Source organism: Pseudophryne corroboree, chromosome 9 (assembly GCF_028390025.1).
Source record: "Pseudophryne corroboree isolate aPseCor3 chromosome 9, aPseCor3.hap2, whole genome shotgun sequence".
In the NCBI taxonomy this organism is placed as follows: Eukaryota; Metazoa; Chordata; class Amphibia; order Anura; family Myobatrachidae; genus Pseudophryne; species Pseudophryne corroboree.
The window spans coordinates 305,383,457-306,273,456 of NC_086452.1; the positions used below are offsets into that span (position 1 = coordinate 305,383,457).

Genomic DNA, 890,000 nt, shown 5'->3' on the forward strand with positions numbered 1-890,000 from the left:
TGCTGGGAGAGCTGTTCCCGTGTCGGAGCCTGGAGAGAAATAGAATAATCCCCTACGGCTACACCCTTGATGTTTCTACTGGAGGGCGGGTGACACGTGGAAACGCCCGGGATGCCCGCTGCCAGCAGCAGCAATACAGTCCCTTACAAGGCTGCGTGCCGTGGCCAGTGTCTAAGCCCCTGTCCCAGTACACAGGATTCATTAGAGTGGAGGAGGTGAGGATTGACAGAAGTGCGCCCGCCTCCTCACTGCCCTACGATCTGTCTCTGTCCCAAACTCCCATCGCAGCATCAGCTCCAGCTCGTGGTGTTAAGTGAGGGTCCTGAGGAGCAACAGCAGCTTAGATTAGAGTGGACTGATGGGGGAGAGTGCTGGGCACAGGCTGTACTGCACACACCCAGCTCAGACACTAACAAGTGCTTTGTTCAGTGTTTCGGACACTGGCTGCAATGTGCCAATGTGGCTGTGTGCATATGTGAACGTGGCTGTGTGCATTTGCGTGTGTGTGCATATGTGGATGCGTGCATTTGCGTGTGTGTGCATATGTGAATGTGGATGTGTGCATTTGCGTGTGTGTGCATATGTGAATGTGGCTGTGTGTGGCTACGTTCTTTGCAGTTGGACCACACCTCTTTGTTGGTGTACTACATTTTTCAGTTATTTAAGGGGGGGCTACTATTCGCACTGGGTATGTCTCGTAACAGCCCTGCCCCTGAGTCCGTGCCCACAGGCTTGATCGTCTCCCCTCCGTCTGCAGCGTTAGTGTCGAGTAGACGCGCTGCACAAAAGACAACTGGGGGTGGAGACATCCTCCAAGAAGGCACTGAGGAGCGGGACTTTGAAGGGAAATCATTAAACATATTTTATGAGGTGGGGGTGAGAGAAGGTTATTAAATCCTGACATCAGGGAAGCGGGCCCCCCTGTTTTCAGTGCCCCAGGACCCCTGAAGGCTTAATCCAGTTATTCTATTGTGTGCTCTTTCATCATTTTTGGTAGGGGAGAGAGATAGAGACTGACATATGGAAGGAGAGAGGCATGGAGAGACAGACACCAGGAGAGACAGAAACAGGGAGAGACAGACATGGAGAGAGAGAGAGAGAGAGAGAGAGAGAGAGACACACACACAGACATGAAGAGAGTGATATGGGGAGGAAGAGGGAGACTGGTATGGGAAGGGACTCAGAGAGAGAGAGAGAGAGAGAGAGAGAGAGAGAGAGAGAGAGAGAGAGACAGCTACACACATGGAGAGAGAGAAAAACAGGCATAAGGAGAGAAGACAGGGACTACTTACCCGATCAGCCGGCCAGCCAGCCCCCTCCAGCATGCGAGTCACGGACCTGCTGCAGAGTCACTTCCTCACCCGACCTCTGAACTCTCAAAGGCCCATGGGAACTGCCTGAGAGGAGCTGGCCGGGTGAAGTGACTCTGCAGCTCCCCCTACAGTTCAGTCAGCCCAGCCTCCACATACGTATAATGAGGCTGTGCTGCAGCTGCGTGCACATTACAGTGAGTGAGTGAGCCTGCCCTGCTGCCTTCAAGTCCTCCGTCTCCGGTAAACTTCGGAGGGGTGGGCGGGGGGGTCACAATCGGCAGCCCTTGGTGTAAGCTCGGGTGGGGGGTGGACATTGTTTGCGGCAGTCAGCCCGGGAAGGGGGGTGGATTGGTATTCTGTCAGTACAATCCACCCCTGCTGCCACTGCCCAATCATTCAGTGACAGGGGCGTGCTCTCATATCTGAAAGCACGCCCCTTGTCAAAGCGGCACTCCTAGAGGTGCCGCTTGCAGGGGTTTTTGTAATGGGCTTTTACTGCCCGATGCCTGGCCCCGCCCCCCGCTTCCGGCCCTCTCACATAGCCAGCGGGAGGCACCGAAAGCGGTGCCTCCGATTCATAAGTAAAACTGTTTTTTTTACATAAAAAGATGATTAAAATAATATAAAGGGTAAGCACATACTTATGACACATCATATGTGTCATAAGTATCTTCTTTCTATTATTTTAATCATTTATGACAGGAGAGGCACTGCCTCCCCTGCCTCCCCTGACTGCACGTCCCTGAGGCGGACAGCATCAATCCGGGGAAGGCCCGCCCGGAGGTGCAGCCTGACAGAAGAATGTCCTGTTGTAAGTCTAATTGCTGATCTTCTGTGATAAATTAACCAGTTAACTTTATGTATATCCTGTTGTCCAATAAGACACAGAGACTACAGATTCCCGTACAATAAAATCTGTTTATTGTTTTGGTGTGTTCTCGGGAGGTTTCATGGAGGGACACTTTGATGCTACCAGTTCTCAACAACATCCTACCACAAGTGAGCATATTTTAAAAGCAGTATTACATTTGTTTAAATACCAGCACTTTACATCTCTTTGTGATTATACTTGAAATTCAGTAGCGAAGCATGGGTATTCAGCTAGTTATTATAAAACTTTTAAGGGGGTGTTTATCAAATCTTGGAGAGAGATACAAATTATGAGATTTAGTGGGAAACAGAAACATAAAATTTGATGGCAGATAAGAACCACTTGGCCCATCTAGTCTGCCCTTTTTTTTTTTAACCATATTTTTATCTCAAACCTTATTTGATCCTTATTTCTTTGTAAGGATATCCTTATGTCTATCCCATGCATGTTTAAATTGCTCTACTGTGTTAGCCTCTACCACCTCTGATGGGAGGCTATTCCACTTGTCCACTACCCTTTTTGTGAAGTAATTTTTCCACAAATTTCCCCTGAACCTCCCCCACTCCAGTCTCATTGCATGTCCTCGTGATATATTTGAAAGTTTCTATCATGCTCCCCCTCCTTTCCCTTCTCTGCTCCAAACTATACATATTGAGATATCTTAAGGGGAGATGGACTAAGCAGTGATTAAAGTGGAGAAGTGAGCCTGTGGAGAATTTACCCATGACAACCAATCAGCTTTGATGTAACATTTATAATTTGCATACTATAGAAGTATACAGAACAGCTGATTGGTTGCCATGGGTAACTTCTCCACTGGCTCACTTCTCCACTTTTATTAGTACATGTCCCCCGAAGTACCATCCAATCCTAACTGTCATTTCTCAAACACAGCCTGTAAAAGGTAAGGTAAAGGCTGATTGACTGGTACTTTATCTCTTACAATTCTATCTCTCTCTGAGCTCTGATAAAACCCCTCCTCATGGCTCTATATTATCATTTACAGACAACACCTGAAAATTAAGGTTCCTTATCGCCTCAACTAGTTGCAATAAGGAATCTTTATTCTCCAGACGCACACGCAGGGGGATGGGGGGGGTTAGAGTACCTAGAAACCCCACCCAAGTCGCCGATCTATCGAACAGCTGTTTGACGATTAATTTATTTTTTTATACATCGCGGCAGTCACCCCTGTGAGGACGGTGCCGAACAGGAGGTAAAGGCGCCGGCATACCGCACTCTCACTTTGTTCTAACGGTTGCTGTGGTTTCCACTTTCCCTTTAAACATTCCCAGCGCCCAGCCAGACAATCTGGGAGGGTTTCCTGCGGCACACTCGGGGTTGCCAGGACAACTACAAATCCAGAGAGCCGGTGCGCTGACCAATGGGAGGCGGCGGCTCTGGTCCCTTGGTGCCCCCGGGAGAGTGGCAGAGACGCTTCTGCTGTTGTTCCGGCTGAGAGCGCAGCCGCAGCGGGTGAGAGCTGAGGTGGCGGGCGGTGCAGGAGCCGCCTGGCTGGGATTGGTAGGTAGTAGTAGCCTGTGCCTGAGATAAGTATAATGCTATAGGGGAGGGGTGTATCTTTATTTGGGGGGAATGCAGAGTCATTACAGGTATATGCAGGTGGGGTTGACTGGAGGAATTCATTAGTTCTATGGGGAGGGGAACTGTCAATAATAAACCTATATGGGGGTGCACAGAAAGCAATACAGGGGCATGAGACCAATAAAGCTGAAGGGGGGGGCACACAGAATCAACGGTATAATCAATTGTTATTTATGTAGCACACACATATTCCGCAGCGCTGTACAGAGAATATTTGGCAATTCACATCAGTCCCTGCCTCAGTTGAGCATACATTCGCTGTCACAAGTACACGAACACACATTCAGACTAGGGAGAGTTTTGTCGGGAGTCAATTAACCTACCAGTATATTTTTGGATTGTGGGAGGAAACCGGAGTACCCAGAGGAAACCCACGCAAGCACGGGGAAAACATACAAACTCCACACAGTTAGAGCCAGAGGGCCTTATTCGGGTCGCATCCACCGTATTCTCTCCAGGTAAACGCTGGGGGGGGGGGGGGGGGGGGTTGGTTACAGTTGCCTGTAAGCTCCCCCTTCTCTTGGCATGTGGTTCAAATTATGACAACAGCAATGGTATATAGGGGGTAATTCCAAGTTGATCGCAGCAGGAAATTTTTTAGCAGTTGGGCAAAACCATGTGCACTGCAGGGGAGGCAGATTTAACATGTGCAGAGAGAGTTAAATTTGGGTGTGGTGTGTTCAATCTGCAATCTAATTTGCAGTGTAAAAATAAAGCAGCCAGTATTTACCCTGCACAGAAATAAAATAACCCACCCAAATCTAACTCTTTCTGCACATGTTATATCTGCCTCCCCTGCAGTACACATGGTTTTGCCCAACTGCTAAAAAATTTCCTGCTGCGATCAACTTGGAATTACCCCCATAATACGATTAATAGAGCTGATGCCACATCATGCAGTTTTCATACCCAGTGGTGGCAGCTTCTTCTACCAAGTTTGCTGTGTGTGTGGATCTGATTGATCCTCAATCAGTTCACTGGACCAGAGAGTAGCTACCAGTAAGAAGAGTCAGGAGTCTTACCATGAAGTGGGAGAATGTGTGATTAGAAAGTGCGGTACTGGGGTTCTATTATGTTTGTGTATTTATTTATTATGGAATGTTTAACATTTTCCTGATCATTTCTTTATATTATTTAAATGTTTGATGCAGCCTATACTAGAGTCAATCTATAGTGTTAAATATTAATACTGTTTTCCATACAGTCTCCAGTGTATAAAAAGACCAATGTTTACATTAGTGTCCAGGGACGTTAATAGATTCTTCTACTGATCCCCAGCCTCCCACAGTTGCTCCTATGTTCCGTAGAAATGGAGATTGTAGACTTTATTTGGAAACCCCCCTCTAGATATCCTGTGTATGCCACTGTTCTCCTAGATATACCATTGGCAAGTTGCTGGGACGTCAGCACATGTGCTAGGAGCAGCCCAAGGGGTGGGGGGGTGGGGGGGGATGTAGGGGGTGGCACCACCTTCTATCTCGCCTCTGGGTGCCTGGCACGAATTTATGCCCCTGAATAGATGTATGACATTTTCTGATGGAAGCACAGTCCATGTAAGTATATGTGTCCCACCGAATCACCGGCAGGTTTCAGACGAATATCCCTTATAGAAGTGTATGGTGCATTTCATAGGGATAGTTTTTAAATACCCAACCATACTGATCACATGGTGAAACCTTAATAAGCGGATTACTAACTGTGTATATACACCCATACTCCCCAAAACTCATTTAATTAAATGTATAACAAAAACAGCATATACAGTAGAATGGCAGTTAGGAGCTGATTGGCTGGCCATCCACTTAATCTTTCTCTGAGGCTTAGTACCATAGACCCCAAAGTTAATTCAGTATAAGAGTGTGCAGTTCATAAATAATTTCAATTTATGTCTTGGCCAGATTTCCTTACAAATCTTTAGTTCTCCAGCTGAGGAACATTAAGTATGCCACAAAATGATGTTAGATGTTTAACATCACATTGATGTGGATCCTTTAAATGTAGGGAGACATTATGGGGCATATATAATTGCAGGCAATGTGTCTCCACCCCCTCCCTCCCACCCACCCCACCCCTTCCAAACAGCTGCACTTTACAATCTTGTTTGCAGCCCCATAATAATGAATTTGGGAAGAGAGCGGGCTGCAAGGGATGTGGGAGATGGTGCTGTTGCAGGCGTTTCAATGCTGCTACAATGGCTACTGGCACCATTTGTCCACAATTGGATCCCCCCTTAAAAGTCACTTTATCATCATAATGCAGAGAAACAAGCCATCCATATCTATGTGAAAGTAATTCTTGATAAACTAGTCCAAAATGGTTGGAGCAAAGGAGGATCACCAATGAAATGGAATAACTGCTTTTGCAGCAATATTCAGTTGTTTCAAAAGGAACTTTTTGTAGCTTGGGCAGCAAGGACTGATGGAAAAGTCAGAAGGTGGGTCAGAGATTTTAAGCACTGTCTCCCAGTAGGGTCAGAATGCGGGACAGTCCCATCAAATGTAGTGCAGGAGCCAACATGTGATGAACATCAACAAATATTGGCATCACCTACATTTTACACAGGACATCCAGGCAATGGTACCAGCGCATGAGCAGATTATACTGCATCAGCCATGTAAACAGTTATTATAGGAGAGGATATAAAACCAAAATGCGTTTAGTAAATATTTATTACCAGTAATTTATATAGTACACACCAGGGCCGGATTAAGGCTTGGAGGTGCCTGGGGCACTTAAGACAGGGGGGCCCCCGGTGGAAAGAAATGGTTGTATATTAGATTGTGCTTACCTTCCAACATGTCCCATTCCAGGAGGGACAAAATGCTCTCTACCTGGACTATCCACTTAATATATGATTGGCGTCACCTGTGTTGAACTATTTAATTGATAAAACAGGTATTTCAACACAGGTAATTGCAATCATAAATTAAGAAGGAAGTCCAGGTAGAGAGCATGTTGTCCCTCCTGGAATGGGTCATATTGGGATGTATGGATTGTGTATATTACATTTAAGCCAATGGTGTATATTTGTTTTAAACTAATAGTTTAATAATGGCTGTGTACTGTTTATAGCTCCACCTAATTGAAAGACAACTATTTTATAAAAAAAATTTGTAGTGTAACAAAGAAAATTAACCTTAAAATACACATAGAAAAATAAAATAATTTATCTTGACACATGCAAGAACAGCAGCAACCTTTGTACTACTTACACACAGGGACAGGACTCAGGAGGACTCTATGTGTATGTCTATCTCTAGACCTAAATGGTTTAGTTGCATAACAGTTTACACAAGACTCAGACACCCAAGCAGGGAAGAGGAGAAGCTGGGATCCCTGTGTCACTTACAGCTTTCTCCACCCTCCTATCTCTCCTCTGGTCGTAAATCTCTGTCAGTAGCTCAGGAAACATGATACCCCTGTGTCTTTGCCTTTACTGCATACTATTTTGCTTGCATTCTGGCTGCTGGCTCTGCTGCTGCTTAAGAAGGAAAGCTAGTGATGTCAGTGTGCTCTGGTCGGGGGGCCCCCTGACAAAGGGGGGCCCGGGGTACAGTATGCCCTGCATCCCCCCCTTAATCTGGCTATGGTACACACATATATCACAGCGCTTTTCAGAGATTATTTGTCCATTCACACCAGTCCCTGCCCTAGTGGAGCTTATGCTCTATATTCCCTACTACATGTACACCACACACATTAACGTTAGGGTTAATTTTTTGTTGGGAGCCAATTAACCTACCAGTATATTTTTGGCTTGTGGGAGGAAACCGGAGTACCCGGTGGAAACCCATGCAAGCACGGGGAGAATGTACAAACTCCACACAGTTATGGGAATCAAACCCATGTCCTGAGTACTGTGAGGCAGTAATGCTAACCATTACACCATGGTTACTGCCCTTATCTATGTAAGGGTCTCCTAAACCTATTAGTAATATATTGCATACGAGGCGGTACCCAAAAGAAACAGGAATTTATGATTTATTAATTAATTTGTACATTTTGTACATTTTTAAACTTCAGTCACCCTCAAAGTACTCTCCACTCTCCAAAGTACTTTCCAAACCTTTTTTCCATTGCTCAAAACATTTTTTAGAGTTATCTTTATTGATGCCTTTTAGTACTTTCGCCGTTTTTCGTGTCACTTCTTCAATATCAGCAAAACTTTTTTTAAAGGTATCTTTTCATCTGGGGAAATAAGAAAAAGTTGCACGGGATGAGATCGGGTGAATACGGTAGGTGAGGTAAAGGAGTCATGTTGTTTTTGGTTAAAAAATTCTTTACACTCAGTGCTGTGTGGGCAGGTGCACTGTCATGATGGAAGTCACCTGTTCACCACAATCCAGACGTTTTTCCTCAAAACATGATGTAACCTTTCAAAATTTCCAAATAAAAAAACTTTGGTTGACAGTTTGACCCTGGGGTACAAATTCTGAGTGCACAATCCCTCTCACATTCTCGTGAGCACGTTGTTCGTGTGAATCAGCCATCACAAAAATAGGCGAAAGAGTGAATAAGTGAAGGATTGAAAAAAAAATCACTGCAGTGAAACGCTACAGTACCTTCCCCGGCAAAGTCAGCTGGGATACTGGCTCAGAAAGGTTCTGCTAACATTCATCTAGCGGTGGAAGCCCATGCTACAAGCGCCTCGCCCTCTAGAATATAATGGTCGACCTAATGACTGTCGACCTAAATCTTGTCGTTCTAATGACCCATACCCAATAGATAAATAAAGACAGGCACCAGATCATTGAATAGCAGTGACTCACTTCTGGTTTTCATTCCACCATCGGCCAAGTAAACCGTTATTATAGGAGAGTACAGTATATATAAAAACAACGGGCCAGTATATCTGTGCCAATTTTTCCCAATATTGAAATATACATGAGGAGGTACCAAAAAGAGGGTATGGGTCATTAGGTTGACAAGATTTATGTCGAAAGTCATTAGGTCGACCGTTATTGGTCGACTTGCAATAGGTCGACAGGGTGACTAGGTCGACATGGTCATTAGGTCAACGTGAACAAGGTCGACATGAGTTTATTTACTTTTTTTGTGTCGTTTTCTTCGTAAAGTGACGGGGAACCCCAATTAATGCACCATGTATCCTTGCATGGCTCACGAGGGCAAGGTGCCTTGCTCTGCTACCACTATGCTTGGTACAGGTTACCGTTCCCAATTGTAGTCCTCGTGGATCGTAAAGTATGAAAAAGTTAAAAAAAAAAAAAAAAATGTGAGAAACTAATGTCAACCTTTTTCCATTTTGACCTTGTTGATGTCGACCTAATGACCATATCGACCTAATATCCATGTTGACCTAGTACATGTCGACCAATACTGGTCGGCCTAATGACTGTCGACCTAAGTCTTGTTGACCTAATGACCGTAAGCCTATCTATTTATTTATTTATGGGCCAGTAGTACATAAAGTCCCTAACCACAAAGGACTATTAGGTATGGATTACAGTAGCGGTGGTCTTATTTTTTTATGAATTTATTTGTTCATCTGTGAAGTTTCCGATTTCCACTACTCTGATGCCTCCTAATCAAGGGCAGAATGATTTTTCTGACATAAAGAAGGTTTTACCTGCATTGTCTTTGGAGTCTGGGGCAGAGGTTGATGCATCAAGAGTATTTTAGAGTTGTTCATCACCCAAAAGAACAATCCAGCCATCCTTGGCTCATTCCAATGACTAGTTTAATTACTGTCTCTGACATTTATTGTGCCATTGACTGTTATACTTCCCCTTTCATCTTAATGTTTACCAGCACTTCTGAGTCACATTTCATTTGTATTTTGTAGATTTCTCTGCAAATGTTAGGGTATTGTTTGTGTGTTAAATGAAGCTGCATGGTTGGAGTGCTTCTCAAGGGGCTGTTATATCATCTGTAAGCATAATTATGGCTGTTTGAATTCGAGATTGTGATTTGGTTCTCCAGAAGTCCTAATCCACTTGTGAAACCAAACCAAAACCTGGTCCATATTTCTTGAGGAGATCTAATCAAACCGAGTTCTGGATTGCATAAATTACATGATTTTAGCTATTTTATCGATTTTTATCAAAGATTATCAATTTTTGTAAAAAATTTTTTTAACCAAGCCAAAACACTTGAGGGTGGTTTTGTTAGTACCAAAACACAATGCTGAATTAGAACCTAAACCAAAACGTGGTGGTCCGCACACATTTCTAGTTTGAAAATGAATCTTTGTGGCTGTTGCAAGGGGAGCAGTATGATTTACCGTCGCGAAAAAAAAAAAAAGATGACAACGGCTGCGCTGTATATCAGGAGTTGAAGAAATGGTAAAGAGAGCCAACGTGTGGATATATGGATTTAATAATTAATAACAATACTTCACAATTAAAACATATGAAAAATAATAAAACAACAGAAGCACACCTAAAATTGTCTCAGGTAGTTCATAGCTAGTTAGCCAGATACTTGATGATAAATATGAATTGGCAATGTCCGTATTCCACAGAACGTTAAAAAGTGACTGAAGTGGAGAGAATTAAAATGCTGGTGGTGCAGTTCCAAATGGTTAATAGCTCAAGGTCGGCATGCGCAGTCTCTCAGGAGTTCACAATTTTACTAAATTTTTCTATCTATAATACTGTTGTTGAGGCGCTGTATTAGTTGTTTTTTGTTCTGGCTCTCTGATTTACCGTCGCATGTGATCCTGGCACTCGAAATACCGTCGCCGGAATCCTGATGTGCACTAAGCCTACAGGGGTGAGTAAGGGGTGTTATCCCTCTTCCCAACACCCTAACCCTCCCACCCCGCAGCCTAACCATAACCTCCCACCTTGGTGCCTAATCCTAACCTCCCCCCATAGGTGCCTAAACCTAATCTCCTGTCCCCACTGCCTAGAACTAACCCTCCCCCCCCCCCTCCGCACCCTAACCCTCCGAGGGGGGTGCCAAACATTAAACCCCCCTCGCAGCCTAAATCACCCCCCCCCCCACGGCTTACCTGCCTTGAGGCATGATCTCTCTTCGTTCGGGATTCTATCTGTCGGGATTCTGGCGCCGGGATGGTATACCCATTCTGGATGCCAGTGTCGGCATTCAGAAAAGGCGTCGGTATTCTGACTGCCGGCATACCGACAGCCGGGATCCTGACTGCTTCCTGTTGCAAGAGCACGCTGATAAAGATGATGACCTTGAAACCAAATATATGGATTATGGTGGTCTGGACACAGAGATACAGCCACAGAGATGTGTTAGCAATTACGACTAACTAGCTATAATTTACAGATTTGTCTAATTTCAAAGAAGACATAATTTACAGATTTGTCTAATTTCAAAGAAGACATTGGAGAAATCTATAAAAATTAGTGCACAAAAGGAAAAAGATCCTAACCGTTACCTTTCTAGTACAGTTTACAAAATTAAATTAAGCATCTTATTTTTTTTGGTAAGGGGGTATGGGCAACACAATGTTTCTTTTTATAACTGTCCCCTAGGTGAAGAGGTAATAATAGAGCAGGCGACATGAATATGCTATTAGAGCAGATGATAGCAAGTGGAATTGTATAACCTTTGTGCATAGAAACTACTACTCCCTAAGTAATAGTATATCCTATCTATCTATCTATCTATCTATCTATCTATCTATCTATCTATCTATCTATCTAATCTACCTTTCTATGTTTAGTTGGTTTACTAATTCCTACTTCATTTACTATGATTAGTAATGGAAAAATATATGAGGTTGGGGAAGCAAAATATATAGCTTAAAAAGTGAAATAATTTTCCTTAGTACAGTAATTGAAAATTGCACTTTTTATGGCATATGCAGCTTTCAGCTGAAGTTTAATGGTTTTAATCTTTCTCTATACAAATACAGTATACAGCTCTATGCAGAAGCCACCTTTGTGTTATCTACAATTGTTAATAGGTGACCAGACAACTTTGAGATGGGAGTAGAAGGAAGTGACAGATGATTGATGTAGTCCTAGCAGTTCCTGTTATTTTCAGAACATCATTGACATCCTCACAAATTACTACTCCTAGAACATGGTTGAGGTAAGATGGTGAAGCCATCGGTATGTTTGTTCATCCATATTTTTCTATGTCTGCAAGTGCAAACCCAAGTGAATTCAATGTGTGAAAATGGCAACTACACTCTTAATGTGATTATGCTGGATGACAATTTGACAGAATGGAACCTAGAATCTATTAAAAGAGCGATAGACCTTGGGCTGTCAGTACTGAGGAAAGACCTAGAAATGGAAGGTATGATACATTCCTTTAATTATACTGCCTTATGTATTACTTGTATGTGATGTGCATTATGAGTGGCACAATAGTCAGCATTGTTATCTCAGTCTTGGGTAGTGTCTTATATTATCCCTGTCTCTCTATTTGTTTACTTCAAATGCTCCAGTTTCCTCGCATAAACAAAAAAATATGATAGTTGATATAGATATACATACATGCATATACCTGTACGTATATATGGGGGGGGGGGGTTAGACTGTAAGCTCCAATGGAAAAGGGACAGGGAGTGATGGGACTCATTGGTTACATGTTTAGGCCTGCTAATATGTTTGGAGCTATAAACATAGACAATAATAGTGGCAAAAGATAATTGACATATTGAGTATGGTAGCCCTGCATTGTTCAGCCCCCCTGCGGCTCCCGGCAATATACGGAGCCCCCCAGCGTTATCTCACCAGCACACCAGAGACTGCATCGCTATAGGTATTCAGAGCGGCTCTCTCATCCACCGTCTCGTGTCTGCAGCCCCCCTGCAATGTGCACACACAACAGGGGTGGGGGGATGTGAAGCGGGGACAGCAGAAGCTGCTCGCACTGTTTCTCCCTTTCTGTCCCGAGGTGGACGGTCCCCCCCCCTCTCATTGTTTCCATTCACTGCCAAGGTATTAACCCAGGCACATGGAACAATAGCAGAAGGCGAGGCCGTCATTTCACACCGGGACTTCTTTCACTATCTATATCAACATACCCAAATTTACTTCTAAATCATCTATCAACGATATATGTATGCAATATAATCTGGGGGAGATATATCTAGTTGATCATACGAACAGGATCATGGAATCTGAATAAGGGTCCAATTGTGTCGTTAACAGTGTTTAAGTTAAAACAGGTGAACCTCACTTCTTTACAGAAGGGTTAACCATACCACTATCTACATGCGGTTTTTGACCATTAGTAATCACAGTCTGGTTTAAATTGTTGAGTAACAATTAACGGATTATTCCTGTGCACAACAAATGTAAGTGCATGTCTAAACTTATGACAAACCCAAATGTACAACTCTTTTCTTTGGAAGGGAGAAGCATTTATTTGTTTAATTTGCTATAGGGAGAAATTGTTGAGAGGATACGGTATCGGTTATTGTATGTACCCATCGATTTGATTGATTGTACTTCTTTTGTACTAGACACTGTTTATTTATCACTCTAATTTCTTTTCAACCAGACTTATAGTAATACATTGTCTCCATTTCAGTGGACACAATCATGTATTAATATTGTATCTAAATAGCTGACTGCACAGGTTTTTTTTATAATTTTGACTGAACAGACAGGTAGAATTATACAGTATATATTTGGACACTCAAGCCTTGGTGACATTAAAAAGGGTCCTGCTGTGCCGTAAACAGTGTTCAAGCTATAATAGGTGAGCCCCATTCCTTCACAGAAGGGTTATTTATACCATTATCTGCATGCGGTTTTGGACCAATAACAATTACAGTCTGATTTAAATTATTGATTAATAACTAACAGATTATTTCTGTATATAACAAATGCAAGTGCATGTCTAAGTTTATGACAAACTCAATTGTACAACTCTTTTCCTTGGAAGGGAGAAACATTTATCTGTTAATTGATTATAGGGAGAAACTGTTGAGAGGATATGGTACTTGTTATTATATATATTCACCGATTTGATTGATAGTACTTCTTGTGTACTAGCCACTGTTTAACTATCACTCTAATTTCTCTCAAACAGGCTTATAGCAATACATTGTCTCCATTTCAGTGGACACAATTATGTATTAAATTGTATCGAATAGCTGACTGCACAGGTCTATATAACTCTGATTAACAGACTGGCAAAAAGATACTGTATACATTAGGACATTCTAGCCCTCAGTGGCATGTAATCAACTTTTTTCTTTAATGCCAATATTTATATTTTCAATTAATGCAAATTTTGTTATCACTTATTATTATACAGGTTGAGTATCCCATATCCATATATTCCGAAATACGGAATATTCCGAAATACGGACTTTTTTGAGTGAGAGTGAGATAGTGAAATCTTTGTTTTTTGATGGCTCAGTGTACACAAACTTTGTTTAATACACAAAGTTATTAATAATATTGTATTAAATGACCTTCAGGCTGTGTGTATAAGGTGTATATGAAACATAAATGAATTGTGTGTATGTACACACACTTTGTTTAATGCACAAAGTTATAAAAAATATTGGCAAAAATTACCTTCAGGCTGTGTGTATAAGGTGTATATGAAACATAAATGCATTCTGTGCTTAGATTTAGGTCCCATCACCATGATATCTCATTATGGTATCTAATTATTCCAAAATACGGAAAAATCCGTTATCCAAAATACCTCTGGTCCCAAGCATTTTGGATAAGGGATACTCAACCTGTATCATCATACGCTGGAGGTGATACTCTATAGGGAGCAGCTGATATCAGACTCTTATAAGAGATCATTAATTAAATTGAAGAAGTTTCTCATAGATTGATAAATTAGAGCTGATACAATAGAATTCTTTTATTTTTTTATATAGTCTGTTTTTATTGAAAACAATGAAAAAGTGAAAAGGTACACACCGCTTCAGCATTGGTAAAACAAACATTGGACCAACAGATACAGAAGAGAAATGAATATACATTCTTTGCAGGCAAAGTCAATAAATCTGACAGAATACTGCGAGTCTCAGCTCCATTAGTCCATCAAAAAAGGAAAATTGAGGCTCATTATCAGGTCTGGTCGAAACGGTGCATATTCCAATATAAAAAACAACTTAAGTAAGAGATAAAGAATGGGGACTCAAGTATAAGGGAGGGTAAAAGGTGTTAAAAAGAGTAAGGTGAAAGAAAGGAAAGATCAGGGTACAGAAGTCAAATCTGTATCACATTATCCTATGCAGAGCACATCCCATCAACATATGTGGAGAAGAGACAAAAAAACAAGAGAACCCACTCTCTTCTACTACATTAAAAATATATAGTCTTTGTATAAGGCTGAGGTTTTATAGGTCAACCAGGGAAGCCATATAGAATTAAAGTCAACAGTATTGTTTTTAGAAGCTAAAAATGTTTCCTCCATTGTCATATAATAATCTATCCTAGAGAACCACGTTTTGCGAGTAGGGGGAGTGGCAGATCTCCACAGGGTCGGTATCGTCGCTCTGGCTGCATTACACAGATGTCACTGTAATGAAGATTTATAGTCAGATAAGGCCATGGAGGAGTGATTCAACAACCAAAAGGCTGGGGTGGAGGGGACGTTAACATGGAGAATATCCTGGGAAATAGTGATAACATCATTCCAGTAAGAGGCTAGCAGGGGACAACTCCACCAGATGTGCAATAATGTACCTAGAGCTGTACGACATCTCCAACAGTTGGCAGAAACCGAGGGAGAGATAGTATGTAAAAGGGTGGGGTGTCTATACCACCGCATTAGGATTTTGTATTGTGTTTCTCTGATCTGGATACAGACAGAGCTATTTTGTGTTTTGAGAAAAATAGCCTCCCATTAGGAAAACTTCAGACCTAGATCCCTCTCCCACTTTGAAGTGAAAGATGGAAGGGTGAGGGTATCTGGCATTTGTAATAATTTGTATAGGACAGAAATCGTGTGAGTGGGGTTACGCGGAGCGACGCATAGTCTTTCAAATTTTGTTAGATCTCTAGCAGCTCGTGGAAGTCTACCATCTGAATTTAGGTAGTGTCTAACCTGAAGATATTTCCAGAAATTGGTTTGTGGGATGTTCCATTTAGTTCGAATATCCACAAACTGTTTAACTCCAGATGTCTGTACTAGTTGTCCCACTCTAAAAAGTCCCTCTAGAGCCCATGTACGAAAGTGAGAGAGGGAAATACCTGGTGCGAAGTCTGAGATACCTAAGAAAGAGGTTAAGGGGCCAATGTCCGAGGAAATATACGGACAGCGACGTATACTTTTCCAGAAGGATAATGTGGGGGAGATAGTAGGATGAGGAATAGCTAGTTTAGGTATAGTGGGAAGCCATTGAAAGATTTCAGGGTATTGTCGTGTATGGAGACCCTCCAAACCCACCCACTGTTTGTCGTCCCGACTCCTGGTCCAGTCCAAAATTCTGTTGAGTAGAATCGCATTATAATAAGTCCTAATATCTGGTAGCTGAAACCCCCCTCGTGTAGCTGACCTCATCATAATGTATTTGCTTATTCTCGTTCTCTTACGGGACCATACAAACTGTTGTATAAGGAGCTGAATGGATCTGAACCAAGAGTCCAGAATCTGTATTGGCAGCGCCTGAAGAGTGTAGAGTAATTTAGGCAAAGTGTTCATCTTAACTACTCCCACCCTACCGAGCCAGGACAGATGTCGTAGATGCCATCTACAGTAATCACTTCTCACTGCCCGAAGGAGCGGGAGAAAATTTAAAGATAGCAAGCGTGATAAGTCCTGTGGCAATTGGACTCCTAGATACGTTATATGGGAGGATTTCCAAAGGAATGGAAATGAGTGTTTCAAAGTAGTTATTGTGGCGGGTGTTGCAGAGATGTTCAGGGCGCTGGACTTGGAAGCATTTACCTTGAAGTTAGAAAGAGCACTAAATGTATCTAGTTCTCTCATAAGGTGAGGTAGGGATTGTAAGGGACGTGTAATCAATGCTAGAATGTCATCAGTAAATAGCGCTAGTTTATATTCCTCTTCTCCCAAATGTAGGCCCTCTATACACTTGTTGGCCCTGATAGCCCTGGCTAATGCTTCTATACATAGGATGAAAATTATAGGAGATAGAGGACACCCCTGCCTAGTCCCGTTACCAATTAAAAAGGGTTTCGAAAGCGAGCCATTGATACGGACTCGTGCTGATGGTGATGTGTAAAGAACCATAATCCTGCCTAACGCCTGCGGACCAAGTCCGATATGCTCCAGAACCGACCTCATAAAACTCCAACTAACCCTGTCAAAAGCCTTCTCGGCATCCATTGACAGAAGAACGGCAGGGATCCGACCATGTGAAGCAAAATTAATAAGATTCAGAATTTTAGTTGTGTTGTCTTTAGCTTCGCGGCCTGGAACGAATCCCACTTGGTCACTGTGTATGAGATAGGGGAGGAACTCATTGAGTCTAGTCGCCATCAATTTTGCAAATAGTTTTATATCAACATTTAGTAGAGATATGGGTCGGTAGCTGGAGCACAAGAAGGATCCTTCCCCAGCTTAGGGATGACTGTTATTTGAGCTCCCAGGGATTGTTTGGAAAAATGCGTGTTTGCTGAGACAGAATTAAAAGCTTGAAGAAGATGGGGTGCTAGCTTGTCTCTAAATATCTTATTGTTATGATTCCCGTACTCCAGACCAGAGGAGATCTTATGGCAGAGGTCTGAGTACTGGAAAGATATGCTGGTTACGGGAGCAGGAAAGCCTAGTAACCCCTGGCGCCCTAACTCCGTTGTCTCGCCCGTGTTATCAGAAATCCCCTGCGAGACTATGGTTGCTTGAGCCCATGGCAGCCGCGTTTGAAGGGCGGATTATGTCTGCCCAACTTCGATGCCCCCTCAGGTCTTAATGGGAGACAAAGGGAAATCCGAGACAGGGTGATAACAAGGGGCCCTCTGACTAAGCAACCAGGCCAGGGGCTACAAGCTAACTAACTTAAACCAAAAGTATGTGCGGACAAACCGCCAGGGAAAAGGACAACCAAAGATCCACTGATCCGTTACTCCTATCCAGCACCGCTGGATACCAGAGTGGATTTGTGGGAGCGGAATCCTCCGCAAAAGCTCCGGAACACAATGAAACTAAATAATAAACAGTAAGCGGTCAAGCCGCAACACACGGCTACGCCGCGACTCACGAACACCACAGGATGTTAAAGGTGCTCGGTCGGACTCCAGGAATAGATGACAACTTCCGAGTACAGGACCACTGAGGACAGGAACAACCGGGTTGAGCAGGACTGGAAACTCTCTGTAACTGACACAGCAAACAGGAAGCTATCACCGGCGTCTGTGAGAAGTCCTGAGAGTGCTTAAATTTGGGAGCCCTCCAATCAAGATCCAGACAGGGTAATCACATAATCATGCCGTGCAGCTGCATGCTGTACGGCCAGGATACAATTGAACTGATTAATTAAGACCCAGCAACGGGGAACGCGGTCCGAGCGTGGCGTCCCCGTTGCTAGGGTCTGAGCGGCTCCGTGCGCCCGGCGTCTAGCGTTGCTAGGGAGCCGGCGGCTGTCTGCCTGCGGCGTCCCTAGTTGCTAGGCGCCGGGCCGCACTGACGGGCGGACCCTCGGCGCCTAACAGTACCCCCCCCTTGAGGAGGGGTCAAGGAACCCCTAAGGCCAGGTTTCTGAGGAAATTCTCGAAAAAATGCCCTTTTGAGCCTCGGGGCATGGAGATCCTCATCCAGGACCCAAGACCTTTCTTCTGGACCATAACCTCTCCAATGTACCAAAAAATAAAGCCGACCCCGGGACAACTTGGAATCGAGAACCTTCTCCACCAAGAACTCCTGCTGACCCTGTACATCTATTGGTGATTTCCCCTGAGAGATCTTGCGAGGAAATCTACTGGACGAAACATATGGTTTTAACAAGGAGCAATGGAAGGTATTTCCGATCCGTAAAGTTTTTGGTAAACGTAACCGGAAAGCAACTGGATTGACTTTTTTGATAATATGAAAAGGTCCAATAAATTTAGGACCCAATCTGGCTGAGGTTTGTCGAAGTTTAATGTTGCGAGTCGACAACCATACCCTATCTCCTACTTTAAAAGTGCACGGCCGCCGGAGCCTGTCAGAAAAAATTTTCTCCCGAAATGCCGCTTTTCTGAGAGCCAGGTGCACTTTTCTCCAAATGAGTTTGAGATGAGAGGTCTAGGTCAGTGAGGAGACAGAGGAATGTTGAAAAAAGGAATTAGCTCTGGGGTGAAAACCAAAAACTGTAAAAAATGGAGACACATTGGTGGAGGAATGACAGGCATTGTTGTAAGCAAACTCCGCCAACGGAAGAAACTCAAACCAGTCATTTTGGAGTTTGGCCGAGTACAAACGCAAATATTGTTTTAATGATTGATTAACTCGCTCAGTCTGCCCGTTGGATTGGGGATGGTAGCCAGACGTTAAAGATAATTTCATCTTTAATGAGGCACAAAAAGACTTCCAAAATTGTGCAATGAATTGTGGACCCCGATCAGAGACAATATCAGTGGGTAACCCATGGAGTCTGAAAACATGGCGGAGGAACAAGACTGCCAATCCCTGGGCAGATGGCAATCGGGGAAGAGCAATGAAATGGGCCATTTTGCTAAAACGGTCCACTACCACCCATATGACTCGGCATCCGGCTGACAGAGGGAGGTCCACCACAAAATCCATGGAAATATGAGACCATGGCCTAAGAGGAACATTCAAGGGCATAAGTTGACCGATAGGCAAGGAACGGGGAACCTTATGCTGTGCACAGACCTGACAAGAAAAAACAAACTCCTTAATGTCTTTGGAAAGACCAGGCCACCATACCGAGCGGGAAACTAATTCAAAAGTTTTGGCGATCCCCGGATGCCCGGCAACTTTGCTATCATGAAACTCCGTCAAAACAGTTGCTCTCAAAAACTCGGGGACATAAAGACGACCAGCAGGAGTATTTCCAGGAGCTTGATGTTGAAGCTGCTTTAACTGGGTAAATAAATCTTGTGTGAGGCCTGCCCGAATGACTGAAGACGGAAGTATGGGAGTAACAGGACTGTTGTCTTGAACTGGAAGAAAACTGTGTGACAGGGCATCTGCCTTGGTATTCTTGGAACCTGGCCTGAAGGTGATAATGAACTTGAAACGAGTAAAAAATAAAGCCCAACGAGCTTGCCGGGCATTTAGCCATTTAGCTGATTCAATGTATTGAAGATTTTTGTGATCAGTCAAAACTGAAATGGTATGAGTGGCTCCTTCAAGCCAATGCCTCCACTCCTCGAAAGCCCATTTAATAGCCAGTAATTCCCGGTTACCAACATCGTAGTTGGATTCAGCAGATGAGAATTTCCTGGACATAAAGGCACAAGGATGTAATTCTAGAGAATCCGGATCCTTCTGAGATAGGATAGCCCCTACTCCAACCTCCGAGGCATCAACCTCAACAATGAAAGGCAATTCTGGGTTGGGATGTCTGAGGACTGGGGCTGAGACAAAGGCTTGTTTCAAGGCCTGAAAAGATAACTCCGCTTCACGTGACCAGTTGGTAGGATCTGCTCCCTTCTTAGTTAGTGCCACAATGGGAGCAACTAGGTCGGAGAAAGAGTGAATAAATCTTCTATAGTAATTCGCAAACCCTAAAAAGCGCTGAATTGCTTTTAAGTTGGTGGGTTGCGCCCAACTAAGGATGGCTTGGAGCTTCTTTGGTTCCATACAGAATCCCCGAGGGGAAATGATGTACCCTAAAAAGGATACCTCCGTGACATGAAATTCACACTTCTCCAGCTTGGCATATAGGTGATTTTCACGTAATTTTTTTAGAACCTGACGCACCTGGGTAACATGTTGTTCTATAGAGTCAGAATATATCAAAATATCGTCTAAGTAGACTACAACGAATCTTCCAAGAAATTCACGGAGCACATCGTTAATGAGATCCTGGAAAACTGCCGGAGCATTAGACAGGCCGAATGGCATAACCAGATACTCATAGTGACCCGACTGAGTACTGAATGCCGTTTTCCACTCATCCCCTGACTTGATCCGGATGAGGTTATATGCTCCTCTCAGGTCAATCTTAGAAAAAATCACAGCCGAACGTAGCTGATCAAAGAGGACAGAAATCAGCGGCAAAGGGTAAGTATTTTTTACTGAGATCTTATTCAAGGCTCTAAAGTCAATACAAGGTCTGAGTGATCCATCCTTCTTCTCCACGAAGAAGAAGCCTGCACTTAAAGGGGATTTAGATGGCCTGATAAATCCTTTCCCTAGGCTTTCTTTAACATACTCATTCATGGCCACAGTTTCAGGTCCGGACAATGCATATAACCTTCCCTTAGGCAAAGTGGCACCAGGAATTAGCTCAATAGCACAATCATAAGGCCTATGGGGAGGCAGAATGTCCGCATTGCCCTTGGAAAATACATCAACAAAATCCTGGTATTCCACAGGAATGGGTGCGGGAATGACAGTAGCTATTCTGATGGGAAACGTAATACATTCCTTATTACAGATGGTACCCCATTGTGAGATCTCCCCCGACTGCCAATCAATGATGGGATTATGAAAGGCCAGCCAAGGGTGACCCAGAACCACTGGAACTGCTGGGCAATGGGTAAGGAAAAACTCAATTTTTTCAGAATGCAGAGCTCCTACCGAAAGTAGAACAGAAGGTGTACAGAGAGAAATAACCCCATTGGACAAGGGACTCCCATCTAAACCATGCATGGTGATACACCTACCCAAGGCTAACTGAGGAATACCTAAGGCCTTGGCCCATGTTAAATCCATAAAGTTCCCTGCAGCTCCACTGTCCACAAAAGCCGAGACCGAGGAACAGAGGCGGCCAAAGGAAACTTTAGCTGGGACTAACAGTGAATTATTTGAGGAGATAAGCTGCAGACCAAAGTGAACCCCCTCACAAATCACTTGGTCGAGGCGTTTCCCGACTTGTTCGGACAACTACGGGCAAAATGTCCCTTACCTCCACAGTATAAACAAAGACCAGAATTTTGCCTTCTGGTTCTTTCTTCAGGAGACAGTTTGGAGAGGCCTATCTGCATGGGCTCCTCTATGTCCACAGGAATGGAAAAAACACAAGGAGTAGACCCGACAGATGCTCCTCTTTCAGCCCTCCGCTCTCTGAGACGACGATCAATCTTAATAGAGAGCTCCATGAGTTTATCGAGAGTCTCAGGAGCGGGATACTGAAGGAGACTGTCTTTTATAGACTCGGATAAGCCGAGGCGAAACTGACTGCGCAGGGCTGGGTCATTCCATCCACAGTCGTTCGACCAACGGCGAAACTCCGTACAATAAATCTCTGCGGGATTCCTACCCTGTCTGAGAGCACGCAACTGACTCTCGGCGGATGCCTCTCTATCAGGGTCGTCATACAATAGCCCTAAAGACCCCAGAAAGGCGTCTACAGACAATAAAGCCGGATCGTCTGTTCTTAAACCAAAAGCCCAGGTCTGAGGATCCCCCTGAAGTAAAGAAATAATAATTCCAACCCGCTGAGATTCCGTACCTGAAGAGACTGGTCTTAAACGAAAATAAAGTTTACAAGACTCTTTAAAATTAAAAAACTGCTTTCTATCCCCAGAAAAACGGTCAGGCAAATGCATTTTTGGTTCAGGAATGACCCTCGGGGAAGTCCGTAACAGATCTTCCTGTGACCTCACCCGAAGGGACAGATCCTGAACCATCTGAGTAAGTTCTTGAATCTGGCTAACTAGAAGCTGGCCAGGATTTGGCCCAACACCGGTGGGATTCATGAGGCCGACAAATCTTCCAACTGAATAAGGGAAAAAATTAAATCCTGTTTAATTTTAAATTTTAGTCTGGCCGGTGATAATGTTATGATTCCCGTACTCCAGACCAGAGGAGATCTTATGGCAGAGGTCTGAGTACTGGAAAGATATGCTGGTTACGGGAGCAGGAAAGCCTAGTAACCCCTGGCGCCCTAACTCCGTTGTCTCGCCCGTGTTATCAGAAATCCCCTGCGAGACTATGGTTGCTTGAGCCCATGGCAGCCGCGTTTGAAGGGCGGATTATGTCTGCCCAACTTCGATGCCCCCTCAGGTCTTAATGGGAGACAAAGGGAAATCCGAGACAGGGTGATAACAAGGGGCCCTCTGACTAAGCAACCAGGCCAGGGGCTACAAGCTAACTAACTTAAACCAAAAGTATGTGCGGACAAACCGCCAGGGAAAAGGACAACCAAAGATCCACTGATCCGTTACTCCTATCCAGCACCGCTGGATACCAGAGTGGATTTGTGGGAGCGGAATCCTCCGCAAAAGCTCCGGAACACAATGAAACTAAATAATAAACAGTAAGCGGTCAAGCCGCAACACACGGCTACGCCGCGACTCACGAACACCACAGGATGTTAAAGGTGCTCGGTCGGACTCCAGGAATAGATGACAACTTCCGAGTACAGGACCACTGAGGACAGGAACAACCGGGTTGAGCAGGACTGGAAACTCTCTGTAACTGACACAGCAAACAGGAAGCTATCACCGGCGTCTGTGAGAAGTCCTGAGAGTGCTTAAATTTGGGAGCCCTCCAATCAAGATCCAGACAGGGTAATCACATAATCATGCCGTGCAGCTGCATGCTGTACGGCCAGGATACAATTGAACTGATTAATTAAGACCCAGCAACGGGGAACGCGGTCCGAGCGTGGCGTCCCCGTTGCTAGGGTCTGAGCGGCTCCGTGCGCCCGGCGTCTAGCGTTGCTAGGGAGCCGGCGGCTGTCTGCCTGCGGCGTCCCTAGTTGCTAGGCGCCGGGCCGCACTGACGGGCGGACCCTCGGCGCCTAACACTTATATTATGTGGATGGAAAACCATCAGGGCCAGGGCTTTTGCCCTGGGGCATGGACGCTATGGCAAGCTCCACTTCTTGTAGGGTAAAGGGTTCGTTCCAACCAAAGTATCTCGGATGGTGTCAGAGTGGGATAAGCAACCCTCTCCAAGTAGCCTCTGGATTGAAGGACATCTGAGAGGGGGTCTGCATCCGGAGAAGATTAAGTCAAATTATATAGCTGTTCGTAGTATTTTTTAAAACAATCTGCTATTTCAGGGGTTTTAAAACAGTGGACACCTCTATCATTTTTCATTGTATTAATAAACAGGGATGACCGTTGAGCTCTAAGAGCTTGTGCTAAAAGGCGTCCTGGTTTGTTACCCCACTGGTACAACCTGGTCCTACACTTACGCATGGAAAGTTGGGTGCTCGCGTTGAGGAGCTTATTTAAATTTATCCGCGCTTCTGCTAATTCGCTAAATTCCTCCTTGGACAAGGATGATTTGTGTAACATCTCTAACGAATTAATTTGTTGTAGTAGCTTGTTAATTTGGGCAGATTTCTGTTTTTTCCTTAAAGAACCCAGCTGAATAAGTTTACCTCTCAGAGTACATTTATGCGCTTCCCAAATAATTATTTTGGAGACCTCATCGGTAACATTATTCTCAAAGTATTCAGTAAGTGCTAAGTTAAGTTCATCTTTACAATAGGTGTCGTGTAGAAGAGTTTCATTTAGACGCCATGTCCACGGGCCTAGTGAATGTGAGGGTACTAAAAGCACCATAGAAACTGGGGCATGGTCTGACCAGGTTATCAAACCAATAGCTGCGTCAGCTAATAGATGTAGATGTCTGTGACTCACAAATAGATAGTCCAGGCGAGAATAAACTCGATGTGGGTTAGAGTAAAATGAGTAGTCCCTACCAGTTGGGTTCATAACCCTCCAGGAGTCTACGACCTGTAAGTCATGAAAAATCTTTTTGACCTTGCGGTGTTTAAGTTTAGAGAAATTAGGGGAGCCTGAGAAGGTGTCAAGGGACGGGTCTATGGACCAATTTAGATCACCCCCCAGAACAACCAATCCTGTTGCAATAGAGCAGTGGTGGCCAACCTGTGGCTCTTCAGCCACATGTGGCTCTTTCTTTATTCAAATGTGGCTCCCAACACTAAATCATGTGACCACAACAGATACAGAAGCTGCTGCACTCCAGCCAGACACGCAGCAGCACTACAGGGACTGAAAACTGAAGGAGCCAGATACTAGAGGTGAGACACCCACAAGCAAGCAAATAGAGGACACATTAGGGACTACTGCAATGGCATGAGTTGATGGGGGGGGCTGTAGTGATACATGAGGGTATGCTAGAGTGACACATGGCAGCGCTGGTTGAAGAGACACCTGAGGGTCCTGGCTGGAGTGACGCGGGAGGCTGCTGGAAGTAGTGACACATGGGAGAGCTGGCTGGAGTGATAAAGGAGGGTGGTAGCAGTAGTGACATATGGTAGAGCTGGCTGGAGTGACATAGAAGGTTGGTAGCAGGAGTGACACGGGGGAGCTGGCTGGAGTGATATAGGAGGGTGGTAGCAGTAGTGACACATGGGAGAGCTGGCTGGAGTGACAGGAGGGTGGTAGCAGGAGTGACACGGGGGAGCTGGCTGGAGTGATATAGGAGGGTGGTAGCAGGAGTGACACGGGAGAGCTGGCTGGAGTGACAGGAGGGTGGTAGCAGTAGTGACACATGGGAGAGCTGGCTGGAGTGACAGGAGGGTGTTGGCTGGAGTGACACATGGGAGACCTGGCTGGAGTGACACCCCAGGGTCTTGGCAGTAGTGACACATGGGAGACCTGGCTGGAGTGACACAGCAGGGTCTTGGCAGTAGTGATACATGGGGAGCTGGCTGGAGTGACACGGGGGAGCTGGCTGGAGTGACATAGGAGGGTGCTAGCAGGAGTGACACATGGGAGAGCTGGCTGGAGTGACACAGCAGGGTCTTGGCAGTAGTGACACATGGGGGAGCTGGCTGGAGTGACAGGAGGGTGTTGGCTGGAGTGACACATGGGGGAGCTGAAGTTATTATTTTATGTGAAAGTGACTTTTTCAATGGATCTGGATTTAAAAATTTTATTTTATGGCGTTCTGGCTTTTTCAATGTATTTTATACCAGGGGTGTGGTCTAGCAGGCACAAGGCCACATTCCATTTTTGCATGCGCGCCATCCGCTCGATGTTGGCTCTTTGACGTACCTAACAAGGTTTTTTGGCTCTTTGTCACTGACTGGTTAGCCACCCCGCAATAGAGTCTAGGTGCAAGAGATGAGATTTAAAGAAGGACAACTGACCTTGATTGGGCGCATACAATACAATAAATGTATAAACCTGAGTAAATATCTTACAGTTTACCACAAGTATTCTCCCCGGTACCGGTCTACGTACTGAAATATCCGAAATTTGCAAATTTTTTGAAAATAGATAGACAAAAGTGTGCAGCATCTAATGGCGCTAAGCCCGTAAGATGTATCCCTTATATTATTTAGGGAATATATCAATTAAAACCAAAGTGGTTAAAAAATACAATACATTTTATTGAAACATGTGGACATGCATGAACAAGAAAGAATAAAAATACAGATTAAATTTTTTTGAACACAATACAATACATAGTATGTGCAGCTGGAACTAGGAGGCAGTGACTCGGTCAAAGTGCTAGTGCAATGTGCTGGTGGCAAATCTCACCCTTTGGTGGCCCTGCGGTGGGCTAGCTTAGGAAAGCAATGCTGGTCCGGTGCTGATATAGCCCGGCACCACCGCATGGGGCATGAATCAGCTTCTGAGTTCTTTACCAGGTGGTCACCGCTCCTTGGTCCAGTTTTCAATCCAATTAACAACGCGTTTCGGTCATTTGCTTTTGACCTTTTTCAAGTTTTATGGATCCAGAAGCTGATTCATGCCCCATGCGGTGGTGCCAGGCTATATCAGCACCGGACCAGCATTGCTTTCCTAAGCTAGCCAACCGCAGGGCCACCAAAGGGTGAGATTTGCCACCAGCACATTGCACTAGCACTTTGACCGAGTCACTGCCTCCTAGTTCCAGCTGCACATACTATGTATTGTATTGTGTTCAAAAATTTTTAATCTGTATCTTTATACTTTCTTGTTCATGCATGTCCACATGTTTCAATAAAATGTATTGTATTTTTTAACCACTTTGGTTTTAATTGATATATTCCCTAAATAATATAAGGGATACATCTTACGGGCTTAGCGCCATTAGATGCTGCACACTTTTGTCTATCCATAAAGCATTCAGGGATTTTGTGTTTGTCTCTCCCGGTGCAGCAATTAAGGCTGCTTAGTCTGTTTTCATTGCGCAACTATTGTTAATGTACACCCACTCTTTTTTGAATTTTTTGAAAATAGTATCGCTACACCCTTTGATTTGCCCTCTGGATTATTGCAATAGTAAGCAATAGGAAACCTATGGTTAATCAGTGAGGGGTTACATGCTGAAATCTTGAAATGTGTCTCCTGAATTAAGGCAACATCGACTCTATCCGACCACAAAGAGCGAAGCAGATTGGATCTCTTTTCTGGGAGATTCAGGCCTTTAGCATTAATTGATAAAATTTTCAATTTACCCGGTACTGTCATTCACTATATAAGACAATAAAACATGCATTGGATTCTGGTCTACACAAGAGAAAAGAGAAGAAGAAAAGGATAGAAATGAAAGGAGAAGAATGGGAGAGCAAAACCGGGGAAACATAAACAATAACAATATGTAAATACCCGCTACGGGAGACCTGGTGTGTTACCACCAGGAGTCCAGAAGGCGCATAGGCCATATGCGGGTAAGGGCAAGGGAGTCACCACTAGGGACGTAATAGTAAAACTTTAAGTGATATAAGCAATTATCATATGTATTATCATAATCTGTAGACATAACATAGAAACTAAAAAGATACCAGTTGTACATGGATTGTAACAACAAATATAAAGAGCAACACAACGTGTAGGACTAACAGGTGTAAACCTGAATTAGTCAACCAGAAACTGAGAAACAAAAATTGTAACCTATGACTCAAGTAAAAGAAAAACTGCAGCAACATCATCAGTCAGTGTAGGGGTAGCGTACAACACCAAAGGATATCGCGGACAGAAGTTAAACACACGTAGAGATAAGCAGAGTTTGATCAGGTGGCAGAATCGTCATGACGAGGTGTTCTCAGGGGAGGGCTCTTCTTTCTGGAATGATGGACCTCCGTCCAAAGAGGTATTGTTCCCAAGCGACTGCGGCGGTTGAAGATCAGGCACAGTAAATTCCCAGGGAGGGATAACAAGATTCGGGAGACCCAAACCGGTACAGAATGAGGAAAGTTCTGAGTGAGTGGATAGGGTATGTAATCTTCCGGCCGAGGAAACCTGGAGGCTATAGGGAAAGCCCCACCGATATTTCAGTTGGCGTTTACGAAGTTCGTCTGTGAGAGGTTTCAGAGATCTTCTTTGTTGGAGAGTGTGCCATGACAAATCCTGGAAAATGTGTATCGTCGTGCCGTTGAAATCGACCCCGTCTAACTGTCGCACTTTACGCATAATATCATCTTTTTGGGAATAATAATGCAGGTGGCAGATAACATCTCGTGGACGATCAGCAGATAAGCTCTTTGGTTTGAGCGCGCGATGAGCCCTGTCAAATGTGATGACGTTGGAGGGAGCCGCTCCCAGTATTTCGTTGAAGATTTTTGTAAGGGCATCAATCAGACTAGTTTGGGGGACATCTTCTGGCAGTCCTCGAATCCGGATATTGTTTCTCCTCTCTCTGTTGTCCAGGTCCAACATCTGTGACCTTAGAGTACGGATCTCAACAGATTGGGCAACAATGGTGTCTGTAAGGGATTTCAGAAAACTATCGGAGGTGTCCTGCCGAGTTTCCACCGAAGACACTCGGTCAGAGAGTTGTGAGATATCCTGGCGGACATTTGCTAACTCCCTACGTATAGTGTCCTGAAGATCTTGTTTGGTCGGAAGTGTTCTCATGAAGGTCAGAATATCGTGGAGGTCCGAATCACCACCATGTTGTGGACGAGGGGATTCCGCAGCGGGAGACAACTTTGGAGAAGCTGAGGGGGTAGAGGATGGGCTAGATACAGATTGATCATCGGTGAGTTTAGACGGGGTGGGTCTCAAGAACGGTCTCATATCCGCCTGCGACATGGTCTCTGTAGAAGAGCGAACAATTCCTTTTTGAGCAGATTTTTTGCGCCTGACCATAATGCAATCAGAGAAGAAGAGACGAAGATATCATCCTTACGGACATGAAACAACTGAATGTCTACATAACGCTTAGAGAAGTGCCCCTAGTAATGTGACTCCCAGTGGGTTAGCATTAGCAAATCATCAGGCCAAGATTAAGTCACATGCAGCGTAGAGGGACCAATCATCAGTGCCTTTATTACAGAAAAACACGAGCCAAAAGGGTGACCATTGCTGCATGCCGTCACTCTATATAACTTCCATATGATGCATGAGGTTCGAGCTACAATATAGTAACAGATAGAAATTCCAAAGCATAAAAGTAGCCACTAGAGGGAGCTTCGGTTTAGTCATGGGCAAAGTGATTCACTGAACTGAGTTGAGACACATGACTCAGTTCAGTGAAGTGTCTCGAGTCAGTGTCTTGGCACATGAGTCATGACTCATTTGTAGTGGAATGTATTGCAGAGACTGCACATGAATCAGTGAGTTGCCAGTGCTGGCAGATCAGTGCTGGACTCATGGAGGGAGTTATTCAGCTGCAGTGATTGTGCAGTGTATCTGGGGGAGGCAGCTGCTTATGCACTGATTGTTAATAATATATTAACATATATTCAGTGTTATGTTGATATATTATTAATAACCACTTATTGCATACTAGTTACAGAATATGCACATTACTTCTGGCTGAGGAGAGAAAGCTTAACAGCCATGAAACACATCATTCAGTCTGTAACTAAACCAAATAAAAACATTTTTTTTTACTTTGCATACTTTGCTAATTGGTTATTTTAGGTGGGCTTTTTTTTTAGGTGGCTTGGATTTATTATGTTATCCACTATCTAGCCTCCAGGGAGTTTGCCATCCACAATCACATTGAGCAGGAACAGTGAGTTGAGAACACTGTACCACAGGGGCTCCACCTCCTGCAGGCTTATGCTGCATGAATCAGATCCATCCACTGAGTCACTGAGTCTACACAGTGTACAACTGTCTCAACTCACTGGCAGACTCAGGATGAATCATGATTCATGACATGACTCAGGCACAGCAGCACTAGAGATGGCTACTGAGTCTCTGTCTCAACACAGTGACTCGAATCATCAGGAAGTGTGAATGATTCGAGTCACTCACTGTTTAATGAGTCGAGACAGCAGCAGCAGCAGCAGCCTCTCTCAGCCAGAGGGAGGAAACTCTGTGTCCTGTGTCCTTCAGTCAGTGTGTTCTGCTGTCTTTAGCTGTGATTGGCCAGAGGCTATACCAGGTGACACCCAGTGGGAGGGGGGAGGGAGCAGTCACGACTCACCAGTCAGTGAGTGCTGTGCTGCTGTGCCTGATCCATGTCGTGAATCATGATTCATCCTGAGTCTGCCAGTGAGTTGAGACAGTTGTACACTGTGTAGACTCAGTGAATGAATCTGATTCATGCAGCAGGAGGTGGAGCCCCTGTGGTACAGGGCTCTCGGCTCAGTGCTCACTGTTCCTGCTCAGTGTGATTGTGGGTGGCAAACTCCCTGGAGGCTAGATAGTGGATAATATAATAAATCCAAGTCCATCTAAAATCATCCAATTAGCAAAGTATGCAAAATAAAAAAAATGTTTTTATTTGGTTTAGTTACAGACTGAATGATGTGTTTCATGGCTGTTAAGCTCTCTCTCCTCAGCCAGAAGTGATGTGCATATTCTATAACTAGTGTGCAATTAGTGGTTATTAATAATATATCAACATAACACTGAATCTATGTTAATATATTATTAACAATCAGGGCATAAGCAGCTGTCTCCCCCAGATACACTGCACAATCACTGCAGCTGAATAACTCCATGAGTCCAGCACTGATCCTCCAGCACTGGCAACTCACTGATTCATGTGCAGTCTCTGCAACACATTCCACTACAGATGAGTCATGACTCATGTGCCGAGACACTGACTCGAGACACTTCACTGAACTGAGTCATGTGTCTCAACTCAGTTCAGTGAATCACTTTGCCCATGACTACAGCAGCACAGCACTCACTGACTGGTGAGTCGTGACTGCTCCCTCCCCCCTGCCACTGGGTGTCACCTGGTATAGCCTCTGGCCAATCACAGCTAAAGACACACAGCAGAACACACTGGCTGAAGGACACACTGAGTTTCCTCCCTCTGGCTGAGAGAGGCTACTGCTGCAGCTGGCTCGACTCATTAAACAGTGAGTGACTCGAATCATTCACACTTCCTGATGATTCGAGTCACTGTGTTGAGACAGTGAGTCAGTAGCCATCTCTACTTCGGTTTCAGATATGTAACTCGCCTGTCAGTGATGACATGTAGTTTATCCGTTAACACTGACTTCGGAGTAAGTGGTTTAAGAGACCTTGGGTACAACACAGTTCACTGCAGGGGAGTGTGGCATAAACTCTTTCATTAAAACAGAGTGGGAGCATATGCAAATATGAGGGAATGAACTATATAGTGCTGTTCTTCTCCACAGTGCATAGATCAACTGAGTGGAGAGGTGGGGAGAGATGCAGCAGGACTTGGCCCGTTTCAGCTACTGTCACTACTGGCTTCATATAGTGATATAGTATATCTGGGGCTCTGGAGGGTGTGTGGGGTGTTATGGACGCACTGCTGACAGCTCTCCTGCAGAGCGGCGTCTCACCTCTCAGATCCCCACAGGAAGTCAAGATGGCCGCCGTCCGTCTCAGCACAAACAGGCTGCAGCTTCAGGGGAGCCGTGCCTCGCGCTCCGATGCGCCGAACAGTGTCCTCGATTCCGGGTGTAGGGCTCAGGTGCGGACTCTCTCCCCAGATGGCGCCGACCCCAGGTAAGTGAGAATCCCGCTCTCACCGCGATCTCTCCGGCGGCACGGGGCAGGGTCTCCCAATCGAGGTCCCGGCTGTGGTGGATGCACAGGCCACAACCCGCAGGGACCCGAGGATGCAGTCCCCCGGCTCCGTGGCTCGCTGCACCGTATGACAGGCACTCAGGCTGGGCTGGAGAGGCTTAATAAGGGCCGCTGGGCAGCTAATTAAGAGAATAAACGGCTCTTTCTATAGGAGCCTCTCCTGGCACGTCTGCTAGGGCTGCTTGCCAAGCCACGCCCCCGATACAATAGAATTCTAATCATTTCATTAGGCTTAACACAGTTGAAATTGCCCTAACTGTACTGATGAGTTTGATACAAACTCTTATTATTATTATTTAATTTTAGGACAACACATCATGATTCATATACTTTCAGGCTATCAAAAGGGTATCATGCCTGATTAAGAGATTTATTTTACGATATTAATAAAAGTTAAGTTTTAACTTTGTCATATACAAAACTATTACAAAAGAGTGCGCCACACACTAAGCTCTCGTTTTAGTGATAGACCCACTAGTGGTTTACGCTAATAACTCTCAAAGAAGCCCTGCATTATTCCCACTTAGAGGAGCCTACTGTACCAAGCTGAGATGATTGGGACTTATTAAACAATGCATTTATGTCCCCATAGCAATACACTACTGGGATTGCCTAAAAATTCTCCTGCCTGAGGTGCCTACTGAAGTTATGCGGTTCTACTTTCTCATACATATTGACACAACACCTGTATTAATGTGATTACATATGTATTATTGTGACCTATATTCAGGGAAAAAAAAGAATGGCACTTAGATCATTATTATACCTATCAATGTTTACATGTAAAGTGTAAACCATAAATGTATAAAGCAGCAGGGATAAGGCATGTTTAACCATGGCATGGGTGGCATGAGGGTGGATGGCATGTTTAAATTGAATTAGCTATATGTTGATGCCCTCAAGGTCTGCTTTCATTTGCATTTTTATAGGTATATCCCTGAATACACTGTGCACTTATTTTTTTGTCTATAAACTATATTCACACGCATTCACATTTCCCACTTTTTATTTACTTGCATCATAAAAAGGAAAATGTGATTATGAATTATTACCACTGATGTGCCAACATGATGTACCTCAAGCAATATTGCAATGCAGATTGGGTGAAAAATGGAATGCCCAGATGTGCAAAGCTGGTACCATTGTGTGCGGTGCACGTGGGCCCCTGGTTCCAGGGGGGCCCACACCACACACACTGTGCCCATGATGTTTTAATGTCTACCTTTGGAGTCCCGCGACGTGTGCTGCAGCCAGTGCAACCACGGCAGCAATCAGACCAAAAATGGCTTCCGCAGATGCAAAGTTCAAAATTTGTCTCCGGACTGTGGCGGGCACCATGTTTATGGAGACCTGCGCATGCGCAGTAGACTCCAGCACGATGACGATGCCTACGGCACTGTGGAGAGGAGGGGGCCCTCCAGGAGTCTGCACATGGGCCCCCTCCTCTCTTAAAATGCCCCTGGCTGGTACATACCCAAATAGACTCACAGCTGCAAGCAGATAAGAGTTCTCTTAACAAATAAAAAAAACCAAGAGACATGGGTTCTTATGTACTCAGTTCTTACGTGTTTTTTGTCTGTCATTATTGTAAGAAAGCTTTAGTTTAGCGGTCTTTAAATTTGCCAGTCAGCAGATTCTAAGATGTAAGAAAAAAAAATTGAAACACGACAAAAGAAGTAAATGATTTATGTACCCACTGTTTCTCTCTCCAAAAAGGTAGTAATATGTACTTCTGTAAAAAAGCACATTTGTTCAAGATTGGCTATTTTGGAGGCAGATTGGCTGATGGGACTTAATACAATTTTCTTTGTTAATTACAGGATATTGAAATCTAAAAAGTACTTGCATGATACTTTTAGTCAGATATGGGCTTAATTCAGAGATGTACGCAAACCAATATACATCTCCAATGCTGTGAGATCTGTGCATGTGCCTGCATGTTCAGATCTTCTTCTGCAAGATAGCACTCAGCGTCCAATAAGCCGCAGCATGACTGAGATTCAGGGTGTGGCCATGGCATAGACATTTTCGAGGCATGCCGAGTTTCTGCCAAGGGTTTCTTAGATGACCGATATTCACACAGATGATCCGATGCTGCACAAAAGCAGGCAGTAGTCTTTCTGCTCAAGGCGCCTCTTGCTGCTTTTACATATTTTAACAAGCCACTGTGTACAAAGCGTTGGGTATGAAATGCCAGCATTTGGGATGCTGTTAGTCAGAATACCGATGATGAGAATCCTGACAGGGGAAAGGTAAGTATACCTGCTCTCTTAACCCTAACCCTCCTTACCCGCAGCCTAAACCTAACCCTGCCCCACCGCAGCCTAACCCTAACCCTCTCCGATGGCACCTATACCTAACCCCCTTTCCCGCAGACTAAATCTAACCCTCCCTCCCCCACAGCCTAACCCTCCTCAGGGGTGCCTAACCCTGCCCCCCCCCCCCTCCCATAGCCTGAACCTAATCCCCCCCCCCCCCCCCATCCTGCGACTGACTTATCTGGCAGGCCAGTATATGCTCATTCACGATACCGGCTGTCGAGGTTCCCGGTGGTGGGTTTGTGACCCTTGTCGGGATACCGATGCCGTCATCTGCATTTTGACTGCCAGTATCCCAACAGCAGGATCCTGATGGATACCTATACAAAGATGCAACTGCTGTACTACTGTGTCCATCTTTGAATCTGGCCCTATAAGCCATAACAAATGCTAGCAAGGATTTATGAAGAACAATAAAATGACTATTGCATGAGGTAGTGTGACTAGTTGTGACAATAAGCTAGAGCACTTTATAATATTTGATACAATTTCTGTAATAGCTTTACAGTAGTGTATGAGGAACTTAAACTGGGTATACACCTATACAATTGTCGGAAGAATGACCATTGATTATATAGGTATGTATGCAGTGCCAATGCAGGAGTGTTAGCCAATAAGCAGCTTATAACGCTCCTGCCATGGTCGGGCTCTGGAGGTCACATCTTACGTGCTATTTAATATTTGTCAGGCCAACTTCACAATCCCATAGAAGCCCATACAATTCACATCAGTATTATATATGTGTGTACAAGTGTCAGCAGCAGGTCAAGTCAGGGGCACACTGATCTGTTGAAAGGGAGCATTAACTCAATCAGCAGGGTGATTGTACAGTGTGTACCCAGCTTTAACGTCAATAGTTTTTATTGGAGAAAAGCAAATTTATGGGGTAGAAAAAGAAAAAAAGGGTGGGGGCGTACAACATAGCACAGTAACACGATGTAGGGGGGGATGTAGGGAGGGTACATGGGAGGGGGGGGAGCATCCAGTAACACAATGGCAGAGGTACCTTCAAACAAATATGGCAGACAAAAGAAAGAGAGAAGAGGAGAGAGAAGTACGTAGGACAGAAGAGGAGATGAGACCGCTTCAAATGGCAGACAGACAGAAAATATTAAGTTTGAGAGAGGAACACAGGTGTAAAAACTATGCAAAAGAATCAGACATAATATTTTAAAGAGGCATGTCCTATGAAACAATATAAGTCAAGAGGAATATGTAGAGGCATAGGGAGAGAAAGGGAACTGAAACATAAATATAACCCTACACCCGATTAGGGCAAGTGAAGGAAAGCCTACACTATAATGAAACCAAGGAAGCTACTCCGGGAGGTGACCTACATGGCCATCACTCACTATCAGGGTGTTCAGTTAGACTAAAATGGGCTGAAACGCTGTTAGAAGGGTTGTGGAAGTACTGGGAACCTGGACCCGTAGTAATAAACACCTGCCATGGGGACCAGCATGTCAGGGGGAGGAAGCGGTGCTGGAGACAGGGACGTATTCAGGTTCCATGAGGTAGTGGTGGTGCGTTTTGTGAATAACGTTTAGTAGAACCGGGGCAGTATATTGCTTCCGTAACTGAGCAAGAGTGGCACGAGCGGCTATCAAAATATGTCCCAAGACATATCTGCTAGCAGGGGGGGTGAGGGAGGGAAATAAATGAAGTAACGCTACAATCGGGTCAGGGGTAAGTTGAGTGTCGAGAACCTTATTAATTAAAACGAACACCTCGGACCAGTATTGTGTAATTATCAAGCAGGTCCAGAAAATGTGGTAAATATGTCCTATTGATCCACAGAGTCTCCAGCATTTATTGCTGCAGGTAGGCCAAAACTTGTGTAATCGGTCGGGGGTCAACTACAGTCTCTGGACTAGTTTAACATGCATTTCAGTGTGGTTCAGGCATTGGGACATGGAGTGGGAGGTTTGGAAAACAGTACGCCATTCCTGAGGTGACAGCGTTCTACCCAGATCCAACTCCCATTTCAACTGAGCATTAGATTTGGAGGGGGAGATAGGGGTGATCAGTAGCTTGTACCAGAATGAGATATCGCCCCTGGATTTATTTAAAGAAAGCCTGGAGAAAAGGACTTGTGAGGTGGAATCTAGGGTTAGTAAGGTGGTAGGGATCGATTTCCACCAGTGTGCGACCTGATAGTAGTGGAAAAGTTCCAGAGCAGGAAAGGAGAATTTCTGTTGGAGAGCAGGGAAGGACAACATGAAAAGTCCATCCAATATATCCCCCAGAGTATGACAAGCTGTCTCCATTTGGAAAGATTTAGATGGGGGATTATCGCTGAGAGGGTGGTAATGGAGACCTGGGCGATACAGCGAGCAGGCGACAACAGGACGGCGGGTAGATTGTCCCAAATCTTGAGCGAGGCTTGTGTGGATGGGAGAAGATGTGGAAGGGCAGGTCGGAGCGTCTTGGGAATGCGGAAAAGATCCACAAGGGGGACCGAATGGGCTTGGGTTTGTTCCAGTTCCGCCCAAGATACTAGAGAATCAGTGATAAAATAGTGTTTAAGGGAGGCTAATAGGGAAGCTTCCTGGCATAGAGAGATGCTGGGTAAATAGAGGCCCCCTAAAGCTCTTGGTAATATCATTTTGGAGTGAGCCAGTAAAGTGGGTTTAGAAGACCAGACATACTTGGTCAATATAGAAGAACAAGTCTGAAGGGCTTTTTTTGGGAAAGTATATGGGATTGTGTGGAACAGGTACATCAGTTTGGGCAGGAGGGACATTTTGAATGCAGCCATACGTCCTAGCCAGGAGACTTCGTATGCCGCCCAGGATTTTGATAAAGCCTCTAATGTAACTAATAAAGGGGAAAGATTATAGGTGAAGACATCGGGAGTGCGAATAGGGATATGGACACCTAAGTATTTTATCGAATGAACCTGCCAGTTATAGGGAAAAGAAGATTGGACGGTCAAAAGAGCGTGGGAGAGGTTAATGGGCAGGGCGTCAGTCTTTGTGATGATGAGTTTGTAACAGGAGGCTAAGCTGAAGGCATCTAAGATAGAGGTCAGAAGAGGGAAAGTAGTGGAAGGGTCAGAAATAAAGAGAAGAACGTTGTCCGCAAAAAGGCTTAATTTATGGCGGGAGGAGCCGAACTTTAGAGCTGGAAAGTGGGGATTGTCACGAATTGTAATAGCCAGGGGTTCAATTGACAAAACGAACATCAGGGGGGAAAGAGGGCAACCCTGTCTGTAGCCATTTGTAATTGGGAAAGGGTCGGATAGAAAACCATTGCTGAACACCCAGGCCAAAGGAGAGCTATATAATGCTAAAATAGAGGATAGGATACGATCCTTAAATCCAAATCGGAGAAGGACTTCATGCATATAGGACCAATTTAGTCTATCGAAGGCCTTCTCAGCATCCAAGGATAGCAGGAGAAGGCCCTGATCTGTAGAGAGAGAATCAATCAAGTTAAAAACTGTGCGTGTATTGTCCGACGCCTGTTGGCCCGGGACAAAACCAGTCTGATCCGGGTGTACCAGCAATGGCAGAAATCGGTTCACTCGTGATGCAATCAATTTAGCGTATAATTTGATATCGGTATTAAGTAGGGCAATGGGATGGTAGTTGTGTACATAAGCAGGGTCTTTGCCGGGTTTGGGTATAGTGACTATTCGTGCTTCTAGAAGTTCCGCCGGTAAAATTCCTTGATCAGAGAAATTGTTAAAGAGGGCGGTCAGGTGGGGAGAGAGAAACTCAAGGAACAAGGCATAGAAATCAGAGACGAACCCGTCAGGGCCTGGGGCCTTGTTGCGGGGAAAGGACTTAACGGCTGCGGCAACCTCAGCAGAGGTCCATGGGGCATTAAGAGCGGACAGTTGCTCTTGATTCAGTGTGGGGAAAGAGAGATTGTCCAGAAAAGAAGAGATGGAAAGAGGGGTGGGTTGAGGGGTAGAGGGGTCAGACAGTAAATTGTAAAGTTTAGCGTAGTAATGTGCAAAGTGATTTGTGATATCTTTAGGATTGAGGACTTTCCGTTTGGAGGGGGAGTAAACAAATTTGATCTTGTTCCTAGCTTGCTGAGCCCGGAGCTTACGGGCTAACATTCTACCAGATTTGTTACCCAGAAGATAGAACTTTTGTCTCAATCTGTTTAAAGCCGCTTGCGTTCGGGCAAGATGCAATTTTTGGAGTTGGCTATGAACACTGGAGAGTTCCGTCTTGAGGGTTCTAGAGGGAGTGGCCATATTGCGTGATTCAAGATCCAGTAATTCAGCTTCCAGTTTCGACTGTAACTGGAGAGCTTGTTTCTTGAGGATGGCACCAGCTTGGATAGCTGCACCACGGGTAACAGCCTTAAAGGCACACCAGTGGTTAATGACGAAGGTGTCCTGGGGAGAGTTGGTGGCAAGATAAGAGTTTATAGAATCAAGGATCCGTGTTTTGGAGAGAGGATTGCTTAAAAGATAGGGATAGAGTCGCCACTGACTAGGGGGGTTCTGGGGAACGGAGAGGTTCCATTTACAGAGAACGGGGGCATGGTCTGACCAAGTGATCGGTAGAATAGCAATGTCCCTAGTTCTCTGAAGAGACCATTTATCACATAAAATTAAATCAATCCTGGAATAGGATTGTGTACTGAGGAGTGGAAGGTATATTCCCGCCCTGAGGGGTTATTAATCCTCCAGATATCAAATAGATCGGACTCCGTGAGTAGATTGCGGAAGGCTAGAGAGGGGCCGGATTGAGCCGAAGGTATGGGACGTGAGAAAAGGCCAGATTTATCCAGTTTTGGATCCAAAACTAAATTGTAATCCCCCAGGACAACTAGGGAGCCTTTAAGCGATTTGCGAATTAGGAGAAACAATTTACATAGAAATGGTATTTGGTTAGAGTTAGGGGCGTATTGGGAAACTAGTGTAGTGGGCTTGTCATCCAGGAGACCTGTAAGGATTAGGTAGCGGCCACTCTTGTCAGAGATTTGGGAGTGAAGGGTAAAAGTAACATGTTTACTAAAGAGGGGGGGGGGTTAGCAGAGGAGAAATGGGTTTCTTGCAGCGCAACTACGTCTGCTCTTTGATGGTGGAAGAAAGAGAGGGCTAGTCTGCGTTTCTTGGGCGAGTTTAGACCCTTAACATTGAGAGAGAGGAGGTTAACCATTAAAAGTGTAAGTCAAGGTTGAGAGACAAATGTCTATACTAGGCATCATAATTACTGTTGAAATGAAGATCAAAGTACCACGGGAAGTGGAGGGAAGCCATGGATCTGGAGCTCGGGGGAAGGGAGACATGAGGGGGTGCAGGGAGGACAGAATAAACTGGGAGAAGGGGGGGTAAACAAAACAAAAAGGTCCGGTACATTGGACCTGCATGACTACTGCAGGGGAGGGAAATAACTTGCAGTAGTATAGAAAAAATTCGGGGACGGGCCAGCAGAGCAGGCACCGCCACTCAGGTACAACAAGTTAAGGAGAGAATAAGAACATGTTAAACTGGCCCTATGACGCAATAGGTGAAAGCGTAGGGGACACCACATATAAACAACTAGGAATAATTCCAGCGAGGCACAATTCCCCTAGGAGCAGAAGTAAACCTAAACAGCGACAAATAGCCAGTATATAATAACAGATACATCGTAATAAGTGAAAGAGTAACCTGTAACATATAGACCAAGAGAAATAATATAACGTATAGCGGATACAATAAGTGCTGATGACTTCCCCTCACGGCAGGGGGGAAGAAGTCTATAGTTTCACAGAGTCAGAAAGGAATGTTGAGGGACCCGAAGCTGTGACCAGATGGCTCAGGTGTTCGACCATTCCTGTCGAATTGAGGACGGACGGGACGGTGCAGATGACTTCTGAACAGTAATGTCCCAATCCAAGAGCAACTTGACTCCCGCATCGAGGGAGGAGATGATGTAAGTGGAGTCCTCATAGGAAACTATCAATTTGACCAGAAATCCCCAGCGGTAGTGGATATCATGGGACCTAAGCGCAATAGTAATAGGTGTAAGGGCACGTCTTTTCGCAATGGTGGCAGCAGAAAAATCCTGGAATATTTGAAGACCCCCTAGGGTGTCCGAATTTTTGGATTCTCTGGCAGCTCTCATGATGCGTTCCTTGACTGTAAAGAAATGCACACGAAGGAGGGTATCCTTAGGGAGGTCAGAGGAAACGGTGCGTGGCCGAGGGAGGCGGTGGATACGGTCAATCAGGAGCTCTGCGGTATCCGCAGCAGGGAGGAGCTTCTTGAAGAGGACGATGGCGTAGGGTTCCAGTTCAGAATTAGTGACAGAATCAGGGATGCCCCTGATCTTAATGTTGTTCTGTCGAGATCTGTCCTCCATGTCAGCTAATTTAGACCGGAATTGGTCCAGCTCCTGTTGTTGACGATCATGGGAGGTGATTAACTCGTTATGGGATGCAACCAGTTCTTCCACCTTACGTTCCAAGTGGTCGGTCCTGTCCCCAATTGCCACCAGCTCAGTTTTGACCTCACGAACAGCAGAGGTCAGGTCCTTAGAGAGTTCCGATTTAAAAGCGGAGAGAATCTGGCAAAGAGATTTCACAATCAAGGGTGCATCAGTATCGCAATCAACTCCGGAGACCGTGAGCATAGATGGTAGACCAGTCGACAGCACAGGGTCTGGCACAGTGGGCGGGGGGAGGGATGCTTTGTAGAGAGGAGATTCAGAGGGGTTTCGGAGGGGGGAAGGAGATTTTGGAAGGCGCTGGGTCTTTTTTCTTTTTGGGAGGCATCATTCATCAATAGAGATGGAGGCAGTGAAGAGTGAACAGGCGCCTAAACTCCGCCAGGTCCGGTCAAAGGAGAAGCGTGAAACAGGTATACTCAGTCACAGTAGGTCAGGGACATGTCGATTAGGCAAACATGAGCAGCGGTGAAAGCATAGCAAAAACACTCACATTATGGAGAGCTCGCAATCATGGGATGGCAGGGCCATAGTGGAGCGAGCTTGAGAGTATGGTCATAAACATAGGCCAGAGAAATCAGCACATACAGTAAGAGCACTACAGGGGTGTGGATATATCCTGCAGGGATAGCCGGACAGGGATGATCAGTATGTTCTTGCTGTTGTGCCGCAGCTGCAGCCCTGGCGACAAATTCCGTGTGGGCTGCCACACCTCCCCTCGGGCCCCCCCAGTTGGTGATGGTTGGCGGACAGTCCCCTACGTCCAAGGTAGAAAAGGGAGGGTGACCAGCGGTCATATGCCGCCTTGGGCGACAGCAGCAGTAGGTGGGGGGGTAGTAGTCGACCCTCTGAGCCACACGCTCCTCTCCAGTAGTTGGTTAGTGGAACCCCAATCCATGGCCTCCGGGTCTCAGGGGGCCGCGGGGTGTATTGCCAGCCGCGCAGGGTCCCTAGAGGGGGGGTACCCTGGTGCGCTGAACGGAGGGGTGGAAGGTGCGGAGTGGTGCCGGGATCGAAGTTCTGTGTGGGAGGACGGAGGTCTGATACGCACTCCCAGTCATGGGGGGCCCCAGAGGGGAGACGTCCAGGCACACCACGTGGAGAGGGCGAGCAGAGGTGGGGGAGAGCGCGGGCCGAGCAGCCGAGGCAGAGATGCATGAGGATCAGCGATGCGCCGCCCGTCCGTGAGGAGCAAGATGGCCACCGGACAGGGCACTGGTGGGGCCTCTTACTCACAGGTTGCGGCTCTGGGAGGCAGGCAGCGGGTGCACTTCAACCCCCGTGCGTCCGATGGTCCAAGGCCGGCAGGAGGAGTCCCGTAGAAGGTCACAGGCGGGGAGGGGTGCATGTACGAGACCCGTCTTCGCCGCGCTCCGGTCCCGGAGCCCGGCGTCGGGCAGGCTCCAAACTACAGGCCCCAACTTCAAATGGAGGTGTAGGCCACGATCTGAATACAGCCAGAAAGGGCACCAGGTGGGTTCCCCGATCACAGGCAGCTTACCCACAGCCTTGGATAGAGCTGGAGGAGAGCTTGTGGGTTCAGGGGGTTGCAGAAAGGGGTGAATTTTGGACAATAGTACCAGGAGCTCTGGTGTAGCACTTCTTCTCCCAACTACAGCCAGGCCACGCCCCCAGCTTTAGAACTTTGCCTTTCTCAATTATTTTCCATCCTTTGGATAATGACCAAGCTGATAAACTCTTTAGTTATACAATTTTTTCAACTATCATCCAACTAAATAGTTTTGTTTTAACACTATATTGTATTGTAATCACATTTCATACTTTTTACAACGAATAAGCACTTACTGTATTTAATATTATTATATTGACTAGTGATTTAAAATAAAATCTAAGTATTCATTGAAAGACTTTTGAAACCCAAAATAAAATCTATTAAACCTTCCGGTCTGGCAGTGAAGTCAAATGTATGTAAGTATGTATGTCTATATGTATATTATTTGATTTACTTCTTTTCATTGTTTGTATGATACAGTGGTTGTTGTCCCCCACCCCTAGTCTGATTATAGCTGTCAGATCTCTCTCTCTCAGGGCTTGATTCCGATTTGTACACAAACCTTATGGTGTATGTACAAATCCAATGGTTAGTGGTCTGTGTGCATGTGCAACGCCCATTCTGCGCATGTTCAGATGGGGTCTTGTGATATCACTTGAAGCCCCTTCTTAGCATTTGGTGTACGCCAACTATCTCCTATCTGCAGGGTCGGACTGGCCCACAGGGGTACAGGGGAAACCACCGGTGGGCGCCACTGCCTGAGGGCCCACTCCTTCCTTTAGGGATCAGGTTCCAGACTGTGCACTTCTATTATACATGGTAGATATGTTGCATTACACTGCACAAGACTATTGTGCATTTCAAGCCTCTGTGGAGGCTGGCCACACCCCCTTTGTAAGCTGTCCACACCCCTAAGCATGGGTCTCTTTCACTGCATCCCCCCAGTGGGCCCTTCATATCCCAATCCGACACTACCTATTAGAGATGAGCGGGTTCGGTTTCTTTGAATCCGAACCCGCACGAACTTCACTTTTTTTTTCACGGGTCCGAGCGACTCGGATCTTCCCGCCTTGCTCGGTTAACCCGAGCGCGCCCGAACGTCATCATGACGCTGTCGGATTCTCGCGAGGCTCGGATTCTATCGCGAGACTCGGATTCTATATAAGGAGCCGCGCGTCGCCGCCATTTTCACACGTGCATTGAGATTGATAGGGAGAGGACGTGGCTGGCGTCCTCTCCATTTAGATTAGATTTAGAAGAGAGAGAGAGAGAGAGATTGCTGTGATACTGTAGATTAGAAGAGAGTGCAGAGTGCAGACAGAGTTTAGTGACTGACGACCACAGTGACCAGTGACCACCAGAGACAGTGCAGTTGTTTGTTTTATTTAATATATCCGTTCTCTGCCTGAAAAAAACGATACACAGTCACACAGTGACTCAGTCTGTGTGCACTGCTCAGCCCAGTGTGCTGCACATCAATGTATTGTATATAAAGCTTATAATTGTGGGGGAGACTGGGGAGCACTGCAGGTTGTTATAGCAGGAGCCAGGAGTACATGATAAATAATATTATATTAAAATTAAACAGTGCACACTTTTGCTGCAGGAGTGCCACTGCCAGTGTGACTAGTGGTGACCAGTGCCTGACCACCAGTATATTAGTAGTATTGTATACTATCTCTTTATCAACCAGTCTATATTAGCAGCAGACACAGTACAGTGCGGTAGTTCACGGCTGTGGCTACCTCTGTGTCGGCACTCGGCAGGCAGTCCGTCCATCCATAATTGTATTATATACCACCTAACCGTGGTTTTTTTTTTCTTTCTTTATACCGTCGTCATAGTCATACTAGTTGTTACGAGTATACTACTATCTCTTTATCAACCAGTGTACAGTGCGGTAGTTCACGGCTGTGGCTACCTCTGTGTCGGAACTCGGCAGGCAGTCCGTCCATCCATAATTGTATTATAATATATACCACCTAACCGTGGTTTTTTTTTTTGTTCTTTATACCGTCGTCATACTAGTTGTTACGAGTATACTACTATCTCTTTATCAACCAGTGTACAGTGCGGTAGTTCACGGCTGTGGCTACCTCTGTGTCGGCACTCGGCAGGCAGTCCGTCCAACCATAATTGTATTATATACCACCTAACCGTGGTTTTTTTTTCATTCTTTATACCGTCGTCATACTAGTTGTTACGAGTATACTACTATCTCTTTATCAACCAGTGTACAGTGCGGTAGTTCACGGCTGTGGCTACCTCTGTGTCGGCACTCGGCAGGCAGTCCGTCCAACCATAATTGTATTATATACCACCTAACCGTGGTTTTTTTTTCATTCTTTATACCGTCGTCATACTAGTTGTTACGAGTATACTACTATCTCTTTATCAACCAGTGTACAGTGCGGTAGTTCACGGCTGTGGCTACCTCTGTGTCGGCACTCGGCAGCCCGTCCATAATTGTATATACCAGTGACCTAACCGTGGTTTTTTTTTCTTTCTTTATACATACATACTAGTTACGAGTATACTATCTCTTTATCAACCAGTCTATATATTAGCAGCAGACACAGTACAGTGCGGTAGTTCACGGCTGTGGCTACCTCTGTGTCGGCACTCGGCAGCCCGTCCATAATTGTATATACCACCTAACCGTGTTTTTTTTTTCTTTCTTTATACATACATACTAGTTACGAGTATACTATCTCTTTATCAACCAGTCTATATATTAGCAGCAGACACAGTACAGTGCGGTAGTTCACGGCTGTGGCTACCTCTGTGTCGGCACTCCGCAGCCCGTCCATAATTGTATATACCAGTGACCTAACCATGGTTTTTTTTTCTTTCTTTATACATACATACTAGTTACGAGTATACTATCTCTTTATCAACCAGTCTATATATTAGCAGCAGACACAGTACAGTGCGGTAGTTCACGGCTGTGGCTACCTCTGTGTCGGCACTCGGCAGCCCGTCCATAATTGTATATACCAGTGACCTAACCGTGGTTTTTTTTTTCTTTCTTTATACATACATACTAGTTACGAGTATACTATCTCTTTATCAACCAGTCTATATATTAGCAGCAGACACAGTACAGTGCGGTAGTTCACGGCTGTGGCTACCTCTGTGTCGGCACTCGGCAGCCCGTCCATAATTGTATATACCAGTGACCTAACCGAGGTTTTTTTTTCTTTCTTTATACATACATACTAGTTACGAGTATACTATCTCTTTATCAACCAGTCTATATATTAGCAGCAGACACAGTACAGTGCGGTAGTTCACGGCTGTGGCTACCTCTGTGTCGGCACTCCGCAGCCCGTCCATAATTGTATACTAGTATCCAATCCATCCATCTGCATTGTTTACCTGAGGTGCCTTTTAGTTGTGCCTATTAAAATATGGAGAACAAAAATGTTGAGGTTCCAAAATTAGGGAAAGATCAAGATCCACTTCCACCTCGTGCTGAAGCTGCTGCCACTAGTCATGGCCGAGACGATGAAATGCCAGCAACGTCGTCTGCCAAGGCCGATGCCCAATGGCATAGTACAGAGCATGTCAAAACCAAAACACCAAATATCAGTAAAAAAAGGACTCCAAAACCTAAAATAAAATTGTCGGAGGAGAAGCGTAAACTTGCCAATATGCCATTTACCACACGGAGTGGCAAGGAACGGCTGAGGCCCTGGCCTATGTTCATGGCTAGTGGTTCAGCTTCACATGAGGATGGAAGCACTCAGCCTCTCGCTAGAAAACTGAAAAGACTCAAGCTGGCAAAAGCACCGCAAAGAACTGTGCGTTCTTTGAAATCCCAAATCCACAAGGAGAGTCCAATTGTGTCGGTTGCGATGCCTGACCTTCCCAACACTGGACGTGAAGAGCATGCGCCTTCCACCATTTGCACGCCCCCTGCAAGTGCTGGAAGGAGCACCCGCAGTCCAGTTCCTGATAGTCAGATTGAAGATGTCAGTGTTGAAGTACACCAGGATGAGGAGGATATGGGTGTTGCTGGCGCTGGGGAGGAAATTGACCAGGAGGATTCTGATGGTGAGGTGGTTTGTTTAAGTCAGGCACCCGGGGAGACACCTGTTGTCCGTGGGAGGAATATGGCCGTTGACATGCCAGGTGAAAATACCAAAAAAATCAGCTCTTCGGTGTGGAGGTATTTCACCAGAAATGCGGACAACAGGTGTCAAGCCGTGTGTTCCCTTTGTCAAGCTGTAATAAGTAGGGGTAAGGACGTTAACCACCTCGGAACATCCTCCCTTATACGTCACCTGCAGCGCATTCATAATAAGTCAGTGACAAGTTCAAAAACTTTGGGTGACAGCGGAAGCAGTCCACTGACCAGTAAATCCCTTCCTCTTGTAACCAAGCTCACGCAAACCACCCCACCAACTCCCTCAGTGTCAATTTCCTCCTTCCCCAGGAATGCCAATAGTCCTGCAGGCCATGTCACTGGCAAGTCTGACGAGTCCTCTCCTGCCTGGGATTCCTCCGATGCATCCTTGCGTGTAACGCCTACTGCTGCTGGCGCTGCTGTTGTTGCCGCTGGGAGTCGATGGTCATCCCAGAGGGGAAGTCGTAAGCCCACTTGTACTACTTCCAGTAAGCAATTGACTGTTCAACAGTCCTTTGCGAGGAAGATGAAATATCACAGCAGTCATCCTACTGCAAAGCGGATAACTGAGTCCTTGACAACTATGTTGGTGTTAGACGTGCGTCCGGTATCCGCCGTTAGTTCACAGGGAACTAGACAATTTATTGAGGCAGTGTGCCCCCGTTACCAAATACCATCTAGGTTCCACTTCTCTAGGCAGGCGATACCGAGAATGTACACGGACGTCAGAAAAAGACTCACCAGTCTCCTAAAAAATGCAGTTGTACCCAATGTCCACTTAACCACGGACATGTGGACAAGTGGAGCAGGGCAGGGTCAGGACTATATGACTGTGACAGCCCACTGGGTAGATGTATGGACTCCCGCCGCAAGAACAGCAGCGGCGGCACCAGTAGCAGCATCTCGCAAACGCCAACTCTTTCCTAGGCAGGCTACGCTTTGTATCACCGCTTTCCAGAATACGCACACAGCTGAAAACCTCTTACGGCAACTGAGGAAGATCATCGCGGAATGGCTTACCCCAATTGGACTCTCCTGTGGATTTGTGGCATCGGACAATGCCAGCAATATTGTGTGTGCATTAAATATGGGCAAATTCCAGCACGTCCCATGTTTTGCACATACCTTGAATTTGGTGGTGCAGAATTTTTAAAAAAACGACAGGGGCGTGCAAGAGATGCTGTCGGTGGCCAGAAAAATTGCGGGACACTTTCGGCGTACAGGCACCACGTACAGAAGACTGGAGCACCACCAAAAACTACTGAACCTGCCCTGCCATCATCTGAAGCAAGAAGTGGTAACGAGGTGGAATTCAACCCTCTATATGCTTCAGAGGTTGGAGGAGCAGCAAAAGGCCATTCAAGCCTATACAATTGAGCACGATATAGGAGATGGAATGCACCTGTCTCAAGTGCAGTGGAGAATGATTTCAACGTTGTGCAAGGTTCTGATGCCCTTTGAACTTGCCACACGTGAAGTCAGTTCAGACACTGCCAGCCTGAGTCAGGTCATTCCCCTCATCAGGCTTTTGCAGAAGAAGCTGGAGGCATTGAAGAAGGAGCTAAAAGGGAGCGATTCCGCTAGGCATGTGGGACTTGTGGATGCAGCCCTTAATTCGCTTAACAAGGATTCACGGGTGGTCAATCTGTTGAAATCAGAGCACTACATTTTGGCCACCGTGCTCGATCCTAGATTTAAAGCCTACCTTGGATCTCTCTTTCCGGCAGACACAGGTCTGCTGGGGTTGAAAGACCTGCTGGTGACAAAATTGTCAAGTCAAGCGGAACGCGACCTGTCAACATCTCCTCCTTCACATTCTCCCGCAACTGGGGGTGCGAGGAAAAGGCTCAGAATTCCGAGCCCACCCGCTGGCGGTGATGCAGGGCAGTCTGGAGCGACTGCTGATGCTGACATCTGGTCCGGACTGAAGGACCTGACAACGATTACGGACATGTCGTCTACTGTCACTGCATATGATTCTCTCAACATTGATAGAATGGTGGAGGATTATATGAGTGACCGCATCCAAGTAGGCACGTCACACAGTCCGTACTTATACTGGCAGGAAAAAGAGGCAATTTGGAGGCCCTTGCACAAACTGGCTTTATTCTACCTAAGTTGCCCTCCCACAAGTGTGTACTCCGAAAGAGTGTTTAGTGCCGCCGCTCACCTTGTCAGCAATCGGCGTACGAGGTTACATCCAGAAAATGTGGAGAAGATGATGATCATTAAAATGAATTATAATCAATTCCTCCGCGGAGACATTGACCAGCAGCAATTGCCTCCACAAAGTACACAGGGAGCTGAGATGGTGGATTCCAGTGGGGACGAATTGATAATCTGTGAGGAGGGGGATGTACACGGTGATATATCGGAGGGTGAAGATGAGGTGGACATCTTGCCTCTGTAGAGCCAGTTTGTGCAAGGAGAGATTAATTGCTTCTTTTTTGGGGGGGGGTCCAAACCAACCCGTCATATCAGTCACAGTCGTGTGGCAGACCCTGTCACTGAAATGATGGGTTGGTTAAAGTGTGCATGTCCTGTTTTGTTTATACAACATAAGGGTGGGTGGGAGGGCCCAAGGATAATTCCATCTTGCACCTCTTTTTTCTTTTCTTTTTCTTTGCATCATGTGCTGATTGGGGAGGGTTTTTTGGAAGGGACATCCTGCGTGACACTGCAGTGCCACTCCTAAATGGGCCCGGTGTTTGTGTCGGCCACTAGGGTCGCTAATCTTACTCACACAGTCAGCTACCTCATTGCGCCTCTTTTTTTCTTTGCGTCATGTGCTGTTTGGGGAGGGTTTTTTGGAAGGGACATCCTGCGTGACACTGCAGTGCCACTCCTAGATGGGCCCGGTGTTTGTGTCGGCCACTAGGGTCGCTAATCTTACTCACACAGCTACCTCATTGCGCCTCTTTTTTTCTTTGCGTCATGTGCTGTTTGGGGAGGGTTTTTTGGAAGGGACATCCTGCGTGACACTGCAGTGCCACTCCTAGATGGGCCCGGTGTTTGTGTCGGCCACTAGGGTCGCTAATCTTACTCACACAGTCAGCTACCTCATTGCGCCTCTTTTTTTCTTTGCGTCATGTGCTGTTTGGGGAGGGTTTTTTGGAAGGGCCATCCTGCGTGACACTGCAGTGCCACTCCTAGATGGGCCCGGTGTTTGTGTCGGCCACTAGGGTCGCTAATCTTACTCACACAGTCAGCTACCTCATTGCGCCTCATTTTTTTTTTGCGTCATGTGCTGTTTGGGGAGGGTTTTTTGGAAGGGCCATCCTGCGTGACACTGCAGTGCCACTCCTAGATGGGCCCGGTGTTTGTGTCGGCCACTAGGGTCGCTAATCTTACTCACACAGCTACCTCATTGCGCCTCTTTTTTTCTTTGCGTCATGTGCTGTTTGGGGAGGGTTTTTTGGAAGGGCCATCCTGCGTGACACTGCAGTGCCACTCCTAGATGGGCCCGGTGTTTGTGTCGGCCACTAGGGTCGCTAATCTTACTCACACAGCGACCTCGGTGCAAATTTTAGGACTAAAAATAATATTGTGAGGTGTGAGGTATTCAGAATAGACTGAAAATGAGTGTAAATTATGGTTTTTGAGGTTAATAATACTTTGGGATCAAAATGACCCCCAAATTCTATGATTTAAGCTGTTTTTTAGTGTTTTTGGAAAAAAACACCCGAATCCAAAACACACCCGAATCCGACAAAAATAATTCGGTGAGGTTTTGCCAAAACGCGTTCGAACCCAAAACACGGCCGCAGAACCGAACCCAAAACCAAAACACAAAACCCGAAAAATTTCAGGCGCTCATCTCTACGTACCTATCTGCTACAGACACCTTCTTAGCATTTGTATTTTATTTGTATGGAATTGCACAGCTGCTTACCTGTGGCTGTGGAGTTTCATACAAATCAGACTCATACCCTCAGTTCTCTCCCAGTTGTAGGGTGGAATTCAAATGTTTGAAAAGTCGGTTGGGTGTCTGTTTTTTCCTGTCTATTAGATAGGAAAAAACAGACTACCAACTGACTTTTCAAATATTTGAATCTCCCCCGTAGAGTGTATTGTTACTGTGTAGCTCATTATAATCAGGTAGGAATGAGGAGATGGGAGTCATAAAACTGTCAATCTGTATGAACCTGAAAGCTAAGCGAGAGGTGAGAGCTGTATTGTTTGCCAAGGTAATGAGCATCGCTTTTACCTCCTATATAGTAAAAAGGAGAAGTATTGCTTGTGTCATTTAAAGAAGTTACAACATATATCATATTTAAGAAGGAGAAGTTTAAAAAATTTTTGGGGGTTGGAGATAATCTTTGATAACAGCGTTTCCTCTCCTTTTATGTTACAGGTTGAGTATCCCTTATCCAAAATGCTTGGGACCAGAGGTATTTTGGATATCGGATTTTTCCGTATTTTTGAATAATTGCATATCCTAATGAGATATCATGGTGATGGGACCTAAATCTAAGCACAGAATGCATTTATGAATCATATACACCTTATACACACAGCCTGAGGGCCATTTAATACAATATTTTTAATAACTTTGTGTTTTAAACAAAGTTTGTGTACATTGAGTCATCAAAAAACAAAGGTTTCACTATCTCACTCTCACTCAAAAAAGTCCGTATTTCGGAATATTCCGTATTTCTGAATATTTGGATATGGGATACTCAACCTGTACTAATTTCTAAAACGACATATTTACAGCACAAGTGATAAGATTTCCATCTGTAATTTTCACCCACCTCTGTTCTAACCTGACCGAGCGTCTCAATTTATTTCTCTAGCTAAGTTAACACCGATATTTTTTCAGCAATTTTGGTGCAAATAGAAATGATTACACCCTTTATATAGTCTACAGCATATTAAAATCTAGAGCTTGATTCTGACTTGGGGTAAAAAATAAAATACTGCAGAGCAAGTAACTGTGCCGCTGGACAAACCATGTAGCAATGCAGGGTGTGCAAATACATTCTAATAATAATTAATTATAATTAATATTTTAACAAAATAAATGCTGTGCAGCTTTATTTTTACGTTGCAACAGGTTTCAGCTTGGGCACGCTCCTCTCAGATTTAAATCTCTCTGCAAATGTAAATCTGCCCCATCTGAAGTGCATCATGGCTTTACCAAGGTGCAAAGTGGCTTGCTCTTGGAGGAATTGTACCGCAAATTGTCAGAGAAGAAAAACATCAGAAACTGTTTGAACTTGTTTGTAGTGGTATTGTGTTGTTTGCAACTTTTTATTTTATTTTGGTTTTTATGTGATATATTGTATAGTATATGATAATAATCAGTGTCAAAAATAGATTCTTTATGATAGAGGTTGGGTTAGGGGGTGGTCTTCAGTATGCCGACTGACGGGATCCCGGCGCACAGTATACCGGCGCCGGGATCCCGACAGCCGGCAAACCGACACTTATTCTCCCTCGTGGGGGTCCACGACCCCCCTGGAGGGAGAATAAAATAGTGTGGCGCGCATAGCGTGGCGAGCGCAGCGAGCCCGCAAGGGGCTCATTTGCGCTCGCCACACTGTCGGTAAGCCGGCGGTCGGGCTCCCGGCGCCGGTATGCTGGTCGCCGGGCGCCCGACCGCCGGCATATCGTAGTGAACCCGGGTTAGGTTATGGGGAGATATTGACTACAACTGGATCAATTATCATAAAATGGGTAACTACTATTATATATGAAAGAGATTTTTTGTTTGTTCCCTGAGCATAATAGTGGTCCTATATAGGTGTAATAACTTAGGTAGCTTAAATTCAACTTATATTTTAGTTCACATATATACTTCCCATAAGTAATGATCAGGGCCGTAACTAGCGGTTTGCCAGTGGTGCCTGGCACACAGCATATATGCTGCCGCTGCACTGTGGAGCCCGTCGCCCATCTGCCCGCCATCACCGCTCAGCTGTAGTGCATTGCCCGGACACCTCTTCCCACATAGGTAGCCAGGCAGCGCTTCAGCTCGTCTGCTTCACATGCCAGCTCCCCCTCCTCTCCCGTCTCTTCAGTGTTCTGGGAGAGATGATGTCTCTCCCCGTCAGCACCGAACCCACCCACAGTGCCCCGCGTTGTGAAGATCCGCAGCATAGGATGGGAAGGACAAGAGGATTGCTGGCTTGTCAAAGGTTAGTATAACACACACTGGGGTATATTTACTAACATTCGTAATTCTCCCGATTTGGTGGGAGAATAATCACGAATGACATCGAAAGTGTAAAAGTGCAACTTTTTGAATTTGTTACGACTAATTCACTAAGCTGCCGTATTCTGCATTTTCGGGTTTTCCGATGTCGATGTCATTCGTTTTTTTAGGCAGTGTTTTACGTGAGTGACTTGTAAAACACTGCCGACTTTAATACAATGAATCTCGGCCGGATCTGAGAGATCCATGCTGGGCTTCATTGTGCACTTTGTTAAAAAAAAATAAAAAAGTTTAAATGTTAAAAAAAAATTGCGTGGGGTCCCCCCTCCTAAGGCAAACCAGCCTCGGGCTCTTTGAGCCGATCCTGGTTGCAGAAATATGGGGAAAAAATGTACAGGGGTTCCCCCATATTTAAGCAACCAGCATCGGGCTCTGCGCCTGGTCCTGGTTCCAAAAATACGGGGGACAAAAAGCGTAGGGGTCCCCCGTATTTTTAAAACCAGCACCGGGCTCCACTAGCTGGACAGATAATGCCACAGCCGGGGGTCACTTTTATACAGTGCCCTGCGGCCGTGGCATCAAATATCCAACTAGTCACCCCTGGCCGGGGTACCCTGGGGGAGTGGGGACCCCTTCAATCAAGGGGTCCCCCCCCCAGCCACCCAAGGGCCAGGGGTGAAGCCCGAGGCTGTCCCCCCCATCCAATGGGCTGCGGATGGGGGGCTGATAGCCTTTTTGTAAAAGTGATTGATATTGTTTTTAGTAGCAGTACTACAAGGCCCAGCAAGCCTCCCCCGCATGCTGGTACTTGGAGAACCACAAGTACCAGCATGCGGCGGAAAAACGGGCCCGCTGGTACCTGTAGTACTACTACTAAAAAAATACCCAAAAAAAGACAATACACACACACCTTGAAAGTAAAGTTTTATTACATCCATCCACACAAACATACATACATACTTACCTTATGTTCACACGAGGGTCGGTCCTCTTCTCCAGTAGAATCCATGGGGTACCTGTTGAATAAATTATACTCACCAGATCCAGGGTACCAGGCTCCTCGGATAATCCCTTTGTAATCCACGTACTTGATTAAAAAAATAAAACGGAGACCCGAGCCACGCACTGAAAGGGGACCCATGTTTTCACATGGGTCCCCTTTCCCCGAATGCCAGAAACCCACTCTGACTGATGTCTAAGTGGGTTTCTTGAGCCAATCAGGGAGCGCCACGTTGTAGCACCCTCCTGATCGGCTGTGTGCTCCTGTACTGTCTGACAGGCGGCACACGGCAGTGTTACAATGTAGCGCCTATGCGCTCCATTGTAACCAATGGTGGGAACTTTCTGCTCAGCGGTTGACCGAAAGTGACCTCACCGCTGACCACAAAGTTCCCACCATTGGTTACAATGGAACGCATAGGCGCTACATTGTAACACTGCCGTGTGCCGCCTGTCAGACAGTACAGGAGCACACAGCCGATCAGGAGGGTGCTACAACGTGGCGCTCCCTGATTGGCTGAAGAAACCCACTTAGACATCAGTCAGAGTGGGTTTCTGGCATTCGGGGAAAGGGGACCCATGTGAAAACATGGGTCCCCTTTCAGTGCGTGGCTCGGGTCTCCGTTTTATTTTTTTAATCAAGTACGTGGATTACAAAGGGATTATCCGAGGAGCCTGGTACCCTGGATCTGGTGAGTATAATTTATTCAACAGGTACCCCATGGATTCTACTGGAGAAGAGGACCGACCCTCGTGTGAACATAAGGTAAGTATGTATGTATGTTTGTGTGGATGGATGTAATAAAACTTTACTTTCAAGGTGTGTGTGTATTGTCTTTTTTTGGGTATTTTTTTAGTAGTAGTACTACAGGTACCAGCGGGCCCGTTTTTCCGCCGCATGCTGGTACTTGTGGTTCTCCAAGTACCAGCATGCGGGGGAGGCTTGCTGGGCCTTGTAGTACTGCTACTAAAAACAATATCAATCACTTTTACAAAAAGGCTATCAGCCCCCCATCCGCAGCCCATTGGATGGGGGGGACAGCCTCGGGCTTCACCCCTGGCCCTTGGGTGGCTGGGGGGGGACCCCTTGATTGAAGGGGTCCCCACTCCCCCAGGGTACCCCGGCCAGGGGTGACTAGTTGGATATTTGATGCCACGGCCGCAGGGCACGGTATAAAAGTGACCCCCGGCTGTGGCATTATCTGTCCAGCTAGTGGAGCCCGGTGCTGGTTTTAAAAATACGGGGGACCCCTACGCTTTTTGTCCCCAGTATTTTTGGAACCAGGACCAGGCGCAGAGCCCGATGCTGGTTGCTTAAATATGGGGGAACCCCTGTCCATTTTTTTCCCATATTTCTGCAACCAGGATCGGCTCAAAGAGCCCGAGGCTGGTTATGCTTAGGAGGGGGGATCCCACTGATATACATGCACGGATCTCATGGATCCGTGCATGCCTATCCAATCACGGCTCAAAAAAGCAGGTCTGTTTTTTTTTTAGCACTTTTTTACGAGTTGTATTTTTTCACGGCAGTGTTTTTTTTTTTTTTTTGCTTTGCACTTCTTAGTAAATGACCGAGATTCATATCTAAACAGCCGCGTTTTGACCGATGGTGTATTCATTCGTATTTTTATTCTTGGACTTGCAAAAAAATACGAATGGCCTCATCACTGCCGTGATTTCTGCTTAGTAAATTCCCGAGATGACACTTTGAAGAAAAAACGGCATCTCGGACAAAATCGGGACCTTAGTAAATATACCCCACTCTCTCCTTTGTAAAATGTGGACTCTGCTGCCGTAATGTGAAAAAAGGGGACTCTGGTGCCATAATGTAAAAAAAGGGGGACTCTGCTGCCATTATATGAAAAAAGAGGAACTCTGCTGCCGTGATGTGAAAAAATGTGATGTGTGTAGAAAGATATGTGTGTGTAGACAGTCCTATTCCCAGCACTGACATGCTGTACTAATAATTCTGACAAGAATCTGCTGAGGCAGCGCTCAGCACACATTTACCAACAGCACTATATGAAATCATCAGCTATATGTCCGTGTGATAAAAATGGTATCCGGACTCCAGGTCCACAACAAAAAGGTCGACACGCCTTAGGTCGACGCCAATTGGTCGACACACCTTAGGTCGACATGGACAAAAGGCCGACATGAACAAGGTCGACATGGAAAAAGGTCGACATGAGTTTTTCACAATTTTTTTCTTTTTTGGAACCTTTTCATACTTAACGATCCACGTGGACTACGATTGGAACGGTAATCTGTGCCGAGTGAAGCGAAGGCACCATGCCCGATGCATGGCGAGCGAACGCGGTGCACTAATTGGGGTTCCCCGTCACTCTACGAAGAAAATGACACAAAAAAACATAAAAAACTCATGTCGACCTTTTTCCATGTCGACCTTGTTCCTGTCGACCTTTTGTCCATGTCGAACTAAGGTGTGTCGACCAATTGGCGTCGACCTAAGGTGTGTCGACATTTTTGTTGTCGACCTGGACTCCCAGACCCGATAAAAATAGCAGGATTTAATAAACCCAAATGGACATATTTAATATGTATATAGAATGCTATGTGTTTTAAAAAAATTAAAAGATCTGAGTGCTAACACGCTGGACAATTAATAAGAGATATGATCTGCTGAGGCAGCAATAATATCTGATTATCTGTGGCAGCATATGAGCCACAGTGAAGTTATGTAACAGTGCTGCCAATAAGTAATACTGACACCTTGTAACAATACACCTCTGACTCTAGACATTGTATCATATGCATACAGTTACTGTTACATAAAAGTGGGGGTCATTCCGAGTTGTTCGCTCGCAAGCTGCTTTTAGCAGCTTTGCACACGCTAAGCCGCCGCCTACTGGGAGTGAATCTTAGCTTATCAAAATTGCGAACGAAAGATTAGCAGAATTGCGAATAGACACTTCTTAGCAGTTTCTGAGTAGCTCCAGACTTACTCGGCATCTGCGATCAGTTCAGTCAGTGTCGTTCCTGGTTTGACGTCACAAACACACCCAGCGTTCGCCCAGACACTCCTCCGTTTCTCCAGCCACTCCCGCGCTTTTCCCAGAAACGGTAGCGTTTTTTTGCACACACCCATAAAACGGGCAGTTTCCGCCCAGAAACACCCACTTCCTGTCAATCACATTACGAACACCAGAACGAAGAAAAAAACACGTAATGCCGTGAGTAAAATACCTAACTGCATAGCAAATTTACTTGGCGCAGTCGCACTGCGGACATTGCGCATGCGCATTAGCGACTAATCGCTCCGTTGTGAGAAAAAAATAACGAGCGAACAACTCGGAATGACCCCCAGTGTCTGATAATGATCACTGCTGCATACCAGTGACATGCAGTGAAATCAGTGGCTGGGGAGGCACTTGCTGCTACCCAACCCCCCCCCCCCCCCCTAAAAAAAAAAAAAACAGCCGGAGGGATAATGCCATAGCAGGGGAGACACTCTGTATGGGGTCCCCCTGCCATAACATTAACACCCCCCAAACCAGTCAGCCCAGGGTTGGCATTCCTCAGGAAGTGGGGACCCCAAAAATTTAAGAGGGGTCCCCCCCTCCTGAGCAACAACCAACACTGGGCTGATAGCCCAGTGCTATGCCCCGCACCCCTGGTGGCGATGGGTCCGGGGTTCATGCTATAATATTGTTCTTTGCAGGCGGCCTACAGGTCCCAGCAAGCCTGCCCCAGCATGCCGGCACTTGGAGAACCACAAGTGCCAGCATCCCCGGACATTAAGGGGCCTGCTGGCACCTGTAGTCCACCTGTAAAGAACAGTAATATTGTTCTTTACAGGCGGCCTACAGGTCAGAGCGAGCCTGCCCCAGCATGCTGGCACTTGGAGAACCACAAGTGTCAGCATGCCCAGACATTAAGGGGCCCGCTGGCACCTGTAGTCCACCTGTAAAGAACAGTAATATTGTTCTTTACAGGAGGCCTACAGGTCAGAGCGAGCCTGCCCCAGCATGCTGGCACTTGGAGAACCACAAGTGCCAACATGCCCAGACATTAAGGGGCCCGCTGGCACCTGTAGTCCACCTGTAAAGAAAATATTAAAATAAATACAAGACACAGTTTTAAAATAAAATGTATTATTCAGGGTCTTCACCTGGGAGGCGGCGGCCTTTAAGCTCTTTTGCATAGCCACCGCCTGCCCAGGGCTTCCGACGTCTTCTTCCGGCATCTTCATCTGGGAAGCGGTGGCCTATAAGCTCTTTTGCATGGCCGCCGCCTGCCAGGGTTTCCGGCGTCTTCACCTGGTGGGCGGCAGCCTTTAGGCTTTTTGCATGGCCGCCGCCCATACAGGACTTCTACCTCGTCTTCAATCTTCAGGAGCTCTTCACTACTCCTCCTCCGCCATTGTACTGACAGCCGCTGCCTCGCACTGACTTATATCAGTCAGCCTGAGGGGGCGGGGCGATGATGCGGCGAGTCGTTATTGGCTCACGGCGGCCATCTTTAATTAAAAAAATTATGCTGTGGCACCATTTTTTATATGGGTACCGCTCCGCTGCCAAACGTTGTAGAATGGCAGGCAGGGATCTCGGATCCATGCCGGTCGCCACTGACGCCCGCACCGCCACCGCATCACATCGCATCCCACCGCCCGCATCTCCACTGCCCGCAACTCTGCCGCATTCGCCCGCACCCAGTGAGTGATGGCAGCGGATCCAGTGACGGATCCATGGGCCAATCACATCTGGCATCACTAATAGGGGCGTGCTTTCATGGATTGAAAGCATGTCCCTGTATGAAAGCGGCACTTTAGTAGGTGCCACTTTCCATTATATTTTCAGTGGGCTTTTACAGCCCAAGGCTTGGCCCGCCCCCGCCTGCCCCCGTTCCCATTCACAACGGGAGGCACCACGATCGGTGCCTCCCAAACCCATTTAAATAGAAGTAATGATTAGTTTAATATAAAGGAGATACTTATGACACAGAATATGTGTCATAAGTATCTTCTTTGTATTATTTTAATCATTAATGACAGGGGAGGCACTGCCTCCCCTGACTGCACGTCCCCGCTGCATACCCCCGACTGTGTTAATCATACCAAATGAAGTATAAGAAACATTGGGGATTTATCCAACGGCATTGACTTCAGAGGATAATACAATAGTAAAGACAAGAACCATAGAAACTACATTTAGGAAAAGATCCACTTTCTCCCCAGATTTTGCTATCTGTCCACAGGTCAAGGTCTTTGTAGACCTTGAAAGCAAGGATTTAGATCACCTTGAACAGAAGAAAACATGTGCAAGATACCAACAAAACCTGAGTAAGGAGCAATAGAAAGCACTGAATGAAATACACAGTTGGGATGACACCATTGTCAAACCCTCAAACAAAGGTGGGGATTTGGTCCACTGGTCTCGAGACAAATATATAAAATAGTTGAATAAACAGCTGAACAACAAATTCTGTTATAAAAAAACTAACTTTTAACCCCACCAATGATTTCTTGGAAATATACAAAAAGATAATACAGAGCGCAAAATATAATGGTATTACAGTATCTCTAAAAAAAGATTTTGAATTTCTGACAATTGAATACCCCAAGGTACCAACCCTATATCTTCTCCCAAAGATTCACAAGGATGAAAATTATCCACCTGGCAGGCCTATTGTTTTAGGCATAGGATGCCTAACAGAGAAGGCTAGAACATTTGTGGATGCACATCTAAGGGAACACATGACAAGCCTACCCTCTTATGTGAGAGACAATCTAGATGTCCTGACTAAAATCCAAGATGTGATTCTGAGTACAGATATCTACCTAATAACTTGTGATGTAGAAAGCTTATATACAAGCATCAAACATGAATATGGCATTCAGGCGCTTAAGTACTTTTTGAGCATGGACCACTCCTCGGAATTCAATAATTTTCTTCTGACACTTCTGCAATTTATATTGACAAAGAATTACTTTGTCTGTAATAACAACTTCTACCTCCAGGTACAGGGCACAGCTATGGCCACTACGTGTGCCCCAACATATGCCAACCTGTACCTGGGGTGGTGGGAGAGGGAGCTGGTCTTCTGTGAAGAGAATGACATCTATACTACTCACATAATTATGTGGTTGAGATACATCGATGATCTCATCATATGGGGAGGATATGCACAAACTTTCAAAAATGTAATAGACAGACTGAACCGGAATGATCTGAATCTGAAATTAACTTATGAGATGGACAGAAGGAAAGTGAACTTTCTGGACATAACACTCACTTTGGAGGATGATGGCCATCTATCATCAGATCTCTTCCGTAAAAAGACCTCAACCAACAGCATCCTGCACAAAGACAGCTCCCATCACCCACCCGTTCTAAGAGGACTAACTAAGGGAGAATTCCTAAATGATGAGAAGAAATTGCTCCAAAGTTGAATTAGGGGAAAGACTGGAAGTTCGAGGATACAGCAAGAATTCCATTAAACAAGCTTTCAATGAGACCAAAAAACATGCCAGAGATCAACTTCTAACACCAAAGAGTACCAAGAAAGAAACAGAGAAGATCCGCTTCATAGGAACCTTTTGTCAGGAACGGAAGGATATACGAAGAATACTACAGACACATTCCAATGTATTGCATACGGACCCAGACCTAGCAACAATATTAGGAGAACATATCGACATCAGCTGGAGGAGATCCAAAAATCTGAAAGATCTCTTGGTTGAAAGTCATTTGGGATCCCAAAAAACAGTCTGTAAAAGAAAGGGATCATACAAATGTGGCACATGTAAAGCATGTGCCACAATGATACCCATGTTACAATACATAGACAAATTTGACAAAAATAGGATTTTGGTACCTACCAGGTAAATCCTTTTCTTTGAATCCATAGGGGGCACTGGAGTACTCTTGGGATATGGACGGCTTCCACCGGAAGAAGGCACTGAATAAATTAATTTTTGAGACTACTCCTCCCCTCCATATCCTGCAGCACTTCAGTGTTTTTTACTGAGCCGAACAGGATCGATAGAGAGATTGACAAAAGGAGAATTACATATAGTCTCACAGACAACAATAAAGTTGACACAACGTAACAGACAACTAAACAGTTGACACCATAACTGATTAACCCTTGTTAAATTTAAACCAGTCGTGAAAGTGTGTTACCATAAGAACCACTGGACTCCTAAAACAGGTAAACTGCTCTGGGTGGGCGTCCAGTGCCCCCTATGGATTCAAAGAAAAGGATTTACCTGGTAGGTACCAAAATCCTATTTTCTTTTTCATCCACTAGGGGTCACTGGAGTACTCTTGGGATGTACCAAAGTCTCCTCCGTGGCGGGAGAGCTGTTTGGCACCTGTAACACTAAACGGCCAAAGCTAGATGCTGCTGCCGCGAACGTATCAAACTTGTAAAAGCGCACAAACGTGTGCACTGACGACCAAGTAGCCGCACGGCAAAGCTGTGTCGTAGAAGCCCCACGACTCGCTGCCCATGACGTCCCCACAGAACGTGTGGAATGAGCTGTTACTGAAGTAGGTGGCTGTAACTTAGCATAAAGGTAAGCCTGACGTATAGTCAGTTTGATCCATCTGGATAAGGTCTGCTTAGAGGCTGGCCAACCCCTCTTAGCTGCGTCATAGAGAACAAACAACGTATCTGTCTTACGCACAGTAGACGTTCGGGAAACATAGATACGCAATGCGCGAACCACATCCAACGTTCCAGAGTCTCCTGTTAACACAGGAACTACTATTGGTTGATTGATGTGAAAAGACGACACTACCTTTGGTAGAAAAGCGGGATTCGTCCGAAGTTCCGCTCTGTCATCATGAAAAATTAAATACGGTGACTTGCATGACAAGGCACCCAAATCTGAAACACGCTTAGCCGAAGCTAAGGCTAAAAGAAAAATCGTTTTCCAAGTGAGAAATTTAATATCCACTTGTTGTAAGGGTTCAAAGTAATCGGACTGTAAGAAATCTAAAACCAGATTCAAGTCCCATGGTGCTGTAGGTGGAATGAAAGGAGGCTGTATCCTCTTTACACCCTGTAGAAACGTATGTATTGACTGCAACGAGGCCAATTTCCTTTGAAAATAAATTGACAACGCAGATACCTGCACCTTTAATGTGGAAAGACGTAGTCCTCCATCTAACCCCATTTGTAAAAATAACAAAAGACGGGATAATTTAAAAGACGATGTCGGAAATTTCCGAGCTTCACACCAACCTATATAAGTACGCCAAATTCTATAATAATGAGCTGCCGTAACCGGCTTCCTAGCTCGTACCATGGTTGGTATAACAGACTCAGGAATGCCCTCTTTCCTTAAGATGGCCTTTTCAACAGCCACCCCGTCAAACGCAGCCGCGCTAAATCGGGGTAAAGGAACGGACCCTGTTGTAACAGGTCCGGACGTAGTGGGAGTGGCCACGGATCGTCTGCGAGTAACCCGAGGAGATCCGAGAACCAAGCCCTCCGAGGCCAATGAGGCGCTATTAGAATGACTGTGACGAACCCTCTCTTGATCCGTTTTAGCATCAACGGGAGCAGCGGAAACGGTGGAAACAGATACACAAGGCTGTATGGCCACGTGGCTGTGAGAGCATCCACCGCCACTGCCCCTGGATCTCTTGTTCTGGACACATATCTTGACACCTGATGATTGTGGCGGGATGCCATTAGATCCACCTGAGGGTAACCCCACTTCTGGATCAACATCTGAAATACTTCTGGATTCAATGCCCACTCTCCTGGATGAAAATCCCGACGACTGAGAAAATCTGCCTCCCAGTTGTCCACTCCAGGAATGAACACTGCCGATAATATCACCTGGTGATATTCGGCCCATCTGAGGATCCGAGCTACTTCCCGCATAGCCATGCGGCTTCTCGTTCCTCCTTGTTTGTTTATATATGCGACTGCCGTCGCGTTGTCTGACTGCACCTGAACAGTCTGAAAACGAAACATGTACACCGCTTGTCTTAGAGCATTGTAAATCGCCCTGAGTTCCAGAACATTTATGGATAGCGATCTTTCGTGATCCGCCCAGAGGCCCTGGAGCCGATAACTCTGAACTACAGCTCCCCAACCTCTGAGACTTGCGTCTGTTGTCAGAATTATCCAATTCGCGACGCCGAATCGTCTCCCTGCAGATAGATTGTGTATTTTTAACCACCAGAGAAGAGACACCCTGACTTGTGGTGACAACCTCACCCTGTGGTGCAGCTGCAGATGTGATCCCGACCACTGTGCTAACACCTCCAGTTGAAACGGACGTGAGTGAAATCTTCCGAACTGAAGTGCTTCGAAAGCCGCCACCATTGTGCCTAGAAGGCGAATGCACAAATGTACTGAGACTGTGCGTGGCTTGAGCACTAATTGCACCAGATGACGAATGCCCTGTACTTTCTGTTGTGGCAGGTAAACCCTTTGTTTTACTGTATCGAGAATCATCCCTAGGAATTGAAGTCGTTGACACGGAATTAGATGTGATTTCTTTAAACTGACTATCCAACCGTGCTGAACTAGTACATTGTACGTTAGTAAGGCATGTTGGAGAAGCAATTGTTGAGACGGAGCCTTTATGAGTAGATCGTCTAAATACGGAACAATTATTACCCCTAGGGACCTGAGATGAGCTGTCATCACGGACATTACCTTGGTGAATACCCGAGGCGCTGATGAGAGGCCAAACGGTAGAGCCTGAAATTGGTAATGGTCTCGTCTTATCGCAAACCTTAAGAAACTCTGGTGAGGTGGCCAAATCGGAATGTGCAAATACGCATCCTTGAGATCTAGTGCAATCATGAATTCCTGTGGCTCTAACCCTGCAATTACTGACCTGAGAGATTCCATCTTGAATCTGTGGTAAGTGACGTAATGATTGAGACCTTTTAGGTTCAATATTGGCCTGACTGAGCCATCTGGTTTTGGTACCAGAAACAGACTGGAATAATAACCCTGCCCCTGTTCCTGCACAGGGACCGGAATTATCACTGCAGCATTCAGCAGAGACTGAATGGCAACCTGCAGAACTGCTTTCTTGTCGTCCGACACAGGCAGTCCTGTCGTGAAAAATCTTCCTGTCGGAAGATAATCGAACTCTATTTTGTAACCCTCTAATACTAAATTGCGGATCCACCCATCTGTGGACGTCTGCAGCCACGCCCCCTGAAAGCTCTGAAGGCGTGCTCCCACAATTGGAGATCCGAGATGGGCTGGGAGCCCGTCATGCCACTGGTTTGTTAGTGGTCTTGGTGTCTTGACGACGTGCATTGGATTGTCGGGCACTACGTCCCCGACCTCTTCTGCCCGGCGTGACTGCTCCTCCCTGCCCACGAAAGGGCTGAGTTCTAAAGGATTTGAACGCCGGACCAGAATATTTCCGTTTAGGTATAGTTGTAGGCGATGGAAGAAAAACAGACTTCCCTCCAGTAGCCTCAGAAATCCATTTGTCCAATTCAGGACCAAAAAGTTTCTCGCCATCATAAGGCAATGCCTCTATACCTTTTTTAACCTCCGTCTCCGCCTGCCACGAACGCAGCCAAAGTGCTCGTCGTACTGTGACTAGCGATGAGGACAGGCGAGAAGTAAGCTGACAGACGTCAGTAGAAGCTGTACATAGATATTCAGCAGCTTCCCAGATTTGATCCGCGAGAAGTATAAGATGATCATCTTGCAGAGCCGACCTGAGCTCTTTTATCCATACCATTAAAGCTTTAGTAACCCAAATGCCAACCAACCCAGGTCTTAACAGCACTCCAGTTGCTGTGTACATGGACCTTAGCATAGCCTCTATTTTACGATCTGCAGGGTCTTTAAGCGTAGTAGCAGTTGGGACTGGTATGGTTAACTTCCTCGTAAGTTTAGATACGGATGAATCCACCAAAGGTGGGTTCTCCCATGTAGCTGTCATGGCCTCTGGAAACGGGTAACTCGATTTAAATCTACGAGGAATAGAAAACCGTTTGTCCGGATTTTTCCGTGACTCCAGTAACATTTTATTAAGAGATTCCGAGATAGGGAAACACATCGGAGATCTCTGTCGTTTAGTAAAGACTACCTCATCATTCGTCAGTGGCTCCTCAGTTTCCGTAAACTCCAGCGACTGACGAACTGCTCTGATGAGATTGTCAATACCTGGGCTGTCAAAGTCGTCACCTTCTGACTGTTGTTCTATTTCGCCCTCCTCGTACTCCTGTTCAGTGAGGTCTAGTATCCCAGAGACAGGAAAATTAGTAGGAAAAGGAAACTTATCTTTTCCACTCAAGGTGGACTTATGACCAGTTTGAGACTCCCCAGGTAACTCAAATGGTCTCATCTTAAACTCAGATCTTGCCGCCTCTCTTTCTTCACGAGAGGCGGCCAGTTCTGATTGTAAACCAACTAATACATCTGCAAGTAAAGCCCATGGCGGGTCCTGAGATGCCTTTACTTCTGGAATGGAAATCGTATTTATGGCTGTATTAACAACACATGCTGTACATGTGGTGGATCCATCAGGCAACACACTCTTACAGACATGACATGACAAATGTTTCTTAGATTTTGCTGGTGTCTTACTCATTATGAAGACAGACAATACAAACTCCACACAGACAGACTGCACGACTCAGTAATAACACCAAAGTTCCTGGTATATATCTAGGCAAGTGCAGTGCCTGCCAGAAATACGAAAACTGACCCCAAAATTCCTCTAGTACCACTCTTAGCCGAGATGTAAAAATAGGAAACCTGGAACAGACAGGAGAACATTTAAACATATTAAGCATTTTTTGCACTGCCAAATACTGTTAAAGTCTCCCCCCCCCCCCACTCCCACGACCTCCGTGTACAGCACCGGGTCTGGGCCTGTGGAAGTTTTGCAAAGGGCCGTGTGAGCGGCCTGTCTGTAGACCCCGGACAACGGAACTCCTCGGCTGCTGCGGGCGGATGGCGGAAGCAGAGAGCGTGCTGCATGGAGCCGTGGAGCGGCCCATGCACACGTGCTCCCGCCCGCCACACACAGCATAACGGCGTGTCTGTGTAGCCAAGCAGCGCTGCTGCTGCGCAGGGAGCAGCGGTCTTTTAGGATGCTGGGAGCCGGAGAGTGAGAGCGCGCCGCATGGACCGTGAAGCGGCCCATGTACACGCGCTCCGGGCAGCGGTGAGTACCCAACAATCCCCAACAGTGGAGCGGCAGCAAGCGCTGACCGCCCCAACCCAACATACCTGGACCGTGACAAAAGTCTATGACGGGGCCTTCATCCAAGCTCCGTCCAGCTTTCCTGCAGGCAGCCTGCAAGTGGAGTGAGGGAGCTCTTTACAGAGAGGTCCGACACTCACGGCTACTCAGCCGCTTCCACTGTCCCTGACCCACGCCTGTTAGAAGGGGGGAAAGGACGTGGAAATTGAAGAAAAAAAAAAACTTAGAAAAAAATTCCAATACTTTGTGGATGAGCTCCACTATGCCTTCTAACTGTGTCGAGCACAGAAAAAACACTGAAGTGCTGCAGGATATGGAGGGGAGGAGTAGTCTCAAAAATTAATTTATTCAGTGCCTTCTTCCGGTGGAAGCCGTCCATATCCCAAGAGTACTCCAGTGACCCCTAGTGGATGAAAAAGAAACATGGAAGATAGGGGAATACATAAACTGTGATATAGCAACAGTTATCTACAATCTCAGGTGCCCATGTAATAAGAGCTATATAGGCAAAACAAAAAGACCACTTAAAAGAAGGATATTGGAACATATTGGCAGTATTAGAAAAACGTGATCAGAGATTATTCAAAAATCTAACCACTGTAGCACGCCACTTCTTGAAATTTCACCAATCTGATCCTAGGGTTCTCACAGCCTTTGGTATGAAAAGAATAGTTCTCAACATCCGAGGAGGAGATGTAGATCGTGAACTATTGAAACAGGAGACAAGACTAATATTCCTGATGAATAACCTCAAACCAAATGGCCTGAATGAGGAGAATACATGTACTCCTTTTCTGGAATAAACCATCTACCTGACACAGAACCTAGTACCAAACTGCAATATATCTGCCTATTCTACTCCCCTATCCGAGACCTGGGACAAGAACAATATACTAATGAAGTAGGGTACACTGGACACTCACCAGTAAATATTGTAATTTACACTATCTCTACTACAAAAAGTATAGTATGCCCTTTTAAAGATGACATCAGAGAGCACTGATGCTAAACAGTGCTGTATATCCCCGGATGATATAGATATATTAGGAATTATGATTGAAGCTATGACCTGCATATTGCCATACAGAAGCAGTATCGTCCATTTGCCTTGTAATTATTAATATTTAAATATGCCTACCTTATTTTCCTATCTAAAGATTAAGATCAAATCAGATCGTATTGTACCACCTTGGATCAATGAGGAAAAGATATAATATATGCTTACAATTGTTTCAAGTAGGAATTATAAATATTGCGATGCGTTTTGATGCTATATATTTTGTGACTATCTTTGGCAAGCAATGTCACCTATCTGTGATTATGATATATCTGTACTTCGGTACCTTTGAGAGATAATAAAATGACTGGGTACTTATCTGAGACTGGGATTCATATCTGGGTACATACACAGTAGAGCATACCCTTGTCACTAACATGTATTGAACGATGAACTATTTGACCTTGATAGTAGAACTAAAAGATTATAGAAGACAATACGTCACCCCTACCAACACTTACCTGTAGATTACTCCATAGGATTTACTTACAGATGACTCCATATTACCTGCCTGTAGATGATTCCACAGTACTAACCTGCAAATTACTTTATATATCGGATTATATATCCATTGGAAAACAGGATGAATAACATATACTATGTCTAAATTTCATATTATTGTAGATAATCAATCCATGACTTCACTGTAACTTGATACAATAAATCATCGGTATACCTACCTAAATTAATGGCTCACACCTTCAGTATCCACATCAATGACTCCATATAATTTACTTACAGATGATTTCATATTACCTGCCTGTAGATGACTCCACAGTACTTACCTGCAAACGATTCCACATATCGGATCATACAGTATATCCATTGATAAACAGGATGAATAACATATACTAAGTTTATAATTTATATTATTCTAGATAATCAATTCATGATTTCACAATCCTTGATACAATAAATCATTGGCACACTTACCTGAATTAATGGCATACACCTTCAGTATCCACATTATTCTACACATTCCAGAGTTACATCTGTATGGCTTCACTTCTGTCTTGGCACGTTTGTTGTTCTTTATCACACAATGTTTTAGATTTTTTGGTCCTAGCACACATTATCATTTCACATGTTACTCATCACTATTTCACACATTATTATATGTAACGACTGTCACACCATTTGGACACAAATTGAACAATATTTATTGACATTTCTAAAGAACCACATAAGATGTCGAAGAACACATAGCCCTCATATAAAATGAGGGTTTCTAGACCTCATAGTTTTCACAACACTTACAGTTTGACTTTTCATGTTACTCAACACAATATGTATTAAAATGTATTTTATCAAATGATGGTTCTTAAACATCATATTAATATTTTATTTATTTATTTATTACTTATTGCCACCTCTTAAAATATATATATACATTTTCTAAATACTATATGATAACTGGATATAATAGAGGTGCCACACCATAAGGTATAGATGATAACCCAGAATTTATCTACATCATGGGTGATCAGTCAAATACAATAATACATTTCTAATAAATTCATTATGAGTATGAAACTGGGGAATTGAACAAATGAGGACATTTATCTATTGCATGACTCAATAGCCAGTGTGAATCAGTCATTCAATATACTGATGAGCATAGATACAGGATATAGAAACCTAGTGTAATATTAAGACACACTCAACTATACCTATAACCATTAATCATGCAGTGGGTAAATGAGAAATCAGGAACATAGATGGACAATCAGTAATCGATTGTCATGTCTGGATGATCCCTGTGGATATTCCATATAGTAAAGATATGGGAAACATATATACAAGGGACTAACAATATATTTACACATCATACATAAAAGCATATAATAGGCATCCACCTAATAAGAGACGCTATACGGTACACGGATAGACGAAGTACACAGATAGGATACTCGGCAATTGATTATAATGACTGAAACCAGCTCTGCAGATCTCTGTGAACATTCCGGTCACATGACCAGAGAGAACGCCGGACAGCAGAGCAGTGAGGGTTCAATCACGCGTCAGTTTGAGCATGATGGGGAATGGTGCAGAGATAACGTGCACCAGTATATATTTCAGAAGAAGCTTTTTGCTTCTTGGTGTCCGCCAATGCCGCCATATAATCTAATGTACATGCAGTGAACATACTCTTTACATGTATCCCCGGGAGGGCACAATTTAGAAAGATATATGTGTGTGTAGAAAGATATGTGTGTAGACCAGTGATTTTCAACCTTTTTTTTTAACTCACGGCACACCGACCAATATTTTAAAATTACCAAGGCACACCATCAGTTCCCCACAGTAAAAAAAAAATCCACACATACATTGGCCTACAGAGAAAAAACAATCACATTGCTCCCCACATAAATCCTGTTGCTCCCCACATAAATCAATCACATTGCTCCCCACATAAATCCTTATTATCCCCACATAATTCCTATTGCCCCCCACAGGAGAAATAACATAACAAATATTAGCCCCTACCGGTCAGCTGTCCTCCTCCCTGTCTGTCCGTGGCCGGGTTGCTCATAGTGGAGTTCTGCGAGTACTGAGCAGCGGGCGGTCGGGCAGGAGTGGATGTGGGTGGGCAAAGAAAGCTGTGTATGCAGGCAGGAACTGGAAGATGCTTATGCTTGCGGGACGGCTGGCTGGGTGGTGAGGCGCAGTGGCCGTGACCTATGATATCACACCGCCGTGTCTTCAAGGCATAGGTCACGGCCGGAGCACGACTGATCCTCTAAGAAGAGCCTGCTGCCGTAATGTGAAAAAAGGGGACTCTGGTGCCATAATGTAAAAAAAGGGGGACTCTGCTGCCATTATATGAAAAAAGAGGAACTCTGCTGCCGTGATGTGTAAGAAAATGTGATGTGTGTAGAAAGATATGTGTGTGTAGACAGTCCTATTCCCAGCACTGACATGCTGTACTAATAATTCTGACAAGAATCTGCTGAGACAGCGCTCAGCACACATTTACCAACAGCCCTATATGAAATCATCAGCTATATGTCCGTGTGATAAAAATAGCAGGATTTAATAAACCCAAAAGGACATATTTCATATGTATATAGAATGCTATGTGTTTTAAAAAATTAAAAGACCTGAGTGCTAACACGCTGGACAATTAATAAGAGATATGATCTGCTGAGGCAGCAATAATATCTGATTATCTGTGGCAGCATATGAGCCACAGTGAAGTTATGTAACAGTGCTGCCAATAAGTAATACTGACACTGTGTAACAATACACCTCTGACTCTACGCATTGTATCATATGCATACAGTTACTGTTACATAAAAGTGTCTGATAATGATCACTGCTGCATACCCCCGACTGTGTTAAACATGCCAATTGAAGTATAAGAAACATTGGGGATTTAGCCAACGATATTGACTTCAGAGGATAATACAATAGTAAAGGCAGTCACATGGAACCCTGATTAGCCATATTACAGGTGTAGCCTCACTTTTACCTCATACGCAGAAAGAGTTAAACCAATGTAAATTTAATATAGCCTGTTTTGAATACTAATAGAAAATCTTATAGAACTGGATAAGTGACTTTCAGTGACTGCCACTCTGATATGGTTATATAGACCTATATAAGGACACGTACCCAATTTCTACACTTCCAATGTGACTACTTTACTGTAAGAATCATACATAGCCTGGAAATACCAGTATGTCTCTTCATCTCATTTGAATAGTATGAAGGGACTAGTACGCATGAGGAACGCACAGTGTGAGATCTTACTTTGACCACACAGATTCGTTACCCAATAGGAAATAATAAAGATTCTTACAGTATATCTATACACATGTGTTGTTAGGAGGTTTTGCGACTGTGACCAAATACACACACTCTCGTTAAAAGTACACTCAACATCGTCCAGTGAGATCATAATGGATAATAGGAATAAACACACATTGTCTGAGACTGCATAACCTGTATTAATTAATATAAGTACAAATACGTTGACACGAGATGAAAGACAAATAAATATACAAGTTCTGTAATTGGTGGACACCCTGGGGTATATTTACTAAGGTCCCAATTTTGTCAGAGTTTGTTTTTTTCTTCTAAGTGTCATCTCAGGAATTTACTAAACACAAATCTCATCAGTGTTGGGGCTATTCGTATTTTTCCCCCCGGCTGAGTTCACAAATACGAATGAATAGACCATCAGTCAAACATGCCTGTTATTTGGTACAACTCGGTAATTTACTAACAATTCATATTCTCATTCACTGCCGACAATAGCCAAACACTGCCGGGAAAGTATCGAAATCGTGAAAAAAAAACACTTTTAAAATAAACCTGCTTTTTGGTGGCGTGTTTAGATAGTCATGCACGGATCAGTGAGATCCGTGCATGCTTCTCTGTGGAAAGGGGTCTGAAAGAGTTAAAAATCTAAAAAAAAATTGCTTGGGGTCCCCCCTCCTAAGCATAACCTGCCTCGGGTTCTTTGAGCCAGCCCTGGTTGTTTAAATACCTGGGGGGAAAATGACTGGGGTCCCCCTGTATTTAGACAACCAGAACCAGGCTCTTGGGCTGGACCTGGATCCAAAAATATGGGGGGAAAAAGACGTAGGGGTCCCCCGTATTTTAAAACCAGCATCGGGCTCCACTAGTCGAGAAGATAATGCCACAGCTGGGGGACACTTTTATACTGGTCCCTGCGGCCGTGACATTACCCCCCCAACTAGTCACCCCTGGCTGGGGTTCCCTGGAAGAGTGGGGACCCCTTAAATCAAGGGGTCCCCCCCTCCAGGCACCCAAGGACCAGGGCTGAAGCCCGAGGCTGTCCCCCCCATCCCTGGGCAGTGGATGGGGGGCTGATAGCCTTTGTTTGTGTAAAAAAAGAATATTGATTTTTTTATTGTAGAACTACAAGTCCCAGCAAGCCTCCCCCGAAAACTGGTACTTGGAGAACCACAAGTACCAGTATGCGGGGAAATAACGGGCCCGCTGGTACCTGTATTTCTACAACAACAAAAAATTCCCAAATAAAAACAGAACACACACACCCTGAAAGTGAAACTTTAATTAACATACATGCACACTTACCCACTCACACATACTTACCTAGTGTCCCACGGAGTCCCTCGACCCCTTGTCAACGTAGAATCCAATAAGAAAGCTGAAAAAAATTTCCAAAAATACTCGCCTATTTCTCTGACGTCCTAGTGGATGCTGGGAACTCCGTAAGGACCATGGGGATTAGCGGCTCCGCAGGAGGCTGGGCACAAAAGTAAAGCTTTAGGACTACCTGGTGTGCACTGGCTCCTCCCCCTATGACCCTCCTCCAAGCCTCACTTAGATTTTTGTGCCCGGCCGAGAAGGGTGCACACTAGGGGCTCTCCTGAGCTTCTTAGTGAAAGTTTAGTTTTAGGTTTTTTATTTTCAGTGAGACCTGCTGGCAACAGGCTCACTGCATCGAGGGACTAAGGGGAGAAGAAGCGAACTCACCTGCGTGCAGAGTGGATTGGGCTTCTTAGGCTACTGGACACCATTAGCTCTAGAGGGACCGAACACAGGCCCAGCCTCGGAGCTCGGTCCCAGAGCCGCGCCGCCGGCCCCCTTACAGAGCCAGAAGCAAGAAGAGGTCCGGAAAAATCGGCGGCAGAAGACATCCTGTCTTCACCAAGGTAGCGCACAGCACTGCAGCTGTGCGCCATTGCTCCTCAGCACACTTCACACTTCGGTCACTGAGGGTGCAGGGCGCTAGGGGGGGGCGCCCTGAGCAGCAATAAAAACACCGTGGCTGGCGAAAATACATCACATATAGCCCCCAGGGCTATATGGATGAATTTTAACCCCTGCCAGATTCCACAGAAAAACGGGAGAAAAGGCCGCCGAGAAGGGGGCGGAGCCTATCTCCTCAGCACACTGGCGCCATTTTCTCTCACAGCTCCGTTGGAGGGAAGCTCCCTGGCTCTCCCCTGCAGTTACTACACTACAGAAAGGGGTTAAAAAAGAGAGGGGGGCACTAATTAGGCGCAGTATAACAATACAGCAGCTATAAGGGGAAAAACACTTATATAAGGTTATCCCTGTATATATATATATAGCGCTCTGGTGTGTGCTGGCATACTCTCCCTCTGTCTCCCCAAAGGGCTAGTGGGGTCCTGTCCTCTATCAGAGCATTCCCTGTGTGTGTGCTGTGTGTCGGTACGTTGTGTCGACATGTATGAGGAGGAAAATGAGGTGGAGGCGGAGCAATTGCCTGTAACAGAGATGTCACCCCCTAGGGAGTCGACACCTGAGTGGATGAGCTTATGGAAGGAATTATGTGACAGTGTCAGCTCTTTACAAAAGATTGATGACATGAGACAGCCGGCGACTCAGCCTGTGCCTGTCCAGGTGTCTCAAAAGCCATCTGGGGCTCTAAAACGCCCGTTACCGCAGATGGCAGATACAGACGCCGACACGGATACTGACTCCAGTGTCGACGATTAAGAGACGAATGTGACTTCCAGTAGGGCCACACGTTACATGATTGAGGCTATGGAAAATGTTTTTACACATTTCTGATAATACCAGTACCACTAAAAAGGGTATTAGGTTGGGTGAGAAAAAACTGCCTGTAGTTTTTCCTGCATCTGAGGAATTAAATGAAGTGTGTGATGATGCGTGGGTTTCCCCCGATAAAAACTGTTAATTCCTAAAAAGTTATTAGCATCATACCCCTTCCCGCCAGAGGATAGGGCACGTTGGGAAACACCCCTTAGGGTGAATAAAGCGCTCACACGCTTGTCTAAACAGGTGGCACTACCGTCCCCGGATACGGCCGCCCTTAAGGAACCTGCTGACAGAAAGCAGTAAAATATCCTAAAATGTATATACACTCACACGGGTGTGATACTGCGACCAGCAATCGCCTCAGCCTGGATGTGCAGTGCTGGGGTGGCTTGGTCGGATTCCCTGACTGACAATATTGATACCCTAGATAGGGACAGTATATTACTAACTATAGAGCATTTAAAAGATGCATTTCTATATATGCGTGATGCACAGAGGGATATTTGCCGACTGGCATCAAGAGTAAGTGCGCTGTCCATTTCTGCCAGAAGAGGGTTATGGACAAGACAGTGGTCAGGTGATGATTATTCCAAAAGGCATATGGAAGTATCGCCTTATAAAAGGGAGGAGTTATTTGGGGTAGGTCTAACAGACCTGATGGCCACTGGAAAATCCACATTTTTACCCCAGGTAGCTTCTCAACCTAAGAAGTCGCCGTATTATCAGGCGCAGTCCTTTCGGCCCCATAAGGGCAAGCGGGCAAAAGGCGCCTCATTTCTGCCCCGTGGCAGAGGGAGAGGAAAAAGGCTTCAGCAAACAGCCAATTCCCAGGAACAAAAGCCCTCTCCCGCCTCCGCAAAGTCCTCAGCATGACGCTGGGGCTTTACAAGCGGTCTCAGGCATGGTGGGGGCCCGTCTCAAGAAATTCGAGTCGTCTCCCCCTCGCCGTTTCATAAAGTCTGCTTTACCGACGTCTCCCTCAGACAGGGAGACAGTATTGCAAGCCATTCACAAGCTGTATTCCCAGCAGGTGATAATCAAGGTACCCCTCCTGCAACAGGTAAAGGGGTACTATTCCACACTATTTGTGGTACCGAAGCCGGACGGCTCGGTGAGACCATTTTTAAATCTAAAATCCCTGAACACTTACATACAAAGGTTCAAATTCAAGATGGAGTCACTCAGAGCAGTGATTGCAAACCTGGAAGAAGGGGACTATATGGTCTCTCTGGACATCAAAGATGCTTACCTACATGTCCCAATTTACCCTTCTCCAAGGGTACCTCAGGTTTGTGGTACAGAACTGTCACTATCAGTTTCAGACGCTGCCGATTGGATTGTCCACGGCACCCCGGGTCTTTACCAAGGTAATGGCCGAAATGATGATACTCCTTCGAAAGAAGGGAGTTTTAGTTATCCCTTACTTGGACGATCTCCTGATAAGGGCAAGATCCAGGGAACAGTTGGAAGTCGGGGTAGCACTATCTCAGATAGTGCTGCGGCAGCACGGTTGGATTCTCAATATTCCAAAATCGCAGCTGATCCCGACGACACGCCTTCTATTCCTAGGGATGATCCTGGACACAGTCCGGAAAAAGGTGTTTTCTCCCGGAGGAGAAAGCCAGGGAGAAATCCGAACTAGTCAACGAAGAAATTCCATTGGGCAGATTCCACGCAAGAACTTTCCAGTGGGACCTGCTGGACAAATGGTCCGGATCGCATCTTCAGATGCATCAGCGGATAACCCTGTCACCAAAGACAAGGGTGTCTCTCCTGTGGTGGTTGCAGAGTGCTCATCTTCTAGAGGGCCGCAGATTCGGCATTCAGGACTGGGTCCTGGTGACCACGGATGCCAGCCTGAGAGGCTGGGGAGCAGTCACACAGGGAAAAAATTTCCAGGGCTTGTGGTCAAGCCTGGAGACATCACTTCACATAAATATTTTGGAGCTAAGGGCCATTTACAATGCCCTAAGCCAAGCAAGACCTCTGCTTCAAGGTCAGCCGGTGCTGATCCAATCGGACAATATCACGGCAGTCGCCCACGTGGACAGACGGGGCGGCACAAGAAGCAGGAGGGCAATGGCAGAAGCTGCAGGGATTTTTCGCTGGGCGGAAAATCATGTGATGGCACTGTCAGCAACTGGGAAGCGGACTTCCTCAGCGGGCACGACCTCCACCCGGGAGAGTGGGGACTTCACCCAGAAGTCTTCCACATGATTGTAAACCATTGGGAAAAACCAAGGGTGGACATGATGGCGTCCCGCCTAAACAAAGAATTGGACAGGTATTGCGCCAGGTCAAGGGACCCTCAGGCAATAGCTGTGGACGCTCTGGTGACACCGTGGGTGTACCAGTCAGTGTATGTGTTCCCTCCTCTTCCTCTCATACCAAAAGTACTGAGAACTATAAGACGGAGGGGAGTAAGAACTATACTCGTGGCTCCGGATTGGCCAAGAAGGACTTGGTACCCGGAACTTCAAGAGATGCTCACGGAGGACCCGTGGCCTCTACCTCTAAGAAGGGACCTGCTCCAGCAAGGACCCTGTCTATTCCAAGACTTACCGCGGCTGCGTTTGACGGCAGGGCGGTTGAACGCCGGATCCTGAAGGAAAAAGGCATTCCGGATGAAGTCATCCCTACCCTGGTCAAGCCAGGAAGGATGTGGCCGCAAAGCATTATCACCGCATTTGGCGAAAATATGTTGCGTGGTGCGAGGCCAGTAAGGCCCCGATGGAGGAATTTCAACTAGGTCGATTCCTGCATTTCCTGTAAACAGGAGTGTCTATGGGCCTAAAATTGGGGTCCATTGGGGTTCAAGTTTCGGCCCTGTCGATTTTCTTCCAGAAAGAACTGGCTTCAGTTCCTGAAGTTCAGACGTTTGTCAAGGGGGTACTGCATATACAGCCTCCTTTTGTGCCTCCAGTGGCACCTTGGGATCTCAATGTAGTTTGGGGTTCCTAAAATCACATTGGTTTGAACCACTCACCACTGTGGACTTAAAATATCTCACATGGAAAGTGGTAATGCTGTTGGCCCTGGCTTCAGCCAGGCGTGTCTCAGAATTGGCGGCTTTATCCTATAAAAGCCCTTACCTAATTTTTCATACGGACAGGGCAGAATTGAGGACTCGTCCTCAATTTCTCCCTAAGGTGGTTTCAGCGTTTCACTTGAACCAGCCTATTGTGGTACCTGCGGCTACTAGGGACTTGGAGGACTCCAAGTTGCTGGACGTAGTCACGGCCCTGAAAATATATGTTTCCAGGACGGCTGGAGTCAGAAAATCTGACTCGCTGTTTATCCTGTATGCACCCAACAAGCTGGGTGCTCCTGCTTCTAAGCAGACTATTGCTCGTTGGATTTGTAGTACAATTCAGCTTGCACATTCTGTGGCAGGCCTGCCACAGCCAAAATCTGTAAAAGCCCATTCCACAAGGAAGGTGGGCTCATCTTGGGCGGCTGCCCGAGGGGTCTCGGCTTTACAACTTTGCCGAGCAGCTACTTGGTCAGGGGCAAACACGTTTGCTAAATTCTACAAATTTGATACCCTGGCTGAGGAGGACCTGGAGTTCTCTCATTCGGTGCTGCAGAGTCATCCGCACTCTCCCGCCCGTTTGGGAGCTTTGGTATAATCCCCATGGTCCTTACGGAGTTCCCAGCATCCACTAGGACGTCAGAGAAAATAAGAATTTACTTACCGATAATTCTATTTCTCGTAGTCCGTAGTGGATGCTGGGCGCCCATCCCAAGTGCGGATTGTCTGCAATACTTGTACATAGTTATTGTTACAAAAATTGGGTTATTATTGTTGTGAGCCATCTTTTCAGAGGCTCCTCTGTTATCATGCTGTTAACTGGGTTCAGATCACAGGTTGTACGGTGTGATTGGTGTGGTGGTATGAGTCTTACCCGGGATTCAAAATCCTTCCTTATTGTGTACGCTCGTCCGGGCACAGTATCCTAACTGAGGCTTGGAGGAGGGTCATAGGGGGAGGAGCCAGTGCACACCAGGTAGTCCTAAAGCTTTACTTTTGTGCCCAGTCTCCTGCGGAGCCGCTAATCCCCATGGTCCTTACGGAGTTCCCAGCATCCACTACGGACTACGAGAAATAGAATTATCGGTAAGTAAATTCTTATTTTTTCAGTGATGCTTGGTCCTCTTCGTTCCATGTAGTAATCCAGGGGTTAAAAAAAAACAAAGCGAAAAAAAACCAGACCAACGCACTAAAGGGGTTCCATGTTTACACATGAAATCCCTTTTCCTGAATCCCGGGACCCCCCGTGACTGCTGTCACTGGAGATTCCGCCAGCCAATCAGGGAGCACCACGTCATGGCACTCTCCTGATTGGCTATACGCTCCTGGCCTGTAAATCAAGCAGAGCGCAGTGGCTAGAATGGAGCTTAGCGCAGCTCCATTCTAGGCTATGATGGGAACTTTGCAGTCAAATAACATCGACATCGGAAAATACGTAAACTCGGCAGCTTAGTAAATTACTGAAAATAATTTCAAAATGTTGCAGAAACATACAGCCAATAAAATTCGAGTTTAAACTCCCACCAATTTGGCACAAACACAAATCTTAGTTAATAAACCCCCCTGTGTGTAGTGAGTCATATTTTTAACACTTCCTCTTATCTTTTCACTTATGTTTTTTATCTAATATTTCGCAAGTCTTTTTTAATAAATATATGAATAAAAGATTATGTTTTATAAATATTGTGCACCAATTTAAGGCAACTTTGTTCTCCCTTCATGTATATAACTATTATATATGAAAGAGATTTTTTGTTTGTTCCTTGAGTATAATAGTGGTCCTATATAGGTGTAATAACTTAGGTAGCTTAAATTCAACTTATATTTTAGTTCACATATATACTTCCTATTAGTAATGATCAGGGCCATAGCTATCGGTTTGCCAGTGGTGCCTGGCACACAGCGTATATGCACTGTGGGTGCAGGACCACCGGCAACACCCACCTGGCCATGCCACTGCCGCACTGTGGAGTCCGTCACCCATCTGCCCGCCGTCACTGCTCAGCTGCAGTGCATTGCCCGGACACCTCTTCCCACATAGGTAGCCAGGCAGCGCTTCAGCTCGTCAGGCTCACATGCCAGCTCCCCCTCCTCTCCCGTCTCTTCAGTGTTCTGGGAGAGATGATGTCTCTCCCCGTCAGCACCGAACCCACCCACAGTGCCCCGCGTTGTGAAGATCCGCAGCATAGGATGGGAAGGACAAGAGGATTGCTGGCTTGTCAAAAGTAAGTATAACACACTCTCTCTCCTTTGTAAAATATGGACTCTGTTGCCGTAATGTGAAAAAAAGGGACTTTGGTGCCATAATGTAAAAAAGGGGGACTCTGCTGCCATTATATGAAAAAAGATGAACTCTGCTGCCGTGATGTGTAAAAAAGGATACTCTGCTGCCGTAATGTGAAAAAAGGGGACTCTGCTGCCGTAATGTGTAAAAAAGGGGGGCTCTGCTGCCATAATGTGTAAAAAGGGGACTCTGCTGCCGTAATGTGTCAAAAGGGAGACTCTGCTGCCGTAATGTGTAAAAAGGGAGCTCTGCCTACCGTAATTTGTAAAAGGTGACTCTGCTTCCATAATGTGTAAAAAGGAGACTCTGCTGCCCAGAGGCGAGCTGGCCAGGGGGGCAGGGTGCCATGTGCTCCCCGGGCCACGCTACTGCCAAGGGTCATGGGCTAGCCACCACCTTCCACTACACCAGCGTTGGCCAACCTGCAGCTCTCGAGCTGCATGCAGCTTTCTATCTTTGCATTCGGCTCGTACGCTCCCACGGCGCCTCCTGCTGCCCTAAACTGCAGTGCCCGGTGGTGGCCCGTGCGCTAATCAGAGCTCGTGGACCGGCAGCCAATCAGGAGTCTTAGCTGCCGGTCCGCAAACTTTGATTGGCTCACGGACTGGCGCCTAATTAGAGAGAATCAACACTGCCAGAGAGTGGAGACTGAGGGGCAGGAAAGGCACATGCTGCGCTCTCCTCCCCTCACAAGCAGCAGACTGAGCAGAGCAGCAGTGCGGCGGTGAGCAGCACTTGGGGGGGGGCGCAGTGTGGGGACATGTGTATCTTACACTGGGGCCATATCTGGCACTGGGGCATATCTGGCACTGTGGGGACATATGTTTCTGGCACTGGGGACATATCTTGCACTGGGTGGGGCATGTATCTGGCACTGGGGTCATATCTGGCACTGGGGGGACATGTGTTTCTGGCACTGGAGGCATATCTGGCACTAGGGGGACATGTGTTTCCGGCACTGGGGGCATATCTGGCACTGGGGAGACGTGAAGCTGGCAGTGGGGGCATATCTGGCACTGGGGAGATGTGTAGCTGACAGTGGGGGCATATTTGGCACTGGGGCATATCTGGCACTGGGGGACATGTGTATCTGGCACTGGGGGGACATGTATCTGGCAGTGGAGGCATATTTAGCACTGGGGGCATATCTGGCACTGGGGAGACGTGTAGCTAGCAGTGGGGGCATATTTGCCACTGGGGGCATGTTTGGCACTGGGGGCATATCTGGCACTGGGGGGACATGTGTATCTGGCACTGTGGGCATATCTGGCACTGGGGGCATATCTGGTACTGGGGAGATGTGTGTCTAGCAGTGGGGGCATATCTGGCCCTTATGGGGACATATATGCATCTGGCACTGTGGTGGCATATATGTATCTGGCACTGTGGAGGAATATATGTATCTGGCACTGTGGAGGAATATATGTATCTGGCACTGTGGGGACATATATGTTCTAAAGCTAAGGTTGATTCCTGCACCAGACTATAAGTATTGAGAATATCAAGTTATAACCAGCTAGAAAAGAGGTTCTACAGGAAAATCCTGTATATAATTTATTTAGGCTGGAGGTGCTCCTGGAATTATGAAGAAAACTTCACATGAATATGCTTTTTTGGGGACTAGCCCCACAGAGAATTCCTTTTTGGAGCACTCTTTTAAATAAATTTAAGAAAATATAATGTAAAGAAATGGTGTATATGATTAAAACGTAACCTTTATTTCTTGTTAGTATAAAATATATAAGGAGGAAAAAAAATTTTTTTGTACACTACAGAAATATATTTTTTTCTCTTTCTCTCCTTACTAGGTCAAATGCTTTCAAAGATTCTAGACCCTAACAACACATAAATAAAACCATATATATCCTCCTAGGAAGGGGGGGGCAAAAAAATATTTGCCAAATAACAAAAAGGGGATAAATTCGGTGCTTCAAAGCGGAGAGCAGCAAAAACCTCTATGCCCACCTGTTGGGCAAAACAATAGTTTTAAAAATAGGGGAGGTGTGGTTTTTGCGCAATCTCCTGTTGGGGTGGAATGCGGTCACAGTTCTATATAATTGTTTTCCCTTAATAGGGTGGGATGAATTATGATAAATCCACAGTAGTAGTTCCAATTATGATGCCCAAATAAAACGTAATTCCCTTATTTTCTCTGGTTCATTTGAGTTCTAGCTTCTCCAAATTCTCCCTTCACTTTTGGTTCGGAAAATTATTCATTCTTCCTCTCCAGTATATGTAAAGAAGAAACAGGAGAAACCGCAATAGTGTAACTCAATTTTAATAAGAACAAAGGGTATTAAAACATATAGCTGGCAGCGTACCTCAGTTTGCGGTGTATAGTACACACCAAGTCTCGTTTGTTATATATTTATGGTATCTCCCTGGAATCGGGATCCGTCGTCAGAGTCCAAAGAACTGGGTAGCTGTCCTGGCAGATGCTGTTCACCAACGCGTTTCGGCTCTCCAGAGCCTTTGTCAAGGTGATTTGGGCTAAAGCAGATATGGGTGTATATAAACCCCTTCCTGAAATCTCATTGGTGGATCCGTTTCAGGAAGTGGAATTCCTTAATATATCCATTTGTCACATAATACAATATAAAATATATAAAAACTCTCTATTAGACATACATTTCATTTTCATAAATATAAGTTAAAAACGATTATTCTTAATCTCATAATTCGATTGCATAAAATTTGGTAAGAAACTACTTCCGGTGTGCTACCGGATGTGGCTCGTATCCCCATATGTTTATTTAAATCACTCCCCCCGCCTTGGAGCTAATTCTCCGTGTTTACGGAGCTCCGTGTTCTATTCTGACTTCCGGCGGATGTGTCTCTCTCCAGCTTCCGCTTTGCGTTCCACCTCGACGCTTGCGTTCCACCTGCGGTAGACACTTCCTGTTTTGCGTTCCATTCACTATGGAATCCCAAAACTGGTTAGATAATCCGTAGCTGGTGTTTATATTTAGCTTGGGGGATTTATTGGGGTTCCATTATCTATGTTCTAATAAAGGACCTGAATTAGAACATTTAGAAAAATAAAAAATAAAAAAATAAAAATATTCTTAGTAATATAAAAAAACACACTCTCGCTTATTTGTCCCATTGGCACATATGATTATTATTTTGGATAGGAATTAAATGTAATGTAATTCGATGGGAATATGGGTGGTCTAATATCAGATATCCTGGGATGTAATAGAAACGATTATCAATATTGTTCTGTTCAAAAATAACGGTTCCGTGAAAGATATATCTGTTATAGGAACCATTTAATTTCAAAGTCCGTATTGATTCCTTTTGGATGGAGGGTTTTCATCTCATAGATGGTTCTCATCTCAGTGGTGGCCAGATTGTTTTCTATCGATTTTTTTCTCCATTGTTTCTCCACTGTTTTGATACCTATAACATTTTTTATTCCTGACACTGAACTTGAATGTTTTTCCTTAAAATGTAGGGATAAGGAGTGTTTTTCATAGCCTTTTTTGATGTTTCGGAGATGTTCTGACCACCTCTCTTTCAAGGGTCTTGTGGTCCGTCCTATATATTGTAAATTGCATTTACATTCTATAACGTAAATGCAATTGCTGCTATTACACGTAATGAAGTTGGATATTTCAAAATCTTGTTTGGTGAATGTTGACTCATAATGGGTGGTCTTGCTCTGTTGTCCCTGATGGTTTCTGCACATTAAACAGAGTCCGCATCTGTGGAATCCTTTAGTTTTGATTCTACTTTCTCTTTTAGGTGGTATGGAAGACTTGACAAGTTTGTTTTTTATATTATTGGCTTTTTTATAAATGAATTTAGGTTTCTTTGGAATGATGGTGCCTATCACAGGATCTTTTGTCAAGAGATGCCAGTGTTTGGAGATGATTTTTTCTACTTGTTTGTATTGCCCATTGTATGTGGTAATGAACGGAAGTAGGAATTCTTCCTTGTTTGGACTCGTCTTCTTTTTACTTTCCAGCAGTTCTTCTCTATTCATACAGGTAATCTCTTTAAATGGTTTAAGTAATTCTTCTTCCGTGTAGCCTCTGGTCAGGAATTTTTCTTTGAGGTCCGTTGCTTGATCTTCAAATATTGATGTTTCCGTACAATTTCTTCGTAGTCTCTTCATTTGCCCCTTCGGGATGTTCTTTAACCAGGTTGGATGATGATTACTACTTTTTGGGATATATGAATTACTGTCTGTTGGTTTATTGTAATTTTTCGTTTGTAAGCAGTTGTTTTTAATGTAAATGGTCAGATCTAAGAAGGTTACTTCTTCCTTACTGATGTTGTACGTCAAATTAATATTTACTTCATTCTCGTTTATTTCCTGGCAGAAAGTGTTAAGAGCTTCCAGTTCACCTTCCCATATAAATATTATGTCATCAATAAATCGATACCACAATATGATGTTATTAGCAAACGTATTATTATTCCAAATACATGATTCCTCCCAGTATCCCATAAACAGGTTTGCATATGCCGGTGCAAAACGAGTTCCCATTGCTGTTCCTCTTTTTTGTTCGTAGAACGCCCCATTGTGCCAGAAAAAGTTGTTATTTAAAATGAATTCAATGCTTCTAAGGGTCAATTCCAATTTTGATGAATCCATATCAGATTTTTCTAAGAAATATTTCGTGGCTTCTATTCCTTTACGATGTTCTATTATTGTATATAAGGTGCTCACGTCTGCTGTAATTAGAGTGTAATTCTCCTTCCATTGTATGGTCTTTAGTTTCCTAAGGATATCTGTTGTATCTTTAATATATGATCTTAGTTTCAGGACTTCTGGTTGTAAATGGTAATCAATGAAGTGAGACAGGTTGGAAGTTATAGATTCTGTTCCTGCTACTATGGGTCGTCCAGGAGGATTTACTTGGTCTTTGTGAATTTTTGGTAGTATATAGAACACTGGTAACGTCGGATTATTATGAACAATGTATTTGAATTCGTTCTCAGATATAGTCCCTTTTTCCTTGTATCCACCTAATAGATTTTTTAACGATTTTTCTATCCGTTCACTGGGGTTAGTTTTCAGGATTTTGTATGTTTCCTTATCACTAAGTTGTTTTTTTATTTCTGCTTCATACTTTTCAGTATCCATGATAACTATACTGCCCCCTTTATCAGCTGGTTTGACGGTTATCTTTTCATTTTTTTCTAAGTTATTAAGAGCTGTTCTTTCTTTCCTAGTGGTATTCTGATGTTTATTCCTCTGAGGTTGAATTTCTTCTAATTCCATACTCACTGCTTTCTGGAAGCTTTCAATGAAGCATCCTCGATTAAAAGTAGGATTAAAGTTAGATTTCGGTTTGAAAACTTCGCTTCTGTAGTTTGCTTCTTCTTTTTGACTGATGAAATACTTTTTCAATGAAACTTTTCTCACAAATTTTTGTATATCTATATAAGTGGAGAATTTGTTTAATTTGTTGTCCGGAGCGAATTTCAATCCCTTATGTAAAATTGATTCTTCCTCTTTCGACAAAATATGTTGACTTAGATTGTAAATCTTCATATTAGTTTCTCCTTCAATGGTTCGAGTAGGTTTTTTTGTGATTTCTTTTCTTATTCTTCCTCTCCCTCTCTTCCCCCTTTTCGTCTGTTTGTTTTTTAGCCTTTTGTCTAGAATCTTGTTTTCTTCCTCCAGCTCCGCTCTAAAAAATTATCCTCATTAAGTATTTTGAAACGATTGAGTGTTGTCATTTGTTCAGGTCTTGATGTTCGTACATCAGGATACCATTCATCTTTTAAGAGGTATTCTTGTCTCCTTGGGGTGTTTCTGTTTCTTTTTATGTTCTGATTCCTTCTTCCCATACCCTCATGATTGTAGTTTCTTTCTGTATGGAATCTTTCTTTTCTGTATCTTCCATAGTTGTTCTCGGGTTTTGGAGTTCTCTCCTTCATTTGCCTTCTTTCCTGGTGGTATGGTGTGATATTTTCACGTTCCGCTTGTCTTCTTTCAGGTGTTCTTTTGTGCATGTTGCAATCACAATGGGAAATTGATCTTTTTCTTTCTCTGTCCCTTCTTGATCTATGTTTTGGAGAAGTTGTTTTTCTTATAGATCTATCATCAATTTCCTCTATGGTTAGGTCTCCATCAATGTCCCTATTTTCATTATTACTGTACTCTTTATCCCTAACATATTTCCTCTTTTTTCTAAGGATGATTTCTCTTTCTTTCCTTATAACACGTGCTTCCATTTCTCTCTCAATATCTGAGTAACCTTCTAATGACCTATAGGGTAAAATTCTAGTGGTGAGGTTTTCAATTTCTTTTTCTAAGATTTCTAGGTCCTTCTTTCTTTCACCCACTATGAGGTTCATCAAGGAAATAGAACATTCCTTCAAAATATTATCCCATTTTTCTAAAAAGGATTCTTCCTCATTATTGCCTGATGCTGTTTTTATAATTTTTAAACCCTTCGGGATCATCCCTTCAGAAATATATTTTTCAAGGGTTACTAGTTCCCACCATATTCTGCTTTCTTTACATAAAATATTCTCTAGAAGTTTAAGAGTATCTCTAGCTTCTTCATCTATTTGTGGGGATCTACTTTCCCCATCATCCACATCAAATAATGCATTGATTAACAATTTTCGTTTGTCACGATATCCCAACATGATGCAACAACAAATTAAAATACAGGTAAATGTCAAATAACAAAAAGGGGATAAATTCGGTGCTTCAAAGCGGAGAGCAGCAAAAACCTCTATGCCCACCTGTTGGGCAAAACAATAGTTTTAAAAATATATATATATATGTATATTATTGTATTATGTGACAAATGGATATATTAAGGAATTCCACTTCCTGAAACGGATCCACCAATGAGATTTCAGGAAGGGGTTTATATACACCCATATCTGCTTTAGCCCAAATCACCTTGACAAAGGCTCTGGAGAGCCGAAACGCGTTGGTGAACAGCATCTGCCAGGACAGCTACCCAGTTCTTTGGACTCTGACGACGGATCCCGATTCCAGGGAGATACCATAAATATATAACAAACGAGACTTGGTGTGTACTATACACCGCAAACTGAGGTACGCTGCCAGCTATATGTTTTAATACCCTTTGTTCTTATTAAAATTGAGTTACACTATTGCGGTTTCTCCTGTTTCTTCTTTACATATACTGGAGAGGAAGAATGAATAATTTTCCGAACCAAAAGTGAAGGGAGAATTTGGAGAAGCTAGAACTCAAATGAACCAGAGAAAATAAGGGAATTACGTTTTATTTGGGCATCATAATTGGAACTACTACTGTGGATTTATCATAATTCATCCCACCCTATTAAGGGAAAACAATTATATAGAACTGTGACCGCATTCCACCCCAACAGGAGATTGCGCAAAAACCACACCTCCCCTATTTTTAAAACTATTGTTTTGCCCAACAGGTGGGCATAGAGGTTTTTGCTGCTCTCCGCTTTGAAGCACCGAATTTATCCCCTTTTTGTTATTTGACATTTACCTGTATTTTAATTTGTTGTTGCATCATGTTGGGATATCGTGACAAACGAAAATTGTTAATCAATGCATTATTTGATGTGGATGATGGGGAAAGTAGATCCCCACAAATAGATGAAGAAGCTAGAGATACTCTTAAACTTCTAGAGAATATTTTATGTAAAGAAAGCAGAATATGGTGGGAACTAGTAACCCTTGAAAAATATATTTCTGAAGGGATGATCCCGAAGGGTTTAAAAATTATAAAAACAGCATCAGGCAATAATGAGGAAGAATCCTTTTTAGAAAAATGGGATAATATTTTGAAGGAATGTTCTATTTCCTTGATGAACCTCATAGTGGGTGAAAGAAAGAAGGACCTAGAAATCTTAGAAAAAGAAATTGAAAACCTCACCACTAGAATTTTACCCTATAGGTCATTAGAAGGTTACTCAGATATTGAGAGAGAAATGGAAGCACGTGTTATAAGGAAAGAAAGAGAAATCATCCTTAGAAAAAAGAGGAAATATGTTAGGGATAAAGAGTACAGTAATAATGAAAATAGGGACATTGATGGAGACCTAACCATAGAGGAAATTGATGATAGATCTATAAGAAAAACAACTTCTCCAAAACATAGATCAAGAAGGGACAGAGAAAGAAAAAGATCAATTTCCCATTGTGATTGCAACATGCACAAAAGAACACCTGAAAGAAGACAAGCGGAACGTGAAAATATCACACCATACCACCAGGAAAGAAGGCAAATGAAGGAGAGAACTCCAAAACCCGAGAACAACTATGGAAGATACAGAAAAGAAAGATTCCATACAGAAAGAAACTACAATCATGAGGGTATGGGAAGAAGGAATCAGAACATAAAAAGAAACAGAAACGCCCCAAGGAGACAAGAATACCTCTTAAAAGATGAATGGTATCCTGATGTACGAACATCAAGACCTGAACAAATGACAACACTCAATCGTTTCAAAATACTTAATGAGGATAATTTTTTAGAGCGGAGCTGGAGGAAGAAAACAAGATTCTAGACAAAAGGCTAAAAAACAAACAGACGAAAAGGGGGAAGAGAGGGAGAGGAAGAATAAGAAAAGAAATCACAAAAAAACCTACTCGAACCATTGAAGGAGAAACTAATATGAAGATTTACAATCTAAGTCAACATATTTTGTCGAAAGAGGAAGAATCAATTTTACATAAGGGATTGAAATTCGCTCCGGACAACAAATTAAACAAATTCTCCACTTATATAGATATACAAAAATTTGTGAGAAAAGTTTCATTGAAAAAGTATTTCATCAGTCAAAAAGAAGAAGCAAACTACAGAAGCGAAGTTTTCAAACCGAAATCTAACTTTAATCCTACTTTTAATCGAGGATGCTTCATTGAAAGCTTCCAGAAAGCAGTGAGTATGGAATTAGAAGAAATTCAACCTCAGAGGAATAAACATCAGAATACCACTAGGAAAGAAAGAACAGCTCTTAATAACTTAGAAAAAAAATGAAAAGATAACCGTCAAACCAGCTGATAAAGGGGGCAGTATAGTTATCATGGATACTGAAAAGTATGAAGCAGAAATAAAAAAACAACTTAGTGATAAGGAAACATACAAAATCCTGAAAACTAACCCCAGTGAACGGATAGAAAAATCGTTAAAAAATCTATTAGGTGGATACAAGGAAAAAGGGACTATATCTGAGAACGAATTCAAATACATTGTTCATAATAATCCGACGTTACCAGTGTTCTATATACTACCAAAAATTCACAAAGACCAAGTAAATCCTCCTGGACGACCCATAGTAGCAGGAACAGAATCTATAACTTCCAACCTGTCTCACTTCATTGATTACCATTTACAACCAGAAGTCCTGAAACTAAGATCATATATTAAAGATACAACAGATATCCTTAGGAAACTAAAGACCATACAATGGAAGGAGAATTACACTCTAATTACAGCAGACGTGAGCACCTTATATACAATAATAGAACATCGTAAAGGAATAGAAGCCACGAAATATTTCTTAGAAAAATCTGATATGGATTCATCAAAATTGGAATTGACCCTTAGAAGCATTGAATTCATTTTAAATAACAACTTTTTCTGGCACAATGGGGCGTTCTACGAACAAAAAAGAGGAACAGCAATGGGAACTCGTTTTGCACCGGCATATGCAAACCTGTTTATGGGATACTGGGAGGAATCATGTATTTGGAATAATAATAAGTTTGCTAATAACATCATATTGTGGTATCGATTTATTGATGACATAATATTTATATGGGAAGGTGAACTGGAAGCTCTTAACACTTTCTGCCAGGAAATAAACGAGAATGAAGTAAATATTAATTTGACGTACAACATCAGTAAGGAAGAAGTAACCTTCTTAGATCTGACCATTTACATTAAAAACAACTGCTTACAAACGAAAAATTACAATAAACCAACAGACAGTAATTCATATATCCCAAAAAGTAGTAATCATCATCCAACCTGGTTAAAGAACATCCCGAAGGGGCAAATGAAGAGACTACGAAGAAATTGTACGGAAACATCAATATTTGAAGATCAAGCAACGGACCTCAAAGAAAAATTCCTGACCAGAGGCTACACGGAAGAAGAATTACTTAAACCATTTAAAGAGATTACCTGTATGAATAGAGAAGAACTGCTGGAAAGTAAAAAGAAGACGAGTCCAAACAAGGAAGAATTCCTACTTCCGTTCATTACCACATACAATGGGCAATACAAACAAGTAGAAAAAATCATCTCCAAACACTGGCATCTCTTGACAAAAGATCCTGTGATAGGCACCATCATTCCAAAGAAACCTAAATTCATTTATAAAAAAGCCAATAATATAAAAAACAAACTTGTCAAGTCTTCCATACCACCTAAAAGAGAAAGTAGAATCAAAACTAAAGGATTCCACAGATGCGGACTCTGTTTAATGTGCAGAAACCATCAGGGACAACAGAGCAAGACCACCCATTATGAGTCAACATTCACCAAACAAGATTTTGAAATATCCAACTTCATTACGTGTAATAGCAGCAATTGCATTTACGTTATAGAATGTAAATGCAATTTACAATATATAGGACGGACCACAAGACCCTTGAAAGAGAGGTGGTCAGAACATCTCCGAAACATCAAAAAAGGCTATGAAAAACACTCCTTATCCCTACATTTTAAGGAAAAACATTCAAGTTCAGTGTCAGGAATAAAAAATGTTATAGGTATCAAAACAGTGGAGAAACAATGGAGAAAAAAATCGATAGAAAACAATCTGGCCACCACTGAGATGAGAACCATCTATGAGATGAAAACCCTCCATCCAAAAGGAATCAATACGGACTTTGAAATTAAATGGTTCCTATAACAGATATATCTTTCACGGAACCGTTATTTTTGAACAGAACAATATTGATAATCGTTTCTATTACATCCCAGGATATCTGATATTAGACCACCCATATTCCCATCGAATTACATTACATTTAATTCCTATCCAAAATAATAATCATATGTGCCAATGGGACAAATAAGCGAGAGTGTGTTTTTTTATATTACTAAGAATATTTTTATTTTTTTATTTTTTATTTTTCTAAATGTTCTAATTCAGGTCCTTTATTAGAACATAGATAATGGAACCCCAATAAATCCCCCAAGCTAAATATAAACACCAGCTACGGATTATCTAACCAGTTTTGGGATTCCATAGTGAATGGAACGCAAAACAGGAAGTGTCTACCGCAGGTGGAACGCAAGCGTCGAGGTGGAACGCAAAGCGGAAGCTGGAGAGAGACACATCCGCCGGAAGTCAGAATAGAACACGGAGCTCCGTAAACACGGAGAATTAGCTCCAAGGCGGGGGGAGTGATTTAAATAAACATATGGGGATACGAGCCACATCCGGTAGCACACCGGAAGTAGTTTCTTACCAAATTTTATGCAATCGAATTATGAGATTAAGAATAATCGTTTTTAACTTATATTTATGAAAATGAAATGTATGTCTAATAGAGAGTTTTTATATATGTATATTATTGTATTATGTGACAAATGGATATATTAAGGAATTCCACTTCCTGAAACGGATCCACCAATGAGATTTCAGGAAGGGGTTTATATACACCCATATCTGCTTTAGCCCAAATCACCTTGACAAAGGCTCTGGAGAGCCGAAACGCGTTGGTGAACAGCATCTGCCAGGACAGCTACCCAGTTCTTTGGACTCTGACGACGGATCCCGATTCCAGGGAGATACCATAAATATATAACAAACGAGACTTGGTGTGTACTATACACCGCAAACTGAGGTACGCTGCCAGCTATATGTTTTAATACCCTTTGTTCTTATTAAAATTGAGTTACACTATTGCGGTTTCTCCTGTTTCTTCTTTACATATACTGGAGAGGAAGAATGAATAATTTTCCGAACCAAAAGTGAAGGGAGAATTTGGAGAAGCTAGAACTCAAATGAACCAGAGAAAATAAGGGAATTACGTTTTATTTGGGCATCATAATTGGAACTACTACCGTGGATTTATCATAATTCATCCCACCCTATTAAGGGAAAACAATTATATAGAACTGTGACCGCATTCCACCCCAACAGGAGATTGCGCAAAAACCACACCTCCCCTATTTTTAAAAAAATATTTGCACCAGTATAAATTATCTAAATAGTGTTCTTCTCTTCTTTTCACAGGTGTCCCTCCGGTCCCCGCGGCGTATTGAAGCCTTGCAATGCATTAGTAACAAGGCCTCTCTAACACCGAATACGGAGACACGGGGGATACTGGGGTCTGTCTTTCTATCAGCATAGCAGTACTCCTACTCTCACTCTTCCTCCGCTCATATGATGAGGGAGGGCAGCAGATGGGAATACCTGCTACATATGCTGTACTAATTACTATAAGAGAGTGTGTCTTGGTATTTAACGTATATAAATTAGCATAACGACTCAAATTAAAGAGAATTTGAACTCTACAGCTTGATTACAACAGCTGTGATCAAGAATCTGACCACATATCACACTCCTCTTTTTCCTTTTCTTTTGTTTTTATTTATTATTTTATTTTATTTAAAAGAGTGCTCCAAAAAGGAATTCTCTATGGGGCTAGTCCCCAAAAAAGCATATTCACGGGGACATATATGTACCTGGCACTGTGGGGGCATATATGTATTTGGCACTGTGGAGACACCCATTTTTTGGTGTTTTATTTGTATGTGGCACTGTACAACATGACTAAAAATGGGGTTATGACACAAGGTCATACGCCTACAAACGTCAAACTGAAAGGTGTGCGCATAAAAATGGGGTGTGGCTTTGTGACAACTATGCCACGCCCCCATATCTAGGTGCCGCCCCCCCCCCCCGAAATGCAAAAGCAGTGCCGATGCTTTTGCATTTCAGGAGTAGGAGTAACTCCTGGCAGCGCAGCTCCTGAGGCTGGCCGGGAGAACCTCCTTGCTGCCCAGGTCACAACGGCTGCGTGACCCGCCCACTGTGGCCCGCCCCTCCAACGGTCCAGCCATGCCTGCACTGGCCGGACCGCGCCCCCCTAAACGGCGGCTTAATGCCACCGTCCAGCCCCTTCCTGCCCAGTGACCGCCTCTGCCTGTTAATCAAGTAGAGGCGATCGCTACACTACAATGGCCTTCAGCCGCCCAGCATGTGTCGGCGCAATGCCAGATCCGACCCGAACGCTGCGCTGCGATAAACTGCAGCGAGCGATTGGGTCGGAATGACCCCCATGGTGCTACAAGCACTGCTGTAAGCTACTGTATTACCCCTGGATGTAAACCATCTGAAGTACTGAGTTATCTGTCCGTGTACACACCTAGGATTAGGCACTGCGGGGGGAGGGTAAGGGTTAGGAACTAGGGGGGATTAGCCATAGCCGACACTCCCTGGAGTGTTAGCCATAGTCGACACCCATGGAGTGTTAGGGTAGGGGATGGGAGGGGGTAAAATACTTACCCCCTGTCTGTCTGGTGTCAGGATTCTTGGTGTCAGGATGCCGCCATTCCATACCCAACCAGGTGGGACACATGTATAATGTTATGTGTACAAGGGAAAAGGCAACTGAAACTATTTGTTTTCTCAATTGTTACATTGTGTAGTCTAGAAATAAAAATTTCACTGAGACATGTCAGTTTTTTTTTTTTTAAATATTCAAAATAGGCAGATACTGTCCACCTACTTCTGTGACATCACAAGTTGGACAGACGTTGGCTGGTCTATTTAAAAGTTTGCAGGTTGGCTGGTCTGATGAAAAGTTGGTTAGATGTGTGAGGCACTGTTTTAGTTGGACTGAAAGTTGGAAGGTTAGAGGTTTGGAGGGTTGGAGAAAAGTTGGTCTGAAGTTGGTCTGATGTATAGCTAGCATGGGCCCTGGTATATAACATACTTATCTCTTGTGACAACTAGCTAATATCTCTAGACAGCACTAGATAATTAATGTATCATACATTCTATTGCAAAGCATATACATTTTGATACATATGTAACATTCCTGTATATTGCAGATTGGTGTTGTGTTAATGTGGCAAATCCAGTACTAGATATTCAGAATATTGGGGCAGATGTATTAAGCCTGGAGACATGATAAAGCAGTGATAAAGTGATAAGTCGAAGGTGATAACGCACCAGCGAATCAGCTCCTAACTGTAATTTTTTCAAACCCAGCCTGTAACTTGACAGTTAGCAGCCAATTGGCTGGTGCGTTATCACCTTCCACTTATCACTGCTTTATCACTTCTCCGGGCTTATTACATCTGTACCATAGTTAGTTGAATTTAAAATCAATCACTTAATTGGCTGAAGATGGGTATAAACGTTCAAACATTAGGAAGTGGTCACATTCTAGAATGTGATTACGCCTTTCATAGAGACAAAACATACTGTACGTAATTCGGAACTATTCCCAGCTAGGAATAGAAGCCTGCTGCTACCCTAACACATCTCACTGCCACAAACTCGTAATTCAGAAAGCCGTCAGATGCTGCAGTCTCCCGCCAGCCTGTACAACCAGACTTACAAATATTCACTAACTGGTATTTGACAGTGGTTAACAAAATACTATTACCATACTTACCTATTACTTTTGCTTAAGATGCTCTCTTATCTGCACTGACATGACAAACTGCAATGCAATAGTAACAGGGGTCTTGCTGTGATACTATACAAAAAGCAGAAGCATCTCTTATTTCCTTTTACTATAGATAGAGCTATCACGGGGAACACTCATCAGTCATTCACTGTGTAACGCATGACATAATAGCAGTAACCCATGTTTAGTCACTTAGTGGGTAATTCTGAGTTGATCGCAGCAGGAACTTTGGGGGTCATTCCGAGTTGTTCGCTCTGTATTTTTTTCTCGCAACGGAGCGATTAGTCGCTAATGCGCATGCGCAATGTCCGCAGTGCGACTGCGCCAAGTAAATTTGCTATGCAGTTAGGTATTTTACTCACGGCATTACAAGGTTTTTTCTTCGTTCTGGTGATCGTAATGTGATTGACAGGAAGTGGGTGTTTCTGGGCGGAAACTGGCCGTTTTATGGGTGTGATCGCAGATGCCGAGTAAGTCTGGAGCTACTCATAAACTGCTAAGAAGTGTCTATTCGCAATTCTGCTAATCTTTCGTTCGCAATTTTGATAAGCTAAGATTCACTCCCAGTAGGCGGCGGCTTAGCGTGTGCAAAGCTGCTAAAAGCAGCTTGCGAGCGAACAACTCGGAATGATCCCCTTTGTTAGCAGTTGGGAAAAATCATGTGCACTGCACGGGAGGCAGATATAACATGTGCAGAAAGAGTTAGATTTGGGTGGGTTATTTTGTTTCTGTGCAGGGTAAATAACTGGCTGCTTTATTTTTACACTGCAATTCTGAGGTCAGAATTTACAGAAGCTTACAGATGGCAATCCTAAGTAGAACAATAGGGAAGGAAAAATAAAATTATATCCCCATAATTCCTTATAGCATACAAAGAAGGCACTCGAGACCATTGGATGCAGAAGGAACAGTGTTTACTAAACACAATTCAACAATATTTGAGGAATCCCAAGTGGGAAAGGGGATGAGTGAACTAATGCCAGGTTGCTTAGGAACTAACAGTGGAAAGGACCTGTAGCCGGTCATGGGCATCAATTTAGGCAAACTTGCGGAAACTGCAAAAAGGAGACCTGAAGTAATTTCCGGTCTTCAGGTGGCTGCACCTGCTGCTTGTTTTGGGATCTTGGAGTACCTAGAATCAAACGAGAGATCAGGTATAACTAAAAACTGAACCTGAGAGGGTACATCCAACAGACGTAGCAAGGTATAGGAAGGGTAGGGTGAGTGCTGTTGCTAGGTGGCAATCCTATTCCCTAGAACAAAGTCAGTTTGCAGATCATAGATTCCTATAAACTAGTGTTTGTTCATTGCGAGGCTTGCCACGTAGCAACAGCTAGTGGACATACCTGGTGGTTGCTCTAAGGAACGCTATCCGTTGAACATTGGAAGGCCTCCAATAATGCTTAACAAATGTACTTGTGGATGACCAATGCGCAGCCTGCATTATAGACTGTAATGGCAAGCCTCCAACAGCTGCAGAAGTAACAGCAGTCCCACACAAAAAAGAATTATGCATGGCAGAAAATATCCAGTCCCTGATTATAGAAGGTCTTTCAGTGCCTTGAAACCAGAACGGCTGGAAGTTTTGCAGCAATCATTAAAGCAACTACAAAACCTTCTGACCAAATTTTTTCTTATCTTGCCTGAATTTATTGAGACTTCTTCTATCTCTAAAGAGACTCTTGCTCACAATATTGTGACAAGAGAATCCTCTTATTTGGTTGGTGAGAAAAGGTGTAAAAGTTTTCTGCGACCCAAGCTCTCAGAAGAGGAGCATCAGCATTGCAGAAACTTAAATTTATGCCTATATTGTGGGGACTATGGCCACTAAATTCAGGGTTGTGGATTGCGTAAGTTTAGAAGGGGTGACAGGTCTCTGCCTCCTGTCCCATATCATGACATGTCTAATCAAGTGTCTAGTTTTGTTCCTGACTCCACTATGGCAGAGGAACTTGTAATAGAACCTGCTTTGAAAAGAACTCCAAGTCAGAGTGGGGGTCCTTTCACTAGAAGGCCATATTCTAGGTGTGGGACTCAGAAAAGGGTGTTTACCTCTCTCAGTACAGAAAAAATAGAATCTGATGTTTCTGTCTCTGAAAAAACATCCGATGCTTAGGGTCTAGGAGCGGTGCCGATGCTCAGGGTCTAGGAGTGGTGCCCGATCAGGGCTGGATTAACCATGGGGCGGGTGGAGTTGCAGCTCCAGGCCTCCCCAAGAAAATAGGCCCACAGGAGACTGGCAGAAATGACAGGTAAAAAAAAATAGTTCCCTATCACAAACTACACTACCAGTGGCTGTCTTCCCAGGCTCCATGGAAATCATACTGGCTGTCACCTCCCCTCCTTCTTTCCCACTCGGGAGAATGCATTCATTTCCTGACATTAAAAAATGGTGCAGTGAAGAGCTTCACAGCCCTCTCTGTGTCGCATTACATCCACCCCAGGGGTGCACTCTTCAACTGTGACTCTGACTCACAGCTCAGCTTGGCAGTGGCATTCAGTTGTTTCAACTGAGCTGAGCATCCCATTTCCCCCCACCGGAGTAGGGTGGGTGGGTGGAGTGGGACAACTTTTGTACTGTCCCGTGGCAATTCAATAAAGTTTTTTTTATTGTAAAAAAAAAATGATGTGTGGGGTGTGCGCCGCTGGAGACATGCATCAGTGTGTTGCAACATTGCACAGCACAGTACGCACGGTATCCACACACTTGGCCCCTAACTACTCCTGGCAGCCCCTTGCAATTGGACTACAATCATCTTTAACAGGTGAATGAGAAGAGATCAACATAAATAACAGTTTGTGAGTGCCTGAGTGGGGGTGGAGGGAGAAAAATAATAAGGGAAATTGTATTAGGAATAATAGGGTTAGTTTATGGCGATTGGGTTGATTATAAGGGTGAAAGATTAATAGTCATGATATAGTTATGTCAATAACTATGAAGGATTTTTTGGGGGAAAAGAGGGTGTAATGAAGGGGGTTCATGGTGAGACTGAGGTACTGATGTATTTTGATGAGACCCAGGGGATTTATTTACGAAGCGTTGTAATGTAAAAGTCAATACTTCTGATCATGTTTATGTCCAAATATAAAAAGGGCAACACTTTTAATAGCAAGCCACAGCTACTAAAAGTATTGCCCTTTTAAATATCAGGCATAAACACAATCAGAAGTGCTGCTTTGTAAATACACCCCCGATGGAGGGGTGTTGAAAATGAATGAATTAAAGTGTGGGTAAATTATTAATGTGGATGATGACATTAATAATTATAAAGTAATTAATGATGTTGAATTAACTTGTTATGATGACACTGAATGTGTTAATGTGTGAATTTGAGGAGTTGTTATCTAATAATGAGATGAGTGATCATTTGTCCCAGCTCTTTGTATTACATGACACTAACTTGTTTTCTATATTGTCCTGTGGTCGCAATGTTGCTGTGTGGCATATGGCAGTCATTGCTCTCTGTATTGTATGGCAGTCACTGACGCTCTCTGCATTATATGGCGTCACTGATGCTCTCTGTATTATATAGCATTACTGATGGTCTCTGTATTATACGGCAGTCAGTGATGCACTCTGTATAATGTAGTTGCCACTGGTACTCTGTATTATATGACAGTCACTGATGCACTCTGTATTATATGGCAGTCAGTGATGCACTCTGTATAATGTAGTTGCCACTAGTACTCTGTATTATATGACGGTCACTGATGCTTTCTGTATTATATGGCATTACTGATGCTCTCTGTGTTATATGACAGTCCGTGGTGCACTCTGTATAATATAGGTGTGACTAGTACTCTGTATTATATGACTGTCACTGATGCTCTCTGTATTATGTGGCATTACTGATGCTCTCTGTGTTATATGACAGTCAGTGGTGCACTCTGTATAATATAGTTGACACTGGTAGTCTGTATTATAAGACGATCACTGATGCTCTGTTGTGGGTGATGTAGTGCAGTACAGGCAGCAATACTTACCTTTTAAATTTTGAGACAGTGCAGACTGAAATGTTGCATTTAAAAGTGAATCCACCCCAGAACCACAGAATAAGTGCAGCAGCTCAGGCACCTTAATTTAATGGGTCTTGACCTTGCTTAGAAACAATAAATAGTAGATGTCTGTATTCAAGAAAGCCAAGGGCACCATTATCAACAGGTGACGCTGCCTGAACCCCATCAATGGCGTAAGCACTGCGATCTGGGCCATTTTTCTTTTTTGTTACAATAACAAAGGGTGCTTCCTTTTGTTCATATGCAGACTTTCTATGGATTTAAACAAATTGGGAAGGGCAATTGAGATGATTGAAGATGCTAACCACAGCCCATGATGCAGGCCACACTCCCCGTCACTGTTTAGGCCAGGAGCGGATTATCAGAGGAGGCCCATGAGCAGACTCCATAGACTCCATCTCTCCTCTAAAATGCTGTAGACTCTGGCATTGAGTATACTGTGCATGCACAGGTCTTCCAAAACACAGTGCCGCTATGTTCCAAAGACTAATCACTACTTTGCATGCGCAGCAGCCATTTTCACAATGATTTTTTGCCGCAGCTGCAGTGCTGACTCTGGACTCCAGAAAGGTAAGTGTGTGTGTGATGTGGGACCTCCTGTACCCATGGGGCCCGTGTGCACCACACACACTGCACCCATTATAGGAATGCCAATGGTCACGCCCCACATATCACTAGTCACACCACCTGTGGTGGCACACAGTAGGCACTTCAGAAATTTCAGCTCCAGGCCCATATGGACCTTAATCTGGCACTGTGCCCGATACTCAGGGTGTAGGAGCGGTGCCCGATGCTCAGGGTCCAGGAGCACTGCCTGACGCTCAGGGTCCAGAAGCAGTGCCAGATGCCCAGGGTCCAGGAGCAGTGCCCAATATTCAGAAGGGGCATCTGATATAATGGCTCAGGTGTCAGTCCCAGAGAGGGTCTCAGAAGCTGTTACCCCAGGTGGAGACTTGAAAGTCACAACCCCAGAAAGGGTATCTAAAGCAATAGCTCCAGGAGGGAACTGGAGAAGCACTACCCCAGAAGGGGTCTTTGAAGCAGTGTCCTCAGGTGGGGTCTCAAGAGGCACAGCCCCAGGAGGGGTTCTAGAAGCTGTATCCCTTGGAGGGGACTCAAGAGGCACAACCCCAGAAGAGGTATCAGAGGCCATGTCACTAGAAGGGGTCTCAAGTGGCTTAGCCCCAGAGGGGGTCTCAGCAGCCGTTACCCCAAGAAGGGTCTCGAGTGTCACAGCCCCAGTATGTGCCCCAGAGGCCATAACCCCAGAAGAAGGCACGAAGGTCATGATCCCAGAAGGGGTCTTGATGACTATGGACCCAGGGAGGGAGTCCGATGGTCTGGTCCCATAGAGGGAGTCCGATGGTCTGGTCCCAGAGAGGGAGTCCGATGATCTGGTCCCAGATAGGGAGTCCGATGGTCTGGTCCCAGAGAGGAGTCCGATGGTCTGGTCCCAGAGAGGGAGTCCGATGGTCTGGTCCCAGAGAGGGAGTTTGAGAAGACGGTCCCAACGAGGGAGTCTGACAATCTGGTCCCAGCAAGGAGGTATGAGGTGTCGACCCCAGGAAGAGACTCGAGGGCCACAGCCCCAGAGGGGTTCTCGAAGACCACAGCTCCAGAGGAGGTCCCAAAGGCCACAGCTCAAGAGGGGGTCCAGAAAGCCACAGCTCCAGAGGGGTCCTGAAAGCCACAGCTCCAGAGGGGGTCCCGAAAGCCCCAGGCCCAGAGGGGGTCCCGAATACCACAGCCCCTAATGGGGTCCGGAAAGTCACAGCCTCTAATAAGGTCTGTTGTGACTCCAGCCAGTTAGATGGGAATGAAGCAGATCCTGACTCTTTGGATGATATCTCTACATCCTTGGTTTTTGATGGGGATTTAACCCAATTTGCTCTAATGAATCATTTTGTCACCATTATGAAATCAAGACCTTCCTTAGGGGTTACGTCAGCTAACATTGTTTTCTTTCTCATCTACTCCTTTAAAGGGGGGCCTTTGGAATGGACTTGTAGAGGCAGTCATCAAGGAATTTGGTCTCAGAGAACACCCTTCAGATTCCTCTAAGTTACCTGTTTTACATGCTAAGAATCTTTTGCTGTCTGCAGAATCAGCCCAAAATCCTCAGGCCATAGACTTGACAGTAGGAAGTGCTTTTTTCCCCTTCTGAGTACAGTATTTCCTCTGAAATTTCAGCTCCCAATGTTAGAAAACCAATCTCGGGATTGAACCCAGCCTTGCTAGAAGGTACCATCAGTTCAGACAATGTTTGGGGAATTACCTTGGTCAGACCTCCAGAGTCATGTAAAAAGAAAAAGAAGTCTCGTCGGAGATCTTGAGTGTACTTATGTTTTCAGTTCCCCTTGGCCTGATGGGGTGTCCGAAATCCACCCTCAAGGGGTGGGGGTGGGGGTACTGTCATGAGCCACTGCAGCGGCTCATTCCTGTTTGTATTCTGGTTTATGTTATATTTCTGTCTGCGTGCAGGTTTTCTCATGCAATTGTTTTGAGTACTGGTGCTGGCCACCGTTGGTGAATCTGTGTAACTGCAGCTTGTTTCATATACTGTATGTGTGGCATGTACAGCCTCACCTATCACATTATTAGGCCATTATGTGGTGAGTCTGTGTAACTGCAGGCTGTCTCTTGTATGTGGCCTGTGCTGTATCACCTGGCAGATAATTAGGCCATTACATTGTGTCTGGCTTCTAGCCATCCTGATTGGGGCATGTTTTCTTTATTACCCAGTCTGTCTTTCACGTGGAGCTGGTGATAGAAGATGCATGTCCCGGTTTGTTCCAGCGTCCAGTCCCTGTTATATGGTGGAATCTAGAACCTGAGCTATTGTATTCCTTGTGGTTTCCAGTTGGAATCCTGTGTTCCCTGTCCTGATAGAATCCAAAGTTCATTACTCGTCACCTGATTTCCTGCATTCAGTGAGAACCTGTCAACTTGTATATGCCTGTGTTGAACCCGTGACCCAGAGACCTTGCCAGATTGACAAGCTGACCAGATTCAGCCAGCATAGTTTTCAGGTTCTCTGCTTAGCGATGTGTGGAGTTCCACATAGACACTGCCTAGCTTTCTACACTTTGTGCATTATTAAGTTGCTCATAACATCTTTTTTTAGCATTGTTGCTTTCACAGTTTATTAAGTCATTCATATATTCAGTGTTTTAGCTTTCAATACTCTGTGCCTTGGTTCATCTGTTGAGATTTCGGTGACCACGCCGCATATGATCAGTTGATTGTTCTGTCTGTATTCTCTCCCATTGGTAGTCTTGTTAGTCTTAGCTAGTTTTCCCTTATTCACTCGCAGTCTCGGTTGAAGCCTTGTTACCTCATAAGACCTGGGGGCATCGGAGTCTGGCGGACCTAATTCGCCCATTCAAATGCGGCTGCTAAAGGCAGAAGAATAGCTTTGCAGGCACCATCCGACCACTGGGAGGAGTAACGGAGTCAGGGGTAGAATAGGTGTAGCTGCGATTACTCATTTCCAGCCTCAGCTCAACACGTGAGTTCTGGAACTAGTTGCCACCCAGTCACCAGAGTTCCAGATACTCGTTTCCTAACACAGACGAACCCCTGGCAGAAGAGTAAGGACAGAGGGTTCTGGGATTGTATGCAGAAAAAGGGAGCGTGGATCCAAAGCTCTCATCTTCCCTATGACCCTGGCTAAGTCTCTCAAGCAAAATTGGTGATAAAACACCTGGCATACAAAATTTGAATTTCTCTCCATTTGCCTGGGGGGAACGGCTACTGAGAAAGAAAGAGAGTCTATGAGGAAACCTAGAAAACAATTGAATGCCAAGGTGTCAGTATTGATATGTCAAGGTTTATGGTAAACCCAAGATCCTGGAGGAGTGACAAAATTAACTCCCTCAGAGATAGAAGTACCTCATGGTCTGAGTGGACTTCCAGGAGGTTATCTAAGTAGATGATGCATCAAACTCCTTTCTGATTGAGATGTGTTACTGCAGTCTTCATGAGGTGGTTGTATGTGTAAGGGGCATTCGATAATCCAAAGACCATGACAGTCCACTGGCAGTGTTTCACAGATACCTTATGAGCCTCCTGTGATTGGGGTGAATTTGGATTGTATGAATGGCCTCTTTGAGGTTAATTTTGATACCAAAATAATTATTGACTAGCAGAAAAGGCATGTCTGCTAGACCCTTATTCAGAGCCGTAACTACATGAGTGCCAGGTGTGCCTGGCACACAGCGCAATCGCCCTGAGGGCGCAACTGGCCACATCCCCATGACTTTAGTCAGCGGCATTGTAATGAGTCAAACTGACTCATTACAAGCCGCTTGAGAGGAGAGGAGCAGCAGCACCGGAGGCAGGGGAGAAGGAGGAGGGGGGAGGGGGACTCAGGAGCTGCAGCAGCACACTGTAATTGGTGGCGGTGCTGCTGCAGCTGTCCCTCTCCTTCCACATAGGCTGGCCGCCGCTGTGAATGCTGGGATGCGCTTCCCTCATCTCAGCATTCACAGTGGCATCGGCCAGCCAATGTGGAAGGAGAGGGACAGCTGCAGCAGCGCTGCCACCAATTACACTGCACTGCTGCTGCTCCTGAGTCCCCATCCCTCCTCCTCCTTTTCCCCTGCCCAGGATCTGCCAGCAGCTACACCGAGGAGTCTGACTGCCTGAGCCAGCGGAGAGACAGTAAGTATTTATCATCTATTCTGTCTATCTATCTATCTATCTATCTATCTATCTATCTATCTGTGTAAAAAGGGGGACTGGCTGCCGTAATGAGTAAAAAGGGGGACTCTGTCTGCCGTAATGTGTAAAAAGGGTACGCTGTCTGCCATAATGTGTAAAAAGCAGATGCTGTCTGCCGTAATGTGTAAAAAGGGGAACTGTCTGCCGTAATGTTTAAAAAAGGGGACTCTGTCTGCCGTAATGTGTAAAAAGGGGAAGCTGTCTGCCGTAATGTGTAAAAGGGGCTCTTCCTAGCGTAATTTGAATAATGGAGACTACTGTGCACATAATATGAATTGGTATTATTTTGTGGCCACACCCCTTCCTCATGAAGCCATGCTCCTATATTTTTTTGCGCACGCCTACTGCGCGCACTGCCCCTATTTTACGTAAAGGGGGGGGCCCGCCGATGTCGTTTCTTGCACACAGCGCTAAAATGTCTAGTTACAGCACTGCCCTCGTTACCAGCGTTTTTCAACTGCTGTGCCATGCCACACCAGTGGGTTGTGAGTGTTTCTCAAGTGTGCACCAGACCGAGAGATGCCCGCTCCAGTGCACAGCAATAGCCACCAGTTCAACTATTAATTTTGGGCAGTACTGGTCTCTTCCTGCTCCAGTTCTGTGTCTGTATCCTGAGTATATGAGACTGCACTTATCTGATTTCAGTGGGTCCATATTTGGCTGCTGGCCCCTCCTCCTCCTGTCATCTTCTAATCATCATTGGTTGGTGGGGAACTGTCTGCCGTAATGTTTAAAAAAGGGGACTCTGTCTGCCGTAATGTGCTCTCTCTCTCACAATGATGGTGTCAGTATCATCACTGATGTGTGCCTTGGCAATCTTAAAATCATGTATTATGTGCCACGCGTTGAAGAATGTGGAAAATCACTGCTCCACATGAAAAGAACAAGGCTTTATATACTGGTTCAAGGATTTGACATTTAAAACTGTCCTGTTTCTTTACAGGAAAAAAGATGGCTGATTCAGACAGTTTTGGAAGTGTCGTCAGCTCTATTTTGCCCTGATGTAGAGCAAGAGATAAGACTCTGTCTAGCAGAGGACTGAGAAAATATTTGACATGGAAACCTGTAGAGGGCAGGGCCGTCTTTTCGTATGGGCTCAATGGGCTCTTGCCCAAGGGCCCCAAGAGTATAAGGGCCTTAGTCTGATAGCTGAGGGTCCCCTCTTTCCAGGGGTACCAGATTTTTGAAAATCGGCCCTGTGGAACCTGAGATATCCAACTTGAAATCAGTGGTCCCCATTCAAGCCTGTTTTTTGCACCTCCCAGCCAGATATCTCGGGTTCTGTCTGATTTAGAGTTTTTCTGAGGGTAAAATCCAAAAGCGGTGACTCTTCCCTTTTAGTGGACACTGGCAGCTTGTCTATACTATGCTCAGAACCAGAGATATCAGCCTTCAAGCTGCTGATCCCTGCTCCAGCTCCACATGCCTAATATGCAGTTTTAGATTTTCATTGGTGAATTGCTCTGGCTCCTGAACTCTGACCCCCAAGTCCCGAGAAACCTCTGAAAGGTGGGACTCTCTAGTTTTTGTATCCATTTCAAAGCTAAGAAATATATTTTCAGGAACTTGAGATATCTGCAAGCAAGCTGCCCTCCCACTAGAAAATTATAATTATTAAGCCCACTGCACTATCCACCCCTCCCCTACGTATTAAACACCCCCTACCACCCTGGAAGTCATGTACCGGGGCCCCTTTATCCAGTCCAATGCCCCCTTCTACAGTTTAGTCCCATCTGTGCAGTAAAGGAGCAATTAGCAGAAATGACTGCTCCAGGTCCTACATGCTGAGTGGAAGATAGAACACCCCCTACCGCCTGCGGGACATTAAAGCTGATGCTGATACCACCCCCCACCCCTACCGCTGGAGGATGGGTAGGGGGCCCAATGCATTGCTGTGCCCAGGGGCCTACACTGTTGTTAAGACGGCCCTGGTAGAGGGGAAGGGACAGGACTTTTTCTGTGATTTTTAATAACTGCCTGTCTGTGGTAATCTGCCTTCAGGAAGCTATTGCTTGAGGAAGAGAAGAATGGAGTTCAGAAAGGCCACTTATCGTAACCTCTGTTTTTCTTGGAGGCTTACCAGACACAGCACCTTTTGTGACTCATGTCCTACCTCTGGATGCTTTGGAAGTGCCTTGCTGGTCTCAGGTTAAACTGCTGGCTGTAACAGAATGACCTCCTAGCGAAAGGGCTGTTTAAAAGGCTGGTGGCCCCTTAGATCTGTAAAGGAGTTGCGGCCTTATAACAAACCTTATTCTTGTCTATAAATACAGGTCCAAAGAGCTTTGAATCTGTTAAATTGGAAACATCTACTGGCCTGGGAGCTAGATTAGTCAGCGAATCCTGCTAAAGTTACATATAAAGTCAAAAGCCTGGCCAATAATTAATGTACCCTGCTAATAGCTTTCAAAATGGTCATTTTAAAAGCTACAAGGGAGCCTAGGGAGCTGCTAAAGACACATTCCTTCTCTGCTATTTTCATCACAAACAGCAGTGGGCCAGCAGTGTCTGAATTGTATTTTCCTCAGTAAGAAGGCGTTTATGGGTGTCAACTGACCGTTTTCTGGGAGTCTTTGGGAAAATGCAGGCGTGTCCAAGCATTTGCAGGGCGGGTGACTGACGTCAATTCCATGACCAGACAGGCTGAAGTGATCGCAAGGGCTGAGTAAGTTCAGACCTACTCAGAAACTGCACAAAATGTTTTTGCAGAGCTCGGCTGCACAGGTGTTCGCTCACTTGCAAAGCGAAAATACACTCCCTTATAGGCAGCAACTATCTAATCGCAATGCTGCAAAAAGTAGCTAGCGAGCGATCAACTCGGAATGACCCAGAGATAGCTGCAATCTGTAGTTCAATCTGTAGGGCAAAATGGGCAGGGATCTCCAGTATGGTTGTGGAGAACCATTTCATCCTCCTTAATGAGGGCTGTTCTGAAGGCTTATTGGGCAAAATTTTACACCTGAGAGTCCTTGCTCATTGCCCAATGAGAAGTGTATAATTTAGAAGGAAGCATTCTGCCTGCTAGAGCTACTTGGGCCATTTTCAGGTTGCTATACTCACCTCTGTAAGAAGACGCACTGGTTCTAGTAACCGCCTCTGACTCCCAGTCCACAAAGGGGTTAGTGTCATCTTTCCTTGAGGGAGGGGGGGGGTTCAGTGAGTGCTGCTGACTTGCTCCTTTATGAGAGTGCTGTTGTGCATGCCAGTCGCAGTGGCGCACCCAGGGGGGGTTTCTGAGCACCCATAAATCCCCCTCCACTAAAAAAAAAAAAAAAAATTTTTTTTTTTTTTTTTAGCTGCATGAGTATTATTAATGGCTGTCTAGCGTCCTCTGCAGCCTGCTGTCTTCCTGGTGGCACTTGTAAGTGCAATAAAAGTTTACTTTATTTTAATTATAGTGCATATAAAAGTTTACTTTATTTTAATTATAGTGCATATAATTAAAATAAACACACACACACACACACACAGTCACACACATGATATATATATACATGTGTATATATATGTGTACTGTATGTGTGTGTACATATATATATGTATGTATGCATGTTTAATATGCTCTGTATATGTGTATATGTATGTGTGTGTGTGTGTATGTATGTATATATATATATATATATATATATACACACACAGACACACTAGTTTTACGGACCTAGCATATACTGGGTCGCCTCAGTCCGCACCCCCGTGATTGGCTCCGCCCAGTTCTGGAAACCCCCCCATGCAAATCCTGCGTTTGCCACTGAGTCAGAGGCAGGAAATGTATATGCCAGTTGTGGGCAGGAGAATGTGGTCTGCTGTGGCCCATGGAGGTGTTAAAGTTACGGGCAATGGGGGTAATTCCAAGATGATCGCAGCAGGATTTTTGTTAGCAATTGGGCAAAACCATGTGCACTGCAGGGGAGGCAGATATAACATGTGCAGAGAGAGTTAGATTTGGGTGTGGTGTGTTCAATCTGCAATCTAATTTGCAGTGTAAAAATAAAGCAGCCAGTATTTACCCTGCACAGAAATAAAATAACCCACCCAAATCTAACTCTCTCTGCAAATGTTATATCTGCCCCCCCTGCAGTGCACATGGGCCCTCATTCCGAGTTGTTCGCTCGCAAGCGGATTTTAGCAGATTTGCTCATGCTAAGCCGCCGCCTACTGGGAGTGAATCTTAGCATCTTAAAATTGCGAACGATGCATTCGCAATATTGCGATTACACACCTCGTAGCAGTTTCTGAGTAGCTCCAGACTTACTCGGCATCTGCGATCAGTTCAGTGCTTGTCGTTCCCGGTTTGACGTCACAAACACACCCAGCGTTCGCCCAGACACTCCTCCGTTTCTCCAGCCACTCCTGCGTTTTTTCCGGAAACGGTAGCGTTTTTTCCCACACGCCCATAAAACGGCCTGTTTCCGCCCAGAAACACCCATTTCCTGTCAATCACATTACGATCGCCAGAACGATGAAAAAGCCGTGAGTAAAATTCCTAACTGCATAGCAAATTTACTTGGCGCAGTCACAGTGCGAACATTGCGCATGCGCATTAAGCGGAAAATCGCTGCGATGCGAAGATTTTTACCGAGCGAACAACTCGGAATGAGGGCCATGGTTTTGCCCAATTGCTATCAAACATCCTGCTGCGATCAACTTGGAATTACCCCCATTATCTGGGAAAGAGAGGTTTTCTCCAGGCATCTCTAGAAGAAACACTGCTCTTTTTAAGAGCATTTTCTCACTACTTTGTAGTAATGGAATACATATAAAATCTTGGCGGTCAGGATGCCGGCAGTCACATGACCGGCAGCCAGGGACGTGCGGTGAGGTAAATGGCTCAGGAGGCACTGGCTAGTACTAGTGCCAGATTTACACACAATTTATGAGACAAAGGGTTCATGTGGGCATTATACACAGGTGCAGCAGTATATACTGCTGGAAATTTGGTGAGTTTTGATCAGTGATGTGCGTAAAAGATAAGCAGAGGAGGCACTGCCTCACCTGCCGTAGACTTTTTACTCCAGAGATTTGACTAAAACCATTAAAATAATAAAAAGTAGATATTTAGAATATATTCTTTGTATATGTCATATACTTTATATAGTCAAACCTCTGGTTTAAATGTTAGTATTTCCGGAAAGGTTCTGGCTCACGTGCCTCACCCTGCCGCATGCCACTGCCCACAGCAGCATGCCATCACTGAAAATTCCGACTTCGGAGGGCATAGGAATATTCCCTGTCCCCTATCCTAACCTTACCCCTCAGGGAGGGGCGGCTATGGCTCACCCCCTAGGGTAACAGCAACGGCTAACCCTGTGGGGGGCTACAGCTAACCACCCCGCTTAGTGCCTAACCCCCCTTAGTGCCTAACCTTAATCTCCGCCTCCCTGGGCCCTAATCCTGACCATGAACTCCAATACTCACCTTCAGGATGTCAGCTGTCGGTGGGTGATCCAGCACCGGTCTCCTGACTGGTGTCAGGATTCCAGTGTCGGTCACATGACCGTTAGCATATTTTCCTTCTTTTGAACAGAATTTCTTCATCTGACGAGGAATTATCAGTATCCTCAGACAGCTTATGTTGTGAGAGCTGTCTATTATTCCTCTTGCTGATACTGTAGATGGGGACAAAGCTAAAGTGCCTGTAGCAGAAACAGACACAGTGGAGTAAATTTACTAAAGCTTCCAAAAATTAAAAATGGTGATGTTGCCCATAGCAACCAATCAGATTCTGTCTGTCATTTTTCTTTATCATCCTAGAAAATGATAGACAGAATCTGATTGGTTGCTATGGGCAACATCACTACTTTTCATTTTTAGAAACCTTTGTAAACATACCCCAAAGTCCTCCATCTTCAGCGCAGAAGTAAATTCTGATCTCAGGGGGTAGGGCTTAACCTTTTAGCTGCGGTGCGTGCATATGACCAGCATGTGTGCATCAGTGGTGCTCCCCTGACTGTGTGAGACGCTAAGTGAAAGTTTCTTTCACTTTACCATCTGAGCAGATGTTGGTAGGCTTGCACTTAATCCAACAGCTGTTGCTAGGTGGCAAGACTTTCAACGAACAAAGGGGATCATTCCGATTTGATTGTAGCTGTGCAAAATTTAGCACAGCTACGATCAGGCACTCAGACACTCATAGGGCTAGTCCGCCCCGCATGTCAGTGCGCCCCCCCCCACAGAAATGCTAAAGCATCGCACAGGGGCGATGCTTTTGCATTTGAGGAGTAACTCCTGGACAGTGCAGCTCCTGGGGCTGGCCGGGGGAACCTCTTCGCTGCCCCTTGTCGCAGCAGCTACGTGTGATGTCATGCAGCCGCTGCGGCCCGCCCCCTGCATGGTCCGGCCACGCCTGCGTTGGCCGGACCGCGCCCCCAAATTGGCGGGCAAATGCCACCGTGCCGCCCCCTCCCGCCCAGCGACCGCCTCTGCTTGTCAATCAGGCAGAGGCAATCACTAGGGAACGACAGCCTTCGGACGCCCGGCATGCGCCGGCGCATGCGCAGTTCGACCCGATCGCTGCGCTGCGATAAACTGCAGTGATCGATCGGGTCAGAATGACCCCCAAAATCTGCTGACATGAGAATGATTATAATATAAACTAATAGAGCAGGCCAAATGGGAGGACTGTTTAGTTATGTATCTGCAATATTATGGATAAACCTCCGGTTGATAAGACATGTAACCTCACGTCTGCGGTCATCATTTATACTGTATGGATGTTTTTGTTCTCTATTAAGAAGATAAGAATGTGTTTTTTTTTATGCTGTTTCTGTGATTTTTAATGTTCTCTATTAAGAGAATAATCATTAACTGACAAGTGATTAATGGTGTTAATGCATTGTATGACAGCATGCCAATATTGTAATTTTAATACAGTACTTATAGATTACTGCCTAAAATGGGTTGGGTATGCGTGACCGCCGCTGGGGATCCTGGCGGTCAGCATACTGACTGCAGGATCCCGGCGGCGGAATTCCTTGTGGGCTCACTGCGGTTGCCACGATGCGGGCTCGCTGTGCTCACCATAGGTTCTATTCCCACTCTATGTCTATGGACACCCACGTGTGGAAATAGTCCCTACTAGTCGGCATGCCGACTGTTAGGATATAGAGGGAGGCGGGAAGGTGTAGACATCAGTAATGTGACCGCCGGTCACATAACTACATCCCCCTAAAATAACCAGAGTACTTATCACGGGATCCGGTCTCTAGGTCGACAGTAACTAGGTCGACACTATCTAGTTTGACCACTATTGGTCAACAGTAACTAGGTCGACAGGGCTTCTAGGTCGACATGGTCTCTAGGTCGACATGTTCTAGGTCGACAGGTCGAAATGTCGACATGAGTTTTTCATGATTTTTTTCTTTTTTTTGGAACCTTTTCATACTTAATGATCCACACGGACTATGAATGGAATGGTAGCAGGGCGAGCAAAGTGAGCCATGCGAGTGGACACGGTGCACTAATTGGGGTTCTCGGTCACTCTACAAAGAAAACGACACCAAAAAACCATAAAAACTCATGTCAACCTTTCGACCTGTCGACATAGACAATGTCGACCTAAATACCCTGTCGACCTAGTTACTGTCGACCAATAGTGGTGGACCTAGACACTGTCGACCTATTTACTATCTACCTTCCATACCACACCCACTTATCACAGATATATGTGTAAAGGACATGCTAATCTGATTGATATTAAGAATCATTGTGATTAATTATTAATTATATTGTGGTGTCATGAGTATCTTTTCAAAAAGACGATTGTTTTTGTTGTTTGTCCACACCATTGTTTTCGTTTCAAAATACAAGTGACCTCACCAACTTATACCCCTTTCACACCGCACAAATAACCCGGTATCGACCCGGCATATTGCCGGGTCGACACGGGTCGGCGTGCGGTGTGAAAGGGGCATTGCCAAAATCGCGGGTCGCCTGACCCGGCAATTCAACCCGGGTATAAAGCAGTGTTATACCCGGGTTGAATACTGGGTCAGTGGCTGCGTAAACGGGCTCCCGGGTCCCCGTTTACTAGATAGGGAGAGGTGGCGCGGAGATGAGCTCATCTCCCAGCGCCGCCTCCACCTCCACCCCCGCTGCCGGCTCCGCCCCCTGCTGCTATGGCAACCCGCCTGGCATATTGCCGGGTCGGGAAAGCCTGCAGCAGCTGCCAATGCCAGATCCCATGAGGGAAGGACCCGTTTCCAATTCCCGGGTGGGATCCGGCATTGGCAGTGTGAAAGGGGTATTAGTAACCTTTTCTGTGATACATTGTATCAATTATATGAAGCTTGTGTTTTTCACAATGTATAAAAACTCTATGGGCTCGATTCAAATCAGCACAAATTGAATACTGCCGGGAAGTAACTCCCAGAGCTATTCAATTCAGCGTGATGTGATGCATGACTAGAGGATTTTTTTTAGCACGCCTACTGGGGTGCGAGCAGAACTCTGGCGCAATGCTGTTTTCTGCCCTTAGTGAAGCGGAAACAGCATCGCGCTCGGCACTTAAGTTGAGAATGGCAGATCTTGTGTCTAAACGCCATGTTTAAGGCACGAGAACCGGCATTCTCCAACATAACAGCACACTGAATTGAATAGTTCCAGGAGCTCTGTCCCGTCGCTGTTCAAATCACGTTAAATTCAATCGAGCCCTTTGTGTGTTCTGTGGTGGAAATAACAGGGAGTTTACCCTTTAGCAATACTAAACAACAGTACGTGCACAGAGGTCATAAATCCAGCACAATCTTATTAACGGTCACAGGCAGTGAGCAATCAGATATGTGTATCGTAGCAACTTATTTTGTTGTAGTACGTAGAAACAAGACTTCAGCTGTTATTGAGTGTGTTGAGATCTAAATACACACATATTCTGCTGCATCCTATATATAAGTGGGTAGCCCATATCCTCTATTTTTAGAAATTTGATTATAGTACAAATATACATCAGATATTTTATTCATACTGTAATCAGGAATTACTTAACCTTTTGAATATTAGTGCAGAATTATTAGTATTAAAAAAAAAAATTTTCTCCTTTTCTTACATAGACGTTATATATGTTTTTATATTTTTTTCAGTGCGGAACACTCTTTTGTTCTCTCACCCATAGGGATGACTATTTTCTAACACATTGTTGCATTTTAAAGTAATCTGTACACCAATATTTTCAACATATATATAGTTCAAAGTGTGCCCCCCAAAAATAGTTTTTTGTTTTTTTTTGCAATCTGCCAAAAAATTCCCTTTCTGTGTAGCTAATATACTCAATCCCGGGGGAGAACCACTAGCACCAGTCAAAATTAACCTATTAAATAGCAATAGTATCAGGATTTGCTGGTTTGAAATATTACCACTGACTATTTGTGTATGCAAACATTGTTTTTGGAGTGTAACCTGAGACGCCCCTTTTTCCCTTTTGTATACTTAACCTGATACTTGGTAAACAAACCCCCAAGTCCTCATACTGTACCTCCAGACTTCATAAAAAAGCAGTTTGTATGACAAGTTGCAAATGGAAATGTTCCATCTCTGACAAGCTGAGCTAAGAGAACTATATCTCTAGCAAGAGCTGGGCTTCATGAATTAGAGATGAGCGCCTGAAATTTTTCGGGTTTTGTGTTTTGGTTTTGGGTTCGGTTCCGCGGCCGTGTTTTGGGTTCGACCGCGTTTCGGATTCGGGTGTGTTTTGGATTCGGGTGTTTTTTTCAAAAAACCCTAAAAAACAGCTTAAATCATAGAATTTGGGGGTAATTTTGATCCCAAAGTATTATTAACCTCAAAAAACATAATTTACACTCATTTTCAGCCTATTCTGAACACATCACACCTCACAATATTATTTTTAGTCCTAAAATTTGCACCGAGGTCGCTGTGTGAGTAAGATAAGCGACCCTAGTGGCCGACACAAACACCGGGCCCATCTAGGAGTGGCACTGCAGTGTCACGCAGGATGTCCCTTCCAAAAAACCCTCCCCAAACAGCACATGACGCAAAGAAAAAAAGAGGCGCAATGAGGTAGCTGACTGTGTGAGAAAGATAAGCGACCCTAGTGGCCGACACAAACACCGGGCCCATCTAGGAGTGGCACTGCAGTGTCACGCAGGATGTCCCTTCCAAAAAACCCTCCCCAATCAGCACATGATGCAAAGAAAAAGAAAAGAAAAAAGAGGTGCAAGATGGAATTATCCTTGGGCCCTCCCACCCACCCTTATGTTGTATAAACAAAACAGGACATGCACACTTTAACCAACCCATCATTTCAGTGACAGGGTCTGCCACACGACTGTGACTGATATGACGGGTTGGTTTGGACCCCCCCCAAAAAAGAAGCAATTAATCTCTCCTTGCACAAACTGGCTCTACAGAGGCAAGATGTCCACCTCATCTTCACCCTCCGATATATCACCGTGTACATCCCCCTCCTCACAGATTATCAATTCGTCCCCACTGGAATCCACCATCTCAGCTCCCTGTGTACTTTGTGGAGGCAATTGCTGCTGGTCAATGTCTCCGCGGAGGAATTGATTATAATTCATTTTAATGAACATCATCTTCTCCACATTTTCTGGATGTAACCTCGTACGCCGATTGCTGACAAGGTGAGCGGCGGCACTAAACACTCTTTCGGAGTACACACTTGTGGGAGGGCAACTTAGGTAGAATAAAGCCAGTTTGTGCAAGGGCCTCCAAATTGCCTCTTTTTCCTGCCAGTATAAGTACGGACTGTGTGACGTGCCTACTTGGATGCGGTCACTCATATAATCCTCCACCATTCTATCAATGTTGAGAGAATCATATGCAGTGACAGTAGACGACATGTCCGTAATCGTTGTCAGGTCCTTCAGTCCGGACCAGATGTCAGCATCAGCAGTCGCTCCAGACTGCCCTGCATCACCGCCAGCGGGTGGGCTCGGAATTCTGAGCCTTTTCCTCGCACCCCCAGTTGCGGGAGAATGTGAAGGAGGAGATGTTGACAGGTCGCGTTCCGCTTGACTTGACAATTTTGTCACCAGCAGGTCTTTCAACCCCAGCAGACCTGTGTCTGCCGGAAAGAGAGATCCAAGGTAGGCTTTAAATCTAGGATCGAGCACGGTGGCCAAAATGTAGTGCTCTGATTTCAACAGATTGACCACCCGTGAATCCTTGTTAAGCGAATTAAGGGCTGCATCCACAAGTCCCACATGCCTAGCGGAATCGCTCCGTGTTAGCTCCTTCTTCAATGCCTCCAGCTTCTTCTGCAAAAGCCTGATGAGGGGAATGACCTGACTCAGGCTGGCAGTGTCTGAACTGACTTCACGTGTGGCAAGTTCAAAGGGCATCAGAACCTTGCACAACGTTGAAATCATTCTCCACTGCACTTGAGACAGGTGCATTCCATCTCCTATATCGTGCTCAATTGTATAGGCTTGAATGGCCTTTTGCTGCTCCTCCAACCTCTGAAGCATATAGAGGGTTGAATTCCACCTCGTTACCACTTCTTGCTTCAGATGATGGCAGGGCAGGTTCAGTAGTTTTTGGTGGTGCTCCAGTCTTCTGTACGTGGTGCCTGTACGCCGAAAGTGTCCCGCAATTTTTCTGGCCACCGACAGCATCTCTTGCACGCCCCTGTCGTTTTTTAAAAAATTCTGCACCACCAAATTCAAGGTATGTGCAAAACATGGGACGTGCTGGAATTTGCCCATATTTAATGCACACACAATATTGCTGGCGTTGTCCGATGCCACAAATCCACAGGAGAGTCCAATTGGGGTAAGCCATTCCGCGATGATCTTCCTCAGTTGCCGTAAGAGGTTTTCAGCTGTGTGCGTATTCTGGAAAGCGGTGATACAAAGCGTAGCCTGCCTAGGAAAGAGTTGGCGTTTGCGAGATGCTGCTACTGGTGCCGCCGCTGCTGTTCTTGCGGCGGGAGTCCATACATCTACCCAGTGGGCTGTCACAGTCATATAGTCCTGACCCTGCCCTGCTCCACTTGTCCACATGTCCGTGGTTAAGTGGACATTGGGTACAACTGCATTTTTTAGGACACTGGTGAGTCTTTTTCTGACGTCCGTGTACATTCTCGGTATCGCCTGCCTAGAGAAGTGGAACCTAGATGGTATTTGGTAACGGGGGCACACTGCCTCAATAAATTGTCTAGTTCCCTGTGAACTAACGGCGGATACCGGACGCACGTCTAACACCAACATAGTTGTCAAGGACTCAGTTATCCGCTTTGCAGTAGGATGACTGCTGTGATATTTCATCTTCCTCGCAAAGGACTGTTGAACAGTCAATTGCTTACTGGAAGTAGTACAAGTGGGCTTACGACTTCCCCTCTGGGATGACCATCGACTCCCAGCGGCAACAACAGCAGCGCCAGCAGCAGTAGGCGTTACACGCAAGGATGCATCGGAGGAATCACAGGCAGGAGAGGACTCGTCAGACTTGCCAGTGACATGGCCTGCAGGACTATTGGCATTCCTGGGGATGGAGGAAATTGACACTGAGGGAGTTGGTGGGGTGGTTTGCGTGAGCTTGGTTACAAGAGGAAGGGATTTACTGGTCAGTGGACTGCTTCCGCTGTCACCCAAAGTTTTTGAACTTGTCACTGACTTATTATGAATGCGCTGCAGGTGACGTATAAGGGAGGATGTTCCGAGGTGGTTAACGTCCTTACCCCTACTTATTACAGCTTGACAAAGGGAACACACGGCTTGACACCTGTTGTCCGCATTTCTGGTGAAATACCTCCACACCGAAGAGCTGATTTTTTTGGTATTTTCACCTGGCATGTCAACGGCCATATTCCTCCCACGGACAACAGGTGTCTCCCCGGGTGCCTGACTTAAACAAACCACCTCACCATCAGAATCCTCCTGGTCAATTTCCTCCCCAGCGCCAGCAACACCCATATCCTCCTCATCCTGGTGTACTTCAACACTGACATCTTCAATCTGACTATCAGGAACTGGACTGCGGGTGCTCCTTCCAGCACTTGCAGGGGGCATGCAAATAGTGGAAGGCGCATGCTCTTCACGTCCAGTGTTGGGAAGGTCAGGCATCGCAAACGACACAATTGGACTCTCCTTGTGGATTTGGGATTTCAAAGAACGCACAGTTCTTTGCGGTGCTTTTGCCAGCTTGAGTCTTTTCAGTTTTCTAGCGAGAGGCTGAGTGCTTCCATCCTCATGTGAAGCTGAACCACTAGCCATGAACATAGGCCAGGGCCTCAGCCGTTCCTTGCCACTCCGTGTGGTAAATGGCATATTGGCAAGTTTACGCTTCTCCTCCGACAATTTTATTTTAGGTTTTGGAGTCCTTTTTTTTCTGATATTTGGTGTTTTGGATTTGACATGCTCTGTACTATGACATTGGGCATCGGCCTTGGCAGACGACGTTGCTGGCATTTCATCGTCTCGGCCATGACTAGTGGCAGCAGCTTCAGCACGAGGTGGAAGTGGATCTTGATCTTTCCCTAATTTTGGAACCTCAACTTTTTTGTTCTCCATATTTTATAGGCAGAACTAAAAGGCACCTCAGGTAAACAATGGAGATGGATGGATTGGATACTAGTATACAATTATGGACGGACTGCCACGGTTAGGTGGTATAAAAAAACCACGGTTAGGTGGTATATATTATAATAATAATACAATTATGGATGGACGGACTGCCTGCCGACTGCCGACACAGAGGTAGCCACAGCCGTGAACTACCGCACTGTACATTGGTTGATAAAGAGATAGTAGTATACTCGTAACAACTAGTATGACACTATGACGACGGTATAAAGAATGAAAGAAAAACCACGGTTAGGTGGTATATATTATAATAATAATACAATTATGGATGGACGGACTGCCTGCCGACTGCCGACACAGAGGTAGCCACAGCCGTGAACTACCGCACTGTACACTGGTTGATAAAGAGATAGTAGTATACTCGTAACAACTAGTATGACACTATGACGACGGTATAAAGAATGAAAAAAAAACCACGGTTAGGTGGTATATATTATAATAATAATACAATTATGGATGGACGGACTGCCTGCCGACTGCCGACACAGAGGTAGCCACAGCCGTGAACTACCGCACTGTACACTGGTTGATAAAGAGATAGTAGTATACTCGTAACAACTAGTATGACACTATGACGACGGTATAAAGAAAGAAAAAAAAATACCACGGTTAGGTGGTATATATTGTAATACAATTATGGATGGACGGACTGCCTGCCGAGTTCCGACTGCCGACACAGAGGTAGCCACAGCCGTGAACTACCGCACTGTACTGTGTCTGCTGCTAATATAGACTGGTTGATAAAGAGATAGTATACAATACATACAACAATATACTACTATACTGGTGGTCAGGCACTGGTCACCACTAGTCACACTGGCAGTGGCACTCCTGCAGCAAAAGTGTGCACTGTTTAATTTTAAATTAATATAATATTATGTACTCCTGGGGGCTCCTGCTATAACAACCTGCAGTGCTCCCCAGTCTCCCCCACAATTATTATAAGCTTTGCCTTTTATACATTGATGTGCAGCACACTGGGCTGAGCTGAGTGCACACAGACTGAGTCACACTGTGTGACTGGCTGCTGCTGTGTATCGTTTTTTTTCAGGCAGAGAACGGATATAGCAGAGAACGGATATATTATATTATACTAAAATAAATAAAAGTTAACTCAACAACTGCACTGGTCACTGTGGTAAACTCTGTCTGACTCTGCACAATCTCTCTCTCTCTTCTAATCTAATTTCTAATGGAGAGGACGCCAGCCACGTCCTCTCCCTATCAATCTCAATGCACGTGTGAAAATGGCGGCGACGCGCGGCTCCTTATATAGAATCCGAGTCTCGCGAGAATCCGACAGCGTCATGATGACGTTCGGGCGCGCTCGGGTTAACCAAGCAAGGCGGGAGGATCCGAGTCTGCTCGGACCCGTAAAAAAAACATGAAGTTCGTGCGGGTTCGGTTTCAGAGAAACCGAACCCGCTCATCTCTAGAATTAACTTGGCATATTTTAAAAATGAAGAGCTACTCTTTATTGACCTATGGAATTAATTAATGTCCTCCAGGGGTGCCACAACCTTTTTAGTTGGGGGCAAGATATAATTTCATTTTGGTACGCCTTAATCGCTGTATGTTGCCCCTCAAAGACAGTTTGACTTACCTGCCACACCACCTACCTAGAAATGTGGATATCTGCTACAGAAACCCTATAACACTTCAGAGAATACTTACATTTTAAGGGTATCAAAATTTTTCTGGTGATTTCCCACAAAATGTGTATAATAAATATACCCCTAAAACATAACTGTAACATGTGAGTGACTTTGGGCGTTATTCAGAGTTGTTAGCAAACCAAAAAAAGTTAGCAATTGGGCAGATGGCACTCGATATCCCGGCTGTCATGATCCCAACGCTTAGCATACCGGTGCCGGGATACCGATGCAGGATACCGACAACTATTTTTCCTCTTGAGGTGTCCACGACACCCCTGGAGGGAGAATAAATAGCGTGGGTCTCTTTTGCGCTCACCCCGCTGCTGGCATTCCGGCAGTCGGGATCCTGGAGCCGGTATGCTAGGTGCCGGGATCCTGACAGCCGGCCAAGCGTAGTAGACCCAATTGGGCAAAACCATGTTGCACTGAAGGTGGGCAGATGTAACATGTGCAGAGTGATTATTAGATTTGGGTAGGGTATGTTCAAACTAAAATCTAAATTGCAGTGTAAAAATAAAGCAGCCAGTATTTACCCTGCACAGTAACAATATAACCAACCCAAATCTAAAGGCTCATACACACTTAACGACGTCGCTCATAGAGCGACGTCATCTAGTCTAGTGTTTCACCTCCCGGGCAGGGCGGTCGGCGGCCGCCTGTACACACTGAGCGATATGACTCACCAGCCGTGTATGCAGCTCCTGGATGACAGTGCGATCGAGCTTGCATGCACTGCTGACAGCGACGACCGTTGCCGACCCACAGGGCCACGCATCGTTCGTCGCTGGCGGCATACACACTTGCCAATAAAATGAACAACGTCGCTCAGGAAGTGGGAAAATGAGCAACGTCGCTCATTTTATCGGCAAGTGTGTATAGGCCTTAAGTCTCTCTGCACATGTTACATCTGCCCCAGCTGCAGTACAACATGATTTTGCCAAGTTGCTAACTTTTTTGGTTTGCTAACAAGTCTGATCAACCCCCTTTATGTACAAAATGAGGAGACAGGACCTGATTCAGACCTGATTACTGCTGCACAGCAGGCGATCTGGTTGGATCTGCATATACGCAGATGCCGCAGTGCACAGGCACATGCCAGAGATGCGATTGGCATCTCTGCCCAGCGATCGCCTCTGCCTGATTGACAGGAAGAGGCGTTCGCTGGGTGAGAGGGGGCGGGGCGGCGGCGTTTGCCCGCCATTTTAGGGGCGCAGTCCAGGCAATGCAGGCATGCCCAGACTGTGCCGGGGGTGGGCCATGGCAGCTGCGTGATGTTACACACAGCCACTGCGACCCGGAGAGTGAGGGGTAGCTCCCTGCCAGTGCGCAGGAGCTGCGCTGGTAGAGAGCTACTCTTCAGGTACAAAAGTATTGCCGTCATGCAATGCTTTTGTACCTGTGCGGCGGGGGGAGGGACAGACATGCAGGGTGGATTAGCCCTGTGCTGGGCGTCCCCCTGCATGTCAGGGTGACTGATCGTGGCCGTGCAAAATTTTGCACGGAAACGATCAGGTCTGAATTAGCCCCAGGATCTACTCATAGCTCACACACTGGCTGAGGCTACGCGTGGTAGGTAGTGAGACTTTATAATGGAACATTTTCAGCTGAACCTGGTTGAAAATGGAGGAGGTCAGGGGGTGCCATGAGATAAGAGTGGAAGGACAAAGGGGAGCTGAGGGGGAAAAGATGAGGAACATATGAAGTTGGAGGTGAGAAGGGCTAGCTCCAGGGATAGCTCCAGAAGAGAGAGACCAGCCCACAGGGATAGCTCTCCAGGGATAGCTCCAGCCCTCCAGGGATAGCTCCAGAAGAGAGACCAGTCCACAATAACTAGCCACACACTGTAGGGGTTGAAGCTGGGTGCAGGGGGAAGTATGGCCCTGGAGGCAGGCAGAGACGGGCTATGGGGAGGGAAGAGGTGGAGCAGCCATAAAGGGTATTATCTCAATCCTGACACTGCCTGTATTAACTGTAGATGGTAGCCACACAACACCCTGCGACCCAGTACTTTGACTTCCGCCTCCCAAATATTATTTTTTTATTTTATTTATTTATTTTTCTGGGGGGAGGGGGGGGGGGGAGGCAAGCCACTCTCTTGCTCCCCCACATTTTAGTGCCTACAATGTCCTCAACAAAGATATCACAAGACTGATGATTTAAAAAAATAAAGAAAAAAACTATTTATATTTATATATATATATATTTATCAGTGATAGATTTGCGGCACTCATGGTTCTTCTAAGCATGTAACATCTGCACCGGATCAATACATGATGCAGGACCAGGATCAGTCAATGTTTCATTTAATTATATTAAATTTCGTCAGGACAGAGCGAAATTTAATATAATTAAATGAAACGTTGACTGATCCTGGTCCTGCATCATGTATTGATCTGGTGCGGATGTTACATGCTTAGAAGACCCGTGAGTGCCGCGAATCTATCACTGATATTCATCCACCCTTTCATTGCTGGCACCGGGGTCAATACTAACATAACACAGGAGTGCCAGTCTTCTCCATTTGTTATATATATATATATATATATATATATATATATACTGTGTATATATACTGTGTATGTATGTATTTATTTATTAGCAGTTTCTTATATAGCGCAGCATATTCCGTTGCGATTTACAATTAGAACAACAGTTATAGAACAGAACAAAACTGTGAAAAGACAGACAGGCATAGAGGTAGGAAGGCCCTGCTTGCAAGCTTACAATTTATAGGGAAACAGGCATTGATACACAGGATAAGATGCTACCTATTGTATAATGGTCCACCAGATTGCTAGGTTCTTAATGGATGTTGGAAGACAAAATATGTGAGGTTATGTGGACTGTACAGAGAGAATGTAATTGGATAGGGAAGCATTGAAAGTTATGTGGATGGGTCTGGAATTTGGTAGGCTTGTCTGAAGAGATGAGTTTTCAGGGAACGTTTAAAGGTTTGGAGACTAGAGGAGAGTCTTATTGTGCGTGGGAGGGCATTCCACAGAGTGGGTAAAGCCCGGATAAAGTCCTGTAATTTTGAGTGGGAACAAGTAAATACATGTGGATGAGAGACGCAGATCTTGTGCAGAGCGGAGAGGTCTGGTAGGGAGATATTTTGAGATGAGTGAGGAGATGTATGATGGTGCAGTTTGGTTAATAGCCTTGTATGTAAGTAAAAGTATTTTCTATTTAACACGGTAGAATACCGGTAACCAATGGAGGGACTGACAGAGCGGATCAGCAGACGAAGAACGTTTAGCGAGGAAGATAAGGCTCGCAGCTGCATTTAAAATGGATTGTAGTGGTGAGAGACTATGGGGGTCATTCCAACCTGATCGGATGATAGCTATTTTTTGCAGCGCTGCGATCAGGTCAAAACTCATCAAAACTGCGCATGCGTATGCGCAGGTGCATCGTACGGGTACAAAGCGGATCGGTGCTGGGCGATGGATATAACGAAGAATCCATTCGCACAGCCGTTCACAACAAGATTAACAAGAAGAAGACGTTTATCAGTGTCAACTGTCCATTTTCTGGGAGTGGTATGAAAAACCCAGGCATGTCCAAGCGTTTGCAGGGTGGGTGTTTGACGTCAATTCCGGGACCGGATAGGCTGAAGTGATCGCAGCGGCTGAGTAAATTCAGACCTACTCAGAAACTGCACAGAACTTTTTTGTACCGCTCGGCTGCACAAGCGTTCGCACACTTGCAAAGCGAAAATACACTCCCCCATAGGCGGCGACTATGTGATCGCAATGTTGCAAAAAAATAGCTAGCGAGTGATCAACTCGGGATGACCCCCTATGTTTGGGAAGACCAGTAAGGAGACTATTACAATAATTAATGTGGGAGATGATTAGTGCATGGACTAGAGTTTTTGCAGTGTCTTGTGTAAGATAAGGGCGTATTTTGGATATGTTTTTTTAGGTGCGTGTAACATGATTTAGAGACAGATTGAATGTGTGGAACAAAGGACAGTTCAGAGTCAAGGGTGACACCTAGGCAGCGAGCTTGTGTGGTAAGGTGGATAGTCGCATTGTCAACAGTTATGGAGATATCTGGTTGGTAACTACTTTTGGATGGTGGGCAAATAATTCTGTTTTGGAAATGTTGAGTTTGAAGTGGTGAGATGACATCCAAGATGAGATGGCAGACAGGCATTCAGTGACACGAGCCAATACATATGGTGATAAATCTGGGGAGGATAGGTAGATTTGAGTATCATCAGCGTACTGATACTGAAATCCTTAGGAGCTGATTAGTTTACCAAGGGATGAGGTATAGATTGAGAACAGCAGAGGACCCAAGACTGAACCTATGTATGTGTATATATATGTGTGTGTGTGTGTGTGTGTGTGTGTGTGTGTGTGTGTGTGTGTGTGTGTGTGTGTATATATGTATATATATATATATATATACACTGCTCAAAAAAATAAAGGGAACACTTAAACAACACAATGTAACTCCAAGTCAATCACACTTCTGTGAAATCAAACTGTCCACTTAGGAAGCAACACTGATTGACAATCAATTTCACATGCTGTTGTGCAAATGGAATAGACAACAGGTGAAAATTATAGGCAATTAGCAAGACACCACCAATAAAGGAGTTGTTCTGCAGGTGGTGACCACAGACCACTTCTCAGCTCCTATTCTTTCTGGCTGATGTTTTGGTCACTTTTGAAAGCTGGCGATGCTTTCACTCTAGTGGTAGCATGAGACGGAGTCTACAACCCACACACGTGGCTCAGGTAGTGCAGCTCATCCAGGATGGCACATCAATGCGAGCTGTGGCAAGAAGGTTTGCTGTGTCTGTCAGCGTAGTGTCCAGAGCATGGAGGCGCTACCAGGAGACAGGCCAGTACATCAGGAGACGTGGAGGAGGCCGTAGGAGGGCAACGACCCAGCAGCAGGACCACTAGCTCCGCCTTTGTGCAAGGAGGAACAGGAGGAGCACTGCCAGAGCCCTGCAAAATGACCTCCAGCAAGCCACAAATGTGCATGTGTCTACTCAAACGATCAGAAACAGACTCCATGAGGATGGTATGAGGGTCCGACGTCCACAGGTGGGGGTTGTGCTTACAGCCCAGCGCCGTGCAGGACGTTTGGCATTTGCCAGAGAACACCAAGATTGGCAAATTTGCCACTGGCGCCCTGTGCTCTTCACAGATGGAAGCAGGTTCTCACTGAGCACATGTGACAGATGCCAAGGAGAACGTTCTGCTGCCTGCAACATCCTCAAGCATGACCGGTTTGGCAGTGGGTCACTAATGGTATGGGGTGGCATTTCTTTGGGGGGCCGCACAGCCCTCCATGTGCTCGCCAGAGGTAGCCTGACTGCCATTAGGTACCGAGATGAGATCCCCAGACCCCTTGTGAGACCATATGCTGGTGCGGTTGGCCCTGGGTTCCTCCTAATGCAAGACAATGCTAGACCTCATGTGGCTGGAGTGTGTTAGCAGTTCCTGCAAGACGAAAGCATTGATGCTATGGACTGGCCCGCCCGTTCCCCAGACCTGAATCCAATTGAGCACATCTGGGACATCATGTCTCGCTCCATCACCACAGACTGTACAGGAGTTGGCGGATGCTTTAGTCCATGTCTGGGAGGAGATCTCTCAGGAGACCATCCGCCACTTCTTCAGGAGCATGCCCAGGCGTTGTAGGGAGGTCATACAGGCACGTGGAGGCCACACACACTACTGAGCCTCATTTTGACTTGTTTAAGGACATTACATCAAAGTTGGATCAGCCTGTAGTGTGTTTTTCCACTTTAATTCTGAGTGTGACTCCAAATCCAGACCTCCATGGGTTAATAAATTTGATTTCCATTGATAATTTTTGTGTGATTTTGTTAGCACATTCAACTACAGTATGTAAAGAACGAAGTATTTAATAAGAATATTTCATTCATTCAGATCTAGGATGTGTTATTTTAGTGTTCCCTTTATTTTTTCGAGCAGTGTGTGTGTGTGTGTGTGTATATATATATACACAGTATATAGTGATATAACGCTAACTTACAGCAGTTGGACAAAACTATCTTACAGTATGTGTTGCTTCACCTGCTAGCAATTTAATAATTCGGATGATCTCTGTACAAAGAAGAGTATTCTAGTACCTATAATCTATATACATAAATGCGAAAGCCCTCACTCACTCACTCACTCACTCACTCACTCATCGCTAATTCTCTTACTTCCTGATATGTTAGGAAGCTGAAACTTAACATAGGTATTCTTCCGGTGGGAAATAGGAAAACTTCATCATTAGAATTTTAAGAAACCTCCCCTAAGGGGATGAAAAGAGGGTTGATATAATTACATCATTACCAATGCATGCACCTGGCTTTGCGTTGCGTGAATGAGAACAGCCAAACGGACAATCGAATCAAAATTTGGATTGCACATCCAGTGTGTAGAATTTAATAAACTACAAAAATGCAAAAGCCCTCACTCACTCACTCACTCACTCACTCACAGGGGTCCGAGCGCCCCTGGCAAAGTAAGGAACTGGCGCCCCCCCCCCCCCAATATTAGGGATAGGGCGCACCTAAGCCGCTTGCCAAAAAGGGGCGTGGTCTCATGGAAAGGCCCGTTACCACACAATAGTACTCCTTATTCACATTACACCACACAGCAGTGTAGCCAATATAGATGTAAATAAAATAAGCTTTCTTGTTTACATTAACAATGAGCATTGTGCCATTAAAATTAAAAAGCTCTTAAAAGTCATTATATTACTACTTTTGGATTTCACACACATATAGAAAGGTGGAGGCTCACAAGGTAATATTTTACACAGCGTTGCGTTTGAACTTCATCCTCCAGCATTAGAAGGAAACTCCAGCTTTCTATGTTATCTTGGGATCAAGTCAGGATCCTGGCGGTCGGGATAATGGCAGTCGATATACCGACGCCAGAATCCCGTCACTACTCGGAATACTGGCATCCCGAACAGGGGGCCATTGGGGAAGGTAAGTATACTGACCTTCCCCTGTCGGGATTCTCAACGTCGGGGTGCCACGGTCGGTGTTCTGACCGCCAGCATCCTGAATGCCAGCATATCAATCCCAACCCGTTATCCTTATACAGACCTTGAACTACACCTTAATTGAATTAGCAAAATGAGAGCGCAATGGTTCCCTGTAGACATTATTTAAAATAAATAATAAAAATATGTAGACAATTTCCAGTATATATTGAGGAAATTTGATGCATTTGGGTGCGTCCTGCAACAGAGATAGAGCATGAAAGTTAAACCCTGTGGGAATAGCATCCTGGTAACCTGCCAACTGCAGTATCCAACCCAGGGAGAGGATGTCTCAGTACTGCATCCATACATAAGAGTATAGACTAGTGCATGGTGTGGTGTGACCATAAGATGGCGCTACTAACCCTTCTATGGCTATTATATGTTTAATGTCAGGAGCTCATGTGCTGCATTACGAGGCCATATACATACCATTATTCCTGTCTGGCGGCTGATAGAGCAGGCTGCAGAACAAGGATGGACGCACGTCGGTGGGTGAGGTAGTGAAACAAACGAATTACGGCGCAAAGGTGCTGCAGGGACCACATCCTGGCCAGGGATTGGTCAGCCATTACTCATGGGCCCAATGTGATTGGACAGCAAGAGATTCTGCGGCTCTGCAGTTGGAAGTTCATGTGAAGGGAAGCCGGGGGGGGGGGGAGGGGGAAGTGCGAGGCTGAAAGAACAGGACGCGTGGGATTCCCTGGAAAGAACTATGTGATTCTACCTCCTGGCCATGGGTAGCACTGGCTGGTGGCGCTCCCTTTCCCCCCTTGGCCAGCGCCCCTGGCGAAATGCCATCTTGGCCAATAGGTTGATACACCTTTGCTCACTCACTCACTCACTCACTCACTCACTCACTCACTCATCACTAATTCTCTTACTTTCCGATATGTTAGGAAGCCAAAATTTGACATAGGAATTCTTCATGTGGGAAATAGGAAAACTACGTAATTAGAATTTTAATAAAACTCCTCTAAGGGCATGAAAAGGGGGTTGATATGATGACATCATTAAAAATGCGCAGCTTGCATTGGTAAACAAGAACGCCCAAACGTACAATTGGATCACAATTTGGATTGCACCTCCAGTGTGTAGAATTTAATAAACTACAAAAATTTTCCTTTCTTTTTTTTACTGTATCTGCAATGGGTTCTCCTCTGGTAACGCCAAGAACCATGCATAAATATTTACTTACATTAAGACATCCCAAATTTATAGCTCTATAGATTTACCAAATTTTTAACACTCATTTATATTTACAACCATGAAAATCAGAAACTCCCATGCAAAGAACGGGTAGAACAGCTAGTGCAGTACAAAGGAAATTCTCGTAATCAATATGCAATCCAAGAAGCATCTTCATGATAGATATACAGATATTTATGGATGATATACAATACATAGAATATCAAAATAAGCAGTACTGTATGTAATACAAAGAACATTCTAATGAACTCTATACAATACAGAGACTATCCATATGACTACTAGTCAAAACACTACGGGGAGATTAGAGAGAGGGTCCTGGTTAGAGTCCAAGCCATGATATTAGGTGGTGTGATGATTTTAATTGTGGCACTATTGATGTACAATCTTTGCATACCACTATATCACATGAGAAAGGTATTGAGTCTATAAAATTGTTCCTTTCTCAAGATGTTGAAATTGATCCTTTATTAATTGACTGCATATGTGATTGTTTACATTTTGTTTTAACGCATAATTATTTTGGGTTTCTTGGTGAGTGGTTCCTCCAAATATGGGGACAATTTGCGCCCCCAAGTCTAGCTAACCTTTATATGGGTATGTGAGAGTCTGAGGTCATCATCGGTAATTTTTCAGATAATATCATTTTGTTCAAGCGATATATCGATGATATATTGGTAATTTGGAAGGGAGACGAAAATGGGTTTAATAAGTTTGTTGAGGGACTCAATGTTAATGAATATAATCTCTCTTTTACGTCCAATTTCCAAACAAAACGTATAGAATTTCTTGATCTATTGCTAAGTGTTGAAAACTTTCCCATTACTCAACATATTGAAACATCAACGTTTTTCAAGTCCGTTGATAGCAACAGCTATCTTGATTATACCAGTTGCCATTTTCAACAGTGGAAAAACAATATTCCGGTTTCACAATTCCTTTGTTTACGACGTAATTGTATGGATATTGATACTTTTGATAAACAAGCCTGTGTCTATGAAGAACGCTTTTAGAAAGGGGTTATCCCAAACATATTGTAGAAGCCTCTAAACATAAAGCTAGAGAGATAAATAGAAATTATCTCTTGTTTGGTGAATCACGTTCTGAAAGAAAACATGACAAGGCAGCAGACTGTATGTTTATTACCAAATATAGTGATAATCAGAAATAAATTTTCAATATACTTAAAAAGAACTGGCATATCTTAAAATTGGACCCTGTGCTAGCTGGTGAAATTTCTGATACTCCCAGGATCGTGCATAGAAGAGCAAAAAATATGAAGAATGTTTTGTCTAAGAGTCGGCTTGAAATTATTCCAGAGAACCTAGGTACAGTACTATATCACATAACTTCATGAAGATTAATGGCTGTTTTCCGTGTGGTAAATGTAAAATTTGCCCTTTTATTGATAAAGGATCAACTATTAATAATCATGAGACACATTTGGAAAAATCTTATAGTATTAACGGTTTTATCAATTGTAACACCACTTTTGTGGTATACCTATTAACGTGTCCCTGTAAGAAATATTATGTAGGGAAAGCTAAACGAGCCTTGAAAATAAGAGCATTAGAACATTATCGGAATATCAAGAATGGTGTTGTTACACACAGTGTCCCTAGGCACTTTAAGGCATTTCATAATATGGGGGGTCATTCCGAGTTGTTCGCTCAGTAATTTTTTTCGCATCGCAGCGATTTTCCGCTTAGTGCGCATGCGCAATGTCCGCAGTGCGACTGCGCAAAGTAAATTTGCTATGCAGTTAGGTTTTTTACTCACGGTTTTTTCTTCGTTCTGGTGATCGTAATGTGGTTGACAGGAAGTGGGTGTTTCTGGGCGGAAACTGGCCGTTTTATGGGTGTGTGCAAAAAAACGCTACCGTTTCTGGGAAAAACGCGGGAGTGGCTGGAGAAACGGAGGAGTGTCTGGGCGAACGCTGGGTGTGTTTATGACGTCAAACCAGGAACGACAAGCACTGAACTGATCGCAGATGCCGAGTAAATCTCGAGCTACTCAGAAACTGCACAGAGATGTCTTTTCGCTATATTGCGAATCTTTCGTTCGCAATTTTAAGAAGCTAAGATTCACTCCCAGTAGGCGGCGGCTTAGCGTGTGTAAAGCTGCTAAAAGCAGCTTGCGAGCGAACAACTCGGAATGACCCCCATGGATCCTAGTGGACTCACCATAAAAGGGATTGAAGCAATAGCCATTAATAAAAGAGGTGGAGATAGAGACAATCAACTGTTAAAAATAGAAACATACTGGATATTAATGTTAAATACCTTGGTACCAGTAGGACTTAATGAAGGCTATGAAATTACACCATTTATTGCCGATTGAGATATGGGGTTAGAGTGAAACTGTCAATATATTGATATTTTTTATTTATTATTTATATTTTTTTTTTATTTTTTTTAAATGCCTGTTGAACATATTATGGTGGATAGAGTTTGTAATTATGTGATATTTGTTAGTCTTTGATAATCATTTTATTTTTGATATTTTGGATGTACATTTATATATATTCTTTTGTAAATTTTCATCAATGTTTTCCTGATGTTAGATTGATGTTTTATGATGTTGAGTATGGAATAGATCTAAAAATGTCTGAAGTACATTTAAACATTGTTTATTGTATGAATTGAACTGTTTTTAGGATGAAATGTATAACCTGATTGCTGTATTTATAAGGCTACTGCACTGAGGGATAGTGATGTGAATGATGTTTGCACTTTATGAGAAACAGGAGTGCCTAGTATAAATGCACTCATTGGTGTTAATACACTTTAAAAGCAATGCCCGGCACACACCAAGTCACTCCCTCTGACGAAGTCCTTGTGACGAAACCGGTAAGGACGGGGCTTGGTGACGCGCTCCTGTGCTCACTTTCGGCATCCTCTCACCACGTCCATAGAGTCCAGGGTTTTGCCGCTCACACACACGGCACGGCGGGTCCGGGTGATGTCCAGATCTTCCAGCGGCTGGTGTTTCACGTTGACTGCCTCCTGAGATTCGTTGCTCTGCGGTACAAGCTTTTCCTGGATGGTAACATCTTATGTCATGTGGTAACCTGCCCACAGTGTCTATTTCTCTGGTACAAGTTCTGTCTAACCTGGGTTGCAGTTTTTATCTGTTTGTCAAATAAAACTTATATGCACTTTGGATCGCCCCCTCTCCTTTTGTTTTTTCTACTAAAATAAATGTCTATGTAGATGTTACAGCCAAATATTATACAACCTCTGGGTGTCACTAGGCCTTTCAGATAGCAGTGGAAATTTGAAATAAATTGTAATACCAAAAGTTATATTATCATTTATTTATTTTTTCCTGTAAAGGCCAATTTGTTTTATTGTTTGCTCTGGGGGCCAATGCATGTATTTTTCCTGTGGGTGCCAATGTGTTCTATTTTTTCCTTATGCAATGTTTTTCATCTGTGCTTGTGTCTGAGTTGCACCGCACATCATACTTGCCTACCTGACCCTCTCCATGAGGGAGAAAATGCTCTGTTCCTGGACTTTCCTGGTAATGTATGATTGCCATCACCTGTGGTGAGCTAGTTAATTGATAAGAAAGTTGTTTCACCACAGGTGATGGCAATCATACATTACCAGGAAAGTCCAGGAACAGAGCATTTTCTCCCTCATGTAGAGGTAGGCAAGTATGCCACATGTGCATGCACCACAATGGTGTTCATACAGAGTCATATACACACACACACACACACCAAGAAGTGTTTTAGAAATGTGTTGGGCATTCCTGTTTGGTTACAGACACAGATGCAGAGGCGTAACTCTGGGAGGCAGTGGAGGCATCTGCCACCGGGCTCCTGCTCTGAAGGGGGCACCTCTCCTCCCATTCTGTGACACCATTAGGTTAATTGATAGCCGCCGCTATCTCTTCAGTGGCCCACTTCCTCACTGGTTCCTGTATCTTACAAGTCACACCCTTTTTATTATTGATACACATTTTACAAGTGTCATACCCAGGATTAGAACCCACGACCTAGTACACTGGAAACAGACACCTTACCGATGAAGCTATTTGCTCCTGTATAGGAAATATGAGAATTCTTACTATATAAAGTTACTTCTTTGACAATTACACGTAACTTCTCATAGTTAGAATTCTCAGGCTTTCTGTACAGGAGCAAATAGCTCCATCAGTAAAGTGCCTGCAGTCAGTGTAACAGGTCATGGGTTCTAATCCTGGGTATAACTGCTAAGAAATGTGTAATTTAATATAAAAGACAATGAAATATATATATATATACATATACACACATACATATATTTATCTACTGTAAATATAAGGGGGGGGCAATATAAATTTTGCCTCTGGGCAATTGGAAAGAACTTACGCCACTGCAAAGATGTAACGTAGTATGGGCATGTTGCAGAAAGTAGCTGCATATACAGTAGAGACATTGAATTGCTCACATTGGAGACCATACTCAGATGGATGATCTGCACCTAGCATATGGCTGGTGAAAGTTTCAATGGTGCAACCAATGGTGGTGATGCACAAAGCATGATTGTAGTGTCTGTAGACCCTGACTGTGGGCGTCTCAGCCCTTGTATTTTTGGATGCACACATGTACACTAGGAAACTGCATTGTAGAAACATTAGCATAAAGTCACCAACGCAACAACAACAACAAAAGACACAAAGAAGGCCGCAACTACATCCAACTCAGAATCAGACCCTATCAGAAGGAACCCCCCCCCCCCCCCCCCCAGCAGACCTCGCCCCGATTAGGACTGCTTCCATAAATTCCTGGGTTGGTTTTCCATCACAATCTGCCCCTGCATACTACCACCCTCTTAGGACTGAATGATAGCATTTACAGCCATTCTGCCAACCGTCAGCTCTCACATACTCTCCTTACACAAAATTAATTGAGCCTGCATCAGACATAAACAATTTTTTAACCAAAGCACTTTTCACGTAGACAAAACAAATTTTGATGTGTTTAAAACAAGAAAAATCAACACTTTTCACTAATCAATAAATTAGAGTTAATATCTGTAATTACCTGTTGATTGTATGAACCACAGCAGAGGAGACATCTTAAATTATATGGAGTACTTGATTGCCACTAATGGATGACCAGTGAAACTAACAATATAACAAACCAAATTCTGATCTTTATATATTAACAAAATGTATGGGACCTCTGTAAGAGTAAACATTTTTCTCATCTACTTCATAGGAAAAGATGTAACTTTAAATGTAAACTACCAAGTGTTTACAACAGAGCTATACTTGACAGCAGGATGTGTATCCAGTGGATGCGAAGGAGTAGAGAAACTGAAGAAACTGAAAGTAAGTCTGTTGTGAACATACAGTAAACATGTTTTTCTGGCAAATGATATTGCACAGCTAAGTCACCTTTCTATTGATTCTACAGGAGAAAAATGAATTGGGCTGTGTCATCCTTGGTCCAACTTGTACCTATGCCACTTACCAGATTCTCTCGTGAGTATGCTGAAGTAAAATGAAGTATATATTTGTCTCCAATGTCTTGCTCTTGACACAATTCATAATACATATTTAATGTTTACTGCAATGAAAGTGTGGTTTCAAATAAGGTATTCCTTCCTCATCATAGGCCCCATTACAATGGAAGGGTCAAATGTATTGTGATTGTATTTTAATAGTATTGCAGAAAGGTGACTTGACTGGTGTATTTTATAGCGAAGACTATGCATAAAGAGAAGAGCAGGACTCCTGTGACCTGGTTCCTCAATAAGCTCTACACACCAACCAGACAAACGTTCTCCAAAATTATTTTATTCTGATCACTCTTGTAGGCTCAAAAAGTCAGAAGCTTGAACTTTTCAGATCAGCATGTTTCACAGTACTCAGCCCTGTATGTGTGTGTATACTAGAGATGAGCGGGTTCGGATTTACTCGGTTCTTAACGCCAGAACTATCGCAAGTTCTTTTTTTCTGGGTCTTTCTTATTGGCTAACCAAAACACATCCGTGAGCCAATAAGGAGATTCGGGTAACCCGAGTAATATTGAACCCGCTCATCTCTAGTGTATACAGTATGTATATTTATTTATTTATTACCAGTTATTTATATAGCGCACACATATTCCGCAGCGCTTTACAGAGAATATTTAGCCATTCACATCAGTCCCTGCCCCAATGGACCTTACAATCTATATTCCCTACCACATGTACACGCACACACATTAACACTAGGGTTAATTTTCGTTGAGATCCAATTAACCTACCAGTATATATTTGGATTGTGGGAGGAAACCGGAGTACCCGGCGGAAACCCATGCAAGTACGAGGATAATATACAAACTCCACACATTAGAGCCATGGTGGGAATCGAATCCATGACCTCAGTGCTGCGAGGAAGTAATGTTAACCATTACGCCATCTGTACTGCCCCAAATATATATATATATATATATATATATATATATATATATATATATATATATATATATATATATATATATATATATATATATATATATATATATATATATATATATATATATATATATATATATATATACACACACACACACACACACATTTGGAATGCAGTTATGTCACAGTACTTGAGCCGGGATCCCGCCCCCTCACAATCTCAACAGTCGGCACGCCGATTTACAGGGACTATATGGGTGTCCACGACAGCCTTAAAGTGGGAATAGAATCTGTGGTAATCGCAACAAGCCCGCAAGGGTCTTCGTTGCGCTCCCCCTCCTTCCGGGCATCTAAAAATTGGGATCTCTGCGTTGCGGCATTGGTATTGTGACCGGCGGTCTCCCAACTGACATTCACGGGATCCCAACCCATATTATTATTATTATTATTATTACTACCAGTTATTAATATAGCGCGCACTTATTCTGCAGCACTTTACAGAGAGTATTTGCCAATTCACATCAGTCCTTGCCCCAGTGGAGCTTACAATCTATGGGGGTCATTCCGAGTTGTTCGCTCGCAAGCTGCTTTTAGCAGCTTTGCACACGCTAAGCCGCCGCCTACTGGGAGTGAATCTTAGCTTATCAAAATTGCGAACGAAAGATTCGCAATATTGCGAAAAGACTTCTCTGTGCAGTTTCTGAGTAGCTCGAGACTTACTCTTCCAGTGCGTTCAGTTCAGTGCTTGTCGTTCCTGGTTTGACGTCACAAACACACCCAGCGTTCGCCCAGACACTCCTCCGTTTCTCCTGCCACTCCCGCGTTTTTCCCAGAAACGGTAGCGTTTTTTCACACACTCCCATAAAACGGCCAGTTTCCGCCCAGAAACACCCACTTCCTGTCAATCACATTACGATCACCAGAACGAAGAAAAAACCGTGAGTAAAATTCCTAACTGCATAGCAAATTTACTTGGCGCAGTCGCAGTGCGGACATTGCGCATGCGCACTAAGCGGAAAATCGCTGCGATGCGAAGAAATTTACCGAGCGAACAACTCGGAATGACCCCCTATATTCCCTAACATACACACATGCACACACATTCACACTAGGGTTCATTTTTTTTAGTTGGGAGCCAATTAACCTACCAATATATTTCTGGAATATATATATATATATATATATATATATATATATATATATATATATATACTGCTCAAAAAAATAAAGGTAACACTTAAACAACACATCCTAGATCTGAATGAAATATTCTTATTAAATACTTTGTTCTTTACATAGTTGAATGTGCTGACAACAAAATCACACAAAAATTATCAATGGAAATCAAATTTATTAACCCATGGAGGTCTGGATTTGGAGTCAAAGTGGAAAAATACACTACAGGCTGATCCAACTTTGATGTAATGTCCTTAAAACAATCAAAATGAGGCTCAGTAGTGTGTGTGGCCTCCACGTGCCTGTATGACCTCCCTACAACGCCTGGGCATGTTCCTGATGAGGTGGTGGATGGTCTCCTGAGGGATCTCCTCCCAGACCTGGACTAAAGCATCCGCCAACTCCTGGACAGTCTGTGGTGCAACGTGGCGTTGGTGGATGGAGCGAGACATGATGTCCCAGATGTGCCCAATTGGATTCAGGTCTGGGAAACAGGCGGGCCAGTCCATAGCATCAATGCCTTCGTCTTGCAGGAACTGCTGACACACTCCAGCCACATGAGGTCTAGCATTGTCTTGCATTAGGAGGAACCCAGGGCCAACCGCAGCAGCATATGGTCTCACAAGGGGTCTGAGGATCTCATCTCGGTACCTAATGGCAGTCAGGCTACCTCTGGCGAGCACATGGAGGGCTGTGCGGCCCCCCAAAGAAATGCCACCCCACACCATTACTGACCCACTCCCAAACCGGTCATGCTGCAGGCAGCAGAACGTTCTCCTTGGCGTCTCCAGACTCTGTCACGTCTGTCACATGTGCTCAGTGAGAACCTGCTTTCATCTGTGAAGAGCACAGGGCGCCAGTGGCGAATTTGCCAATCTTGGTGTTCTCTGGCAAATGCCAAATGTCTGCACGGTGTTGGGCTGTAAGCACAACCCCCAGCCGCAGACGTTGGGCCCTCATACCACCCTCATGGAGTCTGTTTCTGATCGTTTGAGTAGACACATGCACATTTGTGGCTTGCTGGAGGTCATTTTGCAGGGCTCTGGCAGTGCTCCTCCTGTTCCTCTTTGCACAAAGGCGGAGGTAGCGGTCCTGCTGCTGGGTTGTTGCCCTCCTACGGCCTCCTCCACGTCTCCTGATGTACTGGCCTGTCTCCTGGTAGCACCTCCATGTTCTGGACACTACGCTGACAGACACAGCAAACCTTCTTGCCACAGCTCGCATTGATGTGCCATCCTGGATGAGCTGCACTACCTGAGCCACTTGTGTGGGTTGTAGACTCCGTCTCATGCTACCACTAGAGTGAAAGCACCGCCAGCTTTCAAAAGTGGCCAAAACATCAGCCAGAAAGCATAGGAGCTGAGAAGTGGTCTGTGGTCACCACCTGCAGAACAACTCCTTTATTGGGGGTGTCTTGCGAATTGCCTATAATTTCCACCTGTTGTCTATTCCATTTGCACAACAGCATGTGAAATTGATTGTCAATCAGTGTTGTTTCCTAAGTGGACAGTTTGATTTCACAGAAGTGTGATTGACTTGGAGTTACATTGTGTTGTTTAAGTGTTCCCTTTATTTTTTTGAGCAGTGTATGTGTGTGTGTGTATATATATATATATATATATATATATATATATATATTTAGCGTTGGACGCCGCAACCCTCCAAACAGAATGTCAAACTTCCACGGGTGCCCTCTGTAGCTTCAGGTACAATGGAAAAAATATAGCGGAACTCCAGTGGTCTTAATCAAACTTTCATGTGGATTGGCATATACAAAAGTACCAACGTTTCGAGGCTAATCCAGCCTCTTTGTCAAGGCGTAACAGACAAACATAAAGCAACTCACTCTTTAAGTAGGCAAACAATGAAAGGAGAAGCCCACTGTGAATCACGCTGCTGCTCCAGCAGCACGCTGTGTTTCCGGCGCTGTAGGGTGCTGCTATATATATATATATATATATAATATAATATAATATATATTTTAGAGATGTGTGGCTGGCACTTTTCGTGTTTTGGTTTTGGTTCTAATTCCACTTTTGTGTTTTGGTTTTAGCTTGGTTTTGCCAAAACCACCCTTTCGTGTTTTGGTTTTGGTTTTGGATCTGGATAATTTTTGGAAAAAACATAAACAGCTAAAATCACAGAATTTGGGGCTAATTTTGCTCCTACAGTATTATTAACCTCAATAACATTCATTTCCACTCATTTCCAGTCTATTGTGAACACCTCACACCTCACAATATTGTTTTTAGACCTAAAAGTTGCACCAAGGTGGCTGTATGACTAAGCTAAGCGACACAACTGTGTGGCACAAACACCTGGCCCATCTAGGAGTGGCACTGCAGTTGCAGAAAATATGGCACTATTCAAAAACTAATCCACAAACAGCACATGATGCAAAGAAGAAAAAGAGGTGCAATGAGGTAGCTGGATGGCTAAGCTAAGCGACACAAGTGTGCGGCACAAACACCTGGCCCATTTAGGAGTGGCACTGTAGTTACAGACAGGATGGCACTTAAAAAAACTAGTCCCCAAACAGCACATGATGCAAAGAAGAAAAAGAGGTACAAGATGTAATTGTCTTTGGGCCCTCCCACCCACCCTTATGTTGTATAAACAGGACATGCACACTTTAACAAACCAATCATTCAGCAACAGGGTCTGCCACACGACTGTGACTGAAATGACTGGTTTGTTTGGGCCCCCACCAAAAAAGAAGCAATCTCCTTGCACAAACTGGCTCTACAGAGGCAAGATGTCAACTTCATCCTCATCCTCCGATTCCTCACCCCTTTCACTGTGTATATCCTCCTCCTCCTCCTCACAGAGTATTAATTCGTCCCCACTGGAATCCACCATCACAGGTCCCTGTGTACTTCCTGGAGGCAATTGCTGGTAAAGGTCTTCCCGGAGGAATTTATAATTCATTTTGATGAACATCATCTTCTCCATATTTAGTGGAAGTAACCTCCTATGCCAATCGCTGACAAGGTTACCGGCTGCACTAAACACTCTTTCAGAGTACACACTGGAGGGGGGGCAACTTAGGTAAAATAACGCCAGTTTGTGCAAGGGCATCCAAATTGCCTCTTTTTCCTGCCAGTATAGATACGGACTGTCTGACATGCCTACTTGGATGCTGTCACTCATATAATTCTCCACCATTCTTTCAATGGTGACAGCATCATATGCAGTGACAGTAGACATGTCCGTAATCGTTGGCAGGTCCTTCAGTCCGGACCAGATGTCAGAACTCGCTCCTGACTGCCCTGCATCACCGCCAGCGGGTGGGCTAGGAAATCTTATCCTTTTCCTTGCAGCCCCAGTGGCAGGAGAAATTGAAGGACAAGCTTTTGTAGGGTCACGTTCCGCTTGAGTTGACAATTTACTAACCAGCAGGTCTTTGCACCTCTGCACACTTGTGTCTGCTGGAAAGAGAGATACAATGTAGGCTTTAAACCTAGGATCGAGCACGGTCAGGGGCAGATCCAGAAGAAAATGATAGGGGGGGCACCATGGAAGGGGCAAGTACATTTGCGTGCGCCTTCAGCGCATTCGCTCGCAGAAAAGGGGTGTGTCCCCACTACAAGGGGCGTGGCCTCACAGGACAGGGAGAGAGTGAGAGAGTGACTTGCAGTAGGTGACAGGGAGAGTGACTATCAGTTGGTGACAGCTAGTGGTTGATGGAGAGTGACTGGCAGTGGGTGACAGGCAGTGGGAGAGAGGGTGACTGGGAGAATGTGACTGGTAGTGTGTGACTGGGTATAGAGTGACTGGCAGTGGGTGACAGGGAGTGGACTGAGGTGAGGTCATTACTGACGTGTAACCGGATGGGATGGTATTACCGACCCCGGTGATTGGTCTTTTGGAGGTGTACACGTATTTAAATGCTATCAGTTTTTGTATGTTTGTTGTCTGAGGAAAGTGCCGCTACACAATAAACGGTCACTGAAACGCTACTTGAAAACTTACCACTTGTACATGTGATTAATCTTCATGTCTGGGAGTGCCGTTCCTGAGTATCTGGCTTTTTATATATATATATATATATATATATATATATATATACATACACACATACATACACACGTGTGTGTGTGTGTGTGTGTGTGTGTGTGTGTGTGTGTGTGTGTGTGTGTGTATGTATGTATGTATGTATATGTATATCTATATATATATATATATATATATGTGTGTATATGTGAGGGGGAGAGACAGGGAGGGTGAGGGTACTGAGGGGGAGATACAGGGAGGGGGAGGGTGCTGAGGGGGAGATACAAGGAGGGGGAGGGTGCTGAGGGGGAGAGACAAGGAGGGGAAGGGTGCTGAGGGGGAGAGAGAGGGTGCTGAGGGGGAGAGACAAGGAGGGTGAGGGTGCTGAGAGGTGAGAGACAGGGAGGGGGAGGGTGCTGAGGGGGAGGAACAGGGAGGGGGTGGGTGCTGAGGGGGAGAGACAGGGAGGGGGAGGGTGCTGAGGGGGAGGGACAAGGAGGGGAAGGGTGCTGAGGGGGAGAGACAGGGAGGGGGAGGGTGCTGAGGGGGAGAGACAAGGAGGGGGAGGGTGCTGAGGGGGAGAGAGAGGGTGCTGAGAGGGAGAGACAAGGAGGGGGAGGGTGCTGAGAGGTGAGAGACAGGGAGGGGGAGGGTGCTGAGGGGGAGACACAGGGAGGGGGAGGGTGCTGAGGGGTAGAGACAGGGAGGGGGAGGGTGCTGAGGGGGAGACACAGGGAGGGGGAGGGTGCTGAGGGGGAGACACAGGGAGGGGGAGGGTGCTGAGGGGGAGATACAGGGAGGGGGAGGGTGCTGAGGGGGAGATACAGGGACGGGGGGGCTGAGGGTGAGATACTGGGACATAACTTTGTTTCAGGAAAGAAACAATGAAGGATTCCCTGACAACCTTGCACGCTCCCCCCCCCTCCCCCTCCCCCTATCACATATACTTAGAAAATACCTTAAGGCTTTACCCCACTGGCTGGCATCATAGGACAGGACTCCTAATGGTGCTCATATACCGCAGGTACAGCAGGAGAGAGCGCACTGTGAGTGCAGGAGGCGGGCTGGGTACAGGAGGTGAGAGCGGCAGCGCGCGGTTCAGGAGGAGAGAGCGGCAGCGCACAGCGTGACGTGGGCGCCGGGTTGCCATTGGTTACGATGCAGGAGGAGGTGCAGCGCAGCGCTGGCGGCTGACAGTGTGAGTACGACGGCTGTCAGTGGGGAGCGCTGGCTCTATCAAGGGGAGATTGCTGCAGAGCTGTGGCCGATTTAAAAAAAAAAAACTGCCACAAATGACAGGGGGGGCACGGGCCCGAGTGCCCATCCCCTGGATCCGCCACCGAGCACGGTGGCCAAAATGTGCTCTGATTTCAACAGATTGATCACCCTTGAATCCTGGCAAAGCGAATGAAGGGCTACAGCCACAAGTCCCACATACTTTGGGGAATCGCTCCGTCTTAGCTCCTCCTTCAATTTCTCCAGCTGCTTCTGCAAAAGCCTGATGAAGGAAATGACCTGACTCAAGCTGGCAGTGTCTGAACTGACTTCACGTGTGGCAAGTTCAAAGGGTTGGAGAAGCTTGCACAAGATGGAAATCATTCTCCACTGCGCTTGAGTCAGGTGCATTACCCCTCCTTTGCCTATATTGTAGGTGGATGTATAGGCTTGAATGGCCTTTTGCTACTCCTGCATCCTCTGAAGCATATAGAGTGTTGAATTCCACCTCGTTACCACCTCTTGCTTCAATTGATGGCAGGGCAGGTTCAGGAGTGTTCGCTGGCACTCCAGTCTTCGGCACGCAGTGGCAGAATGGCGAAAGTTGCTCGCAATTTTTCGGACCACCGACAGCATCTCCTGCACACCCCTGTTATTTAAAAAAAAAATTATGCACCACCAAAGTAATTGTATGTGCAAAACATGGGACATGCTGGAATTTGCCCAGATGTAATGCACGCACAATATTGGTGGCATTGTCCGATATCACAAATCCCCAGGATAGTCCAATTGGGGTAAGCCAATCTGCAATGATGTTCCTGAGTTTCTGTAAGAGGTTGTCAGCTGTGTGCCTCTTACGGAAAGCGTTGATACATAGCGTAGCCTGCCTAGGAATGAGTTGGCGTTTGCGAGATGCTGCTACTGGTGCCGCTGCTGTTGTTGTTGCTGCGGGAGGCAATACATCTACCCAGTGGGCTGTCACAGTCATATAGTCCTTAATCTACCCTGTTCCACTTGTCCACATGTCTGTGGTTAAGTGGACGCTGGATACAACAGCATTTTGTAAGACATTGGTGACTCTTTTTCTGAGGTCTGTGTACATTCTCGGTATCGCCTGCCTAGAGAATTGGAACCTAGATAGGACTTGATACCGGGGACACAGTACCTTAAACAATTCTCTAAGTCCCACTGAACTAATGGCAGATACCGGACGCACGTCTAACACCAACATAGCTGTCAAGGCCTCAGTTATCCGCTTTGCAACAGGATGACTGCTGTCATATTTCATCTTCCTCACAAAGGACTGTTGGACAGTCAATTGCTTACTGGAAGTAGTACAAGTGGTCTTCCCCTCTGGGACGACTCCCAGCAGCAACAACAGCAGCAGCAGCAGCAACAGCAGCAGTAGGCGTACCACTCAAGGATCCTCCGGAGGAATCCCAGTTAGGAGAGGACTCCTCAGTCTTGACAGTGACATGGCCTGCAGGACTACTGACTGAGGAGGAAGTTGACGTTGAGGGAGTTGGTGGTGTGGCTTGCAGGAGCTTGGGTACAAGAGGAAGAAGAGATTTAGGTGTCAGTGGACTGCTTACGCTCTTACCCAAAGTTTCACAACTTGACACTGACTACTGATGAATGCGTAGCAGGTGATGTATAAGGGAGGATGTTCCTAGGTGGTTAACATCCTTACCTCTACTTATTACAGATTGACAGAGGCAACAGATGGCTTGACACCTGTTATTTGGATTTGTGGAGAAATAATGCCACACCGAAGAGGTGGCTTTTTGGTAGTTTTCTCAGGCATCACAATGGGCTTCTTCATCCCATGGATAACAGGTGTCTCCCCCGGTGCCTGACTTAAGCAAACCACATCACCATCAGAATCCTCATCGTCAACTTCTTCCTCAGCGCCAGCAAACACCCATATCCTCATCCTGGTGTACTTCAACAGTGACATCTTCAATTTCAATATCAGGAACTGGACTGTGGGTGCTCCTTCCAGCACTTGCAGGGGGCGTGCAAATGTTGGAAGGAGACACCTCTTCCCGTCCAGTGTTGGAAAGGTCAGGCATAGCAACCGCAGACAAACTTGGACTCTCCTTGGGGATTTGTGATACCATCTCAGAACGCACAGTTCTTTTCTGTGCTCTTTCCAGCTTAACTCTTTAAATTTTTCTAACGGCAGGATGAGGGCTTCCATTGTCATGTGAAGCTGAACCACTAGCCATGAACATAGGCCAGGGCCTCAGCCATTCCTTGCCACTCCGTGTCGTAAATGGCATATTGGCAAGTTTACGTTTCTCCTCAGACGATTTAAATTTCTTTTTTTGGTTCTTTTTACTGAACTTTGGCTTTTTGGATTTTACATGCCCTCTACTATCACATTGGGCATAGGCCTTGGCAGACGATGTTGATGGCATTTCACCGTCTATGTCATGGCTAGTGGCAGCAGCTTCAGCACTAGGAGGAAGAGGTTCTTGATCTTTCCCTATTTTATCCTCCAAATTTTTGTTCTCCATTATTTTTTGGGAGTCATATAAGACAATGGGGGTCATTCCGAGTTGATCGCTCGCTAGCTGTTTTTAGCCGCCGTGCAAATGCTATGCCGCCTCCCACTGGGAGTTTATTTTAGCTGAGCAGAAGTGCGAACGAAAGGATCGCACAGCGGCTACAAAATAATTTTGTGCAGTTTCAGAGTAGCTTCAGACCTACTCAGCGCTTGCGATGACTTCAGACTGTTCAGTTCCTGTTTTGACGTCACAAACACGCCCTGCATTCACCCAGCCACACCTGCGTTTTTCCTGGCACGCCTGTGTTTTTCCGAACACTCCCTGAAAACGGTCAGCTGCCACCTAGAAACGCCCACTTCATGTCAATCACTCTGCGGCCAGCAGTGCGACTGAAAAGCTTCGCTGCACAGCGAACATTTTCTGCTAGCGATCAACTCTGAATGACCCCCAATATGCGGCACAGGAATGACTGATGGCCAGGACATTACCACTGGTCTGATGCAGCACAACACAGCAACACTGTAAGGGACTTGTTGTTGTTGTTACTGTCATTATTATACGGCAGCAGTGGACAGATAGCAGCAGCATATACCACTGTGACTGCCTCGTCACTGGAATGACTGATGGCCAGGACACTACCACTTGTCTGATGCAGCACAACAACACTGTAAGGGGATTGTTGTTGTTATTATTGTTATTATACGGCAGTAGTGGACATATAGCAGCAGCGTATACCACTTTGACTGCCTTGTCACTGGAATGACTGATGGCCAGGATATTACCACTGGACTGATGCAGCACAATACAACAACACTGTAAGGGACTTGTTGTTGTTGTTATTATTATTATTATTGTTATTATTATTATTATTACTATGCGGCAGCAGTGGACATATAGCAGCAGCGTATACCACTGTGACTGCCTCGTCACTGGAATGACTGATGGACAGGACACTACTACTGGTCTGATGCAGCACAACACAGCAACACTGTAAGGGACTTGTTGGTGTTGTTGTTGTTGTTGTTATTATTATTATATGGCAGCAGTGGACATATAGCAGCAGCGTATACCACTGTGACTGCCTCGTCACTGGAATAACGGATGGCCAGGACACTACCACTGGACTGATGCAGCACAACACAGCAACACTGTAAGGGACTTGTTGTTGTTGTTATTATTATTATTATAATACGACAGCAGTGGACATATAGAAGCAGCGTATACCACTGTGACTGCCTCGTCACTGGAATAACGGATGGCCAGGACACTACCACTGGTCTGATGCAGCACAACACAACAACACTGTAAGGGACTTTATGTTGTTGTTGTTGTTATTATTATTATTATTATTATTATACAGCAGCAGTGCACATATAGCAGCAGCATATACCACTGTGGAATGACTGATGGCCAGTACACTACCACTGGTCTGATGCAGCACAACACGGCAACACTGTAAGGGACTTGTTGTTGTTGTTATTATTATTATTATAATATGACAGCAGTGGACATATAGCCGCAGCGTATGCCACTGTGACTGCCTCGTCACTGGAATAACGGATGGCCAGGACACTACCACTGGTCTGATGCAGCACAACACAACAACACTGTAAGGGACTTTATGTTGTTGTTGTTGTTGTTGTTGTTGTTGTTGTTGTTGTTGTTATTATTATTATTATTATTATTATTATTATTATTATACAGCAGCAGTGCACATATAGCAGCAGCATATACCACTGTGGAATGACTGATGGCCAGTACACTACCACTGGTCTGATGCAGCACAACACGGCAACACTGTAAGGGACTTGGTGTTGTTATTATTATTATGCGACAGCAGTGGACATATAGCAGCAGCATATACCACTGTGACTGCCTGGTCACTGGAATGACTGATGGCCAGGACACTACCACTGGTCTGATGCAGCACAACACAACAACACTGTAAGGGACTTGTTGTTGTTATTATTATACGGCAGCAGTGAACATATAGCTGCAGCGTATACCACTGTGACGGCCTCATCACTGGAATGACTGAAGACCAGGACACTACCACTGGTCTGATGCAGCACAACACAGCAACACTGTAAGGGCCTTGTTGTTGTAATTATTATTATTATTATTATTATTACTACTATTATTATATGGCAGCAGAAGACATACAGCAGCAGCATATACGACTGTGACTGCCTCGTCACTGGAATGACTGATGGCCAGGACACTACCACTGGTCTGATGCAGCACAACACAACAACACTGTAAGGGACTTGTTGTTGTTGTTATTATTATATGGCAGCAGTGGACATAAAGCAGCAGCGTATACCACTGTGACTGCCTCGTCACTGGAATGACTGATGGCCAGGATACTACCACTGGTCTGATGCAGCACAACACAACAACACTGTAAGGGACTTGTTGTTGTTGTTGTTGTTATTATTATTATTATTATTATTATTATTATTATTATTATTACTATGCGGCAGCAGTGGACATATAGCAGCAGCGTATACCACTGTGACTGCCTCGTCACTGGAATGACTGATGGACAGGACACTACTACTGGTCTGATGCAGCACAACACAGCAACACTGTAAGGGACTTGTTGGTGTTGTTGTTGTTGTTGTTATTATTATTATATGGCAGCAGTGGACATATAGCAGCAGCGTATACCACTGTGACTGCCTCGTCACTGGAATAACGGATGGCCAGGACACTACCACTGGACTGATGCAGCACAACACAGCAACACTGTAAGGGACTTGTTGTTGTTGTTATTATTATAATACGACAGCAGTGGACATATAGCAGCAGCGTATACCACTGTGACTGCCTCGTCACTGGAATAACGGATGGCCAGGACACTACCACTGGTCTGATGCAGCACAACACAACAACACTGTAAGGGACTTTATGTTGTTGTTGTTGTTATTATTATTATTATTATTATTATTATACAGCAGCAGTGCACATATAGCAGCAGCATATACCACTGTGGAATGACTGATGGCCAGTACACTACCACTGGTCTGATGCAGCACAACACGGCAACACTGTAAGGGACTTGGTGTTGTTATTATTATTATGCGACAGCAGTGGACATATAGCAGCAGCATATTCCACTGTGACTGCCTGGTCACTGGAATGACTGATGGCCAGGACACTACCACTGGTCTGATGCAGCACAACACAACAACACTGTAAGGGACTTGTTGTTGTTATTATTATACGGCAGCAGTGAACATATAGCTGCAGCGTATACCACTGTGACGGCCTCATCACTGGAATGACTGAAGACCAGGACACTACCACTGGTCTGATGCAGCACAACACAGCAACACTGTAAGGGCCTTGTTGTTGTAATTATTATTATTATTATTATTATTATTATTATTACTACTATTATTATATGGCAGCAGAAGACATACAGCAGCAGCATATACGACTGTGACTGCCTCGTCACTGGAATGACTGATGGCCAGGACACTACCACTGGTCTGATGCAGCACAACACAACAACACTGTAAGGGACTTGTTGTTGTTGTTGTTGTTGTTGTTGTTATTATTATATGGCAGCAGTGGACATAAAGCAGCAGCGTATACCACTGTGACTGCCTCGTCACTGGAATGACTGATGGCCAGGATACTACCACTGGTCTGATGCAGCACAACACAGCAACACTGTAAGGGTCTTGTTGTTGTTGTTGTTGTTGTTGTTGTTGTTAATATTATATGGCAGCAGATGACATATAGCACCAGCGTATACCACTGTGACTGCCTCGTCACTGGAATGACTGATGGCCAGGACACTACCACTGGACTGATGCAGCACAACACAGCAACACTGTAAGGGTCTTGTTGTTGTTGTTGTTGTTGTTATTAATATTATATGGCAGCAGTGGACATATAACAGCAGCGTATACCACTGTGACTGCCTCGTCACTGGAATGACTGATGGCCAGGACACTACCACTGCTCTGATGCAGCACAACACAGCAAAACTGTAAGGGTCTTGTTGTTATTAATATTATATGGCAGCAGTGGACATATAGCAGCAGCGTATACCACTATGACTGCCTCGTCACTGGAATGACTGATGGCCAGGACACTACCACTGGTCTGATGCAGCACAACACAACAACACTGTAAGAGACTTGATGTTGTTGTTGTTGTTATTATTATTATTATTATTATTATACAGCAGCAGTGGACATATAGCAGCAGCATATACCACTGTGGAATGACTGATGGCCAGTACACTACCACTGGTCTGATGCAGCACAACACAGCAACACTGTAAGGGTCTTGTTGTTATTATTATTATTATTATTATTATTATTATTATGCGGCAGCAGTGGACATATAGCAGCAGCATATACCACTGTGACTGCCTGGTCACTGGAATGACTGATGGCCAGGACACTACCACTGGTCTGATGCAGCACAACACAACAACACTGTAAGGGACTTTATGTTGTTGTTATTATTATTATTATTATTATTATTATACAGCAGCAGTGGACATATAGCAGCAGCATATACCACTGTGGAATGACTGATGGCCAGGACACTACCACTGGACTGATGCAGCACAACACAGCAACACTGTAAGGGACTTTATGTTGTTGTTGTTATTATTATTATTATTATTATTATTATTATTATACTGTAGCAGTGGACATATAGCAGCAGCGTATACCACTGTGGCTGCCTCGTCACTGGAATGACTGATGGCCAGGACACTATTACTGGTCTGATGCAGCACAACACAGCAACACTATAAGGGACTTTATGTTGTTGTTGTTGTTATTATTATTATTATTATTATTATACAGCAGCAGTGGACATATAGCAGCAGCATATACCACTGTGGAATGACTGATGGCCAGGACACTACCACTGGACTGATGCAGCACAACACAGCAACACTGTAAGGGACTTGTTGTTGTTGTTTTTATTATTATTATTATTATTATTATATGACAGCAGTGGACATATAGCAGCAGCGTATACCACTGTGACTGCCTCATCACTGGAATGACTGACGGCCAGGACACTACCACTGGTCTGATGCAGCACCACACAACAACACTGTAAGGGTCTTGTTGTTGTTATAAATATTATATGGCAGCAGTGGACATATAGCAGCAGTGTATACCACTGTGACTACATCGTCACTGGAATGACTGATGGCCAGGACACTACCACTGGTCTTATGCAGCACAACACAGCAACACTGTAAGGGACTTGTTGTTGTTGTTATTAATAATATATGGCAGCAGTGGACATATAGCAGCAGCGTATACCACTATGACTGCCTCGTCACTGGAATGACTGATGGCCAGGACACTACCACTGGTCTGATGCAGCACAACACAACAACACTGTAAGAGACTTGATGTTGTTGTTGTTGTTATTATTATTATTATTATTATTATTATTATTATTATTATACAGCAGCAGTGGACATATAGCAGCAGCATATACCACTGTGGAATGACTGATGGCCAGTACACTACCACTGGTCTGATGCAGCACAGCACAGCAACACTGTAAGGGTCTTGTTGTTATTATTATTATTATTATTATTATTATGCGGCAGCAGTGGACATATAGCAGCAGCATATACCACTGTGACTGCCTGGTCACTGGAATGACTGATGGCCAGGACACTACCACTGGTCTGATGCAGCACAACACAACAACACTGTAAGGGACTTTATGTTGTTGTTATTATTATTATTATTATTATTATTATTATACAGCAGCAGTGGACATATAGCAGCAGCATATACCACTGTGGAATGACTGATGGCCAGGACACTACCACTGGACTGATGCAGCACAACACAGCAACACTGTAAGGGACTTTATGTTGTTGTTGTTATTATTATTATTATTATTATTATTATACTGTAGCAGTGGACATATAGCAGCAGCGTATACCACTGTGGCTGCCTCGTCACTGGAATGACTGATGGCCAGGACACTATTACTGGTCTGATGCAGCACAACACAGCAACACTATAAGGGACTTTATGTTGTTGTTGTTGTTATTATTATTATTATTATTATTATACAGCAGCAGTGGACATATAGCAGCAGCATATACCACTGTGGAATGACTGATGGCCAGGACACTACCACTGGACTGATGCAGCACAACACAGCAACACTGTAAGGGACTTGTTGTTGTTGTTTTTATTATTATTATTATTATTATTATTATTATTATTATTATATGACAGCAGTGGACATATAGCAGCAGCGTATACCACTGTGACTGCCTCATCACTGGAATGACTGACGGCCAGGACACTACCACTGGTCTGATGCAGCACCACACAACAACACTGTAAGGGTCTTGTTGTTGTTATAAATATTATATGGCAGCAGTGGACATATAGCAGCAGTGTATACCACTGTGACTACATCGTCACTGGAATGACTGATGGCCAGGACACTACCACTGGTCTTATGCAGCACAACACAGCAACACTGTAAGGGACTTGTTGTTGTTGTTATTAATAATATATGGCAGCAGTGGACATATAGCAGCAGCGTATACCACTGTGATTGCCTCGTCACTGGAATGACTGATGGCCAGGACACTTTTACTGGTCTGATGCAGCACAACACAGCAACACTATAAGGGACTTTATGTTGTTGTTATTATTATTATTATACAGCAGCACTGGACATATAGCAGCAGCATATACCACTGTGGAATGACTGATGGCCAGTACACTACCACTGGTCTGATGCAGCACAACACAGCAACACTGTAAGGGACTTGTTGCTGTTATTATTGTTATTATTATGCGGCAGCAGTGGACATATAGCAGAAGCATATACCACTGTGACTGCCTGGTCACTGGAATGACTGATGGCCAGGACACTACCACTGGTCTGATGCAGCACAACACAACAGCACTGTAAGGGACTTGTTGTTGTTGTTGTTATTATTATTATTATTATTATTATTATTATTATACGGCAGTAGTGGACATATAGCAGCAGCATATACCACTGTGACTGCCTCATCACTGGAATGACTGATGACCAGGACACTACCACTGGTCTGATGCAGCACAACACAGCAACACTGTAAGGGACTTGTTGTTGTAATTATTATTATTATTACTACTATTATTATATGGCAGCAGAAGACATACAGCAGAAGCATATACCACTGTGACTGCCTCGTCACTGGAATGACTGATGGCCAGGACACTACCACTGGTCTGATGCAGCACAACACAACAACACTGTAAGGGACTTATACAGCTACACTGGATATATGGCAGCAGAGGACACCACCACTGTGACTGGTCACTGGACTGAAGCTGCACAAGACACTTCCCCTGGTCTAATGCAGGACAACACAGCACCACTGAAAGGGACTTATACAGCTACACTGGATGTATGGCAGCAGAGGACACCACCACTGTGACTGGTCGCTGGACTGAGGCTGCACAAGACACTTCCCCTGGTCTAATGCAGGACAACACAGCACCACTGAAAGGGAATTATACAGCTACACTGGATATATGGCAGCAGAGGACACCACCACTGTGACTGGTCACTGGACTGATGCTGCACAAGAGAGACACTACCCCTGGTCTGATGCAAGACAACACAGCAAAATGCAAAGGACTTATACAGCAGCCAGCAGCACTGGGGACATATGGCAGCAGAGGACACCAACACTGTGACTGGCTGGACTGATGCAGCACAATACACTGACTACACTGGACTGAACTGAGCAGCACAACACAGCACAAGACTCGCCACCCCCCTTTCCCGCCCACACAGACACTGAGGACACGTCCTCTCAATACACTCTCCGAGACTGGAGTGAAATTGGCCGCGACGTGTGGCTCCTTATATGGAATCCAAATCCCGCGAGAATCCGACAGCGGGATGATGACGTTTTGCCTCATTTGGGTTTCCGAGTCAGGCGGGAAAACCCGATCCTGACTCGGATCCAGACTTGGGTAGGGAGGTCCAGTAGGGTTCGGATCTCAGGGATCCGAACCCGCTCATCTCTAATAAATATATATATATATATATATATATATGTGTGTAGCAGAAAATGATACAGCGCCACTTGTGGGGTACAATCTCAGTAAGTAAAGTGGATTAAAAATCACTTATATTTAAAAAACTAAAAACACACACGTAACCTAACTGTAGGTGTCTATCAACCCTTAAGAGTGCAGTATTGGTACAGTACTGCTAAAAAGAGTATAGAGTGGGGGGATATGGGTACCGGCGACTAGTGTTGTTTAAAACATGATCATTAAAAGTTAAAATTTATGAGCCAAAAAATATATAAGATTAACAAACAAGTTTTTTTAATAATATATAAAAGTGGAATAAAATATATAAAATTCACAAGCACTGGTAAAAGCATAAAAGTCTTTGTAAAAGGTAAGGAATTCTGACTTAACTTTTAAGATAGGCAACTTTTAAGATTGGCTCATACATTTTTACTTTTAATGATCATGTTTTAAACAACACTAGTCGCCGGTACCCATATCCCCCCACTCTATATATATATATATATATATATATATATATATATATATACAGTATCTCCAATGGCAAGCAAAGTTTTCTTTTAATGTATAGGGATTAGCTATGTACAGTATACCCTTCATATACAGAGGAAAAATGTGTGAATGTTATACTATTTACACAGTTTTCTATAATGCTCCTAATCTACAAACCCAGTTTATAGGATTATAGGAATAAATAATAATTATACATGAAGGTGAGTAATGATGATGGTAGTTGATAAGATACCAGTATGCAACTCTCTAGTCTACTCTAGTTGACTGATTCACGTTGACTAAGCCGCTTCTGTACATTGAACTGGCAAATAATGACTCAAAGGAAGGAATTTTGACTCTCTGTGGGGGAATCCTATTAGCCCTGTTACTTTTTTGGCAATTTTTTTCCCGCCGCAATTTTAGTCCTGTGGTATCGGGCTATACTATTAAACCCCCCCCCCCCCTTTTTTTTCAGCCGAAAAATTCACGTTTACAGGCACATGGGATCTGGGATAAGTTCCTGGACTCATGTGTTATCGTGGCTCTGAAGGGCTGCTTATCAGGGATTATGCTTCGGATGTCTGAGGCGCTCAAAGCATAATCCCCCATAAATTCCGGCACTGGGGGAAGAGCGCACTGGCATTGGGGCTAATAGGATATCCCCTAGTGATGAATCACATTTGTTTTTTCTTTAAAATCTTTTCATAATCAGATCATAACAATACTGTGATTCCTAAAAAAAATATTTTTTTTCTTAATGGTAAAACATACAGAGTTCAGCAATTTTCTTTGTGTTATTCAGATGTAATACATAATTAATGTGGTTACATTTTATGAAGTTTACAGTCATTTTTAGACTTTTTAGACATGTATTGGATGTTTATTGAATTGCACAAGAGACTCAGCTCTGAGATTTGAGTAACTGATGGACAGTGGCCAGGGCCAGTGCTAGGGTGTTCAGCGTCCCCCTGCAAACTATTAATTTGTGTCCTCCTAGAAATGGGAGAGGCAGTGGGTAACACTGGAAAGAGGCAGTGAGTGACCCTGGGGAGAAGCAGTGACTGAAAGACAGTGGGTGACACTGGGGATAAGCAGGGAGTGACATTCAGAGGGTTACGGGGAGAGGTGGGTGATGAGGAGAAGCAGAGGGTGTCAGTGAGAGGCAGGTGAGAGGCAGATGGTGACAGGGAGAGGCAGAAGGTGACAGGAGAGATAGAGTGACAGGAAGGAGGTGACAAGCAGTGGGTGGCAAGGAGAGGGTAAAAGGAGAGAGAGGGTGACAGGCAGTGGGTGATGGGGAGAGGCAGTGGGAAGATATGCTGGTGCAAGCAACAGATGGGTGCAAGAGGTGTAAAAAAAGGATGGCTCAGAGGATGGGAAGAGAGGCTAGTGCAGACAGAGGATGTGCATAGAGGCTGCTGCAGACAAGAAAATGGACAGAAATGCTGGCACAGAGAAAGGGGAAGAGAGGCTGGTGCAGAGAGAGAATGGGCAGAGACTGGCGCAGAAGAATGGTAGAGGGGCTGGTGCAGACAGAGGATGGGAAGAGAGTTTGGTGCAGACAGAGGATGTGCAGAGTAAGAGAAGCTGGTGCGAACAGAGGATGGGCAAAAAGGCTGCCACAGAGGAGGTGAAGGGAAGCTGCTACAGAGGATGGGCAGAAAGGCTGGCACTGAAAGAAGATAGGCATAGAGGCTGGCACAGAGAGGAAGAAGGCAGAATGCAGGCATAGGCGAGAAAGAGTCTGAAAGGCTGACATAGGCAAGAACAGATTGAGGAGAATGAAGAAAAAAAAGACAGGAAGAAACTGACCTGTTGGAGGAGGAGATGACATGGGATCAGGGGCTGGTCGCAAACTATACGGTACTAACTGACCACTGCCTGCTGCTCCCTCCCCAGATTAAATGTGCCAGAAAAATTATGTGGTGCCTGAGCCAGTTGCCCGGTAGCAGACTTGGCCAGCCAGGTAGTCATTCCTACAAGGCTCACATAGGGCACTGGCAGCCATGCCAGATAACTTGTGATTTCACATGTGCAGAGGCATAACTAGCTTTGAAGGCGCCCATGGCAAATAAATGAAAATGTCACCTCCCCACGTCCACAACAAATGCCACACTGACCCTCCCCACGTCCACAACAAATGCCACACTGACCCTCCCCACGTCCACAACAAATGCCACACTGACCGTCCCCACATCCCACAACAAATGCCACACTGACCGTCCCCACATCCCACAACAAATTCCACACTGACTCTATCCACATCACACAACAAATGCCACACTGACCCTCCCCACATCCCACAACAAATGCCACACTGACCCTCCCCACATCCCACAACAAATGCCACACTGACTCTATCCACATCACACAACAAATGCCACACTGACTCTATCCACATCCCACAACAAATGCCACACTGACTCTATCCACATCACACAACAAATGCCACACTGACTCTATCCACATCACACAACAAATGCCACACTGACCCTCCCCACATCCCACAACAAATGCCACACTGACCCTCCCCACATCCCACAACAAATGCCACACTGACTCTATCCACATCACACAACAAATGCCACACTGACTCTATCCACATCCCACAACAAATGCCACACTGACTCTATCCACATCACACAACAAATGCCACACTGACTCTATCCACATCACACAACAAATGCCACACTGACCCTCCCCACATCACACAACAAATGCCACACTGACTCTATCCACATCACACAACAAATGCCACACTGACCCTCCCCACATCCCACAACAAATGCCACACTGACTCTATCCACATCACACAACAAATGCCACACTGACTCTATCCACATCACACAACAAATGCCACACTGACTCTATCCACATCACACAACAAATGCCACACTGACTCTATCCACATCACACAACAAATGCCACACTGACTCTATCCACATCACACAACAAATGCCACGCTGATTCTCCCCATGCGGTTAGTCAGGCATCAATAGTGGGGAAACTATTGGAAAGTATACTAAGAGACAGCATACAGGATTACTTGGAGAACTCCCATACTATTAATAAGAACCAGCATGATTTTGTGAGAAATAGGTCATGCCAAACTAATTTAATTAGCTTCTATGAGATAGTAAGCGACAATCTCGAGTCTCGACCAGGGTAATGCAGTTGATGTGGTTTATCTAGATTTTGCAAAAGCTTTCGACACAGTACCCGACAGGAAGCTGATTTTCAAATTAAGGGAACTCGGTATAGGAGACACTATTTGTACATGGGTGAGTAATTAGCTTGATAACAGGGAACAGCGAGTGGTGATTAATGGGATGTTTTCCACCTGGACTAAAGTAATCAGTGGAATACCGCAGGGTTCTGTGCTGGGGCCACTATTGTTTAATATATTTATTAATGATTTAGGAGAAGGACTAGAAAGCAGTGTCAATTTTTGCAGACAATACTAAAATATGTAGGGTAATCAAGTCAGATGTGGATGTGGAGTCTCTTCAGAGCGATTTATTTATACTGGAAGTTTGGGCAATGAAATGGTGTATGAGGTTTAATGTGGAAACATGTAAAGTTATGCACTTTTGGACTAAGAATAAACATGCAACCTACCAATTAAATAGGGAAAAAATAGGGGAAACTGTATTAGAAAAGGATTTGAGGATGTTCATTGATAGTAGATTTAGCAGCAACACACAATGTCAAAGTGCAGCAACAAAGGCAAATAAGGTGTTAGCATGCATTAAAAGGGGAATTGAGACAAGGGATGAGAGCGTAATCCTGCCACTGTACAAATCATTGGTAGGGCCGCATCTTGAGTATTGTGTACAGTTCTGGGCACCACACTATAAGAGAGACATGTTAGAACTTGAAAAGGTTCAGAGGTGAACTACCAAATTGATTAAGGGGTTGGAGACACTGGACTACGAGGAGAGGCTTTCTAGGTTAGATATGTTTACACTACAAATGAGACGACTAAGAGGAGATATGATTAATATTTACAAATATATAAAGGGGCAATATGTGGCGCTATCATGTGAGTTGTTTACTAAGAGACCTCTACACAAAACGCGCGGACACCCGCTAAGGCTGGAGGAGAGGAAATTTCGTACTCAGCGCAGGAAGGGATTCTTCACTGTAAGGGCAATACGAATATGGAATACACTGCCAGAGAAGGTTGTAATGGCGGACTCAGTCAATGCGTTTAAAAATAGGTTAGACAAATTTCTAACGGATAAAGATATACAAGGACATAGCCTTTAACCTAAATTAGGGAATGCGATATAATTCAGGTTGAAGTCGATGGACTACTATTCATTTTTCAACCTCACCTACTAAGTTACACATGCACATAAAATAGAAATAAAATTATTATTAATAGAAAATTGTACTTACCTGCCATGTTTCAGGTCATGTGGCGATGTACACGCTCTTGCTTCTGTTGGTCTGTGCTTCTTCAGATGGCAGCTGCCAGCCATGGAGAGTAAGCATAGGCACCCATGGGGAGGTAGCAGAGGTACATATGGGGAAAGAAGTAGAGGCACGAATGGAGGGGGGGGGGGGGGGGCAGAGATACACATGGCATAGGGAGCAGAGGCACAGAGTGGGGGAGGGGGGTGGAGTGTCAGAGGGGTAGAGGGGACAGAGACATGTAAGGGGAACATACCAAAGATATATAGACTGTATATTATATAGGAAAGTGAGCAGAGGCACTGATGGGAAAGGAGACTGAGGCATACAAGAGGGAGGGGCAGAATCACAGAGGGAGGGGTGGCATAAACACAGCTTATATACTGTAGGTGAAAGACGCACACATGAGGTTAGTAGGAGCAGAGGCACACATGGGGATATAGGGAAAGAGTCACACATGGGGATATAGGGAAAGAGCAGACACGGCGATATAGGAAAAGAGTCAGACATGGGGATATAGGGAAAGAGGCAGACATGGGGATATAGGGATAGAGGCAGACATGGGGATATAGGGGGAAGAGGCAGACATGGGGATATAGCGATAGAGGCAGACATTGGGATGAGGCAGACATGGGGATATAGGGAAAGAGGCAGACATGGGGATATAGGGAAAGAGGCAGACATGGGGATATAGGGGGAAGAGTCAGACATGTGGATATAGCGATAGAGGCAGACATTGGGATGAGGCAGACATGGGGATATAGGGAAAGAGGCAGACATGGGGATATAGGGGAAGAGGCAGACATGGGGATATAGGGAAAGAGGCAGACATGGGGATATAGGGGGAAGAGGCAGAGATAGGGATATAGCGATAGAGGCAGACATTGGGATGAGGCAGACATGGGGATATAGGGAAAGAGGCAGACATGGGGATATAGGGAAAGGGGCAGACATGGGGATATAGGGAAAGAGGCAGACATGGGGATATAGGGGGAAGAGGCAGACATTGGGATATAGGGATAGAGGCAGACATTGGGATATAGGGATAGAGGCAGACATTGGGATATAGGGATAGAGGCAGACATGGGGATATAGGGGGAAGAGGCAGACATGGGGATATAGGGATAGAGGCAGACATGGGGATATAGCGATAGAGGCAGACATTGGGATGAGGCAGACATGGGGATATAGGGAAAGAGGCAGACATGGGGATATAGGGAAAGGGGCAGACATGGGGATATAGGGAAAGGGGCAGACATGGGGATATAGGGAAAGAGGCAGACATGGGGATATAGGGAAAGGGGCAGACATGGGGATATAGGGAAAGAGGCACACATGGGGATATAGGGAAAGGGGCAGACATGGGGATATAGGGAAAGGGGCAGACATGGGGATATAGGGAAAGAGGCAGACATGGGGATATAGGGAAAAAGGCAGACATTGGGATAAAGGGAAAGAGGCAGACATGGGGATAGGGGGGAAAGAGGCAGACATGGCGATATAGGGGGAAGAGGCAAACATGGGGATATAGCGATAGAGGCAGACATTGGGATGAGGCAGACATGGGGATATAGCGAAAGAGGCAGACATGGGGATATAGGGAAATGGGCAGACATGGGGATATAGGGAAAGAGGCAGACATGGGGATATAGGGAAAGAGGCAGACATGGGGATATAGGGAAAGAGGCAGACATGGGGATATAGGGAAAGCGGCAGACATGGGGATAGGGGGGAAAGAGGCAGACATGGGGATATAGCGATAGAGGCAGACATTGGGATGAGGCAGACATGGGGATATAGGGAAAGAGGCAGACATGGGGATATAGAGAAAGAGGCAGACATGGGGATATAGGGGGAAGAGGCAGACATGGGGATATAGCGATAGATGCAGACATAGGGATGAGGCAGACATGGGGATATAGGGAAAGAGGCAGACATGGGGATATAGGGAAAGAGGCAGACATGGGGATATAGGGGGAAGAGGCAGACATGGGAATATAGCGATAGAGGCAGACATTGGGATGAGGCAGACATGGGGATATAGGGAAAGAGGCAGACATGGGGATATAGGGAAAGAGGCAGACATGGGGATATAGGGAAAGAGGCAGACATGGGGATATAGGGGGAAGAGGCAGACATTGGGATATAGGGATAGAGGCAAACATGGGGATATAGGGGGAAGAGGCAGACATGGGGATATAGGGATAGAGGCAGACATGGGGATATAGCGATAGAGGCAGACATTGGGATGAGGCAGACATGGGGATATAGGGAAAGAGGCAGACATGGGGATATAGGGAAAGGGGCAGACATGGGGATATAGGGAAAGGGGCAGACATGGAGATATAGGGAAAGAGGCACACATGGGGATATAGGGAAAGGGGCAGACATGGGGATATAGGGAAAGAGGCAGACATTGGGATATAGGGAAAGAGGCAGACATGGGGATAGGGGGGAAAGAGGCAGACATGGCGATATAGGGGGAAGAGGCAAACATGGGGATATAGCGATAGAGGCAGACATTGGGATGACGCAGACATGGGGATATAGCGAAAGAGGCAGACATGGGGATATAGGGAAAGGGGCAGACATGGGGATATAGGGAAAGGGGCAGACATGGAGATATAGGGAAAGAGGCAGACATGGGGTTATAGGTAAAGAGGCAGACATGGGGATATAGGGAAAGAGGCAGACATGGGATATAGGGAAAGGGGCAGACATGGGGATAGGGGGGAAAGAGGCAGACATGGCGATATAGGGGGAAGAGGCAAATATGGGGATATAGCGATAGAGGCAGACATTGGGATGAGGCAGACATGGGGATATAGCAAAAGAGGCAGACATGGGGATATAGGGAAAGAGGCAGACATGGGGATAGGGGGGAAAGAGGCAGACATGGCGATATAGGGGGAAGAGGCAGACATGGGGATATAGCGATAGAGGCAGACATTGGGATGAGGCAGACATGGGGATATAGCGAAAGAGGCAGACATGGGGATATAGGGAAAGAGGCAGACATGGGGATATAGGGAAAGGGGCAGACATGGGGATATAGGGAAAAAGGCAGACATGGGGATATAGGGAAAGAGGCAGACATGGGGATATAGGGAAAGGGGCAGACATGGGGATATAGGGAAAGGGGCAGACATGGGGATATAGGGAAAGAGGCAGGCATGGGGATATAGGGGAAAGAGGCAGACATGGGGATATAGCGAAAGAGGCCGACATTGGGATGAGGCACACATGGGGATATAGGGAAAGAGTCAGACATGGGGATATAGGGAAAGAGGCAGACATGGGGATATAGGGAAAGAGGCAGACATGGGGATATAGGGAAAGAGGCAGACATGGGGAAAGAGGCAGACATGGGAATATAGGGATAGAGGCAGACATGGGGATATAGGGGGAAGAGGCAGACATGGGGATATAGCGATAGAGGGAAACATTGGGATGAGGCAGACATGGGGATATAGGGAAAGGGGCAGACATGGGGATATAGGGAAAGGGGCAGACATGGGGATATAGGGAAAGAGGCAGACATGGGGATATAGGGAAAGAGGCAGGCATGGGGATATAGGGGAAAGAGGCAGACATGGGGATATAGCGAAAGAGGCCGACATTGGGATGAGGCACACATGGGGATATAGGGAAAGAGGCACACATGGGGATATAGGGAAAGAGGCAGACATGGGGATATAGGGAAAGAGGTAGACATGGGGATATAGGGAAAGGGGCAGACATGGGGATATAGGGAAAGGGGCAAACATGGGGATATAGGGAAAGAGGCAGGCATGGGGATATAGGGGAAAGAGGCAGACATGGGGATATAGCGAAAGAGGCCGACATTGGGATGAGGCACACATGGGGATATAGGGAAAGAGGCACACATGGGGATATAGGTAAAGAGGCACACATGGGGATATAGGTAAAGAGGCACACATGGGGATATAGCGAAAAGAGGAACATCTGGGAATATAGGGGAAAGAGGCACACCTGGGACACTTTTGAGAACCTCTCTAGCCCAGCCCCAGCTACAGGAAGCAGGGGGAGGAGGAGAATGGAGGAGCAGCAGGAGACCTGCGGTCAGAGCAACATACAGAGGAGTGAGGAGAGGAAGCTGAGCTGCTGGCATTGATGTTCCCAGTCCTAAGCGCCTTCTTACTCACACAAACGGTGCCTGAAGCTGCAATCATCAGCACCTGTTGACACTGTTTTTCCTGTAGCCTCCTTTATTCTTCACTTAACCCCCTATCAGCTACACCTGCTGCCTTCCTTTTCATGCCCGGCCACTCAGCATTTGGGGTTGCAGAAAACATGCTTTTAATGGGGGAATGATTTACTACCATTGGGGTGTAGAGGGTATTATTATTAGAATTTAAGACCGGTGGGGGATCTATTGCCAATAGGGGGTGGAAAGTTATTTTATGATGGGTGCCTATAGAAAAGGGGAGGACGGGTGGATGCATAACACCGAACACCCCCTAGATATATAATTTTTTGAGTTAAAATATTTGAATATTCTATTAAAAATACTTTTTTTTAACTTTGTTTAATTAAAAAAAAACACGTAAATTTCTGTTTTGTGGGGAATTTTTTTTTTGCTAAGTAGTTAAAGGCAGACTAAGCTCAAATATGCTTTTTGCTTAATCGCTTCTAGTACAGTGGCATTAATATTGTAGATAGAGAATAAGCATATTCCCAATGTTGGCACTTTGGAATGCAGGTCAGAGTTGGATCCGTCTGTCAGCACTGATGCAGTAAGAAGCCCATAGGCTTCTATAGGGTAATGCCAGCTGTAGCTATAGCTGGCATTACCCTCCGCATCGGAAACCTGGCTTCGTGGCTTTAGTACAGTACATATGGAAAATGTGGTAAAACGCCCAAAAATGGGTTGTTTATTTTAAAGCATTTTCCTGTTAGTAAATCCTGCCCTATAATCGACATTTACAAAGAGAAAATGAAACTTGCTAGTTTGACTTTAAAATACGATTTTAAAATATAATGAGTCTTAGCTCAGTAGAGATGACAATTATTAATCTCATTAAAAACAATCTATGTTGATTTATTTTTTATTTTTCCTAACAGGTTGAAAGACACATTTGGTGTACCACTAATTTCAGCTGGAAGCTTTGGACTGTCATGTGACTACAAGAGATTTCTAACACGTATTTTAATTCCAGCCAGAAAGATAACATATTTCTTTTTTAAGTTTTGGAAATTTCATGACCACTCAATCAAACCTGTGTGGAATTCTGTATATATTTACAAAAGAGAGAACCAGTCAGAATCCTGCTACTGGTAAGAATGTAAAAAGTAAAGCATACAGTATGTGTATGTATGAGACAAAAACATAGCAACCCCATCATGATGTCCATTTTTACAGTTGTGTCAGGCCTCCTATTTATTGATACGGGTGTACAGCGGAATGTGAAATTGAGTTTTGTTCACAGAGATGTCCTTAACCAGGCTTGTAGGTTTGTTGTTAACAGTGGTACACACACAGTAATAATGGTTTTGGTTCAATCGATTTATAGTAAGAAGTAGGTCGACATCAAATGGTTGACAATGAAAAGATTGACATGCACAAAAGGTCAACGTGGTCGTTATGTCGACTTTGGAAAAGGTCAACAGGTACAAAAGGTTGATATATGAAAAGGTCACCATGAAAAATGGTTGACACAGAAAAAAATCGACACCTGATTTTTATTTTTCTGGTGTTGTTTTCACTGTCACAACACAGGGAACCCCAATTAGTGAAAAATGCCCCCTCACATGCTTTGGACAAGGTGCCTCGCTCTGCTACCACTGCGCTCACAACAGGTTACTATTCCCAGTCGCCATCCATATGGATGGTAAAGTATGAAAAAGTTGAAAAAATAAAATAAAAACTCATGTTGACCATATGCTGTGTAGACCATTGGTATGTCGACCATTTGTACCCATGGAACATATGCACTGTCAACAATTTACATGTCGACATAATGACCATGTCGACCTAATGCATGTTGACCATTTGGTGTTGACCTATTGACTGTCTACCTAGACACTGTTGATCTATAGACCAGATGCTAGTGATAACAATGGTACATAATGGCAGTAATGAGGGTAATATATACCGATAATCACCTCTAAGGTGCTACAGTAAGTACTGTACACCCATGCAGTACTGTGACACTCAACACATTACTGCATGCAGGGTCGCTCAAGTGCTGTGATGTCATCCCACCAGGGTCACAGCCATTGGAAGATTTATCAAAAGGCAACCAAAGCGGCTGCTTAGTGCCCTGTTGGTCCCAGGGGGCCCTGTTGGTCCCAGGGGGCCTGCCAACAAGGCTGTACAAAGGGCATTTCCGGCGGACCACAAGCTTTGCTGAAAATTGTCAGAGAGCTGGGCTGGCAGAATACTCCCATCATGCTGTCAGTGAATAGGAAGCTGTTGGGTGCTAGCTCCAGCGCACACATGTGTCTCCAGTCCTGCAGTACTGTGCATGGGACTAGTCATGACACACGTGTGTATGACGTCAGATGCTTAAAGAAAGAAGCCGGTACGTGAGGTCTTCCACTGTACTTTATTACAGTATTTTATTTTATTTTATATAATATCCACCTACTTCAAATACCAATCAAGTGGGAGTGGGGGATGGGTGGGGGTGACCAGTTCTATTTTAAGTAGTGTCTAACACCCACCTGCTACAATTATGGCTGAGGGGAGGCACACACTGACTGGTGATATATCAATATGCTATTAAACTCTGTTATAAGTGCCACCATGTTTTGGAGATGTCTGCTACAATCAGTGGGGCACTGATATATAATCAATACAGTAACACTGACTGAGGGATGTAATAATGAGGCTGCTACAATCAGTAAGGGGGGAGAGACACCATATATGATGCAGTCAACACTAATGTAATTGGATGTAATAATAAGTATTAAAAAGTATGTGTGCCTGCATTATATATCAGTGCCCCCCCCTCCCCACTCATTGTGGTACGTCTCCCATCCCCTATTAACAGCCCCCCATCCTTTATAATATCCATTATTGCACCCCCCAGTCAGTGACTGTATTGGCATTATATCAGTGCCTTTAGTGTGACTCCATTATACGAGGTATGACAATTAAGTTACCAAACTCTTCACTGTGCAGTAGTGGATTTACCACTAAGCAACCAAAGCAGCTGCAAAGGCCTGGTGGGTCCCAGGGGGCTCGCCGACGGATCATGGATCAGAAGGGCATGTCCAAGTGCTGGGCTAGCTGAATGCTCCTGGCAGGCTGTCAGTGACTAGATAGCTGCCAGGTGCCAGTTGCCTGCGCCTGCCTGTGCACAGTGCCTGCAGTTTAATATGAGTAGGTCTTCAGGACACAGCCCTTACTTGGTTCTCATTCTACCTATCTAATCGCTCTTTCAGTGTTCACTTCTCTGATTCTACCTCCTCTTCTCTACCTCTATCAGTTGGAGTACCGCAAGGCTCAGTCTTAGGTCCTCTGCTTTTCTCAATCTATACCTCCTCTCTTGGTAAACTGATCAGCTCCTTTGGATTTCAGTATCATTTGTACGCTGATGATACTCAAATCTACCTATCCTCCCCAGATTTGTCACCACCAGTATTGGCTCATGTCACTGGATGCCTGTCTGCCATTTCATCTTGGATGTCATCTCGCCACCTCAAACTCAACATTTCCAAAACCAAATTAATTATTTTCCCACCAGCTAAGAGTACTTACCAACCTGATATCTCTATAACTGTTGACAATGCAACTATCCACCCCACCCCACAAGCTCGTTGCCTAGGTGTCACCCTTGACTCTGAACTGTCCTTTGTTCCACACATTCAATCTGTCTCTAAATCATGTTACATGCACCTTAAAAACATATCCAAAATACGCCCTTATCTTACACAAGACACTGCAAAAACTCTAATCCATGCACTCATCATCTCCCGCATTGATTATTGTAATAGTCTCCTTACTGGTCTTCCAAAACATAGGCTATCACCACTTCAATCCATTTTAAATGCAGCTGCGAGGCTAATCTTCCTCGCCAGACGTTCTTCATCTGCTGATCCGCTCTGTCAGTCCCTCCATTGGTTACCGGTTTTCTACCGTATCAAATATAAAATACTTTTACTTACATACAAGGCTATTAACCAAACTGCACCATCATACATCTCCTCACTCATCTCAAAATATCTCCCTACCAGACCCCTCCGCTCTGCACAAGATCTGCGTCTCTCATCCAGATGTATTACCTGTTCCCACTCAAAATTACAGGACTTTATCCGGGCTTCACCCACTCTGTGGAATGCACTCCCACGCACAATAAGACTCTCCTTTAGTCTCCAAACCTTTAAACGTTCTCTGAAAACTCATCTCTTCAGACAAGCCTACCAAATTTCAGACCCACACACATAACCTTAACAGCTTCCCTATCAAGTTACATCCCCTCTGTACAGTCCACATAAACTCACATTTTGTCTTCCAACATTGCTGGGTGATCATATCATATACAACCCATTAAGAACCTAGCAACCTGGGGAACCATTATGTAACAGGTTGCATCTATCCTTGTGTATCAATGCCCATTTCCCTCTAGATTGTAAGCTTGCGAGCAGGGCCTTCCTACCTCTGTCTGTCTGTCTGTCTGTCTTTGCCCAGTTTTGTTCTATAATTGTTCTTCTAATTGTAAAGCGCAACGGAATATGCTGCGCTATATAAGAAACTGCTAATAAATAATAAATAAGTACACTAGTACAACTACCATCCGCCTGCTATAATCGGGCGGGGGCAGATTGGGGAGCATACATTGACTGTTTGGGGCGGCACAACGAGTAGCGGTCTGTCTGCTACAATTAGGCGTGGGGGGGGCACACTGAGGATTGTTTAAGGAAAGAGGGCCCTAAATCTATGTCTTGCTTAGGGCCCCATGAGCTCTAAAGCTGCCTCTGGTACAGCATAAAAGAGAAGGAGCCCACTACTCTACAACACTATTGGCCTTCCAAGGTTAGATAAGAGATAAGCTTGGGATAATCATGCTGAACATAGAATAAAGCATAAAAATAGAGAAAAGTTTAGAGTCTTTATTAAATAACACCAACTAAAAACAAAACATAAAAATTATAAAGGTATACACAAGCATAATAATGAAGATATGTGTATCAGTCTCATATGAAATCTTGAGTGACTGACTTTCCAGAGCTACTATAACTTTCTGCTACTCTGCAATCAAACTAATTCCCAAACTGGCAATACAGTCCTAAAACACATGTAACAACTTAAACAGCTATATTCAATACAGTATAACCAAACCCTTCTTCAGGAGCCCAGACTTGTTTTGTTTACATACTGAAAAAGTGTTGAAGAAAACAATGGTTTGTGTTTAGTTTAGGATAAATGACAAACACTTGCTTTGGGTGGTCTTCAGTTTGCCGGCTGTTGGGAATCCCGACAGCCGGCATACCGACACTTTTTCTCTGACGTCCTAGTGGATGCTGGGTACTCCGTAAGGACCATGGGGAATAGACGGGCTCCGCAGGAGACTGGGCACTCTTAAAAGAAAGATTAGGTACTACATCTGTTGTGCACAGGCTCCTCCCTCTATGCCCCTCCTCCAGACCTCAGTTAGAATCTGTGCCCGGCCAGAGCAGGATGCACCTAGTGGGCTCTCCTGAGCTTACTAGAAAAGAAAGTATTTGTTAGGTTTTTTTATTTTCAGTGAGATCTGCTGGCAACAGACTCACTGCTACGAGGGACTGAGGGGAGAGAAGCAAACCTACCTGCTTGCAGCTAGCTTGTGCATCTAAGGCTACTGGACACCATTAGCTCCAGAGGGATCGAACACAGGGCCCGACCTCGATCGTCCGTTCCCGGAGCCGCGCCGCCGTCCCCCTTGCAGAGCCAGAAGATGGAAGAACAGGAGAAAATCGGCGGCTGAAGACTCCGGTCTTCAATAAGGTAGCGCACAGCACTGCAGCTGTGCGCCATTGCTCCCACAGCACACCACACGCTCCGGTCACTGGTGGGTGCAGGGTGCTGGAAGGACGCTCCCCAGGCTCTCCCCTGCATTATACACTACGAGAAGGGTAAAAAAGAGAGGGGGGGGGGCACATAAATTTAGGCGCAAAAGGTGACATAAGCAGCTACTGGGGGAAAATTCACTTTCTGTTAGTGAAAATCCCTCTGTTATATAGCGCTCTGGTGTGTGCTGGCATACTCCCTCTCTGTCTCCCCAAAGGACTTTGTGGGGTCCTGTCCTCAGTCAGAGCATTCCCTGTGTGTGTGTGCGGTGTGTCGGTACGGCTGTGTCGACATGTTTGAGGAGGACGCTTACGTGGAGGCGGAGCAGGTGCCGATAAGTGTGATGTCGCCCCCTGCGAGGCCGACACCAGAGTGGATGGATATGTGGAAGGTATTAACCGACAGTGTCAACTCCTTGCATAAAAGGTTCGATGACGCAGCTTTGGGACAGCCGGCATCTCAGCGCGCGCCTGCCCAGGCATCTCAGAGGCCATCAGGGGCTCAAAAACGCCCGCTACCTCAGATGGCAGACACAGATGTTGACACGGAGTCTGACTCCAGTGTAGACGAGGATGAGACAAATGTACAGTCCACAAGGGCCATCCGATGCATGATTGTGGCTATGAAAAATGTGTTGCACATTTCTGACATTAACCCGGTTACCACTAAAAAGGGTATTATGTTTGGGGAGAAAAAGCAGCCAGTGACTTTTCCCCCATCTGATGAGTTAAATGAATTGTGTGAAGAAGCGTGGTGTTCCCCAGAGAAGAAATTAGTGATTTCTAAGAGGTTACTAATGGCGTACCCTTTCCCGCCAACGGACAGGTTACGTTGCGAAACATCCCCTAGGGTGGACAAGGCGCTCACACGCTTATCAAAAAAGGTGGCACTGCCGTCTCAGGACACGGCCGCCTTACAGGAGCCTGCAGATAGAAAGCAGGAGGCTATCCTGAAGTCTGTGTATACACACTCAGGTACTATACTGAGACCTGCAATTGCTTCAGCATGGATGTGTAGTGCTGCAGCTGCTTGGTCTGATACCCTGTCAGATAACATTGATTCCCTTGACAGGGATACTATTTTGCTAACCATAGAGCATATTAAAGATGTCGTCTTATATATGAGGGATGCACAGAGGGACATTTGCCGGCTGGCATCTAGAATTAATGCAATGTCCATTTCTGCCAGGAGAGTATTATGGACTCGGCAGTGGACAGGTGATGCTGATTCTAAAAGGCACATGGAGGTTTTGCCTTATAAGGGTGAGGAATTGTTTGGGGACGGTCTCTCGGACCTCGTATCCACAGCAACAGCTGGGAAGTCGACTTTTTTACCTCAGGTTTCCTCACAGCCTAAGAAAGCACCGTATTATCAAGTACAGTCCTTTCGGCCTCAGAAAGGCAAGCAGGTCAGAGGCGCATCCTTTCTGCCCAGAGGCAGGGGTAGAGGGAAAAAGCTGCACCAGACAGCCAGTTCCCAGGAACGAAAATCCTCCCCTGCTTCCACTAAGTCCACCGCATGACGCTGGGGCTCCACAGGTGGAGCCAGGTGCGGTGGGGGCGCGTCTCCGGAACTTCAGCGACCAGTGGGTTCGCTCACAGGTGGATCTCTGGGTTCTACAAGTGGTATCTCAGGGATACATGCTGGAGTTCGAGGCGACTCCCCCTCGCCGTTACCTCAAATCAGCCTTGCCAGCGGCTCCCAGGGAAAGGGAGGTAGTGCTGGCGGCTATTCACAAGCTGTACCTTCAGCAGGTGATAATCAAGGTTCCCCTCCTTCAACAGGGACGGGGTTACTATTCCACAATGTTTGTGGTACCGAAACCAGACGGTTCGGTGAGACCCATTCTAAAATTATAATCCTTGAACACTTATGTAAGGAAGTTCAAGTTCAAAATGGAATCGCTCAGGGCGGTTATTGCAAGCCTGGAAGAGGGGGATTTTATGGTGTCGCTGGACATCAAGGACGCTTATCTGCATGTCCCCATTTACCCACCTCACCAGGAGTACCTCAGGTTTGTGGTACAGGACTGTCATTACCAATTCCAGACGTTGCCGTTTGGTCTGTCCACGGCACCGAGGGTATTTACCAAGGTAATGGCCAAAATGATGATACTCCTTCGGAAGAAGGGAGTTATAATTATCCCGTACTTGGACGATCTCCTTATAAAGGCGAGGTCCAAGGAGCAGTTGTTAGTCAACGTAGCACTATCTCGGGAAGTGCTGCAACAGCACGGCTGGATTCTGAATATCCCAAAGTCGCAGCTGATTCCTGCGACGCGTCTGCTGTTCTTGGGCATGATTCTGGACACAGAACAGAAGAAGGTGTTTCTCCCAGTGGAGAAGGCCCAGGAATTGTCATCTCTGGTCAGGGACCTCCTGAAACCAAAACAGGTGTCGGTGCATCACTGCACGCGAGTCCTGGGAAAGATGGTAGCTTCTTACGAAGCAATTCCCTTCGGCAGGTTCCATGCAAGGATCTTTCAGTGGGATCTGTTAGACAAGTGGTCCGGATCGCATCTTCAGATGCATCGGCTGATCACCCTGTCCCCGAGGGCCTCTGCTGTGGTGGCTGCAGAGTGCTCATCTTCTCGAGGGCCGCAGATTCGGCATACAGGACTGGGTCCTGGTGACCACGGATGCAAGCCTCCGAGGTTGGGGGGCAGTCACGCAGGGAAGGAACTTCCAAGGACAGTGGTCAAGTCAGGAGACTTCCCTTCACATAAATATTCTGGAACTAAGGGCCATTTACAACGCCCTGAGTCAAGCAGAACCCCTGCTTCAAAACCAACCGGTGCTGATTCAGTCAGACAACATCACGGCGGTCGCCCATGTAAACCGACAGGGCGGCACAAGAAGCAGGATGGCGATGGCAGAAGTCACAAGGATTCTTCGATGGGCAGAGAATCACGTGCTAGCACTGTCAGCAGTGTTCTTCCCGGGAGTGGACAACTGGGAAGCAGACTTCCTCAGCAGGCACGACCTCCACCCGGGAGAGTGGGGACTTCATCCAGAAGTCTTCACGCTGATTGTAAATCGTTGGGAACGGCCACAGATAGACATGATGGCGTCCCGTCTCAACAAAAAGCTAAAAAAATATTGCGCCAGGTCAAGAGACCCTCAGGCGATAGCTGTGGACGCACTAGTGACACCGTGGGTGTACCAGTTGGTTTATGTGTTCCCTCCTCTTCCTCTCATACCCAAGGTACTGAGGATTGTAAGAAAGAGAGGAGTAAGAACTATACTCATCGTTCCGGATTGGCCAAGAAGAACTTGGTACCCAGAACTACAAGAAATGATCTCAGAGGACCCATGGCCTCTGCCTCTCAGACAGGACCTGTTACAGCAGGGGCCCTGTCAATTCCAAGATTTACCGCGGCTGCGTTTGACGGCATGGCGGTTGAACGCCGGATCCTAATGGAAAAGGGCATTCCAGATGAAGTGATTCCTACGCTGATAAAGGCTAGGAAAGACTGAAGTTCAGACGTTTGTTAAGGGAGTGATGCATATTCAGCCCCTTTTGTGCCTCTAGTGGCACCTTGGGATCTTAACGTTGTGTTGGATTTCCTGAAATCCCACTGGTTTGAGCCACTTAAGACCGTGGAGCTAAAATATCTCACGTAGAAAGTTGTCATGGTATTGGCCTTAGCTTCAGCTAGGCGTGTGTCAGAATTGGCGGCTTTGTCGTGTAAAAGCCCTTATCTGATCTTCCATATGGACAGGGCAGAATTGAGGACTCGTCCCCAATTTCTCCCTAAGGTGGTATCAGCGTTTCATTCGAACCAACCTATTGTGGTGCCTGCGGCTACTAGGGACTTGGAGGACTCCAAGTTACTAGATGTAGTCAGGGCTTTGAAAATCTATGTAGCCAGGACGGCTGGAGTCAGGAAAACTGACTCGCTGTTTATCCTGCATGAGCCCAACAAGCTGGGTGCTCCTGCTTCAAAGCATACTATTGCGCGCTGGATCTGTAACACGATTCAGCAAGCTCATTCTGCGGCAGGATTGTCGCATCCTAAATCAGTAAAAGCCCATTCCACAAGGAAGGTGGGCTCTTCTTGGGCGGCTGCCCGAGGGGTCTCGGCTTTACAGCTTTGCCGAGCTGCTACTTGGTCGGGTTCAAACACATTTGCTAAGTTCTACAAGTTTGATACCCTAGCTGAGGAGGACCTTGAGTTTGCTCATTCGGTGCTGCAGAGTCGTCCGCACTCTCCCGCCCGTTTGGGAGCTTTGGTATAATCCCCATGGTCCTTACGGAGTACCCAGCATCCACTAGGACGTCAGAGAAAATAAGAATTTACTCACCGGTAATTCTATTTCTCGTAGTCCGTAGTGGATGCTGGGCGCCCGTCCCAAGTGCGGACTCTCTGCAATACATGTATATAGTTATTGCTTCACTAAAGGGTTTTGTTATGAGCCATCTGTTAAATGAGGCTCAGTTGTTGTTCATACTGTTAACTGGGTATAGTTATCACAAGTTGTACAGTGTGATTGGTGTGGCTGGTATGAGTCTTACCCTGGATTCCAAATCCTTTCCTAGTAATGTCAGCTCTTCCGGGCACAGTTTCCCTAACTGAGGTCTGGAGGAGGGGCATAGAGGGAGGAGTCAGTGCACACCAGATGTAGTACCTAATCTTTCTTTTAAGAGTGCCCAGTCTCCTGCGGAGCCCATCTATTCCCCATGGTCCTTACGGAGTACCCAGCATCCACTACGGACTACGAGAAATAGAATTACCGGTGAGTAAATTCTTATTATCTCCCTCTTGGGGGTCCACAACCCCCCTGGAGGGAGAATAAATAGCGTGGCGCGCATAGCGCGCCACCGTATCTGTAGAATGGTGACTGCAGTGAGCCCGCAAGGGGCTCATTTGCGCTCGCCACGCTGTCAGTATGCCGGAGGTCGGGATTCCGGCGCCGGTATGCTGGTCGCTGGGAGCCCGGCCCCTGGCATATAATACTACACCCCCTGCTTTCTTACTTGTTACTTTTACATACTGTTACAAGCTGCCATGCTAGCTGCAGCTGCTCACATTCTTCAGTTTGACCAGGCCGCAGGTGACCGGTACACGTCAGCCTAGGGCTGGATTAAGCCCTGGGGGTGCCCTTGTGGAGGTCGGGGGGGGGGGGGGAGGTGTATATTAGTGCATATTATTAGTGTATCTTAACTATAGGGACAAAATATCCTCTACCTGAACTACCCTTTTAATATAAGATTGGTGTCACCTGTGTTGAACTATTTTAAATTGACAAGAAATGTGTTTCAAGTCAACATGACAAGAAAGGTGTTTCATCACAGGTGATTGCAATCTTAAGAAGGAAGTCCATGTAGAGAGCAGTTCGTCCCTCCTGGAATGGGTCATGTTGCTAAGTAAATTTAAACCAATGGTATATATTAGGTTTAAACTAATATTTTAATAATGCTTGGGTACTGTTTATAGCTCTACTTAACTGAAAGACAACTATTTTGTTCCACTACAAGAAAGGTTTACAAAGACAACCTAAACAACCTTAAAATACACATAGAAAAGTAAAATCTATAATCTATCTTGTCACATGCAAGAATAGGAGCAGCAATTGTATTGCTTACACACTGGGCAGGACTCAGGAGGACTTTGTGTGTGTTTGTGTCTTGTGCACAGTACTATATGTATCATTATACGTTATCTTATTTAAATTGTAAATTATTTAAATTATTATCATTAGTAGCAGCCATTGTAGTAGTGGCAGATGCTTTAGTAGTATTGTTTTATTGTCTCCAGACATCAAGAGCATCTAGTAACAGGGTTAGGTACATAGTAGTATAACACACACATGAGGGAGTGGATCTCATGGATCAGTGTGCAGCGATGTACCCACATAGATGCAAAAACAGGAGATGGTATATTCAATTGTTCTTTCACTTTCTTGATGTGACTTGTGTAAATACAAGGCTGCTGTATTCAATGACAAGAATCAGTTGGATTTCAAAGCAACCATTTCTCAAGCATTGACCAGTGCTGGCTCTATGCAGCAATGTCAAAGAAGAAGACCTGGGAGTAAATTTACTAAATTTTGATTTTGGATTCAATTTATGAATCAAAAAAATCGACTGAAATTGATTCTAATTGATCTGCAAAATGTCTTAAAAAATCCCTAATTTACAAATATTCAATTATGCATTTCAATATTCAAATCAAATAAAATTTTGGTTGATTTTAAGAAGGGATTTTGTGTTTGATTTTGCAATTCCTTTCTAAAAATGAACATGCATCACTTGCCAAATTTAATGAAAAATCAAATGAAAAATCAAACTCAACTTCCTCATTCCTTCCTATTGTGTGAAATGTATCACATGCACACTAATTAACAGGGGGAAATCTCTCTTTACACTGTTTTATACATGAACACCTAACTGAAGAATTACATTTTGTGCTATTTAATTCAAAAAATAAAAATAATAATACTTACCGTTGAAATAGTTGCCAATAAGCGTAGCCCTAATCTGCCTTCCTGCCTGCCTTCCACTTTCTGTGCTCACATAGTCAGTGGTTGGTAACAAGACCTCTGTCTGCTCACTGTTTATTGCATAATCCTGGGGGAGTGGTTGATTTAATGTGAGATTATGCAATAGACAGCACCAGAGCACAATATTGGACACTTTTGCCGAACTATATAATAATATGCATCCGATTTATCAACCTTGTTTTTAATAGCCTAAAGGTGCATTCTGTCATAGATCGAGTGTTTATATGTGCCTCATTATACAAATGCTCAGTAGGTGTTTGCAGATCTGACAATGGAGTTAGAAACCATATCCTAAATCAACTTTCTATTAGCTGCTTCATTAACAAATACATTTAACTTCCCCCACAACCATTCCCCTGGCTTTTGACCTACCACACATTTTGCAAACAGAGATGAATTTCTAAGGATGTAAGCATGATGGCATGAACCAGGACAGCCAGTCACAACACTCATAATTTTTAGTTTTGCATCACAGACCAGCTGCGCATTCATGGAATAGGTATGATGTCCATTAGCATAAACATGTGCAGTATTCTTGGGTGATCTCAGCCCAATGTGTGAGCAATCTATAGCTCCCAGAACATTAGGCATGCCTGAAGGACTACAGAAAGCAACTTTAAGTTCATGCCACTGTCACTCCTGGCTGGGAAAGCAGATGTAGGTGTTGCACAGAGTATCAGTGCCTGCATTACTTACATCAAGTGCCTGCTAAAGGTAGTCTGGGAAATACCTAGCACTTTACCTCAAACTGACTGAAAGAAGCCAGTAGCAAAGAAAAGAAAAGCTCACAGCAGCTTGTGGTGGCCTTATACGGCATGTGACCATGCAGTGTCTGGATCAAGCTAATTCTTGATAAGGTCATACAACATCATGATGTTGGTATGTGAGAGGCGGAACATTAGTTTATCCAACAATGAAATAACCTAGGCCTGCGTAGGATGCAGGGTACCTCCTGAAGCTGTCAATGTTGCTCTGATTGATGCTCCTTTGCATTCCGCAGGTATATGCGTAGCATAGCATAGCCTTGGACAGTCATTATTTCTACAGCCACACTGCCCCACATGCTTTGGGGAACTTTTAAAGTCCTCACCATAACTTTCCAACCAATAGAATGGTGTTTAGAAGCTCAAATCACTTGTTTCTTATTATTCTATTTATTCTGGGATTGTAAATTCAATTTTGAGTTCAATTTGTGTTCGATTTGCAAATCTCATGTTAGTAAATAAGAAAATCCTATATTAGACTATGGTAAAACACCACTATTTAGCTGAAATTAAATTCTGAGTGGGAGCTGAGTGGAATTCGTTTTATATGCTATTTGACATTTGATTTGGCCTTTAGTAAATCTCCAAAGTAAAAATAGAATGGAAATCGGATGCAAAAACCATCAAAACTGAAAATTGAACATTAGTAATTATACCCCCAAGTGAGACACTACCTCCATTGAAGCACAGGGCCGTGCCATAGGCACCCACTGAAATCAGGTTCAGTGAGAGAAATCACTGGCCACATCTTACAGATGCATTACATGCTAACAGGTGCCAAAATGCAGCTCGTACACTTAAAACTAAGCTTATCTGCATGCAGTGTCTTAAACTTCTGTGTCAAGGGTGTTTCTCAAACTATAACACCAAGCGTTAAGTTCAGTCAAATTCAGTTTGTGAAAAAGGCTAACTTTCTAGGTTTGAAGCAAACTCAGAAGTACATGAAAATAATTGTGGAAATTCAAAAAATGTCTTTTCCTTGCACACAAAACGAGCAGCTTTAATTTCTACAGGGGTTATCAAACCCTGTATAACTATGTCACAAGAATATATCAATAGAATTAAGCACTCAACTGTTAGTTACAATATATCACCTGGTGCCGGAAAACGGTCAACCCTCAGAAATAAACAGAAAGCTTATATATTGTAGTAAGTTATATCAGTCCAAGAAAAAGTTTTTCTTGTTTCATTCCGGTATCCTCCCTTTTTGTAACAAATGTATTCCTACCTTGAAAAAGACCCTAGGAAGTTGAACCACATTGGAACAAGTGATGTGGACTGTATTCCTGACTGAGGACCCATCTAGACACCCACCGGTGAGATTTACCGGGTCTTGAAATCAGTTGCGACAGCTTTACTTGTGAATACTATTACTGTAATAAATTTTTTGGGAATCTTGAAATAAAACTGTTTTTATGAATTGAATATTCCTGTAGTCCAAGACAGAAGAAAAACAAATAAACCCCTATGAGAGGATTCATACCTAACCATATGTAAACAAACATGTGAGCAATACTGAAATTATATCTGTGTAAAGGCAATAGGATCACTTGAAAGAAACCATTATGGGTGTACCATATTTTTTTAAGATGTACTGTATGCACACAAGAGAGCATTCTTTAATTTGAGCACTACAGGGTGAGTTTTTACCAATAGAAGCCACCAACCCATTTTTTATGAAAACGGAATGAAAAAAGAAAAAAAAAATTATTGGACTGATATAACCTACTACAATATATATACTTTTGTTTATTCTGTTTTCATATGTCCATGCGTTGGAGTGATATTTAAAGGTGAATAAGGAGTGTGAGCCATTTTAGGAGGACTAATAGAGGGATGACCATTTTCCCGCACCAGGTGATATATTGTAACTAACAGCTGAGCGCTAAAGTCTCTTTATGGGGTATATTCAATTAGGGTCGGATCCATTCTGACATGCATTTGTCGGAATGGATCCGACAACCCCTATTCAATCTCATCTCAATTCGACTTGTAAAAAGTCGAATTGAGATGAGGGACCCAGAGGAGGAGAGGGAGGAGGGGGCGCAGAGAGACCAGCAGGGACAGCTGCGGGCAGACGGAGGAGAGCAGCGCTACAGTAGCGCTGCAGAAGGATGTTTCACAGCTGCCAGAACTCACGGCAGTGTCCACCCGGCTCCAGCAAGTGTAACCTCACTTGCTGGAGCCGGGTGGACGCTGCCATGAGCGGCGCGGCTGTGAGACATCCTGCTGCAGCGCTGTGCTGTAGCGCTGCTCTCCCCTGTGTGCTCGCGGCTGTCCCCCGTCTCCCCGCGGCTCCCCCCCCTCCTCCTCTGGGTCCCACATCTCAGTCTGACATTTTTTTGTCAGACTGAGATGGTCAGAAACGGGGTCAAATCCTGTCGAATTTGGCCCTGTTTCACTCAAAAGTACGTGAATCGGCAGCTATACCGCCGATTCACGTACTATTCGACAAGTCAAATTCCACGACTTGTCGAATAAAAACTGATGGGACTGAACAGGTCGAATCACTATTCGACCTTAAAAAAGCGAAAACTGCCGTCTTTTCGACAGACGGCAGTTTTCGACCCTGATTGAATATACCTGTATTTATTGTTATGAAAATATTTGTGTTATAAATACGGAGGACATTTTTGTTTCTGGATTAATATATCCATAAATATGTACGAAAAATGTGCTATTTTCAACTTTTTTTCTGGAGGAAAAATACAGTAAGCAACATGATAAGAATAAGGTAGAACCATACCACACTTCTGTTTATTTATTTTACCTTACTTTTTTGCAAAACGAATAACTAATATAGTAGGCCAATTAAAGTGACATAAAACTATTTCTATGCTGCCTACGTAGCAGTTTGCTATTATACCAAACACAGACCTGCAGCTAATTAGTTGATGATATATTTTGATGAATTCCTGATTTAGCACCCTATTCAGCTTGGATCGCTATCGAGACCCACCCAGAAAGGAAAAAGATGTCCACTGATGCAATCGCAAAAACTGCAGTGCATATGCAGAAATTGAGTACCATCGACAGTTGCAGATGACCCTGGCAGGGCCGGTTCCGGGGCTCTGTGCGCCCCGGGCGGCAATAGGGGGCGTGGCTTCATACAGGGGGCGTGGTAATTTACGCCCCCTGTACAGACTGAAATGATGTGCGGTGCGCGATGACGTCATCGCGCACCGCACAGTAAAGGACCTGTCCATGAAGGGAAACTAGACGCGTACACGTCTAGTTTCCCTTCACAGCGGCAGCGGGGGACAGCGGGCAGCGGGGGGCACAGCAGCAGCGGAACTTGCCCTGGTGCGGCGCCCTGCGCCCTCCGGAAGGCGGCGCCCCGGGCAAAAGTCCTGCTTGCCCGTGGCAAGATCCGCTACTGGACCCTGGCTACCTAGGATAATGAGAATGCAGCTCACCGGGTGCCATGTTTTCAATTGCAGGAATCACAGCTGGCGTCAGATGCACGCCCCGAAAATGGCCATGACACACCTGCATTTCTTCAACAACCACTCCCTGCAAAAACCATGTGTACACCCACAAACACCCGTCGCCGGTCAATCAAACTGCAATCTCATCCTAGCAAGATGTGATTGCACAGGAAGGGGGTAATTCCAAGTTGATCGCAGCAGGATTTTTGATAGCAATTGGGCAAAACCATGTGCACTGCAGGGGAGGCAGATGTAACATGTGCAGAGATAGATAGATTTGGGTATGGTGTGTTCAATCTGCAATCTAATTTGCAGTGTAAAAATAAAGCAGCCAGTATTTACCCTGCACAGAATTAAAATAACCCACCCAAATCTAACTCTCTCTGCACATGTTATATCTGCCTCCCCTGCAGTGCACATGGTTTTGCCCAATTGCTATCAAAAATCCTGCTGCGATCAACTTGGAATTACCCCCGAAGTGCAGAACGTGGGTTTGCAGCGCATGTGCATTCATCCGATAATCAACCGTTTGCAATTTTTGCAGCTGAAGCTGAATAAGGTCTATAAGGCAGTATCCTTTTGCCGACGCTAATTCACCGCACATCAAAAACTAGCTTTTTAGCCCGCTAGTATTATCTGGCTATCCAATTATAGCTCATTTTTACCATGTGGTAAACAAACCGTTTTCGGGTGATAACACATGGGATTTAGGATAAGTTCCAGGACCCATGTGTTATCATGGAAAAACAAGTCTCTAAGGGCTGCTTTACGGGGATTCTGAGTCACATGCCTCATAATCCCCGATGAGTGGATGATTGGATCCATTAGGCTTGGGAATTCACTGCAGATAATAGGATAGCCCCCTTTAAAATTCTTTAATTCTTGCTAACTTTAGATTTTTATGATTCAAACCCCAAGGACAGTGGGAGTTAAAAGATTTGAAACCTCACCATTCTGTTGCAAGTTGAGGATTGGTATAGAATAATTGATATTCCATAGAAGAGTCATAACACCAGATCAGGGGTGTATCTAGAGGTCCGAGCGCCCCGGCAAAGTAAGGAACTGCTGGACCCTCGCAATATTAGAGACAGTGCGCACCTAAGGCGCGTGCAAAAAAGGGGCGTGGTCTCATGGGGAAGGGGCGTTACCACTACAATAGTACTCCTTATTCACATTACACCACACAGCAGTGTAGCCAATATGGATGTAAATAAAATAAGCTTGCTTATTTACATTAACAATGAGCATTGTGCCATTAAAATTAAAAAGCTCTTAAAAGTCATTGGGGGAATTCAAATGTTTGAAAAGTCGGTTGGTTGTCTGTTTTTTTCCTGTCTATGAAAAAACAGACACCCAACTGACTTTTGAAACAATTGAATCTCCCCCATTATATTACTACTTTTGGATTTCACACACATATAGAAAGGTGGAGACTCACAAGGTAATATTTTACACAGCGTTGCGTTTGAACTTCATCCCCCAGCATTAGAATGAAACTCCAGCTTTCTATGTTATCCTGGGATCAAGTCAGGATCCTGGCGGTCGGGATAATGGCAGTCGATATACCGACGCCAGAATCCCGTCACTACTCGGAATACTGGCCTCCAGAACAGGGGGCCATTGGGGAAGGTAAGTATACTTACCTTCCCCTGTCGGGATTCTCAACGTCGGGGTGCCACGGTCGGTGTTCTGACCGCCAGCATCCTGAACGCCAGCATATCAATCCCAACCCGTTATCCTTATAGAGACCTTGAACTACACCTTAATTGAATTAGCAAAATGAGAGTGCAATGGTTCCCTGTAGACATTATTTAAAATAAATAATAAAAATATGTAGACAATTTCCAGTATATATTGAGGAAATTTGATGCATTCGGGTGCGTCCTGCAACAGAGATAGAGCATGAAAGTTAAACCCTGTGGGAATAGCATCCTGGTAACCTGCCAACTGCAGTATCCAACCCAGGGAGAGGATGTCTCAGTTAGAGATGAGCGGGTTCGGTTCCTCGGAATCCGAACCCGCCCGAACTTCATGTTTTTTTTCACGGGCCCGAGCGACTCGGATCTTCCCGCCTTGCTCGGTTAACCCGAGCGCGCCCGAACGTCATCATGACGCTGTCGGATTCTCGCGAGGCTCGGATTCTATCGCGAGACTCGGATTCTATATAAGGAGCCGCGCGTCGCCGCCATTTTCACACGTGCATTGAGATTGATAGGGAGAGGACGTGGCTGGCGTCCTCTCCGTTTAGAATTAGAATAGATTAGAGAGACACTTGATTTACTAATTTTGGGGAGCATTAGGAGTACTCAGTAGTGTACAGTGCAGAGTTTTGCTGATAGTGACCAGTGACCACCACTTTTATTTATAATCCGTTCTCTGCCTGAAAAAAGCGATACACAGCACACAGTGACTCAGTCACATACCATATCTGTGTGCACTGCTCAGGCTCAGGCCAGTGTGCTGCATCATCTATTATCTATATATAATATTATATATATCTGTCTGACTGCTCAGCTCACACAGCTTATAATTGTGGGGGAGACTGGGGAGCACTACTGCAGTGCCAGTTATAGGTTATAGCAGGAGCCAGGAGTACATAATATAATCCGTTCTCTGCCTGAAAAAAGCGATACACAGCACACAGTGACTCAGTCACATACCATATCTGTGTGCACTGCTCAGGCTCAGGCCAGTGTGCTGCATCATCTATTATCTATATATAATATTATATATATCTGTCTGACTGCTCAGCTCACACAGCTTATAATTGTGGGGGAGACTGGGGAGCACTACTGCAGTGCCAGTTATAGGTTATAGCAGGAGCCAGGAGTACATAATATTATATTAAAATTAAACAGTGCACACTTTTGCTGCAGGAGTGCCACTGCCAGTGTGACTAGTGACCAGTGACCTGACCACCAGTATATAATATTAGTAGTATACTATCTCTTTATCAACCAGTCTATATTAGCAGCAGACACAGTACAGTGCGGTAGTTCACGGCTGTGGCTACCTCTGTGTCGGCACTCGGCAGCCCGTCCATAATTGTATATACCACCTAACCGTGGTTTTTTTTTCTTTCTTTATACATACATACTAGTTACGAGTATACTATCTCTTTATCAACCAGTCTATATATTAGCAGCAGACACAGTACAGTGCGGTAGTTCACGGCTGTGGCTACCTCTGTGTCGGCACTCGGCAGCCCGTCCATAATTGTATATACCACCTAACCGTGGTTTTTTTTTTTTTCTTTCTTTATACATACATACTAGTTACGAGTATACTATCTCTTTATCAACCAGTCTATATATTAGCAGCAGACACAGTACAGTGCGGTAGTTCACGGCTGTGGCTACCTCTGTGTCGGCACTCGGCAGCCCGTCCATAATTGTATATACCACCTAACCGTGGTTTTTTTTCTTTCTTTATACATACATACTAGTTACGAGTATACTATCTCTTTATCAACCAGTCTATATATTAGCAGCAGACACAGTACAGTGCGGTAGTTCACGGCTGTGGCTACCTCTGTGTCGGCACTCGGCAGCCCGTCCATAATTGTATATACCACCTAACCGTGGTTTTTTTTTTTTTCTTTCTTTATACATACATACTAGTTACGAGTATACTATCTCTTTATCAACCAGTCTATATATTAGCAGCAGACACAGTACAGTGCGGTAGTTCACGGCTGTGGCTACCTCTGTGTCGGCACTCGGCAGCCCGTCCATAATTGTATATACCACCTAACCGTGGTTTTTTTTTCTTTCTTTATACATACATACTAGTTACGAGTATACTATCTCTTTATCAACCAGTCTATATATTAGCAGCAGACACAGTACAGTGCGGTAGTTCACGGCTGTGGCTACCTCTGTGTCGGCACTCGGCAGCCCGTCCATAATTGTATATACCACCTAACCGTGGTTTTTTTTTCTTTCTTTATACATACATACTAGTTACGAGTATACTATCTCTTTATCAACCAGTCTATATATTAGCAGCAGACACAGTACAGTGCGGTAGTTCACGGCTGTGGCTACCTCTGTGTCGGCACTCGGCAGCCCGTCCATAATTGTATATACCACCTAACCGTGGTTTTTTTTTCTTTCTTTATACATACATACTAGTTACGAGTATACTATCTCTTTATCAACCAGTCTATATATTAGCAGCAGACACAGTACAGTGCGGTAGTTCACGGCTGTGGCTACCTCTGTGTCGGCACTCGGCAGCCCGTCCATAATTGTATACTAGTATCCAATCCATCCATCTCCATTGTTTACCTGAGGTGCCTTTTAGTTGTGCCTATTAAAATATGGAGAACAAAAATGTTGAGGTTCCAAAATTAGGGAAAGATCAAGATCCACTTCCACCTCGTGCTGAAGCTGCTGCCACTAGTCATGGCCGAGACGATGAAATGCCAGCAACGTCGTCTGCCAAGGCCGATGCCCAATGGCATAGTACAGAGCATGTCAAAACCAAAACACCAAATATCAGTAAAAAAAGGACTCCAAAACCTAAAATAAAATTGTCGGAGGAGAAGCGTAAACTTGCCAATATGCCATTTACCACACGGAGTGGCAAGGAACGGCTGAGGCCCTGGCCTATGTTCATGGCTAGTGGTTCAGCTTCACATGAGGATGGAAGCACTCAGCCTCTCGCTAGAAAACTGAAAAGACTCAAGCTGGCAAAAGGCAAAGCACCGCAAAGAACTGTGCGTTCTTTGAAATCCCAAATCCACAAGGAGAGTCCAATTGTGTCGGTTGCGATGCCTGACCTTCCCAACACTGGACGTGAAGAGCATGCGCCTTCCACCATTTGCACGCCCCCTGCAAGTGCTGGAAGGAGCACCCGCAGTCCAGTTCCTGATAGTCAGATTAAAGATGTCAGTGTTGAAGTACACCAGGATGAGGAGGATATGGGTGTTGCTGGCGCTGGGGAGGAAATTGACCAGGAGGATTCTGATGGTGAGGTGGTTTGTTTAAGTCAGGCACCCGGGGAGACACCTGTTGTCCGTGGGAGGAATATGGCCGTTGACATGCCAGGTGAAAATACCAAAAAAATCAGCTCTTCGGTGTGGAGGTATTTCACCAGAAATGCGGACAACAGGTGTCAAGCCGTGTGTTCCCTTTGTCAAGCTGTAATAAGTAGGGGTAAGGACGTTAACCACCTCGGAACATCCTCCCTTATACGTCACCTGCAGCGCATTCATAATAAGTCAGTGACAAGTTCAAAAACTTTGGGTGACAGCGGAAGCAGTCCACTGACCAGTAAATCCCTTCCTCTTGTAACCAAGCTCACGCAAACCACCCCACCAACTCCCTCAGTGTCAATTTCCTCCTTCCCCAGGAATGCCAATAGTCCTGCAGGCCATGTCACTGGCAATTCTGACGAGTCCTCTCCTGCCTGGGATTCCTCCGATGCATCCTTGCGTGTAACGCCTACTGCTGCTGGCGCTGCTGTTGTTGCCGCTGGGAGTCGATGGTCATCCCAGAGGGGAAGTCGTAAGCCCACTTGTACTACTTCCAGTAAGCAATTGACTGTTCAACAGTCCTTTGCGAGGAAGATGAAATATCACAGCAGTCATCCTACTGCAAAGCGGATAACTGAGGCCTTGGCATCCTGGGTGGTGAGAAACGTGGTTCCGGTATCCATCATTACTGCAGAGCCAACTAGAGACTTGTTGGAGGTACTGTGTCCCCGGTACCAAATACCATCTAGGTTCCATTTCTCTAGGCAGGCGATACCGAAAATGTACACAGACCTCAGAAAAAGAGTCACCAGTGTCCTAAAAAATGCAGCTGTACCCAATGTCCACTTAACCACGGACATGTGGACAAGTGGAGCAGGGCAGGGTCAGGACTATATGACTGTGACAGCCCACTGGGTAGATGTATGGACTCCCGCCGCAAGAACAGCAGCGGCGGCACCAGTAGCAGCATCTCGCAAACGCCAACTCTTTCCTAGGCAGGCTACGCTTTGTATCACCGCTTTCCAGAATACGCACACAGCTGAAAACCTCTTACGGCAACTGAGGAAGATCATCGCGGAATGGCTTACCCCAATTGGACTCTCCTGTGGATTTGTGGCATCGGACAACGCCAGCAATATTGTGTGTGCATTAAATCTGGGCCAATTCCAGCACGTCCCATGTTTTGCACATACCTTGAATTTGGTGGTGCAGAATTTTTTAAAAAACGACAGGGGCGTGCAAGAGATGCTGTCGGTGGCCAGAAGAATTGCGGGACACTTTCGGCATACAGGCACCACGTACAGAAAACTGGAGCACCACCAAAAACTACTGAACCTGCCCTGCCATCATCTGAAGCAAGAAGTGGTAACGAGGTGGAATTCAACCCTCTATATGCTTCAGAGGTTGGAGGAGCAGCAAAAGGCCATTCAAGCCTATACAATTGAGCACGATATAGTAGGTGGAATGCACCTGTCTCAAGTGCAGTGGAGAATGATTTCAACGTTGTGCAAGGTTCTGATGCCCTTTGAACTTGCCACACGTGAAGTCAGTTCAGACACTGCCAGCCTGAGTCAGGTCATTCCCCTCATCAGGCTTTTGCAGAAGAAGCTGGAGGCATTGAAGGAGGAGCTAACACGGAGCGATTCCGCTAGGCATGTGGGACTTGTGGATGCAGCCCTTAATTCGCTTAACAAGGATTCACGGGTGGTCAATCTGTTGAAATCAGAGCACTACATTTTGGCCACCGTGCTCGATCCTAGATTTAAAGCCTACCTTGGATCTCTCTTTCCGGCAGACACAGGTCTGCTGGGGTTGAAAGACCTGCTGGTGACAAAATTGTCAAGTCAAGCGGAACGCGACCTGTCAACATCTCCTCCTTCACATTCTCCCGCAACTGGGGGTGCGAGGAAAAGGCTCAGAATTCCGAGCCCACCCGCTGGCGGTGATGCAGGGCAGTCTGGAGCGACTGCTGATGCTGACATCTGGTCCGGACTGAAGGACCTGACAACGATTACGGACATGTCGTCTACTGTCACTGCATATGATTCTCTCAACATTGATAGAATGGTGGAGGATTATATGAGTGACCGCATCCAAGTAGGCACGTCACACAGTCCGTACTTATACTGGCAGGAAAAAGAGGCAATTTGGAGGCCCTTGCACAAACTGGCTTTATTCTACCTAAGTTGCCCTCCCACAAGTGTGTACTCCGAAAGAGTGTTTAGTGCCGCCGCTCACCTTGTCAGCAATCGGCGTACGAGGTTACATTCAGAAAATGTGGAGAAGATGATGTTCATTAAAATGAATTATAATCAATTCCTCCGCGGAGACATTGACCAGCAGCAATTGCCTCCACAAAGTACACAGGGAGCTGAGATGGTGGATTCCAGTGGGGACGAATTGATAATCTGTGAGGAGGGGGATGTACACGGTGATATATCGGAGGGTGAAGATGAGGTGGACATCTTGCCTCTGTAGAGCCAGTTTGTGCAAGGAGAGATTAATTGCTTCTTTTTTGGGGGGGGTCCAAACCAACCCGTCATATCAGTCACAGTCGTGTGGCAGACCCTGTCACTGAAATGATGGGTTGGTTAAAGTGTGCATGTCCTGTTTTGTTTATACAACATAAGGGTGGGTGGGAGGGCCCAAGGACAATTCCATCTTGCACCTCTTTTTTCTTTTCTTTTTCTTTGCATCATGTGCTGATTGGGGAGGGTTTTTTGGAAGGGACATCCTGCGTGACACTGCAGTGCCACTCCTAGATGGGCCCGGTGTTTGTGTCGGCCACTAGGGTCGCTAATCTTACTCACACAGTCAGCTACCTCATTGCGCCTCTTTTTTTCTTTGCGTCATGTGCTGTTTGGGGAGGGTTTTTTGGAAGGGACATCCTGCGTGACACTGCAGTGCCACTCCTAGATGGGCCCGGTGTTTGTGTCGGCCACTAGGGTCGCTAATCTTACTCACACAGTCAGCTACCTCATTGCGCCTCTTTTTTTCTTTGCGTCATGTGCTGTTTGGGGAGGGTTTTTTGGAAGGGACATCCTGCGTGACACTGCAGTGCCACTCCTAGATGGGCCCGGTGTTTGTGTCGGCCACTAGGGTCGCTAATCTTACTCACACAGCTACCTCATTGCGCCTCTTTTTTTCTTTGCGTCATGTGCTGTTTGGGGAGGGTTTTTTGGAAGGGACATCCTGCGTGACACTGCAGTGCCACTCCTAGATGGGCCCGGTGTTTGTGTCGGCCACTAGGGTCGCTAATCTTACTCACACAGTCAGCTACCTCATTGCGCCTCTTTTTTTCTTTGCGTCATGTGCTGTTTGGGGAGGGTTTTTTGGAAGGGACATCCTGCGTGACACTGCAGTGCCACTCCTAGATGGGCCCGGTGTTTGTGTCGGCCACTAGGGTCGCTAATCTTACTCACACAGCTACCTCATTGCGCCTCTTTTTTTCTTTGCGTCATCTGCTGTTTGGGGAGGGTTTTTTGGAAGGGACATCCTGCGTGACACTGCAGTGCCACTCCTAGATGGGCCCGGTGTTTGTGTCGGCCACTAGGGTCGCTAATCTTACTCACACAGTCAGCTACCTCATTGCGCCTCTTTTTTTCTTTGCGTCATGTGCTGTTTGGGGAGGGTTTTTTGGAAGGGCCATCCTGCGTGACACTGCAGTGCCACTCCTAGATGGGCCCGGTGTTTGTGTCGGCCACTAGGGTCGCTAATCTTACTCACACAGCTACCTCATTGCGCCTCTTTTTTTCTTTGCGTCATGTGCTGTTTGGGGAGGGTTTTTTGGAAGGGCCATCCTGCGTGACACTGCAGTGCCACTCCTAGATGGGCCCGGTGTTTGTGTCGGCCACTAGGGTCGCTAATCTTACTCACACAGCTACCTCATTGCGCCTCTTTTTTTCTTTGCGTCATGTGCTGTTTGGGGAGGGTTTTTTGGAAGGGACATCCTGCGTGACACTGCAGTGCCACTCCTAGATGGGCCCGGTGTTTGTGTCGGCCACTAGGGTCGCTTATCTTACTCACACAGCGACCTCGGTGCAAATTTTAGGACTAAAAATAATATTGTGAGGTGTGAGGTATTCAGAATAGACTGAAAATGAGTGTAAATTATGGTTTTTGAGGTTAATAATACTTTGGGATCAAAATGACCCCCAAATTCTATGATTTAAGCTGTTTTTTAGTGTTTTTGGAAAAAAACACCCGAATCCAAAACACACCCGAATCCGACAAAAAAAATTCGGTGAGGTTTTGCCAAAACGCGTTCGAACCCAAAACACGGCCGCGGAACCGAACCCAAAACCAAAACACAAAACCCGAAAAATTTCAGGCGCTCATCTCTGGTCTCAGTACTGCATCCATACATAAATCCATATAGACTAGTGCATGGTGTGGTGTGACCATAAGATGGCACCACTAACCCTTCTATGGCTATTATATGTGTAATGGCAGGAGCTCATGTGCTGCATTACGAGGACATATACATACCATTATTCCTGTCCGGCGGCTGATAGAGCAGGCTGCAGAACAAGGATGGACACACGTCAGCGGGTGAGGTAGTGAAACAAATAACGGCGCAAAGGTGCTGCAGGGACCACATCCTGGCGAGGGATTAGTCAGCCATCACTCATGGTCCCACTGTGATTGGACAGCGAGTGAAACCAAGGCAAGAAATTCTGCGGCTCTGCAAATGGAAGTTCACGTGAGGGGAAGCCGGGATGGGGGGGGGGGGGGGGGGAGTGCGGGGCTGAAAGAACAGGACACGTGGGACTCCCTGGATAGAGCTGCTATGTAATTCTACCTCCTGGCCATGGGTAGCACTGGCGGGTGGTGGCCCCCCTTGGCCGGCACCCCTGGCGAATGCCATCTTGGCCAATAGGTTGATACACCCCTGCACCAGATTAAGTGTAAGCCTGTTCTTTACCATGCCCTATTGCCCCTCCAATGGGCAAGTTGCAGTGGTGGATACAAAAATACAGAGCAATTCAGCATTGATCCTGTTGCAAGACACCTGGAAAGCAGCTGTACCCCAAGCCTTAACATTGCCACGTTTACTGCTAATATGTAGCTGTGAAAGTTTACGTAAACCTTCAGTGTAGCATGCGCACATGGAGGACCAGAGGAGGCACCCTCCTCACTCACCAGAACTCCTTCCAATAGTAGGGAGCAGGGCTTCAGGAATTTATGTCATTTGAAGATGACATCAGTCCCTGCAATCAAACTCCCAAACTTTCCATTTTGTCAACTTTAAGTGGCAAACGCAGGATTTAGTGAGGGGGGTTTCCGTGGGTGTGTATGCATATGTGCATGTATGTGTAATATATATATATATATATATATATATATATATATATATACACAGTGGTCGAAGTGGAAATTTTGAAGTGGGGGTATGCAAAAGTCAAGGACGTAATTATGCGCGCCTTCGGCACGCTCCAGAAAAGGGGGCGTGGTCACCCAAAAGGGGCGTGTCCAGTGTAGTAGAACCCCTTATACTATCTAGTACTGGTGCCCCTTTCACCTTATAGCACACGGTACAAGCTGAAATTCACATTATAGCACACGGTACGAGCTAAAAATTCACATTATAGCACACGGTACGAGCCGAAACTCACATTGTAGCACACTGAATGAGCCAAAATTCACATTGTAGCACACTGAATGAGCCGAAATTCACATTGTAGCACACTGAATGAGCCTAAATTAACATTGTAGCACACTGAATGAGCCTAAATTAACATTGTAGCACACTGAATGAGCCGAAACTCACATTGTAGCACACTGAATGAGCCGAAATTCACATTGTAGCACACTGAATGAGCCGAACCTCACATTGTAGCACACTGAATTAGCCGAAATTCACATTGTAGCACACTGAATGAGCTGAAATTTTGACAGCAGGGACAGCCAGAGTGACGACAGGGAGAGAGAGAGTGACAACAGGGAGAGAGAGAGTGACGACAGTGAGAGAGAGTGACGACAGTGAGAGAGTGACGGCAGTCACGACAGGGAGAGAGAGTGATGGCAGGGAGAGAGAGTGATGACAGTGACAACAGGGAGAGAGAGTGACGACAGAGAGTGACGACAGGGAGAGAGAGTGACGACAGGGAGAAAGAGTGACGATAGTGACGACACGGAGAGAGAGTGACGACACGGAGAGAGAGTGATTACAGTGACGACAGGGAGAGAGAGTGATGACAGGAAGAGAGAGTGACGACAGGGAGAGAGAGTGACGACGGAGAGAGAGTGACGAAAGGCAGAGAGAGTGATGACAGGGTGAGAGAGTGACGACAGGGAGAGAGAGTGACGACAAGGAGAGAGAGTGACGACAGGGAGTGAGAGAGATGACAGTGACGACAGGGAGAGAGAGTGACGAGAGTGACGACAGGGAGAGAGAGTGACGACAGGGAGGGAGAGTGACGACAGTAATGAAAGGGAGAGAGAGTGATGACAGTGACAACAGGGAGAGAGAGTGACGACAGGGAGAGAGTGATGACAGGGAGAGAGAGTGACGAGAGTGACGACAGGGAGAGAGAGTGACGACAGGGAGGGAGAGTGACGACAGTAATGAAAGGGAGAGAGAGTGATGACAGTGACGACAGGGAGAGAGAGTGACGACAGGGAGAGAGAGTGATGACAGGGAGAGAGAGTGACGACAGGGAGAGAGAGTGACGACAGGGAGAGAGGTGACAGCAGGAGAACATTACCTAATTTGTTGCTGGTGGCTGGCAGGGGTGAGCGATGGGCTGCTGGCGGCGGCGTGTGGCTGGCGGCGAGCAGCGTTCGGTGAGCGGCTGGAGGTGAGCGGCGTGCGGTGGGCACCGGCCGCCGCACAGGGACAGGGAGCACAATGTGCAGCAGGATGGCCACTTCCCTCGCCTCCTGCTGCACTTTCAGTGCATTTCAGCCCCACTTCGACCAATATATATATAGCGGCTTTTGCTGAGACGGAGACAAAGCTGTCTCCGTCTCATAATAGAAATCTCGGCTCATCAGGGGGGGTTTCCAGGTACTCGGAAACCCCCCCTGCGTGCGCCACTGACTTTGTGACTATGCCATGGCCGGATTAACAATGGGGCTGATGGAGCTGCAGCTCCAGGCTGTAGTATCTATGAAGATAGTTTATGTGCATTAGCTAGATGAGGTAGTGTACCTTTAAGAATCTGGCTGCACAGATGAACATGTGATCAGGAAGTAGAAGGAAGTAGGAAGTAGAAGGAGAGTAAGAAGAAGGAGAGCAGCATGGGGAGTTGATGTCTGTCTGTAACCATGCAAGTACTACTTACCAATAAGAAATAAAATACATACCGGTAATCTTCATACTGCATGATTCATTGAAGTAAAGAGATGTACATCAGGACATAACAACTGGCGACGAGGATAAACTTTTAACTACTTACACTCAGCTACTGTACATCCCTCTTAGTCACCATGGCTGACATGCTGGCATTAATCCCTCAGTTTCTGCATACTGATGCCCCCCATGCAGCAGAGTTATGGAGAAAATGGCTTGCCCAGTTTGATCACTATATTGAAGCTATGGGGGTTACTTCTGATAGCAAAAAGAAAAGCATGCTTCTTCTCAGTGCTGGCTCCAAGATTTATGAACTGTATGATACTTTGCCAGAGGCAGACACAAGGGATTATAACAAATGCAGGGACTCTCTGTCTATTTTGCCCCAAAATGCAGCTTGTCACATTCAAAATACCTATTCAGGACAGCTATGCAACTGCAAACTGAATCTGTTGATGCATACATTACTAGATTACGGATTCTTGCCAAAACTTGTCAGTTCCATGATGTAGAGGATGAAATTAAGCAGCAGCTAATCGCATTTGGCACATGTGGAAAGTTGCGCAGACATGCTCTTAAATCTGAAATGACGCTGACTGAGCTGCAGCAATATGCTAGAAGTCTAGAACTTTCAGAGACACATGCTAAAGACATGGAGAGGGGCATGACCCAGCTGCAAGTGTGCAATAAATTACACACTGACACAAGTACCATTCTGGAGACAGGGAAATCTAGATCATGTTACAGGTGTGGACGCTCCTATCCACATTCAGGAGACTGTCCTGCCACAGGTAAAATTTGCACTGCATGTGGCAAAATGAATCACTTTTCCTCTGTTTGTAAATCTAAGGACATCAAGTCTACACCTAGACAATCTTCACAGCAGTTTAAATCCAGGCGAAAGACAGTGCGTTGTTTGGATCAACATTCTACAGTGGATCCGCCTGCAGAATCATCTGACAGTGATGACAAGGATTTATCTACATGATTCATCAAGTTGGGAAAAACAAGGTCAGTCCAAAAACTGCCATCACTCTAGAACACACTTCTGTTGACTTTCTCATAGATTCCGGTGCTTCTGTAAATATAATGGATGCTACCAGTTTCAAGAAGCTGCATGGCAGAGTAATTTTGAATCCAACATCTGTGAAAATATTCACCTATGGTAATAAACGACCTCTTCCACTAAAGGGTTCTTTTGACATAATTGCACGCAAAAATGACAAAATGACAAAAGCTGCATTTTATGTCACTAAGTATGCAAGAGGTAATCTTTTGGGATTGGATACTGCATCAGAGTTGGGTCTTATACAAATTGTGGCACAAACTCATGATTCCGCTCATGTCTTACATGACCCTCCCAATCTCACTCCTGTCCTACATGACCCAAAACCACTACGAAGTGATGTGGATGTTTTACTACGGGAGTATGATCATCTTTTTCATGGCATTGGAAAACTTAAAGACTATCAAGTTCATCTTCACATTGATCACTCAGTTATCCCAATTGCTCAAGAACATTGGCGTATTCCTATCAACATAAGGAAGCAAGTGGAAGAAGAAATTCAGGCCCTTGAAGACTTAGATATAATTGAAAAGGTATCTGGTCCGACACCATGGGTATCCCCTATTGTGGTAGTGCCCAAACCAGGTCAACCAAATGCAGTGAGAATATGTGTTGATATGCGTCGTCCTAATGTTGCCATTAAAAGAGAGCGCCATATTAATCCTACTATGGATCATATCATACATCGACTCACAGGTGCAAGTTTCTTTTTGAAATTGGATTTAAATAAAGGTTATCATCAACTGGAACTTGATGAAGAGTCACAGCAAATAACAACATTCTCAACTCATGTTGGGTTACGACGATACAAACGACTATCATTTGGAATCGTATCTGCAGCAGAGTTGTATTTTAAAATGCTATCCGTCAGGTTATACAGTCAGTTCCAAATGCCATCAATTACAGTGTTGATATCCTGGTTTTTGGAGCAACATGCCAGGAACATGATGTAGCTCTGCGTCAAGTGTTGCAGTGTCTTCAAGCCAAAAACTTAACACTGAATAAAGATAAATGCGTCTTTCTTCAACAGAAGCTCAAATTTTTTGGGCATATCTTTTCTCAAGATGGAGTTGGTCCTGATCCACAAAAAGTCCAGGCTATCACAAATATGTCCAAACCTGCTAATGCTGGTGAGGTCAAGTCATTTCTTGGGATGACTAACTATTGCTCCCAATTCATTCCAAATTACGCTACTCTGACTGTCCCACTTAGGGAACTCACAAAGAAAAATACAAAATTCATATGGACTTCCTCTCAATCACAAGCATTTGATGACATAAAACGATGTCTGCAGGATAGTGTCACAATGTCATGTTACAACACTGACTGGAAAACAGAACTTATTGTGGGGCTTGGAGCTATCTTGACTCAGGTGAATACACATGGGGATCATCATATTGTAGCATGTGCAAGTCGCAGTTTCACAGAGGTGGAAAAAAGTTACTCTCAACCAGAAAGGAAAGCTCTTGCAGTAGTCTGGGGTTGTGAACGCTTTCATCTCTATCTATACGGCATTGACTTTACCATCCAGACTGATCATCAAGCCCTAGTGACACTTTTTGGAAATCCAAAATCCAAACAACCAGCTAGGATACAGCGATGGGGCTTACGTTTGCAGGCATACAATTTCTCCATCATTCATGGTGCTGACAATCCCTCAGATTACATGTCCAGACATCCTCTGCCTTCTGACATATCGCAGTCTACTTCAGTGGAGGAATATGTGAACTTTATTATTAACAATTCAATTCCTGATTCACTTACTAGTGCCAACATCAAAGAGGCTTCTTCCTCAGATAAAGTTTTGTCAGCAGTAAAACACTGCATTATTTCCAATGATTGGCGACTGGGACAGTTTTTATTTTCAACTGATGAGGAACAAGAATTCCGAACACTTCATAAACATTGTCAAGAACTTACTGTACATGATGATTCAATCATTCTCAGAGGTGACAAAATTGTTATTCCAGCTGTTTTGAGAAAGAGGGTAATTGATATTGCCCATGCCAGTCATTTAGGAATCGTAAAGACCAAACAACTTTTACGTGAAAAGGTATGGTTTCCCTCCATGGAGCAACTTGTTGAATCGGAAATCCATAACTGTATGACATGCACCCTTCTTTCTACGCAAACTAGCAGTGAACCATTGCGGATGACTAATCTACCTGACAATGGGGTATATTTACTAAGGTCCCGATATTGACCGAGATGCCGTTTTTTCTTCAAAGTGTCATCTCGGTAATTTACTAAGCAAAAATCACGGCAGTGATGAGGGCATTCGTAATATTTTGGAAGTCCTTGGAAAAAATCACGAATCAATACACCATCGGTCAAATACGCCTGCAATTTGCTAGAAATCGGTCATTTACTAAAAAGTGCAAAACACAAACACTTCCGACAATAGCCAAACACTGCCGTGCTAAAATACAAATCGTGAAAAAGTGCTAAAAAAAACAGACCTGCTTTTTTATCCCGTGTTTGTATAGGCATGCACGGATCCATGAGATCCGTGCATGTTTTTCAGTGGGAAGGGGGAAGAAATGTTATAAAAAAAATTTTTAAAAATGCGTGGGGTCCCCCCTCCTAAACCAAACCAGCCTCAGGCTCTTTGAGCCGGCCCTGGTTGCAAAAATATGGGAAAAAAATTGACAGGGGTTCCCCCATATTTAAGCAACCAGCACCGGGCTCTGCGCCTGGTCCTGGTTCCAAAAATACGGGGAACAAAAAGAGTAGGGGTCCCCCGTATTTTTGAAACCAGCACCGGGCTCCACTAGCTGGACAGATAATGCCACAGCCGGGGGTCACTTTTATACAGTGCCTTGCGGCCGTGGCATCAAATATGCAACTAGTCACCCCTGGCCGGGGTACCCTGGGGGAGTGGGGACCCCTTCAATCAAGGCCCCCCCCCCCCAAGCCACCCAAGGGCCAGGGGTGAAGCCCGAGGCTGTCCCCCCCATCCAATGGGCTGCGGATGGGGGGCTGATAGCCTTTGTTCAAAGTGATTGATATTGTTTTTAGTAGCAGTAGTACAAGGCCCAGCAAGCCTCCCCCGCAAGCTGGTACTTGGAGAACCACAAGTACCAGCATGCGGCGGAAAAATGGGCCCGCTGGTACCTGTAGTACTACTACTAAAAAAATACCCCAATAAAGACAACACACACACACACCTTGAAAGTATAACTTTAATACATCCATCCACACCTCCATATACACATACTTACCTTATGTTCCCACGCAGGTCGGTCCTCTTCTCCAGTAGAATCCATGGTGTACCTGTAGAAAAAATTATACTCACATAATCCATGGTTGAAGGCTCCTCTGCTTGTAATCCTTTTGTAATCCATGTACTTGAAAAAATAAAAAAACGGACACCCGACCACGAACTGAAAGGGGACCCATGTTTTCACATGGGACCCCTTTCCCCGAATGCCAGAAACCCACTCTGACTGATGTCTAAGTGGGTTTCTTCAGCCAATCAGGGAGCGCCACGTTGTGGCACCCTCCTGATCGGCTGTGTGCTCCTGTACTGTCTGACAGGCGGCACACGGCAGTGTTACAATGTAGCGCCTATGCGCTCCATTGTAACCAATGGTGGGAACTTTCAGGTCAGCGGTTGACCGAAAGTGACCTCACCGCTGACCTGAAAGTTCCCACCATTGGTTACAATGGAGTGCATAGGCGCTACATTGTAACACTGCCGAAATGACCATCACACTGTGAAAAGAAATGTGTCCCATTTCAAGAAGATATTCCCATCCTTATCTTCTGTTGCACCAAGTCAAGATGATGTCGACATACCACCTATAACATCCTCAGCACCAAGTGATTCTATTGTGTCTGTTCCTTTGAGTGAAGGATCATATACTCAGACGAAAGCAGGCAGAGTCATTAAACCTCCTACAAGGCTTATTGAACAGATATGACTTTCATCTTAAAGCTCATAATTTGTTGTTCAAAAATCTTTTCCAGTTTAATGTGTATTGTATATTGTGGGTTAATGTTCATGCTCAAATTTAGTCAGCATATTTGTTGTATGTTTAATTGGTTGAACGTGTTTTAAAGAAATATATTAATTTACATATATGAAAGGAAGATGTAATATCTATGAAGATAGTTTATGTGCATTAGCTAGATGAGGTAGTGTACCTTTAAGAATCTGGCTGCACAGATGAACATGTGATCAGGAAATAGAAGGAAGTAGGAAGTAGAAGGAGAGTAAGTAGGAGAGCAGCATGTTGAGTTGATGTCTGTCTGTAACCATGCAAGTACTACTTACCAATAAGAAATAGTGATGAGCGGGTTCGGATCCTCGGGATCCGAACCCACCCGAACTTCACCTTTTTTTTCACGGGTCCGAGCAACTCGGATCCTCCCGCCTTGCTCGGTTAACCCGAGCGCGCCCGAACGTCATCATCCCGCGGTCGGATTCTCGCGAGATTCGTATTCTATATAAGGAGCCGTGCGTCGCCGCCATTTTTCACTCGTGCATTGGAGATGATCGTGAGAGGACGTGGCTGGCGTCCTCTCAGTTTCTATGTTCAGTGGGCTGCAAATTGTGCTGCAAATATCTGTGCTCAGTGTGCCTCAAATATTTGTGCTCAGTGTGCTGCAAGTGCAAATATCTACGTTATCTGCCTGAAAAACGCTCCCTATCTGACTGTGCTCAGTGTGCTGCAAATATCTGTGCTCAGTGTGCTAATTGCTTTATTGTGGGGACTGGGGACCAGCAGTATTATATAGTAGGAGGACAGTGCAGAGTTTTGCTGACCAGTGACCACCAGTATTATATGTTCTCTGCCTGAAAAACGCTCCATATCTGTGCTTCATTGTAGTATATAGTAGGAGGACAGTGCAGAATTTTGCTGACCACCAGTATAACTATATATATAGCAGTACGGTACAGTAGTCCACTGCTCTACCTACCTCTGTGTCGTCAAGTATACTATCCATCCATACCTGTGGTGCATTTCAGTTTTGCACAGTTTGCTGACCACCAGTATATACTATATAGCAGTACGGTACAGAAGGCCACTGCTCTACCTACCTCTGTGTCGTCAAGTATACTATCCATCCATACCTGTGGTGCATTTCAGTTGTGCGCAGTATATATAGTAGTAGGCCATTGCTATTGATATATTACTGTCATATAATTCCACACATTAAAAAATGGAGAACAAAAATGTGGAGGGTAAAATAGGGAAAGATCAAGATCCACTTCCACCTCGTGCTGAAGCTGCTGCCACTAGTCATGGCCGAGACGATGAAATGCCATCAACGTCGTCTGCCAAGGCCGATGCCCAATGTCATAGTAGAGAGCATGTAAAATCCAAAAAAATAAAGCTCAGTAAAATGACCCAAAAATCAAAATCGTCTGAGGAGAAGCGTAAACTTGCCAATGTGCCATTTACGACACGGAGTGGCAAGGAACGGCTGAGGCCCTGGCCTATGTTCAAGGCTAGTGGTTCAGCTTCACCTGAGGATGGAAGCACTCATCCTCCTGCTAGAATACTTAAAAGAGTTAAGATGGCAAAAGCACAGCAAAAAACTGTGCGTTCTTCTAAATCACAAATCCCCAAGGAGAGTCCAATTGTGTCGGTTGCGATGCCTGACCTTCCCAACACTGGACGGGAAGAGGTTGCGCCTTCCACCATTTGCACGCCCCCTGCAAGTGCTGGAAGGAGCACCCACAGTCCAGTTCCTGATAGTCAAATTGAAGATGTCACTGTTGAAGTACACCAGGATGAGGATATGGGTGTTGTAGGCCCTGGGGAGGAAATTGACAAGGAGGATTCTGATGGTGAGGTGGTTTGTTTAAGTCAGGCACCCGGGGAGACACCTGTTGTCCGTGGGACGAATATGGCCATTGACATGCCTGGTCAAAATACAAACAAAATCACCTCTTTGGTGTGGAATTATTTCAACAGAAATGCGGACAACTGGTGTCAAGCCGTGTGTTGCCTTTGTCAAGCTGTAATAAGTAGGGGTAAGGATGTTAACCATCTAGGAACATCCTCCCTTATACGTCACCTGGACCGCATTCATCAGAAGTCAATGACAAGTTCAAAAACTTTGGATGACAGCGGAAGCAGTCCACTGACCACTAAATCCCTTCCTCTTGTAACCAAGCTCCTGCAAACCACACCACCAACTCCCTCAGTGTCAATTTCCTCCTTAGACAGGAAAGCCAATAGTTCTGCAGGCCATGTCACTGTAAAGTCTGACGAGTCCTCTCCTGCCTGGGATTCCTCCGATGCATCCTTGAGTGTAACGCCTACTGCTGCTGGCGCTGCTGTTGTTGCTGCTGGGAGTCGATCATAATCCCAGAGGGGAAGTCGGAAGACCAGTTGTACTACTTCCAGTAAGCAATTGACTGTCCAACAGTCCTTTGCGAGGAAGATGAAATATCACAGCAGTCATCCTGCTGCAAAGCGGATAACTCAGGCCTTGGCAGTCTGGGTGGTGAGAAACGTGTTTCCGGTATCCACCGTTAATTCACAGGGAACTAGAGACTTGATTGAGGTACTGTGTCCCCGGTACCAAATACCATCTAGGTTCCATTTCTCTAGGCAGGCGATACCGAAAATGTACACAGACGTCAGAAAAAGAGTCACCAGTGTCCTAAAAAATGCAGTTGTACCCAATGTCCACTTAACCACGGACATGTGGACAAGTGGAGCAGGGCAGACTCAGGACTATATGACTGTGACAGCACACTGGGTAGATGTATTGCCTCCCGCAGCAAGAACAGCAGCAGCGGCACCAGTAGCAGCATCTCGCAAACGCCAACTCGTTCCTAGGCAGGCTACGCTTTGTATCACCGCTTTCCATAAGAGGCACACAGCTGACAACCTCTTACGGAAACTGAGTAACATCATCGCAGAATGGCTTACCCCAATTGGACTCTCCTGGGGATTTGGGACATCGGACAACGCCACCAATATTGTGCGTGCATTACATGTGGGCAAATTCCAGCACGTCCCATGTTTTGCACATACATTGAATTTGGTGGTGCAGAATTATTTAAAAAACGACAGGGGCGTGCAAGAGATGCTGTCGGTGGCCCGAAGAATTGCGGGCCACTTTCGGCATTCAGCCACCGCGTGCCGAAGACTGGAGCACCAGCAAACAGTCCTGAACCTGCCCTGCCATCATCTGAAGCAAGAGGTGGTAACGAGGTGGAATTCAACCCTCTATATGCTTCAGAGGATGGAGGAGCAGCAAAAGGCCATTCAAGCCTATGCATCTGCCTACGATATAGGCAAAGGAGGGGGAATGCACCTGACTCAAGCGCAGTGGAGAATGATTTCAACGTTGTGCAAGGTTCTGCAACCCTTTGAACTTGCCACACGTGAAGTCAGTTCAGACACTGCCAGCTTGAGTCAGGTCATTCCCCTCATCAGGCTTTTGCAGAAGAAGCTGGAGACATTGAAGGAGGAGCTAAAACAGAGTGATTCCGCTAGGCATGTGGGACTTGTGGATGGAGCCCTTAATTCGCTTAACCAGGATTCACGGGTGGTCAATCTGTTGAAATCAGAGCACTACATTTTGGGCACCGTGCACGATCCTAGATTTAAAACCTACGTTGTATCTCTCTTTCCGGCAGACACAAGTCTGCAGGGGTTCAAAGACCTGCTGGTGAGAAAATTGTCAAGTCAAGCGGAACGTGACCCGTCAACAGCTCCTCCTTCACATTCTCCCGCAACTGGGGCTGCGAGGAAAAGGCTAAGAATTCTGAGCCCACCCGCTGGCGGTGATGCAGGGCAGTCTGGAGCGAGTGCTGATATCTGGTCCGGACTGAAGGACCTGCCAACGATTACTGACATGTCGTCTACTGTCACTGCATATGATTTTGTCACCATTGAAAGAATGGTGGAGGATTATATGAGTGACCGCATCCAAGTAGGCACGTCAGACAGTCCGTACGTATACTGGCAGGAAAAAGAGGCAATTTGGAGGCCCTTGCACAAACTGGCTTTATTTTACCTAAGTTGCCCCCCCTCCAGTGTGTACTCCGAAAGAGTGTTTAGTGCAGCCGCTCACCTTGTCAGCAATCGGCGTACGAGGTTACTTCCAGAAAATGTGGAGAAGATGATGTTCATCAAAATTAATTATAATCAATTCCTCCGTGGAGACATTCACCAGCAATTGCCTCCAGAAAGTACACAGGGACCTGAGATGGTGGATTCCAGTGGGGACGAATTAATAATCTGTGAGGAGGAGGTGGACATCTTGCCTCTGTAGAGCCAGTTTGTGCAAGGAGAGATTGATTGCTTCTTTTTTGGTGGGGGCCCAAACCAACCAGTCATTTCAGTCACAGTCATGTGGCAGACCCTGTCGCTGAAATGATGGGTTCGTTAAAGTGTGCATGTCCTGTTTATACAACGTAAGGGTGGGTGGGAGGGCCCAAGGACAATTCCATCTTGAACCTCTTTTTTTCTTTCATTTTTCTTTGCATCATGTGCTGTTTGGGGACTATTTTGTTGAAGTGCCATCCTGCCTGACACTGCAGTGCAACTCCTAGATGGGCCAGGTGTTTGTGTCGGCCACTTGTGTCGCTTAGCTTAGCCATCCAGCGACCTTGGTGCACCTCTTTTTTTCATTGCATCATGTGCTGTTTGGGGACTATTTTTTAAATCTGCCATCCTGTCTGACACTGCAGTGCCACTCCTAGATGGGCCAGGTGTTTGTGTCTGCCACTTGGGTCGCTTAGCTTAGTCATCCAGCGACCTCGGTGCAAATTTTAGGACAAAAAATAATAGTGTGAGGTGTTCAGAATAGACTGAAAATGAGTGGAAATTATGGTTATTGAGGTTAATAATACTATGGGATCAAAATGACCCCCAAATTCTATGATTTAAGCTGTTTTTGAGGGTGTTTTGTAAAAAAACACCTGAATCCGACAAAAAAATTTCAGGGAGGTTTTGCCAAAACGCGTCCGAATCCAAAACACGGCCTCGGTACCGAATCCAAAACCAAAACACAAAACCCGAAAAATTTCCGGTGCACATCACTAATAAGAAATAAAATACATAATCTTCATACTGCATGATTCATTGAAGTAAAGAGATGTACATCAGGACATAACACAGGCCCACACTCCAAAATAGGCCCACAGCACTTCTTGCTGTAATACACAGGATAGAACATACTCTTCCTCCTGCAGCGTTCTAGGCAAGCCCCCCCCCCCCCCCCCCCCCCCCGGCCTCACTCCCCCGGGCGCACTGTGAGTAAAATGCAGCCCCCGGAATAGATATCTTACATATGACGGCGGCGCAGTGGAAGGCTTTCCCAGCCCTCCCTGTGCCGCATGTAAAGTACTGTGTGTGTGTAACTCTGCCCCTCCTCTGCCCCAAGCGATGTCACGGTGCGCGAGGTCACACAAGTACCGCCCCGCACCACGACTCTAAAAATGCCCTGGGCAGTGTGTAGTGTACTAAAGCAGGAGCTCCGTGATGGCGGCCCGGCGTCAGCAGCAGGGTCTCCAATGATCCTCATAACAGGTGAGGTGTCAGACCTGTCATATGCTGGCTGCTGCTCTAGCCTGTACTCTAATTACAGCGATGTGGCACGTTGGGCAGCAGGGCAGGCTCAGGCTCTGCTAATTCAATTATATATATATATATATATATACTGTATATATATTTTATATATTTGCATGTGTGAGGGCACTCAATAAATCCAAGTATAATACCAGGACGGCTTCGCAGAATTTAAATAGAACAGTGTTACCTCTGCTTTGCAAGACTAACAGCTCGTGGACTGGGAGCAAATTATGAATACTGGCAGCATTTTGTATTTGGCACCGACGCAAGCCAACCATGACTCGTCGACCGGCAGCCACTCCTGATTTGAAGCTGGACTGCGAGCCACGTTTGTTTCTTGTCTTGTGGCAAGGAGCAGGGCTGGCCCAACCGCCACACTAGGGAAGGTGCTGCCAATAGTGACCTGTGGTATGAGGTGAGCTGTGGTGTAGTGTGGTGTGGGGAGTTGTGCTGCAGTGAGGTGAGCTGTGTGGTGAGCAGAGCTGTGCTATAGTGCGGAGAGGGAAGCTGTGCTGTGGTGCAGGGAGCTGTGTGGTGAGTGCAGCTGTGAGGTAGTGCAGAGAGGGGAGCTGTGCTGTAGTGCAGAGAGGGGAGCTGTGCTGCTGTGTGGTGAGAGGAGCTGTGCGGTGATCGGAGCTGTGATGTAGTTTGAAGAGCAGAGCTGTGATGTAGTGTGAAGAGTGGAGCTATGTTGCAGTGTGGTGAGGGGAGCTGTGCTGTAGTGTGTTTGGAGGGCAGATGTGCTGCAGTGTGGTGAGGGGAGCTGTGCTGTAGTGTGTTTGGAGGGCAGATGTGCTGCAGTGTGGTGAGGGGAGATGTGCTGCAGTGTAGAGATGGGAGATGTGCTGTAGTACGGAGAGGAGAGCTCTGCTGTAGTGTGTTTGGGAGGCAGATGTGCTGCAGTGTGGTGAGGGGAGATGTGCTGTAGTGTAGAGATGGGAGATGTGCTTTAGTACGGAGAGGAGAGCTGTGCTGTAGTGTGTTTGGGAGGCAGATGTGCTGCAGTGTGGTGAGGGGAGATGTGCTGCAGTGTGGTGAGGGGAGATGTGCTGCAGTGTGGTGAGGGGAGATGTGCTGTAGTGCGGAGAGGGGAGCTGTGCTGTAGTGCAGTGAGGAGAGCTGTGCGGTGAGCGGAGCTGTAGTGTAGTGAGCAGAACCGTGGTATAGTGTGAAGAAGGGAGCTGTGCGGTGAGTGGAGTTGTGGTGTAGTATGGAAACGGTAGCTGTGCTGCAGTGTGGTGAGCGGAGCTGTGTGATGAATGGAGATGTGCTGTAGTGTGGAGAAGGGAGCTGTGCTGTTAGCAGAACTGTGGTGTAATGTGGTGAGCGGAACTGTGGTGTAATGTGAAGAGCTGAGATGTTATGCACTGTGGTGCGGTGTGCTGTGCTGTGAAGTAGGGGATATGGAAATATCGAGAGGTCACAGCCCTTGGTCCTGCCTAAGGAAACCCCCCCTGATATTTCCATACCCCCATTTCAAATGTTGTACATCAACCTTTTTTCTACTTTAGCTTCTGGTAGCTATGCCTTCTATAGTGCTAGCCATGCCCCATGACACAGACCACACTCCCACCATGCTGATCACACCCTCTGTGACACACAATAGGCCCTTGATAACTTTCAGCTCCAGGCCCATGAGGACCTTAATCTGGCACTGGACTATGCAATGGCCAATAATGATGAATGGACATGTGATTTATAACAATAGGAAACTACTGTTCACGCATGTGTAACAGGCACATTTACATTAATGAACAGACGCCTTTGAGAAAATGAGAGTATTATTTTAACTGTTTTATTGCAAGCAAGATTATATTCATTAATATTAGTCATCTAGGACACTAAAAATGCACAACTGCAAAATAAATACAATTGTGTTGTGTAATTTGCATGATTCCACTCATTTCTACAGGTAAGCACATGCCTTATGTTATGAGCCACGGCTGTGGCTCATTCCTGTTTTGCATTTTTGTTCTGTATTTTATGTTATACTTCTGTTTATGTTCCCCGTGGGTGTCATGGGGTGCTCGGAGCTCACCCTTAAGGAGGGGATACTGTTATGAACCACAGGTAGTGGTTCATTCCTATTTTATGTTTATTAAGTTGTCTTGCATGCCAGGATTTCCCGTTGCTCTGTTTTAGAATACTCTTGTCTGCTGCCGCTGGTGAGTCTGTGTAATTGCAGCTTGTTCCCATGTGTTCAGCCTCACCTGGCTGCTAATTGCATCTTGTCAGTTTAGAGTCATGCTACAAGGCAGCTGCATGGGATTATTAATTAGGCCTCTCTGTTATATGCTGGCTGTTTGCAATTCACAGATGCTGGTGATATTTCTGGGTTTTCAGTCTGCTTGAGTTCTGAGCTTGGTTCCTGCTAGTTCCTGAGCTTCCTGTGTCGATTCCTGTGTCAGTCCCTGTGTCGATTCCTACGTCTGATCCCGTGTCCTGCCGTGAGGCGTTCTTGTCCTGAGGTCCAGTACCTTTGCCTGTGCAAGTTTCTGGCTTCTTGGTGTCCACCGGTCTGTCGTTTGGGATTCTGCCTGTCCTCCAGTTCTGAGAGTCTGTGTCAGCAGCATTGGGAGTTCCTGTTCGTTTGCCAGAATTCGTACCGGTTCCGTGAGTAGCGGCACGGCCGCGTCCGTCGGCCTTGGCCGCTGTATTCCCTTATTATTTCTGTCACTGGTGTTTTGCAGAGGGTTCTGCTTATGCTGTCACCGCCGGTACACAAAAGTATTGTGTCGGCGTGTGGTCAGCATTTCCTTTGTTGTTCTTTTCCTTTGGCGGCAAGCCGCACATACTTTGGTTTTAGGTTTGTTAGTAGCCCCTGGCCTTGTTGTTTAGTCAGAGGGCCCCTTGTTATCACCCTGTCTCGGTTCACTCTTTGTCTCTCATTAAGACCTGAGGGGGCATCGAAGTTGGGCAGACGTAATCCGCCCTTCAAACGCGGCTGCCATGGGCTCAAGCAACCATAGTCTCGCAAGAGTGTACTGACAGCACGGGTGAGACAACGGAGATAGGGCGCCAGGGGCTATTCCCTTTCCATTCCCCTTTCCCAGCATTACGTCCTGGTGCTCTGGACTCGCTTCATAACATCTCCCTTGTTCTGAGCACCAGGAACCTAACATTATCACCAGCCATACCACAAAAAAGAAATAAAACTTTTTTTCTTTTTTGGCCCAGTCCAGTGTCTAGTCTAGAATCCAGTCCTGTCTAGAATTCAGTGTTTAGAATCCAGTCCAGTGTTTTAGAATCCAGTCCAGTGTTTTAGAATCCAGTCCGGTGTTTAGAATCCAGTCCGGTGTTTAGAATCCAGTCCGGTGTTTAAAAAAAAAAAAAAAAAAGTCTTGTTTTGTTTAGCAAAATTTAGTCTTGCCTTGTCTTGTCTTGTCTTGTCTAGTTTTAAATCCTCCTATGTCTACTATGCAAGCCTTGCAGGCATCTCTCGCAGCCCTGAACTCTGTATTCAGTGCTTTGAGACCAGAGCGACTAGAAGTTTTGCAGCAATCCCTAAAGCAACTGCAAAACCTTCTGACTAAAATCTTGCTCATTTTGCCAGAAGTCGTTGAGAGTACATCTATCTCTAAAGAGACTCTTGTTCACAGTATGGTGACAAGAGAATCCTCTGGTTTAATTGAAGAGAAAAGGTTTAAAAGTTTTCTGCGGCCCAGGCTCTCAGAAGAGGAGCGTCTGCGTCGCAGAAACTTAAACTTATGCCTATATTGTGGGGGTTTAGGCCATTATCTGCAGACCTGTGAGTTACGCAAGCCAAAGTGTGGTGACGAGTCTTGCCCTCTGGCCAAGTTGAGTCATGATACAAGACCTACTCCTGTCTCTACTGTGGCAGAGGTACTTGTCACACAACCCACACAAAAAAGCTCTCTGTCCTATAATTGGGGTCCTTGGGCAAGGGAGCTCCATTATAGATTCAGGAATCAAAAGAGAATGTTTCTCTCCTCTCTAGGGGTTCCTGTGGAAGCGGAGTTGCAGGTTCCTGGAGTGGTGCCCGATGCCCAGGTTCCTGGAGTGGTGCCCGATGCCCAGGGTCCTGGAGTGGTGCCCGATGCCCAGGGTCCTGGAGTGGTGCCCGATGCCCAGGGTCCTGGAGTGGTGCCCGATGCCCAGGGTCCTGGAGCGGTACCCGATGCCCAGAGTGCTGGAGCGGTACCCGATGCCCAGAGTGCTGGAGCGGTACCCGATGCCCAGAGTGCTGGAGCGGTACCCGATGCCCAGAGTGCTGGAGCGGTACCCGATGCCCAGAGTGCTGGAGCGGTACCCGATGCCCAGAGTGCTGGAGCGGTACCCGATGCCCTAGCTTATAGAGGGACATCAAATATTATAGTTCAGGTGTCCATACCGGAAGGGGTCTCAGAAGCTGTTACCCCAGGTAGGGACTTGAAAAGCGCAACCCTAGAAAGGGTCTCTAAAACCATAGTTCTTGAAGGGAACTCGAGAAGCAAAACCCCAGAAGGGATCTTTGAAGTAATATCCCCAAGTGGGGTCTCGAGAGACGCAGCCCCAAAGAAGGGTCTAGAAGTCGCTTCCCCAGGAAAGAACTTAAGAAGCATAGCATTAGTGGAGGATCTGAACGTTATTGCTTCAGCAAAAGTCCCGGAAGTCATAGTCCCGGGAGAACTTTCGATAATTATTGACTCAGAGAGGGAGGCCGATGGCCCGATCCCAGTCAGGGAGGCCACTGCCCCAGCGGGGTTCCCGGAGGCCACTGCCCCAGCGGGGTTCCCAGAGGCCACTGCCCCAGCGGGGTTCCCGGAGGCCACTGCCCCAGCGGGGTTCCCGGAGGCCACTGCCCCAGCGGGGTTCCCGGAAATCACTGCCCCGGGTGGGGTTCAGAAAGTCACTGCCCCGGGTGGGGTTCAGAAAGTCACTGCCCCGGGTGGGGTTCAGAAAGTCACTGCCCCGGGTGGGGTTCAGAAAGTCACTGCCCCGGGTGGGGTTCAGAAAGTCACTGCCCCGGGTGGGGTTCAGAAAGTCTCAGCCCCGGGTGGGGTTCAGAGAGTCTCAGCCTCGAGTCAGGTCAATAGTGACCAGGTCCTAGCAAAGCACTCCAGTCAGTCAGATGAGAAGGAAACAGATCCTGACTCTGATATCTCAACATCCATAACCTTTGATGGGGACTTCGCCCAATTTCTGGCGCTTTTCAAACACTATTACACTATTATGTTGTCTAGACCATTTCTGGGCATCACTTCAGAAAACCTTGGGCTCTATCTGATTTATTCTTTTAGAGGAGAGCCTTCTGAGTGGGCGACCAGTCTAATGAAAGCTGAAGATCCCATTCTTCTGGATCCCCTAGCATTCTGTGATGCAATTGTTAAAAGATACGGTTCCAAAGAAATTGGTTCAGGTTCCTCAAAGTCACCCGTCTTGTCTGCTGAGAGTCCACCAAATACTGTAAACTCTGCACAAGAGTCCCAGCCCGATGTTTTGACTGCAGGATGTGCTTTTTTGACTTCTTCTAATAATAGTACTTTACCAGAAAGTTCAGCTCCCAAGGGTAAGAGACCTGTCTCTGATTTGAACGCAGCCTTGCTGGGTGGTACCATCAGTTCAGACAATGTTTGGGGAATTACCTTGGTCAGACCTAAAGAGCTTTGTAAAAAGAAGAAGAAGAAGAAGAAAAAGAAGTAATTTTTGACTCTTGCCTTGAAAAAAAAAAAAAAAAAAAAAGAGAGATTTTCTTTTTCCTTGTCTTGTGTCCAGTGGCCACCATCAAGGGGAGGGCACTGTTACAAGTTCTTGCTACAGCTTGTTTTTTGTTTTCTTGTCTGTTAGACCAGTGTGTCAGGTTTTTTTTTTTATCCCTTGTTCTGGATAGTGTGAATTTTGGGGTCTTTTGACCCCTCCTCAAGGGGGGGGTAATGTTATGAGCTACGGCTGTGGCTCATTCCTGTTTTGCATTTTTGTTCTGTATTTTATGTTATACTTCTGTTTATGTTCCCCGTGGGTGTCATGGGGTGCTCGGAGCTCACCCTTAAGGAGGGGATACTGTTATGAACCACAGGTAGTGGTTCATTCCTATTTTATGTTTATTAAGTTGTCTTGCATGCCAGGATTTCCCGTTGCTCTGTTTTAGAATACTCTTGTCTGCTGCCGCTGGTGAGTCTGTGTAATTGCAGCTTGTTCCCATGTGTTCAGCCTCACCTGGCTGCTAATTGCATCTTGTCAGTTTAGAGTCATGCTACAAGGCAGCTGTATGGGATTATTAATTAGGCCTCTCTGTTATATGCTGGCTGTTTGCAATTCACAGATGCTGGTGATATTTCTGGGTTTTCAGTCTGCTTGAGTTCTGAGCTTGGTTCCTGCTAGTTCCTGAGCTTCCTGTGTCGATTCCTGTGTCAGTCCCTGTGTCGATTCCTACGTCTGATCCCGTGTCCTGCCGTGAGGCGTTCCTGTCCTGAGGTCCAGTACCTTTGCCTGTGCAAGTTTCTGGCTTCTTGGTGTCCACCGGTCTGTCGTTTGGGATTCTGCCTGTCCTCCAGTTCTGAGAGTCTGTGTCAGCAGCATTGGGAGTTCCTGTTCGTTTGCCAGTATTCGTACCGGTTCCGTGAGTAGCGGCACGGCCGCGTCCGTCGGCCTTGGCCGCTGTATTCCCTTATTATTTCTGTCACTGGTGTTTTGCAGAGGGTTCTGCTTATGCTGTCACCGCCGGTACACAAAAGTATTGTGTCGGCGTGTGGTCAGCATTTCCTTTGTTGTTCTTTTCCTTTGGCGGCAAGCCGCACATACTTTGGTTTTAGGTTTGTTAGTAGCCCCTGGCCTTGTTGTTTAGTCAGAGGGCCCCTTGTTATCACCCTGTCTCGGTTCACTCTTTGTCTCTCATTAAGACCTGAGGGGGCATCGAAGTTGGGCAGACATAATCCGCCCTTCAAACGCGGCTGCCATGGGCTCAAGCAACCATAGTCTCGCAAGAGTGTACTGACAGCACGGGTGAGACAACGGAGATAGGGCGCCAGGGGCTATTCCCTTTCCATTCCCCTTTCCCAGCATTACGTCCTGGTGCTCTGGACTCGCTTCATAACATCTCCCTTGTTCTGAGCACCAGGAACCTAACACCTTATTGCACTTACATGGCATTAATCTAACTGGGATTAAATTATTGGAATAGGAGAGTTTCTTGCCAAATTCGTGTTAAACTGAGGATTAGAATACATATTGTGCCCACTTGCAAAATTTTGTGTTACGAGTTTGAGTTACTTAAGATATTTCGAGAAGATAGTTCAACACTGGAAATTTCTGGGTGTTCCCAACTCAACAAGATGTCTCCTACCCACATAACAATTGTATTTATACATTTAGAGATGCTGGCCTTCACTTCAAGAAGATTTTTTTTAAATCATTTCTTTCGGGGGGCGTGACCTAGCGGGCAACGGGAATGGACGTTCCCCCACTGAGCTCCAGAGACCCGACTCCCTTTACCATCTTGGGAGTAGAGTTACGGTAGGCGCAGGCACTCAGCCCGCATCACACCTAGGCCAGCACAGCACGGAGCTCCGGGAGGTAGGCGCGCAGAGCCAGGGAACGCAGGGATCGATTCCCGCGGGTTGCAGCCTGCCTTCCTGGGTGAAGCCGTGGCCTGTAGTTGAGATCTCCGGTCCGGACCTCTCTCTTCCTGCACGCCGGCTGCATTCTTCCTCTATAGGCTAAGCGGGGACCTCCATAGCAGCATCGACCTGGCAGTGGGGCTCTCGGCTGGGGGCCCTGAAAAACAAAAAAAAACAAAAACAAATAAAATACAAACCAAAGAAATACAGAATTTTAACAAGTTGTCTTCTGGAGCCACTGCTGTGGAGATCTTTGCTGTCCCGGCTATATTAGTGTCTCCTGGGCTAAGCTTCCCCTCATACCCTGCCTCAGGCTGTGTGTCCATCTCCTTGTGGTTATATTGCCCCTGATCACCAGGTGTGCCCCCGGTCTTCCCTAACCTTTTCCCTTGCTCGCACTACAGTTCGGTGAGGAGGGGGAGTAGCGGATTGGTGTCCTCAGCGAAGCCTTTTCCTGGTGTTGGCAGCCACTGGCTGGCCAGGCTGTTTAGCACCTTGTGATTGGAATACAATACGTGCATTGTCAGCACCCAGCACTTTTCATTTGTTTTCACCACTGCAGTGAATATGGATAAATATGTGGCCAGGCCCTTGAGGGGTACCAAGGGTGGCCAGACGGGCAAGGGCCGTGGTAAAGATAATGTATCTGTTGCCTCCCCTGCCTCTCCTGGTTCTCGGCAAATGGATGCTGAAGGAGATCAGTCATATGACGGTAGTCCTCCTGCTGTTACTGGCTTTTTAACCTCCCAGGAACTTACCACTCTCTTGGCCTCGCTATTGGACCAGAAACTGGCGCCACTGAAAGATTCTATTGTCTTCGCTCTCACCCAGCTCATGAAGCACGATCAACATCTCTCTGAAGTGGAACAACACATATCAGATTTGGAAGACGAACTCGCAATGGCCAGGAGAAGTCAGTGTCCACCATGGCGGACAAGCTAGAAGATTTAGAGAACAGAAATCGCAGAAATAATGTCCGCATCATCGGCCTCCCAGAGTCCATTAAATACGCAGACCTGATGCCGCTAGTCTCCGAGTGGCTTCCACAGGAATTGGGATGTGTTTCGGCTGGTTCTGCGCTGTTGGTGGAGAGGGTGCATCGAGTGGGCCCTGACAGGCAAATTTCTAGGGATCGCCCGCGTCCGGTGATCTTGAGGATCCTGAATTATGCAGACAAGGTACGTCTGATGGAGGCTTATCGAAAGTGTACTAATCTTTGCTACCATGGTTCAAAGCTGCTATTGTTCCAGGACTTCTACTATTTGGTGGCTATGAGACGGCGTGAATTTGCTCCAGCCTGTAAGAAATTGTTTGAATTGGGGTGCCATTTTTCTCTTCAGTACCCTGCAAAACTACGTGTTTTTCACAACAGCAAACCCCATTTTCTGGAATCGCCACAAGCAGCTAAGAATTTTGTGGACTCACTCTCATCGGGATCCTCGACACTCCGATCTGATGAGGACTGACGCTAAGTAGTGATGCTTGCATTATTGTCTCTCTCCTTTTTCATTCAGGTCCTTAAAGTTGTTAAGTATTATTATTACTGTTGCTTTCTGTTTCCTGCTGTCGGTCACTAAGTGGCCAATTGTGGGCTTTAGTTCTATAGTTTCTGGATCCTATTGCTTATTGTTATGTGTATTCCCCCTGTCCTTTCTCCTCTGGCCCTACTGTTCATATTTTCGATACTGGAAATCTCACAGATTGCCCTATTTGGTTCAGAAAAATCAGAAAAGCTATAAGGTATTTTGTGTTTTAAATAAGATTTTACTCACCGGTAAATCTATTTCTCGTAGTCCGTAGTGGATGCTGGGAACTCCGTAAGGACCATGGGGAATAGCGGCTCCGCAAGAGACTGGGCACAACTAAAGAAAGCTTGAGGACTACCTGGTGTGCACTGGCTCCTCCCACTATGACCCTCCTCCAGACCTCAGTTAGGATACTGTGCCCGGAAGAGCTGACACAATAAGGAAGGATTTTGAATCCCGGGTAAGACTCATACCAGCCACACCAATCACACCGTATAACTCGTGATATTATACCCAGTTAACAGTATGAAATATAACTGAGCCTCACTAACAGATGGCTCATAACAATGAGCAAACTCAAGGTCCTCCTCAGCCAGGGTATCAAACTTGCAGACTTTTTCAAAATTGTTTGAACCCGACCAAGTAACAGCTCGGCAAAGTTGTAAAGCCGAGACCCCTCGGGCAGCCGCCCAAGAAGAGCCCACTTTCCTCGTGGAATGGGCTTTCACAGATTTAGGGTGCGGCAGTCCAGCCGCAGAATGTGCAAGTTGAATCGTGCTACAGATCCAGCGAGCAATAGTCTGCTTAGAAGCAGGAGCACCCAGCTTGTTGGGTGCATACAAGATAAATAGCGAGTCAGTTTTCCTGACTCCAGCCGTCCTGGAAACATCTATTTTCAGGGCCCTGACTACGTCCAGTAACTTGGAGTCCTCCAAGTCCCACGTAGCCGCAGGCACCACAATAGGTTGGTTCACATGAAAAGCTGATACCACCTTAGGAAGGAATTGGGAACGAGTCCTCAATTCCGCCCTATCCATATGAAAATCAGATAAGGGCTTTTGCATGACAAAACCGCCAATTCTGATACACGCCTGGCCGACGCCAAGGCCAACCGCATGACCACTTTCCACGTGAGGTATTTTAGCTCTACGGATTTAAGTGGCTCAACCCAATGCGACTTCAGGAAATCCAACACCACGTTGAGATCCCACGGTGCCACTAGAGGCACAAACGGGGGCTGAATATGCAGCACTCCCTTAACAAAAGTCTGAACTTCAGGCAGTGAAGCCAGTTCTTTTTGGAAGAAAATGTACAGAGCCGAAATCTGGTCCTTAACGTAACCCAATTTTAGGCCCGTAGTCACTCCTGACTGTAGGAAGTGCAGAAATCGACCCAGTTGAAATTCCTCCGTTGGGGCCTTCCTGGCCTCACACCAAGCAACATATTTTTGCCATATGCGGTGATAATATTTTGCGATCACATCTTTCCTAGCCTTAATCAGCGTAGGAATGACTTCCTCCGGAATGCCTTTTTCCTTTAGGATCCGGTGTTCAACCGCCATGCCGTTAAACACAGCCGTGGTAAGTCTTGGAACAGGCAGGGCCCCTGCTGCAGCAGGTCCTGTCTGAGCGGCAGAGGCCATGGGTCCTCTGAGATCATTTCTTGAAGTTCTGGGTACCAGGCTCTTCTTGGCCAATCCGGAACCACGAGTATAGTTCTTACTCTTCTCCTTCTTAGTATTCTCAATACCTTGGGTATGAGAGGCAAAGGAAGGAACACATACACCGACTGGTACACCCACGGTGTTACCAGAGTGTCCACAGCTATCGCCTGAGGGTCCCTTGACCTGGCGCAATATCTTTTTAGCTTTTTGTTGAGGCGTGACGCCATCACGTCACCTGTGGCTTTTCTCAACGGTGTACAATCATTTTGAAGACTTCTGGATGAAGTCCCCACTTTCCAGAGTGGAGGTCGTGCCTGCTGAGAAAGTCTGCTTCCCAGTTGTCCACTCCGGGAATGAACACTGCTAACAGTGCTAACACATGATTTTTCGCCCATCGGAAAATCCTTGTGGCTTCTGCCATCACCATCCTGCTTCTTGTGCCGCCCTGCTGGTTTACATGGGCGACCGCCGTGATGTTGTCTGACTGGATCAGCACCGGCTGGTGTTGAAGCAGGAGTCTAGCCTGACTTAGGGCATTGTAAATGGCCCTTAGTCCCAGAATATTTATGTGTAGGGAAGTCTCCTGACTTGACCATAGTCCTTGGAAGTTTCTTCCCTGTGTGACTGCCCCCCAGCCTCGAAGGCTGGCATCCGTGGTCACCAGGACCCAGTCCTGTAAGCCGAATCTGCGGCCCTCTAGAAGATGAGCACTCTGCAGCCACCACAACAGCGACACCCAGGCCCTTGGAAACAGGGTTATCAGCCGATGCATCTGAAGATGCGACCCGGACCTCTTGTCCAACAGATCCCACTGGAAGATCCTTGCCTGGAACCTGCAGAATGGAATTTCTTCGTAAGAAGCTACCATCTTTCCCAGGAGTCGCGTGCATTGATGCACCGACACCTGTATTTGTATTAGGAGGTCTCCGACTAGAGATGACAACTCCTTGGCCTTCTCCTCCGGGAGAAAACCTTTTTTCTTGTTCTGTGTCCAGAACCATACCCAGGAACAGTAGACGCGTCGTAGGAACCAGCTGCGACTTTGGACTATCCAGAATCCAGCCGTGCTGTTGTAGCACTTCCCGAGATAGTGCTACTCCGACGAACAACTGCTCCCTGGACCTCGCCTTTATAAGGAGATCGTCCAAGTACGGGATAATTAAAACTCCCTTTTTTCGAAGGAGTATCATCATTTCGGCCATTACCTTGGTAAATACCCTCGGTGCCGTGGACAGACCAACGGCAACATCTGGAATTGGTAATGACAGTCCTGTACCACAATTTTGAGGTACTCCTGGGGAGGAGGGTAAATGGGGACATGCAGGTAAGTATCCTTGATGTCCAGTGATACCATGTAATCCCCTTCATCCAGGCTTGTAATAACCGCCCTGAGCGATTCCATTTTGAACTTGAACCTTCGTATATAAGTGTTCAAGGATTTCAATTTTAGAATGGGTCTCACCGAACCGCCTGGTTTCGGTACCACAAACATTGTGGAATAGTAACCCCGGCCTTGTTGAAGGAGGGGTACCTTGATTATCACCTGCTGGAAGTACAGCTTGTGAATTGCCGCCAGTACTACCTCTCCTCGAGGGCAGCAGGCAAGGCTGATTTGAGGTAACGGCGAGGGGGAGTCGCCTCGAACTCCAGCTTGTATCCCTGTGATACTACTTGCAGAACCCAGGGATCCACTTGTGAGCGAGCCCACTGGTCGCTGAAGTTCCCGAGACGCGCCCCCACCGCACCTGGCTACACCTGTGAAGCCCCAGCGTCATGCGGTGGACTCAGATGAAGCGGGGGAAGATTTTTGATCCTGGGAACTGGCTGTCTGGTGCAGCTTTTTCCCTCTTCCCTTGTCTCTGTGCAGAAAGGAAGCGCCTTTGACCCGCTCGCTTTTCTGAAGCCGAAAGGACTGTACCTGATAATACGGTGCTTTCTTAGGCTGTGAGGAACCTGAGGTAAAAAAAATTCTTCCCACCTGTTGCTGTGGATATGAGGTCCCAGAGACCATCCCCAAACAATTCCTCACCCTCATAAGGCAGAATCTCCATGTGCCTTTTAAAGTCAGCATCACCTGTCCACTGCCGGGTCCCTAATACCCTCCTGGCAGAATGGACATTGCATTAACTTTTGGATGCCAGCCGGCAAATATCCCTCTGTGCATCCCTCATATATAAGACGACGTCTTTAATATGCTCTATGGTTAGCAAAATAGTATCCCTGTATAGGGTATCAATATTATCTGACAGGGTATCAGACCACGCTGCAGCAGCACTATCCATGCTGAGGCAATTGCAGGTCTCAGTATAGTACCTGAGTGTGTATATACTAGAGATGAGCGGGTTCGGTTTCTCTGAAACCGAACCCGCACGAACTTCATGTTTTTTTTACGGGTCCGAGCAGACTCGGATCCTCCCGCCTTGCTCGGTTAACCCGAGCGCGCCCGAACGTCATCATGACGCTGTCGGATTCTCGCGAGACTCGGATTCTATATAAGGAGCCGCGCGTCGCCGCCATTTTCACACGTGCATTGAGATTGATAGGGAGAGGACGTGGCTGGCGTCCTCTCCATTAGAAATTAGATTAGAAGAGAGAGAGAGATTGTGCAGAGTCAGACAGAGTTTACCACAGTGACCAGTGCAGTTGTTGTTAGTTAACTTTTATTTATTTTAATATAATATATCCGTTCTCTGCTATATCCGTTCTCTGCCTGAAAAAAAAACGATACACAGCAGCAGCCAGTCACACAGTGTGACTCAGTCTGTGTGCACTCAGCTCAGCCCAGTGTGCTGCACATCAATGTATAAAAGGCAAAGCTTATAATAATTGTGGGGGAGACTGGGGAGCACTGCAGGTTGTTATAGCAGGAGCCCCCAGGAGTACATAATATTATATTAATTTAAAATTAAACAGTGCACACTTTTGCTGCAGGAGTGCCACTGCCAGTGTGACTAGTGGTGACCAGTGCCTGACCACCAGTATAGTAGTATATTGTTGTATGTATTGTATACTATCTCTTTATCAACCAGTCTATATTAGCAGCAGACACAGTACAGTGCGGTAGTTCACGGCTGTGGCTACCTCTGTGTCGGCAGTCGGAACTCGGCAGGCAGTCCGTCCATCCATAATTGTATTACAATATATACCACCTAACCGTGGTATTTTTTTTTCTTTCTTTATACCGTCGTCATAGTGTCATACTAGTTGTTACGAGTATACTACTATCTCTTTATCAACCAGTGTACAGTGCGGTAGTTCACGGCTGTGGCTACCTCTGTGTCGGCAGTCGGCAGGCAGTCCGTCCATCCATAATTGTATTATTATTATAATATATACCACCTAACCGTGGTTTTTTTTTCATTCTTTATACCGTCATAGTGTCATACTAGTTGTTACGAGTATACTACTATCTCTTTATCAACCAGTGTACAGTGCGGTAGTTCACGGCTGTGGCTACCTCTGTGTCGGCAGTCGGCAGGCAGTCCGTCCATCCATAATTGTATTATTATTATAATATATACCACCTAACCGTGGTTTTTTTTTCATTCTTTATACCGTCGTCATAGTGTCATACTAGTTGTTACGAGTATACTACTATCTCTTTATCAACCAGTGTACAGTGCGGTAGTTCACGGCTGTGGCTACCTCTGTGTCGGCAGTCGGCAGGCAGTCCGTCCATCCATAATTGTATTATTATTATAATATATACCACCTAACCGTGGTTTTTTTTTCATTCTTTATACCGTCGTCATAGTGTCATACTAGTTGTTACGAGTATACTACTATCTCTTTATCAACCAGTGTACAGTGCGGTAGTTCACGGCTGTGGCTACCTCTGTGTCGGCAGTCGGCAGGCAGTCCGTCCATCCATAATTGTATTATTATTATAATATATACCACCTAACTGTGGTATTTTTTTTTCTTTCTTTATACCGTCGTCATAGTGTCATACTAGTTGTTACGAGTATACTACTATCTCTTTATCAACCAGTGTACAGTGCGGTAGTTCACGGCTGTGGCTACCTCTGTGTCGGCAGTCGGCAGGCAGTCCGTCCATCCATAATTGTATTATTATTATAATATATACCACCTAACCGTGGTTTTTTTTCCATTCTTTATACCGTCATAGTGTCATACTAGTTGTTACGAGTATACTACTATCTCTTTATCAACCAGTGTACAGTGCGGTAGTTCACGGCTGTGGCTACCTCTGTGTCGGCAGTCGGCAGGCAGTCCGTCCATCCATAATTGTATTATTATTATAATATATACCACCTAACCGTGGTTTTTTTTTCATTCTTTATACCGTCGTCATAGTGTCATACTAGTTGTTACGAGTATACTACTATCTCTTTATCAACCAGTGTACAGTGCGGTAGTTCACGGCTGTGGCTACCTCTGTGTCGGCAGTCGGCAGGCAGTCCGTCCATCCATAATTGTATTATTATTATAATATATACCACCTAACTGTGGTATTTTTTTTTCATTCTTTATACCGTCGTCATAGTGTCATACTAGTTTTTACGAGTATACTACTATCTCTTTATCAACCAGTGTACAGTGCGGTAGTTCACGGCTGTGGCTACCTCTGTGTCGGCAGTCGGCAGGCAGTCCGTCCATCCATAATTGTATTATTATTATAATATATACCACCTAACCGTGGTATTTTTTTTTCTTTCTTTATACCGTCGTCATAGTGTCATACTAGTTGTTACGAGTATACTACTATCTCTTTATCAACCAGTGTACAGTGCGGTAGTTCACGGCTGTGGCTACCTCTGTGTCGGCAGTCGGCAGGCAGTCCGTCCATCCATAATTGTATTATTATTATAATATATACCACCTAACCGTGGTTTTTTTATACCACCTAACCGTGGCAGTCCGTCCATAATTGTATACTAGTATCCAATCCATCCATCTCCATTGTTTACCTGAGGTGCCTTTTAGTTCTGCCTATAAAATATGGAGAACAAAAAAGTTGAGGTTCCAAAATTAGGGAAAGATCAAGATCCACTTCCACCTCGTGCTGAAGCTGCTGCCACTAGTCATGGCCGAGACGATGAAATGCCAGCAACGTCGTCTGCCAAGGCCGATGCCCAATGTCATAGTACAGAGCATGTCAAATCCAAAACACCAAATATCAGAAAAAAAAGGACTCCAAAACCTAAAATAAAATTGTCGGAGGAGAAGCGTAAACTTGCCAATATGCCATTTACCACACGGAGTGGCAAGGAACGGCTGAGGCCCTGGCCTATGTTCATGGCTAGTGGTTCAGCTTCACATGAGGATGGAAGCACTCAGCCTCTCGCTAGAAAACTGAAAAGACTCAAGCTGGCAAAAGCACCGCAAAGAACTGTGCGTTCTTTGAAATCCCAAATCCACAAGGAGAGTCCAATTGTGTCGTTTGCGATGCCTGACCTTCCCAACACTGGACGTGAAGAGCATGCGCCTTCCACTATTTGCATGCCCCCTGCAAGTGCTGGAAGGAGCACCCGCAGTCCAGTTCCTGATAGTCAGATTGAAGATGTCAGTGTTGAAGTACACCAGGATGAGGAGGATATGGGTGTTGCTGGCGCTGGGGAGGAAATTGACCAGGAGGATTCTGATGGTGAGGTGGTTTGTTTAAGTCAGGCACCCGGGGAGACACCTGTTGTCCGTGGGAGGAATATGGCCGTTGACATGCCAGGTGAAAATACCAAAAAAATCAGCTCTTCGGTGTGGAGGTATTTCACCAGAAATGCGGACAACAGGTGTCAAGCCGTGTGTTCCCTTTGTCAAGCTGTAATAAGTAGGGGTAAGGACGTTAACCACCTCGGAACATCCTCCCTTATACGTCACCTGCAGCGCATTCATAATAAGTCAGTGACAAGTTCAAAAACTTTGGGTGACAGCGGAAGCAGTCCACTGACCAGTAAATCCCTTCCTCTTGTAACCAAGCTCACGCAAACCACCCCACCAACTCCCTCAGTGTCAATTTCCTCCTTCCCCAGGAATGCCAATAGTCCTGCAGGCCATGTCACTGGCAAGTCTGACGAGTCCTCTCCTGCCTGTGATTCCTCCGATGCATCCTTGCGTGTAACGCCTACTGCTGCTGGCGCTGCTGTTGTTGCCGCTGGGAGTCGATGGTCATCCCAGAGGGGAAGTCGTAAGCCCACTTGTACTACTTCCAGTAAGCAATTGACTGTTCAACAGTCCTTTGCGAGGAAGATGAAATATCACAGCAGTCATCCTACTGCAAAGCGGATAACTGAGTCCTTGACAACTATGTTGGTGTTAGACGTGCGTCCGGTATCCGCCGTTAGTTCACAGGGAACTAGACAATTTATTGAGGCAGTGTGCCCCCGTTACCAAATACCATCTAGGTTCCACTTCTCTAGGCAGGCGATACCGAGAATGTACACGGACGTCAGAAAAAGACTCACCAGTGTCCTAAAAAATGCAGTTGTACCCAATGTCCACTTAACCACGGACATGTGGACAAGTGGAGCAGGGCAGGGTCAGGACTATATGACTGTGACAGCCCACTGGGTAGATGTATGGACTCCCGCCGCAAGAACAGCAGCGGCGGCACCAGTAGCAGCATCTCGCAAACGCCAACTCTTTCCTAGGCAGGCTACGCTTTGTATCACCGCTTTCCAGAATACGCACACAGCTGAAAACCTCTTACGGCAACTGAGGAAGATCATCGCGGAATGGCTTACCCCAATTGGACTCTCCTGTGGATTTGTGGCATCGGACAACGCCAGCAATATTGTGTGTGCATTAAATATGGGCAAATTCCAGCACGTCCCATGTTTTGCACATACCTTGAATTTGGTGGTGCAGAATTTTTTAAAAAACGACAGGGGCGTGCAAGAGATGCTGTCGGTGGCCAGAAAAATTGCGGGACACTTTCGGCGTACAGGCACCACGTACAGAAGACTGGAGCACCACCAAAAACTACTGAACCTGCCCTGCCATCATCTGAAGCAAGAAGTGGTAACGAGGTGGAATTCAACCCTCTATATGCTTCAGAGGTTGGAGGAGCAGCAAAAGGCCATTCAAGCCTATACAATTGAGCACGATATAGGAGATGGAATGCACCTGTCTCAAGTGCAGTGGAGAATGATTTCAACGTTGTGCAAGGTTCTGATGCCCTTTGAACTTGCCACACGTGAAGTCAGTTCAGACACTGCCAGCCTGAGTCAGGTCATTCCCCTCATCAGGCTTTTGCAGAAGAAGCTGGAGGCATTGAAGAAGGAGCTAACACGGAGCGATTCCGCTAGGCATGTGGGACTTGTGGATGCAGCCCTTAATTCGCTTAACAAGGATTCACGGGTGGTCAATCTGTTGAAATCAGAGCACTACATTTTGGCCACCGTGCTCGATCCTAGATTTAAAGCCTACCTTGGATCTCTCTTTCCGGCAGACACAGGTCTGCTGGGGTTGAAAGACCTGCTGGTGACAAAATTGTCAAGTCAAGCGGAACGCGACCTGTCAACATCTCCTCCTTCACATTCTCCCGCAACTGGGGGTGCGAGGAAAAGGCTCAGAATTCCGAGCCCACCCGCTGGCGGTGATGCAGGGCAGTCTGGAGCGACTGCTGATGCTGACATCTGGTCCGGACTGAAGGACCTGACAACGATTACGGACATGTCGTCTACTGTCACTGCATATGATTCTCTCAACATTGATAGAATGGTGGAGGATTATATGAGTGACCGCATCCAAGTAGGCACGTCACACAGTCCGTACTTATACTGGCAGGAAAAAGAGGCAATTTGGAGGCCCTTGCACAAACTGGCTTTATTCTACCTAAGTTGCCCTCCCACAAGTGTGTACTCCGAAAGAGTGTTTAGTGCCGCCGCTCACCTTGTCAGCAATCGGCGTACGAGGTTACATCCAGAAAATGTGGAGAAGATGATGTTCATTAAAATGAATTATAATCAATTCCTCCGCGGAGACATTGACCAGCAGCAATTGCCTCCACAAAGTACACAGGGAGCTGAGATGGTGGATTCCAGTGGGGACGAATTGATAATCTGTGAGGAGGGGGATGTACACGGTGATATATCGGAGGGTGAAGATGAGGTGGACATCTTGCCTCTGTAGAGCCAGTTTGTGCAAGGAGAGATTAATTGCTTCTTTTTTGGGGGGGGTCCAAACCAACCCGTCATATCAGTCACAGTCGTGTGGCAGACCCTGTCACTGAAATGATGGGTTGGTTAAAGTGTGCATGTCCTGTTTTGTTTATACAACATAAGGGTGGGTGGGAGGGCCCAAGGATAATTCCATCTTGCACCTCTTTTTTCTTTTCTTTTTCTTTGCATCATGTGCTGATTGGGGAGGGTTTTTTGGAAGGGACATCCTGCGTGACACTGCAGTGCCACTCCTAGATGGGCCCGGTGTTTGTGTCGGCCACTAGGGTCGCTTATCTTTCTCACACAGTCAGCTACCTCATTGCGCCTCTTTTTTTCTTTGCGTCATGTGCTGTTTGGGGAGGGTTTTTTGGAAGGGACATCCTGCGTGACACTGCAGTGCCACTCCTAGATGGGCCCGGTGTTTGTGTCGGCCACTAGGGTCGCTTATCTTACTCACACAGCGACCTCGGTGCAAATTTTAGGACTAAAAATAATATTGTGAGGTGTGATGTGTTCAGAATAGGCTGAAAATGAGTGTAAATTATGTTTTTTGAGGTTAATAATACTTTGGGATCAAAATTACCCCCAAATTCTATGATTTAAGCTGTTTTTTAGGGTTTTTTGAAAAAAACACCCGAATCCAAAACACACCCGAATCCGACAAAAAAAATTCGGTGAGGTTTTGCCAAAACGCGGTCGAACCCAAAACACGGCCGCGGAACCGAACCCAAAACCAAAACACAAAACCCGAAAAATTTCAGGCGCTCATCTCTAGTATATACAGACTTCAGGATAGCCTTCTGCTTTTTAACAGCAGGCTCCTTCAAAGTGGCCGTATCCTAAGACGGCAGTGCCACCTTTTTTGACAAACGTGTGAGCGCCTTATCCACCCTAGGGGATATCTCCCAACGTGACCTATTCTCTGGCGGGAAAGGGTACGCCATCAGTAACTTTTTAGAAATTACCAGTTTCTTATCGGGGGAACCCACGCTTCATTCACTCATCTGATGGGGGAACAAAACACTGGCTGCTTTTTCTCCCCAAACATAAAACCCCTTTTTTGTGGTATTAGGGTTAATGTCAGAAATGTGTAACACATTTTTCATTTCCGAGTGCAACGGATGTTCCTAGTGGATTGTGTATATGTCTCAACCTCGTCGACACTGGAGTCAGACTCCGTGTCGACATCTGTATCTGCCATCTGAGGTAGCGGGCGTTTTTGAGCCCCTGATGGCCTTTGAGACGCCTGGGCAGGCGCGGGCTGAGAAGCCGGCTGTCCCATAGCTGTTACGTCATCCAGCCCTTTACATAAGGAGTTGACACTGTCGGTTAATACCTTCCACTTATTCATCCACACTGGTGTCGGCCCCACAGGGGGGAATATTACCAATTGCTTTATGAATCTCCACCTTATTGTCTCTCCGAAGGCACCCGATTTCTTTCTAGAGCAGATCTACCCACCTTGACTGGTGACGAGAGGGACTTTTTAACTGCCCCAGTCACTGAACTAGAACTCTCCTGTTTGATCAAATCGCTGGTCAAAGGTAAATCCCCAGTTCCTGATGGTTTTAGTGCTGAGTATTATCAATTCCTGATAGACCATCTATTGCCTCATTTAGTTGCTTTATTTAATTCTCTGCTTTCTGGTGACCAGCCCCCTTCACAATTCACCGAGGCCAGGATCATAGTTTTCCCGAAGCCTGGTGAAGATCCTTCTCAGGTCCAATCTTACAGGCCCATTTCTTTGTTAAATCAGGACTTGAAATTGTTTACTAAATTATTGGCACAACGAATGCAGAGTTTTCTCCCTCGCATATTGCACCCTGCCCAAAATGGTTTAGTCAAGGGCAGAACTTCGGTACATAATGTTCCTATGTTGATAGTGGCGATGCATCGATATCACCAATTGGGTAACACAGATGCCATCATTGTTAGCTGCGATGCTGATAAGGCCTTCAATAGTCTCCTGGTTCCATATTACACGTCTACTTCACGTCCAGCAGTTTACTTCTATATTTTAGTATTTTAGTAATCCAAAACAGACACTCCCTTCCTTGAGAAATATTCTAGCTGATTTCCACCCGGTGTCTGGCTTTCTTATTAATTTTCATAAAACGGAAGCTTTGGCCCTACTTGCTACAGCTAAATTAGGATGGGGTTCCTCTTTTCCTTTTAAATGGGCTCAGGACCACCTGACATATTTGGGTCTGAATTTTCCTAGCACTGTCGACAAAATATATACTGCCAATTACTCTCACTTAATATCCCAAATGCTACAGGACTTTGAAAGGTGGAAACATTTACCGTTATTTTATGTTGGAAGATGCAATTTATTTAAGATGATTTCCTTCCCTAGGCTTCTCTATCCGGTCCAGATGCTGCCATTCTTATTGAATAAAAAGGATGTTGCCTCTATTAATAAGGCGCTGTCTAAATTTATATGGGTGGGTAAACGCCCTAGAATATCCCTTTTGAAATTACAACAACCATTGTTGCTGGGAGGCATTAACGTTCCTGACATACAAGATTATGCATTAGCATCCAATTTGCGGTATGCTCTGGACTGGGTGGGCGACGCCTCTAACTTTGTTAATTTGGATATTGAACAGGGCTTTCTCACTGATAGTTCTCTACTCTCCATTTTACACACTCCGTCACCTTCTTTACCAGTTGAGGTCAAAGATAATCCACTACTGTACAATCCTTGCAGTGCTTGGCATGTTTCCCGTAAGTGACTAGGTTTGTCCTATACGCGCACTAACTACATTACTATATAATTGCGATTTTCAAAAGGGTAACCCACACGAGATATTTCGGACTTGGCATCTCCATGGTCTCCGTCTGGCATATCATTTACTCGATGACGGTCTCTCCTCCACCCACACCCTGGCCAGGCTTAAGGAGCTATCTTACTGTACACTTCCCCATATTTGCCTACTTCCAGGCCCGAAGTTTTGTGATGGCACTGTTAACTGAACTAAGACATTCAAGCCATTCTCCTATATTTGATGTCTTAATTAAAATCCGCGTGGGCACCCCCTTCCCTACTTCTTTATTATATGAACAGGTTAGAAAAAAATAGACCTTACCACCCTGTCCACGGGCATGGCGAAGTGGCGAGACACTTCCCATGATATTTCCTTACAAGCTATAGTTAAAGCTTCGGTCACCTTGAACAAACAACTGCTCTCCTCTTCGTTTGCAGAAATGCAATTCAAGATTCTACATCGGGCATACTACACCCCAAAACTCAGGTTTATTACTGGAGTAGCAGATAACTCTAATTGTTTCAAGTGCCGCTGCCCTGAGGCTGATATATTACACTGCTTATGGTCCTGCCCAATAGTACAATCCTTCTGGACATCTGTCCAAGCCTATGTAAACAATACTCTCAATATCCCTTTTACTGTCACGATGCCGTGGGCATTGTGGAACTATTATGCCCACCCCCCTACTCCTCAAATTTCTAAGGGGACCACGCTCCTACTTGCCAAAATAGCTGCAGTGGCCAAGAAAACTATTTATCCCAATGGATCCAGCCCTCTCCTGTCCCCTTTTCACTAATGTTACCTAGACTGGCACATGTTTATAGGATGGAGTGGATTGAATGCTCTCTAGATTTGGAATCTAGATCTCAGAAATTCTTTGATATCTGGCTACCTTATGTACTTACACTACCTATTGATGATAGGGAGTTCCTTCGTGGTATAACTTGCCTCACCTCCTGGTATAATATGGCTACACTGGAGGGAGGCTCCCCACCTTTTTAGATCATGGGGTTTAACCTCAGACTTGTGAAACCCTTTAGACCAGAGGTTCTCAAACTCGGTCCTCGGGAGCCCACACAGTGCATGTTTTGCAGGTAACCCAGCAGGTGCACAGGTGTATTAATTAATCACTGACACATTTTAAAAGGTCCACAGGTGGAGCTAATTATTTCACTTGCGATTCTGTGAGGAGACCTGCAAAACATGCACTGTGTGGGCCCCCGAGGACCGAGTTTGAGAACCTCTGCTTTAGACAGATCATCTCTCCTACTCATATGCAATTAATGTCTGTTAAATGTCTATATTTTATGCCATTACGTCTCAATGATTCTTTATATATTTTTCTTTTCCTTTTTTCCTATGGAGCTTCCTAACTTGCTATTATTAGTCTGCCAACCTGTATGTGATATTGTATTACCTTCTCTTGTGTTTTCCAATAAACATATTTTAATAAATAAATAAATAAATAAATTCTTTCTTTTTGAGTTTGAAAAAATTTACACTATGTAATTATAGATACATACTGTAGCATCGGCACATTGGCTTTATGCAAAAGGTAACAATTCTTTTCGGATAGGGAATGTACCACATAAAAGCACAATATATGGTCAAGTTTTCTTATATGTACAACAACAAACAGGACATAAGAAGAGAGAAAAGACAAGACAGATGGGAAAGCTGATGATTTTTCTACCAAACAGGCACATATTATATAGAAAAGCACATTTACTAGTTCAAATCTACAAATATAATGGATACATGGAAAAATAAAACATTTCACACATGAAATAAATACATTCTTCCTACTTTTATGACTTATTTTAGACATTAATCAAGCTGAAATGTACAGTACTGTATTGTAGAATAGAAATGTATGTTTATTATTATAATAAATGAATGATGACTTATAACTCATTTTGCAGGTTATTACAGTAAAATTGTTCTGTATAGTTTATCTTTCCTGTGTGTGCTGTATATATACATTAAGGGGCAATTCAATGCTTAAACAGGATTTTGGTCTCAGGCTAAGTGCCTGGGATTCAATTAATTCTCATGACTAACCCTGAAGCAGCATTTATTGTGAATTTTATGCTCACACCCTCCTAAGGTGCAAGAATAAATTCCAGTGAAGTATAGTTTCGGGGCTGGTCGTGAGTACTGGGTCTGCCGTGACTGCATCGCGCCCGGCACTTAACATGAGAAAAGCTGCTTAACATGGCTAATTCCATGCATTCTCACGCAAAATAGTAGCTGGGAATTAAATTCCCTGTAAATAATTGAATCGCCCACATTATAAATTCATTTAATTTCTGGACTGTGCAAAATGATATAGAAAAAGCATTCTAGTTTTCCTGGGGATCCTGCATTCTAGAGATTTGTTAGAATTATCATTGTTCAATTCTGGTGTTATCCTGACATCTACTGGATGTTTTTATGCAGTTTGCCATTTATTATCTGCTGTTTTTAGTGCTCTACACATTCATCATACAGTCGCCAGACACTGTTTAGGCCTCATACTGATAAAGTGTCCATTGTCAAATGGATATAACTCTAAAAACTTTTCTTGGGAACAACTAATTTGCGTTTCAGAGCCTGATTTAAAATTGAAAGCAAATCCATATATGGACAGATCTTGCGATTTTTAGGAAACTGTGCATGCGTCAGTGCCTGCATATAAAATTTTGTCAATTCAGTCGTACAGCTCGGGTGTAGCATTGCATGCCGGCGGCCGGGCTCCCGGCGACCAGCATACCGGCACCGGAATCCCGACCGCCAGGATACCGACAGCTTGGCAAGTGCAAATGTGCTCCTTGCGGGCTCGCTGCGCTCGTCACGCTATTTATGCTCCCTCCATGGGGGTCGTGGACCCCCAAGAGGGAGCTAAAGTGTCGGTATGCCGGCTGTCGGGATTCCAGCGGCAGTATACTGTGCGCCGAGATCCCGACAGCCAGCAAACTGAAGACCACCCATACGGCTCACAGTCCTATCCTAGCTGACTGGTTGTTACTGGGTGCAAACTGGGTGCACACACTTAAGAAAAGTTTATCATGGGTTGTAGACTGAATTATGAGCCATTTAGAGGTGAACAGATGCAGATATCAGACTTCAGATTAGAGATATGCGGTGGGCACTTTTCGTGTTTTGGTTCTGGATCCATGCTCGTGTTTTGGATCTGGATTGGTTTTGCCAAAACCACCCTTTCGAGATTTGGTTTTGGATCTGGATGATTTTTAAAAACAACAACATAAAAACAGCTAAAATCACAGAATTTGGGGGTAATTTTGATCCTACGGTATTATTAACCTTAATAACATTCATTTCCACTCATTGCCAGTCTATTCTTAACACCTCACAATATTGTTTTTAGGCCAAAAGGTTGCACCGAGGTGGCTGTATGACTAAGCTAAGGGACACAAGTGTGCGGCACAAACACCTGGCCCATCTAGGAGTGGCACTGCAGTGGCAGACAGGATAGCGGATTTAAAAAATAGGCCCCAAACAGCACATGATGTAAAGAAGAAAAAGAGGCGCAATGAGGTAGCTGTGTGACTAAGCTAAGCGACCCAAGTGGCCGACACAAACACCTGGCCCATCTAGGAGTGGCACTGCAATGGCAGACAGGATGGCACTTAAAAAAACTAGGCCCCAAACAGCACATCATGCAAAGCAGAAAAAGAGGTGCAATGAGGTAGCTGTATGACTAAGCTAAGCGGCACAAGTGTGCTGCACAAACACCTGGCCCATCTAGGAGTGGCACTGCACTGGCAGAAAAGATGTTACTTAAAAAACTAGGCCCCAAACAGAACATCATGCAAAGAAGAAAAAGAGTTGCAATGAGGTAGCTGTATGACTAAGCTAAGCGACACAAGGACGTGCTGGAACATGGGACGTGCTGGAATTTGCCCAGATGTAATACACGTACAATATTGGTGGCACAGGAGAGTGTACCCCTAAACCACACACACAGCAATAATAATAACCCTTTTATTTGGAGCTATTATAATAATATGCAGCACAGGAGAGCGTACCCCTACATCACACAGGGCAAACCCTGTAAAAATTATTTGGATAATAAATAGGATTTTGGTTACCTACCGGTAAATCCTTTTCTCGTAGTCCGTAGAGGATGGTGGGGTCCATATTAGTACCATGGGGTATAGACGGGTCCACCAGGAGCCATTGGCACTTTAAGAATTTAATAGTGTGGGCTGGCTCCTCCCTCTATGCTCCTCCTACCAGACTCAGTTTAGAAACTGTGCCCGAGGAGACAACATACTTCGAGAGAAGGAATTACACAGATAGTGGCGAGATTCATACCAGCTCACACAAACATGCGAATCCGGCCAACATGCCGGAACAACTCAGCAACAGCTAAAACAGTAAATAACGCAGAACTTACCTAGGAACCAGATAGCACTGAACCATAGAAAACAATGCAGGAAAACGAAGCGCTGGGCGGGCGCCCAGCATCCTCTACGGACCACGAGATAAGGATTTACCGGTAGGTAACCAAAATCCTATTTTCTCTTACGTCCTAGCTTTCGTCCTAGAGGATGCTGGGGTCCATATTAGTACCATGGGGATGTACCAAAGCTCCCAGTATGGGAGGAAGAGCGCGGTGGCTCCTGCAACACTGCTTGACCAAACTTGAGGTCATCAGAGGCCAAAGTATCGAACTTGTAAAACTTGGCAAACGTGTTCGACCCAGACCAAGTAGCTGCTCGGCAGAGTTGTACCGCCGAGACACCCCAGGCAACCGCCCAGGAAGAGCACACTTTATGAGTAGAGTGGGCCTTTACAGATCTCGGACACAGCAATCCTGCCGCAGAATAAGCATGCTGGATAGTGAACCTGATCCAGCGGGAAATTGACTGCTTAGAAGCAGGACATCCAATTTTCTTTGGATCATAGAGGACAAACAGAGAGTCACTTTTCCTATGACGAGCCATCCTCTTCACGTAAATCTTCAAAGTCCTCACTACATCCAAGGCCTTTCAAGTAATTGAGGAGTCAGTAGCCACTGGCACCACAATAGGTTGGTTGATGTGGAAAGCCGACACAACCTTAGGCAGGAACTGTGGACGAGTCCTAAGTTCCGCCCTGTCTTCATGGAAGATCAGATAGGGGCTTTTACAAGATAAAGCCCCCAATTCCGACACGCGTCGTGTGACCGCCTTCCACGTGAGAAACTTGAGATCAGCCTCCTGTAGAGGCTCAAACCAAGCAGATTGCAGGAACTGCAACACCACATCAAGATCCCATGGAGCCGTAGGCACCACAAAGGGAGGCTGGATGTGCAGAACTCCTTTCAAAAAGGTTAGAAAAAACAAAGCGCTGGATGAACAATGCTAGAGGGGGAAGATGCAGAGGGGAAAGGTACAGCAAGAAATAGGAGATAAAGATATAAATGAAAAAAAATAAAAAAATACAATAATTTTTTTTTTTTTTTTTTTAAATAGAAATTAAATGTTTAAAGCTCTTTTATGATAAAATGCTGTTTGGTGAGGGCATAAAAGAAGAAGGAGTCCTTTAATAAAGATCTTGCACCGCCTTAATTGAAAGCTAAACTGTCCCTGGTTCTAACCTTTGTGCTCCGTCGTTCTCTGACCGGAGCTTGTTAGCCGGGCGCTCCTTTCAGCTACACAGTGCAGCGGCTCAGTGTAGCAGGTCTTCTTACGGCTTTGCGTGCTGGAGCCGGGCGCTTCTATTAGCGGCTCTCTTGTTCGGCTCAGTGCGGCGGGTCTCCTTATGGCTTAGCGTGCCAGTGTCTTTCTTTCCTCCCGAAGACAGCTGTATAACGTACCAACGCGTTTCGTGCATGCGCACTTATTCATGGGTATATTTTCTTCCTGTGAATCCTATCTTTTTATACCAGAGTCCATAAAAAACTTTGAAAAAACTTTATTTGTTTTGATTTAAAAACGGATTTGAGTCACAGGAAGTTGTAATAAAATTGGTGGCAACCGCATGGTTTTCCTATATATTGCTTAAAAATGTCAAAATTAATTAAAAATAAATAAAAATAATAATAAAGAAAAAGAAGAAAGAGTGAAAAAAGCATTGTGATGTATATGTGAAGATGTAATTTATTCTGCTATTAAAAATGTTTTTAGATCAATGTCAATATTAAGTCCATTAGGTTGTAAAGTGTTGAGAAGGTATATCCAACGGGTTTCATTTTTTATCAGGTCCTTGCTTAAATCTCCTCCTCTCCAATTTGGGGAAATTTTTTGAATAGCTAGAAATTTTAATGACGATGGATCTCTATTGTGACAAATTGCATAATTTTGCAAGACACTGTGTGTCTGTAAGCCAATTTTTATATTATATAGATGTTCAGACAATCTGACCTTTTATTTTCTTTTTGTTTGGCCCACGTATTGGAGGCCACAGGGGCACTCCAATAGGTAGATCACTCCCTCGGAGTTGCAGGTCATATGGCTTTTTATTTTGTAAATAGTATTTGTTTTGTTTGATTTGAAAGTGTCCATTTGTTTGGTTTGTTTTCTCTTTGTTGTCTTGCATGTTTTACATCCCAAACAGTTGAAAAAACCATTTGTTCTTTTTATTTCTATTTTCTTTTCCAAGGGTATGAAGCTATTAGTTAACTCTTGTTTGAGGGTTCTTGCTCGCTTGTATATTACTCTTGGTTTCTTAGGAAGTAATGTTGAAAGTTGTGTATCTAATTCCAGGATGTGCCAGTGTTTTTGTAAAAAATTTTATATTTCCTGATGGTTACTACTGAATTGAGTAATAAAGGTTAACTGGTCGTTCATTGTTTTTTTTCCTTGTATTTCAACATAATGTCTCTATCCATTGTCTTTATGGATGCAATTTCATCTGTCAAAATAACATCTTTATAGCCCTTCTCAATGAACTTTGTTTTCAGTTCTGCACTCTGTTTTTCAAATGTTGTTATGTCTGAGCAGTTGCGGCGCAGTCTTCTAAATTGTCCATTTGGGATGTTTCGTAGCAATTGGTTATGGTGATTGCTATTTTTTGCTAAAGCATTATTTCCACTCACTTTCTTTATATGTGTCTGGGTTTGTATAGTATTATTTTTTATATAAATTTCAAGATCTAAATAGATTACCATTTATTTGCTGATTGTAGTTGTAAATTCTAAGTTATATATATTATTGTTCATATAATCAATGAAATCTTAAAGGATGTTTTCTGGTCCATCCCAGATGAATAGAAGATCATCTATATACCTGTACCAATGTTTTATGTGCATTCTAAAAGGGTTATCGTTCCAAATTCGTTTCTCTTCCCAGTAGGCGACGTAAAGATTTGCATAGCACGGCGCAAAAGATGTTTCCATTGCGGTGCCCTTTATTTGATTAAAGAAATTACCATTATGCCAAAAATAATTATGATGTAATATAAAGTCTACTCCATCTATCAGAAAATTAATTTGTTCATTTTGTAGGTTTGTCATAGTTGATAAGAAATGTCTTGTGGAGTCACAACCTAATTCATGATCTATGCATGTATATAATGATTTAATGTCACTAGTACAAAAAAATAATATTCTCTTGCCAATTTACGTCTTTTATATGCTGAAGGACATGCATTGTGTCTTTAAGGTAGCTTTTTTGTAAGCATACCAAATCCTGTAAATAATAATCAATATATTTTGACAAATTTGATGTCAGGGAATTGATCCCTGACACTATCGGTCATCCAGGTTTTTTTTCTCGTCTTTATGTAGTTTTGGCAACTGGTAAAATGTTGGTATTTTTGGAAATAGTATACCTAAAAAATCAAACTCTTATTTATTGATGATACCAATGTGTTTTCCTTCCTCCAGGATCCCAAATAATTCTGTTTGATATTTCTTTGTAGGATCTTCTTTTAATTTTCTGTAGGTGTTGGTATCAGATAGGAGTCTCTCTATCTCAGCTTCATATTTGTCTTTGTCCAGTATTACGACTCCACCGCCTTTGTCCGCGGGTTTTATGATGCGTGTTTTATCTTTTTTGAGTTGAGATAAGGCTTCTTTTTCATCTTTTGTCAGATTGTATTTTATTTTTTATTTTTCTGGAATATTCCTAATTTCTTCTTCAATAAGTTTTTGAAATGTCTGTATGTGGGGACCTTTCACATGGGAAGGGTAAAATATAGATCTTGGTTTCAATGTTGTGTGTTGGTATTCTTCAATTGTTTCTTCCTTATCTTCATTATTGACTGATTTGTTCGTGAAAAATTTCTTAATACATAATTTTCTAATGAACTTTTGAGCATCAATAAAACCCGCGGACAAAGGCGGTGGAGTCATAATTATTTTCATTTATATCTTTATCTCCTATTTCTTGCTGTACCTTTCCCCTCTGCATCTTCCCCCTCTAGCATTGTTCATTCAGCACTTTGTTTTTTCTAACCTTTATCATAAACAATATATACAGAGCTGCTTAAATTATATTCACAAGCGCAGCAAACGGTTCCATTTTTAACCCTTTCAAGTAGGTCCGAACCTCAGGAAGAACAGCCAATTGTTTTTGGAAGAAGATGGACAAAGCAGAGATCTGGACCTTGATGGAGCCCAGTCTCATTCCCAAATCTACCCCTGCTTTCAGGAAAAGGAGAAAACGTCCAAGTTGAAACTCCACCGCCGGAAACTTATTGGCCTCACACCAAGAAACATATTTCTTCCAAATGCGATGGTAATGTTTAGACGTTACCCCCTTCCTGGCCTGTATCAGGGTACGAATGACCTCACTCGGAATACCTTTCCGAGCTAAGGTAAGCGAATGGCCCCTGCAGAAGCAGATCCTCCCGAAGAGGTAAAGGTCGTGGATCATCCAGCAGAAGATCCAGCAGATCCGCGACCCAAGCCCTCCTTGGCCAGTCCGGAGCAATGAGGATTGCCAGAACCTTTGTCCTTCTCACGAGCTGAAGAACCCTTGGTGTCAGAGGAAGTGGAGGGAACACATACACTGACTTGAACACCCACGGTGTTACCAGTGCATCCACCACGACTGCCTGTGGGTGTCTTGACCTGGAACAGTACCCCTGTAGCTTCTTGTTGAGGCGCCAGGCCATCATGTCTATGTGGGGAACCCCCCCAACCGGTTACCTCCTCGAACGCCTCTGGATGGAGGCCCCACTCCCCTGGATGGAGATCATGTCTGCTGAGGAAGTCTGCTTCCCAGTTGTCTACGCCCGGAATGAAGATTGCCGACATCGCCATCACATGCCTTTCTGCCCAGCTGAGGATTTTTGACACCTCTGCCATGGCAGCCCTGCTCTTCGTTCCACCTTGACGATTTATGTCTGTGGTCACATTGTCTGACTGCACCTGAACAGCCTGATGCTGAAGAAGGTGTGCGGCCTGCAGAAGGGCGGTGTACATGGCCCTGAGTTCCAGGATGTTTATTGAGAGGAGTGACTCCTGATCCGACCATTGTCCCTGGAAGGTTTCTCCCAGAGCGACTGCTCCCCAACCTCTTAGACTTGCATCTGTGGTTAAAAGGATCCAGTCTTGAATGCCGAACCTTCGCCCTTCCAGAAGGTGTGGAAGTTGCAGCCACCAGAGGAGTGAAATCCTGGCTTTTGGAGACAGGCGAATCCTCTTGTACATGTGTAGGTGAGAGCCCGACCACTGGTCCAAGAGGTCCAGTTGAAAAGGTCGAGCATGAAACCTGCCATACTGCAGAGCCTCGTAGGCGGCAACCATCTTCCCCAGAAGGCGTATGCATTGATGAACCGATACCCAGGTAGGTCTTAGGACATCCCGGGCCATTGTTTGAATCACCAACGCTTTTTCCACTGGGAGAAATACCCTCTGCACTTCCGTGTCGAGGATCATTCCCAGGAAAGACATCCACCTTGTCGGCTCTAGATGAGACTTTGGAAGGTTCAGGATCCAACCGTGCTTCCTGGGCAGCTGTGTCATGAGCGCGATGGATCGCAACAACCTCTCCCTGGACGACGCCTTGATCAGGACGTCGTCCAGGGAGACTACATCCTGGACGACGCCATAATTCCAGATATGGAATTATGTTCACCCCGTTTGCGGAGAACCATCATCTCCGCCATTACCTTGGTGAAGATCTTCTATGCCGTAGAGAGGCCAAACAGCAGCGCCTGGAACTGATAGTGATCGTCCATCAGTGCAAATCTCAGATATGCTTGATGCGGCACCCAAATGGGAATGTGGAGGTAAGCATCCTTGATGTCCAGAGACACCAGGAACTCGCCCTCCGTCAGTCCTGAGATGACAGCTCTCAGAGATTCCATCTTGAATTTGAACTCCCTGAGGTAAGGGTTCAAAGACTTTAAGTTTAGAATAGGCCGTACCGAAGCATTTTTGTGGTGCCACAAAAAGGTTCGAATAATAACCCTTGTTCCACTGTTGAGGTGGGACCGGAACAATGACCTCTGACACCACCAATTTCCTGATGGCCTCCAGAAGAATTGTCCTGTCTGCCAGCAGGGCTGGCAAGCCTGAATTGAAGAAAAGGTGAGGTGGGGAATCTTGAAACTCCAGTCTGTACCCTCTGGACACTATATACAAAACCCAGGGGTCCAGGCCCGACGTCACCCAGACGTGGCTGAACCGTGTCTTGCCCCCACCTGACCTTCCTCCAGGCCTAGCTGTCCACCGTCTTGCGGAGGACTTGTGGGTATCAGAAGCGGGCTTCTGGGTCTGGGAACCTGTGGGAGCAGGTTTCTTTCCCTTGGCACGACCACCTCTGAAGAAGGTGTTCGAAGGCTTATTCTTTCTAGGCCTTGCGGGCCGAAAGGACTGTGACGTGGAAGATGAAAAAGGCTTATTCGTAGCCGGTGCAGCTGAGGGAAGAAAAGGAGACTTACCCTCGGTAGCCGTGGCAATCCACGCATCCAGCACCTCCCCAAAGAGGGCCTGACCTTTGTATGGTAGGCCCTCCACACACTTCCTGGATTCTGCGTCCACAGACCAGTTGCGCAGCCAGAGACCCCTGCAAGCTGAGACAGACATGGAGGAGATCCCCGCAGCCATGGAATCCAGGTCTTTCATGGAATCCACCAGGAACCCTGCAGAATCCTGACTATTACGTAAAAATAAATCAACGTCACCGTTGTCCAGCGTCGACGACTACTCCTGTAGAGTGATTGACCACCTGGTAATAACTTTAGCAATCCAAGCACAGGCTATAGTAGGCTGCAATATAGCACCTGAAGCCATGTAAATTGATTTCAGCGTAGCATCCACAATCTGCCGGGTCCTTTAACGCGGTAGACCCCGGGACCGGTAATACCACCTGTTTGGACAGCCTGGAGACAGAGGCGTCTACGATCGGCGGGGACACTCATCTCTTTCTATCTTCCTCAGGGAAGGGAAAAGCCACCAAGACCCTCTTGGGAATCTAGAATTTATTTTCCGGAGTTTCCCATGCCTTTTCAAAGATAGCATTTAATTCTTTGGATGCCGGGAAGGTGAGGGGGGGCTTCTTATTATCTGTAAAGAAGGCCTCCTCCACCTGTTCCGGAGCTCTGTCCGAAATATGTAAAACATCCCTAACAGCCTCAATCATCAACTGCACCCCTTTAGCAAGGGATGCTGTCCCCCTCAATACATCCCTGTCACCGTCTACAGCGTCAGAGTCGGTGTCCGTGTAATCCTGCATAATCGCAAGTGCACGTTTGTGAGAATGTACCGCAGGGGACCCCGAGGAGGCAGTATCAGACCATACAACCATAGAGGACTGGAGGACCTGAGTGGCATGCTCAGTCCTAGCAACCCTATCAGAAATCTGAGAAATAGTCCCCCTCAGAGAGACTAACCATTCTGGCTCTCTAGCTTCTGGGATCTGCGCTAAAACAGTGCAATCCTGATTACATGGTATGGAGACTTCCTGGGAAGACAAATCCTCTGCAGCATATGAAACAGTGTCCCTAGACATGATGTCAAACACCCCACAAACACACAGGGTATTATGTAGACAGAGTTTTCCCCCCCAAGAGTGGCAGACAGATACAGAGATTGGAACCAACCCACACACAGCGCTATTTGAGTATAGGGAGACCCTAAACCCGTGCTGGCTGTGCCCCTTAATAGGTGACACAGCCTATAATACAGCCTCTCCCCCCCCCCCTCTACAACCCCCTGGTACCGTACAGATAGCAGAAGATTGCTCTGGAGGGACATGGATCCACTTGGCAGTGAGTGCACGCAGGAAAAATGTCGCTGAACGCTGCTGGGTCCGCTCTGAGGAGAAGCTCCGCCCCCTCAATGGCGCTGTCTTCCCGCTCTCTGAATGATTATACTGGCCGGAGGTGTTGTGCTGGCCTGGATCCGCAGACCCCGACAGGCTTGATGTGACCAGTTTTAGGTCCAGAGCTGGCCCAGGGCGCCCCCCCAGCTCCGCATCGCAGTACCGCTGGGCCTTCCAGGAGCGTGGTTCAGACCGTGCTCCTACCCTCAAGCCGCCCTCTTCACACTGTCCCCCCCGCTTGCAAGGGGAGACAGTGACTCACTCACTTCTTCTTCAGCACCTGAGGGGGTGGCGGCTGGCTGCTGGGGCGAGCGTTCCCCTGTGGTGGGGCATGATCAGACCCCAGTCAGCGGGAGCAGTGGCTCAAGACCCCGCAGGGTGGACACTGTTCCCCCACCCAGTCCCTCTCTGCACGGAGACTGTCGCCAGCAGCCTCCCTGTAAAATAACAAAACCAGAAAGAAATAAAAAAAACTCTTTTTTAAGAGAACTCTGTAGAGCTCCCCTAGCTGTGACCGGCTCCTCCGGGCACATTTTCTAAACTGAGTCTGGTAGGAGTGACATAAAGGGAGGAGCCAGCCCACACTATTAAACTCTTAAAGTGCCAATGGCTCCTGGTGGACCCGTCTATACCCCATGGTACTAATATGGACCCCAGCATCCTCTAGGACGTAAGAGAAATATAAGTAATGTATATAACCCTTTTATTTGGAGTAAATAATATACATGACAGGACACCACCACTGGACTTATGGCAGCACAGGACACCACCACTGTACTGATGCAGCACAAGATAACACCACTGGACTGGACTTATACGGCAGTACTCCTGGAGTTGTACGGCAGAGTCAGACAGGATGGCACTTTATTAAAAACTAGTCCCCAAACAGCACATGATGCAAAGAAGAAAAAGAGGTGCAAGATGGAATTGTCCTTAGGCCCTCCCACCCACCCTTATGTTGTATAAACATGACATGCACACTTTAACAAACCAATCATTTCAGCGACAGGGTCTGCCACACGACTGTGGCTGAAATGACTGGTTTGTTTGGGCCCCCACCAAAAAAGAAGCAATCAGTCTCTCCATGCACAAACTGACTCTGCAGAGGCAAGATGTCGACCTCATCCTCCGAATCCTCACCCCTTTTAGTGTGTACATCCTCCTCCTCACAGAGTATTAATTCGTCCCCACTGGAATCCACCATCTCAGGTCCCTGTATACTTTTTGTAGGCAATTGCTGGTAAAGGTCTTCCCGGAGGAATTTATAAATTAATTTTGGTGAACATCATCTTCTCCACATTTTGTGGAACTAACCTCCTATGCCGATCGCTGACAAGGTTACCGGCTGAACTAAATACTCTTTCGGAGTACACACTGGAGGGGGGGTAACTTAGGTAAAATAAAGCCAGTTTGTGCAAGGGCATCCAAATTGCATCTTTTTCCTGTCAGTATACATAATGACTGTCTGACATGCCTACTTGGATGCTGTCACTCATATAATCCTCCACCATTCTTTCAATGGTGACAGAATCATATGCAGTGACAGTAGACATGTCCGTAATCGTTTGGCAGGTCCTTCAGTCCGGGCCAGATGTCAGCACTCGCTTCTGACTGCCCTGCATCACCGGCAGTGGGTGGGCTAGGATATCTTATCCTTTTCCTCGCAGCCCCAGTTGCGGGAAAAAGTGAAGGAGGAGCTGTTGATGGGTCACGTTCCACTTGAGTTGACAGTTTACTCACCAGCAGGTGTTTGCACCTCTGCAGACTTGTGTCTGCCTGGAAAGAGAGATACAACGTAGGCTTTAAACCTAGGATCGAGCATGGTGTCCAAAATGTAGTGCTCTGATTTCAACAGATAGACCACCCTTGAATCCTGGCAAAGCGAATGAAGGGCTCCATCCACAAGTCCCACATACTTTGTGGAATCCCTCCGTCTTAGCTCCTCCTTCAATTTCTCCAGCTGCTTCTGCAAAAGCCTGATGAGGGGAATGACCTGACTCAAGCTGGCAGTGTCTGGACTGACTTCACGTGTGGCAAGTTCAAAGGGTTGGAGAACCTTGCACAAGACGGAAATCATTCTCCACTGCGCTTGAGTCAGGTGCATTCCCCCTCCTTTGCCTATATTGTAGGTGGATGTGTAGACCTGAATGGCCTTTTGCTGCTCCTCCATCCTCTGAAGCATATAGTGTTGAATTCCACCTTGTTACCTCCGCTTACTTCAGGTGATGGCAGGGCAGGTTCAGGAGTGTTTGCTGGTGCTCCAATCTTTGGCATGCGGTGGCTGAATGTCGAAAGTGGCCCGCATTTTTTCGGGCCACTGACAGCATCTCCTGCATGCCTCTGTCATTTTTAAAAAAATTCTGCACCACGAAATTAATTGTATGTGCAAAACATGGGACGTGCTGGAATTTGCCCAGATGTAATGCATGCAGAATATTGGTGGCGTTGTCCGAAATTACAAATCCCCAGGAAAGTCTAATTGGGGTAAGCCATTGTGCGATGATGTCCACAGTTTCCATAAGAGGTTGTCAGCGGTGTGCCTCTAATGGAAAGTGGTGATACATAGTGTAACCTGCCTAGGAATGAGTTGGCGTTTGCAAGATGCTACTACTGGTGCCGCTGCTGTTGTTGCTGCGGGAGGCAATAAATCTAGCCAGTGGGCTGTCACAGTCATATAGTCCTTAGTCTTCCCTCTTCCACTTGTCCACATGTCTGTGGTTAAGTGAACAGTGGGTACAAATGCATTTTTTTGACACTGAGGACACTTTTTCTGATGTCGCTGTACATTCTCGGTATCGCCTGCCTAGTGAAGTGGAACCTAGATGGGATTTGGTACCAGGGACACACTACCTCAAACAATTCTCTAAGTCCCACTGAACTAATGGCGGATACCGGACGCAAGTCTAACACCAACATAGCTGTCAAGGCCTCAGTTATCCACTTTGCAACAGGATGACTACTCATATTTCATCTTCCTCACAAAGGACTGTTGGACAGTCAATTGCTTAGTTGAAGTAGTAGAAGTGGTCTTCCAACTTACCCTCTGGGATGACGATCGATTCCCAGCAGCAACAACAGCAGCAATAGGCGTACCACTCAAGTATCCTCCGGAGGAATCCCAGTTAGGAGAGGACTCCTCAGACAAGCCAGTGACATGGCCTGCAGGACTACTAACGTTCCTGACTGAGGAGGAAGTTGACGTTGAGGGAGTTGGTGGTGTGGCTTGCAGGAGCTTGGTACAAGAGGAAGAAGCGATTTAAGTGTCAGTGGACTGCTTATGCTCTTACCCAAAGTTTCACAACTTGACACTGACTTCTGATGAATACGTTGCAGATGATGCATAAGGGAGGATGTTCTTAGGTGGTTAACGTCTTACCCCTACTTATTACAGATTGACAAAGGCAACACACGGCTTGACACCTGTTGTCCGGATTTGTGGAGAAATAATTCCACACTGAAGAGGTGGCTTTATTTGGTATTTTGCCCAGGCATTACAATGGGCTTATTCATCCCATAGACAACAGGTGTCACCCCCAGTGCTTGATTTAAACAGACCACATCACCATCAGAATCCTCATCGTCAACTTCTTCCTCAGCACCAGCAACACCCATATACTCATCCTGGTGTACTTCAACAGTGACATCTTCAATTTGAATATCAGAAACTGGACTTTGGGTGCTCCTACTAGCACTTACAGAGGGCGTGCAAATGGTGGAAGGAGCCACCTCTTCCCGTCCAGTGTTGGGAAGGTCAGGCATCGCAACCGCCGACACACTTGGACTCTCCTTGGGGATTTGTGATACCATCTTAGAACGCACAGTTCTTTGCTGTGCTTTTGCCACCTTAACTCTTTTCATTTTTCTAACGGGAGTATGAGGGCTTTCATCGTCATGTGAAGCTGAACCACTAGTCATGAACATAGGGCAGGGCCTTAGCCGTTCCTTGCCACTCCGTGTCGTAAATGGCATATTGGCAAGTTTACGTTTCTCCTCAGACCATTTACATTAATTTTTTTGGGTCATTTTACTGAACTTTTGCTTTTTTGAATTTGACATGCTATGACATTGGGCATCGGCTTTGGCAGACGACGTTGATGACATTTCATCATCTATGTCATGACCAGTGGCAGCAGCTTCAGCACTGGGAGGAAGTGGTTCTTGATCTTTCCCTATTTTATCCTCCAAATTTTTGTTCTCCATTATTTTTCTGGAGTTATATAACAATTTGCAGTACAGGAAAGCGTACCTCTACACCACACAGGGCAAACCCTGTGAAAATGATTTGGATTAAATATTAATAACCCCTTTATTTGGAGTAAATAATACACAGCACAGGACAGCACCATTGAACTTATATGTCAGCACCAGTGGACTGGACTTTTACGGCAGTACCACTGGAATTATTCGGCAGTATCACTGGACTTATATGCAAGTACCACTGGAATTATGTTGCAGGATCACTGGAATTATACGGCAGTATCACTGAAATTATATGGCAGTACCACTGGAATTATATGGCAGTATCACTGGAATTATACGGCAGTACCACTGGAATTATATGGCAGTACCACTGGAATTATACGGCAGTACCACAGCGGGATGATGACGTTCTACCTTGTTCTGGTTTGCGAGTCAGGCGGGAAACCTAAGCTGGGCTCGGATCCGGGCTCGGGTGGTGAAGTTCGGGGGGGGGGGGGGGGGGTCGGTTCTCAGGGAACTGAACCCGCTCACCTCTACTTCAGATGGATCTCTTGTACCAAGGATAGAGCTCCTGCAAATGCATCTTGATAGTGATGATGCAGGGCAGACTGACCAGACAAGGAGTCGTGGTATTCCCCAATGGGCTCCAGTGCTTGAGGGCTCCACCCCTTAATTTATGTGGGTGAGGACCAGCCTACAGTGCACCTCTAGGGGTCTATTCATAAAGCTGTGAAAAGTGTGGAGAAGTGAGCCAGTGGAGAAGTTGCCCATGGCAATTAATCAGCTGCTAGGTATGATTTTATAGAATGCTCTTTAGAAATGTTACCTCAACACTGATTAATTGCCATGGGCAACTTCTCCACTGATCACGTGACCAAGCCCACGTGGTGAAATGCGTTCTATGGCAATAGCAGTGGGGGAAGCCACTCTTAGATGGCTGACGGTCCACCACCTCTCTCTGAACACACTCACAGGTATCCTTTTGGTGGTGCGCACTCCTATCCCAACGGTGAATACAGCTCCTGCAATGCACATGTAACAGGGGCAGCCTAACACCACATAATGGACAACGGAGCGGCACCATTTCTTTACTCCTTTTTATCAGCATGTCTGTGGTCCCTCTCTCACCCCCGTCCGCTCACTGAAGATGGGCTGCAGCAGAAGGGATCGTACACAGTAAATGACGGGTCTTTACTACACTCATACTCATATACCCACTACAGCATCACTGTTAAAAATGGAAAATTAATTTATAAGTGTTAATGCATTTGAATTCAGTGAACGCTTTACAGATGTGATATGTACATTGTCTGGGAATGATATAGTATTAATATGTTATATTTAACTCTGCACGAAATACATCTTAAGCAGGAGGTTATATACTACTATCAGCTGTGATTAATCAGGTACTGATCGCCGGAAAAAAGTCACTTTTGATACAGCCCAAATCCATAATGTAGCCCTTATAATAACATTATTAATCATTGAAAACTCAGTGCCTATAATGCACCTTTTTGCTTGACTTCTATTTTTTGCTGAAATCCTGTGAGAAAAATTGTGTGTAAAGATGTGGAATAATTAGAATGATATAACAAATTATATTTAATATTGGGATCTGAAAATCCGTCTTTATCTCATTCTATGGGATCAATTCAATTTGATGACTTGTTGCCAATTCCGCTCGTTTTCTCAAGTTTTGTCGACAATTGGAATTCCCACTAATTCAATTCCCGGCAATGTGACTCCTTTAGTTAGCGATGTTTGGTTTTAGTCGGCGATGTATATATAATTCCCGACAATTTGTTCTCCCTATAGGTTATAAGGGTTGGACCAATTCAATGAACTCGCAGGTGGGAAGAGATTTCTAATTCCCAACAGTTTTAGACCTAAACTCTCCCTTTTTTCTCTCATCCCCCAAGGGGTGAGAGTTTTTCTCAATTTTGTTTTTAAAGCAATGCTTTCTAATGTCTAATGCCTTAAATGGTCCCTAACTCTCAAACCAACATTTTCTTCCTCCTGGCTTGGTTAGAAAGTGGTTTCTCCCTCCCCCTTTTCAGTTGTGTCAATTTACATATCCAGCTGCAGAAGAAGCTTTTCAGCCGCAGAGGAAGGATTGCTGGACCAGCAGTGAGGAATATTCTGAAGAGGACCTGTTCCATCCCAGATCTTTTTGGAGTGTGGTTTTGTATGGTTTAGAGTTTTGTTTAGAGTTCTGTTCTCACATCTCAATGGAGTTCTTCCCAGACTCTGTGTGGGTGTTCATGCTTGCAGCCTGTGCCAGTGAATCCAGAAGGCAATGGGTGGAGGAGCACAGTGCTGATAGCATGACACCAAACACCAATCTGCAGTCGGCCCATATCCCCAGGCCTCGTCTTTATCGTGAAATACAGTTGCTATATGGGATACAAGAGGATCGTGTGGTAAAGCTTTACCACCTTTCCCCCTCAGCAATTTATGAGCTACTGTATATGAGCTCTTAAATGAGGATTTGGAGCCCAAAATGCCAACAAACAAAGCAGTGCCAGGGATGTGTAAACTTCTTGGTGCATTGCATTTTTTGGCATCTGGCACATATCAGCCCACTTTAGCCGAAGTGGCTGTTATGTCACAGGCGTTTTCCCGTTACATGAACCAATTTCTCAAGGCTATATTAAAACATACTGGGAAATTTATTAAACTTCCCCAGTTTGATGCTGAATGGCGCGCTGGGAAGGCTGATTTTTATGCTCTTGCGCACATGCCCAATGTGCTTGGTGCAATAGACTGCACCCACATTGCGATGACAGCACCAAAGCAAATGGAAGAATATTACTGCAACCAGAAATTCTTCCATTTGCTTAATGTCCAGATGGTCTGTGACTCAAACCTATGAATAATGAACATGAATGCCCGCTTTCCTGGTTCCACTCACAATTCTTTTATTTTGCAGCAGTCAGCAATCTGCTGTTTGTTTGAGGAGGGAGCTTTTCAAAATGGCTGGCTGTTGGGTAAGTGTAGCCATCTTTTTATTTTGTAGTCTATATAGATTTACTTGTTACTAGTTATTTTAAAGTATCTCATCTTTTGTTTTATTAAAGGTGATGCTGGATATGGGAATCTTACGTTGCTGCTCACTCCTCTGTCTGATCCACATGGTACTGCTGAAAGAAGGTATCAAAGGGCCCACAAAAAGACCAGAGTTGTTATAGAACGAACTTTTGGTGTTCTTAAAAGCCGCTTTAGGTGCCTAGACTGCGGCAAGGGCCTGCTTCTTTGTTCTCCTGCCAAAGTTTGCAGTATAGTAGTTGCATGCAGCATTCTGTACAACATCTGTATTGCAAATAAACTGGAGATGGCAATTGATCCATTGGTTCCTTTGGATGTGAACCTCAGTTTAGCAGTACCTCATGGGGTTGCTTTGGGGACTGATACCAGGCAGGATCTAATCACGGGATTCTTAAGTTCTTGTAAGTGTAATCTCCTCTTAAGCCTGGCTTTTTTTGTTCAATTTTTTATATTTTTCCCTTTCAACATGGATTCCCTTGTATTTCCTAGGAGTTCACAGTTCCGCAGCAAATTCTTCGTTCCAAGTTTCAGCATGTTGACAGTTTTGTTCTGTTAGTTTCAAGTTATCTTCTTTTCATTCCGGTTACTTTCAAGGGTAAGTTTTTTTATATGTACGTTTTTTCTTAAACGGCATTACAGATTGAGTATCCATTATCCAAAATGCTTGGGACCAGAGGTATTACGGATATCGGATTTTTCCGTATTTTGGAATAAGTGCATACCATAATGAGATATCATGGTGATGGGACCTAAGTCTAAGCACAGAATGCATTTATGTTTCATGTACACCTTATACACACAGCCTGAAGGTAATTTTAGCCAATATTTTTAATAACTTTGTGCATTAAAGAAAGTGTGTGTACATTCACACAATTCATTTATGTTTCATATACACCTTATACACACAGCCTGAAGGTCATTTAATACAATATTTTAATAACTTTTTGTATTAAACAAAGTTTGTGTACATTAAGCCATCAGAAAACAAAGGTTTCACTATCTCACTCTCACTCAAAAAATTCCATATTTTGGAATATTTGGATATGGGATACTCAACCTGTATACCATGTTTCAGGTTTTTAAATTTTAACATTTTCTGTTTACAGCCTTGTTTTGTTTGGCCTTTAATACAGCGGCTATATGTTTTGGGAAATCTTTTTGGTTGCAGTATTTGGTATGTATTTCTGTTGTTGTTTTTAATTTAAGTATTTAAGTATTTGCCTTAGGTGGGCTTTTACAAATCTCTTTTTGAAACATTGTTTACAGCGAGCCATCCCACAGGTAGTGCAGCGGAGTCACCTCACTGCTTGAAAAGTCCCTATGTTGATTTGGAAGGGCAAGCAGAGGGGCTATGGGTCTGCAGAATCTGTCACACAGGTGAGATACTCCCCTCTGCCCACCTGCACTATGGCTGGAGAATGGGTCCAGCAGGGAATATACTATTCGGTCTGCTCCCGCCATACTATTAAGAGTGTTTGCACCCCGCAACCATCGCCATCAGTGTACTGCAGACCTCTACCACACTGGTGCATTTATGTTTTAACAACTACCTCACTTTTTTATTTCCCATTTTCAGCATGTGACTGTCCTTAATACCGAAGCCAGCACAGAATCAGTGGCTGTCTGTCTCCCCCAACTGGCTGAGTGGAATCTGGTGTGTATTCTGAGGGTTTTCTTAAAATGGGAATCTTTTTTTTCTTATAAACTGTACTTTTGAATGTAGGGTTGCCCATGAGTGGGAGCATTTTGCTTGAATCTAGTGCTGCCTTCGGACTGGCCAAACTTCTTTAAGATGTCATATATGTATATGAGAGAGTGAGATTTGGAAAATGTTTACCTACAATCTCCACCATTTCAAGTGTTTAACTCTAGCCCAATAGTTATGACCCTCTTTTTACATACTCTAGATACGACCCTCCCAAAAACAATTTACTATCCATTTTGTATTCTGCAGGCTCGGTGGAGTGGAAGCCAAATAGCATGCCTAGACTGGTATCATTTTTAAGAAACACATCCAAATGAAGCACAGTTTCTCAGAAGACTACCTTGCTGCAGACCATCCCTTACACGACACATATTTCTGCAGAACAAGAATGTTTAATATAGAGCGTGGGCCATTTAACATTGTTCTCATTAAACCCACATTCATCATGACAAGTATTTAGTTATTCAAAATTGTATTTTTTTGCCAAACTGTTTTGCAGCATTTATTTTTTTTACTTTTTTTTTTTACTTAACAAAGTTTTATAACTTAACAGGTTTCCGAGTGTAAACTTGTGCAAATCTTGTCTGACCCAAATAAAAATGGGTACTAATGTCCACAATTTTACGGTAAAACACAGTAAAACGAACAGCTTGGTAACTTGTACACTTGAACCATTATCTCTTGCTCGCAGGTACAGGTCCTCACATATGTTCTATAAAGAAAATAGAGAGCAACAGTCAATTGACATTGGGGGTCATTCAGACCTGATCGCACACTATTTTTTTGCAGCGGTGCGATCGGGTCTGAACTGCGCATGCGTATGCACCGTAATGCGGAGGCGCATCGGCCACCGGCGACGGAGATTGTCGGACAGCGACGGAGATCGCCGGACAGCGATGGATTTTACGAAGAAAGCGATTGCATGGGCCATCACAAGAAGATTGACAGTAAGAGCCCGTTTGTGGGTGTCAACTGATCGTTTCCAGGGAGTGTCCGAAGAAATGCAGGCGTGTCCAGCCGTTTTAAGGGAGGGTTCCTGATGTCAGCTCTGGGCCGGATCATCGCAGCGGCAGATTAAGTCCTGAGCTGTGCAGTGACTGCACAAACTTTAGTTTGTACAGCTCTCTGCACATGCATTCGCACCCCTGCACAGCGATTACCCCCTCCTGGCCCTTCCATTCACCTCTACATGACATTGACATGGCATTAAAGTGGCTTTGCTGATGCAGGCTGATGACTTAAGTAAATTTTACCTCAAAATGTAGCCATTCAAAAACGTAAAAACAGGCCAACCCTTTTTAATGCACCGAATGTCTGGTAGGGTTTCTAATGTCCAAAATTCGACTACAGCTGCGCAAGATTGCATTTAAAAAAATTCAGAAGGTGTGTTTAGGATAATCATGGACCAGAGTCTGAGAATTTACAGATTGATGTTTTACAACAGCAAAATGTCCCTTAAAGGAAGGTGTATAATTTGAATCGGGATTTACCATGAGAATATTATCAAACCTCGCCATCAAAAAACATACTTTTTCAAAACCATAGGCCATTTTACCAAAAAATGATCAGTGGACTGTTTCAAACTTTTACTAAATCCAGTTCCTGATTATTGTTACAAATAATTTAGGAGTCCATTGCCATTTTTCTTTTGGACTTCCCACAACCAGTGCCTATAGATTATCCCAAAAAATTACCTCGAGTGGGCCGGGAGACTTCCTGCTCATCCATTAACCTTCTCCGCAAAGAGGATGCGGTAGCTTCTGGTATAGCATGAGACACGCTGGTAGATGAGGGAATGGGCTGTGGACCGTACGTCTCCTGGGGTGTGTTGGCCAGGAAAGGGCTCAGAAAGTCACTTAGAGTCACATGTGATTGGCGTAGCTCATCTGCAATGACCGCCAGACTAGTTGCCATCGAGATGGAGGTGGATGTAGACTGAAGGTGGGTACACACTAATAGATATATCTGCAGATCAATTGATCTGCAGATATATCTATGGACGGATCAGGCAGTGTGCTGTGCATACACACTGCCCGATCCGTCAGGGACTGACGTCATGAACTGGGCGGGCGTGTACACACGCCCGCCCAGTTCAGCTGTCAATCACCACCGGCAGCCGCAGCATGTGTACGGGCGGTCGGCCGACCGCCCCGTACAGACACAGCGACGCGTCAATATATCAGTATATATATTGGCCGTCGGCTGTGCTGCGCGGCCGACGCGATACGTGAGGCTTGGAGGAGGGTCATAGTGGGAGGAGCCAGTGCACACCAGGTGACCTAAAAGCTTTCTTTAGTTGTGCCCAGTCTCCTGCGGAGCCGCTATTCCCCATGGTCCTTTCGGAGTTCCCAGCATCCACTACGGACTACGAGAAATAGATTTACCGGTGAGTAAAATCTTAATTTTGCGATGGTGACTTTCCTGATTAGAGTCCATTGCATGGGCCATATCGGCAATATTATCGAATGGAGTGGTCTGCGTCTCTGCTTGTACATGATCTATATTTGAATGAAACAGCAAATTATGGAATGCCGTGTAAAACATATTTACCAAGAATTAAGGTAAACATATTTACCAAGAATTTCTAGCAAAACAAATATAGCCAACAGTACCAAGTTAAGACATTACCTTCGGAATGTATGGAGCTGGTGGTCAATGTCTGTTGTGGCTGCTCACCAATTCCAGTGCCTGATTGAAACAGTATTGGAAAAGAATGTAGGTGTGAAAAGAAAAACAAACACTAATCACAAATTTAAAAAAAGTTAAAAAAAGAGAAAAGGCCGATGAGGGGTGAAAAGCCAAGAATAAAGAGATAAATAAAAACATCTGTCAAATATTTCACATACTCCATAAAGTCCTGGGAAGAAATAAAAAAACTTGTCTATCACGGACCTCAGTTGCATGGGGAATAAACCCATTACAGCATTTGTGGATGATCTGTAAATGGCAAGCCAGCTGAGCTCATCCAGACTCTAGGGTGCCAATGTGCAGGCAATTGTTGTAGAAAAATGTCTAGCTAGTAACTCCAAAGAGAAGACAGACTACATGAATATGGGACTTGACAAGACACTGGTCAGTATACAGTTATTAATTAAATTCCCCTGCAAAGAACCAAGGCAGGGTAACTACAATTTACATTACATAACAGAGATTTACAATCTAACCCTTTGGGTAGTTTATTGCATAACCTACTGCAAACAAAAGTTCAGGCATGAAACACAAAGCCGTATCTAGAAGAAGAGTAAAATGGATCTCTCACTGATAGAGACAAAAAATGGTGGACAAGTCAAAGGCCATAAGTAAGTAGCCTGGTAGACTTTGTGTTTTGTCTGAAATACTGTAGGTGTCGGTTGGTAGATTTGCACTGTCCATTTTTGCAGAGCCCATGCCTCCCCTTTGTTTTCATTAAAAAGGGAAACTACATTTTGGGGCGGGCCTGGCCAACCTGTCACTCTCCAGCTGTTGTAAAACTGGCGCTCAACGTGGCCGCATACCATGCATATGCATTGGGTCGGTGCTGGCTCCATGCACATTTTAGAACTGCACTACCATCACACTCACAAGCTAAAACAAACAAATATGTTTTCATACACCCTTCTCTAGAAAAAGACATTTCTGCAAATACAGGATTCTCTAACTCACCTACACAAGATTTACATGCAAAAAACAACTGTCCCCAGACACATCAGCTTAGTTCACACATAAGCAAATAATTCACAGTATTAGTACACACACATTTTTTATATAATACACAAAAACAAGTTTTATTTTAACAATTGCCATTAGGGAGAACAAGTAAATACCTTTAAAAGGAAATTAGTACTTGCCAAAACCAAATTCAGAGGGCTCCCTGCGGACTCTCACTTGCACCTGTTCTCCACTGTGAGGAGGCAAATAGTAGGGTTGCTCACCCGGACTCGCGCTATGTAAGCTTGGCTATGGCACGGGAAAACAAGGCGGGAAAAGAACTCTCCTCCTTAGCCACTCCCCGACATGCCTATTTAAGGCGGCGATGACGCCGCAATTTGAATAGGTGACTAAACTGGCCACTCCTGACAAACCAAATACCGCGATGAGCGTGAATACGAATTGTCTGGAATTTAGATTACCACAGCGCCACAAATTGAATTGACCCCTGGGTTTATATTATCACCACATTGAATTATGACTTTATAATTACTGTTTTTTATGCACATTTATGCATCATCGCTCAGAGCACACTAAGGGGGGAATTCAAATGTTTGAAAAGTCAGTTGGGTGTCTGTTTTTTCCTTTCTAATGGACATGAAAAAACAGACACCCAACCGACTTTTCAAACATTTTAATTCCCCCCTAAATGTTTGTTATGTGCCATATATTTTAGTGAGACAAGACAAATAAAAGCTAAGTTCTTAAATTCTAATAATATTCTCAACTATTATAACAGTTTATAAAAAAAACTAAAAAGTGTGCTCCAAAAAGGGACTCTTGCTCTATGATCAACTCCTCTTGTGTTTTGATCTTATTTGTTCTAACTTCTCCACTGGCTCATTTCTCCACTCTTTTCAAAGCTTCATGAATAGACCATATGGGCCAAATGTAAAGCCCAGAGTACTCACGGGCTGATGCAGGAGAGCTCAGCACATCGCTATGTGTGCTGAGCGTGCGGGGGGAGACGGGGGGCCGCTCATTGCACCCAGCGGGTGAAGTGAGCGACCTGCTAGATTGGCCTGCATGCAGGCCAATCTAGCACCAGCGATAGCGATGCGCGGTGCTGCGCATCGCTATTGCTGTGGGGTGTATACACGGAGTGATCCTGCTTAAAATCTAAGCAATCTAGTCAGATTGCTTAGATTTTAAGCAGCGAACGCTCCGTGAGTACCCCCCTTAATAGAGTGAGAGTTTCAGAAAGTGAGAGATACGGTAAGGTTTTGCAGCTTTTTTTTTTAAAGTGGCAATCATTTACACAGCAAGATCAACCTGATTTTGCAGTGTAAATGATTGCCACTTAAAAAAAAAAAAAAACGGAAAAACCTTACCAAATCTCTCACTTTCTGAAACTCTCACTATTACATTTGGCTCTATGTCTCGTCTGAGCCTGGCTGTGATCTCACCAGTTGTGTTGGAGCTGGAGAGGAGAAAGAAGGAGATGCAGCAGGGAGTGGGGCTACACGGTACAGTCATCCTGCAGAGTGCTGTCATCCATGATCTCTTCATAGACACTGGAAGGAGAGGAGATACAGTACTGCAGTGTAACTTCCAGGTTTCCATAGTGACAGTAAAGAGAGCTGTTGGTCTGTATATTAGGGAGAAGAGAGAAGGAGACACTCTTGTGTGGTTCAGTCAGTGTCTGTATGTGTGGATCTGTCAGTCAGTCAGACACTTTTTGTATGTGAGGCACACTATCTCTCTGTGTCAGACCCTCTGTTTATATACTGTATGTGTGTGCTAGTGTAAGACAGTATGAGCCTATGCAGTAAACTACTATAAAATACTTCATGGCAGCCATTACTCTGGGATTGTATCCCATCCCCCCAGTTTTAGACAGGTATTTTTTTTTTCACACTTGAGGACTGCCCCTTAAGGGTATATAATAGAGATGAGCGCCTGAAATTTTTCGGGTTTTGTGTTTTGGTTTTGGGTTCGGTTCCGCGGCCGTGTTTTGGGTTCGAACGCGTTTTGGCAAAACCTCACCGAATTTTTTTTGTCGGATTCGGGTGTGTTTTGGATTCGGGTGTTTTTTTCAAAAAACACTAAAAAACAGCTTAAATCATAGAATTTGGGGGTCATTTTGATCCCAAAGTATTATTAACCTCAAAAACCATAATTTACACTCATTTTCAGTCTATTCTGAATACCTCACACCTCACAATATTATTTTTAGTCCTAAAATTTGCACCGAGGTCGCTGTGTGAGTAAGATAAGCGACCCTAGTGGCCGACACAAACACCGGGCCCATCTAGGAGTGGCACTGCAGTGTCACGCAGGATGTCCCTTCCAAAAAACCCTCCCCAAACAGCACATGACGCAAAGAAAAAAAGAGGCGCAATGAGGTAGCTGTGTGAGTAAGATTAGCGACCCTAGTGGCCGACACAAACACCGGGCCCATCTAGGAGTGGCACTGCAGTGTCACGCAGGATGTCCCTTCCAAAAAACCCTCCCCAAACAGCACATGACGCAAAGAAAAAAAGAGGCGCAATGAGGTAGCTGTGTGAGTAAGATTAGCGACCCTAGTGGCCGACACAAACACCGGGCCCATCTAGGAGTGGCACTGCAGTGTCACGCAGGATGTCCCTTCCAAAAAACCCTCCCCAAACAGCACATGACGCTAAGAAAAAAAGAGGCGCAATGAGGTAGCTGTGTGAGTAAGATTAGCGACCCTAGTGGCCGACACAAACACCGGGCCCATCTAGGAGTGGCACTGCAGTGTCACGCAGGATGTCCCTTCCAAAAAACCCTCCCCAAACAGCACATGACGCAAAGAAAAAAAGAGGCGCAATGAGGTAGCTGACTGTGTGAGTAAGATTAGCGACCCTAGTGGCCGACACAAACACCGGGCCCATCTAGGAGTGGCACTGCAGTGTCACGCAGGATGTCCCTTCCAAAAAAAACCTCCCCAATCAGCACATGATGCAAAGAAAAAGAAAAGAAAAAAGAGGTGCAAGATGGAATTGTCCTTGGGCCCTCCCACCCACCCTTATGTTGTATAAACAAAACAGGACATGCACACTTTAACCAACCCATCATTTCAGTGACAGGGTCTGCCACACGACTGTGACTGATATGACGGGTTGGTTTGGACCCCCCCCAAAAAAGAAGCAATTAATCTCTCCTTGCACAAACTGGCTCTACAGAGGCAAGATGTCCACCTCATCTTCACCCTCCGATATATCACCGTGTACATCCCCCTCCTCACAGATTATCAATTCGTCCCCACTGGAATCCACCATCTCAGCTCCCTGTGTACTTTGTGGAGGCAATTGCTGCTGGTCAATGTCTCCGCGGAGGAATTGATTATAATTCATTTTAATGAACGTCATCTTCTCCACATTTTCTGGATGTAACCTCGTACGCCGATTGCTGACAAGGTGAGCGGCGGCACTAAACACTCTTTCGGAGTACACACTTGTGGGAGGGCAACTTAGGTAGAATAAAGCCAGTTTGTGCAAGGGCCTCCAAATTGCCTCTTTTTCCTGCCAGTATAAGTACGGACTGTGTGACGTGCCTACTTGGATGCGGTCACTCATATAATCCTCCACCATTCTATCAATGTTGAGAGAATCATATGCAGTGACAGTAGACGACATGTCCGTAATCGTTGTCAGGTCCTTCAGTCCGGACCAGATGTCAGCATCAGCAGTCGCTCCAGACTGCCCTGCATCACCGCCAGCGGGTGGGCTCGGAATTCTGAGCCTTTTCCTCGCACCCCCAGTTGCGGGAGAATGTGAAGGAGGAGATGTTGACAGGTCGCGTTCCGCTTGACTTGACAATTTTGTCACCAGCAGGTCTTTCAACCCCAGCAGACCTGTGTCTGCCGGAAAGAGAGATCCAAGGTAGGCTTTAAATCTAGGATCGAGCACGGTGGCCAAAATGTAGTGCTCTGATTTCAACAGATTGACCACCCGTGAATCCTTGTTAAGCGAATTAAGGGCTGCATCCACAAGTCCCACATGCCTAGCGGAATCGCTCCCTTTTAGCTCCTTCTTCAATGCCTCCAGCTTCTTCTGCAAAAGCCTGATGAGGGGAATGACCTGACTCAGGCTGGCAGTGTCTGAACTGACTTCACGTGTGGCAAGTTCAAAGGGCATCAGAACCTTGCACAACGTTGAAATCATTCTCCACTGCACTTGAGACAGGTGCATTCCACCTACTATATCGTGCTCAATTGTATAGGCTTGAATGGCCTTTTGCTGCTCCTCCAACCTCTGAAGCATATAGAGGGTTGAATTCCACCTCGTTACCACTTCTTGCTTCAGATGATGGCAGGGCAGGTTCAGTAGTTTTTGGTGGTGCTCCAGTCTTCTGTACGTGGTGCCTGTACGCCGAAAGTGTCCCGCAATTTTTCTGGCCACCGACAGCATCTCTTGCACGCCCCTGTCGTTTTTTAAAAAATTCTGCACCACCAAATTCAAGGTATGTGCAAAACATGGGACGTGCTGGAATTTGCCCATATTTAATGCACACACAATATTGCTGGCGTTGTCCGATGCCACAAATCCACAGGAGAGTCCAATTGGGGTAAGCCATTCCGCGATGATCTTCCTCAGTTGCCGTAAGAGGTTTTCAGCTGTGTGCGTATTCTGGAAAGCGGTGATACAAAGCGTAGCCTGCCTAGGAAAGAGTTGGCGTTTGCGAGATGCTGCTACTGGTGCCGCCGCTGCTGTTCTTGCGGCGGGAGTCCATACATCTACCCAGTGGGCTGTCACAGTCATATAGTCCTGACCCTGCCCTGCTCCACTTGTCCACATGTCCGTGGTTAAGTGGACATTGGGTACAACTGCATTTTTTAGGAGACTGGTGAGTCTTTTTCTGACGTCCGTGTACATTCTCGGTATCGCCTGCCTAGAGAAGTGGAACCTAGATGGTATTTGGTAACGGGGGCACACTGCCTCAATAAATTGTCTAGTTCCCTGTGAACTAACGGCGGATACCGGACGCACGTCTAACACCAACATAGTTGTCAAGGACTCAGTTATCCGCTTTGCAGTAGGATGACTGCTGTGATATTTCATCTTCCTCGCAAAGGACTGTTGAACAGTCAATTGCTTACTGGAAGTAGTACAAGTGGGCTTACGACTTCCCCTCTGGGATGACCATCGACTCCCAGCGGCAACAACAGCAGCGCCAGCAGCAGTAGGCGTTACACGCAAGGATGCATCGGAGGAATCCCAGGCAGGAGAGGACTCGTCAGACTTGCCAGTGACATGGCCTGCAGGACTATTGGCATTCCTGGGGAAGGAGGAAATTGACACTGAGGGAGTTGGTGGGGTGGTTTGCGTGAGCTTGGTTACAAGAGGAAGGGATTTACTGGTCAGTGGACTGCTTCCGCTGTCACCCAAAGTTTTTGAACTTGTCACTGACTTATTATGAATGCGCTGCAGGTGACGTATAAGGGAGGATGTTCCGAGGTGGTTAACGTCCTTACCCCTACTTATTACAGCTTGACAAAGGGAACACACGGCTTGACACCTGTTGTCCGCATTTCTGGTGAAATACCTCCACACCGAAGAGCTGATTTTTTTGGTATTTTCACCTGGCATGTCAACGGCCATATTCCTCCCACGGACAACAGGTGTCTCCCCGGGTGCCTGACTTAAACAAACCACCTCACCATCAGAATCCTCCTGGTCAATTTCCTCCCCAGCGCCAGCAACACCCATATCCTCCTCATCCTGGTGTACTTCAACACTGACATCTTCAATCTGACTATCAGGAACTGGACTGCGGGTGCTCCTTCCAGCACTTGCAGGGGGCGTGCAAATGGTGGAAGGCGCATGCTCTTCACGTCCAGTGTTGGGAAGGTCAGGCATCGCAACCGACACAATTGGACTCTCCTTGTGGATTTGGGATTTCAAAGAACGCACAGTTCTTTGCGGTGCTTTTGCCAGCTTGAGTCTTTTCAGTTTTCTAGCGAGAGGCTGAGTGCTTCCATCCTCATGTGAAGCTGAACCACTAGCCATGAACATAGGCCAGGGCCTCAGCCGTTCCTTGCCACTCCGTGTGGTAAATGGCATATTGGCAAGTTTACGCTTCTCCTCCGACAATTTTATTTTAGGTTTTGGAGTCCTTTTTTTACTGATATTTGGTGTTTTGGTTTTGACATGCTCTGTACTATGCCATTGGGCATCGGCCTTGGCAGACGACGTTGCTGGCATTTCATCGTCTCGGCCATGACTAGTGGCAGCAGCTTCAGCACGAGGTGGAAGTGGATCTTGATCTTTCCCTAATTTTGGAACCTCAACATTTTTGTTCTCCATATTTTAATAGGCACAACTAAAAGGCACCTCAGGTAAACAATGGAGATGGATGGATTGGATACTAGTATACAATTATGGACGGGCTGCCGAGTGCCGACACAGAGGTAGCCACAGCCGTGAACTACCGCACTGTACTGTGTCTGCTGCTAATATATAGACTGGTTGATAAAGAGATAGTATACTCGTAACTAGTATGTATGTATAAAGAAAGAAAAAAAACCACGGTTAGGTGGTATATACAATTATGGACGGGCTGCCGAGTGCCGACACAGAGGTAGCCACAGCCGTGAACTACCGCACTGTACTGTGTCTGCTGCTAATATATAGACTGGTTGATAAAGAGATAGTATACTCGTAACTAGTATGTATGTATAAAGAAAGAAAAAAAAACCACGGTTAGGTGGTATATACAATTATGGACGGGCTGCCGAGTGCCGACACAGAGGTAGCCACAGCCGTGAACTACCGCACTGTACTGTGTCTGCTGCTAATATATAGACTGGTTGATAAAGAGATAGTATACTCGTAACTAGTATGTATGTATAAAGAAAGAAAAAAAAACCACGGTTAGGTGGTATATACAATTATGGACGGGCTGCCGAGTGCCGACACAGAGGTAGCCACAGCCGTGAACTACCGCACTGTACTGTGTCTGCTGCTAATATATAGACTGGTTGATAAAGAGATAGTATACTCGTAACTAGTATGTATGTATAAAGAAAGAAAAAAAAAACCACGGTTAGGTGGTATATACAATTATGGACGGGCTGCCGAGTGCCGACACAGAGGTAGCCACAGCCGTGAACTACCGCACTGTACTGTGTCTGCTGCTAATATATAGACTGGTTGATAAAGAGATAGTATACTCGTAACTAGTATGTATGTATAAAGAAAGAAAAAAAAACCACGGTTAGGTGGTATATACAATTATGGACGGGCTGCCGAGTGCCGACACAGAGGTAGCCACAGCCGTGAACTACCGCACTGTACTGTGTCTGCTGCTAATATAGACTGGTTGATAAAGAGATAGTATACTACTAATATTATATACTGGTGGTCAGGTCACTGGTCACTAGTCACACTGGCAGTGGCACTCCTGCAGCAAAAGTGTGCACTGTTTAATTTTAATATAATATTATGTACTCCTGGCTCCTGCTATAACCTATAACTGGCACTGCAGTAGTGCTCCCCAGTCTCCCCCACAATTATAAGCTGTGTGAGCTGAGCAGTCAGACAGATATATAATATATATAGATGATGCAGCACACTGGCCTGAGCCTGAGCAGTGCACACAGATATGGTATGTGACTGACTGAGTCACTGTGTGTATCGCTTTTTTCAGGCAGAGAACGGATATATTAAATAAACTGCACTGTGTGTCTGGTGGTCACTCACTATATAATATATTATGTACTCCTGGCTCCTGCTATAACCTATAACTGGCACTGCAGTAGTGCTCCCCAGTCTCCCCCACAATTATAAGCTGTGTGAGCTGAGCAGTCAGACAGATATATATATAATATTATATATAGATAGATAATAGATGATGCAGCACACTGGCCTGAGCCTGAGCAGTGCACACAGATATGGTATGTGACTGAGTCACTGTGTGCTGTGTATCGCTTTTTTCAGGCAGAGAACGGATTATAAATAAAAGTGGTGGTCACTGGTCACTATCAGCAAAACTCTGCACTGTACACTACTGAGTACTCCTAATGCTCCCCAAAATTAGTAAATCAAGTGTCTCTCTAATCTATTCTAATTCTAAACGGAGAGGACGCCAGCCACGTCCTCTCCCTATCAATCTCAATGCACGTGTGAAAATGGCGGCGACGCGCGGCTCCTTATATAGAATCCGAGTCTCGCGATAGAATCCGAGCCTCGCGAGAATCCGACAGCGTCATGATGACGTTCGGGCGCGCTCGGGTTAACCGAGCAAGGCGGGAAGATCCGAGTCGCTCGGACCCGTGAAAAAAAACATGAAGTTCTGGCGGGTTCGGATTCAGAGAAACCGAACCCGCTCATCTCTAGTATATAATGCTACCCCTCCCCTTCCTCCCTAGTCTTTTTTCCTGTCTCCTAGGCAGTGACAGTATAGGAGTTTGTTATTTTATCTTACAGGACTTACCTCATTTGCCAAGCAAATAAGTCTGCTGCAGGCGTGCTGGAAGAGGGTGGCTCCCTGGGGAGAAGTGGAGTTTGCGATGGATCCCTTGGTGGATTTCAGCCGTGCCATTTATATTTAACCCTAAACAAGCCCCTGAGTTATGCCTATCTATTCCGCTGGACAGCAGGCGGCCCGAGCATGCGCACATGCTGTGCGTCCCAGGAGAACCGGGGTCAAATGTGACGCTGGCCGGAAGTGATGCCGCTCCCATGGCAATCGGTGGCCGGGAGTGGCGCGGACCAGGGGCTGAGCGAGATCTGAGTGGAACTGTTCTGCGCATGTGCCCCCCATTTGAAACTGGGCAGGAGATTTAAAGATGGCGCCGGTCACTTCAAAGAATGCACACTGAATTACAGGTGGCTGTGCTGTGAATTGCCTGTACTGTCCTAAAGCGGTTAGTAATATATATATTAGAGATGAGCGGGTTCAGTTCACTGAGAACCGAACCCCCCCCGAACTCCACGTGCCAAACACGGGTCCGAGCCAGGCTCGGTTGTTCCCGCCTGACTCGGAAAACCCGAAAGAGGCAAAACTTCATCATCCCGCTGTCGGATTCTCGCGAGATTCGGATTCCATATAAAGAGCCGCGCGTCGCCGCCATTTTCACTCGTGCATTGTAGAGAGTACAGAGAGGATGTGGCTACGTTCTCTCAGTGTCAAATCTCAGTATCAGTGCTCAGTATCTTATTGCTGCTCAGTAATACTAGTACAGTGTCTCTCTTGTGCTGCATCTTGCTGCTGTAGGGTGCTGTGGTAGTAGTGTCCTGTGACTGTGCATCGGTCATCATCATTCCAGTCACAGTGGTATCTGGGGGGTGACAATTCAAGAGTGCTTTTGTGCTGCTCAGTAATACTACTAGTACAGTGTCTTGTGCTGCATCTTGCTGCTGTATGGTGCTGTGGCAGTAGTGTGTCTCTCTTGTGCTGCATCGTGCTGCTCAGTGTCAGTTCTCAGTAGTATCATCAGTGCTCAGTATCACTGCTCATTGTCTTGTGGTGCTCAGTAATACTACATTACTAATACTAGTACAGTGTCTTGTGCTAATCGTGCTGCTCATTGTCAGTGCTCGGTAGTATCATCAGTGCTTAGTATCACTGCTCATTGTCTTGTGGTGCTCAGTAATACTACATTACTAATACTAGTACAGTGTCTTGTGCTAATCATGCTGCTCAGTGTCAGTTCTCAGTAGTATCATCAGTGCTCAGTATCAGTGCTCAGTAGTATCATCAGTGCTCAGTATCACTGGTCAGTGCTCAGTGTCTTGTGCTGCATCTTGCTGCTGTAGGGTGCTATGGTAGTGTCCTGTCACTGTGCATAGGTCATCATCATTCCAGTCACAGTGGTATCTGGTATCTATCTAGTGGTATCTAATTCCAGACATTACTGCCGTCTAATTCCAGATATATTACTGGCATATAATTCCACACATTAAAAATGGAGAACAAAAATTTGGAGGGTAAAATAGGGAAAGCTCAAGATCCACTTCCATCTAGTGCTGAAGCTGCTGCCACTAGTCCATGGTAGAGATGCTGAAATGCCATCAACGTCGTCTGCCAAGGCCGATGCCCAATGTCATAGTAGAGAGCATGTAAAATCCAAAAAGCAAAAGTTCAGTAAAATTACCCAAAAATCAGGGCAGTCAGGAGCAAGTGCTGACATCTGGTCCGGACTGAAGGACCTGCCAACGATTACTGACATGTCTACTGTCACTGCATACGATTCTTTCACCTTTGAAAGAATGGTGGAGGATTATATGAGTGACATCATCCAAGTAGGCATGTCAGACAGTCCGTACGTATACTGGCAGGAAAAATAGGCAATTTGGAGGCCCTTGCACAAACTGGCTTTATTTTACCTAAGTTGCCCCCCCTCCAGTGTGTACTCCGAAAGAGTGTTTAGTTCAGCCGGTCACCTTGTCACCGATCGGCGTAGGAGGTTACTTCCAGAAAATGTGGAGAAGATGATGTTCATCAAAATGAATTATAAATTCCTCCATGGAGACATTTACCAGCAATTGCCTCCAGAAAGTACACAGGGACCTGTGATGGTGGATTCCAGTGGGGGGCAAATTAATACTCTGTGAGGAGGAGGATGTACACAGTGAAAGGGGTGAGGAATCCGAGGATGATGATGAGGTGGACATCTTGCCTCTGTAGAGCCAGTTTGTGCAAGGAGAGATTGATTGCTTCTTTTTTGGTGGGGGCCCAAACCAACCAGTCATTTCAGCCACAGTCATGGCAGACCCTGTCGCTGAAATGATTGGTTTGTTAATGTGTGCATGTCCTGTTTATACAACATAAGGGTGGGTGGGAGGGCCCAAGGGCAATTCCATCTTGCACCTATTTTTTTATTTATCTTTGCATCATGTGCTGTTTGGGGACTATTTTTTTAAGTGCCATCCTGTCTGACACTGCAGTGCCACTCCTAGATGGGCCAGGTGTTTGTGCCGCCCACTTGGGTCGCTTTGCTTAGTCATCCAGCGACCTCGGTGCAAATTTTAGGACTAAAAATAATATTGTGAGGTGTGAGGTGTTCAGAATAGACTGGAAATTAGTGGAAATTATGGTTATTGAGCTTAGTAATACTATAGGATCAAAATGACCCCCAAATTCTATGATTTTAGCTGTTTTTTAGTTTTTTTTCCAAAATCACCCGAATCCAAAACGCATCCGAATCCAAAACCCAAAAGGGTGGTTTTGCCAAAACGCGTCCAAATCCAAAACATGACCGCGGACCCGAATCCAAAACCAAAATACAAAACACGAAAAATGCCGGCTGCACATCTCATTCCGACCCGTTCGCTCGCTGCGTTTTAACACAGCAGAGCGACCGGGTCCCCGCTGCGCATGCGCCGCATGCGCCGGCCTGTAGTGTGCCAGCGAATGTGGGACGGCCGAAGCAGGATAGCAATCGCCTCTGCCTGATTGACAGGCAGATGCGATCGATGGGCAGGAGGGGGCGAAACGGCGGCGTTTGGCCGCCGTTTGTTAAGCGCGGTCCGGCCAACGCAAGCGTGGCCGGACTGAGCAGGCCGCAGCGGCTGCGTGACGTCACACGCAGCCGCTGCGGGCCAGGGGGCGAGGAGTAGCTGCCGGCCAGCACACTAAAGCTGCGTTGGCCGGGAGTTACTCCTGAAGTGCAAAGGCATCGCCGCTGTGTGATGCCTTTGCACTTCTGCAAGGGGGGCCGGACTGACATGCAGGGCAGACTAGCCCCGTGCTGGGCATCCCCCCGCATGTCAGGAAACATGATCGTAGCTGTGCAAAATTTGCACAGCTACGATCAACTCGGAATGACCCCCAACGTTTTCTCTGGAGTAGATGAATCTATGCAGTGTGAAAAATGTGTAACTTTTGAGCCTCCTGCTGATTATCAGCCTAAACAGTTGCAGGAACTTATGGATTGGATAAGAAAATCATTTGTCACTAAAGACGATTTAATGGGCCTCCAAGGGAGTAAGAGATCAAGATCTCAAACTAGTCTGGATTCCGTTCATGAGTGTGTTTCTTTCGTGATTAATTTTACTGATGATTACCAGGAAATATCTAGTGTGGAATCAGGGGATATTCAGGAGGATGCCAGGCTTTTTAATCTGGATCTTGTGGATAGTTTATTAAAAAATATTTATAAATCTATTAATTTTAAGGAACCAGTGCCTGATGCGGACAGCCAAAATCCTTTGTTTGAAGACAGAGTTAAGAAAAATCATTATTTTCCTGTTCATAAAGCTCTTAAGGATATTATGGTTAAGGAATGGCAGAATGTTGATAAACATTCAGGAAACATCAAGAGAATTGATCGTATGTTTCCTGTGAATTATGAGCAATTTTTAAAGTGGTGTTCTTTACCCAAAATTGATACGGCAGTAGCAGAAGTAGTGTCCAAGATGACTATTTTTCTTGAGGATGGAGCTGTGCTTAAAGATGGCATGGATAAGAAAATTGTTTGGTTCATCAGCAGTGTCCCTGAGGTCAGGGGTGGCTTTAGCATCAGTGTCTATAGTTCTCAGGCTCTGTGGTGGAGCCATGAATACTGATTTGGAGGAGAAAATATCAAGGCAATATTTACAGAGAAATTTAGATATCATGATGAAGGCCATTGAATATATACTATTCCTATCATCCAATATATCCTATTCCATCATCTAGACAACAATTCAGAGTAGCTAGAAGTTATAGGCCAGGATGTCAGTACATGAACAGATCTCCTCTGGAATGTCAAGAATGTCTTTTCTCCAATCTGGAAGAAGAGGTGGTTGAAGACAATGACTGCTACAGTGGCCCCGTACCAATGGCAGTAGGGGGCAGGCTGATGAAATTCGCAAAGTTCTGGCGGAAATCAATTCAAGGCGAATGGGTTCTACAAGTAGTAACCAATGGATAACAAATAGAATTCTTAAGGGTCCCAAGGAAAGACAAGTTTGTCAAATCAGACATGCTGCAGACTACTTTGGAGATCAAAGTGCTGACAGACAGTCTGGGAAAATTAATCAAGTCAGAGTCTGTGGAACCGGTTCCATACGCACAAAGGTACAGCGGTTTTTATTCACGAATATGTTTAGTAAAAAAGTCTTCGGGCGGATTCAGGACAATCTTGGATTTAAGATGACTGAACAAGTTCGTAAGGGTCAAAAGATTCCATATGAAGACATCAAAGTCCATTCTTTCTGGTATAAAAAGAGGGGACTTCAATAGATCTGAAAGACGCCTACTTTCACATACCAGTATGCAAGGCATCTCAAAAGTACCTGAGGCTGTATGCAAACGACAGGCACCTTCAGTTTACATGTCTCCCATTCGGTCTGGCTACGTCTCCAAGGACGTTTACAAAAGTTCTTTCTCCTGTTATAGCCCTGTTAAGAAGGAAAAATATAGCAGTGTGGCCGTATCTGGATGATCTGCTAATTTGTGGCGGTTCCAAATGAAAATTGAAGGCAGCAGTATAGAAAACACTGCAAACCCTTCAGTCTCACGGTTGGCTAGTGAGCTGGGAAAAGTGTCACCTGGAACCAGTACAGCATTTGCAATTCTTGGGGATTCAAGTGGATACCCTCAGATATGTTATTTCCCTGTCAGAAGAAAGATGCAGGAAAATCCGAGAGGTGGCAAACATGGTACAAACATGTCAAAAGATATCTTTGCGTTTAGGAATGAGTCTCCTTGGAATGATGGCTTCCGCTGTAGACATAATTCCATCGGCAAGGTGGAGAATGAGAAAATTGCAGTGGAACCTATTAGAGTTTTCTCGAAGAGGGATTCCACTAAACAACAGAATAAAGCTACAGCGAGAAACAAAGGACTCACTGACATGGTGGATAAGTCCTGGATTGGGAATCAACTTGAAATGAGAGCTGTTTGGAACGCAATAGTGGGTTTCCAAAATCAGTTAAGAGGAAGGCACCTGAAGATATTCTCAGACACTGTTGCGGTCATGACTTACTTGAACTGCCAATGGGGCACCAGAAGTCAGGTGTTGTTACAAGAGGTGACAAGAATTTTGAACTGGGCAGAGAAGCATTTAAGAACTATGATGGCTCTATATGTTCCAGGAAAGGACAATATTATTGCAGACTTCCTCAGCAGGCACCATATCATACCAGGAGAATGGGAATTGGATACTCAAGTATTCCAAGAAATTGTGAAGCAGTTTGGACAGCCTCAAGTGGATCTGATGGTGACTCATTGCAATACCAAGGTTCCACGGTTCTTTTCAAGATATCATCTGCCACAGACAAGCGGTGTAGATGCGTTCTCCCTGCCATGGAAGTTCAACCTGGGGTATGCGTTATCCCAGTTTTTCCATGATTACTCACACATTAAAGAAAATCAGAGAGGAGAAGGTTGAAGTGATACTAGTGCTACCTTACAGGCCGAAGAGAGTTTGGTTCCCGATGGTGAGCAGAATGGCAGTTCAGAGTCCTTGGACATTACTGAACAAGGGAGAATTTGTTACATCAAGAGCCAGTGGTACACCCAATTGTACAGCATCTTCGTTTGATGACATGAGATTGAACGGGTACTGCTAAAGAAGAAGGGGTTATCAGAACAAGTAACCTCTCTTCTACACGCAAGGAAGAAAGTTTCATGGGAAATCTATTATAGAGTTTGGAAAACTTTCATTTCCTGGGCGGAGTCTAAATTTGACGTCTTAAAGGCCAAGACTTCTCACGTTTTACAATTTCTTCATGATGGATTTGATAAGGGTCTTGCTGTGTCCACTATCAAGGTGCAAATTTCAGCACTAAGTGTGTTACTGGATAGGAAATTGGCAGAAGAACTGGTGAAAAGATTCTGTCAGGCAATAAAGAGGTATAAGGCCATGGATTAGGTCAGTCCTTGCACCTTGGGATTTGAACTTGGGGGGTAATTCAGAGTTGATCGCAGCAGCATATTTGTTAGCAGTTGGGCAAAACCATGCGCACTGCAGGTGGGCCAGATATAACATTTGCAGAGAGAGTTAGATTTAGGTGGGTTATTTTGTTTCTGTGCAGGGTAAATACTGGCTGCTTTATTTTTACACTGCAATTTAGATTTCAGTTTGAACACACAGTTGGTCACAGAAGGAAGAAAAAGAGGGGGAGGCTCGACAACTCTGAACTATCAAACCTGAATACATTTGCATGACTGGACGAGGAATCGGAGGATGATAGTGAGGAAATGACGGTGCCGGAGGAGACTGTTCCATCTAGCAACCAGAGGAGCGGTCCCTCTGGTGCAGTTGGGATAAAAGTTAGTAAGGTACCTAATCAGATTGTGGCGGTAGGGGATTCCATTATTAGGAAGACAGATAGGGCAATATGCTACCGGGACCGTGATCGCTGTATGGTCTGTTGTCTCCCGGGTGCTCAGGTGCGGCACATCGCGGACCAGGTAGATAGATTGTTGGGAGGGGCTGGGAAGGATCCAGCAGTCTTGGTGCACATTGGCACCAACTACAAAGTTTGTGGAAGGTGGGATGTCCTTAAGAAAGACTATAGGGAATTAGGCAAGAAACTTAAGGCAAGGACATCTACGGTAATATTCTTCGAATTATTACCCGTGCCACGCGCTAGCCCAGAGAGACAGAGGGAGATTAGGGGGATAAATGTGTGGCTTAGAGACTGGTGTAGGAAGGAGGAGTTTGTGATCTTGGAACACTGGGCGGACTTCTCAGTCAGGCGCCATCTTTTCTGTCGTTATGGATTGCACCTGAATGAGGAGGGGGCAGCGGTGCTGGGGGGAAGGATGGTTAGAAGGTTGGAGGAGATTTTAAACTAGGAGCCTGGGGGGAGGGTTTAGCAAGAAATTACGGGTCATTCAGTAAGAATAGCAGGGGTGGCATTAGTGAACAAAACGGGGGAGGAGTAGGGGGGAGGAATAGAGCAGATGGCAAGGGTAGCAACATGGGAACTAAAAAGTGTTTTAGAATAACAGTAACCAATGACGATTACGGGTCATCTTTGCTGCATAAGAATTATGATGTTCCTACCATAAGGGGAAATACATATCTCAATTGTATGTATGTAAATGCTAGAAGCCTTACAGATAAAAAGGGGGAACTAGAAATCCTTGCAGCAAGCAAGGAATAACGAGTTTTATGGTAAGAACTTACCTTTGTTAAAACTCTTTCTGCGAGGTACACTGGGCTCCACAAGGAATGGACAATGGGGTGTAGAGTAGGATCTTGATCCGAGGCACCAACAGGCTCAAAGCTTTGACTGTTCCCAGAATGCATAGCGCCGCCTCCTATATCACCCCGCCTCCCTGCACAGGATCTCAGTTTTTAGTTAACCAGTTCAATGCAGTAGCAGGAAAAGAGACGACAACAGTTAGTAGCCACAACACTGCATTCTCACGACAGGAGACGTGTCAGCGGCTAATGCCATACCAACCCAAAGAAGCGAAGTGCGTCAGGGTGGGCGCCTTGTGGAGCCCAGTGTACCTCGCAGAAAGAGTTTTAACAAAGGTAAGTTCTTACCATAAAACTCGTTTTCTGCTGTGGGGTACACTGGGCTCCACAAGGAATGGACAATGGGGATGTCCTAAAGCAGTTCCTTATGGGAGGGGACGCACTGTAGCGGGCACAAGAACCCGGCGTACAAAGGAAGCATCCTGTGAAGCAGCAGTATCGAAGGCATAGAACCTTATGAACGTGTTCACAGAGGACCACGTAGCCGCCTTGCACAATTGTTCAAGGGTCGCACCACGTTGGGCCGCCCAAGAAGGTCCAACAGACCGAGTAGAATGGGCCTTAATGTAATCAGGAGCAGAGAGACCAGCCTTCACATAAGCATGTGCAATCACCATTCTAATCCATCTGGCCAAAGTTTGCTTGTCAGAAGGCCAGCCACGTTTGTGAAATCCAAACAGTACAAAGAGAGAATCAGATTTCCTAATAGGAGCAGTTCTCTTCACATAGATACGGAGAGAACAAGTGCCGGAACTACAATCTCCTGATTAAGGTGGAACGAAGAAACCACCTTAGGTAGATAGCCGGGACGAGTCCTAAGAACCGCCCGGTCACGGTGAAATATCAGATATGGGGAACTACAGGACAAGGCACCCAAATCCGACACTCTTCTAGCTGAAGCAATAGCCAGCAGAAACACCACCTTAAGGGAAAGCCACTTAAGGTCAGCTGAACCAAGAGGTTCAAACGGAGACTCTTGTAACGCCTCCAAAACCACCGACAAGTCCCAAGGAGCCACAGGCGGGACATAGGGAGGTTGGATACGCAACACACCCTGAGTAAAGGTATGCACATCAGGTAAGGTTGCAATTTTTCTCTGAAACCACACCGACAAGGCAGATATTTGAACCTTGAGGGAGGCCAGACGCAGGCTTAAGTCCAGTCCATGCTGAAGAAAAGCCAACAACTTGGCTATACTAAACTTGGAAGCGTCATAATCGTTAGATGCGCACCAAACAAAGTAAGAATGCCAGACCCTATAGTAAATCCGAGCCGAAGCCGGTTTCCGGGCCCGCAACATAGTTTGAGTGAATGCCTCAGAAAACCCTTTAGCCCTTAAGACGGAAGCTTCAAGAGCCACGCTGTCAAAGACAGCTGGGCTAGGTCCTTGTAGACACAGGGGCCCTGAACGAGGAGGTCTTGGCGTTGTGGAAGTAGAATTGGACGCTCTGACGATAGGCCTTGCAGGTCTGAGAACCAGTGCCGTCTGGGCCACGCTGGAGCTATGAGAAGCAGAATTCCTTTTTCTTGCTTGAACTTCCGAATTACCCTGGGCAGGAGTGACACTGGAGGGAATACGTACGGCAGCCGAAACCTCCGCGGTACCGCCAGCGCATCTACGAATGCTGCTTGAGGATCCCTTGTCCTTGCTCCGAAGACCGGAACCTTGTGATTGTGTCGAGACGCCATCAGATCTACGTCTGGAAGGCCCCACCTTTCCACTAGGAGTTGAAACACTTCTGGATGGAGGCCCCACTCGCTGGCATGCACGTCCTGACGACTGAGAAAGTCTGCTTCCCAATTCAGGACTCCCGGAATGAATATTGCCGATATGGCCGGTAGATGGCGTTCTGCCCACTGTAGAATCCGTGAGACTTCCTTCATTGCTAGGCGGCTTTGAGTGCCGCCTTGATGATTTATGTAAGCCACTGTGGTGGCGTTGTCCGACTGTACTTGAACAGGACGGTTCTGAATTAAATGCTGGGCTAGGTTCAAGGCGTTGAAGACCGCCTGCAACTCCAGAATATTGATCGAGAGGAGGGACTCCTCCTTGGTCCACCGCCCCTAAAGGGAGTGTTGCTCCAGCACTGCGCCCCAACCTCTTAGACTGGCATCTGTCGTCAACAGGGCCCAGTCGGATATCCAGAACGGACGGCCCCTGCACAGTTGTTGGTCCCGGAGCCACCAGAACAGCGACAGATGGACCTCCGGAGTCAATGAGATCATTTGAGACCTGATCCAGTGAGGCAGGCCGTCCCATGTGGCTAGAATCAGCCTCTGGAGAGGGCGAGAGTGAAATTGAGCGTACTGCACCATGTCGAATGCTGACACCATGAGGCCCAGCACCTGCATCGCCGAATGTATCGACACTTGCGGACGAGATAGGAAGCAACGAATCCTGTCCTGAAGTTTCAGGACTTTCTCCTGGGACAGGAACAATCGCTGGTTGTGAGTGTCCAATAGTGCTCCCAGATGCACCATGCTCTGAGCAGGGATCAGGGATGACTTCTTCCAGTTGATGAGCCACCCGTGGGCTTGCAGAAACCGGACCGTCACATCTAGATGATGCAGGAGAAGTTCTGGGGAATTTGCCAGGATTCACAAGTCGTCCAAATACGGCAGTATCCTGACCCCTTGACGGCGGAGTACCACCGTCATCACCGCCATGACTTTTGTAAAGACTCGAGGAGCCGTTGTTAAACCAAAAGGTATAGCCCGAAACTGGTAATGGCAGTTGCCAATCGCAAATCTCAGGTATTGCTGATGAGACACTGCTATAGGAATATGCAGGTAAGCATCCTGTATGTCCAGGGAGACCATGAAGTCCCCAGGTTCCCAGGCCAGAACTATAGAGCCAAGGGTTTCCATCCGGAACTTGGAAACCTTCACAAACTTGTTCAATGCCTTGAGGTTGAGAATGGGCCGGGAGGACCCATTCGGTTTCAGGACTAGAAACAGCGGAGAATAGTAGCCCCGGCCCCTCTGCGCAAGAGGCACCTGTACAACGACTCCTGTATCCAGGAGGGTCTGTACCACTGAATGTAGAGTGTTTGCCTTTGTCTTGTCCATCGGGACAGCTGTCTGGCAAAATTGATGAGGGGGTCGGTTTTTGAAGGCTATGGCGTAACCTCGAGTGACGACTTCCCGTACCCAGGCATCTGAAGTGGTCTTCAACCATTGCTGGGTATACCCTAGAAGCCGGCCCCCCACCCTGGGATCCCCCAGAGGGAGGCCCGCCCCGTCATGCGGCAGGCTTATCTGTCTTGGAAGCTGGCTGACGGGCCGCCCAGGCTCTGGGCTTAGGCTTACCAGGTTTGGAAGTGCGGGCCTGCTTGTTGTACACCTGACCTTTTGCTTTACCTTAAGGACGAAAGGGGCGAAAGGAAGTACCTTTAGCCTTCGACACAGAAAAAGCAGTACTTGGCAGACAGGCAGTTTTGGCAGTAGCCAAGTCAGCCACAATCTTATTTAAATCCTCCCCAAACAGAATATCTCCCTTAAAAGGGAGTACCTCAAGGGTTTTTCTAGAGTCCAGATCCACAGACCAGGATCTCAGCCACAATATCTGGCGAGCCAGCACTGACGTAGTAGAGGCCTTGGCTGCCAGGATACCGGCATCAGAAGCCGCCTCTTTATATAACGAGAAGCTGTGACAATATAAGACAAGCATTGTCTAGCATGGTCAGAGGAGATTTCAGCATCTAACTCCAAGGCCCATGCTTCAATGGACTCTGCAGCCCAAGTAGCTGCAATAGTGGGCCTTTGTGCAGCACCCGTGAGGGTGTAAATCGCTTTCAGACAACCCTCCACGCGTTTATCCGTAGGCTCTTTCAGAGACGTGACGGTGGCGACCGGTAGAGCTGAGGAAACCACCATCCTAGCCACATGTGAGTCCACTGGAGGAGGCGTTTCCCAATTCTTAGACAGCTCTGGTGTGAGGGGATAGCGAGCCAGCATCTTCTTTTGAGGCACAAACTTCGTACCCGGGTTTTCCCAGGGTTCCTAACGTATATCAATTAGGTGGTCAGAGTGAGGTAAAACTTGTTTAATCACCTTCTGACGCTTGAACCTATCTGGTTTCTTAGGAGGAATGGATGGCTCGGGATCATCCATAATCTGTAAAATTAACTTAATAGCCTCCAAAAGATCAGGAACATCCACATGTGAACCACCCTCAGCCGTATCTGAGTCAGAACCTGTGGGGTCAGTGTAAGTGCCGTCTTCATCCGACGTGGTGTCAGTGACAGCAGTGGATTGTGAGGAGACAAGCGCTTGCTTAGGGGACCCCTTGGACGTAGGCGAGCGACGGTCAGACTTCTTAGTAGTCAGGGACTGGTTCAACTTCTTTATTTGAGCAGATAAATCGTCTGCCCACGGCGGGTTAGCTGCAGGGACCGCAAACGGTTGGGGGGTCCCATAGGGGGTGTTAGTTTATGAACTAGCGTATGCAGAAGCGTGGAAAAAGTGGCCCACGGCAGGTCATTATTTGCCCCCATTGCCACCGTCCCACTGGGGGGCAAGGAGTCCCCAGAACCAGAGCCCAAAGCTGCTATATTCTCCTCATAGGTATCTGCGGCTTCAGCAACACCGGCAGTGTGTTCAGCCCCAGAACCGTTACCCTTATAAGCAGACATGATATAACTTGCAGTATCAGGTAACACAGTACAATTTGTCAGCAGCACAATACCCCTAGCCCAAACCCCTGCGCAGTGTAGTCAGCACCAGCAGAGATAAAGGAGAGATATGGTGACCAAATCACAGAGAAAAATACGTAATACAGTATATCTTTGTGAAAATCCTATATTAGATAAAACCTGACGCACCAAGCCCCCTCAGGTTATAGAATATAGGGATAGCAGGTTGAGTGAGAGACACGAAATGGACACCACTCAGCTATCAAACTCACACACAAATAGTCACAGTCTGTACAATGCAGAGGTTATTACTAACAATAATACTGCACTGGACTAGCTTACACAGCTATATAACAATAGAAATAACAGTACACAGTAAGAACTGGATGTATATCACAGGGTAATTGTACTAGGAAACCCTGACTAAGTGCACTCTTTCTTACTAACACTGACTAAAAAAGGCAGGTAGAATACTTAAGTGTCTTGTAAAGTCACAGCACTGACAACCAGGCGGCTTTACATAGGAGGATTTGCCCAAGCATTCCCAGGAACAGTGAGCTGAGGGATAATGGCGCCGCAGACACTGCCAGGGAGTGAGGGAGAGACAGATATGCAGCTCCAGGGCGGGAAAATTTGCAGAAAATGGTGCCCTGGGGCTGGGGGAGGGGCTTCAGGTCCAAGCTCTATCCCCCTGCTGGCAAAACCACCGGGTACTGCAGGCTCTAATAAAACAGTTTATAGAGAAAACCTGACCTGTCCCATGCCCTGGTGATCTAGTGGGATCGCCTGTACTGCCACAGTGTCCACCGCCAGCGCACGCGGCCCGCCTCCCACCGACTGCGCCGGATCGCGATAAAGACCAGGTCCCGCAAGCGGGACACACTTACCACCTCCCGAAGCGCGGCCACGCAATCCCGGAGAGCTTCCGTCGTGTGTGCCTGACAAGAAAAAAAACGGAGCCTCCTGCTGTAGTTACCCGGCAACCAGGGCTCGGGAGTGTACAGCGCCGCTGGGGAGAGCCGGAGCTGCAGCCGTGAATGTCCACTGACATGTAACACTGCTGCTGCCCTTGAAGTCTTCACTTTTTTCCTCAGAAAAAAAGCTCTTCTTAGGGCTGCCTGGAGCAGCCCCTCTGTTAAGTGCCTGCTACTGCAGCACCAACTACAAAACTGTGATCCTGTGCAGGGAGGCGGGGTGATATAGGAGGCGGCGCTATGCATTCTGGGAACAGTCAAAGCTTTGAGCCTGTTGGTGCCTCGGATCAAGATCCTACTCTACACCCCATTGTCCATTCCTTGTGGAGCCCAGTGTACTCCGCATTTATTTTTTTTATATATAAGATTGTTCTAACTGTTTTGGTATGGGTATCAGGTATGCCTCAGGTTTTGTAGGTTATACTGGGTGGGTTATGGAAGGGTTAGTTTTTTTTTTTCTTTATGTCATCACCATTTCTGGTCTCTGTTTGTGTTTGCCCACCTACATGTTGGTGAAAGTTAGTATTGTGAATGGTATAATACTATTTTGCGTTAAAATGCTGAAGATGTTTTGTAACGACTTCTATGTGTGTGGTAACATAGTAACATAGTAACATAGTAAGGTTGAAAAAAGACAATTGTCCATCGAGTTCAACCTATTTGTGGTCTCCTATGCAGTCTTATTATAGGACTAGTTATTTTTATGTTAGGACTAGTTAAATTAACTATAATGCGTGCCTACGCACCATAACCCTGAATATCTTTATCCAATAGGAATTTATCTAGCCCATTCTTAAAGCTGTTGACTGAGTCCGCAGTTACTACTCTCTCAGGCAGGGAATTCCAAACACGTATTGTCCTTACTGTGAAAAAACCTTTCCACCTCAATGTGTGGAAACTCCTCTCCTCTAACCTAAGCGAGTGACCATGTGTTCTCTGTGCTGATCTTATAGAAAACAGGTCCCTCCCAAGCTCTGTGTATTGACCCCTTATTTATTTGTAGATGTTGATCATGTCCCTTCTTAGTCTCCTCTTTTCCAATGTAAACATGCCTAGCCTTGCAAGCCTTTCCTCGTATTCCAGCGTCTCCATGCCCTTGATTAGTTTGGTCACCCGCATCTGAACCTTTTCTAGCTCCAGGATATCCTTTTTGTAATATGGTGCCCAAAATTACACACAGTAAGATGTGGCCTCACTAGTGATTTATATAATGGGAGTATAATACTCTCGTCCCTTGCATCAATTCCGCGTTTTATGCATGCTAGTATCTTATTAGCCTTCTTTGCTGCACTCCTACTTTGGGTACTGCTGCAACAATTTGTTATCTATGTGAACCCCTAGGTATTTTTCCAGTACAGAATCCCCTAATATTACCCCATTTAGTATGTACTGTATGTTTATTTTTGGTCTTGCCCCCACAGTGCATTACCTTACACTTGTCTGTGTTGAATCTCATTCTCCATTTTGCTGCCCATGCTTCCAGTTTAGTTAAGTCGTTCTGAAGAGATTCAGCATCCCCCTCCATATTTGTAACCTTACACAATTTGGTATTGTCTGCGAAAATTGACACCATGCTCTCTAGACCTACTATTAGGTCGTTGATGAAAAGGTTGAACAAAAGTGGTCCAAGTACAGACCCTTGAGGCACACCACTTAGTACTTTAGTCCAATTTGAAAATTGGACAGAGGTTCTTTTCATTAAATTCTGGGTCCTTCCTTCTCCAAACGTACCTTTGCTCATTCCGGCCAAAAAGTTATATTTTAACCTCATCGGTCCACAGAACTTTATTCCAAAATGCATCAGGCTTGTCTATATGTTCATTTGCAAACTTCAAACGCTGATTTTTGTGGTGAGGACGTAGAAGAGGTTTTCTTATGATGACTCTTCCATGAAGACCATATTTGTACACGTATCTCTTTATAGTGGAATAGTGTACCACAACTCCAGTGTCTGCCAGATCTTCCTGGAGGGATCGTGCAGTCAAACGTGGATTTTGACTTGCTTTTCTCACAATCCTGCGAGCTGTTCTATCTGATATTTTTCTTGGTCGTCCAGATCTTGCTTTAACTTCCACTGTTCCTGATGATTGCCATTTCTTAATTACATTCCGAACAGAGGATATGGGCATCTGATAATGCTTTGCTATCTTCTTATAGCCTTCTCCTGCTTTGTGAGCGTCAACTATTCTCAGTTTCAGTGTTCTACACAACTGCTTGGTGCTGATTGTTGGAGCAAGGTCAGATGAGTCTGGACTTTTAAAACCTTTGAGATTGACATCACCTGGTCTTTCCAGATGATGATTGAGAACAATCCATGACACTGCCAGGTCTCAGCTGTCCAAAGGGGGCAGTACAAGGTATTAACTCTGCAGGGTGCCCAAACTTTTGCAGACGCCATTTTTTGTTTTCTGTTCTTTTGAAAGTGTAAATGATGGAAATAAAATCAAACTTTTTTTGACATGTTATAAGAATGTCTAATCTGTAATTTGATGCCTTTTGGAGATTTTTCCATCTTTCCTTGGCTTCTTTTTGCACATTAAAATGAATTTTTGCCTGGGGTGCCCAAACTTTCGATCCCCACTGTATATATATATATATATATATATATATATATATATATAAAGATGAGACAAGTGAAGCTTCTCTTAAAAACATAACACCATCTCTGAATGGCATTATGTCTGCAAGCACTGCAGAAAAACACAAAGAGACCAGCGCACATGCTTATTTTCATTATGTGACTTTCTCATTCGTACTCCTGGCTTGGTACTATACACTCTCTGGCTGGCCACACTGCTTTAGTGCACCAACACTTCAGTATTTAATGGGCTCCTACCATTGTATTTTCCTGGTGAGCCCTTCATCCCCAAGTCTGATACAAAGATTTGAAAGTTAAGCAGATTTGAAAAAATTATATACAACTTGTTAGGTTCCTGGTGCTCAGAACAAGAGAGATGTTATGAAGCGAGTCCAGAGCACCAGGACGTAACGCTGGGAAAGGGGAATGGAAAGGGAATAGCCCCTGGCGCCCTATCTCCGTTGTCTCACCCGTGCTGTCAGTACACTCCTGCGAGACTATGGTTGCTTGAGCCCATGGCAGCCGCGTTTGAAGGGCGGATTACGTCTGCCCAACTTCGATGCCCCCTCAGGTCTTAATGAGAGACAAAGAGTGAACCGAGACAGGGTGATAACAAGGGGCCCTCTGACTAAACAACAAGGCCAGGGGCTACTAACTAACCTAAAACCAAAGTATGTGCGGCTTGCCGCCAAAGGAAAAGAACAACAAAGGAAATGCTGACCACACGCCGACACAATACTTTTGTGTACCGGCGGTGACAGCATAAGCAGAACCCTCTGCAAAACACCAGTGACAGAAATAATAAGGGAATACAGCGGCCTAGGCCGACGGACGCGGCCGTGCCGCTACTCACGGAACCGGTACGAATACTGGCAAACGGACAGGAACTCCCAATGCTGCTTACACAGACTCTCAGAACTGGAGGACAGGCAGAATCCCAAACGACAGACCGGTGGACACCAAGAAGCCAGAAACTTGCACAGGCAACGGTACTGGACCTCAGGACAGGAACGCCTCACGGCAGGACACGGGATCAGACATAGGAATCGACACAGGGACTGACACAGGAATCGACACAGGAAGCTCAGGAACTAGCAGGAACCAAGCTCAGAACTCAAGCAGACTGAAAACCCAGAAATATCACCAGCATCTGTGAATTGCAAACAGCCAGCATATAACAGAGAGGCCTAATTAATAATCCCATGCAGCTGCCTTGTTGCATGACTCTAAACTGACAAGATGCAATTAGCAGCCAGGTGAGGCTGAACACATGGGAACAAGCTGCAATTACACAGACTCACCAGCGGCAGCAGACAAGAGTATTCTAAAACAGAGCAACGGGAAATCCTGGCATGCAAGACAACTTTATAAACATAAAATAGGAATGAACCACTACCTGTGGTTCATAACAATATCCCCTCCTTAAGGGTGAGCTCCGAGCACCCCATGACACCCACGGGGAACATAAACAGAAGTATAACATAAAATACAGAACAAAAATGCAAAACAGGAATGAGCCACAGCCGTGGCTCATAACATTACCCCCCCCTTGAGGAGGGGTCAAAAGACCCCAAAATTCAGACTATCCAGAACAAGGGATACAAAAAAAAAAACCTGACACACTGGTCTAACAGACAAGAAAACAAAAAACAAGTTGTAGCAACAACTTGTAACAGTGCCCTCCCCTTGATGGTGGCCACTGGACACAAGACAAGGAACAAAAAAAAACCTTTTTTTTTTTTTTATCAAGGCAAGAGTTAAAAATTATTTATTTTTCTTCTTCTTCTTTTTACAAAGCTCTTTAGGTCTGACCAAGGTAATTCCCCAAACATTGTCTGAACTGATGGTACCACCCAGCAAGGCTGCGTTCAAATCAGAGACAGGTCTCTTACCCTTGGGAGCTGAACTTTCTGGTAAAGTACTATTATTAGAAGAAGAAGTCAAAAAAGCACATCCTGCAGTCAAAACAACGGGCTGGGACTCTTGTGCAGAGTTTACAGTATTTGGTGGACTCTCAGCAGACAAGACGGGTGACTTTGAGGAACCTGAACCAATTTCTTTGGAACCGTATCTTTTAACAATTGCATCACAGAATGCTAGGGGATCCAGAAGAATGGGATCTTCAGCTTTCATTAGACTGGTCGCCCACTCAGAAGGCTCTCCTCTAAAAGAATAAATCAGATAGAGCCCAAGGTTTTCTGAAGTGATGCCCAGAAATGGTCTAGACAACATAATAGTGTAATAGTGTTTGAAAAGCGCCAGAAATTGGGCGAAGTCCCCATCAAAGGTTATGGATGTTGAGATATCAGAGTCAGGATCTGTTTCCTTCTCATCTGACTGACTGGAGTGCTTTGCTAGGACCTGGTCACTATTGACCTTACTCGAGGCTGAGACTCTCTGAACCCCACCCGGGGCTGAGACTTTCTGAACCCCACCCGGGGCAGTGACTTTCTGAACCCCACCCGGGGCAGTGACTTTCTGAACCCCACCCGGGGCAGTGACTTTCTGAACCCCACCCGGGGCAGTGGCCTCCGAGAACCCCGCTGGGGCAGTGGCCTCCGAGAACCCCGCTGGGGCAGTGGCCTCCGAGAACCCCGCTGGGGCAGTGGCCTCCGAGAACCCCGCTGGGGCAGTGGCCTCCGAGAACCCCGCTGGGGCCAGCTCCTTGGATTCTTTTACTGGGACCGGGCCGTTGGCCTCCCTGACTGGGATCGGGCCATCGGCCTCCCTCTCTGAGTCGATAATTATCGAAAGTTCTCCCGGGACTATGACTTCCGGGACTTTTGCTGAAGCAATAACGTTCAGATCCTCCACTAATGCTATGCTTCTTAAGTTCTTTCCTGGGGAAGCGACTTCTAGACCCTTCTTTGGGGCTGCGTCTCTCGAGACCCCACTTGGGGATATTACTTCAAAGATCCCTTCTGGGGTTTTGCTTCTCGAGTTCCCCTCAAGAACTATGGTTTTAGAGACCCTTTCTAGGGTTGCGCTTTTCAAGTCCCTACCTGGGATAACAGCTTCTGAGACCCCTTCCGGTATGGACACCTGAACTATAATATTTGATGTCCCTCTATAAGCTAGGGCATCGGGTACCGCTCCAGCACTCTGAGCATCGGGTACCACTCCAGCACTCTGGGCATCGGGTACCGCTCCAGCACTCTGGGCATCGGGTACCGCTCCAGCACTCTGGGCATCGGGTACCGCTCCAGCACTCTGGGCATCGGGTACCGCTCCAGCACTCTGGGCATCGGGTACCGCTCCAGGACCCTGGGCATCGGGCACCACTCCAGGACCCTGGGCATCGGGCACCACTCCAGGACCCTGGGCATCGGGCACCACTCCAGGACCCTGGGCATCGGGCACCACTCCAGGACCCTGGGCATCGGGCACCACTCCAGGAACCTGGGCATCGGGCACCACTCCAGGGACTTGCAACTCCGCTTCCACAGGAACCTCAAGAGAGGAGAGAAACATTCTCTTTTGATTCCTGAATCTATAATGGGGCTCCCTTGCCCAAGGACCCCAATTATAGGACAGAGAGCTTTTTTGTGTGGGTTGTGTGACAAGTACCTCTGCCACAGTAGAGACAGGAGTAGGTCTTGTATCATGACTCAACTTGGCCAGAGGGCAAGACTCGTCACCACACTTTGGCTTGCGCAACTCACAGGTCTGCAGATAATGGCCTAAACCCCCACAATATAGGCATAAGTTTAAGTTTCTGCGACGCAGACGCTCCTCTTCTGAGAGCCTGGGCCGCAGAAAACTTTTAAACCTTTTCTCTTCAATTAAACCAGAGGATTCTCTTGTCACCATACTGTGAACAAGAGTCTCTTTAGAGATAGATGTACTCTCAACGACTTCTGGCAAAATGAGCAAGATTTTAGTCACAAGGTTTTGCAGTTGCTTTAGGGATTGCTGCAAAACTTCTAGTCGCTCTGGTCTCAAAGCACTGAATACAGAGTTCAGGGCTGCGAGAGATGCCTGCAGGGCTTGCATAGTAGACATAGGAGGATTTAAAACTAGACAAGACAAGACAAGGCAAGACAAGGCAAGGCAAGACAAGGCAAGACTAAATTTTGCTAAACAAAACAAGACTTTTTTTTTTTTTTTTAAACACCGGACTGGATTCTAAACACCGGACTGGATTCTAAACACCGGACTGGATTCTAAACACTGGACTGGATTCTAAACACTGAATTCTAGACAAGACTGGATTCTAAACACCGGATTGGATTCTGCACACTGAATTCTAGACAAGACTGGAATCTAAACACCGGATTGGATTCTGCACACTGAATTCTAGACAGGACTGGATTCTAGACTAGACACTGGACTGGGCCAAAAAAGAAAAAAAGTTTTATTTCTTTTTTGTGGTATGGCTGGTGATAATGTTAGGTTCCTGGTGCTCAGAACAAGAGAGATGTTATGAAGCGAGTCCAGAGCACCAGGACGTAACGCTGGGAAAGGGGAATGGAAAGGGAATAGCCCCTGGCGCCCTATCTCCGTTGTCTCACCCGTGCTGTCAGTACACTCCTGCGAGACTATGGTTGCTTGAGCCCATGGCAGCCGCGTTTGAAGGGCGGATTACGTCTGCCCAACTTCGATGCCCCCTCAGGTCTTAATGAGAGACAAAGAGTGAACCGAGACAGGGTGATAACAAGGGGCCCTCTGACTAAACAACAAGGCCAGGGGCTACTAACAAACCTAAAACCAAAGTATGTGCGGCTTGCCGCCAAAGGAAAAGAACAACAAAGGAAATGCTGACCACACGCCGACACAATACTTTTGTGTACCGGCGGTGACAGCATAAGCAGAACCCTCTGCAAAACACCAGTGACAGAAATAATAAGGGAATACAGCGGCCTAGGCCGACGGACGCGGCCGTGCCGCTACTCACGGAACCGGTACGAATACTGGCAAACGGACAGGAACTCCCAATGCTGCTGACACAGACTCTCAGAACTGGAGGACAGGCAGAATCCCAAACGACAGACCGGTGGACACCAAGAAGCCAGAAACTTGCACAGGCAACGGTACTGGACCTCAGGACAGGAACGCCTCACGGCAGGACACGGGATCAGACATAGGAATCGACACAGGGACTGACACAGGAATCGACACAGGAAGCTCAGGAACTAGCAGGAACCAAGCTCAGAACTCAAGCAGACTGAAAACCCAGAAATATCACCAGCATCTGTGAATTGCAAACAGCCAGCATATAACAGAGAGGCCTAATTAATAATCCCATGCAGCTGCCTTGTTGCATGACTCTAAACTGACAAGATGCAATTAGCAGCCAGGTGAGGCTGAACACATGAGAACAAGCTGCAATTACACAGACTCACCAGCGGCAGCAGACAAGAGTATTCTAAAACAGAGCAACGGGAAATCCTGGCATGCAAGACAACTTTATAAACATAAAATAGGAATGAACCACTACCTGTGGTTCATAACAATATCCCCTCCTTAAGGGTGAGCTCCGAGCACCCCATGACACCCACGGGGAACATAAACAGAAGTATAACATAAAATACAGAACAAAAATGCAAAACAGGAATGAGCCACAGCCGTGGCTCATAACACAACTATAGAAAAAGCATTGTTTGTCTTAGTCGTATTTGTCGACTTAAGCAAGATCCTTTCCGGGAGTGCTCTAGAGCGGATGGCCCAGTTTGATAGGATGGGGATTTGGTGCATTGAAATTTCAATGCCGTGACATTTTGCTGGGATTCCTGACTATGCATCGCTAAGGACATAGGGGGGTATTCAAATAGCTCCGGTAATCTCAGAGCTATTGAATTCACCCCATGCCTATTTAATTGACATTCATTGTCGACAATGCCTTTTCACTTTTTCTTTGTGAAAAGGCATTGTCAAAAAATGCCACAAACTCTTCTAAAATGGCCCGTGTCTTCACCGGTGCAGGTGAGAAAGCATGTGGATTTGCCGATCCACATGTTTTTTGCTCCTGCTGAATTTTTTGCCTAGGCGAAAAAATGGCTCTGCTATTGAATAGGGTGAATCCCCCTTCACCCTAAAAACGGCGAAAAGTCCTAACTGACATGTTACAGGCCATGGGCGGAATGTACTAAAGCCTAAAATGTGATAAAAACCCAGAAAATCAGGGTTTACCCCATTTCCATATGTACAGTACCAAGCTCCAGAATGCGATGCATTCCGGAGCTTTAACCCAATGGGTAATGCTGTCTTCAGGTGACGTTACCCAATGAGAGCTGCCCTTTGCGATACTAATTGCATATGTACGTAAATATGTGGTTTGTAGGTCCGCAGTAAGTGGCAGGATGTACCGCACCATGGATGCAATGCTTAGTACTTCCCACCCTGTGTTTGAAAAATGACACTTCAGGAGCTGTTTGGCTGATACTTTATCTCAGTCCACTTTATCCCTCTCTAAGGCTTAGTACATATACTCCACAGTTGTCTACCCTTTTACATCCTGCATGGTAGTCACCCTACAGGTTCGCTGTGGAGTCTCCCGCTGTCCTGCATTGTATATCAATACTTTGACACATCAGGCAGCAAGTCTGGATTTGGCAGGGGAGGGGCATGGGCCAGATGAACCTGCCACCTGCCACAAACCCCAACCCTGCACCAACTGCTTCCCCCACCCACCCAGAGTTATGCATCATCTGACCAGGATGTAGCTGAGACAGGAGACTGCAAGGACACCCTCTCTTTTCAATCAGCGCTGCTCCAGTGAGTACTGCTTATCAGCAGGGACACTGGGAATGGGAGATGGGAGGGTACTCTTTACCCAGGCCCGGGCTTGTTGGAAGGGCACTGGTCAGTTGCTGTCTGCAAGTGTGTGCTGAGTGCTGACAGTTAGAGCATTGTTCTCGGCACATACAGGCTGTGGCTCCCTCCCCATTTAACTCAATGTGTGGATGAGTCTGTCTCCGCGGACAGCTTCCTGGACTGCCTGACAGACTGTACTAAAACGCTGCTCCCTCTGCTGCTGCAGAGCTTCTGTCTCACTGAGCTCCAGTATTTTATCTCCCATCCCTCTGTGCCGCTCCATACTCTGCACTCCTGCCCTCTCAGGGCAGGTGGCCAGTGCCCTCCCCCCCAGCACTTTCATAAGTTATTTCACTACTGTGGAAGGTACTCTGCAGCTGCAGCCTTCAGGGTGGCAACAGCTTAGTGCCTGATGTGCCACTGCTGGTTATTCCCATGTTGGGGACTGGTGGTGTCCTTCCTACATGTACACTGACAGCCCTCTATATACTGTATACCACTAGAAGGGAGATCTGGTTGGGACACCTGAAAAGCTGGCTAAAAGGGACAATATGAGGTGCCAGCACAATTACACCCCAGCACAGCTCTGGGCAGACTGTGATACATGGTGCACGGATGACCAAAACATGTACTGTACTGCTGAAGGGGACTAATGTCATCCTTTACAGCTCACAACACCCTCCTTATGCAAAAAAAAAAATATTTATTTTTTCATTTAGTTTTTACCTGCTACTGCAGAACACATTCCTGAGTAGGAATAGAAATGCCTATAGGTGGCTCTAGATATGCCCATTGGGTGGAGCATGACACTTGTGACAGATACTACTGCAAACTACAGTATGATCTCCCTGAAATTACTGTACTTTTCAAAGTAGGCAAGTACAATATGGCTAGAGATAGGGCCAAAGCGAACATCACTGCTCCTTTTCCCGCTTATTTCTCATTTCTCATGGTGTTCAGGAGAGTGGCCCACCTTTCTGGGAGCTGGTAGACTGCCCTCAAAATCAAGAGTCTCTTGGCAGGACTGGGGAGTGGGCTTGTATAGCATAATACTACTATGGATGTAAATATGCTTTTACTGCATGCACTTTTATTGGAGTCATTTACACCCATTTTGGGACCAACTCTGCATCAAGTTTATATGTAAAATGAATTACTTTATAATATCAAATTTAAATTGAAGTACTGTATATATTGGGCATGAAATGCTGTTGTAGCCAGGATATCAGGCTATTAATATAAGGGATGTATAAAATGTATAAAATATATGTATGTACAGATATGTATAAGTTTTTATTATTATATAATGTATAGTGAGTAGTGTATTGTACACATATTCATGATACAGTACTGTTAGGCATTTGGACCCAGTAGTGCTGTGGATGCTTGTTTGTCAGGGTTGCATGAGGCAGCAGCAGTTAGTAGGAGAGAAGGTTCTGGAAGCCCCATGAGTGCATACAGCTGCAGCTTACTGAGGGGGAATATCGCGTGGCAATGGCGGGAAAAGGGACAGAACGAGGTCAGCGCGAGCCAGTCTAATAGGGGGTATAAATACGGCTGACAGCTGGTGCAGAGCCAGTCTGCTGATACCCCAGCCAGCGTGTGCAGTCAGTCCTCAGGGCACCACTGAAAGAGCTGTATGCTGTAAACATACAGCGACGCCGCTGAGACTGGTTAGCATCACCCAGGTTGGGCTTACCTAGAGCCAGAGGCGGTGTAGCAGAGGCGGAGTGTGAGGAGGGAGCCTGCTAACGCACTGTGGCACTTCCGCTGGGAGGCGCAACAGGAGGAGGCAGAGGCGCTCCAGTCTGTGAAGGTAGCCAGAGGGAGCGTAGGCAGCGGGCAGCGCGAGCGTCATATCCCCTTTGCAACGGAGGGGGAGTTTACCCACCCAAGATGATGCCATCAGCGGGGACAGGCCAGACCCTGTAGAGTGCTCATCATCAGTCTGGGAGGAGTCGGGAGAGTGCCTACCCTGCACTATCCTGTTATGATGACGTCGAGAGGATAGTAAGGAAGTGAACCAGTGCAAAAGTTGCCCCATCATCCAATCAGCAGCTCTGTATCATTTTCTAGTATGCAAATTATAGTTGTTACTTTAGTGCTGATTAGTTGCCATGGGCAATTATCACTGCTTAGTAAATGTCCCCCTAAGTGAGAGAATACAGCACCAGTACCACACACCCACCTAGCCTCTCACAGACTAACTGTACAGTATAGAGCCAGCCTTTGGAGGATAAAGTTAAAGTGGTAATAATCAGCAGCAGCCCTGCTTAAGTAAAGTAAAACCCAGTATTTACCTATAAAGGAACCTTAACTGGATAAAGAAATACTGCATCATATTTGTATTCAATATACATATATACACATTGAGACTGAAGGATAAAGGATATAATGCATCATAGACATAGAGAATACAGTTATTGTGCTAAATTAATATATGTATAAGTATTTTCAAGCAGCAGCAATATTCTACTTAAGAAACTAAAGTGTACAAATTATAATATTACTACTGTAGAATAGACTTTTGTTAAAAGGCATGCAAAGCTTATGAGGTAAAAGACTGAAATCCAGGTCTCATCAAGCATATCTCATATACCAGGAGAACATTTAGTATGGATATCAAAAGCAATATATATCAATATATCTGCATTTGTTATTGAGGCGTTACAAAGGAGGCCTGGCTAGATTAATAATATACTGTATCTTTCATTTGAGACTGCTTAGTAAATACCCCTTTCCCATCTCCAATGCCGGCTCCCACCCGGGAATTAGAAACGGGTCCTTCCCGGATGGGATCCGGCATTGGAGACTCTCCTACCTCTTTCTGCTGGCTTCCAGACCCGGCATATTGCCGGGTCGGTTGCCATAGCGGCAGGGGGCGGAGCTGGCAGCAGGGGCGGAGGTGGAGGCGGCCTGGGAGATGAGCTGATCTCAGCGCTGCCTCTCCCTATCTTGTAAACAGGTCCCGGATCGGCTCTACCCAGGAATACGTTTACAGAGCCACTGGCCCGGTATTGAACCCGGGAATTACACTGTTTATAACCCGGGTTGAATTACCTGGTCAGGCGACCCGGGAAATCCGACATGGCGCTTTCACACCGCATACTGACCCGTGTCGACCCGGCAATATGCCGGGTCGATACAGGGTTATTTGTGCGGTGTGAAAGGGGTATAAGTGAGACTGTAATAGCTACTGCCAGCTGGAAAAGAAACAAGTGTAGCAAAGTGCTGAGTTCTATACAGACAAATGCAGATAGGGAACTGAGCCATTACATCTATCTGTATTAATATTATAATAACCTGTATTAATATTATAATAATTCAGGAAGCAAGGATAATAACCTCGTCAGGACAATTTAATAACTGCCAAAATAGTGGTGCAGATATTGGTGGTCAATCCGAGTTGTTCGCTCGCTAGCTGCTTTTAGCAGCATTGCAAACGCTAGGCCGCCGCCCTCTGGGAATGTATCTTAGCTTAGCAGAATAGCGAACGAAAGATTAGCAGAACTGATACTAAATAATTTCCTGCAGTTTCTGAGTAGCTCCAGACCTACTCCTAGATTGCGATCACCTCAGTCCGTTTAGTTCCTGGTTTGACATCACAAACACGCCCTGCGTTCGACCAGCCACTCCTGCGTTTTTACCTGGCACGCCTGCGTTTTTTAGCACACTCCCTGAAAACGGGCAGTTTCCACCCAGAAACACCAACTTCCTGTCAATCATACTACGATCACTCGAGCGATGAAAAAACGTTGCTCGAGCTTGTGTAAATCTACAAAGTTTTGTGTGAAAGTACTTAGCGCATGCGCGCTGCGTACCATGCGCATTTTTGCAGTTTTTTCACTTGATCACTGCACTGCGAAAATTGGCAGCGAGCGAACAACTCGGAATGACCACCTTAGTCAGATATTTAGGAACATCAAACATTTATAAGTATATTTTTTCTAATGTGAAAGGAGGACTAGCATCGTCAAGGGACTTATCCTTTATACTACCTTGGACACAACTATATATATATATATATATATATATATATATATATATATATATAATCTTTATGGGCTCCAACATGTGCACTTTAAATTTTAGTGTACCCAGGTCATTCATTCTCATTTGAGAAAAGGAGAGTTTTTTTGTATTGCATGCAATAATTACCTGTATAGGTATTAAGGGAAAATATTAAATGTATTGTATTTATTTATGTTTTCCTGATTATATTAGTATGCAATGCTAAAGTGACATTGTAGCATTAAAATATTATACCTACCATTTACCTTGTAATGTGGAATTCGATCCCTGGAATCTGGAAAAATAAAGAAGAACAGGTATAATATAAATGGTGTATGTGTAAGCAAATTGAATAAGTATACACATATACAATTAGTGAAAGGCATACCCAGGCAAGCCATTATTTAGCTTGGGTAGAGGCACATTTAAATATATATACACTGTAACTACTTCCTAAACAATACATACTAAGGGATAGGAAAGGAAGGAGGGTTACACTGCCTAACACTTCCCTGGATAATAGATTAGTCTTTAAAGGCTAAAAATACAGGAAAGAAATGTCAAATGATGATAAACTTTCTTTGGCCATGTTTCCCCATTTCCTTTTCACAATATAGTATTTTTAACTGAATAGGAGTCAATAATGTATAATTTTATTTCATGGCAGGTACATAAATGCGTTAGAGCCTACCGTATCCTACTTCACTGGCGCCCTGAGCTTCAGAGAAATCGTGAAAGAAAATGATCTGAAAAAGGTCATAGGAAACTCAAATCGAAAAAGCAATGGTATGAAATTAAATTGGATATGTTGAAAACAATTAAGTAACAGGGCATGCATTATGCGAAGTATATAAGTATAAATGAATATGTATACTGTATCCACTTTTTAAAATGGCAGACAGCCCCTACAATAGCCCCATCAAAGAGCTAGGAAAGATATGAAATATTATTCAATGAATACAGAGCAGACTGTAGATAACATAAAGCTACAGTATATTAATGGTACAAATACAGAACCTTATTTATCACAATCCATATCGATAAATTATTTTTGCCTACATCCCCAATAGGAAAATTAAACTTTTCACATGAATTTCGCAAATAATGTATCTTATGCTATCACTCTGATTCTGGATTTTGCCATTGGGCTGTGCTTGCGTCAGTGGGGGCCTGTGGCGGGGATGCTAAGAAACCCCACTTCTGTAAAATATGTGGAAAAGTAGTCCATAGGCTTCTGTTGGCTAAATCTGTCTTCAGCCCTGGCCTTCTTCACCTGGGGATTGGTAAATCCGCATTTCAGATCTTGGTAAATCTGATAGTTTAGCAGCCTCTGTAGAGTTCCATGGGGGCTCCTTTACACTCGGAAATGGAGAGACTATGGCAGATAGAGATATTTGCTGCATTCTCTTCTTCTTAAATATCAATATACTTTAATACATGTGCCCCAGTGTTTTAAATTATGCTGAAATACAGTTGGGTATCCTTCCAGAACTACTAGAAAACAAATTGCTGCTACTACTACTACTACTACTACTACTACTACTACTACTGTATTTTCCAGTACAGTAAAGTACTTTAAATAATAGTCAACTCTTTGACTCACCATATTTTTGCCTTATTTAAGTTATTATAGCTTTGTCAAGATGCAAATGAGTTCCAATGGAAAACGTGTTAAGTAGTAAATTAGCTCAGTGCTACAGTGAATGCTTCTCTATCTGAAAGATAATCTGTGTGTTAGATTTTCCATTTTTATCATAGGATATAAAATTAGTATTATGTACCACTGAACTGATTTGGCCATGCAAATAATTATTCTACACCTTTATACATCTGCAATCTGTTTGATCACAAGAGAAGCTGGGGTAAAATAAAGGGGTTAATTTAAAAAAAAAAAAAAAAAGAATCCTCATAAAATGATGTATTAGTGAAGCAAATGTTTCATAGTAAATGAGGATACGGTCTACTTTTATGCAAATAAAATAGAGTCTTGGAGGTATATTTACTAAAATTCGTATTTGTGTCGATTTGGAGGGAGATTAAACACGAATGACATCGAATGTGTGAATTTGCAACTGTTTGCATTTTTTACGCCACATTTACTAAGCTGTCGTATTCTGCATTTTCGTTTTTTCCGATGTCTATGTCATTCGTAATTTCGGCCAGTGTTTTACGGGAGTGAATAGTAAAACACTGCCGACATTAACACAATGAATCTCGGCCGGATCTGTGAGATCCGTGCAGGGCTTCATTGTGCACCTTTACAAAAAAAAGAAAGTGTTAAAAATCTAGAAAAAAAATGCGTGGGGTCCCCCCTCCTAAGCAAAACCAGCCTCGGGCTCTTTGAGCCGGTCCTGGTTGAAAAAATATGGGGCAAAAATTGACAGGGGTTCCCCCATATTTGATCAACCAGCACCGGGCTCTGCGTCTGGTCCTGGTGCAAAAAATACGGGGGACAAAAAACGTAGGGGTCCCCCGTATTTTTTGAACCAGCACCGGGCTCCACTAGTCAGAGAGATAATGCCACAGCCGGGGGACACTTTTATATCGGTCCCTGCGGCCCTGGCATTAAATCACTAACTAGTCACCCCTGGCCGGGGTACCCTGGAGTGGGGACCCCTTAAATCAAGGGGTCCCCCCCTCCAGCCACCCAAGGGCCAGGGGTGAAGCCCGAGGCTGTCCCCCCCATCCAAGGGCTGCAGATGGGGTGCTGATAGCCATGTGTAAAAATAAGAATATTGTTTTTTGTAGCAGTACTACAAGTCCCAGCAAGCCTCCTCTGCAAGCTGGTTCTTGGAGAACCACAAGTACCAGCATGCGGTGGAAAAACGGGCCCGCTGGTACCTGTAGTACTACTACAAAAAAATACCCAAATAAAAACAGAACTCACACACCTTGAAAGTAAAACTTTATTACATACATGCACACCTACATTCATACATACTTACCTATGTTCACATGAGGTTCGGTCCACTTCTCCAAGTAGAATCCATGGGGTACCTGTGAATAAAATTATACTCACAAAAATCCAGTGTAGATCGGTCCTCTTCTGAGCTTGTAATCCACGTACTTGGCAAAAAAACAAACCGAAAAATCCGACCCACGCACTGAAAGGGGTCCCATGTTTACACATGGGACCCCTTTCCCTGACTGCCGAGACCCCCCGTGACTCCTGTCACAGTGGGTCCCTTCAGCCAATCAGGGAGCGCCACGTCGTGGCACTCTCCTGATTGGCTGTGCGCTCCTGAGCTGTCAGTCAGGCTGCGCACGGCAGAGATACAATGCAGCGCATAGGCGCTCCATTGTATCCAATGGTGGGAACTTTGCAGTCAGCAGTGAGGTTACTCGCGGTCAACCGCTGACCGCAAAGTTCCCACCATTGGATACAATGGAGCGCCTATGCGCTACATTGTATCTCTGCCGTGCGCAGCCTGACTGACAGCTCAGGAGCGCACAGCCAATCAGGAGAGTGCCACGACGTGGCGCTCCCTGATTGGCTGAAGGGACCCTCTGTGACAGGAGTCACGGGGGGTCTCGGCAGTCGGGGAAAGGGGTCCCATGTGTAAACATGGGACCCCTTTCAGTGCGTGGGTCGGGTTTTTCGGTTTGTTTTTTTGCAAAGTATGTGGATTACAAGCTTAGAAGAGGACCGATCTACACTGGATTTTTGTGAGTATAATTTTATTCAGAGGTACCCCATGGATTCTACTTGGAGAAGTGGACCGACCCTCGTGTGAACATAGGTAAGTATGTGTGAATGTAGGTGTGCATGTATGTAATAAAGTTTTACTTTCAGGGTGTGTGAGTTCTGTTTTTATTTGGGTATTTTTTTTGTAGTAGTACTACAGGTACCAGCGGGCCCGTTTTTCCACTGCATGCTGGTACTTGTGGTTCTCCAAGAACCAGCTTGCGGGGGAGGCTTGCTGGGACTTGTAGTACTGCTACAAAAAACAATATTCTTATTTTTACACATAGCTATCAGCACCCCATCCGCAGCCCTTGGATGGGGGGGACAGCCTCGGGCTTCACCCCTGGCCCTTGGGTGGCTGGATGGGGGGGACCCCTTGATTTAAGGGGCCCCCACTCCTCCAGGGTACCCCGGCCAGGGGTGACTAGTTAGTGATTTAATGCCAAGGCCGCAGGGACCGATATAAAAGTGTCCCCCGGCTGTGGCATTATCTCTCTGACTAGTGGAGCCCGGTGCTGGTTCAAAAAATACGGGGGACCCCTATGTTTTTTGTCCCCCGTATTTTTTGCACCAGGACCAGGCGCAGAGCCTGGTGCTGGTTGATAAAATATGGGGGAACCCCTGTCAATTTTTTCGCCATATTTTTTCAACCAGGACCGGCTCAAAGAGCCCGAGGCTGGTTTTGCTTAGGAGGGGGGACCCCACGCATTTTTATTTTATTTTTTTTAACAGTTTCCCACCCCTTCCCACTGATAAACATGCACGGATCTCATGGATCCGTGCATGACTATCAGAACACGGTAAAAAAAAGCAGGTCTATTTTAAAACTGCTTTTTTTTTAAGAATTGTATTTTTTCACGGCAGTGTTTGGCTATTGCCGGCAGTGTTTAGTGTTTGTGAAATAGAATTTTTAGTAAATTACCGAGTTGTATGAAATAACAGGCGTATTTGACCGATGGTGTATTCATTCATATTTTTTTTCTTTGACTTCCAAAAAAATACGAATGCCCTCATCACTGCCGAGATTTGAGTTTAGTAAATTCCCGAGATGACACTTTGAAGAAAAAACACAAAATCGGTCAAAATCGGGAGCTTAGTAAATATACCCCTTGGAAACAAATTCTAAATGGTTTACAAATCTATTTCTTTCTACAGTACTTCTCATGTGCGGCTCACCCACTGAGGTTAAAAAGGTAAAAGACACAGTGGAAATTCCTGAAGAAATGGTTGTAATTCTCCTTGATATTTTCAAGTAAGTATTTATCCATAATGTAGGATTGAAATATGAAGTTTTATAGACGCTGGTCACACTCACTGGGAGCAAATACGTTTTCTGGTTGCTGGGATGAAAATGAATGGAAAACAAATTGTAAGATCTGTCGGCCTGATTCAGGTTTATGAGCAAAGCAGAAACACACACAAGTGGGAAAAACTATGTTACACTGCAGGTGGGGCAGATGTAATGTGCAGAAATTTAGATTTGGGTGGGTTATATTGTTTCTGTGCAAGGTAAATACTGGCTGCTTTCGCATGTAGCCCACCAATGTTACCTTTAGTTTTACACTGCAATTTAGATTTTGGTTTGAACACACCCCACCCAAATCTAAATCTTTCTGCCCTATCTGCAGTGCAACGTGTTTTTGCCTAGTTGTGTGCTTTTGTGCTTTGCTTACATCCAGGATCAGGCCCTATATACACTGAGTGGCAAAATTATTTATAACCACTGAGTTATTTCTTTGTTGGAACACATTTTGCTCTTTATACAGCTTGAATTCTTTTAGGCATGGATTCCACTAACTGCCGGTATGTTATAAATGTGCTCTCTGTCTATAACACACTGTGAACTAGACAAGCTTATATTTGATATAATTAAAGTATTTTTGTGAGTGCAAGAAAAATAGTGTATCTTTGAATATTATATGTACTTTGGATGCTCCAGGCACCCACATTTCAGTCTGTACAGCAGCTCAGAGCATCCTCAGGACGCTTCAGGCAGTGCTGTTCTCCGACGCCCCCTCTGCATGACATCATGACGTCATCTTCTCAGGGGGTGGCACAGGTTGCACTGCCAACCTATTACGCTGCTGGACAAAGATGTCCAAGTGCTATGAAACGATTCACAATTACTCTGTTTCATTACAAGTGTATATATTATTTCTGTGACATAAATTTTGTTAAGCCAAACATTATCCATGGAACTAAAGGATTGCAAGTGTGCAACATCTAACTATCTTGTCACGTTCTTCCCACAGCCCAGAGTATTATGAAGACAGCAGCTTTCCGAACTACATGAATAATGTGTTAGTGCTGACATTGCCTCAGTCCAATTTCAGTGGACTTTCTGATAATTATAGCACCAATCAACTGGTAAGTTCCTGCATCTCTCTATATATTAGTCTCCTACAGTATATCTAATTACTACAGTGGTGCTCAGCATTCTGAGTGGGGCCCAGATTAGGTTCTGCATCAGGATCCAGGAGCCATTAGTTACACCATAGACATAAAAAAGAAACAGGGCCTATGACAATATTTGGTATATAGTTATCATAAATTTAATTGGTCAGCAGATAATATAAGCATTTAAACTGCAACAATTATCTCTGGAAACACACACACACACACACACACACACACACACACACACACATATATATATATATATATATATATATATATATGAAATTAGTGTGTGTTCGTCTGTGTAGGTAGACAGGGTGTTATTGGGTACTCGGGAAGAAGGAGCTGGGATACCCTGGTTGTCGTCTGGACTGCTCCGGGAAACATGGCAGTGTCTGACTGCTATGTAACCCTGACCTTCTAAGCTGATACTACAGTTCCTTAGCAGTCACTGTGCTGCCAGGTTCAGAGAGCAGCACGGCTGGTCCCAGGAAGGTTACCACAGCAGTGGCAGCCTTACAGTAATGAGTGCCCAGAGCTGCAACATCGATAAGTGGGTGTGGCTGTCACAGTGTGTTACAGGGAGGCGATCGCCCTCATAGCCCCACCCTAAATCCGCCAATGTATTCATCCTAATATAAAATTAATGTAAATCATGATATTGTAAATTAATATAAAATACAGAAAGCTAAATATATAATTAAGTTATATAATTGCAAATATCATACAAAGCACATAATTTATATACTGGGCATGTGTTTAATATATATATATATATATATATATATATAGTGGTGATATGGTCAATTAGCTCAGTAGATAGTTGTATTGGTGCAGGGTCTAAGCTTTTGGATCAGGTTCCAAACACAGCTTTTCTTGTGAATAAATGAACTTGTGCTTTACTGTCAGTATTCAACATAAATGAACAGAAAATAACAAATAGCCTAGCCACTGTGTAGGGTACTATGCCCCTATACCGGTAGCTCGTCTGCATCACAAAGTCTCAAACTTCATTCCAGTCCTGTCTCTCACAAGTGTAGTTAGCCTGGCCATTGGCTTCTCACTTCTCAGCTTTACCTGCTACCTGCCGACATAACACAGGCTCTGGCCTGGCTTGGCTGGCTGCTACAGCTTCTCAATAGTCTCACAGTCTTTAGCATTTTAGTGTTCTCCCTACCTCCTGTAGATAAGAACCCCAGGTTCCTAGCCCGCAGACATACTGGACTCTGACTACAGTTCCACTTGAACCCAAAATGACATCCTCACCTGGGCTGTGTGCAAAGTGCAGCCTCTAGTTGTGGTCACAGACCCCTTTTATTCCCTGTGTGGGTGGATCTCCCCAGCTCCACACTGAATACATGTGTCAGTAGTGCAATTTACCTTCATACTGCCAAACAGCCCCCTTCCCAGCTTGAAAACCCCTGGGTTGAATGACAGTCTTCTTATCAGGGCCTTTCACCACTCTCCAAAACTTTCCAGACTTATCTGACATCTGGTGGTCTCCTCATCCAAGTTCCTACATCTCTTCTTTTTTCTCACTTTATGGTATGACTTGAACTCCCTGATTTCAATATGCAGCACTTGAGATTCATTCTTGGATACCACGTCAGTCATTAAGAATTTGAAGTAACTTTTCCCAAAGTGACATACTTCATCTTCACTCTTGTCAAATGCATCTAAATCAAGCAATTTATTTTCCTCAGAATCTTCTGGTACAGCTTTTCCTTAGTTTCTTCACAACCAAGTAAAGGTTTCTCTTTCTCAAACCTCTTAAAGGCACAACCATTGGCCAACTACTGTTTGTAACATCTTTAACCTTCAGCCTTGAAGCATGGTATTAGCTTCACTGGTAACACGTCACCATATTGGCTACTGTCATGCTTCACTAGTAACTATTAACTGGTAAAGAGTCACTATTATACTGAATGCCACCAGCATCATAATCCTCAGTCCTTGGCTTTTACGTCAGAGGACATACTGGCACTGCCAAACTCAGATTCTTGACTCTCTTGTCCACTTAATATGCTTGAAAGTTCATTCCAGTGATCCACAAACTTCATCTCATGCTTTTGATGGCTATCTACCACTTCAACAAGGCTCATATCTCTGGGATCTTCTGAAGTATCCATTTTTTGGGCCTTGAAAATACGCTGAACAACTTTAACATGTACCATAAGCACAGCTTCACTCTCCACAGAGGCCTTTATTTTTCAGATTCGGTTTAGCTGATTTTCTTGCTACAAGCTTTGTAATGTTAGACCACTTCCTCACAGACAAATTCAGCTGCATTGCAAGTTCCATCCTGGTTGCACAAAGACACTGTTTCACGTAAAAGAATATTACAGTCTCTTTATAAGACTGTCAATATTAACTTTCTTTAATGTTCTGCTTTCCACTGCAAAGCAATGTGATTGCGTCATATTCACATCACTCTGATCACATGGCGACATCAGAGTCTCATCCTTGGAAACTATCAATATTTCTGTAGACTTTTGTACATCCTGTACCTTTGACTCAAGCAGGGATGGACTGGAGTCCGAATTCGACACTGGCATGTGCGTGCACATGTGCACCTGAGGCACGCGCACATGCCAGGGGTGCGCTCATTGTGTAAGGGAGCGTGCGGGCACTAAAGTCAGGGGCGTGCCGCGAGTCAGAGGGGCATGGACTCGCGGCACACCTCCATTTCTATTGAGACAGGAGGGGAGGCGGGGGAGTGGCCAGAGCAGAGAGCCGGAGGATGCGCTGTGCATGGCCTTCCCAGCTCTCTGTCTGATAGGACCAGCCCACAAGTCCATCGGCCCTTCTGGCATTTACCAGTAGTGCCAGATGGGCAGTCTGGCCCTGGACTCAAGGGACAAACAATCACCATCTGTATTTGTCAGTTCTTTATCACCAACTTTAGACACAGCTTTGTTATCTGGAACTGTAACCCTTTGAGAAGACCTCACTCCTTCAACTATAACTGGAATCTGAATGTCACTGCAAGGTACAGTACCTCACACACTACCGCAACACAGTCCTTTGGGGAGTTTGTCTGAGTTTTGTCTGCCGTTCATTATATAAGACACTCTGCATCGGTAGCATATCAATCTTCACTCCAGCCTTTTCAGTATCAAGCTGTAGTAGCTGCTTTTATTTATGTACTTCTGTGACACTAGGTTCAGTTAAGACATCGGATGCTCTCTTGGGTCCAGGATCCAATTTCAGAGTGTTGTCCAACTTCTTTTCCTCTTCTGCTATTGCAGAGAGCTGCTCTTCTAGCTGGGTGATATTTCCCATGGCACTTTCCAACTTGTTCTCAGACTGCAGAAGATTGCTCTCCATATCTTCAAATTCAGCAAGTCTCAACTTTTATCTAGCTATTTCAGACTCTGACACTTTAATTTACACTGAAGCTCCAGTTCTCCGGCATTAATTTTCATTTGGAGATTTAGCAACTGGTTCTGTGTACTTAGACATTTTTCAAGGTTCTCACTCTGTCCTTGCAGTTCCCGGATCCATGTGTTATCGCTGAAAATGCTGATAACAGGTCTCTGAGGGCTGCACACACAAAGCCTATCTCGATAAGTGCCAGTGGTAATTGGATAGCCCCAGGGGATCCATTAGCTGCGGTAATTTACCACAGCTATTAGTATATCCCCAATAATTTATTTTAATTAATTATTAATAAATTACTACAGACATGCATACTATTTAACATTTCTCTGTACTTGTAAGCGGATGCAATCAATTTTCCGGCTGTCGTGATCCTGGTGGTCATGATACTAATGCCAGAATCCAGACAGCCGACAATACCGACAGCCGGAATCCCGGCGTGCAGGGACTATTCTCAGTCGTGGGTGTCCACGACATCCTTACATTGAGAATAGAACCTGTGGCAAGCGTAGCAAGCCACCGAGACCGCAGCGTGGTGAGTGTAGCGAGCCTGCAAGGGAACTCGTACCATTCGCCCCACTGCTGGCATTCTGGTGGGCGTGATGCCGCTGTCGGGATCTTGACAGCCGGCATCCCGCCCGCTGGGCAATAGTATGTATTCTCTTGTAAAAAGTTATATATAGACTTTTCCACACAGTCATTTGTGAAAATAGCTCTCTGATCATTGGGTACACTAGGGTAAGGTAACAGGTCAGTTCGATGATATGCATTTACATTTCAAATAAAATAATGCATAATAATATTTTTCTGCATTTCAGCTAAAAGATGATTATGCTACAGGATACCTGGATGGGGTGCTAATGTTTGGCCATGTCCTGAAGAAGTTTCTCAACACTAAAGACATCAACCAAAAATTTACTTTCATTTCTGAGTTTCGGAACATGTCTATTGAAGGTGAACTTACATATCATAGTATCATTTTATTCACAGAGAGCACAACAATCCAAAAAGTTCCCTGTTCATGATGTTTTTATATTACAAACTCATTTCAAAACACAATATAAACATTATGGGTCTTCTGGCATAAATGAAATAAAATTATATCACGTGAATATCCATAGTAAAAAAAAAATCAGAGCCGTAACTAGACATTTTAGTGCCCTGTGCCAGAAAGAGTGCTGGTGCCCTCCCCCATATTCTGAATAGGGAAAGAGGGCACAATTCCTTCTTCACCTTACATCACACACTAGTGAGCCTTATTCACGTTACATCTCACAGTAATACCCCTTGTACACATTGCCCCACAAAATAATACTCCTTATACACATTACACCACACAGTAGAACCCCTTATTCACATTAGGGGGGTAATTCCAAGTTGATCACAGCAGGAATTTTGTTAGCAGTTGGGCAAAACCATGTGCACTGCAGGGGAGGCAGATATAACATGTGCAGAAAGAGTTAGATTTGAGTGGGTTATTTTATTTCTGTGCAGGGTAAATACCGGCTGCTTTATTTTTACACTGCAAATTAGATTGCAGATTGAACACACCACACCCAAATCTAACTCTCTCTGCACATGTTAAATCTGCCTCCCCTGCAGTGCACATGGTTTTGCCCAACTGCTAACAAAATTCCTGCTGCAATCAACTTGGAATCACCCCCTATGTCATACAGTAGTGCCCCTTATTCACATTACACCACACATTAGTGCACCTTCTTCATGTTACCCCACACAATAGTGCCGCTTATACACAATGCACCACCCAGTAGTGCACCTTATTCATGTTATGCCACACAGTAGTAGCCCTTACACACAGTATGCCACACTGAGGATAGGGGGGGGGGGGGGGGGGGTGTTAAAATCTATCTACAGGTTGAGTATCCCATATCCAAATATTCCGAAATACGGACTTTTTTGAGTGAGAGTGAGATAGTGAAACCTTTGTTTTTCGATGGCTCAATGTACACAAACTTTGTTTAATACACAAAGTTATTAAAAATATTGTATTAAATGACCTTCAGGCTTTGTATATAAGGTGTATATGAAACATAAATGAATTGTGTGAATGTACACACACTTTGTTTAATGCACAAAGTTATTAAAAATATTGTATTAAATGACCTTCAGGCTTTGTATATAAGGTGTATATGAAACATAAATGAATTGTGTGAATGTACACACACTTTGTTTAATGCACAAAGTTATAAAAAATATTGGCTAAAATTACCTTCAGGCTGTGTGTGTAAGGTGTATATGTAACATAAATGCATTCTGTGCTTAGCTTTAGGTCACATCACCATGATATCTCATTATAGTATGCAATTATTCCAAAATACGGAAAAATCCCATATCCAAAATACCTCTGGTCCCAAGCATTTTGGATAAGGGAGACTCAACCTGTATTAAATTAAAGAACACTAAATTGTTGTTTTTTAATAGTTTAATTCTGATATCTCCCTCCCCTCCTGCCTAAGCCTGAACAAGCAGCACTGCAGTGTTTTTTATTGTCTGTAATTTGAACTCTAATAGTACCTCTCTAAAGTACCCCCCTTGTCCCACTCCCATAGGGTGACTCAACTGGCCACTACGCTCAGCCAGCCACTGCCTCACTGACACTGCTTCTGCCGCTCCTCAGCACTGTGGTAGAGACACAAAGTTGTATCTCCCTACACTCTGTGCAGGAGCTATAAGGTGCTCAAAGTGCTGACAGACTGACACAGCCGAGAAGGGTGTGGGCACACCACTAATAAAACATTACAGCGAGTGCCCAGCAAAAGGAAAATTGCAATGTGACTGCAATTTACCTTAGCCGCTGCCAATGCGCACACGCAGTTCAAAACATGTAGCCTTATCGTATTCCAAATTTTGGTTTACATAAGAGAACCAGCACACCACAAAATACTGAAGAAAGTCAATGCATTTATTCAGAATTGTTTTAACAGCCAGCCTATTACAGATATCAGATCAGCGTAATGTAGCTGAATCCAATAACATGGCAGCCCTGACAGCTGTGTTGTTGTGAAATATATCTTTATCTAGGATCAGTCATACAATGTAATGCAGGATAAGGAGAGTTATGGTAGACTTACCTTTGTTAACTGTCTTTCTTCAAGGTCCATAGGGTCCACATGGATAACATTGGGGTTATCGGTGGTAGGATCAGATCCTGGGAACCATACAGTTAAGCATTTTCAGATATCCCATGATGCTCCGTCCCTCTCATTATAACCCTGCCTCCATGATCAGGCAGGTCAATTTTGTTAACAAGCCCAAAGCAAGAAGCGGAAGCAGAGAGAAGGAAGACATGGTACACATAAGAACACACTCTCACAGACATGAGAAGGGAACTAGTGATCAAGGTCGCAAACCCATATAGACCAGGTGCATCAGGGTAGGTGCCCTATGGACTCTATGGACCTCAAAGAAAGTGCGTTAACAAAGGTAAGTCTACTACACTGTAACTCTCCTTTTCCCCTTTGGGTTCCATAGGGCTCCACAGGGATAATATCGGGGATGTCCTAAAGCAGTACTTCAAGAGTGGGGGCATGTCTAAGTGGATAGTAGTATCCGGCATCCAAATGATGCATCCTGGGAGGCAAATGTATCAAAGGCATAGAATCTAAGAAAGGTGTGGATAGAAGATGATGTAGCCGCCTTGCACAATTGCTCATCAGACACGCTACGGCGCGCCACCAATAAGGGTCCGACAGACCGAGTAGAATGAGCAGAGAAAGAAAATAGGACTTGAAGGCTAGCTTGAGAGTATGCTTGTGCAATTGCCAATCTAATCCATCTGGCCAGAGTCTGTTTATTAGCTGGCCAACCACGTTTGTGAAAATCATAAAGGATGAAGAGGGAATTCGATCTCCTTAACAAGCTGGTTCGGTCAATATAGATACAAAGGGCACAAACCACGTCCAAAGAACAATCTGTAGTTGAGAGATCTGAGGAGACAAAGGCCGGAACCACAATTTCTTCATTCAAATGAAAACGGGAGATGTCAATAGGCAGATAACCTGGTTTAGTGCAATGTACAGTTCTGTCCAGATTAAAAATCAGAAAAGGAGGGCAACAAGAGAGAGTGCCCAATTCAGACACCCACCTGGTCGATGCAATGGCCAGAAGGAATTAGGTCTTAGCAGTTAGCCATGTCAGGTCAACTGATTCCATAGGTTCAAAAGGAGCCCGTTGGAGGGCGTCCAGAACGACAGACAGAGCCCACGAAGCCACAGGAGGAATGTAGTGAGGCTGTACCCAGATAATGCCCTGGACGAAGGTGCAGAAATCTGTCAGTGCAGCAATCCTGCATTAAACCGTACAGACAAAGCAGAGATATGCATTTTAAGAGAAGCCAGACGAAGACCGAGGCTCAATCCCCGTTGTAGGAAGACCAGAATCCTAGAGATCCGGAAGACAGCAAGATCATAGTGTCTGGAAGCACATCACTGGAAGAAAGTATGCCATATCCGGTAGTAGATGCATGCAGAGGCCGGTTTGCGGGCCTTAAGCATGGTTTGCACTATTGGACGAAAAAAGCCTTTTGTCCTCAATATGGAAGTTTCAAGTGCCACAATGTCAAAGACAGACGTGGCAGGTCCGGGTCCAGACACGTTTCTTGAGACCCCTCTTACCTGCTCCCTGCTGGCTAGCCACGCAGTCCAGGGGTTGCCAGCAGCAGATGTGCTAGGTACATGTGTATGGGCCCCGCCGCAAGTACTCGTCTGAGGCAGTGGTCAAGCGGGAGTTTCGGCGCTGGCGTGGAGTTTTGGAGCCTGTGTGCTGGAGTCTAATAAATGTCCAGAGCTGACAGGCTCAGTGTAAAAAGAAAAAAATAAAGTATAAAAAGGCTTTGGGGCTGCCAGAGCAGCCCCCTGTAAAAGGTGCATCCACCTTCCTGCTGCACCATACAAAAAACTGACCTGTCTGAGCATGGGGGCGGGGTTATAGTGAGAGGGATCGGGGCATCCTGGAATATCTAAAAAGGCTGAACTGTATGGTGCACAGGAGCTGATCCTACCACCTATAACCCTGATGTTATCCCTGTGGAGCCCTATGGAACTCAAAGAAGAAATTGGCTTTATATATTAAATGGCTTTTTATACCAAATGGATTGACTATCTTAAGTATTTTGTGGTGTGCTGGTTCCCTTATATAAACCTATTTTTGAATACTATAAGGCTACATATCAGGGATAGATCAAGGACAAAATTACAGTGGGGGAACCATGACAGGAGAAAGGTGGGGGGGATTATCTGGTTATCTGCTCTCCAGGAAAAGTGGGCATGGAATCACAAGGACATGGCCTCAAAGGAAATGCCATATCCGTATGATGAGGAGCGGGTGATGCCTTGGAGAGGCAGATGGTGACGGGAAATAGAGGGTGATGGGGAGATAGTGACACACGGGAGAGCCAGAGTGTGAGGCAATGGGTCAAAGGAAAGATACTGTCATAAGAAACAGAGAGGCAGTGGGTGACAGAGAGAGGCAGAGGGTGACATGGAGAGGCCTCCTGTTACAGAAACATTATTAACTGTGTACATCTCTAGATAACAACCTATGTGCATAATTAATATTGTATATACTCCCCCGACAGGAAAAAAAACTCACATATCACTATGCTACATCCCCCCTACATGCCACACTACATCACTACGCTGCGTACAACTTACATGCCACACAATATCACTATGCTACTTCACCCCTACATGCTGCACTACATCACTATGCTACACATCCCCACATGTCATACTACATTACTATGCTACATTCCCTCTATATGCCACACTACATCACTATGCCACATTCCCCTACACACTGCACTACATCTCCCTATACACCACAGTACATCACTACACTACATCCCCTCTAAATGATGCACTACACCACTATGCTAGATCCCCCTACACGCCACACTACATCACTATGCTACAACCCACCTATACGCCGCACTACATCACTATACTATATCTACCCTACATGCTGCACTACATCGTAATGCTACACTACATCCCCCTACACGCTGCACTATATCACTATGCTACAACTATCTACATGCCGCACTACATCACTATGCTATATCCTTCTACAGGCCACACTACATCACTACACTACATCCTCCCTACACACCGCACTACATCACTATACCCTAACCACCCATACATGCCACACTACAACACTATGCTACATCCCCCTATACACTGCACTGCATCACTACGCTACATCTCCCTACATGCTGTACTATATCACTATGCTACATCCCCTTATTTGCCACACTACATCACTACGCTACATCCCCAATATGCATCACTACATCACTATACTACATCTCACCTACACACCATACTACATCACTACATTATGCTCCTCCCCCCCACATGCTGCACTACATCATGATGCTACACCTCCCCACATGCTGCATTACATCACTATGCTACATTCCCTCTACATGCCACACTACATCACTACGCTACATTCCCCTACACACCGCACTACATCCCCCTATACACGACACTACATCACTACACTACATCCCCCTACATGATGCACTACACCACTATGCTAGATCCCCTTACACGCCACACTACAACACTACGTTACATCCCCCTATACACCGCACTGCATCACTACACTACATCTCCCTACATGCTGCACTATATCACTATGCTACATCCCCCTACACAGCACTGTACGCTACACCTCCCCTACATGCTGCACTATGGGGGTAATTCAGACCTGATCACAGCAGCAAATTTGTTAGCAGTTGGGCAAAACCAGGTGCACTGCTGGTGGGGCAGATATAACATTTGCAGAGAGAGATTTGGGTGAGTTATTTTGTTTCTGTGCAGAGTAAATACTGGCTGCTTTATTTTTACACTGCAATTTAGATTTCAGTTTGAACACACCCCACCCGAATCTAACTCTCTCTGCACATGTTATATCTGCCCCCCCCCCCCCCCCCTGCAGTGCACATGGCTTTGCCCATCTGCTAACAAATTTGCTGCTACAATCAGGTCTGAACTACCCCCTATATCACTATGCTACATCCCCTTACATGCCACACTACATCACTACGCTACATCCCACAATACGCATCACTATAATATATCTCATCTACACACCATACTACATCACTACACTGTGCTACATCCCCACTACATGCCGCACTGCGTCTCTTTGCTATATCGGCCTACACACTGCACTACATTAATACTGTACAACCCCCCATACATGCTGCACTACATCACTACGCCCTAACCCCCCATGCATGCCATACTACAACACTATGCTACTTCCTACCACACACTGCACTGCATCACTATGCTACATCCCTCTACATGCCACACTACATCATTATGCCGCATCCCTACTACACACCTCACTACATCACTACGCTAAATCCCCCTACACACTGCACTATATCACTATACCACATCCCCCTACATGCTGCACTACATTACTATGCTACAATCCCCACATTCTGCACTACATTATTATGCTATATCTCCTCTACATGCCACACTACATCATTACACTATATCCCCCCTACACACCACTATACATCACTATGCTACATACTCCTACACACCACACTACATCACTATGCTACATCCCCATACATGCCACACTACATCACTATACTATATCTACCCTACATGCCGCACTTGATCACTATGCTACGCTACATCGCCTACATACTGCACTATATCACTATGCTACAACACCCTACATGCTGCACTACATCACTATTTTACATCCTTCCAAATGCCACACTACATCACTACACTATATCTCCCCTACACACCGCACTACCCATACATCCATACATGCCACACTACAACACAACGCTACATCCCCCTACATGCCACACTTTATCACTATGCTACTTCCTCCTACATGGCGCACTACACCATAATGCTACATCCCCCTACATGCTGCACTACATCACTATGCTACATCCCCCTACATGCCGCACTACATCATTATGCTACATCACCCTACATATCGCACTACACTACATCCCTCTACATGCTGCACTACATCACTATGCTACATCTCGCCTACACACCACTGTATGCTACATCTCCCCTACACGCTGCACTATATCACCCCCCAGGGCCGGATTAAGCCTTGAGGGTGCCCGGGGCACTTTAGACAGGGGGGCCTCAGTGGAAGGGGATGTGTGTGTATGTGTGTGTGGGGGTGTATATAAAAATGTGCATACCTCCCAACATGACCTATTCCAGGAGTGAAAAAATGCTCTTTACATGGACTTCCCTCTTAATATATGATTGTAGTCACCTTTGTTGAACTATTTAATTGATAACAGAGGGGGACCCGGGGTACAGTATGCTCTGCATCCCCCCCTTTAATCTGACTATGCTACATCCCCTTACACACCACACTGCATCACTATGCTACATTCCTCAATGCGCCTCACTACATCACTATACTACATCTCACCTACACACCGTACATCACTATGCTATGCTACATCCTGCACTATGTTACTATGCTATGCTACATCACCACTACAACACTACGCTACATCCCCCTACCTGTCACACTACACAAAAAAAGAAGAGTACCTCCCAGCGCTAATTTCATCAAGTATTATGCTGACACTAAACACTATAATACATATATACCTTCAATAAGGATCTATAACAAACTGAATTGATTAAAAATATTACTTCTCTTTACTGAAAACAATAAATGAAAAAATGATGCTATAATATATCTCTTTGCATACAAATAGCATATAGTATGGTTAAAAACTGGTAGTGAATCCTAATACCGGTATACTCAACATTGACATCACAAAACATACACACATTAAACATAAATTGTACTAGTGATACGCCTGAAGCAAATTACTCACTATTTATATTGTGTAAGTCTGTTTAAAAGACCAGTGGGATGTTTATCACCACAATAACACAAAAGCGTTCATGGGCTTCCACCTGTTAAAGTCCAGAAAACACCCTAAGCAGTATAGGCAAAGTTGCTTGTGGATTTACTTGAAGCTTTCAGATATCAGGATACATAAGCATCGGGTGTCTGCCGGCAGACGTTGTAGGTGCTCTGCGATCAATTAGTTTCGCCTGATTGAGCAGGCTTCATCAGGATGGCCGAGCGCATCTTCTAACCCGTTTTTTGCTCATATCTATGCTCGTTGTCATGGTTTCCACTGAAGCTATTCCCCTTCATCCGGGCGTCACGTCACTTCCACCCTCCTCCTTGTTAGCGTCATTTCTCTGATGTCCTAGTGGATGCTGGGTACTCCGTAAGGACCATGGGGTATAGACGGGCTCCGCAGGAGACTGGGCACTCTTAAAAGAAAGATTAGGTACTATATCTGGTGTGCACTGGCTCCTCCCTCTATGCCCCTCCTCCAGACCTCAGTTAGTATCTGTGCCCGGCCAGAGCTGGATGCACCCTAGGGGCTCTCCTGAGCTTCCTAGAAAAGAAAGTATTTGTTAGGTTTTTTATTTTCAGTGAGATCTGCTGGCAACAGACTCACTGCTACGTGGGACTGAGGGGAGAGAAGCGAACCTACCTGCTTGCAGCTAGCTTGGGCTTCTAAGGCTACTGGACACCATTAGCTCCAGAGGGATCGAACACAGGCCCAGTCCTCGGTCGTCCGGTCCCGGAGCCGCGCCGCCGTCCCCCTTGCAGAGCCAGAAGAACGAAGAGAAGTTGAAAATCGGCGGCTGAAGACTCCGGTCTTCATTAAGGTAGCGCACAGCACTGCAGCTGTGCGCCATTGCTCCCTTAGCACACCACACACTCCGGTCACTGATGGGTGCAGGGCGCTGGGGGGGGGGGGCGCCCTGGGCAGCAATTAGATTACCTTACTTGGCGAAAAGCACATAATACAGTCTGATAAACTGTATATGTGCATTAACCCCCGCCATTAAAGTACATAAAAGGACAGAAGCACGCCGCTGAGGGGGCCGGGCCTTCTTCCTCAGCACACCGGCGCCATTTTCTCTTCACAGCTCAGCTGGAAGGAAGCTCCCCAGGCTCTCCCCCAGTGGCGGATCTAGACTTAACTTTTAGGGGGGGGCGGTTTAAGAATTATGACTCCTCCCCCTAATCATAGCCCCTCCCACTTAGTAATGCCCTTCCCGTTCGCTTCTAAAATTTCCTATTGTTGCCATTACTAATAAAATGTTGCCAGTTAGTGGAGAGAACCCTGCGCACTGGTGATACAGACTGGCGAATCACCATTCCTTCCATCAGAGGTGGTAGAGGCTAAGACAGTAGGGCAATTTAAACATGCACGGGATAGACATAAGGATATTCTTACAAAGAAATAAGGATCAGATAAGGTTAGAGATAAAAATAATGTAAAAAAAAAAAAAGGGGGCAGACTAGATGGGCCAAGTGGTTCTTATCTGCCGACAAATTCTGTTTCTACAGCACACAGAATAAGCCAAAATTCACATTATAGCACACTGTATGAGCTGAAATTCACAATGTAGCACACTGAATGATCCGAAATTCACATTATAGCACGCAGAATGAGCCGAAATTCACATCATAGCACGCAGAATGATCCGAAATGCACATCATAGCACACAGAATGATCCGAAATGCACATCATAGCACACTGAATGATCCGAAATGCACATAGCACGCAGAATGATCCTAAATGCACATCATAGCACGCAGAATGATCCGAAATGCACATCATAGCACGCAGAATGATCCGAAATGCACATCATAGCACGCAGAATGATCCAAAATGCACATCATAGCACGCAGAATGATCCTAAATGCACATCATAGCACACAGAATGATCCTAAATGCACATTATAGCACACTGAATGATCCTAAATGCACATTATAGCACACTGAATGATCCTAAATGCACATTATAGCACGCAGAATGATCCTAAATGCACATTATAGCACAATGAATGATCCTAAATGCACATTATAGCATGCAGAATGATCCTAAATGCACATTATAGCACACTGAATGATCCTAAATGCACATTATAGCACACTGAATGATCCTAAATGCACATTATAGCACGCAGAATGATCCTAAATGCACATTATAGCACACTGAATGATCCTAAATGCACATTATAGCACGCAGAATGATCCTAAATGCACATTATAGCACACTGAATGATCCTAAATGCACATTATAGCACACTGAATGATCCTAAATGCACATTATAGCACACTGAATGATCCTAAATCCACATCATAGCACGCAGAATGATCCTAAATGCACATTATAGCACACTGAATGATCCTAAATGCACATTATAGCACGCAGAATGATCCTAAAGGCACATTATAGCACACTGAATGATCCTAAATGCACATTATAGCACACTGAATGATCCTAAATGCACATTATAGCACACTGAATGATCCTAAATGCACATTATAGCACACAGAATGATCCTAAATGCACATTATAGCACAATGAATGATCCTAAATGCACATTATAGCATGCAGAATGATCCTAAATGCACATTATAGCACACTGAATGATCCTAAATGCACATTATAGCACACTGAATGATCCTAAATGCACATTATAGCACGCAGAATGATCCTAAATGCACATTATAGCACACTGAATGATCCTAAATGCACATTATAGCACACTGAATGATCCTAAATGCACATTATAGCACACTGAATGATCCTAAATGCACATCATAGCACGCAGAATGATCCTAAATGCACATTATAGCACACTGAATGATCCTAAATGCACATTATAGCACGCAGAATGATCCTAAATGCACATTATAGCACACTGAATGGTCCTAAATGCACATTATAGCACACTGAATGATCCTAAATGCACATTATAGCACACTGAATGATCCGAAATGCACATTATAGCATGCAGAATGATCCTAAATGCACATTATAGCACACTGAATGATCCTAAATGCACATAATAGCACACTGAATGATCCTAAATGCACATTATAGCACACTGAATGATCCTAAATGCACATTATAGCACGCAGAATGATCCTAAATGCACATTATAGCACACTGAATGATCCTAAATGCACATTATAGCACACTGAATGATCCTAAATGCACATTATAGCACGCAGAATGATCCTAAATGCACATTAAAGCACAATGTATGAGGCGAAATTCACACACACACACACACACACACACACACACACACCTGACCGACACACACTCACACACACACCTGACAGTGAATGGAGGCCGGGTCCCGCCGCGGTATTGGGAACGGGGCGGCGAGCGGTGCAGCGCGGCGGGGGACGAGGAGAGAGAGAGAGCGTCCTGACGCGCGTACAGGAAGGAGGGGGTGTGGTAAAAACAGAGGCCGCTGTACGCGTGTCAGGACGCTCTCTCTCTCTCCCCTTCCCCCGCCGCGCTGCACCGCTATCCACCCCGTTCCCACCACCGCAGCAGGACCCGGCCTCCATCCCGGTGCCGGTACATGTAGGGGGGGCGTTCGCCCTAATCGCCCCCCGCAAAATCCGCCACTGCTCTCCCCTGCAGTATCCTGGTACACAAAGGGTAAAAAAGAGAGGGGGGGCACATAAATTTAGGCGCAAAACTGTGTATATAAGCTGCTATAGGGGAAAAATCACTCAGTATAGTGTAAATCCCTGTATTATATAGCGCTGTGGTGTGTGCTGGCATACTCTCTCTCTGTCTCTCCAAAGGGCCTGGTGGGGGAACTGTCTTCAAATAGAGCATCCCCTGTGTGTGTGGTGTGTCGGTACGCGTGTGTCGACATGTCTGAGGTAAAAGGCTCCTCTAAGGAGGTGATAGAGCGGATATGTGTGTGGGAGGGTGTCTCCATCGACAACGCCGACACCTGTTTGGATATGTGTAAGTGCTGAGGTAAAATTATTGCACAAAAGGTTAGGGAACAGAAAGGAAATCTACCCTGGTCTGTCCCTATGTCACAGAGTCCTTCAGAGTCTCTCTATGTTCACTATCCAAAATAACAAAGTATCGACACGGAGTTTAACTCCACTGTCGACTACGATAATGCAAAGTTACAGCCAAGAGGGCTAAAAGATATTCAATATATGATTATTGGAATAAAAGATGATTTGCATATCACTGATGACTCATCTGTCCCTGACATGAGAGTACACATGTTAAGGAGAAGAATGCTGAGGTAAATTTCCCTCCTCTCATGAGGAAAAAGAGCAGGAATCTCCAGATAAGAGACGGCAGCTTCCCACAAGAGAATTCTCAGGCTGTATCCTTTCCCCACTAGGGCCAGGATGTGTTGAGAATCTTCCCCTTGGGTGTCCTGTTTGCACTAGCTATTCTCAGGGATCCTGCAGATAGTGTGCACATTCTAGTATACTACCCAGACCGGCGATTGTGTCGGCATGGGTTTATAGCGCTGTGGCAGCGTGGACTGGTACCTTATCAGCAGAGATTGAGACTCTAGTATGCATATAAATATTTTCTCTGACATCCTAAGTGGATGCTGGGGACTCCGTCAGGACCACAGGGGGAATAGCGGCTCCGCAGGAGACAGGGCACAAAAGTAAAAGCTTTAGGATCAGGTATTGTGCACTGGCTCCTCCCCCTATGACCCTCCTCCAAGCCTCAGTTAGGTTTTTGTGCCCGGCCGAGAAGGGTGCAATCTATGTGGCTCTCCTAAAGAGCTGCTTAGAGTAAAAGTTTTGTAAGGTTTTTTATTTTCAGTGAGTCCTGCTGGCAACAGGCTCACTGCAACGAGGGACTTAGGGGAGAAGAAGTGAACTCACCTGCGTGCAGGATGGATTGGCTTCTTAGGCTACTGGACACTAGCTCCAGAGGGACGATCACAGGTACAGCCTGGATGGGTCACCGGAGCCGCGCCGCCGACCCCCTTGCAGATGCTGAAGAGAGAAGAGGTCCAGAAATCGGCGGTTGAAGACTTCTCAGTCTTCATGAGGTAGCGCACAGCACTGCAGCTGTGCGCCATTGCTCTCAGCACACTTCACACCAACGGTCACTGAGGGTGCAGGGCGCTTGGGGGGGGCGCCCTGGGCAGCAATGAAAGTACCTATGCTGGCTAAAAATACATCACATATAGCCCCTGGGCATAGGCGTGCGCAGGGGGGGTGCCTGGTGCGCACAGGCACCCCCTAATGTCCGGCAATCTGATCTCACATGCCTGATGCAGCGATCGCCGAGCAGGCTGATTAATGCACCCTGTCAGGACTGCATTACTGACTGGACGCCTGGGTTAATCAAGGGTGCCACTGCCACCGGCTTTCATACTCCCGGCTCCACCTCAATGTACAAAAACAGCGTGATGTGACGTGATGACATCATGCTGCTCGCACGCCCACCCGTCACACGCCCACCTCTCTCCTATTCTATCAGCAGCAGCATTGACACGTAACACGTTTTTCCAGCAGCAGCAGTAACTAGTCTGCGAGTCAGTGTCAGTGAGTGACTGCAGCTTGCAGGGGAAAGAGAGGGGGAGCCAGACCAGGCTGAGGAGGAGCAGTGTAATTGCAGTGAGTGCCATCAGGGGTGTTTGTTTGGTGCACACCGCTACATCTGACAATGCATCTGCATTATTAGGATTGGTACAAGGGTGGATATTTTATATTACGTTGACCGTCAATAGATGGTGCTAGACACGCCCAAAAGGCGGTGCTAGACACACCCCTCCAACAGTGCACCCTCTAATAAAATGTGCTGCGCACGCCTATGCCCCTGGGGCTATATGGATGTATTTAACCCCTGCCAGGTTGTCAGAAAAACGGGAGAAGAAGCCCGCCGAAAAGGGGGCGGGGCCTATTCTCCTCAGCACACAGCGCCATTTTCCTACACAGCTCCGCTGCTAGGAAGGCTCCCAGGCTCTCCCCTGCACTGCACTACAGAAACAGGGTTAAAACAGAGAGGGGGGGCACTTATTTGGCGATATTATTATATATTAAGATGCTATAAGGGAAAACACTTATATAAGGTTGTCCCTGTATAATATAGCGTTTTGGTGTGTGCTGGCAAACTCTCCCTCTGTCTCCCCAAAGGGCTAGTGGGGTCCTGTCCTCTATCAGAGCATTCCCTGTGTGTGTGCTGTGTGTCGGTACGTGTGTGTCGACATGTATGAGGACGATGTTGGTGAGGAGGCGGAGCAATTGCCTGTAATGGTGATGTCACTCTCTAGGGAGTCGACACCGGAATGGATGGCTTATTTAGGGAATTACGTGATAATGTCAACACGCTGCAAGGTCGGTTGACGACATGAGACGGCCGGCAAACCAATTAGTACCTGTCCAGGCGTCTCAAACACCGTCAGGGGCTTTAAAACGCCCATTTACCTCAGTCAGTCGACACAGACACAGACATGGACACTGACTCCAGTGTCGACGGTGAAGAAACAAACGTATTTTCCATTTGGGCCACACGTTACATGTTAAGGGCAATGAAGGAGGTGTTACATATTTCTGATACTACAAGTACCACAAAAGAGGGTATTATGTGGGGTGTGAAAAAACTACCTGTAGTTTTTCCTGAATCAGATAAATTAAATGAAGTGTGTGATGATGCGTGGGTTTCCCCCGATAGAAAATTATTGGCGTTATACCCTTTCCCGCCAGAAGTTAGGGCGCGTTGGGAAACACCCCTTAGGGTGGATAAGGCGCTCACACGCTTATCAAAACAAGTGGCGTTACCGTCTCCAGATACGGCCGCCCTCAAGGAGCCAGCTGATAGGAGGCTGGAAAATATCCTAAAAAGTATATACACACATACTGGTGTTATACTGCGACCAGCGATCGCCTCAGCCTGGATGTGCAGCGCTGGGGTGGCTTGGTCGGATTCCCTGACTGAAAATATTGATACCATTGACAGGGACAGTATTTTATTGACTATAGAGCATTTAAAGGATGCATTTCTATATATGCGAGATGCACAGAGGGATATTTGCACTCTGGCATCAAGAGTAAGTGCGATGTCCATATCTGCCAGAAGATGTTTATGGACACGACAGTGGTCAGGTGATGCAGATTCCAAACGGCACATGGAAGTATTGCCGTATAAAGGGGAGGAGTTATTTGGGGTCGGTCCATCGGACCTGGTGGCCACGGCAACAGCTGGAAAATCCACTTTTTTTTTTTACCCCAAGTCACATCTCAGCAGAAAAAGACACCGTCTTTTCAGCCTCAGTCCTTTCGTCCCCATAAGGGCAAGCAGGCAAAAGGCCAGTCATATCTGCCCAGGGATAGAGGAAAGGGAAGAAGACTGCAGCAGGCAGCCCATTCCCAGGAACAGAAGCCCTCCACCGCTTTTGCCAAGTCCTCAGCATGACGCTGGGGCCGTACAAGCGGACTCAGGTGCGGTGGGGGGTCGTCTCAAGAGTTTCAGCGCGCAGTGGGCTCACTCGCAAGTGGACCCCTGGATCCTACAAGTAGTATCCCAGGGGTACAGATTGGAAATTCGAGACGTCTCCCCCTCGCAGGTTCCTGAAGTCTGCTTTACCAACGTCTCCCTCCGACAGGGAGGCAGTATTGGAAACAATTCACAAGCTGTATTCCCAGCAGGTGATAATCAAAGTACCCCTCCTACAACAAGGAAAGGGGTATTATTCCACACTATATTGTGGTACTGAAGCCAGACGGCTCGGTGAGACCTATTCTAAATCTGAAATATTTGAACACTTACATACAAAGGTTCAAATCAAGATGGAGTCACTCAGAGCAGTGATAGCGAACCAGGAAGAAGGGGACTATATGGTGTCCCTGGACATCAAGGATGCTTACCTCCATGTCCCAATTTGCCCTTCTCACCAAGGGTACCTCAGGTTCGTGGTACAAAACTGTCACTATCAGTTTCAGACGCTGCCGTTTGGATTGTCCACGGCACCCCGGGTCTTTACCAAGGTAATGGCCGAAATGATGATTCTTCTTCAAAGAAAAGGCGTCTTAATTATCCCTTACTTGGACGATCTCCTGATAAGGGCAAGGTCCAGAGAACAGTTGGAGGTCGGAGTAGCACTATCTCAAGTAGTTCTACGACAGCACGGGTGGATTCTAAATATTCCAAAATCGCAGCTGTCTCCGACGACACGTCTGCTGTTCCTAGGGATGATTCTGGACACAGTCCAGAAAAAGGTGTTTCTCCCGGAGGAGAAAGCCAGGGAGTTATCCGAGCTAGTCAGGAACCTCCTAAAACCAGGAAAAGTGTCAGTGCATCATTGCACAAGGGTCCTGGGAAAAATGGTGGCTTCTTACGAAGCGATTCCATTCGGCAGATTTCACGCAAGAACTTTTCAGTGGGATCTGCTGGAAAAATGGTCCGGATCGCAGCTTCAGATGCATCAGCGGATAACCCTGTCTCCAAGGACAAGGGTGTCTCTTCTGTGGTGGCTGCAGAGTGCTCATCTACTAAAGGGCCACAGATTCGGCATTCAGGACTGGGTCCTGGTGACCACGGATGCCAGCCTGAAAGGCTGGGGAGCAGTCACACAAGGAAAAAATTTCCAGGGAGTGTGATCAAGTCTGGAGACTTCTCTCCACATAAATATACTGGAGCTAAGAGCAATTTACAATGCTCTAAGCTTAGCAAGACCTCTGCTTCAAGGTCAGCCGGTATTGATCCAGTGGGACAACATCACGGCAGTCGCCCACGTAAACAGACAGGGCGGCACAAGAAGCAGGAGGGCAATGGCAGAAACTGCAAGGATTCTTCGCTGGGTGGAAAATCATGTGATAGCACTGTCAGCAGTGTTCATTCCGGGAGTGGACAACTGGGAAGCAGACTTCCTCAGCACGACCTCCACCCGGGAGAGTGGGGACTTCATCGGGAAGTCTTCCACATGATTGTGAACAGTTGGGAAAGACCAAAGGTGGACATGATGGCGTCCCGCCTGAACAAAAAACTGGACAGGTATTGCGCCAGGTCAAGAGACCCTCAGGCAATAGCTGTGGACGTCCTGGTAACACCGTGGGTGTACCAGTCGGTGTATGTGTTCCCTCCTCTGCTTCTCATACCTAAGGTACTGAGAATTATAAGACGTAGAGGAGTAAGAACTATACTCGTGGCTCCGGATTGGCCAAGAAGGACTTGGTACCCGGAACTTCAAGAGATGCTCACAGAGGACTCATGGCCTCTGCCGCTAAGAAGGGACTTGCTTCAGCAAGTACCATGTCTGTTCCAAGACTTACCGCGGCTGCGTTTGACGGCATGGCGGTTGAACGCCGGATCCTAAGGGAAAAAGGCATTCCGGAAGAGGTCATTCCTACCCTGGTCAAAGCCAGGAAGGAGGTGACCGCACAACATTATCACCACATGTGGCGAAAATATGTTGCGTGGTGTGAGGCCAGGAAGGCCCCACGAAGAAATTTCAACTCGGTCGATTCCTGCATTTCCTGCAAACAGGAGTGTCTATGGGCCTCAAATTGGGGTCCATTAAGGTTCAAATTTCGGCCCTGTCGATTTTCTTCCAGAAAGAATTGGCTTCAGTTCCTGAAGTCCAGAAGTTTGTCAAGGGAGTACTGCATATACAACCCCCTTTTGTGCCTCCAGTGGCACTGTGGGATCTCAACGTAGTTCTGGGATTCCTCAAATCACATTGGTTTAAACCGCTCAAATCTGTGGATTTGAAATATCTCACATGGAAAGTGACCATGATGTTGGCCCTGGCCTCGGCCAGGCGAGTGTCAGAATTGGCGGCTTTGTCTCACAAAAGCCCATATCTGATTGTCCATTCGGACAGGGCAGAGCTGCGGACTCGTCCCCAGTTTCTCCCTAAGGTGGTGTCAGCGTTTCACCTGAACCAGCTTATTGTGGTACCTGCGGCTACTAGGGACTTGGAGGACTCCAAGTTGCTAGATGTTGTCAGGGCCCTGAAAATATAGGTTTCCAGGACGGCTGGAGTCAGGAAAACTGACTTGCTGTTATCCTGTATGCACCCAACAAACTGGGTGCTCTTGCTTCTAAGCAGACGATTGCTAGTTGGATGTGTAGTACAATTCAGCTTGCACATTCTGTGGCAGGCCTGCCACAGCCAAAATACGTAAATGCCCATTCCACAAGGAAGGTGGGCTCATCTTGGGCGGCTGCCCGAGGGGTCTCGGCTTTACAACTTTGCCGAGCTGCTACTTGGTCAGGGGCACACCCTGGCTGAGGAGGACCTGGAGTTCTCTCACTCGGTGCTGCAGAGTCATCCGCACTCTCCCGCCCGTTTGGGAGCTTTGGTATAATCCCCATGGTCCTGACGGAGTCCCCAGCATCCACTTAGGACGTCAGAGAAAATAAGAATTTACTTACCGATAATTCTATTTCTCGTAGTCCGTAGTGGATGCTGGGCGCCCATCCCAAGTGCGGATTGTCTGCAATACTTGTACATAGTTATTGTTACAAAAATCGGGTTATTATTGTTGTGAGCCATCTTTTCAGAGGCTCCGCTGTTATCATGCTGTTAACTGGGTTCAGATCACAGGTTGTACAGTGTGATTGGTGTGGCTGGTATGAGTCTTACCCGGGATTCAAAATCCTTCCTTATTGTGTACGCTCGTCCGGGCACAGTATCCTAACTGAGGCTTGGAGGAGGGTCATAGGGGGAGGAGCCAGTGCACACCACCTGATCCTAAAGCTTTTACTTTTGTGCCCTGTCTCCTGCGGAGCCGCTATTCCCCCTGTGGTCCTGACGGAGTCCCCAGCATCCACTACGGACTACGAGAAATAGAATTATCGGTAAGTAAATTCTTATTTTAAGATGCTGTCTTAAGTGATAGATATATAATTATAAAGCATGCCCAAAGGGACATGAGTATACTGGGTCCTAGAGACAAAAGCTATGTCGATTTCTGCTTGACGTGTCCTGTAGAATATACATTGGACAGATGATGCCGACTTAAGAGGCATATGGAAGGCTGAGGATTGTGTGGAGAAAGGTTCTCGGGCCTGGTCTCCACAGCTATAGCTGGTAATTCTGATATTTTGCCTTATATTCCTGCACAGCCTAGGAAAGCACGACATTATTAAATGCAGCTTTTCGAATAAAGAAACAAGAAAGTCTGAGGTGCGTCCTTTCTTGTCAGAGCCGGGGGCAGAGGAAAGAAGCTGTACAACATAGCTAGTCCCCAGGAACAGAAGTCCTCCCCGGCCTCTACAAAAATCCACCGCATGTCGCTGGGGCTCCACAGGCGGAGCTAGGCCCGGTGGGGACACGCCTTCGTAAGTTCAGCCACAAGTGGGTTCACTCCCTGTTAGATCCCTGGGCAATAGAAATTGTATCGCAGGGATACAGGCTGGACTGTGAGAAGATGCCCCCTCACCGAGGACCCGGCGGGCTTCCCCCCAAGAGAGGGAGCCAGTGTTAACTGCAATTCGTAAATTGTATCTTCAACAGGTGGTGGTCAAGGGTCCCCTCCTTCAACAAGAGGGTGTTATTATTCGACCATGTTATAATCCCGAAACCAGACGGTTCGGTTAGACCCATATTGTATTAAAATCCCTGAACATATACCTGAAAAGGTTCAGGTTCAAGATGGAATCGCTAAGAGCGGTCATTGCAAGCCTGAAATGAATCGGGACATAAGGGATGATCCCCATTTATCCACCTCATCAGGCGTACCTCAGAATTGCGGTACGGGATTGTCATTACCAATTTCACCAAGGTAATGGCGGATATGATGGTGCTCCTGCGGAAGCAAGGTGTCACTATTATCACATACTTGGATGATCTCCTCATAAAAGCGAGATCAAGGGAGCAGTTGCTGGACAGCGTATCACCTTCTCTGGAAGTGAAACGGCAACACGACTGGATTCTATATATTCCGAAGTCGCAGTTGGTTCCTACAGCTCATCTGCCTCGCCTAGGCATGATCCTAGACACAGACCAGAAGAGGGTTTATCTCCCGATAGAGAGAGCTCAGGAGCTCATGACACTGGTCAGGAATCCATTGAAAACCAAAACAGGTGTCAGTGCATCACTGCACTCGAGTCCTGGGAAGGATGATGGTATCATACGAGGCCATCCCCTTCGGCTGGTTCCATGCAAGGACAATGGAACTTACTGGACAAGTGGCCTGGATCACATCTTTAGATGCATCGGTTAATCACCCTATCCCCCAGGGCTAGGGTGTCTCTCCTGTGGTGGCTGCGGAGTACTCACCTTCTCGAGGGCCGCAGATTCGGCATTCAGAACTGGGTCCTGGTGACCACGGATGCAAGCCTCCGAGGGTGGGGGGCAGTTACACAGGGAAGAAAATTCCAAGGTTTGTGGTCAAGCCAACAGACTTGCCTTCACATCAATATCCTGGAACTAAGGGCCATATACAACGCCCTAAGTCAAGCGGAGTTCCTGCTTCGCGACCAACCGGTTCTGATCCAGTCAGACCGCAGGGGCTCATGTAAACCGCCAGGGCGGCACAAGGAGCAGGGTGGCGAGGGTAGAAGCCACCAGAATTCTTTGCTGGGCGGAGAATCAAGTAAGCACACTGTCAGCAGTGTTCATTCCGGGAGTGGACACGACCTCCACCCGGGAAAGTGGTGACTTCATCAGGAAGTCTTCACGCAGTTTTGCAAATTGATGGAAACTGCCTCAGGTGGACTACATGGCGTCCCACCTCAATAAAAAGATAAAAAAGGTTTTACGCTGGGTCAAGGGACTCTCAGGCGATAGCTGTGGTCGCACTAGTAACACCGTGGGTGTTCCAGTCGGTCCATATATTCCCTCCTCTTCCTCTCAGACCCAAGGGCTGAGAATTGTAATAAACGGAGGAGTGTGAACAATATTCTTTGCTCCGGATTGGCCAAGAAGGACTCGGTACCCGGAACTGCAAGAATTGCTCTCAGAGGACCCATGGCCTCTGCCTCTCAGTCAGGACATGTTGCAACAGGGACCCTGTCTGATCCAAGACTTACCGCGGCTGCGTTGGACGGCATGGCGGTTGAACGCCGGATCCTAGCGGAAAAGGGCATTCCGGATGCAGTTATTCCTACGCTGATAAAGGCTAGGAAAGACGTGACAGCAAGACTTTTTCACTGTATATGGCGAAAATAGGTTGCTTGGTGTGTGGCCGGGAAGGCCCTACAGAGGAATTCCAGGGGGGTCGATTCCTGCACTTCCTACAGTCAGGAGTGACTATGGGACTAAAATTACGATCCATAAAGGCCAAGATTTCGGCCCTATCCCTTTTTCTCTCAAAAAGAACTGGCTTCACTGCCTGAAGTTCGGACGTTGTTACAGGGGTGCTGCATATTCAGCCCCTTTTGTGCCTCCAGTGGCACCTTGGGATCTTAACGTGTGTTGGATTCCTAAAATCCCACTGGTTTGAGCCACTTAAGACCGTGGAGCTAAAATATCTCACGTGGAAAGTGGTCATGCTTTTGGCCTTAGCTTGGACTAGGCGTGTGTCAGAATTGGCGGCTTTGTCATGTAAAAGCCCATATCTGATCTTCCATATGGAAAGGGCAGACTGGAGGACTCGTCCCCAATTTCTCCCTAAGGTGGTATCATCGTTTCATTTGAACCAACCTATTGTGGTACCTGCGGCTACTAGGGACTTGGAGGATTCCAAGTTGCTGGACGTAGTCCGGGCCCTGAAACTTTATGTTTCCAGGACGACTAGAGTCAGAAAAACTGACTCGCTATTTATCCTGCATGCACCCAACAAGCTGGGTGCTCCTGCTTCAAAGCAGACTATTGCTCGCTGGATCTGTAGCACGATTCAGCTTGCACATTCTGCGGCTGGACTGCCGCATCCTAAATTAGTAAAAGCCCATTCCACGAGGAAGGTGGGCTCTTCTTGGGCGGCTGCCCGAGGGGTCTCGGCTTTACAACTTTGCCGAGCTGCTACTTGGTCGGGTTCAAACACTTTTGCAAAATTCTACAAGTTTGATACCCTGGCTGAGGAGGACCTTGAGTTTGCTCATTCGGTGCTGCAGAGTCATCCGCACTCTCCCGCCCGTTTGGGAGCTTTGGTATAATCCCCATGGTCCTTACGGAGTACCCAGCATCCACTAGGACGTCAGAGAAAATAAGAATTTACTCACCGGTAATTCTATTTCTCGTAGTCCGTAGTGGATGCTGGGAGCCCGTCCCAAGTGCGGACTCTCTGCAATACATGTATATAGTTATTGCTTAACTAAAGGGTTATTGTATGAGCCATCTGTTGAGAGAGGCTCAGTTATTGTTCATACTGTTAACTGGGTATAGTTATCACGAGTTGTACGGTGTGATTGGTGTGGCTGGTATGAGTCTTACCCTGGATTCAAAATCCTTTCCTAGTAATGTCAGCTCTTCCGGGCACAGTTTCCCTAACTGAGGTCTGGAGGAGGGGCATAGAGGGAGGAGCCAGTGCACACCAGATATAGTACCTAATCTTTCTTTTAAGAGTGCCCAGTCTCCTGCGGAGCCCGTCTATACCCCATGGTCCTTACGGAGTACCCAGCATCCACTACGGACTACGAGAAATAGAATTACCGGTGAGTAAATTCTTATTTTCCACCCCATTTACTTCAAGCTGCGTAGTCATAGTTACCACTACGCTGCTGCTCTCTGTCCTCGCATCACGTCACTTCCGCCCGCCACCTTGCTTGCATCGTTTCCGCCCCATTATCTCAGGCTGCAGCTTCGATTTTTATAAGGACTCTTTTGAACCTCCGTCGTACTTCAGGACGCTATGTCACTTCTGCCCTTACTTTGATGACTTTAAGTGTGTCCCTGGTTGTCAGGGCAACCGTAGGTTACAATGTTTATTTTTCCTTCCATTCTTAATGCGGTAATCACGGGGATATTAACACCATTCCATATGTATTCTTGCAAGTAATGAAATGACAGGCGTCAGTTAAAACAGTTCTTTTGTCTCTTCTATTCATTTATGTTATATACATGATAAAAGATAGTATTGAATTAATTTAGTTCTCTTGTTTTCTTATAGATTAGAGGTTAGTTTTTCCTTCCGCTTTAATGTAATGATATCTGTGGTTGATGATCCCATATTCACACCATTGGTAAAAAATAGTAACAAATATAAAAAATATAATAAACGTCCATAAAAAATAGGATTTTAATACCTACCGGTAAATCCTTTTCTCTTAGTCCGTGTAGGATGCTAGGGACTCCAAAAGGACCATGGGGTATAGACGGGATCCGCAGGAGACATGGGCACTTTAAGACTTTAAATGGGTGTGAACTGGCTCCTCCCTCTATGCCCCTCCTCCAGACCTCCATTATAGGAACTGTGCCCAGGGAGACAGACATTTCGAGGAAAAGGATTTTTGTTAAACCAAGGTTGAGATACACACCAGCTCACACCACAACACACCGTACAACATGGCTTTTAACTAACACCAGTTAACGGCATGAACCAAAATCAGCAACAGGCTGATTTTAACCGAAACACAACCGTCGTGTAACCTAAACAATAACTACTAACATGTACTGCAGCCAGAGTCCACACTGGGACGGGCGCCCAGCATCCTCTACGGACTAAGAGTAAAGGATTTACCGGTAGGTATTAAAATCCTATTTTCTCATATGTCCTAGACCATGGGGTTTATACCAAAGCTCCAGACCGGGCGGGAGAGTGCGGACGCCTCTGCAGCACCGATTGAGCAAACATGAGGTCCTCATCAGCCAGGGTATCAAACTTGTAGAACTTAGCAAAAGTGTTTGAACCCGACCACGTAGCTACTCGGCAAAATTGAACTGCCGAGACTCCTCGGGCAGCCGCCCAAGATGAGCCCACCTCCCTAGTAGAATGGGCCTTCACCGAATCCGGTAACGGCAATCCAGCCGTAGAATGAGCATGCCGAATCATATCACAGATCCAGCGTGCAATAGTCTGTTTAGAAGCAGGAGCCCCAATTTTGTTGGGAGCATACAGGATGAACAGAGCCTCTGTTTTCCTAATACGAGCCGTTCTGGCTACATAACTTTCAACGCTCTAACTACATCGAGAGACTTTGAATCAGCCAAGGCTTCAGTAGCCACAGGCACCACAATAGGTTGGTTCATGTGAAACGAAGAAACCACCTTTGGCAGAAATTGTTGACGAGTTCTCAATTCCGCTCTATCCTCATGGAAGATCAAATAGGGGCTCTTATGAGACAAAGCCGCTAATTCCGACACCCGCCTTGCGGACGCCAAGGCTAAAAGCATGACGACTTTCCAAGTGAGAAATTTTAACTCAACCTTTCATAAAGGTTCAAACCAGTGTGACATAAGAAACTGCAACACCACGTTAAGATCCCATGTTGCCACCGGGGGCACAAATGGAGGTTGGATGTGCAGCACTCCCTTCACGAAAGTCTGAACCTCTGGAAGGGTGGCCAATTCTTTTTGAAAGAAAATCGATAAGGCCGAAATCTTCACTTTAATGGAGCCCAACTTTAGGCCCTCATCCACACCTGCTTGCAAAAAATGGAGGAAACGACCCAGCTGAAATTCTACCGTAGGAGCCTTCTTGGATTCACACCAAGACACATCTTTTTTCCAAATTCGGTGATAATGCTTTGTCGTTACTTCCTTTCTAGCTTTAAGTAGAGTGGGGATGACTTCACCGGGAATACGCTTCCTAACTAGGATTTGGCGTTCAACCACCACACCATCAAACGCAACCGCGGTAAGTCTTGGAACACGCACGGCCCTTGCTGTAATAGGTCCTCTCTCAGAGGAAGAGGCCAGGGATCTCCTATGAGTAATTCCTGAAGATCCGGATACCAGGCCCTCCGTGGCCAATCTGAAATAATGAGTATTGCCTGAACCCTTGTTCTTCTTATGATCCTTATCACCTTTGGAATGAGTGGAAGTGGAGGGAACACATATACCGACTGAAACACCCACGTGACACCAGGGCGTCCACTGCACTGGCTTGAGGGTCCCTCGACCTAGAACAATACCGCTGAAGCTTCTTGTTGAGGCGAGACGCCATCATGTCTATTTGAGGAATTCCCCAACGACTTGTCACTTCTGCAAAGACCTCTTGATGAAGACCCCACTCTCATGGATGAAGATCGTGTCTGCTAAGGAAGTCTGCTTCCCAGTTGTCCACTCCCGGAATGAAGACCGCTGACTCAGCGCTTGCATGTTTTTTCCGCCCAGCTGAGAACTTTTGTGGCCTCCGCCATCGCCGCTCTGCTCTTTGTTCCACCCTGGCGGTTTATGTACGCTACTGCTGTAATGTTGTCCGACTGAATCAGGACGGGCAGACCGCGAAGAAGATGTTCCGCTTGTAGAAGGCCGTTGTAGAGGGCTCTCAATTCCAGAATGTTTATGTGCAGACAAGCTTCCTGGCTTGACCATTTTCCCTGGAAATTTTCCCCCTGTGTGACTGCTCCCCAGCCTCGGAGACTTGCATCTGTTGTCACCAGGACCCAGTCCTGGATCCCGAACCTGCGCCCCTCCAGGAGGTGAGAACTTTGGAGCCACCACAGGAGAGATACTCTGGTCCTGGAGGATAGGCTTATTTTCCGGTGCATGTGCAGGTGAGACCCGGCCCACTTGTCCAACAGGTCCCACTGAAACACCCTGGCATGGAATGCTGCCACCATCTTCCCTAGCACCCGCGTGCATTGATGAATCGACACTCCTGCTGGTTTCAGAATCTCCTTGACCATGTTCTGGATTTCCAGAGCTTTTTCTACTGGGAGAAACACTCTCTGCAGTTCCGTGTCTAGGATCATGCCCAAGAATGACCGCCGTGTTGTCGGAACCAACTGTGACTTTGGCAAATTTAGGAGCCAGCCATGTTGTTGCAGGACTTTCAGGGAGAGCGCAACGTTTCTTAGTAACTGCTCCTTTGAGCTCACCTTTATCAGGAGATCGTCCAAGTATGGGTTAATTGTGACACCCTGCTTGCGCAGGATCACCATCATTTCCGCCATTACTTTGGTGAAAACCCTCAGAGCCGTGGAAAGACCAAACGGCAACGTCTGAAACTGGTAATGACAATCCTGAACAGCAAACCTCAGGAAAGCTTGATGTGGAGGATATATTGGGACATGCAAGTAGGCATCTTTTATGTCGACTGATGCCATAAAATCCCCCCCTTCCAGACTGGAGATTACTGCTCGGAGAGATTCCATCTTGAATTTTAATTTTTTTGGAAAGAAATTGAGGGATTTTAGGTTCAGAATCGGTCTGACCAAACCATCCGGCTTCGGGACCACGAACAGGCTGGAATAAAAACCTTTTCCCCGTTGTGACGGGGGGACCGTGACAATAACTTGCTGTAGACACAGCTTTTGTATCGCAGCGCATACTACCTCCCTTTCCGGAAGAGAAGCTGGTAAGTCCGATTTGAAAAATCGGTAAGGGGGCACGTCTTGAAACTCCAGTTTGTATCCTTGGACCACTATTTCTAGCACCCAAGGATGCAGGGCCGAACAAGCCCAGACCTGACTGAAGAGTTGAAGACGTGCCCCCACCGGTGCGGACTCCAGCAGTGGAGCCCCAGCGTCATGCGGTGGATTTGGCAGCGGCCGAGGAGGACTTCTGCTCTTGGGAGCTTGACACAGCCGGCGACTTTTTTCCTCTTCCCCTATCTCTAGCAGCAAGGAAGGAGGACCCTTGTCCTTTTTTGAATTTATTAGACCGAAATGACTGCATCTGATAAAGAGGCGTTTTCTTTTGTTGTGCAGGGACATAAGGTAGAAAAGATGACTTACCCGCGGTAGCTGTAGCTACCAGGTCCGCGAGGCCCTCACCAAACAAAACACCACCTTTATACGGCAGAGCCTCCATAGCCCTCTTAGAGTCCGCATCACCATTCCATTGATGAGTCCATAATGCTCTCCTAGCCGAGATTGCTATGGCATTGGCCCTTGATCCCAAGAGACCAATATCTCTCGCAACCTCCCTTAGATAGACTGCAGCGTCCCTGATATGACCCAGTGTCAAAAGAATGCTATCCCTATCCAGGGTGTCCAAGTCAGATGATAAGTTATCTGCCCACTTTTCAATTGCACTACTCACCTATGCCGATGCTACAGCAGGTCTGAGCAGCGTACCCGTAGTGGCGTAAATAGATTTCAAAGTAGTTTCCTGCTTATGATCCGCAGGATCTTTTAGGGCCGCCGTGTCAGGGGACGGAAGCGCCACCTTCTTGGACAGCCGTGCTAGAGCTTTGTCCACATTGGGGGTTGACTCCCACTTATTCCTATCCTCAGAGGGGAACGGGCATGCCATAATAATTCTCTTGGGAATCAGCAACTTTTTGTCAGGATTTTCCCAAGCCTTTTCAAAAAGAGTGTTCAGTTCATGAGAGGGAGGAAACGTTACCGGAGGTTTCTTTCCTTTAAACATACAGACCCTTGTCTCAGGAACAGCAGGGTCTTCCGTGATATGTAACACCTCTTTTATTGCCACAATCATGTACTGAATGCTCTTAGCCAGTTTAGGATTCAACCTGCCATCACCATAGTTGACACTGGAATCCGAATCCGTGTCGCTATCTGTGTCTGCTATTTGGGTAAATGGCCGTTTCTGTGACCATGAGAGAGACTGCGTTTGGGATAAAGCATCTTCCATGGATTGTCTCCATGTTTGGTTCTGAGCCTCAGATTTATCCAATCTCTTATTTAATAAAGCCACGTTTGCATTCAAGGCACTCAACATATTTACCCAATCAGCAGTCGGCGGTGCCGACAGATTCACTCCCTCACACTATTCTGTCCCCACACCAGCCTCCTCCTGGGAAGAGCCTTCAGCCTCAGACATGTCGACACTCATACCGACACCACTATCACACCGGCTATAGGGGACAGACCCACAATAAGGCCTATCAGAGGAACACAGAGGGAGTTTGCCAGCTCACACCCAGCGCCCAACCCGGTCTGAAAGTATATAATAATTAGTGATGAGCGAGGTTCGGTTTTACTCGGTTTTACTCGGTTTTACTCGGTTCTCAAAACGGCATCTTATAGGCTATCCAAAACACGTGACATCCGTGAGCCAATAAGATGCCGTTTTGAGAACCGAGTAAAACCGAGTAAAACCGAGTAAAACCGAATCCGCTCATCACTAGTAATAATGCCCCAGACCTGTCAGCGCTGTTTAAAATAATAATAATCAACACCAAAATTTGCTGTTCCCCCCCGTTTAGCACCCTGTTACTTGTGACAGAAGTGTAGGAGGCCAGGACCAGCGTCTCTGCAGCTCACAGTGGAGAGAAAATGGCGCTGAGTAGAGCTGGAAGGACCAAGCCCCGCCCCCTTCATGGCGCGCTTATGTCCCGCTATTTTTTAAATACTGGTCTATATACAGTGACTATGCACTGTATACTACTTTTGCCAGGCTGAATTTGAGGTATAATTGCTGCCCAGGATGCCCCCCCTGCGCACTGTACCCATGCAGTACCACTTGTGTGTGGGAGCAATGGCGCGCAGCGCGACCGCTGCGCGGTACCTCCAAGACTGAAGTCTTCTGTCATCTGTAATGAAGTCTTCTTTGCTTCGGTTACTCACCCGGCTTCTTTCTTCTGGCTCTGTGAGGGGGACGACGGCGCGGCTCCGGGAACGAGCAACTAGGCTATACCAAGTGATCAGACCCTCTGGAGCTAATGGTGTCCAGTAGCCTAAGAATCAGACAGAGCCATTAATTCACAGAAGTAGGTCTGCTTCTCTCCCCTCAGTCCCACGAAGCAGGGAGCCTGTTGCCAGCAGTGCTCCCTGAAAACGATAAATTTAAAAAAAGTATTTTTTCAGAGAAACTCAGGAGAGCTCCCCTGGTGTGTGTCCAGTCTCTCTGGGCACAGAATCTAACTGAGGTCTGGAGGAGGGGCATAGAGGGAGGAGCCAGTTCACACCCATTTAAAGTCTTAAAGTGCCCATGTCTCCTGCGGATCCCGTCTATGCCCCATGGTCCTTTTGGAGTCCCCAGCGTCCTCTAGGACGTATGAGAAACAATACTTTTATTTCTCTATTTGTTTATGTTCAATTAGTTTTTAATTCTATCTTTTTCTTGTAGATTAACCATAATCTACTTTTAGGTAACATACAAACACGCAGACACACATTTAACACAGTGAATATTATTCCTAAAATTTATCAATTATTGTTATAGTGTTTTTTTTATTTTTTATTATATCTATATTATATTTATTTAATTAATACTGGGTACTATGTATATAATGTATTCATATTTATATTTCAGTCTATCCCTTGTGTTCTATATTATTAGCAGGGAGGCCATGGTCAGTGCTTATAAGAGCAAATGTTATACACAACTTGATTTCTTATCCTTCTTTCAGCAAGGGGTGAAGCCAGTAGCGTAACTAGGGGGCCGCAGCCACTGTGGTAGCTAGGAGGTGCGCAGGGCTGCGGGGGTGCCGCCACCACTGATTGAGGCTGTTTTGGGAAAGAGGACATGGAGGGCACAGTGCGCGCCTCTCCTGTGTGTCCCTCCTGGGTCTCCGGCGGCAGCGGCGCCTCTGTTAAATGAAGTGACCGTTCATGAGCTCTGATTGGCTCACAAACCGGCACTTAATTTGACATATACTCCGCTGCCGCCGGAGACACTGGAGGGTCACATAGGAGAGGCGCGTGCTGTGCCCTCCGTGTCCTCCTTCCCAAAACGCATAGTAGCGGGGGAGCCCGGGCGGGGGGGGGGGGTAGTACCTGGCCCTGGGAGAGCATATTTGGCACTGGGGGGGGGGCATATTTGGCACGGGGGGAGCATATTTGGCACTGGGGGGAATATTTGGCGCTGGGGGAGCATATTTGGCACTGGGGGAACATATTTGGCACTGGGGGTATATTTGTACCTGGCACTGGGGGGTGCATATGTGGCACTGGGTGTATATGTGTACCTGGCACTGGGGTGGGCATATTTGGCACTGGAAATATATGTGTACCTGGCACGGGGGGGGGGGGCATATTTGGCACTGGGAGTATATGTGTACCTGGCACTGGGGGGGCATATTTGGCAATGGGGGTATGTGTGTAACTGGCACTGGGAGGCATATGGGGCACTGGGAGCACAGCCCTAGCAACAAGCATTGCCCCCTGATTACAAACAACACCCAGCTCATGAAATCCCTGGCAACAAGCATTACCCCCTAGCAACGAGCATGACACCTAGTGCATGAAACCCCTGGCAACAGGCTTGAAACCCAGCACATGATACCTCTGGCAACAAGCATAACACCTGCCGCATGAAACCCCTGGCAACGAGTATGACACCCTGAGCATGAAAACCCCTGGCACCGTGCATGGAACCAAAAGCATGAAACCCCTGGCAATGAGCAGGTAATGTAAAAGTAATTAGAAGACTTACTGTAGGACTTAATGTGTAATGGGCATTGCGGTGTGTGGCATAATGTATCGCAGACATTGCTGTGTGTGTCATAATGTGTCACAGGCATTACGGTGTGTGGCATACTATATCACGGGCATTGTGGTATGTGGTATACTGTCTCAGGGGCATTGCAGTGTGTGGCATAGTGTATAACGGGCATTGTGGTGTGTGGCATAGGGTATAACGGGCATTGCGGTATGTGTCATAGGCATTATTGTGTGTGGTATACTATATCACGGGCATTGTGGTATGTGGTATAATGTCTCAGGGTCATTGCAGTGTGTGGCATAATGGATCACTGACATTGCAGTGTGTGGCATAATGTATCACGGACATTGTGGTGTGTGTCATAATGTGTCACAGGCATTGTATGTGCTATAATGTATCAGGGGCATTGCAGTGTGTAGCATAATGTATAACGTGCATTGCAACGCATGTCATAATGTGTCACAGGCATTACGGTGTGTGGCATAATGTGTCGGGGGCATTATGGTGTGTGGCATATTGTGTCGTGGGCATTATTGTGTGTGGCATAATGTCTAAGAGCCATTGCAGTATGTGGCATAATGTATACTGGGCATTACTATAAGGAGGAAAAATGACAAATAATGTAAGGGGCATGAATCAGGATTCTTTTTTTCCTGTGGTGGCCAACGTCTGGGCATGCAGGTTGCAAAACTGGGGTATAAGGTAGCCTTTTCCTGCAATGCCACGTCCCTTTATGCAAAGCCACACCCATTTCAGCAAGGTCACACCCCTTTTTGCTGCGTGCACCTTAAGTGCATGTAGATTCATTACTTTACTAGTGGCAATTATGAAGATGGGGGGATGGGGGGGCACCAGAGAATGTTTTGGCTTGGAGGAGAAAAATGGCTAGTTATGCCGCTGGGTGAAGCACCCAATCTATATTCAGTCTATTCGGTACTAAAGTCCCCAATTCAAAGATGGTTCTTGCTTCTTCTTTAAGTAAAGTGCTATTCCAATCTCCCCCTCTCCGTGGTTTTTGCACTAATTTGATCCCAATGAACTCCAATACTGAGGGGTCACTGTTATGAATTTTTGTAAAGTGTTCCGGGATGCTATGATTATCTTTTTTCGTTCTTATGTTACCTAAGTGTTCATTAATTTTGATATGAAGGCAACGGTATGTCTTTCCAACATACTGAAGTCCACAGGGACAAATTATCAGATAAATCACTCCCTTGGAGTTACAAGTGACACAAATCTTAAATATATTAAATGGAATTACATGGAAAGAAGGTTTCCTGCTAGCCGCCTGTGACGTAAAATCACTGTATACCTCGATCCAACATGAGCAGGGAATAGAAAATGTTCGGAAAATCATCATGAAAGAATCAAATATGAAAAAGGATCAAATTAATTTCATCCTAGAGGGAATAAAGTTCACTTTGAACCATCATTTCTTCTGGTATAATGATAACTGTTATATTCAAACCCAGGGAACGGCGATGGGTACCAATTTGCACCCTTGTATGCCAATCTGTTTCTTGCCCAGTGGGAAAATGCGTTTGTATGGACCAATAATGAATACTTATGAAATGACACTTAATGTCCATATATGTCAAAAAAGAGGGGATCCAACTTCAATGCGTCTCCTCCTGTAGTAATACAGATGGTTAATCTACTCCACAGATAATCTCATGATGATAGGGAATAAAACATAATATAAAAAACACATCATAGTGTAGTATGTCCAAATTGATTTTCTCAAGCAACATGAAATACCACTCAGAATGGATGGCGTACTCCACTCACAATGTAAAAATACGTTCTCCGCACATAAAGGTATCTTTATCTCTAAATATATGGTAAATGCTGGAAATTAATGCGTACCATACTCACTCAAAGATAAGCATGGATCCACACGTAGCGGTATCTTTGTAAGCTGCTCCAATGATGTCACCCTTCACTTCCAAATAAAAAGCAGGGAAGTAGGAATAAAACTTTTATTATCTAAACTATGTACAAAGGCAATGTACATGCACATCTACAAACTCAGGGGTGGAATGTGAATGCCAGTGTGGCCGTCGGCTGAATACGGCACTAACCAGCAAGGTGTAAAATACAAATCCAGCCTCAAGAAGAATGAAAAAAGTGCAATGGCCTGCACCCTCCCAACACGTTTCTCCCTAATAATAGGGCTTTTTTTTTTTTTTTTTAAAGTGAAGGGTGACATCATTAAAATCTGCAATTCACAAAAGGGTGACATCATTGGAGCAGCTTACAAAGATACCGCTATTCCATATCATCATGAGATTATCTGTGGAGTAGAAGAACCATCTGTATCACTACAGGAGGAGACGCATTGAAGTTGGATCCCCTCTTTTTTTTACATATATGGACATTAAGTATCATTTCATATGAAACTGCACTGAGCGCCTTGTCTTTTGAGTAATATTTCTGTGTATTGTATTTTATTAAGGGTGAAGTGGCCCTTTTATCCTCAAGTGGCTGCACAAGTGTGTTTGCACCTTGGGTACCTGATTAGATTTCTTTAGCAATAATGAATCCAACCCAATCTTGTCCTATGGGCGACATATATCGACGACGTGATTATCATTTGGAATGGAGCAAATAAAGATCTTGTTAACTTCATTTCAAAGATTAATAACAACATATTCAATCTGCAATTCACAAAAGAAGTCAGCGATACAAGTATTAACTTTTTGAACTTAATCATCTTCATTGAAAATAATAAAATTGAAACCAGAACCTACAACAGAGAAGTGGACTTTAACAGCTATTTGGATTTTCGGAGCAATCATCACCCAAAATGGCTATCAAATATTCCTAAAGCCAATATGAAAAGGATGAGGACGAACTGCTCAAGAAAAGAGGATTATGAAATACAAACAGCAAGACTTATGACACAGTTTGAAGAAAAGAACTATAAAATAAGTTATCTTGAAAAAAATAAGGTGAAGTTGACAAAGTGGACAGAATGGATCTCCTCCACTATAAGGAAAAAAACATGAACACGAAAGAAGAGGTGATGTTTCTGACAAATTACTCCAGCCAACGAATGCATCTGGAACGAAGTATATATAAACACTGGCACATTCTGATCACAGATAGTGACTTAAGAGATATCTTACCCCAAAAACCAAAGATCATATATAGGAGAGCACCCACAATTAAAAGTAATTTTGTGAGAAGCTATCTGAAAAAGCATAATAAGGGGAAAACTACTTGGTTGAAGGTCTAGAGCCTGGATTCTACAAATGTAATAACTGTACAGTTTGCCAAAAAACAAAAGAACTATCAACAAAAGCCACCTTAAAGTATAAATCGAACAAGAAAGGAAAAGAATACAAGATAAAAGAAAAAATCACTTGTAACTCCAAGGGAGTGATTTATCTGATAACTTGTGCCTGTGGACTTCAGTATGTAGGAAAGACATACCGTTGCCTTTATATCAGAATTAACAAACACTTAAATAACATAAGAATGAAAAAAGATAATCATAGCATCCCGGAACACTTTACAAAAATTCATAACAGTGACCTGCTTCACCCCTTCCTGAAAGAAGGATAAGAAATATAGCTGTGTATAACATTTGTTTTTATAAGCACTGACCATAGCCTCCCTGCTAATAATATAGAACACAAGGGATAGAATTAAATATAAATACAAATACATTATATACATAGTACCCAGTATTAATTAAATAAATATAATATAGATATAATAAAAAAAAAGCACTATAACAATAATTGATACATTTTAGGAATAGTATTCACTGTGTTAAATGTGTGTCTGCGTGTTTGTCTGTTACCTAAAAGTAGAATATTATGGTTAATCTACAAGAAAAAGATAGAATTAAAAACTAATTGAACACTATATTATGTTATATATATAACATAAACAAATAGAGAAATAAAAGTATTGTTTTTATGGACGTTTATTATATTTTTTATATTTATTACTATTTTTTACCAATGGTGTGAATATGGGATCATCAACCACAGATATCATTACATTAAAGCGGAAGGAAAAACTAACCTCTAATCTATAAGAAAACAAGAGAACTAAATTAATTCAATACTATCTTTATTATGTATATAAATAGAAGAGACAAAAGAACTGTTATAACTAGAGATGAGCGGGTTCGGTTCATCAATATCCGAACCCCCCCGAACCTCACGGGTTTTACACGGGTCCGAGGCAGCCTCGTATCTTCCCACCTTGCTCGGTTAAACCAAACGAGGCCGAACGTCATCATCCCGCTGTCGGATTCTCGCGAGATTCGTATTCCATATATGGCGTCGCCGCCATATTCACTTGTGCATTGTAGATTAAATGGAGAGCACGTGGCTACGTTCTCTGCCTGAAAACCTCAATATCTGTGCTCAGTGTGCTGCATTGTGGTGACCACCAGTATATTATAGTAGTACAGTACAGTAGGCCATTGCTGTATTTTGCAGTTCCGTGTCACTTCTAGTATCCATATCTGTGCTGCATTGTTGTGACCAGTATATAGTAGTACAGTGCAGAATTGTGGTGACAACCAGTATATACTAGTACAGTACAGTAGGCCATTGCTGTTTCTTGCTGCTCTGTGTCACTTCTAGTATCCGGATCAGTGCTCAATATCTGCTGCATTGTTGTGACCAGTATATAGTAGTACAGTGCAGCATTGTGGTGACCACCAGTATATAGTAGTACAGTACAGTAGGCCATTGCTGTATCTTGCAGCTCTGTGTCACTTCTAGTATCCTTATCTGTGCTGCATTGTTGTGACCAGTATATAGTAGTACAGTGCAGCATTGTGGTGACCACCAGTATATAGTAGTACAGTACAGTAGGCCATTGCTGTATCTTGCAGCTCTGTGTCACTTCTAGTATCCATATTTGTGCTGCATTGTTGTGACCAGTATATAGTAGTACAGTGCTGCATTGTGGTGACCACCAGTATATAGTAGTACAGTACAGTAGGCCATTGCTATTGATATATTACTGGCATATAATTCCACACATTAAAAAATGGAGAACATAAATGTGGTGGGTAAAATAGGGAAAGATCAAGATCCACTTCCACCTAGTGCTGAAGCTGCTGCACTAGTCATATCAGAGACGATTCAATGCCATCAACGTCATCTGCCAAGGCCAATGCCCAATGTCATAGTAGAGAGCATGTAAAATCCAAAAAACAAAAGTTCAGTAAAATGACCCAAAAATCTAAATTAAAAGTGTCTGAGGAGAAGCGTAAACTTGCCAATATGCCATTTACAACACGGAGTGGCAAGGAACAGCTGAGGCCCTGGCCTATTGTCATGGCTAGTGGTTCAGCTTCACATGAGGATGGAAGCACTCATCCTCCCGCTAGAAAAATGAAAAGAGTTAAGCTGTCAAAAGCACAGCAAAGAACTGTACGTTCTTCTAAATCACAAATCCCCAAGGAGAGTCCAATTGTGTCGGCGGTTGCGATGCCTGACCTTCCCAACACTGGACAGGAAGAGGTGGCTCCTTAAACCATTTGCATGCCCCCTGCAAGTGCTGGAAGGAGCACCCACAGTCTAGTTCCTGATATTCAAATTGAAGATGTCACTGTTGAAGTACACCAGGATGAGGATATGGGTGTTGCTGGCGCTGAGGAGGAAATTGACAAGGAGGAATCTGATTGGAGAGGTGGTTTGTTTAAGTCAGGCACCCGGGGAGACACCTGTTGTCCATGGGATGAATAAGGCCATTGACATGCCTGGTCAAAATACCAAAAAAATCAACTATTTGGTGTGGAATTATTTCAACAGAAATGCGGACAACTGGTGTCAAGCTGTGTGTTGCCTTTGTCAGGCTGTAATAAGTAGGGGTAAGGATGTTAACCACCTAGGAACATCCTCTCTTATAGGTCACCTGGAGCGCATTCATCAGAAGTCATTGACAAGTTCAAAAACTTTGGGTGACAGCGGAAGCAGTCCACTGACAACTAAATCCCTTCTTCCTCTTGTACCCAAGCTCCCAGTGCAAACCACACCACCAACCCCCTCAGTGTTAATTTCCTCCTTAGACAGGAAAGCCAATAGTCCTGCAGGCCATGTCATTGGCAAATCTGACGAGTCCTCTCCTGAGTGGGATTCCTCCGATGGATCCTTGAGTGTAATGCCTACTGCTCCTGGCTCTGCTGTTGTTGCTGCTGGGAGTCGATCATCATCACAGAGGGGAAATCGGAAGACCACTTGTACTACTTCCAGTAAGCAATTGACTGTCCAACAGTCCTTTGCGAGGAAGATGAAATATCACAGCAGTCATCCTATTTCAAAGCGGGTAACTCAGGCCTTGGCAGCTGTGTTGGTGTTAGACGTGCGTCCGGTATCCGCCGTTAGTTCACAGGGACTTAGAGAATTTCTTGAGGTAGTGTGTCCCCGGTAGCAAATGCCATCTAGGTTCCACTTCTCTAGGCAAGCGATACCGAGAATGTACACAGACATCAGAAAAAGAGTCACCAGTGTCCTAAAAAATGCAGTTGTACCCGATGTCCACTTAACCACGGACATGTGGAGCAGCGCAGACTAAGGACTATATGACTGTGACAGCCCACTGGGTAGATGTATTGCCTCCCGCAGCAACAACAGCAGCGGCGGCACCAGAAGCAGCATCTCGCAAGCGCCAACTCGTTCCTAGGCAGGCTACGCTTTGTATCACCGCTTTCCATAAGAGGCACAGAGCTGACAACCTCTTACGGAAACTGAGGAACATCATCGCAGATTGGCTTACCCCAATTGGACTCTCCTGGGGATTTGTGACATCGGACAACGCCACCAATATTGTGCGTGCATTACATGTGGGCAAATTCCAGCACGTCCCATGTTTTGCACATACAATGAATTTGGTGGTGTAGAATTTTTTTAAAAACAACAGGGGCGTGCGTGCAAGAGATGCTGTCGGTGTCCCGAAGAATTGCGGGCCACTTTCGGCATTCAGCCACTGCGTGCCGAAGACTGGAGCACCAGCATACACTCCTGAACTTCCCCGCCATCAGCTGAAGCAAGAGGTGGTAACGAGGTGGAATTCAACCCTCTATATGCTTCAGAGGATGGAGGAGCAGCAAAAGGCCATTCAAGACTATACATCTGCCTACGATGTAGGCAAAGGAGGGGGAATGCACCTGACTCAAGCGCAGTGGAGAATGATTTCAATGTTGTGCAAGGTTCTGCAACCCTTTGAACTTGCCACACGTGAAGTCAGTTCAGACACTGCCAGCCTGAGTCAGGTCATTCCCCTCATCAGGCTTTTGCAGAAGCAGCTGGGGAGATTGAAGGAGGATCTAATACGGAGCGATTCCACTAGGCATGTGGAACTTGTGGATGGAGCCCTTCATTCGCTTAACCAAGATTCACGGGTGGTCAATCTGTTGAAATTAGAGCACTACATTTTGGCCACCGTGCTCGATCCTAGGTTTAAAGCCTATGTTGTATCTCTCTTTCCGGCAGACACAAGTCTGCAGATGTTTAAAGACCTGCAGGTGAGACACTTGTCAAGTCAAGCGGAACGTGACCAGCCAATAGCTCCTCCTTCATTTTCTACCGCCTCTGGAGCTGCAAGGAAAAGGATCAGATTTCCAAAACCACCTGGTGGTGATGCAGAGCAGTCAGGAGCGAAAACTGACATCTGGCTCGGACTGAAGGACCTGCCAACAATTACTGACATGTTGTCTACTGTCACTGCATATGATTCTGTCACCATTGAAAGAATGGTGGAGGATTATATGAGTGACAGCATCCAAGTAGGCACGTCAGACAGTCCGTACGTATACTGGCAGGAAAAAGAGGCAATTTGGAGGCCCTTGCACAAACTGGCTTTATTTTACCTAAGTTGCCCCCCTCCAGTGTGTACTCCGAAAGAGTGTTTAGTGCAGCCGGTCACCTTGTCAGCGATCGGCGTACGAGGTTACTTCCACAAAATGTGGAGAAGATGATGTTCATCAAAATGAATTATAATCAATTCCTCTGCTAGACATTTACCAGCAATTGCCTCCAGAAAGTACACAGGGCAGAGCCAGATTAAGGGGGGAGGCTCGAGGGGCACGTTACCCTGGGCCCCCTCTATGAATGGGGCTGCCCAGCTTTGGTTACAGCTGCAGTGCAAAAGTGCACTGCGAGCTGTAGAAAATGAAAGTAAACAGGAGACTGAGGAGGAAGAGGGGTTGGGTTCGTGCATGGGGGTGGGGCTTCACGGCACTGTGCATTCAGTGCTTGGCAAGCAGCATGCGGGAGGAGGAGAGCTTGGAGGCAGGACGGGATGAGATGCACAGTGTGCCTGCAGTGCCCACCCAGTGATTTTAGAGGGAGGTAAGAGGGAGGAGTGGGGGAAACTGTGTGAGAGGGAGGAGGGAGACACTGTATGAGGGAGGAGGGGGACACTGTATATAAATATGTGTGAGAGGGAGGAGGGGGACACTATATGAATATTTGTGAGAGGGGGTAGGGGGACACTGTATATGAATATGTGTGAGAGGGAGGAGGGGGACACTGTATATGAATATGTGTGAGAGGGGGGAGGGGGACACTGTATATGAATATGTGTGAGAGGGGTGAGGGGGACACTGTATATGAATATGTGTGAGAGGGAGGAGGGGGACACTGTATATGAATATGTGTGAGAGGGAGGAGGGGGACACTGTATATGAATATGTGTGAGAGGGAGGAGGGGGACACTGTATATGAATATGTGTGAGAGGGAGGAGGGGGACACTGTATATGAATATGTGTGAGAGGGGGGAGGGGGACACTGTATATGAATATGTGTGAGAGGGGGGAGGGGGGCACTATAGGAATATGTCTGAGAGGGAGGAGGGGGACACTGTATAGGAATATGTGTGAGAGGGAGGAAGGGGACACTGTATATAAATATGTGTGAGAGGGGGGAGGGAGACAGTGTATATAAATATGTGTGAGAGGGGGAGGGGGACACTATGTATATGTGTAAGAGGGATATGTTTATGTGTGTGACTGTATGTTTATGACTGTGTGTGACAGTATGTATATATGTGTGATTGTATGCATGTGTGTCTAACTGTACATATGTATGTGTATATGTGTGTGACTACTTATGTGACAGTATGCATGTGACTGTGTGCGACTGTACATATGTATATTTATGTGTGTGACAGTATGTATGTGTATAAGTACTGTATGTGACTGTATTTATGTGTCTGACAGTATATATGTGACAGTATGCATGTGACTGTGTGTGCGACTGTACATATGTATATTTATGTGTGTGACAGTATGTATGTGTATAAGTACTGTATGTGACTGTATTTATATGTCTGACAGTATATATGTATGTGTACTGTATATGTGCATATGCATATCGCCCCAACAATCACGATGTGATGGGACAGTACTGTTTTTTGGGTTCTGTCCCATCAGTGGCAGGAGCAGAGGGAGGGACATAATTCTCCCAACTACTGTGCGCATGAGGCTGGGGCTGCTGGGGAAGCATGAAGTGAAATGGGCGTGTGACTTGTGGCCACACCCCAGTTTATGTGCACACTGAAGGATTGCACACTAAGGAGGTCATTCAGATCTGATGGCTGGGCAGCGTTTTTTGCTGTCCTGCGATCAGATAGTCGCCACCTACAGGGGAGTGTATTTTGGCTGTGCAAGTGTGCGATCGCATGTGCAGCTGAGCTGCTAAAAAGCAATTTGTGCAGTCTCTACGCAACCCGGGACTTACTCTTCCAGTGCGATTGATTCCTGCTGACCAGGGCTGTAGCTGACGTCCGACACCCTCCCTGAAAACGCTTAAGCCCGTCTGCGTTTTTCCGGACACTCCCTGAAAACGGTCAGTTGTAACCCACAAACAGCCTCTTTCTGTCAATCACCTTGCGAACGCCCGTGCGAATGGTTCCTTCGCACCATCCCGTCGCTGACCACCTATGCCCGTTGTAGCTGTCCGACGCTACTGCGCATTGTGGTACATACGCATGCACAGTTTGGATCTGATCACCCGCTGTGCGAAAACACACAGCAGTGATCGGATCTAAATGACCTCCTAAGACCCGATCCAAAAATTTTAATCTTTAGGGCCCCCCAGTATTAAGTGCCCCCGGCCCCCCCCAAAGCCTTAATCCAGCTCTGACACAGGGACCTGTGATGGTGGATTCCAGTGGGGACGAATTAATACTCTGTGAGGAGGGGGATGTACACATTGAAAGGGGTGAGGAATCGGAGGATGATGATGAGGTCGACATCTTGCCTCTGTAGAGCCAGTTTGAGCAAGGAGAGATTGATTTCTTCTTTTTTTGGTGGGGGCCCAAACCAACCAGTCATTTCAGCCACAGTCGTGTGGCAGACCCTGTCACTGAAATGATGGGTTTGTTAAAGTGTGCATGTCCTGTTTATACAGCATAAGGGTGGGCGAGAGGGCCCAAAGACAATTCCATCTTGCACCTCTTTTTTTATTTATCTTTGCATCATGTGATGTTTGGGGCCAATTTTTTTTAAGTGCTATCCTGACTGACACTGCAGTGCCACTCCTAGATGGGCCAGGTGTTTATGCCGCCCACTTGGGTCGCTTAGCTTAGTCATCCAGCGACCTTGGTGCAAATTTTAGGACTAAAAATAATATTTTGAGGTGTGAGGTGTTCATAATAGACTGGAAATGAGTGGAAATTATGGTTATTGAGGTTAATAATACTATAGGATCAAAATTACCCCCAAATTCTATGATTTAAGCTGTTTTTGAGGGTTTTTTGAAAAAAAACACCCGAAGCCAAAACACACCCGAATCCGACAAAAAATTTTTTGTGAGGTTTTGCCAAAACGCGTCCGAATCCAAAACACGGCCGCGGAACCGAATCCAAAACCAAAACACAAAAGCCGAAAAATTTCCGGTGCACATCTCTAGTTTTAACTGACGCCTGTCATTTCATTACTTGCAAGAATACATATGGAATGGTGTTAATACCCCCGTGATTACCGCATTAAGAATGGAAGAAAAAATAAACATTGTAATCTACGGTTGCCCTGACAACCAGGGACACCATTAAAGTCATCAAAGAATGGGCAGAAGTGACATAGCATCCTGAAGTAGGACGGAGGTTCAAAAGAGTCCTTATAAAAATCAAAGCAGCAGTCCAATATAATGGGGCGGAAACGACGCAAGCAAGGAGGAGGGCGGAAGTGACGTGATGCGAGGACGGAGAGCAACAGCGTAGTGTCAACTATGACTACTCAGCTTGAAGTAAATGGGGTGGAAATGACGCTAACAAGGAGGAGGGTGGAAGTGACGTGACGCCCGAATGGATGGGAATAGCTTTAGTGGAAACCATGACAACGAGCATAGATATGAGCAAAAAACGGGTTAGCAGATGCGCTCAGCCATCCTGATGAAGCCTGCTCAGTCAAGCGAAACTAGTTGATCGCAGAGCCCCTACAACGTCTGCCGGCAGACACCCGATGCTCATGTATCCTGCTATCTGAAAGCCACAAGCAACTTTGCCTATACTGCTCAGGGCGTTTTTTTTTTATTACTTTAACAGGTGGAAGTTAGAGATGAGCGGGTTCGGTTTCTCTGAATCCGAACCCGCACGAACTTCATGTTTTTTTTCACGGGTCCGAGCGACTCGGATCTTCCCGCCTTGCTCGGTTAACCCGAGCGCGCCCGAACGTCATCATGACGCTGTCGGATTCTCGCGAGACTCGGATTCTATATAAGGAGCCGCGCGTCGCCGCCATTTTCACACGTGCATTGAGATTGATAGGGAGAGGACGTGGCTGGCGTCCTCTCCATTTAGATTAGGAGAGAGAGAGAGAGATTGACCTGAGGCTGATACTGTAGAAGAGAGTGCAGAGTTTAGTGACTGACCACAGTGACCACCAGCAGTGCAGTTGTTTTATTTAATATATCCGTTCTCTGCCTGAAAAAAACGGTACACACAGTGACTCAGTCACATACCATATCTGTGTGCACTGCTCAGCCCAGTGTGCTGCATGCCTGCATCATCTATGTATATATTATATATCTGACTGTGCTCAGCTCACACAGCTTATAATTGTGGGGGAGACTGGGGAGCACTGCAGTGCCAGTTATAGGTTATAGCAGGAGCCAGGAGTACAAGACAGTCACATACCATATCTGTGTGCACTGCTCAGCCCAGTGTGCTGCATCATCTATGTATATATTATATATCTGACTGTGCTCAGCTCACACAGCTTATAATTGTGGGGGAGACTGGGGAGCACTGCAGTGCCAGTTATAGGTTATAGCAGGAGCCAGGAGTACATATTATATTAAAATTAAACAGTGCACACTTTTGCTGCAGGAGTGCCACTGCCAGTGTGACTGACCAGTGACCTGACCACACTGACCACCAGTATAGTTAGTAGTATACTATATTGTGATTGCCTGAAAAAGTTAAACACTCGTCGTGTGACTTCACTTGTGTGGTGTTTTTTTTTTATTCTATAAAAAACTCATTCTGCTGACAGACAGTGTCCAGCAGGTCCGTCATTATATAATATATATACCTGTCCGGCTGCAGTAGTGATATATATATATTTTTTATATCATTATTTATCATCCAGTCGCAGCAGACACAGTACGGTAGTTCACGGCTGTAGCTACCTCTGTGTCGGCACTCGGCAGTCCATCCATAATTGTATACCACCTAACCGTGGTTTTTTTTTCTTTCTTCTTTATACATACATACTACGACATCTCTTTATCAACCAGTCTATATTAGCAGCAGACACAGTACAGTACGGTAGTTCACGGCTGTGGCTACCTCTGTGTCGGCACTCGGCAGTCCGTCCATAATTGTATACCACCTAACCGTGGTTTTTTTTTCTTTCTTCTTCATACATACTGTAACGATTTCTAGAGTTCTCTGTGTGTGTGTGCTTGGAAAGATGTCAGCTGAAGCCAGGTGAAAATTAAGTAAAGTTTATTGTGGAAAAAGTGGTGGTAAAAATAAATATAAACTGGATGCTTGATTACATGGAACAAAACACGATAAATGGAATATTTTAGGTTAAACATAGATGCAAAATAAACATGAAGAAATCCGGGTTTAAATCAAGCAGGGGAAAAATAACATACCAAAAATGAAGTGATCAGGCAGGAATGGAAACAAACTGCAAATAATAGTCCAGAAATGTAGATGTTGAACTGGCAGGGTAAGAAGTCCAGAAGCAAGGCACATGCGTTTTAGCAAACTGCAGGGAAGTCTCCAAGAAGCAAATAAGGCAGAATCTGGACAGGGTTACTGGAGAGAGCCCAGTCTCACTCCATACGGAACCGCAATGATCTGCAACTAAGTGCCTGTGAGCTGGAGTTAAATAGCAGCAGGGTGTTGGGCTCCAGGTGCACACAATCAGGTAATTACCCTGCAGAGGCAGTGTGCAACTGCCATTCAGACCTGAGGCAACAAGTGAGACCCCTAGAGGCAGGAATGAGGTAATGCAAGGCAAAACAAAACACAAATATTCCTAACATTATCCCCCCCTTAAACAGGCGGATTCCAGACGCCTCAAAGTTCACCTTCTCTTCTTTTTTCCTTTTTTCTTTCTGGGTTGCCTAACCCTATTTGAAGGTGTCACAAAGACACTATTAGGCAATACAGGTCCATCAAAAACGAGTCTCGGATCATCCAGAAGCTCACTCTCAGAGTCGGAGCCACCACCCAGCGGTAGAACTGACCTCTTATTTTCCTGGATGGAATCAAGAGCGGATGGTAAACTTGTAGATGTTAAACTTGCCGAGCAATCTGCGTGAACACCTAGAGATACCTGCCCACATCTGAAAAACTGAGGGTGCTCCCCAGACTGCAAAGGCAGGTTCTCAGAGGGGCACACCTTAGTAGATTCATCTAGGAGCGTGAGGACAGTTGGTGGACTGAATCTTTCGGTCACAGCCTTGAGGAAACCGGGCAAATCTTGTAACACTGGATCTCCCTTATCTATAAGACCATTTACCCACTTCAAGGCCCTCCCTCTGAATCTCATACATACGTTAGCAATGATATCAATAGGGGACAAGTCATCAAAACTCAGATAATATCTGAAGAGAGCTAAACAGTGAGAGAGATTTCCATAAAAGTAAGGCAGATCCTCGGGCAAATCTTGGATCTCGGGCATGGCAGGCACCTCTATCTGGTGTTGGACAGGCGGAACCCCCTCCTGGGGCTGGACAGGCAGAACCCCCTCCTGGGGCTGGGCAGGCAGAACCCCCTCCTGGGGCTGGGCAGGCGGAACCCCCTCCTGGGGCTGGACAGGCGGAACCCCCTCCTGGGGCTGGACAGGCGGAACCCCCTCCTGGGGCTGGACAGGCGGAACCCCCTCCTGGGGCTGGACAGGCAGAACCCCCTCCTGGGGCTGGACAGGCAGAACCCCCTCCTGGGGCTGGACAGGCAGAACCCCCTCCTGGGGCTGGACAGGCAGAACCCCCTCCTGGGGCTGGACAGGCAGAGCCCCCTCCTGGGGCTGGACAGGCAGAGCCCCCTCCTGGGGCTGGACAGGCCTTGGCCGGACCTCTGGCAAGGTGGACACCTCTCGGACCTCTGGCAAGGCGGGCACCTCTCGGACCTCTGGCAAGGCGGGCACCTCTGGCAAGGCGGGCACCTCTCAGACCTCTGGCAAGGCGGGCACCTCTCGGACCTCTGGCAAGGCGGGCACCTCTCGGACCTCTGACAAGGCGGGCACCTCTCGGACCTCTGGCAAGGCGGGCACCTCTCGGACCTCTGGCAAGGCGGGCACCTCTGGCAAGGCGGGCACCTCTCGGACCTCTGGCAAGGCGTGGACCTCTGGCAAGGCGGACACCTCTCGGACCTCTGGCGAAGCGGACACCTCTCGGACCTCTGGGGAAGCGGACACCTCTCGGACCTCTGGCGAAGCGGACACCTCTCGGACCTCTGGCGAAGCGGACACCTCTCGGACCTCTGGCGAAGCGGACCCCTCTCGGACCTCTGGCGAAGCGGACACCTCTCGGACCTCTGGCAAGGCGGACTTGGATGACTGAGTGACCCATGAGGCAAGGGCAACAGGGACCTCATGCCGTGAGGCAAGGGCAACAGGGACCTCATGCCGTGAGGCAAGGGCAACAGGGACCTCATGCCGTGAGGCAAGGGCAACAGGGACCTCATGCCGTGAGGCAAGGGCAACAGGGACCTCATGCCGTGAGGCAAGGGCAACAGGGACCTCATGCCGTGAGGCAAGGGCAACAGGGACCTCATTCCGTGAGGCAAGGGCAACAGGGACCTCATGCCGTGAGGCAAGGGCAGCAGGGACCTCATGCCGTGAGGCAAGGGCAGCAGGGACCTCATGCCGTGAGGCAAGGGCAGCAGGGACCTCATGCCGTGAGGCAAGGGCAGCAGGGACCTCATGCCGTGAGGCAAGGGCAGCAGGGACCTCATGCTGTGAGGCAAGGGCAGCAGGGACCTCATGCCGTGAGGCAAGGGCAGCAGGGACCTCATGCCGTGAGGCAAGGGCAGCAGGGACCTCATGCCGTGAGGCAAGGGCAGCAGGGACCTCATGCCCGAAGGCAAGGGCAGCAGGGACCTCATGCCCGAAGGCAAGGGCAGCAGGGACCTCATGCCCGAAGGCAAGGGCAGCAGGGACCTCATGCCCGAAGGCAAGGGCAGCAGGGACCTCATGCCCGAAGGCAAGGGCAGCAGGGACCTCATGCCCGAAGGCAAGGGCAGCAGGGACCTCATGCCCGAAGCCAAGGGCAGCAGGGACGGACACCCCTCCTGGGGTCGCTGGGCCGGACACCCCTCCTGGGGTCGCAGGGCCGGACACCCCTCCTGGGGTCGCAGGGCCGGACACCCCTCCTGGGGTCGCAGGGCCGGACACCCCTCCTGGGGTCGCAGGGCCGGACACCCCTCCTGGGGTCGCTGGGCCGGACACCCCTCCTGGGGTCGCTGGGCCGGACACCCCTCCTGGGGTCGCTGGGCCGGACACCCCTCCTGGGGTCGCTGGGCCGGACACCCCTCCTTTCGAAATTTGAGCACCACAGTGGCATAACTGAACAGAATTTGGCACTATGGCAAAATGAGGAAAGCTCTTTTTATGTTTGCGAACAGGACATAACTGAATAAAATGTCCCGACCTGCCGCAATAAAAACAGAGCTTCTTATCCCTTCTATGTCTCCTTTCTTCCTCAGAGAGGCTGGGTCGTGGAAAGCTCCAAAACTTGCCTTTGCTTATGCTAGAAAAACAGCAGCCAGAATTGAGAGCACCAGACTGATCTTTTCCCCTTTTTCCCTGCGTCTCCTTAAAGGGAACAGGTAATCTTACTGAACCTTCAGGCAGAGCAGACAGTATCTCTGAAGACAGGATTTGAATACCCTCCAGTTTCTCTCTGAAATCCACCAGCAAAGTAGAACTCAAAAAGGGCAAAAACTTGAGAGGCAGGGAATCTTTCTGAAGTGAAGCCATTTTATGAGATTCAGCTGTACAACAAAACTCCTGCACACGTTTATTTGGGCAGATCATTCTGTAACGATTTCTAGAGTTCTCTGTGTGTGTGTGCTTGGAAAGATGTCAGCTGAAGCCAGGTGAAAATTAAGTAAAGTTTATTGTGGAAAAAGTGGTGGTAAAAATAAATATAAACTGGATGCTTGATTACATGGAACAAAACACGATAAATGGAATATTTTAGGTTAAACATAGATGCAAAATAAACATGAAGAAATCCGGGTTTAAATCAAGCAGGGGAAAAATAACATACCAAAAATGAAGTGATCAGGCAGGAATGGAAACAAACTGCAAATAATAGTCCAGAAATGTAGATGTTGAACTGGCAGGGTAAGAAGTCCAGAAGCAAGGCACATGCGTTTTAGCAAACTGCAGGGAAGTCTCCAAGAAGCAAATAAGGCAGAATCTGGACAGGGTTACTGGAGAGAGCCCAGTCTCACTCCATACGGAACCGCAATGATCTGCAACTAAGTGCCTGTGAGCTGGAGTTAAATAGCAGCAGGGTGTTGGGCTCCAGGTGCACACAATCAGGTAATTACCCTGCAGAGGCAGTGTGCAACTGCCATTCAGACCTGAGGCAACAAGTGAGACCCCTAGAGGCAGGAATGAGGTAATGCAAGGCAAAACAAAACACAAATATTCCTAACACATACATACTACGACATCTCTTTATCAACCAGTCTATATTAGCAGCAGACACAGTACAGTACGGTAGTTCACGGCTGTGGCTACCTCTGTGTCGGCACTCGGCAGTCCGTCCATAATTGTATACCACCTAACCGTGGTTTTTTTTTCTTTCTTCTTTATACATACATACTACGACATCTCTTTATCAACCAGTCTATATTAGCAGCAGACACAGTACAGTACGGTAGTTCACGGCTGTGGCTACCTCTGTGTCGGCACTCGGCAGTCCGTCCATAATTGTATACCACCTAACCGTGTTTTTTTTTTCTTTCTTCTTCATACATACATACTACGACATCTCTTTATCAACCAGTCTATATTAGCAGCAGACACAGTACAGTACGGTAGTTCACGGCTGTGGCTACCTCTGTGTCGGCACTCGGCAGTCCGTCCATAATTGTATACCACCTACCCGTGGTTTTTTTTTCTTTCTTCTTTATACATACATACTACTACATCTCTTTATCAACCAGTCTATATTAGCAGCAGACACAGTACAGTACGGTAGTTCACGGCTGTGGCTACCTCTGTGTCGGCACTCGGCAGTCCGTCCATAATTGTATACCACCTACCCGTGGTTTTTTTTTCTTTCTTCTTCATACATACATACTACGACATCTCTTTATCAACCAGTCTATATTAGCAGCAGACACAGTACAGTACGGTAGTTCACGGCTGTGGCTACCTCTGTGTCTGCACTCGGCAGTCCGTCCATAATTGTATACCACCTAACCGTGGTTTTTTTTTCTTTCTTCTTCATACATACATACTACGACATCTCTTTATCAACCAGTCTATATTAGCAGCAGACACAGTACGGTAGTTCACGGCTGTAGCTACCTCTGTGTCGGCACTCGGCAGTCCGTCCATAATTGTATACCACCTACCCGTGGTTTTTTTTTCTTTCTTCTTCATACATACATACTACGACATCTCTTTATCAACCAGTCTATATTAGCAGCAGACACAGTACAGTACGGTAGTTCACGGCTGTGGCTACCTCTGTGTCGGCACTTGGCAGTCCATCCATAATTGTATACCACCTAACCGTGGTTTTTTTTTCTTTCTTCTTCATACATACATACTACGACATCTCTTTATCAACCAGTCTATATTAGCAGCAGACACAGTACGGTAGTTCACGGCTGTAGCTACCTCTGTGTCGGCACTCGGCAGTCCGTCCATAATTGTATACTAGTATCCATCCATCTCCATTGTTTACCTGAGGTGCCTTTTAGTTGTGCCTATTAAAATATGGAGAACAAAAATGTTGAGGTTCCAAAATTAGGGAAAGATCAAGATCCACTTCCACCTCGTGCTGAAGCTGCTGCCACTAGTCATGGCCGAGACGATGAAATGCCAGCAACGTCGTCTGCCAAGGCCGATGCCCAATGTCATAGTACAGAGCATGTCAAATCCAAAACACCAAATATCAGTAAAAAAAGGACTCCAAAACCTAAAATAAAATTGTCGGAGGAGAAGCGTAAACTTGCCAATATGCCATTTACCACACGGAGTGGCAAGGAACGGCTGAGGCCCTGGCCTATGTTCATGGCTAGTGGTTCAGCTTCACATGAGGATGGAGGCACTCAGCCTCTCGCTAGAAAAATGAAAAGACTCAAGCTGGCAAAAGCAGTAGCACCGCAAAGAACTGTGCGTTCTTCGAAATCCCAAATCCACAAGGAGAGTCCAATTGTGTCGGTTGCGATGCCTGACCTTCCCAACACTGGACGTGAAGAGCATGCACCTTCCACCATTTGCACGCCCCCTGCAAGTGCTGGAAGGAGCACCCGCAGTCCAGTTCCTGATAGTCAGATTGAAGATGTCAGTGTTGAAGTACACCAGGATGAGGAGGATATGGGTGTTGCTGGCGCTGGGGAGGAAATTGACCAGGAGGATTCTGATGGTGAGGTGGTTTGTTTAAGTCAGGCACCCGGGGAGACACCTGTTGTCCGTGGGAGGAATATGGCCGTTGACATGCCTGGTGAAAATACCAAAAAAATCAGCTCTTCGGTGTGGAACTATTTCAACAGAAATGCGGACAACAGGTGTCAAGCCGTGTGTTCCCTTTGTCAAGCTGTAATAAGTAGGGGTAAGGACGTTAACCACCTCGGAACATCCTCCCTTATACGTCACCTGCAGCGCATTCATAATAAGTCAGTGACAAGTTCAAAAACTTTGGGTGACAGCGGAAGCAGTCCACTGACCAGTAAATCCCTTCCTCTTGTAACCAAGCTCACGCAAACCACCCCACCAACTCCCTCAGTGTCAATTTCCTCCTTCCCCAGGAATGCCAATAGTCCTGCAGGCAATGTCACTGGCAATTCTGACGAGTCCTCTCCTGCCTGGGATTCCTCCGATGCATCCTTGCGTGTAACGCCTACTGCTGCTGGCGCTGCTGTTGTTGCTGCTGGGAGTCGATGGTCATCCCAGAGGGGAAGTCGTAAGCCCACTTGTACTACTTCCAGTAAGCAATTGACTGTTCAACAGTCCTTTGCGAGGAAGATGAAATATCACAGCAGTCATCCTGCTGCAAAGCGGATAACTGAGGCCTTGACAACTATGTTGGTGTTAGACGTGCGTCCGGTATCCGCCGTTAGTTCACAGGGAACTAGACAATTTATTGAGGCAGTGTGCCCCCGTTACCAAATACCATCTAGGTTCCACTTCTCTAGGCAGGCGATACCGAGAATGTACACGGACGTCAGAAAAAGACTCACCAGTGTCCTAAAAAATGCAGTTGTACCCAATGTCCACTTAACCACGGACATGTGGACAAGTGGAGCAGGGCAGGGTCAGGACTATATGACTGTGACAGCCCACTGGGTAGATGTATGGACTCCCGCCGCAAGAACAGCAGCGGCGGCACCAGTAGCAGCATCTCGCAAACGCCAACTCTTTCCTAGGCAGGCTACGCTTTGTATCACCGCTTTCCAGAATACGCACACAGCTGAAAACCTCTTACGGCAACTGAGGAAGATCATCGCGGAATGGCTTACCCCAATTGGACTCTCCTGTGGATTTGTGGCATCGGACAACGCCAGCAATATTGTGTGTGCATTAAATATGGGCAAATTCCAGCACGTCCCATGTTTTGCACATACCTTGAATTTGGTGGTGCAGAATTATTTAAAAAACGACAGGGGCGTGCAAGAGATGCTGTCGGTGGCCAGAAAAATTGCGGGACACTTTCGGCGTACAGGCACCACGTACAGAAGACTGGAGCACCACCAAAAACTACTGAACCTGCCCTGCCATCATCTGAAGCAAGAAGTGGTAACGAGGTGGAATTCAACCCTCTATATGCTTCAGAGGTTGGAGGAGCAGCAAAAGGCCATTCAAGCCTATACAATTGAGCACGATATAGGAGGTGGAATGCACCTGTCTCAAGCGCAGTGGAGAATGATTTCAACGTTGTGCAAGGTTCTGATGCCCTTTGAACTTGCCACACGTGAAGTCAGTTCAGACACTGCCAGCCTGAGTCAGGTCATTCCCCTCATCAGGCTTTTGCAGAAGAAGCTGGAGACATTGAAGGAGGAGCTAACACGGAGCGATTCCGCTAGGCATGTGGGACTTGTGGATGGAGCCCTTAATTCGCTTAACAAGGATTCACGGGTGGTCAATCTGTTGAAATCAGAGCACTACATTTTGGCCACCGTGCTCGATCCTAGATTTAAAGCCTACCTTGGATCTCTCTTTCCGGCAGACACAAGTCTGCTGGGGTTGAAAGACCTGCTGGTGAGAAAATTGTCAAGTCAAGCGGAACGCGACCTGTCAACATCTCCTCCTTCACATTCTCCCGCAACTGGGGGTGCGAGGAAAAGGCTCAGAATTCCGAGCCCACCCGCTGGCGGTGATGCAGGGCAGTCTGGAGCGACTGCTGATGCTGACATCTGGTCCGGACTGAAGGACCTGACAACGATTACGGACATGTCGTCTACTGTCACTGCATATGATTCTCTCACCATTGAAAGAATGGTGGAGGATTATATGAGTGACCGCATCCAAGTAGGCACGTCACACAGTCCATACTTATACTGGCAGGAAAAAGAGGCAATTTGGAGGCCATTGCACAAACTGGCTTTATTCTACCTAAGTTGCCCTCCCACAAGTGTGTACTCCGAAAGAGTGTTTAGTGCCGCCGCTCACCTTGTCAGCAATCGGCGTACGAGGTTACATCCAGAAAATGTGGAGAAGATGATGTTCATTAAAATGAATTATAATCAATTCCTCCGCGGAGACATTGACCAGCAGCAATTGCCTCCACAAAGTACACAGGGAGCTGAGATGGTGGATTCCAGTGGGGACGAATTGATAATCTGTGAGGAGGGGGATGTACACGGTGATATATCGGAGGGTGATGATGAGGTGGACATCTTGCCTCTGTAGAGCCAGTTTGTGCAAGGAGAGATTAATTGCTTCTTTTTTGGGGGGGGTCCAAACCAACCCGTCATATCAGTCACAGTCGTGTGGCAGACCCTGTCACTGAAATGATGGGTTGGTTAAAGTGTGCATGTCCTGTTTTGTTTATACAACATAAGGGTGGGTGGGAGGGCCCAAGGACAATTCCATCTTGCACCTCTTTTTTCTTTTATTTTTCTTTGCGTCATGTGCTGTTTGGGGAGGGTTTTTTGGAAGGGACATCCTGCATGACACTGCAGTGCCACTCCTAAATGGGCCCGGTGTTTGTGTCGGCCACTAGGGTCGCTAATCTTACTCACACAGTCAGCTACCTCATTGCGCCTCTTTTTTTCTTTGCGTCATGTGCTGATTGGGGAGGGTTTTTTGGAAGGGACATCCTGCGTGACACTGCAGTGACACTCCTAAATGGGCCCGGTGTTTGTGTCGGCCACTAGGGTCGCTAATCTTACTCACACAGTCAGCTACCTCATTGCGCCTCTTTTTTTCTTTGCGTCATGTGCTGATTGGGGAGGGTTTTTTGGAAGGGACATCCTGCGTGACACTGCAGTGCCACTCCTAAATGGGCCCGGTGTTTGTGTCGGCCACTAGGGTCGCTAATCTTACTCACACAGTCAGCTACCTCATTGCGCCTCTTTTTTTCTTTGCGTCATGTGCTGATTGGGGAGGGTTTTTTGGAAGGGACATCCTGCGTGACACTGCAGTGCCACTCCTAAATGGGCCCGGTGTTTGTGTCGGCCACTAGGGTCGCTAATCTTACTCACACAGTCAGCTACCTCATTGCGCCTCTTTTTTTCTTTGCGTCATGTGCTGATTGGGGAGGGTTTTTTGGAAGGGACATCCTGCGTGACACTGCAGTGCCACTCCTAAATGGGCCCGGTGTTTGTGTCGGCCACTAGGGTCGCTAATCTTACTCACACAGTCAGCTACCTCATTGCGCCTCTTTTTTTCTTTGCGTCATGTGCTGATTGGGGAGGGTTTTTTGGAAGGGACATCCTGCGTGACACTGCAGTGCCACTCCTAAATGGGCCCAGTGTTTGTGTCGGCCACTAGGGTCGCTTATCTTACTCACACAGTCAGCTACCTCATTGCGCCTCTTTTTTTCTTTGCGTCATGTGCTGATTGGGGAGGGTTTTTTGGAAGGGACATCCTGCATGACACTGCAGTGCCACTCCTAGATGGGCCAGGTGTTTGTGTCGGCCACTAGTGTCGCTTAGCTTAGTCATCCAGCGACCTTGGTGCAAATTTTAGGACTAAAAATAATATTGTGAGGTGTGAGGTATTCAGAATAGACTGAAAATGAGTGGAAATTATGGTTTTTGAGGTTAATAATAATATGGGATCAAAATGACCCCCAAATTCTTTGATTTAAGCTGTTTTTTAGTGTTTTTTAAAAAAAACACCCGAATCCAAAACACACCCGAATCCGACAAAAAAAATTCGGTGAGGTTTTGCCAAAACGCGGTCGAACCCAAAACACGGCCGCGGAACCGAACCCAAAACCAAAACACAAAACCCGAAAAATTTCAGGCGCTCATCTCTAGACTGGAAGTCCCTCACAGGACAATATACCTGGATTTTTGTACTGAACGCTTTTGTGTTATTGTGGTGATGAACATCCCACTGGTCTTTTAAACAGACTTACACAATATAAATAGTGAGTAATTTGCTTCAGGCATATCACTAGTACAATTTATGTTTAATGTGTGTATGTTTTGTGATGTCAATGTTGAGTATACCGGTATTAGGATTCACTACCAGTTTTTAACCATACTATATGCTATTTGAATGCAAAAAGATATATTATAGCATAATTTTTTCATTTACTGTTTTCAATAAAGAGAAGTTTTATTTTTAATCAATTCAGTTTGTTATAGATCCTAATTGAAGGTATATATGTATTATAGTGTTTAGTGTCAGCATAATACTAGATGAAATTAGCGCTGGGAGGTACTCTTCTTTTTTGGGCATAGTATATTGAGGGAAACGTGGAATCCCTTTCAACCCCCCCATAGCAGCTTAACGCATCAAGTCAGCCGATAAGCGCAGCCCTCGATTTTCAACGTACTCTGCCACACTACACCACGCTTCTTCTGCCTATACGCCGCACTACATCACTATGCTACATCCCCCTACATCACTATGCTACATCCCCTACAAACCACACTACATCACAACACTACATCCCCCTACATACTGCACTATATCACTATGCTACATCCCCCTACATGCCACACTGCATCACCATGCTACATCACCCTTATACTTGCTCTACATTACTACACTACATCCCCCTATACACCACAAAACAACACTATGCTACATCCCCCTACACGCTGCACTACATCACTATGCTACATCCCCGTACATGCCACACTACATCACTATACTACATCTCCCTACACACTGCACTGCATCAGTACACTACATCACACTACATGCCGCACTACATCACTATGCTACACCCCCTACATGCACTACATCACTATTCTACATCCCCCCTACACACCACTGTACACTTCATCTCTCTTACATGCTGCACTATATCACTACGCTACATCCCCATAATATGCCTCACTACTTCACTATGCTACATCTCACCTACACACTGTACTACATCACTACACTATGCTGCATCCCCCCTACATGCTGCACTACATTACTATGCTATGCTACATCCACACGGGTATGGGTTATTGGGTCAACACAACTTAGGTCGACAGTCATTAGGTCGACAACTATTGGTCGACATGCATTAGGTTAACAGGGTCTGCAGTTTCCAGTTGTAGTCCACGTGGATCGTAAAGTATGAAAAAGTAAAAAAAAATAGTGAAAAACTCATGTCGACCTTTTGAACTGTCAACCTAGTACATGTCGACCTATTGACCATGTCGACCTAGTGACGCTGTCGACCAATAGTTGTCAACCTAAGTGGTGTCGACCTAATGACCGTATCCCATCCCCACTGCATGCCACACTACATCACTATGCTATATCCCACTACATGCTGCACTACATTAATACTCTACATCCCCTTACATACCACACTACATCACTACACTACATCCCCCCTACACACTGCACTATGGGGCTAATTCAGACCTGATCGGTGCTTTGCATTTTCGTACAGCGGGCAATCAGGTCTGAGCTGCGCATGCTTATTCACCGCAATGCTCAGGTGCGACGGTTCGCAGCGACGGGGAGATCCGGGCAACGACGGGATGGTGCGACAAATCCAATCGCACCAGTGATCGCAAGAAGATTGACAGGAAGAGGGCGTCTGTGGGTGGCAACTGACCGTTTCAAGGGAGTGTCCGGAAAATCGCAGGAGAGACCCGGCGTTTTGTGAAAGGATTCGTGACGTCAGCTTTGGCCCCGATCATCGTAGTGACTGAGTAAATCCTGGGCTGTGCAGAGACTGCACAAACTGCTGTTTGTGCAGCTCTCCTGCACATGTGATCGCACACCTGCACAGCGAATTCCCCCTCCCCCTGTGGGCGGCGACTACCTGACCGCAGGGATGCAAAAAATGCACCCTAGCGATCAGGTCTGAATTACCCCCTATATCACTATGCTACATCTCCCTACATGCTACACTACATCACTATGCTACATCCCCTCTACACACTGCACTAAACCATCAGAAGTGCAGATACACGCCACACTACAACACTACACTACTTCCCTCTACATGCCTACATCAATACGCTACTTCCCCCCTACATGCTGCACTACATCTCAATGCTACATTCCCCCCACATGTTGCACTACATCAGTATGCTACATCCCCCCTACATGTCACACTACATCACTATGCCACATCCTCCCTATACACCGCACTACATGACTACTCTACATCCCCTACACACCACACTACATCACTACACTACATCCCCCCCTACACACTGCACTATATCACTATGCTACATCCCATTACATGGTGCACTACATTAATATGCTACATCCCCTCTACACACTGAGCTAAACCATCAGAAGGGCAGGTAGGGTAATCTGCTACAGGGACCGTGATCATTGTACAGTATGTTGTCTTTTGGACGCTCGGGTATGGTACGTCGCGGACCGGGTAGACAAATTGTTGGGAGGGGCTGGAAATGACCCACTGGTCTTGGTGCAGATTGGCGCAAACAACCAAGTTAGAGGTAGATGGGATATCCTTAAAAATTATTACAGTGACCTAGGCCGTAAACTTAAGGCAAGGACATCTAAGGTAATATTCTCTGAAATATTACCTGTGCCACGTGCTAGCCCAGGGAGACAAAGGGAGATTAGGGAGGTTAATGTGTGGCCAGGGGCGGATTGGGAACAAAAAGCAGCCCCGGAAAAATTTGCACTAGTGGCCCCACATGGGCAGCACCAGAGGTGTAAGGTCTACCCATGGGCCGTGGCAGCAGCACCCTCCCCCCAAGACTTTCCAGATAGTGGGCATGTCCAGCATCAAGGGGGACGTTAAAAGGAAATAAAATTAAATATTATGAGCACATTATATGATACACCTTTAGAATTTAGTAAACTATATAATTCTTTAGAAAGATATATTTTCTTGCTTAATTATTACTCCAACCGTATCTCAATCACTATTCACTCAATATTATATGTCAGCCAGGCAGGCAGACAGAGCATACAGTAGATCATCTGCAATCACAGGCTAAGTGGCAAAGTAATTTTCATATATGCAAATTATTTTGCATCTTATTCATTATGTCTGTTAATAGGACCACATGTCCTCAAACAAAACAGGCCCCACGGGTGCGTTGGCCCATCGGGAATCTTCCCTGTGTACCCTATGGCCAATCCGTCTCTGTGTGTGGCTAAGAAATTTGGTGTAGGAAGGAGGGGTTTGACTTCTTGGAACACTGGGCTGATTTCTCGGTCAAGCACCATCTTTCTTGTCGTGATGGATTGCACCTGAATGAGGAGGGGGCAGAAGTGGTTGGGGGAATGATGGTTAGAAGGCTGGAGGAGATTGTAAACTAAGAGTCGGTGGGAAGGGAATAGCAAGCGATTATGGGATGCTCAGTGAGAACAGTATAAAATGGTATATAAAGAACAATGGGGTTGGAGCGGGAGTTAGGGGAAGGACAGCCAATAATCGTAAACCAAGTAATCAACAAACAAGAAAAAATATCTTATCAAAGCAAAAATATACAGAAAAAGGTTTTACTAATATAAAATGTATGTTGGCAAATGCAAGAAGTCTATCACGCAAATTGGGGGAATTAGAAGTGGTACCAATGAATGAGCAATATGACATTAAAGGTATTACGGAACTTAAAGTGATGGTGAGGCTTTATTTATATGTGGACTACTCTTGGCAAAGGAATAGGACATATAGCATGTTGGACAGAATTAGCAAGGTAAAACCACTGTTACATAAGGTATACAGATAAAATGTAGTAACACTTTCCAAAAAGGGAAAAAACATTTTTTCTTCGTGGTTCATGGTCTCCACAGGGATAACCTTTGGGTATGACCTGGTGGAACCCAGGACTGACACAGGACAATAAAGATTTGTGATGCTCCCAGGATTAGGTATAGCCATTGGGTTATCCATCGATTATCACCATCGATGGTACCATTGATGGATAACCTCGATGGTGTAAAACCACCTGTAAGGGAACCAGTGATGGTCACCCCTGCATTACTGTAAAATGAACTGTGGGCCAACCAGAGCCCGGGGCATGACCTTGTGGGTGTCACGGGGAAGGGCTAAGCACCGTGCCCTGACACTTTGATAAAAAAAAAATCAGTAACACTGAACCATCTATGGTGGTAAACCATCTGGTTCTCTCCATCAATGGTAAAAGTATTCAATATCGTTCATAGACCATCAACGATTTCAAATCCTCGATGGGCGATGGCCATCCCTACCCAGGATGCAGTGGGGTCTTCTGCTTTCTTACCCCACCCCCAGGCTCAGGTACATCAGTTTGTTTTCTGGTCACACTGAACAAGGACTGCACACTGCAGCCCAAACTTTTATTTTATTGTTTAACATTTTTCATTTTAAATTTTTTTTTATCAGCGTCTGCAGTCCAACAGGAAGCCAGTGCTGACGTTCCAACACCCCCATCTGGCCACGACGCCACAACTGGGTGCGTGATTTTGACAGGACCCCTGGCACACTTCCTTCACTAGCAGAGGCGCAGGGGCACCCGGGACCATATCCGGATCACTGGAGGACAGGTAGGGCGGGTAACCTGCTCGCAGAACCTGCATATATCGCAGTCCATTTATCACTGGCCTGGGGAGAGGGCCAGCGGCGTTGGCGAGCTCCTGGACCATTGAGAGTTCCCTGCAGCCACGCTAGATCACCCGGGCTGTAATGTACACTGGCGCTGGGGACTCAGATAGATGAGGAAACCCGGTGGTGAATTTCAGCATAGGGAGGTCAGTGCTTCCCCAGTGGCCCCCTCTCCCAGCCCGGGGCACCATTCCACAGATGTCTTCCCACCCTGGGCTGCTCCTCCCTCATCCTCCTCCACACAGAGATGCTGAGCAGCCATTATCTGAGCTCTGCAGGTCTGCAGGAGCCGTCGGCAGAATCTCCCTGTATACCTCTACCACATAGCAGGTTATACAAAGCGCTGCATCCTCTTATACAGAGCATAGTAGTGTATATTAGTGCCCATTGCAGTTAGATTGTTTATTCTGCATTGTATGTGACTTATGCTAGTATTGCTGCATGCTTTAAATCTCTCTGTCTGAGATTGCTTTCCCTTTCTCTCTGAACAATACTTTAAAACTGGTGTGTTTAGGGTTACATTTGCCACAGAGCCGTAACTAGACTTTTTGGTGCCCTGTGCCAGAGAGAGAGTTAGCAATCCCCCCCCATTTTCATATAATACACACGTATTTATACCTGTATCGTGCTTCCCAGCAACTGAGCCCCTCCAGCACTTGTACTAGTACTGCCATGGACATCTTTTACTACATTGCTGACTAAAATTGCTGACCATATTGCTACCCCACCTGTGGATTCCCCTGTGGGCATACTACAACCACTACAGCTGTGGCTCAACCTATTGCTATACCACAACCACTGCAGCCCTTAATGGCTCCCTCTATGGGATTTCCACATTCATTACAGCCTGTTTATCAGGCAATTGCAGCCCCACCTGTCCCTACCACATGGTTGTACTCATTTGCTAGCTCTATACAGAGCTTGGCTGCTTCCTCAGCTGCATTTCAAAACATGATGCAGGGTCAAGGCGCATTGCCTGCACCCTCTACTTCTAAGCGGCCTGTGCATTCCTCACAATCTGTCCTCTCTGATTCAGAGGACTCATTAGTTACTGCCGAGCAGGCTGAGGTTTCAGATGCTGAATCCCTCTCAGGGGAGGAGGAGGCCCCACCTAAATTTCATGTGACTACATTAATTAGGATGAACAAATTCTCACTTCAACTAGAAGATGCTGAACCAGCCCCTACTAATAAAGACCCACTGCGTAAATGGCAGAAAGTAGTTTTAGAATTTCCTCACTCTGACCACTTCACAGAAGCCATGAGCTTCTGAAATTTATGGTCCCTAAGAAGCTGAGCTCCTTTTATCCGCTACCACCAGCTGATTGTACAAAGTGGGAGACTCCACCTATAGTGGATGCTCATGTGACACATTTAATTAAAAGTTCAATACTCCCTATCCCTACTGCATCTTACCTTAGGGATTTAGCTGGACATGTGTCTCAAGTCTATGTACTTCCTCATAGGAACAATGGCTAGATCGGCTACTGCTAAAGCCAGGGTGGCTAAGGCCATAGAGACTTAGGCGAACAACCTTGAACAAAGTTTCACCTCTGATCCACCAAGGACCAGTTGTCTCTACTCAATAGTATTAGAGATGCAGCCTTTTACATTGGGGAGGCAGCTCTGGACACAGTCCTATTGACCTCTAAGGCTTCTGCTGTTTCAATTGCAGCTTGCCGCATTGTGTGCCACCGATCTTGGAAAGGAGATTCAGACGCAAAGAAGGCCAAGGAAGCTTTACCACACACAGGCTACCTCCTGTTTGGATCAGTACTGAACAAAATTGTTGAAAAATTATCTACCTCTAAGACAGCCTATCTGCCTTCAGCTTTGTCAGCGCGACCAAGGACTTTGTCCTTTCGACAGCAGGGCAAAACCAAGGGTCAGGCATTCGCGAGAGGGACTTGCACAGTCAAGACTTCCACAGTACGCTCTTTCCTCCCTGAAGCGTCCTCCCTGACATTATACTCCATCTCTGGACCCAGACAAAGCACAAGCACTGCATGGAGTCATACGATCCCTCCTACAGTCAGGGGTTTTCATCCCTGCTCCACAGTCTCAGCAGGGTCAGGGGTTCTATTCTACTCTCTTTTTGGTTAAAAAACCGAATTGATCATACCGTCCAATTCTGAATCTGAAATTGCTGAACAAGTACCTCAAGGTCCCAGGTTTCGTATGGAAACTCTGCGGTCCAATGTTCTGTCTATGCAACCTGGAGACTACATGGTCTCCCTGGATATTCAGGATGTGTACCTCTATGTACTTATTGCACCCTGTTATCAATGATATCTTCACTTTATTTGATTCAGGCTAGGAAACCAGCCTTTGTTCACATTTATTACTGGATTTGGCACTCCTATTTCCAGTGGTGTGCTCATCATCACTGCAACCTCAAAGTCTTTCGGATGCCTAGATTGTTAGCCTTTCTGCAGGAAGGCCTCACCATGAGTCTTCACCTGGCTTCTCTCCAGTCCAGGTCTCGGCTTTGTCTGTCTGATTCCAGAAAAGACTGGCTCCTTTGTCAGATGTGCGTACTTTCCTTCAGCGGGTACTTCGGATACAGCCTCCATTCATACCTCCTATAGCTCCTTAGGTCCAGTCATTGGTTCTTAGGGCTCTACAACGCAGTCCATTTGAACCACTGGAAATGGTAGCCCTCAAGTGGCTCACCGCTAAGACTCTTTTTCTACTAGCTATGGCTTCAGGCCGTAGAGTCTCTGATATGCGAGCTCTCTCATGTCGCTCCTCATGTGTGATATTTAACCACGACTGAGCGGCCCTTAGAACTAAACGTGGTTAGCTATCTAAGGTAGTATCTACATTTCATGCCAACGGACCAGTTGTGGTGCCAGACTTCCAGGAACCTGGTCTCTCACCAGAGGAAGCCTCGTGGATGTGGTCCGTGCTCTTAGGATCTATGTGGACCACACTAGTTCTGTTAGGAAAACAGATGCCTTATTCATCCTTTATGGATTCCATAAGCGGGGCTGGCCAGCTAATAAACAAACATTGGCACGTTGGCTTTGCATGACCATCTCACAGGCTTACACACAGCTGTTCTGCCTGGTCTGAGTACAGTATCTGCTCACTCTTCTCGCTTTGTGGGTTCTTCATGGGCAGCACACAGCGGATTGTCTGCTGAACAATTATGCAAGGTTGCTACGGGGTTTTCTGACCACACATTTCTTAGGTTATATGCCTTTAATACGTTTGGCTCTCAGGATGCAACCTTTAACCGCCAAGTCCTCCTTTCAGCTTAGGAGCTTTCCCTCCCTATAACAACTGCTTTGAGACATCCCAAGGTTATCCTTGGGGACCGGGACATAACTAGAGCTTTGTGGACCACATAGCAAAATCTTGACAGGGCCCTCCCCCCCGTCCTCATCATTGGCATCAAAAGTGAAAAAAAAACATGTTGGCCGCAACATGAAAAAAAACATACCTAGCACTGCAGGCTCAGTCCCTCAGCACTGAGCAAAAAGCCGTTCCGGAGCAGATGCATATTGCTCAGAATAGAGCATATCGGGCAGTATGTATGTCTGATATGCGTGCTCCCACAGTCGCTAGAGATGGACACAAGGTTTGATGTGCTGCACATCAATCTTAGCAATATTGCTAGCATCCTTGTTCATGCTAATGAAGCATAGAACATGGTCTTCCCCTCCTTCATTAACATCGCTGGAGAGTGTACGGGAAACCTGGGCTGGCAGGCATTCGTTCCGATGTCGGAATGAATGCCTGTCTTTCCAGTGTGCACCCATCATAACTGCTGCTCAGCCTCTCAGCACCGCACAGCCACAGATGTTGTCTAACTCTCCCTAAGGTAGGATTAGGCAGAGTTAGTACAGGGACCTGCCTACTTAACCACTTGCCTGGCATGGTCGCATTAGATGCAACAACACTAGGCTGGTCTTTCCCTGACATGGTTATAAGCACCCACCGTGTGGGTCCTGGCCCCCCTGCACCTATGGCTCTGGCTCTGCTCCAGTATATGGCTGGCCACAGTTATTGGGTAGTCTCTGCCCCCACCCCACCCCACCCCCAGCAAGAATCCGGACAGCCCAACCTTCCTTCCATCAGGTTAAGAAAAGCAGCCAGCCACAGCTCTGCCCTCTCCCTCTGTCTCAATCACTGTGACCAGCAGTGATCGGGAACCCAGCTCCTTCCTACCGGCTGCCAGCATCAGTTCCTGACTAAGCAGCCAGCCACGGCCAAAGGACACCACGCCCCCTGTCCTATTCCTATGCGAGGGACCAGCATCAGATCAGAGCACTCTGATACTCAGAACACCAACAGAGGCCTGGAGCAGTGTGTGCGTGACTGGGTGCAGAGGAAGCTGTGGGCCCTGGGAGCAGCTCGGGCCCCATAGCAGGTGCATCCCCTGCACCATCGTTAGTTATGCCCCTGTCTGTGGAGACCCGAAGAAAAAAAGAAAGAGTTATGGTAAAACTTACCTTCGTTAACTCTTTTTCTTCAAGGTCTATGGGATTCACAGGGCACCCACCCTGATGCAGTACACTTTAATGTGTTGCCTTATGGTTACCAGTTCCCTTCTCTTCTCTATGAGAGTGTGATTTTCTGTGTGTACATACTTTCTTCAGCTCTTGCTTGGGGCTTGTTAACTAAAACTGATGTGCCTGACCATGGGGGCGGGGTATGAAGGCAAAGGATCCCACTGAATCCTGGGATCCTCACAAAGCTTTATTGTTCGGTGCCAATCCTGGTCTCCACCAGATGATACCTCAAGGTTATCCCTGTGGATCCCATGGAAGAAAAAGAGTTTACAAAAGGTAAGTTTTACCATAACTCTTTCTTTTTTGTAAGTGCCGACTGATTTCCACAAAGAATGTCGAGAAAGCAAACAAAAAAATATATTACAAAAGGCAAATACTAGTGCCTTACATTACTATACAGATTCCAGAATATTTTAATTAATTTTTCTTCTGTAGGTGCTTCAGGTTCTCTAATTCTGGATGAGATGGGTGATCGAGATCTAAATCTGACTCTAATGTACAGCTCTATGTCAACCAAGAAAGTAAGTAGCTGCTGCCAGGGCCATCTTTACAGCAGCATATGCCTCTGGGCACAGCAATGCACAGGGGCAGGTACCGGCGGCAACTGTGATGTCCTGGAGGAGTGGAGGGGTGTTGCTGTTGGCAGCTGTGATGTTCCCTGGTGCTGTTGGTGGCTGTGATGTGTGTGTGTGTGTGTGTGGTGGTAGTGGGAGGGGCACCGCTACAGCACTGCCTTCAGCAGCCGGGCAGCATGATACTCAGTGTCAGCAGGGGGGTCAAGAGGGACCGCAGCTGCAGTACTCACCACTGTAACCAGGCAGCCTGATACTCAGTGCATGTGATGTACGCCCCCTGAATATGTGAAATCATGTTACTGTAATCGGGGCAGGGTTACAAGCTCTGGGAAGTACGGCTCTGCCCAGGGGATCTCTCTACATCACATTTGGCTGTACAAGCTGCGGAGAACTAATGACCATACTATATATATATATAGTATGGTCATTATCTGTGTGTATATATATATATATATATAGATATATATATACAGATGGAGCCGCGCTATCAAAGACAACAGGAATCCTGGAGTCTAATTGCACAAATGTCCAAAGATATAGGGACTGCTGCTCCCTTTTCCAAACACCGACTCCTCAGGATACTTGGCCACAATTCCTAATGCAAACCACAAAAAGAAAGGGGCGCTCCATAGTGCATAAAATGGATATATATATATATATACATACATACATATATATACAGATGGATATATATATACATATATATATACAGATGGAGCCGCGCTATCAAAGACAACAGGAATCCTGGAGTCTAATTGCACAAATGTCCAAAGATATAGGGACTGCTGCTCCCTTTTCCAAACACAGACTCCTCAGGATACTTGGCCACAATTCCTAATGCAAACCACAAAAAGAAAGGGGCGCTCCATAGTGCATAAAAGTTTTATTTATAAAACAGGTAAAAAACTGCAATTACGGTCAGATGGAACTCGTACCAGAGAAATAAACCCTGTGGGCTGGTTACCACATGACATTATATGTTACCATCCAGGCAAGAGCTTGTTCTGCAGACTAGCGTTTCAAGGAGGCAACCCACGTGTAGTGCCAACCACTGAAGGATCACTGCTACACTCCGTTCTGTCATGTGTGCAAGCGACGTGATCCTGGGTTTTGTTGGCGTGGTGAGAGGAACAGGAGCGTGCCATTAGACCATGCCCTTACCGATGTTGTCACAAAGACTTTGTCAGAGGGCGTGGTCTAGCGCACGCTAGGCACTCTTTATCAACCACACTGTCACCAATGAGTGTGTCTAACTCAGACACTCCCATATTTTGTTGTGCATATAAAGCAATCAGTGTTCAAAGAGTATTAACAATATATGAATACATATAAGGTGCATCACGCAATACATTTTAACATTATACATAAAAAAATTCCACATCATTACATAATATAGCACTTGAATACAAAGCACATTTTAGACATTTATCGATACATATAAAAACGTTTTAGCCGTTCTGAGCACAGCAAAAACATTGGAAAAAACATCAGAAAAAGCATCAAACCTGATAATAGGCAAATAATTATCTGGTTTAAATTCATCTTGATCATCATCCAAGCACACCAATAATATTTGACAATTACAATTAGTCAAAAAAAGAGAAATATACAAAAAACAGAGGAATATACAAAAAACTGCTCATCAAAAAAACATTGAATAATGGATCATAATCATAGATGTTAACCATCGATATATAATCGCAGCAGATGAAATACAACAGATAAAAACATACAAGTATCTCAATTAGCAATAAAAGGTATTATTTCATAACCTTCATACAATAACTTCATACTCCCACACACCCATATAAAGGTTTGCCAGACTTGGGGCACAAATTGTCCCCATAGCGGCCCCCCACACTTGGAGGAACCACTCACCAAGAAACTCAAAATAATTATGCTTTAACACAAATTTTAAACAGTCACAAACAAAATTTGTCAGTAGAGAATCAATTTCAATTTCATTTTTTGATGACTTTTTTTTTATATTCCTCTATTTTTTGTATATTTCTCTATTTTTGACTAATTGTAATGGTCAGATATTATTAGTGTGCTTGGATGATGTTTAAAATGTATTTAAACTAGATAATTATATGCCTATTATCAGGTTTGATGCTTTTTCCAATGATTTGTGCTGTGCTCATAATGGCTAAAAAGTTTTTATATGTATCAATAAATGTGTAAAATTCACTTTGTATTCAAGTGCTATGATATGTAATGATGTGGAATTTTTTATGTATAATGTTATAATGTATTGCGTGATGTACCTTATATGTATATAAATATATTGTTAATACTCTTTGAATGCTGATTGCTTTATATGTATAACAAAATATGGTAGTGTCTGAGTTAGACACATTCATTGGTGACAGTGTGGTTTATAAAGAGTGTCTAGTGTGTGCTAGACCACGCCCCCTTACAAAGTCTTTGTGACGAAAGCAGTAAGAGCGTGGTCTAACGACGCGTTCCTGTTCCTGCCTTCGGTGTTCTCTAACCACGCCAAAGGGACCCAGGATAATGCTGCTTGCACACGTGGCAGAACCGAGTGTAGCAGTGATCCTTCAGCGGCTGGCACTACACGTGGGTTGCCTCCTGTGAAACACTAGTCTGCAGGACAAGCTCTTGCCTGGATGGTAACATATAATGTCATGTGTGGTAACCAGCCCACAGGGTTTATTTCTCTGGTACGAGTTCCATCTGACCGTAATTGCAGATTTTTACCTGTTTTATAAATAAAACTTTTATGCACTATGGAGCGCCCCCTTTCTTTTTGTTGCTTGAATTAGTAATATATATATATATATATATATATATATATATACAGGTATATATAGAATGGGAACACTCACCAGGCTTCTTAAGCTCAATTCCTTTATTCAAAGTATTAAGTCATGGCAAATCACATCAATGTTTCAGTCCTGTAGTGGACCTTTGTCAAGATAACAAGACAGTGGACAGAACCAACATTTATACCACCGCAGGTTCCCGCCCATCAATTAAGAAAAAAAAACACCCACAAAGGTAATCAGTACAAGCACAAGTCAAGGGCAGCATGTAAATCCTGCAGCATGTGTCAGATCGCCTGTGGAAGCCTCAAGCAGCACTCAGCAGCATGTGTTCCACCGCCAGTGGTACTTCCGGTCTGTGGAACGCACATCCGGTTGCACAGATCGGAAGTGTAATGCACAGAGGAAAATATATCATCACAATCCATTTACTCAAGTGATAAGAACAAACATGGTGGGCAACTTCTGGTATTATCGCTTGAGTAAGTGGATTGTGATGATATATTTTCCTCTGTGTATTACACTTCCGATCTGTGAAACCAGATGTGCGTGTCCGCCGATGGCATTTTGAATTTGCAGTGGCAGCTCCTGATTGGCTGCCGGTCCGTGTGCTCAGATTGGCTTGTGGCCTGCTCCAAATTTTTAAATGCTGCCAATGCTGTCCTTCTATGGCTGCCTGCTCCAGACTCCTTCCTTGTGCTACTACTGTGGTCCCAGCCTGCACAGCCGTGCCTAGGGGTGCCACCAGGTGTTCTGCGGCATTGTCCCGGGAGTAGCAACTGGCACAAAGAATGGCAAGTTGTGGGGGCTGCAGGGGGAGTGGAAGGTATGGGAGAGGGAAGGGGGGGGGGGGTCTGCCTATTCTGGCAGTCCCGGGCCCCACAATTGCTGACGGCAGCCCTGCTGGTGATCATATATTATAACCGGACAAAATTTCTGCTTATGAGGGGTGGGCATTACATGCCCTGTCATCCCCATAATGACAACTGTGGGAGTAGTCATATTTGAGCAAGAGGGCGAATCTGCTCTTTCAAGTTACAGTATGTGGTCCACTAGTAGCTATTCACAGGTGATCATCAGACAATATTACCCTACCCTACACTACAGAAAACAGACATACATTTTTCCATAAATGGGTGGGATTGTATTAGGAGGACTATCATTTCCAAAATTACTTCCAAAGCCGTATTATCCATAAGGCTGACAATTCAGCCTTGGGGCCCCACGGGGACTAGGGGACCATCACATTTTGGCTGAGATACTGTTACTTCTGCCCTCTAATGGTTAAAGGCACTTTGTACTCTGCGCTGTAGCAAGTCACACTCGTAGTCAGCTGAGGTTTGTTTTGAGAAAATAGTGGGACGGACAGCAGATCTATACTACACTAGTGTTATTTCAAAAGAGAAAAGAAAAGGAAAACGATTGTGTGGTGAGAAAAGAGGTCAGCAGACTTAATTTCAACTAGGTATCCATGCCTGTGTGAATACTGAGAGTAAATGAAGGCATAAGCTCCCAAACATCAGCTGTAGTAGGGTGAAAATTGAAGTGCTGGAGGGGGCCCGAAATACCTGATAGCCTAGGGGTCCAGCTATGAGTTTATACGGCCCTGATTACATCTGCAAATGTAGTGTCACTCACATCCACCTATGAAAGAGGAGAGTTTCCTTTTTCAAGTTATGTGGCACCCTTAGCTGCTAGTGTGGGCTGATTCAGAGGTGGATGCACTGCTGATAGCAGCCATAGTGGAGCGTTTATTTTTTTTTACGTCTACAGTAAGTTGCACCGCACATGCATGCTAATTGGGTCACAGTTTCAATTTCAGACGCACGCAGGGAGAAGTGTATTGAAAATGTAGTGGGTGTTCCTGGACGATGACAGGGATGTGTCTTAGTGGATGTATGGAGATGGTCCATCTTATGGGTTTGTAATAGGAGTGTCATGAGTGAGTTGGGGAAAGTGGCTGCATACACAGATGCTCAACTAGCGGTCATACTCGTATAGAGAAACCGCCCCTGCCATTGAGCTGGTGAAAGTTTTGATGGTGCAACCAATGGCGTGTCTAAAAACACACCAATCAGTATTACAGCATGTACGGACATTGAAAGTAGGCATCTCAGTCCTTGCACATTCAGACTCATGGATGTACACCAGGGAAGAACTATGTAGTAGCATTTCCATGAAGTTTCAGATAGGCGACCACCAACAAACACAGCTGTGGCCTCTTCTGCATCCACCTCTGAATAAACCTCATTGTCTGGTGATCACCTGTGATTACCAAACAGTATTTCCCAGTACTATGCACGTTTTCCATAGATGGAAACCTATGGTGAATATTTACTAAAGCTTCTAAAAATGAAAAGTGGTGATGTTGATCATAACACCCAATGAGATTTTAGCTTTCATCTGTCTATTGTATGCAAGGAAATTAAACAGATTCTGATTGGTTGCTATAGACAATACCTCCACTTGTATGCTTTCAGTATTGCCTGTCATGCCATGCTTTTTACTATTTTGAAATGCTGGTTTATTCGCATAACAAGGTCAACTTGAAAGTATTTCTTTGTGGTATTTAAAGAACTGAAAAAAAAATATTCAGGTTTGCTTTCTTAAAATTTCAATTAAAAAACATTTGGGTTAAAAATAATTGACATATTAAAATAATTAAAAAGACTAATGATATTTTCTTGAAATATAGAATTTGGAATAAAACAAAGTACTATGTAATACATCTTGTGCCCATCTCCCCCATAATATCCCGCGCACACACGGGGGCACGCTATCTTGAAAGTGAGGATTCTCATGTTTTAAATGATGTGCCCTCTTAGTAGTTAAAGGGCAGTATCCTATTAGCAGCCGGATATTGCGATTATTGACTGATGGTCATTATTATGGTATCCGATTAGAGGCCGTTTTTATCAGCCGAAACTGGACCGGCGATCACACAAAAACACATGGGATTGGGGATAAATCCCCAATCCCATGTGTTATAGCTTCTCTGGTGGCTAACCATTATGTTTTGGGTGCCTGAGGCACCTTAAGCATAACCCCATGATAATTGCCGGCATCGCATGATATCAGAGCCGGCATCGAGGCTTATAGGATCGCCCCTGGCGATCCTATTAGCAGTGGTTAAGTACCACTGCTAATAGTATACTGCCCATAGTCTGGCAACTGAAACCGTACATGTAAAATACAATTTTCCACAAATGGGAGGATCTAAAGCCCATATCTCCCCCATCTTGCGTTAAAAAAAAAGTGGTCCCTCATTTAATGTGATACGTTGTTTAGTTTTTAAAATGGTAGGGCTTATTGGGCTACCATATTCTTCTCACAAATAGTTAGTATTTAAGTCGAGACAGCAAAAAAAAAAAAAATCTAAACTCGCCCCACCACATACAGTACATTTCATTTCAAGTGCAGAATTTTTTTTTGTCAAACCTATGGTGAACATTTAATAAAACTTCTAAAAATTAAAAGTGGTGGTGTTGATCATAACACCCAATGAGATTTTAGCTTTCATTTGTCTATTGTATGCAAGGAAATTAAACAGATTCTGATTGGTTGCTATGGACAATACCTCCACTTGTATGCTTTCAGCATTGCCTCTCTTGTCATGCTTTTTACTATTTTGAAATGCTAGTTTATTCGCATAACAAGGTCAACTTAAAAGTATTTCTTTGTGGTATTTAAAGAATGAGAATATCAGGTTTGCTTTTGGTTTGCTTTCTTAAAATCTCAATTAAAAAACATTTGGGTTAAAAAATAATTGACATTAAAATGATTAAAAAGACTAATGATATTTTCTTGAAATACATAATTCGGAATAAAACAAGGTACTTTGGGGCAGATGTATTAACTTGGAGAAGGCATAAGGAAGTGATAAACCAGTGATGTGTGCAAGGTGATAAAGACACCAGCCATTCAGATCCTAACTGTTAATTTACATATTGGAGCTGATTGGCTGGTGCCTTTATCACCTTGCACACATCACTGGTTTATCATTTCCTTATGCCTTCTCCAGGTTAATACATCTACCCCTTTGTACTGTAATACAGATGTAGCAATGCTCATCTTTTCTGCAATGCGGCATGCTGCAACATGGCTTACTTAATGGCATGCCAGGCTGCAACTTTTCGCAGCCGGCTAGGAATTAATGGAGAGATCACCGGCTGCAAATAGTCGCAGCATGCACGCCATGCAGCATGCCGTGATGCAACATGCCCCATCGCAGTAAGATGAGCATGGCTACATCTGTATGTCCGTGTACTGCATACACAAATAATTGATATTGATGTTGGAATGTGACGAGTGCAAATGTGAAAAATTTACCTCCGCACAAAGATGAGAGAACTGTCGGCAGTGAAGGGGTTAAGCGATAGAAAGTTTACAGAGTAGCTCACTATGCATAAGCATTTATATTTCTCTTATGTGTTAAGTAATGCCAAAGTGCTACCTAAACCTTACAGTACTTATCATAGAGCCAATAACACCCTATCAAGGTCTTTTTAAATTCAATAGGTTCATTTAAAAATCTCTGGACCATTGATCTCTATAGTGAACCTGATGTAAAGCTGCACTTTCCCACAACAATTAACTTTCATAGTCTGGCAAGCATTCCAAAACTTATCAATGTGTACTCGATACCTTGTTCATTATATAAATGAGTGACCAGAGCTCAGACATAATACTGTATACCACAAACACATAGCAAGTGCCTGTTTGTATGAACCCTCAAATATAAGCTGCAGAGTAACTATTTATTGAGAGGCTGAAATGCTGGACTTACTGAAAACTCTGCTTCTTTATGCCCAGTATACAGAACTTCTGCAGTTTGACACTAGCAAAAATGTAACGACTGTAATTGACTTCCGCCCAAATTTTATCTGGAAGAATCACAGACTTCCAAGTGATGTTCCTGGGAGTGGTAAGTTCCTTTTAACTTTAAAATCATTCTGAATGATGGCATCACATTCGTTTCATGAGTGTGTATATTTTCCTGCCTCCCCTCCTGCAGTCAGTTTTACTTGCACTCGCCTCTATCACCTTCAGTATACAGTTCAAACACCTCACCCTCATATACAAAGTCCCTAACCACTCCCCCTCCTACATCTCCATGTTCATCTCAATCTTAAGTACTTATCGCCCTCTCCGCTCCTCCTCCAACCATCACTTTACGTCCACCCTGACACTTCCTCTCATACTCAACTCCAAGATGCGCCCTCCTGCTCTGGAATTCTTAAGCTCTAAATGCACACTGAAGTTGTACCTATATGTAGATATACAAAGGTAGCAGCGCTTAAATATTTAAAAATTAGTTAATTAATATAATGGATTGTCTGGATAAATAAAAACTTTAAAGATTTTAATATATATGTTCAAAATTCTCATTCTAAAGATATTACATTTATATACACCCACACAGCATATATTTTGGTTAGTCACATGTACTGGTGCTTGTTCCAGTAGTAAATCTGGACTGTGGGCTAGGATGAAAATGCAATTCAATGACCTCTTAAGTATAGTGCAAAGTTCATCAGGGATGAAATAGTTGCTGTTGGAGGAAGAGTCTTGTGATGATATCCAAAGTTCAAAAGAGCAATGAGTCCTCACTTGGTATGCGGTGCAATGAGAATTTCCATCCACAGGCATAGAGGTTGGGCAGATTCGTAGATGGTAAGTCTCTTCGATATAGTCTAGAACTTGGTCAAACACTTGGAAGTAGCAATCAATGCTGTTCAGTGGGTGGATGACAACAACTGACGCATTTTGCTTTATTAATACAGCTTTTTCAAAGGTGGCCACCTTTGAAAAAGCTGTAAATCCATTATATTAATGAATTAATGTTGTAATATTTAAGCTCTGCTACCTTTGTATATCTACATATTTGTGTTTTATAGGAATTTACTTTTCCTTCCATCAGCAGCAGCTAATAGGGAAACACCCTTATAAGTGCTTAGGCCGTACCCTTTTGGTTAATTTTTCTTAAGTTGCACCTGCCTCATAACTTACCACTCATCTCCTCAATCCCCCCCCCAACCAAGTATCTATGAAGTTTACCCATCAACTGTTCACCCCTTCCCCTCAGTATTTTAGCTCACATTGTAAAGACCCTCTTCTGAGTTGGTCTCCCTAGTACCATCTACGTCATCAGTGCTCTAAGCCTGTGTCTTATTGTTTTCCTTCAGAGACTCTGGCACTGTTCTCTCTCTCATATGTTGGGTACATGATCATCGAGTACTAAAATGAGTCCCCCTGCAACTCACCCTTGCATTTTCCTTCTAGCAAACGCAAGTTACCCTGCAGTTACCCTTGTTATTTTTACTACCAATCCTATTGTGTTATTACAATATTTTGTACTTGCTCTATGCGGTATATATGTATTTACTCTGTTTTTCTCTGTTATTTTATTATTGTGCAGTGTTTTTATTTCCTCTCACTCATACGGTTCATGGCACCCTATGAATCAAAGACAGAAATTTTCTGATTTTCTAATAGAAATGCTCTAATTTTATGTATATTTCTGTTTTAGGACCTAATGTTATGACAATTGCAGTCTTCACCCTCACAATTGCTGTCATACTTGTACTTATCATTGCACTTCTTGTATTCCGGTAAGAAGATAGAATAGCATTTTGTTTGGAATATTAATCTGTGCTGGCAAATTTACTTACACACAATAAAAATGATCAGCTAGATTTCAGTCACTGGCTCTAACCTTAAGCATATTTAGTTGATTTGACCTTTTCTGCAGTACCAGAAATGTTAATTTTTTTCAATGAAAACTATACTGTATACCTAGGTATTTACACACATTGAAATCTCCTACAGTTCACGGCAACTGTACAGAGCATAAGGGGACCATTAATTATCCTGAAAAGTAGGTAAAAATATAAATTTTCACCTACTTTTGTAAAACTTAAGCACTGGTCCCATTCATTAAACAGGTAATTTCAGTGAAATCTCCTGCTTACCAGTCATCCCGGGAAGTGGAATGTGGTCACCATACATTAGTTTGGGGACCTCCTTGTTTCTCAATGAATCATACTATGGAAATACATAATATTTGGAAGTTTATTGCAGGAATGAATCCCATCTTCAGAATGGAGTCCGTTCTCAAATGGGATGCGTTTAATTTGCTGGCTGTCAGGATCCCGGCAGTCAGGATACCGATGCCGGAATTTCGACAGCCGACATTACCGCCATCCGGAATTCCGGCGCAACAGGACTAGTCCCATTCATGGGTGTCCATGACACCCATAGTGTGGGAATAGATCCTGTGGCGAGCGCAGCGAGCCACTGAGCCCTCTATGTCCCAATCCCAATCTCAAAGATAATGAAAATAATCTAGTGCAATATTGTCTGATAGGCAAGACAAAAACGAATGTTTATTACATCAAACTCACAATAACATAGATTTAAAACAGCATATCACCACAATATAGTGGTACAGGATCACATAGGCTCAAAATTCCACTTCGTTACCCGTCCCAGATGGAATAAGGGATTGGAGAATGACGGCCCGGGTACCTCACACCTCCTCAGGTAAGTATTGGACAAAAAGAGCTCTCCCTTTGGATGTTCTCACCAGCAGCTTAAAGCTTTTCGGACACCAGGTCCTTCATCAGAAGCATGGTGAGTAATACTAAGCCTCCTATATTTATATCCCTTCTAATTGGGTTAAATTTTCCCGCCACAGATTCTAAATGACATCAGCGGAAATGACAAAATAAAGTCCGTCAGCAATAAATGTCCATAACATTAATAGGAACTTCCTGTTCCCGAGTATCTTTAAGTGTCCGACAAAGCCACCAGGAAACTGTCCAAACAGACTCTCCTCCCAGACGTGATGACGCGTCTAACTCCCGTTTCTCAAGCGGAAGTGACGTCACCCCGGAAATCCTCTTTGCGTTTCAGCCAGAGTCCGATTGCGTTCCAATGGTGGTGTTGATCCCGGAACTAGCCTCGTATGTTGACGGAGGTCATTCAAAGTGCCGTGCATCAATAAATAAACATTAAGCATTCACCAAAGTCCAAAGAATCTCCATAAAAAGTCCATAAATATATAAAAGAAGAAAAAAGGAATAGAAAATATTAAAATATATGAATTATACAAATTATAAAAACCATTTCATTTCGAATTCTCCATTTAACCCATTAGGAACTAATGTTTTTAACTTAAAAATCCATTTCATTTCGGCTTTAGCTAATCTTGAATCTAGATCCCTATGTCTCCAATTTGTTAAAATGGTCTGTATCCCAAAAAAGGACTTAATTCCATTTGGGTTACAATTATGTTTAGTTTTACAGTGCATTGAAAAGGTATGGGACTCAAGACCTTTTTTAACATTATATACGTGCTCAGCAAGGCGGGTCTTTAGATTCCTTGTAGTTTTGCCCACATAAAACAGGCCACATGTACATTCCATAATATATATAACATTTTTCGTATTACGGCCCTCATTCCGAGTTGATCGGTCGCAAGGCGAATTTAGCAGAGTTACACACGCTAAGCCGCCGCCTACTGGGAGTGAATCTTAGCTTCTTAAAATTGCGACCGATGTATTCGCAATATTGCGATTACTAACTACTTAGCAGTTTCAGAGTAGCTCCAGACTTACTCTGCCTGTGCGATCATTTCAGTGCTTGTCGTTCCTGGTTGACGTCACAAACACACCCAGCGTTCGCCCAGGCACTCCCACCGTTTCTCCGGCCACTCCTGCGTTTTTCCCGGAAACGGTAGCGTTTTCAGCCACACGCCCCTGAAACGCCGTGTTTCCGCCCAGTAACACCCATTTCCTGTCAATCACATTACGATCGCCGGAGCGAAGAAAAAGCCGTGAGTAAAATTACTTTCTTCATAGTAAAGTTACTTGGCGCAGTCGCAGTGCGAACATTGCGCATGCGTACTAAGCGGATTTTCACTGCGATGCGATGAAAAATACCGAGCGAACAACTCGGAATGAGGGCCTACATGTGATGAAGTCCCGGATAGGGTACTTCACTCCATTTATCTCAAAATCTTTGATTTTGCTTGTCCCTTTTACATTGCGGCACATCACACACATTCCACACCTATGAAAGCCCTGGGTCCTAACACTAAATCTTTTAGTATCTTCTATTGCACTATGGACCAATTTATCCTTTAGTGTTTTAGCTCGTCTATAAATAAAAGCAGGTTTTTCAGGAATTTGGTCTTTTAAAATGGGATCCTCTCTCAGAATGTTCCAATGCTTTTTAAAAACATATTCATTTATTGCTGACGGACTTTATTTTGTCATTTCCGCTGATGTCATTTAGAATCTGTGGCGGGAAAATTTAACCCAATTAGAAGGGATATAAATATAGGAGGCTTAGTATTACTCACCATGCTTCTGATGAAGGACCTGGTGTCCGAAAAGCTTTAAGCTGCTGGTGAGAACATCCAAAGGGAGAGCTCTTTTTGTCCAATACTTACCTGAGGAGATGTGAGGAACCCGAGCCGTCATTCTCCAATCCCTTATTCCATCTGGGATGGGTAACGAAGTGGAATTTTGAGCCTATGTGATCCTGTACCACTATATTGTGGTGATATGCTGTTTTAAATCTATGTTATTGTGAGTTTGATGTAATAAACATTCGTTTTTGTCTTGCCTATCAGACAATATTGCACTAGATTATTTTCCTTTATCTTTGAGATTGGGACATAAAATTGGAAATTCCAAGTGGATATCCTCATGGTGCATGACTGAGAATCTCGTCACTCTTTGATACACGAAAATGGAACTCAATAACTGTCAAAAGAAATACATGAGGAAAGTACTTTGTCTAGTGATATGCGCCATTGTGAGATTCATTTTTTGTAAGTCATAAATGTTGTCACTTGTGATGGATTCTTCACAGGTGCTCGGTCTGTATACCACTACAGCTGGTAATGAGTCTTTAAGTCTTATCAACTGATGCTGACTCTAAAATGAGGCATAAATTGATGAATGGGTTAAAGAAAATTAAATCAAAAGGTCCTAGTCCTAACCGGACTGTGATTGTCCTTGTAAGTCTCTTTACAGATAGAGGACGGCGTCCCGTACCTCTAACGTTTGGGGGCAAGTGATGGTGCACTGTCGTTGCGGCCGTGAGATAAGGGGCACAGGTGCGGGTGGGCTGCGGGATCTCCGTGCTGCTCCGGACTGACTTACCCCTCTGCGTCCGTGCCTTCCCGCGGTTCGTCCTTTTACGGATCTCCCCGTGAGTTGGCTCCGTGCGCCAGGTTAGCCGTTGTCGGGGGAGAGGGTGCTCTGCCTGCAGGGTCTGAACGGAACCTGCGGCTGGGACACACTTCTCCACTACGGAGACTCACCTGCGGGATCCTCTTTCTGACAGTCCGTCTGTGCGGATACCGGTGACTTGTCAGCGCCGTTGCTCTCGATCTTTTCTTGCACTTTGCCGCTGTCTGTTGATGTGGATTGGGTGTCCTATATTCTCCAATGCGTTTCAACCGATTTGGTCTTCCTCCTCCCAGAGGACGCCGTCCTCTATCTGTAAAGAGACTTACAAGGACAATCACAGTCCGGTTAGGACTAGGACCTTTTGATTTAATTTTCTTTAACCCATTCATCAATTTATGCCTCATTTTAGAGTCAGCATCAGTTGATAAGACTTAAAGACTCATTACCAGCTGTAGTGGTATACAGACAGAGCACCTGTGAAGAATCCATCACAAGTGACAACATTTATGACTTATGTTTAATTGATCTAGTGCAGACTTGCACCTTTCAAGTTTTGTTTTTCAAAGATTTCTTCTATTTTCCCTACATCAATGATCTTTATTTCCTTTATTTTGCCCACAGTAGCATCAAAATACTTGCTTAGGGTTATTACCATTCAATAAATATTCTCTTTTTTATTCATCAATATTCGTGTTGCACAATATTTTCATAAGCAGACACCACTGTAGGGGTTGAGCGCTGTTAGGCTTAGCAGCCACTTTGTTTGTGTAGTAGTAAGAGGGTAAGGACACCCGTTAACAAGCAGCACATCCCTAACAGTACAGATTCATCACCACAGTGCGCAGATTACCCCTGGTATTACAAGTTGAGATTAAATGTAATGGAGCTGTGGACAAGGAGAAGGCTTCCTGAGATTATTTGTTTTATTTCTTCCTGTAATAAAAAAGAGCTAATACAGTGCATCCAGAAAGTATTCACAGCACTTCACTTTTTCCACATTTTGTTATGTTACAGCCTTATTCTAAAATGGAATAAATTAATTTTTTCTTCAACATTCTACACACAATACCCCATAATGACACGTGAAAAAAGTTTTTTTGAGATTTTTTTTGAGATTTTTTTTTAAAAACAACTAAGAAATCACATGTACATATGTATTTACAGCCTTTGCCATTAAGCTCCAAATTGAGCTCAGGTGCATCCTGTTTCCAGTGAGACGTTCCTACAGCTTGATTGGTGTCCACCTGTGGTAAATTCAGTTGATTGGACATGATCTGGAAAGGCACACACCTGTCTATATAAGGTCCCACACTTGACAGTCCATGCCTGAGCACAAATCAAGCATGAAGTCAAAGGAATTGTTTGTAGACCTCCGAAACAGTATTGTCTTGAGGCACAAATTTGGGGAAGGGTACAGAAAAATATCTGCTGCTTTGTAGGTCCCAATGAGCACAGTGGCCTCCATCATCTGTAAATGGAAGAAGTGATAATAAGAAGACTTAAAGAACTTATGTGGCGCCAATTCAGATTGTGAGCAGCAAGCCCCGTTTGCACCAATGGTATTCCCCTATACAGGAGTGAACATTTGTATGTGTATGGAATAGGTACAACATGGTGCGCTAAATCTGTGAATGTCAGTTACACGTTTAAGCCCTTCAGCGTGAAGAAGAAATTTAAAACAATACTTCCCTTAATACTTCATATATGCATCCACTCTTAATTGAGTTCCATATGCAAGGAAACAGAAAAATAGCATATAGTGTAGTATATTTGTATAGGGAAAATTTAATACAGAAATTAAATACAAATAAAACGAATATCACACATTTAAAACACGTCTTTTTCTCAAAGTTCCCAATGGAGTGTTATAGGGTGGAGGATTACCAGAAACAAAGTGTTAGTGGGCGTTTAAGATGTAACCTTAGGGTAACTGGCTCCGGAACCTGGCTCCCTCGTCCACGACACCGTCGTCTGGTCAGCCTTTCCCCTGGGTTAAGTCCGGTAGGTGCTCCACTCTCCTGCTGCTACGCGTTTCGGGAATGTCCCTTCATCAGGCAGGTGGGGGTGGAGTGTCAGAGCTTCCTATTTAAACCTTTCATATTGATCACTTCCGGTTCAGAGGTCGGGAACCGGAGTTTAGGAATATTACCTATTATTCATAATATAATCTAATATACATATTTCAAAGAAGCAAATCTATTAACTGTGCTGTAAAAACATAAATTCTATTAAAATTGAAACAGAAAAGACCTATAAGTCCGTGTCCCGGTGACCGGAAGTGACGCTCCCGTCACTTCCAGTTGTGGCCGCAATAGTCCCCTAAGCGCCGGCATCCTGTATAATCAATTAGTCACCAGACTCACTGTGCCACATCAACCAGAGGTGGATAGTCCGTAACAGAGTTCCAAAAAGCCCACAGACACGGAGAGCCAATTCCTGCTCCGCCGTGGAACGCACATTGGAACGCACCGGGACTTCCGGTGACGCACTTCCGGTGACGTCCATCGTCCATTCCATGTTATGATGTAGTCCAGCGCCCTTACTGTCCAAATGGAGTAGGAGGATGCATGCACCTCTAGATGTCCAGTAGCTTGTTCACATGGAGTAGTGTACATAAAAAATTAAATAATATTAAATAATAATTAAAAATGCCATAATGAATATTCAGTGTATTGTGGAACAGTGAACATTATGAGTGTAAATCATGTGGGATAGTAGCTGAGTGGAGGGGGGGAGGGAATGGATAATTTTAAAGAAACCATTTAAGTTCGAAATCTCATGCAAATCATGTGGGATAGTAGCTGAGTGGAGGGGGGGAGGGAATGGATAATTTTAAAGAAACCATTTAAGTTCGAAATCTGCGTTAAGTCCGTGTGGAATAAGGCTTTTTACCTTATGAATCCATTTAATCTCGCTTTTAGCTAGGCGAGTGGCTACATCTCTATACCTCCAATTGTTTTTGACATTTTCAATTGCTAAAAACCGAATTATATTTTTAGTTGAGCAGTTGTGTTTTTCTTTAAAATGGTTTGATAGTGAATGAGTGGTCAGTCCTTTCTTTATGTTGCGGAGATGTTCGATCAGTCTGGTCTTTAAGGCTCTGCTGGTGCGGCCTATGTAAACAAGATTGCAGCTGCATTCAATCAAATATGCTACATTGGTGGTATGGCATGTCATGAATTGTTGGAGTTTGTATTTATTATTTTTAACTGTGAATTCTTCATATTTTGACCCTTCTGATTTGATTTCCCGGCATGCTTGACACGTCCCGCATCTGAAAAAGCCCTTATTTCTTATGGGATGGAAATCTTGATATGGTAAAGCACTCCTGGTCAATTTAGTTTTCAGATTCGGTGCCTTTCTGTAGATGAATTTGGGAACTTGAGGTAGAGCTTCTTTCAAGACAGGATCTCTAAGTAACAGGTGCCAGTGTCTTCGTACAATGGACTCCATTTTTTTATGTTAGTGGTTATATTGGGTTATGAAGGCAAATTGCATCTTTCCATCATCCTCTTTCTTCCTCTTTGTTCCTTCTAGAAGTGCTATCCGATCTTGTGGTAGGGCTTCGTTTTTAAACTTCTCCAACTTCCTCCTGTCATAGCCCTTCTCTATAAAACCCATTTTCATAGTGTCGATTTGTTCTTCACATATTTTTTTATTGCTGCAATTTCGTCTTAGTCTTAAGAACTGACTCTTTGGAACACTAGTGAGCCAGTTGGTATGATGCTCACTTGTTACTGAGATATAATTATTGGCATCTGTTGGTTTTTTGTAACATTTTGTTTCTAGTTTACCACCCTCGACATATAGCGTTAGATCTAAAAAGTTTAGTTCTTTCTGGTTTGTTGTGACACTTAATTTGATGTTCATGTCATTGAGGTTCAGTTGTTCAGAGAAACTGTCCAGATCTGCCTTGCCGCCTTTCCAAAAGAAAATGATATCGTCGATGTAACGATTCCAAAAGACGAGATTCTTTCCGTATTCCTGGCTTGATTTAATATTCTTCTCCTCCCAGAATGACATAAATAAATTCGCAAAGCTCGGTCCCAATCAGTTGGTTGTAATATATTCCGTCAAAATAGAAATAATTATTCTTCAGTATAAATGTGATACCTTCCAACAGAAATTCTTTCTTATTTTCTGGATAATCTGTTTTCTCCAGGTAATATTTGACTGCTTCTAGTCCCTTCTCATGTGGTATATTTGTGTACAATGCTTCCACATCAGCTGTTGCCATCCATGTATCGCGGGACCATTCAAGATTATTGATTTTCTGTAATATGTCGGTGGTATCTTTGAGGTGGAATTCGGTTTTGGTGACTAATGGTTGCAAATGAGCATCTATAAATTCGGAAAGGTTTAACGTTAAACTTCCTATCATAGTAACATAGTAACATAGTATCTGAGGTTGAAAAAAGACAATTGTCCATCGAGTTCAACCTATTTGTGGTGTCCTATGCATGATGATTTGACTAAAATTTCTGACTGATGCTGCTGTCAGCCATTGCATTTTATCCCTATTTATAGTAACTATAATGCATGACTATGCACCATACCCCTGGATATCCTTATCCATTAGGAATTTATCTAACCCATTCTTAAAGGTGTCGACAGATTCCGCCATTACAACTCCCTCGGGCAGGGAATTTCAAACACGTATTGTCCTTACCGTGAAAAAGCCTTTACGCCGTATTGTGCGGAATCTCCTCTCCTCTAACCTGAGCGAGTGTCCACGAGTCCTCTGTGTTGATCTAACCAAAAACAGGTCCCGCGCAAGCTCTGTGTATTGTCCCCTTATATATTTGTAGATGTTGATCATATCCCCTCTTAGTCTCCGCTTTTCCAATGTAAACATGCCTAGTCTTTCAAGCCTTTCCTTGTATTCCATCGTCTCCATGCCCTTAATTAGTTTGGTCGCCCTCCTCTGTACCTTTTCAAGCTCCAGGATATCCTTTTTGTAGTACGGTGCCCAGAATTGTACACAGTATTCAAGGTGTGGCCTCACTAGTGATTTATATAACGGGAGTATAATACTCTCGTCCCTAGCATCAATACCCCGTTTTATGCATGCTAATATCTTATTAGCCTTCTTTGCTGCAGTCCTACTTTGGGTACTACTGCTTAGCTTGCTATCTATGAGGACACCTAAGTCCTTTTCCAGTACAGAATCCCCTAATTTTACCCCATTTAGTAGGTAGGTGTAATTTTTGTTCTTGTTACCACAGTTCATTACCTTACACTTGTCTGTGTTGAAGCGCATTCTCCATTTGGCTGCCCATGCTTCTAATTTAACTAAGTCGTTCTGAAGAGACTCGGCATCCTCCTCTGTATTTATAGCCTTACACAATTTGGTATCATCTGCAAAAATTGACACCATGCTCTCTAGACCTTCTGTTAGGTCGTTAATGAAAATATTGAACAATAGCGGTCCTAATACTGAGCCTTGCGGCACACCACTTAGCACTTCAGTCCAAGTTGAAAAAGATCCATTAACCACAACGCGCTGCTTCCTATTATCTAACCAGTTTTTGACCCAAGTGCATATTGTGCTTCCTAGCCCTGATTCTTGTAGCTTGTAGATAAGTCTCATGTGTGGTACAGTATCGAACGCTTTGGCAAAGTCTAAAAAGATTACATCCACGTCTTTACCCTGATCTAGGTTTGCGCTTACTGTTTCATAAAAGCCAAGTAAGTTGGTTTGACAGGATCTGTCCTTCATAAACCCATGTTGATTCCTTTTAATGACCTTATTGGTTTCAAGGAACTTCTGAATACTATCTCTTAGAATACCTTCCAATACTTTCCCCACTATAGATGTAAGAATACTGGTCTATAATTACCTGGTTCAGCTTTACTTCCCTTTTTGAATATAGGCACTACTTCCGCTATACGCCAGTCTTTGGGAACCATACCTGATATAACTGAATCCTCAAAGATCAAAGATAGCGGTTTTGCCAGTTTAGAGTGAAGCTCCATTAGAACCCTTGGGTGAATACCATCGGGCCCTGGTGATTTATTAATCTTTAAATGTTTTAATCGGTCACAGACTACTTCCTCGCTTAAATAAGTACCTATCAGTGTGATATTCTCATTATAATCCCGGCCACGATTGGTCTCCCTGGGGGTTTTGATGGATTCTTGTGCACTTTAGGTAATACATATATGGTTGGTACTACTGGATCCAGGATGTTCAGGTAATCGTATTCTTTCTCGGTAATAGTACCATTCTCCAGGTTTGCCTTTAATAACTGATTCAAGCTGTTCTTCATGCTATTGGTAGGATCATGTCTTAACTTGGCGTATGTTGCCCCATCTTCTAATTGGCGGTGGATCTCTTTCACATAGTCTTCCTTGTTTAGTATCACCACTCTCCGCCCCCTTTGTCACAGGGTTTAATTGCAATACTCTCGTCTTTCTGTAAAGCCTTTAATGCGATTCGTTCCTTTTTCGACAGGTTCCATTTCTTTATTTTTTCTTTTTCTAATTTCTCCATATCTGATTTGATTTGTGGAAACTGTCCACTAGGCTACCCTTCAAATGTTTGGGGTAAAACGTCGACTTCTTCTTAAATGCTTCTCTTGTGTTTATTTCTGTTTGTTCTGCTGGATTTTTAGTTAGAAAGAATTTTTTGACTGTGAGTTTTCTGATGAATTTCTCTACATCTATGTATACATCAAAGGGAGATGCTTTATTGGTCGGTGCGTATTTAAGACCTTTTAACAGCAGTTTTTCCTCTATTGCAGTTAGATTTCTGTTACTTAAATTGAAGATCTTTCCTTGTGTAGATCCATTTGTGGTACTCTCATTCTGTCAGGAATCTGCATTCTCCATCGCATCACTACTGTGGAACTACAGGTTCCAGCAGTTCAGTTCTGTTCCAGTTCCAGTTTTCAGTCTACTGCAGCCTGGAGTACACAGTGCTTCAGCTAACCCACAGCTGATCTGAACACCTAATCCAGCAGGGTGTGTCCTTACAGATGCAACATCCAATCATCACAGACCAAGTGGTATAAACTCCAGTTCCTGGCTCAGTCTCATCGCCTTGGACAACACGTCACATTCTGTGAACAGGCGTCTCCTGTTTGCAGTCCACTGTCTGCAGAGATACCCCTGTGTATTGGACCTGTGGAACTACAGGTCCCAGCAGTTCCAGTTCCGTTCCAGTTCCAGTTTCCAGTTCCAGGTTCCAGTCTTCAATCCTTTGTTTCCAGCAGTCTTCTATTTCTGGCATCTCCAAGTCATCTCCCTGTTCCAGTGTTCCTGTGGAACTACAAACTACAGCCACAGCCAGCCACAATCCACCAGCAGTAAGAGACTCTCCTCAGGTGTTTTATCATTATCTACCTGTGCACTCATTATCAGTTACCATCTGTGCATCTCAGCAGTTAACATCTATTTGCTTAGAGACTGTCTCCTGCTTAAGCCCGTTAGGCTATCTGGACTTGTGCTTCATAGAGACTGTACAGTTATCAGAGTTCTGTTTTTTCCAAGTTATACTGAGACTGTGTGCTTTTTACAATTACCGGAGTTCTGTTTGTTTCAATCATAGTTACCAGTGACTTTTGAATATTTATTTCCTGTTATTTCTGGTTTTGCATTCCACTGCAATTGCATTCCACTGCACCTGTTATTCAATTGCTTTGTGATCCCTGTGACATAATAAATATCAGCGCCTATGTGCAGGACTATTCTTCGGTCTCCTCGTGTATTACGTCACACCAACACTGACCCACTAGCGCCCCCGCCGGGGACAGACAAAATCAGAATCCTGACACATTCATTGTTGCAGTGGGTTTCTTCTTCTTTTTCGCTCTTTTCTGTTTTGCTCCTCCTCTCTTGCCCCTTTTTCTTCCAGTTAAAACCTCTGAAGCTGTCGTCTCCCTAAAAAACGGGCATGATCTTCTTGTCTCTGGTAGTTTGTTCTTATGTTTCCCATCTTCCTGTTCTCTGGTCTGGTCCTGGTATCTCTATACCATTCGTCTCCATAATGGCCATTTTTCCTGCTCCAATCATCATTCTGAGGTGGACTTCTATATCTCCGATACTGATGATTCCTATTTAAATATGATCTCCCTCTTCTTCTATCATTCCTTACCGGGGATAGGTGATTCCTTCTTGTATTTCCCCTTGGGCTTCCATGCTCAAAGTCCGTATCTCATTCTGGTGAGATATCTTCTAGATTGACTAATATTCTCGAATTGTCATTCTCTGAATGATGTTTATTGAGAAGAGATTTCTTCTGAGCTCTATAGGGAAATTTCGATCCTCGTTTTGTACTGGACTGTCTTCTCCCTCTCTTGTAGCGGGGGCAGTCTTCTCTATGGGCGATGTTCAATTCTCTCTCAGATTTGGGCGTGGTGACTTCCAGGTCTTCTATAATGGAACATACCGACACTGTGGAATTATCTTCTTTCATATGTAGGAAGGGGTATTTACCTTCCTTTTTGTAATAGTCATTATCTCGTTTCAATTTCTTTTGTTTTTTTGAGGTAATTTCTTTTGTATTAATAAGAATTTTCTGCTTGATGTCCTTTTCTTTTTTCTTGTAATCAGGCTGTTCCTGAAAAGGTTCAATGTGGGTTTGAATAGCCATGATCTGTTCTTTAATGATTTTCAGTTTTTCCCTGCGTTCTTTCATGATGAGTTCTATCAAGGTATAAGAGCAGATTTCTAATGTGCGCATCCACTCATCTTTGAATTTATCGCTGCTGTCATCAAATGTGGGTAATTTTTTCATTCTTAATCCTTTTGGGATAATTTGATCGGCTACATACTTTTCCAAAGTAGCGCATTCCCACCAAATGCGATTCTCTTTAAGCAATAATTTTTCCAGGCGGTCCATCATGGTTATTAAGTCCTCATCATTAATTACAGTTGGGCTGGTCAGAAATATCTCCTTGCATTTTTCCTCTCTACTTTTCAGGTGGGAAAACATGCTGTCGCCTATAGGTTCTTTAATTTAGGGAATAGGAATATAGTGATAATAAGAAGACTTAAAGAACTTATGTGGCACCAATTCAGATTGTGAGCAGCAAGCCCCGTTTGCACCAATGGTATTCCCCTATACCAGAGTGAACATGTGGATGTGTATGGAATAGGTACAACAGGGTGCGCTAAATCTGTGAATGTCAGTTACACGTTTAAGCCCTTTAGCGTGAAGAAGAAATTTAAAACAATACTTCCCTTAATACTTCATATATGTATCCACTCTTAATTGAGTTCCATATGCAAGGAAACAGAAAAATAGCATATAGTGTAGTATATTTGTATAGGGAAAATTTAATACAGAAATTAAATACAAATAAAACGAATATCACACATTTAAAACATGTCTTTTTCTCAAAGTTCCCAATGGAGGGTAATAGGGTGGAGGATTACCAGAAACAAAGTGTTAGATGACCAGACGACGGTGTCGTGGACGAGGGAACCAGGTTCCGGAGCCAGTTGCCCTAAGGTTACATCTTAAACGCCCACTAACACTTTGTTTCTGGTAATCCTCCACCCTATTACCCTCCATTGTGAACTTTGAGAAAAAGACGTGTTTTAAATGTGTGATATTCGTTTTATTTTTATTTAATTTCTGTATAAAATTTCTGTATAAAATATACTACACTATATGCTATTTTTCTGTTTCCTTGCATATGGAACTCAATTAAGAGTGGAAGCATATATGAAGTATTAAGGGAAGTATTGTTTTAAATTTCTTCTTCACGCTAAAGGGCTTAAACGTGTAACTGACATTCACAGATTTAGCACACCCTGTTGTACCTATTCCATACACATCCACATGTTCACTCTGGTATAGGGGAATACCAGTGGTGCAAAAGAGGTTTGCTGCTCACAATCTGAATTGGCACCACATAAGTTCTTTAAGTCTTCTTATTATCACTATATTCCTATTCCCTAAATTAAAGAACCTATAGGCGACAGCATGTTTTCCCACCTGAAAAGTAGAGAGGAAAAATGCAAGGAGATATTTCTGACCAGCCCAACTGTAATTAATGATGAGGACTTAATAACCATGATGGACCGCCTGGAAAAATGATTGCTTAAAGAGAATCGCATTTGGTGGGAATGCGCTACTTTGGAGAAGTATGTAGCCGATCAAATTATCCCAAAAGGATTAAGAATGAAAAAATTACCCACATTTGATGACAGCAGCAATAAATTCAAAGATGAGTGGATGCGCACATTAGAAATCTGCTCTTATACCTTGATAGAACTCATCATGAAAGAACGCAGGAAAAAATTGAAAATCATTAAAGAACAGATCACGGCTATTCAAACCCACATCGAACCTTTTCAGGAACAGCCTGATTACAAGAAAAAAGAAAAGGACATCCAGCAGAAAATTCTTATTAATACAAAAGAAATTACCTAAAAAAACCCAAAAGGAATTGAAACGAGATCATGACTATTACAAAAAAGGAAGGTAAAGACCCCTTCCTACATATAAAAGAAGATAATTCCACAGTGTCGGTATGTTCCATTATAGAAGACCTGGAAGTCACCACGCCCAAATCCGAGAGAGAATTGAACATCGCCCATAGAGAAGACTGCCCCCGCTACAAGAGAGGGAGAAGACAATCCAGTTCAAAACGAGGATCGAAATTTCCCTATAGAGCTCAGAAGAAATGTCTTCTCAATAAACATCATTCAGAGAATGACAATTCGAGAATATTAGTCAATCTAGAAGATATCTCACCAGAAAGAGATACGGACTTTGAGCATGGAAGCCCAAGGGGAAATACAAGAAGGAATCACCTATCCCCGGAAAGGAATGATAGAAGAAGAGGGAGACCATATTTAAATAGGAATCATCAGTATCGGAGATATAGAAGTCCACCTCAGAATGATGATTGGAGCAGGAAAATTGCCATTATGGAGATGAATGGTATAGAGATACCAGGACCAGACCAGAGAACAGGAAGATGGGAAACATAAGAACAAACTACCAGAGACAAGAAGATCATGCCCGTTTTTTAGGGAGACGACAGCTTCAGAGGTTTTAACTGGAAGAAAAAGGGGTAAGAGAGGAGGAGCAAAAAAGAAAAGAGCAAAAAAGAAGAAGAAACCCACTGCAACAACGAATGAGAGTACCACAAATGGATCTACACAAGGAAAGATCTTCAATTTAAGTAACAGAAATCTAACTGCAATAGAGGAAAAACTGCTGTTAAAAGGTCTTAAATATGCACCGACCAATAAAGCATCTCCCTTTGATGTATACATAGATGTAGAGAAATTCATCAGAAAACTCACAGTCAAAAAATTCTTTCTAACTAAAAATCCAGCAGAACAAACAGAAATAAACACAACAAGAGAAGCATTTAAGAAGAAGTCGACGTTTTACCCCAAACATTTGAAGGGTAGCCTAGTGGACAGTTTCCACAAATCAGTGTTGGAAGATATGGAGAAATTAGAAAAAGAAAAAACAAAGAAATGGAACCTGTCAAAAAAGGAACGAATCGCATTAAAGGCTTTACAGAAAGACGAGAGTATTATAATTAAACCCTGTGACAAAGGGGGCGGAGTGGTGATACTAAACAAGGAAGACTATGTGAAAGAGATCCACCGCCAATTAGAAGATGGGGAAACATACGCCAAGTTAAGAAGTGATCCTACCAATAGAATGAAGAACAGCTTGAATCAGTTATTAAAGGCAATCCTGGAGAATGGTACTATTAACGAGAAAGAATACGATTACCTGAACATCGTGGATCCAGTTGTACCAACCATATATGTATTACCTAAAGTGCACAAGAATCCATCAAAACCCCCAGGGAGACCAATCGTGGCTGGGATAGGAAGTTTAACGTCAAACCTTTCCGAATTTATAGATGCTCATTTGCAACCATTAGTCACCAAAACCGAATTCCACCTCAAAGATACCACCGACATATTACACAAAATCAATAATCTTGAATGGTCCCGCGATACATGGATGGCAACAGCTGATGTGGAAGCATTGTACACAAATATACCACATGAGAAGGGACTAGAAGCGGTCAAATATTACCTGGAGAAAACAGATTATCCAGAAAATAAGAAATAATTTCTGTTGGAAGGTATCAAATTTATATTGAAGAATAATTATTTCTATTTTGACGGAATATATTACAACCAACTGATTGGGACCGAGCTTTGCAAATTTATTTATGTCATTCTGGGAGGAGAAGAATATTAAATCAAGCCAGGAATACGGAAAGGATCTCGTCTTTTGGAATCGTTACATCGACGATATCATTTTCTTTTGGAAAGGCGGCAAGGCAGATCTGGACAGTTTCTCTGAACAACTGAATCTCAATGACATGAACATCAAATTAAGTGTCACAACAAACCAGAAAGAACTAAACTTTTTAGATCTAACGCTATATGTCGAGGGTGGTAAACTAGAAACAAAATGTTAAAAAAACCAACAGATGCCAATAATTATATCTCAGTAACAAGTGAGCATCATACCAACTGGCTCACTAGTGTTCCAAAGAGTCAGTTCTTAAGACTAAGACGAAATTGCAGCAATAAAAAAATATGTGAAGAACAAATCGACACTATGAAAATGGGTTTTATAGAGAAGGGCTATGACAGGAGGAAGTTGGAGAAGTTTAAAAACGAAGCCCTACAACAAGATCGGATAGCACTTCTAGAAGGAACAAAGAGGAAGAAAGAGGATGATGGAAACACGCAATTTGCCTTCATAACCCAATATAACCACCAACATAAAAATATGGAGTCCATTGTACGAAGACACTGGCACCTGTTACTTAGAGATCCTGTCTTGAAAGAAGCTCTACCTCAAGTTCCCAAATTCATCTACAGAAAGGCACCGAATCTGAAAACTAAATTGACCAGGAGTGCTTTACCATATCAAGATTTCCATCCCATAAGAAATAAGGGCTTTTTCAGATGTGGGACGTGTCAAGCATGCCGGGAAATCAAATCAGAAGGGTCAAAATATGAAGAATTCACAGTTAAAAATAATAAATACAAACTCCAACAATTCATGACATGCCATACCACCAATGTAGTATATTTGATTGAATGCAGCTGCAATCTTGTTTACATAGGCCGCACCAGCAGAGCCTTAAAGACTAGACTGAACGAACATCTCCGCAACATAAAGAAAGGACTGACCACACATTCACTATCAAACCATTTTAAAGAAAAACACAACTGCTCAACTAAAAATATCATTCGGTTTTTAGCAATTGAAAATGTCAAAAACAATTGGAGGTATAGAGATGAAGCCACTCGCCTAGCTAAAAGCGAGATGAAATGGATTCATAAGATAAAAAGCCTTATTCCACACGGACTTAACGCAGATTTCGAACTTAAATGGTTTCTTTAAAATTATCCATTCCCTCCCCCCCTCCACTCAGCTACTATCCCACATGATTTGCATGAGTCACTCACACTCATAATGTTCACTGTTCCACAATACACTGAATATTCATTATGGCATTTTTAATTATTATTTAATATTATTTAATTTTTTATGTACACTACTCCATGTGAACAAGCTACTGGACATCTAGAGGTGCATGCATCCTCCTACTCCATTTGGACAGTAGGGGCGCTGAACTGCATCATAACATGGAATGGACGATGGACGTCACCGGAAGTGCGTCACCGGAAGTCCCGGTGCGTTCCAATGTGCGTTCCACGGCGGAGCAGGAATTGGCTCTCCGTGTCTGTGGGCTTTTTGGAACTCTGTTACGGACTATCCCTCTCTGGTTGATGTGGCACAGTGACTCTGGTGACTTATTGATTATACAGGATGCCGGCGCTTAGGGGACTATTGCGGCCGCAACCGGAAGTGACGGGAGCGTCACTTCCGGTCACCGGGACACGGACTTATAGGTCTTTTCTGTTTCAATTTTAATAGAATTTATGTTTTTACAGCACAGTTAATAGATTTGCTTCTTTGAAATATGTATATTAGATTATATTATGAATAATAGGTAATATTCCTAAACTCCGGTTCCCGACCTCTGAACCGGAAGTGATCAATATGAAAGGTTTAAATAGGAAGCTCTGACACTCCACCCTCACTGCCTGATGAAGGGACATTCCCGAAACGTGTAGCAGTTGGAGAGTGGAGCACCTACCGGACTTAACCCAGGGGAAAGGCTAACCAGACGACGGTGTCGTGGACGAGGGTACCACGTTCCGGAGCCAACTGCCCTAAGGTTACATCTTAAACGCCCACTAACACTTTGTTTCTGGTAATCGTCCACCCTATTACCCTCCATTGGGAACTTTGAGAAAAAGACGTGTTTTAAATGTGTGATATTCGTTTTATTTGTATTTAATTTCTGTATTAAATTTTCCCTATACAAATATACTAAACTATATGCTATTTTTCTGTTTCCTTGCATATGGAACTCAATTAAGAGTGGATGCATATATGAAGTATTAAGGGAAGTATTGTTTTAAATTTCTTCTTCACGCTAAAGGGCTTAAACGTGTAACTGACATTCACAGATTTAGCGCACCCTGTTGTACCTATTCCATACACATCCACATGTAAATGGAAGAAGTTCGGCACCACCAGGACTTTTCCTAGAGCGGACGGCCGTCTAAACTGAGCAATCAGGGGAGAAGGGCCCTAGTCAGGGATGTGACCGAGAACCCGATGGTCACTCTGTCAGAGCTACAGCATTCCTCTGTGGAGAGAGGAGAACCTTCCAGAAGGACAACCATCTCTGCAGCAATCCACCAATCAGACCTGTATGGTAGAGTGGTCAGACAGAAGCCACTCCTTAGTAAAAAAGCACATGGCAGCCCGCCTAGAGTTTGTCAAAATGCACCTGAAGGACTCTCAGACCATGAAAAACAAAATTCTCTGGTCTGATGAGACAAAGATTGAACTCTTTGGCGTGAATGCCAGGCGTCATGTTTGGAGGAAACCAGCTCATCACTAGGGCCAATACCATCCCTACAGTGAAACATGGTAGTGGCACCTTCATGCTATGGGGATGTTTTTCAGCGGCAGGAACTGGTAGACTAGTCAGGATAGAGGAAAAGATGAATGAAGCAATGTACAGAGACATCCTGGATGAATACCTGCTCCAGAGCGCTCTTGATCTCAGACCGGGGCGACAGTTCATCTTTCAGAAAGACAATGACCCTAAGCACACAGCCAAGATATCAAAGGAGTGGCTTCAGGACAACTCTGTGAATGTCCTTGAGTGGCCCAGCCAGAGCCTAGACTTGAATCCGATTGAACATCTCTGGAGAAATCTGAAAATGGCTGTGCACCGACGCTTCCCATCCAACCTGATAGAGCTTGAGAGGTGCTGAAAAGAGGAATGGACGAAACTGCCCAAAGATAGGTGTGCCAAGCTTGTGGCATCATATTCAAAAAGACTTGAGGCTGTAATTGCTGCCAAAGGTTCATCAACAAAGTATTGAGCAAAGGCTGTGACTACTTAATGTGCATGTGATTTCATAGTTTTGTATTTTTTAATAAATTTAAAAAATCTCAAAAAAACTTTTTTCACGTCATAATGGGGTATTGTGTGTAGAATTTTGAGGGGGAAAATGAATTTATTCCATTTTGGAATTAGACTGTAACATAACAAAATGTGAAGGGCTGTGAATACTTTCCGAATGCACTGTAGATGATCAGCAGCCACACATAGCCAAGTTATATGAGAAAGAGGGTCATGTACCATTGCGTAAACAATTTAATGAACATTTTGTTACTTTGTACTGATTGTACGAGAGACAGTCTGAATCCCTATGTGGCGTCGCGGGCGCACTGCATGTGCGCACCTCGGGAGCCCAGTAAGATGCTAAAAGCATATCAGGGCTGTGATCGCCTCTGCCTGATTGACAGGCAGAGGCGGTCGTGGGGCAGGAGGGGGCGTGCGAACGGCATTAGAACGCCACTGGTGGGGCATGGTCTGGACAACGGAAGTGTGTCCGGACCGTTGCGGGGGGTTGGCCGCGGCAGCTGCGTGATGTCAAATGCAGCCGTAGCAAACCGGGATGCGGCAATTAGCGGCCTACAAGCGTGCAGGAGCTGCTCTGGCAGGGAGCTACTCACCGGGTGCAAAAGCATCGCTGCTGTGCGATGCCTTTGCACCCTTGCAGGGGGGAAGGGCCAGACATGTGGGGCGGACTAACCCTGTGCTGGGTATCTCCCCGCATGTCAGAGTAACTGATCGTAGATATGCTAAATTTAGCACATCTACGATCAGAAATGAATTACCCTCAATGTCATAGAATTGTGTGCACAAAAGAACTCTCACAGTGTGATCAAATGCCAGCCATGATGAACTCATTTGTAAGTCTCTAGTTCCTAAAATGCACTATTAGTGTATCTGCGTATAGCATTGATCTCATTTCTGTACATCCCATATAGTTTAGCACTTGTTTTTAAATCTTAGGGGGCATACACACAGGGCGATTTTTGCCTATTTTCTAAGCGATCTGTGTAGATCACTTAGAAAGCATGGATCGCTCCTTGTGTATACCCCATAGCGATGGTGATGCATGGTCCCACGCGTCGCCATCGCCTGCTCAGATCTTTAGCACATGCAGGCAAGATCAACTAGTATGTGCATAAAGAACACTGGTTAACGCAGATCGCTCACCACACATCGCTGTGTGTATAGCGATGTGTGCTGAGCGTTCTGTGCTAACCTGGATCGCTTAGTAGACAGCACAAGTCAAACCTGTGTGTACGCCCCCTTAGAGGCAGTAACTGATTTTCTCTTATGTCCTAGAGGATACTGGGGTTCCATTTAGTTAGAGATGTGCGGTGGGCACTTTTCGTGCTTTGTGTTTTGGTTTTGGTACTGGTTCCATCCTCGTGTTTTGGATCTGGATTGGTCTTGCCAAAACCACCCTTTCGTGTTTTTGTTTTGGTTTTGGATCTGGATGATTTTTGGAGGAAAAAAAAAACATAAAAACAGCTAAAATCACAGAATTTGGGGGTAATTCTGATCCGACGGTATTATTAACCTTAACAACATTCATTTCCACTCATTGCCAGTCTATTCTGAACACCTCACTCCTCACAATATTGTTTTTAGGCCTAAAAGTTGCACCGAGGTAGCTGTATGACTAACCTAAGTGACACAAGTGGACAACACAAACAACAGGAGACGTGGAATTTGCCCAGATGTAACACACGCACAATATTGGTGGCACAGGAGAGCGTACCCCTAAACCACACACACGGCAAAGCCTGTAAAATTAATTTGGATAATAATAACGCTTTTATTTGGAGCTATTATAATAATATGCAGCACAGGTGAGCGTACCGCTACACCACACAGGGCAAACCCTGTAAAAATTATATTTGGATTAAATGTTTATTTGAAGTAAATAATATACAGCACAGGACACTACCACTGGTCTGATGCAGTACAACACAGCAACACTGTAAGGGACTTATTATACAGCAGCACTGGACATATGGCAGCAAAGGACACCACCACTGTGACTGGTCACTGAACTGACTGATGCACAGGACACTACCACTGGTCTGATGCAGGACAACACAGCAACACTGTAAGAGACTTATTATACAGCAGCACTGGACATATACAGCAGCACAGGGACACCACCACTGGACTGATGCAGGATAACACAGCACCACTGCAATGGGCTGGACTTATACAGCAGCACTGGACATATGGCAGCAGAGGACACCACCACTGTGACTGAACTGATGCAGCACAAGACACCACCACTGGACAGATGCTGCACAAGGCAGCACCACTGGACTGGACTTATACAGCAGCACTGGACATATGGCAGCAGAGGACACAACCACTGTGACTGGCCTGATGTAGCACAAGACACCACCACTGAACTGATGCAGGACACTGAGGACGTAGACACGTCCTCTCTCTACATTCTCCAATGCCGGAGTGAAAATGGCGGCGACGCGCAGCTCCTTGTATGGAATCCAAACCCCGCAAGAATCTGGCAGCGGGATGATGACGTTTTGCCTCATTCTGGTTTCCAAGTCAGGCGGGAAAACCCAAAACTGACTCAGATCCGGGCTCGGGTAGTGAAGTCCGGTAGCGTTCGGTTCTCAGGGAACCGAACGAGCGCATCTCTCCACTAGCAGCCATGGGCTCAGTTTAGAAAATGTGCCCAGAGGAGCTGGTTACGCTTATGGAGGCTCCTGAAGAGTTTTCTGCATCTATTTTTCTGTTTAATTTCATGTGGGACTGGTTGGCCCCAGCCTGGGAGACTTGAAGGGAGGGGGGGGGGAACGACAGCCCAACCTCCCAAAGGGTTAATGGTCCTGTTCCCTGGTGACAGGACACTAGCTCCTGAGGGAACTATTCGCAAGCCCCACCACAGTGAGAGTACATTCTCACAGCACGCCGCCACCCCTAACAGAGCCTGAAAAAAGAAGAGTGGTCAGTACTAAGCAGGCGTCTTCTATGGCGGCACGAGGGACGGAGATACACGGCTTCTAGACACAGTACACAACTGCATCTCAGTACACTGTACACAGTACCCAAACTGGCAAACACGGCCTTAAAACAGTTCTACTCCATTATAAGCACAAAAATGTCCTCAGCCAGTATAAAAAAAGAAGGAAGACCATGCACCATTGCAGGGGCGGGGCTTCACTATGAGAGGATCCAGCGGCTCACCAGCGCCATTTTCCCTCTGCAGTGGACACAGACGCTGACTGACAGGGATGCACAGTTCCTCTGGTGTGACTCCAGATTACCTCAGCAGTACCAGGGGGTCATAGCAGGGGGGAGCGATATTAGGGTACTAAGTCCCCAATCTGGGAACTTAGTCTGCGACCCACCTAAGCTTGGCATTAGCGATAAGGGCGCTGTGGGCTGGCTCGAAAATACTCTGTGTCTCCCTGGAAGGGCTCTTTGTGGGTTAATTGTGCTTTTAACCTTTCCTGTGTGTGTGCTGTCACATATACATTATGTCAGGCAAAGAGTGTGTTTCATGTACGGCAGAGTATTCTTCTTCCCCAGGATGCTCACTACTATGTAGTCAGTGTAGTGCACCTTCTCAGGCTATCGGGGCTGAACCAGTGTGGATGGATTACATTACAGGAATGATTTCCAATATTTCTAATAAATTGTCCCGCAATGAGAAAGATACGCAATACTTAAGACAGTCTGTGGATGAGTTATGAACAGAGACTCAGTCCCCAAACCAGCGTCTCAGTCCCCTACCATTTGTCCACAAAAGCAAACTCTGACCCATGTCCTGCAGTCTGACTCTGATGATGAAGGGTCAGACATGGAGGAGGGGAGGGAAGGTGGATTCAGAAGGGGGGGATGCTGCTCTGTCACAGGGAATAGAGGCTCTTATAGAAACTATCAGAGACTATCAGAGGAATCTTATTTTACTGTAAAAAAGAAGTCCACAGTCACTTTTCCTGTGTCAAAAGAATTGAATACCCTGTTTGAAAAACCATGGGTTAATCCTGATAGGAAATTTCAACTCCCTAAAAGGTTACTCTTATCTTTTCCTTTTCCCCCTGAGGATAGGAAAAAATGGGAACATCCACTGATAGTAGATGCATCAGTGTCCAGGCTGTCACGGAAAATAGTATTGCCTGTCCCTGGTGCAGCCTCCCTAAAAGACACGGCTGATCATAAAATTGAGATTACACTCAAATCCTCGTACACAGCTGCTGGGGTGGCCCAGGGACCCACTATTGCATTTGCATGGATTACAAAAGCCGTTGCTATATGGTCAGGAAACCTACTGTAATTGAGGGGTTAGATTTCTTACCTAGGGGGGAGATTGTTTTACTCCTGCAATATATACAGGACTCTGTGAACTTCATGGTGGAAGCCATAAAAGATAGGCTTGCTTAATGCACGCACCACTGCTATGGCAGTGTCAGTACGCAGGGGCTTGTGGCTACACCAGTGGACTGCTGATTCGGACTCCAGGAACAGCATGGAAGGTCTATCATTCACAGGAGAGGCCTTATTTGGAGATGAACTGGCCAAATGGATCCCCAAAGCTACTGCTGGTAAGTCTACTTATCTTCCTTCCACAGTTCACCCAGCCAGGAAAGCTTACTCAGCTTCAATTTACAGTCCTTTCGGATGGCCAAGTTTAAGAGCAAATCCAGAGATGCTTCTACAGTCACCAGAGGCGCAAGAGGTAAACCACACAAGCCAGCAACTGCCGGTTCTCAGGAACAGAGCTTCGACTCTGCTTCCTCAAAGCCTTCAGCATGATGGTGGACCGCGATGCCTGGAAGACTGGCAGGTGGGAGCCCGGCTAAAATTCTTCAGTCACATCTGGACAAGTTCGTGCCAGGATCCCTGGGTCATAGATCTTATTTCCCAGGTCTACAGACTGGAGTTCCAAGAGCTACCACCTCACAGATTCTTCCAATCAAGCTTACCAGTTTCACAAGAGGCTAGTATAACTGTACAGGACGCCATTCAAAAACTGGTGCTAACTCAGGTAATTGTTCCAGTTCCACCTCATCAGCAAAACAAGGTGTACTATTCTAACTTATTTGTAGTACCGAAACCGGACGGCTCGGTAAGGCCGATTCTGAACCTCAAGTCGTTGAACCCGTACTTAAGAGTGTTCAAATTCAAGATGGAGTCTCTGAGAGTGGGGATATCAGGTCTGGTAGAGGGGGAATTCCTAGTGTCTCTGGATATCAAGGATGCGTACCTTCACGTTCCGATCTGACCACCTCATCAGGCTTATCTACTTTTTGCACAGCAGGACTGTCACTATCAGTGACAGTTTGGTATCTCCACGACACCGAGGGTGTTTACCAAAGTGATGGCAGAGATGATGTTTCTACTCCGGAAACAGGGAGCGAACATTATTTCATACCTGGACGTTCTTCTGACCAGGATCACGGGTGGATTCTGAACATTTCGAAATCTCACCTAGAGCCGACACAGCAGCTTCCATTCCTGGAAATGATACTGGACACGGAGTCGCAGAAGGTGTTCCTTCCATTTGAAAAGGCATTAGTAGTCCAGTCAATGGTTTGGGATGTCCTGATGCCCACATGGATATCGGTGCTTCTATGCATTTGCCTTCTGGGGAGAATGGTGGCCTCTAATGAGGCGCTTCAATATGGAAGGTTTCACGCAAGACCCTTCCATCTCGATCAGTTGGTCAAATAGTCTGGATCGCATCTTTGCATGCACCAGAGGATCCGTCTGTCGACAAAAGCTAGGATCTTTCTTCTGTGGTGGCTACAGACTTCTCACCTTGTCGAGGGTCGGAGGTTCGGTATTCAGAATTGGATTCTGTTAACCACGGACACAAGCCTCAGAGGTTGGGGAGCAGTCACCCAGGGGGTGCAGTTTTAATGAAGATTGTCAAGTCAGGAAGTCGTCCTTCTAATCAACATTCTGGAACTCAGGGCCATATATAACACCCTTCTGCAGGCCTCATATCATCTTCAAGTTCAGGCCATTCAGGTCCAGTCGGTCAATGTGATGGCAGTAACGTACATAAACCGACAGAGGGGAACAAAAAGCAGAGCAGCAATGTCAGAAGTGTCAAGAATTCTCCTCTGGGCAGAAAAACACGCTGTGGCGTTGTCAGTGGTCTTCATTCCGGGAATAGACAACTGGGAAACAAACTTCCTCAGCAGACACGACCTGCACCCGGGGGAGTGGGGCCTTCACCCGGAAGTGTTCAGGTGCTAGACACGTCGATGGGGATATCCACAAATCGACAAGATGGCCTCTCGTCTCAACAAGAAGCTCAAGCGGTATTGTTCCAGGTCGAGAGACCCACAGGCAGTGGCGGTAGACGCTCTGACAACTCCATGGGTCTATCAGATGGTGTACGTGTTTCCTTTCCTCCACTTCCTCTGATCCCAAGAATTCTCAAAAGAATAAAAAGGAAAAAGGTTCAAGCAATTCTCATTGTTCTGGACTGGCCAAGAAGGGCCTGGTAAGCGGACCTTCTGTAGAAGCTTCTTGAAGATCCGTGGCCTCTACCTCTTCGCGAGGATCTTCTGCAACAGGGCCTGTTGGTCTATCAAGTCTTACTGCGGCTATGTTTCACAGCATGGAAGTTGAACGGCTGATTCTAGCCAGGAGAGGGACCCCTGACAAGGTTATTTATACTATGATCCAAGCCAGGAAGGGGGTAGTGTCTAGACATTACCACCGTATTTGGAAGAAATACGTCTCTTGATGTGAGAGCAGAAATTATTCTGCAGTGGAATTTCATCTGGGACGTTTCCTGCTTTTCTGCAGGTGGGTGTGGATGTGGGCCTCTGGCTGGGCTCCATAAAAGTCCAGATTTCGGCCTTATCCATTTTCTTTCAGAAACAATTGGCTTCTCTCCCTGAGGTACAGACATTCTTGAACATCCAACCTCCCTTGGTACCTCCCACGGCGCCTTGGGATCTAAATTTGGTACTGCAATTACTCCAAACTGGTTTGAACCATTAGTGAAGGTAGACATAAAAGATCTAACGTGGAAGACCGTCACACTGTTGGCCTTGGCTTCGGCGAGGCATGTATGTCGGAGCTGGGGGCGTTGTCTCACAAGAGCCCTATTTCATCTTTTCTGAAGATAGAGCTGAACTCAGGACTCGTCAGCAATTTCTTCCTAAAGTGGTGTTGGCGTTTCAAAACAGCCAACCTATTGTGGTTCCAGTGGTTACCGACACTTCTGCTACTTCAAAGTCTTTGGAAGGGCTTTGAAGGTGTCTGTAAAGAGAACAGCTCATCACAGAAAATCAGACGCACTGTTTGTTCTTGATGATCCCAATAAGATTGGGTGTCCTGCTTCTCAGCAGTCAATTGCACGCTGAATCAGGCTCGCTATCCAGCATGTTTTTTCCAAGACAGGCTTGCCGGTTCCAAGATCTGTACAGGCCCACTCTACTAGGTTGATGGGTTCTTCTTGGGCGGCTGCCTGCTGTGTCTCGGCTTTACAGCTCAGCCGAGCAGCCACTTGGGCCCTCATTCCGAGTTGTTCGCTCGCAAGCTGCTTTTAGCAGCTTTGCACACGCTAAGCCGCCGCCTACTGGGAGTGAATCTTAGCATAGTAAAATTGCGAACGAAAGATTAGCAGAATTGCGAATAGACACTTCTTAGCAGTTTCTGAGTAGCTCCACACTTACTCGGCAACTGCGATCAGTTCAGTCAGTTTCGTTCCTGGTTTGACGTCACAAACACACCCAGCGTTCGCCCAGACACTCCCCCATTTCTTCAGACACTCCCGCGTTTTTCCCAGAAACGGTAGCGTTTTTTTTCGCATACACCCATAAAACGGCCAGTTTCCGCCCAGAAACACCCACTTCCTGTCAATCACATTACGATCACCAGAACGAAGAAAAAACCTTGTAATGCCGTGAGTAAAATACCTAACTGCATAGCAAATTTACTTGGCGCAGTCGCACTGCGGACATTGCGCATGCGCATTAGCGACTAATCGCTCCGTTGCGAGAAAAAAATAACGAGCGAACAACTCGGAATGACCCCCTTGGTCGGGTTCTAACACGTTTGCTAAGTTTTACAAGTTCGATACTTTGGTCTCTGAGGACCTTCAGTTTGGTCAATCAGTTCTGCAGGAACCTGAGCACTCTCCCACCTGGTTTCGGAGCTTTAGTACTTCCCCATGGTACTAAATGGAACCCCAGTATCCTCTAGGACGTAAGAGAAAATAGGATTTTAATTACCTACCGGTAAATCCTTTTCTCGTAGTCCGTAGAGGATACTGGGCGCCCGCCCGGGGCTTCGTTCTGCCTGCACTGTTACTTGGTTAAGTATGGTTGGTTCAGCTGTTGCTGTTCCTGTTTCCAGTTGGGTTAGCGTAACTTTCCTCTTGTTTGTGTGTGCTGGGTCGGAATCTCAACACTATCCTTTTATATCCTTCTCTCAAAGTATGTCTGTCTCCTCGGGTACAGTTTCCTAGACTGAGTCTGGTAGGAGAGGCATAGAGGGAGGAGCCAGCCCACACTATCAAATTCTTAAAGTGCCCATGGGTCCTAGTGGACCTGTCTATACCCCATGGTACAAAATGGAACCCCAGTATCCTCTACAGACTACAAGTTTGCACGAGTTTGTATTTTCCAGTATATACAGAATGTGGAAATGAGCTCTGAAGAGAGAGTATGCTTAGTAATGAGGGTCACCATACAGTACATAGCTGTTTAATTGAGCTACTTAGAATTGAGTTGAAATTATTTAATAGTTGTTTTAGATTCTGAGCTCTATCACTGTTTACTTATTATACTACTGCATCCTCAATCTTTCTGTAGAAAGTACCGCAAAGAACGTGAACTACAACAGAAAAGATGGACCCATATCTCACCAGAGAACATTTTGCAATTAGAAACGGATGAAACGTCTCATGTTAGCCTGAAGGTGATTCATTTATTTTAATACTGTTGTTTTATTATAGTGTGTAGCCATGTAGATCACATTATATCTATGTAACCTATTTAACAAATCTACTTAAATATTCTATTAGATCTTCTGTTCGCTGTGTGATATGCGCAGCCCTGTACCATCTCTGGTGGTTGCCGCGATTTAGAATTTTAACCCACAGCGCAGCGGACGACTGTGTACAGGGAGCTGCTGGGGTTTGGGAGCTAGGTTCCTGGCAGAGGCACCAGAACAGGGGCAGGGGGATAAGGGGGCAGCTTGCCCCCTTACCCACAACATGGCAGAGGCACCAATGTCCTGGAGCAGCAGAGGGTCAGTTGGCTGTGTGGTCAGGTGAAACACCGCACATTACATCCACCGTGCAGTTTAGGGGCCATGCAGCAGCAGCCCCCCTGTTCCTCAGTGGTCCCGGCTGCTGGACTCACTTCTTACATGGTGCTGTAGGTGGTTGGTGACAGGAAGTAGCTCCTAACTGGTGTCGCTATATGAGGTAGGTGTGCACCGTTGTCCTGAGGCCAGGCACTGGTGGCTGTGAAATGAGGTGAAATGTGTGTCCCCTGCCTACTGCAGTAATATCCCGGGTAATGGGTGTGGTGCCATTCTTTTTTACTACATCTGGTGTAAATAAATATATATATATATATATATATATATATATACAAATCCACAAAAGCAGCCGCTTCTCACTTATCATTTAGAAAACGCTGGTGCACGGTTGGTGTAATCATATAGAAAAAATCCAAGAATAACCACACAGGTGATTGTACCCAGAAATACCAGCACACAGCTTAGATGCAAAAGAAGAAGTTTTACTTGTCCAGAAAAATCATTTAAAAAGGCAACAAGCATATAGCACACATGATGGTAGCAGCATGAATAGATCAATGAGTACTTATCATTCCGACAGCTGTTTCGACTATCTTCATCATGGGAATAGATAAAGTGACATGGTGCTGTACACTGCCATCCGCAGTGTCTGGTTCCAAAGTGACGTGTGCCTGAAAAGCTTAGCCCATGAGTGCATTAAATAGTGTGTGAAATACTTACCTGTAAGCTGTCTCACCTGTTCCCCGTCACACGTGGACATCAGCTGCGTTACATCCAAGCAGCACGGCATGCCGTGAACCGGAAGTGACGTGCAGGGGAGGGTATTAACCGCTGCACATCGTCAGTGACCAAACGATGGAGCCGGGACCTGTCCATCCTGCACGGAGACATAAGTCTCCGTAACTGTGTCCTGGTGTGAAGAATCACCCTCGGGCCGCGCGTCACTTCTAACGCGTTACCCGTGGCAACCAACAGGTCGTGCTTAAAACAGTCCGGGTAAACGAACACACCCGGAACTGAAGAAGCATCAGACCTGTTTCCGGGGACAAGGGGAGAGGCGCACAGGCAAAGAAAAACAGTGTAAGATAACATTGAACTAATAAAAATGAATAAAAATGAAAATAAATTAGATGCACACTTACATCCTGATGATGAATCTACTGATAATAAAGCATGTCTATGGCCAGTCATAAATGATTTAACAATGAATTGAACTGAATTTAAATCTGTCACTGACTACATTCTTAGTTATTATATATAAATCATGCCTTATAACAAAGCCCCAATTTATAGGCCTTTCAGTAAGTAGGTATATAAATCAACTGAAGTGTGCATATAAGCATAAACAGTTAATCTAATTAATAAACAAATAAACAAAAAATACATAGATAAAACAATGGATCCGGATGCAGAGTCATCAGGCTCACATGTGTTCACGTACATAAAAAATGTGAAGTGAAAAAAAATGTAAATATAAAAAAAGAAAAGAAAAAAATATATTTATTTATAAAAAAGGTACCAACGAGAATTCCTCATTAAGTCCCAATGGTGAAAGGGAAAATAATCGTCGGATCCAGCGGCATTCCTGTTGTAATAGCAGCTTATGCCGGTCACCACCCCTCTTCAATGGTGGTATGTGGTCAATGGGCATGAATAAAAGATCTTTAATGTGGTGACCTTGATGAACGAAGTGTTTAGCAACTGGCGGAGTGGAATTTTCAATTTTGATGAACGCTTTCTTAATTGATGACCGGTGCAAGGCCATCCGTTCTTTGAGCATTCTAATAGTCTTTCCGACATATAGTTTCTTGCAGGGGCATTGGATCACGTAAACGACATATTTGGTCTCACATGTCATTCGATGTTTCAGTCGAAAAGTGTCTCCCCTAGTTGGATGGACGAACGTGCTACCTGTGTGCATATGCTTGCAATTAACACAGGAGCCACATTTGTGTGCTCCTGGTTTCAATTTTAGCCAACCATTGCCTTGTTGCGACATTGGTGCTATATCAGAATAGGTGATCTGATCCTTGAGATTTGGACTACGTTTGTAGCTAAATAATGGTAAGCTGTCACAGAATTTTCCCATAGTCGAATCTGCCTGTAAAATATGCCAATGCTTGGAGATCGCACGTCTCATGGCACCAGAGGCGACAGAATATGTGCTGGAAAAGACCAATCGTCCAATCTCTGGATCTTTATTCTTGGATCTTAATACGTCTGAACGTTCCATCTGGAGACATCTCGTGATCGCTCCTTGTATCTCAGTCGGATCATAGCCCCTCTCGATGAATTTCTTGCCCATCTCGGTCAAAGCAGCTGGTAATAATAATTCATCCGAAGTTATGCGTTTCACACGTAAAAGTTGGGAGAAGGGTAGTCCCTTCTTTAATGGCTGCGGATGGAAGCTCGTAGCCAACAAGAGAGAGTTTTTATCTGTAGGCTTCCTATAAACCTGGGTGGTGATGGACCCGTTGTTTAATTTGATCGTAACATCCAAAAAATTAATAGACAAAAAGTCGTGAACACATGTGAGCCTAATAGACCCTGGAATTTGATTTAATTTGGTAATAAATTGTTGAAGCTCAGCCTCACCCCCAGTCCACAGCATGAACAGGTCATCAATATATCGCACATAAAATAAAATGTAGGATGAAAATTTCGGATCTGCCATGATATATTGTTGTTCATACTGAAACATAAACAAATTAGCATACGATGGGGCCACATTGGACCCCATCGCTGTGCCCTGTAATTGTAAGTAAAATGAATTTTCAAACAAAAAATAATTTTTGTGTAAGATAAAATCTAACAAAAGTAACAAAAATTCACTTGGTGGACCCTCATACTGTGGACTGGAGGTAATGGCCTTCCTAGTTGCCTCAATGCCCTCAAGATGATTGATACAAGTGTATAAACTGGTGACATCGAGTGTCACCAGTATGCAGTCATTGGGAAGAGGACCAACTGCCTTTAATTTCGATAAGAAATCTGAAGTATCCTTAATAAAGTATGGCGTTGATTGCACAACCGGCTGCAGAAAAAAGTCCACATATTGGGATAATGTCTGGCACAAAGAGCCCCTGGAGGAAATGATAGGTCTCCCAGGGGGTTTGTCCAGACATTTGTGGACTTTGGGCAAAACATAAATCAAAGGAATGCGGGGAAAGTCCTGGGTAAGGAATTTAGCTGTTTGATCATCAATCCAATAATTAGAAACACCTAAACCAATTATGGAATCTGCCTCACGTTTAAAATTATTGGTTGGATCAAATCGGAGTTGTTTATAACATTGTTTGTCGGCTAATTGCCGATTGATTTCATCAATGTAATCAGTACGATTTAATAATACCACGCCCCCACCCTTATCGGCGGGGCGTATGATAACATTTGGGTTATCCCTTAGAGATTTGACTGCCAGTCTTTCTAATTTAGTCATATTGTGATTTTTAATTTTAATATTATTGATGCAAGGTAAAGTTTCTTTTTTAACTAAATTAATAAAAACCTCAATGGCAGGATTCATGGATGGTGGGTCAAAGTTACTGGGTGTTTTAAATTGACTCCTTTTGACAGAAACAGTATCCCTTTTTGAGAAATAATCTTTAAGTTTTAATTGTCGAAAAAATTTAAATAATTCGACCTCACAATCAAACTTGTTTTGTTTATATGTTTGAACAAAAGTGAGTCCTTTAGATAATACTGCCATTTCTGCCTCTGTTGGAGTGTAATCTGATAGATTGAAGACAGTTATTTCCGTCCCCCCTTGTAATTCCTGCCTCCTGTATTTTTTGTGCTTGATCCAAGAATAAAGATCCAGAGATTGGACGATTGGTCTTTTCCAGCACATATTCTGTCGCCTCTGGTGCCATGAGACGTGCGATCTCCAAGCATTGGCATATTTTACAGGCAGATTCGACTATGGGAAAATTCTGTGACAGCTTACCATTATTTAGCTACAAACGTAGTCCAAATCTCAAGGATCAGATCACCTATTCTGATATAGCACCAATGTCGCAACAAGGCAATGGTTGGCTAAAATTGAAACCAGGAGCACACAAATGTGGCTCCTGTGTTAATTGCAAGCATATGCACACAGGTAGCACGTTCGTCCATCCAACTAGGGGAGACACTTTTCGACTGAAACATCGAATGACATGTGAGACCAAATATGTCGTTTACGTGATCCAATGCCCCTGCAAGAAACTATATGTCGGAAAGACTATTAGAATGCTCAAAGAACGGATGGCCTTGCACCGGTCATCAATTAAGAAAGCGTTCATCAAAATTGAAAATTCCACTCCGCCAGTTGCTAAACACTTCGTTCATCAAGGTCACCACATTAAAGATCTTTTATTCATGCCCATTGACCACATACCACCATTGAAGAGGGGTGGTGACCGGCATAAGCTGCTATTACAACAGGAATGCCGCTGGATCCGACGATTATTTTCCCTTTCACCATTGGGACTTAATGAGGAATTCTCGTTGGTACCTTTTTTATAAATAAATATATTTTTTTCTTTTCTTTTTTTATATTTACATTTTTTTTCACTTCACATTTTTTATGTACGTGAACACATGTGAGCCTGATGACTCTGCATCCGGATCCATTGTTTTATCTATGTATTTTTTGTTTATTTGTTTATTAATTAGATTAACTGTTTATGCTTATATGCACACTTCAGTTGATTTATATACCTACTTACTGAAAGGCCTATAAATTGGGGCTTTGTTATAAGGCATGATTTATATATAATAACTAAGAATGTAGTCAGTGACAGATTTAAATTCAGTTCAATTCATTGTTAAATCATTTATGACTGGCCATAGACATGCTTTATTATCAGTAGATTCATCATCAGGATGTAAGTGTGCATCTAATTTATTTTCATTTTTATTCATTTTTATTAGTTCAATGTTATCTTACACTGTTTTTCTTTGCCTGTGCGCCTCTCCCCTTGTCCCCGGAAACAGGTCTGATGCTTCTTCAGTTCCGGGTGTGTTCGTTTACCCGGACTGTTTTAAGCACGACCTGTTGGTTGCCACGGGTAACGCGTTAGAAGTGACGCGCGGCCCGAGGGTGATTCTTCACACCAGGACACAGTTACGGAGACTTATGTCTCCGTGCAGGATGGACAGGTCCCGGCTCCATCGTTTGGTCACTGACGATGTGCAGCGGTTAATACCCTCCCCTGCACGTCACTTCCGGTTCACGGCATGCCGTGCTGCTTGGATGTAACGCAGCTGATGTCCACGTGTGACGGGGAACAGGTGAGACAGCTTACAGGTAAGTATTTCACACACTATTTAATGCACTCATGGGCTAAGCTTTTCAGGCACACGTCACTTTGGAACCAGACACTGCGGATGGCAGTGTACAGCACCATGTCACTTTATCTATTCCCATGATGAAGATAGTCGAAACAGCTGTCGGAATGATAAGTACTCATTGATCTATTCATGCTGCTACCATCATGTGTGCTATATGCTTGTTGCCTTTTTAAATGATTTTTCTGGACAAGTAAAACTTCTTCTTTTGCATCTAAGCTGTGTGCTGGTATTTCTGGGTACAATCACCTGTGTGGTTATTCTTGGATTTTTTCTATATATATATATATATATATATATATATATATATATATATATATATATATATATATAGTATTTGTATTCAGCACTCATGAAATCAAAATCACAGTCAGCTTGCCCGGTGCCCTCTTAATCAACTTTGCAACTTTGCAGGAGTGCCGCTTCATTGTGCTTATATATATATATATATATATATATATATATATATACACAGTGGCGGAACTAGAGAATGGTGGGCCCAGGTGCAACAATATGCATTGGGCTCCCTCCCATATTAAAAACAGGGAAATGGCGTCGCCCAAAATACGGTGTTTTATCTCACTAACAAGGGGTGTCGCCACACAGTAGTACTCCCAATTCACAGTAGAGAGCCTTATACACAGTACGCCACACAGTAGAGAGCCTTATACACAGTACACCACACAGAAGAGAGCCTTATACACGTTACGCCACACAGTAGAGAGGCTTATACACGTTGCGCCACACAGTAGAGAAGCTTATAGACGGTACACCACACAGTAGAGAGGCTTATACACGTTACACCACACAGTAGAGAGGCTTAAACACGTTGCGCCACACAGTAGAGAGGCTTATACACGGTACGCCACACAGTAGAGAGGCTTATACACGTTGCGCCACACAGTAGAGAGGCTTATACACGGTACGCCACACAGTAGAGAGGCTTATACACGGTACGCCACACAGTAGAGAGCCTTATACATGGTACGCCACACAGTAGAGAGGCTTATACATGGTACGCCACACAGTAGAGAGGCTTATACATGGTACGCCACACAGTAGAGAGCCTTATACATGGTACGCCACACAGTAGAGAGGCTTATACAAGGTACGCCACACAGTAGAGAGCCTTATATATGGTACGCCACACAGTAGAGAGCCTTATACATGGTACGCCACACAGTAGAGCGACGCACACGTCAACATTTACAACCAGGAATGTGAGATGAAGACAGCCTTATCGTTGCCGCGATGTGTTGGAACTGGCGTACGCATCACAGCAAGCTGCAGTGAACGCCGTGCTGTGGCTAGTCGCTGCCTCCGTTCATTCCATAGATGTCTATGGCTTGCATGCGTACACACACACGCGCTTCATAGACATGGGCACACTAGTCGCGCCATCCATGCCGTGATGCGAACTCATCGCGGGTTGGATGAGTGTGGCTACATCTATAGATATGGATATACACACACACACACACACACACACACACACATAGTAAAACATACGCAAAGCAAGACACATATACACAGACACATCTACAGAAAACACACACACACACACAACACATAAATACAGCTAAACACACATAGCAAAATACATATACAGTATATACACAGAAACACACACACCCATAGCTAAACACACACACACACACACACACACACACACACACAGCTAAACAGACATAGCAAAATACACATACAGTATATACAGACACACACACACACCCATAGCTAAACACACACACACACACACACACACACACACACACAGCTACACAGACATAGCAAAATACATATACAGTATATACAGAAACACACACGCACACAGCAAAACAGACATAGGAAAATACATATAAAGTATACACTGAAACACACACACACCCATAGCTAAACACACACATTGCCAGCAAAACACAAACTCTTTACTTTACATATGTTTTCATTTTCCACAAGTTGCACACTTTCCACCTCCTAGGCTAGCTCTGGCTCCGGCAAGGCTCCTCACTGTGCGGGGGCTGAGTGCACTGACGTGACGTCTCCTCAGTCCTCACTCTTCTGTATACACACACTGCTGCCGTGATTCCCCTCTCCCTCCCTCTCCCCCCCTGTCCAGTATGCAGTCACAGTGACTCAGTCCAGGAAGCTGAGAGCTGCAGCCGAGATGAAGGGTGATGTGATCACCCTTCTCACATCACTGGTGCCGGGGACCGCAAACAGGCATCCTCAGTTCGGACCCGCAGCAGCAGTTCAGCGGTGGCAGCGTGTAATGAGTCGGTCTAACTCATTATACTGCTGCCGGCTATGGGCCCTTCACAGCGCTGGGCCCCAGTGCACTGCACCGCTTGCACTGGCGCAAGTTCTGCCTCTGTATATATATATATATATATATATATATATATATATATTATGTATATATAATATTTGTGTGTGTGTGTGTGTGTGTGTGTGTGTGTGTGTGTGTGTGTGTGTGTGTGTGTGTGAGACAATGAATAATAAAACATTTTTTACACACAGCCTTCACTGACTGAGTGGGGATAAATAGGCAGCATAAATTAAGTGTGGTATCTACACAGTGGACCATTTCCTTGACACATATACTCTCTGTTGGAATAATTCTTTATGCGCCTTTAAAGATGCACCCCTGATGAAGTCTCGTAAGAGATGAAACACGTTGGGTTTTATATGGAAAGACACAATACTGTGATCCTTGTTTCTCCATGGCAAGAGCTCTGGGAAATCTGTGTAAGATCAATTTTTGGGCTGTATTCCAACAATTACTGTATGAATAAGCCAAAGAATTTCTGTATATTATTATTGAAATATTGGTTTTAATAAAGAATCTGTAAAATTTTATACATTTTAGGATACTTATTGGTAGATTATCATTATTTAATTGACAAGCTCATAGGTGTTTGATGTTGTCAATAGGATTGTACACAACAATAATTTTAATGTAAAAAAAATAGGGATTAGTAAATAAGCCTCTGAATGACTATTTACTGAGTAAAATGCAATACTTCATACTTTTAATTCCAGCATCATTCATACTATTTATAAAAATTTTGTCTTGGTGTCCTTCTCACACAGGAAACATTGAGAGGTGCAGTTATCTCTTGCTCGAAGTACAGGATAAGGGTATAGTTAATATATATATATATATATATATTGTGTACAAAAAAGTGCAAATAGCGCTACAACCTGAATATTCTATAACCAGATATCCCCAAAATGGGAGATCTTAAATTACAAGTGAAACAGTGCAAAGATTGGAAAACACTCCCAAGACAAATGGTGTCGCAACCAGATTTCAAAAAGGTCCAATTCCCAGGGGAACTTAGTTTTCAAAATTGTTCTAGTGGTAAATCAGTTGCGCCTTCAGTGTTCGTGAATAATACATTACAAATCCTTAGATGATAGTGAAAATATGCGTACCAGACATACGTAGAACAGTCGCCTTATATAAAGTATATATGTTTTTCTGTCGCTTTATGTATTATTAAAATGTTTTTTTAAATGATACTACACTATCAGAGGCTTTTCCTTCCCGCATGGGACTTTTTTAAGGTACATAAGTCTGATGACGGAATGACGGCAGCATCATTTAATTTAGTGCAACTTTGTATGTAAGTGCTTCATGTAAATATACCCCTTCTAGATCTCCTCTGAATTACTGAGCTATACGGTGTTGCACCCTTAATAAATGGTATCTAAGCACATTACCTAAGAAAAAAGGTAGTTAGCACACTGTCAGCAACATATTCGCATTTACTTTATTTTTATCCATATTTTTGAACAAGCACTTATAAGCACTTTTTCTGCACATATTCACTTTATTGCAAAGTTCACTTTATTGCAAATTTTGCACAAAGCAGCACTTTGTCACTTTCAAAGAGCAGTGTACTGATACATTGTCTTGCATATACGTACAAACTCCACACCAACACCTGGACGGATGGAAACGGAGAGTCAGTACGAGTAAGGAACATCCCGATGCAAAGACACTTTATATAAGGCGACTGTTCTACGTATGTCTGGTACGCATATTTTCACTATCATCTAAGGATTTGTAATGTATTATTCATGAACACTGAAGGCGCAACTGATTTACCACTAGAACAATATATATATATATATATATATATATATATAAAATTTAACATGCAAAGCAAAGTTATAGTAGCATTTAAGTGCACTGAATCTTTTCATTTAATGGAGTGCCTCACCTCCGATTTCTATGCTGTATTATTCTGTGACGGCACTCATGGAGCTTCTCTTGTAACTGGGAGTGCCGGACCTGTGGATTCATATATAAAAAATGAAGCAGCGATGGCGGCACTCAGGGATTTAAGACTAAAAAAGGCAGGACCAACTATGGATGACATCACTGTTTGTTTCTTTGTTCGGAGGTAATACTCCATTACGCAGAGGACAACTTACTTGCAGTGAGTGCCAGATCTCTGCTATATATATTGAAACATATATTTATACCATACCTTCCAACATTGTGAAAGATGGAGGTGCCTTTGGCGCGCGCTGCCTAAAAGGGGGAGAGGCCTCTGCAAAAGAGGGCGAGGCTTCGCATCAGTGCCAGAATCGCGAGCCATGCCACAGTTTTCTTGTCACTGGTGGGGCATGCCCAGCACTCTATGAGCTGCTGTCATGCCTGCAGCCCCTCCGTCACCCATGAATAGATGCAGTGCACAGTGTATATTCACCGCAAGACCTGCTAGTGATAAGGAGCTTCCCAGCTCCCCCCTCCCCACACCGTGGAACACTGTGATAATCGGGACAGTTGGGAGGTATGATATATAAACTGTGTGTGTTTGTTTGTGTGTTTATAAATATATATATGTACACACACACAGTCGAGTTACATTATTATGACCACCTCCTACATTTGACGTCGGCAGCACGTTCCCATGAAGAATGTTGTGAAGCACAAAGAAGCACATGTCGTGCGCTGGCTTGTTGGGTATAAAAGGTGTATGATAGGCTGTACACATATCACTCATTCCTGTCAAAGGAAAAAGGTGATATTTATCAGAGTTGCAAAGAGGGATGATTATCGGCATTCAGCAGTATATCTGAAACAGCGCAGTTTGTGAACTGCTCACATGCTGCTGTGGTGAAGGTGTAGCGTGACTTTACAAATGGCAACATTGCGAATAACCTACATGGAAACTGTGGCCATTGATGTGAGAGGTGAACATCGGCTATGAAGGTGCATGAGAGCCGACTGACACACTACAGTGGAGCAGCTCACCATCAAAATGAATAGATGTGTGTCTAAAATTACAGTTCAGAAAACCCTGCTGCATATGGGGCTCTGAAGCGGTTACTCTGGCTATTAGCTAGTGGTCTGTTATGAAACACCTGTGTTTATTCTTAGGGATTATGTTATGCAGACTTTGAATGTGAAGTTGTACCAAAGAAGTAATGAGCGTTCAATAGTGCAGCACAATACTTAGACACAGGTGAATGCAGCTAAGGAATAAGGGGGTAATTCAGACTTGATCGTAGATGTGCTAAATTTAGCACATCTACGATCACTTTCACTGACATGCGGGGGGACACCCAACACAGGGCTAGTCCGCCTCGCATGTCTGGCTCTGCCCCCCCCCACACACACACACACACAGGTACAAAAGCATTGCACGGCGGCGATGCTTTTTGCACCTGAAGAGTAGCTCCCTACCAGCGCAGCTCAATGCCAGTCGGCCCGCCCTCTCCCACCCAGCGAACGCCTCTGCCTGTCAATCAGGCAGAGGCAATCGCTGGGCAGAGATGCTGATCGCATCTCTGGCATGCGCCGATGCACTGCGGTGCCTGCTCATGCGCAGTTCAGACCTGATCGCCCACTGTGCGAAAACGCACAGCAGCGATCAGATCTGAATTAGCCCCTAAGTACCGAGATCTGAACTAAAGCTTGGATGCAGCACAAAATTAAACACAGAATATTCTGCTATTAGTAATGATCATCCACAGGAATGATGAAATTCACAGTGACTTTATTTCAGTCTAGAGTCAGTGTCCAAGTATTAAATCTTGGTTGACATTTGCAATATGAAAAGCAGATATAACACGAAAGTCTAATGAGAGCTTGCAGTAGTAAATAGCTTGAGAATCCACAGAGCACAGATAAAGTCCACAGTAATTAGTGAACTCACAGAGTACTCAGCATAATGGTATAACTTGAGATATCCACAAGGCATAGGTAAAGTCCATCAATACTTAGCTACGGTAATCCTTAGGATGGGAGGCAATCAATTTGCTAGCTGTTGGGATCCCGGCGGTCAGGATACCGACACCGGAATCCTGACAGCCGACAATGCCAACAGCCAGAATATCGACGCACAGGGGCTATTGGCCATCCCGTCCGCCGGGAATATACAGTTGCAAGAAAAGTATGTGAACCCTTTGGAATTTCCTTGATTTGTGCATAAATTGGTCATCAAATGTGTTCTGATCTTCATCTAAGTCACAACAACAGACAAACACAGTCTGCCGAAACTAATACCACACAGACAATTATATGTTCTCAAGCTTTTATTGAACACACCATGTAAACATTCACAGTGTCGGGTGGACAAAGTATGTGAACCATTGGATTTAATAACTGGTTGACCCTCCTTTGGCAGCAATAACCTCAAACAAACGTTTCCTATAGTTGCATATCAGACCTGCACAACGGTCAGGGGGAATTTTGGACCATTCCTCTTTACAAAACTGTTTCAGTTCAGCAATATTCTTGGGTTGTCTGGTGTGAATCTCTTTCTTGAGGTCATGCCACAGAATCTCAATTGGGTTGAGGTCAGGACTCTGACTGGGCCATTCCAGAAGGCGTATTTTCTTCTGTTGAAGCCATTCTGTTGTTGATCTACTTCAGTGCTTTGGGTTGTTGTCCTGTTGCATCACCCATCTTCTGTTGAGCTTCAATTGGTGGACAGATGGCCTTAAGTTCTCCTGCAAAATGTTTTGATAAACTTGGGAATTTTTCCGTCGATGATCGCAATCTGTCCAGGCCCTGAGACAGCAAAGCAGCCCCAAACCATGATGCCCCCTCCACCATACTTCACAGTTGGGATGAGGTTTTGATGTTGGTGTGCTGTGACTTTTTTTCTCTACACATAGTGTTGTGTGTTCCTTCCAAACAACTCAACTTTTGTTTAATCTGTCCACAGAATATTTAGCCAGTAGTGCTGTGGAACATTCAGGTGCTCTTTTGCAAACTTCAAATGTGCAGCAATGTTTTTTTTTTGGACAGCAGGGGCTTCCTCCGTGGTTTCCTCCCATGAACTCCATTCTTTTTCAGTGTTTTACGTATGGTTGATTCGTCAACAGAGATGTTAGCATGTGCCAGAGATTTCTGTAAGTCTTTAGCTGACACTCTAGGATTCTTCTTCACCTCATTCTGCGCTGTGCTCTTGAAGTCATCTTTACAGGACGCCTCCTCCTAAGGAGAGTAGCAACAGTGCTGAAATTTCTCCATTTATAGACAATTTGTCTTACCGTGGACTGATGAGCATCAAGGCTTTTAGAGATACTTTTGTAACCCTTTCCAGCTTTATGCAAGTCAACAATTCTTAATCGTAGGTCTTCTGAGAGCTCTTTTCTGCGAGGCATGGTTCACATCAGGCAATGCTTCTTGAGAATTGCAAACTCAAAACTGGTGTGTGTTTTTTATAGGGCAGGGCAGCTTTAACCAACACCTCCAATCTCGTCTCATTGATTAGACTCCAGGTTGGCTGACTCCTGACTCAAATTAGCTCTTGGAGTAGTCATTTGCCTAGGGGTTCACATACTTTGTCCACCCTGCACTGTGAATGTTTACATGGTGTGTTCAATAAAAACATGAGAACACATAATTGTTTGTGTGGTATTAGTTTCAGCAGACTGTGTTTGTCTATTGTTGTGACTTAGATGAAGATCAGAACAAATTTTATGACCAATTTATGCACAAATCCAGGAAATTCCAAAGGGTTCACATACTTTTTCTTGCAACTGTATACGGATTCCCTTAGTAACACAGTCAGACAAAGACAAGAGCTGCAGAAGGACAGGGACTGGCAGCACAGGCTTCCAACATGAACCAGGGCTTAAGGTGCATACACACGGTGAGATCCTTGCTATGGACGATTTGACTATGCAATTTTCCTTGAACTCCCCCAGAGCCCAGAAGCACCAATTTTGACTATCTGTGCTTTTGATTTTGACTATGGGGGTCATTCTGAGTTGATCGCTAGCTGCATTTGTTCTCAGCGCAGCGATCAGGCTAAAAAACGGCAGTTCTGCGTATGCGGCACAATGCGCACGCGCGGCGTATGAGCACAACGAACGATGTAGTTGTGGATTTCTATCCCAAAGCAGCGTCTTTAATGACGATACCTTGCTTGGGCAGGGTATCAGAAGAGGCCCATCATCACAATAGCATGATGATAATCAGCCACCCAGCTGGCCACATGGTCGGCCATAAATCAAATGATTAAAATAGTATTGCTATTTTCCTCATAACATAAAGGAACTTTTCTATTTTAATGTATTTAGGGAGACATTATGTGTGATAATGTGGGGGGTGCACGCCTGGATGGCACTGGCCACACCCACACAGCAATGGTCACAGCTCCTTCACATCTCACAATCAGAGCCGGCCTTAGGCATAGGCAAACTAGGCAAATGCCTAGGGCATTTGGTATGCCTTGGGGCACAAGCAGCTTCTGCTGATTAAAATAATATGCAGCATGCCTATATTGTGTGTGTGACTGTGGCTGTATATGCATACGAAATGCTAAGTTACAGTGATTTACAGGAATACAGTCGCACACAGAATATAGGCATGCAGCATATCATTTTAATTAGCAGAAACTGCTTGTGCATCCTAGCCACACTGTAATGCAAATAAGACGCATTTTCAGCAAAAAGGCGCCCGACGTTAGCAGAGCAGCCAGCTGATTCACGCCAGGCATCTCCTGCTGCATGGCGTATTGAGGAGAGATGTATGAGGACACATCTGTATCCAAGCAGAGACAGAGATCACAGTGTTAGCGGCCGTGTGAGTGCTGTGCGCAGGTGGGTTGGTTGTCAGTAGTGTTAGGGGTATTATGTGTGTAATTTCTATAAATGCATTAATAATGTGTGGCATGTGTAAGGGGCACTATGTGTGTCATTATGTGTATATGGGCATTAATAATGTGCGACATATGTGAAATGGACATTACAGTATGTGTGTCATTATGTGTATAAGAGCATTAATAATGTGCAGCATATGTGTAAGGGACATTGGGGGTAATTCCGAGTTGATCGCAGCAACAAATTTGTTAGCAGTTGGGCAAAACCATTTGCACTGCAGGTGTGGCAGATATAACATTTGCAGAGAGAGTTAGATTTGGGTGGGGTGTGTTCAAACTGAAACTAAATTGCAGTGTAAAAATAAAGCAGCCAGTATTTACCCTGCACAGAAACAAAATAACCCACCCAAATCTAACTCTCTCTGCAAATGTTATATCTGCCCCCCTGAAGTGCACATGGTTTTGCCCAACTGCTAACAAATTTGCTGCTGCGATCAACTCGGAATTACCCCGATTATGTGTATAAGGGCATTAATAAACATAGGCATAATGTGTAAGGTACATCATGTTTATAAGGACATTAATAATGTGTGTCATATGTGTAAGGGGCATTACTGTGTGGTATTATGTGTATAAAGGCATTACTAATGTGTGGCATTATGTGTAAAAGGTGCTCTACTGTGTGGCATAATGTATAGAAAGGGCACTACTGTGTGGTCTAATGTGAATAAAGAGCAATATGGAGTGGTGTAATATGAATAAGGAGCAATTCAGTGTGATGTAATGTGAATAAGGGGCACTATTGTGAAGAGTAACGTTTATAAGGTAAAGTAGTACTACTGTGTGATCTAACATGAATAAGGGACACTATTGTGAGGAGTCATTTATATAAGGTAAAGTGGCACTACTGTGTGATGTAACGTGAATAAGGGACACTAGTGCATGATAAAATGTGAATAAATCAGGTCTATTGTATGGCTTAATTTTAATTGGGGGTACTATTGTGTGACCATGCCCCTTCCCAGCAAGAACATGCCCCTTTTTGAGTTGTGTTCCAAATGTGCGCACTGTTCTTATTTAAAATATAGGGGACTGCTATGGGTGAATAGTAATGGTGATGGGAAAGGGGTGCAGGGTCAGAGGTGGAACTAGCGGCGGTGCTAGGGGGCACCATCCAAAATCTTGCCTAGGGCATTATATTGGTTAGGGCCTGCACTGCTCACAATAGGTTATTGGTCATTGACAGCCCTAAGCCTTTGTGGCCCATAATCTGGCCCTGCATAACCTTGCCTACCTATGACCATATTTTTCTATGCAGTAGCGGCCACAAAACGTATTATGCAGAATAAAACATGATGGTGTACATGTACAACTCACTGCAATTTTATGTCCTCAACTCCAATTGAATTGCGATCGCATCGCTGTTGGGTATTTGCATGCTGGGCAGCCTTGCCCTGTGCTGGGCAGCCCCCAGCATGCGATTGCAGCCAGTTACAGTTTTGCTAAAATACAAAACTGCAACTGAAGCTGAATGAGGGCCCTCATTCATCTTCAGCTGCAGTTTTGTGGCTGCGATCGCATCCGTGGGCCGCCCAGCACAGGACACTCACCATTACTCACAAGACTAAGAACCAATGACAGGAGTAGGAAACAGTAACTTAACCAACAAATATTTTCTCAAAAGACGTTTAAAGCATGGTATTCTAATATAGCGCATAAGCTTACTCTGACCATTCAGTGCAGTTATTCCTAATATGTAAGGGTGACAGAGCACAAACTAGTACGTGAAAAAACAGATTTGAGGACTGCGCTTGTTTGCCTCACTTGATAGATGAAAGCTGCTAGGGGGAAGAGAAAGGATTTCCACTAACCTCTCCGTAACTATAAACAAGAAAAGAAAATATCTCCCAGCGCTTAAGTTTCTCAAGTGAATTGATATATTTCCCACTACAATTATCAGGGTATCAAAATATGTAAATAAATCCAATAAAAATGTTTAAATGAATATATTTTCTTTATTCAAAGTATAGTGTTAAAAACACATCATAAAAGAAAATTTTTCTGGCTCTATTTCTATATAAAATCAAATAATAGTGAACCCTAATACCGGTATACTTAGACAAAACAGACCAACATAAAACATATATAGTCAGTGATACGTTTATTTCGGCGATTTACTCACTCAAAGTCCACAGCTGTAGTCTCCAGGCAAGCTCTAATTCCTTTTGGGAGATTTGAATTTTTACTGGGAAAAAGGTTCCTGTCTCTCCAGAAGTAAAAAGTGTCCACAAACAAAAGAGCACAAACTGTCTACCGCAACATGTAATCCACCTCTACAAGGCTGATAAAATGGGGAAAGGGCTCTCTGGTCCTATATGTATATACAGTCACTGTATTATTTAGCAAGAAGGACATACAGTATGTAAGACAGGGCCAGGGCAGGGTTCTATGCCACCTAGTGACAGCCCAACCCCACCAAACCTGCGATGTCATGATGTCAAACCTAGGGGACAAGGCCACCGGCACTAGGAAGTTGAGCAGGGCAGCTGTACAGGCTGTAGGGTGTGTGCTGAAGCATCCCTTGGAAACTCCAGGTGGCTCTGCACTAGTAGCACTACTGGCTGCAGGTTGCTGTTCCAGACACTCTGCAAGCGACATGCAGGTGTTGTGGGGTAGCCAGAGCACCGCTCGCACAGCCCTAGTGACTGCCCTGATGTAAGGAAAGGGAATGTCTGTCATTCACTTCTGTTTTAGGGGGTGTATTATATATTTTTATTTTATATGCAGATTGATGAGGATAAGCGACGTGACTCAGGGCCAAGACTGAGAAGAGGGAAATATGACAAAAAGGTAAGCAGTTTAAATTGAGATTACAGTAATGTTTGCAGCACTATTTAGAAAGGTAATGTAAAGAAAAATGTGAGTGTAAAGGTGGCTACACACTAGGCAATGTGCTCCATGAGCGACATCGCCTAGTGTGTTCCCCTCCCGGCCCACACACAGTGACATCATGCCCCGGCCAGGCCATTAATGTAGCTTTGGACGATGAGTCCAAATTGAGCTGCCTGGTCAGTTGACAGTGGGCCTCGTTAATGAGGCACAGAGCCGCACGTCATTCATTGTTTACTGCATACACACTGGGCAATATAGTAAACGGTATCGCTCAGGAAAGGTCAAAATGAGCTACGTCATTTGCTATATCAACTAGTGTGTATGGGCCTTAAGTGAGTTTTCACTTTGGAAACTTGTAATGTGGCAATTTTAGTTAGACAATCTTATTTTACCTTACCTTTGCAATACAGGCCTTCTGAGTGCAATTTACTGTATTTTAGAATTGTAGGAACTGTGCTGCAAACATAGTGAAACAATGGTATGATTTTCTAAATAAAATTATTGTGTGTTTTAAAGAATTTTGCTTGTTGCAATAACCAGTGTCTGGGAAATGCTGTGTTTGAAAGTTTTTGCATGAAAACAATGTTGAATTATTCTACAATTTCACTTAATCTTCTCCCCCGTCCTGCGTATCTCAGGCCAAATGATTCCCTGTATCACCATGTACAGTAGGTTATCTTCCTTCACTTATCAGCCTGCATAGCTTCTGTGCTCCCATCCCTCACCTCCATCCCTTTTTAAGTTTAACAAAAAAAAGTATAACCATGTAGCTTTCTATCACTTGAAAATGAAATATCGCTTACATGTCTGAGTTAAAAAGAAAAAACTAAAAGTCTACCAGTTAATAACAATGAGAATAATGTGGTCAGTAATGTCCTGACTGGAGGAGTTGGAAGGCTGAATAACCTGGGGGATTATTACCATTGTAATCTAAATAGGATTCTTTAAAATTCTAGTTTTATGTACTATTAATGACACCCCTTTCAGACAGAAACTGAAATTCCCAGGTAATTTCATGGAAAAACGCAGGTCTTTTTTCTGTGTGAAAGGGTCAACCCGGTTGAAATTCCAGGGACTTCGACATTGGAATTTACCAAATGATACATTTTCTTTTTTATTAGGTTGTTATACTCAAAGACTTGAAGCATGATGGAAATTTCACAGAAAAACAGAAAATGGAGCTAAACAAAGTAAGTATTGTATTTATATAGTATTGTATTTATATATCTGTGAAAAGCAGACATTTAAGGATAAATGAAGGCCTTTGCCCTGAGACTATTAGTTCCATATGAGGACACTTGTCAAATCCAGTACAAGATGTTTATAGCTACTGTATAACAGTCTGTACAGATATGGCTTTGGGGTTCTATTCAGACCTTGACACAGCTGTGCATCTGTACGCAGTCGCTGCATCCAGGGGGTTTGCGCACGCGCACCGCCTGGAGTGCAAGTATGCGTCCCTTCACTGTGTAGCTGCATCTCGGAAGGATGCGAGAGCATAGTGATTGAAAGCGGCAGGCATTTGGGGGCGGCGTTTTGGCATTGCGGGGTGTGGTGGGCAAAACGGGGCATGTCAGGAGCGTTTTCGGTTAACCTCTAATAGATGCATTCGCAATTAAATTGTGACTGCATCGCGGGGCGGGGCCACACATGCTTGGCGGCTCTGAGCACGTGAGTAGATGGACACAGATCTTGCTGTGGGAAGCAAGATCTGCATCCATCTCTGAATATCCCCCTTGGTGTATGTATGTGTCCTGTCCAGCATCATAGTTACTAGTAGCTGGAGTAGTTGTGGGTTGGAAACTGGGTGGTCGAATATAGTTCCTTCTCACAGAGGAGTCAACAGCACTCTACCCCAGGGGGGAACTAAGGGTTCTGAAAACTAGCCTTAGGCAGTTGACTAGACCCAGATCAGGGGCGCTGAGTCTTAACCTGTCAGTGGTCTTCTCAAGGGAACCCCACAAGGTGATTTGGGTTCCGCTGCACCTGATAGGCCGGTAACGGCCCCCTGTCTGGGTTACCTGGGCAAGCACTAGGAAGGGGATTGGAACTGAGAGATCTGGTTGGGGACTGTCAGTAGTGTAGCAGACAGTAGCTAAATGAACTTGCATCAATGACTGAAGATATCGGACTTGCACCAATGACTGAAGATATTGGACTTGCACCAGTGACTGAAGATATTGGACTTGCACCAGTGACTGAAGATATTGGACTTGCACTGTTAACGCAAGATATTAGACTTGCACCAGTGACAGAAGATATCGGACTGGCACCGATGGTCTAGAAGTGCTGTCCGGGCTGGATCCAGAATGATGACACTAGAAATGCAGATGGTATTGTGGACAGCAAATATACTGTAGACCCTCAGAGAACGCATGTACTGTGCAGTAACTAAAGCTTCAAAGCTCACATACAGAGTTGTGTGACTTATGGCACTGGCAACCTGAACACTGAGAAGCAGGAAGCTTTAAACGCCTTGGTGACAAAGTATTGACTGGTAGTGTTAGCTGACAATCAGAATGCATGGAATTGGTCTTAGATGGTCAGTTGACACTAAGCAAGATGGCATCATCCCTGCTGCTGGGCCAGCAGGAGTATTGCACACAGAGGACTCAGCCCCAACTACTGTGACTACTGTGGCAGTGCAAACAACACTCTGCTGGACTGCCAGAGAATGCTGGACCCTCACAAGTGCCTGACAGGTAGGAAATGGGGACTGGCCTTAGCAACAATCCCTGGGGCCATGGCCCTCGCATGCGAAAACAGAACAGGAAGTACAGCTTAACAAGTAGCATTTCACGCTTCGGAGTATTAAAATCGATTTATTACCATTGCACTGCTTTTCCTGGCTGGCGCTGAGATCCTGGCATGCTGCTTCCACACATCGCTCCCAGTTCAGGCAATGGTCCATTTATTCCATGCCCAGCGCTGGCTGCTGCTGTCCTCTGGCTCAGGATGTGATTCCCCCATGATGCACCAACTTGTGGCGTTTGGGCCTAAACAAACGTTCCCTCCAAAACCGACCATGGGCACCGCCATCTTGGTTTCAGTCAGCTGACTCTCCACTGACTACAGCTACTCCAGTTTCAGTCTGGTAATACAGAAACTTTCTCACAACACCATTCTGGTTCCAGTCTGGTCATCATTCTGGTTCCAGCCCTTCAGTTTCTCTCAGTGTCATCATGACTGATCCAGCTCGGTCAGTACTTCAGTTACTCTCAGTGTCAGTAGTCCAGATCCAGCTCGGTCAGCATTAAGGTTCCATTCCGGTCTCCATTTTAGCTCCAGTCTGGCCAGCATTCCAGTTCCATTCCAGTCAGCATTCTGCTTCCTGTGGAATCACCATCTGGTTCCAGTCCACTCATCATTCATCTTCAGTTCTAAAAACAGTGATCTACAGTTCCAGTTCAATAAAGTTATTTTTCCTTTGCAGTCCCACTTTTGGGCTATCCACTGCTATAATAACAATGAGTCTTCATTACTCACAATACCTAATCCTTGTCATGGTTTTATGCACAGTGTGACCTGCTTCAGGTAATGACTGGTGTCCAACGGCTGCAGCTTGGGGCTGGGAACCAGGGGGCTGAATATAACTCTTTTGCATGGGAATTTGGTAGCAGTGAGAACTGCCTTTGGTATGTAGTGGACCACTAAGTGGTACTGTACCGGACTGGCTGAAGAATAGAGCTGGACCGGACTGGTTACCAGCTGGAAAATAGAGCTGAACCAGACTAGTTACCAGCTTAAGAATAAAAGTTGGACCAAACTGGTTACCGGCTAAAGAATGCAGCTGGACTGGACTGGTTACCAGCTGCAAAATAGAGCTGGACTGGACTGGTTATCGGCTGAGGAATAAAGCTGGTCCAGACTGGTTACCGGCTGAAGAATAAAGCTGGACCAAACTGGTAACCGGCTAAGGAATAAAGGGTTAAAGCTGGACCGGACTGGTTACCAGCTGGAGGGTTAAAGCTGGACCAGACTGGTTAACGGATGATGGGTTAAATCTGGACTGGACTGGTTACCGGCTGAAGGGTTAAAGCTTGACCGGACTGGTTACCGGTTAAAGGGTTAAAGCTGGACCGGAGTGGTTACCAGCTGAAGGGTTAAAGCTGGACCGGACTGGTTACTGGCTGAAGGATTACAGTTGGACCGGACTGGTTACCAGCTGAAGGGTTAAAGCTGGACCAGACTGGTTACCGGCTGAAGGGTTAAAGCTGGACCTGGTAAAGCTGCACAGGAAACAACATGCAGGTTCACTTGTCACACTAACAATGTAACTAGTTGCATAGGCCCTGAATGCTTGCCATCATGTGACCAGAGGAAAGTTGGTGGCGTCCATGCAGGAGACAGAGGGGATGCCAGCCTAACACCACCAGACTCCAGGCAGCAGGGAGATCGCCGCAAGCCGGCAGACGCTGGAGCCCTGCTTTCACATAACCCGCCAAACCCCCCTCCACCGCCAGACCCTCAGTGTCAGTGGTAAGCGATTTGGATGCCGGTGCTGGCCACACGTCCTGACCATCCACCAGTGATACTCCAACTTCTATGAGAAGAATCTGGATAAAGTCTCTTCACTTCATTCACACTCCCTTTGAGCCTACTCTGCCCACAGGCTCCTACCCCAGCCAAACACAACCCTCACCACTGGCGGTTATTGCTGGTGATAGAATCACCAGTGCTAACTCTCAAACTCATATGTACATGGGGTGATACTAATGGGCTGTATCCTCCTGAGTGGGCATGACTATAGTCTTTACAGAAGGTGCATAATTTCCTTACCTGCACTTAAAGACAAGCTAGAGGGTATAAAGCCCATAGTGACACCCATGTTAGCTCTTTGATGTATAGTGTAAAATAACAAAAACCCTATTGTCAGCTAAAAGACCAACAGCAATAGTGCTTTTCATTGTTTCATAACTGCACCAATTATTACTAGATGTAGGTGGGAATGACGTTTCTATGTTAAAATAAATTTCCTTAATATAGACAAATAAATTCAATAGTAAACAGTTTCGATTAGGAACGTAACATGTAAATTGTCGAGTTATTAATTAATTAATTTAATATTTATTACTTTTTGTGAATAGGAAAAGAGGAGGTGCCCAATACTGCAGTATTTTGTGTATCCAAATTAATATAATGAAGGTGCAATAAATGTGTGTGCCATAAAAATATAATTTTCTTACAGTATCTGTTAAATCACTGTGATGGGTCCAAGCAGAGGGAGATGACCTCTTTAAGTCGCTTTGATATAATGTAATGTAGAGAGGACCACAATAGTGTAGAGAGATTATAAAAAGAATAACAAAATGTATTACATAAAGATGTCTGCATACATCATAAAGTAATAATTCTTGCTTATATGGAGATAGTCTTGCTGTAATAGTATCAATGAACTCCTGGGAACAAGGAACCTTCCAAAATGAGAATACAGTACTTTATTGTAAATGTCCAGAAAAGGCAAAAAAAATGTGCATCACACTCCAGTGCATTCCATTCATCAACATGGCTTAATAAGGGGTAAGAACAAGAGCATAAGTGTACATACAGTACCAAACACTGACACTTTATATAGTACCTAAAGTCAGATTATTGATACAAAATTTCCTGTTGTAAAATCTGGAGTCTACAAAATGTAAATAGAGCATGTCTAACATATAGACAGAGGAATGCTATATATTGAATGCTCTGTTACTAACTTAATACAAGTATTACGTTTTGATGCTCATTGCCATTATATCACGACATAAAGTACACTGTCATTGTACTGTTTTACTTTACATTTACAACTCTGGATAATATGTCCCACAATTATCAGAGACAATTTTAGGATTATTACTGGGTGTGCGTATATGGTAAAACTGTGTTTCTACATTGTGTAAAATAAGCCTGAGTGTACACACAGACAAAATAGATTTATATAGAGCTGTGATTCTCGTATTTTATATAATAAAATAACATAGATATTTCACTGTTCATTTGATCAGAGTGTAATACATGTAAAGGGTATAATTCAGTATAGTGTAAGATGAATATGTGTTTAAATACTCCTACATTTTTATATTGGGTGCATAACTGAAAATAATTTGTGGAAGTGTATACACTACAGAAAACAGGGTACCATATAGTTAAACTAATGTAAAAAGATGATGATATTGGGTTTAGACTGACTTACACACCTACTGAATAATTAAATGATGATTTAATCATTCTAATAACTTAAAAATAAGTGTTGTTTATAATATTTACAGAAAATTAAAAAAAAGAGAAAGTCAAAGTCAAAAGAGAAAATTAATATCCTGAAATTTTAATGACAGACCCTAGAATTTGTCTTCAGATGAATTTATTCTCATAGATAATAATTTTGTCAATATGCTGCCCTAGTGCTGAATGGTCAGATCTTTTGGACTTGTCCACACCGATCAGCCTAGGCCACCCTCTGTAGTAAATATTTTTGTTACAAAATTTATGTGTGAATTTCGGGGGTAATTCCAAGTTGATCGCAGCAGGATTTTTGATAGCAACTGGGCAAAACCATGTGCACTACAGGGGAGGCAGATATAACATGTGCAGAAAGAGTTAGATTTGGGTGGGTTATTTGTTTCTGTGCAGGGTAAATAGTGGCTGCTTTATTTTTACACTGCAAATTAGATTGCAGATTGAACACACCACACCCAAATCTAACTCTCTCTGCACATGTTATATCTGCCTCCCCTGCAGTGCACATGGTTTTGCCCAGTTGCTATCAAAAATCCTGCTGCGATCAACTTGGAATTACCCCCTTCATGCAGTCATGTGCAAAACTCAATGGTTTCTGATTCATTCAAATGAAAACATCTCTTTCCTTACAGCTTCTTCAAATAGATTACTACAACCTAACAAAATTCTATGGAACAGTGAAGATGGATGCTATGATATATGCTGTGATTGAGTACTGTGAAAGAGGCTCGCTTCGAGTAAGTCTATGCCCTTCCAAGTTATGTATACAGTACATTGTTTTTAGGGGGTGATTTTGACCCGATCGCTCGCTGCAGTTTGTCGCAGCGCAGCGATCGGGTCGGAACTGCGCATGCACCGGCACAGCAGTGCGCCGGCGCATGGCAGCTTTCGTTGCCTATCGATCGCTTCTGAGACAGAGGCAGTCGCTGGGCAGGAGGGAGCTGAATGGCGGCGTTAAGCCGCCGTTTAGGGGGAGCGGTCCGGCCAGTGCAGGCATGGCCGTATCGTTGGGGGGGGGGGGCGGGCCACGGTGGTTGCGTGACGTCTCACGCAGCCGCTGTGGCCAGCGGCAGCGACAATTAACTCCCGTCCAGCCGCAGGAGCTGCGCTGGCCGGGAGTTACTCCTCAAGTACAAAAGGCATCGCTGCTGTGCAATGCTTTTGTATTTGTGCGGGGGAGGGGGGGGGGGGGGGGCGGACTAACATGCGGGGCGGACTAGCCCTGTGCTGGGCGTCTCCCCGCATATCAGGGAAGATGATCGTAGCTGTGCTAAATTTAGCATAGCTACGATCAACTCTGAATTTAGAACTAAAGGGTAAATTTACTAAGCTCCGTGTTTGCCCAGGTTGGCAAACACAGGAGTGTTTGGGCATTTTTTTATTTCACGGAAATTTACAAAAGAACAAACACGGGAGTGTTTGTTCAAATAGAAGTACAAAAAAAGGGTGTACAGGGACATACGATCAAATACACCATCGGCCAAACTCGGATGTAATTTCCATAAACAGCATTGAAATGGGGGAATTTACCTAGAATTGTTTCTGCCAACACACCTGTGAATTAGTTAAATTTGAATCAAAATGGACTTTTTAAATACTGTAGACGTCCCCCTCAGCAGCGTGTTCAGAGAAGCCTGTACAGATCAGTGAGATCCATGCAGGCTTCTCTGTTTAAATGTGTGTACAAAGTGTAAAAAAATTGAAAAAATAATGTGTTTCCCCCCAAGCATAACCAGTTCCTTGTCAGGCCCGGGTGTTTTTGTGAATCCGTTAACCCGGGACCAACCACAGGTGTAGGTGCTGGGCTATGAAGAAAGCAGGGAGGACAAAGAAAGTTCCGATTCATATATTTATTCAAAATAATAATTCAGTAAAGAGTTAACTGACAAGTTGTTAATCATCATATTATACTGAAGTATTGCAGGAATAATATGCAAGAGAAAACTCAAAAATAAATAAAAGAAATGTTCATGGAAACATATGCAAAACAAGCTGATGAATAAATGTTGGATTGTCCAAATATAAACAAGCTTTGATGCAGAACTGCAGAATGTGATTAACTGGATAATGCAGACATGAAGAGATAACTGTAAGGATTTGCAATGGAGTTTTGAGAGTTAACTGAGAGACTGTGAAGAATTATCCTTGTTATGACAACATAGCAAATATAAACAAACTTTGATGCTGAACTGTAGAATGTTATTAACTGGATAATGCAGACATGAAGAGATAACTGTAAGGATTTGCAATGGAGTTTTGAGAGTTAACTGAGAGACTGTGAAGAATTATCCTTGTTATGACAACATAGCAAATATAAACAAACTTTGATGCTGAACTGTAGAATGTTATTAACTGGATAATGCAGACATGAAGAGATAACTGTAAGGATTAGCAATGGAGCTTTGAGAGTTAACTGAGAGACTGTGATGAATTATCCTTGTAATGACAACATAGCAAAAAGTACTGAATTGGGTTACTTGCGGGTTCCGGAGATCACTGTGAAACTGTAGTAGAAGACAAGGTGATGAATGGGTTAAATGCAGAGTTGAACAAACGAACAGCTGAGAGAAATGAGATCCTACAGACTTTGTAGGATAGGCAGACTGACAAGGTAACCTCATGCAGGACACTGGGAATCCAAGTATTTCCAATAGGTGTGCAATTGACTGATAGCACAATGGAGAGCCGGTAGATCTTTGGCAGTGAAGGCTGCAAACGGACCTCTGGGAACGGAGGCGATATCTGGACCACGGGAATCACACAGGAATGCACGGAGAGCGTTCAGAGCTAGAGCACAGCTTTGATACAACAAAGCACTGGCCCAGAGTGACATAATCCCAGCCTACTTAAAGGCAGCACAAGCACGGGATTGGCTTACACCTGCCCACAGGTGTTTTCACAAGTGCTCAGTATTAGCTATTTGGTCTCCAACATGGCCACCTCCTATACAGCAGACACACCGCAGTGCCTTAGGCCATTTGGTCCCCGCACTCACAGTTCCCAGACTCTGCATTACCTGTGCCATTGATCACGCCGTGTCCCCACACGGGCGCACAGCACCGCGAGCAACCGCACTGGCAACGGATGAACCCCAGAACCCGCAAAGGTGAGAGACCGGTTCGTGACAGTACCCCCTCTTCTACGGGTGGTCTCCGAACACCTTTGAACCTTGTCAGGATTTTTGGAGAAGTATTTCTGTACCAGTCTTGGAGCATGAACATCTTCAGAGAAAACCCAGGATCTCTCCTCCGGGCCGTAACCCTTCCAGTCGACCAGAAACTGTAAACGTCCATATCGGGAACGTGAGTCCACAATCTCTTTAACTTCAAATTCCTCATTCTGCAAAGAGTGAACTTTAGGAGATTTGGACTGGGTAGTACGGAACTTATTGAGAATCAAAGGCTTCAGTAAAGATGTATGAAAGGCGTTAGGAATTCTCAAAGACGGTGGCAACTTGACTTTGTATGACTCAGGGTTGAGTACCTTTACAATGGGAAATGGACCAATAAACCTGAGAGCAAATTTCTTAGAAGGAACTTTGAACTTGAGATTGCGCGTAGAAATCCAAACTTGGTCTCCCACTTAGTAATTCGGTACAGCTTTACGTTTTCTATCTGCAAAAGATTTATAACGAGTGGAAGTTTTGACCAAGGACTTACGTACGCAACTCCAGATGCTAGATAGACGTTGAAGCTCTTGATCTGCTGCTGGAACCTCTAGGGCTGGCAATGGATGAAACTCTGGTGGAGAACTTCTTGGACTCTTATGTTGGGCACATTTAGGACATGCTGCTATAAACTCTTGGACATCGGCTTTGAGACGTGGCCACCAATAAGACTGTTGAATAAATTCGAGAGTCTTTAGAACCCCATGATGACCCATGAAGGAAGAGGAGTGAGCCCAGGTAAGCAGCCGTTTTCGGAGACTTGTGGCAACAAAGGTCTTGCCAGGCGGAGGAACTGGAGAGGTTCGAGTCATTAAAAAGGACGTAGGATTCACAATGGCTTGATTCGTGGTAGCATCATTTAATTCAGAAGAAGCAAAGGACCGGGAAAGGGCATCTGCCTTTTTGTTCTGAGACCCTGGACGATAGGTGAGTTTGAAATCAAATCGTGAGAAGAAAAGCGCCCATCGAGTTTGTCGTGGATTCAAACACTGAGCTGACTGCAGATACAGAAGATTCTTATGATCAGTATAAACTGTAATGCGATGTTGAGCTCCTTCTAGAAGGTATCTCCACTCCTCAAATGCCAACTTGATGGCAAGTAACTCTTGCTCACCGATTGCATAATTACGTTCTGCCGGGAGGAACTTACGGGAGAAATATCCGCAGGGATGGACCTTTTTATCTTCAAAGACTTGTGACAACACAGCTCCTACTGCTCCTGTAGATGCATGCACCTCTAGTAGAAAGGGACGATTCAAATCAGGCTGTCGAAGAATGGGGGCTGACACAAAGGCTTGCTTTAAATCAGAGAAGGCTTTGATTGCTTCAGAAGACCAGTTCGTAGGATTTGCTCCCTTGCGAGTTAGGGCTGTGATAGGAGCAGCTAACGTAGAATAATTCTTAATGAATCTCCTATAGAAATTAGCAAAGCCAAGAAATCGCTGAATCCCCTTGAGAGTTGTAGGAGTGGACCAATCCCGGATAGCTCGCGTCTCTGGGATGGATAGCGGATGAATTTGTCCCCTAGGAGGGGTCTTGCCCGGAACCAGGACGACTGGGCAGTCCCATTCACGATGAGGAGGTAGAGAGTCTGCTGCTTGCTTACTGGAAACATCCGCAAGGGATTGATACACCGGAGGTAGATCGGAAAGACTAATTGACCGAAGAGGTACAATTGCAGCTACACAGTCCTTGGTACAAGATTTACCCCATGAAAGGACTTCCATGGTTTGCCAATTGAGTTGAGGATTATGTTTCTGCAGCCAAGGTAAACCAAGTATCACATCTTGAGAGGCTTTGGGAATCACGTAGAAGGAGAGGTATTCGGAATGGAGCTCACCAACTTTCATCTTGAGACATACGGTTCGATGAGTAATTATACCATCTGGAATTCGACTTCCATCCACTGCTGTAACGGCAACTGCTGCTTCCAGAGGCATGGTTTGAACTTTAGACCGCATGACAAAGGCTGAGGAGATGAAGTTCTCGGCTGCCCCGGAATCTAGGAGAGCTGAAACTTTCACTGTAGAACTTGGAACTTCTAATTGAATAGACAAGGTCGGCTCTTTCCCAGAACGTGATTCTAGAGTAACTCCTAGCTTAACCTCTCTTGAATAAGCTAGGAGGCGAGAGTTTCCCGGTCGGAGTTTGCAGAATTTAACTAAATGTTCGGAGGACCCACAGTACATGCAGAGGTTACCCTGTCGACGACGAAGTCGTTCCTCCTCTGTGAGGCGAGAGCGCCCAATCTGCATAGGTTCTTCAGTCATTACTGGAGACTGTGATGAAGAATCTTGTCGAGGTCTAGGATGATCACGTGGACTGGATCGCTCTGCCCTGGATTTCTCTAAACATCGCTCCCTGTGACGTAGGTCAAATTTGTTACAGAGAGAAATCAATTCATCCAGTTTAATTGGCACATCCCGGATAGTTAAATCATCCTTGATTCTCTCTGAAAGTCCATTCCAAAACGCGGCGATCAGGGCCTCCTCATTCCAGTTTAACTCTGAAGACAACGTGCGAAACTGAATAATATATTGACTGACAGGACGTAAACCTTGACGTAGACGGAGAATCTCCAAGGATGCTGAGGTGGTCCTGCCTGGTTCGTCAAAGATTCTCCGGAAGGAAGATACGAACTCTTTGTAATTAGAGAGGATAGGATCCCCTCTCTCCCATAATGGTGATGCCCACTCCAGAGCCTGACCGGAGAGGAGGGCAATAATATATGCAACCTTAGAACGAGCCGATGGGAAACTGGCAGACATCAGTTCAAACTGGATCCCGCATTGATTCAGGAATCCTCTGCAAAGTTTTGGAGTTCCGTCAAACTTACTCGGAGAGGGTAACTGCAAGCGGGACGTAGGCAGCGTCACAGGAGAAGCTGTAGTGGTAACTGGGACATCCGGGGTTGGAATCTGGACTTGGGACGTTTTAATAGCCGTATGAAGAGTCTCTAAACGGTCTGCCATAGTTTGCATAAACTGCACTATTTGTGTCTGTATAGACTCCTGGTTTTCCAGACGGGAAAGGATATCTGACGTAGCACCGCCTCCTGCGAATTGGTCACTTGACGGATCCATGTGGCCAGTGCTTACTGTCAGGCCCGGGTGTTTTTGTGAATCCGTTAACCCGGGACCAACCACAGGTGTAGGTGCTGGGCTATGAAGAAAGCAGGGAGGACGAAGAAAGTTCTGATTCATATATTTATTCAAAATAATAATTCAGTAAAGAGTTAACTGACAAGTTGTTAATCATCATATTATACTGAAGTATTGCAGGAATAATATGCAAGAGAAAACTCAAAAATAAATAAAAGAAATGTTCATGGAAACATATGCAAAACAAGCTGATGAATAAATGTTGGATTGTCCAAATATAAACAAGCTTTGATGCAGAACTGCAGAATGTGATTAACTGGATAATGCAGACATGAAGAGATAACTGTAAGGATTTGCAATGGAGTTTTGAGAGTTAACTGAGAGACTGTGAAGAATTATCCTTGTTATGACAACATAGCAAATATAAACAAACTTTGATGCTGAACTGTAGAATGTTATTAACTGGATAATGCAGACATGAAGAGATAACTGTAAGGATTAGCAATGGAGCTTTGAGAGTTAACTGAGAGACTGTGATGAATTATCCTTGTAATGACAACATAGCAAAAAGTACTGAATAGGGTTACTTGCGGGTTCCGGAGATCACTGTGAAACTGTAGTAGAAGACAAGGTGATGAATGGGTTAAATGCAGAGTTGAACAAACGAACAGCTGAGAGAAATGAGATCCTACAGACTTTGTAGGATAGGCAGACTGACAAGGTAACCTCATGCAGGACACTGGGAATCCAAGTATTTCCAATAGGTGTGCAATTGACTGATAGCACAATGGAGAGCCGGTAGATCTTTGGCAGTGAAGGCTGCAAACGGACCTCTGGGAACGGAGGCGATATCTGGACCACGGGAATCACACAGGAATGCACGGAGAGCGTTCAGAGCTAGAGCACAGCTTTGATACAACAAAGCACTGGCCCAGAGTGACATAATCCCAGCCTACTTAAAGGCAGCACAAGCACGGGATTGGCTTACACCTGCCCACAGGTGTTTTCACAAGTGCTCAGTATTAGCTATTTGGTCTCCAACATGGCCACCTCCTATACAGCAGACACACCGCAGTGCCTTAGGCCATTTGGTCCCCGCACTCACAGTTCCCAGACTCTGCATTACCTGTGCCATTGATCACGCCGTGTCCCCACACGGGCGCACAGCACCGCGAGCAACCGCACTGGCAACGGATGAACCCCAGAACCCGCAAAGGTGAGAGACCGGTTCGTGACATTCCTGTGCTGCTCCTGGCTCAAGAAACACACAGGAAAAATGATTAAGGTTTCTCTGTATTTTAAGAACCAGCACCAGGCTCTTGGTCCAGTCCTGGTTCCAAAAATATGGGGGGAAAAAGACATAGGGGTCCCCCATATTTTTGAACCCAGCACCGGGCTCCACTAGCCATGGAGGTAATGCTACAACTAGGCGACACACTTATATTGAAACATAGAAACATAGAATTTGACGGCAGATAAGAACCACTTGGCCCATCTAGTCTGCCCATTTATTTTATCCTTTAGGTAATCTCAACCCTTTTTGAACCTTAATTCTTTGTAATTATATTCATATGCCTATCCCAAGCATATTTAAATTGCTCTACAGTCTTAGCCTCTACCACCTCTGATGGGAGGCTATTCCTCTTATCCACTACCCTTTCTGTGAAATAATTTTTCCTTAAATTTCCCCTGAACCTGCCTCCCTCCAGTTTCAGTGTATGTCCTCGAGTTCTAATACTTCTCTTCCTTTGAAGAATGTTTCCCTCCTGAACTTTGTTAAAACCTTTGGTATATTTGAAAGTTTCTATCATGTCTCCCCTTTCCCTTCTCCCCTCCATACTATACATGTTAAGATCTTTTAGCCTTTCCGGGTAAGTTTTGTGATGTAGGCCATGCACCATTTTAGTTGCCCTTCTTTGTACACTCTCTAATGTATTTATAGCCTTCTGGAGATATGGTCTCCAGAACTGGAAATAGTATTCCAGATGAATACTGGACACAGTATTCCAGATTGGTCCCCATAACATTAATCCCCTAACTAGTCAGCCTTGGCCGGGGTTTCCTAGGGAGTGGGAACCCGCCAATAAAGGGGTCACCCCTCCAGGCACCCAAGGCTAGGGCTGGAGCTTGGGTCTATCACCGGAACTCCTGGGCGGTGGGTGCCAAGTTGATACTCCATTTAGTTTTTGTTTTAAAAAAAACAGCAGTATCTCCTACATCAAGTGTAAACATGAATTTAGATTTTATACTTGACAGTACTTTTCTCATGATTCTACCAGGGACGTGCAGTCAGGGAAGGCAGTGCCTCCATTGTCATTAGTGGTTAAAATAATACAAAGAAGATACTTATGACACAGATTCTGTGTCATTAGTATCTGTTTTGTATTATAATAACCATTTTTACTTTAAAATTAGGTTTGGGAAGCACCATTAGCGGTGCCTCCCATTGCCAATAGGAAAGGTGCAAGCCGTGGGCAGTAAAAGCCCATTGAAAATAACCTGAGAAGCGGTACTTGTATAAGTGCCTCGGTGGACAGGGACGTGCTTTCACTTCCATGAAAGCACGCCCCTGCCAGTCAGGGAGAGGTGATTGGACAGCGGATCTGTCACTGGATACAGCAGTCCAGTGATGGATCCATTGTCATCTCTGGTTGGGCAGCAGGGATGCAGCGGAATTGCGGGCGTTTGCGGCGGCGGGAACTGGCGGGGATAACTGGCATGACAGCAGGCCTGGATCCAAGAGCATCCAGTCCCTGCCTGTCATTTTGCAGAGTTCGGCAGCGTAGCGGCTCCAATTTAAAAAATGGCGCCGTTAGCATAATTTTTTCAATTTCTCATACGTCCTAGAGGATGCTGGGGATGCTTCAAGAACCATGGGGTATAGACAGGATCCGCGGGCACACTGGACCCTCAAACAGCACTGGCAAAAGTAAAAACAGTACCTAGGCATTAGTTACAGGGCCCCCGCCAGTATAAATATGAAATTTAAGCGGGGCTGAAGCGCGCCATGTAGGGGACGTGGCTTAGCCCTCACAGCTCCATTTTCTCTTCACAGATGCTGCAGAGACGCTGAGCCTGGCCTCCCACACTACTGTACAAGTAGCAGGGTGCAAAACGGGGGGGGGCACAAGTGATTTGGTGCTAATTATTATATGTATAAAGCACTAACAGGTCTGGGTAGTCTTTTTACTTGCTTCAGTACCGGGATAGGCGCTGGGTTGTGAGCTGGCAGAACTCCCTCTGTGTCTCTCTTACAGGCTTTGTTGTGGGTCTGTCTCCTATAGCCCCAGTGTGGTTGTGGGTGTCGGTACGTGTGTGTCGACATGTCTGAGGCTGAGTGCTCTTCCCAGGAGGAGGCTGGAGTGGGGACAGAAAATACTGTGAGAGTGACTGTGTCGGCACCGCCGACGGATGATTGGGTAAATATGTTGAGTGTTTTAAATGCAAATGTGACTCGGTTGACTAGGAGATTTGATAGATCTGAGTCTAAGAACCAGACATGGAGGAAATCCATGGAGGATGCTTTGTCACATCCTCAGACCCCTTCGGGGTCACAGAAAAGTGCATTTACCCAGATAGCTGATACAGATACCGACACAGACTCTGATTCCAGTGTCGACTATAGTGATGCCAGATTAAATCCAAAACTGCCTAAGAGCATTCAGTACATGATTTTGGCAATAAAAGAAGTATTGCATATAACAGAGGACCCTGCTGTCCCTGATACAAGGGTCTGTATGTATAAAGGAAAGAAACCTGAGGTAACGTTTCCTCCCTCTCATGAGCTGAACGCGCTTTTTGAAAAGGCTTGGGAAATCCTGACAAGAAGATACAGGTTCCCAAAAGAATTCCAGTGGCATATCCGTTTCCATCATTTGGGGACAGGAAAAAGTGGGAGTCAACCCCCACGGTAGACAAAGCTCTATCGCATCTATCCAAAAAGGTGGCGCTTCCGTCTCCTGACACGGCAGCCCTAAAAGATCCTGCGGATCGTAAGCAGGAAAATACATTAAAATCCATTTATGTCACTACGGGTTCGCTACTCAGGCCTGCCATTGCTTCGGCATGGGTGAGTAGCGCTATTGAAAAGTGGGCAGATAACTTGTCATCTGAGATAGATACCCTAGACAGGGATAGCGTGCTTTTGACTCTGGGTCATATCAGGGACGCTGCAGCATATTTAGAAGAAGCTGTAAGGGATATTGGCCTTTTGGGATCAAGGGCCAATGCCATGGCAGTCTCGGCAAGGAGAGCATTGTGGATTCATCAATGGAATGCTAACGCTGACTCTAAGAAGGCGATGGAGTCTCTACCGTTTAACGGTAGTGTCCTGTTTGGTGACGGCCTCACTCACCTGGTGTCTACGGCTACCACGGGTAAGTCGTCATTTTTACCTTATGTACCTGCACAACAAAAGAAAACGCCTTACTATCAGATGCTGTCCTTTCGGACCAATAAATTCAAAAAAGGACGAGGGTCCTCCTTTCTTGCTGCGAGAGGAAGAGGGCGGGGAAAAAGGTAACAGGCTGTGGCAAGTTCCCAAGAGCAGAAGTCCTCTCCGGCTTCTACCAAATCCACCGCATGACGCTGGGGCTCCTCTGCGGGAGTCCGCACCGGTGGGAGCACGTCTCAGACTTTTCAGTCAGTTCTGGGTGCACTCGGACCTGGATCCTTGGATAGTAGAAATAGTAACCCAAGGATACAGATTAGAGTTTCAAGACGTGCCCCCTCACCGATTTTTCAAATCGGCCTTGCCAGCTTCTCTTATAGGAAGAGAGGTAGTATGCGCTGCGATACTAAAAGTTGTGTCAAAATCAAGTAATTGTCACGGTACCCCCGTCACAACAGGGGGAAGGTTTTTATTCGAGCCTGTTCGTGGTCCCGAAGCCGGATGGCTCAGTCAGACCGATTCTGAACCTAAAATCCCTCAATTTCTTTCTAAAAAAATTCAAATTCAAGATGGAATCTCTCCAAGCAGTGATCTCCAGTCTGGAGGAGGGGGATTTTATGGTGTCGGTTGACATAAAAGATGCCTACTTGCATGTCCCCATATATCCTCCACATCAGGCTTACCTGAGGTTTGCTGTTCAGGATTGTCATTACCAATTTCAGACGTTGCCGTTTGGTCTGTCCACGGCTCCGAGGATTTTCACCAAAGTGTTGGCGGAAATGATGGTTCTCCAGCGCAAGCAAGGAATCACAATTATCCCATACTTCGACGATCTCCTTATAAAGGCGAGATCCAAGGAGCAATTGCTGAAAAGTGTTTCCCTTTCACTGACGATTCTGCAACAACATGGTTGGCTCCTAAATTATCCAAAATGACAGTTGAATCCGACGACACGGCTGTCGTTCATGGGTATGATTCTGGATACAGAATTGCAGAGAGTTATTCTTCCAGTGGAGAAGGCTCTGGAAATACAGAACATGGTAAAACAGATTCTGAAACCAGCAAAGGTGTCAGTTCTTCAATGCACTCGGTTACTGGGGAAGATGGTGGCGGTCTACGAGGCCATTCCATATGGCAGGTTCCATGCCAGGGTGTTTCAGTGGGACCTGTTGGACAAGTGGTCCGGGTCTCACCTGGACATGCACCGGAAAATAATTCTATCTCCCAGGACCAGAATCTCCCTTCCGTGGTGGCTGCACAGTTCTCACCTTCTGGAGGGACGCAGGTTCGGGATTCGGGATTGGATCCTGGTGACCACAGATGCAAGCCTCCGAGGCTGGGGAGCAGTCACACAGGGAAGAAATTTTCAGGGAAAGTGGTCAAGCCAGGAAGCTTGTCTACATATAAACATTCTGGAATTAAGGGCCATTTACAACGGCATTCTGCAAGCAGAACTTCTTCTTCGAGGTCTGTCTGTCTTGATTCAGTCAGACAACATGACAGTAGTGGCGTACATAAACCGCCATGGTGGAACAAGGAGCAGAGCGGCGATGGCCGAGGCCACGAGGATTCTTACCTGGGCAGAAAGATATGCCAGCGCTCTGTCAGCAGTCTTCATTCCAGGAGTGGACAACTGGGAAGCAGACTTCCTCAGCAGACACGATCTCCTTCCAGGAGAGTGGGGTCTTCATCGAGAGGTCTTTGCAGAAGTGACAAGTCGTTGGGGAATTCCTCAAGTAGACATGATGGCGTCCCACCTCAACAAGAAACTTCAGAGATATTGTTCCAGGTCAAGGGACCCTCAAGCGATAGCGGTGGACGCCCTAGTGACACCGTGGGTGTTTCCGTCGGTATATGTGTTCCCTCCATTTCCACTCATTCCAAAGGTGATAAAAATTATAAGAAGAACAAGGGTTCAGGCGATACTCATTGTTCCGGATTGGCCAAGAAGGGCCTGGTATCCAGATCTTCAGGAGTTGCTCATAGAAGATCCCTGGCCTCTTCCTCTTCAGGAGGACTTGTTGCAACAGGGGCCGTGCGTGTATCAAGACTTACCGCGGCTGCATTTGACGGCGTGGCGATTGAACGCCAATTCCATAGCCCGAAAGGGTATTCCCAGTGAAGTCATTCCCACTCTTATTCAGGCTAGAAAAGAAGTAATGGCGAAGCATTACCACCGTATTTGGAGAAAATATGTGTCTTGGTGTGAATCCAAGAAGGCTTCTACGGAAGAATTTCACCTTGCTCCATTTTTTGCAAGCAGGTATGGATGCGGTCCTAAAGTTAGGCTACATTAAAGTACAGATTTCGGCTTTGTCGATCTTTTTTCAGAAAGAATTGGCCTCCCTTCCAGAAGTTCAGACCTTCGTGAAAGGCGTGCTACACATCCAACCTCCTTTTGTGCCTCCTGTGGCACCGTGGGATCTTAATGTGGTGTTGCAGTTCCTGCAATCGCATTGGTTTGAACCTTTGCACAAGGTTGAGTTAAAATTCCTTACTTGGAAAGTGGTCATGTTGTTGGCCTTGGCGTCCGCAAGGCAGGTATCTGAGTTGGCGGCTTTGTCTCACAAAAGCACCTATTTAATCTTCCATGCTGATAGAGCGGACTTGAGAACTCGTCAGCAATTTCTGCCAAAAGTGGTTTCATCATTTCACGTGAACCAGCCTATTGTGGTGCCGGTGGCTACTGACGCCTTGGCGGAATCAAAGTCTCTCGATGTGGTCAGAGCTTTGAAGATCTATGTCGCCAGAATGGCTCAGAAAGGGAAAAACAGAGGCTCTGTTTGTCCTGTGGGCTCCCAACAAGATTGGGGCTCCTGCTTCTAAGCAGACTATTGCGCGCTGGATTTGTAATACAATTCAGCAGGCTCATTCTACGGCAGGATTGCCGTTACCTAAATCAGTGAAAGCCCATTCTACCAGAAAGGTGAGCTCATCCTGGGTGGCTGGCCAAGGGGTCTTGGCGTTACAAATTTGCCGAGCTGCTACTTGGTCGGGATCAAACACCTTTGCGAAGTTTTACAAGTTTGATACCCTGGTTGAGGAGGACCTATTGTTTGGTCAATCGGTGCTGCAGAGTCAACCGCACTCTCCCGCCCGTTCTAGAGCTTTGGTATAAATTTCATGGTTCTTGAAGCATCCCCGGCATCCTCTAGGATGTATGAGAAAATAGGATTTCTCTAACGTCCTAGTGGATGCTGGGGACTCCGTAAGGACCATGGGGAATAGACGGGCTCCGCAGGAGACTGGGCACTCTAAGAAAGATTTAGTACTACTGGTGTGCACTGGCTCCTCCCTCTATGCCCCTCCTCCAGACCTCAGTTAGAATCTGTGCCCGGAAGGAGCTGGGTGCATTTTAGTGAGCTCTCCTGAGCTTGCTATTAAGAAAGTATTTTAGTTAGGTTTTCTATTTTCAGAGAACTTCTGCTGGCAACAGACTCTCTGCTACGTGGGACTGAGGGGAGAGAAGCAAACCTACTAACTGCGTCTAGGTTGCGCTTCTTAGGCTACTGGACACCATTAGCTCCAGAGGGATCGAACACAGGAACTTAACCTTGGTCGTCCGTTCCCGGAGCCGCGCCGCCGTCCCCCTCGCAGAGCCAGAAGACAGAAGCCGGCGGGTTGAAGCAAGAAGACGTCAAAATCGGCGGCAGAAGACTCCTGTCTTCATATGAGGTAGCGCACAGCACTGCAGCTGTGCGCCATTGCTCCCACACTAACCCACACACTCCGGTCACTGTAGGGTGCAGGGCGCAGGGGGGGGCGCCCTGGGCAGCAATTGAGTACCTCCTGGCAAAAAGCAGCAAATATACAGCTGGGCACTGTAATATGCATGAGCCCCCGCCATTATTTTTACACAGAAACGCGGGACAGAAGCCCGCCGCTGAGGGGGCGGTACTTCTTCCTCAGCACTCACCAGCGCCATTTTCTCTCCACAGCTCCGCTGAGAGGAAGCTCCCCAGGCTCTCCCCTGCAGACTCACGGTAGAAAGAGGGTGAAAAAGAGAGGGGGGACACATAATTTGGCGTAAAAACAATATATACAGCAGCTACTGGGTTAACACTAAGTTACTGTGTGATTCCTGGGTCATATAGCGCTGGGATGTGTGCTGGCATACTCTCTCTCTGTCTCTCCAAAGGGCCTTGTGGGGGAACTGTCTTCAAATAGAGCATCCCCTGTGTGTGTGGTGTGTCGGTACGTGTGTGTCGACATGTCTGAGGTAAAAGGCTCCCCTAAGGAGGAGATAGAGCAAATATGTGTGTGTGAGGGTGTTTCCGTCGACAAGGCCGACACCTGTTTGGATATGTGTAATTAAGTGCTAAGGTGAATTTATTGCACAAAAGATTAGAGAACAGACAGGAAATCTACCCATGTCTGTCCCTATGGCGCAGAGACCTTCAGAGTCTCACAATGCTCACTATCCAAAATAATAAACACTGATATCGACACGGAGTTTGACTCCAGTGTCGACTATGATAATGCAAAGTGACAGCCAAAATGGCAGAGAAGTATTCAATATATGATTATTGTAATAAAAGATGATTTGCATATCACTGATGACTCATTGTCCCTGACACAAGGGTACACATGTTTAGGGGGAAGAAAGCTGAGGTAAATTTCCCTCCTCTCATGAGGAAAAAGAGCGGGAATCTCCAGACAAGAGACTGCAGCTTCCCACAAAGAATTCTCAGGCAATATCCTTTCCCCACTAGGGCCAGGATGTGATGGGAATCTTCCCCTAGGGTGTCACGTTTGCACAGAAGGTAGCCCTAGCTATTCTCAGGGATCCTGCAGATAGCGTGCACATTCTGGTACACTACTCAGACCGGCGATTGTGTCGGCATGGGTTTATAGCGCTGGGGCGGCGTGGAGGTACCTTATCAGCAGAAATTGAGACCCTAGTATATATATATATATATATATATATATATATATAGAGAGAGAGATATGTATATATAGAGAGATATGTATATATATTAAAGATGCTGTCTTAAGAGATATATATATATAATCAAACATGCCCAAAGAGACATGAGTATACTGGGTACTAGAGTCAAAGCTATGTTGATTTCTGCTTGACGTGTCCTGTAGAATATGCAATAGACAGATGATGCCTACTTAAGTGGCATAAGGAAGGCTGAGGATTGTGTGGAGAAGGGTTCTCGGACCTGGTCTCCATGGCTATAGCTGGTAATTCGGATATTTTGCCTTATATTCCTGCACAGCCTAGGAAAGCACGTCATTATCAAATGCAGCTTTTCGAACAAAGAAACAAGAAAGTCCAAGGTGCGTCCTTTCTTGCCAGAGGCGGGGCCAGAGGAAAGAAGCTGCACAGCACAGCTAGTTCCCAGGAACAGAAGTCCTCCCCGGCCTCTATGAAAATCCACCGCATGTCGCTGGGGCTCCACAGACGGAGCTAGGCCCGGTGGGGGCACGCTTTCGTAAGTTCTGCAACAAGTGGGTTCACTCCCTGTTAGATCCCTGGGCAATAGATATTGTGTCTCAGGGATACAAGCTGGACTTTGAGAAGATGCCTCCTCACTGACGGCCCTGCCGGCTTCCCCCCACGAGAGGGAAACAGGGTTAACTGCAATTCACAAATTGTATCTTCAACAGGTGGTGGTCAAGGTTCCCCTCCTTCGACAAGGAGGGGGTTATTATTCGATCATGTGGTAGTCCCGAAACCAGACGGTTCGGTCAGACCCATATTGAATTTAAAATCCCTGAACATATACCTGAAAAGGTTCAAGTTCAAGATGGAACCACTAAGAGCGGTCGTTACAAGCCTGAAAGGGGGAGATTTTATCGTGACTCGGGACATAAAGGAGGCATACCTTCATGTCCCCATTTATCCACCTCATCAGGCGTACCTCAGAATTGCGGTACGGGATTGTCATTACCAATTTCAGACGTTGCCGTTTGGTCTCTCACGGCCCCGAGAATATTCACCAAGGTAATGGCGGAAATGATGGTGCTCCTGCGGAAGCAAGGTGTCACTATTATCACGTACTTGGACGATCTCCTCATAAAAGCAAGATCAAGAGAGCAGTGGCTGAACAGCGTATCACTTTCTCTGGAAGTGTAACGGCAACACGGCTGGATTCTATATATTCCAAAGTCGCAGTTGGTTCCTACAGCTCATCTGCCTCTCCTAGGCATGATCCTAGACACAGACCAGAAAAGGGGTTTATCTCCCGATAGAGAGAGCTCAGGAGCTGGGGACACTGGTCTGGAATCTATTAAAACCAAAACAGGTGTCAGTGCATCACTGCACTCGAGTCCTGGGAAGGATGGTGGCATCATACGAGGCCATTCCTTTCGGCAGGTTCCATGAGAGGACCTTCTAATGGGACTTACTGGACAAAGTGGTCCGGATCACATCTTTAGATGCATCGGTTAATCACCCTATCCCCTGGGGCCAGGGTGTCTCTCCTGTGGTGGCTGCAGAGTACTCACCTTCTCGAGGGCCGCAGGTTCGGCATTCAGGACTGGGTCCTGGTGACCACGGATGCAAGCCTCCGAGGGTGGGGGGGCAGTCACTCAGGGAAGAAGTTTTCAAGGGCTGTGGTCAAGTCAGGAGACTTGCCTTCACATCAATATCCTGGAACTAAGGGCCATATACAACGCCCTAAGTCAAGCGGAGACCCTGCTTCGCAACCAATCGGTGCTGATCCAATCAGACAACATCACCGCAGTGGCTCATGTAAACCACGATGGGCGGAGAGTCACGTACGAGCACTGTCAGCAGTGTTCATTCCGGGAGTGGACAACTGGGAAGCAGACTTCCTCAGCAGGCACGACCTACACCCGGGAGAGGGGGGACTTCATCAAGAAGTCTTCGTGCAGATTGTAGGTCGGTGGGAACTGCCACAGGTGGACATGATGGCAGCCCGCCTCAACAAAAAGCTACAGAGGTATTGCGCCAGGTCAAGAGACTCTCAGGCGATAGCTGTAGACGCACTGGGACACCGTGGATGTTCCAGTCGGTTTATGTGTTTCCTCCTCTTCCTCTCTTACCCAAGGTGCTGAGAATCATAAGGAAAAGAGGAGTGAGAACAATACTCATTGTTCCGGATTGGCCAAGAAGGACTTGGTATCCAGAGCTGCAAGAAATGCTCACAGAGGACCCATGGCCTCTGCCTCTAGGGCAGGATCTGTTGCAGCAGGGACCTTGTCTGTTCCAAGACTTACCGCAGCTGCGTTTGACGGCATGGCGGTTGAACGCCAGATCCTAGTAGAAAAAAGGGATTCCGGATGAGGTTATTCCTACGCGGATAAAGGCTAGGAAGGACGTGACGGCTAAACATTATCACCGTATACGGCGAAAATATGTTGCTGGGTGTGAGGCCAGGAATGCCTCTACAGAGGAATTCCAGCTGGGCCGTTTCCTTCACTTCCTACAGTCGGGAGTGACTTTGGGCCTAAAATTGGGGTCCATTAAGGTCCAGATTTCGTCCCTATCCATTTTCTTTCATAAAAAACTAGCTACTCTATCTGAAGTTCAGACGTTTGTAAAGGGAGTGCTGCATATTCAGCCCCCTTTTGTGCCACCAGTGTCACCTTGGGATCTTAACGTGGTGTTGAGTTTCCTGAAATCTCACTGGTTTGAGCCACTTAAGACCGTGGAGTTAAAATATCTCACGTGGAAAGTGGTCATGCTATTGGCCTTAGCTTCGGCTAGGCGTGTGTCAGAATTGGCGGCTTTGTCATGTAAAAGCCCCTATCTGGTTTTCCATATGGACAGGGCAGAATAACGGACTCGTCCGCAATTTCTGCCAAAGGTGGTGTCATCTTTTCATTTGAACCAACCTATTGTGGTGCCTGCGGCTACTCGTGACTTGGAGGATTCCAAGTTACTAGATGTAGTCAGGGCTTTGAAGATTTATGTAGCCAGAACGGCTGGAGTCAGGAAAACTGACTCGCTGTTTATCCTGTATTCATCCAACAAGCTGGGTGCTCCTGCTTCAAAGCAAACTATTGCTCGCTGGATCTGTAACTCAATTCAGCAGGCTCATTCTGCGGCTGGCTTGCCGCCTCCAAAATCAGTAAAAGCCCATTCCACAAGGAAGGTGGGCTCTTCTTGGGCGGCTGCCCGAGGGGTCTCGGCATTACAGCTTTGCCGAGCAGCTACTTGGTCGGGCTCAAACACCTTTTGCAAAGTTCTACAAGTTTGATACCCTGGCTGAGGAGGACCTTGTGTTTGCTCATTCGGTGCTGCAGAGTCATCCGCACTCTCCCGCCCGTTTGGGAGCTTTGTTATAATCCCCATGGTCCTTACGGAGTCCCCAGCATCCACTAGGACGTTAGAGAAAATAAGATTTTACTTACCGGTAAATCTATTTCTCGTAGTCCGTAGTGGATGCTGGGCGCCCGTCCCAAGTGCGGACTTTCTGCAAAACGTGTATATAGTTATTGCTTAATAAAGGGTTATGTTATGTTGGCATCCGTGGTTGATGCTTTGTTGTTGTTCATACTGTTAACTGGGTATGTTATCACAAGTTATACGGTGTGATTGGTGTGGCTGGTATGAGTCTTACCCTGGATTCCAAAATCCTTTCCTTGTAATGTCAGCTCTTCCGGGCACAGTTTCCTTAACTGAGGTCTGGAGGAGGGGCATAGAGGGAGGAGCCAGTGCACACCAGTAGTACTAAATCTTTCTTAGAGTGCCCAGTCTCCTGCGGAGCCCGTCTATTCCCCATGGTCCTTACGGAGTCCCCAGCATCCACTACGGACTACGAGAAATAGATTTACCGGTGAGTAAAATCTTATTTTTAATACCTACGGTAAATCCTTTTCTCTTAGTCCGTAGAGGATGCTGGGCGCCCGTCCCAGTGCGGGCTGTATCTGCAGTTTGGTTATAGTTACGCTCATGTTACGTTGAGTTCAGTCAATCTATGACTGTTGTTGGTCATGCCGTTGCATGCGTTGTTGTTGAATGCCATGTTGTACTGCGTGTTTGAGGTGTGAGCTGGTAGGTATCTCACCTTAGTTTTAAAATAATTAAATAAATCCTTTTCCTCGAAATGTCCATCTCCCTGGGCACAGTTCCTATAACTGGAGTCTGGAGGAGGGGCATAGAGGGAGGAGCCAGTTCACACCCATTCAAAGTCTTATAGTGTGCCCATGTCTCCTGCGGATCCCATCTATACCCCATGGTTCTTGAAGCATCCCCAGCATCCTATACGGACTAAGAGAAAAGAATTTACCGGTAGGTATTAAAATCCTATTTTAAGATTGCCACCGCGAGCCAATCACTGTTCTCCGCGTCATCATCCCGCCCCTCGGGGATGGCTTATAAAAGCCAGCGCGATGGAAGCGGCTGTCAGTCCGCCGGCGGGGAGGGAGCATGCAAGAGCTCCCGAAGACAGAAGAAGTCCCGGGAGGCGGCAGCCATGGAAAAGAGCTGCCCAAAGGCCGCCACTCCCCAGGTGAAGACAGAAGATACTGGGAAGTCCTGGGGAGGCGGCGGTCATGGAAAAGAGCTGCCCAAAGGTTGTCGCCCCCCAGGTGAAGACCCTGTGCAATAAGCCTTTTTTTTTTTAAATGTGTCTTGTGTTTATTTTAATATTTTCTTTACAGGAGGACTACAGGTGCCAGCGGACCCTGATTGTCCGGGCATGCAGGCACTTGTGGTTCTCCAAGTGCCGTCATGCTGGGGCAGGCTTACTGGGACCTGTAGGCCACTTGTAAAGAACAATATTAGTAAGTCATGAACCCCGCACCCACCGCCACCAGAGTAGCGGGGCATAGCACTGGGCTTTCAGCCCAGTGCTGGTTGTTGCTTGGGAGGGGGGACTCCATTAATTTTTTACACTTTCCAAGGAATTCCAGCCCTGGGCTGACTGGTTTGGGGAGAGTTTAATGTGATGGCAGGGGGACCCCATACTGAGTGTCCCCCCTGCTATGGCATTACTTCCCCTGGCTGGTTCAGGCTGGTGATTTTGGTCAAGTACGGGGAACCCCATATTTATTTATTTTTTCTAATATTGGGGGGGAGTGAATCATCCAGTGCCTCCCCAGCCAAAGACCTTACCGCACGTCACTGGATTCTACAGTGTTTGGAGTATTATAATAAGGATTACAATGATAGAGGTGTTATTTTAATAGAGCCTTCACAAACACACAACATTCTGCAATTACAAATGTGAAACCAATTGACACATTTGACGCCAGAAACATTGCTGTACTAAACAGTGCTAAAAGTCCTTCTGCACACTTTTATATTAGTTTTAATATCAAGAACGGATCCAAAATAATAACACCTTTGTGTGTCGCCAGCAGATACAGTATGTGTGTTTCCAGTCATGACATATCAGGTCAGTCAGTGATGGTGAATCTTGCATTATATATTAAACCCCTGCATCGAGTAGAGGTAAATTTACCCTTTATTGGGGCTAGACCCCGATAGTTATAATGTATCACTGAATCTTGTGGCAATAAGAAATTAAATATCACTGAGATTTACCATTAATCACCTCACTGGACAGGGTATCAGAGCCCATTCCTGCAATGTGTAAGAAGTAAAGTGATCAATAATGCACATAACTTTAAGGTTTGGACCTTGCCTGTGCTACTATGCATATGCGGCCTATTGTGCTTGTGCTAGAGAATATCACCGGGGAAGGAGTTGTGCAATGTGCAACCTATAGACCACAACAGCTAACAATATATAAAGATAGCATTAGCTATGGTCTCAATTCAGGTCCCGATAAATGTGTGGCGCATGCTGCAAAGTACTTATGTTCAGTACTTTGCGCATGCACCAGACCCATGCTGTGTATGTGCAGTATGGGTCTGTGATGTCAGACATAGATCGGTAGCAGGCATGAGACCTCCTGCTGCATTAACATATTAGTGCTATCACTGCTGCTTCCATGCAGCATCAGCGGTAGCAACTTCAATCACATCTGAATCAGGCCCCAATTGTGCAATGTTCCGGAATGCTTCACATTCCTGAGTTTGGTAGTTTTGACAATTTAGCCGTCTCCATAGGGACCTATGGTTGTCGCTGTTGTGATTGAAAATGGAGGGACCCCTTCTTAAATCCTTAGGATACTTAGATTTTTCAACTGTTTTCAGGGGATTTCTAGCAGTAAATATGCCCCATAAAATGTTGTTTTCTCATGCCCAATGCCTCCATTACTAACAGGCTGTAAATAACATGTTTTTGTTTCACCTGTCAGGATGTTCTCCATGATAAAATATCCTATCCGGATGGTACTTTCATGGATTGGGAATTTAAAATTTCTGTCATGTATGATATTGCTAAGGTAAGGTTACAGAAGACTGCATACCTCATTTCTAATCTATAATGTATATATGGGCATTTAAAGTAAAACCCATTAACTACTGTACAATAGAAGCATCAGTTCCACTATTTGTCACATACAGCCCCATTTCATCACTCATTCAGTAGCTTCTCCTCTATAATACATTTCCTTAATTCCAAGGCAGTGGATAGACAGTTGCTTCCTTTGGAAACTCATTTGTAAATCTGGGTCCTTTGTAAATGAGGATATACTGTACAGTACAGTATGGACACTTGGGAACAGGAACTCACCCATGTATGCAGGAAAACGTACAACACAACTCCATCAATTGGGCGGGATGTATTAAGATACATCGCCGCCCCTCGCCGGTTACCACGGCGAAGTTGATTGCATATGTACTAACATATGCGATCAATATCGCGATGCGGTGATGGAGGCCCCCCGTGATACCTGTTAGGTGGTCTGCGGGGGGTCTCCGTCACTTCCCTGGGGTCCCCACATTGCCTTGACGCCGGGTAGCAGCAGCAGGCTGCGCCCGGCACCTCCTCCTCCCCCGTGCAGCCGGAAGGAAGTCCGGCTGCGTTGCTAGGGGGAGGAGGAGACTACCTTCCGGGTCCAGGGCAGCCTGGAGGAAGGTAAGCCGGGGGGGAGGCGACTGCGGCGGTGTCAGCGGTGTTGACAGGTTGTGGCGGTCGGCGATAAGAAGCCCATAGGCTTCTATAGGGTATAGGGTATGGATGGCGATACCCTGGACGGGGAAAACGCGGCGGTAGGGTGTTAATAAATGTGAAAATGCGGTAAAACCCCCGTTTTCGGGGGTTTTACCGCATTTTTGCTTTAGTACATCCCGCCCACACAGAGGAACAATATGGAGGCATCACATGGCAAAGAAAGGCGTAAACACAAGATCACACATAATACAATCTTAAATTGCCTACCAATCATTTTTATCCCTGCAGAAATCATCAATTTAATTATTATCCCCAGGGCCCTCCAGAGTCATCTCAAGCAATGGTTTATTCATCCACTCCTTGCCCTCCACCTCAGCTGATGTTGGTGCAATCATTCTACCACCACAGTTTGCACTAACAGTAATCTCTCTCAACAAAATGAAACCTCACTTTTGCACTATTCTGAAGAACTTGGAGCTCATGTTTACTAATTCCATAGTTAGCAAGAAACACCCTCACTTTGCCCAACTCCTCCCATTAGCAACCCTCTGCTCTCTGCTATAATCGTCATCCCACAAACTCATGCTCTGTGGTGGAAGTCTATGTGCACCATTGAGAATCAAGGTATACAGCAATAATAAAGAGCCTTTTATGCTGTACTTCATAGCTAAGGGTGTGCTGCTGTAATTTCTGCAGTACAAATAGGGAGGCAGGAGAATGTGTAATTGGGAGTTTAAATGAACCACCCTTAAAGCGCCTACTATTCTGACCAATGTATCACCCTTCACAGTATTGGATGGGACGGATGCTACTGAACATGGTTAGGGGTAGAGTGGTATATCCGGGAGCATGACTAACATTTTTTGCTTTTGAAGGTGTGTCTGGATGATAATGTGTGTTGTGGTTGTGTGTAGGTGGTGCTGGGGGGAGGTAAATGTCTGTGTATATTATAATGTGTCCCTCCAACCTTGTTACTTTTATTTAATCTAGAAGTTTAGCAATATATTGCAACCAGTCATTAAATACAAATATGTAACTGCAAAGGCATAGGCAGAATAACATGTTGCTATGTTTAATTCAAGAATTGTGTTAACATACTGAAGATTTGTAATACAAAAAGATGAAATAAGTTCTCCATATACACTAATGCCATTCAGTATAATCCAAACATTAAGCATGAAAACATAAAGTGAGATATTCTACAAATATATTCTTTCTTCTCTTGACTTTGTCTTAAAAGCACTTGTGATATCATAAATTGTACATGTTAAGATAATTGTAATAAACTATCCAAACAATTTCTCCATGACAGGGTATGTCCTATCTACATTCCAGTAAAACCGAGGTCCATGGCCACCTGAAGTCAACAAACTGTGTTGTAGACTGTCGGATGGTAGTAAAGATCACTGACTTTGTTGGTAATTCCATTCTTAGCCCTAAGAAAGGTATGTTTGAACATATACAGGAGCAAAAATAATCTATTTTTATAAAGGTGTGTTGGAATTTCCACTAAAAGAACAATCAGAGTTGCACAGTATTAGAAATTAGAATATACTATATGAAAGCCAAAAATAGGAAAATAAACAGAGGAATAAAATATGGAAGATTAAGAAAGAATACAGGACCCACATTACAGGAAACCCAGAGTATGAGACGAGTAAGATTCAGTGTGTATGTGGAAGAAAAGGGAACCCAGGAATGCTAAAACCATTAAAAAAAATTATGTCAGAATCAAATTTCATTTATCTGAAGTTGACCAATGACAACTGTTTTCCTTAAATATCGAAAGTCATAAATGCAATCAGGTAATCAGTCAGAATAATCACTGCAATTTTAATATATACATATATTAATAACCAATACTGGCCTGTAATTATTACAAGAACAATAAACATGTTGGGTTTGAAGATGACAGCATTATTAGCTCTGAAGAATTGTCAATTAGTGTGTGTGTGTGTGTGTGTGTGTGTGTGTGTGTGTGTGTGTGTGTGTGTGTGTGTGTGCGTAAAAAACAGAAATGCAGCGCCACTTGTGAGGATATAACACTGACATTTTCTAAATAATATGTATAGATGGAAAACAGTGAAAGAAAAATAGATTATATAAAAAAAATTATATTGAAGAAGTTACACTCCCAACTTTCTGGGCGTCGGGTGTCCCATAAATATACAGTGTTGGTATGATAGAGTGATCTTTAGTCATGTGCCCTAAACAGGATATGAGGTCATAATTAGATACCTCATTATGGGGGGTATAAATATAAGCCCGGTCCCAGCACACCAGTATCCCTTGAAAAAGTCTTAAGGACGAAACGCGTGGGCCTTCCTCCTACTGACCTCAGAATATCTTACATAAGTTATGCTCTTTTTTATCTTGAATTTTTACTTAATATGTGTTTTTAATTGCTTACATATTTTTATATAATTTATCTTAAACTCTATAACACCAATAAATATGTATTTTAATTTTACATTTTTTAGTACTCCCGATCTATTTATACAGTTTATTGAGACATCCCCTGTCAAAATATGGCACCATTGGTCGCTTGAACCCTTATTCCCCATCTCTCTCTCTCTCTCTTTCTCTCTCTCTTTATATATATATATATATATATATATATATACTGTATATACATACAGTATATACAGTATATACAGTATGTGTGTGTATATATATATATATATATATATATATATATACAGTGCATCCAGAAAGTATTCACAGCCCTTTACTTTTTCCACATTTTGTTATGTTACAGTCAATGGAATAAATTCATTTTTCCCTCAAAATTCCACACACAATACCCCATAATGACAATGTAAAAAAAAGTTTTTTTGAAATTTTTGCAAATTTATTAAAAATAAAAAACTAAGAAAACTCATAAGTATTCACAGCCTTTGCGCAATACTTTGTTGATGAACCTTTGGCAGCAATTACAGTCTCAAGTCTTTTGGAATATGATGCCACAAGTTTGGCACACCTATCTTTTGGCAGTTTCGCTCATTCATCTTTGCAGCACTTCTCAAGTTCCATCAGGTTGGATGGGAAGCGAATGTGCACAGCCATTTTCAGATCTCTTCAGAGATGTTCAATTGGATTCAAGTCTGGGCTCTGGCTGGGCCACTCAAGGACATTCATGGAGTAATCCTGAAGCCACTGCTTTGATATCTTGGCTGTGTGCTTAGGTTCTTTGTCCTGCTGAAAGATGAACCGTCGCCCCAGTCTGAGGTCAAGAGCGCTCTGGAGCAGGTTTTCATCCATAATGTCTCTGTACATTGCTGAATTCATCTTTCTCTCTATCCTGATTGGTCTCCCAGTTCCTGCCGCTGAAAAACATCCCCATAGCATGATGCTGCCACCACCATGCTTCACTGTAGGGATGGTATTGGCCTGGTGATGAGCGGTGCCTGGTTGCCTTCAATCATGACATCTGGCATTCACACCAAAGAGTTCAAGCTTTGTCTCATCAGACCAGAGAATTTTGTTTCTCATGGTCTGAGAGTCGTTCAGGTGCATTTTGGCAAACTCCAGGTGGGCTGCCATGTGCTTTTTACTTAGTAGTGGCTTCCATCTGGCCACTCTACCATACAGGCCTGATTGGTGGATTGCTGCAAAGATGGTTGTCCTTCTGGAAGGTTCTCCTCTCTCCACAGAGGAATGCTGTAGCTCTGACAGAGTGACCATCGGGTTCTTGGTCACCACCCTGACTAGGGCCCTTCTCCCCTGATTGCTCAGTTTAGACGGCCAGCCAGCTCTAGGAAGAGTCCTGGTGGTTCCAAACTTCTTCCATTTATGGATGATGGAGGCCACTGTGCTCATTGAGGCCTTGAAAGCAGTAGATATTTTTCTGTACCCTTTCCCCAGATTTGTGCCTCGAGACAATCCTGTCTCGGAGGTCTACAGACAATTCCTTTAACTTCATGCTTGGTTTGTGTTCAGACATGCACTGTCAAGTGTGGGACCTTATATAGACAGGTGTGTGCCTTTCCAAAATATGGCCATTTAACCGAATTTACCACAGGTGGACTCCAATTAAGCTGTAGGAACATCTCAAGGATGATCAGTGGAAACAGTATGCACCTGAGCTCAATTTTGCAAAGGCTGTGAATACTTGTGTACATGTGATTTCTTAGTTTTTTATTTTTCATAATTAGCAAAAATAAAAAAAAAACCTTTTCACAACATCATTATGGGGTATTGTGTGTAGAATTTTGAGACAAAAATGAATTTATTCCACTTTGGAATAAGGCTGTAACATAACAAATGTGGTAAAAGTGAAGCGCTGGTAATACTTTCTGGATGCATTGTATATATATTTTTTATTGATTCTGTACCAGTATGAACAAAGATTCAAACAGTGTACAATGTCATAATAATATCATTATGAAGAGACATAAATGACACATAGATAACTTGCAGAGTTAATAAACAGGTAAAACATGTAGAACCAAATAATTAAATACGCTGACCACCAAGGCCGTTAAAAAATAAAGGTCACAAATTAGAATTCAACAACATAAATTGAGACGAATACCAATGCTGTGCAGACTAGGAATTCCTTGACAGGGCTATAGGAGTGTCGTTATCAGTCAATCACAGTAAATACCCTGAAGTAGATGAAAAGCATTGGAAAAGCAGCCGTTGTGTCTGCAATGGGAGAATAGCTATGTCACTTACCCAAACATTAAAAAAATTGTTAACCCTAGATTCTTTGGCCAAAGAAGCCTCCAGCCAATCCATCCTACAATAGACAAATCATTTTTTATTGAAAAGAGAGAAAGGAAGTATTCCTGCTGAATCCATACCTGTAGTATGGTCTTTGAAGCGGCTGTGCTCAGGGTAAGTAGGAGCTTCTTACTCCTAGATGACAGCTGCTGGCCCCGAGGCAAAATCCCCAGTATATCCCACTTGCGAGTGAAGGGTACAAAATTATTTGTATTTTAACAAGAAAAATTGTGTTAAGTTTCATCATTTCCATCCTTTCTCTTTTCACAAAGATTTGTGGATGTCCCCAGAACACCTACGTCAAGATGGGGTTTCTCAGAAAGGTGATGTCTATAGCTATGGCATCATAGCACAAGAAATTATCTTGCGGAAAGATACATTCTACACTGAACAGTGTCATGATCCCAAAGGTAAAATGTGACTGCTAAGCTAGGTACAATATAAGTAATCAAGACATACAATGTAGGTTTATCAGAACAATTAAACAGGATCACATTAACATGAGCCACTAATTGTAAGAAGTTTGATGATCTGACTTCAATTGGGATTTTCTAGATCAGTTATAAAGATGAACAAGCCCAAAAGAGGTACATAGCTTAATGAGATGGTAGTTATTTATTTTGCTTCATGTGGCTGGAGATTTACCTGTTCTGTAATATAGAACCAACAAATCAACTTTAAATAGTGACTGATGGTCTATATTAGCGGAAAGACCAATCATAGTTACAAAAATGTGGCTCCATCCTGTAGGTGGTGGGCAGCTTAAACAAAATCTTTTAGTATGTAGTAGTGTAACTTTATAGTATATACAGGGCCGGATTAAGGGCCTCATGGGCCTGGAGCTGAAAATGTTTAAGGGCCTATTATGAGAAATAGAGGAGGTGAGGCCAATGCCGCGTAGACCCTGTACACCATGTAGACCCTGTACACCATGTAGACCCTGTACACCATGTAGACCCTGTACACCATCAGTGCCAATGTCTCCCTAAATATATAAAAGTGCAAAAATTGCATAATTTTGTGTTGAAAATAGAAATGCAATTTTAATAATTCTGATTTATGGCTGACCATGTTGCCAGCTGATGGTTGGTTATCATCATGCTGTCATGATGATGGGCCTATTTTTATGTGGAGGCCTGGAGCTGGAGCTCCATCCGCCCCATTGTTAATCTGGCCATGAGTATATATAATTTACTCTGACATAATACAGGATAGAAAATAATGTAATTTATATAAGAGTTGTGTTTACATGCCATAGACCCCTTGGATGCACTACGGTATACATGGTGATCTGCGGGACCAGTAGGTTTTCTCAAAGTACTGTGGCATTAGCTGCAAAATAAGGGTAGCTGTAACCTGAACAGTAACTCAGGTATTAGGCTGGTATATTTTCTTAAATGCTGATTGTACTGTAAGTTAACTGCACTGATTTTAAGGTGAACTGCACTTTTGCTAAATTTCACCTTATTTCATCTGGATCCTAGAGTATTAAATCAATCTTGGAGGTAATAAGGATGCAGGACAAATAATGCAGTTTAGCCAGTGCTGCTCGGACACTTCAGTTGTCCATCATGAAGTAATTGTCCAGATATGTGAAAGCTCCTTGCAATCACTATAAGGCCTTGTAATCCTTTGTTGAAGTTCTGGTTGAGCTTGAATGGAACATAGGTCAAGCATGAGTTGATATGGGCCGAATGCTCATGTACTGTATATGTACTGTACTCTGAAAGAGTTTTAAACAAAGGTGCTACATCCAGTGGGGTTGTAATGGAAATGAGTAACTTAGGAAGTGTAGGGCTACCAGCAAGGAGACCACTAGTTTTAGTAGTTGAAGAAAATAAAAGTTTTAGTTAAAAGTATTGAGGTGTCTGACGTTCCCCTTTATCATTTAAAAATGTTTTTGCCTAATGAAATGCATGTTTGAATCACTATGGTCTTCAGTATAACTGAGAGTGATAGGTGGTCATTTAGCGCACATACAGTACATAACTAAAGTTAGATATTTTATGTGTGAAATCAGAACTAAAATGTTAAATATAGGGTTTTTTGGTATAAAATATAACAAGAATATAACATAAACATGATTTAAATTATTAAAGGTACCCTTGTTAGAATCACATTTATTATGTTAAGTTTTGTTTTATTTTTTCACTGGTCAACATACAGAAAAAATGCTGAGAGTTCAGAAGTTTAAAGGAGATTATCCATTTCGACCAGACCTTTACCTGGATACAGCAGAAGAGCGGGAGATAGAGGTGCGGATATATTGACAAATTTTATTCAAAGCTTAAGAGTTTCTCACTTGTTTCAAATAAAGTCAACAATTTGAAAATAACAGTTGTGCATAATGTGAATATATATATATATATATATATATATATATATATATAAAAATGTGAAAGCCCTCACTCACTCACTCACTCACTCACTCACTCACTCACTCACTCATTCTTCACTAATTCTCTTACTTTCCGATATGTAAGAATGCTGAAATTGAACATAGGTATTCTGCAGGTGGGAAATAGTAAAACTATGTAATTAGAATTTTAATAAACCTTCCCTAAGGGGATGAAAAGGGGGTTGACATAATGACGTCATTACCCATGTGTGGCTTGCGTTGCATGAACGATAACGCCCAAACAGACAATTGGATAAAATTTGGGATTGCATCTCCAGTGTGTAGAATTTAATAAACTACAAAAATGGTCCTGTCACTTTTTACCGTATCTGCTACGTGTGCTCCTCGGGTAACCAAGGATTAATATTTACTTACATTAAGACATCTCAAATTTACAGCTCTATAGATTTACCAAAGTTTTAACACTCATTTATATTTACAACTGTAAAAATCAGAAACTCCCGTGTGAAGAACGGGTAGAACAGCAGGTCTGTATATAAAATTTAAATTTACCTATATTCTGTGAAAAGAAAATAATTAAGATAATACATTTAAGTTAATAATTATGATAAGAAATAACACAGAATAGTATGAGAAATACTGACATTTGGAAACACAAGAAGAATTATAACAGCATACAAAATAAATAAAATTATGATTAAAATGGTTATATGTGTGCTGTTTCTAGGGGCTCATTTACCAACGAGTTTTCGCTATTTAAAATTCGTTGCGTATGATAAATGGGTCCCCAGCCAATTTCTTAGAGGATTGTGAAATAAAGAAGGTTTGGGGTTTGTAGAGTCAGGGCTGTTTAATTAGAAATATCAGTGACCTTTTTTTTTTTTTTTTTACCCTTTGTAGTTACTGTACTTAACCTTTTGAATACTAAATAAAATGTGTTCTGATTAAGCATTTTTTTTATATAAATAAATAAATACATTAATAAAACTCTCCAGATCATTATGAAATTACAGTGTATGAGATGCTGTTCAATGACCGAGGTACAATCTGTGTGCGACAAATGTAATAAATCTTTTCCATTTCATGAATTATGAATTCTAGGAGGCTACTGCTTCTTTGATCCAGCTGACCACTTGCATAACTTTTGCTAAATGGAATGATCGGTAGAGAGGAATTTGTTCTCTGATCCCAAAAGTGACTTCTAGTTATTTTTAACCTACAGTAATGTATTGTGACTCACATTAAATCAACTCAGTCAAATAATACACAGCATAATACTGTATGTGTGACAAAACCCCATTTGTGACACAATCCACACTGACGGTGATTTAAATGTCCCTTTAAAAAAAATATCAGGAAGCACCAGACCCACAATAAAACCCTTATGCCGTGGTTCCCAAACTGGGTGCTGTGCTACCCTGGAGTTCTGCAGTTCATTTGCAGGGTTGCCATGGGTTGGTGGTCTTAAACAATATCAAATTATTTATAGTTCATGTCATAGGTAAAACCAATGGTGGTAGCTCAGCTGCCGATCACAAAATACGTGTTCAAACAAAAGCCTACTGCATCTCACTTTGCATCACAATGGTATATTTTCCAGGTGTATGTTCTGGTAAAGAATTGCTGGGAGGAGGATCCTGAGAAGAGGCCGGACTTCAAGAAAATTGAAAGCACCTTGGCAAAAATCTTTAGGTACCGTTCCTCACACTTCTGGATCTAGAAAACGTGACGTCAGCGATGGCCTCATACAGGGGCGGATTGGGATGGAAAACCAGCCTGGGAAATTTCTTGAAGCAGCCCTATTGTGGGTGCGGTCTGATGAGGGGGTGGGGTCTGTTGGAGGGGGCGTGATCCCTCCTCATAGGGCCTGATTGTACACAATTGCATCCTTCCTTGCGTTTTTTGCAGCAATTGGGTCTGAGACCAGGGTCGGATTGGGAACTAAAAGTGTCCTTGTAAAATTTTGTAGAAGTGGCCCGACATGGGTAGCACAAGAGGTATAATATACCATGTAGCCAGGGCAGCGTCACTGGATGGCAGAGTTGCTGTACTGCAGAGATGGAATGACAATGAATGGTGACAATGCAGTGTACTGAGTGCGGTGGGCTGCCTGTCATGTTGGGGGTGGGGCCACATGAAACACACAAAACAGGCCCCACAGACACGTCGGCCTACCGGGAATCTTCCTGATGAGCCCTATGGCCAATTAGCCCCTGGTCTCATAGAAGGAGCTTAGGGGGATATCCAAATAGCCCCGGTAAAACATTGGGTGTGAAAAACATATGTTTTTCGCGTTTTTTTACGATGTTTTACAGATTTTTATTTTTAACAATTGATTCCTTATTGATCGTCTGTAATAAAAAATCCCCTTTCTTCCGAAAACCTGTGTGTTTTCGGTAGAAATAGCACCGTTTCTCTAACGTCCTAGTGGATGCTGGGGACTCCGTCAGGACCATGGGGAATAGCGGCTCCGCAGGAGACAGGGCACAAAAGCAAGCTTTTAGGATCACATGGTGTGTACTGGCTCCTCCCCCTATGACCCTCCTCCAAGCCTCAGTTAGGTTTTTGTGCCCGGCCGAGAAGGGTGCAATCTAGGTGGCTCTCTTAAAGAGTTACTTAGAAAAAGTTTTTAGGTTCTTTATTTTCAGTGAGTCCTGCTGGCAACAGGCTCACTGCATCGAGGGACTTAGGGGAGAGATTTTCAACTCACCTGCGTGCAGGATGGATTGGATTCTTAGGCTACTGGACATAGCTCCAGAGGGAGTCGGAACACAGGGCTCGCCCTGGGGTTCGTCCCGCAGCCGCGCCGCCGACCCCCCTTGCAGACGCTGAAGATGAAGAGGTCCGGAACCAGGCGGCAGAAGACTCTCAGTCTTCATCAGGTAGCGCACAGCACTGCAGCTGTGCGCCATTGTTGTCAGCACACTTCACACAGCGGTCACGGAGGGTGCAGGGCGCTGGGGGGGGGCGCCCTGGGCAGCAATGTATAATACCTGTATGGCGAAAAATACATCACATATAGCCCTTGAGGCTATATGGATGTATTTAACCCCTGCCAGATATCTAAAACTCCGGAGAAGAAGCCCGCCGAAAAGGGGGCGGGGCCTATTCTCCTCAGCACACAGCGCCATTTTCCCTCACAGAAAGGCTGGTGGGAAGGCTCCCATGCTCTCCCCTGCACTGCACTACAGAAACAGGGTTAAAACAGAGAGGGGGGGCACTGATTTGGCGATATGTATATATATTAAAATGCTATAAGGGAGGAACACTTATATAAAGGTTGTCCCTGGATAATTATAGCGTTTTGGTGTGTGCTGGCAAACTCTCCCTCTGTCTCCCCAAAGGGCTAGTGGGTCCTGTCCTCTATCAGAGCATTCCCTATGTGTGTGCTGTATGTCGGTACGTGTGTGTCGACATGTATGAGGAAAATATTGGTGAGGAGGCGGAGCAAATTGCCTGTAATGGTGATGTCACTCTCTAGGGAGTCGACACCGGAATGGATGGCTTATTTATGGAAATTACGTGACAATGTCAACACGCTGCAAGCCGGTTGACGACATGAGAGGGCCGGCGAACAAATTAGTATCTGTCCAGGCGTCTCAAACACCGTCAGGGGCTGTAAAATGCCCATTTACCTCAGTCGGTCGACACAGACCCAGACACGGACACTGATTTCAGTGTCGACGGTGAAGAAACAAACGTATTTTCTTTTAGGGCCACACGTTAAGGGCAATGAAGGAGGTGTTACATATTTCTAATACTCCAAGTACCACAAAAAAGGGTATTATGTGTGAGGTGAAAAAACTACCTGTAGTTTTTCCTGAATCAGATAAATTAAATGAAGTGTGTGATGATGCGTGGGTTTCCCCCGATAGAAAATTATTGGCGGTATACCCTTTCCCGCCAGAAGTTAAGGCGCGGTGGGAAACACCCCTCAGGGTGGATAAGGCGCTCACACGCTTATCAGAACAAGTGGCGGTACCATCTACGGATAGGGCCGTACTTAAGGAGCCAGCTGATAGGAGGCTGAAAAATATCCTAAAAAGTATACACACACATGCTGGTGTTATACTGCGACCAGCGATCGCCTCAGCCTGGATGTGCAGAGCTGAGGTGGCTTGGTCGGATTCCCTGACTAAAAATATTGATACCTTTGACAGGGACAGTATTTTATTGACTATAGAGCATTTAAAGGATGCATTTCTATATATGCGAGATGCGCAGAGGGATATTTGCACTCTGGCATCAAGAGTAAATGCGATGTCCATATCTGCAAGAAGATGTTTATGGACACGACAGTGGTCAGGTGATGCAGATTCCAAACGGCACAAAGATGTATTGCCGTATAAAGGGGAGGAGTTATTTGGGGTCGGTCCATGGGACCTGGTGGCCAGGGCAACTGCTGGAAAATCCACAGTTTTTTACCCTAAGTCACATCTCTGCAGAAAAAGACACCGTCTTTTCAGCCTCAGTCCTTTCGTCTCTATAAGAGTCATATCTGCCCAGGGATAGAGGAAAGGGAAGAAGACTGCAGCAGGCAGCCCATTCCCAGGAACAGAAGCCCTCCACCGCTTCTACCAAGTTCTCAGCATGACGCTGGGACCGTACAGGACCCCTGGATCCTACAAGTAGTATCCAAGGGGTACAGATTGGAATGTCGAGAGGTTTCCCCCCTCGCAGGTTCCTGTAGTCTGCTGTACCAATGTCTCCCTCCGACAGGGAGGCAGTATTGAAAACAATTCACAAGCTGTATTCCCAGCAGGTGATAATAAATTTACCCCTCCGACAACAAGGAAAGGGGTATTACTCCACACTATATGGTGGTACTGAAGGCTAGGTGAGACCTATTCTAAATCTGAAAAATTTGAACACTTACAAGGGTTCAAATCCAGATGGAGTCACTCAGAGCAGTGATAGCAAAGAACAAGGGGACTATATGGTGTCCCGGGACATCAGGGATGCTTACCTCCATGTCCCAAAATTTGCCTTTTCTCACCAAGGGTACCTCAGGTTCGTGGTACAGAACTGTCACTATCAGTTTCAAGACGATGCCGTTGGATTGTCCAAGGCACCCCGGGTCCTTACCAAGGTAATGACCGAAAGGAGGATTCGTCTTCAAAGAAAATGGACGACCTCCTGATAAGAACAAGGTCAAGAGAACAGTTGGAGGTCGGAGTAGCACTATCTCAAGTAGTTCTACGACAGCACGGGTGGATTCTAAATATTCCAAAACCGCAGTTGTTCCGACGACACGTCTGCTGGTCCTAGGGATGATTCTGGACACAGTCCAGAAAAAGGTGTTTCTCCCAGAGGAGAAAGCCAGGGAGTTATCCGAGCTAATCGGGATCCTCCTAAAACCAGGAAAAGTGTCAGTGCATCATTGCACAAGAGTCCTGGTAAAAATGGTGGCTTATTACGAAGCGCTTCCATTCGGCAGATTTCACGCAAGAACTCTTCAGTGGGATCTGCTGGACAAATGGTCCGGATCGCATCTTCAGATGCATCAGCGGATAACCCTATATCCAAGGACAAGGGTGTCTCTCCTGTGGTGATTACAGAGTGCTCATCTTCTAGAGGGCCGCAGATTCGGCATTCAGGATTGGATGCTCGTGACCACGGAGGCCAGCCTGAGAGGCTGGGGAGCAGTCACACAAGGAGTGTGATCAAGTCTGGAGAATTCTCTCCACATAAATATACTGGAGCTAAGAGCAAATTTATAATGCTCTAAGCTTAGCAAGACCTCTGCTTCAAGGTCAGCCGGTATTGATCCAGTGGGATAACATCACGGCAGTCGCCCACGTAAACAGAAAGGGCGGCACAAGAAGCAGGAGGGCAGTGGCAAAACTGCAAGGATTTTTCGCTAGGCGGAAAATCATGTGATAGCACTGTCAGCAGTGTTCATTCCGGGAGTGGACGACTGGGAAGCAGACTTCCTCAGCAGGCACGACCTCCACCCGGGAGAGTGGGAACTTCATCGGGAAGTTTTCCGCATGATTGTGAACCGTTGGGAAAGACCAAAGGTGGACATGATGGCGTCCCGCCCGAACAAAAAAATGGGACAGGTATTGCGCCAGGTCACGAGACCTTCAGGCGATAGCTGTGGACGTCCTGGTAACACCGTGGGTGTAACAGTCGGTGTATGTGTTCCCTTCTCTGCTTCTCATAACCAAGGTATTGAGAATTATAAGACATAGAGGAGTAAGAACTATACTCGTGGCTCCGGATTGGCCAAGAGGGACTTGGTAACCGGAACTTCAAGAGATGCTCACAGAGGACTAATGGCCTCGGGAGCTAAGAAGGGATTTGCTTTCAGCAAGTACCATGTCTGTTCCAAGAGGAACCGTGGCATCGGCCTTTAAGAAAGGACCTGCTCCAGCAGGGACCTTGTCTGTTCCAAGACTTACCGCGACTGCGTTTGACGGCATGGCGGTTTGAACGCCGGATCCTAAGGGAAAAGGCATTCCGGAAGAGGTCATACCTACCCTGGTCAAAGCCAGGAAGGAGGTGACCGCACAACGTTATCACCACATGTGGTAAAAATATGTTGCGTGGGTGAGGCCAGGAAGGCCCCACGAAAAAATTTCAACTAGGTCGATTTCTGCACTTCCTGCAAACAGGAGTGTCTATGAGCCTCAAATTGGGGTCCATTAAGGTTCAAGTTTCGGCCCTATAGATTTTCTTCCAAAAAGAATTGGCTTCAGTTCCTGAAGTCCAGACGTTTGTCAAGGGAGTATTGCATATACAGCCCTTGTGTGCCTCCAGTGGCACCGTGGGATCTCAACGTAGTGTTGGGATTCCTCAAATCATATTGGTTTGAACCACTCAAATCTGTGGATTTGAAATATCTCACATGGAAAGTGACCATGCTGTTGGCCCTGGCCTCGGCCAGGCGATTGTCAAAATTGGCGGCTTTGTCTTACAAAAGCCCATATTTGATTTTCCATTCGGACAGGGCAGAACTGCGGACTCGTCCCCAGTTTCTTCCTAAGGTGGTGTCAGCGTTTCACCTGAAACAACCTATTGTGGTGCCTGCGGCTACTAGGGACTTGGAGGACTCCAAGTTGCTAGACGTTGTCAGGGCCCTGAATATATATATATATATAATTCCAGGACGGCTGGAGTCAGAAAGTCTGACTTGCTGTTTATATTGTAGGCACCCAAAAAGCTGGGTGCTCCTGCTTCTAAGCAGACTATTGCTCGTTGGATTTGTAGTACAATTCAGCTTGCACATTCTGTGGCAGGCCTGCCACAGCCAAAATCTGTAAATGCCCATTCCACAAGGAAGGTGGGCTCATCTTGGGCGGCTGCCCGAGGGGTCTCGGCTTTACAACTTTGCCGAGCAGCTACTTGGTCAGGGGCAAACACGTTTGCTAAATTCTACAAATTTGATTCCCTGGCTGAGGAGGACCTGGAGTTCTCTCATTCGGTGCTGCAGAGTCATCCGCACTCTCCCGCCCGTTTGGGAGCTTTGGTATAATCCCCATGGTCCTGACGGAGTCCCCAGCATCCACTAGGACGTTAGAGAAAATGAGATTTTACTTACCGATAAATCTATTTCTCATAGTCCGTAGTGGATGCTGGGCGCCCATCCCAAGTGCGGATTGTCTGCATTACTTGTACATAGTTATTGTTACAAAAAAAAAAAAAAATCGGGTTATTATTGTTGTGAGCCATCTTTTTTAGAGGCTACTTCATTGTTATCATACTGTTAACTGGGTTCAAATCACAAGTTGTACGGTGTGATTGGTGTGGCTGGTATGAGTCTTACCCGGGATTCAAGATCCTTCCTTATTGTGTACGCTCGTCCGGGCACAGTACCTAACTGAGGCTTGGAGGAGGGTCATAGGGGGAGGAGCCAGTACACACCATGTGATCCTAAAAGCTTGCTTTTGTGCCCTGTCTCCTGCGGAGCCGCTATTCCCCATGGTCCTGACGGAGTCCCCAGCATCCACTACGGACTATGAGAAATAGATTTATCGGTAAGTAAAATCTCATTTTTCGCATGAAAATAGGCTGTTTCCAGGGATTTGGTTTTGCCTGCCTGTGGCAGGTGAAACAAAATCCCTGATAAACCGCGTCTCGTGCCGGTTTATCAGGGCTAATTAGATAGCCCCCGGCAGAACAATTAGCACCGGTAAATTACCGGAGCTAATTGGATATCCCCCATATATAGTGTGCCTATTCTTAATTGTAATGTATTTCACCCAATTGCTGCCACCTTTGCATTTAACATTTACTATAAATTAGTACAACATCTGGAGCTGTTAGAAGAGGTGGAAATGCTCTTTGGATTACAAATTATTTTACCACACAATCTTTTATAATTCTGAATCATGTTAAGGAATGCACAAAAAATGAAACAATATTACTAGGGGTATATCTACTAAAGTGCAGGTTTACAAAAGTTGAGATGTTGCTCATAGCAACCAATAAGATTCTACTTATCATTTATCCAGCATCTTGTAGAATATAATAGCTAAAATCATGTTGCTATAGGCAACATCTGAAATTTTGTAACCCCACACTATAGTATATTTACACCTAGGGCAGAGCTTCCCAAACACGGCCCTCGAGGCACTCTAATTGTCCAAGTTTTAAGGATATCCACAGCTAAGCACAGATGGTTAAATCAAATTGAAGTACTAATTTATGTCACCTGTGCCCAAGCTTGGTTATTCTTAAAACCTTCACTGTTGAGGACCATGGACCTGATTCAGACCTGATCGTTGTTGTGCATTTTCGCACAGCGGGTAATTATGGATTGATTGCGCGTGCATATGTACCGCAATGCACACGTGCGTCGCCAAACAGCAGGCATCACCAAACTGCGACAAGCTGGTGCGAAAATTTTGATCGCATAGGCATTTGCATGCTGATTGACATGAAGAGGGCATTTGTGGGTGGTAACTGACCGTTTTCTGGGAGTGTTGTTTTCTGGGAGGGTGTATGACGTCAGCTCCGGCCCCGATCAGCCTGTTCTTTTTGCACTGTAGGAGTAAGTCCTGGGCTGCGCACAGACTGCACACAGTGGGAAAAATCATTTGATGGTGAGTGAGGTGTGAACGGATTTGCAGCTGTCTGCTGACTGAGGGACATTTTCGCACTGCGTACACATGTGATCGCACACTTGCACGGGAGAATTTACACTCCCTTTGGGCGGCGATTATCTGATCGCAGGACAGCAAAATTAGCAGCACAGCGATCAGGTCTGAATTAGGCCCCATTTTGGGAAACCTAGAATAGTTATAAATAATATAGTACTTTAGGTTTAATATCATACCTTCATGAATTATGTCATAAATAATACTGAAGTACTGAAATTACCTTAAACTAGAACACAGAACAATAAATAGACACATTGGGCGGGATTCAATTCTTTTCACCCCTTTTCCACACCCGTTCTGTTTCTGCCCTCAGGGACGTTGTATCATTATTTCAGCTCGCTACCCCTGGAGGAGCGAGGCACCCAACCCTTTACACAGCTAAACCTGATTACATTGGGCGCAATATGCGTGATAACGGAGATCATTTTAGAAAGGAAAATGGGCGTGATGTATCATTTGAATCTCACCCATTTTGCTAATCTACATTATTACAATTGGCTATAATTTAGAAAGAGCCACAATTAGAATGATCAGATTTCAAGTAAATAGAATTGCATTTGCATACCCTCCAACTTTTTAATATGTACATTACCTTTTTTTTATGGTCTGTACCGATTTTTGGCTCTCCAACGTTCCATTGAAAGTATAGGTAAAAGGGGCGTTTTTACACGTGGCCATGACCCCTTTACTAATTTGTACCGATTTTTATGTGTAAAATGTTGGAGAGTATGCATTTGACTTTTGTAAGATCTAAATTTAAAGTTGAATCAGTCATGATGCTTTAAAAGATCATGTTGGGACATATTAACTAGACCCTTTCTAGTGGATAGGTTAAAAAACAAAAATAACAAATAAGCAGACATAAAAGCTAAAGCTTCTTTGGTAGAATCTCCTCAGACACTGCAATTTTTGCATGTCTTTTTGTTGCATTTGAAAGTAGATGCACATATTCAGATTGTCCAAAAGTCAGATGCCTTGGTGCTGTATTGCAGTGGTTTGCTTATAACTGCACACACATGGTGACAGCCATCACTAGACAACTGTATTTTCATCTGATGATGTTTGAATGGGTTTAAACTGTACTCTATGGGGGTCATTCAGATCTGATTGCTGCTGTGCGTTTTCGCTCAGCGTGGGTCAGGTACTAACTGCGCATGCATATGCACTGCAATGCAAACGCTCGTCGGACAGCAAAAAGGGCATCGCTGGTCAGCGACAGGAAGGATGGTGCAAAAAAATCCATTCACACAGGCGTTCGCAAGGTGATTGATTGGAGGAAGCCATTTGTGGGTGGTAACTGACCGTTTACTGGGTGTGTCCGGGAAAAAGCAGGCGTGCCCAAGTGTTTCCAAGGAGGTTATCTGACGTCAGCTCCGGCTCCGATCAGCCTGATATGTTCGCACTGTAGGAGTAAGTCCTGGACTGCGCACACACTGCACAAAGGGGATTTTAGCAGCTCAGCGTACACATAGGATCGCACACTTGCACTGTGAATATACACCCCCCTGGAGGCGGTGACTATCTGAACGCAGGTCAACAAAATTAGCAGCCCAGCGATCAGATTTTAATGACCCCCTATATCACAAATGGTTGGTAGAACTCAACATATTCAGAATTTTAGTCTAAATCAGGCAAATCAGATGACAAAGGTTTATTTCTCACTCTATACAGACAGGGCCGCATCTAGGGGTGTGCGAGTGGTGCCGTCGCACAGGGCCCAGGGGCAGCATCATCTCTGCCCCATGGAGATTGCTTCTAGCTAGCAGGTTGCTTGGAATGGTACCCTGTAGCCCAGAGCATCCTTTGGACCCTGCAGTCTGTAAAGCCGCACTGAGTGTCCTCAGGAAACTCCAGGCAGTGCTGCACTTCCTAGTGCTGGTAGTCCTGCCCTCTTTGTGCAACGTCATGTCATGTGCTCGGGGGGTGGAGCCGGCACTGACCGCACTGCTGCCCTGTTACATCACTGTCTACAGATAAACTATAGGTGTCCAGTAACTATTAGCCTTGTTGGTATGTGATACTATAGACCTTAGTCTAAGATCTTTAGGTCTCTCTTTATCCTTCAGGGCCCACAGTAGTCCACAGGATCTACGTTGGGTATTGGGTGGCGTCTGAGGAACGGGTACGAAACCGTCATAAGCTTTCTGACTCCCAGGATGCATCGGGGCAAGCCCCCTATAACCCCGACTACTGGTTCAGGGAACTCAGTTGGTTTCAAAGCTCAAGGCAGGAGCAGTTTAATCGAGAGGGAGCCCTATTCAGGCGAGAAGATCATACACACACTTCTTACAGGATGCATCGGGCCACCCTACTATAAACCCCCCTCCTGGTTTAGGGAATTCAGTTTTTTGTTTGGTGCGGCATGAGCTGGACCACTGTGAACAGTTAGGCTGCTAATTTCTCTTATGTCTTAGAGGATACTTAGGTTCCATTTAGTACCATGGGGTCGGTCACGCTTATGGAAGCTCCTGAAGAGTTTTCTGCATTTATTTTTCTGTTTGTTATTTTCAGGCAGGACTGGTTGGCACCAGCCTGCCTGCTTCGTGGTACTTAGGGGGGGAACAACCCAACCTCTCCCAGGGTTAATGGTCCCGTTCCCCGCTGACAGGACACTAGCTCCTGAGGGAACTATTCGCAAGCCCACTACGGCGAGCGAACATTCCCGCAGCACGCGGCCACCCCTAACAGAGCCAGAAGAAAGTGAAGAAGAGTGGTGAGTACTAAGCCGGCATCCCGGCTAGCGGGTCGCCAGCCATTATAGTGGCACGAGGATATGGAGACGCATGGCTCCTAACTGGGGTGGATTACGTCTCCACACACAGTACACAACTGCATCTCAGTACACTGTACACAGGGGGTCATTCCGAGTTGATCGCTCGCTAGCAGTTTTTAGCAGCCGTGCAAACGCTATGCCACCTCCCACTGGGAGTGTATTTTAGCTTAGCAGAAGTGCGACCGAAAGGATCGCAGAGCGACTACGAAAAAAGTGTGCAGATTCAGAGTAGCTCTAGACCTACTCAGCGCTTGCGATCACTTCAGACTGTTCAGTTCCGGATTTGACGTCACAAACACGCCCTGCGTTCACCCAGCCACGCCTGCATTTTTCCTGGCATGCCTGCGTTTTTTCGAACACTCCCTGAAAACGGTCAGTTGACACCCAGAAACACCCACTTCATGTCAATCACTGCGTCCAGCACTGCGACTGAAAAGCTTCACTAGACCTTGTGCAAACACAGCCTTAAAACGGTTCTACTCCATTTTAAACACAAAAATTTCCTCAGCCAGTATAAAAAAGCGGGAAGACCGCGCACCATTAAAGTGGCGGGGCTTCACTATGAGAGGCTCCAGCAGCTCACCAGCGCCATTTTCCCTCTGCAGTGGACACAGATGCTGGCTGACAGGGACGCGTAGTTCCCCCGGTGTGCCTCCAGATTACCTCTGCGGTACCAGGGTGTCATAGCAGCAAGAAGGGGGGTTGGGTGGGGGCGACATTAGGGTACTAAGTCCCCAATCTGGGAACTTAGTCTACGACCCAGCTAAGCTTGGCATTAGCGATAAGGGTGCTGTGGGCTTGCTTCAAAATACTCTGTGTCTCACTGGAAGGGCTCTTTGTGGGTTAATTGTGCTTTTAACCTGTCCTGTGTGTGTGTGTGTGTGCTGTCACATTTACATTATGTCAGGCAAAGAGTGTGTTTCATGTACAGCAGAGTGTTCCTCTTCCCCATGGAGTTCATAACTATGTACTCGGTGTAGTGCACCTTCTCAGGCTAGCGGGGCTGAACCAGTGTGGATGGATTACATTACAGGAATGATTTCCAATATTTCTAATAAATTGTCCCGCAATGAGAAAGATACGCAATACTTAAGACAGTCTGTGGATGACAGAAACTCAGTCCCCAAACAAGCGTCTCAGTCCCTCACCATTTGTCCACAAAAACGATCTCTGGCCCATATCCTGCAGTCTGACACTGACGCTGAGGGGTCAGACATGGAGGAGGGGGAGGTGGATTCAGAAGGGGGGGGGAATCTGCTCTGTCACAGGGAATACAGGCTCTTATAGAGGCTAACAGAGATGTGCTACAAATTTCTGATAAGTTGACAGAGGAGTGTCAGGAATCTTCACTTTTCCTGTGTCAAAGGAATTGAATACCCTGTTTGAAGAACCGTGGGTAAATCCTGATAAGAAATTTTAAATCCCTAAAAGGTTACTCTCATCTTTTCCTTTTACTCCTGAGGATAGGAAAAATGGGAAAGTCCACCGATAGTGGATGCATCTGTGTCCAGGTTGTCACAGAAGATTGTGTTACCCGTCCCTGGTGCAGCCTCCCTAAAGGACGCTGCTCATCGTAAGATTGAGACTACACTCAAACCATTGAACACAGCGGCTGGGGTGGCTCAGAGACCCACTATAGCATGTGTGTAGATTACTAAAGCCATTGCAAAATGGTCGGGTAATCTTATTGAAGGGTTGGATTCCTTATTTAGGGGGTAGATTGTATTACTCCTGCAGCATACAGTATACAGGACTCTGCGAACTTTATGGTGGAAGCCATAAAAGAAATAGGTTTGCTTAATGCACGCACCACTGCTATGGCAGTGTCAGCGCGCAGGGATTTGTGGTTATGCCAGTGGACTGCGGACGCGGACTCCAGGAAAGGCGTGGAAGGCCTACCCTTCACAGGAGAGGCCTTATTTGGAGATGAACTGGATAAATGGATCTCCAAAGCTACTGCGGGTAAGTCCACATATCTTCCTTCTGCAGCTCCCCTAACCAGGAAGACCTACTCAGGACCTACCCTACAGTCCTTTTGGACGGCCAAGGTTAATGGCAAAGTCAGAGGATCTTCTACTGCCACCAGAGGCGCTAGAGGTAAACCACGCAAACCATCAGCTGCCGGTTCTCAGGAACTGAGCTCCAGTTCTGCTTCCTCAAAGCCTTCTGCATGACGATGGACTGCGTGGCCTGGAAGACAGGCAGGTGGGAGCCCGACTAAATAATTTCAGTCAAATCTGGACAACATCATGCCAGGATCCCTGGGTCACAGATTCTTCAAATTAGGCTTACCAGCTTCACAAGAGGCAAGTACAACCTTACAGGATGCCATTCAAAAACTGGTACAGACTCAGGTCATTGCTCCAGTTCCACCTCATCTGCGTAACAAGGGGTACTCTTCCAACTTGTTTGTGGTACCGAAACCGGACGGTTCGGTGAGACCGATTTTGAATCTAAAATCGTTGAAACCGTACTTACGAATGTTTAAATTCAAGATGGAGTCTCTGAGAGTGGTGATCTCAGGTCTGGAGGAGGGGGAATTCCTCGTGTCTCTGGATATTAAGGATGTGTACCTTCACATTCCGATCTGGCCACCTCACCAAGCTTATCTATGCTTTGCACTACAGGACTGTCACTACCAGTTCCAGGCCCTGCCATTTGGTCTCTCCACAGCACCGAGGGTGTTCACCAAGGTGATGGCAGAGATGATGTTTCTCCTTCGCAAGCAGCAGGGAGTGAACATTATTCCATACCCGGACAATCTTCTGATAAAAGCACCGTCCACGAAAAGGTTGTTGGACAGCATCGGTCTCACAACCAGACTACTCCTGGATCACGGGTGGATTCTAAGGGCCAAATGTAATAGAGTGAGAGTTTTAAAAAGTGAGAGATTTGGTAAGGTTTTTCAGTATTTTTTTAAATGGCAATCATTTACATAGCAAGATCAACCTGGTTTTGCAGTGTAAATAATTGCCACTTTAAAAAAAAACCTGAAAAACCTTACCAAATGTCTCACTTTCTGAAACTCTCACTTTATTATATTTGGCCCTGAATCTTCCGAAATCTCATTTAGAGGCAACTTGGAGGCTCCCATTTCCGGGAATGATACTGGACACAGAGGGGTAAATTTACTAACATTCGTAATTTTCGGAAAAAGGTCAAAGTTCAATCACGAATGACATTGAAAGTGTAAAACTGCAACTTTTTGAATTGATTACGACTAATTTACTAAGCTGTCGTATTCGGGTTTTTCTTTTGTTCCGATGTCGATGTCATTCGTGTTTTTTTTTCTATTTTTACGGCAGTGATTAGCAAAACACTGCCGACTTTTTAAAAATGAATCTCGGCCGGATCTATGTGATCCGTGCTGGGGTTCATTTTTTTTTTTTTTTTTTAAATTAAACAGTGTAAAATTAAAAAAAAAATTGCGTGGGGTCCCCCCTCCTAAGCATAACCAGCCTCGGGCTCTTTGAGCCGATCCTGGTTGCAGAAATATGGGGGGAAAAATGACAGGGGTTCCCCCATATTTAAGCAACCAGCATCGGGCTCTGCGCCTGGTCCTGGTTCCAAAAATACGGGGGACAAAAAGAGTAGGGGTCCCCCGTATTTTTAAAACCAGCACCGGGCTCCACTAGCTGGACAGATAATGCCACAGCCGGGGGTCACTTTTATATAGTGCCCTGCGGCCGTGGCATCAAAAATCCAACTAGTCACCCCTGGCCGGGGTACCCTGGGGGAGTGGGGACCCCTTCAATCAAGGGGTCCCCCCCCCCAGCCACCTAAGGGCCAGGGGTGAAGCCCGAGGCTGTCCCCCCCCATCCAATGGGCTGCGGATGGGGGGCTGATAGCCTTTGTTGTAAATGAAAAGATATTGTTTTTAGTAGCAGTACTACAAGTCCCAGTAAGCCTCCCCCGCATGCTGGTACTTGGAGAACCACAAGTACCAGCATGCGGCGGAAAAACGGGCCCGCTGGTACCTGTAGTACTATTACTAAAAAAATACCCAAATAAACACAAGACACACACACCTTGAAAGTAAAGATTTATTACATACATGCACACAAACATACATACATACTTACCTTATGTTCACACGCAGGTCGGTCCTCTTGTCCAGTAGAATCCATGGGGTACCTGTAGAAAAAATTATACTCACAAAATCCAGTGTAGATCGGTCCTCTTCAAATCCATTTGTAATCCAGGTACTTGATTAAAATAAAAAAACGGACACACGAGCCACGAACTGAAAGGGGCCCCATGTTTTCACATGGGACTCCTTTCCCCGAATGCCAGAAACCCACTCTGACTTCTGTCTAAGTGGGTTTCTTCAGCCAATCAGGGAGCGCCACGTTGTAGCACTCTCCTGATCGGCTGTGTGCTCCTGTCCTGAATGACAGGCGGCACACGGCAGTGTTACAATGTAGCGCCTATGCGCTCCATTGTAACCAATGGTGGGAACTTTCTGCTCAGCGGTGACGTCACTTTAGGTCAACCGCAGGGCAGAAAGTTCCCACCATTGGTTACAATGGAGCGCATAGGCGCTACATTGTAACACTGCCGTGTGCCGCCTGTCACTCAGTACAGGAGCACACAGCCGATCAGGAGAGTGCTACAACGTGGCGCTCCCTGATTGGCTGAAGAAACCCACTTAGACAGAAGTCAGAGTGGGTTTCTGGCATTCGGGGAAAGGAGTCCCATGTGAAAACATGGGGCCCCTTTCAGTTCGTGGCTCGTGTGTCCGTTTTTTTATTTTAATCAAGTACCTGGATTACAAATGGATTTGAAGAGGACCGATCTACACTGGATTTTGTGAGTATAATTTTTTCTACAGGTACCCCATGGATTCTACTGGACAAGAGGACCGACCTGCGTGTGAACATAAGGTAAGTATGTATGTATGTTTGTGTGCATGTATGTAATAAATCTTTACTTTCAAGGTGTGTGTGTCTTGTGTTTATTTGGGTATTTTTTTAGTAATAGTACTACAGGTACCAGCGGGCCCGTTTTTCCGCCGCATGCTGGTACTTGTGGTTCTCCAAGTACCAGCATGCGGGGGAGGCTTGCTGGGACTTGTAGTACTGCTACTAAAAACAATATCTTTTCATTTACAACAAAGGCTATCAGCCCCCCATCCGCAGCCAATTGGATGGGGGGGACAGCCTCGGGCTTCACCCCTGGCCCTTGGGTGGCTGGGGGGGGGGACCCCTTGATTGAAGGGGTCCCCACTCCCCCAGGGTACCCCAGCCAGGGGTGACTAGTTGGATTTTTGATGCCACGGCCGCAGGGCACTATATAAAAGTGACCCCCGGCTGTGGCATTATCTGTCCAGCTAGTGGAGCCCGGTGCTGGTTTTAAAAATACGGGGGACCTCTACTCTTTTTGTCCCCCGTATTTTTGGAACCAGGACCAGGCGCAGAGCCCGATGCTGGTTGCTTAAATATGGGGGAACCCCTGTCATTTTTTTCCCCATATTTCTGCAACCAGGATCGGCTCAAAGAGCCCGAGGCTGGTTATGCTTAGGAGGGGGGACCCCACGCAATTTTTTTTTGGGAAAAAAACCACTTTCCCATTCCTTCCCACTGATAGACATGCACGGATCTCATGGATCCCTGCATGCCTATGCAATCACGAATATAAAAAGCAGGTCTGCTTTTTTTTAGCACTTTTTTGCGATTTGTAATTTTTCACGGCAGTGTTTTCCTCTTTGGAGATTTGCACTTTTTAGTAAATTTCCGAGTTCTACTAATTTGCTGGCGTATTTTGACCGATGGTGTATTCATTTGTATTTTTTTACAACTACTTCCAAAAAAATACGAATGCCCTCATCTCTGCCGTGATTTGAGTTTAGTAAATTACCGAGATGACACTTTGAAGAAAAAACGGCATCTCGGTCAAAATCGGGACCTTAGTAAATTTACCCCAGAGTCGCAGAAAGTTTTTCTTCCGCTGGAAAAGGCATTGGTAATCCAGTCAATGGGTCGGGATGTCCTGAAGCCAACCCGGATATCGGTGCATCTATGCATTCGCCTTCTTGGGAAAATGGTGGCCTTTTATGAGGCACTTCAGTACGGAAGGTTTCATGCGAGGCCCTTCCAGCTGGATTTGTTGGACAAATGGTCCGGATCGCATCTTCACATGCACCAGAGGATCCGTCTGTCGCCAAAGGCCAGGATCTCCCTTCTGTGGTGGTTACAGACTTCCCACCTAATCGAGGGCCGAAGGTTTGGGATTCAAAATTGGATTTTGCTAACCACAGATGCAAGCCTCAGAGGTTGGGGAGTGGTCACCCAGGGGGTGCAGTTTCAAGGAAGATGGTCAAGTCAAGAAATCATCCTTCCAATCAATATTCTGGAACTCAGGGCTGTATACAACGCCCTTTTGCAGGCCTCATATCTTCTTCAAGATCGGCCCATTCAGGTTCAGTCGGACAATGTGACGGCAGTAACATACATAATCCGACAGGGAGGAACAGAGAGCAGAGCAGCAATATCAGAGGTATCAAGAATTCTCCTCTGGGTAGAAAAACACACTGTAGCATTGTCAGCGGTCTTCAAGCTGGGAGTAGACAACTGGGAAGCAGACTTCCTCAGCAGCACGACCTGCACCCGGGGGAGTGGGGTCTTCACCCGGAGGTGTTCAGGTGCTTGACACATCAATGGGGATCTCCACAAATTGACATAATGGCCTCTTGTCTCAACAAGAAGCTCAAGTGGTATTGTTCCAGGTCGAGAGACCCACAGGCAGTGGCGGTGGATGCTCTGACAACTCCATGGGTCTATCAGATGGTGTATGTGTTCCCTCCACTTCCGCTGATCCCAAGAATCCTGAAAAGAATAAAAAGGGAAAAAGTTTAAGCAATTCTCATTGCTCCAGATTGGCCAAGAAGGGCCTGGTACGCAGACCTTCTGGAGATGCTACTGGAAGATCCGTGGCCTCTACCTCTTCTCGAAGATCTCCTGCAACAGGGGCCGTTCGTCTATCAAGACTTGACATGGCTTTGTTTGACGTCATGGAGGTTGAACAGCTGATTCTATCCAGGAGAGGGATTCCTGACAAGGTCATCCCGACTATGATCCAAGCCAGGAAGGGGGTAACGTCTAAACATTACCACCGTATTTGGAAGAAATACGTCTCTTGGTGTGAGAGAAGAAAATATTCTGCGGTGGAATTTCATCTGGAATGTTTCCTGCTTTTTCTGCAGTCGGGCGTGGATGTGGGCCTATGTCTGGGCTCCATAAAAGTCCAGATTTCAGCCTTGTCCATTTTCTTTCAGAAATAATTGGCATCTCTTCCTGAGGTCCAGACGTTCTTGAAAGGGGTTCTGCACATCCAGCCTTCCTTTGTGCCTCCCACGGCACCTTGGGATCTCAATTTGGTGCTGCGGTTCCTCCAATCAGACTGGTTTGAACCTTTACAGGAGGTAGATGTAAAATATCTTAGGTGGAAGACCGTCACACTGTTGGCCTTGGCTTCTGCAAGATGTGTGTCGGAACTGGGCGCTATTTAATCGTCCATGAAGACAGAGCTGAACCCAGGACTCATCAGCATTTCCTTCCGAAGGTGGTATCCTCGTTTCAGATCAACCAACCTATCGTGGTTCCGGCTGTTACGGATATCTCTGCTACTTCAAAGTCTTTGAATGTTGTGAGGGCTTTGAAGGTGTATGTAAAGAGGACAGCTCATCACAGGAAATCCGACTCGCTGTTTGTTCTCTGATCCCAATAAGATTGGGTGTCCTGCTTCTAAGCAGTCAAATGCACGCTGGATCAGGCTCACTATCCAGCATGCTTATTCCACAGCAGGCTTGCCGGTTCCGAAATCTGTTCAGGACCCCTCGACTAGGTCAGTGGGTTCTTCCTGGGCGGCTGGCCAGGGTGTCTCGGCTTTACAGCTCTGCCGAGCAGCTACTTGGTCAGGTTCGAACATGTTTGCAAAGTTATACAAGTTCGATGCTTTGGCCTCTGAGGACCTTCAGTTTGGTCAATCAGTTCTGCAGGACCCTCAGCACTCTCCCACCTGGTTTGGGAGCTTTGGTACTTCCCCATGGTACTAAATGGAACCCGAGTATCCTCTAGGACATAAGAGAAAATAGGATTTTAATTACCTACCGGTACTTAGTTAAGTATTGTTGTTTGGTTCAGCTGTTGCTGTTCCTATTTCAAGTTTGGTTAGCATGGCTTTCATCTTGTTTGTGTGTGCTGGTTCGGTATCTCTCCACTATCCTTATCTATCCTTCTCTCAAAGTATGTCCGTCTCCTCGGGCACAGTTTCCTAGACTGAGTCTGGTAGGAGGGGCATAGAGGGAGGAGCCAGCCCACACTATCAAATTCTTAAAGTACCCATGGCTCCTAGTGGACCCGTCTATACCCCATGGTACTAAATGGTACCCCAGTATCCTCTATGGACTACGTGAAAAGGATTTACCGGTAGGTATTTAAAATCCTTTTTTTTTTTGCAGCCATAAGATTTGTTATTTTATATAGTCTTTTTTTCTTTTTTTGAGTGATCCTTCTAAGCATCTTAAATGTATAATACAGGCTTTTTCAACCAGTGTGCCGTGGCCAGTTGCAAGGTGTGCCGCGGAGCCAGAGCAGCTTCCTGCACCTTCAGAGGATCAGTCATGCTCCAGCCGTGACCTATGCCTTGATGACGCGGCAGTGTGATATCATAGGTCACGGCCGCCGTGTCTCACCACCCAGCCAGCCCACCCGCCTGTATACACATCTTCCAGTTCCTGCCTGCATCCACAGCTTTCCTTGCCCACCCACATCCACACCTGCCCGACCACCCGCTGCTCAGTATTTGCAGCACTCCACTATGAACAACCCCCGCCACTGAGGAACAGGGAAGAGGACAGCTGACAGGAAGGAGCTAATATTTGTTATGTTATTTCTCCTGTGGGCAGCAATAGGATTTATGGATTTATGGGTGGAACAATATGAATAATTCAAGTGGGGAGAAATGTGATTGATTTATGTGTGAGCAACATGATTTATGTGGGGAGCAATGTAATTGTTTTTCCTGTGTATGCCAATGTATGTGTGGATTCTTTTTTTACTGTGAGGGCCAATGTGTGTTTTTTGGTTTTTTTTCCTGTGGGGAACTGATGGTGTGCCTTGGCAATTTTAAATTATTGTTTGGTGTGCCGCGAGTAAAAAAAGGTTGAAAATCACTGGTATAACAGAAAGAGTCGCTCCAACAACTCTCCGCCGGGTCACAACAACTGTTACCTCAATGTACACTGCTGTTTCAGCGGGCGCCAGCTGGATGTGCTAGCAAGTCCATACTGACAATCCCAGCCTGCGTCCAGATAACGGGGAAAAGACAAGACGTCTTTTTCTGTTTAGCGCATGCAACGCAGTCTTACTGTCTCGGGTGGAGACTACTGGACAGTCGCTGATGCGGCTGCCACCTCGAGTGACCCAGCGCTAGGCTGCAGGGATCATAGGTTCTGGGAAACAGTGGAGGCCGCGATCCCTGGCGTTGATATTAGCAGTGGGGAGTAAGATGCTCCCCTGGGCGTCCCTCCCACCAGGTCTTGACCAGTTTCCTCCGAGTCTCCCGCCATGAACCGATACTTCCGCTTCCTTCTACGATGCTTAAACATTTATTTCCTGTCAGAGTCGCATGTGCGGCAGTGTTCACTTGCACGTCTGTATCTCTCAGCCGTTTATTAGTGTCATGGTCGAATACAGAAGCAGAGTTTAAGTCTCTCTGTATCCCGCTCTCCTGAGGCAGGCGATACAGCACTGAGTTCCTACCTACCTTGGCGGTATTGAGTAGTTGAATAAGTGCTTGATGCAAATGAGCGTTTGTGTACATTTACTGCTGTGTTTATCACTGCAACTGAATACGCTGCCACAGTATAAGGTAAATACTGATATGTATTGTGTAGTTGAAAAATGTGCTCATTTTACAAATGTATATTAGCGCATTTTTTATGTGACTGATTGCTAGCGTGACTTGTCAGTTAAGTGGTTAAACATCCAAATACAGTAAAAACAGAATTTCCTAACTCAGATCAGCTGAGGGAAATAATGTGATAGGCATGGGTTACACCCAGTAAGAGTCCCAAAAAACTTTCAACATCATTAAATTATGTAACTAACAGAAAGATTAATGGTTTTCTTAAGACTGTTTTGTCCTTAACAGGGGCAGTGACTAGTCTAGCCATGGTCACAGCTTGGGTGGCTAAAGCAGTGGCAGGCTGGGCAGAAGCTTTGGAAGATGATCTTTCAACAGCTATAAGAGAACAGTTATCCCATATTGCATATATAAAGCAGGCAGCTGCTTTTATGGAAGAAGCAGCCCTAGATATGGGTACAGTTGTTTCTCAAGCATTAGCCGCCTCAGTAGCAGCTCGCAGAGCTGTCTGGCTACGTGCATGAAGGCTGATTCAGAATCCAAGAAGGTTCTAGAATCTTTGCCTTTTGTTGGAAATATTCAGTTTGGCACAGAATTAGATAACATCCTTGTATCTGAAGCAGATTCCAAAAAAATGAAGTTTCCTTCTGCATCTAAGGCTAAGACAAGCTATCAGGGGTCCCAGGGTAGGAGGCCGACTTCTGCTTTTTGCACAGGATTGGCAACAGCCCACCACAGATACCTGGGTGCAAGAAGCGGTGTCTCACGGTTACGCTTATTCCTTCAAGAAATTACTGCAGTCATTGGTAATAGTGCCTACAGCACAGCGGGGATGAGGTTTCTATTCCAACCTGTTTCTAGTTTAGAAAGCAAATGGATCATACCGACCCATTCTCAATCTCAAGGCTCTGAACAAGTATATTTGGGTGCCTCGATTTCATATGGAAACCTTGCAGTCCATTATGCTGGCAATGGAGCTGGGGGATTTTATGGTGTCCCTGGATATTCAGGATGCTTACCTACATGTACCTATAGCATCCTCCCATCAGTGCTATCTCAGGTTTGCTATCCTCTAGCAACATTTCCAGTTTCAGGTGCTACAGGTTGGTCTGGCAACAGCTCCGAGAGTATTTACCAAGATCATGGTGGTAATGGCAGCTTATCTTCGTCGTCAGGGAATCAGGATTTTTCCATATCTAGACAACTTGTTAATTCTGGTTCAGTGTCAGGAAACTCTGTAATGCCATCTTCAAGTGACAGTAGCCTGCCTACAGGGCTCACTGCTTGATCATAAATTGGGTGAAGTCCTCCTTAGTCCCGTCACAACGGATGACGCACCTGGGGCCTGTATTGGATACCAGTCTTCAGAGAATTTTTCTACCTCTAAACAAAATAACCACATTACAGATGAGGGTTCAGGAATTGATACACAGTCTGAGAGTATCCATCCATGTAGCAATGCGAGTTCTGGGATCAATGGTCTCGACATTTGACATGGTAGAATATGCTCAGTTCCATTCAAGACCCCTTTAACATCTTATTCTCTCCAAGTGGAACAGACAGCATCACACTATAAAAACTCAGACAATAAGTCTTCCTCAGGAAGCGAGTCAATCATTAGCCTGGTGGCTACAGATATCCCATCTGGACAAGGGTCGACCCTTTTGGATCTCAGATTGGGAGGTTCTGACGAAAGACACCAATCTTCAGAGCTGGGGAGCTGTGACAGAACAGTACTCATTCCAGGGACGCTGGACCAAGGAAGAAAGTTGTCTGTCAATCAACATTCTAGAACTCCGGGGCCATATACATGGCACTCACCCAGACAAAATAAATACTTCCCGGCAAGCCGATTCAGATTCGCTTAGACAATGCCACAGCAGTAGCATACCTCAATCACCAGGTAGGCACTCCAAGTCGAAGAGCAATGAAGGAGGTACTGTAAGCCGCACATTAAGATGGGCAGAACTTCATCATCCAACCGTGTCAGCAGTTTTCATACCCGGAGTACTAAATTGGGAAGTGAACGTTCTCAGCAGGAACGACATTCGAATGGGCCTTACACACAGAAGTCTTTCAGATAATGGTAAACAAGTGGGAACTGCCAGAGGTGGATCTTATGGCCTCTCGTCACAACAACAAGGTACCCACATATGGGTCAAGAACAAAGGATCCCAAGGCAATCTTCGAGGATGCTCTAGCAGTGAGATGAAATTTTCGTCTGGCATACGTGTTTCCACTAATCTCTCTGGTGCCCAGAGTGATTTGAAAATTCAAACAGGAAATGGCCGCCATGATATTAATAGCTTTGGCGTGGCCCAGAAGAAATTGGTACACCGATATGCAGAGGCTGTCCACAGATACTCCATTTCTACTGCCTCAACGTCCAGATCTGCTGATTCAGGGTCCCAGTCTCTACAAACACCTGGATCGACTGACTTTGGCGGCGTGGCACTTGAAACATCCGTCTTAAAAGCTAAAGGGTTTTCACAAGAGGTCATTCAAAGCAAGGAAGCCATCCTCTGCTCACATTTATTACCCGATATGGCATGCGTATTTTCAGTGCTGCGCTACCAAAACTTTTGATCCTAGGTCCTTCAGAGTTTCAAGAATTCTAGCTTTTCTTCAAGCAGGAATGGACAGGGGTCTCCTCATAGCTTCCTTGAATGTACAAGTATCAGCATTAATTGTATGGTTTCAAAAGAATATTGTAAACCTACAGGATGTTTGCACTTTTTTCCCGGGAATGCTTCACATTCAACCTCCTTTTGTTCCCCCTACAGCTCCCTGGGATCTAGAAATAGTTTTCAGGGCACTTCAAGTTGCCCCATTTGAACCACTAAATCATGTGGATCTCAAATGGTTGACGGCTAAAGTGCTTTTTCTTCTGGCAATTGCTTCAGCTAAAAGAGTATCAGATTTAGAGGCACTGTCGTGTCTCCCTACATTCCTGGTATTTCATCCAGTTCTTCGAGCTAAATCTGGATATCTTCCTAAGGTGGTTTCTAATTCCATCTTAATGAAAAAATAGTAGGTCTGGCTTTTCAGGTACTAGACCTTTCTGTGGAAAATGCGTAATTGAAAGTAGTTTGTGCTCTAAGGACCAACGTCGATCGTACAAGTGCCATCAGAAGGACAGACTCTCTCTTCATTCCCTACAGCTTTCACAAGAGAGGAGGGCCTGCCCAGGGCCGTTTCTAGCCAATTTGGCTCCCAGTGCGAGATTTCAAAATGTGCCTCCCCCCATTTACATAAAAGAAAATGGCCCCCACCCCCATAGCTATAAAAAGAAAAAGCATGCACGCGCCCTACGGCGCGTGCTTTCGGCAAGGGGGCAAGGCATCATTAAAATGGGAGTGGTCTCATTAAAGTGGGCTTGGCCTCATCTGATATCATCACGACACCACAGGGAAAAATAAATAAATCAAAAGTCACCATTTTACACAGTATGGCAGGCAAGTGTCCCTATTTTACACATTACAGCAGGCATGTGTCCCCATTTTACACATTACGCAGGCAAGACTCCCCATGCAGGCAAGACTCCCCATTTTACACATTACGGCAGGCAAGAGTCCCCCATTTTACACAGTACGGCAGACAAGAGTCCCCATTTTACACAGTACGGCAGGCAAGACACCCCATTTTACACATTACAGTAGGCACGTGTCCCCATTTTACACAGTACGGCAGGCAAGACACCCCATTTTACACATTACAGTAGGCACGTGTCCCCATTTTACACAGTGCGGCAGGCAAGTGTCCCCATTTTACACATTACGGCAGGCAAGTGTCCCCATTTTAAACAGTACGGCAGGCAAGTGTCCCCATTTTACACAGTACGGCAGGCAGGTGTCCCCATTTTACACATTACGGCAGGCAGGTGTCCCCATTTTACACTGTGCGGCAGGCATGTGTCCCCATTTTACACAGTATGGCAGGCAGGTGTCCCCATTTTACACATTACGGCAGGCAGGTGTCCCCATTTTACACAGTGCGGCAGGCAAGAGTCCCCATTTTACACATTATGGTAGGCAGGTGTCCCCATTTTACACAGTGCGGCAGGCAGGTGTCCCCATTTTACACAGTACGGCAGGCAGGTGTCCCCATTTTACACATTATGGCAGGCAGGTGTCCCCATTTTACACTTTACGGCAGGCAGGTGTCCCCATTTTACACAGTGCGGCAGGCACGGAGAGAGAGACTGCTTACATATAGAGGATCTTCCCGCTCTTCGGGTCAGGCCGTCTCACCTCCCTCGCGCCGGCTGCCTCCTCCTTCCAGCTTGTCTGCGCCTCCTCCCTCTTCCCGAGTACTCCTGCTCAGGGGGTGGGGTTTCGCTGAATGACGCGATTGCGTCGTGACGTCACGACGCAAACGCGTCATTCCGCGAAACTCTGCCCCCCGAACAGGAGTGCTCGGGAAGAGGGAGGAGGGTAAGTCAAGGACGCGCAAAGTGCCACGGCGGGCGCCCCATGCAGTTGCGTGGCTCGCCTGCCGCTAGAAACGGCACTGGGCCTGCCAATAAGCAAACACTGCCAAGGTGGCTGTGGATGACTATCTCAGAAGCATACACTCAAGTTGATCTCCCTATCCCGGATGTCTCTGCCCACTCTACTCGTAAGGTAGGTCCTTCTTGGGCAGCCATCGTGGCGCCTTAGCTGAACAACTCTGTAAGGCAGCTACATGGTCATCCATCAACAAATTCATTAGACATTACGCCTTTAACACCTTTGCCTCTCAGGACGCTGCATTTGAGTGAAGGATTCTCCTGTCTAATCAGGAGCATCCCCTCCCTTAGTTACTGCTTTGGGATGTCCCAAAGTAGATCCTGTGGACTACTGTGGACCTTGAAGGAGAAATCAGTAGCTATGGTAGACTTACTGTAGATAACTCTGTTTCTCAGAATAACACTGTATCCACAGGGATTTCACCCTTGCACACCTGATTTGAGACTCTTGCCAGAGCCGGCCCTAACCAATATGATGCCCTAGGCAAGATTTTGGCTGGTGCCCCCTAGCACCACCGCTGGTTCCGCCTCTGACCTTGCACCTCTTTCCCAGCACCATCATCCCTCACCCATAGCAGTCCTTATTTTGGTGTTTGTACCCCCTATATTTTAAATAGGAACAGTTGCACATATGGCGCACAGCTCAAAAAGGGGTGTGTTTTTGTTGGCAAGGGGCATGGCCACACAATAGTAACCCCAATTCCAATTACGCCACACAGTATTGCAACTTCATTCACATTTGATCATGCGATAGTGTTCATAGTTCATATTACATCCCACAGTAGTATCACTTTACCTTATATACGTTACTCCTCACAGTAGAGCCCCTTATTAACATTACATCACACTCTATTGCTCTTTATTCAAATTAGACGACACAGTAGTGCCCTTTCTATAGGCAACGCCACATAGTAGAGCACCTTATACACATAATGCCACACATTAGTAATGCATTTATACACATAATTCCACACAGCAATGCCCCTTACACATATGAGACTCATTAATAATGTCCTTATAAACATAATGCGCCTTACACATTATGACAACCTTTATTAATGCCCTTTTACACATAATGTCCCTTACACATAAGCTGCACATTATTAATGCCCTTATACACATAATGACACACATAGTGCCCCCTACACATTTGATGCACATTATTAGTGCCTCTATACACATAATGACACACATACAGCAGTACCCTTTAATGCATTTTTACATGACACACATAATGCTCCTTACACATATTCCGAACACTACTGCACAACCAACCCACTCACATGCACACAGCACTCACACTGCCACTAACACTTTGACCTCTGCTTCTACTTGGATACAGATGTGTCCTCATAAATATTGCCTCAATGCTAACATCTGGCACCTTTTTTTAATGAAAATGCATCTTATTTGCATTGCTATGTGGCTGGGATGCACAAGCAGCTTCTGCTGATTAAAATGATATGTGGCATGCCTATATACTTTGTGCGACTGTGGCTGTATCTGCATATGAAATGCTACACACAGAATATAGGCATGCCGCATATCATTTTAATCAGCAGAAGCTGCTGATGCCCCTAGGCATATCAAATGCCCTAGGCAATTGCCTAGTTTGCCTATGCCTAAGGCCGGCTCTGACTCTTGCACTTAATAACCTCTTCCTTTCCTCTGGTATGGAAGTGTGTGTATGTTCTTCTTGCATGAATAGGGCTCCCTCTCGATTAAACTGCTCCTGCCTTGAGCTTTGGAACCAACTGAATTCCCTGAGCCAGGAGCTGGGGTTATAGGGGGTTGGCCCGATGCATCCTGGGAGTCAGAAAGCTTTTGACTGTTTGTTGCCCGTTCCTCAAACGCCACCCAATACCCAAGGTAGATTCTGTGGATACTGTGGACTTCAGAGAAACAGAGTTGACTACTATAAGTCTACCATAATTCCAATTTTGTGGCACATGTAGAATGTGTTCAAAGGTTTTAGAAAATACATTTTCATACTTACATTGGGGGTAATTCTGAGTTGATCGCAGCAGGATTTTTGTTAGCAGTTGGACAAAACCATGTGCACTGCAGGGGGAGCAGATATAACATGTGCAGAGAGAGTTAGATTTGGGTGTGGTGTGTTCAATCTGCAATCTAAATTGCAGTGTAAAAATAAAGCAGCCAGTATTTACCCTGCACAGAAACAAAATAACCCACCCAAATCTATCTCTCTCTGCACATGTTATATCTGCCTCCCCAGCAGTGCACATGGTTTTGCCCAACTGCTAACAAAATTCCTGCTGCGATCAACTCAGAATTACCCCCATTGATAGATATTTCATTAAGAACAATTGCAAACTTTTTTTAAAAAAAGCTTCCTATGACATATTTAAGCTTCCATGAATATATGGTCCCTATTTTCACAACAGCTAATATTTATTTTTTGCTTTCAGCAACTTTCATAATGAGACAAATGAGAATTACATGGACACCTTAATACGGCGTTTGCAACTCTATTCAAAAAATTTAGAGCATTTAGTGGAAGAGCGCACCAAGCTGTACAAAGCTGAAAGAGATCGCGCAGACCGCTTGAACTTTATGCTCCTACCTGGGTGAGTGTACAGTTGCCAAAATTGTACAATTCTATTTTACATACAATTTACCCTTATACGTATTCAGCAATTATCCTGGCATCAGCAATACAATCTGTATTCATGAGCACATATATTTACATGGATCTTGTGTAGAAGAGCTACACTCTCATCAGATGATCAACATGTACAAAAGGTCGACAGTGGTCAAAGTCGACAGGTACAAAAGGTTGACATGACTATGGTCGACACCAGAATGTCGAAACATGTTTTTGGGAGTAGATTCTTGGCCACATGTTGTATATTTCATGTTCTGTGACCACCATCAGTAAAAACGTAGATGCTCGCCACACTTTGGGCAAGGTGTCTCACTGTATTTGCCACAGGTTACTACTCCCAGTCGTAGTTTACATGGATCAATCAATAAAATAATAAATAAATAAAAATGTGTCGACCATTTGTATGTCGACCATTGTTATGTTGACATTTTGAACCTGTGAACTTTTTTACCTATCACCTAATGCATGTCGACCATAGTATGAACAAAGATAGTGCACACTCTATAGGCTCTCACCAATGACCAATTAGCCCCATGTGTACTAAACAATTAGGTTATAAGTACAAATACATTCACCCTTATTGGGATGTTAGTCCTCAAAGGTAAACCACGATTTTTCTGTTTAAATTCTTTTCCTTCACATATGAGACTCAGGTCCAATTGATTGGTCCTTTGGAAGACCTGAAACAATATATACCTCTATTCCCAATATATAGAGAATATTAAGAGGTACAAAGGATAGCAGACATAGTGTAAAATTGTTTAAAACCACGCAGGATTTATTTCCACAGATTACACTTACAGAAAAGTTAAAATATAACAGCATGTAAATATGACTCCATGGATCAAAACACGGATATATCACCCAGAGGGATCCGATGCCACAGATGTAGAACAGTGTGGGGTGCAAATAAGCTATCCGGAAAGCTTACAGCATACAGGATCAGAACTCCAGGCTGATGATGTATTCTTCTGAGGAAGGACTTTATGTCCGATACGCGTCAAGCGTGACCCGTTTATTCTATCCTGGACTCTGACCCTGGTACCTGCGGAATACATCATCAGCCTGGAGTTCTGATCCTGTATGCTGTAAGCTTTCCGGATAGCTTATTTGCACCCCACACTGTTCTACATCTGTGGCATCGGATCCCTCTGGGTGATATATCCGTGTTTTGATCCATGGAGTCATATTTACATGCTGTTATATTTTAACTTTTCTGTAAGTGTAATCTGTGGAAATAAATCCTGCGTGGTTTTAAACAATTTTACACTATGTCTGCTATCCTTTGTACCTCTTAATATTCTCTATATATTGGGAATAGAGGTATATATTGTTTCAGGTCTTCCAAAGGACCAATCAATTGGACCTGAGTCTCATATGTGAAGGAAAAGAATTTAAACAGAAAAATCGTGGTTTACCTTTGAGGACTAACATCCCAATAAGGGTGAATGTATTTGTACTTATAACCTAATTGTTTAGTACACATGGGGCTAATTGGTCATTGGTGAGCGCCTATAGAGTGTGCACTATCTTTGTTCATACGTATTTCCTTATCGGTGTGTGGGATTCACATCCTTTTGTACACTTTTTGCTGCTCATCAAGTTTGTTGCGCATATACACTTGAAACATTTGTTTTATCCATGTCGACCATAGTGTCAGTTGATTGACACTAAAGATCTATCATCCGGATACCTATTTACACAAGAGCAATACCCGGTTTTAGGTATTACCAGTTGTTTAATAAGGGTAAGAGATATGTTAGTATTTATTAGAGATGAGCGGGTTCGGTTCCTCGGAAACCGAACCCCCCCGAACTTCACCCATTTTACACGAGTCCGAGGCATACTCGGATTCTCCCGTATGGCTCGGTTAACCCGAGCGCGCCCGAACGTCATCATCCCGCTGTCGGATTCTCACGAGATTCAGATTCTATATAAGGAGCCGCGCGTCGCTGCCATTTTTCACTCGTGCATTGGAAATGATAGTGAGAGGACGTGGCTGGCGTCCTCTCACTTTGTTTCAGGGGGCTGCATATCTTTATTCTGGGGACCAGCAGTATTATAGGAGGAGTACAGTGCAGAGTTTTGCTGACCAGTGACCACCAGTATTATACGTTGTCTGCCTGAAAAACGCTCCATATCTGTGCTCAGTGTGCTGCATATATCTGTGCTCACACTGCTTTATCGTGGGGACTGGGGACCAGCAGTATTATATAGGAGGAGTACAGTGCAGAGTTTTGCTGACCAGTGACCACCAGTATACGTTGTCTACCTGAAAAACGCTCCATATCTGTGCTCAGTGTGCTGCATATATCTGTGCTCACACTGCTTTATTGTGGGGACTGAGGACCAGCAGTATTATATAGGAGGAGTACAGTGCAGAGTTTTGCTGACCAGTGACCACCAGTATTATACGTTCTCTGCCTGAAAAACGCTCCATATCTGTGCTCAGTGTGCTGCATATATCTGTGCTCACACTGCTTTATTGTGGGGACTGGGGACCAGCAGTATTATATAGGAGGAGTACAGTGCAGAGTTTTGCTGACCAGTGACCACCAGTATACGTTGTCTGCCTGAAAAACGCTCCATATCTGTGCTCAGTGTGCTGCATATATCTGTGCTCACACTGCTTTATTGTGGGGACTGGGGACCAGCAGTATTATTATATAGGAGGAGTACAGTGCAGAGTTTTGCTCTGCCTGAAAAACGCTCCATATCTGTGCTCAGTGTGCTGCATATATCTGTGCTCACACTGATTTATTGTGGGGACTGGGGACCAGCAGTATTATATAGGAGGAGTACAGTGCAGAGTTTTGCGGACCAGTGACCACCAGTATTATACGTTCTCTGCCTGAAAAACGCTCCATATCTGTGCTGCATTGTAGTATATAGTAGGAGTACAGTGCATAATTTTGCTGACCACCAGTATATAATATATAGGAGTACGGTACAGAAGGCCACTGCTCTACCTACCTTTGTGTCGTCAAGTATACTATCCATCCATACCTGTGGTGCATTTCAGTTTTGCACAGTTTGCTGACCACCAGTATATAATACAGGTTGAGTCTCCCTTATCCAAAATGCTTGGGACCAGAGGCATTTTGGATATCGGATTTTTCCGTATTTTGGAATAATTGCATACCACAATGAGATATCATGGCGATGGGATCCAAGTCTAAGCACAGAATGCATTTATGTTTCATATACACCTTATACACACAGCCTGAATGTCATTTTAGCCATTATTTTTAATAACTTTGTGCATTAAACAAAGTGTGTCTACATTCACACACAATTCATTTATGTTTCATATACACCTTATACACACAGCCTGGAGGTCATTTAATACAATAATTTTAATAACTTTGTCTATTAAACAAAGTTTGTGTACATTGAGCCATCAGAAAACAAAGTTTCACTGTCTCATTCTCCGTCAAAAAAATTCTGTATTTCGGAATATTCCGTATTTCGGAATATATGGATATGGGATACTCAACCTGTATATAGCATTACGGTACAGTAGGCCACTGCTCTACCTACCTCTGTGTCGTCAAGTATACTATCCATCCATACCTGTGGTGCATTTCAGTTTTGCACAGTTTGCTGACCACCAGTATATAATATATAGCATTACGGTACAGTAGGCCACTGCTCTACCTACCTCTGTGTCGTCAAGTATACTATCCATCCATACCTGTGGTGCATTTCAGTTTTGCACAGTTTGCTGACCACCAATATATAATATATAGCAGTATGGTACAGTAGGCCACTGCTCTACCTACCTCTGTGTCGTCAAGTATACTATCCATCCATACCTGTGGTGCAATTCAGTTGTGCGCAGTATATATAGTAGTAGGCCATTGCTATTGATACTGGCATATAATTCCACACATTAAAAAATGGAGAACATAATTGTGGAGGGTAAAATAGGGAAAGATCAAGATCCACTTTCACCTCGTGCTGAAGCTGCTGCCACTAGTCATGGCCGAGACGATGAAAAGCCATCAACGTCGTCTGCCAAGGCCGATGCCCAATATCATAGTAGAGAGCATGTAAAATCCAAAAAAATAAAGCTACGTAAAATGACCCAAAAATCTAAATCAAAATCGTCTGAGGAGAAGCGTAAACTTGCCAATGTGCCATTTACGACACGGAGTGGCAAGGAACGGCTGAGGCCCTAGCCTATGTTCATGGCTACTGGTTCAGCTTCACATGAGGATGGAAGCACTCATCCTCTCGCTAGAAAAATGAAAAGACTTAAGCTGGCAAAAGCACAGCAAAGAACTGTGCGTTCTTCTAAATCACAAATCCCCAAGGAGAGTCCAATTGTGTCAGCTGCGATGCCTGACCTTCCCAACACTGGACGGGAAGAGGTGGCGCCTTCCACCATTTGCACGCCCCCTGCAAGTGCTGGAAGGAGCACCCGCAGTCCAGTTCCTGATAGTCAAATTGAAGATGTCACTGTTGAAGTACACCAGGATGAGGATATGGGTGTTGCTGGCGCTGAGGAGGAAATTGACAAGGAGGATTCTGATGGTGAGGTGGTTTGTTTAAGTCAGGCACCCGGGGAGACATCTGTTGTCCTTGGGACGAATATGGCCATTGACATGCCTGGTCAAATTACAAAAAAAATCACCTCTTCGGTGTGGAATTATTTTTACACAAATGCGGACAACAGGTGTCAAGCCGTGTGTTGCCTTTGTCAAGCTGTAATAAGTAGGGGTAATGACGTTAACCACCTCGGAACATCCTCCCTTATACGTCACCTGCAGCGCATTCATCATAAGTCAGTGACAAGTTCAAAAACTTTGGATGACAGAGGAAGCAGTCCACTGACCACTAAATCCCTTCCTCTTGTAACTAAGCTCCTGCAAACCACACCACCAACTCCCTCAGTGTCAATTTCCTCCTTACACAGGAAAGCCAATAGTCCTGCAGGCCATGTCACTGGCAAGTCTGACGAGTCCTCTCCTGCCTGGGATTCCTCCAATGCATCCTTGAGTGTAACGCCTACTGCTGCTGGCGCTGCTGTTGTTGCTGCTGGGAGTCGATCGTCATCCCAGAGGGGAAGTCGGAAGACCACTTGTACTACTTCCAGTAAGCAATTGACTGTCCAACAGTCCTTTGCGAGGAAGATGAAATATCACAGCAGTCATCCTGCTGCAAAGCATATAACTCAGGCCTTGGCAGCCTGGGCGGTGAGAAACGTGTTTCCGGTATCCACCGTTAATTCACAGGCAACTACAGACTTGATTGAGATACTGTGTCCCCGGTACCAAATACCATCTAGGTTCCATTTCTCTAGGAAGGTGATACCGAAAATGTACACAGACCTCAGAAAAAGAGTCACCAGTGTCCTAAAAAATGCAGTTGTACCCAATGTCCACTTAACCACGAACATGTGGACAAGTGGAGCAGGGCAGACTCAGGACTATATGACTGTGACAGCCCACTGGGTAGATGTATTGCCTCCCGCAGCAAGAACAGCAGCGGCGGCACCAGTAGCAGCATCTCGCAAACGCCAACTCGTTCCTAGGCAGGCTACGCTTTGTCTCACCGCTTTCCAGAAGAGGCACACAGCTGACAACCTCTTACGGAAACTGAGGAACATCATCGCAGAATGGCTTACCCCAAATGGACTCTCCTGGGGATTTGTGACATCGGACAACGCCACCAATATTGTGCGTGCATTACATCTGGGCAAATTCCAGCACGTCCCATGTTTTGCACATACATTGAATTTGGTGGTGCAGAATTATTTAAAAAACGACAGGGGCGTGCAAGAGATGCTGTCGGTGGCCCGAAGAATTGCGGGCCACTTTCGGCATTCAGCCACCGCGTGCCGAAGACTGGAGCACCAGCAAACACTCCTGAACCTGCCCTGCCATCATCTGAAGCAAGAGGTGGTAACGAGGTGAATTCAACCCTCTATATGCTTCAGAGGATGGAGGAGCAGCAAAAGGCCATTCAAGCCTATACATCTGCCTACGATATAGGCAAAGGAGGGGGAATGCACCTGACTCAAGCGCAGTGGAGAATGATTTCAACGTTGTGCAAGGTTCTGCAACCCTTTGAACTTGCCACACGTGAAGTCAGTTCAGACACTGCCAGCCTGAGTCAGGTCATTCCCCTCATCAGGCTCTCGCAGAAGAATAGATTATAAAACTCACACTAATTTTACTTAGAAAGAGGCAATCAGGCGCACTTATTACCAACTTTAAATAACCTGGATAAGGAAGATCTACAATGCTGCTCCCAATGAATAATCTGCAATTATTCAAACCAAACAAGAAATTACAATAATGTATACATACATGTGTACACAGGGAGCGCTAAATATTCATAATTATCTAATTTATTTAGACAATAAAAAATAGAATGACAATGCACAATTTAATAATAATAAGATATATCAATTAAAAAATTACAAACCATATCAAATGGACATCTCTCGTTTACTTCTACTACATCTGGATTATCTTACACCATTGCTTCCTACATTAATTGTAGATCGGATTATGTAGTTTATTTGATATCCTGTAAATGCGGACTACAATATGTGGGTCGAACCACACGTAGTCTGAATATCCGCTTTTTGGAACATAGGAGAAATGTCTTGAAACATCTTTGTCTACATAGTTTAGCCAAACATGTAGTGAATCAACATCAGGGTGACGTGAGTGCTCTCAAAATCCAAGGTATTGAACATATACAAATTACCCCTAGGGGTGGCGACAGATTTAACATGTTATGCAAACGGGAGGCCTTTTGGATATTTTCCTTGGGCACTCTCTACCCACAAGGTCTTAATGAAAACATCGAAATTAACCAGATTTGAGTGCCTGTTGATGGTTGGGCAACCTATATGGCTCGACCTAGCTGGTCTAAATATATCCAGTTAGTGCCGAATCATTGTGGCCTTCCCACTAAATCTAATGAAAGTATTGTAATTAATCAGATCTGAACGTTCCCTGATGTTTGGCCACTTACATGGCTTGACTTAGCTGGTTTAAATATATCCAGTTATTGACAAATCATTGTGGCCCTCCCATTAGAAAAATTGTTAATTCGTACATCTTCACCTTGCAATCGAGAGTCCTTTATTTTTGCTTCATTAGATTCCATCAAGAGTCAGCCAACCTTCCTCCTCCATGTTTGGTTGTGGTCATAGGTGTGTGTGTGTGTGTGTGTGTGTGTGTGTGTGTGTGTGTGTGTGTGTGTGTGTGTGTGTGTGTGTGTGTGTGTGTGTGTGGTTTTGGTGACAGTTGTGCCTTACATACACACACATACATATGTCTACAAATGGTATTCATATACCATATGCAATGTAATTAGTTCTCCATAGTACAAATAATCCTTGCATCACCTTAAAATTGGAGTAGTAGTAAGCTCTTTCTCCTTCTGTCTTTTAAGCTCCCGATAATCTGGGAAACCTATTTACCTCATTATATCTCTATATATGTAATTTAAGATATGTCTGCATCAAAACCTAGAATGGTGTAATAAATATAATTAGAGGTTCCTCCCATAATTTCCTGTTTTCATTTTTCCTTATATCCTATGTAATATATGATATTAACAAAATATCAATTTTGTATGTATCGGTTTTTGTGAAAATGTATATATGCGAGTCGAACCTGTGGGGTTGAGTCATCTACTTTGGTGCCTTCTTGAATTAGCCCATTAAGCTATTGGAATGCTTGGTCATAAGGAAAATATACTGGGTTATATTGTGCAATGTTAAGTTATGCTATGTCTGCTTCACAACACAAACTGGTATAAATAATGTAGCCAATTAGAATGTCTTTTCATATTTTCTTTTTCCTCAGGGGTAATTTTTGGGTTAACAAAATAATAAGATATGAACCCCCCCCCCCCCCCCCACACAAAAAAAAAAATTACCCACACTTGTTTTTAAGAAAATGTCATGGGAATCAAACCTATGAGGTTGATCTGTCTAGATTGGTGCTCTCCAGCATTAGCCCACAAGACTATCAGGGCTCTTGGATCAAAATGACCATATTAGGTTGCCTTTGAAGTATATTGCGCAATGTTCCGGATCGATGCCATATATAGAATATTAATATATATTTTTATGCTCTTAATATCTTAAACATTCTTTCTTTTAATCTAATGGAGCTCCTTATAAGGAGACTTTTTGATTGATGATAAAAAAGTTTGTTTTATTTCTATTCACTCTGATTGTGTTTCAAAATCCTGGATAAGGCACCAAAGTAATTACCTGTTTATTCTACACCTGTTATTTAATGGACAATGCCTTTTGATTGGATGGCCACTGTATAAATATCTTCCAAAGTGGACACTGAGTATACCTTCTGATGAAACTGCTACTCTACCTATAGCAGAGAAACGCGTCAAGGAACCTACAATTTCTCTGTGGAAATCAACTTATATCTATCCGTCACCACTTTGCTCCATGCTGCCTGCATCCAGCTCTCTCCCCTAGTCTGCAAATCAGGCTCCACATCACTGCCGGAGACGTCCGGCTGTGCGGCCACGGTTCATCAGCGCACACTGGTAAGCCTGCAGGGGAGACGGGGACACCGCTGAACAGCAATAGATGGGAGTTTGGAAACACTTCTAACAGCGGTGAGCTTAAATTTAAGTGGCATTGGACTGCTACAGTACATCTTTTTACAGTTAAAAGCTACTTGCTGGTGACATTAATGATACACTAGGATTCTGGACTTGCTCAGCAATTATTGGCTAAATAGCCTAATGTGGACCCTTTAACACCAGCAACTGAGTTGTTTATTTCCACGAGAGATGTCCATTTGATATGGTTTTTAATTTTTTAATTGATATATCTTATTATTATTAAATTGTGCATTGTCATTCTATTTTTTATTGTCTAAATAAATTAGATAATTATGAATATTTAGTGCTCCCTGTGTACACATGTATGTATACATTATTGTAATTTTTTGCAGAAGAAGCTGGAGACATTGAAGGAGGAGCTAAAACAGAGCGATTCCGCTAGGCATGTGGGACTTGTGGATGGAGCCCTTAATTCGCTTAACCAGGATTCACAGGTGGTCAATCTGTTGAAATCAGAGCACTACATTTTGGCCACCGTGCTCGATCCTAGATTTAAAACCTACATTGTATGTCTCTTTCCGGCAGACACAAGTCTGCAGAGGTTCAAAGACCTGCTGGTGAGAAAATTGTCAAGTCAAGCGGAACGTGACCCGTCAACAGCTCCTCCTTCACATTCTCCCACAACTGGGGGTGCGAGGAAAAGGCTAAGAATTCCGAGCCCACCCGCTGGCGGTGATGCAGGGCAGTCTGGAGCGAGTGCTGACATCTGGTCCGGACTGAAGGACCTGCCAACGATTACTGACATGTCGTCTACTGTCATTGCATATGATTCTGTCACCATTGAAAGAATGGTGGAGGATTATATGAGTGACCGCATCCAAGTAGGCACGTCAGACAGTCCGTACGTATACTGGCAGGAAAAAGAGGCAATTTGGAGGCCCTTGCAGAAACTGGCTTTATTTTACCTAAGTTGCCCACCCTCCAGTGTGTACTCCGAAAGAGTGTTTAGTGCAGCCGAAACAGCTTGCGGGTTTTAGTGGAACAGGGGAACCCGGAAATCCCCTATACCTCGCTGCACTGCACTGGTCAATCCTCCAGCACTCCTCTGCTCACGGTCCTGTGTCCACCAACGCGTTTCAACCTCTTACAGAGGTCTTTGTCAAGGTGCAAAAGTAATTTGTTGTGCTGCTGGAAAAAAATCTATTTAAAGGTCCTGCAACCAATCACCTTTCGGCGACCGCAGCTGGATTGCGGTCGCCGAAAGGTGATTGGTTGCAGGACCTTTAAATAGATTTTTTTCCAGCAGCACAACAAATTACTTTTGCACCTTGACAAAGACCTCTGTAAGAGGTTGAAACGCGTTGGTGGACACAGGACCGTGAGCAGAGGAGTGCTGGAGGATTGACCAGTGCAGTGCAGCGAGGTATAGGGGATTTCCGGGTTCCCCTGTTCCACTAAAACCCGCAAGCTGTTTTTGAACTACTTTTGTAGTTCAATAATTCTGGTAATTTTCCATTGCTACTCTCATATTCAGTCCATGCCATTGAGCTATTTCAAATTACTGCTGCTATTTTTGTATTCCAAATATGGGATGTTTTTAATCAATGTTCAATATTGATACTGTATTGTACTTTGTTTGATGGTTAATTAAAACTGTACGTCACTATATATTATTTTCTCTTTTGTATGGCATCCATACGAGTTTAACAAACACCTCGGGAAGCCTAGTGTGACGGTGACCTTACCTAGGAGCGCAGGATAAGTCCCCTTCAATTATTTCTTTTTTGCATGTATACCACTGGGTGAAGGGTTTGGGAACCTTCCACTGAAGGGGGCGTGTCCAGCTGCTTAACGAGTGCGCACTAAGAATTTTCCTACAAAACTGTTTCTTACCTATTGTTTAGTGCAGCCGCTCACCTTGTCAGCAATCGGCGTACGAGGTTACTTCCAGAAAATGTGGAGAAGATGATGTTCATCAAAATGAATTATAATCAATTCCTCCGTGGAGACATTCACCAGCAATTGCCTCCAGAAAGTACACAGGGACCTGAGATGGTGAATTCCAGTGGGGACGAATTAATAATCTGTGAGGAGGGGGATGCACACAGTGAAAGGGGTGAGGAATCGGACGATGAGGAGGAGGTGGACATCTTGCCTCTGTAGAGCCAGTTTGTGCAAGGAGAGATTGATTGCTTCTTTTTTGGTGGGGGCCCAAACCAACCAGTCATTTCAGTCACAGTTGTGTGGCAGACCCTGTCGCTGAAATGATGGGTTTGTTAAAGTGTGCATGTCCTGTTTATACAACATAAGGGTGGGTGGGAGGGCCCAAGGACAATTCCATCTTGCACCTCTTTTTTCTTTCATTTTTATTTGCATCATGTGCTGTTTGGGGACTATTTTTTTGCAGTGCCATCCTGCCTGACACTGCAGTGCCACTCCTAGATGGGGCAGGTGTTTGTGTCGGCCACTTGTGTCGCTTAGCTTAGCCATCCAGCGACCTTGGTGCACCTCTTTTTTTCTTTGCATCATGTGCTGTTTGGGGACTATTTTTTTGAAGTGCCATCCTGCCTGACACTGCAGTGCCACTCCTAGATGGGCCAGGTGTTTTGTGTCGGCCACTTGGGTCGCTTAGCTTAGTCATCCAGCGACCTCGGTGCAAATTTTAGGATTAAAAATAATATTGTGAGGTGTGAGGTGTTCAGAATAGACTGAAAATGAGTGGAAATTATGGTTATTGAGGTTAATAATACTATGGGATCAAAATGACCCCCAAATTCTATGATTTAAGCTGTTTTTGAGGGGTTTTTATAAAAAACACCTGAATCCAAAAGACACCCGAATCCGACAAAAAAATTTCAGGGAGGTTTTGCCAAAACGCGTACGAATCCAAAACACGGCCGCGGAACCGAATCCAAAACCAAAACACAAAACCCGAAAAATGTCCTGTGCACATCACTAGTATTTAACAGGCAAAACATAATACACACAATGGTGTACATTTCTAACGACAAACTGCAATTAATGAAATATTAGTTCTGTCTAGCATATTTATATTCCATAGTACAAAAAAGACTGAGCCAGGGATGTAACAAATCATTTAAGGGCCCACTAGTAACATATATTAGGGCCCCATGTACCATTCAATAGCGAAAAACTCACATATAAACATGGAACAGATAAAGTAAGACAGAAGCCCCTCAGCTGTTGGCACTAGAGCAGCTGCACCCACTGGGTGTAGTAGGGTATGCCGGCGGCCGGGCTCCCGGTAGCCGGCATACTGGAGCCAGAATCCCGACCACCGGCATACCGACAGCTGAGTGAGCACAAATGAGCCCCTTGTGGGCTCACTGCTCTCGCCACGCTGCGGGCATAGTGGCGTTCTACGCCCGCCACGCTATCTATTCTCCCTCCAGGGGGGTTGTGGACCCCCAAGAGGGAGAAAAGGTGTCAGTATGCCGGCTGTCGCGATTTCGGCGCAGGTATACTGTGCACCGGGATCCCAACAGCAGGCAAACTGAAGACCACCCACACCCGCTGCATTTATGGTAGCTTTGCCCTTTGCTATAATATCAATTGCACAAACCTAAGCATTACAACATAATTTGTAGACAGATAGGTAAGGTTTGCATTAGGGAAAAACAGCACTTCATGCACTGCTCCAATAGCAGAAAAAACTTTCTAGGTAGGGGCGTAACTAGAATTTTGTGGGCCCCATAGCAAAATCTTGAAAGGACCCTACCACTGTCACTACAATGCCCCTAAAGCTGGGTACACACTAGGCGATATTTTAAAGAATATCACTAATTTTGGCCCTTCTGAGCGATATCATTTGTAATATCATTCAGTGTGTACGCACAATGGTGGTCATTCCGCGTTGTTCGCTCGTTGCCGATTTTCGCTATGCTGCGATTTGCTGCTAAATGCGCATGGAACGCAGCGCGCATGCGCTTAGTTATTTAACACAAAACTTAGTAGATTTGCTGGTGTCCCTGCGGCGATTTTCAGTCGCACTGCTGATCGGTGAGTGATTGACAGGAAAGGGGCGTTTCTGGGTGGTAACTGAGCGTTTTCCGGGAGTGTGCTAAAAAATGCAGGCGTGCCAGATAAAAACGCAGGAGTGTCTGGAGAAACGGGGGAGTGGCTGGCCGAACGCAGGGCCTGTTTGTGACGTCAAACCAGGAACTAAACGGACTGGGCTGATCGCAATCTAGGAGTAGGTCTGCAGCTACTCAGAAACTGCAGCAAATTATTTAGTAGCAGTTCTGCTAATCTTTCGTTCGCTATTGTGCTATGCTAAGATACACTCCCAGAGGGCGGCGGCCTAGCGTTTGCAATGCTGCTAAAAACAGCTAGCGTGCGAACAACTCGGAATGACCACCTCTGTCTTTAACGATGCATGATCCCGTGGTTCGTTAACGAGGTCTTCTGTCATCTGTACATGCAGCTCAATTTTGACTATATCATCAACGACTGCATGTTCAGAGCGGTGACAGGATGACGTGAGGGACAAAGAGGGTGTCGAGGGGAAAAGAGAGAGAAAAAGAGAGAGAAGTGAGAGAGAGGGTGGTCAGAGAGAAAGAGAGGGCTTTATATAAAAGAGGGAATGAGAGAAAGAGGGGAGTAAGAGAGAGAGGGTATTAGAGAGAGAGGAAGGGGTGCGAGCAAGGGTGAAAGAGAAAATGCCAGGGAGGGAGGAAGGAAGAGAGAAAGAAAGAGGGGAGCAAGACAGTTTCAAAGAGAGAAAGAGGGACAGGGTGTCAGGGAGAGAGAGAGAGAGAGAGAGAGAGGGGAAAGTCAGGGAGAGAAATGGGGGGATACGGGGAAAGAAAGAGGGTGTCAGAGACAGCGTCAGTTAAAGAAAGAGTGAGAGGAAGAGACTGTCAGAGAGAGAGAGAGTATGTCAGTGAGAGAGAGTGAGGAGAGAGAGATGTGTCAGGTGGAGGGAAAGAGATACCGTTTCAGGGGGAGAAAGAAGAAGTGAGAGAGTGTCAGGGAGAGAGAGACAAAAAGGGAAGGAGTGTGTCAAGGGAGAGAGCGAGAGTGTGTCAGGGAGAGAGAAAGAGACAGAGGGGGTCATTCCGAGTTGATCACTCGCTAGCAACTTTTTCCTGTGCTGCGATCAGATAGTCGCCGCCTATGGGGGAGTGTATTTTCGCTTTGCAAGTGTGCGAACGCTTTTGTAGCCGACGACACAAAAAAGTTTGTTGCCGTTTCTGAGTAGCTCTGGACTTACTCAGCTGCTGCGATCACTTCAGACTTTAACGTCAGACACCCGCCCTGCAAACGCTTGGACATGCCTGCGTTTTTCCAAACACTCCCAGAAAACGGTCAGTTGACACCCATAAACGCCCTCTTTCTGTCAATCAAATTGCGATTAGCTGTGCGAATGGATTGTTTGTTAAATCCATCGTCCAGCACGATCCTCTTTGTACCCGTACAACGCGCATGTGCATTGCGGTGCATACGTATGCGCAGTTTTGCCGAGTTTTAACCTGATCGCAGCACTGCAAAAAGTGGCTAGCGAACGATCAACTCGGAATGACCCCCTGTGTCAGGGAGGGGGAGAGAAAGAGAGAGAGAGACAGTGTCAGGGAGAGACTGTCTCTCTCCCTGACAATCTCTCTCTGACACTGTGTCAAAGAGAGAGAGAGATCATCAGGGAGAGAGAGGGGGGAGAGAAAGAGAGGGACGGGGAATGAGCTCAAGAGATACTGCCTGATTAAGGTACAGAATGGGGGAGCATAGAGGAACAGACAACAGATGAGGGGTAGCATGGGCTTAGCGGGGACAAGTACGGACAGACATACAGACAGATTGGGGGGACAAAGACGGACAGATGGACGGGCAGAACACCATATGGGGCATAAAAGGAAAGACGCATGGGGGGCGTGCATAGATGGACAGACAGAGAGACAGGGTATAGACAGACCGGAACAGAGCACCATATGGGAGTGCATAGCACAAATGTTAGAAAGGTTTTTGTTTTACACTGCAATTTAGATTTCAGTTTGAACACACCCCACCCAAATCTAACTCTCTGTACACATATAACATCTGCCCCACCCATGGTCGGACTGGCCCACAGGGGTACAGGGAAAACCACCGGTGGGCCCCACTGCCTGAGGACCCATTCTTTCCTCTAGGGATCAGGTTCCAGACTGTGCACTTGTATTATACATGGTAGATATGTTGCATTACACTGCACAAGACAACTGTGTATTTCAATACTCTGTGGAGGCAGGCCACACCCCTAAGTATGGTCACCTATCCCTGCATTCCCCCGGTGGGCCCTTCATGCCCCAGTCCGACACTGGCCCCACCTGCTGTGCAACATGGTCTTGTCCAGTTGCTTGCATGTTTGCTTTACTTACAAACATGATTCAGGCCCTTAATCGGGACAGTTTGGAGGTATACTGACAGTACAGTAGTATTTTACATGATATTCAGTGATTGTTATCTAACCAATAGATGTAACAAACATACATAAAATCAGAAGTTGGTGAATAAAAATGTATATCTAACAATGGGCCTAATTCAGATCTGACCGTAGCAGCAAATTTGTTAGCTAATGGGCAAAACCATGTGCAGTGCAGGGGGGCAGGTATAACATGTGCAGAGAGAGTTAGATTTGGGTGGGGTGTGTTCAAACTGAAATCTAAATTGCAGTGTAAAAATAAAGCAGACAGTATTTACCCTGCACAGAAACAAATAAACCCACCCAAATCCAACTCTCTCTACACATGTTATATCTGCCCACCCCCTCCCTGCAGAGCACATGGTTTTGCCTATTAGCTACCCTTTAAAACATTTACATTTGAAGTAGCAGGGACTTGGGAGTTTAGACCCACGATGAACATTATATGGATTTTAATGTAATATGTTTAGTCTCCCACTGAAATATGATTAATCTGACAACTGTAACTTGAAACACAGACATCATAGACACCAGTGAGGTGCAGTGAGGTCGATAGCTAGGATGGCACTGGTTGTAGAACTAGAACAAGATTAAAAAGGTACCAGTAGCAGGAAGCAAGAAGTAATAGTGCCACTGATAGGTCATTGGCACGGCTTTATCTAGAATACTGTGTTTAGTTCTAGAGGCTATATATCCAGCAGGATATAAATACACTAAAGACTGTACAAAGAAGGGCCACTAAAATGGTGCATGTCCAACAGTACAAAACAGGAAAGACTTAAATACATGGTCGAGTCATTATATATCCTTATTATGACCACCTCCTATATTTGACGTTGGCAGCGCGTATCCCATGAAGTATGTCCTGTGTCGTGCGCTGGCTTGGTGGGTATATAAGGCGTACGATAGGCCAACGGCACACATATCACTCGTTGCTGTCAAGGGACGATTTATCAGAATTGCAAAAAGGGATGATTATCGGCTTTTGGGCCAAGGATGGCAGTATTTCCGAAACAGTGCAGGTTGTCCGCGTGCTGCTGTGGTGGAGGTGTATCGTGGCTGGACAAATGGCACCATTGCAAATAACCAACGTGGAAACTGCGGAGCACCACTTGCTATTGATGTGAGAGGTGAACGTCGGGTATGAAGATGTGTGAGGGCCGACCAGCACGCTACAGTGGAGCAAACACCATCAAAATGATCCTGGGGACTACCAGACATGTGTCTACAACTACAGTTCAGCCCATCTAGCTGCTGTCTGGGCTGCACATGGCAGTTACTCTGACTATTAGCTGGTGGTCATAATAATGTGACTCGCCCATTTTTCTTAATACTGTATGTATAGTTTGGAGCAAGGAAGGGAAAGGAGAGACATTTATCTATATATATATATATATATATATATATATATTAGTGATGTGCACAGGACATTTTTCGGGTTTTGTGTTTTGGTTTTGGATTCGGTTCCGCGGCCGTGTTTTGGATTCGGACGCGTTTTGGCAAAACCTCCCTGAAAATTTTTTGTCGGATTCGGGTGTGTTTTGGATTCAGGTGTTTTTTTTTACAAAAAACCCTCAAAAACAGCTTAAATCATAGAATTTGGGGGTCATTTTGATCCCATAGTATTATTAACCTCAACCACTAATTTTCAGTCTATTCTGAACACCTCACACCTCACAATATTATTTTTATTCCTAAAATTTGCACCGAGGTCGCTGGATGACTAAGCTAAGCGACCCAAGTGGCCGACACAAACACCTGGCCCATCTAGGAGTGGCACTGCAGTGTCAGACAGGATGGCAGATTTTAAAAATAGGCCCCAAACAGCACATGATGCAAAGAAAAAAAGAGGTGCACCAAGGTCGCTGGATGGCTAAGCTAAGCATCACAAGTGGCCGACACAAACACCTGGCTTATCTAGGAGTGGCACTGCAGTGTCAAGCAGGATGGCACTGCAAAAAAATAGTCCCCAAACAGCACATGATGCAAAGAAAAATGAAAGAAAAAAGAGGTGCAAGATGGAATTGTCCTTGGGCCCTCCCACCCACCCTTATGTTGTATAAACAGGACATGCACACTTTAACGAACCCATCATTTCAGCGACAGGGTCTGCCACACGACTGTGACTGAAATGACTGGTTGGTTTGGGCCCCCACCAAAAAAGAAGCAATCAATCTCTCCTTGCACAAACTGGCTCTACAGAGGCAAGATCTACAGAGGCAAGATGTCCACCTCCTCCTCATCGTCCGATTCCTCACCCCTTTCACTGTGTACATCCCCCTCCTCACAGATTATTAATTCGTCCCCACTGGAATCCACCATCTCAGGTCCCTGTGTACTTTCTGGAGGCAATTGATGCTGGTGAATGTCTCCATGGAGGAATTGATTATAATTCATTTTGATGAACATCATCTTCTCCACATTTTCTGGAAGTAACCTTGTACGCCGATTGCTGACAAGGTGAGCGGCTGCACTAAACACTCTTTCGGAGTACACACTGTAGGGGGGGGCAACTTAGGTAAAATAAATCCAGTTTGTGCAAGGACCTCCAAATTGCCTCTTTTTCCTGCCAGTATACGTACGGACTGTCTGACGTGCCTACTTGGATGCGGTCACTCATATAATCCTCCACCATTCTTTCAATGGTGACAGAATCATATGCAGTGACAGTAGACGACATGTCAGTAATCGTTGGCAGGTCTTTCAGTCCGGACCAGATGTCAGCACTCGCTCCAGACTGCCCTGCATCACCGCCAGCGGGTGGGCTCAGAATTCTTAGCCTTTTCCTCGCACCCCCAGTTGCGGGAGAATGTGAAGGAGGAGCTGTTGACATGTCACATTCCGCTTGCTTGACAATTTTCTCACCAGCAGGTCTTTGAACCTCTGCAGACTTGTGTCTGCCGGAAAGAGAGATACAACGTAGGTTTTAAATCTAGGATCGAGCACGGTGGCCAAAATGTAGTGCTCTGATTTCAACAGATTGACCACCCGTGAATCCTGGTTAAGCGAATTAAGGGCTCCATCCACAAGTCCCACATGCCTAGTGGAATCGCTCTGTTTTAGCTCCTCCTTCAATGTCTCCAGCTTCTTCTGCCAAAGCCTGATGACGGGAATGACCTGACTCAGGCTGGCAGTGTCTGTACTGACTTCACGTGTGGCAAGTTCAAAGGGTTGCAGAACCTTGCACAACATTGAAATCATTCTCCACTGCGCTTGAGTCAGGTGCATTCCCCCTCCTTTGCCTATATCGTAGGCAGATGTATAGGCTTGAATGGCCTTTTGCTGCTCCTCCATCCTCTGAAGAATATAGAGGGTTGAATTCCACCTCGTTACCACCTCTTGCTTCAGATGATGGCAGGGCAGGTTCAGGACTGTTTGCTGGAGCTCCAGTCTTCGGCACGCGGTGGCTGAATGCCGAAAGTGGCCCGCAATTCTTCGGGCCACCGACAGCATCTCTTGCACGCCCCTGTTGTTTTTTTAAATAATTCTGCACTACCAAATTCAATGTATGTGCAAAACATGGGACGTGCTGGAATTTGCCCAGATGTAATGCATGCACAATATTGGTGGCATTGTCCGATGTCACAAATCCCCAGGAGAGTCCAATTGGGGTAAGCCATTCTGCGATGATGTTCCTCAGTTTCTGTAAGAGGTTGTCATCTGTGTGCCTCTTATGGAAAGCGGTGATACAAAGCGTAGCCTGCCTAGGAACGAGTTGGCGTTTGCGAGATGCTGCTACTGGTGCCGCTGCTGCTGTTCTTGCTGCGGGAGGCAATACATCTACCCAGTGGGCTGTCACAGTCATATAGTCCTGAGTCTGCCCTGCTCCACTTGTCCACATGTCCGTGGTTAAGTGGACATTGGGTACAACTGCATTTTTTAGGACACTGGTGACTCTTTTTCTGACGTCTGTGTATTTTTTCGGTATCGCCTGCCTAGAGAAATGGAACCTAGATGGTATTTGGTACCGGGAACACAGTACCTCAATCAAGTCTGTAGTTGCCTGTGAATTAACGGTGGATACCGGAAACACGTTTCTCACCACCCAGGCTGCCAAGGCCTGAGTTATCTGCTTTGCAGCAGGATGACTGCTGTGATATTTCATCTTCCTCGCAAAGGACTGTTAGACAGTCAATTGCTTACTGGAAGTAGTACAAGTGGTCTTCCGACTTCCCCTCTGGGATGACGATCGACTCCCAGCAGCAACAACAGCAGCGCCAGCAGCAGTAGGCGTTACACTCAAGGATGCATCGGAGGAATCCCAGGCAGGAGAGGACTCGTCAGACTTGACAGTGACATGGCCTTCAGGACTATTGGCTTTCCTGTGTAAGGAGGAAATTGACACTGAGGGAGTTGGTGGTGTGGTTTGCAGGAGCTTGGTTACAAGAGGAAGGGATTTAGTGGTCAGTGGACTGCTTCCGCTGTCATCCAAAGTTTTTGAACTTGTCACTGACTTCTGATGAATGCGGTCCAGGTGACGTATAAGGGAGGATGTTCCTAGGTGGTTAACGTCCTTACCCCTACTTACTACAGCTTGACAAAGGCAACACACGGATTGACACCAGTTGTCCGCATTTCTGTTGAAATAATTCCACACAGAAGAGGTGATATTTTTTGTATTTTGACCAGGCATGTCAATGGCCATATTCGTCCCACGGACAACAGGTGTCTCCCCGGGTGCCTGACTTAAACAAACCACCTCACCATCAGAATCCTCCTTGTCAATTTCCTCCCCAGCGCCAGCAACACCCATATCCTCATCCTGGTGAACTTCAACAGTGACATCTTCAATTTGACTATCAGGAACTGGACTGCGGGTGCTCCTTCCAGCACTTGCAGGGGGCGTGCAAATGGTGGAAGGCGCAACCTCTTCCCGTCTAGTGTTGGGAAGGTCAGGCATCGCAACCGACACAATTGGACTCTCCTTGGGGATTTGTGATTTAGAAGAACGCACAGTTCTTTGCTATGCTTTTGCCATCTTAACTCTTTTAAGTTTTCTAGCAGGAGGATGAGTGCTTCCATCCTCAGGTGAAGCTGAACCACTAGCCTTGAACATAGGCCAGGGCCTCAGCCGTTCCTTGCCACTCCGTGTCGTAAATGGCACATTGGCAAGTTTACGCTTCTCCTCAGACGATTTTGATTTAGATTTTTGGATCATTTTACTGAGCTTTATTTTTTTGGATTTTACATGCTCTCTACTATGACATTGGGCATCGGCCTTGGCAGACGACGTTGATGGCATTTCATCGTCTCGGCCATGACTAGTGGCAGCAGCTTCAGCACGAGGTGGAAGTGGATCTTGATCTTTCCCTATTTTACCCTCCACATTTTTGTTCTCCATTTTTTAATGTGTGGAATTATATGCCAGTATCAATAGCAATGGCCTACTACTATATATACTGCGCACAACTGAAATGCACCACAGGTATGGATGGATAGCTTACTTGACGACACAGAGGTAGGTAGAGCAGTGGCCTTCTGTACCGTACTGCTATATATTATATACTGGTGGTCAGCAAACTGTGCAAAACTGAAATGCACCACAGGTATGGATGGATAGTATACTTGACGACACAAGGTAGGTAGAGCAGTGGCCTACTGTACCGTACTGCTATATATTATATACTGGTGGTCAGCAAAATTATGCACTGTACTCCTACTATATACTACAATGCAGCACAGATATGGAGCGTTTTTCAGGCAGAGAACGTATAATACTGGTGGTCACTGGTCAGCAAAACTCTGCACTGTACTCCTCCTATATAATACTGCTGGTCCCCAGTCCCCACAATAAAGCAGTGTGAGCACAGATATATGCAGCACACTGAGCACAGATATGGAGCGTTTTTCAGGCAGAGAACGTATAATACTGGTGGTCACTGGTCAGCAAAATTTTGTGCAAACAATAGATCACAATTAGTGCGCCTGAGCCGCCGAAAAGAAAAGTGGTTAGAAGTATCACCAATACTCCCGATAGACAGAAATACAACAAATAGTTTACCACCTTTTATCTCAGGCGCTCCTCAACTAATACAGTGTTCAATCTCTCCGATTTACAGGAGACATATGCCCTTGGAAAATGGAACATAAAAATACATAGTGTGATATTGTAACAATGGGAGAAGACAGGTAAATCAATCTCTGGAGGTGCCAGACTCGTACCGCATCAGGTGGTCTACTATTATGTAGACAATTGCGCAGTATTTAGAGCGGGTCACCGTCTTAGATATATCCTGACTCCTTCCAACGTCTCGGGAGTGTCCCCTTCTTATTCCAACCCAAGGTGCATGTGAATAAAAATGGTACTCCAATAGTGCATTACCATAAAAAATTTATTCACAAGATTTAAAACTTTAAAAGGTGGGTTCTTACCAGACTGAATGGTCTGCATGAAACAGTAGACAAAAGCATTTGTTACAAATCAAACAACCAGGCGTCCCCAGGAGTAGTTGTATACAGCCAGGCAAGAGCTCCACACACGTCCTGCTACCTTCACTGGTCAGCAAAACTCTGCACTGTACTCCTCCTATATAATACTGGTGGTCCCCAGTCCCCACAATAAAGCAGTGTGAGCACAAATATATGCAGCACACTGAGCACAAACATGGAGCGTTTTTCAGGCAGAGAACGTATAATACTGGTGGTCACTGGTCAGCAAAACTCTGCACTGTACTCCTCCTATATAATACTGGTGGTCCCCAGTCCCCACAATAAAGCAGTGTGAGCACAGATATATGCAGCACACTGAGCACAGATATGGAGCGTTTTTCAGGCAGAGAACGTATAATACTGGTGGTCACTGGTCAGCAAAACTCTGCACTGTACTCCTCCTATATAATACTGGTGGTCCCCAGCAGAGCCGGCCCTAGGCATAGGCAAACTAGGCAATTGCCTAGGGCATCTGGTATGCCTAGGGGCACAAGCAGCTTCTGCTGATTAAAATTATATGTGGCATGCCTATATTCTGTGTGTAGCATTTTGTATGCAGATACAGCCACAGTCGCACACAGTATATAGGCATGCCGCATATCATTTTAATCAGCAGAAGCTGCTTGTGCATCCTAGCCACATAGCAATGCAAAGAAGATGCATTTTCATAGAAAATAGGCACATGACGTTAGCAGAGCTGCCAGTTGACTCACGCCAGGAACTATATGTGTCATTATGTGTATAAGGGCATTAATAATGTGTAACATTTGTGTAAGGGGCACTATGTGTGTCATTATGTGTATAATGGCATTAACAATGTGCGGCATAAGTGTAAGGGAAATTATGTGTATAAGGGCATTAATAAGTGTTGGCATAATGTGTAAGGCGTATTATGTTTATAAGGACATTTTATAATGTGTGTCATATGTGTAAGGGGCATTACTGTGTGGTATTATGTGTAACAAATGCATTACCAATGTGTGGCATTATGTGTATAAGGTGCTCTACTGTGTGGCATAACGTATAGAAAGGGCACTACTGTGTGGTCTAATGTGAATAAAGAGCAATATGGTGTGGTGTAATGTGAATAAGGAGCAATATGGTGTGGTGTAATGTGAATAAGGAGCAATATGGTGTGGTGTAATGTGAATAAGGAGCAATATGGTGTGGTGTAATGTGAATAAGGAGCAATATGATGTGGTGTAATGTGAATAAGGAGCAATATGGTGTGGTGTAATGTGAATAAGGAGCAATATGGTGTGGTGTAATGTGAATAAGGGGCACTATCGTATGATAAATTGTGAATAAAGTTGCACTACTGTGAGGCATAATTTGAATTGGTGGTACTATTGTCTGGCCATGCCCGTTGCCAGCAAATACACATACCTTTTTTGGGCTGTGCGGATGTGCACACTGTTTTTATTTAAATTACAGGGGGTAGGAGAAAAAAAAGGACTGCTATGGGTGAGGGGTGATGGTGCTGGGAAAGGGGTGCAGGGTCAGAGGCGGAACTAGCGGTGGTGCTACAGGGCACCAGCCAAAATCTTGCCTAGGGCATCATATTGGTTAGGGCCGGCTCTGGTCCCCAGTCCCCACAATAAAGCAGTGTGAGCACAGATATATGCAGCACACTGAGCACAGATATAGAGCGTTTTTCAGGCAGAGAACGTATAATACTGGTGGTCACTGGTCAGCAAAACTCTGCACTGTACTCCTCCTATATAATACTGCTGGTCCCCAGTCCCCACAATAAAGCAGTGTGAGCACAGATATATGCACAGCGCCGTAACTACCTATGTGCCATGTGTGCCTGGCACACAGCGCAGTTACACTGAGGGCGCACGGCGAGCGGCATGTAATGAGTCAAATTGACTCATTACATGCCGCCTCTGCTGGGTGCCGTGCGCCGCGCTGGAGGGAGATCAGCGCCAGAGGCAGAGAAGGAGGGAGGGGGACTTGAGCCACAGCAGCGCTATGTCATTGGTAGCGGCGCCGCTGCAGCACTCCCCTCTCCTTCTGTATTGGCTGCCCGGCGCTGCTGTGAATGCTGGGATGCGGTTCCCTCATCCCAGCATTCTCAGCAGCGGCCAGCCAATACGGAAGGAGAGGGGAGTGCTGCAGCGGCGCCGCTACCAATGACATAGCGCTGCTGCGGCTCAAGTCCCCCTCCTTCCTCCTCCTTCTCCACTGTGGCTGCCCGGGATCTCTGCCAGCACGAGGAGCCTGAGAGATGGTAAGTATATAGCTCTCTCTTTCTGTCTCTCTCTCTCTCTCTCTCTCTTTCTCTCTCTTTCTCTCTCCCCTTCTGTCTCTCTCTCTTTTTTTTTCTCTCTCTCTCTGTCTGGTGTCTGTCTGCCGCAATGTGTAAAAAGGAGGACTGGCTGCCGCAATGTGTAAAAAGGGGGACTGGCTGCCGCAATGTGTAAAAAGGGGGACTGGCTGCCGCAATGTGGAAAAAGGGGGACTGGCTGCCGTAATGTGTAAAAAGGGGGACGCTGTCTGCCGTAATGTGTACAAAAAGGGGACGCTGTCTGCCGTAATGTGTAATAAGGGGGATGCTGTCTGCCGTAATGTGTAATAAGGGGGACGCTGTCTGCCGTAATGTGTAATAAGGGGGACTCTGTCTGCCGTAATGTGTAATAAGGGGGACGTTGTCTGCCGTAATGTGTAATAAGGGGGACGCTGTCTGCCGTAATGTGTAATAAGGGGTACGTTGTCTGCAGTAATGTTTAAAAAAGGGGATGCCGTCTGCCGTAATGTGAAATAAGGGGGACTCTGTCTGCCGTAATGTGTAATAAAGGGGACGTTGTCTGCCGTAATGTGTAAAAAGGGGGACGCTGTCTGCCGTAATGTGTAAAAAGGGGAACGCTGTCTGTCGTAATGTGTAATAAGGGGGACGTTGTCTGCCGTAATGTGTAAAAAAGGGGATGCCGTCTGCCGTAATGTGTAATAAGGGGGACTCTGTCTGCCGTAATGTGTAATAAGGCGGAACTGTCTGCCGTAATGTGTAAAAAGGGGGAAGCTGTCTGCCGTAATGTGTAAAAAGGGGGACGCTGTCTGCCGTAATGTGTAAAAAGGCACGCCTTCTGCCGTAATTTGTAAAAAGGGGCTCTACCCGGTGTAGTGGCTCTACTGTGCAGCGTAATTTGAATAATGGAGACTACTATGCACCGTAGTATGAATTGGCATTATTGTGTGGCCACGCCCCTTCCCCAATGAAGCCACGCCCCTATATATATTTTTGCGCGCCTGCGCCGCGCACTGCTCCTGTCTTGCGTAGGGGGGGGGCGCCAATGCCATTTTTTGCACACAGCGCCAAAATACCTAGTTACGGCACTGTATATGCAGCACACTGAGCACAGATATTGAGCGTTTTTCAGGCAGAGAACGTATAATACTGGTGGTCACTGGTCAGCTAAACTCTGCACTGTACTCCTCCTATATAATACTGCTGGTCCCCAGTCCCCACAATAAAGCAGTGTGAGCGCAGATATATGCAGCACACTGAGCACAGATATGGAGCGTTTTTCAGGCAGAGAACGTATAATACTGGTGGTCACTGGTCAGCAAAACTCTGCACTGTACTCCTCCTATATAATACTGCTGGTCCCCAGTCCCCACAATAAAGCAGTGTGAGCGCAGATATTTGCAGCACACTGAGCACAGATATGGAGCGTTTTTCAGGCAGAGAACGTATAATACTGGTGGTCACTGGTCAGCAAAACTCTGCACTGTACTCCTCCTATATAATACTGCTGGTCCCCAGTCCCCACAATAAAGCAGTGAGCACAGATATTTGCAGCCACCTGAATAAAACTGAGAGGACGCCAGCCACGTCCTCTCACTACCATTTCCAATGCACGAGTGAAAAATAGCGGCGACACGCGGCTCCTTATATAGAATACGAATCTTGCTAGAATCCGACAGCGGGATGACGACGTTCGGGCGCGCTCGGGTTAACCGAGCAAGGCGGGAAGGTTCGAATCTGCCTCGGACCCGTGTAAAAAGGGTGAAGTTCGGGGGGGTTCGGATTCCGAGGATCCGAACCCGCTCATCACTTATATATATATATATATATATATATATATATATGATATACAATATATCAAAGGTTTTAACAAGGTAGAGGAGGGAAATATTCTTCAATCCAAGAAGTACTAGAACACGAGGACATACACTGAAACTTGAGGGAGATATGTTCAGAGGAAATTTGAGAAAAATGACTTCACAGAAAGGGTAGTAGAAGAGTGGAATAGCCTCCCATCAAAGATGGTTGCGATTAAGACAGAAGAGCAATTTAAACATACTTGGGATAGACATAAGAGTATCCTTACTAAGACCAAAGGAACAAATAGGGTTGAAGTTGCCAAATAAATAAATTAAAAGGGCAGACTAGATGGGCCAAGAGGTTCTTATCTGCCTACAAATGTTATGTTTTTATGTTTCCATTAATGTGTGGTGATTGCAGGCCTGTCGTGAAGTCCCTTAAAGAAACAGGATTAGTGGAACCAGAATTTTTTGAGGAAGTCACCATTTACTTTAGTGATATTGTTGGATTTACAACCATCTGTAAATATAGCACACCGATGGAAGTCGTAGATATGCTGAACGATGTATACAAGGACTTTGACCACATTCTGGACCATCATGATGTATACAAGGTACTAAGTTGAATTAAATGTAAACACATATAATAAACTGACCTTGACAGCAAATGTGTCATCAAATAATAGATGATAAATGTTTATGCAGAAAAATACTTTAGCCACTTATCTGGCAAATATATATTTTTACAAAACTTTACTAGAAATTGTTCATTTGTTTAATGAATGAATTAGGTTAGTAACATCTAGTAAAAAAAAACAAAAAAAAACAACACCTACAGTAGGGGCAAGGGCGTAGCTACCGGTGACATGCGGTGGGGTGAGGCAGGTGAGGCAGAGCCTTTCCTGTCATACTTACGTTTAAACCAGGGTTTTTGACTGAATAAAATATATGAAAAATACTGATAATTTGTTTGAAATATCTTCTTTGCAATATTCTAATAATTTTTATAGCCGAAACTCTGGAGTAAAAAGTCTATGGCAGGTGAGGCAGTGCATCACCTATGTATCCTTTCCACACATCTCTAATTAAAACTCACCAGATTTCCAGGAGTTTATACTGCTGCACCTGTGTATAATGCCCAGATGTAGTCTTTAGCTCATATATTGCATGTAAATCTGGCTCTGGGGTAACCAGTGCCTCCTGAGCCATTTAGCTCACCGCACGTCCCTGGTAGCTACCATAGGTGGAGGGAGTGCAGCTGCTATGGGGCCCACTTTGGGTGATATCTAGGCGCTCTTACAAACCTTTTTTCTTGGGGCCTACAATATACTGTATCTAGTTATGCCACTGGTCTTACTAATTGTAATGTGGTGTAAAATTACCACTATCCCTTTAAACAGGGACACACATGTATAACATAGATTCTGTAGCTGGCTGACTTCAAGCCTGTATTTCACTTGGTTTTACTTTTAGTCAGCCACAGAACCTGTGTAATTCATGAGTGTCTTGGTTGAAAGGGATAGGATGGTAAGCCTATATAAAATGAATTGGATGGCATTTTATGCTACATAATCTGAACTGGGAATCTAATGTGTCACAATATGAAATGGACGCACTGAAATGTGGCATAATATTAAGTAGGGGGCGCTGTAATGTGACATAATATGAACTGGGAACACTGCATGTCATAATGGGAATTGGGGTCACTGTGTTAGATAATGTGTACTGGCAGCCCTGCCAGTAGAGCACTACTATGTTTCATAAATAAGCTAGGGCACTACTATGGGGCATAGCATTAACTAAGGTACTACTATGGTTCAGAAAATTAACTAGGGCACTATTATGGGGCATAAAATAACTGCGTTGGATACAGTAGGCGCCTCTCTAGAAGAATTGGGACAGGGGCCCCTTCAAAATGTTGCTATAGGGCCCACTAAGTTATGGCTACACCGCTGTGTTGCCATTCCAGGCAATTAAGTTGTTTCGCTGGTTGATGTGAGATAACATGAAGAGCTTAGTTACTATATTCTCTTATATTTTCATTGCAGATAGTTCATAAGCTGTAGCCATGCTTATATCACTGCAATTATAATTATACATTATTTTGCCGAACCAATAAAAAGAGAACTGTATGAAACACTAATATTTAGTTCAGTAACTGCCAACATATACATTTCCGCATATATGCAGAATGTGCAGATCATCTTGGATCATAGTATGTTTGCAGCTCAGCACATGGCTATTTTGTATGCACCTTCTTGAGCACAAACGATGGGACTGATTCTGATTTGTAAGTAAAGCTTTAGTAGTACTAACAAAGCAAATTATTCTAGTGCTTTTATTGCATATAATTAAATTGGCTAAATTGTCACATTTTTAATTGCCCAGCCACAGATTCACTACTGTATGTGCCTGAGGTTGCACACCAAATGCTGCTTGTCAATAGACAGGCACTTAGTCCAAAAATCAGATTAATGTGATACTGCGCTCATATCAAAACGAAGCCTGATACAGAAATCACCACGCATATAATTAACAATCAATAGAATTTATTTATAGTAAAATAGCAACAGGTTGCTCACCACACTATAATAACATTAAATATACATACCGCCCAGCTTTTGAATCTAGGGAGTAGGGACCTGCTGCGCCGTAGGCATGGCCTTAGTTGGAGGGACAGGGCCTAGTGCAGCAACACCCCTTTTCATAAATGTAGTGGGGTGCCCAACGCTCCCTGTGCAGCTGGACAGCGCCCAGACCATGCACTCTCAAATGCTTAGCCAAGTATCTATTGTGGCTGGCCATACAGTACCTTTAAAAATGGTCCCCTACCACTGCATTCCCCTGGTGGGACTTCATGCCCCAGTCCGACACTGGAAGGTGGATTATATCTAACTCAAATTGCTTCCTCAGCGTACTAATGTCCCAATAGAGACTTTACTATGTCCAGAGGAATTTAGCTTGCAAGTGATCTATTATATGTCACTGTGTTCATGCCTTCAGTGTAGCTGAGCATTTTATAGATGAGACCAGCATGTGTCTCTCCTTCCTTCAGGTGGGTCTCACAAAGTGGATTTAATGAAGCACTCCTCTTTATTGATAAATGAAACTGCCCGGTTCATATGTGCAGGCACCAGTGTAAAATGTATTAGCCGGGAGCACAGTTCTTCTGACTCAGCTGTGGGAGCCTGTGAGTCTTTCTGGCTGACAGTAGTGGTGTTCATTGAAGGCTGCACCCAACTAGCATATTCGTCTTCTGAACTTATGCGTGGTTCCTCACACAGGTACTTGTATTACACAGTCTCCAGGGGCAGGTAATAGCAGGATTTCCCTTTCATTTTTGCTTTGCTTGCAAATCTGACTCAGACCCTATGGGGGACAGAGGAGAATTTACCACAAGGCAACCAAGGCGGCTGTGAGGGGACATGGTACAATCAGTGAAGGGGGAAAGTAATATACAGTATTGTAATAGAATATAAGAAGGAAAACCAACAAATAATGTAAGAGGCATAAATCAGGTATGAAAATATAGTGCTATTTATTGTTTGAAGGAGGTGGGCCCTAAATTGGTATCTTGCTTAGGGCCCCTTGAGGTCTAAATCCACCTCCGATGGGGGAGATGTACTAAGCAGTGAAAAGAGTGGAGAAGTCACCCAGTGAAGTTGCCCATAGCAACCAGTCAGCTGCTCTGTATAATTTTATAGTATGCAAATTATAAATATTACTTCAATGCTGATTGGTTGTCATGAACAACTACTCCACTGGCTCACTTCTCCACTCTTTTTTTTTACTGCTTAGTACATCACCCCATGTCTGGTTTACAGTAAATTTTCAGGTCCTATTTATATAACCCTCTTTAGTGCAATCTTGTCGACTAGCTCCATTAAGTACACCATTATATCATATGAACATGATGAGTGTGTGTTTAGCACACACTCATCTTGTTCATTATATAGGGGCCTATTTATCACCATCCGCATCCAGGATGCGGATGACAGGTGATAAAATCGCCCAAACTCGCACTGCGATAATTGATTACATCGCAGGGATGTATCAATTATCACATGCAGGAACAGAGCTTGCGGTCAAGCTCTGTCCCTGCGATATCTCTTCTCAGCATCATCAGGGTATTTTTCGTAAAAAATACCCCGATGTCTTGCTGCGCATGCGCCGCCCCCACCGACATCACCACTACCGCAGCCGCCCGGTCGACTCCCCCCGTCGCGACTACCCCGCGCGCCACGGACATCCCCCCAGCAGGATAATATACTCACCAGTCCATGGAGCCAGTCCGCGCTGCTTCAGGAGGCTGTCGGGCGCCGGGTCCTTCTCCTGCGCTGTGACCCCCGGTGCTGTAAAGTGCGCTGCCATTTTGCAGCGTCACTTTACTGCACCGGGGTCACATTGCAGAATATGGGGGACCCGGTGCCCGGCAGCGCTCACCGGAGCAGCGGACACCGGCTCCCTGGACAGGTGAGTATGTTTTGTTTTGTTTTTTACTTTAAAAAAAAAAATTTTACACTGTGATCAGCTTGTGTGTCCATCGGACACACATAGCTGATCACCCTGCTGGCTCCCCGCTCAGTTTTTTCTGCCATGGGCAGAGAAAGCTGGGCAAAAGGGTGCTTATCACACAGTGCTGCCCTGTGAACTTGCCAGCATGAGCTGGCGAGATTATCACAGGGCACACTGCGGTATTTTTTCACATTTTTTTTCTAGTAAATTTGGCCACAACACATTTCCCATTATAAGTATGGGGAATGCGATGTGGGTTACTAAAGAAAGTGAATTAAAGGGTTTGGAGCAGTTTTTCACGAAAACTGCTCCAAATGCCCTTTAATACATTCAGGTGATACTAAAATAATGTGAAAAGTGGGTGAAAACACCCCTTTTTCCACATTATTTTAGTAAAAATAATGTTAATAAATAGGCCCCATAGTGAGTATATAAAATACTTTATTATTGTATGTTAAAAAGTAAATATTTTGAAGATCAGCAGCTGCTTAGTAGGCAAAAGGGAAGAGAAAGAAAGGAAGCTAGTGGATGAAGAAGCAGATTGACGAAATTAAAACACTGGTGTGGTTATGAAAAGGGAAAAAAGGGGATTATCCAACCTTCCAACTGCTGAGGTCTTTGAAAATGGCTAAAATAGACATAATTGTCCCAAAAGACCTACTTTGTTTACTTAATGCACACGTTAGGGGGATATACAGTATAAGTTTCGAGTTTGTAACAGCACCAATTTTTTTAGCGGTTTCATTACTGTATTTAAAGTGGAGATATTTTTCAAGGCAAAACCAGGCTGACTATAATTGACTATAAAAATGATTAGAATAATACAAAGAAGATATTTCTAATACATTCTTTGTAGTTTTCATATTCGTAAAATAGTACTCTGGCGTATCCGTTAGTATGACAGGAAAGGCCCTGTCATACACATCTCAGTACACTGCATGTCACTGCTGTACAATGTAGCTTACTCATTTGCATTGTGGAATTTAACAGAGGCAGAACTCTCATCTAGATCAGTGGTTCCCAAACTCGGGGGGTAATTCAGACCTGATCACTAGTGTGCGTTTTTTTGCATCCCTGCGATCAGGTAGTCGCCGCCTACAGGGTGAGGAGGAATTCGCTATGCAGGTGTGCGATCGCATGTGCAGGAGAGCCGCACAAACAGTCTCTGCACAGCCCAGGACTTACTCAGTCGATGCGATGATCAGGACCGGAGCTGTCGTCACAAATCCTCCCACAAAACACTGGGTCCCTCCTGTGTTTTTTTGGACACTCCCTAGAAACGGTCAGTTGCCACCCACGACTGCCCTCTTCCTGTCAATCTTCTTGCGACCATCCTGTCGCTGTTCATCGCTCCCTGTCGCTGCGGACCGTCGCGCCTGCGCATTGCAGTGCATGCGCAATTCAGACCTGATCGCCCGCTGTGCGCAAATGCACAGCAGCATTCAGGCTTAAGCTAGCCCCTCGGTCCTCAAGGAACCCTAACAGTTCAGGTTTTAAGGATATCCATAGCTCAGCACAGATGGTTAAAAAAAAATGGACTGATGTCCTAAGTATGGCACCTGTGCCTAAGCATGGTTATCCTTAAAACCAGGACCTTTAGGGTGCCTTGAGGACTGAGTTTGGGAACCTCTAATCTAGATTTAAAAAATGACTCCTGGAGGGCAAATTTTATAAGTATCATACTTGCTTTGCATTACCCATTTTGGGCCTTTCTTTTTGCCCTTGTTATAATATATAAGATGCTAGTGTAGTAGTGATTATTACTGTTAGTAAACTGTCATTTGAGATAACATATATTAGGATGCAGTCATTAGATTGACATTTATAATGTGAACACCACAATCTCAACAGTTACAGTATGATGTTGACATTGTGAAAAACAAGCAACTTGTTAACATTGTCAGAATGTCGACATTGTGGTTAGGCTGCAGGCTGGAGGATTAAGATAAGGCACTAGTGGGAGGTTAGGGTTAGGCTGCAGGGAGGCAGTTAGTGTTAGGCACTAGTGGGAGGTTAGGGTTCGGCTGCAGGGAGGCAGTTAGTGTTAGGCACTAGTGGGAGGTTAGGGTTCGGCTGCAGGGAGGCAGTTAGTGTTAGGCACTAGTGTGAGGTTATGGTTAGACTGCAAGGAGGAAGTTAGTGTTAGGCACTAGTGAGAGGTTAGGGTTAGGCTGTGGGGAGGAAGTTAGTGTTAGGCACTAGTGGGAGGTTATGGTTAGGCTGCAAAGAGGAAGTTAGTATTAGGCATTAGTGAAAGGTTAGGGTTAGGCTGCGGGGAGGAAGTTAGTGTTAGGCACTGGTGAGAGGTTAGGGTTAGGCTGTGGGGAGGAAGTTAGTGTTAGGCACTAGTGGGAGGTTAGGGTTAGGCTGCAAGGAGGAAGTTAGTGTTAGGCACTAGTAGGATGTTAGGGTTTGGCTGCGGGGAGGAAGTTAGGGTTAGGCACCAGTTGGAGGTTATGCTTAGGCTGCAGGGAGGAAGTTAGTGTTAGGCACTAGTGAGAGGTTAGGGTTAGGCTGCGGGGAGGAAGTTAGTGTTAGGCACTAGTGGGAGGTTAGAGTTAGGCTGCAGGGAGGAAGTTAGTGTTAGGCACTAGTGAGAGGTTAGGGTTAGGCTGCGGGGAGGAAGTTAGGGTTAGGCACTAGTGGGAGGTTAGTGTTAGGCTGCAGGGAGGAAGTTAGTGTTAGGCACTAGTGAGAGGTTAGGGTTAGGCTGCTGGCTAGATGATTAAGGTAAGGCACTAGTGGGAGGTTAGGGTTAGGCTTCAGGGAGTAAGTTAGTGTTAGGCACTAGTGGGAGGTTAGGGTTAGGCTGCAGGGAGGAAGTTAGTGTTAGGCACTAGTGAGAGGTTAGGGTTAGGCTGCAAGCTAGAGGAAGTTAGTGTTAGGCACTAGTGGGAGGTTAGAGTTAGGCTGTGGGGGGGAAGTTAGGGTTAGGCACTAGTGGGCGGTTAGGGTTAGGCTGCAGGCTGGAGGATTAAGGTAAGGCACTAGTGGGTGGTTAGGTTTAGGCTGCGGGGAGGAAGTTAGTGTTAGGCACTAGTGGTAGGTTAGGGTTAGGCTGCAGGCTGGAGGATTACTGTAAAACACTAGTGGGAGATTAGGGTTAGGCTGTTGGGAGGAAGTTAGTGTTAGGCACTAGTGTTAGGTTATGGTTAAGCTGCGAGAAGGAAGTTAGTGTTAGGCACTAGTGGGAGGTAAGGGTTTGGCTGCAGGCTAGAGGATTAATGTAAGGCACTAGTGGGAGGTTAGGGTTAGGCTGCAATGAGGAAGTTAGTGTTAGGCACTAGTGGGAGGTTACGGTTATGCTGCGGGGAGGAAGTTAGTGTTAGGCACTAGTGGGAGGTTAGGGTTAGGCTGCAGACTGGAGGATTAAGGTAAGGCACTAGTGGGAGGTTATGGTTAGGCTGCAGGGAAGAAGTTCGTGTTAGACACTAGTGGGAGGTTAGGGTTAGGCTGCAGGGAGGAAGTTAGTGTTAGGCACTAGTGGGAGGTTAGGGTTAGGCTGCAGGCTGGAGGATTAAGGTAAGGCACTAGTGGGAGGTTAGGGTTAGGCTGTGGGGAGGAAGTTAGTGTTAGGCACTAGTGTTAGGTTAGGGTTAGGCTGCGGGAAGGAAGTTAGTGTTAGGCACTAGTGGGAGGAGGATTAAGGTAAGGCACTAGTGGGAGGTTAGGGTTAGGCTGCAACAAGAAAGTTAGTGTTAGGCACTAGTGGGAGGTTACGGTTATGCTGCGGGGAGGAAGTTAGTGTTAGGCAGGGAAGAAGTTAGTGTTAGGCACTAGTGTTAGGTTAGGGTTAGGCTGCGGGAAGGAAGTTAGTGTTAGGCACTAGTGGGAGGTAAGGGTTAGGCTGCAGGCTAGAGGATTAAGGTAAGGCACTAGTGGGAGGTTAGGGTTAGACTGCAGGGAGGAAGTTAGTGTTAGGCACTAATGGGAGGTTACGGTTATGCTGCGGGGAGGAAGTTAGTGTTAGGCACTAGTGGGAGGTTAGGGTTAGGCTGCAGCCTGGAGGATTAAGGTAAGGTACTAGTGGGAGGTTAGGGTTAGGCTGCGGGGAGGAAGTTAGTGCTAGGCACTAGTGGGAGGTTAGGGTTAGGCTGCGGGGAGGAAGTTAGTGTTAGGCACTAGTGGGAGGTTAGGGTTAGGCTGCGGGGAGGAAGTTAGTGTTAGGTACTAGAAGGGGATGATGGTTAGGCGTAGTGATTAGGATTAGGATGAGGGAGTAATACTCACTGGAACACTAGAGGATCATAGGTCTTACCTGGAAGTGACAGAATGCCACTTAGGCAGCCATAATCTGTACTGGTGGATGTAACTAAATTCTGGGATTGGCAGACACCATGTCATGCAATTTATCTGAAGCTGAGGCTATAGTTATGACGACAGTGGTGTTTCAATCAAGCATCACCATGTCATCGGCCGGCACATTGTAAAACTATACTTTACTGGTAATTTGACTTTTTTAAATGAATCAATATGAAAATAGCGTTTGTGTACAGTTTTTCCTACCTGTACATGTTTTTGTCCTCCTCAGGTCGAAACAATTGGAGATGCCTACATGGTGGTTAGTGGGCTTCCAAACCGAAATGGAAATAGGCACGCAGTGGATATATCTAGGATGGCTTTGGATATCCTTAGCTTTATGGGCTCTTTTGAACTACGTCATTTGCCAGGCTTACCTGTCTGGATACGGATTGGAGTTCACTCAGGTATGATTTCTTCTGTCAAAAACAGAGGAGGGATACTGTAAGCTAATTCACAGGATTTACTTTATTGTCAAACAAATTACACTGAATTTAATTCCTGAGTTGTTTATGGATTGCTTTGACATCAATGCCGAAGACTCAACGTAATAATTAATAGCTATTAGAAACATAATATCCAGTATTGATGCAAAATGTTCAAAAGATATTACATAATGTATGATAACCAAGCTATAAGTTGTGGAATTGTATTTGATCATACAGTAAGCTCATCAACTGTGATCCCCATTCCTCATGAAAAACTAAAAATAAATTCAAGAGAGAGCTGCAAGGGGGCCTTTCATCTAGGTCCCTCTAGTATTTATAGATGAGGGTGAGGGGAATGAGAGGTTGTTGCGTATAGTCAGTTCAGCAGTGGATAATCAATATTGCATGTTACTGGATATCATTGGCTGGAAAGAATAGTCATATAGCAGAATTTGTTTAAAAGCTTCAGGAGCAGATATATTTGTACACCTGATCATAGTGTAAGAAGACTTAGGGTCATATTTATCATTAACAGCAATTTCAATGCAATTTTGAGGTGATAAATATGGTATAATGTAAACTACTGTACCACTTGCATTTATCATAGTTGGGTCCCCGTGACAGAACTTCTAACAAATCCCTTTGCCGGTGATGGCTTAGGAGCTTTCATATTTGGACTTGGCAAGAGTACTGTGCATGTGCAGTGCCGGGCTGTGTGTGCATAAGCGGGGGCTAACGGAGGGGATTCCTCTGGATCTGTCTTCGAGAAAAGTGTTGGAAAGTAGCCCATAGGCTGCTATAGGCTAACACCATCTGAGCAGTTCCACAGCCCCCATAGAAATTTGCCTTTATGATCAGCTATGAAGGGACCTTCTTACATCCTGAGGATACATAGCTCTTCCAGGAGTCACCAGAAAGCGTCTGTTTTCAGGGGATATCTAGCACAATGACTTTCATAAATATGCAATGTCACAGCCACTTATAGTACATGTACACCGTCTTGCTCCAAAAAGTTGCCAGCCCATATACTTCTGAATACATCTAATATTCATCTAATATTGTTTGCAAATTGTTCTGTACATAATGAAACACATGCTGTATGTAGCCTTACTTAACCTATCAATCATATCTCAGGTGGTATTATGTTTAATAACTTATGTAAGGTTATGACATCACTTCACTCATTAAGGGGCAGATGTACTCAGCCTTGGAGATAAAGTAGAGAGAGATAAATTACTATCCAATCAGCTTCTGCCCAGATTTATCAAGCATTGAAGAGTGCTAAAGTATCAACCAACACGCTCCTCACTGCCATGTTACAGGCTGTGTTTAAAAAATGACAGTTAGTAGCTGATTGGTTGGTACTTTATTACCGTGCAATTTAGCTCTCTTTCCAAGCTTTGATAAATCTCCCCCTTAGTTATTTACACAATTTAAATATAATTAGAGAGAAAGAAAAGTAAATTAAAGTGCACCAATCATCGATAAACAGTGGTGGTGATGATGACTAGGATGACCAGCAGATATGGAGGAATGTACTGATTTGGCTACAGCCTCACCAGCAAGTGGGACTAGCAGAGTCATACTGTACATTTTTGCCATTCTGTCAAGGCTGAAAAGCCACCTAAAGTACAGTATACCTTATAGACAGTTTCTTTGTTGCTGGTCGATATGGAGCTAGAAGCCATCCTGTCTCAGATCTCTCTGTAATCCCCTTCCAGAGGTGGACTGAGAGCTATTGTGATTAGTCTGTGGGACCAGTGTGGGGTCTAAGAAAATAACATAGATGCCAGAGATCATACCTTTACCTCAAGGGAAAGGAAATGCAAATATATTTAAAATGAGAGAGTGTAATACCTAGTGTAGTTAACCAGAGAGACTGTAGAAAATGTTGGGTTTGGAGAAAGTCAAAAAATTATTTGGGTTTAAGATTGGGAAATCTACGCTGTAGGGCATCAACGGTCAGCCAAGAACCCCTGTCCAAGAGGTTTTTAACAATTTTTTTATTGGTTATAATCCATGGGGTGGATAATGAGGTAGAAAGATCCAGGAGAAGATTAGGGTTGGTTTACAGCTTAGCTAGGGACGACAGCATCGATTGTCCCTGCTTTTCGCTGAGAACCTAAGAGTTGGCAGACCTCACCCAATCAATTCTGTGTCCCCTAATAGACCCCACACATTAGAAATGGAATACAGCCCAAGATATTTGGCTGCAATGTACAGACATGAGAGAGTGTGAGATGGAGCAATGGAAGCTTCAATAAGGCTGATGTGGCTCCACCAAATAATGTAGTTTGATTCAGTGAATCCTCAACTTCCACCTATAGTGGCTTTTTAAGTAATGACAGCCTGATACAGGGATGTCTATTCCAGACAAATCTGACAAGGGGTCTCTGGAGAATACTAAATACTGAGAATGGTACTTTATAGGAGGGTTTGAAACTACAACGACATACCCTTCAACTGTATCTTTTTAGCAGGTACAGTACCTTTTTTTATGGTCTGTACCGATTTTTGGCTCTCCAAATTTCCACTGAAAGTATAGGAAAAGGGACGTGGTCACGCCCCCTTTTCGAATTTGTACCGATTTTTATGTGTAAAATGTTGGAGGGTATGCAATGATCTTGCCCAGAGCCATTTCTTGTGGTGGGCGAGCGTTATTACATGAAACTCTGCCCCCAGGTGGAGTACTAATGACGGGGAGGAGGGGGAGCCCAGGAGGACACTGACAAACGGGCGAGCTGAGGGAGATGATGGCGGCCGGGTGGACGCAGCGCAGTAAACACACCAAAGACAACTAGACAGCCATGGCCACTGACATTACACTGTGTAATGTCAGTTGCCAGGGCTGTGTAATGCTAGTTGCCACGGCTGTGTAATGCCAGTGGCCAGGGCTGTTTAATGCCAATTGCCAGGGCTGTGTAATATACACAGCCCTGGCCACTGGCATTACACAGCCCTGGTAACTGGCATTACACAGCCCTGGCAACGATCATGACACCCATCCCAGAGCATAAAACCTCTGGCAACCAGCATGGATCCAAGAACATGAAACCCCTGGCAACCAGCATGGATCCCAGAGCATGAAACCCCTGGCAACCAGCATGACACCCAGCACGTGAAACCCCTAGCAATGAGTAGGTAATTTAAAAGTAATCAGAAGCTTTACGGTAGGGCATAATGTATCAAGGGCATTGTGGTGTGTGTGGCATAATATAGTGCAAGGGGCATTACTGTGTGTGGCTTAAATGGTGGAATTTTTTTTCCCTGTGGTGGCCGTGATCTGTTGGTGCAGGGTCAAAAACTTGGGTGTAAGGCAGTCTTTTCCGACTAGACCACGCCCATTTGAGCTAGGCCATGCCCATTTTATCAAGGTCACGTCCATTTTAGCAAAGTCACGCCCCCCTTGCCGGGAGTGCGTGCGCGTTCGATGTGTCCACATTTATATTTTTTATATCTATGGGGGCTGCACATTTTTTTTATGTCAATTGGGGGGCTCATTTTTAAATCTCGCACTGGGAGCCAAATTGGATTGAAACAGCCCCCCCTGCCCAGCCATGAAATAATAAAGCCTTAGAGAATTACAGGTCTGTTTGTATCTTGGTAAGAAGTCTAGGGAAGTTCTCATCATAAAATGACTCATAGGAGGCAATGATACAAATCCACAGGTATTTCATTTTTTTTTTCTGCCATTTAAAGTTGAATTGGATAATGAGATGACTGCAGTCTGGAGAAGGGAAATTTAGTAGCATTGCTTCAGAAGTCAAGATATTTATTTTAAAACCTGATAGATTGCCATATATATCACAATTTTAAAAAGAGGGAAGGGAAATGCAAAGTTGGAGGAGATTTCATCTGCAAACAATGGTCTAGATTTATCAAGCCTTGGGGAGTGATAAATTGCATGGTGATAAAGTACCAACCAATCAGCTCCTAACTAATTTTAAACACAGCCTGTAATATGGGAGTTAGGAGCTGGTTGGTTGGTACTTTATTACCATGCAATTTAATACTCTCTATGGCTTGATAAATCTGGGTCAATATCTTACTCTGGAGCCCTCCTAACACCACGCAATGCACAGTATTGCAGGCTCTAATAGCCACAGTGGGGGATACTATCGCAAGGGCAAATATACTGTAAGGGGGAACAAAAGGTTGCCATTAACAATAGAGACATGTTTCAGGGGACACCATTGACCATGGCCATGGCTGAAGGGCAAGTGTTGAGCATTTCTCACTGTTGAATTAAGCTGCCAGTTAAGCCAAAGTAGTGTAGGGAGTGGGTCATAAAGTGTCAGGAGGTCCTTTCAAATCCCTTTTAACATCAAGGGATAGAATAATGGCGGGGAATTTTATAAAAATGTATTATGTGGACCATGTCAATGGTGTGCCTCATATTGTCCCGGACCTGCCTACCAGGTACAGTGTTGGACTGGGACATGAAGGGCCCACTGGGGGAATGCAGTTATAGGGGCCCATACTTAGGGGTGTGACCAGCCTCCACAGAGGCTTGAAATACACAATAGTTTAGTGCAGTATAATGCAACATATCTACCATGTATAATACAAGTGCATAGTTTGGAACCTGATCCCTAGAGGAAGGAGTGGGCCCTCAGGCAGTGGGGCCTACCGGTGGTTTCCCTGGTACCCCTGTGGGCCAGTCCGACCCTGACCAGGCATAAAACACACTTGATCATAGAGAAGAAGCGTGGGTAAAACCATATTAAATCTGTTTGCTAGTATTTTGGCATAAAGTTTCATATCGATTGTTCAGTAAGGAAATGGGATGGTACCTGAGTCCACTATAGAAGCCCATACCTTAGGATGCGGTCATAATACCAGCAGTCGGTATCCCGGCAGTCAGAAGACTGACAGTGGGATCCTGTCTGCCAGAATCCTGACATATTCCTGAGGTTAGTACTGGGGTTAAGGTTAGGCACTGGGGGAGTGTTAGGGTTAGGCTGCCAGGGGAGGTTAAGGTTAGGCTGTGGGAGGGGATGATTAAGGTTAGGCTGGAGGAGGTTAGGGTTAGACAGCAGGAGGGATGGTTAGGCTTCAGGAAGGGGAGATTAGGGTTAGGCTGCAGGACGGGTGGGTTAGGGCAAAAATACTTTATGGGATGTGTCGGGATTTTGTCCATCTGGTTCCTGCTGTTGGTCTCCCGACTGTCAGGATCCTGATAGCTGGTGTTTTGTACCCAACCCCTTACCTTCTTTAGGGATCATAGAAATTCTAACCTAAGTGATTCTCGGGACCAAGCAGCACCATCTAGGATTGAGTTAAAGAGAGAGTGGAGGTGGGGGAGCAAGATATCAGAAAATGTTTATAATATGCTGCTGTAAACCTGTCAGGGCCTGGGGCCATGCCAGATTACTCATAGGATGACCCAACATTTGATTACCAGATTCAATAATAATTTTAACTGTTTGTACCACTCAGGACCATGTGCTGCCGGTGTTGTTGGGATTAAAATGCCCAGATACTGCCTATTTGGAGACACTGTAAACACAGCTTCACGGATGGAATCTACAGGATTGCGTAAGAATAATTCAAAATTAGCTCAGGAATCTTTTATTGTGCAGCTAAACTATATTTCATGTACATTCCTCATTATTGATTATAAGTATAATTTACATTTCCCCATTGGCTGTTAATGTCTGCACCCGCTGAGTGCGGTGTCGTGCTGTGCTGACTGATCGGCAGCACAGCAGACACTGGGGGAGGGTGTAGGGAATCCGCGCACACACTGTGTCTGTCTGATCACATCATTTGCAACCATATCGGCTGACGCACTGCCTGGTGTAGTCGCAAACAATGCGACCATGCCAGGCAAGTGGTTAAAGGAGAATCTTCTTTTTTTTATTTTCCCTCCCATGACAAGCACAATAGCAGGAAGCACCCAAAGAAGCACCTTTTCAGATATCAATTGTGGCATCATCACCATTGTTAAATTTATGGGAAGGATTCTCTTGTAAAGATTTACAAAAGTTGTTGCTTTTCTGAGGCATAAGACAAATTCTCATTAAGAATGTATTTTTAATGTGTAAGTTTCAAATGCATTTTCAACTATAGACATTTAAATTACAGTTTTCATTGTAAATCATTTATTATAGCAAACTTACTGTATAATATTTCTCATCATGGGGCATAGTAAGAACTTTTGAAGTTCCAGGGCAAGATTTAGTCGTTTCTAGAGAGACGCAGCTGTTGCAGTACTCTAAATTCAAGCTATGCCACATTATAGTGCCATCAGCCCACATTGGTGGGATCCTGCTTACAGTGCTTCCTTGCTGATACCCCAGCCCTGCAGATGGTGATAACCCACCACATCATCTCATTTCATAAATAGATCTGTGGTAAGCCAAGTGAATTAGCCTGGCTCTCACTCCGAAACACACATTATGTCACTAGAGTTCCTAAATGTTCCATAAATGCCCCTCAAATCTCCCAACATGCTATCAGAATACCCAACATGCCCATTGTATGCCCAACAGACCCTCCCACATGCCCTCAGACATCCTCACTTTAATGCCTCTCAGATCCACTATAGGCCCTAAAACCATCCTATGTGCTTGTGCCCCTGAGTACAGTATACTGCCCAAAACAATGCTATCAGGGACCTTAATGGGACAATCTTGAATTTAGGATGCAAATATTATCTCGCTTACCTGACCCCAATTCCAACACTTTAGGAGGCAGCACTTCACATACACAAAACCAGGAATTACCCCACCACGCTGAATACTGTGTACCAGAGGTGGTTCTCAAGAACAACAGGGTGGTGGGGGTTGAGGTAGGGGAAGGTTGTGAATGTGTTACTGATGTGCCCTTTTACATCCCTGCTGCGATGCAAGGATGCCGCATTTTAGCGGGGAGCATGTGATCGCATGCTCCCGTTATGCCATAGACTTGAATGGAAGCCAGCATGTGTCTGCCTCCCATTAACTTCAATGGGACCCAGCAGCGATGCGAACGATTGCAGCATGCCACGCTATATTCCCATCGTGGTCCCCCTATGGTAAGATGCTATAAACAGCAACAACGTAGCGGAACATATCTGTATGTATAAAAAAAAAACTTGAAAAATTGTTTCAAAATGTTCACAAAATTACATTATTATTTTGGTTTTGTATTTAAACAAAATGTCAGCCTTTACTTATGTACTGTTATTGTACTTTAACAGTACATAAGAAAATTTGCTTTTTACATAATGTTTATGTCATTTAAACAAAAGTTAACATAATAAAAATGTGGGTTTTTGGTGGCATTATTGTGGTTCAAGTTAAAACACATGAGAAGGGATGCCAACTCCTAGCAGAGAAGGTAGTGTATTTGTAAAGTGTATATTGGTGCGTGTTTGGGCCATGTGTGGGTGTGTTTGAAAACCTGAATCTTGGTAAATTTGTGTGATGTATTGTAACTATTGAAAGTACTTGCAAGTTGCTTCGATGGTGTATTTAGTAGTATTTGGCTTTTCACCCGTGTTTTGCAGATAGAATCACATTTGTTAACCCATGTTTAGCGTTAGTAAATCTCCATGTTGTGAAAACTGGTCAAATATGCCCGAGAATTAATTCTCGACCAAACACGAATCTAATCTAGCCCTAAGAACCCTAAGAATTAAATTATTTGTATTTAATATAGATTTTTTCTTTAAATAACAGCTTTACGAATACATGTAAGTAAATCGACCATATCCATTCTGAAAAGGACAGATTGTGAGTTTCAGTATGAAGTAAGAGGAGAGACTTTTCTCAAGGTATGAAACACATGGGAAGCTATTGTATAAACTGTTTCAAATTTAAATCCTATCCAAAATGCAAACACAAGGGTCGGTATTCAAATACCCGTGATCATTGATCACGGGTAATTGTGTTGCCTGGGGTTATTCAATTAGCCCCAATTAGCCTGCGCAAGATGCAGCTTTTTGGAGATTTTGTTTCACCTGCCTTAGGTAGGCGAAGCAAAATCCCTGAAAACAGCCCCGTTTTTGTCCAAAAACAGGGCTGTTTCTACAGAAAATACACAGGTTTCACTACTGAACCTGTGTGTTTTCGACTGAAAAGGTTTTGTTTTTGTTTTTTTTGGGTAACCTAATTGGATAGCCTGGAAAAAAAATATTAGGAAACATTGTGAAAATCGCGAAAAACTTCAGTTTTTCGCTCCCAATGTTTCTTTGCGGGTATTGAATACCAACTAATGAATTATAGACAATAGTGAAACTACTTAAGCCTAGAAAAATAAATTATATTTTCTGTTTTCCTCATTTCAGAAAATATACATTATGAGGAAATTATTGAAGTTTGTTCTGAAATAAAGATTTGGCAATTATAGGCAAATTACTAAAGCACAATACTTATAAATCAGGGTAGGTAGGAAATTATTTAGGTTAAAGGAGTCTATTGGCGACTCCTATTGCAGTGCATCAGTTACAAAATGTAAGTAATGCTTGTTATTAAATAAGCAGAGTTATGGTAGACTTACTTCTCTTTCTTCAAGGTCCATAGGGTCCACAGGGAGACAATGGGGTGTAGGTGGTGGTAAAGGACCGGGCACCAAACATGTAATTATATGTATGTAATTGATTGCAAAGGTTATACCTACTAGTTGTGGTATAGAAGGGAAAAGTTAGGTTAGGACAGGAGAATCGGACAAAACTAGGTGATGATTAAAGACAGATTGGGAATGGTTTAGACAGCAGAATAAAATATATTAGTTGAAGCAGTAATTTCAGTAGGTATGGAAGACATAAATAACCACAAGAGTAAAGCTGGGTACACACTAGATGATATGTCGCCCAATCCTGCGGGTCGCTAATAACGACATCACCCGTCGGCCTTGCAGGGCCAACGAGGGATATCACTAACAATTACATGCAAAATGCAGCATATCACTACCCCCCCCCATCGGACCCAGCATGTTGGGTCCCGTGGGCGGAGGTGTTGGGCTGGGTACACATTGCTAACTGTACCCAGCTTAAATTTATATAGTAGATACCATTTGCAGGGGTTAGATAGTGCAGTAGATTAAAATATAAAAATAAATGGCAGGCAAGGCAAGTAGTTCTGGAGACAAATGTATAAAGGGTTTTGACAGATTCAGTAGAACTAAGGACCATAACTCCAGAAAATCAGCATCAGGCAGCAGGTGCCTAGCGGTAGCGCAGCCATTGCCATAACCACTAATGCTTTGCTATTATTATTAAGAATGATTGTAGATTCTGAAATCATGACTATTGGTATAATGTACATTACTTTGTGGGCAAAATCTAAATCAAGTGTTTAAGGTACTGTAGTTTTGTGTCTAAAGTATTTTCTTGTTATGTCTGATTTTTCTTCATTTACACATTTTAGGGTAAAGGCACAGAAACGACATACTGGCTAACTGGGGAAAAGAACAATAAGTACAACCTCCCTATACCTCCATCTGTGTAAGTCATGTAGTGAATCTGATCAGCAAGAACCATACTTTAAAGTGTGTTTGTTGCATTCTAGGGCAGGGGCATATTAATGCCTGAGGAGGGTCATGTGCAGCGGACCCCCTCCTCTGAGCAGCGGCTTTGTCTTCTGCTGCGCCACTTTCCCAGTAATGTTTGGGAAGATAGAGCACGTGCACAAGAGAGCAAAGGCTTTGCTTTCACTGTGCGGCTTAATTTTCCCGAAGGCGACACTGGGAAGATGGTGCCTCTACGGAGGGTATATTTACTAACCTGTTAGGGTCTATGAGCTCGATTTCCAGCCAAAAATGCATTGGTCTATAATTTCAGCCTCAAATAATTGTTTTCCTATCAATCATAGGGCAAGATGTACTAAGCCTTGGAGAGTGATAAAGTAGTGAGAGATAAACTGCCAACCAACCAGCTCCTGTCATTATTCAAACACAGTAACATGGCAATAAAGTGCTGATTGGCTGGTACTTTATCTCTCTCCACTTTTTCACTTTCCAAGGCATAGCATATCTCCCCATTTTTTAGCAGTAAATGCTTAGGGCCCGATTCCGACCTGATCGCTCCTCTGTGAATTTGCCAAGGTCTGCGATCAGATAGGCACCACCCAAACAGAGTGAATACCCGCCCCGTGCAAGTCTGCGTATGCCTTGTGAAAATCTCTGCGTACACTGGTCAGCTGCAACTCACTCACCATCGGATGTTTTTTCCAGTCTGTGCGTAGCCCAGAACCTACTCCTACACTGTGATAGCAACATGCTGTTCGGGGCCGAAGCTGATGTCACACACCATCCCTGAAAATGCTTGAGAATGCCTGTGTTTCTCCTGACACACCCAGAAAACGGCCAGTTACCACCCCCAACATCCGCTTCCTGTCAATCAACTTGCGTATGCCTAGCGATAAAAAAAACTGCTGGATTCTTTTGCAGTTTGGCCTCGTGCGTGATCCGATCGATAATTGGCCACCCTGCGAAAACGCACAACACCAATCAGGCCTGAATCGGGCACTTAATCCATTGGATTAGATATAATTATAGTAGATTTTTTTCTGTTTTCTTATAATTGTTGGTGGTAGGAAAGAAAAAGCACCTAGTTTAAAAAGAAAGGCAAGAAATAGCCTACTCTCAATCTTCAGATATTGTGTGGCTCTTCCATACTCCAGGAAGTGCAGGTAAGTCTCCTGGGAGACCTCCCAAGTGGCTTCATCACACACTCCTTTTGGAGTTTCTAAACTTTTTGAAAAATCTCTTATTTACTAAAAATTGATTTTGCATTTGATTTACAAATCAAATTCGATGTGGATTCATGTTTGGAAGGGATTTAGAATTGAATTTATGAAATCCCTTCCTAAATGGAACCTCAAATCCCCATTGAAATCCTCAGCAAAATACTGTGGAATGTAAAATCGAATATAACTTCCTCATTGCTTCCTATTGGTCCATATGTTTCACATGCACACTAATTAAAGGGGATGCGCTCTCTTTACACTGTTTTATACATGAAAACATAACTGATGATTAAAATTTTGTGGGTTTTTTTTAATTAAAAAAATACAGATGATATAGTTGGGAATAAGATTACTCCTAATCGGGTGGTCTTCTGTTTGCCGGCGGTCGGGCTCCCGGCGCTCAGTATACCGGCGCCGGGAGCCCGACAGCCGGCATACCGACAATTATTTTCCCTCGTGGGGGTCCACGACCCCCATAGAGGGAGAATAAAATAGTGTGGCGCGCGTAGCGCGCCACCGTGCCCGTAGCGTGGCGAGCGCAGCGAGCCCGCAAGGGGCTCATTTGCGCTCGCCAAGCTGTCGGTAAGCCGGCGGTCGGGCTCCCGGCGCCGGGATGCTGGTCGCCGGGAGCCCGACCGCCGGCCAGCCGTAGTGAACCCCTCCTAATCTGCCTTCCTGCCTGCCTTCAGCTTTGTGTTTGCATAGTCAGTATTTGGTCAAAAAACCTCTGCCTGCTCCCTGTTTATTGAATAATTTGGGGGTAGTGGTTTTGGGTTTTTTTTGCGTGATCATGCAATAGACGGCAAAAGAGCACAATGTCTAACATTTTTGCAAAATGATATAATAATATGCCTTTCGAAAAAAATATTTTTTAAAACAAAGAAGCATTCTATCATTGATTGGGTGGCTATATGTGCCTCTTTATACTTATGCTCAGCAGAATTGGATGGTTTTGACAATGGAGTCAGAACCAAGAGCAACAGCCATAGCCTACATAATCTTTATTGGTGAAAGGGGAACAAATTAGAACATTATATAACATTTACTATTAGTTGCTTTATTAGCTCATACTGGTATCTTACACAACAAGCATCCCTCTGGCATTTGTCCAACAAGTTTTCTTGCAGACAGGGATAAAATGCTGAGGATGTAGGCATCATGGACTGAATCAGGATAGCCAGTTACTTCACTCATGTTTTAAAATGTATATATATTTTCCAGCCAAATTGCCCAATATTGTGCTCTGGTGCTATCTATTGCACAATAATGGAATAAGTTTGATGTCTAAGTATAAATATGTGCAGTATTAAACTCATTAAGCTGCTGATGGTGCTCTGATTGATCCTCCAGTCAAGTGGTGATTTGCATTGTATAGGTAATTGCACAACATACCATAACCTTGGGCATCCGTTATTGCTATTTCCACACTGCTGTACATGCCTTTAGGTACTTAAAAGGTCATCACTATCAATTTACTACCATTAGAATGGGTTTAGAAGCCAAAATTGAATGTCTAACATCATTCTAAACATTTGGAGATTTGGAGTTCGATTTAGAGTTCGATTTCATATTGAACTTTAGTAAATGAGGGGATTTCATGTTCATGGAAAAACATCAATGTTTTTCAGAAATTTGATTTCTATTGAGATGTGAGTTGAATCTGCCTTTAGAATCCATTTGACATTCGATTTGGCCTTTAATAAATCTGTTCAACCCAAATCAAATTGAAAAGGAATGTCAAATCCCTTGAATCACCAAAATCGAACTTCAGAAAATTCTGCCACTGGCACTCAAACTTTTACACAACAGGAAGAACAGAAATAAATTATGTTACTCAAGCCCCTAATTATTACTGTCACAAAGTTGTTGTTTTTTTATTCATTTTTTTGATGTTGCTATGTTACACAGGGAAAATCAACAACGTCTGCAGTCTGATTTTGCAGACATGATTAAGGAGTCTTTGAAAAAGAGAGAAGATGAGGGATTCAATGACAGACCACTGACCCGTGTAGCAAGCTATCGAAGTGGCACATTGGAATACCTGCAAATAGCCACAAGCAGCCCACCCAGCACTTATTTCTAACAGAAGGATTTGCCCTAAACTGCACAAGGACAATAGTTACTGAGTGGAGATAATGTCTCATGTAAAAAAAAAATAGCATTGCTTTACTACTGTATGACTTTTGTGAAAGTTAAATGGATATAAAAAAAAAAATCTTAGGTAGACGGGGCTGGAACACTCTAAACATGCAACTGTCTGACATCAAGTGGTAGGGATGCTGTCACAATAGTGCAGCAGATCATACTCTTAAGGAAGAATTATCACACTCTGGGGGTGATGTATCAAGCACTTGAGAAAGTGGAGATAAAATACCAACCAATCAGTTCCTAATTTTTCTAGCACAGTCTGTAGATCTCTCCAAAGCTTGATACAGCTCCCTCTGTCTTATATAAAACATTTTTAAATCTATCCTAATATAACATTAATGCCATAAAATTAAAATGCTTCTTATACTTGCAAAATTAACAATGATTATGCAAAAATGTTATCTAGTTTAAGAAAATAGGGAATACAGTAAACTCCTTGAATAAGGGGCAGATTTAACAATGAGTGATGTTCTAGTTATCACTTGTTACTAATCTTCAATGGTGCTCCAACCAATCAGCTCCTAACTGTCATGTGTTTGAAAAATGACAGTTGCTGGAGCACCATTTAAGACTAGTAACAAGTGATAACAAGATATCACTTGTTGGTAAATCTGCCCCAAACTGTCTTATTTCCATCATCATGACATGTAAATACTAAGTAAAGCAATATTAATGAAAAAAAGGAATATTTTAAATAAATTCAGTATAATTAAACTTGTAATTTATTTCAGCTATTTTGTTTAATCATTGTGGTTTTTACTCATGCATCTGCCTGCTGACCTTTATGTATGAATATGGTACAATAGGAATGATAGTTTCATGCACACTGTGCCTAGCTCAGAGATGTACGTACTGTAGACACAATGTTTACGTTCATACCCAATGTTCTTAGATCTGTACATGCACAGAAACTGCACTGCGCATGTGCAGATCCGGGCTGAAATATCACTCACAATGGCCCAAACGCTACTGCGTGATTGTCATGCTTCTGACTTTTGTGGGCAGAGACAAGCAGCATTACAGAATATGGCGGCGAGTCTGGTTTTCTGGGAGTGCTGAAGCTAGTAGCTATGTCCTTGGATGCAGTTTCACTGGCTTGGCAGCATGAACTTCTCAACAGTCCTGAGTAACCTGAAAGTTATTCAAACGAGCAGGTCACGCAGACAACCGATGATGCATCCTTGGACACAGCAGTGGATCAAAGAAGCTGGCAGGAGGCATCTATTTATGATACCCTGAAGCTGTCAGACCTGTCCCACCCACATATAATACTGTATGATGCATTCAGAAACTATTATAGGCAGTTCTGATAACCGCCATTATGTGGACAGTGTCATTTCAAAGTTGACTTAAAAGCAAATCAAAAGAGCAGTTGGAGTGATGAAAGCGCCACTGGGCAGGGTGTACTAAGCCTTGCATCATGATGTAAAACATCCCACTACTTACCAAATCCCACCACTAATAGCATATGTACTGACAAATACAATTAGTATCTCAAAGACAGCTCTCCCACAAAGAACTGTTCTTTGCGGTGTGTGGACTTCTGGGTTTAGCAGAATGATGCGGTGGCTGCAGTTTTTTGGGGAGCCATACAATTGGATCTCTCTCAGGGGAGTTGCGAAAATAAGCCCATTGGCTTTTATTGACTAACATCACCGGCTCCAAACTCCAGAATGCATTGCATTGTGGAGCTTGTTACATATGGAAATGCAGTAAAACAACTAAACAGACTTCCTGTTCCAGCTGCTGTATGTGAGGCAGCTGAGAGAGTGAGCTCTGCTGCAATCTGCTGGCATCTTGCCTTTTTACAAGGCTTTTAAGCCTCCAAATCGGCTCCCCCAGTGTGCCTTATACTTTGTCCGCTGTATGGGCAAGTTTTTGCTGTCACAGATGCCTTCTGGAAATCACAAGAAGCAGAAGGAGCAGCGCAGAGTAGAATCCAAGATGGCGCTGGATACTGATCAGAGGGACCTCCTGCCTGCAGGCTCATCCACAGACTTGCAATGGGTCTCTTCCCCAGTACCCTCGCCGGACCACAGCAGCAGGGAATTAGCCTCTGAAGCCCCAGATCATGGGGATAAAGTACTTCCTCCCCCTGATGCTCCTGTTACATATAATGATATGGTGAATGTTATCAGAGCTGCCATAGGTCCTTTACTGAAAGCACAAACAGAGGACATCAACAGGCAGCTCTCTCAACTCACTCAGCGAGTCCTAGACTCAGAGCATAAACTGGGAGAGACATTTGCTGATGTGACTGCTATGAAAACTACTGTTGCACATGTCACTAAATCTATTTACCACATACAAAACAAGATTGACAACCTGGAAAATAGATCATTTCAAAACAATCATAGGATTGCCAGAATCCCTTTAACCACTTAATTGATGATCCCCCCCCCCCTCCAAAAAAACGCTCTGAAATTGTAATTATTTTTTTATGAGTGAATTAGGTTAAGAACATGAATTTAACCTTATCCAACATGATTTTAGTGTTAAAAAATGCGCAAAAAATATTTGTTTTTATAAAAAAAATAATCATTTTTCTGAAACATCGGAACATCGGTCTAAAATACTGATAACATCGTAAACATCACAACCATCGTGATGTTACATTTTACCCCCAAGACAGCTGCCAGGTCTACAGGGGGGCCTGGGGTGGCTTGGAGGGGGTGATTTACTCTTCCCCCAGTGGCTGCCATTGTCTGCAGCCGCTGGAGGGGGGGGGTCCTGCCGTGCTGACAGATCAGCAGTGATCGGCAGCACGGCAATAAGTAGGGGAGAGTGCAGGGAGGCAGAGGGACCTTCCGGTCCCTCTTACTGCAGCAGCGGAGGGAAGTTTCCCTTCCCTGCCGTTGCTAACACTGTCTATCTGACTGGTCGCATCCTGTGCGACCAGGTCAGATAAAGCACAGCCTGGTGTGGTCACATCTGATGCAACCATGCCAGCTAAGTGGTTAAAAAGCACTTTCTGCACAGGGTGCTGAGGCCTTTTTATATGAGGAATCAGCTGATGAATCCCCCTTCGAGTGATTTATATATCCTATTTGTTTGAACTCATCGTATCTAAATTGTGCTCCGATTGTTTATTTTGGAACTGCCACATCACTGCTTTGCTATTTCCTCGTTGATTAGTATTATGGTCACTTTCCTATGCGGCCTTTCCATTTATTGACTGCATATACTGTTCTTCACCAGCCATGTCCTTTGTAATCAGTAACCTTCCTACCCATCTCTGGGATGTCCACTGGATGTATGCCGAGTTTGTAGCCATACCGTTCACAGGCAGTTGCCTATTAGCTTTACATGTTCTGTTTTGATACCTACCTTTCTCTATTGATCCTGAAAAGTTGGTATCCAACAGATATGAGAGCTTGTTGCTCATGTTTCTATCTCTTTTCTTTAGTTTTCATGTTACTCTTTGTATTTTTTCTCTGTGTGCCCCCCTTTTCTCCCTTGTGTGTCCTCCCCTCCCAACAGGTATATATTCTGACAACCGGGATTACTACTACTGTGACCTTACTGATAATGGATTGGGTAAAATGGATATGCATGCTGTGTCTACTGTTACTTATCATAGATGTCAATGATTACGATTGGTAGCTGGAATGTGGGTGGGATAAATTCCCCTCAAAAACGCAAGAAAATTCTTAAGTATCCAAATTGCATATAGACCTGGCTTTCCCACAGGAATCTCATTTAATTCATGCCGAGGTTCAGAAACTCAATATGCTGTGGTGGAAGGTTCTGACTTTGGCGTCCTTCTCATCGAAAGCTTGTAGGGTAATAATTTTGACACGGCAACACTTACCTATTTGTATACAGAATATTACTGTTGACCCCAATGGCCGATATGTCCTTTGTCATGTTTTGATTGAGAAACAACAATTTGTATACTGTAATGTTTATGTACCCAATATTTATGATAGGAGCTTTTTTCAATCTTTGCTGACTCCTCACACTCATTTGCCGATAATCATGTGTGGAGATTTTAATCTCATCTCCTCAGCTCAACTTGATAAACAAATTCCTAGGGAACGAGGTGGAAAACCTCCCAAATTTGGAGTCCCAGCATTGGCAAAGCGATTACACCTCTTAGATATTTGGAGGGTGTTACACCCAATTGATAGAGAGTTCACTTGTCTCTTGGCAGCATGAAGCACTATGTCCCGTATTGACTATATTTTAGCTTTGCACTCCCTTTTGCCCTATATACCCAAAGTTGAAATTGAACCAATCTCCCATTTCGGACTACACTGTGGTCTGGCTGGAATTGTGTATAGCGCGAGAAAAAAGCCAGATCATATCTTGGCATTGCCCCTCTACTGTAGCCAGTTCCCTGACACAAAGACAAGCTATCAGTACTGCTTGGGAGTCACCCTCATAAGGCTGCTTTTTGTATGGACGACCCATTGCTCTATTGGCAATCCTCCAAAGCCACTATTCCAGGCCATATTATATTACTGCCTCCTCTAAGAAGAAATATCTTCAAGAATATATACAGGCCCAGAGTAAGTTAACGGATGCTTTTTATCTCTATAAGGCAGTCCCCACTCGTACATATAAACAATCTCACAGCATAGCTAAGACTTTATTTGATGGTCTTTTTTCCAAAATGGAGGCATCCTAAACATTTCACAGGGAATATTGGTTTCATAGGTTTGGGAACAAATCTAGTAAATTATTAATAATTTATTGAGTGGCCAACGTCTCCCGGCCATCATTCAGCCATTAAAAAAGCCTGGTGGCTCTCTGTCCGCCTCTAACGCACAAATTGTATCTATAATTACTACATACTATACAGCATTATATTCCTCCCCCTTCACCCTTATGCCTTTTGGGCTGGTCTTCCCATCCCACAGATATCTGTTGACCATAGTAACTCTTTAACTGCCCCCATTACAGAGCATGAACTCACGAGAGCAATCTCAGGCCTCAAAGCGGGCAAGGCCCCTAACCCGGACAGTTTTACGTCTGACTACTATAAGCTACTCTCCACGAAAATTTCACCAATACTCACGAAGGTCTTTAATACCATACTTTTCTCCGGAAAGATGCCAATTTCAATGCTGCAGTACTGCGTGAACTACCTAAAACAGGGAGGGACCAGTCTGATCCTGGTTCCTACCATCCTATTTCCCTTCTTAATTAAGATTATAAACTCTTCACAAAAATTTTAGTTGACCGTTTGAAACTGATTTTACCCACAGTGATACACCGGGATCAGATGGGTTTCATAATGGGTAGGAACCCAGTTGTGAACATACGTAGGGTCCTTGCAGTGGTAGAGGACTCCCAGTGTACTATGTCAAGTATGCCAAGGACCATACTTTCTTTGGATGCTGAGAAAGCATTTGACAGGGTGCACTGGGACCACTTATATGATTCCTTGACACGCTTTGGATTCCCCATGCAATTCACCTCATTCATCCGCACATTGTATACTCCCCCGTCTTTCTCAAATAATATGCAATGACTGCTTTAAGATGGCTTCCCCATACTGAGGGGTACCAGGCAGGGTTGCCCACTTTTGCCCCTCCTATTTGCCATGGCCTTAGAGCCCTTGGCTATTGCTTTGAGGCACTCCCCCTTATATCAGGGTATTCAAATTGGGAATATTGATCTCTGTCTTGCTTTATTCGCAGTCAATATGTTACTGTTTTTATTTTACCCTAGTCACTCCATTCCTATAGAGTTTGATATCATAAAATAATTCAGTATGTTCTCAGGTTATAAAATCAACGTTAACAAATCCAAAATGTTGATCCTTAAAGGCACTCCCCCTTCTCTGCCACCGAGAGACCAACTGGACGCTATCAAAATAATGCCAACACATTTAAAATATCTAGGTATTAATGTTCCTCACACAACTTCACTTTTGCATACTTAATTACATACCGGTGCTACTTTCCTTAGGAAAATCACTGGATAATTGGAAAAACCTGCCTCTTTCTCTTCTGGGTAGAGTGGAGGTCATTAGGTCCATGATATTACCAAAACTCACCTATGTAATGCAAATGTTGCCCATTACTCTTTCCCTTTCGAGTACTACTGAAGCCACAAAATTGTTGAGGAAGTTTATCTGACAAACAAAAAAACCAACAGAATTTCGAAGATTAGACTCCAACTATCCAGACGTGAGGGTGGATTGGGTTTTCCAGATCTCTTAAAATATTCCTGAGCACTCCTCTTCTGATATATTATGGATTGGTTTATGGAGAGTAGTATCTTTATAATGTACAATCTAGATTGTGCCTTATTTTAGCCATAACTGCCAACTGCACTGTTACACACCCCTAAATCCCACCTTCCAGCAAACCTTTACCACCATACTTTTCTCAAAGATACCTGGTGGGCAGTAAATAAATCCCTCCATCGAGATGCGACCTATTCGGCCTGGTTACCCCTGTGGGGCAACCCTATGTTCACACATAGCTTAGAGAACTGTTTTCTATATAGACTTCAACATAAAGGTCTCAGAAAAGTGACACAAGTATTTGACCCGGGAGGTCTGATACTGTCTTTTCAGATTTTGAAGGACGCTTATGATCTCCCCCATCAATACTTCTTCTCCTACCTGCAGATCAGATATTACGTTAACTCATTATCTCCATCGAGAGCTGACTCCATAATCTCAGATCCTCTGTCACCTTTGTTTAATTGTTTATCCAGGTCCCCTTTTAAGGCTAGGAATCTTTACAGTTTGCTTATAAAATCTCAGACATTCGGTACGTGGCAATCGATCACCCTAATGTGGCAGAAAGATAAACCTACCTCACCATTGGATAACACACTGTTTAAATATTTTGATAAGGTAATGGGAACGGTTAGATCAACTGCATTGCAAGAGGTCCATTTCAAAACCACCTACAGGGCTTACATTTCTCAAAAACAAAGAAGCTTCTATTTGCCTGACTAATCTGGATTATGTTTAAAATGTTCGCACTCATCAGCTACTCTGTTTCACAATTCCTGGTCGTGTACATATGTACGTTTCTGGAACAAAATACATGTATTTATAAATGTATCCTTCTTCCTCAGAGTTCCCCTGGTCCCTGTTTCACCTCTGTTTGCAAATTTAGAAAATTTGCCATTTTCCCAGTCACACCGCCCTTTGCTCCCCTTTTTAACAATTCTTGTGACAGTTTCCAAAAAGGTTATTTTACAGTCATGGACCTCCAAACCTTCTCCCACCTTCTCAAAGGTGCATGGTTTACTAATGAAAAACATATACATTGATTGGTTTTCAACTTTACCAAATGCACAAGAAGGGGATCCAACGTTTTTTACAAAATGGGAACCATATATTGCTATTAGACCTTATTCACAGTAATTGCAAATTTTGAAACTATATTTGAATGAGGACTCTTTCCCACTTCTGATGTACCCTATTAATATGCACACTGTCAATGTTATATGATTGTAGATTTCCACTACACTATAGCAGATTCTCACCTACCTTGGACCATGCATGTCTACTGCCCCGATGCTAGATGTTCTTCATTATTATTACTCAGTCCTTTTTGCCCAATTCGATATTTCCGAGTTGTCTATTCAAACAAATACTTGATGTCAGAATATTCCCCCCTCCCTCACTTCTCTTCTCTTTACTGTTTCTGACTTGTGTTTATGTTTGACTTTGACTTTTATTATGTTGGCTAATCTGTTGTTGTAACAACTTGCCTTTTTTAATTGTCACACGTCACACTTGACTCAGTTTTATGGCTCACAATGTTTTATTAATGTGCAAAATGTTATGATATATGTCACCTCCCATTATTAATGACGTTTGACACTTTCGTTTTCTGGAAATTCATCTCATGGTAGCGACTGATTTCTTCCATAGTACTTGCCTTTATATGTATGCATGATTACCTGCTATGTTTATTGACAATGTAATTTCCTTTTGTAAAATGCTGAAAATCTTCAATAAATATATTTAAAAAAAAACATCAACACTGGATTTTGGGGTTTTTATTGCATTTTAGGCTTATTTCATCCCACCCACTGAAAGAGGAGAGCTGAGTGACACTATTGAGCAACGTGACACAGACAAAGGTATAAGCAGCTGATTATTAGAGAAAATACAGTAAGCAGACTTGGTGAGATTGTGGTTCCACTCAGAGAGTCCCGCTGAAGTGAAAGCTCTACTTACCCTTTGGAGGGGAAGTAGCATTATTACTATTATTATTAGTACAGTACATTGGTTAAATAAAACCATTTATATGTCCACAAGCATCCATTGTTGTAGAAAGGCATGGCCATTTGCATCAAAGCTTGGAAAAAGATAAAGTGGAGAGAGATAAAATATCAGCCAATCAGCTCCTGTAATTTTTCAAACACAGCCTGTAGCACGACAGAAACTAATTGGTTAGTACGTTACAGTAAAGTACTAACCAATCAGTTTCTAACTGTCAGGCTACAGGCTGTGTTTGAAAAATGTCAATTAGGAGCTGATTGATTGGTACTTTATCTCTTTCCATGCTTTGATATATATGCCCCATAGTGTGTGATATCTTTATATACATATCAGCACTGCAAGGTTGCTGAGTGCTAGTTGTGTCTACACTTTAAGCGCCCCAACGTGAACACGATGGCTCAGATGTGATCCAGTTTATTAGCACTCACATCATTTGCAGAGTAGTCATTAGATTTCATAGTGCCCTGGATATTGGTATTTGGGTTAAATGACCCTCCATTACTTAAAGGGACATTTGAAGAGTGCTAGCAGAATGCATTTTATGTTCAGTATGGATGGTGTAATGGTTAGCATTACTGCCTTACAGCACTGAGGTCATGGGTTCGATTCCCACCATGGCCCTAACTGTGTGGGGTTTGTATATTCTCCCTGTGCTTGCGTGGGTTTCCTCCCACAATCCAAAAATATACTGGTAGGTTAATTGGCTTCCATCAAAAATTAACCCTAGTGTGAATGTGTACATGTGATAGGGAATATAGATTGTAAGCTCCACTGGGGCAGGGAGGGACTGATGTGAATGGCCAAATATTATCTGTAAAGCGCTGCAGAATATGTGTGCGCTTTATAAATAACTGGTAGTAATAATAATAAATGTTAGGTTTATTTGAATATGCTATTTTTGTATATTTCTCTTAATCAGTCTATAGTTTTATAGGATAGTTTAAGTGATAAAGTTACCAGTGACTGTGAAACTTCATTTAATTTACAGTGAACTTATTATACAGTACATGTAAAAATCATTTCATTTATTACAACCATCTTGCTGCCCTATTCCAGTTCTCACCTGATGTCATTTAAATTAAACATTTAATTCTTGTGCATTTACTGTGTCTGGGGGAAGAACCCTTGCCTCTCTGCTGGGATGTGGTCTGAAGGTTGATATAACTCCAACATGCACCCACTCCACACCATCCCGTATCATCACCTTAAGCAGGGTATCACATTTACATAAGACACCTCCTGCAACATTAGCATATTATCGTGTCCATATCTGAATCAGGCCACAGCTGTTAATGAAAGCCCAGTAATTTTCAGTTTTATGTTAACATTAACCCTAATAGTAATCATTTATTGTATAATTTGTTTAATACAATTGTCTTATAATGAATTATACAGTCATCTTACTCATTTTCCTTTACCTCTCCCTTTTTAAACTAATTTATTTCAATAAAGCACACTTTGGGGTAGATTTACTAAAGCTTCTTATAATTGAAAAGTGGTGGTGTTGCCCATAGCAACCTATCAGATTATAGCTATCATTTCTCTATAGCATCCTAGAAAATCATAGACAAAATTTGATTGGCTGCTATGGGCAAAACAATGGTTACGTCAATCAGAGCCGGCCTTAGCTATAGGCAGGCTAGGCATTTGCCTAGGGCATCCAAGCATGTCTAGGGGCATCCAAGCATGTCCCTGCAGTATCTCATGCTGGGAGGGACAGTCCGCAAACTAACTGTTACTTTCCAAATGTATTCAATCAGTACTTGTATACACTGCTGTTTACATTTGTAAAAGAAAATGCACACTGTGCCTTAAACTACCTCTGACATGCTTGAATGCCCCTGACTTGTGAGACCTCAGACAGACAGCAGAAGCCCAGTAAATGCAATTCCTGGACCTGTGACATTTTTACTGACTATATAAGGTTATTACTGGATGGCTTCTTATGATAACACATGTGTATTTTGGAAGACTACTTCACAGAAACCTGACATCACCTATACTGCTTGTGCACATAGGGGAGGGGGACCCTGCCATCCTGTGTGTGTCCCTTATCCCTGTGCAATTCCCAGGTGTCTGCAGGGACATAACATGGGCAATGTTCTCCCCACACTTTATTTCCTAGTCAGTCCATGCCGTAAAATTCCCCTGCCACCCAGCACTGTAACGTGGTCAGTAAGTTGCGTTGTGCTTTTCTATATGAAACATCAGTGCAGCATGACTTTCGGACACATCAGACTGGAGGGCAGAGCATTTAGCTCCCACAGTATAAAGTAAAGGGCATGCAGTAACAGACACCAGCAAACACACTGAATAGTGAAGAGAATGGACAGTTTCTACATATTTGATACTGGTCTTTTTGTATAACCAGCAAGTGTGGCAGTATCTGTGGCAGTATATGTGTATTATGGGCATTACTAATGTGGGGCATATGTGTAATGTGCATTACTGTGTGGCATTATGTGTATTATGGGCATTACTAATGTGGGGCATATGTGTAAGGTGCATTACTGTGTGGTATTATGTGTATTATGGGCATTACTAATGTGGGGCATATGTGTAAGGTTCCTTTACTGTGTGGAATTATATGTATTATGGTAATTACTGTGTGGCATTGTGCAGAGTTGAACTGGCCCACAGGGTAACCCCCCGGTGGGCCTCACTACCTGAGCGTTGCAGGTACAGATGCAGAACTAGCGGCGGAGCTAGGGGGCACCAGACAAAATTTTGCCTAGGGCATCAAATTGGCTAGGGCCGGCTCTGACGTCAATGTATCTTAAAATATATTCATAAAGGTTATTTATCGTTGAAGTACTGTAATTGTAGCTAGAAAAACAACTTTCCAAGTAAGCCAGTTTGATTAAACCATTCTCATAGGTTCAAATAGAGTGCTTGCAGAGGTGGATTGGGATGGAAAACCTGCTTGGGAAATTTCATGGGGACAGGTCTGTTGAGGGGGTGCGGTTGAGGAGGGGGATGGGCTGTACCGTAGCTAGACATTTTGATGCCCTCCATAAGAAAATAGAATTGGTGCCCCCTCTCCACCCATACTCAAAATAGGGACAGTGCACATTGAAGGCATGCATCAAAACTATAGGTGTGTGGCTTCTTGGGGAAGGGGTGCAGCCACAGAATAGTATCAATTCACATTACACCACATAGTAGTGTCCTTTAGCAGGGCTGGATTAAGCCTGGTGGGGGCCCCGGGTAATGAAGTTGTGGGGTCCCCACTAGGGTTTTCGGAGCCCAGGGCAAGATGAAGAGTGGCACCCCCCAAAAAAAAAAAACACACACAAAAAGAAGTATGTGGCGTGCGCCCGAAAAAATGGGCGCGGCTACGCACCAGAAGGGGTGTGGCCACTGAAAATGGGGCGTGCCAACATGACTATCACCTGCCCCCTGTGTAGCCTCTCAGCACACTATCACCTACCCCTTGTGTCGTCTCTCAGCACACCTTCATTCAATTTTTGCACAGTACGCATTCAGAGTCCCCTTTTTATACAGTGCCAGATAAACAATTGCCCCACAGTGCCAGATACACATTGCCCCACGGTGCCAGATCCACAGTGACAGATACAGGGCCCCACAGTGCCAGATACATATTGCCCCACAGTGTCAGATCCACAGCGACAGATACAGTGCCCCACAGTCAGGGCCAGCTCCAGGCATGTTCCAATAGAGCGGCCGAACAGGGCGCCACACTTTATGGGCGCCGCTAGCTCTGGACGCCATATTGGAGCCTGGAGCCGTCCCTACAGCAGTGTTCGACTCCTAGCAGAGACGCGCACTGCATGCTCCCTCCCCGCTAACCGGCGCCGCCCGTGAGCCAAACAGAGCTCACGGTCCGGCAGCTGAGGCTCATGATTGGCTGCCAGACCGCGAGCTTTGGTTGGCTTGCGGACCGGCGCCAAGTTGAAGCTGACACCGCCGCGGCCGCCCGAGATTAAGAGCTAGGAGAGGCGCACGCTGCGCTCTCCTCCCCACCCTCAGCTGGACAACAGAAGCACGGTGAGCAGCACGGGGAGGGGGGGGAGAGATATCTGGCAGTGGGGGACTTGTCTGGCACTGGGGCTTAAGTCTGGCACTGGGGGTCTTGTCTGGCACTGGGTGACATGTCTGGCACTGGGGGTCTTGTCTGGCACTGGGGGACATGTCTGGCACTGGGGCTTATGTCTGGCACTGGGGGTCTTGTCTGGCACTGGGGGGCATGTCTGGCACTGGAGCTCATGTCTGGCACTGGGGGTCATGTCTGGCACTGGGGATCATGTCTGGCACTGTGGGGTCATGTCTGGCACTGGGGGTCATGTCTGGCACTGTGGGGTCATGTCTGGCACTGTGGGGTCATGTCTGGCATTGGCGGCATATCTGGCACTGTGGGGACAAGTGTATCTGGAACTGTGGAGACATTTATGTATCTGGCACTGTGGGGGCATTTATGTCTGGCACTGTGGGGGCATTTATGTATCTGGCACTGTGGGGGCATTTATGTATCTTGCACTGTGGATATCATGTCTATCTGGCACTGCACATTATGTGTATCTGGCACTATACTGGAGACATTATGTGTATATGACAATATACTGGAGACATTGTGTGTAATGATAAAGCTAATTATTTATCTTATAACATTCACTATATATTGGTAAGAGATCTCAGTACGCAATGGGCGTACGGGGTACCGTAAGGGTACGCACTTAGCGTAGCAGACGCTAGGCCGTGGTCGAGACGCACGAGCGGCATGTTCGCTCAAGGCCTACGCTGGGTATCGAGCACGCTATAGGTGGTCCGAGTACCATAATGCTACGCTACTAGCGTAGCGGACGCTGTGCCCACAAGAGGAACACGAGCGGCGCAGACGCTCACAGGATGACACACAGTAAACCTTGTATGCAACACAATGAAGGGATATACTTATACTGTAATGATATAACGCTTCTTAACCTTGTTAATGTAAAAGCTGCTTGAGCGATTGAGACGCTCCGAATACCCTTAGCAATGTAATGATAAACACACAATACCTTGTAAGGTTCCAAAACCTTTATCTAGATGATTTTAGTATGTAAAAGGGGAAAACAGTTACAGCTTATACACTACAGCACTAACATAAAACACCTAAACAGAATAACTGAAATTATACAATATACAACAGTTTCTTAATCCTAAACAATAACAGAGAGAGAGAGAGAGTATGGCAAATACAAACAGAGAATAAGTTGGTTACAGAGAAAAACTTACACACTGGGGAATGATCGCTGCGCAGTCCTGGAACCAGCTCTCTAGTTAGTCAATGATGAAAACCGTTGTGGAGAGTAGACTGAGCTGGCCCTGGCTGGCTGTCCTTATATACACTACATACAATACACTACAAAGGGCCCTACAATCTCATTGTTCATTGGACACAGGAATCTGTCTTCACATTATAACAAAAGGTCATAGGTTGATTCGAACAGGTGGGCTGTGACTATTTCATACTGCTCAGGTGGGAGGGAATCTCAGGATTCCCGCCGCATGGATAATGAACTGCAAATACAGTAAATGTCCATAAACTTCTTATAAACATAACTATTCGCAGGAGCGATTAATCTCTTTCAAACCAATACCGGAATGTTACTAATAATATACTCTACCGTTGCATACTAAACACCACTGCTCAAAACCTGTCTGACCCTTCGTATCATGTAAAGAGGGATCTCTCTGTCCATGAGCCAGTTACACAAAACAAACTTACTGATATTATTAAGGGTACCATAACCTATAAAATACACTATTTGGATTAACTATGTAACGATCGAGTCGCCCGCCAGACGCACACAAACTCTACCGTAAATGCACATACCACGCGCCTGAGCGCACGACCGTGGAGGCGCCATCACGCAACTGCGAATATGCGCATGCACGGGAGAGAATGTGCACGTGCAGCGGGCAAGCGCATGGGGTTAATACAAGGCATCATAGGTCGCTATATTTTTCGAATTTGACAGTCCACCCTTTGGCAGTCACCAATAACTGCCACTTCCTAAACAAAACAGAAAAATATATGTCATCATGTAAACACCTTTTTATGATTGGGTAAGGGAGGAGAGGAGAAGGTTAGAAAGATATGACCTAGTGAAACAGTAAAAGCATGTGTGTATGAAATCCATGTTTGAGGGGTCATGTATCATCGTGCCGTACGTGTTTTAAATCAAGCTTCGAGGTATTGCGAAGTATACATTTGAATCCTTCTTATCCCGTATCAAGGGTCTGTGGATGGGCTGTCAAACTCTACCGAGCTCTTTTCGGCTTTTGGTTGCAACAAATGGGGGAGCACATTTAGTTGATGATACATGAAGGGGGGAACATGTGAGTGCTAATATGTAAGAATCACCTGTTGACTATGTGAGATACTACCTGGAGGTTGTAGAGATGAAGATAAGAAACAAGCGTTATAAATGCAGTCGTAAACTATGTGAGTTTAAATAAACAGTCGCCGATTGAGGTCTTGTCTGATGTCTTGTCTTGATGTACATGTTGTCTGATGTCTCTCTGTGCTTTTGCTATAGGTGGCGACAAAAGCTTTTTCCAGTGTCCATAAAATTACAGTCTCTAAAGTATTGGGCTTTCGTAAAAAGTTAAAGTCACTAGGGATATTGGGGGTCTGTGACATAGTTCATCAATGGTCTGTATAAAAGAGGTTGTCAAATTCTTCTTCCAAGCGGATGTCTTTGTACCTTGGAGGAAAACAAAGGAGAAACGGGTGAAAGAAACGGACCGTGGAATCACATTTTCATTACTACATTGTCTCTATCGTTGGGTCATAAATCAAATTAGTTGTTGTTATTACAGTGTCCTCGCTCCTCAGACTCATCACTCTGGTACTACCTTTACACTTCGTTAAAGTCCGAACGCATCTAAATATCAGACCAACCAATATGACGGCTCCCAGAATACACAAGAGAAATTTCCCTACGTCCATTATAATACCTTGGGCCCATTCTCCTAAACCAGAGAACCAATTTCGTGGGTTCAACCATGACACCCAACTGGTCAGCTCATTACCCACAGCAGCAAGTGTGAGATTGTGTTTCCTTCGAAACTCCCACTTTAATTGCAAAATGTCATCCATCTTTTGGTCTATGACCTCGGCCGGGTCCTCAGTGCTGTTTGTAATATACGTGCAGCACTTTACTCCATATTGAGTTGCTAGTGTCAAAGTCAAAAAATATAGCGACCTATGATGCCTTGTATTAACCCCATGCGCTTGCCCACTGCACGTGCACATTCTCTCCCGTGCGTGCGCATATTCGCAGTTGCATGACGGCGCCTCCACGGTCGTTCGCTCAGGCGCGTGGTATGTGCATTTACGGTAGAGTTTGTGTGCGTCTGGTGGGTGACTCGATCGTTACATATTTAATCCAAATAATGTATTTTATAGGTAATATTCCCTTTAATAATATCTGTAAGTATGATTAGTGTAACTGGTTCAGGGACAGAGAGATTCCTCTTTGCATGCTGGGAGGGCTCAGACAAAGGTTGGAGGGTAGTGTATGGTGTCCAGCTGTGGGGTATTGAAGGGGTGTTGTGCCTATAATAATTGGGAGGGATTCGCATAGTTCCTGCTCCCTGCTCATGGTTATGCACAGAAGTAGAAAATAAGATTAATTGCATTCCGAATAAATTACACAAGTGCAGGGTAGGTGAATAGAATTCAGTTATTTATTTCCCACAGACTGAATACAATAGCCTTATTTACACTATGCTTTGAGATTTATGAAGAGGGCTTACACCTTTGTTTATGAATAGAACCAGGTTTCTCTCCAGAATAATGAGTGCTGAGTTGTCAATTGTCTCAACTGAAGGTGGGGTAAACAAAGCCCAGAGACAGAGGTTGTTTGGAAGATCCAAAACAATAGCATTCCTCAATATAATCAGACAAAGAGGAATTTAGAATACTAACAAGTCCTAGCCATCGCCCACTTCTTGAACTAACCAATGATCCCAGGTGCAGTACATGTCCCACCCCCTAACCAATGGAAAGAGAGCACACAGTATCTATTGTAGTATGTCTTGAGTTAGTAAATAAATATAGCTTGCAATAGGCTTGGTGACACAAGACTCTGCAAGGTTTTCACACTGAAGGCTAGAGCCCTGGTCCAGGTTGCGCCGGCGAAGTCATTCCCACGTGTGTAAGTTTTTCTCTGTAACCAAGTTATTCTCTGTTTGTATTTGCCATACTCTCTCTCTCTCTGTTATTTGTTTAGGATTAAGAAACTGTTGTATAATGTATAATTTCAGTTATTCTGTTTAGGTGTTTATGTTAGTGCTGTAGTGTATAAGCTGTAACTGTTTTCCCCTTTTACATACTAAAATCATCTAGATAAAGGTTTTGGAACCTTACAAGGTATTGTGTGTATCATTACATTGCTAAGGGTATTCGGAGCGTCTCAATCGCTCAAGCAGCTTTTATATTAACAAGGTTAAGAAGCGTTATATCATTACAGTATAAGTATATCCCTTCATTGTGTTGCATACAAGGTTTACTGTGTGTCATCCTGTGAGCGTCTGCGCCGCTTGTGTTCCTCTTGTGGGCACAGCGTCCGCTACGCTAGTAGCGTAGCATTACGGTACTCGGACCGCCTATAGCGTGCTCGATACCCAGCGTAAGCCGTGAGCGAATGTGCCGCTCGTGCGTCTCAACCACGGCCTAGCGTCTGCTACGCTAAGTGCGTACCCTTACGGTACCCCGTACGCCCATTGCGTACTGAGTCTCTTACCAATATATAGTGAATGTTATAAGATAAATATTTAGCTTTATCAATTGGGGCCTCGTCCTTCCTCCACATATCCGCACTAGCGAACACAAGCAGACTTTATCTGTCAGCAAAGGGGGAAGGTAGTATCCCTTGGTATCCGTGTTGGTGGTTGGGGATACGGTAGTGCTGACTAGATAAGCGTCTGCATCGCTACGTTGTAGGAGTGCTGGTGGAATCCGGAACCGGAAGGTAAGAACAGTACGCTATTGTCTTTATAAATCTGGTTTTAATTTCTATTTGGTGCCAACTGCACACGCAGATTGGATTGCTTGTCTGTTTAAATAGGTTTAAAAGTATTTTTAATCGCTCTGCATAGCTTGATAGTTTTATTTTTAACTCAGGCCTAAAATAACTTTAGGGGCTGGCATGATGATTTTCTTTGTGAGAAGGGAGGCCGCATGGTCTGTCCTCCATTTTGTGTAGCCCTCATGGATGTGGAAGGGGGAGGAGCAGCGGCCATTTTGGGAAGGTCAAAAAAAATTCTGAATGGCTGATTTTCAGTTGACTCGGGAAATAATCAGCCATCCATTGTCAAAAAGATATCACAATTTAATGAGTTTTAATGCATTTATTTAATCCATATCATAGTCAATCATAAGTGGTTCAGATAGAGTTTAATATAAGTTAATAGTAAAATGAATATTTGATTTAGGAAATACACAGAAATAATAGTTGTTGTTTTTTTTTTTTTCTTTTTCTCCCTTCAAGAGCGTGTTTAACTCTGCTACTTGTGAGATGGGCCATTGAAATGCAAATGAAATGCAAATGAACCTGTGTAACTGGGTTTTGGGTTTTTTTTTCTCCTAGCAGTGAAAGAAATCGCCTTCACAGATAGTTAAAAAGCACATTCATATGCAAATTAGAAGCACTGAATAGGGTCTCATAGATGTAATATCTATATGTGCGTGCTTACATCAATGTATGTTATTAGATTAATTTAGAATTGCATTTTCACCTGTGTATTTTCACATATCTCACTTTCCTGCTTGCCATTTATCATTGATAACGTGCTGAGAAAGATTTGTTGCTATTGGTAGTTAAAAGTAAAATTAATACGTAAGGGAGTAATTTGTAAAACACGCACACGGCTTGCCTAAGATACAAGGAAGTTCTGTGTGGTGTTCAGTAAATGATTACAGTTAAATATCATTTGCATTGATAGAAACGTGTTACTTGTGTTACTGTGGACGTGTCTGGCCTATGTACACGTGTCCCTAGCAAAGGGCGGGACTAGCGTACGCAAGGGCCGACGCACGTAGCGTATATTACGCAACGGAGCGTATGGGTACGCCCACGTAATACAAATCACACGATAGTATTGTTTTAGTAGGCGATACGGAAGCAACGCGATAATAGTGCAAGTCAATCTCAGTGTCCTAAATTTTAGCGTAAATAATCCTTCTCTAGTTGTAACTCCTTTCGGGACTAGACTGCGATACTGAATGAAAGGGATTTCTGCGCAGAAACGAAAGTAAAGAGTATATGAGGTGAAAGAGTGTGTGTATATATATATATATATAAGTTTCTCATTTTTGGGTGGAACCACAGGAAATCGAGTTCTCGTGAGGTACATACGTGGAAGTGACGGCGCGTGGTGGCTTGGGAGGCATCCCTTGTTAACATATTAAAATAAGAGCATTAGAGTATAGCAGACCAGGAGGTCACGGACCAGGAGGTCCAGAGACAGACCAGGAGGTCTAGGTACAGCGGACAAGGAAGTCCGCTATAGATAGAGTCAAGAAGCACAACCCCAGGAGGGTTGGTGCAACACCCATATAGGCCATTAAGCTCTGGCTAAAGGAATTCGCAGCCACAATTTTCGATTCCACTGGTCGTTCCGAACATAAGATTAGTTGCTTATGTGCAGTACGATTGTACCGCATGTAATTGTGTGCATTAGTTTGTAACTTGACCCAGTACCATTTGCGTACGCTAGAGGGGTCATAAACGCTATTTGTACATTCTAACGTGATTTGTGTAATTTTTTTTTATTTTAAGGGAGGTTCGCTGGTCACTCAGGAATTCTCCAGCAACTGATATTTACTGGGAAGGGTTAAGTGCTCTTCGGATCACACCCACACGTTCCAGTAAATAGAGGTTCAGTTTGCAGGGGCCCTAGGTTGAGTACGCCAGCGCTAAGGCAGTGTGTGGGCGTATCGGTCGACGTGGACGAGTGAGTGAAGGTACTCGGTAAACTTTCACCGTCGGCCTACCCCGGACATCTTGGTTTTTGTAAGGGTTCGCTGAAGACCCTGATTTGAAGGTCAGAGGTAGTAAAAGCAACACCTGCAAAGATGGGGGCCAGTTGTTCAGGTAGGGGGCGATCAACCCTGGTTCAGGTTGATTTAGTAAACCGACCAATAGGGTCGGCAAGGTATATCATGTGTGAGAAATACGGTTCACACACAGAGGTTTTGTGCGATGAATGGGAAAGAATGACTGGGCATGGCGGGGAAAAGTTCCCACGGGTAGGCAGTTTTAGCCCCAGGGTGTTACAAAATCTAAGGAGAAGGCTGTCTCATTAAATCTGCAAAGAGACAGATCAAATATTATGATTGTTTACAGTTATGGCAACGGGAAAGTGAAATACAAGGAGAATTAGCTTATACAGCTGACTCTCACTTTGGTAAGAAAAATATGGCAACGAGAGAGAAAGTGGTTACAGAGAATGTCACACTGGTGTATGATAAAAATGCACTTAGCAACTGTATTAATAATTATGGTAGTAGTAAATGTAACAATGATAAAAGTAAAACTGTTAAATGTACAACTGTTAACCTGTGCAAGTTGCACTCCATGTTAAACTTCCCTCAGGATTACAAGCAAGAAAGTGAGCCCAGCACGAGGTCGACACCTTTTCCAGCAGCCATCATACAAGACATCCAGGTGGACGCGACCCAATCGGTAAAGGCAGTAGTCGAACCCCCTAACGGAGGGTCAGGTGAGGTCGTGTCCACAGGTACGTACGGTGTTATATATCACGCACAAATGTACCTCATATTGTAGAGCCAACACAAGATGATGTAGTTGAACTTAACCCTGTCGGGGTGATCGCAGTCCCAGATGGGAAGACTGACGCTCAGGGAATCATTCCCGCCAGGAGCAGTGCAATGCCCTGCCCCTGGTCCCGGACAGAATTAAGGACAATTATGTCTGAATTTCCAGATCCTAGGAGAGATCTAGTTGCATGTCAGAGGTTTATTAAAGAACTAGGAAACTCCACAGAACCCACCAACAAAGAGTGGCGGACAGTGCTGAGGGCATGTTTGCCTTCCAGTGTTGACCCTGCAGAATTTATTACTGATTGTAAATTAGACACAGAAGTACCTTGTATGGAGGAACACAATCAGGAATGTATTAAGCAGATCAACCGACATTTAGGAGTATATTTCCCAGCCGTTGTCGAGTGGAAAAAAAAAATTTTCTCCATAAGACAAAGTGAGGGGGAAAGTACTTCTAATTATTTCAATCAAGCACTGCGAGTAATGGCTAGAGATACTGGGATCACGGACATTGAGAAAAATGCACAGCATAGAGATATAGCGGTTAAGGTATTAATGGATGGTTTACAGGAAGTGTTAAGAACAAGGGTACAGACCTCTCTACCTAACTGGAGAGGTGTCTCGGTGGCTGTCTTGAGAGAGTCTGCTATTGACCATGAATGGAACATCAAAAGACACCTGGAGTCACAGGGCAGTAAGCAAATGACAATCAGTAGACAAGCCTTGACAACGAAGCCACACCAGCTTAAGCCCCAAACCCCTGTGAGAAATTCAAATGTGATAGTTTGTTACCATTGTCACAAAGAGGGACATTTTGCACGAGACTGTAGAGTTAAAAATATACAAAAGTCATATAAAACCCCTAGGCAACGACATGAAAAATGAAATTGTGATCAGGTACCACATATGTAAAATTTTGAGCTACACCTATAATTTATGATCCGGAAAGTTGGTCATTTAACCTTGATAGTAAGCCTGAGGTTACAGGTAAGGATATTGGGAGGTCAGTCCCTTGTAGACACAGGAACGGCTGAGTAAACTTTGTAATTTATCTGTAAATGTTTATTTTCCCCATCTCTGATGTTCATCGGCAGAACTCAAACATCACATAGCTACTTGGTCTTTGCAGAAGTCTACCTAACCCAAGTGTGACCTACCAACATCGGTGTGTCCTGGCCAGGCACAAAAGGGTGCAGTGTGGAAATACTGGTGGGGGAGACTGCGCAAAGATACCAATGGATGTGATGGTGTGACAGCCTGATGGTGAGCGGAAGATCTGACAATGTTTTTTTTGTTTGTTGTTTTAGGTAACATATATATGAATTGTTCTCTCTCTCGTTTGTTTGTTTTTTCCTCTTCTCTCTCATGTTCTCATGCTTTACAGATGGTATGTCACACATCAGTTAGACAAACGGTAATGCAAGATTTTTGCTCCTTACAGAAAGATCGCAGATTTGGAAGGAATATTGTATCACCAGAATGTTCGTTTGGAAGACTGAGAGACAGCACCTTTGAGATGACAACAGAGCAAGAAGAACAACAAGACTAGAGGACAAAAGCATCGTAACATTTTTCTTTCCCCTAAAATTATTTTTTGTACCCCCATTACAAATTTATCTTTCTCCTCCTGTAAGATGGACTTGCCCCAAGAGACTGTGATCCGGAATTTCCTGTTGACCATGATGTTGACCAGAACAGTCTGTTTCGGTGAGAGTACCATGGAGGTCGAGAAAGGATCTGGAATGGGTTCTGATGACCAGGATGGAGGCGTAGTTTTCCAAGAGCAACATAATCACCGAGTAAAGGCGAGTATCAGAAAACGATCTGGTAGCATTGACAATAGAAGGAATTGTGAAGGATTGTTAGCTGAAGAGAACTGCATCTGTAGGCATTGTGACAATATAGTTGAGGATGGGTGCATCAAGAAATGTCAGTCCAGTTTTAATGTCCACATGGACCGGCATCCATTGAGTGACTATCACTCTTTAGTGGGTAAAGTGTCAAACCAGACAGACTGTTGGGTATGCTCTCAAGTACCTCAAGGTCATAGCAAATCAGGACTAGTACCATTCCCTTTAACTGTAGGAGAGGTACTTGAGTTAAGTGGTGGGAGGCCGGTGGACAAGAGGTTTAATATCTCTAGTCCTCCTAGTTTGAAGCTCCACCAGTATCATGTGGATAAGTCCTTAGTATGCTTTAACATTTCCAATCCCCGAAAGCCGGGAAATTGGGAAGTGTCATGGAGTAATCAAACCATGACATTTTCATATAGAGCCGATAGAATGCCCATAGACACAGAGCTTATACGCCAGATAGCCAACAGTGGAAATTTTTTCCGGTATAGGTACACTCTAGGAAGTAGGACCATGCGAGTTGGAGAAGTATCACCAGGATACTGTGCACATATCGTACAACCTGATACGTGTACTAGACAGATGGGAGAGTTAGGGTTAGGAGATTTCACATGGAAAATTTGTAACATGGTTATGTCATACTCCGTCCCATATGTTCTCCCCGATGATGCATATTTCATATGCGGGAGAAAGGCGTATAAGTGGCTTGCCCCAAACTCAGAGGGATTGTGTTACATTGGAAAAGTACTGCCTGAAGTAATGACTGTATCCCATTTAAAAATGAAAGACATTCACCAAGGTGCCCAAGCTCCTTATACTCACACTCATTACGAGCACGTCATTAAACGGCACCTGATAGAAAGAACAGAGCATCCGGCCTCTGATCTGATCCATGAATCCACCGGGATTCAAGTCCTACTCGCGTTAGATATCACTCGTACCGCCAGAGGAGTGATAAATTATAGATATATATCTGCGCTAGCGAACTTGTTAGACAATATCACCGAAATGTATGACGACACGTTCAGGTACACTGGGAAAGAGTTACAAGCCTACAAAACAGAGCTGGTTCAGCATAGGATGATTCTCAATTACCTCACTGCAGTGACAGGCGGGTATTGTGTTACCCTAGCAACTCAATATGGAGTAAAGTGCTGCACGTATATTACAAACAGCACTGAGGACCCGGCCGAGGTCATAGACCAAAAGATGGATGACATTTTGCAATTGAAGTGGGAGTTTCGAAGGAAACACAATCTCACACTCGCTGCTGTGGGTAATGAGCTGACCAGTTGGGTGTCATGGTTGAACCCACGAAATTGGTTCTCTGGATTAGGAGAATGGGCCCAAGGTATTATAATGGATGTAGGGAAATTTCTCTTGTGTATTCTGGGAGTCGTCATATTGGTTGGTCTGATATTTAGATGCGTTCGGGCTTTAACGAAGTGTAAAAGTAGTACCAGAGTGATGAGTCTGAGGAGCAAGGACACTGTAATAACAACAACTAATTTGATTTATGACCCAACGATAGAGACAATGTTGTGATGAAAATGTGATTCCACGGTCCGTTTCTTTCACCCGTTTCTCCTTTGTTTTCCTCCAAGGTACAAAGACATCCACTTGGAAGAAGAATTTGACAACCTCTTTTATACAGACCATTGATGAACTATGCCACAAGCCCCCAATATCCCTAGTGACTTTAACTTTTTACAAAAGCCCAATACTTTAGAGACTGTAATTTTATGAATAATGGAACAGCTTTTGCTCGCTATTTACAACAAAAGCACCGAGAGACATCAGACAACATGTACATCAAGACAAGACATCAGACAAGACCTCAATCGGCGACTGTTTATTTAAACTCACATAGTTTACGACTGCATTTATAACGCTTGTTTCTTATCTTCATCTCTACAACCTCCAGGTAGTATCTCACATAGTCGACAGGTGATTCTCACATATTAGCACTCACATGTTCCCCCCCTTCATGTATCATCAACTAAATGTGCTCCCCCATTTGTTGCAACCAAAAGCCGAAAAGAGCTCGGTAGAGTTTGACAGCCCATCCACAGACCCTTGATACGGGATAAGAAGGATTCAAATGTATACTTCGCAATACCTCGAAGCTTGATTTAAAACACGTACAGCACGATGATACATGACCCCTCAAACATGGATTTCATACACACATGCTTTTACTGTTTCACTAGGTCATATCTTTCTAACCTTCTCCTCTCCTCCCTTACCCAATCATAAAAAGGTGTTTACATGATGACATATATTTTTCTGTTTTGTTTAGGAAGTGGCAGTTATTGGTGACTGCCAAAGGGTGGACTGTCAAAGTCTAAAAATATAGCGACCTATGATGCCTTGTATTAACCCCATGCGCTTGCCCGCTGCACGTGCACATTCTCTCCCGTGCGTGCGCATATTCGCAGTTGCGTGATGGCGCCTCCACGGTCGTGCGCTCAGGCGCGTGGTATGTGCATTTACGGTAGAGTTTGTGTGCGTCTGGTGGGCGACTCGATCGTTACATATTTAATCCAAATAATGTATTTTATAAGTAATATTCCCTTTAATAATATCTGTAAGTATGATTAGTGTAACTGGTTCAGGGACAGAGAGATTCCTCTTTGCATGCTGGGAGGGCTCAGACAAAGGTTGGAGGGTAGTGTATGGTGTCCAGCTGTGGGGTATTGAAGGGGTGTTGTGCCTATGATAATTGGGAGGGATTCGCATAGTTCCTGCTCATGGTTATGCACTGAAGTAGAAAATAAGATTAATTGCATTCCGAATAAATTACACAAGTGCAGGGTAGGTGAATAGAATTCAGTCATTTATTTCCCACAGACTGAATACAATAGCCTTATTTACACTAAGCTTTGAGATTCTATGAAGAGGGCTTACACCTTTGTTTATGAATAGAACCAGGTTTCTCTCCAGAATAATGAGTGCTGAGTTGTCAATTGTCTCAACTGAAGGTGGGGTAAACAAAGCCCAGAGACAGAGTTTGTTTGGAAGATCCAAAACAATAGCATTCCTCAATATAATCAGACAAAGAGGAATTTAGAATACTAACAAGTCCTAGCCATCGCCCACTTCTTGAACTAACCAATGATCCCACGTGTGTAAGTTTTTCTCTGTAACCAACTTATTCTCTGTTTGTATTTGCAATACTCTCTCTCTCTCTCTGTTATTTGTTTAGGATTAAGAAACTGTTGTATATTGTATAATTTCAGTTATTCTGTTTAGGTGTTTATGTTAGTGCTGTAGTGTATAAGCTGTAACTGTTTTCCCCTTTTACATACTAAAATCATCTAGATAAAGGTTTTGGAACCTTACAAGGTATTGTGTGTATCATTACATTGCTAAGGGTATTCGGAGCGTCTCAATCGCTCAAGCAGCTTTTATATTAACAAGGTTATGAAGCGTTATATCATTACAGTATAAGTATATCCCTTCATTGTGTTGCATACAAGGTTTACTGTGTGTCATCCTGTGAGCGTCTGCGCCGCTTGTGTTCCTCTTGTGGGCACAGCGTCCGCTACGCTAGTAGCGTAGCATTACTGTACTCGGACCACCTATAGCGTGCTCGATACCCAGCGTAGGCCTTGAGCGAACATGCCGCTCGTGCGTCTCGACCACGGCCTAGCGTCTGCTACGCTAAGTGCGTACCCTTACGGTACCCCGTACGCCCATTGCGTACGGAGTCTCTTACCAATATATAGTGAATGTTATAAGATAAATATTTAGCTTTATCACTAGGGTAACACAATACCCGCCTGTCACTGCTGTGAGGTAATTGAGAATCATCCTATGCTGAACCAGCTCTGTTTTGTAGACTTGTAACTCTTTCCCAGTGTACCTGAACGTGTCGTCATACATTTCGGTGATATTGTCTAACAAGTTCGCTAGCGCAGATATATATCTATAATTTATCACTCCTCTGGCGGTACGAGTGATATCTAACGCGAGTAGGAATTGAATCCCGGTGGATTCATGGATCAGATCAGAGGCCGGATGCTCTGTCCTCTCTATCAGGTGCCGTTTAATGACGTGCTCGTAATGAGTGTGAGTATAAGGAGCTTGGGCACCGCGGTGAATGTCTTTCATTTTGGTATGGGATACAGTCATTACTTCAGGCAGTACTTTTCCAATGTAACACAATCCCTCTGAGTTTGGGGCAAGCCACTTATACGCCTTTCTCCCGCATATGAAATATGCATCATCGGGGAGAACATATGGGACAGAGTGTGACATTACCATGTTACAAATTTTCCATGTGAAATCTCCTAACCCTAACCCTCCCATCTGTCTAGTACACGTATCAGTTTGTACGATATGTGCACAGTATCCTGGTGATACTTCTCCAACTCGCATGGTCCTACTTCCTAGAGTGTACCTATACCGGAAGTATTTTCCACTGTTGGCTATCTGGCGTATAAGCTCTGTGTCTATGGGCATTCTATCGGCTCTATATGAAAATGTCATGGTTTGATTACTCCATGACACTTCCCAATTTCCCGGCTTTCGGGGATTGGAAATGTTAAAGCATACTAAGGACTTATCCACATGATACTGGTGGAGCTTCAAACTAGGAGGACTAGAGATATTAAACCTCTTGTCCACCGGCCTCCCACAACTTAACTCAAGTACCTCTCCTACAGTTAAAGGGAATGGTACTAGTCCTGATTTGCTATGACCTTGAGGTACTTGAGAGCATACCCAACAGTCTGTCTGGTTTAACACTTTACCCACTAAGGAGTGATAGTCACTCAATGGATGCCGGTCCATGTGGACATTAAAACTGGACTGACATTTCTTGATGCACCCATCCTCAACTATATTGTCACAATGCCTACAGATGCAGTTCTCTTCAGCTAACAATCCTTCACAATTCCTTCTATTGTCAATGCTACCAGATCGTTTTCTGATACTCGCCTTTACTCGGTGATTATGTTGCTCTTGGAAAACTACGCCTCCATCCTGGTCATCAGAACCCATTCCAGATCCTTTCTCGACCTCCATGGTACTCTCACCGAAACAGACTGCTCTGGTCAACATCATGGTCAACAGGAAAATCCAGATCACAGTCTTTTGGGACAAGTCCATCTTATAGGAGGAAAAGGAGAAAAATAAGAAGGGGGGGGGAGAATAGGAGGGAGATGGGAACTGGAGAAAGTAACAAAAGGGAAAAAGAAATCTGGCTCGACAAACGCCTCCGGTCTTATTATTCTCAGCGCTCAGGTGTCGTCTCAACCTTCCCGGAACAGACACTCTAGTGATACAACCTCTCCCGTCTGTTCTTTATCACGGGACCTCTCTGGGTCAGCAACCTTTTTACAATGAGACGAATGGACCCAAGTCTCTCTCTCGGCAACCTTCAATGTTGTCGTGCTGGTCAATAAGACTTGATATGGTCCTTCCCATCTGTCAATAAGGCAAACTGAGCATAGGAAATTCTGTATCATTACATAATCCCCAGGTTCAATGTCATGACAATTACTGTCTGGCAAATCAGGAATCACCAACTTTAGATTATCATTCTGATTCCTCAATTGCTTACTCATCTTAACCAAATACTTTACAGTTACTTCATTGTTACATTTCAAATCATCCTGGGGGTTAATCATAACATGGGGTTGTCGACCAAACAGAATTTCAAAAGGAGACAGATTAAGAGGGGACCTGGGAGTGGTTCTGATGCTGTATAATACGATTGGCAAAGCTTCGGGCCACAACAATCCTGTTTCAGCCATTACCTTGCTTAATTTGTTTTTAATAGTGCTGTTTACTCTTTCCACTTTCGCACTCGCCTGGGGGCGGTACGGAGTGTGCAGCTTACTATTAATTCCCATCAACTTACACATTGCTTGAAAAACTTCACCTGTAAAATGGGTACCCCTATCACTCTCAATGATTCTAGGGATACCGTACCTACACACAAATTCCTGCACAATTTTCTTTGCAGTAAACACAGCGGTATTTGTGGCCGCGAGAAATGCTTCAACCCAATTTGAGAACACGTCAATACAAACCAATACATACTTTAAATTTCTACAAGGTGGCAATTGTATGAAATCAATTTGTATTACCTGGAAAGGACCATCTGTAGGAGGGATATGGGATGGCTCTGTTGGTATTGCCTTTCCGATATTCTTCCTCAAGCAGGTGAGACATTTCATCGCTCTTTTACCCGCATGGGAAGAAAATCCTGGGGCGTACCAATAAGCTCTTACCAATTTACACATTCCTTCTTTGCCTAGATGAGTCAGCCCATGTGCCGCTTCCGCTAGACTTGGAAGGTATGCTCTGGGTGCCACTGGCTTACCCTGTCCATCTGTCCAGAGTCCTGAGGACTCCTGGCCATATCCTTTTGACCTCCAAACTGCCTTTTCTTGTGGTGAACACAAATTTTGCATTTCATATAATTTCTGTGTGTTTACAGTATTAAATACCATCAGTTGTGTGCTGTCTGTCTGTATGGGGGTACTGGCTGCTGATTTAGCAGCTTCGTCTGCTCGGCTGTTACCAAGTGATACCGGGTCTTGGCTATACGTGTGAGCTTTACACTTGATAACAGCCACTCTGTCGGGTTCCTGTATTGCTGTTAGAAGTCTTTTGATGTGGGCTGCATGTGCTACGGGTGTGCGAGCTACCGTCATGAAATTTCTGAGGCGCCATAGGGCCCCGAAATCATGGACTACTCCGAAGGCGTACCTAGAATCTGTGTAGATATTGGCTGACTTGCCTTTAGCCAATTCGCATGCTCTGGTTAGGGCAACCAGTTCAGCAACTTGTGCTGAGTGTGGTGGTCCTAGGGGTTCCGCTTCTATGGTACCTTGGTCATCTACGACTGCGTATCCAGTACACAAGTCTCCCGAGTCCGCCTGTCTGTGACAACTGCCGTCAGTGTAGAAATTAAAATCTACATCTTCCAGTGGGTTGTCACTGATGTCAGGCCTTGCCGTGAAATTTTGGGTCAAATATTCCATACAATCATGTGTGTCATTTTCCTTACTAAATCCTCCTTCACCATCACTCTCATCCTCCACCCTTTGTGCCTGTCCAGGCACACCTGGGAGATATGTTGCAGGATTTAGTGCGCTGCATCTCTTTATGGTGATGTTTACCGGGGCCATTAATGGCAATTCCCATCTTGTAAACCACGCTGATGAGACGTGTCTGGTTTGGGCAGAATTCAGTAAGGCTGACACTGCATGTGGTGTATGAATTGTGAGGTTGTGTCCTAGCACTACATCTTCGCTTTTACTTACTAGCAATGCTATTGCTGCAACACTTCGCAAGCATGTGTGGAGGGATCGCGCTACCGTGTTTAGCTGAGCGCTATAGTAGGCTACCGGCCTGCTGGCATCACCATGCTTCTGGGTTAAGACTCCTGCCGCGCACCCAGCACTCTCTGTTCCATACAGCTCAAAGGGTTTTCCATAATCTGGCATGCCTAATGCTGGTGCCTGCGTTAGGCACTGTTTAAGTCTCTCAAATGCCATCTCAGACTCGTCTGTGTGCAAAATCCGATCAGGTTTGTTTGATGAGACCATCTCCTGCAAAGGCAGGGCCAGTATAGAAAACCCTGGGATCCAGTTACGGCAATACCCACACATTCCTAAAAACGTTCATATCTGTTGCTGGGTTTGTGGCAGGGTCATGTCACGAATTGCTTGAAGTCTATCAGCGGTGAGGTGTCTCAGTCTTTGTGTCAGACAGTGTCCCAAATATTTCACCCTGGTCTGGCATAATTGTAACTTATCTTTGGAAACCTTGTGTCCGGTGTCTGAAAGATGAAACAGGAGTTGTTTCGTATCTCTCAGGGACGATTCAAGTGAATCTGAACACAGCAGTAGGTCATCTACGTACTGTATTAATATTGATCCACTCTCAGGTTGAAAGACTGTAAACAATCATGCAAGGCCTGTGAGAAAATACTTGGACTGTCAATGAAACCTTGTGGTAAGCGAGTCCAGGTGTACTGAACTCCTCTGTATGTAAATGCGAATAAGTATTGACTGTCAGGGTGCAGAGGTACCGAGAAGAAAGCGGAGCAGAGGTCAATCACAGTGAAAAATATGGCAGTGGGAGGGATTTGCATAAGGATGACAGCTGGATTTGGCGCTACGGGGAATTGACTCTCAACTATTTTGTTGATCCCTCTTAGATCCTGCACTAATCTGTAACCCCTCCCCCCACTCTTTTTAACAGGGAAGATGGGACTATTGGCAGTGCTGGACGTCCTTACCAGAATGCCCTGTTGTAGCAAGTGCTCTATTACAGAGTAAACTCCTAACTCCACCTCTGGCTTCAGAGGGTATTGTGGGATTTTTGGAGCTATCCTACCATCTTTTACTTGTACAACTACTGGGGCTACATTTGCCATTAATCCAGTGTCTTGTCCATCCTTGGTCCAAAGTGATTCCGGTATCTGGGAAATCATTTCCTCTACTTTGGATGGACACCTATTTACAATAACAGTGTGTGACATTAATCTTGTTGGGGAGTCTAGCATATCCTGCACTTCCTGAGCGTGGTTTTCGGGTATGTCCAAGAACACACCTTCAGGAGTACAATATATGACACATCCCATATTGCACAGTAAATCTCTCCCTAGGAGATTAGTCGGAGCCGATGCAGCCAGCAGAAAAGAATGCTTGGTATGCAAAGGCCCTATCGTAATCTCTGCAGGTTTGCTTAAAGGATAGTGCTGTACTACTCCTGTTACTCCCATGGCTGGAATTGTTTTACCAGTGGTTCTCATGCCCACGGTCGAATTTATCACTGACTTGGTCGCCCCCGTATCTACAAGGAAATTTAGAGATTTACCAGCTCCAACAATTGTGACCTCGGGTTCACTTCCAAGGCTCGCAATTAATTTCACTGGCTGCAGACTACAGGTGTGGCCCCACCCCTATTGTATGTGGTGACCTCCCTGCATTGCGCTTGCAGCTATTACCTGTGAAGAGGGTAAATGGGAACTATCAGAGACTTGCCAGTCTCTTCTTGGGGGATACCTTTTTGTTTCCCCTGCGTGTGGCTCATAACTCCGTCTCTGCGGTCCTTGATCCCAATTTCGTGTGTCATGTCGTTGTCTAGGGGTTTGGTATGAGTTTTGTATATTTTTCACTCTACAGTCTCGTGCAAAATGTCCCTCTTTGTGACAATTATAACAAACTACCACATTTGACTTCCCCACAGGGGTCTGAGACTTATGCTGAGTTGGCCTTGTGGTAAGGGCCTGTATACTTACGGCCATCAGCTTATCACTCTGCGACTCCCTGTGTCTGGTGATGTTCCGATCATGATCAATAGCGGCCTCTCTCAAAGTAGCCACCGACAAACCTCGCCAACATGGGCCCTCATTCCGAGTTGTTCGCTCGCAAGCTGCTTTTAGCAGCTTTACACACGCTAAGCCGCCGCCTACTGGGAGTGAATCTTAGCTTCTTAAAATTGCGAACGAAAGATTCTCAAAATTGCGATTACACACCTCTTAGCAGTTTCTGAGTAGCTTCAAACTTACTCGGCATCTGAGATCAGTTCAGTGCTTGTCGTTCCTGGTTTGACGTCACAAACACACCCAGCGTTCGCCCAGACACTCCTCCGTTTCTCCAGCCACTCCCAGAAACGGTAGCGTTTTTTCACACACTCCCATAAAACAGCCAGTTTCCGCCCAGAAACACCCACTTCCTGTCAATCACATTACGATCACCAGAACAAAGAAAAAAACGTGAGTAAAATTCCTAACTGCATAGCAAATTTACTTGGCGCAGTCGCACTGCGGACATTGCGCATGCGCACTAAGCGGAAAATCGCTGCGATGCGAAAAAATTTACTGAGCGAACAACTCGGAATGAGGGCCAAGGTTGGGTGGTCTGTACCCTCGTCCTCAATACTTCCTTTAAACCATCCATTAACACAGATACTGCTACTTCTCTATGATTCACATTTGTCTTAATGTCTTCTATCCCTGTATACTTAGCCATTTCCTGCAATGCCCGATGAAAATAATCAGCAGCTATTTCTCCTTCTTTTTGCTTGATGGAGAAAATGTTGTTCCATTTAGCAACAGCTGGGAAATATACTCCCAGCTGCAAATTAATTCTTTTCACATTATCTTGATTGTACTCCTCAGTAAGGGGTACCTCTTCATCTAGTCTACAGTCAGCTATAAATCTCGCTGAGTCGACATTGGAGGGTAAACATGCCCACAGCAATGTCCGCCAATCTTTGTTATTGGGCTCCACAGTATTTCCTAGCTCTCTAATGTACTTCTGACTTGCAACTAGATCTTTCCTAGGATCAGGGAATTCAGACACCATTGATCTTAATTCCGTTCGGGAAAAGGGGCAGTGCATGGCGATGTTTCTGACAGGAGTGACTCCTGAAGTGTCAGTTTTCCCATTTGGTACTGCAATTTCCCTAACGGGATTAAGTTCAATAACATCATTCTGAGTAGATTCTACAACATGTGGTGTAATGGTTTCTGCATAGTGTACAGTGCCGTACTTACCAGTTGATACGACCTCACCTGTCCCTCCACTAGGGGCCTTTGATACTGCTCTTACTGGTTGGGCCGTGCCCACTGTTGTTTCTGCTATGGTGGCTGCTAGAGAGAGTGCCGATATTGTTGTGGGCTCATCCTCTTGGTCACAATCCTGGGGAAAGTTTAAAACAGGGTACAGCTTGCACGAGTTAGTATTAGCATCAACAATCTTAGTTACATTATTCTTAACATCTATACAGTTACTAAGTGCATGTTTATCATACACCAGTGTGCCATTCTCCGTAACCACTTTCTCTCCTGTTATGTATGGTGGTGGTGGTGCGGTGGCTATCAGTTTCCTGATAGGGTTAGATCCAGCTGCTTGAGCCAATCCTCTTTGTATTTCACCTTCCTGTTGCCATAATTGTAAATAATCATAATGTTTGATCCGTCTCTTTGCAGATTTAATGAGACATATCCTTCTCCTTAGATTTTGTAACACCTCGGGGCTAAAACTGCCTACCCGTGGGAACTTTTCCCCGTCATGCACAGTCATTCTTTCCCATTCATCGCACAAAACCTCTGTGTGTGAACCGTATTTCTCAAACATGATATACCTTGCCGACCCTATTGGTCGGTTTACTAAATCAACCTGAACCAGGGTTGATCGTCCCCTACCTGAACAACTGGCCCCCATCTTTGCAGGTGTTGCTTTCACTACCTCTGACCTTCAAATCAGGGTCTTCAGCGAACCCTTACAAAAACCAAGATGTCCGGGGCAGGCCGACGGTGAAAGTTCAACCGAGTGCTTTCACCCACTCTTCTCGCCCACGTTGGCCAGTACTTCAATCACTGACTCAGAGCTGCTGTACCCAACCTAGGGCCCCTATGAACCTTTATTTACTGGGGCGTTGTGGGAGTAGGTTACCCGTCCCCAGCAAGTATCGGTTGTTAGAGAATTCCTGAGTGACCAGCGAACCTCCCTTAAAATAAAAATATTTACACAAATCACGTTAGAATGTACAAATAGCGTTTATGACCCCTCTAGCGTACGCAAATGGTACTGGGTCAAGTTACAAACTAATGCACACAATTACATGCGGTACAATCGTACTGCACATAAGCAACTAATCTTATGTGCGGAACGACCAACGGAATCGAAAATTACGGCTGCGAATTCCTTCAGCCAGAGCTTGATGGCCTATATGGGTACCGCACCAACCCTCCTGTGGTTGTGCTTCTTGACTCTATCTATAGCGGACTTCTTAGTCTGCTGTACATAGACCTCCTGGTCTGTCTCTCTGGACCTCCTGGTCCGTGACCTCCTGGTCTGCTATACTCTAATGCTCTTATTTCAATATTTAACAAGGGATGCCTCCCAAGCCACCACGCGCCGTCACTTTCACGGATGTACCTCACGAGAACTCGACTTCTAGGTTCCAACCAAAAATGAGAAACTTATATATATATGCACACACTCTTTCACCTCATATACTCTTTACTTTCGTTTCTGTACAGAAATCCCTTTCATTCAGTATCGCAGTCTAGTCCCGAAAGGAGTTACAACTAGAGAAGGATTATTTACGCTAAAATTTAGGACACTGAGATTGACTTGCGCTATTATCGCGTTGCTTCCGTATCGCCTACTAAAACAATACTATCGTGTGATTTGTATTACGTGGGCGTACCCATACGCTCTGTTGCGTAATATACGCTGCGTGTGTAAGCCCTTGCGTCGCGTACGCTTGTCCCGCCCTTTGTTAGGGACACGTGTACATAGGCCAGACACGTCCACAGTAACACAAGTAACACGTTTCTATCAATGCAAATGATATTTAACTGTAATCATTTACTGAACACCACACAGAACTTCCTTGTATCTTAGGCAAAGCCGTGTGCGTGTTTTACAAATTACTTCCTTACGTATTAATTTTACTTTTAACTACCAATAGCAACAAATCTTTCTCAGCACGTTATCAATGATAAATGGCAAACAGGAAGGCGAGATATGTGAAATTACACAAATGAAAAATGCAGGTGTGTGCGTGTGTTGCGTACGCAATGTGTATTAAACAGAAATAAAACAGTTTTAAAAGACAATAGCGTACTGTTCTTACCTTCCGGTTCCGGATTCCACCAGCACTCCTACAGCGTAGCGATGCAGACGCTTATCTAGTCAGCACTACCGTATCCCTCACCACCAACACGGATACGAAGGGATACGCCTTCCCGCCCTTTGCTGACAGATAAAGTCTGCTTGTGTTCGCTAGAGCGGAAATGTGGAGGACGGACGAGCCGCCAATTGATAAAGCTAATTATTTATCTTATAACATTCACTATATATTGGTAAGAGACTCAGTACGCAATGGGCGTACGAGGTACCGTAAGGGTACGCACTTAGCGTAGCAGACGCTAGGCCGTGGTCGAGACGCACGAGCGGCACGTTCGCTCACGGCTTACGCTGGGTATCGAGTACGCTATAGGCGGTCCGAGTACCGTAATGCTACGCTACTAGCGTAGCGGACGCTGTGCCCACAAGAGGAACACGAGCGGCGCAGATGCTCACAGGATGACACACAGTAAACCTTGTATGCAACACAATGAAGGGATATACTTATACTGTAATGATATAACGCTTCTTAACCTTGTGAATGTTAAAGCTGCTTGAGCGATTGAGACGCTCCGAATACCCTTAGCAATGTAATGATAAACACACAATACCTTGTAAGGTTCCAAAACCTTTATCTAGATGATTTTAGTATGTAAAAGGGGAAAACAATTACAGCTTATACACTACAGCACTAACATAAAACACCTAAACAGAATAACTGAAATTATACAATATACAACAGTTTCTTAATCCTAAACAATAACAGAGAGATAGAGAGTATGGCAAATACAAACAGAGAATAAGTTGGTTACAGAGAAAAACTTACACACTGGGGAATGATCGCTGCGCAGTCCTGGAACCAGCTCTCTAGTTAGTCAATGATGAAAACCGTTGTGGAGAGTAGACTGAGCTGGCCCTGGCTGGCTGTCCTTATATACACTACATACAGTACACTACAAAGGGCCCTACAATCTCATTGTTCATTGGACACAGGAATCTGTCTTCACATTATAACAAAAGGTCATAGGTTGATTCGAACAGGTGGGCTGTGACTATTTCATACTGCTCAGGTGGGAGGGAATCTCAGGATTCCCGCCGCATGGATAATGAACTGCAAATACAGTAAATGTCCATAAACTTCTTATAAACATAACTATTCGCAGGAGCGATTAATCTCTTTCAAACCAATACCGGAATGTTACTAATAATATACTCTACCGTTGCATACTAAACACCACTGCTCAAAACCTGTCTGACCCTTCGTATCATGTAAAGAGGGATCTCTCTGTCCATGAGCCAGTTACACTAAACAAACTTACTGATATTATTAAGGGGACCATAACCTATAAAATACACTATTTGGATTAACTATGTAACGATCAAGTCGCCCGCCAGACGCACACAAACTCTACCGTAAATGCACATACCACGCGCCTGAGCGCACGACCGTGGAGGTGCCGTCACGCAACTGCGAATATGCGCACGCACGGGTGAAAACGTGCACGTGCAGCGGGCAAGCGCATGGGGTTAGTACAAGGCGATGAGAATAACGATATTTTTCGACTTTGACAGTAAGGAACACTACTGTGTGTAAGGCTGCTAATTGTGTGCGTAGAGGAGGTGTGAAAATATATTTATAGTTTGATTATATGAAGTTACGAGGCCACGCCCACTTTTCCAGGAGCACGCGCATAAGGAAGGGGGGGGGGGGGGGTCGGCGCTTTTAAATTTTCTCGCTCAGGGTGCTAGCTGAACGCAGCGAAACGCGTTAGGTTTACAAGGGACCCAGAGCTGAAGACTATCCACTGGAAGGCCGAACCATCCCCCACCTAAATTCCGGATTGCGACATAAAATCGGAGGACACAAATAGCAGATTGGACCGATTGATTCAACCTTCCGCATTGCATGAGGAGCTCGCCATTCAAGATCTAGGAGCACCAATTCCTCTAGCGGACACTGTCACTCCACGGGACACTGCTTACCTCCCACTGAATATATATACCGGATACAGAACTATTTGGGGGAATTATTTGGAACGGACTCTTCCACTAAATTACACTTACAGCTCTGACCATTTGGGTAACCCTTTTTCAATATTATCATCTATACTGTATGGTTTTATCCATTTTGTTTTATGTTGCATGCATTTTATGATCTAATTATCACAAAAGCACAGTGATATTATATATCTTATAATAAATTGTATTAATTATATACAGAGGATTACATTGTCAGTTCATCAAAATAGCGCAGCCTTTCTTCTTTTCTATTGTATATCTATTGTGGGGGTGACTCCCCTTATCTAGGCAGCTGCTTGGTGAAACACCTCGTCCCCTGAGCGCCCGAATACCCTTGGGTAACCATTCTTCACTGGAGCCGGCCCTGCCCACAGTGCCAGATACATATTGCCACACAGTGACAGATATAGTGCCCCACAGTGCCAGACACATATTGCCCCACAGTGCCAAATACAGTGCCCCAAAGTGCCAGATACAGTGCCCCACAGTGCCAGATACAGTGCCCCACAGTGCCAGATACACAGTGCCCCACAGTGCCAGATACATATTGCAGACAGTGCCAGATACAAGAACCCCTCCCGCTGGCTGCTGCTTACTTCAGTCAGGAATCAGATCCCCTGTCACCGCTGTCGCTGGCATCTGCTATGTGAGGGGAGGAGAGTGCAGCGCAGCGCCTCTCCTGCCCCTCAAAGCTCCATGAAGTCCGGTCTCCGGCGGCGGCTATCTTAAATGTGGCGCCGGTTCGTTAGCCAATCAGAGCCGGCGGATCGGCAGCCAATCAGGAGTCGGTCCGCAAGCTCTGATTGGCTAATGCCGCCGGAGACCAGACAGAGTCACACTGAGAGCATTGAGCACATTGAGGGGCAGGAGAGACGCTGCTCTCCCCCCCCCCACACACATTGCAGCGGGACGGGGCAGAGCAATAGCGGGGGTGGGTGGGCATGATGACCTGACCGCCGCCGGTGCCCCCCTCTGTGGGCCTGCCAAGGCGCCCAGGCATGTGCCCAACTCGCCCTGCCTTAGTTACACCTCTGCCCCCACTACAGTAGATGACAAAGCCCCCTGAGCCCCCCCTTATACACACACACACATACACCCATGCTACACATACACATATGCTACACACACACCACACACACACAGACACATGCGCGCACGCTCCCTGTCCAGCCCCCACACCCAGGAGCGTAGTAGTCTTCCCCCTCCTGGCGGCTCAGCTGTTCATTAACAGCGCCGCCGAGGAGGTAATCATTGGCAGGTCCTTCAGTCCGGACCAGATGTCAGCACTCGCTCCTGACTGCCTTGCATTACCGCCAGCAGGTGGGCAAGGAAATCTTATCCTTTTCCTTGCAGACCCAGTTGCGGGAGAAAGTGATGGAGGAGCTGTTGATGAGTCACGTTCCGCTTCAGTTGACAATTTTCTCACCAGCAGGTCTTTGAACCTCTGCAGACTTGTGTCTGCCAGAAAGAGAGATACAACATAGGCTTTAAACCTAGGATCGAGCACGGTGGCCAAACTGTAGTGCTCTGATTTCAACAGATTGACCACCCTTTAATCCTGGCAAAGCGAATGAAGGGCTCCATCCACAAGTCCCACATACTTTGCGGAATCGCTCAGTCTTAGCTCCTCCTTCAATTTCTCCAGCTGCTTCTGCAAAAGCCTGATGAGGGGAATGACCTGACTCAAGCCGGCAGTGTCTGAACTGACTTCACGTGTGGCAAGTTCGAAGGGTTGGAGAACCTTGCACAAGACGGAAATCATTCTCCACTGTGCATTCCCCTCCTTTGCCTATATCGTAGATGGATGCAGAGGCTTGAATGGCCTTTTGCTGCTCTTCTATTTTCTGAAACATATAGAGTGTTGAATTCCACCTCGTTACCACCTCTTGCTTCAGGTGACAGCAGGGCAGGTTTAGGAGTGTTTGATGGCGCTCTAGTCTTCGGCACGCGGTGGCTGAATGCCGAAAGTGGCCCGCAATTTTTCAGGCCACCGACAGTATCTCCTGCATACCCCTGTCATTTTTCAAAAAATTCTGCACCACCAAATTAATTTTATGTGAAAAACATGGGATGTGCTGGAATTTGCCCAGATGTAATGCACGCACAATATTGGTGGCATTGTCCGATATCACAAATCCCCAGGAGAGTCTAATTGTGGTAAGCCATTGTGCGATTATGTCCCTCAGTTTCCGTAAGAGGTTGTCAGCGGTGTGCCTCTTACGGAAAGCGGTGATACATAGCGTAGCCTGCCTAGGAACGAGTTGGAGTTTGCAAGATGCTGCTACTGGTGCTGCTGCTGTTGTTGCTGCGGGAGGCCATACATCTTCCTAGTGGGCTGTCACAGTCATATAGTCCTTAGTCTACCCTGTTCCACTTGTCCACATGTCCGTAGTTAAGTGGACAGTGGGTACAACTGCATTTTTTAGGACACTGAGGACACTTTTTCTGACGTCTCTGTACATTCTCGGTATCGCCTGCCTAGTGAAGTGGAACCTAGATGGGATTTGGTACCGGGGACACACTACCTCAAACAATTCTCTAAGTCCCACTGAACTAATGGCGGATACCGGACGCACATCTAACACCAACATAGCTGTCAAGGCCTGCGTTATCCGCTTTGCAAAAGGATGACAGCTGTCATATTTTATCTTCCTCACAAAGGACTGTTGGACAGTCAATTGCTTAGTTGAAGTAGTACAAGTGGTTTTCCAACTTCCCCTCTGGGATGCGATCGACTCCCAGCAGCAACAGCAGCAGCGGCAGCAACAGCAGCAGTAGGCTTACCACTCAAGGATCCTCCAGAGGAATCCCGGTTAGGAGAGAACTCCTCAGTCTTGCCAGAGACATGGCCTGCAGGACTACTGACGTTCCTGACTGAGGAGGAAGTTGGTGGTGTGGCTTGCAGGAGCTTGGTACAAGAGGAAGAAGGGTTTTAGGTGTCAGTGGACTACTTATGCTCTTATCCAAAGTTTCACAACTTGACACTGACTTCTGATGAATGCCCTGCAGATGACGTTTAAGGGAAGATGTTCCTAGGTGGTTAACGTCCTTACCCCTACTTGTTACAGATTGACAGAGGCAACACACGGCTTGACACCTGTTGTCCAGATTTGTGGATAAATAATTCCACAGCGAAGAGGTGGCTTTTTTTGGTATTTTGCCCAGGCATCACAATGGGCTTATTCATCCCCCGGACAACAGGTGTCTCCCCCGGTGCCTGATTTTAACATACCACATCACCATCAGAATCCTCAGAGGGCGTGCAAATGGTGGAAGAAGCCACCTCTTCCCGTCCAGTGTTGTGAAGGTCACGCATCGCAACCGCCGACACACTTGGACTCTCCTTGGGGATTTGTGATACCATCTTAGAATGCACAGTTCTTTGCTGTGCTTTTTCCTGCTTAACTCTTATCATTCTTCTAGTGAGAGGATGAGGGCTTCCATCCTCATGTGAAGCAGAACCACTAGTCATGAACATAGGCCCGGGCCTTAGCCGTTCCTTGCCACTCCGTGTCATAAATGGCATATTGGCAAGTTTACGTTTCTCCTCAGACCATTTAAATTTATTTTTTGGGGTCTTATTACTGAACTTTGGCTTTTTGGATTTTACATGCCCTCTACAATCACATTGGGCATCGGCCTTGGCAGACGACGTTGACGGCATTTCATAATCTATGTCATATCTAGTGGCAGCAGCTTCAGCACTAGGAGGAAGTGGTTCTTGATCTTTCCCTATTTTATCCTCCAAATTTTTGTTCTCCATTATTTTTCTGGAGTTATATTACAATGGTGGTCATTCCGAGTTGATCGCTCGCTAGCTGTTTTTAGCAGCCGTGCAAACGCTATGCCGCCTCCCACTGGGAGTGTATTTTAGCTTAGCAGAAGTGCGAACGAAAGGATCGCAGATCGGCTACGAAGTTTTTTGGTGCAGTTTTAGAGTAGCTCAAAACCTACTCAGCGCTTGCGATCACTTCAGATCATTCAGTTCCTGTTTTGAAGTCACAAACACGCCCTGCGTTTGCCCAGCCACGCCTGCGTTTTTTCTGGCACGCCTGCGTTTTTCCGAACACTCCCGGAAAATGGTCAGTTGACACCCAGAAACGCCCACTTCATGTCAATCACTCTGCGGCAGCCAGTGCGACTGAAATGCATCGCTAGACCCAGTGTGAAACTACAACGTTCGCTGTAATAGTACGTTGCGTGTGCGCATTGCGCCGTATATGCATGCGCAGAAGTGCCATTTTTTTGCCTCATCGCTGCACAGCAAACGAATGCAGCTAGCGATCAACTCGGAATGACCACCAATATGCGGTACAGGAGAGCGTACCTCTACACCACACAGGGCAAACCCTGTGAAAATTATTTGGATTAAATATTAATAACCCCTTTATTTGGAGTAAATAATATACAGCACAGGACAGCACCACTGAACTTATATGACAGCATCACTGGAATGAACTTATATGGCAGTACCACTGGACATATACATCAGTATCACTGGATTGGACTTATACGCCAGTACCATTGGACTTATACCCAGTACCACTGGAATTATACGGCAAGATCACTGGTCTTATATGGCAGGATCACTGGACTTATACGCCGGTACCACTGGAATTATACGGCAGGATCACTGGACTTACACGCCAGTACCACTGGAATTATACGGCAGGATCACTGGAATTATACGCCAGTACCACTGGATTTATATGCCAGTACCACTGGAATTATACAGTAGGATCACTGGATTTATATGGCAGTACCACTGGACTGGATTTATACGCCAGTACCACTGGAATTATACGGCAGGATCACTGGAATTATATGTCAGTACCACTGGAATTATACAGCAGGATCACTGGATTTATACGCCAGTACCACTGGAATTATACGGCAGGATCACTGGACTTATACGCCAGTACCACTGGAATTATACGGCAAGATCACTGGTTTTATACGTCAGTACCACTGGAATTATATGGCAGTACCACTGGACATATATACGGTAGTATCACTGGACTGGACTTATACGCCAGTACCACTGGAATTATATGGCAGTATCACTGGAATTATACGCCAGTACCACTGGAATTATACGGCAGGATCACTGGATTTATACGCCAGTACCACTGGAATTATACGGCAAGATCACTGGTTTTATACGCCAGTACCACTGGAATTATATGGCAGTACCACTGGACTTATACAACAGTACCACTGGACATATATACGGTAGTATCACTGGACTGGACTTATACGCCAGTACCACTGGAATTATACGGCAGGTTCACTGGAATTATATGGCAGAATCACTGGAGTTATACCCAGTACCACTGGAATTATACGGCAAGATCACTGGTCTTATATGGCAGGATCACTGGACTTATACGCCGGTACCACTGGAATTATACGGCAGGATCACTGGAATTATACAGCAGGATCACTGGACTTATACGCCAGTACCACTGGAATTATATGGCAGTACCACTGGACTTATACAATAGTACCACTGGACATTTGTCAATTGTGTGCAAGATAGAACAATGCAAAGTACAAAATCACGGTAGCATACTATGACAGATGAAACACTGTAATATTAACAGCACAGGAAAACGGATGTTGTAGGATGGGCAGGTACACCACTATCAGTATGCAGTTCACCATAAGTTTATACCAGTGTCCTTTAATAACCAAGCTTAAATGTCCACCAAGTGGTAGTAATGAGTCTCTGTAACTCAGTCTCTTTACATTTATACCCCTTTTCCACTAAAGCACGGGTCGCAGCCGTGTCGCCCGACACGGCTGCGACCCGTGCTACAGACCCCTTTTGAACAGCGCTCACCAACCCAGCATATTGCCGGGTTGGTGACGCTGCTACTGACGTGGCAGGGGTGGTGCTGGCAGATCTCATGGTCTCCCAGCGCCGCCCTCCCTATCCACTGCTGACGGGAGCCGTGTCGCCTCGACATGGCTCCTGTTCACACTAGACAGCTAGCCGAGTTGAACACATGTTCAACCCGGCTAGCTACCCGGGTAGGATTCCTGGATCACTTGATCCGGGAATTTGCCGGGGAACCCTTTTCCACTAGGGTACAACATGGGTAAATGCGCGCCCCCGCACATTTACCCCTGTTTCTAAGAGCTAGTAGAAAAGGGGTATAAGTCTTACAGGTTGAGTATCCCATATCCAAATATTCTGAAATACGGAATATTCCGAAATATGGACTTTTTTGAGTGAGAGTGAGATAGTGAAAGCTTTGTTTTTTGATGGCTCAATGTACACAAATGTGTTTAATACACAAAGTTATTAGAAATATTGTATTAAATGACCTTCAGGCTGTGTGTATAAGGTGTACATGAAACATAAATGAATTGTGTGAATGTAGACACACTTTGTTTAATGCACAAAGTTATAAAAAATATTGGTTAAAATTACCTTCAGGCTGTGTGTATAAGGTGTATATGTAACATAAATGCATTCTGTGCTTAGATTTAGGTCCCATCACCATGATATCTCATTGTGGTATGCAATTATTCCAAAATACGGAAAAATCCGATATCCAAAATACCTCTGGTCCCAAACATTTTGGATAAGGGATACTCAACCTGTACTTGCCTACCTGACCCTCTCCATGAGGGAGAAAATGCTCTGTTCCTGGACTTTCCTGGTAATGTATGATTGCCATCACCTGCGGTGGGCTAGTTAACTGATAAGAAAGGTGTTTCACCACAGGTGATGGCAATCATACATTACCAATAAAGTCCAGGAACAGAGCATTTTCTCCCTCATGGAGAGGGTCAGGTAGGCAAGTATGCATTAAGTCCATTACTCTAAAGGTCAGTAACTACAGTAGTTGACTAAAAGGTTATATATTAACCTAGAGAAAGCATATTTAGCAGTCCCTTTCCTTAGCTAATTAGGAAGGACTGAACTGTAAAGCTATCTATTAATGGCAGGCATGCAGTCAGTGCCGTAGCAAAGCAGTGAAATAGCATGAGCAGCTGGCTATAAGCAGCACGCAGTTCTAATAGAACTGTTCTATGGCAGTAATAAGATGGTGTGCGAATAAGAGCTGTCTTCAAACAGGTACATTAACAGTACAGTTCAGTTCTGTATCAAATACGCACTGACAATAGCAAAAGCAGTTCTAGCAGGGTTGATAAAGCAGGCAGTGATCTCTCAGAGGTGCAGGCAGTTGTTAGTCTTGTTACAGATTAGTACTGAAGCAGTCCCTGCATTAAAGAGTTTCTCACTCTAATCTCTGTTGGCTGACTGCAAAATCCTATTTCGTGGGACTAAAGCTTTGTCCGTATACTCCCTGTTTTAAGCAAATCCCATTGTTTAGTATAGTAACCACGGTCATACAGTTTTCCTTATTGATAACTGCTCCTGTCCCACTATACTGGGGTATGTCTCTACTGCAGGACTAGGGTGGCAGTGATTACCTCAGGTACTTTTCTACAGTTGCAGCTCCTCACCATACTCTGGTCCGTGCACCAGGCTGGATACTGGACGCTGCTCTCTCACTTTCTCTCTATCTGGCCGGCCGCTGATCAGCTTGGCGCGACCCGTGTATCCGTGTCCCGGCAGCCCTTCAGCTCACACAGCGTTGCACTGTGAAATGTGCAACTCCGGCTACTGTGGCTTCCTCCGGATGCTGCACAAATGTCGCGTCTCCGGCTGTGTGGGCACTCTCATCCGGACTCCACCTGAGAGGGTAACACCGGCCCTTCTCACAGCGCTCAGCAGTGCGAGCACCCTCCCCTCAGAACGCTGTATCCTCAGCCCCGTGGCACGCTTCTCTTTCCTTCTCCTCGGACAGCTCACCAGAGGTAAATCCGCCTCCTTCCTTTCCCACTCTCTTCACTGACCAATCCGCGGTCTCCCAGACTTCCTGCTCTGAGGAGCTACTGCTGGAATTCCTTAGGTCCCTGTGTCCCCTGTGTAAGGGCTGCCGTGGTGCTACTGACGTCATCAGAAGGAGGGGTGTTAACCCCTTCAGCGTGACTGGGCCAGCTAATAAACGGGTCAATTTCAGAGTGTCACACCGGCATGGTAAGTGATTCCCTCTGCAGATCCGCTCTGTCAGTCCCTCCATTGGTTACCGGTATTCTACCATATTAAATATAAAATACTTTTACTTACATACTGCACCAACATATGTAAAACCCCAATGTATTAAAAATATATTGTTTTGCTAGTAATAAATTCATATATGGTACACCGTATAATAAGTTAACTATTAAAGATGTTTTTAACTGTGAATATATAACTGATAAAATGGTACCCCTCATGGAGCAGAGTTGGGGCTGGCCGCACAGCCAGGGCTGTAGCTAATTGGTTCTTTTGGCGTGTGGCAGGCGGCTACACTAAGCCGCAAACACGGGAGCCATGCAGACTCGCAGGCATCAGCCCTTGAAAAGACTGACAGACTGGCAGCGCGAGCGGGAGTTGAGACTCCCAGCCCGCTCGTGACAGGACAATTAGGAGACCACGGGCGCCGCTGGGAGTAAAAAGAACTGTGCAGGGAGCACGTGGAGAGTCATAGAAAAATAAAATTTGACGGCAGATAACAACCACTTGGCCCATCTAGTCTGCCCCTTTTTTTTACCATATTTTTTTTTATCTCAAACCTTATTTGATCCTTATTTCTTTGTTTAAATTGCTCTACTGTCTTAGCCTCTACCACCTCTGATGGGAGGCTATTCCACTTGTCCACTACCCTTTCTGTGAAGTAATTTTTCCTCAAATTTCCCCTGAACCTCCCCCCCTCCAGTCTCAGTGCATGTACTTGTGTCTTATTGCTTCTCTTCATTTGGAGAATGTTTCCCTCCTGGACTTTGTTAGTCCTGGAGTCCTACCAGAGCTGGGGAGAGGAGGACGGAGACTGGTGAAATGGGAGCCGCGGCAGTGAATTCCCAGTCCCGGCGGTGTCTGTGTAGAGCAGAAGCGGGCTGCAGCTGAGAACTTCCCCGAGCGCCCTGGTGACATCAGCGGGAGGTGTTACCGCTCCGCCCAAAAGGCGGGGGAGAGGCGGAGCACATTGACCAGCATACAGAGTGTGGAGGAGCGGCCTGCTGGAGATTGACAGAGGCAGGCGGAGTCTCCCATATAGCCCCAGCATTGAGTGACTGGAAGTGGCAGTTCCGGAGGAGGAGGAGTTGAATGCCATATAAGGCTACAGGAGGCCGGTTACAGCTTAAGCAGCAGAAGAGGTATATTGAATGCATTGCATTGCATACACTGCATACAGCAGTGTAGAATTATTCAGTAAGGGCACCACACCTCAGTAATAATAAGTGCACTTATTAACAGACTTTAGATTAGCGTGAGTAACACTGCAGTGTAATAAAGTTTTAACTCAATCCCACCTATATAACAGCCCAGAGGCAGCAAACAGCGTTTTGCAGCATTTAAGAGGATTTTCTTAAAGACATGAGATAAGCATAATAACTTTATGCTTTATAGCTTTAATCACGCACATGGTGTGGAATACCACATTGCTGCACTAGGAGGCGCTCTTGTTTTTTGGTATATTTTTAAGATTTGAAGGCATTGGACTTATTAACAGGGAGCTTTTGCCAAGCACAGATCACTGGATCACGTATAAAGGGGACATTATTTTACACTTTATTGTGACACGAATTGTTTTTTTATACTGTCATCTCACAGTATTTACATTATTCATATATATATATATATATATATATATATATATACACATATACATACACACACACACACACACACACACACACACACACACACACACATATATAGTGTTTATAATTGGTTTGGTAGCACCAGAAGCGTATCTAATTTATCTTAAAGACATTAATATACTATACTGCTATCTAACATGGTCATGAGAAAGTGATATACAGTACTTTTGCTCTTTAAATATATAATTCTATTACTAGTAACCGCCTCCTCCTCTCTAGGACTTGCATGTACTAGAATATGTGTAACCGGCTCAGCCACTGCTGCTGTTTATCTGCTCTCCGTTGTACATCTTGCTCTCCTGACTCCTGTCCTCCTCCACACTGTTCAGCTCCTCAATCAGGCTTAGGGTTGCAGACAGATGTTACTTCATGTCCGCGACCAGAGAACTGATCAGTTGCCACTGAAGCTGATCGGCGCTCCGCTTACTGGCTGACTTACCGGCTTCTCTGTTAAAAAAGCGAGGACATGGAGCATTTGCAGGCCACGGCTATACCCTTTGATGTAAAACACCCCACAGGAGAGGCAGAGCTCGGGACAAGATTCGGAGCTGCTAGTGTAGTCTTCTTGGTTTCACTGGGCGGGCGGGGCATGTTAATTACATTTCTGCAGCCACCGCCCCTCTTCATACAGTGAGACAGACGCTGGCAGCGGCATCAACAGCGCATATCAACAATGTCGCAGAGCGGGAAGAGCGCCTCTCCTACCTAGCACCCCCAGGCTTTGCAGACCTTGCTGAGCGGGTAGTGCTGGGCCGGAGTGCGCTTATGGGCCTGTGTGAATATTCTGATCAGATTTATAGGATGTATAAATTACATTACATTTAAAATGTCTATTATTTAACAGATGTTGCTTAATAAACCAAAAAATCCCACAAATGCAAGTTTGTAAAAAAAATATTTATTTACAATGTAACAATATTTCACACAGAGTGTTATGGCCCATACACACTATGCAATATCGTTCACAATCTGAACGATATTGATCAGTCCTAAATGATATTGCATAATGTGTATGCATGATCCGACGTACAATGCGTGCTTCCGCGGGTCGCATGCGACGTCGTACGTCGGACTGCATGCAGTCTTGATGAGGCGATATTGTGTGGTTTTGAACTCCAGTGATGACTTTGTTTCTAGACATCGTTTGTAGTGTGTACACACAATCTGATATATCTTATACAATATCATATGATATTGTATCGTATGGGATCGCATAATATGTACATAGCATTACATCTCAATGTCCAGCGCTTGCCAGCTTAGAATTGAGGATCACTATAACAGGAGCTGGAGTTTGAGATTAGAGATCATGGAAGAATTTCCAGCTGCTGAAATCTTAATGTCAAGTTTCTGGATAGCTGTTACCAAGCACAATCCTAACTGACTGCAGTTGCACTAACAAATTTACTCGATTATAAAAAGAATAATAATTAAGAAAAAAAATTATATAAGCCAACATCCAAAATGTACAATGGGGTTTGCAGTACACAAATACATATAATTTGTGTTATTGTAACTAACAAAACTATTCTTCCTATATGTAAATTTTGTCAAAATTTTGCAGATGGAGAAAATCTATACTAATACAAAAATACTTTTCCTCAAAAAATAAAATAGGGAGGAAATATTGTACTTATGAAGTAATTCATGCTTTTATATCCAAATACAATAACATTTCCTTTTATGGAAGCACAGTCAAGTTTTACAATTGATAGATATATAACCAATCCAATGAAGCATTGCAGTGAGTTTTAAACACTGTAACGATGTAAACTGTAAGCAGATGACTACTGTGCTGGACAGAAAAGGCTGCACAACTCCTGAACTACTTTATTCAAAAATGTAAAAAAAAATCAATAGTGTGATGGGGAAAATCAAACAATCACTTTAAAATTGCTCTTTGGCGCCTGGGTATGGGCAGATTTATTACATCAAAAAGGGGAACCTGCAGATCAAATACTGAAAATCATTCCTATTCAAGTTAAGGCACAAAAGAAAGACAGAAGATAACTCACAGAAAAGTATAAAAGGTTGCGTCAGGGAGCAGAATAAACCACAAGAAAACAGGTTGATAATTATTACTAAACAGCACAAATAACTGTTAGATGTCAATGTCCCCAGCCAGTGGAGATCAAATACAGGTTTTATCTTCATGAATGAACAAACCATGAAACACTGGATTCCTCTGTAATACTTGTCCTTTCTAGCAGCTACAATAACCAAAAATCACGTCGAAAGGTTCCCTCTGTGTCAAATGAGTTTACCCAACCATCCTCTTTCAGTAGATCATTTTACATAATATTTACATCACCTATACAATTATCCGCATTTCAGGGACATGTCTTTTGTCTACAGATTTGCAGACTTTCAAATTTGTGTAAAAGGAAAAACGACTTAATATACATTCTGCAGAAAATTAGTGATTTACAAAAGAAGAAGAAAAAAACTTGTCAGGAATGTAGCCTATTTTGTGACACCTGGCAAGTGCTGTACATGGTCCCCATTAAGAGAACCCAGTAGCTCCTCCAAATTAGATTTCATGCATGAGGTCCTGGCTACAGAACCATAACAGGAAGTACTATAAAGCGTCTTCTCAACTTTTCTAACTGCTCTGAGTAGAAATAACATCTGTTGATTGCGGATCACAGAATGGTCCAAAGCGTCCATAAATGTCTTTCGCCCGAACAGCAAAATAGTATTTACTGCCAGAAACAAATTGTGTTAGAGTACATGCCATGGGAAGAGGTAGTGCTTTCACTTCCCCAATCTTTTTCCACTGTGACGGAGATGTTGCAGTTGGATCTTCGTGATAAGCATATAGGTGATAGCTGTCTACAACGGCACAGCTGCGATCTACTTCTAATACACTCCAAGAGAGAACAATTCCATTTTGGCTTTGTACTCTGGCCAGTTTTAGGTGAGGTTTCTGAGGAACAGAAGTTGAAGAAGCTTCAGGAGGGAGGCGCTGAGGTTGAGGAGCCTCAGGAAGTGGTGCTGGGTGGATTGATCTTGCCGGTTCCTATGAGAGAAGAAACATTTTATAAGTAATATGTACAGATGTGTCATCCTCATCTTGGCCAACAACGGTTGCACCGCACATGAGGCCGCTTCACGATTGCGAATTACTGCGCCTGCGTGCGTTCTGTTCATGGAAGCGTACGAACCTAAGACTCCTCTTTATATCTATTTTTTTTAATCTTTGTTTCAGCATAGCTGGATATTGGGCATCACTTTATGTCGAAAGGTTTAAATGTAGCTCAATATGATTCTGTGGCATGTTGCAGTGTTTGGTTACCTGTCTATTGTAAATCTTAAAACAAAACAAAAACAAACTTAAAGTACAAAACAAAATGCTTTAAATCCTCCAGCAAAATTACAAACAGCAATTAATGTGGTGGGAGTGCAATGTCCCCTAGTTGAATAAGATAAAAAGGTGTAATGCAAGTATAAATGTTTTCTATTTGATCCATTTTGGAGACCCTGTGCTCTGGGGACATCCCAATGCTGTTAGCTTCTGTTACAAGGTCTCAGTAGATGTCTGATCGAATTGCTCAGCTGAGGTCCATGACACACCAACCAGAATGTGCTCAATGAGCCCCATGTAATCAATCTAGCAATGGTTTATTTTGAAGCTGGCCAATAGTGGGATTAATACAGAACCAAGAGATCATCCATTTTGTGAAGATCAAGAGTCTTAAATGACATAGGTCATCAGGGCCCAACATCATCCCACTGTTGGAATTCCCAAGACGATGAACCTTGGCACCATGCTGGGAACACAATTTCTTGATATAAGTGAAATCTATCTTACCAGCTTAGCTGAGAAGAGGGATTTGTTCTAATCATAGCCATAATTTAACAAAAAAAAAATCTGATACCTCTATCTGTAAGACCTCAGTTCAGATAACCTCTGAGCTGTAGAGATCGCTACATTAGAAACTTATGGGGAGATTCAACTGCCGGCAAATTGTTCGTCCGGCCAAATCTGTGTGTGTGGCACCCGCCGCACTTTACAGCAGAGGGATATCACAGTTACTTCACTACTCCATAGGGTAGTGAGCAATTTCATGTAAATCAGGGTGCAAATCGGCCTGAGAAAGTGTGCGATGGGGTGCCGTTGCTGGAGTTTAAATGCACAGCAACGGCAATTCACACCTTTCGCTGGCAATTGACTTTCCCCCTTTAACTCAAATGAGTGAAAGGCTTTAAAGGGAAAATGTTGTAGAGCTGTCAGAATTGCTGTCAAAACACATAGTGCCACTGGCCAATTGTATATAGGCTACACATGTATCACTCTTTGAAAAAACATCTACAGATTATGTAAAACTGCCATTTATACTGAAAGGAACAGCAGAGGATGGAACTTTTAAATAATTAAATATTAGCCTGATTACTTCAATGTTTGCAAGGAAATTTGGGGAGAGCCCTACCGTAGCAATAAAGAAAAGGCGAGGAAGATTTGCCTCTTGAACCATGAATTACTGTTTCAACAACTTATTGTAATTTTGTCCAAAACAGGTTTGAGCATTGTGGCCTCAGCATCCACAATATTAAAGCCAACCACACCCTTAGAGATCAAACTTTCTATAACTTAACAGGTCCTGTCTTAGAGTAAGATGCCATGGGAGTAAAGGCACATTCATGAGAATATCCATGTGCCTTCTTGACCAGTCCAACCCCAACAGGATCACATGAAAATACTCTTTCTTCTTTAGAATGCACACTGCTACTGGAAGAAACTGGAAAATGAAATCACATTTTATTGGTACTGACAAGCCTTCTAGCAAAACCACCTTTGGATTTCTGGTCCTTGAACAGAATTGCCCCATCTTGTGATTCCACTGATATGCTGTCATGTGGTAGCCTGGCTAAACCCTATGTTTCAATCATCTGATGAAACATTTCTAGATGAAGAGGTGTAAGACATGGCTGCTGAGAAAATCTGCTTTGTAATTCTCCACCACTAGTGGCCAATCATGCCTAGCTATCGGAGGCATCTCTGACTGCATTGCAGATGCAGTGGGATATGTGTCCACATGTCACTCAGGATGGCGTATTGGTACAATGGGCAATTTGCAGTTACTGGGAAATTTCAGACTAACAGATTGTTAAAAGGGATCAGCTTTTACAGTCAGTGACAGTAGCAAACAAGCATCTGAGTGTCGTCCTGCCTCAGACCAGTGTCGCACCGTTCATACTGTATTTCCAGCTCAGCTTGGGAGTGACACGCGTCATCTAGCACCATTTTTCCTTTCACCACATGGCCAGGGCCATGGTGCAGTCACCATCTCTTTTGTTTGTTGCTTGCCTGTCTTTTCTAAATAGATCTGCCAGTAGTGCTGTTTGAATGGCAATTTACTTATGTTTGTCTTAAAATGTGTGGTGATGGGGGCGTGGCCTGGCAGGCAAGCTGGAAGGACGTGCCTGAGAATAGCTCCTGGCACCAGAGCTGTAAAATAGCCGAATTGCCCTCTATTTGGCCCATATTCCGGCCCACACAACTCCTGCTGCCTTAAATAATCCCCCCTGCATCTGACACGTCGAGTCCCGGAGCCGGAGGAGGCCTCCTGCCTCCTTGCGGGTTGGGGCCTAGGTGCCAAACATAAGCAGGGGGCTAGATTTTGGAGGAGACCCCGCCCGTGGTGGACGAGGGCTGAGAGACCTGCCGGGAATTAGCAAGACCCAGCTATCAGCGCTGCAGCATCACCAGCAGTCTCCGTAAGTGCAGTGCCCTGTCAGCGCCCGGCGGAGAGTGAGACCAGGTGCGGGCGGCTGCCTGCACGGAGCCCTGTGGTTGCCGGGACGACCGTCGCGATCCGCCGGAGGCTGGCGGTGGGCCCTTCTAACGTGCGACAGACGGCGGCGGCGGCTCTCTCCATCTAAGCCGGAGCCGTCTGCACTATCTACCTCGCTTTCCGGCGGTGCCCCTCACGAGGGCCTGCGGGAGGCAGTCTCACTGCTGACGGCCATCTTGGACTGGGAGCTCAGGCACGGGTGCGGCCCTCGGCGGCCGAAGGTGAGAATAGGGGACCCTGTGTGTCGGCTGGACCGCAGATAGGAGCCCCCCCCCCCTGTGGATCCCTGTAGTGTGCCCCAAATAAACACCCCTGACCTGCAGAAATGGAAGGAGATGCCCGCTGAACCCGGAGCCCCTCGCCCGGCATTACCTCACTGCCCCCCACTACATGTCCACTAGAGCAGCCCAGCTCACCCGGGTATACAAATAAATAAGTCCAGTAGGGACCCTCTGGCCCTGTATCTTAACCAGCGCAGAGTATTTCACCACAAGAATTATTCACCATTTACTCTGCTCTGTTTCACCTATGATATATGAGCCTGGAGCTCCACCTACTGGCAACCCTCATATCTGATCCCATCTGCAGGCTGAGTACTCTATCTCTCATAATGTGACCCGTCGGAATATGCCCTGAGTCTCGGGATCACCTATGTCATAAAATAGAGGCTGCTCCGTCTCCGCCACCGGGACGTTTTCAAACACACTGATGCAGTGATTCTCTCTAAACCAGCATATACACACGCACGCTCAACATGTCTAAAGGCAACAAAAAGCAACAAGCGGCAGCGGCCACCCCGAGCCTGAAGAAATATGCCTACTCAAACACCAAACCATCAGGTCAAGAGGCCACAACACAACTCGACGTCTCAGACTCGGAGGACTCCGACCATTCTCCTCTGACACGAAAAGATCTCCACCTGCTTTTCTGCGAAATCAAGGAGACAAGGAGATCTGTACAGGCGGTACAGACGGAGGTCCATACCGCTATTACCTCTCTTAAAGCCGACATCACAGACCTGGGGGACAGGACAGACCACTTGGAGTCCAAAATGGACGAAGTGGTCGCCTTTCAGCAGGGGGTGGAGGATGATGTCCATACCCTGAGACAAGAAATGCGCCTAATCCTGGAACACCAGGAGGACCAGGATAATCGGGCGCGCCGGAATAATCTTCGCATCAGGGGGATCCCCGAGGAAGTTGATATGACATCCCTCCCCGGCTTCCTCAAGAAATTGTTTGTCCATCTCTCGCCCTCAACGCCGGAAGATCAATTTCTGCTGGATAGGGCTCACAGAGCTCTTCGCCCCCGTTCTCAAGACCAAGCACAACCCAGAGATGTTATTCTCCGCTGCCACTACTATTCGGCTAGGGAGGACTTGCTTCGGGAGACTAGAAAGCTTCCCAAGCTGGATTTTCTAGGACATTCCCTACAAATATTTCAGGATATTGCTCCCAGTACGCTAATTAAAAGAAAGGAATTCCGTCCTATCACTATGGCTCTACGAGATAAGGGCATTCGATATAGATGGGGATTCCCCTTCCGCATACTTGTGTGGCACCATAACCGCCTACACTCGGCTAGGGACCTAGCTGAAGCTAAAGATCTCCTACGCAACCTAGGCGTTACCCCGTCTCTGCCTATGCCCGAATCTCCGCAGCGGATAAATGAGGCTCCCCCCGCAGAATCGTCCGACACTCCGAGACGCTCTCTGAACCGTGACTGGACACGTGTTCCATCAACACGGAAATCCGCCTCTGTTGGTCGCGACCCCTGAGGACAGCCCAGCCTAAATGTTATCTGATTCTTCTGTTCTATATTGCTTATTTGTGTGTCTATCTCTCTCAGTTGTGGCTTTCCCCTGCATCCGCCCCAACAACGTCCCACCTCCCCGCATCCAATGCACCGCCATCTGGGTGCGTTAACCTAGGCTGGCCGCTGACATCTTGTTGGTTAACTGAGGGGAGGGTGGAGTTGGGGAGCAGATGTCTACGTATATATCCCTTCAAATGTAGGTTCCCAGACTCGGGGCACTGAGATGAGTGCCCGCTACCTTTGATGTGTCTGGCTCGGCCAGGCCGCGTCCCCACAATTGGGTCTTATACCCTAGTCCGGTCGTTGTCACCTGGTGACCCCCTATGGTTTCCCCCTGACCGGCACGTATGGCCAGATGCTGTCTTTTCTGGTCTCCAACCCCCCTCTTTTCCCTGTCTCTCCCATGTTTTGTCCTCCCTGTTTCTATCACTATCTTGGTATCTGTGTTTTTTCTTTTCTTTTGTCCGTCTATACATAAATACCAACCAGATACTGCACACACTTAAACTGTTTTTGTCCTGGTTTTTCGTAGAGCTGCGGTGTCTGGAGGAAGGCGATGAAGCGTTTCGGGATCCGGTCGGACATGGCTCTTAAAGTCTATTCGCACAACGTTAAAGGTTTGAATAGCCCCTACAAACGCACTAAACTATTCCTCTCCCTTAAGCAGGCCAAGGGAGATTTAGTCTTCCTACAGGAAACGCATTTTAAGAAATCCCTACACCCCGACCTAAAATCCAAAGCTTACCCACTTACGTTTCATGCATGCGATGCCACACATAAGAAGAGGGGGGTTTCCATTCTGATAGCTGCTCACCTCACGTTTGAATTGCTGGACAGTCATGCAGATAAAGCAGGTAGATGGCTTATCCTAGTGGGGAAGCTGAATGATAGCCTATGTACCCTAATTAACATATACGCCCCAAACCAAAACCAAGCTACATTCTTCGGGAGAATAAGTGCACAGCTGACTAGCCTCGGCCGAGGAGAAGTCATCATGGCTGGAGATTTTAATGAGGTACTAGATGCCTCCCTGGATAGGTCAAACCCTCCCCGTCCTCGGTCCCCTCACCATCCCCGTCCGACTTTGGCGTCCCTTGCTTTGCTAAACCTTTTGAAAACCCACTTGCTATTCGATTCCTTTAGGGTATCTGAACCACTGACCAGAGACTACACCTTTTATTCCTCGGTACACAAAACCTACTCTAGAATTGACATGATCCTACTCAGCCGGGATATATCCTCAAAATTGAAATCTGCCGGTATTCTCCCTATGATATGGTCTGACCATTGCCCAATCACTGCCGAACTCCAATCCATCACCCCACGACCTCCCCCCGTTTCCTGGCGTCTGAACGACTCCATCTTACACAACCAAGAAGTCACCACTCAAATTAAAGACTGCCTGGCCGAATACTTCCTTCTCAACGACTCCCCAGAGATTTCCCCAACTACTCTGTGGGAAGCACACAAAGCTGTCCTCCGAGGCCATCTGATAAGCCAGACGGCTAGGTTTAAAAAATCCCAGAAGCTTAGTTTCCTCTCCCTCTCTACGAAACTCCAGGCCCTTGAGCGTCAGCATAAACTTTCCCCTACCCTGTCTAATCTAGAGCCCCTACTAGAGGCTAGGAACGCAATGTCACTTTCTCTGTCGGAACGCACGGCGAAGACTCTTCAGAGGCTTAACCAGACCTTCTACGAGAAAGGCGACAAAGCCGACAGAATCCTGGCATCTCGCCTTAAAGCACAAAGATCCCGTAACAATATCTTAGCGGTAAATACCGAATCTGGTGAACTCACATATGACCCAGGGGGTATAAACAGGGAATTTCGAGATTATTACACCAAGCTATATAACTTAAACCCCAAGGCACCAAGCCCCAACCCTCCTGATGCATTAATCTCAGAATTTCTCCGCCGAGCCGACCTCCCCCAACTATCTGTCACTGACTCGGTAGATCTGAACAGAGACATCACGGAGGAGGAAATAACGGCCGTCCTGAGAAACCTTAAATCTTCTAAAGCCCCTGGCCCTGATGGCTTTTCGGCTTCATATTACAAAAAATTTGCCCCCCTGTTGGTCCCCCATCTGCGGGTACTATTTAACGCAGTCCTACACGGCGCCCCATTTCCAAGTACCATGCTGGAGGCCAGAGTAATAGTTATACATAAAGAGGGCAGAGACCCACGAAATTGCGCTAACTATCGCCCCATATCCTTATTGAATCTGGATATTAAAATATATGCAAAGATCTTGGCCACCCGCCTTAACGGTGTGTTATCTGAACTGATACACTATGATCAGGTGGGATTTATCCCAGGACGCCAGGCAAGAGACAACACTAGAAAAGCGATCGACATTATCCACCTGTTGAATAACAGGCAAACCCCATCTATTATCCTTTCCTTAGACGCTGAGAAGGCGTTCGATCGTATCTCTTGGCCGTTCTTATTGCAGACTCTTCAGGCGTTCGGGATATCGGCGGAATTTCTGACTGGGGTCTCAGCACTCTATTCCTCTCCGATAGCAAAAGTTCTTACTAACGGGATATTGTCCCCCTCCTTCCCATTGGCTAATGGAACTAGACAGGGTTGCCCTCTCTCCCCCCTGGTGTTTGCCATGGTCATTGAACCATTAGCAGCCATGATAAGGAAGTCCGGCAGTGTTCGGGGAGTGCAGATGGGCTCACAGGAGTCCAAGATCTCGCTCTTCGCCGACGACGTTCTACTATCTCTAACCCAGTCGCAGTCTTCCCTACCCGCCCTATACAGGATTATAGAGGAATATGGTTCCCTCTCGGGATATAAAATAAACTATTCTAAATCGGAAGCCATGCTGCTCCATGTCCCTGGAGACCTCAGGCGCTCCCTACAGTCCTCCTTTGACTTGCGTTGGCAGACTAATAAGATCAAGTACCTAGGAGTCCATATTACCTCCCACTATAACTCCCTATACTCTGAAAATTTTCCACGAATACTGAGCAAGATCAAATCAGATTTGACAAGATGGAGGACGCACATCATATCCTGGCTGGGTAGGATAATTGCCCTCAAAATGACAGTTATGCCACAACTTCTATATCTTTTCCAGACCCTGCCCGTGAGGGTCCCGGAGAGGGTCCTCAGGGATGCCCAGGCCTCAATTGTGAAGTTTGTCTGGAACGACAAACCCCACGGATTGCCTTTAATATACTTCGACTTCCTCGCTCTGCAGGAGGCCGAGGATTCCCCGATATCAAACTCTACTACATGGCTAGCCATCTCAGTCAAATGGTGGCCTCATTTGCACCCCGTGGCTGTATCGCCTGGGTTGATCTTACCGCACTCTCCATGGGAGTTCGTTCACTGGCTTCGCTGTGGGGCCTGGGCAAACCACACCGGCTGGCTCTTAGAGACATCTCTCCCTCCCTTAAGTTTCACCTATCTACCTGGCACAAGTCTATTACGAAATACTGCTTATCTTCCCCACTCTCCCCTCTTACACCCCTATGGGACAACCCAGATTTTCCCGCCGGGATCCCCCCTCGTAAGTTTACATCCTGGTTTAATGCCCGGATCCTTGTGGTCCACGACTTATCCCTACAAGGCCAATGGATGTCATTAGATGATATTAAATCCAAATTCCCCTCACTGTCCCCTCCCTTCTTTGAATATTTCCAACTCCGTCACTTCCTCCTATCCCTGCCACAGGCCGACGCCCTGAGGGACCTTACACCCTTTGAGTCTCTATGTCTTGCAAAACCCATAAGCAGAGGCCTAATCTCGCAAATATATACCCTGTTGGTTGGGACCTTCTCTGGGCCGCAGACCCGCCACGAGCGGGAGTGGGAGAGGGACTTGGGCCCCCCCCCCCGACGAAACCTGTTGGGAGGAAGTACGGGAGGGCATTGCTAAAAGTTCAATCTCTACCCGACTCAAGGAGACATCCTATAAATTGTATTACCGGTGGTATTATACCCCAGACAAACTATCGCGGATGTTCCCTTCTGCCACCCCGGTATGCTGGCGGGGATGCGGCCTAAGGGGTACTCTCCTCCATATTTGGTGGACATGTCCACGTATCGTTAATTACTGGAGGAGAGTGCTCGACATATTGAACTCGTTAGCAGGGCTTAAGCTTACACTAGACCCATGGATGTTTCTACTGGCCCGCCCGCACCCGGACCTTGACCCACTATTGAATAAATTATTTTCCCATATATTAGTAGCAGCTAAATCCTTGATTGCCAAAAACTGGAAAACCGCCGCCCCGCCCACGATTCCTGCCCTGAACAATCATATATGGTTCGTAGCCAACATGGAAAAAATCACCTATTACCTGCATGACTGTCCCCACAAATTTGAATTAGTTTGGGGTCCATGGTTAACCGCGCGGTCCCCCTCAATATAAGATTCAAACCTGGCCTCTGACCCTGTCTCATCGACCTCCGAGTGGGACGCGCCCAGATCCTCCCTCCGGACACCGCCCCGCACTCTTGGTACCTGATTGTCTCTGCATTACTACATATCATACAGGTATGCCTATTCTATAAGTAGTGTTTATAACTATTGTGGATAATCCAGCTGTTGTACTCCCACAGCTGCATAGAACGGACTAGTTGTCCCCTCTCTCCCCTTTTTCTTTTTTCTTTCTTTTCTCTCTCTCTGTTCCCCCTCTCCCCCTTCCCGTTACCTGTTGATGTTCCCATTTTCCCCACTTATGCGCTCCCTATTCGTGGAGAAATTTTGCTTAACTGTTTAACTATTTACAAAATAATTGGAAAACGGACGCCTTGAAGACTGTTATGTACATTTTATTATGCCACTGTTTTTTTTTTTTTGTGCCATGTGTTGTAGATCTTTCAGTCTCTCTTGGTGTGAATAAAGAAAACTGTTTAAAAAAAAATGTGTGGTGATAAACAGACCTATAGCTTGTGATACCCCTATGGGAGAGAGACAATTTAGCTCTTTATCATTGCTTAACACTGAAGCTGAAGCTGTTTTGATTATGAGGACATTATTTAAGAATTTGCCGTTTTGAAAGCATTATAGAAGTCATATAAGTTGTCTTACTTAATAAATATGTATACAGCATTAAAAATAAAATGGCTTATTCTATTATTATTATTATTATTATTATTATTATTATTATTATACTGCATTCTCCAAATTAGGGTTTAGAACGTAATATTGAAAATAATAAAATTGGGGGGTGGCCAATGATATTGTGCTGAAGGGTGGTCTGACCCCTAAACCTTCCCCTACTGATTGCTGGAACACCTTAATGCATCCAGCACATTAAGGTGGTTGTTTACTTAACTGTAAAGATGCCAACAAAGTGGCACTATCTGACTGAATTAGAGTGGCTTATCCTCATCATAGAGGCTGTCCTTTGACCAGAGCATTTAACATTATCTCTCAGTTCCAGATATGGGAGCTTTGACATCTTGAATCCAAAGTCCTTGAAGAGGACAGTAAAGAAACTAAGCTTGTCTACCTTGAGCCACCAGAGGTACGACTGATGCGCTTTTTGGAACATGCTGAACTGACTGTTAAATTGACGCAGGGACTTGTCCAATTTTAATCTGAAATATTCTGTATTGCAAACCATCTTTCCCTACTATGCAAAACAAAACAAAACAAACATTTAAGAGGATATTAGTGTCTGAAATTAGAGAATCTTGTCCACTGACAAGAATACCCTCTGCTGTCTGAAAAATTATTTGCTGGGTAGGAAGTAGGTTTTATACAAAGCAATTGATGATCCCCCACAGGAATCAAGGTGCTGTGCCACCACTTGCTCATGGAACCCATTAGTAAAATAGAGGACCCCACCTTCATTAACATATCGTCCAGGTAAGGAATAAAAGTCACCCTCTGCACCTCAGCAGAATGGCCATAATTGCCATACGTACAGACAGAAATGCATAATGATGATATCAGACTGTAAATCTAAAACAGCATTGATTGATGACCTTCCCAGATTGGGGCATTAAAATAAGATTTTACTTACCGATACATCTATTTCTCGTAGTCCGTAGTGGATGCTGGGGACTCCGTCAGGACCATGGGGAATAGCGGCTCCGCAGGAGACAGGGCACAAAAATAAAGCTTTAGGATCAGGTGGTGTGCACTGGCTCCTCCCCCTATGACCCTCCTCCAAGCCTCAGTTAGGATACTGTGCCCGGACGAGCGTACACAATAAGGAAGGATAATGAATCCCGGGTAAGACTCATACCAGCCACACCAATCACACCGTACAACTTGTGATCTGAACCCAGTTAACAGTATGACAAACGTAGGAGCCTCTGAACAGACGGCTCACAACAATAACAACCCGATTTTTTTGTAACAATAACTATGTACAAGTATTGCAGACAATCCGCACTTGGGATGGGCGCCCAGCATCCACTACGGACTACGAGAAATAGATTTATCGGTAAGTAAAATCTTATTTTCTCTGACGTCCTAAGTGGATGCTGGGGACTCCGTCAGGACCATGGGGATTATACCAAAGCTCCCAAACGGGCGGGAGAGTGCGGATGACTCTGCAGCACCGAATGAGAGAACTCCAGGTCCTCTTTAGCCAGGGTATCAAATTTGTAGAATTTTACAAACGTGTTCTCCCCCGACCACGTAGCTGCTCGGCAGAGTTGTAATGCCGAGACCCCCCGGGCAGCCGCCCAGGATGAGCCCACTTTCCTTGTGGAATGGGCCTTGACAGATTTTGGTTGTGGCAAGCCTGCCACAGAATGTGCAAGTTGAATTGTGCTACAAATCCAACGAGCAATCGTCTGCTTAGAAGCAGGAGCACCCAGCTTATTGGGTGCATACAATATAAACAGCGAGTCAGACTTTCTGACTCCAGCCGTTCTTGAAATATATATTTTCAATGCCCGGACCACGTCCAACAACTTGGAATCCTCCAAATCGTTAGTAGCCGCAGGCACCACAATAGGCTGGTTCAGGTGAAACGCTGACACCACCTTAGGCAGAAAATGAGGACGCGTCCGCAGTTCTGCCCTGTCCGAATGGAAAATCAGATATGGGCTTTTATAGGATAAAGCAGCCAATTCTGACACTCTCCTGGCTGAAGCCAGGGCCAGTAGCATGGTTACTTTCCATGTAAGATATTTCAAATCCGCCGATTTGAGTGGCTCAAACCAATGGGATTTGAGAAAATCCAAAACTACATTAAGGTCCCACGGAGCCACTGGGGGCACAACCGGGGGCTGTATATGTAGTACTCCTTTTACAAAAGTCTGGACTTCAGGAACTGAAGCCAATTCTTTCTGGAAGAAAATCGACAGGGCCGAAATTTGAACCTTAATGGACCCCAATTTGAGGCCCATAGACAATCCTGTTTGCAGGAAATGTAGGAATCGACCCAATTGAAATTCCTCCGTGGGGGCCTTCCTGGCCTCACACCACGCAACATATTTTCTCCAAATGCGGTGATAATGTTGTGCAGTCACCTCCTTCCTGGCTTTTACCAGTGTAGGAATGACCTCTTCCGGAATGCCTTTTTCCCTTAGAATTCGGCGTTCAACCGCCACGCCATCAAACGCAGCCGCGGTAAGTCTTGGAATAGACACGGTCCCTGCTGAAGCAGGTCCCGTCTTAGAGGTAGAGGCCACGGATCCTCCGTGAGCATCTCTTGAAGTTCCGGGTACCAAGTTCTTCTTGGCCAATCCGGAGCCACGAGTATCGTTCTTACTCCCCTTTGCCGTATAATTCTCAGTACTTTTGGTATGAGAGGCAGAGGAGGGAACACATACACTGACTGGAACACCCACGGTGTTACCAGAGCGTCCACAGCTATTGCCTGAGGGTCTCTTGACCTGGCGCAATACCTGTCCAGTTTTTTGTTGAGGCGGGACGCCATCATATCCACCTTTGGTTTTTCCCAACGGTTCACAATCATGTGGAAGACTTCTGGATGAAGTCCCCACTCTCCCGGGTGTAGATCGTGTCTGCTGAGGAAGTCTGCTTCCCAGTTGTCCACTCCCGGAATGAACAATGCTGACAGTGCTATCACATGATCTTCCGCCCAGCGAAGAATCCTTGCAGCTTCTGCCATTGCTGTCCTGCTTCTTGTGCCGCCCTGTCTGTTTACGTGGGCGACTGCCGTGATGTTGTCCGACTGGATCAACACCGGCTGACCCTGAAGCAGGGGTTTTGCCAGACTTAGAGCATTGTAAATCGCTCTTAGCTCCAGTATATTTATGTGAAAAGACATCTCCAGGCTTGACCATACTCCCTGGAAGTTTCTTCCCTGTGTGACCGCTCCCCAGCCTCTCAGACTGGCATCCGTGGTCACCAGGACCCAGTCCTGTATGCCGAATCTGCGGCCCTCTAACAGATGAGCACTCTGCAACCACCACAGAAGAGACACCCTTGTCCGTGGTGATAAGGTTATCCGCTGGTGCATCTGCAGATGCGATCCGGACCATTTGTCCAACAGATCCCACTGAAAAGTTCGTGCGTGGAATCTGCCGAATGGAATCGCTTCGTAAGAAGCCACCATCTTTCCCAGGACTCTTGTGCATTGATGCACAGACACTTTTCCTGGTTTTAGGAGGTTCCTGACAAGTTTGGATAACTCCTTGGCTTTCTCCTCCGGAAGAAACACCTTTTTCTGAACCGTGTCCAGAATCATTCCCAGGAACAGCAGACGTGTTTTCGGTGTCAACTGAGATTTTGGAAAATTCAGAATCCACCCGTGTTGTTGCAGCACTAATTGGGTTAGTGCTACTCCGTCCTCCAGCTGTTCTCTGGACCTTGCCCTTATCAGGAGATCGTCCAAGTAAGGGATAATTAATACGCCTCTTCTTCGAAGAAGAATCATCATTTCGGCCATTACCTTGGTAAAGACCCGAGGTGCCGTGGACAATCCAAACGGCAGCGTCTGAAACTGATAATGACAGTTTTGCACCACGAACCTGAGGTGCCCTTGATGTGAAGGGCAAATTGGGACATGCAGGTAAGCATCCTTTATGTCCAGGGACACCATAAAGTCCCCTTCTTCCAGATTCGCTATCACTGCTCTGAGTGACTCCATCTTGAATTTGAATTTCTGTATGTACAGGTTCAAAGATTTCAGATTTAGAATAGGTCTTACCGAGCCGTCCGGCTTCGGTACCACAAATAGCGTGGAGTAATACCCTTTTCCTTGTTGTAGGAGGGGTACCTTGACTATCACCTGCTGAGAAAACAGCTTGTGAATGGCTTCCAATACCGTCGCCCTGTCTGAGGGAGACGTTGGCAAAGCAGACTTTAGGAACCGGCGAGGGGGAGACTTCTCGAATTCCAACCTGTAACCCTGAGATACTACCTGCAGGATCCAGGGGTCCACCTGTGAGCAAGCCCACTGTGCGCTGAAATTCTTGAGTCGACCCCCCACCGCTCCTGAGTCCGCTTGTAAAGCCCCAGCGTCATGCTGAGGGCTTTGCAGAACCCTGGGAGGGCTTCTGTTCCTGGGCAGGGGCTGCTTGCTGTCCTCTCTTACCCCTTCCTCTGCCCCGGGGCAGATATGACTGTCCTTTTGCCCGCTTGTTCTTATAGGACCGAAAGGACTGCGGCTGAAAAGACGGTGTCTTTTTCTGTTGGGAGGGGGTCTGAGGTAAAAAGGTGGATTTTCCGGCAGTTGACGTGGCCACCAGATCCGATAGACCGACGCCAAATAATTCCTCCCCTTTATACGGCAATACTTCCATATGTCGTTTAGAATCCGCATCACCTGACCACTGTCGCGTCCATAAACTTCTTCTGGCAGATATGGACATCGCATTTACTCTCGATGCCAGAGTGCAAATATCCCTCTGAGCATCTCGCATATAAAGAAAAGCATCCTTTAATTGCTCTATAGTCAATAAAATACTGTCCCTATCCAGGGTATCAATATTTTCAGTCAGGGAATCCGACCAGACCACCCCAGCACTGCACATCCAGGCTGAGGCGATGGCTGGTCGCAGTATAACACCAGTATGTGTGTATATACTTTTTAGGGTAGTTTCCAGCCTCCTATCAGCTGGATCCTTGAGGGCGGCCGTATCAGGAGACGGTAACGCCACTTGTTTTGATAAGCGTGTGAGCGCCTTATCCACCCTAGGGGGTGTTTCCCAGCGCGCCCTAACCTCTGGCGGGAAAGGGTATAATGCCAATAACTTTTTTGAAATTAGCACTTTTCTATCTTTCAATTCCTCTGATTCAGGAAAAACTACAGGTAGTTTTTTCACCCCCCACATAATACCCCTTTTTGTGGTACTTGCAGTATCAGAGATATGCAAAGCCTCCTTCATTGCCGTGATCATATAACGTGTGGCCCTACTTGAAAATACGTTTGTTTCTTCACCGTCGACACTAGATTCAGTGTCCGTGTCTGGGTCTGTGTCGACCGACTGAGGTAAAGGGCGTTTTACAGCCCCTGACGGTGTCTGAGACGCCTGGGCAGGTTCCAACTGGTTTTCCGGCCGTCTCATGTCGTCAAATGATTTTTGTAATGTGCTGACATTATCACGTAATTCCATAAACAAAGCCATCCATTCCGGTGTCGACTCCCTGGGGGGTGACATCACCATTATCGGCAATTGCTCTGCCTCCACACCAACATCGTCCTCATACATGTCGACACACACGTACCGACACACAGCAGACACACAGGGAATGCTCTTATCGAAGACAGGACCCCACTAGCCCTTTGGGGAGACAGAGGGAGAGTTTGCCAGCACACACCCAAGCGCTATAATATATATGGGAACAACCTTATATAAGTGTTGTATCCTTATAGCAGCTTAAATATATAAAATATCGCCAAAAAAAGTGCCCCCCCTCTCTGTTTTACCCTGTTTCTGTAGTGCAGTGCAGGGGAGAGTCCTGGGAGCCTTCCTCACAGCGGAGCTGAGCAGGAAAATGGCGCTGTGTGCTGAGGAGAATAAGCCCCGCCCCCTATTCCGGCGGGCTTTTCTCCCGGAGTTTGAGATATCTGGCATGGGTTTAATACATCCATATAGCCTCAAGGGCTATATGTGATGTATTTTTTAGCCATAAAAGGTATTATACATTGCTGCCCAGGGCGCCCCCAGCAGCGCCCTGCACCCTCCGTGACCTATGGTGTGAAGTGTGTGACAACAATGGCGCACAGCTGCAGTGCTGTGCGCTACCTTCATGAAGACTGAAAAGCCTTCTGCCGCCGGTTTCTGGACCTTCAATCTTCAGCATCTGCAAGGGGGGTCGGCGGCGCGGGGCCGGGACGAACCCCAGGGTGAGACCTGTGTTCCGACTCCCTCTGGAGCTAATGGTGTCCAGTAGCCTAAGAAGCCAATCCATCCTGCACGCAGGTGAGTTGAACTTCTCTCCCCTAAGTCCCTCGATGCAGTGAGCCTGTTGCCAGCAGGACTCACTGAACATAAAAAACCTAAAAACTTTTTCTAAGCAGCTCCTTAAGAGAGCCACCTAGATTGCATCCTGCTCGGACGGGCACAAAAACCTAACTGAGGCTTGGAGGAGGGTCATAGGGGGAGGAGCCAGTGCACACCACCTGATCCTAAAGCTTTATTTTTGTGCCCGGTCTCCTGCGGAGCCGCTATTCCCCATGGTCCTGACGGAGTCCCCAGCATCCACTTAGGACGTCAGAGAAATATACTATGCATCACTGATAGAGACAACAAACTCATTCCGCTCCTGCCACTCAGTGACTCCATTTTGAACTTGTCTACTCAAAAGCTGATCAACCTGATTTTTGGAAAAAGAATGGATATCCCAACATACCCTTCTTTACCAAGACTGGAGTGGCAACCCACAAGGAGATTCAAAACAGAATGGCCTCCCTCAGAACAAATTTCTTTGATTAGTCTCCAGCAGAAACAGAAGTGAAAAACCCATCTGGGTTGGGATTTCAGGAGAACAATTATGTGATCCTGATCTAAGTGTCTTTTCATTCAGACACAACCACTGAGGCTGAAATACTAGTCCCAATAAATCACTTGTTAAGACCACATGGGCACTGATTTTCAGTTTGCATACAAACCATGAAAATGGTGCCTTCCAATCCTTCTGACCTTTTGGACTTATAGCAGGATGTGTCTGAAATGTTACCCACATACTCTGATACCTCCTGGACATGGTCTACCAGTGTCAACAATTGAGAATTTTGTGAACTAGACCACATGCCCTCAGAAAGCTGTTCAGATCATGTTTGCACTGTACATAGACATTAATATGGCTTCACAATACCTAATTAGTGGCATCTGTAATAGAATCTGCATCTGACTTCATTAGTTTCTGAAATGGTGGCATCCATCTTTGATATGGACTCCCATTTTTTCTATATCCTCACTAGAGACTGCAGTCTATAAGAAACCTGTCACATTCTTCAAAGTTTGGTCCTAGCTTCACCAAGTCAAACAACCAACTGGAGAGACAATAAATAGACGGTTTCATTCTTCCTTTTAAATAATAAATGTCCCTAGCCTGGCTCTTCAGTCTTGAATGTCAGGAAACTGCGGACTCGGCCAGATACACTAAAAGCCTTAAAAAGTGATAAAGTGGAGAGTGATAAAGTGCCAACCAATCATCTCCTAACTGCCATGCTACAGGCCCTGTTTGAAAAATGTCAGCTAGTACCTGATTGGTTGCTAGTTTATCACTCTCCACTTTATCACTTTTCAAGGTTTAGTACATCTGGGCCAGAGTCACTTATACCATGAAGTTTAGATGCAACATCCTTTATACCCCAGAGACGTAAATTTGAAATCATATTCTCTCAGAAACACAGCGGTACACTGGCACTTATGAAGATATGCTGGACTTTACAAACACCTCTAAAGATTATCAAACTCATACTCTGTCATGTACCAATTTTGCCGTGGTCCATATCCAAACTGTGTCACCCAGTGTTTTTGCTAAAGACTTTAAAGACCCCTGCAAAGCATCCTCTGATGAGAAGGGCAATACTGTGAAGCTTCATTGGAGAAAGCTGATTGAGAAATACTTTTTTCCACCCTCCCTTGGAATATGTGCTACAAAGTATTAAAGTTCTGAAAAAGATAGGACCAAGGATTTAGCCTAGGCTGGCACAGCCATACCAGCAGAATTTCCTCCAGGCATGCTCAGTACTAGACACGACCGTACAACATGAGGGACAGCTGTAGTGCTACAACTAGACCAGCTTTAGGTAACTTGTGGCACTACAGCTGATGTGCAACAACTCATCCCAACATGTTCTGCTATAGTTTTAGCGTAACCTAACAGCAAAACTGTAGAAGAGCATGCTGGGATGTGTAGTTCCACAGCAGCTGGATTGCCACAGATTGCCTACCTCTGAACTAGACAAGCAAAAAAGCATAACTATAAAAGACAGACCGGTCCTCTGCTAAAATTAGATGAATAAAACAAAAGCTCCCACTCTTAATACTTCCCTGCAGGGGCAATAAACAAGTAGATCTGGGTCAGTGGCTCTGACTGGCAGTCTGTCAGGTACAGACATGGCTACGGCCCAGGGGGAATGCCATTGCATTTCAAGTGTAAGGCTGCATAACCTGTACACCCATCTCCTATGCACCAAAGGCCCTGAATCATCTGCTCCATGCAGGCCTCTGTTGCTGCTACAGTACCTAGAAAAGCCACTAATGCACCTACATAGTTTTGTCAGGAATCTGCTGTAACGTGTCTTTTGTCGCTAGCAGCACAGGGGTCTCTGGTCACTGCATTCTGTGGCAGTGGCTAATTTCACCTTCCAAAGTCCATCCAGCAGAGGCAATAAAGTATAGAAATAAATCAGTTAAAGAAAAGAATGGAATAACTCTAGCTGGCTGAGGCAGTCCTAGTGCAGAGGTGCCCTAATCTTTTGGACACTCAGCTGAAACTGGAATTCCATCAGGAGGAGCAGCTTTCAGACTTCAACTTAAGTACCAAATTCCTGGCTAAGGCTCTATAACGCCCGAGGTGTATTGTTCCCAATATATTGACGTAAAAATAAAGTAGAACACTGCACAGCTGCTTTTATACTGCTCCCTAACATGTCTGCAAAAGAAAGAACTGGAGATTCATATGTGCACTTACTTGAGGTGGCCGATGATGAACTGTGAGTTGTGGTCCAGTAGTACTTATAGACATCCCATTATTTACAACATAAGCTGTGGCTTGTGGCATTCTTACAGGTACTCCTAAACATTTCAGAGACAGCAGAAAACGAAATCAATACGCAATGTACTGTGAAAAGTTTAATCCACATCATCACTGGAAGAAATGTATCCCACCAAATTCAGCAGCTGCTTAGTTTTTTTAGTGCACTAAGGGCCTGAGTCATGCCCTGACACATGCAGTGTATTGGAGCACGCACATGCAATTCAGGTCCTGTGTCGTCGGACACATTATGACTGCAGATGTCAAGAGATTGACAGTCTGCAGCCGTTTTGGGGGTGGGGAGAGGGCATCAACATCAACTGTTTCCCAAAATTAAGGTTTGTCGCCTCGGTTTTGCGGGGTTGCTGAGGCCAGGGTATCAGTCTTCAGACAGAGATTTCCTGGCCTCTTGAGAAGAGCTACGGTAGCCCCATGGGTAAGGGCATAGCTACCATAGGTGCAGGTGCAGCTGCTATGGGGCCCAGAGCTGAGAAGTGCCCATCTTCCCTGTCACAGTTTTACGTGTTATATACAAGTGTGTAACTATGATAGGTGTAGGGTGTGCCGCTGCTATGGGGCCCAGAGCTGAGAGGGGCCCATCTTCTTGAGAGGTACATAGGGGCCTTTACAAGCTTTTGCCTTCGGGCTTGCAATATATCTAGGTATGACCCTGGACCTGCTGATTATAATGTGGTATAAAATTAACTAGAGGGCATTATAATGTTACATAATATGAACTGGGGGCACTGTCATATGGCACAGTATGGAGTGGAGGCACTATAGTGTGGTATAATATGAACTGGAGACACTGTATGCCATAATTTGAAATGGGGGTATTGTGATGTGGGGATGCGGTCAGGATGCCGCCGGACGGAATCCCGGCGGTTGAAATACCGACGCCGGAATCCCGACCGCCACAATCCCGACATATTCTCCCTCCGTGGGTGTCCACGACACCCATAGAGGGAGAATATAATAGTGTGCCGAGCGTAGCGAGGCACCGTGCCCGCAGCGTGGCGAGCGAAGCGAGCCCGCAAGGGGCTTCGTTCCGCTCACCACCCCTGTCGGGATTGTGTGGTCGGGATTCCGGCGTCGGTATTTCGACCGCCGGGATTCCGACCGGCGGCATTTAGTACTGATCCCGTGATGTGTACTGGCAGCACTACAATGTGACATAACATGAACAAGGGAACTACTTTGGGGCATAACATTAACAACTGCAAAAAGTGGTCTCTGTAGAAGCATTGAGGCCCCTTCAAAGTGTTGCTATGGGGCCCACAGAGTTCTGGCTACGCCCCTGCCCATGGGTTCACACAGCCAACTGATGGTGTCACAAGTGTTCCGATGCTGCATCCTTGGATGCAGCACTGGATTACAAATGCATGCAGGAGGTGTTTAGTTACACCGGGTGCCTCCTGCTGCATTAACATACAGTATCTGTGCATCACTGCTGCTTCCAAGTAAACAGCACTCTCCAACCACATCTGAGTCAGGCCCTAAGCCTAAACCCTTTTGTGCAAATAAGGCATAATGTAAGAGAGAAAACCTTCAATCTCGGATAGCAAATCAGATTCATAAGCTTGTCTTTGTAGCACCTCCCAGAACAGAACATTTAAAATTTGAACAAATACCTCCAAGTAAAACTTTGTTTAAAAAAAAAATAATAATAAAAGTTGTCAAAGACCAGAAGCTTGATAAAAGGGATGGTTAATGATCTCCAAAGATGTCACTTTAGGAGTGGACAAAAATGCCTAGGGCTTAAGGCCCATATAGACGGGCCGCTGCAGGAGAGATGTGTGCTGAGCGAACCGCTCAGCACACATCTCTCCCGCCGCTCAGCACAGCGCGATCTGTGCTGAGCGTGCGGGGGGAGCGCTCACTTCACCCAGCGGGTGAAGTGAGCGACCCGCTAGATTGGCCTGCATGCAGGCCAATCTAGCAGCAGCGATAGCGATGCGCGGGGCTGCGCATCGCTATCGCTGTGGGGGCTACACATGGAGCGATAATGCTCAAATTCTAAGCAATCTAGTCAGATTGCTTAGAATATCGCTCCGTGAGTACCCCCCTTTACTGGGTGATGGCCAGTTTTTAGTCTTTATCAGTTTCATGTTTACTGTGTCTTGAAATAAGTATTTATTATATTGGGATATACACAGTGGGTATGAGTGGAGATGAGAAAACCAGGAAACTCTTGATACAGGACACTAAGTGACTCTACAGACTGGCATTTTTCTGAGAGAAGCACAGATATCTAGTTGGCAAATGTTTAGTGGATGCCCAGTTCTTCAGGCCACAGAGACGGATGAAGTTACTTGGTGCTTTTCATAGAACCATAATGTGATGAATTAAATATTTCAGCATGTTACTACTATAGTGTGTGCTCCACTTGTACAGTATAACCTTGGTGTAAACAAAAAGACTATATTGTAAATCACTATATATGATTTAGAATACCACTTTTAAACCATACTTCTACTTTTTTGTTTTTGCTCATATTTATGATTTTATTAGAAAGAGCTTAGAATTCCCCATTGCATGTGAAGTTGCTTGTATAATCTTACCTCCAGTTTGTGGATTGATCTGCCGTAGGTTCTGACTTTGCATGACAGTGTTGCGTACAGGTGTCTGCACAGGTACAGTGGGAAGGGTTGTTGATGTGTAAACCATGTGTGGGTTGTTAGGTGCTCGAGGAGCTGAAGGCCTTTGTGCTGCTTGAATCCCTGGTCGCTGCGTTATATTAACAGTTGTCTGAGCTGGAATAGATAGTGAAATATTTGATATTAATGGTTCTGCTTCTCCTATCTTTTTCATTATGTAAACAAAGATATTACAAAAAAAAAAGTCAAGTTCAATGGGTTTCCTAAAAATCTGAGCTCACAATACTCACTCACAGTCCCTCTTCCCTGCCTGGGGTATTGCTCTCTGCTCCGGTGCTACTAGCACACTCTGGTCTGTATCTCAGAAATAGACTAAAGTGTGCTAGAAACACCAGAGTACAGTGAGACACCCCAGGTAGGAAAGAGGAACTGCACGTGTTGTTACAGGTGCAAGGTGCTAGAATGAACACTACAACAATCTACACTTCAGCACTAGTTAATTGGAGATGATCACTGACCTTGTCTTCAAAAGGAAAGGTTGCACCTAAACAATGCATGAAATATATGCCTCAACACTAAGGAACAACAATACCCTCCACTACTGGAAACAAGAGCGGAAGGATGTACAATAGGCTTCCTCAGGATACTGCCAATAATGCACTCATCCATCTGTTGAGAACGTGGTGAAGGATGAGTCATATGACCACATCACTTTCTTACACTTCAATAGTTCTTTGTACTACTGAACATGGAAAGTTAATCGCCCACTTTTCAGTACACACACACAAATAGTGTACATTCACATATGCCTTAATATATAAAATATACACACGTCCATATCGCAAGTAGGCAGGAACACACTTATACTTTTGTCAGATAGTACTGCAGTTACAATGAATCAAGTGTTTCAAGCTCTAATACTGCTAGCCCTATTTAAAACAAGCTTCAGGTTGTCAATGCACATTTTACACTCTGAATGCCCATCAACAGCAACATTAACCTTATTGCCCATTAACCTTATTAAGAAGATACGTACATAAATTACATTTCAGACCACTATTAATTCCACTTGTATAGAATTCTACATTTAATATTGCCTGGATGTAGACAATATCTTGTTACCTGTTGGTAAAACATGTATTGTGGCCTGTGAAGGAAGTCCTGCAGGTGCAGTGGATGTCTGCAGAGTATTAGCCTGGGAAGGCTGTGCAGGACGAGCTACTGGTTGTGATGACTGAACTGTTCCGGATACAGCTGCAGAGTTAGTCCTTCTGGAGTCTAAAGCACAATAATAATAGTACAAAATAGAATTATCTAACTTTCAAGGTTACAATTGTATGTAAATAATCTACCTCCAATAAAAACCCTCTGTATTTACAGCAGACGGAAAGCAGCCAGTACTGGTTTATCGGATTTGCAATAAAAAGTTATATAGATAAATCTAAACATGTTTAAAGTTGCAGAAGTTAATGTTTAACTTCTAATATTTGCTATGAAAAGGCACTATAGGTGTGTACACACGGTGAGATCCTTGCTATGGCCGATTTTGACTATGCTATTTCCCTTGAACTCCCCGAAGCCCAGCACCACCGATTTTGACTAACTTTTCTTGAGATATGTGTGCTTACGATTTTGGCTTATGTGAGATGTCATTGACATGTGAGATGAACTACATAGTACACCGATCTAGCAAGGATTGACTTGTCTGCACAGTCTATCTTTTCTTGCAATACCGACCTGGCGGGACCGAGCATCGGGATCGAATCGGGATCGCAAGTGGCATCACACCTTGCGATTTGCACTAACTTTTCTTGCGATTTTGACTATATAGTCAAAATGGAAAGAAAATATCTCACCGTGTGTACACACCTTAACTCTAAAATTGTATTTGTTACATGTAGTCTTGTACAGACGGATGACTATACTACAGATAGCTTCATGTTGCCGATCTGTACTATGAGAAACAGAGTTGCTTGGGACTGCTTCCCATTAGGCTGCTAACATTTTGAGCCTAAAACGATGTAACGATAACCCCCAATATCATTCTTCCCCAAGCTTGGCATTATCACTTGGAGAGTGATAAAATGAAGAGAGAAAAGGCCCCAGCCAATCAGCTCCTAATGGCCATGTCACAGGCTCTGTTTGAAAAATGACAGTTAGGAGCTGGTTGGCTGGTAGTTTATCATTTCCATTTTCTCACACTCCAAGCGATGATGCATCTAGCCTATTTATTGTAAAATGGTGATTACTTATTTCCACTTTACAGCCATGCCAGCAGCTCTTACTTTTTCTGTGACACCAGCTGGGAATTAGCTTTAGCTAGGGAGCATAGGATTTGTTTATGGAGGACTTCTGCACTTTCTGCTGGATTCTGAGTACAATGTTATTCAGGGCCTTCTTTTCACCATAAAGGATGAATAAAGGGAACAATTCCTAGTTAGCACTGATGAGTCTTCACTTGTGTAAAATGTTGTGGTAAATTTGGCATGGATGCTTTGTGTGCAGCACAGACACCTTTCTGGTTGCCACCCATATGGTAGAACCAGTATTTCTATTTCTGAGCCTGCACAGCTTGCCAAGGGTGCCCTGATTGTGAATGAAAAGTGACCAAATACACAGTGCATTTAGCTGGTCCCTTAGTGATACCACAAGAGGAATTGGTTTGGTTGCAATGCTTGGCCAAGCTAAGAGAATTAATCCCCTTCGGAGATCAGGAAAAAGTAATGTTCTGGGTCAAGAGGCAAGGTAGCTTCAAAATCAGAAGCTGATGAGTCCTCACATTTTGGTAAGGATTCTAAGAAATGATATCGTGAATATTTGGACTGCTATGCTAGCACTACACGCCCAGGACAACATGAAAATTTCCTGTTAAAGAGGAAGAAAAAGCAAAAACTTTATTTTCTGCATTTGGCAACAGTAATTGGTGAGGCAAGGACCAGGCTGTAAGATTGAGGTCACATGCACTTTGGGGGTCATTCAGAGATGGATGCAAGATCTGCGTCCATCTGCTCACATGCTAGGGGATGTTCAGCACAGGGCAAGGCCACCCAACATGTGTGTGGCGCCACCCCGCGATGCGTTCGCAATTTAATTGCGAATGCATCGATTTACATTCAACCCCTATCGACCGCTGGTAGGCAGTCTGGTGCCATTTTTTCACGGAGCGGCTGTGTATGACATCACGCATCCACACCGAAAACTCGCCCGACACCTCCCGATTTTGCCCTCCATGCCCCCACAATGCTGTGTCGCCGACCACCCATCGCCCACTTCTGTCACTCACCTTCTGGCTGCATCCTTCATGGATGCAGCCGCATGGTGAAGGGACGTGCACGCACATTATCGCCAGTGCATGTACGCAGACCTGGTGGACGCGGTCACTGCATTCGAACGCAGAGGCTGCGTCCACCTCTGTATAAGGCCCTTTATTCATTAATACAAGGATAAATGGAAATCCACCTATGGTGGACAACCCATAGTGTGAGGAGTCACCACTATTCAAACTGTCTAATGCTGAAACTTGTAAGGGTGTTATACATCACAAATCTAAAAACATTCTTAAGTACATTTGTCTGGTGTCTTGGAGAGACTGGTATTACCCTCAGCCGGGGTCTTACAAGGCTGTGGAAAAGTGGTCAGTGCAAGTCTTGGACTGCTTGCAGTCACAAAAACCTAGGTTGGAATTTACGGTCTCAGTGAAACACAACCGGAAGGGAACAGAATATCTAAGGGTTGCAGCTCTAGATGTCGTCTAAAGCAGAGCAAGAATATGAGCTTCAGCAGTCTCCGCTTACCGAGCCCTATTGCACAGGCATTAGAGAGTAAAAAAAAAAAAAAAAGACTCTTCATTCCCTATCTTTAACAGATGTTGTCTATTTTGTCTGTGTATTGTTAGGACGGGATCAGTACGTAATCCCGCTGGACGGGATCCCGGTGGTCGAAATACCGACGCCGGAATCCCGACCACACAATCCCGACAGGGGTGGAGAGCGGAACGCAGCCCCTTGCGGGCACGGTGCCTCGCTACGCTCGACACACTATTATATTCTCCCTCTACGGGTGTCGTGGACACCCACGGAGGGAGAATATGTCGGGATTGTGGCGGTCGGGATTCCGGCGTCGGTATTTCGACCGCCGGGATCCCGTCCAGCGGGATGTTGACCGCATCCCGTTAGGACTACTGGTAAATACTGTATGTCAAAAGCGTGGGTTACTCTTTTTTGGTCCTTTTTTTGTAAAGGAAGAGATTATGGGTTGAGACAGCAGTTTTCAGCTCTTTAAGTATAGCTGAGATATAAACAGGTTTGGTCTGTGAATAAATCATTTGCCAAGTCCTCACACAGTCTGACAGGCATTCTGCTCAACTGGTGTAAAGTCATCAGGCTCTCTACCACCATCAGTGGCTTCATTCCTCTTTAGATTACTTGGGTGATAATTCTGGATGCATGACAGATCTTCCACAGCACTCCATCCCAATGTTATAGATCAGGAAAACACACTGGTTCTCTTGTTTAATGTTTACTAAACATGAATATGTATTTTCACGCAGATGTGTTTTTCCCTATGCTTTTGTTTCTGCCTAGGGTTCCAGGAGTAGGGAAATATGGAAATAGGAGACATTACCTATTGAGAAAATTCAAAGAACCGTAGCACCATCGTGTAAGAAAATATTTCCCCAGGGTCCAGTGTCCCCAGTGGGTTCAGAGAAAAGAATTTTATGGAAGAGAATTCCTGCTTTTCCACTAAAGAATAATCTAATTTCTATACACACAGAACTTGTTTTATCAGAAGACAATAAACCTACCAACAGGTCTTATGACCATAGTGGGAAAGTAGAAAAAATTCATGAGAAAATATAAGTTCTATGCAGAGTTTTGTAAAAAAAGGAGAGACTGAAAACAACAAAAAACAAATGGCAGCTCGCTACAAGCACACTACTGTGTCTCCTCATGCATCTAGCCTCAATATGCAACACAGCGGGATACACCTGGCGTGAGTAAGCCGACAGGCCCCATGCGACTCCACTAGCGTTGGGTGTCTTTTATTGCCAAAACTGCATCTTAGAGATATTAATGTTACATATCAAATTAATCAGCAGAGTCACCTCATGTGTCATAGTCAAATCGTGTTGCGACTAAGATGCATTTTTGGCACAAAAACGCAAAAAAAAGACTCCCGACGCTAGTAGAAATTCATGGGACCTGCGTGCTAAGAGAGTCTGTTTGGCGAGACTGCATCAAAGATGTATGAGGACACTTCTGTAGGTTGTAGTTGTGCAACAAAATACAATTATAAATTGTATAACACAAAATGAAGACATTGAAATATAGTTAGAGTAGAACACATAGCAAAAGCTTGGAGAACACAGTGAGGGAGAGCAAATTAAAAACTTGTGCATTTTAGATTTATTTGTTTTTTTTTAAATAAACTAGTATGGTTTTGAAATATTACTATGCATTATTTATTTATAGCTCCAAGCCAGTACAGTCTAAAGTTAAATCCTCCTCACCTTGAGGAGACGACACCACATCTTCATCATCAAGTGTAAGATCAATGACTCCAGCTTTTCGACCCTGAAAATAAAGCAGGAAAAGGCAACAGATAAGTAAAGGGTGCATGTGTAACACAAGAGGTTAAAAAATAATATCAATTGAAAATATTTCTGAAAGAAACTTGGCATCCAAGGAGGATTACATTTATCCTCGGCTGCCTTCTCTACAAGCAACAAACACATTCTGGATAATAGATGCCTGTAGAATTGAAAGAGTGAGAAATGTGGACCACATATTGGCCATAATATTCATCTATTTACTAAATGTGCTCTGATCATATACATAACATTCCTATGCTTTATGCCACCACTATATATTTCATATATGTGACAATGCTCAGTTCATTTACTAGTGAAAGTTCCCTTAATCACCAAATGACATATTCCAAGCAAAGCTCATAATTTAAAACATTGACTGACTAGACGTACATGTAACTAACTTGTGTCCTTACGGTATACCTATCTGTGTGAATTTTCATTGGTCCCCTCTTCCCCCCCCACCTGCTTATCGGTTACCTACTTGGCTGTTGTATAGCAAACCGAAGACAAATTCCTAGCATACACAAGTATACCTGGCCAATAAAGCTGATTCTGATTCTGAAATACCAGCATTAGTGAAAGTCAAGGATTGCTTAATTCTGGTGTTAAATTGCTTTGCTCCTCTAGACAGAGAGAAGAGTCTCTGTGACAACCCTCATATCAGAAAACATAGGGCTGAGTGCAGAACGGCCTCTGACTTAGGGGTGTATTCAATTATAGATGGAACTGCTGTCTTGTCGGAAAGACAGCAGTTTCTGACTTTTTTAGGTTGAATTGTGATTTGACCTATTCAATGGGGCTGCCGTTTTTCCGACAGGTCGGCAATTCCAATTTGGCGGAAAACAAGTGGATCCGCGGCTAAAAAAAAGTTGGATTGACATTGTCGAGAACAGCCAAAACCTGTCGGATTTGGCTGCCAAATTGAATGCTGCATTGTCGGATCATTCCGTCGAAAAGGATCCGACCTGCATTGAATAGACTCCATCTGGTAACATTTAATAAAAATAATTTAGGTTTACTGGTCTTTTAAATACTTTCTGGTCAGGATATTGATAATTGTATTTAACATTTTGCAAGGGGTGGCTCTAATTATCCACCCATGGGGTATATGCAATTCACGGCGAATCGCGGCAAATTATCGCCGTTTTTTAATTCGACACAATTCGACAAGTGAATTCCGGCAGGTGGCTGCCGGAATTCACCATATTCAATGAAAAACGGATTCGACAGTCCCGCGGGCGAAAATCGGCCGATTTGCCGGATTTTGCCGCGATTTAAAAAAACGGGGAAAAACCCGAGAAAAAAAATGGCGTGGGGTCCCCCCTCCAAAGCATAACCAGCCTCGGGCTCTTCGAGCTGGTCCTGGTTCTAAAAATGCGGGGAAAAATTGGGCAGGGATCCCCCGTATTTTTAAAACCAGCACCGGGCTCTGCGCCTGGTGCTGGTGCAAAAAATACGGGGGACAAAACGAGTAGGGGTCCCCCGTATTTTTCACACCAGCATCGGGCTCCACTAGCTGGACAGATAATGCCACAGCCGGGGGTCACTTTTATACAGTGCCCTGCGGCCGTGGCATTAAATATCCAACTAGTCACCCCTGGCCGGGGTACCCTGGGGGAGAGGGGACCCCTTCAATCAAGGGGTCCCCCCCCCCCAGCCACCCAAGGGCCAGGGGTGAAGCCCGAGGCTGTCCCCCCCATCCAAAGGCTGCGGATGGGAGGCTGATAGCCTTGAGTAAAATGACAAGAATATTGTTTTTTCCAGCAGTACTACAAGTCCCAGCAAGCCTCCCCCGCAAGCTGGTACTTGGCGAACCACAAGTACCAGCATGCGGGAGAAAACCGGGCCCGCTGGTACCTGTAGTTCTACTGGGAAAAAAATACCCAAATAAAAACAGGACACACACACCGTGACAAGTAAAACTTTATTACACACTGCCGACACACACATACTTACCTATGTTGACACGCCGACTGCCACGGTCTCCGACGATCCGAGGGTACCTGTGAAAACAATTATACTCACCTTCCAGCGTCCAGAGGTACATCCACGTCCAGAGATAATCCACGAACTTGTTAAAAAAAAAAAACGAACACCCGTTCCATGCCGGACTGAAAGGGGTCCCATGCTTTCACATGAGACCCCTTTCCACGAATGCCGGGACATCACGTGACTCCTGTCACTGAAGTCCCTTCAGCCAATCAGGAAGCGCTACTTCCGTGGCGCTCACCTGATTGGCTGTGCGCTGTCTGAGCTGTCAGACAGCGCATCGCAAAGCCGCTCCATTAGTTTCAATGGTGGGAACTTTGCCGTCAGCGGTGGGGTTACCCGCGGTCAGCCGCTGACCGGCGGGTGACCTCACCGCTAGCCGCTAAGTTCCCACCATTGAATATAATGGACGGAGCTGTGCGATGCGCTGTCTGAGTTCAGACAGCGCACAGCCAATCAGGTGAGCGCAACGAAGTTGCGCTTCCTGATTGGCTTTAGAGACCTTTGTGTGACAGCTGTCACTGACAGGTCTCATTCGTGGAAAGGGGTCTCATGTGTCAGCATGGGACCCCTTTCAGTCCGGTGGTCCGGGTGTTCGTTTTCTTTTTTTGCCAAGTCCGTGGATTTATCTCTGGACCATGGCTGAGGTGAGTATATTGATCTTTTCTTTTCAGGTATCCGTGGATTCTACATGGAGAAGAGGACCGATGTCGGCGTGTGAACATAGGTAAGTATGTGTGTGTCGGCAGTGTGTAATAAAGTTTTACTGTCACGGTGTCTGTGTACTGTTTTTATTTGGGTATTTTTTTTCCAGTAGAACTACAGGTACCAGCGGGCCCGGTTTTCTCCCGCATGCTGGTACTTGTGGTTCTCCAAGTACCAGCTTGCGGGGGAGGCTTGCTGGGACTTGTAGTTCTTCTGGAAAAACCAATATTCTGTCATTTTACTCAAGGCTATCAGCCTCCCATCCGCAGCCCTTGGATGGGGGGGACAGCCTCGGGCTTCACCCCTGGCCCTTGGGTGGCTGGGGGGGGGGACCCCTTGATTGAAGGGGTCCCCACTCCCCCAGGGTACCCCGGCCAGGGGTGACTAGTTGGATATTTAATGCCACGGCCGCAGGGCACTGTATAAAAGTGACCCCCGGCTGTGGCATTATCTGTCCAGCTAGTGGAGCCCGATGCTGGTGTGAAAAATACGGGGGACCCCTGCTCGTTTTGTCCCCCGTATTTTTTGCACCAGCACCAGGCGCAGAGCCCGGTGCTGGTTTTAAAAATACGGGGGATCCCTGCCCAATTTCTCCCCGCATTTTTAGAACCAGGACCAGCTCGAAGAGCCCGAGGCTGGTTATGCTTTGGACGGGGGACCCCACGCCATTTTTTTATTTTTATTTTACCGTTCCAGCAATAAAAAAATTTTTTAAAAATTTTTTTTTAAAAATATATAAATAATACTTGTGCCTCCAAAAAAAAAAGAAAAAGTACCTAATCCCTTCTAATATAAATAGATATGCTATTCCCAAAAAAAAAAACACAAAAAAAACCATGTTTAAATTCTTTTTTATTGTTTTCACCCTCCAAAGTGTGGCGGATTGAAAATGACGAATTTACTGTCTAAAAGCACTGCTGTCGAATTTCCAAACTTGAATTGAATATGCTTTTGTCGAATTGCAGCACTTGTATCATTGCAGAAAAGTCGAATTTGCAAAAAGTCGAATTTCAAAAAGTCGAATTTTGAAAGTCCGTTTTTTTGACGGAAAGCACTGAATTGCATTGACAAATTATTTTTTTTGGCGAAAATGACCCGAAATTCGACAATTTCGGGAATTCGACCGCAATTGCATATACCCCCATGTGTTTATATTGATGCCAACATTGAGGTTTTCTGGATCCAGACCAAAGAGGCCACATCACCTAAGTACAATAAAGGCCATTCATTCTGGGCTCTGGCCTGCCAGAGTTCAGGCCTTCAAACTGCTGTTCTGGCCAATTTATAACAGCCTTATTAGCCAAGGCTGAAGCTGGAGTGAATGTAAAGGAAGCCCCATCCATCCTGAAAATAATATATTTTAAGATAGAAAATGCGAAACTATCTGAACAATCTTTTGGCGATACAGCATCTAGAATGGCAATGGCTGTAGTTTCTGACAACCACACATTAGAGGCATACACCTAAGTACCTCAGGGTTAGTGCCCTCCAATGCAAGGGAAACAAACATTTACAACATTTTAAAATCATCATACCAATGCACTGCTCTCGGTGCGCTTGCTTGCTGCAGGCTCTGCTGTCTGTGTCCGGTTGGTTTGTAGTTCTGCAAATTAAGTACAAAATTGTACAATGAAATATAGCCATAATAATCCAGGCAAGAATAATGCATGCATATTTCAATTAAAAACATGAATGTGGAAAATAAGGTGGGGGGGTCACTTTTGTGAATCCAATCACTAATTTGTAATACTGTGGACTAGTTCCTATCTTAGAATACCCAGTGTGTAAAAATAGGAATTTAATACCTACCGGTAATTCCTTTTCTCGTAGTCCGTAGTGGATACTGGGGTGACTTTAGTACCATGGGGTATAAGATTGGGTCCATTGGAGCCTGGCACTTTAAGAAATCAATAGTATGTGCTGGCTCCTCCCCTCTATGCCCCTCCTGCAGACTCAGTATAGGAAAACTGTGTCCGAGGAGATGGACATACCATGAAAGAAGGAATAACAGTAAAGTGGTGAGGTAATGAACCAACACACAACAGTATGAAGGATAGCAGAGTACACCAGAACAGAGGAGAGAAAACTAACCATACAAGGATAACAACGTTAACCAAAAAAGGAACTGGGACAGCAACAGCAGACCCAATCAAGAACACTTATAACCAAGTAAGCAGGAAAAGGAAGCACTACAGACTACGAGAAAAGGAATTACCGGAAGGTTTTAAATTCCTATTTTCTCTAACATCCTAGTGAATTCTGGGGTGACTTTAGTACCATGGGAAAGTCCCAAAGCTCCCAGAACGGGTGAGAGAGTGCTGAGACCCATGCAAAACCGCCTGACCAGACTGCAGGCCATCTCTGGCCAAGGTGTCGAACCTATAGAACTTAGCGAATGTGTTCGAACCAGACCAAGTAGCTGCAAGGCACAACTGTAAGGTCGAGACGCCCCGGGCAGCCGCCTCCCAGGAAGAACCCACGACCTTGTGGAGTGGACCTGAATAGAACTCGGCAGCGGCAATGCTGCCGAAGAGTAGGCTTGTTGAATGGTCAACCTGAGCCAGCGAGCAATGGACTGCTTAGAAGCAGGACATCCAATTTTGGTAGGACTTTGAAGCAACCGATGGATCCGACAGTACCGGAACCACTAACGGTTGATTAATGTGAGAGGCCGAAACCACCTTCGGCAAAAACTGCGGACGAGTCCTGAGTTCCGCTCTGTCCTCATGAAATATCAAATACGGGCTCTTACAAGATAGGGCCCCCAATTCTGACACATGTCTAGCAGAGGCCAGAGCCAGCAGCATGACAGTCTTCCAGGTAAGATATTTCAAGTCCACCTTGTGTAAAGGTTCAAACCAGAAAAAAAGAATTGCAATATGGGACCCCTGGTGCACAATATTCATAGATGTATGTTGTACTTAATAGTACTGGATCATTAAACCACCATGTGCATTTTTATACACACAAGCATGACATTTTATTAAAACAAAAACAATTATACATATACAGTTAAAACATATAATGTGCAAGAAAAGCAAATTCATCGTGCAAAATGAGCAACTTTGAGTGAGGTAGATAGGAGCCAGGTGCCTTGATGAAAGTGCCTTAGTGCTTATATTCTCCTTAAATGGAGACAGTTGCTCACCATAGTCCGTAGGAGCGGTGGGCTATCTTAAGAAGATAGCTGGGGTCCTAGGCTGAATGGCCCAACACCACCACACTGTGCGTGTCAACTTAAAGTCTCCTGCTCCAGAGCATACCCCTCACTGCTCCTCCTCCAAGGCACCTGGCTCCTATCTACCTCAATCAAAGTTGCTCATTTTGCACGATAAAGTTGCTTTTCTTGCACATTATAGGTTTTAACATGGTATATGTATAATTGTTTTTGTTTTAATAAAATGTCATGCTTGTGTGTATAGAAATGCACATGGTGGTTTAATGATCCAGTACTATTAAGTACAGCATACATCTACGAATATTGTGCACCAGGGGTCCCATATTGCAATTATTTTTTTCTGTATTATTGAAGATTAGTGTTTATCTTCCTTATATTGGACCCAGGCAGCACTATTTTCATTACTGCTCTCACCTGAAAATACTCCATTTTGTTCATCTAAAGGTTCAAACCAGTCTGACTGGAGAAAAGTCAAGACCACAGAGAGATCTCACGGAGCGTGGGAGGGACAAAAGGCGGTTGAATGTGAAGAACACCCTTAAGGAAAGTCTCTACTTCCGGTATGACCTCCAATTGTTTCTGGAAGAAGATGGAGAGAGACGAAATCTGAACCTAGGTAGAGCCTAACTGTAGGACCATATCCACACCTGCTTGCAGGAAGAGCAGAAACCGGCCTAGTTGAAACTCCACAGGAGGATATTTTCTACCCTCACACCAAGAAATGTATTTGTTCCAGATGCGGTGGTAATGTTTTGACATAACCACCTTACGGGCCTGGACCATAGTGGAAACAACCTTAGGTGGGAGACCTTTCCTGGCTAGAATCTCCCTCTCAACTTCCAAGCCATCAAACGTAGCCGCAGTAAGTCTGGATAGACGAATGGTTCTTGTAGCAGGCGGTCCTTGCGAAGCGGCAGAGGCCAGGGTCCCTCCAGTGACAGGGTCAGGAGGTCTGCGTACCAGGCCCATCGAGGCCAATCCGGGGCAACTGGAATTGTCTGAACTCTTTCCATTTTGAGTCTTTTTAGAACTCTTGGAATGAGAGGGATTGGAGATTGGAGGAAACCGGTATACGAACTGGTAAGACCACGGCGCCGTCAGAGCGTACAATGCTGAAGCCTGCGGATCCCTCATTCTGGAACAGTAACGGCGAAGCTTCTTGTTGAAACGAGAAGCCATGAGGTCTATCTGTGGGCAGCCCCACCGGTGAACCAGTTGTTGAAATACCTGAGGGAGAAGATAGGAGGATTGTAGAAGAGCATTGTAAATCGCCCTGAGTTCCAGAACATTGATCAGGAGTGTGGATTCCTGACTCAACCACTTCCCCTGGAACTGAACCCCCTGGGTCACAGCGCCCCAACCTCGGAGGCTGGCATCCGTCGTCAGTAGAGTCCTGGAATGGGTACTGAAACGCTGACCCTCCACAAGGTGAAAGACTTGTAGCCACCGTAACAGGGAGATTCGTGCTTTTGGTGACAGAGTTATACTCTGGTGCATGTGCAGGTGAAACCCTGACCACTTGTCCAGTAGGTCCAGCTAGAATGGACGGGCATGAAATCTGCCATACTGGATTGCCTCGTATGAGGCTACCATCTGGCCCAGTAGGTGGATGCAGAGATGAATTGAGATCTTGCGGGGTCTGAGCACCAAGCGGACCATAGCCTGGATAGTCAAGGCCTTGTCCATTGGAAGGAATACCTTCTGAGACACTGTGTCCAGTATCATTCCCAGGAACTGAATTCTTTGTGATGGTTCCAGGTGAGACTTCTTGAAATTTAGGATCCACCCATGGTCCGTAAGCAGGTGAGTAGTCAAGTTGATGCTGTGTAGCAGACATTCCCTGGACATCGCCTTTATCAGGAGATCATCCAAATAGGGGACTATGTTGACCCCCATCTTGCCTAACTGTAGCATCATCTCCGCAATGACTTTTGTGAATACCCTTAGGGCTGTGGAGAGACCAAAGGGTAAGGCCTGAAACTGGAAGTGGTGGTTCAGTATACCAAACCGGAGGTAAGCCTGATAAGGAGGCCATTTGGCGGTAGGTAAGCATCCTTGACATCCAGGGGCACTAAGAACTCCCCCTCCTCCAGACTGGAGACCACCGCCCTTAGGGGCTCCATCTTGTATTTGGACACTCGTAGATAAGGGTTCAAAGATTTTAGGTTCAAGGTGGGCTGTATTGACTCGACCGGTTTCGGTACAACAAAAAGGCTGGAGTATTAAAAAAACCTGTGCAACGGAGGAGGTACTGGGACAAAAGCACCCGTTTGTAGCAGTTTTTGAATGGCGTCCTGTAAGGTAACCCTTGCTACGGTAAGCTGGACTTGAAGAATCTGAGAGGAGGTGGTGCTTGAAATTCTAACCGGTACTTTCGAGATATGAGGTCCCTCACCCAAGGATCCCGGCAGGACTGTTTCCACACATGGGCAAAGTATTGGAGGCGAGCACCTACCTGAAAATTGCCCTGCTGCTGGGGCCAACCGTCACGCGGAGGGCTTCGTGGAAGGGGATCCAGAGGCCTGGTCCTGAGGTCCAGCAGTCGCTGGTTTACGGGACCTACTGTGGTTTCCTCTAGCAGCATTTGAGGCACCTGTGGCTTTGCCTCTGAATCTGGCCACACGAAAGGACTGCAGTTAGGGCCCAGGGCAGGGACGTGTAGCAGGGGGTGCAGCCGAGGGCAGATAGGTAGACTGAAATCCAATTGTTCAGTTCTTCTTCCCCAAACAAGGCCTCTCCTGTAAAAGGAAGATTCTCCACACCTTTCTTGGAGTCAGCATTCACTGACCATTGTCGCAGCCATAGAGCTCTGTGAGCCGAGACAGGCACAGCAGAGGTACGGCCATTAACGGCCTCACTCAAAAAATTTGCAGCATCCTGAATATGATGTAGCAGTGTAATGATCTCCTCTTGAGGTAGGGAGTCAAACCCATTTATTATATCAGACCATTTTACCATGGCTCTGGAAATCCAGCCACAAGCTATAGTGGGCCTTTGAGCTATGCCCACCGCAGTATAGATTGATTTGAGTGTAGTCTCAATCTTGCGGTCAGCTGGATCTTTGAGAGAGATAGTCCCAGGTACAGGCAGGACAAGTTTTCGTGACAGCCTGGACACAGAAGTATCCACGGACGGGGATTTTCCCATACTTTCCTATCCTCAGTGGGTAAAGGAAAGGAATTTAATAACCACTGGGGAATCTTAAATTTCTTGTCAGGATTGACCCATGCCTCCCTGGAAAGGGAGTTTAAATCCTTAGATATAGGAAAAGTGGCAGAGTATTTGGTTTTACATTGAAAAACAATTCCTCTTCTGGTTCTGTCCCCTAACCCGGTATGTTGAGGACCTCCCTAATAGCATAAATCAGGGCCTCAACCCCCCGGGGACAGAAAATTATCGCCCTCCATGTCACCCTTCCCTTCATCCAGGTCTTGTAAATCAGTCTCACAGTCAGACTGGAGTACCTGTGGGAGAGTGTGTTTATGAGAAACCAACAGAGGGTGCTGAGGAACCTGTCTGTGGTCAGCAGCCTTAACAAAAAGATTATCTACAGATTGTTTAAGTGTCTGCCTTTCCTGTCTGACAGTAGCTAACTCTATTAATAGTATTAATCATGCTTTTGAATGATTCTAATCATTCAGGTTCCTGCAGACTACTACCCTGAGAGGGTATAGAACACTGGTTACAGTACATAAGACAGACCCTTCTGGTGAAGGTGTAAACCTATTGTAACATGAAGGTCACACAGTCTTTTTCCCAGACATTCTATTGCAGAAACACACAGAGTTATGTGAACAAACACAGTGCAGTTACAACATAAATAGTGAGAAAGCACAGCAACCCCAGACAGCGTGTATGGGCCCTCATTCCGAGTTGTTCGCTCGCTAGCTGGTTTTAGCAGCATTGCACACGCTAAGCCGCCGCCCTCTGGGAGTGTATCTTAGCTTAGCAGAATTGCGAACGAAAGATTAGCAGAATTGCGAATAGAAATTTCTTAGCAGTTTCTGAGTAGCTCGAGACTTACTCAGCCATTGCGATCAGTTCAGTCAGTTTCGTTCCTGGTTTGACGTCACAAACACACCCAGCGTTCGCCCAGACACTCCCCCGTTTCTTCAGACACTCCCGCGTTTTTCCCAGAAACGCCAGCGTTTTTTCGCACACGCCCAGAAAACGGCAAGTTTCCGCCCAGAAACACCCACTTCCTGTCAATCACAGTACGATCACCAGAACGATGAAAAAACCTTGTTATGCCGTGAGTAAAATACCTAACTTTTGTGTAAAATAACTAAGCGCATGCGCTCTGCGAACCTTGCGCATGCGCAGTAAGCGACTAATCGCAATATAGCGAAAATCGGCAACGAGCGAACAACTCGGAATGACCCCCATGGAGTGACACAGAAAGGATTGGGACCAGCACACTATACCAAGGCAAAGCTGCACTCCGCTGGGTATATTCAATATATATCAATTTTGTAGTACAGCAGTGTCACCACCGCTGATGTGCTCCCCCCTTTCTAGAAAACCCCCTGGTACCAGTACAATTGGTGGTTCAGCAGGGTCTGTGGAAGTGCAGCTCCAACGTGCAGCCTTTCAGTCAGCAGCAGCAGGAAATGGCACCTTTCAGCTTCTGGTCCCACTCTCTGGGAATCCCCGCCCCTTCAGTGGCGCACGGTCCCTTACTGTTTTATACTGGCTGTAATGTTACCAATGAAGTTATATAACCCCCTCTATGTAAAGGAAGTTATAAAAAACAAAAACCTTATTTCAGAGCCAGTATTGGGGTCCGCGGCGGGCACCGCAGCTCGTGACTGCCATGCCCTAATGCCGCCACTTGTTCCCGGGGACCCACTAACCAGGACTCCGGTGTGATCACTCACCGCACCTGCATCTACTTTAGCATCAGTTAGGGGGTGTCGGCATGCTGCCGGCGTGTTCACACACAGTGTGGTGTGTAAAACAGCGCCCCAGGAGCTTAATGTCCTGTCAGCTGGGATTACGAACCATTAACCCTATGGAGGTTGGTTCAGTCACCCACCTAAGTCCCACGGCCTAGTACTACCTGAAAATAACCAACTAAATAAAAGTCTTGAAGAAAACTCTCTGGAGCTCCAGAGGAATGCACCCGGCTCCTTGGGCACATTTTTCTAAACAGAGTCTGCAGGAGGGGCATAGAGGGGAGAAGCCAGCACACACTATTGATTTCTTAAAGTGCCAGGCTCCAATGGACCCGATCTATACCCCATGGTACTAAAGTTACCCCAGTATCCACTAGGACGTTAGAGAAATACTGATTTAGGAGATTGCCATATAGATATTAAATACCATAATTACCACTGTACAATGAATATTTGCATACTTACATATTGTTGATATGCAACAGCTAAAAAAAAATCTGTAACACTTCATTGTAAAATAAATCTACCTACCTGATCTACCTCCAGAAGGAGATTCAGACGAGGATGAATTGTTAAATACAGATAACTGTGCTGTGTTCCGATTACTTGCTTGACTGTATGTACCAGAGGTTCCAACAGTTGGCAGTGAGGGTCTGGATGATAAAGTAACTGAATGGGTTGTGGGAATAGCCTGTACAGTCAATGTGGAAGCAATGGAACTGGCAGGGGAATTCCGCTGGATGCCTGGGCTGGGCATTGAAGGGCTATTGATTGCTTTGGTTACAGATAATGACATTGGTGTTTTTGAGAGACTGCCAACCGTAGACTGATTTTGTACTGGGATGAACTCAACATTGCCAGACTGCTTATTCGTCACCAGTGTTCCGGTTGTGCTTTGTAGGAGTTGTGGCTGGGAGGGCATTGCAACTGGAACATGTAGAATGAAAGGCAGGGATGAAAGAGTTGTCTGGGTGCTGCTGGTAGGCACCTGACCGTTTCCAACAACTGTAGCAGTACTAGGTGTAGGTAGAACTGAAGTCATAGTAACTGGTGTAATAGGTTTGGATTGACTGCTTAAAGTATATGATGAAGTTCCAATACTTGAAGCATTAACTATATAAAACAATATAAAAGAAAATATTTTCATAAAATACAGATTAATATCTGATTGAGTGCAATAAGTATGGTACAGCTTGTAAACACTGATATTTGAATATCTTACTTTTCTGCTGAATTAGTTTCCAGTCAGGTGGTGCCCTGGTTTGAAGAGTAGTATTAACAGGTGATTGGCTTACAGGCATCTGTGTCGTGTTTGATGTGCGTAGTGTTAAATTAGAAGAGCTTGAGACAGAAGGTGGAGCTAAAACATTAAAAGATTAAAAGACAAGGATCAGATGTTAACAATATGCGCACGAGGGTCACAATGCAGTAATAGTGGATATAAAGGTGAAGCAGCCTTTTAACTCGCACAAATATTTCTAAATGTAACTCAAAACAAATAAGGAGAGTTATGGGAGACTTACTTTTGTTAACTCTCTACCTTTGAGGTCCATAGGGGGCACAGGAAGACAATGGGGTGTAGGTGGCGGTAAAGGAAAGGGCACCAAACCATTAAAGCTTTAGGGATCCCAAAATGCTCCGTTCCTTCCCCCCTACACCCCCCCTCTATGCTCAGGCTCATCAGTTTTGTCAACAAGCCCAAGGCAGGAGCAGGATAGGAGAGAAGGAAGAGAAGGTACACACAAGAACACACTCTCACAGATAGAAGAAGGGAGCCGGTGACCAAGGAAAAGAGACCCATAGGATCCAGGTGCGTTAGGGTGGGTGCCCTATGGACCACAAAGAGAGTTAGTAAGTCTACCATAACTCTCCTTTTCTTCTTCGGGTTCCAAAGGGCTCCACAGGGAGACAATAAGCATGTCCCAAAACAGTTGTTCAACGGAGGGGAACACTTCTGAGAGGATAGGAGAATCCGGCATCCAAATGAAGCATCCTGGGTGACGAATGTATCAAAGGCATAGAATCTGAGAATGGTGTGGACAGAAGACCATGTGGCCGCCTTGCACAGTTGTTCGGCAGACGTGCCATGGCAGGCTGCCCATGAAGGACTCACAGAGCGAGGAGACTGAGCAGAGACTGTATCCGGCACAGGTAGGTCAGCCTGCATCTAAGCCTGTGACATAGTCATGTGAAGCCATCTGGCCAGAGTCTGTTTGTCAGCTGGCCAGCCCCTCTTGTGGAATCCATAGAGGACAAAGAGGTAATCAGATTTCCAGATGGAACTGGTACGATTAACATAGATTTCAAGGGCATGGACCACATCTCTGGAGGCCTCCTCAGCCGGGAGGTTCGGGGATTGGAAGGACAGTACCCCTATTTCTTTGTTAAGGTGGAAACGGTACCCCACCTTGGAAAGGTAGCCAGGGCGAGTTTGAGGAACAGCCTTGTCCCAAGGAAAGATCAAAAAGGGAGAGCTACAGGATAGCGCCCCCAAATCTGAACCCCGTCTGGCCGATGCAATATCCAGAAGAAAAATAGGTTTTGCTGTTAACAATTTAAGGTCAACTGAGTCCAGGGGTTCAAACAAAGGCTCTTGAAGTGCTTGGAGAACCAATGACAAATCCCACGTAGCCACTGGAGGGACAAAGGGAGGCTGAATACAGAGGACACCCTGCAGAAAGGTGCAAACATCCAGCAGTGGAGCAATTAGCGCTGGTACCATATGGACAGAGTAGAGACGTGCACTTTCAGAGAGTCGAGGCAGAGATCCAATCCAGCTTCAAGTAAGGCACGGATCAAAGATACCCGAAAAACCTTTAGGTGCATTTTGCAGCCCACCACCAGTGATAATAAATACTGGCGGAATCCGGCTTCGGCACTCTGAGCATTGTCTGGACCATCAAGTGAGAGAAACCTTTGGACCTTAAAAGGGATAACTCAAGAGCTATGCCATCAAAGACAGATGGGCGAGGTCCAGGTGTAGACAGGGACTCTGAGACAACAGGTCTGGTTCATAGTGGTAGTGGAAAGGGAGCGTCTATGGAGAGACTCTGGGGATCGGAGAACCAATGGCGTCTGGGCCAGGCTGGAGCAAACAGGAAGGTGTCTCCTTCTTGCTTGAACTTCCGAAAAACCTGAGGAAGAAGAGAGTCTGGAGGGTAGATGTACGGCAGATGGAAGGACCACTCTACAGCCAGGGAGTCCATGAAGGCTGCTTCAGGATCTCATGTCCTGGATCCAAACACAGGAACCTTGCAGTTGTGTCGTGAGGCCCTGAGGTCCACGTCTGGCTGGCCCCATTTGTCCACCAGTGCATGTTGTGACAGCTGAGGAAGTTTGCTTTCCAGTTGAGGACCCCCGCCAAGATAGCCGAGAGATGATGTTCTACCCATCAGAAACTGTGAGCAACTTCCTGCATTGCCAACTGACTGCGAGTGCCTTCCTGATGGTTAAAGTAGGCCACCACAGTGGCATTGTCAGACTGGACTTGGACCAGCTTCCCCTGAAGGATATCCCGTGCCAGCGTGAGTGCTCTGTAGACAGCCCGGTGTTCCAGGACATTGATTAGTAAATGGCTTTCTGTGGGAGTCCAACAACCCTGAAAGGAGTGTCGACAGGACACTGCCACCCAGCCACAGAGACTGGCATCCGCGATTAGGAATATCTAATCCAGGATCCAGAATAGGTGTCCCTTGTCCAAGTGGGACGTGTGGAGCCACCAAACTAGAGACAGACAAACTTCTGGAGAGAGGACCATCATCTGGGACCTGATCAGATGCAGTTGACAATTGCATCTGGAAAAGATAAGGTGTTGCAGGGGTCTGGAGTGGAACTGGGCGTACTCCACCATGTTGAAGGTGGACACCATCGACCCTGAGACCTGCATGGCTGAGTGGATTGACACTCGACGACTGAGAAGCAACTTGCGGACCCGTTGCTGTTGTACAGAAATTTTGTCTGCTGGCAAGGAAATCCGTTGTACCTGTAAATCCAGTAGAGTTCTCAGATGCACCATCCTTTGAGAAGGCAGAAAGGATGACTTTTTCCAACTGATGAGCCAGCCGTGCTTCTGTAGGAAGGTAATGGTTAGCTGAAGATGGCAGTGAAGGACTTCCGGTAAGTGTGTGCGAGAATCAACAGGTCATCCAAGTATGGGAGTATTCTGACTCCCTGACGACTCAGCTGTGCCGCCATAATAGCCATAGTTTTATTAAAGACACTTGGAGCAGTTGAAAGACCAAAGGGCAAACCATAGGAACCGCTGATGACAGTGTGCTATACGTACATGTAGATAAGCATCCTGAATGTCCAGGGACACCATAAAGTCTCCAGGCCCCATAGCCAGGATACTAGAGTGGAGGCTTTCCATACAAAACCGGGGTACCCTGACAAACCTGTTGACGAATTTGAGATTGAGAATAGGCCAATGGGACCCATTGGGTTTCTGAACCAGCAACAGAGTCGAGTAGAAACCGGTTGTGCGTTGTAATGAAGGTACAGAAACTATGACCCCTGAATGCAGAAGGGACTGAAGGATCTCCTGAAGGGCCATAGCTTTGGTTGGGTCTGATGTAGGGACTGTGCAAAAGAATTGCTGAGGAGGACATCTTTGGAATGAGACAGCATACCCGTGAGACTACTTCTTGCACCCAGGCGTATGTGGTGGTCTGATGCCAGGAGTGTGCAAAGTGAAGAAGTTGGCCTCCCACCCTGGGATCCCACAGGAGGAGTCCCACCCTGCCAGGCTGAGGGCTTGTCCTCAGACTTGGTAGTTGGATGTCTTGTAGCCCAGGCCTGTTTGGTTCTGGGCTTGGAGTTCTTGGTGGAAATGGACTGTCTGGGAAAGGATTGGCCTTTAGCTTTGCCTTGCAGGCGAAAGGACCGAAAAGACTGAAAGGTAGATGTCTGGGTCCTCGTAGCCAAAGCTGAGGGTAGGAACGCAGTCTTGGCGGCCACCAGATTAGCCACGATTTTATCCAACTCTGTGCCAAAGAAAATATCTCCAGTGTAAGGCAGTAATTCCACAGACTTATCGGAATCCGTGTCCGCTTTCTATAAATGGAGCCAGAGGATGTGGTGAGCTACTACTGAGGTAGCAGACGCCTTGGAAGTCAGGAGGCTTATATCCAGAACCGCTTCCCCTAGATAAGATGCAGCTTCCTTGATAAGTTGTGCTTACTTTGGTTGAGGAGCAGATTCCTCCTCTTCTATTTGAAGAATAGAGTTAACTGCGCTCACCAGTACAGATACATCTAATGTAGACTGGCGCTCTTCCTCCCCTGAGGGGGACTCAGTGAAAGAAACGTGTACCTCCTCTGCATCACCACATAATTTGAAAGATGCTTAGATTGTAAGGAAGGCACAGCATGCTTAGTGGCTTTAGTGCGCAAGGACTATCACCCTGTAGCATCTGTTGAATGGAAGCATATGTAGTAACTAGACTTTGCACTGAGTTAGCTAACGTGTGCACCCAGGAAGGGTTCGGAGCTGTGACCGGCATGGCTGGGTGCAGTGGTATAGTAGGGTGCATCTGCAAGGGGGGTCCCATAGGGCAAGTGTGGTCAGCAATCAGTGTTAGGAGCTTGAAAAGGAAGCCCAGGGGGAATCCTGCACAGGACCTAAAGTGGGCAGGTTAGTTAGGAGGGATATAGCAAGAAGCACATAAACCATCCTGTACAATGTTCTGAGGAGGTAACACCACTGAACAAGACCTGCATGAGACCAACAGGGATGCAGCCCCCTCTTTATGACCCTTGCCTTTGCTAGACATAGCTGCAAGAGTGGTAAAGCACACAACATGACACTATGCAGTATGCAACAATAACAGTACTGAGACTAAATTCACAAACGCTAAGAGCAGTGAAGTATGAAAAGCCCTTAAACACCTGTTGTTAGGGTGGAAGGGGAGACACAAAGGGAAAGGTATAAGCTGACAGTAGAAGAAATCAGACAGCAGGGCTAGTACAAGTCGCAGACAATGCAGAAATACAATTTAAATGACTGCAATGGCCACTAAATCAACTACACAGACCGCAGTTGCTGGTAGTATATAGCACTGTATAACCTGGCTCCTAGGAGAGGTATACAGGGAGACTGGACCCAGCATTCCCAGAGACCTGTAGCTGCTTGCTGAAAATGGCTGCTGTGGGTCTCTGAGGGAGAGGAGGGTGGAGGAGGAGCAGCTCAGCAGCAGGCAGATTGCAGTAGGGGGGGTGGGGGGGGGGGGTGGAGGACAGGCTGCAGGCCTAGGGCTGACCTCCCCTATTCTGGCTTCACCCACTAGTACTCTGGCCTCACTAAAAGTGTACCTGCGCCTGTAAAATGCCCTGGTGGTCTTGTGGAGTCTCAGACGAACCAGGATCCATTCCAGCGTCTGCGGTCCATCTCCGGGAACCAAAGGGAGGACTGCTAACAAGACACGGGTTCCAGCTCGTCTTATCTCCCCCCCCCCCCCCCCCCCCGTGCCAGCTTTCAGTACAGTCTCTCTCATGGGAGCCGTGCTAGCAGAGATCCCATGTGCCCCGCTAGAAGTTCCAGGCCTGCGGCCGGAGATTCAGCACCGGCCCCAGCCTAGTGCTGCTGCTCTGTCACAGAAACTAGTAAATATAAGAATTTACTCACCGGTAATTCTATTTCTCGTAGTCCGTAGTGGATGCTGGGTACTCCGTAAGGACCATGGGGTATAGACGGGCTCCGCAGGAGACTGGGCACTCTTAAAAGAAAGATTAGGTACTATATCTGGTGTGCACTGGCTCCTCCCTTTATGCCCCTCCTCCAGACCTCAGTTAGGGAAACTGTGCCCGGAAGAGTTGACATTACTAGGAAAGGATTTGGAATCCAGGGTAAGACTCATACCAGCCACACCAATCACACCGTACAACTCGTGATAACTATACCCAGTTAACAGTATGAACAATAACTGAGCCTCTCTCAACAGATGGCTCATACAATAACCCTTTAGTTAAGCAATAACTATATACATGTATTGCAGAGAGTCCGCACTTGGGACGGGCTCCCAGCATCCACTACGGACTACGAGAAATAGAATTACCGGTGAGTAAATTCTTATTTTCTCCGACGTCCTAGTGGATGCTGGGTACTCCGTAAGGACCATGGGGATTATACCAAAGCTCCCAAACGGGCGGGAGAGTGCGGATGACTCTGCAGCACCGAATGAGCAAACTCAAGGTCCTCCTCTGCCAGGGTATCAAACTTGTAGAATTTTGCAAAAGTGTTTGAACCCGACCAAGTAGCAGCTCGGCAAAGTTGTAAAGCCGAGACCCCTCGGGCAGCCGCCCAAGAAGAGCCCACCTTCCTCGTGGAATGGGCTTTTACTGATTTAGGATGCGGCAGTCCAGCCGCAGAATGTGCAAGCTGAATCGTGCTACAGATCCAGCGAGCAATAGTCTGCTTTGAAGCAGGAGCACCCAGCTTGTTGGGTGCATGCAGGATAAATAGCGAGTCAGTTTTTCTGACTCTAGCCGTCCTGGAAACATAAAGTTTCAGGGCCCGGACTACGTCCAGCAACTTGGAATCCTCCAAGTCCCTAGTAGCCGCAGGCACCACAATAGGTTGGTTCAAATGAAACGATGATACCACCTTAGGGAGAAATTGGGGACGAGTCCTCCATTCTGCCCTTTCCATATGGAAGATCAGATATGGGCTTTTACATGACAAAGCCGCCAATTCTGACACACGCCTAGTCCAAGCTAAGGCCAAAAGCATGACCACTTTCCACGTGAGATATTTTAGCTCCACGGTCTTAAGTGGCTCAAACCAGTGGGATTTTAGGAATCCAACACACGTTAAGATCCCAAGGTGCAACTGGAGGCACAAAAGGGGCTGAATATGCAGCACCCCTGTAACAACGTCCGAACTTCAGGCAGTGAAGCCAGTTCTTTTTGAGAGAAAAAGGGATAGGGCCGAAATCTTGGCCTTTATGGATCCTAATTTTAGGCCCATAGTCACTCCTGACTGTAGGAAGTGCAGGAATCGACCCCCCTGGAATTCCTCTGTATGGCCTTCCCGGCCACACACCAAGCAACCTATTTTCGCCATATACAGTGAAAAAGTCTTGCTGTCACGTCTTTCCTAGCCTTTATCAGCGTAGGAATAACTGCATCCGGAATGCCCTTTTCCGCTAGGATCCGGCGTTCAACCGCCATGCCGTCCAACGCAGCCGCGGTAAGTCTTGGATCAGACAGGGTCCCTCCTTCTTGGCCAATCCGGAGCAAAGAATATTGTTCACACTCCTCCGTTTATTACAATTTTCAGCCCTTGGGTCTGAGAGGAAGAGGAGGGAATATATAGACCGACTGGAACACCCACGGTGTTACTAGTGCGACCACAGCTATCGCCTGAGAGTCCCTTGACCCAGCGTAAAACCTTTTTTATCTTTTTATTGAGGTGGGACGCCATGTAGTCCACCTGAGGCAGTTTCCATCAATTTGCAAAACTGCGTGAAGACTTCCTGATGAAGTCACCACTTTCCCGGGTGGAGGTCGTGTCCACTCCCGGAATGAACACTGCTGACAGTGCGCTTACTTGATTCTCCGCCCAGCGAAGAATTCTGGTGGCTTCTACCCTCGCCACCCTGCTCCTTGTGCCACCCTGGCGGTTTACATGAGCCCCTGCGGTCTGACTGGATAAGAACCGGTTGGTCGCGAAGCAGGAACTCCGCTTGACTTAGGGCGTTGTATATGGCCCTTAGTTCCAGGATATTGATGTGAAGGCAAGTCTGTTGGCTTGACCACAAACCTTGGAATTTTCTTCCCTGTGTAACTGCCCCCCACCCTCGGAGGCTTGCATCCGTGGTCACCAGGACCCAGTCCTGAATGCAGAATCTGCGGCCCTCGAGAAGGTGAGCACTCCGCAGCCACCACAGGAGAGACACCCTGGCCCTGGGGGATAGGGTGATTAACCGATGCATCTGAAGATGTGATCCGGACCACTTGTCCAGTAAGTTCCATTGTCCTTGCATGGAACCAGCCGAAGGGGATGGCCTCGTATGATGCCATCATCCTTCCCAGGACTCGAGTGCAGTGATGCACTGACACCTGTTTTGGTTTTCAATAGATTCCTGACCAGTGTCATGAGCTCCTGAGCTCTCTCTATCGGGAGATAAACCCTCTTCTGGTCTGTGTCTAGGATCATGCCTAGGCGAGGCAGATGAGCTGTAGGAACCAACTGCGACTTCAGAATATATAGAATCCAGTCGTGTTGCCGTTTCACTTCCAGAGAAGGTGATACGCTGTCCAGCAACTGCTCTCTTGATCTCGCTTTTATGAGGAGATCATCCAAGTATGTGATAATAGTAACACCTTGCTTCCGCAGGAGCACCATCATATCCGCCATTACCTTGGTGAAATTGGTAATGACAATCCCGTACCGCAATTCTGAGGTACGCCTGATGAGGTGGATAAATGGGGACACGAAGGTATGCATCCCTTATGTCCCGATTCATTTCAGGCTTGCAATGACCGCTCTTAGCGATTCCATCTTGAACCTGAACCTTTTCAGGTATATGTTCAGGATTTTAATTCAATATGGGTCTAACCGAACCGTCTGGTTTCGGGATTATAACATGGTCGAATAATAACACCCTCTTGTTGAAGGAGGGGACCCTTGACCACCACCTGTTGAAGATACAATTTACGAATTGCAGTTAACACTGGCTCCCTCTCTTGGGGGGAAGCCCGCCGGGTCCTCGGTGAGGGGGCATCTTCTCACAGTCCAGCCTGTATCCCTGCGATACAATTTCTATTGCCCAGGGATCTAACAGGGAGTGAACCCACTTGTGGCTGAACTTACGAAGGCGTGTCCCCACGGGGCCTAGCTCCGCCTGTGGAGCCCCAGCGACATGCGGTGGATTTTTGTAGAGGCCGGGGAGGACTTCTGTTCCTGGGGACTAGCTGTGTTGTACAGCTTCTTTCCTCTGCCCCCGGCTCTGACAAGAAAGGACGCACCTCAGACTTTCTTGTTCTTTATTCGAAAAGCTGCATTTAATAATGTTGTGCTTTCCTAGGCTGTGCAGGAATATAAGGCAAAATATCAGAATTACCAGCTATAGCTGTGGAGACCAGGCCCGAGAACCTTTCTCCACACAATCCTCAGCCTTCCATATGCCTCTTAAATCGGCATCATCTGTCCAATGTATATTCTACAGGACACGTCAAGCAGAAATCGACATAGCTTTTGTCTCTAGGACCCAGTATACTCATGTCCCTTTGGGCATGCTTTATAATTATATATCTATCACTTAAAACAGCATCTTAAAATATTTATATGCATACTAGGGTCTCAATCTCTGCTGATAAGGTACCTGTCCACGCTGCCACAGCGCTATAAACCCATGCCGACACAATCGCCGGTCTGGGTAGTATACTAGAATGTGCACACTATCTGCAGGATCCCTGAGAATAGCTAGTGCAAACAGGACACCCAAGGGGAAGATTCTCAACACATCCTGGCCCTAGTGGGGAAAGGATACAGCCTGAGAATTCTCTTGTGGGAAGCTGCCGTCTCTTGTCTGGAGATTCCCGCTCTTTTTCCTCATGAGAGGAGGGAAATTTACCTCAGCATTCTTCCCCTTAACATGTGTACTCTCGTGTCAGGGACAGATGAGTCATCAGTGATATGCAAATCATCTTTTATTCCAATAATCATATATTGAATATCTTTTAGCCCTCTTGGCTGTAACTTTGCATTATCGTAGTCGACAGTGGAGTTAAACTCTGTGTCGATACTTTGTTATTTTGGATAGTGAGCATAGAGAGTCTCTGAAGGACTCTGTGACATAGGGACAGAACAGGGTAGATTTCCTTTCTGTTCCCTAACCTTTTGTGCAATAATTTTACCTCAGCACTTACACATATCCAAACAGGTGTCGGCGTTGTTGACGGAGACACCCTCCCACACACTTATCCGCTCTATCACCTCCTTAGAGGAGCCTTTTACCTCAGACATGTCGACACACGCGTACCGACACACCACACACACAGGGGATGCTCTATTTGAAGACAGTTCCCCCACCAGGCCCTTTGGAGAGACAGAGAGAGAGTATGCCAGCACACACCACAGCGCTATATAATACAGGGATGTACATTATACTGAGTGATTTTTCCCCTATAGCAGCTTATATACACAGTTTTGCACCTAAATTTATGTGCCCCCCCCCTCTCTTTTTTACCCTTTGTGTACCAGGATACTGCAGGGAAGAGCCTGGGGAGCTTCCTTCCAGCTGAGCTGTGAAGAGAAAATGGCGCCGGTGTGCTGAGGAAGAAGGCCCGGCCCCCTCAGCGGCGGGCTTCTGTCCTTTTATGTACTTTAATGGCGGGGGTTAATGCACATATACAGTTTATCAGACTGTATTATGTGCTTTTCGCCAAGTAAGGTAATCTAATTGCTGCCCAGGGCGCCGTCCCCCCTGCGCCCTGCACCCATCAGTGACCGGAGTGTGTGGTGTACTAAGGGAGCAATGGCGCACAGCTGCAGTGCTGTGCGCTACCTTAATGAAGACCGGAGTCTTCAGCCGCCGATTTTCAACTTCTCTTCGTTCTTCTGGCTCTGCAAGGGGGACGGCGGCGCGGCTCCGGAGCCGGACGACCGAGGACTGGGCCTGTGTTCGATCCCTCTGGAGCTAATGGTATCCAGTAGCCTTAGAAGCCCAAGCTAGCTGCAAGCAGGTAGGTTCGCTTCTCTCCCCTCAGTCCCACGTAGCAGTGAGTCTGTTGCCAGCAGATCTCACTGAAAATAAAAAACTTAACAAATACTTTCTTTTCTAGGAAGCTCAGGAGAGCCCCTACGGTGCATCCAGCTCTGGCCGGGCACAGATACTAACTGAGGTCTGGAGGAGGGGCATAGAGGGAGGAGCCAGTGCACACCAGATATAGTACCTAATCTTTCTTTTAAGAGTGCCCAGTCTCCTGCGGAGCCCGTCTATACCCCATGGTCCTTACGGAGTACCCAGCATCCACTAGGACGTCAGAGAAACAAATAAATAAATCTATTGAAGCTTGTGCTGCTGAAAAGCATCCCCGCTGTGAACCGGCTACTCCCGGAACCAAACTCATACTGAGGAGCCTGAGCATGGAGGCGGGTTTGGGGGGGGGGGGGGTGGACCGGAGCATCCTAGGATACCTGAAGCTTTAACTGTTTGGTGCCCAGTCCTTGACCACCACCTACAGCCCATTGTCTCCCTGTGGAGTCCTATGAAACCTGAAGAAAATATAAAAATTTTCAAACTATTCCGAATACTGGTCTTAAGAAACAACCGTCCTCATAAAACAATTTACAGTCACATGCAATGTCTTACCAGCAGGTGAGAACTGCACATTAGGTGTAGTAGTTCCTCCTACATTTCGTTTTGATTCTAACATTTGTCTCACAGTACCAGCAGCCCTGGGGAAGAGTGTAGGGTTATTACATTAGCAGGTATTGGTATATATAATATTAACAATATATATACAGTAAGGGTGTCGTGGACATCCACAAGTGGGAATAGACCTGGTGCGCTGGGATTCCCGCTGCCAGCGCACCATACATAAAAATCCACGCCACTCAACCATCTGTGATGACTGAGGTATGTGACTACACTATTTAAATAAAAGAAAATCATACATGCTCTGCACTCATATAAATACACTCCAAACTGTATTTGATTTAAATTCATGGAATTTTCATCCCAAAATATTGCAATAATATGTTACGCTGCCAAACTACGTTAAAGTATTCACTTCTGGCAAGTCCTTACACTGACTGCATCATTTCCAGAAGGTATCACACACATTTTAAACAGGTCTGCTAGCTTATTGGCTTAAGCCTAGTGTCAGAGCCTCACTATATTTTTTATATATATATATATATATATATATATATATATATACATACACACACACACACCAATTTTTTTTAATCCTTACTGAATAAGGTCCCAGGTCGAAAGATTTAGCGCAGGTTGTTGTCTCAGATTGGTTGGTTGTACCACTCACAGTAATGCTTGGCAATTGATCCTCAGTTTTGCTAGCTGCGTATAAGTCAGTCACAGTAGCCCCCCCCCCCCCATTCAATTTTAATATGGAATTCCACCCTTTCACCAACTTGAAAGGTAAGAAGATAGACAAAGGCTGCAGCACAAAATCAATGAAACAAGAAAAAGTAACCTGAAATATAGATCACTGACCCTAGTATAAGCTGAAAGGACTAGCTCGGTCAGAAAAAAAAATCACTCTTCAATCTATTACCATTTAGAAAACATATCGACTGGGAGGAAAGAAGCTGTACAGGTCTGCGTGACAGTCAGTTCTTACGGGCTTGCTCAGTGTAACAATCATCATAAGCTATGTTCACTGTTTAAAATTCCAACTCTTGTATTCAAGGGAAAATACTTATGTCGGGGCGGAGAGTTTAGACAGAAACATTGGGTTGATCAAAGAGAAGAGTAAGGTGGGCAGTATTAAGTATGATGGGGGTGGAGAGGGAGCGAGAAGGACAGTCAGTAAGAGTGACTCTAGGGAGCCACTAGTAAACCATGATAGGATACCATTAAAAAAACCAAAACGGACAAGGGAACCACTAAACTTAAATGTATGATTGCAAATGCAAGAAGCCTAGCAGGTAAATTATAGGTATTACGGAAACATGGTGGGACGACTCTCACGACTGGGTTGCAAACTTGGAGGGGTATTCTATTTTCAGAAGGGACAGGGCAAGCAAAAGAGGAGGAGGTGTATGTCTTTATGTTAAACCATCTCTTAAAGGAGGTTATTTATGAGGGGACTGGCAATAGTGTGGAGTCACTATGGGTTGAAATTTCTAGTGGAGGTATTGATGCAAAAAAAACTAGTCATAGGCACGTGCTACAAACAGCCAGATATTAGCATACATGAGGAAGAACAACTCTTGCAGCAAATCAAAAGGGCTGCGGGAATGGGGGACATCATAGTGATTGGGGATTTTCATTATCCTGATATAAATTGGAGTAACGATTCATGTGTTAAAGCTAGGGGCAACAGGTTCTTAAATATGTTAAAGGATCACTACTTGTCTCAATTAGTCGAGGACCCAACTAGGGGTAAAACTACTCTGGATCTAGTAATTACTAATAATGTGGACATTATATCAAACACTGAAGTTGGAGAGACTTTGGGTAACAGTGATCACTATATGATCACATTCGACATCAGTTTCAGGAAACATAACTATAACCAAAACATTTAACTTTAGGAAGGCTTCAGTATGCTGAGATGTGCACTAAACGACATTGAATGGGAAGTTTTGTTTCATAGCAAGAACACTTCGGAAATGTTGGATGCTTTAAAAGGGTTGCTAGATAGCAATATTCACAAATTTATTCCCATGGGCAGTAAAGGCAGGAGTACCAAACTCAAACCGATGTGGCTTAACAAGGTGGTCAAGGCAGAAATGGATAAAAAGAAGCGTGCTTTCAAAGCATTTAAATCTAATGGAAAGGAGGATTCATTCCAGCACTACAAGGAATGCAATAAAAGAAGCAAAAAAGCAGTAAGAGCAGCTAAAATTGAAAAAGAAAAGCAAATTGCTATAGAGTAAAACCAATCTTAAATTTTTTTTAAAAACGGGGCATTTTCGACACAAAAAAAAATATTTGACAATGCAATACAGTACTTTTCGACAAAAAAACTGCCGTTTCAGATTCGACTTTTTGCAATTCGACATTTACTCAAATTTGACATGTCTGCAATGGTAAAAATGTGGCTTTTCGACAAAAGTATATTCAATTGAAGAATGTCGATTCGACAACAGTGCATTTCGACAGTCATTTCGTCAATTTCAGTCCGCCTGATTTTGCTGGCAGAATCTAATAAAAATTTTAAAAAACATGTTTTTTTGTGTGTTTTTTTTATTGCTAATAGCATATCTATTTATATTAGAAGGGATTATGTACTTGGTTTGTCTATTAGGAGCCACAAGTATTATTTATATATTTTTTAAAATAATATATATTTTTTTTACTGACTAAAATAATATGGAGAGATCAGAGCATGTTTTTCAGTGGGAAGGGGTGGGAATGGTTTAAAAATCGTGAAAAAAAATGTGTGGGGTCCCCCCTCCTAAGCATAACCAGCCTCGGGCTCTTTGAACCGGTCCTGGTTGTAAAAATACGGGGGGGGGGGGAATGACAGGGGAGCCCCCGTATTTTCACAACCAGCACCGGGCTCTGCGTCCGGTCCTGGTGCAAAAAATACGGGGGACAAAAGATGTAGGGGTCCCCCGTATTTTTGACACCAGCACCAGGCTCCACTAGCTGGAGAGATAATGCCACAGCCGGAAGACACTTTTATACCGGTCCCTGCGGTCGTGGCATTAAATCCCCAACTAGTCACCCCTGGCCGGGGTACCCTGGAGGAGTGGGGACCCCTTAAATCAAGCGGTCCCCCCCTCCAGCCACCCAAGGGCCAGGGGTGAAGCCCGAGGCTGTCCGCACTATCCAAGGGCTGCAGATGGGGGGCTGATAGCCAAGTGACAAAAATAAAGAATATTGTTTTTTGTAGCAGAACTACAAGTCCCAGCAAGCCTCCCCCGCAAGCTGGTACTTGGAGAACCACAAGTACCAGCATGCGGGGGGGAAACGTGCCCGCTGGTACCTGTAGTTCTACTGAAAAAAAAATACCCAAATAATAAAATTTTACACTTACCGGTAAATCTATTTCTCGTAGTCCGTAGAGGATGCTGGGACTCCGTAAGGACCATGGGGAATAGACGGGCTCCGCAGGTGGCATGGGCACTTTAAGAAAGACTTTGGACTCTGGGTGTGCACTGGCTCCTCCCTCTATGCCCCTCCTCCAGACCCCAGTTAGAGAAACTGTGCCCAGAGGAGATGGACAGTAAGAGGAAAGGATTTTTGGGAATCCCAGGGCAAGATTCATACCAGCCACACCAATCACACCGTATAACTTGTGATAACTACCCAGTTAATATTATGAACAAACAACATAGTCTCGGTCTAAACCGATGAAACTATAACATAACCCTTATGTAAGCAAAAACTATATACAAGTCTTGCAGAAGAAGTCCGCACTTGGGACGGGCGCCCAGCATCCTCTACGGACTACGAGAAATAGATTTACCGGTAAGTGTAAAATCTTATTTTCTCAAACGTCCTAGAGGATGCTGGGACTCCTTAAGGACCATGGGGATTATACCAAAGCTCCCAAACGGGCGGGAGAGTGTGCGGATGACTCTGCAGCACCGATTGAGCAAACAGGAGGTCCTCCTCAGCCAGGGTATCAAATTTATAGAACTTTGCAAAGGTGTTTGACCCCGACCAAGTAGCTGCTCGGCACAACTGTAATGCTGAGACCCCTCGGGCAGCCGCCCAAGACGAGCTCACCTTCCTAGTGGAATGGGCCTTAACCGATTTAGGCAATGGCAATCCTGCCGTAGAATGCGCCTGCTGAATCGTGTTACAGATCCAGCGAGCAATAGTCTGCTTTGAAGCAGGCGCGCCAACTTTGTTGGCTGCATACAGAACAAACAGCGCTTCAGTTTTCCTAACCCTCGCTGTTCTGGCCACATAAATCTTCAAAGCCCTGACCACATCAAGGGACTCGGAATCCTCCAAGTCCCGTGTAGCCACAGGCACGACAATAGGTTGATTCATATGAAAAGAAGAGACCACTTTAGGCAGAAATTGAGGACAAGTCCTCAATTCTGCCCTATCCACGAGGAAAACCAGATAGGGGCTTTTATGTGACAAAGCCGCTAATTCCGAAACACGCCTCGCAGAAGCCAAGGCCAACAACATGACCACTTTCCAAGTGAGATATTTCAACTCCACTGTTGTGAGTGGTTCAAACCAAGGTGACTTGAGGAAACTTAATACCACATTAAGATCCCACGGCGCCACCGGAGGTACAAAAGGAGGCTGAATATGCAGCACCCCCTTCACGAATGTCTGTACTTCAGGAAGAAAAGCCAATTCCTTTTGAAAGAAAATGGATAAGGCCGAAATTTGGACCTTTATGGACCCTAATTTTAGGCCCAAAGTCACTCCTGTTTGCAGGAAGTGAAGCAGACGACCCAAATGGAACTCCTCCGTAGGAGCAGTTATGGCCACACACCAAGAAACATATTTTCGCCATATACGGTGATAATGTTTCAATGTCACGTCCTTCCTAGCCTTAATCAGGGTAGGAATGACCTCCTCCAGAATACCTTTTTTCGCTAGGATCCGGCGTTCAACCGCCACGTCGTCAAACGCAGCCGCGGTAAGTCCTGTCTTAGAGGAAGAGGCCACGGATCTTCTGTGAGCAACTCTTGCAGATCCGGATACCAAGTCCTTCGTGGCCAATCTGGAACAATGAGGATTGTTCTTACTCTTCTTAGTCTTATTATTCTCAACACCTTGGGTATGAGAGGTAGAGGAGGGAACACATAGACCGATCTGAACACCCAAGGTGTCACTAGAGCGTCCACCGCTACCGCCTGAGGGTCCCTTGACCTGGAGCAACACTGCTTTAGCTTTTTGTTGAGACGGGACGCCATCATGTCTATCTGAGGCAGTCCCCACCGACCCACGATCTGTGCGAAGACTTCTTGATGAAGTCCCCTCTCTCCCGGATGCAGGTCGTGCCTGCTGAGGAAGTCCGCTTCCCAGTTGTCCACCCCCTGGATGAATACAGCTGATAGGGCGCTTACATGGCCCTCCGCCCATTGAAGAATCCTGGTCGCTTCTGCCATGGCCGCTCTGCTCCTTGTGCCGCCTTGGCTTTTTACATGAGCCACTGCTGTGACATTGTCTGACTGAATCAGAACTGGTTTGTCCCGAAGCAATGCCTCCGCCTGGCGTAGGGCGTTGTATATGGCCCTCAACTCCAGGACGTTGATGTGGAGACAAGTCTCTAGATTTGACCAGAGACCTTGGAAATTTCTTCCCAGTGTGACTGCTCCCCAACCTCGGAGGCTTGCGTCCGTGGTCACCAGGATCCAGTCCTGAATTCCGAACCTGCGGCCTTCTAGGAGGCGAGTACTGTGCAGCCACCACAGGAGAGATACCCTGGCTCTGGGAGACAGGGTGATCCTTTGATGCATTTGTAAATGGGACCCGGACCATTTGTCCAGTAGATCCCATTGAAAGGTCCTCGCATAGAACCTTCCGAAGGGGATGGCCTCGTACGAAGCCACCATCTTCCCCAGGACACGCGTGCAGTGATGCACTGAAACCTTTTTTAGCTTTAATAGGTTCCTGACCAGGGCTATGAGCTCCTGAGCCTTTTCCATCGGAAGAAAAACCTTTTTCTGGTCTGTGTCTAGAATCAGACCCAGAAAGGTCAGGCGCGTTGTAGGGACTAGCTGGGACTTCGTTATATTGAGAATCCAGCCGTGCCCCTGCAACATCCTCACCGACAGCAACACGCTGTCCAGCAACTTCTCCCGAGATCTCGCCTTTATGAGGAGATCGTCCAAGTATGGGATAATTGTGACACCCTGCTTGCGCAGAAGCACCATCATTTCCGCCATTACCTTGGTGAAAAGTCTCGGGGCTGTGGAAAGCCCAAATGGCAACGTCTGAAATTGGTAATGACAGTCCTGTACTGCAAATCTCAGGAACGCCTGGTGAGGAGGGAAAATCGGAACATGAAGGTATGCATCCTTTATGTCCAGGGACACCATCCAACCCCCCCCCCCCCTCCAGGCTGGCGATGACCGCTCTGAGCGATTCCATCTTGAACTTGAACTTTTTCAAGTACAAGTTCAGGGATTTTAGATTCAAAATGGGTCTGACCGAACCGTCCGGTTTCGGGACCACAAACAGGGTTGAGTAATACCCCTTTCCTTGCTGGAGAAGAGGAACTTTGACTATTACCTGTTGAAGATACAATTTTTGAATTGCAGTCAACACTAACTCTCTGACGGGGAAGCTGGCAGAGCCGATTTGAAAAACCGGCGAGGAGGCACTTCTTCGAATTCCAGCCTGTATCCCTGAGAAACAATCTCTATAGCCCAGGGATCCACCTGTAAGTGAACCCAGACCTGGCTGAAAAATCGAAGACGTGCCCCCACTTGAGCTGACTCCCCCTGGGAAGCCCCAGCGTCATGCGGTGGACTTTGCAGATGTAGGGGAGGACTTCTGCTCCTGGGAACTAGCTGCATGCAGCTTTTTTCCATTACCTTTTCCTCTGGCAAGGAAGGACGATCCCCGTACCTTCTTGCTTTTATTGGAACGAAAGGACTGCATTTGATAATGAGGTGCCTTTTTAGTATGCTACGGGGGGACATAAGGTAAGAAATTCGATTTACCGGCCGTAGCAGTAGAGACAAGGTCCGAGAGGCCTTCTCCAAACAACTCCTCCCCCTTGTAAGGCAACGACTCCATATGCCGCTTTGAGTCGGCATTCCCCGTCCACTGTCGGGTCCACAGGAGTCGCCTAGCAGAAATAGACATAGCATTTATTCTGGAGCTTAGTAAACAAATGTCTCTTTGAGCATCCCTCATATATAAAGCAGCATCTTTGATATGCTCTAGGGTCATTAGAATGGTATCCTTATCTAGGGTGTCAAGTTCCGTAGATAAGGAATCTGTCCATGCTTCGACAGCACTACACACCCAGGCCGATGCCATCTAACGATAGTACCGGAATGTGTGTAAATGTGCTTCATGGTAACCTCCTGCTTACGATCAGCAGGATCCTTGAGGGAAGCTGTATCCTGAGAAGGCAGTGCCACCTTCTTGGATAAGCGTGTCAGCGCCTTGTCTACCTTCGGCGAAGATTCCCATCGTATCCTGTCCTTTTGTGGAAAGGGATACGCCACAAGAATCCTTTTGGGAACTTGTAGTCTCCTATCTGGAGATTCCCAAGCCTTTTCGCACAAGTCGCTTAGTTCAAATGAGGACGGAAAAGTGACCTCAGGCTTTTTCCCTTTATACATGTGTACCCTCGTGTCAGGGACAGGGGGTTCCTCAGTGATATGCAAAATCTCTTTAATGGCAATAATCATGTAACGAATACCTTTCGCCACCTTTGGCTGTAATTTTGCATCCTCATAGTCGACACTAGAGTCAGTATCTGTGTCGGTATCTGTCAGTGATCTGGGATATGGTGCGTTTTTGAGACCCCGAAGGTCCTGGTGCCACAGGGACAGGCATGGTCTGACTACCTGACTGATCCCTAGCTTCAGCCTTGTCTAATCGTTTTTATGCAGTAAATTTACATTTGCATTCAAGACATTCCACATATCCTCCCAGTCCGGTGTCGGCATTGCCGACGGCGACCTGACCATCATGCATTACCCCTCCTCCTTAGGTGAGCCTTCCTCGTCAAACATGTCGACACACACGTACCGACACTTCACACACACAGGGAATTTCTTTTCTGAAGACAGGTTCCCCCTGAGGCCCCTTTGGAGAGACAGAGCGAGAGTATGCCAGCACACACCCCAGCGCTATATAACCCTGGAGAAAAACACAGATTGTTTACCCAGTAGCGCTGCTTAATGTATAAACGCCAATAATGTGCCCCCCCTCTACTTTAAAACCCCCTTTCACCGTGTGTCAAGCAGGGTAGAGTCCGGGGAGCTTCCTCTCAGCGGTGCTGTGGAGAGAAAATGGCGCTGGTGAGTGCTGAGGGAGAAGCTCCGCCCCCTCGGCGGCGGGCTTCTGTCCCACTCAAACTTACTAAAAAATGGCGGGGGCTCTTTTATATACATGTACAGTGCCCACCTGTACATGTATATAGACTTTTGCCATAGGAGAGGTGTTTTATTGCTGCCCAGGGCGCCCCCCCTGCGCCCTGCACCCTTACAGTGATTGGAGTGTGTGAGGTGTATGGGAGCAATGACGCACAGCTGCGGTGCTGTGCGTTACCTTAGTGAAGCACCGAAGGCTTCTGCCGCCTGAGAAGTCTTCTGTCTTTGTTTCTTCTGGCTCTGTGAGGAGAACGGCGGCGCGGCTCTGGGGTGAACGCCCAGGACGAACCTATATTCACTCCCTCTGGAGCTAATGGTGTCCAGTAGCCGAGGAAGCAGAGCCTATCATTTAAGTAGGTCTGCTCCTCTCTCCTCAGTCCCTCGATGCAGGGAGCCTGTTGCCAGCAGTGCTCCCTGAAAAAGAGAAAAAATCCTAACAAAAATGCTTTCTAAGCAGGAAACTCTGGAGAGCTCCCTACAGTGCACCCATTCTCCTCTGATAACAGTCTAAAACTGGGGTCTGGAGGAGGGGCATAGAGGGAGGAGCCAGTGCACACCCAGAGTCCAAAGTCTTTCTTAAAGTGCCCATGCCTCCTGCAGAGCCCGTCTATTCCCCATGGTCCTTACGGAGTCCCAGCATCCTCTAGGACGTTAGAGAAAAAAACAGTACACGCACACCGTGATAGTAAAACTTTATTACATACATGCACGCCGACACACACATACTTACCTATGTTCACACGCCGACTCGGTCCACTTCTACAAGTAGAATCCACGGGGTACCTGAAAATAAAATTATACTCACCAAAATCCAGTGTAGATCTGTCCTCTTCTTTTTTGTAATCCACTTACTTGGCAAAAAAATAAAACGCAAAAGCCGGACCACGCACTGAAAGGGGTCCCATGTTTACACATGGGACCCCTTTCCCCGAATGCCGGGACCCCCCGTGACTCCTGTCACAGAGGGTCCCTTCAGCCAATTAGGGAGCGCCACGTCGTGGCACTCTCCTGATTGGCTGTGCGCGTCTGAGCTGTCAGACGGCGCATAGCACTATGCCGCTCCATTATCTTCAATGGTGGGAACTTTGCGGTTAGCGGTGAGGTGACCGCAAAGTTCCCACAATTGAAGATAATGGAGCGGCAGTGCTATGCGCTACTTGGAGAGTCGGCGTGTGAACATAGGTAAGTATGTGTGTGTCGGCGTGCATGTATGTAATAAAGTTTTACTATCACGGTGTGCGTGTACTGTTTTTATTTGGGTATTGTTTTTGCAGTAGAACTACAGGTACCAGCGGGCACGTTCCCCCCCACCACCGCATGCTGGTACTTGTGGTTCTCCAAGTACCAGCTTGCGGGGGAGGCTTGCTGGGACTTGTAGTTCTGCTACAAAAAACAATATTCTTTATTTTTGTCACTTGGCTATCAGCCCCCCATCCGCAGCCCTTGGATAGGGCCGACAGCCTCGGGCTTCACCCCTGGCCCTTGGGTGGCTGGAGGGGGGGACCCCTTGATTTAAGGGGTCCCCACTCCTCCAGGGTACCCTGGCCAGGGGTGACTAGTTAGTGATTTAATGCCACGGCCTCAGGGACCGATATAAAAGTGTCCCCCGGCTGTGGCATTATCTCTCTGACTAGTGGAGCCCGATGCTGGTGTTAAAAATACGGGGAACCCCTACGTTTTTTGTCCCCCGTATTTTTGGCACCAGGACCGGACGCAGAGCCTGGTGCTGGTTGTGAAAATACGGGGGATCCCCTGTAATTCCCCCCCCCCCCGTATTTCTACAACCAGGACCGGCTCAAAGAGCCCGAGGCTGGTTATGCTTAGGAGGGGGGACCCCACACATTTGTTTTCACGATTTTTTACACAGTTTTGTGACGTCCATGAAGTTGAATCCAGGACGCACACTATCGTCAATTGGTCCGGTTTTCGACAGTGGGACTGTCAAATCCGTATTTTATTGAATATGTCGAATTCGGGTCCCGGCAGGAGGGTGTCTGACAGTCGAATCGTGTCGAATTTAAAAACGGTCGAATTCCAGCCGGAATTCGACTGCAATTGCATATACCCCATAAACAGTGAAAAGTAAAAAAAAGGAGAACAAAGGTCCAATAAAAGATGAATTTGGAGTATTGATAAATGATGACGAATCAGTGTTCACCAGAGAAGAACTGACGGTGGGAGTAGTGCATAACAATAGTTACAGTAATGATTCGTGGTTAGATACCTGTTTAAGTGAAGAAGTAGTCCAGGAGAGATTAAGAAAAATTAAGATTAATAAGATTAATAAATCACCTGGCCCTGATGGACTTCACCCAAGGGTTCTTATGGAGCTTAGGACATAACTAGCAAGACCCCTATACTTGATTTTCAATAGTTCAATTAGATCAGGCATGGTACCAAAGAATTGGCGTACAGCTGAGGTAGTGCCATTATTTAAAAAGGGAAAATATTGGAAGGAATTTTAAGGGATAGCATGCAGGAGTATCTGCAGACCGCTAAGATTATTATCAAGAACCAGCATGAGTTTGTGAGGGACAGATCATGTCAAACTAATTTAGGGGGTCATTCCGACGTTCGCACAGCTGCGACTGGGTCACTACAACAACGCTGACTACGAAGAAACCGGTTGCAGCGGCGACTGCAAGAAGATTGACTGCAGGAAGGCGTTCCGGGGCGGCAACTTACCGTTTGGAGCCATTTTCGGGGAGTGGTAAGGAAAACGCAGGCGTGTCCAAGCGAACGGAGGGCGGATGTCTGACGTCAAAGCCGTGCCCATCATCGCTGGATCCGTCGCACAGGGTAAGTATGTCCAGGGCTGGTCTTGTTTTGCAGGAAACTGTTTTAGCATAGCAGGGCTGCACAAGCATTTGCAGCCCTGCTATGCTAAAATACACTCCCCAATAGGCGGAGATTAGTTGATCGCACCAGCAGCAAAAAGTTGCTTGGTGCGATCAACTCGAAATGAGAGCTATAGTTAGCTTTTATGAGGAGGTGAGCGACAATCTTGACCAGGGAAAAGCAGTGGATGTGGTCTACTTTTAGATTTTGCAAAAGCCTTCGATACAGTGCCTCACAGGAGACTGATCATCAAATGAAAGGACCTTGGCCTAGGAAAAACTGTTTGTACATGGATAAGCAACTGGCTGGATAACAGGGTACAGCGAGTAGTGGTCAACGGGAAGTCCTCAAGCTGGACACCAGTAGTCAGTGGAATACCACAAGGGTCCATACTTGGGCTACTACATATTGACCTAGAAAATAGGATTTTGGTACTTACCAGGTAAATCCTTTTCTTTGAATCCATAGGGGGCACTGGAGTACTCTTGGGATATGGACGGCTTCCGCAGGAAACAGGGCACTGAATATTTAAATTTAGAACTCTCCACCCCTCCATATCCCCGAGTACCTCAGTGTTTTTTACTGAGCCGAACAGGAACTATAGAGAGGTTGACAATGGAGAATAACATATAACATAACGGACAACAACAAAGCTGACACATAACGTTACTGACAACTAAACAGTTGACACCATAACCGATAGAACCTTATAATTTGAACCAGTCGGTGAAAATGTGTTACCATAAGATCCCCTGAGCTTAATACAAACCAGGTAAAACTGCTTTGGGTGGGCGTCCAGTGCCCCCTATGGATTCAAAGAAAAGGATTTACCTGGTAAGTACCAAAATCCTATTTTCTTTTTCATCCACTAGGGGTCACTGGAGTACTCTTGGGACGTACCAAAGCTTCCTCCGTGGGCGGGAGAGCTGTTTGACACCTGTAACACTAGGCGGCCAAAGCTAGATGCTGATGCCGCAAAACATATCAAACTTGTAAAAGCGCACAAACGTGTGCACTGAAGACCATGTAGCCGCACGGCAAAGCTGCGTCATAGAAGCTCCACGACCAGCTGCCCATGAAGTTCCCACAGAACGTGTGGGATGAGCTGTTACTGATGTAGGCGGCTGTAACCTAGCATTAAGGTAAGCCTGACGTATAGTCAGTTTTATCCATCTGGATAAGGTCTGCTGAGAAGCTGGCCAACCCAAATTGGCAGCATCATAGAGAACAAACAACGTATCCGTATTACGAACTGTAGACGTTCGGGATACATAAACGCGTAATGCGCGTACCACATTCAGAGTTCCAGAATGTGCTGTTAACACAGGAACTACTATTGGTTGATTGATGTGAAAAGATGACACTACCTTTGGTAAGAAAGCGGGATTCGTCTGAAGTTCCGCTCTGTCATCAGGAAACACCAAATACGGTGGCTTGCATGACAAGGCACCCAAATCTGAAACACGCCTTGCCGAAGCTAAGGCTAGAAGAAAAATTGTTTTCCAAGTGAGAAACTTTATATCCACTTGCTGTAAGGGTTCAAAATATGAAGACTGTAAGAAATCTAAAACCAGATTCAAGTCCCATGGCGCTGTAGGTGGAATGAATGGAGGCTGTACTCTGAGGACACCTTGTAGAAAAGTGTGTACCGACGGCAATAGAGCCAATCGTCTTTGAAAATAAATTGACAACGCAGATACCTGCACCTTTAGTGTAGATAAACGCAGTCCTCCATCTAACCCCGTCTGTAGAAATAACAAAAGACGGGATAACTTGAAAGATGATGTCGGAAACTTCCGAGCTTCACACCAACCTATATAGGCACGCCAAATTCTGTAATAATGAGCTGCCGTAACCGGCTTCCTAGCTCGTAACATTGTTGGTATAACCGATACTGGAATGCCCTCTCTTCTTAAGAGGGCGGTCTCAACAGCCACCCCGTCAAACGCAGCCTCGCTAAATCGGGGTAAAAGAGCGGACCCTGTTGAACCAGTTCTGGACGTAGTAGGAGCGGCCAAGGATCTTATGCGAGTAGTCCGCGGAGATCCGAGAACCAAGCTCTCCGAGACCAATGAGGCACCACTAGTATGACTGTGACGGACTCTCTTTTGATCCGTTTTAGCAACCGAGAGAGCAGCGGAAACGGTGGAAACAGATACACGAGGCTGTACGGCCACGCGATTGTGAGAGCATCCACCGCCACTGCCTTTGGATCTCTCGTTCTGGACACATACTGGGGCATTTGGTAATTGTGGCGAGGTGCCATCAGATCCACCTGAGGGTAACCCCACCTGTGGACCAACATGGGAAACACCTCTGGATTTAATGCCCAGTCTCCTGGATGAAAATCCCGACGGCTGAGATAATCCGCCTCGCAGTTGTCCACTCCCGGAATGAACCCTGCCGACAATATCACCTTGTGGTATTCTGGCCAATTGAGGATTCGAGCTACTTCCCGCATTGCCATGCAGCTTCTCGTTCCTCCCTGGTTGTTGATGTATGAGACTGCCGTCGCGTTGTCTGACTGCACTTGGACAGTCTGAGAGCAAAGCATGTAGTGCATTGTAAATTGCGCGGAGTTCCAGGACATTTATAGACAGCAATCTGTCGTGATCCGCCTAGAGACCCTGTCGCTGACAATTTTAAACTACAACTCCCCAACTTCTGAGACTCTCGCCCAGAGTAGAGACACCCTCGCCCTTGGCGACAACCTCACCCTGTGGGGAATCTGCAGATGCGAGGGCGACCACTGTGCGAGCACATGCTGTTGAAATGGACGCGAGTGAAAACCTCCGAACTGAAGCGCTTCGAAAGCCACCACCATTGTCCCTAATAAGCGAATACACAAATGTACCGAGAGTGTGCGTGGCTTGAGCACTAATTGTACCAGATGGCGAATAATCTGTACTTTCTGGTGTAGTAAGTAAATTCTTTGATTTACCGTATCTCGAATCATACCTAGGAATTGAAGTCGTTGAGACGGAATTAGATGCGATTTCTTGAAGTTGACACTGCAACCGTGGTGTATGTTAGCAGCGCAAGTTGGAGGAGCATCTGTTGGGACGGAGCTCTTATGAGCAGATCGTCTAAGTACGGAACGATTGTCACTGCCAGGGATCTGAGATGAGCTATCATCACAAACATCACTTTGGTGAATACCCGAGGCGCTGACGAGAGGCCAAACGGTAGAGCCTGAAACTGTTAATGGTTGTGGCATATTGCAAAACGCAAGAACCTCTGATGAGGTGACCAAATCGGAATGTGTAAGTACGCATCCTGGAGATCAAGTGCAATCTTGCAATTTTGTGGCTGCAAATCTGCAAATACTGACCGCAGAAATTCCATTTTCAATCTGTAGTAAGTGACTTACTGATTGAGACTGTGACGGAGCCCTCCGGCTTCGGTACCACAAACAGACGGGAATAATAACCCTGACCTTGTTGGTGTACTAGGCCTGGAATTAAAAACTGCTGAATCCAGCAGAGACTGAATGGCAATCTGCCAAAACGCCTTCTTGTCGTCCGACAGAGGCAGTCCTGTCTTGAAAAAGCGCAGTGGCGGGAGACAGCTTTCTTGTAACACTAAATTGCGGATACATCCATCAGTGGATGTCTGGAATCCCGGCAAATGTAACGTCTAAAGGCGCGCTCCCACAATTGGAAATCCGAGATGGCCTGGGAGCCCGTCAAGCCACTGACTTGTTGGTGACTTTAGCGCCCTGGCGTTACAAGGCGTGACTGTTTCTGTACCACAGCCTTGCAAAGACTGAAGTCTAAAGGATTTAAACGCCGGACCAGAGTATTTCCGTCTTGGTACCGGAGGAGGCAATGGCAGGAAACTAGACTTTCCTCCCCACCGCCTTGGCCTGAGAAATGCATTTGTCAAATTTAGGACCAAACAACTTCTGGCCACTGTATTCTTTTGACCTCTGACTCCGCTTGCCAAGAACGCAGCCAGAGTCCTTGTCGTGCTCTAACTAGTGACGATGAAAAGCGAGAAGCGAGCTAACAGCCGGCAGCAGAAGCTGTACATAGATACTCAGCAGCTTCTCAGATTTGATTAACGATAAGTATAACGTGATCGTCATTGTTTCCATACATAGAGCGCCTTAGTGACACAAATGTATCTTGGGTCTTTATAAGGTTTGACACAGACGAATTCACCAATGGCGGATTCTCCAATGTAGATGTCACTGTGTGGAAACGGGTAAATAGACTTAAATCTGTGAGGTATAGAACGGGTTATTCGCTTATTTTGTGTTTCTACTAACATCTTATTAAGATATCCTAAATAAGAAGCCCATTGGAGATCTCTGTCGTTTAGTAAATACGACTGATTATATGTTAGAGGCTCCTTAGTCTCTGTAAACTCCAGAGACTGACGCCCTGGTCATTATCAATGTCTGGTTGTCAAAAACCGCACTATCTGACTGCTGGTCTAATGTGCCCTCATCACCCTTATTTAGCGCCGTGAGGTTTGGCATAGAATTGTCAGACTGCAACATAGCAGAAATGGTTAAATTATAAGACCAATTAAATTAACACCCTGTTACCCAAAGTGAAGTTGGACCTTTGCAAAGGCTGAGACTCCTCCGTTAGAGCTGGCGGTGTCACCCGAGACTCCGATCTTGCCGCTCCTGTCGAGCGGCGGCCAATTTTAATTGCCAACCCAGCCATTACATTTGCTTAACATAGGATCTGGGAATGAACCGGCTTCCGGAGTGGAAACCTACAAAACATACTGAAGATGTGGTAAATTTATGTACAGACATTGCAGTAAAACTTCTTTTTAGTCTTTGCTGGTGCCTTACTCATTATGCAGACAGACAACACAATAGACAAAGACAGACACTTGCACGACTCAGTAAAATTATTACTTAAGGTGTGTAATATATATATATATATATATATATATATATGGCCGAAGTGCAGTTCACATGGCCAGCCTATGTGAAACCTGAACCAAAATTCCCACTAACACCCCTGCGCCTCCGGTGGAGTAGAGATGAAGGGCAGGAACGTTCTGGAATTACAAACAGGAAGAAACAGGAAGCATGGTTAAAATGGCCCCCATGCCATGCTTACACTGATAATCACAGGACAGGTTACAATACATGCCTCCTGACTGCAGTTTAATATAGGCTCAATAGACTATTAATACAACCTATGGTGCATATGGCAGCCTGTCATACAGGCTATTCTTCCCATTAAGATTTTCTCCCTTGCAGCAGCGCTGTAATCAGACTTGTCCCCCCCCCCCCCCTTCCCCCTGTGCTCCCTGTAGCGATGTGTCTCAGCGGGGAGCGTTTCCGGGAAGCTGACTCATTGCAGGGAGGCGGGGAACACTTATCCGAGGGAACATTATGCAGACAGCGGAGTTCGGCTGGCCGGAGCGGCGCGTAGCGGCTTCCGGCGTCGCTAGCCGAGCTGCGGCGGTTCTCCCCCTCTTAGTGCTGGTACTTTCAAGGACGTTCAGAGCTGACGGATCGGCGCGGCCGGAGCGGCTGGGGCGGCCGGACGGAGCCGCTGGGGCGGCCGGATGGAGTGGCTGGGGCGGGCGGGCTGTATGAGCAGCGGGTGCGGGCGGCATTATAACACGGACCCCACACAGCGGAGCGGCAGCCTGCGCTGACCGCCCCGTTCCCCCCCAGCATACCTTGTCTCCTGTAGGGAGGGCTGCGACGGGGCTTCTTCCTGTAAGCTCCGTCCAGCTCTTGCAGCAGTTCATGGCTGCGACGGGGCTTCTTTCTGTAAGCTCCGTCCAGCTCTTGCAGCAGCAGTGAGCTGTGTGTGGCTGTGAGGGTGCTCTTTGTGAGGACCGACACGCCATGCGCTGCTCCGTGCAGCGGCACTATCCCGGACCCATGTTTTTAGTAGAAACTGGGAAGGGATCAGGGATGTGCTAGAGTAGTAAAAAAAAGGTAAAAATTAAAATCAATGGCCCTCATTCCGAGTCGTTCGCTCGGTATTTTTCATCGCATCGCAGTGAAATTCCGCTTAGTGCGCATGCGCAATATTCGCACTGCGACTGCGCCAAGTATCTTTGCTATGAAGAAAGTATTTTTACTCACGGCTTTTTCATCGCTCCGGCGATCGTAATGTGATTGACAGGAAATGGGTGTTACTGGGCGGAAACACAGCGTTTTATGGGCGTGTGGCTGAAAACGCTACCGTTTCCGGAAAAAACGCAGGAGTGGCCGGAGAAACGGGGGAGTGGTTGGGCGAACGCTGGGTGTGTTTGTGACGTCAAACCAGGAACGAAAAGCACTGAACTGATCGCACAGGCAGAGTAAGTCTGAAGCTACTCTAAAACTGCTAAGTAGTTTGTGATCGCAATATTGCGAATACATCGGTCGCAATTTTAAGATGCTAAGATACACTCCCAGTAGGCGGCGGCTTAGCGTGTGTAACTCTGCTAAATTCGCCTTGCGACCGATCAACTCGGAATGAGGGCCAATATTCAAAGATAAGTGTGGGAACCCACACAAGCCTCTGTTAGTGCATGAGCACAGAAAAAACACTGAGGTACTCGGGGATATGGAGGGGTGGAGAGTTCTAAATTTAAATATTCAGTGCCCTGTTTCCTGCGGAAGCCGTCCATATCCCAAGAGTACTTCAGTGACCCCTAGTGGATGAAAAAGAAATAGGCCTGGAAAGCACAGTGTCAATCTTTGCAGATGATACTAAACTGTGTAGGGCAGTGGTTTCCAAACTTTTTGGAATCACGGCGCCCTAGAATATCAGAATTTTTTTCACGGCACCCCTAGGCCAAAAATTTCTTATTGAGAAATTTAGAAAGAAATATTACATTAAGTAGATCGCGTTTATATGTCATCCTTAGGGTCAGTTGTGTGGTGAGGGACAAGATTTGCCTCTGTTTGGCCACATATTTTATGACTGGCAGCCACCAGCACTGGTTTTGCCTATTATATTGACCATGAATAATTTGAATTGGTCCTGGACCACCAACCCAGGGCACCCCTGCAAGTGTCCCGAGGCACCCCAGGGAGCCACGGCACACAGTTTGGGAACCTCTGGTGTAGGGTATTTAATTCGGAAATAGATGTGGAGTCTCTGCAGAATGATTTATCTAAACTTGAAATCTGGGCTTCTAAATGGAGAATGAGGTTCAGTATACAAAAATGCAAGGTTATGCATTTCGGGAATAAAAACAAACTTGCATCCTACATATTAAATGGGGAAAGTCTAGGGGTAACAGTATTGGAAAAAGATTTGGGGGTACTCATTGATAATTGGCATAATAACCGTATACAAAGTCAAAGCGCAGTAAAGAAGGCAAGTAAGGTGCTAGCGTGCATAAAACGGGGAATTGAGACATAGGATGAGAGTGTAATCACGAAGCTGTATAAATCATTGGTACGTACGCACCTGGAATATTGTGTTCAATTTTGGGCACCACTGTATAAAAAAAGAGATCGGTGAACTCGAAAGGGTTCAAAGGGGAGCTACTACATTGATTAAAGGGCTAGAGGGACTGGATTATGAGGAAAGGCTTACTAGGTTGAATATGCAGGGGCAAACGCAGGATTTTTAGAGCATGGATTCCTATATGCGCACACAGATTATATATATATATATATATATATATACACATATATATATACATAGTACATACATACACACACACATACCCACATTATATATATATATATATATATATATATATACACACACACAGTCACATCCATACACATACATATGGAAACTCCCAACCCACAGTGAATATCTACGTATGTGTATATATACATGCTGTATACATATATATTATGAGGGAGAGAGAGAGCTATGCATGGACAGCGAGAGAAGGGGCATGGGAAGAGAGAGGCATGGGGAGTGAGAGGGGCATGGGCAGGGAGAGAGAGACAGAAACGTGGAGAGAGGCATGGGGAGAAGGGGCATTGGGAGAGAGAGAGCATGGGGAGAGAGAGAGAGTGAGAGGCATGGCGGAGAGAGAGGCATGGGGAGAGAGTGAGAGGCATGGTGGGAGTGACTGAGAGGCATGGAGGATAGAGAGGCATGGGGATAGAGAGGGGCATGGAGAAAATAAGAATTTACTCACCGGTAATTCTATTTCTCGTAGTCCGTAGTGGATGCTGGGAACTCCGTAAGGACCATGGGGAATAGACGGGCTCCGCAGGAGACTGGGCACTCTAAAGAAAAGATTAGGTACTATCTGGTGTGCACTGGCTCCTCCCTCTATGCCGCTCCTCCAGACCTCAGTTAGGGAAACTGTGCCCGGAAGAGCTGACATTACAAGGAAAGGAAATTTTGAATCCAGGGTAAGACTCATACCAGCCACACCAATCACACCGTACAACTTGTGATAACCTTACCCAGTTAACAGTATGAACAACAACTGAGCCTCACTCAACGGATGGCTCATAACAATAACCCTTAGTTAAGCAATAACTATATACACGTATTGCAGAAAGTCCGCACTTGGGACGGGCGCCCAGCATCCATTACGGACTACGAGAAATAGAATTACCGGTGAGTAAATTCTTATTTTCTCTGACGTCCTAGTGGATGCTGGGAACTCCGTAAGGACCATGGGGATTATACCAAAGCTCCCAAATGGGCGGGAGAGTGCGGATGACTCTGCAGCACCGAATGAGCAAACACAAGGTCCTCCTCAGCCAGGGTGTCAAACTTGTAGAACTTTGCAAATGTGTTTGAACCCGACCAAGTAGCCGCTCGGCAAAGCTGTAAAGCCGAGACTCCTCGGGCAGCCGCCCAAGAAGAGCCCACCTTCCTTGTGGAATGGGCCTTCACCGATTTTGGATGCGGCAATCCAGTCGCAGAATGAGCCTGCTGAATCGTGCTACAGATCCAGCGAGCAATAGTTTGCTTTGAAGCAGGAGCACCCAGCTTGTTGGGTGCATGCAAGATAAACAGCGAGTCAGTCTTCCTGACTCCAGCCGTTCTGGAAACATATATTTTCAAAGCCCTGACTACGTCCAGCAACTTGGAGTCCTCCAAGTCCCGAGTAGCCGCAGGCACCACAATAGGTTGGTTCAAATGAAACGATGACACCACCTTTGGAAGAAATTGGGGACGAGTCCTCAATTCTGCCCTGTCCATATGGAAGATCAGATATGGGCTTTTACATGACAAAGCCGCCAATTCCGACACACGCCTAGCCGATGCTAAGGCCAACAGCATGACCACTTTCCACGTGAGATACTTTAGTTCCACGGTCTTAAGTGGCTCAAACCAGTGGGATTTCAGGAAATCCAACACAACGTTAAGATCCCAGGGTGCCACTGGTGGCACAAAAGGGGGCTGAATATGCAGCACTCCCTTAACAAATGTCTGAACCTCAGGCAGTGAAGCCAGTTCTTTTTGAAAGAAAATGGATAGGGCCGAAATCTGGACCTTTATGGACCCCAATTTTAGGCCCATAGTCACCCCTGACTGTAGGAAGTGCAGGAAACGACCCAGTTGGAATTCCTCTGTAGGGGCCTACCTGGCCTCACACCAAGCAACATACTTCCGCCATATACGGTGATAATGCTTTGCTGTCACTTTCCTAGCCTTTATCAGCGTAGGAATAACTTCATCCGGAATGCCTTTTTCCGCTAGGATCCGGCGTTCAACCGCCATGCCGTCAAACGCAGCCGCGGTAAGTCTTGGAACAGACAGGGCCCTTGTTGCAGCAGGTCCTGTCTGAGAGGCAGAGGCCATGGGTCCTCTGTGCGCATTTCTTGCAGTTCCGGGTACCAAGTCCTTCTTGGCCAGTCCGGAACAATGAGTATTGTTCTTATTCCTCTCTTTCTTACTATTCTCAGTACTTTTGGTATGAGAGGAAGAGGAGGAAACACATATACCGACTGGTACACCCACGGTGTCACTAGGGCGTCCACAGCTATCGCCTGAGGGTCCCTTGACCTGGCGCAATATCTGTTTAGCTTTTTGTTGAGGCGGGACGCCATCATGTCCACCTGTGGCAGTTCCCAACGGTTTGCAATCAGTTGGAAGACTTCTTGATGAAGTCCCCACTCTCCCGGGTGGAGGTCGTGTCTGCTGAGGAAGTCTGCTTCCCAGTTGTCCACTCCTGGAATGAACACTGCTGACAGTGCTTGCACGTGATTCTCCGCCCATCGCAGAATCTTTGTGGCTTCCGCCATTGCCATCCTGCTTCTTGTGCCGCCCTGCCGGTTTACATGGGCGACTGCCGTGATGTTGTCTGACTGAAGGAGTCTTCGGCCGCCGATTTCGTCGTCTTCAAACTTCTGTTCTTCTGGCTCTGCAAGGGGGACGGCGGCGCGGCTCCGGGAACGGACGATCGAGGACAGGTGCCTGTGTTCGAACCCTCTGGAGCTAATGGTGTCCAGTAGCCTAAGAAGCACAAACTAGCTGCAAGCAGGTAGGTTTGCTTCTCTCCCCTTAGTCCCACGTAGCAGTGAGTCTGTTGCCAGCAGAAGCTCACTGAAAATAAAAAACCTAATAAATACTTTCTTTACTAGTAAGCTCAGGAGAGACCACTAGGAGCACCCAGCTCTGGCCGGGCACAGATTCTAACTGAGGTCTGGAGGAGGGGCATAGAGGGAGGAGCCAGTGCACACCAGATAGTACCTAATCTTTTCTTTAGAGTGCCCAGTCTCCTGCGGAGCCCGTCTATTCCCCATGGTCCTTACGGAGTTCCCAGCATCCACTAGGACGTCAGAGAAAGAGGCATGGGGGGGAGATAGAGAGATAGCAGCAGAATGAGACAGGGCAGAAGAACTTGCACTCAGAAAGGTGCATTGGAGAGCAGTTACTTGGAGGCTGGAGGAGGCCGCGTCATCTCTCTGGCCAGGCCCATAGAATGTGCAGCAGCTATAGCGGGCTCCCAGCAGTCCTGGAAGACTCAAGTGGCTGTGCACGGTTAGGCAGGAGGTGGGGCAGGCTAATGGACCCTACACACTGGGCGATAATAGTCAAAGATATGAACGATCTCGTTCAATAATGAACGAGATACCGTTCATATCTTTGAGTGTGGAGGCAGCAACGATGAACGATGCGCGGCCCAGCGCTCACTCATCGTTGGTGCCCCGTCACTTGTGCATGCAGCCCAATATGGTGATCTCGTCTATATTTGCCTGCGCTGCTATGGAGCCGGGTGACGGGGAGAGTGAAGAAACTTCACTCCCTCCGTCACAGCCCCTCCCACTGCCGGGTCGCCGATCGGCCGTATCCATCAGCTCGGCCTTGGATCGCGCAATGTGTAGGGCCCATAAGACGAGGCGGCCGATGAAGGACGATATGAGGGAAGGGAGAGCCCACTTGCCTCATGGTTCTTTTATATATATATATATATATATATATATATATATATAAAACAAAAAATCAACCCTAATATCTTGCGCTATACCTCTAGTCTCAAACCAACAAGAAATACCCTCTGTCAGATAAGGTATTAAAAGTAGATTACAAATAGAAATGGATTCTCGTGGGAGCCAATGTGCCTTTTGTATGACAATAATTAAAAGTTTTTATTGTACAGAAACAAACGATATTTATCCTAAGCGTTCGTTATTGACACAACCTTCTAAAAATTCATATAAAACAATATTACAATCTTATACATAAATTACAGTTGGATGTGAGGATTTTACAGCCAGGTGATCAGTCAGAACTCGAAATGGATGTATCTCCAACCAGATGTTTGTGATAAGGACTTTGTTAACCAGACGTTGCAAAACCCAACGCGTTTCGTCCGTTAGGACTTCATCAGGGGTTTGGAATCAGTTCTTATAGTAGGAGTGATTACCATTGATTAGAAAGGTTTAGAATATCCAATGATTACATCCAATCACATATTCAATTCGATAAATATAATATCTAGATAGACTTCAAAAAAATATATATAAATTTGGTTGAAATTAGATGATGTTACGTTCCCTATTTTCAATCAAGAATGGTGGAACCTTATAGTCTACCTCTGTTTATACATGTCACCAAACAGAGAACTTAGGAAAATTTCAAATCCTGAACGAAACTATTCCTTTTTACAGGAACAAGTGCAACCTCATTGAATAGAAACAGACTGGATAATAAACAAAAGTACATGCCTATTATCCAGTCTGTTTCTCCGTAGCTTGTGTATTTTGGTTACCATGGTGATGGTCTTCACTCCCCCCGCCCCATGCCCCTGTGACGGATCCTGGGCGCCGGCGGCTGCCAATGACGTCATGTGGATTCCGGAGCAGGCGGCTGCGGCGGTTCCCCTATGCACGTGGTGAGTATACAGTAAGGTATTTAAATGTATGTTCTGTCAGTATGTTTTTAAGTCTTCATAAAGGAGCATTGCTCCGAAACGTTGACCATTACTTCTGGCTTCTGTTGGATTTATTTACATGCTGGTGTAGACATTCCCTGGCTTCTATATATATATATATATATGAATGAGCTGGGTGACTAAGTGATGTGTGTGTGGTAGTGTGTGGGGGGAGGGGGGGGGGAGGAGTTCAGAGGGGGACATCTTTAATAAATGGGTTATACTGTATATACACGCACAGTATATGTATATTTACAATGTATATATAAAAATAAATATGCTTTTACTGTATATATGTATATACAATATAAATATATACACTGTGCATGAACCCATTTATTAAAGCCCCCCCCCCCCCCGCAGTACCACACACACAGCTGCTGCGGCGATCCGGACGTTACAGCGGGGGAGAAAGGGAGATCCCACACGGCTCTCCCCCCCCGCTGGCAGAATCCCCCCACGCGCGCGCCCATCCGCCTGCCCACTCGCTCACCGACACCCCGGCCCCAGCAAATCCCCTGCACGCAAAACTGACACACAGTCCTGACCTGCTGCCAGAGTCCTTGCCTCACCATGCCCGCTCTGTGCTACAGCCACACTGGGAGCTGCCGCGGTTGCCTAAGAGGAGCCGTGCGCTGCAGCTCCCCCTACATTTATTCAGCCCTTCCTCCAAATACAAAGAGGCTGCGGCAGCGTTGCAGATACTGCCTGCAGCCTCTGTTCTTCCGTCAAGAAAAAAAAAAGTATATATCACCCAGCTGCACTGAGGTATCAGCGGGCGGGCGCGCGCGGGGGGGGGGGGGGGGGGGGGGGGGTTCCAGGCACTCGGAAACCTCCGCTGCGTGCGCGTGTGATATGTATAGATTGGAAAAGAGGCGTCTAAGAGGAGACGTTATTATGTAAAGGGACATTACAAAGAGTTATCAGAGGAATTATTTATTAAAAGAACTCTGTTTAGGACACGTGGGCACTCGCTGAGGCTAGAGGGGAGAAAATTCCATACGCAACGTAGGAAAGGGTTCTTCACTGTTAGGGCAGTAAGTATTTGGAATTCCCTGCCAGGGAAGGTGGTAATGCATTTAAAAACGGATTGGATACATTTCTGATTGAAAATGATATCCAAGGTTATAACATTTAAAATATTGACATTGATAATCCGTGTGGAACATGATTTATAGTTGTTAACTAGTCATAAAACTTCATCAGGTATATTATAATCAACTGAACTTAATACAGAATACAGGTTGAACATGATGGGCATTTTGCCTTTATTCAACCTCATTTACTATGTTAGTATGCTTGAACATAGATGTTGGCAATACATAGCATAAAATATGGAAAAATTAAATCACTGCACAATAATTAAAAAAGAGGATTTTCATTACCTATCGGTAAATCCTTTTCTCGCAGTCCATAAGGGATACTGGGGACCTTAGTACAATGGGTATAGAAGGGGTCCAGAGGAGTTGGTGCACTTTAAATTTCTTCCACAGGGTGTGCTGGCTCCTCCCCTCTATGCCCTCCTCTACAGCTCAGTCTAGGAAAACTGTGCCCGAAGGAGTTGGACATACTTGAGAGGGGGATACATGATAAACAATGAGTGGTGAGATTAACGAACCAGCACACAACACAACAATGAGCTAGCAACAGTTAGCAAAACACAACAGTAACAACTGTTGAAACAACTTCACACAAAAACAAAACCTTGCAGGAATGTCGCAGCACAGAGGCGGGTGCCCAGTATCCCTTATGGACTACGAGAAAAGGATTTACCGGTAGGTAATTAAAATCCTCTTTTCTCTATCATACATAAGGGATACTGGGGACCTTAGTACAATGGGGACGTCCCAAAGCTCCTAAACAGGGTGGGAACGTGCTAAGACACCTGCAACACTGTACGTCAAAACTGGACAGCCTCTGCAGCCAGGGTATCAAACCTGTAACTTGACAAACGTGTTTGTCCCTGAACAGGTAGCAGCCCGACACAGGTGTAGGGCCAATACTCCCCGGGAAGCCGCCCAGAAGGAACCCACAGACCTTGTGGAGTGGGCAGTTATAGACCGAGAAATAGGCAAGGCCACCGAAGCATAAGCCTGTTGAACAGTAAGCCTAATTCAACGGGCAATGGATTGCTTTGAAGCAGGAAGACCATTGAGAACATCATACAGCACAAAGAGGGAATCTGATTTACTGACAGCAGCAGTCCTCTTGACATAAATTATCAGGGCTCGCACCACATCCAATGACTCAGGAATTGAGGAAGAGGCTGAAGCCGCTGGAACCACAATTGTTATGATTCCTGTACTCCAGACCGGAGGAGATCTTATGGCAGGGATCTGAGTACAGGAAAACAAGCTGGTTGTGGGAGCTGGATAGCCTAGTAACCCCTGGCGCCCTAACTCCGTTGTCTCGCCCGTGTAATCAGAAATCCCCTGCGAGACTATGGTTGCTTGAGCCCATGGCAGCCGCGTTCGAAGGGCGGATTATGTCTGCCCAACCCCGATGCCCCCGCAGGTCTTAAAGGGAGACAAGGGGAAGTCCGAGACAGGGTGATAACAAGGGGCCCTCTGACTAAGCAACCAGGCCAGGGGTTACAAGCTAACTAACTAAATCAAAAGGTATGTGCGGACTAGCCGCCAGGAAAAAGGACAACCAAAGATCCACTGATCCGACACTCCTATCCGGCACCGCCGGACACCAGAGTGGATCTGTGGAAGCGGAATCCTCCGCAAAGCTCCAGAACACAATTAAACAAAATAATAAACAGAAGCGGACAAGCCGCAACACACGGCTGCGCCGCGACTCACGACACCACCAGATGTTAAAGGTGCTCGGTCAGACTCCAGGAACAGATGGTAACTTCCGAGTACAGGATCTCTGAGGACAGGAACAACCAAAAGGACCGGGACTGGGAACTCTCTGCAGCAGACACCAGCAAACAGGAAGCTATCACCAGCGTCTGTAAGAAGTCCTGAGGGTGCCTTTATTCAGGCACCCTCCAATCAAGATCCAGACAGGACAATCAAATAGAAATGCCGTGCAGCTTGCATGCTGCACGGCCAGCACATAATCAGGGTAATGAGAATAGACCCAGCAACGGGGAACGCGGCTGAACGTGGCGTCCCCGTTGCTAAGGTCAGAGCGGCTCCGTGCGCCCGGCGTCTTAGCGTTGCCAGGGAGCCGGCGGCTGAACGCGCACGGCGTCCCTGGTTGCTAGGCGCCGGGCCGCACGGCCGAGCGGACCCCGGCGCCTAACAGTACCCCCCCCTTGAGGAGGGGTCAAGGAACCCCTAAAGCCAGGTTTCCGAGGAAATTCACGAAAAAATGCTTTTTTGAGCTTTGGGGCATGAAGGTCTTCATCCAGGACCCACGACCTTTCCTCTGGCCCATAACCTCTCCAATGCACCAAAAAATAAAGCCGACCCCGGGACAACTTGGAATCGAGAACCTTCTCAACCAAGAACTCTTGCTGACCCTGTACATTAACTGATGATCTCCCCTGAGATTTTTTACGAGGAAATCTGCTGGACGAAACATATGGTTTAAGCAATGAGCAATGGAAGGTATTTCCGATCCGTAAAGTTTTTGGTAAACGTAACCGGAAAGCAACTGGATTGACTTTTTTGATAATGAGAAATGGTCCAATAAATCTAGGACCCAATCTGGCTGAGGTTTGTCGAAGTTTGATGTTGCGAGTCGACAACCACACCCTGTCTCCTACTTTAAAAGTGCACGGCCGCCGGAGCCTGTCAGAAATTTTTTTTTCCCGGAAAGCTGCTTTTCTGAGAGCCAGGTGCACTTTTTTCCAAATAAGTTTAAGATGAGAGGTCAGGGCCAGAGAGGAGACAGAGGAATGTTGAAAAAATGAATTAGCTCTGGGGTGGAAACCAAAAACTGCAAAAAATGGAGACACATTGGTGGAGGAATGACAGGCATTATTATAAGCAAACTCCGCCAATGGAAGAAACTCAGACCAGTCATTTTGGAGTTTGGCCGAGTACAAACGCAAATATTGTTTTAGAGATTGGTTAACTCGCTCAGTCTGTCCATTGGATTGTGGATGATAGCCGGAGGTTAAAGATAATTTCATTTTTAACGAAGCACAAAAAGACCTCCAAAATTGCGCAATGAATTGTGGACCCCTGTCAGAAACAATATCAGTGGGTAACCCATGGAGTCTGAAAACATGACGGAGGAACAAGACTGCCAATCCCTGGGCAGATGGCAATCGGGGAAGAGCAATAAAATGGGCCATCTTGCTAAAACGGTCCACTACCACCCATATGACTCGGCATCCGGCTGACAGAGGGAGATCCACCACAAAATCCATGGAGATATGCGACCATGGCCTAAGAGGAACTTTCAAGGGCATAAGTTGACCAATAGGCAAGGAACGGGGAACTTTATGCTGTGCACAGACCTGACACGAAAAAACAAACTCTTTAATGTCTTTGGAAAGACCAGGCCACCATACTGAGCGGGATACTAATTCCAAAGTCTTAGCGATTCCCGGATGCCCTGCAACTTTGCTATCATGAAATTCCGCCAAAACAGTTGCTCTCAAAAACTCAGGAACAAAAAGACGACTAGCAGGAGTATTTCCCGGAGCTTGATGTTGAAGCAGTTTTAATTGGGAAAATACATCCTGTGTGAGACCTGCCTGAATGACTGAAGGCGGAAGTATGGGAGTAACAGGACTGTTGTCTTGAACCGGAAGGAAACTGCGTGACAGGGCATCTGCCTTGGTATTCTTGGAACCTGGTCTGAAGGTGATAATGAATTTGAAACGAGTAAAAAATAAAGCCCAACGAGCCTGTCGGGCATTCAGTCGTTTAGCCGATTCAATGTATTGAAGATTTTTGTGATCAGTCAAAACTGAAATGGTGTGGGTAGCTCCTTCAAGCCAATGTCTCCACTCCTCGAAAGCCCATTTAATAGCCAGCAATTCCCGGTTACCAACATCGTAGTTGGATTCTGCAGATGAGAATTTCCTGGACATAAAGGCACAAGGATGTAACTCAAGGGAATCTGGATCCTTCTGAGAAAGGATAGCCCCTACTCCAACCTCCGAGGCATCCACCTCAACAATGAAAGGTAATTCTGGGTTGGGATGTCTAAGGACAGGGGCTGAGACAAAGGCTTGTTTCAAGGCCTGAAAAGATAACTCCGCTTCACATGACCAATTGGTAGGATCTGCTCCCTTCTTAGTAAGTGCCACAATGGGAGCAACTAGGTCAGAGAAAGAGTGAATAAATCTTCTATAGTAGTTTGCAAACCCTAAAAAGCGCTGAATTGCTTTTAAATTGGTGGGTTGCGCCCAACTAAGGATGGCTTGGAGCTTTTTTGGTTCCATTCGGAATCCCCGAGGGGAAATAATGTACCCTAAAAAGGATACTTCCGTGACATGAAATTCACACTTCTCCAGCTTGGCATATAAGTGATTTTCACGTAATCTCTTTAGCACCTGACGCACCTGGGTAACATGTTGTTCCACGGAGTCAGAATATATCAAAATATCGTCTAAATAGACCACGACGAATCTTCCCAGAAACTCACGGAGCACATCATTAATGAGATCCTGGAAAACTGCCGGAGCGTTAGATAGGCCGAATGGCATGACCAGATACTCATAGTGGCCCGACTGAGTACTAAATGCCGTTTTCCACTCATCCCCTGACCTGATTCTGATGAGGTTATATGCTCCTCTAAGATCAATCTTAGAAAAAAATAACAGCCGAACGTAGCTGATCAAAGAGGACAGAGATCAGCGGCAGAGGGTAAGTATTCTTTACTGAGATCTTATTCAAAGCTCTAAAGTCAATGCAGGGTCTGAGTGAACCATCCTTCTTCTCTACGAAGAAGAAACCTGCACTTAAAGGGGATTTAGATGGCCTGATAAACCCTTTCCCAAGGCTTTCTTTCACATACTCATTCATGGCCACCGTTTCAGGACCAGACAATGCATATAACCTTCCTTTAGGCAACGTGGCACCAGGAATTAACTCAATGGCACAATCATAAGGCCTATGGGGAGGCAAAATATCCGCATTGCCCTTGGAAAACACATCAACAAAATCCTGGTATTCCCCAGGAATATGTGCGGAACTGGCGGCAGCTACTCGGATAGGAAGCGTAATACATTCTTTATCACAGATGGTACCCCATTGTAGGATCTCCCCAGACTGCCAATTAATGATGGGATTATGAAAGGCCAGCCAAGGATGACCCAGAACCACAGGAACTGCTGGACAATGGGTAAGGAAAAACTCAATTTTTTCAGAATGCAGAGCTCCCACCGAGAGCAAAACAGGAGGTGTACATAGAGAAATAACCCCATTGGATAAAGGACTCCCATCTAAACCATGCATGGTGATACACCTACCCAAGGTTAGCTGAGGAATACCTAAGGCCTTGGCCCATGTTAAATCCATAAAGTTTCCTGCAGCTCCACTGTCCACAAAAGCAGAGACCGAGGAACAGAGTCTGCCATAGGAAACTTTAGCAGGAACCAACAGTGAATTATTTGAGGAGATGAGCTGCAGACCAAAGTGAACCCCCTCACAACTCACTTGGTCAGGAAGTTTCCCAACTTGTTTGGACAACTACGGGCAAAATGTCCCTTACCTCCGCAGTATAAACACAGACCATAATTTTGCCTCCTGGTTCTTTCTTCCGGAGACAATTTGGAGAGACCAATCTGCATAGGCTCCTCTATGTCTACAGGAATGGAAGGAACCCAGGGAGAGGACCCGACAGATGCCCCTTTTTCAGCCCTCCGCTCTCTGAGCCGACGATCTAATTTAATAGATAGCTCCATGAGGTTATCGAGGGTCTCAGGAGCGGGATACTGGAGGAGACTGTCTTTTATAGATTCAGATAAGCCGAGGCGAAACTGACTGCGCAGGGCTGGGTCATTCCAGCCACAGTCGTTCGACCAACGGCGAAACTCCGTACAATAATTCTCTGCGGGATTCCTACCCTGTCTAAGAGCACGCAACTGACTTTCTGCGGACGCCTCTCTATCAGGGTCGTCATACAATAGCCCTAAAGATTTTAAAAAGGCGTCTACAGACGATAAGGCCGGATCGTCTGTCTTTAAACCAAAAGCCCAGGTCTGAGGATCCCCCTGAAGTAGAGAAATAATAATCCCAACCCGCTGAGCCTCTGTACCTGAGGTAACTGGTCTTAAACGAAAATACAGTTTGCAAGATTCTTTAAAATTAAAAAACTGTTTTCTATCCCCAGAAAAACGGTCAGGCAGATGCATTTTTGGTTCAGGGATGACCCTCGGGGAAGTCCGTAACAGATCTTCCTGTGACCTCACCCGGAGGGACAGATCCTGAACCATCTGAGTAAGTTCCTGAATCTGACTAACAAGAAGCTGGCCAGGGTTTGGCCCAACACCGGTGGGATTCATAAGGCCGACAAAAAATCTCCCAACTAAAAAGTGAAAAAATTTACTGTAAGTTTAATCTTTTCTTTTGTTGGCCGGTGATAATGTTATGATTCCTGTACTCCAGACCGGAGGAGATCTTATGGCAGGGATCTGAGTACAGGAAAACAAGCTGGTTGTGGGAGCTGGATAGCCTAGTAACCCCTGGCGCCCTAACTCCGTTGTCTCGCCCGTGTAATCAGAAATCCCCTGCGAGACTATGGTTGCTTGAGCCCATGGCAGCCGCGTTCGAAGGGCGGATTATGTCTGCCCAACCCCGATGCCCCCGCAGGTCTTAAAGGGAGACAAGGGGAAGTCCGAGACAGGGTGATAACAAGGGGCCCTCTGACTAAGCAACCAGGCCAGGGGTTACAAGCTAACTAACTAAATCAAAAGGTATGTGCGGACTAGCCGCCAGGAAAAAGGACAACCAAAGATCCACTGATCCGACACTCCTATCCGGCACCGCCGGACACCAGAGTGGATCTGTGGAAGCGGAATCCTCCGCAAAGCTCCAGAACACAATTAAACAAAATAATAAACAGAAGCGGACAAGCCGCAACACACGGCTGCGCCGCGACTCACGACACCACCAGATGTTAAAGGTGCTCGGTCAGACTCCAGGAACAGATGGTAACTTCCGAGTACAGGATCTCTGAGGACAGGAACAACCAAAAGGACCGGGACTGGGAACTCTCTGCAGCAGACACCAGCAAACAGGAAGCTATCACCGGCGTCTGTAAGAAGTCCTGAGGGTGCCTTTATTCAGGCACCCTCCAATCAAGATCCAGACAGGACAATCAAATAGAAATGCCGTGCAGCTTGCATGCTGCACGGCCAGCACATAATCAGGGTAATGAGAATAGACCCAGCAACGGGGAACGCGGCTGAACGTGGCGTCCCCGTTGCTAAGGTCAGAGCGGCTCCGTGCGCCCGGCGTCTTAGCGTTGCCAGGGAGCCGGCGGCTGAACGCGCACGGCGTCCCTGGTTGCTAGGCGCCGGGCCGCACGGCCGAGCGGACCCCGGCGCCTAACAACAATAGGCTGATTCAAGTGGAATGCAGATACCACCTTAGGCAGGAACTGTTGTCGAGTCCGGAGTTCTGCTCTGTCCACATGAAAGACCAAGTAGGAACTTTTACAGGACAAAGCACCAAGTTCAGAGACACGCCTAGCGGAAGTCAAGGCTAGGAGCATAACCGTCTTCCATGTAAGGTATTTGTCCTCCACCGACATCAGAGGTTCAAACCAAGAGGACTGCAGAAAGGACAAAACCCCGTTTAGACCTCAAGGTGCTGTGGGCGGCACAAAAGGAAGTTGGATGTGCAGCACACCCTGCAGGAATGTCTGGACTTCAGGCAAAGCAGCCAGTTTCTTCTGAAAGAAAATGGACAACGCAGAGATCTGAACCTTTATGGAGCCCAACGTTGGGCTTATATCCACACCAGCCTGTAAGAAATGCAGAACGCGCCCAAAGTTGAAATCTGCAGGAGGATATTTTTGGCCCTCACACCAGGAGACGTATCGTTTCCAGATATGGTGGTAGTGCTTCGACGTAACCAGTCTTCTGGCTTGAATCATGGTGGTAATAACTTTTCCCGGGATGCCCTTTTCAGCTAGAAGGTTCTGCTCAACCGCCATGCCAACAAACGAAGCCACCGTAAGTCCGGGTAGATGAACGGTCCTTGTTGAAGAAGATCTTCCCTTAGCGGTAGGGGCCAGGAGTCTTCTATGGCCATCCCCAGAAGTACCGTGTACCAAACCTGCCAAGGCCAGTCTGGGGCAATGAGAATTGCCTTAGCTTCCTCTCTTTTGATTCACTTTAGAACCTTGGGGAGCAACGGAATCAGCGGAAACAGGTACACCAGCTGGTAATCCCATGGAGTCATCCCACTGAAATTTGATGTGGAGCCGAGAAGCCATCAGATCGACCTGTGGGCAGCCCCAGAGATCTGTTATCAGTTGAATCACCTGAGGGTGAAGACCCCACTGGGTGGAGGTAGTGACGGCTGAGGAAGTTTGCTTCTCAGCTGTCGACTCCTAGAATGAATATGGCCAACACCACCCTTGCATTCTGTTCGGCCCAGCAGAGAATCTTGTATATCTCCCTCATGCAGGCCCTGCTCTTTGTTCCAGCTTGCCGATTGACGTAAGCCACAGCCATGGCGTTGTCCAACTGTACCTGAATGGCCAGGCCTTGGAGCAGAAGAGCTGCCTGTAGCAGAGCATTGTAGATCGCTCTGAGTTCCAGATTGTTTATAGGGAGGTGGCTTTCGAGGAGTGACCACTGGCTCTGGAACTGTCGTCCCTGGGTTACCGCTCCCCAATCCCCGAAGGCTGGCATCTGTGGTCAGAAGAATCCAATCCTGGTTCCCGAAGCTCCGCCCCTTCAAGAGGTTGGAGTATTGCATCCACCACAGGAGGGAGATCCTGGCCTGCGGTGAGAGATGTATGACCTGGTGCATCTGCAGATGTTATGGAATCTGCCAAATTGAATGGCCTCGAAGGAGGCCACCATCTTCCCCAACAGACGGGTGTAGAGCTGTACCGAGACCCGGTCCTTCTGCAGAACGGCCCGAACCAACCCATGAATTGCGTTCGCCTTGTCCACAGGGAGGAAGACCTTCTGAGTCACCATGTCCAGGATCATCCCGAGAAACTGGAGACGCTCGGTTGGCTCCAGGTGGGAGTTCAGAATCCACCCATGGCGTGATAGCAGGTATGTAGTACGGGAGATGCTGTTCAGCAGTACTTCCTTCGATCTTGCTTTGATCAGCACATTGTCCAGGTAGGGGACGATGTTCACACCTTGAATCCTGAGTTGGAATATCATTTCTGCCATCACTTTGGTGAAAACCCTTGGGGCTGTGGACAGGCCGAAGGTGTCACAACTGAGGGCTGGTGACCGTGACTGGGAGCCTCAGTTGTAGGGGCTGACGGGTACTTGAATTTAGGAGGAGCTATGGGACTCCTGGACATGCATAATGACAGTAGCAATGAATGCCCGAGGGCGTGACCGCGACAACTGGAAATGCCTTAAGTGCTTTTATTAAATAAAAAGTCAAATAACGTGCAAAAGAATAATAGAAGGTCACAAGTAATAATTAGGTGCACAACTGGTTAAGACCAGTAACCTGGAATATGGAGGAAAGTTCTGTAAACAATAAAGGAAGCTAGGGTTCGCTGGAGGATGAGAAATGAGGCTGGGATTCGTAGGTAAATGAGGAATGAAGCTGGAGTGCGCTGGTAATTGAGAAATGAAGGATGGCTACTGAAAAGCCAGAGTTCAAACACAGGAATCAGAATCAGAGTAGACTTGTAAAGGGTTAATCTCTGGAGAGTCGGGTTACACTGCAGAGTGTAATCACCAGGGAGTCAGGCTGAACTGCAGAATGGAATTGCAGGAGAAAGTCTGTAGTGAAGCTTGCAGGCTGGAATCACTGATGACAATTGAAGCACTGACATCCTTCAGTGCTGGGACAGGCTATTTAAACCCACAGGTTAGCAGGGATTGGTGGGCAATTAAGCTCCAGCACTTGTCAGCACCGCAGACAGGAGAAACAATGTCATGTGACTGAAGTCCAACATGGCTGCGCCCATGAGCACACACAGAAGGGGAATAAACTACTATAGGAAAGGTGTAACAATGACGATGAAGGCTGCAGTAGCAGAATCACATGCGCCCAGCGGCGCGCGGCGGTCAGCGAGATAGGAGCGGCAGCAGAGGCCAATGGAGGACGTGCATCCAGAAGGGGAAATGGTGTCTCAGTACCCGGATCGTGACAGTACCCCCCCCCCCTTTAGGAGTGGCCCCAGGACACTTCTTAAGTTTACCTGGCCATCTGGAATGGAACTTCTGGATGAAGACTTGTGCCAACTTGGAAGTTTGAGATCCATGATAGAATCCATCGAGGGATGAGCCCACGGACGATGAGGAACAGACAAGGAAACCAGTTGCCTAGTGGGTGACTGGCGGGATACTTTGTGCTGGGCACATTTTGGGCAGGAGGCCACAAATTCAGCAATGTCCTTTTTTAGGGTCGGCCACCAATTTGACCTGGAAACGAATTTTAAGGTCTTGCGTATGCCCGCGTGTCCGGCAAAGCGAGAGAAATGTGCCCAATGCAAGAGCTTCCTCCTGAAAGCCGGCTTCACAAAAATTTTCCCTGGCGGGGGCATAGAGTCCATCCTCACTGCGGAGAACGCCACTGGATCAACAATATATTGCTTGTCAGTAGACTCAGACTCATTTTCTTGCTCCAAGGAGCGGGAAAGGGCATCAGCCTTGTGATTCGGTGACCCTGGACAAAACTGTAGTTTGAAGTCTTGGCACGGAGGAGACGGGACATCAGAAGACTTGTAGGAGGATATGCAAACTGGAAGCTCTTTTTGGAGACAAGTCTCTGAGCAGGAAGGACCCCATGCCAGGATACGGGTCAACTTCCAATCAACTTGAGGATTATGCAAACGTAGCCATGGGAGGCCTAGGACCACAGGATGGGTGGCCCTGGGGATAACCTGGAAAGAAATCAACTCTGTATGCTGGTCCCCTACCTTCAGCCGGATAGGTAGGGTCTTGGAGGTAATCACTGCATCAGGAATCCTACTGCCGTCCACGGCAGTTAGAGATATAGGAGATGACAGTCTCTCAGTGGTTAGAGACCACTGCTTAACGATCCTCTCTGTAATAAAGTTTCCGGCTGCTCCAGAATCCAATAAGGCAGTGAGATTCTTTGTACGCTGAGCCACCTGCAGAAAAACTGAAAGATTGCAGTTACTTGAAAATGGAGAGAAATTCGTCACTCCTAGCTGGTCTTCCCCTTGGGTGGGCTAGGACTTGGGGTTGTCCCGGATGCTTGGGACAGGACTTGATAACGTGAGAAGATTCGGCACAATACAAACAGAGACGCTCAGTAAGACGTCTACTACGCTCTGCCGGAAATAAATGAGAGCGACCTATCTGCATAGGTTCCTCCCTAGACGGAGATGGCTGACGAAGAATGGAAACGTGGATCTTCCTCGTTCAACTGCCCTTTCACGGAACCGTAAATCGACCTTAGTGAAGAGGGAAATGAGCTTGTTTAATGTTAAAGGCAAGTCTCTAGCAGCGAGCTCATCTTTGATACGCTCGGATAGCCCTCCCAGAAGGCTGCATAAAGAGCGTCATCATTCCAGGAGACTTCAGATGCCAAGGTTTGGAATTGCACCAAATACTGACCGACAGTTCGCGTCCCCTGACGCAGCCAAAGGATCTCTGAAGAAGCTGACGTCACTCGACCTGGTTCATCAAAGATTCGCCTGAAAGTTGCCACGAAGTCAGAGTAGGACGACAGCAAAGCGTCCGATCTTTCCCATAGGGGTGATGCCCAGTCGAGAGCAGGACCACTGAGTAGAGAAATGAGGTATGCCACCTTAATGCGGTCTGTAGGGAAACTGCTGGGTTGCAATTCAAAGTGGATCTCGCACTGGTTTAGGAAACCCCTGCAGGCTTTAGGGGATCCATCATATTTAGCAGGAGACGGCAAGTGAAGGTAGGGAGCAGGAACGGGTATGGTGGGTGGGGACACCACCGAAGGCGCTGGAGTCGGCACACTGGATGCCCCTGATCCACGGAGGGCCGCTTGAATTTCATCCAGCCGGTAGGAGAGGTCCTGGAGACAGCGAACAACATGGCCTTCAGCAGCCTCCTGACGTTCAAGGCGGATTGCCAGTTCTTGTATCAGCCTAATCGCTTGGGCCTGGTCTCCGGCTGGATCCATTAGGTCAGTGCTTACTGTCACAACTGAGGGCTGGTGACCGTGACTGGGAGCCTCAGTTGTAGGGGCTGATGGGTACTTGAATTTAGGAGGAGCTATGGGACTCATGGACATGCGTAATGACAGTAGCAATGAATACCCGAGGGCGTGACCACGACAACTGGAAATGCCTTAAGTGCTTTTATTAAATAAAAAGTCAAATAACGTGCAAAAGAATAATAGAAGGTCACAAGTAATAATTAGGTGCACAACTGGTTAAGACCAGTAACCTGGAATATGGAGGAAAGTTCTGTAAACAAAAAAGGAAGCTAGGGTTCGCTGGAGGATGAGAAATGAGGCTGGGATTCGTAGGTAAATGAGGAATGAAGCTGGAGTGCGCTGGTAATTGAGAAATGAAGGATGGCTACTGAAAAGCCAGAGTTCAAACACAGGAATCAGAGTAGACTTGTAAAGGGTTAATCTCTGGAGAGTCGGGTTACACTGCAGAGTGTAATCACCAGGGAGTCAGGCTGAACTGCAGAATGGAATTGCAGGAGAAAGTCTGTAGTGAAGCTTGCAGGCTGGAATCACTGATGACAATTGAAGCACTGACATCCTTCAGTGCTGGGACAGGCTATTTAAACCCACAGGTTAGCAGGGATTGGTGGGCAATTAGGCTCCAGCACTTGTCAGCACCGCAGATAGGAGAAACAATGTCATGTGACTAAAGTCCAACATGGCTGCGCCCATGAACACACACAGAAGGGGAATAAACTACTATAGGAAAGGTGTAACAATGGCGATGAAGGCCGCAGTAGCAGAATCACATGCGCCCAGCGGCGGTCAGCGAGACAGGAGCGGCAGCAGAGGCCCATGGAGGACGTGCATCCAGAAGGGAAAATGGTGTCTCAGTACCCGAATCGTGACAGAAGGGCAGCGCCTGGAACTGGTAATGTTCCTGCAGCAGAGCAAACCTGAGGTAAGTTTGATGAGGCAGCCATATCAGTACATGGAGGTAAGCATCCTTTATATCCAGGGAGACCAAGAACTTTCCCTCCTCCAGACCCGAGATCACTGCTCTCAGAGACTCCATTTTGAACCGAAAAACCTGCATATATGGGTTTAACGATTTGAGGTACAAAATGGGTCTCACTGAACCGTTCGATTTTGGTACCACAAAAAGGCTGGAGTAGTATCCCTCACCTTGTTGTTGAGGCAGCACAGGAACAATGACCTGGGTCTGGACTAACTTTTGAATGGCCTTTTGCAACGTGAGGTGCATGGTTTCTGAAGCTGGTAAACCCGACTTGAAAAACCTGAGAGGTGGAAGACTTTCGAATTCCAGCTTGGAGCCTTGGAAGATCAGATCTTTTACCCAAGCGCCCTGGCACGACGTAACCACAACGCTCTGCGTGCGGAAACCACCATGGCAGCAGTACGGGTCTTTATTACCCCAATACCTTTGATGGTATCACAGAGGAAGCGGGCAGACTACTGTATGTGCTGAATTAGTATCACCATATCAGCTAGGGACTTGTCCCCAGTAAGGCCCCCTTGGATGTTACCGGCCCAAGTATGAATGGTATGCGTCACCCAACAACCTGCAATAACAGGCCTCTGGGAGGCCCCTGCTGCAAAATAAATAGATTTTAAAGTAGTTTCTATTTTCCTGTCTGCGGGTTCCTTTAAGGCTGTAGCCCCAGGAACCGACAGTACTGTCTTTTTTGACAGATGCGATACTGATGCAGACATCAGGGGGAGTTACCCAGACCTCTTGTTCAAAAGGGAAGGTGGCCATCCATTTCTTTCATACCTGGAATTTCTTATCAAGAGTTGCCCATGGCTCTCTAAAAAGATCATCAAGTTCCTTAGAGTCAGGAAATGTGACCTGTAGCTTTTTCTGTGATGAGAAAAAGGATGGCTGCATATCTGTCTCATTCCCAGGAATATTTAAGACATCCCTTATAGCAATGATAAGTAAGTCTACTCCTTGTGCAGGCTCCTGCAAATCACCCCCTGAAGCCCCACTATCTTGTGAGGGCTGACTGGATTGTTCACACGATAGAATCTGCAGGGAAGGGGGAAAACCTGGTGTGACAAACAGTGCACACAGCTTTTTTTTCCACATGCTGACAGAGTACACTTACATTCACAAACAAACAAACAAACAAACAGAGAACAATAGGTACAAGCAAGCCTGCCTGCCCAGACTATTGTGTGTGTGGAGATACTCAGAGAGGAGGGACCAGCACCAGCCTGAGAACTATCAATTATATAGTTAGAAGTGAGGCAATTTGGTATATAGTGCTTGAGGAGCCTAATATATAGGTCTCACAGCGGGCTCTCCACTTAACTACACCCCTGTACCAGTGTCTGGCCGTGGAGGATCACTGGGAGGAGCTGGCAGTACTGCAGCAGCGCTGTGTGTGCAGGAAATGGCGCCAAGAAACCGTTGGTCCCACTCTGAGGAAGCTCCACCCCTTACAATGGCGCCGAAACTATACTGATATTTATACTGGCAAATGTCCCCAAAGCGTGTAAAATAAGGTACAATGGGTGCGTGGCCTGGCGGGCAAGCAGGGAGGACGTGTCTGAGGGGAGCTCCTGCAAATAAGCCTCCAAAAGCGACCTATCTGGCCTTATATTGGCCTATATATGCGGGTTGGGGCCTACACACCCTCCAGAAGCCGGGCGCTCAATCCCTGCTGTGACCCATGCAGGGTGACCCCCGCCGTGGGGTCCGTCGCTTCATTTGACCTGCCCGGCACCCGGCTTCCTCCTGTTTCTGGCCCCCTCCACCTCAGTGCGGACTCGTTCACCCCACTGTGTGCGCCTGGTGGAGCGGAGGGACGAGCTCCATACCCGAGGCCTGTTTCCTCCCGCCGAGCCGGGAGCTACAGTGACGGCAGCGGCCGCCGCGTACGCCCAGAGACTCGTGTCCAGACCGAACATCCCCGCGGCTGGCCGGGGGCTGCTACAGCCTGCACCATAAGTCCGGCACCTCCCGTTATCCGACCCCTGGCACCCGGGGAGCCCGCTCTAAAGTACCAGTGGGGTGCTGGGCCCTGGATGCTGCATCCTCTCCTGACACCGGTGGCCATCTTGGACCCAGGTGCTGCGGGGTTCCTGCTTCTCCCGGTGGCTGGAGGTAACAGTGGGGTGTCCTGGCTACTGGCTGGTCTGTGGCTGGGGCCCTCTGCTTGCTGGGCACTGCCTCCTGTCATCCGGGAGCTCTGGAAGGAGAGCTGGGGGGGATAATAAGGGGATCTCCATTCCTTGCAGCACTTATCCCTATCCCCATTCTAATTAGGTCCCTTTTATAAATACACCACCAATGGGGACCTGTCCGCACTGCGCCGCGGTGTTAGACATCAGTGGGGAACCCCCCCCCCCTCCCCTTAGATTTTACTTCACATGCTGGGTTTTTTTCTATTATACATCTTCAGAGCCTGGGATGTGTCACTTCACCTATGTTAACTAAAACCGGAGCTCCACCTGCTGGTGAAATTTTTTTTTTTTTTTTGTTTTGGTTTACTTTGCCTGAGTGAGCTTGCTCCCCTTAGCATGTGATCCTTTGGAACAAGCCCTGAGTCTTGGGACTTTCTTTTACCGAAATCTATGTCATAATAACTTCCGAATGATCTTCCTGCTACCGAGATTTACCTAGGTACGTATTACAGTGACCCTCTTCAGGCGTTCTGTCTCTAAGTTCTACCAAGCCTAGAAATAACAAAAAACAACGTGGAGCGGACCTGACCCAAAGCATTAAAAAATGTGCCTACTCCCACGCTGCCTCTCCGGGTCCAGAAACCCCCTCGCTTCCTGATATCTCAGATTCGTAGGACTCGGATCATTCCCCATTGACCCGGAAAGATTTACAACTGCTTTTCCGTGAGAAACGGGAGACGAGGAAATCCATCCAGGCGGTGGTCCACGCGGCAATCGCCTCTCTCAAAATAGATGTTGCCGAACTTGGGGACAGAACGGATCACCTGGAGTCTAAAGTGGACGAAGTGATCACCTCCCAACAAGGCATGGGCGATGACATTCATGGTCTAAAGAAGGAGATCCAGCTTATCCTGGAACATCAAGAAGACCAAGACAACAGGGCACGACGTAATAATCTTCGCATCAGAGGCGTCCCTGAGTACGTTGATATGATGTCCCTGCATGATTTCCTTAAAAAACTGTTTGTGCACCTATCGCCATCGACTCCGGAGGACCATCTCTTGTTGGACAGGGCCCATAGGGCTCTACGCCCTCGATCACAAGATTCTGCTCAACCTAGGGATGTCATCCTGAGATGCTACTACTATATGACTAAGGAGACCATCCTTAGAGAAGCTAGGAAGATCTCCAACGTACTATTCCTGGGCCACTCGCTCCAAATATTTCAAGACATTGCTCCTGCTACTTTGGCCAAGAGAAAGGATTTCAGGCCTATAACCTCGGTGCTTCGGGACAATGGCATTCGCTACAGATGGGGTTTCCCCTTTCGCATTTTGGTGTGGCATCACAACCGCCTACATTCGGCTAGAGATCTGGCCGAAGCACATGGACTTTTGCACACCTTGGACCTCACCCCTCCAGCGGCCTCATCTGATTCCCCGCAGCGAGCACATGTGGCCTCACCTATGGAGTCGAATGCCACCCCCCGACGATCCCTAAACCGGGACTGGACAAGAGTACCCTCTGCCCGGAAATCTGCTTTCGCTGGCCCTGCCACCTAATGTTTCATATGTCTTAATGCTATTTCATTCTGTGGTTTCTTATTTTTGTCTATAATATGTTGTGTGGGGCTAATCTCTTTATTTTCAGCCTCAGCTCTTAGTTCTGCTCTACCCCGCACCTTCTATGTTTGTGTTAGATCTAAGTCCTTTCCTCTGTGTTAGAACGTACTAAATATACATCATGCCTCGTCCCTCCTTGCGGGTGCTGTACCCCCCTATATGGGAACCGATGCCCCCTGCTTTGTTGTAGTTTAGTACTGTCCCCTGTTCCAGACTGGATTTGTTATAGCTATGGATAATCCCGTTTCGGTTATTAGCTGCCTTACGCGGTAGTAGGATCTGGGACGCTAGGTCCCATCTTCTCTCCCTTTGCCACTGGTCCCTAGACTCAGGACACATGTTGTTGAGTGTCCGTTGTCCTTGATGCGCCTGGCCTGGCTGGGCCGCGTCCCCTCTACAGGGTCTAATACCCGAGTCCAGTTGTTGTCACTTAGTGACTCTTCTCTGTCGTTTCCTGACCGGCAAGTTAGACCAGATGTCGTTTCTTCTGGTCCCCAACTTTCCCCTCTTCCCTAATTTCCCCGAACTCTTTCTTTCTTGTTCTCTTTTCTTTTTTCTCTCATTGAGCTGTTTCTTGATGTATGCCGATCGCCATGCCCGTTTATAATGTCTATAACGTTTTTTGTTTGGTCTATTGCAGTGTTACAGTGTCCGGAGGGAGGAGACGAGGTGTTCCAGAGTGTTGACTGTCATGCTCCCACAATGTTAAAGGTTTGAACAGCCCTACCAAATGCACCAAGCTCTTTCTTTCCCTTAAACAGGCCAGAGGTGATTTGTTTTTTTTGCAAGAAACCCACTTTAAAAAGTCCCTACACCCTGACTTAAAATCCAAATCCTTCCCACTTACATTCCATGCTTGTGATGCTACACACAAAAATAGGGGGGTCTCCATCCTACTCGCTGCTCATCTCACGTTCGAGTTGTTGGACAGTCATGCAGATAAATCTGGTAGATGGCTAATCCTTGTTGGGAAACTAAATTGCACCCTATGTACTCTTGTTAATGTCTATGCTCCGAACCAAAATCAGGCTGCCTTTTTTAGAAGTTTGAACTCACATTTGACTAGGCTCCGACGAGGGGAAGTCATAGTGGCCGGTGACTTTAATGAGGTTCTTGATGCCTCGTTAGACAGATCCTCCCCTCCCTCTTCTTTCTCTCCCACCTACAAACTTTCATCCCTGGGGTCTCTTGCCCTATTAGACTTTTTGAAACTCCAGCTATTATTTGACTCCTTTAGATTGACTGACCCACTTACTAGGGACTACACTTTCTACTCCCCTGTACATAAATCCTACTCTAGGATAGATATGATCCTACTCAGCCGGGACCTCTCCTCTAAACTGAAGGCTACACGTATACTCCCTATGACATGGTCCGACCATTGCCTGATCACTGCTGAGCTCCATTTTATTGCCCCCCGCCCCTGGCATCTGAACGACTCCCTATTGCATAACCTGGAAATTACTGATTTGATTAAAAATCAAATTACTGATTATTTTTTATTCAACGATCTTCCAGAGACTTTACCATCACTTTATGGGAAGCACATAAAGCTGTTCTCCATGGGCATTTGATAAGCTAGTCAGCTAGGTACAAAAAGACACAGGAATCGAATTTCCTCTCCCTATCCTCTAGACTCCAGGTACTTGAAAGGCAACAAACTCTCCCCTACCCCTGCTAATTTAGAGATTTTGCTGAGGACGCGGTCCGAGCTGTCGCTTCTCTTGTCGGAGCGCACAGCTAAGACTCTTCAGAGACTTAACCAGTCATTTTATGAGAAAGGAGATAAAGCGGATAGGATGCTGGCATCCCGTCTCAGCGCACAACGCTCTCGGAATAATACCTGGCAGTGCACACGGCGTCAGGCGAGGTTACGTATGCCTCGGTTGCCATATACAAGGCATTTCAGGACTTTTATGCTAAACTCTATAATTTAAATTCTTCTAATCCAGGTCCTGGCCCCCTAGATGTTTTAATCTCAGAATTCCTGCGTCGGGCTAAGCTCCCTAGACTATCTGACGGTGCTTCTTTGGAGCTGAATAAAGATATAACAGATGAGGAAATTGCTGCAGTCCTGAAGACCTTTAAGTCCTCTAAGGCTCCAGGACCCGATGGCTTCTCGGCATCGTACTATAAGAAATTTGCTCCCATTCTAATCCCACATCTCAGAGTATTGTTCAATGCTGTACCACATGGCACCCCATTCCCCAGCACCATGCTGGAGGCCAGAATAATAGTTATTCACAAAGAGGGCAGGGACCCTCGAGACTGCGCCAGCTATCGGCCGATATCCCTATTGAATTTGGACATTAAGCTCTATGCCAAAATTTTTGCTACCCGTCTCAATGGTGTGCTCCCTGGCCTGATCCATTATGATCAGGTCGGTTTTATTCCTGGTCGTCAGGCCAGGGATAACACTAGACGAGCTATAGATCTGATACAACGATTGAATAGCAGACAGACCCCATCAATTGTCCTTTCACTTGACGCTAAGAAGGCGATTGACTGCATATCATGGCCCTTCTTGTTTCAGACTCTGCAGGCGTTTGGGATATCAGCTGAATTTTTGACAGGTGTTTCGGCTCTCCCCTATAGCTAAGGTTCTTACTAACGGAGTGCTGTCCGCTCCCTTTCCGTTATCTAATGGTACGAGGCAGGGCTGTCCTCTCTCCCCCCTAGTGTTTGCCATGGTCATAGAACCCCTGGCAGCTATGATAAGGAACTCTGGTGGAATTCGGGGAGTGAAGATGGGCTCGCAGGAGTTTAAGATCTTACTTTTTGCTGATGATGTACTGCTGTCCCTCACTCAGTCACAGTCTTCTCTCCCCGCCTTGTATCAGATTATAGAGGACTATGGTTCCCTATCGGGCTATAAAATCAAATTTTATCAAATCTGAAGCTATGATATTACACGTATCAGAAGATTGCAGACGCACTTTATAGTCTACCTATGACCTTCGCTGGCAAACAAACAAGATTAAGTATTTAGGCGTTTATATTACATCTCACTATAGCTCCTTATGTTCCGAAAACTTCCCACGTATGTTCACTAAGATTAAGTCTGACCTGGCGAGATGGAAGTCCCATATCATTTCCTGGCTGGGTAGTATCGTTGTTCTTAAAATGTCATGCCGCAACTTCTCTACCTCTTTCAAACTTTACCTGTCATGGTTCCAGAGAAGGTTCTTAGGGACGCCCAGGCCTCATTTGTGAAGTTTGTCTGGAATGATAAACCTCCAAGAATAACTTTTACAGTACTTCGGCTCCCTCGTTCTGAGGGTGGCCGGGGTTTCCCTGACGTTAAATTTTATTACTTGGCTAGCCACCTGAGCCAAATAGTGACTTCCTTTGTACCCCGTGGCTCTATTACCTGGGTGGCCATGGCGGCCCTTTCCTTGGGGATCCGCTCATTGGCTTCGCTCTGGGGCCTGGGCAAACCAAACCAGCTCACTCTGACGAATTCCTCTCCTTCTCTCAAATTCCATCTTTCTATCTGGCTTCACTCCCTCACGAAATATAAATTGTCCTCCCCCTGCACTCCCCTCACCCCCCTCTGGGATAGCCCTGCATTTCCCGCTGGGGTTTCATACCTTCGTTTCACTCCTTGGTATAGCGCTGGGGTTCATGTGGTACATGATCTCTATCTCCAAGATCATTGGATGACATTAGATGACATCAACTGTAAATTCTCCACTCCCCCCCCTTTTTTGAATACTACCAGATCCGACATTTCCTATTCTCCTTACCTCAATCCGACGATCAGCGGGATCCTACCCCCTTTGAATCTCTATGCATCAAAAAACCTATTTGTAGAGGGCTAATTTCACTAATATACTCCATGCTAGTTGGGGCTTCCTCGGGCCCGCAGACTCGCCATAAACGGGAGTGGGAGAGGGACTTGGGCCCCCCGCCGGACGATGCCTGTTTGGAGGAGGTGCAACAGGGCATAGCCAAAAGTTCTATCTCAACTCGACTCAAGGAAACATCCTATAAACTGTATTATAGGTGGTATTACACCCCGGATAAACTGTCTAGGATGTTCCCTTCGGCCACCCCGGTTTGCTGGCGAGGATGTGGACATCGGGGAACTCTCCTCCATATCGGGTGGACCTGTCCCCGTATAGCTCATTTCTGGAATAAGGTGCTCGACTTATTGAAATCCCTCTCTGGCCTTCCCTTAGTGTTGGACCCTTGGGTATTTTTGTTGGCACGTCCGTATCCAGATCTTGACCCGCTCCTGAATAAACTGTTTTCCCATATAGTGGTGGCCGCTAAATCCTTGATAGCCAGGAACTGGAAGTTCCCCTGCTGCCCCTACTGTCACGGCACTAAATAATTACATTTGGTTCGTTGCTAATATGGAAAGGATCACTTATTATCTGCATGACTGTCCCCACAAATTTGAACTTGTTTGGAGTCCCTGGCTGCTTAAGATGACCCCCTCTGCTTGATACTCTAACTGCCCCTCTGTTCAAGCCTTCTGGAGCTATTCGCCACACTGTTCCTGGATCCTCCCTCCGGACGCCCTCCTGCCTTCCCTAGAAGTCTCTTGGTTATGGAGTAGTAATCTGTCTACATGCCTATATGTATACTGCTATATTTATACACTGCACATTGTTACGTTTGGTATAACTTCCTCCCCATGGCTTAGATCGGCCTGGTCTGTCTCAAGTTTGCCTGTTTTTATTTTTTCTTTCCTCTCCTCCCCTCCCAATTTCTTCCTTTTCCCCTTCCTATGCTCCTCTTCGTTTCCTTCCCCCCGTTTGTTGTCCCCTCTTCTGGGACTCCCCTGCTTCTTAACTGTAAAATTTATATTTGAAAAATATCTAGGAGAACTTTCTGTACTTTTTGTCGTACATCTGAACGTATTCTGTGCACCTGTTTGTTTCTCCTAGTACAAATAAAGAGTTTAAAAAAAAATAATAACCTATTTTCACTATCGCTGCTAGTCTACGTGAAGGGGGGGGTTATGGGATCACCGCCAGCGGTGTTCGTATGCCACCCCCGAGTTCATGCCACACATAGGAACCGGGTCCCCCCCCAGTGGGGTCCCCGGTTGTCACTCACCACTCTGCCGACCTTCGGGCTCTGTACTGGGGGTGTGCGGCGTGCTGTGGGTATGTGCGTGAGAGCGCAATGTCTGCGGTACACTGACCCTCAGGACCGTTGTCCTGTCAGCGGAATCCAACTCAGCACCTCTAAACAAGGCCCGTGTCGGTCCCCCCCAGTGTCCCTCGGTGCAGATATGCTGTTGCAGCTTACCTGAAAATAACAAACAGAAACTAAACTGAAGAAAAACTCTCTGGAGCTCCAGAGTGTGCATCCTCTCCTGAGGGCACATTTTTCTAAACTGAGCTGTCAAGGAGGGCATAGAGGGGAGGAGCCAGCACACCCTGTGGAAATTTTTTTCATTGCACCGGCTCCTTTGGACCCCTTCTATACCCATTGTACTAAGGTCCCCAGTATCCCTTATGGATGATAGAGGGGGGGGGGGGGGGGGGAAGGGTCATAATGCCCTAGTGTGACAAGTAGTTGCCCGAGTAAGGTTTCTAGTATACCTCTTTCAGATACACTTTACAGTAAACCACATTTGGTCTTATAGAGTAGAAAATGATTGCAAGCTGCAGCGTTCCAGCTCACCTGTAAACCATGGCGTCCAGACTTGGAGCAGAATCACTTGCTGCAGACTTCCCTGGTGATGCTGGCTGGGTTACTGTGGTTTGCTTTTCAAATACAGAAGAAGACACACAGTTACAATTTGATAGTACTTGTGGTAAATCAGTTCTAGTACAAAAATGTAAGTTACTTGAATGGCTTCGTTTTCATTACTTTCTTCTTAGCAATGCTTTCCAGTGAAGAAGCTGTCAAACTTTCACTATACTGAACATGTTACATATGTGTTCACTTACATCTAGTCTCCCTGCATGTTAAACAGCTCTTTTAGTCACGACATACCGTGGCATGACTTGGTAGCGCTGAGCGTCTTTTCGTGCTACTTTTTCCATTAAATTGTGTCTTATTCACAAAACGATATGAATAGGTCACACAAGCGGCTTTTGCTGATTAAAATGGTATGCGGTATGCCTATATTCTGTGTGCGACAGCAGCTCTATCTGCATACGAAATGCTACGCTATAGTGTTTTCCTAGAAAACATAGCATTCCATATGCAGATACAGACACACACAGAATATAGCCATTCATATCATTTTTATCAGTAGAATCTGCTTGTTTGTCTTATTTGCACTGCGGTGGGAATAAGATGCATTTTCTGCACACAAAAAAAACCCACACCCATTGCTATTGGAGTTGCATGTGACCAGTCAACTCACTCGCGCGAAGCATCTCCCAATGCGTGGTACATTGAGGCAAGTTGTATGAGGACACATCTGTAATTACCATTACAATCCCAGTTTAACAATATTAAATACTGTTTCTCCATCCATGTGGTGTATAAAAGGGTGGCACTCGATACACCGGCTGTCGGGTTCCCGACCGTCAGGACACTGACAACTATTCTCCATCTTGGGGTGTCCACAACACTCCGGGAGGAAGACGCGCGCCACCGTGGCCACAAGGGGCTCTTTTGCGCTTGCCCCACTGCCGGCATTCCGTCGGTCGGGATCCCGGCGCCGGTATGCTGGCCAATCATAGTACACCCGTGTATAAATGCTATATTATTTCCCAAGGTGTGTCCTCACAATTTGATGCATTGCTCCCTTAAACATGTTTAAAATAAACGTATTTACTAAACATACATGTAGTACTGTATACATTTCATTCATTTTTGCTGCATGTATGTTCATCTGAAATTCCCTGGGTAGCTTTGTCATCTCTTGCTCAGCATGAATATTTACCCAAGGAATCCAAAATTGAGGCAATAAGAGGATTTTTGTGCTTAGGTGAAATACTGTACATAGATTTGTTTCCCTCTAGGGGGCATTGCAACAATGGAGGGGATTAAAAATAAAATTTTGATGCTAATCCCTGCTAAAAGAGTCTGCAGTTCACAAATTTACGGAACACCAAAGATTAGGGTAAGAGAAGAATACAAGGAGGAGAAAAACACACAAATATACATACAGAATTAAACAATAAAGGGTGAGAATGCAGTGTCCCCTAAATAAATTGATTAAATGTAAGTACAAAAATTATAATTTCTCCTTCCTTCAGTCTGGGGGACACTGCTATCATCATGAGAATATTCCAAAGCACCCCAGGGAAGGGTAAATTTAGGTAAAGCTGCGTGTAAGAATTTTCATTCAAAGCTAGCCTCTTGAGAGGCAACATGAACATGGTTATTTTTTGTAAATGTTATGGACAGAAAACCACAGGGCCGTCTGACACAGCTGCTCAGATGGGACACTATTCCTCACCACTTGCAAAGCACTGACTGATCTGGCAAAGTGATTTATTTTCCTGAACTGGTAGTACAAAATTGGAATATGCCTGCCGAACTGTAGATTTTACCCACTTGGCAACAGTTTGTTTACTTGCCAGTCAATACTGCAGAATGTACAGAACTAGAAGAGAATCTTTCATACATTTGAACATCTATCCAATTAAGCCTTTAGAGACCTGAGCATATCCACCAAAAGAAGCTGGTCTCTCTCACAAGATCCAGACCTCTTCTGAGAAAGGATAATTATACCCTGGTTAGGAAGAAACCTGGACATCCCCTTAGACTAGAAAGAAGACATGGTATATACTGTAAAACCAACCTGTCCTCGTGATATATTAGGATTAGAGACCTACAGGAAAGTTCTTGAAATTCAGACTCTTACAGTCAAACATATAGCATTTACAGAAAAAAAATATTTCCATGTCAAAATCCTTGAGTTGGATAGTTTCTAAAGACATAAAGGGAGGAAGAAGTAATGCTGAAAGAACCAATTAAGGTCTCATCGCACTGTTTGTGGAACACCAGGCAGTTAGAACATGTAACGTACCATGTCAATCTCTTCTGATAATATACACTATGTGGACAAAGGTGTTGAACACGGACAGCAAATAGATCAATGAAAATTTATTGACGTCCTTACTTTGAAGGTCTACCACGTGCAATGAATTCTGCAGACACCCTTCTTGGCAAACAGTCCACAAGTTTCTGGGCAACAAGTGGCGTTATGTTTTGCCACTTCGCCTTAAGTACAGTGACCAACTGTGGCAATGAAGAAGGTCGAGTCGGCATAGAATGCACCCGTTACTCCAATTCATCCCAGAGGTTCTCAGTGGGTTTAAGATCTGGATTCTGAGCTGGCCAGTCCATCTGGGTTAACAGATTTTCTGTATACCAGTCCAGCATCACTCTGAAAACATGACAGGTGGTATTGTCGTCCTGATAACATTTGTCATTTCCGTAGAACTGCCACAGTGTAGGGAGCACTGAGTTATCTAAAACATCTCTATACTTCTCAGATTACAACTAGTAGACCCATGTCAAACCAGCTTAAACAGGCACATATCATAATGCCACCACTTCCATGCTTTACTGTAGGTACTGTACACTCTGGCTTCAGACAGACAGACAGTCTCCTGGCAATCACCAAACCCAAACACGTCCATCTGATCTCAAAAGTGTAAATCATGATTTGTCACTCAATAACACTCGTCGCTATTGTTACACTGTTACACCAGTTTTTGCATTCTTTTCACCATCGTAAGTGCTGGGCTACATTCTTCTTTGTTATTACAGGTTTATGAGCAGCTGCTCGCCCATAATATCTATGTGCATGGGTCTCCCTACGAAGTGTTCTTATCAAAACTGGAACACTAGTGGACATTTGGAACTCATGTGCAATGGTATGCATGGGACGACCGCTGTTCTTTCGCAGCTCCCTGGTTAGAACTCTCTGATCCCTGGGTTGCAGTTTCTGAGGTTTTCCAGGGTGACTTGCATTCCTGCAATGAGCGTTCTTCTTTCACACATTAATGAAAAAAAGACACAGTGGATTTAGGAACCTACGCAACATCCACAATGCTTCTCATACTCATACCCCTGATCAAGCAAGTTTACTATGATCCCCTTTTCAAACTCGATTAGTTCCTTCTTGTAAGCCATTTTATTAGCAAGTTATCTAATCAGTGTACCGCAACCCATTTTATACCTTCACAAACACGTGTCTGCTGCAGGAACGCACCAATTCGCTTGTGCAGGGTTGTCCAATCACTTTTGTCAACATAGTATATAAACAGAACCAATAACTGTACCTATAGAGAATTAAATCTGAGGCCACTGTCAGGTCCACATAGATAAAATGTAAAATAATTAGCATTCACATCAAATACCACAAGCACTCTGTGACAGTTTCTGGCAGACATGGGCTTTCTGGCTTTTAACATGGTTCTCAGTTACTTCCACAGTCAGACATTTAAGCTTTAGGATCCTACTTTAAATGGGCATGCTAAACAAATGCAGATGAGGAGGGTCCTTGCGTATAAGCAGACCATGAGACAAAGATCCTTCCTTTGTGGAAGTTTCCACACTTGCCCTGGCACCAAGCTTAGAATGTAGCACACCAAGATGTTTTAAAAAAAATATGGAGCCACCTAGAACACCTTTTCACTTTATTTTAACATGGAGTATGGGTATTGGTGGAATCAGATACACCAACCAAACATTCCTGGTACAGTCATAGCACAGGCAGGTCTCTGGTCCTCGAACAGAACTTGTCCACTTTCTGTATGTGATAAGAAGTGATCTGTCCACCTCCACTTAACCCCACTTTTTCAACAGTAGGCCAAACACGTAAATAGAGACCCAATGTACTAACATAGTAACATAGTTGATGAGGTTGAAAAAAAAAAAAAAGACAAAATGTCCATCGAGTTCAACCTGTATTATAAAAGTTTACTTCATTAAAATGCTGCATCCTTGGATATTTTTTTCAGTTAGGAATTTATCTAATCCATTTTTAAACTTATTGACGGAGTCCACCATTACTACCTTCTCCTGCAGAGAATTCCAAATCCTTACTGCCCATACTGTGAAGAATCCTTTCCTTCGTTATGTATGATTTTTTTTCTCTTCTAACCTCAGAAGGTGTCCACATGTCCTGTGTAGCCTTTTTTTGGTAAACAAATCTAAATCCTTGTATTGTCCCTTTATGTATTTATAGATATTAATAATGTCCCCTCTCAGTCGCCTATTTTCCTTTGTCTAACCTTGTAAGTCTTTCCTGATAATCCAGTGCCTCTAACCCCTTAACCAGTTTGGTGGCTCGTCTCTGAAACCTTTTGAGTTCCAAGATATCTTTTTTATGTAGTGTGGTGCCCAGAACGGTACATAATATTCCAGGTGTGGCCGCACCAATGATTTATACAGTGGCAGGATTACCCTCTCATCCCTTGTCTCCATTCCCCGTCTTAAGCATGCTAACACCTTATTTGCTTTTGTTGCAGCACTTTGACATTGGGAACTGTAAAAAGTCTATTATCGATGAGCACACCCAAATCTTTTCCAACTACCGTTACCCTTACATTTTCCCCATTTAATTTATAGGCTGCCCGACTGTGCACAACTTTAAATTTTTCTAGATTGAACCTCATTCTCCATTTGTCTGCCCAAACCTCCAGTTTAGATAAGTAATTCCGTAGAGACTCAATATCCTTGTCTGAATTACTCAACACAGTTTAGTATCATCTGTAAAAATTGATACTGTGCTTTCGAGGCCCACTCCTATGTCATTAATAAATATGTTAAATAGCAGTGGCCCGAGTACTGAACCCTGCAATATTCCACTAAGCACTGAGGCCCATTCAGAGAACATCCTATTAATCCCCACTCGCTGTTCCCTATTGTACAGCCAATTACTCACCCAAGTACAAATAGTGTTTCCTACACCAAGCTCTATTAATTTTAAAGTTTTAGACTCTTATGTGGGACTGTGTCAAAAGCCTTAGCAAAGTCCAAAAAGACCACATCCAATGCTTTATCATGATCAATATTATCGCTCACTTTCTCGTAGAAGCTAATTAAGTTAGTTTGATATGACCTTTCCCTCACAAAACCATGCTGATTCCTATTAATAACCTTGGCGTTATCCAAGTACTCTAGTATGTTATCCCTTATTATACCTTCCAGTATTTTCTCCACTTTAGATGTCAAACGTACCATCTATAGTTACCGGGATGAGTTTTAATTCCCTTTTTAAACATTGGAACTACCTCTGCTATACAGCAGTCCTTCGGTATCATTCCTGATGACATTGACACACAGAAAATCAAATATAGGGGCCTCGATAACTCTGAGTTTAGTTCCATAAGAACCCTGTGGTGAAGTCCATCCAGCCCAGGAGATTTATTTATCTTAATGTTACTTAGTATCTCCCGGACTACTTCCTCGTTTAACCAAGTACTTAGCAATGGGTCGTTATCATAGCTTATGCTGTGCACTACTCCCTCCAACCGGTCCTCTCTAGTAAGTACTGATGAAAATAATTTATTCAGTAAATCTGCTTTTTCCCTATCATCATTAGTCAAGAGATCCAACTCGCCCTTTAATTGTCCAAAATTCTCCTTTTTTTAACTTTTTACCCTATATATACTTAAAAAAAATTTGGGGTATGTATTACTCTCCTTGGCGATTTGTTTTTCGTTTTCTATTTTGTTTCCTCTGATTTCTTTTTTTGCATTTTGTGTTACATTCCTTGTAGTACTGGAATGATTCTGCCTTCCTGTTAGACTTAAATGCTTTGAAAGCACGCCTCTTTTTATCCATTTGTTCCTTGACCTTCTTTTTAAGTCACAAATTTAATTTTTGTCTAGTATCTGGAGTTGGTAAAATAACAGATTTTCCTCCTCAAGGTTTAAACTTGACATTGTGGAAGGGATACGGAGTGAAAAACGTTACCTCACATGAGGAAAAATTATCACCTAGATTTAATCAACATATTCTTGTATGATATAAAAGTGTTTAAAAAACACTGGCAGATATAAACATTTGATAGTACATATGATCTTTTTTCACACAAACACACACCACAAACTTTCATAAGAAGACACAGAACAAACATGGGCTTAGTCACAAAAAAACTTTCAAAATAGATAAATCACAGTATTGAGCCTTTTGTGAGGCAAAATGGGACTAGAGCTTTAGCCAAGCATCATCTGCCCAGACTAACCAAAACATTGGAGATCTTTCTCACAGCATGACAGGAGTGTTAGTGAAGAAGAAAACTGGTAGTCTTTTCCTTTCTGGAGGTAAAGCCCATCAAGGATGAAGTTCCAACCACAGTGCTTCAATCTAATGGGACCTAGGTCAGGCTACTTTGTCCTAAGAAGGTACTACAATGCCTTTCATTTCTTGCAGTTAGGGTGTGCAGTCTAGGCATCCCTTCCCTATATATTCTATATTGTGTATTTATATGTACACTTGAAGGCTTGAGACCCCTTCAGCCTAGATTAGCACCGTTGCCCCACCTGTCACTGATATTAAGTAGGGAACCTAGCAATATCAGACTACACATTTTAAATAGGCACAATTAAGGTAAGACCTAAAAGTTTATATATATGTTGTGGGGTGAGTTTTAAGGTGTGGTTCCCCCTGAATTGCTTTGACTGGGCTGCTCCAAGGCATCACAATATAATACTTACTTTAGCACACCATAGTACTTTTATTGTTTCTTTTTTTATATATGAAACATTTTTCACATATTTATTTTTACCCCTGTAACACTAACACACGTAATATCTGCTCTTATCTATCCAACTTTCTCACACACTTCACTTTCCTCACTAATGTGATCCCTTGGGGTGGTTTTGGCTTGGCTGTTTTTGGGGTGTCTCACACCCTAGACTTGAACCCTTAGAATGTTAGGGACTTACCCAAGTATGAGTTTACCATGAAGTGGTGGGTAAACCTGTAATTTTGGCCAAGATTATGCAAAAAAACTCATGTTGCTAAATTTATTACTATTCTAATTAGTAATGTTTGAATAGTGCACCTGCATTCATTCTCTTTGTGTGTGGCACTACAGGTCTCAGCAAGGTAGCACCTCTCATTACTTGCAGTTAGGATGTGCAGTCTATGGACCCTTACTTATATGTCCTAAGAAGGGGTGCTATCTGACCGACTAAATACACCTGTAAAAAACAAGCGGAGGGAGCCACAAAAACAGGTCTCTTCATGACACTGCAAGAGCAGGGGGATGCACATGTACACACAATAAGATATCCTATTTTTCCCCACGACTGTCTGTATAGTACAAAACAGATTTTACAACTTAAAAATAATTGTCACATGCTCAATAATGTAACAAACAACTAGCTATTACCTCAGGTCTTTTCTTCAGGTCTTTCTTTGCAGCCCCAAAGCGTCTTGTCAGCCGGGTTATTTTAGCCTGAATTTGAAAAAAATAAATAAATTGTGATTTGCATACATGATGCACATATAGAATGTTGTACATATAGCACACACCGCTGTACATTTATAGTGCACATTACCTGCATGGAATGCAGAACAGTTTCGTGTTTTTTGCACTCAATTTTCTCCACTCGTGTTTTCAGCTCCGCAATTGCTTTGTCAAACTCTATACACTGCAAGGCACTAAGTTTTTCCTCAAACAGCTTCTGGATCACCTAACAAGAAGCATTAGCCTTTGTGTTATTACAATAAATACACTTACTGTACATGTACAGTGATATGTATATAATAAAGTTACTGCTAGGTCTGCACATTCATTTCTCCTTCAGATTGTTTTATGACTGTATTACCTTTGTCCTCAACACAATAATAGTTGAGACGTAAAGTGCAGCAAGGTTTTTAATGAAAGAAAATTCATAGAAACATGAGAGTTATGGTAAAAGGGTCCACAGGGCATACCATGGGGTTGCAGGTGGGACCCTATGGAACCTGAAGCAGAAAAAAAAAAAAAAAAAATAACAATACATAAAAGGTTGTTGAAAGAGGCATTGAAGTGAGAGGGCCCTGCTCATTAGAACATCAACATTGGTAGAAATGTGCTTTTGAATAGGTGTTGACCATTTTTCAAAAAGCCCTTCTAATTTTTCTTGTCTCCTACCTATAGTCTGCAACTACAAGGTGCTGAAGTTTGTAGAAAATTAGCACTGAATACATCCAGCACTCTTCAGAACTCATCTAGAAAGGAGACTACTGATCAGCTCTTTTGAAGCGTAGTACACTAATACCCCTTTTCCACGTACGAGCACGGGTCGCAGCCGGGAGCCTGACACGGGTGCTACCCGGCTGCGGCTTGTGCTCAGCCCCCTTTCCCATTGCGCTCACCAACCCGGCATATTGCCGAGTTGGTGACACTGCAAGTGACGCGATCATGTGATCTCCCAGCGCCACCCTTCCATACAGTGTAAACGGGAGCCATGTTGCATCGACACGGCTCCCGTTTAACACTACAACCCTACCCGGATCATTCCCGTGTCCTACCCAGGTATTTACCCGTGTAGGATTAACGGGTCACATGATCTGGGTTTTTGCGGGGGGACCCTTTCCCACTTGCAAAAAATAAGATTTTACTTACCGGTAAATCTATTTCTCGTAGTCCGTAGTGGATGCTCTGGACTCCGTAAGGACCATGGGGAATAGACGGGCTCCGCAGGAGACATGGGCACTTTAAGAAAGAATTTAGATTCTGGTGTGCTCTGGCTCCTCCCTCTATGTCCCTCCTCCAGACCTCAGTTAGAGAAACTGTGCCCGGAAGAGCTGACAGTACAAGGAAAGGATTTTGGTAATCCAGGGCAAGATACATACCAGCCACACCAATCACACCGTATAACTTGTGATAAACTTACCCAGTCAACAGTATGAACAAAAACAGAGCATCAGTACAACCCTGATGCAACTAAAACATAGCCCTTATTGCAGCAATAACTATATACAAGTATTGCAGAAGAAGTCCGCACTTGGGACGGGCGCCCAGCATCCACTACGGACTACGAGAAATAGATTTACCGGTAAGTAAAATCTTATTTTCTCTAACGTCCTAGTGGATGCTGGGGACTCCGTAAGGACCATGGGGATTATACCAAAGCTGCCAAACGGGCGGGAGAGTGCGGATGACTCTGCAGCACCGATTGAGCAAACACAAGGTCCTCCTCAGCCAGGGTATCAAACTTATAGAACTTTGCAAAAGTGTTTGAACCTGACCAAGTAGCCGCTCGGCACAGCTGTAATGCCGAGACCCCTCGGGCAGCCGCCCAAGAAGAGCCCACCTTCCTAGTGGAATGGGCCTTAACTGATTTTGGCAGCGGCAATCCAGCCGCAGAATGAGCCTGCTGAATCGTGTTACAGATCCAGCGAGCAATAGTTTGCTTTGAAGCAGGCGCCCCAAGCTTCTTGGAAGCATACAGGATAAACAAAGATTCTGTTTTCCTGACCCTAGCCGTTCTGGCTACATAAACCTTCAAAGCCCTGACCACATCAAGTAACTCGGAATCCTCCAAGTCAGTAGTAGCCACAGGCACCACAATAGGTTGGTTTATATGAAAGGATGAAACCACTTTCGGCAGAAATTGTGGGCGGGTCCGCAATTCTGCTCTATCCGCATGGAAAACCAGATAGGGGCTTTTATGTGACAAAGCCGCCAATTCTGACACACGCCTAGCCGAAGCCAAGGCTAGTAGCATGACCACCTTCCACGTGAGATATTTCAATTCCACCGTTTTGAGTGGTTCAAACCAGTGTGATTTCAGGAAACACAACACCACGTTAAGATCCCAAGGTGCCACTGGAGGCACAAAAGGGGGCTGAATATGCAGCACTCCCTTTACAAACGTCTGAACTTCAGGTAGAGAAGCCAGTTCTTTTTGAAAGAAAATGGATAGGGCCGAAATCTGGACCTTAATGGAACCCAATTTTAGGCCCAAAGTCACTCCCGACTGTAGGAAGTGAAGGAAACGGCCCAGCTGGAATTCCTCCGTAGGGGCATTCCTGGCCTCACACCAAGCAACATATTTTCGCCATACACGGTGATAATGTTGAGCCGTCACGTCCTTCCTAGCCTTTATCAGCGTAGGAATGACCTCATCCGGAATGCCTTTTTCTGCTAGGATCCGGCGTTCAACCGCCATGCCGTCAAACGCAGCCGCGGTAAGTCTTGGAACAGACAGGGCCCCTGTTGCAACAAGTCCTGTCTTAGAGGCAGAGGCCACGGGTCCTCTGTGAGCATTTCTTGCAGATCTGGATACCAAGTCCTTCTTGGCCAATCCGGAACAATGAGTATTGTTCTCACTCCTCTTTTTCTTATGATTCTCAGCACCTTGGGTATGAGAGGAAGAGGAGGAAATACATAGACCGACTGGAATACCCACGGTGACACCAGTGCGTCCACAGCTATCGCCTGAGGGTCTCATGACCTGGCGCAATACCTCTGTAGCTTTTTGTTGAGGCGGGATGCCATCACGTCCACCTGTGGCAGTTCCCACCGACTTGCAATCTGCGTGAAGACTTCTTGATGAAGTCCCCCCTCTCCCGGGTGGAGGTCGTGCCTGCTGAGGAAGTCTGCTTCCCAGCTGTCCACTGCCGGGATGAACACTGCTGACAGTGCGCTTACGTGATTCTCCGCCCAGCGAAGAATTCTGGTGGCTTCTGACTGAATCAGAACCGGTTGGTCGCGAAGCAGGGTCTCCGCTTGACGTAGGGCGTTGTATACGGCCCTTAATTCCAGGATGGTGATGTGAAGGCAAGTCTCCTGACTTGACCACAGACCTTGGAAATTCCTTCCCTGTGCGACTGCTCCCCACCCTCGGAGGCTTGCATCCGAGGTCACCAGGACCCAATCCTGAATGCCGAATCTGCGGCCCTCGAGAAGGTGAGCACTCTGCAGCCACCACAGGAGAGACACCCTGGCCCTGGGGGATAGGGTGATTAACCGATGCATCTGAAGATGTGATCCGGACTACTTGTCCAGTAAGCCCCATTGAAAAGGTCCTCGCATGGAACCTGCCGAAGGGAATGGCCTCTTATGATGCCACCATCCTTCCCAGGACTCGAGTGCAGTGATGCACTGACACCTGTTTTGGTTTTAATAGGTTCCTGACCAGTGTCATGAGCTCCTGAGCTCTCTCTATCGGGAGATAAACCCTTTTCTGCTCTGTGTCTAGAATCATGCCTAGGAAAGGCAGATGAGCTGTAGGAACCACCTGCGACTTTGGAATATTTAGAATCCAGCCGTGTTGCCGTTACACTTCCAGAGAAAGTGATACGCTGTTCAGTAACTGCTCTCTTAATCTCGCTTTTATGAGGAGATCGTCCAAGTACTGGATAATTGTGACACCTTGCTTCCGCAGGAGCACCATCATTTTCGCCATTACCTTGGTGAAGATTCTCGGGGCCGTGGGAAGACCAAACGGCAACGTCTGAAATTGGTAATGACAATCCTGTACCGCAAATCTGAGGTATGCCTGATGAGGTGGATAAATGGGGACATGAAGGTATGCATCCTTTATGTCCAGAGACACCATAAAATCTCCCCCTTTCAGACTTGCGATGACTGCTCTTAGCGATTCCATCTTGAACTTGAACCTTTTCAGGTATATGTTTAGGGATTTTAAATTCAATATGGGTCTGACCGAACCGTCCGGTTTCGGGACTACAACATGGTCGAATAATAACCCCCTCCTTGTTGAAGGAGGGGAACCTTGACCACCACCTGTTGTAGATAAAATTTGTGAATTGCAGTTAACACTATTTCCCTCTCGTGGGGGGAAGCCGGCAGGGCCGTCGGTGAGGGGCATCTCCTCAAAGTCCAGCTTGTATCCCTGAGACACAATATCAATTGCCCAGGGATCACAAGGGAGTGAACCCACTTGTGGCTGAAATTACAAAGACATGCCCCCACCGGGCCTAGCTCCGCCTGTGGAGCCCCAGCGACATGCGGTGGATTTTGTAGAGGCCGGGGAGGACTTCTGTTCCTGGGCACTAGCTGTGTTGTGCAGCTTCTTTCCTCTGCCCCAGCCTCTGGCAAGAAAGGACGCACCTCAGACTTTCTTGTTTCTTTGTAATCGAAAGGCTGCATTTGATAATGTCGTGCTTTCCTAGGCTGTGCAGGAATATAAGGCAAAAGATCAGAATTACCAGCTATAGCTGTGGAGACAAGGTCCGAGATCCCTTCTCCACACAATCCTCAGCCTTCCATATGCCTCTTAAGTCGGCATCACCTGTCCATTGCATATTCTACAGGACACGTCAAGCAGAAATCGACATAGCGTTGACTCTAGAACCCAGTAGACTAGTGTCTCTTTGGGCATGTTTTATATATATATATATATATATATATATATATATATATATATATATATATATATATATACACATACACACAATTCGTACAACCGGCACTCACACTTCTTCATATATTGCCGCGGTGCTCATTCCATAATGTACAAACGTCCGTCCAACATACGGCACTCAGCGGGCTTAGTCATCCGAAGTAAATAACAATATAGGCAGCATAAGCTTTGCAACGTTTCGGCACTTTATTTGCCTTTTTCAAGCAGCATAACCATTCCTGCTTGAAAAAGGCAAATAAAGTGCCGAAACGTTGCAAAGCTTATGCTGCCTATATTGTTATTTACTTCGGATGACTAAGCCCGCTGAGTGCCGTATGTTGGACGGACGTTTTTATATATATATATATATATATATATATATATATATATATATCTTAAGACAGCATCTTTAATATATATATATATATATATACACATACACATACTAGGGTCTCAATCTCTGCTGATAAGGTACCTGACCACGCTGCTACAGTGCTATAAACCCATGCCGACACAATCGCCGGTCTGAGTAGTGTACCAGAATGTGCACGTTATCTGCAGGATCCCTGAGGATAGCTGTTAAGTCAGGGCTACCTTTTGGGCAAACGTGACACCCTAGGGGAAGATTCCCATCGTATCCTGGCCCTAGTAGGGAAAGGATAATCCCTGAGAATTCTTTGTGGGAAACTGCAGTCTCTTGTCTGGAGATTCCCGCTCTTTTTCATCATGAGAGGAGGGAAATTTACCTCAGCTTTCTTCCCCTTAAACATGTGTACCCTTGTGTCAGGGACAGATGAGTCATCAGTGATATGCAAATCATCTTTTATTACAATAATCATATATTGAATACTTTCCTGCCATTTTGGCTGTAACTTTGCATTATCGTAGTCGACACTGGAGTCAGACTCCGTGTAGATATCAGTGTCTATTATTTATTTTGGATAGTGAGCATTGAGAGACTCTGAAGGTCTCTGCGACATAGGGACAGACATGGGTAGGTTCCCTGTCTGTTCTCTAATCTTTTGTGCAATAATTTCACCTTAGCACTTAATTACACATATCCAAACAGGTGTCGGCGTTGTCGACGGAGACACCCCTCACACACACATTTGCTCCATCTTCTCCTTAGGGGAGCCTTTTACCTCAGACATGTCGACACACACGTACCGACACACCACACACTCAGGGAATGCTCATCTGAAGACAATTCCCCCACAAGGCCCTTTGGAGAGACAGAGAGAGAGTATGCCAGCACACACCCCAGCACTATTAACCCAGGAATAACACAGTAACTTAATGTTAACCCAGTAGCTGCTGTTTATATTGATTTTTGCGCCTAATTATGTGCCCCCCTCTCTTTTTACCCTCTTCTACCGTGTATCTGCAGGGGAGAGGCTGGGGAGCTTCCTCTCAGCGGTGCTGTGGAGAAAAAACATGGTGCTGAGGAAGAAGCCCCGCCCCCTCGACGGCGGGCTTCTGTCCCGCTTAAATATATATTTTCTTGGCGGGGGCTCATACATATATACAGTGCCCAATTGCTGCCCAGGGCTCCCCCCCTGCGCCCTTACAGTGACCGGAGTATGTGAGGTGTGTGTGGGAGCAATGGCGCACAGCTGCAGTGCTGTGTGTGTGCGCTACCTCAGTGAAGACCGGAGTCTTCTGCCGCCGATTTCAAAGTCTTCTTGCTTCTCATGCTCACCCGGCTTCTGTCTTCCGGCTCTGCGAGGGGGACGGCGGCGCGGCTCCGGAATCGGACGACGAGGGCGAGATCCTGTGTACGATCCCTCTGGAGCTAATGGTGTCCAGTAGCCTAAGAAGCAGGACCTATCTTCAGAGAGTAGGGCTGCTTCTCTCCCCTCTGTCCCACGATACAGGGAGTCTGTTGCCAGCAGAGCTCCCTGAAAATAAAAAACCTAACAAAATACTTTCTTACAGCAAGCTCCGGAGAGCTCACTGAACAGCACCCAGCTCGCCCGGGCACAGATTCAAACTGAGGTCTGGAGGAGGGGCATAGAGGGAGGAGCCAGAGCACACCAGAATCTAAATTCTTTCTTAAAGTGCCCATGTCTCCTGCGGAGCCCGTCTATTCCCCATGGTCCTTACGGAGTCCCCAGCATCCACTAGGACGTTACAGAAAACAGGGGCGCGCATTTACCCGTGTTTTTTGAGCTAGTGGAAAAGGGGTATAATTCAGTACTCCCAGTCTGAGCTGCAGAACTGCATGATGTCTGCTGGTGATTTAATTACTTCTGTCTCGCAAAGCTCTCATCTAAAGTGAAAGGGAGCTATTCAGTTGTTTTAGGCGACCAGACTGCACTTATCGCAGATTTCGCCTGGCACCCACTACTTAAAATAGGGCTGTGGGCTGGGCATGGCTAATCCCATTGATTTGGGTGTGGCTAATCATGTGCATTTGGGCTCGAGAATGTGGGGATGGTCACGTGAAAAAATGTAATAGCTCCTAGCCACTTTAGATGGAAGCAATAGACAACTGAATCACCTAAAAAGAGTCTGATACTAATACTGTATGGCAACTGTATATCAATACTCTAAATATATGCATGCTATGTCAGCTTATCCACTATATTCAGTTTTAAAAATGTATTGTACTGTGATACATAATTCGTACATTATTTATCACTTAACAAAACTTACTTTCTGCAGTTTCTTGTTTAGGTCATCTCCTGCTGTGATCTTAACCTGTAACTCTGCTTCATACTCTTCACCCTCAAACCGCCTCCGTTTGGAGCTCTGGCTGTCTAAGTCCTCAGATTTAGAACGCTTCCGTCGGAAAGTCTCAGCTGTAGAGGCAAACATGCAGTGAATCTGAATACAATTTAGAATATGCTATTTAATATACATAAGAAAGGAAACTTGAAATTTTCAGTAGAGGAAAACAAGTGATTTTAAGAAAACTTAAGTAACTTTACTTTTCTCAACTTGAGGCTCTTCTGCATTTTCCTGTTCTTTATTTTGTTCGGGTTTTTCTGTGATAACTTCATTTGTATCTACAACATTGAAAAAATAGGATTTTAATTACCTACCGGCAAATCCTTTTCTCATAGTCCGTAGAGGATACTGGGGTTCCATTTAGTACCATGGGGTATAGACGGGTCCACTAGGAGCCATGGGCACTTTAAGAATTTGATAGTGTGGGCTGGCTCCTCCCTCTATGCCCCTCCTACCAGACTCATTCTAGGAAACTGTGCCCGAGGAGACAGAGAGAAGGATAGATAAAGATAGTGGTGAGATTCCGAACCAGCACATACAAACAGAGGAAAGCTATGTTAACCCAACTTTAAACAGGAACAGCAACAGCTGAACCAACAATACTTAAGGTTGACCAAGAAAGGTTGGCGATTCCGCACCAGTCTTACACAATTCAGTGTGTATTTAGGTCCCATTAAAACAAGCATTGCTTGTACTGGTAAGGCATAAGATAGATGTATGACGACTGTGCCTACATCTCTATGCCAGTCTATTTTGGGTATAGACCAAACCAGAACATACCTTACATTTTACCCTACCAATGTGTTTGTTTTGCTTATGCTTTGCTTTCGTTTTTGTGTACCAACTCCATGGGGAGAATATGAGTGGATACTGAACTTATTTTAATAATTTAAAATAAACGTTATGTTTTAATACTGTCATAATAACTTTAACAAGAGTGCACCCAAACAAGAGTCTTCTTTTACCATTCTGTTCCAACAATACTTAACCAAGTAACTGTGCAGGAAGAACGAAGTACCGGGCGGGTGCCCAGTATCCTCTACGGACTACGAGAAAAGGATTTACCAGTAGGTAATTAAAATCCTATTTTCTCTTACGTCCTAGAGGATACTGGGGTTCCATTTAGTACCATGGGGATGTAACAAAGCTCCCAAACTGGGTGGGAGAGTGCTGAGGTTCCTGCAGAACTGATTGGCCTCTGAGGACCTTCAGTTTGGTCAAAGTATCAAACTTGTAGAATTTAGCAAACTTGTTCGAACCAGACCAAGTAGCCGCTCGGCAGAGCTGTAAAGCCGAGACACCCCGGGTAGCCGCTCAGGAAGAACCCACCGACCTAGTAGAGTGGGCCTGTACAGATTTTGGAACAGGCAAACCTGCCGTGGAATAAGCATGCTGGATACTGAGCCTGATCCAGCGTGGAATTGTCTGCTTTGAAGCAGGACACACAATTTTATTGGGATCATATAGAACGAACAGCGAGTCGGATTTGCTGTGACGAGCAGTCCTCTTTACATATACCTGCAAAGCCCTCACAGCATCCAAAGACTTTGAAGTAGTGGAAGTGTCGGTGATAACCGGAACCACAATAAATTGGTTGATGTGAAACGCTGACACCACTTTCAGAAGAAATTGTTGATGAGTTCTGAGTTCAGCTCTGTCCTCATGGACAATTAAATAGGGGCTCTTGTGAGACAACGCCCCCGCTTCGACACACGTCTTGCTGAAGCCAAGGCCAATAGTGTGAAGGTCTTCCACATAAGATATTTTATGTCCACCTCCTGTAATGGTTCAAACCAGTCCGATTGGAGGAACCGCAGCACCAAATTGAGATCCCAAGGTGCCGTGGGAGGCACAAAGGGAGGTTGGATGTGCAGAACACCTTTCAAAAACATCTGGACCTCAGTGAGAGAAGCCAATTGTTTCTGAAAGAAAATGGGCAAGGCCAAAATCTGGACTTTTATGGAGCACAGACGTAGGCCCACATCCACACCTGCCTGCAGAAAAAGCAGGAGACATCCCAGGTGAAATACCACCGCAGAATAAGTTCTGCTCTCATACCAAGAGACGTATTTCTTCCAAATACGGTGGTAATGTTTAGATGTTACCCCTTTCCTGGCTTGGATCATAGTCGGGATAACTTTGTTAGGGATCCCTATTCTGGCTAGAATCAGCCGATCAACTTCCATGCCATCAAACGTAGCCGCGCTAAGTCTTGATAGACGAACGGGCCCTGTTGCAGAAGATCCTCGGGTAGAGGTAGAGGCCACGGATCTTCGAGGAGCATCTCCAGAAGGTCCACGTACCAGGACCTTCTTCGCCAGTCCGGAGCAATGAGTATTGCTTGAACCTATTCCCTTTTTATTCTTTTGAGATTTCTTGGGATCAGATGAAGTGAAGGAAACGCGTACACCATTTGATAGACCCATGGAGTCGTCAGAGCGTCTACCGCCACTGCCTGCGGGTCTCTCTGCCTGGAACAATACCACTTGAGCTTCTTGTTGAGACGAGAGGCCATCATGTCAATCTGTGAATATCCCCACCGACGTGTCAAGCACCTGAACACTTCCGGGTAAAGGACCCACTCCCCTGGGTGCAGGTCGTGTCTGCTGAGGAAGTCTGCTTCGGAGTTGTCTACTCCCGGAATGAAGACCGCTGACAACGCCACATCATTTTTTTCTGCCCAGATAAGAATTCTTGACACCTCTGACATTGCTGCTCTGCTTTTCGTTCCAACCTGTCGGTTTATGTACGTCGCTGGCGTTACATTGTCTGACTGGACTTGAATGGCCCGATTCTGAAGAAGATAAGAAGCCTGCAGAAGGGCATTGTATATGGCCGTGAGTTACAGAATATTGATTGGAAGGACAACTTCCTGACTTGACCATCTTACTTGAAACTGCACCCCCTGGGTAACTGCTCCCCAACCTCAGAGGCTTGCGTCCGTGGTTAACAGGATCCAGTCCTGAATTCCGAACCTCCGACCCTCGACAAGGTATGAGGTCTGTAGCCACCACGGAAGGGAGATCCTGGCTTTTGGTGACAGACGAATCCTCTGGTGCATGTGAAGATGCGATCCGGACCATTTGTCCAACAGATCAAGCTGGAAGGGTCTTGCGTGAAACCTTCCATATTGAAGCGCCTCGTAAGAGGCCACCATTTACCCCAGAAGGCGAATGCATAGATACACCGATATCCAGGTTGGCTTCAGGACATCCCGAACCATCGACTGGATTACCAATGCCTTTTCCAATGGAAGGAACACTTTCTGCGACTCCGTGTCCAGTATCATTCCCAGGAATGGGAGCCTCCGTGTTGGCTCTAGGTGAGATTTCAGAAGGTTCAGAATCCACCTGTGATCCTAGAGAAGTTTGGTTGAGAGGCCAATGCTGTCCAGCAACCTCTCCCTGGATGGCGCCTTTATCAGAAGATCGTCCAGGTACGGAATTATGTTCACTCCCTGCTTGCAGAGTATAAACATCATCTCTGCCATCACTTTGGTGAACACCCTCGGTGCCATGGAGAGACCAAATGGCAGGGCCTGGAACTGGTAGTGACAGTCCTGTACTGCAAACCGTAGATAAGCCTGATGAGGCGGCCAGATTAGAATGTGAAGGTACGCATCCTTGACATCCAGAGACACATGGAATTCCCCTTCCTCCAGACCTAAGATCACCGCTCTCAGAAACTCCATCTTGAACTTGAACACTGAACGGGTTCAAGGACTTGAGGTTCAGAATTGGACGTACCAAACCGTCCGGTTTCGGTACTACAAACAAGTTGGAATAGTACCCCTTGTTGTGTAGATGAGGTGGAACTGGAACAATGACTTGAGCCTGTACCAGTTTTTGAATGGCCTGCTGTAGAAGCACCTCTGGATTTACCCTTAAACTTGGCAGTCCGAAAGGACTATAAATTTGAAGCTGAATAAGCTTTCCTGGCTGGGGGAGCTGCGGAAGGAAGATACGTAGACTTACCCGCAGTAGCTTTGGAGATCCATTTGTGTAGTTCGTCTCCAAACAAGGCCGCTCCTGTGAATGGCAGGCCTTCCACGCCTCTCCTGGAGTCCGCATCAGCAGTCCACTGGCGTAGCCACAAGCCCCTGCGTGCTGACACTGCCATAGTGGTGGTGCATGCATTAAGCAAACCAAGCTCTTTTTTGGCTTCCACCATAAAGTTCGCAGAGTCCTGTATATGCTGCAGGAGTAAAACAACATCCCCCCTAGACAAGGAATCTAACCCCTCAATTAGGTTACCTGACCATTTAGCAATTGCTTTTGTGATCCACGCACATGCAATAGTGGGTCTTTGGGCCACCCCAGCAGCTGTGTACAATGATTTGAGTGTAGTCTCAATTTTACGATTAGCCGTATCTTTTAGGGAGGCTGCACCAGGGACAGGCAATGCAATTTTACAAGACAGCCTAGAGACTGATGACACTATCGGTGGATTTTCCCATTTTTTCCAATCCTTCAGGGGATAAGGAAAAGATGAAAGCAACCTTTTAGGGATTTGAAATTTCCATCAGGATTAACCCACAGTTCTTCAAACAGGGTATTCAATTCCTTTGACGCTGGAAAAGTGACTGAGGACTTCTTTTTTACATTAAAATAAGATTCCTCAAACTCCTCTGGCACCTTATCGGCAATTTGCAGAACCTCTCTGATAGCCTCTATAAGAGCTTCTATTCCCTGTGGCAGAGTAGCATCCCCCCTCTCCAAATCCACCTCACCCTCCTCCATGTCTACCCCGTCAGAGTCAGACTGCAGGATATGGGCCAGAGATCGTTTTTGCAGACAAACGGGAGGGGATTGAGATGCTGGTTTGTGGACTGAGTCTCTATTCATCGACTCATCCACAGTCTGTCTTAAGTATTGCGTCTCTTTCTCATTGCGGGATAGCTTTGTAGAAATATTTGAGATCGTTCCCTTAATGGAACTGACCCATTCCGGTTCAGCCTCGCTATTCTGGGAAGGTACACTGCCCTGAGTACCCAGTAGTGAGCCCCCTGGTGAAGAGGAACACTCCGCTGTACAAGAAACACACTCTTTAGCTGACATAATGTAAATGTGACAGAGCACACACACACACACACACACACACACACACACACACAGGAAAAAGTTAAGCAAAATTAATCCACAAAGAGCCCTTCAGGGAGACACAGAGTAATTTGGAGCCAGCCCCCACCGCGCCCTTATCGCTAATGCCAAGCTTAGCTGGGTCGCAGACTAAGTACACTAATAGTCGTTTCCCCCATGCTATGACCCCCTGGTACTGCTGAGGTAATCTGGAGTCACACTGGAGGAGCTGCGCGTCCCTGTCAGTCAACGTCTGTGTCCACTGCAGCTGGTGAGCTGTTGGATCCTCTCATAGTGAAGCCCCACCCCTTCAATGGCACGCGATCTTCCCGCTTTTTTTATACTGGCTGAGGTAATCTGTTGCTTAAAATGGAGAGAAAACCGTTTTGAGGCATTTTTTGCCAGTGTGGGTACTGTGTACAGTGTAGTGAGATGCAGCTGTGTATTGGAAACGCAATCCGCCCTGGTTAGAAGCCGTGCGTCTCCGTACCCTCATGCCGTCATAATGGCCGGCGACCCACTAATCGGGACGCCGGCTTAGTACTCACCACTCTTCTTTCTTCTGGCTCTGTTAGGGGTGGCGGCGTGCTGCGGGAGTGTAGGCTCGCCATGGTGGGGCGTGCAAATAGTTCCCTCAGGAGCTCAGTGTACTGTTACCGGAGAACGGGACCATTAACCTTTCAAGAGGTTGGGCCGTCCCCGTCCCCCCTAAGGCCCACGAAGCAAGCAGGCTGGTGCCAACCAGCCCTGCCTGAAAATATCAAACATATAAAATAAATGCAGAAAACTCTACAGGAGCTTCCATAAGCGTTACTGGCTCCTCCGGGCACATTTTCTAAATAGAGTCTGGTAGGAGGGGCATAGAGGGAGGAGCCAGCCCACACTATCAAATGCTTAAAGTGCCCATGGCTCCTAATGGACCCGTCTATACCCCATGGTACTAAATGGAACCCCAGTATCCTCTAGGACGTAAGAGAAAGGAAATAGAGCCTCACAGAACATCTCCAGGCCACATTGCCTCACAGAACATCTCCAGGCCACATTGCCTCACAGAACATCTCCCGGCCATACTGCCTCACAGATCATCTGCAGGCCATACCGCCTCACAGATCATCTGCAGGCCATACCGCCTCACAGATCATCTGCAGGCCATACCGCCTCACAGGACATCTGCAGGCCATACCGCCTCACAGGACATCTGCAGGCCATACCGCCTCACAGGACATCTGCAGGCCATACCACCTCAAAGGACATCTCGAGGGTTATACTGCCTCACAGGACTTCTCTAGGCAATACTGCCTCACATGACTTCTCCAGGGCCATAATGGCTCCCAGAACATCTTTAGGCCATACTGCCTCACATGACTTCTCTAGGCCATATTGCTTCACAGAACACCTACAGGCCATACTGCCTCCCAGGACCTCCCTAGGCCACCCTGCCTCAAAGGACTTCTCTAGGGTAATACTGCCTCATAGGACTTGGAAAATACATTCACTGGCAAAACGTTGTATTCAAATGGTGATGAGTGCTATTTCTTGATCCTCAGTAAAAGCCCCCAATAATACTTAGGATTTCATCAATTATGCATCGGTAAATCAAACTGACCATGCCAACATGTTGACAAATACAGAAAACAAATTGTATTTTTAAAAAGGCATTGATAACCATAAACCCAAATTTCATAATGTCATTGTATACTTTCCTTACAGACTGATAGACCAACCTCTTTTATGACAAATCTGGTACACATATAAACATTAACTATGTTTATATGTGCTCATTTTGTCTTGTTGAACTGTTCTACAATCTTGTGATTTTTACAAATGTATTTGATCGCCTTAACAGCAAAGTCTTGTGCTACAATTAGAAGAACGGTAATGTTGTATACTACAATCTTAGAATGATTGCCCAAAGCATTTAAACAATGTACTTTTCTTTAATGCATTTTTAAGACCAGAAACCCAAAGGCTTTTTTGTTTCTTTTTAACTACAATTCCAGTACTTAAATAAGAACCTATTTTTTTAGACTCACCGCTTTTAGATTCATATACAACTTACTGGAGTGTAGGTTTTTAGACGTGTGATATTTCTAGCAAAAGTGTATAGCAGACAAACAAGCACAAATACTTTCTAAATACACGACAATTATATGTCAATTTTCAACAACAGCAAACACTTTCCTTGCAATTTAAAACTGCATCTATCATTACGGTTTATTACATCATATATTTGCAAGTAACTAAATTTTTGCATTTTATTTACATATAGAAGGTATTTTTTATTTATTTATCTGTTTAGAGGGGATGCGGTTAATATGCCGCTTGTCGGGATCCTGGCATTCAGGTGCTCTGAATCCCGGTGGTCGGAATCCAGACTGCAGCCCGGTATTCCCACTCGGGTGGTGGGTCCATGCAACCACCCGAGTGGGAAGCTAACTTGTAGCGAGCTAAGCTTGCCACTGGGCCCAAAGCATGGAGAGCGCTGCCATTCTCATTATTACCATAGGGAAAAATAAAACACCCACTCTAGAATGATAGTTAAATATATGCCCCTTCCCCTATAGAAATCTACCTTGTTCATTTGAGATGCTTTCTTTCAGGGTTGTACTTTCACCAGACAGTTCTTCCTCATCAGAGAGAACCAAAAATGCTTCTCTTGGTAGAGTCTCACTGACATCATTTTTGCTTGGAGAAGTTGCATTGTTTTCAGTTTTCTCTTCCTCTGCATCACCAACACTTTCAGATAGCAAATCAGGTTTTACAAAATACTGAAGCTCATCTTCCACTGGCGCCAGCTTTTCGAGAATCGGTATTATTTCATCAGTTTCCATTGTATCTGAACTTTCTAACCTAGTAACTGCCTGCAGATCTGAAACAGGTGTGTCAATATGAGCTTCTCCTGGAGAAGAGATTTCCTCTTCAGTTCTCACAATTTGGTCAACCTCCATACTACTTGATATGGCTTCTTCCCCAAAATCCTGTTGAGGTGACAGAGTCTCTGAGGTTTCCCTGTTTTCCTCTGAAGAGTACCCAGCTTCTGGTACAGCCATATCAGGTAAAATATTTGGTTCATGTGGTCCATTCACCTCTATGTTATCTTGTGGCACATGATTTTCTTCAGCATCCTCAGCATTGTGCATTTCATTGTCAGGTAAGTTTTTATAATCTGCTTCATTTTCATGATGTTCTTCATTCAAATTCTCTGCCTTTTCTACAGTATTATTAGAAACTACAGGTTCTGTATCAATAGGCTCTTTAAAAATATGGTCTTCCGTTTCATTTTCTGCTTTAGCAATAGGGCTCCCTGATACGGTGTCCATGTCTTCATGTTCCAACTCTTTCTCAATGGTAGGTTCCACAGGATTCTCATCTTCCATGTTTTGTACAGCCTCTAGATCAGGACTTTTGTCTTCAAGAATGTTGCACAGAGGCTGCTGCTCTGAAAATTCAGTATCACATAAGAGATTTTCTGCTAACGGCAGTGCTTCTTGCTCTCTTTGCTCTACTTCATCAAGAGCAGTAGTCTTTTCATCAATTTGCTGTTCACCATCCGTTGAACAGACCTGGACAGCAGTTCCACTAGTCATAATTTTGCTTGTATCTTCTTGACATGTAATGCTCTCGGGAAGTTCAAAATCAAGTGGCAACTCTAAATCACTAGTTCGGTCATCATTTATTAAACCCTCCTTAATATCAGGCAGTTTTACAACAGAATCAAAAGAATCACTGTTAATGTCTATGCCATTTAAATCCTTTTTCTCCTCCATAGGGTCGGAATCATTGATGTCAAAATTCATATCTGAATCACAATTTTCATGATTTCCATTAACCAACTCTGTGGGTTTCAACAGATCCTCTTTTGTTTTGTGCACAGCTTCCAGCTGTTGACGGTCACTTGCTTTCATTGTTTTGCGGGCTTTAAAGATTTTTTTTTTAGGTTCTTCTCCAGTGTCCATCATAAACCTTTAAATTAAATAATTATACAATTAATAAAACAAGATAAGAGAGGCTAGAGAAAAACAAAACAAAATCAACAACATGTGCTGTAAACATCCCATAAATGGATTCAAAATATATTTTATTTAAAAAAGAAATAAAGGATAGTGGTTTGCTAGTTGTTAGGAATTTCAAATGAAATATAAAACAAAAGTACAAAACAAAAGGAGCAAATCCTAAAGCTTTGACGTTATGAAGCTCAGCATTGGAAGAGAATAGAAAAGGAAAAAAAGAGCATCAATGCATGGCATAATCTACCTTCAACTGTAAATTACAAGGATATTTTAAGTAATAAAGGTGTTCCATGACTGTATAAGGGCACATGGTGCTTCAATATTAGTTACAGGTATTTGGCTTCCTACTGTATATCCATAGTGATTTACGGTAGGTGGGGCATTTCTGATCATTTTCAGGTTTTCCCAATAAACAATTAACAATCCATTTAGAGAAAAATTTACGGAAGTTTCTATGTATATATGCATCATACACACATTATAAAATACAAGTATGACCAAGAAGCAGGTTATATATCATACAGAAAAAAAGAAAATATAGACATAATCGTTACTTTAAATATGAAAAAAAAAATGCCTCTAAAAAAAAAAAAAAAGCATATCGTGAGCTCTAGAAGATCCCCTTTAATACATCTGAATAACACTGCCAAAGCAGTTATTCTGGTCTGTTGGTGTTCATCCTCTTCACTCATTTTAAAGTTGCTTCTTTTAGAAGGATATGGACAACATATTTCTATCACTTTCTGATGACTACATAACTTTTCAGGACACTTGGTTCAGAAGGCTCGATTTGTAGGAATCTGTAACATACAGTCTCATTCTCCATCTCTTCACCTGACTCCCTACCATCCACCTCATCCCTAGCACCCCAATTGAAGCCCGGTTTTCTGGCATTTACCTACTGGCACAAGCACTGCGACTTAGCTAGTCCTATTACTATATTGTCTCTTACTAATTAGGATGATGCCACTTGCTTTAATATGATCTATTTTACATCTTTCAATATATTTTTTTACTGCTTATTCTTATGACATCTGAATATATGTAGCTAGACTAAACATAATTAAAACAAACAAAGTACACTCAGAGACATCTCATTAGGCCTGAAGGTTCGGAATTGAAATAAACACGAATGAGATTAAATCATGAGGTGTTTTTCTCTTTGTATTGCCTCTTTAATGTGTTGGAGTTGTTTACGCTTTAGGATTGAGAATGTTAGTTGTGGCTTTCTCCTGTTTTATAGGATTGTTAGGAGAGGATTTGTGGAGCATTAGCTAATGCTAGGCAAATTTAGTACCTCTCTGGTTGGTTCACCCTACCTATATCGCTGATGTGTGTGTACATTTACTGCATTGGTTCAAGTTCACTCAAATGAAGAGCACAAACAACAAGAATGTGGAATACTACCAGGGGGATTCCCTTATAATAGGCTTTTTTAAGAAGTCACAGCACCATACTTTAATGTTAGGGAGTGCCATTTGTTATATATATATATATATATATATATATATATATATAAATAAAAAAATTTAAACAATCAAATTTGTGTCCTTGCTTACACTCAACCATTCATTTAACAATGTAAATAATATCAAAATAATGGTATTAAGTATTAGATTATTAACTCAGTAGCTGTTTAACAAGCATAATAGAAGTGCATACTAGCAATAGTAAAGGCTAAATTAACAAGTGGCAAATTCAGGCATAAACGTCATCACAGACTGAGCTAAAAGAAACATCATCGAATAAAGACCGTCAATGCATCAAAAGCATATTTCCCAATAAGACCAAACTATATTAACTTTAAACTGCACAAATAAAATTGTATACAACCACCACAACCCTAAAAGCAAGCACTTAATCTGCATATACAAACCTTGCACTGCAAATAATTCTGTGGCATATTGCTCATATATGGCCAATGCCTGAACAAAACAGGAAATATTTCCAGCCATATCCACAAGAGAGCTCCCTGTGGCAACAACTGAATGTGGATGCATTAAAGAGACACAACCGAAGGCAGGCAGCAGGCTTCCTTGCAGAGAAGGAGTGGTAACAACAAAATGCAGTCATACAGATTTGTTCTAAACAGATTTGCTATATCTTACAGTAAGTTATAGCACAAAAATAAGTATACATTGGCTGCCATCTACTATATTCCATGATATGTCCTTTAATAATGATAGTTTACTGCAACAGTGTTAACATACATTCCTGTTAAGACTGATTGCATTTCCCACTAGTAAAACCATTGCCTGCACCAATCTACTTTATTCAAGAGGTTATAAATTCACACAACTGATTACTAAAAGTAGCCAGAAATGTGGTTTAATGATCACATGACTGATAGAGACCCTCTAATTAACTGATACTTTATGTGTTGCTTGTCATATTAAGGTGATAGCACTATCTATATTTAAATCAAAAGACAGACTGTAAAATCCAATAGTCATCAAATTTATATTTAAATTTAGTAACAATTTGTAACGCATCAAGTATCAGAATGTTACATTTCTAAACTAAGAGGTGAGATCAGGGGCATATTAATAGAGGAGGGAGCCCGCGTGCAGTCTCTGTCCGCACCCCCTCCTCTCTAACCACTAGCGCAGTAGACTCTAAGCACTAGGGTCACCAGGAGACCATAGAGCTGTCCCAGAGTCTAGTGTACAGGTAAATGGCGCAGTGGCTATTTTCACAGTGATTGTCCTACTGCGCATGTTGGAAACACTGGGAACATGGCCACCACTGACATTTTCCCATTGATCTGTGCAGCACTACTGCTGTGGGACTCCAGAGGGTAAAGTTTTGAAAAATGGGTGCAGGGTGTGTGTCCCCTCGATGCACACATTACAGATACGCCACTAGGTGAGATTCAAGGGCTCAACACATCTGACATGGTTTTTGAGATGTTGTAACTATGAACCTCTCTACAGTTTCCTCTTGGATGTCATCTTGCCACCTCAAACGTAATATTTCCAAACAGAATTAGTTCTATTTCAACCGACCAATAGTAGTTACCATTCTGATATCTCCATCATTGTTGAGAACTCGACAATCAATCCTACCCCACAAGCTCGCTGCCTAGGTATCATCCTTGATGCTGAACTGTCCTTTTGTTCCCTGCATTCAATCTGTCTCAAAATCATGGTACGTGCATCCATCTATATCTTATTAGCGGTCAGCGGCCCTGCCTGTAGAACAGCATTTTGTTATATGTAAAGTTTTGACACATGTTCCAAAAGGAGATGGAGAAAAGGATTTGAAACACATCCAGATTGTAGCTTTTGTCAGTGCTCAGCAGGTTTTGACACATAATAAGCTATCAAAAAGCTAGAAACATGTCTCCATTTGTAATTGATTCATAGAGAAAATTCTATTCATTTTGCAAGGTACTCCTAATGCAATAAGTTCCAACGCATCAGTAGCTCAGCTGAACATTTTTTGTACTCACTGTTAAACACTCCCCTTGATCATAAAAACAACTAATCTGAACCTCACAAGCTCTAAAACATTTGAAAGATAGAGTAAGCCAATCTGTGATTAACTTGTAGTCCTTTTAAGGGGATGTAGTTAGCTTTCTGACACCCAGGATGCAGGCGGACAGAAGACTGGCGCCAGAATCTCGACACTGCTTAGAATACAGACGCTGGAATACTGACAGCCGACATCCCTAACGTAAGTTAGGATTAAGCTCCGTGAGGGGAAGGTTAGGTGAAGGGTAAGGATTAGGCTAAGTGTACTAACTACTAAGAGGTCTATTCAATTATTGTCAGAATTCCCGATTTGACGGAAAAACAGCACTTTACGACTTTTTTTGGGGATTCGACCTATTCAAGTCCAGTTGAAATTCCAACTTGTCGGAAAACACATGGAATGGCGGATTACCCGTGTATCCACGTATTTTGTCAAATTTGCAGGCATTTCCGACAGGTTTTTGGCCTGTTTTCAACAAGGCCGATCCGATTTTAAAAAAGTTGGATCGGTTTTGTAGAAAATGTCCGCAAATTGAATACTGAAGTGTCGGATCCTCTCCATCTAAGAGGATTCGACAATAATTGAGTAGACCCCTAAGTGTAGTTATATGAAGAACTGTCAGGATTCTCACTGTCGGGATGACGATGTTGGTATTCTGACCGCCGGGATCCCGTATCACACCCCTTTTAAAGGATAAGGAAAACTCATGTGTAATTTCAAATCACCCAACAGTCGTCTGTTGAACCCAAGTGACGTAATCAATTTTACCATCCTTTCTGATCAGATATATGGCTCTACATGGAAAGCTTCATTCATCCATTCATCAGAATAGTCTTCACATCATTTAAGTGGTAAACTAGGTAAAGGACAGTATTCATAAGATTACCAGTAGTGTGTGCCCTAGTGCTACTCTTCGTTCCTTCCTATTTGTGTTTCAGCCAAAAAGGTTATTGTAATCCAACGACACCAATACTTATGTATTGTACAAAAATCTCATTAAGTGCCAGATGTACTAACCCTTGAAAAGTGATCATTTGCATGGTCATAAAGTACCAGCCAACTAGCCATGTAAAATGGCAGTTAGGAGCTAATTGGCTGGTACTCCATCACTTTGAAATGTATCACTTTTCAAGGCTTAGTACATCTCACCCTGAGTCTTTTCAAATTAATTCCACATTTGCATTCACTTGCATCACTTAACCATGCACATAGAGTATGCCAATAAAATACAGTCAGGATTGGAGCTTGGAAGCTAATTGCTGACTAAACATGTCAGATTAGTCAGTCAATTCAGTCATTTGCTGAGATGTGCATGGTTCCCTGTGTTTTGGTTCTAATTCATCATCATGTTTTGGTATTGGCAAAACTACCCTCAAGTGTTTTGATTCGGACTTTGGTTCTGTTTAAAATAATCATTGCTAAAAAAAATAAAAAAAAAAGAAGACAATAAAAACAACTAAAATCATGTAATTTTTGCAATCCAAACCCTAAAATTTTGATTTAAAATCCAAATTCTGAACTGCGGGAAGATACGAATCCATACTCTTTTCGGATTGGTTCTCCACAGGGGAATCTGGATCAGGCTTTGGTTCAAATACACAAAATTTGTGTGGATTCGCATCTCTGGAGAACCCGAACCACACATCTCCAGTCATTTGTGATATTGGCACCAAAGTGGTCTCAATATGATTGCATTTGCAATAATTTTAGAGAACTGAAAGTTTGATTTGATGATAGATAACTGCAGTGTTGGTGTGAGGACTTTTTCAATCAAATCGTTTGGACCCAACCTTACTGTAAATATGTAGTCAAATCACAAAATAACTGGCACAAAAGTTTTAGGCCACAGCATTCACACCCACAAAGTTTGGTGGAAGTTTAGACACATGGCTGGTAATGACCACATTTAGGTAAATTAATATCAATGAGTCCCATAATCTGGATTAAAATGTAAATTGTAAGAGAACGAAGAGTTTGTAGCCAGAAACTGCTGGCAGGAAGAGCGTTTTGCTTAATAGCTTGTGTGTCCTGTTACTCCTGTTGCCAGTCATTTGTTCAATCGTATTGGTGTTCTAAGTGCTGAACAATCCTATTGGTGTTCTCTGGCATCGACAGCACTAAAATTCCTGAGACTTAGTGTGAAGGTGTGTCTGAGGGGTACATTTTGGTCCTATAACAGAAACAGAAAAACTGCAATAGACATAACAATGTTTAAGGTACACAAATTTCGTTTCAAGTAAATAACACTGCAGACAGTAAATATTTCTATAACAAACCGTTTTTGAATTGATGCCATATCCCTGTACAATGGAAAGCATATAGTAAATTTAAGCTTCAATCGCTATGTTATATATGCCATTTTTCATGCGCAGCGTGATGTTGCAAGAAAATAAATTAAATATATGTAAAAAATAAAATAAATGAATAGTGGGTAGTAGACTCTGTAAGCAACTCATTTACAAATTTTCCGCCAGTCTAATTAGACCAGTTTTGATTCACACATGCTATTATATATTTGTGCATATTACACACTTGAGTGTTACTGTTCCTTTAAGTGAACGTCTACATAGGCCTTAGCAGTTGCTAAGAATAAAGCAGTAGTTAGATGCCATTAATGTTTAAGTCCCCTGTAAAAAAAAAGGTAAGGGGATTAATATGTAAATGAAACAGAAAAAAAAATCTATGTAACAAAAACAAAAAAAGAAACCACATACCAGAAAGAGAGCCCCCTGCAGCCATGATGCCATCAGCTCTCCCGGCAAATAACTATACCAGCCCTGTCTGATGTCAACTGAATCAGTGTAAAATTTGCATAGAACCTGCTATTGGTTTTCGAGCCACATATTATGCAAACCAATCAGGACGCACAGCAGATAGCTGACTGCACAGAGAAGGAGGGGATGGAGAAAACTGCCTAGCAACAATAATAAGACTAGGGAGAAAAAGAAGTGATGTCAGGAGATCTGACATGGGTGTGAAAATGGAAGCAGGTTGCAAGCACAATTTGAAGCTTGCTAAATTGGAGAATAGAAAATTAGAAATGGTGTGCAACAGAAAATGTTTTAATATTATTTCATGCTAGTAGAAGAGTTACCATTTATGTTGACAGCAGACCTTAACTAGATAAACGTGAGAAAGAAATCTTCCTAGGTTATAATAAAACAATTGCCCTTTACTTGGTAAAGTGTAATTATTTGTCTCCTTGTACTATTCACAATATTACAGACATTTATTTATTTTCAGTTATTTATATAGCGCCAGCATATTCCGCTGCACTTTGCAATTGGGAACAAAACAGCAATAAAAGGTGGGTAATAACCAAAAAATATGCGGTTTGGTTCTCCAGGAATCCAAATCCACCCTGTATTTTCTGGATTCAAGCAGTCCAGGTTTGCATCTTACGATGGGATAGAATTCAGATTTGAAATCCAAATTTTGGGTTTTGGATTGCAAAAATAACATGATTTTAGCTGGTTTTATTGATTTTTATCAGTGATTCTTAATTTTATTATCAATTTTAAACCGAACCAAATGCGAATCTGAACCAATACACTTGAGGGTGGTTTTGTCGAATCCAAAATCAGATGATGAATTAGAACCATAACCAAAACACCGGGGTACGTGCACATCTCTAGTAATAATAGACAGAGGACCCTGCTCACAAGCTTATAATTTAGATAATTTAATTCAATTGTTGTTTTCCCCGGCAGTCGGGAGATGGCGCCCAGTGGAGGTATTTCATTGTAGCTCCATTTAGGCGCAATCAGCTGCTGGCTCCAGCATTTCAGCTCGTATCATTCCAGGGCTAATGAGCTGAAATGTGCAAAAAGTGACCCGTCTGAACGCTGAAACTGGAATTTTCCCGTTGCGTGCATATCTTTGGATGTGTTTGGCCACTTTACGTGGCTAAACCCGACTTTTTTGGGTGCGATCAGCACAAAAACAAAAATTAAATTGCCCCCCCCTGTGATCTCGTCACTAGACGGGAGATTGGGGGGTATTCAGTTGGTTTGTGTGCCCAAAGTATGGCATTACAGGATATATTAACATAAACAGCAAAATATTACATATGGAATGATGCGAACATGCTAAAGGAGGATACACACTTGCCAATAAAATGAACAACGTCGCTCATTTTCACCCTTCCTGAGTGACGTTGTTTACTTTCTCGGCAAGTGTGTATGCCAGCGGCGACGACGAACAATGCGTGGCACCGCAGGCCGTTAATGACCCTCGGTGTCGTCGGTGCATGCATGCTCAATTTGGACCGTTGTCCAAGAGCTGCCTGCACGGCCCGGCCATGGCGTGACGTCACTGAGCGATATGGTCGTCATATCGCTCAGTATGTACGGCCGGAGAAAACACTAGACGTCAGTCATGGAGCAACGTCGTCTAGTGTGTATGCACCTTTAGACTTTAAATTGAGCTACTCACATGCACAAACACACCCCCACTTATACCCCTTTCACATCGCATAAATAACCCGGTATCGACACGGGTCAGTGTGTGATGTGAAAGCACTTTGCGAGAATTAGCGGGTCGTCTGACCCGGTAATTCAACCCGGTATAAAAGAAGGATTATACCCGGGTTGAATACCGGGTCAGGTGCAGTGTGAATGGGAGCTGCGTCGATGCGACACGGTTCCCATTCACAGCATAGGGAGAGGCGGCGCAGGAGAAGAGCTCATCTCCCAGCGCCGCCTCCACCCCCGCCCCTGCTGCGCCCCCCCCTGCTGATATGGCTACCGACCCGGTATATTGCCAGGTCGGAAAGCCAGCAAAGGAGAGCAAATGCCGGTAAGGACACGTTTCTTTTACCGGGTGGGATCCGGCATTTGCGATCTGAAAGTGGTATTAGTGTGCCAAACCTAGGACCGAAGGCAATATTCATAAGGCACACGCCTACTAAATTGTACAGATACATGGGCAAATATACTGAGCCTCAGAGCGTGAGCGGAGAGAAATAAATTAGCAGCCACTCAGCTCCCGTCATTTTTCAGTGGCTTAGTGCATCTCCCCCACAATCTCTTGAATACCACTTTAGTGCATAATTGTTACGGTCTCCTGCTCTGTGCTGCCACGTCGTCATGGCAACCGGGAGACAAGTGCTAGCGGAGTAACCTGAGCGTAGCTGATACTCCGGTTCGGGCCTTTTGCTGTGCAGTGGTTACAGGCTCTGTGCACGGCAGGGGATCCGGTGCTGGTTTTTGTGCTCACAGTCTGTGAGGTCTGAGTGGGGCGTGGACAGCACCTGCTATATAAACCCTCTTCTCAGGTTAGGCAGATGCTGCTGAATCTTTGTTGGTTAGTCAGTTCCTGAAAGCTAGCTAGTACTGTGTAAACTTTGTATTTGTTTGTTGCTTACTGCAAATAGGCCTTGGGATTTGGTATTACACTCTGCCAATCCAGACCTAGCAGTAAGACTGGAGTCAGTCGTTTAACCTGCTGGGGTTCTTTTGCTACTCTGTGAACCTAGCAAGTTTGCGGCTGTATTCTCAGACTTGCCTGCCAAAATCCTTTCTCACTGTGCAAGGTGTTCAGGTGTCAGTTTAGTGGCAGTAAGCTGAACCAGTGCACTGCAAGTGAGGACTAGGATTGTGGAGACTCTCCTTGTGTCTATTATTCCATCTCTGACCAAGGAGTTTACTGCCACACCCGTTGGTAACCCTTTAGGGTTTTTGCTGTTGCCCTTAGCAACAGCATTTCGGGTTCTCTACGTATTAAATCACTACATCTTGCTTCTTTCCATCTGAGCATTCCTAATATTATGGAGACACCCAGTTTCTTAGCCTTTGGGCTTCTCTGTTCACTTTGTGTTTATTTTGTTACCCTATCACCTTCTGTGTATGTAATGTCATATTCCCCAGTCTGTCTGTGAGTTCATTTGTTTTGCATCCCTCACCGTTCAGACACCAGTACATTCCTGCTGGCACTGGTGTGCATAACAATAATATAGGTGGCTAGTCAAATTTCATGCAGGACTCGATCAGCACAATGGCAGATCCTTGTCCATCCTGGCCATGATTATGGGTTTGTACATTGAAGGAGACACAGCCATTCAGTGTCCTTATTACTTCTGGCTTGAAGTCGGACCTGGTAATGCAGTTGGAGGTAATTCTGTACATAAAAAAATGACACTAACAGCTATACTGCCAGACATGATACTTATTCCAGTGTCATCTGCTGATGTAGCTATGTTTAATTACCCTGTACTTGTCCTATATTGTCGTCAAATGTAAGTTGCTGTTTTCCTGTTTTGATTATGTGCATATGTACTCTGTAATTTGGCGCTGCGGAACCCTTGTGGTGCCATATAAAGGATAATAATAATAATAATTCAATTAGAGGCCGCAGCAGCTCGTGATCAGCAAGCAGGTTGCACTTAAATCGGATTTATGTTCGAGCAGGAGGATTGCTCAAACAGAAGTCTGCGTAAACATGCGGATGCCGCAAACGTGTTAACCCACAGCCCTGGGTAAAAATTCTACATGTTACGTGGATTATCAGGTAAATTTACCACACAAGGAAAAGGGGCAGTAAAGTACTGTGGATAATTGAATCTGGCCCTTAGTCTGACCCAATTGCCAAATGTGCTCAACTGATGTTGATCTAATCAACATAGGATACAGAGCACATTTTGGAGCCATTCATGTCAGTACTAAGCCAATTTATTAATTAATACTGAAGCATGAACAGCTTTAGAGACATAGAAACATAGAATTTGACGGCAGATAAGAACCACTTGGCCCATCTAGTCTGCACTTTTTTTAACCATATTTTTTATCTCAAAACTTATTTGATCCTTATTTCTTTGTAAGGATACTGTCTATCCCATGCATGTTTAAATTGCTCTACTGTCGTAGCCTCTACCACCTCTGATGGGAGTCTATTCCACTTGTCCACTACCCTTTCTGTGCAGTAATTTTTCCTCAAATTTCTGCCGAACCTCCGCCCCTCCAGTCTTATTGCATGTCCTCGTGTCCTATTGCTTCTCATCATTTGGAGAATGTTTCCCTCCTGGACCTTGTTAAAACCCTTGATATACAGGTTGAGTATCCCATATCCAAATATTCCGAAATACGGAATATTCCGAAATACGGACTTTTTTGAGTGAGAGTGAAATAGTGAAACCTTTGTTTTTTGATGGCTCAATGTACACAAACTTTGTTCAATACACAAAGTTATTAAAAATATTGTATAAAATGACCTTCAGGCTGTGTGTATAAGGTGTATATGAAACATAAATGAATTGTGTGAATGTAGACACACTTTGTTTAATGCACAAAGTTATAAAAAATATTGTATTAAATGACCTTCAGGCTGTGTGTATAAGGTGTATATGAAACATAAATGCATTCTGTGCTTAGATTTAGGTCCCATCACCATGATATCTCATTATGGTATGCAATTATTCCAAAATACGGAAAAATCCCATATCCAAAATACCTCTGGCCCCAAGCATTTTGGATAAGGGATACTCAACCTGTATATGAAAGTTTCTATCATGTCCCCCCTTTCCCTTCTCTGCTCCAAACTATACATATTAAGATTTTTTAGTCTTTCAGGGTAAGTTTTGTGATGTAGGCCATGCGCAATTTTAGTTGCCCTTCTTGGTACAGTCTCTAATGTATTAATATCCTTTTGAAGATATGGCCTCCAAAATTGAACACAGTATTCTAGATGAAGCCGTACCAATGACCTATATAATGGCATTATCACTTCTTTCTGCTGCCGATTCCTCTCCCAATGCAGCCAAGCATCTGACTAGCCTTCCTCATTGCATTGTTACATTGCTTACCTGTCTTTAATTCACCTGAAATAGTGACTCCTAGATTCCTTTCCTCCTCAGTAGTTTCCAGTATAGTGCCATTCATATTATATTTAGCCTTTGGATTTTTAAGACCCAAGTCTACCTAGATCCTCAGTCTTTTGTTTTACCCCACCTGGTGTGTCTACCCTGTTGCATACCTTTGTGTCATCTGCAAAAAGGCATACTTTCCCTTTCATTCCATTCCATTTGCAATGTCACCAAAAAAGATATTCAAAAGCACTAGTCCTAGTACAGATCCCTGGGGTACTCCACTGGAAACAATTCCCTCCTGTGAATGCACTCCATTTACCACAACTCTCTGTTTTCTATCCTGCAATCAAGATCTCATCCATTCAATAATCCTAGTATCCAATCCCACGGTTCCAAGTTTATTTAGCAGTCTGCGATGTGGAATAGTGTAAAAATCCTTACTAAAGTCTAGATAAGCTATATCCACGGCTCCACCTTGATCCATCACTTTAGTCACACAGTAAAAAATGTCAATAAGATTTGTTTGACATGATCTTCCCCCAGTGACATCCCTTTTCTGTATGCAGCCAGGAGGAATAGCTTTCACAACAAACTACCCATGACAAATGCTGTGATAATACTTTAAAAGAGATGACATTTATTTAGAACACTTTGGTGGGAATTCAATTGTTGCTCCTTTCAGGCATGCATGAGGTGCCTGCTGAAATGTGCGAAAGCTTTGTGGTTCGAGTGCTCAAAAAAAGGAAGTTTGCGTGCCCTAAACAGGAATTTAGATGGTTTAGCCGCTTTGAGTGGGTAACCCCAGTAATAATGGGCGTGCAAACGTGGCATGCGCGCCCAATGGGGGTGGGACAGATGACTAAATTGCTCAGGTGGGCGCCCGCAAAACAATTGAATTCCCTCCTTTATCATTTGTCTTGTAAATTGTTCTCAATATACAGTTATAAAATTATTAGACAATTAGCAGAATACTTACAAACCCACTGTTCTTACAGAACAGGATCTAGGACAAGCTCATTTAAATACACACTATTGTCGGATTCTAATATATCCAAATTTGCCTATCTTCTCAAAAACAGACCATCAATACTTTAATAGTGTGCACTTTCACTGTCCAGTACACAAGTATTAAAGTCTTACTATTTGCATTCTGCACATTTAGTCCTACACACTGTCACATTTTAATTTCAGTGCAATTTTTTTTAAATTCTGTGACAAATATTAGGCAGATATACACACAATGCACACAAAAAAGATACAATTAGAATACAACAAAACCTTTTGTTTCAATTAATACATTAGATTGAAAGGTTTCACATCAAATATTTTTTGCTTTTTTCATTAGCATTTTAGCACATATGAACATGGCCTTATGGACCCTTACATTATGCCTGTACCATGGGGGTAACACATTTTCCACTACTCGCTATTTCTTTTTGGCCAGGGAAAGAACCAGAGCTTCTCAGTGTATAGCTTGGGGATTATTTGCACATGATCTTTGTCTCCGTTTTAATGTGGTCCATGTGAGCTGGTTGAGGAAGGCATTTGAAAATGTATGCAAACTTATTCAATGCATGTAGAACTCATGTGCAAAAGTTTGCTCTTGGAGTTCAACTTCATGTCTCAGAACCCCAGTGTTTTAAAGTGCAGGGATAGATAGATAGATAGATAGATAGATAGATAGATAGATAGATAGATAGATAGATAGAAATACACACACACACACACACACACACACATACATAGATGGATAAAGATACACAAACACTTTTTGTAAACTACCTCAAAAGTCACAAAATTAGGGTTCAAATCTTACAAACTGTATATACAGTAAAACAGAAAAGTACAGACAAGGTTGACAAAGAACAAAATAATGGCAGAGAGGGATGTGCTCTTAAAAACTTTTGCAGTCTAGAGTGATTATATTCATAGAGATGTGCACCGGAAATTTTTCGGGTTTTGTGTTTTGGTTTTGGATTCGGTTCCGCGGCCATGTTTTGGATTCGGACGCGTTTTGCCAAAACCTCCCTGAACATTTTTTGTCGGATTCGGGTGTGTTTTGGATTCGGGTGGTTTTCTGGAGGCAATTGCTGGTGAATGTCTCCACGGAGGAATTGATTATAATTCATTTTGATGAACATCATCTTCTCCACATTTTCTGGAAGTAACCTCCTACGCCGATTGCTGACAAGGTGACCGGCTGCACAAAAACACTCTTTTGGAGTACACACTGGGGGGGGGGGGGCAACTTAGGTAAAATAAAGCCAGTTTGTGCAAGGGACTCCAAATTGCCTCTTTTTCCTGCCAGTATACGTACGGACTGTCTGACTTGGATGCTGTCACTCATATAATCCTCCACCATTCTTTCAATGGTGACAGATTCATATGCAGTGACAGTAGATGACATGTCAGTAATCGTTGGCAGGTCCTTAAGTCCGGACCAGATTTCAGCACTCGCTCCAGACTGCCCTGCATCATCGCCAGCAGGTGGGCTCGGAATTCTTAGCCTTTTCCTTGCAGCCCCAGTTGCGGGAGAATGTGAAGGAGGAGCTGTTGACGGGTCAAGTTCCGCTTGAGTTGACAAGTGTCTCACCAGCAGGTCTTTGAACATGTGCAGACTTGTGTCTGCCGGAAAGAGAGATACAACGTAGGCTTTAAACCTAGTATCGAGCACGGTGGCCAAAATGTAGTGCTCTGATTTCAACAGATTGACCACCCGTGAATCCTGGTTAAACGAATGAAGGGATCCATCCACAAGTCCCACATGCCTAGCGGAATCGCTCCGTTTTAGCTCCTCCTTCAATCCCTCTAGCTGCTTCTGCAAAAGCCAGATGAGGGGAATGACCTGACTCAGGCTGTCAGTGTCTGAACTGACTTCACGTGTGGCAAGTTCAAAGGGTTGCATAACCTTGCACAACGTTGAAATCATTCTCCACTGTGCTTGAGTCAGGTGCATTCCCCCTCCTTTGCCTATATCGTAGGCAGATGTATAGGCTTGAATGGCCTTTTGCTGCTCCTCCATCCTCTGAAGCATATAGAGCAGGGCTGGCCAAACCGGTCCTCGAGATCTACCAACAGTTCATGTTTTCCAGGCCTCCCGGATATCTGTAGAATTGTCAGTTAGGAATTACTGCAGCACACCTTAATTAGTAATGACTACACCTGTGCACCAGCTAGGTGGTCTGGAAAATGTGAACTGTTGGTAGATCTCGAGGACTGGTTTGGCCAGCTCTGATATAGAGGGTTGAGTTCCACCTCGTTACCACCTCTTGCTTCAGATAATGGCGGGGCAGGTTCGGGAGTGTTTGCTGGTGCTCCAGTCTTCGGCACGCGGTGGCTGAATGCCGAAAGTGTCCCGCAATTCTTCGGGCCACCGACAGCATCTCTTGCACGCCCCTGTCATGTTTTAAATAATTCTGCACCACCAAATTCAATGTATGTGCAAAACATGGGACGTGCTGGAATTTGCCCACATGTGATGCACGCACAATATTGGTGGCGTTGTCCGATGTCACAAATCCCCAGGAGAGTCCAATTGGGGTAAGCCATTCTGCGATGATGTTCCTCAGTTTCCGTAAGAGGTTGTGAGCTGTGTGCCTCTTATGGAAAGCGGTGATACAAAGCGTAGCCTGCGTAGGAACGAGTTGGCGTTTGCGAGATGCTGCTACTGGTGCTGCCGCTGCTGTTCTTGCTGCGGGAGGCAATACATCTACCCAGTGGGCTGTCACAGTCATATAGTCCTGAGTCTGCCCTGCTCCACTTGTCCACATGTCCATGGTTAAGTGGACATTGGGTACAACTGCATTTTTTAGGACACTGGTGACTCTTTTTCTGATGTCTGTGTACATTCTCGGTATCGCCTGCCTAGAGAAGTGGAACCTAGATGGTATTTGGTACCTCAAGCAATTCTCTAATTCCCTGTGAAATAACGGTGGATACCGGACACACGTTTAACACCAACACAGCTGTCAAGGCCTGAGTTATCCGCTTTGCAGCAGGATGACTGTTGTGATATTTCATCTTCCTCGCAAAGGACTGTTGGACAGTCAATTGCTTACTGGAAGTGGTACAAGTGGTCTTCCGACTTAACCTCTGGGATGACAATCGACTCCCAGCTGGAACAACAGCAGCGCCAGCAGCAGTAGGCATTATGCTCAAGGATCCATCGGAGGAATCCCAGTCAGGAGAGGACTCGTCAGATTTGCCAGTGACATGGCCTGCAGGACTATTGGCGTTCCTGTCTAAGGAGGAAATTGACACTGAGGGAGTTGGTGGTGTGGTTTGCAGGAGCTTGGGTACAAGAGGAAGGGATTTAGTTGTCCGTGGACTGCTTCCGCTGTCACCCAAAGTTTTTGAACTTGTCAATGACTTCTGATGAATGCGCTCCAGGTGACGTATAAGGGAGGATGTTCCTAGGTGGTTAACGTCCTTACCCCTACTTATTACAGCTTGACAAAGGCAACACACGGCTTGACACCTGTTGTCTGCATGTCTGTTAAAATAATTCCACACCGAAGAGGTGATTTTTTTGTCATTTGACCAGGCATGTCAATGGCCATATTCATCCCACGGACAACAGGTGTCTCCCCGGGTGCCTTACTTAAACAAACCACCACACCATCAGAATCCTCCTTGTTAATTTCCTCCTCAGCGCCAGCAACACCCATATCCTCATCCTGGTGTACTTCAACAGTGACATCTTCAATTTGACTACCAGGAACTGGACTGTGGGTGCTCCTTCCAGCACTTGCAGGGGGCGTACAAATGGTGGAAGGCGCCACCTCTTCCTGTCCAGTGTTGGGAAGGTCAGGCATCGCAACCAACACAATTGGACTCTCCTTGGGGATTTGTGATTTAGAAGAACGCACAGTTCTTTGCTATGCTTTTGCCATCTTAACTGTTTTCAGTTTTCTAGCGGGAGGATGAGTGCTTCCATCCTCATGTGAAGCTGAACCACTAGCCATGAACATAGGCCAGGGACTCAGCCGTTCCTTGCCACTCCGTGTCGTAAATGGCATATTGGCAAGTTTACGCTTCTCCTCAGATGCTTTTAATTTAGGTTCTTGGGTCATTTTACTAAACTTTAGTTTTTTGGATTTTACATGCTCTGTGCTATGGACATTGGGCATCGGCCTTGGCAGACGACGTTGATGGCATTTCATCGTCTCGGCCATGACTAGTGGCAGCAGCTTCATCACGAGGTGGAAGTGGATCTTGATCTTTCCCTATTTTACCCTACACATTTTTGTTCTCCATTTTTTAATGTGTGGAATTATATGCCAGTAATATATCAATAGCAATGGCCTACTGTACTGTACTATATGTATACTGCTGGTCACCAAAATGCTGCACTGTCCTACTATATACTGCTCACAATAATGCAGCATAGAGATAGTATACTTGACACAGAGCTGCAAGATACAGCAATGGCCTACTGTACTATATGTATACTGCTGGTCACCAAAATGCTGCACTGTCCTACTATATACTGCTCACAATAATGCAGCACAGAGATAGTATACTTGACACAGAGCTGCAAGATACAGCAATGGCCTACTGTACTGTAATGGCGGAATCTGTCAACACCTTTAAGAATGGGTTAGATAAATTCCTAATGGATAAGGATATCCAGGGGTATGGTGCATAGTCATGCATTATAGTTACTATAAATAGGGATAAAATGCAACGGCTGACAGCAGCATCAGTCAGAAATTTTAGTCAAATCATCATGCATAGGAGACCACAAATAGGTTGAACTCGATGGACAATTGTCTTTTTTCAACCTCAGATACTATGTTACTGTACTATATGTATACTGCTGGTCACCAAAATGCTGCACTGTCCTACTATATACTGCTCACAATAATGCAGCACAGATATGGATAATATACTTGACACAGAGCTGCAAGATACAGCAATGGCCTACTGTACTGTACTATATGTATACTGCTTGTCACCAAAATGCTGCACTGTCCTACTATATACTGCTCACAATAATGCAGCACAGAGTTAGTATACTTGACACAGAGCTGCAAGATACAGCAATGGCCTACTGTACTGTACTATATGTATACTGCCGGTCACCAAAATGCTGCACTGTCCTACTATATACTGCTCACAATAATGCAGCACAGAGATAGTATACTTGACACAGAGCTGCAAGATACAGCAATGGCCTACTCTACTGTACTACTATAGTTATATACTGGTGGTCCCCAGTCCCCACAATGCAGCACACTGAGCACAGATATGGAGTGTTTTCAGGCAGAGAACGTAGATATCTTCAACACACTGAGCACAGATATTTGCAGCACACTGAGCACAGATATTTGCAGCACACTGAGCACAGATACGGAGCCTTTCAGGGAGAGAACGCAGCCATATCCTCTCCATTCAATCTCCAATGCACGAGTGAAAATGGCGGCGACGCGCGGCTCTTTATATAGAATGCGAATCTTGCGAGAATCCGACAGCGGGATGATGACGTTCGCCCGCGTTCGGGTTAACCGAGCAAGGCGGGAAGATCCGAGGCTGCCTTGGAACCGTCTAAAATAGGTGAAGTTCGGGATGGTACGGATCTCGGAGAACCGAACCCGCTCATCTCTAATATTCATACATACTCTTGCAGCGTTTGGGATACATATGATATCCCTGTGGATGGGTTGCCAGCAGTCATAAGACCGACACCGGCATCCCGAAGCAGAGTACGTTACCCTCTCCTGTTACACCCCTAATCCTAACCCTCCTTCCCTGCAGCCTAAAACCCTAACCTAAACTCCTCCCCAACCCTCTCCCACAGCCAAGAGTAGTTTAACCCTCCCAGCCCTGCAGCTTAACCCTAACCCTCCTTGGGGGTCCCTAACCCCCCTTCCCGCAGCCTAAACCTAACCCTAACCCTCCCTCGTAGCCTACCCCACAGCCTAACCTAAGCCCCTCCCCCTCCTCCCCACGGCTTACCAAGCAGAATCCTGTCAGAGCTCGATCGGGATCCTGGCGTTCGCGATCCTGGCACCTGCATTTCAATCGATGTCGGGATGCCGAACGCTAGTATCCTGAATGGAAACCCGCTATTTTGTTCTTGAACCTAAAGTGAAAAAGGAGGGGGAAGAGACAGAGTAGTCTAGTCAGTGGCTCTCCTGCTATCCTGGAGCTATAAGTCAAAGAATGTAATCTGAAGTGGTAAGTCTGCCAACCACAGTGCTCATCAACGGGACAGCCTGGGTAGTAGCCACATCTGTTAACTACATCATCTGTGCTGTGGCACTGTGGCATATGTGAATTGGGGTTTCACTGTGGCATAATGTAAACTGGGTGCACTACAGTGTGTGCTGGGTCTATTTTCACATTATGCTTTATAATAAAATCACCATATCATATTTACAATTTTGTGTTAGTGTCCCCCACACCTTTACTCCCCCAAGGCCCCTCCAAACCTTAATTTCAGACCACTTCCCAAGTATCCATTTTTTATGTGCGCTTTAGACATTCATTTAATGCTAGTACAACTATATATTTCATTGTTTTTGCTCTCTGGATATTTTCCTATTTTCTATTTGTAGATAAACACCACCATGCTGTAGGCATTCAATGTAAAAAGATCTTAAGTGAATGCCTGCTCCAGGGAACCAATGAAGGTGTGGGTGTAGAAATAAGCTGCTACAGCCGGCTTCTAACATGTAAAGATATGTACAACAAATTAAATTACTGTTTATTTTCCCTGAAATCTTCCACATCAGTCAAAAATCAAACAGTTAACGCCCTAATCAGGTGAATAGGGATAGAAAAAAGGAAACAGCTCATGAAGGTACAGTGTTCTCCCAAGGGCCTTTTTCACGGGTGCACCACATGGCATTTTTCCTAATCCGCCAAGCTGTTAACCAATTCCAGTGTCCAAGACTGACAGCCAAGGATTGTAGCAACAGGCATCAGTGCTCACTTCTCATTAGAACCCACCCACTCCTCATTAAGGGACCCATTTAGCAACGAGTGATAAAACTCATTGTAAATGTTAAAACTTGTTGTGTATGATAAATGGTGCTCCAGACAATCAGCTCCCCACTGTCCTTTTCAAACACATGACAGTTGGGAGCTGATTGGCTGGAGCACCATTTATCAAACGCAATGAGATTTATCATTCACAATGAGTTTTATCGCTCGTTGATAAATGGACCCCTAAATCCCTCCAATTCTCTGCCCATTCCACTCCTTATTTAATCCCTCCCACTCAGGGAGACACAGTATTGGAGTAGTAGGTTCACTTCTGTGCAGACTTCCACAAATGCAAACACAGGTTTTTAAGGGGGTACCAGAGAGGGAGTCAAGCACGAGGGTTCGGGCTGAGGAGACCCAGTTGCATGTCTGTTAAACTACTGCATCTAGATAGATATAAACCACCATACGGCGGCACTCCATGCAATAACATGGTGTGCTACCGTAAGCTAGTTTGGATTTGTACATCTCCCCCAATAAGAGCCTTGTTTGTATGTACATAAGTAGCAATATTATAGTTACTCTATGAGTGCTGCTTGTATGAACATATGCTGTAGATAGAAACAAACACTATTTATAAATATGTATCTCTCTCTCTCTCTATATATATATATATATATATATACATATATATTTTAGAGAGAGAGAGAGAGAGAGAGAGAGAGAGAGAGAGAGAGAGAGAGAGAATGAATTGTGGCAAAGAGAGTACTTTGCCAAGTTGCAATGTCCTGGACAGGTCTCGATCTCTAGGACATGGGGCAGACAGGGTTAAGGATCCTTAAGGAAATGTTTTACACACAGCTGCCCTACTTGGTTGTGATTGCTCTGGAGTGTGTGTGAAGATAAAAGAACTGTGGGTTCCAGTAAGGGAGTTTCCGACTGGATGATAGCTAGTGTCAGGAAGCCATCTTATATGTGTACAAATGTGCTGTAATAACATCTGTGATGAGTAAAGACGCATCTGACTAAGTCAACGTGCCATTTGTAAGCAGATTCTTACAAAGTGGTGTCATTTGTGGGATCCTTTTGCTAGCCACATTATACATGGCAGAGTCCAGGGCCTGCCTTACTGGGTCAGTGAATGGGGTTAACCGGACCAGAAAAAAATTGGTTTATTTGCACATGTGAAAAAGTTATCGAAAAGGGCAATTGTGTAAAGTCTATGCTATGTCCTTTAAGGAAAATAAGTGTTTATATAGTGTGAATTTGTTTTAGCAAAAAAGCAACTGTTTGTGAATATGTTGCAGCAGAGAACGTGTGTTTTAGTTTAAAAAAAACAAACATGTCCCCGCTCTCTCCTCGCCTTAAGTCTGGGTGTGGTGTAGTTACCTGTGCACAAAGCAGCTAAGCATAAGTTATTATCTGTGTAAATCCACTTAAAGGGAAAGGTTTTGGGTTTTTTTTGGTTTATTGTTTTGTTGTTCCTCTCTAGGAGGTAATACTCAGAAGCTGCTGAGAGCTAAAGGGCCGAACACACCGTGAGATTTCTCCCAGAGATGTGTGCTGAGCCATCTAGAACAGAATGCTCAGCACACATCTCTTCCCCGCGCTGTGTGCTGAGCGATGTGTGCTGAGCGAGGGGGAGGACCGGGGGGCGCTCATTTCACCCAGCGGTGAAATGGGCGATCTAACGAGATTTGGCATGCATGCAATCTAGTATCTGCGATAGTGCCGCGCAGGGCCGCACATCGCTATCGCTAGGGGCATACAAACTGAGAGATCCGTGCTTTATTTCTAAGCAATCTAGTCAGATTGCTTAGAAATTAAGCAAGGATCTCTCCGTGTGTCCCCCTTAGGACTCTTCAAGTGTTGGACTATCTGTGTATGTCAAGGGAGGCCCAATTTCGCTAACCCATTGCCACAGATAGCCAGATGGGACCACTATGAAGCAGACTCAGCAGGGCTAAATGCTGTCCATCGCCGAAGCCCAGGTAGAGCACAAATTGTTGCAGGCAGAACTCAGTCAGCTCCGACTGGGTGAACATGGGCCTGCTGTAATGCTGAAGATAACACCATCAGACGACATTGAGGCCTTTCTGTTGTCCTTTGAGAGGACAGCAACTCTATTTAAATGGCCAACAAAGGAGTGGGTGGCAAAATTGGCTCCTTATTTGATGGGCAAAGGCACAGCGGCTTATCTGGATATGCCCGTAGACCAGTCCTCAAATTATTGGCAGCGAAATGCTGCAATTTTGGCACAGATAGGGGTGACAGGGCCTGCAAAGGAACAGCGATTTTAAAGAGCAGGTTAGAACTCGAAATCCACTGGTTAGAATTTTGGGAATTGTCTGTAGAATTTAAAGCAATGGCTGCAAAGATGGTTTCTGCAGTCAGCTGAAGAGGTTTGCAATTGCCATTGACCGATATTACACCCTGGGAAATATGGCTTAGACAGCAGGTTTTCAGACTGGTCCACAGGTCAAAACTGGCACAAGATATTGGCATAGACTGCAGGGTGACCCCATATGTGTGCTTTGAATATGGAAACCGGCGTACTTTAGGAGGATTTGTCCAAATCAGCAGGAACTGATGAATTGTTCAGTGCAGTGATTAGACCCTGTGTTTTCGATCTGTTTGGCCATGTCCTCATCCATGGGTAGTACAATGCTGGCGTTAATGGATTTGGACAGTGAAGTCACTTTGGTGTCCAGCACTCTAGTCCCAGAAAGACTGATGGTCCAGCTATCACCAGTAAAAGTCCTATGCATCGAAGGGGCCACCGAGGAATATTACTGTGTCTGTCTTTCCATTACCGTGAGGACGAATGGTGGAAGTGGTAGCAGTAGCACACGGGTTACCATACCTCCGTATACTCAGGTGAGACTTTCTCCTGTTCCAGGAAATTATACTCCAGCAGACCGGTCCAGACCGCTGGCAACTGAATCACTGGGCGGATGTCTGACCCTACATGATCCTGTTCTCTCACCTGGAACTGGAGGAGGAAATCAGGAAGCAGCAATATCTGGAGCCTGGGTAAAAGGGCTTTGGCTGCAATAAGGGCAGTGTTGCATTCCAGAAGACATGAGGAAGAAGTCCTGATCAGAGAAAGATGGGAGGAAACAGACACCTTGCCAGCTGGTGGAGAGGACTGGTCTTCTGTTTTGAGAAATGTAACACTTCAAGATGTTGATCTAAACCAATTAAAAGATTGTGCACTGGAGAATGCTTAAAGATACTGTATGTTGTAAGAATGAATAGAGTATGGAAAGCGGAGAGACCAGTTGAGAGAGAAACATACTTTATAATAGAAAGGGACCTGCTATATAAGGTAGCGGTGGTATAAGAGAAAAATAGGATTTTAATTACCTGCCGGTTAATCCTTTTCTCGTAGTGTGTAGAGGATACTGGGGTCCACATTAGTACCATGGGGTATAGATGGGTCCACTATGAGCCTTGGGCATTTTTAAGAAATCAATAGTGTGTACTGGCTCCACCCTCTATGCCCCTCCTACCAGTCTAGAAACTGGTCCCGAGGAGACGGACATAGCTTGAGAGAAGGATTCAGAAAAAGATAGTGCTGAGATTCGAACCAGCACACACAAACAAGAAGAAAACCCATGTTTACACAACACGAATAAGAACAGCAACAGATGATCCAACAATTATACTTAACCAAATAACCCTGCAGGAAACATGAAGCACTGGGCGGGCGCCCAGTATCCTCTACGGACTACGAGAACAGGATTTACCGGTAGGTAATTAAAATCCTATTTTCTCTTACGTCCTAGAGCAGGGCTGGCCAACCAGTCAGTGACAAAGAGCCAAAAAACCTTGTTAGGTATGTGAAAGAGCCGACATCGAGCCGAAGGCACACATGCAAAAATGGAATGTGGCCTTGAGCCTGCTAGACTACGTCCCTGGTATAAAAAAACATTGAAAAAGCCAGAACGACATAAAATAAATTTTTAACACCAGATCCACTGAAAAAGCCAGATTGACATAATAAACTTCAGCTCCCTATGTGTCACTCCAGCCAACACCCTGCTGTCACTCCAGCCAGCTGCCCCATGTGTCACTCCTGCTAGCACCCTCCTATGTCACTCCAGCCAGCTGCCCAATGTGTCACTCCTGCTAGCACCCTCCTATGTCACTCCAGCCAGCTGCCCAATGTGTCACTCCTGCTAGCACCCTCCTATGTCACTCCAGCCAGCTCCCCGTGAGTCACTACTGCCAGGACCCTGCTGTGTCACCTCAGCCAGCTCTCCCATGTGTCACTCCTGCTACCACCCTATGTCACAACAGCCAGTTCTTCCACGTGTCACTACTTCCAGCACCCTCCTGCGTCACTCCAGTCAGCTCCCCCATGTTACACTCGTGCCATGACCCTCCTGTGTCACTCCAGCCAGCTCCACTTTGTGTCACTCTAGCCCACCCTCGTGTATCACTACAGCCCCCCCACCAACTCGTGCCATTGCAGCAGCCACTTATATGTTCTCTGTTATCCAGTGGGTGTCTCATCTCTAGTATCTGGCTCTTTAAGTTTTCAATTTGTAGTGCTGCTGCGTGTCTGGCTGGAGTGCAGTGGTTTCTGTATCTGTTGTGGTCACATGCTTTAGAGTGTTGGGAGCCACATTTGAATAAAGAAAGAGCCGCATGCGGCTCAAGAGCCACTGGTTGGCCACCGCTGTCCTAGAGGATACTGGGGTCCACATTAGTACCACGGGGATGTACCAAAGCTCCCAAACAGTGTGGGAGAGTGCTGAGGTTCCTGCAGAACTGATTGACCAAACTGAAGGTCCTCAGAGGCCAAGGTATCTAACTTGTAGAACTTGGCAAACGTGTTCGAACAAGACCTAGTAGCTGCTCGGCAGGGCTGTAAAGCCGAGACACCCCGGGCAGCCGCCCAGGAAGAACCCACCGACCGAGTAAGTGGGCATGAACTGATTTAGGAACCAGCAAAGCTGCCATAGAGTAAGCATGCTGGATAGTCAGCGTGATCCAGCGAGCAATAGAATGCTTAGAAGCAGGACACAGTTTTCTTGGAATCATATATCACAAACTGCGAGTCCGATTTTCTGTGACGAGCTGTCCGTTTGACATAGATTCCTAAAGCCCTCACAACATCCAGGGACTTTAAAGTAGAAGAGGTGTCAGTAAGCATCGGAACCACAATACGTTGGTTGATGTGAAACGCAGACACCACCTTTGGAAGAAATTGCTGAGTTCTGAGTTCAGCTCTATCCTCATGAAAAATCAAATAGGGGTTCTTGTGAGACAAGGACCCCAATTCTGAAACACACAGTGCTAAAACCAAGGCCAATAGTGTGACGGTTTTCCATGTAAGAAACTTTACATCCACCTCCTGTAAAGGCCCAAACCAATCCGATTGCAGAAAATGCAAGACCACGTTAAGATCCCAAGGTGCTGTGGGAGGCACAAAGGGTGGTTGGATGTGCAGAACTCCTTTCAAGAAGGTCTGAACCTCAGGAAGTGACGCCAACGGTTTCAGGAAGAAAATGGACAAGGCCGAAATCTGGACCTTTATGGAGCCCAGCTGCAGACCCACATCCATACCAGACTGCAGAAAAAGCAGAAGACGACCCAGCTGAAATTTTAACGCAGGAAATGTCCTGTTCTCACACCAAGAGATGTATTTTCTCCACATTTGGTGGTAATGTCTAGATGTTACCCCTTTCCTGGCTTGGATCAAGGTAGGAATTGCTTTGTCAGGAATCCCTTTCCGGGCTAGAATTTGACGCCCAACCTCCATGCCGTCAAACGTAGCCGCGGTAAGTCTTGATAGACGATTGGCCCCTGTTGTAGAGGATCCTCCTGAAGAGGCAGAGGCCACGGGTCCTCCAGAAGTAGTTCCAGTAGATCTGCGTACCAAGGGGGTAATTCCAAGTTGATCGCAGCAGGAAATTTTTTTAGCAGTTGGGCAAAACCATGTGCACTGCAGGGGAGGCAGATTTACTATGTGCAGAGAGAGTTAGATTTGGGTGTGGTGTGTTCAATCTGCAATCTAATTTGCAGTGTAAAAATAAAGCTCCCTGTATTTACCCTGCACAGAAATAAAATAACCCACCCACATCTAACTATCTCTGCACATGTTATATCTGCCTCCCCTGCAGTGCACATGGTTTTGCCCAACTGCTAAAAACATTCCTGCTGCGATCAACATGGAATTACCCCCCAAGCCCTTCTTGGCCAATCCGGAGCAATGAGAATTGCTGGAACCCTTTCATTTTTTATTCTTTTCAGAATTCTTGGGATCAACGGAAGTCGTGGGAAGACATACACCATCTGGCAGACCCATGGCGTCCACCGCCTGTGGGTCTCTTGACCTGGAGCAATACCGCTGGAGCTTCTTGTTGAGATGAGAGGCCATCATGTTGAACTGTGGAATTCCCCACCAACATGTCAAGCACCTGAACACCTCCGGGTGAAGGCCCAACTCTCCCGGGTGGAGGTTGTGTCTGCTGAGGAAGTCTGCTTCCCAGTTGTCCACTCCCAGAATGAAGATTGCGGGCAGCGCTACGGTGGGTCCCTCTGCCTAGAGGAGAACACTTTTCACCTCCGACATTGTTGCTCTGCATTCCGCCCTGTCGGTTTATGTACGTCACTGCCGTCACATTGTCCGACTGAACCTGGATGGCTCGATTTTGAAGATGAGACGCCTTCTAAAGGGCATTGTATATTGCCCTTAATTCCAACACATTGATTGGAAGAATGGCTTCCTGACTCGTCCATCTTCCTTGAAAGCGTTCCCCTTGGGCGACTGCTCCCCACCCTCTCAGGCTTGCATTCGTGGTTAGCAGAATCCAATTTTGAATCCCAAACCTTCGGCCCTCGGTCTGGTGAGAAGTCTGTAGCCACCACAGAAGAGAAATCCTGGCTCTTGGGGACAGACAGATCCTCTGGTGCATGTGTAGATGCAAACCAGACCATTTGTCCAGAAGATCCAGCTGGAAGGGTCTTGCGTGAAACCTTCTGTACTGCGGTGACTCGTAAGAGGCTACCATCTTTCCCAGGAGGCGAATGCACAGATATACCTATATCCGGGGCAGCCATAGGACGACCTTTACCATTGACTGAAACACCAATGCCTTTTCCAACGGAAGGAACACCTTCTGTACCTCCGTATCCAGTATCATCCCTAGGAACATAAGCCTTCGTGTTGGTTTCAGGTGAGATTTTGGCAGATTCAGAATCCACCCGTGATCCTGGAGTAGCCGCATGGAGAGGGCAATGTTGTGTAACAACCTTTCCCTCGACGGTGCTTTTATCAGTAGATCGTCCAGGTACGGTATTATGTTCACTCCCTGCTTGCGGAGGAGAAACATCATCTCCGCTATAACCTTGGTAAACACCCTTGGTGCCGTGGAGAGCCCAAAGGGCAGAGCCTGAAACTGGTAGTGACAGTCCTGCAACGCAAACCTTAGATAAGCTTGATGAAGCGGCCAAATCGGAATATGAAGGTACGCATCCTTGATATCGAGACACACCAGGAATTCTCCCTCCTCCAGACCTGAGATCACCGCTCTCAGCGACTCCATCTTGAATTTGAACACCCGTAAATACGGGTTCAGTGACATGAGGTTTAAAATGGGTCTTATCAAACCATCCGGTTTAGGTACCACAAACAGGTTGGAATAGAAACCCTTGTTTCGTAGGTGAAGTGGAACTGGAACAATGACCTGAGTCTGTACTAGTTTTTGAAGTGCTGCTTGTAAGATCATACTTGTTACGGGTGAAGCTAGTAAGCCGGATTTGAAGAATCTGTGAGGTGGGAGTTCCTGAAACTCCCATCTGTAGCCCTGGATGATAAGATCTTTTACCCATGGATCCAGGCATGAGGTGGTCCATACATGACTGAAATAGTATAACCGGACTTTGCGGGAGCAGAACCAGAGGTCTGATCCTGTGAGACTGTATTTGCAGGTTTTCTGAGCTTACTTCTATTGCCCTTGAAGGCAGTAGAAGAGCCTTTGGCCTTACCTTTAAACTTTGCTGTCCGAAAAGACTGCAACGTTGGTGCAGAATAGGATTTCCTAGCTGGGGAAGCTACGGAAGGAAGATATGTAGACTTACCCGCTATAGCCTTGGATACCCACGTATCCAATTCATCTCCAAAAAGGGCTTCCCCTGTGAAATGTAGGCTTTCCACGCCTTTCCTGGAATCCGCATCCGCAGTCCACTGGCGTAGCCCCTACGTGCTGACACTGCCATGGCAGTAGTGCGCACGTTGAGCAATCAAATCTCCTTTATGGCCTCCACCATAAAAAGTTAGCAGAATCCTGTATATGCTGTAGGAGTAAAAGTATCTCCCCCCTGGCAGTGGTGCAAGTAGAAATATTTTCTTAGTGGTACGGAGTGGCCATGTGTTGTGAGGGGCGTGGCCACATGCCACTAATGGGAGTGGCTACATGTTACAACACAGCTCCTTTTCTTCGCACTCTGGAGGCTAGGTTAGAAATATATAGTAATGTCTCCAGAATAATAGAACTATATAGTAATAACCCCAGTATAATACAAATATATTGTGATACCCCCAGTATACTAGAAATATATAGTAATGTCCCCAGTATATATATATATATATATATATATATATATATATTAGTAATGCACTCAATTTAATAACAATATATAGTAATGCCTCCATTATACAAGGAAAATAAACTGTAGTAGTGCCCCTGGTATAATAGAAATATATAGTAATACCCCCATAACAATATAAATATATAGTAGTGTCCATATTATATTATACAGTAATTACCCCAGCCCCACATAGGGAAGTAAGAGTCATGCCCAGTAGCCCAGCAAGAACAAAAGCTGCTCATGAGCAGAGTGAATGGAAAAAGTTGCACTGCTGCTCCCAGCAAGGGACGCTGCGTGAAAGTGCAATCAGGCTCCTCTCCTCATGCTATGATGGGACGTCATGATGTCACCGTTGGGCTCCCAGTAACCCTGACAAAGTGGGAGGTACCGTCATGCTGGCAAGCACCATCCTTTTTGCTTTGTGGCGCATGATAATTGTGGTAATGGCGGTGACGGGTGCAAAGTGTGTGACAGGTGGTACTGCGTACCCGCTGCCAAATTCACCACTGCCCCCTGGACAAGGAATATAACCAATCAATTAGATTACCAGACCATTTTGCAATGGCCCTAGTGATCCATGCACAAGCTATAGTGGGTCTTTGGGCCACCCCCACCGCTGTGTACAGAGATTTGAGAGTAGTCTCAATTTTGCGGTCTGCAGCATCCTTCAACGAAGCTGCCCCAGGAACTGGTAAAACTATCTTACGTGACAGCCTGGAAACTGACGCGTCCACTATCGGCAGGTTTTCCCATTTTTTTCTGTCATCCTGAGGAAACGGGAAGGATGTAATCAACCGTTTTGGAATCTGAAACTTCCTGTCAAGATTAACCCAAGTTGCTTCAAAAAGGGAATTGAATTCCTTGGAAGCAGGAAAAGTAGCAGAGGATTTTTTTTTTACATTAAATAAGGATTCCTCCTTGTCCTCAGACACCTTGTCAGGAATATGCAAAACCTCTCTTATAGCTTCAATCAGGGCCTGTATTCCCTGTGCTAAAGCTGCACCCCCCTTCCACCACCCCCCCCAAGTCCACTCCCCCTCCTCTGGGTCTGATACATCATCATCGGTATCAGCCTGCATGATTTGGGCCAGAGTAAGCTTCTGTGGACAAATAGCAGGGGTCTGAGATGCAAGAACGACTACTGAATCTCTATTCATCAGGTCATCTACAGATTGCCTTAAGTATTGCGTCTCCTTCTCATTTTGGGATAATTTATGTGAAATATTTGAAATCATCCCTTTTAATGAATATAACCATACTAGTCTAGCCTGAGAATGTGTACTATCCTGAGTAGTGATGAGCACCGGAAATTTTTCGGGTTTTGTGTTTTGGTTTTGGGTTCGGTTCCGCGGCCGTGTTTTGGGTTCGAACGCGTTTTGGCAAAACCTCACCGAATTTTTTTTGTCGGATTCGGGTGTGTTTTGGATTCGGGTGTTTTTTTCAAAAAACCCTAAAAAACAGCTTAAATCATAGAATTTGGGGGTCATTTTGATCCCAAAGTATTATTAACCTCAATAACCATAATTTCCACTCATTTTCAGTCTATTCTGAACACCTCACACCTCACAATATTATTTTTAGTCCTAAAATTTGCACCGAGGTCGCTGGATGGCTAAGCTAAGCGACCCAAGTGGCCGACACAAACACCTGGCCCATCTAGGAGTGGCACTGCAGTGTCACGCAGGATGGCCCTTCCAAAAAACACTCCCCAAACAGCACATGACGCAAAGAAAAAAAGAGGCGCAATGAGGTAGCTGTGTGAGTAAGCTAAGCGACCCTAGTGGCCGACACAAACACCTGGCCCATCTAGCAGTGGCACTGCAGTGTCACGCAGGATGGCCCTTCCAAAAAACACTCCCCAAACAGCACATGACGCAAAGAAAAAAAGAGGCGCAATGAGGTAGCTGTGTGAGTAAGCTAAGCGACCCTAGTGGCCGACACAAACACCTGGCCCATCTAGGAGTGGCACTGCAGTGTCACGCAGAATGGCCCTTCCAAAAAACACTCCCCAAACAGCACATGACGCAAAGAAAAAAAGAGGCGCAATGAGGTAGCTGTGTGAGTAAGCTAAGCGACCCTAGTGGCCGACACAAACACCTGGCCCATCTAGGAGTGGCACTGCAGTGTCACGCAGGATGGCCCTTCCAAAAAACACTCCCCAAACAGCAGCACATGACGCAAAGAAGAAAAAAAAGAGGCGCAATGAGGTAGCTGTGTGACTAAGATAAGCGACCCTAGTGGCCGACACAAACACCTGGCCCATCTAGGAGTGGCACTGCAGTGTCACGCAAGATGGCCCTTCCAAAAAACACCCCCCAAACAGCACATGACGCAAAGAAAAAAAGAGGCGCAATGAGGTAGCTGTGTGAGTAAGCTAAGCGACCCTAGTGGCCGACACAAACACCTGGCCCATCTAGGAGTGGCACTGCAGTGTCACGCAGGATGGCCCTTCCAAAAAACACTCCCCAAACAGCACATGACGCAAAGAAGAAAAAAAAGAGGCGCAATGAGGTAGCTGTGTGACTAAGATAAGCGACCCTAGTGGCCGACACAAACACCTGGCCCATCTAGGAGTGGCACTGCAGTGTCACGCAGGATGTCCCTTCCAAAAAACACTCCCCAAACAGCACATGACGCAAAGAAAAAAAGAGGCGCAATGAGGTAGCTGTGTGAGTAAGCTAAGCGACCCTAGTGGCCGACACAAACACCTGGCCCATCTAGGAGTGGCACTGCAGTGTCACGCAGGATGGCCCTTTCAAAAAACACCCCCCAAACAGCACATGACGCAAAGAAAAATGAAAGAAAAAAGAGGTGCAAGATGGAATTGTCCTTGGGCCCTCCCACCCACCCTTATGTTGTATAAACAGGACATGCACACTTTAACCAACCCATCATTTCAGTGACAGGGTCTGCCACACGACTGTGACTGAAATGACGGGTTGGTTTGGACCCCCACCAAAAAAGAAGCAAATAATCTCTCCTTGCACAAACTGGCTCTACAGAGGCAAGATGTCCACCTCATCATCATCCTCCGATATATCACCGTGTACATCCCCCTCCTCACAGATTATCAATTCGTCCCCACTGGAATCCACCATCTCAGCTCCCTCTGTACTTTGTGGAGGCAATTGCTGCTGGTCAATGTCTCCACGGAGGAATTGATTATAATTCATTTTAATGAACATCATCTTCTCCACATTTTCTGTATGTAACCTCGTACGCCGATTGCCGACAAGGTGAGCGGCGGCACTAAACACTCTTTCGGAGTACACACTTGTGGGAGGGCAACTTAGGTAGAATAAAGCCAGTTTGTGCAAGGGCCTCCAAATTGCCTCTTTTTCCTGCCAGTATAAGTACGGACTGTCTGACGTGCCTACTTGGATGCGGTCACTCATATAATCCTCCACCATTCTTTCAATGGGGAGAGAATCATATGCAGTGACAGTAGACGACATGTCCGTAATCGTTGTCAGGTCCTTCAGTCCGGACCAGATGTCAGCATCAGCAGTCGCTCCAGACTGCTCTGCATCACCGCCAGCGGGTGGGCTCGGAATTCTGAGCCTTTTCCTCGCACCCCCTGTTGCGGGAGAATGTGAAGGAGGAGATGTTGACAGGTCGCGTTCCGCTTGACTTGACAATTTTGTCACCAGCAGTTCTTTGAACCCCAGCAGACTTGTGTCTGCCGGAAAGAGAGATCCAAGGTAGGTTTTAAATCTAGGATCGAGCACGGTGGCCAAAATGTAGTGCTCTGATTTTAACAGATTGACCACCCGTGAATCCTTGTTAAGCGAATTAAGGGCTCCATCCACAAGTCCCACATGCCTAGCGGAATCGCTCTGTGTTAGCTCCTCCTTCAATGTCTCCAGCTTCTTCTGCAAAAGCCTGATGAGGGGAATGACCTGACTCAGGCTGGCAGTGTCTGAACTGACTTCACGTGTGGCAAGTTCAAAAGGTTGCAGAACCTTGCACAACGTTGAAATCATTCTCCACTGCGCTTGAGACAGGTGCATTCCACCTCCTATATCGTGCTCAGTTGTATAGGCTTGAATGGCCTTTTGCTGCTCCTCCAACCTCTGAAGCATATAGAGGGTTGAATTCCACCTCGTTACCACTTCTTGCTTCAGATGATGGCAGGGCAGGTTCAGGCGTTTTTGGTGGTGCTCCAGTCTTCTGTACGTGGTGCCTGTACGCCGAAAGTGTCCCGCAATTCTTCTGGCCACCGACAGCATCTCTTGCACGCCCCTCTCGTTTTTTAAATAATTCTGCACCACCAAATTCAAGGTATGTGCAAAACATGGGACGTGCTGGAATTTGCCCAGATTTAATGCACACACAATATTGCTGGCGTTGTCCGATGTCACAAATCCACAGGAGAGTCCAATTGGGGTAAGCCATTCTGCGATGATCTTCCTCAGTTGCCGTAAGAGGTTTTTAGCTGTGTGCGTATTCTGGAAAGCGGTGATACAAAGCGTAGCCTGCCTAGGAAAAAGTTGGCGTTTGCGAGATGCTGCTACAGGTGCCGCCGCTGCTGTTCTTGCGGCGGGAGTCCATACATCTACCCAGTGGGCTGTCACAGTCATATAGTCCTGAGCCTGCCCTGCTCCACTTGTCCACATGTCCGTGGTTAAGTGGACATTGGGTACAACTGCATTTTTTAGGACACTGGTGAGTCTTTTTCTGAGGTCTGTGTACATTTTCGGTATCGCCTGCCTAGAGAAATGGAACCTAGATGGTATTTGGTACCGGGGACACAGTACCTCCAACAAGTCTCTAGTTGCCTCTGCAGTAATGATGGATACCGGAACCACGTTTATCACCGCCCAGGATGCCAAGGCCTCAGTTATCCGCTTTGCAGCAGGATGACTGCTGTGATATTTCATCTTCCTCGCAAAGGACTGTTGGACAGTCAATTGCTTGGTGGAAGTAGTAAAAGTGGTCTTACGAGTACGACTTCCCCTCTGGGATGACCATCGACTCCCAGCAGCAACAACAGCAGCGCCAGCAGCAGTAGGCGTTACACGCAAGGATGCATCGGAGGAATCCCAGGCAGGAGAGGACTCGTCAGAATTGCCAGTGACATGGCCTGCAGGACTATTGGCATTCCTGGGGAAGGAGAAAATTGACACTGAGGGAGTTGGTGGGGTGGTTTGCGTGAGCTTGGTTACAAGAGGAAGGGATTTACTGGTCAGTGGACTGCTTCCGCTGTCGCCCAAAGTTTTTGAACTTGTCACTGACTTATGATGAATGCGCTGCAGGTGACGTATAAGGGAGGATGTTCCGAGGTGGTTAACGTCCTTACCCCTACTTATTACAGCTTGACAAAGGCAACACACGGCTTGACAAATGTTGTCCGCATTTCTGTTGAAATACTTCCACACTGAAGAGCTGATTTTTTTGGTATTTTCACCAGGCATGTCAATGGCCCTATTCCTCCCTCGGACAACAGGTGTCTCCCCGGGTGCCTGACTTAAACAAACCACCTCACCATCAGAATCCTCCTGGTCAATTTCCTCCCCAGCGCCAGCAACACCCATATCCTCCTCATCCTGGTGTACTTCAACACTGACATCTTCAATCTGACTATCAGGAACTGGACTGCGGGTGCTCCTTCCAGCACTTGCAGGGGGCGTGCAAATGGTGGAAGGCGCATGCTCTTCACGTCCAGTGTTGGGAAGGTCAGGCATCGCAAACGACACAATTGGACTCTCCTTGTGGATTTGGGATTTCGAAGAACGCACAGTTCTTTGCTGTGCTTTTGCCAGCTTGAGTCTTTTCATTTTTCTAGCGAGAGGCTGAGTGCTTCCATCCTCATGTGAAGCTGAACCACTAGCCATGAACATAGGCCAGGGCCTCAGCCGTTCCTTGCCACTCCGTGTGGTAAATGGCATATTGGCAAGTTTACGCTTCTCCTCTGACAATTTTATTTTAGATTTTTGAGTCCTTTTTTTACTGATATTTGGTGTTTTGGATTTTACATGCTCTGTACTATGACATTGGGCATCGGCCTTGGCAGACGACGTTGCTGGCATTTCATCGTCTCGGCCATGACTAGTGGCAGCAGCTTCAGCACGAGGTGGAAGTCGATCTTGATCTTTCCCTATTTTTGGAACCTCAACATTTTTGTTCTCCATATTTTAATAGGCACAACTAAAAGGCACCTCAGGTAAACAATGGAGATGGATGGATACTAGTATACTTATGGATGGACGAGCGACTGCCGACACAGAGGTAGCTACAGCCGTGGACTACCATACTGCGTCTGCTGCTAATATAGACTGGATGATAATGATATCAAAAATATATATATATCACTACTGCAGCCGTACAGGTATATATTATATAATGACGGACCTGCTGGACACTGTCAGCAGCACTGCAGACTCCTAAAGTAAGCTACTAGTAGTATCAAGAAGATAGAAAAAAAAAAAAACACCACTGGTAGGTGGTATACAATTATGGATGGACGAGCGACTGCCGACACAGAGGTAGCTACAGCCGTGGACTACCGTACTGCGTCTGCTGCTAATATAGACTGGATGATAATGATATAAAAAATATATATATATCACTACTGCAGCCGGACAGGTATATATTATATAATGACGGACCTGCTGGACACTGTCAGCAGCACTGCAGACTCCTAAAGTAAGCTACTAGTAGTATCAAGAAGATAGAAAAAAAAAAAAACACCACAGGTAGGTGGTATACAATTATGGATGGACGAGCGACTGCCGACACAGAGGTAGCTACAGCCGTGGACTACCGTACTGCGTCTGCTGCTAATATAGACTGGATGATAATGATATAAAAAATATATATATATATCACTACTGCAGCCGGACAGGTATATATTATAATGACGGACCTGCTGGACACTGTCAGTACTGCAGACTCCTAAAGTAAGCTACTAGTATCAAGAAGATAGAAAGAAAAAAAAAAACACCACAGGTAGGTGGTATACAATTATGGATGGACGAGCGACTGCCGACACAGAGGTAGCTACAGCCGTGGACTACCGTACTGCGTCTGCTGCTAATATAGACTGGATGATAATGATATAAAAAATATATATATATATCGCTACTGCAGCCGGACAGGTATATATTATATAATTAATGACTTACCTGCTGGACACTGTCAGCAGAATGCGTTTATAGAATAAAAACACCACACGACGAGTGTTTAACTTTTTCAGGCAGACAATCACAATATACTGGTGGTCAGACAGTGGTCACTGGTCAGTCACACTGGCAGTGGCACTCTGGCAGCAAAAGTGTGCACTGTTAAATAATATGTACTCCTGCTACTGCTCCCCAGTCTCCCCCACAATTAAGCTGTGTGAGCACTGAGCACTCAGCACAGTCAGATATACATAGATGATGCAGCACACTGAGGCTGAGCACAGATATGGTATACTGTTACTGTGTCACTGTGTATCGTTTTTTTTCAGGCAGAGAACGGATTATATTAAATAATAATATAATAAAACTGCACTGGTGGTCACTGGTCAGTCACTAGTAAACTCTGCACTCTCTGAGTACTCCTAAGCTCCAGCAAATCAAGTGTCTCACTCTCTCTCTTCTAATCTAAATGGAGAGGACGCCAGCCACGTCCTCTCCCTATGAATCTCAATGCATGTGTGAAAATGGCGGCGACGCGCGGCTCCTTATATAGAATCCGAGTCTCGCGATAGAATCCGAGCCTCGCGAGAATCCGACAGCGGGATGATGACGTTCGGGCGCGCTCGGGTTAGCCAAGCAAGGCGGGAAGATCCGAGTCTGCCTCGGATCCGTGTAAAAAGGCTGAAGTTCGGGGGGGTTCGGATTCCGAGGAACCGAACCCGCTCATCACTAATCCTGAGTACACTGTAATGATCCCCCCGATTGAGAAAAGCACTCTGCTGTGTATGATACACAATCCTTTGACGTGATAATGCAAAAGAATACACACACACAGTGAGGAATAGGTTAAAAGCACAGTCAACCCACACAGAGCCCTTTTTATGCTCCCCCCCCCTTTTGCTATGACCCCCTGGTACCACTAAGGTGCTTTGGAGTCCGCGTGGAGGAGCTGCACAGTCCAATCAGGCTGCCTGTGTAAGCTTGCAGAAAGAAAAATGGCGCTGGTGAGCCGCTGGATCCGCTTATAGTAAAGGCCACGCCCCTTAATGGCACGCGGCCTTCCCGCTTTTATACTGGCTGAGGTAACTTGAATTAAAAGGGTTACAGTGGGTTAGAACTCCTGTAAACAGTGCCAGTCGTGGGTAATAAGCATGGCTTCAGCCGCCTCTTACAGTGGTCACTGCAGTGTCCCTGAAGCCGGAGCGCAGCATGCATGCAGCGCTGCGCTCTACGCTCATGCTGCCATTACAGCCGGCGACCCGCTAACCGGGATGCCGGCCACCTATTCACCACTCTTCAGTCTTCTGGCTCTGTTAGGGGTGGCGGCGAGCTTCGGTTCTGTACGCTCGCCGTGGTGGGGCTTACGAATAGGACCCTCAGGAGCTCAGTGTCCTGTCAGCGGGGAACAGGACCATTAACCCTAGGGAGGCTGGGCCGTTCCGCCCCCTAAGTCCCACGAAGCAGGCAGTCTGGTGCCAGCCAGAGCTGCCTGAAAATAATAAAAGAGAAAATAAATGCATAAAACTCTTCAGGAGCTTCCCAGGCGTGACCGGCTCCTCCACATTTTCTAAACCGAGTCTGGTAGGAGGGACATAGAGGGAGGAGCCAGTGCACACTATTGATTTCTTAAAGTGCCCAAGTCTCCTAGTGGACCCGTCTATACCCCATGGTACTAATGTGGACCCCAGTATCCTCTAGGACGTAAGAGAAAATAAGATTTTAAACCTACCGATAAATCTTTTTCTCCTAGTCCGTAGAGGATGCTGGGGACTCTGTAAGGACCATGGGGTATAGGACGGGCTCCGCAGGAGACATGGGCACTCTAATACTTTAGATGGGTGTGAACTGGCTCCTCCCTCTATGCCCCTCCTCCAGACCTCAGTTAAAGAACTGTTCCCAGAGGAGACGGACAGTACGAGGAAAGGATTTTTGTTAATCTAAGGGCGAGATACATACCAGCCCACACCATACACACCGTACAACATGGAATATACCAAACCAGTTAACAGTATGAATAAAACAGCATCAGCCAAAGACTGATCACAACTGTAACATAACCCTTATGTAAGCAACAACTATATACAAGCCTTGCAGAAATTGTCCGCACTGGGACGGGCGCCCAGCATCCTCTACGGCAGGGCTGGCCAAACCAGTCCTCAAGATCTACCAACAGTTCACATTTTCCAGACCACCTAGCTAGTACACAAGGTGTAGTCATTACTAATTAAGATGTGCTGCATTCATTCCTAACTGACAAGCCTACAGATCTCCAGGAGGCCTGGAAAACATGACCTGTTGGTAGATCTCGAGGACTGGTTTGGCCAGCCCTGCTCTACGGACTAGAAGAAAAAGATTTACCGGTAGGTTTAAAATCTTATTTTCTCTTACGTCCTAGAGGATGCTGGGGACTCTGTAAGGACCATGGGGATTATACGAAAGCTCCAGACCGGGCGGGAGAGTGCGGATGACTCTGCAACACCGATTGAGCAAACATGAGGTCCTCATCAGCTAGGGTATCAAACTTGTAGAATTTTGCAAAAGTGTTTGAACCCGACCAAGTAGCTGCTCGGCATAGCTGTAATGCCGAGACGCCTCGGGCAGCCGCCCAAGAAGAGCCCACCTTCCTAGTGGAATTTGGTAACGGCAATCCCGCCGTAGAATGAGCCTGCTGAATCGTGTTACAGATCCAGCGAGCAATAGTCTGCTTAGAAGCAGGAGCGCCAACCTTGTTGGCCGCATACAGGACAAACAGTGCCTCTGTTTTCCTAACTCGAGCCGTCCTGGCTACATAAATTTTTAAGGCCCTGACTACATCAAATGACTTGGAATCCTCCAAGTCACCCGTAGCCACAGGCACCACAATAGGTTGGTTCATATGGAACGACGAAACCACCTTAAGTAGAAATTGAGGACGAGTTCTCAACTCCGCTCGATCCACATGGAAAATCAGATAGGGGCTCTTGTGAGACAAAGTCGCCAATTCGGACAACCGCCTCGCAGATGCCAAGGCCAACAACATGACCACTTTCCAAGTGAGAAATTTTAACATCACCATTTGAAGAGGTTCAAACCAGTGTGATTTAAGGAACTGTAACACCATGTTAAGGTCCCACGGTGCAACTGGGGGCACAAAAGGAGGTTGGATGTGCAGCACTCCCTTTACAAAAGTCTGGACTTCTGGGAGAGAAGCCAATTCCTTCTGAAAGAATATAGATAAGGCCGAAATCTGCACCTTAATGGAGCCTAACTTAAGGCCCATATCCACTCCTGTCTGTAGAAAGTGGAGAAAACGCCCCAGCTGAAAATCTTCCATAGGAGCATGCTTGGCCTCACACCAAGAAATATATTTCCTCCAGATACGGTGATAATGCTTCGCCATTACCTCCTTCCTAGCTTTGATTAGAGTACGGATGACTTCCCCCGGAATACCTTTCCTAGCTAGGATTTGGTGTTCAACTGCCGCAGTAAGTCTTGGAACACACAGGGCCCCTGTTGCAACAGGTCCTCCCTGGGAGGAAGAGGCCACGGATCTTCCGCGATCATTTCCTGAAGATCTGAATACCAGGCCCTTCGAGGCCAATCTGGAACAATGAGTATTGTCTGTACTCTTGTTCGTATTCTCAATATTTTTGAGATGAGTGGAAGTGGAGGGAACACATAGACCGACTGAAACACCCACGGTGTCACTAGTGCGTCCACCGTCACTGCCTGAAGGTCCCTTGACCTGGAACAATACGTTCGAAGCTTTTTGTTGAGGCGTGACGCCATCATGTCTATTTGAGGAAGTCCCGAACGACTTGTTATCTCTGCAAAGACCTCTTGATGAAGTCCCCACTCTCCTGGATGGAGATCGTGTCTGCTGAGGAAGTCTGCTTCCCAGTTGTCCACTCCCGGAATGAAGACAGCCGACAGAGCGCTTTACATGATTTTCCGCCCAGCGAAGAATCCTGGTGGCTTCTGCCATTGCTGCTCTGCTCCTTGTCCCGCCCTGGCGGTTTACATGTGCCACGGCTGTGACGTTGTCTGATTGGATCAGAACGGGTAGGTTGCGAAGAAAACTCTCCACCTGTTGCAGGCCGTTGTATATGGCCCTTAATTTCAGCACATTGATGTGTAGACAAGCCTCCTGGCTTGACCATATTCCCTGAAAATGTCTTCCTTGTGTGACAGCTCCCCATCCTCGGAGGCTCGCGTCCGTGGTCACAAGAACCCAATCTTGAATGCCGAACCTGCGACCCTCTAGAAGGTGAGCACTCTGGAGCCACCACAGGAGACCCTGGCCTTGGCGGACAGGCTTATCCTCTGATGTATCTGTAGATGGGACCCTGACCACTTGTCCAGAAGGTCCCACTGAAAAGTTCTTGCATGGAACCTGCCAAACGGAATGGCCTCGTAGGCTGCCACTATTTGTCCCAATACTCGAGTGCATTGATGAACTGACACTCTTTTTGGTTTCAGCAGGTCCTTGACCATGCTCTGGAGTTCCAAGGCTTTTTCCATTGGGAGAAAAACCCTCTTTTTTTCCGTGTCCAGAACCATGCCCAAAAATGACAGCCGAGTTGTCGGAACCAACTGCGACTTCGGTAGATTTAGAATCCAGCCGTGTTGTTGTAGTACTCTCAGGGAGAGAGACACGCTCTTTAGTAACTGATCTCTCGATCTTGCCTTTATCAGGAGATCGTCCAAGTATGGGATAATTGTGGCCCGTGGCACCATCATTTCCGGCATCACCTTGGTGAAAATTCTCAGGGCCGTGGAAAGCCCAAACGGCAACGTCTGAAACTGGTAATGACAATCCTGTACAGCGAATCTCAGGTTACGCCTAATGAGGAGGATATATGGGGACATGAAGGTAAGCATCCTTTATGTCTAGTGACACCATAAAATCCCCCCCATCGAGGCTGGAGATCACTGCCCGGAGAGATTCCATCTTGAATTTGAACCTTTTCAAATATAGGTTTAGGGATTTTAGATTCAGAATTGGTCTGACCGAGCCATCCGGCTTCGGGACCACAAACAGGGTTAAATAAAACCCTTTCTCCTGTTGCCCTAGGGGTACCTTGATAATCACCTGCTGTTGAAACAGTTTTTGTATGGCAGCTGAAACTGTTTCCCTCTCTGGGGGAGAAGCTGGCAAGGCCGATTTGAAAAATCGGTGTGGAGGCACATCTTCGAACTCCAGTTTGTAGCCTTGGGATACAATTTCAATCACCCAAGGATCCAAATCCGACTGAACCCAGACCCGGCTGAAGAGATGAAAACGTGCCCCCACCGGTGCGGACTCCCGCAGCGGAGCCCCAGCGTCATGCAGTGGATTTTTGTAGAGGCCGGGGACGATTTTTGTTCCTGGGAACTAGCTGTAGCTGGTGTTCTTTTCCCTCTACCTCTGGCGAGGAAGTAAGACCCCCGACCCTTTCTCAACTTATGCGACCGAAAGGACTGCATCTGGTATTGAGGTGTTTTCTTTTGCTGTGGGGGAACATAAGGCAAAAAAGAAGACTTACCTGCGGTAGCTGTGGAAACAAGGTCCGCGAGGCCCTCCCCAAATAAAACTTCACCCTTGTAAGGCAAAGCCTCCATATGTCTCTTTGAATCAGCATCACCTGTGCATTGACGGGTCCACAGGGACCTTCTAGCAGAAACTGCCATGGCATTGGCTCTTGAACCCAACAGTCCAATATCTCTCGCAGCCTCTCTCATATATAACGCAGCGTCCTTAATGTGACCCAAGGTCAACAAAATACTATCCTTATCTAAGGTGTCAATGTCAGATGACAAGTTATCTACCCAATTGCGCTACCAACCCATGCCGACGCTACTGCAGGCCTGAGTAGGGCTCCCGTATGCGCGTAAATTGATTTTAAGGTAGTTTCCTGCCTGCGATCCGCAGGATCCTTTAGGGCCGCCGTGTCCGGGGACGGTAGCGCCACCTTTTTGGATAAGCACGTCAAGGCCTTGTCCACCGTGGGGGAGGATTCCCACCATAACCTGTCCTTTGAGAGGAAAGGATACGCCATAATAATTCTCTTGGGTACCTGCAGTCTCTTGTCTGGCGTTTCCCAAGACTTTTCAAATAAAGCGTTCAGCTCATGAGATGGGGGAAACGTTACCTCAGAATTCTTTCCCTTAAACATGCAGACCCTCATGTCAGGGACAGAAGGGTCCTCTGTGATATGTAATACATCTTTTATTGCAATAATCATATATTGAATACTCTTGGCCACTCTTGGGTGCAACCTCGCATCATCATAGTCGACACTGGAGTCAGAATCCGTGTCGGTATCAGTGTCTGCTACCTGGGAAAAGGGACGTTTATAGGACCCTGAAGGGTCTTGTGACACAGTGAAAGCCATGGATTGACTCCCTGCTTTGTCCTTGGACTCTGCTTTGTCCAATCTCTTATGTAATAAAGTCACATTAGCATTTAACACATTCCACATGTCCAACCAATCAGGTGTCGGCTGTGCCGACGGAGACACCACCACCATCTGCTCTGCATCCTCCCTAGACAAGCCTTCCACTTCAGACATGTCGATACACACGTACTGACACCCCCACACACACTGGGATATATGAATATGGGGACAGCCCCCCAATAAGGCCCTTTGGAGAGACAGAGAGAGAGTATGCCAGCACACACCCAGCGCCACTAGACACTGAAAACACAGTCCCAGCCTATACAGCGCCTTTTTATATATATGATTTGCGCCAAATAAATGTGCCCCCCCCCTCGTTTTTTGTCCCGTTACTTGGTTCAGCAGGGGAGAGTCCGGGTTCAGCTTCTCTGCAGCATGCTGTGGAGAAAATGGCGCTGGTTAGTGCTGGAGGATCAAGCCCCGCCCCCTCGACGGCGGGCTTCGGTCCCGCTCATTTTATTATACTGGCGGGGGGTTTATAATATACTGCCTCCGCAGTATCTAACAATGGTGCCAGTGTTATGTGAGGTAATTATTGCTGCCCAGGGCGCCCCCCCTGCGCCCTGCACCCTTGCTGTGCCTGTGTGTGTGTGGGAGCAATGGCGCGCAGCGCGACCGCTGCGCGGTACCTCTCTGAAGAACTGAAGTCTTCTGCCGCCTTTGTTGTCTTCTTACTTCATATACTTACCCGGCTTCTATCTTCCGGATCTGTGAGGAGGACGGCGGCGCGGCTCCGGGACGAACAGCGAGGATGACACCTGTGTTCCGACCCTCTGGAGCTAATGGTGTCCAGTAGCCTAAAGGCCCGTACACACTGGTCGATATATCGCCCGTTCTCTTGAATGGCCAATATATATCGCGGGACCGCTGGCCAGTGTGTACGGCCGATTCGTCTGTGAACTCAGTCGTTCACAGACGTATCGCATCGGCCACGCAGCACAGCCAACGGCCAATATATATACCAATATATTGGCGCGTCGCTGTGTGTGTACGGGGCAGTCGGCCGCCCGCCCGTACACATGCTGCAGCGGCCGGCGGTGATGGACAGCTGAACTGGGCGGGCGTGTGTACACGCCTGCCCAGTTCATGACGTCAGTCCCCGACGGATCGGGCAGTGTGTATGCTGAACACACTGCTCGATCCGTCCATTGATCTGCAGATATATCTATTAGTGTGTACCCACCTTAAGAAGCAGAGCCTATCAGTAAAGTAGGTCTGCTTCTCTCCCCTCAGTCCCACGAAGCAGGGAGCCTGTTGCCAGCAGTGCTCCCTGAAAATAAAAAACCTAACAAAAGTCTTTTCAGAGAAACTCAGTAGAGCTCCCCTGCAGTGCATCCAGTCTCCTCTGGGCACAGGATCTAACTGAGGACTGGAGGAGGGGCATAGAGGGAGGAGCCAGTTCACACCCATCTAAAGTCTTAGAGTGTCCATGTCTCCTGCGGAATCCGTCTATACCTCATGGTCCTTACAGAGTCCCCAGCATCCTCTAGGACGTAAGAGAAATAGTTAATCCACTTTTGGTGCCACAGGTACACGTTTCTTTGCGATTGGCAGTGGCCCATAGGAAGGGCATTTGGGAGAGGAGAAAACTCTCAGTTGGGTGCTCCAAAGGTTTTACTGGCCGGACATCCACATGGCGGTCAAGAGAAACTGCCTAGCTTGCAGAGTCTGCCAATGGACTGTCTCTAAACCCAATTACCAAGTTTCCCGGGTACCTTATCCTATATTCCCAGGTGTGTTCGTAAAACAACACTTAAAGGAAGCACAAGGGTATCAAAAAAGGGGTTATGACACCCAAACCTCCATGTGCACCTTTAGTCCAGGTGACAAGTTGCTTGTCCTGGTACCCACCCTAGAGGGCAAATTGTATGCCCATGGGCAGAGCCTTATGAAGTGATAGAGGCCATATGACCAGTAAGATATCGAGTATGGTAGATGGGTAGATGGCAAAAAGAGCAAGTCTATCATGTCAAAGCCGTGGATGGAGAAAGCGTCAGCAGAGGCTTCGGCCACAAAGGTTCCATCTCGGGTCCTGCAGATCCTTTCATCCTCGACTCCCACCTTAACAGACTACAGAGGGTGGTGACGGGAAAATCTAAGCATTCTGATATAGGAACTCGATCAATACTTCAGCGCAAGCGCAACCGCCCTTATTTCAGCTATGCAGTGGAACATATAGCTGGGGCTCTCCATAATACTGCAGATGAATTATCACGGAAGTTTGCGTTGCCAAGGGCAGTCTTTTCGCCGAAGTTGGCAAAGCTAAGATAGGGAGAGTTGGAAAAGGGAATTCTTTCCCAAGTAAAGAGTCTGTTTTGCCAAGTATGGCAAAGCTAAGGGGAAGGGTATATGGCAAATACGGTACTTTGCCATTTTTTTTAATGTCCAGGACAGGTCTCACTCCCTAAGACAAGGGGCAGACAAGGTTAAGGAAAGGTTTTACACATAGCTGCACTACCTGGATGTGATTGCTCTCGAGTGTGTGAAGGATAAAAGGATGGTGGGTTCCTAAGTCAACCAGTGTGAAGAGTTTGTATATATATATATATATATATATATATATATATATATATATATATATATATATATATATACACACACACACACACACACACACACACATACATACATACATATACATACACACACACATATACATATATATACACACACACATACATACATACATACATACATACATACATACAGTATCAGTGATGTGAGGAAAATGGTTGGGGAGGCACTGGCTAGTATCAGAGCCAGATTTGTACACACATACAGTATATGAACCCAAGCTTTCATGTAGGCATTATGCAAAGGTGCAGCAGTACATACTGCTGAACATTTGATGAATTTTGATCAGAGATGTGCGGACAAGGTAGCCAGGTGAGGCAGAGCATCTCCTGCCATACTCCAGTATACTGAAGAGTTTTGACTACATAAATTATTAGAATAATACAAAGAAGATATTAATAATATCTTCTTTGTATTTCTCATATAATTTTATACTTAAAACTCTGGAGTATACTGGAGTAAGACAGGAGAAGCTCTGCCACACCTGCCCACAAGTCGCTGATATATACAGGTTGAATATCCCATATCCAAATATTCCGAAATACGGAATATTCCGAAATACGGACTTTTTTGAGTGATAGTGAAACCTTTGTTTTTTGATGGCTCAATGTACGCAAACTTTGTTTAATACACAAAGTTATTAAAAATATTGTATTAAATGACCTTCAGGCTGTGTGTATAAGGTGTATATGAAACATAAATGAATTGTGTAAATGTAGACACACTTTGTTTAATGCACAAAGTTATAAAAAATATTGGCTAAAATTACCTTCAGGCTGTGTGTATAAGGTGTATATGTAACATAAATGCATTTTGTGCTTAGATTTAGGTCCCTTCACCATGATATCTCATTATGGTATGCAATTATTCCAAAATACGGAAAAATCCCATATCCAAAATACCTCTGGTCCCAAGCATTTTGGATAAGGGAGACTCAACCTGTATTTATATTATAGAAGTCAGTGCGCTATAACAGTCTACTAATACAAAGTTCTCATGGAACTAACAGTCCCAGAATGACTTGTTTGTAATACGGAAGCCGGTCTCACAGATCTCAGTGAACACCACAGCCGCTCTGTGGACCTCATTCCGAGTTGATCGCTCGCTAGCTGCTTTTAGCAGCAGTGCAAACGCTAAACCGCAGAAGTGCAAACGAAAAGATCGCAGAACAGTGCTAAAAAAATTTCAAGCAGTTTTTGTGTAGCTGCAGACCTACTCCTACCTTGCGATCACTTCAGTCTGTTTAGTTCCTGTTTTGACGTCACAAACACGCCCTGCGTCCGACCAGCCACTCCCCCGTTTCCCCAGGCACGCCTGCGTTTTTCAGCGCACTCCCGGAAAATGGTCAGTTACCTCCCAGAAACGCCCCATTCCTGTCAATCACTCACCGATCGGCAGTGCGACTGAAAAGCGTCGCTAGACCTTGTGTGAAACTGCATCGGCTTTTGTTGAAGTACTTCGCACGTGCGCACCATACACATGCGCAGAAGTGCCGATTTTTTGCCTGATCGCTGCGCTGCGAACAGCGGCAGCTAGCGATCAACTCGGAATGATCCCCTGTATGCACAATTAAGCTCTCTGAATTGAGCCGGCATCCCCCCAACAATATCGTGAATCCACGTCTCAGGTAGCAATATCTCTAAAAAATTAAAAGAACAAGGGGGCGCCTCATAGTGCATTAAAAGACAATTTTAATAGGCAGTCATAAAAACCAGGTCAACAGTTTGCGTGCCAACGGTGGCCATCAAAACACTGTGGGTTCAACAGCATAAAAGACCATACATTTAATGGACAGTGCAGTGGTCTCCTTCATATCAGACCAGGAATACGCCAGGCCACTGAGAGAAACATACTTAGCCAGGATGGTTTAACACGCCACTTCAGAACCTTTAAGGAGCATCACTTATTTTCTATGTTTCCGGGTAACAACAGGATATGTTACCCTGAAACATAGAAAATAAAAAAGTGATGCTTCTTAAAATTCCTGAAGTGCTGTGTTTAACCTTCCTGGCTCTGTGGGGGTTTCTCACAGTGGATAGAACGGTGAAAAAGTTAGAGGGCCCGCTGCCGCCCGTCACCCATCCTTTCCTGCGGGCCACTGTACTAGCAGCCACAGAGCAGGTGAAGCAGAGGGGGCGCACACGGACTCGGAGACTAGGTATGGAATTGGGCAGGCCAGAAGACAGCAGGAGACACTGACAGCCAGCACATGCCGAAGCTCTACCCGCCCTCTTCACGATCTGCTTGTAGCTGTGAGCAGGGTTGCTTCTGCCCTGCAGCACCACTCTCTGCCTCTGCTGCTGCATCATTTCCCTCTTTCTTGGAAGCTGCAGCACACATCTCTACTTCAGATGCTGCAGCACTTCTTTCTGCTCCAGCTTCTGCAGAATCTCTCAATCTGCTCCAGCTGCTGCTGCAGCACTTCTCTCTGCACTAGAATTATCAGGTCTGTGGGGGTCACATTTGGGGCTTTATTTTCATTGAGGAATTGGGGGGTTGTGAGGTCAGGTCAGTCGGGGCATATATAGTGTTTTTAATTTATTTGAATTAAACAAGTGAATAAATACAGTCACTTCCATAGCGGCTCTGCCATTGTACAATGTGTATAAGGGGCTCTACTGTGTGGCATAACATGTATAAAGGGTACTACTGCATGGGGTAATGTGAATAATGGACACTACTGTGTAGTGTAATGTGAATTGGTACTATTCTGTGGCCACGCCCTTCCCATTGAAGCCATGCCCGTATATTGTTGTTGCAAGCTTTCGGCACGCACTGACCCTATCTTAAACATGGGGGGCACCCAAAGGAAACTTTCGCCCTGAGCTCCACAAGGTCTAGAACCGGCCTGTAACCAATTTAGGGTTTTTTAAATATTGTTTCTCTTCAAATGTAACATGCCACCACATGTTGGCTAGGCCCCCAATTCAGTACAAGGGATGGGGGCACCAACACATATCATTGCTCTGGGCACCATGGCGCCTAGCTACTGGTCAGAGTGCTTATGCTGATCCCTGTCCTCCGCCGAAAGCACATACAATAAGCACAAGTATCCGAATTTGACCATAGAGCGCCTCCATATAGCCCCGAAGCCTCCCAGTAGCTCCAGGACCCTCAGAAGCCCTCTCCCTAGTTGGAAGATGGAGGGGAGACCACCGGGAGCCACGAAAACCACCAGAGACAGATGAGTATAATTTATTTTTTGTTAATTTATATTTGTACGCACCACAGGGTTTTCTTTGCTGAAAACACCGCAACCACTTTTTATTTATTGGATACTGTGGGTATCTGGATTGCACATATCCACGTTAATCCAAAATTGGGTGCGAGGTAAGCAAGGATTTTTCCACACTAAGCCTTACTCCCAATTGAATCTGCCCCTATATGTCACATTTTAATACCATTGATCCGGTGTTGGAGTTGATTGGGGGAGTTTACAGTGTTTATTTTGGCTTAGACAGTAATAGTCAACCGGGACAGCGGCCTACTACTCAGTTGGCTTGGAGACATTGGGTCATATTGCCACATACTACTTATACATTATGCGTCTAGTTAACACACACGGCGCAGCTGTCCCTGTTCTACGCCCCTATTCTACTACTTCTCCTGTCCTATGCCAAGTGGTGGTGGGAGAGAGGGGGGGGGGGGGAGGGGGGGGGGAGGTGGGAGGTGGGGGGAGGGGGGGGGGGGGGTGGGGGGGGGGGGGGGGGGGGGGGGGGGGTGGGAAGAGAGTGACTAGTGTGAGGAGTGTCATGTACCTAGTGATGTAGTGTCTGGAGGAGTGGATGTGCAGTGATATAGGGTGGGGATGTAGTCTGGGAGCTAACGTAGTGATATAGGGGGTAATTCAGAGTTGATCATAGATGTGCTAAAGGAACACTCTTTGAGACTCTGTGTTCAGTATCATACCCAGGAAGTAGAGCCTTTGAGTCGGTTCCAGGTGAGATTTTGGTAAGTTCAGAATCCAAACGTGATCCAGGAGTAGTTTGGTCGAGAGGCCAATGCTGTCCAACAACCGCTCCCTGGATGGTGCCTTTATCAGAAGATCATCCAGGTACAGAATTTTGTTCACTCCCTGTTTGCGGAGTAGAAACATCATCTCTGCCATCACCTTGGTGAATACTCTCGGTGCCGTGGAGAGACCAAATGGCAGGGCCTGGAAATGGTAGTGGCAGTCCTGCAGTGCAAATCGTAGATAAGCCTGATGAGGCGGCCAGATCGGAATTAGAAGGTACATATCCTTGATATCCAGAGACACTAGGAATTCCCCCTCCTCCAAACCGGAGATCACCGCTCTCAGAGACTCCATTTTGAATATGAACACTCGTTAAGTACGGGTTTAATGGACTTGAGGTTAAAAAACGATCTTACCGAACCATCCGGTTTCGGTACTACAAACAAGTTGGAATAATATCCCTTGTTTTGCAGATGAGGTGGTACTGGATCAATGACCTAAGTCTGTACCAGTTTTTGAATGGCATCCTGTAAGGTTATACTTGCTTCCTGTGAAACTGGTAAGCCTGATTTGAAGAATCTGTGAGATGGGAGCTCCTGAAACTCCAGTCTGTAGCCCTGGGAAATAAGATGTATGACCCAGGGATCCTGGCATGATGATGTCCAGATGTGACTGAAAAATTTTAGTCAGGCTCCCACCTGCCAGTCCTCCAGACATTGCGGGCCACGGTCATGCTGAAGGCTTTGATGAAGCAGAGCTTGAGCACTGCCCCTGTGAGCCAGCAGTTGCTGGTTTTCATGGTTTACCTCTAGCACCTCTGGTGGCTGTAGAAGAATCTCTGGTTTTGCCCTTAAACTTGGCAGTCCGAAAGGACTGTAGATTAGGTCCTGAGTAGGCCTTCCTGGCTGGGGGAGCTGCAGAAGGAAGATACGTGGACTTACCTGCAGTAGCTTTGGAGATCCATTTGTCTAGTTCATCTCCAAGTAAGGCCTCTCCTGTGAAGGGTAGGCTTTCCACACCTTTCCTGGAGTCCGTGTCAGCAGTCCACTGGCATAGCCATAAGCCTCTGCATGCTGACACTGCCATAACAGTGGTGCGTGCATTAAGCAATCCTATTTCTTTTAAGGCTTCCACCATTAAATTTGCAGAGTCCTGTATATGTTGCAGGAGTAAAATAATCTCCCCCTGAGGCAAGGTACCTAACCCCTCGATTAGGTTACCCGACCATTTGGCGATGGCCTTAGTAATCCACCCACATGCTATAGTGGGTCTCTGGGCCACCCCAGCAGCTGTATACAAAGATTTGAGTGTATTCTCAATTCTACGATCAGCCGTGTCTTTTAGGGAGGCTGCACCCGGGACAGGCAATACAATTTTCTGTGACAGCCTAGATACTGATGCATCCACTATCTGTATTTTCCCATTTTTTCCTATGCTCAGGAGGAAAGGGAAAAGATGTTATCAACCATTTAGGGATTTGAAATTTCCTATTAGGATTAACCCACGGTTCTTCAAACAGGGTATTTAGTTCCTTTGACACAGTGGAAAAATATAGTTTGTACATCAATAGTAGCGCTCCCCAAGACCGATGTTAACACTTAACACCATGAACACCACAAGAAAAACAATTTTTGATTCACCAAAAAAGAAGATATGATATCCTCTATTTGTCTTCACACCAACCGATGGATGTAGATCGTGATTAAACACACTGTATGATGAACCTAAAAGACACGTGTTTCCTATTCCTTTTTATAGGAATTAGGATACACTTCAAAAAATGGCAATCATAGTGTAGTAGTCCTTGAAGGTGGGCACATTTGTTTGCTTATAAATTTGCACTTACAAAGACACCTTAAGAAATCAGCATATCAGAGTCTCCATAGAGTGTAAACACCTTCATGGACGCTTTTCTTAAAGAAGACGGTCAGCACCAAGGATTGTAAGGAAAGATCTGTAAAACGTGTCCCCTATTCCTCTTAGCATAGGAATTAGTGGGAGGCACTTGGAGAGAAACCAATCATAGTGTAGCAGTACTTAAAACGAACACATTTATTTTAAACAGATTTGCACTTACAACAATATAAACGAAAATTGGCATAAAACAATCTCCAAGGGGCACATCACCATCACTGGGATCTTTTTCTCAGGGGAAATGGAATATCACCAGATGTTTCGGATGAATATGATGAATGAGTTCCGGATGCTCACAATCAACACCAAAAAACCCTTCCAGCAATCGGATGCGTCCCCGGAATTTTTATTGCAGTTGGTCAAGGTCTACAGGGGCAGTGGTCACTGGCAGCTCCTCTTGCAGCTCCATGTATTGTCACACTGCTAGAAAGTGGCTGAGGATTTCTTTTTTTATAATAAAATAAGATTCCTCAGTCTCCTTTGTTACCTTATCAGGGATATATAGAATTTCTCTGATAGCTTCTATAAGAGCCTCTATTCCCTGTGACAGAGTAGTCTCCCCCACCTCTGAGTCCACCTTCCCCTCCTCCATGTCTGACCCCTCATCATCAGAGTCAGACTGCAGGATATGGGCCAAAGGATGTTTTTGCGGACAAATGGTAGGGGATTGAGACGCTGGTTTGGGTACTGAGTCTCTGTTCATAAACTCAGTCGTCGATTTTCTTAAGTATTGCGTCTCTTGCTCACTGCGGGACAATCAGTAGAAATGTTGGAAATCATTCCCCTAATGGAATCCAGCCAAGCTGGCTATGCCCCGCTAGCCTCCAAAGGTACACTGCACTGAGTACACTGTAGTGAACCCCCTGGAGAGTAGGAACACTGTGCCCTACATGAAACGCACTCTTTGTCTGACATACTGTGACCGTGACAGCACACACACACACAGGAAAAGGTTAAATGCACAATTAACCCACAATGAGCCCTTTAAGAGAGACACAGAGATGGCCTGGAGCCAGCACACAGCGCCCTTACTGCTAATGCCAAGCTTAGCCGGGTCGCAGACTAAGTACACAGATTGGGGACTTACTACACTAGTAAGCGCTCCCCCCCCCCCCCCCTGCTATGACCCCTGGTACCGCTGAGGTAAACTGGAGTCTCTCCAGAAGAGCTGCGCGTCCCTGTCAGTCAGCATTTGTGTCCAATGCTGAGAGAAAATGGCGCTGGTGAGCTGCTGGATCCGCTCATAGTGAAGCCCCGCCCCTTCAATGGCGCCCAGTTTTCCCGCTTTTTTATACTGGCTGAGGTAATTTTCGTGCTTAAAATGGAGTCAGTCACCTTTTAAGTCTGTATTGTCAGTCTGGGTACTGTGTACACCCGTAGTGTACTTAGACTCAGTTCGCTCCTTCAGAAGCGGTGCATCCGCACTGTGTACGGAGTCTGGAGACCCAACCGCCCCCGTAGAAGCCATGCATCTCCGTACCCTCATGCAGCCATAATGGGCGGCGACCCGCTAACCGGGACGCCTGCTTAGTACTCACCACTCTTCTATCTTCTGGCTCTGTTAGGGGTGGCGGCGTGCTGCGAGAATGTATGTTTGCCGTGGTGGGGCGTGCAAATAGTTCCCTCAGGAGCTAGTGTCTTGTCAGCGGGAAACGGGACCATTAACCCTTCAAGAGGTTGGGCCGTTCCCCCCCTAAGTCCCACGAAGCAGACAGGCTGGTGCCATCCAGTCCTGCCTTAAAATAACAAACAGATAAAATAAATGCAGAAAACTCCTCAGCAGCTTCCAGCGACGTGACCGTCTCCTCCGGGCACATTTTCTAAACTGAGTCTGGTAGGAGGGGCATACAGGGAGGAGCCAGCGCATACTATCATATATTTGTATAGTGCCCAAGGCTCCTAGTGGACCAGTCTATACCCCATGGTATTAAATGGATTCCCAGTATCCTCTAGGACGTAAGAGAAAAGGAGATTTATGGTAGACTAATCTTTTTCTGTGAGGTACACTGGATTCCACAGGGAATAACATCGGGTGTGTAGAGTTGGATCTTGATCCAAGGCACCAACAGGCTAAAGCTTTCACTGTTCCCAGGATGCATTGCACCGCCTCCTCTATAGCCCCGCCTCCAGGCATTGGAGCTCAGTTTTGTTAACCAGTCAAATGCAGTAGCAGGTAAGAGAGATGGTAGATGTTAGTCACATAGGACCACATTCTAATGACAGGTGAAGGGACTAGCAGCTAATGCCATACAAACCCAAAGAAGCTAAGTGCATCAGGGTGGGCACCCTGTGGAATCCAGTGTACCTCGCAGAAAGGGATTTAACAATGGTAAGTCTACCATAAATCTCCTATTCTGCAGCGGGGTACACTGGTATTCCACAGGGAATACCATCGGGGATGTCCTAAAGCAGTTCTTCATTGGAGGGGACGCACTGTAGCGGACACAAGAACCCGGCATCCAAAGGAAGCATCCTGGGAGGCGGAAGTATCAAAGGCATAGAACCTGATCAACGTGTTCACAGAGGACCACGTAGCCGCCTTGCACAATTGTTCAGTGGACGCGCCACGGCGGGCCGCCCAAGAAGGTCCAACCGACCGAGTAGAGTGGGCCTTAATAGCAGCAGGAGCTGGGAGCCCAGCCTGCGCATGATCTTGTGCAATCACCATTCTAATCCATCTGGCCAAGGTTTGCTTATTCGCAGGCCAGCCATGTTTGTGAAAACCAAACAGTACAAAAAGGGAATCTGACCTCCTGATAGAGGCAGTCCTTTCCACATAAACACAGAGAGCCCGTACCACATCCAAAGATCTTTCTTTGGAGGACAGACCAGAAGAGATGAAGGCCGGAACCACAATCTCCTGGTCAAGGTGAAAAGATTATACCACCTTAGGCAAATAACCAGGGCAAGTTCAAGAAAGGGTGGACGACAGGACAAAGCACCTAAATCATCCGACACCCTCCTAGCAGAGGCAATAGCCAACAGAAATACGACCTCAAACGTAAGGCATTTAAGGTCCACAGACTCAAGAGATTCAAATGGAGACTCTTGCAGGGCATTTAAGATGACAGACAAATCCCATAGAACAACAGGAGGGACATAGGGAGGCTGAATCCGTAGAACACCCTGAGCGAAAGTGTGAACGTCAGGAAGATGCAATTTTTCTCTGAAACCACACCAACAAGGCAGATATATGAACCTTGAGGGAGGCCAGATGAAGGCCCAAGTCTAGGCCTTGTTGAAGAAAAGCCAAAAGTATATGTATCATAACTCTTAGCAGCACACCATGTGAAGTAAGAATTCCAGACTCTGTAATAAATCCGAGCCAAAGCTGGTTTACGGGCTTTCAATATAGTTTGAATGACCGCCTCAGAGAATCCTTTTGCTCTCAGGAGTGATGCTTCAAGAGCCACGCCGTCAAAGCCAGTCTGGCCAGGTCCAGGTAGGTAGGAGGTAGAAGAGGACGCTCTATCAAGGGACCCTGCAGGTCTGAGAACCAATGCCGTCTGGGCTATGCTGGACTTGCTTGTACTTCCGTATTACCCTGGGCAGAAGGGACACTGGAGGGAACATGTATGGCAGACGAAAGTTCCATGGAATTGCCAGTGCGTCCACGAACGCTGCTTAAGGATCCCTTGTCCTTGCTCCGAAGACCGGAACCTTCCGATTGTGTCGAGACGCCATCAGGTCTACATCTGGCAGGCCCCACTTGTCCACCAGGAGTTGAAAGACTTCGGGATGAAGACTCCACTCTCCGGCGTGCACGTCCTGACGACTGAGAAGGTCTGCTTCCCAGTTGAGGACTCCCGGAATGAACACTGCCGATATGGCTGGCAGATGGCGTTCTGCCCATTGGAGGATTTTTGACACTTCCATCATTGCCATGCCGCTTCGAGGGCCGCCTTGATGATTTATGTACGCCACCATGGTGGCGTTATCTGACTGTAATTGGACCGACATCTCCAGTTGACTGAGGAGGACATCTTAGGAGTTCGCTAGAATCAGCAAGTCATCCAGATACAGCAGGATCCTGATTCTCTGACGACGGAGGAAAGCAGTCATCATGGCCATGACCTTGGTGAAGATCCGAGGTGCCGTGGCCAGTCCAAACGGCAGAGCCCGGAACTGAAAATGAAGGATGCCAATAGCAAACCGCAGATATTGCTAATGCGAAACGGCAATAGGTATGTGCAGGTAAGCATCATGTATGTCCAAGGATACCATATAGTCATCGGGTTCCATGGCCAGTACAATAGAGCGCAGAGTTTCCATACGAAATTTGGACACTCTCACAAACCTGTTCAATGATTTGAGGTTGAGGATAGGCCGGAAAGACCCATTCAGTTTCAGAACTAGAAACAGGGTCGAATAGTATCCCCTGCCTCTCTGGGACAGAGGTACAGGCACTACCACTCCTGTTTCCAGGAGGGATTATATAACCAGGTGTAGTGCTTGCGCTTTCAACAGATCCGAGGGGATAACCGTTGAACAGAACTGGCGAGGGGGACGTTTCCTGAAAGAGATTGCGTATCCGTGAGAGACAACTTCCTGCACACAGGCATCTGAGGTGGTCTTTAACCAGGCCTGGGCATACTGCAGAGTCGGCCTCCCACCCTGGGGTCCCCCAGGGGGAGGCCCGCCCCATCATGAAGCAGGCTCACAGGCTGCCCAGGATTGTTTAGATTTGGGCTTAGTGGTTTTGGAAGTACGAGCCTGTCTCAGGTACGCCTGACCTTTTGCTTTACTTGGAGATTGAAAGGAACAAAAAGTGGTACTCTTAGCCTTTGGAGCAGAAGGATTAGTACTCGAGAGAAACACAGTCTTGGCCATTGCCGAATCAGTCAGAATCTTATTCAGATCTTCCCCAAACAGGATGTCTCCCTTGAAAGGGAGTACCTCCAAGGTATTTTTCTACTCAATTGCCTGAACCCATGCTTCAATTCATTTTTTTTTTAAATAAAGTCTTTTTATTTCGAAGGAGAGTAGTTTGCATACAGACATTGCATAACAGGAACACATTAAACACGTAATGACATGTCCTCATCGGGGAACAGCATTCACTTTCGACTTATTTTCAAACTATGTCATTTGCTCATAGGCGCATAGGAATGTACAGTTATATATACCATTATTTTGCATTATCCGTACACTCTAGTATTCATGAAATCACATTATACTTTGTTTTGTTTTTTTCCCCCCCCTCAAATATAACTCTTACGGACAATCCGTCCGAGTAAAACCCTTTAAAAGAGAAGAAAACAATCAGAAACCAAACACAGAGAACCCCAGAAATAAAAAAAATTAAAAAAACAAACAAAGAGACAAAAAACATTATGGGGAAGAGGACGCATTGGGGGATACTAGCACTCTAAATCCTACCCTGTCCAGATGGGCACAGAGCCACTCTCTCATTCACAACCCATTGGGTGAGAGGGAAGCCTATGGCCCTAGAAGATCATAACTTGGCAAATCCAGGACCTGTTAGTAACCCTATCACCATTAAGTTGTAGGGTCTGGGACGGAGTATATGGATTCCAGCCATGGAGACCAAATTCTTTCAAATTTAGCGGAGGCATTGTGTTTCATATAAATGTATCGTTCCTTAAAAACAGTGTCGTTTATTAGTGCCTTAAGAGCGGGGAGTGTAGGGCCCTTAGGGGCCATCCATAGCCTCGCAATGCTCACCTTCGCCATTGCACATATGTTGCGAGCATATAGGCCCTCTGGACCAGACACAAAGTCAGAGCTACCCATTCCCAGGATGCAAAATTGCGGAGTAAGCATGGCCTCGTCCACCCCTGTGTTCCCCAGAATCGATCCGACCCCCGCCCAGAAAGCCCGCAGCACCGGACAATCCCAAATGAGGTGCCAAAAAGTACCTGCAGTCATCCCACACTTAGGGCAGTCACCCACACGACCCGTCCCGAATTTGGCCAGTCTGGCCGGGGTCATATATATTCTATGCAAAAGGAAGTATTTTATCTGTTGATACCTGATGGATTTGGTAACCGTGCACGGAGTTTCCAAAGCAAGGGCCCAGTTCTCTTCATCTATGGGGCCCAGATCCTGCTCCCATTTGACACGGAGACGTGTCAAAGGATCTATATGGAGTTTGGCGAGTAGATAACCATAAGCATTGTAAATCATCTTAACTCGACCCAGCATACTTACAAAGGTCTTAATGGGAAATGGTATAATTTTAGGGGGGGAATTGGCGAATTGGGACTGCAAGGCATGTCTGAGCTGGAGGTATCTAAAAAAATAGGAGTTAGGCAAATTAAACTCATCTTTTAGTTGTTGGAAGGATTTGAGCGTATTATCCGTATAAAGGTGATTTATGGAAATCACTGATTTAGGGGCCCAAACTTCCCTCCCCTCGAGCGCATACAGTTCAGGGAGCCATTTAGAATACCAGAGGGGGGTGTCCGGGTCCAATCCATCAAATTTCAAAAGAATTTTTAGTGCCTGCCACACCTTCATGGCTTGGTATATAAGAGGAGGGAGGAACCGGGCCAAGCTCCCACTCAGCAACACCTGCAGGGGGGATAAGTCGGGGAAGTAGCGTTGGACAAATACCCAGTGTAGAGAAGTGACGCCAGTATCCTGTACCCATGCACTAATATGAGACAGCTGAGCGGCATAGTAGTACATCTGAAAGTTTGGCAAGGCCAGACCTCCGTCGCTGCGCAGCCTGGTGAGAGTGTTCAGTTGTATTCTAGGACGTTTGCTATCCCATATTAAAGAAGACAGGACACTATTCAATTTTCTAAAGAAGGATGGATGAATATATACAGGGGATTGCAGAACCACATATAGAATCTTAGGTAGTATTATCATTTTTACGAGGCTGACCCTGCCAGATACAGTCAATGGAAGCTTACACCAAGTCTTGGATTTACGAGTAATTTGTTGCATGATCGGATCAAGGTTCAAAGGTGTAAAGTCAGAGGGGTCATTGGTTACCTGAATCCCAAGATATTTAAATTTCGCCGTCCAACATAGCGGTAGGGAGATTTTAGGAGCAGCAGGGGGGGGCCAATCACAGGCATAATAGAGGACTTAGACCAGTTAATATGAAGGCCTGAATATACACCGAACTCCTCAATCAATTGCAACACTGTAGGCATAGACCTGGTGTAATCCTGCAGAAACAACAGCATGTCGTCAGGGTAAAGGGCAATCCTATCCTCACGAGGGCCGGTATGAATGCCCACCACGCCTGGGTGGGACCTTATTAGACAGGCCAAGGGTTCGATGGCCAGGGCAAACAAGGTTGGGGACAGAGGACATCCCTGCCTGGTCCCGCGAAACAGGCGGAACGAGGGAGCGATATAGCCATTCACTGAGATCCTGGCAGTCGGATGCTGATAAAGCAATTTAATCCATTTTATAAAATTAGGCCCGAAACCCATAGCTGTCATGACCTCCCATAGATAGGACCACTCGATACTGTCAAATGCCTTGGCGGCATCCAGTGAGACCACTACCGAGTCAGAGGGGAAGTCATATGGGATTTGTAAGATGGTATATAATCTACGTAGGTTAATAGAAGTGGACATCCCTGGCATAAAGCCGGTCTGGTCGGAGTGGATAATGGAAGTAATTACGGTGTTGAGTCGAACTGCTACAATCTTTGCCAGGATCTTAGCGTCAGTGGGAATCAATGATATCGGTCTATAGGATTCTGGGGATCTAGGGTCTTTTCCGGGATTCGGGATCACTATAATAATCGCCTCCGCCATAGAGGGGGGAAGTTGATCATTAACAAAAATATCAGAATTCAGGGCGTGAAGCCTAGGACCGAAGAAATCAATGTGGGTCTTGTATACCTCTGAGGGGATGCCGTCATAGCCCGGTGCCTTGCCGCTGGGAGACAAGCCAATAGCCGCCGTTACCTCTTCCAGAGTTAAGGGTGCCTCCAGCATCTCAGAGGCCTCCGGGGGGAGTGTGGGTAGGGGAATATTACTTAAATAAGCGGAGAGGTCTGATGTCGAGTCTACCAGTTGTGAACTGTAGACCTCAGCATAGTAGGAGCGGAATAGCTGCGCAATTTCCGGCGTGGTGTTCACAAGGGCGCCATCGCTACCGGTCATCTGAGCAATTGTAGAACCTGGGCGGTCACTGTGCACCAATCGAGCCAACAGGCCACCTGGCCTATCGCCCTGCATGTAAATATTAGTAGCCTGAAATAGAAGCGAGCGCGAGTTTTTATCAGACAGATGAGCCACCCATGCCGACTGGGCCGCCAGCCAGTGTACCTTCAGCGCAGGGGTGCCATCCACCAAGTATCTAGATTCCAAATCCCTGGCGTCACTCTCAAGGGCTCGCTCTCTCTCCCTGCAGGACATTTTGAGGGCAGAAATACGTCTAATATACGTTCCCCTTAGGAATGCCTTAAATGAATCCCAAACCACTGTTCCGGGGGCCGAGCCTACATTGTCAGTAAAGTATCCCTCCCACTGAGTCACCTGGTCAGAGCAGTCACCTATTTGCAGCAGCCAGGAAGGATGCAGTTTCCAATAAGATTGACCCCTCTGGCTCACCATAGCAAGAGTCAACACCATAGGGGAGTGATCAGATATACCCCGGGCCTCGTATTGGACGTCAACCACCCTAGGGAGAAGAACGGGGGAGAGTAGGGTCAGATCGATCCTGGAGAACGAACCATGCGTGCCAGAGAAGCATGAAAACTGTCTAGTCGTAGGGTGCCGAGCTCTCCACACATCCACCCACTGCAAATTATTCAGAAAATCAGCAAATTTAGTAGGACTAGAGCAGACCCCAGCAGCCTGCGGAGAGCGCCATCTGTCTAAAGCTAAATTCATGACATTGTTAAAGTCACCCAAGCAGATTACCGGGGTGTCCGGAGAGGAGGCTATGAATGAAGCGGCTTGCTGTAGTACATCGTACGAGAATGGGGGGGGGGGGATATAAACCGCCAGTATGTAGTAGGGTTGGGAACTTAGTCTACATTCAAGGAACACAAATCGACCGTATTTGTCAGTCTTGACAGATACCAGCTCAAATTGGACCGATTTCTATTTCAGGATTGACACACCCCTGGAGGAAGAGGAGTGAGAAGCGTGATAGAAGACCCTGGGTGGGCTGGGCCTAAGTGACAGTAACCTATTCCCCTCCAAGTGAGTCTCGCAGAGACATGCAACATCCGGGCCATATTTCCGAAGTGTAGTTAATACTAAGGAACGCTTTATCTTATTATTTAAACCTCGAACATTCCATGTCAGAAATTTCAAATTAGCCATAGATCTGGTAATATTCTATGTAGTAACCTAAAGATACAGTCCAGCGAATATTCCTGGAAATTGTTAGTGAGGGTAATAACAGTGCTATACTACTCAATCCCTGATTCTTAATCGACAGTATCCAATGCATCAGACATACTTCCCACATCAAAATGAATGTACTCCAAAACAAATTTAAGCATGAGAAAAATAACAAACTATAGAAAGAAAAAAACTTGTGTAAGGCACAGCAACAAGCTGTTCGCTGAACTCTCCCCCCCCCCCGTATACCACCCCTAACTTCGGCATACTTAAATCCCAAACTATCGTTTCTATCTCTCAAGGGCTAAATACTAAACAAAACCCTTAACCAAAGTCAAGCGATCAAGAGAAAGAAAAGAAAAGTCCTGAGCCACCAACGCCAAGGGGGGGCTCCCTGGACAATGGGTAGATGCCTCTGGTGGTCCCAACCGATCATTAGACAGTGCAGGGCCTCAATCCGGGGCCATCTGGCGCGCTCCCGGAGCATATCTGTCCAGCCATTGGGCCGCCTCTCTAGGGGAATTGAAGAATTTGGTTTCCCCGTCCGCTACCACCCGGAGTCGGGAGGGGAATAGCATAGAGTAGGAGACGTTCAGGTCTCTGAGGCGCCTCTTGATAGGCATAAACTGGGCTCGATCCTTCTGGACTTCCGCGGCAAAATCAGGAAAAGCAGACACGGTAACCCCGTTTCTGGTAAGGGGGCCTTTTGTGCGTCCCAACCGGAGGACCGAGTCACGGTCCTTATAATGCAGAAATTTGGCGATGAAGGTGCGCGGAGGGGCGCCAGGAGGTAGAGGACGAGATGGTATCCGGTGTGCACGCTCCACCGTAAACTGTGCCGTGAAGGATTCAGCGCCGTACAGTTCCTTAAGCCATGACTCCAGGAAGACCTCAGGCTGGGAGCCCTCCTCCTTCTCCGGCAGGCCCACAAATCGCACATTATTTCTACGCAGCCGACCCTCCATGTCTAGTCATTTGGATTGAAGGGATGTTACTTGCTGGGTTACCGTGGAAATAGATTGTTTCATAGGACCGCACATATCCTCCAGATTCGAGACACGGGTTTCTGCCTCTCCCACTCTCTCTCGTATGCGCTGGACGTCCTGCCGAAGCAGTGAGAGATCACACTGCACTTTCTCCATCTTATCTGAAAGACGCTGTTCCGATCCAGCTATTGCCTCCAGCACTTGTTGAAGAGATGGAGCTGCGGGTGTGTTAGGGGATTCAGCAGCTGTTGCAGATGGGGAGTAGGAGTGGGACGGAGAGGCCCCCTGCGAAGCGGCCTGCGAGGCCCGTTGGTTTAGTGGGTTAGGTTGTCTGGCAAATTTCTCCAGCTTCGCCGCAGCCGTGCGCTGGCCGTCCCGAACCATGACGGACAATAGGTAGTAACAGACACTCCGGTATAATCTCAGGTCAAAAGCGTAGAAGGAGACTTCAGCAATGAGTGAATTTTAGGGTTGTAATAAGCAGAAACACATCCGCAGCTGGTCTCCAAAGTAGTAGGCAAATGTAAAAGAAAGTACTGGCAGCGTCCCAGAATATAGGTGAGAGCAGGAGCGATGCAGTTATTTAGTATGTAAAATAAGACAGCAACTGAAGTCAAAGTGTAATTTGATCCCAGGAGGTAGAAGTCACTCACCAGTTACATATCAGTCAGCCTTTAAGTGAGAGTGTTCCCTCTATGACTGGAAGCAGCAGTCCAGAGCAGTAGGGCCGGGAATCTCCAAAATTTTGGCCGTGGTCCTGGAGGAGGTATAGGCCGCAAATCCGGAAGTATGTCTCCTCGGCCGTACAGACCCCGGGGAGAGCGGGGAAATCGCCTGCCGGTGCCTTGCAGCGTAGGGAAGAAAAGCAGGGTATTCAGGCACACCAAAGGGGCCAGGATATTTCAGGAGGATGTTTAATCCAGGGAGCTCCCGGGATCTGCTTCCTACTCCTGTGCTGCTGTGGCCACGCCAGCGCTTCAATTCATTTTGCTGCCCAATAGGCAGCCATAGTGGGTCTATGTACAGCACCGGTAAGAGTGTAAATAGACTTCTGGCATCCCTCCACACGCTTATCTGTCGGTTCCTTCAGTGAGGTGACAGTGGTGACAGGCAGAGTAGAGGGCACCACAAAACAGGCGACATTAGAGTCCACTGGCGGTGGAGTTTCCCACTTGTTGCTCAACTCCGCAGGGATAGGATAACGAGCTGATCTTTTTAGACAGGGAAAACGTATTTCCCGGAGATGACCAGGATTCCTGACGTAAATCAATTAAGAGGTCAGAATGTGGTAAAACAACTAGCAACTTTCTGATGTTTAAACTTATCAGGTTTCTTAGAAGTAACAGGAGGCTCAATGTCATCATCAATTTGGAGAATCAGCCTGATAGCCTCCACAAGGTCAGGAACATCAACCTCGGTTGCAGATTGCTCATCAGAAGCAATTGTATCAGTGTCTGATGGATCAGTATATTCCCCATCTTCATCTGAAGAATTATCCGAAATATTAGTGGATTGTGAGGAAGAAATGGCCCGCTTAGAGGACCCCTTGGCCCCAGAGGGACGTGGGGTGGACTTTTGTCTAACCAAAGTCTGATTTAATTGCTGTAATTGGGTAGACAAAGTATCCGCCCATGGCGGATTAACTACAGGGACAATATGTGGCTGTAATGGCACAGGAGGCCCCATAGGAGGAGTGAGATGCGTTACAAGCGTAGTCAGCATATTTGAAAAAGCTGTTAGCTGCTGATTGACCACAGGTGCCAAAGATGGACTGGGAGATGTATGACCCCCAGTGCCTGAACCAGCAGCTAACACTTCCCCCACTGGTGAATCCGTGACGACCGCACTGCATGAGGCAGGAGCATTGGCGGATGTCCCACCCTGTGTAGCAGACATCATGTGGGATGTAGCCTTAGGATGTAATACTACAATATAGCAAGACAAACACAAAAAAACTGCAAAAAATCCCCTGTGTTTTGTGACAGTAAATACAGAGCACAAACAGAGGATTTAAGTGGTGTGGGGTGACTGAAAAACACAGTGAGAAATACAAACAGTATATCCTGTGTAGTACTATATATTATGAGACCATGATGCACCGAGTTCCCCAGGGTACAGAATATAGTGATCGCAAACGTGTGATACACAAGAGTGGAATCCACACAGCAGCTATAGGCACACTCAGTCACAGGTACAATGCAGGAATTATCATATATGACAATAAAACTGCACTGGACTAGTAATTACATATAGGTATGTATGTATATACTGTATATAGATATAACAATACACAGTAAACACTGGATGTATATCACAGAATACTTGTACTAAATATTCAGATAGCAGTACACGTGTTCTTAACGAACACTGTCTAAAATGACATGTAGAATACTTAAGTGTCTGTAAATGCACAGCGCTGATGATACAGGCGGATTTACAGAGGAGACAGTGCCCAGCAGTCCCGGAGATAAGCCCAGCTATGTAATGGCGCCAAAATCTCTTCAGGGAGTGAGGGAGGGAGAGAGAGGGAGAGAGAGAGAGAGAGAGAGAGAGAGAGAGAGAGAGAGAGAGAGAGAGATGCAGCTCCAGGGCGGGAACACCACCTGTAGATGGTGTCCGGAGCTGGGGGAGGGGCTACAAGTCAGCGCCTTATCCCCTCTGCTGGACTTCACCACCGGTTACTGTGGAGCCTTTTGCAAATGGATTTTAATAAATCCGACCTGTGCTCCTTGCCTTGGTGGATATAGTGGGGTCCCTGTGCGAAACAGTGTCCACGCCAGCGGCGCGGTCCATCTCCTGGGACCGCAACCAGATCGCAGTTTACCTTATCTCCCCCCTTCAAGTGCAGCCACGCGATCCTGGTGAATAACAGTGGTAGTGTGCCTGAAGAAAACCGGTGTGTCTCCGCTGCAAGTACCCGGGAACCAGGCAGCGAGAGTATGCAGCGCCGCTGAGGGAGGTGATGGAGCCGCAACACAGCATGTCATAAAGACATAGAAAGTACTGTGGCCCTTGAAGTCTTCTAAAAAACCTCTTTTCAGGGTAGCCTAGCTCAGCCCCAGGCACCAACTTACAAATTGAGCTCCAGTGCCTGGAGGCAGGGCTATAGAGGAGGCAGTGCAATGCATCCTGGGAACAGTCAAAGCTTTAGCCTGTTGGTGCCTCGGATCAAGATCCAACTCTACACCCCCGATGTTATTCCCTGTGGAATACCAGTGAACCCAGCTGCAGAAACATACACTAACTCAGAGGCCCCAAACTCTGCCATTATAGTCCAGGGTTTAAGCAATCTTGAGTCCAGGTGGTTAAATCAAATTGACTGACGTACTAATTAAGTCACTTGTGCTCAAACAAATTTTTCTTTCTTTACATAACCTTTAACTCCCACCCATAATCCACTTACCTGGATTCCAGAGCTAATGGATTCAGCTATGCGCACAAAGAGGTGTGGAGAAGGCTGAAGTAAACAGGATGGGCACCAGGAGGAGAGGAGTGGGATAGAGAAGGGAGGAGGATGGGAGATGGGAAAGGAGGGTTCAGTCTGTAAAGGAGCTTAGCTCATTGGTGGCTCGTCTCAGGGGAGGGGTCAGCCACTTTAAAGAACAGTACTAGCTAAAAGGGGATGACCCAGGAAACCTGTACTGCCGCTTTGTACACTACAGATCTACTGTGACCCAGACAAATTGGGCACCAAAACTCCCATCTAGGGCCATACACACGACTGTGGGTCTCAAAGACACATAACAAAAAATATAAAGCACCATGAGGGTGGCCAGGAGCATACTCTGCATGTCTACATGCTGCAATCTCTGCCCAAGCACAGTGTACCTGTGACCCCGAACTGCAACATTGTACCGGACTAGGGTGCAAATGCCATCCTGCCCCCCTGCCCAGCACACTCCTGGGGATAAGTTATCTTTAATAAATTACTTTAACTGCAGAAGTATATTATTAGAGAATATTACCCTTGTAAATTTGATGACAGAAATTGGAAGATTAGAAAAATGTATTTCTGCTTTTTATAATACATATATATCAATGCACAATCTAAAAAGTAGAGTGTGCTGTAACCGCTGACAAAGTAATGAAACAACAAAATGTACAGTGGTGTAAATATGCTGCATGTATTTCTAGCACAGTAAATAGAACTAAAATAGTAGTTTGAAACAATTCAGTACCAAACAGAAACATCCTTATAAAAAACTAGACCATAAAAGCCTCAAAAAAAGCCTTAATAGTACTTGAAAAAAACCACCTGTAGTTTACAAATCAATGGAGCGGAAAATAATAAACTATGAGTGCATACTTGCCTACTCTCCCGAAATGGCAGCTCCTGAAAATCAGGTGGCACCCTGGCCTCCCGGGAAAGTGGACAAGTCTCCCAAGGCCAGCATCCACTTGTCCCGCCCGCAGCCACACACACCCTGCTGCAGCTGTCTGCTTACCCATTCAGTAAGCAGGGCAATGACGCGATTTGTGCTTTACTGCGTCATCATAGCCATGCCCCTCCACTCTACAAAGCCTGTAATCTGTAGATTATATAATGGTGGGTGGGGTTGCGATGACGCAATCATGCATCCATAGACCCACCCTTCATACATATGCAGAAGCAACCCCCCTGTTGTGCTCTTCCAATGGGGGTAGCCACAAACTTGGCAAGTATGTATGAATGGTGCATCCAAATTTGTTTTATTTTAAATTGAACACCCCCCCCCCCCCCCCCCCCAAAAAAAAAACACGATACAGGCTGTGTTTGAAAAATGACAGGATATGATTGGTAATTTATCGCTCTCAACTTTATCACTCTCCAAGGCTTGCAAGGCTTACACCTCGCCCCAAGATTCAAGCTGACACAAAAGCGCATCGAAAGCATGCACCCAATATTTTTCCATTATGTATGAATCTTAATTGCACTATGCATGGATGAAAAAAGATTTGCGCCACTGCCAGTGGGCATCTCAATCGCACTAGCAGCATACAGGTGGGTCCACCTCACCTCTGAATCACCACCACAATGTGCACCCCATATGCAGCAGTATAATTTGGAGATTATAGTCCTGTGTAGGTCTTAAAAGCATTTAGATACTACAGAGATGAATACTAGCTGCCACATGTATAGTTTACCACCAATGACAAAAATCCAGTTGTGAAAAGTCCCCTGTGGGTGGAGTCTCTGGCAGACTCACTGCTCAGTAAAACTGTTTGCCACTCCCCTAGCTATATTAATTATCCTCACAACCTCAGTGTTTGAACAACAACCAAACAGCTTGAGAAACGGTGTCATAGGTTTCAGCAGCAGCAGCTCAAAATACATACTGATAGATGAATGCATAATAAAAGGGCAAAATAATGGTGTCTTACCTCACAGAACTGTACCCGCGTGGCAATCTCCCCCTTTTGGACTCACCGTCGGCGCCAAAAACAAAATGTATTAAATACGAATTACTGTATGCCAAACTGCTTAAAAAGAAAAAGCCAAAATGTGATATTAGTGAATACTAGTAAAAAGAGAATTCAAAACACATTAGCACACATTTTTTGCTAAAGTGCCATAGCAAATAGCAGAAAGAAAAGAAAAAGTAAAAGCTGTACTGTTCGACTGATCGTGTAGTTACTATGATCTGAACTCGTACTGCTTTCTGTGCTTGCCAACTAAGAGCACTGCAGCAAATGTGTGCAGTAAGGCACCTCCCCCATCACACAGCAGCACCAACAGACAAAACTAATCCTTCACAGATAAAAAAAAAACAGGACATGGTAATAACAGTAGGCAGCAATGCTCCTTTGTGGGCCCCAATGCATACCAAAAAGAATGTGAAACACGACCTTTCAGCTAGTATGAATTAAAAGAGAACACTCAGTGTTCCAGGCAGAAGAAGAATCTAAGACCTGTGCTACATGCAAGCAAATTAAAGCTGCAGTAACAGAAATCCAGCATCAGTAAACGATACATGAAAGCAGGCAGGACTTCTTGAGGTATTGCTGGCTAAAAATGCTATTATTTTGCTTCCTATAACAAGTATTAAATATTAGCTCTACCCTAGAATAAAAGCACTAACTTTAATCAAATAATACTGCAGTGAGTGACAAGTCTGGATACAACAAAAAAAAGTAATAAGGAAAATGCGCGTTTTATGATTACCAACAAAATGGCGGTGGATCATGATAACAGGAATCACTTATTAAAAAAAGCTATTCTTTTCATGATGAAGCATAATGGCACAGAAAAATAAGTGTGGATGCTTGGACAAATACTGCTTCTGATTGGTAACTGTTTATAGGGGGCGTGGTATGACTCGCCGGCGCTTGGGATCTGCCGGAATGCCAGCAGTGGGGCGGGCGCAAAAGAGACTTGTGGTCGGGACTCCAGCGTCGGTATGCTGAGTGTCGGAATCCCGACAGCCGGTATATTAAGTGCCACCCGTTTATTGGAGTGCATTCTCTGCTTGCAGAAAACATTATTATATTCATAATGACATGTCTACTGTAGTAAAAGGAGGTATAGATAATGGTTAAGATGCTGTTATTTAGGCAACTTGTCTTATTCTAAACAAAGCCATTGCAGATGATCATGGACCAGGGCCACCAAATCAGAGACAGTCCATATTCCCTGTGCCTTTGTAAACAAATCAAACAACAAACTACGTAGATTTTTTTTTTATATATTGTAAACTTGCGAGCAGGGCCTTCCTACCTCTATGTCTGTCTGTTTTTACCCAGTTTTGTTCTATTACTGTTGTTCTAATTGTAAAGCGCAACGGAATATGCTGCGCTATATAAGAAACTGTTAATAAATAAATAATACAAGCAACAATGCCACCTTCATACTGGGAGGCGCTATGTATAAAATGCAATGCATCAGTACCTAGCTGTATTGTAATGTAAGTAGTAGACAGATGGTCGCTGCCCTGCATGACCTCACACAGATAATAGAGGACATGTGGTCTCAAAGTAAAAATCCAGAAGTCAGCCATGATAAAATTCTTGGGTCATACATTCTGTGATACATTTTCCACGTCTATTGAGATTGCTAAACGGTAGTCATCTGTATGTTGTTATTGCTCCTTCATGATTTATTGATTGACTGCAAGTATGTTCTTGTTACAGCACACACTTTAATTAACTACAAGAAAATTCTGTATAATCAAGATAATGTTAATTAATGCATGCAGTGTGAATGGAAAAGAAACACACAAAAAAATCCTGTCACAAGCGAATCCTGGCACAAAATTAGTAACCTGTATACACTTATAAAAACCTTGGCAATTTGCACCACAGAGGAAAGGGAGAATATTATAAGCCAATCTATTGCAGCAGAGCTCTACTCGTTATGACTGAAGATCTGGTGCTTGCTAACAGCAGCTCTTTTGTGTGTGAGGTGACTCAACGGAAAAATACAGCTCCACCCTCCTGCATTCCATCCACCCTTCCCCCAGTGTTTATCATTAGAACAAGCTTTTTTTGTGCGTGCAGAGAACAGGATGTAAAAACACCCTTGCAGTGCTGTTCCTGCATCAGCTCTAACTGCATGCACAAAGATGCATATCTGCAGCGTCAAACTAGCCAGGTTTATTTCAAGGTCACAGCAAAGACAGGAACTAAGTGATAGCCAATTTCTGTTTGAAGGACATCTCCAGACCTTCGCCTTTAAGTATATAATACAGCGTAGTTTGACAACACATAGTACTGATTATCTGCAAACTATGTAAACAAGGTATTAAATATAGGGGGGAAGGGGGACAAAAAAAAACCCCACCAAATCGGTGCAGAATACGGTATAGCCCATATCCATACAGGAAATATATTGCTTAGGTGGACTTTAGTCTGAACATGTACAAAACACCTATTTATACTGTATATGTAAGTGAGAGGTTGATTCAGCATTAACAATTATTTTATTATGTTAAATTCTATAGCACATACAAAATGCACAGCCAGAAAGACAATATTAGGAAAAAAAGTATATACATATTAAAAATTTAAAATTAAGATTATTTTTGCACATTTTGCCTAATGATTTCCACGCTTAAAAATAAAGCTGAACACATGAAGGCTGGAAGCCAGAAGGCAAGATCAGTTGCCAATTTGGCCAATTAGAATACCGTAGATCAGGCATTCCCAACCACGGTCCTCAAGGCACACTAACAGTGCAGGTTTTAGTGATATCCAGGCTTCAGCACAGGTGACTTTATTAGTAGCTCAGTTATTTTGATTTAACCATCTGTGCTGCAGCCTGCACTAAAACCTGCACTGTTGGTGTGCCTAGAGGACCGTGGTTGGGAATGCCTGCTGTAGATCATAGACAGAGCCAAGCCTAGGTACTGTAGGGGCGTGGTCTATCATGGAGGTGTGTCCATGCTTTCTACAAAATAATATGAAAAAAACAGTGTGTGTATAATTGGCACACAGGGAGGCACCATGCAGCCCTCAGCCAGGAGCAGATTTAGGAGGAGGAGCTCAGAGGCGATCAGTGCGATCGCTCCCCCCCTGCACATCTTACAATAATGTTCAAGTTAATATCTGGCACAACAGTCGTATTTATGCCATACACACCATGACATTGGGTCATGCAGCGTCAGAGCACACATTTGGTTCACAGGTAGCTTATGACAGTCACTCTATGCAATATAGCGACACCTATGTTCTTTATTGATGAGTTGACCATGCATGACAGTGCCACTTTTTAATAAATTCACAGGGCTAAATAAGTTTAAATATTGCATACCTCCCAACTTTGCTCTGAACAATGGAGGGACATCACCGCGCAGGGGGCACGGCCTCGCGGCAAGTGCCGCCATCACAAGCCATGCCCCATTTTCATCATTATTGGGGCATGAACAGCGCTCAGAGAGCTGCTGGCCATACCCCCTGTCCCTCTCTGCCGGGAATAGACATTGCGCGCATGCGCACAGCATCTATTCACCGCTGCTCTGCTCAGAGCAGCGAGTGGCAGGGGGGATCTCCCAACTGCCCCCTCCCACCCGCGGGACACTGCGACCCGCGGGTGGGACAGCGGGACAGACCATGAAAAACGGCACTGTCCCACCAAAATCGGACAGTTGGGAGGTATGATATTGCTCAGAAACATTTAAAAAATGTGAGGTGATTATCAGAATATACACAAGCATTGTTTTATTAACTGACATTTCAAACTTTGCTATAATTTGAGCGTTGCACACCTTTTATCGCTGTAGAGCTACAAGGAAGTGCTCAGTCATTATATCCATAGTCAATCCGTCCGTTTTGTGGTTTGTATTCAATGCTTTTATTGTTGGTTCGACTTATCTCCCAGAGTAACTTCAACTCAAAATCTGGGAACTCTGCCAAACCAACAGATTTGTACACGTCCAATTGAATAAACTGTAAAAGCTTGTACATACAATATGCAGCTAGAGCAGAGCTGTGTGCACAGCAACTCTCACACTGCTTATTTTTTTATGACTCGCGGTATGTTACACTTAGGTGCTTTGGTCACATTGTGCACGCAACTCAGATAATTGGAAATGTTTCCCACGCACACACCCAAAATATGTATATTCTCAGTGAACACAGGCTGGATGATTGACACAACAAGGACATGCTGCATTCATGGGTTACCCAGCATACCAAGAATGCTTGAATGTAATGTGTGCGCATAGGGAAGACTAGTCACTGTTAAAAGTGCAGTGAACAAAGCTCAAAAAGTAATATACAGATGTGTCCTCATGCACTGTCGCGCCAAACAGCCCTAATTGGCACACCGGGTCACATTGCGTTGAGCATCTTTTTTTGCTTAAATATGCATCTTTGTTGCACAAATTGAACAATCAGATTGTCAAAACCACTTAATGAGACTACGTTGATTCATTTTTTATGCGGTACTTGTACATCTGTGTTTGAATGAATCTGAATCTGTATACAAAGTGCTATGATGCAACGCCTAAGTTCCATTGTGCTTCATCTGTGACTTTGTACATATTTAAAACAAATTCCTTTGTGGGTACAGTTGCAGGCTGGAGTTTCTGGTACAGATTGAGTGGTGTTTTGCTGCGTCTGCAGTGCAAATAATATGCAAATGTAAAAAAAAAAAATGGTTGCTAAGCTACACCATCAGGTGTCTCATGCTTTGTAGAGTAATCAAACTAGGGGGTATATTTACTAAAATGTGGGTTTATAGAAGTGGAGATGTTGCCTGTAACAACCAATCAGATTCTACTGATCATTTTTTAGCACCTTCTAGCAGGGCCATCTTAACAGCAGTGTAGGCCCCTGGGCAAAGCAATGCACTGGGGCCCCTTTCCATCCTCCAGCAGTAGGGGTGGGTGGTGCTATCAGTGGCAGCGTTGATGTCCCATGGGCGGTAGGTAGTGTTCTGTCTTCCGCTCAGCATGTAGGACCTTAAGCAGTAATTTCTGTTAATTACTCCTTTACTGCACAGATGATGAGGTCGGAGGGAGAACACAAAACTGTAGGTGGTATTGGGCTGAATAAGGGGCCCTGGTACATGACTTCCAGGGTGGGAGAGGGTGTTTAATATGCAGGGTCAGGGCCATCTTAACAGCAGTGTAGCCCCTGAGCAAGAAATACACTGGGCCCCCACATCCTCCAGCGGTAGGGGTGGGGGGTACTATCAGCAGCAGCTTTAATGTCCCATGAGCGGTAGGGGGTGTTCTTTTTTCTGAATGTATGACCTGGAGTATTAATTTCTGCTAATGACTCCTTTACTACACAGATGGTGGGAGATAGCCGGGAGGGAGAACATTAAACTGTAGAAGGGGGCATTGGGCTGAATGAAGGGGCCCTGGTACATGACTACCAGGATGGTAGGGGGTGTTTAATATGCAGGGGAGGGGTGGATAGTGGAGTGGGATTAATATTCATAATTTTCCGGTGGGAGGGCAGCTTGCTTGACTGCAGATATCTCCATAGATTTCTTAGCTTTCAATGGAATCAAAATCTAGAGAGTCCCACCTTTCAGGAGGTACTGGGGACTTGGGGATCAGAGTTCAGGAGCTAGAGCAATCCACCAACACATTTATCCCAGCTTTTGGAGGATACACTCAGAAAAACTTTAAGTAAGACAGAACCTGAGATATCTGGCTGGGATAATCAGTTAACAGGCTCGGTTGGGGACCACTGCTTTGAAGCCGAATACCTCTAGTTCCCCTCTTTCCAGGGACTCAATACAAAACTTGGGGGTCCTACTTTACTTTTTCTGGGTCAATCATAATTTTCCAAAGAACGGTTGATTGAGTCTGCACAGGATCACTTAATGAATCCAAATAATAGCCAAGAAAATATATTCTTAAAGCCGTAGCTCTAAGAAAAAAACAACATATGGCCATATATTTCCAAAATAATTAGAGTTTGGCACTAGGTTGGCGGTGCTCCCAGAAAATAGTTCAGTAAACTATTTGTGAAAGTGAGAAGGATGGTTCCCGTATAGTACCGGAACCAAGAGAAAAAAGAAAGACTATATGTCTCTTCTGGGGCACACTTGTATTACAATACAAGTGTGCCCCAGAAGAGACATATAGTCTTTCTTTTTTCTCTTGGTTCCGGTACTATACGGGAACCATCCTTCTCACTTTCAATCATAATTTTAACATGTGCCTCTTTATGTTATTCATACCCCGCCATGTACCCCATTTATGCCTTGTGGATGGGGGAATGTGAAATGAGAGAGAAACAATTCACTATATACAAATAACACAAGTTAATGACAACCCAACAGGGGTACCTCTAGTTCCCCAGAGGTACCCCTGGAAAAAGGGGACCCTCCACTATCAGTGTAGGGCCCTTAGACTTGTGGGGCCCTTGGGCAACTGCTTATTGAGCCTATATAAAAAGGCGGCCCTGCCTTCTAGAAGAAAATAGCTAGAATCTGATGTTATGGGTAACATAACCCGCACTTCAGTAAATATACACCTAGGTGTATGATTACACATCTGTACATGGTCATAAAGATACACTGGGGCCAATACTAAGTTGAACACAAGTCATCCGTAATTGCTCCCATATTGCGTGCATTTGACTTTATGCATATATTCACCCGTAAGCAGAGTTGCATAAATGTCACCTGTCCATACCCTTAGATTCATAACAGTCACCATTATAAGTGTGCATATACACCAGTCCTATCCTTGGCGGGAAAGATCAGTCTGAAAACAGACATATTTACAATTAATTGCTACTCTTTCCAGGGACTCAATACAAAACTTGGGGGTCCTAATTTACTTTTTCTGGGTCAACCATAATTTTAACATGTGCCTCTTTATGTTATTCATACCCCAGCATGTACCCCATTTATGCCTTGTGGATAGGGGAATGTGAAATGAGAGAGAAACAATTCACTATGGCCCTCATTCCGAGTTGTTCGCTCGCTAGCTGCTTTTAGCAGCATTGCACACGCTAAGCCGCCGCCCTCTGGGAGTGTATCTTAGCTTAGCAGAAGTGCGAACAAAAGATTAGCAGAATTGCGAATAGAAATTTCTTAGCAGTTTCTGAGTAGCTCCAGACTTTCTCCTACATTGCGATCAGTTCAGTCAGTTTTGTTCCTGGTTTGACGTCACAAACACACCCAGCGTTCGCCCAGACACTCCCCCGTTTCTTCAGACACTCCCGCGTTTTTCCCAGAAACGCCAGCGTTTTTTCGCACACGCCCAGAAAACGGCAAGTTTCCGCCCAGAAACACCCACTTCCTGTCAATCACACCACGATCACCAGAACGATGAAAAAGCTTTGTTATGCCGTGAGTAAAATACCTAACTTTTGTGTAAAATAACTAAGCGCATGCGCTCTGCGAACCTTGCGCATGCGCAGTAAGCGACTAATCGCAATATAGCGAAAATCGGCAACGAGCAAACAACTCGGAATGACCCCCCATATACAAATAACACAAGTTAATGACAACCCAACAGCTGAATTCAAAGTCCAGACGATGCACAGAAAGAAGGGCAACATAGCAGATCAGTGACCTCTAAGTAAAACATTCAGTGTGGGACACTGATCTTACAGTTAGGGGTCTATTCACGTACAAAACGAAATCAGAATTGCTACTTATCACTATACATCGCATCGCTTCGATGCGATGTATAGCCGTGATAAGTAGCAATTCATGTATACTTACCTTTCCGACGATGCGCTGCGGTGTCTGGGGCTCCCACGGTGACGTCTTCTCCGGCGGTCCCTCTCTGCGATGCGCGGGGTCCAGCGACGGATCCCTTTGCGCATGCGCAGCTTGATGACCTCCCGGCAGGCCGCAGTGGTTGCTGGGAGGTCGGGGGGCGGAGCCAGCGCGAGGTGCAGAGCAGCGATCAGGGAAGCATTGAGCTTCCCTGACGTCTCCGCACCGCAGTTCAGGTTACGCCGTCCTCAGATGGCGAACCTGAACTCCATGGAGAAGCGGAAAGCAGAGCTTTCCGCACCTTCATGAATCGCACTCACCATACAAAGGTATGGTGATGCGATTCAGGCACAGAGCGGGGGTACCGCTGGAGAAGTCAGAGACTTCTCCACGGTAACCAGCTCTGTGAATTGCGGTAAGCAGAGAAAAGCCCTGTTTACCGCAAAACAGGGCTTTTCTCTGCTTCATGAATAGACCCCTTAGTGAGATAAAAAGACATAAAAGCAACTAGTAAGAGACATGAAATTACTAATGCTAAACCACTAGGGGTAGATTTACTAAAGCTTCTAAAACAAACAAGTGGTGGTGTTGCCCATAGTAAACAGTCAGTTTCTGACCATCATTTTCTAGAATGCAATAAAGAAATACTAGACAAAGGGTGGGATGTACTGAATGACATCGCCGCCATTCGCCACGATGCTAATCGCATACAGTATGTACTTACATATGCAATTAGCATTGTGAAAGACAGCTTCCAATAAGAGCTTTCCTTCGTGATCTTCTGCGGCTCCCTGACTTCCGTCCAGTCTACTGTGCATGTGCGCACAGCAAAGTCAAGTTGGACAGGGAGCATACAATAAGTGAGCCTTTAACAAATAGATGAAAATCACATTCTAGGGTTATAATCGTAGGAACTTACTAGCAGACAGTCACATAACATTAGTCACATGTACTGTATATATGTGTAAAAAATAATATAATTTTTACACTAGATACAACAAGTTAAAAAGCTCAGAGGTTTTAACAAAATATTTATGTGAAGCACTGTGATATTATACAAACATCAGAACCCTCGTCAGGGGCGTAAGTTCATCCCAGTTGCCCAGAGGCAAGTTGGGGTTTGGTGCCCCCTCCTAAAAAACAAAAAGGGATAACAAATGTGGTGTGTGTATGTGTGTTAGTGTGTGTGTGTGTGTATAAACACACATGACTTACATAATGATATAGATAGCACTGTCAGCTGGTCTACAGAGACCGGAGCCTGCAGTGAATTGGCAGGGCTCCAGCTATGCTGTGTGACAATCTGCCTGTGGGTCAGGGTCAGATTCATGAGATTTAGCCATCTGCAGCATGCAGAATCAGCGTTCACCAGCAGGTCCCATCTTACAGTCCAGCAGTAGCAGCGGGTGCACTGTCGCATGCTGAAGCACAGTCAGTATCAGGCAGGAGTCATCCTATCCCCTATTGCAGGTTCTAGCATGGCTCCTGGACAGAGCAGATTAACTCTGTAAAAGCAGCGGGTGTGCCTCAGAGCTCTGTTGGAAGTCACACTTGGATCCCGCTGTGAACCACAGAGGTGCTGCTATACATGCAAGTGCTTTTTCAGGGTTTGGAGCCCGGAGGCAGGTGACTCCATTGCCTCTGGAAGTTACGCCCCTGATACCAGGGGTGTACAATAAGTTTCTGGATGCACAAAAAGTCTTTTATCTAAAAACAAAGTGAACATTATGTTTTTCCAAAGTATTCACCAGAGAAGTCTTTGCAAAGTTGCATGCGCTCAAACCACTTGGTGAAGCAGGTATGTCTTCTATATGCAGGATTAAGGTCTCCACTGCAGCTTCTGGTGACTCAGATTTAAAATGAATCCCACACACCTTGCACTTGATTTGTGGGAACACGAAGAAGTCGCAGTGGTCGAGGTCTGGATTGTACGGCAGATTGTTAGGGTCTCCTGCCCTGTGCTGCCACGTCGTCAAGGCAACCGGGAGAAAAGTGCTAGCAGAGTAACCTGAGCGCAGCTGATACTCCGGTTCGGGTCTTTTGCTGTGCAGTGGTTACAGGCTCTGTGCACGGCAGGGGATCCGGTGCTGGTTTTTGTGCTCACAGTCTGTGAGGTCTGAGTGGGGCGTGGACAGCACCTGCTATATAAGGCCTCTTCTCAGGTTAAGCAGATGCTGCTGAATCTTTGTTGGTTAGTCAGTTCCTGAAAGTTAGCCAGTACTGTGTAGCTTTGTATTTGTTGTTGCTTACTGCAAATAGGCCTGGGGATTTGGTACTACACTCTGCCAATCCAGACCTAGCAGTAAGACTGGAGTCAGTCGTTTAACTTGCTGGGGTTCTTTTGCTACTCTGTGAACTTAGCAAGTTTGCGGCTGTATTCTCAGATTTGCCTGCCTAAATCCTGTCTCACTGTGCAAGGTGTTCACGTGTCAGTTTAGTGGCAGTAAGCTGAACCTGTGCACTGCAAGTGAGGATTAGGATTGTGGAGACTCTCCTTGTGTCTATCATTCCATCTCTGACCAAGGAGTTTACTGCCACACCTGTTGGTAACCCTTTAGGGTTTTGCTGTTGCCCTTAGCAACAGCATTTCGGGTTCTCTACGTATTAAAACACAACATCTTGCTTTTTCCATCTGAGCATTACTAATACTAGGGAGACACCAAGTTTCTTAGCCTCTGGGCTTCTCTGTTCACTTTGTGTTTATTTTGTTACCCTATCACCTTCTGTGTACGTAATGTCATATTCCCCAGTCTGTCTGTGAGTTCATTTGTTTTGCATCCCTATCCGTTCAGACACCAGTACATTCCTGCAGGCACTGGTGTGCATAACAGTTCAAACACCAGTACATTCCTGCAGGCACTGATGTGCATAACAGTTCAGACACCAGTACATTCCTGCAGGCACTGGTGTGCATAACATATTTAGCAGCCTAATACTCCTGTTGAAATTTTGTGGGAATATGGAGCATACCCCTCAAAATACGTTGCAACAGGTGGTCGATCAGGTGCAGGTCCTGACTCGACAATTTAATGATTTGTCCATTAAAATGCACACCTCCCAGGCCGCTGGCGGAGCTCCCGCAGCAGCAGCACCTTCAGGGGTTAAGGAGCCGAAAGTAAATCTCCCGGATCGTTTTTCTGGAGATCGCTCGCAGTTCTTTTGTTTCAAGGAGAGCTGCAAGCTATACTTCCGGCTTAGGCCTCAGTCTTCTGGGTCGGAGATTCAGCGGGTGGGCATAGTGATTTCCTTGCTACAAGGAGACCCACAGGTCTGGGCATATGGGTTGCAGCCTGACTATCCGTCGCTTAAAAGTGTTGATGCTTTTTTTACGGCCCTGGGCATGTTGTATGATGACCCTGACAAGACGGCCTCAGCCGAGGCTAAGATTTCGATCCTTAAGCAAGGTCGAAGGCCAGTTGAGGTTTACTGTATGGAGTTTCGGAGGTTGGCCCATGATACCCAGTGGAATGACCCAGCCCTGAGACACCAGTACCGAAGAGGTCTTTCTAACCAGATAAAAGACCAACTGGTACAATATCCCTTGCCTGATAGCTTGGATCAGCTCATGCAGTTATCCATCCGGGTGGATAGACGGCTGAGAGAGCGTAGGCTTGAAAGGGAGACCGAGGTTTCCTTCTTTCCCAAGGGAACCTCAGACTCTAAGGAATTTTCAGAGGAGCCTATGCAGATTGGGGCTACCCGCCTCTCCTCGCGTGAGAAGACGCGGAGGAGACAGCAGGGGTTGTGTTTGTACTGTGGGAATAAAGGTCATGTGGTAGTATCATGCCCAGAAAAGCCGGAAAACTTCAGGGCCTGAGGGTGATGGGAAATATCCTGTCAGGCCAGAAGTCAGAATTTCCCAAGAAGACTTTTATCATTCCGGTGACCTTGAAGATCCTCGGTCAAACTGTCAAGACTGAGGCCTTTGTGGACAGTGGGGCCGACGGGGTTTTTATGGACCGCCAATTCGCCCTGAAACACTCTGTTCCCTTAGTACCCTTGGCATTGGAAATTGAGATTTGTGGGTTAAACGGGGAACCATTATCCCAAGGTAAAATTACCTCTTGCACTAGCCAGATTTCTTTGTTTATTGGAGCCACACACTCTGAAAAATTGTCCTTTTATGTGACTGTCTGTACTTTTGCCCCATTGGTGTTGGGGTTACCCTGGTTAAGGGCCCACAATCCTCAATTTGACTGGGTCTCTGGGGAGATTCTTAGTTGGGGTACTGATTGTTTCAGGAGTTGCTTGAGCCTTCCAGTCAGGCTCTCGCAGCTAAGTTTGCAAGGATTGCCAGGGTGTTATGCAGATTTTGCGGACGTGTTCTCCAAAAAAGTTGCAGAGGTACTACCTCCCCATCGCCCCTATGACTGTGCCATTGATTTGTTGCCAAATGCTAAGCTTCCCAAGAGCAGGTTGTACTCCCTGTCACGTCCTGAGACTCAGGCTATGGCAGAGTACATTCAGGAGAACTTGGCTAAGGGATTTATCAGACCTTCACAGTCTCCAGTTGGGTCGGGGTTCTTCTTCGTGGGTAAAAAGGACGGTTCGTTGCGACCCTGCATCGACTTCAGGGAATTGAACCGTATCACGATTAAAAACTCATACCCACTGCCTCTCATTTCGGTCTTGTTTGACCAGCTTCGTACTGCCACCATTTTTTCTAAGATTGACCTACGCGGTGCGTACAATCTAATCCGAATAAGAGAGGGGGATTAATGGAAGACTGCCTTTAATACCAACTCAGGGCATTATGAATATTTGGTGATGCCTTTTGGGCTCTGTAATGCCCCGGCAGTCTTCCAGGATTTCATGAATGATGTACTCAGGGAATATTTGGATAGATTCTTAGTTGTATACTTAGATGACATCCTAATCTTCTCCCATTCCCTGGAGGAACATCGGAAGCATGTCGCTTAGTCCTCCAGAAACTCAGAGACCACCGGCTTGGGGCGAATCTGGAGAAGTGCGAATTTGAAGTTCAGCAAATCGCATTTCTAGGATATATTATCTCCCCAGAAGGTTTCCAAATGGAGGGTTCCAAGGTACAGGCAGTCCTGGATTGGGTGCAGCCCACTAGTTTGAAGGCGCTTCAGCGTTTCCTGGGCTTTGCGAATTTTTATAGACGATTTATCGCTGAATTTTCGTCTATAGTGGCGCCCTTGGTGGCACTCACTAAGAAAGGGGCGGATGTTGCTCACTGGTCTTGTGAGGCTAAAGCGGCTTTTGCCCGTCTCAAAAGGGCATTTGTATCGGCCAAGGTGCTGCGACACCCAGATCCAGAGCGTCCTTTTGTGGTGGAGGTGGATGCCTCTGAGATGGGTATTGGGGCAGTGCTCTCTCAGATGGGAGTGTCTGATAATCGCCTTCATCCCTGTGCTTACTTTTCCCGTAAATTTTCGCCTGCCGAGATGAATTATGACGTGGGTAACCGGGAATTGTTGGCTATTAAGGATGCACTCGAGGAGTGGAGACACTGGCTTGAGGGGGCTAAGTTTGTGGTCTCAATTCTCACCGACCATAAGAATCTGGCATATTTAGAGTCAGCGAAGCGTCTCAATGCCAGGCAGGCACGATGGGCTTTGTTTTTTGCTCGCTTTAATTTTTTGATAACATATCGCCCTGGGTCAAAAAACATCAAGGCTGATGCGCTCTCGCGGAGTTTTGCTCCAATCCAGGAGACCACCGAGGAGCCGTTGCCCATTGTGTCCCCATCATGTATTAAAGTGGGCATTACCCAGGACCTCTTATCATTAGTCCTTAGAGCACAGGAGCAGGCTCCTCCAGACCTTCCGGTAGGTCTTTTGTTTGTGCCTCCTAGGTTAAGACAGCGAGTGTTCCTGGAATTCCATGCCAAGAAGTCGGCAGGTCACCCGGGTATTGCCAGAACTCGGGAGTTGCTATCTAGGGCGGTGTGGTGGCCCTCGGTGGCTAAGGATGTGGATCAGTGGGTTCGGGCATGTGACATCTGTGCCCGAAATAAGACTCCTAGAGGGGTTCCTGTTGGCCCATTACATCCACTCTCTATCCCATCTAAGCCATGGACCCACATTTCAATGGATTTTGTGGTGGACTTGCCCAAATCCTCGGGGATGACAGCCATCTGGGTTGTCGTTGACAGGTTTTCGAAGATGGCGCACTTCGTTCCACTGGTTGGGCTGCCATCGGCCAGACGCCGGTCTGAATTATTTATGCTGCATGTTGTGCGTCTCCACGGGTTGCTACTTGATGTGGTCTCTGACCGCAGATCCCAGTTTGTGGCCAAATTCTGGAGGGCATTTTGTTCCGATCTCCAGATTTCTGTCAGCTTGTCGTCAGGCTACCATCCGCAGTCTAATGGGCAGACTGAAAGGGTGAACCAGTCCTTGGAGCAGTTCCTCAGGTGTTATGTCTCCAAGTGTCAGACTGACTGGGTTGCTCATCTGTCCATGGCGGAGTTTGCCTATAACAACGCGGCTCACTCTGCTACAGGGATCTCTCCCTTCCTTTGTGTGTATGGGCATCATCCTAAGGCCAATTCTTTTGACCCCCTGGACTCCACGCCTGGTGGTTCCTCTGTGGTTTCGGTCCTTAGAGGTATTTGGAGGAAAGTGAAGAAAGCCCTTGTGTCTGTGTCATTAGTGACCAAAAGGGTTTTTGATAAGCGGAAAAGACCCTGCAGCTTCAAATTAGGAGACTTCGTCTGGTTGTCTACCAAGAATTTGAAGTTGAGACAGCCATCTCATAAGTTAGGCCCCCGGTTCATCGGCCCTTATAAGATCACCAGGGTTATCAATCCGGTGGCATTTCAGTTAGATCTGCCCCGTTCTTTGGGTATCAATAAAACATTTCATTGTTCCCTTTTAAAACGGGCGATTAGTAATCCTTCTTCCAGTGGAAGACCTTCCCCTCTTCTGATACGTGGCCAGAGGGAGTTTGTTGTTGAAAGGATTCTTGACTCCAAGATGGTTCGGGGTCGGCTGTCATTTTTGGTGCACTGGAAGGGGTATGGCCCGGAGGAGCGGTCGTGGGTGCGCAGCTGTGATCTTCATGCCCCCAGACTGATACGCTCTTTCTTCTCGCAGTTCCCCGATAAACCCGGTGGTAGGGGTTCTTTGACCCCTCGTCAGAGGGGGGGTACTGTTAGGGTCTCCTGCCCTGTGCTGCCACGTCGTCAAGGCAACCGGGAGACAAGTGCTAGCAGAGTAACCTGAGCGCAGCTGATACTCCGGTTCGGGTCTTTTGCTGTGCAATGGTTACAGGCTCTGTGCACGGCAGGGGATCCGGTGCTGGTTTTTGTGCTCACAGTCTGTGAGGTCTGAGTGGGGCGTGGACAGCACCTGCTATATAAGGCCTCTTCTCAGGTTAAGCAGATGCTGCTGAATCTTTGTTGGTTAGTCAGTTCCTGAAAGTTAGCCAGTACTGAAATGGTATGCTCTTCGGCAGCCAGTGACCTGGTCCGTTCTTTACCTGAACCCTCTGGCACTCTTTCTTCATTTGATCCCACAAATGAAGATGAAATATCATCACTCTTCTCATCCTGCTTCTCTACTACCTCTCCTCTTGATCCTTTACCCTCACAAATAAGTAAAGCTCTGTCTATGGTGCTCATCCCTACCTTAACTAACATCTGTAATCTCTCTCTCTCTACTGGTATTTTTCCTTCACTCTTCAAGCATGCAGTGATTACTCCCATTTAAAAAAAACTAAATTCTGACCCTAATGCTCTCTCAAACTACCGCCCTATCTCTCAGCTCCCTTGTCTCTCTAAGCTACTTGAGAGACTTGCCTACACTCGACTCACACACTTTCTTAACTCATACACTTTGTTGGACCCACTTCAGTCAGGCTTCCGTTCCCAACATTCCACAGAGACAGCACTGACTAAAGTGGTTAATGATTTGGTCACTACAAAGTCTAAAGGCCACTACTCACTACTTATTCTTCTAGATCTATCTGCTGCATTTGACACTGTAGACCACTCTGTTCTCATACAGACACTACAATCCCTAGGTCTTAAAGACACAGCCCTTTCTTGGTTCCTATCGTACCTATCTAATCGCTCCTTCAGTGTTCGCTTCTCTGAATCTACCTCCTCTTCGCTACCTCTTTCAGTTGGAGTACCGCAAGGCTCAGTCTTGGGTCCTCTGCTTTTCTCTATCTATACCTCATCTCTTGGTAAACTAATCAGCTCTTTTGGTTTTCAGTATCATCTGTACGCAGATGATACTCAAATCTACCTATCCTCCCCTGACTTGTCCCTATCTGTACTGGACCGTGTCACTGAATGCCTTTCTGCCATCTCATCCTGGATGACATCTCGCCACCTCAAACTTAATATTTCAAAGACAGAGTTAATTATATTTCCACCGACCAATAGTAGGTACCAACCTGATATCTCTATCACTGTTGAAAACTCGACTATCTACCCTACCCCACAAGCTCGCTGCCTAGGTGTCATCCTTGACTCTGATCTGTCCTTTGTTCCCCACATTCAATCTGTCTCAAGATCATGTTACATGCATCTAAAAAACATATCCAAAATACGACCATACCTTACACAAGACACTGCTAAAACTCTAATCCACGCTCTCATTATCTCCCGCATTGATTATTGCAATAGTCTCCTAACTGGTCTTCCCAAAACAAGACTCTCACCACTACAATCCATTCTGAATGCAGCGGCGAGGCTTATCTTCCTCGCTAGACGCTCATCGTCTGCAGATCCACTCTGTCAGTCCCTCCATTGGTTACCTGTACTCTACCGCATTCAATATAAAATACTTTTACTCACACACAAGGCCATTAACCAAACTACACCAACGTACATCACTTCGCTTATCACAAAATATCTCCCAACCCGGCCTCTTCGCTCTTCACAAGACCTGCGTCTCTCATCCACACTCATTACTCGCTCCCACTCACGACTGCAGGACTTTCATCGGGCTGCACCCACTCTGTGGAATGCCCTACCACGCACAATAAGACTCTCCTCTAGTCTCCAAACCTTCAAGCGTTCCCTCAAAACTCACCTCTTTAGGCAAGCGTATCAAATTCCTGAACCACCCACATAACTTTCATAAACCTTCCTATCAAATTACATCCACTCTGTACAGTCCACACATATCCTCACATGTCTTCTCATTCTATGCAATAGATAGCACCTTTCCTTGTGTACATATGCCTATTTCCCTATAGATTGTAAGCTTGCGAGCAGGGCCTTCCTACCTCTATGACTGTTATCACCCAGTTTGTTATTGTTATTTCAAATTGTAAAGCGCAACGGAATTTGCTGCGCTATATAAGAAACTGTTAATAAATAAATAAATACTGTGTAGCTTTGTATTTGTTGTTGCTTACTGCAAATAGGCCTGGGGATTTGGTACTACACTCTGCCAATCCAGACCTAGCAGTAAGACTGGAGTCAGTCGTTTAACTTGCTGGGGTTCTTTTGCTACTCTGTGAACTTAGCAAGTTTGCGGCTGTATTCTCAGATTTGCCTGCCTAAATCCTGTCTCACTTTGCAAGGTGTTCACGTGTCAGTTTAGTGGCAGTAAGCTGAACCTGTGCACTGCAAGTGAGGATTAGGATTGTGGAGACTTTCCTTGTGTCTATCATTCCATCTCTGACCAAGGAGTTTACTGCCACACCTGTTGGTAACCCTTTAGGGTTTTGCTGTTGCCCTTAGCAACAGCATTTCGGGTTCTCTACGTATTAAAACACAACATCTTGCTTTTTCCATCTGAGCATTACTAATACTAGGGAGACACCCAGTTTCTTAGCCTCTGGGCTTCTCTGTTCACTTTGTGTTTATTTTGTTACCCTATCACCTTCTGTGTACGTAATGTCATATTCCCCAGTCTGTCTGTGAGTTCATTTGTTTTGCATCCATATCCGTTCAGACACCAGTACATTCCTGCAGGCACTGGTGTGCATAACAGTTCAAACACCAGTACATTCCTGCAGGCACTGGTGTGCATAACAGTTCAGACACCAGTACATTCCTGCAGGCACTGGTGTGCATAACACGGATGACCAAGCTCCTGGATGCCACTTTACTGGACTTGCAGGCAGGTGCATTCTCATGATGGAGAAGGGCACCACGAGAGCGAGTTTTTGAGTGGTGCCAGTAAATTACTTCCAGCACTTGCAGCAGGCATTGGTTGGCTTCAGTAATGGTGCGCTGCTGCATGGTTCATACGGTAGCTACATTACCAGTCTTGGCCACAAAAACAGCCTCCACCTGCTTGGCCACGCTGCACTCACATCGGAGCTGTGCTAGGGCACCTCCAGCTGGAGTCCACTGGGACGTCTTTGTTGTTTGGTCTCAGGGTCGAAACTGTAGATCCAGGATTCATTGCCACTGATGATCTCCCAGACAGAGTCTGAGGGACTGCCATCAAACCTGGCCAGCATGTTGTTGCATCAAGCCTCTTTCTGCTCTCAAGTCAGCTGATGGAGCACTCGGTGTGCAGAAACCTTGCTCAGTCAAAGCTTTTCATTGAGTATGAAGCGGATGGATCCTAATGAGATCTCCTTCTCTAACTGGCCATGGTCACCATGGCATTCACCTCAAATACAGTATGTTGTCCTCAGTGATAGCGGACACAGATTGGCCACAGCGCTCCTCGTCGTCAAGAAGTCTCCTGCAAAATTCTGAAAACCACTGAAACACTGTGGTTCAGGATGGTGCTTCCTCGCCAAAAGCAGCTCACAGTCGGTCACAATCCTCCTGCTGTCATAGACCACTGTTGTAGTCGTAGAAGATCATGGCTCTGTAGTGGCCTCTTTTGAGCTCCATTACAAGTTTGTGAATGGTGAGTGAATATGCTGACTTCTTTTGTGTGCACTGTGCAGTGTGGCTTTTTAGTCAAGGTTACAGTTCAGAACCAGTCATATTGTAACTCTACCTCATACATGCCGACATTTTGTCTGTCTCCTCTGGGAGGAGGTAGCAAGGACGGCAAAGATGGGAGTGTGTGGCCGTGGCATGAGGGGTCGTGGTATGGGTCAGTGGCGGCGAATGTGGCGTGGCAATGGAATCAGATCATCACGGCCCTGTCCCCGCTACACAATGCAGAGAGTACTGGCATTGTGAGTCAGGGGGCAGGGCCGCGACGACGCGATTCAGCACATATCACATCATCAGACCCCCAGCTGGACAGCTTCAACTCCAAGTAACTGCAGGAGACTTGGGTAGGGGGTGTCCAGCCGGGAGACTTGCCCAATCTTCCAGGAGGCCGGGAGCCTCCCAGCCATTCTGGGAGAGTAGGCAAGTATGCTCTACCTACAGCATGCACTGCACATCCAGAAACGTATTGTATACCCCTCATTTATTTAACTTGCATTGTGCATATACTAGTAGCTTATCTCTTTTTGTGATTATTATACTATTTTTCTAGCAATCATTATATTGGGTGGCTATGAAGTAGATATCAGTAATTTATGCAGCATAGACACCCCCTATATTTCCACAAAAAGAAAGGGAGTGCAGGACACATCACCAGATATCACTGATACTTTTAAAATAATGGTGGTTATTCAAAGTCCTTAGCAGTTTTTGCTAAATTAGCAAAAACTGCTAAGGTTCAACTCGCATACTGGGGGCCGCTCAGAACATGGCAAGGCCACCCAGCAAGTATGGCGCTGCCGTGCACTGCGGAGCAATTACATAGAGGACGATCCCTGTATACGCAGCCAGGCTGCGTATACAGGAGCACCGCCACCATGTTTCCTGTTGTAGGAAATGCAAGCGATGTCATCGGGACACCCGGAAAACGGCCATGACACGTCTGCATTTCCTGCTCCACTCCCCCCCATGCTGTGCTGCCACCCCGGATGCCCACTACCTTTCAATCAAATTTTGATTGCATCCTACTGTGATGCAATTGCAATGTGAATGTCCGTGCACACGCACTGCACATGTGCAGATTGCCAAAATTGGCTGATCTGCATATACGCAGCAAATACTTTCACTTCTGAATACCCCCCAATGTGCTAAAAACAATGAATTGTTCAAAACACTGAAATAATGTGCTCAAAACACTTGGAGGTACAACTAAGAGAAGTATATGCACCAACTGTTTTTTTGCCTTCCCAGAGGTGCCACATTATACGTGTTGTCCACATTTGAGATGCTGCAAAAGTGATGGCTTCAAGGATTTCTGAAAGTGTGAGGGAGAAGTCAGGATCATTTGCTGTCTGCCCAAAGTAGATCCCCTTCTTGGCTTAACAGCCAAAAGCTATAAAAACCTAGGAGTAAAAGAAGCTAGAGACCCAGTTGATTGACACCCAGAAAAGTCAGATGAAGAGGCTGTTGGAAGAACAGCAAACCTGGGCATACTTGGTATGCAGGGTTCTAATGGGCCGATCCACCATCAAGCTCAGCAGATTTAGCAACCTGCATAGAGTGACTATAACTGATGGGTGATTTAGACCAAAAATGGATGAGCTGTTTGACAGACTTGGAGCTGATACAGACTTGGTGTTATGAGCTGGTGATGTGGTTCACCTTGGTAGTAGGTCCTAGCCATTGCTAGGTGACCTGGACACTGCATCACGCCAGCCCCTAAAGATTGCAGTCCCAGCAGTTGGTAGGTAGCTGGAACTCCAGGCAGCTATGGCAGTTCCTGGTCCCGGCTGTTGCTTAGTTGCAGGGACACTGATTGTGTATGTGCAGCTTACAGCTGTAATTTATGTTGTCATTATGGGGGCTAGTCTGCCTGGCTCTCTGCTGTTGGTCCCTGCTCCTGGTAAAAGGCAGCCATCCCTGCACAGCTTTGCCAGTGATAGTTTCTGTTCCACTGTATAGTTCCTTTTTCCAGTTTCTAGGTTCTTGTTGGAAACCTTGTCAGCTGTTCCAGAAACAGTTCCTACTTTATTTAGCCATGTCCCTAAGCACTCTCACAGTCAAGTGCCAGCACTATTAGACCTTGTACTTGCTGCTTCAAGTATTTGCTGTGTGCTCAGTGCATTAACTTACTGCTGTGGATCTCACCTGTGCTTTGCTGGGATCCCTGGCTAATTACCACTGATATCTCATATTGGATTCTTATGTAAACTTACATATAATTTATCCTTTGACTTCAATTGCGGTTTCTTATTTTATACATTATTACTCTTCTGCTGAATTATAAAGAACTAAGTATTTCTCCATTACCGTGAATGTTCATTACAAACAACAGTAGCCATTGTGCTATATCCTTGTACTCCTTTCAAGCTCTGTTTCAGATCTGTGCATTCACTCGTCAACTACAATTCACCTGTACTTAAGTATTGTGCTGCAAGCCGGGTTTCACATTACTCTTATGGTAAAGTTCATATCCATAGTTTATGCTCAGAGATCCTTGCTACACCTCGCTCCAGAGTCCTGAACACATTTATGATCCTACAGTCATTCCCCTGTTAACTGTTTCCTTTCCATACTGTGTCTGCCTGCAGTTACTATTCCAGCCAACAAATCTGCAGTATCCAGCCAATTAAGTAAGCCCCTACTGCTAGAGAGTTATGTCCTGGTGGCACCCTAAGTGCTGGTGTGTACTTCAAACACTATGGGAACAACAGGTGGCCGTTATAGGCAGAAGACCCTCTCGCTTGCTCTTGGGATGTTACACAACTGTGCAGGAGTTCCCTAACAGTTGGTAGCAAAATTGCATGCTGTTTGTCCACCCATCAGCAACAGTAGCATATGAGTCCAATTTAAACCTGGGTAAACATCACAGATATGTCACTTGCCATCATATTGTAAATCAAGTGTAAAAAAATACATGTAAACTTATTACATTTTCTAATCTTACAATAATATAAACTTAAATGGTACTTTTTTTAGATTTTACTTAAAACACTGCTTTATTTAATTTAATTTAAGTCTTAAATAATCATAAGAGAGTGGGGACATTATGAGAGGTAGAGTAAAGAGAGAGGACCAGACGGCAAGGTTAAGGATAGTAACATAGTAACATAGTATCTGAGGTTGAAAAAAGACAATTGTCCATCGAGTTCAACCTATTTGTGGTCTCCTATGCATGATGATTTGACTAAAATTTCTGACTGATGCTGCTGTCAGCCGTTACATTTTATCCCTATTTATATTAACTATAATGCATGACTATGCACCATACCCCTGGATATCCTTATCCATTAGGAATTTATCTAACCCATTCTTAAAGGTGTTGACAGATTCCGCCATTACAACTCCCTCGGGCAGGGAATTCCAAACATGTATTGTCCTTACCGCGAAAAAGCCTTTACGCCGTATTGTGCGGAATCTCCTCTCCTCTAACCTGAGCGAGTGTCCATGAGTCCTCTGTGTTGATCTAACCAAAAACAGGTCCCGCGCAAGCTCTGTGTATTGTCCCCTTATATATTTGTAGATGTTGATCATATCCCCTCTTAGTCTCCGCTTTTCCAATGTAAACATGCCTAGTCTTTCAAGCCTTTCCTTGTATTCCATCGTCTCCATGCCCTTAATTAGTTTGGTCGCCCTCCTCTGTACCTTTTCAAGCTCCAGGATATCCTTTTTGTAGTACGGTGCCCAGAATTGTACACAGTATTCAAGGTGTGGCCTCACTAGTGATTTATATAACGGGAGTATAATACTCTCGTCCCTAGCATCAATACCCCGTTTTATGCATGCTAATATCTTATTAGCGTTCTTTGCTGCAGTCCTACTTTGGGTACTACTGCTTAGCTTGCTATCTATGAGGACACCTAAGTCCTTTTCCAGTACAGAATCCCCTAATTTTACCCCATTTAGTAGGTAGGTGTAATTTATGTTCTTGTTACCACAGTGCATTACCTTACACTTGTCTGTGTTGAAGCGCATTCTCCATTTGGCTGCCCATGCTTCTAATTTAACTAAGTCGTTCTGAAGAGACTCGGCATCCTCCTCTGTATTTATAGCCTTACACAATTTGGTATCATCTGCAAAAATTGACACCATGCTCTCTAGACCTTCTGTTAGGTCGTTAATGAAAATATTGAACAATAGCGGTCCTAATACTGAGCCTTGCGGCACACCACTTTGCACTTCAGTCCAAGTTGAAAAAGATCCATTAACCACAATGCGCTGCTTCCTATTATCTAACCAGTTTTTGACCCAAGTGCATATTGTGCTTCCTAGCCCTGATTCTTGTAGCTTGTAGATAAGTATCATGTGTGGTACAGTATCGAACGCTTTGGCAAAGTCTAAAAAGATTACATCCACGTCTTTACCCTGATCTAGGTTTGCGCTTACTGTTTCATAAAAGCCAAGTAAGTTGGTTTGACAGGATCTGTCCTTCATAAACCCATGTTGATTCCTTTTAATGACCATATTGGTTTCAAGGCACTTCTGAATACTATCTCTTAGAATACCTTCCAATTCTTTCCCCACTATAGATGTAAGACTAACTGGTCTATAATTACCTGGTTCAGCTTTACTTCCCTTTTTGAATATAGGCACTACTTCCGCTATACGCCAGTCTTTGGGAACCATACCTGATATAACTGAATCCTTAAAGATCAAAGATAGCGGTTTTGCCAGTTCAGAGTGAAGCTCCATTAGAACCCTTGGATGAATACCATCGGGCCCTGGTGATTTATTAATCTTTAAATGTTTTAATCGGTCATAGACTACTTCCTCGCTTAAATAAGTACCTATCAGTGTGATATTCTCATTATTGAGATTGTGCGTTAGTCCCTGAATTGGGTCCTCACGAGTGAATACTGTTGAAAAAAACTCATTTAGTGTGTCCGCTATGTCATTATCATTTTTGCTTAAGACTCCCAACTTGTCTTTTAAAGGGCCTATACTCACCTGCTTTAATCTCTTGCTATTAATGTATTTAAAGAATTTTTGGGGATTCGCTTTGCTTTCCTTTGCTACTAGTTTTTCAGTTTCTACTTTAGCCGCTCTTATTTCCTTTTTGCAAATTTTGTTACATTCCTTATAGTGCTGAAATGACTCTGCTTCCCCGTCAGATTTGTATTTTTTAAATGCTTGCCTTTTCTTGCCCATAAGTTCCTTAATCTTTTTGTTAAGCCACATCGGTTTATGATTTTTATTCCTTTTTTTGCTACTCATAGGAATACATTTGAGTGTATTTTTAGCTAGCAGGAATTTTAGTACCTCCCATTTCTCCTTAGTATTTTTTCTTAAAAACAAACCTTCCCATTCAATATCCCTGAAAAATACCCTCATCTTTTCAAAATTTGCTTTGCTAAAGTTTAAAGTCCTAGTTGAGCCAGTATAGGGCTGTTTATAGAAACTGATATTGAATGTGATCATATTGTGGTCGCTGTTTCCTATGGGTTCCCCTACTATAATACCTGATACCAAATCCCCATTGTTTGTTAATACCAGGTCTAAGATTGCATTGTACCTAGTTGGTTCCTCAATTAGTTGGACTAAGTAGTTATCATTAAGTGTGTTTAAAAACATATTGCCCCTAGCAGTATCACATGAATCGTTTTTCCAGTTTATCTCTGGATAGTTAAAATCTCCCATCACTACTATGTCTCCTACTCCTGCTGCTCTTTCAATTTGCTTTAGTAACAATTAGTGATGAGCGGGTTCGGTTCCTCAGAATCCGAACCCGCCCGAACTTCAGGTTTTTTTACACGGGGCCGAGCGACTCGGATCTTCCCGCCTTGCTCGGTTAACCCGAGCGCGCCCGAACGTCATCATCCCGCTGTCGGATTCTCGCGAGGCTCGGATTCTATCGCGAGACTCGGATTCTATATAAGGAGCCGTGCGTCGCCGCCATTTTCACACGTGCATTGAGATTGATAGGGAGAGGACGTGGCTGGCGTCCTCTCCGTTTAGACTAGAGTACTAGAGAGAGACACTAATTTTGGGGAGCATATTATTAGGAGGAGTACTACTTGCTGCTGATAGTGTGACCAGTGACCACCACCTGCTGCATCATATGTAATACTGTATATCATTATCTGACTGTGCTGAGTGCTCACTGCTCACACAGCTTAATTGTGGGGGAGACTGGGGAGCAGTTATAGCAGGAGTACATATTTTAAGTACAGTGCACACTTTTGCTGCCAGAGTGCCACTGCCAGTGTGACTGACCAGTGACCACTGACCACCAGTATTGTGATTGTCTGCTGACCACCAGTATATTGTGATTGTCTGCCTGAAAAAGTTAAACACTCGTCGTGTGGTGTTTTTATAAACGCATTCTGCAGACAGTGTCCAGCAGGTCCGTCATTACATAATATATACCTGTCCGGCTGCAGTACTAGTGTGATATATATATATTTTAATTTTATCTCATTATCATCCAGTCTATATTAGCAGCAGACACAGTACGGTAGTCCACGGCTGTAGCTACCTCTGTGTCGGCAGTCGCTCGTCCATCCATAATTGTATACCACCTACCCGTGGTTTTTTTTTCTTTTCTATCTTCTTGATATTAGTAGCTTACTTTAGGAGTCTGCAGTGCTGAGTCTGACAGACAGTGTCCAGCAGGTCCGTCATTACATAATATATACCTGTCCGGCTGCAGTACTAGTGTGATATATATATATATTTTAATTTTATCTCATTATCATCCAGTCTATATTAGCAGCAGACACAGTACGGTAGTCCACGGCTGTAGCTACCTCTGTGTCGGCAGTCGCTCGTCCATCCATAATTGTATACCACCTACCCGTGGTTTTTTTTTTCTATCTTCTTGATACTAGTAGCTTACTTTAGGAGTCTGCAGTGCTGACAGACAGTGTCCAGCAGGTCCGTCATTACATAATATATACCTGTCCGGCTGCATTACTAGTGTGATATATATATATATATTTCTCTGACGTCCTAGTGGATGCTGGGACTCCGTCAGGACCATGGGGATTAGCGGCTCCGCAGGAGACAGGGCACAAAAATAAAAGCTTTAGGACTAGGTGGTGTGCACTGGCTCCTCCCCCCATGACCCTCCTCCAAGCCTCAGTTAGGTTTTTGTGCCCGTCCGAGCAGGGTGCAATCTAGGTGGCTCTCCTAAAGAGCTGCTTAGAAAAAGTTATTAGGTTTTTTATTTTCAGTGAGTCCTGCTGGCAACAGGCTCACTGCAACGAGGGACTTAGGGGAGAAGAAGTGAACTCACCTGCGTGCAGGATGGATTGGCTTCTTAGGCTACTGGACACCATTAGCTCCAGAGGGATCGAACACAGGCCCAGCCATGGAGTCCGGTCCCGGAGCCGCGCCGCCGACCCCCTTGCAGATGCCGAAAAGTGAAGAGGTCCAGAAACCGGCGGCAGAAGACTTTTCAGTCTTCATGAGGTAGCGCACAGCACTGCAGCTGTGCGCCATTGTTGTCAGCACACTTCACACCAGCGGTCACTGAGGGTGCAGGGCGCTGGGGGGGGGCGCCCTGGGCAGCAATGATAATACCTTGTTCTGGCTAAAAATACATCACATATAGCCCCTGGGGCTATGTGGATGTATTTAACCCCTGCCAGGTCTCACAAACACCGGGAGAAGAGCCCGCCGAAATAGGGGGCGGGGCCTATCTCCTCAGCACACAGCGCCATTTTCCTGCACAGCTCCTCAGCACACAGCGCCATTTTCCTGCACAGCTCCGCTGCGAGGAAGGCTCCCAGGACTCTCCCCTGCACTGCACTACAGAAACAGGGTAAAAAAACAGAGAGGGGGGCACTTTTTTGGCGATATTGATATATTAAGCTGCTATAAAGGAAACAACACTTCTGTAGGGTTGTTCCTATATATTTATAGCGCTTGGGTGTGTGCTGGCAAACTCTCCCTCTGTCTCCCCAAAGGGCTAGTGGGGTCCTGTCTTCGATAAGAGCATTCCCTGTGTGTCTGCTGTGTGTCGGTACGTGTGTGTCGACATGTATGAGGACGATGTTGGTGTGGAGGCGGAGCAATTGCCGGTAATGGTGATGTCACCCCCTAGGGAGTCGACACCGGAATGGATGGCTTTGTTTATGGAATTACGTGATAATGTCAGCACGTTACAAAAATCAGTTGACGACATGAGACGGCCGGCAAACCAGTTAGTACCTGTCCAGGCGTCTCAGACACCGTCAGGGGCTGTAAAACGCCCTTTACCTCAGTCGGTCGACACAGACCCAGACACGGACACCGAATCTAGTGTCGACGGTGAAAAAACAAACGTATTTTCCAGTAGGGCCACACGTTATATGATCACGGCAATGAAGGAGGCTTTGCATATCTCTGATACTGCAAGTACCACAAAAAGGGGTATTATGTGGGGTCTGAAAAAACTACCTGTAGTTTTTCCTGAATCAGAGGAATTGAATGAAGTGTGTGATGAAGCGTGGGTTAACCCCGATAGAAAACTGCTAATTTCAAAGAAGTTATTGGCATTATATCCTTTCCCGCCAGAGGTTAGGGCGCGCTGGACGATCTCCTGATAAGGGCAAGGTCCAGAGAACAGCTGGAGGACGGAGTAGCACTAACCCAAGTAGTGCTGCAACAGCACGGGTGGATTCTGAATTTTCCAAAATCTCAATTGACCCCGACGACACGTCTGCTGTTCCTGGGAATGATTCTGGACACGGTTCAGAAAAAGGTGTTTCTTCCGGAGGAGAAAGCCAGGGAGTTATCCGAACTTGTCAGGAACCTCCTAAAACCAGGAAAAGTGTCTGTGCATCAATGCACAAGAGTCCTGAGAAAAATGGTGGCTTCTTACGAAGCGATTCCATTCGGCAGATTCCACGCACGAACTTTTCAGTGGGATCTGCTGGACAAATGGTCCGGATCGCATCTGCAGATGCATCAGCGGATAACTTTGTCTCCACGGACAAGGGTGTCTCTTCTGTGGTGGTTGCAGAGTGCTCATCTGTTAGAGGGCCGCAGATTCGGCATACAGGACTGGGTCCTGGTGACCACGGATGCCAGTCTGAGAGGCTGGGGAGCGGTCACACAGGGAAGAAACTTCCAGGGAGTGTGGTCAAGCCTGGAGATGTCTCTTCACATAAAAAATTACAATGCTCTAAGCCTGGCAAAACCCCTGCTTCAGGGTCAGCCGGTGTTGATCCAGTCGGACAACATCACGGCAGTCGCCCACGTAAACAGACAGGGCGGTACAAGAAGCAGGAGGGCAATGGCAGAAGCTGCAAGGATTCTTCGCTGGGCGGAAGATCATGTGATTGCACTGTCAGCAGTGTTCATTCCGGGAGTGGACAACTGGGAAGCGGACTTCCTCAGCAGACACGATCTACACCCGGGAGAGTGGGGACTTCATCCAGAAGTCTTCCACATGATTGTGAACCGTTGGGAAAAACCAAAGGTGGATATGATGGCGTCCCGCCTCAACAAAAAACTGGACAGGTATTGCGCCAGGTCAAGAGACCCTCAGGCAATAGCTGTGGACGCTCTGGTAACACCGTGGGTGTTCCAGTCAGTGTATGTGTTTCCTCCTCTGCCTCTCATACCAAAAGTACTGAGAATTATACGGCAAAGGGGAGTAAGAACGATACTCGTGGCTCCGGATTGGCCAAGAAGAACTTGGTACCCGGAACTTCAGGAGATGCTCACGGAAGATCCGTGGCCTCTACCTCTAAGACGGGGCCTGCTTCAGCAGGGACCGTGTCTATTCCAAGACTTACCGCGGCTGCGTTTGACGGCATGGCGGTTGAACGCCGAATTCTAAGGGAAAAAGGCATTCCGGAAGAGGTCATCCCTACCCTGGTAAAAGCCAGGAAGGAGGTGACTGCACAACATTATCACCGCATTTGGAGAAAATATGTTGCGTGGTGTGAGGCCAGGAAGGCCCCGACGGAGGAATTTCAACTGGGTCGATTCCTACATTTCCTGCAAACAGGATTGTCTATGGGCCTCAAATTAGGGTCCATTAAGGTTCAAATTTCGGCCCTGTCGATTTTCTTCCAGAAAGAATTGGCTTCAGTTCCTGAAGTCCAGACTTTTGTAAAAGGAGTACTACATATACAGCCCCCGGTTGTGCCCCCAGTGGCTCCGTGGGATCTTAATGTAGTTTTGGATTTTCTCAAATCCCATTGGTTTGAGCCACTCAAATCGGTGGATTTGAAATATCTTACATGGAAAGTAACCATGCTACTGGCCCTGGCTTCAGCCAGGAGAGTGTCAGAATTGGCGGCTTTATCGTATAAAAGCCCATATCTGATTTTCCATTCGGACAGGGCAGAACTGCGGACGCGTCCTCAGTTTATGCCTAAGGTGGTTTCAGCGTTTCACCTGAACCAGCCTATTGTGGTGCCTGCGGCTACTAGCGATTTGGAGGATTCCAAGTTGCTGGACGTTGTCAGGGCATTGAAAATATATATTTCAAGGACGGCTGGAGTCAGAAAATCTGACTCGCTGTTTATACTGTATGCACCCAACAAGCTGGGTGCTCCTGCTTCTAAGCAGACGATTGCTCGTTGGATTTGTAGCACAATTCAACTTGCACATTCTGTGGCAGGCCTGCCACAGCCTAAATCTATCAAGGCCCATTCCACAAGGAAGGTGGGCTCATCTGGGGCGGCTGCCCGAGGGGTCTCTGCATTACAACTCTGCCAAGCAGCTACGTGGTCGGGGAAGAACACGTTTGTAAAATTCTACAAATTTGATACCCTGGCTAAAGAGGACCTGGAGTTCTCTCATTCGGTGCTGCAGAGTCATCCGCACTCTCCCGCCCGTTTGGGAGCTTTGGTATAATCCCCATGGTCCTGACGGAGTCCCAGCATCCACTAGGACGTCAGAGAAAATAAGATTTTACTTACCGATAAATCTATTTCTCGTAGTCCGTAGTGGATGCTGGGCGCCCATCCCAAGTGCGGATTGTCTGCAATACTTGTACATAGTTATTGTTACAAAAAAATCGGGTTGTTATTGTTGTGAGCCGTCTGTTCAGAGGCTCCTAAGTTTGTCATACTGTTAACTGGGTTCAGATCACAGGTTGTACGGTGTGATTGGTGTGGCTGGTATGAGTCTTACCCGGGATTCAAAATCCTTCCTTATTGTGTACGCTCGTCCGGGCACAGTATCCTAACTGAGGCTTGGAGGAGGGTCATGGGGGGAGGAGCCAGTGCACACCACCTAGTCCTAAAGCTTTTATTTTTGTGCCCTGTCTCCTGCGGAGCCGCTAATCCCCATGGTCCTGACGGAGTCCCAGCATCCACTACGGACTACGAGAAATAGATTTATCGGTAAGTAAAATCTTATTTTTAATTTTATCTCATTATCATCCAGTCTATATTAGCAGCAGACACAGTACGGTAGTCCACGGCTGTAGCTACCTCTGTGTCGGCAGTCGCTCGTCCATCCATAATTGTATACCACCTACCCGTGGTTTTTTTTTTTTCTATCTTCTTGATACTAGTAGCTTACTTTAGGAGTCTGCAGTGCTGAGTCTGACAGACAGTGTCCAGCAGGTCCGTCATTACATAATATATACCTGTCCGGCTGCAGTACTAGTGTGATATATATATATATTTTAATTTTATCTCATTATCATCCAGTCTATATTAGCAGCAGACACAGTACGGTAGTCCACGGCTGTAGCTACCTCTGTGTCGGCAGTCGCTCGTCCATCCATAATTGTATACCACCTACCCATGTTTTTTTTTTTTCTATCTTCTTGATACTAGTAGCTTACTTTAGGAGTCTGCAGTGCTGAGTCTGACAGACAGTGTCCAGCAGGTCCGTCATTACATAATATATACCTGTCCGGCTACAGTACTAGTATGATATATATATTTTAATTTTATCTCATTATCATCCAGTCTATATTAGCAGCAGACACAGTACGGTAGTCCACGGCTGTAGCTACCTCTGTGTCGGCAGTCGCTCGTCCATCCATAATTGTATACCACCTACCCGTGGTTTTTTTTTTTCTATCTTCTTGATACTAGTAGCTTACTTTAGGAGTCTGCAGTGCTGAGTCTGACAGACAGTGTCCAGCAGGTCCGTCATTACATAATATATGCCTGTCCGGCTGCAGTACTAGTGTGATATATATATATATTTTAATTTTATCTCATTATCATCCAGTCTATATTAGCAGCAGACACAGTACGGTAGTCCACGGCTGTAGCTACCTCTGTGTCGGCAGTCGCTCGTCCATCCATAATTGTATACCACCTACCCGTGGTTTTTTTTTTCTATCGTCTGGATACTAGTAGCTTACTTTAGGAGTCTGCAGTGCTGAGTCTGACAGACAGTGTCCAGCAGGTCCGTCATTACATAATATATACCTGTCCGGCTGCAGTACTAGTGTGATATATATATATATATATATTTTAATTTTATCTCATTATCATCCAGTCTATATTAGCAGCAGACACAGTACGGTAGTCCACGGCTGTAGCTACCTCTGTGTCGGCAGTCGCTCGTCCATCCATAATTGTATACCACCTACCCGTGGTTTTTTTTTTTCTATCTTCTTGATACTAGTAGCTTACTTTAGGAGTCTGCAGTGCTGAGTCTGACAGACAGTGTCCAGCAGGTCCGTCATTACATAATATATTCCTGTCCGGCTGCAGTACTAGTGTGATATATATATATATATTTTAATTTTATCTCATTATCATCCAGTCTATATTAGCAGCAGACACAGTATGGTAGTCCACGGCTGTAGCTACCTCTGTGTCGGCAGTCGCTCGTCCATCCATAATTGTATACCACCTACCCGTGGTTTTTTTTTTCTATCTTCTTGATACTAGTAGCTTACTTTAGGAGTCTGCAGTGCTGAGTCTGACAGACAGTGTCCAGCAGGTCCGTCATTACATAATATATACCTGTCCGGCTGCAATACTAGTGTGATATATATATATATTTTAATTTTATCTCATTATCATCCAGTCTATATTAGCAGCAGACACAGTACGGTAGTCCACGGCTGTAGCTACCTCTGTGTCTGCAGTCGCTCGTCATCCATAAGTATACTAGTATCCATCCATCTCCATTGTTTACCTGAGGTGCCTTTTAGTTGTGCCTATTAAAATATGGAGAACAAAAATGTTGAGGTTCCAAAAATAGGGAAAGATCAAGATCGACTTCCACCTCGTGCTGAAGCTGCTGCCACTAGTCATGGCCGAGACGATGAAATGCCATCAACGTCGTCTGCCAAGGCCGATGCCCAATGTCATAGTACAGAGCATGTAAAATCCAAAACACCAAATATCAGTAAAAAAAGGACTCAAAAATCTAAAATAAAATTGTCGGAGGAGAAGCGTAAACTTGCCAATATGCCATTTACCACACGGAGTGGCAAGGAACGGCTGAGGCCCTGGCCTATGTTCATGGCTAGTGGTTCAGCTTCACATGAGGATGGAAGCACTCAGCCTCTCGCTAGAAAAATGAAAAGACTCAAGCTGGCAAAAGCACAGCAAAGAACTGTGCGTTCTTCGAAATCCCAAATCCACAAGGAGAGTCCAATTGTGTCGGTTGCGATGCCTGACCTTCCCAACACTGGACGTGAAGAGCATGCGCCTTCCACCATTTGCACGCCCCCTGCAAGTGCTGGAAGGAGCACCCGCAGTCCAGTTCCTGATAGTCAGATTGAAGATGTCAGTGTTGAAGTACACCAGGATGAGGAGGATATGGGTGTTGCTGGCGCTGGGGAGGAAATTGACAAGGAGGATTCTGATGGTGAGGTGGTTTGTTTAAGTCAGGCACCCGGGGAGACACCTGTTGTCCATGGGAGGAATATGGCCATTGACATGCCTGGTGAAAATACCAAAAAAATCAGCTCTTCGGTGTGGAAGTATTTCAACAGAAATGCGGACAACATTTGTCAAGCCGTGTGTTGCCTTTGTCAAGCTGTAATAAGTAGGGGTAAGGACGTTAACCACCTCGGAACATCCTCCCTTATACGTCACCTGCAGCGCATTCATAATAAGTCAGTGACAAGTTCAAAAACTTTGGGCGACAGCGGAAGCAGTCCACTGACCAGTAAATCCCTTCCTCTTGTAACCAAGCTCACGCAAACCACCCCACCAACTCCCTCAGTGTCAATTTCCTCCTTCCCCAGGAATGCCAATAGTCCTGCAGGCCATGTCACTGGCAATTCTGATGAGTCCTCTCCTGCCTGGGATTCCTCCGATGCATCCTTGCGTGTAACGCCTACTGCTGCTGGCGCTGCTGTTGTTGCTGCTGGGAGTCGATGGTCATCCCAGAGGGGAAGTCGTAAGACCACTTTTACTACTTCCACCAAGCAATTGACTGTCCAACAGTCCTTTGCGAGGAAGATGAAATATCACAGCAGTCATCCTGCTGCAAAGCGGATAACTGAGGCCTTGGCATCCTGGGTGGTGATAAACGTGGTTCCGGTATCCATCATTACTGCAGAGCCAACTAGAGACTTGTTGGAGGTACTGTGTCCCCGGTACCAAATACCATCTAGGTTCCATTTCTCTAGGCAGGCGATACCGAAAATGTACACAGACCTCAGAAAAAGAGTCACCAGTGTCCTAAAAAATGCAGCTGTACCCAATGTCCACTTAACCACGGACATGTGGACAAGTGGAGCAGGGCAGGGTCAGGACTATATGACTGTGACAGCCCACTGGGTAGATGTATGGACTCCCGCCGCAAGAACAGCAGCGGCGGCACCAGTAGCAGCATCTCGCAAACGCCAACTCTTTCCTAGGCAGGCTACGCTTTGTATCACCGGTTTCCAGAATACGCACACAGCTGAAAACCTCTTACGGCAACTGAGGAAGATCATCGCGGAATGGCTTACCCCAATTGGACTCTCCTGTGGATTTGTGGCATCGGACAACGCCAGCAATATTGTGTGTGCATTAAATATGGGCAAATTAGCACGTCCCATGTTTTGCACATACCTTGAATTTGGTGGTGCAGAATTATTTTAAAAACGAGAGGGGCGTGCAAGAGATGCTGTCGGTGGCCAGAAGAATTGCGGGACACTTTCGGCGTACAGGCACCACGTACAGAAGACTGGAGCACCACCAAAAACGCCTGAACCTGCCCTGCCATCATCTGAAGCAAGAAGTGGTAACGAGGTGGAATTCAACCCTATATATGCTTCAGAGGTTGGAGGAGCAGCAAAAGGCCATTCAAGCCTATACAATTGAGCACGATATAGGAGGTGGAATGCACCTGTCTCAAGCGCAGTGGAGAATGATTTCAACGTTGTGCAAGGTTCTGCTGCCCTTTGAACTTGCCACACGTGAAGTCAGTTCAGACACTGCCAGCCTGAGTCAGGTCATTCCCCTCATCAGGCTTTTGCAGAAGAAGCTGGAGACATTGAAGGAGGAGCTAAAACAGAGCGATTCCGCTAGGCATGTGGGACTTGTGGATGGAGCCCTTAATTCGCTTAACAAAGATTCACGGGTGGTCAATCTGTTGAAATCAGAGCACTACATTTTGGCCACCGTGCTCGATCCTAGATTTAAAACCTACCTTGGATCTCTCTTTCCGGCACACACAAGTCTGCTGGGGTTCAAAGACCTGCTGGTGAGAAAATTGTCAAGTCAAGCGGAACGCGACCTGTCAACATCTCCTCCTTCACATTCTCCCGCAACTGGGGGTGCGAGGAAAAGGCTCAGAATTCCGAGCCCACCCGCTGGCGGTGATGCAGGGCAGTCTGGAGCGACTGCTGATGCTGACATCTGGTCCGGACTGAAGGACCTGCCAACGATTACGGCCATGTCGTCTACTGGCACTGCATATGATTCTCTCCCCATTGAAAGAATGGTGGAGGATTATATGAGTGACCGCATCCAAGTAGGCACGTCAGACAGTCCGTACTTATACTGGCAGGAAAAAGAGGCAATTTGGAGGCCCTTGCACAAACTGGCTTTATTCTACCTAAGTTGCCCTCCCACAAGTGTGTACTCCGAAAGAGTGTTTAGTGCCACCGCTCACCTTGTCAGCAATCGGCGTACGAGGTTACTTCCAGAAAATGTGGAGAAGATGATGTTCATTAAAATGAATTATAATCAATTCCTCCGTGGAGACATTGACCAGCAGCAATTGCCTCCACAAAGTACACAGGGAGCTGAGATGGTGGATTCCAGTGGGGACGAATTGATAATCTGTGAGGAGCGGGATGTACACGGTGATATATCGGAGGATGATGATGAGGTGGACATCTTGCCTCTGTAGAGCCAGTTTGTGCAAGGAGAGATTAATTGCTTCTTTTTCGGTGGGGGTCCAAACCAACCCGTCATTTCAGTCAAAGTCGTGTGGCAGACCCTGTCACTGAAATGATGGGTTGGTTAAAGTGTGCATGTCCTGTTTATACAACATAAGGGTGGGTGGGAGGGCCCAAGGACAATTCCATCTTGCACCTCTTTTTTCTTTCATTTTTCTTTGCGTCATGTGCTGTTTGGGGAGTGTTTTTTGGAAGGGCCATCCTGCGTGACACTGCAGTGCCACTTCTAGATGGGCCAGGTGTTTGTGTCGGCCACTAGGGTCGCTTAGCTTACTCACACAGCTACCTCATTGCGCCTCTTTTTTTCTTTGCGTCATGTGCTGTTTGGGGAGTGTTTTTTGGAAGGGCCATCCTGCGTGACACTGCAGTGCCACTCCTAGATGGGCCAGGTGTTTGTGTCGGCCACTAGGGTCGCTTAGCTTACTCACACAGCTACCTCATTGCGCCTCTTTTTTTCTTTGCGTCACGTGCTGTTTGGGGAGTGTTTTTTGGAAGGGCCATCCTGCGTGACACTGCAGTGCCACTCCTAGATGGGCCAGGTGTTTGTGTCGGCCACTAGGGTCGCTTAGCTTACTCACACAGCTACCTCATTGCGCCTCTTTTTTTCTTTGCGTCATGTGCTGTTTGGGGAGTGTTTTTTGGAAGGGCCATCCTGCGTGACACTACAGTGCCACTCCTAGATGGGCCAGGTGTTTGTGTCGGCCACTAGGGTCGCTTAGCTTACTCACACAGCTACCTCATTGCGCCTCTTTTTTTCTTTGCGTCATGTGCTGTTTGGGGAGTGTTTTTTGGAAGGGCCATCCTGCGTGACACTGCAGTGCCACTCCTAGATGGGCCAGGTGTTTGTGTCGGCCACTAGGGTCGCTTAGCTTACTCACACAGCTACCTCATTGCGCCTCTTTTTTTCTTTGCGTCATGTGCTGTTTGGGGAGTGTTTTTTGGAAGGGCCATCCTGCGTGACACTGCAGTGCCACTCCTAGATGGGCCAGGTGTTTGTGTCGGCCACTAGGGTCGCTTAGCTTACTCACACAGCTACCTCATTGCGCCTCTTTTTTTCTTTGCGTCATGTGCTGTTTGGGCAGTATTTTTTGGAAGGGCCATCCTGCGTGACACTGCAGTGCCACTCCTAGATGGGCCAGGTGTTTGTGTCGGCCACTAGGGTCGCTTAGCTTACTCACACAGCTACCTCATTGCGCCTCTTTTTTTCTTTGCGTCATGTGCTGTTTGGGGAGTGTTTTTTGGAAGGGCCATCCTGCGTGACACTGCAGTGCCACTCCTAGATGGGCCAGGTGTTTGTGTCGGCCACTAGGGTCGCTTAGCTTACTCACACAGCTACCTCATTGCGCCTCTTTTTTTCTTTGCGTCATGTGCTGTTTGGGGAGTGTTTTTTGGAAGGGCCATCCTGCGTGACACTGCAGTGCCACTCCTAGATGGGCCAGGTGTTTGTGTCGGCCACTAGGGTCGCTTAGCTTACTCACACAGCTACCTTATTGCGCCTCTTTTTTTCTTTGCGTCATGTGCTGTTTGGGGAGTGTTTTTTGGAAGGGCCATCCTGCGTGACACTGCAGTGCCACTCCTAGATGGGCCAGGTGTTTGTGTCGGCCACTAGGGTCGCTTAGCTTAGTCATCCAGCGACCTCGGTGCAAATTTTAGGACTAAAAATAATATTGTGAGGTGTGAGGTGTTCAGAATAGACTGAAAATGAGTGGAAATTATGGTTTTTGAGGTTAATAATACTTTGGGATCAAAATGACCCCCAAATTCTATGATTTAAGCTGTTTTTTAGGGTTTTTTGAAAAAAAACACCCGAATCCAAAACACACCCGAATCCGACAAAAAAAATTCGGTGAGGTTTTGCCAAAACGCGGTCGAACCCAAAACACGGCCGCGGAACCGAACCCAAAACCAAAACACAAAACCCGAAAAATTTCAAGTGCACATCTCTAGTAACAATTCATCATCAGATGCGTTGATACCAGGTGGCCTATAGCATACACCCAATACTAACTTTTTTATTCCTTTTTCCCCGCATGCAATTTCTACCCATAATGTCTCGACAGTGTCTACAGTCCCCTCCTGAATATCTTCCCATATATTAGGTTTTAAAAACGGCTTTACGTAAAGACACACCCCTCCACCCTTTTTATTTAGTCTGTCTCTCCTAAACAGTGTATAGCCCTCTAGATTGACTGTCCAATCATGAGATTCATCCCACCAAGTTTCAGTAATGCCTATAATATCATACTGTTTGCTTGCTGCAAGTATTTCTAGTTCACCCTTTTTACCAGTAATGCTTCTGGCGTTTACATACATACAACTAAGATAAGTATTTTCCCTTGCGTTAGGGACATCTTTCACCTTATGTAGCAAGGAAGACCTGTAATCGTCATTGGTTAGTGCTTTGGTAAAATCCCTTTTAGTACCCATGTTAGTAACCTTACCGCCTGCTCTTACCCTCCCCCCAACTTCTCCCCCATTTCGTTTACTACCGCCATCCCCACTATTCTCACTGCATGACCCGTAGTTTCTAGCTAAACCCTCCCCCCAGGCTCCTAGTTTAAAATCTCCTCCAACCTTCTAACCATCCTTCCCCCCAGCACCGCTGCCCCCTCCTCGGTCAGGTGCAATCCGTCACGACAAAAGAGATGGCGCCTGACTGAGAAGTCCGCCCAGTGTTCCAGGAACACAAACCCCTCTTTCCTGCACCAATCCCTAAGCCACACATTTACCTCCCTAATCTCCCTCTGCCTCCCTGGACTAGCGTGTGGCATGGGTAATAATTCCGAGAATATTACCTTAGATGTCCTTGCCTTCAGTTTCTTTCCTAAGTCCCTATAGTCTTTCTTAAGGACATCCCACCTTCCGCTAACTTTGTCATTGGTGCCAACGTGCACCAAGACCGCCGGGTCTTTGCCAGCCCCTCCCAACAATCTATCTACCCGGTCGGCGATGTGCCGTACCCAAGCACCCGGGAGACAACAGACTGTACGGCGATCACGGTCCCGGTAGCAGATTGCCCTATCTGCCTTCCTGATGATAGAATCCCCTACCACCACCATCTGACTAGGTACCTCTCTATCTTTTATCCCAACCGCGCCAGAGGGACTGCACCTCTGGATGCTAGAGGAAGCAGTCTCCTCCGGCACCGTCATTTCTTCACTATCATCCTCCGATTCCTCGTCCAATCGGGCAAATTTGTTCGGGTTTGATAGTTCGGAGATGTCGTGCCTCCTCCTCTTTTTCTTCCTTCTAACTGTGACCCAACTGGCTACCTGATCATCATCCTCTTCTACCAGTGACCCCTCCCGCAACTCCTCCAGGGGTTCTGTCTAAACTACGCTCGAGATTGTGAATCCCCCTCGGTCGCGTAACGGTTTGCTCTAGATCAGTTACCTGGGCTTCCAGGGCAACAGTTCGCACACACCTCGTGCAGATGTAATCACACTGGGCCGGTAGCTCCAGGTGTGCATACATCTTGCACGACATGCACTGAGTGAGGTCCTCAATCACAGCCCCTCCCATATTGTTTGTAAGGTCTAACTCCCTGTTACTCTCACAAAAAAAGCAGCAAAAATAAAAAGTAGATAGACTGAAGGCAGTAGGCACATGGTTGTTTCTAGCAGGGTTGTGCAGTCAGGGGAGGCAGGGGAGGCCGTGCCTCCCCTGTCATATTCCGATCTGATGATTAAAGTAATACAAAGAAGATATTTATAACACAGATTCTGTGTTATAACTTCTTTGTATTATTGAAATAATTTTTGCTGTAAAAAAACCCTAGCCATAACTGGATGGGAGGCAGTGAGAGCTCCTCTCTCTCTCTTCCTGACACTCACCCTCTCTTCCTGACAGTGACTCTCTCTCTCCCCCAGACACTGGAGGTCATTCAGACCTCGTTGTTGATGCGGCGCATTGCAGTTTGCCGATGGAGGCAAACTGTGCTGCACGGGCAGACACATTGCGGTCGCATCCCCAATGGACATGGCCGCAGTGTTACTGACAGCTGCAGCTATCGGGCATCGTCATTGTGGATTTGGGGGGGCGGGCTGGATCATTTTTAGGGCGGCTGCGAGACGTCACACTCAGCCGCTCCAAAAACAAAAAAATGGTGGCAGACCACCTGACAGCGCAGCCAGGGGTCAATCTTAGTTCCAATGCATCCACAATCTTATCCCTCTCCCTGCCACTATCTCTCTGCCACTGTCTCTCTCCCTTCTCTCTGACACTCTCTCCCCCTCTCTCTCTCCCTGACACTGTCTCTCTCATTGACACTGTCTCTCTCTCTCTCCCTCTTTCTTTCCCTCTTTCCCTGACACTCTCTCATTCTCTTTCTCTCTCCCTCCCGGACACTCTCTCTCACTCCCGCTCGCTTCTCTCTCACTCCTCCCCCTCTCTCTCTCTGACACCTTTTCTCTTTTTCGCTCTATACCTGACCCACCCCTGTCTCTCTCCATTTCTTTCTTGCTTCTCTCTCTCACCCTGGCACCCTTTCTCTCTCTTGCTCCTCTCTTTCTCCCTGATACCCTCACTCTCTCCCTGAAACCGTCTTTGTCTCTCTCTTTCCCCTCAATTGTAGTGACAGCGGCAGGGGGTGGTGGATGTGTGTGTGCGGTGCCGAGGTGAGGGGCCCAGAGATATCCACATATTGGGCCCCAAGATTTCTGTTGCTGGCCCTGCCTCCAATCCTCTCTTTGCCCCTGTTCCTCTTGATGCGTGACAGCACTTTTATTGTCCTGTCTCTGACTCTATTACCCCACATCCCCATTCAGTCTCACCACCTGCCCCTGTCTCTGCCCCTCTCCATTTGTGACTGCTCTGTCATTGTACTGTTTTTGACATCCTCTATTACCTCCCCCAGTCACCTCTCTATGCCCCTATTCCCCTCCCTCTCATTGTTCTGTCTCTAACATGATCCCCCAGCCGCACCCTCTATTTCTGTCTCCCATTCTTCGCTCATCGCATCATTGCCCCACCCACACTGGCCAGTGCCTCCCCAGCCATTGACCTCACCGCACGTCACCGGTTTCTAGGCAATTTGCCTCCAAGTGCAAACAGTAATAAAATGCACCCCCCTTCCCCTTGGACACTGTTTGGCACGCACAAAAAATGGATGCGACCTCACTTCAAGAGGCATGGCCTCACAGGAAAAAGGACTACCTTACACCCCAGTTTTTTTAGTTTGGGATAGGCAAGTAGACTCTATGTGCTGGGGCACTCTTTTGCGATACATTCAATTAAAAATGTTTAAACTTTATTATTATGCATCAAAAATAAGGAAACATCATCTCTGTTCACATATTGCATAATAAAAGAAACTGGGTCAGTATCTCACATGTATATATTTTTTATCCATTTAATACAGCACTTGGGAGTACACAAGAATGTTTTGAATGTATAAATAACAAAGTTTATTATACTTGCACAATGAGAGTCCCTCCGGAGGACATACACAGCATTGCAGAGTGATTTATAATCTTATCTGGTGAGCTAGCCTCTATACAGGTGAAACACGTGTCCACTTACTTACCCTCAGGTACCTACCTTGGCATACATGTTCCAACATAAAGCACTTGCTCTGGATTACCAGCAAAACTGATGAGTACCAATTCCATATTTTTTATATTTTTTGGGGGGCTAATATACTGTATGTGATATTTTCATGCTCAGTCTGTAGCATATATACTGCCACACATATACAAACAAATGACTGTCACAGAGTTATAAAGTATAAATTACTGTGCAATACTATGAATGTCCTCAGGAGGGACTCTAATTGTGCAGATGCTCCCTCCTACCCTGCACTGATTTTTTGCTAGCAGGGTGTGGGGTGACACTCCCTGCTCAAAAGCAGATCCTTCATACTTCACTATCTTCTCTCATCCCTGAACCTCTCAGCTGTAATCTCACTCTCCAGTTCACTGCCTTACAAGGCACACTGGAGGGCAGTAGAAACAAAAGAGAGGCCATGTGAGTCCTTTGTAACTGCATGTATACATTTTGGGACTAATTCTGAGTTGATCTCAGCAGCAATTTTGTTAGCAGTTGGGCAAAACCATGTGCACTGCAGGAGGGGCAGATATAACATGTGCAGAGAGAGTTAGATTTGGGTGGGGTGTATTCAAACTGAAATCTAAATTGCAGTGTTAAAATAAAGCAGCCAGTATTTACTCTGCATAGAAACAAAATAACCCACCCAAATCTAACTCTCTCTGCAAATGTTATATCTGCCCCCCCTGCAGTGCACATGGTTTTGCCCAATTGCTAACAAACTTGCTGCTGCGATCAACTCAAAATTACCCCCTTTATGCTTAGAGGAATTTGAACCTCTTTATTATGTGCACAGAGACAATGGTGAAACTACAACAAATTTTACCATAACATATTGGGACGGGTTCACTACGATATGCCGGCGGTCGGACTCCCGGCGACCAGCATACCGGCGCCGGGAGCCCGACCGCCGGCTTACCGACAGTGTGGCGAGCGCAAATGAGCCCCTTGCGAGCTCGCTGCGCTCGCCACGCTACGGGCACGGTGGCGCTATTTTATTCTCCCTCCAGGGGGGTCGTGGACCCCCACGAGGGAGAATAAGTGTCGGTATGCCAGCTGTTGGGATCCCGGCGCCGGTATACTGTGCGCCGGGATCCCGTCAGTAGGCATACTGAAGACCACCCATTGGGACAGGGTATTGTACTGTGTGACTTTTCTTTCTTCCTTTTGGACATAACGATTAACTTACAAGACACTGATACGTGTTGGAATAGCCAATAGCATACAAATATACTGTATATGCACTATTGTGATGAGGAGCCTTAAATACTTTGCCCAGGCAAATTCATCTTTCCCAGTACTTTTAACAGTATATATACAAATACTTGTGTTATCAATAAAATCAGCCATAATGGATTTATAATTGTCAGGGTAATCCGGTACCCACTATTGTTAACCATACAACAGAATTGGTTGATACATATCCATGCATTTTTTACAAGTCTTATCTTAAAATCATAACTTGCGGAGGTAACAAACCTTGTTATTTATACACTCAAAACATTCTTGTGTACTCCCAGGTGCTGTATTAAATGGATAAAAAAATATATACATGTGACATACTGACCCAGTTCCTTTTATTATGGAATATGTGAACAGAGATGATATCTGGGCCTCCTGTGTGACTGACTGTTCCTCCTGATGATGGCATCGGGCGCCCCATGCGATTGCACAGCTCGCCTGCCACTAGAAATGGCACAGGGGAGGCAGGCCAAAGAAGAATAATCCAGGTGAGAAATTATGAGGGTATGGATGAGAGTTTTAGGGTGGTATCCAATTAGCCGCGGTCAATTACCGCAGCTAATTGTCTCACCAGGGGCTATCCTATTAGCCCCCATAAACCAACAAGAGACGCGGCTTAATGGGGATTTTGTTTAATCTGCCACAGGCAGATGAAACCAAATCTCCAGAAACAGCCCCGTTTTCATCCAAAAATGGGACTGTTTCTACCGAAAATGCACAGGTTTCACTGAACCTGTGTGTTTTCGTGAGAAAATGTATATTTTTACAGGATACCAAATTGGATAGCCTCTGGAAAAAAATGGGTGAAACATCGGAAAAAATTGTGAAAAACACCCGATGTGTCTTCTAAGATAATTAGTTACCCCCTTAGTATTTGCAAAGGTGAGTTAGAGCTTAATTCTGGAAATATTGTGAAGGTGGAAACAACAATGGTGGTCATTCCGAGTTGATCGCTCGCTAGCAGTTTTTAGCAGCCGTGCAAACGCATTGTCGCCGCCCACTGAGGAGTGTATTTTCGCTTTGCAGAAGTGCGAACGCCTGTGCAGCAGAGCGCCTGCAAAAACATTTTGTGCAAAGCAAGACCAGCCCTGAACTTACTCTTCGTGTGCGTTGATTCTAACGTTGGAGGGTTGGCTTTTGATGTCACACACCCGCCCAGCATTCGCCCAGCCAGACCTGCGTTTTCCCTGGCACGCCTGCGTTTTTCTAAGCACTCACTGAAAACGGTCAGTTGACACCAGGAAACGCCCCTTTCCTGTCAATCTTCTTGCGGCCGCCAGTGCGAATGAAAACGTCGCAAGAACCTGTGCAAAAGCACAAAGGCCTTTGTACACATACGTTGCGCGTGCGCATTGTGGTGCATACGCATTCGCAGAAATGCAGATTTTTAGCCTGATCGCTGCGCTGCAAATAACGGCTGCTAGCGATCAACTCGGAATGACTCCCTATATTGGGAAAGGAGCTAAATGTGTGGACAGGAAATAAGGATAGTGTGAGACACCCAGACATTGGACTTGGGGAACAGAGGCGAGGAAAACATTATCAAAACAGAGAGGGAGAGGAATGGCTTCCTTGGATGGGAATAGATGTCGAGGTCAATTTTTGAAAGATTAAGTTTCAAAAACTGTTGAGACGGCAAAGAGGAGATGGCTCACAGACAGAAGATAATACTAAGGGGGACATTTACTAAGCAGAGATAGGAGTAGAGAAGTGAGCCAGTGGAGAAGTTGCCCATGGCAATCAATCAGCACTATTATTATGATTATTATCATATTATAAATGTATACAGAGCTGCTGATTGGTTGATGGGGCAACTTCTCCACTGGATCACTTCTCCACTCTTATCACTGCTTAGTAAATGTCCCCCTTAGAGAGAGATCAAGGAAATAGACTAGGGCATGCTTGAAAGCACTAGGGTAGATAACTTGACCAAGTGGGCAATGTGTGAGCATGTTTCAGTAGTGAAGAACCACAGGAAGTGGAAGGGGTTGGGGGCAAGGAGGGCACGAACAGTTGGGTTTAGTAAAATGGGTTTAGTGCAGCAACCTTATTTATTACTTGTCATATATATTGCTACAATGACAATCCTGTTTGTTTTGGCAAAAAGAGCTTTATTTTACCCACTAAATGCCTTATAGAGAGTGTGGTTTAAAAAGCTGACATTCAGTATGTTAACATAGACATAATGTCAACAAGTGGCACTCGATATACCGGCTCGTTTACGCTCTCCCTGCTGCTGGCCTTCCGGTGGTCAGGATCCTGGCGCCGGTATCCTGGATGCCAGGATCCCGACAGCCGGCAAGTAGTACTGCACCCAATGTCAACAGTTTCTGTTTGAATATAAATCTAATCTTTTGCATCTAAGACATGCGATTAATGCTCAGTTTTCTGATTCCCCTCCGTTGCTTATTGACTCCCCAGTCAAGTCTCTGTTGCAAAACCGAGGAAATAGGCATTTGGTATCTGGCATTTATATGGCTATTCTCCAGTCCCATCACTCGGACCTGCTATCCACTACTAGCATTAGATACCAACAAATTCAATTGTTCATAATTCACTGAGTATACATTACACCAGTGAGATTGTTTCATTTTGGGGTACCCACTCCACGAAATGACCTAAATGTGGCTCTATAGATGCCGATTTATGGGACCTACTCTGTTTATGTCCTCTGGTAGCAGCATTTTGGACTGGCGTTATTGATACCTTAGTGTTAACGGGCCTTCCATTATCTGTTTTTACCCATGTGGTATGTGTCCTATCGGCTGTGGAGGGGGAGACTCTGGATGCCTCTAGCAGACGTTATATCATCAACTTGTGCTGGTTGGCTAAGGTGTGCATTGCTCGGTTGTGGCTTGACAGTGAAGCCCCAACATTGCAGTCTTGGATGACACTTGTCAATGACACTGCAGCACATGAGAAGTTTGTATACCTGGCTAGGAAAGCACCAAACAAATATTATGAGGTTTGGGGTAGGTGGCTTGAGTCTCCTTACTCGACTGATCTTTGCATCCGCACGTCCTCTACTGACTCTTGATAGGGAAATGGTGTGTATGTTGTTTGTTATGTTTGTGTATTTGTTTTTTTGTGTGGGGATGGCTGACGGCTTGTGGCCGGCCACTCCCGTGATCACTCACTTGCTCGCTCTTTCTGTATATATAGAACCTTCTCCCCGATGCTTGCTAATTTACGATATTTGTCTTTCTATATGTCTTGATATAATAGCTAAGACATACGGTGTTATATTTCTCTGTGACCACCTCGTCTTCTATTGGAACTCCCCCGTGCTGACACCGTTGGCGGAAGCCACACGTAAGGCTCCAGTGTGGAGCAGTTACACTCACCTTAGCATTCATTACTAGGTGGCAACATAATAAGGAATTGTGATACAATGTGACTTTATATGGATACTTATTTTGCTACACGGGTTCTATCAGCAGCTGCTATTGATTTTATCAATTGAATTGAACTTATGGACTGAGCTATATCTACATATACTATTATATATTTCTGTGCACAGAATTCGCTTAGATCCACCTCCTTATATTATACATTTTTAGCATTGCATAGTATTTTTTATATTAAGACCGGTCTTGTTTTTCATTTGAGAAGTAATTCTTTCTTCTATATAAATAAATTTTATAAATATAAAAATATAAAGTTGGATTTATTGCATTTCTCAGCCATATCATATCTATATCACAGCGCAAGAGGGTATTTGGTAAAGTTCTTTGGATATTTCTCTGTGATACCTGTTTTGACCTAACGCCTTGATCTTTAGTCCGCAGTACGACACAATGGGGTATATTTACTAAGGTCCCAATTTTGACCGATTTGGTGTTTTTTCTTCAAAGTGTCATCTCGGGAATTTACTAAGCACAAATCTCGGCAGTGATGAGGGCATTCGTATTTTTTTTGAAGTCCAAGAAAAAAAATCCGAATGAATACACCATCGGTCAAATACACCTGTTATTTGATAGAACTCGGTAATTTACTAAAATTTGTATTTCACAAACACTGCCGGCAATAGCCAAACACTGCCGTGAATAAGTACAAATCGTAAAAAAAAGCAGTTTTAAAATAGACCTGCTTTTTTTTACTGTGTTCTGATATACGTGCATGTTTATCAGTGGGAAGGGGTGGGAAAGTGTTAATTTTTTTTTTAAAAAATGCGTGGGGTCCCCCCTCCTAAGCAAAACCAGCCTCTGGCTCTTTGAGCCGGTCCTGGTTGACAAAATATGGGGGGAAAAATGACAGAGGTTCCCCCATATTTCATAAACCAGCACCGGGCTCTGCGCCTGGTCCTGGTTCCAAAAATATGGGGGACAAAAAGCAAAGGGGTCCCCCGTATTTTTGAAACCAGCACAGGGCTCCACTAGCCAGGTACATAATGCCACAGCCGGGGGACACTTTTATACTGGTCCCGGCGGCCCTGGCATTACATACCCAACTAGTCACCCCTGGCCGGGGTACCCTGGAGGAGTGGGAACCCCTTAAATCAAGGGGTCCCCCCCCTCCAGCCACCCAAGGGCCAGGGGTGAAGCCCGAGGCTGTCCCCCCCCATCCAAGGGCGGCGGATGGGGGGCTGATAGCCTTGTGTAAAAAATGTGAATATTATTTTTAGTAGCAGTACTACAAATCCCAGCAAGCCTCCCCCGCAAGCTGGTACTTGGAGAACCACAAGTACCAGCATGCGGTGGAAAACCGGGCCCACTGGTACCTGTAGTACTACTACTAAAAAAATACCCCCAAAAAAACAGGACACACACATCGTGACAGTATAAGTTTATTACATACATGCACACCTCCAAACATACATACTTACCTATGGGGGTCATTCCGAGTTGTTCACTCGCAAGCTGCTTTTAGCAGCTTTGCACACGCTAAGTCGCCGCCTACTGGGAGTGAATCTTAGCATAGTAAAATTGTGAACGAAAGATTCTCAAAATTGTGATTACACACCTCTTAGCAGTTTCTGAGTAGCTTCAAACTTACTCGGCATCTGCGATCAGTTCAGTGCTTGTCGTTCCTGGTTTGACGTCACAAACACACCCAGCGTTCGCCCAGACACTCCTCCGTTTCTCCAGCCACTCCCGCGTGTTTTTCCCAGAAACGGTAGCGTTTTTTCGCACACACCCATAAAACGGCCAGTTTCCGCCCAGAAACACCCACTTCCTGTCAATCACATTACGATCACCAGAACGAAGAAAAAACCGTGAGTAAAATACCTAACTGCATAGCAAATTTACTTGGCGCAGTCGCACTGCGGACATTGCGCATGCGCAATCGCGACTAATCGCTTTGTTGCGAGAAAAAAATAACGAGCGAACAACTCGGAATGACCCCCTATGTTCACACGAGGCTCGGTCCTCTTCTCCATGTAGAATCCTAGGGGTACCTGTTGAAAAAATTATACTCACATAATCCATTGTACCTTCTGTTCTTTGTATAATCCACGTACTTGGCAAAATAAAAAAACGGAAACCTGACCACGCACTGAAAGGGGCCCCATGTTTACATATGGGACCCCTTTCCCCGACTGCCAGGACCCCCCCCTGACTCCTGTCAAAGAGGGTTCCTTCTGCCAATCAGGGAGCGCCACGTCGTGGCACCCTCCTGATTGGCTGTGTGCTCCTATAGTGTCTGTCAGGCAGCACACGGCAGAGATACAATGTAGCGCCTATGCACTCCATTGTATCCAATGGTGGGAACTTTGCGGTCAGCGGTGAGGTTACTTTCGGTCAACCGCTGACCGCAAAGTTCCCACCATTGGATACAATGGAGCGCATAGGCGCTACATTGTATCTCTGCCGTGTGCTGCCTGACAGACACTATAGGAGCACACAGCCAATCAGGAGGGTGCCACGACGTGGCGCTCCCTGATTGGCAGAAGGGACCCTCTTTGACAGGATTCAGGGGGGGTCCTGGCAGTCGGGGAAAGGGGTCCCATGTGTAAACATGGGGCCCCTTTCAGTGCATGGTCGGGTTTCCGTTTTTTTATTTTGCCAAGTACGTGGATTATACAAAGAGCAGAAGGTACAATGGATTATGTGAGTATAATTTTTTCAACAGGTACCCCTAGGATTCTGCATGGAGAAGAGGACCGAGCCTTGAGTGAACATAGGTAAGTATGTATGTTTGGAGGTGTGCATGTATGTAATAAACTTATACTGTCACGGTGTGTGTCCTGTTTTTTGGGGGGTATTTTTTTAGTAGTAGTACTACAGGTACCAGCGGGCCCGGTTTTCCACCGCATGCTGGTACTTGTGGTTCTCCAAGTACCAGCTTGCGGGGGAGGCTTGCTGGGATTTGTAGTACTGCTACTAAAAACAATATTCACATTTTTTACACAAGGCTATCAGCCCTCCATCCGCCGCCCTTGGATGGGGGGGACAGTCTCGGCCTTCACCCCTGGCCCTTGGGTGGCTGGAGGGGGGGGACCCCTTGATTTAAGGGGTTCCCACTCCTCCAGGGTACCCCGGCCAGGGGTGCCTAGTTGGGTATGTAATGCCAGGGCCGCCGGGACCAGTATAAAAGTGTCCCCCGGCTGTGGCATTATGTACTTGGATAGTGGAGCCCGGTGCTGGTTTAAAAAATATGGGGGACCCCTACGCTTTTTGTCCCCCGTATTTTTGGAACCAGGACCAGGTGCAGAGCCCAGTGCTGGTTTATGAAATATGGGGGAACCCCTGTCATTTCCCCCCCCCCATATTTTGTCAACCAGGACCGGCTCAAAGAGCCCGAGGCTGGTTTTGCTTAGGAGGGGGGACCCCACGCATTTTTTTTTCCTACTTTTACACTATTTTTCATTTTTTTAAAGATGCACAATGAAACCCTGCACGGATCTCAGAGATCCGGCCGAGTTTCATTGTTGTAATGTCGGCAGTGTTTTACTATTCACTCCCGTAAAACACTGCCAAAAATTACGAATGACATCGACATCAGTAAACACGAAAATGTAAAATACGGCAGCTTAGTAAATGAGGCGTAATAAATTCAAAAAGTTGCAATTTTACACATTCGATGTCATTCGTGTTTGTACTTTAACCTCATTCTGAAAATTACGAATTTTAGTAAATATACCCCAATGAGTCCACACACAATGATTTTTCAATTTCTGTTTATTGTTTATTTTTTTCTGTGTTATTGTGTGTTTTTGTTTTGTTTGTGTATGCATAATTGAAAAAATCAATAAAAATTATTGAATTAAAAAAAGAATATAAATCTAATCTTAACCCTAATCCTAACCCTAATCTAACCCTATCGCTAAAATCAGCAGTTGACATTATAGCTATCAACATTCTGACAGTGTTGAAATTATGTCGACATTGTGAATATTGATATTTTAATGTCTACATTCTAACCAAGCTGATATTCTGTTGTCGCCATTCTAAATGACTTTATTGCGGTATACCGTAAGAGATTCTGCAGCAAAGGAGCTAAATATACAGTATATATTTATATAGTATAGAAATACATAAACCAAATCACACTGAAGTGTAATTGGATATTTGTTATAATAAAAAAAAGATAATTTGTACTATGCTCAAATTAAATTATCAAGGGCCATTTGCAAAATGCAAAATGTGCAGACCAGGAGGTAAATGTAATACCGTAGTTTGCAATTTCTTAAACATGGAAGTTTTGCACAAAAACTGTGAAGTTTAATGTGCAAATTCGCTGTAAATCAACATCTGAGGCCTATTAATACATTATTATTATTATGATTATTATTATTTTATTTATATAGCACTCTTTTTTCCTATACGACTTAAAGGTGCTTAACAGATAAAATAAACATAATACAGTACAAAAAAATGAAGTACAGAAAAGCTTTTCATAACATACAGAGAGCATGGAGACATTAAGGAATTGATTGAGTAAACAGGAAAGCCTCGAACCGTGTGGAAAAAGCAAGTTCCATAGAGTTAGAGCCGCATGGGTAAAATATCAAACCCCAGATGAATTATGGGAGATTTTAGGTACTGTTAGTAGTCCTTTTTCTACATATTGCAGTAATTGAGTGGGGCAGTATGGAATCAAAAGCTGCTTTAGGTATCTTGGGCCCTGGTTATGCAGGGCTATGGAAGTCAGTAAATTAATCTTGAAAATGATTCTATATATTACAGGCAGCCAGTGGAGGAAGTATAGAATGGGTGTTATGTGGCTGGAATGGGGCTGGTTGATTAATAGCCTGGCAGCTGCATTTTGTACCAGCCATAAGCGGTGATATTCTTTTGCTGATAGACTAAGGTAGAGCGCATTGATGCAGTCTAATCGAGATGATAAAAATACATGTACTGTATGACTTTTGGCAGATCTTCAGAGGAAAGTAAGGACCAAATGTATTAATCCTTAAAAAGTAATAAATATAAAGGGGATCCGGTCAGGATCCCGGCTGTTGGTATCCCAGCAGTGAGAACACCGACGCCGGAATCCCGAAACTATTCTGAATGTCGACACTAGCATCCTGAATAGATTCACCATCACGGGGCCGGAATCCTGACAGCCGGATTAGGTTGCTGGGGAGGGGAGGTTTAGGTTTAGGCTGCAGGGCGGGTGGGTTAGGAGGCCAGAGGGGGAGGGAAGAGGCCAGGGATCACCGTTGTTGCACAAAGATCTCCTGGCCTCTACGATAGGTGGCTTGTGCGTATATGGGTGCCACAAGCCGGGGGAGATCCAATACTGTGTCCTTGGATGCAGGTCGGTTCAGTAATGCAGCAGGAGTCATGATGCCTCCTGCTGCATTACCATATTAGTGCTATCACTGCTGCTTCTGTGTAAGCATCAGCGATAGCACCTCCAACACATCTGAATGAAGGCCAGTGTGTATGTTCAATATCGCTTGTTCTTGGCTCAAATGAATTCATCCTGAAAATAGGAAGGATTACTATTCTTTCTAGTGTGTACCCGGCATCAATCATGTGGTGTGGCTCAACATAAATACAAAGCTGCTCACATTGCACCTTTGGACTTTTGAAGAGCAAGTTACACTGTTTTGATAGGTCTGGGGGAATTCCTCTATATGCCCCAGGGATAGTTGGTGACATCACTACTGCCTGCTGTATGCTACACAACATTACCCTTTGATAAGGTAGGTCTGATCTTAGGAACATAGAGGCATACCACAGAGAGACATCTGACCCATTACCAGTGTTAATTTTGACTACGAATTTTCAATTTAGTTTTAGTCTTAGTCACTTACTTAAAATTGGACTTGATTTGAAGTCACATTTTAGGGCCTTATTAAGCTTCAGGTGCAGTTTTGCGATCACATGATGGGGGCCCAACACAGGGCAAGGCCGCTCAGCATGTAAATGGCCGGCAGCAGTGTGATTGCAATTGAATTGCGATCGATCCACTGAATTAAGGATGCCGCACTGCCTCCACAGCCTGGCTGCAAAGGCAGGCGCAGAGCAATCATTTTCCATGTCATGCAGCCACCCGCACCCGCCCAGTTTCTGATGCCACGGCCACCCAATGCCATGTCACCGCCTCTGCCTGTCAATCAGATGCATTGTTAGGCTAGAGCACATGCAGATCGGGTACTGCGTGTGCGCACTAGCCTCAAAATGGTCAGTATGCGATTGCATCTGAATAGGGTCCATACTGAAGATTTAGTCAGTCAGTTTATATTTTAGTCTAATTTTAGTCAATGTTTTAGTCATAACTTTTGCAGTTTAAAGATACTGAAATGGATTTTGCTGAAGAACATTTCTCTGAAATTCCCTTGCGAAGTTAACATATCTTTAACTATGTGTTTAGTAATCGAGGCTTAGTAGGCTGAGAATGTGTTACATACTGAGTCTGACTTTACTGTAGTACTCAAATATATCATATACAAATGAATGCCTTAAGTTTGTTAGAACAAACAAGTGCAATACACAATCATGTCTCCTTCTCAGCATGCCATATTTGTTTACTGGAAATATCTAGCGTAATTGTTCTTTAAAAATGTTAAACCCTACTTAAATTCACTTCACAAAATAGAAAAAGAAGTAGTGTATATACTAGTACATACAAAGTGATAAAAGACACAACAGTGTCAAAAAATACAATTACAAGCAGACTTCTTATTGATTACAGCCAAATTTATTAAAACTACAAATAAGCCTTAAGGCGGTCAGACATAAAGTTTAGCTAATCTGTGTGATTTTCCTGATTTACACAGTGAGTTGATGATGCAATACAGTTTACTTAGCTCTGTTCAGTGGTTTCAAAAAGGCACTTCTCTCTTCTCTCTACAAGTAAGAGGACACTTTCCCTCCCTGTTGCAGCAGACCCTTGCAGGCATTGCAACTTGTTGCAAGTAAATTTAAGACTAGAGAGGCTTGATAAAACTGTATGAAAATTTGTTTTTAGGAAGGCACTTCTCTCCAAGATGGCCCTTGCCCTGTTATGACTAGCTCTTGTCAGATCCCCTATAACATTAAACATCCACTCAGCAAAAGCCTGTAATACAGGCATTGCAAGCAAATGGCTTCAAACTCACATATGTCACTGAGTTCTGTGCCAACCAAAAGTCCATACCATGTTCAAAATCTGAAATCTTCTGAGATGAAAGCTCATCTTTGTATTTAATTAGTTCCTGTGGCGCACTGGCCTTGATTGGTTATGAAAGTGAAGATGGCCACTTGGTGGAGAAAAACTTAAATTCCGGTCGCTTTACTCTTCAACATCATCCTTCAATGATGAATCCCCATAACCATCATCTTTATTCAACTCATCCTCCCCCTGTGTTGTGGATGTGAATGCACTGAGGAGGACAAATGTTTCTGCTTCTTCTACAAAATCATGGATTCCATCATCTTTTTTTTTCAGTGAGTGCAGTGTAACTGTTGTGTCAAAAAACAAGCAGCAGTTACAAGTGGAAATAACTTTGCCTCTTTGAGAAATAGGAAGCAGATGAAGCATTGTTCAAGGTTAACTTTAATTTTGTCTGCCAGTCCACACAAGTCTCTGTTAGCTGATACCAGAGAGAACAGTAATCAAGTCTAGTAAGCTGGCACAATCAAAGATAGAGACATTGTATTACGTTGATGTGTTTTTGTATGGTCAGTAAAGCACAGCAAGAGATCTCAGACAGCAGTTGACTTCATCCACTCACTTGGCAGGAGACTGTCATGGCCAGGATTAGTAGGAGTCGGGAAGTCTTGGACTTACCCATCCGTGGGAGGCAGTGCTGGCTGCTGGCGATGAATGTGGACCAGTGGAGTCTTCTCCTGGAGGCTTAAATCAGGACAAGCTGCTAGGATTATGGTGGCGCCAGGCCTCAGGCACCACCATCTTGGCTATCAGGCCACTGCATTGGCCAATCGGCTGCTGGCTGGACCTGCTGGCCTTGGCATCCAATGGCCTGCTGACAGCATGTATAAACCTCGAGAGTCTGATTGCAAGGGTTGCTAGTTCTAAGATTCACACAGCCATACTGTGCTACTAGTTCCTGTGCTCTGCAGCAATGTTGAGGTAGTATCCTGGTTCTGCAAGCCAATACTTTTGATACCATTACCATTCAAGTTTCCCTTCTGCCACAGTCTCTGTAGCTCCCAACAGTCTGCATAATACCATACGGTTACCTGCGGCCTAACCTGTTACCTTTGCTGCAGCCATCATGGTTACCAAACCCACTGGAGGTTCCTTGCCAAGCCTGGTTCACAGTCACCGACCTCTGTGGCGTCCGCTCGGGACTATAATTGAGTATACATTGAAGTCTCTCTATATCAGTTGCCGCTAATAAATCTATGAAAAGGGCCTTCATCCGACCAGCTTGTCGCAGAGCTGAGAGATCAGATCCCTTGCTGGCTAATTATTCTGAATTTTTGTCGTCTTTCCGGAAAATATTCGATGAGCCAGAAAATCATGCGCTTCAACAGGGTAACTGGTCCATGGGTCAGTATATAATCCAAGTCCAAACCTACACATCTGAACTCCAGTGGAATAAAGAGGCACTGGCCTCTGCATTCTGTAGTGGTCTGTCTGATTGGATAAAGAATGACCTGGAGATTTGAGACCTACCATCCAAGTTGAATGATCTCATATCCCTCTGTACAAAGTCGACCTAGAGCGCCAGTTTGAGAGGAGTCGAGGAGACTGGTTCCGGCCTCCGCTGCCGCTATCTGCAAGTGCTCCGGTTGCGTATCTTCAGATGAGCCTATGCAGGTGAACCGGGCATGACTCATTTCTGAGAAACGTCAGAAGCGGCATCAGGAAATATTTTGCTTGCATTGCAGAGCTCCTGGGCATATGGTGGCATCCTGTACCCAGTTTCCGGGAAACTTCCTCTCCTAACCAGTCAAGGAGACAACAGGTTAGAAGTGTTACTACAGTCTCCAACTCAGGTAGAGCCTCTTATGGTGGATATTCTCGAGTTAGCCCAAGAAGTTAAAAATATTTCTTCTCTTCTAAATTCTGGAGCCGTGGGAAATTTCATCACAGTGTATCTAGCCCACAGCTTCAGATTCTGGGGACGTGCCTACCCTATCCAATCTCCCTTTCAGCAGTTGACAGAAACCTCATTTCTAGCAGAGTGATCACACACCAGATGTTAGCAGTACATTTGCGCGTAGGAGCTCTCTATAAAGAACTTTTGGTTATTCCCAAAGCTTCACATGGAATTGTGTAGGGATTTCCTTGGTTGCATAAGCATAATCCCCGTATTGATTGGTGATTAATGCAAATTATGTTTTGGGATGAATCTTGCCTCTACTTTTGCCTTCTATGTGTGAAACCACTCAATAAAATTCAAGTTTCTGTTTCCCCGTACATTCCACCTCCATATAGCTCTTTCTCTGATATTTTTAGTAAACAGGGAGCTGATACTTTATCTCCATACAGGGATTGGGATTGATCCATCGATTTGATACCCGGGAAGAGTCCACATAGGGGGCGAACATATCCTCTGTCGGTTCCCGGACTAAAGCCATGTCAGATTATAATCAAGAAAATTTGACCAAACGCTTTATTCATCACCAGCAGGTGCTGGGTTCTTCTTTGTTCAAAAGCAAGATGGAGGTTTATGCCCCTGTATAGACTACCGGGGTTAAACAAAATTACCATTAAAAATTGCTACTCTTTCCATATCAGTGCATTGGTCAAAATAAGCTTTGATCAAATGAGCAGTATGTGGGTGGGAGAAGCTTTGATAAAATAAGCAGTATGTTGATGGGAGCAGTGGCGGAAGTCTGGGAGGCAATGGAGTCGGATGCCGCCGGGCTCCAGCAGGGCACCTTCTCCATTGCCTCTGTTGACAGTACGGCTGCCTGGCTCCGGCTCCCACCTCCTGCATGACACCCAGGCTGCCAGGCTCCCATCCCCAGACAAATACGGCTGCCTGGCTCCGGCTCTCACCTCCCGCATGACACCCCCGGCTGCCAGGCTCTCATCCCCTGACAAATGCGGCTGACCTGCTCCGGTTCCTGCATGATGAAAACACACCTTGCCGGCTCCTGCCCCCCTGACCGCGCGCAGATGGCCGGCTCCGGTTTCCGCCTGCTGGATGGCTCCCACCCCTCTGAAGGTGCAGCTGCCCAGCTTCGGCTCCTGCATGCAGACACCCTGGCCGTCCCGCAACTTGCAAGAAGAGGGAACTTATGGAGGAAAGGTGTGTGTGTGTGTGTGTGTGTATATATATATATATTGGTGCAAGAGGATGAGGTGTTTGCAAGCGACCACAGGTGTCAAAATTAATAGTATAAAAACCAGGTGTTTCTATAAAAATATATAAAATTTTAATTTCAGAATACTACACACTAAAAACAAGAGGAGGGTGTTTCATAAAATATAAACAATTTAAAAAAAAAAAAAATGCAGCCTAATCAATAAAATCTGGTATAAGAATAACAGCGGTGAAATTAAAAAATTTAAAACACATATACCAAGATTATTGAAAAGTACATAAAAACATGAAAAAAATATGTACAAAGTTTGCAGGATAGAGGTAAAAAAGAGTAAAAAAATTATGAGAGAGGTAGCTTAACTTCAGTAGTGGAGGTATGATCAGAGTAGCACCCAACGCGTTTCGTCCCTCATGGACTTCATCAAGGGGACGAAACGCGTTGGGTGCTACTCTGATCATACCTCCACTACTGAAGTTAAGCTACCTCTCTCATAATTTTTTTACTCTTTTTTACCTCTATCCTGCAAACTTTGTACATATTTTTTTCATGTTTTTATGTACTTTTCAATAATCTTGGTATATGTGTTTTAAATTTTTTAATTTCACCGCTGTTATTCTTATACCAGATTTTATTGATTAGGCTGCATTTTTTTTTTGAAAAATTGTTTATATTTTATGAAACACCCTCCTCTTGTTTTTAGTGTGTAGTATTCTGAAATTAAAATTTTATATATTTTTATAGAAACACCTGGTTTTTATACTATTAATTTTGACACCTGTGGTCGCTTGCAAACACCTCATCCTCTTGCACCAATTTGTAATTTCTAGGCATATATACCAGTGCCTATACGTTTTTTGAGGTTCTTAAGCTGACGCCCTAATAGCCTATAGGGAGTGTCCTCCAGGTAACATATATATTCCTCGTTAATTATTTCGGAACACCTTTTTCCTAATATTGTTGTTTACACCTTTGATACTATCTGTGGCGCTGCTAGCTTCTTTTTGTACATATATATATATATATATATATATATATAATATATATAAAAATGTGGCTGTGTGTGTATTTGTATATACTGTATGTGTGTGTGTGTGTGTGTGTGTGTGTGTGTGTGTGTGTGTGTGTGTGTGTATATGTGGCTGTGAGTATGTAGATATGTGGCTATGTATGTGGATATGTGTTTATAAGTGGTATAACTTGTGAGTGTGCATATGGATGTGTGTATTTGTATATATTGTGAGTGTGTGTGTATGCGTGTATATGTGCTGTGTGTGTGTGTATACCTGAACTGGGCCGAGGGGGGGCGAGGGGGGCAATATAGTCTTTTTTTTTTTTTTATCGGGTATTAACTTACGCCCCTGGATGGGAGATCTTCTTGAGACTGAGTAATATGTGTTTAGGTTGGTTCTGCACAGTGCAGAAGTAATATGCACTAATTTCTGTCATCCATATAAATGCTATCAATAAGATTGCTAATTTTGGTTTTATTAGGGTTTGGCGTCTCCTGTCAACAACCAGCATGACCTGAATGAAAGGACAAAGTGGATCTATTTGGGCGCACCCTGCAGCTGGAAAATATGTTGCTCTGGAGGTATCACCAACCTCTATTTATAGACAGAAATGGATACAGAAAATGGGCAAACACATAACATCAAGCGCTGGGAGATAAAATTTCAAACCTTCCCTTATGAATATGAGAAGAAAGGATTGGAGTCTCCACCTTAAGAAGTAGAGGAAAAACGCCTTTTATTGAAACCTTTCTTCTCATATTCATAAGGGAAGGTTTGAAATTTTATCTCCCAGCGCTTGATGTTATGTGTTTGCCCATTTTCTGTATCCAAACCAGCATGACCTATCCACAAGGCTACAGCTCTCTCTTTAGTTTATTGTTCTTACGTATCTGGATGGTATTTTGAAGCCAAAGTGATCATATTCGGAATAGTTGTCTGTTTTTTTCCCCTTTTCCCTGTCTGTTTTCTGTACAGCGATAGGGCGGTATTCAATTAGTGCCGTTTTTTTCTACCAAAAATCCGGCACTGGTGAAAACCACATGTATAAGCAAATTTGTATTAAAAAAGGGGCGAAAAAGCCAGCAATTGAACACCCTGTGTCGAATACATGCAATTTTTTCGACCAGTCGAAAAAAATGGCACTTTATTGAATACCCCCATAGTCTCCGGAATGTAAAGTGTTTTAGATTATTTGTACAGCCTATTGAATTACTTTATAATCAGTCTAGTGGACAATGTTCCTCCTCAGATTTATTATCACCATCTGTATTGGTCTGCGTCACTGAATGCCTGAACTAAACTGTTAACTCTACAATAAACCAAACAAGCTCACTGCCTAGATAGTGTCATCTTGGACTCTGAACTGTCCTTCTGTTCCCAAATATGTTTACAAATCATGTTATAAACATAGATTACATCTAAAAAAGATATCCAAAATATGTCCATATTTACAAGATACTTCAAAAACTGTAATCCACATGCACAATAAGACTACTACTAGTCTCTAAACATTTCAGTTTAAGCATTCCCTGAAAACTAACCTCTACAAGTTCAGGCAAGCTTATTAAGTTCCAGAACAACCCACATAACTTTCATAAGCTATCTAATTACCTCTCTTACATAGTCCACACAACTCTACACAAAACCTAACATATTTTCTCTATCTTCATTTCCACATACTCCTCTTGACCCCTGGCCAACATTGCTGTGTGACTGGATCATAGTACATGTAGGCCACCTTTGCCAATATGACAGTTTTTATTGGGCAATGTTATGTTTTTGAATCAGTCAACACACAAGTCATATTAGCAAACACTGCAGGAAGGCGTGTCTTCAAGTGTCTTAAAAATTTGTAGTTTTTTTTCCCCAGCCATATTTAATTTGCACAGCACCCCATCCTCATTAGAAATTATACACTGTGTTTTTCTTTCAGTTGTACAAAAAGTGAAGTCTGTCCATAAATCATCTCTCCTTTTCCTTCCCACTGCTAGTGCTGCAGCCGCAGGCAAAGTTGGCTAACCTTCATCATTCAACATATTTTTGTGTATAAGCTGCCCAGGTTTTTCATGTCAGCTAGTCAATAAAATAAATTACATAGCGAACATTGCTTATGGTAATGATGGGTGATCTATGACAAACAGTGTATGTATGTAAAATAAAAAAACAACAATTTATAGAGTCACTGTCACAAACAATGTGCTCAACAACATACACTAAAACATTATATATATATATATATAAATATATATATATATATATATATATATATATATATATATTGGGAAGTATTTGATAACTAGTACTGCGCTTATAAAACTTTAATGTTGTTGTTAGTAAATTTAATTTAATAGAGATTTCTATAGCCGGACATTCTTTAAGTATAGTCGGCTGCAACCACACGAATTGGTCCTCTACATGGAAGGGCCTCTTAAATAGATATATGGGTATTGTTTCTTTAGGAGGCGCCTATCTATAAAGATACATTTCATACAGGCGCTTTGCAGGTTAAATTAGAATAAAACCACATAAATGACTGTGCAACTCCCACTCAGTGCTCTGAAGTCACTGAAAATATACAAAATGAACAATATAGAATGCAACTATACAAGGGAGCGCATATATAAAAAGAAACAATTTATTATAGTATTAATATAGACACTATAGTATCTTAATAAAACATAACAATGTAACCACAGCAAATGACTTCAACCATTCTATGTGCCGACACTCTGCTAAATGGTAATGCAATCCCAATTGTAAGAAATCAGAGGGAACTTGATATTCCTAGGAATACTGTTTGCAACCAAGAGTCCTGAATGTATATTTATTTATTTATTTATTTATTTATTAACAGTTTCTTATATAGCGCAGCATATTCCGTTGCGCTTTACAATTAGAACAACAGTAATAGAACAAAACTGGGTAAAAACAGACAGACATAGAGGTAGGAAGGCCCTGCTCGCAAGCTTACAATCTATAGGGAAATAGGCATAGATACACAAGGATAGATGCTACCTATTGCATAATGGTCCACCAGATTGCTAGGTTCTTAATGGGTTGTATGATGATACCCCACAAAGCTGGCCAAGTGTCAGGAGGGTGTGAGACTAAAGAAAGACAAGATATGTGATGTTATGAATACTCTACAGAGGATGTAATTAGATAGGGAAGCACTGAAGGTTATGTGGGTGGGTCTGGAATTTGATAGGCTTGTCTGAAGAGGTGAGTTTTCAGGGAACATTTAAAGTTTTGGAGACTAGAGGCGAGTCTTACTGTGCGTGGGAGGGCATTCCACAGAGTGGGTGAAGCCCGGATAAAGTCCTGTAATTTTGAGTGTGAACAAGTAATGCGTGTGGATGAGAGACGTAGATCTTGTGCAGAGCGGAGAGGTCGGGTAGGGAGATATTTTGAGATGAGTGAAGAGATGTATGTTGGTGCAGTTTGGTTAATAGCCTTGTATGTGAGTAAAAGTATTTTATATTTAATACGGTAGAATACCGGTAACCAATGGAGGGACTGACAGAGCGGATCTGCAGACGATGAACGTCTGGCAAGGAAGATTAGCCTCGCAGGTGCATTCAAAATGGATTGTAGTGGTGAGAGCCTATGTTTGGGAAGACCGGTCAGGAGACTATTACAATAATCAATGCGGGAGATAATGAGAGGATGGATTAGAGTTTTTGCTGTGTCTTGTGTAAGATATGGTCGTATTTTGGATATGTTTCTAAGATGTATGTAACATGATCTTGAGACAGATTGAATGTGGGTAACAAAGGACAGTTCAGAGTCAAGAATGACACCTAGGCAGCGAGCTTGTGGGGTAGGGGTGATTGCCGAGTTCTCAACAGTGATAGAGATATCAGGTTGGAAACTACTATTGGCCGGTGGAAATATAATTAATTCTGTTTTGGAAATATTAAGTTTGAGGTAGCGAGATGTCATCCCAGATGAAATGGCAGAAAGGCATTCAGTGACATGGCCCAATACAGATGGTGACAAATCAGGGGAGGATAGGTAGATTTGAGTATCATCCGCATACAGATGGTACTGAAATCCGAAAGAGTTGAATAGTTTGCCAAGAGATGTGGTATAGATAGAGAAAAGCAGAGGACCTAGGACTGAGCCTTGCGGTACTCTAACTGAGAGAGGTAGCGAAGGAGAGGTGGAATCAGAGAAACGAACACTGAAGGAGCGATTAGATAGGTAGGATGAGAACCAAGAAAGGGCTGTGTCCTGAATACCTAGGGATTGTAGTGTTTGTATGAGAAGAGAGTGGTCAACAGTGTCAAAAGCAGCAGAGAGATCAAGGCGAATAAGTAGAGAGTAATGTCCTTTAGATTTAGCAGTGACCAAATCATTCACTACCTTAGTCAGTGCTGTCTCTGTGGAGTGATGGGCACGAAATCCTGACTGAAGTGGGTCCAGTAGGCTGTGTGAGTTAAGAAAGTGTGTGAGGCGAGTGTAGGCAAGTCTCTCAAGTAGCTTGGAGGGGCATGGGAGCTGAGAGATGGGACGGTAGTTAGAGAGAGAGTTCGGGTCAGAGTTTTGTTTTTTCAGAATGGGACTAATCACTGCATGCTTGTATAGAGAAGGAAAGATACCAGTAGACAGGGAGAGATTACAGATTTTCGTTAAGGTTGGGATGAGCACAGTAGACAGAGCTTTACTAATTTGTGAGGGTATAGAGTCAAGGGGAGAGGTATTAGAGTAGGCAGATGAAAAGAGTGCAGATACTTAATCTTCATTTGTAGGATCAAAGGAAGAGAAGGTGTTAGAGGGTTCAGGAAGTGAATTGAGTAGGTCACTTGCTGTGGAAGAGCATACCATTTCATTTTGGATCTTGTCAATCTTGTCCTTGAAATAGGAAGCAAGATCTTGCGCACTGACAGTGGCTGGTGGGTTAGGTGAAAGAGGGACAAGAAGTGATTTAAATGTATTAAAAAGTCGCTTGGGGTTAGAGGCTTGAGCAGAGATGAGAGATTGAAAATATGTTTGTTTGGCAGTGTCCAGAGCATTACTATAAGAGTGGTAGGTGGTCTTATATGTGAGAAAGTCACTTGAACTACGAGATTTACGCCACTGGCGTTCAACTTTACGTGAGAGTTTTTGTAAGTGTCTAGTGTATTTAGAGTGCCACGGTTGACATCTAAGTCTACGTGGAGTGTGATGGGTAGCTGGAGCCACTTCATCAGGTGCTGTTTCTAGAGTTTGGTTAAGGTGTGACACAGCAGTCTCTGGAGAGGTGAATGTAGAAATCGGTGAGAGCAGTGGTTGCAGAGAGGTAGATAGTTGTTGAAAATTAATAGCGTTAATATTTCTGCGGGTAAGAGGTGTCCTTGTAGACTTTAGGGACATTGAGTTTGAAGTAATGGAGGAGAGCATGCAGGTGATAAGGTTGTGATCTGAGAGAGGGAAAGGAGTGTTAGTGAGTTCAGAAACAGAGCATAGTCTGGTGAATACAAGATCAAGGCAGTGGCCCTCCTGATGAGTAGGGGAGTCAGTCCATTGGGAGAGGCCAAGAGAGGAGGTTAGAGAGAGTAGTTTAGAGGCATGGGGAGATTGTGGACTGTCAATAGAGAGATTGAAATCGCCCATAATGATGGTGGAGATGTCAGAGGATAGAAAGTGAGGGAGCCAAGCAGAAAAATCTTCCAGAAACTTTTTGGGTTGCCCAGGTGGGCGATAGATAGCTGCAACACGCAGAGAGGAAGGGGTGAAAATCCTAATAGAGTGTACTTCAAAGGATGTAAATGTGAGTGAGGGAACAGGTGGTAAAACGATGTGCGTGTAAGATTTGGACAGTAATATTCCAACACCACCTCCTCTAATGTTACCAGGCCTGGGGGTGTGTGTGAAGTGGAGGCCACCATGTGACAGTGCTGCAGGGGAGGCAGTGTCTGATTGTGTGAGCCATGTTTCTGTTATGGCTAGCATATTGATTTTTTTTTGCTATGAAAAGGTCATGAATAGCTGTTAATTTGTTGCAAACAGAGCGTGCATTCCATAAAGAACATTTTAGACTTGGAGGTAGATGGGAGACATGTGATGTTGATAAGGTTTGTTGGTTTTATATTCCGTTGTGAATCAGCTGAATGTGAGCGTGGTATGTGGATGGGACCTGGATTTGGGGATATGTCACCAGCTAGTAGAAGCAGAAGAAGAGAGAGATAGGTATAGTTGGGGGAGGTGTGTGATAGTTTCTTAAGTTTCTTATGGTGACAGGTAGAGGATGTGACATTTAGTGTACATAGGGGGTCATTCCGAGTTGTTCGCTCATTATTTTTTTTCCGCAACGGAGCGATTAGTCGCGAATGCGCATGCGCAATGTCCGCAGTGCGACTGCGCCAAGTAAATTTGCTATGCAGTTAGGAATTTTACTCACGGTTTTTTCTTCGTTCTGGTGATCGTAATGTGATTGACAGGAAGTGGGTGTTTCTGGGCGGAAACTGGCCGTTTTATGGGTGTGTGCGGAAAAACGCTATTGTTTCTGGGAAAAACGCGGGAGTGGCTGGAGAAACGGAGGAGTGTCTGGGCGAACACTGGGTGTGTTTGTGACGTCAAACCAGGAACGACAAGCACTGAACTGATCGCAGATGCCGAGTAAGTTTGAAGCTACTCAGAAACTGCTAAGAGGTGTGTAATCGCAATTTTGAGAATCTTTCGTTCGCAATTTTACTATGCTAAGATACACTCCCAGTAGGCGGCGCCTTAGCGTGTGCAATGCTGCTAAAAGCAGCTTGCGAGCGAACAACTCGGAATGAGGGCCATAGATAGGTTAAAAGCTCATGAGTGTTAATAAGAGGGGAGTGGATTAATGAGGCTGCAATGTGTACAGAGCGATACATAACAGGAATAGTGAAGGACGGTGTCATTTTATAGAGGATATCATGAAGTGCTATGAGGAAAAACAGTTTGTGGAGCATGGTGTTTTTAAAGAGAAAAGTATAGATAGGAAAATGCTTATGGAAATTGTAGTTAAATGGTAGATTTACCTGCTTTCCAATGTTTTCCAATGTTTGATCAACTGTTTGTTTAACTGTTCTTTTTAAAATTTCCTAACTTTGTAATTTCCAAACTTCGTATATTTCTAAACTCTGACAACTGCCCCATAACTGAATGCTAACATATACTAGTTCTAATTTACAAAGGCTTCAGCTGAAGCCAATTGGACATCTAATCAAAGGGCTTATATTACCCTGTGTTAAGTAAACACCAGTCCATGTATGCTAATAAACTCCACTCCACTGACCAACATCTATACAAGAGATAATATCAGCTATAAGCAAGTACTAATATTATACAAATACAATTACATACACTGCTAAATTATACATTGATGTGAATACAGATCAAGAGTTATAGTTTGCAGGAATCATCAAGCAGAAATCACATACATTTAAAATACAACTGAAGATGTTTGTGGGTTAATGCAGAGGTGCAGTAATAATCAAGCAGAAATCACATACATTTAAAATACAACTGAAGATGTTTGTGGGTTAATGCAGAGGTGCAGGAATCATCAAGCAGAAATCACATACATTTAAAATACAGCTGAAGATGTTTGTGGGTTAATGCAGAGGTGCAGGAATCATCAAGCAGAAATCACATACATTTAAAATACAGCTGAAGATGTTTGTGGGTTAATGCAGAGGTGCAGGAATCATCAAGCAGAAATCACATACATTTAAAATACAGCTGAAGATGTTTGTGGGTTAATGCAGAGGTGCAGGAATCATCAAGCAGAAATCACATACATTTAAAATACAGCTGAAGATGTTTGTGGGTTAATGCAGAGGTGCGGGAATCATCAAGCAGAAATCACATACATTTAAAATACAGCTGAAGATGTTTGTGGGTTAATGCAGAGGTGCAGGAATCATCAAGCAGAAATCACATACCTGTGAGATGAAAAGATATATAGAAAGCTGATCAGTCCATATTCAGTGAGATATATGTAGACTAACTGTTGGTTTAACTGTTCTTTTTAAAATTTCCTAACTTTGTAATTTCCAAACTTCGTATATTTCTGAACTCTGACAACTGCCCCGCAGACAACATAAATCACTGTAGATTCCACATACTGTGTGATATAGATGCAGTGTGGACTGTTAAAAACAGGATGGTCTTTTTTAATATGGAATATATTTGTCCCAGAATATAGCCTGATTTAGGCAACAATGTCTCTCCACTTTTAAGCCGTATAAGAATAAATATGCCCGACGGTGTTTTGCAGTAGTTTTCACCAGTAGATTTACATACCCCACTGTGTCCTTAGTCCGGACAAATGCTGCAGAACACTACCGAACCCTATAGCACAAGGGTAACGGCAGGCAGATGGGTAGCAGAGACGGGGCGGCGGGCGGCCGTACAGGCAACAGAGAATCCCGTGCTGAGAAGGTGAAGTTGCAGGCGGCAGGGAGAGTGGAGGACAGCAGATGACAGCCGCAAAGCAGACTGCAAGTCCTGGGACATGGCAAAGCTAAGAGGCACTAACGGTCCGTACCAGATGTTACAAGTTGGTAGGCTGATCCGTCAATAATGATGTGGCTCCCACCTCGACGCGTTTCTCCGGCGTGGGGAAATGCCGGTTTCTTCAGAAGGTATAACACATGCTCAGGAATCACCAGTATTTAAGAGAGATGTCCACCAATGGGGGATTCAATTTCTTGCATTATAATTAGCTGCAGGTATTCCCCACACCTGCATGCAAAAGCTCTGCAGGTGTGTATCATGCATTTGAATTTAACCATGTGGTAACATTGTACTATTACTATCTTTCTTAGGATTAAACAATAGTATATTTCAACCTACAGATTCATATAAATCAGATACATTAAAAAGTACATATCAATTTCTTCTAATAATTAAAATAAATTAATTATAACATATACATCTCTTTAGAAGAATGATAAAGGCACCACGGAGAGATAGACTTATCAGTTCAACAAATATTTTAGAAGGCCAAGTATGACTTCCAGCAGAGACTCTGTATGTATAGCCTCTGTGGCTCAGCACACTAGCAACCAGTACCACTAAGCACAGAGACCCAGGTACGAGTCCCACCTAAGGATACTTTTTTCAAAGAAAATTTATTTTTATAAAAAAGAAAAAAACCCTATAAGAGTTTAAATATATCCATAGTGTAATTTATTTAAATATACATTTTACATGTTATTCTACAGAATCTATGCATGGTGGTCACACCCAATCCTGATTTTTTGGCCTAACAATACCCAGGGGCAATCCAACTCTACAATGGGTATTGGAATTATAGTTGAAGTTAAAGAGGGATATGTGCAAATGTAGTCCCTATTTTGCTAAAGAATAAATTAAAATCAAAATATAGCCATATACAACATACATATGTACTTAGAATAGATATAGTTCATAATATATACATATTTTTCTATAGCTTCTATGTATATCTCTTTAAATAAATATAAAAAATAAAAAAGGTCCATTTATATGTGTATATATATATATATATATATATATATATATATATATATACAGATCCAAAAACACACAGTTCTACTAGAGCAGTAAGGTTGGATGGGTGCCAGTAATCTTCAGGACCTATGCACGGCCCAATTTATATCCATATATTCTTATGGCACTCACAGTTCCGAAGCCATCCACCTGGGTGCCATCCTCAAAAACTTATATGCAGATGGAGGGTTCCTGCAGGCAAAACAGCGTGTCCCCTAGCTGCAAAAAGGAACCATGCGGCACTCCAAGGATTTAGTTCAACAAGTGACACTCTGTATTCAATAAAAGTGCAAAGCTTTTTAAACAGCCTTTATACAATCATCCCACATTCCAGGGGGATGGAGGCAATGAAGAGATTCTTGATTCAGAATAACTTTGTGACCTTGGACATACAGTTTTTTCTACAACTACTGTATTTCACCCTTACACACAACAATTTTCTCCACAATGGTGGCTATTATCTCCAGCTGACCGGCTGTGCAATTGGGTCTAATGTAGCACCAATGTACGCAAATGTATATATGTTCGACGTGGAAAAAGATCTGTTCTTGATACCTATGACCATTAGCAGAAATATCCTGCTATATAAACGCGATATAGACGATCTACTACTACTGTGGATAGGCGAGAAAGGAACCTTGGAGGAACTAGTGGAGGTTAATAATAAGGGTGACTCACCGGTAAAACTGTCCCTGACTTGCAGCCGTCTAACAATTAACTTTTTGGATGTCTGTATCTCCATTAGAGGTGGACAAATAGTTACGGAAGTCTTTAATAAACCTACAGACCGTAACACTCTCCTTCTGCACAGTAGTTTTCATCCGCCGGCCATGAAGAATGGCCTGCCCAAGTCACAATTGATGAGGGCGGCAAGAATAACAAGTGATAGACACAGAGTGGAACCGGCGTTGGACCAAGTAGTTGATAAATTCCAAGCCAGAGGCTACCATAGGGGTCCGTTACTTTCACTTAAAAAGGAGGTGTTACGCATGTCTAGGGAGGATCTACTCAGCCCGACTCCAAAAAAGAATGGTGAAACGAGGATTTCCCTCATTACTGAGTTCATGACAGCTAGCTCAGTACTTCCCAGGGCGATGAGAGCCCTGTGGCCATTGGTCTCTTCAGACTCAGCAGCACCATGCTTTAAGGGAAGAACAATTATGCCTAGTTATAAGGGGGGTCATAACCTGAAGGATAGAGTGGTAAACTCCAAGCCGCCGAGGAGGGATCGCAACTGATCTTTAATCTTTCAACTAAGGAGCTGTCACTGATGGAGCACACCGTATTGAGTAAAGGATTGTCTTTTATTCCAACGAATTCCATAGATTCCATGCAATGGAAAATAGAGACTTACAAACTGACGCGGGCATTAAAATTAAAGGAACATTTCAACAAAGGCAGTATCTGAAGGTATTATATCTGTGTCTCTCTCTAAAGCATTATCTAGAGAACATCCTATAGTTCCTGTCTTTTACAGTATACTGAAAATACACAAGGACCCTATTGATCCGCCGGGCAGGCCGATTATTTCGGCCCGGGGATCACTATGTGAGCCTTTCGCTGTATATTGCGATACATATTTACAGCCATGTATCCAACAGACTAGTACACATCTAAAGGATACCACCATGTTACTTAATACATTGAATACCATTGGTACACTGTCTCCACAAACAATAATGGCCTCCATAGACGTCAATAGTCTGTACATGTGTATTCCACACACAGCTGGTATATCAGCAGTTAGATGCCTTATCACCAATAATCCAGCATACCAGGGTCCAGAAATTGAATTTTTTCTGTGTTTATTACTTTTTACATTAACACATAACTACTTCCTATTTGACAAAAAATACTATATCCAACTGACTGGGTGCGCGATGGTGTCGTCTGTGGCCCCAGCTTTCGCGAACGCCTACATGTGGGAAGTAGAAAAAGATCTATTTCTACAAGATGGTACTGTAACATGTCATCTAGGCCTTTATTTAAGGTACATAGATGAAATATTAATTTTTTGGACAGGGGCACAGTCTCAGTTAGAAAGCATCATTGAGACTAATAATTTATCATCTAGTCCTGTTAAATTCACATCTGTTATGAACACCAGTACTATCAATTACCTAGATGTGAAAATTTCCATTAAGGGTGGTATTATTAGTACATCAATGTATGTGAAACCTACAGACAGAAACATTCTCCTTAAATTTGACAGTTTTCATCCCAGATCAACCATTAACAGTCTGCCATATTCTCAATTCCTACGGGTGTGTCGTATCAATAATGATCCAGATATAAGAGATACTGAGCTGGACAATATGAACAAGAAGTTCTTAGAACGAGGGTACCCAGCAGGGGAATTACAACTAGCAAAGAATAAAGCCCTCAAATGTACCCGTGATGAATTACTTAGAGCTAAAGACAAAAAGCAACTCGAAAATATATATCCATGGGTAACTCAATTTAACAGTAAAAGTACACATTTGTCCAGAAAGGTCATACAATACTGGCCCATTGTGTCTTCAGATAAAGATCTGGGTGAGGCATTTGGATCTAAATTACTAGTCAGTTATGCAAGAAATCATAACATTAGGGACTATGTGGTGAGAACTGACATTTCTGAATTTGAGCAACCTAAAGTACACTTTTTAAGTAGGAAACCAGATTGTTATAAGTGCAGTGGCTGTACCACATGCAGCTATATTATTCCAGGAGATAAATTCAGACACCCACATACTGGTAAATCATTCTCTACTGTATCCTTTGTCCTGCGAGTCTAAATTCGTAGTGTATCTCTTGTACTGTCCCTGTGGATTGGTTTATGTCGGGAAGACAGATTGTGCTTTCAAAACACGGATGGCCCAACATCGTTATGCCATCAGGGAAGCAATTAAAACAGGGGGAAGCAAACAACCGGTTGCCCGACATTATGCAAACTTAAACACAGTATAGCAACACTACGTTATAAAATCAGTGACCATATTCCCAAATCGTTAAGGGGAGGGGATAGGTCATAGAAGCTGCTTCAATTAGAATCCAGATGGATCCACAGATTGAACACCATACACCCCAAGGGATTAAATGAATCACTCAATCTGAGATGTTTCTTGTAACTCCATCAGTATTTTCTATTCTTTACTTATGCTACATTCTTAGTTGTTTTTATGATTGCTGGATACATACTAGCATGATACAATGGTATCCAGCACTATAATATCTGTTTGAGATCAGTAGTACCTACCCATGGTTAGTGCAGCAAGATGCCAGGTTTTTAATTGTAGTTGTTCTATTTTCTGCAGCATTTGTTTTTTGCACTTATGAATTGTTTTGATTACACTATATTTATTATAATGTTTGTGTGTCTATATACTTTTGCACGTTGCACTTTATTATTATTATAATGCTGCTAGTTAATATTGAATATTGGCACGATAATATGGAAGTTTTTCTTCCTCTGATGTAAAAACACAATTGTTGATATGTCACCATGGTGATTATTTCCACAGCTGCAGCGCGCATGCTGGGCGGACCGGCGGTGTGTCATTTCCTGAGGGACCTGGAGACACGGCCGGAAACCGGGCAGCGGCGTCTGAGCTGGCGGGAGAAAACCACTGTATTGTACGGTATGTAAACACTATTATTTTCACTGTGTGTTATCCTGACGATGGGGTGCAGACCTCGAAACGTTGATGTCCTCAATAAAGTCACTGCACTTTACTTGTTAAAACGAAGACTCCGAGTGCCGACCATCTGTTATTCTATTATGCTGGGTCATCACCTAGATGGAGGGCACCGGCAGCAAGCTATTTCTTTATGGACGTACGAGTGCCGGGTCATTCTGCATTGTATATATATATATATATAGATCACTGAAATAGTGGTGGAATGAAGCTTTTGGCTTTCAGTAAAAGCCGGTAAGTGTTCCTGGGGTTGGCTGGAAGAAGAGAGGGAATGTTCTCCATTCATTTAGGCCCACTCCGGGTCTTTGGGCTATTAGGTTCACAGAAGGCTAATTAGAGCTTTCAGCTGTATGGGTGTGTTAAAAAGGCTGTCAGCCTGGTCATCAGTCTCTCACACTGCTTGGAGAAAAAGAGAGTCTATGGAGTCTCTGTGAGAGATACCTGCTATTAAAATACCGTGAGCTGTGCCTGGTAAAAATGTTTCTTCTTCGTTCCTCCATGGCAGCCTTACATTGGGAATAGGACCTGTTCCCCCAGTATAGACAGGAAGTTTTTTCAGGGAACGCCCCCACTGGCTATATATTCTGGCTCCTCCCTCTTGCATGTGTCTTTTTTTCCTGTCTCAGAAGAGTATAGTACAGAGCAGGGAAGTTTGTTATTTTGAGCAAAAGGTCTTAAATCTGGTTATGCCCTGTGCACCTGTTTAGCTAAGGTGGGTGGCTCCCTGGAATAACAGCAGTGACAGCATGATGTCAGTGTACACTGGGACATTGGCACTGTATCCCAGGAGGTCCCTGGTGAGCTGCCTGCAGTAGCACTGAGCCTGTATCCAAAATGGTGCTGGCGTGCTGATGTCTGGACTGCGCAGGCATGGACCAGGAGAGTCTATGATGTGGCTCCCAGAATGCCATGTAGTACCTACTGCCACATGCACCCAACCAGGTAAAGGTGAGATGGGCTATAAAGATGGAGCTGTACACCACGGAAAGGTATGCATTTTCTCCTTGTATAAGGAGTCTGGAGGAATTCTTAAAGGCACCATGGACATTACTTCATCCGAACAGCCAAACAGTGCCCAGTTGAGGTAAGAACTTGTTTTAAGGGGTGCTTCTAATAAAGGTTAGACTAGGCAATAATAGTGGTTTTCTGTACTAGTGTGCCTTTGTCTGCTATGGGAACAAGAAAGAAAGTTGCTAAGAAGAAACATGTGAAATGTATGTGTGCAGCATGAGATAAGTCTTTCTCAGGGACACAAGGTGCTGTGTTCTGCGAGGACTGTGATCAGAAGAGTCTCACACCTGAGCAGCAGCCTAATCAACTGCAGGAGTTGATGGACTGGATGTGAAAGTAATTTGTATCCAAGGAGATATTCTTAACTTTGCAGAAAAGTAAACAGTCTAGGTCAGAGGCAAACCTCAAGTATGAGGATATACTGTATCACCTGAATATAATTCTATGGAAGAAGTTTATGATGTGTCAAGTGAAGAATCAGGAGAAATTCAAGAAGATATTAGATCCTTTAATGTTGAATTGGTAGAGAACATGTTAAAAAATATATACAAAACAATGAATTACAAGTGTCACACCCCGCGGGCAGCGGCGGCCGCGCTTACCGCTGCGGGTGTCCTGGATGGCCTGGCGTCTCTCCCCTCCGGCGGCCTCGGGGGTCCGGCGTCGGGTCGGCGGGTCTCTCCGGCGGCTCCCGGAGCGAGGGCGCCGCCATGCTGCTTTAGATTAGGTAGGCGGAGCGGGGCTGACGTCATCTGCCCGCTCCGCCAATCAGACCAAGGCGGGAGGTTCAAAGCCAGACGCCGAGCAGGGAGCCGGCGCCTGTGTATCATCGTTCTGCTTGTCTGAAGCAGTGATTTCCAGAGCTCCCTTGTTCCTATTTTCCGCTGTGTCTCCAGTGTCTCCAGTGTCTCCAGTGTCTCCAGTGTCTCCAGTGTCCCAGTGTCTCCAGTGTCTCCAGTGTCCCAGTGTCTCCAGTGTCTTCACGCACCTCCGTGCCTCCAAGCGCCCGAGCGCCATCACGCACCTCCGTGCCTCCAAGCGCCCGAGCGCCATCACGCACCTCCGTGCCTCCAAGCGCCCGAGCGCCATCACGCACCTCCGTGCCTCCAAGCGCCCGAGCGCCATCACGCACCTCCGTGCCTCCAAGCGCCCGAGCGCCATCACGCACCTCCGTGCCTCCAAGCGCCCGAGCGCCATCACGCACCGCCGTGCCTCCAAGCGCCCGAGCGCCATCACGCACCTCCGTGCCTCCAAGCGCCCGAGCGCCATCACGCACTTCCGTGCCTCCAAGCGCCCGAGCGCTATCACGCACCTCCGTGCCACCAAGGCGCCTGAGCGCCATCAGCACCTCAGTACCTCGGTGTCTCAGCACCTCAGTGCCTTCAGCACCTCAATAATACCAGCATCTCTGTACCTCAGCACTCAGCACTTTCACTAGTCTTGTTTTTCAGGAGACCTTCATCATTCCTCCGTGCTTCCTGCTTACCGTCTTCATCCTGTATGAAGAAGACCTACATCCGGCCATCTCTATTGCGACCCAGTAGCGGTTCCTCTTCCCTGTCACCGGAAGAAGCCCCGAGTCCACAACACCCTTCGACCAGGTCAGTGATAGTATACACAGGCCACATGGACCCGGGGAATCGGAACCCAGAAGCAAGTGCCATCCAAGATCTGGTTTCCCGTGTACAGAGTCAGGAAGCGGCGCAAAACCAGGTGATGCGGTATCTCCAAGAGCTATCCGGCAGGTTGGATCAAATTCAGGTTTCCCTGGCTTCAGTAGTTCCAGTTCCAGCTCCAGTACCCACTCCGGCAGTCGTTCCTGTTAATGCTCACGCAGTGTCCGGTACCAGGTCACGCCTTCAGCTTCCCACTCCCTCTCGCTACAACGGCAACCCGAAGAATTGCCGTGGTTTTCTTAACCAGTGCGAGGTGCAGTTTGAACTCCTCGCACACAATTTTCCCACGGATCGATCCAAAGTAGCATACATTATTTCCTTGCTTGAGGGTTCAGCGTTGGAATGGGTGTCTCCTTTATGGGAGCGATCTGATCCTTTGGTTTCCAACTACACTAATTTCATCTCATCTTTCCGCCGGATCTTTGATGAGCCTGGCAGAACGGCCGCTGCCTCTTCAGATCTTCTTAGAGTTCGACAAGGCTCTCGTTCAGTGGGTCAGTATGTGATTCATTTTCAGACCATAGCTTCCGAATTGCGCTGGGATAATGATGCCTTACGGGCCGCTTTCTGGAACGGGCTGTCCGACCGTCTTAAAGACGAATTGATTACAAGAGATTTGCCAGATTCCTTGGAACAGTTGATCTCGCTCTGTGTGAAAGTGGATCTCCGCATGCAGGAACGAGTTGGCGAACGTTCTCGGTCTGATCGGTGCAGATTCCGGGCTCCTCCGTCTAAACCATCGGTTACGACAGCTCCAGACGAACCCATGCAAATTAATCGGTCTCGACTGTCTCCAGAGGAGCGACAGCGTCGACGTGAGAACAAACTTTGCCTCTACTGTGGAGCCGCGGATCACTTCCTCAAGTCTTGCAAAGCTCGCCCGGGAAACGGGCAATCCTAGCCTGTTCCGGGGAAGTCAAGCTGGGTGTGGTTTCTCAATCTTCTCCAGAAGTGGACTGTTTACTCTCAGTATCTTTGTCTACTAAAACAAAAGTCAAGACCGTTATGGCTCTTTTGGATTCAGGTGCTGCGGGGAATTTTATTTCTCTTTCCTGCGCCCAGAGTTTGGGTTTGAAATTACAGTTGGTCGAACGACCTATTACTATTACAGCCATTAACGGGGTTCAAATTCCTAACGCCTTGATTACGAGTCAGTCTGAGTCAATTCAGCTACAAGTGGGAGCTTTACATCATGAACAACTGAAGTTTCTAGTTATTCAGGAAATGTCTCACGATCTCGTTTTGGGTTTTCCCTGGCTCAGGCTACACAACCCTCATGTCGACTGGGGGTCGACACAAATAGTTTCTTGGAGTCCTTTCTGCCGATTGAATTGTCTTACTCCTGTCGTTCCACTCCGTGCATCGGCCAAGTTGGACGTGGAGTTAGTTCCTGAGGCTTATCGAGAGTTTTTGGATGTCTTCTCGGAACAGGCGGCTGATAAATTACCTCCGCATAGGGCTTGGGACTGTCCCATTGAGCTCATTCCTGGGAAAATACCGCCTCGAGGTCGCACTTATCCTTTGTCGGTTCCAGAGACACAAGCTATGTCTGAGTACATTAAGTCGAATTTGCAGAAGGGCTTCATCCGTCCCTCCACTTCTCCAGCGGGAGCTGGCTTCTTCTTTGTAAAAAAAAAAGATGGAGGGCTGAGACCATGCATCGACTATCGTGGTTTAAATGAAGTCACCATTAAAAACAAGTATCCTCTGCCGCTCATCACAGAGCTTTTTGATAGAGTGCGTGGAGCTCGAGTATTTACTAAGCTTGACTTAAGAGGAGCATACAACTTGATACGTATTCGTCAAGGAGATGAGTGGAAGACGGCTTTCAATACGAGAGATGGGCATTATGAGTACCTGGTAATGCCATTTGGCCTCAGCAACGCCCCCGCTGTCTTTCAAGGATTCATTAATGAAGTCTTTCGGGATATGTTGTATCTGAATGTAGTAGTCTATTTGGATGACATTTTGATTTTTTCTAAGAATCTTTCTGAGCACCGACTACAAGTTAAGGAAGTACTCCTTCGGTTGCGCAAGAATCATCTTTATGGCAAGATCTCCAAGTGCACCTTTGAGGTTCCTTCTATTTCATTTTTGGGCTACATTATTTCTGGAACTGAATTGCGTATGGATCCGGAGAAACTTTCGGCCATCCGGGATTGGACTCAACCTCTTTCCTTAAAAGCAGTGCAACGATTTCTAGGATTCGCAAATTATTATCGGAAATTTATAAGAGGTTTCTCTACCATCGTGGCACCTATTACGGCTCTGACTAAAAAAGGGGCTGACCCAAGCAATTGGCCTTCTGAAGCAATAGCAGCGTTCAAACAGTTGAAGACCGCCTTTATATCTGCTCCCGTACTTCAGCAGCCAGATTTCCTAAAACCATTCTTTTTGGAGGTTGATGCTTCCATGGTAGGCATAGGTGCTGTACTCTCGCAATACGCCTCAGATGGGAAGTTGCATCCGTGTGGGTTTCATTCTCGCAAGTTCTCCCCTGCTGAACTAAATTACACCATCGGAGACAAAGAGCTACTGGCAATTAAATCTGCGTTGGAAGAATGGAGGTATCTTCTGGAGGGTGCTAAACACTTAATCACAATTTTTACGGACCACAAGAATTTACTGTATCTAAAGACGGCCCAATGTTTGAACCCCCGTCAGGCGAGATGGGCGCTCTTCTTTACCAGATTTTCCTTTATCATCAAGTATCGGGCTGGAATTCTAAATACCAAGGCGGATGCCCTATCCCGTTCAGTGATGGCTTCCGATGAGGAGAATACTATGGGGAAGGCATTAATCCTCAGTCCCATCTCTATTTCTGCAGCTCCCACTAGGTTGGGCCCTCCTCCGGGAAGAATGTCGGTACCAGTTAAATTTCGACCGAGACTGTTGCAGTGGGCACACACTTCTAAGTTTTCTGGTCATCCGGGAATTCAGAAAATGTGGGAATTTCTGCGAAGATCATACTGGTGGGACACTATGAAAAAAGATGTTCAAGAGTATGTCAATTCGTGTCCTCAATGTGCTCAGCACAAAACTCCACGTCTGCCGCCTACGGGTTTGTTGCATCCTTTGTCCATTCCTAAAAAGCCTTGGACTCATATCTCGATGGACTTTGTTACTGAATTACCGCTCTCTAAGGGTCATAACACCATTTGGGTGATCATTGACCGATTCTCTAAGATGGCACATTTTATTCCGTTGACCGGATTACCCTCCGCTTCCAAGTTGGCCCTGTTATTCATCCAAGAGCATTTCCGCCTGCACGGGTTACCTCTGGAAATAGTCTCAGATCGGGGAGTACAGTTTACAGCGAGATTCTGGAGAGCCCTCTGTTCAACTCTACAAATTAAGCTCAAATTCTCTTCTGCTTACCATCCACAGACTAATGGGCAAACTGAACGCGTCAATCAGGATCTAGAGACTTTTCTCCGCATTTACCTTTCCCCTTCTCAAGATAACTGGGTGGAGTTGTTGCCGTGGGCTGAGTTTGCCCACAACCATTTTTATCATTCTTCTACTGGTGAGTCTCCATTCTTTATTAATTATGGATTTCATCCCCAAGTTCCGGAGTTGCCCATTTGTCCTCCAGAAGAAGTTCCTGCTGCAGCCTCAACTCTTCGACATTTCACTCAAATTTGGAGCCGAGTTCATGCCAATCTTAAGAGGGTTTCCGGTCGCTATAAATTCTTTGCGGATAGGAAACGACGAGCAGCTCCTCAATATAAGGTTGGTGACAAGGTATGGCTCTCTACCCGCAATCTTCGTTTGAAAGTACCCACCATGAAATTTGCCCCAAGGTTCATTGGTCCTTTCTCAGTGCGGCAAGTCTTGAACCCGGTCGTTTGCAAATTGGAGTTGCCTTCCCACCTTCGAATTCCAAACTCCTTCCACGTCTCTCTCCTCCGCCCCCTCATTCTAAATCGGTTCCACTCAGCATCTCCTAGGCCAACTACTACTGTGTCTGAAGCTGGGACAGAATTTGAAATCAAAGCTATTCTTGACTCTCGTTATTTTCATAAGAAATTACAGTACTTGGTAGAATGGAAAGGTTATGGTCCTGAAGAGAGAAGTTGGATCAATGCTACTGAGGTAATGGCTCCCCGACTGGTTCGAATCTTCCATTCCAGACATCCAACTAAACCCGGAAAGTGTCCAGGGGCCACTCCTGGAGGAGGGGGTACTGTCACACCCCGCGGGCAGCGGCGGCCGCGCTTACCGCTGCGGGTGTCCTGGATGGCCTGGCGTCTCTCCCCTCCGGCGGCCTCGGGGGTCCGGCGTCGGGTCGGCGGGTCTCTCCGGCGGCTCCCGGAGCGAGGGCGCCGCCATGCTGCTTTAGATTAGGTAGGCGGAGCGGGGCTGACGTCATCTGCCCGCTCCGCCAATCAGACCAAGGCGGGAGGTTCAAAGCCAGACGCCGAGCAGGGAGACGGCGCCTGTGTATCATCGTTCTGCTTGTCTGAAGCAGTGATTTCCAGAGCTCCCTTGTTCCTATTTTCCGCTGTGTCTCCAGTGTCTCCAGTGTCTCCAGTGTCTCCAGTGTCTCCAGTGTCTCCAGTGTCCCAGTGTCTCCAGTGTCTCCAGTGTCCCAGTGTCTCCAGTGTCTTCACGCACCTCCGTGCCTCCAAGCGCCCGAGCGCCATCACGCACCTCCGTGCCTCCAAGCGCCCGAGCGCCATCACGCACCTCCGTGCCTCCAAGCGCCCGAGCGCCATCACGCACCTCCGTGCCTCCAAGCGCCCGAGCGCCATCACGCACCTCCGTGCCTCCAAGCGCCCGAGCGCCATCACGCACCTCCGTGCCTCCAAGCGCCCGAGCGCCATCACGCACCTCCGTGCCTCCAAGCGCCCGAGCGCCATCACGCACCTCCGTGCCTCCAAGCGCCCGAGCGCCATCACGCACTTCCGTGCCTCCAAGCGCCCGAGCGCTATCACGCACCTCCGTGCCACCAAGGCGCCTGAGCGCCATCAGCACCTCAGTACCTCGGTGTCTCAGCACCTCAGTGCCTTCAGCACCTCAATAATACCAGCATCTCTGTACCTCAGCACTCAGCACTTTCACTAGTCTTGTTTTTCAGGAGACCTTCATCATTCCTCCGTGCTTCCTGCTTACCGTCTTCATCCTGTATGAAGAAGACCTACATCCGGCCATCTCTATTGCGACCCAGTAGCGGTTCCTCTTCCCTGTCACCGGAAGAAGCCCCGAGTCCACAACACCCTTCGACCAGGTCAGTGATAACAAGGATGATTCACAGCAGAAGGACGAGAGTGATTGTTTGAAGACAGAGTAAAGAAATTTAGAAAATTTCCTATTCACAAAGTAATGAAGGAGATTGTGATTAAAGAGTGTAAAAACCTGGATAAGAGACAGGGTAACTTGTATTGGATAGATCAGATGTATCCAATGAAGGATGAAGATGTGTTAAAGTGGTGTGCATGACCTAAGGTTGATGCCACAGTAGCAGAAATTATGACTAAAACAACAATCCTTCTTGATGGATGGTGCAGCATTTAAAGAAACCATAGACAAAAAAATGGAAAATGCGTTTTTTAAAAATTGCATATTTCTACTGCTATATCTTTGAAACTTGGTATAACTATGGCGTCGGTCTCTTATGCTCTGAGACTTTGGAGTTCAACATTGTATACTGATATTAGTGAGAAACTCTCTAAGCAATACTTGATCAGAATTTGGAAATTATACAGAGAGCAATAGAGTATCTTTGTGAGGCATCATTGGATGTAGTAACATTCTCAGCAAGGTCTATGGCCACAGGAGTAGTAGCTAGAAAGGCACTATGGCTATGATCATGGATGGCAAATGCAAGTTTTAAAAATAGGCTGGCAACAATGCCGTATGAAGGTGGTTTCTTGTTTTGGAGTGATATACATTCTATGATACATAGGATGTCTGGAGGTAAGTCCTATTGGTTGCCTCAAGACAGAAGAAACACAGATCAATTCCCTTCATCAAGACAACAATATAGGGAAGCCAAGAATTACAGACCAGGTCATCAATATAACAGAAGATATTTGTCAGGAATAACCCGAAAGGCTTTTTGTCAGAATTTTTAGAGATTTAATGTTAAGCAACAATGACTACTGGTTATCTCCTCCTGATATACCAGTGGGAGGAAGGCTGCTACAATTTGCAAACATATGGACCCAATTTACAGAGGATAGATAGGTGTTAGAGATAGTAACCCATGGCTATCAGGTAGAGTTAAAGAAGGAACCAAAAAGGAACAGGTTTATACAATCAAAAACACCAGTCACAAAACCAGAAAGGATTGCAATACAAAACAGTGTAAAAAGTTTAATAGAACTTCAAGCAATAGAAAAAGTAGCAGGGATGGAAGAGAAAACAGGGATCTATTCACGTCTATTTCTATTAAAAAAAAAAAGTCCCCGAGAGACTTAAGGACTAACCTAGATCTGCGAGATCTAAACAAACATATCCGGACAAGAAAATTCCATATGGCTAAAATTTTAGCAGGAATAAGGCTGGGGGACTTTCTTAGTTTAATCAATTTTCAAGATACTTACTTTCATGTCCTGGTAAGGAAGGAGTGTCAAAAAATTTGAGGTTCTGGGTTGCATGAAAACATTACCAGTTCCCATGTCCTCCGTTCGGACAGTACACGTCACCAAGGACATTTACAAAAGTATTGGTAGTCCTGATAGCTCATCTGAGGAAAAAAAGGAATCCTGATATGGCCATATCTGGATGATATATTGGTGTCAGGAGGGACAAAAAAGGTGGAAGAAAGCATATATCAAACAATGCAATTCTTTAAAAGAAATGGTTGGATGATAAACTGGAAGAAAAGTTATCTAGAAGCTACCAGAAGGATCCAATTCTTTGGGGTACAAATAGATACTCAGAGTTACCAAATCAAACTGTCAGAGGAAGGTGTGTGAAGATAATAAAGTTAACCAGAGAGGTGCAAGAAAGCAAGCAGGTCCAGCTACGAAAAGGGTTAAAACTGTTAGGGATGATGTCATCAACGAATAAATGTGGCGCCCATGGCAAGATGGCATATCAGGGATCAGCAGTGGAATATAATAAAGTATGTTTGGAGAAGAGTGCCCCTAGAACTACAGAAAAGAGCAACAAGTTTGATACAGTATCTAATACTAACAACAGATGCAAGTTCAAAAGGTTGGGGAGCGCATTTGTTACATCAGGTAGTGCAAGGTTGGTGGAAGAGTCACAAAGTAAAGTCATCCTCAATTCTGATGGAGTTAAAGGCAGTTTGGAATGCAGTGTCTCATTTCCAAGATCAAATCAGAGGATCTCATTTGAGAATATTCTCAGACAACATGACAGTAGTAACGTACATAAATTGCCAAGGAGGAACCAAAAGTCACAGTCCTTTTACAGTTAGCAAAAATTATGCATTGGGGAGAAAAGTATCTTCTCTTCATGTCAGCACTACACGTGTCAGGAAAGCAGAACTTTGGGGCAGATTTTTTTTTTCAGCAGACAATAGCTATCACCAGGAGAGTGGGAATTAAGAACAGAGATATTTCAAACAGTCGTGGACAGGTTTGGTTGTCCAGAAATAGCTTTAATGGGGACAAATACAAACAAAAAGGTGCCACAGTTTTTCTCAAGACATCAGGTACCAAGGACAAAATAAGTGGATGCACTGGGACAAAAATAGAGTTTCAATCTCGGTTATCTTCTCAACTCTTCCAATGATATACCAGATACTCAAGAAAATCAGTGAAGAAAAGGCAGAGATAATAGTAAACTTACCATGTTGGCCAAGAAGGGCCTGGTTTTCAGTGACACTACAAATGTCAGTAGAGAAACCCTGGATGTTACCAGTACAGCCAGGCATGTTGATGCAAGGTCCGTTAACTTATCAGAACCCGGTATCTTAATGGCATGGAGATCGAGTGGGAAATGTTGAGAAGGAAAGGACTTTCCGAACAAGTGATTCAGATTTTGTTACAAGCAAGAAAAGACAATTCTTCATAAATATACTATAAAATTTGGAAGACAGTTATATTATTTATTGGAGATCAATTTAAAGCGCTAGAGGCAGATGTTGCACAAGTGTTACAGTTTCTACATGATGGATATATATATGGAGAGTGAAAGAGAAAGTGGGAAGTACAGCTCCACATGTGGGAAGGTACCTCAGCTTAGAACATTTTTTTACTAATTAGAATAAAAGACACTCCCTGTTGCACAAGTGTGTAAGCTAGCCCCTAAAAACACAGTAATGGTAATTCACTATAATTCTAAAATATGGAAAAAATGGATTGGTGTTATCAGCGACCAACTGGTGTCATATATTAATAACTGTTGGCAAAACAATTACTGTTTTAAATCAGTATAAACTTTAAAATTTGACAGTTTTATTTAAGACATTAATATATAAAAAAATATATAAAAAGACAATAGGTTACTTGCTAAAAAATGTATACGACAATCTTAAACAGTGTGCAGAATATAAAAGAATGAGGAGGTAGATCTTATCTTAGTGCAGCTGGTCAGTGAGGAACACCCAACACGTTTCGTCCTTAAGACTTCATCAAGACCCCTTGATGAAGTCTTAAGCATTTTTGATGCTGTTGAGCCCTTTCCATATGTTCACTCAGAATTTGCCTTAGATGACCATACAATTGGGACACAAACTGAACAATGATAGGCTCTTGGTATGATTGCTGCTCACAAACTGAACAATGATAGGCTCTTAGTATGATTGCTGCTCCCACTATTCTTTCAATAGATCTAGTATCACTCTGGGCTGTCTACCATAGATGAGGTCGAAGGGGCAAAACCCCGTAGAGGCTTGGGATACCTCTCGAACCACAAAGATTAGATAAGGTAAGAGTAGGTCCCAACCTCACTTCTCCTGTGACACCGCCATTTTTATCATCTGCATAAGGGTTCAGTTAAAGTGTTCGACCAAGGTGTCTGTCTGCGGATAGTAAGCCCAAGTGGTAATTCTGTCCACCTTTAACAGATGACAGAGGTCTTTCATTAATTTAGAGATAAAAGGTTTACCTTGGTCCATCAGGATCTCTTTTGGTATTCCCAGACAAGCATACAGCATCAACAACTCCTGGGCAATAGTGCTTGATTTCATGTTATGTAGTGGTATGGCTTCTGGGTACATGGTGGCATAGTACACCACCACCAATATATACTAATGCCCTCCAGCTGATTTTTCCAATTTGTCCCTATCAGATCCATACCTATTTGCTCAAAAGGCATGGAAATGATAGGCAGGGAAACCAAGGTCACCCTAAATTCTGGCTTGGGTGCGGTCATTTTGAACACTTTTACTGCAGCATGAATGCCTGGCCACAAGAACTGTAGCTAGAGATGCTGGAGAGTTTTCTACTCCCATAAATCCCTAGGTCTTAAAGACACAGCCCTTTCTTGGTTCCTATCCTATCTATCTAATCGCTCCTTCAGTGTTCGCTTCTCTGAATCTACCTCCTCTTCGCTACCTCTTTCAGTTGGAGTACCGCAAGGCTCAGTCTTGGGTCATCTGCTTTTCTCTATCTATACCTCATCTCTTGGTAAACTAATCAGCTCTTTTGGTTTTCAGTATCATCTGTATGCAGATGATACTCAAATCTACCTATCCTCCCCTGACTTGTCCCTATCTGTACTGAACCGTGTCACTGAATGCCTTTCTGCCATTTCATCCTGGATGACATCTAGCCACCTCAAACTGAATATTTCAAAGACAGAGTTAATTATATTTCCACCGGCCAATAGTAGGTACCAACTTGATATCTCTATCACTGTTGAAAACTCGACTATCTACCCTACACCACAAGCTCGCTGCCTAGTTGTCATCCTTGACTCTGATCTGTCCTTTGCTCCCACATTCAATCTGTCTCAAGATCATGTTACATGCATCTAAAAAACATATCCAAAATACGACCATACCTTACACAAGACACTGCTAAAACTCTAATCCACGCTCTCATTATCTCCCGCATTGATTATTGCAATAGTCTCCTAACTGGTCTTCCCAAAACGAGACTCTGACCACTACAATCCATTCTGAATGCAGCGGCGAGGCTTATCTTCCTCGCTAGACGTTCATCATCTGCAGATCCACTCTGTCAGTCCCTCCATTGGTTACCTGTACTCTACCGCATTCAATATAAAATACTTTTACTCACACACAAGGCCATTAACCAAACTACACCAACGTACATCACTTCGCTTATCTCAAAATATCTCCCAACCCGACCTGTTCGCTCTTCACAAGACCTGCTTCTCTCATCCACACTCATTACTCGCTCCCACTCACGATTGCAGGACTTTCATCGGGCTGCACCCACTCTGTGCAATGCCCTACCACGCACAATAAGACTCTCCTCTAGTCTCCAAACCTTCAAGCATTCCCTGAAAACTCACCTCTTTAGGCAAGCATATCAAATTCCAGAACCGCCCACATAACTTTCATAAACCTTCTTATCAAATTGCATCCACTCTGTACAGTCCACACATATCCTCACATGTCTTCTCATTCTTCGCTTTCCCTTCCTCTCGACCCCGGTTCATCATTGCTGTATGACCATATCATACAGCCCTCCAAGAACCTTTGCAATCTGGCGAACAACTATGCAATAGATAGCACCTTTCCTTGTGTACACATGCCTATTTCCCTATAGATTGTAAGCTTGCGAGCAGGGCCTTCCTACCTCTATGACTGTTTGTTATCACCCAGTTTGTTATTGTTATTTGAAATTGTAAAGTGCAACAGATTTTGCTGCGCTATATAAGAAACTGTTAATAAATAATAAATAAATAATAATAAATGGCCACCCCATAAATGCATTTGAGTCACCCTCAATACCAGCTGTTCGTGTTTCCGGAGAACCAGCAACTGGTTTTTCACCACAAAGTAAGGTAAGCCTTCAGGTGTTAAAGCAAAGTTTACTTTACTATTTACCACTATCACATTAAGCATTGAACAAGTTGCCATCATTCTGTTGATCTCGTCCAAAGTCATGCAAAGACACTATCACCAATGTGGAACAAATGTGTCTCAATCTCACTTTCCTCCTGCTGCATGCTTGCAAAAAAGGGCTTTACAGTTATAAAACCTTGACCTCTAGTAGATCTTGGCCCCTGGGGAAGCTCAGCCTCTGTCTGTCTGCCAATGTCATACCATGTAACCATCTCCTGTAACAGCAGGAAGTCCCAGGCCCAGGATTAGCATATAAGGAGGATTGGATGCTATTGCCACTACCATTTTTACTGGTCGTCCTTTAATCATCACCGGCAGGTGCATTTGTGGGCATTCTTCTATGTCTCCATGTATACACAGCAACTTTAATGGGGGTGGAACCTGGTCATATCCAGGAGGAACCAGGTTAGCAGAGATGATAGACAATTCATTGCCAGTATCAACCAAGGCCCAGATATCCAAGCCTTCAATCTATACCATCAGATGAAACAGGGTGGTTTCAGCTGGGGAAATACTTCCAGCCCCTGTGCTGACTACAGGTTGTGCTGTTTCCCCTGCACTGCATTCCATTAGCTCACCCTGCTTTGGGCAGTCCCACCATACATAACCGAGCTCACCGCACTTAAGGTTGTTTGGTTCAACAATGGGGATCTGGGTTCTGGACTTAGGTACTGGCTGTAACCCTTGATTGGATTTATTCAATTTTCCCAGGGGCAGGTACCTCTTAATCACTACTGCCAACTCATCAAATGTTACAGGAATCCCATAGACCGAATAAAACGTTTCTTTATTTCTATGTTAAGCAGGATAGCACATGGATCTTTCAGCATAGCACTGCAGGTTTACATCAGAACAGGTGCATACCAGTACAGGATCACATCAGTACAAGTTCATAACAGTACAGGATCACATCAGTACAAGTTTGTAAGGAAATGAGAGATCTGTAACAACTAATATAGCTATGCCTCATTTCACATGTCAAATATGTACTTTTTATCCCCATATCCCTATACATTCAATTCATCTGTTTGATCATTCTCCATAACATGTCCATGCTCACCCTCATACTGTGTTTGAATTGGCCTTAATATTGTAACATATGCACTTGTGTTATGTTATCTGTTACACTCTAGGTAATGTATTCATGTTAGCCATAGTTTTCTATTCTTTACTTACACTAGTTAAATTAGAAGCATGGGCAGCCAAATGGAGAATGCGCTTCAACACAGACAAGTGTAAGGTAATGCACTGTGGTAACAAGAACAAAAATTACACCTACCTACTAAATGGGGTAAAATTAGGGGATTCTGTACTGGAAAAGGACTTAGGTGTCCTCATAGATAGCAAACTAAGCAGTAGTACCCAAAGTAGGACTGCAGCAAAGAAGGCTAATAAGATATTAGCATGCATAAAACGGGGTATTGATGCTAGGGACGAGAGTATTATACTCCCGTTATATAAATCACTAGTGAGGCCACACCTTGAATACTGTGTACAATTCTGGGCACCGTATTACAAAAAGGATATCCTGGAGCTAGAAAAGGTTCAGAGGAGGGCGACCAAACCAATTAAGGGCATGGAGACGATGGAATACAAGGAAAGGCTTGGAAGACTAGGCATGTTTACATTGGAAAAGCGGAGACTAAGAGGGGATATGATCAACATCTACAAATATATAAGGGGACAATACACAGAGCTTGCGCAGGACCTGTTTTTGTTTAGATCAACACAGAGGACTCGTGGACACTCGCTCAGGTTAGAGGAGAGGAGATTACGCACAATACGGCGTAAAGGCTTTTTCAAGGTAAGGACAATACGTGTTTGGAATTCCCTGCCTGAGGGAGTTGTAATGGCGGAATCTGTCAACACCTTTAAGAATGGGTTAGATAAATTCCTAATGGATAAGGATATCCAGGGGTATGGTGCATAGTCATGCATTATAGTTACTATAAATAGGGATAAAATGCAACGGCTGACAGCAGCATCAGTCAGAAATTTTAGTCAAATCATCATGCATAGGAGGGGTGGTCTTCTGTTTGCCGGCGGTCGGCCTCCCGGCGCTCAGTATACCGGCGCCGGGAGCCCGACAGCCGGCATACCGACAATTATTTTCCCTCGTGGGGGTCCACGACCCCCATAGAGGGAGAATAAAATAGTGTGGCGCGCGTAGCGCGCCACCGTGCCCGTAGCGTGGCGAGCGCAGCGAGCCCGCAAGGGGCTCATTTGCGCTCACCAAGCTGTCGGTAAGCCGGCGGTCGGGCTCCCGGCGCCGGGATGCTGGTCGCCGGGAGCCCGACCGCCGGCCAGCCGTAGTGAACCCCATAGGAGACCACAAATAGGTTGAACTCGATGGACAATTGTCTTTTTTCAACCTCCGATACTATGTTACTATGTTACTACAGTGGACACTCAAAGGTTGAGTCATTTAAGGTCCCATTGTCCTTTTTATTTATCCCTATTGTCCAATCGTAAGATGGCCAGACAGGGTGGCTCACTGACTGATGTAATCACCTTGATTAGAATGTGTATTGTATTCCAATGCCTTCAGACCCTAAAACAAAGAAGAGAGTGAAACACATCCCTGCATTATGAAGCTTCTGGGGGTTTAAGTAGAGCTACCCAGAAGCTGAAGTAAGATTTCTCCTACGTCCTAGAGGATGCTGGGGACACTTCAAGAACCATGGGGTATAGACGGGATCCACAGGAGACCTGGGCACTTTAAGACTTTAAAAGGGGTGTGAACTGGCTCCTCCCTCTATGCCCCTCCCCCAGACTCCAGTTCAGAATCTGTGCCCAGTGAGACTGGATGCACACTGAGGAGCTCTCCTGAGTTTCTCTGAAAAAAGACTTTTGTTAGGTTTATTACATTCAGGGAGACCTGCTGGCAACAGGCTCCCTGCATCGTGGGACTGAGGGGAGAGAAGCAGACCTACTTCTGTGAGTTTCAAGGCTCTGCTCCTCAGGCTACAGGATACCATTAGCTCCTGAGGGTCTGAACGCTAGGTACGCCTAGATGCTCGTTCCCGGAGCCCGCCGTCACCCCCCTTAAAGAGCCAGAAGTCAGAAGACGGGTGAGTAGAAGATCAGAAAACTTCAGTGACGGCTTTGAGGTAACGCACAGCGGCCACGCTGCGCGCCATGCTCCCACACACACAGAGACACTACAGGGTGCAGGGCGCGGGGGGCGCCCTGGGCAGCATAAAATCCTCATTTTGAGACTGGCTATGTGGTATTTAAATCCGGACCCCCGCCAGTATAAATAATTTAAAAAATAGCGGGGCTGAAGCGCGCCATTAAGGGGGCATGGCTTAGCCCTCACAGCTCTCATCAGCGCCATTTTCTCTTCACAGAGCTGCAGAGGCGCTGGTCCTTCCTCAACACTGCTGTATCAAGTAACATGGTGCAAAACAGGGGGGGGGGCACAGTTAAATTTGTGCTAGATTAATGATATAAAAGCGTTAACAGGTCTGAGGAATTATATAAAAAGTTTCAGATCCGGGATAGGCGCTGGGTTGTGAGCTGGCACACTCCCTCTGTGTTTCTCTGACAGGCTTTACTGTGGGTCTGTCCCCTATATGCCCAGTGTGTTTGTGGTGTCTGTACACGTGTGTCGGCATGTCTGAGGCTGAGTGCTCTTCCCAGGAGGAGACTGGAGTAGGGAAAGAACCGACTGTGGGAGTGACCCTGTTGGCACTGCCGACGCCTGATTGGGTAAATGTTTTGAGTGCTTTGAATGCGAATGTGGCTCTATTAAATAAGAGATTGGATAAGTCTGAGTCTCAGACCCAGGCATGGAAGAAATCCGTGGAGGATGTGTTGTCACAAGTTCAGACCCCCTCGGGGTCACAAAAGCGTTCTTTTACCCAGATAGCAGATACCGACACGGACTCTGACTCCAGTGCCGACTATAGTGATGCCAGATTAAATCCAATACTGGCTAAAAGCATTCAGTACATGATTGTGGTGATAAAAGACGTGTTACATATCACGGAGGACCCTGCTGTTCCTGATACAAGGGTCTGTATATTTAAAGGAAAGAAACCTGAGGTAACGTTCCCTCCCTCTCATGAACTGAACGCTCTTTTTGAAAAGGTTTGGGAAAATCCTGACAAGAAGTTTCAGATTCCCAACAGAATTCTGGTGGCATATCCGTTTCCCTCTAGGGATAGGGAAAAGTGGGAGTCACCCCCCACTGTGGACAAAGCTCTATCACGACTGTCCAAAAAGGTGTCGCTTCTGTCTCCTGACACGGCAGCCCTAAAGGAACCTGCGGATTGTAAGCAGGAAAATACATTGAAATCCATTTATGTCACTACGGGTACGCTACTCAGACCTGCAGTTGCTTCGGCGTGGGTGAGTAGCGCTATTGAAAAGTGGGCAGATAACTTGTCATCTGAGTTAGATACCCTGGATAGGGATAGCATTCTTTTGACACTGGGTCATATCAGGGATGCTGCAGCCTACCTTAAGGAAGCTGCGAGGGACATTGGCCTTTTGGGATCAAGGGACAATGCTATGGCAGTCTCAGCTAGGAGAGCATTGTGGATTCATCAATGGAATGCTGATGCTGACTCTATGAAGGCTATGGAGTCTCTGCCATATAAAGGTGGTGTCTTGTTTGGTGACGGTCTCGCTGACCTGGTATCTACGGGTACCGCGGGTAAGTCATCCTTTTTACCTTATGTTCCTGCACAACAAAAGAAAACGCACCACTATCAGATGCAGTTCTTTCAGCCCAATAAATACAAAAGAGGACGAGGATCTTCCTTCCTTGCTTCTAGAGGAAGAGGAAAGGGAAAAAGGTCACCGGCTGTGGCAGGTTCCCAAGAGCAGAGGTCCTCTCCGGCTTCTACCAAATCCACCGCATGACGCTGGGACTCCTCTGCGGGAGTCCGCACCAGTGGGGGCACGTCTCCGACTCTTCAGTCATTTCTGGGTTTGTTCGGCCCTAGACCCATGGGTATTAGAAATAGTGTCCCAAGGGTAGAAGCTGGAATTTCAAGACGTGCCCCCTCAACGATTTTTCAAATCAGCCTTACCAGTTTCTCTTCAGGACAGGGAGGTGGTATGCGGTGCTATACAAATGCTATGTCAAAATCAAGTCATTGTCACGGTACCCCCGTCACAACAGGGAGAAGACTTTTATTCAAGCCTGTTTGTGGTCCCGAAGCCGGATGGCTTGGTCAGACCAATTCTGAACTTAAAATCCCTCAATATCTATCTAAGAAAATTCAAATTCAAGATGGAGTCTCTCCGAGCAGTGATCTCCAATCTGGAGGAAGGGGATTTTATGGTGTCGGTTGACATAAAGGATGCTTACTTACACGTCCCCATATATCATCCACATCAGGCTTACCTGAGGTTTGCCGTTCAGGATTGTCATTACCAATTTCAGATGTTGCCGTTTGGTCTGTCCACGGCTCCGAGGGTTTTCACCAAAGTTATGGTGGAAGTGATGGTTCTCCTGCGCAACCAAGGAGTCACAATTATCCCGTACTTGGACGATCTCCTGATAAAAGCGAGGTCCAAGGAACAATTACTGCAGAGCATGACGCTCTCCCTGACAATTCTGCAACAACATGGTTGGCTCCTACACTTGCCAAAATCACAGTTGGTTCCGACAACAAGGCTGTCGTTCTTGGGTATGATTCTGGACACGGAATTACAGAGAGTTTTTCTTCCAGTGGAAATGGCTCTGGAAATTCAGAACCTGGTCAAACAGATTCTGAAGCCAGCAAGAGTGTCGATTCATCAATGCGCTCGGTTGCTAGGGAAGATGGTGGTGGCCTACAAGGCCATTCAGTTTGGCAGATTCCATGCCAGAGTGTTTCAGTGGGACCTGTTGGACAAATGGTCCAGACCCATCTGCACATGCACCGACAGATAATCCTATCTTCCAAGACCAGAATCTCACTCCTGTGGTGGCTGCACAGCTCTTACCTCCTAGAGGGACGCAGATTCGGGATCCAGGACTGGATCCTGGTGACCACGGATGTGAGTCTCCGAGGCTGGGGTGCAGTCACACAGGGGAAAAATTTCCAGGGAAAATGGTCAAGCCAGGAAGCTTGTCTACACATAAACATTCTGGAATTAAGGGCCATTTACAACGGCCTTCTACAAGCGGAACATCTTCTTCGCGATCTGCCCATCTTGATTCAGTTGGACAACATAACAGCAGTGGCATACGTAAACCGCCAGGGCGGAACGAAGAGCAGAGCAGCAATGGCAGAAGCCACAAAAGTTCTCTGCTGGGCGGAAAGGCATGTAAGCGCTCTGTCAGCGGTCTTCATTCCAGGTGTGGACAACTGGGAAGTCTGCTCAGCAGACACGATCTCCATCCAGGAGAGTGGGGTCTTCATCAAGAGGTCTTTGCAGAAGTGACAAGTCAGTGGGGAATTCCTCAAATAGACATGATGGCGTCTCGCCTCAACAAGAAACTTCCGAGATATTGTTCCAGGTCGAGGGACCCTCAAGCAATAGCGGTGGACGCCCTAGTGACACCGTGGGTGTTTCAGGCGGTATATGTGTTCCCTCCGATTCCACTCATTACAAAAGTGATACAGATCATAAGAAGAACAAGGGTTCATGCAATCCTCATTGTTCCAGACTGGCCAAAGGGGGCCTGGTATCCAGATCTTCAGGAATTGCTCATAGGAGATCCCTGGCCTCTTCCTCTACGAGAGGATCTGTTACAGCAGGGGCCATGCATGTACCAAGACTTACCGTGGCTTCGTTTGACAGCTTGGAGGTTGAACGCAAGATCCTATCCTGAAAGGGTATTCCCGGTGAAGTAATTCCCACACTGCTTCAGGCTAGAAAAGAGGTAACGGCGAAACATTATCACCGTATTTGGAGAAAATATGTGTCTTGGTGTGAATCCAAGGAGGCTCCTACGGAAGAATTTCAGCTGGGCCGTTTTCTCCATTTTCTGCAAGCAGGGGTGGATGCGGGCCTAAAATTAGGCTCAATTAAAGTACAAATTTCGGCCTTATCAATTTTCTTTCAAAAAGAATTGGCTTCCCTTCCGGAAGTTCAGACTTTCGTGAAAGGCGTGCTGCACATCCAACCTCCCTTTGTGCCCCCGGTGGCACCATGGGATCTTAACGTGGTGTTGCAGTTCCTGCAATCTCATTGGTTTGAACCTTTACGTAAGGTAGAGTTGAAATTCGCCACTTGGAAAGTGATCATGCTGTTGGCCTTGGCCTCTGCAAGGCGGGTGTCTGAATTGGCGGCTTTGTCTCACAAGAGCCCCTATTTGATCTTCCATGAAGATAGAGCGGAGTTGAGAACTCGTCAGTAATTTCTGCCAAAAGTGGTGTCATCGTTTCACATGAACCAACCTATTGTGGTGCCAGTGGCTACTGACACCTTGCTGGAATCGAAGTCTCTAGATGTGGTCAGAGCTTTGAAAATTTATGTAGCCAGAACGGCTCAGATTAGGAAAACGGAGTCTCTGTTTGTCCTGTATGATCCCAACAAGATTGTAGCTCCTGCTTCCAAGCAGACTATTGCACGCTGGATCTGTAATACGATTTGGCAGGCTCATTCTACGGCTGGATTGCCGTTACCGAATTCGGTGAAGGCCCATTCTACCAGAAAGGTGGGCTCATCCTGGGCGGCTGCCAGGGGGGTCTCGGCCTTACAACTTTGCCGAGCAGCTACTTGGTCGGGTTTAAACACTTTTGCAAAGTTTTACAAGTTTTATACCCTGGCTAAGGAAGACCTCTTGTTTGGTCAATCGGTGCTGCAGAGTCATCCGCACTCTCCCGCCCGTTCTTGAGCTTTGGTATAAACCCCATGTTTCTTGAAGTGTCCCCAGCATCTTCTAGGACGTAGGAGAAAATAGTATTTTAATACCTACCAGTAAATCCTTTTCTCTGACGTCCTAGTGGATGCTGGGAACTCCGTAAGGACCATGGGGAATAGACGGGCTCCGCAGGAGACTGGGCACTCTAAGAAAGAGTTAGGACTACTGGTGTGCACTGGCTCCTCCCTCTATGCCCCTCCTCCAGACCTCAGTTAGAATCTGTGCCCGTCTCGAGCTGGTTGCACACTAGGGGCTCTCCTGAGCTCCTAGTAAAGAAAGTATTTATTAGGTTTTTCATTTTCAGTGAGATCTGCTGGCAACAGACTCACTGCTACGAGGGACTTAGGGGAGAGAAGCGAACCTACCTGCTTGCAGCTAGCTTGGGCTTCTAGGCTACTGGACACCATTAGCTCCAGAAGGATCGAACACAGGCCCAGCCTCGGTCGTCCGGTCCCGGAGCAGCGCCGCCTTCCCCCTTGCAGAGCCAGAAGCAAGAAGAATGTCCTGGAAATCGGCGGCTGAAGACTCCGGTCTTCATTAAGGTAGCGCACAGCACTGCAGCTGTGCGCCATTGCTCCCCATGCACACCACATACTCCGGTCACTGATGGGTGCAGGGCGCTGGGGCGCCCTGGGCCGCAATTAGATTACCTTAAAATGGCAAAAAACACATAATATAGTCTAATAAACTATATATGTGTAAAAATCCCCTGCCATAATATTAATATAAAGAGCGGGAGAAGCCCGCCGAAAAAGGGGCGGGGCTATCTCCCTCAGCACACTGGCGCCATTTCCTCTTCACAGCTCCGCTGGAAGGACTCTCCCCAGGCTTTCCCCTGCAGTTTCCAGGCTCAATAGGGTAAAAAAGAGAGGGGGGGGGGCCCACTAAATTTAGGCGCAATACTGTGTATTATAGCTGCTATAGGGAAAATCACCTTGTGTAGTGTAAATCCCTGTTTATATAGCGCTGTGGTGTGTGCTGGCATACTCTCTCTCTGTCTCCCCAAAGGACTTTGTGGGGTCCTGTCCTCAGTCAGAGCATTCCCTGTGTGTGTGCGGTGTGTCGGTACGGCTGTGTCGACATGTTTGAAGAGGAGGCTTATGTGGAGGCGGAGCAGGTGCCGATAAATGTGATGTCACCCCCTGCGGGGTCGACACCAGAGTGGATGGATATGTGGAAGGTATTAACCGACAGTGTCAACTCCTTACATAAAAGGTTCGATGACATAACAGCTGTGGGACAGCCGGCTTCTCAGCCAGTGCCTGCCCAGGCGTCTCAAAGGCCATCAGGGGCTCAAAAACGCCCGCTACCTCAGATGGCAGACACAGATGTCGACACGGAGTCTGACTCCAGTGTCGACAACGACGAGACTAATGTACATTCCACTAGGGCTATCCGTTGCATGATTACGGCAATGAAAAATGTGTTGCACATTTCTGACATTAACCCAGGTACCACTAAAAAGGGTATTATGTTTGGGGAGAAAAAGCAACCAGTGGTTTTACCCCCTTCAGATGAGTTAAATGAAGTGTGTGAAGAAGTGTGGGCTTCCCCTGATAAAAAACTAGTGATTTCTAAAAAGTTACTAATGGCGTACCCTTTCCCGCCAGAGGACAGGGTACGTTGGGAGACATCCCCGAGGGTGGATAAAGCGCTCACACGCTTGTCAAAAAAGGTGGCACTACCGTCTCAGGATACGGCCGCCTTAAAGGAGCCTGCGGATAGAAAGCAGGAGGCTATCCTGAAGTCTGTATATACACACTCAGGTACTATACTGAGACCTGCTATTGCTTCAGCATGGATGTGCAGTGCTGCAGCAGCGTGGTCTGATTCCCTGTCTGATAATATTGATTCCCTTGACAGGGACACTATATTGCTAACCATAGAGCATATTAAAGACGTAGTCTTATACATGAGAGATGCACAGAGGGATATTTGCCGGCTGGCACCTAGAATAAATGCAATGTCCATTTCTGCCAGGAGAGTATTATGGACTCGGCAGTGGACAGGTGATGCGGATTCTAAAAAACACATGGAGGTTTTGCTGAACAAAGGGTGAGGAATTGTTTGGGGATGGTCTCTCGGACCTCGTTTCCACAGCGACAGCTGGGAAGTCGACATTTTTACCCCAGGTTCCCTCACAGCCAAAGAAAGCACCGTATTATCAGGTACAGTCCTTTCGGCCCCAGAAAGGCAAGCGGGTTAAAGGCACGTCCTTTCTGCCCAGAGGCAGGGGTAGAGGGAAAAAGCTGCACCATACAGCCAGTTCCCAAGAACAGAAATCCTCCCCTGCTTCCACTAAATCCACCGCATGACGCTGGGGCTCCACAGGTGGAGCCAGGTGCGGTGGGGTCCCGTCTCCGGAACTTCAGCGACCGGTGGGTTCGCTCACAGGTGGATCCCTGGGATCTACAAGTGGTATCTCAGGGATACAAGCTGGAATTCGAGACGTCTCCCCCTCGCCGTTACCTCAAATCAGCCTTGCCAGCTACTCCCCCGGACAGGGAGGTAGTGCTGGCGGCAATTCACAAGCTGTTCCTTCAGCAGGTGATAATAACAGTTCCCCTCCTTCAACAGGGACGGGGTTACTATTCCACAATGTTTGTGGTACCGAAACCAGATGGTTCGGTGAGACCCATTCTAAATTTAAAATCCTTGAACACTTATATAAGAAGGTTCAAGTTCAAAATGGAATCGCTCAGGGCGGTTATTGCAAGCCTGGAAGAAGGGGATTACATGGTATCACTGGACATTAAGGATGCGTACCTGCATGTCCCCATTTACCCACCTCACCAGGTGTACCTCCGTTGTGTGGTACAAGACTGCCATTACCAATTCCAGACGTTGCCGTTTGGTCTGTCCACGGCACCGAGGGAATTTACCAAGGTAATGGCCAAAATGATGATACTCCTTCGAAAGAAGGGAGTTATAATTATCCCATACTTGGACGATCTCCTTATAAAGGCGAGGTCCAGGGAGCAGTTGTTGGTCGGAGTAGCACTATCTCAGGAAGTGCTACAACAGCACGGCTGGATTCTGAATATTCCAAAGTCGCAGCTGGTTCCTACGACGCGTCTGCTGTTCCTGGGTATGATTCTGGACACAGTACAGAAGAAGGTGTTTCTCCCGGAGGAGATGGCCAAGGAGTTGTCATCTCTGGTCAGAGACCTCCTGAAACCAAAACAGGTGTCGGTGCATCACTGCACGCGAGTCCTGGGAAAGATGGTAACTTCTTACGAAGCAATTCCATTCGGCAGGTTCCATGCAAGGATCTTTCAGTGGGATCTGTTAGACAAGTGGTGCGGATCGCATCTTCAGATGCATCGGCTGATCACCCTGTCCCTGAGGGCCAGGGTGTCTCTGCTGTGGTGGCTGCAGAGTGCTCATCTTCTAGAGGGCCGCAGATTCGGCATACAGGACTGGGTCCTGGTGACCACGGATGCAAGCCTCCGAGGTTGGGGGGCAGTCACGCAGGGAAGAAACTTCCAAGGACAATGGTCGAGTCAGGAGGCTTCCCTGCACATAAATATTCTGGAACTAAGGGCCATTTACAATGCCCTAAGTCAGGCAAGACCCCTGCTTCAAAACCAGCCGGTGCTGATTCAGTCAGACAACATCACGGCGGTCGCCCATGTAAACCGACAGGGCGGCACAAGAAGCAGGATGGCGATGGCAGAAGCCACAAGGATTCTCCGATGGGCGGAAAATCACGTGATAGCACTGTCAGCAGTGTTCATTCCGGGAGTGGACAACTGGGAAGCAGACTTCCTCAGCAGGCACGACCTCCACCCGGGAGAGTGGGGACTTCATCCAGAAGTCTTCCAACTGATTGTAAACCGTTGGGAAAGGCCACAGGTGGACATGATGGCGTCCCGCCTAAACAAAAAGCTAAAAAGATATTGCGCCAGGTCAAGGGACCCTCAGGCGATAGCTGTGGATGCTCTAGTGACACCGTGGGTGTACCAGTCGGTTTATGTGTTCCCTCCTCTTCCTCTCATACCAAAGGTGCTGAGGATAATAAGAAAGAGAGGAGTAAGAACTATACTCATCGTTCCGGATTGGCCAAGAAGGTCTTGGTACCCGGAACTACAAGAAATGATCTCAGAGGACCCTTGGCATCTGCCTCTCAGACTGGACCTGCTACAGCAGGGGCCCTGTCTGTTCCAAGACTTACCGCGGCTGCGTTTGACGGCATGGCGGTTGAACGCCGGATCCTGATGGAAAAGGGCATTCCGGTTGAAGTCATTCCTACGCTGATAAAGGCTAGGAAAGAGGTGACGGCAAAGCATTATCACCGCATATGGCGAAAATATGTTGCTTGGTGTGAGGCTATGAAGGCCCCCACAGAAGAATTTCAGCTGGGTCGATTTCTGCACTTCCTACAGTCAGGAGTGACTATGGGCCTAAAATTGGGATCCATTAAAGTCCAGATTTCAGCCCTGTCTATTTTCTTTCAAAAAGAACTGGCTTCACTGCCTGAAGTTCAGACGTTTGTTAAGGGAGTGCTGCATATTCAGCCCCCTTTTGTGCCCCCAGTGGCACCTTGGGATCTCAACGTTGTGTTGGATTTCCTAAAATCACATTGGTTTGAGCCACTTCAGACCGTGGAATTAAAATATCTCACGTGGAAAGTGGTCATGCTTTTGGCCTTGGCTTCGGCTAGGCGGGTGTCAGAATTGGCGGCTTTGTCCTGTAAAAGACCCTATCTGATCTTCCATATGGACAGAGCAGAATTGAGGACGCGTCCCCAATTCCTCCCTAAGGTGGTATCAGCGTTTCATTTGAACCAACCTATTGTGGTGCCTGCGGCTACTCGGGACTTGGAGGCTTCCAAGTTGTTGGACGTAGTCCGGGCCCTGCAAATCTATGTTTCCAGGACGGCTAGAGTCAGAAAGACTGACTCGCTGTTTATTCTTCAAGCACCCAACAAGTTGGGTGCTCCTGCTTCTAAGCAGGCTATTGCTCGCTGGATCTGCTCCACGATTCAACTTGCACATTCTGCGGCTGGACTGCCGCATCCTAAATCAGTCAAAGCCCATTCCACGAGGAAGGTGGGCTCTTCTTGGGCGGCTGCCTGAGGGGTCTCGGCTTTACAACTTTGCCGAGCTGCTACCTGGTCGGGATCAAACACGTTTGCAAAATTCTACAAGTTTGATACCCTGGCTGAGGAGGACCTTGAGTTTGCTCATTCGGTGCTGCAGAGTCATCCGCACTCTCCCGCCCGTTTGGGAGCTTTGGTATAATCCCCATGGTCCTTCTGGAGTTCCCAGCATCCACTAGGACGTCAGAGAAAATAAGAATTTACTCACCGGTAATTCTATTTCTCGTAGTCCGTAGTGGATGCTGGGCGCCCATCCCAAGTGCGGATTGTCTGCAATACTTGTATGTAGTTATTGCCTAACTAAAGGGTTATTGTTATGAGCCATCTGTTCGTGAGGCTCAGTTGTTATTCATACTGTTAACTGGGTATAGTATCACGAGTTGTACGGTGTGATTGGTGTGGCTGGTATGGGTCTTACCCGGGATTCCAAATCCTTTCCTTATTGTGTCAGCTCTTCCGGGCACAGTTTCACTAACTGAGGTCTGGAGGAGGGGCATAGAGGGAGGAGCCAGTGCACACCAGTAGTCCTAATTCTTTCTTAGAGTGCCCAGTCTCCTGCGGAGCCCGTCTATTCCCCATAATCCTTACGGAGTTCCCAGCATCCACTACGGACTAGAGATGTGCACCGGAAATTTTTCGGGTTTTGTGTTTTGGTTTTGGGTTCGGTTCCGCGGCCGTGTTTTGGGTTCGAACGCGTTTTGGCAAAACATCACCGAATTTTTTTTGTCGGATTTGGGTGTGTTTTGGATTCGGGTGTTTTTTTCAAATAAACCTAAAAAACACCTTAAATCATAGAATTTGGGGGTCATTTTGATCCCAAAGTATTATTAACCTCAATAACCATAATTTCCACTCATTTTCAGTCTATTCTGAACACCTCACACCTCACAATATTATTTTTAGTCCTAAAATTTGCACCGAGGTCGCTGGATGACTAAGCTCAGCGACCCAAGTGGCCGACACAAACACCTGGCCCATCTAGGAGTGGCACTGCAGTGTCACGCAGGATGGCCCTTCCAAAAAACACTCCCCAAACAGCACATGACGCAAAGAAGAAAAAAAAGAGGCGCAATGCGGTAGCTGTGTGACTAAGATAAGCGACCCTAGTGGCCGACACAAACACCTGGCCCATCTAGGAGTGGCACTGCAGTGTCACGCAGGATGGCCCTTCCAAAAAACACTCCCCAAACAGCACATGATGCAAAGAAAAAAAGAGGCGCAATGAGGTAGCTGTGTGACTAAGCTCAGCGACCCAAGTGGCCGACACAAACACCTGGCCCATCTAGGAGTGGCACTGCAGTGTGTTAGGCGCCGGGGTCCGCTCGTCGGTGCGGCCCGGCGCCTAGCAACCAGGGACGCCGTGCGCGTACAGCCGCCGGCTCCCTGGAAACGCTAGACGCCGGGCGCACGGAGCCGCTCTGACCCTAGCAACGGGGACGCCACGTTCGGGCCGCGTTCCCCGTTGCTGGGTCTGTTCTAATTGTATCATGATGTGCTGATTGTATCATGGTGTGCTGGCCGTGCAGCATGCAAGCTGCATGGCATTAATTGTGATGACCCAGTCTGGCTCCTGATTGGGGAGCTCACACTTATAAGCACCCTTTGGACTTCTCACAGACGCCGGTGATAGCTTCCTGTTTGCCTTTGTCAGTTGCAGAGAGTTTCCAGTCCTGCTCAATCCGGTTGTTCCTGTCCTCAGTGGTCCTGTACTCGGATATTTGTCATCTATTCCTGGAGTCTGACCGAGCACCTTTAACATCCTGTGGTGTTCGTGAGTCGCGGCGCAGCCGTGTGTTGCGGCTTGTCCGCTTACTGTTTATTATTTTGTATATTTGTGTTCTGGAGCTTTTGCGGAGGATTCCGCTCCCACAGATCCACTCTGGTATCCAGCGGTGCTGGATAGGAGTAACGGATCAGTGGTTGTCCTTTTCCCTGGCGGCTAGTCCGCACATACCTTGGTTTAAGTTAGTTAGCTTGTAACCCCTGGCCTGGTTGCTTAGTCAGAGGGCCCCTTGTTATCACCCTGTCTCGGATTTCCCTTTGTCTCCCATTAAGACCTGAGGGGGCATCGGGGTTGGGCAGACATAATCCGCCCTTCGAACGCGGCTGCCATGGGCTCAAGCAACCATAGTCTCGCAGGGGATTTCTGATAACACGGGCGAGACAACGGAGTTAGGGCGCCAGGGGTTACTAGTAGAGATGAGCGCCTGAAATTTTTCGGGTTTTGTGTTTTGGTTTTGGGTTCGGTTCCGCGGCCGTGTTTTGGGTTCGAACGCGTTTTGGCAAAACCTCACCGAATTATTTTTGTCGGATTCGGGTGTGTTTTGGATTCGGGTGTTTTTTTCCAAAAACACTAAAAAACAGCTTAAATCATAGAATTTGGGGGTCATTTTGATCCCAAAGTATTATTAACCTCAAAAACCATAATTTACACTCATTTTCAGTCTATTCTGAATACCTCACACCTCACAATATTATTTTTAGTCCTAAAATTTGCACCGAGGTCGCTGTGTGAGTAAGATAAGCGACCCTAGTGGCCGACACAAACACCGGGCCCATCTAGGAGTGGCACTGCAGTGTCACGCAGGATGTCCCTTCCAAAAAACCCTCCCCAGACAGCACATGACGCAAAGAAAAAAAGAGGCGCAATGAGGTAGCTGTGTGAGTAAGATTAGCGACCCTAGTGGCCGACACAAACACCGGGCCCATCTAGGAGTGGCATTTTTGTTCTCCATATTTTAATAGGCACAACTAAAAGGCACCTCAGGTAAACAATGGAGATGGATGGATTGGATACTAGTATACAATTATGGACGGGCTGCCGAGTGCCGACACAGAGGTAGCCACAGCCGTGAACTACCGCACTGTACTGTGTCTGCTGCTAATATATAGACTGGTTGATAAAGAGATAGTATACTCGTAACTAGTATGTATGTATAAAGAAAGAAAAAAAAACCACGGTTAGGTGGTATATACAATTATGGACGGGCTGCCGAGTGCCGACACAGAGGTAGCCACAGCCGTGAACTACCGCACTGTACTGTGTCTGCTGCTAATATATAGACTGGTTGATAAAGAGATAGTATACTCGTAACTAGTATGTATGTATAAAGAAAGAAAAAAAAACCACGGTTAGGTCACTGGTATATACAATTATGGACGGGCTGCCGAGTGCCGACACAGAGGTAGCCACAGCCGTGAACTACCGCACTGTACACTGGTTGATAAAGAGATAGTAGTATACTCGTAACAACTAGTATGACTGACTATGACGGTATAAAGAATGAAAAAAAAACCACGGTTAGGTGGTATATATTATAATACAATTATGGATGGACGGACTGCCTGCCGAGTGCCGACACAGAGGTAGCCACAGCCGTGAACTACCGCACTGTACACTGGTTGATAAAGAGATAGTAGTATACTCGTAACAACTAGTATGACTGACTATGACGGTATAAAGAATGAAAAAAAAACCACGGTTAGGTGGTATATATTATAATACAATTATGGATGGACGGACTGCCTGCCGACTGCCGACACAGAGGTAGCCACAGCCGTGAACTACCGCACTGTACACTGGTTGATAAAGAGATAGTAGTATACTCGTAACAACTAGTATGACACTATGACGGTATAAAGAATGAAAAAAAAAACCACGGTTAGGTGGTATATATTATAATACAATTATGGATGGACGGACTGCCTGCCGACTGCCGACACAGAGGTAGCCACAGCCGTGAACTACCGCACTGTACACTGGTTGATAAAGAGATAGTAGTATACTCGTAACAACTAGTATGACACTATGACGGTATAAAGAATGAAAAAAAAACCACGGTTAGGTGGTATATATTATAATAATACAATTATGGATGGACGGACTGCCTGCCGACTGCCGACACAGAGGTAGCCACAGCCGTGAACTACCGCACTGTACACTGGTTGATAAAGAGATAGTAGTATACTCGTAACAACTAGTATGACTATGACGACGGTATAAAGAAAGAAAAAAAAAATACCACGGTTAGGTGGTATATAATTATACAATTATGGATGGACGGACTGCCTGCCGAGTGCCGACTGCCGACACAGAGGTAGCCACAGCCGTGAACTACCGCACTGTACTGTGTCTGCTGCTAATATAGACTGGTTGATAAAGAGATAGTATACAACAATATACTACTATACTGGTGGTCAGGCACTGGTCACCACTAGTCACACTGGCAGTGGCACTCCTGCAGCAAAAGTGTGCACTGTTTAATTTTAAATTAATATAATATTATGTACTCCTGGCTCCTGCTATAACAACCTGCAGTGCTCCCCAGTCTCCCCCACAATTATTATAAGCTTTTATACATTGATGTGCAGCACACTGGGCTGAGCTGAGTGCACACAGACTGAGTCACACTGTGTGACTGCTGTGTATCGTTTTTTTCAGGCAGAGAACGGATATAGCAGAGAACGGATATATTAAATAAAAGTTAACTTAACAACAACTGCACTGGTCACTGTGGTAAACTCTGTCTGCACAATCTCTCTCTCTCTCTCTCTCTCTTCTAATCTATTCTAATGGAGAGGACGCCAGCCACGTCCTCTCCCTATCAATCTCAATGCACGTGTGAAAATGGCGGCGACGCGCGGCTCCTTATATAGAATCCGAGTCTCGCGAGAATCCGACAGCGTCATGATGACGTTCGGGCGCGCTCGGGTTAACCGAGCAAGGCGGGAAGATCCGAGTCGCTCGGACCCGTGAAAAAAAAAGTGAAGTTCGTGCGGGTTCGGATTCAAAGAAACCGAACCCGCTCATCTCTAGTTACTAGGCTCTCCTGCTCCCACAACCAGCAAATCTTCCCAGTACTCAGACCTCTGCCATTAGATCTCCTCTGGTCTGGAGTACGGGAATCATAACATTATCACCGGCCAGACAAAAAAAAGAAAATTAAAAGGAGTTAATTTTTTTCACTTATCCAGTTGGGAGATTTTGTCGGCCTCATGAATCCCACCAGTGTTGGGCCAAATCCTGGCCAACTTCTAGTTAGTCAGATTCAAGAACTTACTCAGATGGTTCAGGATCTGTCCCTCCGGGTGAGGTCACAGGAAGATCTGTTACGGACTTCCCCGAGGGTCATCCCTGAACCAAAAATGCATCTGCCTGACCGTTTTTCTGGGGATAGAAAACAGTTTTTTAATTTTAAAGAGTCTTGTAAACTTTATTTTCGTTTAAGACCAGTCTCCTCAGGTACGGAGGCTCAGCGGGTTGGAATTATTATTTCTCTGCTTCAGGGGGATCCTCAGACCTGGGCTTTTGGTTTAAAGACAGACGATCCGGCCTTATCGTCTGTAGACGCCTTTTTAAAATCTTTAGGGCTATTGTATGACGACCCTGATAGAGAGGCGTCCGCTGAGAGTCAGTTGCGTGCTCTCAGACAGGGTAGGAATCCCGCAGAGATTTATTGTACGGAGTTTCGCCGTTGGTCGAACGACTGTGGATGGAATGACCCAGCCTTACGCAGTCAGTTTCGCCTCGGCTTATCTGAATCTATAAAAGACAGTCTCCTTCAGTATCCCGCTCCTGAGACTCTCGATAAACTCATGGAGCTCTCTATTAAGATAGATCGTCGGCTCAGAGAGCGGAGGGCTGAAAAAGGAGCATCTGTCGGATCTACTCCTTGTGTTTTTTCCATTCCTGTGGACATGGAGGAGCCTATGCAGATAGGTCTCTCCAAATTGTCTCCTGAAGAAAGAACCAGGAGGCAAAATTCTGGTCTTTGTTTATACTATGGAGATAAGGTACATTTAGCCCGTAGTTGTCCGAACAAGTCGGGAAACTACCCGACCAAGTGAGTTGTGAGGGGGTTCACTTTGGTCTGCAGCTTATCTCCTCAAATAATTCACTGTTAGTTCCTGCTAAAGTTTCCTTTGGCAGCCTCTGTTCCTCGGTCTCTGCTTTTGTGGACAGTGGAGCTGCAGGGAACTTTATGGATTTAACATGGGCCAAGGCCTTAGGTATTCCTCAGTTAACCTTGGGTAGGTGTGTCACCATGCATGGTTTAGATGGGAGTCCCTTGTCCAATGGGGTTATTTCTCTCTGTACACCTCCTGTTTTACTTTCGGTAGGAGCTCTGCATTCTGAAAAGATTAAGTTTTTTCTTACCCATTGTCCAGCAGTTCCTGTGGTTCTGGGTCACTCTTGGCTGGCCTTTCATAATCCCATCATTGATTGGCAGTCGGGGGAGATCTTACAATGGGGTACCATCTGTAATAAAGAATGTATTACGCTTCCTATCCGAGTAGCTGCCGCCGTTCCCGCACCCATTCCTGTGGAATACCAGGATTTTGTTGATGTATTTTCCAAGGGCAATGCGGATATTCTGCCTCCCCATAGGCCTTATGATTGTGCCATTGAGCTAATTCCTGGTGCCACGTTGCCTAAAGGAAGGTTATATGCGTTGTCTGGTCCTGAAACTGTGGCCATGAATGAGTATGTGAAAGAAAGCCTTGGGAAAGGATTTATCAGGCCATCCAAATCCCCTTTAAGTGCAGGTTTCTTCTTCGTAGAGAAGAAGGATGGTTCTCTCAGACCCTGCATTGATTTTAGAGCTTTGAATAAAATCTCAGTAAAGAATACTTACCCTCTGCCGCTGATCTCTGTCCTCTTTGATCAGCTACGTTCGGCTGTGATTTTTTCTAAGATTGACCTGAGAGGAGCATATAACCTCATCAGAATCAAGTCAGGGGATGAGTGGAAAACGGCATTCAGTACTCAGTCAGGCCACTATGAGTATCTGGTCATGCCATTTGGCCTGTCTAACGCTCCGGCAGTCTTCCAGGATCTCATTAACGATGTGCTCCGTGAATTTCTTGGAAGGTTCGTTGTAGTCTACTTAGACGATATTTTGATATATTCTGATTCTGTAGAACAACATGTTACCCAGGTGCGTCAAGTTCTAAAAAAATTACGTGAAAATCACCTGTATGCCAAGCTGGAGAAGTGTGAATTTCATGTTACGGAGGTATCCTTTTTAGGGTACATTATTTCCCCTCGGGGATTCTGTATGGAACCAAAGAAGCTCCAAGCCATCCTTAGTTGGGCGCAACCCACCAACTTAAAAGCAATTCAGCGCTTTTTAGGGTTTGCGAACTACTATAGAAGATTTATTCACTCTTTCTCTGACCTAGTTGCTCCCATTGTGGCACTAACTAAGAAGGGAGCAGATCCTACCAATTGGTCACGTGAAGCTGAGTTATCTTTTCAGGCCTTGAAACAAGCCTTTGTCTCAGCCCCTGTCCTCAGACATCCCAACCCAGAATTGCCTTTCATTGTTGAGGTTGATGCCTCGGAGGTTGGAGTGGGGGCTATCCTATCTCAGAAGGATCCGGATTCCCTTGAATTACATCCTTGTGCCTTTATGTCCAGGAAATTCTCATCTGCAGAATCCAACTACGATGTTGGTAACCGGGAATTGCTGGCTATTAAATGGGCTTTCGAGGAGTGGAGACATTGGCTTGAAGGAGCGACTCATACTATTTCAGTTTTGACTGATCACAAAAATCTTCAATACATTGAATCAGCTAAGCGACTGAATGCCCGGCAGGCTCGTTGGGCTTTATTTTTTACTCGTTTAAAATTCATTATCACCTTCAGGCCAGGTTCCAAGAATACTAAGGCAGATGCCCTGTCACGCAGTTTTCTTCCAGTTCAAGACAACAGTCCTGTTACTCCCATACTGCCGTCTTCAACCATTCGGGCAGGCCTCACACAGGATGTATTTACCCAGTTAAAGCTGCTTCAACATCAAGCTCCTGGAAATACTCCTGCTGGTCGTCTTTTTGTCCCTGAGTTTTTGAGAGCAACTGTTTTGACGGAGTTTCATGATAGCAAAGTTGCCGGGCATCCGGGAATCGCTAAGACTTTGGAATTAGTCTCCCGCTCAGTATGGTGGCCTGGTCTTTCCAAAGACATTAAAGAGTTTGTTTTTTCGTGTCAGGTCTGTGCACAGCATAAAGTTCCCCGTTCTTTACCCATCGGTCAACTTATGCCCTTGAATGTTCCTCTTAGGCCATGGTCGCATATCTCCATGGATTTTGTGGTGGACCTCCCTCTGTCAGCCGGATGCCGAGTCATATGGGTGGTAGTGGACCGTTTTAGCAAAATGGCCCATTTCATTGCTCTTCCCCAATTGCCATCTGCCCAGGGATTGGCAGTCTTGTTCCTCCGCCATGTTTTCAGACTCCATGGCTTACCCACTGATATTGTTTCTGATCGGGGTCCACAATTCATTGCACAATTTTGGAAGTCTTTTTGTGCTTCATTAAAGATGAAGTTATCTTTAACGTCCGGCTATCATCCCCAATCCAATGGGCAGACTGAGCGAGTTAATCAATCTCTAAAACAATATTTGCGTTTGTACTCGGCCAAACTCTAAAATGACTGGTCGGAGTTTCTTCCATTGGCGGAGTTTGCTTATAATAATGCCTGTCATTCTTCCACCAATGTGTCTCCATTTTTTGCAGTTTTTGGTTTTCACCCCAGAGCTAATTCATTTTTTCAACATTCCTCTGTCTCCTCACTGGCCCTGACCTCTCATCTTAAACTTATTTGGAGAAAAGTGCACCTGGCTCTCAGAAAAGCAGCATTCCGGGAAAAAAGATTTTCTGACAGGCTCCGGCGGCCGTGCACTTTTAAAGTAGGAGATAAGGTGTGGTTGTCGACTCGCAACATTAAACTTCGACAAACCTCAGCCAGATTGGGCCCCAAATTTATTGGACCATTTCACATTATCAAAAAAGTCAATCCAGTTGCTTTCCGGTTACGTTTACCAAAAACTTTACGGATCGGAAATACCTTCCATTGCTCATTGCTGAAACCATATGTTTCGTCCAGTAGATTTCCTCGTAAAATATCTCAGGGGAGATCACCTATAAATGTACAGGGCCAGCAGGAGTTCTTGGTGGAGAAGGTTCTCGATTCCAAGTTGTCCCGGGGTCGGCTTTATTTTTTGGTACATTGGAGAGGTTATGGGCCAGAGGAAAGGTCTTGGGTCCTGGATGAGGATCTTCATGCCCCGAGGCTCAAAAGGGCATTTTTTCGAGAATTTCCTCAGAAACCTGGCTTTAGGGGTTCCTTGACCCCTTCTCAAGGGGGGGGTACTGTTAGGCGCCGGGGTCCGCTCGTCGGTGCGGCCCGGCGCCTAGCAACCAGGGACGCCGTGCGCGTACAGCCGCCGGCTCCCTGGCAACGCTAGACGCCGGGCGCACGGAGCCGCTCTGACCCTAGCAACGGGGACGCCACGTTCGGGCCGCGTTCCCCGTTGCTGGGTCTGTTCTAATTGTATCATGATGTGCTGATTGTATCATGGTGTGCTGGCCGTGCAGCATGCAAGCTGCACGGCATTAATTGTGATGACCCAGTCTGGCTCCTGATTGGGGAGCTCACACTTATAAGCACCCTTTGGACTTCTCACAGACGCCGGTGATAGCTTCCTGTTTGCCTTTGTCAGTTGCAGAGAGTTTCCAGTCCTGCTCAATCCGGTTGTTCCTGTCCTCAGTGGTCCTGTACTCGGATATTTGTCATCTATTCCTGGAGTCTGACCGAGCACCTTTAACATCCTGTGGTGTTCGTGAGTCGCGGCGCAGCCGTGTGTTGCGGCTTGTCCGCTTACTGTTTATTATTTTGTATATTTGTGTTCTGGAGCTTTTGCGGAGGATTCCGCTCCCACAGATCCACTCTGGTATCCAGCGGTGCTGGATAGGAGTAACGGATCAGTGGATCTTTGGTTGTCCTTTTCCCTGGCGGCTAGTCCGCACATACCTTGGTTTAAGTTAGTTAGCTTGTAACCCCTGGCCTGGTTGCTTAGTCAGAGGGCCCCTTGTTATCACCCTGTCTCGGATTTCCCTTTGTCTCCCATTAAGACCTGAGGGGGCATCGGGGTTGGGCAGACATAATCCGCCCTTCGAACGCGGCTGCCATGGGCTCAAGCAACCATAGTCTCGCAGGGGATTTCTGATAACACGGGCGAGACAACGGAGTTAGGGCGCCAGGGGTTACTAGGCTCTCCTGCTCCCACAACCAGCAAATCTTCCCAGTACTCAGACCTCTGCCATTAGATCTCCTCTGGTCTGGAGTACGGGAATCATAACACAGTGTCAGGCAGGATGGCCCTTCCAAAAAATACTCCCCAAACAGCACATGACGCAAAGAAGAAAAAAAAGAGGCGCAATGAGGTAGCTGTGTGACTAAGCTCAGCGACCCTAGTGGCCGACACAAACACCTGGCCCATCTAGGAGTGGCACTGCAGTGTCAGGCAGGATGGCCCTTCCAAAAAACACTCCCCAAACAGCACATGACGCAAAGAAAAAAAGAGGCGCAATGAGGTAGCTGTGTGAGTAAGCTTAGCGACCCTAGTGGCCGACACAAACACCTGGCCCATCTAGGAGTGGCACTGCAGTGTCAGGCAGGATGGCCCTTCCAAAAAACACTCCCCAAACAGCACATGACGCAAAGAAAAAAAGAGGCGCAATGAGGTAGCTGTGTGACTAAGCTCAGCGACCCAAGTGGCCGACACAAACACCTGGCCCATCTAGGAGTGGCACTGCAGTGTCAGGCAGGATGGCCCTTCCAAAAAACACTCCCCAAACAGCACATGACGCAAAGAAAAAAAGAGGCGCAATGAGGTAGCTGTGTGACTAAGCTCAGCGACCCAAGTGGCCGACACAAACACCTGGCCCATCTAGGAGTGGCACTGCAGTGTCAGGCAGGATGGCCCTTCCAAAAAATACTCCCCAAACAGCACATGACGCAAAGAAAAATGAAAGAAAAAAGAGGTGCAAGATGGAATTGTCCTTGGGCCCTCCCACCCACCCTTATGTTGTATAAACAGGACATGCACACTTTAACCAACCCATCATTTCAATGACAGGGTCTGCCACACGACTGTGACTGAAATGACGGGTTGGTTTGGACCCCCACCAAAAAAGAAGCAATTAATCTCTCCTTGCACAAACTGGCTCTACAGAGGCAAGATGTCCACCTCATCATCATCCTCCGATTCATCACCGTGTACATCCCCCTCCTCACAGATTATCAATTCGTCCCCACTGGAATCCACCATCACAGCTCCCTGTGTACTTTGTGGAGGCAATTGCTGCTGGTGAATGTCTCCATGGAGGAATTGATTATAATTCATTTTAATGAACATCATCTTCTCCACATTTTCTGGAAGTAACCTCGTACGCCGATTGCTCACAAGGTGAGCGGCGGCACTAAACACTCTTTCGGAGTACACACTTGTGGGAGGGCAACTTAGATAGAATAAAGCCAGTTTGTGCAAGGGCCTCCAAATTGCCTCTTTTTCCTGCCAGTATACGTACGGACTGTCTGACGTGCCTACTTGGATGCGGTCACTCATATAATCCTCCACCATTCTTTCAATGGGGAGAGAATCATATGCAGTGACAGTAGACGACATGTCCGTAATCGTTGGCAGGTCCTTCAGTCCGGACCAGATGTCAGCATCAGCAGTCGCTCCAGACTGCCCTGCATCACCGCCAGCGGGTGGGCTCGGAATTCTGAGCCTTTTCCTCGCACCCCCAGTTGCGGGAGAATGTGAAGGAGGAGATGTTGACAGGTCGCGTTCCGCTTGACTTGACAATTTTCTCACCAGCAGTTCTTTGAACCCCTGCAGACTTGTGTCTGCCGGAAAGAGAGATCCAAGGTAGGTTTTAAATCTAGGATCGAGCACGGTGGCCAAAATGTAGTGCTCTGATTTCAACAGATTCACCACCCGTGAATCCTTGTTAAGCAAATTAAGGGCTCCATCCACAAGTCCCACATGCCTAGCGGAATCGCTCTGTGTTAGCTCCTCCTTCAATGTCTCCAGCTTCTTCTGCAAAAGCCTGATGAGGGGAATGACCTGACTCAGGCTGGCAGTGTCTGAACTGACTTCACGTGTGGCAAGTTCAAAAGGTTGCAGAACCTTGCACAACGTTGAAATCATTTTCCACTGCGCTTGAGACAGGTGCATTCCACCTCCTATATCGTGCTCAGTTGTATAGGCTTGAATGGCCTTTTGCTGCTGCTCCAACCTCTGAAGCATATAGAGGGTTGAATTCCACCTCGTTACCACTTCTTGCTTCAGATGATGGCAGGGCAGGTTCAGGCGTTTTTGGTGTTGCTCCAGTCTTCTGTATGTGGTGCCTGTACGCCGAAAGTGTCCCGCAATTCTTCTGGCCACCGACAGCATCTCTTGCACGCCCCTCTCGTTTTTTAAATAATTCTGCACCACCAAATTCAAGGTATGTGCAAAACATGGGACGGGCTGGAATTTGCCCATATTTAATGCACACACAATATTGCTGGCGTTGTCCGATGCCACAAATCCACAGGAGAGTCCAATTGGGGTAAGCCATTCTGCGATGATCTTCCTCAGTTGCCGTAAGAGGTTTTTAGCTGTGTGCGTATTCTGGAAAGCGGTGATTCAAAGCGTAGCCTGCCTAGGAAAGAGTTGGCGTTTGCGAGATGCTGCTACTGGTGCCGCCGCTGCTGTTCTTGCGGCGGGAGTCCATACATCTACCCAGTGGGCTGTCACAGTCATATAGTCCTGAGTCTGCCCTGCTCCACTTGTCCACATGTCCGTAGTTAAGTGGACATTGGGTACAACTGCATTTTTTAGGACACTGGTGAGTCTTTTTCTGAGGTCTGTGTACATTTTCGGTATCGCCTGCCTAGAGAAATGGAACCTAGATGGTATTTGGTACCGGGGACACAGTACCTCCAACAAGTCTCTAGTTGGCTCTGCAGTAATGATGGATACCGGAACCACGTTTCTCACCGCCCAGGATGCCAAGGCCTCAGTTATCCGCTTTGCAGCAGGATGACTGCTGTGATATTTCATCTTCCTCGCAAAGGACTGTTGGACAGTCAATTGCTTGATGGAAGTAGTAAAAGTGGTCTTACGACTTCCCCTCTGGGATGACCATCGACTCCCAGCAGCAACAACAGCAGCGCCAGCAGCAGTAGGCGTTACACGCAAGGATGCATCGGAGGAATCCCAGGCAGGAGAGGACTCGTCAGAATTGCCAGTGACATGGCCTGCAGGACTATTGGCATTCCTGGGGAAGGAGGAAATTGACACTGAGGGAGTTGGTGGGGTGTTTTGCGTGAGCTTGGTTACAAGAGGAAGGGATTTACTGGTCAGTGAACTGCTTCCGCTGTCGCCCAAAGTTTTTGAACTTGTCACTGACTTATGATGAATGCGCTGCAGGTGACGTATAAGGGAGGATGTTCCGAGGTGGTTAACGTCCTTACCCCTACTTATTACAGCTTGACAAAGGCAACACACGGCTTGACAAATGTTGTCCGCATTTCTGTTGAAATACTTCCACACCGAAGAGCTGATTTTTTTGGTATTTTCACCAGGCATGTCAATGGCCATATTCCTCCCACGGACAACAGGTGTCTCCCCGGGTGCCTGACTTAAACAAACCACCTCACCATCAGAATCCTCCTGATCAATTTCCTCCCCAGCGCCAGCAACACCCATATCCTCCTCATCCTGGTGTACTTCAACACTGACATCTTCAATCTGACTATCAGGAACTGGACTGCGGGTGCTCCTTCCAGCACTTGCAGGGGGCGTGCAAATGGTGGAAGGCGCATGCTCTTCACGTCCAGTGTTGGGAAGGTCAGGCATCGCAACTGACACAATTGGACTCTCCTTGTGGATTTGTGATTTCGAAGAACGCACAGTTCTTTGCTGTGCTTTTGCCAGCTTAAGTCTTTTCATTTTTCTAGCGAGAGGCTGAGTGCTTCCATCCTCATGTGAAGCTGAACCACTAGCCATGAACATAGGCCAGGGCCTCAGCCGTTCCTTGCCACTCCGTGTGGTAAATGGCATATTGGCAAGTTTACACTTCTCCTCCGACGATTTTATTTTAGATTTTTGAGTCCTTTTTTTACTGATATTTGGTGTTTTGGATTTTACATGCTCTGTACTATGACATTGGGCATCGGCCTTGGCAGACGACGTTGATGGCATTTTATCATCTCGGCCATGACTAGTGGCAGCAGCTTCAGCACGAGGTGGAAGTGGATCTTGATCTTTCCCTATTTTTGGAACCTCAACATTTTTGTTCTCCATATTTTAATAGGCACAACTAAAAGGCACCTCAGGTAAACAATGGAGATGGATGGATACTAGTATACTTATGGATGACGAGCGACTGCCGACACAGAGGTAGCTACAGCCGTGGACTACCGTACTGCGTCTGCTAGTATAGACTGGATGATAATGATATAAAAATATATATATATCACTACTGCAGGACAGGTATATATTGTATAATGACGGACCTGCTGGACACTGTCAGCACTGCAGACTCCTAAACTACTAGTATGAAGAAGATAGAAAAAAAAAACCCACCACAGGTAGGTATACAATTATGGACGAGCGACTGCCGACACAGAGGTAGCTACAGCCGTGGACTACCGTACTGCGTCTGCTAGTATAGACTGGATGATAATGATATAAAATATATATATATATCACTACTGCAGGACAGGTATATATTGTATAATGACGGACCTGCTGGACACTGTCAGCACTGCAGACTCCTAAACTACTAGTATGAAGAAGATAGAAAAAAAAAAAAACCACCACAGGTAGGTATACAATTATGGACGAGCGACTGCCGACACAGAGGTAGCTACAGCCGTGGACTACCGTACTGCGTCTGCTAGTATAGACTGGATGATAATGATATAAAAAATATATATATATATCACTACTGCAGGACAGGTATATATTGTATAATGACGGACCTGCTGGACACTGTCAGCACTGCAGACTCCTAAACTACTAGTATGAAGAAGATAGAAAAAAAAAAACCACCACAGGTAGGTATACAATTATGGACGAGCGACTGCCGACACAGAGGTAGCTACAGCCGTGGACTACCGTACTGCGTCTGCTAGTATAGACTGGATGATAATGATATAAAAAATATATATATATCACTACTGCAGGACAGGTATATATTGTATAATTACGGACCTGCTGGACACTGTCAGCACTGCAGACTCCTAAACTACTAGTATGAAGAAGATAGAAAAAAAAAACCACCACAGGTAGGTATACAATTATGGACGAGCGACTGCCGACACAGAGGTAGCTACAGCCGTGGACTACCGTACTGCGTCTGCTAGTATAGACTGGATGATAATGATATAAAAAATATATATTAATCACTACTGCAGGACAGGTATATATTGTATAATGACGGACCTGCTGGACACTGTCAGCACTGCATACTCCTAAACTACTAGTATGAAGAAGATAGAAAGAAAAAAACCACCACAGGTAGGTATACAATTATGGACGAGCGACTGCCGACACAGAGATAGCTACAGCCGTGGACTACCGTACTGCGTCTGCTAGTATAGACTGGATGATAATGATATAAAAAAATATATATATATCACTACTGCAGGACAGGTATATATTGTATAATGACGGACCTGCTGGACACTGTCAGCACTGCAGACTCCTAAACTACTAGTATGAAGAAGATAGAAAAAAAAACCCACCACAGGTAGGTATACAATTATGGACGAGCGACTGCCGACACAGAGGTAGCTACAGCCGTGGACTACCGTACTGCGTCTGCTAGTATAGACTGGATGATAATGATATAAAAAAAAATATATATATATCACTACTGCAGGACAGGTATATATTGTATAATGACGGACCTGCTGGACACTGTCAGCACTGCAGACTCCTAAACTACTAGTATGAAGAAGATAGAAAAAAAAACCCACCACAGGTAGGTATACAATTATGGACGAGCGACTGCCGACACAGAGGTAGCTACAGCCGTGGACTACCGTACTGCGTCTGCTAGTATAGACTGGATGATAATGATATAAAAAATATATATATATCACTACTGCAGGACAGGTATATATTGTATAATGACGGACCTGCTGGACACTGTCAGCACTGCAGACTCCTAAACTACTAGTATGAAGAAGATAGAAAAAAAAAAAACACCACAGGTAGGTATACAATTATGGACGAGCGACTGCCAACACAGAGGTAGCTACAGCCGTGGACTACCGTACTGCGTCTGCTAGTATAGACTGGATGATAATGATATAAAAAATATATATATATATCACTACTGCAGGACAGGTATATATTGTATAATGACGGACCTGCTGGACACTGTCAGCACTGCAGACTCCTAAACTACTAGTATGAAGAAGATAGAAAAAAAAACCCACCACAGGTAGGTATACAATTATGGACGAGCGACTGCCAACACAGAGGTAGCTACAGCCGTGGACTACCGTACTGCGTCTGCTAGTATAGACTGGATGATAATGATATAAAAAATATATATATATCACTACTGCAGGACAGGTATATATTGTATAATGACGGACCTGCTGGACACTGTCAGCACTGCAGACTCCTAAACTACTAGTATGAAGAAGATAGAAATATAATGAATGACGGACCTGCTGGACACTGTCAGCAGAATGCGTTTATAGAATAAAAAAAAAAAACACCACACGAGTGTTTAACTTTTTCAGGCAGACAATATACTGGTGGTCACTGCTGGTCAGTCACACTGGCACTCTGGCAGCAAAAGTGTGCACTGTTAAATATGTACTCCTGCTATAACTGCTCCCCAGTCTCCCCCACAATTAAGCTGTGTGAGCAGTGAGCACTACTCAGCACAGTCAGATATACATAGATGATATTATCATGCAGCACACTGAGGCTGAGCACAGATATGGTATGTGACTGTGTATCGTTTTTTTTCAGGCATAGAACGGATTATATTAAATAATAAATAAAACTGGTGGTCACCACTAGTATAACTATCAGCAAAACTCTGCACTCTCTGAGTACTCCTAATGCTCCAGTAAATCAAGTGTCTCACTCTCTATCTAAACGGAGAGGACGCCAGCCACGTCCTCTCCCTATCAATCTCAATGCACGTGTGAAAATGGCGGCGACGCGCGGCTCCTTATATAGAATCCGAGTCTCGCGATAGAATACGAGCCTCGCGAGAATCCGACAGCGGGATGATGACGTTCGGGCGCGCTCGGGTTAGCCGAGCAAGGCGGGAAGATCCGAGTCTGCCTCGGACCCGTGTAAAAAGCGTGAAGTTCGGGGGGGTTCGGATTCCGAGGAACCGAACCCGCTCATCTCTACTACGGACTACGAGAAATAGAATTACCGGTGAGTAAATTCTTATTTTCTCTTAGTCTGTAGAGGATGCTGGGCGCCCGTCCCAGTGCGTACTGTATCTGCAGTTATTGGTTATGGTTACACATGTGTTATGTTGCATTTATAGGCAGCCTGTTGCTGTCATTATTCATGCCGTTGCATGCGTTGGGTTGAATGCCATGTTGTACGGCATGCTTGAGGTGTGAGCTGGTATGTATCTCTCCTTAGTTTAAATCAAAATAAATTCTTTTTCCTCGAAATGTCCGTCTCCCTGGGCACAGTTCCTATAACTGGAGTCTGTGGGAGGGGCATAGAGGGAGGAGCCAGTTCACACCCCTTTTAAAGTCTTAAAGTGCCCAGGTCTCCTGCGGATCCCGTCTATACCCCATGGTTCTTGAAGTGTCCCCAGCATCCTCTACGGACTAAGAGAAAAGGATTTACCGGTAGGTATTAAAATCCTATTTTATCTGCTCATAGACTAAGTAGGAATGTTCTGTTAGGAGTTTGTGGTGGGAATTGTTGTGTGGATCTGGATTACAGAAGTGTGCTGAACTTTTTATAACTTATTCTGTTCAATAAACCACTGTTGGTTTTTCATCTACCACCGTGTCTGAATGATTTTGGCCCTCATTCCGAGTTGTTCGCTCAGTAAATTTCATCGCATCGCAGCGATTTTCCGCTTAGTGCGCATGCGCAATGTCCGCACTGCGACTGCGCCAAGTAAATTTGCTATGAAGTTAGGATTTTTACTCACGGCTTTTTCTTCGCTCAGGCGATCGTAGTGTGATTGACAGGAAATGGGTGTTTCTGGGCGGAAACAGGCCGTTTTATGGGCGTGTGGGAAAAAACTCTACCGTTTCCGGAAAAAACGCAGGAGTGGCCGGAGAAACGGAGGAGTGTCTGGGCGAACGCTGGGTGTGTTTGTGACGTCAAACCAGGAGCGACAAGCACTGAACTGATCGCAGATGCCGAGTAAGTCTGAAGCTACTCAGAAACTGCTACGAGGAGTGTAATCGCAATATTGCGATTACTTCGTTCGCAATTTTAAGATGCTAAGATTCACTCCCAGTAGGCGGCGGCTTAGCATGAGCAAATCTGCTAAAATCGCCTTGCGAGCGAACAACTCGGAATGACCTCCTTTGTACCCTGTATATTCATAAGTTCAATAAAATATAAGGTGTGTCCCAGCTGCAGTGCAGGGCACTCACTCCTTAAATAAGATGCAGAGATAACACTTATCGGGATCCTATCCTCCTGTGATGGTACTAAGTTTTCTGGTTTTAGGCACAACTCAGCTGAAATGCATTTCAGGGATAGCTCTAACCTTTCTCAATTACTGAGAAATTAGCCACAAACAATAGTGCTCGTACCAGATAGACAAGCACTGTCTATACTATACTGCACCACAGCAGCCTCTACGGCATCCTCCGCTCTCCCGCAATGCATGCTTTGGATGGGACCACATACCACGCCACTGGCATAAAAAATAAAAATCTTTTATCAGCTGTTTGTCCTTGTATGTCATCTATATGGTAACATGCACATGTGGGCTTAAATACATAGGGAAAACAAACAGGAACTTAAAATTAAGAAGTCCTGGGCATACTATAAACATAAAAAATTAAGTAACATCCCATAGTATCCCAAGACATTTTAAGCAGTATCACAATACTGACCCAAGTGACCTTCTGGATTCTGACATTAGACACATCAATATTGAAGGGTCTGAATGAAAACTATGAGATAACTCCGTTTATTGAAGAGAGGTGATGTTTATATCTGGTTTTTAGATCTGATGTTGCAAGGTATAATTTTATATATAGGTTCGGTACTATATAGGACTATGGATAGTTAGTATTTTACATTTCTTGCACTGCATTGAATGATTTAATGAATATAAATGTATCCATGCTAAAAAACTTCACAGATGGATACAAATCTAGAGCGATACCAGTGCTGTTGGTGAAAGAAAGATGGAAATATTGTATCCTGTTAAAGGATGCTCTACTGAAGAAGACTGGCGTGTATCATTAATTCAGCTCAGGCATGACATGTGAGTTAACAACATAAGCGCATGAAAGACAGGTCTATATGAGGGTATGCAGTGGGCTGGAAAAACTGCACGTTTCGCGAATGCATGACCCAGCACCGTTCCACTATCAGGAAAGCTCTGCCGGGACAGCACATTTATCAACTGGTCGCCTGCCACTTTAGAGAGAAAAAACATTCCTTGGCAGTTCTGTCCTACAAGATAATTGTTCACGTCCCAGCGGGTAAACGGGGCGGTGATCGTGACAAGAAATTGCTCCAAGTTGAGTCATTTTGGATTCATACACTGAACTCCTTGTCCCCCTTGGGACTCAATGAAAGTTTGGGGGTCATTCCGAGTTGATCGCACCAAGCAACTAATCTCCGCCTATGGGGGAGTGTATTTTAGCATAGCAGGGCTGTGATCGCTTGTGCAGCCATGCAATGCTAAAAAAAGTTTCACGTTAAACAAGACCATCCCTGGAAATACTTACCCTGTGTGACGGATCCAGCGATGATGGTCACGGCTTTGACGTCCGTGCTCAGTTCGCCTGTACACGCCTGCGTTTTCCTTACCACTCCCCGAAAATGGCCGCCAACGGACAAGTGACGCCCCGGAACGTCTTCCTTCTGTCAATCTTCTTGCGGTCGCCGCTGCAACCACTTTCTTAGTTTGCAGCGTCGTAGCCCAGAGACAGAGGTCGCCAGGCAATGGTGCGTGTGTGCAATGCACACGCCGCGCATGCGCAGCTCCGACCCGATCGCACCGCTGCGAGGAAGTGCAGTGTGTGATCGGGTCGGAATGACCCCCTTTATCCTTATCATGCTTCTTAGAGTAATAGTATTATATATAAAGATGTCCTTTTAATTATTATGCTTGTTTGATTGATAAGATAACTTTTTTACAGTATGGAGTTGATTATATAACACAGCAGGATTCCATTCACAGTTGTGATATTTGCATGTCGATTTTCTTTTACCTGCATATTTAAAATAATCTTTCTAGATCCTGGTATCAGTACCTTCCTAGTTATGATGCATTTGCATCATACTCTTTTGATCCAATTTATTCTTATTTTCTTTTTTTCTGTTTCGCTCTCTTTCGCTTAGTTTCACTTATAGTGTTCATTGTATTCTCTTCAGTATTTTTTTAACACTTTTGGACCTAACTATTTGGGTATGACACAAAGTCCACTGGTTGTGGGATCTGTCTATTCTTTCTGATTGTCATTGTCCTTTGTATTATCACTTTATATGTACATTATCTTTTCTGAATTTAGTCAGTTGCATGGCTATAACACAGCAGATAGAAATACATTATGGGGGTCATTCCGAGTTGTTCGCTCTGTATTTTTTTTCTCGCAACGGAGCGATTAGTCGCTAATGCGCATGCGCAATGCCCGCAGTGCGACTGCGCCAAGTAAATTTGCAATGCAGTTAGGTATTTTACTCACGGCATTACAAGGTTTTTTCTTCGTTCTGGTGATCGTAATGTGATTGACAGGAAGTGGGTGTTTCTGGGCGGAAACAGGCCGTTTTATGGGTGTGTGCGAAAAAACGCTACAGTTTCTGGGAAAACGCGGGAGTGGCTGGAGAAACGGAGGAGTGTCTGGGCGAACGCTGGGTGTGTTTGTGACGTCAAACCAGGAACGACAAGCACTGAACTGATCGCAGATGCGGAGTAAGTGTGGAGCTACTCAGAAACTGCTAAGAAGTGTCTATTCGCTATTTTGCTAATATTTCATTCGCAATTTTGATAAGCTAAGATTCACTCCCAGTAGGCGGCGGCTTAGCGTGTGCAAAGCTGCTAAAAGCAGCTTGCGAGCGAACAACTCGGAATGACCCCCTATATGTCATGTTGTTGTATTGCGTTGCTTAGCAACACACTTTCCCTGCATACTCTCTACACTTCCGGTGACTGAGCCGTGTGGATGACGGGGTTAGCTGGGTCCAGCGCCATTGACGTCATTGCGTAAGACGCCCGTATACGTCATGCGATGCTGCCGGCTGCTGTGGTAACTGGCGCGGCTGGATGACGTCACCACTAGGTGGCACGGGAGAGAACGTGAGAATTTGGTGACATGAGAGTGTATAAGGCATGTGTACACATTGTTGTAATGGAGTTCTTGATAAGATTTGAACAGACTCAGCAGTCCTTTATTCTATTTCTGGAAGTCTGATGAGTGCCGCCCTCGACACTGTGCATATATACATATATTTTATATATATATATATATATATATGGGTACGGAAGGATGAGGTACTTACAAGCGACCAAAGGTGTCGAAATAATAATGTAAAAGCCAGGTGTTCAATAAATAAAATAAAAATTAAATTTATTCTCAGAATACAATGCACTAAAAAAAGGGGGGGGGTGTTATATATAGGGTATATAGTTATTTTAAAACTTGTAAACAATTTTAAAAAATGCAACCTAATCAATAAAATCTGGTATAAAAGCAGCAGAGTTGAGGCTAAAAAGTTGTAACACATATACCAAAAATCAATGAAAGGTCCATAGAAACAAGAGCAATAAGTATAAAAACAAGTACAAAAAATGCAGGATGGGCATGAAAAAGGAATAAAAAATAGGTAAAAATGAAAGAGAGGTAGCTTAACTTCAATAGTGGAGGTATGTTCAGAGTGGTACAGAGCACTCCGGCACTCCTGGCCTCCCCAATTGGGTGTACCTTGCTTCCGGTGCCCTCCTCAGGGAAGAACCCTTGTATGAACAATGATGAAAAATACGAAGCGGCACTCAGAAGACTTGTGAAAACATTCAATAAAGTGTATTCAGTACTTGTATTATAGGTAGATGCACGTTTCGGAGCTAGATTTTTTAATCTTGTATGGTATTGAGGATGGAGCGGTAGCTCCGAAACGTGCGTATAATACAAGTGATGCTTTTCTGTACACTCAGTCTCCAGTGCCGTGATTCCTGAGGGGTATATATATATATATATATATATATATACTGTATATACGGTCAGAAGATGGGTGTACAGGTGCGCTGGTATACCACTTGATTTCCTCTGTGATAGTTGGGGGGGGGGGAAAACAGTCCACAAATAGTATTTCTGGGCTACAGCACAGGTAATCTTTTTTACCACCGCACTTCTCCGGGCAATAGCTCCGGACTTCTGGAGTAAGTTAGATTCTGAATACAAGGATAAAAGAGAAGGCGCTCATAGTGCACATTATTTTAATAAAATTTAAAAGCAGTGTCTCAATACAAGCAACACATATTAGAGAGACTCGTACCAAATAACAAACAGTGTGGGCTGATTACCACATGACAAGTTAGAATTCCACTCGCACAAACTGCATACCGCTGACCACTGCCCAGGACCACACACCATGCCACCAGCTTTTGAGCTGAAGCCGTGACTCGCCAGGACACTGCGCCAGGGGAACCAGCTGGAACACACACAAGCTTTGTGGCAGGCTATGGCCCTACACGTTTCGTATCACACTTCGTCAGGAGGCTGGCCTGTAAGGTGCAGTACCTGGTTTATATAGCCAGGGTCTTAGCAAGAAGTAGCCACCCTCCACTAATTGTCAGAGCAGCTGGACCACATTATACTTTTTAAAGAAACCAGTGCTCATGGTTGAAAGATCCAAAGCATTTCATACACACAATTTGCATCATAATTAAAAAACATAGAAATATGCATACACAGTAAACTGGTATTACATCAATACAAAAACATTAATACAAAAACATTAAAACATTGAAGCATACACAGAGCCTAATAATATAGGCGCTTTCACACATAAAGAAATACATCTGCAGTTTTTTATAATAAATTCAGTAAGCAAAAGACTTTAGAACACAGTGGATACTTTTTGTTACATATTCGTTATTATTGTAACTAATCCCTATCATTCAGCTTCTGCTGCAGAGATAAAAGTGATGACAAGAAGATGGTACAAGGATTCATTAGCACAACCTTGCATGCTGAAAATATTTAAAGGGAAACACACCATGAAATAACAAATTATTATCTATCCCTAATAAATGGCGTGATTTCATAATTTTCGTTTAGCCCTCTAGGAATTAGAGTATCAAGTCAAAGAATCCAAAAGGTCTCACATTTGAGTAGTTTTTCTTCCCTGTTGCCTCCATCTTTACTGGGGGCTACATGTTTGATCCCCATAAATCTCAACACATTTGGGTCCGCATCATGGCATTCCGCAAAATGATGTGGGATGCTTTGATTAAGGACCCGATTCTTTATATTACGGGTGTCCTCTAAAATTCTGACCTTTAATACTCTTAGTCTTGCCCACGTATCTTAATCCACAGGGGCAACTGATTATGTATATACAAAAGGTTGTGTTACAATTAATAAAGGACTTAATACTCATAGGGCAACTCTGCTCACCATTCCCTAAAAAAGTATTTTTCCATTTTTCAGCCAGCTTACATACTTTACAGTTTCCACAATTAAAAAATCCTTTTATGTCTCCTAAAAAGTTTTTCTCTGTTTCTACCTGAATTTTAGATAATTTACTTTTAGACAACATAGATTTTACTGTCTTGGCCCTTTTGTATATAATGTCAGTTTTTTTGGGGGAGTTCTGGTCCCAAAATGGGGTCTAATTGGAGAATATGCCAGTTCCTTTCAGCTATTCTTTAAAAGTCTCTAAAGCCTGTACTGAACTGGGTTACCATAGGGAAGAATATTTTCTTATTATCAGTCCCTTTTTACTTGTATTTTAGCAAAGTTTCTCTCTCTTTTAACCTTGCTTTTCCCTTGCCATGTGGACTAAAGTCTCTGGATAACCTCTCTCCCTAAACCTCTCAGTGTATATTTCAGCTTGCTCATCAAACTTAGATAAATTTGTGCAGTCTCTCCTCAATCTTGTATACTGGGAGAAAGGACTATTTTTCTTCCACTGGGGTAGATGACAGCTATTAAACTCCAGGTAGCTGTTACTATCAACTTTTTTTTAAATGTGTGGAGGTTTCAATAGCCCGTTTTCTCAAAATTCTCAGTGGGCAACACTAAATCCAAGAATTCTAGATGATTGGGACTAAAGGTACCTGTGAACTTTAAATTGTAGGTGTTTATATTCATGTCTTTCAGAAAATAATTCCACTCTAGTTCACTCCCTTTCCAAACTATCAGTACATCATCTATGTACCTTTATAATATTCTCCTTCAGGTCTCCTTAGATAACTTCCTGCTCCCATTGCGCCATGTATATATTGGCTACACTCGTGCGCAAATACTGCCCATAGCTGAGCCACATACCTGTTGGTACCACTCTTCTGAAAATGTAAAATAATTATCCTTCACAACAAACTCCAAACAGTGAGAGATAAACTTAAGCTTTAAATCACTGATATAAGCATCCTCTCTAAGTTTATTTTCTACAGCCAAAATACCCTTATCATGAGGGATAGATGTATATAATGACTGTACATCTATTGAACACCATTTGAAAGATTCTTGCCATTGCAAGTCATTAATTAATTGCAACACATATGTCGAAATCTGTATATATGACTCCAAAAGCGGAACATATTTCATTATGCAGCTATCTACATATTCAGACACTATAGACGTCAGAGAGCCAATCCCACTAATAATGGATCTTCCAGGTGGGTGGGATAAGATCTTATGGATCTTTGGGATATGGTAAAACGTGGCTATGTGGGGATGTTTGTTAAGCAAATAATTATACTCATTAAGGGAAATACAGCCTATGTATAGACCTTCCTTAAGGATGACCTCCAAATACACCAGGAAGCCACTAGTAGGATCTCCTTTTAATTTTACATAGGAGTTAGAATCATTAAAAAGCCTATAAGCCTCTTCAACATAATATCCCCTATCCATAAGAACTATCCCACCCCCCTTATCAGCATTCTTAATCACCAAGTCTTCATTAGAAGGCAATCTCTTCAGAGCCAAATATTCTGACTTGGATAAATTCCCATTCCTGGTGGTATTTTTCGTTGACACCTCTAGCTCATCCAGGTCCTCTGAACATCTCAATATAGGGGCCCCTTGACTCTAAAGGATAGAAAGTTTATTTTAATTTTAGCCCTGAGTGTTCTTTATTAGACTCCCAATTTTTCAGAGGTGCATCACTCTTTCTAAGAAAATGCCTTTTTAATGTAAGGTTTCTTACTTATAAATTCAAATCAATATAGGTATTCACTTTATTAAGACTACAAGACGGTGCATAGGACAGTCCCTTATGCAAAACTTTTTTCTCTACCGAACTAAGAGTTACCTCAGATATATTAAATAGGCCCCTATCAGGATCTTTTACTCCAGGTTCCTCAATTTTAATTCCCTTCTTGGAAGTTCACTTGCCTCGTTTTCCCCTAGTCGTCTTTTGATTCACTCACACAACTTTTAAACCGACATCAAGATTTAATCCTATTCATTGCAAATGTTCTCATATAGACACTTTTAAAAAAAACTAATAGAGAATGAAATTGATAGAATTCCAGAAAAACAGAAAATTAAAATCTGTCCAAGGAGGAAAGAGAAACTATGAAAGAATTAAAAGCATTGTTATAAAGCCGGCAGATAAAGAAGGAGGAGTGGTTATCATGGAATGGGCACAATATGAAAAAGAAGCAAGTCGACTTCTATCGGATAGAACAACGTATGAAGTCTTACCACAAGATCCAATGGAACAGTTCAAAGATGAACTAGAAAAACATCTGGAAAAAGGACTTGAAATACGAATTCTGAACAAAAAAGTATTTGAGTACATTCTAGAAAAAAATCCAAAGATACTAACCTTCTATTTTTTACCCAAACTTCATAAAGATCTAACCAACACCCCTGGATGACCAATTGTGTCCGGATTAAATTCAATAACATCCAAATTGTCAAAATACACAGACTCTTATCTTCAGACAATAGTAACTCAAAAAAGAAGCTATTTACAAGATACAAGTATTTTACAGAAACTGGAAACAATAAAATGGAAAGAAAAGTATATACTGTGTACTACTGATGTCAAGTCACTTTATACTTGCATTGCTCATGATATAGGATGTTCACATACCTGACACTTTCTTTCAAACATGACAACTTTACCGAATAGACAGATCAATTTTATCATGGCAAACAGAGTTCGTGCTGACACATAATTATTTCTGGAATGAAGATCAATTTTATTTACAAAAGTGCGGAACTGCCATGGGCACACCATTAGCACCCAGCTATGCTAATCTTTTTCTCCCGAAAATGGGAGGATGATCACATCTATGTCAAGCAATTAATATTTAGAACATCTACAATGCTGGTACAGATACAGTGATAAACACAATTTTTTTTATAAAGACTAAAATTCACACATATTACACATTTTTATATTAGTGGAACCTGTAGTAGAATTATTAATAGAAAACCATTTTTATTTTAATGGAAAGAACCATTTTTATTAAACATGTGATTCCCGCTGTTTTTAACTATACTTCTGGATCGGAAGCTCTGTTTTTCCCAGATGGGACAATAAAGTTTTAGGTATAAATATCATAAAAAAATGTAATGGAGTCAACCTTGAAAAAGTGCTTATAGCACGAAACATGTTGGTGGACAAGTGGAACAACGAGGACATTTAAATACTGCCGTATGGCAGGCCCAGTGCCGCAGAGTGACGTCAACCACCAGACTCTCCCCCTCACCCGCTGGACGTGGTGGTGATGTAGTGGATACCAACAACGAGGGGACGCAAACAGCCCTCCCTGCACCGAGGCTGAGGAATCCTGCGTTCACTGGTAGGTAGGGACAGTCAGGTTTATTGAACTCAGACTTTCACAAAAAAGCCACAAAAAGAGCTGTAAACACAATGCTGTTTTAACAAACTTTTTTCTTCATAGGTGCCACGACATTTTAGCGCTTAATTTTGTGTATTGTTCTTTTGATACCTGCTGGTGATCTCTGAAGCTCTGGTTTCCTCTCAAATTTTCAGTCTACCATATTGTGCTTCCATCTTGGCCCTAAAAAATTATCTTTCCCTAAAATAGATCTCAGACTTTCATACTTATTACTATGTGTATAGTTTGAATAATCATTAGGGTTATTGGACTGTTTCCTATATCTGGCAGTTCTCTTGGGAACATCCCACTCAGACTGTTGATTAGTAAATCTCCCATATGGGGATTGTTTATCCTGATTGTATTCTCTCACCTTTCTGAATTGGTTGTCAAAATTAGAATTATTTTTTCTCTCACTGATGTTTGGAATTTGGGATTGTTTACCCTTTTATTCATCCCTCTTTCTACATTGCAAGTTCGTACCTGTTCCTTTAAATAATCCAGTTTGTTCCTCTGAAATTTTTTGGAGTTAATGTCCATTACTTTCTGCTCTATTGCTGTTACTTTAGCATCAATTTCCCTCTTTATAGAATTACATTTATTTGTATCTTTACAAGGCTTTATTTTACGATCCAACACCTCCAGTTCTTTTTCTACTTCTTTCAAACACTTTTTTTTTTATATATACCAAAAGTCTCATGAGTTCCATGGAGCATTCATCCTGAATTCTAAACCATTCTTTCAGGAATTTTTAATTATCTGTGCTTACAATTGGATTTTTGTTTAGTCTTAGTCCCTTCGGGACCCGCCCACATTTAGTATAATTTTGTAAACTCATGATATCCCACCATGTTTTAGTCTTTTTAATAATTAATTTTTCTAGTGTAACATATACTGTATATCATCTTTCAATTCCCTATTGGGATTCTGATTTATTTCTCCATGTGTATTATTTTCAGCACATACTATATCACAATTTTGTGATCTCTTACCTTCAGATCACTACCCCTAAACATAGTAAATTAAATTATAGCAACACAATAAATTTGAACAAGTCAATATAAAATAATTCTCACACAGAGAACATCCTTAAAACAGCAGCAAACCATATACTTGAAGTCCTTAGTGAAACAAATGGTCAGAAGATGGGTGTACACAGAGCCGGCCCTAGCCAATTTGATGCCCTAGGCAAAAATTTTGTTGGTGCCCCCTAGCAGATAATCCCACCAACAATCTTAGTGTTTATACACAAACACCAAAAATAACTTGGTTTATTGCTTTTTTTTATTGTTAAAAACGTGTTAAATACACAAAATATACCAAAACAGTATAAATATAAAGGAACCAAACAGAGCAATATAAATACCTCCAAATGAACTATAAAATATAAATAAAAGAACTGTGCAAACATCAATCAAAAAGAATAAATATAAAGGAACCAAACAGAGCAATATAAATACCTCCGAATAAACTATACAATATTAATAAAATAATTGTGCAAACATCAAAACGTTAAACAAAAGTAGTGCAAAACTTGAGTAAAATAATGCTGATTACATGTAATGTTGTTTTACAGACATACTCGTCTTGACTTTCTTGCAGCAAAATCATCTATCACATCATCATATGAAATTTGTTGTGAGACTACATGATTTATACTTATAATGGCAAGTCCACTGAGATGTTCTTGCTCCATGGTCAATCTCAGATAGTTTTTAATCAGCTTGAGCTTAGAGAAGCTACGTTCAGCAGCAGCCACTGTAACAGGAAGTGTGGCAGAGATTCTAAGTGCCACCAACAAATGGGGATAAATTTCTGTCACCTGTTTCTGTTGCATAAAAGTCAAGAGTTCCAAACTCGACATATTTTGTGACAGAAAATGTGGGAAATTTTGCATTTCTCCAGCAAGTCCCGTGCCAACAATATCTGGTTGTCCATCAAGAGTTAAAGCAGCGCTCAATGCTTGACACTGCTCTAACAACTCTGTTTTTGTCAAATGGGGAAAGTTTACAAGCACTCCAAATTTATCATTAATTGCTACCAAGGTCTGGAATCTCTCATCAAGTGAACAGAGGGTTGCATCCACTAAGACATTAAAAAAAGTGGTTTCCATTTTTCTCAGCACATCACCAATAGGCTCATCTGGAGCCTCATAACTAAAGTACCTTTTAGTTGTTTTCAGCTTCTTTTGTTTAAGCACTGGCTCCACATTCATCTCCTCACACATCTCCTTTGCAATTGTCTGAGCATGAGAAAATCCTGTGTTTCTGTAGCAGGTGAGGGAATCTCTTGTCTTCTGCAGCAAGTTGACAGCCAGATCTAGCTGCATCGAGGTTGACTGCATCAGTTTACTCACATGCTGGATGTTGTTGAGAATGTCCTACCATATCACAGTGCAAATAGAAAACCGATATGATCCCACCTCCTCAGCCAAAGACTGGGCTTCGACTTTCACGACAGGGTCTGTAGTAGTCTCCCTTACCTCCAGAAGAGCCTCTCTGACTTGCCCAGCCTGATACCTTACTGCCTCAATGCTTTTGATCCTGCTCTCCCACCTGGTGTCGGACCATGATTTCAGGGTGGTGTTGACGTGTTTCAGGAGGATAGCCCATCTATGCGTAGATGCTGAGAAAAGGGTGAATATTTTCATTAAATATCCAAAGTAGCCAACTGATTTAAAGTGTGGGCACCACATGGGACAAAAAAGGCTCTTGAGTTTTGCTGCAGCAGCCTAGCCTGAACACCTTTATTCTTTCCTATTCATTGCAAATGTTCTCATATAGACACTTTTAAAAAAAACTAATAGAGAATGAAATTGATAGAATTCCAGAAAAACAGAAAATTAAAATCTGTCCAAGGAGGAAAGAGAAACTATGAAAGAATTAAAAGCATTGTTATAAAGCCGGCAGATAAAGAAGGAGGAGTGGTTATCATGGAATGGGCACAATATGAAAAAGAAGCAAGTCGACTTCTATCGGATAGAACAACGTATGAAGTCTTACCACAAGATCCAATGGAACAGTTCAAAGATGAACTAGAAAAACATCTGGAAAAAGGACTTGAAATACGAATTCTGAACAAAAAAGTATTTGAGTACATTCTAGAAAAAAATCCAAAGATACTAACCTTCTATTTTTTACCCAAACTTCATAAAGATCTAACCAACACCCCTGGATGACCAATTGTGTCCGGATTAAATTCAATAACATCCAAATTGTCAAAATACACAGACTCTTATCTTCAGACAATAGTAACTCAAAAAAGAAGCTATTTACAAGATACAAGTATTTTACAGAAACTGGAAACAATAAAATGGAAAGAAAAGTATATACTGTGTACTACTGATGTCAAGTCACTTTATACTTGCATTGCTCATGATATAGGATGTTCACATACCTGACACTTTCTTTCAAACATGACAACTTTACCGAATAGACAGATCAATTTTATCATGGCAAACAGAGTTCGTGCTGACACATAATTATTTCTGGAATGAAGATCAATTTTATTTACAAAAGTGCGGAACTGCCATGGGCACACCATTAGCACCCAGCTATGCTAATCTTTTTCTCCCGAAAATGGGAGGATGATCACATCTATGTCAAGCAATTAATATTTAGAACATCTACAATGCTGGTACAGATACAGTGATAAACACAATTTTTTTTATAAAGACTAAAATTCACACATATTACACATTTTTATATTAGTGGAACCTGTAGTAGAATTATTAATAGAAAACCATTTTTATTTTAATGGAAAGAACCATTTTTATTAAACATGTGATTCCCGCTGTTTTTAACTATACTTCCGGATCGGAAGCTCTGTTTTTCCCAGATGGGACAATAAAGTTTTAGGTATAAATATCATAAAAAAATGTAATGGAGTCAACCTTGAAAAAGTGCTTATAGCACGAAACACGTTGGTGGACAAGTGGAACAACGAGGACATTTAAATACTGCCGTATGGCAGGCCCAGTGCCGCAGAGTGACGTCAACCACCAGACTCTCCCCCTCACCCGCTGGACGTGGTGGTGATGTAGTGGATACCAACAACGAGGGGACGCAAACAGCCCTCCCTGCACCGAGGCTGAGGAATCCTGCGTTCACTGGTAGGTAGGGACAGTCAGGTTTATTGAACTCAGACTTTCACAAAAAAGCCACAAAAAGGGCTGTAAACACAATGCTGTTTTAACAAACTTTTTTCTTCATAGGTGCCACGACATTTTAGCGCTTAATTTTGTGTATTGTTCTTTTGATACCTGCTGGTGATCTCTGAAGCTCTGGTTTCCTCTCAAATTTTCAGTCTACCATATTGTGCTTCCATCTTGGCCCTAAAAAATTATCTTTCCCTAAAATAGATCTCAGACTTTCATACTTATTACTATGTGTATAGTTTGAATAATCATTAGGGTTATTGGACTGTTTCCTATATCTGGCAGTTCTCTTGGGAACATCCCACTCAGACTGTTGATTAGTAAATCTCCCATATGGGGATTGTTTATCCTGATTGTATTCTCTCACCTTTCTGAATTGGTTGTCAAAATTAGAATTATTTTTTCTCTCACTGATGTTTGGAATTTGGGATTGTTTACCCTTTTATTCATCCCTCTTTCTACATTGCAAGTTCGTACCTGTTCCTTTAAATAATCCAGTTTGTTCCTCTGAAATTTTTTGGAGTTAATGTCCATTACTTTCTGCTCTATTGCTGTTACTTTAGCATCAATTTCCCTCTTTATAGAATTACATTTATTTGTATCTTTACAAGGCTTTATTTTACGATCCAACACCTCCAGTTCTTTTTCTACTTCTTTCAAACACTTTTTTTTTATATATACCAAAAGTCTCATGAGTTCCATGGAGCATTCATCCTGAATTCTAAACCATTCTTTCAGGAATTTTTAATTATCTGTGCTTACAATTGGATTTTTGTTTAGTCTTAGTCCCTTCGGGACCCGCCCACATTTAGTATAATTTTGTAAACTCATGATATCCCACCATGTTTTAGTCTTTTTAATAATTAATTTTTCTAGTGTAACATATACTGTATATCATCTTTCAATTCCCTATTGGGATTCTGATTTATTTCTCCATGTGTATTATTTTCAGCACATACTATATCACAATTTTGTGATCTCTTACCTTCAGATCACTACCCCTAAACATAGTAAATTAAATTATAGCAACACAATAAATTTGAACAAGTCAATATAAAATAATTCTCACACAGAGAACATCCTTAAAACAGCAGCAAACCATATACTTGAAGTCCTTAGTGAAACAAATGGTCAGAAGATGGGTGTACACAGAGCCGGCCCTAGCCAATTTGATGCCCTAGGCAAAAATTTTGTTGGTGCCCCCTAGCAGATAATCCCACCAACAATCTTAGTGTTTATACACAAACACCAAAAATAACTTGGTTTATTGCTTTTTTTTTATTGTTAAAAACGTGTTAAATACACAAAATATACCAAAACAGTATAAATATAAAGGAACCAAACAGAGCAATATAAATACCTCCAAATGAACTATAAAATATAAATAAAAGAACTGTGCAAACATCAATCAAAAAGAATAAATATAAAGGAACCAAACAGAGCAATATAAATACCTCCGAATAAACTATACAATATTAATAAAATAATTGTGCAAACATCAAAACGTTAAACAAAAGTAGTGCAAAACTTGAGTAAAATAATGCTGATTACATGTAATGTTGTTTTACAGACATACTCGTCTTGACTTTCTTGCAGCAAAATCATCTATCACATCATCATATGAAATTTGTTGTGAGACTACATGATTTATACTTATAATGGCAAGTCCACTGAGATGTTCTTGCTCCATGGTCAATCTCAGATAGTTTTTAATCAGCTTGAGCTTAGAGAAGCTACGTTCAGCAGCAGCCACTGTAACAGGAAGTGTGGCAGAGATTCTAAGTGCCACCAACAAATGGGGATAAATTTCTGTCACCTGTTTCTGTTGCATAAAAGTCAAGAGTTCCAAACTCGACATATTTTGTGACAGAAAATGTGGGAAATTTTGCATTTCTCCAGCAAGTCCCGTGCCAACAATATCTGGTTGTCCATCAAGAGTTAAAGCAGCGCTCAATGCTTGACACTGCTCTAACAACTCTGTTTTTGTCAAATGGGGAAAGTTTACAAGCACTCCAAATTTATCATTAATTGCTACCAAGGTCTGGAATCTCTCATCAAGTGAACAGAGGGTTGCATCCACTAAGACATTAAAAAAAGTGGTTTCCATTTTTCTCAGCACATCACCAATAGGCTCATCTGGAGCCTCATAACTAAAGTACCTTTTAGTTGTTTTCAGCTTCTTTTGTTTAAGCACTGGCTCCACATTCATCTCCTCACACATCTCCTTTGCAATTGTCTGAGCATGAGAAAATCCTGTGTTTCTGTAGCAGGTGAGGGAATCTCTTGTCTTCTGCAGCAAGTTGACAGCCAGATCTAGCTGCATCGAGGTTGACTGCATCAGTTTACTCACATGCTGGATGTTGTTGAGAATGTCCTACCATATCACAGTGCAAATAGAAAACCGATATGATCCCACCTCCTCAGCCAAAGACTGGGCTTCGACTTTCACGACAGGGTCTGTAGTAGTCTCCCTTACCTCCAGAAGAGCCTCTCTGACTTGCCCAGCCTGATACCTTACTGCCTCAATGCTTTTGATCCTGCTCTCCCACCTGGTGTCGGACCATGATTTCAGGGTGGTGTTGACGTGTTTCAGGAGGATAGCCCATCTATGCGTAGATGCTGAGAAAAGGGTGAATATTTTCATTAAATATCCAAAGTAGCCAACTGATTTAAAGTGTGGGCACCACATGGGACAAAAAAGGCTCTTGAGTTTTGCTGCAGCAGCCTAGCCTGAACACCTTTATTCTTTCCTATTCATTGCAAATGTTCTCATATAGACACTTTTAAAAAAAACTAATAGAGAATGAAATTGATAGAATTCCAGAAAAACAGAAAATTAAAATCTGTCCAAGGAGGAAAGAGAAACTATGAAAGAATTAAAAGCATTGTTATAAAGCCGGCAGATAAAGAAGGAGGAGTGGTTATCATGGAATGGGCACAATATGAAAAAGAAGCAAGTCGACTTCTATCGGATAGAACAACGTATGAAGTCTTACCACAAGATCCAATGGAACAGTTCAAAGATGAACTAGAAAAACATCTGGAAAAAGGACTTGAAATACGAATTCTGAACAAAAAAGTATTTGAGTACATTCTAGAAAAAAATCCAAAGATACTAACCTTCTATTTTTTACCCAAACTTCATAAAGATCTAACCAACACCCCTGGATGACCAATTGTGTCCGGATTAAATTCAATAACATCCAAATTGTCAAAATACACAGACTCTTATCTTCAGACAATAGTAACTCAAAAAAGAAGCTATTTACAAGATACAAGTATTTTACAGAAACTGGAAACAATAAAATGGAAAGAAAAGTATATACTGTGTACTACTGATGTCAAGTCACTTTATACTTGCATTGCTCATGATATAGGATGTTCACATACCTGACACTTTCTTTCAAACATGACAACTTTACCGAATAGACAGATCAATTTTATCATGGCAAACAGAGTTCGTGCTGACACATAATTATTTCTGGAATGAAGATCAATTTTATTTACAAAAGTGCGGAACTGCCATGGGCACACCATTAGCACCCAGCTATGCTAATCTTTTTCTCCCGAAAATGGGAGGATGATCACATCTATGTCAAGCAATTAATATTTAGAACATCTACAATGCTGGTACAGATACAGTGATAAACACAATTTTTTTTATAAAGACTAAAATTCACACATATTACACATTTTTATATTAGTGGAACCTGTAGTAGAATTATTAATAGAAAACCATTTTTATTTTAATGGAAAGAACCATTTTTATTAAACATGTGATTCCCGCTGTTTTTAACTATACTTCCGGATCGGAAGCTCTGTTTTTCCCAGATGGGACAATAAAGTTTTAGGTATAAATATCATAAAAAAATGTAATGGAGTCAACCTTGAAAAAGTGCTTATAGCACGAAACACGTTGGTGGACAAGTGGAACAACGAGGACATTTAAATACTGCCGTATGGCAGGCCCAGTGCCGCAGAGTGACGTCAACCACCAGACTCTCCCCCTCACCCGCTGGACGTGGTGGTGATGTAGTGGATACCAACAACGAGGGGACGCAAACAGCCCTCCCTGCACCGAGGCTGAGGAATCCTGCGTTCACTGGTAGGTAGGGACAGTCAGGTTTATTGAACTCAGACTTTCACAAAAAAGCCACAAAAAGGGCTGTAAACACAATGCTGTTTTAACAAACTTTTTTCTTCATAGGTGCCACGACATTTTAGCGCTTAATTTTGTGTATTGTTCTTTTGATACCTGCTGGTGATCTCTGAAGCTCTGGTTTCCTCTCAAATTTTCAGTCTACCATATTGTGCTTCCATCTTGGCCCTAAAAAATTATCTTTCCCTAAAATAGATCTCAGACTTTCATACTTATTACTATGTGTATAGTTTGAATAATCATTAGGGTTATTGGACTGTTTCCTATATCTGGCAGTTCTCTTGGGAACATCCCACTCAGACTGTTGATTAGTAAATCTCCCATATGGGGATTGTTTATCCTGATTGTATTCTCTCACCTTTCTGAATTGGTTGTCAAAATTAGAATTATTTTTTCTCTCACTGATGTTTGGAATTTGGGATTGTTTACCCTTTTATTCATCCCTCTTTCTACATTGCAAGTTCGTACCTGTTCCTTTAAATAATCCAGTTTGTTCCTCTGAAATTTTTTGGAGTTAATGTCCATTACTTTCTGCTCTATTGCTGTTACTTTAGCATCAATTTCCCTCTTTATAGAATTACATTTATTTGTATCTTTACAAGGCTTTATTTTACGATCCAACACCTCCAGTTCTTTTTCTACTTCTTTCAAACACTTTTTTTTTTATATATACCAAAAGTCTCATGAGTTCCATGGAGCATTCATCCTGAATTCTAAACCATTCTTTCAGGAATTTTTAATTATCTGTGCTTACAATTGGATTTTTGTTTAGTCTTAGTCCCTTCGGGACCCGCCCACATTTAGTATAATTTTGTAAACTCATGATATCCCACCATGTTTTAGTCTTTTTAATAATTAATTTTTCTAGTGTAACATATACTGTATATCATCTTTCAATTCCCTATTGGGATTCTGATTTATTTCTCCATGTGTATTATTTTCAGCACATACTATATCACAATTTTGTGATCTCTTACCTTCAGATCACTACCCCTAAACATAGTAAATTAAATTATAGCAACACAATAAATTTGAACAAGTCAATATAAAATAATTCTCACACAGAGAACATCCTTAAAACAGCAGCAAACCATATACTTGAAGTCCTTAGTGAAACAAATGGTCAGAAGATGGGTGTACACAGAGCCGGCCCTAGCCAATTTGATGCCCTAGGCAAAAATTTTGTTGGTGCCCCCTAGCAGATAATCCCACCAACAATCTTAGTGTTTATTCACAAACACCAAAAATAACTTGGTTTATTGCTTTTTTTTATTGTTAAAAACGTGTTAAATACACAAAATATACCAAAACAGTATAAATATAAAGGAACCAAACAGAGCAATATAAATACCTCCAAATGAACTATAAAATATAAATAAAAGAACTGTGCAAACATCAATCAAAAAGAATAAATATAAAGGAACCAAACAGAGCAATATAAATACCTCCGAATAAACTATACAATATTAATAAAATAATTGTGCAAACATCAAAACGTTAAACAAAAGTAGTGCAAAACTTGAGTAAAATAATGCTGATTACATGTAATGTTGTTTTACAGACATACTCGTCTTGACTTTCTTGCAGCAAAATCATCTATCACATCATCATATGAAATTTGTTGTGAGACTACATGATTTATACTTATAATGGCAAGTCCACTGAGATGTTCTTGCTCCATGGTCAATCTCAGATAGTTTTTAATCAGCTTGAGCTTAGAGAAGCTACGTTCAGCAGCAGCCACTGTAACAGGAAGTGTGGCAGAGATTCTAAGTGCCACCAACAAATGGGGATAAATTTCTGTCACCTGTTTCTGTTGCATAAAAGTCAAGAGTTCCAAACTCGACATATTTTGTGACAGAAAATGTGGGAAATTTTGCATTTCTCCAGCAAGTCCCGTGCCAACAATATCTGGTTGTCCATCAAGAGTTAAAGCAGCGCTCAATGCTTGACACTGCTCTAACAACTCTGTTTTTGTCAAATGGGGAAAGTTTACAAGCACTCCAAATTTATCATTAATTGCTACCAAGGTCTGGAATCTCTCATCAAGTGAACAGAGGGTTGCATCCACTAAGACATTAAAAAAAGTGGTTTCCATTTTTCTCAGCACATCACCAATAGGCTCATCTGGAGCCTCATAACTAAAGTACCTTTTAGTTGTTTTCAGCTTCTTTTGTTTAAGCACTGGCTCCACATTCATCTCCTCACACATCTCCTTTGCAATTGTCTGAGCATGAGAAAATCCTGTGTTTCTGTAGCAGGTGAGGGAATCTCTTGTCTTCTGCAGCAAGTTGACAGCCAGATCTAGCTGCATCGAGGTTGACTGCATCAGTTTACTCACATGCTGGATGTTGTTGAGAATGTCCTACCATATCACAGTGCAAATAGAAAACCGATATGATCCCACCTCCTCAGCCAAAGACTGGGCTTCGACTTTCACGACAGGGTCTGTAGTAGTCTCCCTTACCTCCAGAAGAGCCTCTCTGACTTGCCCAGCCTGATACCTTACTGCCTCAATGCTTTTGATCCTGCTCTCCCACCTGGTGTCGGACCATGATTTCAGGGTGGTGTTGACGTGTTTCAGGAGGATAGCCCATCTATGCGTAGATGCTGAGAAAAGGGTGAATATTTTCATTAAATATCCAAAGTAGCCAACTGATTTAAAGTGTGGGCACCACATGGGACAAAAAAGGCTCTTGAGTTTTGCTGCAGCAGCCTAGCCTGAACACCTTTATTCTTTCCCTTCATGTTAGCACCGTTGTCATAAGATTGGCCTCTGCAGTCCTGAAAGGGAATGTTAAGATCCTCCAGCTTTTCTAGGATTAGAGATGACAAACTTTCTCCTGTTGACGCCTCTGCCACAAGGAAGCAGGGACGTGCAGTCAGGGGAGGCAGGGGAGGCAGTGCCTCCCCTCTCATTAATGATTAAAATAATACAAAGAAGATACTTATGACACATATTTTGTGTCATAAGTATCTGCTTTAGGCTGTGCATTATTTTAATCATTTTACCCTATAAAACTGTTTTTAAATGTGTTTCGGAGGCACCGTTCTCGGTGCCTCCCGATGTCACTGAGAAAGGTCCGAAAGCGGGGGGCGGGGCCAATCATCGGGCAGTGAAAGCCCATTGAAAAAAGACCTATAAGCGGCACCTACTAGCAGTGCCGCTTTGACAGGGGCGTGCTTTCAGCTCATTTGAAAGCATGCCCCTGTTGAAGATAGGATTGGGCAGCGGGAGGGCCGGCCCTATCGTTAACCCTGGACCTGGTATGAGGCTAAGGTGCAGCGCTGGCCGACATTCCCTGCCACGGTGAGTGTCTATTGCTGTCCCTGCAGACGGAGTGCACAAACCCCTGTGTTCCCCCTGGTGTCTCTTTGTTCCACGCTGC

The 890,000-nt window shown here is 45.2% G+C and overlaps 2 protein-coding genes and 1 long non-coding RNA gene across 7 annotated transcripts; 1 reads left to right on the forward strand and 2 right to left on the reverse strand.

Moving 5' to 3' along the window:
- The first annotated feature begins 11,894 nt into the window (after positions 1-11,894).
- Positions 11,895-519,854, forward strand: GUCY2C (guanylate cyclase 2C). Its single transcript, XM_063941528.1, has 27 exons — positions 11,895-12,027; positions 130,214-130,326; positions 130,412-130,479; positions 158,344-158,556; positions 279,041-279,159; positions 283,214-283,310; positions 284,311-284,425; positions 288,652-288,787; positions 351,831-351,916; positions 359,569-359,680; positions 361,286-361,367; positions 389,179-389,284; positions 406,822-406,884; positions 408,048-408,116; positions 413,778-413,882; positions 434,986-435,072; positions 437,056-437,188; positions 440,741-440,878; positions 442,635-442,723; positions 444,428-444,519; positions 471,505-471,663; positions 497,573-497,765; positions 506,198-506,372; positions 511,833-511,931; positions 514,058-514,152; positions 515,747-515,823; positions 518,975-519,854. Exons 1-27 carry the CDS (start codon positions 11,895-11,897, stop codon positions 519,147-519,149), a joined length of 3,129 nt encoding a protein of 1,042 aa, XP_063797598.1. The 3' UTR covers positions 519,150-519,854.
- LOC134956986 (uncharacterized) lies at positions 241,865-278,669 on the reverse strand. The gene is made up of 3 exons (XR_010186359.1): positions 278,633-278,669; positions 242,260-242,319; positions 241,865-242,129 (listed from the first exon to the last, which is right to left on the reverse strand). It is a non-coding gene; the product is annotated as an uncharacterized LOC134956986 (long non-coding RNA).
- A 46,432-nt stretch (positions 519,855-566,286) lies between the features above and the next one.
- Positions 566,287-757,031, reverse strand: LOC134958066 (activating transcription factor 7-interacting protein 1-like). 5 transcript variants are annotated; one of them, XM_063940418.1, is made up of 17 exons: positions 696,058-696,098; positions 695,139-695,513; positions 688,432-689,822; positions 680,982-681,059; positions 680,707-680,852; positions 673,252-673,386; positions 673,083-673,148; positions 665,450-665,532; positions 618,386-618,471; positions 607,295-607,432; positions 606,604-607,185; positions 599,535-599,602; positions 595,225-595,288; positions 590,838-590,993; positions 589,680-589,871; positions 587,056-587,159; positions 566,287-568,427 (listed from the first exon to the last, which is right to left on the reverse strand). In XM_063940418.1, the coding sequence occupies exons 3-17, from the start codon at positions 689,816-689,818 to the stop codon at positions 568,011-568,013; spliced, it is 3,702 nt and encodes a 1,233-aa protein (XP_063796488.1). In that variant the 5' UTR covers positions 689,819-689,822; positions 695,139-695,513; positions 696,058-696,098; the 3' UTR covers positions 566,287-568,010. The 5 variants fall into 5 exon arrangements, with proteins under 5 accessions (XP_063796488.1, XP_063796489.1, XP_063796486.1 ...); XM_063940419.1 differs by lacking the exons at positions 695,139-695,513; positions 696,058-696,098 and adding an exon at positions 756,790-757,031; XM_063940416.1 differs by lacking the exons at positions 695,139-695,513; positions 696,058-696,098 and adding an exon at positions 755,286-755,585.
- Positions 757,032-890,000: the final 132,969 nt, after the last annotated feature.

Excerpts from the sequence above, each read along its gene's own strand:
- GUCY2C (XM_063941528.1), top strand. The coding sequence starts at position 11,895 with ATGTGTGAAAATGGCAACTACACTCTTAATGTGATTATGCTGGATGAC. Across the intron at positions 408,117-413,777 it reads AGAAAATGGAGCTAAACAAA|CTTCTTCAAATAGATTACTA; the intron begins GTAAGTATTGTA and ends CTTTCCTTACAG. Across the intron at positions 444,520-471,504 it reads ACCTTGGCAAAAATCTTTAG|CAACTTTCATAATGAGACAA; the intron begins GTACCGTTCCTC and ends TTTTGCTTTCAG.
- LOC134958066 (XM_063940419.1), bottom strand. The coding sequence starts at position 689,818 with ATGATGGACACTGGAGAAGAACCTAAAAAAAAAATCTTTAAAGCCCGC. Across the intron at positions 673,387-680,706 it reads TAAACAAGAAACTGCAGAAA|GTGATCCAGAAGCTGTTTGA; the intron begins GTAAGTTTTGTT and ends GCTTCTTGTTAG. Across the intron at positions 665,533-673,082 it reads ACCTGAAGAAAAGACCTGAG|CAAACCACAGTAACCCAGCC; the intron begins GTAATAGCTAGT and ends GTATTTGAAAAG.